At 37.2% G+C, this 873,148-nt stretch overlaps 9 protein-coding genes and 8 long non-coding RNA genes across 20 annotated transcripts; 7 read left to right on the forward strand and 10 right to left on the reverse strand.

The window, feature by feature from the left end:
- Positions 1-4,496: 4,496 nt before the first annotated feature.
- Positions 4,497-7,875, reverse strand: LOC139119669 (uncharacterized). Its single transcript, XR_011548974.1, has 4 exons — positions 7,775-7,875; positions 6,213-6,840; positions 5,375-5,570; positions 4,497-4,688 (listed from the first exon to the last, which is right to left on the reverse strand). It is a non-coding gene; the product is annotated as an uncharacterized lncRNA (long non-coding RNA).
- Positions 7,876-9,313: 1,438 nt separating this feature from the next.
- Positions 9,314-14,574, reverse strand: LOC139119670 (uncharacterized). Its single transcript, XM_070683494.1, has 5 exons — positions 14,329-14,574; positions 11,964-12,286; positions 11,187-11,358; positions 10,127-10,297; positions 9,314-9,507 (listed from the first exon to the last, which is right to left on the reverse strand). The coding sequence occupies exons 2-3, from the start codon at positions 12,212-12,214 to the stop codon at positions 11,241-11,243; spliced, it is 369 nt and encodes a 122-aa protein (XP_070539595.1). The 5' UTR covers positions 12,215-12,286; positions 14,329-14,574; the 3' UTR covers positions 9,314-9,507; positions 10,127-10,297; positions 11,187-11,240.
- An 11,051-nt stretch (positions 14,575-25,625) lies between these two features.
- LOC139119595 (uncharacterized) lies at positions 25,626-28,771 on the forward strand. The gene is made up of 3 exons (XM_070683439.1): positions 25,626-26,657; positions 27,524-27,645; positions 28,543-28,771. Exons 1-3 carry the CDS (start codon positions 25,770-25,772, stop codon positions 28,769-28,771), a joined length of 1,239 nt encoding a protein of 412 aa, XP_070539540.1. The 5' UTR covers positions 25,626-25,769.
- A 2,579-nt stretch (positions 28,772-31,350) lies between these two features.
- LOC139120880 (uncharacterized) lies at positions 31,351-52,479 on the forward strand. The gene is made up of 6 exons (XM_070685500.1): positions 31,351-31,446; positions 32,341-32,446; positions 40,353-40,624; positions 46,984-47,154; positions 47,933-48,073; positions 49,541-52,479. Exons 1-6 carry the CDS (start codon positions 31,399-31,401, stop codon positions 49,931-49,933), a joined length of 1,131 nt encoding a protein of 376 aa, XP_070541601.1. The 5' UTR covers positions 31,351-31,398; the 3' UTR covers positions 49,934-52,479.
- Positions 52,480-74,964: 22,485 nt separating this feature from the next.
- On the reverse strand, positions 74,965-288,604 carry LOC139120882 (metaxin-2-like). Of its 3 annotated transcripts, none has more exons than XM_070685503.1 (8): positions 288,277-288,602; positions 210,096-210,143; positions 195,599-195,718; positions 185,463-185,539; positions 180,114-180,206; positions 161,999-162,163; positions 126,850-126,926; positions 74,965-78,110 (listed from the first exon to the last, which is right to left on the reverse strand). In XM_070685503.1, the coding sequence occupies exons 1-8, from the start codon at positions 288,317-288,319 to the stop codon at positions 77,948-77,950; spliced, it is 786 nt and encodes a 261-aa protein (XP_070541604.1). In that variant the 5' UTR covers positions 288,320-288,602; the 3' UTR covers positions 74,965-77,947. The 3 variants fall into 3 exon arrangements, with proteins under 3 accessions (XP_070541604.1, XP_070541605.1, XP_070541606.1); XM_070685504.1 differs by lacking the exon at positions 74,965-78,110 and adding an exon at positions 78,118-81,220 and having other exon boundaries at positions 288,277-288,604; XM_070685505.1 differs by lacking the exon at positions 74,965-78,110 and adding an exon at positions 114,926-115,984 and having other exon boundaries at positions 288,277-288,604.
- Positions 172,216-638,874, forward strand: LOC139120884 (uncharacterized). Its single transcript, XR_011549163.1, has 3 exons — positions 172,216-172,227; positions 614,223-615,624; positions 638,665-638,874. It is a non-coding gene; the product is annotated as an uncharacterized lncRNA (long non-coding RNA).
- LOC139119671 (uncharacterized) lies at positions 232,175-233,041 on the forward strand. The gene is made up of 2 exons (XR_011548975.1): positions 232,175-232,444; positions 232,852-233,041. It is a non-coding gene; the product is annotated as an uncharacterized lncRNA (long non-coding RNA).
- On the reverse strand, positions 276,683-283,327 carry LOC139120876 (uncharacterized). Its single transcript, XM_070685498.1, has 2 exons — positions 280,636-283,327; positions 276,683-278,689 (listed from the first exon to the last, which is right to left on the reverse strand). Exons 1-2 carry the CDS (start codon positions 280,767-280,769, stop codon positions 278,263-278,265), a joined length of 561 nt encoding a protein of 186 aa, XP_070541599.1. The 5' UTR covers positions 280,770-283,327; the 3' UTR covers positions 276,683-278,262.
- Positions 304,351-305,240, forward strand: LOC139120877 (uncharacterized). Its single transcript, XR_011549161.1, has 2 exons — positions 304,351-304,767; positions 305,166-305,240. It is a non-coding gene; the product is annotated as an uncharacterized lncRNA (long non-coding RNA).
- Positions 318,632-730,694, reverse strand: LOC139120881 (DNA-directed RNA polymerase II subunit RPB2). 2 transcript variants are annotated; one of them, XM_070685501.1, is made up of 22 exons: positions 730,427-730,694; positions 703,083-703,306; positions 696,742-696,854; positions 656,127-656,287; positions 623,568-623,785; positions 608,400-608,564; positions 596,238-596,434; positions 583,791-583,974; positions 571,926-572,048; positions 544,383-544,526; positions 525,422-525,561; positions 523,288-523,399; positions 496,243-496,397; positions 456,376-456,574; positions 453,325-453,590; positions 427,676-427,770; positions 420,121-420,242; positions 400,675-400,893; positions 380,725-380,946; positions 372,018-372,178; positions 368,403-368,598; positions 318,632-319,242 (listed from the first exon to the last, which is right to left on the reverse strand). In XM_070685501.1, exons 1-22 carry the CDS (start codon positions 730,443-730,445, stop codon positions 319,153-319,155), a joined length of 3,525 nt encoding a protein of 1,174 aa, XP_070541602.1. In that variant the 5' UTR covers positions 730,446-730,694; the 3' UTR covers positions 318,632-319,152. The 2 variants fall into 2 exon arrangements, with proteins under 2 accessions (XP_070541602.1, XP_070541603.1); XM_070685502.1 differs by lacking the exons at positions 523,288-523,399; positions 525,422-525,561 and having other exon boundaries at positions 730,427-730,580.
- On the reverse strand, positions 499,205-506,990 carry LOC139120885 (uncharacterized). Its single transcript, XR_011549164.1, has 3 exons — positions 502,288-506,990; positions 501,912-501,970; positions 499,205-499,451 (listed from the first exon to the last, which is right to left on the reverse strand). It is a non-coding gene; the product is annotated as an uncharacterized lncRNA (long non-coding RNA).
- LOC139120886 (uncharacterized) lies at positions 588,279-590,629 on the reverse strand. The gene is made up of 2 exons (XR_011549165.1): positions 589,755-590,629; positions 588,279-588,985 (listed from the first exon to the last, which is right to left on the reverse strand). It is a non-coding gene; the product is annotated as an uncharacterized lncRNA (long non-coding RNA).
- Positions 730,695-753,532: 22,838 nt separating the features above from the next.
- On the forward strand, positions 753,533-761,606 carry LOC139120879 (uncharacterized). The gene is made up of 4 exons (XR_011549162.1): positions 753,533-753,592; positions 753,967-754,103; positions 758,315-758,420; positions 758,780-761,606. It is a non-coding gene; the product is annotated as an uncharacterized lncRNA (long non-coding RNA).
- Positions 761,607-776,990: 15,384 nt separating this feature from the next.
- LOC139119672 (uncharacterized) lies at positions 776,991-777,968 on the forward strand. Its single transcript, XR_011548976.1, has 2 exons — positions 776,991-777,236; positions 777,802-777,968. It is a non-coding gene; the product is annotated as an uncharacterized lncRNA (long non-coding RNA).
- A 9,093-nt stretch (positions 777,969-787,061) lies between these two features.
- Positions 787,062-788,290, reverse strand: LOC139119597 (G2/M phase-specific E3 ubiquitin-protein ligase-like). The gene is made up of 2 exons (XM_070683440.1): positions 787,883-788,290; positions 787,062-787,715 (listed from the first exon to the last, which is right to left on the reverse strand). Exons 1-2 carry the CDS (start codon positions 788,288-788,290, stop codon positions 787,062-787,064), a joined length of 1,062 nt encoding a protein of 353 aa, XP_070539541.1.
- A 31,487-nt stretch (positions 788,291-819,777) lies between these two features.
- Positions 819,778-820,167, reverse strand: LOC139119598 (uncharacterized). Its single transcript, XM_070683441.1, has one exon. The coding sequence runs from the start codon at positions 820,165-820,167 to the stop codon at positions 819,778-819,780; it is 390 nt and encodes a 129-aa protein (XP_070539542.1).
- A 34,667-nt stretch (positions 820,168-854,834) lies between these two features.
- Positions 854,835-862,192, reverse strand: LOC139120887 (uncharacterized). The gene is made up of 7 exons (XM_070685506.1): positions 861,976-862,192; positions 860,968-861,044; positions 860,156-860,363; positions 859,391-859,782; positions 858,804-858,955; positions 858,489-858,575; positions 854,835-854,866 (listed from the first exon to the last, which is right to left on the reverse strand). The coding sequence occupies exons 4-5, from the start codon at positions 859,726-859,728 to the stop codon at positions 858,934-858,936; spliced, it is 360 nt and encodes a 119-aa protein (XP_070541607.1). The 5' UTR covers positions 859,729-859,782; positions 860,156-860,363; positions 860,968-861,044; positions 861,976-862,192; the 3' UTR covers positions 854,835-854,866; positions 858,489-858,575; positions 858,804-858,933.
- Between the last annotated feature and the right edge of the window lie 10,956 nt (positions 862,193-873,148).

Here is an 873,148-nt window from a genome sequence, read left to right on the forward strand (position 1 = left end):
CACTGTCACTGAAGAATAATTGACAAGGTAATTCTTGCAGAATTGCTAACAATCTTTATTTTTCCTACACATAAAATATCATCACACATGACATTTTTCCAATATGGTACAACACATCACATTACTGACAGTAAAAAATGTAAATTTTACAGTGTAAATTAAAACTGAACATTGACCAGGTGTAAAAATAGAAGAATATCCATGCATAACCATGAATGACTAAATTCTGTCAGGAAAAGAACTTACAACAGCATATTTTTCACAGAAGTACATCAAAATGAGTCAAACTCTATTAATTACTGTGAAAACTCAATTCTTCAAAGTTATTTCACACAATCAAGTAAACAATCAGTAATTTTTGCTAACTGAAACAATCTAAGTACAATTCTAAAGTCAGGGCATATTTCAAATGATCCTCACTGGTAGAAACTTTTAACTATGGCATTGGTCAGACATCTGTATCTGCAGTCAGGGCATATCAAACATGACCTTCAGTGGTGAAACACTAAACTTTGACATTGGTACAATTGCAATTCTGAAGTCAGGGCATATTGAAAATGACCATCACTGGAAGACAATCTAAACTATGACATTGTTTTAATTGTTTTTTTAAAATCAAGGCAAATTTAGAATGTCCTTTACTGGCTGGCTTTGAAATTCTTATTCGAAGTCAGGGTATATTTAAAATGACCGTCACTGGAAGACAATCTAAACTATGACATTGGTCAGACATCTGTATCTGAAGTCAGGGTCAATTTAAAATGACCTTCACTGGTTGAAACAATAAACTTTGACATTGGTCCAATTGCAATTTTAAAGTCAGGGCATATTTAAAATGACCGTCACTGGAAGACAATCTAAACTATGACATTGGTCAGACATCTGTATCTGAAGTCAGGGTCAATTTAAAATGACCTTCACTGGTTGAAACAATAAACTTTGACATTGGTCCAATTGCAATTTTAAAGTCAGGGCATATTTAAAATGACCGTCACTGGAAGACAATCTAAACTATGACATTGGTCAGACATCTGTATCTGAAGTCAGGGTCAATTTAAATGACCTTCACTGGTTGAAACAATAAACTTTGACATTGGTCCAATTGCAATTTTAAAGTCAGGGCATATTTAAAATGACCGTCACTGGAAGACAATCTAAACTATGACATTGGTCAGACATCTGTATCTGAAGTCAGGGTCAATTTAAAATGACCTTCACTGGTTGAAACAATCAACTTTGACATTGGTCCAATTGCAATTTTAAAGTCAGGGCATATTTAAAATGACCGTCACTGGAAGACAATCTAAACTATGACATTGGTCAGACATCTGTATCTGAAGTCAGGGTCAATTTAAAATGACCTTCACTGGTAGACACAATAAACTTTGACACAAGTAAAATTGCAATTCTAAAGTCAGGGCATATTTAAAATGACCGTCACTGGAAGACAATCTAAACTATGACATTGGTCAGACATCTGTATCTGAAGTCAGGGTCAATTTAAAATGACCTTCACTGGTTGAAACAAACTTTGACATTGGTCCAATTGCAATTTTAAAGTCAGGGCATATTTAAAATGACCGTCACTGGAAGACAATCTAAACTATGACATTGGTCAGACATCTGTATCTGAAGTCAGGGTCAATTTAAAATGACCTTCACTAGTAGACACAATAAACTTTGACACAAGTAAAATTGCAATTCTAAAGTCAGGGCATATTTAAAATGACCATCACTGGAAGACAATCTAAACTAGGACATTGGTCAGACATCTATCTGAAGTCCGGGTCAATTTAAAATGACCTTCACTGGTTGACACAATAACTTTGACACAAGTAAAATTGCAATTCTAAAGTCAGGGCATATTTAAACTGACCGTCACCGGAAGACAATCTAAACTATGACATTGGTCAGACATCTGTATCTGAAGTCAGGGTCAATTTAAATGACCTTCACTGGTTGATACATAAACTTTGACACAAGTAAAATTGCAATTCTTAAGTCAGGGCATATTTAAATGACCATCACTGGAAGACAATCTAAACTACGACATTGGTCAGACATCTGTATCTGAAGTCAGGGTCAATTTAAATGACCTTCACTGGTTGAAACAATAAACTTTGACATTGGTCCAATTGCAATTCTAAAGTCGGGGCATATTTAAAATGACCGTCACTGGCAGACAATCTAAACTTGGACATTGGTCAGATATCTGTATCTGAAGTCAGGGTCATTTAAAATGACCTTCACTGGTTGACACAATAAACTTGGACACAAGTAAATTGCAATTCTAAAGTCAGGGCATATTTAAAATGACCATCACTGGAAGACAATCCAAACTAGGACATTGGTCAGACATCTATCTGAAGTCAGGGTCAATTTAAAATGACCTTCACTGGTTGACACAATAAACTTTGACACAAGTAAAATTGCAATTCTAAGTCAGGGCATATTTCAAATGACCATCACTGGAAGACAATCTAAACTAGGACATTGGTCAGACATCTGTATCTGAAGTCAGGGTCAATTTAAAACGACCTTCACTTGTTGACACAATAAACTTTGACATTGGTCCAATTGCAATTCTAAAGTCAGGGCATATTTAAAATGACCATCACTGGAAGACAATCTAAACTATGACATTGGTCAGACATCTGTATCTGAAGTCAGGGTCAATTTAAAATGACCTTCACTGGTTGACACAATAAACTTTGACACAAGTAAAATTGCAATTCTAAAGTCAGGGCATATTTAAAATGACCATCACTGGAAGACAATCTAAACTATGACATTGGTCAGACATCTGTATCTGAAGTCAGGGTCAATTTAAAATGACCTTCACTGGTTGAAACAATAAACTTTGACACCAGTAAAATTGCAATTCTAAAGTCAGGGCATATTTAAAATGACCATCACTGGAAGACAATCTTAACTAGGACATTGGTCAGACATCTGTATCTGAAGTCAGGGTCAATTTAAAATGACCTTTCTTTGGCTGGCTTTGACATTGGCCCAATTCTAATTCAGAAGTCAGGGCATATTTCATATGTCCTTCACTGGTTGACACACTAATCTATGGCATTGGTCCAATTCTAATTCACTTGTTGAAAGCTAATTGGTACAATTGTCAGTAATCGATTTAAATTCTTTAGTCAGGGCATATGTAACATGACCATCATCATATGACAATAGTGGCTCCTTTGTAAAAGTCAAACTCTGTTATGCTGTTTTGAGGAATTTTCATTTTTTCAATCTTTGTGTACATTTTTTCTTGTATTTGTCCTTTTATTGCTGAATGTATCTTTTGGTGCCGAGGAATGGATTCTTTTAATAATTTACTCATTTTAAAAGGCCAAATTAAAAAGTAAAACATAAATTAATTTGCCTAAATTGAATATTTGGATAAAAATTTAAATGAAGTAGTGTACAGTGTCAGCCAATGAAAGCCATTCAAACATTCCCTGACTCATTGGTTAAGATGGTACACAAGTGGGCAGTAAAAACATAGCTACATGGATTGTCCGCCTTTAAAAGTCCCTTATCAATAATACTATACCCAGAGATTGCCTTGCTTCACAAAGATTCTCATAGCTCTTCAGTACCAACAAACTGAGAGACATTGTCACAGAGGATAGCTAATTGGTCCGATGAATGATCAGTGACGATGCAGTGTCTGCCATTCTTCAAGGATGATATCATTCCATTACCTGTGAATGAAACAAATTTTTATTAGTCCATTAAATTTGAAGAAAATTAAAGGATAGTGTTGTGGAAAGATGAGTGAATTCATATTGTCTTATCAACAAATTCATTAAAAGTCCTGCTGCAACTTTTCACAATATTTTCATAATGTTACATGCAATGTACAATTAGTGCATGTAGATAGACATACTATTGGGTATCCATACACATACCGATATTATCAACCTCTGCTAATGACAGAATGTCGAAATGTGAGCAAAATAATTTTTACGTGGGTGCTGCTCTCCATTAATCAGCCCCCACGGCAAGAGTTGCAACTATGTTGTATGCATGCACTTGTTTAAAATTGAATTTGTTCACAATTATAGTAAGTATTAAGGCACGAACAGAGGTTGATAGATAATATTTATTTGCACACTCATTAACAATAATGTCAAAAGTTGCAGCTTTTGGTGCTTTGATGTTATGTTGGATTTATGGGTTATAATACTATATTGTATTTCAGTAATATGAAGGAATAAATCGTATATCAAGTAATTTTGACCAAATTAAAAACATACATTTCCTAAATTATCATGTACGCAAAACTATAATTTTTCTTGTGAGAAAGATTAGTTGAATTATTGCAGCACTTGAAGCATTGCAAAAGAGACCTTTCTCAGCACATGCAGATACAGTAAGGAAAATAAAATGTGTGTGATTCTTGTAGTCTGCCTTGTCCTACAATTGCATTGGCATCTGCTTTTTTTCGAAAGCACGAAAATGGAACTAAAAGTAATTTATTTATGAGATCCACTGAATATGTGAAGTATCCATCCCCCTCTGTGGCTGAAAGTTTGAATCACATGGTCATACGTTCTTTGTGGAGTGTCACAGGACCATATTGTGTCGTTCTTCGGTTGGATGTTGAATTGGATTCTTGTCTTGTGAGCAGTACATAGCCACCACCATACACTGTACGGCCTCTATCAGTCCAAATCTGCGGGCTGAAATGTAGAAATAATAATATCTATTATTTTACAAGCCTAAATCTAACTTCAGCATTTTTACACTTTATGTTTGTAAATATCGATTACAAAGAGTGCCAAGAATACATTACCCTTTTCCTGCCAAGTTCATATTTCCCCATCAGGTCTAGATCGTTAAAACTAGTGAAGCACAATATGTAACATTCGGTCATTTTAACAACAAAATTGAACTTTTGAAGACCTTGAAATCACAGATACTGAAAACATTATTTGTATGGACTAAAGCTGTTGGAACAGACCAAGCCAAATTGGTGGAAATGCGTATTGTTGTGGCTCAACACTGCTTTTCCCTGAGTTGGCTGATGGGGAAGTAATATCGTCTGGCAGGAAAAGGGTTAATTAACCCTTTCACCACCATGGTTTGTCCCAAATCCATTGTTTCTATGGTAAAGTTGGACCTGTATACAGGGAACTGGGGGTGAAAGGGTTAAATGAATTTCATTTGCTAAATGTATTTGGCAATCTATCTTCATCAGATATTACACAAAATTGACATATTTCCAAAAAACATGCATCAAACTTGTCAATAAGCACCAACAAGGGTGTGTGTGTTGGTCGTTACACTACATCATGTGGTCTATTTTATGTGTACGAGAAGGAGGGGGAAGAAAGAACAATAGGGTAAAAACAGTGATTGCACTTACTTGAGCTACAAGTTTGTACATGACAGAACACAGGTTGCACAGAGACAAAGTTTTTGTCTCTTTTAAATGCCTGCATAATCTCTCCCATCTCTGATGCTCTGCAGATGACAGCTATGTTAAATGCACTTTGTTGGCAGTCGACATTTATTGCCTTGATGGTAATCATCAGTCTTTGGATATCACTTGCTGACCATTCCTTGAAAATAAAATAGGAGACAGCTTTAATTCACTATTTGACATCCTGGTAGATTTAAGCATAGACAGTATGATTCGGGAGTGGAGATTTAGCCGAGTGGTTCTGTCTGTGGCCTCTCAGCTAGGCGACTGATGCCGTATGTTGTGGGTTCGAATCCGATTGAAAACTAGCCGTATTAAGTCATGAACATACATGAAACACATGACTAAACAGTCCCGTGTATGTTTATGAGTATAAATATAAAGTGACATGCTAGGTGGCGTAAGGGTTCCAACAAGCAATGAAACATGAACAATAACAATTTTATAACCATGACATTGAATGAAACACTTATCATAAAATTCAGATAGCCGTTGAGAGTCATGGCTGAGACAGTAAAAAACTGAGATCTCACTTAACACTTTTCAGTGTAGATGACTCCATATGATGTAAAAGTCATGGCAAAAAGTTTCCCAGCCTATACAACAGATGATTATACCATGTGTATGTGTGGAATTTGGAAGCGAAAAACTATGTCAGGGGGAAATACTATCGGTACGCAAGGACCTCCATACTTATTGATTTCCGTGGCTATGACCAAAACACATTAAAAGAAGCAGCTTTGGTTGGTCGTGTTAGTAACAATGATAAGAGTACACTTACTGAAGGCATATCAACCAATGTTAGGTCAATTCCTCGGAATCCTGGACACTGCTGTTTTAGTGAAGAGGCATTCAGATCAAGCACATCTGCATTGTGGATTGTGAATCCATAGGCGCCATCAGTTGCAAATACGGCAGTTTTACTCGCATCTTCCTTGTTTTTTTCTAGAATTACTGCTCTTTGGCAAAATGATTCAAACTGTGCTGGTACCCACGACTGTACGATAGGTTTACAAACTGTTCTAGTTTTTCTCTTGTTGTTTCGTTTGGAAATCTTTGCCTTGCCTCTTCCCAGCCCCCTTCAACACAGCCAGTAATCATGACGAAAAATCTCTGTACCAGGTCTAATTTCCTCAGTACTGCCGATTCCTTTACTAGCTCTGTAACAGAAATTTCTGTTGAAATTATTTCTTCTAACAGCCATTTCTGATCGTTATTGTTAACCGAAGAAAGTCACCTAATTTTCTGAACGGAATTTCTGGCCTCTTCAATCCTCTCAGTTCAGCAGGCTTGAGATTCTGAGATCTTGTTCGACCTTCTTCATACATTGCGAACACTTCCATCATCAATGAAAAATGTCTCATTTTCGCAACAGCACAGCATATCTTCATGAAGAGGGAGTCGGCTTTCTGTGTCAAGAAAATAATTAGTAATTAACATATCAATTTCATGAGCATGACACTTAACATCATCGATAATTGCGCCAGTGGCTTACTGACAATATGTATGCAGGTTCACAATATATTATGCGATTAACCGAAGTGTACACAATTAAATTCATGGGTGCTGCCATGCTTTTTGAGTACTTGTGAATAAACAAATATGAAGTGTGCAAAGTATAACTTTATAACATGCCATTAATAAAATATGTATCTCTATTATTAGCCAGTTAGTATCATAATCCATCTTGTCAATGATATAAAATATTGTTACTATCATGCCTAAAGAAAAACAGAAAAAGAGAGAAAACTGCTGTACCTATGAACATAAGTAAGAATGTTGGGATTGAATTTTAGAGAGCATCCTCTGTGTAAATAACTTGATGCAAAAATTGCCAGTTTTCAGCCACAATGTCAGTTTTTGGCTTGCAAGTGGAAGTTAGGCAGTGCAGTTACTCAATGGTAATGATGGCACAGTACATCCCTTGTTAAACACAATAGGTAAGTATGATGGTAAAAATTGCCAATTTATGTCCAACATTTTTACACATTAAACAGAAAATCTATACCTGCAGGGAGTCTGATATTGTGTATGTGTTTGAACTGTTGTGGTCAGTAGGTAGATTGGCATTTAAAGCAAGTAATGATTAATTCTATTTTATCCTTTACTATTACTAATGATGAATCAATACAAATAAAATTAAGATCTTAACCCCTGACGTGACACCAAGGGCTGAGTCCTATATGATATTACAAAGCTGGAGATTATCATGTGATGTTCTGGTAATACACAGCTTGTCCATATAAGACTGAAAACCTACACAGTGTAGGTTTTTAGTCTTACATTTTCAATATATAACATCAATGTTTATGTATCAACTGATACAGTCATTAGTAAACTTACCTCCTTAAGTATCATTGCACATGATTTCTCCCACTGTTCTTCTTTTGCTTCTATGTCTGGCATTTCTTCGTATCTATCCCGGCACATTTGAACCTAATGACCTAAACAAGAGGGCATATTACATCTTATCCAACAAAATACATACTAGATACATATTTTACAAAATCATTGAGCACAATCAATTATCTGAATTACTCATTACTTTTTGTTCAGTCTATCAGACAAAAGTGTCCTGCAAATAAAACTGTCAAATTTCTTACCAAAAGACAACTGGTATTTGTTTGACTTTACTTGCAATAATAAACTTAACCATTTCAACCAACTCGGACAAAAATGTCCGATGACGTCATAGAGTACCAGGGGGTCAGGGTGCAAAGGGTTAAAATGTTGTACAACTGTTGGAAACTCAAAACTCTCCTTTAATGTCTCCAGTTTTACTTAAAAATTATATGAGTTCAACAGGAGATGTATTATGTAATTGTACTGTCATCAATGCTGTTGTATAATTAGATGGTACTTTAAGGCTTCAATGCACATTTCAACTTACAATAATCTCCAAAATGTCTGACATTCTGGCTAGAGATATTTTGTTCTATCAGTATCAACAATTTTTTTCTTGTTTAGATATTGCATACTCTTTACACCCAACACTCTGTTCTTGCTAAGTAATTTCAAATCCATTTGTTGACAATCAAAGTAAGGCACTTCAGCCTTATGGGAATGTATATGTATTGAGGAACGAAGGCTATTTTTTATAACTTACATGGCTTGTGATGAACAAATTTGTACAATTTTCAAAGCATTTCCAAGTATAATCCCTACTCGTGTATAAGCCCCTGCACTAATTTTGTGTGGAAGGTTTAAAATGAAGTAGATCTTTGCATAAGCCCCTACGTTTGCTGCACACATACATAAATCAACTGGTAAAATTTCTTTTCAGACCAAAGAAACTGGTGTGAAAAAATGTGAAATTAACCTTTCCATGAAGGTAACATAATGTAACATCTGCGCTATTTATGGTCCCTTATTATCATTTGTGAAACTCTGTTGTCCCTTTGTGCAATGGAACAGATATACCGATACTCTTAGGTCACAATGCATTTTTCATTTCTATTCTTATTCACAATGTTGCATTTCATCCTCTAAACATTTTTTTGGTTTCCAACAATTACTTTTTTTCATCTTTATAGATTTTAACAATCACTATACAAGAATTTCCCATCTATGTTGTTGTTTTCTGAGATCTGGTTACATGAGTCAGTGTTCTCCACAGCTTAGAAAAACAGATGGATGGCCAATTTACACAACAGTGCATAATTTGCAAATTCTTTTCTTGTGAAAATGTATTCTTATGTGCAGTTATTAACATAAGAATAAATTGCTCCAAAAACGGAGGGGTGGCCCACCCATAAAAATCCCCTTGTGGAGAACCCTGTGAGTAAAAGATTTTTAAAAAGCAGTTTTGTGTCTCTGAGGTTATACTTGGAACAGTGCAGTACATCAGACGTGTAAGATAACTCATCCTACCTTCTCTTGAAAGTCATCGAATGATGGAATTCAACAGTTGCATTATGTCTATGGGCCAACCACTTCCTCTGTTCATCGCTCAGTCCTGCATAGACAACAGCGAGTCTACTTTTCAGTTCTTTCCGATTTCCATATTTTTCACTCAGGCGTTTAACAGCAAGGAAAGAATGCTGCCCTCCAATAACCTCATATGTGTAGCCGTTAACCTAGAATAATAATGAAACAGGTTTTTGAAACAGGACAAGTTAAACATTGCAATAACTGTTCACTTTACATACGTCAAAAGCTCTACTTTGTGAATGCCAATCATTACATACATTTTCTCTTTCTTATCAGAAGTCACCATGAAATTGTTACGCTAACTAAAGAAGTAGTCTCCCCTATCTAGAAATGTTGTGATTATTGCTATTCAAACAGTACAGGGAAATCAACCAAAAAGTCTGTGGTATATTTAATAAATTTTAACATCATTGATACATGTTTTGACATTCAAACACTAGGTGAAGGATAAGGCACAGAATAAATGTGAATGTGTTTGCTAAGTAGAGGCCGTATGTCCAAAGATAAAAATATTGTAAATACAGCTAAATGTGTATAGCACATTTTGCATGCATTCATTTCACAGGCATTGAGTTGCATGACACTGCTTCTGTCTCACATGCAAGTCATGTACATTTCACAGGGAGAAGTTGAAATGTATTTTCATTACATTACCCTTCCATATATTGACCCAGATGTTGTTTAGATACATTCTCAACCTGGAAAGTGTTAGGACACAATGCGTGCCAAGCAAACATAGGTAAAGTTCAGTTCCAAGATACTCACATTGGACTCCCTAAAGTTCTCCTTGATTCATTTTTCAACACAACAATTAATGGTTGATATGCCTCATCAAGGTAATCCTCCATAGCTGCTTCCATTTGTCAACCCATTTGTCATCAGGAGCCCTTGCTTGCTTCCCTAGTTCCAGTGCGCTGATATCAATTAAAAACGGTCCTTAAGAAAAGACAAACATTACATTGTCATTGGGAAGACAGCAGGATAATATACAAATAAGATTTTTCTAATAATTTTTTTATGTAAATGTTTTCATCAAAGTCTGACACACCATACCAAAGATGTGCACAGAAAGACTTCAGTTATCATCTGCTAGTACATGGCACTTGTCTTCGATAGAACATCACAGTTTGATATATCACTAATATTTGGTTCATGTTTTGATGGTGAAAGTGTGTCAACTATGGGTGGACTGTTAACCCACAGAATTCTTATTAAACCAACTGTTCCTACCATCAATCATGCCACTTGAGAAACAACTTAGGATTGGCAAGTACACATAACTTTATGTGAATATTCTTGGGTTGTGTAAATGCTTTTTGTGCAGACAATAATATACATGTATGAATAGACTTGTCAAAAAGCTCAGGATTAGTCACCTACTGAAATCCCCTTATGATGAGCACTAAAGCTTAAATTAATAACCAATTCAAGTTTATTTCTTTGTCAAAAATCAGCAAGAATTACTCAATTAAACCAATCCTTAGAATTAAAATAATCAACAGTAAACACTTTCAAACCATACACTTTTTATAAGGTTAACCAGGAGCTTCATACTGACACTAGTGATGTTTGTCAGCTGCACACGACATAAATAATTTAGACATTTTGTTCTTCATACCGCATTGAAGAATGAGCGAGTCTTTCACGAGCTTCTCTTTTCTTGTACTTAACCAAAAAGGTCAGTGTTGTTTAGTATTTATCTGCACTTTATTTCAAATACCTCAATTATTCCTCTTTGCACTAATTGATATTGACTAGATTTCCTCAAAGAGTGTTGTCTTTCCGACAGATAAGGGAAACATAGAGAAATCTTTGTCAAGCTTACCAGTTCCAATGTGGCAGTCCCTGATGCTTTCTTTCATCGATAGCTCCTCCTCACTCATTTCTTTGTTGAGTTTTTCAGCCTTCTTTTTCTTTGAAAGTGTCGTAGCACTAATTGTTTTGCAGCATCTGTCAATTTTCTCTTCTTTGTGCTTCTTGATAAGGGAGTATTTGACCTGTGTAATTCACCAAAATAAAGAAATGTTGTATTCAACTCAAAGTAACATATTGGTTTCAATGTCAGCAATAGGTCTCCAGAGATTTGGACCATTTCCCTTCACATTAATGCTTTATGTTATTACAAATCTTTGACAGACTACCCGTATTACATGCACTTCAGTCTTATATGACTTTGAGCATTATATGTACTCTAGCTTTTGCTGTATTTTGTTGGTTGCAACTTGTATTCTCTTTGCTGCTTCATATGTACCAAAGTAGCTTGGTGAATCTCATTGTGTTAGATCTCTTTGTAGGCTTGGTTACAAAGGACTGGAATGTTTGCATTCATACATGTGCGGTTTCTCTAATTTGGTACCTGAGAAAACTTGTGATTTCATAGTTCTGTGAAATGTGAACCATGTTTCATTTGATTCCACTGCAAAGGAAGTGTAACAGAAGGTCACTAGTTCAAGGGTACAATGACCATGAATCAAATTACACAAATTTAGAAGTTCAAATGGTTAAACTCATGATATGTATGGTCCAAGAATTCTTCAATGAATTGTCATGGGTTTTGTTTTCATCAATTGTGTTTTAGTCTCTCAGATGTCGATGTACTTACATACTAGCTGTGGGACTCATTACATCATCATCATCATCTGGTGTAGACTCTATGCCATTACTGGAACTATGACTAATATTTTCTGTTGTTTCTGATTCACCCTCTGGCTCTGAGTCATCTTCACTGGAATCGTTGGTCAGGTTACTCACACTTGATGCAGGTGAAGATGTGTCTTCCTTACCGGACAATACTGAATTAAAATGATCACAGAACTCCTGTGGACTTCTAAGGTCTCTGAATTGGCGACACATGTCATTCTTGTTCCACACAAAGGAAGAACGTAGGAGCTTGTATGGATGATCATTTTTGTCAGTAAAGTAAACCTGAAAAAAAAAATATTATCATTATGGTTGATGTATTTGGCAAATGCTGAATACTTATATACTGATTTATCAATCAATGCTAACAAACCATGGTCCAACCATCATGAATATTTTCACTATTCAGACCTCATCACTTTACTCAAAGTGAGTAGTTTGCATTAATTGATGAAATACTTTGCTGCAAGAGTGAAATACTTAACAAGTTGCTTCATTTTTCGGCAATGTCCATCTCCACTGTCAGAGAAAACTTTGCCTAAATCATAAACTGTATCATTGAAACAATAAGGTGTGAAAAGCCAGTCTAACCCTATTCCTGCCAAGTCCATATTTCACCATCACCTCAAGATGGTTAAATTAATGAAACACAACATATTCCATATATTGTGTATTTTAAAAAAATACTGTGCATTTGAAGGTGGTTGAAAACATAAATACTGTAAACTTGATTTTTTGGGACTAAAGATGCTATATAGACCAAGCCAACCAGGTGAAAATACGTCATGATTTGGCTCAATACCGCTTTAACTAACTTGGCTGATGCACAAGTGAGGCTACCCACAATTCTCCATGATCTGTACACACGGAGATCACTCACTGAAGCAAATTTCTTCCGTACACAGAAAAACTCTGTCCAAATTTCAAAATTCCCGCAACATAGTTCTCATAATCATAATTTTCTGATTCTCACTGTGAATAATGAGACGAATAACCCCTTTCTGCGGAGGAGATAGCAATTTTGTAATTTTGTCGACATAGATTTTTGACAGCCATACACCATATTTTCAAGGAAACTAAGGGAATAAGTTGCATCTGTGTTGGCAAATAAAACGTATTGACTGATTTTTAATGTAGTAATGGCGTGTACACATCAGACCAACAGACGTGTATCTACACACATCCATGCACGGGCCGCGAAGCTACCGCGGACTTGCAGCCAACTAGTACTATTATTTCAAGTAACTGTGGTATAGAACTTCCAGAAAACTCGAGGGTCTTTGACAATGATTGTGGGTCGAACAACGGTCATGCCATAGCATTGCTGCGAAAACAAGCACTGCCACTCCTTGACATGTTCTTTTGGGAGTGGGGTAGCCACTCAAATGACCAAGCTACAACCGAGTGGCAAAGGCTACGGATTCGCAGCAACCCATAGCACAGCGTCGCGTCGTCACCGCCAGGGTGCGGTTAAGAGGATATTTCGTGTCTGAACGAATGTGTTTAAATCAGTCGAAACGACTGAAGGTTGACATAGTGGATGAATTCCGAGTGCTTGTCTATCATAAAAAATCTTACCAATTACTTTTGAAGCATCTTCAACACAGCACTGGTTGAATGAACACCTGCGACTATGCCTTGCGAGACGATGCTTTGGGCAACGGCAAATGCTCACGGGAGTGACCTATAAAGTGACCTTCAATATATACCGTAAACCGGTATGTTGCCAGTTGTCGCAAACCAATCTAGGCTACTGTGTAACAGTGATCCTTGGCCCCGGGTGTTTCTTTTACTTTTTTCCCTCACGGTATATCATGTATGAATAGTTGACCATAACAATTCGATGTTGTTATTCCGGATAATTCAGACGCCTTTAGCCTAGCCTGTCCGCAATTCGCACGGTTGCCGCCGATAGATCACAGTCACCTGTGATGTATTCCGCTCTGCGTCCATTATGCTCTCCGTATAGACGTGTGTACATATGCCTGAGAAAAAGATTTCTCAGACATATGTACACATGTCTATGGGGCGCATAGTCCCAGAGCTGAATAGATCACATGTGACTGTGGATAGATACCTGGATCGGGCCCGGGGTCTCCTGCGCATTATTATTCTTTGCCTCCAAACTTCCCTGAGGGAAGACATCTCCAAAGATTCTTCCTTTGGATCAGCGACGGCGCCGTTGAAATACTTTATTTTATTTTAAACACAGCGCACTTCGAAAATGCAGATATCATGAAGGGAATAATCCAACAAGACATCACAGTGCATTGCCAAACGAAGCCTGATAAAACATGAAACAAATAACAACACAGTACTTAACTTACCTTGATTGCGTCATCGCCGATACCAGAGTATGCCTTGAATTTCGCTACACTGCTGTATACAGCGCTCGAGCCTCCTTTCTTTCGGAGCCTTGACGGGTTTTCTCGATAATCGATATGATGAAGATTGAGTCGTCTGACTTCTCGAACCACCAACCACGAGCACGAGTCATCTTGTTCAGCCTGAGTCAGCTTAGAGCACGCAGAAAGAACGGCAGGAACCTGACACGCAAAGCACTTGTTGAAGGACCGTGGTCCAGATTGTGCTCATAGTCAAAATATTCCGCTTTTATAGCAACTGTTGATCAGTGCCGCATGCAAATTTAGTGAGGTACAGGCGTCATGCAGTCTGATACCTCTACCTGGAGTCGACGCTTGGTATGCAAGAACGATTAACACCTCGTTAACGAAATTCATCGTCTTGTAATCGTTGAGCAAGACTAATTGCTGGATATCTTGTTGTCCGTGTGTGACAGTGACCAACCAATCTGCTTGCATACTGGCGCATTTTCCCGATAGCATATATCAATGATTACTGTGGTTTGCAGGTAGATGTCGAAGATACAGCCATAAACCTCTCTTAATCACCATTTTACAAACAGGAATGTGTAATTGAAATTACAATAAAATATCATGTTGTTTTAAATATTTCCTATCATGGAGGTAAAAGTATTTCTTTGTTCCTATGTAGACAATTTGAAATTCATTTCAAGTATAAACAAGACAAATCAACGCCATACACACGTACGTACGGTCGATGTTAGACCCGGCCCTGGCTGTGCGAGCGTGTCGATCGCGTGTCAGATCACGGTCCCTCCACAAAATAGATCTACACAATGCGCTAGATCACATGACCGGAGTTTGGTAGGTTTTAAGTAAGTTTTTTGTCAACGCAAGAACGTATCATTTTGTTCCCTTGAATAGAAGCCCGGAATAGAACATATCAGAAAATTTGTACCGAATTTATTTACAGGGTTTGTAATTGTCTCACTTTTCGAAAATCATGACATTCATGGTATAAGCCTTGCCTGATGTCAGGATTTGAAATCCCAAGGTATGTCATTCGAATCGACAGCTCTCTGGGAATTGTCTCATGACTACTGTATATGGAAGGCTAGTAATAAAAATATAAAAAAACATGGAAAGCAGGAAATAGATAGAATCTGTATATTTGTTGAAATGAATATCGACCTGCAATAAAATCTGAAGTAGGCCATGAAGATACTGGTACCTCAAGAATACGATATGGTTGTCTCGTCTTGTCAACATTAATGATAATTAGAAACCAGCATTGCCAACACTGTTTCCGGTAAACGTACTTGTACTTCCTAGAATGATGTAAACAACCTGGCCTATGTGGCGCAAAGCCCGTACCACCAGAAATACCTGCAGCAAGAAAATCATGTACGGGTGCAAGAAAAACGAATAAATGTATTCATATTCAACCTTTGCTCTCGGTAGTTTGACATCACACTACTCTTGTCAAGTAAAAATTCCAACGATTAGTCTAATTCAAAGAGGGAAAAGACCACAAACTCAATATGTGACACAAAGACGCTATGGGCTAGGCAAAGTCAGTTTATTTTGACCGGTTGATGACGGAGACCACGAACCCTGTCTAGGCCCAGGTACAGGATTACTTTACAGGCCACAAGCGAGAAGAGTTGATATTACATGATGTTGGATATATACCATGAGACATATATCTCAATGAATATATAGCAGTATAGCGTCCAGTACCGTCTAAGTTTTCAGAGCAAACGCTATACCATCATACTATCGACAGGCTAGTTTGATATACTGTAATTTTCCAAGCTAGATCGCATTTTTTGCAAGTTTAGTTGGTTCCCGAGCTTTTCGAGCTGAAAGATATTTTGTGGTCGCACGCAGAGATATATCTAATTATCGAAATTTTCGAAATCTCTTAGTCTATCAGACTTTTCAAGCTAGATGATATTTCATTACAAATGTCACTGATTCCAGACAATGGCTGGTATAAAAAGTCCGATACCGTCGAATAGTATCAACTGTAACGCCTAGGTTTTGAAGTTAGGCGATAAATTATCACAACTTTGACTAGCTCAGTAATCTCACGATTCAAAGGTGCTTTCAGAATCGATGGAAATTTTCATGTTTGGTAAAGGTTATAGAAATCGCCATGCACAGGCCAAACATCAACCGATTGACAAAGAACTTTGACATTTAAAAATCTGCCAGGGTACGCATGCTGCTATAATCTCTCGCTCTCATTTACACCTGTATGGATTTACGCCCTATTGTTTCTTCTCTGATGCCAATCATGTCTTGTAACTTCCTGTCTGATTGCCCGTGAGAATGTAAACATGGATTCTGTCACATAAAACGAATAAGCATCTATGACATACATTTAATTTACTGGTCTCAAGCAAGAGGAAAGATTCGACGAACTCAGAAAGATATATATATAAATATGTCATGACGCGCATCTTGGGGCAAACGTTAAATATGATACACTGGTTCGATCGTTGTGATGAATGCGGGGATACTAATTTGGTCTCCTGGAAATCAGACGTCGCTCGAAAATCATTTTTGACGAGCGACACTGCCGTAATAAAATATCGTCAAACACGGTCCCTCCACAACATTTTAGTGCAACATTTTAGGTAATCTCTTTCGTGAAGTCTTCACGTCAACGATGGTATACGATGGTCTTGGATATTATGACAGTTCATTTTTGAGATATTTGACATCATGGCACGGCTGAATTTAGTGTAACTTTGCCATGAGCAATGCTACTATCGATCTTTCATATTTTTATACCATATGATTGTGTCGTTATTTTTGCTATCGACACCAAACCATATATTTCTCGCTTTGCGAATGTCTCGTGTTCATGATAAATGCAATGCGTAATTAGTTTCACACTTTGAACAAGTAAGGAAAGAGATGGAATTAACTAAATTCAATTGCTTTTTGGCTGCGTGACAGGTACCACAATTATTTCATCTAATTTTTGTGAATGTCACTCACTATTTTGTCGAATGTCAAAACTAGCACAAGTAATTATTTAAAATTGTCAATATATAACACTATACTATAGACAGTACAGTGTGGTAACTTCTACGTCAAGCCTGACGATATATATTACAAGTTTGGCTGGTTGAAATTAGCTGATATTATAGGGAGCACCGTCAATTCTTTTCAAACTACACAGTATTTTGGTTCATTGTGGTAGTTTCCCACCGAAAAATACTCAAGTACTATCAATAACATCGTCCAGTATTGCAGGGCTCGAAATTAACATTTTACCTTGGTAGTACACTTGGGCTACCATTTGCTGAAGTTGGTAGCCCAGTGACAATGGCTGGTAGTCCATGAATATTTTAGTTTAGGGATGCTGTACTCGTTCGACTATAAGCCCCGGTTCAGCAACACAAAATAGCAGTAAAACTAGGGGCTTCAACTCGAGAAACCCCATGTTATGTGTCACGAACGCTTAATTTATGCTAATTTATGTACATTTTAACACTTTCTATCACTTTCAAAATCGGCTTACACATCCAAAGAAATTGTAACTTGAGTAAAGAAAAAACAGAAAAAAAATATTCTCATGATCTTTATGAACTGGCATGCCTTGTTACACCCGAGTCTCTCTATACAGAACGTAATACATTGATACTGATCGACAACCATAGATAAAAGACAGCGAAACTCTTGTATTACTATTTCAAATCAAACTGATTACAATCTCTTGATATAGAAGTGACAGTTTTGTGAAATTTCAGCATCAAAACCCAAAAACTTGACACAAGTACGTCTTGTATGCTGCCGATCAACAGCATAGTGTGAACTGGCATGCAAAGACTGCACACACCGTGTGACGGAAAAGCAACTCAACATTCTAGTATCAAACGCTCTGCATCTTGTGAAAATAACAACATAGCAGTGAAAATTGTAATAGTCACCAGAAAAAAACTCTTTACAGATGAAAGGATAATTTATTCAAACAAATGAAACTGTATGTTGATTGCATTTAGCTCGTCCGAAAGTGACGGACATCGCACGCCAAGTATTTCATGTCCCAGGCTTTGGTAGTCCGTGTGGGCTACCATTTCATGGACTTCGGTAGCCCCAGGGAAAAGTTGGTAGTCTGTGGACGCGGGACTACCGCTAATTTCGAGCCCTGCAGTATTGTTTGGGTTTACGAAAGTGAATGATTTGCTGACTCTCAACAAGATGACACGTGTATCATACTTCAGATCTCTTCTTACCTCCATTGTCAGATGTTATCGATAGCCACAGTGGATAGAGGGACTGTGTGATAGCAGAGCTAATGTTGTCTAGCTATTCAAGCTAAAATACATTTTTTTAACTAGTACTTTTGGCTCACTCGGTGATTTTATGATTCAAGGGTGCTTTCAGAATCATAGAAATTTTTAAGTTTCGGAAAATATTCGTCAAGAAGAGGCCAAACAACGGCCAATTGCAAGTGAACTTTGACATTTTAAAAACCTGCCAGGTACGCGGTTTTCTACAGCGGCTATAATCTCTCACTGTCATTTACACCTGTATGGATCTAATCCCCATTGTTTCTTCTCCGACGCCGATCATGTCTCGTAACTGCCTGTCCGATCGTCCGTGAGAATGTAAACATGGATTTTGTCACATCACGATTAGGAAACTCACAGGATTGCTTTTAGAGGAGAATAATTATGATAACATAAAAAGAAAAGGCATCCATGATATTTAATTTTACTCGTCCCATACAAGCTAAAAGCTGCAACGAACACCGACAACTATGATGTTGGGTCTCTCGGAAATAAGACGTCGCTCGAAAGTTATTATTTGTCGAGCGACATTTTCGGCAAAAGCTACTGTTGTCATAAAATACACTTTGACTTAATAACCTAGAAATTATCAGCTAGACGTATCGTCACACATTCCTAGATTTTTTTTGTCTTTGGTATCATATACATTCAACAGCATTGGATAGTTTGGATGACATTGTCAGAAATCTCGGCCAGTCAGATTGTGAACTCAACCTGACAAAAACGATATTATCAATAGTCTCTGATATTTTTCCTGTTCATATTCGAGATAAAGGATGTCGCCATGGCACCGGGTGAATTGCATGTAACTTTTGCATAGGTGTCGCTACTAGTCGATCCGTAGTAGTTTTGACTACACGATAGTGTCATTAATTTCTATTTTCGATTCTAGACGATGTATATCTTGCATTGCATGTTTGGGTGTTGAGCTTTCATGATAACAACTATGGGTTCAATTAGAGTGACATAAAAGTTCAAAGTCTGATCAAAAACTGAAATCTTTAAGTTTATCGCGCAACCTCCCCCACCTCCCACCAAAACCCCCATGAAACTTAATTGTTGAATGTTGATCACAGCTTCCTAATATTTTCTTACAGTGATACTCAGGACTGGTGATATTGCAACATTATTCAAATGAAAACACCAGTTAAGTTCGAAAAATTTCCCGGTCTGTCACTGTACATATAACATCAATATCAAAGTATCAAAGGGTCTCTATTGACTTTACCGCGAAAGGAGCGAAAATGTGTAATTACTCAGGGTTTTCACAAGCTGTAGAATATCTCTCAGGGGATAGTGTCAAAGTACAGGGGAGATATTTGGGGGAAAACGTGCAAAAGTTTTGATGGGAGAGCAAGAGATGTCCCCTCTCCCATAGAAAATTTTGAAAAATCGCTGTCTGCACTGGTACTATCTGAGAGAAGTTTTGTTTTGCATTAAGACCGTTTGAAAATGACATTCGACAATGATAATTTTTCAATGACAATGATAATTTTATTTGATTTTTTTAAATTTTTGCATGATCAGTGGCTGAGGAACAATTATTCAACAATGCAACAATTTACAATACATCTAGACGCATTAAGGTGCGAAATTGTGTTTCTACCGTTTCTAGAAAGTTTAGCTAGAAGTTTAGAAAGCTAAATTAGATTTGTCTAAATCTAAATCTAAACTTAGAAAGTTAAGCAAGAAACGATAATTATCGCTTTCTAAATAGCGTTCTAAGTTTAGAAATTAGCTGAAGTTTAGAAAGTTGAGCCTCGAGTGAAAACTGTTTTCGAGGATATATCGGATAAAAACGATAATTATCGCTTTCTAAATAGCGTTCTAAATTTAGAAAAAAGCTGAAGTTTAGAAAGTTGGGCCTCGAGTGGAAACATTTTTCCAAAGATAATCGGATAAAAATGATAATTATCGCTTTCTAAATAGCGTTCTAGACAGACAAGACGTGGTTCAGATTATCTTTGTTTCACGATGATCGCGTCCATTGTAGTGCAAATTAATGCTAACAGCCTTATCAATGCCTCATTAGCATTAACTTGAATCACAACTTTATCAGCACAAATTGACGCGATCGTTATGGAACACACCTTGGTCATTAGCTGAAGCAGTACGGTTCCTTTTTTGTCTATTGGACAAGTCACATTTGAGCTTTGGATGTTAAAACTTACTTCCGGGGGGAAATAGTATTTTCCAGGCTATACAAGAAAGCTCCTACATGCTCACACTTTTTAATTTAAAAACCTCGGGAATTTACAGATGACCACAGAAACTGTGAATCAACCTTTTTTCCGACATAATCTTGAAAGTGTTTGCGGGACTTCATCTCAAGCACTGCACATTTCACTGTGAGCACGCAGCTGGGAGATGGCAGCCTGTCCGGCAACACTTTTGATAAGGCCAATGCATTAATTTGCATCACTTATGGGAAGTACTATATCGTCGGTCTATTGGACAAGTCACATTTAAGCTTTTGCTTTTAAAACTTACTTCTGGACTGAAGACTGCTCCTACAAACTCACACTTTTTCCATTGAAACACTTACGAATATACAGATGACAATAGAAATGGTGTACCAACGTTCTTATCCGATATATCTATGGAGAACTTTTTCTACAGTAACTCAAACTCCGACTTTCCAAACTTCAGCTAATTTCTAAACTTAGAACGCTATTTAGAAAGCGATAATTTTCGTTTTCATCCGATATATCCTTGGAAAAAAATTTCAACCTAAGGCCCGACTTTCTAAACTATACAGCTATTTTCTAAATTTAGAACGCTATTTAGAAAGCGATAATTATCGTTTTTATCCAATATATCATTGGAAAAACTTTTCCGCTCCAAGCCCGACTTTCTAATCTATAGCTAATTTCTAAACTTAAAACGCTATTTAAAATGCGATAATTATCGTTTTTATCCGATATATCCTCGGAAAAAAATTACAACCTCAGGACCGATTTTCTAAACTACAGCTAATTTCTAAACTTAGAACGCTATTTAGAAAGCGATAATTATCGTTTTTATCCGATATATCCTTGGAAAAAGTTTTTCATCAGAGGCCCGACTTTCTAAACTACAGCTATTTCTAAACTTAGAACGCTATTCAGAAAGCGATAATTATCGGGGTTTTGTGTATATCGTTTTAGCTAGTTTAGCCCCCATAGGGAATACACGTAGTTTAGAAATGGCTTTGAGGAACAGACACAATTCCGTACCTAACTCTCTATACGGCTGGTAAAAGAATTAGCTCTCGGATATACCAAGATTGTGACCATTAATTCATTAATTCTCCGTTGGTTTCATATCTCGTGTCTAAAACTGGTATCGAATATATGCATGGTCACCCATTCATTCAGTATCTTTCAACATATCAAGCAATATATATCGTATCTCGTATCAAACAAATTCATGAAAAAATGTGCGACTTTGTCCCTTGATTGCTTTCTTTCCCCCCGATTTCCTTCTCATGCCAATATCGAACAATTAAAGATAGCTGGCTCATGGCTCATACAGTGCCACCGATTACTGAAAGTATGCGAACTCTACGAAAGGTCAAACCATTTTCAATGACGCAAAAAATGCTGTATATGAAACTTTAAATATTACGATTTTTGGGTACGAGAGTCTCATTGGCAAGAGAGTACCCGACACATCATAACACAAACCGGTATATGCATGATCACTTTCTAGCAGGCTGTGCGTGTATGTCCAGCGTAACGGACTTGGGTCATTTGTAAAATCTTATATTACCCTAAAAGACTAACAGTCAGAGTCAACTTTTTTCCCTTTCAATCATTATTTGTTTGCAACTTTGAAATTTTCAGCCAGAGAAACGACTTCGCCAGCTTTGCAATTTCTCTGGCCAACACCTGATTATATTAGCAATTTATTATTATAGGACATTTACTTTTGACCAAACCAAAGTAGGATATCTTGATATTGTTTCTGTCGGATAAAAAAGTTTTTTGGTTGGGTTACCCCTAAAACAAAACAAAACAAAAAAAAAATTAAAGCATCCGACATCGAAGTTTTGTCGTTGTTTCCTAGTTCCACACTTTGAATTTTGCTTCGGTGGATGTAAAACTTTACTGTACTGCAATAATTGAAAGTATATTGATGGTATCATTCGTGTTTATGTGTTTAAGTATGGCTTTCCGATAGGCACCTTGTGTTCAAAAGTCTAAATAGAAGCTTACAGTTTGTGTAATATAAATAATGAATACACGACTATACATATAACAATGTCATACAGTATCAAATAGTGTCCAATATTTTTATAGGCGACATAGACATACCATGTCATAGGTGACATGAGTCTGTAATGACACACCGGTAAACTTATCGATACTATATATCGTACCCCTATCGACATTATCGGTAGCATCGTATGTTTCACAGGCGTTATTGATCTTTAGTCCAATACAGCAGACGATACCAGATAGTATCGGATAGGCCTACTATCGAATTTTATTTTGTTCATATGTCAGAAGCGACATGTGTATCTAGCGAAATCAAATTGATATGTTATAAGTGTTATCGATGGTGTCGATATTTTCTTAATTTAGCACTTCTAGGATATATGTATATCCGATGCTAAACGTTTGTGCACAGACAAAGATCTTTTCGTGTTGTCTGTAATGTCGTGCCTATATGCTGGAGCTTGAATGACCAGTGACCTTATTCAGAGAGCATGTTGGGATCCATAAGCTTTCGAGATGGCTTCGAGGGCTCAGGGCCATATTAAAAGTAACACTGTACTATCATAGAATTATAGAATTACGGCTTCGTCAACAGTTGAGCTCTCAAACTCGCTCAATGTTTGGAAAACAATCGATGATTAGTTTGCAGGATATTCTCGAATTCAGATTATTATTTATTCAAAGTGTTATAAACGCGATTGGAACTAATTTTTGGATAATTGGATGGTGAAGTAGTGTCGATTTAATCTGCAAATGTAAGCTCATCTGCTTTCCTTTTTAAGTTACACATTTATTTTTATAGTAATGTGTAAAATTGCAACATTGAGCTATAGAGCTTAACAATTGTGATAAATTTGAAAGATATGAAGATCCAATTATCACGAATTAGTTCCAATCTTGCTTATAACATTTATAAAGTGAACATGGCATGAAACTTACTTTTGCAGGTCAGCTTGATAATTTTATTTTGTGAAAGCAAGGGCTATTTCTGCTTGTTGCCATCTGTTCAGGCAGAATAAAGCCATGTTGTATTGTTTTTTCATTCGTTTTAGTCAATTCTCTTGTGTTCTTGCCACAACTCTAGGCCTATAGAAACTTTTGTAGAAATTGCCGCGCCTCCCTCAATAATTGAATGTAAAGTCACCCCCCCCCCATTTCCACTGACCCTCACTGTAAAAAATAATGTTCCCTTCATATATGCTATACAGTTTCTCATCCAAGAGCTCGCACCTGTTATACCTTGAATACTAAATTCAGCTTGACCCCGACATAGCCGGCACTGGATATCGGTGTGTACGTTGTTGTTCTTCACAATGATGTGCCAGGCTTATCACGACTTCTCAACAAAAGTATATTTTACATAAAGAGGTTCAGAAAATCGCCCCAATAATGAATGTTTACTCTTTTCCAGTTTCTATCATTGTTGGACAAGGATGCCAGAGTTTGCCATAAAATTGACCACGGCCACTTCTTATAAATGTACGTCGTGATGGTAACCATAATTTATTATCCATTTTGTCTGTCAAAGCATGCATACACCTGGTAACAGAGCTACATTCCAAAATGAGCCTCAATTTGAACAAATGTATCACATAAACTTTTGAAATATATACTACGGAAATTATGTAGCATATACATATACAGATGCTGCATTTTGCTTATTTAATTTGCCTTTCTTTAAAAAAAAAAAACCATGGAAATTTGGCTTTGTGGGGTGACTTGTCTCTGTTGACAATGTACAAGTCGTAGCTGCGTAGGCCTACAGGAAATCATTTCATGTGTAGTAACTGGAATCATTTCAGTCTTAACACAATTCGGGTCCGTTAAAAAACTAGACTGTATAAGAGCACTCAAAATGGCTACCAAATAACCTAACTTTATTCATAATTTCCTGTGTCAGCACCCTGTACTATACCTGGAACAAACTTTATCACTAAAATTGGTAGTGGTTCTTTAAAGATTGAGATCTCGATGATTTCTCGTCTACACATCTGTGATTTGCTGTACCGTGTAAAAAGATGCTTCTTTTTTCTTTCAAACTTTCCAGCATTCTGGAGCAGATGCTGTTATCCTGTACTTCCATGTAAATTTGGAGCAGCATTAAATTTCTCTATTCGTTTTGTCATGGCATATAAAGAAAAGCATTGTGACAGAAAAAACAGGAAATATTGGCATTTCAGCATGCGCATGAGGGCGAAAAAATCTTCTCAGAAAGGAAATGAAAAAGAGATGCGGTTGACAGAAATAAATCAAGATGACGCAGCCAGGAAGAAGGAATGATGCTTCAGAGTAAAACTTCTAACCAACCCCCCCCCCCCCCCACCCCCCGCATATCACATCGTTCACTGTGTTACTGGGTTATCCGGGCAAAGAAAGATTGTCTACTGTCAGGCGAAGTGATGAATTTGGCGAAATTGTTTCTCGTTCAAAGTTGGCACCGACCACAGGCTTCCGATCAGAAGGCGAACCGCAAAACCGTCACTGGTGCAATATACATGTATCAGTGATGGTTTGGCGGCTCGCTTGCATTTATTCGAAAGCAAGTGGCACCGACCATCGATAAATTTTCATGTTAAGGTGTGTCTATAGTGCGATCTTTTCTTTTTCCGCCGAGACGCGATCAATGTTGCGCTGCCCTTTCACGGTCCCTCCGGGGCCGTACTAATATACTGTAGTTCTGTAGTTCATGCCACATCGAGCGGGGACTGCTGTTTACATACATGACATTATGGTAATTTTATGCAAATTTCATCCAATATCAAATACAAATACACCTATAACCTTCACGCTGGTATACGCGTACGTATGCTACAGATCCAAACGGGGATCAAAACCAGCCAAAAATAAATCGCGTCTGACTAGCTCCTGTATATAGACACGCGTGAAGAAACATACCAACAATTTCCTAACCGATAGCCAAAGAAGAACCAATCGCAATATGTTACACATATGCAGAACTGGGTATCCATTCAGCGACACGCTTTCAAGCGGCGAGGCACCCTCGGCACCTTTCGGCAGAGGTCATCTTGTTGATGACACATCGATACTTTCGTCTCATCAACCAACAGAATCCAGCGATTCATCATCACTGTCTACTCACCAAGAAACGGAAACAAGCCACACTAATGAACTATCTACACATTGTGACAGTGAGAACGCCAGTGAGTATGCATCAAGTTCAAATTCATGTGACGATAGTATGAGAGTACGGCAAACAAAGAGACGCCGTCTATCACAGCCACTCAGAAACTATTCCATTTTGTACCAGGTCACATGTTGCAAAAACGTATGCATACAAGATTTTTCTCCCGCTGAATTAAAAGATGTAGAACTCACATTCAAGGACATTGGCAATGAAGTGAAACAGAAACAATATATCCTCGACAACATTAGACAACATTCCGTTCTCAGTATGAAAGGGAAACGAAAGCACACGGAGACTGATTTCCGCATTCTCGGCAAGCCTGTTTGCGTAAAGGCATGGCGTGAAATGCACAACATCAGTCAGAAGCGGTACGAAAATTGTGTACGCATGTACAAGGATGGTGTTATCAACGTAGTACACGGTAATGCCGATCAGATAAAAATGAAGAGCAAAACGACAATGGCGTTGACGTGGATGCGCTTCCTGTTCGAGCGAATTGGTGATTGGATGCCGCACAAAACTGAAGTTCACCTGCCGAAAACATCATCAAAGAAAATGTTCTATCAGAGAATGTGCAAAGAGTTTGAAGAGGACTATAACATAAAACCAGAGGACAACATAAGCTATGAATATTTCACTACAATTTGGGCCGAGCATTTACCCGAATTTAAGATTCCTAAGGTGAGCCACGGTCTTACAACATACATGTATTGCTAAATTACTGCTGATGGCAGTCTCAAAATTCAACAAGTGACTGCTCTATTTGATCGCTTGCAAACAATATCCGCATTGTTTTGGTGTTTACACAATAACAAATTATGCATAATAGTCGCTGCACATTGTTATGACTTGTGCTTATACTTTAATGTCCTGAACTAAATCATATGGAGGGAAGTACAATGAAAAGACTTCTGTCATAAAATTACAATTAAATTTGTGGTATCGATGCATTAGACTATTCAAACCTTACTAAACGTGTTGGCACCAACTTAGTTGGGGCTTTGGTAGTCACTTTATAATCTAAATTTATGTAATGATAGTGAACTGAAATGGAGATCAACTGGAGTGAACAAATAGCGATAACTTAAATTAGCATATGAATACTTTTGTATATAGAGCAGGTTTGCAAAATGACTTAGGAATTTTCCTAACTCGATGATTAGAATAAATTACCAGGGTAATGCAACTAGCAACTGCAGGGCCAGGTGCAGGCATGCATTGTCCCCCCCCCCCCCCACACACACACAAACACAACTTCTGAATCATTCGAAGGGAAGGGAAGGCCGTAGGTTTTGATCATTTTGTGATTCCTCGTAGTTTTGATTGATATATAAGTATTCAAAATGTGATCACAATGCAATTGCATTAGTCTGGCCACTACTACCTCCATGATGTTGTTAACTTGCCATGATGTATGGGTCACAGTCTTACAACACAAAAAATATGAATGAACATATCAGTGCAGGGTATTTTTCTGCATTTACTCAATATGACAGCACTAATTGGAGTTTTCCATCTTGTTTTCACTCATTCATATTCATTCACAGACTTCAGAATTTGTTGAGTGTAGCATATGTGCACAGTTGAAAGAAGACCGAAACCGAGCTAAGACAAAACAGAAAAAAGAAATCATTTCGGAATTGCTGAAAAAACATTTTGTCCAAGTTGAGTAAGTATTTTGTGTATGATAATTTTCATGGAATGATAATATTATGTGCTGTACATGTGTCCTGCCTTGTGAATATTGTTAATTGGTTCCAATGTTTATGATGATATATGCTGTTTTCAGGACTGAAATTTAATGGAAAATTCTCAGGTACGTCACTAGTGCAGACACATAGATTTGAAACAGGGGAGACCAGTATGATAGGGGTCCCTTCATTCATTATATTGTTGAAAGCTGCTAAATTTGATAATTTCAGTGCTTTGCTTTTTTGTTTATGAACTGCTCTTCTTGATCTATTTTGCATCATACTATAATAAACCAAATGCCACTATTCTTCCTGTCAAATTTGTCCATCTCTGTGTAAGAAGTAAATTTTGTTATATTAAGAAATGAGTTCAAGTCCACTTCAGAATTCAATTTCCTAGAGAATGTATGTGTACTGTAGTTATTTGCTGTATACCATTCAAGTTATTCATTGTTTCATGGATAACATTGTAAGCATGTGAGCTAAATCAATCATGAAGAGAGACAAAGTGTTCAGAGTTCTATCCTTGGACAATACTCTATCTTGACTCTAGTATTATATGTCGTCATAATGCACTAGTTTGTTTGAAGTAAGTTGATTGAATGACTGTGATACTGATATGCCATTGACCAAAACAAATGCCAAACGTAACCAACATACAACCTCACAAACTAATAAATGGCCATACTATGCATTTGCAAAATAGTTTTTGTTTTTTTAACCCCGTACCTGCACGCATACATGCATGTGTATTGGCTTTGGTATTCACAGTTGTACCTGTGTCTTTTGATAGCAGTGAAAAGCTTCATTGTTACCCAGAAGGTTGATTTTGTGAAGTATTGAGAATGTTGATATTGTATCTTTTATGTATATAGGACAGAGAGAAAGGTGTATCATGCAACCCGAGAACAGGCAAGATTTGAACCTGATGAAATAATGTGTATAATTCAGGATGGAATGGATCAGAAGAAAACAGCAATCCCAAGACTAGTAAATGAGGATAAGATGACAAGCTTGCTTGCCCGAATACGATTGCATATTACCGTGAGTTGTTGTCAGCTTTTGTCCCATAGGCGATATGCCACACCAAGCAATGGATATTAAGCAATAAACACCAAGTAAAATACTTTATGTACGTTCTTGTAGATTTATGTTTATGAATGTATGGCACACGACACTAGCGGTATACATCCCAAAGATCTAATGCGGTGTTCCGTAATTGTACAAGAACGTATATCCAGTATTTTACATAGGGAAAGCACACCCAGTGACGGCATACCATGAGATTTTGATCAGTTCACAACCTATTTGCACAAGGAAGAGCCATTGTATACAAGAAGTGAACTGGTCAAAATGAGTGGTTTACTATTGCTAGATGTGATTTATTGCTATTATATCACAACAGTATATTGGAATTCTTGCACTGATGTCAGAAAAGGATTTTTGCTCTTGCCGAAAGCTCATGCAGGTGCCAAACATGATATATCACGTATATACCATGGTTCTTTTCATTCTCAACCAATCTGATTGCTACATTTGTGCCATCAATATGCTGGTATGATATAATGCAATATATTGACCAGTTTCCAATATATATTCGCAAACAATGACAAGTGCTAATCTGGAGTGAAGCGGTCAAAACCTAGTGGTATATCCATTGCTCAGTTGTCGCTAACACAATTTTCTCCATGCTATTGTCCAATAATAATGCAACTGTGCAGATGCCAGTATGACATGTCTCTGAAAGTGCACAAATTTGTGTTTACAACACAAACGATTGTAGAAGTATGTGGGCCACAGGATGAAAGTTCTAATGTTAATTAGATATATTCATGTAACACAGTGTTTTAAGGAGGAAATCTGCATAAAAATCTTCCCCTACTGTCTGTTGTTATTTCAATGGGAATATAAGAAGTCATGGGTGCACTGTGGAACTGCTGATGATGCATGTCATTGTACACTGAGGGTAGTTTTTGAATGCTGGTATAATAAACAGTGGCTATAACCATCTATTTGAGGTAAACACTGTCTGTTTCACTCAAGGTGTAGCACATGTTTTTGAAACTTGCATTCTATGACAAAAACAATATTTTTTTTAGTTTGTTAAGATTTTCAGACATCATGTAATTGAATGACAAGGGCCTCTTTTTAACATGGTAAAATAAGGAGATTCTTGGATCAAACAAACACGTTCGATCAATAGCTGACTTTTTGACATTTGTCCAGATTTACAAAAATTAAGCATTTATAGTGGAAATTTCTGCTTGTAATGCAGTACCGTGTCGGTGTGTATCCTGTAACGACTTTAGAACCATTGAACATATCTCCTTTGTACCGGTACATGGATGCAACCTGGACTGTTTATGAGATTTTGTTGGAAACAAAACTTATCATTATGTAAAATTAAATAAAAAATATGACAAAATTATATACTCAAGAATTATAGGTCAAGCTGATTTTATGACTTTGTAATTATTTTTCATGTATGAGAAAAAAGATTCAGAAAAACTCCTGTTGCATCAGCCAGTCCATGATGGCAATACTGGTATCATTCCTCTGTTTACCTCAATCATGACTCCAAAGGGATATATGATTATTCAGATGATACTAATATTATATAGGGCTCAGCCCTTGGTGTCGCGCCAGGCGTTGAGATTAAAAATGTAATTTGTATCGATTCATGATTAGTAATCATAAAGGATAAAATAGAATTAATTGTTACTTTCTATATACGTTTGTACAAGTATGACCGGTTTAGGGCCTACCCTCTAATGACAGTTCACGTACATGATGTCGGACCCCTTTAGGTATAGATTTTCTGTTATGTGTAAAAAGTTTGACATAAATTTGCAATTTTTACCATGATTACTATCTATTGTGTTTAACAAGGGACGTATTGTGCCATCATTAACTTTGCAATAGTAACTGTACCGCCCAACTTCCGATATTGTAAGCTGAAAACCAGCGTTACTTCTAAAAACGGGTAAATTTTGCACATAGTTATTGACACAGAGGGCGCCTTTCTAAGATTCAATCCCAGCATTCTTTGCAAATGTTCTCGTTCATATGCACGACAGTTTTCTCTCTTCTTTTAATTTTTAGGCATGATAAGAAATTTTGTATCAGCGACAGGGTGGATAATAATAATTACTCGCTAATAAAAAAGATATTTTATTAATGGCATGTTATAAAATAATAGAGAGCACGTTTCGAATTTGTTTATTTACGAGCACTCAAAAAACATGGCGGCGCCCCCGAAAGAAGGGTACACTTCCGGTTACTCGCATAGTATATTATGAATGCGCGCATGCGTAGTCAGTAAGCTGCTGGCGCGACTATTACAAGGGAGGAATAATGAATGGGGAGAGGAGGCTGTGTGTGATTTTTATGATTGCTCAGTAATTTTATTTTATGTTATATCGCTCATATTGCATGTCTGCATGTCATATAAATGTCATTGATTCTAATAGTCAAGTACAGTGATTGTTAAATAATGTATGAAATAATTCTCCCAATATTTTTTCTTTTCTCCAAAATACAGGCAATATTATCCATACTAATGTACCAGGTGGTAAAATAATACCGGCTTATGTTGACCTGTTGAACTATCCACACGACAGCAACCTATCCATGCACCTGCTGCTGCAAACATTGTTTGACAACCGAGCCCGTTTATCCAGATGTTTATTTACTCAATTAGACAACTGCTATCGTGAAATAAAAATCGATACATGTTAAGTCTTGCTCATGTGTTGGTGCAGTACAAGGTATTTGATATGGTGAGTTTATTTAGTAAACATGTTACTTTAAATAGATCCCTCATATTAAAGCTCCAGAAGCTGTATCTTTTGGCTATTTTTTTTCAGAACTTTTGTTTTGTGGTTTCCCTAAACTTTCTGCATTGAATGCCTAAACTGTAATTTAATGCCAAGTATTTAGCATATCAACACAATCTATATGAGTGTAATCTGTATTGTTATTGTTGAAAACTGTTTTCAAGTCCAGACTAGAATTCATTTGTAAACAGTAAGCAATGATCACTACACACATACAAGCTGCATTGACCCAAAAAACACCTGAAATTTCTGCATGACAAATGGATTTTGGTCAAACACTGTAGTTGATATACAGAAGCAAATACTGAAACTGAAAAACTTGATACAAGTTACAGCTTATGTACCTTTAAAATAGACAATGAGTTTAAACGGGTGTGATTATACCTGTAGTGTAAAACTTCAAAGGGAGGTTCAAAGGTTGATTTTTACATAGCTTTTGGGTCGCTTATTCTGGAAAAAGCCATTTCCCCGCGATTTCTTTGCCATATCACATGATGAAAGCGCCAAGCTTTTCACTTTCTCTCCATGATCCAAATAAATTGAGTTGAAAAGCCCTAAACTACAACTTCCACTACTATTTTTATCTGTTTTTGTAAAAAATTGCATGAGGTATGAATGGTGAAAATGGCTTTTCGGAATAAGTGACACTAAAGGCAGCACATACGCAAAATCAGCCTTGGTGAACTTCCCCTTTAATTTCAAATCAGGCACAGAGTTATCAAGATATTTCCTTATCTCTATCCTCTATGGAAAATGGTAAATTAAAGTGAAAGAATACAATTTCCATGTGTTTGAATGGTCACTATTTATTCAGTGATGTATCCTTCACAATCACAGGTTGACCTTCATTTCCTACCGGTCGGTCATACTCACGAGGATATTGACCAGTTGTTTTCCTGCATCAGCAGACACTTGAAGAAGACAAACATTTATACAATGGATGGTAAGTTTTAATTTAAAGGAGTGACATGATTTGCTACAAACACCAGTATAACCCCCTTGCATTAAGATTATGCATTCATGATATTGTACAAAATGAGAAAACTACCATATAGGTTTCTGATAAGACGGCAGGTGTCTGATACTAATATTGTAATTTCAGCATTAACTTTCCTCAGATTGAGTTTTTTCAAGTCACTTAGGCAACATGCTGTAGTCAGGTGGCTTAGCAACAAAAAACAGCAAGATCGTTACACGGATGACAAAAGTGCCAAATTTGCTACAGAGGTTCGTACATATGTGTAGATCAAAATTAGCTATTGCTCCAAAAATTTAGGCCACCGGAAAGGCTCGATGACGTCATAAATTCAAAATGGCCGCCATTATATTGCTTAAAAATGGTAAAATACGGTTTATTCAGCCAATTTTTAACATGCTTTTGGGAAAACTGGCACAAACATTCTCAATTATAAATTAAACATGAAATTGACACAAATCAATTATTATGATGACGTCACAAAGCCAAAATGGCCGACCAAATTAAAAATGTCCACTGTAACATTGTATAAAAATGTTAAAACACTGTTAATTAAGCCTATTTTCAGCATAAACTGAAATTAACACCTCAAATTATATATAAAACATATAAATGATGCAAATTAATTATTGAGATGACGTCATGAAACCAAAATGGCAACCGAAAGCTACAAAATGGCCGACTATGAAGTTTACTATACTTGGTACAATAGCCCAGACAAAATGATATTTTAAAAGGTAATGTACAATTTGTCTTGATAATCAATAAACTCGATTTGTCTTGATGATCAATAAACTCAAAAAAGATAAATGTACAAAAACTTAACAAATAAGTTCAACACAAGTAACAAACTCTTATGAGATTATTTTTTATTATTAAACAATGGTCTGTGTTTGAAAAATCAAATTGATATAAACAGGAAATGAAGGCAACTTCACACACTGGGTCTACCATTGTTTGTGATACTGTATTAAATGAATAGATCAATGTGATTTTGTGACATGGGAAACATGCAATCTGATTAAAATCAGATGTAGAGTATGGCCACGTCCATACTTGCGTGGTATTCTCTGTAGTGAGAGGCGACAGCAGGAGAATACTGCGTAAGTATAGACGTCGCCATACTCTACATATGATTTTAATCAAATTGGGGAAACATGGTGAGAAACCAGAGAATCGACAGTGCTATGACCCTGGTAATGTGAGCTTGGTCCCAGAAAAAGGGTTTTATGTTGGTGATTCCTCCTAGCGGCGTTTAGGGCCAAAGTGGGGTCCCTTCTTCAGTCACTTGAATGGTTTTGTATTCTCACATGCTTAGTTTTATGGTAGCCATTGTTCATCAAAGAGAGATACTAAGATCATTATGTTGTGGTCTGATTGTTGCGTGAATTGTTGCTCAGACCGTTCATTTGAATTTTGCTTGAAGGAGGATATCTTGTATGTTTTTCTTCCTTTTATACGTTATTATAAGTTTTCTGGAAAACCATAGCCAGTGTTTACTCGCCTTCCTTATTTTCCAGTTTCTTATAGCATTGTTTGATTAGGCTGGTTTTGATGAGGTTGTGCTGAAAAGTTTTTTTGTTAAATCATTACTCTTTCTTTTGTTGATGAAGAATAGATTACGTTTTATTACATTAACTTCTTTTTGATAAAAGCTATGTTTTTCTTTTTGTAATCTCGTTGTTGAAGTTCTTGCGTTGAGACATTGATTGTAAAATCTTATGATGCGAATAAATTTGTTGATATCTCATACGACAATTTTTCTGTATAGGCACTTTGGAGTGGGATTAAAATCAAGCCGTTGCTTAATGCTTTGTTTCAATATTTATTAACGTTTGATTTGCAAGATTTTTGATGAATCTGAGAATCTTTCTGAGTTCTTGTTTTTGTTTTAGCTTCCATTTCTGTGTATGTTTTTCCAGGCGTTTTTTATGTTTTTGGTTTCAAAACAGCAAAATGAGACCAAAAACGAAAGGCAAAGACGCTTTTCGTAAAATTCACGAAAGCTGCAAAAAAGCAAGGTAAACTAGCTTCCAAAGGCAATAAATTCTTCTCTTTGTTCATAAAACCCTGACAAAATGGTCTTTTTAGGCCAGCACACCCTCCGAAAAGAGAACTACTGTGGTACAAAACTCTCACCACACGTCGCGACATAAAAAAACCAGAAAATGCAACAAGCGAAAAGGCTTCTCAAACTTGCCTGAAGCAAAAGACCAAAATAACAACATAAAACCTTTTTGCGAGGACCAAGGTCACATGACCAGGGTCAAGGAATGATTTATTCACCGGTTTCTTGCCATGTTTTTCGTTATCTTGAAATCACACGACTATTGATCTACTCACTATATCGTTACACTTTCAAAGGTAGAACCGGTGTGTAAAGTTGCCTTCATTTCCTTTATATTGATTCAGTTTTTCAGACAGAGGCCATTGTTAAATAATCAATAATTTCATAATAGTTTGTAACTTGTGTTGAGCTTATGGCTAAGTTTTGGTACATTATCATTTATTTTGAGTTTACGGATCATCAACACAAATCGTACATTACCTTTAAACTATCATTTTGTCATGTAAATTGGCTATTGTACCGAGCATAGTGAACTTCATAATCGGCCATTTTAAATTTTCGGTTGCCATTTTGGTTTTATGACGTCATCACAATAATTAATTTGCATCAATTATATGTTTTGTCTGTAATTTTGGGTGTTAATTTTAGTTCAGGCACTAACGTGCTGGAAACAGGATTAATTAACAGTATTTGAACATTTTCAGACGATATTATGGGGATATTTTGAATATGGTCAGCCATTTTGGCTTTGTGACGTCATCATAATAATTGATTTGCGTCAAATAATGTTTTATTTATAATTTAGAATGTTTGTGCCAGTTTATTCAAAAGGATGTTGAAAACTGGCTGAATAAACCGTATTTTACCATTTTTAAGCAATATAATGGCGGCCATTTTGAATTTATGACGTCATCGAGCCTTTCCGGTGGCCTAAATTTTTGGAGCAATAGCTAATTCTGATCTACACATATGTACGAACCTCTGTAGCAAATTTGGCACTTTTGTCATCCGTGTAACGATATTTTTGCTAAGCCACCTGACTACTGTGAGTTTTCATTGTCCTGAGTAAAAAAAAGGAAATGTTAGGCTGCGTATACAAATAACAGGAGGGCTGGAGGAATTGTGATTGAAATCTTATTTTTTTTCAGATCCCCCCCCCTCAATACCCTTAACAATTTTCAAGCTCCCCGTCTATATGATCAAAAATTTTAAAGTCCCCCCCCCCCCCCCCCCCCCCCCCCCCAATTATCATCATGTTCTTCCCAGGATTTTCTGGTAGAGTGGAGACCATTTTCCATAACAATAAATTTAATTGTCATGATAATGAGTTTCTATAAATAATATTTACCAAAAATTAAAGAGTGCCAGCCAACACTATAATTGCTTAGGGATTACAATGATCATGTAGCTGCATATGTATTAGGGATGCACACAAAGAAAATATAGAAATCTATTGGGCAGTTCTGCTCAGAAGTGTCCAACACTACCTGTTATTAGTAGTTTGTAGAGCCATATTCCCAGGCAAGTTCTTTAATTGATTCATTTTTAAAGACAGTCGACTTTTTTGAATTATCAGTCAAAGCCGACTTAAAGGCGGAGCCTCCCTTAAAAGGACGCCAAGGTATGGCGGTGTTCATTGTGTAAGTGGACACCAAACAGGCAACAAGCGGGCACACGCTCCAGAAAATGCCACTTTTTAGTTTTCCGCGGCCGCAAAAAGACAGACAGACTGCCAAGCGGTCAGTGCGAAGTTGCTGCCGATCGAACTGTGTGGTTATATTCAAAGTCTAACGCGACTGGAAGACAATTTTTTAGGAAATTCGAGCGTTTGTGGTGGGGAATCAATGACCGTTGGCGATTTGAACCGACCGTCAATCAATAGCTTGCATAAACTCTGTTTGCAGGATTATCAAAATGTGATAAAGGTTGAGATCACTTTGTGTAATCAGTGTTATAGAAATCAAACATCTTACTGGCCAAGCGTTTGACTGGGAGGAGAATTCCACTAATGCGAAAACCTGGGATTGAAAAGTGCGGCTTTAAGGTAATCCAACTTGAAATGGCCACACCAATGGCACCTGCTGAAGAGCACACCAAAATGATGGCCATGAAAGAGTATGCGAATGGTGAATTCCTGGGCACATTAAATGCTAGTTAGAAGTTTACTAAATTGACAATACCAATAAGAAATGATAAAATATTCCATCAAATAAAAGTTTTAATCGCTGAAATTTTTGGTGAAATAATGCTATTTTGCTAAAATTAAAATAATTCCATCAAGTCACACATTTTTATTAGCTTCTCGTCTATGTATAGACAGAGAAGCTATTAGAAATGAAAAAATACCGTCAATGACGCTGTACCTTCTCTTATGTGTGGCTAGGTCAGGTAATTGGTTGTTGGCATGGAGTTGTTGGCAAATAGTTGATAATGTAGGGGCATGAGGTGGGATATGGACCCAAAGAACCCAAAAGATGATTAAATATATCAATCAAAAAAATTCTAAGCTATATTATAAACAAAGTTTTTGAGATGGGCATATTTTAACAAAAACAGAAATTATTAACATTATATATATATATGACCAAACTATTTTTTCAGGGATGGGGCAGGCTGGAAATGAGGGAATGAGAGACAAGGCATTCCTTGATTGCTGCATGTGGATGCAGCCACACCATTCCACTTACAGAATACTTAGTTTTAAATCATAGTGAAGTAGTACTTCAAACAGATTAACCATTATTTTTCTGTCAACCCATAATTTTACATCACAAAGACTGTAATTCTTCCAAAATTTGTATTTTTCAGGCATTTAAAAATTTTTGCACTGCACAACATTGAAAAAACTGCAATGTTTGAATATGTTAAGCTCAAAGAATAAAAATCCTTTATCACAGAGTAATTTCTTTAAAGAAATTACTTTTCAACACTTCCAGCATATATTCTTTACAGGGTCATATATTTCAAGGAAAATATGCCTATTAAAACTGTAATTTCATCACTTTCAATTTTGTTCTATAATATGACAATTACTAGTATTGGCCATGCGGTACATTTACAAACACAAACCCCAAATAAGCATTTTTCATCATTTTCAAAGGACTCTTTAGAAATTGCATTTTAACAGTTAATAGTGACTTAATTATTCACTTGGTATACATTTAATTTACAGACGCCAGGTTGTTCATTTCACATGCACTCAGGTCAGCAGGGAAGTGTGTCATTACTATTTCAGGATTTTTATTTCTTATTTCTTAATTATTTAACTTCTTTCCACAATGAACTATCTGTAGGCAATTTATACTGTAACTTACAATTTTTTCTCATTGATATATTTAATCATCTGTTCTGTTGGGTTCTTTGGGTCCATATCCACCTCATGCCAATACATCATCAACTATTTGCCAGCAACTCCATGCCAATAACCAATTATCTGACCTGGCCACTAATTAGAGAAGCTACAGCGTCATTGACGGTATTTTTACCTTCTCGTGTCTATTTATAGACAGAGAAGGTATTAGAGTTGAAAACCAGTATGCTGGTGTCAACTACTTCCGTCTGTCAATACTTCCGTCTGTCAAGATCCGTTGACGTCATGCTATTGTGATGGGTCATATCATAAACTGGTGGGGGTGTTCATGGTTCAGGTTGAGGTGTAGGAGACGATTTTGAGCTGTGACAAAAATCAAATGGAACTTAGCGGCATAGCCAGTGTTAAGCCTTTCTCCAAGGTTTCTTAGTTGACTACAACTTATTACAGACTACTGAGCTGGGGTACTCACTTTGTGTTTGCTCACTCTGTGTGCGCTAGTGTTTGGTACTGAGTTGCGTGGATATCCCCTCATGGCCTCACGTGATATGGGCCTGTTGCATAATCTGCAGATGATATGATGCCTCTGAGTCTGAAAACGGTCGTTAGCCAGTCGGCATTTTCCTTGCATTTTTTCTCATTTAATTTTGCAAAATATCGGCGAGTATCTCAATATTTCAAGATAACTCTTTCTTCCCAATCGTTTCCTGGGGTTTCAGAGTCATATGAACGAAAATGAGTGAAAGTTTTAGACAGGAAAATCGGACGTCGGCCACAGTACAATCAGAAATTTATGTGGAGGAAATAACTAACAAACAAACACTGTTCATGATGCCCGCCCTCTAGAGGCAGACCTTCCTATATGAAGTACGACATTTGATGCTTGTGGAAAGCTTGACCACACAAAGGAGCATTTTAACTTTAGAAAAGACAATATTCTTTACACGGTCATGTATTTCAAGGTAAATATGCCTATCAAAAACAGTAATTTCTTCACTTTCAATTTTTTTTCAATACTATGACAATTATCAGCCATGAAGTTTTACAAACACAGTACCAGATAAGCGTTTTTCATCATTTCCACAGGACTCTTTGAAAATCCATTTAAAACAGTTAAAAGTGACTTAAAATGATCACTTGGTATACCGGTACATTTAATTTATAGATGCCAGGTTGTGTATTTCACATGCACTCAGGTCAGTAGGGAAGTGCGTCATTACTATTTTGGACTGTTAATTCTTATTTCTGAATTATTTAACTTTTTTCCATATTGAACTATCTTTAGGTAGTTTATACTGTAGCTTAGAATTTTTTTGATTGATGTATTTAATCATCTTTTGGGTTCTTTCGGTCCATATCCCACCTCATACCCCTACATCATCAACTATTTACCAACAACTCCATGCCAACAACCATTACCTGACCTGGCCACACATTAGAGAAGGTACAGCGTCTTGACGGTATTTTTTAAATTAGAGTCTTTACTGTATTACTAATATGAAAATTTAGAAAATCAAGCATGGTGACCCTATCTTTTTTCTTTAATAATTGAAATATTTGATTATTCTCATGTGCTAGAATTCAAAAATCCCAGATAACTTTCAAGTCTCCTGGTCTTCTGTGTCGTGCTTTCTGGCCTGATCTTGTGTACAAATATGTTTCACCGTCATGAGTGTCACATGACCCAAACTCTTCTTCAGCTACTTCATAGTCAGAACTATCTCTGTCACTACTGCTATAGTATACAGTAGCAGTGACACTGCCTGTAGGCAGTAGCAGGGCAGTAGCTGTATTAACTTTGATAATATTGACAATAATTTTGTTCAGTTTATACAACTGCATTCTTGTTCAACTCCCTACAGAGTGTTGAACTGTACAGTATTCAGCGTGCCAACACAGCCTGTGAATATGTATCCCGCATTTGTATCATTGACAAATGACTTTCAGTCTGGACTCTGATTCAATTATCACCCAATATTCCCATATGCAGGCTTTTGTCGACAAACTGAATAATATGTGTTTCAGCATACTTTAGGGAGACAGCAAGCAACTGTATTTGATATATTTCAAAGAACTATTGAAAAACTTATCAACAGTTCCAGCTTCTGCCCCAATACTACGCCTACTTGTTTGCTTTTTAACGAAAATTCATAAATTTTTAAATTTTTTTTGAGACAAAAGTAATGAAATGGTACAAAATGGTTCTAGATCTTTCATAATTATTACTAACATTAAAACAATGGAATTACATAAAAATGTAATTAAATTTCATTGAATTTTCAACCAAACCTTGGAATCATAAAAAAAGGGAACCAAAAAATTTTAAAGTCCCCCTGTAGGTAGAGCAAAACTTTACAGTCCCCCCTCCTCTAACCCCAAAAATTTTCAAATGTTACCCGAATTCCTCCAGCCCCCCTGGTTTTTGTGAACGCAGTCTTAAGCACACTTCCCCTATTCCCTTTAGTGTTTATTATTCTGAATGTCTTTCTGTGCAGATATGGAGCGTGCTGTGATGAATTCATATAATGTCCCTGTATTTGTCAAACATGTAGAAGGAGTGTTTGACATAAAGAAATGGCTGTTGCCACACATGGTGAAGAACTTCAAGGGACAGTCAAAGCCACTGCATTTTCAGTTCAAGGAATTTGATGGTAAAGTGCGGATGAGATATAGACATCGTTCAACTTCAAACTGGAGACCAGTTCTCCAGTTTAAAGATGATGACTTCACACCAATTGAAGAATCAAAGGGGTTGATTTGCTTGAAGGTTAGCCATATCCTCTTACATCTCTGTCACTTCGCTAACACCCTTTAAACTCCAATATTGGATATTAACCCTTAAAGCGCCGCGTCGGTTTATAAACCGACACGGCATTCTCGCTCTCGGCGCCACGTCGGTATATAAACCGACAGTGATTGCGTTCTATGCTTATGCCTAACTTAGCTATGCATTGCCGAACTCAGCCAGAAGAAGGGTATTCCTGACCCTTTGAACCCAGTTTAGTACCATATAAGGACTAAAATAATGACATCATGCAGCCTAACAATCGAAAATTCCAGTAATTTATGCGAACTTTCTTTAAAAGAGGTCAGCGGTTTTCATGAATATTTAATCAGGTCCGCAGTTTCAATCGTACGCGGATACGGCCACAGTGCATTGAACAGAACACGTACGTACGTTTTGAAAGCTTTACCATGCCGTAGACACGGAACTCCATGATTATGCGAAGCTACTGCCCCCTGGGTGATAGAAATGACAGTTTTTTGAGAGTATTTTACGAAAAAATTACGCGATTTGCTGACCAAATTGATCGCAATAGTGAACTTCGAACGTATGGGCGGCCAAGATGGCGGCACTGTGTGATGCCGAACTCTCGACATGGAACCCAAGGTTAAGGTTTTCGAAGCCCAAAACTAAGGTTTTCGAAGTCCAAAACATGCAAGATTGAGAAATTTGTAAGGATTTGGTTAAATTGAAGTGTATTTTTGTCGATTTTCAAGCGTTGGACTACCAATAAGCTCCTTTAAACTGTTGATATTTGACCTCCGGCCGGCTTGGAGCGAGACGGCCATGACAGTCGACCCGGATTGTAAATGAAATGTAGTTGTTCCGAACTGTTGACATTGCGAGACATTTCCTACGTGTTACGCATTTTTTTAACTGAAATAAACCGGACATGAAACTTTTTCTCGATACTTAGTGGTTTCATTCCATTTCGTGGTGGATTTTGTGGCGTGCTTGTCAAAATACGTGATCAAACTTGGCAAACGGATTGACTAGTATTGTCTGGTAGTACGAGTCTGTGACTCGATAAGCCACAGATAGTTACACACGCGTACGTGAATTAAACTAATGTAAGTTGGGTCAAACACCAAAATTAATCAATGACAAGGTCAGTGAAATGTGTTTTTGTCTTCAACTCTTCATTATAATTATACTGGCGGTTGAAACTACATGTCTACAGAGTCAGTTGAATATGCCCTATAGTTGTGTGCATGTGTTGCACAATAGTTACCCCTCCCTGTACAATATGGAACCTTGTTGTCTCTGTGTATGCAAATTAATTGTTTGTGTTTACAGGCAAACAAATTGATTTCTTCTAACTTTGAAGACAGATTTTAAATAACAACAACAAGAAATCATATGATAGTAAACTGTTGACAAAGTGGATATGTACACTGAATTTTTGTCTGGAAAATCATTTCCACTAGAAGAAATAAAAATATATAAACAAGCAAACAAACAAATAAACAAACAAATACAATAGACAAGTAAAAGACAATGCTTAGGCAATGCAATCATGCCGATGCTCCATACACAGTAGCTGTCAATCTACATTTAGTGTACTGCATGTAAAATATTATTTGTATTTTGTAGAGATGCATTTGCACAGGAAGCATTTGTATTATTTTGAAAGACACTAATTGTTTGTTTGTTTTTTGTTTATGACTTACGTATGATGTTACATGATGCTGAAATCGTGTAACTGAATTTGTGTCTTTCGATAACACAAAACTTCTATTCAAGTTTGAAGGCCGTTGATGAATTTTATACATTTTTAGAAACTTTTTATCATTTTGAGTGAATTTTGAACAAAAAACGAGCATTTTAGCCCAATTTTACACCTTCAGCGTGTAATTTGAAACTTTTCATTGTCATAGAGAGCTTCTTCATATCCTGCGCTTTGAAAATAATAATGGTTTGTTAGGGTTTCTCATCACAGAAAATGAACTGCACCAGTCTGAAAAAGTGTAACATGTTGAGAAGTTGGTTCAAAAAGTCCTTGGCCTGGTAGTTGCATTGCATAGAAAGTCTATGGCACTTTAAGGGTTAAAGACATCCTTACTATTCGAAAATTCATAATAACACATCAATAACAATAGCAACAGTAAGGTGTACCGCTCAGTGAAAATAACACAACCACCAGTCAACAAAAATTATTGGAATGGCATGAATGTTTATCATTTCATAAACACGTAGACCATACAGAAATCCACATAATTTTAAAGGATTTTCCAATTACAAAGATTTTTTGGGAAAATGACTTTATGAAGAAACACAAGGGCACTTGGGAAACTTCGGTTCCACTACTCAAACAATTGTCAATCGGTCAGTGATACTCAGAGGTGTCAACTGCTTGAACATCTGCCGTGTAAGCCAGAACAATTACAAGATAAACAAATCATATGTGTGCCTATATATAAATACATGTGCGAAAGGTAAACTCTTTGAGTTGTAATTGATTCTCTTGGATTTGTGAAAGTGGTGTACTGATATCATAAAACTGAACCTTTTTGAACGTAAGCTAGCAAGAAGTAAGGGGGCAGTGTCATGAATAGTTGGTGGTGGCACTGCCACACTAATGATTTCGCAAAACTGTAAGCATAGTCCATAGTTTGTACTGATGTTGAAAATAACCACAAAAATATTGTATACCCAATCAATCTTCACGTCTCCCCTCCCCCACCCACACAATCGACAGCCAAAATATGGTATGGTACATGTATTTTGGATATGCTGGCCCAACGACCTTTAGGTTTGTGCACATGTTTTTATATAGTGGAAATTTGATAAAATGTTTAGGGGCTGTCGATAATAAAAGCTGACGCACAAGAAATGTAATTCCTTCGTTTTACATGAAACCCCCTCCCTCCCCCCTCAAAACGAAAGTTTTTATGAGAAATCAATTTCGTATTATACCATTTCTGACAAACGCACAAGCACCCCTCCGATCCGCACGCCCATGAAAAAATACCGGAAGGGCATATTAATTAAAAAAACTCCACTTTACGCATTTCACTTTTTAAGACGGAACATTTTAATGTATTTCGCATGTAGGAAAATGTTTCACGTACATGTTTCACGTTGAAAAAGCATACAAGTTTTTATTTCACATTCATATCTTTTCGTTGTCTTTTCTGTCTCCGTATTTTGTGGTCATTCTGTTCTGGATGAACACGAAAGTAGTTTCGCGTTCTCACTGCAAAGTCGCACTTCAAAACAGTAGAAAATCTTTATGCGATTTTGACACACACAAAACAAAATGAGCTTTTACCACTCCCCCTAAACGAAAGAATTACGTTTGTCGTGCGTCAGCTTTTATTATCGATGGCCCCCCCTTAGACAGTCATGATCGGGTTTACTAACTAGTACCAGCCACAGTAACATTTGGTTTTTTCTGTGTTGAGAACAAAACACAGCTTAAAAGACATCGCAACAGTTGAAACATTTCCTCAGTCAGTTCAATGTGGATGGATATGTATGACATCAAATTTCTTGTCTCTGGGCGTGCATGTGTGATGATGGCACATCGAATCATATGCTGCATTGTTAGATTTTGACAAACATTGGTTTGATTCCCTCCATAATGAAGATGCACTGACATTGTTGTCAGTGCCTGTCACACATTGACTAACTTTTTGTTGAACAAATCTTCAGAAAATAAACTCAAAGGTTAAACAGGTTACCATACAAACAAATATTGTACATGAAACACACTGAAATTTCAGCCTATACGTGACGTAATAAACTACCGAAGTTAATTTGCTCATAAAATAGTCCACCTACTGCCTACCATTGTCAGCACCGTATTCTTTTGTTCATGCTCAGATGAAGAGAATTAGTATATAATATTTATATATATCCAAAAAGAGGTTATCTTATAGAGTGAATCAGTTCATTTGCATCTCATTTGCAAGTCTGTGTGTATGTATATATGTATCTATGTCTGTTATTCAGTCCATATCCAAAAAACTTCCAAACTGAAGGACCTACCATCTTAGTATTTAATGTACGCTGTACATGCAGGGATGGAGATGTGGGTTTGTTCAAATGAACATACCAGTGTCAAAAATATGCAAATAAGGAAGGAAAGGGAAATATACTGCAAATTGCTAAAACTATGTAACCATTGGTCAGATTGCGTTGAAACTTGGTTTGCAAGTTCCTTTAGGTATTCTTAATTAGTTGTGTACAAATTGGGGTATAATTTGCATGTTTGTATTTTTTTTGGATTTTTTATTTCATTTTTACCTCATATTTGGTATATAAATACCAAAAAGCTTATATGGTGAGTCAGTGGTGTCTGTATGTATGTATGTATGTACGGATGTACGTCAGTCACACGCAAAAGCTCCCAAACCGCCAAACAGGTATAGACCCAGGGGTTTAGATGTAACGTTGTTCAAATGAATATGTCAGTGTCAAAATATTCAAATAAGGTAAGAAAAAGGGGGAATCCTGCAAATGTGCGTGAGTGGTGGCATTTACAGAAACAGCCCACACATCTGAGATGTAGATTCTGTAATCTCTAACCTATTTGTATGCAGTGTGCCTATTATGTGTAAGAGTGGTGGCAGTGACTGAAACAGGCTACTTTACTGACCTTGAGTCATTTCCTGTCATTGTTCATGAACTGATACATATTGGCAGACCTGCTGAAACCATGAAGGACTGTGTTGAAACATTCCTGTGCTAAGCCTGTTCCTAAAGTTGACCTCCAGTACCTAAAGTTTCAGACCTCATTTACTTTTGCCATTTTTTTTTTTCTTGTTTAAATATTTCTTGATGGACCAATTCAAACCAACTATGAGCACACTGTCCTTGACGGTATTTTTTAGTCAAAGAATCTTCTTCTCTGAAACAGCTTGTCTGATTGCTTTGAAAGTTGGTACCTATGTTCCTCAGGATGACCTCAGTCCATTTTGTATAAAGTGTAGTGAAATATTCGTATTTATAATTTTGGAGCAATTTTCCCAATTTTTTGGTCAATTTTTTTTTCCAAAAATGACTGATGAGATAGCTTTTGATATTTGGTGCACAGGTTGCTAGAGCTTATCTTAATAGTCCCGCCAGCGGCTTACTGACTACGCATGCGCTTATTCATAATATACTATGCGAGTAACCGGAAGTGTACCCTTCTTTCGTGGGCGCCGCCATGTTTTTTTGAGTGCTCGTTAATAAACAAATTCGAAACATGCTCTCTATTATTTTTTAACATGCCATTAATAAAATATATCTTTTCCATTAGCGAGTAATCATTATTATCCACCCTGTCGCTTATACAAAATTTCTTATCACGCCTAAAAATTAAAAGAAGAGAGAAAACTGTCGTGCATATGAACGAGAACATTCGCAAAGAATGCTGGGATTGAATCTTAGAAAGGCGCCCTCTGTGTCAATAACTATATGTAAAATTTACCCGTTTTTAGAAGTGACGCTGGTTTTCAGCTTACAATATTGGAAGTTTGGCGTACAGTTACTATTGCAAAGTTAATGGTGGCACAATACGTCCCTTGTTAAATACAATAGATAGTAATCATGGTAAAAATTGCAAATTTATGTCAAACTTTTTTACACATAACAGAAAATCTATACCTACAGGGTCTGACATCGTGTACGTGAACTGTCATCAGAGGGTAAACCGGTCATACTTGTACAAACGTATATGGAAAGTAACAATTAATTCTATTTTATCCTTTATGATTATTTATCATGAATCGATACAAATAACATTTTTAATCTCAACGCCTGGCGCGACACCAAGGGCTTAGCCCTATATAATATTATTAGATATAGAATTTTGAATGAAATATGTAAATTTTTATCTTGGGGCAATTCTTCTCATTTGTAGTCAAAACATTTTTTCTCTCTCAAAAACTACTTGTCTGGTTGCTTTGATATTTGGTTTACACGTTCAAAGGGTTTATATTAATGTGATATATTGAAATTAGGTAAAAATGGGCACTTTTGTATTGTGGGGGGCAATTTTTGCCACTTGTGTAAAAAAATGTGTTTCTGAAAGACTACTCATCAGACAGCTTTGATATTTAGTAGACATGTTTGTACACGTGATTTTAATTAAATATGTTCAAATTGTGATCAAACTGATCAAATTAACTGCTGTACATATTTTTGCAGCTATTTTTGCCATTTTGGTCAGGCCAACTGAAGTGGGTTATCAAAGATTTCCTCCTCCATCAACACGTGTGTCACAAAAAATTCATTCTCAGCAATCATTCTCAGCATAACACAAAGGAGCTCTATCCAGCTACACTCAGCATGTCATTGAAAATTCCTGGGAAAGATTGTAATTACAATAAATGTCTCTTTATGAAATATCTTAGACTTTACCCAATGTTGATGATGTGCCAGAATGGGTGAAACCTAGCATTGAGAAAATGGACCCAGAAAGACTACGGAAAGACTTGCCTGATGCATACCAGGGAAGAATCACATGTGAAAGAGATAAACAGTGGCTACGAGAATTTGCACAAAATATCAATGATCATGCAAAGGTAAGAAAACGTGCATTCACATGGACTGGAAAGTATTTTATGTGGGTTCTTTTTGTCTTTTTATTCTGTGTTTACGGAAGTGTAATCGAACGTGAACCTCACTGAACGCAGCATCTTACACAACACAACTTGGTGATTTTTTGTCGAAAACAGGTAAAATATTTACCGCTGCTACCACTGCATTTGCTGTCAGCCGTCTTGTTTACGCCATTAATATAAAAATATTTTCAAAGCTATCGTTTTAGACGACCAAACTTATGGATTCCATTCCAGCAACTATCATTTCCCTAACCAAGCTATGCTGCACGGTGTCAAAGCTATCGTTTTCATTCAAAGCTACACTTTCTTAGGTATCCCTGCACATGTGACAATTTTGGGTGAAATTTGGAGAAACGTTAATTGTGCAGATCTTGACTGGGCATTTGTCAAAGATTTACGTTCACCAAGAAAAATTACATGTGGTCATTCTTTACTGGTTTGTTTGAGTTTATTTCAATGAAAAACACTACTAACTGAGACCAACGTTTCTTCTCAAGGTGTATTTACCACCTATTGATACTAGTTTGTCAGTTTGTATCAATTTTACACATAAATTTCATATTGGTACAGCAACTGTTTGATTCTAATGGGACAGAAAGGGGCAGCATCAGAATGCATAAACCAAATACTATCATATTGGCTTGTTTTGTTACGCCATTGGGTTTTGTAAATAATATCTATGATACTATTGTGAACAATGCTATAAGATATTTTCATTGAAATTTACTTTTCTTATCAGGCTCCATCTTCAAGACCTCAAAGGTGGTTTCTACATGACTTGATTGATGCTGCCAAGCAGAGACGAGATAGGCAGCAGAACACTTCGATGCCAGATCACATACTTTCAATTCAACAGAACATTGAGAATGAGTGTCCAGATGTGAGTATAGCCATGAAGATTCACTATTGTGTGTAAAGCAGTCTTTTTTTTCAAATAGCATTTTGTTTTTAGATGCAAATCACATTACTGTTTAAATTATATTATTCAAAAAGTTTTGATTTTAATTTTACACTTTGACTGGCAGCCAACAATTCTTTTCAATGTTATTATTTTCTTGTTGACATCGATTGATGCCCTTTAGCTGTATAAATATGTTTGAAGTGAATATATATGTTTACCTGGTTCTGTATCATATTCTAATATAGCTTAATGCCCCAGTGCTGCTAACTTTTGGTGATTTTTTCATTATTTTTATTCTATAAATCAATTGCAACTTCTTATTCTACTCCCCAAAGAATGTTGAAACACCCACTATTTAGCTTGTCAACTTAGCGTCTATATGTGTAAAATGCATGGTTATTGTTTACATTTGAATTCTAGTCCGGACCAGAAGTCAGTTTTCAACAATAACAAAGCAGTTTACAACCATAGGGGCTGAGTTAACAAGCTGGATACTGTGTATATCAACATTATTTGGGGAGAAGGAAAAGGAATTATGGTTCACATTCAAAATAAAAATGGTGAAATTATCATCAAAAGTTAGCAGCACTGGGGCTTTAAGTGCTACGCTAACATTAGAATATCTTTTCAAGTCACTGCTGTTCATTAATAATAATTTAGTGAGATAAAAATATGCTGTGAACCATTTTCATGATGTCATTTTGTACAAAATGAGTATTAGTATTTTAGCATTATGTCAGAAAAGCTAATGTGTACATGTATTAGTGGTTCTGCCTGAGGGAAAAAAAATTGTTCCTTGGAGTTTTTTGCTCAGCTTTTGAGGTAATGAGCAAGTTTTTTATTTGTTATTCTGTCAAATCCAGCAGTAATTCCTGCTAATAACATTGTTACTGATGACTTGGAGTCCAAACTTTACAAACAGTTCACAACGATAGAGGCATTAAATATACAGGCAGTGTTCACAGAACTAATTCTGAGCATTTCAACTTGCTGCCAGAAGAACTAAAAATATGTGCTACAAAAAGGATTAACAGTAAAATGATAACAGTCTTGTGCTATTAGACTCCTCAATGAGGGCTGTATCATTTGATGTTTTTATTCATGTTACCTTCACCCCATGTATTAGCCACTTAACCTCTGCCCCACCACTTTTTACAGAACAGTCTCATAATTCTGTCCTGTGATCAGAGTGAATTATGCAGTTAGCAAGTAGGACCTTTTGTGCTCTGCAATAGAAACAGCAAGCTTCAAACAGGTTGCACTGACTAGTAATTTGTCTCCATTGGACTTTTCCATACCGCTCAGTTGTACAACGGCACTTCAATGATTGCAATGCAGAAGTATCTGCTGCATCTCAAAAAAAGATTCTAAATTGGCTTGAGTAGGAGGGGGAATTTCAAGGAAATTTCTTCCGGGCCTTAGTATAATAAAATTTGTTTTTGACAGGTTGTCATTGGGAGACCAATTCCAACAAGTGAAGACAGGGGAAATAGCCTTGAGAAAATGGATGACTTCTCCAGCCTGAAAGAAGGCATGCTTGTAGCAGTCTATCTCCCAGATGTGAAAAGACAGCCACAAATTGGCAAAGTGGTTTGCTTAAAGACAGAAGAGGAAGTGCTTACTCTTCATTGGTACACTGGGTCATGGAAAGCAGCATGGAAGCCAACATATAGAGGAGTAGGAAGAAACAGAAGACCAAATACACAAATAATATGGATTCAGGCATCAATCATGTGGGATTTTTCCCTCACACCAAGTGGAATGCTGCCAAAACAGACTAGGACACAATTACATGAACGGTACAGAGAGATAGAGGATGAAAGTGACCAGGAACAGTAAGAAAGACAATAATGCATACGTACGTATGCATGTGTACATACATGTGTGTTTGTGTTTCTGTGTGCTTTATAGCCCCACTCTCAGCGACGTGGAGCTTATCTCATAGGTGATGTAGCCAGAGTCTGTCATCTTTCTACATTCCAAGCTGCTTCTTCAAACTTAAAGTCTGATTCCTTTGATATGTGGAGAACAGGTCTGTAGGGATGATCTTAATCAGATTTGTTCAAATTAAAATGAAATATGCCAGTGTGTATTTTTCAGGCTAATTTGCTATTTGTGGGCAAAAATCTTCTCCGTAACGGCTGTTAAACAACTTAAATATTTGGTTTACACGTCCATATAGGGATAACCACAATTAGGTTTCTACAAACAGTGATGAAATCTAAAATTTTGTACAGTGACAGTGGCATTTTTTCTCAGTTTTTTCAATTTTTTTTCAAAGGCATGATAAAAATGTGTTATATTCAAATTATGTTGAAATCTACAAGTTTGTATTGTAATGCAATGAATTGATGTGTAGAAATCTGCAGACCTTTCTTTTGATAAATTTAAAAGCCAACTTTCTATCAAATGGTTTATCAGACAGGTTTGGTACTCCAGTCAGGGGCAGAGAAACTCAAATTTATCATTTGTGAGGAATGATGCATTCTTATTTGTCGAGAATATTTTGGTTAAATTTGCTGGAAAAAATTTATTTTGAATCACTGCACAGTATCATGGTTGTAAATAAGCAATATCATTACCTATATACTAGCTGTGTAAACCTTAAAATTTTGTTTCAGTTTTAGGTGATTTTTGTTATCCATTGGATATTTATTGCCAATATTGTTACAAAAGTCAGTACATAAAATTTAAAGAAAGATAAGTTTTATTAATGCCAAATTAGTCCATTTGAAATATACTAATACTAAAAAAATTAAACTTGACTTTTTGTAGTTGGCAGAGTTATGATATTCAGTCTAGGTCATTTCAAAAATGTCCTAACTTCAGCTTTACATAAAACTATGTAATAAGTATAAAATATCTAACCACAATATTTAAAGTGCCCACACTTCTCATTGAAAACCAAAGTATTTCTGAAAACAAAGTCAGGTTAATTCCTAATGTGCCCTGACTCCATGTTCAAAACCAAAGTATTTCTGAAGACAAAGTCAGGATCACTTATAGTGCCAAGGCCTGAGGTTGAACATAACACTTTATCTGATAAACCAGGTCATCTCAAATGTGACATTCCTTTATGTTGAAAATACACTTTTCTGATGACAAAGTCGAGTCATTTCAAATTCCCTGACACATGTTGAAAATCACACCAGATATAAAGACTAAGTCAGGGGCTTTCAAAATATGCTCCAACTACAAGTTGAAAATCACACCTTTTCTTAAGACCGAGTTAGGGTAATTACAAATGTATGCTGACTACAAGTTGAAACTCACACCTTTTCTTAAAACCACAAGTCAGGGTCATTTAAAATATGCCCAGACTTCATGTTGAAAATCATGCTTTATCCAAAGTACAAGTCAGGGTCATATTAAATATGCCCTGACTTCAGGTTTAAAATCAATCCTTTTCTAACAAGCGAGTCAGGGTCATTTTAAATTTGCCCTGACAACAAGTTGACAATCACTCCTTTTTTCAAGACAAACGCCAGCATTTGAAATGTACCCTGTCTTCAAGTTGAAACTCACACCTTTTCTAAAGACAACAAGTCAGGGTCATATCAAATGTGCCCTGACTTCATGTTGAAAATCATGCTTTATCAAAAGACCAAGTCAGGGTCATATCAAATGTGCCCTGACTACAAGTTGACAATCACTCCTTTTTTCAAGACAAACACTGGCATTTGAAATGTAAGTTGAAACTCACACCATTTCTAAAGACACAAGTCAGGGTTATTTAAAAAGTGCCCTGACTTCATGTTGAAAATCATGCTTTATCAAAAGACCAAGTAAGGGTCATTTCAAATGTGCCCTGACTACAAGTTGACAATAACTCCTTTTTTCAAGACAAACACCAGCATTTGAAATGTACCCTGTCTTCAAGTTGAAACTCACACCTTTTCTATAGACCACAAGTCAGGGTTATTTAAAATGTGCCCCGACTTCATGTTGAAAATCATGCTTTATCAAAAGACCAAGTAAGGGTCATTTAAAATGTGCCCTGACTACAAGTTGACAATCACTCCTTTTTTCAAGACAAACACCAGCATTTGAAATGTACCCTCTGTTTAATTTGAAACTCGCACCTTTACTAAGACCACAAGTCAGGGTCATAGTAAATGTGCCCTGACTTCATGTCGAAAATCATGCCATATGTGTAAAAACAAAGTCGGGGCATTTTTTGTTGAAAATCACTCCTTTTCTAGTAAGCGAGTCAAGGTCATTTTAAATTTGCCCTGACAAGTTGAAAATCACTGCTCTTTCAAGAGAAAACACTGGCATTTGAAATGTACCCCATCTTCAAGTTGAAGCTCACACTGTTTCTAAAGTCCACAAGTCAGGGTCATTTAAAATGTGCCCTGACTTCATATTGAAAATCATGCCATATATATAAAAAGAAAGTCGGGGCATTTCGGGTTGAAAATAACTCATTTTCCTAACAAGCGAGTCAGGGTCATATCAAATGTGCCCTGACTTAAGGTTAAAAATCAATCCTTTTCTAACAAGCGAGTCAGGGTCATTTAAAATGTGCCCTGACTTCATGTGGAAAATCATGCTTTATCAAAAGACCAAGTCAGGGTCATTGCAAATGTGCCCTGACAACAAGTTGAAAATCACTGCTCTTTTAAGAGAAAACACTGTCATTTGAAATGTACCCCATCTTCAAGTTGAAACTCACACCGATTCTAAAGACCACAAGTTAGGGTCATTTAAATGTGCCCTGACTTCATGTGGAAAATCAAGCTTTAACGAAAGACCGAGTCAGGGTCATATCAAATGTGCCCTGACTTCAGGTTTAAAATCGACCCTTTTCTAACAAGCAACTCAGGGTCAGAACAAATGTGCCCTGACTTCATGTTGTAAATCATGCTTTATCAAAAGACAGAGTCAGGGTCATATCAAATGTGCCTTGACTTCAGGTTGAAATCGACCCTTTTCTAACAAGCAACTCAGGGTCAGAAAAATGTGCCCTGACTTCATGTTGAAAATCATGCCATACATAAAAAAACAAAGTCGGGGGGCATTTCGGTTTGAAAATAACTCCTTTTCTAACAAGGGAGTCAGGGTCATATCAAATGTGCCCTGACTTTAGGTTAAAAATAACTCCTTTCTAACAAGCGAGTCAGGGTCATTTCAAATTTGCCCTGACTTCATGTGAAAATCATGCTTTATCAAAAGACCAAGTCAGGGTCATATCAAATGTGCCCTGACTTAAGGTTAAAAATCAATCCTTTTCTAACAAGCGAGTCAGGGTCAGTTCAAATGTGTCCATACTACGAGTTGAAATTCAATTCTTCGCTCAAGACAAAGTCAGCAACATATAGAAATGTAACCTGTCTTCAAATAGAAACTCACACTGACAGAGTCATTTTAAATGTGCCCTGACTTCAGGTTGATAATCACTCCTTTTCTGACAAGCAAGTCAGGGTTATTTCAAATGTGCCCTGACTACAAGTTGAAAAACATTTTTATAATTAGCAAGTGTTCATTTACAATTTGCCCTTCATGTTGAACATCATTCTTTTTGTAAAGACCAAGTTGGGCTCATTTCCAATATGCCCTGACTTCATGATGACAATCACGTTATATATACTGATAAAGTCGGGCATTTTCAATGTGCCCTTACTTTATATTAAAAATCATGCTACATTTAAAGACCAAGTCAGGGTCAATTAAAAAGTGCCAAGGCTCGATGTTGAAAATGACTCCTTTCCTCAAGACCAAGTCAGGGTCATTTCGTATGTGCCCTGACTTCATGTTGAAAATCACACCATATATAAAGACCAATTCAGGGCTACTTCAAATATTCCTTGACTTAACTGTTGAAAATCTCACTTTCTCAAAAGACCAAGTCAGGGCCAGTTCGAATATGCCCTGACTACATATTGAAAATCTCATTTCATCGGAAGATCAAAGTCAATGGCCTTTCCAATGTGCCCTGACTTCAGTTGAAACACACCTTATCAAAAGACCAAGGGTCATTTCAAATGTGCCCTCACCATGACTTGAAAATCTCACTTTTTCATAAGACGAAGTCAGGGTCATTTTTAATGTTCAAGTTGAAAGTCTCCTCTTTTCACAATTTAGACTGAGGGTCATTTCAAACATGCCTTGACTTCATGTCGAAAATCAGGCTTTATCTAAACACCAAGACAAGGCCATTTCAAATGTGCCCTGACTTCAAATTTAAAATTGCATCTTTTCTCAAGACATGGTCAGGGTCATTTCAAACATGCCCTAACTTCAGCATTGAAAATCGCACATTTTCAGAAGACCAAATCAGAGTTATTTCCAATGTGCCCTGACTTTAAGTTGAAAATTGCACCTTTTCTCAAGACAAAGTCGGGGTCATTTAAATATTCACTGACTCCATGTCAAAAATCACACTTTTTCACAAGACCAAGTCGAGGTCATTTCAAACGTGCCCTGACTTCATGTTGAAATACGGTAACGCTGTATTGTATAAAGACTAAGTCAGGGGCATTTCAATTATGCTTTAGGTTGAACGTCACTCCTTTTCTGACAACCAAGTCAAGGTCAATTTCAAATGTGCCCTGACTACAAGTTGAAAATCACTCCATTTTTCAAGACAAACACAGTGGCATTTGAAATGTACCCTGTCTTCGAGATGAAACGCACACTTTTTCTTAGACCAAGTCAGGATCATTTCAAATGTGCCCTGACCTTGACTTATAAATCACACCTAAACTTCAAATATGCCTTGAGTTCATGTTCGGTATCACATTATTTCTGAAGACCCAAATCCGGGGGCATTTCAAATGTGCCCCGATTGTATGTTGAAAACCACACTATTTATATAGATCCAGTCAAGGTCATTTAAAATGTGCGTGACTTCAAGTTGAAATCTGACTGTTTTTAAAGACGAAATCGGGGGCATTTTAAGGCTACCTTATTTTCAAGTGACTCAAGATTGTTTTAATCCTAACTTGTACTCTGACTTTATGATGTAAATCAGGGATGTACTAGATATAAAGTTTACATTGTATAGTTTTTTCTGAAATATTATGGAATGACTTTCTATATGCACTTTTGATATGTAAACTGATGACAATTTTAAGAAAGTAAGACATTTTTTGAGTTTTGAATAAAGATTTTAGTAATATTTAATATTCAGTGTACTTTTTGTATGTTTGTCTTAAAGTATTTGCTGTAAGAAAGAAAATTGAAGTAAATCATGAAATTCTTTAAATTTGCAAAATGGAAGGCAACAAATGTTGTTTTTTTACACAATTTCGTAATTTTTGTGAGCTATCCAATTATCCCAAAATAGTTCCAATTGTGTTCTGTATGTCTGTCACTATTTTTTTGTTTTCAAAAAATATAATTGAAATCAGTGAACTGGAATATAAGTTTTGGAATACTGTCTCAGAGTTTTTTATATCTGAAAATCTGAAAAGAATACTCCCCAAATAACACCATTTTAATCTCTATTTTCAGGTGCCGCCAACTAAGCTGTTCGTGCAAAAAGGTGTTCGTGCGAAGTTTTTCATCGGGCGGGCAAATTTCAAAACTAATCAGCGGGCGGGGAGAAAAATCTATATTACTGTGGGCGGGGAAGAAATTTCACTATTTTCAGTGGACGGGGAGAAAATTTTTGACAGTGGGCACCGGAAGATACGTAGAGGGAGGGGGAAGCGGCGTGGTTGATAGAACTTGAGGGGAGATTTAGCGCCTAACTTAGAGGGGGGCAATGTTCTCAGCTATACTGTCAGCTGCTACCACAGTTTGCGTTAATCTGGGTTGCCTAGTAGGCATCTAGTTGGCAATGCGACATTTCAGTAGTGGGGATAGGGCAGAGGGGAGCTTGAAATGTTGTGGGGAGTGGGGAGCGGGCAGACTATAGATACTGGAGGGCAGCGGGCATCAAAATTCAGTGGGAGGGCATATTTTCCGTTTATGCCAATGGGAGGGCAGTTACAAACAGCTCTACTTTCCCCTCCAAATTTTGGGTCAAGGTCAAAAATACGAAAAATCGGTATATCAGCCTTCAAAACATGTTTTGTGATGATTTTGCGAAATTCATGAAATTTACCAGTTGGCGGCACCTGTATTTTTCAAAAGCTCCAACGGCAGGGCGGACACCCCCCTCCTGACCTCCCCCCGCAACCGCTTGTTCCGTCACTTGTGGTGCTTTCGCACCATATCTTCACCCTCTTGTAAAAAATAATATAGAGAACACTGCATGTCATCAGAGCACTGGATACAGACCTGTACAGCAATCCATTTTACTGTATAGATATTTAACTTTCCGAATTTTTTTTGGGGGGTGAGGTCATTCAAAATTTCTGTAGCAGAGAGGGGGGGTTACTCAAACACGTCATGGTTGGCAGGGGGGTTACTCCAAATTTTGGAGTTTCTAAAGCAATTCCTCCGACCCCCCAGGCCGTAAATAATGACGGCTTCCCCATTTTGTAATTTTCACATGGCAAAATAATGTGTTCTTCATTTAAGTGGGAAAAGAACACTTTATTAGGCTTAAATATGGTAAATTTTGGCGAAAAATGTCCCGTGTGTCAATAGCCAACTTTTGTCTATTGACAGGCGCCTATACTGCCCGTCAGATCAAAGTTGGCTAACTGAAATTTTGACTAAAGTCCTGATTTAGCATTGAATTTTGAATGGGGGGGGGGGGAATAATGATTTTGAAAATATTCTTTCCATTGTTCGCTACGATTGCATGTAGTTTTAACAAAAATTGCGCGGTTGTTTCAAGAAAAAAGTACATTTAATGAACGTAAGAAGTGTACAAGTTTTCGGACAGACAGTATTTAGCATAATCGTGTGAACGTAGTAAGTGACTTACCGCGTAAGTCGAGCTTCCCAAACAAACTTTAGTCGATCGGTAAAGCCTTCTTTTTATTCATGTAGTTTAAAGTTTTATACACTTTGAAATACATTTTTTCCGCAACATTATTTTATTCAACAGGGTGTCACTGATTTATCTTCTTTTATTAGCTTTGATAAAAAAATCAACAACAACAATAACAATAATAATATAAATTTAATAATCTCATTAGGAGTTTTTATGACATTGTATTTTTTAAACGTTTTTCACTAAGGCTTGAGTGAAAAAATGTATTTCCCAGTTTTGGAAGGCCAAAGTGTGTGTAAGGCAGCAAGCAACATTCAAACTTTTTTGAAACCATGTAATCACACTGAGAGAGAGAGAGAGAGAGTACTAATCAATTCTCTGTTTTCACAGTGGACAACATTGACTGCATGGCTACAGGAAAATGAAGAAGCGGAAGGGGGAACACTTCAGACACCACCACTGGCGGGAGGTGAACTACAACAGTTTATATGATTGAAATAATAAATGTTTTATTTTGTCAACTTAACATTGATCTTAGTTGCTGCATGCCATGCCCAGGCGAGCTCAGAGGAGAGACTGTCGGAGGTCCTTCAGTGAGATGACATGTTTCTGGAGATACTAGTGAGGGGAAGATACAAACAGCTCTGACCCTCGAGCCCCTCCAAAAATTGTAAAAGTTCGAAAAATACTTTAGAATAAGTAATTTTTATAAATGACATGCTAAATTCTGATGTCAAATTTTGAAAATTTTTCCGTTGGCTTCACCTGTTAATAGAAATACAAAACATAACCTCTATCATCTAATCAGAAAGTGAAGACCCTGACAATCTGTATTGTATGTCCCTCACAGTAACATGCCATATTGTTCATTCCTATTTTTTATTTTGATTAATTTATGAAATGTCTATATAAAAATTACGGTGATAACTATCTCAAACTGAATACTAGGAGAAAGGAAACCATTTAAGAATCTGAAAGCACTATAAAACAAGTCATTGACAATGACATAGTCCCCACTAGTAATAGGAGTATAAGTCTTGATGGGGCAGGGAAATGTGGTCGTTAAGAAGTATCACTGGAGTGTATATATTCAGATCTATGGGCACATAGGTTTATGTCGTTGTTTTAAATCGGGAAAAAAGATCAGACCTCTAGCTGTATTGGCCAGCCAAGAAATACATATGCGCATAATAAATGAGGTACAAGATGTGACATCTTAAGGTCTAATCTCCTATCAAAATTGAAGCGTATAGAACTTGTGGTTACTGAATTATGCATATATATGTATAATCAAGGTCAAAGGTCATCAAGGTCACATGACATTTGAAAAAAAAATTGTATTGCTAATTAATCCCTATATACCAAAAATTAGACCTCTAGCTCTATTGGCTTGCTCAAAACTAGATATGCACATAATTAATGAGGTACAATATGTGGCGTTATAAGGTGTCACATCATACCAAATATGAAGGGTGTAGCACTTGTGGTTACTGAGTTATGGACAAATATGTACATTTGAGGTCAAAGGTCATTGAGGTCAAATGATATTTCTCAAAAAAATTGTATTGCTAAGTTATGCCGTGTAAATAAAATTCTTTGTTTGCCGTCCTTGGATTTTTGAAAAACCTACCAGCCAGCCAGCAAAAAAAACAAACAGAAAAAAAAACACAACACAGATCAATCGCATAAACTCTAACTTTCCCATCGGTTTATAGGTCACAAGTATGAAAAAATCACGTGTAACATTTACAATGCAGTGTTTCTTATGCTCTTCATTAGCACGCTGAAAACAATGCGTTGCAACAAAGGTTATACTTGTGTAAATACAACAAGCATTCTTAGAGTTAGGTGACTCTGAGTCTGAACAAAAATTCCATAATAAACAATGGCAATAAACACTATACCAGTACATAATGTACAACATGTACAGTGTGATAGTAATCAACTGGTTGTGTTACGAAGATCTACAGATTGTCTCTGACGGAGATTTATGCACTAGGTGGTCATAGGTGCCAGTAAAACTATTAATTAAAATAACAAGATCTCAAATATGAATAAAAAGCATATTTGCGACAAATATAAAAAGATGCAACTTACGTATTACGAGGATGTTTACGAAGTTTTGAAGAAAACAAAATATATTTGAATTAACACCTAATGAAGGAACCTAAGAATTTCACGTAATGGGTTCAATTTTGCAACGTGTCTAAGTGACATTTGTATATTAATTATAACATGTAAATTTAAGATCGAGACCTGTATTGATGTTTATGATTGGACGTATATTTTTATATTTAATTTACATCTATCATATGTTCAAAACCAAGCTTTAAACTTAGTTTAAAATCCCATTCTAAAATAATACGGGAAAGGACAAGAGAGAAAAATACAACAGACACAGGGTAGGAGCTAGGACATAACGACCAAAGAGTAGTCCAGGGCATTTAGACAATTGGAGAAGCGTATCTCAGACGGCACCTGTCAAGCTTGTCTACTGAGAAGTAAAGTCTATATAGTACCAACGAAACACTATAAATTTCGCAATGTTGGGGTAAGCTTACAACTAAAAGGTGTTCTTGCAAAACCTGAAAATTCCACATATGAAAGTACAAAAGTTACCGAGTATAACAAAGTATAGTTGTCACTCAGAAAACAAATGCTAAACATCTTGGTAAAAGGTGAAACTACTATCTCTTCCATACAATTAGAATTTTTGCAGTAAGAGAAGTGGGTAGCTGAACAAATCAGATCAGCCTTGAGTACAAATCCTCCTTTTTAAGTGTCAAATAATACTAGTCCTGAGCACTGTTTCTGTTGAGTTAAATGCTCTATTAGCTGTAACTTTAAAGGCAATTTATTCTGAATTTTGTGTATCAACTAGTCTTTTATCCAAATTATAATAGCGCTGATCTTGGTGTCAGGTTTGTTACTATACACAGCTGCGCGCGCGACTTTGAACACCACTGCCTGAAAATTGGACAAATTGTGTTACTGCATGCGCGGTCGTTGTTGCAACTTGTAGTCTGAGCCATAAATTCATATGAATTAGTGTGATTTTCTGTATGCATTATGACACTAGCAGGTTTTAATTTCATCGTTCTTGCCGAAAATGCGGACAAATTTTTGCATATCTATGAAAGAAAAATGACGTTAAGTGATCAGCGCTATTGCATACTAAAACGCTGAATATTCTGCTTGTCCAGACAGCAATGCCGAATAGCCATTGCTATTTTTGAAAAGTGAATTCTAATCCGGGCTTATAAAATGACCACATCGTTTTTAGCACAAAAAATGTTCAAAGTAAGAGCAACTTATACTGCGTAGGAACTATTTGGAGCACTCAACAACTAACATTTCACCGGCGGTAACTGCTTGCCCCGGTGCAGATCCAATATCGTGATCAATCACGGATCGCGCAGAAGCTGATGGAAATTCAGTTCCATTCCTTATTCGAAGCTAAACCAGTCAAGAATTGTTTTCAATCCGTCTTGTATGGAGACCAAGCCAATATAGCGCACTTCCGCCGATTTGGAAACTTTGAGGGAGAAATAAACTTGTGAAACGGTCGATTGATCTTCACTTATGGTATACTGCAGTCCGCTACAACAGGAGGTGCACATGTAGGCCTACACTTTACGTACAGCAGTTGATGTACCCCTTTACGATAGGTAATCTGATTTGTATCGAAACGATCGTACGACATTTGCGACATATAAGTAAATTGCTGCGACATTGCCAACAAAGGAGGGACACAACGCGTCATATTTTCGAGCATATGAACTGTGTTTGTTTTTCATATTTCATCCAAAAACCTACCCGCATGCAGACGGCAAACAAAGAATTTATTTTACGGCGCCTTATCCCTATATGCCAAAATATCAGACCTCTAGCTCTATTTGCTCGCTCAAAATTAGATATGTGCATAATTAATGAGGTACAATATGTGGCGTCATAAGGTGTGGCATCATACCAAATATGAAGGGTGTAGCACTTGTGGTTACTTAGTTATGGACAAAGATGTATGATTGAGGTCAAAGGTCATTGAGGTCACGTGACATTTTGTCAAAAAAATTGTATTGCTAAGTTATCCCTATATACCAAAAATCAGACCTCTAGCTCTATTGGCTCGCTCAAAATTAGATATGTGCATAATTAATGAGGTACAATATGTGGCGTCATAAGGTGTCCCATCATACCAAATATGAAGGGTGTAGCACTTGTGGTTACTGAGTTATGGACAAATATGTGTATTTGAGGTCAAAGGTCATTGAGGTCACGTGACATTTTGTCAAAAAAATTGTATAGCTAAGTTATCCCTATATACCAAAAATCAGACCTCTAGCTCTATTGGCTCGCTCAAAATTAGATATGCACATAATTAATGAGGTACGATATGTGGTGTCATAAGGTGTCCCATTATACCAAATATGAAAGGTGTAGCACTTGTGGTTACTGAGTTATGGACAAATATGTATATTTGAGGTCAAAGGTCATTGAGGTCACGTGACATTTTGTCAAAAAAAAATTGTATTGCTAAGTTATCCCTATATACCAAAAATCAGACCTCTAGCTCTATTGGCTCGCTCAAAATTAGATATGTGCATAATTAATGAGGTACAATATGTGGCGTCATAAGGTGTCCCATCATACCAAATATGAAGGGTGTAGCACTTGTGGTTACTGAGTTATGGACAAATATGTATATTTGAGGTCAAAGGTCATTGAGGTCACGTGACATTTTGTCAAAAAAATTGTATTGCTAAGTTATCCCTATATACCAAAAATCAGACCTCTAGCTCTATTGGCTCGCTCAAAATTAGATATGCACATAATTAATGAGGTACGATATGTGGTGTCATAAGGTGTCCCATTATACCAAATATGAAAGGTTTAGCACTTGTGGTTACTGAGTTATGGAGAATAATGTATATTTGAGGTCAAAGGTCACCAAGGTCACATGACATTTTGTCAAAATGTCTGAGATATCTGCGAGAAACGATGGACTCACTGACGGACATGACCCAATCTATAAGCACCCTGGACTTTATCCGTGGGGACTAAAAACTGTGTCACTGCATCCTTTTTGCAATATGAATACAATGAGAAACTAAATTTTTATTTTTATTGGCCTTATACATGGGAGTCTATGGAGGACAGCCTTATACATGGGAGTCTATGGAGGTATAAACTAAAAAGTCCTCTTACACGGCCAAATTTGATCGCATTGTGAAACAAATTGACGTGCATCTGTATGGGGTAGGGTACTATTCTTGTGCAAAGTTTGAAAGAAATTGACCAGGGCATGTCTGAGATATCTGCATGAACGCACGGACGCACGGACAGATGCATGGACATGACCAAACCTATAAGTCCCCCCGGACGGAGTCCGTGGAGGCTAATTATCCTCAACAAGTAAACTGAATCAGTAATTACTATGGACCTCTTTCCTATCCCAATGCTAAATTGCTATGACATACACATGTACACAATGAGTGACCACTGATCAAACTTGACAGGTAAATAATTCCATACGATCAAATATACACACTATTTTTATTAAATAATGCCTGTGCGATTCTAATACAAACAAAATATGCAATGGAAACAATGCTAAGGCCAAAGTAATTAATCACTGAACAAACTTAGCAAAGTTAGCCACACTCTACGATACAAGGTGCCGAAAACAACGCACACAGTCAGCCCATGTGCGGTAAAGTAAGCGCCATGCACGTCGACATATGGTTGAGTCGTCCATGGATTAAACATAACTAATTATCATGAAATATTCTTTTATACAGCTTTCTAAACACATCGAAATTAAAAATCGGTGGTTTGATGTTTCAAATTATCAATACTTTAATAGCTCCTAATCATATTCCAAACACGACGTCCGATTTCTGGGATTGCAGTCCGATTACTATGCCCTCAAATGGGCCGGTGTCAAAACTTTTGCAACTTTGACCCCGAAATACCACTCCCGTCGTGTCAACTGAGTTTGAGGATAATCACAATAAAGTTTCGAAAGGTATGTTAATAAGATTTTAATTTGTATTGCTGGTCATTTATGAAACGACTTTGGGCGAAATTCACTACCCTGTCCGAAAACTGTCCCACTGAGTGTACCAGAGTCATTCAGATGAATCGAGAGAGATCAAGTCCTTTGCATCGTAGCAGTGTTGATGAAACTGATAATAAGACGAGTTCTACATATCGCCGGACACAGTCTCGCATATCAGGTCCGCATCGTCCACGATTCATAAGAGATGACGGTCGTAACATGAACTGTAATGTCCTCGTTTTAGGTGATTCAATTACTAAATACATATATCAACACTAGTTTGTTATATAAGAATAAGCGTTCTGTTAAGCTTAGAGCTTCAAATATATATTTGAAATATACTATATTTTTACTTTATATAAATAAAGAAATACCTAGTTATATTTATTATTAGCTACTATTATTTAACTGTAATACTTTATCTTCATTGAAGAAAATTTGAACTTGTTTTTGTATCACACTTTTATTGCCACAAATGTGATGTAAATCCTATATTTACAAGCAAGCAATAAAATATTATTATTGTTATAAATATTGATGAAGCTTATTCACGTTTGAGAAATGTCAATAATATTGATGCAGAGACTGTAATCTTGCATGTAGGGTTGAATGATGTAATCATTGATGGAATAATTTCATTATCTAATGAAGTTAAATATGTCTGTCCTAAAGCAATGATTGTTGTGTGTTGTATCTAGTCATGCTTTAAGTCCAGTATCCATAAGATGAAATAAAAAAATTTCTGACGATAAAGAATTTTTCTCATTCAGTATGTTTTTATGTGTTGTGTATATATACCTCCACAAGGGTCTGTAATGCATGTAAATGATTATTTGAAACTCTTCATTCTGAGATTCTTGAATTTTCTAGTTTGGGATAATTTTAGTAGAGGACTTTAATGCTAGGATAGGTAATTTGCAAGATTATATATCCAACATGGTGACATAAATCACTGTCCTACACCTAATGATGTTATTCCTGATTCTGTATATCATAGAATTTCAATGGATAATGGTAATTAGTCCCCATGGACACTGTTCGTGCGTCTGTCCGCCCGTCCGTGCGTGTGTGTGTCCACGCAGATATCTCAGAGATGCCTGGGGCGATTTCATTCAAACTTGGTACAAGGATTACTTCATATGTCATACATATGCAGGTCGATTTGCTTTGTGATACAATCCAATATGGCTGCCGTGTGGCCATTTTGTTACAATTTTTTCATGTACGGAGCCATAACTCAGGTATATCTCAACCGATTTTATTCAACGTTGGTACAAGGACATTAACCTATGGCATACATGTGCATGCCGATTTGTTTTGTGATACGATCCAATATGGCTGCCATGGGCCCATTTTATTACGATTTTTTCATGTACAGAGCCATAACTCAGGTATATCTCAACCGATTTTATTCAACGTTGGTATACAAGGACATTAACCTATGGCATACATGTGCATGTCGATTTGTTTTGTGATATGATCCAATATGGCTGCCATATGCGCCCATTTTATTACGATTTTTTCATGTACAGAGCCATAACTCAGGTATATCTCGACCAATTTTATTCAAAGTTGGTACAAGGACATTAACATATGTCATACATGTGCATGCATGCCGATTTGTTTTGTGATACGATCCAATATGGCTGCCATGCGCCCATTTTATTATGATTTTTTCATGTACGGAGCCGTAACTCAGGTATATCTCAACCGATTTTATTCAAAGTTGGTACAAGGACAATATTAACCTATGTCATACATGTGCATGTCAATCTGTTTTGTGATTCAATCCAATATGGCTGCCATGTGGCCATTTTGTTACGATTTTTTCATGTACAGAGCCATTAACTCAGGCATATCTCAACTGATTTTATTCAAAGTTGGTACACATTAACCTATGTCATACATGCACGTCAATTTGTTTCATGATATGACCCAATATGGCTGCATGGAAGCCATTTTTGTTACAATTTTTTCACATCCTTGGCCAAAACTCAGGCTATTTTTATTCAAAGTTGGTACAAGGACTTTAACCTATGTCATACATATGCACGACATTTGTATGCCGCCCGGCTGCGACATCTCCATACCACCAGCAATGCAATTTTCCCAAGGTCCTCTTCGCCACCTGCCTGTCTTTTTCCACTGTCTATTTTCCTACATTTATGTGGATTCCGCCCGACATTTGTGCACCGGCCTGCCCTGCTGTCTCTCTGCCACCAATAGCCTACACTTTTTCCTCCTTTCAAGCATGTTATTCTCCTCTGTTCCCCTAGCCGCCTGGCCCCTTTTTTCCGACAATATTGCCGGGCTATTTCCCTCACATTTATCTCAACTCTGCCCGACATTTGTACACCGCCCATTCGCCATACAAGCTTTTCCCCTTTTTTGTTTGTTGTGCCCTACCTTATGGTTGCCTGTTCTCCCCACGCTGCTCTGCAGTCCTGCCAGACACTAGCGCATCGCAGCTTTTTTTTTTGTATTTTATGAATTTTTTTATTGAGGTCTTCAATAATGCTTACAACACTTGTAGAAATGTGAGTACAGTTCTATCAAATCATGAAGGTAGGAGAAAATCACCTCCATGATCAAACCTTATACAGTAAAATCAAACATACCAATAAGTCCTTTTATATGAGAGTCTCAGAGATACAATATCATTAAATTCTAGAATGGATTATTCATTACGATGTGAAGTAGGAATAAGTGTTTTCAGAACACCTCCCCATTTTTTGTTGTGAGAGCTTAATTTGTTTTTTTTTATTGCCAAATAGTATTCTTCCTTCTGAATAGTTTGTAAATATTTTTTGAAAACCAAAAGGTCAGGTTTTTTATTGTCAAATTTGGCCAGATAGATGTGTCTTTTGGCAACCAATATCAAAAAGTTGATTAATATAGAGTATTTCACATCACCAATTATAATTTGACTAGCTTCTGGTAACATGTTTAGTCCTGCTTTACTACCCCAGAGTCTTAGAAAACCATCCCAAAACTCAGCTACATATCTACAGTTGTAGAAAAGGTGTAACAGTGTTTCATCTTCTTCTTTACAGAATGTACATTTGCTAGATACAACTCGGGGTGGTTTCATTTTACATAGTGAATAATTTGTAGGCAGAATGTTGTGCAGAATCTTAAATTGAAATTCTCTAAGTTTTGTGTCAATTGTTACCCTAAAAGGAAGAGCATAGAGTGTAGACCAACAATTAATGTTTGTTAAATATAAAATTGAAATAAAATTCTGATTTTGGGCTAATAAAGTACTGATTTACAATATGCTTTGTAACAATTTTTGTTGTACAGCAGTTAACTTCTATGGAGAGATTGTCGAAACTAATTTTTGTTTGCAGTTCTGGAACAGAGAAATTTCTAATATACTCTATGTCTTTCCATTTAGCTGGAATGGCCCTCATCAAACCAAACCATTTCAAAATAGATGATTGTGGGACTCCCTTTTCTCTCACCTCATTCCAGTCCAGAAATTTACCATTGTTTTTGAAAAGTTGACCGCGCATCGCAGCTTTCCCGCCTTCTGTTTCTGTTCTCTCCCTTTCTTTTTTACTTCCATGCATTCATGACCAATCTTCCCTGGCCGGGTTGAGGATGAAGTAGGCTAGATCCTATAAGAGAAAACCTAACCCTAACCCTAACCCTAACCCCTAACCCCTAACCCCTAACCCAACCCTAACCCTAACCGATCGAAAGGTGAATGAGATTGGCGAGAAATTGTCAGAACTTGAAGGTGTAGATTGAGTGTGATTAATTTTCAGGAAGAGTTCCATAAATTGGCAAAATCATAAATGTTCTCCTTTCCCGACAATCTGGGATAAATCCAAGCCATGTCTCATATAAGCCATCATAGATAATATGCGTTCTGACGGCATCCTTCAAGACCTTCAAACTGTCCGCATTAAAAGATGAGAGATCAATATGCTTCTTTACTAAGGGATAGAAATGCCGCAGACTACGAATCCCTTTTCGCACTAATACAAAATCTCTAAACTCTGACTTCATACCTTCTGTGACGTCTATCCACTCAATAGTGACTCCATCTATATCAGATGTGTGATAAAGTTCATCCTGATCAATGCCTTGATTGATGGCTGCAGTTGCTCTTGCAGAGATGTAATACTCTCGCTTTAAACCAGATATGAACTGAATATGCTCACACGTTTTACAACAGGTTCATTAATAGTCAGTAAACAGACTAGAAAATTTTAGCATTTACTCAACAGAACTATTGATGTGACCCCTGAATGGAAGGAATGACTTTGAGTTTGACAAAATTACAAACTTAGGTATCAAGCACTGAAATTGACTGCTGATGACTTGACATGTATTGACATTTATCAGACACTACTGGACGCGTGAAGTAGTACAGTATGACATGAATTACTGCATACTTTTTGACTATTATGAAGTTGTGTAAATAATTGTACCTTTGACCTGTCTTATATCAAAGTGACAAATCAACGAGCAAGGAGATGTTACGCAAGATTTGCAAACCTCAGGATAATCACTAACTAAAACACAAGAACAAAGACAGACATTGTATATTCTGACAGTAGTTCAATTGAGCACACGACACGTAGTGGAAGACCAACTTCTGGTAAGACTAGACGTGTATACGGTCTGCTGCTAGAGTAACTATATCTGACAAGGATTTATTGTATTATGTTTTTCAATATTCCTGTCAATAAACCAAATTCATACCAATATAATCAACACCCGTGTGAGGCTTGTAATAAGAATAATCAGATATCTGTTATATCATTATAATATTATGTAGCAGGTTTCATCAACTTTCGCACAGTACTCTCAGAGTTAAATCACTAATTACGAAACTTTATTTAATATGTAAATGAGCTAATTATTAACTTGACACGCCAAATGCTTCTCAGTACAATTAAATATTTATTGATCAATATCTGTAGCAAGTTTCATCAAATGTAATGCTGTAATTTTGGAGTAATATCACTAATTACAAAGTTAATTGAATATGCAAATGAACCCTTTCCTTAACATCACACAACAAAATGCTTTACACCACAATTAGCTATCTGTCAGATCAGTATCTGCAGCAGATTTCATCACATTTGGTCCATTTATTTAGGAGTTATATGATAATTACAAAACTTCATAAAGTTAAGTATGGAAATGAGCTATTTGTTAACTTGACACTGCCAAATGCTGGCAGTACAATTAGATATTTATCAGATCAATATCTGTACCAGATTTCACTGACTTGGGTTCAGTAATTTCAGAGTTATATACCGAATTACAAAGTACATTAAATATGCAAATGAACCCTTAATTAACATGACACTACTAAGTGCTTTGTACCACAGTTAGATATCAGTCAGATCAGTATCTGCAGCAGAATTCATGAAATTTGGTGCAGTTATATTGGAGTTTTGAGACTAATCATAAAACTTCAAAAAATATGCAAATTAACTATTCATTAACTTGCACTGCCCAACGCTTCGAAGTATAATTAGATGTATATCAGATCAATATGTGTTGCAGGTATCAACAAGTTTAGTGCAGGAATTTCAGATTTATGTTACTAATAACATAATAAGTTCATTAAATATGCAAATGAGCAGATAATTGACATGACACTCATAGTATCATCATAATATTCTCAGATCATCATCTGTGAAAAGTTTCATGAAATTTTGTGCAGTATTTCTTGATATATGTCTACACCATCATTATCATCTCCATAGGGACACCATTGTGTGAAAAAAAAAGATATTGCATGACTTCATTAATATGCAAGCCGCACAAACCAAAATCTAATCAGTTCTTGCAAATAGTATATGGTACCTGTGTACCAAATCTGACTTGAATCTGTTCAGGCATTTTTGAGTTATCGTGTAAAAAGACAGACAGACAAACAGACAGACAGACAGACAGACAGATCGACATTGCTATGACATTAGCCCACATGTGAACACGTGAGCTAAAAAGCCTGGACACTATTGTGTTTAGTCCAGCATTCTGCAAAGCTTCTGGAGTTTTCAAGAGCAGTATCAACGACAAACAACCTCTCTTCCTCTTCTTCATCACTTTCAGAATTGTCTCTGCTAACGTACATAGTCTTGGTAATCTTCTGTAATTTGCGAATATAAGGTAAAATTATTGTTTTTTGTACTCCAAATACTTGTATCCTTGGGTGCACACTCAAAGATTACAAGGTTAGACAACATAAGCAAAAACTTCATCTTTAATAAAATTTCAACTGAGGGAAATGTATTTTATTGCATTGAAAATGGGTAATGCGCAAGTGCAGAAAGTCACGTGACACTTTTTGGTCAATTATAACATTCTGGTCAATATTAGTGGTTAACTATAGTTAACTATCATTTACTCCATTGGGGTGTTCATCTTTGGGGGGTTTAACTATCGTACGGAGCCTATGCCCTAACCCTAACCGCCGGCAAAACTAGAGGTTGAATATGTAACTCCTGCTGAATGGTCAGGGTGTCCAAGTGAAGCTGGCTACCGTCAGTCTGTAGTTACTGGGAAGACTAAATATTTAGAGGGAGACATTCTGTGCTAAAATTGACGGACACCACCCCCTATTAATGTTCCTTTATATATGATTGGGCATTATACAAGAACTAAAAGAATGTGATCATAGTAAGGCACGTAACTGATGCGATTCATACTTCCTGTGTGTTACCCAAGCACATTGCTTATGTATTGACAACGGGCACTGGTGACAATTAAAATGTTGGGATCATTAAGGCGCCCTTCTCAATCCCAGGTTCTCGCATTAGCGAATGTGTCAATAGCCCATTAACAGTTTGTCATTCTTTTGTTTTCCATTGAATATTTTATCAAGTAAATAATATTTATGTTAGATAAATCTGATAATTGAAGGGGATCTTTAAAGCGCAGTGGTCGTCGCACTGCGCGTGCGCGATTTTTTTGTTGATAAACATAAATGTTGTAAACATAAGACTTCTCAACTTTAATCAGAGTGAGATGGGAGCGGTCCCTCACTTTGTTAACGCCTATGTAAGACTCAACATCATGCAATAGTAAAATATTAAGATCGGAAACGAACTTCAGTGGTGTATTTCTATCTATAAACTCATGTAAGGCTACGAACATTGAGACACTCTGCACATTATGTCGCTGAGTTCACTGCATGCAGTCACAGTGAACAAATGGGTTTGATCGCGCGCGGTCACGCTAGTTGTACACAATGCTATGTACAGCACAGTAAAAATACATCACTAAAATGATCAACATTGTGTATATATATATATATATATATATATATATATATATATATATATATATATATATATATATATATATATATATATATATATATATATATATATATATATACACAGTCGACCCATAAAGTATTACTGAGATTTTCACACTGTTTTCTCTATCATTTTCTCTCCTTTCTTCATGCTCTGACTGATCGGAGTAAATAAAATAAATGGTTTATATAACCTAACCTGGCCTCTGTGACTCTTTATTTATTTTACACTCCATTACAAGGACGTATATCTCTCATACACACATGCTGTAATTAATTAGTCAACACAACTAATTATGCTAATCCGTGGACTTATCAGAGGTTGGTCAACATCGGAAAGATAGTGATGTTAATGAAAAAGGAGAAGGTATGAAGATCTTGGGAAACATGTCCCGAGGACGTCCATAAACTAGTGGACGCTTATATATTCATGATATGCGCAAACAAACACTGCTCATTATTCAAAAATAAACGGGAAGTTAGATCGAAAGGAACGATGGAAACGCGCATGCTTTTCGTTGCCAAGCTCCAAATTCTAACATAACTAAGCAGACATGGTCCTGCTCCAAGTAAAAAATGCACCCAGAGAGTATCGACCAACCAAGCAGAAAAAGATTGCCGGAGTGGCCGTTTCATGAGTTTTTCAACAAAATTATATAGATGTATGTTTCATGTCGTCGTTTTCTGGGAGTGTATATACCAGTATAATTTACAAACCGCGTCGTGATTCAAGGCACAATGGTGACACATTAACAGGAGCACACACTGGAGAATTTTGGCCAGCACTGTGAATTTTTTAAACCAGTCACCTTCATTTCTCTGCACTCGCTATTAACTCCATGTCTACCGGTAACATATCGTTATTTTCTATCTCAAAGTACATACCAGCAACAGGCCTTTTGACGTCAAAGTCGGTTCTTTTACGGTAGCAACCAATTAGCTCATGACTAGAATGATTGTACGGCGTCAAAGAGTTAATCTCGCCGGTTACTTTTTTCGCCTAATAAAAGAGAGTTGGTCGCTACATGGAGCTAGTTTCTAGCTCCATGGTCGCTATACTAGTCTAAGGAATTCATCGATTTTCAATCGCGCCTTATGCTGTTAGTGCACAAAATTCCCGAAAGAAGCGGCGCACAGGCTATAAAGCTTCGTTTGTACTGTTAGGCTAGCTTTGGGTCCATAGCTGTGGTGTTTTCGGACTTGGACTTTATGTTCTGCCTACAGGCGCTCCTTAGCTGGGTAGTCTGCTAAGTAGATCGATTTTCGGATTGATCTATTGATCCCGTAGTCGATATGCCCGCCACTGCAACCTAAATACTCACATCGGAAAAAAATTAGCCAATCACAGCGCGGCTGGTCTGACCCTGCCCACAGCTGTAGAACAAAAGTGTTCGTTCACGTCAAAAACACGGGTTCCCGTCGGAAATCACACCCAAAAACGGACAAAAGGTCGTTTTTGACGCAAAAAGGCTAGTAGGTATGAATTCTAAGATGTATTGGAGGCCATCGATGCTGGTTTAGTAAATAATTGAGGCTTATTGTGAGGGAAATCGGCTTCCGAACTCGGCGAGGGGTGCGTATAACGGCCATTCCGTTGCCAAACTTCCTATTATTCTATGCATACTACGCGGCGGCCGCTATGTATCACTACACTCGCAACTGTGGTCGGCCACTACGTTAAGAAGCCCGTGAGAATTTTTACCAGCACTGTGAATTTTTTAAACCAGTCACCGTCATTTCTATTCACTCGCTTTTATCTCCATGTCTGCCGGTAACATATCGTTATGGAGAAATTTAGTTACACATTTAGGTACACATAATTATGTTCCATCATCAGCTGATCAGTGATAACCATACGTCGCGTACGTGTAGAACATACGTTCGGAACGGCAAACAACACCTCTACACATACAAAATGTAGTCATAATTACGTGTACACTGTAGTATTTTTTAGATATTCTTGATGATTTCCGCGAATTTAGACAGGAAACCTTGTAAACTATCATGGAAAACATCTTTGATATCATAATATTTCGTAGAGTTTGCACCAGCGCAAGAAGTACTTGCTATTTGATTTCCTTACATGAACGAAATGTTAATTGTTATCTCATTCCACTTGTTATCTGACGCCGCCCCAAAGAGTTCTCCAAACCATATAAAAAACTGTATCAAAGAAAATCGGCCGATTTAATTCAAGGATACAACGAGCTAGAATATTCCTCATATAAAAATTAATGTTTCTTACACTTAAACGAATTTCCCATGTTTGTGAGAAAAAATACAGCAAAATTATCGAGAACGCGCAGCTAAACTGAAAGGCAGACCACCGTCCCTCCACCCACGGACGGTGGGCAGACAAAACCTTTAGCAACACCACTCGATTGAGAGAACCACGCTTAACCACACGAACTTTGACCCTAGTCAAAATCAGACTTGTCCCTGGGAAATATGTTTACAAGTTTGCCCACATATAAACAACGTAAAGGTCAAAGGTTTCAACTTCCGACTTCCTGCTTTACGGACGTCCTCATGCCATGAGCTGCAGGCAAGGCACTGGCAGGGTTTGCACTGTTCGCGACCATTTAAACATTTGAAATTAGAGTAGCTAGCTCTCCCCGGCCATCGAAATACATTGGCTGCAGTAGATTTTGGATAAATGGTCATGACTGGCCGAAATTTGGTAATTTCTGGACACATTTCAGGAGAGCTTCTTACCCGCCCGTTTTAGTAACCATTCCTATCTTTCGCGATGTTGACCAACCCGTAAAATCCCTGATAAGTCCACGGATTAGCATAATTAGTTGTGTTGACTAATTAATTACAGCATGTGTGTATGAGAGATATACGTCCTTGTAATGGAGTGTAAAATAAATAAAGAGTCACAGAGGCTAGGTTAGGTTATATAAACCATTTATTTTATTTACTCCGATCAGTCAGAGCATGAAGAAAGGAGAGAAAATGATAGAGAAAACAGTGTGAAAATCTCAGTAATACTTTATGGGTCGACTGTGTATGTATATATATATATATATATATATATATATATATATATATATATATATATATATATATATATATATATATATATATATATATATATATAGTAGACCAGCAACAAGCACAATGCCTAACACAAAAATTACACTCAAGACCATGATCGGCAAGCCAGAGCAGGACATCGGAGATGCTGTTGCTTCGATTAGGGAGAAGGTCACCGCGTTGACGTACACAGATATAAGAGAATCCGATCCCACAACCAGCTGCACAACGTACCGGCCACGTGACGACTTGGCCCACGACCCACTGTTGATCACCATTTCTTACTTCTTCTAGTAATACGTGGCAAGAAATAGTCAAATGACAGGACGCAAAAGACAAAACTAGCGGATTTTCGTGGCATTTGGCAGGAAAATTGCACGGTTACACATAGGGACATATTGAGAGATCCTGTGCACGATCATGGCAGAGATCCAACGGCTAGCTAGTGTAGGCCTACCTGTGCTACGCAAACTTCGTTGTTGTACCTCCTGATTGCCGGGTAGGTCTGAATCCTCTTTCAAATAAGTTAACCCCGCATAACAAGAAGACCTATGAAAGGTCCTACGCTTGACACGATACCTGTACTCGGAATTCTCGTTTGCACCCCCAGACGGGTAAACTTCGTAGTGGAGTTGGATTCTCCACATACGAGTGTAGCGCGCCATATACCTGGTTCTCTTGACACCGATGTTTATGCAGACCACGGAAGAGATGCTTCTTGCTGCAGTGGGCATTGCTCTGCGACCTGTAGATTTCTGTAGCTTGCGTTTTTGTCAATTGTACTCCTGTTGGGCCTCTTGAAATGAAAGTTCTCGTCCTTGCTAGCGATGTCGTAGACCAGAGCCCGGTCATTGATAGTCTGTTGGCATATACACGCATACGGGTAAGTGTTTAGCTCCATGGCTCGAGCGAGCCCCATTCAACTGATTCAAGAAAATCATGATCAAATGTGATCTCAATCCAGCGTGTAATTACTGTTCAATATTCAGCAGATATTTAACTTAGATTAATTGACCTTTTATTGCGTGTTAGATTTGATAAGTTGGTATGCTTGTGACAAATCAGCCGCCATATCAGCGGCAATATCGCAAACATAATAATCAACCCGTAACCTCATGCGGCATTCTCGGATATGTTGTCAACAATGGGGGGTACCCCCTCAGGAGCATGCGCAGCGCGACGACCACTGCGCTTTAAGTTTCAGGTAGGACAGTTTTACTTGTAAAATATTGTAAAGGATGCTTTATTATTCGATGAACTCAGGCTTCACTAAAATTGACACACATACAGACTTCACTTGCTACGGATAAAAGCTCTCTTTCATATACATATACCAAATGTGAGCTAATAACATAATTATGCCGACTTTCCTTAATAACAAATTGAAGATGCAACTATAACATTCCACTCAGTTCCAGGTATAAGGCAAAAATTCCATACAGCCAAAGTTATCAAATTCGGTTCTGAAATTTTTGGTATTAATTTTGATTTTGTCTATACAGACCATATTGGTTTTCAAATGGAGAGACAGACACAGACAGACAGAGGGATGACATTGGCCTCCATCTCTTTCAGGTCCAAAAAGATTGTTTGATCAAAAATGATGTAAACCCATAAACTTGCATATGCAAATTTCATCATCATTTGAGAAAAAGGAATTAGATTATGTTTGCAGATTTATTAGATTAATAGATTGCTATTTGACAAAGCAAACATCACATCAAAAACTACACATTGAAATTGCAGTATGTATTAGAAATACAAAAAATAGCTTTTTGGATTAAAAATCAGAAAAATAGTCCTAATATTTGCATTTTTCAAATTTCATTACCACTTGAACAAAATGTATAATATCATCCCACCAAACTAAGCAGATTTTAAAGAAAATTGAGCCACTTATAGCAAACTATTCTCAAAATATTAAACATGCAAAATTTTATTTACAAATTACAAATGCCAAACAGGCTACATGTTGATTTTCAAAGCTATATGACTGGAAGCATACATTAGGAGACGTTTCCATCTAAAAAACAATCCATGTTCAGTGCACATTCACCCCTTGAAATAGGGGTTTCAAGGGGAATGGAGCTCCTAATTAAAGTTATTTGCCATCTCGTAAGCTGTTTACAATATGTGATTAGAGATAGCGATTAAGTGGGTGTACAGGGAAGACATCTCTGCCTTACACACTTAACTCATACAGATAATCGTTCGCCTTGAACTTCTTTGAACATTGTACCCTAATTTTCACAGAATAGGACCTATAAATATACTACAAGCCATATGTTAGTTCAAATTAATAAAAGTAGGAACAAATTCCGATGTCCTGAAATGATAATACTGTTGTCAAGGTTTACACGAGACTGAGTTTGTGCCGCTTCACTGTACAATACCTTGGCATTAAGTAGTACCGGCCAAGCTATTGGTATCTGAAGTTGTTGACTAAGCGTTATGTAATGTCTGATTATATCTGATATAACTACTTTAGATTGCATATTATCAGTGCAGAAAGAGCCCAAAAAAGTGCACTGTTTTTTAGATGCAAGCGTCCCGTCATGTATAATGATAACAATATTTTGCCCAAATGTGAGAAAATAAGCCATAAACATTTGCATATTAAAAAGTTCATATAGGTTCAAATGGTGATGGTCTAGAGATAGTTTTGTTTAGGTTCAGTTGTTACTTATAATTGGATGTTTAGGTTTAGTTATCAATGCATTAATGTTGTTTAGGTTGATTTGGACCCATTTGGTTTGGTTTGCCTCAATCAAAGTTTTGAAGATACACATGCATGCACACACAGAAATACTGAACAATACACAAGCCAAGCTTTTTTGATGAGATTTTATTAGAAATACCTATATAAAACCGTGTTATATACGTAACAAGCCATCGTTGATGACACAGTTCCCACTTGTCAATGGGTACTTTGATTACAGGTCCTCAGAGAGGATAGTCCTCTTCATTAGGTCTGTGATAAAAATACTTTTGATTAAATTCGCTTGATATATGTCTGAGTTGTAGTTCAGGACATGAAAAAATTGTAATAAAACGGCCACATGGCGGCCATATCGGATCGTATCACAAAACAAATCAGTGTGCATATGTATGACATAGGTCAATGTCTTTGTACCAACTTTGAATACAATCGGTTGAGATATGCCTGAGTTATGGCTTTGTACATGAAACAAGTCCCAAGACTTTGTCCACTGGGACTGAAACACCATTAACAAAATGAATCAAAGTCATCTGGCAGCCATATTGGATCATATTGTTGAAATATTTTATGTGCAAATAAAAGATACAGTGTGTTGTCCATGTGCCAAGTTGACATTAGTCAAAACATTTACTAGCTTTAAACCTTAAAATACAGGAGGTGAAATGCCCATCAGGTGCCCATCTTTGATTGTATTGTGAAAAAAAATGGGAAACTGGCAGTGAAATGCCAGTCAGGTGGCCATCTTGAATTGTATTATGGAAAACAAAATGGCCAACTGGAAGCCATATATTGGATCTATCACAACGAAAATTGACAGTCTCATGTATGACTAAAGTCTATATATGTCCTTGTACCAATTTTGAAAGAAATCAGTTGAGACATGTCTGAGTTATGGCTCAAAACACAAAAAATTGTACCGAAATGGCTGCTATGACAAAGATCTGTGCCCTTGTACCCAATTTGAAAGAAATCCGTTAAGACATGCCTTAGTTATGGCTTAAAACACAAAAAAATTGTAACAAAACGGCTGCCTGGCGTCCATCTTGGATCATATTACAACAAAAATCAATATACATATGTATGACATAGATCAATGCCCTCTTACCAAATTTGAAAGAAATCTGTTGAGACATGCCTCATTATGGCTAAAAACACAAAAAATCGTAACAAAATGGCCATCTAGCGGCCATCTTGGATCATATCACAAAACCAATCAACATGTATCTGTACAGGGTAGGGTACTATCCTTGTGCAAAGTTTGAAAGAAATTGACCATGGCATGTCTGAGATATCTGCGTGAACAGATGGACTCACGGATGGACAAACGGACAGACATGACCCAATCTATAAGCCGCCTGGACTTCATCCATGGGGACTAAAAACTGTGTCACTGCATCCTTTTTGCAATATGAATACAATGAGAAACTAAATTTTTATTTTTCTTGGCCTTATACATGGGAGTCTATGGAGAACTGCCTTATACATGGAAGTCTAAGGAGAACTGCCTTTTACATGGGAGTCTATGGAGGTGTAAACTAAAAAGTCCCCTAACACGGCCAAATTTGATCGCATTGTGAAACAAATCAACGTGCATCTGTATGGGGTAAGGTACTATCCTAGTGCAAAGTTTGAAAGAAATTGACCATGGCATGTCTGAGATATCTGCGTGAACAGACGGACGCACAGACGGACATGACCCAATCTATAAGTCCCCCTGGACTTCGTCCGTGGGGACTAATTAACTGTCACAAAACAACAAAGCAAACATTAAAATTCAAAGTTCAGTCATTTACTGTCTTACAAAATTTTATATAATTGAAAATTCAAATAATTTTGGAAAAGTTTTGTCTGCTTTATCGACATGCTTACAAACTTCTCCACAAAAAAGAGAAGAAACAGTGATCATCTTAATGCTTTGTTTTTCATGGAAGCTGTTTTTCTTCAAAGTAGTCCTTTTCAATACGTTGACAGAACCTTATCAAGTTGTCATACTTTTCTATGATTTCTGCAAATTTCTTGTTGATGAGCTGTGTTGTTAGCAGAGTGTATACATGTCCAAACACCAGGGCATCAAGCTCAGTTGGCCTAGTAAAAAAAACTTACATTGTTAGGACTTATGGCATATTTTTATTTACAGTAATTCATTTCACAATAAGTGATCAAAGTCAACATGAAGCCGGCAACAGTGTGAAAGAGGTAGCTTCAAACTGCACAAATATATATTGAACAACAAGACAGTCATTGAGTACTCATCTGAGTATAAGCCCCTGGTTTGGCAACACAATATAGAGGTAAAACTACGGCACAGTCCCTGCACCCAACGGTTGGGAAACGGCTTTTGTTCTAATGTGTGAATCACCGGGATTAGGAATAGGATGTGCATTATGGTCAGGTGATGGTCACGTCATCATCTTAGCGTTGTGTCCTTGTTTCGACGAAAGCGGCGTTCGATTTGCGACCTTAGAACTTTTCTTAAAATACATTGGTTTCTTTCCCAGCATTAGTAAATTCGGCCATCTGATCTACTCAATAGTTACCAAAGACGAGGTAACCGCACTTCGGCGAGTTAAATCATTTCTTTTTGCGATCACTGGCGCTTTACTTTCCTGTATCAGTATTAGTGACCCGGCGGCCTGCCGCTTATTGACAGTTATGGTTTGGCATCCGTATTTTGTACCCATTTTTGTCGCGTTTTTCTTTCGAACATTTGTTACCAATAATCATTGATATTTACCCTAATATGTGAAGGCTGCGTCAATCATTTCAAAAAATGAACAATCAGGTAGGTTTTTCAGATATCTCTCTTTTGGTTTTGTAGTTTTGATTTCCGTAAAACAAAATGGCGGTAACGGTAGCCAGCCTGCATTCCAATGCAGTTATCGGCATTTTCTCAGCATTTCCTAGCATTGATTTTGGTAGTTGTTTTAGTATAATCTTTACGTAACCAGACATGAATTGGGATTCAGAATTGTTAAGTTGTTCGAAATAACGACAAAATTGTCTGCCTATTTCATGATCAATTTCCAATATAGTTGGCTCGATGGGCGACATCATTATACTGGCTATATATCTATTTGACACCTCTGAAAATACAATTTTTTCGCTCGATCGCCATTGCCATTCCTCTTTTTTAGAAGTGTGGAATGTGTTCAATGTGTGTTCCAAGTTTAAATTGTGCCTGATCATTAACTTTGACGACAGGTATCGTGTGAAATTTGGTGTTCATTTCGATGTGGGAGTGGATTGTATTCAAGCAGAAAAGAAGCCCTGAACTTACAACTGAAAAGAAACGTCTTCTGCATTGTCATCCTCTTGATGTTCGCCACCAAGAGCTTGGTAGTTTTCCAGGACATGTTCCCAGTCCACAATCTGGTCATCGGGGTTGAAATAGTCACTCATTGCGAGATAATAGCCTGCCAGTCGATACCCGATACCAACTCGACGATGACAGACAACAACAACAACAACAGTGACACGTGTGTATTTCTGCATATGCTCATACAAAAATCATGAAGGACAGTGGGAAAAATGACATCATCGCTATGCTAATATCATGTAAATAGCCGTGACGTCTGTTTACCTTTATCAGTGCGAGAGTTTCGCGGACAGGCCAGCGGAGAAAATCAAATTAACCGAATAAACCACGGATTAAACATCTTACCACACCATAATGCGGATCATAACAATAGGGACCTAGGCGTTTCCCAATCGTTGGGTGGAGGGACTGTGACTAGGGGAAGGGCTTATACTTGAGCACCCCTATTATATCTGCCGTGAACACTTAATTATTCTAATTTATGCATGGTTATTGAACACTACTGGGACTTCAAATCACTTTTAAAAAATCAACTTGTATCCAAAGAAATTGTGAATGACAAAAAAGATTTACATTCTCACGTTCTTCATGAACTTGCATGCCATGATCACTTTGATAATGATACTGATAGATAACCATAGCCAAAACAAAAGACAGCAAAAGTATGCCATGATTTCTGAACTATAAAACTGACACACTGAAAATGCTCACATGTTTATTATATATTGCATTTGGTGTACATTTGAACTTTTACCACATGTTTGAAACTTCATTGAAAGTGTTCATGATGAACATTGTGAACAATGTTCACCAAATCATGATCAGATATGCAAATTATAAATTACCTGACATGGCAATGCAAAATGACTTTCAATCTTGTTGTACCTGGTATCACCAATGTACATAGCATGTTTCACCAACTTTGATCTAGTAAATCTTGGTATATATCCCTAATTAGGAAAGTTCGTTAAATATGCAAATTAGGAATTGGCTGAAAAAATGCTAAATGACTTTGAATAATGTAATCATAGTGTCTTCAATGTATATGGCGAGTTTTGTCAACTTTGGTAGAGTCAATCAAGATATATATGCTTAATTAGGAAGAAATATCCTTAAATATGCAAATTAGAACTTTGCTGACATAAAATGTTTAACGACTTTCAATAATGTTATATTATATAATCTTCAATGTACCTAGCAAGTTTCGTCAACTTTCGTCTGGTCAATTGAGATAAATTTCCCTATTAGAAAAGTTCACTCAATATGCAAATAAGGAATTCGCTGAAGTAAAAATACTTTATAACTTCCAATGGTATCTTCAATGTACATAGCAAGTTTCATCAACTTTGGTCAAGTCAATTCAGATAAATATCCCTAATTAGGAAACTTCATTAAATATGCATATTAATGTCATCCCTCAATACTTTTCACAGCTGATGTATGTTGATGTGATATGTATATCCGTTTTTTTTTCTAAAATCATTAATTATGCAAATGAGCAAAAACGCATGCAAGCCACACCCACAAAAAACTAATCAGTTCTTGCCAATTGCTAGCTGAATGTATGTACCAGATTTGATTCTGATCTGATCAGCCGTTTTTGAGATATTAGACCAACAGACAGACAGACAGACAGACAGAATTGCTGCGACATAAACCCACGTGTGTGAACATGTGAGCTAAAACTGAAATTGCAAGTTTACAGAACAAAACTAAACATGTTGGATGTGAGTGGAGATGCACTGGTCGATTTCTTTGGCCTGGGAGGCCGGTGGATTATTTTTTGCAGACATCAAAAAGTGGCTTACCAACCCCCATTCACACTTTAAAAAACAGGATGACCTCCCCCTATTCCAACTTTCGAAAACACGGTGACCCCCTACAGGCAACAAAGGTAAAATATAAATTCAATTACTCAGTATGTTATGTATATATATTTATCACATAAACTGGCCTGTATCGCCACCTGTGTGACGTACACCAGCACAGAAATCCGTATTACCCCTGTTGTACGTCATCAACTGGAGCTTTTTTCCTGCAATGGTGAGCTTACTGTTTGTACATGTACGTCGCAACACAGACCGATTTGTTGCGGTCAATGCCATGCTGTCATGGCATTTTGACAAAAAGGTGACCAGATAAATCAAGATATGGAAACATAGAAGGCATGTCCAACGAAATTTCAAGTCGCTTAAGCTTTAGCTATTCCGAAGAATCGAATGAGGATACTGTCAATCGTTTTAATGGCTCAGTAACGTCATGGCTCCAGTCGTAAGACTCAATGTGGACGTCGTCGTACCTGGTGATTGCCAAGTGACGTCGTACCTGGCGATCCCAGTTGGCGATAAACCTGACAGATACACCTCAACGAAAGTTTAACTTAATAAATGAGTACCATATAATCTTCGGGGAAGCAATATAGAAGGCACAAGTAAAAAGTCATTCGATGAACAACTCTAAATTTCCTTCATCACACAAATTATTCTGTTGTTTCTTGGTTGGAATCAAACCTGCAGCGTATTACAGGCTGTAGTGAAGACATAAGCTGTCAACCTGTAGCCTTATCTCTGCAGTACAGCACTGTAGAATCCAATGTATTTCGAAAGTTGACTAGGACAACACTGACAACAGAACAGAGTTCCTGTCAAATGACAAAATTGGGATGTACCTATGGGCGATATATATGTCACAGCAAACATCAAAGTCTCTAAAATGAAAAACATTGACAACATTGATGGCCACCAGCGGAGACCGGTGACGGCAGTGCCTACTACAAGTGTACACTCTGTGTGTTATCTATCTGAATCTTTCGAGCTCACCAAGGTCGTAAACTTGTGATATTTTAAAAGCCACAACATCTCTAAAACGACTGTTTCGATCGTGTTGTTACATTAACTTCATAAATATAATTGTAAATATTCTGAATGACTAAAAATACTATGGTTATCCGTCGCTAGCGGGGTGAAAGCTATGTCCGCCGATGGCAGACTTGCCTTGGCATTGGTCCAGTGCAAGACAATGATTGAAACGCCCATGTGACAAAATCCATAAGTCTGATTGGTGGAGATACCATTCCATGTATCAAAATTTCAGCTTAATCTGATTTATAATTGAAAGTATACCTGTAAACATTTGCACATCTCCTTGGTGACAGGCCACACTCCTCATTAAATGAAAGTAATCCGCGTAAATAAAATACAAAATTGCGATAAAAATCATGCAGTTTGTTACAATAATTATGATCCTTCCACATCAAAGAAAAATAAGAAGACAGTACTACATGTGATTAAAATATAATTCCTTGGAATTTTTCTCTGTTTGGCATCATCGTATACTCGTGTTTTTCACGGAGCCGCACAACTTCTCGCCTTCAGGTCGAAAAACACTCATATACGATGATGCCAAACCGAGAAAAATACCATGAGATTATATATGATTATATATATTTTTGGGGTATATTTTAAACATTCAGTCATTCTCTTTTTTAATGACATTGTTGTCATGTCAGTTGTCAGATGGGAAATAAAGACGATGTGTATGCAAGTTTGAATACAGTATTTTGAATGAGTTGTACATGTATTCCACACTTTCTATGCATAACCAGATGTCCAGAATCGTTGTACATTGATGGATATTGTACATGGATGTCAATCATTAATATCAAAGAGAGAAAAGCAGTAAATCAAAAACTTTGATGAGCGTTAAGACTTGCCAGCGATCCGATTGCATCTCCTGAGCAGCCATAGAGAGCTGTTTTTAGCTCCGCTGTCAGCGACGCAGAGCTTATCAAATAGGTTGATTTTCCGTCGTCGTCCGTCATCCCTCAACAATTGCCTTCTCCTCTGAAACCACAAGTCCGATTGCTTTGAAGTTTTATATGCAGTTCACTAAAGTTTGTTCAATTTGTATTTTTAAGGCAATTTTTGTCGTTTTTGGTAAAAACAATCTTTAAAAATTTTCTTCTTCAAAACTACAAGTCAGATAGCTTTGAAATTTGGTACATAGGTCCCTAGGGAGAATTTCTTTCAGATTTGTTCAAATTGTGCAGAAATATGCAAATTTGCATTTTTAAGGCAATTTTTGCCAGTTTTGGTCAAAAAGTGTTTTTCTCAAAAAGTACTGGTCTGATAGCTTTGAAATTTGGTATACAGATTTCTATAGATGAACTAAGTAATATATATTGAATTTCTGATGAAATCTGTAATTATGTATTTTTGGGGCAATATTTGCCATTTTTGGTCAAACAATGTGTATTTCCAAAACTACTTGTTTGATAGCTTTGAAATTGTGGTATACAGGTTCCAACAGATGATCTTAATGATATTTATTGAAATAATGATGAAATCTGCAATTTTGTTTTTTTGGGACTATTTTTGCCATTTTTGGTCAAAAAGTTTTTTCACAACAACTGCAAGTGGATAGCTTTGATATTTGGTATACAGGTACCAAGGGATTATTTTAATATATGATATATTGAAATTATGGTGAAATCTGCAATTTTAGTCCTTTGGGCCTTTGGCCCAAAGTACTAATGTGATGACGCGGCCTCTGTTGTTGCATACAGTGGGCCGTACGCTGTGGACGCAGGTATCTCAGAAACGCTACAGTAACTTTTTCTAAAATTTGGTCTAGTGGTCACTTGGGCATGTATCTCAAACGGTCTTTTTTCTTATTTTGATTGAATCATTTTAAAGTAACTTTTTTAGCTTTTTTGTGAAAACCACTATTTTCAATTTTTCCTCAAAACCACTGAATTGATTATTGTGATATTTGGCATGGGTGTTCGCATAGTTGAAATGCCGTCAGAAATGTTCAAAATTTGGTGATACATGCCCTGTATTAGTTTTAAACAATATTTTTATCCATTTTTATTTTATATTTACTAGATTTTGACTCACTTTCGCTAAAGCTACCATCTGCGCATGCGCACAACTGTAGGACAAAATCTGACTTGAAGAATCGAAACGGACGCCATCTTGTTTCTCGGTCTGGGCATATTTTTTACGTTGTAAACGTTTCACTGTGTATTTCAATATGTTCTATAGTTATGAAGTTGACAGTGATGCACTTTTGCGGCTGTCGTGTATTTTTTGGTACGAAATGCGCCTTTGATCGACTGAAGAATGATGGCCTCCGTAGGCGATAAACACTGGTACCGGCAGGCATATCAGTTCTGCTGAGGAAGTAATCCAATTGCCCGTATAGGTCAGGGGCTCACATAGGGGAGAACCACTTGATTTCTGGGGGGTATGGAGGATTTTGAGAAAAAAATTGTCGCCAGGTGAAATAAAAGAAAAAAATTAAGCCTGTAATGGCTTGAGAAAAAAAAATTCTCATAACAGACAGAAATAAATCAAAGTGAGACTTGAGTGGACACCGTGGGTCATCAGTATGTATTAGGGAGATGGTGCAGTGGCAAAGAATGTGAAATTTGACCAAACTTGAATAGCATAATCACGCGACAGTGTAATCATCCCATAACTTATAGCACGATATAGACAATTGCCATCACCTCTGATTGAGACAATCTCATATTGGCTTTTTGGGGAAGACCTTCGGCTCTCCATGTATAATTTCTTTGCAAGGTTTGATGCTTTTTGACTTTTCTTTTTTGTTTTCATATTTGTCAGTGTACTTCTAAAACGTCAAGTTCAATTAAATATATAATGCACGTAAATATTAAATGTTTATTGTCAATGCCTTCACTATCAATGATAGTTCAAAATACTTGCATATGTGAACTATGAAAAACTCAGTATTTCTAGAAAGTATTCAGAAGGTACTATAATTGGATATTTCAGAAGAGTCTTTCAGAATGTGCTTTGGAATACAATTTAGAATAACATTCAGACACTCACTATGTGAGATAATATTCTGTATATTCCAGAAGAGTACTTTCAGAATGTGCTTTGGAATACAATTCAGAATAATATTCAGACACTCACTATGTGAGATAATATTCTGTATATTCTAGAACTAACAAGCTCTGCTTGTTAGTATGTATTGTCAATGTCACTGTTGGATGTTGTTGTCAAATGTCTGTGTACTAAGTGTGTGTATTCTGATTTATTTTGGCTCTTTTTTTAATTAGCAGCTGCAGTAAAGACACAGTGAATACCAGTACTGCAAAAGAAAGAAAAATATGTCAGAGATAGGTTGTCTAGCTATGATTCACTAAAATGATTTAAATTTCACATTAAATATTTTGATTTTACATTCAATGCACATTATGCATTTCCTCTGCGAACAACATTCTCCCAATAGCCACTGTAAAACTGGAATCAGATGGGATTCTTGATCAGTGTCATTATTCTAATTCAGCACAGATTTGTGCAATTCTGACATATAAATCCAATAGGAAACTAATACACCATTATCAGTTGATGTTTCAATTGCAGCTGGACTGCACAAAATTTACAATCTTTGTACAAAGTACCAACTATGTTATCATCACCACAAATATATGCATCTGAAATATCATCAGAATAATTTGCAAATTGTTCAGAAATTTTAGAACACTGCTAAACAAATATGGACTAAAGAAATAAAAAAATACACACTTATTTGGGCTAAATTATTGAGATGAAATAACATACCAGTAATAAATATGCATATGTTGAAACAAACTGTGGACTACACTTCATTTTCCAACATTTTAAACTGAAATGTTTAGCCATAATTTGAACGCCACACTATGACACAGAGGGGTAATTTTAAAATTTGTTTTACAACCGAATGAAATTCATCGACCGTCATATCTTGAACACAGAAATGCCTTGCTATATTGTGAATATTTCCGGTGGCGATAGCCCACTGTCCGTGCACCGCCGTAAATGGTCGGAAAGAAAAATGCGCCAGTTACATTTTGCAACACATGGGTTATAAACGTTTGATAATTGTTGTTTATTTAGAAGTGTTAAATGTCTTTACATATTCTTTGCTCCACTTCTGCACGCTCGTATTTCTCTTGATATTGCGTTTACTGAGAAAATTTACCTCATGGCCCTATCGACATGCCAAAGGGCATGAAAACGCTTCCGCCAATCATAGCAACGATTACGTCTTACGATATCTTGTACTATGTAATGTCGAATGTATTGGAAAGCGTGTGGAAGAACGCTCAATCTGATTGGGCATAACAAATGACGCCATTCGGGGAATTGTGTTTAACGGGAAAACGGCGTGGTCTACAAGTTCTATCGGGACATTTTGGCAAGTTTCACGATATCAGTGAAAATACAAGATATAGTAATTAACTAAAGTGAAATCAGGAGGGTCATTTGTTTTCAGACTCGGTATGCTAAAATGAAAATATATCCTAGTTTGAACCATGTAAACACCACATTTCGCTTACTCCGCTATGTCCGTGACGGCACAACCTTACAGGGGCCCCCGACTCGTACTCCACAAAAGTTACGATGCCCAAAAACAACCAAAAATTCTCGCAAATCGGGGTTGAACTTTCAGTTTCCACTATAAGAATCATTTCAATCGAAGTGTGGTAGAAATCAGGGGAACGGTTGTTTTTAATGCATGCCCAAGCCCTAATTGCAAAACAATGGCGTCGTCATCACGCGACTAACATTTTTCGAATGAACTCCGTGAATATTGAAAACACGATTACAGTCGATCCCTCGTAAATTTAGATACTCTTTTTAAACTAGACCATAATTAGGGCCCATACTGTATACTCTATGTGTGGTGAGATGTTGCCACACGTTTTGACACGACTTATCAGTGACGTGCTTTGGATAACCTTCGAGGCCGTTTCTTTCCGCACACAGCTTCTCACCTCTCATTCACTCACAGATATTATCGGTACACGCAAAGTTAACACATGCTCTTAATACGGATACAAAACTAAACCTCTTACCGAATGTCGTACTGGCTCCACTGGTGTGACTGTAGATAGACGTAGCAGGAACTGAATCTCGTAGCGACACACAGAAAGTATGGCTGCTTGATGCATGAGAGCGAGGTTGAAAGGCCTTACTGGTTCTGACCACTAGATGGCGCCGCAAACACAACTTTACGAACCCCTTACTGCTAACGTACACTCCTATGAGAAAACCCACTGAACACATTTTTTATTTTATTGAAAAAAAATAATCACACATAAAACAGTATTCATGGTGTAGCATTATTTTAAAAATAATTGTTTCGTAACTATGATGTTTCTACAAGCTGATAAAAGTATGGCCATCACATTTGCTTAAGAAGTTCTTGAGTATACTGGTAGTCTTATTACAAAAATTCATTAAATATGCAAATTAGAATTAATTAACCAAACTTACTAAACTTTTACCATAGTTATGCTATAGGGTAATTAAGTATGTGTACAGTCACATCAAATTTGGTTCAATATTTCTTGAGATATAGCCCTATGGCAAAAAAGTCATAAAATATGCAAATGAGCAATTAATTAATAAGCCACACCCACCAAAATCTAATCAGATCTAAGTCTCATCATGATAATACCAAATACCAAATTGCATGACATTGGACCTAAGGGTTCTTAAGTTATGAGTGGAACAAAATCTGTCTACGGACGGACGGACGGACGGACAGACGGACACACACACACAGACATTGTGGCGACAAAGGACACCTTTGGTGCTTCGCACCACGGTGTCCAAAAAGGAATTGTCACAATGCACTTGAAATGAGCAAAATTTTGGAAACTTCACTCTCATGTATTCTTTGCTGGCATGCTGCCATAGGCAGCGCAAATGTTTTTACCACAAGCAATTCTTATGTTGTTTTTTTTTCCCAGCACTTATGATATAAGCATTCACTACTTTACACCTCAGTGCACTCGATGTTTTCCTTCCCTTTTCTGACCCAAGAAATCATATTTCAGGATTTCTGTTGCAATATCTCAATGGCATAGGCAATATCTAGATGGGACTATTTGACTTCTGTACATTGTGAAAATTTAAAACACAAGACAGGAGTCAATAAACTAGTGTTAAAACCAATATATTATTCTCTCAACATAAATATGTTAGAAAGATTACAAGTTGTCAATGAAAAATTGAGGAACAACAAATATAATGAAATACAATGTGTGAGCCTTGTTTCTCTGACCACAAAAGATAACATCTCCCCTGAGAACTTAAAAGGAATTGACTGTTTTAAAGAAAAGCAGGTATAGTACTGATCACAGTTGATTTGCCAAAAAAGTGTTCTATAATTTAAAGTTGTATATATACTAGACTTTCCATTTTGTTTTCATTTGTTGGAATGTAAAATGAATACATAAAACCATCCTGTGATATGTGAAACACTGGCTTAAATTTGAAAAATTGCACTGCTACTCCATTTGAATAAAAAAAATTGATGCAGGTCTGACAGTAGAAATAAAAAAATGCTGTCTCTCTGACAAAAAACAAAAGTTCCCATACCCACTTCCTACATACCCCCTGATATCAAATGGGTCTCCCCTTAATATGCGCATGCGCTCATAACAAGTTAGCGTTGTTTTGCAAGGACTTTGAAAAATCAAACTGACACCATCTTGTTTCTCGGTATGGTGCGAATTTTGACGTTTTAAAGTTTTTAGCGTGTATTTGATGATGTTTTGTAAATATGAAGTTCACAATGATGGTACTTTTGTTGCTGTCATGTATTTTTTGGCACGAAACGCTCCTTCGATAGACTGAAGAATGATGGCCTCAGTACTCACCCGGTACCGGCGAAGCCATTGCTTTAGCGAGGCAATCCCACCGGCGGCCCGTACTAATAGCTGGGTGAGAGCGAGGGAACGCTCTCTCCTTCTACGTCCATGTCATAACAAACTAGCGTCGTTTTATGTTGATGTACTGTCCTTTCGACACAGCGATAACTTTTAGTTTTCTGTTGCTTATTTTGGGTAATTTCGTCAGTTGTGCATTGATTTTGACATCATTGTTGACTTCGATCGCTAAAGACAGTGTGTGCTTATGTTGACCGATTTACTAAGGAAGTACGCGCACTTCAGAATCACGGCATAATCCGACATGGCAATTTTGCAGGATCATCAGATCATACATGATCCGAGATTGCACTTTAGCACAGTCACGATAACTAATATTGTTTTTTTCACTGTTGTTTAATACCTATATTTCCACTAAAAGACCATTAGAATTTCCTCGTGGCTACTTGAAATCGTGCACTGGCATGCATGTAGTTGTCAACATCACTATGCTTGATTATAATATGCTTGGCTGGAATCCGGCAATCTGATTGGCTGGAGCCGGGGTTTATATTCTCAACAAGAAGACCTGCGCGCCGCGTAACATTTTTGAGCTCGCGCAAATTTCGAACCCCAACTTGAGATTGATTTTGATTGTTAAATTTTAGTCTAGTGCAGCTTGACGAACCAATATATGAAGAGTTTCTGTAAGCAGCGGAGGCTAAGTGACAACAACATAATTTTTTAAAGTTTTATGAGCGTTTTTTGAGTAAAATTCTTCAAGTTTGATGTCTAATCGTGATATCGATGCGTTGCGTAACCGTATTTTATGAATTCGACTGTGCACGCGCGCGCGTTCTGAAACGTTCTTTTTTCGAGTTTGTATGAGGCTGGGCGCTCCGCGATCCTGAACTCTCGTGTCAACTTCGGCCCTAAATAACGAAATTGTCCACTTGTTTTTAACTTTAGCATATCATAATGAGGTTATAAACGGTGCGCTCGGGTATTTAGTTGCGGATATAAGACCTCTGGGGTAAAAATTAGCATATTTTAGTGAAATAATCACCTCGCTTCGCTCGGTGATTTTTTCCCGCCAAATATGCTAATTTTCACCCCAGAGGTCTTATATCCGCAACCAAATACCCTCGCTTGCCGTTTATAACCTCTAAATGTAGTAAACTCTTACTATGAATATATCGACTGTCACTGCATATTGCATATGTGTGCAAGTCACTCCGTATCATATCAAAAAATGTAGTATTGCGACGTTTGAGCTGCCAGAAGCCAGAATTTACAGTTTACGAGAAAGTTATCTTACATGTAAAACTCAGTTCTACTGTGAACAAAATGCAAGCTATGTTGTATAACTATTGTGAATAGCATAATATTTTGTACCGACAAACTGTGGTCAGGATGATACTGTCCAATTTTAATATTTGTCACTTGGCACACACCAGATACTCATGACTGTAAAACAACATTTCCATATAAATTGTATATTCAGTTTTTATATTTAGTTTGCTTTTCACCATATTGTATGTCCTTCCCTCCACTACGTAATTCAAAATTAAATATTTTTTTTGGCCTATACATACTTGACGGGTAAGCTTATTTAGTCTCATACATTAAAGATGCACTGTTGACCTACGGAGTCCAAACTTTTTATCATTGTATTGTAGATATATGGTGTACACTCCAAATACTAAGTACAAGTGTGGTGAGTGTAACAAGCAAATGTGTTTTAGTCAATGGCCCAAATTTATTTTCTATTTGATGGACAATAAATACATCTGTAATCAATGTCAACAATCCAGTTTAAGTAATTTGATTTATAGATTAGCCATTGTCCATTATATTACAATATTTTGTGGCTAAATTTTCTCCCCTTCTGTATTATATAAGTTCACCGTTTCCTGTTTTAGATATTGTTGATCCTATTGAGTCCCATCTCTTATTCTTAATTCACTTTCAATCATATCAAGGCTGTTGATACTTAGAATCCACACTTGAACTTATGCTGGAGCAGTAATCAACCAGTTCAAATAACTTTCATTTATGTCCAAACAATTTGACTTTTTGCCAAATTTCACATTTATGGCAAATAATAAACAGTAAGGAAGTACAAAGGACGTCGGTGCCCCCGGGCCCCATGTTTATTTTCTGGGCAATTTTTGCCCTGTTTGGTCAGAAAATTTTATTCTCAAAAAACTACTCTTCAGATAGCTTTGGTTGACATGTTCCTAGGAATGATCCAATCTGATATATTCAGATTATGATGAAATCTTCAATTGTGTATTTTTGCAGCTATTTTAGCCACTTCTTTTCTGGCCACTTGCTATCAAAGATTTCAACCTTCTTAATCAACATGTGTCAAAAATAGTTATTCTCTACATAAACACAGCGGAGCTATATCAGAGGTTAGGTCGCTTGTTATTAGTTGTAGCCAAAATCTGATGTACGCAGGCCAGTGTCTGAGAGGATCTTTTCTTTTAACATTGAATTTGAAAGCACAGCAAAAATGACACAAACTGGCATTTGTTAACGATTATTTTAGTCATGAAACATAGGGCCAAAGTCCCTGAAACTACTATAGACATGGATACAAAATTAAGTATTTCCTGACTGTATGAAATTACCTCACTAAGGTCATCCTTGGGACCTGTAAACCAAATATTAAAGCTGTCTGACCAGCAGTTTTGAAAAAACTAGCAATCCAACAGTCGACAGAGCTCTGCTGTGCTATTTAGAGAATAACTTTTTGTGACACATGTATTGATGAAGAAGGTGAATATCTTTGATAGCTCATTTCAGGATGGCCTGACCAAAAATGGCAAAATTAGCTGCAAAAATACAAAATTGATGATTTCATCATGATTTCAATATATTACATTAAGATAAAGCCTAGGAACCTGTATACCAAATATCAAAGCTATCAGATGAGTTACTTTTGAGAAACAAATATTTGGACCAAAAATGGCAAAAATTAACCCAAAAATACAAAAATTGAAGATTTCATCAAATTTCAATATATCACACTAAGACAAGCCCTAGGAACCTGTATTGCAAATATCAAAGGCATCAGACAAGTAGTTTTTGAGAAACACATTTTTTGACCAAAAAATGGCAAAAATTGCACCAAAAATACAAAATTGCAGATTTTGCCAAATATTCCATATATCATATATAGTTCATCTGTAGAAACCTATGCACCAAATATCAAAGCTCTCAGACGAGCGGTTTTGATAAAAATAAAGTTTTGACCAAAAAATGACAAAAAAATTCCTTAAAAATACAGATTTGCATATTTCATCACAATTTGAACAAATATAAGTTGGGTTATCCCTAGGGACCTGTAAACTAAATTACAAAGCAGAAGTTTTTTACCAAAAACACCTTTTTGGCACTAATTTGCATATATTCAACAATATCAAAAAATTAAAAAAACATTTTCTCAAACTGGTATTTTTCATCTACATATAAATATCAAATCAGTAAGTACTGCGGTTCTCAAGATATTTGAGTGGACTAACGCCTCACAAATGGACATGCATACATACATACATACATACATACATACATACATACATGCAGACTGACGACGGATGACTGACGGATACCCATCCCAATAGCTTCTATAGTAGCTAAAAAACACACCTTTTCACAGCAACCTGTCACACAAAGGAAAAAAATTGCATCAAGGAGGCCGAAAATTATCTTTTCATGTTTCTCTTCCTAAAGTATGTCACTGTATCCAATAAATTGTGAAATATTAGTGCATGTTGCTTTTTTATACTGAATTCTCATAGGGAAAACAGAAAAGTGGCAGGAACTTGTCATGCTTTCCATATGAACTGCAGATTTCATAATGATTAGTACACTTTGCAAAACAGAATTTAAATTTGCAGACATCAAGATATTTCAGACATATATCTCTGATAATATTAAAGTACTGTGCCTGAAGGGCGTGCTGAAAAATATAAAACATCCAGATATGTCTGATATACTGGTATATGTCTGATATATGGAAGTCATGTGCCTAAAGGCTGTGCTGAAAAATATGTCTGATATTTTAAAGTAAAGCATCCTCCGCGTTGCTCACACCAGAACTAAAAATGTGCTGTTTTTAGCTATTATAGACTATAGTCTATAGAAGCTATTGGGATGGGTATCCGTCCGACGTACGACGTCAGTTTGTATGTATGTATGTATGTATGTCCGTTTGTGAGGTGTTGTTACAACCGATAACGTAGTAAACCTGATAACGTAGTAAAAAATTACAGATAACATAGTAAATCAACCGATAACGTAGTAACGAACCGATAACGTAGTAATTTTTCTAACCGATAACGTAGAAAAAATTTATCGATAACATAGTTATTTTTCCTAACCGATAACATATCAACAAATTTACCAATAACATATGAACTAAACCGACAATTACTGGATCACGTTATTCATGGGGATAGATTTATGGGGATAGATCTACCGGGCAATCTATTGCTCGATTGATAGATGGACTGATTCATCAATCGATCGATGCATTTTATCAATCAGTCAATCAATCAATCAGCAATCTATTTGTTTAGTGAATGACCAAGTGATCCATTGAATGCTCAAATTATCGAATGACTAAATTATTGAATGAACCAATCGATTTATTGATTTATAGATTGATTGATAGACCTATTTTTATATCTCGATAGATCAATTGATAGGTAAATTGATGGATAGATAGCTAGATAGACCAATTGATCAATAGATAAACTGATGGGTTTATTACGCTCCCATATATGCATATGTATATATGCAAATGGGAGGTATTCGTATAAGGTGGCAAAATGGCGTCTGTGTGTATGTATGTAAGTATGTATGTATGTCTGTTAGTCCGTCCGGATCAAAAACACAAAAACTACAAGACAATATGTCTTCATATTTGGTAATTAGAGGCATCCTAGGTTGGAGATGTGAATTTGTTCAAATGAAGATGTATGTGTCAAAAATATTCAAATGAGGTACAAAAAAGTGAAAATTGGTGAAGATGCTGCAACTCGGTAACCACCGGGCAGAATGTGTAGATATTTTGTGTGTAGGTAGGTAGCGTCAATCCTTTAAAAAACTGTTAATTTTAGAGGGATATTATTAATTTTATATTTTTAAGAATTTTTTTTTCATTTTTAGGTTGAATATCTTTGTTCTTCAAAAATATTCGTTTGAGAATCTTAAAACTTGGTGTCCACATTACTATGGATTATCCATGCATTTTGTATGTATATGAATGGTGATGTTTTGGTTGTTTTATTGTAGACTTTTTTTTTAACACACATTGAAAGTCAATGTTCAAGGTCAATTTATTTTCAACTGCGTCACTGCTGCAGAGCCAGCTCCACCTATTTCAACGCGTCATTGCTGTTACGGTTATAGTGTAGCACCCTGTTGTTGCACGCTGAAGAAAGACATGTAATTAGGGAATAGTAACAATTGATGTAATAGCCAAATTGTGACGCAATACATGCCATTGTGCGTAAAGAAAAGTTGAAGCTTGAACTCGCTACTACTCTGGACTTCGGGATATTTCCTGCGTTTTGCAAGATTTTTGGGTGCACTTCACGAGTCAGAAGGTAAGTTACTCTCTATGTCTATCAATACCTGTTTTAAAATGTATGGTCTATTATATTTATGCATATTTTTACATGGAGAAGTTGTGTATAGTGGATTGTAGTGTGTGAACGGGTACTTGAACTTTAGCGCTTGTGAAATTGTTGAGAATGGCATTGCCGAGTCAAAATATTCCGAAGTGACAATGGGGATTACATGTTGTGAGGTTACTTTGAGATATAGAGTGTTGCGTAGCATGCATTTTGATATGAATTTGAAACTGCATGGTCAGTTGTCGATTTTCATCCGTTCAGCTACAGTGCACGGAGCTGAGTTTACGGACTGTGTGGTTCATAGATATTATATGGCGGTTCAGCCCATGCCTAGCGTTGATGTCTGTTCGAACCCCTGAAACAACAGCAAAACCTTTCTTAAAAAAAACAACTCAGTTGAACACATACACGTGTATTGTTTAAAGTAGAGGTTTCAAACAGTCTGTTCCAGAGATATTCCGCGGTACTATATACGTCAAACTGTGTGGACTTTGAAAGACGTGTTCTGTATTTAATAATACGCTGGGCACATCATGTACTTTGGCGAGGCGGGTGTGCTAGAAAACGAAGATCGATGCAAGTTTTGGATTCAAAATCGGCTGTTTTCGGCGGAGAAACTGCCCGCCGTATTTTCTGCAGGAGGACCAGCGATTTTTTCTACATCAGTCTGCAGGGCTGTGGTGGGAGGCCGTATAACGCCGGTAACACACAGCCCTGCCATGCAGAGCTATACCGTATACGAAAGACAGAAAAGCCGTTTCTAAATGAGCTTGCGTGTTTGCGTGCTGTTCAAGTGAGCCTTTTTTCACTTGACGTTCATTCAACGTTACGCAGTTTGAACCCTTCCTCAACTGAGCAATTTCCGCCGAAATAGGAAGAAATTGATCGAGACCAGCAACAACTGTCGTGCATGACGATTTGATTTCGCCGCTGCGTGGGCCACGGCCGCAATGTGCATGCATTACGTTTGTAGGTAGGCGACGTTACAGTCAATCGTCATTTTCACACGAGACTGCCTTGAGCATACTGTATTAGTATACACGTGACGTCATAACTCTCGCGAGACTAGGGTGTTTGAGAAAGCATGCACCAGCTGCAATAAATGCGGAAGTAAATGTAGTTTGAGCGGGTCATTGAGAGAGAAACGAAAGTCGACAACGACTAAAACAGACCAGTATTCTAATCTTGTTTTCCACTTCGTCGAGATAAAAATCAACTTTGCCTTGGGACAATTTTCCTTGCCACTTCGGTTTCAAGTGTCATTGCCGCACGTGGCGATCCCCGTGAATATATCTGAATGGGCCGCGCTGTAGGATGCGCTTTTGTATACAGTGCATTTCAAAAGGACAAACCTAAAACGGTAAATGCGTTTTCGTTTAATATCGACTCGTGTCGGTCGTGTGAAGTCGATCGGGTATCAGTTAATTCGAACATAGGTGTACAGTGGCATTAGTCTGTGGCATCAGTTCGTACAATTAAAGGTTCATAATTTGTAGGTGTGTGAGTGGGTTATATCAGTTAATGTCGGAGAGTACAGCGTTAGTTGCGTGGCAGTTGTAGTAGTAGGTATATGCATGGTACATGTGACCTGTTTCGTTTTCAACTCAACTTCAAGTTCAAGTTGGGTCATGGTTCATTGGTTGTAAATAAGTTTGCTTGCTTAATTTCATTATCATATTTGTGATAAGTTCTTGTTTTAACAAAGACAGTATTTTTCCCTTAGTGTGTAGTAGGTAGCAATGAAAAAATAGTATATCAAATTTGACGTTTCATTGTCTAAAAAAAAACAGTTTCCCATGTGGGCTACGACTTCAAGTAGTACAAGATGTATATAGTTGCACAAGGACCAACCCTGGTATACCAATCTGTTAGCACAGAGATACCGGGGAATTTCGAACCCTTTTAATTTATTTAATGTGACTCTTTATTTAAATCTTATCCTCTTGGGAGAGATGATTTGAATTAAAAGGGTATCTACAAACAAAAAGATTTGTTTTATTGTTTCTCCTCTTGCTGTTTTATTGTATCATGTTTGTGAGTACTTCTGGTTGACTACACAACAACATTTATGATGCAATGTGTTGCACAATTTTCTTTCAGGGTGTTTTGAATTGTTATTTATGTACACCTCTTTTATTCAAAAAAATATTGAATTGTAGGATGCTTGGGTATCAATTAAAAATATTCCCTATTGACGTGGAGTTAGCATAACTAATTTATGAGTTTTTAAAAAAATGTACTTTATCTCTATACCAGTCTGTAAATAGTTTTGAAAATTATATTTTGTTTTTAATACATAGGTTGAAAATACAGCATGCCAAAGAAGAAATATTGGCGAAAATCAGTTGTGAAACAACAAGTAAGTGTGTACAAAATTCTGCTCACGGGTGAGCAATCAAGTAGGCTTAAAGGGCTAGATCATAAGTCTAGTCTGGTGTTAGTGCTTTTACATTTAATTAGTCTGTGTGTCTCAACATCCTGGTATGTTTGTGTAAGCTTACAACCATAATTCAATTATATGATTGTTCAGCCTCAGTAGACACCTTATGCATTAAGTAAACAATTTCAGCAGAGTTATCGGCAATATTAGCACAAAAGGATGCATGGTTAATATTTATTTACCAAAGACCATGGAAAATTACCAGAATGCAAGGCCATGCAGTGGTTATTGATATGTTGCGATAATTATATGTGGGCTTGTGGATGCTTTGGAAAGTAAAAGCTCCTATGTGTGGTACTTTGTTGCCTATATTTTTTGTTTTCAACACCACATTGCTTGAATGTAAACATGGTCACTGAGGAATAACTCAGCCACAGGTAGTGAACAAGTGTTCACTTGATCAGACAACTGAAAATTCAATTAGATAAATTATTAGTTGAAATTAAGTTTCATCAAATTTTATGAAACTGATAAGTCAGGGTGTATACTTGTTAGTAAGTACAAATATTGATGTGAAGCATGGCTGTTCTCTGAATTCTTGGCCAGGTGATCAGATATCAAAAATAATGTGAAATGTGAAATTAGCAAAAATCAAATTTCTGCCAATGAATGTTACTTGAAGATGAGTTACATTATCCAGTAACTAGGTAACATTTCAATTATTATTAAAAAACATTGGTAAGCTGCCCCCCTTACACATACAAATGTTTCAAATACTTGTGTTTTGAAGTTTTTTATCGTGCTACTAATGTACATACATTTTATTGATACAAATGTACTCTTTATAAATCACATGAAAATTAAGTATATCAACTTGAAGGTGATATGAAAATAGCATGAATATGACACTTGAATGATATGCTTGTTAAACTTAATGCATTTTTTTGTTTCTTTTACAGCCTGGTGCTGGCAGGAGCCATGCTGATAATCGGCGTACGTCAGCTGACAATTCTGGTTTGGGTGGTTCCAGTGAGGCAAAACACCCATTACCATGTGATATATCTGTAGTGATCGATACAATAAGAGTTTGCTACCATACTATAGTATTCTATATGAAAGTACCTTAAGCAACTTACACTCAAGCAACCTATTCATAAGTGAACCATCCATAAGCAACCTTTACAGCAAAAAATGTCATGTACCACAAAACAGTGCACAAATACAGTCCAACAGTAGTATACTGCCTACAGATCCTTTTTTACTGCAAAGTAAAACTATTCAGACTCAGAAAAGCAACTGTCAGAAGCTTGAATGGGAAAGTTACACTATAGGCCATGTTATCCAAGCTAGTATTCATCAAGGAAGTCCTGTTTTTCATGAATCTTTAAGAGGTAAACAATGCACTTGTAATGCCCTTGTATACTTATGTGTATCTCAAGACAAGCATTCATTAACATCTGAGGACTTGAATTGCATTTTACGTAATGGTGACAGTTTATACAAAGAAACAGTCAGTTACCTGCAGGCCAGCAATGAATTTCATTCAGATATTTTAATGTTTAATGAATTACCAAATATTGTACACATGAAGTCTTTGCAGTACAATATAGAGAAACGCAAGCAGTATTTTGGGTTGTTAGATCATTTCACAGATATAGATATACCAGACTGTTTACATTTCAAGGACGCCATTACCAAAGCTTTCAATTCTAGTAACACTTTGTTGTTGATGACAGGTGGCTATTGCATGGCTCTTTCCAAACACCACAGTGGTAAATATTGTATATTTGATTCACATAGCCGTAACTCACATGGCTTGCAACACATTGATGGCTCAAGTATTGTAATATTCTTTGACACACAATATGCTCTAATTAATTATTTGTATTCTTTGTTTGATAACTTGAATTTGAATAAAATGACAGCGTATGAGCTTCAAGAAGTGATCATTCATGCTAATAATTCAGCACATCAGGCTCGACAGCAACATGACAGACATGAGGACCTTATGGTTAATTATTTTAATTTCCAGACACAACAACTATCTTCTAAAAAGAATGCTCAGAGGTTAGACAGCAATGAAGGTAATGTGAACAGTACTGTGTCATCTGTACCTAAAAAGGTTTCAAGTAAACAATATGAAAGAGAATATAAACAGAAAAGAAGACAAAACCACTCATTTTTGGCTGGTGAACGTGAAAAAGATAAATTAAGGAAAGCTCTGAAGAGGCAAAACCAAGATTTTAGAAAGACTGAAAAAGTTCAGTTGAAATTGCATATGCAACAACAGAGACCAAATCCTCAATTCAAACACGAAGAACATTGTCAACAACAAGTACAAAAGAAAGCGCTGCGACAAAATCAAGTGTTCAAAGAGAAAGAAAAAAAAATTACGGTCACACATAACTGAACTTCGACAAAATCCAGAATTCAAAGAGAGAGAGAGACTGAAACTACGGTCACATATAACAAAACTCCAACAAAATCCAGAATTCAAAGAGAGAGAGAGACTGAAACTGCGGTCACATATAACTGAACTTCGACAAAATCCAGTGTTCAAAGAGAAAGAGAAACTGAAATTGCGCTCACAGATGAAATACTTGTGTCAAAATCCTAACTTCAGACAGCCAGAAAAGGAGAGGCATAAAATATACATTCAAAATTTGCGAAAGAATCCCACATTTAGACTAAAAGAGAAATTAAAGACCAAAATCTCCATGAGATCTCTTTGCAAATGTACTGAATATAAAAACACTGAGAGACAGCAGCAACAAAGTTATAAAAGCTCCCAAAGGCAGAGTGTTGTTTTCTAACAGAAAGAGAAACATTTGAAACGAAAAGCACAAGACATAAAGCGCTTAAGAAACAAAGAAAGATATGTAATTGAAAGCAGTAGTGAAGCAATAGACTGTTCAGAAATTACTGAACTGAATACAAGCTTGCCAGACAACCGTCATGGTGAATTATTGCAAGACTGCATTGATAGTTTCCAGAAACATACATCTCAAGGACCCATTTATGTCTGTTCATCATGTCATCAAACATGGTTCAGAAAGTCTGTAATTCAAGCTGCCAAATTAGCCAAACATTCTGCCAATGCATCGCAATACCTGACTGGCTATATCTCTGTCAACAATACAGAATGGGTTTGTACTACATGCTATAGATCTATATCTGCAGGCAAAGTCCCAAAACTGTCTATAGCCAATAGAATGAATTTTCCCAATATACCATCAGAATTACATTTACACCAATTAGAGGAACGCTTAATAGCTTTGAGAATTCCTTTTATGCATTTGTGCACATGAGGCACCCGCACACAAACCAAGCATTGCTCACAAATTTCTCACTCCCTCGACACTCTTGTTACCATCCATATGGGAGCGACTGTGTCATTGACGCTATTTTTGATTGATAGAACGATGGTGCTATCAATTCGATAAAAGATACACCAATCAACAGGATGATCAAGAGATCGATAGATCGATCGATTCGATAAATATTGATAGATTTATAAATCGATTGATAGATCAATATAATATCACAATGTCTCGTACATGACTCTTTTTACAAATTTCTGCTGCAAATCAATTGTGTTTTTGACTGATTTCATGGAAGTACGAACATCTAAGTTGATCCAAATGTTTTCAAACTATTGGAATCAGTTTTGGCAGTTGTTCTAGTCTTGCTATGGTAGCTATACCATTTAGTTGTAGCTGCATTGGTGAAATTCAAAGAGAAGGTATCAGTCCTGATAAGAAAGAAAGGCAGGGAATGAGGGGTAGGCCTAATTCACGTGCTGGGTGTCATGAGCCACGAGCTGCGAGCCAAAGTTCACGATGCACGATTAGGGACTGGACACAAATTACAGGGGGGGGGTGGGCTGGTGTTTTTTGGGGGTGAGTCGCCATTTTTCGCGCAAGCATTTTTGAAGGGTCATAAAATTTGTGCAAGCCTATGGGGGAGGGTCACCTGTTTTCATGCATCAAAGCTGAAATTGCATGTGCACGTTATGGAATACTGAAAAAAGAAAAAATACCTCCTGGCACTTTCATTTTCCGCCATTACCATTTTCGGCGCGCCCTTCGGGTGCAAATTTCAGGTGATGATCCGAGCAGCCACATTGATTTAAGTTGTCATGATTTCTACTTATTCAACACTATTGTGCATAACTGTCCCCTATAATGACTCTTTCAATAACAATTTGGGAGATTACTTATTTGACATCATTCTCCCATTGACAATACATTGGGTATAGGTCGGTGTCAATCGTTCATGTCGCTGTATGTACATTTTTTAATTTTTTGAGGACATTGACAGAATACAAACTGTTCAGAATAGTGCATAGTGTCATCAATAACAACTGGAAGCTTCAGGTCGAACAACTTTTGAATAACAATTTAGGATCAGATAACCTATGAGTTATTTGTAGTTTCCTCATAGCCTACAATGTATAGTGAATCAACATTTCGGTGAAATTCCAAAATCAAATTTCTTGCACACACATTGACTTGTAACCACTCTAGTCTAATCAAGAACATAAATATCAATAATCAAGCATACATAAATACACAGATTTGCCAAGTTTTGTATTTAAAAAAAATTATTCATAGTTTCTTCATAGACTACAATGTATAATGGATCCACATTTTTATGCGAAATTCCAAAAACAAAGTTATTGTACACAGATGCACGTGTTACCACCCTCTTCTAATCAAGCACAATTATGTCAATTATTCAGGGTCCATATATGCACAAATAGTGCAAATTTTTAATTCTGAAAATTTTTTGACAGTTTTGTCATAGACTCCCATGTATAGTTTTGTCATAGACTCCCATGTATAGTGGATCAACATTTTGACAGAAATTCCAAAATCAAATATCTTGTTCACATGTGCACTTGTAAACAACCCATGCTAATCAAGTATATCTATATCAGTTATTAAATATCTGTATATGAACAGATATAGCTTGTTTTATACTGGAAAATACACGTTCGTAGTTTTCTTATAGTCGACTACATGTATAGTGAATCAACATTATCGATAAAATCTAAAAATTACATTTTTTGTACAGGCATGCACTTTTTACCTGCCACTTCAAGCAAAGTACATTTACATGAATAGCACACATATGATTTGACATTTTTCGGACAACGCGTTATATCGGCCTCATTTTGCCTTCCTTTCGGGAGGGCAACTTAAAAAGTATAGCTAGTCAGAAGGGGGTCTTTAACACATTGCGGGGTTTTTTTGGGGGTATTGAGTAACAGGGGAGGGTCACTTATTTTCATGCACGGATAAGGGGGAGGGTCACTAATTTTTGTGCATGAACTTTTGAAGGGTCACTATTTTTACACAGCGGTTTTTCGAAAAACACCGGCCCACCCCCCCTGTAATTTATGTCCAGTCCCTTAGTATGTAAAGCTAGAAATAAGTGCATTTCACTCTATTTCACTTTAACTATTCATCTTCACTGATAAATCACATTTAACAGACGCCTTGCATGTGCATAAAGTGGTGACCTGCAATATGTGTGTTCACGAATTCAACATGTGCTGGCCAGTAAGGGACTGAAAAAAATTATAAGGAGGGAGGGCGAATTTTTCAAAACGATGCTGAGAAAAGTGACTCTCCCCTATTGTTATGCTGTCCCTGTGCGTGCTATAGTCAACATCTATAATATTTTATTTGACAAACATTTACTAATTCATAATGTGACACCTCATCCCACCAAATATGAAGGCTGTTGCACTAATATACTGTCAAATAAGTTAAATTCAGGCCAAATGTCATCCTGGTTACTTGATATTTTTGCTGTACACTTTACCCCCATGATGGCTGTCCAGCAAACATCAGACCTATAGCCATATTAGCAAGGTCAAATGTCATACTGGTCACTTGATATTTTAGCAGAAATCTTAGTTAACATAATCATCTCCATCCACTAAACTTCAGACCTCAACCTTTGTTAGCTAGCCTATAATTTATAGATGTGCATAATCAGTGAGGTTCAGGATGATTTGAGGGTCGAAGGTCGGTGTCCCATACCAGTCACAGTTCAATAGACACCAGCTTTCTTTGGCTCTTACGTAGGATAAATCACACCTTAGTTGCAGAGGGGGGATAGGGCATGTCAAAGGTCATAAAATTCTCAAAATAATATTGTAAAAATCTTAATATTATAATGGCTTAAGACCTAGATATTTGAAATATAGCAACCTTACCATATGGTCTACAAAACTAATGTACAGAATTTTGATTGATCAGGTTTTAATGATTTTATGGGCAGTGTGATTTTGAAAAATACTGGCCCTTCCTTCCTATAATTTATCTCAAGTCCGTTTCTGCATATGCCCCTTGATGTAGAATTAGTAAACACACATTCGCTGGTCACCAATTCATGCATTTAGAAGGCGGCATTGAAGCCTCAATGTTGATTTATCCATGAAACTGAATCAATGAATTAAATTAGAGTGAAAATGCACCTATTTCTAGCTTAACATGCTAATCGTGCGTTCATCGCTCGTGGATCATGGCTCTCAGCACTCGGTACGTGAATTAGGCTTCAATACCTGGGAATGACCAGCTGTAGGTTTACACAGAGAACCCCAATGAGAAAGACAAGCGACCTAGCGGCCGATATAGCTCTGCTGTGTTTATGTAGAGAATAACTATTTTTGATACATGTTGAGGAAGAAGGTGGAAATCTTTGACAGCTCAATTCAGTGGCCAGAAAAAAGTGACTAAAATAGCTGCAAAAAATACACAATTGAAGATTTCGTCATACTTTGAATATATCACATCGGATCATCCCTAAGAACATGTCAACCAAAGCTATCTGACGAAGTAGTTTTTGAGAATAAATTTTCTGACCAAAAATGGCAACAATTACCCCAAAAATAAAAATTGCAGATTTCATCATGATTTCAAAAGATCAAATTAAGTTCATCTGTAGGAACCTGCATATCAAATTACAAAGCTATCAGACCATTACTTTTTGAGAAACACATTTTTTGATCAAAAATGGAAAAAATTGCCCCAAAAATTGCAGATTTCATCATAATTTCAATAAATATCCTTTAGTTCATCTATAGAAACCTGAATACCACAATTTCAAAGCTATCAGATGAGTAGTTTTGGAAATACACATTTTTTGACCAAAAATGGCAAAAATTGCCCGAAAAATACAAAATTACAGATTTCATCAGAAATTCAATATATATTGCTTAGCTCATCTGTAGAAAAATGTATACAAACTTTCAAAGCTATCAGACCAGTACTTTTTGAGGAACACATTTTTTGACCCAAAATGGCAAAAATTGGCCCAAAACTACAAAATTGCAGATTTTACCACAATTTCAATAAATATCATTAATGTGATCTATAGGAACCTGTATACCAAATTGCAAAGCTATCAGATGAGTAATTTTGCAAATACACATTTTTTGACCAAAAATGGAAAAAATTGCTCCAAAAATACAAAATTGCAGATTTCATCATAATTTCAATAAATATCATTAAGTTTATCTGTAGAAACCTGTATACCACATTTCAAAGCTATCAGATGAGTAGTTTTGGAAATACACATTTTTTGACCAAAAATGGCAAAAATTGCTCCAAAAATACAAAATTGCAGATTTCATCATAATTTCAATAAATATCATTAAGTTTATCTGTAGAAACCTGTATACCAAATTTCAAAGCTATCAGATGAGTAGTTTTGGAAATACACATTTTTTGACCAAAAATGGCAAAAATTGCCCCCAAAATACAAAATTACAGATTTCATCACAAATTTAATACATATTACTTAGTTCATCTATAGAAACCTGTGTACAAAATTTCAAAGCTATTAGACCGGTGCTTTTTGAGAAATACAATTTTTGACCAAAATGGCAAAAATTGCCTTAAAAATGCAAATTTGCATATTTCTGCACAATTTGAACAAATCTGAAATAGATCATCCCTAGAGACATATGTACCAAAAAATATCAAAGCTATCTGACTGGTAGTTTTGAAGAAGATGATTTTTAAAGTTTTTTACCAAAAATGACAAAAATTGCCTTAAAAATACAAATATGCAAATTTCACCACAATTTGAACAAATTTGACTGAAATCACCCTCAGTAAACTGCATATCAAATTTCAAAGTAATCGGACTAATGGTTTCAGAGAAGGAGAAAAAACACCAAAAAATGCCCCAAAAATACAAATATGCAAATTTCTCCACAATTTGGACAAACTTAAGTGAGGTCACCCCAAGTGAAGTGGATATAAAATTTCAAAGCAATTGGACTTGCGGTTTCAGAGGAGAAGGCAATTGTTGATGGACGACGACGGAAAATCACTATATTTGATAAGCTCCGCGTCGCTGACAGCGGAGCTAAAAATTATTGTGTCTGTGTCGGTTACAATTCAGACAGAAACTATGGTTGCAATAACAAGATAAGAAACAACTTTTCAAACAAATTTCAGCAGTGTAGCAACATTTAGAGCAAATTAGTTATTCGTAATGCAACAAAATTTATGCAAGCGAGTCTTGGAGATACTTTGCTTTGCATCTAAATGTGATTTTCACAAAACATTTGCTTTTTAACTATGTAAGGGCGACATTTTTTATTTTTGTGTTTCTCATCTCCAGATCGACCATTAATTTCAGCTCTGACATGAAAATAAAAAAACTTTTTTATTTGTGCCGGCTTTGAGGTGATCATTCTAGCAACAGCACAACCATCATCAAATTGTGAGATAATTGTAGCGACTCAGACTGAAAGGGCAGAGAGCACAGAACACTGAACTGAAAGACAAGAAGTTGCAGTGACTGAATGTACAGAACATTGAACTGAAACTTGTTTTTTTTTTAGTTCGACCAGCCATCCTGCCCGAGTATTCCTCTCGAGATGAGAAACAAAAAAAATAAAGGGTCACCCCAATCGGACCAGCCACAAAATCGAAATCTAACAGACCAATGGCAATGCCAAAATCACCGACAGCAAACATTGCCTGTTTCCCATGTCTCTGGATAAGATTTTCTTTTTATTGAACTTCCGATGCCCTTTGTCTCCAGATGTGTGTTTGTTACAGTTTTTCTTACTTTGGTGCTGAATTTGTGACTGAAATCCTCTAAGTACACAGTGCATTTCATTTCGTTGCCACAACTCAGTGTATGAGATGAGGACACTGCATTTTACAAAATTATGTACAGAAGATCCAAAACGTTTCCCTCCACCTAGCACTAGTTCGCAGGTGTAAGGTAAGAACGAAGTAATGATAGGGGGCATTTACATGATTTATAAAGCTCAAATTACGATTAAAGGAATAATCATCATCGCTGTAACCGTTATTAAACACGAAATGTAGTTGTTTTATATAGGTCTCTTTCCAGGCAATATGGCGTCTTTCGTGGTGCATATTCCATTTTTATTGGTATGGTTGGCCTTAATTTGGAGTACCGAAAGTTATGGCAACCAAGCTATGGATGATAAAACTTATGAGGTAATACATGTGTACAAGTATCTGAAAGGAGAATTCAACATTCCAGCCAAAGATCGCACACCAGTCGAAAGAGCTGCCCTTGTCCGTTTTTACTGGAGCAGACTTCCATACACACTGAGTGAAGATGGTTACTTGGAATGCGACGAGAAACGTGTAGTGTGCTGCAGTGAAATCAATAAACACATGAAGGATGCAATGAGGAAAAGTAAAAGATCAGGGGCTAGAAAATTGAAACATCGCCTAGGTGTCAGATTTTGCGTGAAGTCAATAAGTGAAGCCAATATTCAGAAAAAACTTGGACAAGTCAGAGACATATCAGCTGTTAAAGGCAAGATTCAACAACCTGTTTGCCCTGTTTGACGACCCATAAGGGCTTCCGCAGTACAAAAACGACACCAGATAGATCTCCTTAATATGGAAGGGTATAGAGTTGTTCACAATGGGATAACCTATCTTATACAAGTATGTCCGGATTTTTCTGATAATGGGCCCACCCAAATAGACGCCCTGGGCGATTATTCAGAGGGTGAGCGTTTATTTGGGATTTTAGTTTTGCCTGATTGATATACTTGTGGCATCTCAATTTGCCTTGCCTACACACAAAAAAATCACCAATGAGCTGTAATAAATGACTATTGTGTTGCTACCCATAGAAAAAAAAAGCGACCTAGCGGCGATATAGCTCCGCTGTGTTTATGTAGAGAATAACTATTTTTGACACATGTTGATGAAGAAGGAGGAAATCTTTGATAGCTCAATGCAGTGGCCAGAAAAAAGTGGCTAAAATAAGCTGCAAAAATACACAATTGAAGATTTCATCATACTTTGAATATATCACATCGGATCATCCCTAGGAACATGTCAACCAAAGCTATCTGATGAGTAGTGTTTTGAGAATAAAATTTTCTGACCAAAAATGGCAACAATTGCCCCCCCAAAATAAAAATTGCAGATTTCATCGTAATTTCAAAAGATCAAATTGAGTTCATCTATAGAAACCTGTATACCAAATTCAAAGCTGTTAGACCAGTACTTTTGAGAAACACATATTTTGACCAAAAATGGGGAAAATTGCCACAAAATTCAAAATTGCAGATTTCATCATTATTTCAATAAATATCATGTAGTTCATCTATGGAAACCTGTATACCAAATTTCAAAGCTATCAGATGAGCAGTTGTTGAAATACACATTTTTTGACCTAAAATTGCAAAAATTGCCCCAAAAATACAAAATTACAGATTTCAGGAGAAATTAAATATATATTACTTAGCTCATCTGTAGGAACCTGTATACCAAATTTCAAAGCTATCAGACCAGTACTTTTTGAGAAACACGTTTTTTGACCAAAAATAGCAAAAATTGCCCCAAAATTACAAAATCGCAGATTTCATCATAATTTCTACAAATATCATTAAGGTGATCTGTAGGAACCTGTATACTAAATTGCAAAGCTATCAGATGAGTACTTTTGGAAATACACATTTTTTGACCAAAAATGGCAAAAAATTGCCCCAAAAATACAAAATTGCAGATTTCATCATAATTTCAATACATATCATTTAGTTCATGTGTAGGAACCTCTATACCAAATTTCAAAGCTATCAGATGAGTAGTTTTGGCAATACACATTTTTGACCAAAATGGCAAAAATTGCCCAAAAATACAAAATTACAGATTTCATCAGAAATTCAATATATATTACTAAGTGCATCTATAGAAACCTGTATACCAAATTTCAAACTATCAGACACAAACTATCAGACCAGTACTTTTGAGAAATACATTTTTGACCAAAAATGGCAAAAATTGCCTTAAAAAATGCAAATTTGCATATTTCTTCACAATTTGAACAAATCTTAAATAGATCATCCCTAGGGACATATGTACCAAATTTCAAAGCTATCTGACCGGTAGTTTTGAAGAAGAAGATTTTTAAAGATTTTTTTACCAAAAATGACAAAAATTGCCTTAAAAATACAAATATGCAAATTTCACCACGATTTGAAGAAATCTGACTGAAGTCACCATAAGTAACTGCATATAAATTTCAAAGCAATCGGACAAGCGGTTTGAGAAAAGAAGATTTTTTTACCAAAAACACCAAAAAATGCCCCAAAAATACAAATATGCAAATTTCACCACGATTTGAACAAACTTAAGTGAGGTCACCCCAAGTGAACCGCATATAAAATTTCAAAGCAATTGGACTTGCGGTTTCAGAGGAGAAGGCAATTGTTGACGGACGACGACGACGACGACGACGACGGACGACGGACGACGACGGACGACGACGGAAAATCAACCTATTTGATAAGCTCCGCGTCGCTGACAGCGGAGCTAAAAAATACTTGTGGCTTGCTGAAGGCAGCCATTTACATCAAGCATCCCTACATTTCTAAAATTACTGCAAATGGAATGACCCATAGAAAGATATTGAGACAAGTGTAGCAATTTATAACAAGTGTGGCAGTTATTTGGCAGTGCGTATTGTGTGATTGACACATGAAAGTTCGTTGACCAGAGAGGGTACTCTTCATTACGAAAAAAAAACCAAAACATTCTGTGAAGCATTTTATTTACCGTCTTGATATGAACACTAAAGTAGCTACCTCTATGAAGTCATATGAGAAACATGTAGTACATTTATTGGAAAAAATAAACGATGTTTCTGTAGTTTTTTTTCACAATTTGATTGGCTATAACAGACATTCTTGTGTTCTTGCTTCTATTTAATTTAACCAATATAACAAGCACACTTTCACACACACTGACAAACATTATTCGGTAGTTCTCTTTTTGAAGGATGTGTTGGCCCTGAAAAGGGCTGTTTGATAAGGGTGAGTGGTAACAGTGCTCAGTCTTTTACCACGTACTCAAATTGAGTAAGTCAGAGAATTTTTTTGACAAGGCCTTCACTGCTTGGGGAAATATAAAACCCAAGATTGCAGATCTGAGCCGCTCCGATTTTTCGGAAGTGGAAGGAGGCCTTTTCCTTCAGTTTAATCAAGTAACGCCCATCTAACGAGCACTGAAGATCTATAATCTTCGCCAGTACTTTGGCAGCGTCTCTCTTCAGGCTTGCTACTTTAGTGCCGTTATCGTCGTCAGTGACTATAGCAATGGCATTCTTGTCGTAGTGGTTGTTCGCATCTCGTCTGAGTACATACCCTTCACCCACTTGTAACTCTCTCTCACCGTAGTGACTCATGCCAATGGCAAGGACGCCTCTGATGATGACCTTCATGACACTGGGCCCAACAGGATACTGTGGTTTCAGTCAGTTTCAGTCGCGTTTTAAACGTTTTTTGACCAATCAAATGTCAACAACGATTATCACGATCGGTAAACCGTGTCTTTAATTTCTACCAGCCCTATATGAAAGAAACGCGGTGGACTTTGAGTCAAACGTTTACGTATTGTCGTCCACGATCTCAACAAAGTGTAAAATGGCTAGTCACATTGACGAAGATGACGATGAGTCAAACTTTCACACATTGTTGTCCACGATCTCAACAAAGTGTAAAATGGCTAGTCACACTTTCGTTGACTTGTCAGTACCATTGACGAAGATGACGATTTGACTAAGTGTAAAAGGGCTTGTCGAAGTTGTCCTTTGAATACAGATGGCTTTTTACAACCCCTTACGATGGAGATGTGCGTTTATCTGCGTTCAAAAACGCCATGTGCAGTCAGTCGAAGTCCTGGCATCGCTACTAAACTTTGACAGTATGTACAACTTACAACGTATACGGTCTATGTGATCATGAAATGAAATAAACGGTTACGCTACAGTTTGACATTATAACACTTTCATCAATATCAAGATCATACAGAATCTACTTAACAGATGAAAATGGAATAAACTTCTCTATGAGACCAAAACTTTTATCTCGTTCAAGCAGTGGTTCAAAACATTGCCGACAATCCAAATTAATTTACATTGATGTTGATTAAACCTATTCCGTCACATGTTTTACTAATTCATACACTTGAGCAGCGAAGGCGAAAGGAAAAGTTTGTCATGTGCATGCGGGAACGTGTGTTGAGAGAGAGAGAGAGAGAGAGAGAGAGAGAGAGAATCAGAAATGCACATTCAAAACGAACGCTGAGATTAATTTTTGGAGCGATAAATAAGCAACGGCATGTGCCCAATTATATTTGTTTGAAGTTGAAATGTTTTGGCTTCACAGGATAGGGCGAGTCTATTCGTAAATATTACATTAAGCGTTTTCCCTCGATAACGAGAGAGAGAGAGAGAGAGAGAGAGAGAGAGAGAGAGAGAATCAGAAATGCAATTCAAAATGAACGCTGAGATTAATTTTCGGAGCGATAAATAAGCAACGGCATGTGCCCAATTATATTTGTTTGAAGTTGAAGTGTTTTGGCTTCATGGGACAGGGCGAGTCTATTCGTATATATCACATTAAGGGTTGTCCCTCGATATCGATAGGAATAAGTTTGTCTCCCTCAATTGCTGTTTGAAAAAAAAAAATCCTAAATTGTGTTCCTTGAGATGCGTAAGGTATTGGGGAACTGAACAGTCATTGCGCTGAACTACGACAAAGATATAAATGGTACTGAACAGCCGGTCTGTATCCTTGCTAAAAGTGGGCTCATTATACTTCATTAAAATTGTAAGTTACCAATAAGGCTAGTTGCCCTTCAAAACATTTCTTCGTTTGCTTACCAACGATAAAGACAATTTGACAAACTTTTCAATACCTAGTCTATAGTAGCTAAAAACAATTGCCTGTTTAATGCAGTATCTATGGCTCTTGTACTACATATGTGTAATTGCTGCTAACGATCTCTTTTGACAGTAATGCATAATGGTGCTCGATTTACAGAGTGGTGCGATACATGTTACCAACACCACGTGTGCGATCATCAAGTCTCAAGAGTTAGTTGTCGGCCTCATCAAACTTTTGTTCCACTTTGTTTCACACTTTCACACTTTTGAAACAATGGCGAATTTTCTAATAAAGTGAGCGTTCTGACGAGCCAACGTTCAATCATTTCTTTGGGTGCATACTAGTAGTAGTTCATCTTCAAAGTTCTAAACCGCAACATGGTCAAGCATCGTTCCTATACTTTCACAGAGAAGTTGAAAGCCATGGCTACATGCAAAGAGGCAAAGAGTCTCTCTGAAGCATCTTGTCAGACGGGTATTGACAGAAAAAGACTGCGTGAGTGGATGAAGCAAGAAACTGAAATTGGCAATGCTACAAACAAGTGAGCTCGACGTGCTCTAGGTAAGTAAAACTTTGTGTGTTCATTAGCTGAGTTTATTAGGTGTAAGAAGGTCACGACATGCAAGCGTTCAGTTGTTGTTGCTCGGGTAGTACATCGGCAAAACTTTGAATGCATGTCACAATTTCTTTCTTTCTTTTCAACAATTTTATTTACACGTACCACGTTTAGGGCCACGTTTAGACACTCGCTCGAACATCGTTCGATGATCTAGAAACAACGTTGCACTAATTTTATTCCATATCACCATTAAATAGCAAAGTCTAGGCGATTCAAATGTATGCGCATTCGTCCGAAAGCTAGTTATCTTGTTGAGTCGCGCCCTATTCGCCGACAGAGCGACATCTTTGTTTAAATTAAGCAGCAGGGGCATAACTTTTCAACTTAATCGTATTTTCCTGCTATTTCATCAAAATTTATTGAATCATCGACATTAGAGGGGTATTGAATGCACAAACTACGGAGCAGTATTGTATGTATCAAGTTATTATCTCTCTGCATCACTGCATACATTATGCATTATCCTGAAAAACGATCATTGCCTCATTCACTTTCTCGGAGGCATGGTTTTACTACAACATGTACGGAACAATCAAAACAAAAGCTTGGTGTACATAAGTCACTTTAAAACTTTGCTTCAGCAGAAGGCGTAGCACTTAGCGTTCTGACAAAAAATTCGTTTTGAGTGTCTATGTTCTGAATCAGATGCACGTGGGGTCAAAGGTTTAGTGCCTTTGACGAAGGCTTCCGCCAAAGTTTGATTGGTCGTTTTGACATCATAGGGCCGCCCACGCTTTTCATCACCGCCGCGCCGTAAACAGTTTACGTGAATAAATTAAAGGTGTAAACACTGCGGGCTTCAATTTAGCGACTCTGCTATCAATATATATTTTTTTCCGTATATTGAATACAGACGGCCTCAGAAGGTAAATTTGAATATGATCAATGATAAGTCAGAGAAACTGTCGTATCGGTCTTTAAATTACGGCATCACTGTCAACTGGGGACATTATCAAGGGTGCAAATTTGACAAAAAATGAAGCTACAAACATAGCTATCTATGCTGTAAAGAAGAAAAGCGAAAATGTTCTGGCATTATATAATGTTCATGTATCATTGCAGTAATTATTTGTCAGAGTTTAGATTATTTCGGACTATTTAGCGTATTTATTTATTTCAATGTTTGGATAACCCATTACATCATTCTGATGAAACCCAAACTTACGGCTTCATGTACGTTCTGTTCGTTATCACTAGCACTACACCTTTTGTGAAAGGGGATCGGGAGGCCAAGAGATCGATGTTGACGGTTGAAAAAAAGTCAAATTGATGTAAAATGTAATCGTTAGGCTGTTGAAATGGGAAACTTGGATATACATCAACTTTTTTTCTTTCCTTTTTTTTTTTGAATATATGTTTCAAAGTCCTTTGTAGTTGTACTCGTACCATGTGGAAATTGATGAGAACGGAAGGAGAAAGCGTAAGCGTTTTGATATTGTAATCTGTCAATCATCTTTGGAGTGACGGTACTGGTATAAACATCAGTCATGCAATGTATCAATTTCCGTACTGCGCATATATTTTGTATCACAACTTAACAGTTCGTTTCTTTGTGTCGTTTCAGGTGCGGGTCGACGTGCATTTTATCCCAAATTAGAAGATAAGCTTATACGATGGTTCACCGAACAGAAAGAACGTCGGCACACTGTGAACTACAGGTTCATGAGAGAGAGAGTCCTTAAGCTTAGACAAGAACTTAACATCACGGCTGACTTCAAATGCGGTGACAAATGGATACACAGTTTCATGCAGCGTCACGGCCTAAGCGTCCGCAAGATCACACACACCGGTCAGCAGGACCGCCGGCCACCTTCAGAAACCCGCCGCATCGTCAAAGAACACTTAGACACTCTGAGAATCATGACAAAAGACATAGATGCATCGAACATTTTCAATATGGATGAAACTCCTGTTTACATAGATATGATGTCAGATGCGACCATCGATTTCGCGGGCAACAAGAACGTTGAAGCTGACAACTGTGGCGCTACAAAAGCTCGTTTTACAGCGGTATTGTGCACTTCGATGTCAGGAGAGCTGCTGAAGATGAATGTGTTCTTGAAGGGGCTGAAAAAAGTACCAAAGTGCAGTATCCCAAGAGACGTCGTGGTACTTCTCGCCAATAAAGGGTCGAGGATGTCAGATGTAATGCGGGAGTGGATAGAGAAAGTCTATCGAGTGCGCTCAGGGTCGTTTTTCCACCAGCTACCATCACTTCTGCTCCTTGATGAAGCAACGCCACACAAAGAGGAGACAAATCTGACGTTACTCGAAGATTGCTACAAAACATCCGTCAAGTTCATCCCAGCGAAAACGACAAGTTATCTACAGCCAGTAGATGTGAGCTTCAACGCCCCCTTCAAAGCCGCCCTTCGTGAACAGTGGAATAAATGGTTCACCACTGGTCCTAAAGAGTACACCGCTAAGGGCTTCCGTCGACGACCTTCTTGGGAGACAGTGTTCAGCTTTGTTTCACGTGCTGCTGAAAAGTTGAAGTCCGGCGTTGATTTTCAACGGGCCTTCGAATGCTGTGGCATCGGCAGCAGGGGACACACCATGGCGATGGACAGGTTGAACAGTCATCTTCAGAATGTGCTGAGTGGTGGAGATGATGATGAGTCGTGCAACACAGCCGTTGAGAGCGAAAGCAGTGATGAAGAAAATGACCTCGACAGTAGTGGATTTGAGCGAGCCATGGTGATTTTTTTGTCGGACACTGATGAGAGTGATTTGAAGGATTTTAGGCAGCATAGTTGACTTACCGTAGTTTTGTAGATTATAGTCGTAGAACTTGAATTCCAGAAAAGCATTGAACTTTTTCGTTTTAGATTTAAAATTTGTTGTATTGTTTTTTAGTATTCGTTTCACTTTAAGATATTCGTGTTGTACATAAATGTTTGAATTGATTTTTCTCTCTAAGAAAAAAGTGAGTGAATATGAATAAAAGATATTTGTTGAACTGTATCCTGGGTTCAGTTGTACTTCTATGCATGCATGTGTGAGAGTCTACGTCTGGTGTGGAATTACCAGGTCATGTACAGATCAGAGAAAGTGTAAGATTGTGTCCTTTTTTGGCGCAGGTGGTTTTGTCAGAATTTGTCGAGGAAGAGATCGTAAAAGAAAAAAAAAGAACGTTCAAACAAGGTGTTCTGCTACATTTTACTCTTTATTTTATCACTGTTTCCATGAGCTTTGACTCAAACATACACGTTTGTGAGTAGTTAATGGGCGTTTGTTACCCTACCAAATTAACACTCTGGGCGTTTATTTAGCTCCAGGTGTGCACCTGACAATTTACCCATTTTCTGAATAGACGCCCTGGGCCCATTATCAGAAAAATCCAGTATTAACGGTGATGGATATCTTTAGCCGATATATTTGGTTAAGGCCATTGGTGACAAAAAGAAGCAAGGAGGTAGCCCGGCACCTGAGAGAGATATACATAGAACATGGTCCACAGAGAGTCCTTCAACACGACAGAGGTAGTGAATTCGTGGGAGCAGTGAGAAAGCTAATGACATCCCTTGATGTTGAAATAATTTCTAGTTCAACATATCATCCACAGAGTCAGGGAAAAGTGGAACGCTCACATAGAAGTCTACGAAACAAATCATGCTGGATTTGGTAGCTACCTTAAAAAGGAGTCAACTGGGTAAAACACCTATCTCAGTATGCCACAATTCTCAATGATGACAGTCGTGAAGAACTTCAGTGGAAATCCCCTTTTGAGGTATATTTTGGTTGTAAAAACAACTGTTTAGTTGTACCCCCACCATAATCTTCCGATGTGATACCAACTGAAAGGTTAGGATCTAGGGTAAGAAAATCATATCAAAAACCATGGCCCAGAGATTTACGTGGGTTTGAGTTAAACAGGAAGAAAATAAGAGCTGCTTCATCAAAGGCATCATCACGTTGCGCTCAGAGATTTGTAGATCGTGAACTCGGTAAAAATCCTCCGTGTGTTTACAAAGTTAATGAATGAGTTCTTGTCAAGTGCAGGGACAAAAAACACCATGAGCCTCAGAGACACAGTGTAATACGGGGTAAGATAAAAGGAATCTAAAGGTTACATCACCATAAGATTAGGTTTGAGTCGCCTCCAATAACAGTGTCTTAAGAGCTTGGTTTTCTGTTAAAGACATAACCAGTACGACAAGGAAAAGTGAACATCAATGTAAAATTTGTTCACAGAAACAAAGACACCGCAAAAGGTATAATAGTATTCCATTTACTCATGATGAAAAAGTTGAGGCGTTAGGTATGGCCGTGCAACATGACCCAATTGGTGACGGACATTGCCAATTCACCGCCATTGCTGATCAGCTTCAGGATCTCGGTCTCTTTCGGTCACCTGCAACATTAATGGTCGGATCACTTTAAAATTTGGCGTGCAGGTGCCTTGTGATAACTCAAAATAGAATTCATCAAAATTATGGCAAAATTTGCATATTTGTATTTTTGGGCAATTTTTGCCATTTTTGGTTAAAAAAATCTTCTTTGAAACTGTGTATGCCATTACTTTCTAATTGGGTGTGCAGGTTCCTAGGAGTGACCTGAAGATGACTCTGTGAACTCAAGCTGAAATTTGCAAATTTTGTGGTACTTTTTGCCATGCTTTCAAATTTGTTACATAGGTGAAATGTAGTAGGTCATTCATTCAAAGTCAAGTACTGCCTGTGTAAATGAGCAGATTATAATTGTGCTGTTCCAGGCTGAGATGCTATTTATAGGAATGATGCAATGTTAGACAGTAATTGATGTTTTAAATGAATTTGACTTACATTGTATGTAACTCTTGTACTGTACAAACCCTATCAATTCACCCAGAAAAAAATAAATAATATGATTTTAAATAATTGAATTAATTAGGAAATCAACAAAGCCAAAATAATTTTAGTATAGAATTATTAGAAAGTTCAATTTTTTGACAGTTCATAGTGAACTGCTTACCATCTTGGAGGATTAAAACATGTAAAGGCAACTTTCCTGAATCCCAACTTTGACATATTCTGAACCGTCATATATTGTGCTCTGTATGTTATCTAAAAGAAATTTCTCATAATAGTTTGTCATGATAGGTTGGTCAAATAAATAGAGATAGAGAAAGTTCCAATTTCCATTTATGGTTGACTTGGTAAGGATAAAATAAAATTACTTTTTGAGGAAAAAAATAGAGTGGTCAATTAAAGTTCCATTAGCTGTATCTTCTTGCGATTTTTCCGTTAGTTTTGATTGAAATGATCACTGGCTCATGTTGAATAGCCTGTCAAATAACAAAGAATCGCATATTATTCGGAAACATTACGTGCCCTACAACTAAATAACATGTGATTTTACAACGAAAATATCAATTTTTGTCCAGACAGAAATACAAACTCTGTTGACACGCGGATTGCAACGTAGGCATTCTTCTGCACCTGCACGAGCCATTTACAGCAAAATAAATATTCATTACTTATGCCTGGTAGTTACATCGTAGTCCATTGTCCGAGCATGTTGCGTAGCCAGATGTCTGGCAATCCACTACGCAATGTTGTTTTGATCCCGCAATAAACGTGAACTTGTACATCTCGCGTGATCACAGCGTAACCATATCTGCATTCTCCCCAGCACGCTTAGTATGCCAGACGTCAACAAACGAGCTCGGAAGGGCAACACGTTTGAACAAAAATTAGCAGTTTTATGTGGCTATAACATCACTAATCATGCTTGTTTCTTCGTAAAACAACATTTTGCAACAAATATGAGCCTCCAACATGGAATCTTCCGAGGTAAGAAATGGTCAAAAGTTACAAATAATGGCCCTTTAAAAGAGTGGTAAAGTGATAGGGTTTTTATGGTTAAGCTGGGCTGTAAGATTCCTCATGTGCTAATTATAGCAATTATGCAATCTGTGTAAACAGTGCAATGAAAGTGTTACATGATTCCTTATAATGCTTTTGATGACCTTGAACTTCTTAAGTTGCAAACATTTGTCTCTTCTGTGTGCTTTCTCTGAGTACCTACAGGCTCAACTTAGTCAACAGAACTTACTTGCAATGTTAATTTGAAAGTTAAAATCTGCTTGGTTAATAGGATGAAAATACTGATAAAGATATCCAGCTGAAGATTCTTTATAACCTGACAGATATGCTGTTTTTTTATGACGTAAATCTTGATAAGCAAGTCTTGTTTACTTTAATTAGAATGTAATTAACTCTTGTTTATATTATTATAAGCAGTAGTATCAAGTTGAACAAGCTGATATTGACAAGTTGGTTGGCTGTTGGAGGTTAAAAGCTGTAAAAATAAATGTATACATGTCTGTCTGTTTGTCTGTCTGTATGTATGTATGTTCGTTAGTATGTGCGGATGTATGTCCATCCACATTAAAAACTCCTAAATCGCAGCACCTGACATCTTAATATTTGGTGGACAGGTGCACCCAGGGCTGGAGATGTGAATTTGTTGAAATAAACATGTCAAGGTCAAAAATATGCAAATGAAGGGGAAGAAAGGAAAAATCCTGAAAATTGTTAAAACCCTGTAGCCACTGGCCAGATTTCGTTGAAACTTGGTATGCAGCTCTTTATAGTGACTTAAGTTACATTTCTTCAAATTGTGGTGAAATTTTGAAAGTTGTATTTTTTGGGCGATTTTCCCGGGGTTTTTTGGTCAAAAAATCTTCTTTTCTGAAAGCGCTCATCCCATTGCCTTGAAAACTTGTGTGTATGATCCTAAGGTTGGCCTTTGTCAGATTTGTTCAAATTGTGGTGAAATTTTCATATTTGTATTTGTGGGGCAATTTTATTATTATTATTATTAAAAATTGTTTAAAATGCACTACACATACGTCTCAGCACATTGTACATAGCTGTATAAAATAATTTTAAAAAATACAACCACACTAAAAAATTAAAACAGAAAATTACAAATAAAACTGAGTAAAAAGGTAGGTTTTCAAACTGCGCTTAAAACTATCTACACTTCTGGCGGTCTTAATTTCAAATGGCAAATCATTCCATAGTAAGGGTGAACATACTGAAAACGCTCTCTGTCCATATGTCTTGTTAAAGTTGCCACGGGGCTGGGTTAAACAAAATTTGTCACTCGATCGCAGGTCTCTGGCAGGTACATATAAATCTAATAAATCTCTCAGATAAATAGGTGCATTTCCATGGATAATTTTGAATGTAAGCAAAAGAATTTTAAATCTGATGCGGGCCTCTACAGGTAACCAATGTAAATCTTTGAGAACGGGTGTGACATGATCGAATTTGCGCGTACGAGAAACTAACCTCGCCGCAGCATTCTGTAAAGACTGTAGTCGAGCAAGTTGTCCTCTAGGGATACCAAACAAAAGACTGTTACAATAGTCTAAGTGAGACGTCACAAATGCATGGACTAGTTTTTCAGTTGTAGATCTGTCAAGAAGTTTACGAATCTTACTTATTCTATGCAAAGAGAAGAAACCATTTCTGCACAACATACTAATATGGTCAGACATGCTACCGTCCTGACTTAAAGTAATGCCAAGATTTCTGACTGAAATTGAAGGGATTATGTCGCATTGACCAATTCTCAGACTGTCTAGCTTTGTCACATCAGATTTTAAACGTGATGAGAAGTGAATAACTTCAGTTTTGTTGTCGTTCAGTACAAGCATGTTAGATTTCATCCAGCTGCGGATGTCGTCGACACAGAGTTCAATGTTATTACGAATATCGTCAGGTCTATTGCAGATGACATAAATTTGCGTATCGTCCGCGTATATCATGCAATCAATCCCATGGTGTACGAAGATGTCTTCAAGAGGTGCAGTGTAGAGTGTAAACAAGAGAGGGCCGAGAACAGATCCTTGCGGAACACCGTATTTCATGCGAGAAAATGGGGATGATGCAGATCCAATCTTGACGCATTGCTGGCGATCAACGAGGTACGAACGAAACCAAGATAGACATTTGCCCGTTATACCGAAACGAAATTGTAGTCTCTGAAGCATAATTTTTCCCATTTTTTGTCAAAAAATAATTTTCTCTAAAAGTATTTGTTGGATTGCTGTAAAACATGATAGTCTTTATCCTAGGGTTGTTTTCTGTCAGACATGTAAAAGTCATTATGAGATGGAGCAATGGAATTTTCTTAGTCAACCTGTAAGAATGCAATGTCATGTGTGTACCAGTAGTTAGTATATCTGTAAAATGGGAGGACAGTGTCATTGACACTATTTTTTAAAGTATGGCACCTGAAGGGCGCGGAGAAAAATATGAAACGTCCTGATATCTCTGATATATACCGGTATGTCTTGTATTTTAAAGTCATGCACAGGAAGGGCGTACTGAAAAATGTCTGATATATTAAAGTAATGCACTCGAAGAGCATGCTGAAAAATATTGAACATACAGATATCTCTGATATATGTATGCCTGATATGTTAAAGTTGGACGTGCTGAAAAATATGTCTCATATTAAAGTTATGCGCCCGAAGGGCGTGCCGAAAAATGCAACTGAATGATGAAATTTGAGGCTGACATGATGCATTTTAGGCAATGATAAGCCTGTGTCGAAATTCAAAAACACACTGACCCCCCCCCACTGGGCATTTCAAAAACATGGTGACCCCCCTATCACCAAAGTCAAACATGGGGCCCGGGGGCACCGACGTCATTTGTACCTCCTTACTGTTTATTATTTGCCATAAATGTGAAATTTGGCAAAAAGTCAAATTGTTTGGACATAATGAAAGTTATTTGAACTGGTTGGTTACTGCTCCAGCATAACTTCAAGTGTGGATTCTAAGTATCAACAACCCCGATTAGAAGTGAATTAAGAATTAGAGATGGGACTCAATGGGATCAACAACATCTAAAACAGGAAACGGTGAACTTATAGAAGGGGAGAAAATTTAGCCAATGGCTAATCTAAACCAAATTACTTAAACTGGACTGTTGGCATTGATTACATAAATACATGTGACATGTATTTATTGTCCATCATATAGAAAATAAATTTGGGCCATTGACTAAAAAACATTTGCTTGTTACACTCACCACACTTGTACTTAGTATTTGGAGTGTACACCTATCTACAATACAATGATAAAAAGTTTGGACTCTGTATGTCAACAGTGCATCTTTAATGTATGAGACTAAATAAGCTTACCCCTCAAGTATGTATAGGCCAAAAACGATATTTAATTTTGAATTATGTAGTGCAGGGAAGGACATACAATATGGTGAAAAGCAAATTAAATATAAAAACTGAATATACAATTATATGGAAATGTTGTTTTACAGTCATGAGTATCTGGTGTGTGCCGAGAGACAAATATTAAAATTGGACAGTATCATCCTGACCACAGTTTGTCTGACTGGTTGTTACCTTCTGATTTTCTGACACGGTGATAGGTACAAAATATTATGCTATTCACGATAGTTACACAACATAGCTTGCATTTTGTTCACAGTAGAACTGAGTTTTACATGTAAGATAACTTTCTCGTAAACTGTAAATTCTGGCTTCTGGCAGCTCAAACGTCGCAATACTACATTTTTTTGATATGATATGGAGTGACTTGCACACATATGCAATATGCAGTGACAGTCGATATATTCATAGTAAGAGTCTACTACATTCAAGCATAGTGATGTTGACAACTACATGCATGCCAGTGCACGATTTCAAAGTAGCAGGAGGAAATTCTAATGGTCTTTTAGTGGAAATATAGGTATTAACGACAGTGAAACAAACAACATTAGTTATCGTGACCTTGCTAAAGTGCAATCTCGGATCATGTATGATCTGATGATCATGCCAAATTTATACCATGTCGGATTATGCCGTGATTCTGAAGTTGCACGTACTTCCTTAGTAAATCGGTCAACATAAGCATGCACACACTGTCTTTAGCAATCGAAGTCAACAATGATGTCAAAATCAATGCACAACTGTCGAAATTACCCAAAATAAGCAACAGAAAACTAAAAGTTATCGCTGTGTCGAAAGAACAGTACATCAACATAAAACGACGCTAGTTTGTTATGGCATGGAGGTAGAAGGACAGAGCGTTCCCTCACTCTCGCCCAGCTATTACTGCGGGCCGCCGGTGGGATTGCCTCGCTAAAGCAATGGATTCGCCGGTACTGGGGAGTACCGAGTACGGAGGCAATCATTCTTCAGTCTATCGAAGGAGCGTTTCGTGCCAAAAAATACATGACAGCAACAAAAGTACCATCACTGTGAACTTCATATTTACAAAACATCATCAAATACATGCTAAAAACCCCAAAACGTCAAAATTCGCACCAACAAGATGGCGTCGGTTTGATTTTTCAAAGTCCTTGCAAAACAACGTTAACTTGTTATATGCGCATGCGCATATTAAGGGGAGACCCATTTGATTTCGGGGGTATGCAGGAAGTGGGTATAGGAAAGTTTTTTGTCAGAGAGACAGCATTTTTTTATTTCTACTGTCAGACCTGCATCAATTTTTTTTTCAAATGGAGTAGCAGTGAATTTTCAAATTTAAGCCAGTGTTTCACATATCACAGGATGGTTTTATGTATTCATTTTACATTCCAACAAATGAAAACAAAATGGAAAGTCTAGTATATATACAACTTTAAATTGTAGAACACTTTTTTGGCAAATCAACTGTGATCAGTACTATACCTGCTTTTCTTTAAAACAGTCAATTCCTTTTAAGTTCTCAGGGGGGATGTTATCTTTTGTGGTCAGAGAAACAAGGCTCACACATTGTATTTCATTATATTTGTTGTTCCTCAATTTTTCATTGTCAACTTGTAATCTTTCTAACATATTTATATTGAGAGAATAATGTATTGGTTTTAACACTAGTTTATTGACTCCTGTCTTGTGTTTTAAATTTTCACAATTTACAGGAGTCAAATAGTCCCATCTAGATATTGCCTATACCATTGAGATATTGCAACAGAAATCCTGAAATATGATTTCTTGGGTCAGAAAAGGGAAGGAAAACATTGAGTGCACTGAGGTGTAAAGTAGTAAATGCTTATATCGTAAGCGCTGGAAAAAAAACCACATAAGAATTGCTTGTGGTAGAAACATTTGCGCTGCCTATGGCAGCATGCCAGCAAAGAATACATGAGGATGAAGTTTCCAAAATTTTGCTCATTTCAACTGCATTGTGACAATTCCTTTTTTATTTCTGTCTGTTATGAGAATTTTTTTTTCTCAAGTCATTACAGGCTTAGTTTTTTTCTTTTATTTCACCTGGTGACATTTTTTTTTCTCAAAATCCTCCATACCCCCCCCCAGAAATCAAGTGGTTCTCCCCTAAGTGAGCCCCTGACCTATACGGGCCAGTGGATTGCTTCCTCAGTAGAACTGATAATATGCCTGCCGGTACCGGTGTTTATCGCCTACGGAGGCCATCATTCTTCAGTCGATCAAAGGCGCCTTTCGTACCAAAAAATACACGACATCCGCAAAAGTGCATCACTGTCAACTTCATAACTATAGATCATATTGAAATACACAGTGAAACGTTTATAACGTAAAAAATGTGCCCCGACCGAGAAACAAGATGGCGTCCACCGATTCTTCAACTCAGATTTTGTCCTACAGTTGTGCGCATGCGCAGAAGGTAGCTTTAGCGAAAGTGAGTCAAAATCAAGTAAATATAAAAACATAGGGCCAAAGTCCCTGAAGCTACTATAGACATGGATACAAAATTAAGTATTTCCTGACTGTATGAAATTATCTCACTAAGGTCATCCTAGGGACATGTAAACCAATATTAAAGCTGTCTGACCAGCGGTTTTGAAAAAACAAGTGACTCAACAGTTGACAGAGCTCTGCTGTGTTATGTAGAGAATAACCTTTTGTGACACATGTATTGATGAAGAAGGTGGATATCTTTGATACCTCATTTCAGGATGGCCTGACCAAAAATGGAAAAAAATTCTGTAAAAATACAGATTTGCATATTTCATCAGACTATATTAGTCTATGATAGCAAATAAACGAGAGTTAATTACATTCTAATTAAAGTAAACAAGTCTTGCTTGAATCAAGATTTACGTCATAATAAAACAGCATATCTGTCAGGTTATAAAGAATCTTCAGCTGGTTATCTATATCTGTATTTTTAATCCTATTAACCGAGCACATTTTAACTTTCAAATTAATATTGTAAGTAAGTTCTGTTGAATAAGTTGAGACTGTACATACTCAGAGAAAGCACACTGAAGAGACAAATGTTTGTAACTTAAGAAGTTCAAGGTCATCAAAAGCATTATAAGGCATCATGTTACACTTTCATTGCACTGTTTACACAGATTGCATAATTGCTATAAATAGCACATGAGGAATCTTACAGCCCAGCTTTACCATAAAAACCCTATCACTTTGACCACTCTTTTAATTGACCACTCTTATTTTTTTCCTCAAAAAGTAATCTTATTTTATCCTTACCAAGTCAACCATAAATGAAAATTAGAACTTTCTCTATCTCTATTTATTTGACCACCCTATCATGACAAACTATTATGAGCAATATCAAAGTTGGGATTCAGGAAAGTTGCCTTTACATGTTTTAATCCTCCAAGATGGTAAGCATTTCACTATGAACTGTCAAAAAAAGTTGAACGCTCTGATAATTCCACACTAAAATTATTTTGGCTTTGATGATTTCCTAATTAATGCAATTATTTAAAATCATATTAATTATTTTTTCTGGGTGAATTGATAGGGTTTATACGGTACAAGAATTACATACAATGTAAGTCAAACTTTGACCGAAAATGACAAAAAAATTCCTTAAAAATACACATTTGCATATTTCATCACAATTTGAACAAATCTAAGTTGGGTTATCCCTAGGGACCTGTATATTAAGTCACAAAGCTGTCTGACCAGCGGTTATGAAGAAGAAGATTTTTTACCAAAAACACCTTTTTTGGCATTAATTTGCCTATTTTCAACAATATCAAAAAATCAAAAAAAATAGTTTCTCAAAATCATATTTTTCATCTACACAAGAAATATCAAATCAGTAAGTACTGCGGTTCTCAAGATATTTGAGTGGACGAACGCCTCACAAACGGACATACATACATACAAACATACATACATACATACATACATACATACATACATACAGACTGACGACGGACGCCGGACAGATACCCATCCCAATAGCTTCTATAGACTATAGTCTATAGTAGCTAATAAAAATGGATGAAAATATTGTTTAAAAATAATACAAGGCATGTATCACCAAATTTTGAACATTTATGACGGCATTTCAACTATATGAACACCCATGCCAAATATCACAATAATCACATCAGTGGTTTTGAGGAAAAATTGAAAATAGTGGTTTTCACAAAAAAGCTAAAAAAGTGACTTTAAAATGATTCAATCAAAAAAAAAAAAAGACCGTTTGAGATACATGCATAAGTGACCACTAGACCAAATTTCAGAAAAAGTTACTGAAGCGTTTCCGAGATACCTGCATCCACAGCATACGGCCCACTGTATGCGACAACAGAGGCCGCGTCATCACATTAGTACTTTGTGCCCACAGGGCACAAAGGACTAAAACAGGGTGACCCCCCCCCTCCCATGAATCCACCGCCCCCCCCCCCCCCCCGGCCGAAGAAACTGACCAGTCCCTTACTCCAAGAATATTAAATAGAAACTGGTGAAACTATATACTCTAACAATCATACCAGAAGTCTCAGGGACATTGACAAAAATGGTGATAGTAATAGAAACCATGCTCGTGATGACGAAGGTAATAATGATAAACACAAAAATAATGATAATGATGACAAAGGTACTGAAGCTGGTGAGAGGATTGATAGTGATGACAACACATGTATCAACAATGCTACTAACAGGGATAACGAGAAGATCCAACATCATTATAGTTATGAAAACTCAGTAAATGGAAACACAGGACCAATTAGGTAAGCACCTGTACTCCCACCAGAAATCATTACCAAGGTAATAGGAAGAACACTGTTGATGGACATGGGTATGATTGGGACTTTCAATAGAGTTTCGAGCGCATTTAAGGAAATGACGTCCAAGTTCTATCCCTATCTGCACATAGCGGATACTTCAGCATATCAACTTGGGATAAATGGAGCCGACAGAACACCGATCAGTGTAAGAAGGTTGTACCAGACAGCTGGAAAGGGCAGTGGCGTCAACATACGTATTCAAGAACTTTTCGTAAATCATCCAGGTTGGATAAATGCCTGGTTGATATTGACTGCTTCTGCTTATTCCCGATACATTATCAATGATATATATTGGAGATAGACATCGCATATCTAATATCTGGTCTATACAAGTTGTTATTGGTTATGATGATTAGTTTATTTATAACAACGATCTGACGACATTTACCTTGTTCGTATTGTGTTATTGTTATCGACAGGTATTTCAATGTTAGGTCATAGCGAGTTTACTGGCCATGGCATTTGTTTTAGTTACTTTACTAGCTTTTGAGTTTAAATCAATGCTATGGGAAGGTTTCGAACCAATTATTAAATAAATGGCAAGTTTGTTTTATATTCCATATTATATAATGTAACCATATTTGTTAAAATCGACGTTGTTCTCATAAAAGTTCTCTCATTTACAAAATATGATCATCTTTGATGAAATATTTATACTTATGAATATGAGTTCCATAAATTTGGTCTTTTGATCGATGGAGAGACAGATGGAGTAGCACAAAGATGAACATACAAACAAAACCAGGCTAACAAATGGAGTGACACAAAGATGAACAGACTAAAACAAACAGGATAACAGAGTGGTGGATGACCATTCTTATGCACCACTCCTCGATTATGGAATAAACTTCCTCTTGAATATAGACAGAAGCCCTCAGCCACTAGCTTCAGAAGGATTGATTGATTTAGATTGGTGACATTTACTTCAAGAAAGTGAAGTAGATAGGATTCTTAAATTTGAATGATTATTCTTGTATATGTGTTTAAATTTAAGTTTACTTACCGATCAAGGAAGAAGAAGTATTGATTGTCTAAACGTTCTGATAAAGCCTTACAACAAATGTCAACCTCTTCATAAATCTGTGGACAAATAAACTGTTATTGATAAAAGTTCTACATCTTATAGACATGCATGTATACCGGTAGAAGAAGTGCAAAGTCTTTCAGGTCCTAAAAAGACATTTAAATATATAAAACTTTGCCACCATTTCATTTTTAAAAATATAGCACAAGGACAACTATAATTTTAAATAGAAGTTTGTTAGTATGTTGTATGAGCCATTGTTGGCCCTGAAAAAGTTACTGACAATGACAGTGTGCATTGCGGCAATCGCGCACAAACACAGCAAGCAAAGATGTCTACAGTATATGAATGAGGCCTTGCACCTGGGGTGATACCTTATCACATTTTGTAGCGACCTGTAAAATTTGCTGTTGTTTCTAGTCAAAATGTAATCCCTCGGAAAAGACAAAATATCAGCTGTCAGCAGTAATTTGTAATGTGCATGCAGACGTGGAGTGTATGCATCAAAAAGAATAGCCAATGACATAGTTGTGGTTCAGTCTCCATGGATAGTAGTGCAATGTTATATTCATGCTTTGACAGCGGTAAAGTCTGAAAGCAGAATTTGAAACAGTTTATCAAAGATGGTATTATTGAAAAATCCAGTTCTTTTGCATTGTGTAGGCACGTGCGCTGCGGTGATGAATGATCGCGATTGCTATGGAACTCAATCGTTTGATGGGCGCTCATCCTGAGTCAGCGTATTTTTCAGTATTATCATGGATTGGAACCCTGAAATTTGTACCAACTTGTGTCCAAGAGAACAAGTAGGTCAAATTCTTCAGGAAACTGGTAGGTGATAAATCCACAGCCGAGCACATCGCAAGCTGACAAAAACGATGTCAATGTTAATACAGGTGCTGCAAGGATCATAGCTATAGATGATGCAACCGAACTGGATGATGATCGTAATGGTATCGGGAAGCACTTCCTAGGAAGGCAAATCAACATCAACTGTGACTGCCCCTAGTATGACAAGTGTGCATGCCCCTTAATTTTGATGAGTGAGTCACAAAGTGTCTCTTTCAGTGAACATGCAGTGACGACTGGGTTGGGGCAGCTTATAACAAAGTAAATTGGGCCAGGTTACAGTAACGATCACAGCGCCAGAAAGATATCTTAATATTGCCCAATACCAACACATAGCTTTCAATATTTTGGCAAATGCATGGTTTCACCGTTTGACATCTGAATGCCAGTTTACAAGCGGTAGAAGTTTGGTATGCCGCTCGACCAATAGATTGTCAATAATGAAACAACGTCATAATATGGCTTTCAGAGTGTTACGAATGTTGTCAACTGCATGGACAATCACTGCACTGTTGTGAACGGATTAGTTATAAATAAAGAAATGATAAATAAAAAAAATAAATAAAACAATAACAACACCCAACAGTGCTACAAAATCACATTTGGCAGAAATGAACTACAGTAAAAAACAAACAATGGCTGCTCAGGCCATGAGGTTTTGATCGTTATTGTTTGCGTATGTACACTTGATGATTCGAATGTATTGGCATGAATGACCCCATGACGTACTCTGTAATATTTCCCATAATGCAATTTAAACATGTCCGCCACTCGGTAGACTCATGTATCATGTGTATGGTGTTGTTGTACTTGTCCGGTTCTTGTTCAGTTTCCGCTGTTGATAGTTCCAACTGGTAGAGCTTGTAGATTGGGCAGCTGCCACTTCCCTGATGAGTCACAGTATTTTGACTTTACATCTTGTTCATAGTTCTTATCGACCATTGCTTTCATAATAGCCATGTGCATAACGGATACATTCAGGGTTCACTCTAACATTTGCCACAGTCGCAAATTGCGAATAAATGTCCGATGTGGGGAAAAAAATTTGCTACACCTTCGCCACGCGAGGCAAAAGTTCGTGACGGAGTGCCGTGTTGGGATCATTGACCCTACAGATGTCTTCGAAAGTCACGTCAGTCCTGCAATCCCAGACCGACTGTTTTCCCAAAGCACAAAGAATTTCGACATGCAGGTGTTCATTTCAAATGATAAATCAAAAATACGTACTGGATTATTTATCTAGCCTACTATTCTAACAACTAGTCATTTTTACAAATAGGTCTACGTTATTTTCCGCAATCCAAATTTTCCAGCATAAACACTGCAAGCATTGTACAAAACATTTGACCATGTACGTTGCGTCAGGATGTAGTTTGAGTTCACGCCGGCCAGCATAGCAGCACAACAAACAGCGTGCACCATCGTTAATCACACCGGTTCTGTAACTTTTAACGTATCAAAATAATCCTTAGATCGGTCAGATTATCGAAATATTATTAGTCATTCAGCATCTAGCCTTTGAACAAAATAATTCGTTGCTCTGTCATACGTTGACCGATGATCGACAGCAGAGTTCCTGAGCATGCAACTGACAGACTGAAGTGATGGCATCAGACTTTGCCCAGAGCTAAAATGAGCATGCGCAAAAAAGTTTCAAGATCCAAGTTTGTATACTTCGGTCGTGTACGGTTTGGGTAGTTTCGAGACACCCAAACAATGCAAATGTGTTACGAATGCACGCTATGCATATACATGATGCATGCGATGTGGCTGGCGGGCAGCTACGGTTGCCAACTACAAATAGTTCATTGATTGTTCTCGGCTGGGAAAGAAACTAGGTTTAAATAGCTTATTACCGGATTTTTCTGAGAGTACGCCCACTCGAAAAACCGCCCATGGGCGGTTATTTAGGGGGTGGGCCGTTATTAAGAATTTTAAATTTCATCTCAACCTTTGTCTACGGCATTTCAACTTGACTCCCCTTGAAAAAAATTACCTACACAAAGGTCAAAAGGTTTTATATAGCGTACAAAATAAAATAAGTTACACTTCTAAGATAATTACTTCGGCGATATATGTCCGTATCCCCCTATTTATGCTACTAAAATGCAGGTGGAATGATCCAGAAGAACGCAAAGTCAACGTTAGGGACCGTCTCAGATTGTCGCAGAAGTTCAAAAAGCGAAATTTATTCGTTTAGGGGGGGGGGGGGGGGAGGGGGGTTTGACCTCCATTCAATTAGTGAACTTCACTTTCGCACTTTTATTTTGTGATCACAAGTTTTCGTGTGTTTATTTTACATTGAAGAAAAACTGCACACTCGTGCCAACAAATTTGTAACTGTTTCCATCTCGTTTGTGCCCCAAACACAATTTACCGATAGGAACATTGTATCCTAAACATTTCATTCATCAAATTATACAAAGACAAAAAGTATCATTTTTTTAAAATGTGCTATTTATAAGCGTCTGCTCTAACCACTAGATGTCTTTATTCTCACTTGTTATGCACCTGGTCATAGTCGTTTTAATATGATTGAACATGCCTGGGCCCCCTTGTCAAATTTTTTCGCTTATTTACCGCCCCTACCAAGTACAAATTGCGTGTTCACAAAGACAAACAACAGCACAAGAGATGCAAAAAGGGAAAGTAAAATAAAATGAAACTTTTATGCGGTAAAAATGCCCTGTTAGTACTCAAATCTGATCGTTTACTTTAATTGTAATGTGGCAAGGGGAATACGTCTTTAGTAGCTATAGCAAAATGCAACATTGTACTCTCAGGCAGACATGAACATTTCGCACTTTTGAAGTTTCGTTTAGGGGGAGGGGGGAGGGGGTTTGATCTAAACGAAGAAATTTCGTTTCTTGAACTTCTGCGACAATCTGAGACGGTCCCTTAGAGTTTGCCACACGATGCCGACAATGATTGACAGATGAAGCAGGAGCCAGGAATTTTCCATTCTGCACGATGGGGATCATGAAATAAATAAAATGACTATCATAAAAAATAACTCTGTTTCATTATTTTTTTATTTAATGTACATCATTACTTTTCAAGTTTTTTCGCTTTGATACAAAAATCTGATGATTTTCTTCGCGTAAATTTGTTGCATTCACAAACGTAATAGTAGTAGTAATCCGTAGTAGAAATGGTATGATCCACATTGTTTACGATTATTGACCTCTTTGCGTGCAACGAATGTGAAACACTGTATCTATTTTCACAAGTTCGACTACTTTGATTAACTTGTCACACTTACAAACTAGGTCAACCTCCTCAGAACACGTGCACACGTCAAAATCTGATCGATGATTTTCTTCGCTTAAATTTGAATGCGTTCGACCAAACCATGAAGGCATATATAAAAAAAATGTCTATATAAAAATTTAAAAAGGTTTTTCCTTTTTTGTTATTGGCAAGTAAAATCTAGCGTAAAACTGTTGGTCGAGGATCCCTGCAGTACGTCACTACAGTGACGTAGTAGGCGGTGACCTCTCAACTTCTGAACAGAACCAAGAGATTACGGCCAGCATCCGCGCGCCACGAATAATCATAGATCCTAGGACTGAACTTTCCCCCACCCCCCAAGTAAAGTTTGGTTTCAGTTTTGTGAGACTGGGAATGTCCATAAGGGCGGACCATTAGATCTTGGGAGGGGGGGTGGTCAAAAACAGAAAAAAAAATTTTCAGAGCAGAAAGTTAGGAAAAAAAAAATCTTCAAACTAGTTTGCAAAATAAAAAAAAAATAAATAAGAAGACAAAGGCGTAAAAAAAAAATCTGCAAAAGTCTTTAAAATTTTGAATTTTTTTTAGATTTACCGACAGTAAGCAACTTTCTGTATTTTTAATACATCCTCCCGGCACATTTTAATTTTAATTTATACATTTAGAGTGACTGTATCCCTTATATTGGAAGTTGTGATTATATCTTATCTTTTCAGGACTTTTGTATTCTGATCACTTGAAAATTATGAAATTATAGAGCCTGTTTACTACTTGTTTCCTGCGTACAAACCAAGCAGGTACACTAGGTAAATTATTGAAACTATGGTATGGTTGTCAAGACAGAAAGTTGTATTTGCCTTTTAAGATCAAGGTAAACAGATGCAGGCCACATCAGTTTCATTTTTTATAGCATTTTATTACAATGATGAATGCAAGAATGGGTGAACAAGTAGAAACACGTCAATAATGATAAAACAACATATCAAGTCATTATGTATTATTTTGCTTTTAAAAAGGCATTTTCAATTCTTTTTTCTCAAAAAACAGCCTCAAATAACAACAGCAACACATGTTTTAACATTCAACAATACACTACGTAGAATGCCATCTATCCAACAAATCCAAACACAAAAACACATAAAAGGGTTGAACTTTGAAAGTTTCTCGATAGCAAATACTGAATAAATCTGCATGGTTAATCGTTTTTGTGTAGCAAATTTCAAAGAAATTGGACAAGCCCTTTCAGAGAATACAGATTTTTTGACCATGAATGGCATAAATTGCCAAAAAGACAAATATTGAAATTTCAACACATCTATGCTGCTACAGAGAAATAGATGTTTTGATCAAAAAAGGGCAACAATTGCTCTAAAAAACACAAATATGCGAATTTCACTATATTATTTAGCTTATTTTAGCTTCTCAGCTTGTCAAAATCAATTGTAAATCATGAGATATGCATGATGTTTGGTGGGGTGAATGTAGGCATTTCACCATGCAGTAGAAAGGGAAGCCAGGAAACCAAAATAGTCAATTTTCAAAACCATACGAAGCTACTGAGGAGCAAGAAGACCATGTTTCAGAGGAAGATGTGTAATCCGAAAAAATGCTCCCAAAGTGCCACCAAATAACACCATTTTTATCTCTATTTTTCAAAAGCTCCAACAGCAAAAGGCCTCCCCCGCAAAAATACTCCCCAAGTGCCACCAAATAACACCATTTTAATCTCTATTTTTCAAAAGCTCCAACAGCAGCAGGGGACAAGCCCTCTCCTGACCTCTTCCCGGTGACCGCTTGCGTGGCCGCTTGTGGTGCTTGGCACCACATGTTTGCCCTCTTTATCTTCAGACAGCGACGAACGAAAAAAAAATTATAAATCTGAAAATTTACTCTGAAAAAAAAAATTTGCACAGCTAATCTCAATTGGAAAAAAAAATTTCAGAAATTTACAATAGTAAAAAAAAAATTTCACAATTTCATTGTGACCACCCCCCCTCCCAAGATCTAATGGTCCATCCCTAAGACGAACGATGGTCATCGATATCACACGAAGAATCTCTCACTTTGTGTTTAGCAGTTGAGAGGTCACCGCTACGTCACTGTAGTGACGTACTGCAGGGATCCTCGACCAACAGTTTTACGCTAGCAAAATGGCGGTCTCCGTGTAGTCATGTCGGGCAAACTTAGAAAAAAAGGCGATATTTCAGTGAATTTTGAGCGGACTTCTGGTCTGGTTAGTCCCTAATAACCAAGCTGTCGATGAGTGTTGGCAATTTGTAATTTGGATGGAAAATATTTCGAAATATCGTCGAGCAAACTTCCGCAAAGGGTGCTTGCGGGGAACATGGACGCTAGTCTATGGAATATCCCATAGCTGTGGTGGCGGGGTTAAAATCGTAAAAGTCAAAACCAGCCCGTAAAAGGCATGAATCCTGTCTGAAAACACCACAGCTATGGACCCACAGCTAATGGGACCTTGTGTTGTCACGGTTGTGCGTTGATTATCCATGCGTTATTTTTACCTGACTCGTAATTTATTTTTCCATGTGTGATTTCATTTTCCAAAGAGATGTGTATTATTGCAATTTGTGTTGATATACAAATAAAAGAAATCTTGATCGTATCTTGGGTTCAGTTTAGTTTTATGCGTGCGGGAATGAGTGCATGAGTGTCAGTTTATGTTATTGTATGATGCATCAGAAAATTGCGACATTGTGTCCTTTTTGTTGAAGATGGATCTGTTAGAATTTGTAGCGCACAATGACGAAAAGAAAACATAACTCGAGAGAAAAAAATGAGTGGATGTTTTGCAGCGTTTTACCGTCATTTATTTTTGGTTTTGTGATCAACAGTGATAAAATACTCCTTTATTTTTTAGTTAATTGGCGGTAAATTTTTACCGAATTACGGCCCTGGGCCGTTATTTAGCTACAGGTGTGAAGCAGACAATGTAGCCATTTTCTGTTTAACGGCCCTGGGCGTACTCTCAGAAAAATCCGGTATTATAAAAAAAAGGAAATAAGAAAACCACCGAGAAGAGAACAAAGACAGATGGTTGAACAAATTACAGCAAGGTTTTTGTCTGTGCATGGAAGTATGAAATGTGAGACTACAGATGAGTCAGTTGATCATAGCTTTGTCGTATTGATGAACTGCTCTTTTGATTTTTCACTGAGTTTGCAAATTTAATTAATTTACAAAACCTAAGCAATTTTTTTTATACCAATAATTTTCTTTGATACTTTATTGACCATGCTTTGCATAGTCAGGTAATCACTGTAATTTTCACCAGATAATGGTCATGTACAGCAGTTTTTAAATATATAAAAATAAAATAGCGCCAATGGCACTTGATCACAACTGGCACATTGTGAAACTACTCATAATTAATGAGGTACAATATGTGGCGTCATGCGGTGTCCCATCATACCATATATGAAGGGTGTAGCACTTGTGGTTACTGAGTTATGGACAAATATGTATATTTCAGGTCAAATGTCACTGAGGTCATGTGACATTTTGTCAAAAAAATTGAATTGCTAAGTCATCCCTATATACCAAAAATCAGACCTAGCTCTATTGGCTCGCTCAAAATTAGATATGCACATAATTAATGAGGTACAATATGTGGCGTCATAAGGTGTCCTATCATACCATATATGAAGGGTGTAGCACTTGTGGTTACTGAGTTATGGACAAAGTTGAGGTCAAAGGTCACCGAGGTCACGGGAGATTTTGTCAAAATATTTGATATATCTGCGTGAACGGAGGGACGAATGGATGGACGAACGGACACAATGACCCGGACACCATGACCCAATCTATAAGGCCCTGGACTTCATCCATGGGGACTAAAAACTGTGTCACTTAACCCTTAAAACGCCATGCCCGTATATATCTGTACACGCTCAACTCACGCTCAGTGCCATGCACGGATATATCCGTACACGGCCTGAGGTTCGCACACGCAAAGTTTGGAACTTGATTTCCCGCGTTTAAGCGGTCACCTGACAAATAAATCCATTCCTGACCCTTTGAACCCACTTCAGGTCCATATAAGGACTAAAATAATGACATCATCTGTTGTAGCTACGGCAATTTCCAGTAATTTGAGCGACCTTTCGAGGAAATCGGGTCGACTATTTTTACCGTGAATATCTAATCAGATCTGGTCGCTGACTTCGCCGAAGTGAGAGACATTCTGAACGCTTTTTCTTGCTGTACATCCCAGAGACGATCGTTTTGTGACAAGTTATTGGCCATTTCTCTATAGAAATGACATGTTTTGGTATTTTTTGAGGATAATTTTTGAGAAAATGAAGACTTTTTTTGATCGGCCGAACGTGATTTTGAAGTTGAATAGCGGCTTGAATGGCGTCACCACGGAGCATCGCATTGACCAGCCTTCTGAAAGCTCAAGTTTGAGTATGTCAGTTCGGTTTTCTAGGCCGAAAACACTAATGATGAAGAAATTTGAAAGGATTTTCACTAAATCTTAATTTAATATGTGATTTTGGCGCAATCAGGTCTGTTTATGTCAAGTAAACTTTGGTATCGCGGCATTCTTCACCGTGTATCGAGACGGCCAAGATGGCCGCCGATCATGGGTTTGTGTGTACAAAACGTACAACATGGCACGTTCCGAACTGTTTATCTCGCGTCATATTCCTACGTCTATAACATATTCTTTTGTCGAAATATACCCGATATGTAATTATTTATATCATATCTATTGGTTTCTGTTCATTTACTTGCGAATTATGTTGCGTACTCGTCAAAATACGTGATCAAACTTTCGTATGTGTGTTCACATTGACTGTCATGATTTACGGAGACGTCACGATCAAACGTCAGGGCAAGTACGGTTATCGAAAGCGTTCAGAGGCAAAATGTCGTTCTTATTGTACCTCAAACTTATTTTATTTAGTTCTTGAATCGAATTTATTTCCTCAGAAGTTCAGGTAGTGTGTTTTTGTGGTGAAATTTTTCGTCGTTTGCCAATCACAGGGTAGCTTATAACGTAGCTGAATACGGGCTCTGATTTGTGTCTTGTAAGATGGCAGCTTGTTCATGATATCAATCAAATTAGTTGTTTGTGTTTACTTGCAATGCCAACACCTTTCAAACATATCCTCTCTAACTTTAATGGCAACATTCATTTCATAACAGCAACAACTGAATCATATCTGATAGCAATCAGAATCCAAATAAAAAAATAAAAACAGATTTTTCCTGGTTACATGGTTTCACCTTTCGATGCAGAAAGAAATACACAAACAAACAAATAAATAAATAAACGACAAATGAATAAAAGATCTTGTTTACGAAATTCAATCATGTTGCTGATTGATATTGTGTCTGGTCTTAACCTATATTTCACTTGTATTATATGCTTTTGTGTAACTGTGTTGAAGGGTTTGTGGTATTTGTATTATTGACAAATATCAACAATTGTTTGTTTGTTTATTATTTACATTTGATAAGTTCCGCTGCTGAAAATTTTCACCAAAATATGTGTCTTTTCATGACATTTAAAATGTGTAAAAGTTTGCAGGTTTTTGGACTATAAGATCTATTTTTGGAGTCTTTTATTCATTTTCAATACATTTTGAACCAAAAATGTGTATTTTAAGCCCATTTTCCCACCCCCCATTTGCTAAACCAAACATGGAAAGACTTCTCGAAGCTTCTTCATTTCCTGATCTTTGAAATTCATAGTGGTTTGGCTGGGCTTCCAATCACAGGAAACACACTGTACCTGTCTAAAAGAAGTGTAACATGTCAAGTTTATTGGTTCAAAAAGTTCTTGGCATGGGAGGCTATATGGCATGAAAGTCTATGGCGTCTTAAGGGTTAATCCTTTTTGCAATATGAATATGATGAGAAACTAAATTTTTATTTTACTTGGCCTTATACATGGGATTCTATAGGCAGCTGACTTATACATGGTAGTCTATGGAGGTGTAAACTAAAAAGTCCTCTAACATGGCCAAACTTGATCGCATTGTGAAACAAATCGACATGCATCTGTATGGGGTAGGGTACTATCCTTGTGCAAAGTTTGAAAGAAATTGACCAGGGCATGTCTGAGATATCTGCGTGAACAGACGGACAGATGCACACACGGACGCAGGCACGCACACACGGACATGACCAAACCTATAAGTCCCCCCGGACGGTGTCCGTGGGGACTAATTAGACAGACCACAAAGTCAATGAGCAACATATAGCTGAAAGACTATTTTTCACATTGCGATTTTAAGCCCATTTTTATGAGAAAAGGGACATGTATATGTATATGGAGAAAAAAGCAGAAGACATATTTGTAAATTGTTTGTTAAGTGACAATCATATATGCATGTCTTGAAATTTTGTGGTTATAAGGTATAACAGTAGTGTAAGAATAATGAGGTTAGAATAAGTTAGTAAAGCTAAGTTGAAAGTAATTAAGATTACAAAATTATACACTAAGCTGAGGAAATCTGAATGAAATAAATGTTGAAAAGTAGCAAAGTCATGGTCATCTTTTGTCTAATACCTTGTGTAAGTTCATGAACTTTACATAAATCTTGCTATAGATTTGTTGCTAATGGGCAATTACTGTGTTTCAGATAATTTGAGAGCAATCCATCCATGACAGGTTGAAATTGTAATATACTTCTATTTAAAGGATAGAAACTTCTCAAATAATTTTTTTCCCTGTAATTTCCTGTGAGAACACATGGACATGCTTAGGACTCTATGCTGGTGCTACCTTGATAACTAACCTACAACTTGTAACGGCATTGTCTAACCTGTTCACCCCAATTTCCTGTAGACAGGTCCACACTCACCATTGATAACAATGGGTTTGGGCCATACCATGGTAGTGAAAGACTGTAACATGTGAGGTCATGGATACTTCAATCTCAGGAATGTCAAGTCTGTATATTGACTCAAGGATGTTTACATAACAAATGCTTAGGGTCATCTCAAAAGTGAGAATCTAAACTATGAAATATGTTTTTTTTATTGCTTTTGATACCCAAAAGAGCATAGAAATCTCTTATACTTTGAATCAGCCATCCTGCATATTTCTAACATTCATCAAAACCTCATTTCTGTTCCACAACTCATAAAACAGTCCACAATGCAGGATTGGTGTACATTCCAAAACTACATATATGAAAGACCCCTAAAATCAATTAGTTAAAAAGGGGGGTTAGAAATTTCCCAAAACTATATAACTTCCGCTCCGTTTGGCTCCATTTTTCCGAATCGGAACCTTGGAACCAGTCTATGTATCGGTACCAAATATCAACGCAGTCTGTTCAGCAGTTTTTGACTTTTTGTCGTTTACGGAAATGGACAACATCTTTCACCGGTTGAAACCACCTCTATATCACAACTTCCAGTTGTGATAAAAAAGAGGAACAATTAGGGCCAATGATTAGACTTTGATGATTTTTTCATGACATGTTGTGCAAGTTTTGTTCCAGGAACTCTATTTGTTGTTTGTGTCATGATAAAAGTATAAAAAATAAACACAAGTTAATTTGTCCCTGTCTATAAAGAGAGGGGTCAATTTATTTACCCGCATTCATGAAAAGTTAAGACCAATTTTTGTTTAATACATATTTTTTTAATTGAAGGACATACAACTTTCACAAAGGACCTGGAGTTTTACTGTGCTCCTGGTCATTATTATCTGCAGCTATAAAATTAGCAGAAAATGTGCTCAGCGGTTTATCTGTCTAGGAATTAAAGTGTATGTACAACAGCCCTGGCCAAACATGTGGATAATAAAGTACAAACGTTATTGAAAATTGGGTTTGTGCAAGTTGTATGTGAAATTAATTTGTTTGGTGTGGCTAATAAAAATTGCTTGTTGCTAAAAAAAATTTAATCATTTTAGCCACACTAACAGACTGTTGCTACAATGAAAATCAAAGTGAGACTTGAGTGGACACCGTGGGTCATCAGTGTATTAGGGAGATGTGTAGATATTTCATGGATAGTGTTTGACCATTGCACATTAAATAAGGAATTGTGTGTTAACACAAATTGCCAACAGTGTCTATGGGGTTATTTGCAGGGTCAAGATGTACTTGGATACATACATTATACACGATAGCAGCTGCAGTCAACTCAATATGACCTGCATATGTAGCTAAACCTGGTTCATGTCTGCTCATATAGTGTGCATATTCCTCTTTCGTTTGGATATGCCACCTTGCACATTCAACTTTGATTACATCTTCATAATCATCCAATGTGTAGTTAAATAATCAATAACACCAAGTCTGATTTGTATGTGGTAATCTTCAGTATTGTAGATCCCATAACTTATAGCACGATATAGACAATTGCCATCACCTCTGATTGAGACAATCTCATATTGGCTTTTTGGGGAAGACCTTCGGCTCTCCATGTATAATTTCTTTGCAAGGTTTGATGCTTTTTGACTTTTCTTTTTTGTTTTCATATTTGTCAGTGTACTTCTAAAATGTCAAGTTCAATTAAATATATAATGCACGTAAATATTAAATGTTTATTGTCACTGCCTTCGCTATCAATGATAGTTCAAAATACGTGCATAGGTGCACTATGAAAAGCTCAGTATTTCTAGAAAGTATTCAGAAGGTACTGTTATTGGATATTTCAGAAGAGTACTTTCAGAATGCGCTTTGGAATACAATTCAGAATAATATTCAGACACTCACTATGTGAGATAATATTCTGTATATTCTAGAACTAACAAGCTCTGCTTGTTAGTATGTATTGTCAATGTCACTGTTGGATGTTGTTGTCAAATGTCTGTGTATTAAGTGTGTGTATTCTGATTTATTTTGGCTCTTTTTTAATTAGCAGCTGCAGTAAAGACACAGTGAATACCAGTACTGCAAAAGAAAGAAAAATATGTCAGAGATAGGTTGTCTAGCTATGATTCACTAAAATGATTTAAATTTCATATTAAATATTTTGATTTTACATTCAATGCACATTATGCATTTCCTCTGCGAACAACATTCTCCCAATAGCCACTGTAAAACTGAAATCAGATGCGATTCTTGATCAGCGTCATTATTCTAATTCAGCACAGATTTGTGCAATTCTGACAGATAAATCCAATAGGAAACTAATACACCATTATCAGTTGATGTTTCAATTGCAGCTGGACTGCACAAAATTCACAATCTTTGTACAAAGTACCAACTATGTTATCATCACCACAATATATGCATCTGAAATATCATCAGAATAATTTGCAAATTGTTCAAAAATTTTAGAACACTGCTAAACAAATATGGACTAAAGAAATAAAAAAATACACACTAAAGATGGGCTAAATTATTGAAATGAAATAACATACCAGTAATAAATATGCATGTGTTGAAACAAACTGTGGACTACACTTCATTTTTCAACATTTTAAACTGAAATGTTTAGCCATAATTTGAACGCCAAACTATGACACAGAGGGGTAATTTTAAAATTCGTTTTACAACCGAATGAAATTCATCGACCGTCATATCTTCAACACAGAAATGCCTTGCTATATTGTGAATATTCCGGTGGCGATAGCCCACTGTCCGTGCACCGCTGTACAATGGTCGGAAGAAAAATGCGCCAGTTACATTTTGCAACACATGGGTTATAAACGTTTGATAATTGTTGTTTATTTAGAAGTGTTAAATGTCTTTACATATTCTTTGCCCCACTTCCGCACGCTCGTATTTCTCTTGATATTGCGTTTACTGAGAAAATTTACCTCATGGCCCCTATCGACATGCCGAAGGGCATGAAAACGCTTCCGCCAATCATAGCAACGATTACGTCTTACGATATCTTGTACTATGTAATGTCAAATGTATTGGAAAGCGTGCGGAAGAACACTCAATCTGATTGGGCATAACAAAGCCATTGTGTTTAACAGCGTGGTCTGCAAGTTCTATCGAGACATTTTGGCAAGTTTCACGATATCAGTGAAAATACAAGATATAGTAATTTACTAAAGTGAAACCAGGAGGGTCATTTGTTTTCAGACTCGGTATATTAAAATGAAAATATATCCTAGTTTGAACCATGATGTAAACACCACATTTCGCTTACTCCGCTATGTCCGTGACGGCACAACCTTACAGGGGCCCCCGACTCGTACTCCACAAAAGTTACGATGCCCAAAAACAACCAAAAATTCTCGCAAATCGGGGTTGAACTTTCAGTTTCCACTATAAGAATCATTTCAATCGAAGTGTGGTAGAAATCAGGGGAACGGTTGTTTTTAATGCACGCCCAAGCCCCAATTGTAAAACAATGGCGTCGTCATCACGCGACTAACATTTTTCGAATGAACTCCGTGAATATTGAAAACACTATTACAGTCGATCACTCGTAAATTTAGATACTCCTCTTTTTAAACTAGACCATAATTAGGGCCCATACTGTATACTCGATGTGTGGTGAGATGTTGCCACACGTTTTAACACGACTTATTAGTGACGTGCTTTGGATAACTTTCGAGGCCGTTTCTTTCAGCACACAGCTTCTCACAATCTCACCTCTCATTCACTAACAGTTATTATCGGTACACGCAAAGTTAACACATGCTCTAAATACGGATACAAAAATAAACCTCTTACCGAATGTCGTACTGGCTCCACTGTTGTGACTGTAGATAGACGTAGCAGGAACTGAATCTCGTAGCGACACACAGAAAGTATGGCTACTCAATGCACGAGGTTGAAAGGCCAACGATGCTGAAGTTGGACTCAGTTTCGGATTCGGTTTCGGATTCGAATAACTGAGAATAGTTTTATATGATTTATCCTCCAGAATTGGAGATTAAAGAAACTACAGAATGGCCTTTTCTGCTTCATATCTGGACATTTTACTTGAATTTGACTCTAATGGTCACCTTTCTACTAGGCTATATGACAAGAGAGATGATTTTAACTTTAGTATCATCAATTTTCCACACCTCATAAGTAATATTCCACTCTCACCAGCTTATGGGGTATACATTTCCCAGCTTATTCGATATGCTAGAGCATGCAGTTCATATGGTGATTTTGTAAAGAGACATGGCCATCTCTCTTACAAACTATTAAATCAAGGTTACACCAGAGCAAGACTTGTCTCTACATTCAAACGCTTTTTTGGCAGGTATCGCAAGCTAGTAGATAAATACAATATCTCTCTTCATCAAATGATCACTGATGGCATCGGTGACATTGGGCCTTAGTTAGTGACCACTACCTATCTGACTTATAGATTGATATATGGCGGGTGCCACATGTGGGGCAGGATGCGCTTACCATTTTCGAAACACCTGACATCACTTCTTGGTCTTCTGGGCAGAGGTCCATATATCTTTCTTTCATGAATATGACTTTGTTTGTGTACCGTCTATTTACTGTCTGTTCTGTGCTGTTTTGTGTCTATGTTTACAACTATTGTCTTGCGAATTCCGACCTACTGTCATTGGATTATGGAATGGTATGTTTGCGATTATTATATTTCAAGCTTATGTTATTATTTTTTTGAAGAATATAATAACTACTGATACACAAGGAGATATTTTAACTAGATGAAATTACTGCACAAATAGCATGTATTTTATCACATAAATGTAGCATGTATTTCATGACATAAATGTTTCATATATAATCATAATTTATAAAGTTTAAAAAATCAAAACACTTTAGGAACTGTAATGCATGACTACACAAGACAAAACTGCTGAAAAATCAGTCAAAAGTTACAACTTATGAGCTGTCGATCTCAATTATGGGCATTATGCAGTTCAGACTATTCAAGCTAACAGTACTACGCACAATTCAAAGAAATGCATTCAATGCTATCTTTATTACGCAACATATTAACTGATAGTTTAGTCCGAGAGTTTAGTATGGTACATTCAAAATGCAATTTATGTAAAACAACATCAATCAAAACATCAAATTAATACAACATATTAACATTAAACATGTGACACACATTGTGACATATAAAATGATTAAAGTATGTTTTTGTAAATATTGTTTTCCTTGCTCGACACTTCCTTTAAATTTTAAATTAGAGTCCTTTGAAGCTTTCTGTAATTTATATTTTTTAACCATTTTACTTGTGAATATATGCACACAATTTATGCCATGAAATATATGCATTGTTTTATTGTGATCTTATTTTCACTTTGTCTAGTGTGATTAGATATTATTTTAGCTGAAAAAAGGTCCAGGGAAAGTAAGGAAAATCCAGTATTCCACAGTGTAACAATTGGCTGAAAATATAAAATTTCTTTCAGTCTCTCGAATCCGAAACCGAATCCGAAACTAAATCCGAAACCGTGTCTAACTTCAGCATCGTGAAAGGCCTTACTGGTTCTGACCACTAGATCATAAAATATGCAAATGAGCAATTAATTAATAAGCCACACCCACCAAAATCTAATCAGATCTAAGTCTCATCATGATAATACCAAATACCAAATTGCATGACATTGGAACTTAGGGTTCTTAAGTTATGAGTGGAACAAAATCTGTCTACGGACGGACGGACGGACGGACGGACAGACGGACAGACGGACACACACACAGACATTGTGGCGACAAAGGACACCTTTGGTGCTTAGCACCACGGTGTCCAAAAAAGTAATAATCTGCTTCAATCCGCTTCAATCAACAGGTCAAGTTGGAGGAAAGCGGATTGTACATGTGGCAATTCTTGTAGATATTGGTGTTTACTTACAGTTGTGTTCATGTAGTTTTGGACTGGATAGCTGATATTTGGTACGATGAGAGATCCCATCGTGACTTCTCCCATCTTCGTCTTCAGTTTGATGTCAACAGCCTTAATCACGCGTAGCCCACTTGGTTCCTTTCTGAATGTGCCTATGTTGAGGTGTTCTGTTGTACACTCTTTATCTTGAATATTTAAATGTAGGCTGTATCTTCTGTCATGAATGTCCGCTGAACCCCTTCGTCAATTAGAATATTGACGGACGTTGATCGCATCTTCGAGGACACGGTTCCTCTTGGAGTTTCAAGCAATACAGTACCCGACGTAGGTGTTAGCTTCATGTGTATAACACTTTTCTTACCTTTTGATTCGCTTCCGGGATTGCTGGCCTCCCATTTCTTTTTTGCGTCACAAGTGGAAGTGTGGTGTTTCCTACCGCAATTTCGACAAGAAAACTTATAATTACACTGGTATTCTGCGCTTCTATTTGTTTGGTACCGAAGCAGTTGAAGCATAACTTGTTTCAAGCTACAGATAAAGTATCGCTCAAAGCTTCGCTTTTTTAGCCTCATTATCGTTTCCGTATCGTTTCCGCATCGCCCAACCCCAATCCAACATCGCTCACTTGGTTGTTTCGTATCGTTTCCACATCGTTTCAGCATCGTTTCCGTATTGTTTCACTAGCGCATCGCCTCATTCATGCACATAAAAGGTGTGTCCTTTCATTTTAAACTGGCATCGCGTCGAACAATAAAAAGAACGATACAAGTTATCTGAGTGTGAAGTTCAAAAATTTGAATATCAATTACCGGCCCAGGCAATAAAACCCTGCTTTTTCACGCTGCAACATCATTCTCCATTATGAATACAAACGCAATGCAACCAGTTTGAATAAATCGCCTGAATATGTACCAACGCAGAAGAATAGTCGCTCTGAAAAACATTGGTCTACGAATAGTGGATATAAAACTTCACCTGGAGCAAGAACAGGGGATCATAGCGTCTCGATGTGCGATCGGGAAATTTTTGAAACGATACCGAGAACCAGGTCGTTTGAAAGACCGGCCAAGAAAGAATGCGGGCCAGAGAGCTGTGCTTACTTGTTTATTTGTTTTCAGCGTTTTCCTATTTTCAGTTTCGTTTTATTTCGTGAACGATTTATTTTTGCAATATTCGCGATTGCAAAAATCGTGATCCTTTAACGTTGCAACCATGCATAATCCCTCACCATGCTCACTGCTGATTTAAACAACCTTTTGCCATGACCTCTCTCAACAGCTGAGCAGGCCTGCTGTGTCATGTTCTTTTCTCAACAACGATATTTAGAAATGCGGAGACATGGCACAGCGCATTTTTGTAAGATGTTAGAAGCAATGGTTTTGTCGAAAGTTCTGGGAAAAAAAAAATCAGAGCACATTTTCACTTGAGGTCGACACGAGGTCGCGGCCATGTCGATCGACTCAATTTCTGCTTGGCTGCACAGAACTCAAAGACATTGGATATGAGCATGAAAAATTGATGTCATTTCGTCAAAAGTCAGCGAAAATTGAGAATATAGACAAGAGTTCATCTAGTTGAAGGTAAATGATCGGTTAACAATCATGATTTCGAACGTCTCTGACGATGTGGGTACGTGATTTAGAGTTATCGGCGCGGCGTGACATATGTAGGCCTACTCAGATTTGGCTTATGATGAACAACGAAATAGATACTTTGCGAAATCGCGAAATCAGATATCCACAACCCCCAAAATTTTTTTTCAATAAAATCTAATATTTAAATAATGTCCGTGGCCACAGCAGTTGGTTTACTGGGTTTAATGAACGGATTAGGTACATAACGGAATATTTTGAAGCGACTTCAATCAAGGTCGAACTACATAGTGATACATGGCAAAATCATGGGCCGCCATGAAAATATCAGTATGAACACGTAAATTAGGTCACTGTCATGTTACAACGTTGGAATGATTTATGAGCTGTGTTCTATAAACTACGTAATGTGATAGCCGTCTACCTATAAACCTGTCGCCAAAATGACTTTTTTCAATTTAAGAGACACAAAAGTACTTGAGATTATGTCAGTGACAAGTGTTATATATTTCAGACGCACAGGCGCTTGCATGTGGCGTTGTAGGGCCTAGTAGTAAAAATATCGTAAATCGTGTTTACACAGACACTTTGAAATTTCATTGACGGTAAATTAGAGGTTAAACTAAAAAAGTTAGAAAACACAGGCAGACGTCAGCCTGGAAAGCGTTTGGCGGTTGAAAAGATTGAAAGATTATCAAAATTAATTTATTTTTGATGGATAATTGGTTGCGGAGTGTAACTCTATAGTATGAATTGCGTAGCACTTGGAAGTTCCAGACTGTTATCAGTCCGGGTAATGTCCATGTAGAGGATAGTTTGGAAGAGCCAATGGCGTACTCTATATGTAATGAGATTTAGGCAAGAACCAATCACGTACAGTATATGTAACGAGGGTTAAAGGTTACGGTAGTTCGCTATGAAATGTTATGCTGACATCGCGATCTGACCTGACAGATCCACTGATCGAGTGAGACTGTTGGCTACCCGGAAGTGTCTCAGCCCGAGTCGGTGTGCGACGTTCTACCGTGTTAAAAATTGTAAGATTACTTCAGGAATAGTTTTCTGGGTTTATTTACCCTTGACCATGTTCGAGAAAGAGTTACTGGGCGTTTTTCGTGCTCTTTTCCAGCTTAAGGTTACTTCTCGGCGATTGATCCGGCGCGCGTTGCTCTGAGCGAAGGGTCAATCGTAGCGGGAAATGCATGGTGATCGAAAAAATTGTGCTCCATCGTGCTCCGATGACTGACAAGAACAGTTGACCCATCATTGCAAAGCATGAAACATTCTCTACACTACAGATGGCAAGATTAAATCGAAATTCGACCAAAAATAGGTGATATTTGGCGACAAATAACTTACTATAGATTTACAAGGTTCAAATCCTGGTTTCTAGGAGCGGTACGTGGCCAGGAAAATCATCCAAAGAAGTAATTTTCGATGTACTAACCACTTGTGTCGGTCACCATCTCGACCATACTAAACATTGTGCGTAACGTCTACATCTAAAAACTACAGAGTGCTAAAAATAAAGGGTGAAATCAAGCCGAAAAGTACCGAACTCGTCGCAATCTACGAGCCTAAGTTTGCATGGTTAATTATTCATGACGTTGCGACGGTAGATTCGCTGATTGGTCAATCATAGTATCCTCTATATGGACATAACCCGGACTGGTTATCTATGTGTTGTGACTAAAGCTCACGGACTTCCTTCTACGTCATAATTTATTTACGTCCATCGGGTTTAAAGGTCACTGTGTAAAGTGTTAGGAGAATTCATGGCAGCATCACTGTATGTGTTAAACTAGTATATGATACACTGCTATTATTATTTTAGCAATTCTCCTTAATTTTGTACGGCCAGGTTTTTCTTGTGCGCTTTCACGGAAGTATTTGCGTATAAAAATACTAATTTCAGTCATATAAAATAGTCATCTGCATACAGTACCCCACATTTCTGGGTTTCTAGTCAGCGGAAAAGTTGTCCCACGTCACTTTTTGACACTTGTGTCATCGGGCAACCGGTACTGGTGTTTCAGTTGCAGTTGCCCGAACGCGACTTTCACTTGCAACCGTTAATGTCTGTCCCTGGCAGAGTGCTATCTTGTTACAAAAATGTTCGCAAATAAAACAGTACATAAACTTCATATCAAATAAGAGCAATTTGCCAAAGTAGTGAATTATCATCGCAATATGTTTGAACTTTGTTCCCATTTTTGTGTGTTGAAGCAACATTTCATGAATGGACAATGTCGGACTCATGTATTTGATCTTTCATTTTGTATACCTTTTTCTCAAAAACATCGGCAATGCCAGGCGGCGAAATTTCCGAAGACAGCAACTTTGCTGTTGCATTTTTGAGTGAATATGCCGTGGCCAATTGGGACCATGAAATTGACTTGATACGATGCAGCGGCAATGTAAAGCTGATACGATGCGGCAGCGATGCAAGGCTGATACGGAGGCGGTAATGAAACGATATAGAAAATAAACAAACTGTGGCGACAGCGATAATGAGGCCATGTTGGCAACAATGCGGAGGCGATCTTGAGGTGATGCAGAGGCGATCTGAGGCAAAGGTTTATGCCATACTTTATCTGTAGTATGTCAATTTGTCTGATGCGATCAGTAACTGCATGCTGTGCACTTGTCTGGTGGATGTGGACCTCAGCAGAAAACACATGGTTTTCTCATGGCTGGTTTGTTCCGATGTGGAACGTTGCTGCGGTTGACGATGGAATGTCATCAATTTGGTCTGAATTGTCATTGCTTGAGGCTGTTTGGTTGGCTTCGATTTCTTGCTTTATTCTGTTTTTCAGCTCTTGTATAGTCCACACTTTGTCACCATGGGCACAAGAGATTTATGTTTTCACACTTGCAGGCAGCTTTTCAAACACGATTGGTATAAGAAGATTGCCATAACTATCTTCAGATTTTCAAAAGCTCTAAGTCCCATGATGGTGTGGGTTTTCTGATCGAATACATTCATCGTTGTTATCTGCTTTTGCTAGGCTCCATAGCACTTTCATATGACATGACATTATCTTGTGTTTCTTACCGTATCTGTCTTCATATCAAGAAGTTGGAGTTCTTCTTTGTAGTTGGCGTTTGATAGTTGAAGCCCTTCTACGGTGTCAGCTGCTTCACCGACAAGCTGCATGAACTGTTAGATACTAGAATTACTGTATATCTTCAAGTGTTGTCGTCGTTAACGGCTGCCTTGAAAGTATCGATGAAGGTGGTCCACTTCAAACAGTCACCACTGAACATTGGAAGTTGAAGTATTGGTAAGTTTACCTGTCGTTGATGTATTGATGTAGATGCCATTGATATTTCTGCTGAGGTGATTGTGTGTGTGTTTCTTTCTCTTGCCGCCATTTTCGATCGTTCCAGGAACATCTTGTATTGTGTTATGGGTTTGTTGATTTGTATGTTTAGTCATCTGCATCTTGACAGAATTGTCCCCTAGGCTATCTTTCGCCCAGTTTAAGCGATGTATTCATTGCTTTGCTTTGATAAAGTTTGTGCATGACTGTGAGCGTTGAGGTGAGTGCTTTACAGGCTCTACATAGACTCTCCACAGTCGCTGTGCCTTGTTTTGTGCGCGCCAAAGTTGGGCCTGCATTCGAAGGCTACGCTGTGCAGCTGTGAGCACGCGCTGCCAGACACAGCGACTGTCAGTTCTTGCAAAGATATGAATATTCATAAGGGTAGTGACGTCAAAAGAAAAACCTATCTAACGGCGTGGAGAGAATATATACAAGTAGCTGGTAGACCAATATACGCGGTATGTTTTTATTTTTCATTTTTCATTTTATTTGGCTATGGTACTTGTCATTTTTGTTTTGATTAACGGATGTGTGGAGTTCTATAAAGTACCCGGATCAGGCAGAAATCCGACCGGTCGCTTGCAAGAACGTCCAGACCCTGGGATTCGCGTCGCGTCTCTGAAGGGCGCGCGTGTGCAACTGACTGACGCTTGGAAGAACGCGAATCGCAGGGTCTCTGCCAGACTAGGCTCTACAGCATGTGGAGGGATCGGAGTCAAAAAAACTGTAACATCGTTGATGACACAGTCCCCACTTGTTAATGGGTGCTTTGATTACAGGTCCTCAGAGAGGATAGAGTCCTCTTCATTAGGTCTGTGATAAAAATACTTTTGAATAAATTCGCTTGATACATGTCTGAGTTGTAGCTCAGGACATGAAAAAATCGTAAAAAATGGCCACATGGTGGCCATAATGGATCGAATCACAATACGGTAGGTTAATGTCCTTGTACCAACTTTGATTAAAATTGTTTGAAATATGCCTGAGTTATGGCTTTGTACATGAAAAAATCATAACAAAATGGCCGCACAGCAGCCATATTGGATCGTATCACAAAACAAATTAACATGCATATGTATGACATTGGTCAATCTCCTTGTACAAACTTTGAATAAATTTGCTTGATACATGTCTGAGTTATGGTTCTGGACATGAAAAACGTAATAAAATGGCCACACGGCGGCCATATTGGATCGTATCACAAAACAAGTCAATGTGCATGTGTATGACATAGGTTGATGTCCTTGTACCAACTTTGAATAAAATTGGTTGAGATATGCCTGAGTTATGGCTCTGTACATGAAAAAAATCGTAACAAAATGGCCGCATGGCGGCCATATTGGATCGTATCACAAAAAAAATTGATGTGCATAGCAATGACATTGGTCAATGTCCTTGTACCAACTTTGAATAAAATCTGTAGAAACATGCCTGAGTTATGGCTCTGTACATGAAAAATTCGTAATAAAATGGCCGCCTGGCGGCCATATTGGATCGTATCACAAAACAAATTGATGTGCATATGTATGACATAGGTCAATGTCCTTGTACCAAGTTTGAATATAATCGGTTGAGATATGCCTGAGTTATGGCTCTGTACATGAAAAAATCGTAACAAAATGGCCGCACGGCGGCCATATTGGATCGTATCACAAAAAGAATTGACGTGCATAGCAATGACATTGGTCAATGTCCTTGTACCAACTTTGAATAAAATCTGTAGAAACATGCCTGAGTTATGGCTCTGTACATGTAAAATTCGTAATAAAATGGCCGCCTGGCGGCCATATTGGATCGTATCACAAAACAAATTGATGTGCATATGTATGACATAGGTCAATGTCCTTGTACCAAGTTTGAATATAATCGGTTGAGATATGCCTGAGTTATGGCTCTGTACATTAAAAAATCGTGACAAAATGGCCGCAACGCGGCCATATTGGATCGTATCACAAAAAGAATTGACGTGCATATCTATGACATCGGTCAATGTCCTTGTACCAACTTTGAATAAAATCAGTTGAAACATGCCTGAATTATGGCTCTGTACATGAAAAAATCGTAATAAAATGGCCGCCTGGCAGCCATATTGGATCGTATCACAAAACAAATCGACGTGCATCTGTATGACATATGAAGTAATCCTTGTACCAAGTTTGAATGAAATCGCTTCGGGCATCTCTGAGATATCTGCGTGAACGGACGGACGCACGGACGGACGGACGGACGCACGCACGCACACAAGCACGGACACGACCAAACCTATAAGTCCCCCCGGACGGTGTCCGTGGGGACTAAAAACTGTAACATCTTAGCTCGGTTACTAAACCAATCATTTTTGGATTGGGGATTTGGCTGAGCGGTTTTTGTCTGTGGCGCAACTGCTTGGTGCCTAGGTACCGTATGTTGTGAGTTCAAACACTAGTGAAACCACCATATTTGAAGAGTTGCTCGTAGGTTTCTTGGTTTTCGATAGCTTCATGGATAATTTCATCTCGGTCTTCAAGAATCTTCATTCTTCTTTCTATGGTTGATATGGTTGCGTCAGCAGGTCTTGATCGCTGTTCTATAAATCTTCTTTACAGAGGATTTCAGCTTTCTGTAGCTGTTTGGTCATCTTGCCTCTGTTGCTTGATCTCTTTCTCACTGCTTGCTGAACATCCTTCACAGATTGGTTTCCTTGGTTACCTTAGTCTGTAGAAATTCTATTGAACTCTGTATATTCTATAGAAATTCTGTATATTTTATGGAAATCTGATGGAAATATGCTTCTATAGAAATTCAATTGAAAATTTTCAATAGAATTCTGTAGAACAATGTAAATTTTATAGAATTTTAATGTGTATAGAAACTTAAATTCTATTGAAGTTTGCTGATAATTTTCTGTAGTAAATCTATAGAAATTAAATATATTTTTTTATGGAATTGTTTGGTTCCATACCTTTTGTGGAAATTTGTTCTGTTCTTTTTTCCACAGTTTACACTTTTTCAGATTAAACAGTCTGAATGCTGGGGGTGTAATTTGAACAGCGCCCTCAGAAAAATAGCCTCGTTTTCATTTCAAAACAAAGGTCGCAGTAGTACGCAGGGGTCACACGAGCATGGGTCGCCTAAACATGCCTACATTCACGCTATACCGCGGACCTGAGTAAATGTTATAGGTAATATGTGTTTTTTAGGAATTTGTTTCTGATATAAACAGTTTGTCATGTAAAAATAAACCTACCTTCAAAAGATTGTCGATGTGTATACTGAGTAGTTTCTGTTGCATAACACGATTTGGGTCTGTCTATGAAGGAGAAACGGGGCTAGTAAATGGTCTTCCGGGTCTTGAACACCGATCAAATTTCAGCAGTGTCTTTTTCAATAACAATTGATTGTGTATACCAATTTTTAACTTCAGAGAGCTATTTTACTGGAAATGGTACACTTTTCAATAGACCCTTGGCGAAACTTCGTCTAAAAATTTCACCTATGAATGCCGTTTTCTAGTACTTGTTACAGTGGGCATTATACATTCACCACAGATTAGATGGCCTCTACAAACGAGAATAATTTTATGTTAACTACAACTACAGTTCTTTAGTATATTTTTTTCTCAGAATTTTAGAATTTATAAATTGTTTTATGTATCTTGAAGTCTGTTTCTATATATAGGAAAATGAGAGCAACTTTACACATCGTTTTCTACCTTTGATAGTGATGCGGTATATTGATTCGATCAATGTGGTTTAATGATACGGAGAAACATGGCGAGACACCGGTGAATCGATAGTGCTTTGACCCTGGTCATGTGATCTGGGTCCCCGGGAAAGAACCGGTTATGTGTTGGAGCTATTTATCCCACATGTTAATTGTGATAGTAGCGATTGTTCATCAACTAGAGATGCTAGTATGGATATGTTGTGGTCTGAACTTTGAGTGGTTTGTTGGTCAGACCGTTCGTGTTTATTTTATCCTCGTGCTTGATTTGTGCCTGAACGAGGATGTCTCTTAAGTTTTTATTCCTTTTGTATGCTATGATAGGTTTTTCTGGAAAAACTTTGACCAGTGTTTGATCGGCTTCTATTATTTTCCAATTTTTTGTTAGACATTGTTTGATTTGCCTGGTTTTGATGAATGGACTGAAGGTCGTTGTGTAACCAGTTTTGTTCTTATGTCATATTCCTCTTATCTTTATCGGTGAGGTATCGTCGATGGTTGGTGAGATTAACATCTTTCTTTATACGAGATATATCTTTTTTTTTTATAATCTTGTTGTTGAAGTTTGCGTGTGAGAAAGTTGACCTTTTCAATGAAGTCCATGTCGTTGTTGCATGTGCAAGCATATCGGAGAAGTTCACCTTTAATGAAGCCTTTGAAAGTGCCGCTCGGGTGACACAAATTTCTCAATAAATATTGGAACGTGTCGGTTGGTTTTGTGTTGGTTAAATTAAAAAGAAAATTAATAAGTTCTGAATTCAATATACTGCAAAGACAACAGCTTTATTCTTAATAAACCTGAAGTTTGATCAATACTTAAGCCTCAGAGACTTGACTGCAACAAACTGAGACAAATCAGACACGAAAATTACGTCAAAAAAGTTAAAAGTGAACAACCATGAGGTCACATGCACAAGTTTTTCTATGGGAAGCCCCGGCTGGAAGCTTCGAAGCCATCCTCGGACTGTGATGACCCTGAAAAAAAAAGAGGAAAATAATTAAAACAACTGTGACACGAAATTTACGTATTACAACCTAAAAGTGTCACTTGATGATAGTTTCCCCCAAAAAAGTAACATTTGACCTAAAAATACGCACATTTTGGGATTTATTTCACTATGAGCGTATGCGAGTACACAGTGTACGTGTAAACGTACAGTACACTAATGTTGATTTGGCGCCATATTGGATTTTAGCGGCAAAACACAGCGGCGAACTTTGCCGCCCAACATCAAATTCCTGGCATGAACAGACAAAATTCTGCGGTAAAAAGCTAATTTATAGTATAATTCCACGAACTATGCTTGATTTTGGGCCTTAATTTCATGCTACCGTAGTTGGTACAGCAACACAAGTCCGCGCTCGACATATAACATCGTACTATGAAAAATCGCTGAAATCGCAAAATTCACTTTAATTTTTCAAACAGAGCCCCGAAAAGTCACTTACCTTCTCAGAAAATCCAATTGACGAGATGAAGTTGGTCTCCAATGATAATTATCGGCGAGAAAATGAGGATTTGGGAGCGACTGAAAAACTGTGTTAGCCAGCCAACGGTCACAGTGTAGACTGAGTTGCTGAGTGCCGTTCGAAAGGAAATGGCATTTGCATATGCAAATTGCACCCCTAGCGTTCAGACTGAAAGTTCATGTTTTTGGATATTGGCATGAACTTTGATAAGAACTGAGTGACGTATAGCTTTTCAATATGGAAAAGTCAGTGACATTTACCTATGGAAAATTAACACATTCTCGTATAACATTTCTTAAAAGCTATTTTCATTTAATAACATGCCAGGAAAATGTACAGTTTCAATTGTACCATTCCTTGCGCCATTGCTTTTGTGCATGTCATGACTGGAGGATACCGCTACATTGACACTATAGGCATTATCGGATAATATTATCTAAATTATCTAAGTTAGAGTCTAATATTAGAAGAGTGGGGAAGGGACAGATGGCTGACATGCTGTTTTATCAGATAATATCCGATAAAATCGATAATATCGTCTAAAATCTAAGTTAGAGTCTAATATCAGATGAGTGAGGAAGGAGCAGATGCCGGACACGCTGTTTTATTGGATAATATCTGATAAAACAGCATGTCGGGCATCAGCCAAACCTCCCAAGTCTAATATTAGACACTATAATATAACACTATAACACTATAATATAGTCTAAAATCTAAGTTAGAGTTTAATATTAGGAGAGTTGGGAAGGGGCAGATGCCTGACATGCTGTTTTATTGGATAATATCCGATAAAATCGATAATATCGTCTAAAATCTAAGTTAGAGTCAAATATCAGATGAGTGCGGAAGGAGCAGATGCCCGACATGCTCTGTTATTGGATAATGTATGGGCCACTTCCCCATCTGTCTAATATTAGGCTCTAACGTAGATTTTAGACGATATTATTGATTTTATCCGATAATATCCGATAAAACAGCATGTCGGGCATCAGCCAAATTTCCCCTGTCTAATATTAGACACTAACATCTAAGTTAGAGTCTAATATTAGACGAGTGGGGAGGAGGCAGATTTCCGACATGCTGTTTTATCGGATAATATCCGATAAAATTGATAATATCATCTAAAATCTAAGTAAGAGTCTAATATAAGACGAGTGGGAAGAGGCAGATGCCCAACATGCTGTAATATCCGATAAAATTGATAATATCATCTAAAATCTAAGTTAGAGTCTAATATTAGATGAGTGGGGAAGGGGAAGATGCCCGACATGCTGTTTTATCGGATAATATCCGATAAAATTGATAATATCGTCTAAACCTAAGTTAGAGTCTAATATTAGAAGCAGATGGTTGGAAAATTCCAAAAACGCTGTTTTATTGGATAAAATCGATCCCTAATAGATCGCTTTGGTCTCATATTCCTGGAACTCTCTAACTTAGACATTTTAGACAATTTTATCCGATAATAAAGAAAAAGTCTATGTCGCGCCTTCATGCATGACTGCACACTGACCAAGACTCTCTTTGTTTGATCCAAGGTCAAGTGAGCTGACCTGAGCCTTTGCTTTGTTATGTAAATAGTTTCCTGCCTTTACAATGGCTGATTACATAATAGTATAGCCACCCATTATTCATTTGAACTTGAGGCAGTCAACAGTGGACATGGCTCTTACAAAAAGTACTAAAGTTCAACTCCAAATTGCATGGAACATTAGGATGCAAGGTCCATTAGCAAGATTCTAACAGTGTTATGGAGATGGGAGCTCAATACTATGTCACAACTGTGAGGATCGACATTGCAGCATCAACTGAACTGACCACTAAATTATGTGAGTTGAGATACACAACAGTTGAATTATGCATTTGGCTGAGGTGACAAGTCAAAATTGCTGGAGAGGTATGTAGGCCTTCCATTCATAAGTGTAGGTTGCTTTATATTTTGTAGTGCCTGTATGTTGCATCGATTTCTGTTTTGATCGATTGTTACTCTTAATTCCTTTAGAAATAAACTACATGTTTATAATTTACTTGTTTTGTAATGACTGACTTTTTGTGAATCTTGCTGTAATTCATTGCATTGGTACCTACAGCAATATCATAAGGGGTATTCCTTACTGAACAAACGTTTAAAGCATACTGTTATCATACTTTCTTAGAGACTGAACTCATAAAAGGCCAACAAACTTCTGTAAATGAGTGAAGAAATTAAATCTTGTTCTACAGAAATTCTACATAAAATTCTGTAGAACGTGGTATAAATTCAATAAACTTCTACAGAAATTCTGTAGAATGTGTGTTGAATTAACATAGAAATTATGTAAAATTCTACAGAAATGATACAGAAATTCTGTTGAATTTCTACAGAAAAATGGGGCCAAAACTCCATTAAACTCCATTAATTTCCATAAAGGTGGCGGAGGGAAATTACGGCCGTGATAGGAGGACGTACAGACAAGCTGGTACAGAGTGTTGCATTTGGACACCAACTATGAAATCCTACTTTATTAACAAATCTAAGGGTTTATATATACATGTGCAGTGTGTAAAAGTCACATTTACGGTAAAGTTAATTTTTTTTAACTGATTTTAAATGCAGGGCAGCTGGTTTCAATGTCAGAGATCATGGTATGCCACAGATGTGATATGCTTTTGGTCACGCTGCATTTTTGCATAATGGGGAACAGAAGTTTCTTATGGGGAGTTTTTACAAAATATTTTAGTGTGCTGCTGCTGGCCAGTGTGCAAACAGCCTGTTTTCCTCACCCACCCACCCTTTTGCTTGTTTTTCAAAGTGTGGTTCTGGCTTTGCAATTTTTAACTTTGCAGGATTTAATCCTTTTTAACTTTTGTATTTCTTTTAGCTTGCAGTGATTAGTTTATAAGTAGTGTTTTCAGGGGATAGATTTTAGTTAGTCATTTATTGTATAGTTTTAGTGTGTAGGTTAGAAGGGTTCCAGAGTTCTCCCTGAATCAAGCCGTTTATTTTGCATATTCATTATGCATTTGCATTACAATGGGAGAACTTGGTCCCTCACTGTGTGTTGTAACTTTTGGGTTTTTGTAGTTTAAGTTTTCTTGAATAAAACAAGTCATCATTGATGACACAGTCCCCACTTGTTAATGGGTACTTTGATTACAGGTCCTCAGAAGAGATAGAGTCCTATTCATTAGGTCTGTGATAAAAATACTTTTGAATAAATTCGCTTGATACATGTCTGAGCTGTAGTTCAGGACATGAAAAAATTGTAATAAAATGGCCACATGGCGGCCTTATTGGATCGTATCACAGAACAAATCTATGTGCATATGTATGACAGACATCCAGCTCTATGGGTTTGCTCAGAATTAGATATACGAATAATTAATGAGGTACAGTATGAAGCATCATAAGGTCTCCCATCATACCATATATGAAGGGTGTACCACTTGTGGTTACTGAGCTATGGACAAATATGTATATTTGAGGTCAAAGGTCATCGAGGTCATGTGACATTTTGTCAAAATAATTGTATTGCTAAGTTATCGCTATATACCAAAAATCAGACCTCTAGCTCTATTGACTCGCTCAAAATTAGATATGTGCATAATTAATGAGGTACAATATATGGCGTCGTAAGCTGTCCCATCATACCATATATGAAGGGTGTAGCACTTGTGGTTACTGAGTTATGGACAAATATGTATATTTGAGGTCAAAGGTCACCAAGGTCACATGACATTTTGTCAAAAAAACTGTATTGCTAAGTTATCCCTATATACCAAAAATCAGACCTCTAGCTCTATTGGCTCGCTCAAAATTAGATATGCACATAATTAATCAGGTACAATATGTGGCGTCATAAAGTGTCCCATCATACCATACATGAAGGATGTAGCACTTGTGTTTACTGAGTTATGGACAAATATGTATGTTTGAGGTCAAAGGTCACCGAGGTCACGTGACATTTTGTCAAAAAAATTGTATTGCTAAGTTATCCCTATATACCAAAAATCAGACCTCTAGCTCTATTGGCTTGCTCAAAATTAGATATGTGCATAATCAATGAGGTACAATATGTGGCTTCATAAGCTGTCCCATCATACCATATATCAAGGGTGTAGCACTTTTGGTTACCGAGTTATGGACATATATATATATATTTGAGGTCAAAGGTCACCAAGGTCACGTGACATTTTGTCAAAATATCTGAGATATCTGCGTGAACGGATGGACTCACGGATGGACTCATGGACGGACATGACCCAATCTATAAGCCCCCTGGACTTCATCTGTGGGGACTAAAAACTGTGTCACTGCATCCTTTTTGCAATATGAATACGATGAGAAACTAAATTTTTATTTTTCTTGGCCTTATACATGGGAGTCTATGGACTGCCTTATACATGGGAGTCTATGGACTGCCTTATACATGGGAGTCTATGGACTTCCTTATACATGGGAGTCTATGGACTGCCTTATACATGGGAGTCTATGGACTGCCTTATACATGGGAGTCTAGGGAGGTGAAAACTAAAAAGTCCTCTAACACGGCCAAATTTGATCGCATTGTGAAACAAATCGATGTGCATCTGTATGGGGTAGGGTACTATCCTTGTGCAAAGTTTGAAAGAAATTGACCTGGGCATGTCTGAGATATCTGCGTGAACGGACGGACGGACGGACGCACGCATGCACGGACGCACGCACGGACATGACCAAACCTATAAGTCCCCCCTGGACGGTGTCTGTGGGGACTAATTATCCCCTATTGTACCAAGACACTTGAGTATATGCCGCCTGTGTTTGTTGTCCGCTCGTTTTTTGGCGGCACCTGTATTTAAATAAAAGTCACACAACAAACTTAAAGACAGGCTATCATCTCTTGTGAAGAAAGCCTTCTTTTACAAGAATGGTAGTCGTTGGTATGAATACATTGCCATCAAGCGCAACTTAGGCTATTTCACCAACGTTCAACAACAGTGATGCCAAACTCCAATACAGTGATGTTGAGGTGATTCAAATGCTCTATTTCCTAATTGACAACATATTTATCAAGTTTGCTGGCATGACATTCAGGCAAACCATAGGCATTCCCATGGGCACAAACTGCGCCCCACTTCTTGCAGACTTATTTTTGTATTCGTATGAAGCAGAGTTCATACAATCACTTCAGAAATCTGGGTGTAAAAGGATTGCCAAGCGATTTAACAACACCCACAGATATATTGATGATCATCAGTTAAACAATCCTGGCATATCCAATTATCTACACCACATCTACTCAGATGATTTAGAAATAAAAGAAACAACTGAAAGTGAGGACTCGGCTTTTTACCTAGACGTATTGTTTGAAATTAGACAAAATACACTATATACTAAGCTGTATGATAAAAGAGACGATTTCAATTTTGAAATCATAAACTTTCCCTTTTTGTCGAGCAATATACCATCATCTCCAGCTTATGGTGTGTATATTTCACAACTCCTTAGATACAGTAGAGCATGCAATGCATATGAAGACTTTCGGGTTAGACACAGCCTATTAGCTCAACAGTTAGTGAGGCAAGGATTCTCAGAAAGAAGTTCTACAACAGATACGGAGATGTTGTATCAAAATATGACCTGTCTATTACTCAAATGATGAGTGACAGCATACCAAATTTTGACTCACAAAAGTAATTTGGTGAATTCACCAAATAACAATGGATTTGTCACTTTGTGTCAATCTTGACGGGTGCGGCTAGCTGGCAGGGTACGCTTACCCATTCCGGACACCTGGTACCACCCCATTGCCTTTGTCATTTTCAATATGTTCCTTGGACCTGGTAAATTTCTTAGTTACCTTGAATGATATTGATTATTGGACCTGATTTGATGTCTATTACATATATTAAAATTCATTAAATTTACAGTAATGTCATGGGTGGTCTTTCAATAGATAAATCCAAGGTGTAGAACTTGCAAATGGCATGAAGCCTGAAAGGAGTCGTTAAAAAAAACTGTACGCATATGGGATGATCACTTGATGTGTTGATAAATAAACTATATGTATATGTTATTAATGTAAAACTTCATCCTTTCATTTCCTGACAAAAATAGTAGTGCTGTAATTCAGAAAGATGGGCATGAAGTGAACTACTATACGAACATTAATGCCAAACATCAAAATGATTAAATCAGTGGTTTTGAGGACAAATCGAAAATACTGATTCTCACAAAAAAGCTGAAAAAGTGTCTTTAAAATGATTCAACCATAAAAAGAAAAGAGACCTTTTGAGATATTGCCAGAATGACCATCAGACCAATTTTCAAAAAAAGGTTATTGAAACATTTCTGAGATACCTCCGTCCACGGCATTCGGCACACTATAAACGGCGTACGATGCCATCACATTAGTCCTTTGGACCCTGCAGGGTCCACAGGACTAATATCAATTGTTTATGTGCAGAAAGTGTGAGGTAAACATAACTTGTTTATCATAATCTTCCAGTCGACAAGAACAATTTTAGAGGCCAACAAAATGATGTCAAATTTTAACAAACGACCTAGCGGCCGATATAGCTCCGTTGTGTTTATGTAGAGAATAACTATTTTTGACACATGTTGATGAAGAAGGTGGAAATCTTTGATAGCTCAATGCAGTGGCCAGAAAAAAGTGGCTAAAATAGCTGCAAAAATACACAATTGAAGATTTCATCATACTTTGAATATATCACATCGGACCATCCCTAAGAACATGTCAACCAAAGCTATCTGATGAGTAGTTTTTTGAGAATATATTTTTCTGACCAAAAATGGCAACAATTGCCCCCCCCCCAAAAAAAATAAAAAATAAAAAAATTGCAGATTTCATCATAATTTCAAAAGCTCAAATTTTAATAGTTCATCTATAGAAACCTGCATACCAAATTTCAAAGCTCATTTAGACCAGTACTTTTTGAGAAACATAGGTTTTGACCAAAAATGGCTAAAATTGCCAAAAAAATCCAACATTGCAGATTTCATCATAATTTCAATAAATATCATTTAGTTCATCTATAGAAACCTGTATACCAAATTTCAAAGCTATCAGCTGAGCACTTTTTGAGTAACACATTTTTTGACCAAAAATGGCTAAAATTGCCTAAAAAATTCAACATTGCAGATTTCATCATAATTTCAATAAAGATCATTTAGTTCATCAGTAGGAACCTGTATACCAAATTTCAAAGCTTTCAGACCACTACTTTTTGAGCAACACATTTTTTGACCAAAAATGGCTAAAATTGCCCAAAAATACAAAATAACAGATTTCATCAGAAATTAAATATATATTACTTAGCTTATCTGTAGAAACCTGTATACCAAATTTCAAAGCTTTCAGACCACTAGTTTTTGAGAAACACATTTTTTGACCAAAAATGGCAAAAATTGCCCAAAATTACAAAATTGCAGATTTCATCATAATTTCAATAAATATCATTAAGGTGATCGGTAGGAACGTGTATACAAAATTGCAAAGCTATCAGATGGGTAGTTTTGGAAATACACATGTTTTGACCGAAAATGGCAAATATTGCCCCAAAAATACAAAATTACAGATTTCATCAGAAATTAAATATATATTACTTAGTTCATCTATAGAAACCTGTATACCGAATTTCAAAACTATCAGACCTGTACTTTTTGAAAAATACATTTTTTGACCAAAAATGGCAAAAATTGCTTTAAAAATGCAAATTTGCATATTTCTGCACAATTTGAACAAATCTGAAATAGATCATCCCTAGGTACATATGTACCAAATATCAAAGCTATCTGACTGGTAGTTTTGAAGAAGAAGATTTTTAAAGATTTTTTTACCTAAAATGACAAAAATTGCCTTAAAAATACAAATATTCAAATTTCACCACGATTTGAACAAATCTGACTGAAGTCACCCTAAGTAAACTGCATATCAAATTTCAAAGCAATCGGACAAGCGGTTTCAGAGAAGAAGATTTTTTTACCAAAAACACCAAAAAATGCCCCAAAAATACAAATATGCAAATTTCACCACGATTTGAACAAACTGAAGTGAGGTCACCCCAAGTGAAGTGCATATTAAATTTCAAAGCAATTGGACTTGCAGTTTCAGAGGAGAAGGCAATTGTTGACGGACGACGACGGACGACGATGACGACGGACGACGACGACGACGACGGACGACGACGGACGATGACGGAAAATCAACCTATTTGATAAGCTCCGCGTCGCTGACAGCGGAGCTAATTAAACAATACCTGTTGCAGAGATTTCATGGTCCATCCAGCAGACTGCAATAATGTGTACTCTTCCCATTGTTTACTATATGCCAGAATATGATTCAATGGCCAAGGATATGGTGAGCCATACCTTGGTCTTGTTATCTCTTTTACTGTTTCTCTGTCATGCCATGTAATTAGTAGCTGCAAATAAAGGAAAAGCAACACATCAAACCCCATTCACATGTCATTGCACCTCATTCAAAGGTATCAATAAATTGAAGTTTTATAAAATAGTCAATTTTTTAAATCTGTAAATAACTGTAAATCATCTTAGCCATCATAGGCGGAACTTTGTGGAATTTTTAGCTCACGTGTTCAAACACATTGACTTATGTCGAAACTATGATGGTCTGTCTGTCTGTCTGTGTGTCCATGTGTCTGACTGTCTGTCTGTCTGTCTGTATGTTGGTCTGATATCTCAAAAACAGCTGATCAGATCAGAATCAAATCTTATACATACATACATAAAGTTAGTAAATGGCATAAACTGATAAGTTTTTGGTGGGTGTGGCTTGCATACTTTTTGCTCATTTGCATAATTAATTATTTTAGAAAAAAACGGATATACATTGAGAACGACTGCCCACAAGTTGATGAGATTTGCTGCAAATGTTGTTCACATCAACATACATGTATATCAGCTGTGAAAGGTATTAAGGGATGACATCAAATATACTTCCTAATATGCATATTTAATGAAGTTTCCTCATTAGGGATATTTATCTGAACTGACTCCACCAAAGTTGATGAAACTTGCTATGTACATAGAAGATACCACGATATAACATTATTGGAAGTCATTAAGCAATTTTACTTCAGGCAATTCCTAATATGCATGTTTAAAGAACTTTCCTAATTAGGGATATTTATCTGAATTGACTCGACCAAAGTTGACAAAACTTGCTTGGTACATTGAAGATACTATGATACAACAATATTCAAAGTCTTTAAGCATTTTTACTTTGGTCAGTTCTGAATTTGCATATTCAATGAATTTTCCTAATTAGGGATACTTATCTGAATTTACTGCACCAAACTTGATGAAACTTGCTATGTACATTGAAGATTACATCATATAACATTATTGAAAGTCGTTAAACATTTTTACTTCAGCAAATTTCTAATTTGCATATTTAATGAAATTTCCTAATTAATTATATATATCTTGATTGACTCGACCATAGTTGATGAAACTCCCTATGTGCATTGAAGACAAAATGATACATCATTATTCAAAGTCATTTAGCATTTTTTTCAGCCAATTCCTAATTTGCATATTTGATGAACTTTCCTAATTATGGATATATCGGGATTTACATGATCAAAGTTCGTGAAACATGCTATGTACATTGGTGATACCAGGTAAAACAATATCGAAAGTCATATCACATCACAATTGGTATCACGCCAGTCAGTATTTTGTAACCTTTTGCAGTCAAGAGTGCCCCTAATCGTCCAATATGGTGCAGCCAAAATGCTTGAAAGTGTCAGTACATTCCAGACTTCTTGGTTGATTTGAAAATGTGGGAAACATAACAGTTTTCATGATGAACATGCCATTATTTTTTATGACATGGTAAGCAAATGTACGGCTATATTTTCCTATTTATAATTGTTGTACAAAATGGATCCATGTTTTCATGGGTGCGTAACTATGTTTTGAATGCTTTAGCGTTAACCCTGACTGAAAAATGTGGATCCCAGTCACTTGAACACTGAAGTCATGAGAATTTTCCTTGATGATGACAATAGGGAGGAATTTGTTGGTCATACATAGAAACAGTGAGTGACATTGACATAGGAGAGAACAATACAGCTTACGACAAGTACTCCAGTTTGAGGACAGTGAACTACAAATGACATGAATAGCATATTAAACATATGACACTTCACATTTCACAGAAATGAGGTCATTCCCGGGAGGACTAGCATACACAATTTCAAAGCCGTTGGATGAGCAGTTCTGAAGTACAGTTAATGACTTTGTGGCCAAAAATCACAAGCCTAAAATAAAAACGGTTAAAAAAGACAGATGAATAGTAATGACAGCTTATGAATAATAATGACATGACACAATGTTACATTCTTCCCTCCTTATTTAGATGGAGACAGGGAGTCTACATCACTAGTAATGCGAAATCATTCAGAAAATCAGCAAAAATTAAAATAAATTCAAGTAATACAATGTTGATACTGCTGAATCTACAAGAAAGAACATGACAAAAAACTACTAAGTCAGGTACCTGGGCAATCACCGTTACTATAGGGATTGAAAATTCAACATGCACTTTTGAAAACAGTGTACATTAGATCATGACCACAGCCCTTTCACTACATCATTCATGCACTTTCACACACTACCGTACAGCCGAGCTCCACATTCACAACAATATGTCTGCATTTGTATATTCTTGTACTCTTCTTGTACTCAATTCTAAATTGATGCTCTTACAGTATTAAACTCCATCACAACAACCTAAGATTTTTACTGCACATTTTGTCTAATTAAACCAACAGATTGTGATCAGTTTGAAATGTCAGTTCCCTCCTGTGTAAGTAAAGATTCAAGGCTTCCACGTCCAAAAGAATGGCTGAACACTGTCTCTCTATGTTTGGCTAATGTCTCTCCCTGGGGAGGAGTTTTTGGCTAATATACTGAACCTGATGTTCCTCTCCCTTGTCATGATACTGACCAAAAACACACTATTACCACAGTCAGACACTTTGGTCTGCACCACAAATGGTTTATCATAGTCTGGAACCGCCAGAACTGGTGATGAAGCTAAATCATATCTTTCAGCTTCTTGAAAGCATCCTCACAGCTCTGAGTCTATTGTACATTGGCTGGGCTATTTTTACATGTTGGCTCAGTCAATGGAGTCGCAATGTCAGATATATTTGGGATAAACTTCCAGTAATATATCCTGCTAGCCGGGACCCAATCTATAAGTCCCCGCCAGACTGTGTCTGCGAGGACTAATAAAAGAAAAAACACTGCAGCAAAGATAGCATTTACTTGGTCTAGCAACTTCGTAACCTCTCAAATATGCTATACAGGTGTTTGACATAATCTTCCTGTGAATGATCATGTGGATCAAGTCATCCGTGTATACTCTCAATCTCTTGGGGCTAATTAAATGTCTTATCCATACGCCTCTGAAAATTTGCTGGCGCATTTTCAATCCCAAAGGGCATAATAGCAATAAAACTTATACAGTCCAAAAGGAGTAATAAAGGAGAACTTCTCCCTTGCAGGGTTGTTCAGGGCAATTTGCCAATATCCCTTTGTGAGATCAATAGTTGTTATATAATTCGATCAATCAATTTTCTGAATCAGTTAGGCATAGGATATGGTTAGATAGTGTAATACCATTACGTTTTCTATAGTCTACACAAAATCTCCCTCCATCATCTTTTTTCTCTACCTAGACGATTGGTGATACATAAGGACTCTTTGATTCAATATAAATTCTAAGCATCCAGCATTTTCTGCAGTTCATCTTTAACTGTCTGGCTTCTGACAAATTGGCATTTTGTCAGTAGTTATCACATGTCCTACCTGATCAGTAATACTAGGGATATCAGTCAAAACATAACTGTACTCTTGCAGTAAGCATAACAGTTCTGCACATTGATCCACATTTACAGCATCTGCAATTACTACATCTCTCCAAGTCTCTTTGCTCTGATCTAACAGTGTATAGTACGTAAAGTTTTGTGTCCGTTTTGCAAACAGTCGTATATGTTTTGGGTGTGAATTCAGTTGTGCACATGCGCCAGCGAACGCGTCTTTGTGCAATTGACGGATATGTTAACAACATAGCAACTGTCGTTAGCAACGAACTCCGTCCCTTACTTTCACCAATCCAATCCACTAATCTAAAATCGTCATAATTTGAATGCATAATAATGTTTACCTTCACAAGAGATATTTCTGGTGCAAAAAACGGGAGGAAAATTGTAGTATCCAAACGTTTTATCAAACAATACCGGTGTAATGGTCATATTTTTGAATTTCCAAAAATTTCAAGACATTGATGATGAATATTATTATGTTCTTGAGTTTTCCAGAGAAAATCACATGGTGATTTGAGAAGTGTGTGCCTCACTTTTACTGCCACACCCCATCATGTGCTCGGCTAATTTTCCTGGCTGCCGCCATGGCTTGATGTAGTTCACGGTCTGAGAGGTAAGTTTTATGCATGAATAGCTCTTGTCGAAGCCTATAGTTCATTAAATTATGTACTGAAACAAATTCTGAGTGATATTACTTCAGGTATATTCCAGTTTTGGTTTATTTTTAGTTCCAAATTTGTCATTAGCTGATCTGGTCATCGTTTATGCATCGTACGTACTTGTATTTAGCCGTGATACAACGTTGTACATGCCGAGCGTTGGAAATTGGAAGTCACGCTTGGTTTCAGAAATGGCATGATCATGGTCCCGCTCTTTCATGAAGTGTTTGTGGTGTAAAGCCAGGCCTTTTAGTATTACATATTTTTTGAAATTTTCAAGGAAAATGTCAGTCATTGGAGCAATTATAAAAAAGAAGAGAATATTATAACAGTAATGAAAAATAAAACCAGGTTACAATGTGCATCAAACTATTGTCAACAACTTCCAGTTCTGGAGTCATAAGTGTAATGAAACATCTTCTTTATTTCTGTTAAACACATGTAATGCAGTAAATGGCAAGAATCCCCGCAAAAGAAATTTATAAAAATGTGCATGAAATTGATTTTATCATGATGGTGTCTTGTTTTACAATTAAAAACTGTAAATACAACCAGTTAAAATGACTTTGTCACAAACCATTATAGGAGACATTCAGCAATCTTAATTTTAAAATGAATGTATGTCAGGGAAAGACACAAAGGGTTGCCCGATTGCCCGGGGCAAGTGAAAGTCGCATTCAGGCAAGTGAAACGCCAATGCCACTTGCCCAATGGGACAAGTGAAAAAATAATTACCTAGAAATCAAATCCATGAGATCGATTTTCTGATGTGGGAACACCGACTTAAACAACAAATAATAACCATTTTACTTCATTGTGAGAACTAGGATAAAGTTTTTCACACTATTGCGTGATCATTTTCAATAAACAATACCATCGGTTAATTACCGTACACTGGTTGAGAGTACGTCCACAAAGTTCCTTGCCCTCACAAGACAAGGTTATGGAGTCACATATCTGTACGATTAAAAAGACATACGGAGTTTTTGTGTTTTGTATGAATGTTTACAACTCTATAAAAATAAAATTAGGCAGCGAAAATTAGCACCAAACATAGTACTTTTACTAGAACATACTCTACAATGCAATATTCAGTTCAGTGACTGGCATTCACGGGGGTCATTGTAAAAAAACTGCATGCAAAGATGGCAGCATGCATGGTCACAAGCAAGCTTTGGTGTCAACTGGTCCAGTCTTTGAATTTTCAATGAACACTGACTTATTTCTCAGGTCAATGAGCCAAAAGTTACTTGTCGGTGGCAACCAGCTTCTCTGATTGTTAATTTTCCCATTCTAAAATGACTGTCAAGAAGCAATTGGACAGAGTTTCACGTCGAGAAATTCAGCGTGCATCACATCGTAAACTCGCTGACACTTTCAGTTGTTGATTTCAAGTTTACTTAATCTGCGCGTTAACATTAAAATGACCACCTAGGTCATAAGAAAAACATGTATAGTGCAATGTAATGAAAACTTCATGGTGCCATATTGGTGAGGGATGATATAGGCAGTGTAAAAACATGACAAAGAAGTACATTATTTTTCAGAAGCTTCAAAACACGCTTTATAACTTCTAAAGATTTTTTTCTTTCTGTATAGTTCAGTTAAAACTGAAAAAATACCTTGAAGATACAGTGGAAGTGGCTGTTTATTATTTGTACATTATTATAGCCCTAAGAAAGTAAACATACAAGCATTTAAATATTATAATTTTTTTCATGTATATTTATGAACTTGAATATTACTGAGCTGTCCAGCAATAGTGAGAGAGTAACTGACATTTTTCACTACATCATGAAGTTTGATGAATAACATGATAAAGGTTTTGAAATAAAGTGTGTGAAATAAAAGATCACTGATTTTGCTTTTCGAACCACATAATTTTACTGGGCAAGTGGTTTTCCCATTCGGGCAAGTGAACTTAACCCCCACTGAAGGGCAAGTGGATAAAAAAATAAGTGTCTTTCCCTGTATGTATTCATGGTATAACATTTTTCATGGAAAACAACAGCCTTACATGTTTACAATACCTTCCTGCCTTGGTGACTTGACTTTGCTTTGCATTCTTCGCTCAAACATTGACTCAGTGTCCCCCTATTTTAACAATCATGGGACACTGTGTCTCACCTTTACAATTCCTGGGCAAAACACTGTTTGACCTTTAAACTTTCAAAGAACCCTTATTGAACTTTACAAATAATCACTGGGCGAAATTCAAATATCATATTGGTTTTTCAAATCTGCTCTTTCAAATATGATATTCTCGTCACATACATTTACATCAAATTCTCAAAGCACAGATTTTACTAGCTTGTTTTGTATTGTAAAAAATTCAAAGTTTCCTCACATACCACAATGTATAAAGAATCAATATTTTTGGTGAAATTCCAAAAACAAATTTTTTGTACACAAGTGAACTTGTAATTGCCCTAGTCTGATAAAGTACACTAATATCAATAATCAAGAGTACATAAATACACAGATTTACCTAGTTTTGTATGGGAAAAAAATTTTTCATAGTTTCCTCATTGACAAGATAGTGAATCAACATTTCGGTGAAATTCCAAAATCAAATTTCTTGCTCACACATGTACCGGTAACTACCCTAGTCTGATCAAGTACATTAATATACATAATCGTGAGTCTATAAATACATAGATTTAGCTAGTTTTGTATTTAAAAGAAATTATTCATAGCTGCTCATAGACTACTCATAGATTATGTATGGAGGACCTGTGTATTTTATAATTTGACTGGGAGTTCTTGTGTGTTATCACTGTATATCTAGAGAGTCCTGGACAGAAACTTTCCAGAGAGTGTTTTACGTTGCCTGCTGCACTTGGAGGTTTGAATGTCAGCATGAGCTTTTTAAGTCAGATATTTCAATCTGTATTTTGAGTTTTACTTACATGTAAGTCAGCAGATATGTAAAGAAATCGGTGAGTGGCAGAGATCGAACTTTATGCGGATTGGACTGTTTATAAACCCTACGATGAACATTGCTCACAAGTGAAAGCCATGCCGTATATGTGCTATACGCACTGCACGCAGAGATGATGGTATCACCACAAGTTCAAAGCTGATCTTTCTGCAGCAAATTGTTTGTTAACTGTGAACTTTATTCAGTTTAAGAGTTCAGTCAGATGTCTGAGATTGTCATGAGAACATTATTTGTGATTGTTCCACTGAACTTTTGTCGATGCGCAGAGTTTGAATTCAGAGGAAGACTTCAGATGAGTTCTGCAGAAGTACGAGTGTCCACAAAGAGCCGACCGGAAGTAAACAAAGATCTAAGATGGCTGTGCCCATGGTTGCTGAACTGGACCCTGCTTAGCAGTGGATCACGTGTATTGTCGCCGACTTCCATGTGCGGACATTACACCGGACTTACAATCACGCTCATTGTCAAACAATTGCAATAGTTAAAGTCGCTTGTGAACTGTTTTTGTTTCCGAGCCTCGTGGTCAAGTCTGAGGTACCTCTGCGGTTAAGTTAAGGGACTGGTCAGTTTCTTGCTGGGGGGGGGGGGGGGGGGGGCGGTGGATTATTTTCTGCCGACGTCAAAAAGTGGCTGACCCCCCTATTCGAAATTTCGAAAACAGGGTGACCCCCCCTACACGCGACAACTGGTGCAAACAAACGGTGGACATAAATTTTATATAATATATATATATATATATATATATATATATATATATATATATAATATATATATATATATATATATATATTTTAGAAACATTTATATTTAAACAGTCATTCTGTGTTTTAATGAAATTGTTGACATGTCAGTTGTAAGATAGGAATTTCAAAGTGTCAATCTTAAAGTTTGAATACAGTACATTTTGAATGAGCTGTGAATGTATTTCACACTTTGTATGCACAACCAGATGCCCTGAACTGTTGTACAGAAATGGATGTCAATCATTAATATCAAAGAGGAAAGCTGTAGATCAAAAACTTTGATGGGTGTTAAGACTTGCCAGCCATCCAAGTAAATTTCCTGAGGAGCAAAAGAGTGGCATAGCCAAATCTGATGTGTGCAGTGTCTGAGATGACCTTTTCTTGTAACATGGAAACCATAAAAGCACAGCCAATAATGACAAAAACTGCTCTTTTTTAATGTTATTTTGGTCATAAAAAAGCAGCATTCTACAGAAAACCTGAGACACAAAGGAAAACAGTTACAACAATGAGAACGAAAGATACCGTGTCATTTTTCTATCTCAAAATAAGTCACTGTATCAAATATATATTGTGAAACATTTGCGCATGTTGCTTTCTCATACTGAATTCTCATAGAGAGAACAGAAAAGTATCAGGAATTTGTCATGCTTTTCATATGAAATGCAGATTTCAAAACGGTACACTTTCACTTAGCAAACATCAAGATATCTCTGGCATATATCTCTGATTTATTAAAGTATATTTTTCAGCATGCCCAACTTTAACATATATATTAGGCATACATATATCAGAGATATCCATTTATCTAATCGTCTCAAAACGGACGAACTACGAGCAGACCTACGAGCCCGTACGAGCGAAGTACGAGTGACGTAATGCGCCGTACTTTCAAAGTACGAGTGACGTAATGCAGGTCCCAAAATCGACAAAGTGAGAGTCAAGCTGAGCGTGGAAAAACAAAAACAGCGTCGAACTGAGCGTTGAAAAAAAAGACAAAATAGGATTCGAAATGAATGTAGAAACATGCCAAACAGAATGTCAAAGAGGGGTTCTGAGTACGGGTGCTAAAATATAGCAAATATGCGAAATAAACACGTAATGACTTGACTGATTTCAGCTTGAATATAGCAAGTATGGGATCGAGTTCAAAACGTCTTTCACGTGGGTAGGCCCTACTACTGACTTTGCAGCACTATATTTATAACACTGTTGAAAAAATCTCAACAACAATAAATTGTGGGTTCATCGTAATTGGTATTGCATGCATTAGTGAATTTTCAAAAATGACATTCATAATTGAATGAACCGACGATTCTGAGTGACTGGCATTGGGCGTTCGTTCGTGTGCAAACATCGCGTACAAGTTACAGACAATGGGCGGTACGGTGGGAGTAGGCACTAATAGCGATAAACAAAACGGCCAGTTTAGCCTACACGGGATATTGTAATACATACGTCATCAACCTCTGATGTGATTTTCCTCTAATTAATGCCAAATAAATAAATATATTTGTAAAAATACATTATTACGTCGACGCCGACTTCATTGACGTCGACAAATTGACGTCAGCATTTATACTACGACTGATGCCTGGAACTTATCTACCGAACTGAGTGTAGCTAGGTAAGTTTGGAATGTGATGAGTTGGTTTTGAGTGATGCTTTTTGTTGTTCAGGAGCGCGAACGAAGGAATTGAATATAGAAGTATCGAGCATCGATATCTTGTATGGCTTCTGCAAGTTCCGCCATGACAAACAGGAATATTGACCCCACAGTGACCTGACTATACCATTATTCAATAGGCGGGGCCGTAATCTCAACAACACATAGTGTGGTTCCGATAATGTGCTTTTTCAAAACTTGAAGTTGAATGAGAGGTCAGAAAAATGTTAGTCTTTAAAATCATTGTTGAGTAGAGGTCATTTTCAAATAGACTGTACAACATGAGGTACACACGGGTGCCACAAAAACACCCGCCAACTCATAAAATCCTTCATATTATTCATTCATAATGTGGTGATCAGATTATTTCGAGGTCATAAGTTGACTCGCGAGCCACGCAGGTTTTATGTCTGTGAAATCATTGCACTTTCGAATTCGAGAAAGTAAAAAAGATTTACAACGGCGGTAGGTTCAAATGCATTACAACCAATCGAGGTCTCTTCCTTGATGTTCGGACATTGCAACCTCTTCTTTGGTTCTTCTTTAACAGCTTAATGTTACAATGGACGTCTGCAAAAAAAATCTACCATCGTGGCGTATAATAAGTCAGAGAGTGTCGCGTCGTCTCCAGTCTTGACCCGTACGTACAGACTCGTCCGAAAGTCAAAGCCTAAAAGTATTCCTCCGCACTGCACTGAACCCGCTCTCACGACCAAAAAAATAATCATACGAAGTTCACACCCGCTCCTACTTCCGAGTTTCGAATATACACAGAAAATGTGTCTAAGCGTTCGTTTATCGTAAATCCTTTCACATAAACAAAAATCTTTCATCCATGGAATACAACATAGTCCTAAGCGTATTCATAAAAAATTAGGTCAAAAGGCATGTGTGACTTATAGCTTGCATACGTCACTCGTAATATGAAAGTACGAGCCAGTACTTCTGCTCGTACAATGTCAATTTCGAGACAATTACATACCTTAGATATCTGTATGTTCAATATTTTTCAGCGTGCGCATTACTTTAATATATCAGACATTTTTTAGCACGCCCTTCCTGTGCATGACTTTAATATACAAGACACATATCAGAGATATCAGGATGTTTCATATTCTGCATTGTTGCTCAGACCATTCATTTGTACTCTCCCTGTGTTTGAATTTTGCTTGAAGGAGGATATCTTGTATGTTTTTCTTCCTTTTACACGTTATTATAGGTTTTCTACAAAACTGTTGCCAGCGTGTAGTCGCCCTTTATTATTTTCCAGTTTCTTATCACATGGTTTGACTAGGCTAGTTTTGATGAGGTTGCGCTGACAAGATTTTGTTACATCATTAGTCTAATTTTTGTTGATGAAGGATGGCTGACGTTTTTTTACATTAACTTCTTTTTGATACAACTATGTCTTTCACTTTGTAATCTTGTAATTGAAGTTTTTGCCTTGAGAAATTGACCTTCTTTATGAATTTCACATTGTTGTTGCATGTGCCAACATATCTGAGCAATTCACCTTTAATGAAGCATTTAAAGGACGGTGGCAGAGAAATATCATCAGATGGTTTGGTGTGGGTTTAACTGTCGAGCCTTCTCTCTCGATTGCGTCTCTGGCATTTGAAGACCACAAGGTCAGTGATATGAGATTTTGTCGATTGAATGTTCAATTATGAATTCCAAAGTTGAACGTAGGTGTTGCACTCCTCGACAAATGTTCTGAATGTTATAAGTTGATGTTCTGTTCCTGAGTAAATCATGAAAATGTCACCTTTTAAATTTCCATACGAATGTTTGACAGGATTTGGGATTCAATATAACTTTCTCCGTTTCATGGTATGTGATATCAGCTATTTCTGGTGAGCCCATGCTGCATCCATAGATTTGTTTGTATTTTTCTCAGTTATTTTGAATTAAAATATGCTGCGTTTTAGAATAATCAACAGTAAAGCTTTCAAGTACGTTGTGCGTTTTTTTTGTATTGTGTCAGTTGGCTGGTACTGTTTCTGAGTCCAACGCTACGATCGCTTTATTTGATTTCATTTATGGCTTCAATTTTGGCATATTTTTATACATTGATACTACTTGTAATATTACCAGAATAGAGTTTGCTTTTATTTTTTATTGATTCTAACTAGTTACTGAAGTTTTGTGTCCCTGACATATGTAAGTCGTCTTTGCACGATTGGTTTTATGACAAAGTCTAGAAATTCCGAGATTTGGTTTATTGGGCTCGAGCAGCCATTTCTATTGAGATGTTGGATGATGATTGTAAATCACCTTGTCAATGATCTTCTTGTCGCAGATAAATGATTCCATATACAATTTCAACCGTATAGTTAATGTTGCCAAGTGTTGCCTTCATGTAGAGTAATATTGTACATTTCGCAGCTGTCTATAACTTTCTTTAATGTCATTTGTCGTATTCACAATTGCTATGCGCCTTACTTTATCAATGGGTTTTATTGTGATTTGTTTGTTTTTAGAGAGCTTGTTCAGAGCAGTCTTTTCTGTTAGAGTTATATTCTTTCTGATGTGGGTTGCGAATGGAATTTCCTCTATCAATCTAAGTTTCTTCAAGACAGTTTTATAATTTTGGATTTTCCGCTGTTAGTAGTGTTGACATTTGACTTATCTTAGAACAGATGTCTGATTGATTGATTGATCGTTTGTTTCTCATTATATTGCACAATCTTATGATGCAAATAAATTTGTTGATATCTGATAGGACAATTTTTCTGTATAGGCACTTTGGAATGGGAATAAATTACAAGCCTTTGCTTAATGCTTTGATTTCAACATTTGGTAAGGTTTGATTTGCAAGGTTTTTGATGAATCTGAGAATCTTTCTGAGTTCTTGTTTTTGTTTAATCTTCGAATTTCTGTTTAAATTCTTCGTGGCGTTTATATGTCTTTGATTTTCAAACAGCACAACGATACCAAAAACGAACGGCAAAGACGCTTTTCATAAAATTCACAAAAGCTACAGGCTGAAGAAACTGACCAGTCCCTTAGTAGCACACAATTCTTTGTTAAAGTTTCAAGCGTATGTCATACACAGCTCACAAAATTACTTTTCATGATTGCTTCACTTCTTTACAACATGGTTCCTCAAAATCTGTCTTGAGAAGGTGAGTTAGAATTCCACCAGCTGGCTCCAATGTGATGTAACCAGGGTTATGATGGTATTGTCAGTCACCAAATAGCTTGTTTGGGCTGGCAAGGCTGGTATTCTCATGTTGATGGGATGATGTAAGGAAGACTTGAGGCAGCGAGTACTATGATCTAAAGATCCTACTTTATTCCACTTTACACTAAGCTACAGTAATAGCTAGATGTGAACTGGAGAATGAATAGTATACACGTGGGCCAAGACAGATATAGATGTCCTCATGAGTAGTAATGACAGCTCATGAATATTAATTACATGACACTATGTCACACATACATACACACATACATACATACATACCGGTACATACATACCGGTACATGCATATATACTGGTACATACATACATACATACAGACCAGTAAATACATACAGACCAGTACATACATACATAAATACATACAGACATACATAACATACATACATGTATAGATACATACACACATACATATAAACATGCATATAAAGACTACATACACATTCCAGCTAGTAAAAATAGCTTTGATTACTATAAATATGCATATTGGAACCAAAAATTAAACAAAATTGAAGTACAGTCATCCTGGTCTGTACATAAAATGTACGTTGAAAAGATATCTGAGATATCTTTCTCAGATGGAGAGCAAAATTGACAGAGGAAGAAGGAAGATGGACAACAAATGCCACAATGAATCTCACTGCCTCACCATCTCTGCCAGATATGTCTGCCAGCTGAACTAATAATAACAAGTCATCATTGATGACACAGTCCCCACTTGTTAATGGGTACTTTGATTACAGGTCCTCAGAGAGGATAGAGTCCTCTTCATTAGGTCTGTGATATGGCACTCAATGGCCAAGAATGTCAGAGTTCCATGGTGATGGAAACCACTATAGGGAAAAAGTGCGTGACAAGAGAGAGAAACTGACGCTTTCTCGCAATCGGTGAGAATCTGTTCTTATTCTCACCGCTGTCGGTGAGAAACTTTTAATCTCCACTGGAGATTGGTGAGAAATGCATTCCCTTGGCGAGAATCAAGTGTGAGAACAAATTCTCACCAGTGAGAATGGAAATTCTCACTAAGTACAGCGAGAATTGAAATTCACTGGCGAGAATCATCAAGACTCGCCTTTCGGAGTCTTGATGATTCTCGCCAATGAACGGCGAGTCTTGATGATTCTCGCCAGTGAATTTCAATTCTTGCTGTACTTAGTGAGAATTTCCCCGGGGAATTTCCATTCTCACTGGTGAGAATTTGTTCTCACACTTGTTTCTTGCCAAGGAGTGCATTTCTCACCAATCTCTGGAGATTAAAATTTTCTCACCGACAGCGGTGAGAATAAGAACAGATTCTCACCGATTGCGAGAAAGCGTCAGTTTCTCGCTCTAGTCATGCACTTTTTCCCTATAGTGAACATCAAACAAATGTAGGCCACTATCCTAAAGGTCTCTAAATGAGTCAACTGGGAATTAGTTGACATGATGTTGCAAAACATTTTTTCATACTATCCTAACACTAACAGATTATCACGGGTACCATATTTCATAAAGTTTAATGCAGTATTTTTACAACACTATGAGATAAACATCTGTATCAAGTTTCATCAAATTTGACATTGTATTTGTGGATATATCACTCTAATTAGGAAAGTTCATTACATATGCAATTACAAATTAATTAAAATGACACTGATAAATGTCTTTTTCACTGTTAAAGCAATGTGAGCTTAACATCTGTACAAAGTTTCATGAAATTTGATGCAGTAATTTCTTGACATATCAGCCTAATTATAAAACTTCAATAATTGACATGATACTGCTACATGATGTGAAACAAATTGATGAGCATGTATGAAATAGGTCAATGTCCTTGTACGAACTTTGAATGATACTGGTGGAAATATGTCTGAGTTATGGCACATTACATGAGAAAACTGTAACAAAATCGCTGCCACGCAGCGATATTTGATCTTACTGTTTAAAAAATCAACACGTATATGTATGACATAAGTCAATGTCCAGGTACAAACTTTGAATAAAATCAGTTGAGACTTGCCAGAGTTATGGCTCTCAACATGAAAAAAAACATAACAAAATTGCCACCATGTGGCCATATCGGACCATATCGAAAAACAAATCGACGGACATATGTATACTGTAAGGGGCGATGTCAAAAGTTCAATGTAGGATAAAAAACTTAATTCCCTTAGTTTCCCCCCAAACCCCCCCACCCCCCCTAGAAACTTAATTGACTTATATTGAACCTGTTGCCAGGCTCTTTCTATGGTAAAGCGAAGCTAAGGATCAGTCAATTTAGGGGCGAAATAAAGTAATGCATCGTTAAGGCCCCACTAGCTGTAACTCTTGAAATTTGTTGACGTCAAATTATCTACCTATTCTTTCCTCTCTGAAATCTACCCTCTGAAGAGATATGAGCTTTTACTGCATTAGGAAACCATTCCTTTCAGAAACATTTGACATGTAAATTAAAATTTTATTAACGGTCATTTTGATTTCCTGGCATTTTCAAAAATTGGTAATATTAAAAGGAATCAGAACATACAATGTCATAGTTGAAAACATTCACCCCTATGCATTACATTGGACTACTCTGTGCAGTTTATATGAAGATTTAAATGCAGATATGCATAGTATCAAGGGTTTTAGCTTTTCTGCATGGGGCTGTGATTTAATGTTTGGGCGAACATTTAATCGCAGTGTAATCTTTATCTTGTTCAAAATTGCATATATAGCCCCGGCAGTGTGTACACAGACCTAAATGACTACATTGTCACAACTTATTTTAGTTTGAAAGTAAAATCATAAAAATAATGCTAAAAGATACAGCTAGTGGGGCTTAAGATTGGGAACACACTTTGTGTTTCATCCAATGTAAATACAACATACTAACAACAAACTTGAAGTTTATCAATGAATGAACAAGAACAACAACAATAAAGTCCAGGTTTCTCCTTCCAGAGGCATAAAAACTATCTCATCTGTCCTGGTAGTTGTAACAACTCAGTTCACACTGCTCCATTCAGGCGGACTACACATGCACCAGAAATGTAGCAAGATATAATTAAAAATAAATTCCGAGTGCAACCAGAAACAGTAGAGAAACTACCGTCTATGGTGAAACAGAAGCCAACAGCCTGCATTTTTTACACTAACTAGGCCAGGTGCAGCTCTGCACTGTGTTAAAACAACTCCCTCCGCTGGATTCAACACGAAAGTGTGCATTTCTGCTCTATTTTTTCAAAATATTCATTCCCCTGAAAATTTTTACCTTAAATCGATTTGTAGGATAGAAACTTTTTTAGGTCAAAACCCCCCCACCCCAAAACTAAAAGAATTAAGTTTTTTATCCTTCATTGAACTTTTGACGTTGCCCCTAAGTCAATGTCCTTGTACCAACTTTGAATGAATTTGCTTGATACATATCTGAGTTATGGTTCAAGACATGGAAAATTGTAAAAAAATGGCCACACGGCGGCCATATTGGATCATATCACAAAACAAATCAATGTGCATATGTATGACACAGGTCGATGTCCTTGTACCAACTTTGAATAAAATCAGTTGAGATATGCCTGAATTATGGCTCTGTACATGAAAAAATGGTAATAAAATGGCCACACAGCAGCCATATTGGATCATATTAGAAAACAAATTGACGTGCATATCTATGACATTGGTCGATGTCCTTGTACCAACTTTGAATAAAATTGGTTGAAACATGTCTGAGTTATGGCGCTGTACATCAAAAAATCGTAATAAAGTGGCCACCTGGCAGCCATATTGGATCGTATCACAAAATAAATCGACATTCATATATATGACATTGGTCAATGTCTTTGTGCCATGTTTGAATATAATCAGTTGAGATATGCCTGAGTTATGGCTCTATACATGAAAAAATCGTAACAAAATGGCTGTCTGGCGGCCATATTGGATCGTATCACAAAACAAATTGACGTGCATATCTATGACATTGGTTAATGTCCTTGTTCCAATTTTGGATAAAATCGTTTGAAACATGCCTGAGTTATGGCGCTGTACATGAAAAAATCGTAATAAAATGGCCGCCTGGTGGCCATATTGAATCGTATCACAAAACAAATCAAAGTGCATCTGTATGACATCAATGTCCTTGTACAAAGTTTGAATAAAAACGGTTGAGATATGCCTGAGTTATAGCTCTGTACATGAAAAAATTATTACAAAATGGCCGCCTGGCGGCCATATTGGATCGTATCACAAAACAAATTGAAGTGCATATCTATGATATTGGTCAATGTCCTTGTACCAACTTTGAATAAAATCGGTTGAAACATGTCTGAGTTATGGCTTTCTACATAAAAAAAATACCGCAATTATACGGTGTCGCTCAAATTTGATCAGAATTGGTACATACCAAAGATCAACAATAAGTGCCCTATTTCTATCTGTTCAGTGCAGGACAATTATACGTTGATGTTATTACAATTTCTGCACAGTACAACCAGAAAAACAACAAGAAATATTTAAACCAGAAAATTAAGCATGACAAAAGTAAATAAGGTCTGAAACTTTAGGTACTGAAGGTCAACTTTAGCAACATGCATAGCAGAGAATCTTTCAACCATGGATGTACAAAAATAGACATCCATAGTTTCAGCAGATCTGTTAATATGTCACAGTTCATAAACAATGACAGGAAATGACCACTTAGCTGTTTCAGTTACTGCTACCACTCCCAAACACAATAGGTACCCTGCATACAAATAGGTTAAAGGTCAAAATCCTCTTATTCAGATGTGTGGGCTGATTCAGTTCACTGCCACCACTCCTGCACACTTGCAGTATTTCCCTTTTTCTTACCTCATTTGCACATTTTTGACACTGATGTGTTCATTTGAACAAATTCACATCTCAACCCCTACATCTACCTGTACACCAAATACTGAGACGGTAGCTTTGGCGGTATGGGAGCCTTTGTGTGTAACGGACATACATCCGCACATACATACCCACAAATATACAGACATACAGACGCCACTCAGACTCATCATATAAGCTCTTTTTGGTATTTATATGTAAAACCAAATATGAGCTAAAAATCGTAATATCCGGCGGCCATATTGGATCATATTGGAAAAGAAATCAACATGCATCTGTATGACATATGAAGTAATCCTTGTACCAAGTTTGAATGAAATCGCTCCTGGCATGTCTGAGATATCTGCGTGAACGGACGACACACACACACACGCACGCATGCACGGACATGACCAAACCTATAAGTGCCCCTGGACGGTGTCTGTGGGGACTAATGAAACTATTATCCATTGTCTGGAAGAGCATGACTACACTACTTACCTCTGCCATGTATAAGTTGTTGATGACAAGAGACATGTAAGAGTTCATTTCTGCTTTTTGACTCAAGACCATGTCTTCTGACAAGGACTTTCCCTAACAGGAAAAGACAATATATGAAGAAATGGGTCATTTTAAGGCAATCCTAGTTTTAAGAGTTTCAAATAATGTAACAAGCAACCTGATGGATGATGGAGCTCCGCTGTGCCTTGCAGAGAATATTACTGTTTTTGACTTATGAGTTGATGAAGAAGATGTCCCTGAAGCTACTGTAGAAACTGAGACAAAATTAACTATTTCCTGTCTGTATGACATTATCTCAGTGAGGTCATCTTATGGTACCTGTATACTAAATGTAAAAGCTGTCTGACCAGCAGTCTTGAAGAAACAAGTGACCTAAGAACTGATAGAGCTCCACTGTGTCATGTAGAGAATAACTATACATATGACACGTGTTGATGAAGAAGGTGGATATCTTTAATAGCTAATTTAAGGTAGAACGCACCTCGGGGACAGATATGCGGACTCTCAAACTTTTACACTTCTCTTCTGATATGCCACATGTGGGGATTCATTTTAAAGCTCTTGGTGAAAGAAAACTTTTCACCGGCTTAGTTTTTCGAAATTCGAAAATTTTTATTTTTCTCCATAGAGTTAACACAGGGATGGCGGCCATTTTGAATTTCTAATATCGGTAAATCTTGGGTAATTTGTTTCTCTAGTACCAAAATTTGCACGGTGACCCCCTATTTTTATTCTTGATTTTGAAAGAGAATGATTGAAAGATTCCTTGAGGAAAGTTAGAGCAAAAGTTTAAGTCTTTCACTTTCGAGGTGCATACTACCTTAAGGATGGCCTAACCAACACTTGCAAGATAGCTGCAAAAATACAAAGTTGAAGATTACCTCATAATTTCAATATATCACTTTGAGATAAACCCTAGGAGACCATCACATGGGTAATTTTTGAGAAACAAAGTTTTTGCCCTAGAATTAATTTCAATGTATCCAATTACATTAATCTGTTGGAACCTGCATACCAAACATAGCTAACAAACAAGAATTCAGGTTTTGATAAACAAATTTTTAACCGAAAATGGCAAATTTTGCCCCCAAAATACAAAATTGTAGATTTCATCACAATTGAATATAAAACATTTTGATCTTACATGTGAAGCTGTACACCAAATGTCAAAGCCAAGGTTTTTTTGTAAAAAAAACATTTGACCAAAAATGACAAAAATTGCCTTAAAAATTCAAATTTGCATATTGCTATACAATTGAAACAAATTGAAATAGGTCATCTCTAGGGACCTATATTGCAAATATCAATGCTGTCTGACCAGCAGTTGTGGAGGAGATTTTTAAAGATGTTTTGAACATAAATGACAATAATTGCCTTAAAAATAAAAATTTTCATATTTCATCAAAATTTGAACAAATCTTAGTTAGGTCATCCCTAGGAAACTGTATACCAAATATCAAAGCTGTCTGACCAGTGGTTATAAAGATGATTTTCTACGAAAACGGCTTTTGTGAGCTTATTTGCATATTTTCATCAATACAAAAAAAATAGCGCCAATGATACAGTGTTGCTCACATTTGATCGGAATTGGTACATACTAGTATTGGTACCAAAGATCAACGATGAAAGTTGCATCTATCTGTTCAGTACAGCAAAGTTTTATGTTGATGTTATGACAATGATTTCTACACAGTTCAACCAGACAAGTCATTGTTGATGACACAGTCCTGACTTGTTAATTGGTACTTTGATTACAAGTCCTTGGAGAGGAAAGAGTCCGGTTCATTAATTAGGTCTGTTATTAACGATGAGTTGCATGGTTGTGACAATGTAAAACCAATGTTGGCTGCCACCCTAATTACAAAAGGTCATTAAAGAGGCACTCCCATTTGGTATCATTTTATCACCAAGTCAGTAAGACTCAGCCCCACGGGGCATGACCGATCACTGAGGCAAGTGGTACTGTGGCGTACCTGTCAGTGTTGACTCGTACTCCATAGCTTAGTTGACAATTGCCCCAGTGCCGGACGTTGGATGTTCTGAAGCTGAATTTAGGTGGGCCACCGGAATTCAAACTTTTACTTTTTTGAAGACATGTTTTTATCGATATCTCGCGATCCGCGCGCAGTCACCACGTCAAATATCGACCGTTGGCACTAAAAAAATGTGTTTTAAAAATGTTACGGAATGGGCGTGCCACTTTAAGGGGGCGCTGCACCCAACACAGCATATTTTGTTCAAAAATCACTTTTTTGCGAATATTTATTCAATTTTAATTAATTTGTTAACCCAAGATTAAAATATTGGTTGGGTTTACCTTGTAGCTTGTCAAGCAATCGAAAGTTGCCTGATGAAGGAGTGTTAATTTATGCAAATGTATGCAAATCACCTGATTTCCTGGCTTCTTTTTGCTCCTCCCCATTTCAAGATTTCCAAAGAATTTAACTCCACTCTTGCTGGGTCAAATTTTCTGAAATTTTCACATTATGTTCTTTAAATACTATATAACAATACAGCTATTTTGTTTGGCAATAAAGCTCTTATATTTTGAATAAGAGGCATTTTAATTTCGCTTATCATGATTTTAATCCATTTTTTAGAATGTCAGTCTTTAAACCCCTACCATTTTAGAATGAGGATAGATAATGCCAAATAAAAGTTATTTTTACAACAAACACTCTTCTTTCAAGTGAAATATTACATTTCAGAAAATAGTTTCAAGTTTTTGACTTGAATTAACTTTTATCATTAATACCAAAATTAAGGTTTTTTATCCCAAATATACACCCACTTCATCCTTTGAGTAAAATACTGCTACCATACTAAACTTTAGAGTCTCTGCTTTTGGAAAATATATAGTATGAGGGGGTTTCCTTGTCATCTTTGATGAGAAATATTGCTATGAAAAAAACTGTGTTGGCAACATACAGCTCCACCTTAAGTAAGTCAATTAGTGATTAATCAACAAGATGTTGCCAAACATTTTTGCATTCTATTATCACACTGACAGATTATCACATGTACCACATTTCATAACCGATACCACTAAGTATCAATGAATTCTATTACGGCACTGTTAGATCAACATCTGAACAAAGTTTAATCAAATTCGATGACATGTTTCTGGACTAATCACTCTAAGTAGAAAAGTTCATTAATTTAATTAACAAAATACCGTCAAGGACACTATGTGCTCACATTCGGTTTGAATTGGTCCATTCAAGAAATATTTAAACCAGGAAAAACAAGAATGACAAAAGCAAATAAGGTCTCCAACTTAGGTACTGGAGGTCATCTTAAGGAACATGCATATCAACTTCTATAGCAATGGGACAAGCAGATCCTAAATACATAAGCAAATGTCAACAACTAAAAATAGACAGAGAAGGCTTGATGAAAGGAAAAGGTGGGAGTGAGCAAAAAAATGTACAAGGGATCTGGTAAAAAGTAATGCTACCTCATCAATCTTCTAGACCCTACCCCCTCCTGAATATCAAATGTTCCACCCCTTGGTATTACATAAGACCAGCTGCACAAGATGACAGGAAATGTATTTACAACCTTGGGGAATTTTTAATTAATGCAATGAGTGTTATCATTCTAATGTAAACAGCACTTAAGTTAGTTACAGATAGTGAAATGCCTTCCACTGTGGGCGGTGATTACAACATCTGGAATTATCCTGGATCCAAATTTCTCATCAGTTCTTGTGTCTTTACATAAAAAAGTTGCAAAAATTGGTCCGTAATGAAAAAATTCACCTCAGCTTTGTTTTCTCAATCAAATTTTCCTACAAATAGATACCAAATATGTTAAAATTATGTTCACAGCCTTCGAAACTGTCTCACAACATATCCTGGGTTGGTGTAGGTCATTTAAGGTCACAAAGTGAGAAATTACCTAAAATATACAAATTTGGGGGTTTCCCAACACTTTGAGCAGAAAATTTATCTAATAACTTCCCTCGGTACTTTATACCAAATCACAAAGCTATCAAACAAGTAATTTTGAGAACAAGTTTTCTTGACCAAAAATGACAATATTGTCTTGAAAATACAAATTTGTATATTTCAGGACAATGTCTACATATCTAACTATTGTCATCTGTGTATGTCTGTGTACCAAATATAAAAGCTGTCTGTCCAGGGGATTTAAAAAGAAAATACTGTTTAAGATTTTTTGACCAAAAATGACAAAATTGCTCAAAAATAGTATTTCCCAATTTTGTCATAATTTCAACAAATTATAAGAGTAACAGCCTTGCAAACATCCAACACAAATTTGAGAGTGATTGGGCTGGCGGTTTCAGAGAAGAAGAATTGTTACTGAAAATGAGAAAAATTACTAAAAAATTCAGCAAAAATACAAAATCAAGGATATCTTCACAATATTCGTAAAACTGTATGAGGTTCACCTAAGGTACTCGCACACACATTTTCAAAGCAATCAAAACAGCGGTTTGAGTTAGTAATTCTTGTCCATTTTCTCATTTTGTAAGCTCATTTGCATAATTTTGGCAATGCAGACTTCATTTGAACAAAATCAAATTTATAGCCAAGGATGCATCCACACACCAAATACCAAGCTGAAACATGCAGCGGTTTGCATGTTTTTGATGTTGACGGACATGCTGTACGTACTTACATACATACATACATACATACATACATACATACATACATACATACATACGTACATACACACATACATACAGACACCATTGACTTCAGCTTATATGATAACCCCACGTTGGTATACCAAATGTGAGCTAAAAAGTGGCAGAAGAAGAAGAAGAAAGTTGAACCCCATTAAATACAATAAGGGGCCCTGGCCCTGAAGAGAGCTTGGGCCCTCAAAAATAAACTGTTGAACATCTAATAATGATCAAAATAAATTTTGATCATTAGATTTGATAACAGAGAACTGATTTTGATAATGTGTTTGACGATTTTCAAGTTTGTATATTTCCTTCGCCAATACTTTATTTGTGACTTCTGGCTATACAGCTAACGGCCATCAGAAACGTACTTATGTGAAAAGCTTCTCAGTATTAACACTGTCTTTCTATTGTCAGTTTTCAGGCAAAATGGAAATTTTCTATCTTTGCATTCAACTATCTATGCCCCGCCAAACAAACTGAATTCGGGCAAGTTGGTATCGAGAGAGCTGAAATTGGGTCAGATCGCTCGATGGTTCTGGATGGTCTGAAATGGTACCCGTTTTGCACAGACAAAGCTCATTAATAACCTACATGGCAACAGACTGCAACAGACTGTATTACCTATACTCCAGGAAAGACCTTCTGTACTTTATGTATTCACAACTTACCCTCATGGCATAGAAATCTGTAATAGGTTCAAACTCAGACACAATATGTTGACCAACTTTAATAAATGGCAGTTTTCCTGTAGGTTGAAAGAAAAATAGCATAAATGACACTTGGCTCACATTAGGTCATATTCAAGTTCTATGCAAATGAGGACAATTCTAGTGAAGTGTATTGTGTACCAAATATAAAAGCTGCCTGTCCAGGGGTTTTAAAAAGAAAATGCTGTTTAAGATTTTTTGACCAAAAATGACAAAATTGCTCAAAATAGTAATTTTCCAAATTTTGTCATAAACAAATTAGAAGATTTGCCTGCGCAAAGATCCAACCCAAATTTGAAAGTGATTGGGCTGGCAGTTTCAGAGAAGAATTTTTACTGAAAATGAGAAAAATCACCAAAAAATTCAGCAAAAATACAAAATTAAGGATATCTTCACAATATTCACAAAACTGTATAAGGTTCACCTAAAGTACTTGCACACAAATTTTCAAAGCAATCAAAACAGCGGTTCTAGAGTTATTCATTCTTGACCATTTTCACATTTTGTAAGCTCATTAGCATAATTTTGGCAATGCAAACTTCATTTGAACAAAATCCCATCTATAGCCCAGGATGCATCCACACACCAAATACCAAGCTAAAACGTGCAGCGGTTTGCATGTTTTTGATGTTGACGGACATACTGTACGTAGGTACATACATACATACACACATACATACTGTCTCCGGACCTCCAGTGTCCTATTGTTTTGTAATATATAACAAGTGTGCCATGAGCTTTGTTGAATACACTGATATCAAACAGCCAGGTAGCTGTAAACTGGCGCAAAATGGTTTGATCCATGCAGAAGCTTGCATAGGGAGATCGAATGGAGATAGCACAGCAGGCACAGTGTATGTTATCTAACCAAAGTACCTCGGAGTTTTCCAAGGGATATTGGAAGATTGGAGGGAAAGTGATAGGGGCTTCTCAAAGTTGGTCTGCGGTTCATTTGTGTGCTGTTGTAAGAGTCCTTTGTTCTCTCACTGAACGGATTGATCACACCATACACGTTTTTTATCCAAATGCACACACAAAACAAAGTCCCGACGTAGCGAATTCCAGCCATTTTCAAACCACACTGTTGTCAGTGGGGTAAACAATATTTGCAAAAATCACAATTCCAGGCTAATAGACTATGTTTTGTGAACACACCACCGCTAAGTTGAGGAAAGACAGGAAGGTTTATTGCAAAAAGGAGAACGTAAATGCCAACAAAGTATAGAATAAACGCACAAGATGAAACGCAAATATAAAGCAGTAAAGGGCATAGAACTAGTGCCCTCGCAGATCTCAAACTAAGTACTATCAAAACTTACAATACAAAACAGTCAAAATAGAAGTAGCAAACTAACCTATAATAAAATATAAGCAAAATATATGGGAGAGGGCCCCTTCAGTCAAGCAACCGAGCAACGGTCATTGGTGACCTTGGGGTCAAGGTCTGAATGACCTTGATGATGAATCCATCCTGAGAGGCCGCAATGTGGGAAAGGAGTGGAATTCCCGAGAAATGGGGGTCAGGATGGAATCCAAAGCCCGGACACTTGAAAGAAAGGGAAAAGAGAGGAGGAGACAGGGGATGGTGGTGAGATAGGCTGAGCTGGTATGGCATGAACCCAGCGGCTGAATGAATGAATGAATGAATGAATGGGAGCGATGAGACAAAGGCTTGGTATGTAGTGTCGTGTGCAAACGTGGCTGATTGGCTGGGAAGGAGGATTGATAACAGTCATGGGTAGAAGAGCCGATTGGCTAAGGGGACGACAGTGAAGATGTACGGAAGGCAGATAGCTAGGTGTAATCACAAAACACATCTGTGATAAAACACAGATTCCACTTTGTGAACACACCACCGCTAAGTTGAGGAAAGACAGGAGGGTTTATTGCAAAAGGAGAACGTAAATGCCAACAAAGTATAGAATAACGCACAAGATGAAACTGCAAATATAAAGCAGTAAAGGGCATAGAACTAGTGCCCTCGCAGATCTCAAACTAAGTACTATCAAAACTTACAATACAAAACAGTCAAAATAGAAGTAGCAAACTAACCTATAATAAAATATAAGCAAAATATATGGGAGAGGGCCCCTTCAGTCAAGCAACCGAGCAACGGTCATTGGTGACCTTGGGGTCAAGGTCTGAATGACCTTGATGATGAATCCATCCTGAGAGGCCGCAATGTGGGAAAGGAGTGGAATTCCCGAGAAATGGGGGTCAGGATGGAATCCAAAGCCCAAACGAAGGAAGTATGACTGAAGTGACCCCCAAAAGGAGGGAAGAAATTGAGAATGATGTTAGTAAAGGGGTTCTCGCACCCAGGGGAACACCGCGGTGGTGATACGGCCAGGGGGGAGGGGGTCCTGGGGGACAGGTAAACTGTACGAGCCCAGGTGGAAACATGATGAAATGGAGACGAGGTTCTCACACCCAAGGGATCACCGCGGTGGTGATACGGCTTGGGGAGGAGGGGGTCCCGGGGGACAGGTAAACTGTGCGAGCCCGGGTGGAAACATGGAATGAAGACGAGGTTCTCACGCCCAAGGGATCACCGTGGTGATGATACGGCTTGGGGGGAGGGGGTCCTGGGGGACAGGGTAGACTGTACGAGCCCAGGTGGAAATGTGGATGGAACAAGACAAGGTTCTCACGCCCAAGGGATCACCGTGGTGATGATACGGCTTGGGGGGAGGGGGTCCTGGGGGACAGGTAAACTGTGCGAGCCCAGGTGGAAACAACGTACATGTAGGAACGTTAGGTGACAGAACACAAACGTGAAACACGACGAGACATGTAACGTGTGAGTCATAATGCAATGGAATGAGACTGACTTGCAATGACGTATAGGCAGGTGTTAAAAAGTGTTTGAGTGTGCACCCGGTGAGTCCAGATGGCAAAACGCAGACATGGAACACAGGGGTCCTGGGGACAGGTAAACTGTACGAGCCCAGGGGGAAACATGATGAAACAAAGACGGGGTTCTCGCACCCAAGGGATCACCGCGGTGGTGATACGGCTTGGGGGGAGGGGGTCCCGGGGGACAGGTAAACTGTGCGAGCCCGGGTGGAAACATGGAATGAAGACGAGGTTCTCGCGCCCAAGGGATCACCGTGGTGATGATACGGCTTGGGGGAGGGGGTCCTGGGGGACAGGGTAGACTGTACGAGCCCAGGTGGAAACGTGGATGGAACAAGACAGGGTTCTCGCACCCAAGGGATCACCGCGGTGGTGATACGGCTTGGGGGGAGGGGGTCCCGGGGGACAGGTAAACTGTGCGAGCCCGGGTGGAAACATGGAACGAAGACGAGGTTCTCGCGCCCAAGGGATCACCGTGGTGATGATACGGCTTGGGGGGAGGGGGTCCTGGGGGACAGGTAAACTGTGCGAGCCCAGGTGGAAACAACGTACATGTAGGAACGTTAGGTGACAGAACACAGACGTGAAACACGACGAGACATGTAACGTGTGAGTCATAATGCAATGGAATGAGACTGACTTGCAATGACGTATAGGCAGCTGTTAAAAAGTGTTTGAGTGTGCACCCGGTGAGTTCCGGATGGCAAAACGCAGACATGGAACAGAGGGGTCCTGGGGGACAGGTAAACTGTACGAGCCCAGGGGGAAACATGATGAAACAAAGACGGGGTTCTCGCACCCAAGGGATCACCGCGGTGGTGATACGGCTTGGGGGAGGGGGTCCTGGGGGACAGGTAAACTGTGCGAGCCCAGGTGGAAACAACGTACATGTAGGAACGTTAGGTGACAGAACACAGACGTGAAACACGACGAGACATGTAACGTGTGAGTCATAATGCAATGGAATGAGACTGACTTGCAATTACGTATAGGCAGCTGTTAAAAAGTGTTTGAGTGTCCTGGTGGGAGGAAAAGACTGTACGGGCCCAGGTGGAAGGTAAACTGTACGAGCCCAGGTGGAAACGTGGATTGAACAAGACAAGGTTCTCGCCCCCAAGGGATCACCGCGGTGGTGATGCGGCTTGGGGGGAGGGGGTCCCGGGGACAGGTAAACTGTGCGAGCCCGGGTGGAAACATGGAACGAAGACAAGGTTCTCGCGCCCAAGGGATCACCGCAGTGGTGATACGGCTTGGGGGGAGGGGGTCCCGGGGGACAGGTAAACTGTGCGAGCCCGGGTGGAAACATGGAACGAAGACAAGGTTCTCGCGCCCAAGGGATCACCGTGGTGATGATACGGCTTGGGGGGAGGGGGTCCTGGGGGACAGGTAAACTGTGCGAGCCCAGGTGGAAACAACGTACATGTAGGAACGTTAGGTGACAGAACACAGACGTGAAACACGACGAGACATGTAACGTGTGAGTCATAATGCAATGGAATGAGGCTGACTTGCATGACGAATAGGCAGCCGTTAAAATGTGTTTGAGTGTGCACCCAGTGAGTCCCGATGGCAAAACGCAGACATGGAACACAACAAGACGTGTAACCGTGTGGGTCTGTTGATGCGGTGAAATACGGCAGACTTGAAGAAACAACAAGACCGCAGTAGATAAGTGTTTGAGTGTTCACACAGTAAGGAAGCTAGCCGTTGAAAGGCGTGGTACAAATTTCTAATGTTCTGATGTACATGTACGTTGGTAGCAGTTGCTAGACCGTCTACCTTAAAGGTGGTCCGGGATTTCCATGTAGAGCAGCAGTCAACGGATCAGGCAAAGTGGAACGTCGCTGAAAAGTGTGACGCAGGGAAATTTCTGATGTTCTTATGTACATGTAAAGTCGGTAGCGGTTGCTAGACCGTCTACCTTAAAGGTGGTCTGCTAGCCGTTGAAAAATGTGACGCAGGGAAAATTTCAGATGTTCTTATGTACATGTAAGTCGGTGGCAGTTGCTAGACCATCTACCTAAAAGGTGGTCTGGGATTTCCCTGTAGAGCAGTGAACGGATCAGGCAAAGCGGAACGTCGCTGTTAACTGGCACAATGTCCGAGCATGCGAAGCAAAGCCTCTACAATGGCATGTTGCTGGTCGAACGAAGTGTGAAGTCCATGACAGCGTTAAATGCCAGTTCTTTCGAAATGAGGAAACTGATGTGGGAAAAAAGTGGCATTTATGAGACATTACTAGAAAACTGTAATACTGCTAAATGGCAAAGGATGAAGTATGTAGTTCTTTGCTTTGAAAGTGAAAGTGTTCTGGAAGAAAGCATGTTACTCCAGTCACACTGATGTGAATTGTACAATCCACAAAGTCAAAGTGCTGACGTGATGGCGTTATGCGGTTTGTGGTAAGGTATCCATGGGTCTAGCAAATGTTTTTGTTTTCGTATGTTTCGCTGAGATGCTTGTGAGATTGCCGACGAGTGCAGCTGCAGGGTTCGGCTTCCAGGGAGTGACACAGTAGTTTGAAACGGTGCATCTAAAATGAAAGGAAAAAGAAACGTGAAAAACATCGCTACGCTGTATGAAGAGCAAATTGCGTGGGCCGCATGTAAGGCCAGACTGCAGACTGCGCAATACATGCAAAGCTGGGAAAACGCTTGTGCAGGATGGCCAAGTCGACATGCTAAAAAAGGGGGGCACGATAATGCATGCAAACCGAAGAGAGCCAGGTAACATGAGCTGCAAACAGGTAAACAAACGAGCGACAAGTAGGCGAATGCTAGCAAAACCGAACTACTAATAAGTAGTAATTTCAACGTAAAAGGTAAGTCATGGCCTTATCGTAGCATAAGACAAAAAACGAAGGCGGCAAGATTCATTGCCAAGTCCACCCCAGCAGACAGAACACGCCAACGAGATGGCAAACATCAGTCTGAAAGGCGGTATAGAATGACCGGTCGTTCTCGATCTCCAGCTGTAGTTTGTTGGCTCTTTCTTGTGGCACCGCAGCGTAATCCAAGGTAGAAGTACGGAGAGATCATCAGGTGACATCCAGCAGCTGCGCTTGGTGACACATTAACTGACAGGTGAAACTGGTCTGTAAAGTCCAATAGGTAGCTGGGAGCAGGTTACGTCCGATTGGTGAGACGACTGTTAAGTAGGCCACCGATAGGATGCTTTACAGCGAGTTAGCCTTCAGCTTCCGCATATGTATGCTCTGAATTTATTTGCTAGTCAGACTTGATTGTCCGCAAACGCAGGAGTGTCATGTTGATACGCATCTAACTCTTCGCTTAACAGTCTGAAAGTTCATCAGGTAGGGCTAGCCTTGAGCTGCCGCATATTTACATGCTCGGAGAAATGCTAGTCATTGTTGGTTGACCGCGTAAACAGAGTCTTGACTCGATTGGGTCTTGAATTGAAACTGTACCTTGTTTCGCTTTCAGTCAAACAGGAAATGCTAGTCAAACAGGAAGTGAGGCCGTGTGTAGATCGTTGTGAACTGCCGGTCGGAAGGACTCGTTAGTATGCTTGAAATCATGCAGATGTTACTTAAATAGTCGCCTGTGATCTTGTTCGACATAAAGTTGAGTGACGATGGGGCCACTTGACACCGTGGGCGCCGCCATCTTTGGTCCTAAGACTGAGTTTGTTTGACGTCACAGGGTCAAGGTCCGTTGTTTTCCCTGTGCAGCAAGCTGTCTTATGACGGGCTACGCACGACTAATTACTAATCTGAAACGGAAACTGATATAGTCGTCGGTCAGTCAACTGATCCTCTTGTCGATTCTTACTGGACGTGATACGATGTACTGATCCGCAGTCATCTGAAAAAAGCTTAATATGAAATTCTTTCGGATGCGGAGCTGGCGCTGGATTGGTACGATGGGTCGGATTGAGCGGTCGGACGTGACAGAAAAACCGGGCTCGACATAGGCCAGGAAAACATCGCCATGGGCGGTATATGGCCAAGCAAAGTCAGTCTATGGTTACTCGTAGTCAGCCTGCAACTTGTCCAACGTACTGACGAGCTAGAAAATGTCGGAAATAGCAGAGTAATAAAAGAGTCCGATACCTTATGGTTGAACTCGAAGATGTGCCGAAGTCCCACGTCTTTGGGCAGTAGTCGGCCTGCAGCTTGTTCCGAGGTGCGGTAGTACGTTTCAAATTGGTTCAGACGCTTGACGAGCTGGAAGATGCCAGATATTTATAGCAAAGTAATGAGTCCGGTGACTTATGGTTTGAACACGAGGACGTGCCCATGTCGATGGAGCCTTCGTGAGCGTCGTCTTTTGCCTGGCAGTGGCATGTATGTTCATTCATGTACGCATGGAAATATGCAGGTCGTCGGCTTGAAGGTGTGGATAAGCAGCAGAAGTCCGTCGCTTGAACCATAGCCGGAATGAGTAGGCAAGATTCCCATCCTTTCCTGCCAGGATATCGCGACGAATCGCTGGAGACACCATTTTGATATGTGGTAGGCTTTCTGGAGGCGTACCGCGGGTCTGTAGCAAGGTGTTGGATGACGCGTGACGATGAGGAGGGGATGACATCGACGTTGTTGGAACGTAGGGCGCCGCCATCTTGGATTGTGTTGTTTACGTTCCGGAGTGGAACTTCGGGAAGTGACGTCAGAGAGTTCATAGGTGACTTAGTTGCCGCTGGTCGGTCGAAGGCTGAGCTGGTATGGCATGAACCCAGCGGCTGAATGAATGAATGAATGAATGAATGGGAGCGATGAGACAAAGGCTTGATATGTAGTGTCGTGTGCAAACGTGGCTGATTGGCTGGGAAGGAGGATTGATAACAGCCATGGGTAGAAGAGCCGATTGGCTAAGGGGACGACAGTGAAGAGTACGGAAGGCAGATAGCTAGGTGTAATCACAAAACACATCTGTGATAAAACACAGATTCCACTTTACGAAATCACACGTCCTTATCACAAAATAAAACGATCTTTGTCTTTAAATCAATGCGCCAGTAAACAGGTCCAGCAGCTAGTTATGTCATCAAGTCTGTAATGTTAAGGGTCATAACAAATGTGAGAAATCTAAAACATTAAATATGTTCTTTTTTATCAATTTTATTACCAAAAGCGCATGAAAATCTCTGATACTTTGAATCAGCCATCCTGTATATTTCTAACATTCATCTAAACCTCATTTCTGTTCCACAACTCATTAAATAGTCCAAAATGCAGGATTGGTGTACATTCCAAAACTACATATATGAAAGACCCCTAAAATCAATTAGTTAAAAGGGGGGTTAGAAATTTCCCAAAACTATCTAACCGCTGCTCCGTTTGGCTCCATTTTTCGAAATCAGAACCTTTGAACCAGTCTAAATATCGGTACCAAATATCAATGCAGTCTGTTCAGCGGTTTTTGACTTTTTGTCGTTTACGGAAAATGGACGACGTCTGACACCGGTTGAAACTAACCCTATATCACAACTTCCAGTTGTGATAAAAAATCAGCTGTTCAGAAATTATTTTCAAATCCCTGAAATGCAAAAGTGGGAGGGTAATGAAACATAAGGAAATATGGAGTATTAAAATATATGTGTAGAATACAAAATACCGTCGATACTAGAATTTTTATGAATTTGTGTTTCTTCGTTGTTGATTTCGATTGAAACGTTTAATTTGTACACCGCTGACATTTTAATACGGTATGTGTTACCGGCATTTTGTGTTGTCTACCTCATCAAAATTACCCTTCTCGATGTCCATCAAACAACATAATAAGCATAGCCGATAACCCAAGACACGTACCAATCGTCGCTACAGCAGTAAGAATGTTTTCTGAAGCAACATTGACGGGTTTCAAGTTCAACTTCATGATCAATGCTGCCGCGGCAGTCAACCAGTCGAGCCCCCGGGGCGCGCCGATGAAGTGAAGAGCGTACATTATTTCTGACAGCAATGACGATACTCCGGACTTGAGACTCATCAGAAGAAACGCTATTTTATTTTGCAAGAGCGACAAGTTCACAATGTTATCAGTGCATTTAAAGGTGCAAGCTATTGTTTTGTCCATGCATATTGTGCATCACGTTTCCTGTATTGTACCTTGTTGTTGAACTTCCATTGTCTCGCGTCTGAGCTTAAGACTCGTTGCTTGTATGTAGTCTTACCGATTGAGTCAGAGCCGAACACTGTTCTTCATTATATTAAAACACACTCATTTTATTCGTAAAATATTAAACATAAAATTGACAATTTCATAAAACATAATAATTGTTAATTTTGAAAATTTCATACAAACTTTGCAAAGCAGGATTATTTGAATGATGTTCGAATATTGACAAAAATAACCCGTTCTCGCCAGCCGCCGGCTGAGTGTCGCGACGTCCCACTTGTACGTCCAATAATTTTATGAATGAATTTTCACTAAAATTGATGTTATAGTAAGTACCAAATAAATACCTTGCATTAAAAATCCATAGTCTTTCCTATTCCCGCTTGATTCGCACAGAAAAAGCCCTACAAGAGACGCTAATTATCCATAGGAGCAGCCTCAACATGTTGAGCTGACCGCAGTCAAGTCAGCTGTGACCCAGCCACGATCGCATAACACAAGCGTATGAATTCTTGTAAAATACTCCCTCTTGTTTTTTTCCCAGTAATTATCATTCCTTGAAGGTTTATTCACGGAAAGCTGGGTCTATGCATGTGATAAATATATAATCCCCCCGTATTCCGAACGAGTGTGGCTGCGTCGCTGACTCGTGATTCCCTGTGTAGCAGCCGTATTGCCCCTCGCCTACGGCTCGGAGGGATACGGCCGCTACACGGGGAATCACTCGTCCGCGACGCAGCCACACTCGTTCGGAATATGGGGGATTATATATAAATATATATACACACATACATACACATACTTACATACACAGACATGCTTAGTACTGAGATGCAAATGACTGATTCACCTTGTAAGATGAGCTCTCTTGTGTACATACCGGTATACTTATACCAAATGTGAGCTAAAAATGATCAAAAAATCTATGGCACAATATCCTTGTATCAGTTTTCAGATAGATCTATTTACACCTATAAGGGAAACTTTACGCTGCGGCAATTGTAGAGTTTTATACATGTACCATCATTGCAGTTGCTTTCATAGAACATTTGTCTGTGACAGCAATGCAAATGTCAATAATTTATTTTTATGTCCCAAAGTTAGCATGCTGTCAGGTATGAATTGAAAGAATGTTTGTACTGAGAAGACAACTGTTTACTATACCTGAAGGAGACATCTGTTCTGCATTTGTTCTGAGCTCAAGTTGATACTTTATGCCACACATACTGAGAAATGTCTTCACAGCTAAACTTTGTGCTGTCTCAGGCAGTAAAATCTGTTGAACTGATGGACAAGTAAATATATCAAAGAAATAGAATTGTCAGGTGATAGTGCCAAGCTACATTTAAGCTTTCATTGAATAGTGAGCCATTTTTCAGAACCAATTATCTTTGTCAGGGCAATGTTGAAAATCTGCAGGTATCTTGGGTCGCTTGTCAGGATCTAAGCACACAACTGACATTCAGATTTTCTCAAAATCTAAAACCAATGATTGTTCAGAAGATTGTCAGAAAAATGGGCAATTCAGCATTTATAAATCAGTATTTCAAGAACTATTGGTCTTATCATTCAAAGTTTATTTTGTTTCAATTGGTAAAATCTGTTAAATAAATCAAGTTTAATTTCCATCTCAAACATTAAAAAATAGTGACAACATCACTGTTCGCTCCCATATAGTTATCAAAACAAGTCAACAATTGTGTGAAACATGGACATACATATACAGACAGACTGACATACACAGACTGGCACAGAGTGATGACATTGACCCCAAGTGTGCCTTGGCCCATGGAGTGTCCGAGAGTGATAAAGATATAACAAACAGCGGAATGTAATGGTAAAATAGTTAAGTATTGGCCTATACAGGCACTGAGAGTGAATATGTTACAGCAATTTGATTAGTTTCTTTTCCTTTTCTACTTCTGTGATAATCTTTCAGAAAATCAATCTGCAAGGCAGTTTATGTATTGACAAATATGTTATCTTTTACAAGCACAAAGTTACTGTTCTTGATTTTTCATTTACAATATTTGACATAGACTGAAATACATAACATGCAACCAATGTTTACCCTTTGCCCATACACCAGATACATGGAGAAATTTCAACATACAATCATCAACTCAGAAACTCTACAGGAAAAAGTAAACATTGTTTTCTTCCAGAACAGCTGGTGCATCCACATCTGGAACAACTTACAAACTTAACCAATTACACAAGGATGATGACACAAGAGATAAAGTTAAACTGTGGTGAACTTGACTATTCCTTTCAAATCCTTACCTAACTTGACATCTTAAACTAAAATACACTGCATTGTTAATTGTGCAAAAAAATACATCGGGGTGGACCATTTGATAAGGGATGGTGTCTGGAAGATCGATGAGGTACATAATCTTTTTTATCCGATCCATTGTACATTCTTTTTTCCCCACTCTCCCACCTTTTCTTTTTGTCAAACCTTCTCTGGCTGAATTTTTTATTGGCATTTGTTTGGAATTTTTTCAAAATCTGCCAGGATTTTTTTACCGCATTTCAACACCAAATACAGTTTACCATATCAAATGCTTACTAAATCACCACATTATATACTCTTAGTTCCAGTAGGTATAAAATTACCAAAAAAAATCTTAAAAATACAAAATGAAAGATATCCCAGTAAAACTGAAAGTTTCCCAAAGTTGCCCCAAAAATTCAAAATTCCGGATTTTAACTTAATTTCAATATATCTTATTAACAAAAACCCTAAGGACCCGTTTACTAAATATCAAAGCAATCAGACTGGTAAATTTTGAGAAACAAATTTTTTGACCAAAAATGAGAAAAATTGCCCCCCCCCCCAATACAAAATTGTAGATTTCATCCTCATTTTAAATATATCTAATTAACATAAACCCTAGGGACCTGTACACTAGATATCAAAGCTACCAGATCAGAAGTTTTAGGAGAAAAATTTTTTGACCAAAAAAGGCAAAAATTGCCCCAAAATAAAAAAAAATTGCCAGTTTCAACATACCTTCAATACATTATATTGAGATTAATCTTAGATACCTGTATACCAAATATATGTATCAAAGCTATCATATCAGTAGTTTTTGGATTAAAAAATTTTTTATCAAAAATTGGGAAAATTGCCCCAAAATTACAAATATGACAATATCAATACAATTTGTACAAGCATGACTGAGGTCATTCTGAGGAACATGAATATTAAGTTTCATAGCAATCAGACGAGCGATTTCAGAGAACAAGATTTTTTGACTAAAAACGAGAAAAATACCCTAAAAATACAAACATGCTAATTTCATCCAAATTTTTGCACACATAATTTAGAATACCTAAATAAATCTGCATACCAAGTTTCAACCAAATCTGACCAATGCTTACTGAGTTTTGGCCATTTGTAGGATTTTTCCTTTTTTTCCCTCATTTGCATATTTTTAGCACTGACATGTTCATTTGAACAAATTCACATCTCCTGCCCTAGGTGCACCTGTACACCAAATACTAAGACAGTAGGTGCTACGGTTAAGGAGTTCTTGATGTGGACGGACTAACAGACATACATACATACTTACATACATACACACAGACGCCATTTTGCCACCTTATACGAATACCTCCCATTTGCATATATACATATGCATATATGGGAGCGTAAAAAGTGATCTGACATGACAAATATGTACTTTGTGCATTCAGATAGTTCGGAGGAGTTCCTTATGTTCCAGAAATAATCTTAAGACCCTTTTTGTATCAGCAAGCTGTGTCTCCTCATGAATTGATGAAATTTTATCAAACATCCTTCAGTCACATGGTCAGATGTCAGGTAGTAGTTTGATTTGATATCATTCTTCATTAGCATAGTGCTGATACCGAATTGACTTACTCTGGAATAGCAAAGTATTGCCTAGCCCCGGAACAGTAGTTTGACACTGCCTGGTCACGGAAAAATCAAGCTATAGTACTGCAGCTAAGCTGTGTAATGTACTTATGAAGTTCCGGCAATCTAGACTTATATTGGACCTTATCAATTCAACGGCCAGGGAAAAGGGCACAGAAAAGTGCTCCCGTACTTGTCCCAGAGTACACGTAAGGCAACTCAAAACTGCAGCTATATTAGTGGAGGGGCTTATGGTCAAGCATACCCATGTAATCTGCTGTAAATTCTTAACTTATGCTAATTTATGCATGGCTATTTGAACACCATTTGAACTGCCAATCACTTTCAAGAATCCACTTACATCCAAAGAAACTGTAAACAGGAAAACATTTCTGACAAGATTTACATTCTCAAGATCTCATAAACTGGTATACCATGATCACATTGATACAAACTCACTTGTGGTTCGATACATACTGAAAGGCTGCTGTATGCACTACTTTTCTAATGCAAACAGTGGCCTTGAACAGGTTTCAAACCGCAAGTGACTGTGATAGAAAATCATTGCCAAAAAAGTAACTCACTTAGCATTACAGAATCCCTGGATACAGTAGTGACAATTTTGAAATTACTGCTCAAATCATATCTTAAAATAACAATGGCTGATATTCCTCCGCTGTGTTTATGTAGAGAATATCTATTTTTGACACATGTTGATGAAGAAGTGGAAATTTTTGATAGCCTACTTCAGTAGCCATAAAAAAGTGGCTAAAATAGCTGTAAAAAGTACAAGATTGAACATTTCATCATAATTTGAATATATCACATTGGATTATCCCTAAGAACGTGTAAACCAATTGCTCTCTGATGAGTAATTTTTTGAGAATGAAATTTTCTGATCAAAAATGGCAAAAATTGCCTCTAGAAATAAAAATTGCAGATTTCACCATAATTTCAATAAATCATATATTAAAATAACCCCTTGGAACCTGTATACTAAATATCAAAGCTATCAGACTTTCAGTGTTTGAGAAACACATTTTTTGACCAAAAATGGCAAAAATTACCCCAAAAATACAAAAATGCAGATTCATCATAATTTCACTATATCATATTTAGTTCATCTTTAAGAGCCTGTATATCGAATTTCAAAGTTATCAGACCAGCAATTTTGGAGAAATACATTTTTTGACCAAAAATTGTAAAAATTGACCCCAAAATACAAAATTGCCGATTTTGTCATGATTTCAATAAACATTATCTTATTCTGCAGGAACCTCTATACCAAATTTCAAAGCCATCAGATGAGTGGTTTGGAAATACATATATTTTGACCAAAAATGGTGAAAATTGCCCCAAAATTACAAAATTACAGATTTCATCAGAAATTCAATGTTTATTACTTAGTTCATCTGTAGAAACCTTTATACTAAATTTCAAAGCTATCAGACCAGTCCTTTTTGAGAAACACATTTTTTGACCAAAAACGGCAAAATTGCCTTAAAATACAAATTTGCATATTTCGCACAATTTTAACAAATCTGAAGAAGACCATCCTCTGGGACCTATGTACTAAATATCAAAGCTATCTGACCAGGAGTTTTGAAGACGAAGATTTTTGACCAAAAGTGACAAAAATTGCTTTAAAATTACAAATATGCAAATTTCACCACAATTTGAACAAATCAAACTGAAGTCACCGTTAAGTAAACCGCATATTGAATTTCAAAGCAATCGAACACGCGGTTTCAGAGAAGTAGATTTTTTTACCAAAAACAGCAAAAAATGCCTCAAAAATAGAAATATGCAAATTACACCACGATTTGATCAAACTTAAGTAAGCAAATGAAATTTCAAAGCAATTGGACTTGCGGTTTCAGAGGAGAAAAGGCAATTGTTGATGGATGACGGATGGACAGATGATGGACGACGAGAGAAAATCAACCTGTTTGATAAGTTCTGCGTCGCTGATAGCGGAGCTAAAAAGTACACTCAGAACAAAGATTGTTATACAAGTTGCTGATCAACAGCATGGTGTGTGCTCGGAACTAGTGTTATGCCTATCAAGTTACTTGCCGACTATGGTGACAATTTTAGTGCGCATGCTCAACATTTACATAAAATTAGAATACCTCTGTTGCTGGCAGACATGGCTACCAGCTACAGTGCCTTATACTTGTTGACAATGTTGATGCAGGTGATTTTATCACTGCATGAAAAGACGAGTTTAAGGTAGACTTAAAAGTACCGGTTACGTGATGGTCACATGCATTCTCCATCATAAACTGTTACGTAACCGTTTATTGTAACCGTAACATAACCGGCGATACGTACATGTTTATATGCCGCGATACCGGCACATTCCGCTCTCCGGTTTTGTTGCTTATTGACTGTGTATACGTTGCATAGCCAACAAGTATCAGACTAGGCTGAAACATCCCAGGCGCATTCTCAAACAAGTTACCTGGCTCATCAAAGCATGGTGGAACCTGCTTCCCGATCAAATGTAAGAACCACACACGAACTGAAAATGCTTACGTGTATATATTGCAGTTATGTGTGAATTTGAACCTTTGCAACATGTTTGCAACTTCATTGAAAGTGTTATGATCAACATAATGAATAATATTCACCACATATTAATTCTAAATTCAAGTATATAACCCCAATCAGGAAAGTTCATTAAAATATGAAACTTAGGAATGGACTTCAATGTTGTATCATATTATCTTTAATGTACAAAGCAAGTTTCGTCAAATTTGGTCTAGTCAATACAGATAAATATCCCTAATTAGGAAAGTTCATTAAATATGCAAATTAGGAATTGGCTGAAGTAAAAAAGCTTAATGACTTTCAATACTGTTGTTTTATAGTATCTTCAATATATGTAGCAAGATTCATCAACTTCAGTCGAGTAAATTCAGATAGATATCCCAAATAAATGAAGTTCATTAAATATGTAAATAAGGAATCGGCTGAAATTAAACTGCTCAATGATTTTCAGTAATGTTATATCACAGTATCTTCAATGTATAGCAAGTTTTATCAACTTTGGTCAAGTCAGTTCAGATTTTTTATTAATGCTATGAGTGCTATCATTTGAATGTTAACAGCACTTCAGTTAGTTACAGATAGTGAAATGCCTTCCACTGGGGGAGGGGGGGGGGTGATTACGACATCTAGAATTATCTTGGATCCAAATTTCTCAACAGTTCTTGTGTGTCTTACATAAAAAGTTGCAAAAATTGGTCCGCAATGAAACAAGTCATTGACAATGACACAGTCCCCACTCGTTAATGGCTACTTTAACTCTTTTCCTGCCAAGTCCATATTTCACCACCAGGTCAAGATGGTTAAATTAATGAAACACAACATATTCCATATGGTGTATTTTAACATAATACTGTACATTTGAAGGTTGTTGAAAACATAAATACTGTTAACTTGATTTTTTGGACTAAAGATGCTATAACAGACCAAGCCAAGTGGGTGAAAATACGTCGTGTTTTGGCTCAAACTGCTTTTTACTTGCCTGCTGGGGAATTTATACTGTCTGGCAGGAAAAGGGTTCATTACAAGTCCTCTGAGAGGGCTACTGTAAGCTGCCATACTAGTTACAAAAGGTCATCAAAATGAATCAATTCATAGTTAATCAATAGGATGCCGCCAAACATTTTTGCATCCTATCCTAACACTGACAGATTATCAACGGTACCATATTTCATAAAGTTTGATGCAGTACTTTGAACATTCACCCTAAAAACAAATATGATGAAATATCCATTATGTAAATGCAAACTACCAATTAATTTATATATATGTATGATACCACTAAGTGTCATTGATTTGTATTTACAACACTATGAGATCAAAATCTGTACCACATTTCATCAAATTCAACGCAGTATTTGTGGATATATCACTCTAATTAGGAAAGTTCAAATTAATTGACACTCATAATAAATGTCTTTTTCACTGTTAAAGCAATTTGAGCTTAACATCTGTCACCAAGTTTCATGAAATTTGTTGAACTATTTCTTGACATATCAGCCTAATTACCAAAATTCATTAAATATGCAAATAAACAATTAATTGATAAGCAACTGCTACATATCTTTGCATGCCATTTGACTACTGGAAGGAAAAAATCTGTACCATGTTTCATTAAATTTGATGTAGCATTATTAGACATATGACAATAATTATGAAAGTTCATTAAATATGTAAATAAGCAATTAATTGACATGATACTCCTTAATGTGTTCACATAGTATTATAATGCTGACAAATCAACATCTGCACCACATTTCATAAAATTTAAAACAGTATTTCTGGAGATAGCCGACTAAATAGGAAAAGGAACGAAATATGCAAATTAGCAATAATTAACATGATACTGCTAAGTGTCTTTGTACACTATTGTAGAGCTATGTGCTAAAGATTTGTGCCATTTGTTTCATTAAATCTGTTGCAGTATATTCTTGACATCATCCTAATTGCAAAAATTCATCAAATATGCAAATTAGCAATTAATTGATGCAATACTGACATATGTCATTGACTGATAATAGAACTCTGTGTGAAAAACATCTGCACAAAGTTTCATCAAATTTTGCACAGTCGTACCAGAAACAGTGCTCTAATCCCGAATTATGCAAATTAGCACTAATTATGCATGCCACACCAATATAAATATACCTGCATATTTATGCCATAGTGTAGTATCCTTTTACCAAGTTTGAAACGAATTGGCACAGGAATATCTCAGATATCTGCATTCATGAGCCCCTCTGCATGGACACAGCATTAATATTAAAGCCCCAGTGCTGCTAACTTTTGATGGTTTTTTTCATTATTTTTATTTTATAAATCAATTACAACTTCTTATTCTACTCCCCAAAGAGTGTTGAAACACCCACTATTTAGCTTGTCAACTCAGCATCTATATGTGTAATATGCATGAATATTGTTTACATTTGAATTTTAGTCTGGATCAGAAGTCAGTTTTCAACAATAACAATGCACTTTACAACCATAGGGGCTGAGTTAGCAAGCTGGATACTGTGTATATCAACATTCTTTGGGGAGAAGAACAAGGAATTATGGTTCACATTCAAAATAAAAATGGTGAAATTATCATCAAAAGTTAGCAGCACTGGGGCTTTAATTTCATCCTTGATCCCCTGTGGATCATACCTGGGGACCCTGTGGATGGATATCAAATACAGGAAAGAAAACAGATTGCAGATTTTGTCATATATTTCAATGCATCATATTTAGTTCACCTGTAGGAACCTGTATACCAAATATAAAAGCTGTCAAACAAGCAGTTTTGATGAAATAAAGTTTTGACCAAACATGACAAAAAAATTCCTTAAAAATACAGATTTGCATATTTCATCACAATTTGAAGAAATCTAAGTTGGGTTATCCCTAGGGACCTGCATACCAAATAACAAAGCTGTCTGACAAGCAGTTATGAAGAAGAAGATTTTTTACCAAAAACGACTTTTTGGCACTAATTTGCAGATTTTCAACAACATCAAAAAATTAAAAAAAAACAGTTTCTCCAAATCATATTTTGCATCTACACAACAAATCTCAAATCAGTAAGTACTGTGGTTCTCAAGATATTTGAGTTGACGGACGCCCCAGAAACGGACATATATACATACAGACTGACACCGGACGGATACCCATCCCAATAGCTACCATGGTACCATGCAAGTTAATGTAGTCTTTCCCTAATGAGGTGCCCTGTAGGTGAACGTTGTGATATTACAAATTGCTTATAAAATTAAGAGTGTAACTTAAAAAGAAACGCAGATGAGGTTACATTTTGCAGATTACATTGACATTACTTCACCATCCAATTATCCCGAATTAGTTCCTATCGTGTTAATTGACCTTTAAAATTAATCTGTGGTAAATATTGTTCATGATGTTGATCATAATACTTTCAATGAAGTTGCAAACATGTTGTGGTTTAAATTTACACTATACTGCAATATATAATGAAACATGAGCATTTTCAGTTCATATCTAGTTCGCATATTTGTGACACTGACATGTTTATTTCAACCCCTAGGTGAACCTGTACACCAAGTACTTAGATGGTAAGTGCTGCAGTTTAGGAGTTTTTGATGTGAATGGACTAACAGAAATGGGTAGAAAAAGTAACACAGACATGCAAATGAAAATCATTCACCTTATAAGATAAGCTTTCTTTGTGAGCTAAAAACAAGGAGAAAATAGTTTGCCATCATCGTATGGTGCATTAGACTGACGACAGTCCCTTGCGCCTTTTCTGTCTCTTACTGGTGTTTGTCTCGCGCAAACAATGGTGGGGCAATCACAAGCGAAGTGTCAAAGGCGCGAGCCACGAGCACCCTAAGGAGGAAGTGACTATTGTCTTTTGAAGGACTTGGGTTGCTATTACTTAGGGACTGGACATAAATTACAGGGCGGGGGGGGGGGGGTTCGAAACACCGCTGCATCAAAAATAGCGACCCTTCAAAAGTTCATGCACAAAAATTAGTGACTCTCCCCCTTATCTGTGCATGAAAATAAGTGACCCTACCCTGTTACTCAATACCCCCAAACAAACCTGCGCTGTGTTCAAGACCCCCTTCTGACTTGCTATATCCCAAAAGGAAGGTAAAATGTGGCCGATATAACGCCTTGTCCAAAAAATATCAATATGTGTGTGATAATTCATGTAAATGTACTTTGCTTGAAGTGGCAGGTAAAAAGTGCATGCGTGTACAAAAAATGTAATTTTTAGATTTCATCGATAATGTTCATTCACTATACATGGTAGTTGACTATAAGAAAACTATGAACGTGTATTTTCCAATATACAACTAGCAATATCGGTTCATCTATAGATGTTTAATAACTGACATTGGATATAAATATACTTGATTAGCATGGGTTGTTTACAAGTGCACATGTAAACAAGATATTTGATTTTGGAATTTCGCTCAAAATGTTGATCCACTCTACATGGGAGTTTATGACATAACTGTACAAATTTTTTTCACAATTAAAAATGTGCACTATTTGTGCATTTATGGAAGCTGAATAATTGACATAATTGTATTTGATTAGAAGAGGGTGGTAACACGTGCATCTGTGTACAAGAACTTTGTTTTCGGAATTTCAAATAAAATGTAAATCCATTATACATTGTAGTCTATGACGAAACTATGAATAATTTTTTTTAAATACAAAACTTGGCAAATCTGTCTACCGGTATTTATGTATGCTTGATTATTGATATTTATATGGCCGAGTCTATTGACACCCGGGTGTCAATAGCCATATTGACACCCCTCCCGTTTTTCGCCAGTCGGCCTCCAAATTCAACCAAACTTAGCTTAGTTATTCTGATCAACATATATTCTCAATAGAAATCCATAAATAATTCTTTGAAAAAGCTTCTTTCGTCGTCATTTTGCGGTCCCATAGTGCTACTGCAGGCGGCCTATACCAATGGGTGTCAATAGCCAACCGGCACTCTATTTGGCTATTGACACCCCTCCCGTTTTTTCGCCAGTCGGCCTCAAAATTCAACCAAACTCAGCTTAGTTATTCTGAACAACATATAGGTCTACACCAATGGGCCATGTACAATAATCTACAGTATTTAAGTTTCATGATATCAAGTCTACTTCTCATAGTAGTGCAAACCAAGGTCACCAAGAATTGCTTCATTTGATGTATAGCTGCATGCTTTTAGGATGAATTTACCCACTAGTCGTTGCATTCTTTGAGGACTTTCTAAGTATCAACATTTTTCCCACATATTTTTGCTCTGACGTATAATATGATTCCATAATGTCAAATCATAATCATTTCCTTTAATGTTTGCATGATTTCCAAAGATTGTTTTCATGGGAGGAAACAAACTGTCAAATTTTGATCTTTACTTCCATAAAATGAGTATGGTGAGAGAGATTACGTGACGTCCATTAGCCATACTTATCACCGATGATTATTTATTTTACACTTCACCGATCGTCCATTTTTTTCATTTTTCAACTTTCTCATTAACTATTAAAATATTAGACTTCTCTTCATTAATTGATATTTTCCATTGTTTACAATACTTATTAGCAATGCATAACATAGACTTCATTTGTTTTTCATTTGGTGCCATAAGGACTACATTATCAGCAAAAAAACAGGCCACTCATGAGTTCTGAATTAAAGTATACCCCAAGCAGTGATTCATTAAGCAGCTTCTTGAATTTATTGATGTATACTAGTACTGCAACTAAAATTGGGGCTTAAACACATCTTGCCTGACACCCTCATTTTGGTCAAAATTCTTTCAATGTCATCAAAAGACACTTTACTTTCAATATGATCGTATGTATGTTTTTAATCACACGCCACAACTTCCCTTTGATTCCATTAATCTACAATTAGTACCAAACCCACCTCTCCAAAAGCTGTCATAAGCTTTCCAAAAGTCTAAAAAAGCAAATGAAAATTTGATCAATGGTTCGCCCATATTTCCAAAATCTTTGAATTTCAGGAAAAATATTTAATTCAACTAAATTTGTTACCTCTTTTTGTATGATTCTATTGTACATTTTTCCAATAATTTAGCTCAATAAAATAACAGCAAGGCCAATAGAGCTGCTTCAATACGCGATTTCCTTGTCGGCCAATCGTTCTCTTTCTTCAATGCCGTTGTCAATTGAGTAAATATTCACCAAAATAGTAGAAAGTGACATTTTAAAACCAAAATATTGAAAAAGAATGGTTTTAATTCAACTTGTCGGTCACACGTCGGTCCTTAATTGTAAGGCCAAAAGACCTCCTTCAATACGCGATTTACTTGTCGGCCGATATTTCGTTTTCCTTCTTCAATGCCGTTGTCAATTGAGTAAATATTCACCAAAATAGTAGAAAATGACATTTTAAAACCAAAACATCGAAAAAGAATGGTTTTAATTCAACTTGTTGGTCACTTGTCGGTCCTTTGTCGGTCCTTGATGGTCCTTGTCAGTGTTTAGTATGTCCGCATGTGTTCAAAGGTTCCGCAACTCGGGTCAAATGTTGTTCGACAAGCTTCGCCCGCGGATAAAAATTATTGACCCCGAGCTGTCGATATGATTCTACAACATTACACAGTTACTTTACCCCATTAAAGCTGTACCCACGACAGCAAAAAATGGGCATCAACTTGTCTGAAACAAGAAATGAACAACGTAGCTTTGCTCGGTTCTGAAGGTATTCGAGTAGGGTCGCGGGTCGAGGGGTGTCAATAGCCATATAGGGCAGCTTCTGGCTATTGACACCCGGGTGTCAATAGACACTCCGTATTTATATTCTTGATTAGACTACAGTGGTTACAAATCCATGTATGTGCAAGAAATTTGATTTTGGAATTTCACCAAAATGTTGATTCATTATACATGGCAGTCTATGATGAAACCCTATGAATAATTTTTTTCCAACACAAAATTAGGTAAATCTGTGCATTTATGTACACTCAATTATTGGTGTTTATGTTCATGATTAGACTAGAGTGGTTTCAAGTCTATGGTTGTGCAAGAAATTTTATTTTGGAATTTCACTGAAATGTCGATTCACTATGCATGGCAGTCTATGATGAAAGCTATGAATAATCTTTTTCCAATACAAAACTAGGTAAATCTGTGCATTTATGTACAACTATTTATTACTATTAATGTTAATGATCAGACTAGAGTGGTTTCAAGTCTATGGTTGTGCAAGAAATTTAATTTTGGAATTTCACTGAAATGTCGATTCACTACATGCAGCAGTTTATGATGAAAACTATGAATAATTTTTTTTCCAATACAAAACTAGGTAAATGTGTGCAATTATGTGCAACTAATTATTAGTATTAATGTTAATGATTAGACTAGAGTTGTTTCAAGTCCATGGTTGTGCATAAAATTTGATTTTGGAATTTCACCAAAATGTTGATTCACTATACATTGTAGGCTATGAGGCAACTACATACCGGTATAACTCATTGGTTATCTAGTCCTAAATTGTTATTCAAAAGTTGTTAAACTTGGAGCTTCCAGTTGTTATTGATGACATTTTGTACTATTCTGAATAGTTTGTATTCTGTCAATGTCCTCAAAAAATAAAAAATGGACATACAGTGACATGAACATTTGACACCGACCTATACCCAATGTATTGTCAATGGGAGAATGATATCAAATAACTGATCTCCCAAATTTTTATTGAAAAGTCATTATAGGGGAAAGTTATGCACAATAGATGAGTTGGATAAGTAGAAATCATGACAACTTAAATCAATGCCGCTGCTTGGATCATCAATACATTGTTTATTATACCCTTAAACTTGTGCCCGGAGGGCGCGCCGAAAATGGAAATGGCAGAAAATGAAAGTGCCAGGTATTTTTTCTTTTTTCAGTATTCCATATTCTTCAAATTCGTGCACATGCAATTTCAGCTTTTGATGCATTAAAAAAGGTGACCCTCCCCCATAGGCTTGCACAAAATTTTCTGACCCTTCAAAAATGCTTGCGCGAAAAATGGTGACCCACACCAAAAAAAAACACCGCCCCCCCCCCCTGTAATTTGTGTCCAGTCCCTTATTCATGAATATAACCGTTGAGAACAGGGCAGAGGCAAAGGAAGAAATTTGCATAGAGTTCATAAGTACAAGTGAGATCATCATGTCAACTTGACTCAATACATTGGCTGAGAACAACAACTGTTATGAAAGATGCATGCTGTATCCACTATGAATGCATTATGACTACCAGCATGATAGCATTTGGTTTTGCAGAATCAGAAACGCTGTATTTGGCCATATCAATAACTATTGCAGCCACTTCATAGCACATTGATTTGCCACTCCCTGTAAGCACACTCCCATCTTTTCCAACAGCATAACTTGCAATGACTTGTCATTGAAAGCCTTTGCAGGGTGCAGAGTTTGTCCAAGGCTTTGCCACAGAAAAACTCCTGCATGCTCGCCATATTGAATTGGTAACTGTTTCCAGCTGGCCATGTGGGCCATGCCATGATCGGCAACTTGCTATCCACTTCACCTGTCAATCATTTTCTTCTGCATTAGATTACTAAAGGGTTTTCCCTGTTGTTGTTGTTGTTGTTGTTGAGGGCGCTTCAACAGTCCATTGTGTCTGACCATGTGTCTATCTATGCTTTTGGAATGTTGATTATGATTCCCCAGGGTCGTATGTGCAAGAGACAACACAAATGAGAGACAGAAAAGGCATAAGAGACTGTTGACAGTCTAATGGTGCATCTACACAACAAATATCAAGTCTTTAAATATTGCAGTTCTCGAAATATTTAAGTGACCAGACATCCGCACAAAAGGACGGACACACACACACACACACACACACACACAAACACACACACATGCTGGACATACCTATCCCAATAACTTCTACCATCTATAATCCATAGAAGCAATCATTTAATAGATGAAAACTCATTGACTGATTATTTCTCTCTGGTGATGTGTTTACTTTGGCCATACCACACACTGTTATAGAATTGTACCGGTATATGTTTCGCAACAAAAAGTTGAAAAATTTCACTGGCTAAAATGTCCAGTTTACTGTAGGCAAGTCATTGTTTGATTACTCATCTTGCTGTCAAGGGTCTCTGGTTGATATAGGATTGTGATTGTCAAAAGTCTATTATTCTCCTCTGTCACCCACAAATATGTCACTAAAATGCCTAAAAATTCAATTAAACATTTTCAGCAAAACACCATACTAGTACCTTCATACGGTTGGAATAAGTACACATAATCCTGCATTTTCTCTTCCCCTGTAAAAAGAACCAAAAAAAATTTAGTATAGCAGAACAAAACAAGAAATTTTTGTATGTTGAATTCACAATATACTACATAAGGTACAATATACCAGCATATACACAGTTTTTGACAAATTACAAATTTGTATACCAAAGGAAATTGTTTAAACAACAGCAATAATTGTTTGTTTGTATGCGTTTTTGAAACCATGTGCACAATATGATACATATGCTGCTTTTATGATAAGGTCCACTGAATTACATAAATTAAGGTGGTTGGAATGGCTAGAGCATCAGTTAAAATTTGAGAAAATAATGACAGTTTTTTGCTGTTTATATTCATACAAAAAAAATTCATGAAAAAATTGAAGGTCAGGAGATAAAGATACATGAAAAACTACACAGAAAGTTTACTCATAATGCGTGATTTTCGCTTTTGCCGGGAGTCTGAGTGTATACTCTGTCAGCCCATAAAGGTTTTGACTTTCTTTTTCTCTGCAGGAGACTTCCTCCATGTGTCTCCTATGACCACTACCAAACACATATTCATGCAGAGACAAGAGCTCAAAATTCAACAATGTGATGAGCTTCAAAGAACAATTTGCCAAAAGTCCACAAAGAATTTTCTATGTGGGGGGAAGTGAACCAGTTTTTTTACTTCTGTGAAACCGCTGCCATGATATTCAGTTGCACAGGAGATCACGTGATATGAAATAGAACTGAAATATGCCTGAATTATGCTGCAGCATGAAAAAACCAGGTCAAGAAAACTGTGATTGGATCACCAAGTTTCTTTGGTCTGTCATGAAAATGTGATTAAGTAATTGACATTAATGAGTACTCAAACCGATAGTTTTATTCTTGACTTGCAAGATTTTCGACGTTATTTGACTTTAACCTGTTATTTGATTTGTTTCCGACTCATATCAATAATGCATGTAGGGATCTTGCTTGATAGTATACAGCTGTGTGTGTACATTTAGAAAACTTATGTCCTCTAGAATGCCATTCCTGCATCATGAGGTCATCTGTCTTGTAAATAGTTCTTGCAATGTTGTGTGAAGCCTCCTTTGCTTACATTACTCTAAAAATTTCATTATCAGGGTTTATTAAGACAAAGTTCTGAGTATTGATTGTGATGTACAAGGTCAACCATTTGATTTTAGTCCCGATTTTAGTACCTCGATCTTCACATTGCAGGGACCAATGGTTGATTTTCTACCGCAACTTATCGATATCCTTATCCATATTCTTTTTTTCTGTCTCAATGTAAATTAGGCCTACATGTTTTGACAGGAAACAGTCAAACAGGCAGAGCGCTATGAAAATCATTAGGGGCCCAAGCCGACCGGCTGGGACCCTATTGTTATTGCTCAAGTTCTACTACTTCCTCTTCTTCCTCTTTTTCTTCTTCTTCTGCCGATTCTTTGTCGACCTAGATCTCTTAAACGGCTGAACGAAAACTTCTCAAATTTGCAGGGCTAGTAGGTATCAATTAGTACTCGTGCACCTAACCCTTGAAATTTTGATTGGTCACGTGACCTTGCGGCCATATTGGATTTTCCAAAAACCTAAAAATGGCTTGTCAAGAAGACCTAGGGGTCTAGTCCATTTGAAATTTTTTGTATAGTAAGCATGACCTAAGGTCTTTAGAATTTGCAAATAAAATTGCATGCGGTCACGTGACCTTGGCCGCCATATTGGGTTTTCTAAAATAGTCATTTAATCTTTGAAAATCTTCTTCTCCAGAACAGAAACATCGATTAAGCTCAAATTTTACTCATACCATCCTTACAGTGATCTCTTTAAAGTTTGCAAAAGACATTTCGATTGGTCACGTGGTTTGGCCGCCATATTGGATTTTTTGAAATCATAATTTAATCTTTAAAAATCTTCTTCTCCAGAACAGATTCGCCAATAGAACTAAAATTTAATAAATGTCATCTACAATGTGATCTTTTTCAAGTTTGCGAAAAGCGTTTCGATTGGTCACGTGGTTTGGCCGCCATATTGGATTGCGCAAAAAATCGTAATTTAATCTTTAAAAATCTTCTTCTCCAGAACCAAAACACTGATTAAGCTGGAATTTTACTCATGTCATGCTTACAGTGATCTCTTTCAAGTTTGCAAAAGGCATTTCGATCGGTCATGTGGTTTGGCCGCCATATTGGATTTTGTGAAATCACAATTTAATCTTTAAAAATCTTCTTCTCCAGAACTAACACACCGATTGAACTAAAATTTTACATCTATCATCTAAAGTGTAATATCTTTCAAGTTTGCAAAAGGCGTTTGGATTGGTCATGTGGTTTGGCCGCCATATTGAATTTTGCAAAAAATCGTAATTTAATCTTTAAAAATCTTCTTCTCCAGAACCAAAACACTGATTAATATGAAATTTTACTCATGTTACCCTTACATTGATATCTTTCAAGTTTGCAAAAAGCTTCTACATCTATCATCGATAGTGTGTTCTCTTTCAAGTGTGCAAAAGGCATTTGGATCGGTCTCATGGTTTCGCCGCCATATTGGATTTTGTGAAAAATCGTAATTTAATCTTTAAAAATCTTCTCCTCCAGAACAAATACACTGATTGAACTAAAATTTTACACTTATTTTCCCTAGTGGAAGTTTGCGAAAGGCGTTTTGATCAGTCACGTAATTTGGCCGCCATATTGGATTTTGTTTAAATCACAATTTAATCTTAAAAATCTTCTTCTCCAGAAGCAATACACACATTCAACTGAAATTTTACTCATATCTTTCATAGTGCGAGCACTTTCAAGTTTGCGAAAGGCATTTGGATCGGTTCAGTCGCCCCAATGTTCATAAGGCTGCAGTTTAAAACCTCATCAGTCAGAAGATCGATCAGTGATGTATGTTTTATTGTACACTTGAAAGTCAAAGACGGCACGACAGATTGCAATGCCCGCTGTCAAATTCAGCTGGCAGTCACACGAACCCTAATCTCGGCCCCTTGTGTAAGGCAACTTTTGCGACCAGCTTTTTTGTACGCCAGGTGACGTTGTCGAGTATACTGCGACGGAAGTACTTAGAGGAGTGTGCCACTAGCTTTAAGGGGTGGCCGACCGGTGTGATCGACTGAATGGCACAATTACTGGAGTCTATGCACAGCTGATATGTGAGTGTCAAGGACCATAAATGAAGCTATTCGGGTATTTTTATATGTAGGTGTCTGAATGCACGCTCACTTCTTCATCATGATAAAAAAGACAGATACATGACATTGCAAGGTGTGGTGACTTGTTAATGTTTCTCTATCTGACATGCATGGAGTGGCCCTGGTGTGTTGTGTAACTGAGAGCATGTAGCTGATTAAAAATGTAAACAAGACCACATCCAGTTCAGCCGTCAATGTCGTAAAAATCGCTGATACATATCTATTGAAACAGCACCTTGTTAAATGAAGCTCTGCAGCTTGATCGAATTTCACTGTAATTGCTTTGTGCAGTTGCATGCCCGGTCTAAGAGATCGCCGAAATTTACCCGATATTTATCAGGGATTTGGGGACTCTGATATCGATACTGGACAATAGTAGAATGACTTGCCCTGTGCTTCGGTACGCCAGATCAGTGAAATCGTCGATATTTAATTGGATTTTATCGGCAATTTGGGGACTGTGATATCGATAGTACACAATACTAGAATGACTTGTCCTGTGCCTTGGCACGCACGGTCTGTGAAGTCGCCGATATTTACTAGATATTTATTGGCGATTTGGGGACTCAAATATCGATACTAGACGATACTAGATTCTGTCAAATCCAAGTTAAATATCCGATATATATCGTGACCTTGCATTTCTGGTCAAACCCGACTTCCAAGGACTGACTCTAACTTCGATACCGAACGATACTAGATTCTGTCGAATCGCGGGTTTATATCCAATATCGGAGAAGTTGGACGCTCTTGCCATAGTTCTAGGTGTAAATGGGTGCGACCTGGCATCTTATGTTTGTTTGCACAACTTATTATAGTGGAAACACTCAGTAAACATCCACTTCCTTCGGCGTCTTTGCCTGCTTTGTTTTGTGCGCGACTTCCGCGCTGTCAGTAACTTTACCAGGGCAGACAATGGCTCGGAAATGCGCGATTTGCGCAATCGCGCAGGCGAGAGAAAACCATGTCCACCATCGTAAATTATGCTGGTTCCATCACTGTTACTAATGAATCAAAAATAATCCTTATATCAGCCATATTATCGACATGTTTTGTCATTTAATTGTCTACTCTTTGAACAAAATAATTTGCCGCTTTGTCGTAAGTCGGCCGATGACTGACGGCAGACTTCTTTGGCATGCAATCAACATAGTGAGTTGATAGCGTTGGAATTTGACAAAAGCTTAAATGAGCATGCGCGAAAACGTTTCAAGATCCCCCCCCCCCCCCGTTTTTTATAGTCCGGTCATTGTACGCTTTCGGTAGTTTCGAGACATCCAAACAATGCAAATAATGCATTACAAATGCACGGTACGATGCGCCTAGAGTTGAAGTCGGTGAAATGTTAAAAATTAAAATAATTTTTAAAATCGTAGTTTCTTTGGTGTCTCTCCTATATCCATACCATACGAACCTATTTGGAATTAGGTAGCGCAGGCCAGGTTTCCTAGCAATGGAATGCGTTATCTGAGTCTGTGCAGTAGTGAGTTAGTTGCAGTCGGGGATTCGATATATATCGGACATTTCACCACCTTACATGTACATGTTTTCATAAAACCGACTTCATGGACTGACTGTAATTTCGATACTAAACGATACTAGATTTTGACGAATCGCGGGTAAATATCCGATATATATCGGAAATTTCACCGCCTTACTGTTCTGGTAAAATTCGACTTAATTCAAGCATGCTATTTTTTACATCCATGATTCCAGGGACTGACTCTAACCTTGATACTAGGCGATACTGAATTCTGTCAAATTACGGGTAAATATCCGATATATATCGGATATTTTCACCACCCTATAGATCTAGCCGAGCCAATCTAACTTCGATATTGTATAATCTAGTAGCCGTAAATATTGATATCATATAAAAAGTGCAATGTCGCGGTGTCCTCGGGACCGGGATAAACTCCTTTGTGTAGCGCTCATCCTGCCCGCTATCGCGTTCACCACACTCAGGTGTCTCACATCGCCTTCACCCAACTAAAGCATTCACAAATCACAGTTTACGATGCAGCTAGAAGGCAGCTCCATTTTCATACCAGTTCAAAAGTAAAATATTCATAGACTTGAGATATTTGTGCATGTTAGACTTTCGATACATTCGCTTTACGCTTGAATTTAGCATGGAGCTTTAATGAAATTATATCACTACATAATTTTCTAACTTCCTTCCTGTCGCTTTGAATGGTGTCATTTTGACCAAACTTGGCGAATAAAATCCTGACATAATACCATTTAGTTATTACACTTTTAATAAAAGGGTGTTTGGCTGTAGGTGACTGTGTGATTATGGATAATTGCGGTTTCCACCACGCGCGATATATTGAACAAAATCTCCAACTACTATTGCGGAAAGTCTACCGTGAATTTGGAAAGTTAGGTAACGGCAAAAGCATACGACTTATTTTACAAAGTAGAGCGAGTAAGGCACTCCTGAACGGCGAAAATGTTGGTGTATTGCTGGCAACAAGACAATATCTTTACTGACGTTAGGAACTTGTGTTGATTGGCTTCCGTAGAGATGAATTCGCGAGATTTTTCAGTGTATTGTGACGTGATATCGGAAACAGATTTTCAGAGAAGGCGCTCGCTCGTCTGCCGAGTCAACGTACTTCCGCATTCATATCGTGCAAATGCGCAATTCTTGTCGCGATATTTGAGCATTAAACTTGATCGTCAGTGAAACAAAAACATGGTTCTCAATATCAAAACATTATGTATTTCATATTTTAGGGTTCTGTTTAAGTAATAGACATGAACATTCGGATTTATGATCCATGATTTCCGCGATCAGTGGCATGATTCAAGCCGTGAATACGCACTGATTTTTTTGTGATGACCCCTGACCCAAGTGTCATCGATACGTTGTGCGCGCCGTCCGAGCATCGCTTGCTAAAATTCATGGAGCCACCAAAGCTCCATGCTAAATTCAAGCGTAAAGCGAATGTATCGAAAGTCTAACATGCACAAATATCTCAAGTCTATGAGTATTTTACTTCTGAACTGGTATGAAAATGGATATCTAGTTCGTTTGAAAAACTGGTGTGATGAAGCAGGTTTCGTGCTGCTAAAGCGCGACATGTATAGTGCAGCACTGATAGCGATTGCAGGTTTGTTACCAAGGCTGCGTTCACAAAAAAACGGTTAGGGGGGCTGGAGAAATTCAGGAACGGTGATTCGAAAATTTTGAGGGTAGTAGAGAGGGAACTTGAAATATTGCCCCACCTGTAGGGGGCACTTGAAAATGTTTTGGTTTCCTTTTATGTTTTACATTTTCCGATTCCAAGTTTTTGTAGGTAATTAAATGAACAATGAATACCATTTTTATGTCATTCAAATGTTGTAATGTAAGTAATAATTTAACAGAATCTACAACCATTTTGTCACATTCCATGACTTTTATCTCGAAAAAAATCTAAACATTTGTGATTTGTCGTATAAAAATCAGACTTGAGCCTTGTAACAGGGCACTAAGCTCCAACCGTTGATGATTTTTGCAATATTTCTATCCAATATATCAACTACAGTTTCTTGCTGTCTCCCTACAGCATGATCAAACACACAATGTTCAGTTTCTCGACAAAGCCAGTATATATAAATATGTATTAGGTGATAGTTTAATTAGAGTCCAGACTGCCAGTCATTTGTCAGCATTGATGCGTGGTACACATACACTGGCTGTGCTAGCAAGCTGAATACTGGACAGTTCAACATACTGTAGAGAGTAGAACACGAACGCAGTTGTATAAACTGAACATAAATATTGTCAAAATTATCAAAGATAATACCGCTACTGCCTATGGGCAACTGTCACTACCAGATACTGCCCTGTTACTGGTACAGTAGTGTCACTGTTACTACATACGTGAGCAGTGACAGAGAGAGCTCTGACTCTGATGTACATGGTAGTTGAAGAATAGTGTGTGTCAAATGACGCTCATGACAGTGAAACATTATACCTAAACAAGATCAGGCCAGAAAGCAATACAAGGAGAACACATGGAAAAATTTTTGAATTCTGGCATATGAGAATAATCAAATATTACAAACAAAAGATGGAGTCACCATGCTTGATTTTCTAAATTTTCACATTCTTGTCATAAAATTATACAAAAGTAAAACTTTGAACACTAAAGATGAAATGAAAAAATATATGACTAAATGGAATTACAACAAAATTTGCAATTATTACACTCAAAATTTCAGAGATGAATACATTGATTTGATGCAATATTTCAGCCTTCCAGTATTGTCAATTTTGAGTAGCATCTAATTCATATATGTCTTGTACTTTTGAAAGACATTTTTGGTAGCTCACCGTGCTCAGTTTCAGACTCCACATTTGATTTTGCGAAAATCGCAATTTATCTCTAAAATCTTATTCTCCAGAACCACAACACTGATGGCAATGAAATTCCACTTTTGTCATTCTTAGTGAGAGCTCTTTCAAGTTTGTGAAAGGCAATTTGATCGGTCACATGGTTTTGCCGCCATATTGTATTTTGCATAAAACATACGATTACGATTGAAACAGACAGTAAATATGAGATGATGTTCAAAATTCTTCTTTACAAGGACTTGACTGTTTTCAAGCTGAAATTTTGCTCGTAATAAAATCACTGCACGAACTGGAAACCATGTTAATCGCTTGGGCCCCGCCAACGCTGCTTGCAGCTTTAATCTTTTATTTCTATTTGCGAACCCAAATCAATAACAAAAAAATACCGTCAAGGACACTATGTGCTCACATTCGGTTTGAATTGGTCCATTCAAGAAATATTTAAACCAGGAAAAACAAGAATAACAAAAGCAAATATGGTCTCCCACTTAGGTACTGGAGGTCATCTTTAGGAACATGCATATCAACTTCTATAGCAATGGGACAAGCAGATCTTAAATACATAAGCAAATGTCAACAACAAAAAATAGAAAGAGAAGGCTTGATAAAAAGAAAAGGTGGGAGTGAGCAAAAAAAATGTACAAGGGATCTGGTAAAAAAGTAATGCTACCCCTTACCGAAAATTATTTCTACTGCAAATTTGCCGTAAGTTTGCTGCAAATATGCAGCAAGCATATAGCTTGCAGGAAGGAGTTGCAGAAGTTTGCAGGTAGATGTGACCCTCCTGCAAACCCTTAAGTCAGTTTGCTGCAAATTTGCGGCAAACCAGATTATTGCTGCAAATATGCAGCAACACATGATTGACATATTTCCCACTATTTCATTACCAGGGAGTACACACTACACACTGAGTACTGTTGCACTTCGTGACCAGTCATGTGTAAGCAACATAAAATTGATCTTTCATTTATATTTTATGTTCCTTTATTTCATAACAGACAATCCACTTTTTAAATTATAATAACTGGTAATGCTAGATAATGAACAGCTTCAGTTATGCTGGTGAAAGCATTGCATGGATATAGAGTGCATCTATAGTATATACTGTAGTGACATGATGTAATAAAAGTGCCCTTTGACAATCTGGTTGGGTAAATTATGGTTGGATCGAAAACTGAATTTTTAGGGAAACAAATTTTTGAAACAGGGACTTGTCTGTCTTGCAAGTTACACCCTGTATTTTCTGCGAATGATACCAAAATGCAAACAGTTTCGAACGAAATGTGCGTTTGATGATGGTCTGTAAGGACACGTCGTAGACTTTTGTTACTGCAAATCTGCTCCAAGCAGAGTAGTGGCTGTGCTCCAAGCTATTCATCCCATCAATATAGTACATGTATACGGTACGTACAATGCACTGCAGCTTACAGCCTGTCCCATCGATGCCGCTGACAAAATCTCGCCTTCTGATAACATGGGTCGAGGTAAAAGGCTTTTGTCCATGTTTTCAGCGTTAGAGTTATATTGCCGAGCACAAATTTGAGGTTTAGGATTACACTCCATCCCGAGTCGCTGTACGAAAATTCAAAGCGCCGCTTCACCAACATCCAACACGTCCTGTGTATCACAGGCACTTAACCGTCGCTACGCGAAGGCGGCCTGTATAACGGAGGAGAAAAAAGGTATGAAGGTATCACCCCGAGGCTCACACGTTACCCAATTTCAGAGTGGCGATTTCGCCACTTTAATTTCAATAAAGCTCACCAAAATGCTGTCAATCGAAGCAGTACACTCTATATTCCATGGTCGGTGGCAAGAAATGGCACAATCTGCAGGAAAATTGCGCGAAATGGCACGATTTCCGCAGCGATCCGTGACGATTCCTCAAAGTGCTAACTTGCTTCCTGAAAAAGACCGTGACCTCGGGTCACTGTTCACTGATTGGTCGAGAGCCAGAGTCAACTACGTCATCTTGTTCTGGGGGTATTTCCGTGGATTACGGTTACTTTCACTGGTAAGGAGTCGTTGCGCGAGGCACAGCGAGAGGATGGCCACTTACAATTACTGGAAATTACATTTCTTGTATTTCTTCATTGATTTAAGACGTTATCCTCTCTGAGTATTGCCGAAGACAGAAAGCGGGGCATTACGTATAACAGGGGGCTACACAACAGTATAGTACATATGTTAATTTTTCTCATACGAGAGCTACGACTGCAGCTAAGATGTTCGACGACGATGTCAGACTATGCTACTAAATCGTTCTTAACTGGCTAAGAGTTGAAATTGATAGACGTTTAAAATAATTTTTATTTAGGATTCTATCCATACTAGTTTGACAGCAAGGTAGTTATCTCGGACGCAAATCAGTGTACGAGAAATACATTGCCAATAGCCCTGACAAAACAGGACTGTTTAAATATGAGGTAGGTCTTCACTGCCACTTTCTATTGAACTCCTTCTTAAAAACAACAACAACAATAGGAAGAAGAAGCAAAAACAATTAAGCCAAAACTTTGTGTGAAAACAGACAGGTAAACGTGAAGTCATTGGCAGTAGTGATCTGAAAAATGAAAATATGGGGATCACCGGCCTAGTTGCTGAGATATAAGACAATGAATGTCAACAGTAATGAGAAAAATGCCGAGTCAGCATTTTCACCATTTTTTTTTTCACGGACGAAATCATTCAATGCTGTTTATCTCTGAATTAATTGACCGTGTAGTTTTATTTATAAGATCAATATCATTTTTTTTTTTGACTAATCTTTATGCAAATTTCTCTTGAAAATGACAATATAGTACAAATATCTTTTCCAGCAAATCTTAATGTAACTCTATGGGGAATGACAAATTCCACGCTCATGTAACGCTCGTACGTCCATAATTCCGAGGTTGTAGAGGGACGCTGCGGACTGACTAAAGCCGCGTGAGAGTAGACGATGCTACTCTGATAGATTCTATAAACTCCTTAGACGTAGCGCACCTGATTTCATGGGGTGAAATTTTTATTTTAAGCAATAACCCCCGCCGCAGGCGAGTATAAGCTTATAAATTTGGGTGCATTTCCCGACATGCGGTAAAGCAATATTCCGATAAATAAAGCATGTTCATTTCTGACTTCAGTCCACGTCTCGATCGAGTTTTGCCGGAAATGGAAAAAAAATTGTTAAGAATTCTCGATCAACTCAAACTCTTTTTCGAAATAAAGACAGTTTATCAGACGTTATTACCGATATGTCCCCTCCCCCCAGAATGACAGCTATGTTTAATGTCGGAGAGAGTCTGGCAATGCCACGATCTAGATTAAATTTTGAAATAAATGTGCAAAACCCGAACAAGTTTAGCGAGATTACGTTCTTCTCTTTTAAAAAACGAAAACAGTACACCCTTTTTGTTAGCGATGTAGTTTCTTAATAAATACGGTGGCTTTGTAATGAAAAACTATCGCAGCAAGTTTAGTGATATATTGCCTCTTTTTAGAAAGAAAACAGTCTATGTGGCATAATTAGTGACGTGTTTCTTTATAAATACGGCGACTATTATCTGTACAGCGTCGGAATTAGTCAAGCAATGTCACGCTCTTATGGTTTTGAAACGAATGAAAACTATTTGAACACGTTTAGCTACGTCAATTCTTTTTTTATTCAATCTACTAGATTATGCTTTGACTTGCCTCAAAGGTCAGAGATTGTGAAAGTTCTCCTCGGTGAAGAAACAGATTCGTTCGCATACAGGATCCACTTTGTATATTTTCGATCACAGAAAAGTTCAACCCCATAATCATAAACGTTTCTGTTATTCCAAAGAGAATCATGCAAGGTATTTATGTGAAATTAGGTAAACTGTTGAAAATCAAGCCTTAATTTTGATTATTTTATTACTAAATCCAATATTTTGTTAATCTTGTGACTGGACTATTGAATCCTAACTCAGCGCCGACAAATGAACATTATTTTGACAAAATCTTACAGTTTGTGCAGGAGCGTCTTCCGAATGATGTTCATTTTTTCATACTTTTGTTAAGTATCGCACATGTTGAACAATCGCTCGTGAATTTGAATATCAATAAGTCAATGGGCACTGATGGGCTACATCCGAAGTTTCTCTAACATGCTGCTTGTGAAATCGCCCCCTCTTTAACCAAAATCTTCAAGGCTTGTATTCAAAGAGGCTCTTTTCAAAGTATTTGGAAAATTGCAAACATTGTCCCTATCTTTAAATCGGGTTCCAGACAATGTGTTGAAAACTATAGACCTATATCTGTCCTTCCAGTTTTATCTAAAATTTTGGAGAGACATATCCATACTCACTTTTATAAATTCCTGACAGATTATGAACTGCTGTTTCCCGGACAGTCCGGTTTTCGCCATGGACATTCATGTCAGAGCTCTTTACTCAAATTGCTTGACCAATGGCGTTCAGCCATTGATAATGGCAAATTAGTTGGTTCAGTATTTATTGATCTACGGAAGGCCTTCGACCTAGTAGATCATGGTGTTCTTCTGCGCAAATTAAACTACAGCAAAAAACGAGATGGATGAACAGTCTCATATACATGATATACATTACGTTTACTTTTTTGTACGAAACATACAAGTTTTTGTAGATAACATCTTAGATAAAAAGAACCGACTCATTTAAGTGCCTGTATAGACCACACAAGGGAGTGCTAAATTACTTGTCGTGTTGATAGTAGAGACTGAAGTTAATTAGGACAGCACTCTGGCTTACCATAAGACGTACTGATGCCAAGCTGTTTTTATAGACACACAAGAATAAACAGTGGAGTAAAGTGTCACTTAGACGTCTGTCAAGTTTTACTTCTTAGAAAATGCATGCCCTTCAACTCAATACATGAAAGCCAATATGTTGTGTGGTATCCATGGCTCGGTGTTTTCATTAATAAACTTGGATATGACAGAATAAAAACCAGTATTCAAAAGACATTTCTGTCTGACATGTGGTAATCGCTGCTTCATTCAATCCTCTCAGAGTCTCACTATGTATCCATGTGTTCTCGCAAAAAATCCTAATCAGCATTTGTCTGCATTCATAGTATCATGTTTCGTCTACCTAGAGTGTTGACATAGACCGACATCAAACTGTTTAGATATCATCAACATGATAAGTATTTCGGCACCTCCGTATCCAAACACTCAAATGAGTCGGTTCTTTTTATCTACAATGTTATCTACAGAACTTGTGCGGGACGTACAAAAAAGTAAACGTAATGAATATGAGACTGTTCATCCATCTCGTTTTTTGCTGTACTATCGCTGTTCTGAGGAAACCATGCCTTTTTCACGCCGTATCTACATGACCGAAAACAAACCGTAAATGTCAGTGGAACGACCAGCAGTTCCCAGTCTGTTCTATGCGGGGTACCACAGGGTTCCATATTAGGGCCCTTGTTCTTTCTTATTTTTGTTAATGACTTGCCGTTATATTTGCAGAACAATATAGACATGTATGCAGATGACTCGACCTTGCACACGTCAAGGGAAACAATCGTCGAGCTTTAGTCTGCTTTAACAGATTACTTTTCATCAGAAACAATCGCGTTTACCAAAATCATACCTGGATTTATCTTTAAATGATGAACCATTGTCAAATGTTGGCGACAAAAAACTCCTAAGGGTAATTCTGAATTGTAATCTTTCATGGAGCACTCATGTGAATTCCTTGTGTGGTAAACTATCTAGTCAATTAGCTTGTTACAACGTATCATCTCTTGCCCTTACGGGCACGGAGATTGTTCTATACATGTTAAGTTGAATCAACCTTGGACTACTGTTCGGTTGTTTGGGGAAATTGTGATCAATCCTACTGTAACAAATTTTTTAAGTTGCAAAAGCAAGCTATTCGTTTAGTTTGTGGGGCTAAATGGGACCTGCAAACTGGTCTGTTGTTTAAAACTTTGGGCCTGCTTCCACTTGGTAGCCGCTTGATTTATCAAAAAGGAGTCCAGATGTTCCAAATTGTCAATGGCTTGTGTCCAAATTATTTGATTAATCTTTTCCAGCCTGCTGACGTTCATTCATCGAGGTCTCTGCGCTCAACTTCAACAAACAATCTGTACTTGCCAAAAATTAGAACGGAAATAATGAGAAAAAGCCTTTCATATTCTGGTGCTGTCCTTTGGAATGAATTCCCCTCGTCTTTGAAAAACAGCCCAAATCTGAGATCTTTCAAGTTGCAATGGATCGGATGTGATATGTTCCTGCCTTGTGTTTTTATTGTATTGTTAGTTGCATCATTGTCTTAATTGCTGTTATTTTTTTGACCTGATTTTTTACTGGTTTGTTGCTTGTATTTGTACTTGTATTTTTTTCCTTTGTCATTCTGTAATTTTTATTGTCGACCTTGTGGAAGATCGGCCTCATTGGCCGAACATGTTATCGACAGTAAATAAAGTTAAATATAAATTAATAAATAAATATGATCCATGATTCTTTCCCCTCGCAAACACGTTCTCTGTTGCATAATTTATTGCGTTTACTTTACTTTTGTTGTCTCCGTTATCATATTCGACATAAACTATGAAATAAAACTCGCTGAACATCGGGAAAAGCGCTACAGTGGCGTCACAATCTGCCACACAGCATCTTTACAAGTCATGACATGAGAGTCTCACCCCCTGAACAAGATGAAGTAGTTGACTCTGGCTCTCGACCAATCAGTGAACAGTGACCCGAGGTCAACGGTCTTTTTCAGGAAGCAAGTTAGCACTTTGAGGAATCGCCACGGATCGCTGCGGAAATCGTGCCATTTCGCGCAATTTCCTGCAGATTGTGCCATTTCTTGCCAACGACCATGGAATATAGAGTGTACTGCTTCGATTGACAGCATTTTGGTGAGCTTTATTGAATTAAAGTGGCGAAATCGCCACTCTGAAATTGGGTTACGTGTGAGCCTCGGGGTGATACCTTCGTACCTTTTTTCTCCTCTGGTATACAGGCCGGCTTCGCGTAGCGACGGTTTAAGTGCCTGTGCTGTGTATCAGCTGCGAGCAGCCGACATCTTTACACTCTCGGTCACGGTTCATCAAGGTCAGTTCGCGCATTGATATTGATTCTTCGTGCTGAAAGAATTTTTACTCTCTTTTTAGTCTTTCTATGATAAAAATAACCATTTTCATTAAACTAATAAATTAAATGCTATATAAGGTATGAAATATAACGGATTGGTGCAGATGTAGAGTCAATTCCAGCATTTAAAAACGGGACTACATTATCAATCGCGTAATGATTTATAGATCGCACTTCCGTTATCGTCATGAGGCTTGATCGGCGCGAAGTTAAGCCGGCCGCACACGAGAGAAATTAGCTGAGCAAAAATCTCGCGAGGAAAATTGCTCAGCAAACTTCTCTCCGTGTGCGGTCGATTTTTTGCGCGTTGCATCACTCTTTTGCGCGTTGAGTAAAATATCCAACATGTTTGATATTTTTTTACTCGCGAGGAAAATTACTCACCGTGTGCGCTCGACTGAGTAATTTTACTCACGACTTTCTACCTACGCGCATGCGTGGAATCACATGACAGTACAAAATGGCCGCCCCCATGGAAAACGATAGTTATATTAATGATGCAGTTATTGAGGATAAATTAGTTGAAATTAAATTTCCCCTTTAATTATTTTACACACCAATTGGTTTCTGATTCAAATTGACATTTCGGCCAATTGTTTAAAAATTATTTTTTATTAAAATGAGAGAAGCCATAACTAATTTATAAAAGTAAAATATGCTTCCTGCAAACATGCTTTTCCTTCTCTCCACCCACCCTTACTTGATAAATCAAAAAGGCGAAACATTCAGATTTTATCCTGATCTTTATGAGATAAATATAAAAAAAATTATATGCTAAAATTCATGATTGGTTTTTTCCTATTTCTTTTTCTGTTTATGTTCCCCTTTTTCTGAAAATCACATAATTGCCTATGAATGCCACAGTATCGAAATGAAAGGCGCCATACAACAATAAGATATTGGCCCCATTTAGCATTTTTGTAACAGGTGACAAAGTGCTTCGCCGCCATAATAAAATTAAAAAGAAAAAGTGACCCCTCCCCACTGAAGATACTTACCTGCCCCTGTTATGCTAATTGCCATGTCGCTGTGCCTTTATTATTATTCAAATTATTTTGTGACGGTCTTCGCATATGTTTAATCAGCTTATAAGTTTCGTCGTGCGGCGCACGCTTCGTGAGGGTGTCCCCCTTGTTGAAAACATATCCCAAGATGCCTCACTAAATCAGTGGCCTTTCTGTACGCAAAAACGAACTTGCCAAAACTAACACGCAATAAAAAGATCCATTGATCTGATTTAAATATCTGCTAAATATTGAAAAGGGATTACATTATGTTAAAATCACATTGATCGTGATTTTTCGTGTATTTAGCCCGCGGTTACTCTGATCGCTCGAGCACACTTGGGAATCTACACACAACCGTACACAGATTTTCGACAGAATTGATATATAGACGGGGTTGCATAGAGTAAAGTTGGATAGTTACTATCTCATCCCGATAGAAACCGAGAAGTTCTAGGTGTACTAATATAGATGTTTATCAACATAAAATTCACGCAAGCGCGGCACGACGAGACTAACAAATGAGGGAATTCTTAGGGGAGAGGAACTCTCAATCTCCGGAGCGGAGTTATATGTTTGACTTGAAAGAAAACAAATATGCGAATCTCCCATTTTTACCTATTTTTCCAAGCTTCGTCCCTATCGCTACAATATGTTCTTTTTTGTCCCTTTTCTTAAAATCGGGTGATCTAACGTCGTATTAGGCGGGATAACTTGACCAGATTTCAACTAATTTATCCTCAGTAACAGCATCATTAATATAACTATCGTTTTCCATTGGGGTAGCCATTTTGTACTGTCATGTGATTCCACGCATGCGCGTAGGTAGAAAGTCGTGAGTAAAATTACTCAGTCGAGCGCACACGGTGAGTAATTTTCCTCGCGAGGAAAAAAATTCAAACATGTTGGATATTTTACTCAACGCGCAAAAGAGTGATGCAACGCGCAAAAAATCGACCGCACACGGAGAGAAGTTTGCTGAGCAATTTTCCTCGCGAGGATTTTTGCTCAGCTAATTTCTCTCGTGTGCGGCCGGCTTTAGATTTTAGTACCATCCACAGGCACTTAAACCGTCGCTACGCGAAGCCGGCCTGTATACCAGAGGAGAAAAAGGTACGAAGGTATCACCCCGAGGCTCACACGTAACCCAATTTCAGAGTGGCGATTTCGCCACTTTAATTTCAATAAAGCTCACCAAATGCTGTCAATCGAAGCAGTACACTCTATATTCCATGGTCGGTGGCAAGAAATGGCACAATCTGCAGGAAAATTGCGCGAAATGGCACGATTTCCGCAGCGATCCGTGACGATTCCTCAAAGTGCTAACTTGCTTCCTGAAAAAGACCGTGACCTCGGGTCACTGTTCACTGATTGGTCGAGAGCCAGAGTCAACTACGTCATCTTCTTCAGGAGGTGAGACTCTCATGTCATGACTTGTAAAGATGCTGTATGGCAGATTGTGACGCCACTGTAGCGCTTTTCCCTATGTTCAGCGAGTTTTATTTCATAGTTTATGTCGAATATGATAACGGAGACAGCAAAAGTAAAGTAAACGCAATAAATTATGCAACAGAGAACGTGTTTGCGAGGGGAAAGAATCATGGATCATATTTATTTATTAATTTATATTTAACTTTATTTACTGTCGATAACATGTTCGGCCAATGAGGCCGATCTTCCACAAGGTCGACATCAAAAATTTACAGAATGACAAAGGAAAAAAATTACAAGTACAAATACAAGCAACAAACCAGTAAAAAATCAGGTCAAAAAAATAACAGTAATTAAGACAATGATGCAACTAACAATACAATAAAAACACAAGGCAGGAACATATCACACCCGATACATTGCAACTTGAAAGATCTCAGATTTGGGCTGTTTTCAAAGACGAGGGGAGTTCATTCCAAAGGACAGCACCAGAATATGAAAGGCTTTTTCTCATTATTTCCGTTCTAATTTTTGGCAAGTACAGATTGTTTGTTGAAGTTGAGCGCAGAGACCTCGATGAATGAACGTCAGCAGGCTGGAAAAGATTAATCAAATAATTTGGACACAAGCCATTGACAATTTGGAACATCTGGACGCTTTTTTTGATAAATCAAGCGACTACCAAGTGGAAGCAGGCCCAAAGTTTTAAACAACAGACCAGTTTGCAGGTCCCATTTAGCCCCACAAACTAAACGAATAGCTTGCTTTTGCAACTTAAAAAATTGTTACAGTAGGATTGATCACAATTTCCCCAAACAACCGAACAGTAGTCCAAGGTTGATTCAACTTAACATGTATAGAACAATCTCCGTGCCCGTAAGGGCAAGAGATGATACGTCGTAACAAAGCTAATTGACGAGATAGTTTACCACACAAGGAATTCACATGAGCGCTCCATGAAAGATTACAATTCAGAATTACCCTTAGGAGTTTTTTGTCGCCAACATTTGACAATGGTTCATCATTTAAAGATAAATCCAGGTATGATTTTGGTAAACGCGATTGTTTCTGATGAAAAGTAATCTGTTAAAGCAGACTAAAGCTCGACGATTGTTTCCCTTGACGTGTGCAAGGTCGAGTCATCTGCATACATGTCTATATTGTTCTGCAAATATAACGGCAAGTCATTAACAAAAATAAGAAAGAACAAGGGCCCTAATATGGAACCCTGTGGTACCCCGCATAGAACAGACTGGGAACTGCTGGTCGTTCCACTGACATTTACGGTTTGTTTTCGGTCATGTAGATACGGCGTGAAAAAAGGCATGGTTTCCTCAGAACAGCGATAGTACAGCAAAAAACGAGATGGATGAACAGTCTCATATACATTACGTTTACTTTTTTGTACGTCCCGCACAAGTTCTGTAGATAACATTGTAGATAAAAAGAACCGACTCATTTGAGTGTTTGGATACGGAGGTGCCGAAATACTTATCATGTTGATGATATCTAAACAGCTTGCTGTCGGTCTATGTCAACACTCTAGGTAGACGAAACATGATACAATGAATGCAGACAAATGCTGATTAGGATTTTTTGCGAGACACATGGATACATAGTGAGACTCTGAGAGGAATGAATGAAGCAGCGATTACCACATGTCAGACAGAAATGTCTTTTGAATACTGGTTTTTATTCTGTCATATCCAAGTTTATTAATGAAAACACCGAGCCATGGATACCACACAACATATTGGCTTTCATGTATTGAGTTGAAGGGCATGCATTTTCTAAGAAGTAAAACTTGACAGACGTCTAAGTGACACTTTACTCCACTGTTTATTCTTGTGTGTCTATAAAAACAGCTTGGCATCAGTACGTCTTATGGTTAGCCAGAGTGCCAGAGTGCTGTCCTAATTAACTTTGGTCTCTACTATCAACACGACAAGTAATTTAGCACTCCCTTGTGTGGTCTATCCAGGCACTTAAATGAGTCGGTTCTTTTTATCTAAGATGTTATCTACAAAAACGTGTACGTTTCGTACAAAAAGTAACGTAATGTAGATGAGACTGTTCATCCATCTTGTTTTTTGCTGTAGTTTAATTTGCGCAGAAGAACACCATGATCTACTAGGTCGAAGGCCTTCCGTAGATCAATAAATACTGAACCAACTAATTTACCATTATCAATGGCTGAACGCCATTGGTCAAGCAATTTGAGTAAAGAGCTCTGACATGAATGCCCATGGCGAAACCGGACTGTCCGGGAAACAGCAGTTCATAATCTGTCAGGAATTTATAAAAGTGAGTATGGATTTGTCTCTCCAAAATTTTAGATAAAACTGGAAGGACAGATATAGGTCTATAGTTTTCAACACATTGTCTGGAACAAGATTTAAAGATAGGGACAATGTTTGCAATTTTCCAAATACTTTGAAAAGAGCCTCTTTGAATACAAGCCTTGAAGATTTTGGTTAAAGAGGGGCGATTTCACAAGCAGCATGTTAGAGAACTTCGGATGTAGCCCATCAGTGCCCATTGACTTATTGATATTCAAATTCACGAGCGATTGTTCAACATGTGCGATACTTAACAAAAGTATGAAAAAATGAACATCATTCGGAAGACGCTCCTGCACAAACTGTAAGATTTTGTCAAAATAATGTTCATTTGTCGGCGCTGAGTTAGGATTCAATAGTCCAGTCACAAGATTAACAAAATATTGGATTTAGTAATAAATAATCAAAATTAAGGCTTGATTTTCAACAGTTTACCTAATTTCACATAAATACCTTGCATGATTCTCTTTGGAATAACAGAAACGTTTATGATTATGGGGTTGAACTTTTCTGTGATCGAAAATATACAAAGTGGATCCTGTGTGCGAACAAATCTGTTTCTTCACCGAGGAGAACGTTCACAATCTCTGACCTTTGAGGCAAGTCAAAGCATAATCTAGTAGATTGAATAAAAAAAGAATTGACGTAGCTAAACGTGTTCAAATAGTTTTCATTCGTTTCAAAACCATAAGAGCGTGACATTGCTTGACTAATTCCGACGCTGTACATATCATAGTCGCCGTATTTATAAAGAAACACGTCACTAATTATGCCACATAGACTGTTTTCTTTTTAAAAAGAGGCAATATATCACTAAACTTGCTGCGATAGTTTTTCATTACAAAGCCACCGTATTTATTAAGAAACTACATCGCTAACAAAAAGGGTGTACTGTTTTCGTTTTTTAAAAGAGAAGAACGTAATCTCGCTAAACTTGTTCGGGTTTTGCACATTTATTTCAAAATTTAATCAATATCGTGGCATTGCCAGACTCTCTCCGACATTAAACATAGCTGTCATACTGGGGGACATATCGGTAATAACGTCTGATAAACTGTCTTTATTTCGAAAAAGAGTTTGAGTTGATCGAGAATTCTTTACAGTTTTTTTTTTCCATTTCTGGCAAAAACTCGATCGAGACGTTGACTGAAGTCAGAAATGAACATGCTTTCTTTATCTGAATATTGCTTTACCGTATGTCGGGAAATGCACCCAAATTTATAAGCTTATACCCGCCTGGGGGTGGGGTTATTGCTTAAAATAAAAATTTCACCCCATGAAATCAGGTGCGCTACGTCTAAGGAGTTTATAGAATCTATCAGAGTAGCATCGTCTACTCTCACGCGGCTTTAGTCACTCCGCGGTGTCCCTCTACAACAACGGAATTATGGACGTACGAGCGTTACATGAGCGTGGAATTTGTCATTCCCCATAGAGTTACATTAAGATTTGCTGGAAAAGATATTTGTACTATATTGTCATTTTCAAGAGAAATTTGCATAAAGATTAGTCAAAAGAAAAAAATTATATTGATCAAATAAAACTACACGGTCAATTAATTCAGAGATAAACAGCATTGAATGATTTCGTCCGTGAAAAAAAAAATGGTGAAAATGCTGACTCGGCATTTTTCTCATTACTGTTGACATTCATTGTCTTGTATCTCAGCAACTAGGCCGGTGATCACCATATTTTTCATTTTTCAGATCACTACTGTCAATGACTTCACGTTTACCTGTCTGTTTTCACACAAAGTTTTGGCTTAATTTGTCTGTGCTTCTTTTTCCTATTGTTGTTGTTGTTTTTAAGAAGGAGTTCAATAGAAAGTGGCAGTGAAGACCTACCTCATATTTAAACAGTCCTGTTTTGTCAGGGCTATTGGCAATGTATTTCTCGTACACTGATTTGCGTCCGAGATAACTACCTTGCTGTCCAACTAGTATGGATAGAATCCTAAATAAAAATTAATTTTAAACGTCTATCAATTTCAACTCTTAGCCAGTTAAGAACGATTTAGTAGCATAGTCTGACATCGTCGTCGAACATCTTAGCTGCAGTCGTAGCTCTCGTATGAGAAAAATTAACATATGTACTATACTGTTGTGTAGCCCCCTGTTATACGTAATGCCCCGCTTTCTGTCTTCGGCAATACTCAGAGAGGATAACGTCTTAAATCAATGAAGAAATACAAGAAATGTAATTACCAGTAATTGTAAGTGGCCATCCTCTCGCTGTGCCTCGCGCAATGTCTCCTTACCAGTGAAAGTAACCGTAATCCACGGAAATACCCCCAGAACAAGATGAAGTAGTTGACTCTGGCTCTCGACCAATCAGTGAACAATGACCCGAGGTCACGGTCTTTTTCAGGAAGCAAGTTAGCACTTTGAGGAATCACCCCGGATCGCTGTGGAAATCGTGCCATCTCGCGCAATTTTCCTGCAGATTGTGCCATTTCTTGCCACCGACCATGGAATATAGAGTGTACTGCTTCGATTGACAGCATTTTGGTGAGCTTTATTGAAATTAAAGTGGCGAAATCGCCACTCTGAAATTGGGTTATGTGTGAGCCTCGGGGTGATACCTTCATACCTTTTTTCTCCTTCATTATACAGGCCGCCTTCGCGTAGCGACGGTTTAAGTGCCTGTGGTACCATCGGCCAGTGTCGGCTGCGTACTTGTGAGCAGGGAGTTTTCTAGTGTACAATTTCGTGATCTTTCTATGGAATCGCCAGCCAAATGATATCACATAGTTGCAAAAACGTGTATACAGTACCAGGGACAGGCGGAGTTCTAAATTTGTGAACGCGAGCGGCATTAAAGATGCCGACTATATTTTCTGAGTACGGTATTTACACACAGCACGGTGAGATGAGACCTGCAACCGGACCGGGAATCGTCCAGCGTCTGCGAGCCGTTCAGAAATGTAAGTCAATGTACCGTTCGTCTGTACATCGATCGCTATAATTATGTTCTGTAATCGTTGTATTGCAATCTTTACCTAAAGATAAATTTTCGTTGAGTACTGATTCATACTGAATTCACTTTCGTTTCACAACAGTTACTTACTAACAGTAACTGAGTAAGTGTTGAGATTTTTGCAGATTGTCGCCGTCGTGTATGTAAACAACATACGGCGAGTTGTCCGCTGTCGGACATTTTAATCATTATTAATTTAATTTCGATCATGAATATTTATGCATTTTCTGCTTCAATTTTTCAACTTCATTTTGTCTCATTTTCAAATAATTATCGATTTCTTTCATGAAATTTACAATGTTTGGTCAAACGGTAAAAACTTACACTCTTCCCTGAATGATTTATATTTTTCAGAATCCATTGCTGGTACACTAAAGGGGACAAGAAATTCAGAGAACAGAAAGCCAAATCGCAGCCTTTGACAGTAATGTAAATGTTACATGAAACTTCTCAAGTCAAAAGAAAATCTTGACATGATCATGACACTTATGTGGCATGAAATGAACATGGCATATAAAATAAATTGTACCACAATTGAATTTAACCTTTTTTTCTCTGTCATCTTTTTGTTTATAATAACTTTATTTGCGCTGACGCCTGACCATTGTTTCTCGTGAAACTGGTATTTCAGAGTTTAGTTGGATAAATAATATTTATATATTGGCGGACTGTGGACAGCACAAGATGTGTTTTATCCAACTAAACTCTGAAATACCAGTTTCACGAGAAACAATGGTCAGCGCAAATAAAATAATTTGCTGTATGGAGTTTGCGGCAAATTTTCAGTAACATTCAAATTAATTTGCAGCAAGTTTGCTGCAAGGATTGTGCCACAAATTTGCTGCAAAGAGTTGCAGCAATGTTGCGGCAAGGAGTTTGCTGCAAATATGCAGCAAGTTCACAAGAAACCTAATTTGCATCTGAAAAATGAACCACCCGCATATTTGCCGCAAATAGTTTGCTGCAAAGCTTGCGGCAAATTTGCAGTAACAGTTTGCGGGAGGCCTAAATTTCGGTAAGGGACCTCATCAATCTTCTAGACCCTACTCCCTCCTCAATATCAAATGTTCCACATCTTGGTATTACATAAGACCAGCTGCACAAGATGACAGGAAATGTATTTACAACTTTGAGGAATTTTTAATTAATGCGATGAGTGTTACCATTCTAATGTAAACAGCACTTAAGTTAGTTACAGATAGTGAAATGCCTTCCACTGTGGGCGGTGATTACAACATCTGGAATTATCCTGGATCCAAATTTCTCATCAGTTCTTGTGTGTCTTTACATAGAAAAGTTGCAAAAATTGGTCCGCAATGAAAAAATTCACCGAGCTTTGTTTTCTGGATCAAATTTTCCTACAAATAGATACCAAATATGACAAAATTATGTTCACAGCATTACTTTTTTACCGGATCCCTTGTACATTTTGGACAAACACTTGACTAAAAATGACAAATATTGTCTTGAGAATACAAATTTGTATATTTCAGGACAATCTCCACATATCTGACTACTGTCATCTCTGTATGTCTGTGTACCAAATGTAAAAGCTGTCTGTCCAGGGGCTTTAGAGAAAATACTGTTTATGATTTTTTGACCAAAACTGACAAAATTGCTCAAAAATAGTAATTTTCCCAATTTTGTCATAAATAATAAGAGTAACAACCTTGCAAACATCCAACCCAAATTTGAGAGTGATTGGGCCGGCGGTTACAGAGATGAAGAATTTTTACTGACAAGTCATCGTTGATGACACAGTCCCCACTTGTTAATGGGTACATTGGTTACAGGTCCTCAGAGAGGATAGAGTCCTCTTCATTAGGTCTGTGATAAAAATACTTTTCAATAAATTTGCTTGATACAAGTCTGAGTTATAGTTCAGGACATGAAAAAATCGTTAAAAAATGGCCACACGGTGGCCATATTGGATCGTATCACAAAACAAATTAATGTGCGTATGTATGACATTGGTCAATGTCCTTGTACCAACTTTGAATAAATTCACTTGATACATGTCTGAGTTATGGTTCCGGACATGAAAAATATGTAACAAAATGGCCACATGGTGGCCATATTGGACCGTATCACAAAACAAATCAATGTGCATGTGTATGAAATAGGTCAATGTCCTTGTACCAACTTTGAATAAAATCGATTGAGATATGCCTGAGTAATGGCTCTGTACTTGAAGAAATCGTAACAAAATGGCCGCACAGCGGCCATATTGGATTGTATCACAAAACAAATTGACATGCATCTCTATGTCATTGGTCAATGTCCTTGTACCAACTTTGAATAGAATCGGTTGAAACATGCCTGAGTAATGGCTCTATACATGAAAAATAGCGTCAATGACACTGTAGCTCCCATCCTGGACTATTTAGTGTTTCTTCTCTGGTCAGATATTTTAATATGTGTGAAAGGGATACAGTGCGTGAAGTGAAAATACTTAAATGAAATGTACTGGAGACAGTGAAATATGTTTAATGTAATTATTCAGAATATAAAATGGAAAAAATACAGAATTAGATATATCGAATACTGTGATAATGACATAGTCCCCACTTGTAATAGGAGTATTAGTCTTGATGGGGCAGGAAAATGTGGTCATTAAGAAGTATCACTGGAGTGTATATGTTGAGATCTATGGGCACATAGGTCTATGTCGTTGTTCCCAATTTAAAACACATGAGGCATGTCTAAGTTATGGTTCTAAATCGGAAAAAAGATCAGACCTCTAGCAGTATTGGCCAGCCAAGAAATACATATGCGCTTATAAATGAGGTACAAGATGTGACATCTTAAGGTCTAATATCCTATCAAAATTGGAGGGTATAGAACTTGTGGTTACTGAAATATGCATATATATGTATAATCAAGGTCAAAGGTCATCGAGGTCAAATGACATTTTGAAAAAAAAAATTATATTGCTAATTAATCCCTATATGCCAAAAAATCAGATCTCTAGCTCTATTCGCTTGCCCAGAATTAGATGTGTACATAATTAATGAGGTAAAGCGTGTGTTGTCATAAGATCTCCCATCCTACTAAATTCAAAGGACATAGCACTTGTGGTTACTTATTTATTGACATAAACATATATTTTAGGTAAAAGGTCATCGAGGTCACATGACATTTGGTCAAAAAATTTCTCTCCTATAGTTATCCCTATATACCAAAAATCAGACATCCAGCTCTATTGGCTCGCTCAGAATGAGATATGCGCATAATTATTGAGGTACAGTATGTGGCGTCATAAGGTGTGCCATCATACCAAACATGAAGGGTGTAGCACTTGTGGTTACTGATTTATGGAAAAATATGTATATTTGAGGTCAAAGGTCACCGAGGTCACGTGACATTTTGTCAAAAAAATTGTTTTGCTAAGTTATCCCTATATACCAAAAATCAGACCTCTAGCTCTATTGGCTCGCTCAAAATTAGATATGTGCATAATTAATGAGGTACAATATGAGGCGTCGTAAGCTGTCCCATCATACCATACATGAAGGGTGTAGCACTTGTGGTAACTGAGTTATGGACAAATATGTATATTTGAGGTCAAAGGTCACCGAGGTCACGTGACATTTTGTCAAAAAAATTGTATTGCCAAGTTATCCCTATATACTAAAACTCAGACCTCTAGCTCTATTGGCTCGCTCAAAATTAGATATGTGCATAATTAATGAGGTACAATATGTGGCGTCATAAGGTGTCCCATCATACCATACATGAAGGCTGTAGCACTTGTGGTTACTGAGTTATGGACAAATATGTATATTTGAGGTCAAAGGTCACCGAGGTCACGTGACATTTTGTCAAAAAAATTGTATTGCTAAGTTATCCCTATATACCAAAAATCAGACCTCTAGCTCTATTGGCTCGCTCAAAATTAGATATGCGCATAATTAATGAGGTACAATATGTATCATACCATACATGAAGGCTGTAGCACTTGTGGTTACTGAGTTATGGACAAATATGTATATTTGAGGTCAAAGGTCACCAAGGTCACGTGACATTTTGTCAAAAAATTGTATTGCTAAGTTATCCCTATATACCAAAAATCAGACCTCTAGCTCTATTGGCTCGCTCAAAATTAGATATGTGCATAATTAATGAGGTACAATATGTGGCGTCATAAGCTGTCCCATCATACCATATATGAAGGGTGGTAGCACTTGTGGTTACTGAGTTATGGACAAATATGTATATTTGAGATCAAAGGTCATCAAGGTCACATTGACATTTGTCAAAATATCCGAGATATATGCGTGAACGGATGGACTCACGGATGGACGAACAGACGGACATGACCCAATCTATAAGCTCACTGGACTTCATCCGTGGGGACTAAAAATTGTGTCACTGCATCCTTTTTGCAATATGAATACGATGAGAAACTAAATTTTTATTTTTCGTGGCCTTATACATGGCAGTCTATGGAGATCTGCCTTATACATGGGAGTCTATGGACGTGTAAAACTAAAAATATGCAAATTTCACCACGATTTGCCCAAATTTGGGAAAGGTCACTCCTATGCACTTCCATACCAAGTTTCAAATCAATCGGACTTGTGGTTTCAGAGCAGGAGATTTTTTGACCAAAAATGGGAGAAAATTACAAAAAAATTCATGAAAAATAGCAAGTCCAAGATACTGACCCAAGATGTGCACAATCATTTCATGTCAGCCCAAAGTACTTACTAGCTAATTTTTCATGTAATCTGCTCAGTGGTTATTGAGTTTTTTCAATTTTGACTGTTTTTACATTTTTTCACTTAATTTGCATATTTTTGGCAATGACAACTTCATTTGAACAAAATCTCATCTACAGCCCATCATCCATGTACACACCAAATATCAAGATGAAATGTACAGCGGTTTTGGAGTTTTTGATGTTGACGGACAGACATACAGACATACAGACATACAGACATACAGACATACAGACATACAGACATTTCCCTAGCCTATAAGAATAGCTTCCATTGCCATATATACATATGGCTATGGGAGCTAAAAAATCGTAATAAAATGGCCACCTGGCAGCCATATTGGGTCGTATCACAAAACAAATCAACGCGCATATGTATGACATAAGAAGTAATCCTTGTACCAAGTTTGAATGAAATCGCTCCAGGCATCTCTAAGATATGTGCGTGAACGGACAGACGCACGCACGCACACACGCACGCATGGACATGACCAAACCTATAAGTCCCCCAAGACTGTGTCCGTGGGGAGTAAAAATGAGAAAAATCACTAAAAAATTCAGCAAAAATACAAAATGAAAAATATCTTCACAATATTCGTAAAACTGTGTAAGGTTCACCTAAGGTACTTGCACACAAATTTTCAGAGCAATCAAAACAGTGGTTCTTGAGTTATTGATTCTTGACCATTATTACATTTTGTAAGCTCATTTGCATAATTTTGGTAACACAGACTTCATTTGAACAAAATCCCATCTATTGCCCAGGATGCATCCACACATCAAATACCAAGCTGAAACGTGCAGCAGTTTGCGTGTTTTTGATGTTGACAGACATACTGTACATGCGTAGATACATACATACATACATACAGACGCCATCGACTTCAGCTTATACGATAACCTCACATTGGTATAACCAAATGTGAGCTAAAAATATATTTGACTAGTATTAGTTACTCTATCCAAGGTCAACTGAAAGTCTTTGAGTGTACTTAAAAATATAACAAGATATCTACAGTAACTGATCACGGCATGGGCCTGAAATACCACAAGCAAGCCAAGATTAGTAGAGAAATGTGAAATGTGACTGATCACGTGCTTGTCTTTTTTCGATAGCTGAAAAAATCTAACCAATCACAGATTTCAAGCGGGTGGCCACTTTTTAAAAACAGCGCCCTCATATGGGCATTCTGAATACCAAGGAATAACCCTTTGTTGATGCACATCATTCTTTATCCCAAACCAGATATGAACTGAAAATGCTCATGTGTTTTATTATATAAATTGCAGGTGTGTGTACGGTAAATTTATACTTTTGCTACATGTTTGAACCTTCATTCAAACTGTTATGATCAAAATCATGAACAATATTCACCACAGATTAATTCTAAAGGTCATTAAGTATACAAATATGTAATTAGCTGAAATTAAAATACTTTCTTTGACTGCTGTCATTATATCACCACTTTATATAACAAGTGTTGCCTTTGGTCAAGTCCTTTAAAGGCACTGTTCGCGATCCCTGGGCTCGCCTTTGTTCTAGTCTGTAAGAAGATTATGGAGGTGTGACAGCCTTTTGTTTTCCATTGAAACTGTCATCTGGTGGGTAAATTTTCTGATGAGACAATCTGGTGCCAACACAGGCCTTTAAGCTCTGTATGCCAAACAGTGAAAGCTCATCAGATATTCAAATTATAAATTACCTGACATAACCAGATATGAACTGAAAATGCTCACGTGTTTCATTATATATTGATGTTATGTGTAAATTTGAATCTTTGCCACATGTTTGCAACTTCATTGAAATTATTATGATCAACATAATGAACAATAATCAACACTGATTAATTCTAAAAGGTCATGAAGTATACAAATATGTAATTAGCTGAAATAAAAATATTAAAGTTATTTGACTGCTCTTATTGTATCACCACTTTATATAGCAAGTGTAATTACCATTGGCCAAGTCCTTCAAGCCATATATGCCGAACTGTGAAAGCTCATTAGATATGCAAATTATAAATTAGTTGACATGAAAATGTGAAATAACTTCTTTCAATATTGTTTTAACCCAGTACCTGGTATAATTATCAATGTACATAGCATGTTTTGCCAACTTTGATCAAGTAAATCCCAGTATATATTCCTAATAAGCAAAGTTCATTAAATATGTAAATTAGGAATTGGCTAAAGTAAAAATGCTTAATGATTGTCAATAATGTTGTATCATGGTATCTGCAATATGTGTAGCAAATTTTGTCAACTTTGGTCAAGTCAATTCAGATATACTGTATATCTCTAATTAGGAAAGATCATGAAATATGCAAATTAGGAATTGGCTGAAGAGAAAATGCTTAAGAACTTTCAGTAATATTGTATTATAGTGTCTTTAGTGTACATAGCAAGTTTCATCAATTTTGATCAAGTCAATTCAGATAAATATCCCTAATTATGAAAATTCATTTAATATTCAAATTAAGTTTTGGCTGAAGTAAAAATGTCTTTGACTTTTAATAATGTTATATCACAGTATCTTTGATGTATATAGCAAGTTTCAACAACAACAATCAAGTTAGTTCAGATATATATCCCTAATTGGGAAAGTTCTTTAAAGATGCAAGTTCGGAATTGGCTGAAATAACCAGATATGAACTGTAAATGCTCACGTGTTTCATTATATATTGCAGTTATGTGTAAATTTGAACCTTTGCCACATGTTTGCCACTTCATTGAAAGTATTATGATCAACATAATAAACAATATTCACCACAGATTAACTCTATAGGTCATTAAGTATTCAAATACGTAATTAGCTGAAATAAAAATAATTAATTTCTTTGACTGCTATCATTGTATCACCACTTTATATAGCAAGTGTAATTGCCTTTGGTCAAGTCCTTCAAACTATATATTCCAAACTTTGAAAGCTCATTAGATATGCAAACTATAAATTAGCTGACATGAAAACTCCAGTGCGAAAATGACTTTCAATATTGGTATAACCTGGTATAATCATCAATGTACATAGCATGTTATGCCAACTTTGATCAAATAAATACAAGTATATATCCCTAATTAGGAAAGTTAATTAAATACACACAATTGGCTGAAGCAAAAATGCTTAATGCCTTTCAATAATGTTAGCCTACATAATAGTATCTTTAATGTACATAGCAAGTTTCATCAATTTTGGTCATGTAAATTCAAATATATATCACTAATTTCAATAATTCATTAAATATGCAAATTAGGAGCTGGATGAAGTAAAAATGCTTAATGACTTTCAATAATGTTGTATCGTAGAATCTTTAATGTATATATGCAAATTTTGTCAACTTTGGTTTAGTCAATACAGATAAATATCCCTGATTATGAAAGTTCATTAAATATGCAAATAAGGAATTGGCTAAAGTTCAAATGCTTAGTGACTTTCAATAATGTTCTATCATAGTATCTTTAATGTACATAGCCAGTTTCATCAACTTTGGTCTCGGCAATTCAGATAAATACCCCTAATTAGGAAAGTTCATAAAATATGCAAATTAGGAATTGGCTGATGAAAAAATGCTGAATGACATTTAATAATGTTCTATCATAGTATCTTTAATGTACATTGCAAGTTTCATCAATTTTGGTCATGTAACTTCAAATATATATCCTTAATTTCAAAAATTCATTAAATATGCAAATTAGGATTTGGATGAAGTAAAAATGCTTAATGACTTTCAATAAGGTTAATTCATAGTATCTTCAATATGCATATCAAGTTTCGTCAATTTTGATCGAGTAAATTCAGATATATACTCCTAATTAGGAAATTTCATTACACATGCAAATTAGTAATTGTCTTTCACGTCACCCCTTAATATCTTTCAAAGCTGATATCTCTTGGTGTGATCAACATTTGTAACGAATCTCATCAAATTGTGTGCAGTCATTGTCAATATATATCAGTTTTTTCTAGAATCATTTATTATGCAAATGAGCAAAAAGTAAGCAAGCCACACCCACCAAAAACTAATCAGTTCTTGCCATTTGCATACTGAATCTATGTACCAGATTTGATTCTGATCTGATGAGCCGTTTTTGAGATATTGAGTACACAGACAGACAGACAGACAGACAGACAGACACACAGACAGACAGACATCGCTGCAACATATGCCCACGTGTGTCAACATGTGAGCAAAAAATGCTTAATGACTTTCAAAAATGTTGTATCATAGTGGCTTCAATACATGTAGCATGTTTCATCAACTTTGGTCCAGTCATTTCAAAGACATATCCCTAATTAACAAAGTTCATGAAATATGCAAATTAGGAATTGGCTGAAGTTAAAACGCTTTTCAATAATGTTAAATCATAGTATCTTTAATATGCATACCAAGTTTGGTTAATTTTGATCGAGTCAAATCAGACATATATCCCTAGTTAGGAAAGTTCATTAAATATGCAAATTAGCATTTATCTTTCACGTCACCCCTTTATGGTTCCCATTGCTGATATATCTTGGTGTGATCAACATTTGTAGCAAATCTCATTAAATTGTGTGTAATCGTTTCTAATGTATATCCGTTTTTTCTAAAATCATTAATTATGCAAATGAGCAAAAAGTATGCAAGCCACACCCACCAAAAACTAATCAGTTCTTGCCATTTGCTAACTGGATATATGTACCAGATTTGATTCTGATCTGATAAGCCGTTTTTGAGATATCGGACCAACAGACAGACAGACGGACAGACAGACAGACAGACAGACAGACATAGCTGCGACATATGCTACTGTGTGTAAGCACGTGAGCAAAAAATGTGAAATTACTTTCAATATTGTCTTAACCTGGTATCATCAATGTACATTGCATGTTTCACCAACTTTGATCAAGAAAATCCTGGTACACAACCCTAATTAGGAAAGTTTATTAAATATGCAAATCAGGAATTGGTTGATGTAAAATGCTAAACGACTTTGACTAATGTAATATCATATTATCTTCAATGTACATAGCAAGTTTGTCAACTTTGGTCCGCTCAATCAAGATATATATCCTTAATTAGGAAAGTTCATTAAATATGCAAATTAAGAATTGGCTAATGTAAAAATGTTTCACGACTTTCAATAATGTTGTATCTTAGTATCTTTAATGCAAATGACAAGTTTCATCAACTTTGGTCAAGTAAATTCGGATAAATATCCCTAATTAGGAAAGTTCATTCAAGATGCAAATTAGGAATTTGCTTAAGTAAAAATGCCTACTGACTTTGAATAATGTTCTAATATTGTATCTTTAATGTACATAGCAAGTTTCGTCAACTTCTGTCATGTCAAGATGTATATCCTTAATTGGAAAAATAGCGTCAATGACACTGTAGCTCCCATCCTGGACTATTTAGTGTTTGTTCTCTGGTCAGATATTTGAACATGTGTGAAAGGGATAAAGTGCATGAAGTGAAAATACTTAAATGAAATGTACTGGAGACAGTGAAATATGTTTAATGTAATTATTCAGAATATAAAATGGAAAAAATACAGAATTAGATATATCGAATACTGTGATACAACCATTAACTCAACAAGTCATTTACAATGACATAGTCCCCACTTGTAATAGGAGTATTAGTCTTGATGGGGCAGGAAAATGTGGTCATTAAGAAGTATCACTGGGGTGTATATGTTGAGATCTATGGGCACATAGGTCTATGTTGTTGTTCCAATTTGAAACACATGAGGCATGTCTAAGTTATGGTTCTAAATCGGGAAAAAAGATCAGACCTCTAGCAGTATTGGCCAGCCAAGAAATACATATGCGCATTATAAATGAGGTACAAGATGTGACATCTTAAGGTCTAATATCCTATCAAAATTGGAGGGTATAGAACTTGTGGTTACTGAAATATGCATATATATGTATAATCAAGGTCAAAGGTCATCGAGGTCACATAACATTTTGAAAAAAAAATTATATTGCTAATTAATCCCTATATGCCAAAAAATCAGATCTCTAGCTCTATTCGCTTGCCCAGAATTAGATGTGTACATAATTAATGAGGTAAAGCGTATGTTGTCATAAGGTCTCCCATCCTACTAAATACAAAGGACATAGCACTTGTGGTTACTTATTTATTGACATAAACATATATTTTAGGTAAAAGGTCATCGAGGTCACATGACATTTGGTCAAAAAATTTCTCTCCTATAGTTATCCCTATATACCAAAAATCAGACATCCAGCTCTATTGGCTCGCTCAGAATGAGATATGCGCATAATTAATGAGGTACAATATGTGGCGTCATAAGGTGTCCCATCATACCATACATGAAGGCTGTAGCACTTGTGGTTACTGAGTTATGGACAAATATGTATATTTGAGGTCAAAGGTCACCGAGGTCACATGACATTTTGTCAAAAAAATTGTATTGCTAAGTTATCCCTATATACCAAAAATCAGACCTCTAGCTCTATTGGCTCGCTCAAAATTAGATATGCACATAATTAATGAGGTAAAATATGTGGCGTCATAAGGTGTCCCATCATACCATACATGAAGGCTGTAGCACTTGTTGTTACTGAGTTATGGACAAATATGTATATTTGAGGTCAAAGGTCACCGAGGTCACATGACATTTTGTCAAAAAATTGTCATGAGGGGAACGCTTCATTAACTTGGACGTACCCGAGTAACCCGAGTTGGTTATCAGAGGATTAATCTCTATGTCAACATATGCGAACAGATTATCTTTTAGTGTAAATAAAACATTAGCACTGCCGGAACTACTTTTAGCATGGCCCATGCCGTGACAGCTCTTGTCCGGCACTCATGATTTCCTACCAGCCTTAAAGTGCCGTCCAGCACTTGCTGTTACTTTGAGGTCATCATATAGTTCATAAAATTGCATGAAGAGTTTACAAAAACGACGGTACTATAGAATCCCTTTCAAATAAAATGCTTTTTAAACAATACTAGCAGTTAATTAACGTACGCTGATTTTTGCATAAGAAAAGCTATTTTTGTATGAATGTTTATACCCCCATAAAAGAAAGTGCGGTAGCGAAAATCAGCACAACAAAACAGGACTTTTACTAAAACGTACTCTTTCAATTTCAGTGCAGACTCACATTGCGGAAAGGTGCATGCAATGCAATGAAAGTCACGAGCAAACTTTGGTGTCAACGGATCCAGTCTTTGAATTATCAATGAACACTCACTTATTTTTCTGGTCAAAAGCCAAAGGCTACATGTCCATCGCAACAAGCCTCTCTGTTTGAATCCGCGTGTTCATTTTTATCCGGATGCCGGCCAAATTGACCGGCTACTTCCGTATTTTGGCCGGCTACTTTTCAGCAATGTTTCGCTCTCTAGCCCCGAAATTCTGGTTTTGATACTAATATTTTGATATTTGTTGTCTTGCAAGCCGGAGATAACATTTCAGAAGTGTCTATGTGGCTATATGTAATCTAGCAATTTACGTGGTGAACTTGTTGCTATCTAGTATCAGCCTGTAGTACCGCGATCTGCGAACATGTACTGTACCGGGAATCGCTCTCGAGGTCATCCTTGCTTTCCCGACTACAGCCCGAATTACTCCGTCGTTCACATCGGGTGCAGCTTACCGTACCATTGGACTGACGTTACGCCCACCAATAGCCGGTCATTTCCGATAAAGCCGACGTTTGTTTCTCTCAAACGCGAAAGAGAAGAAAGTCTCAAACGCGGAAGAGAAAGTCGACGCTTCAGAGCTTTTGTTTTCCGCATAAGAGTAGAGCCTTGTCTGATGGGTAGGTTTTTGATCAAATGTAAAGCGACCAAAAGTTACTGAGTCTCATTTTTCATACTTTTGAAACGCCACGTCAATTCATCCATAGTCGATCATAGATCTACATCGCGTTTTGTGGAGGGGCCGTGGTTTAAGCGGAAGGGAAAGTCTACGCGGGAGTCTACGCTTGAAAACGTTGATTTTCTGCGTAAGAGTAGGACTTTGTCTGTTGTTTGCCGGAGGTTTTAGATCAAATCTAAATAATTACAATTACTTGGTCTCATTTTTCGTACTTTTGAAACGCTACGTCGATCACAGTGTCAAATTTCAGGTGACCACAGTCCCTCTATCCACCGGTCTGGAAACGCCTATTATAAAAGGTGTCAATCACCTGGACCGCACAGCCAAACCGCGATACGAGGGGCAGTCACGTAACAATGCGTAGCTTGTGTTTGTCCTACATGCCACAGTCCCGATTGTGTGTACGCTTTACTCGAATTTTCGTTGTTTTTGGCTCTATTAAGTGTTCTCTGCGTCTATCTACGACACGAAGACAGAAATCATCATATCCTGAAACCGGTGTTTGTTTGTGATCCTTCTCCCATCGTAAATGATGATAGTGTACGATAATTTCTGGGGTTGATCGCTGCGAGTGTGTTGACGTAGCACAAGCAACGGCAGGAATCAAACCGGAAAATTTGTCGTCGCTTTCTCTTGCAAGGCTAGTATTCAGTGCCTCCAAATATGATAAAATTTTTTTCTGTGTAATATTCTGTGAAATCATGTCTGTTAACTGAGCAGAATAGGAAAGACAACTGCAGAAATGCATGGATAGAGGGACTGTGAGTCGACTGATATTGAATTATGTGCAAGCTTACTGTGTCACAATCGACTAATCGACTGCAGGTGTGTTGTACACATACGGTGTCGTACAGGTTGACGTTGGGTGTCGTCAATTTGGAATTTAATCAAACATGAACACTGGAATTTAGCTCTCTTTTTCAATTATATTCAACATCACCAAAAATCAATGGTAAGCTCGCGAATTCGTTTTATTGTGAAATTAATACAGTGAATTAAATCACTGAAAATTGTGCCGTCCACCGACCGGCCTCGTTAACTGCCTCTACACATTTCTCCTTTCTTATAATATGTACGAGTGGCTACTGTTTACAGACGGATCCGGCTAGCAATTCATTGACTTAAATTCGCTCTATAGGAGATGTAATGTCACAGGATACGCGCAGCTCTTGGAGTCCTTACTCACTCGTTACGTTGTTTGCAAGTGCAAGAAAAATCTCGCCACGTGGAAAGAACGTTCCATGCTGTTCTGATCACATTTGCATATATGATCAATGCGCGTTACTGAAGTGAAGCGTCCGAAAATAGGAAACTTAAATGAAAATGAACGAAGAACGATACTTTGTTTCACCATATTTCTAAAACTTAGTTTAGAGCCTAAACTAAAGAATAAACTAGATTAGTTGCATTGAAAAAGGGCAGTTCACTTTTTCCTGTCAACATAGTTCCATGTGCAAGCATATGTGTGTGCCCGTGGTATTGAGTGAGTCGTTACAGCCCTGACGTTCCTATCAAGCACCAGCTCGATAAGATTATCGCAACAATGGAAAATTAACACCTTGGGGATTAAAAGTCTTCTTTGTTTGTCACCCGAGTTGGCAGGCAGCAACTCGGGTTTCAGGTACCATCAAAGTTAATGGAGCCTTCCCCTAATGATTGCTAAGTTATCCCTATATACCAAAAATCAGACCTCTAGCTCTATTGGCTCGCTCAAAATTAGATATATGAGAAGAAACGTTATTTCTGACATTCTTGCATTTAATTGCATGACATAAACATGATAATATGAAGTGAGTGGCAAGATTACGATTAGGCATGAAAAAGAAGAAGAAAGCAGTGAAGCTGTCACAGAAGTTCATAGTCCTAAATCGTTGTTTTTGACAATTGAAAAACACAAATTGAGCTTGTACAGACCAAAGTGATTCAAGTTCACAGACATTCACTTCTGGCATGAAAAATAGAAAACAGATCGAGAATTTTTATTGTTGTGTTGACTTGTCTTCTACAATGCCTTATGGCATCAACTTACATGTACCTATCGTCACCATCACAGCGTCAGTTTCTTCGACACCAAGTGTCACAGACCAGTGATGTCATCTTTATTTGAGAAATTAGATAATTTTCGATCGGACTCGAAGTCTAACTCACAATACGCGAAGTCAGAGAAATATTTTCACAGTAACAGATATTGCGTTGTACATAAAGAGATTTCACTTTACCCCAGGACTAAAATCTTAAATGACACTAAACCTCGGAACTCCCACTCAATCAGCAATGGGTCAGTTTGGCTGAGCCGATAAGGACAAACCCAGCACTACAGTAGTCACTTGTACGTCCACGTGTTGCAATTTTTGTCCACAAGCATGAAACTGAAACAAGCCCAACTTAAATTCACATGCATCAGCGTTCCACTCAGCCATACATTCAAGGTCAAAGTGTGAATGCACCGCACATGGCAACAATACCAGCACAGCACTTGACAAGGCGCGCACAGTGCCCGCACAGTGCGTTTTTTGTGCCCCCATTGTACTGGCACTGATGCTCCTTTTATTCCTGTGCGTTGTTTAGGTGGGCATTGTTCCCACACCAGTGACGGGCTCTGCGTGGACTGAACTGTAGTCATGGCATAGTAACCATCATATAGCCACTGGCATGCACTAGACATGGCCTTCCGCACACGTCCCATCAAAGACGTCATCCCAATTACGTCATTATCGCAAAATGTCATGATTGAATATATACCACGTTACAGTAAATCCTCATGTTATCATAGAGCATGGGCATAAAACATAGCAGCCTGGCAGAAATAAATTACCAGGCACCAGCCTGGAAATATTACTCCTGAAATGGCGCCAAGGTCTGTGAAAATAGTGCCATACAGAGCTTCAATCTGTTAACGTAAAATCCTGTGTATTTCATGCATAATTACTTTGAAATACGCAAAGTTAATGGACATCTGCGTAAGCTGATACGCATTGAAAAAAACGGTGTCTCCATAACAAAGATATAAGTAACAGTTGTAATGTGCGCTGCTCTGTACGTTCTTTCGAAGAATATTTTAGTCGTCACAACGCTCCTGTCGACCATATAATTTATATAAAAAGGATGACGTAAACTCCTTGGCTTTTCGGTTATTATGATTATTTGCTTAATTTATCATCAGCAATTTATCATCAACAATACAATACAGCATGTTTGTCAGCTTATAAAGAATCTTCAGCTGGTTATCTTTATCAGTATTTTCATCTATGAACCAAGCACATTTTAACTCTCAAATTAACATTGCAAGTAAGTTCTGTTGAATAAGTTGAGCCTGTAGGTACTCAGAGAAAGCACACCGACTAGACAAATGTTTGCAACTTAAAGGGCCTATGAAATGCCCATAAAAACAACGTAAAATCACTCTTTGGGTCTTTGTAGTTAGCTTACGTCACTGTCTTGCATTGCGTATCACCCTCTTGTCCAGATGAAACGCAAGTAAAAGTTACGGGTGGGCGTGTACCCCCAGCCCAACTCGTTCGGCTTTTTGAAGTTGAGCTGACGACTTATCTTTAATATGGGCAAACAGTCTTTCACACCTTCAAAATCTCATGTCCGTAAGGGTGTGAGGCAAGGGCTTCCTTTGCTCAGAACGTATACCCAGTGCGCATCGCACAAAGGAACATTGTAAGCTTAGTGTTTAGTTTGCTATAGTGACATGTTCTTTTCAGGAGATCACCATTGGTCACATGTCGTGTACGACCAATCGCCTCGCCGATCGAGTAAATAAAAATACCGTCAAGGACAGTGTGCTCACATTCGGTTTGAATTGGTAAAATCAAGAAATATTTAAACCAGAAAAACAAGAATGACAAAAGCAAATAAGGTCTGCATCTTAGGCACTGGAGGTCATCTTGAGGAACATGCATATCAACTTCTATAGCAACGGGACAAGCAGATACTACACACATAACCAAATGTCAACAAAAAAATTAAAGATGATAAAAAGAAGAGGTGGGAGAGAAGGGAAAAAATAAAGAGTGGGAAAAACATGTACAAAGGATCTGGTAAAAAGTAATGCTACCCCATCAATCTCCTAGACCCTACCCCCTCCTGAATATCAAATGTTCCACCCCTTGGTAGACCATGTTTACATAAGACCAGCTGGCAGGAAATATATTTACAACCTTGGGTATGTTTTAATTAATGCTATGAGAGCTTTCATTCGAATGTAAACAGCACTTAAATTAGTTACAGATAGTGAAATGCCTTCAACTGTGGGGGGTGATTACAACATCTGGAATTATCCTGGATCCAAATTTCTCATCAGTTCTTGTGTGTCTTACATGCAAAAGTTGCAAAAATTGGTTCGCAATTAAAAAAATTTACCTCTTTGTCTGAATCAAATTTTACTACAAATTGATACCAAATGTGACAAAATTATGTTCACAGCCTTTGAAACTGTCTCACAACATATCCTGGGTTGGTGTAGGTCATTTGAGGTCACAAACTGAGAAAATTACCTAAAATATAAAAATTTTGGGCTTTCCAAACACTTTGAGCAGAAAATCTATCTAATAACATCCCTCAGGACTTTTGTAGCAAATTACAAAGCTATCAGACAAGTAATTTTGAGAACAAGTTTTCTTGACCAAAAATGACAAAATTGTCTTAAAAATACAAATTTGTATATTTCAGGACAATTTCCACATATCTAACTATTGTCATCCCTGGACATCTGTACACCAAATATAAAAGCTGTCTGTTCAGGGGCTTTAAAAAGTAAATATTTTTTAAGGTTTTTTTGACCAAAAATGACAAAAATTGCTCCAAAACAGTAATATTTTGTCGTAATTTCAACAATTGGGGTAACACCCTTGCAAACACCCAATCCAAATTTGAGAGCAATTGGGCTAGCGGTTTTAGAGAAGAAGAAATTTTACTTAAAATGAGAAAATTAACCAAAAAATTCAGCAAAAATACAAAAGTTGAGATACCGTCACGATATTCATAAAACTGATTTTGATCAACCTTAGGAACCTGTATACCAAATATCAAAGCTATCAGATTAGTAGTTTTTGAATAAAAAAAATTTTGACCAAAAATTCGGAAAATTGCCCCAAAATTACAAATATAAAAATTTCAATTCAATTTGTATAAACTTGACTGAGGTCATCCTGAGGAACATGTATACCAACTTTCAAAGCAATCAGATGAGTGGTTTCAGAGAAAAACATTTTTTGACTAAAAACTGAAAAAATTACCCCAAAAATAGAAACATGCAAATTTCATCCCAAATTTTAAAGACCTAATTTAGAATACCTAAAGGAACCTGCACACCAAGTTTCAACCCAATCTGACCAACGTTTACAGAGTTTTAGCAATTTGCAGGGTTTTTCCTTTTTTCCCCTAATTTGCATATTTTTGACACTGACAAGTTCATTTGAACAAATTCACATCTACACCCCTAGGTGCACCTGTACACCAAATACTAAGACAGTAGGTGCTGCGGTTTAGGTGTTTTTGATGTGGACGGACATACATACATACATACATACATACATACATACATACATACATACATACATACATACATACATACAGACATGCAAATCGGATGCAAATGAACTGAATCAGCTTATACGATTACCTCACATTGGTATACCAAATGTGAGCTAAAAATGACTGAAATTAAAATGATTTGTCAGGCTATGTGATTAGGTGTACTATGCTTTCGTGCCAAATATGAGAAATAAATATTACGAGAAGGATGACAGTTGATGTCATATTCTCATTCATCGGGAAACATTTGTGCGGCAGGAAGCTTCCTGTCTCTACACAATTGTGAACAGTGAAGACGGCAATTCAAAATGGCGACCCTACAATGTGGCAACAAGCTTTCTTTGTTTTTTTTCATAAAAACATGTACAAAATAGGCCTAATACATCACTTTTTGCAAGATACGTTTGCTCTGAAAATGCACAGGATCATCGGTCGATTGCACCATTTGTCTCATGCTCCAAGGAAATGATAGTTCTGTCAAAGGTGGACGTCCAACACAGCTACACTCAGAGTGCATTTGGAAATGGTAGTGAATTTCGCCCAAAGCCGTTTCATAAATGATGAGCACTATGAATTCTTATTACCATACCTTTTGAAACTTTTTTGTGTTTATCCTCAAACTGTTAACACGACGGAAGTGGTATGTAGGGGTCAAGTTGCAAAATTTTTGACCCTGTGTTGAGTGCGTCGTAATCAAACTGCTATCGCCGTAATCGGACATCATATTTGGACAGTGATTAGGGGCTAAATGTTGATAATTTGAAACTTAAAAACCCAACTTTTCATTTTCGATGTGTTTAAAAAACTGAATGAAAATATTTCGTGATAATTAGTTACGTTTTAATGGAGGACATAACCATATTTCGACATGTTTGGCGCTTATCTACCGGACATATGAGCTGTCTTTGTGTGTTGCTTTCGGCACCTTTTATCGTATGGTCTGGCTAACTTCGCCAAATTTGTATAGCCCGAAATAGCTTCTACTAAACAAACTATCAAAAACGGGACAGCAGTATCACTCTACTTAATATGAGGTCACACAACTTGTAAAACGCTATCATTGTGGAGTGAAGTGAGTCCGACGAACAGCATGTGATTGAATGTCTGAAAACTGCAGGTCGTCCGAAAAACTGTCACATTGAGTGTACAGTACTGCAGCTACAACATGCAATGCATTGAATTGAAACACTCAGGCGCGGGATTGCTCCACTTTTTATAAAATAAATTCAACCGTGAAAAGTTCAAACTAAGACTTACACTATCTTATTTCATACAAAGAAATGAAACGTAGATGGCCTCGTATTTTCAAATCTGTACCAAGTATTCTATTGTTTTGTCCAATCACACTTTGTTCTTCAGTGTCAGAATCTGACTTTGATTTGGAACCACCTGGGTTTGCCTAGTTTCAAGCTCATTCCCCTTGAAATCACTTTCTGAATTCTGGTCAACACAGTCCTCGCTGGAAGCAACTTGATAAGTCCCTGCAGCTGCCGGTGTGGCTTCCTTGCCAGTGTTTACTGGGCATCTGTGAGCACTGTTTATATAGCTGACTTTGTTTGTGGTCTAACTTATGCAAGGACGGCTAAATACACTTTCGTGACAATAGCGTGGTACAAATGACGTCAATTGTACCTGTTGGTCAATATGCAAATATCGCTGCCTGGCTCAGGTGCGAAGAGGCCCCCTGATCACCAGGCATGAAAAAGGAGTTAAATTTCGCCCTTTGCAAACATCTTTCAAAATTGACACAATATGCAATCCATAGACAGGTACCGTCCCTTAGCTGACTTTTTGAAGGGAAAAAATAAAAACTTTGATAATGATGTCATAGGCCCTTTAAGAAGTTCAAGGTCATCAAAAGCATTATAAGGAATCATGTAACACTTTCATTGCACTGTTTACACAGATTGCATAATTGCTATAAATAGAACATGACAAATCTTATAGCCCAACTTTACCATAAAAACCCTATCACTTTGACAACTCTTTTAATTGACCACTCTATTTTTTTCCTCAAAAAGTAATTTTATTTTATCCTTACTAAGTCGACCATAAATGGAAATTGGAACTTTCTCTATCTCTATTTATTTGACCAAGCTATCATGACAAACTATTATGAGCAATTTCTTTTAGATAACATACAGAGAACAATACATGACGGTACAGAATATGTCAAAGTTGGGATTCAGGAAAGTTGCCTTTACATGTTTTAATCATCCAAGATGGTAAGCATTTCACTATGAACTGTCAAAAAAGTTTAACTTTCTAATAATTCTACACTAAAATTATTTTGGCTTTGATGATTTCCTAATTAATTCAATTATTTAAAATCATATTAATTATTTTTTACTGGGTAAATTGGTAGGGTTTATACAGTACAAGAGTTACACACAACGTAAGTCAAATCCAGTTAAAACATCAATTACTGTCTAACATTGCATCATTCCTATAAATAGCATCTCAGCCTGGAACAGCACAATTATAATCTGCTCATTCACACAGGCAGTACTTGACTTTGAATGAATGACCTACATGTACTACATTTCACCTGTGTACCAAATTTGAAAGCATTGCAAAAAGTACCACAAAATTTGCAAATTTCACCTGGAGTTCACTGAGTAATCTTCAGGTCACTCCTAGGAACCTGCACACCCAATTAGAAAGTAGTGGCATACACAGTTGCAAAGAAGATTTTTCAAACCAAAATGACAAAAATTGCCCAAAAATACAAACAAGCAAACTTTGCCATAATTTTGAAGACTTCTCACACGGCACCTGCATGCCAAATTTTAAAACAATCGAACCACTGGTTCAAAGCGCAGTGGTCGTCGCGCTGTGCATGCTCCTGAGGGGGTCCCCCTGTTGAAAACATATCAGAGAAAGCCGCACGAGTTAGGTTTAATATGGGTTGATTTTTATGTTTGCGATATTTCCACTTGTTATGGTGGCTGATCTGTCACAAGCATACCAACTTACCAAATCTAACACGCAATAAAAGGTAAGTTATATATCTGCTGAATATTGAACGCTGGATCGAGATCACATTTGATTATGATTTTCTTGAATCAGTTGAATATTGCTCAAGCCATGGAGCTAAACACTTACCCGTACGCGTGTATATGCCAACAGACTATCAATAACCGGGCTGTAGTCTACGACATCGCTAGCAACGACGAGAGCTTTCATTTCAAGAGGCCCAACAGGAGTACGGTAACAAAAACTCAAGCTAAAGAAAGCTATAGCTTGCAGAGCAATGCCCGCTGCAGCAAGAAGCATCTGCTCCGTGGTCTGCATGAACGTTAGTTTCAAGAGAAGCGGGTATATGGCTTGTATGGAAAGCTGTTCAGGACCCCCGGTGACAACAGTCAGACCAATGCAAAATTACGTATGCAGTGGCGACAACTGTTACACAAATCTGACAGTACAACTGGCACAAAATTTTGACCGGCACCGACAACTCAAGAGCCGGCAACTGTAGAATTTCACCCGACACCTACAACTTATCACCCGACACCTACAACTTAAAAGCTACAACTACAGCTAGCTCACAGGTGTGTCAGCGGCAGCGCCTACGCACTTTGATTGTACTCGATGCCGCTGGCAACAACTCCAGTCAATTCAAGCAGCACCTAAAACAGTGGTTTGTTCATTAGTAGACGCATGCGCACTAAGTCGTACCAAAATCCACTGGCGACAACTCTGGGCACTGCTTGCAGCGGCAGCGACAGTGCTGCTCATTGGTAGGCGCATGTGCATTTACATGATACCAAATGCCGCTGGCGGCAACCCTGGGGATTGCTTGCAGCGGCGGCGACGGTGGTGCTCATTTGTAGTAAAGAAGTCACCAGCGGGGCCAACTACCCACAAGTACATGAAAAGTTGTCACACGGTTGTCGATATTTCTTCTATTATATTCTCCACACTGACAATCTGACAGTGCAGTAATGCTTGTTTGCTGCGGCCTTTTAGGCCTAAAGGAAATTCTAGGAACTGTTACATTTATACAATTCTCTCCCCTCTCTCTCTCTAACAATATCATTAAGTGTCAATATGGGTGATGTGTGAAGCCACTTTCCCTTTATGACACAAGAACGCAATTGTATAAACTGAATAAAAATATTGTCAAAATAAAAAATTAATACAATTACTGCCCTGCTACTACATACTGGCAGTGACAGTGATACATGTAGCTTGACTCTGATGTAGTTTAAGAAGAGTTTTGGTCATAGGACACTCAATTGACAGTGAAACATACATCTACTTGTACACAAGATCCAGCCAGAGACCAACACATCGAAGACTGGGGGACTAACAGTTACCATGGATTTTTGAATTCTGGCATATGAGAACAATCAAATATTAGAGAAAAAAGATGGGGTCACCATACTTGATCTTATACAAATGTATGATGAAAAGTCAGTTTTTCTAAAATCACTGAAAATCAATATATAAAACCATTCATTTCAAGTTCATGCAGTGAATGAAATTTCACATCTCATTGTACCAATAACACAAAAGTAAAACTTTGAACAGTAAAGACTCTAATTTAAATGGAAAAATGTGTGACTAAATGAAAGCATTTATTTTTTATCAAATTTGCCATTATTACAACCAAACTTTCTGAGATTAAAACATTAATTTCATGGAATATTTTAACCTTCCAGTATTGTCAATTTTGTAAAACATTTATAAGTGGCATCTAAGTTATATATGTCTTGTACTTTTGAAAAAAATAATTCTGTAGGTCACTGTGCTTATTTTTTAACAATGTGGTTAAACGTAGCTAGGAATACACAATTTTCATACTCTCTCATGATTGTCATTTTGTGTGCTTTTCAGCTGGTGCCATTGAACTGGAAAGAGTTGGATAAACACAAGACTGCTTAGACTGAGAAATCCAAAGAGTCCACTGATGCATTTAAAAATGAATCAATTTAAGAACTTGCCTTAGGTATATGGCTCTACAACCTGTTGATAAGAGGTAGTGTTGAACATCTGCGTGCAGAACGACACCTGTTTTTTTTACTCTGCGTGCATTCCTAATAAATATAAGCTATATGGTAATTTGAGGGGGGACTTGAAAATTTTTGAGGGTATTGAGGGGGGGTTTAAAAAAAATAAGATTTCAATCCAGTGTGCAAAATTAAGAGACAATAGCTTCAGGTCATAAGGACCTGCACCAAGCCAAAGCTTCAGGTCCTCACAGAAAACTGCCGGTCGTCAATAATGGCAGTTGTTAACGACCATTAAAGTCAACTTCTCCACCAATACTATGCTTTTGAATGTTGTAATATTTAATTTTTCATGTCCTTTTATCAATAGAGTCAGTAAGTATTCACTCCAAAGGACTATTGTTCACATAAAATGCAAAATAGTGTAAGTGAATGATCATGAAATATTCATCTACATGATCTGGAATCTGAAAAAGATCACAGCCCTTATCTTCCTCACTATCATTTATCAATGTTTCCCACCACGGGGAGGGGGACTACGGGACTAACAGGAGAATTTGACATTTTTTCTAGCCATGTCAAATCCCCTCCACTCTCGGACTATAAAATGATGTAAAACACCCAGGGGCAGGGGAATACAGGCTCATGCACTGACTACATGTGGCTGATGAAAGCAAGAAATTTTGTCTATCGTAACTTTCTATGGCGAATAGTGTTCTTATATTGCTGTGTACAAAGTACAGGAGGGAAAAAATACTTGGTGTGTATTTTGATATGTCGTATGGATTACTCTCAAAACTTTTCAAAAAATAAATATGCTTAAATGTGGCCTCTGTTGCATTCATGAAGAAACAGATGAAGTTATACTTTTAAGTAAAAGGATAAGCATCGTAACTATTTCTCGATTATAGAAATTGCAGACGACGTGAATGGCACACGTCGCCACTCGCGGAAATGAATGCATATTTTCTGATCGAAAAGTTTGCTGGGTCTCATCGCCCTTTGAAAGCTTAAAGTTATTAAAATGAATCTGAAAAGTTTGACAGACTCGATACTGCTGATAACCATTGACACAATCAGTTAATGATACCATAAAATCTTAAAAGACGTAATTTTTTGCGACATTTAGGCCTACAGTCCATGATGACGCTGAGCTTTGCCTGTCTGTCGTAAAACTGTATACATCGAAACAATTTGAAACCCTACTCTCGGCCTCTGAGAGTATACATGACGGATCGTGCAACTCGACAAAGCTGTTAATGATAAGGTCACTCTATTTTATCAAATGTACATTTGTTATCACGATATATCATGGTAAGAGTCGGCCTTGTGAACTTTGGTTAAAGACCAACCAGCAAGCAAGATGTTCTAGCGGTCCACAAACAAACCCGGGAAACAAACGCAGCGAAACTTGAACTTGACTGTCGACTGCAGGTAGTGCAATTGGGCTGTCGTGTAACATCTAGTCCTTGTTCAAAACTTGAGGTAAAAAAATACCTCCATGTTCAAAACCAAATATGTTTAGTCAACAGCACTGTTCTCGTAGTAGTTTTTTGTCTTAAACTCTTCTGTGAACCGTTTATGTTTTGAACGCTTCAATGGAAAATCAAAGTGAAGAAAACGGAGTCAGTTTGATAAAACGAAGGGCTGTATTATGTACATTTGTGTACATGTAAATTCCGAACACTTGAACTAGTGAAGTAATACTGGTTGTTGTTATCATATGACACAGATATGCTAACATTACAAGGGTTACACTCTCTAGACGAGTATTATTATAATGTTGTGTCACATTGTTGCACCAAAATCAATCCATTCCATTATTGCTAGAATCTGCATGCACGGACGTAATTCATGAATGTAATCAGTAGCACTGTGCTATGCGCGTCGATCGGAGGGGTTAGACTTTTCGTCAATGTAAAAAGTCGCAAGACAAAAAATTACTATGTTGCTACATTGTCAACTCCCACCACCCCCGGTCTGGTGTACCATAGAGATCAAATTCCCCACTACAAGGACACGAAGTGCGATCAATATCCCCTGTTGCCCCGCACTCCCACGGTGGAAAACATTGATAGGTGCAAGACATTAAAGTCTGAATCGCATGATCCAGAGTCAGTCATCATGTGCATCATCATTTATTCCAAATTTCAGTCGGTCATAAGGACCGACATGTGGCTGAAAACTTTCGGCCCGACGAGAAATCTGTCGGTCTCGGACCGTCGGACAGACGTTAATTTCGCACACTGTTTCAATCGCGATTCCCCCAGCCCCCCTCCCCTCACCATTTTTTAGAACGTGGCTTTATACTATGTAGAACTGATTAGCCACTACCATAAATGCCAACCCTCAACAACAAAGTCAAAATGTCATTGTCTTAATAAATACAGGAGGCCATGACACAGAAAATGATTGACGTCATGATGTCAACAACATGTCACAATACACGAGAAAAAATCAAATTGAACATTGATACATGCGAGTTTCCCCTTACTTGAAAACACAGAATAGACTACATTGAGAACACTATCAGAAAACTGTGAGATACCAAACAAGCCGTTAGATTTAAAGGAAGTGGAACAGCAGTGACTAGACACTAATGATTATATAATTATAGTGTTGAAAAGTGACTCATCAACTAGTGATACCCCATAAATTTTACATAGACGAATTAGAACAAACAACAGAGAAAAATTAATCCTCAGAACAGAAATGTAGGATACAAAACATATTGACGAGAACATATTATAATAATAATAATTATAATAATAATAATAATAATAATAATAATAAAGTTCTCATCAACGCATCATACTTGAAGTCAGTATGCGCTTTACTATATCAGGTAAAATACACATACAGTAAACTTTAACAAAAAGCCTAGTATGAATTTATTTAAAAGCATTAAAAATCAGTAAAAAGAAAATTTTAAGCCGAGTTTAAAAGATCTAACAGATAAAGCGGATCTATCATTCAATCCGGTAAACACGATACGAACACCACTGTAAATACAATACGAACACCACCTTGAATACAGTTGAACAAAATAAGACATTCTAGCTTTCCAGTAAAAGAACAAACTTGAAGTGGGACAACGTATACAGGAATACATACAATCTATTAATTACTCCACTCAATTTATCCACTTTTTTTTTTATATTTATCACATTTATTCGGTGTAATCAAAAAATCAAATACAGTAAAATAAATTTCACAGTCCCTGTAGATTCATCAAAGCATGAAAGAGACAAACATTATTTCAAATATGGTATTAGAGGTAACCACTTTTCAAAATGTGTTAATAATTTGTTGTTCTTATTTGCTATGTAGTATTCACATTGATACATGTAAACTCTCTTAACCAAAGACAGAACACCTCTGAATTCTGGATTTACACCATTCAATTTACAGTAGTAAATGTGTTTTCTTACCAAAAGGCAAATAAAATTAACTAATAGCGATTCATCTAGATCTGATAAAATCATACATATTCTACTTCACATTGAGTTCAAATTGAGTGGCTTTCCCCATTCAATATATGTCTGTCTCCAAAGTGAAATAGTAGTTTGACACTTACAGCAGGTGCTCAAGAGTTTCTGGAAAATTATGACAAAAAGTACACATTTCATCGGGAAACTTTGGGGATTCATTCTATGCAATTTTTGATTTGTATACAATATATTATGTAACAACTTAAATTGAAATTCTCTTATTTTACTGTCAATCGACATTTTCATTATTAACTCATAAAGTTTTTTCCATCGTAAATTACCAATATCAAGAATCTTTCGATTTTCTTTTCACTTACAGGTTCAGTAAATACTCTATTAATCAATTCCCTTTTAATTTTATGACTTCTCAATGACATTAAAGGCATAGGTTGTTCTGAGATGTAAAAACAAATTTCTTCTGGCCCTTTTTCTTTATTCTTCAATTGATCTGGGATCGCTGAAATAATACGCATCCATTTTAATTTAGTGACAGATTATTTTTAGCAACATTTGTCCATGGGATAACTCCATTTTCATTAAATAAGTCGAAAACATTCATAATGCCATTCTGAGCGAATTCTTCATAGAAAATAGGTTTTTCCCCTCTAGTAATATTTTCATTGTTCCAAATCAGTTGGCTATAGCGTTCTTGATACATTCTTGTTTCATCAGACCAACTGTCGAGGCATTCAGTGAAAAAAATTGAGAACTGAATTGGAATACTCTTGGTTTTGTAATTACATCTTGTTATGTAGGTCATTTCCCCACACTCATCATGACCTGAGTTCAATTAGTCTAGAACATTCTCAAGGTCACTGCCCTTGATGACCTCACAACCTTGAATTCAATTAGTCATGTTTGGAATGTTCTGGAAAGTTGATTAGTTGTGTAAGGGAGATAATTTTAGAACAGTAATTAGCATGTCAATAAAAGTTCTAGATTGTTCTTACATGCCTTTATAAAAGGGACGTGCACAGCTTCCAGTCAGACTTTTGGATCGTGTCTCTTGTGTGTTTACTAAACTCCAGCAGTAGTCATTCTCAAGACTTTTCAAGACCTACACTGCCAACGCTGGATTTATACTGTGGACTTTGTGCAGCTTCAAGCCTGCAAGCCAAAGGACTGTTCATTCATCCAACTGACTGTTACAACTCTGAGACTGGAGCTTTGCCGTCCCAGCTGAGATAAGTAGTCTGTACACTTTTAAGCTTGTACTCTATCCCTGACTTAGCAATTAGTTTTATTTTTGTAATAAATTCTGTGTAAACGTTAACTGCTGAGTTCACCCTTTTGTTCGTTTTCTCTGCACGTAACAAAATTGGGGGCTCGTCCGGGGAACGAATATTTTGAGCCGTTTGACAACATTTTGACAGCCTTTTCAAAACTACTGTATACTGTGAACTCAGCGAAATTTAATCATGGCGGAATTTAAACCAGACGAATTTATGGATGACCTTGATCAGGACACATTTAATTCCCTCAGAAAAGACAACCTCATAACACTGGCCAATTTCCTTAAAGTAGAAGTCAAAAGATCTATGCGCAAGAGGGAAATACAGTACCGTATTGCCAAACATCTAGTTGATTTAGGCCAATTTGAGGAATCCACCCTGAAAGATTATGAGCCCGAGTCTACCTCTGAACTCAGAAAATTAGAATTAGAAATGCAGACAAATTTGGAGATCAAGAAACTAGAATTACAAATGAGAGAGAAAGAATTACAAATGGAAGAAAGACAGAGAGAAAAGGAGAGAGAATTGGAAGAACATCGACTACAGTTAGAAATGAGACGTTTAGAGCTTGGACAGTCAGGAAAATTCTTCCCTTCAGACAAGTTTGACATCACTAAGCATTTCAGGTTAGTTCCCCCTTTCCAAGAAAAGGATGTTGATAAATATTTTCTCTCCATTTTGAGAAAATTGCTCAGAGTCTGAATTGGCCTAAGGAGTCCTGGTCTATGCTTTTGCAGAGTGCTTTGGTGGGTAAAGCCAGAGAAATTTACATTCAGTTGTCAGTAGAGCAGGCTTCAGATTATGATTCTGTGAAGGAATTAATTCTCAAGGGCTATGAGTTGGTGCCTGAAGCTTACCGTCAGAAATTTAGGGATTGTGAGAAGGTGAAGGATCAAACTTATGTTGAATTTGCTCGAACAAAAGAACAACTGTTTGATCGTTGGTGCTCTTCTGAAAAGGTCAGTCAGAATTATGACAAATTACGACAGCTCGTTTTGATTGAGGAATTTAAAAGGTGCATCCGGAGTGACATCAAGACGTTTATCAATGAACAAAAGGCAGATACATTAGAGGTTGCTGCACGTTTGGCCGATGATTATTCATTGACCCACAAATCTTCATTTCTCAGCAAACCATCCCAGTCCTTTTCCTACAGAAACAATGCAGGTAAATTTAACTCCTCCTTTTCATCCAAGAATTTTTCAAAGGAGAGTAGGAAATCAAATGACAACAGTTCACAAAATTCAAGTAACACTTCCACATCATCAGATCCAAGTCTCAATCTCCTTCTGACAAACAGTTCGGTACACTTTCTTGTAATTATTGCAGAAAGACGGCCATTTAATGTCAGAGTGTTTCAAGTTGAAAAGAAAACGTGAAGGTCAAAGTGGATCTAAGCCCACCGGCTTTATTTCTTCATCAACTCAATTAGAGTCTAATAATGTGTGCAACACATTTTCTGAGGTTAAACCCCTCTTATCCCCAATTAATGAGGTCAAGGTCAATTCTTCTCAAGATAGCATTATGGGTATTTTCGAACCATTTATTCATAATGGTTTTATATCACTTTCTAGTGATTTCTCTTCCGCTACCCCTGTCAAAATTTTAAGAGATACCGGGGCTTCCCAGTCTCTTTTGTTGGCAGATACCCTGCCGTTTTCTGAAAAGTCATTTTCAGGTTCTAAAGTTCTTATTAAGGGGGTAGATTGCAATGACTACATTCCTGTTCCTCTCCATAATGTCTATTTGTCTTCGGACTTTGTTTCTGGACCTGTGACTTTAGGTATTAGGCCTTTTTTGCCTTTTGAAGGGATTCACCTTCTTCTTGGAAACGACCTTGCTGGGGACAAGGTCATTACTAATCCACTTGTGACTGATAATCCTACTTTAGATCAGGATCCAGAGCCAATTGAACAAGAGATACCCGATTTATTTCCTTCATGTGCCATTACTCGAGCCATGTCAAAGAAAACTTCCGAGAATCAAAATACTCTCAAAAATAATGTCACAGATGTTGACTTAAATGACACCTTTCTCAGTCAGGTGTTTGACACGGATCATTCCGTTATCCCTCGTGGATTTGAAACTTCCAGTAAAACTTCTGCTGACCAAAGTCAGACATTTTCTAGATCAAATCTCATTGCAGAACAACACAAAGACCCAGATATTTTGTCTTTGTTTGACAGGGTAGATGATGAAGGTAAAACTTCAGATAGCTCTGTTTCCTATTATACAAATCTGGTATTCTCATGCGTAAATGGAGACCTCCAGATGTTTTGGTTGATGACGATTGGGCTATAAAACATCAAATTGTGGTTCCAAAGCCCTACCGTGCTGAAATATTGCGCCTAGCCCATGAAACCCCCTGGGCTGGTCACTTAGGAGTCAGGAAAACTTATCATAAAATTCTCAGTCACTTTTATTGGCCTAATCTCAGGCAGGATGTAGCACATTTCTGTAAAACTTGTCACACATGTCAAATGGTAGGAAAGCCAAATCAGACCATTCCAAAGGCCCCTTTACAGCCAATTCCTGCATTTCAAGAACCATTTAGTAGGATACTAATAGACTGTGTTGGGCCCCTACCAAAAACAAGATCAGGAAATGAGTACATGCTGACAATAATGTGTACATCAACTCGGTTCCCAGAAGCCATACCACTGAGAAACATAAAGACAAAGACTATAGTGAGAGCTTTAGTCAAATTTTTCACTTTATTTGGCCTCCCTAAATGTGTCCAGTCCGATCAAGGCTCCAACTTTAGGTCTGGAATTTTTCAACAAGTAATGGATCAGCTAGGCATTAAACAGTATAGGTCATCCGCCTATCATCCAGAAAGTCAGGGTGCTCTTGAGCGATTTCATCAAACTTTGAAAAACATGATTAGGACCTACTGTTTTGACACAGAGAAGCAGTGGGATGAAGGAATTCATTTTCTGCTCTTTGCTGTTAGAGAGTCAATTCAAGAGTCTCTTGGTTTTAGCCCATTTGAGCTTGTATTTGGACATACAGTCCGTGGCCCACTCAAGCTCGTTAAAGAGAAATTCCTATCAGACGATGATGATTGTCTGAATATTTTGCAATATGTGTCAGATTTTCGTACAAAACTCTCTAAAGCATGTGAATTAGCCAGAGAAAACCTTGAGTCATCTCAGCAGTCTATGAAAATCAAATATGATAAAAGCACCTCAAAACGGAAGTTTGAACCCGGTCAAAAAGTTCTTGTTCTACTTCCAATTCCTGGAAAACCACTCCATGCTCGTTACTTTGGGCCATATCTAATCGATAAGAAATTGAGTGATTTAAATTACATCATAATAACACCTGACAGGCGAAAACAAAAACAGCTATGTCACATAAATATGCTTAAGCCATATTTTGATAGGGATAATCCTACTATAACTCAGCCTGTCAGTGCAGTCAGTTCAAACCATTATGAAGATAGTGATACTGAAACTGACTTGAGTGAAAATACTCTAAACTCAAAGCTGGGCTCGGTCAAGCTTCAGAACTCAGAAATCCTGGAGAAGCTGGAGTCTACAAAGTTGGCACACCTCCAGCCAGAACAACAACAACAGGTGAAAGAACTGCTCCACGAATATAAACACCTGTTTCAAGATATTCCAACGAGGACAAACATCACCTATCACAACGAAGATGTCTGCGACAGTAATCCAGTGGAACAACATCCAGACAGACTGAATCCTGCGAAAGCGGAATATCTCCAAGAGGAAGCCAAGTATTTGCCGAACAATGACTTTATTGAACTCAATAAAAATAACTGGACTTTGCCATGCATACTTTATGCCAAATTCAGTGCCATTTCAAGTTTTCCAATACCAAACTGCAAACGACAACTGATGCGCTTTCTCGGTATGGCTGGTTACTACAGAAAATTCTGTCCAAATTTCTCCACAATTACTGAGCCTTTGACTAACTTACTTAAAAAGAAAGTAAAGTTTGTTTGGTCAGAGCAATGCCAACAGGCATTTGATACACTTAAAGCCATACTGCAAAGTGCTCCAGTGTTGTCTGCACCGGATTTCATTTTGCCATTCAAATTAGCTGTAGATGCTAGTGATACGGCTGCTAGTGCTGTTTTATTGCAAGAGGATAGTCATGGTATAGATCATCCTGTTTGCTATTTTTCACGCAAATTTAACAAATCCCAGAGAAACTACTCTACAATCGAAAAAGAGTGTTTATCTTTGATATTAGCTTTACAGCATTTTGAAGTTTATGTTACTTCTTCAAATCAGCCAATAGTGGTTTATATTGATCACAACCCTCTTGTTTTTCTGCAGAAATTTAAAGGCAAAAATCAGAGATTGCTAAGATGGAGTTTAATGTTACAGGAGTTTAATCTTGACATTAGACATATCAAAGGCAGAGACAATTTAATTGCAGACTGTCTCTCTCGTATTTAGAAATTATTGTTGTTCACTTTCAAGAAATTTTATTGTTGTTCACTTTCAAGAAATTTTACTTTAGAGTAAAACAAAATTTGAGTACTTAAATCCTTTTCAAGATTACATTTGTAAAAGAAAGATTTTTCTTTGAAAAATTTTCTTTTTTTGAAGAGGGGGTGTGTTATGTAGGTCATTTCCCCCACACTCATCATGACCTGAGTTCAATTAGTCTAGAACATTCTCAAGGTCACTGCCCTTGATGACCTCACAACCTTGAATTCAATTAGTCATGTTTGGAATGTTCTGGAAAGTTGATTAGTTGTGTAAGGGAGATAATTTTAGAACAGTAATTAGCATGTCAATAAAAGTTCTAGATTGTCTTACATGCCTTTATAAAAGGGACGTGCACAGCTTCCAGTCAGACTTTTGGGATCGTGTCTCTTGTGTGTTACTAAACTCCAGCAGTAGTCATTCTCAAGACTTTTCAAGACCTACACTGCCAACGCTGGATTTATACTGTGGACTTTGTGCAGCTTCAAGCCTGCAAGCCAAAGGACTGTTCATTCATCCAACTGACTGTTACAACTCTGAGACTGGAGCTTTGCCGTCCCAGCTGAGATAAGTAATCTGTACACTTTTAAAGCTTGTACTCTATCCCTGACTTAGCAATTAGTTTTATTTTTGTAATAAATTCTGTGTAAACGTTAACTGCTGAGTTCACCCTTTTGTTCGTTTTCTCTGCACGTAACAATCTTAATAACATTTCATCTCCTAAGTTATTTACTCTTAACAAATAGTTTCCAAGGATGTTTAATATCTGGGTTTGAGTAGCGTTTGATCCACTGAATTCTCTGATGTTTCTTAATAATATACAAGTTCGGCATTTTTAATCCACCTTGGCCCACATCTCCTATCATAACTTTCCTTGCAACTTTGTCGTTGCAGTCCCAAAGAAAATTATAAATAATCCTGTGAATTTCCTTGATGACATCTTTTGAAAAAGCTATATTATTGAAAGCATAGATAAATTGTGAAATGCCAAAGGTTTTAATAATCTGAACTTTACCAAACAGTGACAACTTTCTACTTTTCCAAGTACTGAGATTGTTTTTCATATTGTTCATTGCTTTCGTAATATTATAGCTCTTTGCTTCTTCTACATTATAGGAGAAGTAAATACCAACTATTTTGACAGGCGATGTGGGCCACTTAACCCCGAACAGTTTGTCCTTTCTGTTCCACCATTTTCCCAGCCATTTTGCTTCAGTTTTCTCAACATTAACTTTAAGTCCTGAACACTCCTTAAAAATATCAAGAACATTAAATAATGCTGTGGCAGATGTTGTGTTCCTTTGTAAAATGAAAAATCTCATCAATAAGTCTGATATAATCAGAGATATTACGTCCTTTAACAAAAGCAGCTTGGGTCTGATAAATCAAGTCGGGAAGAACTTTCTCAAGTCGCTTGGCAAGACACTTAGAAGCTAATTTAGTGTCCACATTAATAAGAGAAATGGGTCTCCAATTCTTCAAAAGCGTACAGTCTCTACCCAGCTTAGCAATTAAAGTAATAATACTTTGTCTCTGTGACACTGAGAGCTTGCCATCATCATAAGCAGCATTAAGTGAGTCTACAATATGTTTGCCCACAACTGGCCAAAACGCTGTATAAAACTCAACAGTTAATCTGTCGTTACCCGGACTTTTATTGTCTTTCATCGTTGATAAAATATTGGAGACCTCCCCAAAAGTAAGAGGACCTTCTAATTTAGTTTGGGACATGACGGATTACTTAAAAAATAATGACTTTCAAAATCTCCACATGACTTTCCTTCACAGAGATTGGCATAGAACTTTTTAATTTCAGAAAGAATTTTCTTTGGCTGATCAAAAATCATCGAATCCCCACTCTTGATTTGTTTGATTGTTGATTTTCTTTTGTTTGATTTTTCTAGACCCAGAAAGTACTTATTGCTCTTTTCCCCTTTTTCGTACCATGTTGCCTGTGACCTCACAATAGCACCCTTAATAATATAATCATAATATTCTTCAACCTCATTTTTCAGTTCCTCTAATTTACTAAAATTATCAGAATTTGGGTTATCAGAGTACGTCCCTTCTGCTAATTTTATTCTGTTTTCTAAATCAACCAATTTATGTTTTCTTTCTTTTGCCTTTTGTTTACTAAAATTTATGGTGCATTCCCTAATCTTGTATTTTAAAATATCCCACCTCAAACTCTTGTCTTTTATATCCGCCATTTCATCAAGCCAATTATTAAAGTTTTGTGTAAGTAAGTTACAGTAATTATTATCTTTCACTAAGTCAGAGTTAAATCGGAGTCACGTGACCATGTACAACTAGTCAAGTGCGTCAACCCTTCAGCTCTCCAAATCTGCCAGAGTTTTCAGCTCATCTCAGAAAGTCTGAGTACCAATACTCAATCATAACCTCCGTGAATACCCAGTCACCCCGCAGACCGAAAATGCCGAAATTTCAACCACCCTCAGGCAAGAAAAGAAGCAAAAAAGCATCACAGCGTTCACTGGAACAGCTTCAGACCAAAGCAATGGCCAAAACGACACCCCTCATGAACATGAGGCCAGCAACGGGGAAGAACCTTTTCCAGATAAAATCACCATGGAAATGCTCTACAGAAGCCTGGAAAGTCTGCGAGCAAATGTCACCATGATCAAAACCAAACTCATGGTATTATCAGATGTCGAAGATCGAGTAACAAAACTCGAGGAGAGGCAGTACGACTTCGAGAAATCGTGTGAATATGCTGCTACCAAAGCCGACAACAATTAAATCAGGATTGCCTCCCTCGAACAGAAAGTCAGTCAACTTACAGAAAACTTAAAAAACACTCACGAGGAAAGTATTCGAGCACAACGTCGACTAAGAGAATGCTCCCTCCGCCTCTACGGTGTAAACGAAGAAAGAAATGAAAAGCCAATGGAGGTTGCCCGACAATTGCTAATGGACAAGTTCAAAGTAAGTGATTATGGAATAGAAAAAGCCTTCCGAGCCCCAGTAAGAGGGAGCATCACTAACAATCGGTCACGACTTATCATTGTGAAATTCACTCTACTGGCGAAAAGTCAACAGATATTACGCAAGGCCAAGCAAGCCCTAGTCGGAACAGAAATCTACATCAAACAAGACCTGCTCCCCGCAGATTACAAGAAAAAACGCCTGTACCACAAGATCATGGCGCAAGCTTACAAGGACGGAAAGAAACCAATCTTCCGGAATGGAATGCTGTACATCGACGGAGTCAAGTACTCAGGACCCCCACCAACACTCGATGTGGTTTAAGAACCGCGCCTCAGACCACCCATGCGACTGCATGAACATTCGACCAGCAGATTGGAGAGCTACACTGCCACATCATCTTCACTCAAGTCATGTGACAACAACTTTGTTCAACTATTGATGGAACTTTTTTATTAGATTTAGTAGAAACTGTTTTTTCTCTTTATGTCCCTTTCTTATCCTTGTTCTTCACTATCCTATCCTAAAAAAGGTAACAACCAAAAGAATGGAAGTAAGTGTGCTTTTAAAATATTCCAATTTCATCAAACATGCAGAAATTGAAATTCTTATCACTTAACGTGAGAGGTCTCAGGGAATTTAAGAAAAGAAAGGTGTTAACATGGTTAAAACACAAATAGCCAAATATTGTTTTCCTTCAGGAAACACACAGCACGTCAGATAATGAGAAATTTTGGTCATCTCAGGCTTCGGGCGACTGTTTTTATTCTCATGGGACACGAGTTCCACTCACTCTCAGGCTTGATGGTCAACCCTACTAAAATGGAAGCTATTTGGCTTGGCTAGTGGAAAAGACGTAAGAAAAAACTATTTGGCATCAAATGGCCGACATCACCGATCAAAATTGCAGGAATTTACATTTCGTATAACCAAGTGTTAAACACCACTCTCAATTATGCAACACCACTCAAGCAGATCGAAGGAACTCTGGGAACATAGAAAAAGAGATCCCTGACACTCATGGGCAAAGATCAGATTTTGAAAACTTCGCCCTATCACAACTTAATTACGTCATGAGAATGACCACAATAACACCTGAAATTCTTAAGAGATTTGAACAGCTTATTTTCAATTTCCTCTGGAATGGGAAAGATAGAATAACCAGAAAGGTAATGGTCAGAGGGGTTTCCGAGGGGGGCTTAAAGGCCCCCGATGTGAAAACTACGCACAAGCTTATGCGTATAAACCTTATTAAAAGGTATCTAGATGAAAACATAGAGCACCCCTGGAAACTCTTTCTAGACCATCGCCTAAAATCTGTGGGTGGAAAGTACCTATTCAAGTGTAACTTCGATATTAACTCACTCAGCCTGCCCCTACCGAGATTCTACCAAGAAATGCTTGAATCCTGGTCGGTCTGCAATGTTGCGGTCAATGACTCTGAGATTGACATTACTTGTCAAACAATTTGGAACAACAGAAATGTTCTAATTGGAGGGAATTTTGTCTATAATCCAAAGCTAAGACAGAAAGGGTTTGAATTGATATTTGACTTACTTACCGAGGAGGGGTATCTGTCATGGGAAAAATTAGCCAACAAAAACCTCCAAGGGAATGAAGTTCTCCTTCTTTATGGAGCAATCACATGTCTCAGAGTTAGGTGGCCAGAGCCATTGCTGGTTGAGCCGGTGTTTAAAGATGAATACGAATGTGTGTTTTTTAATTGTAACTTTCGACCCTCCCACAAAGTTACCAGGGAGAGCATCAGAAACGCCATTTACAGTAAAGAGGAATTAAGTCTAATTAATGAACGCTATTATGAAAGAGAATATGACTTCACTGGACCATGGTCTACCATTTAAGGTAGCCATAGACACAAAAACACGTGAATTCCAGTTCAAACTTCTTCATCATATTCTGTACACAAACTACGATCTATCTAGAAGAGGCATGGACCAATCACCCCTCTGTTCATTCTGCCAAAACAGCAACGAGACACTAGATCATCTTTTCTACACCTGTAAATTCACTGAGACCTTCTGGAACAAGTTTCACACATTTTTCGAGCAATCTCTCAGTTTGTTCACGAGACATAACTTAAATGAAGTGCTCTTTGGTGTAGACGGTTACTCCGACATTCATAATCACTTGCTACTGTTATCCAAAAGACACATCTATGCCATGAAAATGAAACAGAGTAAACCACACTTTGCAGCTTTTATGTTGCAAGTGAAATTCAACTACCATCTAGAGTACGAAATAGCTCTGGAAAAAGACAAATTAGAGAGACATTGCAGCAAATGGATTTCAATTTTACACAAAATTGTAGATAACTAAGCAGAAAAGTGTACTTCATTTTAATTTAAGTTCTTGGTCTTCTGGCCAGAGGTCCATATATCTTTCTTTCATGAATATGACTTTGTTTGTGTACCGTCTATTTACTGTCTGTTCTGTGCTGTTTTGTGTCTATGTTTACAACTATTGTCTTGCGAATTCTGACCTACTGTCATTGGATTATGGATTGGTATGATTGCGATTATTTTCCTATTACTAAAGAAAATGTTACCAATAAAACAACTTAAATACAAAAACAGTCAGAATTAAATCTCCAGTGAGATGGGCCATGAATTTGATTGGGAAAACTTAAAAGAAGCAAAACCGCAGAATGATCCGAACTAAGACCAGGGATAATCTCAGCCTTCTTAGCAAAATTTTGTAACTCGCTTGAAATAACAAAGTAATCTAGGTGGCTTTGTTGTACAAAAGGGCGTCGTCTTCTCCAGGTAAATTGCTTTTTGCTATTATGGTAGAGTCTCCATATATCTACCAACGTGAAATGGTCAACAATACTATTAAACACATCTACTGAGTTCTTCCATGGTTGTGCATTGCTTCCCATTCTATCTAAATTATTGTTAATTGTTAAAGTCCCCTCCCCATGTTATTGTACAGTCTGGATCTTGGTAATGGTCGATTAGAATATTTTTCAAATGTCCTAAAAAAATCTTGTGATCTACTTTACTATTAGGTGCATAAGTATTTAAAAGAAGACATGGGGAATTGTCGATTTCTGAAAGAATAAGTAGGATTCTCCCATCATTATCTTGGTAAATTTTACTTGAATTAATTGCTGTATTTTGGACAATCACGATAACCCCCTTACTTTGATTAGTACCATGAGAAAAAAACAATGCCCTTTAAACTGGGAGGACCAGTATTGTTCGTCTGCTATAGTGCTGTGTGTTTCTTGTAGAAAAGCAATATCAATTTTCTTATCTGACAACATTTTGCAACTTTTTTCCTCTTTTTAAAATCTCTTAAGCCCATAGTATTAAATGTCAAAATCGACAGTTGAGACACCATTTAAATTGATTTAAACCTAAAACTGCTGGAAAAATGTGTGGGACTGAAGTTTACTAAGTTTACACCTTTTTAAACTACTACACAAAGCTGACAACACAACTGTGAACAAAGCACAAAAACAACAAACGACAGAGGGGACGAGAGAAACTAAGCTCTGAACCCTGAAACAAAAAACAAAAACACTTGGCATACAGTGAAAGGAGACCTGGCTGCGGAAGACGGCTTCCACTTTTTATACAAATACAATTTTGCGTCCTGAGTTCCTCTAATTCATCCGAGCGAAAGAAAAGTTAATAAAGTGTTCCATTTGTAAACTTGACTTGTGGTTTTGACGTTCAGCGCAAAATGTCTTTAACGGTCACCTGTTTCATGACGCCCTGTTCATCTTCAATGACACATGTTGCTGGAACTTTCCATGCAATATAGCTCTTTTTGTTGGGATGCTCTGCCTTGAATTTTTTCCGGAACGCGAGCAGCTGTTTCCTTTCATCTACTACCCGTCTTGTAACATCATCTGTGATGAAGATATTCTTGCCTTGAAATGGATTGTCTTTGAGGCATTTCGGGGCAGCAAAAAACACCTTGCAAGCAATGCTCGCGTCAACAAAGGCAACTTTGATTGGTCTAGGTTTGCCTGATCTGAGTGGTTGTGCCGGTACTCGGTGTGCCCGTTGGATTGCAACATCTTCATCTATTCCATTCACCTTCATGTGGCTAGCAATGAATTTTCTAATAAAGTCCGCACATGACCTCTCGTTGTTTTCGCTTTTTTCAGGAACTTCTAAAAAGTTAAGGTTAATTCGCCTACTTCTGTTCTCTAATTCTTCATTTCTGTCTTCTATTTGATGAACTTTTGATTCTAGAATTGTTACCTTGTTTCTTAGCTCCTCCATTTCAGTTTCCTTCGGCATTCTTTGCAGGTTATTTTTCACCTCGTCAATTTGTCCATGAGCATATTCCAATGATTCTTCTAAATTCGTCACTTTCTGGTTAGTCTCACTTAGTTGTCTGGCAATTGGGTCTATTCGAGCAATGTCTCTCCTGATGGAGAGCAGAAGCTTCAGAATCATTTCAAGTCTTTCATCACTAGACAGCTGCACGATGTTTTCAAAGTCCAAGTCGCCATCTTGCAGCATATCAACTTGTTGGATAGCATCAGTTCAGTCTTTTCCTGCTGCTAATAACTCGTCCACCCTTCTTACAGTTGATTCTCCTTTACTGGCAGCACTTTTACTCGTTTTTGTCTGCCTTGGTGGCATGGTTTACACTCAGGACTGTTATTTTTATGAAAATATCATGGAGGTTCAGCGGAGCCGTCTACCACATATTTACTCTAACAAACGCATGCGCAGAATTTATCCACTTTATGACCTTGAGGCTAGATACTGATGAAGTAAGTCTGGTAAGCTTTCGAAACATAGCGTTAAAGGATGGTTGTGTTATACGCAGTCTCTCATAATTTTAAAATCATTCCGTTATTTCTATTTGATAACTTTCCAAACTAAAATCATTCTGCTACAATTTTATATATATCTAACGTATCTCCTTCTGCACTTAATTTGTCTTGCCAGGATTGAATATATTTATTGTTAATGTCATTCTTGTTTCCTGTTTTGCTACTTGATTGACATTATTAATGATATTGTTGTTGGAGAGAGAGAGAGAGAGAAAGAGAAAGGAGAATAGTATAGATGTAACAGTTCCTAGAATTTCCTGTATCCCTAAAAGGCCGCAGCAAACAAGCATTACTGCACTGTCAGATTGTCAGTGTGGAGAAAAGAAGAATAGAAGAAATGTCGACAACTTTTCACATACTTATGGGTAGTTGGCCCCGCTGGTGATTTCTTTACCGTTGTATGTAGTTGTATTTTATTTATTAACGTGTCCTACGTGGGCTTAAAGTTTACATTTGCTCACATATGTAGTACAATATCGGTTAAAACTAGCCACATCCAGCCCCTTGGGCTTATAAGACACAGAAAACCAATTTCAACAAGAAATAAATAAATAGAAAAAGTAGCAGTATTCTGAGTGAGAGGAGCTTATCTTTCTAAATTATACATTGTCTCCTTTCTAATATTATAAGCATTAAAGATATAGTTTGCCAACAAGTCAGGTGTTTTAAGCATCAGAAGTTCAACCTTATCAGTAATATGGAGAGCACTGAATTCTGGGTATAAAGCACACACTTTTCCAAATAATGTATCTCTTAGGGAATCATACAGACAGCAATCAAAAAGAAAGTGTTTCTCATCTTCAATTTCAGTCCCTGGACAAAAATTACAGATTCTATCCTCCACTGGTAATTGCTGAAATCTGCCTGTTTCTACTTTTAAAGGTAAAATACCAGTTCTGAATTGTGCAAGAATTGAGCGTTTTGGTCTTGACAATGGTTGCAGTAAATAATTTTCTGTTTCATATTTTTTCTTAAAAGTTACATATGTTCTCAACTTGGGTTTTCTACACACATCTGTGCACCACTTTCTTTCAAAAATATCTTTTAACTTACAAGAGGCATAGTCTAAGTTTAAAGTTTCAAGATTTAAAAACTTATTATGTAAATTAATATCTCTAAATACATTAGCTATATCATTAGACCAATTCTTGATTCTATCTCTGAGATTGTAATCCCATAGAAAAACAACTTTTGTGATTCTGTCATGTGACATATTAACAACTCTGTTCCAAAACCTTAGGATATTCAGTTTATGTCTCACATTTGGTGGAGTCCAACCCATATCACCATTTATAGCAAGTTTTGGTGCAAATTTATGGACCCCAAGAAAGTATCTTATTGCCCTATTTTGTAAAGAATCACATGTCATATTATCAGCATAATCCCATATCCCAGAACAGTAATCCGCAATGGCCGATTTGCATAAAGATGGCGATGACGTCATAGCCGCAGTGCATTGTTGTCCTCAGGGGTACAACGCAACGTTGCTAAGGTTGTTGTCTTTTGACATGTAAATTATGAGTCGGTACGCCTGTGCAGTCGGACACTGTCCCGAAAAGTCGTACCGCCGATCTGAAGGAGTACAATTTTACAAACTGAAGCATCAACCTAAAAGTATACAGAGGATATGGAGAAGAAGAATAATGTTGACAAGATCAATGGTGAAAAGACAGAGTGATTTGAACGACGTTTGCATTTGCAGCCGTCACTTCCATGGAGGTGCGAAAACCAAATTTCACAACATCCCAACGATTTTCCCAAAGAAGTGCGATGACGGTGATATTGTGTGGCCACAAAATGCCAAAACACGTCGACGAAGTGTTGTCAGATGAGGGTTGTCGAAGTGGTCACCCCTTTCTGTTAACAATAACAACAACAACGAGACAAGTACAAGTAGTGGGATGTTGACGTTGACGGAGAAGTTGGAGTATTTGAAGCGAAAGGAGCTTACGGAAAATAATGAGGTAAAATTAAGCCATTTCGTCGTGTTTTTTGAGACTTGGTAATACAGTGCATGTAAAACTAGATACTCGAAATAAAAGAAACCGTCGGCATTCCCAGCAAGCCGCAGATCGAGCCAGAGTTCATTTACAAATGGCATAAAAACTGACCGACACCTGTGCAGCCATGGGGGCTATCTTTTCCACTCTCTAGAATGCAACGCATGGTAGTTACCGGAAAATGAACGGAAAAAAGAGCGTGTGTGCAGTGATATTTCTAGACCTGTAATACAGTTTCTTAGCGTTGGTTGTTGGGAGGGAATCCCATGTTGTTTTGGTAGTCCTGTGCGTCTAGTCTTGGGAATCCCCAGTTGATACAATGTTTTCTTGAGGAGATACAATGTTGCAGCTACAGGTTGCATCTGTCTGTTATGGCTATTGGCTCACTGTTTATTTTAGTCGTTATATTGACCTTCTTTCAACCTTGTTTCAGCAGAAGTACAGAGGGGAGAAATCACCAAAGTTGCCTACCAAGTTGGCAAGTTTACAAGCCAAGGAAGATAAGGAACTAGATGGGGTAAGACGATGACTATTTGCTGTTTCAAGTATTTCAGATCATCATGTCACAATAATGCCAGTGAGTAATATGTGATTGTGAAATGATTTGTATAAGGTCAATTTAGCATGTTGTTACCTGCAATAATTGTAGCCACTGATATGTGCAATGACTTCTTATTGCTGTCTAGTAAATTGAAGCTAGGCATTGATCAAAACAGTTTGTTCTAGTAGTAGAACTCTTGTTTGTCCTTGGGTGAAAATACTTTGTGAAAAAATGCCATTGCTAATAGACAAGTGAATTGAAAATTGGAATTTCTAATTCATTAATAGACAGGTTGGTATGTAGTTGATATAAGCTTACCTTCTGAAATTAAACTTACTCCAAATTATGAATAAACATTGGCTGTGAATTAATTTGATATCATTTTTTACAGGTAGCTACAAGTTCTGTTTCTGGGACTAAAACAAAAGCTGCAAACAGATTAGAAGAGTTGAAAAGACAATTACAAGAGGAAAAAGCGAAAAATAAGAGACTTGAACAGCAATTAGAAATTGAACGTTTTGGTTTGACGCGATTTATGTGTAGCAATGAGGATTTTAAGTTTTACACTGGATTACCAGATTACTTTTGTTTTCTTGCTGTTTTTGATTTTTTAAATACAGATGGGAAATTACATTATTGGGGTTCTAGTTGTAAAGGTAACGCTCCTTCTTATGTTACACCAAGGGGGAAAGAGAGGAGTTTGGCAGCCGTTGATGAGCTATTTCTTACACTGAATAAGCTTTGCCAAGCATACCTTGATAAAGATCTGGCTCATAGATTTCATGTTTCTGAATCAACAGTAAGTAGAATATTCTCAACCTGGATCAATATCATGTATAGTAAATTCTCCCAACTCCCTATTTGGCCATCATCAAATTTTGTTCGTTCTAAAATTCCCAATGTTTTTAGTTCTCTAGGTTAAGAAGATACATTTTTAATCGTAGAATGTACAGAAATTTTCATTGAACATCCAAGCAATTTAGCCTTACAGAGCATCACATTTTCAAAGTATAAAAATAATCATACTGCTAAGGGTCTGGCTGGCATTTTACCGCATGGACCAGTAGCCTTCATATCTGATTTATATGCTGGGTCAGTTTCAGACAAAGAGCTAACTGAGAAATGTGGCTTGGTGGAGAAATTTTCTGAATTACCTGGTGTACATGTAATGGCTGACAAAGGTTTTGAAGTACAAGAGTTGTTTGATTCTGTTGGTGTAAGTGTAAACCACCCTCCTTTTTTAAGAGGATGTAGTCAGATGACCATCAGTCAAGAAACTGAAACACGAAGAATTGCTCGTCTGAGAATTCATGTTGAAAGAGCCATCGAGAGAGTTAAATATTTTAGAATATTACAAATGACAATTCCAATCACTTTATGTAGACAATTAAATGAAATATGGCATGTTTGTTGTCACCTGACAAATTTTCTACCGCCTCTCATTGATGATCGTGGTGACTAAGGTAAATGACGTCATTCCTGTGTCAGCAAGGTGTCTAAATTCTAAATTGATATTTACAATAAGACACATTTACATTTATGTAATAATTCAATAATTTATTGCAATTTATATATAAAGAATTTGAACATGAATTAGTTATTTATTAAAATTGTATTTATAATATAATAAATAGTATTTACATAGTTTTCAACATTAAATATAAATAATAACTAAATATTTACAACTAAATTGGAGTGTATGGGTCATTTGTTACCATAGACTAGCTTATTTCTGAATTTCTCTTTTCTATAATAATTTAATTTGCATTTATGGTAAAAAGCAGTTTGCACTGTTGTATGATGGTAAAATGTGATGTCTGTTTAGTGGTCACCATTACATGACAAAATTGAATGATATCAGTTCAATTTTAAGAACTTTGAATGCATCCAAAGTATACAGATAATTCTGAAATATAACATGGATCAGCACTGACAGATTTTCACACTTTACTCATCAGTATCCCTTGTGGCAAATGCAGGCAAAATATAGGTAAAATAAAATTCCCCCAAAATTGGCAGCATTTCCCCCCACAAAAATGGATCTTTGTGAATCCTCTCAACAGCAAAACCACATGGTGACCACACAACTAAATCACACCAATCTAGCCCGCATACATAAAGCTGGCCTTGTATCTGGTAATAATATTTATGATTTCTTCTCAATTTAAGCTTACTGTTGGGGAAGTCAAAGAAAGTATCAGGCATTTTGGAAGCTTCTTTTGGTGTATATTTTGCATATTTTGACAAGGACTTGACTTCCACACAACCATGTTGGGCAATGTTAGCAATACCTGCTTGTTTAATAGTGACAAATCTATCCAAAGATGCACCAAGGAAAGGATAATTTGGATTGACAACTAATCCCAATTCTCTTTTGTTGTTACTATGTAGCCATTTTTTTCTACATCTTGTATATACTGTGCTAATGCAATACTCTCACTTTGTAGGCCCCATTTGGTATGTTTATTAGAAAAATTCTTTGGATTAATTATTCTATCAACTAAAATATCAGGGGGAAATTTTTGCCTACAGACAACCTCTTTAAATTTACTGGCTGTGATTCTACATTTACGATATGCATGCCATTTTGGATTTCTATATTGACCCTGTGTTGACATTTCTATTGCATGTGACTCATCAATACTGCTGATGTTTACTTTGGATTCATAAAAATCAAATTCATTTTCATCAACATTAAAAACTAAAGGTTGACTGCTAAAGTGGACATTTGTACCTGACTTCACACCAGTATGACCAGAATTATCATCTGTATTTCCTTGCAAAACACCTGTCACTGTGCATGACTTGTCAACCTGAACTTGGTGTGTATTATGACTGAGAGGCTCACAATTATTAGAGTACAAGATCTCAACAAGATGGGTTGATCTTGCACAGGCACTTAAAAAGTCTGCAAGTTTTTGAACTTTGTCCTTTGTCACAGTTTTCTCTTCTGTTGGGCATGCGTATAATCATCTTTTCTTTTCCGAGGTCGGTATATTTTATCTGAATTGCAGTCTCGTTCATAGTCATACTTTATCCAATCAATTGAGTCAAATTTGACAGCTGTGTTGCCATAAACACTAGGGTGGTGGCGGGTTTGTAATTTCTCAGTGCTTGTTGTAGTCTCAGGTATCTCATTCAAACCACATCTTTGAAAATCCATAACAGAAAAAACAGTGGCAGCCACATGTTTACAATACCCACCCACACCTGCCTTACAAACACATTTACCACCTAGTATGAACTACAATTAAAGTGGAGTACTGTTTACTCAGAGGCACTGGTTTGTCAGTCTTTGCATATGACTTAACAACCATTGACTTTATAAGTTGAGCTGTATGGTCTTCACTGTCATGTAAGAAAATGTTCCTGACATGGTTACTTTTGTAAAAGTTCCACCCACTGTCCCTGTGTTTCCAAGCTGTACTGAGGCAGTTGTCACACTTGGAAATAAAATAATCAAAAGCGCTGCTATCTGTGAGGTCAGGAAGACTACTTAGATTCCTGGTCCATCCACCTGCTGGAGGGTATGTCAGCAAAGACTCCACAGTAGTGTTTGTTGAGACTGGTACATGGTTCCCTTCAGTACTATATTCTCCATCAGTATCAAATAGGTATTGGTCATCCCATCCATGACCAATATACAGGTACACCCTATGACAATAGAAAACACAGTATGAGTTCAATTATAATTAGTTGATTGGGTGAAAAATTGAAATATTTGAAATTATTTACTGCATAAGGGCCTGGATAGAATTAACCATGGTAGGGCTGGTGCTTTTGAAATTTTAAAAGTAGTGACTCTCCCTCCCCAAAGTTCTTACACTAAGAAAAGGTCCTCCCTGAACACTGTTCATGAAAAATGGTGAACTCAAATGTGTCTCTATTAGTGCTACTTACACCAAACTTCAATCACACACTAACTGTATTACTATTATTATTATTATTGTTATTGAGTACTATTTAATACAATGCATTGTTAATCATTCTGTGAGAAAATTTTAAATAAGGAGTACATGGAAGATATGAAAAGTATGCATGCTAACAAAATGCTGTGATTTGGTGGTGTTTTAATATAAAATATTTGTATTCCAATCATAATTATTTATTATTCTAATGCATTTTAGAGTGTGTGAAGTTATTATCATCCTAGCAGGTTTACAAAAATATGGTAACAAAATGCGATTCTGTGGCTTTTCTATTATTTAAACTGTATGTTAGGTATTGTGATGAAAATAATAGTAAGAGTCAAGGGGGGTCCCTATTTACCTTGGGAAATATTGAAATATTCTAACAGAAATATGGTTTTGTAACGTCCGTTCATGAAAAATGGTGAAATGGTGAATCTCCACTAAATAATAAATGCTTGCACAAAATTTAGTAACCCCCTAAATGCTTGCATGAAGGATAGTGACCATCTTCCAAATCGCACCAGCCAAATCCCCCCTGGTTAATTCTGTCCGTACCCTATAAGGTCATTCAAATGTCAGGGAATCCCTGGACTCATTGACCGAAAGGTGGAATACACAGACTCATTTTACAGTTGGACGCTTGTCACACCACCACCACCAACCATCATCGCTCCTTACGATAGTCTCTGTAGGATTATATTTTAATGGCAGTGATGTGGTGAGCACCAAATGTCTAAATATATAAAAGAGCCCGTTCCACTTTCCACCACGCACCATGGCCATTGAGTGTGCAATTTCGACCGTGCATGATGACGCGACATTTACGGAAATTGCAGATTTCTGTTGAGATACCACTGCCAAAGATGCATTACATGTAATACTGGATGTGACCAATGTCTGTCTTTGATAAACAGAAAGAAATACTTAGCTTCATGAGTCTGCATAGCTTCGTAATCCAGACATTACTCTCTGACTCAGACTAGTGACTTGGCTAACCCAGTTATCAATGAAAGACCAAACTGAAGGCATATCACTAGCGGTATAAAGCAACATATTTTGTATCCGATGCCAGTCGTTTTGATGATATCCTGGCTTAGGGCGGATATTTCCGAAAATTCAAACTAGCTTTGAAATCAAGACGAAGTGGAGACACTGCATTGTCGCCATTTTATAAGTTTTTCGGACATGCGCCGTCGTCGGCGGAAAGTTTCTATGGCTCTTCCAATATGCAAACACATCCTCACTTTTCACGTTCAATTATACTTCGTACTTTGCAGTTGGATTCAGTGATGGGGAGGGAGTATGGTATTTTCATCGATACTACACACAAAGTCGTGACGTTACGAAGGTTCGCGTCAGCGTAGTTATCTATCTGCGGATCCTGACTGCTTGTTGCCGCTTGCAAGTCTCTATCGCAACATATTTCACCGTGCCGACTTAGTCAGCAAATGCACATAGATCCATAATATTTATTGTACCTATTAGGTTTTTTGTCGTTGAATAAATAGATTTAGGAAATTTGATGTCTCCTTACTATTTGAAAAAAATACTGTTCATATTTCTTTAGCGACGAATCGCTCTTTACATTGCTTTATGTAAGCTTACTATGTCAAGACTGATTTTCCACACGTACACGGGACTCCAAAAGCTGCAAGTTGTAAAAATCAACTTTTATGAAATTTTAATTACCTTTCAACAAGTTCTCGCTTGTTCCCTCGTAGACTTGCACCTTTCCTGCATCTGAGCCACCTCTTCAATTCTGGAATGGTCAATTCTTCAGGTTTGCGACCATTTAAGTTTGTACCAGGGATTGCAGACGACATGTTTGCTTATGAATATGTATATAAAAGTTTGCAAATGGCTACCCTAGCAACGCCTTGTACCCCTGAGGACAACAATGCATTGCGGCCGTAACATCATCACCATCTTTATGCAAATCGGCCATTGGTGTAACACAAAGAGTTAAATAAAGTGGTGAAAGTACCAAACCTAAAATCTCTGTATTTGTGTATTCTTGAGATTACAGCCCCTAATGCCCTACCAGCTGCATCACTTAGTGTACCCACTGTGACATCGAAATTTAAAAATTCATCCAGTACAACCCCAAGGTATTTGTATCTAGGAACAACATCTAATGTTTTCTCATTGTACTGAAAAACAAAATTTGTTCTATCAATATTTGGACCTCTAAAATGTACAATTTGTGTTTTGGCCTCGTTAACGACCATACGCCACTTTTGACACCAATGGGCAAGTACTGTGATTGCAGTTTGAAGTTTATCTTCGGAGTCGGCTACAATCACTATATCGTCAGCGTATAAAAGGGCACTAATCATCCGATTACCCACTGGAATGCCAATGTGGAGGTCATTAATTTCAACTGCCAAATCATTTAAGTACACTGAAAACAGAGTGGGAGAAAGAACATCCCCCTGTCTCACCCCAGAACTTGTACTGAACCATGGAGACAAAAACCCATTAATATTTATACAAGAAAATGGATTATGATACATATTCTTAATAGCATTGTAAAAGTTACCATTTATCCCACAGTGAAGTAGTTTATAAAACAGCATATCTCTGTTAACCCAGTCAAAAGCTTTTTTCATGTCTACAAATGCAGCAAACGTTGACAGACCTTGAGCTTTTCTATTTCTAATTATGGTAGTTAGAACAAATATGTGATCTATACAAGCCCTTGATTTCCTGAAGCCATTTTGTTCATCAACTATTAAGTTTTCTGAATCAAGGAATGTTACCAGTCTGAAAAAAGTTTACTGACAGTGGAAAGTAAGCTGACACCCCTGTAGTTAAAGTTTATCCATGGATCATTGCACATTTTTGGGTATAGGTTTGATAATGGCTTTCCCCCATATACTCGGCATTATACCCAACCTAAAAATATATTGAAATAGCCTATGAATCAATGCTACAGATAACTCATTTTTAAACACTTCATAAGGGAGGTTATCTAAACCTACTGCTTTCTTATTTTTTGCATTGTTAACTACACGATAAACCTCTTCAATTGAAATATCATGATTCAAGAAAACATTGAAGTTTTCAAACTCCCTTTCTAATTGTATCTTACCACTCATAGCTTGCTTGAAAAAAGCATTGTCAAATGAATGAACCCCTTCTGGTATGTTGTAAAGGTCTTCAAAATCGGCTTTCCACCTATCTAAAACTGTATCAGTATCACAAACTATCTAAAACTGTATCAGTATCACAAACTATAGAACCGTCATTATCGTAAACTTCCATGGGGACGTCTTTATTTCTTTTAGGACCCAATTTATTACTACTAACAAGCACCACCATCGCCGCCACTGCAACAAGTGCCCAGTGTTGTCACCAGCAGCATTTGTATAACATGTACCACCATCCCCACCGCTGCAGCCAGTTGTCGCCAGCGGCAATTTTGGTACAACTTAGTGCGCATACCTCTACTAATGAACAAACCACTGTTGTAGGTGCTGCTTGAATTGACTGGAGTTGTCGCAAGCGGCATCGAGTACAATCAAAGTGCGCAGGTGCTTCCAAATGAACAGCGCTGCCACTGCCGGGCCAGTGAGCTGGCTGTAGTTGTAGGTGTTGGCTTTTAAGAGGACGCAGAGTCAAATAACTTTGACGTGGAGTACAATAACTTTAGGTGTTATTGGACGCTATTTGACCGTTGACCTCAAAACACCTTTACGTCAACACGAGAAAAAAGAAGAGAATATTTTACATTTTTTACAGAAATATACACTAATAACATTCAGTACTTCACAAAGTAAATCATGGTCAGTCCAAAATGGATTAATTTGAGTAAAATATGCTGCTGTAAATTCTACCACTAGGCGAGCGGCGAATCCACAAAAGGGGCCTTATTTTAGGAGTTTAATGTACCCACCTTACATACGACCACATCATACGTCATTTGAAAGCTTATTATCTCTACTTTAAGAATATTGACGATATGGAGCTGCCAAGTAGGGCCATAACCCCCTAATTTGCATAATTCACACAGGTATCCAATTTCCATAAGTGTGATATAAAATTATAAAATTCACTGTTAATCCAAAGACATATTTACATTGATTTCACTGAAATATTTTCACATTTATATTGAAAATAATATTTTCCTCTCTTGAATAAAAATATTTTAAAAATTTTAACACATACAGCTACAACATACAGCTACATCATACATCATTTGAAAGCTTATTATCTCTACTACAAGAAAATTGACAATGTTGAACTGTCAAGTACAGCCATAGCCCCTAATTTGCATAATATACAAGGGTATCCAATTTGCATAAATGCAATATAAAATTACAAATTCATTGTTCACTACTCTAAACATACTTTTAAACTATCGAATGATATATCAAATGAAAGGTATTTGAATGTAGAATACGAAATGGATATCGAAAGAGATATTTAAATTGGTGACACTGAAATATTTTCATATTCATATTGAAAAAATATTTGCCCCTTTTGAATAACAATATTATAAATATTTCATCATATACAGCCACATCATACAGCCATACCATACGTCATTTGAAAGCTTATTATCTCTAATTCAAGAAAATTGACAATGTTGAACTATCAAGTAAGGCCGTATTCCTAAATTTGCATAATTTACACAGGTAAGCAATTTGCATAAATGCATGTAAATTAGAGAATTCATTAACTATTCTAGACATACTTCTAAACTATCGAGTGATGTATCAAATGAAAAGTACTTGCATGTAAAAAACAAAATTGACATCCAAAGAGATATACAAAGTGGTTTTACTGAAATATTTTTATATTTGTAGTGAAAAAAGTTATTTTCCCCTTTTGAATAACGGTATTTTAAAAATTTTAACAGCAGTATCAATGCAACCACATGCATTATGATGTGCAAAAAGTGCATAGAACACGGAGAACAAACAGCTAAAATGAGATCTGGAAATGAATATTTTGTTTGTTAATGTATATTTCAAAACATATGAATAGCTCTTCTTGTCTGCATTATTATCCGATACCGACGTCTAGTTTTTATAGGTCAGAGAGTGTTTATCCAAACATGCCCTTAGTATGGAGTATAATATACCCATTCACAGCATATGAAAACCTTTTAATGTTACTCTAGTATACCAACATTTTCTTGTATTGATTTTTAACATATATTGTTAATGATTTGAATGCCGACATTTTTTCGTAAAGATGTGTTGGGAAAATATCACCAATTACTATTAAGTCCAAACGACACTATTGTAGTTGTTGCAAAGTAACTATGTAGCCGAAACAATGTGTGAGAGTAAGCTGTAGTCAAAGTATGATTCATGATCCAAGTCATTCATAGCGATACAGTGTCATGCATTTCCAGTACATCTAGTAATTCTACAAATTCATCATCCTCTTCTTAAACAGTTTTGTCATGAGTAAAAGGGTTGCCACACTTATAGCTGCCTTGTGCGTTGAAGATTAGTTTGACAGCAGACACAACTGGTGACATGTAATAAAAGAAAGCAACTCCACACATCGTTCATATCTTATAGTTGTTTGAATTTTGTGTATGTTATGTTTGGCTGTTTTGTGTAAAGTGTTGATTTGCCTAATCTACGTATCCTACCCTGAACCCGCACTGGAGTGGAGAGACTACTGTAACACTGCACTGCGATCCTTTGATGCTACCTTTCGAGAATAGAGTTGTCTTCATTAGTCGCTTAAAATTCATTTTCGGTTGGTGAAACGTGTGCACTACTTGGCCACGTTGTTTCACTGAATTTAAGTTTGTTCAAGTAAGGAAGCTAGAATGTCTACCGTTTCGGTCTGGTTGTGTTTGTGTATGCTCATGAATCGAGCTGTCGTAGGTTTTGTTTGGCATAGGTGTACCGCTTATATTTCTGTGTTATATGTATGTGATTAGGCTACGTTCACAAATAATGGTGGGGCCGGTGAGGGTTGGAGGAATTCGGGGTGGAATCGAAATTTTGAGGGATAGTAGAGGAGCACTTGAAAGTTTTGATCTACCTATAGGGGACCTGAAAATATTTTGGTTCCCTTTTACTTTTTGCGATTCCAAGGTTTCGAAGGCAATTCAATGAAAATCGAATAACAATTACATGTAATCCGATTGTTCTAAAGTTAGTAATAATCAAACAAGATCAAAATTACTTTTACTTTTTATTTTTACTTCATTACTTTTATCTCGAAAAAATCTTGTATTTTGTACCGTATTGTTGTGGGCAGGCATAATTGTTCTAATGTATCGTAATGTTGCCGTTTGATTGCATGAACTGTTTTGTGTGTGTTCGTAAGTCGAGAATGTTAATTTGTTGCATCGATGACCTTCACAGATAATGAGGTCTAAAGATGTGATTTTTTGAGAAGAGATTTCGAAATTTCAGAGTAGGATGCATTTTTTATGTTTGATATGAATTTATAAAGCTCGTGTTGGGTTCCAATGAAAATCATACATTGTCTCTGAATCTCAGTCAGAGCGATATTTGTTCTGTGTGTTGCTGAATTATTCTTATTTTGTATATATTTTATTCTTATTTTGCATAATGTGGGCATTATTCGTATTTACTGCACAATTTTATGAATATTAAAAATCAATCAAGATATTCGCGATTTAAGTAAAAATATTCGATAAGAATATGTTAGATACGTGTTTGGAATTCATAGTTCTATTCTACATGCCAATACCTTTCATTTGATATATCACTCGATAGTTTAAAAGCAAGTGAAGAGTACATAACAATGGATTTTTTAAAATTTTATATCGGACTCATGCAAATTAGTTACCCGTGTGCATTATGCAAATTAAAGAATTACAACTCTATTTTGCAGCTGCATATCGTCAATTTTCGTGAAGCAGAGGTAATAGGCTTTCAAGTGACGTATAATGTGGCTGTATGATGTAGTTGTATATGGTAAAATTATTAAAATATCGTTATTCAAAAGGGGAAAATATATTTTTCGATATAATAATGAAATAATTTCAAAAAAATCATTTTAATATGTCTTTGGGTATCTATTTTGTATTCTACATGCAAATACCTTTCAGTTGATACATCACTCGATAGTTTAAAGTATGCTTAGAGTAGTTAATAAATAGGCCAAACTCCTAATTTTACATCACATTTCTGTAATTTGTGTATCACTGTGAATTATGCAAATTAGGAGCTACGGCCGTACTTGACAGCTCAACACTGTCAATTTTCTTGAAGTAGAGATAATAAGCTTTCAAATGACGTATGATGTGGCTGTATGATGTGACTGCATGCGTTAAAATTTTTAAAATATTTTTATTCAAAAGGGGAAAATAATTTTTTCACAATAAATATGGAAATATTTCAGTAAAATCAATTTTAAGATCTCTCTAGATATCCATGTCGTATTCTACATGCAAATACCTTTCATTTGATATATCACTCGATAGTTTAAAAGTATGCTTAGAGTAGTTAACAATGACATTTCTAATTTTATATCGCATTTATGCAAATTGGATACCCGTGTGAATTATGCAAATTAGGGGGTATGGCCCTACTTGGCAGCTCCACATCGTCAATTTTCTTGAAGTAGAGATAATAAGCTTTCAAATGACGTATGATGTGGTCGTATGTAAGGTGGGTACATTAAGTGTGAAAAATAGGTGAGTCTGCCGCTCGCCTACACGTGCACTGTGCAGCTCGGGTTGAAATTTTGTCCTGTGCACTTAGCAGACGCGCTGAACGCGTTCCCAGTCTGCTCGTGATCGCTCAGTGCAGTTCTTGAGAAGCATCCAAAAAACCCCCTAAATTTCGAATTTTTTCAGGTAAAGTTGGACTGAAAAGGTGTGTAATAGTAAGGTTAATTCAAAAAATATCGGGATTGATGTCCTCGTACATTGTACACTTCAGTATTGTCCTCAATACTATGCGTCTCGGTGGTCTAAATTAAATAATTGGTGGTCTTGTGACGCATGACCACTGCTTATTTGGAACCCTGATTGGTAAATATGTTGTGTAATAAAGATTGAATTACTCATAAATGCATTTATGTGTGCAATACTGTTGTGCGAAAACATTATGTCATGAAACACATGCTACATGTGCAGTTAGGTGATCTAATTAAATTATTCTCTAATGTATCGGGAGTTAATTATCATATCCATGGAAAAAAATAATAAAATAAGCTGGAAATATCAGACTATTCTGAGTTAGACCAATCCGAAACTATCTTTAGTAAGAAGCAGATTAGAGTACTGTGGTTTGGTCTCCAAAGTGTCAATATTTGTGTGACCATGTTGAGAAAGTTCAAAAAAGCTTTCTGAAATATGTGTCTGAAGTTTATCGGGTACTATAAATTTAGTGATTAGTGATTGCATTTAATCTTCCCCCTCTCTTGCTCGGCAGAAGGTTTTACATCTGACTTTTTAAACCGAATAGTTTCGGTTAGATTCCTTGTCCCTATCTTTTCAGCAACTGCCATTTTATGCACCACTCATTTAAGATGCCTCAGGATCCCGTCTTTATTTCCAGTTCCATGTTGCTTGTTGAATCTTAGACAATATACTTTTATCCCAAGGTCTATTACACTATGTAATGACATTTCTGTGTATATTTTTTAACCTGGTACTGCTTTTAAGACGTTTGTGTCCAGATATTTTTACTCTTCGGGTCCTTTCTGTCCATATTGTATTTTTGTTTTTTTATTATGTTTGTTGATATTGTACTATTTGCTTGTTTTGATTATTTGTATTTATTTTCTTGGCGTCTGTTATTGGGCCTTTGGGCCTGTTGACCCGTCAAAAAAATAAATAAATAAAAAAATCCGACACCGAATCCAACTCTGACTTTAGCATCCTTATTAATTGAAATATTACCCCGACCCCGTAGATGTTGGAACATACTATAAGGCCAAAATAGTACATCATGCGTGTACGAATGTTGAGTTTAAAGATCACTACTATTAAATACAGAAACGCAATCATCCGCAATGACTAAACAAGCTCATCACGCGTATCGACAAAAGGATAAATTGACTTAAATTCTGTCTTTACTCCTTTTCGTGGTTCCATGGTAAAAAAAGACTTATTTTGTAGCTTTCTATATAAAGAGTAGTGGTCTTTGTATCAACTGCTTACACTAATTGGAAGATTAATTTCCTCACGGATAGTCGACGGTCGAGGACCGAAGCCGGGTGGTGGGGGTGTACGTAATGATAATCCATAATGGTCACGCAGTGTATTACCGGTAGCTGTGCATGGCAGGGCTGTATGTTACCGGCGTTATCTGTGGTGGGAGGCCGTATAACGCCGGTAAAACACAGCCCTGCCACGCAGAGCTCGTAGTAGTGCACGCCTACCTGCCAGCTGACTCGTTATCGCCTGAGCAGCCAAAGATGTCATGTTTTATAAGAAGAACTTAGCTTTGCCTTTAAGTCGCAAAAGTCGACAATCGTGACTCGGTCATCGAACCTGCAATATCCCAGGAGAAAATTCCAGTTTCAATAGTCGGCAAAGGAGATTACGAGGTGACGAGGTTAACACCGAGAGTTTTCGCCAGGACGTCACAGAAGTTGGCATCGGAATCAGATGCAGACTGATTTTAAAAGGTCACGATCCCAGAAAACCAGTTCTCAGGTTCTCGAGAGACAACCTGTCGATCTGGGTTCGCTGACCACTGCGTCTCACGTGACAAGACACAGGCAAACCGCCATTATAATTATAATGTGCTTAATTAGTCCCGCCGGACAGCGTCCGGGGGGACTTATAGGTTTGGTCATGTCCGTGCGTGCGTGCGTCCGTGTGTCCGTGCGTCCGTCCGTTCACGCAGATATCTCAGACATGCCCAGGTCAATTTCTTTCAAACTTTGCACAAGGATAGTACCCTACCCCACAGGCTCTAGAGTCAATGCAGGCGAACTGCTAGCCGCCACTGATACAATAAAATTTTTTATTATATCAGTGGCGGCTATGCAGTTCGCCTGCATTGACTCTAGAGCCTGCCCCATACAGATGCACGTCGATTTGTTTTACAGTGCGATCAAATTTGGCCGTGTTAGAGGACTTTTTAGTTTTCACCTCCATAGACTAATTTTGAGCGAGCCAATAGAGCTAGAGGGGTAGAGTTGACTTTTCAGATCCTCAGATTCAGATCCTCAGACCCTCAGATTCAGATCCTCAGATCTCAGACCTCAGATCCTATAACTTCAGACGCAGATTCGGAATTAAAATTTCACAACTTTCAAAGTTTGATGTAATATACTGATAAATAAAATATAATTTAGATTTGAAAAGGCTTTAGAAATTATTTTATTTCTATCTTGAATCTTGAACTTAAAAACTTCAATCTCAGAATCAGAACGTCATCAGTCGAAGACAGGGTGCGCAATGATTCGACTTGTTATATCATCACGTGAACGTTCCCTCTATAGTCAATACATAGAGACATAGAGATAAACACACACCAGCAATCGAACGATCAAGACCGTGACGATCATGTAAATGCTGGCTATCGGCAGTCCGTATTTTACCATCGTTCGTAATATTGATGGCGAGGGAATATAACTAATCCATGTTGGAAGCCAATGACCCCGGGCTAAATCAGAATTCAGGAGGTCGGAAGAAGCAAGTTAGCTAATATGTAATGGTAGACCTGTGTTCGTTGAAACTAATGTTAAGCGAAAATGTTTATGTAGACGTCCGACTATTTTGTTTTCATTCATAACTGCCTTGTATATGTCATATTCAAATTATTTTTTAAAAAATTGCAATCATACTGTTAATACGGGTATTGTAAAAGGCTTGTAAATTTGAATCTGCATCTGAAGTTATAGGATCTGAGATCTGAGGATCTGAATCTGAGGATCTAGATTTGAGGATCTGAAAAGTCAACTCTACCGAGCTAGAGGTCTGATTTTTGGTATATAGGGATAACTTAGCACTACAATTTTTTTGACAAAATGTCATGTGACCTTGGTGACCTTTGACCTCAAATATACATATTTGTCCATAACTCAGTAACCACAAGTGCTACTACCTTCATGTATGGTATGATGGGACACTTAATGACGCCACATATTGTACCTCATTAATTACGTGCATATCTAATTTTGAGCGAGCCAATAGAGCTAGAGGTCTGATTTTTGGTATATAGGGATAACTATAGGGTAGCAATTTTTTGACCAAATGTCATGTGACCTCGATGACCTTTGACCTGAAATATACGTTTATGTCGATAAATACGTAACCACAAGTGCTATGTCCTTTATATTTAGTAGGATGGGAGACCTTATGACAACACACGCTTTACCTCATTAATTATGCACACATCTAATTCTGGCCAAGGGAATAGAGCTAGAGGTCTGATATTTGGCATATAGAGATTAATTAGCAATACAATTTTTTTTCAAAATGTCACGTGACTTTATGACGTTTAACCTTGATTATACATATATATGCATAACTCAGTAACCACAAGTTCTATACCCTCCAATTTTGATAGGATATTAGACCTTAAGATGTCACATCTTGTACCTCATTATTATGCGCATATGTATTTCTTGGCTGGCCAATACAGCTAGAGGTCTGATCTTTTTTCCCGATTTAGAACCATAACTTAGACATGCCTCTTGTGTTTCAAATTGGGAACAGTGACATAGACCTATGTGCCCATAGATCTCAACATATACACTCCAGTGATACTTCTTAATGACCACATTTCCCTGCCCCATCAAAACCAATACTCCTATTAAAAGTGGGGACTATGTCATTGTCAATGACTTGTTTTTCTGTAAACCAGTACGCGATCACCCCACAGGTTTTCATAACGTTGCTTGGATAGTCGTTCGAGGCGACCGGCCGCAGGTCGCCGATTGTGTAAAATTTGATGGAAGTTCATGATCTCAAATTTGGTTAATTGTTAGTTACGGTAGGGAGCCCTCTAGTGGCTGGGTCCCTCAGCTACTTTCTCCCATGATGCTTTGTAACACGCCATTTTGTTGAACAGTCACATTTTCAGCACTTCCCTTTTGAAATCCAATGTCATCCAAACCACAAAGAGCGTGCAAAACCTGTCTAGTGGACTTGAAGCACCATAAAGGACCTTCCGGTCATCTTTGTAGAGAAAACAAAGACAATTCCATCTCACGTCTTGTTTGGCAGCTTTGCCTTGGTGGGGTGCTTTATGTAATCGGTTACTTTCAATTTTCCTGTTCTAGTGTTTTTCTATTCTGGTTATTAAAGCACCTCCAGTTCATGCCAAACGGGACGTGAGTGGGTCCTTTTCTGAATGCTTAGTTTTGTGCGTGAGCAGTGTGCTTCATCTTTAATGGAGTAAGAGCAATTGTGTAAAATTTGATGGAAGTTCATGATCTCAAATTTGGTTAATTGTTAGTTACGGTAGGGAGCCCTCTAGTGGCTGGGTCCCTCAGCTACTTTCTCCCATGATGCTTTGTAGCACGCCATTTTGTTGAACAGTCACATTTTCTCCCACCCTGACTTCCCTACCCTTTTAACCAACCTTTATACAGTACTTTATATGACTCAGTCTGCTTTTGTCAGATTTATGCTAGCCTTTTCAGTGCTTTGCCTTTCTGAAATTTTGTCTGTAACAGAAAGGTGGGGTGCTTTATGTAATCGGTTACTTTCAATTTTCCTGTTCTAGTGTTTTTCTATTCTGGTTATTAAAGCACCTCCAGTTCATGCCAAACGGGACGTGAGTGGGTCCTTTTCTGAATGCTTAGTTTTGTGCGTGAGCAGTGTGCTTCATCTTTAATGGAGTAAGAGCAATTACTTGGAAAATAGAAGCTTCTATTTTCCAAGTAAACGGCGACCTGCGGCCAGTCGCCTCGAACGACTATCCAAGCAACGTTACGAGAACCTGTGGATCACGCGAACACGTTGCAAACCTGTCACACGAATATCAGTGGTTACCTCTCTCGTCCGAACATGTTATGCAGAGTAGCAGGCAGAGTATTGTATACGTAGTTGCCTTGAACTTACTGACTTCTGTTCTTTGTACTGTTAAACGGGGGACTTTAGGCATACTGTGATGTTGTCTTTTCTCGGAGTGGTATAAATCAAATGTGGATATTAAAAAATTCGAAGGAACTCTTGGAAAATTTGAAATCAAGATCTTTTTCAAAAATAACATCTATTAAAACTTTCGATTTTTCCACATTGTAATTACCACAATACCACATAATAAATTGAAAGAAGTTCGCTTGAAAAACATCATCAACCGAGCATTTTTCTACAAAAACGGATCACGCCGTGTAGTATTAGGGTATAATTCTACATATTTTGTTAAAAATGTTACTGACGCTAAAGTGTTTTATACCGAGAAAGACATTATCGGTATGCTTGATTTCCTCATCGACAACATATTTGTAGAATTGGGAGGACACATTTTCCAACAGTGTATAGGAATTCCTATGGGCACTAACTGTGCTCCCTTGCTTGCAGACTTATTTCTGTTCTCATACGAGGCAGAATTTATCCAGAACCTAATAAAACAGAAAAAGGTCTCTGTAGCTCGAACTTTCAATCTACATAGACGATATTATTTCAATGAATAACTCTGAATTCAGTAAATATCTCGCTATGATTTATCCTCCAGAATTGGAGATTAAAGAAACTACAGAAACGGCCTTTTCTGCTTCATATCTGGACATTTTACTTGAATTTGACTCTAATGGTCACCTTTCTACTAGGCTAGGCCTATATGACAAGAGAGATGATTTCAACTTTAGTATCATCAATTTTCCACACCTCATAAGTAATAACTCTCACCAGCTTATGGGGTATACATTTCCCAGCTTATTCAATATGCTAGAGCATGCAGTTCATATGGTGATTTTGTAGAGATAGACATGGCGAGTCTCTTACAAACTGTCAAATCAAGATTACACGAGAGCAAGACTTGTCTCTACATTCAAACGCTTTTTTGGCAGGTATCGCAAACTGGTAGATAGGCTAAATGCAATATCTCTCTTCAACAAATGATCGCTGATGGCATCGGTGACATTGGGCCTTTTAGTGACCACTACCTGACTTATAGATTGATATATGGCGGGTGCCACATTTGGGGCAGGATGCGCTTACTATTTTCGAAACACCTGACATCACTTCTTGGCCTTTTGGCCAGTCGAGGTCCATATATCTTTCTTTCATGGATTTGACTTTGTTTGTGTACTGTCTATTTACTATATGTTCTGTGCTGTTTTGTATGGGGGCCCGTTCTAGTCAAAATTAAGTTTTATTAATTTTAGTATGTTAGAATTAATTTTATGTAGACTGGAATTAATTTACTAGCACCTCGAATTAATTGTATGTTTCTTTTAATTAATTTTTATATGCTTTAATTAATTTTGTGTAGTCATGCCGAATTAATCTTATGTGTTCCAATTAATTGTTTCTGCTTATCTTTGCTGTAATTAATTTTATGTAGTCTAGAATTAATTTTGCTAACATTTCAAATTATTTAGGCCTATATGTTTTTTATGTGCCGGAATTAATTTTATGTAGTCTAGATTTAATATATTAATTCCTTCAATTGATTTTGGGTTCAAAATGTTTTCATGTGCTGCAATTAATTCAATGTGTGCTAGAATTAATTTCTACTACACATGCTGGTGCGTTCGTTGTTGACTTTGTCAAAGTTAATCCGGTGATAATCTGGTGACAGCGTCCATAGATTAGTAATTTACCTTTGCTTGCTTTGGCGCATAGGCAATCAAACGCATTAGATAATAGACGCAGCAAAGTGACAAAACTTTGCGTAAGATTGTCAAAGGACAAATACGTGACACGTACAGCGAACGCGGACAGAGAAAAAACTTTACAAAACTATAGTGCTAACATAAGACCAATTAGGCACCAAAGGTTGGCAGTATAAATGTTTACTGGCAATACATATCATAGTCAAACGTATTAAAATAAAATAAACTATATCAAGAAGAAACCTGTGCTGAGACCAAGACACCCCTACCCCTGCCCCTTACTCTGGGGACGGACATTTCTACAACCCCCTATGGGCCTACCGGAGGAGAAAACAGGCCGGCTTCGCGTAGCGACAGTTTAAGCGCCTGTGTCTATCTGTATATGTATATACGGATAGAGGTGAAACTGCCGAATGCTATATTTGTAATTAGGGACATTTGACAGTAATCAAGCTTGGAGACATTTCCTGGTGGTCCTTGTTAAGTTCTTTATTGGTTTTCATATTCGTAGATATCTGTTCGGCAAATTTCTTTTCGAATGCTGCGTACGCTTACGGTACACACTGCACTACACCACAGTACACGATGATTGGCAGAAAGCCCGATAGAAAGGGTGAACGTTCGCGTCTGACGTAAACACAAAATTGGTCGGGCTTCGCTCTATGGGCAATCACATACACGATCCCTCAGACAGGAGACACTACAAAAGTTTTTGTGATCAGTTTATTGATTTCCATTTTCACAGATCATGGTTCGAGCGCCTGAATAATACCACTCCGGTCGGAAGCCGCCATATTGATTTAAGAAAGTGTGCGCAAAGGACTGTGGGATCGGCCGAAAATAATTCGAGCAAACACATATAATTAATTCGAGCAAACACATATAATTAATTTGAGGGAACACATATAATTAATTCGCTCAAACACATAATTAATTCGAGCGAACACACATAATTACTTCGACCGAACACAAAATTAATTCAAGACACTAGTAGAAATTAATTCTAGCACACATTAAATTAATTGCAGCACATGAAAACATTTAGAACCCAAAATCAATTGAAGGAATTAATATATTAAATCTAGACTACATAAAATTAATTCCGGCACATAAAAAACATATAAATAATTTGAAATGTTAGCAAAATTAATTCTAGACTCAATAAAATTAATTACAGCAAAGATAAGCAGAAATAATTAATTAGAACACATAAGATTAATTCGGCATGACTACACAAAATTAATTAAAGCATATAAAAAATTAATTAAAAGAAATATACAATTAATTTGAGGTGCTAGTAAATTAATTCCAGTCTACATAAAATTAATTCTAACATACTAAAATTAATAAAACATAATTTTGACCTGAACGGGCCCCCATAGTTTTGTGTCTATGTTTACAACTATTGTCTTACAAAATTTGACCTAGTGTTATTGGATTATGGACTGGTATAATTGTGATTACTTTACAGGTATAGGACCTTGTCAGGTATGCTGCCACGGAAGTACCCAGCAGACTGTACCATTATTTTTTAGGGGTCCCCAGGAGGTGTGAGGGGCTGAACATAGCCGTTAGACGTAGACAACACGTTTGCTAACTACAACTACATGCTAGTTTAATAAGTCATATATTCTCTCTCTTCTCAACGCTCTTAACTAAGTTTAACGACGTATACGCATACTAGTTCAAAAAATCCTACATTGGAACTGGTTATTTAAAGTCATTGGAACTTTCTTGTATCCATGCACAGTGTACAAACGCGTTCACCTAAGTTAAACTACGTACTGCGGTTCAACTACACAAACAAGTGCTGCTGTAATATAATGTGTGAGGAAATGTGCCAAAATGAATAGGTATAATTCACGGCAAAAAGGGGTGCTGCTCGACAACAAAGGTTGTTGTAGAATGTGTGAAACGGCAAAAGACATTACAGGACGTTAAGGGACGACCCATTAGATCTTGGGAGGGGGGTGGTAAAAAAATTCAGAGCAGAAAGTTAGGGAAAAAAATCTTCAAACTAGTTTGCAAAATAAAAAAAAATAAATAAAAATAAAAATCCATAAAAAAAAATTTGCAAAGTCTTAGAAAATCTTGAATTTTTTTAGATTTTACCGACAGGAAGCAACTTTCTGTATTTTTAGTACATCCTCCAGGCACATTTTTTATTTTAATTTATACATTCAGAGTGACTTATCCCTTATACTGGAAGTTGTGATTATCTTATCTTTTCAGGACTTTTGTACGGAGGCTTAATGAGGCCACAGCTGTAATTTTTAATTTCATACCTGTAATTTTTTTATTTCATACCTGTAATTTATTTTTCATGCCTGTAATTTTTATTTCATGCCTGTAATTTTTATTTCATACCTGTAATTTTTATTTCATGCCTGTAATTTTTTTTCACACCTGTAATTTTTTTTTATGTCTGTAATATTTTTTTCATACCTGTAGTCCTGTAATTTTTATTTCATGCCTATAATTTTTATTTCATGCCTGTAATTTTTTTTTCATGCCTGTAATTTTTTTTTTTAGTTTTGTGATCCTTAAAACTACCGGTCCTGTTTGCTGTCAGCCTGGGTCAAAAGTCTACCTTCGCTTCAAATATGGTATTGCTGAACCAAACAAATAATTCCTATTTACATGTGATACTACTCAGTTGCCTCAAAATCGACGTTTATTTAACTACACGCTGAAAACACTTGTTTTCCGCACCTCGCTATATAGCAGATAGCTGTCACAAGACCTATATCATGAGCTCTCGTCATCAACCCTTTTTCAGCAACTTTTGCACCATTGCAAACATGAAGTGAGTTGATTCCGAGTGTGTATGGGTAGTGCATGTAGAGAGAGATACTTGTTGGATTCAAGAATGCTAAATTTTGGGCGAAAGGTCAGCTTTTGAGCCAGGATGAACGTGGCAATCAGTACTCGTGGGTTCAAAGGTCACAAAACTAAAAAAAAATTACAGGCATGTTTTGAATTTCGCATCGTATATCATACCTGTAATTTCTTTTTCATGCCTGTAATTTTTTTTTAGCTTTGTGACCTTTAAACGTACTGGTACTGTTTGCTGTCAACCTAGGTTAAAAGCCTACTTTCGCCTCAAATATGGCATTGTTGAACTCAAAAAATATCCCTATTTACATGCTCTTCTCAGTTGCCCTCAGAATCGACGTTATTCGCTTCACGCTGACAATGCTAGCTCTGTTTGGCAGGGCTATACCAGCATTATAAGCTTACAGCCTCCCACAACAGCCCCGCTGACTGCCATAGACAAAACCGCTGGTAGTGCCTCAGAAATACGCCAATCTTGAATCCAAAACTTGCATTAATCTTCGTTTTCGAGCACCCACCTCGCCTAGGTGCACGATTTGCTCAGCCGCACTTGTAAACTTACGCGAAGCCTACTTTTCTCTGTCTATGTGAGGGAAGCATTCGTATCAGCTGCCATTGTTAATCTCATTCAACCCATGAGCACTCGGGCGAAAAGAAGCCTTGTTAACAAAAGAACGCTAGCTCTGCGCTTGCTTTCCGCACCGTGCTACATAGTCGATGGCCGCCACAATATCTATCTGACATTAAACTGGTCCAATAATCATTTCCATTCAAGGTAATATATTACCAGGTCCATGGGACAATTGTGATTTACAAATTTAAGTAGGACCATCCTGAACCACTGATAATTAGTGGTGGTTTCCAGGTGTCCGGAATGGGTAAGCGTACCTGCTAGCATGCTACACCCGTCAGGATTGGTCCAAAAATTGTCTAAATATTGTATGAAAAGATACAGGGTATGAATCACTGTAATAAGTCAAAGCCGGGAATACTGTAGCTGTCGTCATCACCCCTTTTTCAGCAACTTTTCCGTTGCAGGCGTGAAGTGAGTCGATTCCGAGTGTGTTTTGGTAGTGCATGTAGAGAGAGATAGTTGTTGGATTCAAGAATGCTAAATTTTTGGCGAAGGTCAGCTTTTGAGTCAGGATGATCGCGGCAAACAGTACTCGTGGGTTCAAAGGTCACAAAACTAAAAAAACAATCACAGGCATGTTTTTAAATTTTGTACATCATACCTGTAATTTTTTTTTAGTTTTGTGACCTTTAAACCTACCGGTCACAAAACTAACAAAAAAAATTACAGGCATGAAAAAAAAATTACAGGTTTGAAATAAAAATTACAGGCATGAAATAAAAATTACAGGCATGAAATAAAAATTACAGGCATGAAATAAAAATAACACGCATGAAATAAAAATTACAGGTATAAAAAAAATTACAGGCATGAAATAAAAAAAATTACAGGCATGAAAAAAAATTACAGGTATGAAAATATATTACAGACATGAAAAAAATTACAGGTATGAAATAAAAATTACAGGTATGAAATAAAAATTACAGGCATGAAATAAAAATTACAGGTATGAAATAAAAATTACAGGTATGAAAAAAATTACAGGTATGAAATAAAAAAAAATTACAGGTATGAAATAAAAAATTACACCTGTGGCCTCATTAAGCCTCCGTACTTTTGTATTCTGATCACGTGAAAATTATAAAATTTTAGAACCTGTTTTCTACTTGTTTCCTGTGTACAAACTAAGCAAACTAAGCAGGTACACTAGGTATAACATTGAAACTATGGTATGGTTGTCAAGACAGAAAGTTATATTTGCCTTGTGAACAGATGCAGGCCACATCAGGTTCTTTTTTTTCACAGCATTTTATTGCAATGATGAATGCAAGAATGGGTGAACAAGTAGAAACAAGTCAATAATGATAAAACAACATATCAAGTCATTATGTATTATTTTGCTTTTAAAAAGGCATTTTTAATTTTTTTTCTCTCAAATAACAGCCTTAAAAACAACAGCAACACATTTTTTAACATTCAACAATACACTACGTAGAATGCCACCTATCCAACAAATCCCAACACAAAAACACACAAAAGGGTTGAACTTTGAAGGTTTCCCTATTGCAAATACTGAATAAATCTGCATGAATAATAGTTTGTGTGTAGCAAATGCTAAATGACAATTATCTGAATAATTTTTCCACCACAAAAAGAAAATGATTTAAAAAAATCTTCAGGGACTTATGTAGCAAATTTCAAAGAAATCGGATAAGCCCTTTCAGAGAATACAGATTTTTTTACCATAAATGGCATAAATTGCCCTAAAAAAGACAAATGGACAGATGTACTGTCATTGGTTGTGCAAAAATCAGTGTCTGATTCCACCACCACCACCACTTCTCCATTTCCTTCTGTTCCAGTTTTAGGCAGCAATGTTGGACATTCAGTGAGCAAGGTGATATCTGCAACATTTCGCAAAATCTATCAGCAATATAAATCACTAGGCCATATGTATGTTGGGGTTACAGCACACAATCTTATTTGCGCTAGTGATATGGATGTACATTGTATCTTCAGACAGCATCAAACTAAAAAAAATTATAAATCTAAAAATTTACTCAGAAAAAAAAATTAGCACAGCTTTTCTCATTTGGAAAAATTTTTTTTTAGAAATTTACAATTGTATATCCCTGTCCCCAGATCTAATGGTCCATCCCTAAGATTTGCATGGAGTGAATATGTCTTTCACATCTTCAGAAATGGCAAATTTTCAATAGATGGTCACTTGTCTTTTGGCCTTCATGCTAGTGGCATTCTTGCACTAATTGGAAAGAAACAAACTGTCCTGTGACTTTTTTTCAATCTGCCAAATAAGTGATATACCATTAAAACAACTATACTGCCACAAGCACACTGTACTACTCCTAGTCCCACGTGGTATTTCGGTGGCAGCATACTTGACAAGGTCCCAGGTATAACTGGTAAGACGTCTCGTGTTTTGTATGAAAAATGTCAATAATTTTTCGGTTTTGGTAGAGCAATGGGGTGTGAATTTATTAGAATATCTTTTTTTTTTCTGATCGTGAAACAAGACAGGAACAACAGTGACACAGGATCATGTTTACTTTCCAAGATTTTATTCAATTCAACATTACAACTAGTAACAACACAATTTTACATGATCAAACTTTCTAAGGTTAACAAAAGGCGAAGAGTGAATAAAATTAACGTTTTCCTGTGGTAAAAAACTTACTTAGGGAGTTGTCATTATTTACGGCTTTTGTGGTGGTTAAGCCCAATTCACGTGCCGCGTGCCATGCGCTGCGAGCCCAGAGCCAAAGCTCACGGTGCACAATAAAAATAGGTGCATTTTCACCCTAATTTACTTTATCGATTCATCTTCACTGTTAAATCACATTTAACCCTTTTTCTGCCAGACAGTATAACTTCAGCCAAGTCAGTAAAAAGCGGTATTCCAAAACATGACATAATTATATTTTCACCCACTTGGCTTGGTATGTTATAGCATCTTTAGTCCAAAAAAAATCAAGTTTACAGTATTTATGTTTCCTACAACTTTCAAATATACAGTATTACGTTAAAATACATTTCATTGATTTTAACATCTTGACCTGATTGTGAAATATGGACTTGGCAGGAAAAGGCGTCCTAAAGACGCCTTGTATGTGCATAAAGTAGTGACCTGCAATATGTGTGTTCATGAATTCAACATGTGCTGGCCGGTAAGGGACTGGAAAAAAATTATAGGGAGGGATGGCGAAATTTTCATAATGATGCTGAGAAAAGTGACTCTCCCCCATTAATAATTGGGGTATATAAGCCGAATTCACGTGCCATGTGCCGCGTGCCAAAGTTCACCATGCATGATTAGCATTAGACATCAAATCAGGTCCAATAATCGTAATCATTCAAGGTAACTAAGAAATTTACCAGGTCCAAGGAACATATCAATGATCACAAAGGCAATGGGGTCATCTTGAACCACGAAATAGTGGTGGTACCAGGTGTCCGGAACCGGTAAGCGTACCCTGCCAGCTAGCCGCACCTGTCAAGATTGACCCAAAGCAACAAATCCATTGTTATTTGGTGAATTCACCAAATTACTTTTGTGAGTCAAAATTTGGTAAGCTCTCACTCATCATTCAAGAAACAGACAGCTCATATTTTGATACAACATCTCCATATCTACCGTAGAACTTCTTAAATGATTTCACTAATCTACTTTCTGAGAATCCTTGCCTCACTAACGTTTGAGCTAATAGGCTGTGTCTAACTCGAAAGTCTTCATATGAATTGCATGCTCTACTGTATCTAAGGAGTTGTGAAATATACACACCATAAGCTGGAGATGATGGTATATTGCTCGACAAAAACGGAAAGTTTATGATTTCAAAATTGAAATCGTCTCTTTTGTCATACAGCTTAGTATGTAGTGTATTATGTCTATTTCAAACAATACGTCTAGGTATGATGCAAGTTAAGCTAGAAATAGGTGCATTTTCACTCAAATTCACTTTTTTCGATTCATCTTCACTGTTAAATCACATTTAATAGACGCCTTGTGCATAAAGTAGTGACCTGCAATATGTGTGTTCACGAATTCAGCATGTGCTGGCCGGTAAGGGACTGGAAAAAATTATAGGGAGGGAGGGCAAATTTTTCAAAATGATGCTGAGAAAAGTGACTTTTCCCGATTGGTATGTCATTCCTGTATGTGCTATAGTCAACATCAATAATATTTTATTTGACAAATATTTACTAATTCATAAAGGGACACCTCATCCTACCAAATAGTAAGGCTGTTGCACTAATATACTGGCAAATAAGTTAAATCCAGGTCAAAGGTCATCCTGGTTAATTGATATTTTTGCTGTACACTTTCCTCCAGCAAACATCAGACCTATAGCCATATTAACTAGGTCAAATGCCATCCTGGTCGCTTGATATTTTAGCAGAAATCTCAGGTAACATAATCATCTATGTCCTGTCAACTTGAGACCTCCAATTCTGTTAGCTAGACTATAATTTATAGATGTGCATAATTAGTGAGGTACAGGATGATTTGAGGGTTGAAGGTTGGTGTCCCATACCAGTCAAAGTTTGATAGACACCAGCTGTCTTTGACTCTTGCGTAGGATAAGCCACAGCTAAATAGGTAGTTGCAGAGGGGGATAGCGCAGGTCAAAGGTCATAAATTCTCAAAAATAATATTGTAAAAAATCTTCTTAATATTATCATGGCTTACAACCTAGATATTTGAATTATAGCAACCTTACCATATGGTCTACAAAACTAAAATGTACAGAATTTTGATAGATCAATTTTTAATGTTCGTTACAATTTTACGGGCAGTGTGATTTTGAAAAATACTGGCCTCCCTCCCTATAATTTCTCTCGAATCCCTTTCTGCATGTGCCCCCTGATGTAGAATTCGTAAACCCACATTCGCTGGTCACCAGTACAATTGCATTTAGAAGGTTGCGCTAAAGCCCGAATGTCGGTTTATCCATGAAAATGAATCAATGAATTAAATTAGAGTGAAAATGCACCTATTTCTAGCTTAACATGCTAATCATGCATCGTGAACTTTGGCTCGCGGCATACGGATCATGGCTCCTCGCATGCGGCACATGAATTAGGCTTACCCAATATTTTAGGCCTCTCACAAGCTGTTACTGCATATTTGCCACAAGATTTGCAGTAAATTTGCAGCAAACTATTTGCTGCAAATATGCAGGTGGTTCATTTTTCAGATGCCAATTAGGTTTCTTGTGAACTTGTTGCAAATATGCAGCAAACTCCTTACTGCAACCTTGCTGCACACTCCCTACAGCAAATTATTTTGCATGTTACTGCACATTTGCTGCAAACTACACATGCAAAATTTCCTTCATAAGTTGGCATAATTCCACAGCAGACAGGTCTGTAATAAACTTTTACCAATTTCAGCAACAGTAAGAAAACTAAATACATTTTGAAATGGATGAGAGATACTGAAAACCAAAGATGCAACACATTTGAGTGACAGCAAAATTTCTTGTATTGTACCACAAGATGCTTCGCAGAACCCTGCTGAATGAAATAGTCCCCGATTATGGATTGTTTGAGCTTTGTGTGCTACCAAAATGATTGAGAAGTGGATTATGTTAGAGCACACCCCACCCCGAAGGCACTTCTATTGAAGTATTCACATCAGATTCTGCAATTTTGATATATCATGACTTAAGAAAAATATTCACATTTTCCTATTTTTGACAGCTTGATCTTTGACCCGCATTGACACATTGCAAGTGGTCACCTCACCTGAAACATACGGCAAATTGATTACAAATTTGCATATTCCCAAAAAATCATATTGGGTAAAATATTTTACAGAATATGACTGGAGACAATGACATGATAAGCTCTTGTTTTACAGTTTCTTTGTTTTTGATGTACAGCAAAAGTTTGGGGAATTCAAAATGATCGATCTCTCAATCTCTTCCACGGTGATTGTTCTGGTTACTTGATATTTTTGCTGTACAGGCATAACAAGTGTTTAATTGTCCAAAAATATAAGACAGGGGAGGTAGGAAAAATGATCAAATAAATCAAATTCTTGTTCCCCAGCACCTTGTGTCTATATTGTTATATACCACTTCCCTTACCGAAAATTATTTCTACTGCAAATTTGCCGTAAGTTTGCTGCAAATACGCAGCAAGCATATAGCTTGCAGGAAGGAGTTGCAGAAGTTTGCAGGTAGATGTGACCCTCCTGCAAACCCTTAAGTCAGTTTGCAGCAAATTTGCGGTAAACGACTAAGTTGCTGCAAATTTGCGGCAAACCAGATTATTGCTGCAAATATGCAGCAACACATGATTGACATATTTCCCACTATTTCATTACCAGGGAGTACACACTACACACTGAGTACTGTTGCACTTCGTTACCAGTCATGAGTAAGCAACATAAAATTGATCTTTCATTTATATTTTATGTTCATTTATTTCATAACAGACAATCCACTTTTTAAATTATAATAACTGGTAATGCTAGATAATGAACAGCTTCAGTTATGCTGGTGAAAGCATTGCATGGATATAGAGTGCATCTATAGTATATACTGTAGTGACATGATGTAATAAAAGTGCCCTTTGACAATCTGGTTGGGTAAATTATCATTATGATTATGGTTGGATCGAAAACTGAATTTTTAGGGAAACAAATTTTTAAAACAGGGACTTGTCTGTCTTGCAAGTTACACCCTGTATTTTCTGCGAATGATACCAAAATGCAAACTGTTTGGAACGAAATGTGCGTTTGATGATGGTCTGTAAGGACACGTCGTAGACTTTTGTTACTGCAAATCTGTACAGTAATGTTTCCGCTACTACCTCCAAGCAGAGTAGTGGCTGTGCTCCAAGCTATTCATCCCATCAATATAGTACACATATAGTCATATACGGTACGTACAATGCACTGCAGCTAAGTTACAGTCTGTCCCATCGATGCCGCTGACAAAATCTCGCCTTCTGATAACATGGGTCGAGGTAAAAGGCTTTTGTCCATGTTTTCAGCGTTAGAGTTATATTGCCGAGCACAAATTTGAGGTTTAGGATTACACTCCATCCAGAGTCGCTGTACGAAAATTCAAAGCGCCGCTTCACCAACGTCCAACACGTCCTGTGTATCAGCTGCGAGCAGCCGAGCCGACATGTTTACACTCTCCGGTCACGGTTCATCAAGGTCAGTTCGCGCATTGATATTGATTCTTCGTGCTGAAAGAATTTTTACTCTCTTTTTAGTCTTTCTATGATAAAAATAACCATTTTCATTAAACATAATAATTAAATTAAATGCTATATTAAGTATGAAATATAACGGATTGGTGCAGATGTAGAGTCAATTCCAGCATTTAAAAACGGGACTACATTATCAATCGCGTAATGATTTATAGATCTCACTTCCGTTATCGTCATGAGGCTTGATCGGCGCGAAGTTAGATTTTAGTACCATCGGCCAGTGTCGGCTGCGTGCTTGTGAGCGGGGAGTTTTCTAGTGGACAATTTCGTGATCTTTCTATGGAATCGCCAGCCAAATGATATCACATAGTTGCTAAAACGTGTACACAGTACCAGGGACAGGCGGAGTTCTAAATTTGTGAACGCGAGCGGCAGTAAAGATGCCGACTATATTTTCTGAGTACGGTATTTACACACAGCACGGTGAGAGACCTGCAACCGGACCGGAATCGTCCAGCGTCTGCGAGCCGTTCAGAAATGTAAGTCAATGTACCGTTCGTCTGTACATCGATCTCTATATTATGTTCTGTAATCGTTGTATTGCAGTCTTTACCTAAATATAAATTTTCGTTGAGTACAGTACTGATTCATACTGAATTCACTTTCGTTTCACAACAGTTACTTACAGTAAGTGCTGAGATTTTTGCAGATTGTCGCCGTCGTGTATGTAAACAACATACGGCGAGTTGTCCGCTGTCGGACATTTTAATCATTATTAATTTAATTTCGATCATGAATATTATGCATTTTCTGCTTCAATTTTTCAACTTGATTTTGTCTCATTTTCAAATAATTATCGATTTCTTTCATGAAATTTACAATGTTTGGTCAAACGGTAAAGACTTACACTCTTCCCTGAACGATTTATATTTTTCAGAATCCATTGCTGGTACACTAAAGGGGACAAGAAATTCAGAGAACAGAAAGCCAAATCGCAGCCTCAGACAGTAATGTAAATGTTACATGAAACTTCTCAAGTCAAAAGAAAATCTTGACATGATCATGACACTTCTGTGGCATGAAATGAACATGCATATAAAATAAATTGTACCACAATTGAATTTAACCTTTTTTTCTCTGTCATCTTTTTGTTTATAATAACTTTATTTGCGCTGACCATTGTTTCTCGTGAAACTGGTATTTCAGAGTTTAGTTGGATAAATAATATTTATATATTGGCGGACTGTGGACAGCACAAGATGTGTTTTATCCAACTAAACTCTGAAATACCAGTTTCACGAGAAACAATGGTCAGCGCAAATAAAATAATTTGCTGTATGGAGTTTGCGGCAAATTTTCAGTAACATTCAAATTAATTTGCCGCAAGTTTGCTGCAAGGATTGTGCCGCAAATTTGCTGCAAAGAGTTTGCAGCAACGTTGTGGCAGGGAGTTTGCTGCATATTTGCAGCAAGTTCACAAGAAACCTAATTTGCATCTGAAAAATGAACCACCCGCATATTTGCGGCAAATAGTTTGCTGCAAATTTACTGCAAAGCTTGCGGCAAATTTGCAGTAACAGTTTGCAGGAGGCCTAAAATTTCGGTAAGGCTTTGGTCAGTACTCCACAATGTTGGTCGCTCTTACTCTATAAATTAGAGGACACTCAGAATTGAATCTCCAGACAATTACTTTCACGCCATGCTGCTCAAGAACCAGAATGAGGTTATACATCCCATAATGCAATGCATGGTAACTTATAGCAACGTACTGCAGATATCATATTTCTGATACACTACATCCCTCCTTTCCTTGGATATACACATTTTCATGGCAATATCAAATGAAATGTTAACACAATGTTAGAAGCAATCTGTTCAATGTTCATAAACAGTCTTAAACTGGTTGTGATAAAACGATCATGTGATAAAACGATCATCTAATGAACTAATAAATGCAATGATTGTGGTCATCAAAATCATTTTCTGTTAACTGTCTCATTTGAAATAAATCCGAAATTTCAATGATATTGACAAATATGTCTTAGAACATTTTCAGAGTTACCACTCTGCCCACTACAAAGTCTGGATACTTTGTTGGGAATCTTGTGGATCTGGTAGGTCTTTCCTTACTCCCTACAGTAGGAGATTTTAATGTCTGTTTACCTTTGTTCACACTTTCTGGTACCAACTGGTCATCACATGATACGTTGATACATATTGGATCATATCACAAAACAAATCAATGTGGAAATGCATGACGTAGGTCAATATCCTTGTACCAACTTTGAATAAAATCGGTTGAGACGTACCTGATTTATGGCTAAGGACATGAAACAATTGTAACTAAATGGCTGCCATGTGGCCATATTTGATCATATCACAAAACAAATTGACAGGCACATGTATGACATACCATAGGTTGATGTCCTTATATAAACTTATACAAACTTACATTAAAGTCGGTTGAGATGTACCTGAGTTATAGCTCCATACATGACAAAATCGTAACAAAATGGCCACCGTGCCATATTCGATGGTATCACAAAACAAATTGATGTGCATATGTATGACATGGGGAGTAATCCTTGTACCAAGTTTGAATGAAATCACTCCAGGCATCTCTGAGATATCTGCGTGAACAGACGGACGGACGCACGCATGGACATGTCCGAACCTATACATCAATCCCTACTAAATCCTGACTAAAAAACTTGATCCCAGGGATCAGGTCCCTGGCCTTTAATTTGTCGAACCCTAAAGTAGCATACTAACTGTATACTGTTGTCTCAACGGTGCTGACAGATCAGTGATATTCTTCTCTTTTAAGAATTCATCAACCATTTGCTCTGTAAGTTCTACTCTCTGTTCAGTTAACCGATCTTGCATGCTGTCACGTGAGCTGCCAGCCAGAAATGGATTCTGCGGCAGCTCATCTTCTGCATGTAAAGGATGTTTCATTATAAGCATCATCATCATCAAAATTTGATTTATCAAGATCCTGGAGTTTACATGTTTTCTCCTCCTTCTGCCATATTGTGTTGGGCCTCTATTACTTATTTTTTATCAACCCTTACATATATCACATTAGCAAAAATGCACATCTCAGTAGTAGTCAGCCAAAGGGTTGAACAGTTGGCCGACTACATTGAAAGAACTAGTGCTGCGTATCGTAATGATTACAAATTAATCGCTGATGCAAAATATTGTTAATATCACGCATAAAAAATAGAAAACGGGAGAAAATTGTCGTGCATATGAACCGGCATACGCAAAAAATGCTGGGATTGAAGTTTAGAAAAGCGCCCCTGTGTCAATAACTAGATTCAAAAATTGCCAGATTTTAGAAGGAACGCTCTAGTTTTCAGCTTGCAAGTGGAAGGTGGGCAGTGCGGTTACCATTGCACCAGGTAATGATGGCATAATACGTCCCTTGTTTAACACAATAGGCTCTTATCATGGTAAAAATTGTCATTTTTGTCCAACATTTTTACACATTACCGAAAATCTATACCTGCACTGCTGCAGGGTTTGACGTCGTGTACGAACGTGAACTGCTTTCATCAGAGGGAAACTGGGCATAGTTGTCATACAAACGCATATGCAGTAACAAATAATTCTATTTTATCATGAATCAATACAAATAACATTGCCAATCTTAACCCCTATAGCGCGACACCAAGGGCTAAGCCCTATATGATATTATAACTGAGGGTAGTCTTGTAAGTTCTGTTGTCATAGCGGCTATTCCAACAGTTCCAGTACTGATAGCCTTGACTCCTATACATAGGCCTGGACATAGGCGTTACCATCGGCCTAAATTGGATACATCAGCTACATCCAATTGCCATGACAAATTTCATGAACTGCTTCTTTTATTGCAGAAGCCTTTAGGTCTCCATCAGATTCGTACTTCATTATTTGCTCTTTCCATCAAGGACTTGAGAAGGTTGCATGTCTATGCATTGGGATTGTCTTTGACAGATCCGAACAAACAACCGTACAGACTGGTTAGTATTATTGCTGACATTGCACTATACAGACTATACAAGCCTGTTCGTGCTGAACCTATGACTGATGATCATCGTCATTTCATACATCTTCCATTTACTAACAAAGGAATTGATGCCATTAATATCAGCAATATACTACACAACAAAAAGGTTACATCAACTATACCTGTATACTTTAAGAACCAGTCTGTACCTATTCTGTCATATCAATACACCAAGACAATCTCCAATAAAATATTCAATTACAATAAGGCATTGCGGCACTTAAAATTGATGAATTCCTTCAAACCCAGCATCCTGTGACTGCTCTACATCTCCCTTCAAATATACTCCAGTTGGCCATGTCATCACTGGTGATCTGAACTTGGTTGAACATCACCACCTTCGTAAGATATTATCTTGTGGACCCAAGTTCAGAGAACCTCGCAGGATCAACTGGAACCATAATTTTAAGATCATTGTGGACTCAGTTGAAGATTATGCCAGGAAATGGGCTAAAAGGGAGGATGTAGAGTTGGACACACTGTCAGAATGGGTCAAATCTGTGAGGAAAATAGTGTGTGGCCGTATTGGTCGACTAAGATCACATGTTTGCAGAAGACCCTATTCTGTATTTAAAGATCCTGATGCTGTTAAGTGTTTGAATGATATCCATGACAAATATGTTGTCGTCCCTGCTGATAAAGCTGCCAATAACATTGTATTTGTCTGTAAGAAGTATTATTTTGAATGTCTTATAGACGAACTTGGTGTAACTAAGACCTCAACCAACTCCACTTACAGACAATCAATGTTCAACAAATCTGAAATTTTGGCAAACCATAAGTCATTCATGGATAATTTTAATATTACAACAAAGGATGACCATAATAAGTTGCCTAGCTTATACTGGATACCAAAGCTCCACAAAACACCTTACAAAGCTAGGTTTATCGCAGGATCTTCAAAATGTTCAACAACAGAGTTATCGAAGATACTGACTTCTGTTCTTTGTACTGTTAAACGGGGACTTCAATCATACTGTGATGTTGTCTTTTCTCGGAGTGGTATAAATCAAATGTGGATATTAAAAAATTCGAAGGAACTCTTGGAAAATTTGAAATCAAGATCTGTTTCAAAAATAACATCTATTAAAACTTTCGATTTTTCCACATTGTATACCACAATACCACATGATAAATTGAAAGAACGCTTGAAAAACATCATCAACCAAGCATTTTTCTACAAAAACGGTTCACACCGTTACAAATATGTGGTATTAGGGTATAATTCTACATATTTTGTTAAAAATACAACTAATGCTAAAGTGTTTTATACCGAGAAAGACATTATCAGTATGCTTGATTTCCTCATTGACAACATATTTGTTGAATTTGGAGGACACATTTTCCAACAGTGTATAGGAATTCCCATGGGCACTAACTGTGCTCCCTTACTTGCCGACTTATTTCTGTTCTCATACGAGGCAGAATTTATCCAGAACCTTATCAAGCAGAAAAAGGTCTCTGTAGCTCGTACTTTCAACCTAACATTTAGATACATAGACGATGTTATTTCATTGAATAACTCTGAATTCAGTAAATATCTCGCTATGATTTATCCTCCAGAATTGGAGATTAAAGAAACTACAGAAACGGCCTCTTCTGCTTCATATCTGGACATTTTACTTGAATTTGACTCCAATGGTCACCTTTCTACTAGGCTATATGACAAGAGAGATGATTTCAACTTTAGTATAATTAATTTTCCACACCTCATCAGTAATATTCCACTCTCACCTGCTTATGGGGTATACATTTCCCAGCTTATACGATATGCAAGAGCATGCAGTTCATATGGTGATTTTGTAGAGAGACATGGCCATCTCTCTTTCAAACTGTTAAATCAAGGTTACACCAGAGCAAGACTTGTCTCTACATTCAAACGCTTTTTTGGCAGGTATCGCAAGCTGGTAGATAAATACAATATCTCTCTCGACAAATGATCACTGATGGCATCGGTGACATTGGGCCTTAGTTAGTGACCACTACCTATCTGACTTACAGATTGATATATGGCGGGTGCCACATGTGGGGCAGGATGCGCTTACTATTTCGAAACACCTGACATCACTTCTTGGTCTTTTGGCCAGAGGTCCATATATCTTTCTTTCATGAATTTGACTTTGTACCGTCTATTTACTGTCTGTTCTGTGCTGTTTTGTGTCTATGTTTACAACTATTGTCTTACAAATTTTGACCTAGTGTTATTGGATTATGGATTGGTATGATTGCGATTATTTTTCCTATACCAGGTGTTGTTATTGATGTAATACAAGGAAAAACAGGAGTGCAGCAAAGAGATGGGAGAAATATAAACACTTCTAAGTTACATAATTGCCTACTTAAATGCAAGAAAAATCTGTGTATGTGACAGTTCCAAATCTCATACAGGAAATGAATGTTGAAGCAGGCATTAGAAAAACAGGAAGGATTTGGTCCTCCTCTGGAACAATATATTTGACACTACGGAATAAATGGTTATGAAAATTGATTCAGAAAATACAAATCTCTACGCATAATTTGCCGTGTCTACTTGAGAAAATTTAGATTATGTATGCTGGCAGGTCAGCAACTGTGCTCAGAGCTGTCAGGTCACTATGGCAATTCAACATCTGAAGGATGTTTTTAGTTCGTTTCAGGAGTCATTTGGTTCTGTTTTGGTACTATCCCAGAAGGGAAGTTTCCCACACTACTTACCAAAGTTCACAAAGTTCATTTAGCAGTTTCATATATGATTTTGTTACAGGTGTTTTTTCGATCTCGTATGTGATGACTGGTATTGGCTCTTGAGTCCAGTTCTCTGCCAACTGCTTCAATTGCTTCATCTAGTGGTGTGAATGTCAGAGAATGTCTTTGTGATTCAATTCATCCTCTACCACGCTGAGAGCTGGGTACCTAATTTGCATGCATAATGAGGATTTTGCTTGAAACCAACACGCACACCCAGAGCTCTCAAGTGACGGTTGGCCAGTTTTCTCCGTAATGGGAAAATACAGATTTTCGTTAAAGTGCTCCATAGATTTTCAAGTTGTTCGTTCTATGTGTTCCTTATAAGTGTTATCATAGTCTGGAGGGAAAAAAATCGACTTCTGTGGAGTAGTTTTTCGTCAATCCCTGATGTTATTTTTGACCGTGGCCAGTGCAAGGTCCCGTAAATGATTGCGTCGTTTTCTTTAACACGTCTTTGACGACCCCAATTGGGTATTTTTTCCAAGACCAGACCTGCATTACTGTGTAACAGATTATTTTTGGTGTTCAAGGTCTAGTTACTGAAAAATCGAAAGCGAAACTTTGCTCTAAATCTGACTTTGCCACTCCCTATTCATAGTATTACTTAGATGGCCGCCAGTGTACACGCACGTATACACTGACCGTGGACGTACCACTTCAGTTACAGGGTACATGGGTATCTGGACGTAATGGCCCTCCATGCACAGTATCAGGCGTGTCTGTGCAGCGTCTGTGGCTTCGCCAACACACATGCACCATGTAGTTATTATCATGATTATACGGCAAAACAACTTCCGGGTTTACAGGTCACTTTTAATCGACAATTAACAATTTCAAAAGAAAGGTATACAGAATCTTTATACACAAGATAATAAACGGTAAACTTCATGAAAGCATTAACATCTTACCACCGGGTATCAAATACATGGAGTTTGCTGAACGCTGGGTTGAGGTCATCGCATAGTTACAAAAGCGTCGTTTGCGTTAACATACCGTAGTCCTACACTGTTCCCATTCACACGGGAAAACCAAACATGAATATGTATACAAAGTTTGATTTAGGGTTCACAGCCTTTAACTCCTTGTTTCTTAGCCAATCAATCTACAGATGTGTATCCCCTATGTTAACGACGTTGCTATGGACCAGGCCACAAAGCTACAGAGAAAATAAATGTCCGTTTCGCTTACTTTATCGCTATAAAACTGCACAAACAAGGAACCTGGTGGTCCATTACTCTTCAAAATACTTACACGTGATTTTTGTTTGTTTGAAAAGGAATGATTACGGATTAATAGCGCAAGAAATTTCAGGTGATCCGTACCCTGCGGTCGGCAGGGCAGCCACGATGCCGATGAAAACAGCATCTCAAAGAGAGGCTCTCCCCTTTTATAATATCATTTGCATCCATGAATTTATGCAAATCTGGTACCCAGCTCTCAGCGTGCACATTGTCAGTTTCAGATGCTGCCTCGCAGAAGGCACTGTAGGATTCTGGCTGGTGGACAATGTCCAGGGATGTAGAAATTTGTTGTCACAGCAGGAAAATTGAGACTGTTAGCCGTAAGCGACCGCAAAGCGGTCTCGGGGGATGGGTGTGGGAGGGGGGTGTCCCCCCTCCCACGGTGTGGACTTTTTTGATTTTGAAGCCTCTAGAATGGCTCTCCTGGGCCGATTTTATGAGTTTTTGGTCAGAATTTTTAAGATACAGGATTGCTCTTGCACATGGCTTTATACATCATATAACAAGACTGACAGCCAGATTAGGTCACTCTTCAGGTATTTTTCATTTCTTAACAATTTATTCAAAATTACCAGTCACTATCAGAAAACAAGTCAGTGTCATCAAAGGCTGAATCATTGTCACTGTCATCACTCTCTAAAGCAAACACTTTCTTTGCATTGCCTATTTCTTCTAAATATGCACTTAACATTTCCTGCTCACTGCATTGTACTTCTTTATCTACAAGAGTGTTCACTACATCATTAATTGTACACTCACTTGAAACAGCTTCAACCTCTTTCACACCTTTTCCTTGTACATGTAATTTACTTCTTTTTTTCATTGTCAGCCATTTTTCAACAGCTTTTGCAATAATATGATCTGATTTTTCAACAGTTGGTCCATTGATTGTAATGTGAAGAAGAGAATTCATCATATCATTTTTCAATCTATTTCTGAGCCTGGTTTTTATTCTCTTCAAGGCACTAACACCACGTTCTGGCCATGCATTTGTAACTGGAGCTGTTAAAGCTATCATAGAAAATTCAGAAAGCCTTGGGAAAAAGAACTTCATTGAGATAATTTTTTTGAGAGTCCATTCAACTGGACTAGGTACTTTCTGTTTTTCATTACCTTTTCCCTCTGCATACTGATGTTGATTCCACTTTTCTTTCAATGACTGGGGAACATCAGCTTTCCATTTACTCATGTCAAATTTAACTTTACCCCATTCAGCCTTTAATTCCTGACACAATGACACCTTGTCTGGTTTATCCTTGAAATAATGTTCTGATAATAAATCAATTTCACATAAACCATAGTCACCAAATTCACCACAGCTATCAGAGTCAGGTAAGTTCATAATGTTGAAAATACTAAAGCAGGCAAGTGTTTTCAAACTATCACTGAATCTTCTATCTAAGTTAGCATTCAGTGCATCTATATATTTCGTTAGTAGATTTTCATTTATTTTCTTTGCATGTTCTGTCAGACTGATTTCAACATTTTTCAATCTCCCATTTACAGGACAAATGTCATCATACAGTTTTGTCAATGGACTACAACTTTCCTTTATATTGCTTAGTTTACTTTGTGTGTACTTGATTGCTGGTTCAACTCTAGAAAAATTTAAACCACTTGTCTGAAAAATTTTGCTCAGTTCACTGAGGTGAGGAAGAACCTCATGCAATATGTACAAAGAAGCAAGAAATTTAGGGGTTCTCAGTTTCTTGTACAATCCAAGGGCAAGGGGGTCACTGTCAAGATGCTTAAATGTTTGCAAGAGTGCCTCATAGTTTTCATATACTGAATTCACACTCCACTCCAAGGATAACCAGCGTGTTCTGCATGCTTTTGTAAATTTTTTTGTGAGGACCCTCTTACCTCTATCCGACAATTCAAGCTTTTTAATTTCAGTCTGGATCTGTACAAAAACATTTGTCCGTTTGGGAGAATACTCAAAAAATTTCCATACATGGCATATGGTGTCCTCAACCTCCTTTATACATTTTATATCATTATTTGAGTCAGCACATGCCAAAGCCAACTTATGACATACACAATGGAAATTAAGCATTAGGCTGCGTTCACAAATAACGATTAGGGGGGGGGCTGGAGGAATTTCGATTGAAATCTTATTTTTTTTCAGATCCCCCCCCCTAAGTACCCCCAAAAATTTTCAAATGCCCCCCCTCTATATGGTCAAAATTTTTCAAGTCCCCCCCCCCCCCAACTATCACAGGCCCGCATATTTGTAAAGGATGTGAGCGCAGAAAAAATAAACATGTATCGCGCCGTTCCGCTCACAGGTGTTCAACACAACCTTTTTTAGCACTTTCTATAGTCATATTCCCAAGGCAAGTTCTTTAAACGCATCAGTGAATTTTTTAGATTTATTGGTCTAAAAGCCAACATGAGTTAATCCAACTCTGGCCAGGTCAATTGCTCCTGCTGAAGAGCACACAAAATGACAATCATGAGAGAGTAGGCAAATTGTGAATTTTGGCTAATTGCCATATTGCACAGTGACCTACCAAAAATTTGTTTCAAAACTACAAGACATATATGGATTAGATGCTACTCAAAGTTGACAATACTGGAAGGTAAAATGTTTCATCAAATAAATGTTTTAATCTCTGAAATTTTGGGTGTAATAATTTTAAATTTGTTTAAAAAATAAATAATTCCATTTGGTCACATATTTTTTCTTTTAGTCTTTACTGTTCAAAGTTTTACATCAGATTCTGTAACATTTTATAACAAGAATGTGAAAATTTAGAAAATCAAGGATGGTGACCCCATCTTTTTTCTTTAATATTTGATTATTCTCATATGCCAGAATTCAAATATTTCTATGTGTTCTTCCATGTGTTGCTCTCTGGCCTGATCTTGTGTACAAGTATGTTTCACTGTCATGAGCATCATTTGACCCAAACTCTTCTGCATGTACATCAGAGTCAGAGCTATCTCTTGCACTGTTCAGGTATGCAGTGACAGTGACACTGCAGGAGCAGAGCATTAATGATAGTGACACTACCCGTAGGCAGTAGCTGTATTAACTTTTATAATTTTGGCAATATTTTTGTTCAGTTTTACAACTGCATTCTTGTTCTACTCCCTACAGCATGTTGAATTGTCTAGTATTCAGCTAATGCTATCACAGCCTATGTATGTGTCCATGCATTAAAACACTGACAACTGACTGTCAGCCTGGACTCCAATTCAATTATCACCAAATACGTATTTATATTTATATATACAGGCTTTGTTGACAAACTAAATATTGTGTTTGAGCATGCTGTAGGGAGATAGCAGGAGACTATAGTTGTTCCATTGCATAGAAATATTGCAGAAATCATTAACAGTTGCAGCTTCTGCCCAGGTTACGAGGCTCAAGTTTGTTTTTTTACGACAAACCACACATTTAGATTTTTTCGAGATACAAGTCATGAAATGTGACAAAATGGTTCTAAATTTTGTTAAATTATTACTATGATGACATTAAAAATGGTATTCATTTTTCATTGAATTATCTACAAAAACTTGGAATTGGAAAATGTAAAACACAAAAGGGAACCAAAAATTTTCAAGTCCCCCCCCTACAGGTAGAGCAAAATTTTCAAGTCCCCCCCCTCTACTACCCCAAAAATTTCGAATCCCCCCCCTGAATTCCTCCAGCCCCCCTAATCGTTTTTTGTGAACGCAGCATTATGCTATTCAAACGACGCAGTCGAGCAGCAACCCCATTTATTTTTCCCACCATCACACTAGCCCCATCACTTACAAAAGTTTTTAAATGCTCAATCATCAAATTGCATTCCTCTAGAGTCATCACTAGTTCTTTTGTAATGTTTTCTGCATCTGCACCACGTGGGCTACTTATTTGCTTCATATTGAGGAATTCTGTCTTAGCAGTTTGTTCTTCAGTATCAAAATACTTTATGAATATCAGTAATTGTTCCATAACACTGATATCTGCAGCCTCATCTGCAAGCAACCCATAGCTGTCACATTGTTTGACCTTTTCCACTATCAGTTCTTTAATGGTGTCCCCAAGGATAAGAAACATTTCTCTGACAGACGGACGACTACGATGCTCAAAGTATTTTATGTCATCTAATCCAAGCAACTCCAATAAATTTAAAAGTGATGATAGCTTGTCATTGGTTATCTCCTCTTTGGCTAGCCAGTATATAGCTTTGAAGGCCTTCTGAAGAACATCGGCCTGAGCTGCGCGTTTATCAACAACTTCCTGATGAAATGATGATACGCGTTGAAGCATTTCAGCTTTTACGGCTGCTTTGTGTTGCTCTGTGTTAGCGTGATCTTCAAGTGCTACCTTCCGCATTCGGACAGATGGGCTGATATTCCAAACTTTAGATTTGTTTTTGGGGTTACTGGTATCATGTTTTTTGCATAGCAAACAGTAAAGTCCCACGTTTTCCATGTACACTGGCCACCATAAACCGGTAACTTCGTCAAAGCCCAATTTTCTGTTCACTAGCCATGCATGAGAAAATCTAAACTTACTTGCAGAATCATCCCCATATCTGTCGGACATCGGAATCGAAGAACAGCAGCTTTTACTGCACAAGTAGAAATTATGAAGTCCGATATTTTGCTCACCGTTGCCGTCAAACGCACTGCTAAACACAGCTAAGGTTTCTTTTTCACCCTCGCTCTGAGATACCACATGCTGTACATTTTTTGATTCACGACTCGATGAATTGACATCACTTGCGGGAAAACTTTCAGTCATTTGGACATTTTCACTTGAACTTGGTTGGTATTCCGCGGCCGCGTGGGAACTTGACTCTGTTGTTTTGGTTGAAAATTCCGGAGTAATCTGAGTAGAACTTGTGCTGACACACGTGGTAGTCACTGGCTTGCTGGAAAGTTCATCGGTAGATTTTCCACTGATAGTTTTTTCGACCTGTTTTTCAGAGAAACTACTGAAAAATTTCTTAATACTTGACTGGTTACCGCCTGAACTTTTACGTTTTGCTTGCATGGTTTTGTATCGCCCAGACGTCGTCTGCTAAACAATCTATGGCAGAGGTGACAGAGTTCAACTTGTCATGCAAATAAATTACAACTGCGTGACTGTGCCGAGTCTTTCCGAAATCAAGCCGAACACATTCCGACCACAGGCATTTGATTCAATGCAAGCAAACCATCACTGATAACAGATTAGCAATGGTTTGCTTGCATTGAACAGAATGCCTGTGGTGCCGACCATGAAGTTTACGCGTGTCAACACGTCATAAATTTACATATCAGCAACAAAAAAAGGCGAGGCGAGCTAGGTCAACCGCGACGTCCAGGCAAGCATACATTACCGGTACCGATCGTGTTTTTTTTGCTTCAGTGTACTCTTGTTTACAATTCGATTTCGTAAAAGTAGGAATTTTTGAGAGTCCAACAAGACATGAAACTGCATGATATTTGTAAAGTACTCAAGACTCAACTTGTAAAACTTGTAATTTCTAAATTTTTAAGTCCGGAAATTTTTTGCTGACACCCGGTTATTTTTTCCGGCTTCCGGCTATTATTTACATCCCTGAATTATGTCATTTACAAAGTCATCTGTGCTTATCACAGCCATACACGAAACAGGTCAGCTACGAGGCATATACAACTTCCTATCACTTACATTATTTGGGAATCAATATTATTTGTGGGGTTTAGGTTTTGCATCAAATTTGTTCATGTTTATACATAACATACGTACGCTACGTAAATCTCAAACTGCAATAAACGACGTTGTGCTACTATGCTATGACAAGAAACAAAGTACCTGTACGCCATTGAATTGCAACAAAAAGGATTAAGTTCGTTATGTACCTTGTTTAATTCTTCCAATTTTTTTGAGCTTGACTTCGCCATATTATTGATTTTCTGGAAACAAATTTTCCCTGCTGTCGTGAACGCGGATTGTTGCATAACGCCGCCATCTTGACTGACCTCTATAGTGCGCAGAATACGTTGCGCACTATAGAAGGCGCACCAAACCTTAATGTAAAATTGTTGAGCCTAAAAATATGTAAATTTCTGTTTTGAATTTGCAGTTAGCAAAGGAAGCATTTATGCTATTCTGGTGATACTCTACTATATACTTACGGTACAAGAGTGCTCTTCCTCCAACAAGAATTATAGACTCTTTGAGTTATTTAATTGTGGATTTTCTCTTTGTCATTCCTATATACATGCATGCACATGCTACATTTTCTTAAGTCAGGGAAAGCTTCTTGAGTCAGTACTGCAATACTTTGACTTACACTGCAGGGCACACTAATACATACATAGTACATGTGTGCATACATGCTTGCATGCATGCATACATACCTACATACTGTCTGAAACAATACACTATGTAGTGAAATAAAGTCATGAGAACTATGATCACATTTGAAATATTGTTTATTTCTTTCAACTGATTTAAATCATGTTTATGATAGTGTGGTGAGGTATAACCTCTGTTGTTCAATGTTACATGACATTGCGTGATTGACTTTATCACACTAATGGAGAGAATAACGTTTACAGTCATTATAGACTCTCTTCTCTTCTCCTCCAAGCAGCAACAATGTGTTAATACATAGTTCCTATCTGATGACATATATGTATGTACTTTTGATATTGAAATAGTAGTTGCATGGAATAATTTTTTTTGTTCACTTTATTGTGATATTTTGAAAATTCAGCAGTTTAGAGGGAGCACCTAAAGTCCTACAAGTTAATACGTAAAGTTAGTTTCCACTCGCATATGTAAGGATTTCTTTGGGCATATTCCTTATAAAACTCAAATCTCAATGCTAATATAGAAAACATTCTTACAAAACAGTTAACTGTGAAATAGATGACTATGCATTGTATGCCCTGAATGACCAAGTTTTGTCAAGGACACACCTCCACTTCAAACTTTATATGACCATCATCCGTGGTGCAATGCTCATAGACATCAACTCCTGGAAAAGCAATTTGCAAGCATATGGCATCCGGATCTGCGAAATCTGGAAGGACAAAATTGTGAAAAATTATAAATCCAGATTGTCGAGATATAGAGTTCGATGGTGGAACATTGCTGAAAAAGCTTTGACTGTCTGTTCATAAAACTTGAGAGTCACGTTCAGATAAAATGACAATATTAAGATAAAGCTATTTTCCAAAACCAAACTCTATCATCTTTTTCAAGTTTTAAAACAGCATTACGGAAAGCTCCATTAACTTAGGAATACCATACTTCCCTACTTAGTTATCAGAGGATCAATGTCACAGACCTGACTTTCCTACAATGGCACTACAATGGCACAAGCTGGATAATAATAATAATAAAAATACTGTCAAGGACACTATGTGCTCACATTCACTTTGAACACAGGGCGTGGCAGGAATTATTAGTGTAGAAAATATGAATATGATCAATAAATGTCTTGTATTAAAGGGGAAGTTCACCAAGGATGATTTTTACATATGTGCCAGCTTTGTGGTCACTTACCCTGGAAAAGCTATTTTCGCCATTTATAACTCGAAAGATATTTTACAAAAACCGATAGAAAAAGTACAGGAAGTTGCCCATGTAATTTGAATCATGGGAAAAAGCGCCAAGCTTGGAGCTTGCATAATGTGATATGGAAGGGACTATTTTCCCATGCCGAGTATCCTTGCATAAACGATGATTCACTTATGATAAACTCTCCACTGTCAGATTTTGTGTTGCTGTTTACTACTGTGTTACTGTGAGTGGACAATGTGGGGGGCCATACCCATCCGGAGATGGTCCCTTCCATATCACATTATGCAAGCTCCAAGCTTGGAGCTTTTTTCCCATGATTCAAATTACATGGGCAACTTCCTGTACTATTTTCATCGTTTTTTGTAAAAAATCTTGCGAGTTATAAATGGTGAAAATAGTTTTTCCTGGGTAAATGACCACAGAGCTACCACATATGTAAAAATCATCCTTGGTGAACTTCCCCTTTAAACTATTTTTCCTTATACAAGCCTTTAACTGTGTCTAGTGTGTGCCTAGTTTTACGCTAGCTATCTCTGTATAGTATTTCAAAGAAAACAGTCTATATCTGTTAATTGCCATCCCTAATCCCCTTCATTAATATGTTCTGCCAATCACTGACGCGGGGGTTTATCGCCCTGACCAAATACCTCGTTAGCAGCTCATAAGGTAGTAGACGGAAAGGGCTGAAACTCTCAGGGTCCGATTTCATAAAATCTTCATTTTCAAAGGGTTACATGACGTAAATTTTCGAAAAAAAGTCGGCATCAGCTTTGTACTTAAGCAAGCAAGAACACTATCTAGTTATTTTCAGGATTCCAATGGTCGAAGATGGAGTACAACGATCGAGTGGTTCTACCAGTCGGTGGCATGAGGATGGGAGTAACGCCGGAAGACGGAAGTTGCGACCTTTGACACTATGTTGGCTCATATCTTGTTTACGGGAGCGAGCAAATGGACAAGTTGTAAACAAAATTTGCATACTTCCACAAAAGCTTCGCTTAGTGTCAAGGTCGATTGATATACTATCAGTTACTCGAATTAAGTCTCCCCACTGTGTTTTAATGCATTAAAATACTCTGGCATCAAAGTTGGGATGTTAAGTTCATTCAAATTTCCCAGGCTTTCATTTGGTAGACACAACTAAAACACCAATAAGCCACAAACACTAAAATTACCGTATGAAGTAATTTCAGTGTTTGTCCCGATTGTGCAAAGTCGGGTTGATAAAATCATGATTAAATCTAGTGAACATTTCTAAAAAAACACGAATGTTTCTTGGATCGAAATGAACTCGTCTGTCTGTTTATGATTTGACCAAAGACAGCGTAGTGGACGACCAGTTCCACTGCCAATGGCTTGACAGTGATGCCTACTTGTGTCTGATCCGCAAAAAAGAAAAGATGGCGTTGAATTTTCTAGCTCAAGTTGGCCACAAGTAAATTGCTTTGTATAGATTTATCGTGAAGAAAAACCAACGGGTGTGAGAATGAACACGAATAGAAAACCAATACTATCACTAGAAAAATACCGCAATTATACGGTGTCGCTCACATTTTATCAGAACTGGTACATACCAGTATGGGTACCAAAGATCAACCAGAACAACAAGAATGACAAAAGCAAGTAAGGTCTGCAACTTAGGTAGTGGAGGTCATCTTTAGGAACATGCATATCAACTTCTATAGCAATGGGACAAGCAGATCCTACATACATAAGCAAATGTCAAAAATACCGCAATTATACGGTGTCGCTCAAATTTGATCAGAATTGGTATATACCAGTATGGGTTACCTATGATCAACAATACATGTTGTTTCTATCTGTTCAGTGGAGGAAAATTCTACGTTGATGTTATGGCAATGATTTCTGCACAGTACAACCAGAAAAACAGCAAGAAATATTTAAAGCGCAGTGGTCGTCGCGCTGCGCATGCTCCTGAGGGGGTCCCCCCCCTTGTTGACAACATATCCGAGAATGCCGCATGAGGTTACGGGTTGATTATTATGTTTGCGATGTTGCCGCTGATACTGCGGCTGATTTGTCACAAGCATACCAACTTATCAAATCGAACACGCAATAAAAGATCAATTAATCTATATTCAGCAGATATTTAAAGGGACATAATTTGTATCTTTTGACCTTATATTGTTGCAAACGAGAAGTTGATAATTACACGCTGGGATTGAGGTCACATTTGATCATGATTTTCTTGAATCAGTTGAATGGGGCTCGCTCGAGCCATGGAGCTAAAAACTTACCCGTACGCGTGTATATGCCAACAGACTATCAATGACCGGGCTCTGGTCTACAACATCGCTAGCAAGGGAGAGAACTTTCATTTCAAGAGGCCCAACAGGAGTACAATTGACAAAAACGTAAGCTACAGAAATCTACAGGTCGCAGAGAATGCCCGCTGCAGCAAGAAGCATCTCTTTTGTGGTCTGCATGAACATCGGTGTCAAGAGAACCGGGTATATGGCGCGCTACACTCGGCCGTGGAGAATCCAACTCCACTATGAAGTTTACCCGTTGGGGTGCAAACGAGTACAGGTATCAAGTCAAGTGAAGGACCTTTCATAGGTCTTCTTGTTATGTGGGGGTTAACTCATTTGAAAGAGGATTCAGACGTACCCGGCAATCAGGAGGTATAACAACGAAGTTTGCGTGGCACCGGTAGGCCTTTATAGCCCTGCGTGCAGGTCTGTGTGTTCCCGGCGTTATACAGCCTCCACCACAGGCCGTATAACGCCGGGAACACACAGCCCTGTATGCACGGCTACGCATGGCTATGGTAGGCCTACACTAGCTAGCCGTTGGATCTCTGCCATGACCGTGCACAGGATCTCTCAATACGTCTCTGTGTTTAGCCATGCTATTTTCCTGCCAAATGGCGCGAAAACCCGCTCGTTTTGTCTATTGTGTTCTGTCATTTGACTATTTCTTGCCACGTATTACTAAAAGAAGCAAAAAAATGGTGATCAACAGTGGGTCGTGGGCCAAGTCGTCGCGGGGCCTGTATGTTGTGCAGATGGTTGTGGGACCGGATTCTCGTATATCCGTGTACGTCAACGCGGTGATCTTCTCCCTTATCGAAGTAACAGCATCTCCCGTGTCCTGGTCTGGCTTGCCGATCATGGTCTTGAGTGTAATTTTTGTGTTTGGCATTGTGATTGTTGCTGCTAATAAATATATACAACGTTGATCATTTTAGTGATGTATTTTTACTGTGCTGTACATAGCATTGTGTACAACCAGCGTGACCGCGCGCGATCAAACCCATTTGTTCACTGTGAATAGCGACTGCATGCAGTAAACTCAGCGACATAATGTGCAGAGTATCTCAATGTTCGTAGCCTTACATGATCATGAGTTTATAGATAGAAATAGACCACTGAAGTTCGTTTCCGATCTTAATATTTTACTATTGCATGATGTTGAGTCTTACAAACACGTTAACAAAGTGAGGGACCGCTCCCATCTCACCCCGATTAAAGTTGAGAAGACTTATGTTTACAAACATTTATGTTTATCAACAAAAAAGTGGCGCACGCGCAGCGCGACGACCACTGCGCTTTAAACCAGAAAAACAAGAATGACGAAAGTAATTAAGGTCTAACTTTAGGTACTGGAGGTCAACTTTAGCAACATGCATAGCAGAAACAAGCCCCTCTTAGTTTAGTATAAATGGTCTTCCCCATCTTCTGTCTATGGTTGCAGCTGGTCTGTTAATATGTAACAGTTCATAAACAATGACAGGAATTGAGTCAAGATCAGTGGAGTTTGCCTGTTTCTCACTGCCATGCCTCCTGCACATTTGCAGGATTTCACTTTTTCTTACCTCATTTGCACATTTTTGACACTGATGTGTTCATTTGAACAAATTCACATCTCAACCCCTGCATCTACCTGTACACCAAATGCTGAGATGGTAGCTTTGGCGGTATGGGAGCCTTTGTGTGTGACGGACATACATCCGCACATGCCCACAAATATACAGACATACAGACATGCAAATCAGATGCAAATGACTGATTCAGCTTATACGATAACCTCACATTGGTACACCAAATGTGAGCTAACAACAAGAAATATTTAAACCAGAAAAACAAGAATGACAAAAGTAATTAAGGTCTGAAACTTTAGGTACTGGAGGTCAACTTTAGCAACATGCATAGCAGAAAGGCAGCTAGCCCCCCTTAGTTTGACCATAGACAGTCTTCCTCCCCTCTACTGACGGTCTTCCTCCCCTCTACTGTCTATGGTTTGAGCAGGTCTGTTAATATGTAACAGTTCATAAACAATGACAGGAAATGACTCAAGTCAGTGGAGTAAGCCTGTTTCAAGCCTGTTTCAGGATTTCGCCTTTTCTTACCTCATTTGCACATTTTTGACACTGATGTGTTCATTTGAACAAATTCACATCTCAACCCCTACATCTACCTATACACCAAATACTGAGACGGTAGTTTTGGCGGTATGGGAGCCTTTGTGTGTGACGGACATACATCCGCACATACCCACAAATATACAGACATACAGACGCCACTCAGACTCATCATATAAGCTCTTTTTGGTATTTATATATAAAACCAAATATGAGCTAACAAAAAATTAGCCAGAGAAGCTTGACAAAAAGAAAAGGTGGGAGAGTGGGGAAAAAAGAGTAGGAAAAAATATAAAAGGGATCTTTTAAAAAGGAATGCTACCTCATCAATCTTCTATCCCCTACCCCCTCCTGAATATCAATGTTCCACCCCTTGGTTGACCATGTTTACATAAGACCAGCTGGCAGTATATTTACAACTTTGGGGATGTTTTAATTAATGCAAAAATAAAAATACCGTCAAGGACAGTGTGCTCACATTCGGTTTGCATTGGTCCATTCGAGAAATATTTAAACCAGGAAAAACAAGAATGACAAAAGTAAATAAGGTCTCCAACTTAGGTACATGAGGTCATCTTTAGGAACATGCATATCAACTTCTATAGCAATGGGACAAGCAGATTCTAAATACATAAGCAAATGTCAACAGCAAAAAATAGACAGAGGAGGTTTGATAAGAAGAAAAGGTGGGAGTGGGTAAAAATATGTAGAAGATATCTGATAAAAAAGTAATGCTACCTCATCAATCTTCTAGACCCTACCCCCTCCTGAATATCAAATGTTCCATCCCTTGGTATTACATAACGCCAGATGACATGAAATATATTTACAACCTTGGGGATTTCTTGATTAATGCCATGAGTGTTATCATTCTAATGTAAACAGCACTTAAGTTAGTTACAGATGGTGAAATGCCTTCCACTATGGATGGTGATTATGACATCTGGAATTATCCTGAATCCAAATTTCTCATCAGTTCTTGTATGTCTTACATAGAGAAGTAGCAAAAATTGGTCCGCAATGAAAAAAGTCACCTAAGCTTTGTTTTCTGGATCGAATTTTCCTACAAATTGATACCAAATATGACAAAATTATGTTCACAGCCTTCAAAACTGTCTCACAAGATATCCTGGGTTGTAGGTTATTTAAGGTCACAAACTGAGAAAATTACCTAAAATATACAAATTTGGGGGTTTCCCAACACTTTGAGCAGAAAAGGTATCTAATAACATCCCTCAAGACTTTATACCAAATTACAAAGCTATCAAACAAGTAATTTTGATATCAAGTTTTCTTGACCAAAAATGACAATATTGTCTTAAAAATACAAATTTGTATATTTCAGGACAATTTCAACATATCTACCTATTGTCATCTCTGTAGGTCTGTGTACCAAATGCAAAAGCTGTCTGTCCAGGGGTTTAAAAAGAAAATACTGTTTAAGATTTTTTGACCAAAAATGACAAAATTGCTCCAAAATAGTAATTTTCCCAATTTTGTCGTAATTTCAACAAATTAGAAGCGTAACACCCTCGCAAAGATCCAATCCAAATTTGAGAGCAATAGGGCTGGCAGTTTCAGAGAAGAAGAATTTTTACTGAAAATGAGAAAAATCACCAAAAAATTCAATAAAAATACAAAATTAAGGATATCTTAACAATATTCATAAAACTGTATAAGGTTCACCTAAGGTACTTGCACACAAATTTTCAAAGCAATCAAAACAGTGGTTCTTGAGATATTAATTCTTGACCATTCTCACATTTTGTTAGCTCATTTGCATAATTTTGGCAATGCAGACTTCATTTGAACAAAATCCCATCTATAGCCCAGGATGCATCCACACACCAAATACCAAGCTGAAATGTGCAGCGGTTTGCGTGTTTTTGATGTTGACGGACATACTGTACGTACATACATACATACATACATACATACATACATACATACATACACACATACATACAGACGCCATCAACTTCAGCTTATACGATAAACTCACATTGGTATAACCAAATGTGAGCTAACAAAAATTGCCCCAAAACAGTGATATTTCCAATTTTGTCTTAATTTCAACAATTAGAAGGGTAACATCCTTGCAAACATCCAATCCAAATTTGAGAGCAATTGGGCTAGCGGTTTCAGAGAAGAAGAAATTTTACTTAAAATGAGAAAAATAACCAAAAAATTCAGCAAAAATATAAAATTCAAGATATCTTCATGATATTCATCAAACTGATTTGGGTCAACCTTCGTAACCTGTATAGCAAATATCAAAGCTATCAGATTAGTTATTCTTGAATAAAAAAATATTTGACCAAAAATTCAGAAAATTGCCCCAAAATTACAAATATAAAAATTTCAATTCAATTTGTATACACTTGACTGATGTCATCCGGAGGAACATGTATCCCAACTTTCAGAGCAATCAGATAGTGGTTTCAGAGTTAAACATTTTTTGACTAAAAACTGAAAAAATTACCTGAAAAATAGAAACATGCAAATTTCATCCTAAATTTTACACATCTCCTTTAGAATACCTAAAGGAACCTGCACAACAAGTTTCAACCCTATCTGACCAACGGTTACAGAGTTTTAGCAATTTGCAGGGTTTTCCCTTTTCCCCCCTCATTTGCATATTTTTGACATTGACAAGTTCATTTGAACAAATTCACATCTCCACCCCTAGATGCACCTGTACACCAAATACTAAGACAGTAGGTTCTGCTGTTTAGCTGTTTTTGATGTGGACGGACATACATACATACATACATACATACATACGTACATACATACATACATACAGACATGCAAATGGCATGCAAATGAACTGATTCAGCTTATACGATTACCTCACATTGGTATACCAAATGTGAGCTAAAAACTCTTAGTCAATGAAAGCAACTCGGATCTACAAGTTACGCATTTGACATGCCTTCTTTTCGTTGTCGATGTTATGAAACACAACACTTTTTCTTTTGACTCTTTGCAAGTCCCCCATCTTTCTAAAATGTCAACTGTCTGATGTGACCCGAGTAAAATTATTGTAGCTGGAGACATGTATTGGTGAAAATACATTGATTTGTCTGAGATTTTGCTGTGGCATCATCGTGAAATAAATGATCGGCAGCATTCTTTGTTGCCATGGAATAACCACAATTTCGTGGTTAGTTGCCACATTCAAAAACTTTCCTATTTTAAAGTATGTCCGACACTTGCTCGTGATACACCATGACAGAGAGAGAGAGAGAGAGAGAGAGAGAGGGGGGGGGGGAGGGAGAGATTGTATCCAAGAAGCCGACTATGCTTGTTTTTGGAGTTACTCTCTAGGTTCGTTTATTTTTTTGCCTGTCGATTTTTGCTTTTTTGCAATTTCGCTAGTTTAATTGCTAATGTTACAGATTCATTGACATTATTGGATCTTTGTGTTGTTCATTATATTCCCTCTTTTGAAGAAATGTAACTGAGGTACGTTTCGAATAAAGTATTAAGCAAAGATATGTTTAATTTATATAAGTGATGAACCATGAAAAAAAACGAGAATATTTTGATCCATTTTGACTTTCCCCGTTGATCCGGCTCAAAAGTCAAGTAGCAAACCCAGCGATGACTCGTCGTGGAATGATGGATGTTGACGTTTACCTGAGGAAATGTTCTTAAAATGTTACGAAATTCTATCGGGGAATTAGTAGTTACTGAATGCTATATTTGTACGACCATGGTGTTTTGTACAAAGGCAAAGGGAGGCATTACAAAACAGAATATAGCAGCCTTAATTTCGTTTTAATTCAATTAAATTTTCGTTACCGTTTGCGCAACATCTCTGTCACAAGATAGTTCGTCATTGGTCTGTACGTGGTCTGTACACGGTCCTGCCGACAAGACCGTGGTCTGTATATACACGGAGGTAGAAAGAAAGAGGGACGTCTGTACAATGACCCGGGACAATGCCTGACGTAGAGAAAGGAGGTATAGCTACACTTGCCTCAGTCTGACGCGTCTGTGGCATTTAGATATCAAAACAGAGTGGTAGAATTACAGGAATTAACTTCGGCAGACTGTTGCCTTAGTTGTGAGGTTGTCGCGAGATGGGAGCAACACGTACATGTCGCGTAGATCGTGGAGTGGAGTTTGGAAAGCCATGCTACAGCATATGGCTAAACGACCCACGGTCAGTCTAGTCATGGATGTAAAAAATAGATCCATGGTCTAGTCTTGGAGGTAACATAGCAACCTGTATGCTTCATAATCAGTTGATTTTCTCTCACAATGATAAGGAAAGTAATTCATTTGGCCTCAATTTTATTAGACTCAATTTTATTAGACATCAGGGGACAAAATATTTCTTCCTGACTTCAATATGTTCGTATCCATTACTTTACACGAAAATTCAAAGCGGACGCCGTCGCTGCTGAACTACTTAGAAGATTACGTAATGGTTTTCGTGCATACATGCATACCTAATAGTATACGTTGTTTATGCCTGTTTATCTATGCATACATGCATAAATTAAGTGTCTAGGTACTTTACTCCCATCCTCTTGCCACGGACCCTGAGAGTTTCAGCCCTTTCCGTCTACTACCTTATGAGCTGCTAACGAGGTATTTGGTCAGGGCGATAAACCCCCGCGTCAGCGATCGGCAAAACAAATTAATGATGGGGATTAGGGAGGGCAATTAACAGATATAGACTGTTTTCTTTAGAGATAGCTAGCGTAAGGTAATAGGCACACACTAGACACAGGCAAGGCTTGTATAATGAAAAATAGTTTAATACAAGACATTTATTGATCATATTCATAACTTCTACACTAATAATTCCTGCCACGCCCTGTGGTTTGAATTGGTCCATTCGAGTAATATTGAAACCAGGAAAAACAAGAATGACAAAAGCAAATAAGGTCTCCAACTTAGGTACTTGAGGTCATCTTTAGGAACATGCATATCTATTTCTATAGCAATGGGACAAGCAGATCCTAAATACATAAGCAAATGTCAACAACAAAAAACAGACAGAGAAGGCTTGATAAAAAGAAAAGGTGGGAGTGGGCAAAAAATGTGCAAGGGATCTGGTAAAAAAGTAATGCTACATCATCAATCTTCTACACCCTACCCTTTCCTGAATATCAAATGTTCCACCCCTTGGTATTACATAAGACCAAATGACAGGAAGTACATTTACAACCTTGGAGATTTTTTAATTAATGCCATGAGTGTTATCATTCTAATGTAAACAGCACTTAAGGTAGTAACAGGTAGTGAAATGCCTTCCACTGTGGGCGGTGATTACAACATCTGGAATTATCCTGGATCCAAATTTCTCATCAGTTCTTGTATGTCTTACATAGAAAAGTTGCAAAAATTTGGTCTGAAATGAAAAAAATCACCTCAGCTTTGTTTTCTGGATCAAATTTTCCTACAAATTGATACCAAATATGACAAAATTATGTTCACAGCCTTCAAACTTGTCTCACAACATATCCTGGGTTGGTGTAGGTCATTTAAGGTCACAAACTGAGAAAATTACCTAAAATATACAAATTTTGGGGTTTCCCAACACTTTGAGCAGAAAATTTATCTAAAAACATCTCTCGGGACTTGAAACCAAATTACAAAGCTATCAAACAAGGGACTTTATACCAAATTACAAAGCTGTCAAACAAGTAATTTTGAGAACAAGTTTTCTTGACCAAAAGAATTACTGGTTTACTGAATTACAAAAGAATTACTGGTTTTTACAGTGATGACATTGACTCGTTGTGCAATATTTACAATTTACAGTCATTAAAATCAAGGAGGACTATTTTTGATCATATATTTTTATACAAATGCATAAATGCAAAGTTTAATGTTAATGCTTTAGCTTCATTTTTTAGTCTTCATGTACCAAGGTTTTCAACTCGGCGCACTACTTTGTTTCATGTGCCATTTTGTAGAGTTAATTGTGTTTGTGACTCTCTTTTTAGTTGAATTCCGAGACAATTTAATTTGCTTTTAAACGAATACAATGACATTGATCCTTTCTCTGTAAATTTAAATGGTTTTAAAAATGTTTTAAAACATTGTTTTCTCAGTATTAGTTAAAGTTTGTTTGTCTTGTCTTCATGTTTTAACTCTGTATCTGTATTTTTACTAACAGTCTTCCATAAATGGCCTCGGCTGTGGAAGTCATTATTAATAAAATAAAATAAAAAAAAAATAAAATGACAATATTGTCTTAAAAATACAATTTTTTATATTTCAGGACAATTTCCACATATCTAACTATTGTCATCTCTGTACGTCTGCAGTGTTTCCGCTGCCCGCTCGCCAAATCGCAAATGCGAGAAAAAAGTAGCGTTTGGTGAGAAGATTTTGGCATAAATTAGCCAAACTTGCGAATCGAAAATTGCATAATGACATCATCACTTTGTCTGTCCGCGCGCACATGTCCTGCATTCAACTTGAGACGTAATGCTTTATCTCTGTGCATCCCCGACCTTATGGGTCAGGAGATCCTTTTGTAACACATACAGTATGAATAAAATTGTAACGAAATAACTCACAAATCAATAGTACCGCATGTATATCATGACTAGTTGACTAAAATGTTGCGAAGTTTTGGGTTTGACTACGCGCAATGTGTGCCTACAGATAACTCCGTGCAGTGACAGCCATGCCACTTTGTCATCGTCAACACTGAATTGAATTGAAGGATCGTAGTGACGGTGAAACTAAGCAAAAACGGCAAACTTTCCTTTTTGACTTTGGCTGCTCCACCAATATTGGGGGAACCACCCCTACAACACACATTCTAAGCGCAAGTAAAGCTATGAAATGGAAAGTCGACCATGAATTTGGAAAGGAAGGTAGCGGCATGCATGGTCAAAAGCATACGCTTGGCATTTTTTAGAACGTAGAGCGAGTAAGGCACTCCCGAATAGCGAAAATGTTCGTGGTGTATTGCTGCCAACAAGAAAATACCTTTACTGGCGTTAGAAACTTGTGTGAATTGGCTTCCTTAAATATATTGTTATGTAGGTCATTTCCCCCACACTCATCATGACCTGAGTTCAATTAGTCTAGAACATTCTCAAGGTCACTGCCCTTAATGACCTCACAACCTTGAATTCAATTAGTCATGTTTGGAATGTTCTGGAAAGTTAATTAGTTGTGTAAGGGAGATAATTTTAGAACAGTAATTAGCATGTCAATAAAAGTTCTAGATTGTTCTTATATGCCTTTATAAAAGGGACGTGCTCAGCTTCCAGTCAGACTTTTGGGATCGTGTGTTACTAAACTCCAGCAGTAGTCATTCTCAAGACTTTTCAAGACCTTCACTGTCAACGCTGGATTTATACTGTGGACTTTGTGCAGCTTCAAGCCTGCAGGACTGTTCATTCATCCAACTGACTGTTGCAACTCTGAGACTGGAGCTTTGCCGTCCCAGCTGAGATAGTAGTCTGTACACTTTTAAAGCTTGTACTCTATCCCTGACTTAGCAATTAGTTTTATTTCGTAATAAATTTTGTTTAAACGTTAACTGCTGAGTTCACCCTTTTGTTCGTTTTCTCTGCACGTAACAAAATTGGGGGCTCGTCCGGGATACGAACATTTGAGCCGTTTGACAACATTTTGCCAGCCTTTTCAAAACTACTGTATACTGTGAACTCAGCGAAATTTAATCATGGCGGAATTTAAACCAGAGGAAATGGATGACCTTGACCAGGACACATTTGACTCCCTCAGAAAAGACGACCTAGTTGCACTTGTCAATTTACTTAAAGTAAAAGTCAAAAGATCTATGCTCGTGAGTGAAATACAGTACAACATTGCAAAACATTCAGTTCATTATTGCAAAATTTAGTTGATTTAGGCCAATTTGAGGAATCCACCTTGAAAGATTATGAGCCCGAGTCTACTTTGAACTAAGAAAACTAGAAATACAGGCAGATTTGGAAATTAAGAAATGGAATTACAAATGAAAGAAAAGAAAGGCAGGAAAGATTAGAAATGGAAGAAAGACAGAGAGAAAAAGAATTGCGATTAGAAGAACAGCGATTGCAGGTAGAAATAAAACGTTTAGAGCTTGGACAGTCAGGAAAATTCTTCCTTCAGACAAGTTTGACATCACTAAGCATTTCAGGTTAGTTCCCCCTTTCCAAGAAAAGGATGTTGATAAATATTTCCTTCATTTTGAGAAAATTGCTCAGAGTCTGAATTGGCCTAAGGAGTCCTGGTCTATGCTTTTACAGAGTGCTTTGGTGGGTAAAGCCAGAGAAATTTACATTCAGTTGTCAGTAGAGCAGGCTTCAAATTATGATTCTGTGAAGGAATTAATTCTCAAGGGCTATGAGTTGGTGCCTGAAGCTTACCGTCAGAAATTTAGGGATTGTGAGAAGGTGAAAGATCAAACTTATGTTGAATTTGCTCGAACAAAAGAACAACTGTTTGATCGTTGGTGTTCGTCTGAAAAGGTCAGTCAGAATTATGACAAATTACGACAGCTTGTTTTGATTGAGGAATTTAAAAGGTGCATCCGGAGTGACATCAAGACGTTTATCAATGAACAAAAGGCAGATACATTGGAGGTTGCTGCACGTTTGGCCGATGATTATTCATTGACCCACAAATCGTCATTTCTCAGCAAACCATCCCAGTCCTTTTCATACAGAAGCAATGCAGGTAAATTTAACTCCTCCTTTTCATCCAAGAATTTCTCAAAGGAGAGTAGGAAATCAAATGACAACAGTTCACAGAGTTCAAGTAATACTCCCACATCATCAGATCCCAAGTCTCAATCTCCTTCTGACAAACAGTTTGGTACACTTTCTTGTAATTATTGTAAGAAAGACGGCCATTTATTGTCAGATTGTTTCAAATTGAAAAGAAAACGTGAAGGTCAAAGTGGTCAAAGTGGATCTAAGCCAACCGGCTTTGTTTCTTCATCAACTCAATTAGAGTCTAATAATGTGTGCAACACATTTTCTGAGGTTAAACCCCTCTTATCCCCAATTAATGAGGTCAAGGTCAATTCTTCTCAAGATAGCATTATGGGTATTTCGAACCATTTATTCATGATGGTTTTATATCACTTTCTAGTGATTTCTCTTCCGCTACCCCTGTCAAAATTTTAAGAGATACCGGGGCGTCCCAATCTCTTTTGTTGGCAGATACCCTGCCGTTTTCTGAAAAGTCATTTTCAGGTTCTAAAGTTCTTATTAAGGGGGTAGATTGTAATGACTACATTCCTGTTCCTCTCCATAATGTCTATTTGTCTTCGGACTTTGTTTCTGGACCTGTGACTTTAGGTATTAGGCCTTGTTTGCCTTTTGAAGGGATTCACCTTCTTCTCGGAAACGACCTTGCCGGGGACAAGGTCATTACTAATCCACTTGTGACTGATAATCCTAGTTTAGATCAAGATCCAGAGCCAATTGAACAAGAGATACCCGATTTATTTCCTTCATGTGCCATTACTCGAGCCATGAAAACTTCCGAGAATCAAAATACTCTCAAAAATAATGTCACAGATGTTGACTTAAATGACACCTTTCTCAGTCAGGTGTTTGACACGGATCATTCCGTTATCCCTCGTGGATTTGAAACTTCCAGTAAAACTTCTGCTGACCAAAGTCAGACATTTTCTAGATCAAATCTCATTGCAGAACAACACAAAGACCCAGATATTTTGTCTTTGTTTGACAGGGTAGATGATGAAGGTAAAACTTCAGATAGCTCTGTTTCCTATTATACAAAATCTGGTATTCTCATGCGTAAATGGAGACCTCCAGATGTCTTGGTTGATGACGATTGGGCTATAAAACATCAAATTGTGGTTCCAAAGCCCTATCGTGCTGAAATATTGCGCCTGGCCCATGAAACGCCCTGGGCTGGTCACTTAGGAGTCAGGAAAACTTATCATAAAATTCTCAGTCACTTTTATTGGCCTAATCTCAGGCAGGATGTAGCACATTTCTGTAAAACTTGTCACACATGTCAAATGGTAGGAAAGCCGAATCAGACCATTCCAAAGGCCCCTTTACAGCCAATTCCTGCATTTCAAGAACCATTTAGTAGGATACTAATAGACTGTGTTGGGCCCCTACCAAAAACAAGATCAGGAAATGAGTACATGCTGACAATTATGTGTACATCAACTCGGTTCCCAGAAGCCATACCACTGAGAAATATAAAGACAAAGACTATAGTGAGAGCTTTAGTCAAATTTTTCACTTTATTTGGCCTCCCTAAATGTGTCCAGTCCGATCAAGGCTCCAACTTTATGTCTGGTATTTTTCAACAAGTAATGGATCAGCTAGGCATTAAACAGTATAGGTCATCCGCCTATCATCCAGAAAGTCAGGGTGCTCTTGAGCGATTTCATCAAACTTTAAAAAACATGATTAGGACCTACTGTTTTGACACAGAGAAGCAGTGGGATGAAGGAATTCATTTTTTGCTCTTTGCTGTTAGAGAGTCAATTCAAGAGTCTCTTGGTTTTAGCCCATTTGAGCTTGTATTTGGACATACAGTCCGTGGCCCACTTAAGCTCGTTAAGGAGAAATTCCTATCAGACGATGATGATTGTCTGAATATTTTGCAATATGTGTCAGATTTTCGTACAAAACTCTCTAAAGCATGTGAATTAGCCAGAGAAAATCTTGAGTCATCTCAGCAGTCAATGAAAACCAAATACGATAAAAACACCTCAAAACGGAAGTTTGAACCAGGTCAAAAAGTTCTTGTTCTACTTCCGGTTCCTGGCAAACCACTCCATGCTCGTTACTTTGGGCCATACCTAATTGATAAGAAATTGAGTGATTTAAATTACATCATAATAACACCTGACAGGCGAAAACACAAAACAGCTATGTCACATAAATATGCTTAAGCCATATTTGGATAGGGATAATCGTACTATAACTCAGCCTGTCAGTACCGTCAGTTCTGGCCATTATGAAGATAGTGATACTGAAACTGACTTGAGTGAAAATACTCTAAACTCAAAGCTGGGCTCGGTCAAGCTTCAGAACTCAGAAATCCTGGAGAAGCTGGAGTCTACAAAGTTGGCACACCTCCAGCCAGAACAACAACAAAGGTGAAAGAACTGCTCCATGAATATAAACACCTGTTTCAAGATGTTCCAACGAGGACAAACGTCATCTATCACGACGTTGATGTTGGGGACAGTAAGCCTGTAAAACAACATCCATACAGACTGAATCCAACAAAAGCGAAATATCTCCAGGAAGAAGTCAAATACCTGCTGGACAATGACTTTATTGAACCCAGTAAAAGTAACTGGAGTTCGCCGTGCATACTTGTTCCCAAAGCAGATCACAGTTATCGTATGTGCACGGACTTTAGAAAGGTCAACACTTTAACAAAGACAGAACACTTTCCCAATCCCGAGGATTGATGACTGCATCGACCGAGTGGGAAAAGCCAAGTATGTGACGAAATTTGACCTACTGAAGGGATTTTGGCAAGTCCCTCTGATGGATCTTGCTCATGAAATATCCGCCTTTGTTACACCAGACGGATTATTCCAGTACAAGGTGATGCCATTCGGAATGAAGAACTCTCCGGCAACGTTCCAACGGATGATCAACGACGTCATATCCGGGCTAGACGGATGTGCAGCTTACGTTGACGACGTCGTCCTGTATACTGACACCTGGGAGGAACACATCAAGCTCATGCGGAAGTTCTTTGAGAGACTGAGCAAAGCAATGTTGACTGTCAACCTTGCCAAATCTGAGTTTGGTTGGGCGAGGGTAACTTACCTCGGACATACTGTAGGACAGGGTGAGGTAAAACCTGTTGATGCCAAAATCAGTGCCATTTCAAGTTTTCCCATACCAAACTGCAAACGACAACTGATGCGCTTTCTCGGTATGGCTGGTTACTACAGAAAATTCTGTCCAAATTTCTCCACAATTACTGAGCCTTTGACTAACTTACTTAAAAAGAAAGTAAAGTTTGTTTGGTCAGAGCAATGCCAACAGGCATTTGATACACTTAAAGCCATACTGCAAAGTGCTCCAGTGTTGTCTGCACCAGATTTCACTTTGCCATTCAAATTAGCTGTGGATGCTAGTGATACGGCTGCTGGTGCTGTTTTATTGCAAGAGGATAGTCATGGTGTAGATCATCCTGTTTGCTATTTTTCACGCAAATTTAACAAATCCAAGAAAAAACTACTCTACAATTGAAAAAGAGTGTTTATCTTTGATATTAGCTTTACAGCATTTTGAAGTTTATGTTACTTCTTCAAATCAGCCAATAGTGGTTTATATTGATCACAACCCTCTTGTTTTTCTGCAGAAATTTAAAGGCAAAAATCAGAGATTGCTAAGATGGAGTTTAATGTTACAGGAGTTTAATCTTGATATTAGACATATCAAAGGCAGAGACAATTTAATTGCAGACTGTCTCTCTCGTATTTAGAGTTTATTGTTGTTCGCTTTCAAGAAGTTTTACTTCAGAGTAAAAAAAAAAAAAAAAAAAAAAAAAAAAATTGAGTACTTAAATTCTTTTCAAGATTACATTTGTAAAAGAAAGATTTTTCTTTGAAAAATTTCTTTTTTTTGAAGAGGGGGTGTGTTATGTAGGTCATTTCCCCCACACTCATCATGACCTGAGTTCAATTAGTCTAGAACATTCTCAAGGTCACTGCCCTTAATGACCTCACAACCTTGAATTCAATTAGTCATGTTTGGAATGTTCTGGAAAGTTAATTAGTTGTGTAAGGGAGATAATTTTAGAACAGTAATTAGCATGTCAATAAAAGTTCTAGATTGTTCTTATATGCCTTTATAAAAGGGACGTGCTCAGCTTCCAGTCAGACTTTTGGGATCGTGTGTTACTAAACTCCAGCAGTAGTCATTCTCAAGACTTTTCAAGACCTTCACTGTCAACGCTGGATTTATACTGTGGACTTTGTGCAGCTTCAAGCCTGCAAGGACTGTTCATTCATCCAACTGACTGTTGCAACTCTGAGACTGGAGCTTTGCCGTCCAGCTGAGATAAGTAGTCTGTACACTTTTAAAGCTTGTACTCTATCCCTGACTTAGTAATTAGTTTTATTTTCGTAATAAATTTTGTTTAAACGTTAACTGCTGAGTTCACCCTTTTGTTCGTTTTCTCTGCACGTAACAATACATTAGCGGCAATTTTCAGTGTATCACAGACCGTGGTGTATTGTGAAGTGACATCGTATACAGACTTTCAGAGAAGCCCTCGCTCGTACGCCGAGTGGGCCTAGTTCCGCATTCACATCGTGCAAATAAATACGCAAAGTCTTGTCGGGATAATTGAGCATTTAACTTGATCGTCAGTGAAACAAAAAGATGTTTCTCCATATCAAAAGGGTATATATTTGATATTTTACGGTTCTGTTTACTAATAGACGTGAACATTTGGATTTATGATCCGTGATTTCTGCGATCCATGGCATGATTCAAGCTGGCTGTGAATACACACTGACGTCTTTGATGGTGACCCCTGACCCAAGCGCCATTGATACGCTGTGCGCTGTCCGAGCTTCGCTTGCTAAACTTCAAGCGTAAAGCAAATGTATTGGAAGTCTAAAAAAAATACCGCAATTATACGGTGTCGCTCAAATTTGATCAGAATTGGTACATACCAGTATGGGTTAACAAAAATCAACAATAAATGTTGTTTCTATCTGTTCAGCGCAGGAAAATTCTACGTTGATGTTATGACAATGATTTCTGCACAGTACAACCAGAAAAACAACAAGAAATATTTAAACCAGAAAAACAGGAATGACAAAAGTAATTAAGGTCTGAAATTTTAGGTACTGTGTCGCTTGAAATTCGGACAAATTTTATGTTGTATGCGTGGCTGATGTTGGCACCTTGTAATCTGAACCATAAATTGGTGTTACTTTTAGTATCCATAGTAGCACTAACAGGGTTTATTTCCGTCATTCTTACGGAAAATGCAGACAAATATTTATTTTGCATATTAATGAGAAAGAAATGACGTCATTTGTGATCAGTGGTATCGGCTTGGCTAATTGAATATCTGGTTTGGCGAATAATGTTTTAGGGCTTCTAGCCAAATTTGCTACAATATTTTGGAACCCAGGGGAAACACTGCGTCTGTGTACCAAATATGAAAGCTGTCTGTCCAGGGGTTTTAAAAAGGAAATAATGTTTAAGAGTTTTTGACCAAAAATGACAAAATTGCTCAAAAATAGTAATTTTCCCAATTTTGTCATTATTTCAACAAATTAGAAGAGTAACACCCTTGCAAAGAGACAACCCAAATTTGAGAGTGATTGGGCTGGCAGTTTCAGAGAAGAAGAATTTTTACTGAAAATGAGAAAAATCACAAAAAAATTCAGCAACCAGATATGAACTGAAAATGCTCACGTGTTTCATTATATATTGCATTTATGTGCAAGTTTGAACCTTTGCTACATGCTTTGCTACATTTAAAGTGTTATGATCAACATAATGAATTTCACCACAGATCAATTCTAAAGGTCATTAAGTATTCAAATATGTAATTAGCTGAAATAAAAATAATTAATTTCTTCGAATACTGTCATTGTATCACAATTTAGCATGTGTAATTGCCTTTGGTCAAGTCCTTCAAGCTCTATATGCCAAACCGTGAAAGCTTGTTAGCTATTTATGCAAATTATGAATTAGCTGACATGAAAATGCAAAATGACTTTCAATACTGTTATAACATGGTATAATGATCAATGTACACAGCATGTTTCGCCAACTTTTATCAAGTAAATGCCAGTATATATCCCTAATTTGGAAGGTTCATTAAATATGCATATTGGGAATTGGCTGAAAAAAAATGTCAAATGACTTTCAATAATCTTGTATCATAGTATCTTTAATGTACATAGCAAGTTTTGTCAACTTTGGTCAAGTCAATACAGATAAATATCGCTAATTAAGAAAGTTCATCAAATATGTAAATTAGAAATTGGCTGAAGCAAAAATTCTTCACAAATTTCAATAGCATGTATTATAGTATCTGAAATATATGTAGCAAGATTTATCAACTTTGGTTGAGTCAATTCAGATATATATATCCCTAATTAGAAATGTTCATTACATATGCAAATAAGGAATTGGCTGAAATAAAACTAGTTAATGACTTTCGATAATGTTATATCATAGTATCTTCAATGTACACTATGCCATCGTGTGGGCCAATCAGGTGGCCCACTTTTAGGTCCTTGGCAAACAAAAAGGCTTCCAGCAACATAGATTTCGCATACTCAACTTTAATGTTTTGAGACAAAAAATTTCATCGGTGGCCAAATTTTCCCGCATGCAGAAAATGATCTTTGAACTCTTTGCTTGCAAATGGACCGCATGGTTTTGATTTCTACTGTTGTTTTCAGGAGTTAGAGGTGATCTATAAGGGCGCAGTACAGAGAAAGATATAGATTTACATTCCCACGGCTTCCAATCCTGGAAAAACCTCTCTGATAATTAGTGAAAGCAACTAAAAATGACAACAGAGTTGAAATACGGGTTTCTTGCAATCTTTCTAGTGGTCTCATGCCTTATGCGGGATATCGGACCGCAGGCGGGCGAAGATTGCATTATAAGCGCGCCAACCCAAACTCACTGCATGGACATCACATTTACGAAATCGAAGTCCAAAGTCAACTACGTCATTGTTAAAATAAGAGAGGTTTTCCATCACACGGGAGCATACCACCACAAATTTTGCACAGATAGCGTTGCACTGGCATTGAAAAAAGGTGCATGGGAGCATGGGAACGCGGGCAGTTTCCCTCGCTATGGGTAGGAAATGCATTGAGCAAGACACACTTCAAGGTTCGCAAACATAGGGCCAAAGTCTCTGAAGCTACTATAGACATGGATACAAAATTAAGTATTTCCTTACTGTATGAAATTATCTCACTAAGGTCATCCTACGGACAAGTAAACTAAATATTAAAGCTGTCTGACCAACGGTTTTGAAAGAACAAGCAACTCAACAGTTGACAGAGCTCTGTTGAGTTATGTAGAGAATAACCTTTTGTGACACATGTATTGATGAAGAAGGTGGATATCTTTGATTAACATTGTGAGTTCTGTTTAATAAGTTGAAGCTGTACATACTCAGAGAAAGCACACTGAAGAGACAAAGGTTTGAAACTTAAGAAGTTCAAGGTCATCAAAAGCATTATAAGGAATCATGTTACACTTTCATTGCACTGTTTACACAGATTGCATAATTGCTATAAATAGCACATGAGGAATCTTTATACAGCCCAGCTTTACCATAAAAACCCTATCACTTTGACCACTCTTTTAATTGACCACTCTATTTTTTTCCTCAAAAAGTAATTTTATTTTATCCTTACCAAGTCAACCATAAATGGAAATTAGAACTTTCTCTATCTCTATCTCTATCTCTATCTCTATTTGACTATTTTGAGCAATTTCTTTTAGATAACATACAGGGCACAATAAATGACGGTTCATAATATGTCAAAGTTGGGATTCAGGAAAGTTGCCTTTACATGTTTTAATCCTCCAAGATGGTACGCATTTCACTATGAACTGTCAAAAAAGTTGAACTTTCTGATAATTCTACACTAAAATTATTTTGGCTTTGATGATTTCTACACTAAAATTATTTGGCTTTGATGATTTCCTAATTAATTCAATTATTTAAAATCATATTAATTATTTTTTTCTGGGTGAATTGATAGGGTTTATACAGTACAAGAATTACATACAATGTAAGTCAAATTTTGACCAAAAATGACAAAAAAATTCCTTAAAAATACAGATTTGCATATTTCATCACAATTTTAACAAATCTAAGTTGGTTATCCCTAGGGACCTGTATACCAAATAACAAAGCTGTCTGACCAGTGGTTATGAAGAAGAAGATTTTTTACCAAAAACACCTTTTTTGGCATTAATTTGCCTATTTTCAACAATATCAAAAAATTAAAAAAAGTAGTTTCTCAAAATCGTATTTTTCATCTACACAACAAATATCAAATCAGTAAGTACTGCGGTTCTCAAGATATTTGAGTGGACGGACGCCTCACAAACGGACATACATACATACATACATACATACATACATACATACATACAGACTGACGACGGACGCCGGACGGATACCCATCCCAATAGCTTCTATAGACTATAGTCTATAGTAGCTAAAAAAAACCGAGGATCCCATTTAGGATGCGCTCAAATATAACTATTTGCTGTGATACATAGCAGAGGCGTATCTGTTTGTGATGCTGAGAATAGCATCAGTAAATAAATGACGGGTTTTAAAAGTTGACGTTTTTTTGCGATAAAACAGACTTCTGAAGGTAGCTCGCTTGGGGAACACGTCATCCCGACCGCTGTCCGCTTTGACCCCAGTAATTCACACTGGTTTTGGTCGACCCCAGGTACCCAAGTCACTTCGACCCTGTCACACTTTTAACGTTATGTGACATTTTACTGAATATTTAACGCAACTTTGCTAGAGAGAATCGATGGTGTTTCTTTGATAGAACTGTTTGCTTCGAAACGATAATTTGGCCGCTGAATGTTTGCACCATGGCCTAGTGCCTACATGTCCACGGAGACGATTCAACATGTTCCACAACAAAGCCAAGACAAAAAATTGAAAATATCAATAAAATGGCTTCACAAAGGCTGAAATACACGATACTCGATGAAGTATGAAGTTTATGAAATGAAATCAAAATTGACAACACAAATGTTTGTCTCGGGTAGTACCACTTGAAGTTGAACTATTCTACAGACTGTTTTTTCCATACAGTGCAGTATTTGTCAGTGACAAATTAATCTTTGCAATACATTTTTTTGCAATGAGCTGGAAATTTGATTAATATCGAGTTAATGTACATAAATATTCCGTTATTTACTGGGACACGTTTATTTTCTCAATCCGCTATCTGCGGACTACGTGCTGAAGTACATTGACTGTTCATGTCAACGATCGTTTCTCCCTCTGCAGAGTTTCTGTATCCCGTTCAACAACGCTGTACCTCGATCACACGATAGTGACGCTATGTAGCTGTGCAGTATTGAAACTTATCGTAAAATGGCCACCTCGTCTAACAGTAACACGTATTGTCGGGATTATCGTACGGAAAAAAGACTGCAAAAGTAAGACTTATGAATCTTCACCGGAATTGAACACATCATGATTGTACATGAGTATCAACCGTGAATGCACGTTGAGCTCGGCAGTTACACAAGCATGGTACGCTACATGCACTGCCGCGATGCCGATCGTATGCATTCCAAGGCCTATCCCGGAATTTGTTTCACAAACAACCTCACCTTTTTAATGTGACACAGTCAGAATTTAAAAATGGTTACAAAGGAGAGCAAACATACTTTTATGGACAATGGCGAGCACGTTTCTTGGCGAAGCAAAATCAAAACACGGCAGAAGTACATGAAGTAGGTCATGGCCTTGGACTCTGTGCACGAACCTGATTGGACACTTCAATACCTTTGACCCAAAGTTATTATTCATCAGCACTTCCATATTTAAGGATCGGGGGGAGTGATAATGCCATGCCATGAGGCTAGGTAGAGAACGTATGTACTCATTTCTGGCGATCGAGCAGCGAGAGAAACAATCAATCACCAAGGGTAAAGCTAATTTGCTAAACGATATTTTATCTTGAATAGTGAGTTGAATGAGTGATAAAATATCATATTTTTAATGTTCAATACGAGGTTGAAACACGGAGGGACCGTGGTTGAAACCAGAGCTATCCAGCTGTAGCCAACCTGGACCAGCTCATTTCACAGCGCCCTCAAACAGTCGATTGTTTTCACTTGTCATACGCGGCGAAACAGAAAAATTAAAACTTTCATAACTTCATTAATATCCAAGCCACGCCCACCAAAACCTTTTCAGTTCTAGCCATTTGAATTCTGAAGATGTCTACCAAATTTGACTGAAATACGTTCAGCCGTTTTTGAGATAATGGGGATACAGACACACAGACACACACACACAGACACAGACACACACACACACACAGACAGACATGGCTAAACCATATGCTCACGTGTGTGAACATGTGAGCAAAAAATACAAAATTAAGGATATCTTCACAATATTCATAAAACTGTATAAGGTTCAACTAAGGTACTTGCACACAAATTTTCAAAGCAATCAAAAAAGTGGTTCTTGAGTTATTAATTCTTAACCATTTTCACATTTTGTAAGCTCATTTGCATAATTTTGGCAATGCAGACTTCATTTGAACAAAATCCCATCTGTAGCCCAGGATGCATCCACACACCAAATACCAAGTTGGAACGTGCAGCAGTTTGCATGTTTTTGATGTTGACGGACATACTGTACATACATACATACATACATACATACATACATGCATACATATAAACATACATACAGACGCCATTGACTTCAGCTTATGCGATAACCTCACATTGGTATAACCAAATGTGAGCTAAAAAGTAATGCTACCTAATCAATCTTCTAGATCCTACCCCTCCTGAATATCAAATGTTCCACCTCTTGGTATTACATAAGACCAGCTGCACAAGATGACAGGAAATGTATTTACAACCTTGGGAATTTTTTAATTAATGCTAAGAGTGTTATCATTCTAATCAGGGATTACCCTGGCTCAAGAACGGCATGAGATAAAATCGCACATGAAAAAAAACAGTGGGAGAATTTCAAAGTCTGTGGGAACCGGACCTAACTTTCCATGATTTTCTGCATATTGGTTAATTTGCATAACAATACACTCAGTGAGACAGTTTTCGGACGACCTCAGTTTTCAGACATTTGATGACATGCTGTTCGTTATACGCCCTTCGCTCCGTTTTGAAAGCGTTTTACAAGTCATGCTACAGCATATTAAGTCAGGTGATGCTGCCGTCCCGTTTTGGATTTTTTTGGGGGTAAAAGCTATTTCGGGCGCTACAAACTTGGTGAAGTTAGCCACACCGTACAATACGAGGTGTAGAACGCAACACACAGGGACAGCCCGTGTCCGATATCTAGAAGCGCTATACACGTTGAAATATAGTTGCGTCGTCCATGGTTTAAACGTAACTAATTATCACGAAATATTTCCACATAGTTTTCTAAACACATCGAAATTGAAAATCGGGGTTCGAAGTTTCAAAATATCAATATTTAGCCCCTTATCACATTCAAAATACGACGTCCGATTACTGCGATAGTAGTCCGATTACACGCGCTCAACATGGGGCAAAAATTTGGCAACTTTGACCCCCCTAAATGCCACTTCTGTCGGTGTTAACAGTTTGAGGATAAACACAATAAGATTTCGTTGTGCTCGTCATTTATGAAACGGCTTTGGGCGAAATTCACTATCCTGTCCGAAAACTGTCATTCTGAGTGTAGTTGTAATCGGAGGCGGTCGAATCCATACTTTCCAATCCAATACTTTACAACCAATCACAAACGCTGTTGAAACGGGTAACTCTGCAACAGCTTTTTTCTAGCGTAATTATAGCGCTCTCTACGGCGACACAATGAGTGGTTCAGTACTGAAAACCGGCCAAATGTTACCGATGAATTTAGATCGCGTAAAGGTATCACGTACGCACCATTTGAATTATCGGCGCGACTTTTTTGCCCGATTGATTTTTCTGAATGCGATTTTTCTGATTTTTGAGCGTAAATATCGCGTTATCGCGCCCCAAAGTGATCCCTGCTAATGTAAACAGCACTTAAACTATTTACAGATAGTGAAATGCCTTCCACTGTGGGCGGTGATTACAACATCTGGAATTATCCTGGATCCAAATTTCTCATCAGTTCTTGTGTGTCTTTACATAGAAAAGTTACAAAAATTGGTCCGCAATGAAAAAATTCACCTCAGCTTTGTTTTCTTGATCAAATTTTCCTACAAATAATTACCAAATATGACAAAATTATGTTCACAGCCTTAGAAACTGTCTCACACCATATCCTGGGTTGGTGTAGGTCATTTTAGGTCACAAACTGAGAAATTACCTAAAATATACAAATTCGGGGGTTTCCCAACACTTTGAGCAGAAAATTTATCTAATAACATCCCTCGGTACTTTAAACCAAATCACAAAGCTATCTAACAAGTAATTTTGAGAAGAAGTTTTCTTGAACAAAAATGACAACATTGTCTTGAAAATACAAATTTGTATATTTCAGGACAATTTCCACATATCTAACTATTGTCATCTCTGTATGTCTGTGTACCAAATATAAAAGCTGTCTGTCCAGGGGCTTTATAAAGAAAATACTGTTTAAGATTTTTTGACCAAAAATGACAAAACTTGGGTGTTGCATGGTGGGATACTTTAACTTCTGCTGCAGATAAAATAAAGTTTTGCGCTTATCAGAAATTCCCAATGCAGTCCCAATGCAATATGTTACTCTCGCCAAAAAGAGTTTGCTATGCATTACAGGTAATTGTGCTCTCACATGAAATATTTCTCCTCACGAACTAAGTTGCGCTCTGCAAGTAAGTAAGTGACTTTTCATCCTTCCTTTTTCATTCTTTCTCAGTTCAGTTTTACCAAATGCATAAATCACACTCATATGTAGAAAATATATCTTGAAGGAATTAATTTTGTTGTCTTCAGAAAATAATTTCGCTCCAGTTAGAAAAAAGTTTTATTCAATGTATTTCAATTTGGTGCTCTGAGAAAATCTTTTTTCCATAAAGAAATTAATTTTACTCATGAAATTAAAACTTTTCTTTAAGAATTTAAGTTTTCTGCTCTAAAGACATACAGTTATGTCATTTAAGTAACTCACATCCGCACATACATACCCACATACATATATACAGACGCCATCGACTCATATAAACTCTTTTTTGTATTTATATACATACCAAATATGAGCTAAAAATACTTTTGAGAAACATATATTTTGTTTAAAGTTTAAGTTAAAAATACTTTTGAGAAGTAAGGGTTAAGATAAAGTTAAGTTTATTTTTTAAAAGTTGAAGTTTTTTTGTTCAACGTGTTTTGAAACATTTTACTCAAAAAATAAAGTTTCTAATACAAAATTTTAAGTTCGCGGTGGAGAAATAAAATCTCTTACTAATATTAAAGATATTGTCAAGAAAAATTACAGTTTATATTCAAAAGTAATAGAGTTCCGTGGCGTGTAAGGGCCACCGTAGAGATCAGACAGATCGCGTTAACAACTCTTTTCTCTGAGCGACTGGAAGTACATGTACTGTATACACTGTTTGCAAATTTTTATCACAAGATCGAATATTTCCTCTGTTTTTCCAGCATTGTTTTTCTATAAGCAAGTGTAAATCGGCGTATTCAAGTCTAAGTAGGTCATGTACTCGGAGTATACAAGTCCGAGTAAGCAATTTTACTCGGAGTTGTAAGTTCGACTTGGTTTTGGAACTCTAAGTATGCTGTTGAAGGCACTCTCTTACATACCTCAAACTACGTAAGACAGGGTCAGAGACTGAGTGCCGCCTTGACTGTTGATTTGCAATACTACTGTCGCATTGTCGGAGCAAATCATCATTACTTTGTTGGAATTGCAAGTGAGAAAATAGCGCCAATGGCACTTGATCACAACTGGCACATTGTGAAACTACTCTATCTCTGGGTACACCTGTACATGAAATACTGAATGGGTAGGTGCTGCGGGTTTGGAGTTTGTCAGTAAATCCACACAGAAAACAAAGTCCCGAAGTAGCGAATTCCAGCCATTTTCAAACCACACTGTTTGTCAGTGGGGTAAGCAATATTCGCAAAAATCACATTTCCAGGCTAATAGACTATGTTTTACGAAATCACACGTCCTTATCACAAAATAAAACGATCTTTGTCTTTAAATCAATGCGCCAGTAAACAGGTCCAGCAGCTAGTTATGTCATCAAGTCTGTAATGTTAAGGGTCATAACAAATGTGAGAAATCTAAAACATTAAATATGTTGTTTTTTATCAATTTTATTACCAAAAGCACATGAAAATCTCTGCCAATATACTTTAAATCAGCCATCCTGCATATTTGTAACATTCATCAAAACCTCATTTCTGTTCCACAACTCATTAAATAGTCCACAATGCAGGATTGGTGTACATTCCAAAACTACATATATGAAAGACCCCTAAAATCAATTAGTTAAAGGGGGGTTAGAAATTTCCAAAAACTATCTAACCGCTGCTCCGTTTGGCTCCATTTTTCGGAATCGGAACCTTGGAATTAGTCTGAATATCTCTACCAAATATCAATGCAGTCTGTTCAGCGGTTTTTGACTTTTTGTCGTTTACGGAAAATGGACACTGTCCACCACCGGTTGAAGCTAACCCTATATCACAACTTCCAGATGTGATAATGACCTATGGTCATTATGTTAAAAAATACCGCCAATGGCGCTTGGACATAATGACCGCCTAGTATTATCAGCATTTATCAACAACCACACTCACTGTGAATTAGAAGTCAATGAGCAACATATAGCTGAAAGACTATTTTTCACATTGCGATTTTAAGCCAATTTTTATGAGAAAAGAGACATGTATATGTATATGGAGAAAAAGCAGAAGACATATTTGTAAATTGTTTGTTAAGTGACAATCATATATGCATCTCTTGAAATTTTGTGGTTATAAGGTATAACAATAGTGTAAGAATAATGAGGTTAGAATAAGCTAGTAAAGCTAAGTTGACAGTAATTAAGATTACAAAATTATACACTAAGCTAAGGAAATCTGAATGAAATAAATGTTGAAAAGTAGCAAAGTCATGGTCATCTTTTGTCTAATACCTTGTGTAAGTTCATGAACTTTACATAAATCTTGCTATAGATTTGTTGCTAATGGGCAATAACTGTGTTTCAGATCATTTGAGAGCAATCTATCCATGACAGGTTTAAATTGTAATTTACTTCTATTTAAAGGAGAGAAACTTCTCAAATAATTTTTTTCCCTGTAATTTGCTGTGAGAACACATGGACAGATGCTCAGGACTCTATGCTGGTGCTACCTTGATAACTAACCTACAACTTGTAACGTCATTGTCTAACCTGTTCACCCCAATTTCCTGTAGACAGGTCCACACTCTCCATTGATAACAATGGGTTTGGGCCATACCATTGTAGTGAAAGATTGTAACATGTGAGGTTGTGGATACTTAATCTCTGGAATGTCAAGTCTGTATACTGACTCAAGGATGTTTACTTAACAAATGCTAGGGTCATCTCAAAAGTGAGAATCTAAACTATGAAATATGTTTTTTTTAATGCTTTTGATGCCCAAAAGACCATAGAAATCTCTTATACTTCGAATCAGCCATCCTGCATATTTCTAACATTCATCAAAACCTCATTTCTGTTCAACAACTCATAAAACAGTCCACAATGTAGGATTGGTGTACATTCCAAAACTACATATATGAAAGACCCCTAAAATCGATTAGATAAAAAGGGGGGTTAGAAATTTCCCAAAACTATCTAACCGGCGCTCCGTTTGGCTCCATTTTTCAGAATTGGAACCTTGGAACCAGTCTATGTATCGGTATCAAATATCAATGCAGTCTGTTCAGCAGTTTTTGACTTTTTGTCGTCTACGGAAATGGACGACATCAAACATCGGTTGAAACCACCTCTATATCACAACTTCCAGTTGTGATAAAAATCAGGACAAGAAACACTACCATCATTTCCAACCAAATGATATGACGGGTGCAGCTTGAGCCTGTCCACACTCCCGAAATAATTTGATTGTCCAGATGCGCTCCCCATCCTAGAAGGGACATGTCTGTGAAAATCTTGCTACTGCACGACACAACTTTGCCCCTTGAGGCATCTTGTCCCTGGATAGCCATCACTGAAGGTGAAACCTCAGAGAAGGTGTGATTCTGACAAATCTGACACTGCCCCTTCATATAGCCTCCATAGAGCCAGGAGATAAAGCTGAATAGGTCTCAGATGAAGTCTGCCCTGATGGATGAGATGAGTTACAAACTCATTAGCCCAAGGAGACTGAAATATGCATCACCACACACCCATGAAGAATAACACCTTCCAATTTGAGAAGATTTTCCATCATAGGAAAAACCAAAGCTCGTTGCAGATCCAGTCTCATTCATACCTATGAAGTGGATGAATTGTGCCAGTACTATGAAGGATTTGCCCACACTGGGAATCAAACCCAAGTCTATAGCTGTCGCCAAGGTAATCCGGGAAGAGTACAGAGTCAGAACACCTGAGAAAACATAGGACCTAAGTCCCTGAAGCTACTGTAGACATGGATACAAAATTAAGTATTTCCTGACTGTATGAAATTATCTCACTAAGGTCATCCTAGGGACCTGTAAACCAAATATTAAGGCTGTCTGACCAGCGGTTTTGAAAAAACAAGCGACCCAACAGTTGACAGAGCTCTGCTGTGTTACGTAGAGAATAACTTTTTGTGACACATGTATTGATGAAGATGGTTGATATCTTTGATAGCTCATTTCAGGATGGCCTGACCAAAAATGGCAAAATTAGCTGCATAAATACACCAGATATGAACTGAAAATGCTCACATGTTTAATTATATGTTGCAGTTATGTGTAAATTTGAACCTTTGTCACATGTTTGCAACTTCATTGAAAGTGTTATGATCAACATAATGAATAATATCACCACAGATTAATTTTAAATCCAAGTATATCCCCAATCAGGAAAGTTCATTAAAATATGCAAATTAGGAATTGGCTGAAGTAAAAATGTTAAATGACTTTCAATGATGTCGTATCATAGTATCTTTAATGTACAAAGCAGTTCGTCAACTTTGGTCTAGTCAAGACAGATAAATATCCTTAATTAGAAAAATTCATTAAATTTGCAAATACTGAATCGGCTAAAGTAAAAATAGCGTCAATGACACTGTAGCTCCCATCCTGGACTATTTAGTGTTTGTTCTCTGGTCAGATATTTGAACATGTGTGAAAGGGATAAAGTGCATGAAGTGAAAATACTTAAATGTAATGTACTGGAGACAGTGAAATATGTTTAATGTATTTATTCAGAATATGAAATGGAAAAAATACAGAATTAGATATATCGAATACTGTGATACAACCATTAACTCAACAAGTCATTTACAATGACATAATCCCCACTTGTAATAGAAGTATTAGTCTTGATGGGGCAGGAAAATGTGGTCATTAAGAAGTATCACTGGAGTGTATATGTTGAGATCTATGGGCACATAGGTCTATGTCGTTGTTCCCAATTTGAAACACATGAGGCATGTCTAAGTTAAATCGGGAAAAAAGATCAGACCTCTAGCAGTATTGGCCAGCCAAGAAATACATATGCACATTATAAATGAGGTACAAGATGTGACATCTTAAGGTCTAATATCCTATCAAAATTGGAAGGTATAGAAACTTGTGGTTACTGAGATATGCATATATATGTATAATCAAGGTCAAAGGTCATCTTAAGGTCTAATATCCTATCAAAATTGGAGGGTATAGAACTTGTGGTTACTGAGATATGCATATATATGTATAATCAAGGTCAAAGGTCATCGAGGTCACATGACATTTTGAAAAAAAAAATTATATTGCTAATTAATCCCTATATGCCAAAAAATCAGATCTCTAGCTCTATTCGCTTGCCCAGAATTAGATGTGTACATAATTAATGAGGTAAAGCGTGTGTTGTCATAAGGTCTCCCATCCTACTAAATGCAAAGGACATAGCACTTGTGGTTACTTATTTATTGACATAAACATATATTTTAGGTAAAAGGTCATCGAGGTCACATGACATTTGGTCAAAAAATTTCTCTCCTATAGTTATCCCTATATACCAAAAATAAGACATCCAGCTCTATTGGCTTGCTCAGAATGAGATATGTGCATAATTATTGAGGTACAGTATGTGGTGTCATAAGGTGTCCAATCATACCAAATATGAAGGGTGTAGCACTTGTGGTTACTGAGTTATGGACAAATATGTATATTTGAGGTCAAAGGTCACCGAGGTCACGTGACAAAAATTGTTTTGCTAAGTTATCCCTATATACCAAAAATCAGACCTCTAGCTCTATTGGCTCGCTCGAAATTAGATATGCGCATAATAAATGAAGTTCAATATATGGCGTCATAAGGTGTCCCATTATACTATACATGAAGGGTGTAGCACTTGTGGTTACTGAGTTATGGACAAATATGTATATTTGAGGTCAAAGGTCACCGAGGTCACGTGACATTCTGTCAAAAAAATTGTAGTGCTAAGTTATCCCTATATACCAAAAATCAGACCTCTAGCTCTATTGGCTCGCTCAAAATTAGATATGCGCATAATTAATGAGGTACAATATGTGGCGTCATAAGGTGTCCCATCATACCATACATGAAGGCTGTAGCACTTGTGGTTACTGAGTTACGGACAAATATGTATATTTGAGGTCAAAGGTCACCGAGGTCACGTGACATTTTGTCAAAAAAATTGTATTGCTAAGTTATCCCTATATACCAAAAATCAGACCTCTAGCTCTATTGGCTCGCTCAAAATTAGATATGCGCATAATAAATGAAGTTCAATATATGGCGTCATAAGGTGTCCCATTATACCATACATGAAGGGTGTAGCACTTGTGGTTACTGAGTTATGGACAAATATGTATATTTGAGGTCAAAGGTCACCGAGGTCACGTGACATTCTGTCAAAAAAATTGTAGTGCTAAGTTATCCCTATATACCAAAAATCAGACCTCTAGCTCTATTGGCTCGCTCAAAATTAGATATGCGCATAATTAATGAGGTACAATATGTGGCGTCATAAGGTGTCCCATCATACCATACATGAAGGCTGTAGCACTTGTGGTTACTGATTACGAGTAGGACAAATATGTATATTTGAGGTCAAAGGTCACCGAGGTCACGTGACATTTTGTCAAAAAATTGTATTGCTAAGTTATCCCTATATACCAAAAATCAGACCTCTAGCTCTATTGGCTCGCTCAAAATTAGATATGCGCATAATAAATGAAGTTCAATATATGGCGTCATAAGGTGTCCCATCATACCATACATGAAGGCTGTAGCACTTGTGGTTACTGAGTTATGGACAAATATGTATATTTGAGGTCAAAGGTCACCGAGGTCACGTGACATTCTGTCAAAAAAATTGTAGTGCCAAGTTATCCCTATATACCAAAAATCAGACCTCTAGCTCTATTGGCTCGCTCAAAATTAGATATGCGCATAATTAATGAGGTACAATATGTGGCGTCATAAAGCGTCCCATCATACCATATATGAAGGGTGGTAGCACTTGTGGTTACTGAGTTATGGACAAATATGTATATTTGAGATCAAAGGTCATCAAGGTCACATGACATTTTGTCAAAATATCCGAGATATCTGCGTGAACGGATAGACTCACGGATGGACGAACAGACGGACATGACCCAATCTATAAGCCCACTGGACTTCATCCGTGGGGACTAAAAATTGTGTCACTGCATCCTTTTTGCAATATGAATACGATGAGAAACTAAATTTTTATTTTTCATGGCCTTATACATGAGAGTCTATGGAGATCTGCCTTACACATGGGAGTCTATGGACGTGTAAACTAAAAATATGCAAATTTCACCACGAATTGCCCAAATTTGGCAAAGGTCACTCCTATGCACTTCCATACCAAGTTTTGGACTTGTGGTTTCAGAGAAGAAGATTTTTTGACCAAAAATGGGAGAAAATTACAAAAAAATTCATGAAAAATAGCAAGTCCAAGATACTGACCCAAGATGTGCACAATCATTTCAGGTCAGCTTAAAGTACTTACATGCTAATTTTTCATGTAATCTGCTCAGTGGTTATTGAGTTTTTTCAATTTTGACTGTTTTAACATTTTTTCACTTAATTTGCATATTTTTGGCGATGACAACTTCATTTGAACAAAATCTCATCTACAGCCCATCATCCATGTACACACCAAATATCAAGATGAAATGTACAGCGGTTTTGGAGTTTTTGATGTTGACATACAGACATACAGACATACAGACATTTCCCTAGCCTATAAGAATAGCTTCCATTGCCATATATACATATGGCTATGGGAGCTAAAAATGCTTAATGACTTTTAATGCTGTATCATAGTATCTTTAATGTACATAGCAAGTTTTGTCAAATTTGGTCTAGTCAATACAGATAAATATCCCTAATTAGGAAAGTTCATTATATATGCAAATTAGGAATTGGGTGAAGTAAACGATGACTTTTAATAATGTTGTTTTATAGTATCTTCAATATATGTTGCAAGATTCATCAACTTCGGTTGAATCAATTCAGATATCTATCCCTAATTAGTGAAGTTCATTAAAAATGTAAATAAGGAATTGGCTGAAGTAAAAATGCTTAATGATTTTCAATAATGTTATATCATAGTACATGCCGAGTAGTGCCGTGAAGAACTGTCCGGTCGAGAACTGCTTCAACCCGTGAAAACGACGGGTTGAAATCTCATTTCACATGCATATATGCATATGCAATGCAAAAGCGGGTTAATTTGAATGCACATAAACGGAGCGCACAGCTGCCAATCATTATGCGAAACAAAGGACTGCCGAATGTTCGTTTTTCACACATTAAGCACTTTTCACAAGGAGAGCTATTAACGGTTTCTGATCTGACCATTAAATGATTAACACCTTGATAAGCCGTGATAAGCCGGAAGTTCAAAGATTTGAGTTAAAAGAGTTGATTAGAAACATACTCGAAAACACAAATACGCATTTATAACGACCAAACACATTTATAACGACGAAATGAGTCGTTTTTCCACTTGCATGTTTAAGTTACACATAAAAACCGATCAGAATGGAACGATAGAATATGTTTTGTGTAGCCATACATAGTAAAGGAAGGGTGGTTTGACCACGAACGCGAACTTTAAGTCGTTGGTAATTGCCCTTATCAAAACCATTGTTTGACACCAATGCATTGCTACTGACTTTTGCAAGACTGACGCCGTTTGTGCGAACTCGGGCACTGGACTACTTCCTTGCCCTGTCACCATACCGTGAAAACCATAGAGGCATGGGTCATTGATCACTTAATTGTTGCAGGGTAGTTGATGATCCGGCCCAAAACCTTTCTGGCCCCGCTTTTTCACCAAGCCAAACCATGCCGGTCCCAAAAGCAACGTCGTCGTTCCGGCCCTCAAAAGAAATAATTTTGACAACGAGATCATTCCCTGGCTCTAGGCCCTCCCTAAGATACAAAATGTCTCTGTATGTAGAGCACGGTCCCTTGACAAAACCATGTGTAGAGAGAGGTATAGAAACAATAAATTGATAGTCAGACCCACAAGGGACAACACAGGTAGAGTGAGCGATAGGGACATGTTTTGCCAGTAATTATGACTCATGACAGTAAATGTTCTAATTCTACATAACTACCCTTTGGTTTTAGGGCGCGATTGAGTGACTCTCCGGGCCGTAAACGACTTCATTTCTTGGGCCGGAACGACTTCGTTCGGGAAAAGTGCGGCCCGAACATTTCGAAACCAGTTCACCTAGTTATCTGACTGGAAGGTGTTATTGGCACCGCAGCGGTGCGGATAAGAAATCTTAATTTCTTATCGGAACCGCAGCGGTGCGGATAAGGAAGTAATATAGAACGCGCATTTGAACTATTGTTTACGTCGTGTATCCGAGATAACATTTAAATATATCGTTTTATTGTGAAAATGGTCTAAAGGCAGGCTCAATGCGGTCCAGTCCATGATCTCGAGTAACCGGGACCAAAATTATTTTGTTAGCGTCGCTGGGCCAGCATCGAACCACATGTCACGGTGATACAGTTGACGTCATCTCTGCAGTAGAGACGGATACATTTTGTCTATTACTTTTGTTTTCACGATGTCCAGACTAAACCCTTAGGGAAAGTTGAGGTGTAGGCGATGTGAAGTTTGAAGGCATTAGCACAGGGATTGAGCAGCTGCAATATTATTTTGTAAGCCCGCGGGCCGTGCGCCAGTTTATTGCACTTGAAGTTATTCTGTCGTGTCGGCTAAGTAGCGCTGGCCCGTGGGGTGGGAAGTGGGGCTGGGGCCTGAGCGAAGATGGAAAGAAGGAAAGACGGAAGGAAAAAGAGAAAGAGAGAGAACGAGAGAGGAACAAACAGAGTGGGCAGGGAGAAAAAAATCCTATCCGCGGAAGGGAACGTGGCACCAGATAACATGCAATCACGACCACTTTTGACGCGTCCCGCCTACTCACCGCGCCACTTTGACTTCAATTTGCTAATAAAGGTTAACAAAGCAATTAATATTAACCAAATATCGATGTATGAGTGAAAGCTACAATTTTATTGGTTGTGTATGTAAACCGTTATCTGATTGGGTATAAGCTCTGTGGTGCGAATAAGAAATTTAGATTCCTTATCCGCACGGCTGCGGTGCGAATAGCCACTTCCAAAAAGAAACGATTACGTAGTATTTAGAGAAGCAACTTACGAACAGAAAGCAGGTTCAGTATAATAGAGAGACGCGCGTGACAAGAGACAAGGAGCAGTGCAATCTGGCGTGTTTTTTTTACAAGAGTTAGACAGTTTGTTTTTGAACAAACAAATGTAATGGATATGCGATCAGATGGTAATCAAGCGCCAATTATTGTCATCGAACTCCAATTAGCACCTTCGCGGAGTTCTCCTCCCATTGGTCAAGACGCCCTCACTTAAAATTCATACGTCACAAGCTAGTCTGTTGATATGTTGATTATTTGTATGCTAATGTTGAATACATAATCAGCTGCTTGGCCGGACAGTTCTTCACGGCAGTTCCTCTCATGTATCTCCAATGTACATAGCAAGTTTCATCAACTTTGGTAAAGTCCATTCAGATTTATATATCTGATTAGGAAAGTTTATTAAATATGCAAATAAGTATTTGGCTGAAGTAAAACTGCTTAATAACTTTCAACAATGTTATATCATAGTATCTTCAATGTATATTGCAAGTTTCATCAATTTTGGTCAAGTCCATTCAGATTTATGTATCTAATTAGAAAAGTTTATTAAATATGCAAATAAGTATTTGGCTGAAGTAAAACTGCTTAATGACTTTCAACAATGTTATATCATGGTATCATCAATGTTCATAGCAAGTTTCATCAATTTTGGCAAAGTCCATTCAGATTTATATATCTAATTAGGAAAGTTTATTAAATATGCAAATAAGTATTTGGCTGAAGTAAAAATGCTTAAAGAATTTCAACAATGTTATATCATAGTATCTTTAATGTACATAGCAACTTTCATAAATTTTGGTCAAGTCAATTCAAATAAATATCCCTAATTCCAAAAGTTCATTAAATATGCAAATAAGGGGTTTGATGAAGTACAAATGCTTAATGACTTTCAATAATGTTAAATCATAGTATCTTCAATATACATACCAAGTTTTGTCAATTTTGATCAAGTCAAATCAGATATATATCCCTAATTATGAAAGATCATTAAATATGCAAATTATCCATTATCTTTTACGTCTCCCCTTAATATCTTTCACAGCTGATATATCTTGGTGTGATCAACATTAGTAGCAAATCTCATCAAATTGTGTGCAATCGTTGTCAATATATATCCGTTTTTTCTAAAATCATTAATTATGCAAATGAGCAAAACTAATCAGTTCTTGCCATTTGCAAACTGAATCTATATACAAGATTTAATTCTGATCTGATGAGCCGTTTTTGTGATATTGAGCACACAGACAGACAGACACACAGACACACAGACAGACAGACGGACGGACAGACAGACCGACAGAGAGACACACAGACAGACACACAGACAGACAGACATCACTGTGACATATGTTCACGTGTGTCAACATGTGAGCATAAAATTGATGATTTCATCATAATTTCAATATATTACCTTAAGATAAAGCTTAGGAACCTGTATACCAAATATCAAAGCTATCAGATGAGTAACTTTTGAGAAACAAATATTTTCAACAAAAAAATGGCAAAAATTGACCCCAAAATACAAAAATTGAAGATTTCATCAAATTTCCATAAATCACACTATGACAACCCCTAGGAACCTGTATACCTAATATCAAAGGTATCAGACAAGAAGTTTGTGAGAAACACATTTTTTGACCAAAAATGGCAAAAATTGCACCAAAAATACAAAATTGCAGATTTCGTCATATATTCAATATATCATATTTAGTATCTGTAGAAACCTGTCTACCAAATTTCAAAGCTGTCAGACGAGCTGTTTTGATGAAATAAAGTTTTGACCAAAAATGACAGAAAAATTCCTTAAAAATACAGATTTGCATATATCATCACAATTTGAACAAATCTAAGTTGGGTTATCCCTAGGGACCTCTATACCAAATAACAAAGCTGTCTGACAAGCGGTTATAAAGAAGATTTTTTACCAAAATCGCCTTTTTTTTGGCTCTCATTTGCATATTTTCAACAATATCAAAAAATAAAAAAAATTTCTCAAAATCATATTTTTCATCTACACAACAAATATCAAATCAGTAAGTACTGTAGTTCTCAAGATATTTGAGTGGACAGACGCCTCACAAACGGACATACATACATACATACCTGCAGGGTTTTCAGTAGAAATTTGCCCAGGCGGAGAAATGTAAATTATAGGTGGAGAAGGAAGCCGAGGTTGGGGTGGGGATGTTGTGTCGCGGCGGCGGCAGCAGCATAACATTGGCAAGGTATTTTGAACAGCAATTTATCCAGTTTTGTTGAATGTCAGTGTAAAAAAGTCTGTATTTTAAAAACAAAAACTGTTTGTGGTTTTTTGTGTTAAGTAGAAACAATGTACCATCTCACTCATATCATTTGGGTGTTTGTCCTTTCTTCACTGTGTCACTGTCTGATGACATTTTCCATGAGAACACAAATAGTTACAGAGATGGTCAGTGCCCTAAGTTATCATCCTATGTGTTGATATTACAGTGTACTAAAATCAACAGGGAAGCAACAGTAACTTTTGTTATATTCAATAAAGAGTACTACAACTACTGGCAGATATTCCATGAATTTGGCGAAAAACTTTTTTTTGTGATTAATGCCAAACTGAATGTAGTATCGAATTTACATTTCAATTAAAGGAATATGTTGTTCATATTAAAACATGTCACACTAAAATTATACAGGAGTCATTAGAAAATCCCAGGTAAGTAGTTCCTTTTCTCTTTCAGTTTAAAGGGACAAAGACAGTTTTGACTTTTTTTGATATCAAGAATACAGGGAATACTTGCATAATAATAACACTCAGTATGCACAATGATGTCAATGCAGAAACTCAAAGTGATGAAAAGTGTGAGATACAACCCCTTTATTTACCAATTCAATGAAACAAAAAAGTTAGCTGCTCTAGCAGTAAAACAACTTGACGTAGAGCCTCAGGGTTGGCATTGGAGTTTGTTTTTTATTTTTCACCTGCAGTTCACAAAAGGCCTCTAAAATGTTTGTGAATACACATTTCAGTTAGATGCAACAAAATGACAATAGAAAAGTGTTTGCAGTATCAGTAAAAACTATAATGGGCTTCCTACCTCTATGACTGACCTTTTAAGTGCAGTACACTGAAACTTGTGAAAGAAAAATATTGTCTCTTTTTTCCATAAGCATATGCTGTGTCAAAGAAAATACACAAGTCCTGAAAAATATTGTGTTGCTTTCTTTCCCCCAGCAGTCACGCACTAGTACATGTATCAATATCAAAAAAGAAAAACATTGCATCGCCACCAAAAAAAAATGAGGGGAAGTCTCCAGCTGGCTGTGATGTATCTAATGAACTACGTGAATAATATTTACATAAATTATAAATTTGCCTACCGTCTGCAAATGCTACAAAATTGGATATTTTTACCGAGAAAATTAACAGAGTTCACGCGGGGCAAAACACGTTATTTATTACTAGATTCAAAACTTAGTCGATAAAATTGAGACACTTTTTCCAGCATTGAAAGGTTTCATGATCGGGCCATTTACCTACAAATGTACATGAAAGCATGGATCGCGTGCTAAATTTAGAGCAGGCGGCAGATACGGTAGAGCGTGCCCATTCCACTTTCCTTTGAGTTGAAATCACAAGAAATATACGTGAAAAGCCAGCCCTTAGACGTACAATATTTCTCAAAATTTTGTACACCGCCAAATCACCGTTTTCGGGGGTAAAATATCGAATTGCAACCACAACCGCGAGTTTATACCACTTTCAGGATTTTAGCATTTTAACGTAGATGGTTGATCACGTACTTTCTAGAACAGTTCTATAAACAAATCCCTTGCTCTGGCGTCATAGTCGCGTACGCGTACTTAGCGCACGTAATACAACATGTTGGCGATGCATGACTTTGATTTCGCTCTCTGAAGAACACCTCACCAAAATACTAAAAAATACCGTCAATGACGCTGTACCTTCTCTAATGTGTGGCCAGGTCAGGTAATTGGTTGTTGGCATGGAGTTGTTGGTAAATAGTTGATGATGTAGGGGCATGAGGTGGGATATGGACCCAAAGAACCTAAAAGATGATTAAATACATCAATCAAAAAAATTCTAAGCTACAGTATAAACTGCCTAAAGATAGTTCAATGTGGAAAAAAGTTAAACAATTCAGAAATAAGAATTAACAGTCCAAAATAGTAATGACGCACTTCCTTACTGACCTGAGTGCATGTGAAATACACAACCTGGCATCTGTAAATTAAATGTATACCAAGTGATCATTTCCAGTCACTTTTAACTGTTTTTAATGGATTTTCCAAAGAGTCCTGTGGAAATGATGAAAAACGCTTATCTGGTCTTGTGTTTGTATAACCTCATGGCTGATAATTGTCATAGTATTGAAAAAAATTGAAAGTGAAGAAATTACTGTTTTTAATAGGCATATTTTCCTTGAAATACATGACCGTGTAAAGAATATATGCTAAAAGTGTTTAAGAGTAAATTTCTTTTCAAAAAATAATTTAATTTGTGACCAAAGGATTTTTATTCTTTGAGTTTACAAATTCAAACATTGCAATTTGTTCAATCATCTTGTGCAGTGCAAAATTTATAAAATGACTGAATAACAAAAAAAATTGGCAGAATTACAGTCTTTGTGATGTAAAATTATGGGTTGACATCACGATAACTGTTAATCTGTTTGAAGTACTAATATACTATAATTTAAAAAAGAAAAATTCATGCAGAAACGGTAAAATATATTGTCAGCAATGTAGTGTTAATTTTGACTTTACATCAAAATATGCCTTTGCTGGATACCAAATATATAGGGCGAAATATCAGCCATGTTCAGCAAAATCCACACAACAGCATTGATCCTTTTCTAATTTGATTTGATTTGCTTATGTTATCCTTGTATGACAGTCAGTACAATATGGAACTTGAACACAACACAGTGAATAAGTATGCTGTAAATGAAATGGTGTGGCTGCATCCACATGCAGCAATAGGAGTGCCTTTGTCTCTCACCCCTCATTTCCAACCTGTCCCATCCCTGAAAAAACAGTTTGGTCTTATATTTATAATGTTAATAATTTCTGTATTTGTTAAAATGTGCGCATCTCAAAAACTTTTGATCATAAACATTTTCATTGTTTTTTATAGCTGACCAATCAGTTAACCTGTTTATTTTGAATATTTGCGCATTTTTCCTCAGTATTTGACATTTTCTGAATACCTTCTTATTCAGTTTGTCATTTTCTAAAAGTTTAAATGCTCCATTGTGTGGTCAAGCTTTCCACAAGCATCAAATGGGGTACTTCATATAGGAGGGTCTGCCTCTAGAGGGTGGGCATCATGAACACTCCTGTGTTTGTTGGTTAATTCCTCCACGTAAACTTCTGATTGTACTGTAAACATCGAACATGGCCGACGTAAGATTTTCCTGTCTAAAACTTTCACTCATTTTCGTTCATATGACTCTGAAACTCCAGGAAACGATTGGGAAGAAAGGGTTATCTTGAAATATTGAGGTACTCGCCGATATTTTGCAAAATTAAATGAGAAAAAATGCAAGGAAAATGCCGACAGGCTTACACAATGACAGTTTTCAGACTCGGAGGCATATGATCATCTCTGCAGATTATGCAACAGGCCCAGATCACGTGAGGCCATGAGGGGATATCCACGCAACTCAGTACCAAACACTAGCGCTCACAGAGTGAGCAAACACAAAGTGAGTACCCCTAACGTCAGCTCAGTAGTCTGTAATACAGTAGATTGTAGTCAACTAAGAAACCTTGGAGAAAGGCTTAACACTGTGGCTATGCCGCTAAGTCCCTTTTGATTTTTGTCATAGCTCAAAATCGTTCTCCCACACCTCAACCTGAGCCATGAACACCCCACCAGTTTATGATATGACCCATCACAATGGCATGACGTCCACGGATCTTGACAGACGGAAGTCTTGACAGACGGAAGTTCTTGACAGCAGCATATTGGTTTTCAACTCTAATACCTTCTCTGTCTATAAATAGACACGAGAAGGTAAAAAATTATATTGATACATTCATCGGACGGCTGCACTCGGCTCATTACCATATCAAAACGTGATCGCTGACAGCTACACGCTTTCCTATGGCCGGTCGCCATTGTTTTGACTCGTAGCAGAATATTAATGAGGTCAGGGAAATATACCCAATGATATTGCCGCTTACAGAGGACAGGCGTACTTTCACCCAATGATATAAGATATTAGAACAGTACACTGACCTAGTCTGACCTCGCATAAAAAGACGTTGTATGTATACATAGCCCACGTTGTACACGGAGCCTGGCCTACTATGCGTGTTCACGTTCGTCCTTTTTTGGCTAGTTTGTCGCGCCAAGCCCAAACGTAGTGTACTTTTGTCACTCAGTCGATGGTCATAATTTGTGAAGTATTAACCAAAGTTTATGCCATTTTATAATATTTTCCCCCAAATTACAGCCGGCGAAAGTGCTGTCACAGACGTACAATTTCGCCGGCTGCCGGCTTCTAATGAAAACACTGATACCTACATACATATATACATACAGGTACATACAGACTGACGCCAGACGGATACCCATCCTAATAGCTTCTATAGACTATAGTCTATTGTATCTAAAAACCCTAGAGTATCAGACTCCCAAGAACCCTGGACTGAACCCTGCTGATAACATACTGGACTACCAGCTCTGGTATAAATGGGACCACCATCCATCCTCCCCCACCTGACATGCCAGACCCACCCCCAGTGGCAGAAAAGGGTGATGGTGAAGCAAAGGGGGCAAACACCAGCAGAACACATGTGGGAACCTAAAATCCAAGATGGCTAACCGGCTAGGGCCAGCCGCTATGTTCCCTGTACCAAAATCCGCCATTTTGACAGCGTACTCAAAGAACAAGACAACAACGGAAGGGTCAAAGATGACGGGATTAAACCAAAGTTGTTCCTGACACAGGAGCACACGAAACATCCACACTAGCTCTTACAATGGAGGCTTCAGAATGCACCACAGCTGAGTGCAGTGTCCCCCGCAAAAGCATGCTGATGACCCGACAAATCTTCAAACTATACAAAACGAGACGAAACCATAATAACTGAAGTCAAAGACACAGGTGAAGATGCGACTGACTCTGAACCTCTTCCAGGTGAAACAGGAGACTGAAAACAGGAGGCTGAAACATAGGGCCAAAGTCCCTGAAGCTACTATAGACATGGATACAAAATTAAGTATTCCTGACTGTATGAAATTATCTCACTAAGGTCATCCTAGGGACCTGTAAACCAAATATTAAAGCTGTCTGACCAGCGGTTTTGAAAAAAACATAGGGACAAAGTCCCTGAAGCTACTATAGACATGGATACAAAATTAATTATTTCCTGACTGTATAAAATTATCTCACTAAGGTCATCCTAGGGACATGTAAACCAAATATTAAAGCTGTCTGACCAGCGGTTTTGAAAAAACAAGCGACTCAACAGTTGACAGAGCTCTGCTGTGTTATGTAGAGAATAACCTTTTGTGACACATGTATTGATGAAGAAGGTGGATATCTTTGATAGCTCATTTCAGGATGGCCTGACCAAAAATGGAAAAAAATTCCTTAAAAATACAGATTTGCATATTTCATCAGACTATATTAGTCAATGATAGCAAATAAACGACAGTTAATTACATTCTAATTAAAGTAAACAAGACTTGCTTAAATCAAAAAATTACGTCATAATAAAACAGCATATCTGTCAGGTTATAAAGAATCTTGAGCTGGTTATCTTTTAATATCAGTATTTTCATCCTATTAACCAAGCACATTTTAACTTTCAAATTAACATTGTAAGTAAGTTCTGTTGAATAAGTTGAGACTGTACCTACTCAGAGAAAGCACACTGAAGAGACAAATGTTTGAAACTTAAGAAGTTCAAGGTCATCAAAAGCATTATAAGGAATCATGTTACACTTTCATTGCACTGTTTACACAGATTGCATAATTGCTATAAATAGCACATGAGGAATCTTACAGCCCAGCTTTACCATAAAAACCCTATCACTTTGACCACTCTTTTAATTGACCACTCTATTTTTTTCCTCAAAAAGTAATCTTATTTTATCCTTACCAAGTCAACCATAAATGGAAATTAGAACTTTCTCTATCTCTATTTATTTGACCACCCTATCATGACAAACTATTATGAGCAATTTATTTTAGATAACATAAATGGTGGTTCAGAATATATCAAAGTTGGGATTCAGGAAAGTTGCCTTTACATGTTTTAATCTTCAATTCACTTTGAACTGTCAAAAAAAGTTGAACTTTCTGATAATTCCACACTAAAATTATTTTCGCTTTGATGATTTCCCAATTAATTCAATTATTTAAAATCATATTAATAATTTTTTTCTGGGTGAATTGATAGGGTTTATACAGTACAAGAATTACATACAATGTAAGTCAAACTTTGACCAAAAATGACAAAAAATTCCTTAAAAATACACATTTGCATATTTCATCACAATTTGAACAAATCTAAGTTGGATTATCCTTAGGGACCTGTATACCAAATAACAAAGCTGTTTGACCAGCTGTTATGAAGAAGAAGATTTTTTACCAAAAACACCTTTTTTGGCATTAATTTGCCTATTTTCAACAATATCAAAAAATTAAAAAAAATGTTTTCTCAAAATAATATTTTTCATCTACACAACAAATATCAAATCAGTAAGTACTGCGGTTCTCAAGATATTTGAGTGGACGGACGCCTCACAAACGGACATACATACATAGATACATAGATACATACATACATACAGACTGACGCCAGACGGATACTCATCCCAATAGCTTCTATAGACTATAGTCTACAGTAGCTAAAAATTAGTTTCTCAAAATCATATTTTTCATGTACACAACAAATATCAAATCAGTAAGTACTGCGGTTCTCAAGATATTTGAGTGGACGGACGCCTCACAAACGGACATACATACATACATACATACATACAGACTGACGCCGGACGGATACCCATCCCCATAGCTTCTATAGACTATAGTCTATAGTAGCTGACAAGCGACCTAACAGTCGACAGAGCTCTGCTGTGTTATGTAGAGAATAACTTTTTGTGACACATGTATGATGATGGTGGATATCTTTGATAGCTCATTTTAGGATGGCCTGACCAAAAATGGCAAAATTAGCTGCATAAATACAAAATTGAAGATTTCATCATAATTTCAATATATTACATTAAGATAAAGCCCAGGAACCTGTATACAAAATATCAAAGCTATCAGATGAGAAACTTTTGAGAAACAAATATTTTGACCAAAAATGGCAAAAATTGACCCAAAAATACAAAATTGCAGATTTCATCATAAATTCAATATACCATATTTAGTTTATCTGTAGGAATCTGTATGCCAAATATCAAAACTGTCAGACGAGGGCTTTTGATTCAATAAAGTTTTGACCAAAAATGACAGAAAAATTCCTTAAAAATACAGATTGCATATTTCATCACAATTTGAACAAATCTAAGTTGGGTTATCCCTAGGGTCCTGTATATCGAACAACAAAGCTGTCTGACCAGCGGTTATGAAGGAGAAGATTTTTTGCCAAAAACGCCTTTTATGGTGCTAATTTGCATATTTTCAACAATATCACAAAATTAAAAAAAGAAAAGTTTCTCATAATCATATTTTTCATCTACACAACAAATATCACATCAGTAAGTACTGTGGTTCTCAACATATTTGAGTGGACAGACGCCTCACAAACATACATACATACATACATACATACATACATAAATACATACATACAGTCTGATGCCGAACGCCGGATGGATACCCATCCCAATAGCTTCTATAGACTATAGTAGCTAAAAACAGGGTTAGAAGCAATAAAATGTATGAGAAAAGAACTGGAAAATTCAATGCATGTGCCCCCCAGACACAGGGACAAGGGCAAAACTCTGGCCTTGCGTACCATGCGACAAACTCACAGACAAAGTAGAAAGTAGAAAACAACTAATATACAAATACACTGGATTGCACTTAATGTTGTTAATACACTCAGAAAAGACAAAGAGAAAAGACTTAGCTCTTTCAGAAACTAGCAAGCTGAGAGAAACTTCTTTTGTGTATTGTCCAACAGTAACATTTTGTTATGAGGGTTTGCAGGAAAAACGACACTATAGCAGAACGCAACAGAATCAAAACTGAGTTTTGAAGAAGGGCTCACCTGTATATAGTGCTAATAAAGGACCCCTAAGTAAGGAAAGATTGATCTGCAAGGTTTGTCTTAGGGTAAGAGATTCAAGTTGTATTAAATGGTTTTGTATTATGCAATAGAAACAGGGGGGGGGGGGGGGGGGTTATTCTTCAGTGACTGCTACACAGCTATGTGAGAACATGTGAACAGCTTTGATGGAAGATCTATTTCTTGTGAGGAGTCCCCTAAGAAGGTGGAGGCAACATATTTTGTGAATGACATCACTGTTTAATTTTGAAAGAAATCAATAAGAGGGATTTAACAAAGCAACATTGACATTTCCTTGATGTAACAGAAAGTAAAACTTTATTTCTTTTAGTTTTTCTGCCATATGGAATGTAAAATGTACTTTGTTTTAATTTGACTGCAAAGGTGTAGTCCAACTTTGTAGCAGAAAAATGCTCCCAGCAAGAACAGTTAACAGTAATATTTAGTTACCATTGCCATTGATCATGGCTGATCAAGCGTCATCATGCTCTATGTTTTTCACAGTACTTGTTGATCAATTTACTTTGTCAGTTCTGTTTATGAGATTGCTACAAGATTAAGTGCAATCCAGAAAAATTTTTTTCTGCAACAATTTTGGATCGACAAATATTATTCTGCAAAAGATCCGTACAAGCCTAGCCCGTTAATTTTTTGCTTTCCTCTCGCCCTTGCCCACAAATAAATGTTAATGGTCAGCACGTTCCCCGTTATTTCTATACTTTTAGTGCAAACGATTTAAATATTAAGATGTCAACACAGGTTTTTACAATTTGAAGAACCTTTATGTTTTAGCTCAGTATGGCAGTAGATGTTAAACATAGACTGGAGTGTGTAAAATGAGCGTTTTCTCATGTTTTAAAATATAACCTCATCCCTTTGTGAAAGTTATGAGGCCTGCCAAAAACAAATCAGGTCAAAAATACTTGTACCAGCATTTGATTTTACGCTCAATTGAGTATGAACAGCAGAGTATTATAGAGCAAGCAGTTCTACAACATCTATGAATGCAAAGTGGATAGTAGCCGTACCAGTCAGTTTATCTTAAAGAATTACGCATGTCCTTACAATGGATCAAACATGCCCACTTTACCATCTCAGAAAGGAATTTGTGAGCGGATTAGGGAAAACATGAAGCAAGTAAACTGTATAGCGTAACTCGTTCATATATATTTTGTTGCAGTACAAAACACTTCAAAGGTATTTACATCGCCTGCTCATATCCTTTTATTATTATACTGGCTTGCCTGAATAGAACTAAACTTACTTGAACAGCCTAAACGACAGTTCAACTTTCTTGGGAGTATCTTACATAATAATTGCATTTGAAACCTACATGGAACATGATCATGACTTGTGAATCTCATGCTGTACAAATTAGAAATATAATATGTGCACCTTGTCTGTCGCAAGTATTTTCAGTGTGGTTGGATTTTTGTCACTCATTTATGACTATACACGATATAATTCACCACCTTTCGTCAATTGGAATTGTCATATAGCAGTTCTGTCATGATGCGCTGTTGACCAGGACCCCAATATTCAGCAGCGTAGACAACATGAAAACACCATGTGGCTGGCCATGAAAAGTGTTGGTTGCAATACATTCAATTGATTGTTTTTGGTAATGCCCATGAACTGAATGCAAAAAACAACATTTTGACCATAATTGTCAATGAAATTTAGAAGTGGGATAACATTATTCCTATTTGCTCAGCTATTTCATGTATATGAACATAAATACCAGCGAAATACAATGTATTTTCACATGTAAAAATTATAGGGGTTAATATCAGTAACCTCTAAACAATAGAAGAATGGCAATGCAGGCATAGCATGTATGATAATGACTTCTTTGTTTGTATTTGTTTTTCTCTCTCTTGTCAATTCATCAGCAAACTTAATCTCCATACCATCTGTGACAACATGCCTTGTACAAAGTTTGGCATGGCTGACTAAAAACTGCCTCCATCATTAGTGTAGCTGTTCAGAATGTGTTTTTGCACAAGTCACTAAAGTTGGAACACTCTTTCTGGTATATCACCAAATTTTTTCACGTTTCTTTGCCCAGTTGCTAGGCTTGGATTGACCAGACCGTTTAGAACAGCGTGGGTTTCTAAATATGCCACTATAAAACGTTTGTAGATGTATTTGAGCATGTGCAGTGTTGTGATTACGTTGCCTTTTGTGTGTCAACGGGGCCTGAATTCCTGTCTGGACAAAAAGTACTTTTTTCACTAGTTTTATTATAAATTGTATATGATTGTGAGTCGGACTTGGCATGCACACTGTGCGATTTGGCATTATTTACAATGAACTTTTATAAACTGTAGATGCTGTTTCAAACAAAATATGAAAAAAATTGTTGAAAGTTAGCATTATTGGCCCTCCAACCACTGTTTGTGTTGCAGATACAGCCATGTACTGACTTTATCACCTATTCAGCCAGTGAAGTATGATTTGAAAATTTCTCCTTAAGACAGCCTTTTGAGGTAACTGTAAATAAGAGAAAACATGCATCTCACTAACCTGTGTCTTATTCTTGCATCCTCTGCATTCAAATGTGTTGTTCCTCAGGTTAGCAATTGCTATCAGACCACAGAGGTTACAAACATGAACTCTATAAGGATCCGAAACTTCAAAGAGACGCTCTCGTAGAAACTGAGCAGAACCATGGGAAATCTGACAATCACGTTCCATCTCACCAAAACGAAGACCACCATCACTGTTGAATTGTGAAACAATATTTTTGTTAATTTCATAGTGAAGCACTGCCTCATAACTTTGCTTTCTCTTATATAAATTTGTCTTTACCTGTAAGCATGAAAAGTTCTGTCACTGAATGTAAAATAGTATCAAGCACTGTGTTATGTAAAAAATATGTGATGTGAATGCGATGGTATTACATGACTTCGATTGTAATTCCATTATGAACATCAAAATTGATGGTCACCATTTTGCACACAATCTTGAAGCCGACCTTGAATATCTTAGGGGGGCATAGTCTTCTTTAGAAGTTTTGTCATAATTTAGATTGAACAAAAATAGTGCCAATGTCTCAGTATCACTACTGGTGGCAATAGGTACAGCCTTTTAATGTCAGATTTTAATTTTTGAGAGTTGCCAGAACAGCAATAAGTTTTTCAGAAAGAAACATGCTAGGGGAAGAGATAAATTTTTTGGATGAGGTTTGGCAGTGGGGGCATGTTCAGTGTACTGAGAATGGTCATAATGTGAAGTTCGACAGTCACATCTTGTAAACTTACGAGGAGTGTGGTTACCATGTAACATAAACAGATTTAAGTATTACAAGTCATCGCTGACGACACAGTCTCCACTCACACCATTAATTGACATGTACATGCACACAACAATACACTGTCTGTGTGCCAAGTTTGAATGAAATCTGCGGATAGTTGAGTAATGGTTCAAAAACATGAAAAAATATCGCAATTATACAGTGTCGCTCAAATTTGATCAGAATTGGTACATACCGGTATGGGTACCAAAGTTCAACAATAAATGTTCTTTCTATCTATTCAGTGCAGGAAAATTCTACGTTGATGTTATGACAATGATTTAAGCACTGTACAACCAGGAACAAGCAACCTAACGGCCGATATAGCTCTGCTGTGTTTATGTAAAGAATAACTATTTTTGACACATGTTGATGAAGAAGGTGGAAATATTTGATAGCTCATTTCAGTGGCCAGAAAAAGTGGCTAATATAGCTGCAATAATACACATTTAAAGATTTCAACGTAATTCGAATATATCACATCGGATCATCCCTAAGAACATGTCAACCACAGCTATCTGACAAGTAGTTTTTTGAGAATAAAGTTTTCTGACCAAAAATAGCAATGAGAGCTAAAAACAAAATTATGCTTTTTTCTAATAATGCAAGCTACACCTAACAGATTCCACTCAGTTCTAGATTTTCAGCCAAACATTCCATAAACCTAAAATAATCTTTTGGTTTTGTACATTTTCAGAACTTTATGATCTCCACAAATTTCGTCCATAGACAGGCAGACAGATAGGCTTGACACACACTGACAGAGTGATGACATTGCCCCCCCCCCCAGTGTGCTGTGGCCAGGGGCCAAAAAGGCAATTACATTTGGCAATACACACACACACCAAACACACATATATGTGTTATAATAGCACAAGCGACCTAGCGGCCGATATAGCTCCGCTGTGTTTATGTAGAGAATAACTATTTTTGACACATGTTGATGAAGAAGGTGGAAATCTTTGATAGCCCAATGTAGTGGCCAGAAAAAAGTAGCTAAAATAAGCTGCAAAAATACACAATCGATTTCATCATACTTTGAATATATCACATCGGATCATCCCTAAGAACATGTCAACCAAAGCTATCTGATGAGTAGTTTTTTGGAGAATAAAATTTTCTGACCAAAAATGGCAACAATTGCCCCCAAAAATAAAATTTGCAGATTTCATCATAATTTCAAAAGATCAAATTTAGTTCATCTATAGAAACCTGTATACCAAATTTCAAAGCTTTAAGAGCAGTTATGTTATGTTACGTTATATCTATTTATTAAAGTGTCATGTGTGGTCTTAAACAGCTTGGTTGCCTCACCAAGCCCCAAGGGCTTACAAGACACGAAAACAGTATATTTTGAGAAACACATTTTTTAACCAAAAATGGAAAAAATTGACCCAAAAATTCAAAATTGCAGATTTCATCATAATTTCAATAAATATTATTTAGTTCATCGATAGAAACCTATATACCAAATTTCAAAGCTATCAGATGAGTAGTTTTGGAAATACACATTTTTTGACCAAATATGGCAAAAATTGCCCCAAAAATACAAAATTACAGATTTCATCAGAAATTCCATATATATTACTTAGCTCATCTGTAGAAACCTGTATACCAAATTGCAAAGCTATCGGACCAGTACTTTATGAGAAACACATTTTTTGAACAAAAATGGCAAAAATTGCCCCAAAATTACAAAATTGCAGATTTCATCATAATTTCCATAAATATAATTAAGGTGATCTGTAAGAACCTGTATAACAAATCGCAAAGCTATCAGATGAGTAGTTTTGGAAATACACATTTTTTGACCAAAAATGGCAAAAATTGCCCCAAAAATACAAAATTACAGATTTCATCAGAAATTCCATACATATTACTTAGTTCCTCTATAGAAACCTGTATACCAAATTTCAAAACTATCAGACCAGTACTTTTAGAGAAATACATTTTTTGACCAAAAATAGCAAAAATTGCCTTAAAAATGCAAATTTGCATATTTCTGCACAATTTGAACAAATCTGAAATAGATCATCCCTAGGGACATGTGTACCAAATATCAAAGCTATCTGACTGGTAGTTTTGAAGGAGAAGATTTTAAAGATTTTTTTACCAAAAATGACAAAAATTGCCTTAAAAATACAAATATGCAAATTTCACCACGATTTGAACAAATCTGACTGAAGTCACCCTAAGTAAACTGCATATCAAATTTCAAAGCAATCGGACAAGCGGTTTCAGAGAAGAAGATTTTTTTACCAAAAACACCAAAAAATGCCCCAAAAATACAAATATGCAAATTTCACCACGATTTGAACAAACTTAAGTGAGGTCACCCCAAGTGAGCTGCATATAAAATTTCAAAGCAATTGGACTTGCGGTTTCAGAGAAGAAGGCAATTGTTGACGGATGACGACGGACAACGGAGGACGACGGAGGACAACGACGGAAAATCAACCTATTTGATAAGCTCCGCGTCGCTGACAGCGGAGCTAAAAATGGAAGCTAAATCTAATCAGTTCTTGTCATTCCCCAACAGAATCTGTGAAAAAGATTTGATTTGAATTGAATGAGCCATTCCTGAGATATTACGCCAACAGACAGAAAGACAGACAGACACACAGACAGACATAAGTTTGACATCAGCTCATGTGTGTAGATCCGACTTAAAATGTACAGACAAACATTGGAAATATTTTTGCAATTTTCTTGACAAGGACTTCCTGAAAGATTCAAAGTTCAATAAAATATTGCATTGTTAACTTTATACGTAGTAAATTATTTCTTGTCATGAAATGTGTCATAAATATGACTGAGTAATTTACATATGCTGCACAGACACTCACCGTGATCTCCCTTCCATTGGTTGTCTGTTCAAAATCTGAAGAGGGCCTCTGGCTCTTGAGTGTATTTTATCATCTACCATATGCTTCAGCCGTTGATAGTATGTTGGACCAAGAAATATTTGTGTGCCTAACTTCCTGCCACTCATGCCATTGAATAAAACCTGGATGTTTAATGGAAAAAATGTTTAAAACTTGAATTTAACAATGTGAAATAATCACTGTGCATGTACATATTGGTCCAATTTATAAGACCCTACTCAAGTAGAGGACTCTTCCCACTTTAAGGTGGAGCTGCATGTTGCAAACAGTTTTTTCAAAGGAATATTTCTTATCTAAGATGGCAAGCAATCTCCCTCAAACTATATATTTTCAAAGAGCAGACAATCTACAATGTAGTATGGTAGCAATAGTTTACTCAAAAAATAAAGAGGATGTACCATTTGGGGTAAAAAACCTCAAATTCAGTATTAATGAGAGAAGTAAATTTAAAAAATAGTGACAACATCACTGTTCGCTCCCATATAGTTATCAAAACAAGTCAACGATTGTATGAAACATGGACATACATATACAGACAGACTGACATACACAGACTGGCACAGAGTGATGACATGGACCCCAAGTTTGCCTTGGCCCATGGAGAGTGATAAAGATATAACAAACAGCTGAATGTAATGATAAAATAGTTAAGTATAGGCCTATACAGGCACTGAGAGTGAATATGTTACAGCAATTTGATTAGTTTCTTTTCCTTTTCTACTTCTTTGATAATATTGAAGACAATCAATCTGCAAGGCAGTTTATGTATTGACAAATATGTTATCTTTTACAAGCACACAATAAACTGTTCTTGATTTTTCATTTACAATATTTGACATAGACTAAAATACCTAACATGCAACCAATGTTTACACTTTGTCCATACCCCAGATACATGGAGAAATTTCAACATACAATCATCAACTCAGAAACCCTACAGGAAAAAGTAAACATTGTTTTCTTCCAGAACAGCTGGTACATCCACATCTGGAACAACTTACAAACTTAACCAATTACACAAGGATGATGACACAAGAGATAAAGTTAAACTGTGGTGAACTTGACTATTCCTTTCAAATCCTTACCTAACTTGACATCTTAAACTAAAATACACTACATGGTTAATTGTGCACAAAAATACATCGGGGTGGACCATTTGATAAGGGATGGTATCTGGAAGATCGATGAGGTACATTATCTTTTTTATCCGATCCATTGTACATTCTTTTTTCCCCACTCTCCCACCTTTTCTTTTTGTCAAACCTTCTCTGGCTGAATTTTTTATTGGCATTTGTTTGGAATTTTTCAAAATCTGCCAGGATTTTTTTACCGCATTTCAACACCAAATACAGTTTACCATATCAAATGCTTACTAAATCACCACATTATATACTCTTAGTTCCAGTAGATATAAAATTACCCAAAAAAATCTTGACAATACAAAATTAAAGATATCCCAGTAAAACTGAAAGTTTTGCAAAGTGGCCCCAAAAATTCAAAATTCCAGATTTCAACTTAATTTCAATATATCTTATTAACAAAAACCCTAAGGATCGGTTTACTAAATATCAAAGCAATCAGACTGGTAAATTTTGAGAAACAAATTTTTTTACCAAAAATGAGAAAAATCGCCCCCTAAATACAAAATTGCATATTTCATCCTAATTTTAAATATATCTAATTAACATAAACCCTAGGAACCTGAACGCTAGATATCAAAGCTACCAGATCAGAAGTTTTAGGAGAAAAATTTTTTGACCAAAAAAGGCAAAAATTGCCCCAAAAATAATAAAAAAAATTGCCAGTTTCAACATACCTTCAATACATTATATTGAGATTAATCTTAGATACCTGTATACCAAATACATGTATCAAAGCTATCAAATCAGCAGTTTTTGGATTAAAAATTTTTTTATTAAAAATTGGGAAAATTGCCCCAGAATTACAAATATGACAATATCAATACAATTTGTACAAGCATGACTGAGGTCATTCTGAGGAACATGAATATCAAGTTTCATAGCAATCAGACGAGCGATTTCAGAGAACAAGATTTTTTGACTAAAAACGGAAAAAATACCCTAAAAATACAAACATGCAAATTTCATCCAAATTTTTGCACACATAATTCAGAATACCTAAAGAAATCTGCATACCAAGTTTCAACCAAATCTGACCAATGCTTACTGAGTTTTAGCCATTTGCAGGATTTTTCCTTTTTCCCCCCTCATTTGCATATTTTTGGCACCGACATGTTCATTTGAACAAATTCACATCTCCACCCCTAGGTGTACCTGTATACCAAATACTAAGACAGTAGGTGCTACGGTTTAGGAGTTTTTGATGTGGACGGACTAACAGACATACATACATACTTACATACATACACACAGATGCCATTTTGCCACCTTATACGAATACCTCCCATTTGCATATATACATATGCATATATGGGAGCGTAATAAAAAACCTGGCATGGAATAACTACTTTTTTATTTTATAACTATTTAGTTATGGGATAACTAAAACTTGGGTCCAAGATGCGGCGCAAGCGGCTAATCTCTTTCGTGGAATTTGATCTGCACGAGCGGTAGGCGAGCGGAGCGTTCACTCGCCTCAAAAAATATGGTCTGGTATTACCAACTCGCCTTAAAATGATATATTGCAATATGAAATATCTGTTATAGTTTTCATGAAATAGGACCAAAACTTACCCCATACCCCAAAGTTTTATGTTGCAAATTACCATCAAAACTAATCTCAAATTCTTCCAACTTTTTACCAGGACATAATACAAAGGGCAGTGATTTGTTAGGGGCCCAAGACCCTATGGGGCTTGGGCCCCTATTGTATTTGTAGGGGTTTAACATTCTTCTTCTTTTATAGCAGCAGAGCTTATCAAATGGGTTGATTTTCCATTGTCGTCCGTTGTCGTCATTCAATTCAATTCAATTCAATTCAATTCAATTCAAATTACGATGTGCATTGGTATAGCACAAAATCACGATCGGGCGCATTGAGATCGGCCTTACTAAACATTGCGCTGCAGATCGCTGAAACTGCATGTACTACGTGAAAATTTATCGAAAGGCATGTAGGTGAAGAGAGTTGGGGCTGTAGGCTATGGGCAGTCTTGCAGCCAGCTTTCACGAAGGTGGGGACATTGTTTCCCAAGACTAGAAAAGTCAAAATTTCGATAAATAAAAGACAAATAAATAAATAAACAATTAGAGAACGAAAAATTTTCTCTGAACACAAGAAATGCACATGGACTTAAGGTAAGTAAATCATATCTAATGTTGGATAACTTTTACAAGCGAATCACGGTTGCCGGGCACGGTTGCAACTTTTGATACACTTGATATGATGTACAGCAATATCAGGACATTTGAATGTTCCCTAATGTCTATCAGTGTCTCTGCCACATAATCACATATCAATTAGGTTTTTTTTGTATTTCTTCAGGTACAGCACGATATTGGCACCCTGACATGTACATTACGGCAGATAGTGTACAGATTTATTTCACGTCTTAGTCGTACTCAAACTTGATTTTTCTTGTCGATCATTACGCTAATGCCGTCGCTTTCGAAGCGGATAAAACTGCTCGAGAGAAACTGGGAGGTGTACGCTGCTATGCGCAAGGATGTTTACTTAAAAAGTTACAGCAGCGTTCTCAGCCTTGCTATCCCTCACCTTGACAGGCTACTGAAGTTATGCCTCTGTGGCATGGAGTACAGTAATCGATGATGACTGTGACAAATGATTAGTTTCTTGACTGCAGAAATATCTGTGCTTTTTTTTCTGAGAGGGCACTTAATTCACTTCCACGGAGCTGGTTTACTGCTTGCTTTATAATGAACGATCATATTGCATCTCACATTTCTGCCTCTGTCTGATCGTAGATTATCCCGTGATGTATCCACTCTCTAGAGTTTCACACAGTTTTAAACAGTGATTCGTATTTCAACATTGCCACATCGTCTTTTGTGAGCCAGTACACTGACTTCATAGCTGCAATGATCGCTTTATAATTTTTAGATCCTCGAGAGCCTGTTGCCTAAAAAAATTACCGCAACGCAATTTCCTCGATAGCTTTTGTAATCAGCAAGAGTCAAATGTTGAGCTGATGTTTACTCTGGAAGTTTACATAAGCAATTTTCTCTGTAAAATGTCCCTGTGTCGAGTCGTAGCTTGCAGAATCATCAGACATACTTGTCTTTCCTCAACCGATTTTTGTTACGTTGATGCTGTGGCCACAAATCTGTCATCGAAATTTTCGCTTAGATGTTGACTCAGATCAACGGTAGATGATATGATCGCGTCGGGACATTTGTTTGAAGAGTTACTCTTAGCTGTACTCTGCTGGTTTTACCGTGTACGGTGTTTTCAATCATGTTCTAACTAACAACGTGTATGCGGAAAAGAAATAAGTAAGACGCCTCTGGTTTGACGATAGTCCGATGTTCTCAGTACCCCTTTTTTCATAATATGCACATGACTTCAAGTAAGCAAAACGACATGACGATAAACCTTTCAGTCAAAATCACGTCAAAGCCTAGTCGAAGAAACCCGACAACAATGTCACATTTTATCAACCAAATCAGTGTCTTCGAGTGCCGTGGTTACACCGCAGAATTTGTCAGCACTTATCAATTTGCAACAGTTTACGACGCCTTATATCAGAGTTCCAGACAGCACAATACTAGTAAATTTGTGACAAATAATACAAACGTGTGTGTCTAATAACGTAGAAAGTGAGTCTGCCCGTGCACAAACGAGGACTACAATTTACTGCCTATCGATATCGATGGACATATCGACAGTCTTTTTCACCGTGTCTATAAGTGGGTTGAGAGATAGCCCTGCGTACCGTGCTGTGTGTTCCCGACGTTATACAGACTACATGTGAGAGGCCGTATAACGCCGGGAACACACAGCATCGTACGCAGGGCTAAGGTTGAGGGACTGTGGTTGCTATGTCATAATCTGTTCACACGAGAAATTACGTCTCCAGACAGATTTATGTACAAGCATTTTGATAAACTTCGAGGCACGATCTGCTTGTGATGTTATACCATTTCTCGCTATGACAGTGGTGGCAATCCAAGCGCCACATCAGACAGGACATCGTGAAGAATGGGCTACATAGAAAGTTATATTTTCTTCTAATGATTTGGCTAAAAACGAAATAAACAAAATAAACGTTTGAAGCGATTTCCTCGCGTAGCTGCATCTTTCTTTTCACGTTCTGTTGGCAGGATTCAAAATGCCGATGACGCTGTTGGCGATCCATTGCAAACGACAAAGCCAAACTGAAAAGTAATGCGTCAGCGCGTACCGGACCAATGCACATCGTTGGGGGCGTCCCCGTCCCTCAGAGTCCAGTTTTTAACTCTCTGCAGGACATTCCCTCAGAGTCCCATATTTAACACAGTGCGGGACGTCCCTCAGAGTGCCATAAATTACAGTTTGCGTGTCCCGCACTTTGTCCCTCACTCCTCCGTTTTTGATACCTCGAAATACCTCCTGTAAAACGACATTTCGTATCTAAAACTGTACCAAGATATTTAAAAAGTGACACTCTTTCAATTTGTTTTTCATCTATAGTTATCGGTCGAAGTAATGAGTCCGGAACTTGCTTCTGTGCTCCCATGATACAAAGTTCTTTAGTTTAACCGACATTTAATTCAAGAAAGCTTTGGTCAAACCAAGACTTCAAGTAATCTATGAATAGAAGATAACGACTGAGAGAGTATTCGTCTTTGAGTCGTGCAACTAAGGCCATGTCATCAGCAAATTTTATGAGAGTGAGAATGACGTTATTACATCTTAATTCATTTGTATAAAGGGAGAAAAGAACGGGTGATAGTACATAGCCTTGGGGAGCCCCTGTATTTAGAATCAATTCTCTCGAAAGATGACCTTATATGCTTACACGTTGTGGCCAATCACATAGAAATGATCTAATCCAAAGAATGAGTGTGGTATTGGTTTGCAAATCAACAAGGAGTTTGAGCAGAACATGAGGCTGTATTGTGTTAAATGCTGACGAAAGTCCATAAACAAGATTCGCACGAAATTTCCGGTGGAATCCATATGACTCGTAATTAAGTTGAGAAGTGTTAAGGTTGCATCTTCTACTCCTCTCTTAGCTTTATATGCAAATTGCAGCGGGTCCATACCATCGGACAGAGACGTGGTGAGCCTGGTACATATAATCCTTTCCATACATTTACATATCACGGAGGTCAGAGCTACTGGCCTAAAGTCGTTTAACAATTTAGCACCCGTTTTTGTAGGCACTGGTATAATAGTTGATGTCTTCCAAATACGAGGAACAGTATGGATATCCAGAAAGAATTGAAAAAGATGGTTTACCATCGGGCCTAACTGATATGCACATTCCTTTAAAACCTTTTCCCTAAGACCATCAGGTCCAGGGGCTTTGTGAAGATTAACCTGTGAAAGAACTTTGACAACTTCATCAATTTCGACCTTAACAGGGGACAGGATTAGATTATGGCAAATTTCATCACAATCCTGTCTAAAATCTGAAACATCAAAACGTGCATAAAAATTATTCAATTCATTGGCAAACATAATTGGATCATTACATTGCATACCTTGCTGCTGTTGCTTCCTTCCCATCATTACATTTAATCCTTGCCACACTTTCCTGACATTACCACCTGTAAATTTCTTTTCAATTTTACTTTTGTACTCAAGTTTCGCAGCTCTAGTTTTACTTCGAAATTCTTTCATAAATTTGTTGACGCTGACTTTATCTCCTTTTAGGAATGATATTTTTTCTTATTCAAACAGTGTTTTAAATCTTTGTTTATCCATGGTTTGTTATTTGCATAAATATGCACAGTTTTGACAGGAATTATAGTGTCCTCACAAAATTGTTGTAAGACGAGATTGTGTCTGTTAGTAAATCTGCATCCTGACCACAGCTATCAAAGAAAATATCCCAGTCTGTGGTTTCGAAACAATCCTGCAATTGGTCGATTGAATCAAGAGTCCAAAGGCGAAAGTTATGAATTCGTGGACCTTCTCTCTTCAGCTTTTGCCGGTACTTGGGTACCAGATGTACAACATTGTGATCTGATCTTCCCAATGGCGGATGGCACCTTGCAGTATATGCATTAGCCACGTTTCCATAGCACAGGTCTAAGGTCTTATTCATACGCGTTGGACACGATACATATTGATCATCCGTCAACAATTGCCTTCTCATCTGAAACCGCAAGTCTGATTGCTTTCAAATTTTATATGCAGTTCACTTAAGGTGACCTCACTTAAGTTTGTTTAAATGGTGGTGAAATTTACATATTTCTATTTTCGGGGCATTTTTTGCTGTTTTGGTAAAAAAATCTTCTTCTCTGAAACCACTCGATTGCTTTGAAGTTTGATATGCAATTTATTTAGGGTGACTTCAGTTAGATTTGTTCAAATCGTTGTGAAATTTGCATATTTGTATTTTTAAGGCAATTTTTTTTCGTTTTTGGTAAAAAATCTTTAAAAATCTTCCTCTTCAAAACTACCGGTCAGATAGCTCTGATATTTGGTACATATGTCCCTAGGAATGATCTATTTCAGATTTGATCAAACTGTGCAGAAATATACAAATTTGCATTTTTAAGGCAAATTTTTCCATTGTTGATCAAAAAATGTGTTTCTCAAAAAGTACTGGTCAGATAGCTTTGAAATTTGGTAAATAGGTTTCTATAGATGAACTAAGTATATATTGAATTTCTGATGAAATCTGTAATTTTGTATTTTCGGGGCAATTTTTTCCATTTTTCATCAAAAATGTGTTTCTTAAAATGTACTAGGCTGATAGCTTTGAAATTTGATATGGAGGTTCCTGCAGATGAACTAAATGTGATATATTGAAATTATGATGAAATCTGTAATTTTGTATTTTAGGTGCAATTTTTGCCATTTTGGTCAAAAAATGTGTATTTCCAAAACTCCTTATCTGATAGCTTTGAAATTTGGTATACAGGTTCCTACAGAAGAACTGAATGATATTTATTGAAATTATGATGAAATCTACAATTTTGAATTTTTGGGCAATTTTGCCATTTTTGGTCAAAAAATGTGTTTCTCAAACAGTGGATAGCTTTGATATTTGGTGTACAGGTTTCAAGGGATTATTATATGATATATTGAAATTATGGTGAAATCTGCAATTTTTTTTTTTTTTTTTGGGGGGGGGGATTTTTTGCCATTTTGGGTCAGAAAAATAATTGCAATCATACCAATCAATAATCCAATAACACTAGGTCAGAATTTGTAAGACTATAGTTGTAACCATGGACACAAAACAGCACAGAAATTCACGTGAACAGACACACCAAAATCAAATACGAGAAACAAGATGGCCTTCAAGCGTCAATATTGGATTGGATCACAAAATCAATCGACATGCATATGTATGACATATCATTGACAATTGACAATCATTGTACCAAGTTTGAATGAAATCCCTCTAGACATTGCTGAGATATCTGCGTGAACAGACAGACGCAGGGGACGGACATGACCAAACGTATTAGTCCCCCCTCCCCAGGACGGTGTCTGTGGGTACTAATGAAACAATAAGTCAAGTCCGTCAATACACATCCAAAAATACATAGGTAAACTACAAAACACTTACCTCATTTCCCCTGAGATGATATCCATACTCATGAAGCAAGTTTGAGATCTTTTGGACATTCACAGTGTCATTAAATGGTGTGGCATCACCAATTTCACCTTTATTTGCAGATACTTTGCCTTGCAGACATTCAATCAAGTGACCAATAGTCATTCGACTAGGAATAGCATGTGGATTAATAATAATATCAGGTGTAAGTCCTTCTGCTGTAAATGGCATATCCTGTATCAAAAAAAAAACCCCCAAAAAACAGAGACAATATCACATTAAGGTAGAGCTGCACGTTGCCAAAGTTTACTCATAGTAATATTTCTCATCTAAGATGACACGGACACCCCCTCATACTACTGTGGAATATATTTTCAACAAGTCATCGTTGATGACACAGTCCCCACTTGTAAATGGGTAGTACTTTGATTACAGGTCCTCCGAGAGGATAGAGTCCTCTTCATTAGGTCTGTGATAAAAATACTTTTGAATAAATTCGCTTGATACATGTCTGAGCTGTAGTTCAGGACATGAAAAAATCGTAATAAAATGGCCACATGGCGATCTTATTGGATCGTATCACAGAACAAATCTATGTGCATATGTATGACAGACATCCAGCTCTATGGGTTTGCTCAGAATTAGATATATGCATAATTAATGAGGTACAGTATGAAGCATCATAAGGTCTCCCATCATACTATATATGAAGGGTGTGAAAGAGCAAATAAAGATAGAATAAAGATAGATAAAGATAGATGAAGGGTGTACCACTTGTGGTTACTGAGTTATGGACAAACATGTATATTTGAGGTCAAAGGTCATCGAGGTCATGTGACATTTTGTCAAAATAATTGTATTGCTAAGTTATCCCTATATACCAAAAATCAGACCTCTAGCTCTATTGGCTCGCTCAAAATTAGATATGCACATAATTAATGAGGTACAATATGTGGCGTCATTAGCTGTCCCATCATACCATATATGAAGGGTGTAGCACTTATGGTTACTGAGTTATGGACAAATATATATATTTGAGGTCAAAGGTCACCAAGGTCACTTGACATTTTGTCAAAATATCTGAGATATCTGCATGAACGGATGGACTCACAGACGGACATGACCCAATCTATAAGCCCCTGGACTTCATCTGTGGGGACTAAAAACTGTGTCACTGCATCTTTTTTGCAATATGAATACGATGAGAAACTAAATTTTTATTTTTCTTGGCCTTATACATGGGAGTCTATGGACTGCCTTATACATGGGAGTCTATGGACTGCCTTATACATGGGAGTCTATGGAGACTGCCTTATACATGGGAGTCTATGGACTGCCTTATACATGGGAGTCTATGGAATGCCTTATACATGGGAGTCTATGGAGAATGCCTTATACATGGGAGTCTATGGAGGTGAAAACTAAAAAGTCCTCTAACACGGCCAAAATTGATCGCATTGTGAAACAAATCGACGTGCATCTGTATGGGGTAGGGAACTATCCTTGTGCAAAGTTTGAAAGAAATTGACCTGGGCATGTCTGAGATATCTGCGTGAACGGACGGACGGACGCACGCACGGACGCATGCACGGACATGACCAAACCTATAAGTCCCCCCGGACGGTGTCCATGGGGACTAAAAAGCAGAGAATCTAAAGTTTAGTATGGTAGCAAAAGTTTACTCAAACGATAAAGGGGTGTATATTTGGTATAAAAACCTCAATTTGGTACCGGTAATAATGAAAATAGCGCAAATGGCACTGGGGCACAACTTGAACATTGTGAAACTACTCTATCTCTGGGTGCACCTGTACATTAAATACTAAATGGAAAGGTGCTGCTGCTGTGGAGTTTTTGGAGTACACACATCCACATCATCATATGATATACATACAGACAAACTCAAAGACAAGCAATCTCAAACCTATAAGAATAGTGTTCACTGGCACATTAGGGGAAGACTGCATTAACTTGCATGGTACCTGAAACCCGAGTCCCTGCCTGACCAACTCGGGTGACAAACAGAAGACTTTTAATCCCCCAATGTGTGAATGTTCAATTGTTATGTTTATCTAATCAAGCTGGTGCCATTGTAGTGCCATTGTAGAAAAGGCAGGTCTGTGAAATTGATCCTCTATGGGAAGAGGGGTATTCTTAAGTTAATGGAGTTTTCCCGTAATGACATATACTCTTGCCCATATGTGAGTTTAAATGGGTTAGCTCTATATAAGTTGTTGATTGTGCTTGCACTTCAAATGTTAAAGGAATAGCCACCTGGTATTTGTAGCTGACAGCTTGGGAAAAAGTGACATGGGACAAGTATGGATTTTAACTGTAAACAAATTTTATTCAATATATAAACATTGAACAGTATTAAGCAATCCAGCAGGCAATATATTGTAAATGGTTGTTGATGGCAGAAATGTAAGAAGTAAATCCAAAGAAAAATGTAATGAGTAAAATATACTCTAATCAGGGCACAAAATTAGCGGTGGTCATGCGTCAAATGACCACCATTTTTCCACGCTTGACCTTCAAATTCTGTAACTGGTGGTCATTTTGACCACCATGGAAAAAATTTAGACTTTCAGCGGTTGCCAGTTTGTCTAATGGCGAAGGTACCGTTTCATCATTACAACACTGCAATCGGCCTTGAAGAAATTGATACACATAACGTTTTGTTCATTTTTGTAGCGCACGGCCTTCACAGGTGCCAATAATCTAAATATCATTTTGCAACATTTATGCAAATATTTCTCGCAACGGAAAAAAAAAACAATTTCAAAATCCTTCTACTTATCATTACAAAACAGACAACGCAGCGATCACTTTGGAACTCTGGCAAGTATAAAATACGATTGCAAGATAGACAACATGAACGAATTGTGCCACCTATTTGCATGTTATTTGGGTTCCAATAAAGCACGAGTCAGTAGATGAGAAGCTGTAGGCAAAATCAGTTTCTTTTTTATCCAACATAGGTATTATATTTTTATCCAATGAATACAAAAAGCCTGATAATATGATTCAGTTCAAAAAACATATTGACCACCAGTTTCCTTAAAATGACCACCAAATTTAAAATGTGGTGATGACTACCAGGATAAAATGTTAATTTCAAGCCCTGCTAATGGTAGTAAGTGTAAAGTAAATATTGAAGCTAAATAAAATACTCAAAAAAATTCAAATGAAATTGTAGAGTAATCTAAGGCTAAGAGGCTAAAGTCATTATCACGCTAAGTAAACTTGCGGCAAATGTAAGGATATGCAAATGATAATAAAGTTACCAACTATAGATAAATTGAAAGGGGAAGTTCACCAAGGATGATTTTACATATGTTCAGGAAGTTTCATTTTAAGGCTTCATCAAGTCCATGTAATTTGAATCATGGAAAAAAGCTCTAAGCTTGGGAGCTTGCAACATGTGATATGGAAAGGACCATCTTCTGGTGGATATGGCATTGTCCAGTCACCCAGGCTAAAACCAGGCTGTGCGTATTTACATAACTATTGTTGATACCGAGTATCCTAGCATAAACGAAGAATCATGTATAATAACATGTCCACTGTCAAATTTCTCACTTGTTAGTAGTAAACAGCAGCACAAAATCTGACAGTGGACAGTTCATCATAAGTGATTCATTGTTTGTACAAGGATAATCAGTCTCAACAATAGTTATGTAAATATGCACAGCCTGGTTTGATCATGGGTGAGTGGACAATGCCATACCAATCGGAAGATGGCCCTTCCATATTTTGTGATGGAAGCTCCAAGCCTGGAGCTTTTGCCATGATTCAATTACATAGAGTTCATGAAGCCCTAAAATCAAAGTTACTCTATTAATAGAGAGGTTTAGTTACACGTAATTACATTCGATCAGTACGCATAGTGTCTTTGTCACATGATGACCAGACGGGACGTACGTGTAACACATACATTCCAAACGTCAAACAACACTTCTACACGTAGTCACAATCACGTGTAGTATTTTGGAGGTTTTCTCAATGATTTCCACAAATTTAAACAAACAAACTCCAAAGGTATCATTGTAAATTAGCAAACATCTTTGATATCAGAATATTTTGTAGAGTTTGCAACTGTACAAGGAATACTTGCCATAATTTCCTTACATGAACGAAATGTTGTAGTCGCACTCCACTTTTTGTCTGACACCTCCAAAAAGAATTCTCTAAACCACATAAATAACTGCATCAAAGAAAATTGGCCGATTTAAGGTTGTTTGAGGTAGAACGAGCTACTATAAGAGAGGTCCTCAGGTATCGAAAATCATGTTTCTTAAATATTACACGAATTTCGCATGTTTCTGAGAAAAATATGCAGCAAAAAAATACCGTCAATGACGCTGTACCTTCTCTAATGAGTGGTCAGGTCAGGTAATTGGTTGTTGGCATGGAGTTGTTGGTAAATAGTTGATGATGTAGGGGCATGAGGTGGGATATGGACCCAAAGAACCCAAAAGATGATTAAATCAATCAAAAAAATTCTAAGCTACAGTATAAACTGCCTAAAGATAGTTCAATGTGGGAAAAAGTTAAATAATTCAGAAATAAGAATTCACAGTCCAAAATAGTAATGACGCACTTCCTTACTGGCCTGAGTGCATGTGAAATACACAACCTGGCATCTGTAAATTAAATGTATACCAAGTGATCATTTTAAGTCACTTTTTAACTGTTTTTAATGGATTTTCCAAAGAATCCTGTGAAAATGATGAAAAACGCTTATCTGGTCTTGTGTTTGTATGACCTCATGGCTGATAATTGTCATAGTATTAAAAAAAATTGAAAGTGAAGAAATTACTGTTTTTAATAGGCATATTTTCCTTGAAATACATGACCGTGTAAAGAATATATGCTAAAAGTGTTTAAGAGTAAATTTCTTTTTAAAAAATAATTTAATCTGTTACCAAAGGATTTTTATTCTTTGAGTTTACAAATTCAAACATTGCAATTTGTTCAATCATCTTGTGCAGTGCAAAATTTATAAAATGACTGAAAAACAAAAAAAATTGGCAGAATTACAGTCTTTGTGATGTAAAATCATGGGTTGACATCACGATAACTGTTAATCTGTTTGAAGTACTAATATACTATAATATAAAAATAGTGACAACATCACTGTTCGCTCCCATATAGTTATCAAAACAAGTCAACAATTGTATGAAACATGGACATACATATACAGACAGACTGACATACACCAGTCCGGGTTATGTCCATAGAGAGGATAGTTGGGAAAAGCCAATGGCGTACCGTATATGTAATGAGGTTAAGGCAAGAACCAATCACATACTGTATATGTAATGACGGTTAAAGGTTAAGTGAGTTCACTTTGAAATGTTATGCTGACATCGCGATCTGACCTGACAGATCCACCGTGGCCGATCGAGTGAGAATGTTGGCTACCCAGCTGTGTCGAGTCAATTTGCGACATTCTACCGTGTTAAAAATTGTAAGGATTTCTTCAGGAATAGTTTTCTGAGTTTCTTTACCCTAGACTATGTTCGACAAATAGTTATTGGACGTTTTTCGTACTCTTTACCAGCTTCTGGTTAACTTCTCGGCGATTGATTCTGCGCGCGTTTTTCTGAGCGAAGGGTCAATCGTACCGGAAATGCATGGTGATCGAAAAAACCGTGCTCCATCGTGCTCCGATCATTGACAAGAACAGTTGACCCATCGTTCCAAAGCTTGAAACATTCTCCATGCTACAGATGGAAAGGTTAAATTAAATTTGACCAAAAATAGGCGATATTTGGCGACAAATAACTTGCTGTAAATTTACAAGGGTCAAATCCTGATTTCTGGGAGCGGTACCTGGCCAGGAAAATCATCCAAAGAAGTAATATTCGATGTAATAACCACCAGTGTCAGTCGCCATCTCGACCGTACTGAACATTGTGCATAATGTCTACATCTAAAAACTACCTAGTGCTGAAAATAAAGAGTGAAATCTGGCTGAAAGTTCCGAACTCATTACAATCTGCGAGCCAAGGATTGCATGGTTAATTATTCATGACGTTGGCGGCGGCAGGTTCGCTGATTGGTCAATCGTACTATCCTCTCTATGGACATAACCCGGATTGTACACAGACTAGCACAGAGTGATGACATTGACCCCAAGTGTGCCTTGGCCCATGGAGAGTGATAAAGATATAACAAACAGCTGAATGTAATGATAAAATAGTTAAGTATAGGCCTACCCTTACCGAAAATTATTTCTACTGCAAATTTGCCGTAAGTTTGCTGCAAATATACAGCAAGCATATAGCTTGCAGGAAGGAGCTGCAGAAGTTTGCAGGTAGATGTGACCCTCCTGCAAACCCTTAAGTCAGTTTGCAGCAAATTTGCGGTAAACGACTAAGTTGCTGCAAATTTGCGGCAAACCAGATTATTGCTGCAAATATGCAGCAACACATGATTGACATATTTCCCACTATTTCATTACCAGGGAGTACACACTACACACTGAGTACTGTTGCACACTTTAGCATGACCTAGACACTTGTTTGCAGCATGACAGTTGCAAAGCTTAGGGTACAACGTCTGACGGATGACATGAAACCTGGTCGTCAAAAGTGGCAAAAGACAAGTATTTCATTGTCAAATCAGAAAACCATACCCGCAATGATAAAAGTATTCATAGAAGGACTCTGCCACACCCACTTGTGGTCATATATTTGAAGGCCAGCAATATTAAAGATCCTACTGAAATTGACCTGAGTGACTAAATTTGTGCAAAGATAAATAAGACAGATGACTCAGGATTGCTCAAAGATGACCAAACAAGTCACTTTCTGCAAGTGCAAAAGAACGCTCAGTAAAATTGCCTCGAATAACTGAAGCTCATTTATTGTAGTTGATTGACAGATGATAATATGACCCTTCACGTTGTATGGAAAGGTACAGTTCAATATAATTGAATTTAAATGCATGGTTTGACAATTTATATGAATGGAAATGTGAATTCAATGACCTCTCAAACGGATCCAAACACATACAACCTTGTGTCGAAGATGCTGGATAAATGTTGTTGTAATGTTTTATGAAACCATTATAGCGGCAATGTGGGATAAAATCCTTCTATTAGAAGTAAGATTTTTCCAGCTCAGAAACAAGTAATGAAAAACCTGCGACCAATAAAACCAGAACAAACAAAACAAAATAGGTCTCAGGATTGCTTGGTTGGTTAAGATACGACTCAATGTTTTTGTGGCATCCATTTGTGTGGCCATAGGAAGCAATTTCAGCTAAGATATAAATTGATATTTGTTGTGGAAACCAGCTTTGCAGCCATCGATGATTGTAAATATCAATTTTAGATTATCATGGTTGATTTTACAGCAAATATAACAAAATACACCTATTCTTTGTCCCGTAAAACATGCCGAAAGACACCAAAATCAGTGGCATAGTGTATTGATATACGACTTGTTACACACTTAAACAGATATTTGGATTTTTATGCAAATTTTATGCAAATTAAGGGTTGCACATGCCAGCTAATGAAAGATATGAATTGCTTGACCCAATATACCTTGCAAAGGAGAGCAAAATGACTCCAACAGCTAGTCATTGAGCTCAGATATGACATTTTAACTTTTTTTGAGGTCGTCTTGGCAGCCATCTTGGATTTTTATGCAAATTAAGGGTTGTAAATATTAGGCAATGGAAGATATGAGTTCCTTACCCCCATTTGCCTGGCAAAGGAGACCACAATGACTCCAACAGCTTCTCATGGAGCTGAGATATGGCATTTTACCTGTTTTTGAGGTCATTTTGGCAGCCATCTTGGATTTTTATGCAAATTAAGGGTTGCACATGTTCGGCAATGAAAGAAATGAATTTCTTGGCCCTGTTTACCTGGCATAAGACACAAAAATCATTTTGATAACATTTCACAGAGCTGAGATATTACCATTTACATATTTGGCGGCCATCTTGGCGGCCATCTTGAATATATTAAAATGCCCAAGGGTGCCAGGGTGGCATCATGCAGATCCTGATTCAGTAGGCTTTGAAGATACAGAAACCACCGAGAACCATTGTGGGGCCGAAATTTTTGGGTTTCGTGCTTCGGCACCAGACTATGTGGCATGAAATGAACATGGCATATAAAATAAATTGTACCACAATTGAATTTAACCTTTTTTTCTCTGTCATCTTTTTGTTTATATTAACTTTATTTGCGCTGACCATTGTTTCTCGTCAAACTGGTATTTCAGAGTTTAGTTGGATAAATAATATTTATATATTGACAGACTGTGGACAGCACAAGATGTGTTTTATCCAACTAAACTCTGAAATACCAGTTTCACGAGAAACAATGGTCAGCGCAAATAAAATAATTTGCCGTATGGAGTTTGCGGCAAATTTTCAGTAACATTCAAATTAATTTGCCGCAAGGATTGTGCTGCAAATTTGCTGCAAAGAGTTTGCAGCAACGTTGCGGCAGGGAGTTTGCTGCATATTTGCAGCAAGTTCACAAGAAACCTAATTTGCATCTGAAAAATGAACCACCCGCATATTTGCGGCAAATAGTTTGCTGCAAATTTACTGCAAAGCTTGCGGCAAATTTGCAGTAACAGTTTGCCGGAGGCCTAAAATTTCGGTAAGGGTATACAGGCACTGAGAGTGAATATGTTACAGCAATTTGATTAGTTTCTTTTCCTTTTCTACTTCTGTGATAATCTTTAAGACAATCAATCTGTAAGGCAGTATAAGTATTGACAAATATTACAAGCACACAGTAAACTGTTCTTGATTTTTCATTTACAATATTTGACATAGACTGAAATACATAACATGCAACCAATGTTTACACTTTGCCCATACACCAGATACATGGAGAAATTTCAACATACAATCATCAACTCAGAAACTCTACAGGGAACGGTAAACATTGTTTTCTTCCAGAACAGCTGGTGCATCCACATCTGGAACAACTTACAAACTTAACCAATTACACAAGGATGATGACACAAGAGATAAAGTTAAACTGTGGTGAACTTGACTATTCCTTTCAAATCCTTACCTAACTTGACATCTTAAACTAAAATACACTGCATGGTTAATTGCGCACAAAAATACATCGGGGTGGACCATTTGATAAGGGGTGGTGTCTGGAAGATCGATGAGGTACATTATCTTTTTTATCCGATCCATTGTACATTCTTTTTTCCCCCCTCTCCCACCTTTTCTTTTTGTCAAACCTTCTCTGGCTGAATTTTTTATTGGCATTTGTTTGGAATTTTTTCAAAATCTGCCAGGATTTTTTACCACATTTCAACACCAAATACAGTTTACCATATCAAATGCTTACTAAATCACCAAATTATATACTCTGAGTTCCAGTAGGTATAAAATTACCCAAAAAAATCTTAAAAATACAAAATGAAAGATATCCCAGTAAAACTGACAGTTTCGCAAAGTTGCCCCAAAAATTCAAAATTCCGGATTTCAACTTAATTTCAATATATCTTATTAACAAAAACCTTAAACACCGGTTTACTAAATATCAAAGCAATCAGACTGGTAAATTTTGAGAAACAAATTTTTTGACCAAATGAGAAAAATTGCCCCCCAAAATACAAAATTGCAGATTTCATCCTAATTTTGAATATATCTAATTGTAACACAAGTCATCGTTGATGACACAGTCCCCACTTGTTAATAGGTACTTTGATTACAGGTCCTCAGAGAGGATAGAGTCCTCTTCATTAGGTCTGTGATAAAAATACTTTTGAATAAATTCGCTTGATACACGTCTGAGTTGTAGTTCAGGACATGAAAAAATTGTAATAAAATGGCCACATGGTGGCCACATTGGATCGTATCACAAAACAAATCAATGTGCATATGTATGACTTAGGTCAATGTCCTTGTACCAACTTTGATTAAAATCGGTTTAGATATGCCTGAGTTATGGCTTTGTACATGAAAAAATCATAACAAAATGGCCGCACAGCAGCCATATTGAATCGTAAGACAAAACAAATTAACATGCATATGTATGACATTGGTCAATCTCCTTTTACAAACTTTGAATAAAATCGCTTGATACATGTCTGAGTTATGGTTCTGGACATGAAAAAACGTAATAAAATGGCCACACGGCGGCCATATTGGATCGTATCACAAAACAAGTCAATGTGCATGTGTATGACATAGGTTGATGTCCTTGTACCAACTTTGAATAAAATTGGTTGAGATATGCCTGAGTTATGGCTCTGTACATGAAAAAATCGTAACAAAATGGCCGCACAGCGGCCATATTGGATTGTATCACAAAACAAATTGATGTGCATAGCTATGACATTGATCAATGTCCTTGTACCATTTGAATAAACTCTGTTGAAACTTGCCTGAGTAATGGCTCTGTACATGAAAAAATCATAGTAAAATGGCCGCCTGGCGGCCATATTGGATCGTATCACGAAACAAATTGACGTGCATATGTATGACATAGGTCAATGTCCTTGTACCAACTTTGAATAAAATCGGTTGAGATATGCCTGAGTTATGGCTCTGTACATGAAAAAATCGTAACAAAATGGCCGCACAGCGGCCATATTGGATTGTATCACAAAACCAATTGATGTGCATAGCTATGACATTGATCAATGTCCTTGTACCAACTTTGAATAAACTCTGTTGAAACTTGCCTGAGTAATGGCTCTGTACATGAAAAAATCATAGTAAAATGGCCGCCTGGCGGCCATATTGGATCGTATCACGAAACAAATTGACGTGCATATGTATGACATAGGTCAATGTCCTTGTACCACCTTTGAATAAAATCGGTTGAGATATGCCTGAGTTATGGCTCTGTACATGAAAAAATCGTAACAAAATGGCCGCACGGCGGCCATATTGGATCGTATCACCAAAAAAATTGAAGTGCATATCTATGACATTGGTCAATGTCCTTGTATCAACTTTGTGTAACTGAGAGCATGTAGCTGATTAAAGATGTAAACAAGACCACATCAAGCCCTGCTGTGTTAATGTTGTAAAAATCGCAGATACACATCTATTAAAACAACACCTTGGTTAATGAAGTTCTGCAGCTTGATCAAATTTCACTGTAATTGGCCACCACCAGTTTATCACATGACACATGGACACACAGACGGAAATTTATTGGCCAAATCTTGACAGAAGGAAGTAAAAGTTGACGCCAAATCTTGACAGAAGGAAGTAAAAGTTGACGGAAGGAAGTAAAAGTTGACGCTGCCATCCTGGTTTTCAATTCTAATGGCTCCTCGGTATATAAAACTGAGGAGCTAATAACAAAAATACCGTCAAGGACAGTGTGCTCACATTTGGTTTGAAATGTGTCCATTTGAGAAATATTTAAACCAGGAAAAACAAGAATGTCAAAAGCAAATAAGGTCTCCAACTTAGGTACTGGAGTTCATCTTTAGGAACATGCATATCAACTTCTATAGCAATGAGACAAGCAGATCCTACATACATAAGCAAATGTCAACAACAAAAAATAGAGAAGGCTTGATAAAAAGAAAAGGTGGGAGCGGGTAAAAAAATGTACAAGGGATCTGGTAAAAAAGTAATGCTACCTCATCAATCTTCTAGACCCTAGCCCCTCCTGAATATCAAATGTTCCATCCCTTGGTATTACATAACGCCAGATGACAGGAAATGTATTTAAAACCTTGGGGATTTTTTAATTAATGCCATGAGTGCTATCATTCTAATGTAAACAGCATTTAAGTTAGTTACAGATAGTGAAATGCCTCCCACTGTGGGCGGTGATTACGACATCTGGAATTATCCTAGATCCAAATTTGTCATCAGTTCTTGTATGTCTTACATAGAAAAGTTGCAAAAATTGGTCCGCAATGAAAAAATTCACCTCAACTTTGTTTTCTGGATCAAAATTTCCTACAAATTGATACCAAATATGACAAAATTATGTTCACAGCCTTCAAAACTGTCTCACAACATATCCTGGGTTGGTGTAGGTCATTTAAGGTCACAAACTGAGAAAATGACCTAAAATATACAAATTTCGGGGTTTCCCAACACTTTGAGCAGAAATTGTCTAATAACATCCCCCGGGACTTTATACCAAATTACAAAGCTATCAAACAAGTAATTTTGAGAACAAGTTTTCTTGACCAAAAATGACAATATTGTCTTAAAAATACAAATTTGTATATTTCAGGAAAATTTCCACATATCTAACTATTGTCATCTCTGTACGTCTGTATACCACATATAAAAGCTGTCTGTCAGGGGTTTTAAAAAGAAAATACTTTTAAGATTTTTTGACCAAAAATGACAAAACGCTCCAAAATAGTATTTTCCCAATTTTGTCATAATTTCAACAAATAAGAAGAGTAACATCCTCGCAAAGATCCAACCCAAATTTGAGAGCCATTGGGCTGGCGGTTTCAGAGAAGAAGAATTTTTACTGAAAATGAGAAAAATCACCAAAAAATTCAGCAAAAATACAAAATTAATGATATCCTCACAATATTTGTAAAACTGTATAAGGTTCACCTAAGGTACTTACACACAAATTTTCAGAGCAATCAAAAGAGCAGTTCTTGAGTTATTAATTCTTGACCATTTTCACATTTTGTAAGCTCATTTGCATAATTTTGGCAATGCAGACTTCATTTGAACAAAATGCCTCCCACTGTGGGCGGTGATTACGACATCTGGAATTATCCTAGATCCAAATTTGTCATCAGTTCTTGTATGTCTTACATAGAAAAGTTGCAAAAATTGGTCCGCAATGAAAAAATTCACCTCAACTTTGTTTTCTGGATCAAAATTTCCTACAAATTGATACCAAATATGACAAAATTATGTTCACAGCCTTCAAAACTGTCTCACAACATATCCTGGGTTGGTGTAGGTCATTTAAGGTCACAAACTGAGAAAATGACCTAAAATATACAAATTCGGGGTTTCCCAACACCTTGAGCAGAAATTTGTCTAATAACATCCCCCGGGACTTTATACCAAATTACAAAGCTATCAAACAAGTAATTTTGAGAACAAGTTTCTTGACCAAAAATGGCAATATTGTCTTAAAAATACAAATTTGTATATTTCAGGAAAATTTCCACATATCTAACTATTGTCATCTCTGTACGTCTGTATACCACATATAAAAGCTGTCTGTCCAGGGGTTTTAAAAAGAAAATACTTTTTAAGATTTTTTGACCAAAAATGACAAAATCGCTCCAAAATAGTATTTTCCCAATTTTGTCATAATTTCAACAAATAAGAAGAGTAACATCCTCGCAAAGATCCAACCCAAATTTGAGAGCCATTGGGCTGGCGGTTTCAGAGAAGAAGAATTTTTACTGAAAATGAGAAAAATCACCAAAAAATTCAGCAAAAATACAAAATTAATGATATCCTCACAATATTTGTAAAACTGTATAAGGTTCACCTAAGGTACTGACACACAAATTTTCAGAGCAATCAAAAGAGCAGTTCTTGAGTTATTAATTCTTGACCATTTTCACATTTTGTAAGCTCATTTGCATAATTTTGGCAATGCAGACTTCATTTGAACAAAATGCCTCCCACTGTGGGCGGTGATTACGACATCTGGAATTATCCTAGATCCAAATTTGTCATCAGTTCTTGTATGTCTTACATAGAAAAGTTGCAAAAATTGGTCCGCAATGAAAAAATTCACCTCAACTTTGTTTTCTGGATCAAAATTTCCTACAAATTGATACCAAATATGACAAAATTATGTTCACAGCCTTCAAAACTGTCTCACAACATATCCTGGGTTGGTGTAGGTCATTTAAGGTCACAAACTGAGAAAATGACCTAAAATATACAAATTTCGGGGTTTCCCAACACTTTGAGCAGAAATTTGTCTAATAACATCCCCGGGACTTTATACCAAATTACAAAGCTATCAAACAAGTAATTTTGAGAACAAGTTTTCTTGACCAAAAATGACAATATTGTCTTAAAAATACAAATTTGTATATTTCAGGAAAATTTCCACATATCTAACTATTGTCATCTCTGTACGTCTGTATACCACATATAAAAGCTGTCTGTCCAGGGGTTTTAAAAAGAAAATACTTTTTAAGATTTTTTGACCAAAAATGACAAAATCGCTCCAAAATAGTATTTTCCCAATTTTGTCATAATTTCAACAAATAAGAAGAGTAACATCCTCGCAAAGATCCAACCCAAATTTGAGAGCCATTGGGCTGGCGGTTTCAGAGAAGAAGAATTTTTACTGAAAATGAGAAAAATCACCAAAAAATTCAGCAAAAATACAAAATTAATGATATCCTCACAATATTTGTAAAAACTGTATAAGGTTCACCTAAGGTACTGACACACAAATTTTCAGAGCAATCAAAAGAGCAGTTCTTGAGTTATTAATTCTTGACCATTTTCACATTTTGTAAGCTCATTTGCATAATTTTGGCAATGTAGACTTCATTTGAACAAAATGCCTCCCACTGTGGGCGGTGATTACGACATCTGGAATTATCCTAGATCCGAATTTGTCATCAGTTCTTGTATGTCTTACATAGAAAAGTTGCAAAAATTGGTCCGCAATGAAAAAATTCACCTCAACTTTGTTTTCTGGATCAAAATTTCCTACAAATGATACCAAATATGACAAAATTATGTTCACAGCCTTCAAAACTGTCTCACAACATATCCTGGGTTGGTGTAGGTCATTTAAGGTCACAAACTGAGAAAATGACCTAAAATATACAAATTTGGGGTTTCCCAACACTTTGAGCAGAAATTTGTCTAATAACATCCCCCGGGACTTTATACCAAATTACAAAGCTATCAAACAAGTAATTTTGAGAACAAGTTTTCTTGACCAAAAATGACAATATTGTCTTAAAAATACAAATTTGTATATTTCAGGAAAATTTCCACATATCTAACTATGTCATCTCTGTACGTCTGTATACCACATATAATAGCTGTCTGTCAGGGGTTTTAAAAAGAAAATACTTTTTAAGATTTTTTGACCAAAAATGACAAAATCGCTCCAAAATAGTATTTTCCCAATTTTGTCATAATTTCAACAAATAAGAAGAGTAACATCCTCGCAAAGATCCAACCCAAATTTGAGAGCCATTGGGCTGGCGGTTTCAGAGAAGAAGAATTTTTACTGAAAATGAGAAAAATCACCAAAAAATTCAGCAAAAATACAAAATTAATGATATCCTCACAATATTTGTAAAACTGTATAAGGTTCACCTAAGGTACTTACACACAAATTTTCAGAGCAATCAAAAGAGCAGTTCTTGAGTTATTAATTCTTGACCATTTTCACATTTTGTAAGCTCATTTGCATAATTTTGGCAATGCAGACTTCATTTGAACAAAATCCCATCTATAGCCCAGGATGCATCAACACACCAAATACCAAGCTGAAACTTGCAGCGGTTTGCATGTTTATGATGTTGACGGACATACTGTACATACATACATACATACATACATACATACATACATACACACATACATACAGACGTCATCGACTTCAGCTTATATGATAAACTCACATTGGTATAACCAAATGTGAGCTAAAAATTATACACTAAGCTAAGGAAATATGAATGAAATAAAGGTTGGAAGTAGTATATTGAAGCTAAGATAGGAATAAATTGAAATTACTGCTAAAAGTTTAGTAGCAGGCCACCACAGGAATTGGTCAATATCATGGTGGTGGAAACGTAAAGCCAACCGTGCCTGCCACCCTTATTACAAAAGGCTTTAAATAAGTCAATTTAATTGACGGATGTTGCTAAACGTTTTGCATCCTATTGTAACACTGACAGATTATCACCTATACCATTTTCGTAAAGTAATACAAATGAAAATTATTGCATTGCATGTGCATTAGTGCCTCTAGATGCAATACCAAATTGTGTATTTCCTTGATGGGTAACACATAAAGTCATAGTTATTTAATCTCTGGAATGTGAATGTCAAAGTCTGTATATTGACTCAAGGATGTTTACTCGATGGAAGTGAGGAGACACTAAATCTATAAACATCTTCTGGAAGTCTTTTGTTGTCTGAAGCTGTTATTACATTCACCAGATAGTTCACACTTTACGAGGACACCGCGACATTGCACTTTTACATGATATCCGACATTTACGGCTACTAGACTCTACAATATTGAACTTAGATTGAACCGAAAGGTGGTGAAATCTCCGATATATATCGGATATTTACTTGCCATTTGATGGAATCTAGTATCGTCTAGTATCGATATTAGAGTCAGTCCTTGGAAGTCGGTCTTGGCCAGAACTGTGAGGTGGTGAAATCTCCGATATATATCGGATATTTACTTGCAATTTGACAGAATCTAGTATCGTCTAGTATCGATATTACAGTCAGTCCTTGGAAGTCGGTCTTGGCCAGAACCGTGAGGTGGTGAAATGTCCGATATATATCGGATATTTACTTGCGATTTGACAGAATCTAGTATCGTCTAGTATCGATATTAGAGTCAATCCTTGGAAGTCGGGCTTGGCCAGAACTGTGTGGTGGTGAAATCTCCGATATATATCGGATATTAACTTGCGATTTGACAGAATCTAGTATCGTCTAGAATGGATATTAGAGTCAGTCCTTGAAAGTGGGGTTGGGCCAGAACTGTGAGGTGGTGAAATCTCCGATATATATCGGATATTTACTTGCGATTTGGCAGAATCTAGTATTGTCTAGTATCGATATTACAGTCAGTCCTTGGAAGTGGGGTTTGGCCAGAACTGTGAGGTGGTGAAATCTCCGATATATATCGGATATTTACTTGCGATTTGACAGAATCTAGTATCGTCTAGTAGCGATGCTAGAGTCAGTCCTTGGAAGTCGTTCTTGGCCAGAACTGTGAGGTGGTGAAATGTCCGATATATATCGGATATTTACTTGCGATTTGACAGAATCTAGCATCGTCTAGTATCGATATTACAGTCAGTCCTTGGAAGTCGACTTTGGCCAGAACCGTGAGGTGGTGAAATCTCCGATATATATCGGATATTTACTTGAGATTTGACAGAATCTAATATCGTCTAGAATGGATATTAGAGTCAGTCCTTGAAAGTGGGGTCGGGCCAGAACTGTGAGATGGTGAAATCTCCGATATATATCGGATATTTACTTGCGATTTGACAGAATCTAGTATCGTCTAGTATCGATATCAGAGTCAGTCCTTGGAAGTGGGGTTTGGCCAGAACTGTGAGGTGGTGAAATCTCCGATATATATCGAATATTTACTTGCGATTTGACAGAATCTAATATGATCTAGTATCGACGCTAGAGTCAGTCCTTGGAAGTCGGGTTTGGCCAGAACCCTGAGGTGGTGAAATCTCCAATATATATCGGATATTTACTTGCCATTTGACGGAATCTAGTATCGTCTAGTATTGATGCTAGAATCAGTCCTCGGAAGTCGGTCTTGGCCAGAACCGTGAGATGGTGAAATCTCCGATATATATCGGATATTTACTTACGATTTGACAGAATCTAGTATCCTCTAGTATCGATATTAGAGTCCCCAAATCGATATTAAAAATCGGGTAAATATTGGAGATTTCACAGATCTGGTGTGCCGAGGTACAAGGCAAGCCATTCTAGTATCGTCTAGTATCGATATTCGAGTCCCCAAATCGCTGGTAAATATCGAGTAAATATCAGAGATTTCACAGATCCGGCGTGCCGAGGTACAAGGCAAGTCATTATGGTATCGTCTAGTATCGATATTAGAGTCCCAAAATCGCTGGTAAATATCGGGTAAATATTGGAGATTTAACAGATCTGGCGTGCTGAGACACGAGGCAAGTCATTCTCGTATCGTCTAGTAGTCATTCTAGTATCGTCCAGTATCGGGTTTGGCCAGAACTGTAAGGTGGTGAATCACCGATCCTGTCGTGTTGAGATACAAGGCAAGTAATTCTAGTATCGTCTAGTATCGATAGTAGAGTCAGTCCTTGGAAGTGGGGTTTGGCCAGAACTGTGAGATGGTGAAATCTCCGATAAATATCAGACATTTACTCACGATTTGACAGAATCTAGTATCGCCTAGTATCGATGCTAGAGTCAGTCCTTGGAAGTCGGTCTTGGCCAGAACCGTGAGGTGGTGAGATCTCCGATAAATATCAGACATTTACTCGCGATTTGACAGAATCTAGTATCGCCTAGTATCGATGCTAGAGTCAGTCCTTGGAAGTCGGTCTTGGCCAGAACCGTGAGGTGGTGAAATTTCTTGCGATTTGACAGAATCTAGTATCGTCTAGTATCGATGCTAGAGTCAGTCCTTGGAAGTCGGTCTTGGCCAGAACCGTGAGGTGGTGAAATGTCCGATATAATTTGGATATTTACTTGCGATTGGACAGAATCTAATATCGTCTAGTATCGATATTACAGTCAGTCCTTGGAAGTCGGCTTTGGCCAGAACCGTGAGGTGATGAAATCTCCGATATATATCGGATATTTACTTGCGATTTGACAGAATCTAGTATGGTCTAGTATCGATGCTAGAGTCAGTCCTTGGAAGTCTGATTTGGCCAGAACCGTGAGGTGGTGAAATCTCCGATAAATATCAGACATTTACTCACGATTGACAGAATCTAGTATCGCCTAGTATCGATGCTAGAGTCAGTCCTTGGAAGTCGGTCTTGGCCAGAACCGTGAGGTGGTGAAATCTCCGATATATATCGGATATTTACTTGCGATTTGACAGAATCTAGTATCGTCTAGTATCGATATTAGAGTCCCAAAATCGCCGGTAAATATCGGGTAAATATCAGAGATTTCACAGATCCGGCGTGCCGAGGTACAAGGCAAGTCATTATAGTATCGTCTAGTATCGATATTGGAGTCCCCAAATCGCTGGTAAATATCGGGTAAATATCGGAGATTTCACAGATCCGGCGTGCCGAGGCACAAGGCAAGTCATTCTAGTATCGTCTAGTATCGATTTTAGAGTCCCCAAATCGCCGGTAAATAGACACGGCTTGCCATGGTACAACGGCAGTTCATTCTAGTATCGTCTAGTATCGATACTAATCCCGAAAACGTCGATATGTCAAACTTCGATACGAGATTGTAAATATCTGATATTTAAATATTGTGCAAAGTCGCGCCTTCATGCACTTTACATGCATGAACAAAAAAAGTTGCTTTGTAGGGCGATCAGTCTACTTTCAAACCATCACCATTATCAGTGAGGTGAACTAAAGTCACAGACAAACACATTTCAAGGATAATAGACCATGTTTGAACAACATTACAAATCTCTAACAGTATATCACGTACATAGAATGATCTTGTCTTGAAATCAATGCGTGTGTAAATAGGTCAAGTAGTTAGTCATGTGACTAAATCATGTGATAAATTCTCAGGGTCACATACAAATGAGAGAAATTTAAACATGAAATATGTTGTTTTTATCACTTTTGTTGCCAAAAAGAACGTGAAAATCTCTGTTACTCCCATTCAGTGCTTCCTCCATGTTTCTAGCTTTCATCTAACACATTTCTGTTCCAAAATTTATAAAAACAGTATACAGGATTGGTGTACCTTCCAAAAATACATATATGGAGGGCCCCTAAAATCAATTGGTTAAAAAAGGGGTCAACAATTCCCCATATTTATTTAACCACTGATCTGTTTGGCACAATTTTAACAAATCAGAACCTTGAACATGGTCTAAACATCTATACCAACTATCAACACAGTCTGTTCAGCAGTTTTTGACTTTTTGTCATTTACGGAAAATTTTCACTGTCCGACTACAACTCAACCCAACCCCATCACAATGACATAATGACCTATGGTCATTATGTTAAAAATAATATTTCATAAGCTCTGTGTAGCTGATAGAGCTTAATAAATACTGTAAACCATATAACATCTTAGAAATACAAAATTCTAATTTTAATACTGTACCTCTTGTCTGTATTGGATACCACAAGTACCTTTCTGTCCATGGCGACTTGCAAATTTGTCTCCAATTTGTGGTATTCTTACAGAACGAATTTTGATCTTACAGAATTTATATCCCTCTTGATTTATCGAGACCATAACTTGATCAACAATGCCAGTTTCACTTCTTCGCATAAATGTACTGCAATCCCTCTTCGTATATCTTCTTGTTGTACTCTCAAGCTACAAAAAGAAAAACAAAGATATATATATATATTAAGGTAGGTCGCTGGCATTCACGTATTGAATAGTGCCCTCTTTTGTTTGGACACATCACGTTCGGACATGTTTGTCAAATCGAGACTACCTAAGCTGGTGAGCATGAACAGTTAAATGAGGCATGCATCATGGTGGCTCATGAGCAAAGCTGTCGTCGTGACCGCAGAGGAAAGTTTTTATCTGGTAAAAAATTTGCTGTCAACAGAATACTGACGTCTCTAATGACAGTACATGTACTGCGATGTCAAAGTGTCAGAGTTGGAAAGAGGGTCGCTGTATTGTCGAACTTGCTATTCTTGCCAAAGGGCTTGAATGCTGTAAGTACTGTGCATGCGGCCCCTCTCTGTACAGTCGTGTTTCAAAGATATGCGATACGGCCTGGGAAGTTCATTGTTTAACTTGAAGTGTGGTCACTGTTGTGGTACCAACTGTGTGAGAACAGGGAAGGGCCATCGGTTGCCGTTGAAATGTGTTTCTGGTAGTCAAATTTGGGATGTTAATACAAAAGCTTGAACAGGCAGGTACATATTATTTATTTGGAGAGCCTTCTCCGTAGCTCTTACTTGATTTACATATGTAGGGAGGGTTGGGGTGAAATATTGCATCGGCAATAAACAATTTTTACATTTTGTCACTAGTGTATGTTCATGTATTTGTTTGGCTCTGAGTACGTCAAAATTGAAAAGTATAATTTTTTTCACGTCAATGTACCAATGATGTTTACTGAGTATGTCAAAATGATGAACCATTATTTTGTTCATATTAATGCAATAATATTAATAACATGATGCTAATTTTATCTCTCTTTACTTAAGTGATTATTATTTCATGGCATGGTATGACTAACTGAGTGATAAGAAAGACTATTTTAATACAACAGCAGTATTTTTTTATTCCTTGTATACATTACAAAAGCTTGAAGGAAAGGGAGCGTGAAGAAGGATCAGCTGTTTTCAGAGTTGCACGGAAGTCTTGCAAGAGGACATTAGATGAAGAAGTTGAAGCTACTGTGCATAGGAAAAGGTAAATCAAGGAGTATAAATCTTTATTGTTGTTATGGTAACAGTCATCAACAGAATGGCTATGGAAAGCTAACCCATCATCAACGAAAAGCTAACACTGCAACAAAGCATTACGGGAAGGCTCCATTAACTTGGATGGTACCTGAAACCAGAGTTGCTGCCTGTTCAACTCGGTGACAAACAGAAGACTTTTAATCCCCAAAGGTGTTAATGTTCCATTGTTGCGTTCATCTTATCCAGCTGGTGCTATGTTAGGAACGTCAGGGCTGTAACGACTCACTCAATACCACGGGCACACACATATGCTTGCACATGGAACTATGTTGACAGGAAAAAGTGAACTACCCACTTTTCAACGTCAAGTAATCTAGTTTCTTCTTTAATTTAGGCTCTAAACTAAGTTTTAAAAATATAGTAAAACAAAATATCGTTCTCCATTCATTTTCATTCAAGTTTCCTATTTTCGGACGCTTCACTTCAGTAACGCGCATTGATTATATATGCAAATGTGATCAGAACAGCATGGAACGTTCTTTCCACGTGTACAGCTTTTTCATGCACATGCTGACAACATAACGTGTCCTAGGGTTTTACTCCAAGAGCTGTGTGTATCCTGTGTCATCTCCGATAAAAAGAACGAAATCAATGCATTGCTGTGTAGAATCATATTTAGCTCACGATGAACAAACATTTTGAAATACATCATAGTGTTAGAATCGGGTTTTCACAATCTAGAAAACGATCCGCTAAAATCCTGACCAGTCTGGCGGTACAAAGTTTTTTAATGATTTAAATAAAATTAACTGAAGATGCGGTAAAATCAAATAGTTTATTCAATTCCATGATTTATAGGAACACAATTTTCAGTGATTTAATTCACGGTATTAATTTCTCAATAAAACGAATTCGCGAGCTTATTATTGATTTTTGGTGATGTTAAATATAATTGAAAAAGAGAGCTAAATTCCAGTGTTCATGTTTAATAAAATCCCAAACTGACGGCTCCGAACGCCAACCTGTACGACACCGTATGTGTACAATGCACCTGCAGTCGACTAGTCAATTGTGACACAGTAAGCTTGCACACAATGCAATATCGGTCGACCTGAAATTTGACACTGTGATCGACGTAGCGTTTCAAAAGTACGAATAATGAGGCCAAGTAATTGCTTATTTAGATTTGATCTAACACCTCTGGCAACCAACAGACAAAGTCCTACTCTTATGCAGAAAATCAAAGTTTTCAAGCGTCGACTTTCCCTTCCGCTTAACCACAGCCCCTCAACAAAACGCGATGTAGATCGACTTGAATATTGACAGTATGATCGACCATGGATCGATTGACGTGGCGTTTCAAAAGTATGAAAAGTGAGACTCAGTTACTTTTGGTTGCTTTACATTTGATCAAAAACCTACCAAACCCATCAGACAAGGCCCTACTCTTACGCAGAAAACCAAAGCTCTCAATCGTCGACTTTCTCTTCCGTGTTTGAGACTCTTTCTTCTCTTTCACGTTTGAGAGAAACAAACGTTGCTTTTATTCAGAACTGATCGGCTATTTGTGGGTGTAACGTCAGTCCAATGGTAAGCTATACCCGATGTGAATGTCGGAACAATTCGGGCTGTAGTCGGGAAAGCAAGGTTGACCTCGAGAGCGATTCCCAGAAGTATACAGTACACGTACGTTCGCTGATCGCGGTACTACAGGCTGATACTAGATTGCGACAAGTTCACCGCGTAAATTGCTAGACTACATATAGCCACATCGGCACTTCTGAAATGTTATCTCCGGCTTGCAAGACGACAAAAATATCAAAATATTATTATAACATGGGGCCCGGGGGCACCGACGTCCTTTGTGCCTCCTTACTGTTTATTATTTGCCATAAATGTGAAATTTGGCAAAAAGTCAAATTGTTTGGACATAAATGAAAGTTAATATGAAAGTGAATCAAGAATAAGAGATGGAACTCAATAGGATCAACAATATCTAAAACAGGAAACGGTGAACTTATATGATACAGAAGGGGAGAAAATTTAGCCACAAACTATTGTAATATAATGGACAATGGCTAATCTAAACCAAATTACTTAAACTGGATTGTTGGCATTGATTACACACGTATTTATTGTCCATCAAATAGAAAATAAATTTGGGCCATTGACTAAAAAACATTTGCTTGTTACACTCACCACACTTGTACTTCGTATTTGGAGTGTACACCTATCTACAATACAATGATAAAAAGTTTGGACTCTAAAGGTCAACAGTGCATCTTTAATGTATGAGACTAAATAAGCTTACCCCTCAAGTATGTATAGGCCAAAAATAATATTTAATTTTGAATTATGTAGTGCAGGGAAGGACATAGAATATGGTGAAAAGCAAACTTAATATAAAAACTGAATATACAATTATATGGAAATGTTGTTTTACAGTCATGAGTATCTAGTGTGTGCCGAGAGACAAATATTAAAATTGGACAGTATCATCCTGACCAGAGTTTGTCTGAGTGGTTGTTTCCTTCTGATTTTCTGACACGGTGATAGGTACAAAATATTATGTTATTCACCATAGTTATGCAACATAGCTTGCATTTTCTTCACAGTAGAACTGAGTTTTACATGTAAGATAACTTTCTCATAAACTGTAAATTCTGGCTTGTGGCAGCTCAAACGTCGCAATACTACATTTTTTGATATGATATGGAGTGACTTGCACACATATGCAATATGCAGTGACAGTCGATATATTCATAGTAAGAGTCTACTACATTCAAGCATAGTGATGTTGACAACTACATGCATGCCAGTGCACGATTTCAAAGTAGCCAGGAGGAAATTCTAATGGTCTTTTAGTGGAAATATAGGTATTAAACGACAGTGAAACAAACAACATTAGTTATCGTGACCTTGCTAAAGTGCAATCTCGGATCTGTATGATCTGATGATCATGCCAAATTACCATGTCGGATTATGCCGTGATTCTGAAGTGCGCGTAAATCGGTCAACATAAGCACACATAGACTCTCGCCAGTCGCTTGTACTGCTTGGTCTCGCGTAGCTTTCGGTATTTATACAAGCTCGTGCCTTCGGCACTCGACCTTGCGCCTTCGGCGCTCGATCGCCTACGTTGGATTACTACTGCAAGTGACTCCGGTCAAAAGAAGGCACGAGGACTGTCGACAGTCTAAAGCACACACTGTCTTTAGCGATCGAAGTCATGTCAAAATCAATGCACAACTGTCAAAATTACCCAAAATAAGCAACAGAAAACTTAAAGTTATCGCTGTGTCGAAAGGACAGTACATCAACATAAAACGACGCTAGTTTGTTATGACATGACGTGGAGGTAGAAGGACAGAGCGAATTCCCTCGCTCTCACCCAGCTATTACTAACGGGCCACCGGTGGGATTGCCTCGCTAAAGCAATGGATTCGCTGGTAATGAAGGAGCGTTTCGTGCCAAAAAATACATGACAGCAACAAAAATACAATCACTGTGAACTACATATTTACAAAACATCATCAAATAAACGCTAAAAGCTTCAAAACGTCGAAATTCGCACAAGACCGAGAAACAAGACGGCGTCGGTTTGATTTTTCAAAGTCCTTGCCAGGAGCTGGTCCTTGCAAAACAACGCTAACTTGTTATATGCGCATGCGCATATTAAGGGGAGACCCATTTGATTTCGGGGGGGGGGGGTATGCAGGAAGTGGGTATGGGAACTTTTTTGTCAGAGAGACAGCATTTTTTAATTTCAACTGTCACACCTGCATCAGTTTTTTTTTATCAAATGGAGTAGCAGTGCAATTTTTCAAATTTAAGCCGGTGTTTCACATATCACAGGATAGTTTTATATATTCACTTTACATTCCAACGAATGAAAACAAAATGGAAAGTCTAGTATGTATACAACTTTAAATTATAGAACACTTTTTTGGCAAATCAACAGTGATCAGTACTATACCTGCTTTTCTTTATAACAGTCAATTCCTTTTAAGTTCTCAGGGGAGATGTTATCTTTTGTGGTCAGAGAAACAAGGCTCACACATTGTATTTCATTATATTTGTTGTTCCTCAATTTTTCTTTGACAACTTGTAATCTTTCTAACATATTTATGTTGAGAGAATGATATATTGGTTTTTACACTAGTTTATTGACTCCTGTCTTGTGTTTTAAATTTTCACAATGTACAGAAGTCAAATAGTCCCATCTAGATATTGCCTGTACCATTGAGATATTGCAACAGAAATCCTGAAATATGATTTCTTGGGTCAGAAAAGGGAAGGAAAACATCGAGTGCACTGAGGTGTAAAGTAGTGAATGCTTATATCATAAGTGCTGGGAAAAAATTTTGGTCATTTCAACTGCATTATGACAATTCCTTTTTTATTTCTGCGTATTATGAGAATTTTTTTTCTCAAGCCATTACAGGCTTATTTTTTTCTTTTATTTCACCTGGTGACAATTTTTTTTTCTCAAAATCCTCCATACCCCCCCCCCCAGAAATCAAGTGGTTCTCCCCTAAGTGAGTCCCTGACCTATGCGGGCCAGTGGATTACTTCCTCAGTAGAACTGATATGCCTGCCGGTACCATCATTCTTCAGTCGATCAAAGGCGCCTTTCGTACCAAAAAATACATGACAGCCGCAAAAGTGCATCACTGTCAACTTCATAGCTATAGAACATATTGAAATACGGAGTGAAACGTTCACAAAGTAAAAAATACCGTCAATGACGCTGTACCTTCTCTAATGTGTGGCCAGGTCAGGTAATTGGTTGTTGGCATGGAGTTGTTGGTAAATAGTTGATGATGTAGGGGCATGAGGTGGGATATGGACCCAAAGAACCCAAAAGATGATTAAATACATCAATCAAAAAAATTCTAAGCTACAGTATAAACTGCCTAAAGATAGTTCAATGCGGAAAAAAGTTAAATAATTCAGAAATAAGAATTCACAGTCCAAAATAGTAATGACGCACTTCGTTACTGACCTGAGTGCATGTGAAATACACAACCTGGCATCTGTAAATTAAATGTATACCAAGTGATCATTTCAAGTCACTTTTAACTGTTTTTAATGGATTTTCCAAAGAGTCCTGTGGAAATGATGAAAAACGCTTATCTGGTCTTGTGTTTGTATAACCTCATGGCTGATAATTGTCATAGTGTTGAAAAAAAATTGAAAGTGAAGAAATTACTGTTTTTAATAGGCATATTTTCCTTGAAATACATGACCGTGTAAAGAATATATGCTAAAAGTGTTTAAGAGTAAATTTCTTTTCAAAAAATAATTTAATCTGTGACCAAAGGATTTTTATTCTTTGAGTTTACAAATTCAAACATTGCAATTTGTTCAATCATCTTGTGCAGTGCAAAATTATATAAATGACTGAAAAACAAAAAAATTGGCAGAATTACAGTCTTTGTGATGTAAAATTATGGGTTGACATCACGATAACTGTTAATCTGTTTGAAGTACTAATATACTATAATTTAAAAAAGAAAAGTTCATGCAGAAACGGTAAAATATATTGTCAGCAATGTAGTGTTAATTTTGACTTTACATCAAAATATGCCTTTGCTGGATACCAAATATATAGGGTGAAATATTAAAATCAGCCATGTTTAGCAAAATCCACACAACAGCATTGATCCTTTTCTAATTTGATTTGATTTGCTTATGTTATCCTTGTATGACAGTCAGTACAATATGGAACTTGAACACAACACAGTGAATAAGTATGCTGTAAATGAAATGGTGTGGCTGCATCCACATGCAGCAATAGGAGTGCCTTTGTCTCTCACCCCTCATTTCCAACCTTCCCATCCCTGAAAAAATAGTTTGGTCCTATATTTATAATGTTAATAATTTCTGTATTTGTTAAAATGTGCGCATCTCAAAAACTTTTGATCATAAACATTTTCATTGTTTTCTATAGCTGACCAGTCAGTTAACCTGTTTATTTTGAATATTTGCGCATTTTTCCTCAGTATTTGACATTTTCTGAATACCTTCTTATTCAGTTTGTCATTTTCTAGAAGTTTAAATGCTCCATTGTGTGGTCAAGCTTTCCACAAGCATCAAATGTGGTACTTCATATAGGAGGGTCTGCCTCTAGAGGGCGGGCATCATGAACAGTGTTTGTTGGTTAATTCCTCCACATAAACTTCTGATTGTAGTGTAAACATTGAACATGGCCGACGTCCGATTTTCCTGTCTAAAACTTTCACTCATTTTCGTTCATATGACTCTGAAACTCCAGGAAACGATTGGGAAGAAAATGTTATCTTGAAATATTGAGGTACTCGCCGATATTTTGCAAAATTAATTGAGAAAAAATGCAAGGAAAATGCCAACAGGCTTACACAATGACAGTTTTCAGACTCGGAGGCATATGATTATCTCTGCAGATTATGCAACAGGCCCAGATCACGTGAGGCCATGAGGGGATATCCACGCAACTCAGTACCAAACACTAGCGCTCACAGAGTGAGCAAACACAAAGTGAGTACCCCTAACGTCAGCTCAGTAGTCTGTAATAGATTGTAGTCAACTAAGAAACCTTGGAGAAAGGCTTAACACTGTGGCTATGCCGCTAAGTCCCTTTTGATTTTTGTCATAGCTCAAAATCGTTCTCCCACAACTTAACCTGAGCCATGAACACCCCCACCAGTTTATGATATGACCCATCACAATGGCATGACGTCAACGGATCTTGACAGACGGAAGTCTTGACAGACGGAACTCTTGACAGCAGCATACTGGAGAGTCTCTGTCTATAAATAGACACGAGAAGGTAAAAATGTGCCCAGACCGAGAAACAAGATGGCGTCTGATTCGATTCTTCAACTCAGATTTTGTCCTAGAGTTGTGCGCATGCGCAACGGTAGCTTTAACGAAAGCGAGTCAAAATCAAGTAAATATAAAATAAAAATGGATAAAAATATTGTTTAAAAATAATACAAGGCATGTATCACCAAATTTTGAACATTTCTGACGGCATTTCAACTATACGAACACCCATGCCAAATATCACAATAATCAAATCAGTGGTTTTGAGGAAAAATTGAAAATAGTGGTTTTCACAAAAAAGCTAAAAAAGTGACTGTAAAATGATTCAATCAAAAAAAGAAAAAAGACCGTTTGAGATACATGCCCAAGTGACCACCAGACCAAATTTCAGAAAAAGTTACTGAAGCGTTTCTGAGATACCTGCGTCCACAGCATACGGCCCACTGTATGCAACAACAGAGGCCGCGTCATCACATTAGTACTTTGGGCCAAAGGCCAAAAGGACTAAAAACCAGAATTTCGGGGCTAGAGAGCGAAACATTGCTGAAAAGTAGCCAGCCAAAATACGGAAGTAGCTGGTCAATTTGGCCGGCATCCGGCTAAAAATGAACACGCTGCAAACAGAGAGGCTTGTTGCGATGGACAAGTAGCCTTTGGCTTTTTGACCAGAAAAATAAGTGAGTGTTCATTGATAATTCAAGGACTGGATCCGTTGACACCAAAGTTTGCTCGTGACTTTCATTGCATTGCATGCACCTTCCCGCAATGCCACTCATGGAGTCTGAACTGAAATTTAAAGAGTACGTTTTAGTAAAAGTCCTGTTTTGTTATGCTGATTTTCACTACCGTACTTTCTTTTATAGGGTTATAAACATTCATACAAAGCAAAAAATCTTCAGTTTGTCTCCTTTCGATCGTATAGAGATATTGTGTGACAGGAAAACTTAAGTTCAAAGGGCAATGATCTTTGTGAACGTACGTTCAACCAGCTAAAATAGCTTTTCATTTACAAAATCAGCGTACGTTAATTAACTGCTGGTATTGTTTAAACAGCATTTTATTGAAAGGGATTCTATAGTACCATTGTTTTCGTAAACTCTTCATGCAATTTTATGAACTAAGTGATGACCTCAAAGTAACAGCAAGTGCTGGACAGCACTTGTTAACGCTGGTCGGAAATCCTGAGTGCCGGACAAAGCCATCATCAAGTCAGGCGCCGACCGACGTGGGCCATGCTAAAAGTATTTTCGGCAGTGCTAATGTGTTGTTTAGACTAAAAGATAATCTGTTTGCATATGTTGACATAGAGATTAATCCTCTGATAACCAACTTGGGTTAGTCGGGTACTTGTAAGTTAATGGAGCGTTCCCGTAATGTAAAAAAAATGTGATTGCAAAGAATATCTGTCATTGTTGGTAAAATGAAAGATCGAAATTTTAAATTTTATTTTTTTCTTCCTTCAATGTGACTAGTTCGTTATATCATACCTTCATGTACCTACTGTAAATCACACGATGAATCCATATTTTTTTCCTAAGGAAATGTGATTCTCCAGAATCAAAGTGACAGGAATCATGTGAAGAAAGTTCTGGGTAACAGCTTGTTTGAACTTCAAAAATCTAACAATCTGTTGACCAGCAAAGTTATCAGGTATTTGTAAGAATGTTTTAACTATGCAGTAACACAGAATGAAGATGACAGTGATGGTCTAGCTAAAGCATTGAGAAGTGTATTACAACATGCCTTTGGTGAACATGACAACAGTGGAAAACGGTGCAGCTTTTCCAAGCACCCTGTTAACTACACTTTTCATCACTTTGGATGATTAGTCTGTTAAGTTGGCAAACCTTGGTAGCTCCCAGGCCAATGAAAGTATCAACAATGGTATAGCAAGTAAAGCACCAAAGGCAAAGTTCTATGGAGGTTCTGAAAGTCTCATGCAGGGTTCGAAATTAACATTTTATCTTGGTAGTCATTTTGACCACTACATTTTAAATTTGGTGGTCATTTTAAGGAAATTGGTAATCAGTATTATTTTTTGAACTGAGTCATATTATCAGGCTTTTTGTATTCAAGAAAAGAGAGGTCAATGTTATGGTGGGAGTCTTTAAATATGGCTGCATGGAAAATGTACATGGCTGTACAGTGGATAAAAATAATAATACCTATGTTGGATAAAGAAAAATACCGTCAAGGACAGTGTGCTCACATTCATTTTGATTATCGGTCCATTCAAGAAATATTTCAACCAGAAAAACAAGAATGACAAAAGCAAATAAGGTCTCCAACTTAGGTAGTGCAGGTCATCTTTAGGAACATGCATATCAACTTCTATAGCAATGGGACAAGCAGATCCTAAATACATAAGCAAATGTCAACACTGTGCTCTCGCTGTCGCTCGTAAATTTCGTAAATTACGAACCAAAATGAAAATTTACGAAAAAAAATAAATGCCTGATCGGTCATTTACGAATAATTTTGTTATTTTTGAAGCCTGATTTTCAATTAAGATTATGAATTCCAGGGAAATACTGTCATATCTCGTCTTTCAAAAAGTAAACTGTCCCTATCATCGGTGCATCGACACATGGTGATAGCTGGCTTTGGACTTTGACCTGTGCTAACATGAGCATGTGCAAAAAGGTTTCAAGATCCCCGGATCATGTACTGTGATACTGGTGTACCATGCATTGCGGTAGTTTTGAGACACCCAAACACCCACATGCTGTCAACTTTCCGAATGGACGGTTGAAGCGGATTGAGGGAAGAGGGCAGTTACAAATGTTTGATGGATAGTATCCTCAGCAGGGAAAGAAAGTTAGGGATAAAAACGGCAACTGACATAAAAAAATTACAAACAATGAAACCGCCGAGAAGATATCGAGAACAGTCAGCCTGAAAGACAGTCGAACTGCAGTCCGGACCGCGCATGGTTGAACGACGCACCGCAAAGTGTTTGTCTGTGCATGGATATGGAGGCACTAAAGCAAGCCGGAAATCTTAGCCAGAAATCTTAGGAATTACAGTCAACTCGCACTTTTTCCAACCCGCCCAGAACCAACTCGCCCGTTGTTTGAGATGTAGTTGTAGATTCCATGTACGCTAACCCGAGGCCAGCTATTTTCATGTCGGGCCAGTAACTCGTGAATGACGGTCCTGCTGTCCCTAAAGACACGAGCCAGTAACTGCAGTAACTTTCCCTATACCGTACGTAAAGAAACCGAATGAAATTTATTCTTTCAAGAGATTTGCAAAACATGAAATTCGCAAATAAAAACTTTTCCGTGTTGGCACACATTAAGAAATAAAACGTTTTTATACGTACCAGGTACTCCTAAAAATTGCAAAATAGTATCGGGCGACTGAGTTAGCATCGGGCGAGTTGGAAACGGGCGGGTTTAAAAAAGTGCAAGTTGACTGGTACCTAAATCTTAGTTGTCATAGATTTGTCATTTGACGATATGCAGACTGAATTTTTCTGTGAACTTTCCAATTTTAATAGGTTTCCTTCAAAATGTTTTACAAGAAACTGTCTCAACAAACGTTTTGAATACTGATAGTTTTCTTTGATGCTCCAGAGACAATGCTGCGCACAGTCGCACGGCGAAAGTTTATCCAGACAAAAAAAAATGACGATCATCTGCAGCGTTTAAAAAATGTGACTGTCTCTGCGAAAACATTAGCAGGATCACCAGTTTCAGTTCGTGCAATTTAAATTTGCAGTTATAACGAGACAAAATTTGTGTGAAACCACAGAGTGCTAAATGTTCTGATCAGTGGTTGTCTTAAAAGAACTTTAGAGCTGAACATGGCATAATGACTGCAGCTTATAGAGGCACCACCTAGTACCCATGGATGACATGCATACTTTCAAGGTAACAGTGCTTACCAAATATGAAAAACAGGGGACAGATTTTCTAGCATCTAAAACTTGTGCAAACACTGATAATATTAATGACCACTTAATATATTAATGTATATAATCATCAATCACTGAAAAATAAAATAATAATAAAGACCGATTAATTGAATAACATTCATGGGTCGGTTGACCAAAATTACACACTTTGTTGAGACAAGGAAGAAATTTCAATGTTACAAGCATTTATGACCCATGATGTATTGTGTTATTCGATAGCTCTTTTGAAAATGCGTATCTGTATGTAAAAATAAAAATTAAAACAATTTTTTCGTTTGCCTTTGTCTCTACTGAAATCATTCATCATATTTATCCCCTTAAAATCATTCATTGAGTACCAGAAGTGCTTGTTGAATATTGGCAGGCTCAGCATTACATAATTTGTGCTTACTAATATTTTTTGAACCAGATTCGTAAATTTACTAACAATTTTGAAAGGCCAGGGAGAGCACACCAACAACAAAAAATAGACAGAGAAGGCTTGATAAAAAGAAAAGGTGGGAGTGGGGATAAAAATGTACAAGGGATCTGGTAAAAAAATAATGCTACCTCATCAATCTTCTAGACCCTACTCCCTCCTGAATATCAAATGTTCCCCCCTTGCTATTACATAAGACCAAATGACAGGAAATATATTTACAACCTTGGGGATTTTTTAATTAATGCCATGAGTGCTATCATTCTAATGTAAACAGCACTTAAGTTAGTTACAGATAATGAAATGCCTTCCACTGTGGGCGGTGATTACAACATCTGGAATTATCCTGGATCCAAATTTCTCATCAGTTCTTGTATGTCTTACATAGAAAAGTTGCAAAATTGGTCCGCAATGAAAAAATTCACCTCAGCTTTGTTTCCTGGATCAAATTATCCTACAAATTCATACCAAATATGACAAAATTATGTTCACAGCCTTCGAAACTGTCTCACAACATATCCTGGGTTGGTGTAGGTCATTTAAGGTCACAAACTGAGAAAATGACCTAAAATATACAAATTTGGGGGTTTCCCAACACTTTGAGCAGACAATTTATCTAATAACATTCCTCGGGATTTTATACCAAATTACAAAGCTATCAAAGAAGTAATTTTGAGAACAAGTTTTCTTGACAAAAATTGACAATATTGTCTTAAAAATACAAATTTGTATATTTCAGGACAATTTCCACATATCTAACTATTGTCATCTCTGTACGTCTGTGTACCAAATATAAAAGCTGTCTGTCCAGGGGTTTTAAAAAGAAAATACTCTTTAAGATTTTTTGACCAAAAATGACAAAATTGCTCAAAAATAGTAATTTTCCCAATTTTGTCAGAATTTCAACAAATTAGAAGAGTAACACCCTCGCAAAGATCAAACCCAAATTTGAGAGTGATTGGGCCGGCAGTTTCAGAGAAGAAGAATTTTTACTGAAATGAGAAAATTCACCAAAAAATTCAGTAAAAATACAAAATTAAGGATATCTTCACAATATTCATGAAACTGTATAAGGTTTACCTAAGGTACTTGCACACAAATTTTCAAAGCAATCCAAACAGCAGTTCTCAAGATATTAATTCTTGATCATTTTCACATTTTTTGAGCTCATTTGCATAATTTTGGCAATGCAGACTTCATTTGAATAAAATCCCATCCATAGCCCAGGATGCATCCACACACCAAATACCAAGCTGAAACGTGCAGTGGTTTGCGTGTTTTTGATGTTGACGGACATATTATACGTACGTACCTACATACACACATACATACAGACGTAATCGTCCGAGTATAAGCCCCCGGTTCGGCAACACTAAACAGCGGTAAAACTAGGGTAGGGGCTTATACTCGAGCAACCCCATGTATCTGGCATGGACGCTTAATTTATGCTAATTTTATGCACGATTTTTTTCAACACCACTCGATCTTTCTATCGCTTTCAAATCGACTTACGAATCCAAATAAATTGATTGTACAATCTCTGAATACAGAAGTGACATTTTGGTGAAATTTCAGCGTCAAAAAAACCCCCAAACTTGAAACAAAGACTTCATATGTATCATTGTATGCCCTAATGTGAACAGGCATGCATTGCCCACACGGAAAGGCAACTCAATATTCCAATATCAAACTGTCTACATCTTGTGAAAACAACAACATAGCAGTAAAAATTGTAATAGTCACCAGAAAAAGTCTTCACAAATGAAAGGATAATTGCTTCAAACAAAAGAAACTGCATGTTTCAAGCATGAAAACATCGTGGCCGTGAATGAAAATAAACAATGGCGGACGTGAGTGAGACTATTCTATTTAGGCGACGGGGGTGTGCAGGGTCAAAGAATCAAGATAGTACTGGAAAAACGTGTCATTTTCCTTACGAATTGTCAAGGGAACTCCAGTTTCCCATTGTTTTAACATCTTTTAATAGTTTCTTTATTATCTAAAAGTAATTTTACCAAGGTAAATGACCAAATATACTCTCCTAACCTTTCTGTATTTGAGTTACACTAGGGTAGGGGCTTATACACGGATGTAATGCTTTTTCTAAAATCCTCTAAATCAGTAGGGGGGCTTATACACGAGCAGGGGCTTATACTCGGACGAGTACGATACATACAGACGCCATCGACTTCAGCTTAAACGATAAACTCACATTGGTAAAACCAAATGTGAGCTAATAAAAACTGATTTTGCCAACAACTTCTCAGCTACTGACTCGTGCTTTATTGGAACCCAAATAACATGCAAATAGGTGTCACAATTTGTTCATGTTGTTGAAAATTTACTTTTTTCGATCAAATCTTGATGATAACAAAGAGAAATTAATGTAAAGCAACCAGTATCTACACAAATATCTAGTGCAACTGCCAAGAGTTTACTCATCGTCACTTGAGCTATCTTCCTTCTGACTGTACAGTAAAATGTAAGGACAGCGACGACGTTGACCACTGTGAAACCATTGTTCAATGACTCGTGTCGGGTTGAAGTCCTCCAGACGCAGTCCGTCAAGAGCGATCCTTATCAGATCAGACAAGGTGTCAGTGTTCAACATTGCACGCCAATCAAATTTTATTTGGCCCATCACAGAGAACTCACTTTCACATTTGCTCGTATGTATTGGGATCAATAGTACAATCTTCACGATTAGAAGAATGCTATGAAATTCGGCCAAGGTCTAAGTACTCGTTGCCAGATATATGGAAAGCCGTTCTGGACCCCCAGCACAACAGTCAAACCAATGCAAAATTACATAGGAATGCACTGGCGATGACTATTACACTTATCTTGTGGACAGCACCGGCGACAACAACACAATTTTAACTGGCACCAACAACTCAAGCGCCGACAACTATAGAATTTCGGCCGACATCTATAATGAAAAAGCTGACGCCTACAAGGCAAAAGCCGGCACCTACAACTACTGGGAGCTGGCCCAGCTGTGGCAGCACTTATCAGTTTGAAGTGCTTGCGCACTTTGATTGTTCTAAATGCCGCTGGTGACAACTCTACAACACAGTACCTGCAATAGTGAAGTTGTTCATTGGTAGACACATGCGCACTAAGTTGTACCAAACGCTGCTGGCGACAACTCTGGGCACTGGCTGCAGCGGAGGTTACGGTGGTGCTCACTAACAGACGCATGTGTATTCAAGCTTATACCAGTACCGCTGGCAACAACATCAAGCCTGATCATAAGTAGAGAAGTCGCCAGCAGGGACAACTACCCACAAGTACATGTACATGAAAAGTTGTCAACATGTTCTATTCTCCACACTGACAGTCTGACTGTGCTGTTAATTTAATCAGTAATGCTTGTTTGTCGCGGCCTTTTAGGCCTACCGGAAATCTTATAAACTGTCACATCTATTCTGCAGGGCTCCAAATTAGCGATAGTCAAGCGTCCACAGACTACCAAGTTTTCTCTGGGGCTACCAAAATCCATGAATGGTAGCCCACATGGACTACCAAAGCCTGGGACCTGCAAAGTCAGTCAGTACTTGGCATGCCATGTCTGGTCCGTCTTTTTAAGACGAGCTAAATGCAGTGACACCCAGCAGGACACAGAAAGACCATACTATGACTTTGTTATACAAATTACGAAGACGACCGGCCAGGCGGTTGAACTTTGCAACAAAATTTAAATATCTTAACTGCGGTACTTAAATGACAGGCACAGGAAATGATGGCCAATGAAAATGCATTTTAGTTGCATTTTGATCATAATGTATCAATCGCAATTACACAGAAATTATGCCTCCTCCCTACAGAAGGGCCATGGTCTATTTTTAGCCCTGCTATGTCTCAGTGCTGAAAAAGTCATGTTGTTGTCATGATGACAATCAAAATTTGCATACAACTCTGAGAATGAAACGGGTTGTCAAAAGGTTACCAAACTTTTGAGTATCATTATCGTCCATTATACCTGTTTCCTTTAGTGCAAGTATTCACATTAAATGACTAGAAAATTCACTTCTTGGATAGAATTTTGAAAAGTAGCCTTTTCTTGTCTGGTTTGTCCAAAAAATAAATTGTCTCTGTCTGACATGCATGGAGTGGCCCTGGTGTGATGTGTAACTGAGAGCATGTAGCTGATTTAAGATGTAAACAAGACCACATCAAGCCCTGCTGTGTTAATGTCGTAAATATACCCGATATGTAATTATTTATTTCATATTAATTGGTTTCTGCTCATTCACTGGCCAATCTTGTTGCATGCTTGTTAAAATATGTGATCAAACTTTCGTATGTGTTCACATTGACTGTCATGATCATTACCGTGACGTTGCGATCGCACGTCAGGGACAGTATGGTTATCGAAAGCGTTCAGAGGCGAATGTTGTTCTTATTCGTTGGACTCGTGTCTGTTTTTGTGCCATCGTACGGTTATCTAAGGATGTAACGAAGTGGAGGTATGAATGAATGTATTGCAGCAGGTAAAGTTTATTGTGTATATGTTAGGAAACACTTCTGCGAACATTGTTGTACATTTTGTTTGCCAAGGACCATGAACGGCCATGCTCCAAGCAAACCAAAGTGTTCTCAAGGTGAATGGTTTTAACATTTTATCGGATTGCCAAACCTACCCTTTATAATATTAACAAGGCTATTTTCGTACCTTGCAATAATTTTACCTATTGATGATACTTTATGATAATTAATGCCAAACCTCGAAAACGAAGTTATGTATATATAGATTTATGAACGGATATCAATTACGTTAGATAATCGTATTGAACCACACCAAATAAAACCGAACTAGATCATTAAATATTGATTTCATTTTTTATCGTAAACAAAATGTTGCAATCAACTTATGAATCTTATTATATCGTTTTTTTTGAAATTTTCATACAATTTTGATAGTAAGGAAATTCTGGTTCATCTGTTAGGTACTATTGAGTCTGACCTTCACAGAGGTCATTCCAGTTTAAATGTTTTATTATTTGTATATTTATATTCTAGATTTCCTCCTGACTTGCTGGTGAGAAGGACGAAAGTGATGATGATGGTGTAGAAGAATTTACAGGAGGTCGACAGGCGCTGGGTGCTGCATCCAGACTCAAACATATGTTGACAATTTTCTCAATGAAATATTTGCTGAAAATATTTGGGGCATTATAGGTAAGTGACTTGGACCAGGAGGTATGACCTTAGTTAACTTGGAAATGATCCTCTTAAAGAGGCACTCCCACTTTGTAACATTTTTAAAACACATTTTTTTAATGCCAACGGTCGATATTTGACGTGGCGACTGCGGGCGGATCACGAGATATCAATAAAAATGTGTCCTCAAAAAAGTAAAAGTTTGAATTCCGGTGGCCCACCTGAATTCAGCTTCTGAACATCGAACATTCGACACTAGGGTCACTGTCAACTAAGCTATGGAGTACAAGTCTACGCTAACGCTGCTGTACACCACTGCACAGTACCACTCGCGTCGGTGATCGGTCATGCCCAATGGGGGAAAGCCGAGTCTTACTGACTCGGAGAAAAAACGGAAAACAAAGTTTGCTGATTCCACCAGAATTCGCATAGGTGACTAGCACAGATATGTGCGGTTGATACATAGCGGCCGCCACGTGGTATGCATACACGCATACCACGTGGTGGCGGCTATGTATCGAACCACGCGTAACTGTGTGGCAGACGACAAAATGAAGTCATCAGAGGCTGCTAATATTTTACACATAGAAACTGATATCTATGTGGTGTTGATTAAAATATAATAGAACTGACTGAGAATAATGAAAACGACAAAAACTAAGGAGAAGTTTAAAACAAAAATTTACCTGAAGTGAAGACATAATGCTGTATATAAAGTCTTCGCAGTGGGAGGTAAAATTGTGTCGTTTGAACTTATTATGGACTCCCTAGAATATCGTCAATCAGCACAACAATAAACCTTTGAGGGGTTTCGGGTCATAATCAGAAATGATCGTAAAGTTAAGGATGTGAAAAATACGCTCAGGAAATGACATGTTTTTATCGATATCTCGCGATCAGTGCACAGTCGCCACGTCAAATATTGACCGTTGGCATTAAAAAAATGTGTTTTAAAAATGTTACAAAGTGGTAGTGCCTCTTTAAGAGCTTTGTGGTCATGACTTTTCTCTTCAATGAGTTTGGTGTAATACATGGTCTTTGCATGATGCATTAATGAGTTGACTTTATTACACTGGCTGCAGAAAATTTTCCTGTTGATTTCAAGCTTGATGCACCGCCATTTGTTATCTAATTTACATCAGAATTTCTTGGCTGCAGATATGTCAGTGTTATACCATTTGGAGTCCGGACGCAGGGTGATGACACGTTTTCAAAGCAGTGCATGCTTATTGAGCAGCTCCTCCAAGCAAGTATTATAATGTGAGACCACATTTTCTACATCATCAGTACTTGGGCAATACAGGGCAGAATTATTGAGATCTTCCGTAAATGTTCTCAGTGAAATATCTTTCGATCGTTATTCGTATCTGATCAAATTACACTGTTCTTTTCTTCTCTAACCCAAACTTGCTTGTTGGCCCGGGAAGCCTCACAGACAGTTTTCGTTTTTGACTTCCGTGCAGTTCTTTGCTATGTATCCTTCACCAAAGCACTTTCTACATTTGACTGGTTTCGCACAGACACACAGCCATATTACAGACAGACATTTTTTACACCAAAAATGTAATGGCAAGCAAATGGGAGCTAATTATGTCATTTTTATTATGCCTTATTACAGCCTGGTTGTTATGAGCAGTCGAAATGACCATATGGAAAAACTTATTATATTTACTTACATGATAACATAATTAGATCAATTTGTGCATTCTTGAAAGCACACCAATAGACATCAATTTGGATATTTTCAATATAATGACTGAATGTAGTCTATCTGTAGGAGCAATCTGCTGCATCGACATATAACAAACTGGAGAATCAACATGGCAACAAAATTACATGATAGAGGGAAGAATATTGGAAAAGAATACCTCATCCTCATTTTCAGGAAGAGTTACAGTTTTGCCAATTAACACATCATCCCCTGAGACACGGCTTCCAGGAGCAATTATACCATCATCATCAAGCTTGTCATATACTGCTGCCCGCATACCTGCAAAATAAACAAACCAACACATCAAAGACTATTCTCAGAAGACTGATTGAACAAGTCATCGTTGATGACACAGTCCCCACTTGTTAATGGGTATTTTGATTAAAAGTAATCAGAGATAATAGAGTCCTATTCATTAATTAAGTCTGTGATAAAAATGCTTTGATACAGATGGCGCTCAATGGCCAAGAATGAGTTCCATGGTGATGAAAACATAAAACCAATGTAGGCCACCATCCTAAAGTTCATTAAATGAGTCAACTAGGAATTAATCGACAGGATGTTGCAAAACATTTTTGCATACTATCCTAACACTAACAGATTATCAACGGTACCATACTTCATAAAATTTGATGCAGTGTTTACAACACTATGAGATCAACCATCTGTATCAAGTTTCATCAAATTTGACGCTATATTTGTGGATACATCACTCTAATTAGGAAAGTTAATTACATATGCAATTACAGATTAATTAAAATGACACTGATAAATGTCTTTTTCAATGTTCATGTGAGCTTAACATTTGTACAAAGTTTCATGAAATTTGATGCAGTATTTCTTGACATATCAGCCTAATTAGAAACTTCAATAGGTGACATGATACTGCCACATGACGTGAAACAAATTGACAAGCATATGTATGAAATAGGTCAATGTCCTTGAATAAAATCAGTTGAGCTATGCCTGAGTATTATGGCTCTGTACATGAAAAAATCATAAAAAATGGCTGCACAGCAGCCATATTGGATTGTATCACAAAACTAATTGACGTGCATATGTATGACATTAGTCAATCTCCTTGTACAAACTCTGAATAAATTCACTTGATACATGTCTGAGTTATGGCTCTGTACATGAAAAAATTGTAAAAAAATGGCCGCCTGGCAGCCATATTGGATCATATCACAAAACAAATTGACGTGCATATGTATGACATAGGTCAATGTCCTTGTACCAACTTTGAATAAAATTGGTTGAGATATGCCTGAGTTACGGCTCTGTACATGAAAAATTCGTAACAAAATGGCCGCCTGGTGGCCATATTGGATCGTATCACAAAACAAATTGACATGCATATCTATGATATTGGTCTATGTCCTTGTATGAACTTTGAATAAAATTGGTTGAAACATGTCTGAGTTATGGCTCTGTACACGAAAAAAATCGTAACAAAATGGCCGCCTGGCGGCTATATTGAATGGTATCACAAAACAAATCAACATGCACATGTATGACATAGGTCAATGTCCTTGTACCAACTTTGAATAAAATCAGAAGCAACATGTCTGAGTTATGGCTTTGTACATGAAAAAATTGTAATAAAATGGCTGCCTGGCAGCAATATTGGATCGTATTGAAAAACAAATCGACATGCATATCTATGATATTGGTCCATGTCCCTGTACCAACTTTGAATAAAAATCGGTCGAAACATGTCTGAGTTATGGCTCTGTACATGAAAAAATCGTAACAAAATGGCCACCTGGCGGCCATATTGGATCGTATCACAAAACAAATCGACGTGCATATCTATGATATTGGTCTATGTCCTTGTATGAACTTATCTATGATATTGGTCTGAGTTATGGCTCTGTACACGAAAAAAATCGTAACAAAATAATATCTATGATATTCGTCTATGTCCTTGTATGATCATATTTACCTTGATGAGTTGGATATCAAAGAAACAACAGAGGGTAGGAACTCTGCTTCATATCTTGATCTGTTCCTACAAGTGGGTACTAATGGGCTACACACTAAGCTGTATGACAAAAGGGATGATTTCGATTTTGAAATCATAAATTATCCCCACTTGTCAAGTAATATTCCATCTGCACCTGCTTATGGTGTGTACGTGTCTCAACTTCTCAGGTATTGTAGGGCTTGTGATTCCTACACTGATTTTCAACTGAGGCACAGCTCATTGGCATCAAAATTACTGAGACAAGGATACACAACAAAAAGACTCGTTAGGACTTTCAAAAAGTTCTATGGTCGATATGACGACATTGTGGCCAAATATGACACCTCGGTCACACAAATGATTAACGACAGCATTCCCGGCTTTGACTTATTACAGTGATTCATATCCTGTATCTTTTCATACAATATTTAGACAATTTTGGGACCAATCCTGACGGGTGTAGCATGCTAGCAGGGTACGCTTACCCATTCCGGACACCTGGTACCACCACTAATTATCAGTGGTTCAGGATGGTCCTACTTAAATTTGTAAATCACAATTGTCCCATGGACCTGGTAATATATTACCTTGAATGGAAATGATTATTGGACCAGTTTAATGTCATATTGAATAAAATCGGTTGAAACATGTCTGAGTTATGGCTCAGTACATGAAAAAATTGAAACAAAATGGCCGCCTGGTGGCTATATTGAATGGTATCACAAAACAAATCAACATGCACATGTATGACATAGGTCAATGTCCTTGTACCAACTTTGAATAAAATCAGAAGCAACATGTCATATCAGACCAGTCCTTTTTGAGAAATACATTTTTTGACCAACAATAGCAAAAATTGCCTTAAAAATGCAAATTTGCATATTTCTGCACAATTTGAACAAATCTGAAATAGATCATCCCTAGGGACATATGTACCAAATATCAAAGCTATCTGACTGGTAGTTTTGAAGAAGAAGATTTTTAAAGATTTTTTTACCAAAAATGACAAAAATTGCCTTAAAAATACAAATATGCAAATTTCACCACGATTTGAACAAATCTGACTGAAGTCACCCTAAGTAAACTGCATATCAAATTTCAAAGCAATCAGACAAGCGGTTTCAGAGAAGTAGATTTTTTTACCAAAAACACCAAAAAATGTCCCAAAAATACAAATATGCAAATTTCACCTGGATTTGAACAAACTTACGTGAGGTTACCCCAAGTGAACTTCATATAAAATTTCAAAGCAATTGGACTTGTGGTTTCAGAGGAGAAGGCAATTGTTGACGGATGACGGACGACGGAGGAAAATCAACCTATTTGATAAGCTCCGCGTCACTGACAGCGGAGCTAAAAAAGGCTATCACACCACCATAATCCTCTTACACACTAGAACAAAGGCGTTCCCTGGGATCGCGAGCAATGGCTTTAAGATTTTTTGACCAAAAATGACAAAATTGCTCAAAAATAGTAATTTTCCCAATTTTGTCATAATTTCAACAAATTAGAAGAGTAACACCCTGCAAAGAGACAACCCAAATTTGAGAGCGATTGGGCTGGCGGTTTCAGAGAAGAAGAATTTTTACTGAAAATGGAGAAAAATCACAAAAAAATTCAGCAAAAATACAAAATTAAGGATATCTTCTCAATATTCATAAAACTGTATGAGGTTTACCTAAGGTACTTGCACACAAATTTTCAAAGCAATCAAAAAAGCGGTTCTTAAGTTATTAATTTTTAAGCATTTTCACATTTTGTAAGCTCATTTGCATAATTTTGGCAATGCAGACTTCATTTGAACAAAATCCCATCTATAGCCCAGGATGCATCCACACACCAAATACCAAGCTGAACCGTGCAGCAGTTTGCGTGTTTTTGATGTTGACGGACATACTGTACGTACATACATACATACATACATACAGACGCCATTGACTTCAGCCTATATGATAAACTCACATTGGTAAAACCATATGTGAGCTAATAAAATCAGTTGAAATGTGCCTGATTTATGGCTCCGTACATGAAAAAATTGTAACAAAATGGCCGCCATGCGGCCATATTGGATCATATTGTGAAACAAATTGATGTGCATATGATGTAGGTCAATGTCCTTGTAACAACTTTGAACCAGATATGAACTGTAAATGCTCACGTGTTTCATTGTACATGTATATTGCAGTTATGTGTAAATTTGAACCTTCGCCACATGTTTGCAACTTCATTGAAATTATTATGATCAACATAATGAACAATATTCACGACAGATTAAACTCTATCAGTCATTAAGTATTCAAATACACAATTATCTGAAATAGAAATAATTAATTTCTTTGACTGCTGTCATTGTATCACCACTTTATATAGCAAGTGTAATTGCCTTTGGTCAAGTCCTTCAAACTATATATTCCAAATTTTGAAAGCTCATTAGATATGCAAACTATTAATTAGCTGACATGAAAACTTTAAGTGCGAAATGACTTTCAATATTGGTATAACCTGGTATTATCATCAATAAACATAGCATGTTATGCCAACTTTGATCAAATAAATCCAAGCATGTATCCCTAATTAGGAAAGTTCATTAAATATACACATTAGGAATTGGCTGAAGCAAAAATGCTTTATAATGTTAGCCTACGTAATAGTATCTTTAATGTACATAGCAATTTTCATCAATTTTGGTCATGTAAATTCAAATATATATCCCTAATTTCAAAAATTCATTAAATATGCAAATTAAGAGCTAGATGAAGTAAAAATGCTTAATCACTTTCAATAATGTTGTATCATAGCATCTTTAATGTATACAGCAAGTCTTGTAAACTTTGGTTTAGTCAATACAGATAAATATCCCTGATTATGAAAGTTCATTAAATATGCAAATAAGGAATTGGCTAAAGTTCAAATGCTCAGTGACTTTCAATAATGTTCTATCATAGTATCTTTAATGTACATAGCAAGTTTCATCAACTTTGGTCAGGTCAATTCAGATAAATACCCCTAATTAGGAAAGTTCATAAAATATGCAAATTAGGAATTGGCTGATGTAAAAATGCTGAATGACATTTAATAATGTTTTATCATAGTATTTTTAATGTACATAGCAAGTTTCATCAATTTCGGTCATGTAACTTCAAATTTAAATCCTTAATTTCAAAAATTCATTAAATATGCAAATTAGGATTTGGATGAAGTAAAAATGCTTAATGACTTTCAGTAAGGTTAAATCATAGTATCTTCAATATGCATACCAAGTTTCGTCAATTTTGATCGAGTAAATTCAGATATATACACCTGATTAGGAAATTTCATTAAACATGCAAATTAGTAGTTATCTTTCACGTCACCCCTTAATATCTTTCAAAGCTGATATATCTTGGTGTGATCAACATTTGTAGCAAATCTCATCAAATTGTGTGCAGTAGTTGTCAATATATATCAGTTTTTTCTACAATCATTAATTATGCAAATGAGCAAAAAGTCAGCAAGCCACACCCACCAAAAAGTAATCAGTTCTTGCCATTTGCAAACTGAATCTATGTACCAGATTTGATTCTGATCTGATGAGCCGTTTTTGAGATATTGAGTACACAGACAGACGGATGAAGTAAAAATGGATCAGACAGACAGACAGACAGACAGACAGACAGACAGACAGACAGACAGACAGACAGACAGACAGACAGACAGACAGACAGACAGACACACAGACAGACAGACATCGCTGCGACATATGCCCACGTGTGTCAACACGTGAGCGAAAAATACCGTCAAGGACACTATATGCTCACATTCGGTTTGAATTGGTCCGTTCGAGAAAAATTTAAACCAGGAAAAACAAGAATGACAAAAGCAAATAAGGTCTCCAACTTAGGTACTTGAGGTCATCTTTAGGAACATGCATATCAACTTCTATAGCAATGGGAGAAGCAGATCCTAAATACATAAGCAAATGTCAACAACAAAAAACAGAGAAGGCTTGATAAAAAGAAAAGGTGGGAGTGGGCAAAAATTGCACAAGGGATCTGGTAAAAAAGTAATGCTACATCATCAATCTTCTAGACCCTACCCCCTCCTGAATATCAAATGTTCCACCCCTTGGTATTACATAAGACCAAATGACAGGAAGTACATTTACAACCTTGGAGATTTTTTAACTAATGCCATGAGTGTTATCATTCTAATGTAAACAGCACTTAAGTTAGTTACAGATGGTGAAATGCTTTCCACTGTGGGCAGTGATTATAACATCTGGAATTATCCTGGATCCAAATTTCTCATCGGTTCTTGTATGTCTTACATAGAAAAGTTGCAAAAATTGGTCCAACATTAAATAAATCACCTTAGCTTTGTTTTCTGGATCAAATTTTCCTACAGAATGATACCAAACATGACAAAATTATGTTCACAGCCTTCAAAATTGTCTCACAACATATCCTGGGTTGGTGTAGGTCATTTAAGGTCACAAACTGAGAAAATTACCTGAAATATACAAATTAAGGGGTTTCCCAACACTTTGAGCAGAAAATTTATCTAATAACATCTTTTGGGACTTTATACCAAATTACAAAGCTATCAAACAAGGGACTTTATACCAAATTACAAAGCTATCAAACAAGTAATTTTGAGATAAAGTTTTCTTGACCAAAAATGACAATATTGTCTTAAAAATACAAATTTGAATATTTCAGGACAATTTCAACATATGTAACTATTGTCATCTCTGTACGTCTGTGTACCAAATATGAAAGCTGTCTGTCCAGGGGTTTTAAAAAGGAAAGACTGTTTAAGATTTTTTGACCAAAAATGACAAAATTGCTAAAAATAGTAATTTTCCCAAATTTGTCATAATTTCAACAAATTAAAAGAGTAACACCCTTGCAAAGAGACAACCAAAATTTTAGAGCGATTGGGCTGGGGGTTTCAGAGAAGAAGAATTTTTACTGAAAATGAGAAAAATCACCAAAAAATTCAGCAAAAAATACAAAATTAAGGATATTATCACAATATTTATAAAACTGTATGAGGTTCACCTAAGGTACTTGCACACACACTTTCAAAGCAATCAAAAGAGCGGTTCTTGAGTTATTAATGCTTAACCATTTTCACATTTTGTGAGCTCATTTGCATAATTTTGGCAATGCAGACTTCATTTGAACAAAATCCCATCTACAGCCCAGTATACATCCACACACCAAATACCAAGCTGAAACGTGCAGCGGTTTGCGTGTTTTTGATGTTGACGGACATACTGTACGTACATACATACATACATACATGTACATACATACATACATACACACATACATTCAGACGCCATCGACTTCAGCCTATACGATAAACTCACATTGGTATAACCAAATGTGAGCTAATAAAATCAGTTGGGATGTGCCTGAGTTATGGCTCCGTGCATGAAAAAATCATAACAAAATGGCTGCACAGCGGCCACATTGGATCATATCACAAAACAAATCAACGTGCATATGTATGACTTATGAAGTAATCCTTTTACCAAGTTTGAATGAAATCGCTCCAGGCATCTCTGAGATAACTGCGTGACCAGACGGACGGACGGACTTGTGCACGCATGGACAGATATACGGACATGACCATACCGATAAGTCCCCCAGATGGTGTCCCTGGGGACTAACCAGAGAAAACAGGAAGCCTTTTTCAGGTCAACAAATTTCAAGAGTTACAGCTACAGGGGCTTCAAAGTAGTATACATTATACCATGTACCTTGGCATGTCTCTGGTGTGGGCTTTTCAAATACCTCTTCCTGATCTAAACCTTTCTTGGCCTCTTGGTCCCTGTACGACCGGTAGAAAACAGACCTGAAACAAAAAAGTTTTTTTCAAGTAGATGATTATGAGCTTGAAGAAAGTGTATATAAAACATCCTCATGTCATGATCTGCATTTTTTGCTCACATGTGTGGCATATGTCGCAGCGATGTCTGTCTGTCTGTCTGTCCGTCTGTCTGTCTGTGTCTGTTTGTCTGTCTGTCTGTCTGTTGGTCCAATATCTCAAAAACGGCTGATCAGATCAGAATCAAATCTGGTACATAGATTCAGTTAGCAAATGGCAAGAACTGATTAGTTTTTGGTGGGTGTAGTTTGCATACTTTTTGCTCATTTGCATAATTAATGATTTTAGAAAAAATTGATATACATTAAAAACAACAACACACAGTTTGATGGGATTTACTACAAATGTTGATAACACCAAGATGTATCAGCAATGGGAACCATTAAGGGGTGACATGAAAATAGTTGCTAATTTGCATATTAAATGAACTTTTGTAATTAGGGATATATATCTGATTTGACTTGATCAAAATTGACCAAACTTGGTATGTTTATTGAAGATATGATTTAACATTATTGAAAGTCATTAAGCATTTTAACTTCAGCCAATTCCTAATTTGCATATTTAATGAACTTTGCTAATTTGGGATATATATCTGAATTAACTGGATTTTAGTTGTTGAAACTTGCTGTATACATCAAAGCTACTGTGATATAACATTATTGAAAGTCAAAAGATACTTTTACTTCAGCAAATTCCAAATTTGCATATTTAATGAACTTTGCTCATTTGGGATATATATCTGAATTAACTGGATTTTAGTTGTTGAAACTTGCTGTATACATCAAAGATACTGTGATAAAACATCATTGAAAGTCAAATGACACTTTTACTTCAGCCAATTCTTAATTTGCATATTAGATGAATTTTCATAATAAGGGATATATTTCTGAATTAACTGGATCAAAATTGATGAAACTTGCTATGTACATTAAAGACACTATAATACAATATTATTGAAAGTCATTAAGCATTTTCTCTACAGCCAATTCCTAATTTGCATATTTAATTAACTTTCCTAATTAGGGATATATATCTGATTTGACCTGACCAAAGTTGACAAAACTTGCTACATGTATTGGAGATACTATGATACAACATTATTGAAAATCAATAAGCATTTTAAATTCAGCCAATTCCTTATTTACATATTTAATTAACTTTGCTTATTAGGGATATATATCTGAATTGACTGGACCAAAGTTGATGAAACTTGCTATATACATTAAAGATACTACGATACAACATTAATCAAAGTCATTAAGCATTTTTTCTTCAGCCAATTCCTAATTTGCATTTTCAATGAACCTTTTCTAATTAGGGATATATACTGGGATTTATTTGATCAAAGTTGGGAAAACATGCTATGTACATTGATGATTATACCAGGTTTAAACAATATCGAAAGTCATTTCACATTTTCATGTCAGCTAATTTTTAATTTACATATCTAATGAGCTTTCACGGTTTGGCATATATGGCTTGAAGGACTTGGCCAAAGGTAATTACACTTGCTATATAAAGTGGTGGTACAATGACAGCAGTCAAAGAACCTTAATATTTTTATTTCGGCTAATTACATATTTGTATACTTCATGATCTTTTAGAGTTAATCAGCGGTGAATATTGTTCATTTTGTTGATCATAATATTTTCGATGAAGTTGCAAACATGTGGCAAAGGTTCAAATTTACACGTAACTGCAATAATAATGAAACACGTGAGCATTTTCAGTTAATATCTGGTTACACAGGTGACTTAGCAGCTGACATAGCTCTGCTGTGATTACTCTTTTCTCAAGTGAAAAGGTTTTCTCCTATCTTCATCGTGAAACAAATTGACCAGTTAAAACCATACATTAGGCTATGTTCTCTTACAAGCTGTTTTTACCCATCAATAAAAATAAACTTGCCCATCCTACGTCATTACCATGACCATTAAGTTTATGTTAGAGATGGCATCAAAGATGGCATTGAAAACATTAACTGAATGGTGATGGTAATGACGTAGGATGGGCGAGTTTATTTTTTATTGACGGATTAAAAGCTTATAAGACAAGTCATCGTTGATGACACAGTCCCCACTTGTTAATGGGTACTATGATTACAGGACCTCAGAGAGGATAGAGTCCTCTTCATTAGGTCTGTGATAAAAATACTTTTTAATAAATTCACTTGATACATGTCTGAGTTATGGTTCAGGACATGAAAAAATCGTAATAAAATGGCCACACGGCGGCCATATTGGATCGTATCACAAAACAAATCAATGTGCATATGTATGACATAGGTCAATGTCCTTGTACAAACTTTGAATAGAATCAGTTGAGACATGCCTAAGTTATGGCTTTGTACATGAAAAAATCATAACCAAATGGCTGCCATATTGGATTGTACATGAAAAAAACGTAACAAAATGGCCACACAGTGGCCATATTGGACCTTATCACAAAACAAATCATGAGCATGTGTGTGACATAGGGCAATGTGCTTGTACCAACTTTGAATAAAATCTGTCGAGATATGCCTGAGTTATGGCGCGATACAAGAAAAAATCGTAACAAAATTGGCACATGGCAGCCATATTTGATTGTATCACAAAAAAAAATTGATGTGCATAGCTATAACATTGGTCAATGTCCTTATTCCAACTTTGAATAAAATCCTTTGAAACATGGCTGAATAATGGCTCTGTACATGAAAAAATCGTAATAAAATGGCTGCCTAGAGGCCATATTGGATCGTATCACAAAACAAATTGACATGCATATGTATGACATAGGTCAATGTCCTTGTACCAAGTACAAGTATAAATCGGTTGATATGCCTGAGTTATGGCTCTGTATATGAAAAATAGCGTCAATGACACTGTAGCTCCCATCCTGGACTATTTAGTGTTTGTTCTCTGGTCAGATATTTGAACATGTGTGAAAGGGATAAAGTGCATGAAGTGAAAATACTTAAATGAAATGTACTGGAGACAGTGAAATATGTTTAATGTAATTATTCAGAATATAAAATGGAAAAAATACAGAATTAGATATATCGAATACTGTGATACAACCATTAACTCAACAAGTCATTTACAATGACATAGTCCCCACTTGTAATAGGAGTATTAGTCTTGATGGGGCAGGAAAATGTGGTCATTAAGAAGTATCACTGGAGTGTATATGTTGAGATCTATGGGCACATAGGTCTATGTCGTTGTTCCCAATTTGAAACACATGAGGCATGTCTAAGTTATGGTTCTAAATCGGGAAAAAAGATCAGACCTCTAGCAGTATTGGCCAGCCAAGAAATACATATGCGCATTATAAATGAGGTACAAGATGTGACACCTTAAGGTCTAATATCCTATCAAAATTGGAGGGTATAGAACTTGTGGTTACTGAAATATGCATATATATGTATAATCAAGGTCAAAGGTCATCGAGGTCACATGACATTTTGGAAAAAAAAATTATATTGATAATTAATCCCTATATGCCAAAAAAACCAGATCTCTAGCTCTATTCGCTTGCCCAGAATGAGATGTGTACATAATTAATGAGGTAAAGCGTGTGTTTTCATAAGGTCTCCCATCCTACTAAATACAGAGGACATAGCACTTGTGGTTACTTATTTATTGACATAAACATATATTTTAGGTAAAAGGTCATCGAGGTCACATGACATTTGGTCAAAAAATTTCTCTCCTATAGTTATCCCTATATACCAAAAATCAGACATCCAGTTCTATTGGCTCGCTCAGAATGAGATATGTGCATAATTATTGAAGTACAGTATGTGGCGTCATAAGGTGTCCAATCAAACAAAACATGAAGGGTGTAGCACTTGTGGTTACTGAGTTATGGACAAATATGTATATTTGAGGTCAAAGGTCACCGAGGTCACGTGACATTTTGTCAAAAACATTGTTTTGCTCAGTTATCCCTATATACCAAAAATCAGACCTCTAGCTCTATTGGCTTGCTCAAAATTAGATATGTGCATACTAAATGAGGTACAATATGTGGCGTCATAAGCTGTCCCATCATACCATACATGCAGGCTGTAGCACTTGTGGTTACTGAGTTATGGACAAATATGTATATTTGAAGTCAAAGGTCACCGAGGTCACGTGACATTTTGTCAAAAAAAATTGTATTGCTAAGTTATCCCTATATACCAAAAATCAGACCTCTAGCTCTATTGGCTCGCTCAAAATTAGATATGCGCATAATTAATGAGGTACAATATGTGGCGTCATAAGCTGTCTCATCATACCATACATGAAGGCTGTAGCACTTGTGGTTACTGAGTTATGGACAAATATGTATATTTGAGGTCAAAGGTCACCGAGGTCACGTGACATTTTGTCAAAAAAATTGTATTGCTAAGTTATCCCTATATACCAAAAATCAGACCTCTAGCTCTATTAGCTCGCTCAAAATTAGATATGCGCATAATTAATGAGGTACAATATGTGGCGTCATAAGGTGTCCCATCATACCATACATGAAGGCTGTAGCACTTGTGGTTACTGAGTTACGGACAAATATGTATATTTAAGGTCAAAGGTCACCGAGGTCACGTGACATTTTGTCAAAAAAATTGTTTTGCTCAGTTATCCCTATATACCAAAATCAGACCTCTAGCTCTATTGGTCTCATCAAAATTAGATATGTGCATAATTAATGAGGTACAATATGTGGCGTCATAAGCTGTCCCATCATACCATATATGAAGGGTGGTAGCACTTGCGGTTACTGAGTTATGGACAAAAATGTATATTTGAGATCAAAGGTCATCAAGGTCACATGACATTTTGTCAAAATATCCGAGATATCTGCGTGAACGGATGGACTCACGGATGGACGAACAGACGGACATGACCCAATCTATAAGCTCACTGGACTTCATCCGTGGGGACTAAAAATTGTGTCACTGCATCCTTTTTGCAATATGAATATGATGAGAAACTAAATTTTTATTTTTCGTGGCCTTATACATGGGAGTCTATGGAGATCTGCCTTATACATGGGAGTCTATGGACGTGTAAACTAAAAATATGCAAATTTCACCACGATTTGCCCAAATTTGGGAAAGGTCACTCCTATGCACTTCCATACCAAGTTTCAAATCAATCGGACTTGTGGTTTCAGAGCAGGAGATTTTTTGACCAAAAATGGGAGAAAATAAAAAATTCATGAAAAATAGCAACTCCAAGATACTGACCCAAGATGTGCACAATCATTTCATGTCAGCCCAAAGTACTTACATGCTAATTTTTCATGTAATCTGCTCAGTGGTTATTGAGTTTTTTCAATTTTGACTGTTTTTACATTTTTTCACTTAATTTGCATATTTTTGGCAATGACAACTTCATTTGAACAAAATCTCATCTACAGCCCATCATCCATGTACACACCAAATATCAAGATGAAATGTACAGCGGTTTTGGAGTTTTTGATGTTGACGGACAGACATACAGACATACAGACATACAGACATACATACAGACATTTCCCTAGCCTATAAGAATAGCTTCCATTGCCATATATACATATGGCTATGGGAGCTAAAAAATCGTAACAAAATGGCCACCTGGTGGCCATATTGGATCGTATCACAAAACAAATTGATCTGCATATGTATAACATAGGTCAATGTCCTTGTACCAAGTTTGAATAAAATTGCTTGAGATATGCCTGAGTTATGGCTCTGTATATGAAAAAATAGTGACAATATCACTGTTCGCTCCCACATAGTTATCAAACAAACCAACAATTATATGAAACATAGACAAACATACAGACAGACAGACATACACAGACTGGCACAAAGTGATGACATTGGCCCCCAAGTGTGCCTTTGCCCATGGAGAGTGATAAAGATATAACAACAAGCAACCTAGTGGCCGATATAGCTCCGCTGTGTTTATGTACAGAATAACTATTTTTGACACATGTTGATGAAGAAGGTGGAAATCTTTGATAGCAAGTGGCCAGAAAAAAGTGGCTTAAATAGCTGCAAAAATACACACTTGAAGATTTCATCATAGTTTGCATATATCACATCAGCTCATCCCTAAGAACATGTCAACCAAAGCTATCTGATGAGTAGTTTTTTGAGAATAAAATTTTCTGACCAAAAATGGCAACAATTGCCCCCAAAAATAAAAATTGCAGATTTCATCATAATTTCAGAAGATCAAATTTAGTTCATCTATAGAAACCTGTATAATTTCAAAGCTGTTGGACCAGTACTTTTTGAGAAACTCATTTTTTAACAAAAAATAGTGACAACATCACTGTTCGCTCCCATATAGTTATCAAAACATGTCAACAATTGTATGAAACATGGACATACATATACAGACAGACTGACATACACAGACTGGCACAGAGTGATGACATTGACCCTAAGTGTGCCTTGGCCCATGGAGAGTGATAAAGATATAACAAACAGCTGAATGTAATGATAAAATAGTTAAGTATAGGCTTATACAGGCACTGAGAGTGAATATGTTACAGCAATTTGATTAGTTTCTTTTCCTTTACTACTTCTGAGATAATATTGAAGACAATCAATCTGCAAGGCAGTTTATATATTGACAAATATGTTATCTTTTACAAGCACACAGTAAACTGTTCTTGATTTTTCATTTACAATATTTGACATACACTGAAATACGTAACATGCAACCAATGTTTACACTTTGCCCATACCCCAGATACATGGAGAAATTTCAACATACAATCATCAACTCAGAAACCCTACAGGGAAAAGTAAACATTGTTTTCTTCCAGAACAGCTGGTACATCCACATCTGGAACAACTTACAAACTTAACCAATTACACAAGGATGATGACACAAGAGATAAAGTTAAACTGTGGTGAACTTGACTATTCTTTTCAAATTCTTACCTAACTTGACATCTTAAACTAAAATACACTGCATGGTTAATTGTGCACAAAAATACATCAGGGTGGACCATTTGATAAGGGATGGTGTCTGGAAGATCGATAAGGTACATTATCTTTTTTATCCGATCCATTGTACATTCTTTTTTCCCCACTCTCCCACCTTTTCTTTTTGTCAAACCTTCTCTGGCTGAATTTTTTATTGGCATTTGTTTGGAATTTTTTCAAAATCTGCCAGGATTTTTTTACCGCATTTCAACACCAAATACAGTTTATCATATCAAATGCTTACTAAATCACCACATTATATACTCTTAGTTCCAGTACCGGTAGGTACAAAATTACCAAAAAAATCTTAAAAACAAAATGAAAGATATCCCAGTAAAACTGAAAGTTTCGCAAAGTTGCCCCAAAAATTCAAAATTCCGGATTTCAACTTAATTTCAATATATCTTATTAAGGACCAGTTTACTAAATATTAAAGCAATCAGACTGGTAAATTTTGAGAAACAAATTTTTTGACCAAAAATGAGAAAAATTGCCCCCAAAATACAAAATTGCAGATTTCATCCTATTGTTAAATATATCTAATTAACATAAACCCTAGGAACCTGTACACTAGATATCAAAGCTACCAGATCAGAAGTTTTAGGAGAAAAATATTTTGACCAAAAAATGCAAAAATTGCCCCCAAAATAAAAAAAAAATTGCCAGTTTCAACATACCTTCAATACATTATATTGAGATTAATCTTAGATACCTGTATACCAAATACATGTATCAAAGCTATCAAATCAGCAGTTTTTGGATTAAAAAATTTTTTATCAAAAATTGGGAAAATTGCCCCAAACTAACAAATATGACAATATCAATACAATTTGTACAAGCAAGACTGAGGTCATTCTGAGGAACATGAATATTAAGTTTCATAGCAATCAGACGAGCAATTTCAGAGAACAAGATTTTTTGACTAAAAACGGAAAAAATACCCTAAAAATACAAACATGCAAATTTCATCCAAATTTTCGCACACATAATTTAGAATACCTAAACAAATCTGCATACCAAGTTTCAACCAAATCTAACCAATGCTTACTGAGTTTTAGCCATTTGCAGGATTCTTCCTTTTTTCCCCCTCATTTGCATATTTTTGGCACTGACATGTTAATTTGAACAAATTCACATCTCCACCCCTAGATGCACCTGTACACCAAATACTAAGACAGTAGGTGCTACGGTTTAGTTTTTGATGTGGACGGACTAACAGGCATACATACATACTTACATACATACACACACACAGACGCCATTTTGCCACCTTATACGAATACCTCCCATTTGCATATATACATATGCATATATGGGAGCGTAAAAATGGAAAAAATTGACCCAAAAATTCAAAATTGCAGATTTCATCATAATTTCAATAAATAATATTTAGTTCATCTATAGAAACCTATATACCAAATTTCAAAGCTATCAGATGAGTAGTTTTGGACATACACATTTTTTGACCAAAAATGGCAAAAATTGCCCCAAAAATACAAAATTATAGATTTCATCAGAAATTCAATATATATTACTTAGTTCATCTATAGAAACCTGTATACCAAATTTCAAAACTATCAGACCAGTACTTTTAGAGAAATACATTTTTGACCAAAAATGGCAAAAATTGCCTTAAAAATACAAATTTGCATATTTCTGCACAATTTGAACAAATGTGAAATAGATCATCCCTAGGGACATATGTACCAAATGTCAAAGGTATCTGACAGGTAGTTTTGAAGAAGAAGATTTTTAAAAGATTTTCTTACCAAAAACGACAAAAATTGACTTAAAAATACAAATATGCAAATTTCACCACGATTTGAACAAACCAGACTGAAGTCACCCTAAGTAAACTGCATATCAAATTTCAAAGCAATCGGACAAGCGGTTTCAGAGAAGAAGATTTTATACCAAAAACATAGGGCCGAAGCCCCTGAACCTACTATAGACATGGATACAAATTAAGCATTTCCTGACTGTATGAAATTATCTCACTAAGGTCATCCTAGGGACATGCAAACCAAATATTAAAGCTGTCTGACCAGCGGTTTTGAAAAAACGAGCGACTCAACAGTTGACAGAGCTCTTCTGTGTTATGTAGAGAATAACCTTTTGTGATACATGTATTGATGAAGGAGGTGGATATCTTTGATAGCTCATTTCAGGATGGCCTGACCAAAAATGGAGAAAAATTCCGTAAAAATACAGATTTGCATATTTCATCAGACTATATTAGTCTATAATAGCAAATAAATGAGGGTTAATTACATTCTAATTAAAGTAAACAAGACTTGCTTAAATCAAGATTTACGTCATAAAAAAACAGCATATCTGTCAGGTTATAAAGAATCTTGAGCTGGTTATCTTTCAATATCAGTATTTTCATCCTATTAACCAAGCAAATTTTAACTTTCAAATTAACATTGTAAGTAAGTTCTGTTGAATAAGTTGAGACTGTATGTACTCAGAGAAAGCACACTGAAGAGACATATGTTTGAAACTTAAGAAGTTTAAGGTCATCAAAAGCATTATAAGGAATCATGTTACACTTTCATTGCACTGTTTACACAGATTGCGTAATTGCTATAAGTAGCACATGAGGAATCTTACAGCCCAGCTTTACCATAAAAACCCTATCACTTTGACCACTCTTTTAACTGACCACTCTGTTTTTTTCCTCAAAAAGAAATCTTATTTTATCCTTACCAAGTCAACCATAAATGGAAATTAGAACTTTCTCTATCTCTATTTATTTGACCACCCTATCATGACAAACCATTTTGAGCAATTTCTTTTAGATAACATAAATGGTGGTTCAGAATATATCAAAGTTGGGATTCAGGAAAGTTGCCTTTACATGTTTTAATCCTCCAAGATGGTAAGCATTTCACTATGAACTGTCAAAAAAAGTTGAACTTTCTGATAATTCCACACTAAAATTATTTTGGCTTTGATGATTTCCTAATTAATTCAATTATTTAAAATCATATTCATTATTTTTTTTCTGGGTGAATTGATAGGGTTTATACAGTACAAGAATTACATACAATGTAAGTCAAATTTTGACCAAAAATGACAAAAAAATTCCTTAAAAATATACATTTGCATATTTCATCACAATTTGAACAAATCTAAGTTGGTTATCCCTAGGGACCTGTATACCAAATAACAAAGCTGTCTGATCAGCTGTTATGAAGAAGAAGATTTTTAACCAAAAACACCTTTTTTGGCATTAATTTGCCCATTTTCAACAACATCAAAAAATTAACAAAAATGGTTTCTCAAAATCACATTTTTCATCTACACAACAAATATCAAATCAGTAGGTACTGCGGTTCTCAAGATATTTGAGTGGACAGACGCCTCACAAACGGACATACATACATACATACATACATACATACATACATACATACATACAGACTGACGACGGACGGATACCCATCCCAATAGCTTCTATAGACTATAGTCTATAGTAGCTAAAAATAGCCCAAAAATGCAAATATGCAAATTTCACAACGATTTGCCCAAATTTGGGAAAGGTTACTCCTATACACTTCCATACCAAGTTTCAAATCAATCAGACTTGTGGTTTCAGAGAAGAAGATTTTTTGACCAAAAATGGAAGAAAATAAAAAAAAATTCATGAAAAATAGCAACTCCAAGATACTGACCCAAGATGTGCACAATCATTTCAGGTCAGCCAAAAGTACTTACATGCTAATTTTTCATGTAATCTGCTCAGTGGTTATTGAGTTTTTTCAATTTTGACTGTTTTTACATTTTTTCACTTAATTTGCATATTTTTGGCAATGACAACTTCATCTGAACAAAATCTCATCTACAGCCAATCATCCATGTACACATCAAATATGAAGATGAAATGTGCAGCGGTTTTGGAGTTTTTGATGTTGACGGACAGATATACAGACATACAGACACACAGACATACATACATACAGACAGTTCCCTAGCCTATAAGAATAGCTTCCATTGCCTCTCTTGTCATATAGCCTAGTAGAAAGGTGACCATTAGAGTCAAATTCAAGTAAAATGTCCAGATATGAAGCAGAAAAGGCCGTTTCTGTAGTTTCTTTAATCTCCAATTCTGGAGGATAAATCATAGCGAGATATTTACTGAATTCAGAGTTATTCATATGTTATTTTGTGCAGATTTGTTGGTTGTATCATTTACATGTTTGTTTGACAGTTTGTTTGTTGTTATGGGTGTTACTGTCAAGTATACTTCTTTGCTTGCATTATAACAGAGGTTACTTTGTTGGTTTACATGATACAGGTTATTATGTGTACTTTTATTGGCTATATCTTTATTTGCATTATGAAGGCCAATATGTTGCGTTGTGTTACTTATAGTTTGATTAGTTACATTGCACAAGATATTTTGATTGCCTTCTGTTGGTAAAATAACTTTGTAGGTAGGCACTTTCCTTTAGAGAGAGACAAAAATATCATCAGTCAACTTTTTTGAATCTTCCAAAAACGAACAATTTCTGCTGAAATAGGAAGAAGTTGGCCAAGACCAATATCACGGGCAGTGTACATCTGCTTGCTTGCTGTTCAGAGTCGGACATCATTCTCGCGAGACCACTGATATCAAAACTCTCGCGAGACTGTATGCAATAAATAATGAAGTGTCTGAACTCCCAAACAACACTCAATCAAGCTCGAGAGAATAGCGAGTCGGCAAACAACTAAAAAGAACCAGTATTTTATTCTTCTGTACCATTTTGTCAAGAAGAAACTCCATTTTGCCTTTACTGAGAACTAGGCATGATTTTCTATCGCCGGTTTTGTTTTCAACACAAAACTATTTTTTAACTCAAGGACAGGTATTTCACATCCTTTTGTCACTAATGACAACATTTTACTTAATATCTATGCAACTTGCCTGGAGAATCGGCTTCAAAACAATAATTTAGCTGTTTCAATATGCAAAATGCAGACACTACGTCCAAGTGCCTGTGCATAGTTTGTTCAACAAATGGGCCATGGTCGCGTACATCTAGCCTGGCCATGGCTCTTTTTGGCACATGGTGGCTTCCTGGTGTTACTAGCTTCCACTTAAAGCATCCAAAAGACCGACAACGTACTATCGAGATAATGATACAAGTTTTGAAATTAGTAATGCAGGAAAGGTTTGAGGGGTCGAAACAGTTCTGGGTACAGATTAAGATTACTAGAAGCCAAACTTTACCAAAGGACAAACATGTTTAATGGTTTTCATTTTGTCGACACCACAAAGACATGCCAAATACAAGAGTTTATTTCTCGTTCTTATGGTGTAAGTCCCAAATGATCAGTCGTGACTGGTTAGCATTGAATTTCTTCAAAAACATCCGTACTAGGTAGGTTTTGTCGGCGCATTCACACACATTGACAAAAATATTACCCCAAACCACAGTCCTTACAAAACTGTACAGTAGAGCCGTTTGGACGCATTTTCTACTCATATGAAACATGCCCCAGCGAGATTTTCCTAATCTGTTGCTTTGGCAATGGTATTGTACCCAGTCAAATTCAACGACAAAGCTCTGCACACATGTCAACTAGTACTAGTACTAGTACTTATTCTACCACAACCTACATTTTCACTTTATGTCTATGATGGACAAAGAAATCATTTTTGCAATGCATCCACCTAAAATGACATTTTTGCTGTGGCAGCCTGTAGGAATGAAGTTCAATGTTCCATTGAAAAATGGCCCTGTGACCCCCTTTGATATTCACATGGTCATAATATAATCAACAATGCAAATAGACTGTTCATGACAAATCATCCAACCAACCGCGGAGCTGTTGCAGTTGCACATTTGCCACTAACATGCTGCAACAAGTCACATAAACTTTTATTTTGCAAAATACACAAGTAAAATGCCACCACGTTTCAAAGCAAAATAAAGCATAACAAATAATATTGTACTCTACCCATACCTTCATTTTTCAATGCATGTTGACTTCTTTGTTCTCGTGGTAACCCGACTATTCACGCCATACATGCTTTCGATCAACAGCAGAAAACATAGTTCTGTGGCATGATGATTCCACTTTGAAACCATCACTGTTATCAGTGAAGTGAATATATTCACAGAAAATCGTATTTCCATGCTAATAAACCACCATCTTACAACATTAAACATCCTTCAGCCTCATACTAAATTCATTGTCTTAATACAAATTAATACGCATGAAAACAGGTCCGGGAGCTAGTTTTGTGACTTAAGTCAGGTGAAAAATGCTAAGGGTCATAACAAATGTGAGAAATCTAAAACATGAAATTTGTTGGGTTTTTTATTGAGTTTGTTGCCAATAGAGAATGGAAAGCTCTGGTACTTCCATTCACTGCATCATGCATATTTCTAGCATTCATCAAAACCACATTTCTGTTCCACAACTCATAAAACAGTTCAAAATGCAGGATTGGTGTACCCTATAAGAATGCATATATGGAAGGCCCCTAAAAATCACTTGCTTAACCAGGTATGAACTGAAAAATGCTCACGTGTTCATTATATATTGTGGTTATGTGTCAATTTGAACCTTTGCCTCATGTTTGCAACTTCATTGAAAGTGTTATGACCAACATAATGAATAATATTCACCACAGATTAATTCTAAATCCAAGTATATCCCTTTTCCTGTCAAGTCCATATTTCACCATCAGGCCAAGATGGTTAAACTTAATGAAACACAACATATTCCATATGGTGTATTTTAACATAATACTGTACATTTGAAGGCTGTTGAAAACATAAATACTGTAAACGTGATTTTTTTGGACTAAAGATGCTATAACATACCAAGCCAAGTGGGTGAAAATACGTCATGTTTTGGTTCAATTCCGCTTTTTACTGACTTGGCTGATGGGGAAGTTATACTGTCTGGCTGGAAAAGGGTTAAATCCCAAATCAGGAAAGTTCATTAAAATAAGCAAATTAGGAATTGACTGAAATTTTCTCATTAAATATGCAAATTACGAATTGGCTGAAGTAAAAATGTTAAATGAATTTCAATAATGTTGTATCATAGTATCTTTAATGTACAAAGCCAATTCCTCAACTTTGGTCTAGTCAAGACAGATGAATAAGTTATCCTTAATTAAGAAAGTTCATTAAACTTGCAAATAATGAATTGGCTATCAATCAATCAATCAATTCAACTTTATTCATCCCTTAAGGGCAATTCAGATTGGCGGACAACACACAAAATATCACAATAAACAACAAAACAAGACTAAAACTAAAAAAAAAGTGACAACACACAACGACCGTTAAGATACATCATTTAAACATAGGGCCAAAAATCCTGAAGCTACTATAGACATGGATACAAAATTAAGTATTTCCTGACTGTATGAAATTATCTCACTAAGGTCATCCTAGGGACTTGTAAACCAAATATTAAAGTTGTCTGACCAGCGGTTTTGAAAAAACAAGCAACTCAACAGTTGACAAGAGCTCTGCTGTGTTATGTAGAGAATAACCTTTCATGACACATGTATTGATGAAGGAGGTGGATATCTTTGATAGCTCATTTCAGGATGGCCTGACCAAAAATGGAAAAAAAAATCCGTAAAAATTCAGATTTGCATATTTTAACAAATCTAAGTTGGGTTATCCCTAGGGACCTGTATACCAAATAACAAAGCTGTCTGACCAGTGGTTATGAAGAAGATTTTTTACTACAAACGCCTTTTTTGGTGCTAATTTGCATACATACATACATACATACATACATACATACATACAGACTGACGGTGCAAGCCTGATGGATACCCATCCCAATAGCTCTATAGACTATATTAGTCTATAGTCTATAGTAGCTAATAAACGAGAGTTAATTACATTCTAATTAAAGTAAACAAGACTTGCTTAAATCAAGATTTACGTCATAAAAAAATAAAAAAACAGCATATCTGTCAGGTTATAAAGAATCTTAAGCTGGTTACCTTTATCAGTATTTTCATCCTATTAACCAAGCACATTTTAACTTTCAAATTAACATTGCAGGTAAGTTCTGTTGAATAAGTTGAGACTGTACGTACTCAGAGAAAGCACACTGAAGAGATAAATGTTTGAAACTTAAGAAGTTCAAGGTCATCAAAAGCATTATAAGGAATCATGTAACTTTCATTGCACTGTTTACACAGATTGCATAATTGCTATAAATAGCACATGAGGAATCTTACAGCCAAGCTTTACCATAAAAACCCTATCACTTTGACCACTCTTTTAATTGACCACTCTATTTTTTTCCTCAAAAAGTAATTTTATTTTATCCTTACCAAGTCAACCATAAATGGAAATTAGAACTTTCTCTATCTCTATTGACTATTTTGAGCAATTTCTTTTAGATAACATACAGGGCACAATAAATGACAGTTCAGATAATGTCAAAGTTGGGATTCAGGAAAGTTGCCTTTACATGTTTCAATCCTCCAAGATGGTAAGCATTTCACCATGAACTGTCAAAAAAAGTTGAACTTTCTGATAATTCTACACTAAAATTATTTTGGCTTTGATGATTTCCTAATTAATTCAATTATTTAAAATCATATTGATTATTTTTTTCTGGGTGAATTGATAGGGTTTATACAGTACAAGAATTACATACAATGTAAATCAAATTTTGACCAAAAATGACAAAAAAATTCCTTAAAATTTAAAAATACACATTTGCATATTTCATCACAATTTGAACAAATCTAAGTTGGGTTACCCCTAGGGACCTGTATACCGAATAACAAAGCTGTCTGACCAGCGGTTATGAAGAAGAAGATTTTTTACCAAAAACACCTTTTTTGGCATTAATTTGCCTATTTTCAACAATATCAAAAAATTAAAAAAAATGGTTTCTCAAAATCATACTTTTCATCTGCACAACAAATATCAAATCAGTAAGTACTGCGGTTCTCAAGATATTTGAGTGGACGGACGCCTCACAAACGGACATACATACATACATACATACATACATACATACATACATACATACAGACTGACGACGGCCGCCGGACGGATACCCATCCCAATAGTTTCTATAGACTATAGTCTATAGTAGCTAAAAACAACAAAACAGCAAAAAATGCCCCAAAGATACAAATATGCAAATTTCACCAAGATTTGAACAAACTTAAGTAAGGTCACCCCAAGTGAACTGCATATAAAATTTCAAAGCAATCGGACTTATTGTTTCAGAGGAGAAGGCAATTGTTGACGATCATCCCTAGGGACCTATGTACCAAATATCAAAGCTATCTGACTGGTAGTTTTGAAGAAGATTTTTAAAGATTTTTTTACCAAAATCGACAAAAATTGCCTTAAAAATACAAATATGCAAATTTAACCACGATTTTAACAAATCTAACTGAAGTCACCCTAAGTAAACTGCACATCAAATTTCAAAGCAATCAGACAAGCTGTTTCAGAGAAGATTTTTTTACCAAAAACAGCAAAAAATGCCCCAAAAATAGAAATATGCAAATTTCACCACCATTTAAAGAAGCTTAAGTGAGGTCACCCCAAGTGAACTGCATATAAAATTTCAAAGCAATCGGACATGCTGTTTCAGAGGAGAAGGCAATTGTTGACGGATGACAACGACGAACGACGACAGAAAATCGACCTATTTGATAAGCTCCACAACTCTGACAGCAGAGCTAAAAAAGCAGAAGACATATTTGTAAATGGTTTGTTGAGTGACAATCATGTATGCATTCCTTTAACCCTTTCACCACCATGGTTTGCCCCAAATCCATTGTTTTCTATGGTAAAGTTGGACCTGTATACAGGGAACTGGGGTTGAAAGGGTTAAAAATTTGTGGTTATAAGGTATAACAGTAGTGTAAGAATAATGAGGTTAGAATAAATGTAGTAAAGCTAAGTTGACAGTAATTAAGATAAGATTACAAAATTATACACTATACTCTAAGCTAACGAAATCTGAATGAAATAAATGTTGAAAGTAGTAATTGAAGCTAAGTGAATTACTGCTCAAAGGTTGGTAGAAGGCCACCACAGGAATTGGTCAATACCATGGTGTTGGAAACGTATTAAAGGCGGAGCCTCCCTTTAAAAGGACGCCAAGGTATGGCAGCGTTCATTGTGTAAGTGGACACAAAACAGGCAACACGTGGGCTCACGCTCCAGAAAATGCCACTTTTTAGTTTTCCCCGCCGCAAAAACACAGACAGACTGCCAAGCGGTCAGTGCAAAGTTGCTGCCGATCGAACTCTGTGGTTATATTCCAAGTCTAACACGACTGGAAGACAATTTTTTAGGAAATTCGAGCGTTTGTGGTAGGGAATCAATGACCATTGGCAAGTTGAACCAACTGTCAATCAAAAGCTTGCATAAACTCTGTTTGCAGGATTAGCAAAATGTAACAAAATGTTGAGATCAGTTTGTGTAATTAATGTTATAGAAATCAAAACATTGTACTGGCCAAGCGTTTGACTGGGAGGAGAACTCCACTAATGCGAGAACCTGGGATTGAAAAGTGCGGCTTTAAAAGCCAATCTTGCCTGCCACCAATATTACAAAAAGGTCTATAAATATTAGTCAATTTAAGGGGGCAAGATGATCTAGTAGGGCAGCAAAGTCATGGTCATCTTTTTGTCTAATACCTTGTGTAATTTTATGAACTTTTACATAAATCTTGCTATAGATTTGTTGCTAATGGGCAATAAGTGTGTTTCTGATCATTTGAGAGCAATTCATCCATGACAGGTTTAAATTGTAATATAGCTTCTATATAAAGGGACATTATTTGTATCTTTTGATTTTTTTTTCATTTTTTCGATGACTGAAATCCCTGGTCATATCAATAGGAGACCTAAATTGTGACTATGGACAGCTTCAAGCATATGTAAAACCACCTTCTTGCTCTTTACTGCAAGGTTCAATGTTGGTAAGGGCGTCCGCGCGATTTGAACCAACCGCCATGATTAAACCCAAGCACATGACCAATATTACTACGCAGACGTCAACTATCAAAGTACAGCTACACACTAACTTCAGCACAATACATATCGATGAGCTCACTGCGCATAAACAAATCCACGTCTCACAAACTACTGTCAAATAGTGAAATTAACAGGGCATTTGCTTGTAAGTTTGATTTTAGTATCGATGACACAGACTGTGAAACAGAAATAAAACCATAAATGCAATTGGGTCAATGGTAAAACTAAAACGATGTTGGATTGCTGTGGTGATAGTGAAACAGGTACAGAGTAGTGCATTTTCTGTGCAATTGATCGTTAGCAAATCTTCGTCTAGTTTTAAGATTTTTAGGGCATTTTCTCGCCATTATGTTGGTTCGTTTTACAAACACGACATGATCACTTGTTGAACTTGGAAACATCACTCGGACTGAACAGTGCACGGTGTAGCATTCTGTGACATCGTGACACCGTGCCAAGCAGGTACTGTACTGTCGATTGATACTGCTCGCGATTGGAGTCACCTATCAACACACAAGATCTGTTCAAATGTTGTTATTCTCTATGCATCGTGTAATTATTTGTATCAGTTGAATCACATTTCGAACCAAAAGTGAGTACATCGCAACGACAGTCGCCTAGACCCTATATGTCGCTTACGGCCTCCGTGCCTCCGACCCAGTCCCAAAAGTGGGTTTTGCGTAAGTTTAGAAGCGCAGCTGAGCACATCGTGTACCTAGCCCTGCGTACAGGTCTGTGTCTTCCTGGCGTTATACGGCGTAGAGGCTGTATAATGCCGGGAACACAGAGACCTGTACGCAGGGCTAATCGTGTACCCAGGCGAGGCGAAAACGAAACTCAGTGCGAGTTTGGGATTAAAAATGAGTTGTTTTTGGTGGAGAAACTGCACGCCGCAACCGAGGTGCTGCCAGCGATTTGGCACAGACAGCCCTGCCATGCAAAGCTAGCTTTCACCCAACAATGTACATGATATACGTGTCAGTCGCCAAAGTATATTGCTTAAGTGGTTGGAAAGGCTATTTTTGCACAATATCTTTTCTCAGAATTAATGTCAAGTTTCAAGTGTTAGAATCAAGATATTTAGTTCAAATTTTCAGGATAACTCCCTTAGTTAATATCTTCTCCAAAGAATATAAAAATTGTATATTTGCAGCCATGATTTTGAAATATGACACCAGTAAATATTAAAATCTTAATTTTTCATATATTTTTTACATATTTGAATTTAATAATAATTGGATAGTATTAATATTACCAAATTAGTTAAATATGTTGACACTATTATTGTAAGATTTGTACGGCAGGATTTGTAAATAAAATTTGTTTTTATGATTTTACATGGGTTTATATATCAAAAAATTATTTAAAATTCTTTCAAATTTCAAATGTGATTTTTCAAAAAGTACTTCAAATACAGGAAAATTGTGCCATACAAATCTTATCTGTAACCTTGTTAATAGGCTGTAAAAATTCCATGTCCGTATCTCATTTCAAAGTTGGATTAATTTGGTATACAATTATCTAAGAAAACTGTTATTCTGTCAAAAATGTTGAAAACAAGCCATATTTGCACCCCTCTTTTGAAGTCATAGAGCAGGTTTTTTTGGTTAATCTCACTTTTGACACCTCTTTGACACTCAAAGAATCTAAAAATGCATTTACAATAGCAGTCACTCACTCTGAATGCCAGCACCACCTTGTCAAACTTTCCTGAAAAACAGCAAATAATGACTTTCCTTTTCAAACATTTTATTAAAAGCTAGGGGACCTCTACCATAGTTAATACACTAAGGACTCCCCAACTTCTTCTATTGGTCAGTTTTTCAGGAGTTTTAACAGGCTATAACTCTGGCAATGCCTTTGTGCCCAAATGTCTAGTTTTTTTATTTCACAGAGAATGTAAAACTTGACTACTTTTTATTTTAATAGTTTTGTTGAAATTTATAACTGACGCTCTAGCCTTTCCAACCACCTTAAATCATAGACAGTAGAGGCCCCTCTGTTGTCTATGCTTCAATTTCGCGATCACCTCAACAATAACGTGACTGTCTACTGAAGTTTATCCCTTCATTGTACTCTGGTTTGACATTTCTACATGTATGGCCACAGGCTTTGAGCAAGTGTACATATGGAGGTACAAACAAGACGAAAAAACCCCGCAATTATAGGCCTTGTCGTTGGCTTCTTGCAGCTTGTAGGCATTTGAAATGCCCATTACAAAAATGTGCTCTGTAGCAGCAAAGAATGGTGTATCTAAGAGTAGGATTGGCCGTCAAGATCTCCATGAAAAACCGACCGTCAAAATGTAACTGATCAAACGGCATCAGTAATAGGGAATCCCGAAACTGCTACACTGCGCTCTCGACTTTCACTTCGTGTGGTTTATTTTTTTTCACATGGATGCTTACAGCGGCCTAGAAAGCAGTTAGCAATTTGGTCTGATCGCAGGTCAACAGTAGCCCACCATTAACATCTGACCCAAGGTTTTTCTATATCGTGTACGCAAACGGGATGGAAGTTGTCTATTGGCTGACCATTCTTTAGATATCTTTCAATATAAGTCGAACAACATTATCAACTTATCGTTTGCAACAATATAAGGTCAAAAGATACAAATAATGTACCTCAAATAATTTTTTGTTCCCCGTAATTTCCTGTGAGAACACACAGACAGATGCTCAGGACAGATGCTGGTGGTAGCTTGATGACTAACCTAAAACTTCATTGTCTCAGAGTAAAGACTGTAACATGTGAGGTTGTGGATACTTAATCTCTGGAATGTGAATGTCAAAGTCTGTATATTGACTCAAGGATGTTTACTTTACAAATGCATAGGGTCGTCTCAAATGTGAGAATCTAATATATGAAGTATATTTTTTTTATCGCTTTTGTTGCTCAAAACAACGTGAAAATCTCTGATACTTTGAATCAGCCATCCTGCATATTTCTTACATTCATCAAAACCATGTTTCTGTTCCACAACTCATAAAACAGTCCAAAATGTAAGATTAGTGTACCTTCCAAAACTACAAATATGAAAGACCCCTAAAAATCAGTTAGTTAAAAAGGGGAGTTAGCAATATCCCAAAACTATCTAACCGCTACACTGTTTAACTCCATTTTTAGGAATCGGAACCTTGAACACAATCTGAATATTTGTACCAAATATCAACTCAGACTATTCAGTGGTTTTTTACTTTTTTATCGTTTACGGAAAATTTTCACTGTCTGACACCAACTTAACCCATCACAATAACATGATGACCTTCGGTCATGTTAAAAATGGGATAGCAATTTCCCATAACAATCTAACTGCTGCTCCATTTGGCTCCATTTGGCTCCATTTAACAAAGTGGAACCTTCAACATGGTCTCAACATCTGTACCAAATATGCAGTTTTTGAATTTTTGTCGTTTACGAAAAACTCCTCACTGTCCGACATGATCAACCAAACCTCAATAACCCGATTGACCTTCAGTCACGTGTGTGAAAAAGTGCCCAAAAAATAAACAGATGCAAATTTCAGTATGATCTGAACAAATCCTAGCAACCTACTTACAAAATTTTAAAGCAATCTGACAAGCATTTTTAGCTCACATGTGTAAACACGTGGGCTCATGTCATAGCGATGTCTGTCTGTCTGTCCGTGTGTGTGTGTGTGTGTGTGTGTGTGTGTGTGTGTGTGTCTGTCTGTCTGTCTGTCTGTTTACACGATAACTCAAAAACGCCTGAACGGATTCAAGTCAGATTTGATAGACAGGTACCATATGCTACTTGCAAGAACTGATTAGATTTTGGTTAGTGTGGCTTGCATATTAATGAAGTTATACAATATCGTTTTTTCCGTACAATGGTTTCCCTATGGAGACGGTAATGACTGTGTAGACATATATCAAGAAATACCGCACAAAATTTCATAAAACTTTTCACAGATGACAATCTCAGAACATTATCATGATACTGTGAGTGTCATGTCAATTATCTGCTGATTTCCATATTCAATGAACTTTTGTTATTAGTGACATAACTCTGAAATTCCTGCACCAAACGTAATGATACTTGCAACAAATATTGATAAGATATATATCTAATTATAGTTAGAAGCATTGGGCAGTGTCAAGTTAATAAATAGCTCATTTGCATATTTCATGAAGTTTTATAATTAGTCATATAACTCTGAAATAACTGCATCAAATGCGTTGAAAACTGTTGCATATACTGATCGGACAGATATCTAACTTTGTTATAAAGTATTTAGTAGTGTGAAGTTAATTAAGGGTTCATTTGCACATTTAACCCCTTGACTACCTTGAAAGCCGTATATATCCGGCGCCATTTTGAATTACCATATACCTTTAGTGCCGGAAATATCCGGTACACTTCAATAGGGGTATTTGGTTCATTTTTGTCCCTAAAAAATCCCATAATTTCGGCATCAGCACGCAGCGCGACTAAGATAGATGTATTCCGACCTGACCAGAATGTGATTGCGCTCCCCGTACGTCTGAGTACGGTCAAAATCCGGAAGCAAATGTCGTGACCCATGACCTCGACCCTAAAAGGTCAAGCTGATCACAGAAGCGTTGCGCTGATTGTTTACAGTTTTCAGAAACTGGTTGATGTCATTTACTTGTAAGATTTTTATGGTTTTTTTTTTAATGAAATGAAATGTTTGTTTATTGAAAACAAATGACTAATATGTAAATATGTTCTATTAACAGCAATATTCTGTCAATGAAACTGTAGAAAATATAATTGTTTACTATAACCCAGTGAAATTTTATAGTAGCCATATTGTCAATATCACTGGCCACATGACTGGTCATGTGATTTGTCATGTGATATGTTGTTCCCAAAAATGTATTTTAAATATTGTGAATTATATTTTGATAAATCATAACCATTTTAGATGCATGTTTCTGCAAGGAAGATATAAAGAAGGTATTTACAAATAAAATGTGTTGATTTTCAAATACAGAATTATGTCAGATGCTGATTTTTGTGGTTCATTTACTCTGCCTTTTGTGAGAAAAGTCTTAAGGTGGTTGGAAAGGCTAGAGCGTCAGTTATCAACTTCTATAAAACTATTAAAATATCAAAGTAGTCAACATTCTCTGTGGAATAAAAAAAACTAGACATTTGGGCACAAAGGCATTGCAGAGTTATAGCCTGTTGAAACTTCTGAAAAACTGACCAAATAAGAAGAAGTTGGGGAGTCCTTAGTGTATTAACTATGGTAGAGGTCCCCTAGCTTTTAATAAAATGTTTGAAAAGGGACAGTCATTATTTGCTGTTTTTCAGGAAAGCTTGACAAGGCGGTGCTGGCATTCAGAGTGAGTGACTGCTATTGTAAATGCATTTTTAGATTCTTTGAGTGTCAAAGAGGTGTCAAATGTGAGATTAACCAAAAAGACTGCTCTGTGACTTCAAAAGAGGGGTGCAAATATGGCTTGTTTTCAACATTTTTGACAGAAAAACAGTTTTTCAACATAATTGTATACCAATTTAATCCAACCTTTGAAATGAGATATGGACATGGAATTTTTACAGCCTATTAACAAGGTTACAGATAAGATTTGTATGGCACAATTTTCCTGCATTTGAAGTACTTTTTGAAAAATCACATTTTGAAATTTGGAAGAATTTTTAATAATTTTTTGATATGTAAACCCATGTTAAATCATAAAAACAAATTTTATTTACAAATCCTGCCGTACAAATCTTACAATAAATGGTGTCAACATATTTATAACTAATTTGGTAATATTAATACTATATGATTATTATTAAATTCAAATATGTAAAAAAAATATGAAAAATTAAATTTTAATATTTACTGGTGTCATACTTCAAAATCATGGCTGCAAATATACAATTTTCATATTCTTTGGAGAAAGTATTAACTAAGGGAGTTATCCTGAAAATTTGAACTAAATATCTTGATTCTAACACTTGTAACTTGACATTAACTCCGAGAAAAGAATTGGTGCAAAAATAGCCTTTCCAACCACCTTAAACAGGTACACTTATAGGTAAAGTAAAGGGTAGTTATTATTACATATATGTAAAGACAATGCCATGAAAATTGCAACTTTATTCAAATTTGAGTCATTTTATGGATTCAAAACATGTCCCGATGCTTCAAATATTCTTTCCCAGCATATTCTTTGCCAACTCTGGTCACATGATTAGTTATGTGACCAGTCACATGACCTGGAAATACATAACGTATGTATGGGAAAGTGGTAAATTTCATGCTGATTCAGAAAATATATGGTTTATTGGTACTTACTTAATTTTTACTCTAAGCAGTGTTGTTGCAATGACCACAAATCAGATATTATCAATATTTAAAAGGGACCTGGTATATAGGAATACATTGGCCTTGGTAGTCAAGGGGTTAATGAACTTTGTAATTAGGTATAAAATGACACCAAATTTTATGAAACGTGCTACAGATATTGATCTGATAACTATTTAATTGTGCTATGAAACGTTGAACAGTGTCGAGTTAATTTAGGGCTCATTTGCATATTTAATGAATTTGATGAGATTCGCTAAAAATGTTTGTCACATCAAGATATATCACCTGTGAAAGATATTAAGGGGTGACATAAAAGATAATGGATAATTTGAATATTTAATGAACTTTCCTTATTAGAGATATATATCTGATTTGACTTGATCAAAATTGACAAAACTTGGTATGTATATTGAAGATACTATGATTTAACATTATTGAAAGTCATTAAGCATTTTTTTACGTCAGCCAAATTTGAATATTTAATAAACTTTCATAATTACATATACATCTGAATTGACTTGACCATAGTCGATGAAACTTACTGTATACATTGAAGATACTATGATACGACATTATTGAAAGTCATTTAACATTTTTACTTCAGCCAATTCCTAATTTGAATATTGAATGAGAACATTTCAGTCAATTCCTAATTTGTATATTTTAATAAACTTTCCTGATTGGGGATATATACTTGGATTTAGAATCAATCTATGCTGAATATTATTCATTATGTTGATTATAACACTTTCAATGAAGTTGCAAACATGTGGCAAAGGTTCAAATTTACACATAACTGCAATATAATGAAACACGTGAGCATTTTCAGTTCATATCTGGTCAGATGAGTATTTCATCCGAACATGAGAAAAATTGCCAGAAAAATACAAATATGTAAATTTTTCAACAATTTGAACAAATCTCACTAAGGTCATCCCTAGCGACCTGCATATAAAATATCACAGCGGTTCGATGAGCAATTTTAGAGATTTAGTTACTAAAAATTGGAAAAACTGCCCCCCAAATACAAATATGAAAATTCTGCCAGACTTTGAACAACTCTGATGTAGGTCACCCCTAAGAACCTGCACTGATTTCTAAGAAGATGAATGTTGATGGATGATGGACAATGGATGGCAAACGGACGACAAAGGACAGTCCACCTATGTTTATTCTTGATTACAAAAGCGTTTCCTCTTGGACATTGTACATAAAAGTGTTCAATTTCTGTTTCAAGTCAATGCTATCAAAATTGAATCTTACAGGAACTTCATTTACCTGAAAAAACCTCTATCAACAGCAGACGAGTTCATGATAACTGAATCTTCTTGGTTATAACCTGTGTAGGATGCAATGGCCACGATGGAGTTGATTCCTGCAGGTAATTCTCTAAACCTCAAATACTCCATGGATCTTGTTGTAACTAAAGGTTTCTGAGGATAAAAGAGTACATGGGCCAAGGTATCCATTCTGACATGGTAGTTGGTGATGTACACACCCATTGCTTGTTTCCCCATCGCTGATTGGTATGTGTTTCGAGGTGACTGAAAGTAAAATTTGACAAATTACTAGCTTTTTATGAAAACATGAAATGGAGATAGATATATTCCCTATGATCATATAAAAAGACACTGTGCTCACATTCAGTTTCGAATTGGTCTATTTAACAAAATATTTAAACCAGTAAAACAAGTCTTGCCCATGGTTATAATCTACACATGAAGCCATCAGGCCCAGCAGTATGAGTATTAAGTGACTCTGATGGATGGAAGGACGGATGGGGACAGGACAGGACCCAATTTATAAGTTCCCGCTAGACTGTGTCCGTGGGGACTAATAAAAAATAGTGACAACATCACTGTTCGCTCCCATATAGTTATCAAAACAAGTCAACAATTGTATGAAACATGGACATACATATACAGACAGACTGACATACACAGACTGGCACAGAGTGATGACATTGACCCCATGTGTGCCTTGGCCCATGGAGAGTGATAAAGATATAACAAACAGCTGAATGTAATGATAAAATAGCTAAGTAAAGGCCTATACAGGCACTGAGAGTGAATATGTTACAGCAATTTGATTAGTTTCTTTTCCTTTTCTACTTCTGAGATAATCTTTAAGACAATCAATCTGCAAGGCAGTTTATGTATTGACAAATATGTTATCTTTTACAAGCACACAGTAAACTGTTCTTGATTTTTTATTTACAATATTTGACATAGACTGAAATACGTAACATGCAACCAATGTTTACACTTTGCCCATACACCGGATACATGGAGAAATTTAAACATCAATCATCAACTCAGAAACCCTACAGGGAAAAGTAAACATTGTTTTCTTCCAGAACAGCTGGTACATCCACATCTGGAACAACTTACAAACTTAACCAATTACACAAGGATGATGACACAAGAGATAAAGTTAAACTGTGGTGAACTTGACTATTCCTTTCAAATCCTTACCTAACTTGACATCTTAAACTAAAATACACTGCATGGTTGATTGTGCACAAAAATATATCGGGGTGGACCATTTGATAAGGGACGGTGCCTGGAAGATCGATGAGGTACACTATCTTTTTTATCCGATCCATTGTAAATTCTTTTTTCCCCACTCTCCCACCTTTTCTTTTGTCAAACCTTCTCTGGCTGAATTTTTTATTGGCATTTGTTTGGAATTTTTTCAAAATCTGCCAGGATTTTTTTACCGCATTTCAACACCAAATACAGTTTATCATATCAAATGCTTACTAAATCACCACATTATATACTCTTAGTTCCAGTAGGTATAAAATTACCAAAAAAATCTTAAAAATACAAAATGGAAGATATACCAGTAAAACTGACAATTTTGCAAAGTTGCCCCAAAAATTCAAAATTTCGGGATTTCAACTTAATTTCAATATATCTTATTAACAAAAACCCTAAGAACCAGTTTACTAAATACCAAAGCAATCAGACTGGTAAATTTTGAGAAACAAATTTTTTGACCAAAAATGAGAAAAATTGCCCCCAAAATACAAAATTGCAGATTTCATCCTAATTTTAAATATATCTAATTAACATAAACCCTAGGAACCTGTACACTAGATATGAAAGCTACCAGATCAAATGTTTTAGGAGAAAAATTTTTTTGACCAAAAAAGGCAAAAAATTGCCCCAAAAATAAAAAAAATTGCCACTTTCAACATAGCTTCAATACATTATATTGAGATTAAGCTTAGATACCTGTATACCAAATATCAAAGCTCTCGAATCGGTAGTTTTTGGATAAAATTTTTTTTTATCAAAAATTGGGAAAATTGCCCCAAAATTACAAATATGACAATGTGAATACAATTTGTACAAGCGATTGACTGAGGTCATCCTGAGGAACATGAATATTAAGTTTCATAACAATCAGACAAGCGATTTCAGAGAACAAGATTTTTTGACTACAAACGGAAAAAATACCCTAAAAATACAAACATGCAAATTTCATCCCAATTTTTACACACATAATTTAGAATACCTAAATAAATCTGCATACTAAGTTTCAACCAAATCTGACCAATGCTTACTAAGTTTTAGCCATTTGCAGGATTTTTCCTTTTTCCCCCCTCATTTGCATATTTTTGGCACTGACATGTTCATTTGAACAAATTCACATCTCCACCCCTAGGTGCACCTATACACCAAATACTAAGACAGTGCTACGGTTTAGGAGTTTTTGATGTGGACGGACATACATACATACATACATACATACATACATACATACATACATACGTACATACATACATACATACAGACGACATTTTTCCACCTTATACGAATACCTCCCATTTGCATATATACATATGCATATATGGGAGCTAAAAATTGCAAAATTTCATCATAATTTCAATACATCATTAATTAGATAACCCCTAGAAATCTGTATACCAAATATCAAAGCTATTGGACCAGCAGTTTTCCTTTTTCTACCTCATTTGCATATTTCTGCCACTGACATGTTTATTTGAACGAATTCACATCTCCACCCCTGGGTGTGCCTGCACACCAAATACAAAGATGGTAGGTGCTGCGGTTGATTTTTTATATAGATAAACATAAACACATACATACGTACATACATACATACATACATACATACATACATACATACATACATACATACACACACACATGCAAATGAAATGCAAATGAGACTGATTAACCTTATAAGATATGCTCTCTTTAGTATATATACATATATCAAATGTTAGCTAATCAAGTTTGTACTACCATACATACATATATTACAAATAACAGCCATAAAATGTTAACAATTTTTTACCTGATTATGATCTGGAAACGGTATAATTGATGCACACACCCCAAGTATCATAGATGGATGAATCTCACAATGGGTGTAGGTTGAACAATAACCCATGCCCTTCTCTTGGAGATCTTCAGGAGTCATCGCTAACATTATAGTTTCTTCTTCTAAGGTATCAATATACTCAACAACACCACTTGCAACAAGATCCTGCCAACTATAAAAAAATGTACATGAATTCATAAATATTATTGGGTAATTGAGATGACTGTATGTGTAGCTGGAACTGAAAACAAAAGCTATCTAATAAGTAGGGGTGTGTTTTTGAGAGAGAGAGAGATAGCAGTGCCACACAGATTGGACCATTTTAAAACTTTCAACTGTTTTAATACTGGAACGGATTATCTGAAAAGTGATCCAAAATGACAACCTTTAAAGGACTAAGAGTTTCCTATAGTGAATGATCATATACTCATTACACAATCAAGCCAAGATGGTGATGAACTGGGGCTGTCACAAATCAAATTTAACCACCACAAAAATAGTGTCAATGACAGTGTACTCACATTTTGTTGCACGTGGAAAGCCAGAGTGAGTGAATACACAATATTTAATTAAATAATAACACACGCCAGCAAGGGCAAGATCACGATCTGTTGCCCGCCCAAAGGATGGTGCTCATGACGGTAATATTGATGATGCCCGAGCCGAAGGCGAGGGTATCATCAATATTACCGTCATTAGCACCAGCCCGAGGGCTGGCAACAAATCGTGATCTTGCCCGTGCTAGCGTGTGTTATTAATTTTATTACACCGAACAAACACTTGTTTTCGAAACTTTGCTCAGAATGCAGTCAAGTGTCGATCGAGACTCGCCAAAGTGAAACGTTCGATTTGTTCCTCGATCGCAATGCTACATGAAGTTGAATTAACGTCTAAAAACGAAGACAGTGTTGTTCAAACTTTTCTCGTTTAATGTACTAAACGTCGTGTACTTCAGGTCGAGCTAATTTCTTGTACCTTTTCAAAAGCCATTGCTTCACAGAAAATACCAAGCAAATGTACGCGATGATGTGGTACGCGCAGAAAGGACGCGCGGTATTCCAGAAAGTGGTAGCGGGCTATATCACTGCACGCGACAGGGCTATATCAGCGTACGCGACAGGGCTATATCACCTGTGCCATGTTCTATCACTTTTTGTTCTATATCACGTGAGTGAGGCTCAGCCAATCACAGTATCTGAATAATACGTGAGGTGTAATAATAGTTTTTATGGACCTTGAGCTTTTGATATTCATAGTCAAGTGCATTTGAAAAAAATTCGCTGCACTGTCCATTGAAGTATGAAATGGTTGGCAACTGTTACAGCCTGTGATCACACACACTTATGATACATACCAAAATAAAGGTGTCCTTAAAGTTTTATAATATTGTATTGCACAGAATAGACAATATATGGTTTCTCTAAGGTCTATGGTTGCACAATCAGAGACTATTAAAGGTAACATGTAAGAATGGGCATTCTTTAGAGCTTCCACTGGCAACGATGCTGCCTCACCTTCATGACAATGGTATATCCCAACTGCAACTCAGTTAAAAAGTATTGCAGTATCATAGACAGATGGGGAAACTTCTAAGCACAAACCTATATATACCAAGGAGCCTATGGCATTACACATGTACATCTGTTTTGAATTGAAGCTCTTCTAACAAATTTTAAAGCATCAAACCAGGGATTTGTATAGAAGCCATTACTTGACCTACACAGACAAACAATTCCATACATATACAATATGACAATGGAAAGAAACAAAAACCTTCAAAACCAAAATTTCCAAGCAAGTTTTTTCATACAAAATTGTCATATTTACATCTACAGATGTACAGTACCAGAATCACATAACTTGTAGCTTTTGCCGTGCAGTTGCAGTAACTGCTGGTGCGGTAACTTCGCGGTAACACCTTTTTTTTTAGCGGTTGATTTTCTTTGTCTTCGTTTGTGGTAACTGCGGTAAGCGAACAATAGTTGCCATGGCAGTTGCGACAAGTACAACAAAAGAACATGCGGTATTGCGGCAAGTGACGAGGTGTTAATGACCCCAAGTTGGTTGCCGCACGGACCTTTTGTGAAGGTTTGCTTTTGCCCCGCCCTCTGAGTTTACGATTACGGTCACAAGTTTTCACCATAGCGATCTAGGCAAAGTTGGGTACCTGGAAGCATTTCTTGCATTTTTTTCTTTTGTACTCTTTTAAGTGTACCGAAATGTACAGTATACAGCACAACTTGCGTTCGGACTCGGCTGTTTTTGCTGGCATTTAGACGTGTTCAAGACGCATCCGAGAGGCATCCAAGACGCGTTGAAAACACAACCCTTGCAGCTCATTATCTCACAATGGAAAGAAGGTCAAAAGTGCCCTTCGTTATGTATATACAATACTCCTATTACGTAGCGTTTTTGTCACGTTCTTGACGCTCCAATTCCTTTCGTCTACTCACATCCACAGTCCCTCCACCAAACTTTGGTCTACTATCATAAAATGTAGCAACTTTTTGGCCATCCAGTCAATGTTTTATAGTGCAAACATTTGGAGAAAAGATTGATTGATTATATGTTGTTGCTCCAAAACCACCCAGCTAAACTCATTGCATTGTCGATATCGAGTTGACCATGCGTTGTTCACTGTGCATGTCCATGAGAAAATTATTATGGAATGGTCTGGCCCGATGCCACGAAGTAATTGATAATACCGGAAGTAGCATGTACAGTCATGGTATTGTTGACAAAATGAACAGAAACACTGTTCATTCATGTATCTGCGAGCTTTCAGGTTGGCAACAATCTGTTTTATGCATATATACCTTGCCCGATTACTGTATTACTGTTCAACCTTTGCGTCCTTTATACACAGGCATAGGATTAAAAAACACCAAGAAACGACAGCTTGCATAGAAAATAAAATTTATAACGAAAACCCAGATCTTGTATTTTTCGTCTTTTCCCATTTTTCATGATGTTCTGAGGTTGCGTTATGCGTTAGATGAACGCTACACAATCAAACAGGGCGATTAGTTGATGAGTACGTTGTTATGAAAAACTCATGTCTACACAGTTGTAAGTTGTTTCTCGTTGGATGTAAAAAATAGATGGTGGCATAGATGTCGAGCAGATGATGGTCAAGGGGACGAATCGATACTACATACGGTATCACATTTCACACACGTTTAGAGAGGTTACACGTATTAGCTTTTGTTAAAAATGTAACAATTTCATTCCCATTTGAGTACAATAACTCGACAGCTGTAAATGGAATTCATGTTTGAATGCAATCAAAATTTACCTCTGCTCTAGCGGAAATCAACCATAGGCAGGTTTTACCCAGCTTTCCTGCAATTTCGATGAGCATGTCATGTCCGCAAACGACATTTTACGTCTTCTTTGTCATTGATTGCAATACCGGCGAAATGAAGACCAGCAAAAATACAGAATACTAAATAAACATTGAAAGTTTTAAAAAGGAACTTCCAAATATATAGAGGGAATGGCTCGGCAATTTCAGAGTTGCATTGTGCTTAATTCTGAATGAAGTCACAAATGCGAGTTCGAGTCTGGCAACAAACTTTTATTAAATACATTATTATTCGATCACTGTATCATTGTTTTAACTACTTTCGTCCTTTTTACACAGGCATAGAATGAAAAGATCAAGAAATGACAGCTATCATGGGAATAAAATTAATTACGAAAACCCAGATCTTGTATTTTTCTTCTTTCCTTTCTTCATAATCATTCCGAAGTTGCGTTATGCGTTAGATAAACACTATACAATAAAACAGAGTGATTAGTTGATGAGTTCATTTTTACGAAAAAAACCATGTCTACGCAGTTGTAATTTGTTACTCGTTTGTGGCATAATTGTCGAGCAGATGATGGTCAAGGGGCCGAATCGATACTAAATACGGTCTCACAGTCACATTTATTCCGCACCATATGAGGGTAGCACGTAGCAGCTATGGTATTGTTAAAAACCCAACGATTTCATTCGGATTCGAGTAAAATAACGCGCCAGTTGTAAATGCAATGCATGTCATGTGGTTAGGTACACGGTCCCTCCACGTGGAGGGACCGTGTTAGGTCGAAACATTGGCGCAAAGTAAGATAAATAACCATCGTCATTACAAAAGCATGGCCCCATGCATGTCATGTACGATGACCTTTGGACTCTGCATGACCTATCACATAACGTTGTCATAAAAGTGGCAATATATTGTCGATTAAAGCATGGTCCCTCCACAAATTGTGGAGGGACCGTGATTAAAGTAATTTCGAAAATAACTGCAGTGATAAATATTTCTTCTAAAATGAATCCGCTAAAAATGACTCACAAATAGAGGTTTAAATCTTCTTCCTTTTCCCTTGTTTGAGATCATGACAGAAGCATTTCATGTAATGTGAACGTTAACGAAATTTACTTTTTTTGAATTCAACCATAGGCAGGCTTTACGCCGTTATGCTGTTCAATTTTAAGGTGGTTGGAAAGGCTAGAGCGTCAGTTATAAATTTCAACAAAACTATTAAAATATAAAAGTAGTCAACATTCTCTGTGGAATAAAAAAACTAGACATTTGGGCACAAAGGCATTGCAGAGTTATAGCCTGTTAAAACTTCTGAAAAACTGACCAAATAAGAAGAAGTTGGGGAGTCCTTAGTGTATTAACTATGGTAGAGGTCCCCTAGCTTTTAATAAAATGTTTGAAAAGGGAAAGTCATTATTTGCTGTTTTTCAGGAAAGTTTGACAAGGCAGTGCTGGCATTCAGAGTGAGTGACTGCTATTGTAAATGCATTTCTAGATTCTTTGAGTGTCAAAGAGGTGTCAAAAGTGAGATTAACCAAAAAAAACTGCTCTATGACTTCAAAAGAGGGGTGCAAATATGGCTTGTTTTCAACATTTTTGACAGAATAACAGTTTTCCTACATAATTGTATACCAATTTAATCCAACTTTGAAATGAGATATGGACATGGAATTTTTACAGCCTATTAACAAGGTTACAGATAAGATTTGTACGGCACAATTTTCTTGTATTTGAAGTACTTTTTGAAAAATCACATTTTGAAATTTGAAAGAATTTTTAATAATTTTTTGATATACAAACCCATGTAAAATCATAAAAACAAATTTTATTTACAAATCCTGCCGTACAAATCTTACAATAAATAGTGTCAACATATTTATAACTAATTTGGTAATATTAATACTATCCAATTATTATTAAATTCAAATATGTAAAAAAAATATGAAAAATTAAATTTTAATATTTACTGGTGTCATATTTCAAAATCATGGCTGCAAATATACAATTTTTATATTCTTTGGAGAAAATATTAATTGAGGGAGTTATCCTGAAAATTTGAACTTAATATCTTGATTCTAACACTTTAAACTTGACATTAACTCTGAGAAAAGAATTGGTGCAAAAATAGCCTTTCCAACCACCTTAACCCAGGCAATTTCGATGGATATGTAATCTCGTGTTGGTGGTCAACAACGCTTTCAGTGGTGATGCATCATAACTTTGAATTTTGTAGAAGAATGTATTCTTAAAAGGTTGCCTTGTCAGTTGCTTGACATGTATTATGTCATTGTCACTTTACAGTACATGACAAAGACATAGTGCTCTTACACTCGGAGAGTGATAACTTATCCTTTTCACTGTCGGCAAACGTAACAGAAGTGCAGCGAAGACAATATGACGTAATTCTACTGGTAATGTGCAGTATTGTACATGCTGTTACGCAATTAGATTGATGGGGACGACACGGCAACATTGCACTTTTATATGGTATCCGATATTTCCGTCTACTAGACTATACAATATCAAAGTTAGATTGGCTTAGCTGGATCTATAAAGGGCTGAAATATGCGATATATGTCGGATATTCACTTGCGATTTGACAGAATCAAGTATCGTCTAGTATCGAAGCTAGAGTCAGTCTTTGGAAGTCGGGTTTGGCCAGAACTGTGAGTTGGTGAAATCTCCAATATATATCGGATATTTACTTGCGATTTGACAGAATCTAGTATCGTCTAATATCGAAGCTAGAGTCAGTCCTTGGAAGTCAGGTTCGGCCAGAACTCTGAGGTGGTGAGATCTCACCGCAGTCCCGAAAACGTCGATATGTGATAATGTCAAACTTCAATACTAGATTGTAAATATCCGATATTTAAAAATTGTGCAAATTTGCGCCTTCATGCAATCGTACATACTTCAGGGGCGCAGATAATCTTAGATTTATTTCTGGAGCTTGCTTAGTATAGGTCTTTAAAAACATCACTGCACATCGCATCGACATGACTTTCTCACACCAGAATTTCTTTACTTTGAACTAACATTGACAACCCGTCCCTTCACGAACTCATGGAGAGAGACGCAACGGTGCTTCGTAATACAATAGAGGTGTACCTCGATTGTAATATTAAAACTTCTGTCGTATCTCGTCATCTTTCCCAGGTCGGATAAAGTCACCTTACGGCAGCACGATCATACACCTGCCTCAATTTGCCGAAGCCCAGAATTGTATTTTACACTGCGGTGTCTTGCGTAGCAGCAATGAAATACCGGTAGACACAAACCAAGCTATACTTCTGAGCGTGGCAGCCATGTTTGCTTCCAAATGCCCGATCTGACAGGTTGCGCAGTTGATGACGGTATCAATACTTCCGCGATTTATTGCTCATTTTCGGAACTGGAATTTTCAACATAATGACATGTCAGTTGTTATATTTAATTATTTAGGTTTTTTGGTCCACACAGAGAATGAATTTCCAGCGATTTTGTGACCAGTTTAGTCTCAATGTGTACTACTTCTCTGAACACAGTGCATGCATGAGCGCTCAGATAATTTTGAAAACAGACACTGGACAGACAAGTTTGGCCTTCGCGACTCGGTAAGATAGTGCGCCAATTCGGCTACCTCGGAAACGTCAAGACAGATCTTTTCTCAATGACAAACAAAACAGAATTATAAGCAAAATCAGTTTGCCAGTGAAATCACTTGCATTTTCTACAACATTATTACCGTTGACTTAGCTGGTACGGACCACAGTCCCTCCACTTTGTGGAGGGACAGTGTAGAATTACAGTCAACTCGCACCTTTTCCGGTAGTTGTAGATTCCATGTACGCAATCCCGATGGCCCGAGGCCAGCTATGTTCATGCCGGGCCAGTAACTCGTGAAAGTCGGTCAAGCTGTTCCTAAAGACATAATCCAGTAACTGCAGTAACTTTCCCTATACGTAAAGAAACTGAACGAAATTTATTCTTTCAAGAGATTTGCAAAACGTGAAAATCGCAAATAAACACTTGTTCGTGTTGGCACATATTTCAAGCCCTAGCCCGCACCAGTGGTTCTTAACCCCTTGACTACCTACGGCGCCGGATATATCCAGCGCCATATTGAATTACCATATACCTTGAGTGCCGGATATATCCGGCACAGTTAAATAGGCGTATCAGCTTCGTTTTTGTCACTAAAAATCCCGTAATTTCGGTGTCGGCACGCAGCGCGACTAAGATTGATGTATTCCCATCTGGCCTGAATGTGATTGCACCCCCGTACGTCCGAGTATGGCCAAAATCCGGAAGCAAATGTCGTGACCCATGACCTCGACCCTGAAAGGTCAGGCTGATCACAGAAGCGTCGCGCTGATTGTTTACAGTTTTCCGAAGTACGGACAATTGCGAAGATGTTTATGGTTTTTTCCAATGAAATGAAATGGTTATTTATTGAAAACAAATGATTTACATGTAAATATGTTCTATTAACAGCAATATTTGTGAATGAAACTGGAGGAAATACAATTTTTTACTATAACCCAATGAAATTTTATAGCAGCCATATTATCAATATGACTGGTCACATGACTGGTCATGTGTTTGGTCATGTGATATGTTGTTCCCTAAAATGTATTTTAAAATATTGTGAATTATTTTTTGATAAATCATATCCATTTTAGATGCATGTTTCTGCAAGGAAGACATAAAGCAGGTGTTTACAAATATAAAATGTGTTGATTTTCAAATACAGAATCATATCAGATGCTGATGTTTGTGGTTCATTTACTCTGCCTTTTGTGAGAAAAATCTTAAATAGGTACATCTATAAATAGAGTAAAGGGTAATTATTATTACATATATGTAAAGACAACGTCATGGAAATTGCAACTGTATTCAAATTTGCGTCATTTTATGGATTCAAAATACGTCCTGATGCTTAAAATATTCATATTCTTTGCCAACTCTGGTCACATGATGTGTCATGTGATAAGTCACGTGACCTGGAAATACAAAACTTATGTATGAAAAAGTGGGAAATTTCATGCTGATTCAGAAAATATATGGTTTATTGGTACTTACTTAATTTTTACTCTAAGCAATGTTCATCCAATGACCACACCCAAGATTTTATCAATATTATATAAGGGGCCTGGTATATAGGAATACATTGGCCTTGGTAGTCAAGGGGTTAATGTGAGAAATTTTTGTTGTAGGCTGTTTTAAGAAATAAAACATTTTTATACGTACCAGGTACTCATAAAAATTGCAAAAATAGTATCGAGCGAGTTGCATCAGGCGAGTTGGAATCGGGCGAGTTGGTATCGGGCGAGTTGGTTCTGGGCAGGTTGGAAAAAGTGCGAGTTGACTGGTACCCGACTGTGTACGGATTCGTATAACCACAGTCCCGCAACCCGTGATATAAGATATAAACTAGCGTACCATCACGTTAAATTATTGACATAGGAGCAAAGTTGCACGTGAAAAAAGTAAAGGACAAAATGCAAGTTGTAGGTTTTCAAACATATTTTATTGAGATGTAAGTTGATTCTCATTTTCTTGTCGCTAGCGCTCCTGTTCAAGACCTGAGTAGAAAGGACACGTGGTTTAAAATGTAATAAATTGACGGGGCAACATTCACTTGGATTTATTTGGTGCTCACTGTTTATTTTATTACCCAAATTCGTAATATTTCTAACAGAACATAAATCAATGGAGAGCACAGTGTCTGTTACTGTTAGTTTTATGGTTTTTCAGTTTACTAAATTGGATCTGCGAGGTATAATTATCTCAGACCGGGTTTGTTTTACAACTTTTTTCAAGTTACCTGCCCTGGTGGCTGGTTGCAATGTCCACGAATTTCGAACACTGGCTTTTGTAAGTTTTCAAAGCTAGTAAAATATCCGTGACAGACTCGAAGAGGATGTCTCCTTATGAACGTCCTTGAACCCATGACCGCGACCGTTTTTTTTTATGCGTTCTCTTTGTATAATGATCGATACACGTACATATAGCGTTGGATGGGTGATACCATTTCCACGAAGTGGTAAAAAGCAGGAGTATGAAAAATGTCGTTGCCCAGTCACAAAGAAATTCAACCGCAAATTGCAGTGAAAATACAATTCATAGGATTTTGATCAGTTCTAAACCAAAACTTGGAAAGCTGCAGACCTTTCTCTTTTTTTTCATTCTCTAATTATTATAGTGAGATAAAGCAAACGTCTCCTCCTGAAAGATAGTCAAGGCCGGATGTTTTGCAACAAGTCTGTGAATGTAAGTAGTTGTTCCCTTATGTAACATGTACATAGCGATGTGTACTCGGCGACCCGACCGCTCTGAAACAATTTTGAAAAGACCATGACTGTAAAATCTTGTCTCTTAATTGGTGTCCGTTTATATTCCTTGTTCACTGTAATATAAGCAGCGTGGCATTAGGGAACATGAATGTCCCACGTAGATTTCTAAGAGCCATGCCCACACGATGTTTCCATAAACCTGCCAGACCGGGCCTATAGCTACTTCGTCAAATCGCAATATCCCCATTCTCGCCAGCCACAGCATAATTTTTGCTCCGCAGACCTACGCATTAACGGGTAGCAGTTGAGCATGTATCTATCCCAAATACACAGGTAAAATTTGAAGCAATTCTCAACTTTTTGAAATAGGACCAGGGACTTCAAGAATATCATATTTGGCACTTTTAAAACATAGGGCCAAAGTCCCTGAAGCTACTATAGACATGGATACAAAATTAAGTATTTCCTGACTGTATGAAATTATCTCACTAAGGTCATCCTAGGGACATGTAAACCAAACATTAAAGCTGTCTGACCGGCGGTTTTGAAAAAGCAAGCGACTCAACAGTTGACAGAGCTCTGCTGTGTTAACCTTTTGTGACACATGTATTGATGAAGAAGGTGGATATCTTTGATAGCTCATTTCAGGATGGCCTGACCAAAAATGGAAAAAAATTCCGTAAAAATACAGATTTGCATATTTCATCAGACTATATTGTCTATAATAGCAAATAAACAGAGTTAATACATTCTAATTAAAGTAAACAAGACTTGCTTAAATCAAGATTAAGTCATAAAAAAACAGCATATCTGTCAGGTTATAAAGAATCTTGAGCTGGTTACCTTTATCAGTATTTTCATCCTATTAACCAAGCACATTTTAACTTTCAAATTAACATTGTAAGTAAGTTCTGTTGAATAAGTTGAGACTGTACGTACTCAGAGAAAGCACACTGAAGAGACAAATGTTTGAAACTAAGAAGTTCAAGGTCATCAAAAGCATTATAAGGAATCATGTTACACTTTCATTGCACTGTTTACACAGATTGCATAATTGCTATAAATAGCACATGAGGAATCTTACAGCCAAGCTTTACCATAAAAACCCTATCACTTTGACCACTCTTTTAATTGACCACTCTATTTTTTTCCTCAAAAAGTAATCTTATTTTATCCTTACCAAGTCAACCATAAATGGAAATTAGAACTTTCTCTATCTCTATTTATTTGACCACCCTATCATGACAAACTATTATGAGCAATTTCTTTCAGATAACATAAATGGTGGTTCAGAATATCAAAGTTGGGATTCAGGAAAGTTGCCTTTACATGTTTTAATCCTCCAAGATGGTAAGCATTTCACTATGAACTGTCAAAAAAGTTGAACTTTCTGATAATTCCACACTAAATTATTTTGGCTTTGATGATTTCCTAATTAATTCAATTATTTAAAATACAGTACAAGAATTATATACAATGTAAGTCAAATTTTGACCAAAATGACAAAAAAATTCCTTAAAAATACACATTTGCATATTTCATCACAATTTGAACAAATCTAAGTTGGGTTATCCCTAGGGACCTGTATACCAAATAACAAAGCTGTCTGACCAGCGGTTATGAAGAAGATTTTTTACCAAAAACACCTTTTTTGGCATTAATTTGCCTATTTTCAACAATATCAAAAAATTAAAAAAATTAGTTTCTCAAAATCATATTTTTTCATCTACACAACAAATATCAAATCAGTAAGTACTGAGGTTCTCAAGATATTTGAGTGGACGGACGCCTCACAAACGGACATACATACATACATACATACATACATACAGACTGACGACGGACGCCGGACGGATACCCATCCCAATAGCTTCTATAGACTATAGTCTATAGTAGCTAAAAAAAAGGCAAAACTTTACTACATCTGTACCCCAAAACTTCTTTTAAACATGACATATACATTACGGGAAAGCTCAATTAACTTAGGAATACCCAACTTCCCTACTTAGTTATCAGATGATCAATTTCACAGACCTGCCTTTCCTTCAATGGCGCTACAATGGCACCAGTTGGATAAGATAAACATAACAATGGAACATTCACACCTTGGGGGATTAAAAGTCTTCTGTTTGTCACCCAAGTTGGACAGGCAAGGACTCGGGTTTCAGGTACCATGCAACCTCAGTCCCTCCACCAAACGGTTGGGAAACACCTAGGTCCCTATAATCTGTTGTTTATTTGGTTAATTTGATTTTCTCTGCCGGCCTGTACGCGAAACTCTCGCACTGGTAAAGGTAAACAGACGTCGAGACTATTTGCACGATATTAGCATAAGCAATGATGTCATTTTTCCCAATCCTTCATGATTTTTGTATGCGCATGTGCAGAAATTCACACGTGTCACTGTTGTTGTTGTTGTTGTCCGTCATCGTCGAGCTAGCATCGGGTATCGACTGGCAGGCTATTATCTCGCAATGAGTGACTATTTCAACCCCGATGACCAGATTGTGGACTGGGAACACGTCCTGGAAAGCGACCAAGCTCTTGGTGACGAACATCAAGAGGATGGCAATGCAGGAGATGTTTCTTTTCAGTTCTAATTTCAGAGCCTCTTTTCGGCTTGAATACAATCCACTCCCACACCAAAATGAACACCAAATTTCATACGATACCTGTCGTCAAAGTTTATGATCAGGCACAATTTAAACTTGGAGCACTCATTGAACAGATTCCACACTTCTAAAAAAGAGGAATGACAATGGCGATCGAGTGAAAAATTCTATTTTCAAAGGTGTCAAATAGATATATTGCCAGCATAATGACGACGCCGATCAAGCCAGGCATATTGGAAATCGATCATGAAATCGGCAGACAATTTCGTCGTTATTTCGAACAACTTAACAATTCTGAATCCCAATTCATGTCTAGTTACGTAAAGGCTATACTAAAAACATAGGGCCAAAGTCCCTGAAGCTACTATAGATATGGATACAAAATTAAGTATTTCCTGACTGTATGAAATATTAAAACTGTCTGACCAGCGGTTTTGAAAAAACAAGCGACTCAACAGTTGACAGAGCTCTGCTGTGTTATGTAGAGAACAACCTTTTGTGACACATGTATTGATGAAGAAGGTGGATATCTTTGATAGCTCATTTCAGGATGGCCTGACCAAAAATGGAAAAAAAAATTCCGTAAAAATACAGATTTGCATATTTCATCACAATTTTAACAAATCTAAGTTGGGTTATCCCTAGGGACCTGTATAACAAATAACAAGTCATCGTTGATGACACAGTCCCCGCTTGTCCATTTTGTTATAATCTTTGGTGTCTAGGTAGCTGTGGAATGACATTGATGCAACGGGTGCATCAGGCCTGTGACTTGCATAATAAAGTAATCTGAGGAACGTTCAATAAAAGACTCATCTCTGCCGGTGTTGACCACTAAAGGAACTTTTGATTACATCACACATAACGATGCCCTCACTGCCTCTAGTGTCATGACAGCACATACTATACACATGGTTTGGTGGAATTTTCGAAATGGTATGGGATCGGGTATGTTGTTGTAATCAGCCATTTGGATCATATAATGAAACAAATTAATGTGCACAAGAATGCAGCCATATCACGTTTAAACAAAATCAGTCCATTGAAGGACAGTGACCTATGTTTATAAAATTGAAATCAAATGGCTGTCTATTGACCATATGGATCGTAGCACAAAATTAGTAGACATGCATAAGTATGCCATAGTACTTTATCTTTGTACCAAGTGTCAACAACATTGGATAAGGAATATTTGCATATGATTAAGCCTCAAAGACATGAAAAAATCCAAAAATGACAATCTGGCAGCCATATTGGAACATGTCACGAAGTAAATTGACATGTATACATGTATGTGTGCCATAGTGCTTGATCTTTGTGCCAAGTTTGGACAAAATGGGTTTAATGACCTTTGAATTATGCTTCAAAGACATGCAAAATTCCAACAAAATGGCAGTTCTGCAGCCATATTGGATCCTATCGCAAGGTTAATTGATACATGCATATGTATGCCAGTGCTTTGCCTTTGTGCCTTAGTTTGAACAAAATCAGTTCAAGGATGTTTGAGTTATGGTTCAGAGACATGAGAAAATCGCAGAAAAATGGACGCCGTCGGCCATATTGGATCATATCATGAAATAAAGTGGCGTTCATATGAAGGGCATAATGTTTTGCTTTTGTGCCAAATTTGAACAGAATCGGTTCAAGGATGTCTGAGTTATGGTCCAAAGACGTGAAAAATCGCAACAAAATGGCTGCCTCACGCCCATATTGGATCGTATCGCAAAATAATTTTACATGCACATGAAGGCAATAGTGTTATGCCTTTGTGCCAAGTTTTAACAGAATCTGTTCAAGGATGTCTGAGTTATGATCCAAAAACATGAAAGATCCCAACAAAATGGCCGCCTCACGCCCATATTGGATCGTATCGCAATATAATTTGACAAGCATATGTAGGCCATAGTGTTATGCCTTTGTGCAAAGTTTGAACAGAATCGGTTCAAGGATATTTGAGTTATGGTTCAAAGACATGAAAAAATCGCAAACAAAATGGCCGCCTCGCGGCCATGTTGGATCGTATCGCAAAATAATTTGACATGCATATGTAGGCCATAGTGTTATGCCTTTGTGCCAAGGTTGAACAGAATATGTTCAAGGATGTCTGAGTTATGGTCCAAAGACATAAAAAATCGCAACAAAATGGCCGCCTCGCGCCCATATTGGATCGTATCGTGATATAATTTAACATGGATATAAAAGCCATAGTGTTATGCCTTTGTGCCAAGTTTGAACAGAATCTGTTCAAGGATGTTTGAGTTATGGTCCAAAGACATGAAAAATCGCAACAAAATGGCCGCCTCGCGGCCATATTGGATCGTATCACAAAATAAATCGACGTGCATCTGTAGGTGATAGTGCTATGCCTTTGTGCCGAGTTTGAACGAAATTGGTTCAGCAGTGTCTGAGAAACTGTTGATGACGGACGGCCGGACGGACGGACGGACGCACAGACGGGACCCAATCTATAAGTCCCCGCCGGACTTCATCCGCGGGGACTAACAAAGCTGTCTGACCAGTGGTTATGAAGAAGATTTTTTACCAAAAACGCCTTTTTTGGTGCTAATTTGCATATTTTCAACAATATCAAAAATTAATAAAAAGAGTTTCTCAAAATCATATATTTTATCCACAAAACCAATATCAAATAAGTAAGTACTGCAGTTCTCAAGATATTTGAGTGGAAATGGACATACATACATACATACATACATACATACATACTGACAGTGCACGCCGACAGATACCCATCCCAATAGCTTCTATAGACTATATTAGTCTATAGTAGCTAATAAACAAGAGTTAATTACATTCTAATTAAAGTAAACAAGACTTGCTTAAATCAAGATTTTCGTCATAAAAAAAACAGCATATCTGTCAGGTTATAGAGAATCTTAAGCTGGTTATCTTTTTATCAGTATTTTCATCCAAGCACATTTTAACTTTCAAATTAACATTGTAAGTAAGTTCTGTTGAATAAGTTGAGACTGTACGTACTCAGAGAAAGCACACTGAAGAGACATATGTTTGAAACTTAAGAAGTTCAAGGTCATCAAAAGCATCATGTAACACTTTCATTGCACTGTTTACACAGATTGCATAATTGCTATAAATAGCATATGAGGAATCTTACAGCCCAGATTTACCATAAAAACCCTATCACTTTGACCACTCGTTTAATTGACCACTCTATTTTTTTTCCTCAAAAAGTAATTTTATTTTATCCTTACCAAGTCAACCATAAATGGAAATTAGAGCTTTCTCTATCTCTATTTATTTGACCACCCTATATTGACAAACTATTTTGAACAATTTCTTTTAGATAACATACAGGGCACAATAAATGACGGTTCAGAATATGTCAAAGTTGTGATTCAGGAAAGTTGCCTTTACATGTTTTAATCCTCCAAGATGGTAAGCATTTCACTATGAATTGTCAAAAAAAGTTGCACTTTCTGATAATTCTACACTAAAATTATTTTAGCTTTGATGATTTCTAATTCATTCAATCATTTAAAATCATATTAATTATTTCTTTCTGGGTGAATTGATAGGGTTTATACTGTACAAGAATTACATACAATGTAAGTCAAATTTTGATCAAAATGACAAAAAAAATTCCTTAAAAATACAGATTTGCATATTTCATCACGATTTGAACAAATCTAAGTTGGGTTGTCCCTAGGGACCTGTATACCAAATAACAAAGCTGTCTGACCAGCGGTTATGAAGAAGAAGATTTTTTACCAAAAACGCCTTTTTTGGCATTAATTTGCCTATTTTCAACAATATCAAAAAATTAAAAAAAACAGTTTTTTAAAATCATATTTTTCATCTACACAACAAATATCAAATCAGTAAGTACTGCGGTTCTCAAGATATTTGAGTGGACGGACGCCTCACAAACGGACATACATACATACATACATACAGACTGACGACGGACGCCGGACGGATACCCATCCCAATAGCTTCTATAGACTATAGTCTATAGTAGCTAACAACTACCCAAAATCAATGCTAGGCACATCGCAACTGGTAAAGTGAGAAAATGCCAATAACTGCATTGGAATGCAGGCTGGCTACCGTTACCGCCATTTTGTTTGACGGAAATCAAAACAACAAAACCAAAGAGAGATATCTGAAAAACCTACCGGATCGTTCATTTTTTGAAATGATTGACGCAGCCTTCACATATTAGGGTAAATATCAATGATTATTGGTAACAAATGTTCAAAAGAAAAACGCGACAAAAATGGGGACAAAATATGGATGCCAAACCATAACCATCAATAAGCGGCGAGCCGCCAGGTCACTAATACACATACAGGGAAGTAAAGCACCAGCGATCGCAAAAAAGAAGCAATTTAACTCGCCAAAGTGCACTTTCCTCGCCTTTGGTAACTATTGAGTAGATCAGATCGCTGAAGTTACTAATACTGTGAAAGAAACCGATGTATTTAAGAAAAGTTCGAAGGTCACAAATCAAACGCCGCTTGCGTTGAAAACAAGGACGCGATGCTACAATGGTCACGTGACCATCACCTGACCATAATGCGCATCCTATTCCTAATCCCGGTGATTCACACATTAGAACAATAGCCATTTCCCAACCGTTGGGTGGAGGGACTGTGATGCAAGTTAATGCAGTCTTTCCCTAATGTAGATACTTCTATGACAGTTTTTTTGCAAAACAGTTTGTTAGCTGCACTGGTTAATATTACATGAACAACAAGTCATCGTTGATGACACAGTCCCCACTTGTTAATTGGTACTTTGATTACAGGTCCTCAGAGAGGATAGAGTCCTCTTCATTAGGTCTGTGATAAAAACACTGTGATAAAAATACTTTTGAATAAATTCGCTTGATACATGTCTGAGTTCAGGACATGAAAAAATCATAACAAAATGGCCGCACAGCAGCTATATTGAATTGTATCACAAAACTAATTAACGTGCAAATGTATGACCAATCGTATCACAAAACAAATTAACGTGCATATGTATGACATTGGTCAATCTCCTTTTACCAACTTTGAATAAAATCGCTTGATACATGTCTGAGTTATGGTTCTGGACATGAAAAAACGCAATAAAATGGCCACGAGGCGGCCATATTGGATCGTATTACAAAACAAATCAATGTGCATGTGTATGACATAGGTCAATGTCCTTGTACCAAGTTTGAATAAAATCGGTTGAGATATGCCTGAGTTATAGCTCTGTACATGAAAAAATCGTAACAAAATGGCCGCACAGCGGCCATATTGGATCGTATCACAAAACAAATTAATGTGCATAGCTATGACATTGGTCAATGTCCTTGTACCAACTTTGAATAAAATCTGTTGAAACATGCCTGAGAAATGGCTCTGTACATGAAAAAATCATAATAAAATGGCCGCCTGGCGGCCATATTGGATCGTATCGCAAAACAAATTGACATGCATATGTATGACATAGGTCAATGTCCTTGTACCAACTTTGAATAAAATCGATTGAGATACGCCTGAGTTATGGCTCTGTACATGAAAAAATCGTAACAAAATGGCCGCACAGCGGCCATATTGGATTGTATCACCAAAAAAATTGAAGTGCATATCTATGACATTGGTCAATGTCCTTGTATCAACTTTGAATAAAATCAGTTGAAACATGCCTGAGTTGTTGCTCTGTACATGAAAAAATCGTAATAAAATGGCCGCCTGGCAGCCATATTGGATCGTATCACGAAACAAATCGACGTGCATCTGTATGACATATGAAGTAATCCTTGTACCAAGTTTGAATGAAATCGCTCCAGGCATCTCTGAGATATCTGCGTGAACGGACGGACGCACGGACGGACGCACACACGGACGCACGCACGCACGCACGGACATGACCAAACCTATAAGTCCCCCGGACGGTGTCCGTGGGGACTAATACAAACATCTGTCTTCCAATTCACTTGTATCTACCTATCCAAATTTCTCAATATTTTGAGCTTAAAAATTCTGCTATCTGACATGTAATTCCTGAACACAAGACTTTTGACCAAAAAATCGAAAAAACTTTAAAAAATACATATATACAACTTTTATGCTCTTTAACAAAAATGTGGCATACATTACCCCTCCCACTATATGTACTAAATAACAAGTCATCATTGATGACACAGTTCCAAGTTATTAATGGGTACTTTGATTACAAGTCCTTGGAGAGGATAGAGTCCAGTTTATTACTTTGGTCTGTGATTAAAGATGAGTTGCATGGTGGTGACAACATAAAACCAATGTGGGCTGCCACCCTAATTACAAAAGGTCATTAAATAAGTCAATTAGTAATTAATCAACAGGATGTTGCCAAACATTTTTGCATTCTATTATAACGCTGACAGTTTATCACAGGTATCACATTTCATAAGCGATTACCACTAAGTATCAATGAATTCTATTACAGCACTGTTAGATCAACATCTGAGCAAAGTGTAATCAAATTTCATGACATGTTTCTGGACAAATCACTTCAATTAGGAAAGTTCATTAAATATGTGAATTAAAAAATTAATTAACATGACACTGCAAAGTGTCTTTGTTAAATGTTAAAGCAATGTGAGTTCAACATCTGTACCAAGTTTCATGAAATTTGATGAATCATTTCTCACCATATCAGACAACTTACAAAAATTTATTAAATATGCAAATCTGCAGTTAACTGACATGATACTACTTATCTTTGCATGCCACAACTAGTGTTTTCCCTATGGGCAGTAAGCAGGTAAATGTTACCAGGGTTCCCCTTGGTATATCAGTGAAATCAAATAGAGGGACAGCAGCAATTTTACCTGTGTTCCAAAATCATTTGCAAATATTCCCAACCTTAGCAAAAACACTGATAACACTACTTGATGATCAACATCTGTACCACGTTTCATCAAATTTGATACAGCATTTCTAGACATATCACACTGGTAACCTCCACAAATGTAATAATCTCGACAAATGTAATATCAACCACAATTGTAATAAAACAAGTCATTGTTGATGACACAGTCCCCGCTTGTCCATTTTGTTATAACTTTTGGTGTCTAGGTAGCTGTGGTCTAGGTAGCTGTGGAATGACATTGATCCAACGGGTGCATCAGGCCTGTGACTTGCATAATTAAGTAATCTGAGGAATGTTCAATAAAATTGACCCATCTCTGCCGGTAATGACCACTGAAGGAACTTTTGATTACATCACACATAACGATGCCCTCACTACCTCTAGTGTCATGATGGCACATACTATACACATGGTTTGTTGGAATTTTAGAAATGGTTTGGGATAGGGTATGTTGTTGTAATCAGCCATTTCGGATCATATAATGGAACAAATTAATGTGCACAAGAATGCAGCCATATCACATTTAAACAAAATCAGTCCACTGAAGGACAGTGACCTATGTTTATGGTTCAAAGACATAAAAAAATCACATCAAAATTGAAATCAAATGCTGTCTATTGACCATATGGATCATAGCACAAAATTAGTAGAGATGCATATGTATGCCATAGTACTTTATCTTTGTACCAAGTCTAAACAACATTGGATAAGGAATATGCATTTGATTAAGCCTCAAAGACATTAATAAATCCAAAAATGACCATCTGGCAGCGATATTGGGAAAAAATGACAATCTGGCAACCATATTGGAACATGTCACAAAGTACATTGACATGTATATGTATACCATAGTGTTATGCCTTTGTGCCAAGTTTGAACAGAATCGGTTCAAGGATGTTTGAGTTATGATTCAAAGACATGAAAAATCGCAAAAATATGGCCACCTTGTGGCCATATTGGATTGTATTGCAAAATAAATTGATGTGCATCTGTAGGTCATAGTGCTTTACCTTTTTGTACTAAGTTTGAACAGAATCAGTTCAAGGATGTTTGAGTTATGGTTCAAAGACACGAAAAATCGCAAACAGAATGGCTGCCTCACGCCATTATTGGATCGTATCGCAATATAATTCTACATGCATATGTAGGCCATAGTGTTATGCCTTTGTGCCAAGTTTGAACAGAATCGGTTCAAGGATGTCTGAGTTATGGTTCAAAGACATGAAAAATCGCAAAAATATGGCCACCTTGCGGCCATATTGAATCGTATCGCAAAATAAACCCATGTGCATCTGTAGGTCATAGTGCTATGCCTTTGTGCCAAGTTTGAACAAAATTGGTTCAGCAGTGTCTGAGAAACGGCTGAGGACGGACGCACGGACGGACATGACCCAATCTATAAGTCCCCGCCGGACTTCGTCTGCGGGGACTAATCAACTACAAATGTAATAAAACAGTCAACCATTAATGTAACAACCCGCAATGACAAACGTAATAAACAAATTAACCATAAATGTAATAAATCTCAACCCTAAATGTAATAAACCTGAACTTGCATATGTGATCATTTGTTTATCAATGCCCTGAGTAAATAATAACTTTATTAAGACTAGTGTAATGTTATAACATACTTTCCTGAAACAAAGTTTCCTTTCTGAAACACAGAATATAGTACTTTGAGAACACTATCAGAAAACGGCGAGATACCGATCAAACTGTTAGAAAATGGAAATGGAACAGCAGTTCTAGACACTGATAATTACATAATAAGGAAGCGTCAAAATGACTCGTCAACCAGTGATACCACACAAAATTTATGACAGAGGACTAAGAACAAACAACAGAGAAATATACAACCTTATAACAGTAATTTACGACACAAAACATGTTGACGAGAACATATATCCATATTTCAATCTAGTCAAAAAACATTACGAACACTACCTTGGACACAGTATAAAAAATTAGACATTCTAATATCCCAGCAAAGGAACAAACTTCAAGTGGGAAAACATAGGAATACAGAAAATCTATTGATTATTCCACACAATTTATCCACTGAAGATGAATTTCAGGCGACTGATTATGAAGGTGCGGCAAATTTCGAAAAAATGGCGTTAAAGGATCGTAGTGTTATACAGTCTCCTCCACTCTGGAGTAGATACTGCACTGACACTCAGATTACAGCTGTGTCTCACCATGGCCAATCAGTTTTGTACACAAAATAGGGAAACGTAAAATACACTTTCAAATATACAAAACACACTAAACGCAAACAATTAAAGTATGAATGATGTATGGAGTTGCTTTTCTTATTACAGAGATAAATATTGAAGGGCTAATTCCTCAAAATCAATTACAAAATAGATTTATTACATTTATGGTTGACAAGTATTACATTTATGGGTGATTTTTTTATTACATTTATGGTTACCATTTATTGCAATTGTGGTTAGTGTTTTATATTACATTCATGGTTGATTTTTGTTACATTTATGGGTGATATTACATTTATGGGTGTACGTTATTACAGTTTTGGTTGATGTTACATTTATGGAGATTATACACTTCTGGAGGTTACAAAGCTAATTATAAAAGTTGACCAAATATGCAAATTAGTAATCAATTGATATGATACTGCTTAATGTCTTTGCATAGACGGTTATAGGAATATAGTCAGAACTATCACGCCACTCCATTGTTAAATGGCCGGGAAAGCTTGTGGTAGATTCGTTGGTTAGAAGTACACAGCAACACAAGATCTGACAGTGGACACTTTATTATAAGTGATTCATACACTAATTATGTAAGTTCATCAAATATGCAAATAAGCAATTGATTGACATGATACAGCTTAATGTCTTCATTCAGTATTACAGTATTGAGAAATCAACATCTGTACCATGTTTCATCAAATTTGATGCAGTGATTCTGGAGATAACCTACTAAATTAGGAAAGTTCATTAAATATGCAAATAAGCAACTAATTCCGATGACACTGCTAAGTGTCTTTGTACACTAATATGAGCCTGTGTGCTAAAGATCTAAACCAAGTTTCATCAAATTTGCTGCAGTATTTCTAGACTTATCACCCTAGCTAATTAAAAAAAATAATCAAATATGCAAATTAGCGATTAATTAACTGTGTACTATCAGAGCTCTGTGTGACGAACATCTTTACAAAGTTTAATCAAATTTAGTGAAGTCACTTTATAAATAGAGCTTTTTTTCAACAAGTCATTGTCAATGACATAGTCCCTGCTTTTGAAATAAAATGTCCGTCACACAGACATATTACATCAATTAACAGAAAAAATTGATGTGCATGTGCATGACATAAGGAGTAATCCTTATACAAAGTTTGAATGAAATCGCTCCAGGCATCTCTGAGATTTCTGCGTGAACGGACTGATGCACGCACACGCACGGACATGACCAAACCAACAAGTCCCCCCAAGACGATGTCTGTGGGGACTAACAAATAACTCTCTTAACAATAGAAATATTGCAGATTATGAAAAATTATATTTTTTCCTTATTCTTGAATCAACATCTACAAGATTCCATAATATTATAGATCACCATCTAAGCATTCCATATTTTGAAGCTAGCCACATTTAATGTGGAAATTATTAAGTTATGAGCTCCACAAACTTGGTCTTGGTCTCCTACTGTGCCTTGCCCTACGGAGACTGATAAAGATATAACAAAAATACCGTCAAGGACACTATGTGCTCACATTCGGTTTGAATTGGTCCATTCAAGAAATATTTAAACCAGAAAAAACAAGAATGACAAAAGCAAAAGCAAATAAGGTTTCCAACTTAGGTACTGGAGGTCATCTTTAGGAACATGCATATCAACTTCTATAGCAATGGGAGAAGCAGATCCTAAATACATAAGCAAATGTCAACAACAAAAAACAGAGAAGGCTTGATAAAAAAAGAAAAGGTGGGAGTGGGCAAAAATGCACAAGGGATCTGGTAAAAAAGTAATGCTGCATCATCGATCTTCTAGACCCTAGCCCCTCCTGAATATCAAATGTTCCAACCCTTGGTATAACATAAGACCAAATGACAGGAAGTACATTTACAACCTTGGAGATTTTTAATTAATGCCATGAGTGTTATCATTCTAATGTAAACAGCACTTAAGTTAGTTACAGATAGTGAAATGCCTTCCACTGTGGGCGGTGATTACAACATCTAGAATTATCCTGGATCCAAATTTCTCATCAGTTCTTGTATGTCTTACATAGAAAAGTTGCAAAATTGGTCCAAAATGTCACTGTTAACTGTTTTTAATGGATTTTCCAAAGAGTCCTGTGGAAATGATGAAAAATGCTTATCTGGTCTTGTGTTTGTAAAACCTCATGGCTGACAATTGTCATAGTATTCAAAAAAAATTGAAGAAATTACTGTTTTTAATAGGCATATTTTCCTTGAAATACATGACCGTATAAAGAATATATGCTAAAAGTGTTTAAGAGTAAATTTCTTTTCAAAAAATAATTTAATCTGTGACCAAAGGATTTTTATTCTTTGAGTTTACAAATTCAAACATTGCAATTTGTTCAATCATCTTGTGCAGTGCAAAATTTATAAAATGACTTAAAAACAAAAAAATTTGCAGAATTACAGCCTTTGTGATGTAAAATTATGGGTTGACATCACAATAATTGTTAATCTGTTTGAAGTACTAATATACTATAATTTAAAAAAGAAAAGTTCATGCAGAAACATATATTGTCAGCAATGTAGTGTTAATTTTGACTTTACATCAAAATATGCCTTTGCTGGATATCAAATATGTAGGGCGAAATATTAAAATCAGCCATGTTCAGCAAAATCCACACAACAGCATTGATCGTTTTCTAATTTGATTTGATTTGCTTATGTTATCCTTGTATGACAGTCAGATGGAACTTGAACACAACACAGTGAATAAGTATGCTGTAAATGAAATGGTGTGGCTGCATCCACATGCAGCAATAGGAGTGCCTTTGTCTCTCACCCCTCATTTCCAACCTGTCCCATCCCTGAAAAAATACCGTCAATGACGCTGTACCTTCTCTAATGTGTGGCCAGGTCAGGTAATTGGTTGTTGGCATGGAGTTGTTGGTAAATAGTTGATGATGTAGGGGCATGAGGTGGGATATGGACCCAAAGAACCCAAAAGATGATTAAATACATCAATCAAAAAAATTCTAAGCTACAGTATAAACTGCCTAAAGATAGTTCAATGTGGAAAAAAGTTAAACAATTCAGAAATAAGAATTAACAGTCCAAAATAGTAATGACGCACTTCCTTACTGACCTGAGTGCATGTGAAATACACAACCTGGCATCTGTAAATTAAATGTATACCAAGTGATCATTCCAGTCACTTTTAACTGTTTTTAATGGATTTTCCAAAGAGTCCTGTGGAAATGATGAAAAACGCTTATCTGGTCTTGTGTTTGTATAACCTCATGGCTGATAATTGTCATAGTATTTGAAAAAAATTGAAAGTGAAGAAATTACTGTTTTTAATAGGCATATTTTCCTTGAAATACATGACCGTGTAAAGAATATATGCTAAAAGTGTTTAAGAGTAAATTTCTTTTCAAAAAATAATTTAATTTGTGACCAAAGGATTTTTATTCTTTGAGTTTACAAATTCAAACATTGCAATTTGTTCAATCATCTTGTGCAGTGCAAAATTTATAAAATGACTGAAAAACAAAAAAATTGGCAGAATTACAGTCTTTGTGATGTAAAATTATGGGTTGACATCACGATAACTATTAATCTGTTTGAAGTACTAATATACTATAATTTAAAAAAGAAAATTCATGCAGAAACGGTAAAATATATTGTCAGCAATGTAGTGTTAATTTTGACTTTACATCAAATATGCCTTTGCTGGATACCAAATATATAGGGCGAAATATCAGCCATGTTCAGCAAAATCCACACAACAGCATTGATCCTTTTCTAATTTGATTTGATTTGCTTATGTTATCCTTGTATGACAGTCAGTACAATATGGAACTTGAACACAACACAGTGAATAAGTATGCTGTAAATGAAATGGTGTGGCTGCATCCACATGCAGCAATAGGTGTGCCTTTGTCTCTCACCCCTCATTTCCAACCTGTCCCATCCCTGAAAAAATAGTTTGGTCTTATATTTATAATGTTAATAATTTCTGTATTTGTTAAAATGTGCGCATCTCAAAAACTTTTGATCATAAACATTTCCATTGTTTTTTATAGCTGACCAATCAGTTAACCTGTTTATTTGAATATTTGCGCATTTTTCCTCAGTATTTGACATTTTCTGAATACCTTCTTATTCAGTTTGTCATTTTCTAAAAGTTTAAATGCTCCATTGTGTGGTCAAGCTTTCCACAAGCATCAAATGTGGTACTTCATATAGGAGGGTCTGCCTCTAGAGGGCGGGCATCATGAACACTCCTGTGTTTGTTGGTTAATTCCTCCACGTAAACTTCTGATTGTACTGTAAACATTGAACATGGCCGACGTCCGATTTTCCTGTCTAAAACTTTCACTCATTTTCGTTCATATGACTCTGAAACTCCAGGAAACGATTGGGAAGAAGGGTTATCTTGAAATATTGAGGTACTCGCCGATATTTTGCAAAATTAAATGAGAAAAAATGCAAGGAAAATGCCGACAGGCTTACACAATGACAGTTTTCAGACTCGGAGGCATATGATCATCTCTGCAGATTATGCAACAGGCCCAGATCACGTGAGGCCATGAGGGATATCCACGCAACTCAGTACCAAACACTAGCGCTCACACAGTGAGCAAACACAAAGTGAGTACCCCTAACGTCAGTTCAGTAGTCTGTAATAGATTGTAGTCAACTAAGAAACCTTGGAGAAAGGCTTAACACTGTGGCTATGCCGCTAAGTCCCTTTTGATTTTTGTCATAGCTCAAAATCGTTCTCCCACACCTCAACCTGAGCCATGAACACCCCCACCAGTTTATGATATGACCCATCACAATGGCATGACGTCAACGGATCTTGACAGACGGAAGTCTTGACAGACGGAAGTTCTTGACAGCAGCATATTGGTTTTCAACTCTAATACCTTCTCTGTCTATAAATAGACACGAGAAGGTAAAAATAGTTTGGTCTTATATTTATAATGTTAATAATTTCTGTATTTGTTAAAATGTGCGCATCTCAAAAACTTTTGATCATAAACATTTTCATTGTTTTTTATAGCTGACCAATCAGTTAACCTGTTTATTTTGAATATTTGCGCATTTTTCCTCAGTATTTGACATTTTCAGAATACCTTCTTATTCAATTTGTCATTTTCTAAAAGTTTAAATGCTCCTTTGTGTGGTCAAGCTTTCCACAAGCATCAAATGTGGTACTTCATATAGGAAGGTCTGCCTCTAGAGGGCAGGCATCATGAGCAGTGTTTGTTAGTTATTTCCTCCACTAAACTTCTGATTGTACTGTAAACATTGAACATGGCCGACGTCCGATTTTCCTGTCTAAAACTTTCACTCATTTTCGTTCATATGACTCTGAAACTCCAGGAAACGATTGGGAAGAAAGGGTTATCTTGAAATATTGACGTACTCGCCGATATTTTGCAAAATTAAATGAGAAAAAATGCAAGGAAAATGCCGACAGGCTTACACAATGACAGTTTTCAGACTCGGAGGCATATGATCATCTCTGCAGATTATGCAATAGGCCCAGATCACGTGAGGCCATGAGGGGATATCCACGCAACTCAGTACCAAACACTAGCGCTCACACAGTGAGCAAACACAAAGTGAGTACCCCTAACGTCAGTTCACTAGTCTGTAATAGATTGTAGTCAACTAAGAAACCTTGGAGAAAGGCTTAACACTGTGGCTATGCCGCTAAGTCCCTTTTGATTTTTGTCATAGCTCAAAATCGTTCTCCCACACCTCAACCTGAGCCATGAACACCCCCACCAGTTTATGATATGACCCATCACAATGGCATGACGTCAACGGATCTTGACAGACGGAAGTCTTGACAGACGGAAGTTCTTGACAGCAGCATATTGGTTTTCAACTCTAATACCTTCTCTGTCTATAAATAGACACGAGAAGGTAAAAATAGTTTGGTCTTATATTTATAATGTTAATAATTTCTGTATTTGTTAAAATGTGCGCATCTCAAAAACTTTTGATCAGAAACATTTTCATTGTTTTTTATAGCTGACCAGTCAGTTAACCTGTTTATTTTGAATATTTGTGCATTTTTCCTCAGTATTTGACATTTTCAGAATACCTTCTTATTCAATTTGTCATTTTCTAAAAGTTTAAATGCTCCTTTGTGTGGTCAAGCTTTCCACAAGCATCAAATGTGGTACTTCATATAGGAAGGTCTGCCTCTAGAGGGCGGGCATCATGAGCAGTGTTTGTTAGTTATTTCCTCCACATAAACTTCTGATTGTACTGTAAACATTGAACATGGCCGACGTCCGATTTTCCTGTCTAAAACTTTCACTCATTTTCGTTCATATGACTCTGAAACTCCAGGAAACGATTGGGAAGAAAGAGTTATCTTGAAATATTGAGGTACTCGCCGATATTTTGCAAAATTAAATGAGAAAAAATGCAAGGAAAATGCTGACAGGCTTACACAATGACCGTTTTCAGACTCGAGGCATACGATCATCTGCAGATTATGCAACAGGCCCATATCACGTGAGGCCATGAGGGGATATCCACGCAACTCAGTACCAAACACTAGCGCACACAGAGTGAGCAAACACAAAGTGAGTAACCCTAACATCAGCTCAGTAGTCTCTAATAGATCATAGTCAACTAAGAACCTTTGAGAAAGGCTTACATGTAACACTGTGGCTATGCCGCTAAGTCCCTTTTGATTTTTGTCACAGTTCAAAATCGTTCTCCTACACCTCAACCTGAACCATGAACACCCCCACCAGTTTATGATATGACCCATCACAATGGCATGACGTCAACGGATCTTGACAGACGGAAGTATTGACAGACGGAAGTAGTTGACACCAGCATACTGGTTTTCAACTCTAATACCTTCTCTGTCTATAAATAGACACGAGAAGGTAAAAGATCACAAAAAATTCAGCAAAAATACAAAATTAAGGATATCTTCACAATATTCATAAAACTGTATAAGGTTCACCTAAGGTACTTGCACACAAATTTTCAAAGCAATCAAAAAAGCGGTTCTTGAGTTATTAATTCTTAACCATTTTCACATTTTGTAAGCTCATTTGCATAATTTTGGCAATGCAGACTTCATTTGAACAAAATCCCATCTATAGCCCAGGATGCATCCACACACCAAATACCAAGCTGAAACGTGCAGCGGTTTGCGTGTTTTGATGTTGACGGACATACTGGACGTACATACATACATACATACATACATACATACACACATACATACAGACGCCATCGACTTCAGCCTATACGATAAACTCACATTGGTAAAACCAAATGTGAGCTAAAAAGCTGGATGTAATGATAAAATAGTTCAATATATAGGCACTCAGGGTGAATATTTGATTAGTTTCTTGTCCTCTTTCCACTTATGTGATAATGTTTAAGACAACCAACCCCCCAGGCTGTTTATATGCGTTGACAAATATGTCATCTTTTACACGCACATAGCAAACTTTTCATGATTTTCCATGAACAATAGTTGACATAGACTATAAAACATAACGTGCAATCAATGTTTACATTTTGCCCATACACCAGATACACGGAGAGATTTCAACATACAACCATTAACTCAGAAACCCTGCAGGGAAGAATAAACATTGTTTTCTTCCAATACAACTGGTGCATACCACTTCTGGAACAACATACAAAACTTACTTGCACAAGGATGATGACATTAAAGGGACGAAGTCACCCATTTTCATGAATTTTTTTTGATACAAGATACAACTTATATTGTTTGACATGTTGAAAGATACTGATTGAATGGGTGACCACGCATATATTTGACCCCGATTTTAGACAAATTAAATGAAACCATGGCGAAAATGAATTAATGGTCATGACCATTGATTCATTTTTGCCATGGTTTCATGTATCGTATCTTCAACCCGGTTCAAACATGGGGCCCGGGGACACCGACGTCTTTTGTACCTCCTTACTGTTTATTAATTGCCATAAATGTGAAATTTGGCAAAAAGTCAAATTGTTTTGACATAAATGAAAGTTATTTGAACTGGTTGGTTACTGCTCCAGCATAAGTTCAAGTGTGGACATTGTAGAAAGTTGTTTTAATCCTCCAATATGGTAAGCATTTCACTATGAACTGTCAAAAAAAGTTGATAATTCTACACTAAAATTATTTTGGCTTTGATGATTTCCTAATTAATTCAATTATTTAAAATCATATTAATTATTTTTTTCTGGGTGAATTGATAGGGTTTAAACAGTACAAGAATTACATACAATGTAAGTCAACTTTTGACCAAAAATGACAAAAAAATTCCTTAAAAATACACATTTGCATATTTCATCACAATTTTAACAAATCTAAATTGGGTTATCCCTGGGGACCTGTATACCAAATAACAAAGCTGTCAGAATAGTGGTTATGAAGAAGATTTTTTACCAAAAACACCTTTTTTGGCATTAATTTGCCTATTTTCAACAATATCTAAAAATTAGAAAAAAACAGTTTCTCAAAATCATATTTTTCATCTACACAACAAATATCAAATCAGTAAGTACTGCGGTTCTCAAGATATTTGAGTGGACGGACGCCTCACAAACGGACATACATACATACAGACTGACGACGGACGGATACCCATCCCAATAGCTTCTATAGACTATAGTCTATAGTAGCTAAAAAAAAAGAAAAAAGGATTGTATCAGAAAACAAATCGACGTGCATTTGTATGACATATGAAGTAATCCTTGTACCAAGTTTAAATGAAATCGCTCAAGGCATCTCTGAGATATCTGCGTGAACGGATGGACGCACGCACGCACGGATGGACATGACCACACCTATAAGTCCCCCCGGAGGGTGTCCGTGGGGACTAAAAATCAACACCTATTTATTACGAATTTCACTGAATTATGATACAAACACAAATTTATACTTCATTTCAGAACGCCTTTATTGTCATGCTCTGATCAAATCTTGGTTTCCAACAGAAGTGTGATTCAAAGTCATAGAGATACAATTCCTTTTTTCGAAAGTTAAAGAATGTTGCCTGGAGCATTAGGTTTCAGACAAATCTACAAATATGCACCAACTCTAGCTGAAGCAAAGCAGCAGTTGCCATTCAATCTCCTTTATTTGGGCATGTTTTCAACAGCAACTTTGTCTTTTGTGATGGAGTTGCAACCTATGTAACTTCTCGCCTTTTGCACAATTCACATACCTGTCATGTTAATATAGAAATAACGGGCGACGCGCTAACCATTAACGTTTATTTGTGGGCAAGGGCGAGAGGAAAGCCAAAAATTAACGGGCGAGGCTTGCCGAGCCCGTTAATTTTGCTTTCCTCAAACCTGCGCCCACAAATAAACGTTAATGGTCAGAGCGGAGTCTGTTATTTCCATTATATTATCAGCGAACCCAAGAAAACCGTCAAAATTTTCGAAAATTTCGGGAGCGAACGACAACTGGGCCCCAGAAACTGAGCAATACGCGACGCACTGTCACGCGCGCTGTAAAAAATTGGCAAATCCGGATATGCTTTCAGAAAAAAGTATCTCAACTTGACCTACAAGTGCTCCATTTTATTTTGTGATTGATTATGATTTACGTTTGAGCTGTAAAGTTACAATACTTTGAGTTGTTAATCTTATTATTCATATTCACGGGCATGTAGACAAACCATTACTGTGTATTTGTGGTCAGTCACATGGTTCAGCTTGACCAATCAAAATGCGACGGGCAGGGCATGGTAATATAATGCCATATAAGAGTTATCTGAAAGAGAAATAAAATCTTATTTTAGCAAACAATATTACATGAACAGCAGCCATGCCACTATCATGTTAAAATTAACTTTATAGATTCACGTCAACAGTCTTAAAACTAGACAGAGAAATACAAATGCAAAGCCTGTACAGATGAATTAGCACACTCATTAAGATTATCAGTTGTGGAAAGTGCCAGTCTTAATCTTGTCCCACACTCTCACAAAGATTCAGAATTACTGTACTGTAGCACAGTGCCAGAAAGCAGTGATCAAAACAGTGACAAGTAATAATTATATGCCAAGCAAAAAAATACTGTATTTACTATGAGGAAATACACATGACTGCAGAATTTTCATGTAAATTCACTGACATCGCCAAATTATGGTAAATATTATAAATAAAATTTTGATTGACTTTGCCAGAAATGACTTCGTATTCTTATTCCTATGCTAATATACTTGGATTTACCATGCACTTTAGTGTCAACTGAATCACATGAAATACCTCTCAGTAGTTGTGTTAGGTCTTACATGGCGTTCATGTTACACAGTCTCATTACACAGCTCACTAAATGTACTAGATATCTTTGATCAGTGACCTATTTGAGCTGCTTAATTTTCAAAGTCACCTCGGTGCTAACATGTATACATACCTCTCTACTGTGCGTACTGACCTTCAACACTTCAGTGCATGCTTTGTCAATCTTCTCCTTTTCTATATTCTCTCATGTCTTCTTTGTGTCTGTTGTTTTCTGAGCTATATGCCTTCTTTCCACTCTCATCTCACTTGCTATGCACAGTTAAAGGCCATCTACGTTTGGAAAGTCCAAACAGAATATGGCCAGCCAATCACAATGAAAACAAGTCATTGACAATGACATAGTCCCCACTTGTAATAGTAGTATTAGTCTTGATTGGGCAGCAAAATGTGGTCATTTAGAAGTATCACTGGAGTGTATATGTTGAGATCTATGGGAACATAGGTCTATGTCGTTGTTTCCAATTTGAAACACATGAGGCATGTCTAAGTAATGGTTCTAAATCGGGAAAAAGATCAGCTGTATTAGCCAGCTAAGAAATACATATGTGCATAATAAATGAGGTACAAGATGTGACATCTTAAAGACGCCCATTGGTTATAAATACCGGATTACATGAAAGGACGCTCATTATGCAAAGAGACACCGTGCGAGTAGCTTGGACTGAGAGCTCCAGAGATTGCAGTTGTTTTAGTGATTTTTATGAAAATTTATGAAATGGGAATGCTCTACAGCAGGGTAAATAACTAATCAATTCATAATGACTCCATATTTAAGTTTTCGGGACAATTTTAGTGAGTAATTGTGCGCGGCCATTGAGAACATCGACCCAGGGGACGCCGATTGGAATTTGAATACCACTGTCAATCAAACCTTGTGCAAAGTAAGACACGAGTCAGCTGGATGTGTACCTAATGTTGATGAGCATTCCCCTTATCTGCTAATGGTGACTAAAAATAAACAAAATATGTGTCCAGATTTCTAGTGTCAAAAGACATGCACAATAGTTTCTTCACAGTTCTCCAACTTTTGTACCTACCTGCCACATTTCTGGGGATAAAAAACATGATCAGACGACATACCAGTCGATTACATCTTAGTAACAGTGAACACGGACCCTCCACAAAAAGAAAATGTATTATCGGGTTCTCTCTTATTGGAAAGTTTGATGCCCCTGAAAAGGGCAGTTTGGTTTGGTTTTGTGGCTTCTACTGTACACCAAACGATGGCAAATGTGTATGGTACGCCGGGCAAATTTCGATATAACGATCGCACAACAGAAGTCACGCAAAATGGCATATCAGTTTTTATTCTTGTGAAGAGTACGTCATCGACCTGTATCAGATGCTGTTTTTGGGCCAAAAATCACTCATCACGCCAAGTGTGTGTCTGGTCAAGAATATCCCAATACTTCCGACAGATGGGAGTCAGAAAGACACGTTGTCATCGCCAAACTAATGATGCTAAAGCCTAAACTTAGAATGAAAAATCAAGAAATGTTCAATACCCTGGCACAGAGGTGTAAAGCGGTACGTATCCGTGTATAGTTTCTGATGGAGTGTCGTTTGTACCTCCGTGAGTCTACTAATAAACCAAATGTTTATTTGACCATGGAGCTAAAAAAGGATGATTTGACTTCCTCTGTTTCATTCCGCCGAATGAAACGAAACATACGTATCCATGTGAGCAAGTGCCATCGTATAAACTGACGCAATGCAGTTCTGATGCATATTGATCAAAGTTCATTACATCTGAGAAATTTGCGAGATTTCCTGTCCGAGTTTTCGAAATGCATCTGATTTTTGTACTTTTTTGGTTCCAGTGCAAATGAAGTCTCGCAACACAAATTGGCAAATAATGTAATACACGATGATCTGGACTTGTTTTCTGACTTCCGACCGCCATCTTGGCCACATAAAAGTTTTATGTTGGCTGGTTGAGTTCGTCGGGATCACAGTTCAGTATTCAGAAAATACTCATTTTATATTATTTCGACACCGATGTTTAGAAATTTAATAAAACATTAATTCTAAGAATTTGGGAGATTCGAACGATGCAGATCATGTTTTTTGCATACCAGTATATTGACTTGTAATTTTGTTGGTCGAGGCATAGACAGTAGCATGTGAGAGGGGGAAGATGGTTGAGGACACTGTCCGCATCCGGCGCCAAGTGACACACTGCTAGAATCGGTGAAATCTGTAACTCAAACGCACCAAGTATGATGAAAACACCTCATGCCAAAATGTACGTACTCTGACATGTTCAGCAACGTTCGATGTGAATAGCTTATGTTTGTAAATAAATCTACTAATATAGCGGCGTTTGGCGGAAAACAATGAAAACGATACCATGTTGACAGGGTGGAGTACCCACTAATGCGCAAAACCTGGGATTGAGAACGGCGGCCTATCAAAATTAAAGGGTATAGAATTTGTGGTTACGGAGTTGTGCATATATATGTATAATCAAGGTCAAAGGTCATCAAGGTCACGTGACATTTTGGAAAAATAATTGTATTGCTAATTAATCCCCATATGCCAAAAATCAGACCTCTACCTCTATTCGCTTGCCCAGATTAGATATGTGCATAATTAATGAGGTAAAGCGTGTGTTGTCATAAGGTCTCCAAACCTACTAAATATAAAAGGACATAGCACTTGTGGTTACTTATTTATTGACATAAACGTATATTTTAGGAAAAAGGTCATCAAGGTCACATGACATTTTGTCAAAAAAATTCTATCCTATAGTTATCCCTTTATACCAAAAATAGCGTCAATGACACTGTAGCTCCCATCCTGGACTATTTAGTGTTTGTTCTCTGGTCAGATATTTGAACATGTGTGAAAGGGATAAAGTGCATGAAGTGAAAATACTTAAATGAAATGTACTGGAGACAGTGAAATATGTTTAATGTAATTATTCAGAATATAAAATGGAAAAAATACAGAATTAGATATATCGAATACTGTGATACAACCATTAACTCAACAAGTCATTTACAATGACATAGTCCCCACTTGTAATAGGAGTATTAGTCTTGATGGGGCAGGAAAATGTGGTCATTAAGAAGTATCACTGGAGTGTATATGTTGAGATCTATGGGCACATAGGTCTATGTCGTTGTTCCCAATTTGAAACACATGAGGCATGTCTAAGTTATGGTTCTAAATCGGGAAAAAAGATCAGACCTCTAGCAGTATTGGCCAGCCAAGAAATACATATGCGCATTATAAATGAGGTACAAGATGTGACATCTTAAGGTCTAATATCCTATCAAAATTGGAGGGTATAGAACTTGTGGTTACTGAAATATGCATATATATGTATAATCAAGGTCAAAGGTCATCGAGGTCACATGACATTTTGAAAAAAAAAAAATTATATTGCTAATTAATCCCTATATGCCAAAAAATCAGATCTCTAGCTCTCTTCCCTTGCCCAGAATTAGATGTGTACATAATTAATGAGGTAAAGCGTGTGTTGTCATAAGATCTCCCATCCTACTAAATACAAAGGACATAGCACTTGTGGTAACTTATTTATTGACATGAACATATATTTTAGGTAAAAGGTCATCGAGGTCACATGACATTTGGTCAAAAAATTTCTCTCCTATAGTTATCCCTATATACCAAAAATCAGACATCCAGCTCTATTGGCTCGCTCAGAATGAGATATGCGCATAATTATTGAGGTACAGTATGTGGCGTCATAAGCTGTCCCATCATACCATACATGAAGGGTGTAGCACTCGTGGTTACTGAGTTATGGACAAATATGTATATTTGAGGTCAAAGGTCACCGAGGTCACGTGACATTTTGTCAAAAAAATTGTATTGCTAAGTTATCCCTATATACCAAAATCAGACCTTTAGCTCTATTGGCTGGCTCAAAATTAGATATGCACATAATTAATGAGGTACAATATGTCGCGTCATAAGGTGTCCCGGGACACCTTATGACGCCATCATATCCCATCATATGCGCATAAGTAATGAGGTACAATATGTGGCGTCATAAGGTGTCCCATCATACCATACATGAAGGCTGTAGCACTTGTGGTTACTGAGTTATGGGCAAATATGTATATTTGAGGTCAAAGGTCACCGAGGTCACGTGACATTTTGTCAAAAAAATTGTTTTGCTAAGTTATCCCTATATACCAAAAATCAGACCTCTAGCTCTATTGGCTCGCTCAAAATTAGATATGTGCATAATTAATGAGGTACAATATGTGGCGTCATAAGGTGTCCCATCATACCATATATGAAGGGTGGTAGCACTTGCGGTTACTGAGTTATGGACAAATATGTATGTTTGAGGTCAAAGGTCATCAAGGTCACATGACATTTTGTCAAAATATCCGAGATATCTGCGTGAATGGATGGACTCACGGATGGACAAACAGACGGACATGACCCAATCTATAAGCTCACTGGACTTCATCCGTGGGGACTAAAAATTGTGTCACTGCATCCTTTTTGCAATATGAATACGATGAGAAACTAAATTTTTATTTTTTGTGGCCTTATACATGGGAGTCTATGGAGATCTGCCTTATACATGGGAGTCTATGGACCTGTAAACTAAAAATATGCAAATTTCACCACGATTTGCCCAAATTTGGGAAAGGTCACTCCTATGCACTTCCATACCAAGTTTCAAATCAATCGGACTTGTGGTTTCAGAGCAGGAGATTTTTTGACCAAAAATGGGAGAAAAATACAAAAAATTCATGAAAATAGCAAGTCCAAGATACTGACCAAGATGTGCACAATCATTTCATGTCAGCCCAAAGTACTTACATGCTAATTTTTCATGTAATCTGCTCAGTGGTTATTGAGTTTTTTCAATTTTGACTGTTTTTACATTTTTTCACTTAATTTGCATATTTTTGGCAATGACAACTTCATTTGAACAAAATTTCATCTACAGCCCATCATCCATGTACACACCAAATATCAAGATGAAATGTGCAGCGGTTTTGGAGTTTTTGATGTTGACGGACAGACATACAGACATACAGACATACAGACATACAGACATTTTCCTAGCCTATAAGAATAGCTTCCATTGCCATATATACATATGGCTATGGGAGCTAAAAATCAGACATCCAGCTCTATTGGCTTGCACAGAATTAGATATGTGCATAATTAATGAGGTACAGTATGTGGCATCTCCCATCATACCAAATATGAAGGGTGTAGCACTTGTGGTTACTGAGTTATGGACAAATATGTATATTTGAGGTCAAAGGTCATTGAGGTCACGTGACATTTTGTCAAAAAAAATTGTATTGCCAAGTTATCCCTATATACCAAAAATCAGACCTCTAGCTCTATTGGCTCGCTCAACATTAGATATGTGCACAATTAATGAGGTACAATATGTGGCGTCATAAGGTGTCCCTTCATACCATATATGAAAAGTAATGTCAATTTTCGGTTTTCATGAATATTTAATCAGGTCTACAGTTTCACCCGTACGCGGATACGGCCACAGTGCATTGAACGAAACACGTACGTACGTTTTGAAAGCTTTACCATGCATTAGACACGGAAGACAATTATATTATGCCAAGCTACTGCCCTCTGGGTGATAGAAGTATTTTGTGGAAAAATGACGCGATTTGCTGACCAAATCGATCGCGATAGTGAACTTCAAACGTATCGGCGGCCAAGATGGCGGCAGTGTGTGATGCCGAACTCTCGACATGGAACCCGAGGTTAAGGTTTTCGAAGCCCAAAACATGCAAGATTGAGAAATTTGTAAGGATTTGGTTAAATTGAAGTGTATTTTGTCGATTTTCAAGCGTTGGACTGCCAATAAGCCCCTTTAAACTGTTGATATTTGACCTCCGGCCGGCCGGGAGCGAGACGGCCATGACAGTCGACCCGGTTTGTAAATGAAATGTAGTTGTTCAGAACTGTTGACATTGCGAGACATTTCCTACGTGTTACGCATTTTTTTAACTGAAATAAACCGGACATGAAACTTTTTTCTCGATGCTTAGTGGTTCATTCCATTTTGTGGCGGATTTTGTGGCGTGCTTTTCAAAATACGTGATCAAACTTTGCAAACGGATTGACTAGTATTGTATGGTAGTACGAGTCCGTGACTCGATAAGCCACAGATAGTTACACACGCGTACGTGAATTAAACTAATGTAAGTTACGTCAAACACCAAAATTAATCGATAAAAAGGTCAGTGAAATGTGTTTTTGTCTTCAACTCTCCATTACAATTATACTGGCGGTTCAAACTATACAGAGTCAGTTGAATATGCCCTATAGTTGTGTGCATGTGTTGCACAATAGTTACCCCTCCATGTACAATATGGAAACTTGTTGTCTCTGTGTATGCAAATCAATTGTTTGTGTTTACAGGCAAAGAAGACTATAATTGATTTCTTCTAACTTTGAAGACAGATTTTAAATAACAACAACAAGAAATCATATGATAGATAGTAAATTGATGACAAAGTGAATATGTACACTGAATTTTTCTCTGGAAAATCATTTCCACTTGAAGAAATAAAATATATAAACAAGCAAGCAAACAAACAAACAACAAATACAATAGACAAGTAAAAGACAATGCTTTGGCAATGCAATCATGCCGATGCTCCATACACAGTAGCTGTTTATCTACATTTAGTGTGCTGCATGTAAAATATTATTTGTATTTTGTAGAGATGCATGTGCACAGGAAGCATTTGAATTATTTTGAAAGACACTAATTGTTTGTTTGTTTTTGTTTATTATTTACGTATGATGTTACATGATGCTGAAATCATGTACCTGAATTTGTGTCTTTCAATAACACAAAAATTCTATTCAAGTTTGAAGGCCATTGATGAATTTTATACATTTTTAGAAACTTTTTATGATTTTCAGTGAATTTTGAACAAAAAACGAGCATTTTACCCCAATTTTACACCTTCAGCATGTAATTTGAAACTTTTCATTGTCATAGAGAGCTTCTTCATATCCTGTGCTTTGGAAATAATAATGGGTTGTTAGGGTGTCTCATGACAGAAAATGAACTGCACCAGTCTGAAAAAAGCGTAACATGTTGAGAAGTTGGGTTCAAAAAGTCCTTGGCCTGGCAGTTGCATTGCATAGAAAGTCTATTGCACTTTAACCCTTTCACCACCATGGTTTGTCCCAAATCCATTGTTTTCTATGGTAAAGTTGGACCTGTACACAGGGAACTGGGGGTGAAAGGGTTAAGGGTTAACTTCAGAGGAATCAGATGAACAATTTCAGATAACAAGATTTTTTGACTAAAAACGGGAAAAAATATCCTAAAATTACAAACATTCAAATTACAACGCAATTTGTGCACACATAATTTAGGACACCTAAAGGAAACTGCATACCAAGTTTCAACCCAATCTGACCAATGCTTACTGAGTTTTAGCCATTTGCAGGAATTTTCCTCGTTTCCCCTCATTTGCATATCTTTGGCACTGATATGCTCATTTGAACCAATTTACATCTCCACCCTTAGGTGCATCTGTACACCAAATACTAAGACGGCAGCCGTCGCGGTTTAGTTTTTGTTCTGGACAGACTAACATACAGACATACATACATACATACACACAGATGCCATTTTGCCACCTTATAAGAATACCTCCCATTTGCATATATACATATGCATATATGGGAGTTAAACAACTTTACAAAAACACAAAATTTAAGATATTTCTCAGAAATTTAAAATAAGCAACCTTGCAGCTACAAGACCTTTTGTGTTATGTAGAGAATAACTTTTTGTGACACATGTTGGTGGAGGAAATCTTTGGTAACCCACTTCAGGTCGGCCTGACCAAAATGGCTGCAAAAATATGTACAATAATTACAGATTTTATCATAATTTGAACATATTTAATTAAAATCACCTGTAGGAACATGTCTACTAAATATTAAAGCTATCAGACGAGTAGTTTTTAAGAAACAAATTTTTGACCAAAACTGGCAAAAATTGCCCCAAAAATTCAAAATTGCCAATTTAACCTAATTTCAATATATCATATTAAAATAAACCCTGGGAATCTGTTTATTAAATATCAAAGAAATCAGACTCAGTCCCTTCGCTGAGTAATTTTTAATACTTTCAATTGATATTCATCTCATTATGGTAGCAGAGAACCAGCTACTAGCCAGTGCCCTAAATGTATGAAAGACAGTGTTGAAAAGAACACTGCGTTGTCGCTAAGTAGGACATGCATTATTGTTGTCAAGATCTTGTGTGATGTTTATCACATACCTGTAGTTATTGTACTCTCTCTCTTTTAACATGTCAATATGTCTCTTCTTTAGCAGCAGTTTTTGTTTTTCTACAATCAACAAAGGTCTACAAATTCTGCCAGCATCTGTGTAAATTCTGATTTCTTTTTCCCGAATATCTCTAACCATAGACACCTGGAATATAGAAATCAAAAATACTACTGATCAAATTTTCTCTAAAAAATATTTGTCCAATACATATGGAAATACATTTGTATACAGTTCAAGCCAAGTACCCTTAACAAAGTTCATGTTTCCATATCTGATAGTGACAGAAATGTTGTATGTATAGGATAAAGCCCGAGTATGAGGGCTCTTCAGGTATATAAAGTCCAACCCAACGATAAAATGTCGAGGCCGCAGGCCGAGACATTTTATCGAAGGGTTGGACTTTACATACCAGAAGAGCCCGAGTACGAGGGTTTTATCCGACTTAAAAACTATCGCCCCTAACTGATATATTTTCTTTTTCAATGTGTTTACGTCAACCGTCCCCTTTGTCAATGTAACATGTTTAGGATATGAATTAAAACTTTTATTTGTGAAATAGCCTTCCAATGTAATGGAACATCCTATAAATGCCCTAGGGCACATTATATAAATGCCCTAGAGCACAGCAGATTTTGTGTTGCAGCTGGTTTCCGCTGTGTTACTAAATTTGAATATTAAAACGTACCAGATGTCTACAGAATATGACATGTTCACTTTTCATTGGACAGTACTTTACTATGGCGCTGTCATTCGTTTCTGGAATTTGGTGACCAAGGCTTTACGAGTAAATAAAACACCCTGAATTGAGCACTCTGATTGGTCAATCAACAGTAGATAGTTTTTAATTGCAGTTAACTCATGCCATCTTTAAACAAGCGACCTAGCGGCTGATATAGCTCCGCTTTGTTTATGTAGAGAATAACTATTTTTGATACATGTTGATGAAGAAGGTGGAAATCTTTGATAGCTCAATTCAGTGGCCAGAAAAAAGTGGCTTAAATAGCTGCAAAAATACACAATTGAAGATTTCATCATACTTTGAATATATCACATCAGATCATCCCTAAGAACATGTCAGCCAAAGCTATCTGATGAGTAGTTTTTTGAGAATAAACTTTTCTGACCAAAATGGCAACAATTGCCCAAAAAAATAAAAATTGCAGATTTCATCATAATTTCAAAAGATCAAATTTAGTTCATCTGTAGGAACCTGCATATCGAATTTCAAAGCTATCAGACCAGTACTTTTTGAGAAACACATTTTTTGACCAAAAATGGCAAAACTTGCCCCAAAATTGCAGATTTCATCATAATTTCAAAAAATATCATTTAGTTCATCTATAGAAACCTGTATACCAAATTTCAAAGCTATCAGATGAGTAGTTTTGGAAATACACATTTTTTGACCAAAAATGGCAAAAATTGCCCTAAAAATACAAAATTACAGATTTCATCAGAAGTTCAATACATATTACTTAGCTCATCTGTAGAAACCTGTATACAAAATTCAAAGCTATCAGACCAGTACTTTTTGAGTAACACATTTTTTGACCAAAAATGGCAAAAATTGGCCCAAAAATACAAAATTACAGATTTTATCATAATTTTAAATAAATATCATTAAGGTGATCTGTAGGAACCTGTATACCAAATTGCAAAGCTATCAGATGAGTAGTTTTGGAAATACACATTTTTGGACCAAAAATGGAAAAAATTCTCCCAAAAATACAAAATTGCAGATTTCATCATAATTTCTACAAATATCATTAAGTTCATCTGTAGGAACCTGTATACCAAATTTCAAAGCTATCAGATGAGTAGTTTTGGAAATACACATTTTTTGACCAAAAATGGCAAAAATTGCCCCAAAAATACATATTACTTAGTTCATCTATAGAAACCTGTGTACAAAATTGCAAAGCTATCAGACAAGTACTTTTAGAGAAATACATTTTTTGACCAACAATGGCAAAAATTGCCTTAAAAATGCAAATTTGCATATTTCTGCACAATTTGAACAAATGTGAAATAGATCATCCTTAGGGACATATGTACCAAATATCAAAGCTATCTGACTGGTAGTTTTGAAGAAGAAGATTTTTAAAGATTTTTTTACCAAAAATGACAAAAATTGCCTTAAAATACAAATATCCAAATTTCACCACAATTTGAACAAATCTGACTGAAGTCACCCTAAGTAAACTGCATATCAAATTTAAAAGTAATCGAACAAGCGGTTTCAGAGAAGAAGATTTTTTTTACCAAAAACAGCAAAAAATAGCGTCAATGACACTGTGCTCACATGTGGTTAAAATTGGTGCATTCAAGACATTATAAAAATAGAAAAGCAAGGATGACAAAAACAAATAAGGTCTACAACTTAAAGGTAGTGGCGGTAAAGTTTAGAAATATCTAATCAATCTTTATGGTAATGTGACCAGCAGATCCTACATACATACTCTTCAGTAAAACTTGTCTAAATTGATCACCAAAGGGACTGACAAAATAGAACAGTTCAGAAATGTCTGGTGTACTGGTATAGATAGAGGTTCATTTAACATAGAGTTGCATGTGAAATGACATTGAAAAGTCGTCAAGGTTTCAAGATCGGATCGGGTTTGGTTTAGGCAGATTGTGCTGTACAGAGGATTGATAGTGACTTGTTGGTAATGCATAATTGAAGTCATTAATTAGTGGTGAGGGAGCATAATATTTGCAGTGTGCTTGATGGGGGAATGTTTCCTAATGCAATTCATTGTGACTGACATAATGTGGTTTGAATAACAGTCAAGGAAATGTGTGAACTTAATTCACTGTTTTTTCAATATGGAGCCTGTACTGTGATCAGGTGAAGCATGTTACGTATGTAGAAGTACTTCTGACTGGATTTTGTATACACAATTCTAACTTATTGTAGATTGTAGAGTGAAGAAGAAACAACAATTATGTTCAAAAAATATGTATTTTTTATTGAAAAACAAAAAAGTGTAATAAAGGAAACTCATTGGTTAGTAGTCAAATAATACAAATACAGGTTAATAGAAACGAAAAAAGCAAAATAACAACAAAATATCTGGCGTAAAGCTATATGCCCAATCATTGTTCTATGACATCTATGTGAGTGAGAGTTATTTTTTAAGTTCAGTAATGAGGTTCGACGCATTTGTCACAAACAGCTGTCTTGACAGGACCATCAGCCTATTGAGAAAATAAAGGGAAAGAGAATGATTAGTTATATTAATGTGAAAGTTAATTTCAACAAGTCATCATTGATGACACAGCCTAGTTCAATGTCGTGTAGATCTTTGGTACTAATTTACTGACAAGACCTGAATGACTTTGTATTGGGCTAACTGCAAAGTTGGCCAGAGACCATTTCAGATTGTATGGCATCAAAATTAGCTTTATTGTATATGTCAGAGTACACTGATTGTGAATCAAGTTTGGGAAAAATGGTTAAGGATGCCAGATATGGCACCAGACATGACAAAAAAGTTAACAGTAACAACAGCCACCTGGTGACCATTTTTTTCAAAACAAGCGACCTAGCGGCCGATATAGCTCCGCTGTGTTTATGTAGAGAATAATTATTTTTGACACATGTTGGTGGAGAAGGTGGAAATCTTTGATAGCTCAATGCTATGGCCAGAAAAAAGTGGCTAAAATAAGCTGCAAAAATACACGATTGAAGATTTCATCATATTTTGAATATATCACATCGAATCATCTCTAAAAACATGTCAACCAAAGCTATCCGATGAGTAGTTTTTTGAGAATAAAATTTTCTGACAAAAAATGGCAACAATTGCCCAAAAAAATAAAAATTGCAGATTTCATCATAATTTCAAAAGATCAAATTTAGTTCATCTATAGAAACCTGTATTCCAAATTTCAAAGCTGTTGGACCAGTACTTTTTGAGAAACACATTTTTTGACCAAAAATGGGAAAAATTACCCCAAAAATTTAAAATTGCAGATTTCATCATTATTTCAATAAATATCATTTAGTTCATCTATAGAAACCTGTATACCAAATTTCAAAGCTATCAGATTAGTAGTTTTGGAAATACACATTTTTTGACCAAAAATGGCAAAAGTTGCCCCAAAAATACAAAATTACAGATTCCATCAGAAATTCAATATATATTACTTGGCTCATCTGTAGAAACCTGTATACCAAATTTCAAAGCTATCAGACCAGCACTTTTTGAGTAACACATTTTTTGACCAAAAATGGCAAAAATTGCCCCAAAATTACAAAATTGCAGATTTCATCATAATTTCAACAATTATCATTAAGGTTATCTGTAGGAACCTGTATACCAAATTGCAAAGCTATCAGATGAGTAGTTTTGGAAATACACATTTTTTGACCAAAAATGGCAGAAATTACATCAAAAAATGCAAATTTGCATATTTCTGCACAATTTGAACAAATCTGAAATAGATCATCCCCAGAGACATATGTACCAAATATCAAAGCTATCTGACTGGTAGTTTTGAAGAAGAGGATTTTTAAAGATTTTTTTACCAAAAATGACAAAAATTGCCTTAAAAATACAAATATGCAAATTTCATCACAATTTGAACAAATCTGACTGAAGTCACCCTAAGTAAACTGTATATTAAATTTCAAAGCAATCGGACAAGTGGTTTCAGAGAAGAAGATTTTTTTACCAAAAACACCAAAAATTGCCCCAAAAATACAAATATGCAAATTTCACCACAATATGAACAAACTTAAGTGAGGTCACCCCAAGTGAGCTGCATGTAAAATTTCAAAGCAATTGGACTTGCAGTTTCAGAGGAGAAGGCAATTGTTGACGGACGACGACGATGACGGACGACGACAGACGACGACGGAAAATCAACCTATTTGATAAGCTCCGCGTCGCTGACAGCGGAGCTAACAAAAATTAATAACGTGCATACATATAATTGAGTACATTTTTCTTATTCCAAGTTTAAATTAATTTGATTCTGGAACTTAATAGCCAGACATGTATGGAGGCATGAATGGCAAAGGAAGCCAAACTATAATCCCCCAGACCTTTGTCTGCGCTGACTAAAACAGAATACTGCATATCTGTTGCTATTCATGTCTTTCAGCACAATTACAATTAAAGCTGAAAGTTGTATTTGCAAATGCTCACCACACAATCATGTCAAACCAGATTTGCAGATATGCACAAAGAAAATTTCAACTCACTTACATTCCATAGTTAGTATAAGTTAGCAATAGCAGCCATTAAAAAAGGCACAAGTAACTATGAAAAATTTGTATTTGCTAATGATGTAAATTTAACAGTGATTATAATTTGGAAAAAGATGGATTGGAAAAATACAGGTGTTATTTTTATGGGTTAGAATTAGTGGGGATATTGCACACAATGTTGCGACATTTTTGATTTATACAAGCAACATAGCAAGTTATTTAAAATTGATAAAATGGGTACAATGATCCAGATCTCTCTTCCCATAGGATTACATTGACAATTGCGTGACACACCACTTCTCCACTTCTACTATTGTCATTGTCATGAATTTAGAAGGTTTAAAGTAATACTTTGCTATTGCCAGGACTAGGTAATCATATCCTTTGGTTTCTAAACTTTCATGAAGTATTGAATTGACGTTTAGTGTAACATAAACACATACCTGTTTTTTGACAGCTGATTTTCTCCAGTATTTTTTCCTACGCATAACGCTGAATTAACCTAGCAAATGACAACAATGAACAATATTTCAATTATGACAGTTTCATATCACTGGTAGCACTTGGACTACTTGAAGTGTATGCCCCAGATAGCGTAATGATGTAATACTCATTCAATAACATTTTGAGGTCAGAATCAACAAATTTGTTCACAGCAGTAATCAGAGAGAACGAAAATTAAAACACTAGAGTAACCTAAATACAATTGTTTTCACACAGCACAAGTAATATGTGAATGAATGCATTGCTTTTTGCTATCTGTGCATTACTCAATTTGGATGAAAAGTGATACTAGAAAATGTAAAAACTTATAATTACCTTCAAATTTCTTGAGAGTGTTACTGTTGAGCTAGCTGGGTCAGTACATGGTGCTATTAAAGTCCATGGTCAATGCATAGACCCTATGCACTATGTTATTGTTCAGACAAAGACAGGAAGTGGGCTGTTCCAGGTACTGCTATTACTTCTTCATACAGGAAATAGAGGCTGCTTACTAGTGGGGATATCATATTCACTGTTTCAACAGCCATTCATGGGTCACATGAGTCTGGTGAGATGTCTATTGGTTAAATATTAGCTAACCTAATAAAATGCCTTCCACTGTTGGGGGTGATCAGACATCTGGAATTATCCTGGATCCAAATTTCTCATGTTCCTGTGTGTCTTACATGGAAAAGTGGCAAAAATTGGTCTACAATGAAAAAATTAACCTGAGCTTTGTATTTGGGATAAAATTTTACTACAAATAGATACCAAATATGACAGGATTATGTTCACAGCCTTCAACATCAGTTAGTAATACAGTATACGTCATTTAAGATCGCAGATTGAGAAAATTATCCAAACTATACAGATTTGGGGGTTTTCTTGCACTTTCAGCAGATTTATCTAATAACATCCCTCGGTACTTTATACCAAATTACAAAGCTATCAGATAAGTAGTTTTTGAGAACAACTTTTCTTGACCAAAAATGACAAACTTGTCATAAAAATATAAATTAGCACATTTCAGGACAATGTCCAAATATCCAACAAAAGTCATCCTTGGGCACCTGTATTCCAAATATAACAGCTATCTGTCCAGTGGTTTTCAAGACAAAAAGATTTTTAAGATTTTTTGACAAAAAATGAGAAAAATTTCTAAAAAACGGTAATTTTGATGATTTTGTTGTAATTTCAACAAATTATAAGAGTAACACCCTTGCAAACAGCCAACTCAAATATGAGAGCTATACGGCCAGCGGTTTCAGAGAAGAATAATTTTTACTTAAAATGAGGAAAATAACAAAAAATAGCGCCAATGGCACTTGACCACAACTGGCACATTGTGAAACTACTCTATCTCTGGGTACACCTGTACATGAAATACTGAATGGGTAGGTGCTGCGGGTTTGGAGTTTGTCAGTAAATGAACACAGAAAACAAAGTCCCGAAGTAGCGAATTCCAGCCATTTTCAAACCACACTGTTTGTCAGTGGGGTAAGCAATATTCGCAAAAATCACATTTCCAGGCTAATAGACTATGTTTTACGAAATCACACGTCCTTATTACAAAATAAAACGATCTTTGTCTTTAAATCAATGCGCAAGTAAACAGGTCCAGCAGCTAGTTATGTCATCAAGTCTGTAATGTTAAGGGTCATAACAAATGTGAGAAATCTAAAACATTAAATATGTTGTTTTTTATCAATTTTATTACCAAAAGCACATGAAAATCTCTGATACTTTGAATCAGCCATCCTGCATATTTGTAACATTCATCAAAACCTCATTTCTGTTCCACAACTCATTAAATAGTCCACAATGCAGGATTGGTGTACATTCCAAAACTACATATATGAAAGACCCCTAAAATCAATTAGTTAAAGGGGGTTAGAAATTTCCCAAAACTATCTAACCGCTGCTCCGTTTGGCTCCATTTTTCAGAATCGGAACCTTGGAATTAGTCTGAATATCTCTACCAAATATCAATGCAGTCTGTTCAGCGGTTTTTGACTTTTTGTCGTTTACGGAAAATGGACACTGTCCAACACCGGTTGAAGCTAACCCTATATCACAACTTCCAGATGTGATAATGACCTATGGTCATTATGTTAAAAAATACTGCCAATGGCGCTTGGACATAATGACTGCCTAGTATTATCGGCATTTATCAACAACCACACTCACTGTGAATTAGACAGACCACGATGTCAATGAGCAACATATAGCTGAAAGACTATTTTTCACATTGCGATTTTAAGCTCATTTTTATGAGAAAAGAGACATGTATATGTATATGGAGAAAAAGCAGAAGACATATTTGTAAATTGTTTGTTAAGGTAGTATGCACCTCGAAAGTGAAAGACTTAAACTTTTGCTCTAACTTTCCTCAAGGAATCTTTCAATCATTCTCTTTCAAAATCAAGAATAAAAATAGGGGGTCACCGTGCAAATTTTGGTACTAGAGAAACAAATTACCCAAGATTTACCGATATTAGAAATTCAAAATGGCCGCCATCCCTGTGTTAACTCTATGGAGAAAAATAAAACTTTTCGAATTTCGAAAAACTAAGCCGGTGAAAAGTTTTCTTTCACCAGGAGCTTTAAAATGAACCCCCACATGTGGTATATCAGAAGAGAATTGTAAAAGTTTGAGAGTCCGAATGTCTGTCCCCGAGGTGCGTTCTACCTTAAGTGACAATCATATATGCATCTCTTGAAATTTTGTGATTATAAGGTATAACAGTAGTGTAAGAATAATGAGGTTAGAGTAAGTTAGTAAAGCTACGTTGACAGTAATTAAGATTACAAAATTATACACTAAGCCGGGGAAATCTGATTGAAATAAATGTTGACAAGTCATCGTTGATGACACAGTCCCCGCTTATCCATTTTGTTATAATCTTTTGTGTCTCGCTAGCTGTGGTCTAGGTCGCTGTGGAATGACAGTGATGCAACGGGTGCATCAGGCCTGTGACTTGCATAATAAAGTAATCTAAGGAACGCTCAATAAATGACTCATCTCTGCCGGTAATGACCACTGAAGGAACTTTTGATTACATCACACATAACAATGCCCTCACTGCCTCTAGTGTCATGACGGCATATACTATACAATGGTTTGGTGGAATTTTAGAAATGGTATGGGATCGGGTATGTTGTTGTAATCAGCCATCAGCCATTTCTGATCATATAATGAAACAAACTAATGTGCACAAGAATGCAGCCATAGTATTTTATCTTCGTATCACGTTTGAACAAAATCAGTCCATCAAGGGACAGTGACCTATGTTTATGTTTCAAGGACATAAAAAAATCACACCAAAATTGAAATCAAATGGGTGTCTATTGACCATATGGATCATAGCACAAAATTAGTAGACAGTCATATGTATGCCATAGTACTTTATCTTTGTACCAAGTCTCAACAACATTGGTTAAGGAATATTTGCATATGATTAAGCCTCAAAGACATGAAAAAATCCAAAAATGACCATCGGGCAGCAATATTGGAAAACAATGACAATCTGGCAGCCATATTGGAACATGTCATGAAGTACATTGACATGTATGCCATAGTGCTTGATCTTTGTGCCAAGTTTGGACAAAATGGGTGTAATGACCTTTGAATTACGCTTCAAAGACATGCAAAATTCCAACAAAATGGCAGTTCTGCAGCCGTATTGGATCCTATCACAAGGTTAATTGATACATGCATATGCATGCCATAGTACGTGCTTTGCCTTTGTGCCAAGTTTGAACAAAATTGGTTCAAGGATGTTTGAGTTACGGTTCAAAGACATGAAAAATTGCAAACAAAATGGCCGCCTTGCGGCCAAATTGGATCATATCGCAAAATAATTTGACATGCACATGTAAGCCATAGTGTTATGCCTTTGTGCCAAGTTTGAACAGAATCTGTTCAAGGATGTCTGAGTTATGGTCCAGAGACATGAAAAATCGCAAACAAAATGGCCGTCTCGCGGCCATATTGGATCGTATCGCAATATAATTTGACATGCACATGTAAGCCATAGTGTTATGCCTTTGTGCCAAGTTTGAACAGAATCTGTTCAAGGATGTCTGAGTTATGGTCCAGAGACATGAAAAATCGCAACAAAATGGCCACCTCGCGGCCATATTGGATCGTATCGCGAAATTATTTGACATGGATATGAAAGCGATAGTGTTATGCCTTTGTGCCAAGTTTGAACAGAATCTGCACAACGATATCTGAGTTATGGTCCAAAGACATGAAAAATCGCAACAAAATGGCCGCCTCGCGGCCAAATTCAATCGTATCACAAAATAAATCGACGTGCATCTGTAGGTCATAGTGCTATGCCTTTGTGCCAAGTTTGAACGAAATTTGTTGAGTAATGTCTGAGAAACTGTTGATGACGGACGGACGGCCGGCCGGCCGGACGGACGCACAGACGGGACCCAATCTATAAGTCCCCGCCGGACTTCGTCCGCGGGGACTAAAAAGTAGCAAAGTCATGGTCATCTTTTGTCTAATACCTTGTGTAAGTTCATGAACTTTACATATATAAATCTTGCTATAGATTTGTTGCTAATGGGCAATAACTGTGTTTCAGATCATTTGAGAGCAATCTATCCATGACAGGTTTAAATTGTAATATACTTCTATTTAAAGGAGAGAAACTTCTCAAATAATTTTTTTCCCTGTAATTTGCTGTGAGAACACATGGACAGATGCTCAGGACTCTATGCTGGTGCTACCTTGATAACTAACCTACAACTTGTAACGTCATTGTCTAACCTGTTCACCCCAATTTCCTGTAGACAGGTCCACACTCTCCTTTGATAACGATGGGTTTGGGCCATACCATTGTAGTGAAAGACTGTAACATGTGAGGTTGTGGATACTTAATCTCTGGAATGTCAAAGTCTGTATATTGACTCAAGGATGTTTACTTAACAAATGCCTAGGGTCATCTCAAAAGTGAGAATCTAAACTATGAAATATGTTTTTTTTAATGCTTTTGATGCCCAAAAGACCATGGAAATCTCTTTTACTTCGAATCAGCCATCCTGCATATTTCTCTAACATTCATCAAAACCTCATTTCTGTTTAACAACTCATTAAATAGTCCACAATGCAGGATTGGTGTACATTCGAAAACTACATATATGAAAGACCCCTAAAATCAATTAGATAAAAAGGGGGGTTAGAAATTTCCCAAAACTATCTAACCGGCGCTCCGTTTGGCTCCATTTTTCGGAATTGGAACCTTGGAACCAGTCTATGTATCGGTATCAAATATCAACACAGTCTGTTCAGCAGTTTTTGACTTTTTGTCGTTTACGGAAATGGACGACATCAAACACCGGTTGAAACCACCTCTATATCACAACTTCCAGTTGTGATAAAAAATTCAGCAAAAATACAAAATTCAAGATATCTCCGAGATATATACAAAACCGTATGAGGTCTACCTAAGGTACTTGCATGCTAATTTTCAAAGCAATCAAACCAGCGGTTCTTGAGTTATTGATATTTTACCATTTTCACATTTTTAAAGCTCATTTGCATAATTTTGGCACTGCACACTTCATTTGAACAAAATTCCATCTATAGCCCAGGATGCATCCACACACCAAATACCAAGCAGAAACGTGCAGCGGTTTGCGTGTTTTTGAAGTTGACGGACATACTGTACGTACGTACGTACATACATACATACATACATACATACATACATACACATACATACAGACGCCACCAACTTCAGCTTATATGATAACCTCACATTGGTATAACCAAATGTGAGCTAAAAATGCCCCAAAAATACAAATATGCAAATTTCACCACAATTTGAACAAAATTAAGTGAGGTCACCCCAAGTGAACTGCATATAAAATTTCAAAGCAATTGGACTTGCGGTTTCAGAGGAGAAGGCAATTGTTGACTGACGACGACGGACGACGATGACAGAAAATCAACCTATTTGATAAGCTCCGCGTCACTGACAGCGGAGCTAAAAATACCACCAATGATACAGTGTTGCTCACATTTGATCGGAATTGATACATACTATGTATTGGTACCAAAGATCAAGAATGAATGTTGTTTCTACCTGTTCAGTGCAGCAAAATTCTGTGTTGATGTTATGACAATTATGATTTCTACTCAGTAAAACCAGAAAAAAAAGAATGACAAAAGCAAATAAGGTCTGCAACTTAGGTACAAGAGGTCAACTTTAGAAACATGCATATCAACTTCTATAACAATGGGACAAGCAGATCCTACATACATTAGCAAACATCAAAAATACCGTCAAGGACAGTGTGCTCACATTCGGTTTGAATTGGTAAATTCAAGAAATATCTAAACCAGAAAAACAAGAATGACAAAAGCAAATAAGGTCTGCAACTTAGGTTCTGGAAGTCATCTTTAGGAACATGCATATCAACTTCTATAGCAATGGGACAAGCAGATCCTACATACATAAGCAAATGTCAGCAAAAAAATTAGCCAAGGAAGGCTAATGTGGGAGAATGGGGAAAAAATAAAGAATGGGAAAAAATGTACATGGGATCTGGTAAAAAGTAATGCTACCTCATGAATCTTCTAGCCCCTACCCCCTCCTAAATATCAAATGTTCCACCCCTTACATAAGACCAGCTGGTACGAAATGTATTTACAACCTTGATGTTTTAATTAATGCTATGAGTGCTATCATTCGAATGTAAACAGCACTTAAATCAGTTACAGATAGTGAAATGGCTTCCACTGTTGGGGGGGGGGGGGGAATTGGGACATCTGGAATTATCCTGGAGCCAAATTTCTCATCAGTTCTTGTGTGTCTTACATGCAAAAGTTGCAAAAATTAGTTCACAATGAAAAAATTTACCTCAACTTTGTTTTCTGGATCAAATTTTACTACAAATTGATATTAAATATGACAAAATTATGTTCACAGCCTTCGAAACTCTCTCACAACATATCCTGGGTTGGTGTAGGTCATTTAAGGTCACAAACTGAGAAAATTACCTAAAATATAAAAATTTGAGGGTTTCCCAACACTTTGAGCAGACAATTTATCTAATAACATCCCTCGGGACGTTTGTACCAAATTACAAAGCTATCAGACAAGTAATTTTGAGAACAAGTTTTCTTGACAAAAAATGACAAAATTGTCTTAAAAATACAAATTTGTATATTTCAGGACAATTTCCACATATCTAACTATCGTCATCCCTGGACATCTGTACACCAAATATAAAAGCTGTCTGTCCAGGGGCTTAAAAAAGAAAATATTTTTTACGATTTTTTGACCAAAAATGACAAAAATTGCCCAAAAACAGTAATATTTCCAATTTTGTTGTAATTTCAACAATTAGAAGGGTTACACCCTTGCAAACATCCAATCCAAATTTGAGAGCAATTGGGCTAGCGGTTTCAGAGAAGAATAAATTTTACTTAAAATGAGAAAAATAACCAAAAAATTCAGCAAAAATATAAAATTCAAGATATCTTCACAATATTCATAAAACTGATTTTGATCAGCCTGAGGAAGCTGTATACCAAATATCAAAGCTATCAGATTAGTAGTTTTTGAATAAAAAATTTTTGACCAAAAATTCGGAAAATTGCCCAAATTTCAATTCAATTTGTGTAAACTTGACTGAGGTCATCCTGAGGAACATGTATACCAACTTTCAAAGCAATCAGATGAGTGGTTTCAGAGAAAAACATTTTTTGACGAAAAACTGAAAAAATTTACCCCAAAAATAGAAACATGCAAATTTCATCCCAAATTTTAAACACCTAATTTAGAATACCTAAAGGAACCTGCAAACCAAGTTTCAACCCAATCTAACCAACGGTTACAGAGTTTTAGCAATTTGCAGTGTTTTTTTCTTTTTTCCCCTCATTTGCATATTTTTGACACTGACAAGTTCATTTGAACAAATTCACATCTCCATCCCTAGATGCACCTGTACACCAAATACTAAGACAGTAGGTGCTGCGGTTTAGGTGTTTTTGATGTGGACGGATATACATACATACATACATACATACATACATACATACATACATACATACAGACATGCAAATCGGATGCAAATGAACTGATTCAGCTTATACGATAACCTCACATTGGTATACCAAATGTGAGCTAATAAAAAAATCAGCCAGAGAGACTTGACAAAAAGAAAAGGTGGGAGAGTGGGAAAAAAACAATGTAAAAAGGATCTGGTAAAAAAAAAATTACTGCTACCTCATTAATCTACTGGTACACCCCCCCCCCCCCCCTCCCCTGGATATCAAATTTTCAACCCCTTGGTATTGACAGTGTTTACATGAAGAGCTACAATGGCCAGGTGCCAGGAAATGTAACGTAGGTGAGCTATGTACAACCTTGGGAATTTTTAAAATGCTATCAGTACTGTCATTCAAATGTAAACAGCACTTCAGTTAGTTACAAAGAGTGAAATGCCTTCCACTGTGGGGTGACGGTGACATCTGGAACAAGTACTTGTTGATGACACAGTCCCCATGAGTTAATGGCTACTTTAATTACAAGTCCATGGAGAGGATACAGTCCTGTTCATTAATTAGATCTGTGACTAAAGATGAGTTCCATGATAGCGAAAATGTAAAACCAAAGGGGACTGCCACCTTAATTACACAGGGTCATTAAATAAGTCAATAAATAATTAATCAACAGGATGTTGCCAAACATTTTTGCATTCTATTATAACACTGACAGACTATAACTGTATCAGCTTTCATAAATGATACCGCCAAGTATCAATGAATTGTATTACAACACTCTGAGAGATACACAGTTTCATCAAATTTGATGAAGTGTTTCCGGACATATCATTCTAATTATGAAAGTTCATTACATATGTAAATTAAATACTCATTTACCATATCACTGCATAGTGTCAGGGTTCTCCCCAGCCCAAACAGTGTCGCGGCCCGTGACGCTATTGTTCAAGCCTGTGACGCTTTCGATCTCACCCGACGCTATCATTGTTACCTGTGATGCTATGAGGTTCAGCCGCAAAATGTTCACAATGGCACTGACTGGTCAACTTCCGTACGATCACACGAAAGGAAGAAACATTATTTGTAGCTTCTTTGTTTTACAATGTCACTAGTTATTACTCCTTTCAATTGGTATGAATAGTGTTAACAACAGAACAATTTCACACGTCCCACCCTTGACGGTACCACCGACCCATCCAAAGAAATTGTACGTAAAGGACAGAAAAAAGTGATATACAACCTTAGCCTTATTTTCAAATCAAACTGATTAAACAATCCCTAGATACAGAAGTGGCAATTTGGTGAAATTTCTGTTTGACTCACATGTTGAAATAAAAAGTAAACTTTGAACGAAGACATCATGTATGCTGCTGATCAACAGCGTGGCATGGCATAGCATAGAGAACTGTCTGTCACCGCACTGTCATGCGTTGGCTGCACGTAAAAGCGAACTCAACTTTCCAAGATAAAACGGTCAGTATCTTGTGAAAACAGCAACATAGCAATGAAAATTGTTATAGTCAGTGGTAAAAACTCTTAACAGATGAAGTGTTAATTGCTTTAAACAAATGAAAATGCATGTGAAGAGAGTGAAAACCCAGATTGCGTGCATAAATGAAAATACTTTAAACAATGGCAGATATGATATCAGAGTGGGACTCTTCTATTTTGCTACCGGGGTGCGCAGGGTCAGAGACCCCGATAAACATACTGAAAAGACGTAGTATTTTCCTAGCGATATGCTCATGGCACAGGAACTTCGATGTCTCATTGTTTTACATCTTTAATAGTTTCTTTGATCTGAGCAGTTTTACCAACTGCAACAGTATATTTTACTCTCCTAACCTTTCTTTATTTTAGTTAAACAAGAGTAGGAGACTATGCAACTTAGTAAGGATGTACTAAATTTTGACAAAATCAGTGGTGGGGCTCTGCTCATAAGTACCCCGTTTTGTCAATTTTTGGTGAACACAAACTATATGCAAATTTTATGCATTTATAACTAATTATGCAAATATTAAGCAAATTAGCCGCTATGCTATAAAAAATCCTAGGGAAACCCTGAGTGTCTTTATTTAATGTTGAAGCAAAGTGAGCTCAACATCTGTATCAAGTGTCATGAAATTTGATACCATATCAGCCTCATTACACAGTTAATTGACATGATACTATATTACATATCTTTGCATGCCATAACACAACTGGAAGATCAACATCTGCAACACGTGAATTTAATACAGCATTTCCAGACACATCATACTAATTATGAAAGTTCATTAAATATGCAAAATAGCAACCACTTGACTCGATACTTCTTGTCTTCTCACAGTATTACAGTACTGAAAGATCAACATCTGTACCAAGTTTCATCAAATTTGATGCAGTATTTCTGGACATAGCTCCCTAATTAGGAAAGTTCATTAAATATGCAAATTAGCAATTAAAAATTTGAATGACACTGATAAATATCATCATTAAAATGTAAGCTCAACATCGATACCAATTGTCAAGAAATTTGATGAATAAATTATTGACATATCAGCCTAAAAATTCCTTAAATATGCAAATCAGCAGTTTAATTGACATGATACTACTACATAGCAATGTATGCCATTATGCCACCAAAAGATCAATGTCTGTGCCACATTTCATCAAATTTGATACAACATTTCTAGACATATCACACTAATTACAAAAATTTAATCAAAGATGAAAATTAGCAATTAATTTACATGATACTGCTTAATGTCTTCACACAGTATCAAAGTACTGCAAGATCAACATCTGTACCATGTTTCATCAAATTTGATGCAGTGGTTCTGGACATAGCCCACTAATTCGGGAAGTTCATTAAATATGCAAATTAGCAATTAATTCGCATGACACCACTAAGTGTCTTTGTAAACTTATATGACACTGTGTGCTAAAATCTACATCAAGTTTCATCAAATTTGCTGCAGCATTTCTAAACATATCACCCTAATTACAAAAATTCATCAAATATGCAAATTGGCAATTAATTGATGCAATACTGACTGTGTCCTATCAGAGCTCTGTCTTTGCAAAGTTTCATCAAATTTAGTGTAGTCGCTTTAGAAATAGAGCTCTTTTTCAAAAAGTCATTGTCAATGACATAGTCCCCACTTTTTTGTGCATATACCTGACAAAAGGAGTAATCCTTGTACCAAGTTTGAATAATATCGCTCCTGGTGTCTCTTAGATATCTGCGTGAACGGACGGATGCATGCACAGATGCACACATGGACGCACGCACGGACATGACCAAACCTACATGTCCCTCCAGATGGTGTCCGTGGGGACTAAAAAAATCAACATACATTTGTATGCCATCGTGTGTTGTCCTTATACCACATTTGAAACAAATCAGTCACGTCATGTTTGAGAAATGGATTCAGACGGACAGACATATGCAACCATAAGTCCCAGTTTCAGACTTTGTTCACCCAGGACTAATTAATAGCACAGATGAAGAAAAATTCAACACCTCCAGTGTTAAAAAATAATGGAACTTAATTAAATATGCAACTGATCTAATAATCATAATGCCATGCTTATCAGACTTTTAACATAGATAGCATATGCATTTCTCTCACACTCGGCCAATTGTAGTCCAGGCTCATAGAAATTGAAATGTCTTTCAGAAGAGCTATTACAAATTGATGACTCCATGCTGTCAGTCAGCAATGAACACTTACAGTATCAACTCCATTGATTAGTGATTCATGCACAACTTCCAGTTGCTAACCGATCACAGATGCTTTTCATAAGGGGCATGATGCATATAAACTATACAGTGTCAGAGATAATTAATAATTTTATTTGTAAAGTGACAAACTCCATAGAAAAAAGTGATCACAGCCGCTGAAAGATACATTACAATTCGAAAATGGATAACTAATAAAAATATAATTGATCGAGAAAGTTAAAAACAAGCATAATGATATTGGGTTCTTATATAGTGCACATATCCACAAGTACATGTGCTCAAGGCGCTTTACAATTATTATTACCCCTGGTCACTGGACCTAATATGATACCACTCAACTCCCTGGGACGCAAACAACAGCTCATATGTGCAGCCAATAAGCGCAGCAGAGCTAAACGCACACATTACACCCACTGTCCTACCAGGTACCCATCACTCCTGGGTGGGGAGAAGCAAAGAGGAATAAAGTGCCTTGCTCAAGGACACAACACCACAGCCATGCCAGGGCTCGAACCCACCATCCTGTGGTCGTGAGTCCACTGCTCTAGCCACTGGCCCATGATGCCTCCCCGTCTAATCAAAGTCTAATCAATAGAGAAAGCCAACTTAAAAAGGTGTGTCTTAAGCATACATTTAAAAGTATTAAAATTATTACAAGAACTAATATTCACTGGAAGCTTGTTCCATAAAAATGGGGCTGCAGAACAGAACACCCTATCAACATACCTTTTTTGTCTTGATCATGAATGTTTTGAATTTAAAATCGTTGGCAGAACGAAGTTTGCGCCTATGTACATAAAACCTTATTAAATCTCTCAGATATTGTGGACCAGCACCATATAAACATTTAAAAGTAATAATTAAAATCTTGTAAATGATACACTGGTGTACAGCTAGCCAATGTAATTCCTGCAGAAATGGTGTTATATGATCAGAACGCTTTGACCAATTTATAACTCTGGCTGCTACATTTTGAACATATTGAATTTGATTAATCAAATACAGTGGTAAGCCATACAGCAAAGAATTACAAGAATCGATACGTGAGGAGACAAGCGAATCTGGATAGGTACTTACGAATGAGGGCAATGCGTCGAATATGGAACATGGAAGAGCGACAAATATGACTGACATGAGATTTCATAGAGAGACTGGAATTGAGAATGACGCTAAGGCTCTTTGCTTGACATTGGGTTAATATCAGCGCATCACCTATTCAAAGACTTTGCTCAAGACTTGAATGAAAGTCAAGACTCTTAGAGAAAAATACAAATTCTGTTTTATAATCATTAAGGCACCGTCCCTCCACCCACCGGTCTGGAAACAGCTCCTGTTTCTTTGTTCCGATGCGCATTACGGGTAAACATATCAATTACAAAAAATCTGTGAATCTCTGACACCTTATAGGTGATAAGTACGTGAATTTGCATGAAAAATATGCTAATTTTAACCAAAATGACCAGAATGCATTGCGCTATTCACTCAGCGACTTTGCTGAATAAACTTGTCGATATTGTAACACAAACATTTCGATATTGAGGTGGGAACCTCTTTCACATTTTTATACATAACAATTCATTTCTTTTCAAAGCTGTTGCATACTCTTTTGGCCTCCAAAACAGATTGAGCTAGCAAGGAATCGCTGTATGTGACTGTACCCCTAAGTCTTAAAACGGATAAACAAAGACACAAACAAAATCACTATCCCAAAAATCATTGTTTCGGAAGAAAAAACATTAAAATAAGTGTCTCACCATTCATAAAATATAGTAAATTTAATGTTCAAGGACTGAAACATGCTGAGTTGGATTAGATTCAAACATGGAAGGGAGGACAAAACTTCGTGACTGAAGAACCAATGTGCGCGATCAAAGTTTCAAAATGGTGTCGTGGCAAACTCAACAGTATTCCGAAACATCGAAAGCATTAATTTCGAGTAATGTTAGAATGAAAATCGATTCTAGAAAATAAACTGTAAGGAAGGTATACACTTCGCAAGTCAAAATTCACGGGGAATTTTACGGGTTGATTGGCAATTTTCGTTGTTCAAAAAAACACATGGCCAATGTGTGGTGGCCGCCATCTTAATTTTTAACAACAAATGCATTGTCGAAAACTCAGGCGTTTTTTACAACAGAACAGAGTAAACGACAAAAAAACGCATACTACCAATTTTAAAACCCCTATTGCTGATTGGTCATGCCAAAGTCGTTTCGATTTCTTCTTATTTCTACAAGTGAAAGGGGGAAAACTTTGGTATTATAAGGTGTCTCTTCCTACCTAGCAAGGTCAAATTTGGTGGGCGAAAATTCGACGGAAAAGCACGGAAAATCATAGACAACAAGTCATTGACAATGACATAGTCCCCACTAGTAATAGGAGTATTAGTCTTGATGGGGCAGGGAAATGTGGTCATTCAGAAGTATCACTGGAGTGTGTATGTTGAGATCTATGGGCACATAGGTCTATGTCGTTGTTCCCAATTTGAAACACATGAGGCATGTATAAGTTATGGTTCTAAATCGGGAAAAAAGATCAGACCTGTAGCTGTATTGGCCAGCCAAGAAATACATATGCGCATAATAAATGAGGTACAAGATGTGACATCTTAAGGTCTAATATCCTATCAAAATTGAAGGGTATAGAAGTTGTGGTCACTGAGTTATGCATATATCGTCGCGTCAGTGGAAGAAGGTCGTAACTGACATTTTTGAGCAAAATCAGTTTTTATCAGATTATGATTTCTTGTTATCTAATACATCTGCTGAATGTCGATTTTAGTAAACTTTCTCACGAAAAGGTGAAAAAAAGATTTTTTAGTTTTGATCGTATCTGCATCTCGGTTTGGAAGTAAGGTTGTAACTGCTGCAATAAGGTCGTATCTGCAGTCAACACTTGTGTAGAAAGGTCGTAATGTAAAAATTATGTTACTAATATGTACGGGCCCTTCACAAATACAGTAGGAGACACACGCAGAATGATTAACATTGCGATAGGCATCAAAACAGACTGGTCGTAAAGTGTTTACCACATTGTTGTAAAACAGTGTGTGTCGATGTGGGGTATACGTGGTGGGTATACATTAGCCTCTCTGGAGCAATGCCGTAAAACAGTATGATGCGCCCAAAATTCCAACACGCATCATACGTACGTTGGAAGCAGAGAATAGACGATGTTCCGCTGATTGCGAGATCTCGCGCGACTTTAATACACGCCCGTAGAAACAGGTTTCCAACTTAGTAATACAAGTCAAACTTTGTATGGAACTAGAAAAAGTGCAGAACTGAGCTAAGATTGCAACTTCATATATTTTATGCAGTGTTTAACGTAATTAGCGACTTGTCCTGTTTTACGCAGTTTGTCCTGTGTTGTGAGAACACGTCCACTGCGAACCACATATTATCGCGATATCTCGGAATGTCTCGCGCGGTTTGGAACATGGTCTATTGCATCTGGTAAGTCTTGTGTTTCCTCCTACGGCCGCACTCGTACTCGTCTGTATTCAAAAGAATGCCAAATAAAACTACTAACATGTGAAGGCGATATAGGCGAGAGAACAAAGTGTACGAGAAACAAACTACATGATTATTCAGATGATGTGCGTGCGTTGCACTTGACTGAAGTAATGGGCACTTCGCCTCTGTGATGACGATGGGTGATAGCTTTGCGAAGTCAATGAAAGTTGTATTACTTTGTACTGTCTACATTTCCATCAAGGACGTGTAAATCTCAAGTGAGGCTGCCAAAGCAACATTACGTTGCATCAAAAGTTATTATTGAACAGGGTTGTAAACCGGAATCAATATAGGCCCTAGTTGTAGCATAGACCCTCGAGAAAAAACTTTTCTCGAGGGTCTGTGGTTGTAGTGATTTTGCAGGACAGCGCGCTCCTGTTACGTTGTTTGTGACCGGGCCGCATGTAGACAACTTCATTCAAATTTCAATCAGAGTGGCCTTCCACTACACTGCCTACAGTCATAGCAGGTACCAAATCAATAGCCTAAAAACATTTCCAATTTCAGATTATGTTGCCACATTCAACTTTTCTGCTATGGTATGTTCCACTACCTTATTGTCACGTCGCTTGGGGAGCCATGAGAGGATTCTCGAGTGAGGTAGGAATATTCATTTTCTTTCGACTGTGAACTTGGAAAGGAAAGGAAAGGAAAAGAAAGGAAAGGAAAGGAAAGGACAAAGGACAGAATGAACAGTAACATGCGATTTAAAGTATGCTAGAAGCCTTGCTAGTTTGAGTGGTATGGCTACCATTACCACTCAGGTGTAAAAAATATATCCTCTTTGATTCTAGTTTACTAACACCGGAGATAACGTGACCTTGTTTGACATTATGACATTACATTAAAGCCGCATAGCTGCAACCTTTGATGGATTATTCACTACTTTTGTTTTTGTTTACTCATGTTCTACTTCCAAAAGCATTGTGAAATTCTCAGTATTTAGCATGTCAATATAACCATGTGCAGTACTGTAGGTGATTTTATTGTTGACATGTGAATTTTAGTTCAGACAGAATCCAGTTGTTAGAAGTTACAGCTACTGTTGCTTTAAAGGCAGGCGCTGGATAATGCTGATTAAGTTCGTAGCAATTCATAACGGTGCTTGAGTAGAAACTGAGAACAGGGAAGCCGACTGCTCCGCTAAAATCTACTAAAACAAGTATTAAACCAATTTTAATGACACACACAACAATAATATCTAGTTCTATAACACCCACACCATACAGCAAGACATAAAATAGTACAAAAGCTCTGGAAATAATGAAAATTTAAGAGGAAATCAGCTTCAGAACAAAAGAGAACATGCCTGGAAAACTGTTGTTACATGATTCAAACATAGCCGTTACACACATACTCATTATGCATACCCATTCAAAATCACTCCCAATAAACATCTGTGCAAACACAAAGTTAATCTTCAAACCCATATGTCCCAGCGCCGGCCTTTAATATGTTTCTTGCAATTTATACCCCAACATTTGATACTGTTTTTTCTCTGTCTTTTCCTTTTAGAATGGACTCATGCCAAGAATGCATTTGTTTGTCTTCAGAGCTAGATTATAAAAATAACGTGTTTCAAACCCTCAAGGGCATACAGTTACAAGCAACCACTAGATTAAGACGACAGGCTCTGCAGCTGTACACAGGCAGCTTTCTACGGTTCAAGTGGAGATCCCATGTAAAAGCGAACCAGCTGCATTTGAAGATACTTAAGCAAGAAATAACTTTTACTTGATTGAGAATCGTTGTCATATCATTGATCATCATATAGCAGAACGTGACAAAGAGAACATAGAACAATATGATTGAGTATAATTTTGAAAGTGACGATGATGATATACCACTGAGTGTTAGTCAGTCAGTCAAAGTTAAGTCAAGATAAACATAACTTGCGCAGTGAGGCGTGTACTGATGTTGATATTGCTGTCAATAATGGTGAGGATGATAGTGGTAGTGGTGGTGGTGGTGGTGATGAAGTTGATAATGAAAATGGTGATATTCCTTTAAGATTTCTGCGTTTACATATAAGTTGGACAAAATTCAAAACAGTAGTTTTAAAAGAACAACAATGCGTTATTGCCAAAGTATTTGAACATTTTACAATGAATTTACAACTATTTTTTATTACAAGGGATTGTTGCAATGAATGGGCTGTATGAATTTTTACAATGAATTTACTACTGCAGGTTGGCAAAAGAATTCTTCCAGCACCTCAGTGAATGCACTTTTTTCAATGGAATATTTCAGTGAATTTATTACTTTATTTGCAATGAATTGTTACTTTAATTAAATTATAAATACATTCAATGGTCATTCCCATAATTAATCCTTTCAGGCCTGACAATTTCTAGATTGATAATATTTGGCTGTGATATGAGGCAAGCATACAAGAACTTCAATATTACATGAAGGTTAATCTCTATGTCAGACTATAAGTTTACTGCATTATAGGTTTAGACACAAACAAAAATATCCCCTGGCTGAAATTTCTGCAAACCTCTGGCATTGTCTTGGTATCCTGGCTTGGCCAGCTCTGCCTGTTACAGACATGTAAGTTGATTTCAAAAATTTCAGTCAGGGTCAAAAGCAGAAACAGACTCCATTGTTGGTGCCAATTCATGTTGATTAACAAGCCTTTCACTCATTCAGTCTGTTGTGCAATGGATGCTCTGTAGAAGAAAGTCTGACACTGGGATTAAACTGTGATGCAATGTTGAATTCTTTGCCTGACCTTCTGAAAGTGTAGATAAAATTCTCTTACTGTAGTTTGAGCATGTCATGAAATTTAGGCCTGAAAGGATTAATTAATATAATATCTGGCTAGTACTTTTTGAGTGACTTTTTGCCAGAATGCTACTTGTGTACGTGTTGACTTTAAACACTCAATGAAATTGTGCATCAATAAATGAATTACAGTTCAGGAAAAAAATGTGAAGTAATAGTTGAGTGCATGACACAGTTGCATACACTGAGACAGAGTGGCTGTAACTAGTACCTCTGTTTTTAGCAAAATTGTTCTGTATCAGGCTCACATTGGTTTAATATGCCTTCTATAAGTTGACATGTCTCAATTTCCAACTTGTGCTTTATAGGTCAATATGTGAGAACTGTCCAAGTTCTCTATGAAGTTTTCTTTCAGAGAATTAACATGTTAATTTAGAAAGCTTAGTTCAGAACATCAAAACATGTTTTTGAAAAAAAAATGAAAACGATTTTCTGTGACTGACAAAAATGAAAAAACCTGAAAACATTAACCGAATGTACTATTTATGTGAGATCCAAACAAACAAAAAAACAAACAAACAAAACTATTATCACAATCAGATAACATTTGTGTTACCTTCTTACTCTATGAACTAAAACAGGAGTATATTTCATCATTAAAATGACACTGGACATATTTGGGGCCATTTATTCAGTAATTGGTAAATGAGTTTAACTCTTCAAAGCTTGATAGTTGCAGTGTGTCATGTGTTCAATTGTCTATCGACATTTTTAAAATTTCCTGTTAGATTCTACTCCCAAGCCAGCGCATTGGAATATTTTTGAGCAAATTGTGCTGTCCGACGTTGAGGGCGCTAGGTAAAGCAGCCCGGGTACCACGCAAGATATGAAATAAAACGAGGAGTAATTGAGAAAATTAATAAGGTTTGGGGAAGACCATTCATTATTCTGAGTGCTTATAACGATATTGAAGCCAGGGTTAGCATAATATCCTCCAATTCTATTCCAAATGGTTAGTGGCGTGTGGGTTCCTCTGGCCCTGAGGGCGCTATACTAAGGAAGTCTGTAAAACTGAAAGCAATGCTTCTGCGCTCGAGATCCAAATATTTTCTATCTTTGACATCTATTCATGTAAATGGTACTACCCGTTATCAATGTAAACTACACTAGTGACTTCAAAATTATGTGGTACTATAAGAAGCGGCAGTTACGACCTTTTGACACTGAAAACATACCATGAGTTTTCCATGCAATAAGGTCGTGTCTGCCACTTACGATCTTTTTGATCTCCGTTTGGTCCACTTCCGGGGTCATATCTACATTTTTCGCCTAAAATATTTATTGAAAAGGTTTTCCGAACCAAGAACTTAATGAGTTGAGTCCAAAAATTATTTTTTTGGGAACCGCTGACTTTAAAATTTTGATATATTAATATTTTTGCTGAAAATCAGTTTTATGCCTTTCCTGTAAAATTTGGTCAAACGCAGTTACGACCTTCTTCCACTGACATGACAATATATGCATAATCAAGGTCAAATGTCATTGAGGTCACGTGACATTTTGAAAAAAAAATTGTATTGCTAATTAATCCCCATATGCCAAAAGTCAGACCTCTAGCTCTATACGCTTGCCCAGAATTAGATATGTGCATAATTAATGAGGTAAAGTGTGTGTTGTTATAAGGTCTCCCATCCTACTAAATATAAGGGACATAGCACTTGATGTTTCTTATTTATTGACATAAACGTACATTTTAGGTAAAAGGTCACCGAGGTCACATGACATTTTGTAAAAAAATTTCTATCCTATAGCTATCCCTATATACCAAAAATCAGACATCCAGCTCTATTGGCTCGCACAGAATTAGATATGTGCATAATTAATGAGGTACAGTATGTGGCGTCTCCCATCATACCAAATATGAAGGGTGTAGCACTTGTGGTTACTGAGTTATGGACAAATATGTGTATTTGAGGTCAAAGGTCATTGAGGTCACGTGACACTTTGTTAAAAAAAAAAATTGTATTGCTAAGTTATCCCTATATACCAAAAATCAGACCTCTAGCTCTATTGGCTCGCTCAAAATTAGATATGCACATAATTAATGAGGTACAATATATGGCGTCATAAGGTGTCCCTTCATACCATACATGAAAGGTGTAGCACTTGTGGTTACTGAGTTATGGACAAATATGTATACTTGAGGTCAAAGGTCACCGAAGTCACGTGACATTTTGTCAAAATGTCTGAGATATCTGCGTGAACGGATGGTCTCACGCATGGACGAATGGACGGACATGACCCAATCTATAAGCCCCCTGGACTTCATCCATGGGGACTAAAAACTGTGTCACTGCATCCTTTTTGCAATATGAATACGATGAGAAACTAAATTTTTATTTTTCTTGGCCTTATACATGGGAGTCTATGGAGAACTGACTTACACATGGGAGTCTATGGAGAACTGCCTTATACATGGGAGTCTATGGAGAACTGCCTTATACATGGAAGTCTATGGAAAACTGCCTTATACATGGGAGTCTATGGAGGTGTAAACTAAAAAGTCCTCTAACATAACACGGCCAAATTTGATCACATTGTGAAACAAATCGATGTGCATCTGTATGGGGTAGGGTACTATCCTTGTGCAAAGTTTGAAAGAAATTGACCAGGGCATGTCTGAGATATCTGCGTAAGCGGACGGATGGATGGACAGACGCACAGACGGATGGACGGACATGACCCAATCTATAAGTCTCCCCGGACTTCGTCCGTGGGGACTAAAAATCTAAAAAGAAATTAGACTCAATAAACACAGTTTGTCAGTTGGAGCAGAAATCCTGGCTATGGTAATAAAGTTACCTGAGGAGCAAAGACATGACAATAAACAAAAATACTCCGCACTGCAAAACGCTACTGATGGCGTCCCCAAGCAAGCATTTACATCCGTAACACGCTTCGTACCAACGGTAGAGCAATTAACACCTCTAAACAATAGCGCACGTGTCGCGTTTCCAGACTGGTGGGTGGAGGGACGGTGATTAAGACGTAGAAATTTGAGGACATCCAGGCTCTGACATCTGAGACACAGGATTCAAGATGACTTATCAGGACTTGGCAAGTGACGCACCGCTTTTTTAGTGTACTGATTAGATTGTGTGTATGTATCACTTATTTGCTATTTACATCATCTGTGTGAATATTTTCTAAATTGATTTTTATGAAGCAATATTTCTTTTTTGATAGCAATTGCACCCAAAAAGGAATCCTTCTACATGAATGGTACACAACATGTTCCGAGGGGCCATTCTACCTTCAATGTGAAATCAGATTACACTTACTTCAGAAACTATGATGTCCATTTGTCGTCTTAGTTTCCGGAGAGTGTTCATCAGCTGTTCTGGATCTCTATGGATACCAACCCAGCAACCATTAACAAAAATTTTTGTCGCCCTGATGAAATAACATTGTCATATGTTATCAATCAAATTTTATTATCAATGCATACATTACAATTACATACATTCTCTCAATCAAATCATACAGCAAGAAACATGATGCTATGAATATATTGACAAGGCAATATTATATGTTTAGATTTGTTTGCAACTCACGTGACTCATAGAAATTCACAGAAATTTCAATTTGTAACAGTCAAAAGTGTGCGCTGTTTCCATCTACTAAAGGCTATTATTTCATCAACATATTTTCATGTCATGAACAGAATCATCTATTTTTTGCATCAAAATACTTTCGTAAATATTAATTGGGCTATTAACTGCAAAATCTTGTCGTTCTGTTCAGCTTAGGGGAGACATTTTTGAAGCCCCCTTTCATACTGCAGACCTTTGCCATGAAAATTACGTATCAACCGTTAAACAATCTAAGTACCTTTTATAGCAAGGTCCTAGTTTGACTATGCAAGTGATATAGTGGAAGATACAGCTCCACTTCGATATTTAAGATAATCCAGATCATAGGTGTCGATGACAGTGGGGGCAAAAACAAGCTGTAAACAACTATTTTTGGCAAATTTGGCCTTTTTTTATAGTTTAAAAAATTGAAATGTCATCACTAATAAACAACCGAGACACAGGAATTTTTTCTATGTATTTTGGGGATTATGTTGGACAAACCAACGGGACATTTTTTTCCTAAGAAGGCTATTTCTCGTGCTTTCAGCCTTCAAACTTTATTGTCCTGAAATTGATAGGTATCCATATCTTTCTAATGGTTATTAGCAGAAGGGGGACATCCACGCAAAAACTGTCCCGTCGCTAGCATTATCGAATGCCTTGGAATATATTTTTGAACAAAAACCAGGGAGAAAATGCTAGAGTACTAGTAGATTTTGTTTTTGAAAATTTGTAAGAAATTAATGAATTATTAAATTAAATTAAATTAAATTAAATGGTGTCATATTTCTTGATATTGTGACATATTTACAATAACAATATTTCTTTTTCCACATGAAGTTGAATTTGTGATTACCAAATCCAGAAATTTTTAAGTCTGTATCTTTATTTAAACTATGAAGAATAAAATTCTATAACATGAACCTCTGGGATCAAAAATACCCTTTCAAACCACCTTAAACTTTTTACGTCAGTTAACCCAATTTCTTTACACTTTCACTAAAATCTCCACTAAAGTTCATTGCCCATTTATTTTCTTGATCAAACAAAAAAATAAATAGAAATAGCTTTCGGGTGATATATAATACTTGGGTAGAAATACACAACTTGATGGCAAAATTCATATTGGAAAAGAAGTCGTCGTCAAAGGTGGAAAGCTACCCTAAGGGAATTCTGATAAATATGGGACATATTTGAATATCAGCAGAAAATTTCTCGATATGCTGTCGATTATTTTCCTTGGAAGGGAAAGAGTTCAACCGATGATCATTTGCATACATCAGTGTCAGCTGCAACTGCTGGACTCATAAGTAATAGTGGCATATTTTGCCTGACAAATATTTTGTTTGACCAAAGCCTAAGATTTGTTGGTGCAAACTGCAATTACAACAAATGTCATAATTGAAATATAAAGTTAAAAAATATTACTGTAAATACTGTATAGCAGAGCCTTCAGGCAGTTTACCAAAACATCCATGAGATTACCTCAATCATTGTCAGAAATGGAGATTAGTTGAGATGTAAATGGTTCATGTCTAGTTAAAGCCCCCACTCAATTATCAGATTTATCTAACAAAAATATTATTTACTTGATAAAAATTTCAATGGAAAACAAAAGAGTGACAAACTCTTAATGGGCACTTCACACATTCACTAATGCGAGAACCAGGGATTGAGAAGGGCGCCTTTAAGCCACAATAATCCTTGCGGAAAGCGAGGCAGAGGTATACCACAGATACGATCCAAGGAACCACCTATATGAAAATGACCTCTTCCCTAATCAAAGCCAAACTTTGAGATACATAATTAATTTGTGTTCACTTTCAAGGTCAAGACTTACTCGCATATTGAGGAAGGTGCAATTTCTTCAAGATTTTCCATACTCCATTCTTCTAAGAATTCAAGGATTGGACTTGGCTGTGATCCAACAGAGATGTAAGCCATCAGAGCCAAATTCTTCACAAGACCAACTGCTTGGCCCTGCAAAAAATATTGCATATTAATATTTTTTTCAACAACTTTATTGACATCCCTCAAGTCATCATTAAAGCCACAGGCATCTTTGGTAACTGAATATACAATTTGAAGTCAACTTTATTTCAAAAGTTTGATGAAATCAACCTGTACTGCTTAGCTATTTAGCTTCCGGGTGGCAATATTGTTACACTCGCAACATAATTTCTCCATGAAAGTACGCATGAGTGCTAACATTTTTATATTGCACGCCCTCAGTTTGGTCATGGTTGGTACATTCTGATGTCACAACGCTGTCATTTACATCAAATAGCAGTCCCCACGCCATCACTTATCTCTGCCATGTATCCACTAACACTACAAAGTAAAGCTTAAGGTGGCTGAAAAGGCTATTTTTGTACCAATTCTTTTCTCAGAGTTAATGTCAAGTTTCAAATGTTAGAATCAAGATATTTAGTTCAAATTTTCAGGATAAGTCTCTTAGTTAATACTTTCTCCAAAAAATATAAGAATTGTATATTTGCAGCCATTATTTTGAAATATGACACCAGTAAATATTAAAATTTAATTTTTCATATTTTTTTTACATATTTGAATTTAATAATAATTGGATAGTATTAATATTACTAAATTAGTTATAAATATGTTGACACTATTAATTGTAAGATTTGTATGGCAGGATTTGTAAAAAATAGCGTCAATGACACTGTAGCTCCCATCCTGGACTATTTAGTGTTTGTTCTCTGGTCAGATATTTGAACATGTGTGAAAGTAATAAAGTGCATGAAGTGAAAATATTTAAATGTAATGTACTGGAGACAGTGAAATATGTTTAATGTATTTATTCAGAATATAAAATGGAAAAAATACAGAATTAGATATATTGAATCTGTGTTAGCGCTGGGTTTGGAAAGCTGTTAGCCACTGTGGCGAATAGTTTCAAATTTTATTAGCCACAGACAAATTTTATTAGCCACACACTTTTACGAAAACAAAGCTTTCTATAATGCTATAATCTCCAATGTCGGTTGCATGCACAAGAATAAACTATCAACACATCAACCTTGTATCCAATTGTCTTCATTTTAACAGTGGAAATTGCTTGATTCTGGACCCCGATGTAGCCCTGCGTACGATGCTGTGTGTTCCGCTACAGCCCCGCTCACCACAAAGCGAGTGAGCGGGGCGATTAGCTGTAGCGGAACACACAGCATCGTACGCAGGGCTAGACCCCGATGCAAATCGACAGCAGCACGCAACGTTGAGACCACGATTAAAATGAACTGCAACACGGAAGGTTGGGAACGCGATGCAAATCAACAGCATGACAGCAACACTGAAAGTTCGGACTGCGATTAAAATAGAACTTTGGTTACACGTAATTACGTTCCATCAGTAGGCCTACACGTAGCGTCTTTGTCATGTCATACAAGACGTCGCGTAAATGTGGCACAGACGTTCGGAACGTCATCAAACGACACTTCCACATGTAGTCTTAATTACGTGTAGTAATTTTCAGATTTTCTTGGTGATTTGCGGGAATTTAGACAGGAAATCTCGTTAAGTACTAGTATGAGTATCATTGTAAATTAGCAAACATCTTTGATATCAGAAAATTCCGTAGAGTTCACCTGCACAAAGACGTACGTGCTATGATTTCCTGACATAAATGATATGTTGTCCAAGTCAACTTTTTACCTGAAGCTGTCACAAAAATTTCCGTAAACCTCATAAATAACTGTATTACAGAAAATCGGTAAATTTAATGCGAGGATACAACGAGCTTGAATAGTCCTCGCGTAGAGAAATTAATTGTTTCTTAAAACTTAGACGAATTTCGTATGTTTCTGAAAAAACAATACGGCAAAATCAACCAAAGAAATCACAGCTGAGCATGGATACGCGTACGCCACTGTGTGCCTTCAGACGTACACGTAATTAGATTATAACCTCTCTAATGAACAACAACACGGAACGTCAAGACCGCGATGCAAATCGACAACAACACGGAATGCGTCACTGGGATAGCGATTTTAATGAACATCAATAGGGGACCATGAGGACCGCGATGCAAATCGACCACCATTAAAATAAGACCTCGATTAAAATGCGCAACAAGGAACGTCTAGACCACGATGCAAATAAATTTCAACACCGAACTTTGTGACCACGAGTAAAATGCGTGTGTCTGCTGTAGCAAAAGTTTCAATTCTCGCGAGTGTTCGCTTTGCTTGCTGTACCGTACACTAGACAAAATGACGTCAAATTTATCGCGAGACTAGGGCTCGATTGCGTCTGCCTGCATTTTCAATTCTCGCGATAGTCATTTACGTGCATGCTGTACACTATACAAATTGACGTCAAATCTCTCGCAAGACTTGGCTCGATTGCAATTACGTACGTCGGAGACAACAATACAGAAGTAGACATAGTTTTTTCGCGAATCGCCGAAAGAGAAGCGCAGATCAACAAAAGACTAAAAAAACCCACGTTTTTGCTTATTTTGCGGAATTTTTTCAACAGAAATCACTTTCGCCACTGTGGCGAATTAGGATCGATTTTTCTTCGCCACTGCTGATTTCAATTCGCATTTGCGAACGTGGCGAATGGGCAGCGCGAACACAGCGAATACTGTGATACAACAAATAACTCAACAAGTCATTTACAATGACATAGTCCCCACTTGTAATAGGAGTATTAGTCTTGATGGGGCAGGAAAATGTGGTCATTAAGAAGTATCACTGGAGTGTATATGTTGAGATCTATGGGCACATAGGTCTATGTCGTTGTTCCCAATTTGAAACACATGAAGCATGTCTAAGTTATGGTTCTAAATCGGGAAAAAAGATCAGACCTCTAGCAATATTGGCCAGCCAAGAAATACATATGCGCATTATAAATGAGGTACAAGATGTGACATCTTAAGGTCTAATATCCTATCAAAATTGGAGGGTATAGAACTTGTGGTTACTGAGATATGCATATATATGTATAATCAAGGTCAAAGGTCATCGAGGTCACATGACATTTTGAAAAAAAAAATTATATTGCTAATTTATCTCTATATGCCAAAAATCAGATCTCTAGCTCTATTCGCTTGTCCAGAATTAGATGTGTACATAATTAATGAGGTAAAGCGTGTGTTGTCATAAGGTCTCCCATCCTACTAAATACAAAGGACACAGCACTTGTGGTTACTTATTTATTGACATAAACATATATTTTAGGTAAAAGGTCATCGAGGTCACATGACATTTGGTCAAAAAATTTCTCTCCTATAGTTATCCCTATATACCAAAAATCAGACATCCAGCTCTATTGGCTTGCTCAGAATGAGATATGTGCATAATTGTTGAGGTACAGTATGTGGTGTCATACGGTGTTGAAGGGTGTAGCACTTGTGGTTACTGAGTTATGGACAAATATGTATATTTGAGGTCAATGGTCACCGAGGTCACGTGACATTTTGTCAAAAAAATTGTATTGCTAAGTTATCCCTATATACCAAAAATCAGACCTCTAGCTCTATTGGCTCGCTCAAAATTAGATATGCACATAATTAATGAGGTACAATATGTGGCGTCATAAGGTGTCCCATCATACCATACATGAAGGCTGTAGCACTTGTGGTTACTGAGTTATGGACAAATATGTATATTTGAGGTCAAAGGTCACCGAGGTCACATGACATTTTGTCAAAAAATTGTATTGCTAAGTTATCCCTATATACCAAAAATCAGACCTCTAGCTCTCTTGGCTCGCTCAAAATTAGATATGCGCATCATAAATGAAGTACAATATGTGGCGTCATAAGGTGTCCCATCATACCATACATGAAGGCTGTAGCACTTGTGGTTACTGAGTTATGGACAAATATATATATTTGAGGTCAAAGGTCACCAAGGTCACGTGACATTTTGTCAAAAAAAAATTGTATTGCTATGTTATCCCTATATACCAAAAATCAGACCTCTAGCTCTCTTGGCTCGCTCAAAATTAGATATGCGCATAATTAATGAGGTACAATATGTGGCGTCATAAGGTGTCCCATCATACCATACATGAAGGCTGTAGCACTTGTGGTTACTGAGTTATGGACAAATATGTATATTTGAGGTCAAAGGTCACCGAGGTCACGTGACATTTTGTCAAAAAAATTGTATTGCTAAGTTATCCCTATATACCAAAAATCAGACCTCTAGCTCTATTGGCTCGCTCAAAATTAGATATGTGCATAATTAATGAGGTACAATATGTGGCGTCATAAGGTGTCCCATCATACCATATATGAAGGGTGGTAGCACTTGTGGTTACTGAGTTATGGACAAATATGTACATTTGAGATCAAAGGTCATCAAGGTCACATGACATTTTGTCAAAATATCCGAGATATCTGCGTGAACGGATGGACTCACGGATGGACGAACAGACGGACATGACCCAATCTATAAGCCCACTGGACTTCATCCATGGGGACTAAAAATTGTGTCACTGCATCCTTTTTGCAATATGAATACGATGAGAAACTAAATTTTTATTTTTCGTGGCCTTATACATGGGAGTCTATGGAGATCTGCCTAATACATGGGAATCTATGGATGTGTAAACTAAAAATATGCAAATTTCACCACGATTTGCCCACATTTGGGAAAGGTCATTCCTATGCACTTCCATACCAAGTTTCAAATCAATCGGACTTGTGGTTTCAGAGCAGAAGATTTTTTGACCAAAAATGGGAGAAAATTACAAAAAAATTCATGAAAAATAGCAAGTCCAAGATACTGACCCAAGATGTGCACAATCATTTCATGTCAGCCCAAAGTACTTACATGCCAATTTTTCATGTAATCTGCTCAGTGGTTATTGAGTTTTTTCAATTTTGACTGTTTTTACATTTTTTCACTTAATTTGCATATTTTTGGCAATGACAACTTCATTTGAACAAAATCTCATCTACAGCCCATCATCCATGTACACACCAAATATCAAGACGAAATGTACAGCGGTTTTGGAGTTTTTGATGTTGACGGACAGACATACAGACATACAGACATACAGACACACAGACATACAGACATACAGACATACATACATACAGACATTTCCCTAGCCTATAAGAATAGCTTCCATTGCCATATATACATATGGCTATGGGAGCTAATAAAATTTGTTTTTATGATTTTACATGGGTTTACATATCAAAAAATTATTAAAAATTCTTTCAAATTTCAAGATGTGATTTTTCAAAAAGTACTTCAAATACAGGAAAATTGTGCCATACATATCTCATCTGTAACCTTGTTAATAGACTGTAAAAATTCCATGTCCATATCTCATTTCAAAGGTTGGATTAAATTGGTATACAATTATGTAGGAAAACTGTTATTCTGTCAAAAATGTTGAAAAGAAGCCATATTTGCACCCCTCTGTTGAAGTCACAGAGCAGTCTTTTTTGGTTAATCTCACTTTTGACACCTCTTTGACACTCAAAGAATCTAAAAATGCATTTACAATAGCAGTCACTTACTCTGAATGCAAGCACCGCCTTGTCAAACTTTCCTGAAAAACAGCAAAAAATGACTTTCCCTTTTTAAACATTTTATTAAAAGCTAGGGGACCTCTACCATAGTTAATACACTAAGCACTCCCCAACTTCTTCTTATTTGGCCATTTTTTCAGAAGTTTCAACAGGCCCAAATGTCTAGTTTTTTTTATTCCACAAAAAATGTTGACTACTTTTATATTTTAATAGTTTTGTTGAAGTTTATAACTGACGCTCTAGCCTTTCCAACCACCTTAAGATCAGTGTGTGATCAGTGCAACCCAGGCTGGCTGTCCATTTCTCACCAGCAGACTCTTCCGCTAGCACTCTGTCTGTTCATGGAGCTCCTACTACCTCAATGGTCTGTTGGGGTATTGCTCGACCAAAATAATACTACAAGCGCCAACTGCTTTGTTAAACAAAATCCACGGTCAATGAAGGTCAGCTTGGCTCGTTTGCTTAAATTGTATCAGTAATGACACTGTACTGGCAAGGTATCTGATGCATATAGACACATGCATAAGAATAGCACGGGCATCAACTTGTCTGCTCTCCTAGACAGAACGTGTTTAGGCGCAAATTCATGACCACAGCAAGATAAAACAACAAAAATTACTTCTCTGTGCTTTGATTGCTTTATCGAACCAAAAAAACATTAAGTGCCGGTATTTATCTCTTGTAAAAACCAGATCAACGATGGTATGAATTTCATGAAGCCTTTGTGAAAGGCTATGGCATTGACTGCGTTAAAATTTTAGCAAATCAGAGCAGCTGATACATGTCAGGGATATAAACAAACAAATCACAGAATAGAATAGATAAATTGTACATCTCATGATTGGATATACAGAGCACAAGAATGAGACCTTGATTAAGCAAGAAGTAAAATGATAAACCCAGAAGTAACTTAGCGAGAATAGAGTATATCGTCTATTTGCATTGTTCATCTCATTTGTTACGTTTTTCTTTTCAATTTTGAAAGATTATTGCCTTATTGTCTATGAAAGTGGGTAAAAGAAGTGATCTGGGCATAATTTTACCCAGCGATTGTCCTGCTTTCAGGCGGTGGATGACGAGCCACTTTGATCAATCAGCAAAACTTGTAGCTTTGGCTGGCGAAATGGAATTTCATGTCAAAATATATATTTGCAAGCAAAGAGAATCGTTTTGATAGAATTTTCGCCACATTAGGTTATTTATTGCATTTTGCAAGTGTTGCGAGCGTTAGCGAGAATAGAGTATGATACTAATTATACAAACGGAAACCTAGAAGTCAAGCTTACTCCCTGTGGGGAGCTTATGAAGGTGTGAAATACTTACTTCCCGCTATCAGTGTTATAAGATACGATGTCGGGCAAACTTCGGAAAGCCGAAAAAAGTCGACTGGAGAGGGTTTGGGGAAACACTCACATTACATTTTTCTTTTGCCATATTTAACAAGTCATCGTTGATGACACAGTCCCCACTTGTTAATGGGTACTTTGATTACATGTCCTCAGAGAGGATAGAGTCCTCTTCATCAATTAGGTCTGTGATAAAAATACTTTGATACAGATAGCGCTCAATGGCCAAGAATGACCTACATACAAGAAAGACCTACATATGTATGACATAGGTTAATGTCCTTGTACCAAATTTGAATAAAAATGCCTGAGTATTATGGCTCTGTACATGAAAAAATCGTAACAAAATGGCCGCACGGCAGCCATATTGGATCGTATCACATAACAAATTGACATGCATATGTATGACAGTAGTCAATCTCCTTGTACCAACTTTGAATAAATTCGCTTGATACATGTCTGAGTATTATGGCTCTGTACATGAAAATATCGTAATAAAATGGCTGCCTAGCGGCCATATTGGATCGTATCACAAAACAAATAGTACATATGTATGACATAGGTCAATGTCCTTGTACCAACTTGGAATAAAATCGGTTGAGATATGCCTGAGTTTTGGCTCTATACATGAAAAAATTGTAATAAAATGGCCGCCTGGCGGCCATATTGGATCGTATCACAAAACAAATCGACGTGCATATCTATGACATTGGTCAATGTCCTTGTACCAACTTTGAATAAAATTGGTTGAAACATGTCTGAGTTATGGCTCTGTACATGAAAAAATTGTAAATAAAATGGCCGCCTGGCGGCCATACTGGATCGTATCACAAAACAAATTGACATGCATATCTATGACATTGGTCAATGTCCTTGTACCAACTTTGAATAAAATCGGTTGAAACATGTCTGAGTTATGGCTCTGTACGTGAAAAAATCATAATAAAATGGCCGCCAGGCGGCCATATTGGATCGTATCACAAAACAAATAGACTTGCATATCTATGACATTGGTCAATGTCTTTGTACCAACTTTGAATAAAATTGGTTGAAACATGTCTGAGTTATGGCTCTGTACATGAAAAAATTGTAATAAAATGGCCGCCTGGCGGCCATATTGGATTGTGTCACAAAACAAATCAACGTGCATATCTATGACATTGGTCAATGTCCTTGTACCAACTTTGAATAAAATCGGTTGAAACATGTCTGAGTTATGGCTCTGTACATGAAAAAATTGTAATAAAATGGCCGCCTGGCGGCCATATTGGATCGTATCACAAAACAAATCGACATGCATATCTATGACATTAATCAATGTCCTTGTACCAACTTTGAATAAAATCGCTTGAAACATGTCTGAGTTATGGCTCTGTACATGAAAAAATTGTAATAAAAGGCCGCCTTGCGGCCATATTGGATCGTATCACAAAACAAATCGACGTGCATCTGTATGACATATGAAGTAATCCTTGTACCAAGTTTGAATGAAATCGCTCCAGGCATCTCTGAGATATCTGCGTGAACGGACGGACGCACGCACGGACGCACGGATGCACGCACGGACATGACCAAACCTATAAGTCCCCCCGGACGGTGTCCGTGGGGACTAATAATCGTGCGCTACACGAAAAAAGAAATAAACATAACTGTTCTACAGATCATCAACAGTATTTCTGTGATTTTGCAACATTGATGTTTCACCAGACCTTTAAGAGGCAGTCCTGAATCCCTGATTCTCGCTTTGGAGACTGTTGACATCGACTGTTTATGTGATTTTGGTTCTTTGTTATACTTTATAAGTTGTGAACAGTTGGTGAATTTACTTAGAAATGTAATGATAAAATGCCTGACCCCTCAAGGAAGACTGAATAATCGCTGAGACAATTGCCAAAGACAGTTTTAAGGGGAAGAGATTCATAAAATTTATATACAGCTAAAAATGAGCAGATTTATCCATACTACAATGACAAGATTTCATTTAAGATGAAGCATGTCCTACTATAACGTGATTCTTGTATTGCAACGCCACAATTAAGTCATTGACAATGACATAGTTAAGTGCAAACTAACACTAATTATACATGCCACACCAAAAATAATGGACATGCGTATGTATACCATTGTGTATTATCCTTGTACAAAGTTCAAAAGAATTGGCTCAGGCATGTTTGAGATATCTGCATTCCAAAACCATAAGTCCCCTAGACTGACAATAACATGGGCAATGATGCTGTCAGTTCATAACAAGACACAATCTGAATTTAAAGCGGATAGTTCTGTACCCTAGATCTGTAACCCACATCTTCTTGAAGACACAAAGTGTTAATACTCCAATGCTACCACTTTTGTAAAACTTGAAGAGCTAGTTTCCCTGGTTAAATATTTAATAACTTAGGTCTTCCGATTGACTTTTTGAAAAATTGATTGGTTTTTTGATTGGTTTTTTGAAAAATGATTGAAACATTTCCAAAACATAGAGTCAATGACACTCTGCTCACATTTGGTTAGATGTGACAGGCAAGAGTGAGTGTGCGTACGATAATAAACCTTTCCTTCCCCCATAGACAAAGAGGTTAAAGACCCCCTTAGGGACTGAATTAAACAGGAACTTCCCCTATAAAAGCCGGATTATAGTTAATCTATGCAAATGTAAAAAGCAACGCTACTGATAGGACGTGCCATGTTTGGTCCCAGAATCCCATAATTTTGCCATGTTTCAGACATTCATTGTCATTGAATCTTGCATGTGTTGTCTGTGAATATGTAGCCACTAAACTTGAGTCAAAAATAAGCTGAAAAAGTCATCGTTGATGACACAGTCCCCACTTGTTAATGGGTACTTTAATTACAAGTCCTCAAAGAGGATAGAGTCCTCTTCATTAATTAGGTTTGTGATTTTTGTCTTATAGCTTGTGTAAGTTCATGAACTCTTGCCAAAGATTTGTTGTGAACGGCCCATGACTGTAATTAGATCATTAGAAATCCACCCATCCCTGACAGGTATTAATTGTAATAGATCTCCTATTACAAGAATGGAAACACCTAGAACAAGTCATTGACAATGGCACAGTCCCCACTTGTACTTTAATTACAAGTCCTCTGAGAGGAAATATAATTTTTACTATAACCAAAACGGGATTCGAACCCCCGCACACTCACGGCAACATCGCCTAGCTGCTAGGCCTCACACAAAACCAGTCGGCTACCGTAGAGTCCTCTTCATTAATTAGGTCTGTGATTAAAAATACTGTGATACAGATGGCGCTCAATGGCCAAGAATTAGTTCCATGGCGGTGAAAACATAAAACCAATGTACGCTGCCATCCTAATTACAAAAGATGTTGCCGAACATTTTTGCATGCTATCCACACACTGACAGATTATCACCGGTACCATATTTCATAAAGTTTGACGCAGTATTTACAACACTATGAGATCAACATCTGTACCAAGTTTCATCAAATTTGACGCAGTATTTAAGCAACAAGTCATCGTTGATGACACAGTCCCCACTTGTAAATGGGTACTTTGATTACAGGTCCTAAGAGAGGATAGAGTCCTCTTCATTAGATCTGTGATAAAAATACTTTGATACAGATGGCACTCAATGGCCAAGAATGAGTTCCATGGTGATGAAAACATAAAACCAATGTAGGCCACTATCCTATAAAGGTCATTAAATGAGTCAATTGGGAATTTGTTGACAGGATGTTGCAAAACATTTTTTCATACTATCCTGACACTAACAGATTATCACTGGTACCATATTTCATAAAGTTTGATGCAGTATTTACAACAACATGAGACCAACATCTGTATCAAGTTTCATCAAATTTGACATTGTATTTGTGGATATATCACTCTAATTAGGAAAGTTCATTACATATGCAATTACAAATTAATTAAAATGACACTGATAAATGTCTTTTTCACTGTTAAAGCAATGTGAGCTTAACATCTGTACAAAATTTCATGAAATTTGATGCAGTATTTCTTGACATATCAGCCTAATTACGAAACTTCAATAATTGACATGAACTTGTACCAACTTTGAATGATACTGGTGGAAATACCGATATGTCAGAGTTATGGCTTAGTACATGAGAAAATCGTAACAAAATTGCTGCCACGCAGCGATATTTGATCTTACTACTTAAAACATAGGGCCAAAGTCCCTGAAGCTACTATAGACATGGATACAAAATTAAGTATTTCCTGACTGTATGAAATTATCTCACTTAGGTCATCCTAGGGACTTGTAAACCAAATATTAAAGCTGTCTGACCAGCAGTTTTGAAAGAACAAGCAACTCAACAGTTGACAGAGCTCTGCTGTGTTATGTAGAGAAGAACCTTTTGTGACACATGTACTGATGAAGAAGGTGGATATCTTTGATTAACATTGTAAGTGAGTTCTGTTGAATAAGTTGAGACTGTACATACTCAGAGAAAGCACACTGAAGAGACAAATGTTTGAAACTTAAGAAGTTCAAGGTCATCAAAAGCATTATAAGGAATCATGTAACTTTCATTGCACTGTTTACACAGATTGCATAATTGCTATAAATAGCACATGAGGAATCTTACAGCCCAGCTTACCATAAAAACCCTATCACTTTGACCACTCTTTTAATTGACCACTCCATTTTTTTCCTCAAAAAGTAATTTTATTTTATCCTTACCAAGTCAACCATAAATGGAAATTAGAACTTTCTCTATCTCTATCTCTATTGACTATTTTGAGCAATATCTTTAGATAAAATACAGGGCACAATAAATGACGGTTCAGAATATGTCAAAGTTGGATTCAGGAAAGTTGCCTTTACATGTTTTAATCCTCCAAGATGGTAAGCATTTCACTATGAACTGTCAAAAAAAGTTGAACTTTCTGATAATTCTACACTAAAATTATTTTGGCTTTGATGATTCCTAATTAATTCAATTATTTAAAATCATATTAATTATTTTTTTCTGGGTGAATTGATAGTGTTTACACAGTACAAGAATACATACAATGTAAGTCAAATTTTGACCAAAAATGACAAAAAAAATTCCTTCAAAATACACATTTGCATATTTCATTACAATTGAACAAATCTAAGTTGGGTTACCCCTAGGGACCTGTATACCAAATAACAAAGCTGTCTGACCAGCGGTTATGAAGAAGAAGATTTGTTACCAAAAACACCTTTTTTGGCATTAATTTGCCTATTTTCAATAATATCAAAAAATTAAAAAAAACAGTTTCTCAAAATCATATTTTTCATCTACACAACAAATATCAAATCAGTAAGTACTGCGGTTCTCAAGATATTTGAGTGGACGGACGCCTCACAAACGGACATACATACATACATACATACATACATACATACAGACTGACGACGGACGCCGGACGGATACCCATCCCAATAGCTTCTATAGACTATAGTCTATAGTAGCTAAAAATCAACACGTATATGTATGACATAAGTCAATGTCCATGTACAAACATTGAATAAAATCAGTTGAGACTTGCTAGAGTTATGGCTATCGACATAAAAAAAACGTAACAAAATTGCCACCATGTGGCCATATCGGACCATATCGAGAAACAAATAGACGTACATATGTATACTATAAGTCAATGTCCTTGTACCAACTTTGAATAAATTTGCTTGATACATGTCTGAGTTATGGTTCAGGACATGGAAAATTGTAAACAAATGGCCACATGGCGGCCATATTGGATCATATCACAAAACAAATCAATGCACATATGTATGACATCAGCCAATGTCCTTGTACCAACTTTGAATAAAATCGGTTCAAACATGTCTGAATTATGGCGCTGACATCAAAAATGGTAATAAAATAGCCGCCTGGTGGCCATATTGGATCGTATCACAAAACAAATCAATGTGCATATGTATGACATAGGTCACTGTCTTTGTACCAAGTTTGAATACAATCGGTTGAGATATGTCTGAGTTATGGCTTTGAACATGAAAAAATCGTAACAAGATGGCCGCATAGCAGCCATATTGGATCGTATCACAAAACAAATTCACGTGCATTTCTATGACATTGGTCAATGTCCTTGTACCAACTTTGAATAAAATCGGTTGAAACATGCCTGAGTTATGGCTCTGTACATTAAAACATAGGGCCAAAGTCCCTGAAGCTACTATAGACATGGATATATGACTGTATGAAATTATCTCACTATAGTCATCCTAGGGACTTGTAAACCAAATATTAAAGGTATACTATCACCTGTTCCAATTTTGCCACAGTTACCATGGAAAGGAAAGAGAAAATCTAACCAATCACAGATTTTAAGCGGGTGGCTGCTTTTTAAAAACAGTGCCCTCACATGGGCATTTTGAATACCAAGGAACGCCCCTTTGACCATATATGGGCATATTTAGATTACAGGTGACTGTATACCTTTAAAGCTGTCTGACCAGCAGTTTTGAAAAAACAAGCGACTCAACAGTTGACAGAGCTCTGCTGCGTTATGTAGAGAATAACCTTTTGTGACACATGTATTAATGAAGAAGGTGGATATCTTTGATAGCTCATTTCAGGATGGCCTCACCAAAAATGGAAAAAAAAATTCCGTAAAAATACAGATTTGCATATTTCATCACAATTTTAACAAATCTAAGTTGGGTTATCCCTAGAAACCTGTATACCAAATAACAAAGCTGTCTGACCAGCGGTTATGAAGAAGGAGATTTTTTACCAAAAACGCCTTTTTTGGTAGTAATTTGCATACTTTCAACAATATCAAAAAATTAATAAAAATAGTTTCTCAAAATCATATATTTTATCCACACAACAAATATCAAATCAGTAAGTACTGCGGTTGTCAAGATATTTGAGTGGACGGACGCCTAACAAAGGGACATACATACATACATACATACATACATACATACATACATACATATATACATACATACATACAGACTGACGGTGCATGCCGGACGGATACCCATCGCAATAGCTTTTATAGACTATATTAGTCTATAGTAGCTAATAAACGAGAGTTAATTACATTCTAATTAAACTACACAAGACTTGCTTAAATCAAGATTTACGTCATAAAAAACAGCATATATGTATCTGTCAGGTTATAAAGAATCTTAAGCTGGTTACCTTTATCAGTATTTCCATCTTATTAACAAAGCACATTTTAACTTTCAAATTAACATTGTAAGTAAGTTCTGTTGAATAAAAGTTGAGACTGTACGTACTCAGAGAAAGCACACTGAAGAGACAAATGTTTGAAACTTAAGAAGTTCAAGGTCATCAAAAGCATTATAAGGAATCATGTAACACTTTCTTGCACTGTTTACACAGATTGCATAATTTCTATAAATAGCACATGAGGAATCTTACAGTCCAGCTTTACCATAAAAACCCTATCACTTTGACAGGGCTCGAAATTAGCGGTGGTCTTGCGTCAAATGACCACCATTTTTCCACACTTGACCACCAACTTCTGTAACTGGTGGTCATTTTGACCACCATGAAAAGAATGTAGTATTTCAGCGGTTGCCGGTCTCGCCTTAGCTCGTGCAAATCAAATTCCGCGAGAGCGATTAGCCGCTCGCGCCACAGCTGGGACCCAAGTTTTTGAGACCAAAGGCACACGTCACGTTGTATCGACGCCCGAGGCACAGTGTAGCGAATAAAATTATGCTATCAATATTCAGCCATGAATTACGTTCTCGGCAAGCAATGGAATGGATTGATTTAGGTGCAACAATGTGATACATTATTACAATAGCACTGTACTTGTCTAGCGACAGCGTATATCGGCATCGGGCCTGTACACTTCAATAGCACCACTACGGTTCGGAATTTACACATATGCAAACAAATGTACAAAGTACAGCCCTTCATTCTTCCAAATTCAAACCATTTTCTTGGCTGCTATATTATTTCTTAGTGTTCAAAACATAAACGGTTATCCTGCCGCAGCAAGATTTCATAGGAAAAATATTACGCTATCGAGATCGAACGTGGAGAAAATGTCTATGACATGATGAATGGCATTACACGTCGCAACTCGCGGAAACAAACGCGTAATCTCTGATTAAACAGTTTAGCCTGAGCGACTGTTAGGTCTCTTGGTCCTTTGAAAGCTTAAAATAATTAAATTGACTCTGAAAAGTTGGACAGATACCCGATAATTCTGAAAAAAAGATCGCGAAACGATCATGAGTTCATTCTACCGTAAAACTTTGAAAGACGTAAATTTTTGCGACATTTTGACGCACAGCGCATAGGAGTTATGTGTGACTGTCGTAAAATGGTACCTATTGAGGCAGCCCTCGGCCCTCTTCGCCTTCGCGTGTACACACCGCAGATCGTGTACCTCGACGTGCCTATTATGATAAATTCGTCTTGTTTTGTGGAATGTAAACTTGTGATCACTTCGATATATCGTGGTAACAATCGGCCAAGTTAACTTTGGTTGAAGACAAACGAGCATGCAGAATGTTTCAGCGGGCCGCAAATGTAAACAAATGAAATATAACTTGACTGTGGACTGCTGGGGGGTAGCACGATTCAGTGTAAAATCTAGTTCTGTACGCGTACTCGGCATAGTTCAAACTATGGAGGTAAAAAATACCTCCATGTTTAAAACCAAACATGTTCAATGACAGCACTGTTGTCTTGGTAGGTTTTAATCTTAATGCCAATGTATCTAATGTGCATACCATAAGTCTTATAGTATTTTTAAGAGGCTTGTAAACTTATGAAAACAATCATGAAAAAGTTACATGTCCTTTTAAAAAGTAGAACTTCATCTATTTGTCCGTGAATACAACAGAGGCCACATTTCTGCATATTTTTTGTTCGGAAAATGTTCAAAGTTAGCCAATATGCTATGAACATTTGGGTGGGAGAACACTGCTTATCCTGTTTAATAGGTATTATTTTTTATCCACTGTACAGACATGTACATTTTGGGTACAGCTATTTTCAAAGACTCCCACCATAACATTGACCTCTCTTTTCATGAATACAAAAAGCCTGATAATATGATTCAGTTTAAAAAAAATATTGACTACCAGTTGCCATAAAATGACCACCAAATTTAAAATGTGGTGGTCAAAATGACTACCAGGATAAAATGTTAATTTCGAGCCCTGTTTGACCACTCTTTTAATTGACCACTCTATTTTTTTCCTCAAAGAGTAATTTTATTTTATCCTTACTAAGTCAACCATAAATTGAAATTCGAACTTTCTCTATCTGTATTTATTTGACCACCCTATCATGACAAACTATTATGAGCAATTTCTTTTGGATAACATACAGGGCACAATAAATGACGGTTCAGAATATGTCAAAGTTGGGATTCAGGAAAGTTGCCTTTACATGTTTTACTCCTCCAAGATGGTAGGCATTTCACTATGAACTGTCAAAAAAGTTGAACTTTCTGATAATTCTACACTAAAATTATTTTGGCTTTGATGATTTCCCAATTAATTCAATTATTTAAAATCATATCAATTATTTTTTTCTGGGTGAATTGATAGGATTTATACAGTACAAGAATTACATACTGTAAGTCAAATTTTGACCAAAAATGACAAAAAAATTCCTTAAAAATACACCTTTGCATATTCCATCACAATTTGAACAAATCTAAGTTGGGTTATCCCTAGGGACCTGTATACCAAATAACAAAGCTGTCTGACCAGCGGTTATGAAGAAGATTTTTTACCAAAAACGCCTTTTTTAGCATTAATTTGCCTATTTTCAACAATATCAAAAAATTAAAAAAAATAATTTCTCAAAATCCTATTTTTCATTTACACAACAAATATCAAATCAGTAAGTACTGCGGTTCTCAAGATATTTGAGTGGACGGACGCCTCACAAACGGACATACATACATACATACATACATACATACATACATACATACATACAGACTGACGACGGACGCCGGACGGATACCCATCCCAATAGCTTCTACAGACTATACCGGTAGTCTATAGTAGCTAAAAAATCATAATAAAATGGCCGCCTGGCGGCCATATTGGATCATATCACAAAACAAATTGGCGTGCATATGTATGACATAGATCAATGTCCTTGTACTAACTTTGAATAAAATCGGTTGAGATATGCCTGAGTTATGGCTCTGTACATGAAAAATTCGTAACAAAATACTTGTTGAAAATACCTGCTGCCGACACAGAAAACGGGTCAAGAGTTCAAATCAAAAGAAAAAGTAACAATTATTTTCATAAATTTATATAAGAACAATAGTCCTGTTTTTTTGCATACTAAAAATAGATTTTTCTCACTCTGTACCGCCAAATACGCATATATGGTATACGTCGACCGTCGCGACATGAAGTTATAGGATGTATTTTTTATGGATAATTCGGACGTTAATTGTACCAGAAAACATGGAGTTTTGAAATAATCCAGACGTGGGATGACTGCAACTGTGATGAACAGTTGTGCAGTGTGTGTTGCCCAATGCAGCGAGAGCTGGACGCGACACTGTTTGTGGCAGTTGACACGCAAATTTCGTCACAGTCGCCCAGGAGTCATCCCATTGTTATTTTGAACTTCTTGGTCTACATCGTTAGGACACCCTGGTCTGTTGCAGCCCAAACTTTGGTAAAGAATATCTGACATACCATTACTGTGAGGAAGTGTCAATTTATTAGTGTGTGAACGAATACTATCTTCATTTTAAAGAGCGGTAGGATATATCGCCTCTTGACTCCCGCAATATCAAGCAAAGTACACGGTGCACTGTCCCCTCAATTCAATAATTCGTCTGCATCACACTCAAATATGCTGCTTCAGAGATGTATTTTATCATCGATCCCAACTTATTTTCACCAAGAGGTGAGTTACAGACCCACACTTTATCTGTATATCAAAATTTGGTCTTCTGTCTTTGAAACAAAGCGAACTGTTTTGGTTTTTCTCGAGGGTGTATGGTTTACATATACTAGGTACGTTCAAATGCAGCGACTCAGAAATTTTTGAAATGCTGGTTTAGGGGCCAGTTTTACCACTGCTATCAGTGCGAAAACAGTATTTTAGCATCGGTGGAATGAGCTCTCGTCCAATCAGAATGGCGCATGGTAGCATGATATAATATAATTGTGGATATATCTCTCTAATTAGGAAAGTTCATTACATTAGCAATTACAAAATTAATTAACATGACACTGATAAATGTCTTTTTCATTGTTAAAGCAATGTAAGCTTAACATCTGTACCAAGTTTCATGAAATTTGGTGCAGTATTTCTTGACATATAAGTCTGAGACTAATTACGAAACTTAGGTAATTGACATGATACTGCTAAATGCCGTGAAACAAATTGATGTGCAAATGTATGAAATATGTCAGTGTCCTTGTACCAGCTTTGAATGATACTGGTGTGTCAGTTTTTCATAAATACGATGGCTGCTTCCCGTCGCAGATTGACATACATAATGACATCATTTGTTTACCTGCTGAATTCTAGAACGCGCAAGGCAACATCCATACTCTTACGTTGCCAACAGACATCAAGGCTGAAATCGAGGTGTAAGGACAAAAGCATAATGTCAGTTTCTTGAAATTTATACTGAACAGGCACGCACTTAGTTTACACAGGATTTCACCAGAATTTAGAAATAAGAGCTGATGTCACCTGCACGGCTCTACTGTCGCCACACGCAACTATGATCTGAGCGAGCAGATGTTTTCCTAATCTCGTGCTGGCTTTGTGTACGAATGGAACGTTTGTGGATAGCAACGCGCATAGTAACAAGAATCAAAATAGTTTAGAAATGCACGTGATTGCCCATATTTGGGCACCGGGCAGGGGCGTGATACGTAAAAAAATGCATGGATCTGAGGGCGCTTTCTCCCACAGCTTTACACAGGCAGGTGAATGTAGGTATATGATAATTATACTAACCTCTGGTGTTTCAGCAGGGCAAATCATTCCCCACAGGGAATTGTGAAGCTGACGAGGTCTGGCTAACTTTCCATCACGGCCAATGGGAGAGTTCAATCGTCGAAGGTGAGACAGTGTTGATGCAAAGGTAAGCCTGTTCAGTACCTACGGATATGCAATTTACAAGTAGCATGTAATTGTAAATGACATAGTCCCCACTTGATAAACAAATATAGAAACCATTGACGGAAATGATGGTGAAGTGATATTAGTCGATGGATATCCAGAAAATGGTGGGGAATGGTTATTATTGTTATTATTATTATTATTATTATCCTTTATTCAGGTCAATGATCCATACAATAAAAATAGTGACAATATCCCTGTTCGCTCCCATATAGTTATCAAAACAAGCTAACAATTGTATGAAACATGGACATACATACAGACAGACTGACATATACACAGACTGGCACAGAGTGACATTGGCTCACAAGTGTGCCTTAGCCCATGGAGAGTGATAAAGATATAACAAACACCTGAATGTAACAACAAAATAGTTAAATATAGGCAAACAGGCACTAAGGGTGAATATGTTACAGCAATTTGATTAGTTTCTTTTCCTTTTCTACTTCTGTAATAATTTTTACGACAATCAATCTGCAAGGCAGTTTATGTATTGACAAATATGTTATCTTTTACAAGCACACAGCAAACTATTCTTGATTTTTCATTTACAATATTTGACATAGACTGAAATACCCAACAAATGTTTACATTTTGACCATACACCAGATACATGGAGAGATTTCAACATACAATCATTAACTAAGAAACCCTACAGGGAAAAGTGAACATTGTTTTCTTCCAGGTCAGCTGTTGCATCCACATCTGGAACAACTTACAAACCTAACCAATTACGCAAGGATGATCACACAAGAGATGAAGTTAAGAAATTTAACTGTGGTGAACTTGACTATTCCTTTCAAATCCTTTCCTAACTTGACATCTCAAACTTAAATACACTGCATGGTTAATTGCATGCAGAAATACATCAGGGGTGGACCATTTGAAAAAGGGAGGGGAGGGTGTCTGGAAGATTGATGAGATACATTATCTTTTTTATCCAATCCATTGAACATTCTTTTTTTCGATACTCTCCCACCTTTTCTTTTTGTCAAACCTTCTCTGGCTGATTTTTTTATTGACATTGTTTGGATTTTTTTTCAAAATCTGCTAGACCCCCCTCCCTCACTCGTAAACATTGAAAAACTTTTTGAATATATTTGTTAAAAACCAAACATGCTGAAATCACCTCAGCTATGTTTTCTAATGATTTTTTACCACATTTCAACACAAAATACAATTTACCATATCAAATGCTTACTAATTTACTACAGTACGTATAAAATTGCCATAACAAATCTTAAAAATACAGAATGAAAGACATTCCAGTAAAATTGACAGTTTCTCAAAGTTGCCCCAAAAATTCAAAATTCAACCTAATTTCAATATTAACAAAAACCCTAACAACCTGTTTACTAATATCAAAGCAATCAGACCGGTAAATTTTGAGAAACAATTTTTTGACCAAAAATGAGAAAAATTGCCCCCAAAAACAAAAATTGCAGATTTCATCATAATTTCAAAAGATCAAATTTAGTTCATCTATAAAAACCTGTATACCAAAATTTCAAAGCTGTTAGACAAAGCTGTTAGACCAGTAACACATTTTTTGGTGGGACGGAGGCACCGTGGACCAGTGGTTAGGGTAACGGACTCACTATCGGAGGGTGGTCAGTTCGAGACCCTGTTCAAGTCCCGGTAGATCCAGAGTATCGGATTCACTGTCGGAGGATGGTGAATTCGAGACTCTCGCTCGGTGTTGTGCCCTTGAGCAAGGCACTTTACTCCTCTGTGCTCCATTGGGGTCGTGGGTTATGGGTACCTCATCCTGTAAATGGGCTAGCACCCGTTGGATGATGGACTAAATAAAAAACAAAACAACAAAATGGAAAAAATTGCCCCCAAAATTTAAAATTGCAGATTTCATCATAATTTCAATAAATATCATTCAGTTCATTTGTAGGAACCTGTATACCAAATTTCAAAGCTATCAGATGAGTAGTTTTGAAAATACAAATTTTTTGACCAAAAATGGAAAAAATTGCCCCAAAAATACAAAATTGCAGATTTCATCATAATATTCCATTAATATCATTCAGTTCATCTTTAGAAACCTGCATACCAAATATCAAAGCTATCAGAGGAGTAGTTTTGGAAATACACATTTTTTGACCAAAAATGGCAAAAATTGCCCTAAAATTACAAAATTACAGATTTCATCAGAAATTCAATATATATTACTGAGCTCATCTATAGAAACCTGTTTACCAAATTTCAAAACTATCAGAACAGTACTTTTTGAGAAATACATTTTTTGACCAAAAATGGTAAAAATTGCCTGAAAAATGTAAATTTGCATATTTCTGCACAATTTGAACAAATCTGAAATAGATCATCCCTAGGGACATATGTACCAAATATCAAAGCTCTCTGACAGGTAGTTTTGAAGAAGATTTTAAAGATTTTCTTACCAAAAATGACAAAAATTGCCCTAAAAATACAGATATGCAAATTTTACCACGAGTTGAACAAATCTGACTGAAGTCACCCTGAGTAAACTGCACATCAAATTTCAAAGCAATCGGACAAGCGGTTTCAGAGAAGATTTTTTGACCAAAAACACCAAAAAATGCCCCAAAAATACAAATATGCAAATTTCACCATGATTTGAACAAACTTAAGTGAGGTCACCCAAAATGAACTGCATATAAAATTTAAAAGCAATTGGACCTGCTGTTTCAGAGGAGAAGGCAATTGTTGACGGACGACGACGGACAACGGATGACGACGGAAAATCTACCTATTTGATAAGCTCCACGTCGCTGACAGCGGAGCTAGTAAGAGGGGGTCAACAATTTCCTATATCTATCTAACCGCTGATCCATTTGGCATCATTTTTCGGAATCAGAACCTTGACATTAGTCTAAACATCTGTACCAAATATCAACACAATCTTTTCAGCAGTTTTTGACTTTTTGTCGTTTACAGAAAATGCTCACTGTCTGACATCCCACTCAACCCCATCTTAATAACATAATGACCTATGGTCATTATGTTAAAAAATAACTGCATCATATTATTGTACGCCACCTTCAATTTTGATATTTGTTTAACACTATATTGACACCAAACATTAAACACTGAATAAAAACTTTTAAAAAGAGTGCACCTCACTTTCTCAGAACAGTTGCCAAATTTATAAACAACAAGTCATCGTTGATGACACAGTCCCCACTTGTTAATGGGTATTTTGATTACAGGTCCTCAGAGAGGATAGAGTCCTCTTCATTAGGTCTGTGATAAAAATACTTTTGAATGAATTCGCTTGATACATGTCTGAGTTATGGTTCAGGACATGAAAAAATCGTAACAAAATGGTCGCACAGTGGCCATATTGGATCGCATCACAAAACAAATTGATGTGATAGCTATGACATAGGTCAATGTCCTTGTACCAACTTTGAATAAAATCGGTTGAGATATGCCTGAGTTATGGCTCTGTACATGAAAAAATCGTAATAAAATGGCCGCCTGGCGGCCATATTGGATCGTATCACAAAACAGATTGACGTGCATATGTATGACATAGGTCAATGTCCTTGTACCAACTTTGAATAAAATCGGTTGAGATATGCCTGAGTTATGGCTCTGTACATGAAAAAATCGTAATAAAATGGCCGCACAGCGGCCATTCTGGATCGTATCACAAAGCAAATTGCCGTGCACAGCTATGACATTTGTCAATAAGCTTGTACCAACTTTGAATAAAATCGGTTGAAACGTGCCTGAGTAATGGCTCTTTACATGAAAAAATCGTCATAAAATGGCCGCCTGGCGGCCATATTGGATCGTATCACAAACAAATTGACGTGCATATCTATGACATTGGTCAATGTCCTTGAACCAACTCTGAATAAAATCGGTCGAAACATGCCTGAGTAATGGCTCTGTACATGAAAAAATCGTAATAAAATGGCCGCCTGGCGGCCATATTGGATCGTATCACAAAACAAATTGACGTGCATCTGTATGACATATGAAGTAATCCTTGTACCAAGTTTGAATGAAATCGCTCCAGGCATCTCAGAGATATCTGTGTGAACGGACGGACGCACAGACGCACGCACGCACACACGGACGGACATGACCAAACCTATAAGTCCCCCCGGACGGTGTCCGTGGGGACTAACAAGCGACCTAGCGGCCGATACAGCTCCGCTGTGTTTATGTAGAGAATAACTGTTTTTGACACATGTTGATGAAGAAGGTGGAAATCTTTGATAGCTCAATGCAGTGGCCAGAAAAAAGTGGCTAAAATATCTGCAAAAATACACAATAGAAGATTTCATTGTACTTTGAATATATCACATTGGATCATCCCTAAGAACATGTCAACCAAAGCTATCTGATGAGTAGTTTTTTGGAGAATAAAATTTTCTGACCAAAAATGGCAACAATTGCCCCAAAAAATTATATTTGCAGATTTCATCATAATTTCAAAAGATCAAATTTAGTTCATCTATAGAAACCTGTATACCAAATTTCAAAGCTGTTGAACAGTACTTTTGAGAAACACATTTTTTAACCAAAAAATGGAAAAAATTGACCCAAAAATTCAAAATTGCAGATTTCATCATAATTGCAATAAATATTATTTAGTTCATCTATAGAAACCTCTATACCAAATTTCAAAGCTATCAGACGAGTAGTTTTGGAAATACACATTTTTTGACCAAAATTGGCAAAAATTGCCCCAAAAATACAAAATTACAGATTTCATCAGAAATTCAATATATATTACTGAGCTCATCTGTAGAAACCTGTATACCGAATTTCAAAGCTATCAGACCAGTGCTTTTTGAGAAACACATTTTTTGACCAAAAATGGCAAAAATTGCCCAAAAATTACAAAATTGCAGATTTCATCATAATTTCAATAAATATCATTGAGGTGATCTGTAGGAACATGTATACCAAATTGCAAAGCTATCAGATGAGTAGTTTTGGAAATACACATTTTTTGACCAAAAGTGGCAAAAATTGCCCCAAAAACACAAAATTGCAGATTTCATCATAATTTCAATAAATATCATTTAGTTCATCTGTAGAAACCTGTATACTAAGTTTCAAAGCTATCAGATGAGTACTTTTGGAAATACACATTTTTTGACCAAAAATGGCAAAAATTGCCCCAAAAATACAAAATTACAGATTTCATCAGAAATTTAATATATATTACTTAGTTCATCTATAGAAACCTGTATGCCAAATTTCAAAACTATCAGACCAGTACTTTTTGAGAAATACATTTTTTGACCAAAAATCGCAAAAATTGCCTTTAAAATGCAAATTTGCATATTTCTGCACAATTTGAACAAATCTGAAATAGATCATCTCTAGGGACATATGTACCAAATATCAAAGCTATCTGACTGGTAGTTTTGAAGGAGAAGATTTTTAAAGATTTTTTTACCAAAAATGACAAAAATTACCTTAAAAATACAAATATGCAAATTTCACCACAGTTTGAACAAATCTGTCTGAAGTCACCCTAAGTAAACTGCATATCACATTTCAAAGCAATCAGACGAGCGGTTTCAGAGAAGAAGATTTTTTTACCAAAAACACCAAAAAATGCCCCAAAAATACAAATATGCAAATTTCACTATGATTTGAACAAACTTAGGTGAGGTCACCCCAAATGAGCTGCGTATAAAATTTTAAAGCAATTGGACTTGCGGTTTCAGAGGAGAAGGCAATTGTTGACGGACGACGACGGACGACGACGACGACGGAAAATCAACCTATTTGATAAGCTCCGCGTCGCTGACAGCGGAGCTAATAAAGTTGGCTCTGACATACAAACATGGAAGCTGCCTTTGCATATCTGCATCATGCATCGTCACCTGACAAAGACATAACATATCCTGGATACTTTTTGCTATTTACAAAATTTAAAGGTTTCCCATACAAAAATACACAATACGTGTATATATTATATTGATGTGCATATGCAGTTGATGTCTGATTTATGAATGGAATTAGCTCAATATGAGATATACTTGGGTGTGTGATTAAAGGTTGCAATGTGGTTATATGAGGTCTGAGTGTTGGCCTGTGATAAAAATACCATCAAGGACACTATGTGCTCACATTCGGTTTGAATTGGTCCATTCGAGAACTATTTAAACCAGGAAAAACAAGAATGACAAAAGCAAATAAGGTCTCCAACTTTGGTACTGGAGGTCATCTTTAGGAACATGCATATCAACTTCTATAGCAATGGGACAAGCAGATCCTAAATACATAAGCAAATGTCAACAACAAAAAACAGACAGAGAAGGCTTGATAAAAAGAAAAGGTGGGAGTGGGCAAAAAATGTACAAGGGATCTGGTAAACAAGTCATCGTTGATGACACAGTCTCCACTTGTTAATGGGTTAATGGGTACTTTGATTACATGTCCTAAGAGGATAGAGTCCTCTTCATTCATTAGGTCTGTGATAAAAATGGCCAAGAATGAGTTCCATGGTGATGAAAACATAAAACCAATGTAGGCCACCATCCTAAAGTTCATAAAATGAGTCAACTAGGAATTAATCAACAGGATGTTGCAAAACATTTTTGCACACAATTCTAACACTTGACAGATTATCACTGGTACCATATTTCATAAAGTTTGATGCAGTATTTACAACACTATGAGATCAACATCTGTATCAAGTTTCATCACATTTGACGCTGTATTAATTTGTGGCTATATCATCCTAATTAGGAAAGTTCATTACTTATGCAATTACAAATTAATTAAAATGACACTGATAAATGTCTTTTTCAATGTTAAAGCAATGTGACCTTAACATCAGTTAACATCTGTATAAAGTTTCATGAATTTGATGCAGTACGTATTTCTTGACATATAAGCCTACTTACGAAACTTCAATAATTGACATGTTGCTGCTACATGACGTGAAACAAATTGACGAGCATATGTATGAAATAGGTCAATGTCCTTGTACCAACTTTGAATGATACTGGTGGAAATATGTCTGAATTATGGCTCTGTACATCTGAAAATTGTAACAAAATCACCGCCATGCAGCGATATTTGATCTTACTGTTTAAAAAATAGCGCCAATAGCACTTGATCACAACTGGCACATTGTGAAACTACTCATAATTAATGAGGTACAATATGTGGCGTCATGCGGTGTCCCATCATACCATATATGAAGGGTGTAGCACTTGTGGTTACTGAGTTATGGGCAAATATGTATATTTCAGGTCAAATGTCACTGAGGTCATGTGACATTTTGTCAAAAAAATTGAATTGCTAAGTCATCCCTATATACCAAAAATCAGACCTACCTCTATTGGCTCGCTCAAAATTAGATATGCACATAATTAATGAGGTACAATATGTGGCGTCATAAGGTGTCCCATCATACCATATATGAAGGGTGTAGCACTTGTGGTTACGGAGTTATGGACAAATATGTATATTTGAGGTCAAAGGTCACCGAGGTCACGGGAGATTTTGTCAAAATATTTTATATATCTGCGTGAACGGAGGGACATGACCCAATCTATAAGGCCCTGGACTTCATCCATGGGGACTAAAAACTGTGTCACTGAACCCTTTTTGCAATATGAATATGATGACAAACTAAATTTTTATTTTACTTGGCCTTATACATGGGATTCTATAGACAGCTGACTTATACATGGTAGTCTATGGTGTGTGTAAACTAAAAGTCCTCTAACATGGCCAAATCGACGTGCATCTGTATGGGGTAGGGTACTATCCTTGTGCAAAGTTTGAAAGAAATTGACCTGGGCATGTCTGAGATATCCGCGTGAACAGACGGACGGATGCACACACGGACGCAGGCACGCACACACAGACATGACCAAACCTATAAGTCCCCCGGACGGTGTCTGTGGAGACTAATTAGACAGACCACGAAGTCAATGAGCAACATACAGCTGAAAGACTATTTTTCACATTGCGATTTTAAGCCCATTTTATGAGAAAAGGGACATGTATATGTATATGTATATGGAAAAAACAGCAGAAGACATATTTGTAAATTGTTTGTTAAGTGACAATCATATATGCATCTCTTGAAATTTTGTGGTTATAAGGTATAACAGTAGTGTAAGAATAATGAGGTTAGATAGTTAGTAAAGCTAAGTTGATTGTAATTAAGATTACAAAATTATACACTAAGCTGAGGAAATCTGAATGAAATAAATGTTGAAAAGTAGCAAAGTTATGGTCATCTTTTGTCTAATACCTTGTGTAAGTTCATGAACTTTACATAAATCTTGCTATAGATTTGTTGCTAATGGGCAATAACTGTGTTTCAGATCATTTGAGAGCAATCCATCCATGACAGGTTTAAATTGTAATATACTTCTATTTAAAGGAGAGAAACTTCTCAAATAATTTTTTTCCCTGTAATTTCCTGTGAGAACACATGGACATGCGTAGGACTCTATATGCTGGTGCTACCTTGCAACTTGTCATGGCATTGTCTAACCTGTTCACCCCAATTTCCTGTAGACAGGTCCACACTCACCATTGATAACAATGGGTTTGGGCCATACCATGGTAGTGAAAGACTGTAACATGTGAGGTCATGGATACTTCATCTCAGGAATGTCAAAGTCTGTATATTGACTCAAGGATGTTTACATAACAAATGCTTAGGGTCATCTCAAAAGTGAGAATCTAAACTATGAAATATGTTTTTTTTTATTGCTTTTGATACCCAAAAGAGCATAGAAATCTCTTATACTTTGAATCAGCCATCCTGCATATTTCTAACATTCATCAAAACCTCATTTCTGTTCCACAACTCATAAAACAGTCCACAATGCAGGATTGGTGTACATTCCAAAACTACATATATGAAAGACCCCTAAAATCAATTAGTTAAAAAGGGGGGTTACAAATTTCCCAAAACTATATAACCTCCGCTCCGTTTGGCTCCATTTTTCGGAATTGGAACCTTGAAACCAGTCTATGTATCGGTACCAAATATCAACGCAGTCTGTTCAGCAGTTTTTGACTTTTTGTCGTTTACGGAAATGGACAACATCAAACACCGGTTGAAACCACCTCTATATCACAACTTCCAGTTGTGATAAAAATGTATGCGAGTTGGCAATAAAGTGATTTTGCAGTACCATTCAAAATATGACTGTTTTACAGCATCCGGATATTTTTGTGTTAAAAGTTTATTTCAAGTTTCTAACATTTACCTGTATTAAATAAAACAAATTTGATTCAAAGCATTACCCTTTGTATAATGTCTAGGTAAATAATTGGTAGAATTTAAGATTAGTTTTGACAGTAATTTGCGACATAAACTTTGGGGTATAGGGTAAGGTTTGGTCCTATTTCATGAAAACTATAGAAGATATTGTATATTACAATAATCATTTTAAAGATAAATAAATTGTCTTTCCAATGGCAGCCCATAACCTAGCCTATGGTAAAAAGTAAGCTCAGCAGAAAACTAACAAGACGACACATTTAACAAAAACATATGCGAGTCGGTAATACTCTTACTTCACGGTACCCTTCAAAACATGCAAGTAACAGTCATTCAATACCAATATTTTGTCTGTTAAAAGTCTAACTCATATTTTTGACATGTCCCTGTACCAAGTAAAATATATTCTATACAAAGAATTGCCTTTTGTAATGTGTCTAGGACAATAATTGGTAGAATATGAGATTAGTTTTGATGGTAATTTGCGACATAAAACGTTATAGTATGGGGTAAGTTTTGATCTTATTTCATGAAAACTATAGAAGATATTGCATATTGCAACATATCATTTTCAAGGAGAGTAAATTAACTTTCTAATGGTACCCCATTTACCTCGTTATGTTCAAAATAAGCTAAGCAGAAGACTTACAAGAAGACAGGTTTAAAAATAGCGCCAATGGCACTTGATCACAACTGGCACATTGTGAAACTACTCTATCTCTGGGTACACCTGTACATGAAATACTGAATGGGTAGGTGCTGCGGGTTTGGAGTTTGTCAGTAAATGCACACACAAAACAAAGTCCCGAAGTAGCGAATTCCAGCCATTTTCAAACCACACTGTTTGTCAGTGGGGTAAGCAATATTCGCAAAAATCACATTTCCAGGCTAATAGACTATGTTTTACGAAATCACACGTCCTTATCACAAAATAAAACGATCTTTGTCTTTAAATCAATGCGCCAGTAAACAGGTCCAGCAGCTAGTTATGTCATCAAGTCTGTAATGTTAAGGGTCATAACAAATGTGAGAAATCTAAAACATTAAATATGTTGTTTTTTATCAATTTTATTACCAAAAGCGCATGAAATCTCTGATACTTTGAATCAGCCATCCTGCATATTTCTAACATTCATCAAAACCTCATTTCTGTTCCACAACTCATTAAATAGTTCATAATGCAGGATTGGTGTACATTCCAAAACTACATATATGAAAGACCCCTAAAATCAATTAGTTAAAGGGGGGTTAGAAATTTCCCAAAACTATCTAACCCCTGCTCCGTTTGGCTCCATTTTTCGGAATCGGAACCTTGGAACCAGTCTGAATATCTGTACCAAATATCAATGCAGTCTGTTCAGCGGTTTTTGACTTTTTGTCGTTTACGGAAAATGGACACTGAGTCTGTCTGACACCGGTTGAAGCTAACCCTATATCACAACTTCCAGATGTGATAATGACCTATGGTCATTATGTTAAAAAATACCGCCAATGGCGCTTGGACATAATGACCGCCTAGTATTATCGGCATTTATCAACAACCACACTCACTGTGAATTAGACAGACCACGAAGTCAATGAGCAACATATAGCTGAAAGACTATTTTTCACGTTGCGATTTTAGGCTCATTTTTATGAGAAAAGAGACATGTATATGTATATGGAGAAATAGCAGAAGACATATTTGTAAATTGTTTGTTAAGTGACAATCATATATGCATCTCTTGAAATTTTGTGGTTATAAGGTATAACACTAGTGTAAGAATAATGAGGTTAGAATAAGTTAGTAAAGCTAAGTTGACAGTAATTAAGATTACAAAATTATACACTAAGCTGGGAAATCTGATTGAAATAAATGTTGAAAAGTAGCAAAGTCATGGTCATCTTTTGTCTAATACCTTGTGTAAGTTCATGAACTTTACATAAATCTTGCTGTAGATTTGTTGCTAATGGGCAATAACTGTGTTTCAGATCATTTGAGAGCAATCCATCCATGACAGCTTTGAATTGTAATATACAACCACGGCAAAGCAAGTCCATAGATAACTGATTGTAATACAAACAGAAACTACAATAGCAACAAGTACTGGAAAACCTTAAAGTATAGAAGCGGCATCTTTATTTTACTAATAAAGAGCTAATAAACCACGGGGTGCTTGGTTTAGATATGAGAAGTCTCCTTGCCAAACGTAAATATAAGAAATCAACTTGGCATGGACTTCCTGAAGACAGTACCATTTAACGCCACCCTGCTGAGATTTCTTACTGACAGCGACAAAGTATAGATAAACAAGGCGAAGTTAGACTACATATTAATTACTATTAGTGTTTGTATTACAATCAGTTACCTATGCACTTGCTTTGCCGCGGTTGTACTTCTATTTAAAGGAGAGAAACTTCTCAAATAATTTTTTTCCCTGTAATTTGCTGTGAGAACACATGGACAGATGCTCAGGACTCTATGCTGGTGCCAGGGCTGTCAATTATAGCCGGTCACCGGCGGCAAATCGCCGTCTGACACAGGTCTTGCCGCCGCCTGTTTTCCCTATTCAAGGCCTGCAATAATGATCTTTACACACGTTATGAATTCTTTCCTGTCCAAATTCTACCGTTGGCTGCGCTGTGCTGCAGAGGCGCAGCCCCTAAGGCTCGTTGGTAGCCGATTTCTGATTGGTTTTAATCGGTACTGTCAAAAGGCTTTACGTGTTCTAATTGGTTTTCGGACGTACACGATCGATATGGCTACGAAAGTCGACAGCCTCGTTGGATTTATGGGTCCAAAAAAGACCCCTGAGAGGCTCACACTAGCTCTGGATATAAAAGTAATGTCAATATTTGTTAATCATTTTATTTTCCTGAGGAATTTCAGTGATCGGGGTTTCAATCCATCAATGGTATAGCATGCAATGCAGATTTCACGCCGCGTCTGAGCAAAATGCCATAGCATTACGTGTATTTCGCGACTGGAATTTTTGATTTGTTTTCCCGTTTGCAGATCGTGAACGCTCTTTACAATGAGTAAGAATCGTTTACTCAACGCAAAACAAACTTTGTGGGGATTGACATAATTTTTAGTGAGCTTTGACTACCACTGAATTTGTTTGCACCAAGCCGCCGTTCTATGAAATGTATTCATACGGTAGTACATGCTGTGTACTGTGATTGTTTCGAAGGCCCGAGTATTGAAGTTTGATAAATATTTTCCGACATCCGGAATCTTTCCTCAAAAGCAAATATCGGTATTCCGATCCTTCAAAATCATTTACCAAGACCAACATTTTTTAATGTTTAGGGCAATTACAAAATTTAGCTAGGCTTGACTATGTACTTTCGCGGTATCTTGCACGTACGTGCGGCGCGGCGGTAAACCATGTTTTGGATATGGATATAACATGCATGTAGTGAGCCTACCCACTTGGCAGGCGTGGGTTTCGACAAAACTCTGACTACTGTGATGTGAGGGATATCAGAATAGATACTATGATAGTCATCAGGAGAAATATTTGATCGTTAACTTTCACGCGCAAGGATTTACTACGTAAATAAATCAACATACTCTCAATCTTGTCAACTAAGAGGCTGACGGACAACGAAGGCACGCAATTTCATTAGTGGATGTAAACTTGAGTATTGTAATTGTTTGTATGACGTAGCGACTACTCAAATTGTCTCTGGTAATGGTCTCGTATTTACCCCATTACATTTGTAAATTTTCACACTGGAAATTCATAGCCGGTAACTCTGAGGAGAGGTCTTGAAACAGACAAAATAAAATTACAGCAGTATCAACCAGACGCAGATCGGAATTTTTTGTCGTGACGTTATGACATCAGTTTTACAGTGGGGACAAGGTTTTTTAGATTCTAATACGATTAGCTGTTTTGAATGGGAACGTATTACAATTATTGAATAACTTTCTGCAGATGTTGTTTCTTAAGAAATAGTTTCTGCAGGTGTAGTTTCTAAAGCTACATCTGAAGAAATAGTTTTTGCAGATGTGGTTTCTGAAGCTACTGTTTCATCAGCCTGAGAATCACACAATATTGAGGTATTGTCAGCTGGTACTGCTATACCGGTACAAGCCTTGGGCTTAGATGAGTACTCCAGTGATTCTGATTACGGTTCAGATTATGATCTTTATTAAGCAGGTTGTAATTCAACACAATTTGTAGGCAAATAATAATAACCTGGTGTATCAATAAACACATAAACTCTGAAATACTTCTGTTTGTCTTCCATAATTTATTTCACAAGATTCAATTTCATGTTACTTTTTATACTTCAGTTATAATAAACTTGACAGTAAATTGCCCTCAAAGTGCCACCACAGGCCACCAATTGAAGATGAATAATTAGAAAAGCTAAACTATGAAATATGTTTTTTTTTAATGCTTTTGATGCCCAAAAGAGCATAGAAATCTCTTATACTTCGAATCAGTCATCCTGCATATTTCTAACATTCATCAAAACCTCATTTCTGTTCCACAACTCATAAACAGTCCACAATGCAGGATTGGTGTACATTCCAAAACTACATATATGAAAGACCCCTAAAATCAATTAGTTAAAAAGGGGGGTTACAAATTTCCCAAAACTATCTAACCGCCGCTCCGTTTGGCTCCATTTTTCCGAATTGGAACCTTGGAACCAGTCTATATATCGGTATCAAATATCAACGCAGTCTGTTCAGCAGTTTTTGACTTTTTGTCGTTTACGGAAATGGACGACATCAAACACCGGTTGAAACCACCTCTATATCACAACTTCCAGTTGTGATAACAAAAACGAATGAGAGTCAGTAATACTGTGATTTTTAGGTACCCTTCAAAATATGACTGTAACAGGTACAGGATCCCAATATTTTTTCTGTTAAAAGTTTATTCCAAGTTTCTTACATGTACTTGTAGCAAATAACACAAAGGTAATACACAGTATTGCCTTTTGTATTATGTATAGGTAAAAATTGGTGGAATTTAGATTAGTTTTGACAGTAATTTGTGACATAAAACTTTGGGGTATGGGGTAAATTATGGTCCTATTTCATGAAAACTATAGAAGACATTGCATATTGCTATATACCATTTTCAAGAAGAATAAATCACCATTCTAATGATACCCCATAACCTAGGTCATGTTAAACAGTAAGCTCAGCAGATCACGTACAAGAAGACAGGTTTGACAAAAATCCATGTGGGTCACAAAATCGTGATTTTGTGGTACCCTTCAAAACATGACCATAACAGCTATTGAGTCCCTATATTTGTCTGTTAAAATCCCATTTCTTATTCTAGGGATTCCAAGGCTTCTGAAAATTACAAGTTTGTTATCCTGTGGGGGGGGGGGGAAGGAAGGTGCATGTAGACGCCCCCTCTAGCCTCGGCCTAATAGATTGTTAGTAATACTTGCTGTATAAGTAAGACAAGGAGACATAGGCAATTTTCCAAATACGCCTTATCAAAATTATTTTATCAAAAAATATTTAAAAATTAAATTATAAAAATAGACAGTCATCAATAATCTATTTACTTGTTGGAGAAAATTGCAATACGACTATGTGTGCACGTTTTAAAGTCTTCTTTTAAAGGCTGTGCATTAGTTCATTGCATAAAATGCCCATTCACGATATACCAGTGTAGCAAAATTTGCTATTTTAGTGACTAGAGACAATAATGCATGGTAAATACCCAATTTTGACATTTATTTTCTTCTTCAGCACGTTGCAATTAGTAAAGAACATCCATAAATCTGTTTGATTTGCTTCATAAGGAGGAAACAATAGTTATCGTATTTTCTTCCGGTTAAAAATACTGAATTGCCAGAAAAAATCGATTTAAAGTTATCCAATTCTATGACGTCATATTTTTTTACTAAAACTTTATGCATTTTAGAAAGACCAGTATCTCAGCTTTCTAAAACTATAAGGTATATGGCATTTCAAGCCAGTTTACTTCATCAAGGAAAGAATGTTGTACCCCTACCCCTAGCTTTTGCACACCCCATACAGATACACGCAATTCAAAATTGACTCCAGAGAAGTAGTGTATAGTTAAATATCTAATGTTAACACAGTTTTTCTTGTTTAATATGTTGGAACAAATAATTCAAACACAAAAAGCTGTCAAAATTTTGCTTAATAAAAAGTACATCACAATTGTTACATGGTATTTTGGGTAAAAAATTTCAAAATTGTCAAAAAAATTCATTTTAAAGTCGTCCTATTCTATGTACACAAATTAATTTTGCTAAAACTGGTGTTTCTCATAAAGAGCAGAATCTGAGCTTTCCAAAAATGTATGGTTTGTGCTATTTCATGCTAGTTTACTTAATGTAGGGGAGGATATAGTACCCCTACCCATTTTTCGCCATTTTTTGCAGTACATGCAAATCAAAAACCAGCCCAGATAGGTAGTGCATCCCAAAATATCCAATGTTAACATCTTTTTTCTTGTTCAGCAGGTCCTAAAGAACAAAAAAATACCCATGTAGTAGGGATGTGGGGGGGGGGGGTGCACGGTGGGCCCCTCCAGCCCACGGACTATAGTCAACAGCACTGTTCTCGTAGTAGGTTTTTGTCTTAATCTCTTCTATGAACCGGTTATGTTTTAAGCGCTTCAATGGAAAATCAAAGCAAAGAAAACGGAGTCAATTTGATAAAATGAAGGGCTGTATTATGTGATACATGGTATATCATATGACACAGATATGCTAACATTACCAGGGTTACACTCACTAGACGAGTATTATTATAATATTGTGTCACCTTGTTGCACCAAAATCAATCCATTCCATCATTGCTAGAATCTGCATGCGCGGACGTAATTCATACTGATCTGAATGTAATCAACTGCACCGTGCTATGTGCGTTGATCAGAGGGATTAGACTCTTCGTAAATGTAAAAAGTCGCAAGACAAAAAATTACTATGTTGCGACATTGTCAACCCCCCCCCCCCCCAGTCTGGCGTACCATAGAGATCGAATTCTCCACTACCAGCACATGAAGTGCGATCAATATCCCCTGTTGCCCCGCACTCCAACGGTGGAAAACATTGATAGGTGCATGACATTCAAGTCTGAATCACATGATTCAGAGTCAGTCATCATCTGCATCTGCTACAGGTCTTGACGAAGAAATTTTCATCATTTATTCAAAATTTCAGTCGGTCATAAGGACCGACATGTTGCTAAAAACTTTCGGCCCGACGAAAAATCTGTCGGTCTCGGACCGTCGGACCGACGTTAATTTCGCACACTGCTGTCAACTTCATAACCAGTTCGTGTACACTCTAAAATAGGAGACATTTGCTGAAGTCATGACCTTTTGTATTGGCCAATGGCAGAAGGGAATTTCTCATGAATATTTAAATTTGTAAATGCGGAAGTGAAAGTACGATTTTGCGGGAACAAACCCATTGGCAACTTTCGGCAGGTTTTTTAACCCCAGTTGACAGATATTCGGTGTCTTTCGAATGAAAATATCTCCAAAATGGTCTACACTTTAAAATGGCAGCTTTGGAGGGTGGTACGTGCGAGATTTTTCTCGTTACGTCATTTTGAAGTTAGTCATTGAAACACGCAAATTGCCATCACACTTTCCCGCAATTTTAACATTGACAGTCGACTCATTTTTGCGGGCGTTTTACGATCGTAGTTCTAGCTTACTTAGTTATATCTTATATCATTCAACGGGGCAGAAAACCAGCTTTCTAATGATGCCTAACACTTGGGTCCCACGGATAGGTGCGCAACGGTGCGCAGTTTTTAAAACGGGAAGCATTGTTGATCGCAGGTCGTGACTAGTATTGCAGCCGTATAGCCCTGCGTACAGGTCTGTTTTCCCGGCGTTATATCGAACCGTGTACGCAGACATGCAATGACTGGCCATCCGATGGTTACATCAATTGTTAGTCCTCAGCTGAAAACGTCTAGAAGACCATGTGAAAGTGTCTTCCGTCCATGGCATGAACTTTACGATGTTATAAGTTCCATGATTCTGTTGCTGCGACTCCGTCGTTTTCCTCGATAGGCGGAGTCAAGCAGTCGCGATATGCGCATGTGTCAGACCACAGACGTACGTCTCAACGTTGGCGGCGGTGTTCCGCACTACGTTATCGACACGGTGATTGGTTTATTTTAGTCACATGGGCGTTTATGGGACATATTTTGAACGTCTCCTATTTTAGAGTGTACACGAACTGATAACTATAGAACATATGGAAATACACAGTGAAACGTTCACAACGTAAAAAATGTGCCCATACCGAGAAACAAGATGGCGTCCGTTTCGATTCTTCAACTCAGATTTTGTCCTACAGTTGTGCGCATGCGCAGACGGTAGCTTTAGCGAAAGTGAGTCAAAATCAAGTAAATATAAAATAAAAATGGATAAAAATATTGTTTAAAAATAATACAAGGCATGTATCACCAAATTTTGAACATTTCTGACGGCCTTTCAACTATACGAACACCCATGCCAAACATCACAATAATCAAATCAGTGGTTTTGAGGAAAAATTGAAAATAGTGGTTTTCAGAAAAAAGCTAAACAAGCGACCTAGCGGCCGATATAGCTCCGCTGTGTTTATGTACAGAATAACTATTTTTGACACATGTTGATGAAGAAGGTGGAAATCTTTGATAGCTCAATGCAGTGGCCAGAAAAAAGTGGCTAAAATAGCTGCAAAAATACAAAATTGAAGATTTCATCATACTTTGAATATATCACATCAGATCATCCCTAAGAACATGTCAACCAAAGCTATCTGATGAGTAGTTTTTTGAGAATATATTTTTCTGACCAAAAATGGCAACAATTGCCCCCCCCCAAAAAAAAAAATTGCAGATTTCATCATAATTTCAATCAAATTTAGTTCATCTATAGAAACCTGTATACCAAATTTCAAAGCTGTTAGACCAGTACTTTTTGAGAAACATATGTTTTGACCAAAAATGGCTAAAATTGCCCAAAAAATTCAACATTGCAGATTTCATCATAATTTCAATAAATATCATTTAGTTCATCTATAGAAACCTGTATACCAAATTTCAAAGCTATCAGATGAGTACTTTTTGAGAAACACTTTTTTTGACCAAAAATGGCTAAAATTGCCCAAAAAATTCAACATTCCAGATTCCATAATAATTTCAATAAATATCATTAAGTTCATCAGTAGGAACCTGTATACCAAATTCCAAAGCTTTCTGACCACTACTTTTTGAGAAACACATTTTTTGACCAAAAATGGCTAAAATTGCCCAAAAAAGTCAACATTGCAGATTTCATCACAATTTCAATAAATATCATTTAGTTCATCAGTAGGAACCTGTATACCAAATTCCAAAGCTTTCAGACCACTACTTTTTGAGAAACACATTTTTTGACCAAAAATGGCAAAAATTGCCCAAAATTACAAAATTGCAGATTTCATCATAATTTCAATAAATATTATTAAGGTGATCTGTAGGAACGTGTATACAAAATTGCAAAGCTATCAGATGAGTAGTTTTGGAAATACACATGTTTTGACCGAAAATGGCAAAAATTGCCCCAAAAATACAAAATTGCAGATTTCATCAAAAATTCAATATATTACTTAGTTCATCTATAGAAACCTGTATACCGAATTTCAAAACTATCAGACCTGTCCTTTTTGAAAAATACATTTTTTGACCAAAAATGGCAAAAATTGCCTTTAAAATGCAAATTTGCATATTTCTGCACAATTTGAACAAATCTGAAATAGATCATCCCTAGGGACATATGTACCAAATATCAAAGCTATCTGACCGGTAGTTTTGAAGAAGAAGATTTTTAAAGATTTTTTTACCAAAAATGACAAAAATTGCCTTAAAAATACAAATATGCAAATTTCACCACGATTTGAACAAATCTGACTGAAGTCACCCTAAGTAAACTGCATATCAAATTTCAAAGAAATCGGACAAGCGGTTTCAGAGAAGAAGATTTTTTTACCAAAAACTCCAAAAAATGCCCCAAAAATACAAATATGCAAATTTCACCATGATTTGAACAAACTGAAGTGAGGTCACCCCAACTGAAGTGCATATAAAATTTCAAAGCAATTGGACTTGCAGTTTCAGAGGAGAAGGCAATTGTTGACGGACGACAACAGACGACGACGGAAAATCAACCTATTTGATAAGCTCCGCGTCGCTGACAGCGGAGCTAAAAAGTGACTTTAAAATGATTCAATCAAAAAAAGAAAAAAGACCGTTTGAGATACATGCCCAGGTGACCACCAGACAAAATTTCAGAAAAAGTTACTGAAGCGTTTCTGAGATACCTGCGTCCACAGCATACGGCCCACTATGTTGGCCATATTGGGCCGCGCCATCACATTAGTACCTTGTGCCCACAGGGCACAAAGTACTAACCAGATATGAACTGAATATGCTCACGTGTTTTACAACAGGTTCATTAATAGTAGTACGCTTCACAGAACAATGAGATATATGTTATCACTATATGTAGCAGGTTTTTTAGCTCCCATATAATATGCATATGTATATATGCAAATGGGAGGTATTCGTATACGGTGGAAAAATGTCGTCTGTATGTATGTATGTATGTATGTATGTATGTCCGTCCACATCAAAAACTAATAAACCGTAGCACCTACTGTCTTAGTATTTGGTGTACAGGTGCACCTAGGGGTGGAGATGTGAATTTGTTCAAATGAACATGTCAGTGCCAAAAATATGCAAATGAGGGGGAAAAAAGGAAAAATCCTGCAAATGGCTAAAACTCAGTAAGCAGTGGTCAGATTTGGTTGAAATTTGGTATGCAGATTTTTTTAGGTATTCTAATGTATGTGTGCAAAAATTGGGATGAAATTTGCATGTTTGTATTTTTAGGGTATTTTTTTCCGTTTTTAGTCAAAAAATCTTGTTCTCTGAAATCGCTCATCTGATTGCTATGAAACTTCATATTCATGTTCCTCAGAATGACCTCAGTCATGCTTGTGCAAATTGTATTGATATTGTCATATTTGTAATTTTGGGGCAATTTTCATAATTTTTGATAAAAAAAAATTTTATCCAAAAACTACTGATGTGATAGCTTTGATATTTGGTATACAGGTATCTAAGATTAATCCCAATATAATGTATTGAAGGTATGTTGAAACTGGCAATTTTTTTATTTTGGGGCAATTTTTGCCTCTTTTGGTCAAAACATTTTTCTCCTAAAACTTGTGATCTGGTAGCTTTGATATCTAGTATACAGGTTCCTAGGGTTTATGTTAATTTGATATATTTAAAATTAGGATGAAATCTGCAATTTTGTATTTTGGGGGGCAATTTTTCTCATTTTTGGTCAAAAAATTTGTTTCTCAAAATTTACCATTCTGATTGCTTTGATATTGAGTAAACAGGTTCTTAGGGTTTTTGTTAATAAGATATATTGAAATTAAGTTGAAATCCGGAATTTTGAATTTTTGGGGCAACTTTGCGAAACTTTCAGTTTTACTGGGATATCTTTCATTTTGTATTTTTAAGATTTTTTTTGGTAATTTTATACCTACTGGAACTAAGAGCATATAATGTGGTGATTTAGTAAGCATTTGATATGGTAAACTGTATTTGGTGTTGAAATGCAGTAAAAAAATCCTGGCAGATTTTGAAAAAATTCCAAACAAATGCCAATAAAAAATTCAGCCAGAGAAGGTTTGACAAAACGAAAAGATGGGAGAGTGGGGAAAAAAGAATGTACAATGGATCGGATAAAAAAAGATACTGTAATGTACCTCATCGATCTTCCAGACACCATCCCTTATCAAAAAGTCCACCCCGATGTATTTTTGTGCGCAATTAACCATGCAGTGTATTTTAGTTTAAGATGTCAAGTTAGGTAAGGATTTGAAAGGGATGGTCAAGTTCACCACAGTTTAATTTTATCTCTTGTTTCATCATCCTTGTGTAATTGGTTAAGTTTGTAAGTTGTTCCAGATGTTGATGCACCAGCTGTTCTGGAAGAAAACAATGTTTACTTTTCCGTGTAGGGTTTCTGAGTTGATGATTGTATGTTGAAATTTCTCCATGTATATGGTGTATAGGCAAAGTGTAAACATTGGTTGCATGTTATGTATTTCAGTCTTTGTCAAATATTGTAAATGAAAAATCAAGAACAGTTTACTGTGTACTTGTAAAAGATAACATATTTGTCAATACATAAACTGCCTTGCAGATTGATTGTCTTAAAGATTATCACAGGAGTAGAAAAGGAAAAGAAAATAAATCAACTAATCAAATTGCTGTAACATATTCACTCTCAGTGCCTGTATAGGTCTATACTTTATTTTATCATAACATTCAGCTGTTCGTTATCTCCAAGAGCCAAGGCACACTTGGGGTCGATGTCATCACTCTGTGCCAGTCTGTGTATGTCAGTCTGTCTGTATATGTATGTCCATGTTTCATACAATTGTTGACTTGTTTTGATAACTATATGGGAGCGAACAGTGATGTTGTCACTATTTTTTAAAACTTCGCACAGTACTCTCAGAGTTTAATCACTAATTACAAAACTTTATTTAATATGTGAATGAGCTGCAAATTAACTTGACACTGCTCAATGCTTTATGGGACAATTAGATATCCATCAGATCAACATTAGTAGCACGTTTTATTTAATTTAGTGCTGTAATTTTAGAGTGATGTCACTTATTACAAAGTTCATTAAATATGCCAAAAAACCCTACATTAACTTGACATTGTTCAATGATTCATAGCACAATTAATCAAATCAATATCTGTAGCACGTTTCACAAAATTTTAGTGCCAAAATTTCAGAGTTATATACCTAATTACAAAATTTATTAAATATGCAAATTAACCTTAATTAACTTTATACTACTAAATGTTTTACAACGCAGTAAGATATATGTCGTATCAGTATGTGCAGCAGTTTCATCACATTTGATGCAGTTATTTCGGAGTTATATGACTAATTATAAGACTTCATGGAATATGCAAATGAGCTAATTATTAACTTGACACCGCTCAATGCTTCTCAGTACAATTGGATATTTATCAGATCAACATCTGTAGCATGTTTCATCAAATTTAATGCTTTAATTTTGGAGTAATATCACTAATTACAAAGTTCATTAAATATGCAAATGAACCCTTAATTAACTTCACACAACTAAATGCTCTACACCACAATTAGATATCTGTCGGATCAGTATCTGCAGCAGATTTCATCACATTTGGTGCAGTTATTTTGGAGTTATATCACTAATTACTAAACTTCATAAAATATGCAAATGACCTATTTGTTAACTTGACACTGCCAAATGCTTCTCAGTACAATTAGATATTTATCAAAACAATATCTGTACCCAATTTCACTGACTTGGGTGCCGTAAATTCAGAGTTATATACCTAATTACAAAGTTCATTAAATATGCAAATGAACCCTTAATTAATTTCACACTACTAAATGCTGTACACTACAGTTAGATATCAGTCGGATCAGTATCTGCAGCAGATTTCATCACATTTGGTGAAGTTATATCGGAGTTATATGACTAATTACAAACCTTCATAAAATATGCAAATGAGCTATTTATAAACTTGACATTGCTTAATGCTTTATAGTATAATTAGATATATATCAGATCAATATTTGTTGCAAGTATCATAAAGTTTGGTGCCGAAATTTTAGAGTTATCTCACTAATAACAAAAGTTCATTAAATATGCAAATGAGAAGATAATTGACATGACACTCACAGTATCATCATAATGTTCTTAGATTGTCATCTGTGAAAAGTTTCATGAAATTTTGTGCAGTATTTCTTGATATATGTCTACATTGTCATTACCGTCTCCATAGGGAAACCATTGTACGGAAAAAAACAATATTGCATAACTTCATTAATAAGCAAGCCATACTAACCAAAATCTAATCAGTTCTTGCAAGTAGCACATGGTACCTGTGTACCAAATCTGACTTGAATCCGTTCAGGCCTTTTTGAGTTATTGTGTAAACAGACAGACAGACAGACACACACACACTAACACACACACACACACACACACACACACACACGGACAGACAGACAGACATCGCTATGACAATAGCCCACGTGTTTACACACGTGAGCTAAAAAGGGGGGGGTTAGCAATTTCCCAAAACTATCTAACTGCTACACAGTTTAACTCCATTTTTAGGAATCGGAACCTTGAACACAATCTGGACGTCTGTACCAAATATCAACACAGTCTATTCAGTGTTTTTTTTTACTTTTTTGTTGTTTACGGAAAATTTTCACTATCCGACACCAACTTAACCCATCACAATAACATGATGACCTTCGGTCACTATGTTAAAAATCTGCATATTTTACCCTCATTTGTATACCAAGTTAACACCCTATCTGACTTATGGTTACAGAGTTTCAGCAATCTGCATGATTTTTCCTTTTCCTTTTCATTTGCATATGTTTGATATTGACAAGTTCATTTGAACAATTCAAATCTCTATCCCTGGGTGCACCTGTACCCCAAATATTGAGATGGTAGGTGCTGTGGTTTAGGAGTTTTTATGTTGATGGACAGATATACTTATATACAAACATACATAAATACAGACAGGCTATTTTTCCAACCTGTAAGAATAGCTTCCACTTGCACATATATGTATCGTCATATAGGAGCTAAAAATCTTCATCCCAATATCAACAGGACCTGTGAACTTGAAATTCTGCACATAGGTACTTGTACCTGATTACAAAGAGTGTGTACAGAATTTTGACTGAACAATTTTTTATACAAAGAGATGGATTTTGAAGTTTCAATCAGAGATGGCTCCCAGGTCATTTGACAGAAATAAAATTAAACCAGATATGAACTGAAAAAGCTCACGTGTTTCATTATATATTGCAGTTGTGTGTTAATTTAAACTTTTTCTACATGTTTACAACTTCATTGAAACTGTTATGATCAACATCATGAACAATATTCGCCACATTTTCAATTTCTTCCCTCCTTTTGGGAGTCACTTCAGTCATACTTCCTTCATTTGGGCTTTGGATTCCATCCTGACCCCCATTTCTCGGGAATTCCACTCCTTTCCCTCATTTCGGCCTCTCAGGATGGATTCATCATCAACGTCATTCAGGCCTTGACCCCAAGGTCACCAACGACCTTTCCTTGGCTGCTTGACTGAAGGGGCCCTCTCCCATATGTTTTGCTTATATTTTATTGTAGGTTAGTTTGCTACTTCTATTTCGACTGTTTTTGTATTGTAAATTTTGATAGTACATAGTTTGGGATCTGCTGAGGGCACTTTACCTTTGCAGTTCTATTTCCTTTACTACTATAGATTTGCCGTTTCATTTTGTGCTTTATTTTATAACTTTGTTGGTGTTTCCGTTCTTATTTTTGCAATAAACCCTCTTTCTCTTTCCCTCAACTTAGCAGTGGTGTATTCAAAAAACCAGATATGAACTGAAAATGCTCACGTGTTTCGTTATATATTGCAGTTGTGTGTTAAACTTTTGCTACATATTTACAACTTCATTGAAACTATTATGATCAACATCATGAACAATATTCACCACAGATAAATTCTAAAGGTCATTAAGTACACAAATACGCAATTAGCTGAAATTAAAATACTTTCTTTGATTGCTGTCATAGCAAGTGTACTTGCCTATGGTCAAGTCTTTTAAGCTCTGTATCCCAAACTGTGAAAACTCATTAGATTTGTAAATTATAAATTACCTGACATGAAAATGCCAAATGACTTTCAATATTGTTTTAACCTGGTATCATCAATGTACATTGCATGTTTCACCAACTTTGATCAAGTAATCCTGGTATACATCCCCAATAAGGAAAGTTCATTAAATATGCAAATCAAGCGTTGGTTGACGTAAAAATGCTTAATGACTTTGAATAATGTTGTATCATATATACATAGCAAGTTTCGTCAACTTTGGTCTGCTCCATCAAGATATCCTTAATTTAATAGGAAAGTTCATTAAATATGCAAATTGGGACTTGACCAATGTAAAAATGCTTAATACCTTTAAATAATTTTCGATCATAGTATATTCAATATACATACCAAATTTCGTCAACTTTGGTCAAGCCCATTCAGATATATATCTCTAATTAGGAAAGTGCATTACATTAAGTATACAAATTAGCAATTATCTTTCATGTCATCCCTTAATACCTCAGGGGTCCATATTGGCCCCCTGTTATTTATCTCGTACATTAATGATTTGTCACAATGTGCTAAGTCTTCAAATGTAATTTTATATGCTGATGATTCTAAGCTCTATAAAACAATCAAGTCAATTTCCGACTGTGCACTGTTGCAGGATGATTTGGACAGGGTTACTTATTGGTGCTCAACATGGAAGCTGAAACTAAATGTTGAGAAATGTCGTTGCATTACATTTTCGAATAAAACCAAGAAGTTTTCTTTTAATTATTCTATTGATACAGTACCGACTGCACGATGTACATCTGTAAAGGACTTGGGCGTTATCCTTAGTAGCTCCATGGACTACTCTGAGCATATCAATAATGCAGTTAAGAAAGCAATGCGTAACCTTGGCTTTTTAAAGCGTTATTGTAAAGATTTCAGTGATGTTAAATCTTTAAAGACTCTGTATATCGCCCTTGTACGCAGCTGCCTCGAATACTGTTGTTATCTGGAATCCGGGGCAGCAGAATCTTGTTGATAAGGTTGAAGGTGTTCAAAAAAAATTTATTAAGTACTTGTGTTTTAAACTGAATATGCGTTACTGTTCATCAGGATACACAGAATTATGCAATTTTTTCAATTTGCCTCCCCTATACAATCTTAGGAGCGTTTCTGATCTTAGCTTCCTGTACAAATGTACATATGTGTTCACTCTGTGGTAAATTGTTCTCATTTAACTCAAATCCCACTGAACGTTAAACGTAGTCTACGGGTAAACCTAGCATTTTCGGTACCCTTTTCCAGAATCAATGTTCGTAAACACCCTTTTTTGCCACATGCTTTAAGCACATATTACCATATTGCAAAATTGCGCTCGAGTATTGACATTTTTAACAGATTTAGTCTTTTTAAAACAAATGTGAGGATTATTTTTGTTCATGATTTGTATGTTCTTTGTTATTGTCCTTTGCATCAATTTCTGTTTGTCTGTATTTTTATATTTTTTTTTATGTTTTAAGGAGCCTGTAATTGGGAATTTACTCCTGTTGGTTATCCGAATAAATAAATAAATTAATACATTTCATGGCAGACATATCCTGGTGTGACTAACATTTGTAGGAAATCTAATCAAATTGTGTGGAGTCGTTCTCAATGTTTGTATGTTTTTTTCTAAATCATTAATTATGAAAATGAGCAAATAGTATGCAAACCACACGCACCAAAAACTAATCAGTTCTTGCCATTTGCAAACTGAATCTATGTGCCAGATTTGATTTGATTCTGATCTGATAAGCCATTTTTGAGATATCGGGCCAAGACAGACACACACACACACACACACACACACACACACACACACACACACACATCGCTGTGACATAAGCTCATGTGTGTGAGCAAATGAGTTAAAAATTACAATCCTTGGGTGTACCAATGTGCCAAATTGTTATGCTTTTGTTTGCGCGGGAGTCAAGCTACATTAAGGTAGGTCAGAAATCATTTGAGGTCATCCAAACACTCAAAACAAAATTTTGGACCAACACAAGGAACACAAATCTCTGTAGTTCCCGAGATACAATCTGGAGATACAATGATTTTGCATAACTAATGAGATATGGAAAAATATTAATTCAATAACCTTCAAAATTATGCAGAATACAAAATTTGAATACCATATGGCTGCAAGGTCACATGACCCTACACAATTTAAAAGGTCAGGTGCACTAGTACTCAATAGGAACGATAAACCCTGGGAGTTTGAAGAGGCTGTGTGCTGTGGTTTCCAGCCCTGCAAAAAGGTTACGGAAGAACAAGAAGAAGAAGAAGAAACAGAGAAGAAGAAGAAAGTTGAATTCCTACAAAAACAATAGCAGCCCCAGTTCTACTGGGGTTGGGCCTCTAAGTATCAGGAATACGATCTTTATCACTGGCGAAAATAAAGATTTGGTTAACTACTGAAAAAAACACTGCTACATACCTGGGACACGCCTGCTCTTGCTTGATGAGCCTTTTTTTGTTCACCCCAATTACCAGTAGCCAGAGAATATTTCAGTCCATCAGTAATAATTCGTGTTTTTATGGCTAACTCTAAATTGAAATCCTACAAAAGAAAAAATACCGCAATTATACGTTGTCGCTCAAATTTGATTAGAATTGGTATATACCAGTATGGGTACCAATGATCAACAATAAATGTTGTTTCCATCTGTTCAGTGCAGGAAAATTCTACGTTGATGTTATGACAATGATTTCTGCACAGTACAACCAGAAAAACAACAAGAAATATTTAAAGCAGAAACACAAGAATGACAAAAGTAAATAAGGTCTGAAACTTTAGGTACTGGAGGTCAACTTTAGCAACATGCATAGCAGAAACAAGCCCCTCTTAGTTTGAGCATAGACAGTCTTCCCCCTCTACTGTCTAAGGTTTGAGCAGGTCTGTTGATATGTAACAGTTCATTAACGATTACAGGAAATGACTCAAGGTCAGTGGAGTTGGCCTGTTTCTTACGGGCATGCCATCACTCCTGCACATTTGCAGGATTTTCCTTTTTCTTACCTCATTTGCACATTTTTGACACTAACGTGTTCATTTGAACAACGTCACATCTCAACCCCTGCATCTACCTGTACACCAAATACTGAGATGGTAGCTTTGGCGGTATAGGAGCCTTTGTGTGTGACGGACATACATCTGCACATACATACCCACATACATACAGATATACAGGCGCCAACGACTCATCATATAAGGTCTTTTTGGTATTTATATACAAAACCAAATATGAGCTAAAAGAACATCAAAATTCTGACAACTTTATAATATATCACAAGGACTATAAAACCAAATCTGCCAATATTAGCTGCAAAGCAGCTATAACTGGGTTTCGAGACATCTCGGTCAACAGGAGCAATAGAGAAATTCATATGCAAAGACATGGAAGGCTATAGTTGTATTTGTGAAATCGATGTCAAAGGTCATGGAGGTGATGTTACATTTTATTAAAAAGAATTGAATGTCATAGTTATCCCTATATACCAAAAATCAGACCTCTAGCTCTATGGGCTTGCCCCAAATTAGATATGTGCATAATTAATAAGGTACTGGATATGACACCATAAGATCTCCCTTCATACCAAATATGAAAGGTGTAAGCCTTGTGGTTACTGAGTTATGGACAAATATGTATATTTGAGGTCAAAGGTCATCAAGGTCAGTGACATTTTGTCGAAAAAATTGTTTCCAATAGTTATCCCTGTATACCAAAGATCAGACCTCCAGCTCTATTGGATTGCCCAAAATTAGATGTGTGCATAATTAATGAGGTACTGGATGTGTCATCATCAGGTGTCCCATCATACCAAATATGAAAGGTGTAGCCCTTGGGGTTAATGAGTTATGGACAAAAATGTATATTCAGAGTTCTCAAAAATTTAGTAGGCAGAAAATTTAGAAAAGTAGACGGTTATCTTCTGTGTGCAACCAGGTTCCCTGGGCAGGTGGGGGTGGGGAAGGGGGGATGTGTTGGGTATTTTTTTTTAATTTGAAGACATTTCTGAGCAATTTCATGCATTCTTATACAGTGTATGAAAAGTTATTCCAACATACAGGGGAGGGTTTCAGGGAGGTGGTGTGCAAGAAATTTTTAAAATTTGAAGACATTTTGTAGTAATTGCATGCGTTCTTGTACTGTATGAAAGACCATTTCAGCATAAGAGTGTTAAGGATTTCTTTTAAATTTGAAAACATTTCTGAGTAATTTTACGCATTGTTACACAGTGTATAAAAGGCTATTTCAACATAAACACATGTGGAGGGTTTCAGGGAAGGGGTGTGCAAGAAATATTTAAATTTTAAGAAATTTTGAAGTAATTTTATGCATTCTTGTACAGTATGAAAAACCATTTCAGCATACAGAATAATCATTATCACAATCAATAACCATATATGAACTGAATATGCTCACGTGTTTTACAACAGGTTCATTAATAGTAGTACGCTTCACAGAACAATGAGATATATGTTATCACTATATGTAGCAGGGTTTTTTAAAACTTCGCACAGTACTCTCAGAGTTTAATCACTAATTACAAAACTTTATTTAATATGCGAATGAGCTGTCAATTAACTTGACACTGCTCAATGCTTTATGGGACAATTAGATATCCATCAGATCAACATTTGTAGCTCGTTTTATTTCATTTAATGCTGTAATTTTAGAGTAATGTCACTAATTACAAAGTTCATTAAATATGAAAATAAACCCTACATTAACTTGACACTGTTCAATGATTCATAGCACAATAAAATATTTATCAAGTCAATATCTGTAGCACGTTGCACCAAATTTTAGTGCCGAAATTTCAGAGTTATTACCTAATTACAAAGTTTATTAAATATGCAAATGAACCCTTAATTAACTTTATACCACTAAATGCTTTACAACACAGTTAGATATCTGTCGTATCAGTATGTGCAGCAGTGTTCATCACATTTGATGCAGTTATTTCGGAGTTATATGACTAATTATAAGACTTCATTGAATATGCAAATGAGCTAATCATTAACTTGACACTGCTTAATGCTTCTCAGTACAATTGGATATTTATCAGATCAACATCTGTAGCAAGTTTCATCAAATTTAATGCTTTAATTATGGAGTAAAATCACTAATTACAAAGTTCATTAAATATGCAAATGAACCTTAATTAACTTCACACAACTAAATGCTCTACACCACAATTAGATATCTGTCGGATCAGTATCTGCAGCAGATTTCATCACATTTGGTGCAGTTATTTTGGAGTTATATCACTAATTACTAAACTTCATAAAATATGCAAATGACCTATTTGTTAACTTGACACTGCCAAATGCTTCTCAGTACAATAAGATATATTATCAAAACAATATCTGTACCAAATTTCACTGACTTGGGTGCTGTAATTTCAGAGTTATATACCTAATTACAAAGTTCATTAAATATGCAAATGAACCCTTAATTAATTTCACACTACTAAATGCTTTACACTACAGTTAGATATCAGTCGGATCAGTATCTGCAGCAGATGTCATCACATTTGGTGAAGTTATATCGGAGTTATATGACTAATTACAAAACTTCATAAATATGCAAATGAGCTATTTATTAACTTGACACTGCCTAATGCTTCTAAGTATAATTAGATATATATCAGATCAATATTTGTTGCAAGTATCATCACGTTTGGTGCAGGAATTTCAGAGTTATCTCACTAATAACAAAAGTTCATTAAATATGCAAATGAGAAGATAATTGACATGACACTCACAGTATCATCATTATGTTCTTAGATTGTCATCTGTGAAAAGTTTCATGAAATTTGGTGCAGTATTTCTTGATATATGTCTACACTGTCATTACCGTCTCCATAGGGAAACCATTGTAAGGAAAAAAACAATATTGCATAACTTCATTAATATGCAAGCCACACTAACCAAAATCTAATCAGTTCTTGCAAGTAACACATGGTACCAGTGTACCAAATCTGACTAGAATCCGTACAGGCGTTTTTGAGTTATCGTGCAAACAGACAGACAGACAGACAGACACACACACACACTAACACACACACACACACACACACACACACACACGGACAGACAGACAGACATCGCTATGACAATAGCCCACGTGTTTACACATGTGAGCTAAAAATAGTGACAACATCACTGTTCGCTCCCATATAGTTATCAAAACAAGTCAACAATTGTATGAAATATGGACATACATATACAGACAGACTGACATACACAGACTGGCACAGAGTGATGACATTGACCCCAAGTGTGCCTTGGCCCATGGAGAGTGATAAGGATATAACAAACAGCTGAATGTAATGATAAAATAGTTAAGTATAGGCCTATATAGGCACTGAGAGTGAATATGTTACAGCAATTTGATTAGTTTCTTTTCCTTTTTTGCTCACGTGTTCACACACGTGGGCATATGTCGCAGCGATGTCTGTCTGTCTGTGTGTCTGTCTGTCTGTCTGTCTGTCTGTCTGTTGGTCCATTTTCTCAAAAACGGCTGAACGTATTTCAGTCAAATTTGGTAGACATCTTCAGAATTCAAATGGCTAGAACTGAAAAGGTTTTGGTGGGCGTGGCTTGCATATTAATGAAGTTATCACAGTTTTAATTTTTCTGATACATGGTAGTCTATGGGAAGCCGGTATCTGTGGTTTGAGGGCGCTATCCCCACGTTACACTCTGGCTAGACGATGCTGAAATTAGACTCGGTTTCGGATTCGGTTTCGGATTCGGTTTCGGATTCTAGAGACTGAAAGAAATTTTATATTTTCAGCCAATTGTTACACTGTGGAATACTGGATTTCCTTACTTTCCCTGGACCCTTTTTTCAGCTAAAATAATATCTAATCACACTAAACAAAGTGAAAATAAGTATATAGGATAACTTAGCAATACAATTTTTTGACAAAATGTCATGTGATCTCGATGACCTTTGACCTTAAATATGAGTATATATCCATAACTCAGTAACCACAAGTGCTACACCCTTCATATTTGGTATGATGGCAGACCTTATGACATCACATCCTGTACCTTATTAATTATGTGCATATCTAATTGTGAGCCAGCAAATAGAGCTAGAGGTCTGATTTTTGGTATATAGGTATAACTTAGCAATACAATTTTTTTGACAAAATGTCATGTGACCCCAATGACCTTTGACCTCAAATATACATATATGGCCATAACTAAGTAACCCCAAGTGCTACACCCTTCATATTTGGTATGATAGGAGACCTTATGACATACCATACCAAACCCATCTGCCAAAGCCCCAATCTTACGCAGAAAACCAAAGCTCTTAAACGTCGACTTTCTCTTCTGCTTTGAGCGAAACGTCAGCTTCATTCGGAAATGGTCGGCTATTTGTGGGCATTACATACGTGTATGTTAGTCCAATGTTTGGCTCTACCTGATGTGAACGTCAGAATAATTCGGGCCGTGATCGGGAAAGCAAGGTTGACCTCGAGAGCGATTCCCAGTTTAGTACAACACATTCGATGATCACGGTACTTCAGTGATAGCAACAAGTTCACCGCATAAATTGTTAGACTACATATAGCCACATCAGCACTTCTGAAATATTATCTTCGGCTTGCATGACCACCAAAAAATCAAAATATTGTTATCAAAACCAGAATTTTGGGGCTAGAGAGCGAAACAGTGCTGAAAAGTAGCCGGCCAAAATACAGAAGTAGCCGGTCATTTTGGCTGGCATCCAGCTAAAAATGCACACGCTGATATTTGAGGTCATATGTCATGGACATCTCGTGATATTTTGTAAAAAAAAAATTATATCCCATATAGTTATCTCTACATACCACATATCACACCTCTAGCTCTATTGGCTTGCCTAAAATAAGATATGTGCATAATTAATGAGGTACAGGCTGTGTCATGATTAGGTGTCCCATCATACCAAATTTGTAGGGTGTAGCCCTTGTGGTTACTGAGTTATGGACAAACATGTATATTTGAGGTCAAAGGCCATCATGGTCATGAGACATTTTGTCAAAAAATTGTATCCCACAATTATCCCTATATAAGAAAATCAAACCTCCAGCTCCTTTGGCTTGCCAAGAATTAGATATGTGCATAATTAAAGGTCTGGTGAAATGATCCTGTTCTTGTGACTGAATATCTTCCAGGGGACAATACTATTACACTCGCAACAGAATTGCAAGCTAAAAGTACGTGCGAGTGTTATAATTTTTCTTATATTTCTGTGCATGGCTTTCATCAGGTCATTTTGCAACACTCAGGTCAAGCCCTCAGCTGGGATCATGGTTGGGCATCTGTGACGTCACAGGTGTGTTCAGTTACATTGAATAGCGGTCCCACGCCGCCTTATCTCTGTCCGGTATCCGCTAACAAAACAGTTTGCATAGAATTAGATATGCACATAATTAATTAGGTACAGGATGTGGCTTCATAACATCTCCCATCATGCACAATGTGAAGGATATGGCAATTGTGGTTAATGAGTTATGGACAAATATGTATATTTCAGGTCAAAGGTCATCGAGGTCATGTGACGTTTTGTGAAACAAATTCTATACCATAGTTATGCCTATATACCAAAAAATCAGACCTCTGGCTTTATTGGCTTGCCGAGAATTAGAAATGTGCATAATTAATGAGGTACAGGATGTGTCGTCATAAGGTGTTCCACCATACCAAATATGGAAACTGAAGCACTTGTGGTTACTGAGTTATGGACAAATATGTACACTTTAGGTCAAAGGTCATCAAGGTCACATGGCATTTGTTAAAAAAAATTGTTATCCATAGTTATCCCCATATACCAAAAATCAGACCTCCAGCAATTTTTGCTTGCACAGAATTAGGTATGTGCATAATTAATGAGGTATAGGATATAAAGGATGTAGCACTTGTTGTTATTGAGTTATGGATATCTATGTATATTTGGGGTCAAAGGTCATCCAGGTCACGTGATATTTCGTCAAAACAATTGTATCCCATAGTTATCCCTATGTACCAAATATCAGACCTCCAGCTCTATTGGCTTGCCTAGAATTAGATGATTTTTGGACCACAAGCCAGACATCATTTAATCATTCAGATATGCTTCTGATCCAAGGTGGGACACATCCATGAACATCATGACACTTGATATGACAGGAAATATGATTCACAGACTATCAGCCTGAAATCATATCACCATCCAGGTGCATTTCCCTATAAAAGAGAACCGCATCCCTGAACACCTAGCACCTAGACACCTAGCTGCTAGAGGAGAACCATGTCCCCATATGCATATTGTTCTTGGATAGCCACCATTGGATGTGAAACCTCAGAGTGGATCACATTTAAAAATAAAAAGATAATTATATTATATCATGCTACCATGTGCCATTCTGATTCGGCGAGAGCTCATTCCACCGATGCTAAAATACTGTTTTAGCACTGCTAGCGGTGGTAAAACGGGCCCCTGAACCAGCATGTTCGAAAGTTGCCTATAGTCGTCGGTGCATTTGAACGTACCAATCTAAACCATACATTTTAAAGCTATCAGATGAGTAGTTTTGGAAATACACATTTTTTGACCAAAAATGGCAAAAATTGCCCCAAAATTACAAAATTGCAGATTTCATCATAATTTCAATAAATATCTTTAAGGTGATCTGTAGGAACCTGTATACCAAATTGCAATGCTATCAGATGACAAGTTTTGGAAATACACATTTTTTGACCAAAAATGGCAAAAATTGCCCCAAAAATACAAAATTAAAGATTTCATCATAATTGCAACAAATATCATTCAGTTCATCTGTAGGAACCTGTATACCAAATTTCAAAGCTATCAGATGAGTAGTTTTGAAAATACACATTTTTTGACCAAAAATGGCAAAAATTGCCCCAAAATTACAAAATTACAGATTTCATCAGAGATTCAATATATTACTTAGTTCATCTGTAGAAACCTGTATACCAAATTTCAAAACTATCAGACCAGTACTTTTTGAGAAATACATTTTTTGACTAAAAATGGCAAAAATTGCCTTAAAAATGCAAATTTGCATATTTCTCCACAATTTGAACAAATCTGAAAAAGATCATCCCTAGGGACATATGTACCAAATATCAAAGCTATCTGACTGGTAGTTTTGAAGAAGAAGATTTTTAAAGATCTTTTTACCAAAAATAACAAAAATTGCCTTAAAAATACAAATATGCAAATTTCACCACGATTTGAACAAATCTGACTGAAGTCACCCTAAGTAAACTGCATATCAAATTTCAAAGCAATCGGACAAGCGGTTTCAGAGAAGAAGATTTTTTTACCAAAAACACCAAAAAATGCCCCAAAAATACAAATATGCAAATTTCACCACGATTTGAACAAACTTAAGTTAGGTCACCCCAAGTGAACTGCACATACAATTTCAAAGCAATCGGACTTGCGGTTTCAGAGGAGAAGGCAATTGTTGACGGACGACGACGGACGACTGACGACGATGACGGACGACGACGGACGAGACGGAAAATCAACCTATTTGATAAGCTCCGCGTCGCTGACAGTGGAGCTAATAAGTTGGGATCGATGATGAAAGACATCTCTAGAGCAACATATTTGGGGTGTGATGCACACAACTTATAGGGCGACAGCGCAGCGCACCGTGCACTTTGCTCGATATTGCGGGGTCGAGACGCGATACATCCTACCACTCTGTAAAATTAAGCTTGTATTCATTCATTCACTAATAAATTGACACTTCCTCATAGTATCGGTATGTCAAATATCCTTTACCAAAGTTTGGGCTGTAACAGACCGGGGTGTCCTAACAATGTAGACTACGAAGTTCAAAATAACAATGGGATGACTCCTTGTGACTGCGACAAAATTCAACATCAAATGCAACGAGCAGTGTTAGCGTCCAGCTCTCGCTGAATCGGACAGCACACTCTGTGCAATTGTTCATCAAAGTTGCAGTCATCACACGTCTGAATTATTTCAAAACTGCTTTTTTTCTGGTACAAAATTAACGTCAAAATTATCCATCAAAAGTAGATCCTGTAACGTCACTGTACCTCCTCTGAATGTCGCGCGACGGTCGACGTTATACCATATACGCGTATGCGATACAGAATGATACAAATCTATTGTTAGTATGCCAAAAAGCCAGGACTACTGTTCTTATGTAAATTTAAGAAAGAAATTGTTACTTTTTTTCTTTTGATTTGAACTCTTGACCCATTTTCTGTGTGACTGCAGCAGGTATTTTTTGACAAGTAGGCCTATAGTGTTTGTCTTGCATATGTGAATAAAAGGCAATGTTGATGAACGTAATGCGTATTTATCGTAGGATCTGTGTGCCTATGCTTAATTCCAACTATAAAAAATACCGTCAAGGACAGTGTGCTCACATTCGGTTTGAATTGGTAAATTCAAGAAATATTTAAACCAGAAAAAAAAGAATGACAAAAGCAATTAAGGTCTGCAACTTAGGTACTGGAGGTCATCTTTAGGAACATGCATATCAACTTCTGTAGCAATGGGACAAGCAGATCCTACATACATAAGCAAATGTCAACAAAAAAATTAGTCAGAGAAGCTTGACAAAAAGAAAAGGCGAGCGAGTGGGGAAAAAAGAGTACATGTAGGAAAAAATATAAAAGGGATCTTTTAAAAAGGAATGCTACCTCATCAATCTTCTATCCCCTACCCCCTCCTGAATATCAAATGTTCCACCCCTTACATAAGACCAGCTGGCATGGCAGGAAATGTATTTACAACCTTGGGGATGTTTTTAATTAATGCTGTGAGTGCTATCATTCGAATGCAAACAGCACTTAAATCAGTTACAGATAGTGAAATGCCTTCCACTGTGGGGGGATTACGACATCTGGAATTATCCTGGATCCAAATTTCTCATCAGTGTGTCTTACATGCAAAAGTTGCAAAAATTTGTTCGCAATGAAAAAATTTACCTCAGCTTTGTTTTCTGGATCAAATTTTACTACAAATTGATATTAAATATGACAAAATTGTGTTCACAGCCTTCAAAACTCTCTCACAACATATCCTGGGTTGGTGTAGGTCATTTAAGGTCACAAAAGAAAATTACCTAAAATACAAATATTTGGGGGTTTCCCAACACTTTGAGCAGAAAATTTATCTCATTACATCCCTCGGGACTTTTGTACCAAATTACAAAGCTATCAGACGAGTAATTTTGAGAACAAGTTTTCTTGACCAAAAATAACAAAATTGTCTTAAAAATACAAATTTGTATATTTCAGGACAATTTCCACATATCTAACTATTGTCATCTCTCGACATCTGTACATCAAATATAAAAGCTGTCTGTCCAGGGGCTTTAAAAAGAATATATCTCTTAAGAGTTTTTGACCAAAAATGACAAAAATTGCCCCAAAACAGTAATATTTCCAATTTTGTCGTAATTTCAACAATTAGAAGGGTAACACCCTTGCAAACATCCAATCCAAATTTGAGAGCAATTGGGCTAGCAGTTTCAGAGAAGAAGAAATTTTACTTAAAATGAGAAAAGTAACCAAAAAATTCAGCAAAAATACAAAATTCAAGATATCTTCACGATATTCATTAAACTGATTTTGATCAACCATAGAAACCTGTATACCAAATATCAAAGCTATCAGATTAGTAATTTTTCAATAAAAAAAGTTTTGACCAAAAATTTGGAAAATTGCCCAAATTACAAATATTAAAATTTCAATTCAATTTGTATACACTTGACTGAGGTCATCCTGAGGAACATGTATACCAACTTTCAAAGCAATCAGATGAGAGGTTTCAGAGAAAAACATTTTTTGACTAAAAACTGAAAAAATTACCCTAAAAATAGAAACACCTACTTTAGAATGCCTAAAGGAACCTGCACACCAAGTTTCAACCTGATCTGACCAACGGTTACAGAGTTTTGGCAATTTGCAGGGTTTTTCCTTTTTTCCCCTCATTTGCATATTTTTGGCACTGACATGTTCATTTGAACAAATTCACATCTCCACCCCTAGGTGCACCTGTACACCAAATACTAAGACAGTATGTGCTGCAGTTTAGCTGTTTTTGACGTGGACGGACATACATACATACATACATACATACATACATACATACATACATACGTACATACATACATACAGGCATGCAAATGGCATGCAAATGAACTGATTCAGCTCATACGATTACCTCACATTGGTATACCAAATGTGAGCTAAAAATGCTCGGTCTCGGGCGCAGAATTTGCGACGTTCAATCTCTCAGACGTCTGTTTTCTGCATTTGGGGCTTAGGCTAAAGGTGACGAAAATACTCAAGTAAGACAACAAAGACACACAAGTTGATATAATATAATAGCAATAACCCCCTCCGCAGTCAGGTATCCACTCAATTGTGGTACAATCCGCTCCATATAGCACTTGCCTATCGGCTCGTGCTATATGTCGCGCATTGTACCAAAATCTCGTGTATACCCTCCTGCGGCGGGGGGTTATTGCTTAAATTTATCACCCTTCCTGTGGATCGCCTCCGCAGAGTGAAGAGAAAAAACTGTAGCCAGTTGTCTCACACCACAACAAAACCCTGTGGTCCTCCAAATCCAGAACCACAGGGTCATCGGTAATTTGAGTCCACTGACTGACAAAATACCAAAGAAGATATTCTACTGACAGCAAGATAGGAGAAGTTTCAACTCAAGTGACCTTCCCTCCTTTTGCAACATGCAGTCGTTTCCTCTGCTCATCCCTGGTCAACAACTGTGGGACTTGCGCTGAAAAAGACTGCCTCACTTTCTTTGACTTACCAGTTACCTTATCCGAGGCAGGACTGACTTGCCTAGAGAAGACTGCACAGAAATCGCATGTTTATCCCTTTTCCTGCCAAGTCCATATTTCACCATCAGGTCAAGATGGTTAAAATTAATGAAACACAACATATTCTATATGGTGTATTTTAACATAATACTGTACATTTGAAGGCTGTTGAAAACATAAATACTGTAAACTTGATTTTTTTGGACTAAAGATGCTATAACAGACCAAGCCAAGTGTGTGAAAATACGTCTTGTTTTGGCCCAATAACACTTTTTACAGACTTGGCTGATACTGTCTGGCAGGAAAAGGGTTATGAGTAACAGCAACAGAGGTTGTTAACTATTGATGTGGTGTAAAACATTTGCAAATCATACTTTAAAACATACAATAATGAACATCACAAAATTATTCAGCGATATTGCTGTTAACAGAGTATGAAAATCAACTACATTACCTTTCCTCTGTCGATGAATTTCTGTGCATATATCCTGACTTCTTTCATCAAATTCCTGAATAAGTGTCGGAACAGGAATGCTAATAAAGGACCAGCTAGATCCAGTCTCTTATTTCCATAGTGATCTCTGTCATCTAGCTCACGACGACCAAGTGCAGCTAACAACAGTCGATGAACCATGTACCTGTTGGTGGACAAACAAAATTTAGAATAATGATATAACAGGGCTCGAAATTAGCGGTCTGGTCTTGCGTCAAATGACCACCATTTTTCCACGCTTGACCTCCAAATTCTGTAACTAGTGGTCATTTTGACCATCATGAAAAAAAAATAGTATTTCAGCGGTTGCCGGTTTGTCTGATGGCTCACCTACTACTCACGCAAATCAAATTCCGCGAGAGCGATTAGCCGCTCGCGCCACGGCTGGGACCCAAGTTTTTGAGACCACGGTCCCCAGTTTGAACAGCGTTGTATCCAAAATGTAACATCTAATCTCCTCCGATCGACGCGCGAGGCACAGTGTAGCGAATAAAATTATGCTTTCAATATTCAGTTCATTTAACATGAATTACGTTCTCGGCAAGCAATGGAATGGATTGATTTAGGTGCAACAATGTGATACAGTATTATAAATAGCACTGTACTTGTCTAGCGATAGCGTATCGGCATCGGGCCTGTACACTTCAATAGCACCACTACGGTTCGGAATTTACACATATACAAACAAATGTACAAAGTACAGCCCTTCATTCTTACAATTTCAAACCAACTCCATTTTCTTGGCTGCTATATTCTTTCTTAGTGTTCAAAACATAAACGGTTATCCTGCCGCAGCAAGATTTCAGAGGAAAAATATGACGCTATCGAGATCGAACGTAGAGAAACTAGAAAATGTCTACGACATGATGAATGGCACTACACGTCGCAACTCGCGGAAACAAACGTGTAATCTCTGATTAAACAGTTTAGCCTGAGCGACTGCTAGGTCTCTTGGTCCTTTGAAAGCTTAAAATAATTAAATTGACTCTGAAAAGTTGGACAGATACCCGATAATTCTGAAAAAAAGATCGAAAACGATCATGAGTTCATTCTACCATAAAACATTGAAAGACGTAAATTTTTGCGACATTTTGGCGCACAGCGCATTGGAGTTGTGTGTGACTGTCGTAAATTGGTACCTATTGAAACAATTGGCAGCCCTCGGCCCTCTTTGTCTTCGAGTGTACACATCGTGGATCGTGTACCTCGACGTGGCTATTATGATAAATTCGTCTTGTTTTGTGGAATGTAAACTTGTGATCACTTTGATATATCGCGGTAACAATCGGCCAAGTTAACTTTGGTTGAAGACCAACGAGCATGCAGGATGTTTCAGCGGGCCGCAAACGTAAACAAAGGAAATATAACTTGACTGTGGACTGCTGGTAGCACGATTCAGTGTAAAATCTAGTTCTGTACGCGTACTCGGCGTAGTTCAAACTATGGAGGTAAAAAAATACCTCCATGTTCAGAACCAAACATGTTTAATGACAGCACTGTTGTCTGGGTAGGTTTTTGTCTTAATTCCAATATATCGAATGTGCATACCATAAATCTTACAGTATTTTTTAAAAGGCTTGTAAGCTTATGAAAAAAATCATGAAAAAGTTACATGTCCTTTTATAAAGTAGAACTTCATCTATTTGTCCGTGAATGTAACAGAGGCCACATTTCTGCATATTTATTGTTCAAAAAATGTTCAAAGTTAGCCAATATGCTATGAACATTTGGGTGGGAGAACACTGCTTATGTATTATTTTTTTATCCACTGTACAGACATGTACATTTTGGGTACAGCTATGTTCAAAGACTCCCACCATAACATTGACCTCTCTTTTCATGACTACAATAAAAAAAAATAATATGATTCAGTTCAAAAAAAAATATTGACTACCAGTTGCCTTAAAATGACCTCCAAATTTAAAATGTGGTGGTCAAAATGACTACCAGGATAAAATGTTAATTTTGAGCCCTGTATTATGTCAATGGAACAGGTCATTTGTCAATGACTTAGTTCCCATATGCTTGTGGTTAAATAGTTGTATGATACAAACTTACAGTAAGTCATATTGTGTGGTCCTTGTAGCAAATTTAAAAGAAATAAGTCAAGGCATGTCTCAGTAATGCCTCTGGACATGATAAAACATTTCAAGAAAATGGCCACCATGCAGCCACATTTAATTGTATTATGAAGACATTTGCCACACTTATATAATAGTCATAGTGTATTGTCCTTGTCCCAAGTTTACAAGAAGTAGGTTTTGGCATGTCTTTGTAATGGCTCTAGAATTAAAACAATCACAAGATATTGGCTGCCTAACAGCCATATTAGATTGCACAACGAAGATATTTGACAAAATAACAATATAACAATAATGATAATGAGTTCTTACATAGCGCCAATATCCACAAGTTGTGCTCGAGGTGTTTTACAATTTATTATTACCCCTGGTCACCAGACCTTATTTTAATAACATCCAACTCTATGGGGAGCAAACAGCAGCTCACATGTGGGGAGAAGCAATGATGAATAAAGCGCCATTCTCAAGGACATAACACCACAGAAATGCCGGGGCTCTTACTGAGATGTGCTCTAGCCACTGGCCCATGATGCCTCCTAGCATATAAACATATATGCTATCAAATATCACAAGCAACTGGCCCAGTGTGTTCATTTTTGACTGGATGCCGGCCAAAATGACCAGCTACTTCCGTACTTTGGCTAGCTACTTTCCAGCACTGTTTTGCTCTCTTGCCCCAAAATTCTGGTTTTGTTAACAATATTTTGATTTTTGGTAGTCTGGCAAGCCAGAGATGATATTTCAAAAGTGCCCATGTGGCTATATGTAGTCTAGTAATTTACTATCACTGAAGTACCATGATCGGCAAACATTAATTAAATAACAAGTAATAACAATTAAGTATGTTATTAACCCTTTGCACCCCAAGGCCCTGGGGTTGAGTTGACATTTGGAAGTACCATCTAGTATGACGTCTGACTTCTTAAATTAGCAAAGAGTGTCCCCCATACCAATATATTTTTGGAATCACCATAAAATACTCATCCCAAAAATATGCAAATTATGATCATGTGACCTCATTAAATATTCAAAATGGCCACCAATATATAAAATTTTGTATTTTTTCAACATATTTCTTTATTTTCATAGAAATTCCTCATTAATTTATCATTTTTCATCACCAAACCATTGCTTTCTATCACACCAGCATGAACTGATATAATATTGAGACAAAATCTATGAAAAAATACTGATATTTTGTATAGTTTTGGTCTGCTAAGTGTAATGTAACAAAGGCCCTGTATAAGGGTTAGGTCAGTCAAGGCATAATGTAACATAACATCCAGCATCTCATATTATGAAATATTTCAAATGGTAAGTATGTATATTTTGAATGACAATGAAACACTTGTCCCAAAAATATGCAAATACTAGTCATGTGACCTAATTAAGTATTCAAAATGGCCGCCAATAATAGAAATTTATCATTATTTTCACATGTTTTCCAATTTTCCAGTAAAAGAAAATCAATATTGTATCATATCCCAGTGCTGAATCACATTTTATAGTCCCATGACCATGAAGTTTTATGTAAACTTTATATATTATGATAAACTTTACACAGATTTGATAAACCTTACACAGATTTTCTTGTCCTCCCTCGTAAGTGAAGAATTATACACAGCGCCATTGAATTGGGGTCATACAGGTCAATTATCCTATTTTATAACATCTGACTATTGAATTTATCAGACTTTGTCCACAATAACAAGATATTTTTTGGAATTGTAGAATAACAATTGCCGGGAAAATATGCAAATACTGGTCACATGACCTCATTAAATATTCAAAATGGCCACCAGTATTCTAAATTTACAATGATTTTCAAATATTTGCTTCTCTTTCTGACGACATTCTAAATAATTTATCACTTCCCATTACTCAATTATGTCTAAATGTATATTAGATTCTGTTGTCTACAACTGATGATTCCAAGAAAATGTTTTTAACATCATATTTATGAATCCAATACAAGCTTCTTTCAAATCACAGAGAACACTAACGTTACAATCATTTTGCAAAACACAGACTTTGATTATTCCAGTTTGCAAAATTTCATCCAATATGCATGCAAAAACATAAGAACACACAATTTCATTGCAACCAAAACAACATTTATTTTTTTCTTTAGTAAAAAAAGTAAAAATAATGTAGCAACACACTGTAAACCAGACCAAAAACCCTCAAAATGTCACAAGTAATCATTTCTGGATAAGGTGGGTTTTGTGGCAGGTACATCATTAGTATAATAAAATTGGGTCTTAGAACACAACACTGTCAATATTGATGATATCACTGTCTTTTATCATATTTTTGAGCTATGCATGTCATCTCCAAGCCTTCCTCTTTCCATCTACCAACAATAACATTGAAGAGAAAAAAATGCAGTAAGGCCTGCAGTATATTGTCTTTTCAAAGAACAGTACTGTATGTAAAACCTACTAAACTTTCTCATTTTGTTTTTCAATTATAAATCACATACAATAAATCTCATTCTGCCTTCAATTGCATTACTATCAAACAAAATACTTTGAAGATAACAAAATACTATAAAACCCAAGCATTATACTTGAAGACAAAAACAAATTGAGTATCTATACAGTACAAAAATGTCATATGATACTATTTTTACTATATAACAAATTACTCTGTACAAAATAAAATACAACAGACCCCAAGCATTATACTTGGAGACAAAAATAAATTGAGTATCAACACAGTCCCAATATGTCATCTGATGCTGACATACAGTCACCGGTTGACCATTATTCTCTGGTGAATGAATAGTTGACAGAAAACAGACTGGCTTACTATCCATCCAAGGCAGGGCCAGCCATCGTCAATCACTTCGTTTCCCTCTGAACGTAGGTAAGCATGTCTGGCAGAGCAGAACTAAATTTGACTGTTCCACACATTCATGTGTCCTGTTGATAAAGGTCTTGCTATCCTAACACTTGTATAAACATTGTCAGTCTACAGATGATGGCCTAAATTTAGTAAACCCTGCATAAGATCAAACACACGTCGCCTAGCTTGCTTCACACTCCTTGCCTTCTGGTTTTAGGTTCTCTTTGCCTGAAACATAAACAAATACAAAATTTTTAAATTTTTAAAAATGTTATGTACTTTGTGTGAATAAGTTTCAGTAAGATAATCCAAGTACAAAGCCATGCCTTTTTCATGGTGGCATATTCTATGAATAAGAACAAAGCTTGATATGGACTAAGGTATTACTATTACATCTCTCTCTCTCTCTCTCTCTCTCTCTCTCTCTCTCTCTCTCTCTCTCTGTCAGGGTAGCGCAAACACGTTGCAGGTACATATTTCAAATACTAAAATATAACAGTATGTAATACACTCTTTATGGAAATCTGCAAGGTATTAGCACCAATTTGTTTCAATAAAATTTATACCACAAAGAATAACTTTGTACAATGTTTACAAACACTATCTGTATCCTCCTTACATTTGAACAAGTAGCTAAATAATTCACCTTTGGCATTAGTATCCATGAATAAAATATATTCGAATTAAATTAGATTATGAGGGATATTTATATAAAACTATATGTAATACAAAAGACAGACGGTCAGTTTCGCCTGCAATAGGCCTACACATCTACAGTCAGTAGGACACCTACAGTAAACCTAAAAATGTCCTAAATGTCCTATCTTTCATCTGTCAACGTCTGTCTTATCATCTCTGTTGTTGCTCTGTCATTTCCTGGTTGCTTTGAGGTTTGCCATGTTTACTAATAAACATCGAGCTATGCCAAGTGTCATCATCGATACATACATCTAACTGTGCATTGCAAGTTGTCAATTATAAAGAGGAACTAGCCTACCTTTTCTTACTCTGCGCTGCCGTGGGGCTGGATCACTTTGAAGGCACGGGTCGGACTTCCAGTTGCTCAACTGGTGGCTGAATTTCTTCGCCGTTGGTGTGGTCGTGGGCCGCCATTTTGATCTACATCGATGTCACGTTAGTCTAATGTGCGATCTTCACTTTCTGAGCTACTTTCTACTTGGCTTCGGTCAAAACAATCCCCCAAAACACCCCCGTCTTATAACGGATCAAAGCGTAGCTGTCGTCGGCCGCCATTTTTAAATAACTGTCAAATTTCGCTAACGATCGCCGCTTAAATATCACAACTTGACGAAGCTGTTTGTATGTGAAACAGAATGTGGTTGTTTATAAGGTCGTATTAGGCCCCCCTAGCTTTCTGACTCAGTGTTGTATGGCTGGCATTGCAATTCAGGCCTGGAAAGGAGCTGACGTCAACGTATTGCAAAATCAGGGGTCAAAAGGTCATCTTGCGGCACTTTAGTGCCAAGCGGGGTTCAAAGGGTTAAATAACATACTTCTCCAGAAATTATGAATTAACTTACCCTTCACAAAATGAGCTAAATATATTATGTAACCTTTGAACACTGTGGAAATCTTTAAGGAGATTCCATGACAAAGATACCACAATCATACGTTGTCGCTCAAATTTGATCAGAATTGGTACATACCAGTATGGGTACCAAAGATCAACAATAAATGTTGTTTCTATCTGTTCTACGTTGATGTTATGACAATGATTTGTGCACAGTACAACCAGAAAAACAACAAGAAATATTTAAACCAGAAACACAAGAATGACAAAAGTAAACTTTAAGTAGAGGTCAACTTTAGCAACATGCATAGCAGAAACAGCTAGCCCCTCTTATTTTGAGCATAGACAGTCTCCCCCCCCCCCCCCACTGTCTACAGTTTGAGCAGGTCTAATATGTAACAGTTCATAAACAATAACAGGAAATGACTCAAGGTCAGTGGAGTAGCCTGTTTCAGTCACTGGCATGCCATCACTCCTGCATATTTGCAGGATTTCCCTTTTTCTTACCTCATTGGCACATTTTTGACACTGACGTGTTCATTTGAACAACGTCATATCTAAACCCCTGCATCCACCTGTACACCAAAAACTGAGATGGTAGCTTTGGTGGTATGGGATCCTTTGTGTGTGACGGACATACATACATACATACAGACATACAGACGCCACCGACTCATCATATAAGCTCTTTTTGGTATTCATATACATACCAAATATGAGCTAAAAACAGTGACAATATCACTCTTTGCTCTCATATAGTTACCAAAACAAACAAACAATTGTATGAAACATGGACATACGTGTTCATACAGACTGACTGACATACACAGACTGGCACAGAGTGATGACATTGGCCCCCAAGTGTGCCTTGGCCCATGGAGAGTGATAAAGATATAACAAACAGCTGAATGTAATGATAAAATAGTTAAGTCTAGGCCTACAGGCACTGAGGGTGAACATGTTACACCAATTTGATTAGTTTCTTTTCCTTTTCTACTTAAGTATTGACAAATATGTTATCTTTTACAAGCACAAAGCAAACTGTTCTTGATTTTTCATTTACAATATTTGACATAGACTGAAATACATAACATGCAACCAATGTTTACATGTTGCCCATACACCAGATACATGGAGAGATTTCAACATACAATCATTAACTCAGAAACCCTACACAAAACATTGTTTTTTACCAGAACAGCTAGTGCATCCACATCTGGAACAACTTACTAACTTAACCAATTACACAAGGATGATGACACAAGAGATAAAGTTAAGAAATTTAACTGTGGTGAACTTGACTATTCCTTTCAAATCCTTACCTAAGTTGACATCTTAAACTAAAATACACTGCATGTTTAATTGCGTTCAAAAATACATCAGGGTGGACCATTTGATAAAGGGGGGTGTCTGGAAGATTGATGAGGTACATTATCTTTTTATCTGATCCATTGTACATTCTTTTTTCCCCACTCTCTCACCTTTTCTTTTTGTTAAACCTTCTTGGGCTGATTTTTTTTATTGACATTTATTTCGATTTTTTTTCAAAATCTGCCGCACTCTTAAACATTGAAAACATTTTTGAATATTATTTGTTGGAAACCAAACTTGCTAAAATCACCTCAGCTATGTTTTCTAATGATTTTTTCACCGCATTTCAACACTGAATACAGTTTACCATACCAAATGCTTACTAAATCACCACATTACATACTCTTAGTTCCAATAGGTATAAAATTACCAAACAAGCGGCCTAGCGGCCGATATAGCTCCGCTGTGATAGTTAAGTGGATGACAATGAGGGAAAAAATGACAAAAGTGTTTGAGATATTCAACTTGAACTGGGCAAAAATGATTTTGTTTAAATTATTGTAATAATAGCAAAACGTAGTAAATATGTAAATTTGGCAGTAATTATCAGCGTATTAGGTTCAGAGAAGATGATTTTTTTACCAAAAACAGGAAAAATTGCCCCAAAAATACAATTATGCAAATTTCACCACAATTTGAACACACTTGCCTGAGGTTACCTCTAGGAACCTCTATACCAAGTTTCAAATTAATCTGACTTGAAGTTTCAGAGAAGAAGATTTCTTGACCAAAAACAGGAAAAATTGCCCAAAAAATACAATTATGCAAACGCATTTTTACAGCAATATGTGCACAAAAATTCATACAATATAAATGTTACCATAATTTTAATGAACAAAATTAAGGTCAAATAGAAAGCTGCATATAATAAAACTGAAAGCATTTAGGCCTATATAAGAAATTTAGAAACTATAATTTTTTGACCAAAAAACAGCAAAATTTGCCTAAAAAAAATTCTGCAAATTTCACCACAATTTGAACAAATCTGATGGAGATCACCTCTAGGAATCTCAATACCAAGTTTTAAATCAATCCGACATGCGCTTTCAGAGAAGATGATTTTTTTACCAAAAACAGGAAAATTGCCCCAAAAATACAATTATGCAAATTTCACCACAATTTGAACAAACTTGACTGAGGTTACCTCTAGGAACCTCTATACCTAGTTTCAAATTAATCTGACTTGAAGTTTCAGAGAAGAAGATTTCTTGACCAAAAACAGGAAAAATTGCCCCAAAAATACAATTATGCAAATTTCACCACAATTTGAACAAACTTGAGTGAGGTCACTCCTATGAACCTCCATACCAAATTTCAAAGAAATCTGACTTGCGGTTTCAGAGAAGAAGACCATTGTTGACGGACGGACGGACGGACGACGACGATCAATCAGCCTATCGGATAAGCTCCGCGTCTCTGACAGTGGAGCTAAAAACTATCTCAAAAATACAAAATGAAAGATTTCCCAGTAAAAATGACAGTTTCACAAAGTTGCCCCAAAAATTCAAAATTCCGGATTTCAACCTAATGTCAATACCGTATTCCTCCGATTCTAAAACCCCCTTTTCAGAACCAAAGGTGACGGAAAACATGTGGGGGGGGTTGTATAAACAGATGTCACGGCGAAATCGAACGTTGTCGTAGTTAATTTATGCTAATTGTGCAATGTTATGCAAATTTTATGCCAATGTTTTTTTATTCACGTGAGCGCTGCAGACAACTCATACTTTGTGATGTCGACTCATGGCCATGCTGCGTGGATACTGACAGTCGAATCTGTACGGTATAAATTAATGGAGATCGACAAGTTTTGAAATGTGTATTTGCCATACCCTCTTTTGCTAAAAAATACGATAGCAATAAATCTTTGTATTTCGTGTATAGATAATCACCACGATACTTCGTTGCAACAAGTACGCTCCAGTAGTAGCTAGCTCCCCATAGCAATGCATAGCATGGCCGCAAAGGTCAGACAAGGAGTAAAGGGAAAGTCCCTAACGTTCCGCTGGCTGTGATTGGTCAATCCACGCAATAGGTCAAAGGTGTCAGTGCATGAGGTCAGGGTAAATTCTGTTCAGCACATGCATACAGTCTGGTGCACGGTGTCCGTCCGATGTTTTCTATATTACGATTTTCAATTAGCGTACTCCTTAAAATTAACTATCAATTACACGTTTTGAGTTTTATTAGTTTGCTCCTGCGGTAGTTTCAAAAAGTCTAACCGTATCTCGAAACGAAATGTGATCTTACGAAAAGGCAGGCGCGAGGCTCGAACTGAGTGATAAAGCGTTGAAGCATCGCATCGGCCGGCTGACCGAGACGAAAGATTGCTACGCCAATATGCTTACAATTTGATGAATTGAATTTTTGGCAATAAAACTTTGAAGTTTTTTATTTATTTGTATCGATGAGCGAATTGTCTCTTGATGTGGAATTCAGTCATCTATGATCATCTGTTCGGAATGGTACGAACATGCACGTTTTTGTTCTAACTGTAAGTGTATAGGGCTGTTTATGAAGTTGGGTATTTTACCCTCGCAAGACTTCGAAAGCATGCATAATCTTGAAAATCTGTTACACTATCGCCTACTCATTGCCGGGACTAGTTCAGGAAAAGGACACACTCAAGCAAGAAATGCCGTTCAAACAATAAATACATCTATAACATGAGAAAAAAATGTACAAAATTGATAAAACATAAAGAAAGAAATTCAAAGTATTTCATTTCATGCGCGGAAGAAACTTCGGATGTCGCGTTTGTCGATACAATTGCCCTCTTCATTGAAGTCAAACCCATCGAAGTCTATATCGTCGTCTTTCCCCTCGTCATCAAACACAAGTCCTACGGCTTCATTTGATAAGTAGTCATCGAGTACCGGAATCTCCTCGGAAATCATGTTGTCTTCAGTTCCGTCGAGTGCATTCGCGATACCCGTGGAAAGGAACGATTTTTTCACCACGTGAAATGAGCGAATCGTACTTGATCGACACGTTCAAAAACCCGACTATCGTAATGTTCATGTTATGGTAGCCAAATGGCATCAAAATATTCAATTCGTACTTGATCAAGATGTTCAAAAATCTGCTTATTTGACGTTAGCAAAATGACAGTGACGAAAAGACGGCATTGTACTAGATCGAGACGCTTAAAAATCCAACTCTTTTAATGTTCATTTACGTAGCGAAATTCAAGTGGAATTGTATCGCCAGGAACGATAGCAGTACCGTTCCCGATTGACATGTTCCAACACCAAACAATAGTGTGCGTGTTTTGGGGTTTGATACTTCACTTTGGCACTTGTTTGTGACTTTGATTAGTGACGTAGGTGTCGCGGATATCCTTGTCTCATTACATGACAATGGCTCTATGATAGTATTGTTCCAGTCAGAATTTGGGTGTACCCCCCTGGGGGCATTATAAACGAACTAACGACCAATTACGAATCGATAAAATAATCCTGGAGGACGTTATAAACGGGCGGGGTTTTAGAATCGGAGGAATACGGTATATACAAAACCCCTAAGAATCTGCTTGCTAAATATCAAAGCAATCAGACTGGTAAATTTTGAGAAACAAATTTTTTGACCAAAAATGAGAAAAATTGCCCCCAAAATACAACATTGCAGATTTCATCCTAATTTCAATATATCTTAAAACATAAATCCTAGGAATCTGTACACTAAATATCAAAGCTAAACAGATAAGTAGTTGTAGGAGAAAAATTTTCTGGACCAAAACAAGGCAAAAATTGCCCCAAAAATAAAAACATTGCCAGTTTCAACATAACTTCAATACATTATATCAAGATTAATCTCAGATACCTGAATGCCAAATATCATAGCTATCAAATCAGTAGTTTTTGGATAAAAAAAAAAATTTATCAAAAATTGGAAAAATTGCCCCAAAATTACAAATATGACAATATCAATGCAATTTGTACACGCATGACTGAGGTCATCCTGAGGAACATGAATATCAACTTTCAGAGCAATCAGACGAGCGATTTCAGAGAACAAGATTTTTTGACTAAAAACGGAAAAAAAATACCCTAAAAATACAGACATGCAAATTTCCCCCCAATTTTTGCACACATAATTTAGGATACCCTAAAGGAATCCGTATACTAAGTTTCAACCAAATCTGACTGATGCTTACTTAGTTTTAGCCATTTGCAGGATTTATCCTTTTTTCCCCTCATTTGCATATTTTTGGCACTGACATGTTCATTTGAACAAATTCACATCTCCACCCCTAGGTGCACCTGTACACCAAATACTAAGACAATAGGTGCTGCAGTTTAGGAGTTTTTGTCATGGATGGACATACATGTATACATACAGACGACATTTGGCCATCTTTTAAGAATACCTCCCATTTACATATATATACATATGCATATATGGGAACAAAAATGTGTTCTGCACATTACAACTTAAGTTTCTACAGTCTCACATTACCTTCACTACATGGCAGAATGTCAAAATAGAATACAACTTTGCTACCAACAGATAAAAGCTGTTTTCTCATAAAAAGTATGTGAACACCAGTTGGTATGGTAGCCTAAATCCAAGACTTACCCAAGGAAATACGCTTTCTTTGTTTCACAGAAGTCACTAACACCAACATGGGGCAACATTTCTTTCTGTAATATTTCCCTGGCATATTTGATTCGTTTTTCTTTTGTAACACCAGGTCTGGCACCACGTGCACCAATGAAGTTCAGTGCAACATTCTGTTCTTGAATTACAAAGGCTTCATCAAGAGATGGTTTCACCTACAAGAACAAAAGGAAGTTTCATTTTCCTGGTTCAGTTCATTAAGCAAGTGAGATCTATAAATCAGCATATACAGTCCTTGAAGCTGAGTGACAAACAAGCCCATGCAATTCAAAACTCTTAAGGATGTTCGAGCGGTACGCGCGCATGGAATTTGTCACTTCCCATAGGATTACATTGACTTTGCTGGAAAATCAATTTCTACTATTGTCATTTTCATGAAAATTTGCACAAAGCTCAATCTAGAGAAATAAATAATAGTGATCAAATAAAATGATATGGTCACCGCGCTAAATTTTGAGATAAACAGCATTGAATTATTTCGTCCATAGAAAATGCATTGGTGAAAAAATGCTGACTCAGCTTTTTTTCTCAGAAATGGCAAAATTCATGGTCATGTATCTCACAAACGAGCGCGGTGACCCCCATTTTTCATCACACATTTTGATAATACTTACAAAGGAGAATCTAAAAATCGACAATTTATAGAAATGACATTACTTTTAATTTTACCGATCGTACAAAGTGCTATTTTTTGAGCTTTTTATTCAATCCATCATCCAGCGGATGAGAGTGCAATAGACGATGTTCTGCTGATTGCGAGATATCGCGAGACTTTAATACATGCCCGTAGAAACAGGTTTCCAGCTTAGTAATACAAGTCAAACTTTGTATGGAACTAGAAAAAGTGCAGAACTGCGCAAAGATTGCAACTTCATATATTTTATGCATTTATATTTTACGTATTTAACGTAATTAGCGACTTGTCCTGTTTTACGCAGTTTGTCCTGTGTTGCGAGAACACGTCCACTGTGAACCACATATTCTCGCGATATCTCGGAATGTCTCGCGCGGTTCGGAACATGGTCTATTAAAGGATGAGGTAACCAATATCCATTACCCAAAGGAGCAATGAGGAATAAACTGCCTGACTTGAGTCCTGAACTTGCCATCCTCTGAAAGTGAGTCCATGATTAAACTGGACTTATGGGGTGTCAAACATACAATCCTCAAGTAGTAAGTTAGGAGCACTAACAACTGCTCCATGGTACTTCTTTTTATGAATTTGCTTTACATGAAAAATAGTCTGTGCTAAATCACTTGTTGAAACATGCTAATATAGCAGTCAACTGTGAAGAAACTCAACTCTGCTTGAGTAAACATTCCATTGAAACATTTTATGGCCTGTACCAAAATATCACGTCCAAAAATCTGTTGTAAAACTCTCATTATGCATGCTGCACATACATTGTTTGAGCCTCATGCAAGCTTTTAGCAATGAAATCATAATTATCTATGCTTATCATATGTATACGGATAGCTTCTTTCCTTACATTGTGGCAATGGGTACCGTAGTCTCTCCATCAATTCAACCAGAAAAAAATAAATATGATTTTTGAAAAGACGAACTGATAGAGGAAAAAAAAATTACGAAAAACCCGGCCGGTTGAACTGATGGAATATTTTTCGACAGTCATAAATTTGCATGGCAAGGACTGTATGTGCATGCAGCATGTAGTTTAGGTGACATTTTAAATAAAATTTGACTGTTTACGGTAACACAGAATAAAACAAGTGGGTTCCCAATACCTTAGAAGGTCCAGGTTGCAGATTATGTCTTTAGAAATACACGATGGCGACAGAAAAACACTTGTAAATGAAAGACATGACAACATTGTTTATGCAGGCCGCCATGTTTACTTGCATATTCATACCATAGAGGGCCCTAGGTATACGAAAAATGAACCTCCCTAGTTATGGAACTTGAAGCTGGAACTCCGATCAAAGGGGAACTTTCTCAATATCAGGAGAAGATGCCGACGGAGGAAGATGGTAACAGGTTGTATCTCTGAGACTCTTATACAAAAGGATTTACTGGTATGTTTGATTTTACTGTATAAGGTTTGATCATGGAGGTGATTTTCTCCTACCTTCATGATTTGATAGAACTGTATTCACATTTCTACAAGTGTTGTAAGCATTATTGAAGACCTCAATAAAAAATTCATAAAATACAAAAAAAAATGGTAACAGAAAAATAAAACAAAGAAATGAAAATTCATTTGTCTTTTCTGTTTCTTTACTTGCATTAAACTTGGGTTGTATGAAAGTTATGAATAGTCAAGTGGCAGGTCTATGACAAGGGGATGTCCCTGGCAAAATTAATTAAGCATGGATCACCAAACTTTATGGCAATGGAATTTTTATGGTTTACAGACACAGCTACTGTATTTTTTATCTCACTTCCAAATTGTATTTACCATGGTGAAAATGCTATAAAAGTTTATCGAAACTATAATTCTTTCTGAATTTTGTTTTCTTAGTCTAGTGGCAGGTCTTTACTGGGTGTCTCCCTTGGCAGATTTATTATGCACCCACCACCAAACCTTACAGAAATGGACATTTTTATTGTTTACTGATACAGCTTTTGTTTTTAGCATCTCTTTTTTAAGTGGCATTTATCATCATGATATTTAAAATGATATAAAAGTTTACCAAACCTATCATGATTTCAGAATTTTGTTTGGTTAGTCCAGTGGCAGGTCTATGACTGGGTGTCTCCCCTGGCAAAATACATTTAGCATAGATCAACCAAACTTTACGGAAATGGCATTTTTACTGTTTATGGACAAAGCTATTGCTTTTTGTATTTCTTTTTTAAGTTATCTTTATCATGACGATATTTCAAATAGTATAAAAAGTTATCAAAACTTTTATTATTTCAGAATTTCGTTTGGTATATATATTTTCCGGTTATACTAAATTTGGAAGAGAAACTGTTCAAATCTTCCGATTTCATTTGGTTTTGACATATCAAAATGTAAACTTAAAGTACGTGAAATCAGGCCCTATTTTACTGTTTTCGGCCATATTAAATTCAGAAGAGAAACTGTTTCAATTGTCGGATTCAAGGTCAGAATTGGACCTATGTTACTGTTTTTGGCCATGGTAATTTGGAAGACAAACTGTCGGATTTCGGCAGGCTCTGACATTAAAGGTAAAAAAAGCATCTCAGAATCGGGCCTTATTTTACTGTTACAATGTTACTGTAACTTTGATACAATGCCAACACACTTGTTGTCCCATTATAGAGGAAAAAAATCATGCAATTAAGGTGAAGTACTACGAATCACGTCAAAATGAGGTTGTGGTGTCATTTTCTTGAAACTTTGCGCAAATATTCTTGGAAGTTGTGCAAGTGAAAAAATGAAATAAAAAATTGGGGTCACCATGCTCGTTTCCATGGAAACGTGCGTTAAAATGGCGTCGTTAGAAATAAATAAAAATAATATTTTCACTTAAACTAAAGAAAGCAATTATAAAACGCTTAGCAAATGAGTTAATTTTAATAAATACCAAGACTTAAAGCCCCTGTAGCTGTAACTCTTGAAATTTGTTGACCTGAAAAAGGCTTTCTGTTTTCTCAGGGTTTCTTTAAATTCTACAGATTTAAAGGATATAGTCTTTTCCCACTGAAAATTGGACAAGTAAATTTAAATTTTGACCGTTATTTTGATTTCCCGCCATTTTTTAAAAACTGGTAATATTACAAAGAAAACATAGCATATGGTGTCCCAGTGGAAAACATTCAGCACTATGCATTATATTGGACTACTCTGTTGTTTCTGTGAAGATTCCAATGCACATATGCACTGCGTACTGCGTTTTTGCTTTATCTGCATGAGGGCGCCATTTTTTGTTTGGGCAAACATTTATTATTTATCTTGCTCAACATTGCACATGTAGTCCCAGTGGACAGTTTATTCTACCTGTATAACCACCCCTCAATGAGTACATTCCCATGAACTTGTTTTAGTTTGGAAGTAAAATCACAAAAAATATTGCTAAAAGATACAGCTATAGGGCCTTTAAAATCCATATCTATAGAATGTATAGTTTTCATGATGTTTGTAAAGAAATTTTAACATAAGTATCAATTGCAAAATGACGATATCGAAATTATATCACTACATAATTTTCGAACTTTCTTCCTGTCGCTTTGAATGGTGTCATTTTGACGAAACTTGGTGAATAAAATCGTGACATAATACCATTTAGTTTACACTTTTAATAAAAGGGTGTCACCAAACTACTTTTTACAATATCTCCAGGTGAATGGGTAATATGCACAATGTAAATGGGAGAGAAACGTTAATTTTTTGCTCATATTGAATAAAAATCAGCTTCCTAGGGGGTCAAAATATGACAAGGATATAGGTCACATGTATTTCTAAGAGACTGGGTCAAAAAATTAGGGAAAAGCGCAATTTCAACAATGACAGGTGATGTTAAATACATGCTACAAAATAACCCATTTGCAGCAGGCTTGAGTTAAATCTGCGCAGAAACGTTCAAAAGCGCGTGCGCGTCCAAATTCGTCGCACTTTACCTTAAACAGTGGTCGAACAATTGGAGGTGGTAAAATAATTATCCAAAATATAGTGGGTGGTCGAATTAATTGAGCAATCAAATTGATGGAATGATTACGGTATTTTGCATAAGAGAGCAAGTCAAATAGGAATAATCTATTTACTCAAGCACTAGAGGTTACAAATGAAATCACCTGTTATAACAGCAGAGGTAATTTTGACACTTTTGCAGTTGTGTACAGTTACTGAAAGATTTCAGAATTCAACATTTTCTTCATACAACAATAAGGTTAAATAGAGCAACTTTGTCTCTTCAATGTGCCAGTCATGAAAAGACATGTCATCACATGCATCTCACTAAATGGCAAAGACTCTTAATGCTAAATGGTTAATTTTGCTACATTCACCTAAAAATTTAGATCAGATTGACCGTCCTCATTAAGTATAACAATTTTCACACTGTTTTTTATTTTGTTTTGTTTTGTTTTAGTGCCACATAAGAATCAAACAGGAAGTATTTGACTACATTTTTGAAACCCATTCTAACACTGAATTACTAGAACTTGAAGTGGTCAAGTGCTCCTTCAACATGTTAACATAGCCAATATATTTAGATGTTATATACACTTAATAGACTGAAAGATTCAGTCATGTAACAGTGCCAAGCCATTTCCAATCATAAGGTAAACTGAAGGTAGAGTGTTGAATATCTGTTCTCCGACAAATCTTGTTGGAACCAATCATATTGCAGGGTTGAGTTTATTGAAGCACATGGTTTAGAGAGAGTGCAAGAAGTTCCATGTTGGCCATATGGTGAAATGACTAGCAAATAGCAAAACAACCAGTTATTTGATGAAGTTGTGGACAGTTTGGTGATTAACTTTGCTGATAGCATAGCCACTGTAAAATTGGACATCTTGGGTCCCCTGTTCAGATGTAAAATAGAAGATGCCACTTCCATACTTACAGTCTGTACTCAATAATTAGTTTATTGAAGCAACCCTTCTTTTATGGGATCACTGCTGTTAGTGTCATACAAACTAGTATTCCATGCAGTTAGTGTATTTTGGGGAACTGAAATCAGCTGCACTGTTTTTTGTAAACCTACAGACACTATGATAAGGTGAAAAATATAAAGAAAATATATGCATGAAAAATAATTTTGGTCTCAAGACAATAGTCTGTATGTTACAATTACACCAATTTTTTTTCCTTTGGTTATTTAGTAGGTGTAGGACAAAATAGCTGTCTTGACAAGACAGTTGTATATGAACTGGTGTTATGCATGGTAAAGTTATCTCAATGTTGAACACAAGATGCTAATCATAAACTTTCATTTAAAAAGCTTGGTAGCAGCAAAAACCCAACTTTCAGTTTTACAGTGGCCATGCTATCAGCAAAGTTAATTGCCGAACTGTTAGTGTTTACAACTTCATCAAATAACTGGCTGTTTAGCTGGTAATTTTGCCATATGGCTGGCATGGAACTTCTTGCACTCTCTGTAAAAAGGTTACTGGAATGGATTATAACACACTTTGTTATTGTTACCAGAGTTGATGCTGTAGTGTAACAATTCAACACTGTAACTTTTCAATTAGATAACAAGTGACCTAACGGCTGATATAGCTCCGCTGTGTTCATGTGCAGAATAACTATTTTTGACACATGTTGATAAAGAAGGTGGAAATCATTGATAGCTTATTTCGGTGGCCAGAAAAAAGTAGTGGCTAAAATAACTGCAAAAATACACGATTGAAGATTTGAATATATCACATTGGATCATCCCTAAGAACATGTCAACCAAAGCTATCTGACAAGTAGTTTTTTGAGAATGAAATTTTCTGACCAAAAATGGCAAAAAATGCCCGAAGAAATAAAAATTGAAGATTTCACCATAATTTCAAAAAATAGTGTTAATGACACTGTCCTCCCATTTTACAGAGATACTACTAGTACACACATGACTGCGTTCTTACAAGTTGATTACTAAGAAAATTCCATTGCAAGTCCAAATTAATCTTATACCTAGCAATATGAAATGCTCCATCTCATGACTTTTACACATCTGACAGAAAACAACCCTAGGATCAAGACTATCATGTTTTACAGCAATCCAACAAATACTTTGTGAGAAAATGATTTTTTGACAAAAAATGGGAAAAATTGCCCAAGAAATACAAATATGAAAATTTTTCAATTCATTTGCATATTTTTGACTTTCACATGTTTATTTCAACAAATCCACATCTCAACCCCTGGGTGCACCTGTCCACGAAATACTAAGATGGTAGGTGCTGTGATTTAGAGTTTTTAATGTGGATGGACATACATCTGCACATCTTAACTAACATACATACAAACAGACAGACAGACAGATAGACATGCATACATTTATTTTTACAGCTTTTAACCTCCCACAGCCGACCAACTTGTCAATATCAGCTTGTTCAACTTGATACTACTGCTTATAATAATATAAACGAGCTCAGAGTTAATTACATTCTAATTAAAGTAAACAAGACTTGCTTATCAAGATTTACGTCATAAAAAACAGCATATCTGTCAGTTTATAAAGAATCTTCAGCTGGTCATCTTTATCAGTATTTTCATCCTATTAACCAAGCACATTTTAACTTTCAAATTAACATTTCAAGTGAGTTCTATTGAATAAATTGAGCCTGTAGGTACTCAGAGAAAGCACACAGAAGAAACAAATGTTTGCAACTTAAGAAGTTCAAGGTCATCAAAAGCATTATAAGGAATCATGTAACACTTTCATTGCACTGTGTACACAGATTGTATTATTGCTATAAATAGCACATGAGGAATCTTACAGCCCAGCTTTACCATAACAAGCGACCTAGCGGCCGATATAGCTCCGCTGTGTTTATGTAGAGAATAACTATTTTTGACACATGTTGATGAAGAAGGGTGGAAATCTTTGATAGCTCGATGCAGTGGCCAGAAAAAAGTGGCTAAAATAAGCTGCAAAAATAAGCAATTGAAGATTTCATCATACTTTGAATGTATCACATAGGATCATCCCTAAGAACATGTCAACCGAAGCTATCTGATGAGTAGTTTTTCAGAATAAATTTTTTGACCAAAAATGGCAACAATTGCCCCCAAAAGTAAAAATTGCAGATTTCATCATAATTTCAAAAGATCAAATTTAGTTCATCTATAGAAACCTGTATACCAAATTTCAAAGCTGTTAGACAAGTACTTTTTGAGAAACGCATTTTTTGACCAAAAATAGGAAAAATTGCCCCAAAAATTCAAAATTGCAGATTTCATCATTATTTCAATAAATATCATTTAGTTCATCTATGGAAACCTGTATACCAAATTTCAAAGCTATCAGATGAGTAGTTTTGAATATACACATTTTTTGACCAAAAATGGCAAAAATTGCCCCAAAAATACAAAATTACAGATTTCATCAGAAATTCAATATATATTACTTAGCTCATCTGTAGAAACCTGTACACCAAATTTCAAAGCTATCAGACCAGTACTTTTTGAGAAAGACATGTTTTGACCAAAAATGGCAAAAATTGCCCCAAAATTACAAAATTGCAGATTTCATCATAATTTCAATAATTATCATTTAGTTCATCTGTAGGAACCTGTACACCAAATTTCAAAGCTATCAGATGAGTAGTTTGGGAAGTACACATGTTTGACCAAAACTGGTAAAAATTGCCCCACAATTACAAAATTGTAGATTTCATCATAATTTCAATAACTATCATTTAGTTAATCTGTAGGAACCTGTATACCAAATTTCAAAGCTATCGGATGAGTAGTTTTGGAAATACACATTTTTTGACCAAAAATGGCAAAAATTGCCCCAAAAATACAAAATTACAGATTTCATCAGAAATTCAATACATATTACTCAGTTCATCGATAGAAACCTGTATACCAAATTTCAAAACTATCAGACCAGTACTTTTTGAGAAATACATTTTTTGACCAAAAATGGCAAAAATTGCCTTAAAAATGCAAATTTGCATATTTCTGCACAATTTGAACAAATCTGAAATAGATCATCCCTAGGGACCTATGTACCAAATATCAAAGCTATCTGACTGGCAGTTTTGAAGAAGAAGATTTTTAAAGATTTTTTTACCAGAAATGACAAAAATTGCCTTAAAAATACAAATATGCAAATTTCGCCACGATTTGAACAAATCTGACTGAAGTCACCCTAAGCAAAGTGCATATTAAATTTCAAAGCAATCGGACAAGCGGTTTCAGAGCAGAAGATTTTTTTACCAAAAACACCAAAAAATGCCCCAAAAATATAAATATGCAAATTTCACCACGATTTGAACAAACTGAAGTGAGGTCACCTTAAGTGAACTGCATATAAAATTTCAAAGCAATTGGACTTGCGGTTTCAGAGGAGAAGGCAATTGTTGACAGACGACGACGGACGACGGACGACGACGACGACGACGGAAAATCAACATATTTGATAAGCTCCGCGTCGATGACAGCGGAGCTAAAAACCCTATCACTTTGACCACTCTTTAAATTGACCACTCTATTTTTATCCTCAAAACGTAATTTTATTTTATCCTCACCAAGTCAACCATATATGGAAATTGGAACTTTCTCTATCATGACCAACCTATCATGACAAACTATTATGAGAAATTTCTTTTAGATAAGGGACCGTCTCAGATTGTCGCAGAAGTTCAAGAAACAAAATTTCTTCGTTTAGATCAAAACCCCCCCCCCTCCCCCTAAACGAAACTTCAAAAGTGCGAAATGTTCATGTCTGCCTGAGAGTACAATTTTGCATATTGCTATTTGCTATAGCTACTAAAGACGTATTATTACCCTTGCCACATTACAATTACAGTAATCGATCGGATTTGAGTACTAACAGGGCATTTTACCGCATAAAAGTTTCATTTTATTTTACTTTCCCTTTTTGCATCTCTTGTGCAGTTCTTTGTCTTTGCGAACACGCAATTTGTACTTGGTAGGGGCGGTAAATAAGCGAGAAACTTTGACAAGGGGGCCCAGGCATGTTCAATCATATTAAAACGACTATGACAAGGTGCATAACAAGTGAGAATAAATACATCTAGTGGTTAGAGCAGACGCTTATAAATAGCACATTTTAAAAAAATGATACTTTTTGTCTTTGTATAATTTGATGAATGAAATGATTAGGATACAATGTTACTATCGGTAAATTGTGTTTGGGGCACAAACAAGATGGAAACAGTTACAAATTTGTTGGCACGAGTATGCAGTTTTTCTTTAATTTAAAAATAAACACACGAAAACTTGTGATCACAAAATAAAAGTGCGAAAGTGAAGTTCACTAATTGAATGGAGGTCAAACCCCCTCCCCCCCTAAACGAATGAATTTCGCTTTTTGAACTTCTGCGACAATCTGAGACGGTCCCTAACATACAGAGAACAATATATGACAGTTCAGAATATGTCAAAGTTTGGATTCAGGAAAGTTGCCTTTACATGTTTTAATCCTCCAAGATGGTAAACATTTCACTATGAACTGTCAAAAAAGTTGAACTTTCTAATAATTCTACACTAAATTTATTTAGGCTTTGTTGATTTCCTATTTAATTCAGTCATTTAAAATCATATTAATTATTTTTTTATAGGTGAATTTATAGGTTTATACCGTACAAGAGTTACATACAATGTAAGTCAAATTCTTTAAAATATCAATTACTGTCTAACATTGCATCATTCCTACAAGCGACCTAGCGGCCGATATAGCTCCGCTGTGTTTATGTACAGAATAACTATTTTTGACACATGTTGATGAAGAAGGTGGAAATCTTTGATAACTCAATGCAGTGGCCAGAAAAAAGTGGCTAAAATTAGCTGCAAAAATACAAAATTGAAGATTTCATCATACTTTGAATATATCACATTCGATCATCCCTAAGAACATGTCAACCAAAGCTATCTGATGAGTAGTTTTTTGAGAATAAAATATTCTGACCAAAAATGGCAACAATTGCCCCCAAAAATAAAAATTGCAGATTTCATCATAATTTCAAAATATCACACTTAGTTCATATATAGAAACCTGTATACCAAATTTCAAAGCTGTTAGACCAGTACTTTTTGAGAAACGCATTTTTTGACCAAAAATGAGAAAAATTGCCCTAAAATTCAAAATTGCAGATGTCATCATTATTTCAATAAATATCATTTACTTCATCTATGGAAACCTGTATACCAAATTTCAAAGCTATCAGATAAGTAGTTTTGGAAATACACATTTTTTGACCAAAAATGGCAAAAATTGCCCAAAAAATACAAAATTACAGATTTCATCAGAAATTCAATATGTATTACTAAGCTTATCTGTAGAAACCTGTATACCAAATTTCAAAGCTATCAGACCAATACTTTTTGAGGAACACATTTTTGGACCAAAAATGGCAAAAATTGCACCAAAATTACAAAATTGCAGATTTCATCATTGTTTCCATAAATATCATTTAGTTCATCTGTAGGAAGCTGTATACTGAATTTCAAAGCTATCAGGTGATTAGTTTTGGAAATACACATTTTTTGACCAAAAATGGCAAAAATTGCCCCAAAAATACAAAATTACACATTTCATCAGAAATTCAATATATATTACTTAGTTCATCTATAGAAACCTGTATACCAAATTTCAAAACTGTCAGACCAGTACTTTTTGAGCAATACATTTTTTGACCAAAAATGGCAAAAATTGCCTTAAAAATGCAAATTTGCATATTTCTGCACAATTTGAACAAATCTGAAATAGATCATCCCTAGGGACATATGTACCAAATATAAAAGCTATCTGACTGGTAGTTTTGAAGAAGAAGATTTTTAAAGATTTTTTTACCAAAAATGACAAAAATTGCCTTAAAAACACAAATATGCACATTTCACCACGATTTGAACAAATCTAAATGAAATCACCCTAAGTAAACTGCATATCGAATTTCAAAGCAATCAAACGAACGGTTTCAGAAAAGAAGATTTTTTTACCAAAAACGGCAAAAAATGCCCCAAAAATACAAAAATCCAAATTTCACCACAATTTGAACAAACCTAAGTGAGGTCATTCCAAGTGAACTGCATATGAAATTTCAAAGCAATCAGACTTGCTGTTTCAGAGGAGAAGATAATTGTTGACGGACAGACGGACGACGAACAGATGGATGGACGGACAGACGGACGACGGACGCCAACGGAAAATTAACTTATTTTATAAGCTCCGCGTTGCTGACAGGGGAGCTAAAAACAGTATCTTTAGGTGTACCAATTGTGTACCATAAGTAAGAACACAAATATTGGATTGCTGTACAATTTCATTAATTAAACTCAGTGCAATCAGTGTTTGTGGAAGTGGAGAGGGACATTTATTTACGTCTATGGTATAGTAGATAGAAGAATTCATTTTGCAAAGTTGAGAAGCCAGCTGTGTCGTGAGCAGTACTTCATTTCTTTGAGTTCACACTGTGCCTTCAGTCATGACTAGAATAGAAGATGACAAAGAACCCAACAAAACCAAACATTTTGGTCTACAAATCTAACTGCTACTTTCATTTCTTACCATTTCCATCATTTCTGGATCATCAAAGTCATAGATAATATGCTCCAGTATATCTCTGTCTGATACAAATCCCAGTGCACGAAATACTATCATTATTGGGATTTCTTGTCTGATATAGGGCAATGTCGCCACAATACGCTGACCTATGGCACTTTTTCGTACACCCTGTAATATAAAGTATTGAGGTGAAAAAGATTAAACATTTAAGCAGCAAAACACAGGAACAAAAAAAAAATGGAACAAAAAACTATATTTGAGAAAATTCATCTTATTCCGGTAACTTTGATTTTCATGACCATACATACATTTCAAATTCAACTACAGTACAGATCAGGAATAGCTTTCCGACTATGTGCTAGTCCAGCGCTAGCGCACTGTAACGCACGCATTAGCCCTGCATTGGCCCCACGTCAGCCCTGTGTTAGCGCCTTACCAGTCTGCATTTCATTGTAGCACACAAACAACAGGACACCTCAACAGAGATTTCAAAGACAGGACAATGTATTCATTGACGCAATCTGCAACATATTCAGCAGAGTTGCAGTCTAGTATGTTTTGTTCATGATACCTCAGCGAAATCCTAAGTGTTACTCAGAATTTGATACAAATACTGTATATGTGCAAAGTCAGTGACCATGAACTGTATTTCCATTGTCAAATTTTATGCATGGCTTGAGGGTAGTTTTGTATCAGCCAGTACATGGATATACAAAAATAGACAACCATGGCCTGTACAAACACGAGACAAGATATGAACTGAATTTGCTCACATGTTTTACAACAGGTTCATTAATAGTAGTACGCTTCACAGAATGTTGGATATCCAGTAAATAGACTAAAACATTTTAGCATTTACTCTCAACAGAACAACTTAACATGCTAATGTGATCCCTGAATGGAAGGAATGACATGTTATATGAATGACTTTACAGATTCTGAGTTTGACAAAATTACAAACTTATAGTTATCAAGCATTGAAATTGACTGCTGATGACTCGACATGTATTGACATTTATGAGACACTACTGGACGCATGAAATAACACTGTATGACATGAATTACTGCATACTTTTTACTGTTATGAAGTTTTGTAAAACAATTGTACCATTGACCTGTCTCATTTTAAAGTAACAAAACAACGAGCAAGGAGATGTTATGCAACATTTGCAGACCTTGGGATAATCACTAACCAAAACACAAGAACAAAGACAGACATTGTATATTCAAACAGCAGTTCAACGCAGAGTGGAAGACAGACTTCAGATAAGACAAGACATGTATACGGTCTATTGCCAGAGTAACTATCTCTGACGAGGATTTATTGTATTATGTTTTTCAATATTCCTGTCAATAAACCAAATTCATACCAATATAATCGACAACCGTGAGAGGCATGTGAGGCATGTAATAAGAACAATCAGATATCTGATATATCATTATGTATTATGTAGCAGGTTTCATCAACTTTCGCACAGTACTCTCAGAGTTAAATCACTAATTACAAAACTATATTTAATATGTAATTGAGCTAATTATTAACTTGACACGCCAAATGCTTCTCAGTACGATTAAATATTTATTAGATCAATATCTGTAGCAAGTTTCATCAAACATAATGCTGTAACTTTGGAGAAATATCACTAATTACAAAGTTCATTAACCCTTTGAACCCGGCTCGGACATAAATGTCCGCATGATGTCTGTCATAGGGTACCAGGGGGTCAGGGTGCAAAGGGTTAAATATGCAAATGATCCCTTAATTACCTTGACATTACTAAGTGCTTTGTACCACAGTTAGATATCAGTTGGATCAGTATCTGCAGCAGAATTCATCCAATTGGTTCAGTCATATCGGAGTTACATGACTAATTATAAAACTTCATAAAATATGCAAATGAGTTATTTATTAACTTCACACTGACCAATGCTTCTAAGTATACTTAGATATATATCTGATCAATATTTGTTGCACGTATCATCAAGTTTGGTGCAGGAATTTCAGAGTTATGTCACTAATAACAAAAGTTCATCAAATATGCAAATGAGCAGATAATTTACATGACACTAACAGTATCATCATAATTTTGTGAGATTGTCATCTGTGAAAAGTTTCATGAAATTTTGTGTGGTATTTCTTGATATATGTCTACACTGTCATTACAATCTCCATTGGGAACCCATTGTACGGAAAAAGATGATGTTGCATAACTTCATTAATATGCAAGCAACACGAAGTAAAATCTAATCAGTTCTTGCAAGTAGCATATGATACGTGTGTACAAAATCTGACTTGAATCTTCATGCGTATTTGAGTTATCATGTAAACAGACAGACAGACAGACAGACAGACAGACAGACAGACAGACAGACACACACACACACACACACACACACAAACACACATGGAAAGACAGAAAGACATCGCTATGACATTAGCCAACGTGTGTACACATGAGCTAAAAATGCCAAATGAACATTGGGATCAACCTCAGTTGTCCGCCATTTTTATTCAACTGCAGCAATGACTCACCATGAGAAAACAATCGCTGAACGGACAGAACCAGGTTTCCGTCAAATGTTTGTACAAAGAAACAGAAACAATTGGAAAATATGGTGCCATGGTGATACAAAAATTAAATTACTGCGTCTATTTGACACTTTGAAGATTATTAAAGAGGCACTTCCACTTGGCAACATTTTTAAAACACATTTTTTAATGCCAACGGTCGATATTTGACGTGGGCACTGCACGCAGATCGCGAGATATCGATAAAAACATGTCATTTCCCGAGCATATTTTTCACATCCCGAAGTTTAACGATCGTTTTTGATTATGACCCGAAATCCCCAAAAGGTTTGTTGTTGTGCTGATTGATGATATTCTAGGGAGTCCATAATAAGTTCGAACGACGCATTTTTACCTCCCACTGCGAAGACTTTGTATACAGCATTATGCCTTCACTTCAGGTAAGTTTTTTTAAACTTCTCCTTAGTTTTTGTCGTTTTCATTCTTCTCAGTCAGTTCTATTATATTTTTAACCAATACCACATAAATGTAGATATCAGTTTTTACGTGTAAAATATTAGCCGCCTCTGATGACTACATTTTATCGTCATCCACACAGTTACACATGGTACCACCACTTTTTTAGTGGTTCAAGATTGTACTACCGATTTTGTCAGTGATCTTATGTTTCTTTGTGTGTTTGTTTTTACTGTTTATTGGACCTGGTAATTTATTTGCCTTGAATGATAATGATTGCTGGAATCGATTTGATGTCATATGGTTCAATACATAGCGGCCGCCCCGTGGTATGCACGCATACCATGCAGCGGCCGCTATGTATCAACAGCACGTATCTGTGCTAGTCACCTATGTGAATACTGATGGAATCAGCAAACTTTGTTTTCAATTTTTTCTCGGAGTCAGTAAGACTCAGCTTTCCCCCACGGGGCATGACCGATCACTGACGCGAGTGGCACTGTGGCGTACAGTAGCATTAGCGTAGACTTGTACTCCATAGCTTAGTTGACAATGGCCCCAGTGCAGAACGTTCTATGTTCGGAAGCTGAATTTAGGTGGGCCACTGAAATTCAAACTTTTACTTTTTTCAGGACATGTTTTTATCAATATCTCGTGATCCGCGCGCAGTCGCCTCGTCAAATATCGACCGTTGGCATTTAAAAAATGTGTTTTAAAAATGTTATCAAGTGGGAGCGCCACTTTATATCAATTCTGACATGAACGATAATTTTAAGGTAGTGACTCGGGTTCCTTTGTAAATTTTAGCTATTTTGTGATTATTTCATATTCTGAACCCCTGAAATATGATCTTTTTATTAGAGAAAACTGTGAGATAACATTGTACTGGAAAATGTCTTAAATTTTAGTGAAAACACGGCCTTCTAACCACTGCGCGAGTTATTATTTTCTTTTTGTTTTAACGGTCCGGATTACTGTCAGCGTTATCGTTATACCTTGAGGAGATTATGTAAATTTTTACGCACCATGTTGCGCATGCGCGCACGTCTTCATAAGAGACGCTATCCAACATGGCTGATGACTGCCGGCAGTATAAGCAGTGTAGAAAACGCAAACTGGGCCGAAGAAGCAAAATGGAAAGCTGATGGACGCGATGTTGTGTGTTGGCCGCTACAGCTAACACACAGCATCGTACACAGGGCTAGCGAGAGAGTTGCCGACATCGACGGTTATTTACGAAAAGTGAATAAAAGACTGGCATTTTTGGAAGCGATCGAGTAGCTGAGGTAGGCAGCCGGCAGGGATACGACTTGGGCCCAAGAACGCTGAATTTCGACAGTAATTTGGCTTTTTACGTCAAGTCCCAAAATGGATTTGAAGTCACCGACCCTACGTACGGGTCTTTGCAGGGTTGTGGTGAGCGAGGCGATTAGCTGTAGCGGAACACATAGCATCGTACGCCGGGCTATAGATTACACTGCCGTCCAAAGAGAATCTATTTAATCTTCACTGGACAAGCCATCGTTGATGACACAGTCCCCACTTGTTAATGGGTGCTTTGATTACAGGTCCTCAGAGAGGATAGAGTCCTCTTCATTAGGTCTGTGATAAAAATACTTTTGAATAAATTCGCTTGATACATGTCTGAGTTGTAGTTCAGGACATGAAAAAATCGTAATAAAATGGCCACATGGTGGCCATAATGGATCGAATCACAAAACAAATCACTGTGCATATGTATGACATACGGTAGGTCAATGTCCTTGTACCAACTTTGATTAAAATTGGTTGAAATATGCCTGAGTTATGGCTTTGTACATGAAAAAATCATAACAAAATGGCTGCACAGCAGCCATATTGGATCGTATCACAAAACAAATTAACATGCATATGTATGACATTGGTCAATCTCCTTGTACCAACTTTGAATAAATTTGCTTGATACATGTCTGAGTTATGGTTCTGGACATGAAAAAACGTAATAAAATGGCCACACGGCGGCCATATTGGATCGTATCACAAAACAAGTCAATGTGCATGTGTATGACATAGATTGATGTCCTTGTACCAACTTTGAATAAAATTGGTTGAGATATGCCTGAGTTATGGCTCTGTACATGAAAAAATCGTAACAAAATAGCCGCATGGCGGCCATATTGGATTGTATCACAAAAAAAATTGATGTGCATAGCTATGACATTGGTCAATGTCCTTGTACCAACTTTGAATAAAATCTGTAGAAACATGCCTGAGTTATGGCTCTGTACATGAAAAAATCGTAATAAAATGGCAGCCTGGCGGCCATATTGGATCGTATCACAAAGATAATTGACGTGCATATCTATGACATTGGTCAATGTCCTTGTACCAACTTTGAATAAAATCAGTTGAAACATGCCTGAATTATGGCTCTGTACATGAAAAAATCGTAATAAAATGGCCGCCTGGCAGCCATATTGGATTGTATCACAAAACAAATCGACATGCATCTGTATGACATATGAAGTAATCCTTGTACCAAGTTTGAATGAAATCGCTTCGGGCATCTCTGAGATATCTGCGTGAACGGACGGACGGACGCACGCACGCACGCACGCACACACGCACGGACACGACCAAATCTATAAGTCCCCCCGGACGGTGTCCGTGGGAACTAAAAATATGGTTCTATAACAGCAGCCCATATCTTGGACTGTCTTGGACTTAGTTTGTCCATGGATGTAGGAAGCATGGTTTGTCCAATTTGTCAATCCGACACTGTTATTTCGGTCTAGAGCACAGCAACGTACGCGAAACGTCGCTTCACGATCGTTGCCTGTCAATTTCTATCTGTGGTCAAGAGGGTGTCGCGATATGTCGCCGTTTCAATTTTACAATGAGTGAATCTGTCGAGTATCGCCTCAGTCGTTTATTTTAAGTCATGAAGAATCGCTTTTACGTGTAACTGAAGTTGATTTTGGTTTCATACCCGAGGCCATAATAGTACATGTCACAGTGGAAAGCGAAATAGCGCACGAAAACCCGGTCATTTTTTATGGTGAGCAAAAGGACTGCAGCAGATCACATGTGAAAACCACAAAAACAAGTGCGACTTTCCCGCATTCCTTGAACTTCTCAACTACAGAATTTTTTAGAGCATCGAGAGTTGGTCGTCTCATCTCCGAAAGCAAGCAAGCAAGCAAGTGACGTCTTGTACTATAGGCACAAAAATCGGCACTAAAATGAACTGGGCAACCATTTCACACTTGGTACGTGCATAAATTACGGGCTGTGAGACCGGAAGTCGAGCGCTAGCGAGAGAGCGAGCGCGCGTCGTCGGCAGAACGCAGACCTGTAAACCATTCCGGCTGTATGATTTTTTTAAACTTTTCTCGTCTTGTAACCAGACTCTAACCGTTACCAAACAGTGTAAGCTAGATACGTATTTGACAAACAGATTATGCCCTGAATTATCTCTCTAGTGTTTATCGTGTAAATAGTACCCACCGCTTACGCTGACCAGCCTCACGTTTCTACGCACAATTTTCATCATTTTTAGGCGAACTAATGTTTAGGACTTGTCAGAAATTCTCTAACCTGATGCCCAATATTTAACCTAGACCCAGATCGAATAATTTTTTTTGAAACGCACAAAAATCCGACTTTTTCGGCGATTTTGTGTGAAAAATGGGACGTTTACACAAATCGTCGATTTTCTCAGTTCCGATTTTTGCTATGTATGCGCACCTTCAAATGAGTGTAAGTCGGCGACGCGTGGGCGGATTTCCCCAATTTTTCGCATGCTAACACTTCATGAAGAGACCTGAAAAACCGTGTCTCAGATTTTTGATAAACCCCCCTGAAGTGACGATAACTTGACAAACGTGAACAAAAGCCGATAATTTATGCGAAAATCCGACAGTTCACACTTCGAAGGCTCACTGTGCAGAAACAAAAGCGAATTTCAAAAATCCAAAACACGGTTTTTCCCCCTGTATATCCAGCTGTCTAGTGCCGTTAACAGATCACTTAGGGGTGCTGCCAATTCTTACTTATACTCTTTTAAGTGAAAAAATTCAAAATCACATGTTTTTGACTTAAACAAACATACCAATGCATGTTTTGACAACTAAACAAAATTTTTACCTTCTTCAAATATAGACCTATTAGAAAATGTACCACATGTTGGGTGTGAGACCCTGTTTTCTATGTGAAACTTTTGATTGAAAATATGTGTCAACCAAACTGAGTCACTACCTTAAAGTGATGAATGAAGCGATCGAATAAGCTCTTATGGAATTGTATATTCTGATGCTGTTCAAGTAACGATGGTGTGAGGTAATTTTATTTACCTTTCCACATAATTACCCAGAGATTTGTAGAAAAAAATGTTAAATAAAGTAAACCGATAATACAACCACTTACTGAAATAAATACATACCTAGTAAGTATTACGCCCAGAGTTTCTTTTTTAACTGTGATTGAACATGCTGTTATGGAAATGTATATTCTGATGCTGTTCAAGTAATGATGGTGTGAGGTAATTTTATCCACCTTTCCATATAATTACCCAGAGATTTGTACGAAAAATGTTAAAGCCCCTACTAAATTATCATATTTATCTTATATAAATATTATTTCCTTGATAAAATATTCAATGGAAAACAAAAGAATGACAAACTGTTAATGGGCTGTAATTTTGGAGTAATATCACTAATTACAAAGGTCATTAAATATGCAAATGAACCCTCAATTGACTCCACACAACTAAATGCTTTACACCACACTTATATATCTGTAGGATCAGTATCTGGCAAGAATTCCCATGAATGCACTTTCTTACAATTATAAACAGTGAATACCACCAATTTGTCACAAACCATTGTAGGAGAGGTCCCACAATCTGGGTAAGAGCAGAATCATTTTTTTTGGAAAATTTTCAGGGCCGGTGAGTTTCTGTTACGGACAAGTAGAAAAATAGAGGCTACTTGTCCGGGGACAAGTGGATAAAAATACCGTCAAGGACAGTGTGCTCACATTCGGTTTGACTTGGTCCATTCGAGAAATATTTAAACCAGCAAAAACAAGAATGACAAAAGCAAATAAGGTCTCCAACTTAGGTACTGGAGGTCATCTTTAGGAACATGCATATCAACTTCTATAGCAATGGGACAAGCAGATCCTAAATACATAAGCAAATGTCAATAACAAAAAATAGACAGAGAAGGTTTGATAAAAAGAAAAGGTGGGAGTGGGTAAAAAAGTGTACAAGGGATCTGGTAAAAAAGTAATGCTACCTCATCAATCTTCAAGACCCTACCCCCTCCTGAATATCAAATGTTCCATCCCTTGGTATTACATAACGCAGGATGACAGGAAATGTATTTACAACCTTGGGGATGTTTTTAATTAATGTGATGAGTGTTACCATTCTAATGTAAATAGCACGTAAGTCATTTACAGCTAGTGACATGCCTTCAACTGTGGGCGGTGATTACAACATCTGGAATTATCCTGGATCCAAATTTCTCATCAGTTCTTGTATGTCTTACATAGAAAAGTTGCAAAAATTGGTCCGCAATGAAAAAATTCACCTCAGCTTTGTTTTGTGGATCAAATTTTCCTACAAATTGATACCAAATATGACAAAATTATGTTCACAGCCTTTGAAACTGTCTCACAACATATCCTGGGTTGGTATAGGTCATTTAAGGTTACAAAGTGAGAAAATTACCTAAAGTATACAAAGTTGGGGCTTTCCCAACACTTTGAGCAGAAAATTTATCTAATAATATCCCTCGAGACTTTATACCAAATTACAAAGCTATCAAACAAGTAATTTTTATGTAAAGTACAAGTTTTCTAGACCAAAAATGACAATATTGTCTTTAAAATACAAATTTGTATATTTCAGGACAATTTCAACATATCTAACTATTGTCATCTCTGTACGTCTGTACGTCTGTGTACCAAATATAAAAGCTGTCTGTCCAGGGGTTTTAAAAAGAAAATACTGTTTAATATTTTTTGACCAAAAATGACAAAATTGCTCCAAAATAGTAATTTTCCCAATTTTGTCATAATTTCAACAAATTAGAAGAGTAACACCCTCACAAAGATCCAACCCAAATTTGAAAGGGATTGGGCTGGCGGTTTCAGAGAAGAAGAATTTTTGTTGAAAATGAGAAAAATCACCAAAAAATTCAGCAAAAATACAAAATTAAGGATATCTTCACAATATTCATACAAGCGACCTAGCGGCCAATATAGCTCCGCTGTGTTTATGTACAGAATAACTATTTTTGACACATGTTGATGAAGAAGGTGGAAATCTTTGATAACTCAATGCAGTGGCCAGAAAAAAGTGGCTAAAATTTTTTGACCAAAAATGAGAAAAATTGCCCTAAAATTCAAAATTACAGATGTCATCATTATTTCAATAAATATCATTTAGTTCATCTATGGAAACCTGTATACCAAATTTCAAAGCTATCAGATAAGTAGTTTTGGAAATACACATTTTTTGTCCAAAAATGGCAAAAATTGCCCAAAAAATACAAAATTACAGATTTCATCAGAAATTCAAAATATATTACGTAGCTTATCTGTAGAAACCTGTGTACCAAATTTCAAAGCTGTTAGACCAGTACTTTTTGAGAAACACATTTTTTGACCAAAAATGGCAAAAATTGCCCCAAAATTACAAAATTGCAGATAAAATAATAATAATAATAATATTATTTGGTTCTTATATAGCGCACATATCCACAAGTAGATGTGATCAAGGCGCTTTACAATTATTATTACCCCTGGTCACTGGACCTAATATGATACCACTCAACTCCCTGGGGAGCAGACAACAGCTCACATGTGCAGCCAATAAGCGCAGCAGAGCTAAACGCACACATAACAACCTCTGTCCTACCAGGTACCCATCACTCCTGGGTGGGGAGAAGCAATGAGGAATAAAGTGCCTTGCCCAAGGACACAACACCACAGCCATGCCGGGGCTCGAACTCACCATCCTTTGATCGTGAGTCCACTGCTCTAGCCACTGGCCCATGATGCCTCCAGATTTCATCATTATTTCCATAAATATCATTTAGTTCATCTGCAGGAACCTGTATACTAAATTTCAAAGCTATCTGATGAGTAGTTTTGGAAATACACATTTTTTGACCAAAAATGGCAAAAATTGCCCCAAAAATACAAAATTACAGATTTCATCAGAAATTCAATATATATTACTTAGTTCGTCTATAAAAACATGTATACCAAATTTCAAAACTATCAGACCAGTACTTTTTGAGAAATACATTTTTTGACCAAAAATGGCAAAAATTGCCTTAAAAATGCAAATTTGCATATTTCTGCACAATTTGAACAAATCTGAAATAGATCATCCCTAGGGACATATGTACCAAATATAAAAGCTATCTGACCAGTAGTTTTGAAGAAGAAGATTTTTAAAGATTTTTTTACCAAAAATGACAAAAATTGCCTTACAAATACAAATATGCAAATTTCACCACCATTTTTACAAATCTGGTTTCAGTCACCCTAAGCAAACTGCATATCAAATTTCAAAGCAATCGGACAAGCGGTTTCAGAGAAGAAGATTTTTTTACCAAAAACACCAAAAAATGCCCCAAAAATACAAATATGCAAATTTCACCATGATTTGAACAAACTGAAGTGAGGTCATCCCAAGTGAACTGCATATAAAATTTCAAAGCAATTGGACATGTGGTTTCAGAGGAGAAGGCAATTGTTGACGGACGACGACGGACGACGGACGCCGGACGAACGACGGACGCCGGACGACGACGGATAATCAACCTATTTGATAAGCTCCGCGTTGCTGACAGCGGAGCTAAAAACTGTACAAGGTTCACTTAAGGTACTTGCACACAAATTTTTAAAGCAATCTAAATAGCGGTTCTTGAGTTATTAATTCTTAACCATTTTCACATTTTGTAAGCTCATTTGCATAATTTTGGCAATGTAGACTTCACTTGAACAAAATCCAATCTATAGCCCAGGATGCATCCACACATCAAAGGCCAAGCTGAAATGTGCAGCGGTTTGCGTGTTTTTGATGTTGACGGACATACTGTACATACGTACATACATACATGCATACATACATAGTATTACATACATACATACACACATACATACAGACGCCATCGACTTCAGCTTATAAGATAAACTCACATTTGTATAACCAAATGTGAGCTAAAAATCAAATTTTTCAGGCCCTGCTCTAACTTTTATTTTATTATTTCATGTACACAACACTCGCGTTTCCTTCTCGAGGTAATTTTGTGAGGCAGTAAATATACGTAGCACAGTGTTATCACGTGGTGTGACAAAATAGTTTTACGGAAGTTGTTGACAGAAGTGACGTCACTTTTGCCTCTCCCAACTCTATAAGCTTCCTCAGTTACATAAATTCTTCACTAAAAATCAACATCTGCACTATGTTTCATCAAATTTGATGTAGTGGTTCTGGAGATAGCTCACTTATTAGGAAAGTTCATTAAAAATGCAAATAAGCAATTAATTCCCATGACACTGCTAAGTGTCTTTGTACACGAGTATGAGACTATGTGCTTAAGATCTGAACCAATTTTCATAAAATTTGCTGCAGTATTTTTAGTCTTATCACCCTAATTACAAAAATTCATCAAATATGCAAATTACCACTAATTGATGCAATACTGACTGTGCTATCAGAGCTCTGTGTGACGAACATTTTTACAAAGTTTCATCAAATTTAAAGCAGTCGCTTTAGATATAGAGCTCTTTTTAAAAAAGTCATTGTCAATGACAGTAGTCTCTGCTTTTTTAATAAAATGTCCGTCACACGGCCATATTAGACTGAATCACACAAACAAGCGACCTAGCGGCCGATAAAGCTCCGCTGTGTTTATGTACAGAATAACTATTTTTGACACATGTTGATGAAGAAGGTGGAAATCTTTGATAACTCAATGCAGTGGCCAGAAAAAAGTGGCTAAAATAAGCTGCAAAAATACACAATTGAAGATTTCATCATACTTTGAATATATCACATCCGATCATCCCTGAGAACATGTCAACCAAAGCTATCTGATGAGTAGTTTTTTGAGAATAAAATATTCTGACCAAAAATGGCAACAATTGCCCCCCAAAAATAAAAATTGCAGATTTCATCATAATTTCAAAATATTACACTTAGTTATACCAAATTTCAAAGCTGTTAGACCAGTACTTTTTGAGAAACGCATTTTTTGACCAAAAATGGGAAAAATTGCCCCAAAAATTCAAAATTGCAGATGTCATCATTATTTCAATAAATATCATTTAGTTCATCGATGGAAACCTGTATACCAAATTTCAAAGCTATCAGATACATGTAAGTAGTTTTGGAAATACACATTTTTTGACCAAAAACGGAAAAAATTGCCCCAAAAATACAAAATTACAGATTTCATCAGAAATTCAATATATATTACTAAGCTTATCTGTAGAAACCTGTATATCAAATTTCAAAGCTATTAGACCAGTACTTTTTGAGAAACACATTTTTTGACCAAAAATGGTAAAAATTGCCCCAAAATTACAAAATTGCAGATTTCATCATTATTTCCATAAATATCATTTAGTTCATCTGTAGAAACCTCTATACCAAATTTCAAAGCTATCAGATAAGTAGTTTTGGAAATACACATTTTTTGACCAAAAAATGGCAAAAATTGCCCCAAAAATACAAAATTACACATTTCATCAGAAATTCAATATATATTACTTAGTTCATCTATAGAAACCTGTATACCAAATTTCAAAACTATCAGACCAGTACTTTTTGAGAAATACATTTTTTGATCAAAAATGGCAAAAATTGCCTTAAAAATGCAAATTTGCATATTTCTGCACAATTTGAACAAATCTGAAATAGATCATCCCTAGGGACATATGTGCCAAATATAAAAGCTATCTGACCAGTAGTTTTGAAGAAGAATATTTTTAAAGATTTTTTTACCAAAAATGACAAAAATTGCCTCAAAAATACAAATATGCAAATTTCACCATGATTTGAACAAACTGAAGTAAGGTCATCCCAAGTGAACTGCATATAAAATTTCAAAGCAATTGGACTTGTGGTTTCAGAGGAGAAGGCAATTGTTGACGGACGACGCCGGACGCTGGACGCCGACGGATAATCAACCTATTTGATAAGCTCCGCGTCGCTGACAGCGGAGCTAAAAAAATTGTCGTTCATATGTGTGACATGAGGAGTAATCCTTGTACCAAGTTTGAATGAAATCGCTCCAGGCATCTCTGAGACATCTGCGTGAACGGATGGACGGATGCACTCACGGACACACGGACATGACCAAACCTATAAGTCCCCCGGATGGTGTCTGTGGGGACTATCAAAACCTTTCATGGAACGATCAAATCCTGACGTCTGTATAAACTGAATATCACAAAGGGGTTTTTTTGAAAGGCAATTATCATTCTTTACGAGTAAAAGTACTATTAGCCTCGCCAACCATAAACGTTTTCTACGTCCACGTTCCGAATATTTATGGCTTTCAACAAAACAAGTTGTGCAATTTTTCAGTGGTGGTGAGAAGTATAGACCTACGTACACAGTTTTCTCGCTGCTCACTTTTAGTAGAGTTCCCAATTTCACTATTGTTTCGATTATTTTTCCTATTTTAAGCGAGTACAATAACTGATCATGTTGATTTCTGGCAACATAACAGATGTTATACACAAACAATCAGTACAGTAGGCATTCACGAACATCGCTCAAATAGGGAATGTGAGTTGTGATTCAAAGGCGTCTGGGTGGCAATTCTTTTTATTTGAAAGTTTAGCAATTACTGAAGCCTGAGAAAATCCCTCTGTTATTCCTGATTTCAAATGCTACCTGTGAATAAAGGTAGTGACCAATGCTGTGTATGGTGTTTGAAATTTGTTGAATAGGACCATGGACGTCTTTTTTTCACGTGCATGATGGGACAGAAACAATGTATAGATTAATCAGGTTGTCAGGTTATTGAAGCACTTCAATGCATTTGTATGCGTTTGTTGACTGAGGCTAGACCTGCACAAATGCGGTGTTAATGCTGGGAAAAAGCTGCGCCAGCGCTGCGCACAGTGTTAGCACATCTGAAAGCTATTCTTGACCTGTACTGTCACATTATTGACATATTTTTAGATGGGAGTTAATATCATAAAAATATCTGTCTCTGTCTTCCTATTTGATAAATATCTCAAGATCAGCTGATTATTATAACCTCTACTCAACAGATAAGAGGGAATAGCTACAACCAATAACTGATACTAGAGTGTCATCATTGTTGTCTTCATTTTACCCAGGTACAAAACGGAAAATAACATGTTTAGTGATCAGAAAAAAGGGAAGTGGAGGAAATGAGGAAAAAGGACGGAAATCAATGAAGAAAAAAGAGTAAAATCAAAGCAAGATTTTCAAAAAGACATTTGACATTCTCTATTATAACAGTGGATAAGAAAAATTTTTCAGTAGCAATTATTGGTATCTACATTCTAGTTATTTTTTCGAGATCAGCTAAAACACAGTACAACAGCAAGGATCAAAACATTTTACACTGTCTAATGTAAATGTTGACAGTACAAATCTATTAGAATGTAATCTAAAAGCTGCTTAGACAGACATAATGAAGTTACAAATCTGCCACAGACTAGAATTCATTCTGAGTCTGTCACCTGCATGGTTATACAGTTGTTAAAGGTAAAACTTGTTGAAAATAACCACCATAGGAGTACTAGTTCAGGCCATTTCAACTGTACTTGAAACAAACCTTGTACAAAGCACCACTGTAGTACATTACAATTTTCTGTCTTTTAGCGATAAGTAATTTTGTTAAAAGCTTTTTCATAAATGAGCCAGAACTCACATTGGCCCAAACCACATTTGATAAGAGTGGGCATAAATACAAAATACAATACTTTGCAGTACATGTGCAATGAACATGAAGGTTAAGCTGTAAAACTTCATTACATGTCCTCTTAAAGTTAATCTTAGTCATTATGGAGCCTGTGACATCATTAGCCACAAACAAAAGTTCCATAAAACAGGTAAGATTTTGTGTATTCTGTAATATCACTGGAGAGGCCTGGCTACTGGTGCCTAAAAAGGACATTGTCAAACTATTAGTCACACCTACCTGTCCTCCTCTTGCCATCATATGAACCCACAAAGTACTGGTAGGTCTTGATGAATGTTCTAAACATGATCTGCATTCTCCTGTGTATGCATATTTTGAATCTTTTTTTGCAAATACATAAACTGTATTGGTAGCCATCTTCTCTTGGGCAATAAGGACTTTCTCAGAGCCGTTGATAATGAAATAACCTCCTGGGTCCAAAGGACATTCATTCAATTCTACAATAAAATCAAAGTAAGATTTAAGTGGACACCATGTGTCACAAGGAATGCATTAGAAACATGGTATGGAAGCAAATATAATAAAACTTATTGGTGTTTATCAATACTTGTGTATGCCATACACAAACTTGATGCTTTTGAGTGTTTGAGGCAAACACAAGTCATTCAATCATGTGGTCAAGTTGGTAAAATTGAACAGGAACGCAGTGTTCTCCCTAGGCCCTTCAAGCATCACGTCTCCGTGACCCTTGCCTTGATCGCCGTGACGCTTGCTACAGTACGCAGCGAAACTTCCGTTCAGAAAGATGCGTTTCCAACGTGACTTTTTCACAACAATACTCAGTCTGAGACGCGTTTCAGACGCATCTCAGACGCGTCTAGGACGCGTCCAAAACGCGACTGTTATTCATATATGTAAATTGTATGCACCAGAGGTCATGCAAAAAAACGCACCGCTATCTTGTCTAAAGCATGCCAGTAAGTTGCACCAGAATTTTTTCAAGTGAGAGTTACCGTTTTTTTGACGCAGTCAAGAAAATATTCATCAACTTGTCAATTTCATTTGGTATCTCTAAATTGTCTCAATTTGGATTGACCCTTTGCCCGAAACCCTATCAAGTTTTACGGCCAACGTAGAGTTGCGTTGCCTTGGGGACACAGTGTCCCTCGTATAGACGTTGCTGAAAATTGTAGTCAACACTTTGCTAATTCCCATGCCAAAGTCCCTACGGACATCAGAAAACAATAAGTTATTTTTTGTGCTGCCAGGAAATTAGATGGGCATTTCACGGAAGTGGTAAACATTTTGCTATGCCAGAATTTGAAACACATCATGGGATATACTGTATCCTCAAACACATGCAATGTCATCGCCCCAGCCAGCGTAATTTCCACTCATACAGCAGCAGTTACAGAGGAACGGGATAGGTACATGTATAGAGATCAATAAAGACATGACTTTTACACCTCTCTGTCCTTGTCTAACGTAGCATTTCTACAACTGTTTCGATAAATAGCTGGGGATATTCATCGTCGTAATCCACGTGCCTCTTTACGGCGATAGCTTAGCGCTACCCGTTTTTGCGTAGGTCAGCGGAGCGGAGATTTGCTCTGGCTCGCAAGAATGGGGATATTGCGATTTGACGAAGTACACATGAAGCTATAGCCTATAGCACGTTTATAAAAACATCGTGTGGTCACTTAGAAATATACGTGGGACATTCGTTTTGCCAAATGCCAGTGAACAAGGAATGTGAACGGACAAAAGACAAAATTCTACAGTCTCTGTCTTGCGTAGTCTTTTCAGAATTGTTTCAGAGCCTGGTACGGCCGGGTCGCCGAGTCCACACCGCTGACATGTTACAAGTGAACCATTCACGTTCACAGACTTGTTACGAAACATCCGGCCTTGACTATCTTTCAGGAGGGACGTTCACTTTATCTCACAATAATAATTAAAGAATGAAATAATATGGACAAGGTCTGGTCTTTCCAAGTTTTAGTTTATAACTGATCAAAATCCTATGAATTGCATTTTCACTGCGATTTGTGGTTGAATTTCTTTGTGACTGGGCAACGACATTTTGAATACTCCTGCTTTTTACCACTTCGTGAAAATGGTATCGCCCATCCAACGCTACACGCAAATACGTACGATTATAGTGAACGCATATAAATCGACGGTCGCGGTCATGGGTTCAAGGACGTTCACATGGAGGCACCCTCATCGAGTCTGTCACGGATATTTTACTAGCTTTGAAAATTTACAAAAGCCAGTGTTCGAAATTCGTGGACATTGCAACCAACTAACAGGGCAGGTAACTTAAAAAAGTTGTGTTCCCGGGTAAAACTAACCCGTTCTGAGATAATTATACCTCGCAGGTCCAATGTAATAAAATTACAAAAACAAACAAAAGAAAAGTACCAGTGACAGACAGTGCTCTCCATGGGTTTTATGTTCTGTTTGAAAAATTACGAATTTTGGTTAAAAAAACAAAACAAGAACAATGAGCACCCAATAAATCCAAATGAATGTTGCCCCGTCAATTTATTACATTTTAAACCACGTGTCCTTTCTACACAGGTCTTGAACGGGAGCGCTAGCGACAAGGAAATGAGAACTTACATCTCAATAAAATTTGTTTTGAAAACCTGCAAATTGTATTTTGTCCTTTACTTTTTTCACGTACGACTTTGCTCCTAAAAGGCTAAATAGTTTAACGTGATGGTACGCTAGTTTGTGGTTATATGGGTCTGTACCGTAAGTCAACGGTAATAATGTTGTAGAAAAATGCAAGTGATTTCATTGGCTAAGTGATTTTGCTTAATTCCGTTTTATTTGTCAGTGGGAAAAGATCTGACTTATGTTTCCGAGGTAGCCGAATTGGCCCACTATCTTACCGAGGCTCGAAGGCCAAGTTTGTCTGTCCAGTGTCCGTTTTCAAAATTATCTGAGCGCTCACGCATGCACTGTGTTCAGCGAAGTAGTACACAGTGGGACTGAACTGGTCACTAAAACGCTGGAAATTCATTCTCTGTGTGGAACAAAGAGCTATTAAATAATTAAATTTCATATCTGACATGTCATTAAGTTGAAAATCCAATTCCGAAAATGAACAATAAATCGCGGAAGTATCGATACCGTCATCAACTTGCGCAACTTGGCAGATCGGGCATTTTGAAGCAAACATGGCTGCCACGCTTTTACAAGTAGAAGTATAGCTTATGTCTACCGGTATTTCCATGCCACTACGCAAGACGCCGCTGTGTAAAATACAATTCTCTGCCTTGGTGTATGATTATGATCGTGCTGCCGTAAGGTGGCTTTGTATCCGACCGGGGAAAGATGACGAGATACGACAGAAGTTTTACATTGTAATATTATAATCGAGGTACACCTCTACGAAGCACCGTCGCGTCTCTTTCCATGAGTTCTTGAAGGGACCGGTTGTCAATGTTAGTTCAAACCCAAGTAAAGAAATTCCATGGTGTGAGAAAGTCATGTCGATACGATGTGCAATGAAACTCCGGAAATAGATCTAAAGACTATATATCTGCGCCCCTGAAGAATGTATGATTGCGTCGTTGTGTGCATTGTTACATTGTATATACAAGTTGTGTATTCGTTTCGGGAATTGAAAACAAGACAGAAATATGATGTACGCGTCGACAAAGAGAGTTCAAGAAATATTCGTATTTATCAATGAATGTCCATGGCAGCTCATGAATGTAATGTACACTTATAAAAGTACATGAACATTTGTTCTCCCAATCAATCCAGTTGCGTAACAGCATGTACAATACTGCACATTACCAGTAGAATTACGACATTGTCTTTGCTGCACTTGGGTTACGTTTGCCGACAGTGACAAGGATAAGTTATCACTCTCAGAGTGTAAGAGCACTATGTCATTGTCACGTACTGTAAAGAGACAATGACATGATACATGTCAAGCAACTGACATGGCAACGCTTTAACAGTACATTCTTCTACAAAATTCAGAGTATGTTGCGTCACCACTGAAAGCGTTGTTGACCGCCAACACGAGATTACACATCCATCGAAATTGCCAGGGTTAAAATGGAAGAGCAAAGCGGCGTAAGCCTGCCTATGGTTGATTTCCGCCAAAGGTAAATTTCGTTTACGTTCACATTAAAATGAAATGCTTCTGTCATGATCTCAAACAATGGAAAAGAAAGAAGATTTAAAGCTCGTTTGCCGTGTCATTTTTAGCAGATTCATTTTAGAAGAAATATTTATCACTGCAGTTGTTTTCGAAATTACTTTAATCGACAATATTGCCACCTTGATGACAACGTCATGTGTTAGGTCATGCAGAGTCCAAAGGTCATCGTACATGTCGTGCATGGCGGCCATGCTTTTGCAATGACGATGCGATCTTCACTTTCTCGATATTTTCGCGGGTTATTTATCTTACCGTTTGCGCCAGTGTTTTCGACGTAACCGTATGACATGAATTGCATTTACAACTGTCGCGTTATTTTACTCAAATGAGAATGAAATCGTTGGGTTTTTAACAATACCGTAGCTGCTACGTGCTCTCTCCACATGGTGAAATGTGACTGCGAGACCGTATTTAGTATCAATTCGGCCCCTTGACCATTATCTGCTCGACAATATTATGCCACGAACGAGTAACAAATTACAACTGCGTAGACATGATTTTTTCGTAAAAACCATGAAGGTAGAAAGTGTATAATGTAATGTAAAAACGTACTCATCAACTAATCACTCTTTTTATTGCGTAGCGTTCATCTAACACACAACGAAACTTCGGAAAGATTATGAAGAAAGGAAAGACAAAAAATACAAGCTGGTTTTCGTAATTAATTTTATTCCCATGATAGCTGTCATTTCTTGGTCTTTTCATCCTATGCCTGTGTGAAAAGGGCGCACGTGGTTAAAACAATAACACAGTGATTGACTAATAACGTATTTAATAAAAGTTTGTTGCCAGACTCCGAACTCGCATTTGTACTTGTCACTTCATTCAGAATTTAGTACAACGCAACCCTGAAATTGCCGAGCCATTCCCTCTTTATTTGGAAGTTCCTTTATAAAACTTTAAATGTTTATTTGGTATTCTGTGTTTCCAATGGTCTTCATTTCCCTGGTATTGCAAATAATGACGATGAAGACGTAAAATGTCGTTTGCGGACATGACATGCTCATCGAAATAGCAGGAAAGCTGCTGCCTATGGTTGATTTCCGCCAGAGCAGAGGTAAATTTCGATTGAGTTCAAACATGAATTCCATTCACAACTGTCGAGTTATTTTACTCAAATGGGAATTAAATCGTTACGTTTTTAACAATAACTGATACGTGCTACCTCTCCAAACGGTGCGGAATAAATGTGAGACCGTATTGAGTATCGACTCAGCCCCTTGACTATCACCTGCTCGACAATTATGCCGCGAACGAGTAACAAATTACAACTGCGTGGACATGATTTTTCGTAACAACGTACTCATCACCTAATCACTCTGTTTTATTGCGTGGCTTTCATCTAACGTGTAACGTGACTTCGCAAAGATTATGAAAAAAAGGAAAAGACGAAAAATACAAGATCTGGATTTTCGTAATAAATTTTATTTCCTATGCGGGCTGTCGTTTCTTGGTGTTTTTTAATCCTATGCCTGTGTAAAATGGACGCAAGGGTTAAACAGTAATACAGTAATTAGGCAATAATATATATGCATACAGTGTAATAAAAAGCTCGCAGACACATGAATGAAGTGTTCATTTTGTCAACATACCACGACTGTACATACATTTACTACTAGTAATTTCGGTATTTCGATATTCAAAATATTTCAGAAGGAAAGATTTTGATTTCATGTACTATCAATTACTTCTTGGCATCGGTCCAGGCCATTCGATAATGACTTTCTCATGGACATGCATAGAGAACAACGCATGGTCAACTCGATATCGGTAATGCAATGAGTTTAGCTGGGTGGTTTTGGAGCAACAACATATAATCAATCGGTCTTTTCTCTAAATGTTTGCACTATAAAACATCGACTAGGCAAAAAGTTGCTAGATTAGACAACATTTTATCATAGTAGACGAAAGGAATTGGAGCGTCTGGAACGTGACAAAAACGCGACGTAGTGGAGTGTTGTATTTACATAACAAAGGCCACTCATGACCTTCTTTCCATTGTGAGATAATGAGCTGGAAGAGTCGTGTTTTAGACGCGTCTTAGACGCGTCTTAGACGCGTCTCGCACGCGTCTTGAACGCGTCTAATCGCCGTCAAAAACCCGCCGAGTCTGAACGCAAGTTTCGTTATGTACTGTACAATGCCGTGACGCTTCAGATTTTCCCGACACCCTTGATTGACAGCCCCACTGGACAGCTCAGTGTATTCATTGGCATGGGACATCTGCCAAAACTAGCCTTATCAACATGGTTTTTAGTCCTGAATAGACTTTTTTGTGTCGATTGACGAGTTTACATTAATCAATTGACACGTACATACGTGTTGAAAAACACCGGCCGAGCGGCACATCGGTGGCCGCAACTTTGGTCATGTTGATCGAGCACCATGTCAATCGCCGTTTATCAAGTTATGTGGGGGGATTACAGTGACGTCGACGCTGTGAAAATTCTGTCGAAGCTATCGGTCAAAATTGCGACCCTCAAAAAAGGTTTATAAGGCGTCTTTACCTGATGACGGTTAGTCTACATGAAATCTCTATGGCAGTATTACAAATGTGCATTTGTATTTTAATTATTTTTCTGTTCTTGTTGTTGAGACAAACGGTGAATTTATCAGAGCAGGAGAACGGTAGAGTTCGTGGGCTGCACACGTTACATGTGCGTCATATTACACTACACTGACTTGACCTAGTTTCTCGATGTTGGGGTCACTGTCATTTTATAAGTTTTTGGGCTAATCGTGCAATCGTTCTATTGCATTCTTGTCATCTTTTTTTATTTCGCACAAAGTTTTTAAAAATATGAGTTTGGATTAACTTTTTGTTTGCGAAATGTCTACAGTGCCATGTGACGTAAACAGGTCAGGCGATTTCCAAGATGGCGGTCGATGTGTGGGCTTTGAGCATTTCGCGCTGTTTTCAAGTTCAGGTCTCGTTTCAGGTTCACTAAGGAGGCAAGTTACTAAAACAACAGGGGTTTCATAAATTTTGGTGACGACCATTCGTGTAAATACGTCTGAATTTTCTGTTATGGTAAACCGTAACAGTCCCTCTATTCATTGGGACCAAGACCGTAATGTGTTTATGTGCTCAAAAACTCACTGGGGTACACAGCCCTGTGATTGTGTGGCTTCGTTGCTCTGTATAATTTCGTAAACAAGTGACGCCATGTTTCATCGCAAATGTTTCTCCATGCAATGAGAGAACGAGTTGGATTTTTACAACTGAAGTTGGACTGCTGCAGAAAATCATTAATGAAAGTGTAACATGATTCCTTATAATGCTTTTGATGACCTTGAACTTCTTAAGTTACAAACATTTGTCTCTTCAGTCAACTTATTCAACAGAACTTACTTACAATGTTAATTTGAAAGTTAAAATATGCTTGGTTAATAGGATGAAAATACTGATATTAAAAGATAACCTGCTCAAGATTCTTTATAACCTGACAGATATGCTGTTTTTTTATGACGTAAATCTTGATTTAAGCAAGTCTTGTTTACTTTAATTAGAATGTAATTAACTCTCGTTTATTTGCTATTATACTTTATAGACTAATATAGTCTCATGAAATATGCAAATCTGTATTTTTACGGAATTTTTTTCCCTTTTTGGTCAGGCCATCCTGAAATGAGCTATCAAAGATATCCACCTTCTTCATCAATACATGTGTCACAAAAGGTTATTCTCTACATAACACAGCAGAGCTCTGTCAACTGTTGAGTCGCTTGTTTTTAGTCCCCACGGACACCGTCCGGGGGGACTTATAGGTTTGGTCATGTCCGTGCGTGTGTGCGTGCGTGCGTGCGTGCGTCCGTGCGTCCGTGCGTCCGTTCACGCAGATATCTCAGAGATGCCTGGAGCGATTTCATTCAAACTTGGTACAAGGATTAATTCATATGTCATACAGATGCACGTTGATTTGTTTTGTGATACGATCCAATATGGCTGCCAGGCGGCCATTTTTATTACGATTTTTTCATGTACAGAGCCATAACTTAGGCATGTTTCAACTGATTTTATTCAAAGTTGGTACAAGGACATTGACCAATGTCATAGATATGCACGTCAATTTTTTTGTGATACGATCCAATATGGCCGCTATGGCCGCCATGCGGCCATTTTGTTACGATTTTTTCATATACAGAGCCATAACTCAGGCATGTTTCAACAGATTTTATTCAAAGTTGGTACAAGGACATTGACCTATGTCATAGCTATGCACATCAATTTGTTTTGTGATACGATCCAATATGGCCGCTGTGCGGCCATTTTGTTACGATTTTTTCATGTACAGAGCCATAACTCAGGCGTAACTCAACCGATTTTATTCAAACTTGGTACAAGGACATTGACCTATGTCATGCACATGCACATTGATTTGTTTTGTGATATGATCCAATATGGCCGCCGTGTGACCATTTTATTACGATTTTTTCATGTCTAGAACCATAACTCAGACATGTATCAAGCGAATTTATTCAAAGTTGATACAAGGAGATTGACCAATGTCATACATATGCACATTAATTTGTTTTGTGATACGATCCAATATGGCTGCTGTACGGCCATTTTCTTATGATTTTTTCATGTACAAGCCATAACTCAGGCATATCTCAACCAATTTTAATCAAATTTTGCTACAAGGACATTAACCTATGTCATACATATGCACATTTATTTGTTTTGTGATATGATCCAATATGGCCACCGTGTGGCCATTTTATTATGATTTTTTCATGTCCTGAACTACAACTCAGACATGTATCAAGCGAATTCATTCAAAAGTATTTTTATCACAGACCTAATGAAGAGGACTCTATCCTCTCTGAGGACCTGTAATCAAAGTACCCATTAACAAGTGGGGACTGTGTCATCAACGATGACTTGTTTTTTCAAAACCGCTGGTCAGACAGCTTTAATATTTGATTTACATGTCCCTAGGATGACCTTAGTGAGATCATTTCATACAGTCAGCAGGGCATGAGATTTAAAAAGCGCTGGTGAGCTGAAAATCACTCTCCTAAAATTATCTGCGGGAGTGTTACGAGAGTGATAAAACTACTCCCCTGAAATGCATAGGGAGAGTGAAGCAAATAAAAAGAATTATGAATCGTTAATTGTGTCTTGTGCATTCTAATTGAGAATATCTATTTTTACTTTTTTTTCTTATTTTTTGTTTTTGTTATATTTGTTTGTTATAGGAACTTAATGTAAGTATTATTATAGTAAGAACCAGTATCGGCAATACAGTCCTAATCACTGGACAAGTCACAAAATACAGACAACTTGCTGTGCTATGATATACCGGTAACACTATCGATATAGCACTCTGTAATTAACATTATTTATAACCACCTCTTAGCTAATTACAATCTACGATGATCATTTTCTGTTGACAAAATAATTTTTTCTTTTCATCGCTTCAGAAGTTTTACATACTTCACAATTTTCTCTTGTTGCACAGAACGTCTACTTTTGAAGTTCGATATCGCGATGCTCTTTTGTTTGCAAGGCTGGTTTTCGCCCGAGTGCTCATGGGTTGAATGAGATTAACAATGGCCGCGCGGATACGAACGCTTCCCTCGCATAGAGAGAGAAAAACTAGGCTTTGGCTAAGTTTATAAGCGCGGCTGAGCACATCGTGTACCTAGGCGAGGTGGGTGTGCTCGAAAACGAAGATCAGTGCAAGTTTTGGATTCAAAATCGGCTGTTTTCGGCGGAGAAACTGCGCGCCGTATTTCCGAGGAGGTTTTCATAGTACGCATAATATGAGAGCGGCGATCGTGCATCAACGTCTTCAAATATTTCTCCAAACTGCATATTCAATTCTTGTCGAAATCTCTGTGCTCCTAATTCATCGAGAATACGGTTCTTCCTAATTATGAAGTCAGCTAAACGCTTTTCAAGAAAATAAGTACGAACAAATGAGGGAGGATCCAGGAGGATCGCAAAATTCGTGTTGAATGAATTGCCTGTAATGATCTATGGGAGCGCCCGCTCCGGACAGATGCCAGGCTTACGTTCAATATAGTCCTGGTTGCGTACTCTGTACAGACATCGCATACAAAAGCAACACAATTTGATGAGTTTTACTAGCCACGGCCACGGCTAATCCCCTGTAGGGACCGTGTATAGCAAAGCTTAGAAATAGAAGACACGGTATTGGCACACGTACGCATGGCCTTTGTTTCTCTTGTTCATATGTTCGCTACAATTTAATTAATTTTTACAAAAAAGAAGCTGAAAGTCTGCAGGCTGTAGCCTGTCATTCCGATGATGAACACGTGCTCAGACGCCAGTTTTTTTGTAGTGCATTCATTCTGTGAACATGTCGCAGTCCCGTCCAAGTTGCCACGCGAGCGGAAAATCGTTCGCGTGGATTTTGATTTGCGCGAGCGCTAGGCGAGCGGAGCGATCGCTCGCCTCAAATCTCATGCCCTGAGACAGGAAACATTAATTTTGTATCCATGTCTATAGTAGCTACAGGGACTTTGGCCCTATGTTTTTTAAATGCCAAATATGATATTCTTGAAGTCGTCCATGGTCCAAATGCAAAAGATTGAGAATTGCTGCACATTTTACATGTGTATTTGTGGTAGATACATGTACATGCTCAACTGTAAATTAGTATTTGTTCAAATGAAGTCAGGGTTACTAAAAAGCTACTGAGCAACAAAAGTGAAAACTTTGTGAATAAACATTGGTCAGGTTATCTTTGCAAGGCAGCTAACATACCATATTGTACAAAAAGTGTTGCATGGGAGTGGCTATGAGTGAATCTAAAAGAAGTTATGGTGTACAGATCTTGTATACAACCAGTCTTTCATTTTCAAGATGCAGGACAATATAAGTGTCATCTGTATAGTCAGTGAACTTTGGTGCTTAATCCAACAATGTCAGGTTATTATTTACAAACTCTCACAACTGTGGATGTAAATATGACAATTTTATGTGGAAAAAATGTTCCAACTTTGATTTGAAAGGATTTTTTCCATTGTCATATTGTATATTTATGGAATTGCTTGTCTGTGTAAGTCTAGTAATGGCTTCTACACAAATCCCTGGTTTGATGCTTCAGGTTTCTCTCTATGTTTGTATTTGGAAATTTCCTCATTTGTCTATGTCACTGCAATGCTTGTTTAACTTGGTGGCAACTAGTTTGGGACATACCATTATCATGTAGGTGTGGCAGCTTCAGTAACAGTGGAAGGTGAGAAATGCCTATTATTACATCTTACCTTAGTCTTCGATTGTGCAACTATAGACCATAGAGAGACCAAATATTGCCTACATATGATTAATTTTATGCATCACAATGTTATAAGAGACACGTTTAGTTTGGTATGGCTGATTTTATCACTAGGTATGATGTACAAGCCTAGGTTGCATGGTGTTGTATAAGTGTATGTGATTAACAGTTGCAAGCTGCCAACCATTTCATCCTTCAATGGACATACGGTATATCAAAATTTGTTCAAATGCACTTGACAATGAATATCACAAGCTAAGGTAAATAGAAGCGTGTTGAATATCATGTTTACACTCATTCTGGCTTGCCACATGTAACCAAATGTGAGCAAAGTGTCATTGATGCTATTTTTAGCTACTATAGACTATAGTCTATAGAAGCTATTGGGATGGGTATCCGTCCGTCGTCAGTCTGTATGTATGTATGTATGTATGTATGTATGTATGTATGTATGTATGTATGTATGTATGTATGTATGTATGTATGTCCGTTTGTGAGGCGTCCGTCCACTCAAATATCTTGAGAACCGCAGTACTTATTGATTTGATATTTGTTGTGTAGATGAAAAATATGATTTTGAGAAACTTTTTTTTTAATTTTTTGATATTGATGAAAATAGGCAAATTAATGCCAAAAAAGGCATTTTTGGTAAAAAATCTTCTTCTTCATAACCGCTGGTCAGACAGCTTTGTTATTTGGTATACAGGTCCCTAGGGATAACCCAACTTAGATTTGTTCAAATTGTGATGAAATATGCAAATGTGTATTTTTAAGGAATTTGTCATTTTTGGTCAAAATTTGACTTACATTGTATGTAATTCTTGTACTGTATAAACCCTATCAATTCACCAGGAATAAAATAATTAATATGATTTTAAATAATTGAATTAATTAGGAATTCATCAAAACCAAAATAATTTTAGTGTGGAATTATCAGAAAGTTCAACTTTTTTGACAGTTCATAGTGGAAGTGCTTACCATCTTGGAGGATTAAAACATGTAAAGGCAACTTTCCTGAATCCCAACTTTGATATATTCTGAACCACCATTTATGTTATCTAAAAGAAATTGCTCATAATAGTTTGTCATGATAGGGTGGTCAAATAAATAGAGACAGAGAAAGTTCTAATTTCCATTTATGGTTGACTTGGTAAGGATAAAATAAGATTACTTTTTGAGGAAAAAAATAGAGTGGTCAATTAAAAGAGTGGTCAAAGTGATAGGGTTTTTATGGTAAAGCTGGGCTGTAAGATTCCTCATGTGCTATTTATAGCAATTATGCAATCTGTTTAACCAGTGCAATGAAATTGTAACATGATTCCTTATAATTCTTTTGATGACCTTGAACTTCTTAAGTTTCAAACATTTGTCTCTTCAGTGTGCTTTCTCTTAGTACGTACAGTCTCAACTTATTCAACAGAACTTACTTACAACGTAATTTGAAAGTTAAAATGTGCTTGGTTAGTAGGATGAAAATACTGATATTAAAAGATAACCAGCTCAAGATTCTTTATAACCTGACAGATATGCTGTTTTTTTATGATTGACGTAAATATTGATTTAAGCAAGTCTTGTTTACTTTAATTAGAATGTAATTAACTCTCGTTTATTTGTTATTATAGACTAATATAGTCTGATAAAATATACAAATCTGTATTTTTACGGAATTTTTTTCCATTTTTTGTTGGTCAGGCCATCCTGAAATGAGCTATCAAAGATATCCACCTTCTTCATCAATACATGTGTCACAAAAGGTTATTCTCTACATAACACAGCAGAGCTCTGTAAACTGTTGAGTCGCTTCTTTTTTCAAAACTGCTGGTCAGACAGCTTTAATATTTGATTTACATGTCCTAGGATGACCTTAGTGATATAATTTCATACAGTCAGGAAATACTTAATTTTGTATCCATGTCTATAGTAGCTTCAGGGACTTTGGCCCTATGTTTTTAGCTCTGCTGTCAGCAACACGGAGATTATCAAATAGGTTGATTTTCCATCGTCGTCGTCTGTTGTCCGTCAACAATTGCCTTCTCCTCTGAAACCGCAAGTCCAATTGCTTTAAAATTTTATATGCAGTTCACTTAGGGTGACCTTACTTAAGGTTGTTCAAATCGTGGTGAAATTTGTATATTTTTGTTTGTTGGGCATTTTTTGCTTTTTTTGGTAAAAAAATCATCTCTTAAACCGCTTGTCCGATTGCTTTGAAAGTTAATGTGCAGTTTATTTAGGATGACTTCAGTTAGATTAGTTCAAATCTTGGTGAAATTTGCATATTAGTATTTTTGAGACAATTTTTGTCATTTTTGGTAAAAAATCTTTAAAAATCTTCTTCAAAAGTACTAGTCAGATTGCTTTGATATTTGGTACATAGGTCCCAAGGAATGATCTATTATAGATTTGTTCAAATTTTGCAGAAATATGCAAATTTGCATTTTTAAGGCAATTTTTGGTCATAAAAATTGTTTCTCAAAATTTGCAAGTTGATAGCTTTGATATTTGGTATACAGGTTCCAAGGGATTATTAGTCCCCACGGACACCGTCCGGGGGGACTTATAGGTTTGGTCATGTCCGTGCGTGCGTGCGTGCGTGCGTGCGTGCGTGTGTGCGTGCGTCCGTCCGTTCACACAGATATCTCAGAGATGCAAGAAGCGATTTCATTCAAACTTGGTACAAGGATTACTTCATATGTCATACAGATGCACGTCGATTTGTTTTGGGATACGATCCAATATGGCCGCCAGGCGGCCATTTTATTACGATTTTTTCATGTACAGAGCCATAACTCAGACATGTTTCAACCAATTTTATTCAAAGTTGGTACAAGGACATTGACCAATGTCATAGATATGCACGTCAATTTTCTTTGTGATACGATCCAATATGGCCGCCAGGCGGCCATTTTATTATGATTTTTTCATGTACAGAGCCGTAACTCAGACATGTTTCAAGTGATTTTATTCAAAGTTGGTACAAAGACATTGACCAATGTCATAGATATGCACGTCAATTTTTTTTGTGATACGATCCAATATGGCCGCCAGGCGGCCATTTTATTATGATTTTTTCATGTACAGAGCCACAACTCAGACATGTTTCAACCGATTTTATTCAACATTGCTACAAGGACATTGACCAATTTCATAGATATGCACGTCGATTTGTTTTGTGATACAATCCAATATGGCCGCTAGGCGGCCATTTTATTACAATTTTTTCATATACAGAGGCATAACTCAGGCATATCTCAACCGATTTTATTCAAAGTTGGTACAAGGACATTGACCAATGTCATAGATATGCACGTCAATTTGTTTTGTGATACGATCCAATATGGCTGCTGTGTGGTCATTTTGTTACGATTTTTTCATATACAGAGGCATAACTCAGGCATATCTCAACTGATTTTATTCAAAGTTGGTACAAGGACATTGACCTATGTCATACATATGTACATCGATTTTTTATGTGATACGATCCAATATGGTTGCTAGGCAGCCATTTTATTACGATGTTTTCATGTACAGAGCCATAACTCAGACATATTTCCACCAGTATCATTCAAAGTTGACATTGACCTATTTCATACATATGCTCGTCAATTTGTTTCACGTCATGTAGCAGTAACATGTCAATTATTGAAGTTTCGTAAGTAGGCTGATATGTCAAGAAATATGTACTGCATCAAATTCATGAAACTTTATACAGATGTTAACCGATGTTAAGCTTACATTGCTTTAACATTGAAAAAGACATTTATCAGTGTCATTTTAATTAATTTGTAATTGCATAAGTAATGAACTTTCCTAATTAGGGTGATATAGCCACAAATTAATACAACGTCAAATGTGATGAAACTTGATACAGATGTTGATCTCATAGTGTTGTAAATACTGCATCAAACTTTATGAAATATGGTACCAGTGATAATCTGTTAAGTGTTAGAATTGTATGCAAAAATGTTTTGCAACATCCTGTTGATTAATTCCTAGTTGACTCATTTTATGAACTTTAGGATGGTGGCCTACATTGGTTTTATGTTTTCATCACCATGGAACTCATTCTTGGCCATTGAGCGCCATCTGTATCAAAGTATTTTTATCACAGACCTAATTAATGAAGAGGACTCTATCCTCTCTGAGGACATGTAATCAAAGTACCCATTATTAACAAGTGGGGATTGTGTCATCAACGATGATTGTTTTAATATATAATATATTGAAATTATGGTGAAATCTGTAAGTTTTATTTTTGGGGGCAAATTTTAGGTCACATTTGGTTATATAAATGTGAGTTTATCGTATAGACTGAAGTCGATGGCGTCTGTATGTATGTGTGTATGTATGTATGTATGTATGAAGGTATGTACGTACAGTATGTCCGTCAACATCAAAAACACGCAAACTGCTGCACGTTTCAGCTTGATATTTGGTGTGTGGATGCATCCTGGGCTATTGATGGGATTTTGTTCAAATGAAGTCTGCATTGCCAAAATTATGCAAATGAGCTTACAAAATGTGAAAATGGTCAAGAATTAATATCTCGAGAACCGCTGTTTTGATTGCTTTGAAAATTTGTGTGCAAGTACCTTAGGTTAACCTTATACAGTTTTATGAATTTTGTGAAGATATCCTTAATTTTGTATTTTTGCTGAATTTTTTTGTGATTTTTCTCATTTTCAGTAAAACTTCTTCTTCTCTGAAACTGCCGGCCAATTGCTCTCAAATTTGGGTTGTCTCTTTGCAAGGGTGTTACTCTTCTAATTTGTTGAAATTATGACAAAATTGGGACAATTACTATTTTTGAGCAATTTGTCATTTTTGGTCAAAAAATCCTAAACAGTGTTTCCTTTTTAAAACCCCTGGACAGACAGCTTTAATATTTGGTACACAGACGTACAAAGATGACAATAGTTAGATATGTGGAAATTATCCTGAAATATAAAAAATTGTATCTTTAAGACAATATTGTCATTCTAGGTCAAGAAAACTTGTTCTCAAATTACTTGTTTGGTAGCTTTGTAATTTGGTATAAAGTCCCTTGTTTGATAGCTTTGTAATTGGTTTCAAGTCCCGAAAGATGTTATTAGATAAATTTTATGCTCAAAGTGTTGGGAAACCCCAAAATTTGTATATGGTAGGTAATTTTTGCTTACGTGTTGACACACGTGAGCATATGCCGCAGCGATGTCTGTCTGTATGTCTGTCTGTCTGTCTGTGTATTCAAAATCTCAAAAACGGCTCATCAGATCAGAATCAAATCCGCCACATAGATTCAGTATGCAAATGGCAAGAACTGATTAGTTTTGGTGGGTGTGGCTTGCTTACTTTTGCTCATTTGCATAATTAATGATTTTAGAAAAAACTGATATATATTGACAACGACTGCACACAATTTGATGAGACTCGCTACAAATGTTGATCACAGCAAGATAAATCAGCTGTGAAAGATATTAAGGGGTGACATAAAAGATGACAAACTTGTTATGTATATTGAAGATACTATGATTTAACATTATTGAAAGTCATTACGCATTTGTACTTCATCAAACTCTTAATTTGCATATTTAATGAACTTTAGAAATTAGGGATATTTATTTGAATTGACTTGACCAAAATTGATGAAACTTGCTATGTACATTATAAAAGATACTATGATCTAATATTTTTGAAAGTCATTAAGCATTTTTACTTCAGCCAAATACTTATTTGCATATTTAATAAACTTTCCTAATTAGATATATATATCTGAATTGACTTGACCAAAGTTGATGAAACTTGCTATGTACATTGAAGATGCTATGATATAACATTATTGAAAATCATTAAGCAGTTTTACTTCAGCCAATTCCCTATTTACATATTTAATGAACTTCATTAATTAGGGATATATATCTGAATTGACTCGACTGAGGTTGATGAATCTTGCTACATATATTGAAGATACTATAAAACAACATTATTGAAAGTCATTAAACTTTTTTACTTCAGCCTATTCCTAATTTTCATATTTAATGAACTTTCCTAATTAGGGATATTTATCTGTATGGACTAGACCAAATGTGATGAAACTTGGTATGTACATTAAAGATAGTATGATACAACATTGAAAGTCATTAAGAATTTTTATTTTAGCCTATTCCTTATTTGCAAATGTTATGAACTTTCCTAATTAAGGATATTTAACTGTCTTGACTAGACCAAAGTTGACGATTTGCTTTGTACATTAAAGATATTATGATACGAGATTATTGAAAGTCATTTAACATTTTTACTTCAGCCAGTTCCTAATTTGCATTTTAATGAGAAAATTTCAGTCAATTCCTAATTTGCATATTTTAATGAACTTTCCTGATTGGGGATATACACTTGGCTTTAGAATCAATCTGTGGTGAATATTATTCATTATGTTGATCATAACTCTTTCAATGAAGTTGCAAACATGTGGCGAAGGTTCAAATTTATACATAACTGCAATATATAATGAAACACGTGAGCATGTTAAGTTCATATCTGGTCTCAGTTTGTGACCTCAAATGACCTACACCAACCCAGGATATGTTGTGAGACAATTTTGAAGGCTGTGAACATAATTTTGTCATATTTGGTATCAATTTGTAGGAAAATTTGATCCAGAAAACAAAGCTGAGGTGATTTTTTTCATTTTGGACCAATTTTCGCAACTTTTCTATGTAAAGACATACAAGCACTGATGAGAAATTTGGATCCAGGATAATTCCAGAAGTTCTAATCACGGCCCACAGTGGAAGGCATTTAACTATCTGTTACTACCTTAAGTGCTGTTTACATTAGAATGATAACACTCATGGCATTAATTAAAAAAATCTCCAAGGTTGTAAATGTACTTCCTGTCATTTGGTCTTATGTAATACCAAGAGGTGGAACATTTGATATTCAGGAGGGGGTAGGGTCTAGAAGATTGATGATGTAGCATTACTTTTTTACCAGATCCCTTGTACATTTTTTGCCCACTCCCACCTTTTCTTTTTATCAAGCCTTCTCTGTCTGTTTTTGTTGTTGACATTTGCTTATGTATTTAGGATCTGCTTGTCCCATTGCTATAGAAGTTGATATGCATGTTCCTAACGGTGACCTCCAGTACCTAAGTTGGAGACCTTATTTGCTTTTGTCATTCTTGTTTTTCCTGGTTTAAATATTTCTTGAATGGACCAATTCAAACCGAATGTGAGCACATAGTGTCCTTGACGGTATTTTTGCCATTTTTGGTCAGAAAATTTCATTCTCAAAAAACTTCTCATCAGATCGCTTTGCTTGACATGTTCTTAGGGATGATCCAATGTGATATATTCATATTATGATGACATCTTCAATTGTGTATTTTTGCAGCTATTTTAAGCTACTTTTTTTCAATAATGTTATATCATAGTATCTTCAATGTACATAGCAAGTTTCATCAACTTTGGTCAAGTCAATTCAGATATATATATCTAATTAGGAAAGTTTATTAAATATGCAAATAAGTATTTGGCTGAAGTAAAAATGCTTAATGACTTTCAAAAATATTAGATCATAGTATCTTTTATAATGTACATAGCAAGTTTCATCAATTTTGGTCAAGTCAATTCAAATAAATATCCCTAATTTCTAAAGTTCATTAAATATGCAAATTAAGAGTTTGATGAAGTACAAATGCGTAATGACTTTCAATAATGTTAAATCATAGTATCTTCAATATACATAACAAGTTTGTCATCTTTTATGTCACCCCTTAATATCTTTCACAGCTGATTTATCTTGCTGTGATCAACATTTGTAGCGAGTCTCATCAAATTGTGTGCAGTCGTTGTCAATATATATCAGTTTTTTCTAAAATCATTAATTATGCAAATGAGCAAAAGTAAGCAAGCCACACCCACCAAAAACTAATCAGTTCTTGCCATTTGCATACTGAATCTATGTGTCGGATTTGATTCTGATCTGATGAGCCGTTTTTGAGATTTTGAATACACAGACAGACAGACAGACATACAGACAGACATCGCTGCGGCATATGCTCAAGTGTGTCAACACGTAAGCAAAAAATTACCTACCATATACAAATTTTGGGGTTTCCCAACACTTTGAGCATAAAATTTATCTAATAACATCTTTCGGGACTTGAAACCAAATTACAAAGCTATCAAACAAGGGACTTTATACCAAATTACAAAGCTTCCAAACAAGTAATTTTGAGAACAAGTTTTCTTGACCTAGAATGACAATATTGTCTTAAAGATACAATTTTTTATATTTCAGGATAATTTCCACATATCTAACTATTGTCATCTTTGTACGTCTGTGTACCAAATATTAAAGCTGTCTGTCCAGGGGTTTTAAAAAGGAAACACTGTTTAGGATTTTTTGACCAAAAATGACAAATTGCTCAAAAATAGTAATTGTCCCAATTTTGTCATAATTTCAACAAATTAGAAGAGTAACACCCTTGCAAAGAGACAACCCAAATTTGAGAGCAATTGGGCCGGCAGTTTCAGAGAAGAAGAAGTTTTACTGAAAATGAGAAAAATCACAAAAAAAATTCAGCAAAAATACAAAATTAAGGATATCTTCACAAAATTCATAAAACTGTATAAGGTTAACCTAAGGTACTTGCACACAAATTTTCAAAGCAATCAAAACAGCGGTTCTCGAGATATTAATTCTTGACCATTTTCACATTTTGTAAGCTCATTTGCATAATTTTGGCAATGCAGACTTCATTTGAACAAAATCCCATCAATAGCCCAGGATGCATCCACACACCAAATATCAAGCTGAAACGTGCAGCAGTTTGCGTGTTTTTGATGTTGACGGACATACTGTACGTACATACCTTCATACATACATACATACATACACACATACATACAGACGCCATCGACTTCAGTCTATACGATAAACTCACATTTATATAACCAAATGTGACCTAAAATTTGCCCCCAAAAATAAAACTTACAGATTTCACCATAATTTCAATATATTATATATTAAAACAAGTCATCGTTGATGACACAGTCCCCACTTGTTAATAATGGGTACTTCGATTACATGTCCTCAGAGAGGATAGAGTCCTCTTCATTAATTAGGTCTGTGATAAAAATACTTTGATACAGATGGCGCTCAATGGCCAAGAATGAGTTCCATGGTGATGAAAACATAAAACCAATGTAGGCCACCATCCTAAAGTTCATAAAATGAGTCAACTAGGAATTAATCAACAGGATGTTGCAAAACATTTTTGCATACAATTCTAACACTTAACAGATTATCACTGGTACCATATTTCATAAAGTTTGATGCAGTATTTACAACACTATGAGATCAACATCTGTATCAAGTTTCATCACATTTGACGTTGTATTAATTTGTGGCTATATCACCCTAATTAGGAAAGTTCATTACTTATGCAATTACAAATTAATTAAAATGACACTGATAAATGTCTTTTTCAATGTTAAAGCAATGTAAGCTTAACATCGGTTAACATCTGTATAAAGTTTCATGAATTTGATGCAGTACATTTCTTGACATATCAGCCTACTTACGAAACTTCAATAATTGACATGTTACTGCTACATGACGTGAAACAAATTGACGAGCATATGTATGAAATAGGTCAATGTCAACTTTGAATGATACTGGTGGAAATATGTCTGAGTTATGGCTCTGTACATGAAAACATCGTAATAAAATGGCTGCCTAGCAACCATATTGGATCGTATCACATAAAAAATCGATGTACATATGTATGACATAGGTCAATGTCCTTGTACCAACTTTGAATAAAATCAGTTGAGATATGCCTGAGTTATGCCTCTGTATATGAAAAAATCGTAACAAAATGACCACACAGCAGCCATATTGGATCGTATCACAAAACAAATTGACGTGCATATCTATGACATTGGTCAATGTCCTTGTACCAACTTTGAATAAAATCGGTTGAGATATGCCTGAGTTATGCCTCTGTATATGAAAAAATTGTAATAAAATGGCCGCCTAGCGGCCATATTGGATTGTATCACAAAACAAATCGACGTGCATATCTATGAAATTGGTCAATGTCCTTGTAGCAATGTTGAATAAAATCGGTTGAAACATGTCTGAGTTGTGGCTCTGTACATGAAAAAATCATAATAAAATGGCCGCCTGGCGGCCATATTGGATCGTATCACAAAAAAAATTGACGTGCATATCTATGACATTGGTCAATGTCTTTTACCAACTTTGAATAAAATCACTTGAAACATGTCAGAGTTACGGCTCTGTACATGAAAAAATCACAATAAAATGGCCGCCTGGCGGCCATATTGGATCGTATCACAAAGAAAATTGACGTGCATATCTATGACATTGGTCAATGTCCTTGTACCAACTTTGAATAAAATTGGTTGAAACATGTCTGAGTTATGGCTCTGTACATGAAAAAATCGTAATAAAATGGCCGCCTGGCGGCCATATTGGATCGTATCCCAAAACAAATCGACGTGCATCTGTATGACATATGAAGTAATCCTTGTACCAAGTTTGAATGAAATCGCTTCTTGCATCTCTGAGATATCTGTGTGAACGGACGGACGCACGCACACACGCACGCACGCACGCACGCACGCACGCACGGACATGACCAAACCTATAAGTCCCCCCGGACGGTGTCCGTGGGGACTAATAATCCCTTGGAACCTGTATACCAAATATCAAAGCTATCAACTTGCAAATTTTGAGAAACAATTTTTATGACCAAAAATTGCCTTAAAAATGCAAATTTGCATATTTCTGCAAAATTTGAACAAATCTATAATAGATCATTCCTTGGGACCTATGTACCAAATATCAAAGCAATCTGACTAGTACTTTTGAAGAAGATTTTTAAAGATTTTTTACCAAAAATGACAAAAATTGTCTCAAAAATACTAATATGCAAATTTCACCAAGATTTGAACTAATCTAACTGAAGTCATCCTAAATAAACTGCACATTAACTTTCAAAGCAATCGGACAAGCGGTTTAAGAGATGATTTTTTTACCAAAAAAAGCAAAAAATGCCCAACAAACAAAAATATACAAATTTCACCACGATTTGAACAACCTTAAGTAAGGTCACCCTAAGTGAACTGCATATAAAATTTTAAAGCAATTGGACTTGCGGTTTCAGAGGAGAAGGCAATTGTTGACGGACAACAGACGACGACGATGGAAAATCAACCTATTTGATAATCTCCGTGTTGCTGACAGCAGAGCTAAAAACATAGGGCCAAAGTCCCTGAAGCTACTATAGACATGGATACAAAATTAAGTATTTCCTGACTGTATGAAATTATATCACTAAGGTCATCCTAGGGACATGTAAATCAAATATTAAAGCTGTCTGACCAGCAGTTTTGAAAAAGAAGCGACTCAACAGTTTACAGAGCTCTGCTGTGTTATGTAGAGAATAACCTTTGTGACACATGTATTGATGAAGAAGGTGGATATCTTTGATAGCTCATTTCAGGATGGCCTGACCAACAAAAAATGGAAAAAAATTCCGTAAAAATACAGATTTGTATATTTTATCAGACTATATTAGTCTATAATAACAAATAAACGAGAGTTAATTACATTCTAATTAAAGTAAACAAGACTTGCTTAAATCAATATTTACGTCAATCATAAAAAAACAGCATATCTGTCAGGTTATAAAGAATCTTGAGCTGGTTATCTTTTAATATCAGTATTTTCATCCTACTAACCAAGCACATTTTAACTTTCAAATTACGTTGTAAGTAAGTTCTGTTGAATAAGTTGAGACTGTACGTACTAAGAGAAAGCACACTGAAGAGACAAATGTTTGAAACTTAAGAAGTTCAAGGTCATCAAAAGAATTATAAGGAATCATGTTACAATTTCATTGCACTGGTTAAACAGATTGCATAATTGCTATAAATAGCACATGAGGAATCTTACAGCCCAGCTTTACCATAAAAACCCTATCACTTTGACCACTCTTTTAATTGACCACTCTATTTTTTTCCTCAAAAAGTAATCTTATTTTATCCTTACCAAGTCAACCATAAATGGAAATTAGAACTTTCTCTGTCTCTATTTATTTGACCACCCTATCATGACAAACTATTATGAGCAATTTCTTTTAGATAACATAAATGGTGGTTCAGAATATATCAAAGTTGGGATTCAGGAAAGTTGCCTTTACATGTTTTAATCCTCCAAGATGGTAAGCACTTCACTATGAACTGTCAAAAAAGTTGAACTTTCTGATAATTCCACACTAAAATTATTTTGGTTTTGATGAATTCCTAATTAATTCAATTATTTAAAATCATATTAATTATTTTATTCTGGGTGAATTGATAGGGTTTATACAGTACAAGAATTACATACAATGTAAGTCAAATTTTGACCAAAAATGACAAAATTCCTTAAAAATACACATTTGCATATTTCATCACAATTTGAACAAATCTAAGTTGGGTTATCCCTAGGGACCTGTATACCAAATAACAAAGCTGTCTGACCAGCGGTTTAGAAGAAGAAGATTTTTTACCAAAAATGCCTTTTTTGGCATTAATTTGCCTATTTTCATCAATATCAAAAAATCAAAAAAAAAAGTTTCTCAAAATCATATTTTTCATCTACACAACAAATATCAAATCAATAAGTACTGCGGTTCTCAAGATATTTGAGTGGACGGACGCCTCACAAACGGACATACATACATACATACATACATACATACATACATACATACATACATACATACATACATACATACATACATACAGACTGACGACGGACGGATACCCATCCCAATAGCTTCTATAGACTATAGTCTATAGTAGCTAAAAATAGCATCAATGACACTTTGCTCACATTTGGTTACATGTGGCAAGCCAGAATGAGTGTAAACATGATATTCAACACGCTTCTATTTACCTTAGCTTGTGATATTCATTGTCAAGTGCATTTGAACAAATTTTGATATACCGTATGTCCATTGAAGGATGAAATGGTTGGCAGCTTGCAACTGTTAATCACATACACTTATACAACACCATGCAACCTAGGCTTGTACATCATACCTAGTGATAAAATCAGCCATACCAAACTAAACGTGTCTCTTATAACATTGTGATGCATAAAATTAATCATATGTAGGCAATATTTGGTCTCTCTATGGTCTATAGTTGCACAATCGAAGACTAAGGTAAGATGTAATAATAGGCATTTCTCACCTTCCACTGTTACTGAAGCTGCCACACCTACATGATAATGGTATGTCCCAAACTAGTTGCCACCAAGTTAAACAAGCATTGCAGTGACATAGACAAATGAGGAAATTTCCAAATACAAACATAGAGAGAAACCTGAAGCATCAAACCAGGGATTTGTGTAGAAGCCATTACTAGACTTACACAGACAAGCAATTCCATAAATATACAATATGACAATGGAAAAAATCCTTTCAAATCAAAGTTGGAACATTTTTTCCACATAAAATTGTCATATTTACATCCACAGTTGTGAGAGTTTGTAAATAATAACCTGACATTGTTGGATTAAGCACCAAAGTTCACTGACTATACAGATGACACTTATATTGTCCTGCATCTTGAAAATGAAAGACTGGTTGTATACAAGATCTGTACACCATAACTTCTTTTAGATTCACTCATAGCCACTCCCATGCAACACTTTTTGTACAATATGGTATGTTAGCTGCCTTGCAAAGATAACCTGACCAATGTTTATTCACAAAGTTTTCACTTTTGTTGCTCAGTAGCTTTTTAGTAACCCTGACTTCATTTGAACAAATACTAATTTACAGTTGAGCATGTACATGTATCTACCACAAATACACATGTAAAATGTGCAGCAATTCTCAATCTTTTGCATTTGGACCATGGACGACTTCAAGAATATCATATTTGGCATTTAAAAAACATAGGGCCAAAGTCCCTGTAGCTACTATAGACATGGATACAAAATTAATGTTTCCTGACTGTATGAAATGATCTCACTAAGGTCATCCTAGGGACATGTAAATCAAATATTAAAGCGGTCTGACCAGCGGATTTGAAAACAAGTCATCGTTGATGACACAGTCCCCACTTGTTAATGGGTACTTTGATTACAGGTCCTCAGAGAGGATAGAGTCCTCTTCATTAGGTCTGTGATAAAAATACTTTTGAATGAATTCGCTTGATACATGTCTGAGTTGTAGTTCAGGACATGAAAAAATCGTAATAAAATGGCCACGCGGTGGCCATATTGGATCATATCACAAAACAAATAAATGTGCATATGTATGACATAGGTTAATGTCCTTGTAGCAAATTTGATTAAAATTGGTTGAGATATGCCTGAGTTATGGCTTGTACATGAAAAAATCATAACAAAATGGCCGTACAGCAGCCATATTGGATCGTATCACAAAACAAATTAATGTGCATATGTATGACATTGGTCAATCTCCTTGTATCAACTTTGAATAAATTCGCTTGATACATGTCTGAGTTATGGTTCTAGACATGAAAAAATCGTAATAAAATGGTCACACGGCGGCCATATTGGATCATATCACAAAACAAATCAATGTGCATGTGCATGACATAGGTCAATGTCCTTGTACCAAGTTTGAATAAAATCGGTTGAGTTACGCCTGAGTTATGGCTCTGTACATGAAAAAATCGTAACAAAATGGCCGCACAGCGACCATATTGGATCGTATCACAAAACAAATTGATGTGCATAGCTATGACATAGGTCAATGTCCTTGTACCAACTTTGAATAAAATCGGTTGAAACATGCCTGAGTTATGGCTCTGTACATGAAAAAATCGTAATAAAATGGCCGCCTGGCAGCCATATTGGATCGTATCACAAAACAAATCAACGTGCATCTGTATGACATATGAATTAATCCTTGTACCAAGTTTGAATGAAATCGCTCCAGGCATCTCTGAGATATCTGCGTGAACGGACGGACGGACGCACGCACGCACGCACGCACGCACACACGCACGGACATGACCAAACCTATAAGTCCCCCCGGACGGTGTCCGTGGGGACTAAAAACAAGCGACTCAACAGTTGACAGAGCTCTGCTGTGTTATGTAGAGAATAACCTTTTGTGACACATGTATTGATGAAGAAGGTGGATATCTTTGATAGCTCATTTCAGGATGGCCTGACCAAAAAGGGAAAAAAATTCCGTAAAAATACAGATTTGCATATTTCATGAGACTATATTAGTCTATAAAGTATAATAGCAAATAAACGAGAGTTAATTACATTCTAATTAAAGTAAACAAGACTTGCTTAAATCAAGATTTACGTCATAAAAAAACAGCATATCTGTCAGGTTATAAAGAATCTTGAGCAGGTTATCTTTATTTTCATCCTATTAACCAAGCATATTTTAACTTTCAAATTAACATTGTAAGTAAGTTCTGTTGAATAAGTTGACTGAAGAGACAAATGTTTGTAACTTAAGAAGTTCAAGGTCATCAAAAGCATTATAAGGAATCATGTTACACTTTCATTGCACTGTTTACACAGATTGCATAATTGCTATAAATAGCACATGAGGAATCTTACAGCCCAGCTTTACCATAAAAACCCTATCACTTTGACCACTCTTTTAATTGACCACTCTATTTTTTTCCTCAAAAAGTAATCTTATTTTATCCTTCCCAAGTCAACCATAAATGGAAATTAGAACTTTCTCTATCTCTATTTATTTGACCACCCTATCATGACAAACTATTATGAGCAATTTCTTTTAGATAACATAAATGGTGGTTCAGAATATCAAAGTTGGGATTCAGGAAAGTTGCCTTTACATGTTTTAATCCTCCAAGATGGTAAGCATTTCACTATGAACTGTCAAAAAAAGTTGAACTTTCTGATAATTCCACACTAAAATTATTTGGCTTTGATGATTTCCTAATTAATTCAATTATTAAAATCATATTCATTATTTTATTCTGGGTGAATTGATAGGGTTTATACAGTACAAGAATTACATACAATGTAAGTCAAATTTTGACCAAAAATGACAAAATTCCTTAAAAATACACATTTGCATATTTCATCACAATTTGAACAAATCTAAGTTGGGTTATCCCTAGGGACCTGTATACCAAATAACAAAGCTGTCTGACCAGCGGTTATGAAGAAGAAGATTTTTTACCAAAAACACCTTTTTTGGCATTAATTTGCCTATTTTCAACAATATCAAAAAATTAAAAAAAGTAGTTTCTCAAAATCATATTTTTCATCTACACAACAAATATCAAATCAGTAAGTACTGTGGTTCTCAAGATATTTGAGTGGACGGACGCCTCACAAACGGACATACATACATACATACATACATACATACATACAGACTGACGCCGGACGCCGGACGGATACCCATCCCAATAGCTTCTATAGACTATAGTCTATAGTAGCTAAAAAATTAAACATGCAAAACATGGTACCCCTAAAACTTCTTTTAAACACAACATATAGATAGCGCCATGCTAATTTTTTTGTAAAACAGTGAGTCAGCTACAATGCAAACTTCTGTCTTCCAATTTGCTCATATATACTTATACAAATTTCATCAATATTTCGATACATGGTAATCAAATGATCCTTGGAACTTTAAATCCAAATTTGATACCTGGTATCTGATATGTGACTCTCGAAAACAAGACTTTTGACAAAAAGTCAGTAAAAACTTCAAAAATATTTATATACGAATTTTATGCTTCTCAATCAAACTATCACATACATTGTTCCTCCTACCATACATACCAAATAATAAAGTAATCACTCTCTTATCAATAAATTGCAGATTATGAAAAATCATGTTTTTCTTCTCATTCTTTTGTCAACGCCCATAAGATTCCATTAGATTATAGATAACCATCTAAACATTCTGAAGCTGGCCACATTTAAGGTTCCAAGACAAGAAATTTGACCTTTTTAATCTAACAATTCTCTAACGGTTAATAAGCTCTGAACCCCTGTAAAGTATACATTTTCTGAAAGCCTAGATAAAGCGGAACATTTCGGTAACCACAGTGTCACCATTGTTTTCGTAACTATCACGTGACATGGTAATTTGCATAACCTTTCAAAAAACGGTTTTCCCTATGTTTTGTCTCAATACTTCAAAATATCTGACTCAAACTTGTTGAAATGCAAGCTGTCACAACGCTCTTCCAAAGTGTGTCTAAGATTTTTTATATCTTGCTTAGTTTTTTTGCAGCACAATTTTAAAGAAATCAACTACGGTTAAATTCACTGCTCTGGAAGTTTTTCTGGCATAAAAACTGTTTAAGAAGGTTTAAAAAAATTCTGAGACACACTTTTGAAGACCCTTAGGACAGCTTGCACTTACACAAATTTCAGCCGCATATCTAAAAGCATTGAAACAAAACATGGGGAAAACCGAATTTTAAAAGGTTATGCAAATTACCTGTCTCGTGATAGTTATGTAAACAATGGTGACACTGTGGTAACCAAAATGTTTCCCTATATCTAGGCTTTCCGAAAATATACAATTTGCGGGGGTTCTGAGCTTATTAAACACTAGAGAATTGTTGGATTAAAATGGTCAATTTCTTGTCTTGGAACCTTAATATGGAATTAATTCAGTTATGAGCTCCACAAACTTGGTCTACAGAAAGACTGGTGAATGGATGGACATACAGACAGACTGACATATAATACACAGACTGGCTGTTATGACATTGGCTTTTTAGTGTGCTTTGGCCCACAAAGAGTGATAAATATATAACAAACAGCTGGATGTAATGATAAAATAGTTATATATGCAGGCACTCAGGGTGAATATTATACATCAATTTGATTAGTTTCTTGTCCTCTTTCTACTTAGTATGTGATAATGTCTGAGACAACCAACACGCAAGACAGTTATGTGTTGGCAAATACAGGCAAACAGCTAGCTTGTCTTGATTTTCATGCAACCAATGTTTACATTTTGCTAATACACCAGATACACAGAGAGATTTCAACATACAACGATTAACTCAGAAACCCTACACGGAAAAGTAAACATTGCTCTCTTCCAGTGCAACTGGTGCATCCACTTTTGGAATAACTTATAAAACCAATATGTCACAAGGGTGATGGCACTGAGATCACATTAAGAATTTTAACTGTGGTGAACTTGACTATTCCTTTCAAATCCTGACCTAACTTGAAATCTTCGACTGAGATGCAGTGCATTGTAAAATGTGTGCACAAAGACATTGGGGTGGACCATTTGATATCCTTGGGGGGTCTGAAGATTGATGAGGTAGCATAATTTTCTACCTGATCCACTGTTCATTTTTTTTTCCACTCTCCCACCTTTTCTTTTAGTCAAGCCTTTTCTGGCAGATTCGTTTTTCTTTGACATTTGCTTGGAATCTATTTTTTTTCTGAAAATCTTCCAGATCCCCCCCTCAGGATATCAAAGGTCCACCCTTTGGTATCAACAATGTTTATTTAAAGAGATACAATGACAGGAAGTGTAAGAAATATTTATAACCCTGATAATTCAAACATTGAAAAAAGTTTGGAATATGTACGTTGGAAACCAAACCTGCTACATCACCTTCAGCTGTGCTTTCTAATGATTCTTTTACCACATTTTAACACCAAATACAATTTACCACATGAAATGCTCACAAGATCACCATATTATGTATTCTTAGTTCCTGTAGGTATAAAATCACCAAAAATCAGAAAATCTTTTCACAAATCTTTATTAATTTTGTTCATATCAACACAACCTGAAAAAGTCATGGAATCAATACTGTGGGTAATTTCTGTAAGTTTTTTCCATCAAAAAATTAGGAAGCTTCATAAAAATAGGAACTTGAAGACGTTTCTCTAAAAATTTAAAACAAGCGACCCGGCAGATGATAGAGCTATGTAGAGAATAGCTTTTTGCGACACGTGTTGATAAAGAAGGAAATCTTTGACAGCCCACTTCAGGTCAGCCAGACCAAAATGGCAAATATAGCTGCAAAAATATGTAATTGAAGAAGATATAATTCGAAAATATTAAATTAAGATCATACATAGGAAAATTTCGACTCAATATCAAAGCTATTAAAAAAGATTTTGTGAAACAAATTTTTTTACCAAAATAGCAAAAATTACCCCCAAAATACAAAATTGCAGATCTCATCCTGATTTCAATATATCATATTAAGATAAACATTAGAAACCTGTATACCAAATATCAAAGATATCGAATGAACAGTTTTTGAGAAATACAATTTTTGACCAAAAATGAAAAAATTGCCCAAAAAATACAAAGTTGCAAATTTCATAGGAATTTGAATATATCTCATTTTGATCAACCTTATGAACCTGAATACCAAATACCAAAGGCATCAGATGAGTAGTTTTTGGAGGAAAAAAATTTTTGACCAAAAATAGGGAAAATTGCCCCAAAATTACATGTCAAATACTAAAAATTCACTACAAGTTTTACAAACTTGACTGAGGTCATCCTGAGGAACATGGATATCAACTTTCAAACCAATCGGACAAGCTGTTTCAGAAAAAAAGTTTTTTTTACTAAAATCTGGAAAAAATTACCCAAAAATACAAACACGCAAATATCATCCTCAGTTATACACACCTAATTAAGAATACCTAAAGGAACCTACATACCAAGTTTCAACCGAATCTCACCAACGGTTACTGAGTTTTACCAGTTTGCAGGATTTTTCCTTTTTTTACCTCATTTGCATATTTTGACACTGACATGTTCATTTGAACAAATTCACATCTCCACCCCTAGGTGCACCTGTACACCAAATACTAAGCTGGTAGCTGCTGTGGTTTAGGAGTTTTTGATCTAGACAGACTAACAGACATACATACATACGTACATACATACATACATACATACACACAGACGACATGTTAATGAGATGCAAATGAAATGATTCATCTTATACTATTAGCTCTCTTTGATATACCAAATGAGAGCTAAAAACAGTTTCTCAAATCATATTTTTCACCCACACAACAAATATCAAATCAGTAAGTACTGCGGTTCTCAAGATATTTAAGTGAACGGACGCCTCACAAATGGACATACATACATACATACATACATACATACATACATACAGACTGACGACGGACGCTGAACGGATAACCATCCCAATAGCTTCTACAGACTATAGTCTATAGTAGCTAAAAATGCCCTAAAAATACAAATATGCAAATTTCACCACGATTTGAACAAACTCAAGTGAGGTTACCCCAAGTGAACTGCATATAAAATTTCAAAGCAATCAGACTTGAGGTTTTAGAGGAGAAGGCAATTGTTGACGGATGACGGACAACGACGGATGACGTCGGAAAATCAACGTATTTGATAAGCTCCGCGTCACTGACAGCGGAGCTAAAAATGGGGCTAGTTTTAACTTCGGCACTTTATAGTGTTTTTGCCAGACTGCGCATTTTGAGCCACTGTCTGCCATGACAAAGTTAAAGGCAGTGCAAAAATCAACACAGCAAGCAAAGACGTTCATACGACAGTGCACCGTGACCAAGGCGCACAGTGTAGTGACATTTAGATTCGCTGTTGTTTATAGTTATAATATCCCCTTGGAAAAAGACAAAATATCAGCTGTCATTCAGCTTTGGTAATGTGCACAAAATGGGGTGTATGCATCACAAAGAACAGCCATGACATAGTTCTGGTTTAATCTCCATGAATGCTAATCAGGCCTGGAAGCTAATGATCCAATGAAAATTTCCTTATTTTCTTTCCCAATGTCATGAATTCGACAATAAAACAAGTCACCATTCATTACTGTAGGATCAATTTGCAGATTTTAAAATGATCTCAACACAAGAGAGGCTAGTTTTGGCACTGTAAGTCAGTGGGACGCTTTGTTTTGACTTGTATTTTCCGAGAACTCCAAGTCAAACACTTGGCCAGTACGTTTAATTTCTATGACATTAATTACACAAACTGATCTAAACCTTTTTGCACCTTTTGCTTATCAAACAAACAGAGTTTATCCAAGCGTTTGAGTGATGGTTGGTTCAAATCACCAACAGTCATTGATTCCCCACAACCAACGCTAGAATTTCCTAAAACATTGTCTTCCAGTTGCATTGGAATTTGAATATAACCACAGTTGACCGCCTGGCAGTCTGTCTGCATTTTTGCGGCTGGAAAAAACTAAAAGTGGCATTTTCTGGAGCATGTGCTAGTGTGTTGCCTGTTTGGTGTCTACTTAGACAATGAATGCCACCATAGCTTTGCAACCTTTTAAAGGGAGGCTCTGCCATTAAGACAGATCTAATGGACATTTTTCATTTTAATTCCTGAAGCTTACATCATTATCTTACCTGTTAAATCACGGTCAGTTAGACCATTCAGCAAGCAGTATGTGGAGCGTAACATGATAGGAATTTTACCAATAAATGTTTTCTGGTGTTGTGTTTCCTGAGCCTCTTCTCCTTCCTTAAACACAGTCTTTGTGATATCCACATAAAGAGGGGCCGAATATCTGCAGTAAAAAAGTGTTGTAAAATATTTTAAACACACTTCGTTCACACATAGGGCTCTACATAAACTGAAACAAGTCACCGTAAATGACACAGTCCACTCTCTGCGCTCTCCCCCCCTCTTACGACTGGACACTCTCTGTAACATTCCTGAGCAGCATTAGAAATTTGTTGTGACCAAGCAGATTTTGTCAAGAAATTTAGAGGAAGTTTTGAGGTCGATGTCACACTAATGCAGCTACCGAAATGCATGATCAAAAGTTAGCACATGACTCCCCCTATTTCCTGTTATGTCAACAACAGGAGACAAAATATTGTAATTACCTGCAGTATGGTATCCGCGATGATGCAAACACCCTGCCAAGCAACGATCATGATTTAACATTCTTTAAATCAATCTTGTGAGTTAAACTAGGTATTCCAACACTCACTTAGCAACATTAGGAAACTTGGAGTACTTGATGAATCATGCATTTTTGACATGTAAAAAAATGTACTCACATGTAAAATAAATAAATAAAAATTGAAGGAAACATGAGTACTTTCTTTACTTTTTAAACAGAAATATATTACCTTTTCACCTAAAAAAAAATATAGAGTGACTTTGAAAACGGCGGAAATTCAAATGGCCGCCTACCGCGTTGCAACGAGCTCAAAACAGCCCGAACGACAAAAAATGTTTTTTCGATTTCAACAGCCAATCGCATCGCATTGTGATGTCAGATCTTTGTGCAATCAGTCTAGAATTGAGGACCAGGATTCGACCTCTTTTTGGTGCTAGTTTTGTCAAAATCGGCCAACATCTTCACTTTCAAAATCTTATTTGAAAATTTCAATCGATTTTCTCGAAATCCTAATGTTTAGATAAAAAAACCAAACTGGTACTTAAAATTCGACCTTTTTTTGGTGCTAGTTTTGTCAAAATCGGCCAACATCATCACTTTCAAAATCTTATTTGAAAATTTCAATCGATTTTCTCGAAATCCTAATGTCTAGATAAAAAAACCAAACTGGTACTTAAAAAAGCTCATTTTCCAGAGTGTTTTGGGACGTAAATTTCATTTTTCTGTGGTCAAAAACGGTGCAGCGATCGGGTGAATTGTATCATGATGTCACCCATGACCCTGGGCTGCGATGTGATGAGCGCAGTAATCAAATATTCAGTGCGTCATCAGTGAGTGACCGGTAGTTTCGCCGTTGAGTGAACGAAGTTTGACACGAACAGTGTTTTAATCACACTTTCAACTGTCATAAAATGACAAACCTTTGTTTTTAATAGAGATATTCGATGTTTGGAACAAAAATCATGATTAAATGTGTTGGATTTCTTGGTCTTACTCCAGTCTCTTAGCCGACTGATGGCAGATTGTCCATGCAGCCGACATGAACATGAACTGTCTGATACCGGCTGCCAAATACTATGAAAAATAGTAAAGAATGAGCTACAAAATCACGATCAGTTTCAAGTTGTTTTAAGGTAGAATAAGTCTTTGCCTTTATATAAAATACTATAAAAATAGTAGAAAGTGGGCAACCATCTAAAAGTTAGTCGAGGAGACCTTAACCGCATATCATTAGCATCTCATTGTCGGCTGCATGGACTGTGTGCCCGACTGATGACACACGCGGAACATCGGCACAAGCTCTGGTTGCTGAAGAGTCCGGGCACGGTGATGGTTATGAGAGTACATCAAAAACCCGGACCAAAAATGATCAGTGGAAGTTTAAATTTCAGTGAATTTTCGGCCTTGACATTGCTGAATATATTCTATTTTAGAAACTTTTGTAGTTGTCACTTTTGGAAACCAAGGGCAGATGATTGAGCTTGGTTTTCTCTGGGTCAGCAGTTATTTTCTCAAAAATGAGAATGGTGTGCTAAAAATATTCTCATTTTGAGAAAAATATTCTCATGCAATAATTACCGTAGACTTATTTCCTCCTTAATAATTAGGCCATCCCAGTACCCCTAAATTTCACTGTATTTCTTGAATTCATCATAATTGATACACTCAATTGAAGCAAATAATACATTCATAAATTTGAACTTATGAAGTCCAATGACTTTATTTACAGTGGAGATACTGAAATGTAGGACAGAAAGTAACAATGTGAACCTGTATTTTTCAACATTTTGTTCTGTGCAGAAATGACAATAAAATACCAGGTATTAAGGCAAAAAAAATTAAGTTTCTTTCTCATCCTTGGTTGCTTACAAAAATGATGCGGTGACGTGCTTTTTTATATCATATTCAGGGGGGTTTTTGTTAGCTTTGCTATTTATGTAAGGTGGTTCGTACACACATTGACCTTTGTTGCACCATAGTACCAAGTGCTGTGCTGGGTGGACGGACAATGGATAGTAGAAGCGAGACTGTCAATGATTGTACAAGTGACGCATCAAAAGATGATAATTCATATAAAACAAGTCATCGTTGATGACACAGTCCCCACTTGTTAATGGGTACTTTAACCCTTTAGCAGCAGCGCCCTCTATTATCGATCATATATTATCAAAATTAAGTGTACGTCAGCTTTCCCGCTGTTCCTATAGCCGTTTTGAGGATGAATGAGCTGATTCAGCCATATATGGCATGGGTTTACCCTAATAAGGCAATATTCGTATGAATTATGTCATTTTTTTCCGAATAAATATGAGCTGAGGCTCTCTGAAGTTGGCGTGGGTTATCATGTATACGATCTTGAGTGTAGACCTCCAATGCAGATTTCTGCGTAACCTAAATAATTGGCATAGTTCGAAATTTTTTGTAAATCACGGTCACAATGAGCGACACCGACGACAGTAGAGACTACACCAGCACAAGTTCGCCCGAGGAATCTGAATCTGACGATGGTTTTGAGCAGAATGATGAACGAAGGTGAGTTTCAGTGATTTATTGCCGCAGCGTATTGAATTGAACGTGAAAAAATTCAAATTGACGGATTCACGTACCGACGTAACGGACATTTTGGAAAAAACTGCATTTGCAGTTGGAAAGAAAAATAAATGTCGAATTCTAAAACCGCACGTTGTTTGAAAATATTATGATCTCATTATTTTTGGCAACTTTTATTGGCGTTTTGTCATTTTTGTGTGATTATGCGAAGTTTTCAAGGCCGTTACTATTGACAGTTCGCAGGTCAGCGTAGCAGAAAGGTCAATTTGTGTGACGCCATTTTGTGTTCAGTGTCGCATTGGCAAGTGATTCCACTTTTGAGAGCACATGAACTGTGATCAGCCTGTTCATTATAATTTACCGTTTTGAAGGATATTTTACTGTTTGGAGTATTTAGTGAGCAAGGTATGTTTTTTTAAATCCACTTTTACGTCTGCCCGCCATACCACAGGCGAGGTACATGTACATACGTGATGACGTAATTTTTAAACAACGTGAGCACATGGCGATCCGTCATCACATTGGGATTTGAAGGTCACTGACAAAATGTATTGTGTTTGGCAGCTAATTGCTATTTTTGAGTCGTTTCGTTCAAATTTCAGAGAAACAGTCGTCTGCGTTGTAAGTTTTTACTAGTTACCGGCAAATTCCAGACTGGTGCGGGTTGTATCGGTACTCGATCAATGAACAGCAAACCCGTAAGTTGTACCGCTGTTTACAAATTGAAATAAAAGACCCGAGAATCCCAATAGGCGATTACAGAAATTCACTGTGGGGCAGATATTCGCATAATAATAGAACACAAAATTGTGTATCACTATCAGTTTGATGTTGCAGTGTTCGATATCATCCATTTTATTTCTTTTCTGATCATTTCTTTCCTAATCTTTTCAAATTTCCAGAGTGTATCTAGGATATGGACATCCCGACCGTGGTCCACCCCTAATGCCTTCAGATTTAGACCTGAGTCTGTGGGTATCAATTTACGACGGCTTACCCGACAGGGTATAAATCATCTCACACGTGCTGTTGATTTTTTTTAAGTTATTCTTTACGTTTGAATTGATGGGCCAGATTTGTGAGTACACAAATATATATGCTCATCACCATGTGCAAACCCGGCCAAGTTATGGGGAACCTGATGGAAGCTGGACTGACCTTACACCTGATGAATTGTACAAGTTTATCGGCCTTTTAATTTTCATGGGAATCGTTCGCCTACCAAACTATGACTCGTACTGGAGCACTCAATCATTGTACAGTGGCTGCTGGGCAAGAGCATTCATTCCATCTCGCCAATGATTTAAAGCAATCATGGCTTTCTTGAAAACAAGTCACCCAGACAGAGAAAATCCGAGAGACAGACTAACTAAAGTTGATGAACTAATCACCCATATGAAACAAATATGTAAACGGTATTTTCAGCCAGGGCGGAATGTTTCTGTAGATGAGCGTATGGTAGCAGCAAAAGGTAGGGTGCCCATGAGGCAGTTTATGAGGGACAAGTCAAAGTGATTTGGAATCAAATTGTGGGTCCTTGCTGATGCAGCAACGGGTTACACTTTCGAATTTGATATTTACCTTTGGGAAGAGGGGGACACATAATTCAAGAAATGGGTTGGGCTATGATATGGTTATGAGACTTTGCAGGGATTTATATAACAATGGATATCACATTTATTTTAACAACTTCTTTAAATCTCCTATATTATAACATGATTTGCGGGAACAGGGTCTTCTTGCCTGCGGGACGATCACAAAAAATCGACGGGGGTTTCCAGCATGTATGAAAGATGTTAGGTGGGAGAGCGCTGTGGAAAGGGGTTCCACGCGATGGTTCAAGGATGAGCATAATACTCTTACATTGCAATGGAAAGACAATAAGGCCTTTGTATCATGTCAACCATTCATACAGATACTGATCATGTCATTGTACAGAGGCGGGCAAAATCACGAGAAGGGGTATTTCAGAGAATAGATGTAAATCAACCAATTGCAATCAGGGACTACAACAAATATATGGGGGGTGTTGATTTATCAGATCAGCTGATAGGTACATATACAGTTTCCCACAAATGCTCTAAATGGTGGAAGAAATTATTTTTCATTTTATTGACATAGCTGTAGTGAATTATTTTATTTTATTTGAGCAGTTTGGTAGGGAATTCCCAGAAGTTGATGGTTTGCATCGACCTCATAGATATGGCCAGCTTGAGTTTAGGGAGGAGCAAGCTAGGCAGCTGGGGGGACTTGACAAGAACACTGAAAATCCTCTAGTAACTAACAATAACATAAATAATAATAATGAAGAAAATATGCATTTGCCCCTCATTGATGAAACTGGGAGAAACTGCAGGCTTTGTTATGCTAATGAGGGAAGAGAAATTAAATGCCGTACAAAATGCTCTGTTTGTAATATTTATCTATGTCTAACAGCAGAGAGAAATTGTTTTCAACAGCATCACATAACCATGTAAAGAAATAATTCAAGGTACAGTAGCTGTAACTGTTGATTATTTTTTCACTATGTTAGTACTATTTATCAACTACAGTTTCTTATTCTGCTCTCTAAACCATGATGAAATGCCCAGTATTTACCTTGCCATCACAGCCTGTACATGTATAAGACTACATTGTTATTGTTGATGTGAATTTTGGTTCTGACTAAAATTCAGTTTTGGACAATAACAATACGCTTCACATGTACATTTGGTGTGTTGATAAACTGGATACTGGATGATTTATCTTGGTTTTAGGGAGTAGAACTGGAAACTGTAGTTGATACACAGAACAAGTCATCGTTGATGACACAGTCCCCACTTGTTAATGGGTACTTTGATTACATGTCCTCAGAGAGGATAGAGTCCTCTTCATTAATTAGGTCTGTGATAAAAATACTTTGATACAGATGACGCTCAATGGCCAAGAATGAGTTCCATGGTGATGAAAACATAAAACCAATGTAGGCCACCATCCTAAAGTTCAGAAAATGAGTCAACTAGGAATTAATCAACAGGATGTGCAAAACATTTGTGCACACAATTCTAACACTTGACAGATTATCACTGGTACCATATTTCATAAAGTTTGATGCAGTATTTACAACACTATGAGATCAACATCTGTATCAAGTTTCATCACATTTGACGTTGTATTAATTTGTGGCTATATCACCCTAATTAGGAAAGTTCATTACTTATGCAATTACAAATTAATTAAAATGACACTGATAAATGTCTTTTTCAATGTTAAAGCAATGTGAGCTTAACATCAGTTATCATCTGTATAAAGTTTCATGAATTGATGCAGTACATATTTCTTGACATATCAGCCTACTTACAAAACTTCAATAATTGACATGTTACTGCTACATGACGTGAAACAAATTGACGAGCATATGTATGAAATACTCGTAGGTCAATGTCCTTGTACCAACTTTGAATGATACTGGTGGAAATATGCCTGATTATGGCTCTGTACATTTGAAAATTGTAACAAAATCACCGCCATGCAGCAATATTTGATCTTACTGTTTCAAAACTCAACACGTATATGTATGACGTAAGTCAATGTACATGTACCAACTTTGAATAAGATCAGTTGAGACTTGCCAGAGTTATGGCTCTTGACATGAAACAACCATAACAAAATTGCTACCATGTGGCCATATTGGACCATCTCGTGAAACCAATCGACATACATAAATAAGTCAATGTCCTTGTACCAACTTTGAATAAATTCGCTTGATACATGTCTGAGTTATGGTTCCAGACATGAAAAATCGGAAAAAAATGGCCACAAAACAAATCATGTGCATATGTATGACATAGGTCACTGTCCTTGTACAATGATAAAATTGGTGAATAAAAAAAGTTGAGACATGCCCAAGTTTTGGCTAAGGACACGAAAAAATTGTAACAAAATGGCTGCCATCGAGGCATATTGGATCTTTTCATGAAACAATTGACATACATATGTATGACATAGGTTAATGTCCTTGTACCAACTTTGAATAAAATCGGTTGAGATATGCCTGAGAGTATTATGGCTCTGTACATGAAAAAGTCGTAACAAAATGGCCGCAAGGCAGCCATATTGGATCGTATCACATAACAAATTGACATGCATATGTATGACATTAGTCAATCTCCTTGTACCAACTTTGAATAAAATCGGTCGAAACATATCTGAGTTATGGCTCTGTACATGAAAACATCGTAATAAAATGGCTGCCTGGCGGCCATATTGGATCGTATCACATAACAAATTGACGTATATATGTATAACAAATTGACGTGCATATCTATGACATTGGTCAATGTCCTTGTACCAACGTTGAATAAAATCGGCTGAAACATGTCCGAGTTATGGCTCTGTACATGAAAAAATCGTAATAAAATGGCCGCCTGGCGGCCATATTGGATTGTATCACAAAACAAATTGACGTACATATCTATGACATTGGTCAATGTCCTTGTACCAAGTTTGAATAAAATCGGTCGAAACATATCTGAGTTATGGCTCTGTACATGAAAAAATCGTAATAAAATGGCTGCCTGGCGGCCATATTGGATCGTATCACATAACAAATTGACGTATATATGTATAACAAATTGACGTGCATATCTATGACATTGGTCAATGTCCTTGTACCAACGTTGAATAAAATCGGCTGAAACATGTCCGAGTTATGGCTCTGTACATGAAAAAATCGTAATAAAATGGCCGCCTGGCGGCCATATTGGATTGTATCACAAAACAAATTGACGTACATATCTATGACATTGGTCAATGTCCTTGTACCAAGTTTGAATAAAATCGGTTGAAACATGTCTGAGTTATGGCTCTGTACATGAAAAAATCGTAATAAAATGGCCGCCTGGCGGCCATATTGGATCATATCACAAAACAAATTGACGTGCATATCTATGACATTGGTCAATGTCCTTGTACCAAGTCTGAATAAAATCGGTTGAAACATGTCTGAGTTATGGCTCTGTACATAAAAAAATCGTAATAAAATGGCTGTCTGGCGGCCATATTGGATCGTATCACAAAACAAGTTGACGTGCATATCTATGACATTAGTCAATGTCCTTGTACCAACTTTGAATAAAATCGGTTGAAACATGTCTGAGATACGGCTCTATACATGAAAAAATCGTAATAAAATGGCCGCCTGGCGGCCATATTGGATTGTATCACAAAACAAATTGACGTGCATATCTATGACATTGGTCAATGTCCTTGTACCAAGTCTGAATAAAATCGGTTGAAACATGTCTGAGTTATGGCTCTGTACATGAAAAAATCGTCATAAAATGGCCGCCTGGCAGCCATATTGGATCGTATCACAAAACAAGTTGACGTGCATATCTATGACATTAGTCAATGTCCTTGTACCAACTTTGAATAAAATCGGTTGAAACATGTCTGAGATATGGCTCTATACATGAAAAAATCATAATAAAATGGCCGCCTGGCGGCCATATTGGATCGTATCACAAAACAAATTGACATGCATATGTATGACATTGGTCAATGTCCTTGTACCAACTTTGAATAAAATCGGTTGAAACATGTCTGAGTTATGGCTCTATACATGAAAAAATCGTAATAAAATGGCCGCCTGGCGGCCATATTGGATCGTATCACAAAACAAGTTGACGTGCATATCTATGACATTAGTCAATGTCCTTGTACCAACTTTGAATAAAATCGGTTGAAACATGTCTGAGATATGGCTCTATACATGAAAAAATCGTAATAAAATGGCCGCCTGGCGGCCATATTGGATCGTATCACAAAACAAATTGACATGCATATGTATGACATTAGTCAATGTCCTTGTACCAACTTTGAATAAAATTGGTTGAAACATGTCTGAGTTATGGCTCTATACATGAAAAAATCGCAATAAAATGGCCGCCTGGCGGCCATATTGGATCATATCACAAAACAAATTGACGTGCATATCTATGACATTGGTCAATGTCCTTGTACCAACTTTGAATAAAATCGGTTGAAACATGTCTGAGTTATGGCTCTGTACATGAAAAAATCGTAATAAAATGGCCGTCTGGCGGCCATATTGGATCGTATCACAAAACAAATAGACGTGCATCTGTATGTACCAAGTTTGAATGAAATCGCTTCTTGCATCTCTGAGATATCTGCGTGAACGGACGGACGGACGCACACACGCACGCACGCACGCACGGACGCACGCACGGACATGACCAAACCTATAAGGGGCGACGTCAAAAGTTCAATGTAGGATAAAAAACTTAATTCTCTTAGTTTCCCCCCAAACCCCCCCACCCCCCTAGAAACCTAATTGACTTATATTGAACCTGTTGCCAGGCTCTTTCTATGTAAAGCGAAGCTAAGGATCAGTCAATTTAGGGGTGAAATAAAGTAATGCATCGTTAAGGCCCCACTAGCTGTAACTTTTGAAATTTGTTGACCTCAAATTATCTACCTATTCTCTCCTTTCTGAAATCCACCCTCTGAAGAGATATGAACTTTTACTGCATTAGGAAACCATTCCTTTCAGAAACATTTGACATGTGAGTTAAAATTTTAACGGTCATTTTGATTTCCTGGTATTTTCAAAATTGGTAATATTAAAAAGGAATCAGAACATACAATGTCATAATTGAAAAAATTCACCCCTATGCATTACAATTTGGACTACTCTGTGCAGTTTATATGAAGATTTCAGTGCACATATGCATAGTATAAAGGGTTTTAGCTTTTCTGCATGGGGCTGTGATTTAATGTTTGGGCAAACATTTAATCGCAGTGTAATCTTTATCTTGTTCAAAATTGCATATATAGCCCCAGCAGGTTGTTAATAATAAGTGTGTAGCCCCGGCAGGTAGTTAATAATAAGTGTGTACACATACCTACATGACTACATTGTCACCAACTTATTTTAGTTTGAAAGTAAAATCATAAAAATAATGCTAAAAGATACAGCTAGTGGGGCTTAAGATTGGGAACACACTTTAACTTTGTGTTTCATCCAATGTAAATACAACATACTAACAACAAACTTAAAGTTTATCAGTGAATGAACAAGAACAACAACAACAATAAAGTTCAGGTTTCTCCTTCCGGAGGTATAAAATCTATCTCAACTGTCCTGGTGGTTGTAACAACTCAGTTCACACTGCTCCATTCAGGCGGACTACACATGCACCAGAAATGTGGCAAAATACAATTATAAATTCTGAGTGCAACCATAGACTGTAGAGAAACTACCGTTTATGGTGCAGCAGAAGCCAACAGCCTGCATTGTTTACACTAACTAGGCCAGGTGCAGCTATACACGTGTTAAAACAACTCCCTCCGCTGGCTTCAACACGAAAGTGTGCATTTCTGCTCTATTTTTTCAAAATATTCATTCCCCTGGCAATTTTTACCTTAAATCGATTTGTAGGATAGAAACTTTTTTAGGTCAAAACCCCCCACCCCCAAACTAAAAGAATTAAGTTTTTTATCCTTCATTGAACTTTTGACGTTGCCCCTAAGTCCCCCCGGACGGTGTCCGTGGGGACTAACAAACATAGTGAAAAAATCATCAAAAGTTACAGCTACTGTGCCTTTCAATCAATAATAAGAGACAATCAGATCAGGGGGTGATTCAGAAAGTACAATATAAATTTAAAAATGTGATTTTGCCCATCTCTGTACTTGCGTCCATGTTCAGATGTGCTGTAGGTGGTTGATGTGATACATATTATATATATTGATATAGTTTCAAACTTCATTGTATGATATGAGTCAAGCTGACTGACAAATCACAAAATATATTTGATATAATTTCAAACTTCATTGTATAATATGAGTTAAGCTGACTTACAAATCACAAAATATATTTTGATATAGTTTTAAACTTCGTTTTAAAACTCACCTGCTGTAATGCCCTACCTTTTGCTGCTGCTCATCTGTATAAGGTCATAGTTCATTAGATTGACATGATTTAGCCAGGCTGACTAACAAATCATAAAGGCAAAATTTATGAAATATATTTTGATATAACTTCAAACTTCATTGTACAATTCATCTGGTGTAAGGTCATAGTTCATCTGTTAGGATGTGATATGACTCAAGTTGACTTACACATGAGAGGTCATGGAATGAAATATATTTTGATATAACTTCAAACTTCATTGTACAATTCATCTGGTGTAAGGTCATAGTTCATCCGTCAGGATGTGACATGACTCAAGTTGACTTACAAATGAGAGGTCATGGAATGAAATATATTTTGATATAATTTCAAACTTCATTGTACAATTCATCTGGTGTAAGGTCATAGTTGATTTACAGAATGTGACATGACTCAAGTTGACTTTTGAAATTCTGTTTTTTTGAAATTCCAATTTACTGCTAGTTATATGGTCAGTTTTTATTTCATCAGTTCAAGGTAATATGTAAATAAAAGTCTAGGATAATTCATTTGTAGTATAGCAAACTGAGCAACATGAGCAATGTCTGCAACATGGCTGCAATATGGCTTTGTCTATTCTTTCTGACAAGTGTCTAAATTTGAGATAGAAATGTGGATGTAAAAAGTTACAGTTTTCTGAACCTTTAGCAAGATACTGATGTATGTGCTCTTATTTACCGTTATGTTCTCATTTGCATTTGTTATCATTTACATCATTATGTTTAAGTGTTCACTTTCAATTTTGAATAAGAATTTACATTTGTAGTATCAATATAAGGTTGGATCAGTACTGCTTTTATCTGGTTGCAAAGATACAATCATGTACCATATTTGTACATGAAAGCATTGGCAAAACTAGCATTGCCATAGCATGTGACCAGAGTTCAGGTCATTGTAAGCACTGCCATTTACTCTTCTGAAATATTTCATGCTGAAACTGGAACAAGTAGAGTTAGAAAATGTATGTGATCATTATCAACTAAAATATTATCTATGCGGAAAAATAAATTCCAATGTGTTGTCACAGTTATGTTTTTCACATGCAATTTTTAATTAGAGACTATCATATCCTAAGGGAAGAATACAAGGAAGTGTTGTAAAGCTTTATTTCCTGTGTTCAGAATTTATTCCAGTGTTATGTACACATATTATACTTGTATGGTGAAATAAAAAGGTTTGGTTTCACTCATACATATAGTGACTTTGTGTATTGATATGTTTGCAAGACATGCTAGAGCTGGGCATTTTTGAAGTCTTCAGTCATTGTAGGTAACACATGTGATCCTATTGTGACCATACATCCTGGTATTGTTTGTGGTTTGAGTCTACTGATTTGAAACTCTACAACAGCCAAGCTGAACATTTCTACATGTGTAGTCTCTCGTCCTAGAAGCAAAACGATTCATTTTTCTCCACTACTGAAATGAGAATTTCTGAATATTGAAAATAACAGGATATAGGGTCACACAGAGGTCATAGATATGGAAAAGTATGCAGCACGTAACAAGTATGCAGTCTTTATTTACCTTTTTTGAGTTTGACAACTCCACAAGTGCCCATTTTGAAATTTTGCTTTCACGAAAACTGAAACCCTTTACTGTCTCCCCCAGTCCCTGGGATATATTATCGTGGTCCTCATATCTTGCATATATAAGGATGATTTATATATAATTTGCATATAAATTATCAAAATGAGAATAATTAGGTAAGAATCTATGTGACATATACAGTACTTGTTGAGAGCTATATGATAGAAATTCAAAAAGAACGCCATGGAACAGGAAATAAATTATAACCAATCAAAAGTGTTCAGTTGACCTGCCTTGCCTAGCAGTTGTATGCATACAGGTTATCACGCGACTTGTTAAATCAACTGTAACTTTTTCATTTTTCACTATTTTCTAATGGAATTTTTTTCTGGTAATCCATTGAAGTGCACATATTTCATCACCAAGCAAATTTGATGAAGAAATGATTCGGATAATAGTGAAATAATGGTATTTTACTCAAAAATTGGGTTTTTATGGCAGTCATATTGGACAATTTGCATATAATCTGCATATAATAAGCATATTTTTTGGTCTTTCAAATATATATTTTGACTGCTTGCGACGAGACCAACTTGATGATACCTCATAACCCCACAGGTATCATGTCAAAATTTTATCATTCAGTAGGTGTTTTGGGCATACATATTTCCCATGCTTAACCATTGTGCTGCTAAAGGGTTAAGGCTCCGTACATTTAAAAATCGTAACAAAATGGCTGCACTGCAGCCATATTGGATGGTACCACAAAACAAATCAATGTAGATATGCATGACATAGGTCAATGTCCTTGTACCAACTTTGAATAAAATCGGTTAAGACATGCCTGAGTTATGGCTAAGACATGAAAAAAATTGTAACAAAATGGCAGCACGGCGGCCATATTGGATCGTATCAAAAAACAAATCAATGTGGATATGCATGACATAGGTCAATGTCCTTGTACCAACTTTGAATAAAATCAGTTGAAACATGCCTGATTTATGGCTCCGTACAAGAAAAAATTGAATGCGGCCATATTGGATCATATCGTGAAACAAATTGATGTGCATATGTATGATATACGTCAATGTCCTTGTACCAACTTTGAATAAAATCAGTTGAGATGTGCCTGAGTTATGGCTCCTTACATGAAAAAATCGTAACAAAATGGCCGCACGGCAGCCATATTGGATCGTATCACAAAACAAATCAACGTGCATATGTATGACGTATAAAGTAATCCTTCTACTAAGTTTGAATGAAATTGCTCCAGGCATCTCTGAGATATCTGCGTGAACGGACGGACGCACACACACACGCACGGTCAGACGGACGGACGGATGGACATGACCAAACCTATTAGTCCCCCCGGACGGTGTCCTTAGGGACTAATAATGGTTTGATTCGCTGAACAAAATAAATGGAGATGTCAAAATAGACCAGTTAGACCGAATAAAAAATAAATACTTTACACACTCCCAAAACAAATTAAATGATTTTCGAAGTTAAATTAGACCCCCAAATATATCTAAAGCCGCGTACGCGTGCCATAAATCTTCGAATCATGTTACTGAATGATATTTGAGTTACGGAACTAGTACGACCATCTTTAAAATTATTTTCAAACTTCGATTTCAAACGTAGGTAGCTCTCTATGACGTTCAGATCTGCTGCACAGGGACAACTTCATTTTGCCAAGCTCACGTAGTTGAAAACAGTAATGCTCTTTTTCGCAAAGTCTCCAGCGATTTCCCAATTTGTGGCTCTTGGCAGCCGAAGCTATACGCTCTCCTTCTTTGTCTGAACAAGCTCACCACCGGTAATGCCTTACTAAAGTTTCGGAGATTGGACCTCCTACTACTAGTTTGGTCATCGTCGATCGCAAGCAGTAACGATCTGAATAACTGACATGCGCCATGTCAGGGCTCGAAATTAACGTTTTGCCCTGGTAGTCCCATTGGGCTACCATTTTCTGAAGTTGGTAGCCCAATGACAATGTCTGGTAGTCCATGCATGCATGAATGAAGACTTTTTTGTAAAGTATATATTTATTTATATCTAGACAATGAAAGATTTATTTTTCATGATTCTATCCAGGAAGTGAATTTTCTAGTCATTTGACATCAATACCCGCAGATCATAGCCTTGGGAGAACGGTAAGCTTATAGCATGTGTAGTGGACAACGGTGACGCCTCAAAGTTTGACGACCTATTCACTCATCATACGCAGAGCTTAAGTGCAAATTTTGATGTTCGCATGGCAACAGCTTTTCACTCAACACATGTAAACATAACATGGCTAAAATAGACTTGCTATGAATTTCAGGATGACAACTTGGTAGAGTCATGTTCCTAATACTTTCTTGGCAATTTTGGCCATATTTCTCCACCATAGTACACTATCATGGGATGATCTCATACACTTTGGAAAGCATAATTTGTGGATGGCCTGACAGCTTTTTCTTTGCAGTTTGAATAATTTTGTATTTAATTGTGATTGATACATTGTGATTAAATAACTATAAAAATAAATTTTCTTTGACCATCATTTCCCGAGCCTGTCATCCAAGTACATCAGTTAACAAAATAGTGACAACATCACTGTTTGCTCCCATATAGTTATCAAAACAAGTCAACAATTGTATGAAACATGGACATACATATACAGACAGACTGACATACACAGACAAACTTGTATATTTCAGGACAATTTCCACATACATGTATCTAACTATTGTCATCTCTGTACGTCTGTGTACCAAATATAAAAGCTCTCTGTCCAGGGGTTTTAAAAGAAAATACTGTTAAAGATCTTTTGACCAAAAATGACAAAATTGCTCCAAAATAGTAATTTTCCCAATTTTGACATAATTTCATCAATTAGAAGAGTAACACCCTCGCAAAGATCCAACCCAAATTTGAGAGCCATTGGGCTGGCGGTTTCAGAGAAGAAGAATTTTTACTGAAAATGAGAAAAATCACCAAAAAATTCAGAAAAATACAAAATTAAGGATATCTTCACAATATTCGTAAAACTGTATAACGTTCACCTGAGGTACTTGCACACAAATTTTCAAAGTAATCAAAACAGTAGTTCTTGAGTTATTAATTCTTGACCATTTTCATATTTTGTAAGCTCATTTGCATAATTTTGGCAATGCAGACTTTATTTGAACAAAATCCCATCTACAGCCAAGGATGCATCCAAACACCAAATACCAAGCTGAAACGTGCAGCGGCATACACACATACATACAGACGCCATCGACTTCAGCTTAGGGAGGAGGTCATTTTCAACAGGTGGTACCTCACGCGGAGTCCGCGGTGTCACACTTATCCGTTTACCTCGGTGATTACCGCACCTCAGGTGCCATGAATATTCATGACGAACTCATTACCGCAGGCTGGAGTTGGGCCATTCACACCTTTATTTTAGTCCATTTTGCTCTAATGATCAAGGTATCTCCGCGGCATTAAAATGTCTGCGGTAAGTCCGCGGGAATTAAAAACCTGGGAGGGGTGCCTGCTGTGCTGCAGTTTACAAAAATCAGCCTGATTTTTTTCATATTTTGCGCGATAGTTGGAGGGACGTGCTGGTTATTTTTAGCCGCCGACATTCAACACTCGTTGAAGGGTCTCAAATTTCAAAACAAAAGATCAACGGTCAAAGTGTCGAAACTTGTAGCAATTTTACTGCAATCTCTCATTTTCGCCTACAAATTACTATCGTAACTAATCATATATTACCTACCACATTTCACGGAAATGCTCAATAAAATGTTAAATAAAATTTTCAATAAAATATTAACTGAAGCAAAACAATGGATTGAAGCTCTGTATTCAAGATTTTACAGAACAAGGTAGGTATGCTCCAGGTTATAATCTTTGAGCAAACAGAAAAATGTGTTTTACAATATAACCTCGAAATATTTTTCATTTTCTAATAGGAAATCAGTGTTTTTTTACGTTGTTTTCATTGTAATTTTCCAAGTATGATTGAGAAATTTAACATAACATCTAGCGTGACCACTGTCTTGAAATTTATTTATGGATCTGGTCGAGAGCCATTCAAATAATTTACTCCTTCTATGCATAAAATTTGACAAGCTCTGCAAAATGCCGCAGTGGCAAACTGATCAAAATCATGATCGCTCATGCTGTAATGCTGCCAGCTGACTTATATCAACAGTAGACAAACATGTTTAATACGTATCCTTTGCCTATGACAAGTATTTAACGTCAGTTTTCAGGGTAATGTCATTATTAGGGCAAAATTTGAACGCTGACATGCTTCCGATTCTTACATTTGCGGAATTTATGCCATACAGCTACGATCTGTAGTCAACGTTGTAGTCTTGCTGCGTTTTTACTTTGCAATATATTGGCTTTCTGATATGTACCACTCAGCATTTTATTTGACTTTTGCTCAATTTCCTGAGGTTTCAAGCAATTTATACATGTATACTGTGAAGGGCTTTTCTGTGTCCGATCTCCAGGATCTCCCTGAACTTGCATTTGATTTCATCATGTTGAATAACGCTTCACCGTCTATGTAGTGATTTATTTTCGATGTACTTTCTCTGTCTGCTCTTGGTCATTTCTGAATCCTATGTGCGTTTTTTGAGACTCCCTCGCAAAAACGCTCCGATACGTATTTATTCTGTCTGAAATAGTGACCCGAACACAGCCTTCTAGACTATCTTACGACCAAAGGCAAGTGTATAGTTTGCACGCTTCCTCTCGATCAGACATAAGGCAAGCTAAATATTCTAATAACAAAAGAACGGGACTTGCTTTTAGTTGACATATTACGACAAATGATGACAAAATTTGAAGTGTCAACGAAGGGTCCCGCACAACCACTGCAATATGGTGCGTGCTGACGTCCGGACCGCTGCTATTTCGTCTCCTACAAAACCTGGATTTTTCTGCTTCCATTGGACGATTTCTTCAGTATTTACATGCTACACTGTGTTCCAAAGTATTTTAGCTTCGAACTACCCATACATTTCTGATCTGGTGAGTTTCCTGTTGGAGTTTTGGCAGTTTTTCGTCTCTTCTCCTGAGGTTTCCTCCTACCACGCCGTTACAACAATAGGCAGCCATTGTTCTTTTTTGCCATCTGTCTGCCGGCCATTCAATCTGCTTTGACTGAAGTTGAAAATTATGACAACTATTCAGTGTGACATTTGCTTGAACGACATCACACAGAACTCCACCATTTTTCAGTGCATGTTTTGTGAGGATTGTTTTCTTTGCAATTCTTGTTTCTACACAACAAACATCTCGGAAGACGACCCGATATATGGTTACGGTGGTAAAGTCGTGACTTCAACTCACAACGGACACACAGGTCTGGATCATCCATTTCGTGTTATACAAGTCTTGATTTACTCGCCGACATCAAAAAGACCGTTAACTTTCAAGTAGCACTTCTCTCATTTTCGTCCTTGCATTAGCTTGAACAGTATGGCAGTCAGCCGCGTGTGTTGGCTTCTACATGCTCTCATTTCAACGCTTTTGTTTACTGCTTTATCACATTCGAGCCAAGAATACTCATTATCAACAGTCATCACGAGACACTTTACCCATACAACTAAAAAACTTACTTACTTTAGTAAGCCGATAAAGTATTATAGTAATTCCTGTGCAACATTTCGCCTACACAAACTGGAACAAGATGGCGACATACATCCTAACCCAGGACCTGGTCAAAACAGGTCACACTCCATTCTTACCCTGTTTTATCAAAATGTACAAGGCCTGCGGACAAAGTTACATGACTTTAATATGCATTTCTCTGATGCATCCTTTGATATCATCACCCTTACGGAAACGTGGCTTAACTCTCAGATTCTTGACAGCGAAGTTTTGAATGACCAATATGCCGTGTGGAGAAGAGATCGTGAACAGACTCTGTCAACGAAACATGATGGAGGGGGAGTCCTTATCGCTGTCAAGAGTGCATTTCCTTCCCGGAGACGACCTAACCTTGAAACAGATGCTGAAGTTATTTGGGTTGAAGTTCGTTGTGGCCAGAAGAAGATCTTTATTTCTAGTATGTATGATCCCGATAACACAGCATCAAACACAGTTGATGAATTTGACAGATCTCTTGATTTAGTGAGAAAGTCAACTAGTCCCAACGATATCATCTGTATTTATGGTGACTTTAACCGCAGGGATATACAGTGGTGTCCCTCTGAAGAGGGTTTAAAGGTCTGGTGAAATGCCCATGTTGCAAAATCACAGAAATACAGTTGATGGTCTATAAAACAGTTACATTGATTTCTTTTTTCGTTTAGCGCGCGTGATTATGAAATATGGCAAAAGAAAAATGCAATGTGGGCGTGTCCCCCGAGCCTCTCCAGTCGACTTTTTTCGGCTTTCCGAAGTTTGCCCGACTCCGTATCTCATAACGGGAAGTAAGTATTTCACACCTCCGTAAGCTCCCCACGGGGGTAACTTCTAGGGTTTCCGCTTACATGATCAGGACAGTGTCCTCCTTCACTATGGGAAGACGTTGTTCTTTTGGTGGCTATGACAGCGGCAAGAACATGAACGGCTCAACTGTAAACTTTTTCAGTGTTGAGTGTTTGAACCATAATGTGCTTGTCTCTTCTGGTTCGTACGATCGGCCACGGTCCCTCGGCTGAGCCTGCCTCACTACTCGCTACACAGGTTGGGGCCGTAATGCAAATCAACTGCATGAACACCAACACTGAACGTTGTGACTGCCACTTATAAAATGCACTAGTCTGAACGTCGGGACCGCAATTCAAATCGTCAGTAACTTAAAACGTAAAAGGGACAGTGATTAAAATGAACTACAACACGGAAGGTTTGGGCCGCGATGCAAATCAGCTGCATGAACAGCAACACTGAACGTTGAGACTACCATTAAAACGAACAACAACACGGAACGTAGAGATCGCGATACAAATCATGGAGGTAGAGTCCTCCCTGATACAAATCGAAAGCAACACGGAACGCGTCGTTGGGACGGCGATTAAATTGAAGAACAACGGGGAATACCGGATCACGAGGACTGGACCGCGATGCAAATCGACCCTCAACATGGAATTAAAATGCACAACACAAAACATCTCGACCGCAATGTAAATCAACTGCAACACCGAACCTTGTTGCCTCGATTAAAATGCGTATGTCTGCTATGTATAGCACAAGTTTCAATTCTCGCGAGCGAGCGTTCCTATGCCTGCTGTACACTAGCCCTGCGTACGATGCTGTGTGTTCCGCTATAGCTAAATGTGGTGAGCGGGGCGATTAGCTGTAGCGGAACACAAAGCATCGTATGCAGGGCTAGCTGTACACTAGACAAAATTACGTCAAATTTATCGCGAGGGCTCGATTGCGTGTGTTAAGTTTCAATTCTCGCGAGAGCCATTTATGCATGTTGTACAGTAGACTAAATGACGTCAAATCTCTCGCGAGACTTGGCTCGATTGCAAATATGTACGACGGAAAGAACGCAATAGACACAGTTTTTGTGAATCGCCGAGAGAGAAGCGCAAATTAAACAAAAGACTAAAAGACCCACGTTTTTTCTTTATTTTACCATATGTTTTAAACAAAAATAGCGTCAATGACACTGTAGCTCCCATCCTGGACTATTTAGTGTTTGTTCTCTGGTCAGATATTTGAACATGTGTGAAAGGGATAAAGTGCATGAAGTGAAAATACTTAAATGAAATGTACTGGAGACAGTGAAATATATTTAATGTAATTATTCAGAATATAAAATGGAAAAAATACACAATTAGATATATCGAATACTGTGATACAACCATTAACTCAACAAGTCATTTACAATGACATAGTCCCCACTTGTAATAGGAGTATTAGTCTTGATGGGGCAGGAAAATGTGGTCATTAAGAAGTATCACTGGAGTGTATATGTTGAGATCTATGGGCACATAGGTCTATGTCGTTGTTCCCAATTTGAAACACATGAGGCATGTCTAAGTTATGGTTCTAAATCGGGAAAAAAGATCAGACCTCTAGCAGTATTGGCCAGCCAAGAAATACATATGCGCATTATAAATGAGGTACAAGATGTGACATCTTAAGGTCTAATATCCTATCAAAATTGCAGGGTATAGAACTTGTGGTTACTGAAATATGCATATACATGTATAATCAAGGTCAAAGGTCATCAAGGTCACATGACATTTTGAAAAAAAAAATTATATTGCTAATTAATCCCTATATGCCAAAAAATCAGATCTCTAGCTCTATTCGCTTGCCCAGAATTAGATGTGTACATAATTAATGAGGTAAAGCGTGTGTTGTCATAAGGTCTCCCATCCTACTAAATACAAAGGACATAGCACTTGTGGTTACTTATTTATTGACATAAACATATATTTTAGGTAAAAGGTCATCGAGATCACATGACATTTGTCAAAAAATTTCTCTCCTATAGTTATCCCTATATACCAAAAATCAGACATCCAGCTCTATTGGCTCGCTCAGAATGAGATATGCCATAATTATTGAGGTACAGTATGTGGCGTCATAAGGTGTCCAATCATACCAAACATGAAGGGTGTAGCACTTGTGGTTACTGAGTTATGGACAAATATGTATATTTGAGGTCAAAGGTCACCGAGGTCACGTGACATTTTGTCAAAAAAATTGTTTTGCTAAGTTATCCCTATATACCAAAAATCAGACCTCTAGCTCTATTGGCTCGCTCAAAATTAGATATGCGCATAATTAATGAGGTACAATATGTGGCGTCATAAGGTGTCCCATCATACCATACATGAAGGGAGTAGCACTTGTGGTTACTGAGTTATGGACAAATATGTATATTTGAGGTCAAAGGTCACCGAGGTCACGTGACATTTTGTCAAAAAAATTGTATTGCTAAGTTATCCCTATATACCAAAAATCAGACCTCTAGCTCTATTGGCTCGCTCAAAATTAGATATGCGCATAATTAATGAGGTACAATATGTGGCGTCATAAGGTGTCCCATCATACCATACATGAAGGGTGTAGCACTTGTGGTTACTGAGTTATGGACAAATATGTATATTTGAGGTCAAAGGTCACCGAGGTCACATGACATTTTGTCAAAAAAATTGTTTTGCTAAGTTATCCCTATATACCAAAAATCAGACCTCTAGCTCTATTGGCTCGCTCAAAATTAGATATGCGCATAAGTAATGAGGTACAATATGTGGCGTCATAAGGTGACCCATCATACCATACATGAAGGCTGTAGCACTTGTGGTTACTGAGTTATGGACAAATATGTATATTTGAGGTCAAAGGTCACCGAGGTCACGTGACATTTTGTCAAAAAAATTGTTTTGCTAAGTTATCCCTATATACCAAAAATCAGACCTCTAGCTCTATTGGCTCGTTCAAAATTAGATATGTGCATAATTAATGAGGTACAATTTGTGGCGTCATAAGCTGTCCCATCATACCATATATGAAGGGTGGTAGCACTTGTGGTTACTGAGTTATGGACAAATATGTATATTTGAGATCAAAGGTCATCAAGGTCACATGACATTTTGTCAAAATATCCGAGATATCTGCGTGAACGGATGGACTCACGGATGGACGAACAGACGGACATGACCCAATCTATAAGCTCACTGGACTTCATCCGTGGGGACTAAAAATTGTGTCACTGCATCCTTTTTGCAATATGAATACGATGAGAAACTAAATTTTTATTTTTTGTGGCCTTATACATGGCAGTCTATGGAGATCTGCCTTATACATGGGAGTCTATGGACGTGTAAACTAAAAATATGCAAATTTCACCACGATTTGCCCAAATTTGGGAAAGGTCACTCCTATGCACTTCCATACCAAGTTTCAAATCAATCGGACTTGTGGTTTCAGAGCAGGAGATTTTTGACCAAAATGGGAGAAAATTACAAAAAAATTCATGAAAAATAGCAAGTCCAAGATACTGACCCAAGATGTGCACAATCATTTCATGTCAGCCCAAAGTACTTACATGCTAATTTTTCATGTAATCTGCTCAGTGGTTATTGAGTTTTTTCAATTTTGACTGTTTTTACATTTTTTCACTTAATTTGCATATTTTTGGCAATGACAACTTCATTTGAACAAAATCTCATCTACAGCCCATCATCCATGTACACACCAAATATCAAGATGAAATGTACAGCGGTTTTGGAGTTTTTGATGTTGACGGACAGACATACAGACATACAGACATACAGACGTACAGACATACAGACATATAGACATACGATACATACAGACATTTTCCTAGCCTATAAGAATAGCTTCCATTGCCATATATACATATGGTTATGGGAGCTAAAAATCAGTTTCGCCACTGTGGCGAATTAGGATCGATTTTTTTCGCCACTTCGGATTTCGATTCGCATTGGCGAACGAACGTGGCGAATGGGCAGCACGAACACTGAGGCTGTTTTGTTAGCGGATACCGGGCAGAGATAAGGCGGCGTCTGACCGCTATTCGATGTAGATGAACACACCTGTGACGTCACAGACGGCCAACCATGATCCCCGCTGCGGGCGTGACCTGAGTGTCGCAAAATGACCCCATGAAAGCCGCGCATAGAAATATCAAAAAAATTAACACTTGCGCGTACTTTTAGGTTGCAATTATGTTGCGAGTGTAATAGTATTGACCCCCTGGAAGATATTCAGTCACATGAACGGGACCATTTCACCAGACCTTTAACAGAGCCTACTGTATGGTCGTCGTCTAAGTCGGAACATTTTATTAACGTTTTCATTTCTGAACACAGCCTTTTTCAAGTGAATGTAGAAAATACTTGTAACAATCACACAATAGATCTAATTTTCTGTAGTAACACGAACATCAAAACCACCTGTGTAGATCCACTTGTATCTTCTGTACACAAAGCCATCCTCTGTGATTTGTTTATTGATTTTCCAGCAACTAAAATTTTCACACCTGGCCGTGTGGTCTACAATTATCGCAAGGCTGATTTCGTTCACATGAAAAGGCTACTTTCCTCAGTGCCTTGGTCAATATTACATAACTGCCCTACACTTGATGAGTCAGTTGACCTTTTTTATGATTTCTTGTTTTCTATCATTGACGATTGCGTTCCAAAATTGAACACCTGCAAACGTAAATTTCCACCATGGTTCGATGGTGACCTCATTTGCATCTTAAAAGATAAGGAAGCGGTGTACAGAAAATTCAAAAGAGGCCTGGTTAGTCATCGTGAATTTTCTGAGGCTCATGCAGCATTTCAACGAGCTAATAAGATCAAACATTCCGATTACATCACTTCTTTGGAATTTGACATCAACAATAACTGTAAACGTTTTTGGAGTTACATTAGAACTAAAAATAATACTCGGTCCATGTTTAGTACAGTAAGCAATGGCAATACACAGGCCGAAAGTTCACATTCAGCAGCGGAACTTTTTAACCAACACTTTAATTCTGTTTTTACAAAAGACGATGATTCGGTTGAATACCCTGTCTTTAGTGATGTCATAAATGATTCACTGTCGTTCATTCCTGTATCACCAGAAGAAGTGTACAAACAGTTGACTCAAGTAAATATACATAAGGCAATTGGACCTGATAACATTTCTGGTATTATCTTGAAAGAGTGTGCTGAGGAGTTATCCTACCCTTTACACACAATTTTTAATCGTTCACTTTCCGAAGGTAAATTCCCGGTTCGCTTCAAAGAAGCAAATGTAATTCCTATTCACAAATCCGGTGACAGGTCAAAAGTAACAAATTACAGACCCGTTTCCCTCCTTCCACTTATAAGTAAATTATTTGAAAAGGTTGTATATCAATATTTATATTCTCACGTTAAACAGGGCCTGTGTGACTCTCAGCACGGGTTCATGAAAAACAGATCCGTGCAAACCAACCTGGTTCAATATTCGGATTTTATTGCAGAGGTATTAAATAATAGGGGCCAGGTTGATGCTATTTACACAGACTTTAGCAAAGCATTTGATAAAGTCAGTCATAAACTTCTAACTTATAAGTTGAAACACTACGGTGTGAGTGGCACAGTTTTAAATTGGTTCAACTCATACTTGTCCAACAGACGTCAACGGGTTATCGTCCACAGATGTTCGTCTTCATGGAGCCCCGTAACTTCTGGTGTCCCACAGGGGTCACTACTGGGTGGCCTTTACTTTTATAATTTTTATTAATGATATGGGTACAGTGTGTAGACACTCGTTATGTTCTATGTACGCTGATGATGCTAAAATTTACAATATTATTAATTCAAGAGATGACTGTGTGCTGTTACAAGAGGATATTAAGCGACTTAACGAGTGGTGTTTAACCTGGAAAATAACTTTAAATAACTCTAAATGCTCAGTGATTTCTTTTACTAGAAAGAAGGTTCCTTTTATTTTTCACTATTCATTAAATAATATCCAACTAGCAAGAGTTGATAAAATTAAGGATCTTGGGGTAATATTTGCTGGTGATTTGAGTTTTTCCATGCATGTTTCCACAATTATCAGTAAAGCTTTTCGCATGCTTGGCTTCATTAAGCGGAGTTGTAATACTTTTTCCAATATCAACTCCCTCAATTCACTGTACATAGTTTATATAAGAAGCATTTTGGAATATGCGTCTGTAGTGTGGTCTCCTTGGCAAAAACAACAACAGGATAATATAGAACGAGTACAAATGAAATTCATTAAGTTTCTTTGCTTCAAAACTAATCACCCTTACAACAGTAATAATTATGAAGAGTTGTGTCAGCATTTTAACCTTTCACCTCTATATCATCGGAGACGAATTTTAGATACAATATTTTTATATAAATGTGTAAATAATATGTATGACTGTCCCCTTATTGTTTATCGTATTACTAATAATGTCCCCCAGAAAACTACTAGAACTCGCACAGTCTTTAGACTTCCAGTTAGCAAACTCAATGTTTTTAAGTACTCCGCTTTACAAAGATGTATGAGCACTTTAAATGAACTGTGCACTTCAAACCCCGCCATTGACATTCTTTCATTTTACGGAAGTTTTAGACGCTTGGTAAAACTGTCATGTTTAAATTGGTAGACTTTTTTGTTTGTTTTTCATTTCGCTTACTTTTATAATGTTCTGTACTGTGGGTTGTATATTTGTATTTTTAAATTTCTGTATTTTTAAACTTGATGTTTTTTTGAGCCTGTAAATGGGACTTGTTCCCGTTGGTCTTCCTTGAAATAAATAAATAAATAAATATGCTGCCGTTTCCAGTAAAGCCGATGCGTCTCACTAAACAACAATAACTGCCCTGGCACGAACAGTTCAGACAATACAATCGGTGAACTTGTTGCTATCAGTGTAGTACCGCGATCAGCGAACGTGCATACTCTTTCAAGGTCAACGTTGCCTTCCCGTCTACAGTCCGAATTATTCCGACGTTCACGTCGGGTATAGCTTACCATTGGACTAACGTTACGCCCACCAATAGCCGACCATTTCCGAATGAAGCCAACGTTTGAAGAGCAAGTCGACGTGTCTTTGGAATATTGGAAAGAAAGAACCGAAAACTCTCATTCATCAGATCGTACGCTGTTTGACGGACCCACGCGTCCGCTAAAAAGGGAGAGTGGCGCACGGAGCGAGTGTGGAAGTCAATAAGTTGCTTTCACACAATTGATATTTGACAAACTGTTAACAATGTTATAGGTGTGATCGGCGTTTATCCCATTTAGAAAAATACCGCAATTATACGGTGTTGCTCACATTTTATCAGAACTGGTACATACCAGTATGGGTACCAAAGATCAACCAGAAAAACAAGAATGACAAAAGCAAGTAAGGTCTGCAACTTAGGTACTGGAGGTCATCTTTAGGAACATGCATATCAACTTCTATAGCAATGGGACAAGCAGATCCTACATACATACGCAATTGTCAACAAAAAATTAGCCAGAGAAGCTTGACAAAAAGAAAAGGTGGGAGAGTGGGGAAAAAAGAGTAGGAAAAAATATAAAGGGGACCTTTTAAAAAGGAATGCTACCTCATCAATCTTCTATCCCCTACCCCGTCCTGAATATCAAATGTTCCACCCCTTGGTTGACCATGTTTACATAAGACCAGCTGGCAGTATATTTACAACTTTGGGGATGTTTTAATTAATGCTATGAGCGCTATCATTCAAATGTAAACAGCACTTAAATCAGTTACAGATAGTGAAATTCCTTCCACTGTGGGGGGGATGATGACATCTGGAATTATCCTGGATCCAAATTTCTCATCAGTTCTTGTGTGTCTTACATGCGAAAGTTGCAAAAATTGGTTCGCAATGAAAAAATTTACCTCAGCTCTGTTTTCAGGATCAAATTTTACTACAAATTGATATTTTAAACAAGACAAAATTATGTTCACAGCCTTCGAAACTGTCTCACAACAAATCCTTGGTTGGTGTAGGTCATTTAAGGTCACAAAAGAAAATTACCTAAAATACAAATATTTGGGGGTTTCCCAACACTTTGTGCAGAAAATTTATCTAATAACATCCCTCGGGACTTTTGTACCAAATTACAAAGCTATCCTACAAGTAATTTTGAGAACAAGTTTTCTTGACCAAATATGACAAAATTGTACTTAAAAATACAAATTTGTATATTTCAGGACAATTTCCACATATCTAACTATTGTCATCCCTGGACATCTGTACACCAAATGTAAAAGCCGTCTGTCCAGGGGCTTTAAAATGAAAATATTTTTTACGATTGTTTGACCAAAAATAACAACCAGATATGAACTGTAAATGCTCACGTGTTTCATTATATATTGATGTTATGTGTAAATTTGAACCTTCACATGTTTGCAACTTCATTGAAAATATTATGATCAACATAATGAACAATAATCACTGCCTATTAATTCTAAAAGGTCATGAAGTATACAAATTTGTAATTAGCTGAAATAAAAATATTAAAGTTATTTGACTGCTGTTATTGTTTCACCACTTTATATAGGAAGTGTAATTACTGTTGGCCATGTCCTTCAAGCCATATATGCCGAGCTGTGAAAGCTCATTAGATGTGCAAATTATGAATTAGCTGACATGAAAATGTGAAATGACTTTCGATATTGTTTTAACCTAGTACCTGATATAATCATCAATGTACATAGCATGTTTTGCCAACTTTGATCAAGTAAATCCCGGTATATATCCCTAATAAGCAAAGTTCATTAAATATGTAAATTAGGAATTGGCTGAAGTAAAAATGCTTAAAGGGCAGGGCGGGTATAAATAGCAAGCTGCCCAGTTGGAAATCAGTTTATGCAAAGCGTGTCTTGTAGCGTCACGCTCGATCGCTCCCTAAAACCATGCCATATAATGGTCACTGTCGAAGAAACTTAGACGTCCGTGCGCATGTACCTAACTATGAATGTCCAGTGATTGAATGTATCGAAAAAATGTTACGATTCGAGCATAAATAAAGGTGATTTGATCGATGAAGTTATTTCTCTTTGTCTTCAACTAGCGTGGCAAGCGGCCATAACAAAGGCCTGCAAGCTGTCAATCAAAAACCGACGCGCTACAGGTGTAAATCGGTAAACGTTTGCAATGCTAACATGTTAGATACGGCACAAACATATCAATTTCTGTTATCCAACAAATCAACTGACATTATAAACGCTAATGAGTGTAGAGGGTAGGCATAATCATGATAATACCAGTCGGTGAAATGATAACGGTAGTTCTCTTTTGGAAATATGTAGTGGCCCTGAAAAGGGCCGTTTTGTTTGTGTGTGTGTTCACTTTGGAACACACACGAGAGATTACCTTTGTTCTCGTCTCAGTGCCAATGATGACCACTGTAAGGTTGCTCGGGAAGGTTGGATACAGGGAACGGGCCTGGTGAACGACGCAAGCGGGCATGATTTCTCGCTTTGTCATCACGCAACCGTCCGAGCGCATTCTGTCAGCCTTCTTTGCCAAATAACGCTCATCACGCCAGGCTTGTCTTCTGTCAAGGAGCGTCCAGTATTTCTTGTACAAGCGTTTTCTGATACTGGCATTACGGACGGTAGGTACCTGACCAGTACCTAACCACCCTTGCTTGTACGTTGTCACGCACGGCTGGCAAAGACAGTAGGAACATTCGGCTTTACCTGCGTCTCGCGGGACTATGAAGTCGATGCCAAGTCTTGTGCCGTCTTCTTCGCTTGTCGTTCGACGTAGTTCGATGGCATCAACGGTTTGAAAATCCCACCCAAAGTGGGTAAACAAACCACGTATGGCGATTTCTTGCTCTTCGTTACGACGATTTTCAATGTTCGTGACATCTCGGAAATCAAGCGGACCGTGGATGTGCTGTGTTCGTTCGTTTACAGAAACGACTCAAGTGATACTGAAACCACATTCAGGGGGTATAAATGCTCAAAAATTGGCGACATACTGTCTGCACAGTGAATGACGGGAACGATCGTCGCGACAAGAGGGTTGTTGCCTATTTCGAGCATTATTGTGTGAACAGGTGAACGCCATAATTTGTTTCTCTTTCTCACGACGCTAGACGTATCAAGAGACCCGCATGGGTTTTTTTTCACACCTGGACGTGGACACGTCGGCACGAGGTTTATTTTCTCTGTTCCATGAATTGGAACTCAAATTACCTTGCAGACAACGACAAAATAGGTATATATAGGTGTATCAAAACACATTCTGCGAAACGAAAGTGCTAGTAGCAGTTTCATAATCTGCAGATCAAGAGTTACATGCGGTGTTTAGTTTATCAGCTTTGCATTGTAAGTTTGACAGTTGTGTGTTTGGAACACTTGCGATGAACATATTTAGGGGAATTTTCTTGAAAAATCTGTGAGATGTCCCATGATCACACATTGAAAGGCACGCAATTTTTGTTTCTTGAAGCATACATGTAGCTAGGGTATGGAGATTTTAGAGTGATCCATCTCCTCAGCATTACGAGTTGTGTTTATCGAAATAAAGATTTTCAAGATTATAATCATTGGAAGTTTTTTACACTGTCGTACGTACGCCGTACGGCACTGATGCACAGCCATGTTCGGACGGGACGACGAGCAAAATACAACTCCAATTCTCTGACGTTAGACGTTTGTCGACTTTGTCAATTAAAATATGTTTGACAGCCAATGAGTGCGTTTGAAAACTTGCAGTGGATACACCAAATATTTTGCCAAATATGCTTTGTAAGCCGATCAGGTTGAGTTTTTTAAGTCGAATACGGATGATAGAGTACAGTCTCATGGAACAGTATGCGAGAACTTTTAATCGGTGTGACAACTCTCCCCCCCCCCCCCCCCCCCCCCCTCTCTCTCTCTCTGCGCATTGCCATGTTTTATTGAAATAAAGAATTTTTTTTCATTTTGTGCAGCATCGTAGAAATGAAGAGTAAAAGTCTAAAGTACTATTCAAGTTATAACTTTGCAATTCGAGTGAGTTTGGTTGCGTCACGGCCACTTTATGTTGTGTCACGGCTACTCTACGGCCATGGCCGTGCATTTTGGAAATTCCTTTTTGGGTTTCGGATAAAGTAACGTTAGAATAAGTACGTTTATTGACTATATGTTTTGGGAATATAATATAACGCCAGCACTAGCAAAGTATAGTCAAGTTGTACGTCGATCCTATTGGGTATGTCGAAGCGTGAACCGGACCTTTTGCGTAATAAGTTTGGATACGTTTCCAATTTGGAGCGATCACTCTCCTCTCTCTCTCTCTCTCTCTCTCTCTCTCTCTCTCTCTCTCTCTCTCTCTCTGCATTTCGATGTTTACATGTAAAAATCTAAACATCGACTGAACGGCATCGCTCTAAGATCGCTCACGTTCGGTTTGCACATCTTGTGGAATGCATTTTACACTGTACTATAGCACACTACAGTAGCTCCAAAAACAACTAACACAGAACCCAATCTAATCCCGTGCAAGTTAGCTCATCAACACATTCGTTGGTAGACTGGTCAAGCTTGGGTCGGCGACATAAAATAATCGCAGTGGCCCAAGATATCGAATATGGGTATGTTGTTCTTCATCGACAAGAGGTGTCAATGGTGTCTTGCTTTTGCATAATGAATACGCTCGTCTTGACAAGCCTTACGTTGCTATGTAAATGTCACAATGAAGCTGTCAATCATACGCTGGATAGGAGTAACCAAGCCAACGCTACGTGAATAAATTACTGATTAAAATTTTACTGGTTCACTGACGATCACGAGGACAATTTTGCAACAATGTTGATATTCAGACACAGATCCACACCACACTGTACAATAGACGTAATAAACGTCCATGACCGTAAAAAAGGACCTATAATCTGGTGATGGGTGGTGTCAGCCAGAAAGTTTCATGCATTTTCACATTGTTGTGTCTGTCTTGTTGCCTTTTCCTTCCATTTCAAAAGCTCACACGATTAAAATATTGCTCCTTTCTGAAAATGGTATGAACCACGTGAATGACGCTTCGCGCCAAGAACATAAGTTTTGTGAATGCGTCTAGCAAATAAATCGAAGAATAAATTACGGCAAGTTCAAGCCGTAGACTGAAAGCGCTAGCAGTCGCAAAATGGAAATGCCAGCAGTCGCAGATGACATTTTTTTACAAGTGCTACCAGCACTCTTTTCAGTAGCACTCTGTGTTTTGAGACATCCATACACACCTCGAAAAAATACAAAAATCGCTCTTTTCAACCTGGCATTCGCTCTGTACATAGATGGCCATTCTTACTTTGATGATTGTATGGGTTTTCAATGACATCGTTTATTTTAAATCAAAAGAAGTGACATTTTTGCACACTCTTTCCGACACATTTGCTAATTCTCTTCCGGGTACAAGCAGACTTCGCATCGCGACGATTCACGTGTGCTCGACATGCTCTATGTCCCGGGACCGTTTTCTCGAACGTACGTAGCGTGGGGCCGTTCTCACTTGTTACCGTCTTCATATCGTGTTGTGTGCCGAACATGGAAGTATTTACGCATACAAACTAGTTTTCTGTCAAATAAAAAATGTATTTCTGAGAATTAACCGCCCTCCACAAAATTTTGTGGAGGGACCGTGCTTTGCCGTTGCATTCGAAGCGCTCACTCAAAGTCGAAGGGACGCACTGAATCTGGCAAAGAGCCTTGGCCTGAGGCAAAAGGTCGCAATGGCGACGTGTCTCTAACGGAACGTAATAACGTCAGTTGCGAAGGTGTCATGGATTGACTGTTCATAAATCTTTGTCATCGCACGTTATTGCTATAAGCATTGCTGGCTTCATGAAACATTGTTTCTCAGTCAGTATACTGGTATGGCCGTTGTATTCAGTAACGTATAATCTGTTGTTTGCATGGCTTGTTCATAACCTCCTGTGCACACTAATCAAAGTTCTTATCTATGTTTACTCGTGACCGTAATAAACATTGACAGAAACATTCGATCCCGCCCGTGAATGTCAAAGGTGAACGGGCTTAACTTGATCCCGGGTATCAAGTCCCTGGCCTTTAATGATTGTCATAATGTTGTATCATGGTATCTGTAATATGTGTAGCAAATTTTGTCAACTTTGGTAAAGTCAATTCAGATATATATCTCTAATTAGGAAAGATCATTAAATGTGCAAATAGGAATTGGCTGAAGAGAAAATGCTTAATGACTTTCAATAATGTTGTATTATAGTGTCTTTAATGTACATAGCAAGTTTCATCAATTTGATCCAGTCAATTCAGATAAATATCCCTAATTATGAAAATTCATTTAATATTAAAATTAGGTTTTGGCTGAAGTAAAAATGTCTTTTGACTTTCAATAATGTTATATCACAGTATCTTTGATGTATATAGCAAGTTTCAACAACTACAATCAAGTTAATTCAGATATACAGTACAGTCCACGCAGAACCCGTCACTGGTGCGGGAAACAATGCCCGCATAAAAAGTGCATTGTGCGCGCACGAAACGAGCATCATTGCCAGCAGTATGCGGGCAGATAAAGTGCAGTGTGCCCGCAGTGTGCGGGCACGATTCGCGCATCGTCACTGTGCGGGCATTGTTGCAATGTGAGGCACATTCACACCTTGACCTTGAATGTATGGCTGAGTTGAACGCTGTTGCATGAGAATGTAAGTTGTAAGAGTTTCATTCTTGTGGACAAAAATTGCAACAAGTGGACGTACAAGTGGCTACTGTAGTGCTGGGTTTTGTCATCGGCTCAGCCGAACTTTGACCCATTGCTGATTGGGTGGGAGTTGCGACGTTTAGTGTCATTTACAAATACTAGTACGATTTTAGGCCGGGGGTAAAGTGAAAACTCTTTACGTACAATGCATGATCTGTTACTGTGAAATTGTTACTCTGACTTGGTGCGCTGTGAAGATCGAGTCCGATCGAAAATTATCGAATTTCTCAATAAAGATGACATCACTGGTCGCGAGACGTGGTGTTGAAGAAACTGAGTGAGGCTGTGATGGTGACGATAGGTACATGTAAGTTGTTGCCATAACCGTAACGCATCGTAGAAGACAAGTCAACACAACAATAAAAATTCTTGATCTGTTTTCTATTTTTCAAAATGTGTACTTTATAACAGGAAGACGATTTATCATGGCAGAAGTGAATGCCTGTGAACTTGAATCACTCTAGTCTATACGAGCTCATATTCTTTTTTTCAATTGTCAAAAAAGACGATTTAGAACTAAAAATGCTGAACTTCTGTGAGAGTTTCACGGCTTTCTTCCTCTTTTTCATGCCTAATCGTAATCGTGACTCTCATTTTCGGTTCACATTATCATGTTTATGCCATACAATTAAATGAAAGGAGGTCAGAAATTACGTTTCGTTGCTTACTCCCATGTAGCGCGTCATACTTTCTCGATATACAGTAATCATGGTCCCTCTATCACAATGATATAATGTACATGTAGGTGAGGTTATTTTGTGTGACGCCTCGAAAGACACTAATCTATGTACCATAATTCTACAAGACGCATACTCTTATATGATCGTTTTTCCTTTCGATGTACGGAACGATTGAACCGAGAAGCACAAAAATCACGACTGAGGTTCTGCCTTCATAAACCTGTCCTTATAAATCCAAATGATTTCACAAACCAAACGTCTGTATCAGCATTATTCTGGCCAACTATCACTTTTAGTGGCACAAATAAAATGATTAATGTGAGTGGCGTAAACTGACCATGTTCGTAAGTAATAACTTGAATTTTCTCCACAGACATGAAAACAAAATATTCGTTTTGGGCGACAGCGCTCGACTTGTTTTCTTGCCGATCATGCCGAAATCTCAATGAAGTTTTGATACGTTCCTCGGATATTCCGTACGAAAAATATTAAATGGACAACATGGTAGTCGATGTAGAGAAAGTCATGATCATCATACTGCCAACGCAATCATACAAACTACAGTGACGCCGCGTAATTTTTCATCGCCACCGGTGCTTCACGATAAAGTCCAACATTAAAATTTGTTTCCCGGGTCATTACGACCATCTGAAAAAAAAAAACTACAAAAAAATACGGCTTCTGCTTATATTTTACATATGAGCTAATACCCGATAAGGTCCATTTGTCAAATTGTTCCCATGCACTCCGAACGAAATCGGGGCCAAAATCTTGAAAAAATATCACGTCTTTTTTGTGATAATGTCAGACAATACCATGCCAAAAAAGTCCGATATTCAAAAACTGTTCCAACCCTAACTTTTTAGTGACGAAAACTAAAACACTGTGCCAGTTTCTGATAGTATTTTCCGTTCGAGTCGACACCTGACGAACCGAATTTCAAATGTTTCCCGCCCCCAACTATTTGCTGCAGAAAAATATGTCTTTTTCATGTCGTGTTTTACGTTGATCAAATCAAACTCTGTAAAATACGCGCGGTGCAGTGTGTTCTAAATCGTACTCCGACTCTGAACGTTATTAGTATATCACAGTGAAGTCTATTACGTCACCACAGGTCTTCAGTGTCGTTTTATTTTGTGACAGACAGTCGTTCGGGCGACGACATTCCCTCCACATCGAATAATACATTGAGGTACCAGAAGAACGACATTGTGAACAAAAGCTTGGGGCCGAAACGGGAAGAGTTGCCCGGGAAACACGTCAAATTTTGCTACACTGTCGTCCAGATGACCTTGAAGACTTGACGTGGGTTGCAATCGCCACCCAGAGCAGACATTGTCCTCGGCCTATTCAATAGCGTCTACGCACTAATCAGCATGATCAGGCGATGGGTCACAAAGGTCATCGAAGTATGCAACATTTACAGTAAAGATTCGCGTCGGCATGATTGTTTAAATAATTGCGATCACATTGCTGGTGTATACTATCAAGTTCGGAAACACTTTTAAAGGAATAAATATTTTTTTTTACAAAAATAATTCCGTAATTTTTTGAAGAAATCATAAATCCACGAACTTAACGTTTCGAATCTGCAAGTGGGTTATTGTTTAGATGAACTCAACCACGCTGAAACATGGGTACTCTTACACATGTACCATTGGCGGCATTTTCCCCACTGCCAACTTCAGTCATAACTTCAGTGCAATGGGTAGTCGTAACGAAAGAACGATGTCGCTTCTCGCATCAACGTGTCAAAGAACGCGACATTTTAGTGTTGAAGTAATGCAGACGTATCACTACTTGTAGAAACACTAACGTACTGGATGTTTTTTGATAATGCATGCTGGTATCAGCCTTGATCCACGGATAAGCTTACATCAGCACCAAAAATTCTCTAACTTTCCGAGGTTTGTGTTACAGTTGGTACGATTTAAAAATACTTGCGATTAAATCGTTGTTTGACGCAGTTTTAAATGTCGACAATGCATTTGACTATTCAAAAACTAAAACAAAATAAAGTCAATGTGCCACATAACAAGTTGGCCTTTTAAGGGCCACCAAATTTGAAGAAGGAATTACGAGTAAAAGTTTGGAATAAATGAGACTCACACAAGGATTTCAAAGATAATGTTTTTATTTTCCACCCCCTAAAAATTAAAAAATCTGAACCGGCGATTGTCTGAATATTACACCTGATTAAAACTGCAATAAAAAGTTTTGGTCGGGGCGCTAACGCGGAGATGCATGTATGACACCAATTTTCACCATTCGGAGAACTTCTGGAAATGTATTGTTTATGACACATTCTCCACGGGTTATGCGATTTATTGAAGAACATGTTCGTCGTCTTTGAGTTTGCAGAATTGAATTACGTTGACAGTATATAGCCTTGATATGTATGGGAAAATGTATGGTGCGTTTTTACTCAGACAATGACAACTTTTGAGGTATTTTTTGCTATTTTCATCATTTTATATGACTCGAATCTTTGGTTCAAAGTGAAAGTTCGGCATGTAAAATGTTTTATTGAACGAGACCGCATCGGTCAACAGTCAATGGTCTATACGTCGCATGGTCGCTATGGAAACCAGCAGTTTCCAAGAATAGCAGGCGAATTCCTCGAAGCATTATGCTCCCATGGGACTTTATCGGACCACGGTCCCACAGAGGGCTTTCAATTCGACAAAATGGAATTATTCACGTTTTTTTGTCTGTCACTTCTGAACGTCAAATACATGTTGACCACGAAATTACTTCAGTCAAGTCACTTCAATTTGTAAATTTTGGTACATTTACATTTCAATGTATGTTTGACTCGTCACGAAACAAAGGTCGCAGTTCTGGTCCAAGGACGTTCACGCAGGGGTGCACTATCGACTCAAGTCTACCCCGAAAATTTTGAACGTTTTTTAAAGCCGATAGACGCAAGTTGCTGTGAAGACCAGCAGCCCAAAACTGACAGAAAGAGTCTCAGATTTAATAGTATGTATCGCATCGATATAACTTTTTTTTTTTTTAAATGTTATGCTTTTAACTTTCTACACTAAACTGGAGGGACGGTACATCGTAATACAATACAGGACCTGTATAAATGTTTAGAACTTCTGTCGTCATATTTCCCGGTCGGATAAAGCCGCCTGCTTTAATTCACCGAAGCCTAGAATTGTATTTTACACGATGACTACATTCGGGCTTAGCGGTAGCCATATTTGCTTGGAAATGCCCAATCGGACAGGGCATGCAGTTTGCAGTCTGGATACTTTCGCGACTTCTAGGTCATTTTGGAACTGGGTTTTCTCGTTTCACATTCTGGCATCTCAGTGCCTGGTTTAGTCGTAGAGTGTACTACTGACCCTCTTTCAACACAGTGCATGCGTGATGGCTCAGATATTTTTGAAAAGGGACAAGCACCGGACAGACCGCGGATGTAGTTTTGTACGTGACATCCATGGACCACGGTCCCTCTACAAAACTCGGACTTGGCATCTCAGCAAAATGGTTCGCCGATTCGGCTACCTTCGAAACTTCAGTTCGATTTTTTTTTGCGACAAACACGGCAGAATTAGCACGAAAAATCAGTAAGCCAATGAAAACACTTGCATTTTCCTACGCCATCACCGCTGACTTTACTTCAGTATGATAGTGACTCTATATTGCTAACTGCAGTGTCTATATAGACAGTCGGATCCAGAGCAAAGTCGTTCGTGTAATCGTAAAAAGTTCAGGACAAAAATACAAGCTGTTGATTTCAAAAACAAATTTTATTTCGATGCTGGTTGTTATTTCCTGGGCGCTCTCGTTTCCTTACCTGTGTAAAAAGGATGCGTTGTTTCAAATACAACAAATTGACCGGGAAACAATTCAAAACTTGTTATTCTTCACCCTCCCTAATATAAAATGGTTTACAATCTGGTTCTTCTATGTATCAGGTTTCGCAATCATGCTTTAGTTCATGTACGATGTCTACTATACGGCAAATGACGAATTCATTCAGAAAATTCCCCTGGCATATGTGGTCTGTGCCTGTGATATTACTAATACGTATCATGAACTTTATTTATTGTAAATGGCCACAATAATGTTCACTTGTTGCAATTTTTCACAAAGCACGTCCAACCACGGTCTACACGTCCGTGTTCCAACCTTAGACCACGATCCGTGAGAGGTCTAGTGTCGAGGTCCAGCAGAGTTTGAGGTAGATTTCTTCAGAGCTGTACGCATACTGTACGCATGTGATAATATCTTACTGTGACCTGTCTACGACTAAGATTTTTTTATGGATTTTAGAGTTGCCTTAGGCAGACAAAGAGAGTTTGGAGCTGGTTTTAGGACTCAAGATTATTCAGTTACTCCCAGCCGCCGCTATTTCAGTTAGGCAAGTGTAGCAATGTTGTCACTGACAACTACCTCTGGGCACACATTTTTGAGTTCAATACCCGCATCGTACGGGCACATTTTGTCCAGTGCGGGCACAGTGCCCGTAAAGTGCTCGCACAGTGCTCGTAAAATGCTGGCACTTCACACCCAATTGTGCTGGCATAATGCGCTTAGAGTGCTGGCATTGTGCTCGCAAAATGCGAGCACAATGACAGGTTCTGCGTGGACTGTACTGTACATCCCTAATTGGGAAAGTTCATTAAATATGCAGATTCGGAATTGGCTGAAGTAAAAATGCTTAATGACTTTCAAAAATGTTGTATCATAGTGGTTTTAATACATGTAGCAAGTTTCATCAACTTTGGTCCAGTCATTTCAAATATATATCCCTAATTAACAAAGTTCATGAAATATGCAAATTAGGAATTGGCTGAAGTTAAAATGCTTAATGACTTTCAATAATGTTAAATCATAGTATCTTTAATATACATACCAAGTTTGGTTAATTTTGTTCGAGTCAAATCAGACATATATCCCTAGTTAGGAAAGTTCATTAAATATGCAAATTAGCAACTATCTTTCATGTCACCCCTTAATGGTTCCCACTGCTGATATATCATGGTGTGATCAACATTTGTAGCAAAGCTCATCAAATTGTGTGTAGTCGTTTTTAATGTATATCCGTTTTTTCTAAAATCATTAATTATGCAAATGAGCAAAAAGTATGCAAGCCACACCCACCAAAAACTAATCAGTTCTTGCCATTTGCTAACTGAATATATGTACCAGATTTGATTCTGATCTGATAAGCCGTTTTTGAGATATCGGACCAACAGACAGACAGACAGACAGACAGACAGACAGACAGACAGACAGACAGACACACAGACAGACATCGCTGCGACATATGCTCACGTGTGTAAACACATGAGCAAAAAATTGCCCCAAAACAGTAATATTTCCAATTTTGTCGTAATTTCAACAATTAGAAGAGTAACACCCTTGCAAACATCCAATCCAAATTTGAGAGCAATTGGGCTAGCGGTTTCAGAGATTTTTCTAAAATCATTAATTATGCACGGCGGCCATATTGGATCGTATCACAAAAAAAATTGATGAGCATAGCTATGACATTGGTCAATGTCCTTGTACCAACTTTGAATAAAATCTGTAGAAACATGCCTGAGTTATGGCTCTGTACATGAAAAAATTGTAATAAAATGGCCGCCTGGCGGCCATATTGGATCGTATCACAAAACAAATTGATGTGCATATGTATGACATAGGTCAATGTCCTTGTACCAAGTTTGAATATAATCGGTTGAGATATGCCTGAGTTATGGCTCTGTACATGAAAAAATCGTAACAAAATGGCCGCACGGCGGCCATATTGGATCGTATCACAAAAAGAATTGACGTGCATATCTATGACATTGGTCAATGTCCTTGTACCAACTTTGAATAAAATCAGTTGAAACGTGCCTGAATTATGGCTCTGTACATGAAAAAATCGTAATAAAATGGCCGCCTGGCAGCCATATTGGATCGTATCACAAAACAAATCGACGTGCATCTGTATGACATATGAAGTAATCCTTGTACCAAGTTTGAATGAAATCGCTTTGGGCATCTCTGAGATATCTGCGTGAACGGACGGACGGACGGACGCACGCACGCACATACACACGCACGCACGCACACACGCACGGACAGGACCAAACCTATCAGTCCCCTGGACTAACTAATCAGTTCTTGCCATATGCAAACTGAAATTATGTACCAGATTTGATTCTGATCTGATGAGCTGGTTTTGAGATATTGAGTACACAGACAGACAGACAGACAGACAGACACACAGACAGACAGACATCGCTGCGACATATCATATGCCCACGTGTGTCAACACGTGAGCAAAAAACGCCGGTCAAAATTCGACTGGATCAGAATTATGTTCGAACAATGGTATCCGAACCAAAAACATTGGCACACGAGACAGGAAACATAAACTGAAAGGATTAATCCAGAAGTATGGGGAAATAGAGGTGATTGAAGGCTGGCTGTGATATCGCAGCAGTACTTGTGGCGTGTATCGAACGCGCTAGGGTCATTGAGGTCATCGCTGACTGTGGCGTGACCCCAATGACCCGAGCACGTTCGATACACGCCACAAGTACTGCTGCGATATCACAGCTAATTGAAAGCAGACTTTGTTGGAACTGTGAACGACGATTGATTTCGATGGATAGAATGGTGTCCAAATTTCGTGAAAAATGCCAGGCATCATGTCGACGTTCTAAAAGTATCAAAAGGTGTGCTAAATCACAGTGGCTAAATCATGGAGGTAGAAAGTCTTTCTTTCTACCTCCTGGCTTTGTGGTACAAACAAGAAGTTGGTGTCAAGTGAGCCTGAAAGTGCGAAACCCAAGAAACATGAGAAAAAGTTACAAGTGTTACTTTCATCCAATCACAGCTTGTTTTATTCTAACCCAATAGCATCCATGTTTACATTTGCCGGTTCCTTACCCTATTTTCCCCCATGCCCTCTACCGGTGAAAATGGGTCAGGGAACCAGACTATAAAAAGAATTGATTGGCATCTAGCTATATTTTGTTGGTTCACAAGTTTTATTTAGGTGAAAATCTTGATGTCAAATGCAAATTTTCCCCGTAACATTCCCTTTTGCAGTTGGAGAGCAGGTTGTGAAATCATGAATTTCACAAAATTTAGCCAGTCACTTGCAGGCTAGTGAAAACTGAGGCTGGGTAAATAATTTTTTGTTGGGCTACTAGCTCGAGGGCTTGTGACTCAAGAATGTTTTGCTCACCCCTGACATGAAACTTGCATCAAACTTACAACTTACGTTAAATTTCTCAACCTGGCTTCATTAGGCATCATTGGGCTGGGAGCGCCATCTTTTTCCCAGTGGGTTGGTTTTGACAGGTAAATCTGCTCAAACTTCAAAACATACCTGGGCTGCAAAAAAAATTTATGATACTCTGGTAAACTATAAACATAAATATCAAATGTTTGACAAATTGAGCCATTGTGAATCAGTTAAGTTGTGTTTGTTTACACTGAAAAACACCGTCAATGACGCTGTAGCTTCTCCAATGTGTGGCCAGGTCAGATAATTGGCTAATGGCATGGAGTTGTTGGCAAATAGTAGATGATGTAGCCACACACTGCTAAAAATATTTTTCTTACAAGAAATTTTTTCTTAATATGAGATAAATTTTCTTCAAATAAGAAAAATTGTAACAACGTTTTCTAGCAAGATCTTATTTAATGTAAGTAATAAGTAAATCTTTCTTGATTTGAGAAAAATATTCTTGATTCAAGAAAAATATGCTCAATATAAGTTTTATTAAGAAATTGTAAGTCATTTAATTTTGCTAACATGATAAAATTTCTTATATTAAGGAAATCATTATCTAGATTTATGATCATGCTAACCATTCAAGCAAGATCATATTAAGTATTGAGCTGACCAGTAATGAGAATATTTTTCTTGATTCAAGAAAAATATTCTTGATACAAGAAAAATATTCTCAATGTAAGTTTTATCAAGAAATTTTTGGTGTTCAATTCTGATAACAAGATAAAATTTCTTACATCAACCCTTTTAGGGTCATTGTAAACTTTTGACACCTACCACAAAACAGCCTGCTTATTATCCGCTATAATAATAATAAAGTATGTATGATAATTTTACGTAATTTTGACCAAAGTCTAAAATCAGTGTGATGCTATACATTGATTCAAATGTTTACGTAACTTGTGTGATAAATTATTGATACATGTATGTCGGACTTGAACAACTGTACAAATTGCTAATCTGTGATTTTGACTGTGGAAACGATCATGATTAAAGCTTACCCCACAGGAAGGATTTTTCCGACAGTGACCCCCAATTTTCAAGCATAGACAATTACTCATACACTGCAGCACAAGACTCTTGAGAGTTACCCGTACGACCGCAGGTCTGTTGAGTTGCCGTGTAGTATACATAGACCTTCTCTCTATGTAGAATACTACACGGCAACTCCATGGACCTGTGCGTACGACCTACATAAAGTGATCGATACATCAACTTTTAAACATAACTTGTATGTATTAGCAAATTTGCGATCATTTGTTCTGACCAAAGGGTTTTACACAGCGGTGTTGTTCTATGCATATCACTGGCTACTCTGGAAAAAGGCAAACAAGATAGCTTAGTGTCCGACTTAAAATGTTGCTCTTCAAAACGATCGGATCATCCGGCCCAGCATGGATGCTTTCCTTGCAGTGTTCAACGTTTCGTTTGTACGTTGCAAACGCTTTGATTTAAGGGACTGCCCGATCATCTTTTTCTAAAACGGGTTCATCAACTATACACATAATGGCGTTAAATAATACGAGTGGCGACTAGCTTTTCGCCACTACGTAGCGGCTTGTGCCGCTGTTTACATTCATCGGCCGTGCCACATGCGTATGGAGCTAACACACCGTTGCCCCTACATCAGTCCTTTCTACCCAACTTCCTATGTACCATCGTATATGTACTGGGTATTGAATTAAAAGGTCGATGGGTAACTGAATCGTTTTATATGTTACACTATGACTGAGGTGATGACCTTCGGAAGGCCGAAGCTACACGAACGTATGAACTACGGTGAGTTCATCACCATGTGATCGACCCGTTCACACAATACGTTGAAATGATGGCCATTCAAGATTTAATTGCGCAATGGCGCGTCCTAGAATATCACAGGACTTTGATTTCGAATCGCAATGAATGGAGAAAGCTCTAAAACCACGCTGAAAACATTTGTATTGGTTTACGCATTACGGTTGCGCATGCCTGTTTACTTCACAAGCTGCTGCTGGCCTGGCTGACTGCAGGAAGTCGTCTGATAAACAAACTATCTCAAAATTACATTTTTTGAATGAGAATGTCCTTGGATTTCTTCCACCATTTAAAGGAACGAACACTTCCGTCGGATAAGACTTATTCTAGCGAAGATGCATTGATCAGACCGAGGTAGTGACGTGAGTCAACACACCATCTACATCGGGTAACCCTGGGCCCGTGACAGTATGTATGAAGTACGCTAATGAAAGCAGTAATCGAGAACCAGCTGAAGCCCCGGAACCCATGGAACCGGCCTCGTAGAAGAACGTCGCTAGCTCGTATTTGTTTGTCGAAAGACCAGATTTCGAACCGCAATGAAAGGACAAGTTGAGAAGTAATATTGCGGCAAAGAGGACATTTGAAAAAATAGCGTCAATGACACTGTAGCTCCCATCCTGGACTATTTAGTGTTTGTTCTCTGGTCAGATATTTGAACATGTGTGAAAGGGATAAAGTGCATGAAGTGAAAATACTTAAATGAAATGTACTGGAGACAGTGAAATATGTTTAATGTAATTATTCAGAATATAAAATGGAAAAAATACAGAATGAGATATATTGAATACTGTGATACAACCATTAACTCAACAAGTCATTTACAATGACATAGTCCCCACTTGTAATAGGAGTATGTATCACTGGAGTGTATATGTTGAGATCTATGGGCACATAGGTCTATGTCGTTGTTCCCAATTTGAAACACATGTGGCATGTCTAAGTTATGGTTCTAAATCGGGAAAAAAGATCAGACCTCTAGCAGTATTGGCCAGCCAAGAAATACATATGCGCATTATAAATGAGGTACAAGATGTGACATCTTAAGGTCTAATATCCTATCAAAATTGGAGGGTATGGAACTTGTGGTTACTGAAATATGCATATATATGTATAATCAAGGTCAAAGGTCATCGAGGTCACATGACATTTTGAAAAAAAAAATTATATTGCTAATTAATCCCTATATACCAAAAATCAGATCTCTAGCTCTATTCGCTTGCCCAGAATTAGATGTGTACATAATTAATGAGGTAAAGCGTGTGTTGTCATAAGGTCTCCCATCCTACTAAATACAAAGGACATAACACTTATTTATTGACATAAACATATATTTTAGGTAAAAGGTCATCGAGGTCACATGACATTTGGTCAAATAATTTCTCTCCTATAGTTATCCCTATATACCAAAAATAAGACATCCAGCTCTATTGGCTCGCTCAGAATGAGATATGCGCATAATTATTAAGGTACAATATGTGGCGTCATAAGGTGTCCCATCATACCATACATGAAGGCTGTAGCACTTGTGGTTACTGAGTTATGGACAAATATGTATATTTGAGGTCAAAGGTCACCGAGTTCACGTGACATTTTGTCAAAAAAATTGTATTGCTAAGTTATCCCTATATACCAAAAATCAGACCTCTAGCTCTATTGGCTCGCTCAAAATTAGATATGCACATAATTAATGAGGTACAATATGTGGCGTCATAAGGTGTCCCATCATACCATACATGAAGGGTGTAGCACTTGTGGTTACTGAGTTATGGACAAATATGTATATTTGAGGTCAAAGGTCACCGAGGTCACGTGACATTTTGTCAAAAAAATTGTATTGCTAAGTTATCCCTATATACCAAAAATCAGACCTCTAGCTCTATTGGCTCGCTCAAAATTAGATATGCGCATAATTAATGAGGTACAATATGTGGCGTCATAAGGTGTCCCATCATACCATACATGAAGGCTGTAGCACTTGTGGTTACTGAGTTATGGACAAATATGTATATTTAAGGTCAAAGGTCACCAAGGTCACGTGACATTTTGTCAAAAAAATTGTTTTGCTAAGTTATCCCTATATACCAAAAATCAGACCTCTAGCTCTATTGGCTCGCTCAAAAATAGATATGTGCATAATTAATGAGGTACAATATGTTGCGTCATAAGCTGTCCCATCATACCATATATGAAGGGTGGTAGCACTTGTGGTTACTGAGTTATGGACAAATATGTATATTTGAGATCAAAGGTCATCAAGGTCACATGACATTTTGTCAAAATATCCGAGATATCTGCGTGAACGGATGGACTCACGGATGGACAAACAGACGGACATGACCCAATCTATAAGCTCACTGGACTTCATCCGTGGGGACTAAAATTGTGTCACTGCATCCTTTTGCAATATGAATACGATGAGAAACTAAATTTTTATTTTTTGTGGCCTTATACATGGCAGTCTATGGAGATCTGCCTTATACATGGGAGTCTATGGACGTGTAAACTAAAAATATGCAAATTTCACCACGATTTGCCCAAATTTGGGAAAGGTCACTCCTATGCACTTCCATACCAAGTTTCAAATCAATCGGACTTGTGGTTTCAGAGCAGGAGATTTTTTGACCAAAAATGGGAGAAAATTACAAAAAAATTCATGAAAAATAGCAAGTCCAAGATACTGACCCAAGATGTGCACAATCATTTCATGTCAGCCCAAAGTACTACATGCTAATTTTTCATGTAATCTGCTCAGTGGTTATTGAGTTTTTTCAATTTTGACTGTTTTTACATTTTTTCACTTAATTTGCATATTTTTGGCAATGACAACTTCATTTGAACAAAATCTCATCTACAGCCCATCATCCATGTACACACCAAATATCAAGATGAAATGTACAGCGGTTTTGGAGTTTTTGATGTTGACGGACAGACATACAGACATACAGACATACAGACACACAGACATACAGACATACAGACATACAGACATTTCCCTAGCCTATAAGAATAGCTTCCATTGCCATATATACATATGGCTATGGGAGCTAAAAAATCACCTCAGCTTTGTTTTCTGGATCAAATTTTCTTACAAATTGGTATCAAATATGACAAAATTATGTTCACAGCCTTCAAAATTGTCTCACAACATATCCTGGGTTAGAATAGGTCATTTAAGGTCACAAACTGAGAAAAGTACCTAACATATACAAATTTTGGGGTTTCCCAACACTTTGAGCAGAAAATTTATCTAATAACATCTTTCGGGACTTTATACCAAATTACAAAGCTATCAAACAAGGGACTTTATACCAAATTACAAAGCTATCAAACAAGTAATTTTGAGATAAAGTTTTCTTGACCAAAAATGACAATATTGTCTTAAAAATACAATTTTTTATATTTCAGGACAATTTCCACATATCTAACTATTGTCATCTCTGTACGTCTGTGTACGAAATATGAAAGCTGTCTGTCCAGGGGTTTTAAAAAGGAAACACTGTCTAAGATTTTTTGACCAAAAATGACAAAATTGCACAAAAATAGTAATTTTCCCAATTTTGTCATAATTTCAACAAATTAGAAGAGTAACACCCTTGCAAAGAGACAACCCAAATTTGAGAGCGATTGGGCCGGCGGTTTCAGAGAAGAAGAATTTTTACTGAAAATGAGAAAAATCACAAAAAAATTCAGCAAAAATACAAAATTAAGGATATCTTCACAATATTCATAAAACTGTATAAGGTTAACCTAAGGTACTTGCACACAAATTTTCAAAGCAATCAAAAAAGCGGTTCTTGAGTTATTAATTCTTAACCATTTTCACATTTTGTAAGCTCATTTGCATAATTTTGGCAATGCAGACTTCATTTGAACAAAATCCCATCTATAGCCCAGGATGCATCCACAAACCAAATACCAAGCTGAAACGTGCAGCGGTTTGCCTGTTTTTGATGTTGACGGACATACTGTACGTACATACATACATACATACATACACACATACATACAGACGCCATCGACTTCAGCCTATACGATAAACTCACATTGGTAAAACCAAATGTGAGCTAAAAAGAGTTTGAACAAATAGCACTCCAGATTCAAACGAACAGTTGACGTACATCCCAATCAAAACAGATACACGTGCGTAAGTTGGATATAAATATGCATTAATTACAACGCTCTCCGTCTCCAGTGTTACAGTGATCACGTTTAAAATCCTGCTCTCACATGGCTAAGTGATATAATCACTCCTTGTGCTCCATACCAGGTGATCGCCTAACATTTTGTTAACACAAGCGCCGCGAACTTTGCTTAGCGGCAGGCCAGCAACAACAGTTTTATTACCTTTCATTATTCACAATCGAGTGTTAGTTTCAACTTATTTCCTTGTCAATCGACAATTAGGAAGGGATAGATATAATCTAGCTTGATTTTTATCATGCGGTCGGGCGAAAAAAATGGTCAAAAGTTACAGCTACTATCCCTTTAAGAAACACGAAAATAATAATTTTATGGACAGGGAAGCTCACCGGTACTTCAATGTCTGTAGTTGTGTGCTGGGCTTCTGCTTGAAGTTCTATTGGAGGTGAATCTTCCACTATTCGTTGCACTGACATTTGAATAAATTCATCGAAAGAATCTAGTTGTTGTCGAACTAAACCTTTCTCATCAAAGTAGGAGCTGATAACAATCCAACATGCTTCTTGCCAAAGATCTGGCGTAATTTCCTCCGATTCATCTTCTTCATAGACTTCTAGAATGATAGTATATAATGCATTTATTACTTGTGAACACTCATTCCTGAAAATTTATCTTTAAGGCGATACCGAAGGATTCAAATTGCTAAGCAACGGTTGCTAAGGGTAATTTCCAAAATCAATCAAAATACCAAGTTTTCATGGTTTCCTTTGCATAACAAAGATTTACAGAACCATACGATTCCAAAAGACGCAGGTTTGTCGCACGATTGGTCAGTGACGTCATACATATACAAATTTTCACAGCTCTACTTTAAATCGTTTCAGCTCCTACAAATATGCACCAAATGTTCCAAAATTTCAGAACATAACACATGAGATACCTGTTTAGAGCCCCTAGAATGGATTTGGTTATCTGTTCACGTACAAACGATTTTTGAACTGGAAAATATCTGCTGTGTCATTTTGTGAAATTTTGAAAGGTTTTACGGCGATATCTCATAAACTGTCCTAAATTTTTAGAAACGTATGCTTATCTATATTCTTCAATAATCCCACCAAACATCAGCTAAATTGGTTTACAATTGAGAGAGTTGAAAGATTTTGAGCATTTTCAATATACCAGGAGTCGAAAATCCATAGAAAACAACGGAATGGTAAGATTTTGCACGTGCAAATGTGCGCGTTTGGAACGTTGCCAGTGATAGCAACCAACGCGCGCTTTGAATCCTTCCGTATCGCCTTTACCCACCATGAGCTATCACAATCAAATGAATGCATGTACTAATTATCTACATAGCAACAAAGGCTGTTCAATGGCTGGACTACAGTAAACCGGTAGACTGAGCTGATTTTTCCACTACATCTTGCATATACAGCATGAATATCCCATTGCGTGGGTTGCTGTGGCCTACTGATTGTGCTGGCATCTGGGGTCCTGCTGTAGCTACAAAACCACTGCAAGCCAACCTACAGGCTGTCCTGGTAGTTTATTACAACACTAACTCTGCGTAACATGCTGTGTGTTCCTGACACTGACCAACCTCCCACCACTCGGAACGCACAGCATTGTACACAGGGCTAATTACAACACCAATGAGGATTAAGCCAAAGGTGGCCACAAGTAGGTCGCATGCGTCAGTACAGTACAAAGAGCTTAAAATTCTTGATGGCATGGTAGTGGCCATTGCAATCCCATGATTCTTGTGATTGCTTCATTGTACGTCAAGGCCCAGTTTCAATAATTTTTTATTTTGAGCAAAATTTGCAAGCAATAAGTAGAAATACCGTCAATGACGCTCTACGTTCTCCAACTTGTGGCCAGGTCAGATAATTGGTTGTTTGCATGGCGTTGTTGGCAAATAGTGGATGATGTAACAGCATGAGGTGGGTATGGACCAAAAGAAGCCAAAAGATGATTAAACATATAGGTACAGTATAAACTGCCTAAAGATAGTTCAACATGGAAAGAAGTTAAATAATTAAGAAATAAGAAATAACAATCCTGAAATACTAATGACACACTTCCCTGTTGACCTGAGTGCATGTGAAATACACAACCAGGCATCTGTAAATTAAATGTACCGTAATCAACCCTATCAGTTCGACTGCTCCATTAGTTTGACCACCCACTGTTCTTTTGCAAATTAATTATTTTATAATCTCAAATAGTTCGACCTACTGCATAATTATTTTTTCCTCTAATAATTCGACCACAAGTGTGTCGGCAGATACACTATATCAAAGTTACAGTAATATTGCAAACAGTTAAATAAGGCCCGGTTCTGATGTAGTTTTACCTTGATGTCAACTGAAATGAAATTTGACAATTGAAAGTTTCTCTTCCGAATTTCGTATGGCCGAAACCAGTAAACAAGGTCCAATTTTGACATACTTTTACCTTTATGTCCAAGCAAAAGGAAATCAGAGGATGGAAACAGTTTCTCTTCTGAATTAAATACGACCGATAAATCTATATATGAAACAAAATTCTGAAATGACTAAAGTTTTGATAATTTTTTATAACATTTTAAAGATCATCATGATAAATACAATTTGGAGACAAGATAAAACAAGCGACCTAGCGGCCGATAAAGCTACGCTGTGTCTATGTAGAGAATAACTATTTTTGACACATGTTGATGAAGAAGGTAGAAATCTTTGATAGCTCAATGCAGTGGCCAGAAAAAAAGTGGCTAAAAAAATAAGCTGCAAAAATACACAATTGAAGACGTCATCATTCTTTAAATATATCACATCGGATCATCCCTACGAACATGTCAACCAAAGCTATCTGAAGAGTAGTTTTTTGGCAATAAAATTTTCTGACCAAAAATGGCAACAATTGCCCCAAAAGTTAAAAAATTGCAGATTTCATCATAATTTCAAAAGATCAAATTTAGTTCATCTATAGAAACCTGTATACCAAATTTCAAAGCTATCAGATCTGTAGTCAGGGTTCTCACTAACCTTCAAGGAGTGCTGGTCGCTAATTAATATTCATGACTATTGATATTCATTGGCAAAGGATTGAACAAGTGGGGCTGAAATTTCAACTCTCCTTCAGGATTATTTTTCTTTTCTTCTTCATGTTTTCAGTCATGTTAGTTTTTTGTTTTTTACTTATGTTACTGTAAAAGGGAGAGCCATGAAGATATTTTACTCATAATAAAATTTTGAAGCTGTGGAACAATATCAACATACATGCAACACACCATCACAAAGAAATCAACCACACATTGCAATTTAACTTTAATTTTTTATTACCGAATTTCTAAAAACTTGACAACAAAATTACTTTTGTACAACATAAGTATTATTTTTTGATGAAAGTATTGAAATGTATTTTCCACATGAAAATTGTGACACAAAAAAATTCTAAATGAAATTATCACAAGCACCAATGGAAAAACAAAGAGCAAAATACACCAACTTGTGTTTGATTATTACGAGAAATAAAGATCAATACAACTCAACATGGATACATGCATACAGTGTTTAAAATTGTCATCATTACAGTCCCTCTGTGGATACATACATACAATGTTTAAAATTGTCATCATTACAGTCCGAGTCTTTCTCTCAGTTGCCTTTACTGCATGCTGTCTGTTTGCGGATTCTGCGGTTCTTCTTCTCTGCCCATCTCTTTACAGTACTTTCGTAATCGAACTCATCACATGGCGGCCCATCGATGGCAACGCGTAGTAACCCGTCGAGGCTTGCTTGATTCAGGCGATTTCTGGATGCAGTCTTCATCAACTTCAGCTGAGAAAATGTTCTTTCCTAGTCTGCAGTATGGCATGGTAACACACGGTAGATCTTGGCAAGTTTGGAGATGTTCGGGAACACAAGTTGGATGACACGTGTTGTGCAGAGGATGTTAACGACTTCACCGGGGTTCACATCAGGTCGCTTGAGTAACGATTCTTGCGCATAGTTCTTGAAATTCAACCATTCGTTGACAACATCGGCTGTGTTTCCTTGAAGAAAATGCTGACACAGGGCTTCAACGTCACCGTTAATGGAAGTACAGTTTGTGTCGGAGAGAAGCATGGGGTCGAAAATCCGAAACTTTGAAAGAATACCAACTTCTTCGGCAGGGAACCTGCGCTAAGTGTCCTCGATAAGAGGGTCAATATACTTTCTATGGATGTGCTCGCAAAAAAACTCCGGATCATCAGCGCGATGACATTACGATGTCACAGCTGCTCAGTTACTGCAGAAGATGCGGTAGTTGCTGTAAATGTTCTCTGTCAGTCGTCTTCATATTCTTGAGTGTGGAGATCGTCGACTTCACAAATGGTAGGATGGAACTGTACTCGAAATCACGTGATTGGAAAAGTTTACTGAGATTGCCAAGTTGCGGAAGCAGGTCACAGAGTAGCAACATCGTTGATACAAATCTGTACATGGAAGTGAGATGAAAGAGGCCGACCGCCTTTGCGTCTCCCCGCTCTTCGCCTTCCCGCTCTAGGCTGACCAAAACGCTGATGAAACTTTTACGAAGCCTTGAAACCGATTGTCCCAAACTAAGCCATCTAGTTGGCGAGGGTTGGACTGGTTTGAGTTTCTTCTGGTGAAATGCTACTTGGATGGAATGAAGGCCGGCTGTTCGAACTGGAGAAGTGTCGAAAAAGTCTTACAGCTGCCGTAGGATAGATGTGAACTTTTTGACGTATGTGACAGCATTAGCGGCTTGAGACGATGCCAACTGGAGGCTGTTTCCACAGCAGTGTATACCAATTGCTGAATGGCTTGCTCTCAAAGTTGTTTGACTACCCCGTTATGTTTACCGGTCATCACTGCCGTGCCGTCAGTACCAATACCACATAGCTTCGCGTAGTAGAGCTCATTTACAGTGAAGTATGATTTCACATGTACGGCGATGGTTTCTGCGTTCAGCGAGACGGTAGACACAACTTCATCTTTGGTTTCGGATTTTAGCGGTTCTATCATTTTCAAAAATCGAACAGATAGATTACCACGGTTAGGGTTCGCACTAGCGCTCGCCACATTCGCAAAATGCGACAGAAAGTGCTGGGTGGCGAATAAAATCATTAAAAATGTCTTCTTGATTCGCCACGGTCATGAAAGTGTGGCAAACTGGCCTCAAACTCAAAGCCCCCGGTCAAATTCACGGTGGACAATGCGACGCTATCAGGTGATGAAATCAAAGTGACTAGGCCTATACTCTCGCTCTAAGCGTCACCCAACAATGGTTGCGTACTATGCGTTCTGTCCAGCTTAGGTACGCATTGTTGAACTCGGCAAGCCATAAAGTTTCTTCTTTACCCTTTGAACCCAGTTTAGTACCATATAAGGACTAAAATAATGACATCATCCACCCTAACAATAGAGAGTTCCCGTAATTTATGTGAACTTTCCGCGAAGGGGTCAGTGGTTTACGTGAATATTAATCAGGTCGGCTGTCTGGCTGCCGTGCACTCAACGAGAGTCGAGAGACCTTATGATAGCTTTTCCGCAACTCAGACACATAAGACGATTATATCATGTACAGCTTTTGCTCTCTGAGTGATAGAAACGGTAGATTTTACCACTTTTTTGATCATATTCTATGGAAAAATGGAGCGAACTGCTAGCCAAGTTGATTGCGATTGAACGTAGCATTGGATGGCAGCATGGCCATCATTGCGTGACGCTGAACGCTCCAGATGGTCCCCGTGGTTGAGGTTTTCTTTTAATGTTTCTCTTCTACCTCCATGGCACGATGAAGAAATTTGTAAGATTTTAGTTAAACTGAGGTGTATTTTGATTTTCAAGCGACTTGCAATCGATAAGTACATGCAAACTGTTGGTATCATGGCCTTATCCAGCTTGTAGAGAGAGAGAAAGAGAGAGCCATGACGGTCGACCTAGTTTGTTTACAAATGTATGTGTTGTTACTGTTGACATCATGACATATTTCCTGTGTCGCGTCGCGTCTGACATGTGTTGGTTGCATCTCCACAAGGTGACTGGAAACCATATTTTGTGAGTTTGAAGCCAATTGAAAACACTGTATTTTTAACTGAAATAAACTGGGCATGAAACTTTTATCTCAATACTTTTTGGTTTCTTTTTAACTAAAGACCGCTTTTGGTATGCGTGTCAAAACACGTGATCCAACTTTGAAAACAGATTGACTAACACAGTATGACTACGGGACACGATTAAATCAAGGCAAGTTATCGAAAGCATATGTTGTACGTACGTGAATCAAACTAATGTCAGTTGGTCCAAACACCAAATTTAATCAATAAAAAAATTAGTTAACTGTTTTGTCTTCAGCTCTTCATTCTATTATACTTGCAGTTCACACGATGGGGAAAGGAAGCCCTGTAATTGTGTGTATGTGTTGCACAATAGTTTACCTCTATGGTTGTACTAATTGAATCATATGGGTTGCTAGGATTCCTTATCACATCACAGAAAATGAACTGCACCAGTCTTTTAAAGAAGTGTAACAAGCAGTTGCGTTCAAAAAGTCCTTGTCTAAGAAGGGGGGGGGGGGGGGGGGGGTGTGAATTGCATGTGAAGTCTATGGCACTTCAAACAAGATGAGACCTTAAAAATATTTTTGTTTTGATTTTAATGTACAAACTTTTAGTGTTGCTAAAGAAAGTTGTGTGTGGCTAACAAGATGTGTGACCAATTCGCCACGCAAGGAATCTGTGGCTAATAACTTTGAAATCCTAGCGCTACCCCTAACGGTCATCCAAGAAACGACAGTTCAAGGTTAGCTGTTCACTGATACTGATGTCGGTGGTTTCATCGAGCATTATCGAGAAATATTCAGTCCTTCTCAGCTGTGATAAAGTGGTCTCTTCGAGTTGCGTAGATATGAAGCTCAACATCTCCTGAATTGATCCATCGCTGCAGTAAGTGACGTTCTTTGCTACATTGAGGTCTTGCTTCACTCTAAATATTTCAACTTAGTCCTGGTGTAAGAAAATTCGCAGAAAATGGTGCGCGAGTCGGAATTCTTGGTCACAATGTGTGACGCATAGGTCGTTTACACAAATCGTCGATTTTCTCAGTTCCGTTTTTGGCAGTGCGTACATTATTCAAATAAGTATAAGTCGGCGGCGCCTGGGACAGATTAGCCTGATTTTTCACCTGTGGACAGTGAATGAATATATCTGAAAGACCGTGTCTCAGATTCCGATAAAGGGCCTGGAAGTGAAGATATCCTGACAAACGTGAATAAAGGCCGATAATTTATGCAAAAAACGTCAAGTTGACACTTTGAAGGTGCACTGTGCGAAAAACAAAAGCGAATTTCAAAAATCCGGGACACGGTTTTTTGCCCAGTATACCCAGCCGTCGATTGCCGTAAACAGATCACCAAGGCCGATTGGAGATTGTACTTACACTTTTTTGAGTAAAAAAAAACTAAAAAACACGTGTTTTTTAGTAAAACAGCCATATGCGCACTGTTTTTAAAAAACTAACAAATTTTCTGAACTCTTCGGTGACCGAGGCAGATAGAAAAAGTACCACATGTCGGTGTGTGACCACGTCTTCTTTGTGAAATGAGGATTGAATAATGTGACAATGAACCCGAGTCGCTACTTAAAAATGTGGTTGAAGACCTATTGTTTCTCAGCGGCGATTTTGTCACGCTTTTATTTCAGCGAGCTTTTAGTGTGAAACGGCCGTAGTGCCGATGAACATTGGCTAAGACTTCAATTCAAAAAGCTTGTGTTAAGCTGCCGACCGTACCGTACAGACACCGTCCATTTCATACAACGGACACGGTACAAGGCTCGGTGTTGCATTTTTGCCAGCGGGCACTCAGTCGAAGCATCTATACTATAGGCAACTACCATTGCCGCCCATGTCTCGTACTTGTAAGGATCCGAAGGTCAGGAAAAGTGATTTCGATCAGATGTGGCTAAAATCGTACGATTGGTTGACACAAATATCAGATGCAAAAAAGTATGGTACTTCGCGTGTTCAGGTCGTTGCGTATCCGAGCCGAGTTAGCCATTTTGAGATCCGTGTACGTCCACATGACGTTGAAGCCATGTGTGTCACTTCCTGTCACGCATTCGTAACTTGCATGCGATTCACTCGATTGACTTTGAGAAGCAGTTGCGTTTGATCAAGTTTCAAAATCCGTGACCGTTTTAAATATGAAAGGCACAATGAAATGAAGTAAAAAGAAACTGCACGAGCTAAAATCATCATTCGTGTGATCATCCGAATACAGCAGCTATGTACATACGGTTCTGTACTGTATAGTTCAAAGGTCGCGTGTGATCGAGATCAAGAGCGCCAGCGTGCTCCACACAAACATGCGTGGCAGCCTACGCCGCGCAGTTGTCAAAGTTTTGTACGTTTGCCGAACTATGAGTCGATGAAATTTCAAATCTTTCTCTTGGAAATACCTGGTATCATTTTTTTCGGGCCTCTCTTTATTATGAATAGAGTTTTAAAGTCAACGTATGTTTCTCTGCAGGCATGCTCCGCTGACTCCGCATTGTAACTTAGTGCAAATATTCAGTCCCGTATCAACTTGTCATGGACGCCGCACGTAAAAAAAGACGTTCATGGCTTTACCAATCGGGCAACAGACAAACATATAGTAACAGAGGATCATATGAAAACGTGCCAGTATTTGCCACCGATTATTTCGAACATTGATTACTTCTCTTGTAGGCCTACTTTTGAATTTTCATGTTGGTATTGTGCAATGTATTTACTAAATTGTATTGTTTGTATTAGTTCAATTTTTTTTTCACTTTTGATGTTTTATTATTTATTTAATGTAAATAAAAAGAATTTAAATTTAAAAATAAATTGTACAGCTTGCCATTTATCACTGCTGAATGGAGAAAAATATTAAAAATGTCAGAAGTATATCTCATCACTGGAATGCCTTGTGAATAGCCCTGGTGATATGTAAATTGTATGCAAATATTATGCAAATAAATATGCTAATTAGCCGCCCGCCTTTAATTTTCATTTGTGGAGAACACTGCTTCATGGCGTCTAAGTGAGTGGTCGTGACCTCATGTTCCTTTACACTATCGAGCAGAAGTCTTTTGCACAGAAATCTGTTCCAGGTTTCCAGGTCAAAAGGATGCTGATCGTACTTCTGGCACAGGCGACAAAACATCCCCTCACCCACTCGGTAATATAGCAAAGACTCGCGTCCCTACACCCATTTGTTACGAAAGTGTGTGGCTTGTTTACCGTGGGATTTTGGAATGCTGTCACCAGTTTTCGACTTCTTTGTACTTGGCAGCAGTGATTTGTTTTCGATGTCATCGGACGGGTGCGTACGTTTGACTGACGTGATGTTGATAAAAAACTTTGCAAGAGACATGGCGATGCGATGGTTACACTGAGACGATTTGCTGACTTGGATAGTTAATGTTACGTACTGCTCTGTTGGAAACCTTCAGAGGAGTGATGTTCTGCATCGTATTCCTCAGACTTTAAAGTTGCAAGTGTGAATTACTGCATTTTGTTGCAGGTATGGAAAGACAGTGGCAGTCGAAGTTCACATAAGCCGTCTCATCTCTGAAGCGTGCCGTCATTTTCCACGAGTTATTGCTTATATAAATTTATACGCTTCATGACATGTAAAGTGACATTGCCATTGTCAGCGGCATCGTTCATATGGGCCGTCAAATGTTCCCGAAAACAGCCAGCAATTAACACAATGGTCTTGAACAATACCGTACTGTACCGAAAGTTGAAAATACCGCGCCCAAAAAGATAATGTCATCGCTACTTCGTTTGTTAAGTGACAATCATATATGCATCTCTTGAAATTTTGTGGTTATAAGGTATAACAGTAGTGTAAGAATAATGAGGTTAGAATAAGTTAGTAAAGCTAAGTTGACAGTAATTAAGATTACAAAATTATACACTAAGCTGAGGAAATCTGAATGAAATAAAAGGTGTTGAAAAGTAGCAAAGTCATGGTCATCTTTTGTCTAATACCTTGTGTAAGTTCATGAACTTTACATAAATCTTGCTATAGATTTGTTGCTAATGGGCAATAACTGTGTTTCAGATCATTTGAGAGCAATCCATCCATGACAGGTTTAAATTGTTATATACTTCTATTTAAAGGAGAGAAACTTCTCAAATAATTTTTTCCCTGTAATTTCCTGTGAGAACACATGGACATGCTAGGACTCTATGCTGGTGCTACCTTGCAACTTGACATGGCATTGTCTAACCTGTTCACCCCAATTTCCTGTAGACAGGTCCACACTCACCATTGATAACAATGGGTTTGGGCCATACCATGGTAGTGAAAGACTGTAACATGTGAGGTCATGGATACTTAATCTCAGGAATGTCAAAGTCTGTATATTGACTCAAGGATGTTTACATAACAAATGCTTAGGGTCATCTCAAAAGTGAGAATCTAAACTATGAAATATGTTTTTTTTTATTGCTTTTGATACCCAAAAGAGCATAGAAATCTCTTATACTTTGAATCAGCCATCCTGCATATTTCTAACATTCATCAAAACCTCATTTCTGTTCCACAACTCATAAAACAGTCCACAATGCAGGATTGGTGTACATTCCAAAACTACATATATGAAAGACCCCTAAAATCAATTAGTTAAAAAGGGGGGTTAGAAATTTCCCAAAACTATATAACCTCCGCTCCGTTTGGCTCCATTTTTCGGAATTGGAACCTTGGAACCAGTCTATGTATCGGTACCAAATATTAACGCAGTCTGTTCAGCAGTTTTTGTCGTTTACGGAAATGGACGACATCAAACACCGGTTGAAACCACCTCTATATCACAACTTCCAGTTGTGATAAAAATTGCCTTAAAAATACCAATATGCAAATTTCACCACGATTTGAACAAATCTCACCGAAGCAGAGTTCGCGCTAGCACTCGCCACACTTACAAAATGCGAATAAAACTCTCATTTTGCGAAAATTTTTTGAAAGTCATTAACCACGCTTGCGAATTGAATTTTTCGCCCAAAAATAAAGTGGAATAAATTACATCACATGATAGAATCGTTCTGCAGGCCACATTTCACTGCGTTTGGTCTCAAAACACCAAAGATTGACATGAGTGACACGTTCATCAGCGTGATCTTCGAGGAGATGGTTAAACTTGTGATCCAACTAGGTATATGGGAGTGTAGTTCTGAATGTTTTGTGTGAGCGCACGGCCAGTTGAAAACCAGGATCACATGTTTTTTGAGTGATTGTGTTGCATATCTTGTGAGTATTTAGGTTGCAGTGGCGGGCAAATCGACTACGGGATCAATAGATCGATCCGAAAATTAATCTACTTAGCAGACTACCCAGATAAGGAGCGCCTGTGCTTATATCATGTGTAAACGGTCATGCTCTACGCTAAAAAAATGACTGATTCGTATCTTCAAAGACAAGGAGAAAAAAGTCAGTGGTATTTTGCTATAGTTTTTGGTACACAAGTTTCGTAAATTTAGGTAAAAAATCTTCATGTCAGACGCAATTTTTCCCTCACATTTTGCAGCTGGAGAGCAGGCAGTGAAACCACAAGTCACAGGCAGACCAGTGGAAACTGGCTGGGCTAGCAATTTTTTTGTCTTTTTGCCCAGGGACAAGTGAGTTTATGACTAAAAAATGATTTGCTCACGAAGTGTTTTTAGAAATGTTCCAGTGACGTCCAACATTGTTTACGTTGAATAACAGAGTCCCATCAGTTACACATCTTTGTGTTTTTAGTAAAATATTTGCATGGCTAATCAATTTTTGCTGTGACTAATGTTTTTTTGCATGAATTAGCCACGCCAGCAGACCGTGGCTAATTTGAAAAAAATCCTAGCGTGAACACTGCTGAAGCCACCCTAATTATACTGCATATAAAATTTCAAAGCAATCAGACATGCAGTTTCAGAGATTTTTTTACCAAAAACAGCAAAAAATGTCCCAGAAATACAAATATGCAAATTTCACCACAATTTGAACAAACTTAAGTGAGGTCACCCAAAGTGAACTGCATATAAAATTTCAAAGCAATTGGACTTGCGGTTTCAGAGGAGAAGGCAATTGTTGACGGACGACAACGGAAAATCAACCTATTTTATAAGCTCCGCGTCACTGACAGTGGAGCTAAAAAACAATAGCTGTGTCCATAAACCATAGAAATTTCATTGCCATAAAGTTTGGTGATCCATGGTTAATAGATTCCATGGGGGGAAACCCAAGTTACATGTATAGACCTGCCACAAGACTAATGAAAAAAGTCATCGTTGATGACACAGTCCCCACTTGTTAATGGGTATTTTGATTACAGGTCCTCAGAGAGGATAGAGTCCTCTTCATTAGGTCTGTGATAAAAATACTTTTGAATGAATTCGCTTGATACATGTCTGAGTTATGGTTCAGAACATGAAAAAATCTTAACAAAATGGTCACACAGTGGCCATATTGGATCGCATCACAAAACAAATTGATGTGCATAGCTATGACATTGGTCGATGTCCTTGTACCAACTTTGAATAAAATCAGTTGAAACATGCGGATATGCCTGAGAAATGGCTCTGTACATGAAAAAATCGTAAAAAAATGGCCGCCTGGCAGCCATAACAGATTGACGTGCATATCTATGACATTGGTCAATGTCCTTGTACCAACTTTGAATAAAATCAGTTGAAACGTGCCTGAGTTATGGCTCTGTACATGAAAAATCGTAATAAAATGGCCGCCTGGCGGCCATATTGGATCGTATCACAAAACAAATTGACGTGCATATCTATGACATTGGTCAATGTCCTTGTACCAACTTTGAATAAAATCGGTTGGAACATGCCTGAGTAATGGCTCTGTACATGAAAAAATCGTAATAAAATGGCCGCCTGGCGGCCATATTGGATCGTATCACAAAACAAATTGACGTGCATATCTATGACGATGGTCAATGTCCTTGTACCAACTTTGAATAAAATCGGTTGAAACATGCCTGAGTTATGGCTCTGTACATGAAAAATCGTAATAAAATGGCCGCCTGGCGGCCATATTGGATCATATCACAAAACAAATCAACGTGCATCTGTATGACATATGAAGTAATCCTTGTACCAGGTTTGAATGAAATCGCTCCAGGCATCTCTGAGATATCTGCGTGAACGGACGCACGCACGCACGCACGCACGCACGCACGCACGCACGGACGCACGCACGGACATGACCAAACCTATAAGTCCCCCGGACGGTGTCCGTGGGGACTAAAAATACTGTCAAGGACAGTGTGCTCACATTCGGTTTGACTTGGTCCATTCGAGAAATATTTAAACCAGGAAAAACAAGAATGACAAAAGCAAATAAGATCTCCAACTTAGGTACTGGAGGTCACCGTTAGGAACATGCATATCAACTTCTATAGCAATGGGACAAGCAGATCCTAAATACATAAGCAAGTGTCAACAACAAAAAATAGACAGAGAAGGTTTGATAAAAACAAAAGGTGGGAGTGGGTAAAAAAGTGTACAAGGGATCTGGTAAAAAAGTAATGCTACCTCATCAATCTCCTAGACCCTACCCCATCCTGAATATCAAATGTTCCATCCCTTGGTATTACATAACGCCAGATGACAGGAAATGTATTTACAACCTTGCGGAGTTTTTAGTAAATGCCATGAGAGTTATCATTCTAATGCAAACAGCACTTAAGTTAGTTGAAGATGGTGAAATGCCTTCAACTGTGGGAGGTGATTACAACATCTGGAATTATCCTGGATACATCTTTCTCATCAGTTCTTGTATGTCTTACATAGAAAGGTTGCAAAAATTGGTCAGCAATGAAAAAAGTTCATCTCAGCTTTGTTTTCTGCATCAAATTTTCCTACAATATGACAAAAATGTTCACAGCCTTCAAAACTGTCTCACAACATATCCTAGGTTGGTGTAGGTCATTCAAGGTGAAACTGAGAAAATTAACTAAAATATACAAATCTGGGGGTTTCCCAACACTTTGAGCAGCAAATTTATCTAATAACATCCCTCGGGACTTTATACCAAATTACAAAGCTATCAAATAAGTAATTTTGAGAACAAGTTTTCTTGACCGAAAAATGACATAATTGTCTTAAAATACAGATTTGTATATTTCAGGACAATTTCCACATATCTAACTATTGTCATCTCTGTACATCTGTGTACCAAATATAAAAGCTACCTGTCCAGGGGTTTTAAAAAGAAAATACTGTTTAAGATTCTTTGACCAAAAATGACAAAATTGCTCCAAAATAGTAATTTTCCAAATTTTGTCATAATTTCAACAAATTAGATGAGTAACATCCTCGCAAAGATCCAACCCAAATTTGAGAGCGATTGGGCAGGTGGTTTCAGAGAAGAAGACTTTTTACTGAAAATGAGAAAAATCACCAAAAAATTCAGTAAAAATACAAAATTAAGGATATCATCACAATATTTGTAAAACTGTATAAGTTTCACCTAAGGTACTTGCACACAAATTTTCAAAGCAATCAAAACAGCGATTCTCGAGATATTAATTCTTGACCATTTTCACATTTTGAGAGCTCATTTGCATAATTTTGGCAATGCAGACTTCATTTCAACAAAATCCCATCTAGAGCCCAGGATGCATCCACACACCAAATACCAAGCTGAAATGTGCAGCGGTTTGCGTGTTTTTGATGTTGACGGACATACTGTACGTACGTACATACATACATACACACATACATACGTACAGATGCCATCGACTTCAGCTTATACAATAAACTCACATTGGTATAACCAAATGAGAGCTAAAAATGTACAAGGGATCTGGTAAAAAAGTAATGCTACATCATCAATCTTCTAGACCCTACCCCCTCCTGAATATCAAATGTTCCACATCTTGGTATTACATAAGACCAGCTGCACAAGATGACAGGAAATGTATTTACAACTTTTGGGATTTTTTAATTAATGCGATGAGTGTTATCATTCTAATGTAAACAGCACTTAATTTAGTCACAGATAGTGAAATGCCTAACTGTTGGGGGTGATTACAACATCTGGAATTATCCTGGATCCAAATTTGTCATCAGTTCTTGTGTGGTCTTACATAGAAAAGTTGTGAAAATTGGTCCACAATGAAAAAATTCACCTCAGCTTTGTTTTCTGGATCAAATTTTTCTACTAATTGAAAAAAAATATGACAAAATTATGTTCACAGCCTTCAAAACTGTCTCACAACATATCCTAGGTTGGTGTAGGTCATTTAAGGTCACAAACTGAGAAAATTACCTAAAGTTTCCCAACACTTTGAGCAGAAAATTTATCTAATAACATCCCTCGGGACTTTTTATCAAATTACAGCTATCAAATAAGTAATTTTGAGAACAAGTTTTTTTGACCAAAAATGACAATATTGTCTTGAAAATACAAATTTGTATATTTCAGGACAATTTCCACATATTTAACTATTGTGATCTCTGTATGTCTCTGTACCAAATATAAAAGCTGTCTGTCCAGGGGCTTTAAAAAGAAAATACTGTTTAAGATTTATTGACAAAAAATGACAAAATTGCTCCAAAATAATAATCTTCCCAACTTTGTCATAATTTCATAAATTAGAAGAGTAACGCCCTTGCAAACACTAACAGGCAGACAGGTATCGTATTGAGAAAATCTTACCGGGTCACGGAGCAAATTAAAAAACCAACAAACCCCAACAGAAACAGTGGAATGATCATTAGTGTGCAAGGTCGCTGTATTATATGTCGGGCTAAAGAAAAATCTAGCTTTGAAATTTCTGAACAGTACAAAAGTTGGGGCAGAATTAGACAAGATTACGACCAACGTGTTACCGCCGATGTTACATAACGTTATAGCAGGCAGTTCGGTGTCCAGTGAGAACACGATTCCTAATATACCACGGCTGTTGATTTGAGCTGCCTCCGATCAAAAATTTCCAATACAAAGACATGATATCAATAATTTTGCGAGATTATAAGTACCCGCTGTCTTCTCGCCAAATAGCTGCAATCAAGATTATTATGACAGAAGCAATTGACCGCCAAACACGTTCTTGAATCCTGCTGAGAAATACAACAGCAAATATTGCAATGTAAATTTCTTACTATCTTCCCGCAATGGTTTCACATCTGTGTCTATTTTATCACAGTCACTGGACCATTTCTGATGATTTTTACTAACAAAGAATCAGCTCATACTCATTGTTGGAACACATTGCAAAGACGTTCAAACAATTTTTATCACAGGAAAGATTACCGTAATTCCCATTTCAAAGATGTAGGAAATAAATAATGGGTTGTTCATCTTGAAAAATCCCGAACTGCAGCCTCTAAATACATAATGATTTTTCTTCTGAACAACTTCCCAACAACTTTACAATCACACTTCGGTCATCACATGACGGTTGTAACGTACATGTGCTGCCGCAAATGGAGAATCAAAAGACTTCAAATCAAAAGTCAAAAAGTATAGAAAAAATATGAATATCTAAGCTATGTTGATGAGGTCAATTTATTGTATATTATAAAAATAGCGTCAAGGACACTGAAGCTCCTCAAGGGTGAGGCCAGCTGAAGTAGTTGGTTGTTGGTAAGCAGTAATTGACTTGGAGGCATGGGGTTGGGATACGGGATACACAAGATTTGTGTTAGGTACATTTAATTGTATATAGGGCATGATTTGGCTCATTAATATAAGTTGCATACATTAACACCAATCTATCCTGATGGAGTATGTGGCGGTTTATTATTAGGCGACTGGTAAAGTGAGTACGCGCCATTTACTGCATTGGAATGCAGGTGAGCCACTGTAATTTTTCTGTCAGCACTCTAGTGAAAATTGCTTCATTGTGTTTATCAACATTTAAATTTGTAGTATAAAAGTGAATTGCATTTTCACATTGATCTGCTTGACCAGAAAATTCATCAGCTTTTTGCTGAAGTAGGTTTATATCTTCTTGTGTATACTGGCCAACTCTGAGATGATTAACCCTTTTCCTGCCAAGTCGGTGAAAATCCGCTTGAAATTCGGTGTAGCCAGAATCTAAGCACTGGTGACCGTTATTCTCCCAACCCGGTGGAAATCGGGCCCTTTTTGGGTACCCCCTTTCCTGCCAAGTCGACGGCACTACGTTTTGCTATCCCCTGTGCGTTTAGGGGTCATCCGAGGAGGTTTTCTGACAAGGAACGCCTTTTCCCCTCGAAATGGGTTCGCAGGGAGTCGATAGACAGGGAAAGGTGCAGAAACCTGTCCGCCAGTCCCCCACACCCGAGGGGGGCTGGGTTTTTTTTACCGCTTTTTAGCGGACTTGGCAGGATAGCATGGTGACGTTTGCTGGCGGAGTTGGACGTACTAGGCTGCCTGGCACTATAGAGATTGCTGCCGAACTTGACCAACTCGGCAATGCTAATCTAGAAGGCTACCTCTTGCAAACGACTTGGCAGATATGCCGATGGTGCGAGACGAAAGTCACTTATTCAGTTGTGCGTGACTGAAAATGAGAACGTATTTTTGACGGGACAGCTCGACTTGTTCCTCCGATGGAACGGATATGAACGACTCGGAAATATCATTACAAACTGGTGTCAAACGTACTAAGCTGGGCTTCAGCTCTCCAAGTTCAAGCCAGGCAACGTCCTTCACCGCCTTGGCCGTGCCATTCAATGGACGTAGCTTTGGATTTTTTATTTATTCCATCGTCCGAAGTATTGGCTCTGGTTTGCAGGGAAAACGTATCCTCTTGCCGACGCATTGGTAACTACGTACGCTGTTTGCGTACAGAGAATTCAAAAGGTGACATAAGGTCAATATGCTACGGGGATACCGCCTGCATTTAGCAGGGACTGCTTTTGTTATGCAAACCAGCTAGCAGTACAATATGGCTGCCAGGCATGTGGACACGTCGATGGCTAGAACAATGGAAGCATATTGCGTTGTACCCATGCATCGCAAAAGTGACGACTTGGGTGTAGTGACTGGTTATCACTGGTTAGCTGCAGCCCAAGCCATGTCGGTACAAACCCGTACCTGACTGAGGACCACTCGATTAAGTCAGTAATGAACGGTAACACTCATAAACCAACTCCCAACTGAGCTGGCTAAACTACGTGGAGCTGTGCTTCAATGGCTCAGCCATGTCGTTAATACAACGGCAAAAACGTAGTTTTTGTGCTACACTGCCAAGTCGTTGAAAGTACGTATTCAATTGACCCTACCCTGGGGAAACAGGACAGGTTTGCCGGTGCTGCTGCACCCTAGCACGACCCTCAGGGTCTCTGACTAACAGACGAGTGAGGTGATGTTTGTGCCTAGCGGACGTGCGTAATACTGAAGGAGTTTATTTCCGAAAAAATAAACATGAAACGGCAATAAAATGACGCACTCCCAGGGGCAAACAAAGCCGGTGACCTCAATTTTTTTCTGCAGTAACCCTTGAGCTCCTTCCCCTGTCTACGGGCATGTAGAAATTATCAAAGTCTAACACGTATAAGTATGGCTAAAACAACCCTGAAAATGGGCGATTTCTGCCAAAATGCCTGGCAGGATAACATGCAGGAGAGCCAATCTTTTGCAGGCACATATTATGGGGCGTTTTTCTACTGACTTGGCAGGATATCGGACAAGGGCGCTTGGCAGGAAAAGGGTTAAGTAATTCTGCAAAATATTTACCATCTTTCTGTCTGCACAGGTGCAAAAGAGAAATAAATATGCAAAAAAGATGAAAGGCTCAGTAGTATTTGTGAAATCGAGCTCAAAGATCATGGAAGTCACGTGACATTTTGTTATCCCTATATACCAAAAATCAGACCTCTAGCTCTATTGGTTTGCCCAGAATTAGATATGTGCATAATTAATAAGGTACAGGATATGGCACCATACGGTCTCCCATCATACCAAACGTGAAGGGTGTAGCACTTGTGGTTATTGAGTTAATTTAATTTAGTACATCCTTACTAAGTTGCATAAGCTCCTACCCTTGTTTAACTCCCATCTGCTACCTCCATGCTCCATTAAAGAAAGGGTAGCAGAGTAAAATATACCGTAACAGTTGGTAAAACTGCTCAGATCAAAGAAACTATTAAAAGATGTAAAACAATGAGGCATAGAAGTTCCTGTGACAGCATCGCCAGGAAAATCATGTTTTTTCAGTACGTTTACCAGGGTTCTCTGATCCTGCGCACCCCCGGTACCAAAATAGAAGAGTCCCACTCTGATGTCACATCTGCCATTGTTTACAGTATTTTCACTCACGCACGCAATGTGGGTTTTCATTCTCTTCATATGCATTTTCATTTGTTTAAAGCAATTAACACTCCATCTGTTAAGAGTTTTTACCACTGACTATAACAATTTTCATTGCTATGTTGCTGTTTTCACAAGATACTGACTGTTTGATCTTGGAAAGTTGAGTTGCTTGTACGTGCAGCCAACCCATGCCGGTGCGGTGACAGACAGTTCACTATGCTAGGCTAGGCTTGAACGATAGCGTCGCGGGCCACGATGCTGTTTTGGGCTGGGGAGATCCCTGGTCTTTTTTTACGTTTTATTAGAATCGCTATGTTGAAAAGGTTCTTGCAGTGCACCATTGAGTCCTATCAGGAACTCCACAAATACATTTACAAATGTATTTTGAACATGTAAGTTTATATGATGCTGGTCTAGCCGGTCAATTCCCAAAGCTACCTGAACTTTCACGCTCACTTGTTCATCACAAGTAAAAATGAAAGATACATGACATTGCAAAGTGTGGTGATTTGTTTATGTTTTTCTGTTTGACATGCATGGAGTGGCCCTGGTGTGTTGTCTAACTGAGGGCATGTAGCTGATTAAAGACGTAAACAAGACCACATCAAGCCCTGCTGTGTTAATGTTGTAAAAATCGCAGATACACATCTATTAAAACAACACCTTGGTTAATGAAGTTCTGCAGCTTGATCAAATTTCACTGTAATTGGCCACCACCAGTTTATCACATGACACATGGACACACAGACGGAAGTTAATTGGCCAAATCTTGACAGAAGGAAGTAAAAGTTGACGCCAAATCTTGACAGAAGGAAGTAAAAGTTGACAGAAGGAAGTAAAAGTTCACGCCGCCATACTGGTTTTCAATTCTAACAGCTACTCAGTATATAAAACTGAGGAGCTAAAAAACCTCCAGTCCAACTGGAACAGCGTAAGATTATGATCTCACTCATTCGAATAATACACTCACACAGTAGGGTAAAAATGGGAACTCAGATTGTTATATACTGCTTCCGCCAAGCAAATCACTTTTTATTTCATATACTACAAAATAAAGCGAATCCACCTAGCTAAAGACGGTAATAATATTAGTGCTGGTGTTTGTAAATTTGCCGACTATTCGCTAGTAGTTGTCGAATTTCTTGAGTTTGTCCGATAATATTAGTGCTAGTGTTTGTAAATTTTGCCGACTATTCGCTAGTAGTTGTCGAATTTCTTGAGTTTGTCCGAAAACTATTTCAGTGAATGACGTAAGTTTCAAGATGCCTGAGTGCGAACGCAATATCGATATTGGGATAGCAAAATCAGTCACAGACAATCGAGGAAGAACATAAGAGACTACTAATCTGTGAATTAAATGAATCATAGGTTACTATGAAAGTTAAAAAGGTAATGTTTTGCCCTGGTTGGGAAAGAAAAGTTGATTAAGAGTTCAAGAAAAAGTCAGATAATATTAGAGTAATTTAGTAAAAAACAAGCTCAGAAAAACGTATAAGAATGACATCACGGCGATCTTCAGACCTTTCATCATGTTTCAGTCTGAACGGTCAACATTTGATGCTATAATCTATGTCAAATGTCTCTTTTTGGTCAAATCCGAAAGAGATGAATCAATCACAATTTAGTTTCATTGCCCCGACCAGACAGGAAATAAAGCAGCTCATGGGCACCTGTATAATCGTGGCATGAACGTATCCAATGGCCGTCCACTGCATGGGCCATTGACCGTGCATCACCAGCAAACAACGTTACAAGAGCATTTTTTTTTGCAGTCTGTGAGCGGTTGAGTGATTTGGGTAGGCTGCATAGATCTGAATCGAGTTGATTTCGGCCGAAAACAGTTAGAAAAGTAGTTTTTCATGCTCCGTCCAAATTGGATCCGCATGTTGCCGGTTTTGTCCATGGCAATCAGCAGAGCTGTGGTGGGAGGCCGTATAACGCCAGGAACACACAGCATCGTACGCAGGGCTAGGCCACAACATACTTCCAAAAAAGATCTCTCGTAAAACATCGTACTGCAGGTCAACATTATACACATCACCCATCCATAGGCCTAAAGGTACATAGCCCTGCGTACGATGCTGTGTGTTCCGCTACAGCTAATCGCCCCGCTCACCACAGCCCTGCAAAGACCCGTACGTCTTGTACGGCCAACACACAGCGTTGTTGTACGGCCCGTGTTGTACGGCCAACACACAGCATCGTACGCAGGGCTAGCAAGAGAGTTGCCGACCCTACCTACGGGTCTTTGCAGGGCTGTGGTGAGCGGGGCGATTAGCTATAGCGGAACACACAGCAGAGTACGCAGACCAACGTACAGTTGGCGTCATCCTCATCCTCAGGTGACCTTTCTAGCTGACGCTGAAAATGACGCTACTCAGCGTCAGCTTCAGCGTCGTATCCGAAGATTGCCGAAGTTACGCTACCCGATGACGGATAAATGATAAAATTCGCCCAAAACTTAAGAAAATAACAACTCCATTCTTTCTCAACTTTCTTTTGAATCGTAAAACTGGTTCGCAGGTAATATTTTATCGTTAGAATGTCTCATACAGACCAGTTTTTGGAAATGTTCGTAATTTTCAGTCCATGGATCCGTGGATGTGTTTGTTGGTATCCTCTCAACTCTTGCGTCAAGATTTCCAAAAATTGGTGCAAAAAAAGTATACGTGGTCCGCAATGTTTAAAAATCGCCACCATGAGAGGCGATATGAAAGCCCTAATTATTCAGAGGACATATAAAACAATTAACTGGTATAACTATGACTTGAGGCCTGAAAAGTCAATGTATTAAACATACAACCTTTGAACTTTAAGGAAATTAAGGGCTAAGAATGTTGCGTTATAACTACATCGTGAGAAACGGATATTAAGAGGAGAGGTTACTAAATATTATGAAATACATACCCCACTGTGTTTTGATTAAAGGAATAGTCCACCCAAATAACAACCTGCCTTTAAAAGTTGAAGAAGATTATTATTGTAACATTTATGATGAAAAGATGAAAAATGTGCTGTTTATTATCCTAGAAATTAATGTTTTATTAACTGATGTGTATGACACCATTTTCGCAATATGGAAGCGCCACCTATCGGAATTCCTCAGAGAGGCTTAACTTTTGATGACGTAAAGTTTTCGTGTTTGGTTGAGGAAGTTAGGGGATATCGCTAGGGGGTCTGGTCTACCGTACGTTTGTATTGAGCTACTGCCCCATAGATACACTTTGCCTTCAACCTTATAACTTTGAACCGGAATTCAGCGACTCCGAACTCCAGGATTTCGAACTTGGTGTTTCCGACGAAAAGACGGACACATCGATAAATTCAGAAATAAAAGAAGGGCACGTGGCTCCACCAGTTACCGAAGGAAGCTGTACAAGCATGGCTCTTTTGGTAGCTCACCGTTACGTGGCCATGTTTGGAACTGAACCACGGTCCCTCCACCGTGGCTGAACACATCTTCGATATCGCCTGGTGACGAAACGAACTCTACCTTACCCACAATGGTTGTACTTTTGGGTAGAACATTTTGATCAGCATTGCAAGCTAGCTGTTATCACTTGAAAAATACGATGTTGAATTTCAAACTCCCAAAGAGAACTGTATGACGACATTGCTCCGCATGTTTAGCCATTGCAACGCTGGTTTTAAAATACGATTAACTCTTTTTATAACAAAGAATGATTAGCGAAAATTGCCAATTCAAAGTGCTAGTTATTCAGTTACATATAGAAAAAGAATGAACGAATGAGGAAAAAAATTCCAAGCACCGTTCCCCATGGGGGAGGGAGGAGAGACAAAGCGGACGACCAGAAACGGCTCAGCCGTCTGACTCTAAATGGTGCGTCACTCATCTGACAAGCAACATTTATACATACACACTTTCATATTCTCCGGGGCACTAAATTAAACTTCAAACACACTTTCATGTTCTAGGAGTACTAAATGAAATTTCAATTTATCCTTTCAACGTACAGTCATAAAACACACTAAAATTGTCCTGTTCTCACAACTCACATTGAACTTTAAACGTAAGTTACCGGTAATTAGAAACCGCCATGGAAAGAGATCGCGAATCCGAGTAGCCGTTGCTGCTGTCAACTTGGTGCAGTCTTGGAAAAAAATAATTGAGGATGGTCAAAATCTGAAAGCTACGACTTCACGACCAGTCATTGGGAAAACTTTTGGGAAAAATTCAATACTTTCCAGCAACGTCCGGGCGACAGGTCGTGGAGAGAAACGACCGAAAAAATAAACCTGACAGCCACGACCTCGCGGCCGGTCTCAGAGGAAAATGTCGGAAAAATTCAACACTAAAGTTACAGCCACGACCTCGCGACTGGTCGTAGAGAAAAATTACAGAAAAAAGGAATGAAATAAACTACCTTTCGACAGATCGGGAGCGGGAAGATGGCAAAATTAAAAAGTCATGTACTATTATATAGCAATATGGAAAGAAACAGCTCTAAGAAAAAAATCTGAATCATGGTTACTCTACGCTACAAGAATAATGGTGTCTTAATAGCCTGACTGAGAAACGTAAAATATATTCGATCACACATATTGAGTATCTGATTCCGTTTTTTTTCACTTTGCAACTTAAAGTTTTCAGGCTTTAGCTCAATGATGTTATTCTATGTGCTTGCTGAGGTTGAGTGGCGTGTTTGAATTACGATACGATGCACTCAAATCTTTGCGTAGTTACATGGAAATTTCTAGAAACCCCACAACAGAAACCCTCGTTTTCACTTCAATCCAACATGGTCGTACGGCCGGTCGTGCAGCGTGCTTATATGAAACGTAGGTTCATTTTGGACCATTTATTGAAATCCATGTGATAATATATTTGGGGAAAATCCCTTGTAATTCCGCTCTGGCAATGCAGTAACAAACTTCACTTACTGCTTCTTGTTTTTATTTACAATTTAGTGGCAAAATTGCTCATTATTTTTTTCGACGCCACAAAAATATGACTCGCCGCCGTGGTATCGTAGAAACATTGAACTTACAGCATGGATGCCCGATAATAGAGTTTACTTTGACGTGCCTATTTTTTTCTAAAAGGAAGAAAAGACTTATGTCTGAAATTTTTCCGACATCAGTGAAAGTTGTCATATACGCATCTACTTCTTTCTCGAACTCTTTTGAACCTATCCTTGGCTCCAGATAACTCATTTCAACATATGGATCGTTTCCGTTGACTTGATGCGTGGATGCTGTAGTTGCGTTGATGTGGTTAAACATGCCCGAGCAAAAATACAACTTTCTAATTTCAACTGATCACGCAAACTTTATTATGTTTTAAATACCAATGCGATGTCATCAAAATAATAAGAATAATAAGTAAACTTGTTGTAAGAAAGATGATCTCAAACTCTCCAGCGGTTCAGAAAAAATCATAAATTTTTAAACCATGAACCTCTTTTCTTTTATATGGAGAGTCTCTCCCACAATATATCGCCCTTGGATGTCCTCTTTTCACCAATGCATTTGCTTTCCAGTGTAAGTTTGTGGTACAGCATCATCTTGAAGTCTTTTCCTAATCCAAATTTGATTGTGGATCGTCAAACTGCCGACGAAGTCCTTCTCTTGGAAACGGCCTTTGCATACGTAAAAACATGCACTGCACTTATAATTTTCAAAACTTATGTCAGTGGCAATCTTTACCGGCAATAATTTTTAGAGGCGGTGTTTTCACTTCGGGTTTCGAATCATTCAGAATGCCTTATCGAAATCTCGCCCACGATTATTGGTACATCCCTAATACTTACAGGCAGGCATAAGCTATTTATGAGACTCCCTAGATCAGACCCCCTAGCCAATGCACCAAAACACGAAAACTTTACGTCATCATCCGGGCATTTCTCCCGACATGCTTTGCGAGGGAGTAGACAATATGGCTGCGCACAGTCGGCTAAAAGGTCTCCAGTGTTCTCCCCAGGCCGTTTAACAGGATCGGCCCCGATCCTTATTTTTTTTTCGCCCGATCCTTTATTTTTTCGCCCGCCATCCTTTATTTTTCATGCCGACCCTGTTTCATGTCCGCTGATTCTGAGTGGCTGAAGACCTATTGTTTCTCGGCGGCGATTTTGTCACTTTTATTTCAGCGAGCGTATCAAGTGTGAAACGGTTCTAATGTGGCGATAACACGACGTGCCCGATGATTAAAAGGTTTATTCCATCGCCAAAATGTGTGAAATGGTTAGACTGTTCTCCTTTCATGTCGATGCTTTAGGTGTTTTACACACAATGAGGCAGGGTTATCGGGTGCACAGCACCCAAAGTCGCGCTTGTCCGCTTGTCTGTGAGGAGAATAATAGGCCAGCCGTATTGCAAATGAACATCGGCTAAAGACGGATGAAACTTAAATTCAAAATGCATGAAATGTGTTACGCTGCCGATCGTACAGATAACGGCCATTTTATACAACGGACATGGAGTATACTCAACGAAAAGCTCGGTGTACCGTGTTTGCCAGCGGGCACTCAGTCAAAGCATGGAGGTAGTTCGATGCTATATAGGCAACTGGTTGAACTGCCGTTGCCACCAATGTCTCGCACTGGTAAGAATCCGAAGGTCAGGAAAAGTGATTTCGATCAGAAGTGGCTGAAATTGTACGATTGATTGAGACAAAAATCAGATGCAAAAATGTATGGTACTGCCGCGTGTTCAGATCGTTGCGTGTTCGAGTTAGCCATTTCGAGATCTGTGTACGTCAACATGACGTTGAAGCCATGTGTGTCACCTCGTGTCACGCATTCGTAACTTGCTGCTTTGTTCGATTGACTTTGAGAAACAATTGCAACTTGATCCAGTTTCAAATCCCATGACCCGTTTTACAATATTCAAGGCACCATGAAATGAAAGAAAAAGGAACTACATGAGCTAAAATAATCATTCGTGTGATCATCTGAATACAGCAGCTATGTACGTACGGTTAGGGTATAAAGTATAGGTTCAAAGGTCACGTGTGTTCAAGCGTGCTCCACACAATGCACGGCCGCGGCCGACGCTACGCAGTTGTCAAAGTTTCGTACGTTTGTCGAAGTAGAAGTCGATGCAATTTCAAATCTTGTTCTTGAAAATACCTGGTATCAATATTTTCGGGCTTCTCTTTATTACGAATTGAGTTTTTAAAGTCAACATATTTCTCTGCAGGCATGCTCCTCTGACTCCGAATTGTAAAGTGCAATATTCAGTCCCGTATGAACTTGTCCGTGTAACTGTTTTGCCATGGACGTTTAACCCTTTCACCACCATGGTTTGTCCCAAATCCATTGTTTTCTATGGTAAAGTTGGACCTGTATACAGGGAACTGGGGGTGAAAAGGTTAAAAAAAGACGTCCATGGTTTTAGAATAGCAATCTGGCTACAGACAAACATGTACCGGTAGTAACAGAGGATCACATAAAACGTCTGATTTTGAATGTTATTCTAGAGAGAATTGGAAGACTTTGAATGAAAATATGGATGTAATACAATATGTAATATATTGTACTTGAAACTCAAGATTTGTAGTCTATTTTCATGGTTACGTACTGCATGAAAGATCTTTCTTTATCCTTTTATTGTAGGATTTTTTCTGATGTTATGAAGTGACGTTTGTATTGTATAATTACACATAAAATTTACATAGTAATTGTTATGCAAATTAGCCGATCCTGTTTCAGAAATTTCTGGGGAGAACACTGGTCTCCATAATGCCTGATTTTGATATTTATTTTCATAGATAACTTCAACAAATCGCTCTTTCTGTGCAAAAAGTAATGATAAATGCTTTTATGACATACATAGAAATCTGTATGAGGCAGATTACATTTTGGGTGGACTATTCCTTTAACATTTACAGTGATATGAAAGTTGGAGCACATTTTTAAAGTCGTTTTTACACTTATCATTCCATCACACACATTCGGGAATAATCGGATCTGACGCCGGTGAAGCTGACGCTGTAGCGTCATCCTCATCCTCATTTTCGCGTGACTCCTGAGGCTGAGGATAAGGATGAGGATGACGCCAACTTTACGTTGGTCGTACGCAGGGCTAAAAGGTACACAGATCGACAAACAAACAGGGAGAGGCAATCTGCTTGAAACCATGAAGTAGTCCGTTTGTGTCTGAACTCTATCGGAGGCTCGTGTTCAGTAACCGTTGGTCAAGTACTAGAATTAGTAGTAAGAATCGTTTATTCATTGTTGACATCGTAATCGATCCGATGTACACAACAAATGTTTGATCGTTTTGCACCTTTGCGCGTCCCCTCGTGATTGGCAGCTGTTTCATGCTTTCATCTATTGTTTGTTCACGGTCCCTCCACAAAACGCTTCGAACACAGCATCGAAGCAGTTTTGGCATCAAAAATCATCTTTAAATGGAAAAAAATGAGAGTCATCATACTGTATACATGCGCAACATACTCGAGAGAACGCGCAAACATGTTTAAATGAAGGGTCCCTGTTCTACCTACCTTCATCAGGGTCGTACATGTTTGCGTTTTACTCCAACACTCCGCTCGAGACGCGGCTAGACGTTCAGGCGTTGATTGATTGTTGGGGAAAACTTTCCTCAACCAACTATCTTACCCGCACACTCCAAACAGTGGCGGCGCTCTCACTTCCGTTTCACTTCTCCCGCCTTCACCACTGGTGACTTTGCAGGGCTGCGTTCGATTATGATCCTCGGGGAGCCATAAGTGACGTCATGATGTTATGGTGGGGCTCCCCGGGGAAGTGGGAAAATCGAACGTTACCGGGGGGGGGGGGAACAAAATCTCAGACGACAACAACAATTCTTGACCGCGGACATCCGGGAACTTGCGGATTTTTACGTCATTTTTGCGTCACGCTGCAGTGAGAACAAAATATGAAGTGTGGATTTTTCAACATTTACAACAGTATTCAAAGTTTCAACATTATGTCAATGGCAGGGACTGGACGTAAATTAGCAGGGGGGGAGGGCCGGGGGGATTTCGTAAGAGAGTGACCAAAAATTTATGACCCTCCCCAAAAGCAAGGCTGAAAAATTTATGACCCTCCCCCAAAGCAAGGCTGAAAAATTTGTGACCCTCCCCCAGTTTCAAAAAAATCGAATATTACAAATTGATCGAATCTTCAACGATCAAAAATTGAGGTGGGGATTTACAACACAGGGCAATATAGAAGGATACCAGCAAAGGATGTCTGCAAATGTTTTATTTGCTTCTGCTTGTGACAAGAACAAGTCTAGACATGGATGTCAGCCTTACCTAAGAATACTTTCAATGACATGGTGTCAGTCCCATTTGACCAGCATGGGTAAAACTAATCTTGTAGAGAAAATCTCGATAATTCTATACTACAAAATTTTCAGTACTTTTAATAAAGGGAAACCCCTGATTTCTCTGCCTACACAATATGCATTTTGATTGTTATGATAATGGTTTAATATACTGTTTAACTCTTACACTGGTTAACCCTTTCACCGCCATGGTTTGGCCCCAATCCAATTGTTATCAATGGTGAGTGTGGACCTGTTTACAGGAAATTGGGGGTGAACAGGTTAACTTAGTAAACCAATCACCAGATAAAGGAGTACTAGTATTCTTGTTTCCAGTGTGGTATGGGTGGAATTGTTCTGGGGAACACCATAGGATAAACTCTATGATTAAATTAATTCATTGTTTGATTTTCTGTACAAGTTTGATGAAAAACTCTATTTTCCACTTTGTCAGCACACTTGTAAATGTGGAACAAACCACAAAAAAACAGTTTAAGACTTCACTAGACACAAAAAAATGACACCACTGCTCAAGTGTCATCAAGCTAGGCTGACAAACTGAACCATTACAGAGCATCATGTTAAAATACAGCAGCTAATACTGAACAATTCCGAAATCTTATGAATTTATATAACTCTGACCTGTAAAGTAAACAACAAAACCAACATCTTGTCCATACACCATTGTTTCAAATTACAGTGACTGACAGACAAACTAACAAAATGAGAAAACATGGAATTGAACCATTTTCATTGGCCATTAAAGGGACAAAGTCACTCATTTTTGACAAAATTTTGGTCATTTTAATTTCCGTTGAATATATATGCTTTTCTTTTGCTTACTGAAATGGGCCTAATTGCAATCTCTGGTTGTCACAGCTCAACTCATATGCATGCATGGATATAACATGTGGTCACTTATAATTTAATTTAAGGTGTGTACCAAAAATTGTCACAGTAAATTTCACATGTTAATGTGCCTTATAAAAAGTAAGAATTGAATTGCAATAACCAGAGAGTGGGCACATTTCAGTGAGGATAATCTATCAATAGAAATTTAAATGGCAAAATAATGTCAATAATGAGCAACTTTGTCCCTTTAACTTGGTACATATCTAGTAGAGATTATTTTAATTCAAGTGTCAAGCAGCATGACCATTGCACTGTTGAAGTATTAAAATGGTGGCAATGAATATTTTTATAATTGGTACATTGACAAGATAGTACTGTAAAATGTTGACAAAAATAGCTTTGTCCAAAGTATCATAATATTAGCCATTTCTGAACAGGGATGTAAGATTACACCACCATGTGAACTCATAAATATTTCCAATATGAAAGTGCAGTCCTCTGCTGAGTGTTGAATCATATGTACCGGTATGTTGTGGTAGACACCGAGCATAGCATTTGTAAAAGAGTTAAAGTCTTGGTACTAGATGACCACAAAACAAGATTGGCAGTCCGCTTGTTTCAAAGCTATTTAAAAACTTTCTTTTGGGCCTATTTCATATCATACTTGACCCTCTGCACTTGACCTGCAAGCTTGGTACGTTATGTATTCTGGAAAATGACAGTAATTTCAACGTCATTTTAAGTCAGAGATTCGTCATGTAAGTCATTAATTTCACTCAATTATTTCTGTCCGTTCTTCCTGACTGTCAAAATTGATTGAGGTCTAAGTATTGAAAGTACTTAATTTAATGATGATTTTCACAAATATGTTTCACTTACAACTTGACTAAATTGTAACTACTTCCAAGTGTGACTGTGAACATCATTCTAAAATTATTCAAATACCTTCAACGCATACAAGTTTGTTTACAAGTTTCGCGCTGCTAAGAAGTTCTCTGGACGTACACTGTACATTTTAGCCTATCATTTTCAGGAAATAAAGGTCTGTATGTTTAAAAGATTGACTTATTGGCTTATGAAAACTATATTAAGGATCACAAGGATGTTGATATTGCAAATCACAAGTCTCGGTGTTGTTTTCCCAAGCAGGAGCGTATCAGTATCACCATGGACCTAGCTCTGCATGGCAGGGCTGTGTGTTACCAGCTAGCGCTCGTTATACGGCCTCCTACCACAGGCCGACTATAACGCTGGTAACACACAGTACTGCCATACAAAGCTATGAGCTACCACACTCTTATGGTAGTACCATGGTATCATATATTGCTTTATGTAGCTGCAGTTCCGAAACTGAAGGGTTTGTCTTTTTTCGAGTTTAAGCTTTTAGATTTTGGAGTTTGATCAAGTTGATGTCCTACCTAAACAGCAGTCCAAATATTGAGGTACAACGGCAATATTGCCGTACGCTAGGAGGATATGTGTACCACCGTCGCTACACAAAGACTACATAACCCAAAGAGCTCTCTCTCTCTACCGGGTGCACAGGCCTTCGCATTGCGACTGTGGTTGCACCTGTGTGATGAGTATGCGGTTGTTGGAGGCAATCAAAGCAGTATAGGGGCTTAGACTGCTACACCAAGTCAATGGCATATCATGTAAAGTAGGCAGTAAATATGTACCCTTTCACTTTAATTGGCTTTGAACTGCAGATGTGGAATGTTACGATTCAACAGACTGTCCAATAATTCCAATAATGAATGCCCAAATTGGCTCATAATGGAATAGAGCACTTATACTCCATTAAGGGTGATTGTAATAAATAATGCTTTTCAAATGTTTTCTTTTATATTAATGCACATGCATGTGCCTGTCATTTTTTCTAAGGAATTATAATTTAATATTTATCAAAATATCAGTGAAATTCATAATTTTGGAATGTATCACATTGACAATTGAGGGAATACTGGAAACAATGTGACACTGATCTCCATAATAATGGTCATGTACAATGTATTGAGCAGTTCAATCTCTACATGGGGAGGAAATATGGGAAAGTACAATGTATGTTTAAAATATGTTCCTGGTACAGATATAGAACTACATGTGTGCATGACCCCATTATTCACTAGATTTTATAATATTCCTGATAGACCTGTGCAGTCAGAGAACTGAAAATACCTTTACATGTGCTTATTGCACTTATATGAAATCCAGTTTTACGAAATGTACTATTGTGTTCCAGTAGACAATGAGAAGTTTTGGTCATGTTGCCCTGTTTGTGGGGAAAGGTCAGCAGAAAGGCTATGCCTATTCAAGCAATAATTTAAGCAAACAATTCAAAGTATGGTCATGGATTGAATGCTATAGTGTGAAATTATGGTGTTTTAACATTGACAATACTTTGTCAATTTTTGTGCCTCGTTTCTTTGCATTTTAAAGATATCACAGAAAGCAGCCTAGATAATAGAGAATAGACTGATCCTGATTTGACACAGAAGTGGCAAACACTATTTCATGACCAATAAAGTCTCCATATTCTGAAATGACATTGGGATATCACCATATTTAATCAAGTTCAATCTGAATACGTGATCAACATGGCTGATTCACTGTATAAATTACCCATATTAAATTTCAACAAATGTCATATATCCTGCCTTCACAACACAAATGAACATTATCCATTCCAAAGATAGTAACAAGGTGGTAAAGCCAATATAAACTTGAAAAATGCCACAAGTAGAAATACCAATCAGATGACTGTACCTAAATATATAAGTATACTAAAATCACTGTTCTGGAATCGAAATTATTAATTATCACACCAAAGCTTACTCTTAATTTCAAACAATAGTATCTTTAAAAACTACAATTAATGTACCAATAAAGTGACTGATGCAGGGTGGAGCTTGTCCTAAAACTTTAAAGGGAAGTGGCTTATGGAAGAGAGGGAACTTTTGCTGATCAAAAAGTGGAATGAGAAATAATATGCTACATTGCCCTGGCCGCTGGTGCCGGGAAGAGGCATGGCTCAAAACTTGCATCATTGTTGGGGGTCAGTGTACAGTGGACGAACGGGGCGCAGAGCTCTGCCCGGCAGAAGCGTCGGCGGGGTTCAAGATTAACTACATCAGTGAAACAATGTAAGATATTGTGGTAATATCCAGCACCTAGGTAAATGTTACCGGGTTCCCCGGTCATTTTACCAGGGTTAGCCTTGGTATATCAGTGCAGTCATACTAGCGGACCCAATGTTTCCCAATCTTAGCTAAAACACTGTCCAATGTTTGTTAACGAAACACACTACATGTACACTGGGCAGCCAGAGTGCCTTGGGTTAGCTGAGGAACAATAGATTGGATTTGCTATAAACTTAATGGCGATAAGAATAGCAACAAGAGAGACAATCCTATTTAAGATAATGTGGGGAAGAGATGCACAGAGAGTTGGGAATGAGCACTTAAGGATGTACGAGCGGTAAGCGCGCGTGGAATTTGTCACTTCCCATAGGATTACATTGAAATTTGCTGGAAAATCAATTTCTACTATTGTCATTTTCATGAAAATTTGCACAAAGCTCAGTCTAGAGAAATAAATAATAGTGATCAGATAAAATGATATGGTCACCGCGCTAACTTATGAGATAAACAGCATTGAATTATTTCGTTCATAGAAAATGCATTGGTGAAAAAATGCTGACTCAGCATTTTTTCTCCTAAATGGCAAAATTCATGGTCATGTATTTCAAAAACGAGCGCGGTGACCCCTATATTTTATCACACATTTTGATAATACTTACAAAGGAGAATCCAAAAATCGACAATTTAGAGAAATGACATTACTTTTAATTTTACCGATCGTACATCCTTAATATAAAGTAAGAGGCAGTGTGAGAGTGATGTCATGTGAGCATAATTGTCTATACAAACAATTTTGCTTTTTACCTTTAGTGCACCGACAACAAGCCCAAAAATTTGTGACCCTCCCCCTTTATAGAGGAGCTCAAAAAATTGTGACCCTCCCCCAAACAGAGGCTCAAAAATTTGTGACCCTCCCCCAAATCCCCCCGGCCCTCCCCCCCTGCTAATTTACGTCCAGTCCCTGATAAACACTAAGTTCTGTACTTTGTCACATAATTTCTGCATTGTTCACTGTCCTGTATAGTCAAATCCCATTTCACCTCACTCGCGTGCGTGAGGTGAAAGTGACGTCACTCCGCGGTCAAGAATACCCCGACAATGACGTCACACGATAATCGAACAGAAACTGGGTCGCCCCGGGCCGCCCCAGGGTGCCTCGAGGAAGATAATCGAACGCACCCATAGAGAAGGGTCCGCTCACCACCCTCCGAGCTCAGACATTATCTCCGTCCTGTGGCGGAGCAGGTCAAAAATTTGCATAGTTCATTGGGCATGCAAGGTAGACATTAGCAATATGACGATCAATGTAAGACGCAGTCTTGGCAATCTGACAAGCCAATAAAACTGTGTGGGGACTCTTGTACTAACACAAATAAATGTTATTATCACTGTCCAATCTGCCCAGCCTACGATTTCAAACAGGCTACAAAAAGTCAGAAGCCATCTCGTCGCCAGTCATTCAGGTGCAGCTATTAAAACGGAGCTATTCATCGAAAAAGCTATTCCAGAAGCAATTTTTGAGGGCAGGGGAAATTTTAATTTTGCTAGGGCAGGGGACATATTTTTAGGTGGCAGGGGAGCAAATTTTAGGGTTTTTTGTCGGGCAGGGCAGACATTGATTGATTGTCCTGGGGACAGGGCTTGGCGAAAAACGAGGAGAGGAGAAGCTATTTTTAAATCGGGGACAGGGGAATTTCAGCCATGGTGTTTCCGGGGATGGGGACACAGTGCAAGTACTTATACCTTTTAAAGGTTACCCAGACTACTTAGCCTATCGATTGACCCCACTTCTTACTCTATGTACTGCGAGATGGAAACCAAATGCAAGGTCACTGCAGTATGTGTTTGCATGGGAATGTTAATTTCAGGGGAAATGTTTTCTCGGGGCAGGGGAAACTCGCAGTTTTTTCATCACAGGGTAGGGTAGCTTCATGTCTGCAGGGAAAATGGAATGACAAAATTTTGAGGGAAATTTTTTCCACGGCAGGGGAAATCGGCAAGTTGTTTTCGTCACAGGGCAGGGGAGCTTCAAACATTCACAGTGGGGAGGAGAAACAGGCAAAAATATGTGGGGAGCGGGTAAAAATGAAGTTTGAGTGCGGCAGGGTAGGTCGAAAAATTTTCAGTGTGGGGGCAAATTATGAACAGCTAATTAATTACCCGCTTGACTTAAAATTAGTCAGTTCACATTACTTTTCATGTACAATATATCTTATCATTGTAAGGACCCCTTTTAAAGTGCATTGTCCGTTGGCTGCACCTGGTCATTGGCAACACCCGATAGAGGACGCTACGGACTGAGATAGATTTGAATTGTTACGGACATAGCTTAGACGATAGTGCTGTTTGCTCCGAGAAAAGTTTCGTCATATGCACAGCGTGCTTGATATTGCAGTTTGTTTTTTTCTTAAATGTTGACTATAGATGGAGACTAGAGCATATTGGACGATACTACGGACTAAGCTTGATTGGTAATTTCTTGACGTGGACGGAATTTTAATGCAGTTTGCTCCGAGCTGAGACATTTTGATAATTGAGACACATAGCGTGTCGGATATTCCGGCAAAGTGATGACATTTTTCGTAAGCATGGACTTTAGATATTAATATTATTAATCTTTATTTAAACTCGATAACTCCATAGATGAAACACCTCTTTTCATGGAGGTCGAATAGGCAAAAGAAAATCATATTACAGAACCAACTTGAAAGCACGAAAAACACAGAAGTACAAATATCAAAAAACTACGAAGAAGCATCAGACAAGTAAATAGAATACAGAAAGTTGTTACAAGATTTCTTAAAGCTATGATTGATTTTGGGAGATTGTTACATTCATCCACACCCGCAACAGACAAGGTGTTTTGATAAAGAAGTGTACGTGCTTTGGGAACTTGAAGGAGGTTCGGACACTATAGGGAAAAAGTGCGTGACTAGAGCGAGAAACTGACGCTTTCTCGCAATCAGTGAGAATCTGTTCTTATTCTCACCGCTGCAAAATTTTAATCTCCACTGGAGATTGGTGAGAAATGGACACCTTGGCGAGAATCAAGTGTGCAGAACAAAGTCTCACCGGTGAGAATGAAAATTCTCACTGAGTACAGCGAGAATTGAAATTCACTGGCGAGAATCATCAAGACTCGCCGTTCATTGGCGAGAATCATGAAGACTTCGAACGGCGAGTCTTGATGATTCTCGCCAGTGAATTTCAATTCTCGCTGTACTTGGTGAGAATTTCCATTCTCACCGGTGAGAATTTGTTCTCACACTTGCTTTTCACCAAGGAGTGCATTTCTCACCAATCTCCAGTGGAGATTAAAATTTTCTCACCGACAGCGGTGAGAATAAGAACAGATTCTCACCGATTGCGAATTTATCCTGAATTTATTGTGGATGCAACGGACTGACATAGATTTGAAATTTCTTTATATGGTCGGAATTGTTACCTTGGTGCAGTTTGCTCCGAGCTGAGACTTTAATAATTTTTGTACCTACACTTAACATCTTGGATATTGCAGATTGCTGCAAAGTGATTGACTTTTCTTATGTGTGGACTTTCATAGAGTCCTGAGTGTATTGGAGGATGCTGCAGACTGAGACGGAGTGGTAATATTTTTAGCCTAGACGGAGTTTTAACGTTAGTGAAGGTTACTCGGAGCCGAGGCAGATTGCAGCAAAGTGAAACTGAAGACAAGAGATAGCCGTGAGCATATTGAAGAAAGCTTGGAATTGAGATGATTTCGTCGTTCTTTAAGAAAACAGGAGTTTAACGCTATAGTGCAGGTTACTCAGTTCTGAGACAATTAAATAATTTTGTTACACGCATAGCTGGTGCGGTCAGATAGTACAGATTGCTGCAAACTATTTTCGTGTCACAACTACGTACGCTACTGTAATCTTTTCAATTCATGGAGGGTATTCTTGTGTCAACTTTTTTATCTCATAATTCGACGAGCAGCATCGGAAAGTTGGTATCTATTTGCGTAACAATGTGTGTTGTACAACGGAGAGAATGAAATGAAAGCCGTGGAGGAGTTTTCTTTAATCTTCGAACACTTCCTTGACAAGTGTTCACAAAATAACTTCGGAAATTGCGAAAGTGACCTCTATTCGCAAATACTGTTAACTTTTAGAAATTTCGTGATGTTTTCGTTGGCAATATTTGCTAAATTGCGATAATTTTGACCCTCTTATCAAAACTGAAAATTAAGCTTGTGAACTTCATAATGTGTCTGTCTGCCGAGCTTTAATAAAATATTAAAACTTTTTGCAGCGGAAAATATGTGTTTCGCAACACCTCTAATATGGCTTTCAGCTGGCGTTTCCTGTCCAGTCAAAATGTTAGTCTTTTTCGTTTTATGTAAGCTTTGGAAACCACAAAATAATAATAATAATAATAATAATAATAATAATAATACAGGAAATCAGTACGGAAGAATTTCCTCTCTGCCTTTTGACCGTAACGTATAATTTTTAAAATATCACTGATTAGGTATTTGGTTGTAGGAAAACAAATAAATTCCTTTCAGGGGAAAGTTTTCTATTTGGCGACAGGGTTTTTCCTCAGCTTCCTAAAGGGTTGGTAAAGTAAAACAGAATTACAGTCAACTCGCACTTTTTCCAACCCGCCCAGAACCAACTCGCCCGATTCCAACTCGTCCGATACCACCTCGTCCGATTCCAACTCGCCCGATACCAACTCGCCCATTGTTTTTAGATAGGGTGTCGTAGATTCCACGTACGCTAACCCGATGGCCCGAGGCCATCTATTTTCATGTCATGCCAGGCAGTAACTCGTGAAAGACGGTCCTGCTCACAGTTACGAGTGGAGTGATACGTACCGGCCGCCGCGTACTATGCATATAAGAAGGGCCCCTTCTTATATGCATAGTACGCGGCGGCCGGTACGTATCACTCCACTCGTAACTGTGGTCCTGCTGTTCCTAAAGAAGTGAGCCAGTACGCAGTAACTATCCTAGCTCTGCATGGCAGGGCTGTGTGTTACCGGCGTTATACGGCCTTCCACCAGGCCGTATATAACGCCGATAACACACAGCCCTGCCATGCAGAGCTATAACTATCCCAATACGTAAAGAAGCCGAACGAAATTTATTCTTTCAAGAGATTTGCAAAACGTGAAATTCGCAAATAAAAAGTTTTCCGTGTTGGCACATATTTCAAGCCGCACCTGTGGTTCTCAATGTTAGAAATAATTGTTGTTAGAAATAAAACGTTTTATACGTACCAGGTAGGCCTACTCATAATATTGCAAAATAGTATCGGGCGAGTTGGCATCGGGCGAGTTGGAATCAGGCGAGTTCGTATCGGGCGAGTTGGAATCGGGCGAGTTGGTTTTGGGCGGGTTGGAAAAAGTGCGAGTAGACTGGTACCCAGCAAAACAAGGTTCTTTTACAAGGAAAAGCGAAAAAATATTGTAGATTATATTGGCAATGTCTACTTGGCATGCGCAATGAACTATGCAAATTGTACGACATGCTCCGTCACAGAACGGAGATAATGTCTGAGCTCGGAGGGAGGTCAGCGGATACTTATGCACCCATAACGTCATTGTCGGGGTACCTCGGGGTGGATTTCACCGCCCCTGCTCGTCGAGTCGGGGAAGTGCGGGGCACTGCATAACAAATATGGCGGACGACAAACAGACAACACTAGTGCTCATGGAGAAAAGTCGTATGTATTGGTTGGTACAGTTAAGGGGTGGACCATTTAATATCCTGGGGGGGGGGCTTGGAAGATTTGGGGGGAAAAAAAGATGCCAGGTGCAGTTGCTCGAAAAAAAAAATCTGGCTTTAAGTGGCTGATGGAAAAACAATTATGGACCATTGCGACTCGGAAAAAAAAATCTTGGCAATTGTTCGATGCACACTGCAGCATCAATAAAAATCAAGCAGTAGCTCTGGAGTTTTTTAAAGCATAAACCATTTCAAGCTTGAGGAACAATAACTGAATATGAACAATTGTACAGTATACATGACCTTCTGATTAGAGGAAGTATGCTGAAATTGAAATTGCTCACCAGTGTTTTCCAGAAATGTGTAAATCTGAATGTATGGATTTTGTCAAAATACCACAAGAAGAGAGACAGTCTGCAAACATTTTACTATAGAAAACTCATAACAATGAAAAAATGCGTAGAGACTCAATCCAATGCGTAATATTATTACGCATTTGATCGACTCTCTACACATTTTTTCATTAATATGAGTTTTCTATATACACATGTTTTATTCGTAAATGCGAACACTGTTATAGTGAATTATCTTACCGATGTTTTTCTTAACAAAAGCGAATGTGATTTGATTAGAATAGAATGAGTTTGATGGTTTTGGGGAAACTACTATGTGGTAATAAAGAATGGGAAATGGGCAATGAAATGAGCAGACAGCGGGTGATTTAAGATTAAATGTTACATCTTCACTGCAAATAAACCATAAGTGTGTCATAAATAATACAAACAAAACAAAATCATATGTTTGTTTGTTTTGTTGTAAGTGAGCCACGTCTAAGACACACAACAAAAGTACTGTTTCAGTCTGTAAATGTCACCAGAGAAAACCATTTCCACTCCAAAATTTCATTTTTCGCCTTGCGAGAGGGGGGACACCCCCCTCTCGCGCCCTCCCCCCCTAGGATACCATCATCTCTTCTGATGACACCAGTGATGTTCTCAGCAAAGTTTTCACTGTAAGTTTGTTAATGCTTAATGTAGAACTCAGTGATCAGGTTGTTTGATTTGTATTTTCAGTGTGTTACCCATGGTATAATTAAGATCTATAAACTGATATTTTTGTAAAGTGAATCAAAAATGTACATGTATTTACATATCTTTATTTAGTTTCTTGAATATAGTCTGTGTGCGATAGAACAGCATCTTGTTACTGGGTGTGAAAAACCAAGCAAACAAACATTGCACCGAAATTTGGTAAAAAAATATATATCTCGAAGAAGGAAAGTGAAAAAAAAAAGTTGCCAGCATATGCCCTGTAGAAAAAAAATATTTCATGGTGAAGCAGGTGGGAAAAAAAATAATGGCTCTCCACCAATCTTCCAAGCCCCCCCAGGATATCAAATGGTCCACCCCTAATCAAAACAATTGACGTGACATGGTGGAGTTGTTGAAAATGAACAAGCAAAAATATAGCTATTCTGTGGTGAAATCTTTGATTTCCGGCTGTATTGTTGTTGTCGTCTGACATTTTGTTCCCCCCGGTAACGTTCGATTTTCCCACTTCCCCGGGGAGCCCCACCATAACATCATGACGTCACTTAGGGCTCCCCGAGGATCATAATTCGAATGCAGCAGAAGTGAAACGGAAGTGAGAGCGCCGCCACTGTTTGGAGTTTCGCTGATCACTGCGTCTCACGTGACTAGCTAGACGCAGCACGAAGTAAGACGCAGATACCGGCAAACCGCCATTTTGAAATGAGACAGTTTTTGGTCTCCCGGAAGTTGTTGATTGCGCATGCCCGCACATAGTGCATTTTTTATCGCGTGCTTTTTATTCTAGTCTGGTACCTGCCAATATTTCAAAACTTGTAAGAATGTTAATTAAATCCTCGTTTAAATTCTAGCCACGTTCGCTGTTGGATGATTTTAGCTTTACTTGCAAGTAAATTGAACAGCCAATGACAGCGCCCATGATTCAACCAATCAGATTTTGTAATTCGATACATGGCGGTTTCCCGTTACCTGCCTCTTTGTGCTTGTCACTGAGGCGGGACCAGCCAGTGTTTGGAGTGTGTCTTACCCGTTGGCTGGTCCCCGCCTCAGTGACAAGCACAAAGAGGCAGGTAACGGGAAACCGCCATGTATCGAATTATGAAATGTGATTGGTGGAACCATGGCGCGCTGTCATTGGTTGTTCGATTTTACTTTGAAGTAAAGCTAAAATTATCACAGTTTCATGATGCGAACGTGGCTAGAATTTAACCAAGGATTTAATTACAATTCTTACAAGTTTTGAAATATTATTGGCAGGTACCAGACTAGACTAAAAAGCACGCGACAAAAAATGATGCACTATGTGCGGGCATGCGCAATCAACAACTTCCGGGAGACCAAAAACTGTCTCATTTCAAAATGGCGGTTTGCCGGTATCTGCGTCTTACTTCGTGCTGCGTCTAGCTAGTCACGTGAGACGCAGTGATCAGCGAATCTTACCCGTAGTCTCGGTTTACCCAGACTGCAGTGGGGCTCTACTTCCGCCCGCCCACGAAGTAGAGCCCCATTGCAGTCTGGGTAAACCGAGACTATCTTACCCGAGGAGCCCTAAGTGACGTCATGGGGTGCGTTCGATTATCTTCCTCGAGGCGCCCTTGGGCGGCCCGGGGCGACCCAGTTTCTGTTCGATTATCGTGTGACGTCATTGTCGGGGTACCTCGGGGAAGATTTCATCGCCCCTGCTCGTCGAGTCGGGGAACAATCTCCACCGCAGAGTTCTTATCGGCGTGTATTTCCCATAATTCCTTGCGCTGTCGCCGATAATGACTCTGCCACAGGTGTCTTGTTTAAGTGGTAAATCACCACATACCGATCCGCAAACCGGAAGTCAGCTCGAAAACCGACACTGTGACGAACTCGCTGAAAATACAAAGTCCATCGTCCATACAAAAATGTTCATCAGTTTGAAAACTAATTACTATAAGTTTATAGCAAAACACGAACTGGAAAAATATAATTACCATTGGAACTACTTTTAAATAGAGTAATTATTCGGGAAGAAACAAGGCTTTGACCTGTTCTGACCTTTGGGCGAATCCCCTGTATCGTCTGCTGACAGACTGTGATGATGTATTTTCTTGAATTGTGACCCCTCCTGCACTCGAAGTTATTTACCAAGGCCGTATATATTAATACTCAAGAAAGAACAATAAATAAACACTGAAAAGAGAAAATGGCATTTTTATTTGAATTTGTAGATAACTGTGCGCGTGCTGGAACGAATTCGAACTGCCGCGCGTTACTGTGGCAATACCATAGTTACAGTGCGCGACAGGTAAAAAAGTAGTTCATTGACGTTCCAATGACCTCGAGGTCACATGAATATTAATCTGCCTGTGCCAGAGATACTTATTAGCGTACGCGCGATAAGAACTCTGGTTCCGAGAGTGGTCGGGAAAGTGTGGGGCACTGTATACAAATATGGCGGACGACAAACAGACAACACTAGTGCTCATGGAGAAAAATCGCCCTATTGGTTGGTACAGTTAATCAAAGCAATTGACGTGACATTGTGAAGTTGTTGAAAATAAACAGGCAAAAAAATAGCTAATCTGTGGCGAAATATTTGATTTCCGGCTGTATTGTTGTTGTCGTCTGACATTTTGTTCCTATGGAAGACCGGTCACGACATGCGACATGCGAGTTTTTAAAACTGCGATCTGCGGTTAGGGTTAGGGTTAGGGGTTAGGGTTAGGGTTAGGTTAGGGGTTAGGCTTAGGGTTAGGGGTTAGGTTTTCTCTCGTAAAAAGCCTTACTTCGCTCTCAACCCTGGAGGTTAGGCCAAGGGACAGAAAAATTGTAACGGCATAACTTAGGGTAAGTTAACGTTAGGGGTTAGGGTTAGGTCGCAGATCACAGTTAAAGACGCAGGTCGTATGTCGCAGGTCGTGACCGGTCTTCCGTACATGTCGGAGTCCTAACGTGGCCGCTATTTCTCCCAGGGTGTAGGCCTATCCATTGTAGAAGTATGCAGAAATAAGCTCGTCTCTACCTCTGTAATCCATCGTTAGGAGGAGAACGAAATGACATGTATGCAAACGCCATATTAGTTTTGCAACTCGCACGTCGCAGTTTAAGAAGTCCCAGGTCGCAGTTTAAAAAAACTCGCATGTCGCATGTCGTGACCGGTCTTCCATATGTTCCCCCGGTAACGTTCGATTTTCCCACTTCCCCGGGGAGCCCCATCGTGAGATCATGACGTCACTTAGGGCTCCCCGAGGATCATAATCGAACGCAGCCATGGGACGATGCTGAAGTTATTTTCGTATTCGTTTTCGTATTCGTTTTCGTATTCGTATTCGTATTCGTATTGGAGTCACTGACAGAAAATGTTATTTTTAGTCCAGGTTTCAGGTACGAAACGTGCAATATACGATATTTACTGAGGTTTAAATATTGTGATAATTTGATTCGTAATTTCATCTGCCAAATTTGGTTAAATTTACATAAATTTGCATTTGTAGATAAGGCAGCATCTTCGCTTGCCAATGTCTCTTGAACTGGCGGGCAGCTGGATGCACCCCGAAATCAGGTGGTCAGTGCCAAGTAAGGGACGGACCATTAGATCTTGGGAGGGGGGGTGGTCAAAAACAGAAAAAAAAAATTTTCAGAGCAGAAAGTTAGTAAAAAAAAAATCTTCAAACTAGTTTGCAAAATAAAAAAAAAATAAACAAGAAGACAAAGGCGTAAAAAAAAAATCTGCAAAAGTCTTTAAAATTTTGAATTTTTTTTAGATTTTACCGACAGTAAGCAACTTTCTGTATTTTTAATACATCCTCCCGGCACATTTTTAATTTTAATTTATACATTTAGAGTGACTGTATCCCTTATACTGGAAGTTGTGATTATCTTATCTTTTCAGGACTTTTGTATTCTGATCACTAGAAAATTATGAAATTTCCTGCGTACAAACCAAGCAGGTACACTAGGTAAAACATTGAAACTATGGTATGGTTGTCAAGACAGAAAGTTGTATTTGCCTTTTAAGATCAAGGTAAACAGATGCAGGCCACATCAGTTTCATTTTTTTCACAGCATTTTATTACAATGATGAATGCAACAATGGGTGAACAAGTAGAAACACGTCAATAATGATAAAACAACATATCAAGTCATTATGTATTATTTTGCTTTTAAAAAGGCATTTTCAATTCTTTTTTCTCAAAAAACAGCCTCAAATAACAACAGCAACACATGTTTTTACATTCAACAATACACTACGTAGAATGCCATCTATCCAACATATCCCAACACAAAAACACATAAAAGGGTTGAACTTTGAAAGTTTCTCGATAGCAAATACTGAATAAATCTGCATGGTTAATCATTTTTGTGTAGCAAATTTCAAAGAAATTGGACAAGCCCGTTCAGAGAATACAGATTTTTTGACCATGAAATGGCATAAATTGCCCAAAAAGACAAATATTGAAATTTCAACACATCTATACACATCCAATCAATTTGGACATGCTGCTACAGAGAAATAGATGTTTTGATCAAAAAAGGGCAACAATTGCTCTAAAAACACAAATATGCAAATTTCACTATATTATTTAGCTTATTTTAGCTTCTCAGCTTGTCAAAATCAATTGTAAATCATGAGATATGCATGATGTTTGGTGGGGTGAATGTAGGCATTTCACCACGCAGTAGAAAGGGAAGCCAGGAAACCAAAATAGTCAATTTTCAAAACTATAGGAAGCTACTGAGGAGCAAGAAGACCATGTTTCAGAGGAAGATGTGTAATCCGAAAAAAATGCTCCCAAAGTGCCACCAAATAACACCATTTTTATCTCTATTTTTCAAAAACTCCAACAGCAGGAGGGGGGACACCCCCCTCCTGACCTCCCCCCGCAAAAATACTGTCCAAGTGCCACCAAATAACACCATTTTAATCTCTATTTTTCAAAAGCTCCAACGGCAGGAGGGGGACACCCCCTCCTGACCACCCCCCCCCCCGCAAAAATGCTCCCAAGTGCCACCAAATAACACCATTTTAATCTCTATTTTCAAAAGCTCCAACAGCAGGAGGGGGACACCCCCTCCTGACCTCCCCCCGCAAAAATACTCCCCAAGTGCCACCAAATAACACCATTTTAATCTCTTTTTTTCAAAAGCTCCAATGGCAGGAGGGGGACACCCCCTCCTGACCACCCCCCGCAAAAATACTCCCCAAGTGCCACCAAATAACACCATTTTAATCTCTTTTTTTCAAAAGCTCCAATGGCAGGAGGGGGACACCCCCTCCTGACCACCCCCGCAAAAATACTCCCCAAGTGTCACCAAATAACACCATTTTAATCTCTATTTTTCAAAAGCTCCAACAGCAGCAGGGGGACACCCCTTTCCTGACCTCTTCCCAGTGACCGCTTGCGTGGCCGCTTGTGGTGCTTGGCACCACATGTTTGCCCTCTTTATATTCAGACGGCGAACGAAAAAAAAATTATAAATCTGAAAATTTACTCTGAAAAAAAAGTTTGCACAGCTAATCTCAATTGGAAAAAAAAAATTTCAGAAATTTACAATAGTAAAAAAAAAATTTTCACAATTTCATTGTGACCACCCCCCCTCCCAAGGTCTAATGGTCCATCCCTAATGGGACTCGTGAGAGCGGATGCAAAGGAGCTGCCCCGGACTGTACCATTATTTTGCGGGGAGGGCAGAGTTTTGTGAGGCGCTGCAAAGCGGGTGCATGACTGTTGAAAGCTCTGATGAACGGGGAACTTGTGTCAAGGACAACCATCTAAATGTGAAAATTGTTATATCCGGTCATCCTTTTGGACTCACTTTAGAATAATCATATCCATTTACAATTTGTATTTCAAGTATTTTACTTGATTTTGATATGGCTCTACGTAGACCTGAAATAAATTATAATAACGATACAATACAATACTTTACAAAACTCTATGGCTCAACAACACACTCAGGGAGTGAGGTAAGGCAAAAGTTACAAAATTGCAAGTTACGACAAAGTTGTACGTGCTGCTACAGGGGAAAAAGTAACAGAAATCAATCACAATAGGTAGTTTATCTTTCAGAGTAAAGATGTGAGCAATAATAATTCAAGTATTTATACATTCAATCAGGGCTCAAAGTAGCGACCATTTTCAGTCGCATAGGCGAACGGTCGACCAAATATTATTGCGACTGAATTTTTTTCAGGACAATTCTCCATACCGTATACGTGATCAAATGCAACATGTATTCGCTCAGTGTTCACGGAGCATTGTCCCGAAAGGCCGCGACCCCAAAATACGCATTGAATAAGCATAGCCGTTGAGCGGAGTTACTGAAAGGTTTGAGCGAGCGCGTTCTCTCCTACTGCACAGCGCTACCAATGTGTCTGCTGATGTTATCTTGAATGATCTGTCAAAATATTCCATGAATTATCGTAATGATAAATTTTACTACAATCCAATCAAGTATCAGAAGCAGTATTAGTGCTGTCACATCATTTTAATTGAACCAATCATAATCCCAGCATAAAATGCCATCAAAATATAGCTGACAAGGGAAAACAAGCAACCAGTTAACTGCAACATGTTTCATGCGTTAGCGTGCGTAATGAATATTTGCGTTAGTGGCATGTGACCGGCTAGACCATTTCCGGAAATCGTCCTTTGGAAAGCAGATCAAAGGATCGATTTCATCAAGCTTGGACTGGATTAGCCTGTTTCATAAAGGTTTTCGTTTTTAGCTAGATCTAAACAGCAAGCAACTTTGTTGAAATATCATGGCAAATCTCCCGGTTAGCGACTGCAATTATGTAGAACAGACCATGTACAAAAATAGAACAGACGTATCTCAGCGTTCGACCCCGGCGATCGACAAACAAACACTAGGATTTAATGCGCATATATATACGTTTGAGTTTTGTTCTCTTGCCTACAAAATATCTATCGAAAGTTGATAGTTGCTGCATTTCTATTCAGAGTTTTTGTTGAAAAATTAGCTATCTACGGCTAGCGGCTTAATTGGTCCCCAAAATAGTACTGCTGAACGTTTTTGGAGTGATCTGCAGAACGGAGCTCCGGAGTTGCAGAGTGGGGCAAACTGCGTTACTCTAAAACTGGATCGCACAGTAACAAATGACGGAAACCGATCGAGCCAGTTGCGACAGCTACTGGACTAGCTGAAGTCTATTTATCATAGAATACAGGAATTTCTCGATATTTCGCGATACAAATTAATTTCCATGCATTCTGGTGTATCTTATCATAACGCAAGTTGATCAACATGTTCTGGCAATGACAATTGACGCAAACGCAAGGAAAGAAAAAGAGATGGGCCGTACTCAAATAAGGACTCTGACAACAGCTCACACATTAATTTAATCTTTATTAGGGAAACAAATGTACCGATCGGGACATAGGCCTATGATACCATTTTATTCATCTCGTTTTCTTTTATGACGCTTTCCCACATCATATGAGATGATATTTTCTTTGCGACAGCAGTCTAAATATAGCATATCATATGTATAATTTTTAAGGTTTTCTTGACACTACAAAAGCCTCTAATATTTTCAAGGTCCAAGTTTTGCACTCGGCTGAAGCTAGCAGCCAAAACCTAGCAGCCAAAACTATGGTGTGGAAGCTAGCAGCCAAAATTTGCAAGTCACTTTCCTCCTATATTTTGAAGTCATGTGAACATCAATCAAACATACAAGGTTCTTTGTACATGTATCAACACAAACACATCATTTACTAATTAATTTCTTTGCATAAATTATCTCCATTCTAATTAGCACCTGGTATCCCAGCTAACCTATGGCTATAAAGCACAATGCATTGTCCGCTGGAATGAAAGAAAGAGTGTGCACCCATTACACCTATACATCCATACTAACAAACTACACTTATCTCATTTCTTAATTAATTTCTTTGCATAAATTATCTCCATTCTAATTAGCATCTATATGCTAGCCTATGGCTATTAAAAGCACAATGCACTGCCTACTGCAGTGAAAGAAAGAGTGTGCACCCATTACACCTAGCATGTCTTACACATATACATCCATACTAACAAACTACACTTATGTCATTTCTTAATTAATTTCTTTGCATAAATTATCTCCATTCTAATTAGCATCTATATGCTAGCCTATGGCTATAAAGCACAGCGCATTGTCTGCTGGAATGAAAGAAAGAGTGTGCACCCATTACACCTAGCATGTCTTACACATATACATCCATACTAAAAAACTACACTTATCTCATTTCTTAATTAATTTCTTTGCATAAATTATCTCCATTTCAATTAACATATATAGGCTAACCTATGGCCATACAGGAGAATATAGTGTCTGCGTGAATGAAAGAAAGAAAGAATGTGCATCCATTACACCTAGCATGTCTTACACATATACATCCATACTAACGAAACAAACTTGTCTCATATCTTAATTAATTTCTTTGCATAAATTATCTCTATTATTATGAGCAAGTGCATGCTGGCTAATTGCTATAGAAGTGAATGCATGGTCTGCTGGAATGAAAGAAAGAGTGTGCTGCTGCGATGATCCTTTTCACCTACCCTGTTTTCTTCATGTACATCAATACTTACAGACTACATATACCTCAACTCTTAATTAATTTCTTTGCATAAATTATCTTTATTGTATTTAGCATCTGTATGCTGGCTCCAAACAGAATGAACGGTCTGCTGGAATGAAAGAAAGAGTGTGCATCCATTTCACCTCCCCAGCCTTATACATATACATCTGTACTAACAGACTACTCTTCTTCCATTTCTTAAATAATTTCTTTGCATAAAATATCTCTATTGTAATTGGCATGTATATGCTAGTTTATGGCTGTAGAACAGAGTGCATAGTCTGCTGGTATGCCATGTGGAGTTTGTTTGTATAGATCAAAAGACACAGGACAGGCTAAGTGAAAAGGATGCACACTCTATCTTTCCAGCAGACACTGCATTCTGCTGTATAGCCATAGGCTAGCGATTATGTGTTAATTCAAATGGAGATAATTTATGCAAAGAAATTATTATTAAGAAATGAGACATGTCTTATTTGTTCGTATTGATATATATCTGTAAGACATATTAGTGAAATGGATGCACTCTCTTTCATTCATTCCAGCAGACAATGCCTCTTCTTGTATCCACATGTGCAGGCAAGCATATAGGTGATAATTAAATTAGAGATAATTTATGCAAGGGAATTAATTAATAAATGTGACAAGTCTTAGTTCCTTATATGGATGTATATGTGTAAGACAGGCTATAAAAAGATGTACACTCTTTCTTCCATTCCAGCAGACAATGCGTTGTGCTGTATAGCCATAGGCTAGCTTATATGTTAATTCAAATGGAGATAATTCATGCAAAGAAAATAATTAAGAAATGAGACAAGTGTAGTTTGTTAGTATGGATGTATATGTGTAAGACCTGCAAGGTGAAATGGATGAACACTCTTTCTTTCATTCAAACAGACACTTAATTCTGCTGTATGGTCATAGGTTAGCATATATATGTTAATTAATGTGAGATAATTTATGCAAAGAAATTAATAAAGAAATGAAACAAGTGAAGTTTGTTAGTATGGATGTGTGAGTAAGACATGCTAGGTGAAATGGATGCACACTCTTTGTTTCATTGCAGCAGACAATGCACTCTGCTGCATTGCCATTGGTTAGCATATATATGTTAATGGAAATGGAGATAATTTATACAAAGCAATTAATTAAGAAATGAGACAAGTGTAGTTTATGAGTATGGATGTATATGTGTAAGACATGCAAGGAGAATTTGATGCACACTCTTTCTTTCATTCTAGCAGACAATGCACTATGCTGTATAGCCATTATAGGTTGGCATGTATATGTTAATTAATTGGAAATAATTTATGCAAAGAAATTAATTAAGAAATGAGACAAGTGTAGTTTGTTAGTATGGATGTATATGTGTAAGATGTAATGTGTGCACACTCTTTCTTCATTCCAGCAGACACTACATTCTGTCGTATATCCATAGGCTAGCATAAAGAGTCTAATAGAATGGAGATAATTTATGCAAAGAAATTAATTAAGAAATGAGACAAGTGTAGTTTGTGAGTATGGATGTATATGACATGCTAGTTGAAATGGATGTACACTCTTTCTTTCATTCAGGCAGACACTATTCTTCTTTATTGCCATAGGCAAGCATATAGCTGATAGTTAAACGAGACATAATTTATGCAAAGAAATTAATTAAGAAATGAGACAAATGCAGTTTGTTAGTATGGATGTGTATGAGTAAGACCTGCTAGGTGAAATGGATGCACACTCTTTCTTTCATTCAAACAGACACTTTATTCTGCTGTAGGGTCATAGGTTAGCATATATATGTTAATTAATTGGAGATAATTTATGCAAAGAAATTAATTAAGAAATGAGACAAGTGAAGGTTGTTTGTATGGATGAATATTAGTAAGACATGCTAGGTGAAATGAATGCACACTCTTTCTTTCATTCCAGCAGACAATGCATTGTGCTGTATAGCCATAGGACGGCATATATATGTTAATTAATGTGAGATAATTTATGCAAAAAGATTAATTAAGAAATGAGACAAGTGTTGTTTCTTAGTATAGATGTATATGTGTAAGACATGCTAGGTGAAATGGATGCACACTCTTTCTTTCATTCTGGCAGACACTATATTCTTCTGTATGGCCATAGGCTAGCATATAGGTCACTAAGGTGATAATTAAAGCGGAAATAATTTATGCAAAGAAATTAATTAAGAAATGAGACAAGTGTAGTTTTTTAGTATGGATGTATATGTGTAAGACATGCTAGATGTAATGTGTGCACACTCTTTCTTCATTCCAGCAGACACTACATTCTGTCGTATATCCATAGGCTAGCATAAGGAGTCCAATGGAATGGAGATAATTTATGCAAAGAAATTAATTAAGAAATGAGACAAGTGTAGTTTCTTAGTATAGATGTATATGTGTAAGACATGCTAGGTGAAATGGATGCACATGCACTCTTTCTTTCATTCTATGCAACAATGCACTCTGTTGTATAGCCAAAGGTTAGCATATAGATGATAATTAAAGCAGAGATAATTTATGCAAAGAAATTAATTAAGAAATGAGATAAGTGTAGTTTGTTAGTATGGATGTATATGTGTAAGACATGCTAGGTGAAATGGATGCACACTCTTTCTTTCATTCAGGCAGACACTATATTCTTGTTGCCATTGTCTATAGGTGATAATTAAAACAGAGATAATTTATGCAAAGAAATTAATTAAGAAATGAGACAAGTGTGGTTTGTTAGTATGGATGTATATGTGTAAGACATGCTAGGTGAAATGGATGCACACTCTTTCTTTCATTCAGGCAGACACTATATTCTTCTGTATTGCCATAGGCTAGCATATAGGTCACTAAGGTGATAATTAAAGCAGAGATAATTTATGCAAAGAAATTAATTAAGAAATTAGACAAGTGTGGTTTGTTAGTATGGATGTATATGTGTAAGACGTGCGAGGTGTAATGGATGCACACTCTTTCTTTCATTACAGTAGGCAATGCATTGTGCTTTTAATAGCCATAGGCTAGCATATAGATCCAGGGCTACGCAGAGGAATATGACATTAAACTGGTCCAATAATCATTTTCATTCAAGGTAATACATTACCAGGTCCATGGGACATTTGAGATTTACAAATTTAAGTAGGACCATCCTGAACCACTGATAGTTAGTGGTGGTACCAGGTGTCCGGAATGGGTAAGCGTACCCTGCTAGCATGCTACACCCGTCAGGATTGGTCCCAAAATTGTCTAATATTGTATGAAGTGATACAGTATATGAATCACTGTAAGTCAAAGCCGGGAATGCTGTCGCTAATCATTTGAGTGACCGAGGTGTCATATTTGGCCACAACGTCATCATATCGACCGTAGAACTTTTTGAAAGTCCTCACGAGTCTTTTGGATGTATATCCCTGTCTCATTAGTTTTGATACTAATAAGCTGTGTCTCATTTGAAAATCCGCGTAGGAATCACAAGCCCTACAATATCTGAGAAGTTGAGAAGTTGAGACACATACACACCATAAGTTGTGCCTCAGTACACAATAGATGAATTCAGAAGCCACTTTCGATTGCACAGATCTAGCTTTGAAATAATCTTAAACGTAAGTTACAAATAAAATGAACAGAGGTTGACTAACATATTGTAGTGAAATGTGGGCTTTCGGCCGTTGGCGGCGCCCTCCTGCACAGGTGCTGCGCCGCCGTTGTATTCATGGAATGCCTAGCCTCGCATGTACATTACGCATTTCCCCTCGCCAACAGCAGAATGATCCATACCGCCGAAGCCTACAGACGTCTGAACGTAAAGCCTCTGCGGAACCACCCAGTGCGACAAAGACTTGGTAAGTCCACCGAGTTTATATCACTGGGTAACACTATAATTGGCGCTGCGACTTTTCCGAACCTTTGTGGGAAAAGGCGAGAAAACTTTCTTTTATTTCTCTAAGTAGAAGTCGGAGTACCTCACGGAAAAACTTGTGACGTGGCCTTCCACTTGAAAGTGATACGAGTAGAGTTACGTGGCGTATTCATAATTAAAAGTACGAGTTTACGAGTAGGTAGAATACGCCAAAGTGCTTGGAAAGTTTTACGAGTAGAGTTGGGACGCCCAAGTGCTTTTTTGATTTTCAACACTTGCCCCAAATAAATTAGCTGTAGCACAGTTTCTTCGGGTGAGAGACTTAGAAGCTAGTGGCGGCTAAGAGAAAATCAAGAACAAGCTTCCAGGTGTTGCAGTAAAGCTTGCGACGGAACAGGGGAAGGCAATCTCGCTGTAACTGTTTTAAGTAAGTTTCTTCATCTGGGTGTAAGTTCATATTCGCTCATTTTTGGGTGAAATAAATTGTTGGCGGGAAATTTTTGTGTGGTATTTCTGTGGTGGCAGCCAGATTTCCTCGCACCTTTTTCTTGCTGACAATAGCGAATTACGCACACCACGTTTGCACTGCGCATTTTTGTGCGGTCAACGAAATATTCACCACCAGTTTCGGAATTCTACCATTCAGTGGTGCAAAATATAGCGTAATAGGGGAACATTAACATCTCAAGTTCTTTTTTCATTCTGTGCTCACGAAACATCAATTATAGACCGGTGACGCACAGTTCTTTGGTCATTTTAAGGGACATTTATTTTTCCCTTTTTGGTGTCTCGTTTCCATTCTTTCGAGACATCGTTTTTTGTATTTTCGTACAGTTTGTATTTTCGTGTCTCGTTTCCATTCTTTCGAGACATCGTTTTTTTGTATTTTTGTATTTTTGTGCCTCGTTTCCCGTTTTTGTTGTAAAACACCTTTTTTATTTTCGAGTTTCCAGACATTTTTTAAAGGGTCGGTTTTTTTTTAAAGAACTGAATTTTTGTTGTTCTGACCTAGCTATTGTGCATTTTATTGAATAAAGAAAGCACTTTCCGTCAATTTCCCTGCAAAGTCACGTAACGTTTTGCTGACATATTGTGGGAAATTTTAGTAACACTCCGACTGTATTACATTATTGTTACTCTGTATTTTATTGCGAGTAATTGTATTTTACAGTGCCAATTTTTATATATTACTCTGTATTTCATTGCGGGTAATATTTGAGTATTTTAAATCATCTTTCTTTATTACTCTGTACTGTATTGCGGGTAATAAACGTTTTTATTATTAGCACCAGTTCAACGATAGAACAACACAAGTTTTTGCCAGGCAATTATTGTTGGCATATCGCATATTATTGCTTGTGTTGAAATAGAATACTGGTGTGTAATTTTAATAAAACAACACAAATCATTGCCAGGCAATTATTGTTGGCATTACGCATATTATTGCTTGTGTTGAAATAAAGTACTGATCTGTAACTTTATATTTGGGAATTAAATATTCCATCTGTCGCAATCATGGAGATTGATCTCAACACCTGCACCGTTAAAGAACTGGAATACTTACCTGGTGTTGGAAGGAAGATTGCAAAGAAGATGGACAAATTGCGTCAGAAATACGGTAAGATCACATATGAAATGGTCTGCTCGATACCACGGTTCACCCCTTCAGATAAATTTATGGAGATGGCTGTTTTCGAAACTAAACGGAAACACCAATCTTCACCACCGACACAAACTAAAGGTGCACATGCCATAATCCCACCTACTCAGGGGGAATTGGACAGTGAATCCGAAGGGAGTATAAAAGACAGCATGGAAGAGTGGATGGATAGGGTAGATAAACTGACCCAACATCATGAAGCTACCCGAAGACGTAAAAACCACACCAAAACCCCATCAACATCTGAATGGGCCTCTGCTCCAGTCCTGGTGCGAAAACGAGATGGAAGTGTACGCTGGAAGATGGAATTGTAAGACTCCAGAGAACAATGTGCATACTTCGAACACGGAGTAGCACTAGACGTCCTGCCGTGTGGTGGATGTCATTATTGTAATCGAGTACATCGAAACTGGAGTTTCTTCACAGAGACTGTGGATGATGTCGTCCGATCACCAACTGGCAGTCCTAATGGTAAGAATCCTAAAGCTCGGCTTGTAAGTGGGCTAAACGGATCTGGAGTACACAAAATACAAAGACCAACAGGATACAGTACTCCAGTTACAGGGGCGGCCGATAAAGGGACGACAAGAGATGAGAGGGACTGGCCTTGGGATCCAGGTGGCCTGTCCGACATCACGACCAATAGTACAGAGGCTTCACTTCTTAGTGTGCCTGAGAAGCCCCTAATTCTATACATTAGGGGACCCCTGGTAAAATGGTAAAGGAATGGTGTTCGCCACGGCAACGAATATATATCCACAACTTTACAGGACGTATCATCAACACAGTAAGGCGGTGGACATAGCTTTCAAAAACTGCTACTTCGGGTTTTTCATCATAACGGCCAATTTTGACCAATGGCAACGAAGAGCATTGAAAGAAGTGCCCAGTGATCGGTTATGATAGAAACCGACTCTCCGTATCTCGGGGGCACTACCATCAGCACCCCAGCCTTAATAGGGGATGTTGCCGTAGCTGTTGCCAAGACAAGGGGGACTGATTTGGTGCGCCTCCTTAAGGCAACAGTTCACAATACAAGGCGAATTTATCACTAGGGATGGTTTAATTACTGCCAGTAACATTGCTAGCTGGCAGCCATTTTAAGTGTCAAGGTTAGCCAGTAACATTGCTAGCTGGCGGCCTTGTAAAATTAACATCTCAGTTTTTTAGATCCCAAGAATAACCATTCCTGCAGAAAATAAAAGAGGGGAGAGTGTAGTGAAATGTGGGCTTTCGGCCGTTGGCGGCGCCCTCCTGCACAGGTGCTGCGCCGCCGTTGTATTCATGGAATGCCTAGCCTCGCATGTACATTACGCATTTCCCCTCGCCAACAGCAGAATGATCCATACCGCCGAAGCCTACAGACGTCTGAACGTAAAGCCTCTGCGGAACCACCCAGTGCGACAAAGACTTGGTAAGTCCACCGAGTTTATATCACTGGGTAACACTATAATATCCTTAAATGTGAAATTATGCGTATTCATATCGGGTTTAACAAAGAACATTTACATTTTACTTTCATTCTTTCTTTCTTTCTCTTGTTCTTTCTTCATTCTTGCCTTTTTTTGCCCCATGCAAATTGAATCTTCAACATACTTGTTTTTGTGTTTTTTTTAATAATTATTTTAACTTAAATTTCACAATTTTAAATCACAACATTTGCATTTTCAGAGGAGTTTATTGAATCATGGTTTAATACAGAACAGCGATGATCGCAAATGATGTCATTTTTTTTTCATTAATATGCAAAAATAAATATGTCTGCATCTTGAAGAAAGATGAAAATATAACCTGATAGTGTTACAATGAATACTAAAGGTCATACTAATTCATAACTCAGACTACAAGCTGCAACAACAGCAACGCATGCAACAATAACATTAGTAAGAATTTTGTCCGATGTCACACGCACAGCTATATTTAATAACAAACCTGAAATTGTGATCAGCAATATTGCATTTTGTTTGTCAGTCATAATTGTTGATTGGTATTTTCAGATAATTTTGTACAAATTCAAAGGACTTATTGGACCCAAACTTATACAACTTTTTTCAGCTGAGTATTGAAAGGGACAAAGTGTCCATCTTTGCATTAATTTGATGACTTTTGTTTTATAAGAGTTGTCTACTGTCATACTGTCCTTAAATACATTATTTTAACACAATATGTTAAGAAAAGGTTAAACATTTTATTTCGTCCATTTTAAATTATCTTATATTATGATATCTTTATTAGATTAAAAGATCAAAACAGATTATTAATTCAAATTTTAAACAAAGACACTCTAATTATAGATTCTGATGGAGTATGATGAATTGCCTCAGCCTGGAGCTCCAAATATCAGGGGAAAGCGCCCTCTACCTGCTGAGAAACAACTGCTGATATTTCTGTGGTATTTAGGTAAGATTTATGTGTACTTATATAACGTGTATGTACATGTGTATATATATATATATTCAGAATATTCACCTATTATCATTACACTTGCTGTTATTTGTCTGCTGGAATACTGAGAACTTGTATTTTTTGGTTGCTTTCATTCTTATTCAATTATTCAAATGTACAATTTCAAATCAATAATTGTTCACATTGTTTCATTTATTTTCAAATTTTATAGTATTTGACCATTTGAGGACTAAGCTAAAATAAAATTGCTGCTTTCCTGTGTTTACTTCAGAATTTATGTTGAGCACTTCTATAATTTTGTGTATTATAGGTAACTTTAACCAAAGTGGTTTTGTTTTGTTTTGTTTTTTCAGGGAATAATGAAACCTTCAGGTCAATTTCGAATCGCTTTGGAGTCTCACGATCAACAGTTCACTTGTGCTTGTCACGGATACTGAACATTGTCATTGAAAAGTTGGTGCCGCGATACATTGTATGGCCACGTGGTGAGGATGTCCAGTCCACTGTTGAAGGTTTCAGTCACATTTCACACTTACCATCTGTGCTGGGGGCAGTGGATGGGATGCATGTGCACATCAAAGCACCTCTTAGCCATTCAGATTCTTACACAAACAGAAAAAAATTTCATTCAATAATTTTACAGGGGGTTTGTAATTCTCGATTGCTTTTTACAGATGTTTATGCTGGATGGCCTGGGAGTTGCCATGATGCGCGGGTTTGGAGGAACTCTCCACTCTACAGGGGACATTATGAAAATTGACAACCCAACACCCATCTTGTTGGTGATAGTGCCTATCCATTGACATTATTTCTTATGACACCCTTCAAAAACTATGGAAACTTAACTATGGCACAAAGAATTTATAATATTGAACTAAGTAGAGCCAGGCAAGTAATTGAGAGGGCATTCGGGCAACTAAAGGGGAGGCTCCGGAAACTCAGGGATTTCTTTGCAGACGATATAGAGCTAGTTGTCAAGGGAACAGTTAGTGCCTGTGTCATGCACAACATCTGCTTGATGAATGATGAGGAGCTTCTTGAAGAGTTTCACGAGGATGATGTCAATGATGATATAATCATGCCCTTTAACAATGATGAAGTGAGTATCCAGCGACGAGCAGAATTGATGATGTTCCTCAATCATTAATCAATGGGACAGTACGATAGCAGCTTGATTTTCTAAATGAGGATAATAAAAGGGCCAGTAGCTGTATGTAACTTCTGATGTTTTTTTTTACTACTTTTGTTCTATATATCACCTGCAGTTTCTTGTCCTACTCCCTAAACCATGTTGAAACACCCCATGTCCTTCTTTTCAACACAGCGTGTACAAGTGTAAAATGCATTGTTATAGTTGACAAGTAAACTTTAGTCTGAACTTAAGGTAGTATGCACCTCGAAAGTAAAAGACTTAAACTTTTGCTCTAACTTTCCTCAAGGAATCTTTCAATCATTCTCTTTCAAAATCAAGAATAAAAATAGGGGGTCACCATGCAAATTTTGGTACTATAGAAACAAATTACCCAAGATTTACGGATATTAGAAATTCAAAAAGGCCGCCATCCCTGTGTTAACTCTATGGAGAAAAATAAAAATTTTCGAATTTCGAAAAACTAAGCCGGTGTAAAGTTTTCTTTCACAAAGAGCTTTAAAATGAACCCCCACATGTGGTATATCAGAAGAGAATTGTAAAAGTTTGAGTGTCCGAATGTCTGTCCCCAAGGTGCATTCTACCTTAATTCAGTTTTAGGCAAAAATGCATTTCACAGTTATAGAAGCTGTACGTGTTGATAGGCTAGATAATGGATGCCTCAACACAGTTTAGGGGTAGAACAATAAACTGTAGTCCATATACAGAACACAGTGAAAAAAATTATCAAAAATTAATGCCACTGGGCATTTAATTCAGGTCCTGATATAATATATAGCATACAAGCCATGTACCATCCTTGGCAATAACAACAGTATCACAGTAAATCTAGTATAAACATTCATTCTTCCCACTCAAACTAAAAATCACACAGCTGTATTTGGTTAAGTATGTTTGTTTATTTAACAAGCAGGCCTGTATTTCTAAGATATCCAGTAACATTAAAATTGAATAATCAAGTATGTAACAGTAAGGGGAGAACCATTTGATTTGGGGGGGGGGGTATATGGAGGAAATGGGTATGGGAGCAAATTTTTTTTTCCTGTCACAGTGACAGCAATTTTTTCTACTGTCAGAGCTGCATCAATTTTTTTTTCCAAATGGAGTAGTAATGCAATTTTTTTTTTCTTTGTCATCAAGTTTGTGATGCGTTGTATATAAGGGAGCCGTCATTATTTACGGCCTGAAACTCAGAAATTTCATGTGACAACCCCCCCCCTGTCAACCATGATGAATTTGAGTAACTCCCCTCTCTAACTCTAAAATTTTGACTGATCCCCCACTTAGAAAAGTTAAATACAAATACATGTATTTGTAAAATTTACAAAATACAGCAACAGTAAAGACCTTTGAAATCCGGATGTACTCTGGTAGACTATCATCAGTTATCTCATGATGGTTCAAAAAAGGTGAACCCATCAAAATGAAATTGCAAGTCACAAATAAAATAAAGATATAAAAGCTCACGCAGTATCTAACCATACAGTATATTGTTTAATTTGGATGGGTATTATATGACAGGGTTTTCACTAGGATATCTGACCGGGCAGAATTTGAAAGTACAGGGGGAGAACACATGAGAGGCTTAGGGGGAAAGTGTCACAGGGGCTGTCCCCTATCTTGCATGGAAAGTTTAAGATATTGATGTGTGCAATGGTGCAGTCTGGTGCGATCTGAGAGGTGTTTTTTTAATTTTTTTTCACTAAGTGAAACTGTTAGAACACCCCAAGGGGGAGAGCACGAGAGGGGGTTTCCCCCTCTCGTATTGGAAATTTTGGGAAATTGATGTGTTTAGTGGTGCAATCTGAGAGGAATTTCAGGTTATTTTGCATTTGGTAAAACTGTTTGAAAATGACATTGAACACTGCAATATTTTTTTACATTTTATGCATGATCAGTGTTTGTGTCACAATATTCAACAACCAAACAATGACAATACAGTTTGTAAGAAATAGTTCTGTTTGCCAGAGACTGAAGAAAAATAAATATACAGGAACGGAAAATCTGTGACCTTGTGTCATTTCTCCAGCTGCCAGCTTCTAATGAAAAGCATGAATATGATATGTTTAACTGTCAAAATGGTCATTGAACTGAGGTAAATGAAAACATGTTTCTGTGATAATAAAGGATGAATTCACAACAGTTCAGTTTTGTCCTAGATCTTGTGAAAATTTTGAGAAATTGATGTGCGCTACGGTGCAGTGTAGTGCAATCCGATAGGTATTTTAAATTTGTCTTTTACCAGTAACACTGTTAGAAGACCCAATGGGGGAGAGCACCAGAGGGGGTGGCCCCCTCTCGCATTGAAAATTTTGAGAAATGGATGTGTGCAATGGTGCAATCTGAGATGTACTGTTTCAATTTATTTCGCCAAAAAAATTGAGTAACCTCGTCCCCCTTCGTCCTCTCCACATTTTGAGTAAAGCCCCCTGAAGTTTTCAATTTTTTTAGTGACCCTCTCCCTTGTATTTCATTACATTTGTTGTTCCTCAATTTTTCATTGTCAACTTGTACAATGAGATTTTAACACTAGTTTATTGACTCCTGTCTTGTGTTTTAAAATTTTCACAATTTACAGAAGTCAAAAAGTCCCCTTTAGATAGTGCCTATGCCATTGAGATATTGCAACAGAAATCCTGAAATATGATTTCTTGGGTCAGAAAAGGAAGGAAAACATTGAGTGCACTGAGGTGTAAGTAGACCTATGTAGTGCATGCTTATATCATAAGTGCTGGGAAAAACATAAGAATTGCTTGTGGTAAAAACATTTGCGCCGCCTATGGCGGCACGCCGGCAAAGAATACATGAGAATAGGGTTTCCAAATTTTGCTAATTTCTGGTGCATTGAGACATTTTTTTTTTTCACTTCTGTCTGTTACGACAATTTTTTTTTTCTCAGGTCATGGCAGGATCAATTTTTTTTTCCTTCTATCTCACCTGGCGACAATTTTTTTTCTCTCAAAACCCTAACCCTAACCCTAACCCCCCCAGAAATCAAATGGTGTTCCCCTAATGTTTTCAATACTGGCATCTTTTCAGTAACCTTCAATTTTTCAGGAAATTTCTTTAAAAAAGGACAATTCTTAATTTGCTCATTACCTGTGCTTTGTTTTCAGCACAATATTTTGCCAGTATATAAAAAATAGTGACAACATCACTGTTCGCGCCCATATAGTTATCAAAACAAGTCAACGATTGTATGAAACATGGACATACATATACAGACAGACTGACATACACAGACTGGCACAGAGTGATGACACTGACCCCAAGTGTGCCTTGGCCCATGGAGAGTGATAAAGATATAACAACAGCTGAATGTAATGATAAAATAGTTAAGTATAGGCCTATACAGGCACTGAGAGTGAATATGTTACAGCAATTTGATTAGTTTCTTTTCCTTTTCTACTTCTGTGATAATCTTTAAGACAATCAATCTGCAAGGCAGTATATGTATTGACAAATATGTTATCGTTTACAAGCACACAGTAAACTGTTCTTGATTTTTCATTTACAATATTTGACACAGACTGAAATACATAACATGCAACCAATGTTTACACTTTGCCCATACACCAGATACATGGAGAAATTTCAACATACAATCATCAACTCAGAAACCCTACAGGAAAAAGTAAACATTGTTTTCTTCCAGAACAGCTGGTGCATCCACATCTGGAACAACTTACAAACTAAACCAATTACACAAGGATGATGACACAAGAGATAAAGTTAAACTGTGGTGAACTTGACTATTCCTTTCAAATCCTTACCTAACTTGACATCTTAAACTGAAATACACTGCATGGTTAATTGTGCACAAAAATACATCGGGGTGGACCATTTGATAAGGGACGGTGTCTGGAAGATCGATGAGGTACATTATCTTTTTTATCCAATCCATTGTACATTCTTTTTTCCCCACTCTCCCACCTTTTCTTTTTGTCAAACCTTCTCTGGCTGAATTTTTTATTGGCATTTGTTTGGAATTTTTTCAAAATCTGCCAGGATTTTTTTACAGCATTTCAACACCAAATACAGTTTACCATATCAAATGTTTACTAAATCACCACATTATATACTCTTAGTTCCAGTAGGTATAAAATTACCAAAAAAATCTTAAAAATACAAAATGAACGATATCCCAGTAAAACTGACAGTTTCACAAAGTTGCCCCAAAAATTCAAAATTCCGGATTTCAACTTAATTTCAATATATCTTATTAACAAGCACCCTAAAAACCTGTTTACTAAATATCAAAGCAATCAGACTGGTAAATTTTGAGAAACAAATTTTTTGACCAAAAATGAGAAAAATTGCCCCCCAAAATACAAAATTGCAGATTTCATCCAAATTTTGAATATATCTAATTAACATAAACCCTAGGAACCTGTACACTAGATATCAAAGCTACCAGATCAGAAGTTTTAGGAGAAAAATTTTTTGACCAAAAAAGGCAAAAATTGCCCCAAAAATAAAATAAAATTGCCAGTTTCAACATACCTTCAATACATTGTATGGAGATTAAATTTAGATACCTGTATACCAAATATCAAAGCTATCAAATCAGTAGTTTTTGGATAAAATTTTTTTTTTATCAAAAATTGGGAAAATTGCCCCAAAATTACAAATATGACAATATCAATACAATTTGTACAAGCATGACTGAGGCCATCCTGAGGAACATGAGTATTAAGTTTCATAGCAATCAGACGAGCGATTTTTTTACTAAAAACGGAAAAAATATCCTAAAAATACAAACATGAAAATTTCATCCCAATTTTTTCACACATAATTTAGAATACCTAAAGAAATCTGCATACCAAGTTTCAACCAAATCTGACCAATGCTAACTGAGTTTTAGCCATTTGCAGGATTTTTCCTTTTTTTCCCCTCATTTGCATATTTTTGGCACTGACATGTTCATTTGAACAAATTCACATCTCCACCCCTAGGTACACCTGTACACCAAATACTAAGACAGTAGGTGCTACGGTTTAGTAGTTTTTGATGTGGACGGACATACATACATAAATACATACATACGTACGTACATACATACATACAGACGACATTTTTCCACCTTATACGAATACCTCCCATTTGCATATATACATAATATGCATATATGGGAGCTAAAAATTAAATTGTCTACCTTGCCAGGCCACTTTCTTGTCTTACCTATCTATATTATGAGGTATCTATAACTTTGGGAACTATGTATGTCACATCTTTTTTTCTACTTTCTTCTGCACCGTAATAAAGTACTTTGAAACAAACATGAGTCTTTGGCAATTTTTCTTAACACTCATGGCTCCAAAATTGTTGCCCTTCTGTCTACATAATCGCCCTTAAGTAAGATAATACATATCTATAATTATAATTTCACAAAAGTTTGAACTGTATGAATATTTTAAATAGTATTACAATAACAGTCAACATCTTATCAGTCTGAACAAGAATCTCTTATTTGATTTCCGGTAATTTTGCTCCTGCTGTCCCTCAGTCTACACAATCTCCCTCAAGTAAGATAACAAATATAATTTGACCAAAGTTTAAACTATATATATATTTAAGGGTGATCAAGCAACTAAATTTTTCACCAAAAATTTTCCTTATTTTTCTCTAACAGTAAGACTTACTTATGAAGAAGAAATTACAGCAAAAAATAAATATGTCACATACCAGATTAATTTGGCAGCTAGAAGGATTTGAAATACACCCACTTAAAATCCCATTTGAATGACAGTAATTATGAATCTCCCGTAAGCGTTGCCCAACCCGATACATTTACTTTCAGTTCCTTTCTTGAAATGCTGCACTTGTTTTATTAACATGTGAACCACATTGAATAATAAATGAAAGTTTTAGCTATTTGTCCGCTGAAAATGTGCATAAAAATTTAAATTATCACTTCTAAGGCCTTCCAAAACAAGAGTTTAAGCTGTTGCAAACTTAAAAGTAATTACCACGCCCTATCCATACTTTGTAGAATTATTTAGATTTCCAATAAAACAATTTTGTTTATTTTCTCATAAATTATCGTTCAGATATTGCACATTATATGCATCAAATAAAAATATGGGGGTCATCAGCCTAATTACAATGCTACATCGCTTCCCTTCACCATATGTGAAAAGGGAAAAATCACTCTTTTGAAGAGAAATATGTCCTTTTCAGATTTTGTTGGAACTTTTAAATACACTGTAAATATATATATATCAATGCAAAAATTTAAAACTTACAACTCGAAGATAATATAATGATCATTCAATCATCTACTACAACGTCCGCTTTCATGCTAAAAGCTCTAACAATAAGTTGTATGAAGATAGGTTTCCATCAAAAGCATGGTGTAATTTTTACAGTGAGCATGGTCATTTACAGTGGACGCACGCGTCATAGAGTACGCATTCTATTGTTTGCAGCTATGATGACATAGCAAGTGACTTGATCACCCTTAAAAGAGTACATGTATTAAAATAACAGTCAACATCTTATCAACAGCTAAAAATTCACAATTTATCAATTACCGGTAGTTTTGACAGTAGCTCTTTGTTATCATTGTGCATCTGTCTGAGCACCCCAATGACTTCTGCATTACTCACAATCATTCGTTTTCCCCGTTTCTTTTTTGGAGGTTGTATTTCTGGTTTATTTTTGTGTGTGACTGAAGAAGCATTCTCTCTATTATCAATTTCTGTCACTGTTACATTTTCACTGTCAGCGTGTGTACAAACAGAAACAGGATTTTTACTGCCAACAGTGAACAAAGGTCTGACAGAAGGGTCATCCCCAATGACGGCAAACATTGCATCCTCGTATATGAATTTACGTTTACCTGTACCTGTTTTATTTGAATACTGGATATAATCTCTGTACTTTTTTTTCAGCGATTTCCATTTATCCATACATTTCTCATGAGTTGTGTTTATGGAAAATGTGTTATTAATTTCATTTGATATTTTTACCCATAATGGTTTCCTTTTTTTGGCACAATCAAGATCTGTACTATTTTTCTTCACAAGATCAATGAGACAACGTATTTGGTCTTCTGACCAATCAAGTCTTTCCTTAGAGGAACTCATTACAATGGTGTTTTCTGCTGCAGTTGGCTGTGGTTTGCTTGGCGTACCACTATGTTGTGCTGTTTGCTGCTCATGTTCTACACTCCTGACATCGACACTCTTCTCCAATTCAGTGCTCTGCTGGGCTGTACTTTGTTGCTGCTGTTGTGTTGTACTGTGCTGATCATGTGATGGTTGCTGAGGTGATAACATATAGGTTCCTGATGCAGACTGCTGTGGCTTCTCAGCCTCTGGTACACTCTCTACATGCAGATAGATTGGCTCTGTTACCAGCTCATCGGGCAATCCATCTATTATGGTTTGTAACAAGTTTGTATCTAATAAAATAAATATAAAACCCATTAGGGAGCTGTCATTATTTACGGCCTGGGGGGGTTGGAGCAATCAGAGGGGGGTCACTCAAAACATTGAAAGCTAGAAAGGGGGTTGCTTAAACTGTGGAAAGAAAGAAGTTACTCAAATTTTTGTGCAAAATGAATTGAAACCTCTCTAAGATTGCACCAGACTGCACCATTGCACACATCAATTTCTCAAAAAATTTCCATGCAAGAGGGGAGACTCCCCCTGTGGTGTTCTAACAGATTTACTCAGTAAAAATACAAATTGAAAACACCTCTCAAATTACACTAGACTGCACCATTGCACACATCAATTTCTAAAACTTTTCCACATAAGAGAGGGGACAACCCCTTCTGATACCTTCCCCCCTCAGCCTCCCACATGTGCTCCCTCTTATACTTTCAAAGTCTGCCCTGTCAGATGTCTTAGTTAAAACCCTGTCATTATACCCATCCCAAAGTAAACAATATAGTGGTTGCAGAATGAGCTTTTATATCTACATTTTGTTGTGACTTTGAATATCATTTTGTTGGTTTAACATTTTTCTACTGTCATGAAATAACCAATGATAATCAAGCGGGGTACAGCAGAATTTGAAAGATCTTTACTATTGCTGTATTTTTGTAAATTTTACAAATACGTGTATCGATATTTAACTTCTCTAAGTGTGGGGGGTAGTCAAAATTTCTGTGTTAGAGAGGGGGTTACTCAAATTTATCATGGTTGGCAGGGGGGTATATACTCGAAATTTCAAATTTTCCGACGAAATTCCTCCGACCCCAAGGCCATAAATAATGATGACTTTCTTAACATCATTTATCAAGATGACCTTTCTGAGTGCGTAAGTAGATTACTCAGTCTACTTTTTTTTTCAAACATAAAGGGACAGTAGGGTCAAAGTAATTAAATTTTTTGTTTTGCATCCACTCAAATTTGTGAAAGGTAAACAGTGAAAAAACAGAAAATTTAGCACACGTTTTATATTTACTCGTTTCCACGTGTCAGTATTGCCATCATTTCCAAAACGTAGGCCACTGTGTCCCCTTCTATACAATTTTAGGACTTATCAAGATTTTTGGGGGACATCAGTGGTATCTCCAGAAGTCTCTGATTATCATATCAATGAAATGTTCCTAAGAATTGTTTCTTTCAATGTTTTGTTTTTCAGTGGTAGCCTATCATTTTATGGCGGCCATAATGATATTAGAATTAAAAAAAATTGAATCCACCCAAGGACAAGAAACATTTTATTGACCTTATTTATGTGAAAAGTTTAAATTGCAATAAAACAAATTGGCGAAAGTAGAGGTATAAACGAAGCAAAAAAAAATGAAGTTCAAATGTATGCACAGTAGCTAGCACTGTAGCTGCACTGAGGACTACAGCCTATAGTTTTCTATTGCAACCAGAAAAATCGTCGGAAAAACTACGGTCTGCAGTCCTGCATCCTCTTGTAGCATAGCACTTGCAAACGACAACAGGGACAAAGCTTCATAAATTTATTACACATGTATTCCACACGGAATTGACGGCAGTCCAACCTGAAAGATCAGCTTCTATTGCTGTACGTATTAAAATGTGGCAAATGAAAACTAAATAATCGTGTAATTCAGGTATGTAGCATAGGCGCACGATGAATTTTAAAATCAATTATCTGAATTTTTAATGTTGAAACATGCATTTTATTAACAAATGTGCAAACGGAAATCGTGCGGCCAGATTTTGAGGCATACAGTGAACAGTGCCCATCACTACACTACAGTGCAGTGCACGGCTGTGGCCGTTTAGCTCTGCTGTTACTTATAGTATACACTCGGCCAATTTTAAAACCACTTGTCTGTAATTGAATGGTGAAACATGCATTTTATTAATAACTGTGCAAACAGAAATCATGCGGACAGCTTTTGAGACATACTGTGAGCAGCGCCCAGAACACGGCTGTGGTCGCTCGGCTATCTTGTACACATGACAGCCGAGCTGCCACAGCCATGTTCTGGGCGCTGCTCACTGTATGTCTCAAAAGCTGCCTGCATGATTTCCGTTCGCACAGTTATCAATAAAATGTATGTTTCAACAATAAAATTGCAGACAAGTGATTTTAAAATTCGCCATTTGTATAAAATTAGTAACGTTAACAGTTGAGCTAAGCGGCCACAGCCGTGCATGGGGCACTGTTCACTGTATGCCTCAATAGCTGCCCGCACGATTTCCGTTTGCACAGATTTTAATTAAATGCATGTTTCAACATGAAAATTACAGACAAGTGATTTTAAAAGACGTCGTGCGCCTGTGGTATGTAGGAGTATCTCAAACTATACACTCCGAGTTCCAAAACCGAGTCGGACTTGCAAGTCCGAGTACTCGGACTTGCATACTCCGAGTAAACCTGCTTACTCGGATTTGTATACTCCGAGTACATGGCCTACTCGGACTTGAATACGCCGAGTAATACGTGTTCCTATAAATGCATATTTTGCCATGCCGGACAAGAAACGATCTGTCAAAAAAAGTATTTTATTACTCGCAGAGTTAACGGCTAGCACGGATCGATATGTCGAAAATCTGCTCTTTTGAAAAAGAAAATCATTTTCACGATGTCTTGCAATCAGTTGCGCAATGTATATTTAACCACGGTCCCTCCACAAGGAGGGACCGGGACCGTGATTTTACCCTCAGAAGAAAGCTACTGCCACGGCCGGCGGCAAAGTTTTTGAAAGATGACTTAGACGTATAAACATTCATTAAAAACCAATAAATTTCAGGCAAGTCCAGTCAGTTACTCAGTTCGATATCACAATCGGTCCAGCGAACTTAAATCAATGCATGACATCACAGGTCAAGTCAGGTCATTATTTACGACCAAGTGGTCACTCGCACTCGGTTCATACCATAGACGAGCGCACTGTGCTCGGAATATGCCTAAAATGCTTGGGCAAGTTTATCATGGCCTCGTTACGCCAGCAAACCACGGCCATGACATCACAGGTCGACAGGTCATTCAATCGACAGGTCATTCAATTATGGCGTCCGTGTTCTAATAACTTGCCGCGCTGCATCGCGGTAATCTTGAAACGTTTTTGTGCCCAATTCAAGTCATGTATCAAATCAGGATCTGATCCGGTAATGAAACGAAAAGACAAGACAAGCTCATAATTTGCATGACGGTAGCTACACTCGACGATGACTTGAGCGTGTTGTACAAGATACACAGATCGGATCAGAGGTCAGACAGATTGCGTTAACAACTCTATTCTCTGAGCGACTGGAAATGCACTGCAGTGTATACGCTGTTCCTGTGTTTTTTCCAGCATTGTTTTTTTCTATAAGCAAGTGTAACTCGACGTATTCAAGTCCGAGTAGGTCATGTACTCGGAGTATACAAGTCCGAGTAAGCAGTTTTACTCGGAGCATGCAAGTCCAAGTACTCGGACTTGTAAGTCCGACTCGGTTTTGGAACTCGGAGTATGCTGTTGAAGGCACTCTTACATACCTCCGTATAAACATCATCAAAACTTCTTAAAAATTATGACATTTTACGCGAAATACACGTACACCATATATAAGTCTCGTTGTCAACTCAATGAATTACCATTATTTGGTATTATTGGCCATTTTGCTTCGTTTTAGGGATAGAAACTTTGAACAAACATAGCATTCGATACTTACTTTTCATAACCATTTCCAGCTTCGAAGCAGGTGTTACAAAAGTAATTTTTCGGCCTTTGTTGAACGCCGGAAACGTTAGTCGTTACTGTTTTGTCGTCCTCCATTTTTTCCCCGAGGAGCCTAGACCTTCCCCTGCTCGAGAGCAGGGGCAGATAAATAATAATGTTTATTGCACAACAACACACTTAAGAAGTGTGGTAAGGCAAAAATACCTGTACAGTTAAACGAAGTGTGGTAAGGCAAAAATACCTTTACAGTTCAACGATACAAGGATTAACAAACATGGTTGTAGCTGCTGCTGGGGGAGAAAGTAAGGTACTTGAAATATACTTAACAAGGGGTAATTTATCTGGCTGACTAAAGATGTAAATGAACTTCTCTTTCTGGTCTAAGTCAACGAAACCAGGACTGCACATAGTTATTGAGGAAAATAACATCTCTCTGTAAGTGCTATATTTTGGACAGATCATTACATAATGGAATTCATCCTCTACTGAAGATTTACAATACTTACAAAATCTCTCATTTGCAGGGACTTTTGGGATTGATCTCCGACCTAATTCAATTTGTAAGTTGTGATCAGAGATTCGAAGTTTTGTAAGCCACTTCCTATAAGTAAAATTTCTTATATCCAATAAATAATTTTCAAAGTGAAAAGAAGTTTTAAATTCTCTATATGTTCTGAGTTTATTTTTTCCTGAACCTGGGTTTCGTGAATCATTATGCAAATTTCTGAGCCAAGTCTGATGATACCTCTTACATAAATTATCAACAACAACACTTACTGTGGAATTGATATTACATACAGAAGTCCATACATTACTTTCACTGTAAGAATTCAAAATGTTATACACAAAATCAGACCATTTTGAATTAAACCTCGATGATATGTATGCAGACTTAAGTAAAATGTCATCGGTCAAAACCAGTCTATGCCAGTACTTGAGCATGTGTTTTATAACTGTAAACCGAATTGGATATCTACCAAGCTCTCCAATAACACCAGCATTTGAGGCATGTTTAGAAACTCCTAGAATGAATTTATAGAAAGAGATACTGACATCATCAAGAAAATTAACTTTGTCATTCATGCCCCCATATTTCACAGCCATAAGTCATAATAGGTACAATTAATGTATCAAAAAGTGCTAATGCTACTTTTACAGAGAGCGAACTATTCTGAAAATAGACCCTTACGAAGGCTAAAAAGTGCTTTCATTGCCTTCAGTTTAAGATTACGAAAATTACCTTTGAATTTACCATTTGGAGTAATGACAAAACCAAGATAACAGTACTCTTTCACTAAGTCAAGCGCTATTCCATTGTAAGTAAGGGTAACTCCTTTTACAAGATGATTACTTTTGTTAAATACAATTACTTTTGTCTTCTTTATGTTAATAGATAATTTCCAATTACAGCAAAAATCACGCAGCTTATCAAGACATCTTTGCAAGCCAGCTCTAGTTTCTGACATCAACTGGAGATCATCAGCATACATCAGACAATTTATATGGAGTGAATTCAAATTAATAGGACAGTCCTCATCATCACCAAAAATGCAAGGAAGATCATTTACAAAAACATTAAATAAAGTTAAAACTCCCCCGAGGTACCCCGAAAATGACGTCATGGGATAATCGAACGGAACCATCGATGTTACCCGAGGGCGCCTCGAGGCGGATGGAACGCACCCCTGCCTCTTCGTGCTTGTCACTGAGGCGGGGACCAGCCAACTTTCGTGAGTGTAGCGCAGCCAACGGTAGAAAGGGGGCAGGGAACCAGACTAGGGCTAATAGAAATAACAATAAGCCTGAATTTTGTCAAAAACACCACTGAGGGCGCTATTTTCATTGCTATCTCAAAATTTCCGTGGACTTGCCCACACGAAAAATTAATCAATAGTCAAGCTGACATTGACCTAACACCTGTTAAGAGGGTTCGTGCCGCTGAATGTTTTAAAATAGCAAAATCGAGCTCAACGTAGCTCTGTATGGCAGGGCTGTGTGTTACCGGCGTTACACGGCCTCCCACCCGTGTAACGCCGGTAACACACAGCCCTGCCATGCAGAGCTAAGCTCAACGCTACTATGGTGGCCGATGGGAAATGAATTTGTGGTCTTGTGCCCTCTCCTGCCTGGTACACTGTCCGCTGATGCTGTACTGACAAGTGCTCACTGACAAGTAATCTGCCACGACAAGCTTTTGATTGCAAATTCAGTTCGGCGTGTCTGTTTTGACTTATTCATCCATGGCCAGAAGTCGGAATTTTTTCATTTTAGACATTTTTACATTTTAGTAGTGCATGTTTGACATGTTAGGTCGGAACTAACGTGCCTAAAATGCCAAACGTGCAAACCTATCGTGTATCGTGCAGACCTAACGTTAAAGAACCTGCCCTTACCAAATCTGTTGACCGGAAAGTGCCCGGTATGTGCCCGGTTTGTGCCTGGTATGTGCCCGGTTTGTGCCTGGTGCCCCTTTTCACTGCCTGGAAAGTGCCCGTTTTAGTGTTTACTTTGATTTTTAGCAAACACAAGTGACCGTAAATTGAACGTTTTTGACCGGAATGCGACCGGCATTAGGACTTAGTTTTTTTTAACCACTTTTATGACTGGAAAGCGACCGGCATTATGACTTAGCTATTTTTAACCGACATTTATGCCCGGTTTATGCCTGGATTGCAAATGAAATAGAATTTCTTTATTTTTTATGACCGGTTTGCGCCTGGTTTGTAAATGAAATTGAATTTGACCATTTGGGAATGCCCGGTTTATGCCCGGATTGCAAATGAAACAGAATTTTACTCGTTAAGTGACCGGTTTGTGCCTGGTTTGTGAATGAAATGACTTTGACCACTTGGGAATGCCCGATTTATGCCCGGATTGCAAATGAAACAGAATTTTACTCTTTAAGTGACCGGTTTGTGCCTGGTTTGTGAATGAAATTGAATTTGACCATTTGGGAATGCCCGATTTATGCCCGGATTGCAAATGAAACAGAATTTTACTCTTTAAGTGACCGGTCTGTGCCTGGTTTGTGAATGAAATTGATTTTGACCGTTTGGGAATGCCCGGTTTATGCCTGGATTGCAAATGAAACAGAATTTGAGTATTTTTCATGACCAGTTTGCGCCTGGTTTGTGAATGAAATAGAATGTGATCATTTCGGAATGCCTGGGAATGGCTGGTGCAAATGAAATGGAATTTGACTCTTAATAGGTGATTGTTTTGCACCTGGTTTTCAAATAAAATATAATTTGAATATTTTCCCTTACTGAAGATTATTTCTACAGCAAGTTTGCAGCAAATACGCAGCAAGCATAGCTTGCAGGAAGGAGTTGCAGAAGTTTACAGCTAGCTATGACCCTCCCGCAAACCTTAGATCAATTTGCAGCCAATTTGCAGTAAACGGCTAAGTTGCTGCAAATTTGCTGCAAACAAGATATTGCTGCAAATATGCAGCAACACATGCTGGACATATTGCCAACTATTGCATTCCAAGGGAGTACAGTGAACCATTGCAGTTTGTGACAGTTCATACTCAAGAAAACAAAACTGACATTTCATTTATATTTTATATTTATGTATTTTTATAACAGACAATGCACACATAAATTATAATAACTGGTAGATAATGTACAGCTTTTAAAGCACAGTTAAGCTGGTGAAAGCAACAATCTGGTCGGGTAAATTATGGTTGGATCGACAACTGAACTTTTAGGAAAACAAATTTTTAAATCAGGGACTTGTCTGTCTTGCAAGTTAAACCCTGTTTTCTGTGAATGATACCAAAGTGCAAGCAGTTTCGAACGAAATGTGCGTCTGATCATGCTGATGATCTGTGTAAGGACGCGTAGACTTTTGTTGCTGCAAATCTGTACCATAAAAGTAACGAGAGATGAGAACTTTTCAATGTAGAAACATGCCCCAAGTAAGGCTGCGTTCACAAATAACGATTAGGGGGGGGGGGGGGCTGGAGGAATTTCGATTGAAATCTTATTTTTTTTAAGATCCCCCCCCTAAGTACCCCAAAAAAATTTCAAATGCCCCCCCTCTATATGGTCAAAATTTTTCAAGTCCCCCCCCCCAACTATCACAGGCCCGCATATTTGTAAAGGATGTGAGCGCAGAAAAAATAAACATATTGCGCCGTTCCGCTCACAGGTGTTCAACACTACCTGTATTAGCACTTTCTGTCATATTCTCAAGGCAAGTTCTTTAAATGCATCAGTGGATTTTTTAGATTTATTGGTCTAAAAGCCAACTTGAGTTAATCCAACTCTGGCCAGGTCAATTGCTCCTGCTGAGGAGCACACAAAATGACAATCATGAGAGAGTAGGCAAATTGTGAATTCTGGCTAATTGCCATATTGCACTGTGACCTACCAAACATTTTTCCAAAACTACAAGACATCTATGAATTAGATGCTACTCTAAATTGACAATACTGGAAGGTTAAAATGTTCCACCAAATAAATGTTTTAATCTCTGAAATTTTGGGTGTAATAATTTCAAATTTGGTTAAAAAATAAATAATTCCATTTGGTCAAATATTTTTACTTTTAGTCTTTACTGTTCAAAGTTTTACATCTGTATCATTTTATAACAAGAATATGAAAATTTAGAAAACCAAGCATGGTGACCCTATCTTTTTTCTGTAATATTTGATTATTCTTATATGCTAGAATTCAAACATTACTATGTGTTCTTGCATGTGTTGCTCTCTGGCCTGATCTTGTGTACAATTATGTTTCACTGTCATGAGCATCATTTGACCCAAATTCTTCTTCAACTACCATGTACATCAGAGTCAGCGCTATCTCTGTCACTGATCAGGTATGCAGTGACAGTGAAACTGCAGGAGCAGAGCTTTAATGATAGTGACACTATCTTAGGCAGTAGCTGTATTAACTTTGATAATTTTGGCAATATTTTGTTCAGTTTTACAAATTGTTCTAGTTCTACTCCCTACAGCCTGTTGAAATGTCTAGTATTCAGCTTGCTATCACAGCCTATTTATGTGTACCATGCATTTGTATCACTGACAACTGACTGTCAGTCTGGACTCCAATTAAATTATCACTAAATACATATTTATATTTATATATACAGGCTTTGTCGACAAACTAAATATTATGTTTGAGCATGCTGTAGGGAGATAGCAAGAAACTGTAGTTGTTATATTGCATAGAAATATTGCAGAAACCATTAACAGTTGCAACTTCTGCCCTGTTACGAGGCTCAAGTTTGTTTTTTAACACAAATCACACATTTAGATTTTTTCGAGATAAAAGTCATGAAATGTGACAAAATGGTTCTAAATTTTGTTAAATTATTTCTAACATTAAAACATTTTGATGACATTAAAAATGGTATTCATTTTTCATTGAATTATCTACAAAAGCTTGGAATTGGCAAATGTAAAACACAAAAGGGAACAAAAAATTTTCAAGTCCCCCCCTATAGGTAGAGCAAAATTTTCAAGTCCCCCCCCTCTACTACCCCAAAAATTTTCGAATCCCCCCCCTGAATTCCTCCAGCCCCCCCCCCTAACCGTTTTTTGTGAACGCAGCCTAAATGTCAATGTTGGTATTAGCGTACCTCCATGGTATAAGCAAGGACCCGCTACTACCTTAGCACTGCGTACAGGTCTGTGTGTTCCCGGCGTTACACGGCCTGTAACGCCGGGAACACACAGACCTGTACGCAGGGCTACTACTACCTCAGAGCAGGGCCGTGCTGCAAGCAGAATACGGTACGTGCGTCCCGACGTGCGTACAGTGCCCTATGTACAGTCTGTGTCCCGTCATCGTGAACAAAATCTCGCCTTCTGATGACATTGATGTGAAGGCTTTTGTCCATGTTTTCAGCGATAGAGTTAGATTGCCGAGCACAAATTTGAGGTTTAGGATTACACTCCATCCCGAGCCGCTGTACGAAAATCCAATATGCTACCTCGCTAACTTTCAACGCGTCCTAAGCCAGCTATGAGCAGCGAGCGTGAGCAGCCCCCCAGCCGACATGTTTACACACGAGGTCACGCACGCATGGAGGTCACGGTTCATCAAGATCAGTTCGCGCATTGATATTGATTCTTTGTGCTGAAAGAAATTTTACTCTCTTTTGAGTCTTTCTATGGTAAAAGTATCCATTTTCATTAACTTATAAATTAAATTCTATATCAAGTATGAAACATAACGGATTGGTGCAGATGTAGAGTCAACTCCAGCGTTTCAAAACGGGACTACATTATCAATCGCGTAATAATTTATAGATCGCACTTCCGTGAACGTCATGAGGCTTGATCGGCGCGAAGTGGATTTTAGTACCGTCGGCTGTGTACTTGTGATCAGGGAGTTATCTAGTGGACAATTTCGTGATCTTTCTATGGAATCGCCAGTCAAATGATGTCATATTGTTGCAAAAACGTGTATACAGTACCAGGGACAGACAAAGTTCTAAATTTGTGAACGCGAACAGCAGTAAAGATGCCGACTATATTTTCTATGTACACACGGCCCGGAGAGACCTGCAATTACCGGGAATCGTCTGCGAGCCGTTCACAAATGTAAGTCAATGTACCGTCCGTCTGTACGTCGCTATTATCCTAATTGCTATGTTTACCTACAGATAAATTTCATTGAGTATTGATTCATGCTGAATTCACTTTCGTTTCACAACTGATACTTACAATGATAGCTGTGGAAATGCAGCTATCTGTTGGTGGGTAGCATGTGTCGCTATGCGGGTAATCAAAACGTCAACCCGTCGGGGGGGGGGGGGGGGGGGGGGGTTGACCTTTGATGACCCGCATAGCGACGCACGCTAGCCCATCCCACCAACAGTGAGCTTCGTTTCCACAGCTATTACAGTATAGTGCTGAGATTTTTGCAGATTGTCACCATCGTGTATGCAATAAACAACATACGCGAGCTGTCAGCTGTTGGACATTTTGATCATTATTAATTTAATAACAATCATAAATATTTATGCATTTTTGTACTTCAATTTTTCAACATTTTTTGTCTCATTTTCAAATAACAATTGATTTATTTCATCAAATTGCGATGTTTACAATGTTTGGTCAAACGGTAAAGACTTACACTCTTCCCTGAACGATTTGTATTTTTCAGAATGCATTGCCGGTGCTGGGACAAGAAATTCAGAGAACAGAAAGCCAAATTGCAGCCTTTGACAGTAATGTAAATGTTACATGAAACTTCTTGGGTCAAAAGAAAATCTCTTGACACTTATGTGGCATGAAATAAATCAATAAATCATACCACAATTTAAATTTAAACTTTTTTTTCTCTGTTGTCTTTTTATATGAAACAATAACTTTATTTGCGCTGACCATTGTTTCTTGTGAAGCTGGTATTTCAGAGCTTAGTTGGATAAAACACATCTTGTCCTGTCCACAATCGGCCTTAAGATTTGTCAGGTTTTCATTCTTAACTGTGTCACTGACATTAGCCATGTCTACACAAGTGATTTTACAACATCTGTGTACATATCTGTCACTGATCTGAACTTATTATATTGTTGCAGAAGATAAAAATGATGAAACTTGTACAATACAAGAAATTTTGCTGTCGCTTAATTTTGTTGCTTCTTTTGTTTTCAGTATCTCTCATCTATTAATAATGTATTTAGTTTTCTTTCTGTTGCTGAAATTAGTAAAGTTTATTCCGGAGCTGACTACTATGGAATCATGCCAACTTAATCTTATGAAGGAAATTTTGCGTGTGTAGTTTCAGCAAAGGTGCAGTAACATGCAAAATAATTTGCCGGGCGCTTTCCAGTCATAGGAAAAAAACGGGCATAAAACGGGCACCAGTTTTCTTTTCCATTACCAGGCACTTTCCGGTCACCAACAAAAAACGGGCATAAGCCGTGCGCCCGTTTTATGACCGTTTTTGGCCATAACCAGGCACTTTCCAGTCATAAAAACGGGCATAAAACGGGCGCCATTTTGTTTTCCAATACCAGGCACTTTCCGGTCACCAAAGCAAAACCGGGCATAAGCCGTGCGCCCGTTTTCTGACCGTTTTTGGCCATAACCGGGCACTTTCCGGTCATATAAAAAAAAACGGGCATAAAACGGGCACCATTTTTGTTTCCAATACCAGGCACTTTCCGGTCACCAACGCAAAACCGGGCATAAGCCGTGCGCCCGTTTTCTGACCGTTTTTGGCCATAACCGGGCACTTTCTGGTCACAGAAACAAATGGATGACCGTTTTATGACCGTTTTTCTTGCCACAACCGGTCATCTTCCAGTCACCATTATAAACTTTATTTTTTACACGGGCACTGAACGGGCGCCCGGTTTAGACCGTTTTTGGCCATAACCGGCCGCAAACCGGGCAATAATACCAGGCACAAACCGGGCACTTTCCGGCAGATACCGGCCACATACCGGGCACTTTCCGGTCAGCAGATGTACTATGTCTAACATGTATAGCATTTTAGGGCGTACAAGTCCTATTCTATCATGCCAATCGTGCAAACCTATCATGTATGGTGCACGCCCAACATGTATGCACCTATCGTGTCTAAAGTGTATATCATGACTGTACGATTGACATATGGTACCATTCGACTTATCTGGACATACACATTAGATATTTTAGACACGTTAGGTCCGTACACGTTGGGTCAGCACGTTACACGATAAGTTTGCACGATTGGCATAATAGATTTTGACTCGTGGACAACCTAAAATTACATACACGTTAGACATTTTAGAAACGTTTACAGCGTGTTCATTTTTAGCCGGATGCCGGCCAAATTGACCGGCTACTTTCGTATTTTGGCCGGCTACTTTTCAGCACTGTTTCGCTCTCTGGCCCGGAAATTCTGGTTTTGATAACAATAATTAGATTTTTTTGGTGGTCTTGCAAGCCGCAGATAATATTTCAGAAGTGCCGATGTGGCTATATGTAGTCTAGCAATTTACGCGGTGAACTTGTTGCTATCACTGTAGTACCGCGATCAGCGAACGTGGTGTACTATACACTGGGAATCGCTCTCGAGGTCAACCTGGCTCGCCCGATCACAGCCCGAATTATTCCGACGTTCACATCGGGTATAGCCGAAAATTGGACTAACATACAATTACGTTATGCCCGCGAATAGCCGACCATTTCCGAATGAAGCCGACTTTTGTTTCGCTCAAACGCGGAAGAGAAAGTCGACGCTTGAGAGCTTTGGTTTTCTGCGTAAGAGTAGGGCCTAGTCTGATGGGTTTGGTAGGTTTTGATCAAATGTTAGCGACCACAAGTTACTGAGTCTCATTTTTCATACTTTCGAAACGCCACGTCAATCTATCCATGGTCGATCACGATGTCAATATTCAACTCAGTCGATCGACATCGCGTTTTGTGGAGGGGCCGTGGTTGTGTGCATCGCGGAAGAGAAAGTCGACGCTTGAAAACTTTGATTTTCTGACTTTGTCTGTTGGTTTTTGGAGGTTAAGATCAAATCTAAACAAACAAAAAATTACTTGGTCTCACTTTTCGTACTATTGAAACGCTATGTCGATCACAGTGTAAAATTTCAGGTCGACCGATATCGCGTTGTGTGTACTGTGTTACAATTGACTACCGGTACTTTGTACACGTACACACACGGCGTAGTACAGGCTGGCGTTCAGTGTCGTAAGTTTGAGGTTTATCAAACATGAACACTGAAATTTAGCTCTCGTTTTCAATTATATTCAACATAAGCAAAAAATCAATAATCAGCTCGCGGATTCGTTTTATTGTGAAATTAGTACAGTGAATTAAATTCACTGAAAATTGTGTTCCTATAATTCATTGAATTAAATAAACTCTTTGAGTTTACTGTATCGTCAATCAAGTTTATTTAAATCAGTAAAACACTTTGTACAGCCAGGCTGGTCAGGATTCTAGCGGATCATTATCTGGATTGTGAAAACCCTAGGCCCCATTCTATGATGTATTTCAAAATGTTTGTTCAAGTCATGAGCTAAACATAATTCTACACAACAGTCTGGTGAAATTTTGCTATTATCCTTGTCAACTGAATGCAGTTGACAGGCCTGAGTACGGTGGCCCCTAGGCGCCACATAGAATTCTCTTTCTGAGTGATATAAACTCTTAATTTTCTAGAAATTATCTTCAGTAATTATGAAATTTTATTTTGTTGGATGCAACTGTAATTATGAGGGACAAAACTTTTTTTTCACGGACGAAACTTTCTACATTTGACAGTACAAATTTAATTTTAGTGGACACAACTTCTTATTACGAGAACAAAACTTAGTTTTGTAGACGCAAAGCTAATTTTGGTATACACGGCTTTTTAATTTTTGCGGGTACAACTCTAATATTCTTTGCCGGTTTTAATTCTTCAAAAAACAATCAACTTCTTTTCTTCTGAGAGTAAACTTTTAGTATTTTGTAAGAACTTAAGCTTTACAACGACTAATATTTAATATTGAAAGTAATTCTTCATTTTACATTAGTAAGTTGTAAATACTCAAAAAAAATTACTTCTGAAGGCTGAACATTTAACACATGTCGAGATTTTATTTTCCTTTTTGAAGAGTAAACTTTTCATAGCTATATTAATGATTGCGTGATTTAATCAGAGCACATTCCTAATACCTTGAAAATATTCATTTTAGAGAAAAAAAGTTAATTTTCAAAAGCCAACTGTATTTTTTCAAGACTAAAATTTCAATATTTAGCACGCATCTTTCACTTTCTGAAATAAATTTTTTAATATTCTGAAGAAATCTGTTGGTTTCGAGACAAATATATATTTGGAAGTCTTTTATTTTCAAAAAAGAAATGTTTTACTTTCTCAAGGGATTGTTTAATTTTCTGAAAGGAACAATATATTTTCCTAAGTGAATTTTTTCTTTTTACACAAGTGAATTTTAATTTTCTAGAGTCGCACAACTCCTGTGAGGGCGCCTTTTCTCTTGTACTGACCAACTCTTTTTGGGAGGGCGCAGTTTCAGTTTTCAACGTGCAAACTTTCTTTTGAGATGACAAAATATATTTCGAGACAGCAAAATACTTTTTTCTTCGCGGCGGAAGTGAAGTTATCCCACAATTCCCATATAAGAGAACGTTGTAGGAGTACACAAACTCAAACAAACAGATAAGATGTGTGCTGCACTGAGCAGGTTCCAGTTCACCGAGTGGAGGGATCGTATTACCTGGCATAAAGCGGAAAACCGTCCCGTGACGAGATGATCGGGACCCCTTTTGCGGACCCCCAGTTTATGATTCATGGGCTATATGTGCGAGGGACAATAATGGGGTCACCATCTCATCAGCAGCTTTCATCATCCCACCATTCTATAAATTCTTCAGATTCTGATATGGATACTGATGACGGGGCGGTGTATTGTGACGACGAAGAGGGTTTGATACGATCTTTTTTCTTTAGAGGATTCATGTATGACGAAATCCTGCTTTTCTTAAGGAAGTACCATAATATTCATATGAGTAAACGAACACTGAATCGTCGTATTAACTTGTATGGTTTGAAAAGAAGACGCATAGAGTACGACATCGATACGGTTAGAGACAAAATTAAGGAAATGCTGGATGGGCCCGGGTGCATTGGCGGATATCGGACAGTATGGCACAGTCTCAAAATGGAAGGTATGAGTGTACCAAGAATTGTTGTTCAACAATTATTGAAAGAATTGGACCCAGAGGGTAGTTCTTTGAGAAGAGCACATCGACTCAAGCAAAGATTATATTTGAATCCTGGACCAAATTTTGCATGGCATGTTGACGGCTATGATAAACTGAAACCGTTTGGATTCCCCATACATGGAGCCATCGATGGATACAGTAGGAAGATATTGTGGCTTTATGTAACAAAGTCAAATAATCTCCCAGATAACATTGCATCATATTATCTTGAAGCAGTGAACAGATTTGATGGATGTCCCATTGAGCTAAACTCTGATCTTGGTACAGAGAATGGCACTATTGCTGCAATACAGGCATTTTTCAGGAATGACAGTGATGCACATAGATATGTAGCATCTCAGCGGAATCAGAGAATTGAAGCTTGGTGGTCTTTCCTGAGAAAAAATCGCTCTACGTGGTGGATTAATTTCTTCAAGGATATTGAAGCACAAGGTATTTTTGATTCTACTAGTGTTCTGCAGAAGGAATGCCTGTGGTTTTGTTTTGCGAGTTTACTACAGAATGATCTTGATCATGTTCGTGAACATTGGAACACTCATTACATCAGGCAGTCAAGACATGATACAGTTCCAGGCAGACCAGACTCACTGTATTATCTCCCAGAACTGCATGGAGGTGTAGACAACTTAATCCAGCCAGTTGCACAGGATGAAGTGAATTATGTATATCATGAGCTCATTGATAGAGACAGTGATAATGACTATCAACAACATTTCCAGTATGTTTTGCAAACATGTGCTATAAGCAAACCACACAACTGGAGAGATGCACTACAACTATATGAAGGGTTAATACAGGTGGCAGAAGAATAAATCAGTATTCAACATTTTATGAATTCAGAAATTTCAATTCACAATGTGTACGATATCTTTTCACTCTCTTTTATGTGAGCCACTAGCCATATTGGAATGGTATGGTTAATCCAAGTCCAATACCAAAATCACATCTCTGGACAGACATTTAGCAAATATACAATCTTTTATCCTTGTGTGTACATTGGCAACATAGCATGTACCACCTCTGTGAAATATTGACATACTGAAATGAAATAAATATATTTGTTAGTCTGAAACACTACAAATGACCACTCATACAGTTCTTTATGTGCCAGTAAGTTATTGGCTGTATAAAGTGAGGGTTTTTTGCATGTGTCTGTGCGTGTATATGTGTGTGTATATGTATGTGTGTGTATATGAGTGTGCATGTATGTATGTACATGTGTATGTGTATATGTGTTTTGGTGGTATGTATGTGTGTGTATATGTATGTATTTATGTATGTATGTATATGTGTGTATGAATGTATGTGTGTGTATGTATATGTATTTATGTACATGTATTTGTATGTTGCATGTGTGTATATGTGTGTATGTATATATGTATTTATATGTGTATGTGTTTGTATGTATTAATGTGTATGTATATGTATGTATATGTATGTGTGTATATGTATGTATGTATTTATGTATTTCAATTTTTTCATCTAGAGAGGGGTATCAGGGGATTCACCTCTTGACATTTTGGCACCTCAGCATTTTGTCAATGGTTGACAGAACATGAAAACTGAGTGGAATCCCCTCATCTTTTAAACGGGACAACCCCCCTGTTGATGCCATCCTGGATGATATTATCATGTTATTGTGTGTGTATATGTACCATAATGTATATATGTGTAGATGAAGTGTTATGTGTTTGGTACTTGCAAAGAAGTTTTTATTCATGATTGTCTTAATCTCTGTGACATTGCCACAGCAGGGTGCCTCACATTAAGGCTATTTTCATGACCCCTACATGGCCTTATATCCTAATAATACTTTTGTTGATATGAATAATGTATCCATCAGTTTGGTTAAAAAAATCAACTTTATTTGCAGCTGCAGTCAATGAATTTATGTACTGAATTGCGACTCCATTTCTAGCAATATTTTGCCTGTTTCTTGTACTAAAATGTTGAATTTTGACAACCCAATGCCAACAAAAGTACAAGGATGAAAGGTCATATAGAGGTCATGAAAATTATAACACACTTGGTCTGTTAACTGTGCTATACCTGGTTGAATGAGGTTATGTATGATGCCTAATTTATGTGCTGATACTCACAACAAGTATGTTATCAGTCAACAGTTTGCAAACAATAACCTGACTGGGTAACAGTTCCCATAGTTGATGTTTATATACAGCTGTATATTGGTTTAATACTTGAATAGGTTTGTGTGTTTGAACGGTGTCTGTGGGGACTACAAATCAAGCAGTAAGATGTATTGAAAGCATCAGCCTTCTAAGCAAATAAAACATTCACTGGTGACATAATCAGGTTTGCAACAAGCAGGGTAAATTTAGGAACAAATTTGCCTAGTGACCAATTCTAGCAATTAACCAATATCAGCTGTATGGTAACATCAAATTACTAGTACAGCTGTAACAAAGTTTATATCCATAATAAAAATGCACACATGCATAGATATTATTACCTATCTACACACTGTTACACACATACAAGCTCACATAACTATATGCATATATTACACACATACATCCACACTCCAAACTGCGGCAGTGCTTTCACTGTCATTCTAAATGACATGGCAGTGAAAGTGCCTGCTTAGAGTATGACATACATCATGACTACATACATTATTGAGACAAACACATCAATCAGTCCAAAACACAACAACCATACACGTCTTTGAGGCTGTAGTTCTGTTAAAAAAAGCATACAAAATATTGAAATCAAAACATTTAATGCAGAGAGATGACAGCGTACAATGCAACTTCAGTGAGACATCACTGTTAAAACTCACATACCGGTGAAACTGTTAAACACAAGCTATACTTCCCATTGCCAAAGTACATTGACAAGTAAACTGGATCCATTTGTCAATTATCAATGTATGCAACGTCATTGCCATTGGTGAATCTAATAACACTTTTTACGACAATATTGATGATACCATTCTTTTTTGTGTTATATTTCCCTTTAACAACAGTACATTAATTTAAAACAATGTTATCACCCTCACACTGAACAATTGGTTGTTGTTTTCAAAGGTCAAACCAAATTGTCTAGACATCGTCTGGCACATAGCCGAAAACAAACAGGTGTCAACTGTGTTCTCTGGGTATTGTCAGGACAACTGTTTTTGTTTCTCAGTGGGGGGTGGACGGTGGCGAGTATGTGCAGCCATGATACCTGGTCAGACAATAATCCCCTGTGTGGACACATTTGTATTGTCAGCACTGTATATAGACTGAAAGATTCCGTCGCGTGCGGGCGCTCAGGTGCACTGCGACCTACGACCCACTTTTAAGGGTCGTAGGTCGCAGTGCGCCGGAGCGCCCGCACGCGACGGAATCTTTCAGTCTACACTGTATAAACCATTTTGTATTTTGGTCAGACATTGGTGGTAATAATTCTACAAAATCAGTAAACATGTAGAACTGGCCATGGTACTAAGCAACAAATGTAAACTTATTGAAAAGTTAAAAAATAGAGTCAATAGCCACTGTAGCACTACTAATGATTTTTCAAGTAATTATGTAGGAAAAGTAGTAGAAAAAAGCATTTTCAAATAAGCGATTGATATGCTTTATATTGGAAGCAGTCAAATTATGAAGACATGTATTAAAACATACAAACTGAACTTCTTATGAACATTTTTTCTACTACACTAATATGAAAATTTAACTATTTTAGTAACACATTTAGGACCAAAAAAATTGACCATAACTTTTTTTCAATTTGACAAATAACCTCATTCTTGCATCATGTCATCTTGTATGAAATATATTGATGATCTCAACAAAAGTAATATTTCAAAGACTCCTTCTGTTGATCCATGTTTTTGACTGATTTACTCACACTGGAAAACTTCAATTACAATGCCCAGACTGATCCATTTACTTTACCTTGGTTACTAAATTCCTTACTTGGTAAATTCTATCCACTGGACACAACAAAACAGGCATTTAGATGGTAGCTTATCCATGCTATCACCATGATAATTCAAAATTAAACAAAGTACCAGATTGTAAAACACTATAATTTTATGACTCTTAAATTTCAATTTTGATGATAACCTGTGATTCGTACCACTCCTTTTCAACTGCTAGTACAGTATACTGAAACAGGCTTACATTTTGCCGTCTTATAATGGATTAGAAACCAACATTTATACTTAAACAATTGACCTTTAATTGGCTAAAAATCTTTTCAAAGAGTTTTGCACACAGGTTAAATATTCCTTTGCACACTTTCAACTGTTTAAGGAGTAATAATCACATAGTTTTTGCAATGCATATGTGTGTACCAACTGACTGCCTCAGTGTGATACAAACCTGTACATGCAATACCTGTCCTTTTCACAACCATGGATTATTGCTGCAAAAAAGACTTGTTAGATCAGAATAAATTGGTTTACAACAAAACATTTTAATATATCAATGTTTATAATTATTATTATAGGACTACCTTTACTTTTGCTGAATTGTTCACCTGTCCTTTGTGAATCATAATAAGAATTCCATAGACAACTCTCTGATGGTCATATTGCATGATTATTTGAAAAATTTACAATATGAATAGGTACAATGATCACTCAATCCCACATTCACATATGTTCCATTCTTCTCTACTTCAAGAGTTACCAATCCTTTGTAAGTTTGCAGTTACCATACAACACTGTTTACACCATACTCATCATGCATATCCAAAACCCTTGGAATTGGTTATGGCAAAAGCCATTGCATGTTTAAATTCATCATATGTTTTGTGTATCACTGGAAGGTGGAGCACACCACCACAAGTGTTGGCTTTTGGGAATTTACATTGACCTTCACTGCCATGAAGGAAGGCAATTCTTGGACTCAGTCCATGAATGAGCTCTGTACAACCTGTTGCAAACATTAATACCTCTGCTAGTGTTAAGTTGTTGATTTCTTGATCTTGGACGTCTTGTAAGAAATCTGCCCAGTGTGACAAGATAAGGCTCTCAGCATTAAACAGATTGGATCCTTCCACACTACGTGTTACATCAGATAAAAACATATCAGTAGTCAGTGGAGCAGGCTCACAGAAGACAGGCTTGAAGCTTGTGGGGTATTGCTTCATAGCCTCCAGTACACCAAGTGTAGACAATCCATCAGTAAACTGGTAGAGGGCTTCTCTGTTTCTGCCATACAGGTACCATTTCACTGTTGACCCAATAACTGCTGCCTTGTCAATTTCAGTACGCATGATTCTCCATGTACCAGCAATCTCAGTGATATTTTCTAACTTTTCAGTCAGCACTTGGTTGGCTTCATCAATAGGTGCATTTTGCAACGCAGTAAGGTCAGCTTTCACTGGGTTATTCTGAGGGAGATCATCAATAGTAGCCTTGATTGAGTCACAACCTTGCAAGAAATCTATATAGAAATGGTCTACGCAAAGCAGTGAGGAGCAGGACCTCCATGGACTAGAGACATGGTAATTAGCTGACCTGCCATGTAATACTCATTTTCATCTATGCATCTACTAACACATGATATGTACTTCTGATTGAGTTCACCATCAAAGAGCTCACTATTGGTGATGTACTTCACAGTTAATGTTAAGAGCTCCCTCATAGGGCCTCCTGCATCCACAGCTCCTTCTGGCGAGCCATCATCATCTGTGAATTTCACAGAAATCTTATTCTTTGGATGGAATGACTTGCGTTTGAGGCCTCTCTTGACACCATCAAACAGATGATTTCTGGAAATATTGAATAGTGATGTCTTGCTACGATCAATCTGTTCAGCAAGGTTGGCCAAAATCTCTGCAAGTGGTATACTAGTGGTGAAATTTGTAGGCACTTGCTGTATATCTTCACCAGAATCTGATATGTATACAATGTCATTTTCATCAGTAAATAGAGTTGCATACACTTCATCAGTCTCCAATCTCATTTTCTTAGTTGTCCCCTGATCTTCAATCCCTTTTGATGTTGTGGCAATAGGTGCTGCCGTTGTGCATGCATGCTTCCCAGGAGTGTTCTCATTTCCAACATCATGAAGTTCTTCTTTGTTGACTTTTCTATTTTTCCTCTCTTTTTTGTGCAATCTTGCATTTGCTGTCATTTCTGGAAAACTCTGGTCATCAATGAACTCACAGTTCTCGCTGTCTTCATGGTTTGACAGTGGGTCATATCCATAGAGATATCAAAGTCACGTTCAGGACAAAGGAACAGCCTTATTCGTTTGTAATCAACTCCTAGTTCATCTTTGTATCGAGATAACGAAAAAAATTCTTTCTTCTCTGATCCTGGGATGAAAAGAGCTTGAGATCCATCTTCATACACAAGCATGTAATTTTGTTGTTCATCGATGAAATTCTTCTTGAATGACTTCCATTTTTGAAGTCCTGTCTCTAACACTGTTGCATAAGTTGCATTTGTTTTGGTCTGGATGGGTAGGCGTTTTCCCCAGTGTGGCTTCAGCTGTTGTAACTTCTCATCAAAATACATGACACCTATTATGATTTGAACATCTTCTTCATTCCTTGCTTTTCTCAATCCTTTCTTTCTGCTCCCTTTTGGTGTGAATTTATGAACTGAAGTCTTTTCTTCTTAAATGCACTGAATGACTTTACTCTACCAAACATCTTTTCTGCATATGTTGAAACTGAAAATTAACACAATAAAATGAAACTATAATAACCAGATGTGAATTTAATGCTGCCATGTTTATCCTATGGAACAAGATCAGTGCTAGCCCTGCGTACAGGTCTGTGTGTTCCCGGCGTTATACGGCCTCCATCACAGCCCTGCAACAGTCTATGGAGATAACTGGGGTCTCTGCGGTCAAGATCTGGACCGCAACAAAAAAATGGTCTTTTGGGCTGAAATTCTGCTCTATCGGAGCAAACTCCTTTCCCTGCCTACCTTTACCTCCTAACCGACCCCAGAAAAGATGCAATTAACTTCTCTTAACGTCTAAAACCGCTTGTTTTCTGAAACAAAAAGTACTCGACAAGTTGTTTACCTATGGAGATCGCCATTTTGAATCTCACTGCAAGAACCCAGTTACATGTAGCTGCAAAAACATTTCTGGAAGCTGCCATTACCAACTTCTGGTAATGGCGGCTCCCAGAAACACGGATGCCCCACGCTCAATGTTTATGGAACGCGATCGACGTGTTTGAACAAATTGTAAACCCCATAAACGACAAGGTTATATGTAGTATAGTGTTTAGCCTTCAGTAGTAATAAATCGGTACTACCAAATGCAGTAAATATGTAGCATTTCGCATCAACATGCCTAGTCTAGTGGGATGCTTTATTTTATACTCCCCAGGGCCATCGGCATTGTAGCTACTGGTGAGCGAAGTCGCAAAAACCAAAAATCACTGACCGCCTCACCGTAGCGCTACTACAGCACTTACAGGCAAGCCTTGCCACTTCGAGGCCTGGTATGCATGTTTTTTTTACACGCACTAAACGTTTTCATATCATTAACAGGAAGGAACCTAATGACTGGATTGTTTGTACAGGATAAACAACAGAAAACTGACACTGAAATATGTCTGACATGTAAGCCTTGAGACAGATTACTATCACCAGTCTGGGGTGCAAATTAATGTCTTTACGACCAGATTACAAACAATCCAGTCATTAAAGGTATACAGTCACCTGTAATCTAAATATGCCAATATATGGTTCCTTGGTATTCAAAATTCCCATGTGAGGGCGCTGTTTTTAGAAAGCGGCCACCCGCTTAAATGGTAACTGTGGAAAAATTGGAACAGGTGACAGTATACCTTTAAGTTCCTTCCTGTTAAATTGATATGGACACGTTTAGTGTGTGTAAAAAAAAACATGCATACCAGGCATCGAAGTGGCAAGGCTTGCCTGTAAGCGTTGTATTTTGCAGCTACAGTTACATTGTACATGTATCTCCATCATAGACCGTTGCAGGGCTGTAGTGCATGGTGGAGCCCGTATACGGAGACCGTGTAAACTGTAACGCCGGGAACATGCAGACCTGTACGCAGGGCCGGCTTGATCAAATATGTAATTGGCAGGAAGGAAACTGCAGTAAATCTGGAATAAATTCAAATCTTACAGATTTTACAAATCAGAATACGTGACTTACCGGCAGTAACTTTTCCATCATCACCGACATCAGCTCCTTTTCCGGTGGCAGTGGAGTTGGTATTACTACTGGTATTGCTGTATACCACCTCAAGTCGACCTTGAACACCATGAACCCATCCACTTTTTGGTGGGTAAATAACACCACCCACGCACCTGAGACCACGAATTTTGGTACATCCATCGACCACAGTTTGGTACCTTAGACCACATGCACCAGAAAACTGAGCTTGGACAGTAGTGAGCAGGACGGTGTCATCCTGCTCGAGTGGCAACTCAATGTTTTGACCAGTTTTTGAGTCCGTAACAACGATGAAGTCTGGCATGGTTGTCTCAGAGACACTGGCTCATCAATGCCCGCCACTTTCGGAGGTAAAGTTTGATGTTGCATTGTGGGATACTCTAAGTTCTGCCGCCGTTAAAATAAAGTTTTGCACTTGTCGAAAATATAATTTACTCTCCCAAAATGTTTTTGTGTCGCGCTTGAAAGAGTTTGCAGTGCATAATAAGAAATATTGCGCCCTCACACAATTAATATTGCTCCGTGAAACTAAATTGCGCCCTCAAGAAAAGTAATTGTGACTGCTTTGTTCTTTCGTTTCCTTTCGTTTTCATATTTTTACAGAGCGTTCATACTTAAATCATACTCAAATGTAGAAACTATTCCCTACAGGAATTTGTTGGTTGTCTTCAAAAAATAAGTATGCTCCATTAAAACATAAAACTTATTTTCAATGTATTTCAATTTGCCCCGAGAAAATCTAAATCGCTAGGAAAATAAAACTTTTCTTTAAAGAATTTAAGTTTGCTGCTCAGAACATAAATGTTATATCATCCATTTAAGAAATACAGTTCGTGCTCAGAAGAAAATTCTAAAAGAGTTATAAGTTGAGTCGGCACTCTTGAACAATTTTTATGTGTTTTACTAATTAAAAATACTTTTGAGAAGTTGAAATTAAGCTCATTTGGTTAAAATTTAATTTTGTGTTTGTTAAAAGTTTTAAAAGAGTTTACACTAAAATATAGCTTCCCGTACAGAATTAAAAATTTGCTCTGAAGAAATAAAATCCGTTACAAATATTAAAGATATATTTAAGTAAAAATTGAGTTTACATTTAAAGTAAAATGAAAGAAGGAAGGATTTACTTTAAGTATTAATCATTAATCACTGTAAAGCATAAAATTCCTACAAAATATAAAAGTTTACTCACAAAAGAATACAAGTTATTTTTTTTTAAGAATTAAAACTGCTTTACTTGAAAATAAAATTAGGCAAAGTATGTAGAGTTGTACCGCCAAAAGTTAGAGAGTCATGTATACCAAAATTAGAGTTGCGTCTACCAGAGTTAGTTTCGTTCCCGTAATAAGATTTGTACTCACTAAAATTAAAGTTGTATTGACAAAATTAGAAAGTTTAGTCCGTCAAAAATAGAGTTTTGTCCCTCATAACTACATTTGCATCCAACACAATTTAAGTTTGTTTAGGGGAAATAATATCTCATAAATAGTTAAAATATTGTCTAGAAAAATAAGAGTTATATCACTCCGAAAAAGATAATTCTTGTTGGCGTCTAGGGGCCACCGTACCTGAGTGATATCAAATTAATTTTTCTGACTTTTCTTTTAAACTTTATCCCTTGAAAACATGTTGTAATTGGCAATGATAATGATTATTCTGTATACTGAAATGGTCTTTAATACTGTACAAGAATGCATAAAATTACTCCAAAATGTCTTCAAAATTTCAAAAAGTTCTTGCCCACCCCGTCCCTGAAACCCTTCCCCTTTGTGTGTGTTGAAATAACCTTTTATACACTGTATAAGAATGCATGAAATTGCTCAGAAATGTCTTCAAATTTAAATATAATCCTTAACACTCTCATGCTGAAATGGTCTTTCATACAATCAATAATGCATGAAATTACTCCAAAATGTCTTCAAATTTTAAAAATTTCCTGCACACAGGGAGGGGACCCCCTCCCTGAAACCCTCCCTCCTTTGTGTATGTTGAAATAACCTTTTATACACTGTATAAGAATGCATGAAATTGCTCAGAAATGTCTTCAAATTTAAATATAATCCTTAACACTCTCATGCTGAAATGGTCTTTCATACAATACAATAATGCATGAAATTACTCCAAAATGTCTTCAAATTTTAAAAATTTCTTGCACACAGGGAGGGGACCCCCTCCCTGAAACCCTCCCCCTTTGTGTATGTTGAAATAACCTTTTACACTGTATAAGAATGCATGAAATTGCTCAGAAATGTCTTCAAATTTAAATATAATCCTTAACACTCTCATGCTGAAATGGTCTTTCATACAATACAATAATGCATGAAATTACTCCAAAATGTCTTCAAATTTTAAAAATTTCTTGCACACAGGGAGGGGACCCCTCCCTGAAACCCTCCCTCCTGTGTGTATGTTGGAATAGCCTTTTATACACTGTATAAGAATGCATGAAATTGCTCAGAACTGTTCCACCCCTCCCCCCCCCCCCCGCCCGCCCAGGGAACCTGGTTGCACACAGAAGCTAACCGCCTACTTTTCTGAATTTTCCGCCTACTTCAAAAGTTTTTGAGAACCCTGACGTTAGCTCCGTAAATCTTAGGTCGGCACCTTATACGATATGTCTCAAGATTCACGTGATGGCCTACAAACACGGTAAGGTCTAACTCTATCATGCCAATCGTGCAAACCTATCTTGTATCGTGCAGACCTTAGACGTGTACGGACCTTAAGTGTCTAAAATGTCAAACATGCATGTCATTTTAGGTTCTCAACATGGGTCAAAATCTATCATGCCAATCGTGCAAACCTATCGTGTAACGTGCCGATCTAAGGTGTACAGACCTAACGTGTCTAAAATGTCTAACGTGTATGTCATTTTAGGCTCTCAACATGGGTCAAAATCTATCATGCCAATCGTGCAAACTTATCGTGTAACGTGCCGATCTAACGTGTACGGACCTAACGTGTCTAAAATGTCTAACGTGTATATCATGACTGTACCATTCAACTTATCTGGAGACCCTAAAATGACATACACGTTAGACATTTTAGACACGTTAGATCCGTACACGTTAGGTATGCACGATACACGATAGGTTTGCATGATTGCCAAGATAGCCAGGGCTCGAAATTAGCGGTAGTCCCGCGTCCACAGACTACCAACTTGTCCCTGGGGCTACCGAAGTCCATGAAATGGTAGCCCACACGGAATACCAAAGCCTGGGACGTACATGAAATACTTGGCGTGCAATGTCCGTCACTTTCGGACGAGCTAAATGCAGTCAACATGCAGTTTCATTTGTTTGAAGCAATAATCCTTTCATCTGTTAAGAGTTTTTTCTGGTGATTATTACAATTTTCACTGCTATGTCGTTATTTTCACAAGATGCAGAGCATTTGATACTAGAATGTTGAGTTGCTTTTCCGTGTGCAGTCTTTGCATGCCAGTTCACACTATGCTGTTGATCGGCAGCATACAAGACATACTTGTGTCAAGTTTTGGGGTTTTGATGCTGAAATTTCACAAAAGTGTCACTTCTATATCAAGAGATTGTGTAATCAGTTTGATTTGAAATAGTAATACAAAACATTCTGTCAGTCAAGCTTTGCTGAGTTTCGCTGTCTTTTATCTATGGTTGTCGATCAGTATCAATGTATTACTTTCTGTATAGATAGACTCGGGTGTAACAAGGCATACCAGTTCATAAAGATCATGAGAATATTTTTTTTCTGTTTTTCTTTACTCAAGTTACAATTTCTTTGGATGTGTAAGCCGATTTTGAAAGTGATAGAAAGTGTTAAAATGTATATAAATTAGCATAAATTAAGCGTTCGTGACACATAACATGGGGTTTCTCGAGTAGAAGCCCCTAGTTTTACTGCTATTTTGTGTTGCTGAACCGGGGCTTATAGTCGGACGAGTACAGCTTCCCTAAACTAAAATATTCATGGACTACCAGCCATTGTCACTGGGCTACCAACTTCAGCAAATGGTAGCCCAAGTGGACTACCAGGGTAAAAAAACTTAATTTCGAGCCCTGATAGCTCTTGACTCATTTTGAGACCCTCATTGGACATACACGTTTGACATTTTAGACACGTTAGCTCTGTCAACGTTAGGTCGGCACGTTATACGATATGTCTCATGATTGCCATGATATAATTCTACTTATCTTGAACCCTAAAATGACGTACACTTTTGACGTCTATAGACACAATGTCTAACGTGTATGTCATTTTAGGTTAATTGTCAACATGAGTCAAAATCTAACATGCCAATCGTGCAAACCTATCGTGTATCGTGCAAACCTAACTTGTACGGACCTAATGTGTCTAAAATGTCTAACGTGTATGTCATTTTTTGGTTCTCCACATAAGTCAAAATCTATCATGCCAATCGTGCAAACCTATCATGTATCGTGCAAACCTAACGTGTACGGACCTAACGTGTCTAAAATGTCTAACGTGTATGTCATTTTAGGGTCTCCAGGTAAGTAGAATAGTACAGTCATGATATACACATAAGGCATTTTAGACACGTTAGGTCCGTACACGTTAGATCGGCACGTTACACGATAAGTTTGCACCATTGGCATGATATAAGATTTTGACTCGTGGACAACCTAAAATGACATATACATGCACATTAGACATTTTAGACACATTAGCTCTGTAAATCTTAGGTCGGCACCTTATACGATATGTCTCAAGATTCACGTGATGGCCTACAAACACGGTAAGGTCTAACTCTATCATGCCAATCGTGCAAACCTATCTTGTATCGTGCCGACCTTAGACGTGCATGGACCTAACGTGTCTAAAATGTCTAACGTGTATGTCATTTTAGGTTCTCAACATGAGTCAAAATCTATTATGCCAATCGTGCAATTAACCTGTCGTGTATCGTGCAAACCTAACGTGTACGGACCTAACGTGTCTAAAATGTCTAACGTGTATGTCCTTTTGGTTCTCAACATGAGTCAAAATCTATCATGCCAATCGTGCAAACCTATCGTGTATCATGCACACCCAACGTGTACGGACCTTTAACGTGTCTAAAATGTCTAACGTGTATGTCATTTTTAGGTTCTCCACATTACTCCAATTTCTATCATGCCAATCATGCAAACCTATCGTGTATCGTGCAAACCTTTAAACTTGCATGGACCTAACGTGTCTAAAATGTCTAACGTGTATGTCATTTGAGGTTCTCAACATGAGTCAAAATCTATTATGCCAATCGTGCAAACCTATCGTGTATCGTGCAAACCTAACGTGTAAGGACCTAACGTGTCTAAAATGTCTAACGTGTATGTCATTTTAGGTTCTCAACATGAGTCAAAATCTATCATGCCAATCGTGCAAACCTATCGTGTATCGTACGGACCTAACGTGTCTAAAATGTCTAATGTGTATGTCATTTTAGGTTCTCCACATGACTCCAATTTCTATCATGCCAATCATGCAAACCTATCGTGTATCGTCAGTGTAAAACTAACGTGCACGGACCTAACGTGTCTAAAATGTCTAACGTGTATGTCATTTTAGGTTCTCCACATGACTCCAATTTCTATCATGCCAATCATGCAAACCTATCGTGTATCGTGCAAACCTAACGTGTAAGGACCTAACGTGTCTAAAATGTCTAACGTGCATGTCATTTTAGGTTCTCAACATGAGTCAAAATCTATCATGCCAATCGTGCAAACCTATCGTGTATCGTGCGGACCTAACGTGTCTAAAATGTCTAACGTTTATGTCATTTTAGGTTCTCCACATGACTCAATTTCTATCACGCCAATCATGCAAACCTAACGTGTACGGACCTAACGTGTCTAAAATGTCTAATGTGTATGTCATTTTAGGTTCTCCACATGACTCCAATTTCTATCATGCCAATCATGCAAACCTATCGTGTATCGTGCAAACCTAACGTGTACGGACCTAACGTGTCTAAAATGTCTAACGTGTATGTCATTTTAGGTTCTCCACATGACTCCAATTTCTATCATGCCAATCATGCAAACCTATCGTGTATCGTGCAAACCTAACGTGTACGGACCTAACGTGTCTAAAATGTCTAACGTGTATGTCATTTTAGGTTTTCAACATCGGTCAAAATCTACCATGCCAATCATGCTAACCTATCGTGTATCGTGCAAACCTAACGTGTACGGACCTAACGTGTCTAAAATATCTAACGTGCAGACTTTTACAGTGTTTAGTCATGCACGTTTGCCCTACACGTTTGGGTTCTATAATGTACAATGGCATACAATTGCCCATAGCACGATAGCTTCAACAATGTGAAACGTGCATTTTTACCAACTACTGGCCATAGCTCGACTTATTATTCAATTTCATCACTGGTCAGTATTTTAAAACTGAAGTAATCATTCTGGACATGTAGTGACCACGATAACACGGATATCTCAAGAAAACCAGGTAAAAATTCCAATCGACCCATAGAGAAAATTTCACGGCAACAGATTTACTGGATTATTGCCGAGAAGAGAACAGCATATTGACACCAAATCGGGAAACGTTGAGCCGTCAAGTCGATCATCTGTCTCCTCATCAGAAACTATGTTTGGAAAAATCCTTGGTGACTGTCCAGATAATGGTTTAGACCCCGATGATGAACTTTCTGGGTAGATTTGTGGACATTTAATTGTTCATTAATTTTGTACAACAGTTTTCCTGTCCCAATTGCAGTGCTAAAAACTTTGGTTGTGGCGATGATATAACATACTGGATGTTAGAGAGACTCGTTACTGGCCTCAATTCTAAATTGACTTTGTCTGCAGACAGTGTGTGTTGGATTGAACACAAATCAATGAACACATCCAGGATGACCAGTCGAGTATATGGTGGAAATCGTCGTTTTCCACTTGCCATGTTTGTAATTGGAAGACATTTTTCTCAGGGGAAACGATTGCATGTACCATTTATGAATGTATATGTTATTTTCAGTTTTTCACTGAGTATTAAAACAGACATTGCCTAAAATTAGGAATTAGTTACAGGCATAAACTATATGTACAGCTTGGAAGTTCAGACAATACTCAACGTAAAACATGAGAGACTGAAATAACGTTGTGAAAGTGTAAAGAAGGCCTTATGTGAAGGTTTGATGAGCCATGGTTGTTAAATTCTTACACAGCTGAAGATCTTAGAAAGATTGTCATCGACAAAAAGGGAAGGCAAGGTTTCAAAGTCGATGACACTGAGGCATAGTTTCTTGCATTAATAGAAAGTGTACCCAATAGAATATCCAAAGGCTAAATGCAGGGCTTTGTGGCAAACTGGTTGACCACATCAAAGAAAGCACACAAGATAGGATTTACAATCCATCACTTGCCAGTCAAGCAGATTTGTTCACTGTCACCAAAGATGACACATTAAATACAAGAGAACAATTAAGTCAAGGAATATTGAATGGAGTTGTAACACGATAGTAGGCACACAGACTTTGTTGTCAAATGTAGAACTTTGTCAGTATGGTGTGCAAGGGGAAAGATGTGTCTGGCGGAGTACAATTAAATTACATATCTGAGTTTTAAAGTATTTGCCACAATATGCAAATTTAACAGGTTACATTAAAGGGACATTATTTGTATCTTTTGACCTTATATTGTTGCCAACGAGAAGTTGATAATGTTGTTCGACTTATTGAAAGATGTGTAAAGAAGGGTCGACCATAGACAACTTCCATCCCGTTTGCGTACACGGTATAGAAAAACCTTGGGTCAGATGTTAATGGTGGGCTACCGTTGACCTGCGATCAGACCACACTGCTAACTGCTATCAGGCCGCTGTAAGCATCCGCGTGTAAAAAAATAAACCATGGAAGTGAAAGTCGAGAGCGCAGTGTAGCAGTTTCGGGATTCCCTATTCGATGCCGTTTGCTCACTTACATTTTGACGGTCAGTTTTTCATGGAGATCTTGACGGCCAATCCTGCTCTTAGATACACCATTCTTTGCTGCTACAGAGCACATTTTTGTAATGGGCATTTCAAATGCCTACAAGCTGCAAGAAGCCGACGACTCGGACAAGGCCTATTTTTTCGTCTCGTTTGTACCTCCATATGTAGACTTGCCCAAAGACTGTGGGCATAGAAATGTCAAAACAGAGTATAATGAAGGGATAAACTTCAGTAGACAGTCACGTTATTGTCGAGGTGATCGCAAAATTGAAGTATTATAACAGAGGGGCCTCTACTCAGACTACTGTCTATGATTGAAGCTGCTTTGGCGACTGACACGTACATCATGCATGTTGTTGGGTGAAAGCTATAAGCTCTGCATGGCAGGGTTGTGCCAAATCGCTGGCAGCACCTCAGTTGTGGCGTGCAGTTTCTCCACCAAAAACAACCCATTTTTAATCCCAAACTTGAACTGAGTTTCATTTTCGAGCACACCCGCCTCGCCTGGGTATACGATTAGCCCTGCGTACAGGTCTTTGTGTTCCCGGCGTTATACGGCGACGAGGCCGTATGACGCCGGGAACACATAGACCTGTATGCAGGGCTATAGGTACACAATGTGCTCAGCTGCGCTTCTACCGGTAAACTTACGCAAAACCCACTTTTGGGAGTGGGTCAGAGGCACAGAGGCCGCAAGCGACGTATAGGGTCTAGGCAACTGTCATTGCGATGTACTCACTTTTGGTTTGAAATGTGATGCAACTGATACAAATAATTACACGATGCATAAACAACATTCAAACAGATCTTGTGTATCGAGAGGTGACTCCAATCACGAGCAGTATCAATTGACAGTACAGTACCCGCTCGACGTGGTGTCACGATGTCACAGATGCTACACTGTGCAATCACCAAATCCGTTCATGTGAACTGGGCTGTGGAATTCGTGGTTAGGGAGCATTCGTTATTTACGGGGAGGGGAGGCGGTGGAAATCAGGGGGGGGTTGACTTTTACAAAACCGCTTTTTAGGGGGGGGGGTCAAATTTTACAATCAATGATTGAAGGGGGGGTCAAATTTTACAGAGGTTTGTATGAGTTATGGAAAACAAAATTGACTTTGGAATTTCACCGAAATGTTGCCTGTGTAACCGATGTTTCAAGACGGCAGAAAATAACCGACCGAAGCTCAGCCAAATTTATTTCTCTAGCAGGGCCAACAAGTCCGAGACTGGCGTTAACCTCTCTAGAGCAGCAACAGAGCATGTAGCCCTGAGTACAGGTATGTGTGTTCCTGGCGTATACGGCCTCCACCACAGCCCTGCAACGGTCTGTGGAGATAACTGGGGTCTCTGCAGCGAGATTCAAAATGGGGATCTCCATGGGTAAACAACTTGTCGAGTATGTTATGTTTCAGAAAATGAGCGGTTTTGGACGTTAGGAGAAGTCAATCGCATCTTTTCTTGGATTGGTTAGGAGGTAAAGGTAGGCAGGGAAAGGATTTTGCCCCGAAAGAGCAGAATTTTGGCCAAAAAGACCGTTTAGTCTTCATTGCGGTCCAGATTCAGGCCGCAGAGACCTCAAGTCTGTTCAAAGACCATTGCAGGGCTTTGGTAAAGGCAATAAAGGCAATATAATGCTGGGAACACACGTGAACACACCTGTACGCAGGGCTACACAGCATGGGGCATGAAATGAGGAACCAACACAGAGTCATATAATGTGACAACCAACTTCTGTATATTACTATATTGTGTCAAATATCGGGGTCTACATATAATATAGTAAAACCATACTTCAAAACTATAAATATTATTCCATGGTAACAGTAACTGTACTGATCGACCTCCCGACGGCAGAAGTCGAACACACTTTCAGAACAAAAACTCTGTTCAAACCCTTTCTAAATGCTTAACAATTTCTATGGAAAACTTAACGTTACCGCAGAGGTACCTCAGACTTGACCACGCGGCTGGGAAACACAAATAGTTCACATGCGACTTTAACTAATGTTCAATGATGAGCACAATTGTAAGTCCGTGTATTGTCTGCACATGAAAGTCGGCGACAACACACGCAATTCACTGCTAAGCAGCGTCCAGTTCAGCTACCATGGGAGCAGCCATCTTATGGACCCTTATGGACCATCTTATGGACCCTTATCTTATATCTTGTGGACCCAAGTTCAGAGAACCTCGCAGGATCAACTGGAACCATAATTTTAAGATCATTATGGACTCAGTTGAAGATTATGCCAGGAAATGGCTAAAAGGGAGGATGTAGAGTTGGACACACTGTCAGAATGGGTCAAATCTGTGAGGAAAATAGTGCGTGGCCGTATTGGTCGACTAAGATCACATGTTTGCAGAAGACCCTATTCTGTATTTAAAGATCCTGATGCTGTTAAGTGTTTGAATGATATCCATGACAAATATGTTGTCGTCCCTGCTGATAAAGCTGCCAATAACATTGTATTTGTCTGTAAGAAGTATTATTTTGAATGTCTTATAGACGAACTTGGTGTAACTAAGACCTCAACCAACTCCACTTACAGACAATCAATGTTCAAGAAATCTGAAATTTTGGCAAACCATAAGTCATTCATGGATAATTTTAATATTACAACAAAGGATGACCATAATAAGTTGCCTAGCTTATACTGGATACCAAAGCTCCACAAAACACCTTACAAAGCTAGGTTTATCGCAGGATCTTCAAAATGTTCAACAACAGAGTTATCGAAGATACTGACTTCTGTTCTTTGTACTGTTAAACGGGGACTTCAATCATACTGTGATGTTGTCTTTTCTCGGAGTGGTATAAATCAAATGTGGATATTAAAAAATTCGAAGGAACTCTTGGAAAATTTGAAATCAAGATCTGTTTCAAAAATAACATCTATTAAAACTTTCGATTTTTCCACATTGTATACCACAATACCACATGATAAATTGAAAGAACGCTTGAAAAACATCATCAACCAATCATTTTTCTACAAAAACGGTTCACGCCGTTACAAATATGTGGTATTAGGGTATAATTCTACATATTTTGTTAAAAATACAACTAATGCTAAAGTGTTTTATACCGAGAAAGACATTATCAGTATGCTTGATTTCCTCATTGACAACATATTTGTTGAATTTGGAGGACACATTTTCCAACAGTGTATAGGAATTCCCATGGGCACTAACTGTGCTCCCTTACTTGCCGACTTATTTCTGTTCTCATACGAGGCAGAATTTATCCAGAACCTTATCAAGCAGAAAAAGGTCTCTGTAGCTCGTACTTTCAACCTAACATATAGATACATAGACGATGTTATTCATTGATTAACTCTGAATTCAGTAAATATCTCGCTATGATTTATCCTCCAGAATTGGAGATTAAAGAAACTACAGAAACGGCCTCTTCTGCTTCATATCTGGACATTTTACTTGAATTTGACTCCAATGGTCACCTTTCTACTAGGCTATATGACAAGAGAGATGATTTCAACTTTAGTATAATTAATTTTCCACACCTCATCAGTAATATTCCACTCTCACCTGCTTATGGGGTATACATTTCCCAGCTTATACGATATGCAAGAGCATGCAGTTCATATGGTGATTTTGTAGAGAGACATGGCCATCTCTCTTTCAAACTGTTAAATCAAGGTTACACCAGAGCAAGACTTGTCTCTACATTCAAACGCTTTTTTGGCAGGTATCGCAAGCTGGTAGATAAATACAATATCTCTCTTCGACAAATGATCACTGATGGCATTGGTGACATTGGGCCTTAGTAAGTGACCACTACCTATCTGACTTACAGATTGATATATGGCGGGTGCCACATGTGGGGCAGGATGCGCTTACTATTTTCGAAACACCTGACATCACTTCTTGGTCTTTTGGCCAGAGGTCCATATATCTTTCTTTCATGAATTTGACTTTGTTTGTACCGTCTATTTACTGTCTGTTCTGTGCTGTTTTGTGTCTATGTTTACAACTATTGTCTTGCAAATTTTGACCTAGTGTTATTGGATTATGGATTGGTATGATTGCGATTATTCTTAGATCTTTGTTTATACTTCCGTCGGGACATGCCGAACTAATCTGAAGTCTTCCTCTGCTAACTCCGCGCATCGACAAAAGTTCAGTGGAACGATCATAAATAATGTTCTCATGACAATCTCAGACATCTGACTGAACTCATAAACGGAATAAAGTTCACAGTTAACACACAATTTGCTGCAGAAAGATCAGCTTTCAACTTGTGGTGAATTATCATCTTAGCCTGCAGTGTGTATATATTGCAAATTTACGGCACGGCTTGCATTGTGTGAGCAATGTTTGTTCCATCGACTAAAGTAGAGGATGGCGTAGGCTTTAAATAAACAGTCCGATCCGCATAAAATTCGATCTCTGCCACTCACCGGTTTCTTTACATATCTCAGCTGACTTGAGTAAGACTCAAAATAGAGAAATATCTGACTTAAAAAGCACACGCTGACACTCAAACCTTCCAGTGCCAGTGCAGCATGCAACGTAAAACACTCTCTGGAAAGTTCCGTTTTGGACTCCCTAGGTATACAGTGATAACACACAAGAACTCCCAGGCAAAATAGAAAATACACAGGTCCTCCATACATAATCTATGAGAAGCTATGAATAATTTCTTTTAAATACAAAACTAGCTAAATCTGTGTATTTATAGACTCTTGATTATTGATATTAATGTACTTGATAAGACTAGGGTAGTTACCAGTGCATGTGTGAGCAAGAAATTTGATTTTGGAATTTCACCGAATTGTTAATTCACTATCTTGTAAGAGGAAACTATGAATAATTTTTTTCCAATATAAAACTAGTTAAATCTGTGTATTTATGTACGCTTGATTATTGATATTAATTTACTTGATTAGACTAGGGTGGTAACAAGTGGATGTTTGTGCAAGAAATTTGATTTTGGAATGTCACCGAAATGTTGATTCACTATCTTGTCTATATGGAAACTATGAATAATGTTTTTCCAATATAAAACTAGGTAAATCTGTGTATTTATGTACTCTTGATTATTGATATTAGTGTACTTGATTAGACTAGAGCGATTAAAAGTTCATGTGTGTGCAAAAAATTTGATTTTGCATTTCACCAAAAATTTGATTCTCTAGTATGTGAGGAAACTTTTCAGCCCGGGGCCACAGGGTGCGAAGGGTTAATGAATCAAATCTGATGAATTTTTTTTTTTCATTGGGGGGGGGGGGGTTTCACATTTTACAATTGATGAATTGAGGGGGGGGGGTCAAATTTTAGAAATTTGATTTGGAGGGGGGGGTCGCTTTTTACGTTTCATTTGTTGCTCAAATTCCACCGCCCCCCCTCCCCGTAAATAACGAATGCTCCCTTACATCCGCAGCCAACCTCCATTGTGCGACGAGCTGTAGGATCCAGGGGATCAATGATGTCCTCATATTCAGGACCATCACTCTCGTTCGCTATTGTCTGGGAACGGCTCGATGTTGACACTATGAAATCCCTTGAGCGTTGTGATTGATCTCACCCTGGGTTAGCTGGCGAATGCCTTCTTCATCGTCACATGGATCAACCTCGTCAACATGTTGGCTGGACTCCGAGTGACCAGGAACCGCGGCTGGATCGCTGACAACTGTTTCGCGTTCTGGAACTACTTCGAATTCGGCCTGTTCTCGATCATCTAAAACTTCATTTCGCCGATCAAGCAATAAATTGACCAATTCTTGGTCCAATCCGGACAAGCTCGCAGACATACTTGGAAACGACACAAGTTTGCGGACGTAGTCGAAACACTGATTTGACTTTGCGAGGCCGATCAGGGTGTGACTAAAACAAAGGACTTCGAAGGACGGTTTTTCTGGGTGAAAAAAGTGCTAGAATAGTATTTTCTATGCGGAATTGAGTGAAGGACAGCATAACCAACCCCAAGAGTACGGTGATAGACTGTGTTGTACTTACAAAATCAGAAGGACATATTTTCATGGCAAAATAGGGCGAAGGGTAATCTTATATGTGCAGAATATGGTGAAGGATATAGTCATAGTGCAGGTTGAAAGATCATTTCTCAACAAGATGGGGTGAATGACAGTATTTTCACTGCAGAATAGGGCGAAGGACATTGCTATCAGCGCAAAATACTGTTAAAGGACAGCATCTTTATTATTGTGTAGATAGGAGGGTCATTTTAAAATATTTGCTGTGCGAATCTTTATGCGTCAACTATTTTCCAATATATCGAGGGTATATTTAGGCTGCGTTCACAAAAAACGATGGGGGGGGGGGGCCTGGAGGAATTCAGGGGGGATTCGAAATTTGGGGAGTAGTTGAGAGGGGACTTTGAAAGTTGTGCTCTGTCTGTAGGTTGACCTTAAAATTTTTTAGTTCTCTTTTACGATTCCAAGGTTTGGTGGTTAAATTCAATGACAAGTGACCTAGCTCCGCTGTGTTTATGTAGAGAATAACTATTTTTGACACATGTTGATGAAGAAGGTGCAAATCTTTGATAGCTCATTTCAGTGACCAGAAAAAAGTGGCTAAAATAGCTGCAAAAAATACACAATTGAAGATTTCATCATAATTTGAATATATCACATCGGATCATCCCTAAGAACATGTCAACCAAAGCTATCTGACGAGTAGTTTTTTTGAGAACAAAATTTTCTGACCAAAAAATGGCAAAAATTTCCCCAAAACAATAATCACTTGGAAACTGTATACCAAATATCGAAGCTATCGACTTGTAGTTTTTGAGAAACAAATTTTTTGACCAAAAATGGCAAAAAATGCCCCAAAAATACAAAATTACAGATTTCATCAGAAATTCAATATATATTACTTAGTTCATCTGTAAAAACTTGTATACCAAATTTCAAAGATATCAGACCAGTACTTTTTGAGAAACATTTTTTGACAAAAAATGGCAAAAATTGCCCCAAAAATATGAAATTGCAGATTTCATCGTAATTTCAGTAAATATAATTTAGTTCATCTATAGGAACCTGTATACAAAATTTCAAAGCTATCAGATGAGTAGTTTTGGAAATACACATTTTTTGACCAAAAATGGCAAAAATCGCCCCAAAAATACAAAATTACAGATTTCATCAAAAAGTCAATATTTATTACTTAGTTCATCTATGGGAACCTGTATACCAAATTTCAAAGCTATCAGACCAGTACTTTTTGAGGTACATTTTTTAACCAAAAATGGCAAAAATTGCCTCAAAAGTGCAAAGTTGCATATTTCTGCACAATTTGAACAAATCTGAAATAGATCATCCCTAGGGACCTATGTACCAAATTTCAAAGCTATCTGACTGGTACTTTTGAAGAAGATAATGTTTAAAGATATTTTTACCAAAAATGACAAAAATTGCCCTAAAAATACAAATATGCAAATTTCACCACGATTTGAACAAATCTGACTGAAGTCACCTGAGTAAACTGCATATCAAATTTCAAAGCAATCGGACAAGCGGTTTCAGAGAAGAAGATTTTTTTACGAAAACAGCAAAAAATGCCCCAAAAATACAAATATGCAAATTTCACCACGATTTGAATAAACTTAAGTGAGGGTCACCCCAAGTGAACTGCATATAAAATTTCAAAGCAATTGGACTTGCGGTTTCAGAGGAGAAGGCAATTGTTGACGGACGACGACGACGACGGAAAATCAACCTATTTGATAAGCTCCGCATCGCTGACAGCGGAGCTAAAAACTGAATAGCATTTTAATGTCATCCAATTGTTCTAATGTTAGTAATAATGAAACAAGATCTAGAAACATTTTGTTGCATTTAATTACTTTTATCTCGAAAAACCTACAAATATATTAATTTTGGAAAAAAAACAAGTAGGGCAGAAGCTGCAACTGTTGATAATTGTTTCAATATTTCTACGCAATATTTCAAATACCGTTTCTTGCTGTCTCCCTACAGCATGCTGAACGTACAATGTTCAGTTTGTCAACAAAAGCCTGCATATAAATATCGGGTGATAATCGAATTACAGTCCAGACTGAAAGTCATTTGTCAATGATACAAATGCACAGGCTGCATTGGCAAGCTGAACACTGGACAGTTCAACATGCTATAGGGAGTAGAGGACGAACATAGTCGTATAAACTGAACAAATATATTATCAAAATTATCAAAAATTGTCAAAGTTAATAGAGATACTGCCCTTCTACTGCATACTGGCAGTCACAGAGATAGCTCTGACTATGAAATAGCTGAAAAGGAGTTCGGGTCATTTGACATTCATGACAGTAAAATATACTTGTACACAAGATCAGGCCAGAGAGCAACACATGAAACAAAAGAAGACTTAAATGTTATCAGGGATCCTTGGATTCTGGCATATGGGAATGAAAAATATTAAAGAAAAGAGATGAAGTCACCATGCTTGATTTTCTACATTTTCACACTCTCATCGTAATAACATAAAACCATAAAAGTAAAAAAGACTGTAATTTTAATCAACCATCAAACAATGTGTGACTAAATGGAATTATTTTAATTTTACCATCGAAATTTGCCATAATTTATATGCCATAAATTTATTTTAGAGATTAAAACGTTTATTTGATGGACTATTTTAACCTTCCAGTATCATCAATTTCGTAAGACCTTTATAAGTAGCATCTATGTAGCATCTACATGTCTTGTACTTTTGAAAAAATATTTTGGTAGATCACTATTTGGCAAAATTTAGCCAGGAATTCACAACAATCTAATGATCGTCATTTTGTGTGCCCTTCAGTAGGCGCCATTAACTTGGCAAGAGTTGGATTAACTCAAGTCGGCTTTGACTTGTAAATCGAAACAGTCCACTGATGCGTTTAAAAATAAACTAATTTAAGAACTTGCCCTAGAAACATGGCTCTGTTGATAACAAGTGTTGTCGGACATCTGCGAGTAAAACAACGCAATACATTCTTATTTATACTCTGCGTGCATCCCTAATAAATATGCGGCTATATGATAATCGGGGGACTTGAAAAATTGTGATCATATACAAGGGGGGACTTGAAAATTTTTGAGGGTACTGAGGTGCGATCTGAATCAAAATTTATTATGGAGTGTGCCCAGTCGGCAGCCTCATGACCGAGATCCCAAAACCTTTAGGCCGTGGGCTAGAGGGGGTCTACGTGCACCCCTCCCACAGGATAACAAACCTGTATTTTTCAGAAGCCTTGGGATCCCTAGAATACGAAATGGAATTTTAACAGAAAAAATATAGGGATGGAATAGCTGTTATGGTCATGTTTTGAAGGGTACCGCAAAATCACGATTTTGCAACCCAATTGCATTTTCGTCAAATCTGTCTTCTTGTAAGTCATCTGCTGAGCTTATTTTTTAACATAACTTCACTTGTTTGGTATCATTAGAAAGGCAATTTATTCCTCTTTAAGATGACATATTGCAACATGCAATATATTCTACAGTTTTTGTGAAATATGACCAAAACTTACCCCATACCCCAAAGTTTAACATTGCAAATTACAGTAAATCTCAAATTCTACCAATTTTTTAGCTAGGCATAATAAAAAATGCAATGCTTTGTATGAAATTAGTTTTATTTGGTACAAGGAGATGTCAGAAATATGAAATAGACTTTTAACAGGAAAAATATTGGGTCTCTACAGCTGTAACAGTCATATTTTGAAGGGTACCGCAATATTACAGTGTTGCAGATTTGCATGCATTTTTGTTGAAACTGTCTTCATATCAGTCATCTGCTGAGCTTGTTTTTGAATATAATCTAACTTGTTAGGTATCATTAGAAAGATAATTTACTAGTCTTTAAAATGACATATTGTAACATGCACTATCTTGTATAGTATTCATTTAATATGACCAAAACTTACCCCATACCCCAAAGTTTACATTGACAATTGCAGTCATAGCTAAAATCAAATTCTACCAATTTTTTAGCTAGACACAAAAAATCTGCCCATTTTTGCTATTAAATCTGTTTTATTTGGTACAGGGACATGTCAGAAATATGAAATAGACTTTTAACAGGAAAAATATTGGGTCTCTACAGCTGTAACAGTCATATTTTGAAGGGTACCGCAATATCACAGTGTTGCAGATTTGCATGCATTTTTGTTGAAACTGTCTTCCTATAAGTCATCTGCTGAGCTTGTTTTTGAATATAACCACACTTGTTAGGTATCATTAGAAAGATAATTAACTAGTCTTTAAAATGACATATTGTAACATGCACTATCTTGTATAGTATTCATGAAATATGAACAATACTTACCCCATACCCCAAAGTTTACATTGACAATTGCAGTCATAGCTAAAATCAAATTCTACCAATTTTTTAGCTAGACACAAAAAATCTGCCCATTTTTGCTATTAAATCTGTTTTATTTGGAACAGGGATATGTCATAAATATGAAATAGACTTTTAACAGAAAAAATATTGGAATTCTGTAGTTGTAACAGTCAGATTTTGAAAGCTACGGCAAAATCTCCGTATTCCTGACTTGCATGCATTTTTGTTGAAACTCTCTTCTTATAAGTCATCTGCTGAGGTTTTTATTGAATATAATGTAAGTTGTTAGGTACCATTGAAAAGATAATTTACTAGTCTTTAAAATGACGTATTGTAACATGCAATATCTTGTATAGTTTGTATGAAATATGACCAAAACTTACCCCATACCCCAAAGTTTACATCTAAAATTGCAGTCATAGCTAAAATCAAATTCTACCAATTTTTTTACGCAGACATAAAAAAATTGGGCAATGTTTTGTATTAAATCTGTTTATTGGTACAGGGACATATGAAGAATATGAAATAGACTTTTAACAGAAAAAATATTGGGATTCTATAGCTGTAACAGTCATATTTTTAAGGGTACAGCAAAATCTCAGTATTACTGACCCGCATGCGTTTTTGTTAAATCTGTCTTCCTATAAGTCGTCTGCTGAGCTTGTTATTGATTATAACCTGGCTTGATTGGTATCATTAGAAAGGTAATTAAGTAGTGTTTTAAATGACATATTGTAATATGCAATATCTTGTATAATTTTCATGAAATATGACAAAAATTTTCCCCATACCCAAAGTGTATATCCAAAGATACTGTCATAGCTAACGTCAAATTCTACTGAGTTTTTACCTGCACACGATAAAAACAGCAATGTTTTGTATTAAATCTGTTTTACATGGTACTGAAACATGTTAGAAATATAAAATAATATTTTAACAGAAAAATATTGGGATGTTATAGCTGTAACAGTCATTTTTTGAAGTATACTACAAAATCACAATATAGTTGACTCGCATGAGTTTTTGTTAAACCTGTCTTCTTGTAAGTTGTCTGTTGAGCTTGTTTTTGAATAAAACATGGTAAGTTAGGTATCATTAAAAAGGTAATTTACTCGCCTTTAAAATGAAATATAGTAACATGCAATATCCTGTATAATTTTCATGACATATGACCAAAACTTACCCCATACCCCATGGTTTACATAGAAAGTACTGTCATAGCTAACGTGTTCAAATTCCGCAAATTTTAGCTAGACATGATAAAAAGGCCACTGTTTTGGTATTAAATCTGTTGTATTTGGTACTTGATTATGTCAAAAATGTGAAATAGACTTTTAACAAAAAAAATATTTGGATTGTATAGTTGTAACAGCCATATTTTGAAGGGTAACGCAAAATTGCAGTACCGCAGACTGGCACCTTTTTTGTTAAATTATTCTTCTTGTAAGTCATCTGCCGAGCTTATTTTGTAACATAACCTGGCTTGTGGGTATCATTAGTAGGGCAATTTATTCGTCTTCAAGATGACATATTGTAATATGCAATGGCCTTCACAGTTTTCCTGAAATATGGTCAAACTTTACCCATACCCCAAAAGTTCAAATCGCAAATTATCTTAAATTCTACCATTTTTTGCTACACATAATACAAAAGGCAATTCTTGTATGAAATCTGATTTGTTTGTTACAAAAGTATGTCACAAGTATGAAATAAACTTTTAACGGGAAGATGATACTATTTAGTAGCCATTTGGATCATTTTTGGAGGGGGAAACCCATATATAGGAAATGTATGTGTTTCGGCAAATTTGCCATGATACCTGGGTACCCTTCCAAATATGATCCAAAAGGCTACAAAATCATATTATATTCCTGTTTAAAGTTAATTTCATATTTGTGACATACTTTTTTAACAAAATCACAGATTTCATAGGTTGCATACAGGCATTGCCCTTTGTATACAAAGTTCATAAATTGTAAACAAATGGTAGAGTTTCAGATTCGCTGTAATTTGCTTTGTAATTTTCAACGTAAACTTTGGGGTATGGGGTAAGTTTTGGTCATATTTCATGAATACTGTACAAGATATTGCATGTTGCAATATGTTATCGTAAAGTAAAATAAATTACCTTTTCAATGGTACCTAACAAGTTAGATTATATTCAAAAACAAGCTCAGCAGATGTCTTAAAAGAAGACAGGTTTAACAAAAATGCATGCAAATCTGCAACACTATGATATTGCGGTACCCTTCAAAATATGACTGTTACAGTTGTAGAGACCCAATATTTTTTCTGTTAAAAGTCTATTTCATATTTCTAACATGTCCCTGTATCAAATAAAACAGATTTAATGGCAAAAATGGCCAGATTTTTGTGTCTAGCTAAAAAATTGGTAGAATTTGATTTTAGCTATGATTGCAATTTTAGATGTAAACTTTGGGGTTCGGGGTAAGTTTTGGTCATATTTCATGAATACTATACAAGATAGTGCATGTTACAATATGTTATCGTAAAGTACAATAAATTACCTTTTCAATGGTACCTGACAAGTTAGATTATATTCAAAAACAAGCTCAGCAGATGTCTTAAAAGAAGACAGGTTTAACAAAAATGCATGCAAATCTGCAACACTGTGATATTGCGGTACCCTTCAAAATATGACTGTTACAGCTGTAGAGTCAAATATTTTTTCTGTTAAAAGTTTATTTCATATTTCTGACATGTCGTTGTACTAAATAAAACACAATTAATAGCAAAAATGGGCAGATTTTTGTGTCTAGGTAAAAAATTGGTAGAATTTGATTTTAGCTATGACTGCAATTGTCAATGTAAACTTTGGGGTATGGGGTAAGTTTTGGTCATATTTCATGAATACTATACAAGATAGTGCATGTTACAATATGTCATTTTAAAGACTAGTAAATTATCTTTCTAATGATACCTAACAAGTGTGGTTATGTTCAAAAACAAGCTCAGCAGGTAACTGATATGAAGACAGCTTTAACAAAAATGCATGCAAATCTGCAACACTGTGATATTGCGGTACTCTCCAAAATATGACTGTTACAGCTGTAGAGACCCAATATTTTTTCTGTTAAAAGTCTATTTCATATTTCTGACATATCCCTGTACCAAATAAAACAGATTTAATAGCAAAAATGGGCAGATGTTTTGTGTCTAGCTAAAAAATTGGTAGAATTTGATTTTAGCTATGACTGCAATTGTCAATGTAAACTTTGGGGTATGGGGTAAGTATTGTTCATATTTCATGAATACTATACAAGATAGTGCATGTTACAATATGTCATTTTAAAGACTAGTAAATTATCTTTCTAATGATACCTAACAAGTTAGATTATATTCAAAAACAAGCTCAGCAGATGACTGATATGAAGACAGCTTTAACAAAAATGCATGCAAATCTGCAACACTGTGATATTGCGGTACCCTTCAAAATATGACTGTTACAGCTGTAGAGACCCAATATTTTTTCTGTTAAAAGTCTATTTCATATTTCTGACATGTCCTTGTACCAAATAAACCAATTTCATACAAAGAATTGCATTTTTTATTCTGCCTAGCTAAAAAATTGGTAGAATTTGAGATTTACTGTAATTTGCAATGTTAAAGTTTGGGGTATGGGGTAAGTTTTGGTCATATTTCACAAAAACTGTAGAATATATTGCATGTTGCAATATGTCATCTTAAAGAGGAATAAATTGCCTTTCTAATGATACCAAACAAGTGAGGTTATGTTAAAAAATAAGCTCAGCAGATGACTTACAAGAAGACAGATTTGACGAAAATGCAATTGGGTTGCAAAATCGTGATTTTGCGGTACCCTTCAAAACATGACCATAACAGCTATTCCATCCCTATATTTTTTCTGTTAAAATTCCATTTTGTATTCTAGGGATCCCAAGGCTTCTGAAAAATACAGGTTTGTTATCCTGTGGGAGGGGTGCACGTAGACCCCCTCTAGCCCACGGACTACTTTGCCTTTTCTCGTCTGTGCTTTCCCTGAATGGACTTAAAGTGACAGCGTACTTGAACATTTGTACATTCAACCCACTACGCGAGAAACTCAATATTTTGCTTATTTATTCTGCTGTTTGCGTCGGCGGTTCTGGAGTAACTTGAAGGTCGAATCCTGTTTCGAGCCGTCATTACCAACAGCTATTATTCAAGGTTGACTTCATTCACAAGTTATTTTTTAGTTATGCTGTACAGTAGAAGTCTGGTTCCCTGACCCATCCTTCCCCGGTAGAGGGCGTGGGGAAATGTAGGGTCAGGTACCTGCTAATGTAAACATGGACGCTATTGGTTTAAAATAAAACAAACTGTGATTGGATGAAAGTAACACTTGTAACTTTTTCTCATCTTTCTTGGGTTTCGCACTTTCAGGCTCACTTGACACCACAAAGCCGTGGAGGTAGAAAGAAAGACTTTCTACCTCCATGATTTAGCCACTGTTAGCACACCTCTTAATACTTTTAGAACGTCGACATGATGCCTGGCATTTTTCACGAAATTCGGACACCATTCTATCCATCGAAATCAATCGTCGTTCACAGTTCCAACAAAGTTTGCTTTCAATTAGCTGTGATATCGCAGCAGTACTTGTGGCGTGTATCGAACGTGCTCGGGTCATTGGGGTCACGCCACAGTCGGCGATGACCTCAATGACCCTAGCGCGTTCGATACACGCAACAAGAACTGCTGCGATACAGCCAGCCTTCAATCACCTCTATTTCCCCGTACTTCTGGATTAATCCTTTCAGTTTATGTTTCCCGTCTCGTGTGCCAATGTTTTGGTTCGGATACCAGTGTTCGAACATAATTCTGATCCAGTCGAATTTTGACCGGCGTTTTCATGGTAGCAGCCATATTTGTTGTAGCATGTTCTGTCAGGTGACTAACCTCCGCCATCTTGAAAAAAATTCTGTTCAAGATGGCTACCCGGTACCTGACCCTATATTTCCCCACGCCCTCTACCGGGGAAATGGGTCAGGGAACCAGACTAGTACAGTAGAAGTCTGTTACAGCTGTTGTATAAGTCGCCGACCAATCAGAGATTACCATTAGCAGTTTGGAATGTGATTAAGTCATGTTGACTACAACGCAAACCACCTACTCACAGAGGGAAGAGAGCCGGTTTCCGCAAGAAAAGTGTCAATATTACTGCAAGGACCCAATCATACAACTTGATAACGACCAATAAACCTGCTCGACTTTCAGAAAGGAATATCAGTAAACCTATAACCAGCGTCAAAATGTGCGTCAGCCACGTTTTATCAAGGTGGTTGGTAAGGCTAGAGCGTCAGTTATAAACTTCACTAAAACAATTAAAATATAAAAGTAGACAACATTCTCTGTGGAATAAAAAACCCCCAGACATTTGGGGTCAAAGGCATTGCAGAGTTATAGCCTGTTGAAACTTCTGAAAAACTGACCAAATAAGAAGAAGTTGGGGAGTCCTTAGTGTATTAACTATGGTAGAGGTCCCCTAGCTTTTAATAAAATGATTGAAAAGTGAAAGTCATTATTTACTGTTTTTCAGGAAAGTTTGACAAGACGGTGCTTGCATTCAGAGTGACTGCTATTGTAAATGCATTTTTAGATTCTTTGAGTGTCAAAGAGGTGTCAAAAGTGAGATTAACCATGGGGGAAAGCACAAAAGTCAGTCCCCAGGGGTTGGGGTAGGGATGTCCGCACAGCGTTCTTCTTGCTATGGTTTATTTTATTTTAATACGTTTGACTGCGACATGTATTGCCAATACAGATTTATACCACCGACGACCTTTCTTTGCAGCTTTGGTTTCTTTGTCTTATGTTAGCACTAGTTTTTTAGCGATTTCCCATAGCCATATGTATATATGGCAATGGAAGCTATTCTTATAGGCTAGGGAAATGTCTGTATGTATGTATGTCTGTATGTCTGTATGTCTGTATGTCTGTATGTCAACATCAAAAACTCCAAAACCGCTGTACATTTCATCTTGATATTTGGTGTGTACGTGGATGATGGGCTGTAGATGAGATTTTGTTCAAATGAAGTTGTCATTGCCAAAAATATGCAAATTAAGTGAAAAAATGTAAAAACAGTCAAATTGAAAAAACTCAATAACCACTGAGCAGATTACATGAAAAATTAGCATGTAAGTACATTGGGCTGACATGAAATGATTGTGCACATCTTGGGTCAGTATCTTGGACTTGCTATTTTCATGAATTTTTTTGTAATTTACTCCCATTTTTGGTCAAAAATCTTCTTCTCCGAAACCACAAGTCCGATTGATTTGAAACTTGGTATGAAAGTGCATAGGAGTGACCTTTCCCAAATTTGGGCAAATCGTGGTGAAATTTGCACATTTTTAGTTTACACGTCCATAGACTCCCATGTATAAGGCAGATCTCCATAGACTCCCATGTATAAGGCCACAAAAAATAAAAATTTAGTTTCTCATCGTATTCATATTGCAAAAAGGATGCAGTGACACAATTTTTAGTCCCCACGGATGAAGTCCAGTGGGCTTATAGATTGGGTCATGTCCGTCTGTTCGTCCATCCGTGAGTCCATCCGTTCACGCAGATATCTCGGATATTTTGACAAAATGTCATGTGACCTTGATGACCTTTGATCTCAAATATACATATTTGTCCATAACTCAGTAACCACAAGTGCTACACTCTCATATTTGATATGATGAGACACCTTATGACGCCACATATTGTACCTCATTAATTATGCACACATCTTATTTTGAGCGAGCCAATAGAGCTAGAGGTCTGATTTTTGGTATATAGGGATAACTTAGCAAAACAATTTTTTTGACAAAATGTCATGTGACCTCAGTGACCTTTGACCTCAAATATACATATTTGTCCATAACTCAGTAACCACAAGTGCTACACCCTTCATATATGGTATGATGGGACACCTTATGACGCCACATATTGTACCTCGTTAATTATGCACATATCTAATTTTGAGCGAGCCAATAGAGCTAGAGGTCTGATTTTTGGTATACCGTAATCACGCCATCAGTTCGACCGGGAAAAAATAATTACGATTTATGAAAAGACGAACTGATGGGATACTATCAATACTCAGCCGGTCGAACTTCTAGAAAATATATTTTCGACGGTCACAACTTTCCATAAGTTTACATGTAAGAACTGTAGGCACCTTCAGCTGGTCGTGTAGGAGGCATGTATGATCAAATTTAACAGTTTGACCCGAGAAAGAATGAGTCTCTAATACCTTAGAAGCTCGGATCTGCAGCTTTGATCTTCAAAAATACAAAACGGCGACGGAAAAATTGATTCATATGCACAGCACGCCGCGACGACATGGACGCCGCCATATTTACTTGGATGTTGATACCATAGAGGGCGCTAGACAATAAAGACTATTTAGTACGCTCAACAACGGTACCATGTCATTTTATATTTCAGGTGAAGACGGCGAAAGAAGATACTAATAAAACAATTTACAAAATATTGAAAACATGTAATCGGCTTTTGGTTTCCTTACTTTTTTATACTTGTGTTGAATGAATGAATGGATGATTTGAATGGAAAATTGTGTACAGACTGAATGTTTCCCTGTTCAGAATTATTACATTCATTTTTTCACAATGAAAATATTACGGTTTCCGTATACATTTGTCATGACGATTTTTTCTGATGCCAGTTTAGCAAAATTTTCAGCATTGCTAAATTTTGTTCAACTCGTCCAAAGTTCCCCTGACTTTAAATGCACCAAGCCAGAATTCTGTTTTGTTCAATGTCCCTTAAATTTAAATGCCGTACTGTCGAGCAGCACTTCGTTTTTAGACGCTTAAGTTTTCTTTCAATTTCTTGTTTGTAGAATTTTGTAGATGTTATGCAGTAGCACTAAATTCAGAATACGTTTATTACAATTTTATGTATGAACCACAATTTTTTTGCAACCGCCCCTCAAAAGAGAGAGAGGAGGAAATTAAAAAAAAAAGCGGAGGTTCTGAGAGAGAGAGAGAGAGAGAGAGAGAGAGAGAGAGAGTAAAATATAAAAAAAAGAAAAATAAAAATAAAAAGTTGGCATTGTTTTATTTAGGTATACTCTTTCTGGAGGATGTGGTGCCCTGAAAAGGGCCGTTTATGGTTGGGTTTGTTGTCGCTCAGACATACTGATCTGAGGCTTTTAGCAAAATGTCATGTGACCTTGATGACCTTTGATCTCAAATATACATATTTGTCCATAACTCAGTAACCACAAGTGCTACACTCTTCATATTTGATATGATGAGACACCTTATGACGCCACATATTGTACCTCATTAATTATGCACACATCTTATTTTGAGCGAGCCAATAGAGCTAGAGGTCTGATTTTTGGTATATAGGGATAACTTAGCAAAACAATTTTTTTGACAAAATGTCACGTGACCTCAGTGACCTTTGACCTCAAATATACATATTTGTCCATAATTCAGTAACCACAAGTGCTACACCCTTCATATATGGTATGATGGGACACCTTATGACGCCACATATTGTACCTCGTTAATTATGCACATATCTAATTTTGAGCGAGCCAATAGAGCTAGAGGTCTGATTTTGGTATACCATAATCACGCCATCAGTTCGACCGGGAAAAAATAATTACGATTTATGAAAAGACGAACTGATGGGATACTATCAATACTCAGCCGGTCGAACTTCTAGAAAATATATTTTCGACGGTCACAACTTTCCATAAGTTTACATGTAAGAACTGTAGGCACCTTCAGCTGGTCGTGTAGGAGCATGTATGATCAAATTTAACAGTTTGACCCGAGAAAGAATGAGTCTCTAATACCTTAGAAGCTCGGATCTGCAGCTTTGATCTTCAAAAATACAAACGGCGACGGAAAAATTGATTCATATGCACAGCACGCCGCGATGACATGGACGCCGCCATATTTACTTGGATGTTGATACCATAGAGGGCGCTAGACAATAAAGACTATTTAGTACGCTCAACAACGGTACCATGTCATTTTATATTTCAGGTGAAGACGGCGAAAGAAGATACTAATAAAAACAATTTACAAAATATTGAAAACATGTAATCGGCTTTTGGTTTCCTCACTTTTTTATACTTGTGTTGAATGAATGAATGGATGATTTGAATGGAAAATTGTGTACAGACTGAATGTTTCCCTGTTCAGAATTATTACATTCATTTTTTCACAATGAAAATATTACGGTTTCCGTATACATTTGTCATGACGATTTTTTCTGATGCCAGTTTAGCAAAATTTTCAGCATTGCTAAATTTGTTCAACTCGTCCAAAGTTCCCCTGACTTTAAATGCACCAAGCCAGAATTCTGTTTTGTTCAATGTCCCTTAAATTTAAATGCCGTACTGTCGAGCAGCACTTCATTTTTAGACGCTTAAGTTTTCTTTCAATTTCTTGTTTGTAGAATTTTGTAGATGTTTATGCAGTAGCACTAAATTCAGAATACGTTTATTACAATTTTATGTATGAACCACAATTTTTTTGCAACCGCCCCTCAAAAGAGAGAGAGAGAGGAGAAAATTAAAAAAAAGCGGAGGTTCTGAGAGAGAGAGAGAGAGAGAGAGAGAGAGAGAGAGAGAGAGAGAGAGAGAGAGAGAGAGAGAGAGAGAGAGAGAGAGAGTAAAATATAAAAAAAGAAAAATAAAAATAAAAAGTTGGCATTGTTTTATTTAGGTATACTCTTTCTGGAGGATGTGGTGGCCCTGAAAAGGGCCGTTTATGGTTTGGGTTTGTTGTCGCTCAGACATACTGATCTGAGGCTTTTAGCTGTTTAGACAGCCAACTTATCTGCGGTGAAGCCTTCAAACCATGGTTCTTCATCATCGTCTTCGTCGGTGAACACGTCCACCAACATGTCCGCCAAGACTTGCTCGTTGTGGTCAGGTTAACTTCGCTGCCGTCTAGAGCGTTGCTGATCCCGCAAACCTTGAACGACTTCGCTACCATTACCGGCTTCGATCTAAGCTGCTGCCAAGCGCTGGTCACCCAGTCTACGATGGTTTGGCGATCGGCGGTGGTGAGGCGGCTTTCGGTGTCTTCGTTGTCGAGGGCTTTCTGTGCTGCTTCTTGGATGTACGTGTCCACGAGCGCCGGAGTTCTGCCTTGAACGGCTTGTTCAAGACGACATCAAGGGGCTGGAGCTTCGATGTGCACCCACCAGGTATCACCGCCATCACCGAGTTTGCTCGACGGATTTTGGACTTGATGGCATCGGTTTTATGGGCTCGGAAGGAATCTAGAACCAACATCGAGTATCGACGCTCGGTGTATGGTATCCAGATTTCTTCAACCCACCTCGCCATCAAGTCCTCGTCCATCCAGCCCTTCGGTTGAACAGCGATGACAAACCCTGGTGGATGCCGCAGCTTCAGCTCCCGCTTCCCCTTGAAGATGACCATCGGTGGAAGAACATCGCCGTTTGCTGCTACCGCCAGTACCACGGTGAGGTGTCGTTTCTCGGCGCCGGTCGTTCTCACTCTGACGGTCTTCGTGCCACGCTTCTCGACTGTCTTGTTGGGTACCAGATCGAAGTAGACCGGCGTCTCATCCATGTTACCGATGACATCGAAGTCGTCTGCGAGTCGCTGCGTACGGACGTAATCGTGGAAGCTGGTGGAAGCTGGTGATATGCTGCTGAAGGTTGGCCGGGAGCTTTTGCGATACCGATGTCTTGCTGCGTAGTACAAGTTCATGCCGCCTCATGAACTTTTGACACCACCCTCTGGACGCTTTGAAGTCGCGGTTCTCTGGCTTTACCACTTGAAGTGCGTGAGTGCAGATGGCATCGATGGTGACGGGGATCTGAAGATCGCGCTGCAGCTGCTGTAGAATCCACTGGAGAATGGCTTCATCGGTCTCGACGGAATATGATATCTGTCGGCCACCACCAACCAGACGACCACCTCGAGTGAATTGGTCGTGTTTGAAGTCGTACTTCTTCCAGTTTTCAGTGTGGAGAGTGGGATGTTGAAAAGCCTGGCGGTGGCATTCAAACCGTTCTCTTTGGCCTGGTCACGAATTTCTCGGCGCTGTTTCGGGGTGTACGACTTGTACAAACCCCGTTTTCTTGACTGGTGATGGTGTCGATGCGATGAGTTCGGTGACGATGGGCAGCGGTGCAGTGACGACGGGTGATGATGGTACGGTGACGACGGGTGGTGATGGTACGACGGCGGCGGGTGGTGGTTGGACGGTAGGCGGTTGGACGGTGGCAACGGTTGTTGGTGGTGGAACGGTATCAGCGCGAGTTGGAGATGCAGAATCGATACGTGGTATCTTTCTGGGACGTCCAACTGGTCGCTTCTCTTTTCTCTTGATCGGTGACGGAGTGCGGAACATCGATGGCGGTAACGCAGGAGTCTCGGCAGTAGCCTTGGCGAAGTAGGAGTCGATGCGATTCATGGTGATGCTCTTCGTTAGGATAGCGAATTGCAAGTGAAGTTGCATTCATTTCAGAGACGTTTTTATACACTTTTTCGTTTTGATATACCCGCTTTACGCTTTGTTCGTATTGGTAATTTACCGCCTCCTTTTGTAAAATGACAGAAATCACACTTCATGTCTTTCATTTATGTCGCCTCATTTACACCATTGTGAAAACAATAGAAGTGAGCATTATATTTACTGGGAGTATAGAGGACGGAGACCTTTGATTTGCTTCGTAGGTGTGGATACAAAACAATGAAAGTGATAAGTTGATATGGTAATTGTTAATTGTTCCTCTCAGTTGTATCATCAGGCAAATTATTTTTCTTTGTCGGTTGATAAACCCTACCACCCACAAAATCAGTTGATTGAATACATGGCAAACAACAATAAACCGGTGAAAGTATAGTGGTTAGAATGAATAGATTTGCCGATAAATTTTTCGACAAGTCCGCCTAGATTTCAGACAGAAAATTCGCTCTGTACGTCCACATCCAAGAAAATTTGTCAGAATTACGTTTGTCTGTGTGCAAACACTGATAATCCAGTTGGTATGGACATACATACTCTCTGAGTTTCGCTGGGATTTTCAAACTGCGTCAGGCATTAAATGTTATTTTATCTGCATAAAATGTACACATCTAATTCTGGGCAAGCGAATAGAGCTAGAGATCTGATTTCTGGCATATAGGGATTAATTAGCAATATAATTTTTTTTTTCAAAATGTCATGTGACCTCGATGACCTTTGACCTTGATTATACATATATATGCATATCTCAGTAACCACAAGTTCTATACCCTCCAATTTTGATAGGATATTAGACCTTAAGATGTCACATCTTGTACCTCATTTATAATGCCTCATGTGTTTCAAATTGGGAAACAACGACATAGACCTATGTGCCCATAGATCTCAACATATACACTCCAGTGATACTTCTTAATGACCACATTTTCCTGCCCCATCAAGATAAATACTCCTATTACAAGTGGGGACTATGTCATTGTAAATGACTTGTTGAGTTAATGGTTGTATCACAGTATTCGATATATCTAATTCTGTATCTTTTCCATTTTACATTCTGAATAAATACATTAAACATATTTCACTGTCTCCAGTACATTACATTTAAGTATTTTCACTTCATGCACTTTATCCCTTTCACACATGTTCAAATATCTGACCAGAGAACAAACACTAAATAGTCCAGGATGGGAGCTACAGTGTCATTGACGCTATTTTTAACGATTTCTTTTTCTCCTTCGCCGTGCCACCTATTGTCGTTTGACAATCTTACGCCATGGAGCTGAAAAAGAACTCCATGCTTCGAAGTTTTGTCACTGTGTTGCCTCTATTATCTGATGAGTTTGATTGCCTAATTTGCCAAAGTAAGCAAGGGTAAATTACTAATCTATGGACGCTGATACTCGATTATCACCGGATTAACTTTGTCAAAGTCAACAACGAACACACCAGTAACCTTACCTTAAACAATGCTCAGTGGCGCTAGGAGTTACTACAATGAAAATGCTCTCTGGAAGATGTAAGTTTTTAAGCGTCTTTTGAAAATGTTGACATTAGGAGAGGTTTTCATGTCCAGGGCTAAAGAGTTCCAAAGGACAGGAGCTGCTACAGAGAAGGAGCGGCGACCATAGGTAGTCAGATTCCATCTAGGTGTGTGCAGAAGGCATTTATCAGATGAACGAAAACACGTGATGAGGCACAAGATGTTATTAAATTCCAGAGATATTGTGGAGCTTGTCCATTTAGGGCTTTTAAAGTAATCAGCAAAAGTTTGTATACAATGTGATGATGTACTGGAAGCCAGTGAAGTTGCATAAGTATGGGAGTAATGTGGTCGGATTTCCTGTCTTTGTAACAATTCTAGCTGCTGTGTTTTGGGCACGTTGTAACCGCTGTAATTGTGTATCGGGCAAGCCATATAGTAGAGCATTGCAGTAGTCAAGCTTTGAAGATATAACGGCGTGGACGAGGATGGCACAAGAATCTCTGGACAAGTACTTTCTGATACGACCAATTTTGCGAAGGAGGAAGTGAATAGCACTGCAAGTGGCACCAATATGTTGTTGGAATGTATGGTTTTCATCAAATATTACACCGATGTTCCTCGCAAATGAAGTGGTTTCAATAACACTGGAACAGATGTTGATGTCAGTGAAAGGCGCTGGCGAATGGTCAAATTTAGATCGAATTAAAATGACCTCCGTTTTAGAATTGTTTAACTTAAGCTTGTTTTGTGTCATCCAGCTCATAATATCATTGACAGTTTCTTCAACAGAAGATACGGCAGACGTGGTATTGGATTTCTTGAAAGACAGGTACAGCTGATTGTCATCAACGAATTGATTGAGGAACTGGAGTTTATGGCGGTGGATGAGCTGTCCGAGTGATGATATGTAGGACTAATGTAGATTAGAAACAAGAGAGGTCCAAGAACAGAGACCTGAGGTACTCCATATTGCAGCATTTGAGGCAGTGATCTTTGTCCATTTAATGTAACTGACTGGGATCTGTCTGTGAGATATGAACGAAGCCATTGAAGAGGGTAAAGCCTAATTCACGTGCCGCGTGCCAGGGACTCGTGAGAAATTATACGGAGGAGGGACAGCCTAATTAAAAAGAGTATTCGACGGAATCTAGGAATTGCGTTAGTTTATACATGCCAAGAGTATATTCAGGCAACACCAGAAATAGCGCTGTTCACGGTTAAAGGTTTGTTAAACTAAATATAGCTGTACGCGCGCGACATCGGACACGCAGCTTGAAATGCAGACAAATTTTATCAATGTTGCATACATGGCCATTTTTGCAGCTTGTACTCTGAGTCGTGAATATTTAGTATTCATTGTTACACTAGTAGTCGTGTACTAAGATGTGTTTTCGTCATTTTTAGCTACTATAGACTTTAGTCTATAGAAGCTATTGGGATGGGTATCTGTCCGGCGTCCGTCGTCAGTCTGTATGTATGTATGTATGTATGTATGTATGTATGTATGTATGTATGTATGTATGTATGTATGTATGTCCGTTTGTGAGGCGTCCGTCCACTCAAATATCTTGAGAACCGCAGTACTTACTGATTTGATATTTGTTGTGTAGATGAAAAATGTAATTTTGAGAAACTGTTTTTTTTAATTTTTTGATATTATTGAAATAGGCAAATTAATGCCAAAAAAGGCGTTTTTGGTAAAAAATCTTCTTCTTCATAACCACTGGTCAGACAGCTTTGTTATTTGGTATACAGGTCCCTAGGGGTAACCCAACTTAGATTTATTCAAGTTTGTGATGAAATATGCAAATCTGTATTTTTAAGGAATTTTTTTGTCATTTTTGGTCAAAATTTGACTTACATTGTATGTAATTCTTGTACTGTATAAACCCTATCAATTCACCCAGAAAAAAATAATTAATATGATTTTAAATAATTGAATTGATTAGGAAATCATCAAAGCCAAAATAATTTTATTGTAGAATTATCAGAAAGTTCAACTTTTTTTGACAGTTCATAGTGAAATGCTTACCATCTTGGAGGATTAAAACATGTAAAGGCAACTTTCCTGAATCCCAACTTTGACATATTCTGAACTGTCATTTATTGTGCCCTGTATGTTTAATATCTAAAAGAAATTGCTCAAAATAGTCAATAGAGATAGAGATAGAGAAAGTTCTAATTTCCATTTATGGTTGACTTGGTAAGGATAAAATAAAATTACTTTTTTGAGGAAAAAAATACCGTCAATGACGCTGTACCTTCTCTAATGTGTGGCCAGGTCAGGTAATTGGTTGTTGGCATGGAGTTGTTTGGTAAATAGTTGATGATGTAGGGGCATGAGGTGGGATATGGACCCAAAGAACCCAAAAGATGATTAAATACATCAATCAAAAAAATTCTAAGCTACAGTATAAACTGCCTAAAGATAGTTCAATGTGGAAAAAAGTTAAATAATTCAGAAATAAGAATTAACAGTCCAAAATAGTAATGACGCACTTCCCTACTGACCTGAGTGCATGTGATATACACAACCTGGCATCTGTAAATTAAATGTATACCAAGTGATCATTTTAAGTCACTTTTAACTGTTTTTAATGGATTTTCCAAAGAGTCCTGTGGAAATGATGAAAAACGCTTATCTGGTCTTGTGTTTGTAAAACCTCATGGCTGATAATTGTCTTAGTATTGAAAAAAATTGAAAGTGAAAAAATTACTGTTTTTAATAGGCATATTTTCCTTGAAATACATGACCGTGTAAAGAATATATGCTAAAAATGTTTAAGAGTAAATTTCTTTTCAAAAAAATAATTAATCTGTGACCAAAGGATTTTATTCTTTCAGTTTACAAATTCACACATCGCAATTTGTTCAATCATCTTGTGCAGTGCAAAATTTATAAAATGACTGAAAAACAAAAAAAATTGGCAGAATTACTGTCTTTGTGATGTAAAATTATGGGTTGACATCACGATAATTGTTAATCTTTTCGAAGTACTACTATACTTTATTTAAAAAAGAAAAGTTCATGCAGAAACGGTAACACATATTGTCAGCAATGTAGTGTTAATTTTGACTTTACATCAAAATATGCCTTTGCCGGATACCAAATATATAGGGCGAAATATTAAAATCAGCCATGTTCAGCAAAATCCACACAACAGCATTGATCCTTTTCTAATTTGATTTGATTTGCTTATGTTATCCTTGTATGACAGTCAGTACAATATGGAACTTGAACACAACACAGTGAATAAGTATGCTGTAAATGAAATGGTGTGGCTGCATCCACATGCAGCAATAGAAGTGTCTTTGTCTCTCACCCCTCATTTCCAACCTGTCCCATCCCTGAAATAGTTTGGTCTTATATTTATAATGTTAATAATTTCTGTATTTGTTAAAATGTGCGCATCTCAAAAACTTTTGATCATAAACATTTTCATTGTTTTTTATAGCTGACCAGTCAGTTAACCTGTTTATTTTGAATATTTGCGCATTTTTCCTCAGTATTTGACATTTTCAGAATACCTTTAATCTATCATTTTCTAAATGTTTAAATGCTCCTTTGTGTGGTCAAGCTTTCCACAAGCATCAAATGTGGTACTTCATATAGGAAGGTCTGCCTCTAGAGGGCGGGCATCATGAATAGTGTTTGTTAGTTATTTCCTCCACATAAACTTCTGATTGTACTGTAAACAATGAACATGGCCGACGTCCGATTTTCCTGTCTAAAACTTTCACTCATTTTCGTTCATATGACTCTGAAACTCCAGGAAACGATTGGGAAGAAAGAGTTATCTTGAAATATTGAGGTACTCGCAAATATTTTGCAAAATTAAATGAGAAAAAATGCAAGGAAAATGCCGACAGGCTTACACAATGACCGTTTTCAGACTCAGAGGCATATGATCATCTGCAGTTTATGCAACAGGCCCACATCACGTGAGGCCATGAGGGGATATCCACGCAACTCAGTACCAAACACTAGCGCACACAGAGTGAGCAAACACAAAGTGAGTACCCCTAACGTCAGCTCAGTAGTCTGTAATAGATCGTAGTCAACTAAGAAACCTTGGAGAAAGGCTTAACACTGTGGCTATGCACTAAGTCCCTTTTGATTTTTGTCACAGCTCAAAATCGTTCTCCTACACCTCAACCTGAGCCATAAACACCCCCACCAGTTTATGATATGACCCATCACAATAGCATGACGTCAACGGATCTTGACAGACGGAAGTCTTGACAGACGGAAGAAGTTGACACTAGCGTACTGGTTTTCAACTCTAATACCTTCTCTGTCTATAAATAGACACGAGAAGGTAAAAATAGAGTGGTCAATTAAAAGAGTGGTCAAAGTGATAGGGTTTTTATGGTAAAGCTAGGCTGTAAGATTCCTCATGTGCTATTTATAGCAATTATGCAATCTGTGTAAACAGTGCTATGAAAGTTACATGATTCCTTATAATGCTTTTGATGACCTTGAACTTCTTAAGTTTCAAACATTTGTCTCTTCAGTGTGCTTTCTCTGAGTATGTACAGTCTCAACTTATTCAACAGAACTTACTTACAATGTTATTTGAAAGTTAAAATGTGCTTGGTAATAGGATGAAAATACTGATACTTAATTTTGTATCCATGTCTATAGTAGCTTCAGGGACTTTGGCCCTATGTTTACATGCGTAATTTTCAAAAGCGTAATCCAAAATATGCGGACAAATATTTATTTTTGCATATTAATTAGAGAACAGTCACGTAAACTGTGAACAACCCTATACCCATCTCAACACTACCTTTGTTACGCCAAACTCACAAAGTCGGGGATAGAAATTAATGAGATGGAATAAAGTCTTTAGAGTTTGACCAATTTCGACACTTCTACACACAGAGAGGCCAACTTCGTCTTGGAGCCGAGTTGTCACAGAGCGGAGAAGTTTGCGACCGGCCGTGTTCTCATTGTATTCAAACTTATTGGCATGTAAAGACCGGCACAATTGTGCATTTTGTCGCAAAACCTTCGCAATCTTTGTGACAAACTGATGGTGAATCATAGTGATATTTGGGAAAGTGTGTCAGTCATTACTTTCATTACCAGAACGTATTACAATTGAAGTAATGCGGAACAGCAAATGTAACGGTAATAACACAGTGTGTAGGTATGAAAGTTGGCTACAGATGGAGACATACGGGATACGCTATCCGTTCACGTGATCGCTAGGTCGGAAGCAATTCACACTCAAAGTCGATGCCCAAAAGACAAAGTGAAATACTATTGGCTGATAATTTTAGTTTTTTCTATTTTCCCGCCTTTGGCAACCTTACCATATGGTCTACGAAATCAATGTACAGAATTTTGATTGATCAATTTTTAATGTTACAAATTTACGCGCAGTGTGATTTTGAAAACTACTGGCCCTCCCTCCCTATAATTTCTCTCGAGTCCCTTTCTGCATATGCACAGAATTCGCTGGTCATTCGCTGGCCCCCATTTCATGCATTTAGAAGGCAGCGTTGAAGCCCGAATATTGATTTATTCATGAAAATGAATCAATGAATTAAATTTGAGTGAAAATGCATCTACTTCTGGCACGCGGCACGTGAATTAGGCTTACCCCATTGAAGAGGAGTAGATTTGATTCCAAGATTTGATAAACGCTGCAACAGTATGTCGTGATCAATGGTATCAAAAGCTGCAGATAGATCCAATAGAACCAGTAAAACAATTTGTCCAGAGTCAAGAGCAGTGAGAATGTCGTTATGAACAAGGAGGAGTGCTGTTTCAGTACTATGATATTGTCTGTAGGCAGACTGAAGTGGATCGAGTAGATTGTTTCGGTTCAAGAAGTCTTTCAGCTGAGCAGCAACGACCTTTTCAATTACCTTTGACAGAAAAGGTAGATTGGAGATTGGACGGAAGTTTTTGAGAATTTCTGGATCCAGGGTCGGTACTGTCCTCAACTGGATTACTTCATATTTACAAGGCAGAACAATGAGAGTATGTGTTGGGTTGGTGATGTCGGAGGCACAATCGCTTGCTTGTGGTGTTCCCAAGGATTCTGTCCTTGGACCTGTTTTAGTTTGTATATAGCATCCCTTGAGAACATTATAGATAAACACAGATTACGATGTATGTTTTATGCTGATGACTCTCAGCTGTACATTGTTTGCTCGCGTGATTGTGTACCGAGTGAACAAATTGAAAACTGTGTCAGTGAGATTCGTCAGTGGATGCATGATAACATGCTTGTACTTAATGACAGTACAGTACAGACTGAAGTTATAAGATTCTCCTCTAAGTTTGGTAATGGTTAACCACAAGAGTGCGATGTACAAGTCGGGGGTGGGGCTAACCTGCAGTGGCTCGGAAGGTTGAATTTGATTGGATGGTCGTTAATTGATCATTTGCATATGCTTTTTGAAAAAAATCTAAAGTTGTAACAGATGGTTGTTCCTTCAGCTGTATTGAAGACGTAAGCATATTAGTACAGTAACCACAGCAAAGTCAGGAAGTACGCATGGCTAAAGGTCACGGACATGAGTTCGCATCGCTTCGGTGTCATCTGTCACAAACAGAGACATTCTTTCTTTCAGACTGGGAATGTACTTGTCAAGATTTTCCTGATGGAGGGCATGCTTTTCGAGGGTATAGAGAAAGCACTCTGACTTTAATTTTGTCAATTCTATTTTCTCCTCAGTTGAAACCTGAAAATCCTGCAGAGAAAGATTTACAGACATATTATGTTGACTGCTTTCCTCATCCATCCCAGTCAAAGTACTATAGTAATTTTCAATCAGTAATGGAGCGATTGTGCGATGAGAAGATCGTTGAGTGCTCTTATTGGCTATCACTGTATATGTCGGACAGAGAAGTTCATTGAATGAAATATCATTCTCACTTTCTCCATTCATTTGTTTCCAGGAAGACAGATTATTTCCTTCATTGAGGAATGTTGTAGAATCATAGTAGACACTTTCATTTAGCAAGGGTCTGTATACCTCTGCACCCTCATGATACAGAAGTAAAAGATTAATTGGATCAGAGTTAGATAATAAATCAGCCCCATATTTGCAGACCTCAAAGTACTGACCATCACTCTCCCTGTATATGGTTACAGGTCGGGATAAGCAGAAACACAGTGATAAAATTTTAGGAACACCTGCACAATCAGCACCTTTTCTAATTTCATCACATCTGTGTTGAAAATCCACTCTCACCTGCTTATGGGGTATACATTTCCCAGCTTATACGATATGCAAGAGCATGCAGTTCATATGGTGATTTTGTAGAGAGACATGGCCATCTCTCTTTCAACTGTTAAATCAAGGTTACACCAGAGCAAGACTTGTCTCTACATTCAAACGCTTTTTTGGCAGGTATCGCAAGCTGGTAGATAAATACAATATCTCTCTTCGACAAATGATCACTGATGGCATCGGTGACATTGGGCCTTAGTTAGTGACCACTACGTATCTGACTTCCAGATTGATATATGGCGGGTGCCACATGTGGGGCAGGATGCGCTTACTATTTTCGAAACACCTGACATCACTTCTTGGTCTTTTGGCCAGAGGTCCATATATCTTTCTTTCATGAATTTGACTTTGTTTGTACGTCTATTTACTCTGTCTGTTCTGTGCTGTTTGTGTCTATGTTTACAACTATTGTCTTACAAATTTTGACCTAGTGTTATGGATTATGGATTGGTATGATTGCGATTATTATACTTATCACAGCCATTGCTTTTCAGGAGAAATGATTCATACTGAGAGGAGTTGAGAAGTTCAACATCTTGTGTGTTTTTTTTCAAGGTTGTCCACAATTTCATTTCTCACTTTAAACATAAGCTTGTTTTCAAGAGTCAGTAATTCTGCTGACATTGGTTTTCCAGCCTCATCACGATGACAATGTCTCAGAGAGTAATTTCCCTGTACTGCAATAGCCCTATAGAAGGAGTCCTTATAGATAGTTGGAACAACAGTCAAGTATTCACCTAAAGTAGTCTTTAGTGACTGTCGTCGAAATTGTGTAATGTCTTCATTGGTAAGACTTAATGAAGGCTTACTCTCTACTGCCTGAATAGATGTTCCATTGAACCCTCTTCCCATCTGATTAGATTTGACTGTAGCATATGAACTAAGTTTATCAACGTTATCGATTGATACTGTAGTGAAACACTGATTGCTAAGTTTGGGTCCTTCCTTCATAGTCTTTTCACATATGGCAACTTTGTATCTTTGGAGACTGTCTTTGGATGCCACAGCACCAAATCTATTGAGAATTTTCAAACATTCTGTCGATGAACTACTGAACTTGTCTACAATATCAGCAAGTGCCATATGTAAAGGAAAGTTACATTCTGGATTGTAAGAATACATTACACATGATAAAATGAATAGTCTCTTCATTATACGGCCAATGTGATAGCTTTGTGTTTTGTCATTTATGTTATCTGTGTAGCACTCATTCCATTCAAAATTGTCAATTTCTCTTTGACTTAAGAAATTACTCTCAACATTGTTCATCGTAAACTTCAAAATAAAATTCCATACATACGGATCAACATGATGTGAAATAAAGTCATTAAAGCATACTGTTGTAAGGTCAAGTTCACCTTTCTGTTCTGCTGTAACCAATTTCTCTGACATGGCATGGACTTTTGATTTGAGGAATTCACAAGCTATTCTGAGATGTGCATGAATATCATGACTGGAAATAGAGGACAGCAAGGAATTATTCAGTGTTTGCAGAGACTGGGCATGTTTTTCACAAGTATCAAGTTTATTATTTTTTGCATATAAAGTAAAGAGCAAGCAGTCCTCCAAAGATGAACCACAATGTCTCAATATTGTTCCAAGTTTTCTGTATGCAGGATTTGAATATATGACACCATGCAATCTCCAAATACACCTTGAAGTTTGACCATAAGCCACCTCATAGATTTTTTCAGTGTATCAAATGTTTCGCTTGACTTCCCGTAATTATCAACATTTCTTTGCAATGTTGTCAAGTATACATCATAAACTGTGGATAACATTACTGCCCTGTCCTCCTCAAACTCATAAGCTACAGTTATTACAGCAGATGCTACAGCATGATCTGATGCAGTGTTTATGTCAACACACTCGACATCCTTGTAACTACTGCAAAGAGATCTCATATGATCTTTGGATGCATATTTAACAGTTTTGACATCATATTCAGACCTTATATATTTAGAGGAGGCTATCCGACATGACCCACAAATTACGCTGTTTTTGTCAACACAGGCATTATCAAAATTCATGTGATTTAAATACTTTTTCCTCAGTTCCAGGTCTGTGACTTGATATTTCCTGTGCTTTACTGGAATTAAAGTTGTACAAATTGTACAGATAACTGGAATGTTACCTTTGACAAAATTGTAAAGTTCACAGTAGTGTTGATGGCATAGGGGCATACTGTCAGGCAATCTATCAAAACTTGCTGCCATTTTGCGACAATTGAATAGTTGTTCATATCACAGGCACACGACGTCTTTTAAAATAACTTGTCTGTAATTTTAATGTTGAAACATGCATTTTATTAAAATCTGTGCAAACGGAAAGCGTGCGGGCTGCTATTGAGACATACTGTGAATAGTGCCCCGTGCACGGCTGTGGCCGCTCAGCTCTTATACAAATGGCGAATTTTAAAATCACTTGTCTACAATTTTAATGTTGAAACATGCATTTTATTGATAACTGTGCGAACGGAAATCATGCAGGCAGCTTTTGAGACATACAGTGCGGAGCAGCGCCCAGAACACGGCTGTGGCCGCTCGGCTGTCTTGTAGTTGTACACATTACTCTAAAGGTACGAAAGTATTTGGAAAATATTTTTTAAATTAGACAATCCTCGAGATTCAAACTTCAACTTAATCAAGGGAATACTTACAAAAATCGATCGATTGGCTTCCTAACTTGTAAAGTCAACATCGGTCCTATCTACGGCTGCTAATTAGCGCAATGTTTTTTATGGACAAGTCCCGTGCCAGCACAATTTCAAAGTGTGCAGCTTGAAGTTGACGTATGCGCATACTTTCCTCTTAAACCAATACGTCATTGAAGAATAGCCTTCAAAATGGCGGTGTCACGGGAGTTGTCCGGAGGTAAAATTTAGCGACTTACCAGCAATTACATGGCCCGGTGCAGTTTTTGTGTTTCAAGAACCCAGTCGATTTAGTACCACACATGCGACAACACAGAGAAGTTTGAATCCCAAGGGTTGCCAACAATGTTTTATTTTACGGATTTTATTTAAATTATTTTCCCAATAGTTTCGTACCTTTAGAGTAATGTGTACAAGACAGCCGAGCGGCCACAGCCGTGTTCTGGGCGCTGCTCACAGTATGTCTCAAAAGCTGTCCGCATGATTTCTGTTTGCACAGTTATTAATAAAATGCATGTTTCACCATTCAATTACAGACAAGTGGTTTTAAAATTCGCCGAGTGCATAAGTAACAGCAGAGCTAAACGGCCACAGCCGTGCACTGCACTGTAGTGTAGTGATGGGCACTGTTCACTGTGTGCCTCAAAATCTGGCCGCACGATTTCCGTTTGCACATTTGTTAATAAAGTGCATGTTTCAACATTAAAAATTCAGATAATTGATTTTAAAATTCGCCGTGCGCCTATGTTCATATGTGGCAATGTCACAGCCTTTACAATCAGCCGTAGAAGAACACAAATTATAATTCGATAAAACACAGAGAGTTGCACTTGCAGTCTTTGCAACTCTCTTACCAGCACTTTCAGTCTCTGGATTTTTGAATTTTCGTGTCAGTTTTCGGTCACAGCTGCTACAAATACAGTCTGTTTTAGATACGGATGTATTCGATGAAGATTTGAAATTTGAAAGCATGGAGTGATGGACACCTATTTTCTCATATACAAAGTCACAGATAACAGTAGAATATATCACAGGTTAAGGAGAATTATACAGAACAGTTGACTGATCAGGTAAAATAAGAACATATTGATAGATCTGAGTATTTCGATTGACAAAGGCAACACGCCATAGAACCACGACAGCAACTACTCCCAGCATAATCAAAGCTGGTATGCCAAACATCACTAAAACCATTGACAAAACCACCAAAACCAACGCGGTTACCTTCCTCGACACAGGAAGGCAAACGCCTATGGAAACCTGACTTAAAAACTTTTCCAACAAAGCTGTACAAACTTTGGATATTTGACAATATATCAAAGACAGAGAAACCAGAAAACCAACAACGTGGAACAAGATGGCACAATACCTGTAAAGGTACTGATAGACCTGAGTATTTCGATATAAACAGGCAGCATGCCATAAAACCGCGACAGAAACTGCTCCCAGCATAATCAAAGCTGGTATGCCAAACATCACTAAAACCATCGACAAAGCGACCAAAACCAACGTGGTTACCTTCCTCGACAAAGGAAGGAAAACGCCCATGGAAACCAGACTTAAAACTTTTCCAACAAAGCTGTGCAAACTTCGGATATTTGACAATATATCAAAGAAAGAGAAACCAGAAAACCAACAACGTGGAACGAGATGGCACAATACCCATGAGGGTACTGATAGACCCGAGTATTTCGATATACACAGGCAACATGCCATAAAACCACGACAGCAATTGCTCCCAGCATCAACGCTGGTATGCCCAACATTTCGAAAACAACTGACAATACGACCATATACAACATGGTTACCTTCCTCGACAAAGGAAGGCAAATGCCCAGCAGGGAAACCATACTGGAAAACTTTTCCAACAGAGCTTTACAAACTTTGGATATCTGACAATATACCCAAGAAAAAGAAACCCGACGACCTTGAACGAGATGGCACAAATACCATGAGTGACGTGGCATATCGCATAGACTAGACACGGCGTGAGTATGGCAAGTAGACGATCGAATATCGAAAAACAAGCGATCGATATGCTCAGAAACTTTTTAAAGTAAATCTTGGAGGTTCGGAAAGCGGTAGGACTTCAAAAACGTGACTGTTGAGTGACGAGAAGACATTGTGTCTACGTGTCGATCGAGTCGGTTACCGCTACTGCAGTATGCAGAGGAGTGACTGTACTGTACACTCATAAGACGGAATTTTCGTAGTGAAAATAAGGGGCGATTTTGCAAAGGCCTGTGGGGGTCTCAAAATATTTTTTTCTTTTATTGACAAAATATATATATCGAAATTACCAAAAATCGTTTCAAAACTAACTAAATATTTTTTATAAAAAAATGCCGCACATCTTAAGATACTAAAAATACGATGTTTATTATTTGTAAAGTTTTCAGGACACAGGAAGTATTATCAGTTTTCAGTAAAAGTTATCAAGATATTTTGATACAAATGTATCGTACAATAGGTAACATTATAAACTTTCGAAATATGGTGGGAATCGACCGCAAAATACTTTCAATTTGACAAAATTAAACTTAGAAAATTACGCGGGAAATCAACACACTACTTCCGCATTTGATTATGTGATACCGTTGAGGGCGCTGCAATGTTTAGAAACCACATCCAGTCTTCCCCGGTAGCGTAGCGCAGTGTAGCGCCCCCATAGGGCAAGGAACGAGTCTATGGGTTGGCTATGGGTTGGTTAATATTTGTCACATGACCTAGCTCAGTCCGATCGATCAACCATATTAGGAGTTGTTCATTTGCATAAAAAATCTACATAAATTAGTATTCAGAACGTGGTCCAGCCAATCACGCAGCTGGATTTACGCGTCAATCGACGAATTTCCCGCCCTTTGTTGTGAAAATCATGACCTTTTCTTTTCAAATGTAGATTTCGGGGTCAAAATGTCTGTTTGGGGATACCCACACACATGAAAACATGAGATCACGGTACAAACTTACTTCAACGGCGAGAAGAAAAAATTTCACCAGTGCTTTTTTGAAATATTAAATTTCGATTTTCGCGCCTGCATCGCATATTGACGATATACGTACGACCAGGCGCGAATGGCACGAAGATACACGACAAGATTTGTCGAGTTAGTCTACATCGTTGATACAAAAAACATGTCGCGGGTGAATGAAAGATGGTCCGCGATGCTGGTGTCCTTATCACGATGAATGGACAGTTTTGTAGCCCGTTCTTCCAGTATGCGAAACTGCCGGCCTGCGTAAAAATATCCCGTCCGGCTGCGGAGATATCTGGTTTGTGAAACAACCTCAAACAAAATGTAACTTCTGTTCTTTGTACTGTTAAACGAAGACTTCAAGCATACTGTGATGTTGTCTTTTCTCGTAGTGGTATAAATCAAATGTGGATATTAAAAAATTCGAAGGAACTCTTGGAAAATTTGAAATCAAGATCTGTTTCAAAAATAACATCTATTAAAACTTTCGATTTTTCCACATTGTATACCACAATACCACATGATAAATTGAAAGAACGCTTGAAAAACCTCATCAACCAACCATTTTTCTACAAAAACGGTTCACGCCGTTACAAATATGTGGTACTAGGGTGTATAATTCTACATATTTTATTAAAAATATTACTAACGCTAAAGTGTTTTATACCGACAAAGACATTATCAGTATGCTTGATTTCCTCATTGACAACATATTTGTTGAATTTGGAGGACACATTTACCAACAGTGTATAGGAATTCCCATGGGCACTAACTGTGCTCCCTTACTTGCCGACTTATTTCTGTTCTCATACGAGGCAGAATTTATCCAGAACCTTATCAAGCAGAAACAGGTCTCTGTAGCTCGTACTTTCAACCTTACATTTAGATACATAGACGATGTTATTTCATTGAATAACTCTGAATTCAGTAAATATCTCGCTATGATTTATCCTCCAGAATTGGAGATTAAAGAAACGGCCTCTTCTGCTTCATATCTGGACATTTTACTTGAATTTGACTCTAATGGTCACCTTTCTACTAGGCTATATGACAAGAGAGATGATTTCAACTTTAGTATCATCAATTTTCCACACCTCATCAGTAATATTCCACTCTCACCTGCTTATGGGGTATACATTTCCCAGCTTATACGATATGCAAGAGCATGCAGTTCATATGGTGATTTTGTAGAGAGACATGGCCATCTCTCTCACAAACTATTAAATCAAGGTTACACCAGAGCAAGACTTGTCTCTACATTCAAACGCTTTTTTGGCAGGTATCGCAAGCTGGTAGATAAATACAATATCTCTCTTCGACAAATGATTCACTGATGGCATCGGTGACATGGGGCCTTATGTAGTGACCACTACCTATCTGACTTACAGATTGATAAATGGCGGGTGCCACATGTGGGGCAGGATGCGCTTACTATTTTCGAAACACCTGACATCACTTCTTGGTCTTTTGGCCAGAGGTCCATATATCTTTCTTTCATGAATTTGACTTTGTTTGTGTACCGTCTATTTACTGTCTGTTCTGTGCTGTTTTGTGTCTATGTTTACAACTATTGTCTTACAAATTTTGACCTAGTGTTATTGCGATTATTTTATCCCTATATACAAAAATCAGACCTCTAGCTCTATTGGCTGCCTCAGAATTATATATGCGCATAATTAATGAGGTACAGGATGTGGTGTCATAAGGTCTCCCATCATACCAAATATGAAGGGTGTAGCACTTGTGGTTACTTAGTTGTGGACATATACGTATATTCATGTTCAAAGGTCATCGAGGTCACATGACATTTTGTCAAAAAAGTGTATTGATAAGTTGTCCCTATAAACCAAAAATCAGACTTCTAGCTCTATTAGCTGGCTCAGAATTAAATATGCGCATAATTAATGATGTACAGGATGTGGTGTCAAAGGTCTCCCATATACAATATGAAGGGTGTAGCACTTGTGGTTACTTAGTTATGGACATATACTCATATTTAAGGTCAAAGGCAATCGAGGTCACATGACATTTTGTCAAAAAGTGTGTATTGCTAAGTTGTCCCTATATACCAAAAATCAGACTCTTGCTCTATTGGCTGGCTCAGGATTAGATATGCGCATAATTGATGAGGTACAGGATGTGGTGTCATAAGGTCTCCCATCATACCAAATATGAAGGGTGTAGCACTTGTGGTTACTTAGTTGTGGACATATACGTATTTTCAAGGTCAAAGATCATTGAGGTCACATGACATTTTGTCAAAAAAATTGTATTGCTAAGGTATGCTATAAACCAAAAATCAGACCTCTGGCTCTATTGGCTGGCTCAGAATTTATATGCGCATAATTAATGAGGTACAGGATATTGTGTCATAAGGGCTCTCATCATACCAAATATGAAGGGTGTAGCACTTGTGGTTACTTAGTTATGGACATAACTATTTTAAGCTCAATCCGAGGTCAAATGACATATTGTTAAAAAATTGCATTGCTAAGTTGTGCCTATATACCAAAAATCAGACCTCTAGCTCTATTGGCTGCCTCAGAATTAGATATGCGCATAATTGATGAGGAACAGGATATGGTGTCATAAGGTCTCCTATCATGCCAAATATGAAGGGTGTAGCACTTGTGGTTACTTAGTTATGGACACATATCTCATATTTAAGGTCAAAGGTCATCGAGGTCACATGACATTTTGTCAAAAAAAATTGTATTGCTAAGTTATGCCTATATACCAAAAATCAGACCTCTAGCTCTATTGGCTGGCTCAGAATTAGATATGCGCATAATTGATGAGGAACAGGATATGGTGTCATAAGGTCTCCTATCATGCCAAATATGAAGGGTGTAGCACTTGTGGTTACTTAGTTATGGACACATATCTCATATTTAAGGTCAAAGGTCATCGAGGTCACATGACATTTTGTCAAAATAATTGTATTGCTAAGTTATGCCTATATACCAAAAATCAGACCTCTAGCTCTCTTAGCTGGCTCAGAATTAGATGTGCGTATAATAAATGAGTTGCAGGAAGAGAGGGTTTCGCACCCATGGTGTCGAAACCCTAATAATAAAAAACAGAACTGTTACTAGACGGTTTCGGGGGAACAGCAGTTCTTGGCACTGGTGATTTAGACAGAAGAGAATGTCAGCGACAACTGGGCGATCTGTGGATGCAACACAAATTTAACAACAGAGTAAACGGATTACTCAAATAAAACCACAACAGAACAAAGCCGATTTTGCACAGACTGTCGTCTTTTTTTGTTCCCAAAGTCAAATATTTGCTTCAATTAAAGGATAAATGGAATAAAACTCATTTTAAAACTAAAAGTGACAATATTTAAAATTTTCTAACCCTAACCCTAACCCTAACCAGTCTTCGCCATGCTTATGATCATGACGCCAATGCTCATATTTATTTCGGGTAAGTTAGGCATTTAGTCGTCACCACTCTCCATGACAGCTAATATCTATGCAAGTTAGGCATTAAGCTTCGACATATCCATAAAAAGCGACAGTAACTTTATATAGGTAAGTTAGGCATTAATCCTCACCATAGACTGGAAGATCAGTCGAAGAGAGGAGCGCAGGGAGCGTCTTCTAAATTTTCTAAATATTGGACAAGGATTTAATTATTCTAAGATAGAGAAAGGTATCTAATCTATAATCAACAGGTGCAGCCAACGAACAATGCACTTTTAAAAAGGTCCTTACTATGATAAGATATATTGTACATGACAAATAATGTGAACTGACTAATTTTAAGTCAAGAGGGTAATTAATTAGCTGTTCATAATTTGCCCTCCCACAGAAAATTTTTCGACTTACCCTCCCACACTCAAACTTCATTTTTACCCACTCCCCACTTATTTTTGCCTGTTTCCCCTCCCCACTGTGATTTTTTGAAGCTCCCTCGCCCTGTGGCGAAAAAAAACTTGCCAATTTCCCCTGCCCTGGAAACAATTCCCCTTAAAAAGTTTTTCGCCAAGCCCTGTCCCCAGGACAATCAACCGATATCCGCCCTGCTCTACAAAAGAAACTAAAATTTGCTCCCCTACCACCTAAAAACATGTCCCCTGCCCTAGCAAAATTAAAATTTCCCCTGCCCTCAAAAATTGCTCCTGGAATAGCTTTTTCGATGAATAGCTCCGTTGGCTGCACCTAAATCAATGTGAACAACAAATGGGATTCAACTGTTAATCTCTTTCACAGTCCACTCGATCGCTTCTTTCTCTCGGATCTTTTTCCAACGGACTTCCAAGTGATCGTGTTTCAATTAATTGAGAGTGGGATGTCAAACATTCAAAAGTTCAAACGAAGCTTGACAACGCCGTGGATTTTAGAGGTCATTTCTAAATATTGAACGACAATTAAATTATTCAAAGACAGAAACCTAGTAAAACATATTACTGTCGTTAAATTCTATCGGTCACCACCTACCTAACTAACCAACATCTACATAGTTCCTATCTACCCAACTCTAACCCTTACCCTAAATGCTGTCTTGTACAAATCGCTCAATCACAGTTTCCCTAGTATAAATCACTCAGTAAAGGGTTATATTGTACAAATCGCGCAATTGGAGTTTATCTTGCACAAATCAATCCGTGGCACAATTCGGTCAACCAATAAACCAATTTGCATTTTCGAAAAAGAAAATCGAAATGGAGCTAATTTTCAATTTTCAAGTTGTTTTGTCATCATGATTATTAACTTTTAGGCCTATTTCTAAATTTAAAATCTTTGGGCTGAGATTGAAATACAGGAAACAGGTGTATACTGCTGTAAGGATGGCACTTTACGGCCATTCAAATTTCCCTCTGACAAACTCTATTTCCCACAATTCGTATTTCCGTTTTTTCAATTTCCAATATACCAAATGTAAGATTTTTCCATTTCATTTTGGGCGTGGCAGCTGATAGTATCTATCTTTGGGCTAGGAATGCATCAAATTGTGACAGTTATTTGCGCGGGTAACTCGTTCAATGGATCGAGTAACGAACATACAAAGATCAATAGTGTTTCGGCCGCAAGAAAGGAAAGTCCGATATAATCAGTTTGACCTGACCTGCTGAAGTTATTGCGTAAATCAATTGGAGTTTTTCTCGCACAAATCACTGAATCGGAGTTAGTCCCGTAAAAATCATTAAATCAGAGTTTGTGTTGTACAATTCAGACAATGATATTATATTTTGATACAAAAACCACACAAGTAGATTCAAGTCAAATGTAGTTTAGGTTGTACAATTCAACTAATTGGAGTTAGATTTGTAGAAATCACTCAATTGGGGTGCGTCTTGTACAAACCGCTAAATTGGAGTTTCTCCTGCAAAAATCACTCAGTCGGAGTAAGTCTTGTACAAAATCACTCAATTAGAGTTTGCTTTCTGTTGTAAAAATAACTCAATCGGAGTGTCTTTTGCAAAAATCACTCAATTGGAGTTTTTTTCGTAAAAATTGATGAATTGGAGTAGTCTTGCATAAATTACTCAAATGGAGTTTGTGTTGTACAAATCGCTCAACTGGAGTTTTTCCTGCACAAGTCATTAAATTGGAGTAAGTCGTACAAATCACTCAATTAGAGTTTGACTTGGAAAAATTGCTTAATTGAGTCAGTGTTGCATAAATCACTCAATTAAAGTTTGTCTTGAACAAATCGCTTAATTCGAGTTTTTCTTCCACAAATCACTAAATTACAGTTTGTCTTGTACAAATCGCTAAATTGGAGTTTGTCTTGTAGAAATCGCTCAATTGGAGATTGTCTTTTACAAATCGCTCAATTAGAGTTTTTTCCTGCAGAAATGACTCAATTGGAGTTAGTCTTGTACAAATAACTCAATTAGAGTTTGTCTTCTAGAAATTGCTGAATTTGAGTTAGTCTTGCATAAATCACTCAATTAGAGTTTGCTTGAACAAATCGCTCAATTCGAGTTTTTCTTCCACAAATCACTAAATTAGAGTTTGTCTTGTACAAATCGCTAAATTGGAGTTTTACCTGCACAAATCACTCAATTGGAGTTAGTCTTGAACAAATCACTCAATAAAAGTTGTATAAATCGCTCAACTGGAGTTTGTCCTGCACAAATCACTCAATGAGAGTTTGTAAAAATTGCTGAATTCCATTTGTCTTGCATAAATCACTCAATTGGAGTTAGTCTTGTACAAATAACTCAATTAGAGTTTGTCTTGTAGAAATTGCTGAATTTGACTTAGTCTTGCATAAGTCACTCAATTAGAGTTTGTCTTGTATAAATCGCTCAATTGGAATTTTTCTTGCACAAATCACTTAATTTGAGTTTGTTTTCTACAAATCGCTCGATCAGCTTTTGTTTTGATACGAACCACTCAATTAGATTCTGTTATGTAGAAATCACTCAAAAAGGATTTTCTGTTGTACAAATAACTCACTTAATTAGGGTTTTTCTTGTAAAAATTACTGAATTTAGGTTATTCTTTCGTAAATCACTCAATTGGAGTTTGTCTTGTAGAAATGACTCAAATTTAGTTTATGTTGCACAATTCAACTAATTGGAGTTCAATTGGGTTTTGTCTTGTAAAAATTGCTGAATTTGGGTTAGTCTCGCATAAATCACTCAATTGGAGTTTAGTTTATGTTCCACAATTCAACTAACTTGAGTTAGATTTGTTGAAATCACTCAAATGGAGTTTCTTTTGTAAAAATTGATGAATTTGATGTAGTCTTGAATAAATCACTCAATTGGAGTTAGTCTTGTACAAATCTATCAATTTGGAGTTTTTCCTGCATAAATCACTCAATTGGAGTTTATCTTTTACGAATCGCTCAATTGGAGTTTTTATGCTCAAAACACTCAATTAGAGTTAGTCTTGTACAAATCACTCAATTGGACAGTCTTTGCACAAATCTATCAATTTGGAGTTTTTCCTACACAAATCACTCAATTGGAGTTTGTTTTGTACAAATCGCTAAATCAGCTTTTGTTTTGAAACAAAACACTCAATTAGATTATGTTTTGTATCAATCACTCAAAAGCAGTTTCTGTTGCACAAATAACTAAATCGGAGTGTCTCTTGCAAAAAGCACTCAATAAGAGTGTTTCTCTTGTAGAAATTGCTGAATTTGAGTTAGTTTTGCAAAAATCGCTCAATTCGAGTTTGTCTTGTACAAATCACTCAAATTTAGTTTATGTTGCACAATGCAACTAACTTGAGTTAGATTTGTAGAAAACGCTCAATAAGAGTGTGCCTTGTACAAATTACGCAATTGGGGTCTGTGTTGTAAAAATTGCTGAATTTGAGTTAGTCTTGCATAAATCACTCGATTAGAGTTTGTTTTGTACAAATGGCTCGAATTAGTTTCTGTTGTACGAATAACTCAATGGAGTTTTACTTGCACAAATAACTCAATTAGAGTTTGTCTTTTACAAATCGCTCAATTAGAGTTTTAACTGCACAAATCATTCAATTGGAGTTAGTCTTGTACAAATCACTCAATTAGGGTTTGTCTTGTAAAAATTGCTGAATTTAAGTTAGTCTTGCATAAATCACTCAATTGGAGTTAATCTTGTACAAATCTATCAATTTGGAGTTTTTCCTGCACAAATCACTCAATTGGAGTTAGTGTTGAGCAAATCACTCAAATTCATGAATTTGAGTTTGTCTAAGCATAAATCACTCAATTGGAGTTTTTATCTTTTACAAATCGCTCAATTGGAGTTTTTATGCACAAAACACTCAATTAGAGTTAGTCTTGTACAAATCACTCAATTAGGGTTTGTCTTTTAAAAATTGCTGAATTTGTTTTTCCTCCATAAATCACTCAATTGGAGTTTGTTTTGTAAAAATCGCTGAATTTGTGTTAGTCTTGCATAAATCTCTCAATTGGAGATTGTCTTGTAAAAATCTATCAATTTGGAGTTTTTCCTGAACAAATCACTCAATTGGAGTGAGTCTTGAACAAATCACCTAATTAGAGTGTTTTTCGTAAAAATTGATGAATTTGACTTTGTCTAAGCATAAATCACTCAATTGGAGTTTTTCGTGCAGAAATCACTCAATTAAGAGTTTGTCGTGTACAAATCGCTCGATTAGCTTTTGTTTTGATACAAACCACTCAATTACATTCTGATTTGCACAAATCACTCAAAAGGAGTTACTGTTGTACAAATACCTCAATCGGAGTGTCTCTTGTACAAATCACTCAATTAGAGTTTGTCTTGCACAAATCGCTGAATTGGATTTTTTCTGGAATAAATCACTCTCAATCAGAGTTTGTTTTGGACAAATCGCTTGATCAGCTTTAGTTTTGAAACAAACCACTCAATTAGTTTCTGTTTTGTAAAAATAACTCAATCGGAGTGTCTCTTGCGTAAATCACTCAATTAGAGTTTGTCTTCTACAATTTACTCAAATTTAGTTTATGTTGTACAATTCAACTAATTGGAGTTAGATTTGTAGAAATCGCTCAATTAGCGTGTGCATTGTACAAATTACTCAATTGGGTTTGTCTTGTAAAAATTGCTGAATTTGAGTTAGTCTTGCATAAATCACTCAATTGGAGTTTAGTTTTGTCACAATTCACTAACTTGGAGTTAGTTTGTAGAAATCACTCAAATGGAGTTTTTTTGTAAAATTTGATGAGTTTGTCTAGCATAAATCACTCAACTTGGGTTTGTCTTGTAAACATTGCTGAATTTGAGTCAGTGTGGCATAAATCACTCAATTGGATATTCTTGTACAAACCACTCAATTAGAGTTGTCTTGTAAAATTGCTGAATTTTATCAGTCTTTCATAAATCACTCAATTTGAGTTTGTCTTGTACAAATCGCTCAATTGGAGATTGTCTTGTACAAATCGCTCAATTAGAGTTTTTCCAGCAGAAATGACTCATTGGAGTTAGTCTTGTACAAATAACTCAATTAGAGTTTGTCTTGTAGAAATTGCTGAATTTGAGTTAGTCTTGCATAAATCACTCAATTAGAGTTTGTCTTGAACAAATCGCTCAATTCGAGTTTTTCTTCCACAAATCACTAAATTAGAGTTTGTCTTGTACAAATCGCTAAATTGGAGTTTTACCTGCACAAATCACTCAATTGGAGTTAGTCTTGAACAAATCACTCAATAAAAGTTGTATAAATCGCTCAACTGGAGTTTGTCCTGCACAAATCACTCAATGAGAGTTTGTAAAAATTGCTGAATTCAGTTTGTCTTGCATAAATCACTCAATTCGAGTTAGTCTTGTACAAATCGCTCAATTAGAGTTTGTCTGTACAAAATTGTCACTCAAATGGAGTTTTTCTTGCAAAAATCACTCAATTAGAGTTTGTTTTGTACAAATCTCTCGACCAGCTTGTTTTGATACAAACCACTCAAATAGATTCTGTTTTATACAAATCACCCTAAAGGAGTTTCTGTTGTACAAATAACTCAATCGGAGTGTCTCTAGCAAAAATCATTCAATTGGAGTTTTTTTCGTAAAAATTGATGAATTTGAGTTAGTCTAGCATAAATCACTCAACTGGGGTTCATCTTGTAAAAATTGCTGAATTTGAGTCAGTGTTGCATAAATCACTCATTGGATATAGTCTTGTACAAATCACTCAATTAGAGTTTGTCTTGTAAAATGCTGAATTTGAGTTAGTCTTGCATAAATCACTCAATTGGAGTTTGTTTTGTACAAATCACTAATTGAGTTAGTTTGTAGAAATCACTCAATGGGTTTCTTTTGTAAAAATTGATGAATTTGATGTAGTCTTGAATAAATCACTCAATTGGAGTTAGTCTTGTACAAATCTACTCAATTAGAGTTTTTCCTGCAAAAATCACTCAATTGGAGTTGTCTTGATAAATCACTCAATTGGAGTTTTTCTTGCACAAATCACTCAATTAGAGTTTGTTTTGTACAAATCGCTCGATCAGCTTTTGTTTTGATACAAACCACTCAATTAGATTCTGTTTTGTACAAATCACTCAAATGGAGTTTCTGTTGCACAAATAACTCAATCGGAGTGTCTCTTGCAAAAGCACTCAATAAGAGTGTTTCTCTTGTAGAAATTGCTGAATTTGAGTTAGTTTTGCAAAAATCCTCAATTGGAGTTTGTCTTGTACAAATCTCATCACAATTGAGTTGTTTGTAAAAATTCTCAATAGAGTTGTCTTGTACAAATTACTCAATTGGGGTTTGTCTTAAAAAAATTGCTGAATTTCAGTTAGTCTTGCATAAATCACTCGATTGGAGTTTTTCGTGCACAAATCACTCAATTAGAGTTTGTTTTGTACAAATCGCTCGATTAGCTTTTGTTTAGATTCTGTTTTGCACAAATCGCTCAAAAGGAGTTTCTGTTGTACGACTAACTCAATCGGAGTGTCTCTTGCATAAATCACTCAATTGGAGTTTGTCTTGAACAAATCGCTGAATTGGAGTTTTACTTGCACAAATAACTCAATTAGAGTTTGTCTTTTACAAATCGCTCAATTAGAGTTTTAACTGCACAAATCATTCAATTGGAGTTAGTCTTGTACAAATCACTCAAATAGAGTTTGTCTTGTAAAAATTGCTGAATTTGAGTTAGTCTTGCACAAATCTATCAATTTGGAGTTTTTCCTACATAAATCACTCAATTGGAGTTTGTTTTGGACAAATCAATCCGTGACAAATTACGTCCACCCCTTCTGATGTCGTGATTCTTGATATATCATATTCTAAAACACTTGTTTTGACATTTTCGATTTGAAATTTCGATGATCTAAGTCATGACAATGCCCCAGTCCTCAAACGTTCACAGTGAATAAAACAGAAGGCAGATGCAAGACATCCTTCTTTTATATATATTAATACAACGGCACCAGACTTTACATCGAATAAGTCAAAATGTCGTTTTAGCGTGACCAATCACGTCCAGGTGATGTGTCATCTTTCAGCTGTTCTGGGCTATCATCGGGGTAACTATATCAGTGGGCACATTGCTTTTATTCCTTCTGGCCTATACAAATTTAATATTCAATAAGGTCAAGTCTTAATCGCTTCTTGTATATGAGTTTGACCCAAAGCGCCCTCTGTCGCTAGTTTGATGGAAACGGGGCAGAATACATGGCCATCATGTTGCTAAGGGATGGACCATTAGACCTTGGGAGGGGGGTGGTCACAATGAAATTGTGAAAAATTTTTTTTTACTATTGTAAATTTCTGAAATTTTTTTTTTCCAATTGAGATTAGCTGTGCACATTTTTTTTTTCAGAGTAAATTTTCAGATTTATAATTTTTTTTTCGTTCGTCACTGTCTGAAGATAAAGAGGGCAAACATGTGGTGCCAAGCACCACAAGCGGCCACGCAAGCGGTCACTGGGAAGAGGTCATGAGAGGGGGTGTCCCTCTGCTGCTGTTGGATCTTTTGAAAAATAGAGATTAAAATGGTGTTATTTGGTGGCACTTGCGGAGTATTTTCGCGGGGGGGGAGGTCAGGAGGGGGTGTCCCCCTCCTGCCGTTGGAGCTTTTGAAAATAGAGATTAAAATGTTGTTATTTGGTGGCACTTGGGGAGTATTTTCCGGGGGGGTGGTCAGGAGGGGGTGTCCCCCTCCTTGCCGCTGGAGCTTTTGAAAATAGAGATAAAAATGGTGTTATTTGGTGGCACTTGGGGAGTATTTTTGGCGGGGGGGGTGGTCAGGAGGGGGATGTCCCCCTCCTGCCGTTGGAGCTTTTGAAAAATAGTGATTAAAATGGTGTTATTTGGTGGCACTTGGGGAGTATTTTTGCGGGGGGTGGTCAGATGGTATCGAGAAACTTTCAAAGTTCAAGCCTTTTGTGTGTTTTTGTGTTGGGATTTGTTGGATAGATGGCATTCTACGTAGCGTATTGTTGAATGTTAAAAATGTGTTGCTGCTGTTTTTGAGGCTTTTTTGAGAAAAAAGAATTGAAAATGCCTTTTTAAAAGCAAAATAATACATGATGACTTGATATGTTGTTTTATCATTATTGACGTGTTTCTACTTGTTCACCCATTCTTGCATTCATCATTGTAATAAATGCTGTGAAAAAATGAAACTGATGTGGCCTGCATCTGTTTACCTTGATCTTAAAAGGCAAACTTCTGTCTTGACAACCATACCATAGTTTCAATGTTTTACCTAGTGTACCTGCTTGGTTTGTACGCAGGAAACAAGTAGAAAACAGGCTCTATAATTTCACAATTTTCAAGTGATCAGAATACAAAAGTCATGAAAAGATAAGATAATCACAACTTCCAGTATAAGGGATACAGTCACTCTAAATGTATAAATTAAAATTAAAAATGTGCCTGGAGAATGTACTAAAAATACAGAAAGTTGCTTCCTGTCGGTAAAATCTAAAAAAATTCAAGATTTTAAAGACTTTTGCAGATTTTTTTTTTACGCATTTGTCTTCTTATTTATTTTTTTTTTATTTTGCAAACTAGTTTGAAGATTTTTTTTTCCTAACTTTCTGCTCTCAAAATTTTTTTCTGTTTTTGACCAACCCCCTCCCAAGATCTAATGGTCCGTCCCTAAGGCTTTACTACAGCGCCTACTTGTCGCACACAAGGGCGTTACATTTAATCTTTCATTTTTTCAAATTTTACTCCTATAATCGGGTCACTGATGAACAAATATGAACAAATTATTTAATGAATATCACATTATGACCATCAACAGTTTAAAAACTAAATTTTCGCTAGTTACATGTACAGTCAGCTCGAGCACGGTAATGAGATCACAAAGCAGGGACGGCCGCAGCTGTTTTACCAGCTTTCATTAGCCGCACCCGCGTACTCGTGTGCGGATACAGGTAGCCGTACGTATCCAAGGGTTTTGTTGCTGCGGTCGGTGTTAGTTTTCCAGTTTTAGGTACCCTTCAGTTTTTACGGCCGGGGGGGGGGCCCGGCAAAATCCAGGGGGGGGGTCATCATAATTTTGGAATCCGCAAAGGGGGGGGGGTCATCGCTTTTTCACTGGTAGGAAAGGGGGGGGTCACCACATTTTCAAAAACATAATACCAACAATAAAGTTCACTTTATGCCATGGCCATGATCGACCCTCTTTACCGGCGGCCGCCTTCGGCGGCCCACTACAATAAATATACATTATGTATTACCCATGACCCTCTTAACGGGCAGACGCCTTTGGCGGCCCACTTCAATTAGGTTTACTTCATGCAATGGCCATGATTTACCCTCTTTACCGGCGGGCCGCCTTCGGCGGCCCACTACAATAAATATGTATTACCCATGACCCTCTTAACGGGCAGACGCCTTTGGCGGCCCACTCCAATTAGGTTTACTTCATGCAATGGCCATGATTGACCCTCTTTACCGGCGGGCCGCCTGTGGCGGCCCACTACAATAAATTGACTTTATGTAATACCCCACGGCAATCTTACCGTAAAATTCCCAATTGAAGCCGCGGCTTGTATTAGAAACATTTTTGAGGGACCCCTGGGATCACGCACTGAATAATGGTAATGGCCGCGCGCCTTCAGCGGCCCTGTCCAGTAAAGTCTACTTTATGCAATAGCCATGATCGACCCTCTTTACCGGCGTGCCACCTTTGGTGGCCCACTAGAATAAAGTTGACTTTATGTAATGGCCCATGACCCTCTTAACCGGAGGGCTGCCTTTTGCAAACCACTCCAATATCCAACTCATGGACATGAGTTGTCTATGGAAATGAAGTTAAAAATTGCCTTACAGTCGTCCTAATTAACAGACGTTTCAATGGATGTGGCTGAGAAGTTTGTGCACTGGCATCGAATAAAGTGCGCCGCGTACCGGAGTTCAAATCCAAACCATGCGGGTAAATTTGACATATGGGTTTTGGTTATTTTTCAGGGGGGGGGGGGTCATCAATTTTTTTCGTCTGACAAAGGGGGGGTCATCTTTTTTTCACAAAAAATGCAGGGGGGGTCTATATTTTTTTGAACACCGGCGACAAGATTTTGCCGCCCCCCCCCAGGCCGTAAAAACTGAACGCTCCCTTAGTAGGATTGCTAACTACTTGTACGTGAAAACAGCGAAAAAAAACCTCATAAACGAAACAGCACTGCTAAATAAATGTCAGTACGACGGGTGCAGGTGTCTACTAAAGAAGTTTACGGCCGCATACAAAGTAGCCCCTCTCTTAGCTCTGCATGGCAGAGCTGTGTGTTACCAGCGTGTGGTGGGAGGCCGTATAACGTCGGTAACACACAGCCCTGCCATGCAGAGCAACCCCTCTCTCACCGTATAGTGCATTTTTCCACTTGCACTGTCTGCGACTTTACCGAGAAGCCAACACAATCTGCCAGTCCTGGCTTCTCGGTAAAGTCGTCGACAGCGCAAGGGGAAAAAAGCACTATACAGTGAGAGAGGGGCTACTTTGTATGCGGCCTAGCTCTGCATGGCAGGGTGTGTGTTACCGGCGTTATACGGCTGTGGTGGTAGACCGTATAACGCCGGTAACACACAGCCCTGCCATGCAGAGCTATATGCTGCCGTACACTTCTTAGTAGACACCCGTCGTACTGACAATTATTTAGCAGTGCTGTTTCATTTATGAGTGTTTTTTATTTCGCTGGAAACTGAAAACTAACACCAACCGCACAAAAACTCCTTGGATACGTACGGCTACCCTGTATCCGGCACACGATCTATTACGCCGGTGCGGCTAATGAAAGCCGGTAAACAGCTGCGGCCGTCCGTGCTTGGTGATCTCATTACCGTGCTCGAGTTTGACTGGTACATGTAACTAGCGAAATTTTAGTTTTTAAATTCTTGATGGTCATAATGTGATATTCATTAAATAATTTGTTCACATATAACATCAGTGACCCGATTATAGGAGTAAAATTTGAAAAAATGAAAGATTAAATGTAACACCCTTATGTACGACAAGTGGCGGCTGTCTCAGTGCAAAGCCTTCTTAGCAACATGATGGCATGTATTCTGCCCCGTTTCCATCAACTAACGGTAGAGGGCGCTTTGGGTCAACTCATATACAAGTGACAAGAAGCGATTAAGACTTGACCTTAGGGGCAACGTCAAAAGTTCAATGAAGGATAAAAAACTTAATTCTTTTAGTTTGGGGGTGGGGGGGTTTTGACCTAAAAAGTTTCTATCCTACAAATCGATTTAAGGTAAAAATTGCCAGGGGAATGAATATTTTGAAAAATAGAGCAGAAATGCACACTTTCGTGTTGAAGCCAGCGGAGGGAGTTGTTTTAACACGGTGCAGAGCTGCACCTGGCCTAGTTAGTGTAAACAATGCAGGCTGTTGGCCTCTGTTGCACCATAGACGGTAGTTTCTCTACTGTCTATATGGTTGCACTCGGAATTTATAATTGTATTTTGCTACATTTCTGGTGCATGTGTAGTCCGCCTGAATGGAGTAGTGTGAACTGAGTTGTTACAACCACCAGGACAGTTGAGATAGTTTTTATACCTCTGGAAGGAGAAAACTGGACTTTATTGTTGTTGTTCTTGTTCATTCATTGATAAACTTCAAGTTTGTTGTTAGTATGTTGTATTTACATTTGATGAAACACAAAGTGTGTTCCCAATCTTAAGCCCCACTAGCTTTATCTTTTAGCATTATTTTTATGATTTTACTTTCAAACTAAAATAAGTTGGTGACAATGTAGTCATTTAGGTCTGTGTACACACTTATAACTACCTGCCGGGGCTATATATGCAATTTTGAACAAGATAAAGATTACACTGCGATTAAATGTTCGCCCAAACATTAAATCACAGCCCCATGCAGAAAAGCTAAAACCTTGATACTATGCATATCTGCACTGAAATCTTCATATAAACTGCACAGAGTAGTCAAAATTGTAATGCATAAGGGTGAATGTTTTCAACTATGACATTGTATGTTCTGATTCCTTTTTAATATTACCAATTTTTGAAAATGCCAGGAAATCAAAATGACCGTTAAAATTTTAATTTACATGTGAAATGTTTCTGAAAGGAATGGTTTCCTAATGCAGTAAAAGTTCATATCTCTTCAGAGGGTAGAATTCAGAGAGGAGAGAATAGGTAGATAATTTGAGGTCAACAAATTTCAAGAGTTACAGCTAGTGGGGCCTTAACGATGCATTACTTTATTTCACCCCTGAATTGACTGATCCTTAGCTTCGCTTTACATAGATAGAGCCTGGCAACAGGTCAATATAAGTCAATTAAGTTTCTAGGGGGGTGGGGGGGGGTTTGGGGAAACTAAGGAATTAAGTTTTTTATCCTACATTGAACTTTTGACGTCGCCCCTTATTGAATTTGTATTGGTCAGAAGGAATAAAAGCAATGTGCCCACTGATATAGTTACCCCGATAAGAGCAAAGAAAAGCTGAAAGATGACACATCACCTAGCCGTGATTGGTCACGCTAAAACGACATTTTGACTTATTTGATTTAAAGTCTGGTGCCGTTGTATTAATGTATATAGAAAGGAGGATGTCTTGCATCTGCCTTCTGTTTTATTCACTGTGAACGTTTGAGGACTGGGGCATTGTCATGACTTAGATCATCGAAATTTCAAATCGAAAATGTAAAAACAAGTGTTTTAGAATATGATATATCAAGAATCACGACATCAGAAGGGATGGACGCACTTTGTAACAGATTCAATCGCTCGATCAGCTTTAGTTTTGATACAAACAATTCAATTAGATTCTGTTTTGTACAAATCACTCAAAAGGAGTACATCTTGCAAAATCACTCAATTGGAGTTTCTTTTGTAAAAATTGATGAATTTGAGGTAGTCTAGCATAAATCACTCAATTGGAGTTTATCTTTTAGAAATCGCTCAATTGGAGTTTTTCTTGCACAAATCACTCAATTAGAGTTAGTCTTGTGCAAATCACTCAATTAGGGTTTGTCTTGCAAAAATTGCTGAATTTAAGTTAGTCTTGCATAAATCACTCAATTGGAGTTAATCTTGTACAAATCTATCAATTTGGAGTTTTTCCTGCACAAATCACTCAATTGGAGTTAGTCTTGAACAAATCACTCAATTAGAGTTAGTCTTGTGCAAATCACTCAATTAGGGTTTGTCTTGTGAAAATTGCTGAATTTAAGTTAGTCTTGCATAAATCACTCAATTGGAGTTAATCTTGTACAAATCTATCAATTTGGACTTTTTCCTGCACAAATCACTCAATTGGAGTTAGTGTTGAGCAAATCACTCAAATTCATGAATTTGAGTTTGTCTAGCATAAATCACTCAATTGGAGTTTTATCTTTTGACAAATCGCTCAATTGGAGTTTTTATGCACAAAACACTCAATTAGAGTTAGTCTTGTACAAATCACTCAATTAGGGTTGTCTTGTAAAAATTGCTGAATTTGAGTTTTTCTCCATAAATCACTCAATTGGAGTTTGTTTTGTAAAAATTGCTGAATTTGTGTTAGTCTTGCATAAATCTCTCAATTGGAGATTGTCTTGTACAAATCTATCAATTTGGAGTTTTTCCTGCACAAATCACTCAATTGGAGTTAGTCTTGAACAAATCACTCAATTAGAGGTTTTTTTCGTAAAAATTGATGAATTTGAGTTTGTCTTAGCATAAATCACTCAATTGCAGTTTTTCGTGCAGAAATCACTCAATTAGAGTTTGTTGTGTACAAATCGCTCGATTAGCTTTTGTTTTGATACAAACCACTCAATTACATTCTGTTTTGCACAAATCACTCAAAAGGAGTTACTGTTGTACAAATACCTCAATCGGAGTGTCTCTTGTACAAATCACTCAATTAGAGTTTGTCTTGCACAAATCGCTGAATTGGATTTTTTCTGGAATAAATCACTCTCAATCAGAGTTTGTTTTGGACAAATCGCTTGATCAGCTTTAGTTTTGAAACAAACCACTCAATTAGTTTCTGTTTTGTAAAAATAACTCAATCGGAGTGTCTCTTGCGTAAATCACTCAAATGGAGTTTGTCTCGTACAAATCGCTGAATTGGATTTTTTCTGGAATAAATCACTCTCAATCAGAGTTTGTTTTAGACAAATCGCTCGATTAGCTTTTGGTTTGATACAAACCACTGAATTACATTCTGTTTTTTACAAATCACTCTGTTGTACAAATACCTCGATCGGAGTGTCTCTTGTACAAATCACTCACTTAAATTTGTGTTGCATCCACAGATCGCCAAGTTGTCAATGACATTCTCTTATGTATAAATCACCAGTGCCAAGAACTGCTGTTCCCCCGAAACCCTCTAGTAATAGTTCTGTTCTAATCGTATGGGTGCGAAACCCTCTCTTCCTGCAACTCATTTATTATACGCACATCTAATTCTGAGCCAGCTAAGAGAGTTAGAGGTCTGATTTTTGGTATAAAGAGACAACTTTGCAAATACACTTTTTTTGACAAAATGTCATGTGACCTCGATGACCTTTGACCTTAAATATACGTATATGTCCATAACTAAGTAACCACAAGTGCTACACCCTTCATATTTGGTATGATGGGAGACCTTATGACACAGCATCGTGTACCTTATTAATTATGCGCATATATAATTCTTAGCCAGCTAAGAGAGCTAGAGGTCTGATTTTTGGTATATAGGGACAACTTAGCAATACAATTTTTTTGACAAAATGTTATGTGACCTCGATGACCTTTGACCTTGAATATACGTATATGTCCCTAACTAAATAACCACAAGTGCTACATCCTTCATATTTGGTATGATGGGAGACCTTATGACACCACATCGTGTACCTTATTAATTATGCGCATATCTAATTCTGAGCCAGCTAATAGAGCTAGAGGTCTGATTTTTGGTATATAGGGACAACTTAGCAATACAATTTTTTTGACAAAATGTTATGTGACCTCGATGACCTTTGACCTTGAATATACGTATATGTCCATAACTAAATAACCACAAGTGCTACATCCTTCATATTTGGTATGATGGGAGACCTTATGACACCACATCGTGTACCTTATTAATTATGCGCATATTTAATTCTGAGGCAGCCAATAGAGCTAGAGGTCTGATTTTTGGTATGTAGGGATAACGTAGCAATACAATTTTTTTGACAAAATGTCATGTGACTTCGATGATCTTGAATATACGTATATGTCCATAACTAAGTAACCAAAAGGGCTACACCCTTCATATTTTGTATGATGGGAGACCTTATGACACCACATCCTGTACCTCATCAATTATGTGCATATCTAATTCTGAGCCAGCCAATAGGGCTACAGGTCTGATCTTTGGTACACTGGCATAAGTATTTGGTAGAAGTTTTATGCAAAACTACCAGGATGAAAGGATGACTTCTAGTACCATTTTAACAAATATGCCAATGATTCATTAGGTAGGTGTTGATCTAATTTTTCATTTCTCTAATGCTGTGACTTGTTTTAAAACCCTGTCATCGCTGCCTGTAGCTATATTTATAAATTATTATTATTATTATTATTATTATTATTATTATTATTATTATTATTATTATTATTATTATTATTATTATTACAAGTTTAGGGGCTATAAGTATTATATAGAAATGTAATAACACTAGTTCATTGAAGCTCTGGGAATTCTGAAAAAGAGGTGTTGTTTATTTTAATTTTGTCAAAAGGGGTGACTTCTAATTGTTGTACGTGCAGCGCAGAATTATACATAATACTGTACGGAGAGAGGGACATCATTAGGCCAAGGAGTAATTAAATGCTTGTCGGAAAAGTGACACTAAGCAGTTTAAAGCGATACCCAGCAGGCCCAGACTTTTAACTTGTGTGCGAACTTTATGGATACACATTCAATCGGAAGCCACAGAACAGCGCCACAAACGGCAAAAATTAGAGAGGCAACTTTTTCATCATATAGGCAGAAATCAATGTATTATTGCCTTATTTGTATTGTACGGTGATTGTTTTAAACAGCACAATGGCAAATTAACTGTAATGTTATTAAAAATTACTTCAAACCATAACATAAATGATCAAAACAGGCACGTGCATATAGAATAAAACATTTTTTTTATTTCTTGAAGTGACAAGACTCAAATAAATTACATGTACCGTAACAAAGTTTCGGGCAAACATCTTTTACAAACTCTCTGAATATCAAAAGTAACTTATCCCACAAAGTTGCATTTTAAAAAGGGACAAATAAAGAGCTAAACAAAAAATATAGGAAACGAAAAGGAAAGGTACACAGAAACTGAAAAAATACAAATTGAAATGATCAAATACCTTTATTTTAAATACAATCTAAAAATACAACAAAATTTAAAAATGAGAAATACTTGAAATCAAATGGACACCTTGCAACTTCCAGGGTCGTTGTATTCTGTAAATAGATAAGCAAAACAAGGTTATTTACATCTGTACTTGTTAGTATATATACTAAATCATAATGAAAGCATTTAGAAGTATTTCATTCTTATTTTCATGCTAAAAATTTAACTTTTCCAATGATATTTCATGTAAGATAAAACTGAAGGAATTTCATTTGAACATGTGAAAACATCCTAAAATGGTAAGTTTACATTTAATTCATCATTACATATACTGGACTCACCATAAAGATGACTTTTCAAGCATCAATTTTAAATTGAACAAGTCGTTGATGGCACAGTCCCCACTTGTTCATTGGTACTTTAATTACAAGTCCTCAGAGAGGATAGAGTCCTCTTCATTAATTAGGTCTATGATAAAAATACTGTGATACAGATGGCGCTAAATGGCCAAGAATGAGTTCCACGGTGGTGAAAACATAAAACCAATGTAGGCCGCCATCCTAATTACAAAAGGTCCATTAAGGTGTTGGAAAGTCTAGAGCGTCAGTTATAAATTTCAACAAAACTATTAAAATATAAAAGTAGTCAACATTCTCTGTGGAATAAAAAAAACTAGACATTTGGGCACAAAGGCATTGCAGAGTTATAGCCTGTTAAAACTTCTGAAAAACTGACCAAATAAGAAGAAGTTGGGGAGTCCTTAGTGTATTAACTATGGTAGAGGTCCCTAGCTTTAATAAAATGTTTGAAAAGGGAAAGTCATTATTTGCTGTTTTTCAGGAAAGTTTGACAAGGGGTGCTGGCATTCAGAGTGAGTGACTGCTATTGTAAATGCATTTTTAGATTCTTTGAGTGTCAAAGAGGTGTCAAAAGTGAGATTAACAAAAAAAACTGCTCTATGACTTCAAAAGAGGGGTGCAAATATGGCTTGTTTTCAACATTTTTGACAGAATAACAGTTTTCCTACATAATTGTATACCAATTTAATCCAACTTTGAAATGAGATATGGACATGGAATTTTTAAAGCCTATTAACAAGGTTACAGATAAGATTTGTACGGCACAATTTTCCTGTATTTGAAGTACTTTTTGAAAAATCACATTTTGAAATTTGAAAGAATTTTTAATAATTTTTTGATATATAAACCCATGTAAAATCATAAAAACAAATTTTATTTACAAATCCTGCCGTACAAATCTTACAATAAATAATGTCAACATATTTATAACTAATTTGGTAATATTAATACTATCCAATTATTATTAAATTCAAATATGTAAAAAAAATATGAAAAATTAAATTTTAATATTTACTGGTGTCATATTTCAAAATCATGGCTGCAAATATACAATTTTTATATTTTTTGGAGATAATATTAACTAAGGGAGATTATCCTGAAAATTTGAACTAAATATCTTGATTCTAACACTTGAAACTTGACATAACTCTGAGAAAAGAATTGGTGCAAAAATAGCCTTTCCAACCACCTTAAATGAGTCAATTAGTAATGAATCAACAGGATGTTGCCGAACATTTTTGCATACTATCCTAACACTAATAGATTATCACCGGTACCATATTTCATAAGTTTGATGCAGTATTTACTAACTATGAGATCAACATCTGTACCGAGTTTCATCAAATTTTGACGCAGTATTTGTGGATATATAACTCTAATTAGGAAAGTTCATTAAATAAGCAATTACAAATTAATTAAAATGACACTGATAAATGCCTTTTTCATTGTTAAAGCAATGTAAGCTTAACATCTGTACCAAGTTTCATGAAATCTGATGCAGTATTTCTCGACATATCAGTCTAATTATGAAACTTAGGTAATTGACATGATACTGCTACATGCCGTTCAACAAATCAATGTGCAAATGTATGACGTAAGTCAATGTCCTTATACCAACTTTGAATGATACTGGTGGAAAGATGTCTGATTATGACTCTGAACATGGAAAGATCGTAACAAAATGGCCGCCATGCAGCCATATTTAATCTTACTGTCTAAAAAATCTACATGCATATGTATGACATAAGTCAATGTCCATGTACCAACCTTGAATAAAATCGGTTGAGACTTGCCAGAGTTATGGCTTTTGACATGAAAAAAAACATAACAAAATGGCTGCCATGTGGTCATATTGGATCATATCGTGAAACAAATCGATATACATATGTATTACATGAGTCAATGTCCTTGTAACAACTTTGAATAAAATCGGTTGAGATATGATTGAGTAATTGCTCGTACATGAAAAATTGTAACAAAATGGTGGCATGGTAGCCATATCGACGTGCATATGTATGACATAGGTCAAAGTCATTGTACAAAGTTTGAATAAAATCCATTTAGACGGGCCTGAGTTATGGCTAAGGACATGAAAAAATTGTAACAAAATGGCTGCCATGCGGCCATATTGGATCATATCATGAAACAAATTGACATGCATATGTATGACATAGGTCAATGTCCTTGTACCGACTTTGAATAAAATCGGTTGAGATATGCCTGAGTTATGGCTCCGTACATGACAAAATTGTAATAAGATTGCCGCATGGCAGCCATATTGGATCATGTTGTGAAACAAATTGATGTGCATATGTATGATGAAGGTCAATGTCCTTGTACCAACTTTCAATAAAATCGGTTGAAACATGTCCGAGTTATGGCTCCGTACATAAAAAATTGTAATAAAATGGCTGCACGGCGGCCACATTGGATCATATCACAAAACAAATCGACGTGCATATGTATGACATATCAAGTAATCCTTGTACCAAGTTTGAATGAAATCGCTCCATGTATCTCTGAGATATCTGGTGAACGACGGATGCATGGACAGACAAACGCACACACTGACACACGCCGGACATGACCAAACCTATAAGTCCCCCAGGACGGTATCTGTGGGGACTAAAAATACAAGCATCAATTTAGTAAAAATATGATTCATAGAAAGAACCAGGTTTCATTGTTTTTTTACATATTGGTTTGTTATTGACTTAATTAATTTGTTCTTTACATGTTTATTTTATCATGATTTATCTTTACTTTTATCACTATGGCCATCATTATTTCAGGTTGCTTATTTGGTTCTGTATGAACCCCTTTGTGTTTTTGGCAATTTCACATGACTGGGATTGTCATCACATGATGCTCCCTTACCATAAGTTCTAATTTCTTTAAACCATTATGGCCAGGTACTTTACTATACCGGTCCATTCCCTTCCTAATCTCATGATGGATACTCTCTACACCGTTCTGTGAGGAAACCAAAGCCAAACCCTGTGTTTTCAATCTGAGGGATGACATGATCTTCTAACATATGCATTTTGGGGGGTTACACGTTCATAAGGAAAGTGTTCTCTGTAATATGCCATTAAATGTGATATGTTTCCCTTCCTAATCTCATGATGGATACTCTCTACACCGTTCTGTGAGGAAATCAAAGCCAAACCCTGTTTCAATCTGAGGGATGACTATGATCTTCTAACATATGCATTTTGGGGTACACTTTCATAAGGAAAGTGTTCTCTGTAATACGCCATTAAATGTGATATGTTTGAACTGAGAATGCTAATATGTTCAACTGACATTCTATTGCTTGTACTCTAAAGATTATGGCAGGCTGCAAATTTTGAAAATATTGGCTTATACAGACCACAAATGTGTGCAGCCTGTTCATTCAGCTTGGGCATATTCTTGCTGTGGTCCTGATGACGCTCTTGCACGTTTGAATGTTTTCTTCCTGAAACACAAAAAATAAAAAAAAGATATGATAACTTTCTTTCAAAGAAGCAAACAGAGCTGTTTCACTGAAAGTAGGTCAAAATAATGTAGACGAAATACATCTTCTGTAGTATATATATAACACACAATAAATCTGACACTGAAAGCTTGAAAATCATGACAAGCAGAATACTGAACCTTTTAATGACTTTAGCAACAAAACAGTGTACAGTTGTAAAACACATACTTTACAGCACTTGTTCACATGATTGTCATGAATGCCTGCCCGTGGTAAGAATGACGTCCAACACCAAATGACTGCAGAGCTTGGTCAATACCGCAGACTACAAAACCACATTGTTTTGGCAGTTTCGCTTTTACGTCTGTAGCTTCAGATATCTAAGAAAACAAAGATAAACACTGTGTTGTCTGGAAATGACTGCACTACAAATGTGCACAAGCCAAAATTCTGAAATGCAGCATAGACATGACTGTGCACTTGAGATTGACAATGTTATTGCTTATCATCACAAAAATGATCTTACTTCTGTATCAATATGCCATTTTCAAAGATGAAGGAGACCCTCTGAGATCTCAGGTTGCTAGACAGGTTATCTGTGGGTGTTCTCACATGATACAGGAAATTTAACACCATGCTAAACAAACATTACATGTTTATTTAACATGGCAACTTTCCAGTTTGATAAAAGTTGACTTGGCTAGCAACTCACTGCCACTGAAATTAATTGTGTCTCACAAGATTTCAAAATTATCACAAAATCATTTTTTTTTATTTTGTTAATGTACTATGATCTTCTATTCATAAATACTAACCTGTCAGCTTCTTCACTGAGTTCCTGCACTTTCTCCTGGGCTTTTTTAACTTTGCCCAAGGTCATTAGTGGCGGTCTGTCATCATCTTCACTGTTGTCATCATCATCATCATTGTCACAGTCATCATCAGCAAGGAGAGCCTTTTCAACACTATCAGCCAAGGTCTTAGCTTCTTCTTGGAGTTCTTTCGCTTCACACTGTAATGTCTCGACTTGTTTCAACATGGCTACATATGTGTCAAATCCAGCAGGCTTCAGCACGGGTTCATCAATGTCATCATCTCTCTCCAGAGTCGTGATGATCTTGATATCCAGTACTGCACAGCTAGCTTCCATCATGGTGAAAAACTTTTAAAACAAGCCAGAACTGATGTGCAACCCTGGCACTGCAACCTGTGATAAAATATAAGGGTTAGCACATGTATCTTTTACTTTTAATGTATGACAATATCTTGTAACTTTCATACCTACCTATTTATGAAGAAAACACTACATACAAATATACAACAACTAGATTGATCACAAATACTGACATATGTGCTGGCTTCATTGTCAACTTGTTTTCGCATATAGCTTCACTAATAAACTTCTATTTGTCTACACCATTATGGACATAGTGGCATGCACACATGTAGATAGGTCACAGTGTGGTCTGTTGAACTGTTCAGAGAAAGGTAAAGTGAACTGATTGAAACAGAACAGAGCTATATGTTTAGTTGGTCAATGGAAGCAAACAACATAGTGGATTGAATTTATTAGTACATACTCTGTGCAGTGGTACATTGAAAAGTGGCTTTCTGACACTATTGTAGTGCTGCATGGCATGCCTTAGGTTTCCACCAGTTGAAAGAAATTCACTGTGACATTTTCTGATATCATCAAGGGTTCTCTTCTTCATTGATGACAATGGCTGTTCCTCCTTCAGCAACTGTGTTGTTCCTTGCTGATCACACAGCATACGCAAAAATATTTCCCTAAAATATTTCAATGTGAGGAAGACAAGGAACAAAAACTGACATAATTACTTAAAAACCTTAGTAGGTATAGACATGACTGGTGTTCATGAAGTCAATTTGATGTGCATGTGTGAACTCTTGGAGAGGATGTACCTGTAATATGCAAACTTATCAATTTAAATATTTATTTCAAAGAAATTCATGGTTACTACATTTTGCATTGCCAGTATACATATTAATACTATGTGTAAGAATTAAATTGAGAAATAAACACAAGAATTTCTACAGAGGAAAACAATCATTTGTCAATAGCTTGCAAATATTTATCAAGATCTGACCCATTGTGTACCCCTTCCTTTAAATTTATCTGACTAATCAATGTTAGCTGTGAATGTCTTAAGTCAACGAAAAACTACAACAAATTATCATAATTGTGTTCTACAGCATATCATACACAATGCATGCTGATTATTAACAGTCGCACATATTGCAAACTGATAGGTCAAGGATGTACACATGTAATCATAGGTAAAACTGAAGTGTACACAATAAACTGCCTGTCCTGTCAGTGCCTCAACTTTTCTCACGTATAAATCATAGCATGCAAGTATACATTTCATACCATTTGGTCCAGACAATCCATAACTCTTGGCCAGATACTCATAATCTCTCATCATCCGTGCTAATAGTGTCTTGTCCCTGAAATAAATCAAAGTGGAATGTAAGACAATTGTCCACACCATTCTAAATTAATGCCCATGTTTCTACACATCAATGCATTTTGTACATGCAAGAAAACAACTTTGCCTTTGTACTATTTAATGTAGGTATCATATTTATGCTGCATAAGTTTGGTCAGATTTGCACATTGTTTTTCAGATTTTTGGATCAGCAGTATAATGCATGTATTAAACTTGGATAACCAATATGTATGTATCTCAAGTTCCTAATATTGTACCAAAATAGATATATGGTACAATCTGTTCATTGTTTAGTAAAACACAGTATGCATGTTTAGACTTACTTCCACTTTGTGCCATCCAGTTTGTCTACCTGACCTCTGTTAACAGCTAAAGCTATTTCTAAATTGTAATAGGAATCAGGTGCTGCAAATGTACTCCAAATCACTGTATTATCTGCTACATTTGGATTACTGATGTTAGCAACTTGGTAAACCATTCTCAGGTTCCCTGACCCTTGTCCCCACCTAACTTTATCCAAATTTCACTGGTAGGTATTGTACCATGCCGGCTGTAAGTTTGCTAGACCTGAAGACAAATATGAACAAGATGCAAAAACAACAGTAACACATATATTCAGTAATATGTGATAACAAGATTACTTATCCACAGTCTTTCTCTACATGATCATAATAGAGTTTGCACACAATCCCAAAAGTCTGACTGCAAGCCTCTGTCCCAATATTAATACTCATGTGCTTATATAAGAGCATATAAGAACAATCTAGAACTTTTATTGACATGCTAATTACTCTTCTAAAATTCTCTCTCTTACACAACTAATTAAATTTCCAGAAAATTCCAAACATGACTTATTAAATTCATGGTTGTGAGGTCAAGAAGGACAGTGACCTTGATGAGTGTGGGGGAAAATGACCTGCATAACATACCTCACTTCCAATATTCACATGCCATGCCTTGAAGTAACGCCGTAATTTCCTCTTGGCAGCCCATGTTGTTCCCATAGCAACTTCCAAATGAAGGCCAGCACCTGGAGGTATGTCAGGAGTGAGTCCCAAGATCTGGAGGATTTTCCTTCTTGTCCTTTTGTTGGTGTCTCACCTCCTCTCACTCAGCTGCAGCATCGCATCACCACCACTGACAATGTCTCTCTCTGACTTAACTGCAACACCCTCTGACGTCTTGTCCTAGTGCTAGCTTCTGAGGTTGTTTTTCGTGGCTTTGGTGTATATGTTAAACACAATGGCTGAAAAACACCAAACCAAAAATTGAAAAACCAAATTTATCTTTCAAAAGTATATGTGGGTGATAAATTCATGAAATTGGACTAGCTCATTACTTGATGAAATTAATTTGTTAATTGAACCACTACCAGGTCACACATGTACTACAAAACCAAATAAATGTTATTACAAATACAAATTTACAAATTATCATATTCCATGATAGCTTTATCAGAAGAATTTACTCCAAAATCTAACTGTATATTGATATGTGGGTATAGATCAGCAAGAGTAATGCTGGTAAAAAACTCACCTGGCCCTTGGTTTTAACCTTTATCGAACTATCATCACTTCTGTTTGCTTCTATTTTTTTCTTGACAAGTGTTGTTTCCATTTCTTCATACTGTAGCAGCATATGCAACGCTGATACATTCTGCAACACAATTTCTGCGGCCTTCACGCACATATATTGTTCTGCCTATCCCTTGATGTTTCATCATTTGATGTCTCGGTATTGATTTGGTCAGGAATGGGGACTGGAGTATGGTGGCTTCTGATGGGAAATGGGCTCACTGACGAGAAGCAGTGGTCTCCAGCAATGGACTGGTAAACACACCATTCCGTGTTGTGTTGCAGATCTTGCAGTGGCACAACTGATTACAACCGACATTCCCATAATCACATGTGACTGTGGCATTTGATAGCATGTTTGCAAAGGCAATGGGGGGACTTACAATAGATTCACACATAATAGAGAGACGGCAAACAGGACAGGATGAAGAAACTTGCAACCACTGACACAAACATTCAGCACAACACACATGTGGTCCATCACACAAAAGTTGTATTGATCCATCTATTATGTCTTTTCAAATGGGACACTCCATTTCTTCAATGAGATCATTGAACCTCTGTCTCTGCAAGGGAATGAATCTTCTCATCTTTTTTCCTGCCCTCTGTTTTACCAGCTGCTGTTAGATTTGTACTGCCATGAGTTTCACTCTGTAGTTTCCCCGTCTTTCCTGTCTCCTTGCCAGTGATACCAGAAATGTCACTGCCTTGGTATTGACTTGGTCTGCCCCTGTTTTTACTGTCTTTCTTTTTCTTTCCTGCCTTACACAATGCATCACACACCGCACATCTCCGTACTCTACAGTGTCTGGACCATTTCACTACGTGTGTCCCTGGCCGATAGGTTTTGTTATTGCTTTCTGCCTGCTGCCATGAAGCAATGACTCTCTTACAGAGACAACAAAAATTAGACGGGTGAACATCAGAATGTCTTCACTAAAACTGTACTCTGAAACAATTCTTTAACTCCACGATAAAATTGGAGCATGGATAACTTGTGCCATTTATTTTCCGTGCACAAATACGACACCGGTGTTTTAGCACACGAGCATGAAATTCGAATGACATTTTCACAGTCTAGGCCAACAGACGATTGAAAAAGACGCCATAAAATATGCCAGTGTGTAAACAAACCCGTTACCAGGGAGACATGCGTGATGGTCCGAAAAACTATGCTCAACTGCAACGCACATATGGACGTAAATAAAAAACCCACACGCATAAAAAATAACCCATGACAAATCACGCCATAAAATGTACAGATTAAATCACTGCGGACACGGTTAAATCGGTTTCAATCTTGTTAAAATTGATTTACTTAAATCTGAACCTCGTAAATTACACAACACATTAATGAAAATACTTACAGACCGCCATGCTTTATGTTATCAAGTTGTCCGTGCTAAGAAACTTCTCCTGCAAATGTCGCGAGGTCAAAGGTAAACTAGCGATAAACATCCAGCTATGCTGAGTATGCCACCTTATTAATTGAGAACAGCTTTCACTATCACATTTGATTAAATGATTATGGGTCAGAATTCGAGGAACAACACGCGCACGGCGAGCGATCGTCTCGGTATGCACACAATACGATGGCCGCCATCACTGAGAGTGCGTTCGGCTGTTCGTTATTTGTTTGCTCAACCTAAGTTGCCAAGTCGGCCGCGCCGGAAGCAAAACACAGGTGACGTAGTCTGCCAGTATGAGCATGCGCAATTGAGCCTGGGAGCGCGAGAATGTGTATAGTACCGTAGAACTGTCTCGCGCTATCATGTCGTTGAGCTATAAAATGTGTGCATGTTAACAGAAACTGGAATTACTGCAGAGAATACTTTCCAGGACATCACATGTAAGTCTCTAAGGTACCAATGAGGACGTTTAGGAAATCCTTTCAGAAAGTTCACGCCGTCTGTGGCCATTTTGTGGAGTTAAGCTTATACTGTAAAATACGTACCTGCACTGGCTGCAGCGTATACAGTATTTCTATTGTACAGTGCACATATTGCCGGATATGCGATGGAATTTTGCGTTTCACGTCGTTCAATCATTCAGATGGAAATACCGCCCTTCTCAAAAAAAAGGTGACAGGTTTGGAATGCTAACTCTTGTATATCAAGAATGACGTAATTTAATGAGAAGACATTTGTATTCGAGCACGGCTACAGTTTTTGATTCGAAAACTCTCATCATGGACCATGGTTGTATTCAACAATCGAGAGGGTTAGGTGAGTCGAACTTTTTCCTATGTCCATGTAGCACTTGTGCAAAAATAAGCGAAGTCCACAGGCCTTTGGCAAATCAATAAATGCGTTTTTCACCAAGCTGAAAGGTTGAAAGATCCCTCCGTCACTTTGGGACGAGGTAGATAAATGCAGTCAAACCCAGCTGGGCACATAATGTGACTTTGTTCTGGAAATTACGAAGACGACCGGCCGTGCGGTGGAGGACTTTGCAACAAAGTTTCAATATCTGAACTGACTACTTGAATGACAGGCACAGGAAACAATGGCCAATAAAACGCATTCTCGTTGCATTTTGATAATAATGTATCAATCACAATGACACAGAAATTATGCCTCCTCCGGCAGAAGGGCCGTGGCCAATTTTTAGCCCTGCTACAGTATGTCTCAGTGCTGAAAAGGCCATGCTGTTGCCAGGTTGTCATGGCACTTTTAAAATTTGCATACAACTCTGAGAGTGAAACGGGTTGTTAATAGGTCACAAAACTTTTGAGTCCCACTGTCGTCCATTATACCTGTTTCCTTGGGTATTAAAGGTGTGCAAGTATACACATCAAAAGACTAGAAAATTCACTTCATGGGCAGAATCTCATAAAATAGCCTTTTCTTGTCTGGTTAACGAAAAAGTACCCCTGATCTAAAATATGCATGGTTTAAATAAAAAAACCTGTTACCTAAATGGTTACCATGGCAACATGAAACAAAATGAACATGGAGTTCATGCTGTGATAAATACACTTAGGAGAGCATTTGCATAGTAACTGGGATTACGTTTAATGGAATTTGGAAAACTTTGAAATATTAAAACGCAAATATGTTACTATGGAAACAGGGCAGTAAAAATTGATATCATGTTTTGTCTTTCTAACCCAAAATAACCCTTTGATATAATATTTTGTTGATTACTGGATTTTTACACTGGATATTTGGTCTTTCTAACCCAAAATATCCCTTTGCTATTTTCTGTCGGTTACTGGATTTTAGGTGGAATCTTTGAAAAACTGGTAATTTTTATTCCTGAATGGTTACCATGGAAACATCTCACATTAAAATGAGTGTGATTGTTTTGGTGTGCTAACAAGAAAAACCCTTATTATGATTTTTTTACATCAACAATAGTTCTTTAATAGGAATTAGTGAAAGAGTAACATTTTCAATCCCAGAATAGTTACCATGGCAACTCGAAACATTAAGATAAGTCTGGTTTTTGTGTTCTCTGACCCGAACTCCCCCACTAGGTAATTTTCATATATCAATCAAAGTAACTTTTCATGGGATATTAGCAAAACTGAAATTTTCAACCCCTAAAATGGTTACCATGGAAACATGGGGCAGTGAAACTGATATCATATTTGGTCTTTTCGACCCAAAATACCCTTATGGTGAAATTTTCACGGAAATTGAACCTATTATTATTATTATTATTATTATTATTATTATTATTATTATTATTATTATTCCAAATGACTTCCAATTTGGCACATAGGTTAAACTCAAAAGCCGTATTTTTCTATTTCATTACCATGGCAACAGGTCACATGACCTGCCGTCAATCTGAAATTTATACTTTTAAATCCCTCTCATTTGCATAAATATTCATCTATCAAAATTCCGCGAGGTCATTTTGTAGACCATATAGCCATGCTCCTTCATGCCAAAAATCAAGGTCACAGGTCTTGCCGATTTTGAGAAGATTTTTAAAGTGTTATTTTTTTTATTTTTCTATGACCTTTGACCTTCCCTATACCTATGCAGCTATGCTATAGCAAAGGCTTATTCTGGCCTATATAAGAGTCCTAACGGGCTATTGTCTATTGAACATTGACCAGTGGGGACAACATTTCACACGAAAATTTTGGGGATGCAAACAAACTCTTCTTTTTTGACAAGATGTCACATGACTATATAACTATATTTTGCCTTATTTATTATGCACATATCTAATTCTAAGCAAGCCAATAGAGCTGGAGGTCTGATTTTTGGTATATAGGGATGACTATTAGATACAATTTTTTGGACAAAATGTCACATGAACTCGATGACCTTTGACCTCAAATATACATATTTGTCCATAACTCAGTAACGACAAGGGCTACACCCTGCATATTTGGTATGATAGGACACCTTATGACGACACATCCTGTTCCTTATTAATTATGCACATATTTAATTCTTGGCAAGCCATAAGTGAGCTGATTTTTGGTATATAGGGATAACTATGGAATACATTTTTTTGACAAAATGTCACATGACACCGATGACCTTTGACCTCAAATATACATTTTTGTTCATAATTCGGTAACCACAAGGGCTACACCCTTCATATATGGTATGGTGGGAGACCTCATGACGTCACAAACTGTTTCTCATTAATTATGCACATATCTAATTCTGGGTAAGCAAAGAGAGCTAGAGGTCTGATTTTTGTTATATGTGGATAACTATTGGATACAATGTTTTTGACAAAATGTCACGTGACCTAGATGACCTTTGACCTCAAAATAAGTTTTTACTAATAAATCAGTAGCCAAAAGATATATATTGTTTATACTTGGTAGGATAGAGACAATGATGCCATATTCTGAACCTTTTCAATTATGCACCTAATTATTTGCTTTAGAATACAGGTTAATATATCATTCTTTATGATGTTATAACTATGTAACCATTTGCTCATTTTCTCGAAACCCTTCATCGCTGCTTTGCAGCTATATTTATTATTCATTTTGTTCTTCCGTCCTCTACATGCAACTGCCATGCGAACACTGTTGTACCGAGAGACTTCAAATTGGGCACATAGGTAAAACTCCTCACAAATAATTTTTTGATTCTTTACCATACATAACAATTGGTCAGGTGACCTTGCAGCCATATTGAAAATAAACTTTCAAATAAACGTTCATGTGCATAAAAATTAAACAATTGACATTTTTTCAACAACTTTTGTAGACCATAGGCCTAGGCTCCTTCATGCCAAATATCAAAGTCATAGGCACTGCCAATTTTGAGAAGAAGATTTTTAAAGTATTATTTTTCTGATTTTTCACTGACCTTTGACCTCCCCTATACCGATGCAGCTGAGCTTTGGCACTGGCTTATTCTGGCCTAGGTTAAAGCACTGTCTATGGTTAAAGTCCAAGACAGCCAGCGTCTATTGGATAATGGCCAGTAGGGGACCAAACTGCACTCCACAATTTTGGGATTCCAGTTGACCTTTGACCTTGGCATTTTCCTGCAACTTATTTATTATGCACATATCTAATTCTGGGTTTCCCAGTGAAGCTTTAGGTCTGATTTTTGGTACATACCGATAACTATGGGAGCAAAGTTTTTCAACAAAATGTCACATGCCCAGCCACTTCCTATACCTCATTAATTATGCATATACCTAATTCTTGGCATAAAGATAGAGCTGGAGGTCTGGGTTGGTAACTCTGCTGGTGGACAGAATTGTCGCCGAGGCTATCGTTCGCCCAGTTAAAGCGATGAAATTCGTTTCTTCGCCTCGATAAACTTTGTATGTGCGATGCGTGATAGTGAGCATGCTTTCGTGAGTGCTTCACGAACTCTACAACAACTTAGCCGGCTATTGAACCACTCTTTTTTGGGAGTGGAGATTTAGCCGAGCGGTTCTCTCTGTGGCCTCTCCACTAGGCGACTGATGCCGTATGTTGTGTGTTCGAACCCGATTGAAAACTAGCCGTATTTTCTATCCTGGGTTGGTAACTCTGCTGGTGGACATAATTGTCCCCGAGGTTATCGTTCGCCCAGTTAAAGCGATGAAATTCGTTTCTTCGCCTCGATAAAGTTTGCATGTGCGATGTGTCATAGTGAGCATGCGTGCGTGAGTGCTTCACGAACTCTACAACGTGTGGAGCGGTCTCAGTCAGAAAAATGTAACAACTTAGCCAGCTATTGAACCACTCTTTTTTGGGAGTGGAGATTTAGCTGAGTGGTTCTCTCTGTGGCCTCTCCGCAAGGCGACTGATGCCGTATGTTGTGGGTTCGAACTCGATTGAAAACTAGCCGTATTGGTATATAGGGATTACTATGAGATACAATTTCTTTGACAAAATATCACATGACCTGGATGCCCTCTGACCCCAAATATACATATATATCCATAACTTCATAACCACAAGTGCCACACCCTTCATATTTGGTATGGTGGGACGACTTATGACGACATATCCTGTACTTCATTAATTATGCACATATCTAATTTTTTGCAAGCCAACTGAGCTTGAGGTCTGATTTTTGGTAGATATTCAATTCTTTTAACAAAATGGAAAATCACCTCGATGACCTTTGACTTCGATTTCACAACTACTACCATAGCCCTCCCTCTTATTGCATATATATTTCTCTATTGCCTCTGTTGACCAAAATGTCTCGAAACCCGGTCATTGCTGCTTTGCAGCAATATTTCTTATTATCATTATTTATTGCTAATGTTACCTTTATTAGTTTTTCTTGTCCGACATTTAACTTCGTTCGCATTTCATAAGACTTTTGGAAACAAAATTTGTACATTTTTGTCTTTATTTACTTTTCTAACGGGAGATGGGTAGTACTGTTGCGGCATACCTGACGGCTTCTGCCTGTATATGACCATTGAAATTGTCGTACTTTAGGTACGGAAGATATTCAGCTGTTTATTGGGCACTTGTCACACGCTTCCCCCTTAGAGTCAGTCAATTTCACGAACCTTAGGTACGGCAGATTGTCAATCCTTTTTGCGGGTAAAACTTTTAATAACTGCCCGCTGACGGTCATTCCGACCCACATTCTTTGGTATGGAAAATGACCACCCTTTTCCGAACACACTTGTGGTCTGCTGCGGGTTGACAGCGATTCAAATTAAGGCGCTTCTTATACGGGAAATTTTCAATCTCTTTCACGGCATACCTATCCCCGTCAGCCAATTCAGTAAAATTACAATCGTCGCACTTTAAGTACCTGTAATTTGTGGCCTTTGAGTTAGATCACCTACCGTCCAATCGCCACCATCTGACATTCAAATAACCGTACTTGAGGTACCGAAGTATGTCATTGTTTAACCGCACAATAAGCTACCCTGGTCCCGCTGCTGACATCTTTATTCACGCTAATATGTACGGATAATTGTCTATTCTTTATCGGATACACCTGTCACCGATTCCCGCCGTCCGACTTACTAGTCAAAGCCAATTTTAGTGGTCAGCATTTGCAAACCTTACCGAGGATATTGGTCGCCTAATTGCTAATACTAGACATCCGTTCTGTCATAACAACTAAGGAGCAGTACGAGACTTTATTAAGTATCTATTACCTCGGCCGTAAACTGCCTCTGGCAGAATATTAAAATCCCCGTAGAACCGTGCCAGTCCAATACATCACTAGGCATTTCCCCGATCACATTTCTGCTGACCCGTTGAATGGTAAATTTCGTTTTAAAAAGAAAATCCATCTAAATTCATGTTTGCCAAGCATAGATTGTTCCATCTTTGGCAAATTAAAATTTGTACATTTTTGTCTTTATTTACTTTCTTGACGGGAGATTGGTAGTACTGCAGCGGCATACTTGACGGTTTCTGCCTGTAAATGACCATTGAAATTGTCGTACTTTAGGTACGGAAGACAGTCAGTTGTTTATTGGGAACTTGTCACAAGCTGCTCGCTCAGAGTCTGTCAATTTAACGGACCTTAGGTACAGCAGATTGTCAATCCTTTTCACTAACTGCCCGCTGACGGTCATTGCGATCCACATTCTTTGGTATGGAAAATGACCATCCTTTTTCGGGCATGGGGAAATGCATAGTGCTGTGTTACAGTGGCACGGTTCTACGGGGATTTTAATATTCTCCCCGAACAATTTACGGCCAAGCTGAGAGAAGCCTTATAAAGTCTCCTACTGCTCCTGAGTGGTCAAACAAAGTCATGACAGAACGGATGTAGGCCTATGTTTTCGAGTATCAGGAATTAGGCGACCAATATGCTCGGTAAGGAGACTTAGCCAAGCGGTTCTGTCTGTGGCCTCTCAGCTAGGCGACTGATGCCGTATGTTGTGGGTTCGAATCCGATTGAAAACTAGCCGTATTTGCCAATGCTGACCACTAAAATTGTCTTTGACAAGAAAGTCGGACGGGGAAATCAGAGACAGGTGTATCCGATAAAGAATAGACAATTTAACGTTGATATGAGCATGAATAAAGATGTCAGCGGTGGGACCAGGATAGCTTATTGTGCGGTAAAACATTTACAAACTTCCATACCCCAAGTATGTTATTTGAATGTCAGATGGCGGCGATTGGACGACAGGTGCACTCTTTCAAGGGCCACAATTACACGTACTTAAAGTACGACGATTGTAATTGTACTGAATCGGCTGCCGGGGATAGGTATGCCGTGAAAGAGATTGAAAATTTCCCTTAAAAGAAGTGCCTTGATTGGAATCGCTGTCGGCGCGCAGCAGACCACAAGTGTGCCCGGAAAAGGGTGGTCATTTTCCATACCAAAGAATGTAGATGGGAATGACCGTCAGCGGGCAGTTAGTGAAAGTTTCACAGGCAAAAAGGATTGACAATTTGCCGTACCTAAGGTTCGTGAAATTGACTGACTCTATGGGGGCAGCTTGTGAAAAATGCACAATAAACAGCTGACTATCTTCCGTATCTAAAGTACGACAATTCCAATGGTCATATACGGGCAGAAGCCATCAAGTATGCCGCTGCAGTACTACCAATCTCCCGTCAGGAAAATAAATAAAGACAAAAATGTACAAATTTTGTTCTGCGTCTACATTTACTGCAGATGGAACAATATATACTTGGCAAACATGAATTTAGATTGATTTCCTTTTAAAAACAAAATTTACCATTCAATGAGTCAGCATAAATGTAATTGGGGAAATGCGTAGTGATGTGTTAGAGTGGCACGGTTCTACGGAGATTTTAATATTCTCCCCGAGACAGTTAACGGCCGAGCTGATAGAAGCTTAATAAAGTCTCCTACTGCTCCTGAGTGGTCAAACAAAGTCATGACAGAACGGATGTAGGCGTATGTTGTCGAGTTTCAGGAATTAGGCGACCAATATACTCGGTAAGGTTTGCCAATGCTGACCACTAAAATTGGCGTTGACTAGACAATCGGATGGCGGGAATCGGTGACAGGTGTATCCGATAAAGAATAGAAAAGTTACCGTTCATATGAGCGTGAATAAAGATGTCAGCGTCTGGACCAGGATAGCTTATTGTGCGGTAAAACATTGACAAAATGTATTTTTTACTATGACCCAAACGGGATACGAACCCCCACATACTCATGGCAACATCGCCCAGCTGCTAGGCCTCACACAAAACCAGTCGGCTACCGTTTCCAACCCAAAAGAATTGGTCACACCAACCAACCTAGATGTTACAATCCTGTGCGCGACCGAGCAAGACAATGTGAATGAAGCAGACGACACACAGACACAGTACAAACACACATATAGTAATCGGAAAAGCACGAAGCTTTTTACTGAGCTATCAGACAGACTCGGGGACAAGTAAATATCCACGAGCAGAAACTGTCCACTCAGGTTAAAGAAATATAATTTTTACTATAACCCAAACGGGATTCGAACCCCCGCACACTCACGGCAACATTGTGTAGCTGCTAGGCCTCACACAAAGCCAGTGGGCTACCGTTTCCAACCCAAAAGAGTTGGTCACAGCAATCGACTTAGATGTTACAATCCTGTGCGCGACCGAGCAACACAGTGTGAATGGAGCAGACGACAGAGAGACACAGTACAACAAAGTGTGAATGGAGCAGACGACACACACACACACACACAGTACAAACACACACATAGTACCCCAAGTACAGTTATTTGAATGTCAGGTGGCGGCGATTGGACGACAGGTGCACTCATTGAATTGCCAAAAATTACACGTACTTAATTAAAGTGCGACCATTGTAATTGCACCGAATCGGCTGCCAGGGACAGGTATGCCGTAAAAGAGATTGAAAATTTCCCGTATAAGAAGCGCCTTGATTGGAATCGCTGTCGGCGCGCAGCGGACCACAAGTGTGCCCGGAAAAGGGTGGTCATTTTCCATACCAAAGAATGTAGATCGGATGACCTTCAGCGGGCAGTTAGTGAAAGTTTTACCCGCAAAAAGGATTGACAATTTGCCGCACCTAAGGTTCGTGAAATTGACTGACTCTATGGGGGCAGCTTGTGAAAAATGCACAATAAACAGCTGACTATCTTCCGTATCTAAAGTACGACAATTTCAATGGTCATATACAGGCAGAAGCCA

Source organism: Ptychodera flava, chromosome 20, assembly GCF_041260155.1.
Source record: "Ptychodera flava strain L36383 chromosome 20, AS_Pfla_20210202, whole genome shotgun sequence".
Taxonomy (NCBI): Eukaryota; Metazoa; Hemichordata; class Enteropneusta; family Ptychoderidae; genus Ptychodera; species Ptychodera flava.

What these genes read in the sequence shown, in the direction of transcription:
- LOC139119670 (XM_070683494.1), bottom strand. Translation starts at nt 12,214, where the DNA reads ATGTGTCGCCAATTCAGAGACCTTAGAAGTCCACAGGAGTTCTGTGAT. An exon ending in ATGAGTCCCACAGCTAGTAT is followed by an intron (nt 11,359 to 11,963) that starts GTAAGTACATCG and finishes TGAATTACACAG; the next exon opens with GTCAAATACTCCCTTATCAA.
- LOC139119598 (XM_070683441.1), bottom strand. Translation starts at nt 820,167, where the DNA reads ATGAATCGCATCGACTCCTACTTCGCCAAGGCTACTGCCGAGACTCCT.
- LOC139120882 (XM_070685503.1), bottom strand. Translation starts at nt 288,319, where the DNA reads ATGACATCTTTGGCTGCTCAGGCGATAACGAGTCAGCTGGCAG. An exon ending in CAGATTTCTATGCCATGAGG is followed by an intron (nt 180,207 to 185,462) that starts GTAAGTTGTGAA and finishes TTTTCCTGTTAG; the next exon opens with GGAAAGTCCTTGTCAGAAGA. An exon ending in CCATGAAATCTCTGCAACAG is followed by an intron (nt 126,927 to 161,998) that starts GTATTGTTTAAT and finishes ATTTGTCCACAG; the next exon opens with ATTTATGAAGAGGTTGACAT.
- LOC139119597 (XM_070683440.1), bottom strand. Translation starts at nt 788,290, where the DNA reads ATGAGATTGGAGACTGATGAAGTGTATGCAACTCTATTTACTGATGAA. An exon ending in ATCAGAAGTACATATCATGT is followed by an intron (nt 787,716 to 787,882) that starts GTTAGTAGATGC and finishes GATCTCCCTCAG; the next exon opens with AATAACCCAGTGAAAGCTGA.
- LOC139120880 (XM_070685500.1), top strand. Translation starts at nt 31,399, where the DNA reads ATGTTAAGTCTTGCTCATGTGTTGGTGCAGTACAAGGTATTTGATATG. An exon ending in AGGGGTTGATTTGCTTGAAG is followed by an intron (nt 40,625 to 46,983) that starts GTTAGCCATATC and finishes GAAATATCTTAG; the next exon opens with ACTTTACCCAATGTTGATGA. An exon ending in ATATCAATGATCATGCAAAG is followed by an intron (nt 47,155 to 47,932) that starts GTAAGAAAACGT and finishes TTTTCTTATCAG; the next exon opens with GCTCCATCTTCAAGACCTCA.
- LOC139120881 (XM_070685501.1), bottom strand. An exon ending in GCACCTTCCTCAATATGCGA is followed by an intron (nt 523,400 to 525,421) that starts GTAAGTCTTGAC and finishes TTATTTCATCAG; the next exon opens with GGCGACAAAAATTTTTGTTA. An exon ending in GATGCAAGAATAAGACACAG is followed by an intron (nt 319,243 to 368,402) that starts GTTAGTGAGATG and finishes TTGTCCTTCCAG; the next exon opens with ATTTCGCAGATCCGGATGCC.
- LOC139119595 (XM_070683439.1), top strand. Translation starts at nt 25,770, where the DNA reads ATGTTACACATATGCAGAACTGGGTATCCATTCAGCGACACGCTTTCA. An exon ending in CCGAATTTAAGATTCCTAAG is followed by an intron (nt 26,658 to 27,523) that starts GTGAGCCACGGT and finishes ATTCATTCACAG; the next exon opens with ACTTCAGAATTTGTTGAGTG. An exon ending in AAACATTTTGTCCAAGTTGA is followed by an intron (nt 27,646 to 28,542) that starts GTAAGTATTTTG and finishes TTATGTATATAG; the next exon opens with GACAGAGAGAAAGGTGTATC.
- LOC139120876 (XM_070685498.1), bottom strand. Translation starts at nt 280,769, where the DNA reads ATGTCGTCTGCAATCCCTGGTACAAACTTAAATGGTCGCAAACCTGAA. An exon ending in AAGCGAGAACTTGTTGAAAG is followed by an intron (nt 278,690 to 280,635) that starts GTAATTAAAATT and finishes CTATTGTCATAG; the next exon opens with GGTGTACCTGTATATTGGTC.
- LOC139120887 (XM_070685506.1), bottom strand. Translation starts at nt 859,728, where the DNA reads ATGATGGAAGCTAGCTGTGCAGTACTGGATATCAAGATCATCACGACT. An exon ending in CTCAGTGAAGAAGCTGACAG is followed by an intron (nt 858,956 to 859,390) that starts GTTAGTATTTAT and finishes TTGTTTTCTTAG; the next exon opens with ATATCTGAAGCTACAGACGT.